The following is a 1,153,433-nucleotide window of genomic DNA, read 5'->3' as shown; positions in this document are numbered from 1 at the left end:
AAACGTCAGCAGGTTTGATTAAATAAGCGTGTATCGCGAACGATATATTGGCCCCTTGTGTTTCGTTTTATGTTATTTACGTACACACGATAAAACCAATTTTTATATTAACGAAATATTCGAATCGAATAAAATTGATATTAAAAAAATATATATATATATACATATTTGAAAAGGGATATATATATCAAATCATCTTTAACGCTCGTACTTCTGAAAATATCCTTTTCCCCAAATATCATTTTCCAGCGAAGATAAATCTTGTCCAGCTTGTCGGAAATGGATCGTTTACTCGAGTGTCCTTTCATTCCCTTGTCTCACGGTTGACGATTCCGAGAGATCGCATTCCCTTTTTTTTTCTTCTTTTTCTTCCCCCAACCCTCTTCTTCCCCAGCATCCCCAGCATCAGGAATGAAGATAGCGAGGAAAAGAATTCCTCTCTTGAAAGATACTTTCCCCTCAATGTGGATCGTTGAAACGTGGAGAGGGAGTTGTTCCCAAAGAAGAACAATTCCGAGACGATTCTAGACGATAGAGGGATCGGGTTTTCTTACGAGTGTGAGCGCCGTAAAAAAAGAGGAAAGGAGAGTTCCCGCTGCCGAAGCGAACTCTTTCAATGAGATACGTAATTTTATCGATCTTCTCGTCGTTAGTCGGTTCCCCGCAAGTAGCACGCGCCACGGAGCGCTGTGCACGATCCCGTGAGCGTTGGGATCAAATGGTAAAAAAGTACACTCGGTAAAAGGATTCCTTCTTCCGCGACAAAGAAAAGAAAAGAAAAGAAAAGAAAAAGGGAAGAAAGAGGAGGAAGTGGAGGAAGGAAGAGAAAGAAAGAAAAAGATAATTATATTGATCCGCATATTCCGACGCCGCTCTGTTCCACCGACGGATAAATCTAGCAATTTAGCCTCGCGTACGGAAGCGTATCTACAGGTGGAGGCGCCTGCGCGTCAATCCTAGTTATTCGTAGATGTCACTCACACCTGCCTGATTACGGGTATGCAACCGTCCCTAGCTGTATTCATCCCACGCGTGCTGCACTTGTAGTCAGGACGGAGGAATTTCTCTATATCAATTCATCTTGGATCGTGCCAACATTTTTTTTTTCCTTCTTTTTTTTTTATGTTTGTTTTCTCTACTACGTCTCTCTACTCTCCATCGTTTTACTCTGCCCTTCTACCGCGTTTTTTGACGCTCGTGGCCTCATTTACGCAGCACTTTTGGTTACCGCGGTTTTGCTAATAGGAGAGATTGCATTGTGAATGGAAGCTGCTGGTTATTTCCATGACGGATGTTAAATGCGAATGTCGGTATGCTGGAATATTATTAAATGCGCGATCTTCTTGGATTTTTTTTTTTTTGTAAAAATTTTCCCTATTCGGTGTTATTGTTCGATTGATGCGCGATTGAAACGTGATCACAGGATAATGTGAACGTGATAAGATTGTGTGCGTAGCAACGTGTTTAGTTAATAATAGTAGTTTCACGTGTAAAGGTAGCAGCGTACGATGCGATGCATTTGTTCCATTAGAACGACGTTAAAAGGCGGTGTTGTTGTAGGTTTCGGTTTTGATAAAAATATACGATCAGATTTACTTGGAACGAAAGTTTCAAAGTTTGCTTGAATTATGGGGCTTAAATCAATTACGTTGAAGGTGCACGGCTCGAGAACCCTCGTGCTCCGATCGCACGAAAAAGTTTTGAGGTAGGTCGAGAGTAAACATTAATCTTTTTAGGGACTGTAAATTATTTCGCTCACCCTGTGTAACTGGTTCCGTCGAGACTGCCTCGTTGTAACAATCTTCACGGTCACTTTCACAACCACCGACGACGCGACAACACTATATGCTAGCCTTTTTTAGTCCAACCAAATTTCCTTGTGCATTTTCGCATCGGTATATACAAATATTCCCGATTCACCAATCGTACGTGAAAAATTCAATATCTCTATTATATATGGTCGCGTAAAAATTCAAAATGTTGAAAATGTTGCGTGTCGATGGGAGAATTTCATGTTTTCATCCGGTTACCGGCCACCGTTCTAATCGACGAACAACGTAAATCATCGCATTGATCGATGTGCGATTAAACGGATGTGCGATCATACGAATGTATAAACAAATACACGAATGGCGCGTGTACGTATGTATGCGCGTGCATTTGTCGATCGGGGGATGTATAAGTGAAACCTACCGACCGCAGTGATGGCTTGGGGTGTACTGAACATGAGGAGAGGGTTGGAAAACGATATGAAATCTAATCTAACCTTACCTGACGGAGTGGTACTGGCGCAGCGTGCGCCCTACATTGCGCTTGCGCGGTTGAAGCTTCACTTAAACTTTTCCGGCAATTTAAGCAATTAGGAAGGAAAGCGGAAACGGGATTAACCAATGCGTTCGATTCTTATTGGATAGCCGTTACTTTTGTACGAAGTGTTCCAGCTGTTGAAAGAAATCGCACGTGCTGCACTCCTTATAGGATTTTTGTCGATGAAATTAAACGGTTTTACAATGGATTCGAATTTTTCTAGTTTTAGCGGCACACGAGATGATTGAAAATATAAATGGAAATAATAATATCCTGTTATTTCGTTCGCTTTTTTAAATTGAGAATGAAGGAGGGGGGATGTAAAGTTAGTTACAAAATTAGCATTAATTTAGCTTCAAAATGAACTGAATATCTAACTTGTATGACTAATAAAAACTTGATAATTGTGTGGAATAATTCAACTCAAGAACTTTAATTTAAAAACTGAAATAACTTATTTATACTTATTTGATATAATATTCCATTTTTATTTATGGAATATTGTATCGTTGATAATAAAATTTATTTGTTATATAATAATGAATTTTTTGAAATCGATTGACAAAGAATAAGGATTTAAAATATTAAAGAAGAAATGAAATATAATAATAAGTAAATAAATATTAATCTATGAATACTGAAATATAATCATTATATTTATTGATACATTATTATATTCATAAATCTTTTGATTGCTATTAATAATAGACAGATTTATGTACGAGTTTAATTATTCATGAATTAAAAATTACTTTACTCGTACTTTTTGTTGTAAACACAAATGAAAATAATACTAATTTGATTTTTTTATAAAAATAGATATTAAAATAATATTAATACAGTTAAATTTATTTATATATATATTATATTATATAATATTATAAATGTGTAATATAGTGTTCATGCAAAGAACACAAAATATCGTTAATTTCATCAAAGAACAATAATTGTATATTGTTTCTTATATAAATTTTAAAGAACAAGTGTAGATAAAGAAAACAAATAATGAAAGAAGGATAGAGATAACTTAAAAATTGTGCAATCAGCGCCATCTTCAGAGTGCCGCAAATGAAACACGTAGAAAGAATAAAAACACAAAATAAAAAAGGATAGAGATAGAATAAGAATTGATCGTTAACGCCATCTTTCGAGTACCAAAATCATTTCTCCAAAGATAAGGTAGAATAGAATAAGAAATAAATTTCAGCGCTATCTCCTGAGCAATTTAAAAAAATATATTTTTTTAGCATTTCAAGATGACGCTGATTCTTAATTCTTATTCTATTTTATTTAAGCTAATCATATAATGTTCCTTGAACATAAATTTTAAAGGACAAGTATAGACAAAGAAAGCAAATAGTGGAAGAAGGATAGAGATAGCTTAAAAATTGTGCAATCAGCGCCATCTTCAGAGTGCCGCAAATGAAACATGTAGAAAGAATAAAAAAACAAAATAAAAAGGACAGAGATAGAATAAGAATTGATCGTTAGTGCCATCTTTTGAGCAATTTAAAAAAATATATTTTGTTTAGCATCTCGAGATGGCGCTGATTTTTAATTTTTATTCTACTTTATCCTGTTTGAGATGTTTTAAATATTCGAAAGATGATGCTAAATTGACAATTTTTAATTCATATCTCATATTATTTACTTTTTTTCTCTATTTTAATAATCATTTTTAATAACTATTTTTTTCTATTTATATCATTTTAATAACTAATAAACAAATAAATATATTTAAAATTTATAATTTTTTATTTCAAAATCTATCTGTCATGAAATATCTTTTTGTACATAAAATTTAATATAGTTTCGAGACGAAAGAAATAAAATTTTAGTATTTTTAGTTCTAAAAATTAAGCAATTAAATCATGAAAAATATTATTATGAAAATAATTATGAAATTATATTAAAATAATTTATTGTAATATTATTTATTATTTATTATTTGAATTATTTATAATATTTTGTATTTAATTTATATATAAATATTTATTCTTATTATTTACATTTCTAAATATTCATATTAAATATACTCCAATAGATTATAATTATTTAATTTTAGATAATTAACTTGAAAGATTATTAATATTTAAAAATGTTATGTACAAAAAGATCTAATCTGAATTAATAAATAAAACATAGAAAAAAATGTTATTATTCATAATAAATATCCGCAATTACTCGAAAAAATCTATGGAATATAATTAATCATTCGTGTGGAATATTTCATTTCATGATATAATTGAATATAAATAAAAATGCATGCGACTCACCATTTGGTGTGAAAAATTTACATTTATCGTTGCTGTGGTGATCCATAAGATGCCATTTCGAGGTTAAAGAAACTGGAAAGTATAATAAAAATTAAATCATAATTTAAAATATATATAATATTATTATATAATATATATAATAATTATTTGAAAAAATTGAAATAAATAAAAATAAAAAACGTTAAATTGATAGAAAATATAAAAATAATTACCTTTTTGCGTATGAATATTTGCCTTATATTGTTGAAACACTGATTGTATAATATTTACTCGAGATAAATATTTAAAAGAAAAAATAAGATAAAATAAAAAAATATTACTCATATTCGTTTAAATTACAATCGTCAAATAAACAATGACTTTATTTTCACGTATTAAATATACTAAATGTAATTAGAGCAATTATGCTCTAAAAAATATTGAAAATACTATTACGAAATAAACACTGACTCTAGTGATTACATTGCACGTAATCATAAATATTTTCTGAAAATAAAACTGTATTATTATTAGAGAATGGGCTGGAAGAAGAAACTAAATATTATAATTTTAATATTTTCATTCTTTTTTTCTCAAGTATTTGTTTAAGAAAATACTGTTATTATCAAAATATAAAAATAATACATTATCAATTTCTTGAAAAATTATAACAAATATTCTGAATATAAAATCAAATAAAAATAACACATTGAAATGAATATATACAAAATATGTATTGAATATGTACAAAATAAAATTGATTAAAATAATCTGATAATTATTTTTTTTTTTTACATATAAATAGAAAATAAACTTATAGTAATTATTGGTTGTCTTTTGTTAAAATAAAAATATCATGTCTTAATACATTTGTATGAAAGTCTATGCATAACCTATTACACTTTCGAAGTTATTTTTATAATTAAATATTCTATTTTTATATTCTGATTAATATTCTGATCGTTTAATAAAAGAAAAAAAATTATAAAATAAAAATTAAAATCATAGAACAATATATAAAATTAAAATAATAATGTTAAAGTAAAATCAAATTTGATTTCAAATGCTTATAACTGTAACTGTCGAATACACGAGTAAAAAATGGAAGGTAAAAAAATTCAAAAGACAATTTATCTTCATATATTAATACTTGATAAATAATTAAAAATATATATAATTTAAAAAAGTATATAAATTATATAAATTAAATATTAAACAAAAGTAATAATTAAATAAATAAATTATTCTACAATATTAAATTTTATATGGTTTTATAAATACCTGTGCCGACGTAACGCGTACTCTCCGTACGATTGTTGACAACAGACTGACACCGTCCCCACTAATTCGTCGAGTTGCTGAATTTTCGCGGCTTTCTGATTGGCGCAATTTTATTCTTTCAATCACGTGAAAATTGAAGCTTAATGTAATATATTTTATTATAAATTTATATATAATATTTATTTCTATATTATAATTACTTAAATATATAATTAAATATTTTAATAATTTTATTCAAAATAAAATTAATTAAATTTGAAAAATATAAAAAAAAATTACAAAATACTTTTCTTATAAATTTTAAATTATTAAATATATAATTTTAATTTAATAACAACAAGTTTTTGCATTAAAAAATAATTATTTATTTATTATTTAACTCTTTTAAATAAGATTAAATAATAAAAAAATATCACGTTATATTAATAGTTTGAAAATAAAAATTTATTTATACGTTTATTTATATATTCGTTTAATATAATAAATATGTAATTATATTTATATTTAATTTATTTAATTTTTATATTTAATGTATGTAATTTATATATGTGTATATTATTTAATTTATTTACATATATATTACACAATATTTCATTTTAAACTCCTTTATTGTGTTTCAGTGTTTTTTTATTTAATTTTTATATCAAATAATTAATTCTTTATATTTTAATCTCTATTATATTTTTACGAATAGAGTTTCATAAATTTTTCAATATTATAAAAATCTACAATCTATTGTATAAGTATTATATAAATACTTCAATTTTCGCGCGATTTCACTAAAAAAGAACTATATGCTCCAGCCAATTAGAAACATCCTAGGTAAACTTATGGCGTCATTCTTCTATCGAAAATAATTGTTGAAGGATGTGTCAACTTCAATTGTTTGGTTTTAACTACGCAGTAAGTAATTCTATTCTCATTTTGTTATAAAGTTTATAAATTATCGTTATTTTCATTCATTAATATATTAAATATATGATAATAACAAAATTAATTAATTCTTCGAATTTTGCTTTTATCTTCGATCATTTATTTGAGGTTACCGGTAGCTTATATTACATTGTAAGTCTTTTGGTTAAAATTTGATTATTACTTTATTTTAATATAATTGTTATTTTATATATTTGTTTCTAATTTTTATATGTCCAAGTAATTGTTTGATTGTTGCGATGACTTCGAAGGAATAATGAAAGAATATATAGCTGACATACAACGATTTATAGCAGTATATCAGGTAACATTTTTCTTTTTATACACAAGAATAAAAATATATATTTTTTTAATATTTGGAATAGCTTTTATTGTTTATTTATTAATATTGAAACATACAGTAATTAATTTAATATAATCATTTTTATTTTGTCAAGTTAAATTTCAATAATAACATATTTTTTTTATTAAATGAATTTTATTTTTAAGAATAATATTTCGCATTTTGTTTGTATATATTTATATCTTTTTTATTTATATGTAAGAAAATATAAATATTTATCATAATAATTTTTTCTAAAAATTGGAAATTTCTGTATCATATTCGATATATTTCGATTTATCGAAGCATGTCGTATATCTCTTCTTTAATTTGTAATTCCATAATTCGATAATCGAATTAATACGAGATATCATTGTACTATCGATAGTTAGTAGTGCAAGACGCGTCATTTTTCGTAAATTGTGTGTAATTTATTTGTTGCGTAATATTTAAGTATTTTCACGGTTATATTTTATTGTTTGTACGATAATATTCCATCAATAATGTTGTGTTGTGTTTCTTATTATAAATAAAAGTATTTTGGTGATTAAATTATTCTTTTTTCCGTTAATTTTCTTGTTATTTAGAATTACAGGTTAAAGCTAAAGGTAACTCATATTATGATATTTTACGATAAAATTTATGTTTGATTATTGTTTTATTTCAATATAATCGATTAATTCTATTCCTTTTATACATTTATTTGAAAATTTTGATTTTTTGTATAGGTTATTAGTTAATTGCAGATATAATGGAATGATGAAAAAGTGGCAAAAATTTCAATATATATAGACGCCATGATGGCTTGGCAAAAGGTGATAAAATTTAATTTTAAATTTAAAAATTTTTTAATAATTAATTAAGAAATAAATTATATTTAATATTTTATTTTTTATTAAAGATATAATAGATAATATAATATATAATAATAAATACATAATATATAATAATAAATATATATACTAAATATATATACTAAATATATAATATTTTTTTTTTGATAGCTTCTATTCAAAGATTGAATTGAAAGATCTTTGAACTTATGAAAAATATTTATTGCCACGCGCAATGTGGTCTATAGAATCAGTGTTTGCTTTATAATAATATTTTTAATATTTTTTTAAAATATAATAATTCTTAATTAAGTGTAATTATAATAGTTTTACGTGAAATTAGAGTCAGTGTTTTTCGTTAGTTATTACTTAAACGGACGTGTTAATAGTTTATTTTTTATTTTTTTTTTTAAATATAAAAATATTCGTTTTCGGTATAAAATAGAGTCAGTGCTAATTTCAAGATGATCATCCATTATATAAAGAGGTAATTTTTTTTATATATTTTTTTATTTTCTTTATTTTATTAATTACATTACATTTAGTTATTAATCAAGAAATAGATTATTAATTATTATAATTAATCAAAAATCAATACTCAAGAAATTAAAATTTTTATTCTTCTATTAAAATAGATATAATATTTTATATTTTGTTACAGATTTCTATCAATTTTAACATCCTTTTACGATGCTTGGCTTTTTCTTTGGCTATAACAGAATCAATGATAACATTCTTCGCGTCGAATGGGTGAGTCGCATGCATTTTTATTCCTCTGGTCACTCAATCATATCGTAGGATGAAAGATCCGAATCGATACGAGTGACTGGTTGTACTACGTAGATTTTTTTCATGAGCACAATGACCGCGAATATTTATTATATTCGCGAGTAGTAACATTTCTATCTTTTGTATTTTATTTATTAGTTCAGGCTAGGTCTTCTTGTACATCGCGTTTTTGAATATTAATAATTTTTTTAATGATATAATATGAATATAATATTAATATTAATATTAATAATTAATTTGAATATTTGCAAAAATTTGCTATAATTTAACATAAATTCTAAATAAAATTAATATCTAAAATTACAAAATTTTATATACAATATATTCAATATGAATAAATTTATAAAAATTAAATATCTATATGAAAATTTGAATAAATAATAAATAATAGATACATTTTATATATAATTAAATAATGGAAACATTGTATATTCTTTGATTTTGTTCCAATTATTATAAAATGAGAATACTTACATATTATTAATCCAATTATCAAATTATCAAATTATTTTTAATTTTATTTCATGATAATATTTTAAGAATTTAGTTATTTGAATTTTAATATAATAAATATATTAAAATTTTATTTCTTTCATCTAAAAATATAATAAATTTATCATCTAAAAATATAATAAAAATATAATAAATTTTAAGTACAAGAAGACATTTCGCGACAGGCAGATCTTAATATCAAAGTAATAAGTTTTGAATATCAATTTTTTATTTTTTTAAAAATATACTTTGATAAAAAGATCGCCTGAGGTTATTTCTTTTAATATATCATTTAATATATTATTATTTTTGTCAATTATTTTTATTTATTGAATTTTATTATCAATATTCTTTTGAATAAATAAATTTCATTTTTATTATCAATATTTTTCTTTCTTTTCTATTAAAATTTCAACTTTATTAAATTTATTAATATTTGAATAATATTTATTAATTAAAATAATATTTATTAATGTTTGAAATAAAATAAATTATAGTCCGTTAAATACAAAATATACTAATATTTTTTTAGCTCAGGATTTTCAGGTTTAACCCTTTCCGTGTCTATTGCCAGGATCTTATTCACGTGCTCAGATGCTACTTGGATAGGAGAAAGGCAATAAGCACGATGAACATAATTTTTAAGTTTATAATAATTTTTCCAGCGACTGACGATGTGTTAGTGTATCGTGCACGACGTATTTTTCACATTGTGTGTGTTTGGTTAGGCTGTGGAATTGCGTCGTTAATTTATTAAAACTTGAAATACTTAAAATAATAATCTACTACATAATATTCTACTACTTATAGTTACTAATACAATTATATATTAATAATTTTATATATTATTTATATATTAATAATATTACATCTATATGTTATTAATCCTATCATCAAAATAATAATTAATAATAAGAACAAAAATATGAAGTGATAAAATATGAAACAAATATCAATCACTACATTTTACATATAGCAACTTCATTTTTTTTTAAAAATATACATATTCTTTCAAATAATAAATATTTACGATTAAGAAAAATTAATATAGATATGATTTTTTTATTATATTTTACGCAATGGTCGCTAGCCATCGTCAGTTGATTTCAGGGAAATGGTACGTAAAGTTAGAGTGTGAATGCAGTGTGCTAAGCTCGGGTGTCGGAGGCGTCCCGGGACGTTTCCCTAGTTTAGGCTTTTGCGCCCGAGTATTATGCGTGAGAATCGTAGAATGAATGTGTTGGTATGCCTGTTTTGCCATATTTTTAAATATAGGGTTAGGTAGGATAGGTAGTATACTTCTGGTATGTGTGTATTAATTATAAGTAGGTAGGGCCGGGCAGGTTGTCACAGTCTCTGATCGGGTAGGCGCGTTTTCGCGTGGCAACCTGTTTCAGGGAATAAAATTTGAAAAATCGAGGATGAAGCCGAGACGATATGGCTTGTATTTCAGTTTCTTCATCGATTTTTCGAATTTCGCGATGTGCTCGAGAATATACATAGATACGATCATTGGTTTTTTTTTTTTTTTTTTTTGTTTGCGATTAATGAATCTCGAGCCTAGATGTAAGTTTCAGCGGGTATTGCGCCCGAAGAAAGAAGAGGCTATAAGCTGAAGAGGCCCGGCAAATTGCCATAGAAGAGGGCAACTACCAATGGTTTCTCATTTTTTGAATTCTTTTCGAATTCAAAGAATGGGAAATCATTTTTGTTACTACTTTGTCATTGTGCTCATTTTAGTATGTAGTAGTCATTATTTTCTTTTTTATGATATTATATGGCCGATGCATGCCGGCCTAATTTGCATGCCATCTAGACCCAGTTATCATCCTATCCAGTGGGCATTTCGCGATTTTGTATTAGTGTTGCGAAAATTTATTTACGGGTTGATTTAGTGTTGCGAATTATAAGATATCGGATTTTTTTTATTACAATATAATTATAATTTTTTACAAATTAATATTAAAATTTACGTTATTTGTTATTAAAATCTTTAGTTTCAATTAATTGTAGCTTTTTAATGGTACAGAAATCTTTCTTTTTTTAAAGTTAATGTTGCGATTCCACCGCGATTTTTCTTATTATTTTTTCAATTAGTGTTGCGTTGAAAAATAATCGCGTTTATTTATGTAGTGTTGCGAATACTAAATGCCCAAATTCAACTTCCACTAAAATTGTGGATACTTATGTTCCTGCATCATCTGATGGACGATACAAAGGTAATTCTTTTCAACGAGATGAATATTTTATTTATAATGTTAATTAATTTACAATTGACAAAAAAAAAAAATAAAAAAATTAGAAAATTTCCAAAAACAATCAGTTATATATGCAACGTTAATAAATATTATCATTGAATTTCTTATTATTAATATTTATTATTAATATTTATAGATATTTAAATTTGAATGCATGAAGTATTATAATTAACATTATAAATGAAACACTTATCTTGTTGATTTAAAATATTTTTTATTTTATATATAAGATATATTAATTACTGTGATACAAAATAAATATTTTACGGTTCTTCAGTTATTCGATCTTATATTGCATGGAAAATATTTTCGTTTTAATGGTTTTCCGGTTATATAATTTGACTTGTTGTAGAGATTATTATAGAATTGATTCGAGAAAACATTTTTTAAATATTTTTAGATATTTGTCTAAAAATTAGATTATTATATAGAATGATTTAAATAATAAAAAATTTTTAGATATTTATCTGAAAAATGAATTTATTAGATTAATAGGATTCTAGAGGGTGTTAGAATACTGATCTTCTTTAAAGGCAATATTACAGAATTCTTATTTGCAACTGTAGGTAACTACAAATAGTAGAGCAAATCTATCGATCAAGATAGTAATTACGCGGGAAAACTTTTTTTGTTTAAATTATTTAAATTTATTTAATTTTTCTTTTATTTTTGCAATCAAGATTTTTAAAAAAAATATCTAGTATTTAAATATATGTAGTGATTCAGCGGTTTATATCGTGTATTGTGTATATGATAATTGCAAAAAAAATATTTTTTATTAATTTCTTATTTATTTTCAATCTCTTTAACAATTTAATTGAAATATACATTATATCATTTGTATCATTTTTTTTATATTATTTGCCAGATTTTCAATGATTTTTCAGTTAGATTTTTTAGGATTGTGATATATAACAAAATCATATATTTTTTTATCTTCTTTATTATCATACGCTTTCGTTGTTATAATTATGATAGAGCAAGATTACATGTACTCTACAAGTTAGTTTTGATAAGAAATAAGGACGTAAAACGCTCGCTGTCCTTCCATTTTCGTAAAAACTGGAAGACTTAGAGGTGTATCGAAAACTATCGGTTAATCGGTAATACAACGTACGAAATATACAAAGCAGGTTCCATTTATCGGTACCCACTTATCTACCGTCTTACGACTATATGTCTGACGTTTAAGGTTAATATTGTAATTCGAACTTTATACGGAGAACTCGTTTACATCGCGACTTCGTTGCAGTATGACGCCACGAGGTCGCACTGCAAGCGGTTTAAGGCGATTTAAGTACTATTAATGATTTTGGCACTTAGATTTACCATTGCGCTAATTATAAAATGGTATTTCTTATTTTCTCAATAAAGAAATGCACCTCTTTTCATTATATATATATATATACGTGTATTTGTGTGTGTATTTGTGTACGTGTGTCATTAATTTCGTAACATTGTAGTTGACTTTTTTATATTTCCGCGCCATGATCATTTCATTCGGTACAAATATTCTGCGCATGCGCAAAATTCAATTCAAACGTATATCTTCTCTCTTTTTTTTCATATAAACGACAATTTTGATTAAAATTTTTTCCAAATTATTTCACTTACTTAATTTTATCAGAGGTATATAAAAGCTATAATTTAGATATAAAATTTATACGTATACAGCGATTATCCGTGAGAATTTCATTTATAACAAATTTTACCCGTTTTAATGAGAATTCATTACAAATACGGTAATCATATTCGATTTTAATATACTTGTAATATATATTCTTGCGTTTGTGTAGTCAATAATGTTATCCTAAACTCTAAAAAAATTTGACTGCACTATATTTTTTCTCTCTACTTTGGCATATCGACCGAAACAAAATATCGCCTAACGCTTACAGGCTCTCGTTCTATATGACTATTGAACTCGAAATGAACGATTAGTGCATGTTAAATTACTGTTTCTTTTTTTTATATCTTTTATAAAGACTCGATTTCCCCTCAAGTTGTTGATTGTTATCCTAAATCGACGCTACGAAAAATTGGCAGTATTTGAAATTTCCATAAAATACTATCTCTTTTTTTTTTCTCTCTTTTTCTCTCATTCGAGTAAGGCAAAATTGTCAGGCTATCGTACGTGAAGTATTGCTTTAGCAAATCGCTTTAGCTCGGTAAAGCGATGCAAAACTGCTAACGTTACGACGCTGTGGTACCCGTTTATTGTTCATTTCGTGTATTACGTTAAATTAAAAAAAAAAAAAAAAAAAAAAAAGAAAAGAAAAAAGGAAAAAAGAAGGGAAAAGAAAAAAATAAAAACGGAGGCACGATGAAATCTGATGCACGCGATGCATTGTTCTATCTGGATCGATTAAGTGTGTGTAATGAAAAAGTAAAAGTCACGAATAATTTTATAATTTTATAAATTACACCAAATAAATCTTCCGATTTTTCTTGATATGATAACTTTTAAAATGAGAATGGCCAATGAACGAACGATGAGAGCAACGACAATGCAACGAGCATTCAGATGTCCGTAACTTAAATTATCACGCGAATAAAAGTTAACGCTCGGATATAATATATATATTTCGCCGGATTATTGAGCTGTGAGCAACTATGAATAAGCTAAGTGAATATTCTCTGTGGAATGGCTGGGATTTATTTTATACAATATTATCGAACGTTTATCCGCGTAAGCATATAGATGATATCAATGGAAGCACAATGTTCGAGAATCACCTGGATGATAATCGATGATTTAACATGAATGAATCGGATCTTATAAATTGTTCGGGTTAAAAAGATAACGTGCGATCGTGCGATACATATATATACATATATATATATGTATACTCGATGAGCATAACAAAAGTTTATTTATTATTGGTAACTGTTTACAATTCTCTCTCTCTCTATATGCTTAAGCAGTACATCCGTTCATCCGTTTGCTATTTAACATATCTATCACGACGCAAGCATACGAGATACCGACAAATTCATCGTGCTAAAGTTCAACCTTTCACTGTACGAAAAATACGCGTATGGAGAGAACCAGGCCAAGTTTTTCCCGATCAGAAAGAAACGAAGAAAATTTTAAACGAGTCCAAAGTCGGTGTGAACAGTAACGTCGCAGTTGTTCGGCTTCTCGGCAGCCGCCATGTTGACTTCGACCAACGTGTCCACGCTGTTGATGGGGCAACCTTTCAGAATCTTTTGCGCCGCCAGGCTGGTGAATTGAACCTGCATATCGCTCAAACTTGGATACGAGTACAGATCTCCCCGACTGACCGTTTTCTCCAAGTTCGGCTCCGAGCCTTGAGGCGCCCTCTGTTGCTTCGTAGCTTCGAGATTCTCTATATAGACGTTGTTGAACGATCCACCGAAACCATCGTAAGATTTCGTGGGCGAGGGTGGATTCGACGCAATGTTATTCTTCGAACCCGGACGGAGAAGGTTCCTGTAGCTTAAAGCGTCTTTCGATAACGATAGGCTCAATTTTCTCGAGTTGTTCATGGCGTCGTTCGTGTTCTTCATACCGGATTGCTCGTTGACCAGAGAATTCTTGTCTATGTTGTTGGTCGATCCGTCGATCAGGTGCGCCTGGCTGTTGTTCAGCCGATTCGTCAGTTTCAATTTGTTAGGCACTTCCTCCTCCACTTTTGGTTTGTTCTCTTTATCGGACTCGGACAACAGGAGGCTCGGTTTAGATTCTTTGGAAGCGTAAAGGGAGGAAGGCCGTTCGATCTTGCTCGACTTGTTCAACTTCTCCTCGTCGAGTTTCGATTTGAATAGCTTCTCCTCATCTATCTTGCTTTTATAGAGTTTCTCGGTGATCAGTTCGCGATCCTGTTTCTCCTTGCAGTCCATCGTCTCCTTTTCGGCCAGTTTCGTCTTCACCGTGCCGTTTTCGAACGTGATCACCGATCTCATTGGGGAGTTATTTTGTTGAACGTATATCTTTGTCCCTGGCGAGCCGGAGATGGTGGTCGTGCTTGTGGCGTTCGAGGCAAGTGTCACGCTGTTCTGAATCGAGCGATGCTGATCTTGGGATGGGCTGACCGGTGTTAGATTCGTCGATACTTGCAGAGTTATCGAATTCTGCGCTTCCTGTAGAGGGGTCAGGGATCCTTGTTGAACCATTTTCAGCGGGGAGGATTTCGCTGGTAACGTGGACGTTTTCAAAGGCGATGACGAGAGTTTCCCGCTCGAAATCGATTTTCCACTGGAGTGGGACGAGTGGCCGGACGATGTCTTTTGTAGCACCTAGAAAAATATTACGTACGTAATATCTGTTTTATCGTCTTGAGGTCATTGATGTTTCGTTTGGCACATAAAACTACAGTGTAGATAGTTTCTATTGGTAGAAAGTAGGTTCGGAGAAAATTGATTTTTGAAATAGATAAAGAGAAATAAACATTACTGTTTCTTCGAAAATGATTTAGAATTTTGCAAATAAACTTTTCTTTGAAATATGTAATTATGTAAAGAAGTAGTTTAATTTTTTACAAATTTTTTAATACGATATATATTTTTCAATTTATCAATCTCTCTAATTCTCTAATAAATTTGAACTGACTTAATATTTAAAAAAAGAATAATTTCCTTCGTATATATTTTTAGTATCGTGGCAATTTTAATTAGTAATCTTTTAATCAAATCACGAAATTACAATGGACTTATGCGTCCACTTATTTTTCTTCAGAATTCAAAGAAATACGAATATCATAAAATTAAATATAATTCTCCAATTGAAAAACACAATATTTAATTACCTTATGCTGAGGCGATCCGTTCGATTTCGTACCGCTTCCAGTGGAATCGTGGCTGGGTCGTCTAGAGTTGGATTGTCTCGTGCTGGTTCTGCCCAACGTGGCCGTTTTCGCCGGGCTCGCGTTCGTCGTTCTTACGGATCCGGAACTTCCGCCGCTTCGACTCGGCGACGAGTTGGCCGAATTTTTCCCGTTTTGCGTTTGATTGCGCGTCTGATACGGTTCTTGGTTCGTGGTCGGGGGAAGGACAGAAGCTCTGGACGTACATCTGCTCAGGCTGGAGCACTTTGATCTGGGCAGTGTCGAACACGGTGATCGATGTCGTCTGGAACTCCTTGGCGTCGAGTTCGCCAATAAACTAGAGGAATCGCCGCTTGCCTGGCGTCGATGTCGCCTGGGCAGTGTGGCGGATCGCACGGAGCTCGAATCATCCCATACTTGGAAACTGGCCTGCGATTGATCTAGACCCTCCATCATCTGAAAACGTTAGTCCGTTGTTAACCGGCCGGAGTGCGCTCTTCAGACTCGCGCAATTTAATCTTGGCTCCTGCATTCAATTTCCTACCTGCTATCCTTGGCAAAAGTCTTTGATCGAATGCAATAATATATTAAATTCGTTAAAAATGATTGTAATTTTTTCAGATAGATTGTAATGTGAATATCAAATGGAGATTCATTCTTATCGCTGATTGAGGATTGAAAAAGTATAATTTTAATTGATGCGAAATATTTATGGAATAATATTTGCAATATTTTTGGGAGGATCTTATTTGTATTTATTTATTCGCGTCACACCGATTTAAGATATCTGTATTTGCGTTATAACGTTTTACACGTCAAAAATTACTATATCAATATTTATTTCTAACGAACAAAGTTTGCATTGGGTTTTGGCCAGAAACCTTTTGATCAAAGAGGGATGCATTTCTCCTTTTTCACGAGTGAGCACTTCAAATTGAAACTCACCGAGGGGCTAGCGGCTCTCGTTTGCGTGGCTACGCTGTGCAGGTGAACGACGCGTGGATTAAACCACTCGGTAGGGGGATACTGGGCGCTGAACGTGCCCATTAACGGTGCGCCCTTTCTTCGTGTACTGCGTCGGAACAGCCTCGAGAGTAGACCTATTTTCTCTGAAAAAATCCCGGAGAAACCTTGAGAAAAGCGGAGGAAGCGATGTTGCGTTTCTTAAATGAGAGATTGAGGGGATCGAGGAAGGGCTTGCCAGCTAACAGGGTGTCTAAGAAGCTTCTGTATCTGATGGATGTTCAGCTGTGGCCGCGGATGTGGGAACTTGGGGGGATCGCAAAAACTCTCCACCCAGGATACTCGCTTCGGAAGTAGATGGAGGAGCAGCAGAAAAAGCACCATTGAGCAAAGTGATACCCGATTCAATTACTCGAATATCTTCGAAATTATCGATGAGAAACATTTTTAGACAAAAGTTGAACGATATTAAAAGTTTCGTGAAATGAAAGATAATTAAAGAGAATATTTTTATAAAAATTGTTATCGCATGAAACACAAAAGAATATATTGTCTTTCATGTTATACGAATTATACAAAATTTCAGTTAAAATATTTCCTAAATTAATAATCGTTCGATACAAATCGATTTTTGTTCGAACTTTTTACATACATTAATCCATAGTTTCAAAGATATTCAAGGATATAAGATTTGCACAACTTATTTACACAATACGAAAAATATTCCAGCGAGAAATACATTAACTATAAATTGCAATAGCAAGTGGTCCCGCGTTCTTTACACATTGCATGATATAAATACGAAGCGAAACGATTTTACGTAAAAGAGGATGGATCCACAAGTATCAGGCTCAAGTGGGGAAAGCTAACTCGTCTCCCGATTAAGCGATCATCCATCACCAAAAACAATCCCTTCCCCGGACTCGACTCACTGGTTGGGCTATGGGGCGCGCTGTCCGTGCTCGCGTACTCCGCGCTCGACGAGGTGTCGCTTCTTTCCGGCCTTCGTGGCAAAGACCGTGAACTTCCGCTTCTGTGTAAACGTCTGGCGGATCCCCACAGTCGCAGAGAATGTCGCCTCTCCAGGCGACCCGGCATCGATCGACATCTTGCGAACAGAACTTTGTCGTTGGGATTACCTGGAAATTTTCAAGCGTCTTTCAAATCCAGATCCAAGGATCGCTTACGAATCGCAGATGGAATAAGTTTTTCTTTTTCTTCTCGATGATACAATCTTTTTAACGGATAACACTCGAGGAGGAAGAAAGAAACAGAGGGAAATGAATTACGACAGGAGAACGGTATTTTAAGATGTGCAAAGAGTAGAGTAGAGGAATGTTGTTATCATGGTAAATACAGAAAAGAGAAGAATATAAGATTGGAGAGCTCCTCTATTCCCGACACGTTCGATTCGCGTGAATCGCGTATTCTCAAAAAGTGGAACACCCTCCGTCCCTGATTTTCATCGCGGTACACAGAGCCAGAGGCGGTGGCGACGACCGGCTGTAGGTTAGCAGCGTGAGAATCACTCGAGAAACAAGTCGGGGAAAAGTAGGAAGATTATATACGTGGCCCCCCACGTGATCTCGACAGCGTGTGTAACGGTAGACAATGTCGTGACCAATAGCTAATATATCGGCTGTGCTAAACGCTTTCCAGGGATCGCCGACTTGGCACTGTTCACCTCTCTGCTATGTGTACCGATGCTCGCGTGTACGTCCTCCATACACGGCCCTGATGTATGTAAGAGGAATGGAACACATGCAACATGTTCCAACGTGTTTCCGTGTCAATGCGCCAGAAAATTCCAGTTTGAGCGGGTCCAAAACTTGGCGAAACCGGGCGCAGCAACGACAAAGACTTTTCGTACCGGCGATCGCATGCAAGGATGCTCGGTGGCGATCAACGCCGCCGGTAACAATGTAACGTCGTTGCACGCAACGTTCCGGCCGTTGGACAGCGGCCATTGGAGAGAAAAGGCTGATAGGGCAGAGCAATATATGGAAACGGGTATTATCGTACAATGCTGAAATCACGTTGGCCATAACGGGCGCGTGCACGATATCGGGTAAAAGAAAAATGTTTGACTTTTCTTTGTACGAGCCTCGTGATATTGTATTTCCATTTGAATTTCTAATTTTAAAACGCGCGCGGGGATATAAATTCGCGGCCGAGACGACAACCACTCTAAATACCGAGATAAGAGTGGCGCAATTTAAATCGAATCGCGACAATTTTTCGATCCACGGATGGAATGTGCAACGGGGTCTTCCGGCGCGGGACCGCGTTGCTTCCAAGGACGACAACAACATAAACGCACGCTGGACTCGTCCATCGAGTTTAGAGAAAAAGAATCCGTGGCAGGGAACGTTCGTTCGCTCCTCCCGAACGATCCCCGAACGAACACGTGCCGAACGGGTTTGCCTGACGAGTTTCTGCCCGATTCAGCCCCTTCGTGGCGCAACTTCGTTTCCCCATCGATTTCCACTCGGAAACTTTGCTTTCATGGGATTCACGAGATTCTTTTTTAAAATTACGATAAGATATGAAATAGGGATGAATAAATTTGTGAATGAACTCGAAAATCTTTCTTAACGTCACGATGTTATATTGACGCAATGTAACTTCGATTTTAATCGATTCGAATCTTCTTTCAAATCATAATTCGTATTCCAAGGATTCGAATTTTTTTCTTTATAGCCAGATTTAATCCTTGACTTCAAATTCAGCGAGCGAATTTCGCTCTTATCTTCTTCCACCGATCGGACAAAGGAAAAGAAAAAAGGAACAAAATTTTTCGAAACTATTTCAGTCTGCTCCCCTCGAAAGAGAGGAAGCATTTCCACGTTTCTTCGCGATTTCTATCTGTTGCAAAATTTCGCCGATTAAACTTGACGATAAAATGGAGATATATCATCGTAGAGTATCGTACGAGCTCAGGGATTTCTTACCTCCGCAAATAACGTCTGCCAGATTCGTCTGCACAGCTTGATGCGTCACGTCGCCGTCCCTCAGGGTTAGCATCTCGCCGTGTACGAGCGCCATGGCCTCGTCGTTGGACATGAGCATGCTACCCTGACCTCTTGATCCGCTCACCTCTCTCGAACATCTCCTCGAGTTGCTTGTGTCGCGCCTAAGTCTCCTCGTCTCGGGCGTAACCACGAAATAACCTTGTGACGTGTGATAGATCTTTCTCTCTTGCATCAGTTTCGCGAGAGCATCGTAGACCAATTCGCGGCTAGGTCTCTGCATGGCTGGAAACGCGTTCCTCAAGGCGGATCTGAGCGTGTCCAGAGTGGCAGCTTGTCTCTGAGAAGTCAACTCCAAAATGGCCCAACAAAGAGCTTCCGGTAGCGGCGTGAATTGCCCTTGGGCCACTGGGGCAACCAGGCAGTCCTCGATATCGCCTGAAACAGGAAGGAAAATTGCAATTACACGTCCGGTCGTTGTATGGGGACAAAATGAATTATGGATAAAATGATGGATAAAATGATCGTTGAAACAAAATTTTTTTTTTAATGTTCATCGAACGTATACAAATGTTAAATACAAAAGTCTCACAGAAAAATTCCTCTAATTTTTAAATTTCTGATTTTAAAAGATTAGAAAGCAACGTGATATTATAAAAGTAGATATTAGTATTTACAATTTTTGGGATAGATTGAATTCTCAAAATTTTTTCATATCTTGAAAACAATATTCACGTGAGAATATTTTTTACAACGAAATGATTCAAAGCAAAAGTTGATTTTATCCTTCGAAGCGATATTGAAAGATATTTAAGTTATATGTAACAAGTTTTAACTTAAAAATAAAATTTCATTTGGTTTTGATGAAATAATTCGTGTCTTTACTCGAGTTCGCGTGAAAAGTGTACTTATTTTTATATTCTTGAAGTTCAACATTTGACTATTGTAGCAAAAGGGATCAAGGCTGTGATACTAATGCGAAATAACCCGGCGGATGTAAAGGTTCGTGGAAGCGGGTAGTGATAAGATCAGACGTTACGAGACATGCCTATCGGATCTTTAAAGTTCTCGCGTTCATTAAAATTCTCCGTGTATATTCGCTCGACAGAATGAAACCGTAATAGCCAAGTTGGCTGCCAGGAACTAGCGACATTCAGGTAACTGCCTTTCTAGCTTCAACCAAGACGGTTCGGGTTTCCATGCGCGTACAAACAGAGTATTTCATTAACGAACACATGTATGTAACCTTCTGGTTGTCCAACGTAATATTTAAGGCATGCTTTCGAATCGGTTGGATCGCGTTTCCTTCTACAGGAAAAAGAATATACAGGAAAATTCATTCTCCGTTATGAAACTCCGCCATCGTATTTAAATTGGTTGCATTTTTATTTATAGTCTTTGAAGGGCTGATATCTCCCCATTTGAAATTTTAAATCTTTTTCTCCATGAAAAATTTATGCAATGGATATGATCTACATATTGCGCACGGTTTGTTGTCGGTTCGTACGAGGACTTATCTCATTCTACGTTCTACTTGAAGGTATTATTACACGAAGTGGCAAAGTTTGAGAAATATTAATTTCTATAAATTTTCCTCTCGATTCCCAGGTTATTCGAATATTGAAAAAAAGAAAGGAAGGAAGAAAGGAAACACTGATTGGAAATGCACGATCCACGAGCACTTTATTTCCGATATTTCAATCTCGTTTGATCCCGCCTCCTCGATATTATCGAGGAAGCACCAACGAAATTCACTTTGCACCAGCATTATTCCGCACAATAATCCAAGATAGTTATGCGAATGAGTATTCATGGAACGGAGATTTAACGCGGCGGAACATATCGAATTTCATTTTCAACAGACAGGCGCGGGTATATTAGCGCTTGTGACAAGTAAATCGCGGTAAAATCTGCGCGTTGCGTTCGCATGCGAACGACGTGCCGGTTGTAAATCCACTTACAGAATATTCTCTCGTGAGATCTGTCGTGCATAGAATGGCGCGATGCGCGCGTAGGTATGCCTGCGTGAAAGCGGAAAATTGAAACGACTACGCGGTGCTCCTCGGATAGTTCGTAAATTGCGTATTATCGGTATCGATTCGGTCATTCGTATAGAAAATTATCGACGAACGTCGATTTATCGATGCTTATTATTAATATACGTTTATTAAATGCTTAACGAGGTAATATAATGTTTCACGATTGCGAGTTCGAGTGTATATTTCAATCTTTGACACAGGGGGAGAAAGAGAGAGAGAGAGAATAATTTTCGTGAAATTGTAGTTATAAGTAGTTGCCAATAATGCCACGGTACTTTCCCATTTGTGATAAATTTATAATATTGTTGGACAGTGTAATTTCTAAATTGATTTCTTTAAATGTGCATTCGAGGGATGGGATCAAGAGGAAAAATTAAAAGTTTTCAATTAATTGTAATTATTTGTACAGTGTGAGGAGATGATATTTATGGAGCGACAGATTGAAACACAAAACGTAGAAAAATTGGTACATAAAAGTGTCAATTGAGAATTATTTATTAAGTTACAAATAATTTAATTTTTCATCGAAGAAAGATGTAGCAAGTAATAAATTTGTTTGTAAATTTTAAATTGGTTGTTAATAAATGAACTTTAATCGACGTTTTTATGGTAATTTTGGATTTTTTAAATTTCCATCCGTAGTACTTTCTTTTATCAAGGAAATAATTTTAAAATGAAGAACTAAGAATATTTAGAATATTTAAAACAAAAGTGATCTTCCAGAATTGTTGAATCGAATACTCTACGAATCATCAAACAAGAGAGATTCAGTATTGATACGCAAAATAAACATAAAACAGAAAGTTGAAGAGTTAATTAAAATGTTGAAAATTGACCAATTAACTTCCATTTACCATACTTTACACTTTCGTCCAATCCCAGAGTTAGATACGCGTGGATCCTGTTTCGCAGTTTCAATTTTCATCAAGCGTATTGGATGCATTCTCACGTGTGCAAAAGTCAGAGAAGCCAAGACTAAAACGGTCAATTTCTAGACTAGGAGCGGAGAAAATCGGCATGCCAGAACAAATCTGCTCCGGGCTAACAATGCCTAATTAGCGTCTTAAACGTCAGTCAAGCTGCGGCGTTCCACAAACGCAATACAGAGAGAAGGTAATTAAGGCTGAATAGAAACTGAAAATTTTCGAACGGCCGTAAGGAGATTTAGAGAGGGCGATCCCGTGGCGAAATTGAAGTCTTTGTTCTTCCGGTCACGTTTTAAGGTGACTTTCCAACCCTCGAGGCCTCCCCCTCCTCCTCTACATTTTGGTCCACACCCACGAATAAGACTATGGATTATTCTAAGCTCGCGGCTCTGAAGGACTCCGAAATTCCCGTGGTATTCCCGTATGCTCGTGCCGGGAATGCTCAATGTTGTCAAGAGTAGCAATGTGTAGCAAACAGCTTGTCATCGCAAAAATTGTGACCGTGTCCTTCGTGGAATACTTTTTCTCGAGCACGTAGAGCAATTGTCACAATTAATTCTTCTCTTTTTTTTTTTTCCTCTCGTATAATATAATTTTTGAATAATTTCACGCGATTTGAATTATCGTTGGCACATTCTTAATGATGTTCTGTAATTAAAGGGGAATAGGTGAATTAATGAAGTGTGCTCTAGAAGTTGGATTCCAGCCAAATCGTTGCTTGGCTTGAAAATGCAGCTTGGCATTTGAGGATAATGAATGGATGATTAAGAAGGTCTGAATTGTAAATTGAAAAAGATATAATCTTGCAATGTTTCGAATTATATAGGTAATCGATTTGTTCATATCAGTAGGAGTTTTATCTAATTGATTAATTTTTTATTTATTATGTATCAAAAGGCATTCACGTAAGTTGTAGTAGAAAATTAGCTAAAGTTCAGATTTCTATCATGTTCGAGAAACATTTCTTTCATAAACAATCTAATATATAATCAATTATGATTGATAATATGTTGTTTAAAAATATCATAAAATTTGATATGCGAAACGACTTTTTGTTATTCGTTTGTTACTTCATTATTATATAGATTGACGGCACGTAACAGATGGCACGTAATTTTGCCTCTATGAAAATTAACTATCATATTTATACGCCGCACGTTAGATTTCGTGACACGACGATAAAATCGGCTTGAATACTTTCATTCGTTCACCCTCGCTTTGAACCACCATCGACCTTCGAAATGTATTTTAATATATTTCATCCTCATCCCTCATGCCATATGCCAATTTCGAAGGGTAGCTCGAGCTTCTATACTCGATATTGCGCTGACCCTTGACGGATATCGATCTTCCGCTTTGAGACTGAAAAATATTCGGTAAATGTTACAAGAAGTAATACGAGTATCGTTATTTAAGAATTTAATCTTTCTATATATATATGTAATTTACTTATTTTTATAAAAATATTTGTATGTCATTTTATTTATTGTGACAATTACATATTAATTATTTTGGCCCGAGTATATTATATTTTATATTATGTTTAACAGTATGAGAATAAAATGTAGAGTTTGGTAAAAAATACATGTATTATACTCGTGTTTTAAGTATAATGTTATAGCTATCGTAAGGTATACAAGATGCATTCTAATAATAAAGCTTAGAGTCTTATTGAACATTTATGATTTCAAATAAACAATATAAGATAAACGCCATTAAAGTTGGAAATTATTGAAACGTGAAATGCTATTAACATAAATATTCATTTAAGATTTTATTCTACACGTTATCTTAATACTTCCGTCTTACAATAATTATGCCATTATTTATGTATAAGAGGTATATTATTTATGTATACAGGGTGTTAATATATTTATGCCATACCTTTGAATAATCGATTCCAAAAGTTAAAACAAATTACAAACGTCGATATAATATAAAAGCCTCTAATGAGCAACATTTTTGCATATCAACTTTCGTTTTGGTTGTTTTTAGCCTGAATAATCAATCCTCCAATGCTATCCAACTAGTTATTTAATCTCGCTCGACGAACATTCGAATATCTTCGTGTACGTAAAATACACGTACTTACATACATGCATACGTATCGCGTGCTTGCAATTTTTGCAAAGATTCCATTTTTAATTTCGTTAAATGCTCGTTGCGCGTACAACAATGAATCTACCCTCTGGAACAGGTCGAGATCACGGATCACTGCCATTTCCGCGCACCGTTCGATGACGCTCTCACTGTTCTAGTCCCCTAGTTGCTTTGAAATCCTTGTTTGCGGACAGGCAGGAAGGAACAGAGCTGTAATTACGCGTTCAGCTACGCCAGAAAACGCCTACTCTCTGGTATATACCATTCTCGTTGCAAGGATTATTCTTATAAATAGGCTGAACAACCCTCGTATGTGGGAATCGCCCAGATCTCGGTGCGCTTCTTACCGCAAAGTTTTCTTTCTGTCAAAGCCTCGTGTCGAGAGTCGTCTGATTTCGTATCGTGCGATATTCAGATTTTCAATTTCAATTTCACCTGTATTGGTACTGGAGACGAGAGAAGAGACGAGCCAGCTCATCGTGAAATTATGCTGCTCTGATGGAGGGAGTGGATGTGATCGACGATGATTACGATTCTTTCGCGGCTTTCTCATGGAATATTCATCGCGCGGTTATTCGAATGGAAAAGTTGGGCACGGTCGTTACACGAGGTCCAGTTGCCCACTTCCCTGGAATTTCTCCGCGGCCCACGGAGGGAGTTGTGCGCGTAATTATGCAAGGAGGTAGCCCACCCACGCGTTCCTTTTAAGGAACGAGCCGACGACCGGAGTAGACGAGGAGTTGGGAACGGTTTACGGACAGGTGCGCGATCGAAACACGTTCTATTTTCGTCGTTCTTTGATAACGATCGCAGGTTCTCCCGTTCAGAAAGATTATTGTAGTATAAAATTCAGCCTGTCAAATGGATTTTTCAAATCTGATTTTATATACAATGTTATCGATTATATTTTGAACAAACGAAATTACTCGTATTTAATCGTAAATATTTCTGATTTCTTCCATATTTTTTGATATAATTACGGATGAAACGAAAATGTTTCAAATTGCGATTTACCCTACTTTATTTACATATAAAACAAATATATCCAATGAAACTCGTATTGGTGTATTACTTGGTTTCTATACTAACAAAAATAAAACATCCCTCAACTTTTAACTCTTTAATCAATAAGTATATACGGACTTACAGAGAAAAGATCGCAACAACGATCTCTCTCTCGCTGAAGAAAGTTATAAACCCTGTTTTAAAACGCGTTTTATCGCGAATTTATATTTTCCACTTCTTCTTCTTCTTTTTTTTCTTTCTCACTCCGAGAGAAGGAGGGGATCCCCCACGCGATCCCCGATGCTTGAAATTTATTCGCGATCGCCGGGTGTTTCGCGTGTATACAAGTGTATGGGCAGTAAATGGCCCAACTAAGACGGCATAATGCCTGCGTGGGAGAGGCCAGTTTCGATCTCGTTTACGAGAGATCTTATCCGGGCGCGCGAGCTCGGTCGGAAAAAGTGTCGGGATAATACCTGAGCGTTCGTTACACCGGTGAGCTGCCAACGCGAGGGGGATCACGAGGAAACCGAGAAACGTTCGGGTTGCACAATTTTCGTGGGGCTGCATTCGACGACGAGGGAGAGGCCAGTTGGATCGTGGAACTCGATACGTCAGTTTCTGGGGCGTGGAACATCGTGTTCCTCCGTGAGAATCTTGTCCCGGACGCGTTTTGAATGCTTTCCACTGTGTACGTAGCGCGTAATGCGGCCCTCGTGATTCTCGCCTCGAGCACTCTGGTGTTTGAGCACGGGTTAAGAAGATGGGGGGAGAAAGAGAAAGAAAAAGAGAGAAAGAGCAATTTTATAAGAACTCGAAGATGAATTTTAGCGCTGTAAATCTGGGAATTATCGTAACGAATCGAATTTCTTTGTAAGAATAATATTTAATTATGATAGAAATTTAGAAAATTTGCCTTTAAGGAGATTAAGGATCAAGGATATCCACGCGTAACCAAGAAAACTGAATGTTTCGAATTAAAAATATCTCTTCCACTTCTCACCCAAAATTCAATCACAACGAATCAAGCACATAGGAGATCACCAGATGAACGTTACGCACGTGTCATCAACGCAATTCCGATCTCTTCTTAATACGCGACAATTTAACATCGAGGGAAATCATCGATATCCAACTTTATTATAACCGGCTTGCTGAAACACAGTTTTAGTTATAACGATAAAGTCAGAAGACGATTGAAGACGGGCCTCTCTCTCCCTCCCTCTCTCTCTCTCCGCAAACACAGATGAACACCTGCCAGGGCTGGCGAGCCGCTATTATTACCAGCTTCCCTTGTACCTTTCTATCATTCCGCCGAGGCCTTTATTATAATATCCGAACTGCCCACGTAGATAGCGCATGGCAACGAGGTAAGAGGCGGACCTGTGGCGGTATTCGGCCGACACTCGCCCACGCGAATATCATCGGGGTATCGAATGGCCGGAAAGAGACGAGAGCAGCGCGAGTTGGAACGAGCGCGCGCTTCGTACCCGCGAGACACACGGCCGGATCACTTCCGGTGTACCGGGTACACGGTGCACAACACGATGCATATATCCTTATCGCCGTGATCCATCGTGTCGGTCGGCCGACCTCCGCCGCTTTATGGGTCTGCCCATGGGAAATGGCAAAGACCACTTGCAAGGAATCACCTCGTAACAAGACGACCTTTGGGTACCCGGCCTATCCTCTAACCAGCCGGCGACGCTGTTCTATGCAAATCCATGGGATTTGCTGGTCGGTCGTCTTCCTATCCTTTCTGACCTTCATCTCTCTCTGTTTTCCCTTGTTTTCTTTTTTTTTTTAATTGTCGTCATTTCAGTTGCAGAAAATATTGAAGTTGGAATTTTAAAATGAAAAGTTTCCTTTTCGCTATATAGTGTTTGGTTATAGACAGCATCGGAAGGAGAGGGTTTATCGTTTCTTTCGGAAATGAAATTTTAATCCATGCGATTCTACTATATTTTTTTCCATATATACCTCGTTCTTCGTAAAAATATTCCTTTCTTAGAATTTTTGTCAAAAATCCATTCATTCGCAATTAATTTCTTGATTAAAAATGATAATTTGGATTAAATATATTGATTTTGCTAGAAGTTCTTGGCGAGAAATTTATCGAATTATACATGCTTACGGTTGCATAGTAATAAGTTTTACTAGCAAGCTAAATAAATTATATTAGACGCGTATCTGCCGTATTCATTAAGAAAATGCTTTACCTTTCACTTCTGGCCGCGAGAAAATAATGTCTTTACGGTAATCAAACCGGGAGAATAGTTCCGTGTGTAAAGGATAATTAATATAATAACGATAAAGTTGGTCTCAGGTATCATAACGATGTCTTTGTTATCATTATTCCCAATTTAATCGTAAGAATCTGGATGATATTGAAAACCTCGGTAGCAACAGGATTTCTACCAATTTTAACGCAAAAAAAAAATATATATACATTTTAATTCCATAATTTTTGATTCGTTGCTATTTTATGAAATTTTATGAAATTATTCATTATTCTCCTAAAACGATAATAGAGCCAAAAATGGTAGAATAAAAAGTAATATCCTTCAAATGTCATGTCGTTAAAAAATAAAAATTTTCCCGAAAACGAGGGAAGAAGAGGCCGAATCTATCTTCCCGTAGAAGCGGCTACGATTCTCTCTCTCGAGAAAGGTGTGGTTGGTTGGCACCTTGATCAGATGCGGGCTAGGTCGTTGGCTCATTGCTATCGGATTTATGTATTACTGTTGGCAATCAATACACTACCGAGTTAACAGCCGGCCGTTTTGTTATCCAAGAAGCGGAATGCAAATACGTTGCGCAATGCTCAAGGCGCAAGTCAATCGTCTGTGGAAGCACGTGTTCGTCCGTGTAACGTAATAATAAGCTGTGTTGTCTGGAACAGAACGGTTGCTCTTAATCGCTTCGTATCGTTCGTATTTCTGAACCGGAAATATCAATCGTATATCGGGAATTATGCGAAGGAAGGGGCCGGTTTATCTAAGAAACGTTTATCTCGAAACGATTAATTCGAGCGAAAGTCGTAATAGGATTATCCTACGTCCCTTTAACAATGGCCGTTGGCCGACCGACTTTTCTTTCACGACTTTTCGAATTCCCGATTCGAGCCGCGTGCACAGAAGTGGCCCCGCTCAAATGGATATCGATTCGAGAACAATGGCTCGTTCACCGTTCCCGGTTTCCCAAAGATGATTGGCACTTCTCATGGTGTTGGCCATGAGTCCCTCTATCTATCTTCGTGCCCCCAGCCGCAGTGCTTGTTCGCCTTCGTTCACGGACGGGTCACGAAAGATGATATCTCGAGCGAAACATATCACGGGTACCCACGACCTTTTCAAAGAATAAAATCGCGGGTATCGAAGAGAGGCCGCGAGACAAAAAACCTGCCTGTCGTTGTAAATTTCATGCAAATCTTGGCTTTCCGTGAATTCCTCAGCTTTCACCACCGCGGCTCGGTGAGATCCCAAGAATCGCGCACAAACAGCGGGCCACAATTCGGGGATACACGCAGCTCACCCTTCAGTCTTTTATGAAATTCTATATATACCCGATATCCATTTATTATCCGTTATTTATTCAGCTCGAAGCGAAGCATACTCTTACGCGATAAATAAATAAATTATGCGAGATTGCGATCGTCTTTTTTTTACGTTATACGGATAGTCCATCGTTTTTATACGCTTCTTACTGTTACATCTCTTCAGACCTGATAAAAAACAAATTTGTATCGTATTATGCATAGCTAATCTCACAGTATTTCGTTTAAGAATATTAGAACAAAGTAATCCAGATATCGATCCTTCGTTGAAACTTTAAGGATTGAAAAAATTACTTTTATGCTAGCTCATACGTGCAAAGTTTCACGCACGGCAAAATAAAATTATATTCATTCATAATTTTAATAACACAACCGGCATAAATTCGAAATAAAATAATATTCAGACTTTTACGACTAACTGTACATGCATTCCCTAAAGGAATTATTTTCACAAAACTTTCACAAACTTGTACACATCTTATCCGTCAAACAAATCGTGTACATACGCGCCAGTGCATCGTTCCAGTGCATATCGCGATATCCCGATTATTCGAAGCGGCCCAATAATACCCGCATCACAGGGGCCCCGTCTTCGAATGTCGCGCGTGGTGATCGAACATTCGGAAGGAACTACTGACCGACATCGTCACTCACAGATGCAAACGGGTCGCTGCTGCCTCTGTAGTAGGTAGGTAACCTTTGAGTAACGACAGTCACGAGGAGTGATGGGAGTCGTGATCTTCCCGGGAGAATTCTGCGATTGGATCCGGGTCGCGACAATGCGGTTGTCGAGGACGATCCCCGGCGTTCCTAATGATCGTCGGTTAAGGCCTCCTGCGAAACTTCTCGTCTGAGAAAAGAAGCGTCTTTCTCTCTCTCGAATATCTAAACCAGAGAAATTTTATATAGAATTTTCACAGTGTCGTCTCTCTTCTTTTTTTTTTGTTCGATTGATTCGTATAGATCAATTGTACGCAAGGATTGAAAGATCTTTCGTATCGATTGGAGGAGAGTATTATCTAAGCTAGTTTTTAATCGTTCGAAGTTTTCGTGGAATCTTGGTTGATATTTTCGTAGGAGATGAGAGTTGTTAATAAATCGAAATCGACGTGTAAGGTAAAAGGTACATCGATTTTCTTTCGAGATCGTTACACAATGTGTTTAAAGTAGAAAATTTTAAGTAACGAATCATTCTAAAGAGGAAGGCAAATATACGTTATAAAAATGAGGTTTATTTGTCTTGAGTAGATTGCAGTAGGATATATTTATGCAACTAAAATTTGTTCAAATATTCTATTAATGCGCGGCTAATATATCGTATTATGTAAAATATATGTCAAGTATTTTGACCAACAATGTCTCCGAGTTTCCAATGCGAGATTGAGAAAGTATGTACAATAATCGAAAATCTGTTACCCATTTTATCGTATCCTATAACAGTATATCTTGTTCCAATCTTTCTCAATTAAATTGTATAAAATAAATGGTGAACAGATGATTCGAGCACAAGCGGTTTAATTTCCCTTGATATTTTTTGCAACTTTATATTGAATAATTTGAATATCTCGAAACGAACGCAGGCGTACCGTTCTACAAGAAGTTGAAAATATATGTACAAGGCGTTTTAGATCGTTTTAACTTTAAATTATACTATCTCCCAGCGATCTTGGATTATTTCTCACACTTTTTATGCTCTCCCGTATACAGGGTTGTGCATAGATTGCACAATTCGAACCCTGTAAAGCGAGAATGAAAATGTCGCTCAGAGATTCGATGATACTACGAGCCAGCTTTGTTTAAGATTTAACAAATTTATGTACAACTTGTTTGTTGCCATTGCACTGCCCCTACGCGTTACCAATCGCATGCACCAATGAAAACGTAACGTTCAACACGCTCGTTTTAAATAGTATGTATCGAGGTTAAGCAAATAATTTTGCAAAGTTCACAACGAATTACCTTAAAGGATAGTCTGACAGGTAAGGTGGGACTGAAATTTACTAACTCGAGTTTATCGGCAAGATTTCTTCAACAGGTTAATTTGTGATACGTTAATCGCGATAGTTTCTTCCTTTTTTTTTTATTTAATTATGCGATGGATATTTAATTTTCATTTAATCTGTTAATCGCGTACTAAATTAAGTAGTTAACTAGAAATTTTTTTAAAAAAATAAAAAAGTCAAATTCCGTATTGTTACATTTATCTTTTAATTTAAATAGAAGAACGCTCGTGATAAACGCAAATTGCAAATTGCATTTCTTTCTGTCACGCCATTTGTGAAACGCCGGTTTAGAAGAAGTTTCCTAAGATGGTAGTCAAAGGTAGTCTGAGACAGAGAATAGGACGATTTCGAATAGGACGGGTAGAGAGCAGTCGTCATTTAATTAAAACGAATCCCTCGATGTTCGGGATTTTTCGTCGACCGGAACGAGGATACGAGAGAGGCCATGAGAATCGACTGCTAGCCTGGATTCCGCCGTCTGAGGTCGCGCCGCGTGTACCGGTACCATTAACTCTTTCCGATAAGGGCGTAGCCGCCGGAATCCTATGTATATCTGATGTAGTCCGTTGCTGGAAATGGCGTCTCCTCGTTCGCCAAATACGTTTGTTACTATCGACGAGATACTACCTTCTTTGATCGTGAATATTGAGTACGTTCTTCGAGGGAGTTTAAACTGGTAGAGGAAATATTTCCAAGGGGAAACGTTAAGTTAATTGGTGAACAATTTTTTTTTGGATGGTTAATTAAGTTTTGTAATTGACAACAACAAAGTTCTAGTTCGCGAAATCGTTTCTGGTGTGATGTATATATATATTTTTTTGGTTAAATTAATTAAATTTAATTCAAATATACAGGGTGTATAATATAGTAAACGATTATTTGGTTAAATATCTCCAGTACGGTCAGTTTTATTTAGTTTTATTTATTCTGAATACACAATGATGGATGGATGGGCAAAGTGGATTCTTTCTTTTTAATATGACAATTTGTAAGTGGTTATACCATTTCATCTCTGGATAACATTTCATCGAGAGGTGTAACATTTAGCTCGTGGAAAGTTATTATTCTCGTATATTCTTTAACGAGGCTCGTAAACATGTATACTAATATCGATTTCTGATCTCGATTCGTAATAATGTTCATCAATCACTGCACAAATATTACGTCATCCAGTATTTCCAATATTACAATGATTAATAAATAATCCTTAATAATCAATGATAGTGAGTGACTAATAAATCATTCAACAGTCACGATTTATACATTAATTTAAAAGTAACATTGTTCCATGCAAATTCATCCGAGTTTGCGCAATATTGAGCAAAAATGGCGGCGTTTGAACCTTACTTATGTCCAAGAAGAAGAAAAAAATTTAACTCGCCTCTTTGCTGGCTTACAAACCGATCTACGAGGCGTTCGTTTTCGATAATGGGATAGTTTCACCCTTTCAGATAACCGCCAGATAAATTCCAATTCGAAGATTTGTATCTGGCCACGGCTGGTAACGCGGTTTTTAACGATAATTAGCGAGCTTTTTCGCCACGATGAAGCATTGGGTCACGCCGTGCCACGCCGCCATCCTCGAACAAGCCCTCCTCCATTAAGATAGTTTTATTGCTTCGCCTCCTCTATTGTTTCTTTCTAGGTAACCAGTTGTGCAATCTTGAAAGGATCGTTGCCGTTTTTAGCGCGATACAATTTAGCCGGCGTGTCAGGTTTGAGTTATTGAATTCGGAATTATCCGCCGTTTCTATTCCGCGCTATCGACCGTGCAATTATCATCGTTCTTTTTAGTTTTATAAGCAAACAGATATATGATTTATGGAGCAAGGTTGGATCAGGCTGGATGGGACGATCCATTTCCTTGTACGCGCAACAGGATGGTAGTTTCCATTCGGTGAATATTATGTGGGCAAATTGAAATTGTTATCAGAAAGAGGAAGTTTTTGTAATCTCTCGATTGCTGGACCTGTTTCAATATGTACAGCTTCTATGAGTCGTTCTAAGATGCATTAGATGACGGTGGAAAACTTAAGTTTATCTTTCGTCGCTTTTTCTAAAAGATGTTTATGAAGATAGAAGTATATTAATTTAAATTTTTTTTTCCTCCGGTTTTTAGGCCTTTAAGGGTCTAAAATTAAGAGGATAGACAAATAAATATATTTTAGATGTTAGAAATATTTACGTATATTTTATATAAGTGACGTAAAGTAATATATAAGTTCAATACGAGGAGCTTCATAAAAGAACTAGCTAAATCTGTAAAACCGATTCTCGAAATTTTTAGGTACATCTCAAATTCTTTCGATAATTTTGAAATTTAATAAAAAAAACATAAGTCAAAATTAATCATGCTTTTTCCACAAATATTTTTTATTCATTTGAACTTCTTCGTTATAATAAGTATCCTGGAACGACACTTCCATTCCATCGAGAATAACCGATTTTCACGCATCGTGGATTATTCCACGGTGAAGAAATTATTCTTTTCAAGTTATATTTTCGTAAATTACGATGGAAAGGATCAAACGCATTGCGTTATATAAAATTATAGGCCAGGCTAGGGACGTTAAACAAAGGATCGGTGTTTCCAGAGGAAATTTCTCACTTGCGAGCCTCGCGAGAAACACGTTCGCCGATAGTTGGTGAATTTATGCCCCGGTTATCGGCTTCAATGTATCAAGGATAACGCGAGAAACGACGGAATTGCGGCCGATATTAATAACAAGCTTCGTATTTCCACGTGCAAACGTGCGGTGACGATATATCTTCGGTTGATCGGTAACCTGCACTCTCAAGTGTTCGTTAGAAGGCGCCAGCACGAGTGATTCGACACGCGTTTTAATTAGAAAATCGTTTTAGCCGTTTAACGCGGCCCGTGTCGCGTGATCCCGTCGAAATTTAAAAGGTTTCTTAAAAGGTTTTCGGGAATCGAGGATTTTGCAATTGGTTTACGCAATTTTACCCGCGAGAAGAATTTTTAGCGAGCAGAAACCTTTTCTCAGACACGTTTGATGATATTTAAACGGTAATTTTAGAGCCGTGTTGCTTGCTCTTGATGAAATCAAGATACAAATCTACATTTAATTCGAGAGATACATTTTACGGGATTCGAGTATATGGAATATTTGTGAGAGTTCAGGAAAGTGTGTTAAAATTTTATTTCAATTTAATTAGTTATATATATATATAATTTTTATTTCAAATATATATAAAGAAATAATAATAAATTTCTCATACCACTTTTCTTTTTTACCAATATCTCTTACCAATATCAGTCTGTTCGAATCATCGCGACTGGAAAACGGAACAATTTTTCCCATTACACGGAATTCGATTGTTCGATAGCGGAAAGTGAAATCGACAGTTGTCAAGGCAGGTTCAAGCCTGTCCCGCGTTCATATTCTCGAGATGATCGCACGTGTCGTTATTAGAACAGAGCGTGGATGGAAAAAAAAGCCTTCCAGCGTTCAGAGGCCAGTTTTAGAAGTTAATTTCGATGGCCAGGAGAATTTTTGCCAACTTGTCAGAGATCCCGACTCGAATCGCAAATTGTTCGAATGCGAATCGATCGAATTATGGATTATTACACGTTAACAAGCAATTCCAGTGGTGGATCGGTCTCACGTAGTAAATTGGACGTTATAAAGTGGGCGCGATGATGCGCGTCATCAATCACATGGTGCGCATTTACGAGATCTGTCATGCTTTCTTGACATTAGCCTACATATGGCATTAATGAGTCTCGAGTTCGGCCGTCCGTTCGCGAGGCCAAACGTCCCCTTTTACCCAACCTTCTTGCCACGCCTCTCACCTCGATGGACAGGTAGCTAGTGCTTATGCAATCGTGTCACCTGTTGCTCACACTCCAATTTTAAATCGTCGCATTTTTATTTAGGAATGACGATAGGGCTTGCGTTTTTTTCGAAAATTTCCAAATTTTTATATACAAACCGTTGTTTCGACATGTAGAATGTATCCTCCAAACATGTTACGGTACAGAGATATGAATATTACGATTCGTACTATTTACTTTTCAGTATACTTATTCCGCACGTTGAAATTATCTTTTTTTTTTTATATACCAATGAATTCGTCCCGTTAATGAATAAATTATTCACGGTTATTTTCGGGGTTTCGTAAATTTTGCCTGAATTTTGTCATTAAGTTTCACAATGAGACATCACGTGTCATGTACGCACGTGGTATCCATGAAACATTCCGAGATTACTCACTTGTCCGCCCGACGAATCTTGTACGTGGAGAGATTTACACGCGTATTTTCTAAGAAGCATTAAATGCAAATGTTTAGTGGCCATCCTCGTGACATTTATCGTAACAATCGCCAACTCCCCCGAAATTGCAGCGTTTCTTTCTTAAAATCATCGACTCCGTGGAACGCAAAAAGAAACTCAGTTGGCTAATGTTAATTTATGGTATGGTTGTTGGACGTTCGACATTTTTACGACACGGTTACGAAAGATTTACTTTTGAATTTCTCGCGCGGGAATTTTACTTAATCCGACGGATTTGGAGGAAATTTCGCAGAGCACAACAAAATGCTTGAAAATACGCTGTTTCTTTTTCGTATCGCGATACTCTTATTCTCTTTCTCGCTCGTTCCCTTTCTCCTTCCCTTCTTCCTTCCTCTTCTTGGAAACAAGCCACTCGATTCCAAAGGACATCGCACGGGTGAAAGCAAGACATGGAAATCCACTTGGAGCTACCTTCTCTGCTCTACGAGTGCCGCCGTAGAGAATACTTGCGCGCGATCTTCAGACATTCAAGGACGCAACTATGCAAACAGGTGTTCGCCAGTGGTGTTAAGGAAAGTATAGCCGCGACCTTGCAGCGGTATCGTTCAAGTTTTTCCACGATTTCGGACGAAAGAAAGTTTCCCATTCTACGTTCTAAGTTCTATATCTAGAACTTTCGAATTTTCTCTCTTAATTTTGTATATTGTAACAACAACGAGGATATTACGACGAGGCTAGATGTCGTCTTTATTACCTCACAAAATTTCTTACGTTACACGAACGTGTGCGAAAGTGTTCGAAAGTATGAAAATTTTAATAGATGGGATTATTACTCGTTAAAACTCAAGTTTTAGAATAGAACGTAATAACTGTAAAATACAAAAGATATATCTTAAATGTATTATAAAACGTGTACTATAAAGCCACTTGGTCGAGAGTGGACATTTATCTCCTGTTAAGATATACAAATGTTGAATATTGTTTTAACTTACACGTGTCGTACTCGTCGTTCGATGTCGATGTTGAGCAATTTACAGAAATGAATGAATAACGGAATAAGAAAAAAAATTAATTCGCAATCTCGTTTGAGTTTTTTCACAAATGTTTCAATAAATGTGACCCAATAATTCGAATATTTTTCTAATATTTTCCTTGATACTTTTATTATTTCTAACGTTATTTCTGAAAATTAAGTTTAATCGATAGTCCCAATATGTAGTTTCAAATACCGTTTCTAATCTGTTCGGCACACTTCTTACATCACTCATAAGCACAGCTCGAACGGGTAAAAGTCAAAAGCAACAAGTTTTCAAACGAAATTGCGCAACCGTTTCGTGAATTTCTTCCTCTCACGTGGGTGTTATTCAGCTTGGAATTATTCGTAAGAGTGAATGGGATCTTACAGGGAAACATAGAAATATCAGAAGAAATATTGGAACAGCAATCTTAGAGAGTCTTCCTGAGAGAAAATAGAGAACGTGGAGTTAGGCGAGGAAGCGATTGTTCTCCTATTTTTAATTATCCCCCAACATCGGCCTCGTGTTACACATTACGTTATCACGCGTTAATAAGCTTTTGCGCCATGCCAAGCCGTTACTCGCACGTAATATTCACCGTGTAATTCGCAAAACCTCGATGCGTTCAGGCTGAGAACGATGAAAGCGACGTAACGCACAATGCTGAGGAGAAATTGCTAAATTTTACATATATATATATATCCGGGAGTGAAATGCAGATACTTTATCTGGAACTTTATCGTGTACAGGCGTTTAAAGTAATAAAATTCTGCGGAGACGAGGCAAGATCTGGAAGATCCACGAATGAGATTTGCCCGGTGATCTACGAGCGGGCCGCGAATCGATGCCACGGAGACGAGTCGAAGGCAATTGTGAATTCGCGATTAAATCTTCATACCCGATCGGACATTGTTCCGTGGCACGGTGACAAGAAACTCCGATGCGGATATCTTTTACTCGGAACAATGAAATACATTAGAGAAGCGGAATATTGTTTTACAAGCGCGATCGACCACCGAGATTGCCGAACTTGGCCGCAATTTTTTCCAACGAACACACGTATAATTTTCGTTCTATTATATTCACACTCGTTTCTCGAATAAGGCGGAGAGAGAAAGACAACGAGGTTCGCGAAAGAAATCTCTGTATATTGTATTTGGAAAATAGTTGTGCATGCAAAGAAAAAAAATTCTTTTTCATTTCTTCCACGTTTCTTCGAAAATGACGTGTACATCCCACATTGACAAGCTTCATTTGATTTCGCATAATGGATGGACACAGAGTTGGACTGTTGCAATAATCTTGCAACAATCGTATCGCACGTTGCATTTCAGAATTTCGTATAACAGGGCACGATGGAAAGGTTTAATCGGTTTGGATGCGCGTTCTCATCGAGAACTCTATTCCACGGTCTACCACCAGCGCAACAGTTTGATTGTTCGAGGCCGGTGAAACGAGTTCAATCGAATTTCCAGCAGAATCGCGATAGCCTATCCTATTTGTTGGATCCGTGCGTCGCAATTGGAACGACGGCAACTATAAAAGGTTTTCAAGGGGGTCGCAATTATTCCGCCCAGTCACATGAAAACGGCGTCCAATGCGAATCACGAGGATGAAAATTAAACGAGTTCCCCACGATTTTCGTGCTGGAATCACGCCAAACTGTTAGCCTACATTTGAGGGAATCTTGGACGCTGTTCGATGTAAAGTAATTCGAAAAGGAACGAACGTGTTACGTTCATTTGGGTTAAACCCATTACGAAGAAAGAAAAATTTTATAAGAAATAATTGAAGATAGATAAGTACAGATAAATTAAATATTGGAAAGATCTATCTTGCGTGTTTATTAGCATTCAATTATCCTAATGGCACTCAATTGAAACAAAATTGATCGAGCAAACTTCTGTTAGATAAACTTAGAAATGAATCTATTTATTCTACAAATTTCTCGAGAAATCAGATTGTGCCGATAGTTCAAACAATTCCAACGGTTAAAACATTTTCATATTTGTGACAATTCTCGACGTGCTCGCAATTATAGCGATTAATTGGAAATAGAATTTATGGAAATTTAGAGACTCGTCCCTCGACGATCATACGAAATCTCGGATCTAAACGGGTGTACGCGAGTAACGCCTCGAGTGGTGCAGGTCAGTATCGGCAAACGAGAAGCCAGAAGTTATACTAGCAGGCTTATGAATAACAAATATCTATTGCGGCGCAAAATCGTGCAGTCTGTGTGTGTGTGTATGTTCGAGTATCCATGGGAACTGGATCGTACGCGTCTTTCTCCTCGCATATACACCTTCTCGAACGTGAAATATGTTTCCTCGTTGGATATTTCAACGTGCTCCAACCCTTAAATATCTGTTTCAACGAAATTCCTTTCGTGGATTCGTAATTCTTTTTTCCCTTCTTTTTTCGTCCTCGATGATTAATTTTTAAAATGTGTCTTATATGTTATATTCAGAATCGTTTTTAAATAGTCGAGTTCTTTTATCTTTGCACGAGAATAAAATTTAAAATTTAAAAGAAAAATTTCTACTACATATACTGTTTCATCAGAGAAGAGAGCACGCGCCCAATTATTTCCCTGCTCGCGTGAGTTTTCACCTGATTGTTTATCGTGGAACCCTCTAACAGATTTGTAATAAATGGGCCTTTTACTTTTACCGCGTTAGACACATAAATACCAATGGAGCCGGACAGAAATCTGGGCACGTCGCCGAGGCGCGCTTAATAAGAGGAGAAGGATAAAGTCTCTCGTTTGTCTAAAGGAACATGATGCAAAGAGTGCTGGTTTATCTTATGCGAGTATAACAACGTCCGTTTACTTTCGAGACCACGTTGCCTGTTATCGTTGCATCTTAACGAGAATCGGCAATCTTCACAGAGTGTCGTACATATAGACGGCCTTGCGGACCTCGGGTTCCATCTTTATAGGGTGTCTGGGAATTTTCTACCTTCTACGAGAGAGATTGTTAAACGCAGATCTCGCGCAAAGTTCTACCTTTGTTCGTAAAATATCGATCAAAGTTAATGGAGGATGCTTCTAGATATTTTTTTTCTATCTTATTAATACACCAGCATTTACTTTTTAGAGATTATACGTGGATAATTTGTGTAAGATTAATTTCTTCAAACAAATTTTCTTCGTGTATAATTATTTTTACGTAACGAGAAAAAAAAAAAATAAAATACAAAGATCAATCTCAGCTGCTTTTAAAAGCCATTTTTTGTTCGCCATTGAAAAACATGAATATATTTTTCGTCGAGAAGTTAGATTGAAAAATAGATTCGGGAGAAAAAATGTAAACTTTCATATTTCCTTATTTTTCAAAGATTATTCAAGTAATTTTTCTTCCCAGAGAGTGAGATTCGTATGCAAACATTCGATAAATATTACGAGAGGTTTTCGAAGATATAATCGGTTGCCAGTTAGCATGAATTATAATAGAAAGCCCGGACGATGTTAGCGGGCGAACGAAACGAAACGAAACGAACCATTTCATTTTGAGTCATAAACGACACCCAGTACACCGGGCTGGCTAGCCAGCAGAATGTAAACGTTTGCGTATTTAAACGAAACACACAGCGGGATGAAAAGCGCACGGAGGGGAAGATCTATGTACCGATTCAGGTTTCCAACGGATTCGTAATTGGAGAGAGTGAAAGTGCACTTTCAAAAGGTACGACCCGATATTCATACAAATTTTCCAAAACAGTACCCTCGTTAACGGTGCTCTGATTGTCGGCAATCACGTCGTATCCGTGCACCACGTCGAACGAACAGGAACAATACGAGTTATCGTACCTGTACTCGCGAAAACCATCGCTTTCCAAGGTGATGAAGTCCAAGAACCAATTACTCGTGACGCAAGTTACGAGATCTTTTCATCGTTGAATCTTTTCGATGTTATGTATTTGATAATTTCAATTTTCTTTGATAATTCCTGTGATTCGTCTTCAACGATGATGAATTCCTAAAGTAAAGTTACAAATATAATTTTGAATTGTTGAGCGAAATGTTTCGAAATGACATAATTTGTAGATGCTTATTATCGTAATGAATAACAAATTTAATTTAATTCAATTACGATAAAAATATTCCAACCAACTTTGAAATTCTCTCGGATGATCGGTTAAGAAAAATGAGCTAAGTTTAAATACAAATGCGTTCGGATAGTCGACTGTATAAAAAGAGAAAGAAGAGGAGAAAAAAGATCGCCCTTTAGAAAAAGTGAAAACTAGATCATCACTCCGCTCTCCCCCTAATTCGTCTCGACTCTGTCTGAAATGAAGGTTCCGCGTGGTTTCTCCTCTCGATTCTTTCGGTCAGTTCCTTCTTTCTTTCTTTCTTTCTTTCTTTTTTTCATCGACAGGGAACGAGTTTTTATCGCGACACTGCACCATCATGCTTCGAGGAGCACGAAAGCTCATTCGAGCAAAGTTTCGCCAACTCGGATCACGCGATATCCCTCGATAACCATGAGTTTCCCTTTCGCAGACAGAATGCCGCGCGATCTTCCTTTTTCTTCTTTCTCTCGATCCACGGCTCCTCTTCCCCACTGTAATTTCCCCACTCGTTTTCTCCATCGAAGATTGTTGTTACCTCGGATCGGATCCTCTCCATCTTTTAGATTCTCGAGATTTTCAGAGGTGGATCATCGCCTCCTCGACGGGAAATATCGTGCGCGCACAACCTTAAATCGTTTCACCACGACCAGGTACACGCGTTGATTGCGATTTATACCGTGGCAAGGATTGTATTTCATGTCGTTTGATCGTTGAATCCGCTTGATTAGGTGTCAACTCCGCATCCTAGCTTAGCTGTATTCGGATCTAGCCTCGTGATAAAACGTGTAAACGAATGAAACGTGTATACGCGCCATCTTCTGATATATATATATATGTTTCGATGAGAAAATCTCGTTGCTGGCGAATAAATATCGTAGCTCTTCGTATAGGTTCGTTAAGGATTGTTGTTCAAGGGAAAAGAATGCAAGATTTTATTCTTTTACGGACTAAAAAATTGAAATATTTTGCGAAATATCGTTACGTTTAATTTATTTCTTGGTTACTTTTGACCAAAAATTATATAATTTTACAATCGATATTACAATTTATTTAATAGAATAAAAATTGTAATGTCCAATTTATAAATACCATTCAACTAATTCAAGGAATAAGATAACATTAACAAAAAAATTATAAATAGATTATACATATCAGAATTTAAGATCAAGATAAAATAAATATGTTAATTAGATATACATAAAATGTTACTCAAATAAATTTCCTTCGATTATATTTTCGATTCTCCAAAATTGTTCCGTGCGAGCATATTAATATCCTGTACAAATTCGCTCATGTGAGAGAATCCTTCGATACATGCATTATTTCTATCGCACGAACAAGATAAATAAAAGAGTCTACGTTCGTTCCCCATCATGCCAGTCGTCGTCCATTGCGGTGAAAGCATTACCCTTCATCGAGAATAATCAAATAAAGCTGCAGCCGCAACTGGCGTCATCATCGTAGGCAACGTGTGAAAGAGCGAACGCGTTTAGACTGAACGAGAGGGGGAGAGAAAGTCGATTTACATTTGTTATTAATCCAAATTGCGGGGTGAGACACTCGCCCTTTAATTAGATTGTGGCAATAAAACTTCACCCTTCGGTGTGAACCGTGTAACTCGACACGGTTTTGATATTCATCGCTTTTTTTTTCACGAGATGAGTCTGTGGAATATAAATCGTCGCGAGAGAATAATAAAATTTTCAACGATAAAGTATGCGTCTCTTACGTCTCGGCCACGCTTCTTGGTCGAGTTTTTCGTTTCGAACTAGCAGTTCAGTGAATTGCGCGCAGTTATATCAAGTAAATTATTCTGATAACCGTGGAAAAATAAAAGGGAATTCGTGACTTGGATATTATCGAAATAAAATTATTTGAAAAGTAATCTTTAAAATAATAATCGTCACGTTATTTTCTTCGCAATGGTTAATTTATAAACAGATTATAAATTAATTTCTTTTTTTAAATTTTTCTCAAACTCTCCGTTATTGTATCATATAATTGACAATATCTACAATTTATGAATGTATTTTCTGAAGTTTTGGTAATTTATTCTTGCCAATTCATTAAAATAACGCATGTAATCTCTCTGGCAAGTTCTTATCTTATTCCTATAATAGAAATAATAAAATATTCGTAATAATTATAATTGATTGCAAATCGTTAGTACGGTTCAAATAAAATGCAGCCAAGCCTGTTTGCAACGCTGGTTCTTGGAATCTGTTTTATTGAAAGCACGTAACGATCGTTCAATTAAACAACGTTCAATTAAACTGTTACAATTAATGTACGAGTTTTCTCACACATCGAGCCGATTAGCCGGCAAGTGTATGAGTTTTTCCACGAACACCGACACCTTGACCCAAACCCGATCAATTGCAACGATGCAAGGTATCTATTAAACGATTAGACGATGCTATAAGTCTTTGGTGGGCGTGCCCTAAGGAGATCTAGGATTAATTTATTAGCCGACGCAATTATCCGTTCCAGTCTCCCTTTACAAATCGTGCAAGCCTCATCTTGGTAAACTAGATGTTGATTTAATACTGGTTCGTTATGCCAGACGAAATGTCTTGCTACTGGTTTTTCGATAATCGTTCAATTGCGAAGTTATTAACTATTAAACTCAGGTTTTAATATTTTTATCAGTAAAGTGTGAACTGAATCGTTCATGATGAAGACAATATAATATTGCTTGCAAATTCATATTCAGGCATTGTTTTATATTTTATTATCCGTATTCACAGCCAGAATTCCATCGAGAAAATCAATCTTCATCTATCTATAGATTTTAGTTTCTAATCTTTAGTGACAAGATTGGAAAAGTTAGAATTTAAATTCTTTATAGAAAGTGAAGAAAAGGTAGTAACATTTTTATGATTATACGTAGCGCGAATGCACGAAACATTGAAGTCAGAGGGGTACACACAATGCACACGAAAAAGATAGAAATTCTACGGAAACAAAATCAGGAGACCTAGGTGTAAGACGATTGTTTCCATCCCAGTCATCAGTTCAATTGTCACTCTTAGAGGATGGTGAGAAAGCAGCTGCCACTCGACAGGAAGTTGTCACTCGAAAAGAGTGCCATGGGCCAGCCTGATGGGCCCATAAACATTTTACACCGCGGCAAATAGATAGCTACTTGTGCTCTCTCTCTCTCTTTCTCTGTTATTTTATTCGTGCAAGCCGGTGCCGGCGGAAGAGTCGAACGGAGGGGAACCTGTTTCCAATCTCTGTTTGCTCCGCAGATAGGAACGAGCCTCAAGTCTTACGGGTAAGCAACCGTTGCTCGTACTCGTAATGGCAATTTACATGAGCGTCCCACGGGGATTCGAGAGTGGCAGGACAAATAAATACGCGGCTAGAAACGATTTGATACACGCTGATCGAGAGTGATCCACGGCCTCGAGCAGGGATAAGTCGGTGCATTGTAAAACCGCGTTCATTCACGGACAGCGTTTGGCAAACGCAAGTTCGTATTTGACGTACACTCTCGTTCACAAGCATGTGGATATTCTAATTGTAATTAAGTTTTATATAAGGGAAATATATATTAATCGTTCGCTCGATATTTCGTATAACTTAATCGAAATAGTTGTTTAAGAAATTTATGAAATTTCGAGATTTAATTCTCTTTTTATTAATTAATTTGTAAAGTATTAATTATATCGAAAAGGGTTTGGATAGTATTATTTAATTATACTTATGCATTTTGTATAAAGAATAATTTGTATTCTGTCGTTCATTTTATTGAAAGGGGGATATACTTTTGGATGAGAGTGTATGGTGCGTGCAATATGCTACGGAGCATGCATCAAACATAACCGCGTTGCACGCGAGATGTTTTCGAGATGATTTATTTATTTCTTCGAGCTGGTTTCAAGATGTAATCAATTAATAGGCTTGCTAAGCTTAGCACTGGAACGCGATACACTTTCGGATCGGATCTAAATTTCGAGAACACGTTGGTTGCGTGTATGCATTACGTGTTCAACAGGTACGTTCATTGAAGAATTACGCCTTTCTTCCATCACTTTGCGCGTTCAGCGTTAAAATTGAGAATTGCTGTTACAGTTCTTAGTTAATTCTAGAAAATAATTCTTCTTATGTTTTAACTATAGTTCATCTATACTTAAATTCTGTATGGTATTTTATTTTTTATAACGACTAACAAGATGTTCATACACACTCTTCGTCGATATATATAAAATTTGGGCTAAAAATTTCTTTCTTCTTCTCTTTATCTGATTACAGCATGTTGTCCCAATTAATTAATTCGAATCGAAAACTCATGAATTATCCTTAACGAGTCCTCTTATTCGTCGAAGATATTAACTTGTCCGCATCTGGAATTCATATTGGACGATCCAGGGCCTCGAGACGGGTATCTATTGGCGTAATGCGTATTAACCGTCGTGTATGCAGACATATCGATATATATATATCTCGAGGAGGAATGCGCCAATTCTGGCGTGTGGTGAAGCGAAGCGAATCGTTTAGACGATCCTGCGAGCAATCTGCGGGATATCGTTGCGAACAACTCATAAACCACTTTCCAAGTCGTGCTCTGGCGCTCATTGTTGGGCGCGCGATAACGGAGACCTTCTTTCCAGGTGTCCAACAGGCGTCGTGTATGCTAATGCCGGCATACTGGGCAAGCTGGGATAAATTTATGGCGAATTAGAGCGTTTTCCTCGGTGGATTACGGAAGCAGGAGGGGACCGAATCGCCGGGCGTGAAAGTACAAGTGCGTCTGTCGCCGTGTTTCATTGTCGCGTGCGCGCGCATATATGCGCGGTGGATATGCGCGGTGGACACGCGCGAAACGAAAGCAGTTATGAATCGGTCATTATGCATCCGGATAAAAGTGATGATTGATCGTTCTGATATCGAGATAACAACGTTGATCGCGACTTTGCGCGGATAGAAGAATCGCAGGAGAGACCGAGCTATAAGATAATTGGTTAATTTCGATCGGTTCTCATGAATTTAGCTTCGGATATGAGTGTTATCGGGACTTTTTGTAGTTATGTGTCTCTCTGTTGAAACGGGACGATGATTTATTTAAATTACAACTTTCACGAGTCAACGATCTCGGTCATACCGTTAACTATCTTTTTTCGAGATATAATTGAATGTACGCGAGTATATAAGAAATATACACAGTTGATGTAAATAAGATAATGATTTTAAATAATGCAAAGATATAAAAATTGTTTAATTAACTTAAAACCATCGAGAAATATGCAATTAGCATATAAAATAAAACAGATATAGATCATCTGGAAGAAGATTTAAAAAAACGAAAATATTCGATTGCTTGATTTCTAACATACTCAACTGATAATTATTCCATTTACAAATATTTACATTAAAAAGAAACACTTCTGCTCCTAAATAATCATATACATATATATTTATTAGACGTTGATAATGAGAATCACATTCCCAAGAATCTTCATCGAGACATTAAAGGTTGCGTAAAGTATTACATAAAAAATGAAATCTGTACCACGCTCGATTAAATGTAGATGTTCTAATTAGCGATCGAAGTAGCTCAACGAAGTGAAACGTCCTCGTAAATCAAGTGGCAATCTTTCCACACCTTATCAATGAATAATAGTTGTTAGAGGCCGACCTTTACCAGTCCGCGTTCCTTTTAATACGTCGTTTCAAAGTCGGATTATCAGTAGGCCACCTGAACGACTCGATATATCGTACGGTAGAAAATTATGCATAGAAACGAACCGCTTGTCGCTTACGTTTATCCAATAGTGCCGGCTTAATCAATTGTCCCGGAATGCGGTGCCATTCAGTAGCCAGGCTGATTTATCGGCACTCCTTGTTACGTCCACCGTGTCGATTTCACTTAGGGGTGCGATCGTGAAAGATATAAGAAAGGGAAAAAGATGGAGGGAGGATGGAGAATAGCATTAGTTTGCACAAATGTCAATTGAAATTGAAACAAGAAAGTTATATACTATTCGAAATAATTTGTATCACTTTTGAGACTGATATTTAAAAAATAAATATAGGTAAAATGCATTTGTAAAAATAACATTTGAAATATTATATTAAATTATCAGTATTTTTAATAATATTGGTTTTAAATAATACCACGGATCCAAAAACAAATATGAAATAATATTCCAAATAATATCACTATATAAAAATCCCTAGGTTTGATCAATTTTCACAGCTAATAAACGATAAGAGGATTGAAACGGAATATGGGCTACAATTGCCTCATTCTCGTATGGCTTCGACAAAACAGGTTTGTGATCCTGGCCAAGCGATATAGGGATATTTATCGATCAGTTATTGGTACGAGTGCCTCGAAATGATCGAGCGGACAATGTTGACTCTTTTATGATTGAACGAGCTTTGCAGAGGCAACGAAACTTGTAAAGTTACTGGTCAGGAAAGAAGTTAGCCTTGCTAGGTTGATTGCATGTCTGGGTGAACGAACGGAATCGATGGGTAGCTTGGCGAGTGAATTCTTCTTGCAGAGATGCAAATTTCGCGTGAATACCAAGTACAATATATATAGCACAAAGTGCTCAATTTAACATGTGCTTGAGAAAAGATGTTGGGACGACAACAAACATATAGTTTTTTCCTCGACGAAAAAATAATTTCTATTTTGGATGGAAAATGTATTGGATACTATAATCTGTGGAAACACTGGTAAATTGTTGCCAATCTGGCAGATTATGCATTACCCAAATTTATTTCTTTATTGATTAATTATCATGATTTGTGCTCGTACTTTTACACTTACATCTTAATCAATTAAACAATATCTTAATCAAAATCTACTTGACAATTCACAATTGTAACAAAACCCCAACTTATATCAATTTTATCCAATGCTCCGCTTATCAAAAGTTGCCTATTCCCAACACACAAATTTTACAATTATTTTATTTCCCTTTGCCACCACTCGATTAAACCCGTGAATTACGACGAAGGAAAAACTGTTCTCCATTAACCTTCCCCGCATAAACAATCCGATGAATCATCCCCCCATAACGCTAAGCTCACTCGAAGAGAAAGATACCCAGCCGAGATAAATCCTGGCCAGGAGAGTAGCAACAACAAGTGTACTTATTCCTATAAAGCGCAATTTCTGTAACGAGCATGGAACCCGCTCCATTCGACATCCGCAAATTGCGGATCTCGTTTTATCGTCGCGAGAGGAGAGCAGGGAGGAGAGATGGTAGTAGCAGTAGTAGTTAGTATGCGAAGAAACGTAATGCGTGTCCTTAATGCGTGTCTTTCAGGAAGCTCTCCACGAAGTCGAGTCATCGAGCGATGGTATGCGACTACCGGCCGTTGTTTACGGATCTTGCATGACACGAAACGACGCGAAAGAAGGGAAATAGAGAGATCGGATAAACAATTATGTTGGTGGCGAAACTCAGCTTCGCGCTGGATTTGTGTGCGGAGAAATCGGGAATTTATCGGAACATTAACATAATACGCGATTCCATTTCGCGAATGCGAGCAGAGGATGGGATTATTGGGGATCTATTTGAATGAAATCCTCTTTGGCTACTCTTCGTGGAATGTGGCTGAGAGTGTTTCAATGAAAATGAAATTCTTCGTAATAATAAATGTGGATTCGTTGGATTCAAGTTTTTGAAAGGTTAGAGGAGTGTCATTTTGAAATGGATCTTAATTGTACTCTTAGATTGAAATTGGAATATCCATTTTTCGAAAAAGTTTGTGAATAAAAATTATTAGTAATTTTGTCAAAAACTGTTTTTGCATTCTTAATAATTGCGGAAACAAAAGGATCTGAAGCTAATCAATTTAATAAATAAAACTTTGTAATTTTAATTTTCTAGAGAAATAATTTGCGATTAAGATTAAGACAAAGATAATTTAGAGATTCACTTCACTCTCTCCTCGAATATATTTTCCATTAAAAAATGAATTACATAAATACATCCATTATTCTTTGATATTTTCGAGTTAGCGTGAACTTCCTCCCAAAATATCGTTCAAATACCGTTTAGTGAGTTACTGTATCTACCCTCAAGCTTGAAACCCTTTTGAATTTCTCGCATGAGCGACCAGTGCCCTCCAGATACGCGTTTGATCGTCCGAAAGATTTGCTCGATTGCGCCGTTGGCGGCCCTCCAAACGAAGAATCCTCTTAGTTTTCGAGGAAAGAATTCGGAGAAATTTAAATCGGTCTTGAGAAACGTGGACGGAATAAGGAAGCAGAGTTGATAACATAATTTTCGTAACAGCCTTCCTAAAAATAAGGGATAATCACACGATATAGGGACAATATCAAGATCCTACGCCACTGAGCGTGTATAAGCCCGTGTGCATTAGCATAAGAGCATGGTATGCTCTGGAATACTAACGCGTAGGCGTGTGTATAGATACGACAGGACGAAGTGTAAAAAATTGGCAAAAAGAGGGTGAAAAGAATGCAGGCAGAGCACGTGCTATCGTCGAGGCACGCGTATTCGCGACGGGGATATGGAATGTTGATTTTGGAGCAGCGAATAGATGCAAACGATTCAGAAGAAACGATTAGGCCAAGAGAATGATAGATGAAACAGTCCTTCCTTCGATGGAATCAAATACGATCTGTCGACGATCAAGAGATCGATATTGTTGCTTTTTTCATTGATTGATTAATGATTGTGATTTCTAAAACGAAAATAACTCGTATTCGTAACTTTCACGAATCTTTCGCAAATGTACCAGATTATCGTTGCGACGCTTAGGTGGCAGCACTGCTTTTCAATCACCGAAAGATATTCAAATAGTTGAGATAAAATATTTAAAATTTGTCCTTCTGTTGATATATCATCCCTGTTCGGCATACTTTTGGATAGATCTTCAAATTTAATCGTTGAAATGATAAAAAAATCGTCATAAAAGAATTAAAAACGAAAGAAGCTTTTATCTCGTGCAATCATTAACCATTAACCATGGATGGATAGAAATATCGGAAAGCAATTTCCTCTGTTTCGAACAGATTGTTAATATATTGTGTCGCTGTTGCAAAGGCAGGTTCATCTATCCGCTGCTCGGGTAAACTGGTATCGATAAAGCGAGAACCGTAGCCGCGTAAAGATAAGGCACGCGAGATAAAGTAACTCCGCGTAATTTAAGCACTCATGCCGCCGTTGGCACGAATCTTCTCGCAGAATAAGGCGGAGACTTCACGCTACGATTCATTTGCATTATCGTCGCAGTTTCTTTAACTAATCCGCGATAAAACCGCGTTGCTCGATGGCCCCTTTTCCATATTTACCTTTTCTGATAAATTTCTCCATTTAAAGATTCGCGAATGGAATAATTCTTTAAAGACATTGTCGATAGTTTTCGAAAATTGAAAAATTCGTATTTATGCTGCAGTGTAGAGAATCTTATTACGATATCGAATTGAGATTGTCTCTTCAATTTTATTTATATATAGATTGTTTTAGCGTCATCTTTCGAAAACTTCCATCATCCTAAAATAATTGCGATTCTTATATCGATTAAAGAATCGATCTCTTTTCGAAGGTGTTCAAATACCACTTCTAATTCTTATTAATTTTCGTTGAATGGATCAGAGTACACGTGTTTTCCTTTTTTTCAGAGAGCCAAGGGAAACCAGAATTATCCCAGAACGTATATCTCTCTTATGTCACGACCACCGAAATCGCGAGTGATAAATAAACCATAAAGCATTTCATATCAAAAACAACTTAATACAATCAAAGGATCGAAACAGCGTTCATGTTAGAACCCGCTGATATACCCGATAGATAATATTCGTCGCAGGGGCAACAACAGGCCGCCGACACACAATGTACGAATAATTTTCTAAATCCTTTGCCGAACAAAAAGAAAAAGAAAAGAAAAAGGAAAAAATTAATCGCGGGAACAAGGTATCATTAATTATATGCCCGTGTCCGAGCATGTTGGAATGCATATACATTAGCATAAGCCCGATATAGCGAGATAGCCGTGTGTAGGTGCGTACAAGCGTCTAAACTCGTATAGAAGCTGGCCTGGGGGAAAGAAAGGAAGAAAGAAGAGGGGAAAAAACCGGGGAAACGAGGAAGGCAAGGAAGGGAAAGAGGGAGGGGGAGCTGGAATAAAGGAAGAAGAAAAGCGAGAGCGTATAAGGAAAGCGGCCGCGTACCACGCGGATGATGCTCTATATAATCCAGCCGGATAAACGATGTAGAACATAGCAGGCTATCGTTGACTTTTTTCTTCTTCCCTTCCCTTCTCTTTTTCTCTTTTCTTTTTTCTTTTTCGCCGAGAAGACACCGAGCTGAACCAGCGAATCGCCGCGCGCATAGGCGTCGGCACCGTGCGCCCTGCCAGCTTGCAAAATCTCGAATCGCTGATAAAGCTCGAAGTGTCTCGGTGTTGGAGGACAGGCTTGGATTTCAATGCGGCGAAACCATACTTTCGATAATACTGTCATACACAGCCTGCGAAATCGCAGTTGGTTTTACGACCAATTTTTCGAACCCGACATTTCCATGCTAATCCTAGAGATTCTGCGAGAGTGCGCGCCAGAGTTGGGATTATATTGTTACTATTATTATTATTATCATCGATCGTAGGTGGTGCTGGGAATGTAATCGGTGGCAGCGTCGAAATCCTATCCGAGGGGGGGAATTGAACGATCCAGGTGATCTCTCGAGAAACGTTGTCGTGCTCGTGTTTTTATTAATTGCGCCGTTACGCCAATGCGCGTATTCCAACTTACACGCATTAGCATACGTTTGGTATGCGCGTAGGTGTGTATATAACAGACAGGGGAGCGCGCGAAAATGGCAACGGTGGTGGCGGTGCGGAGAGAGGGGGAGAAAAGAAGAGAAGAGAAAAAGAAGGTGGAAAAGAAGAGGAAGAAGAAGAAAAAGAAAGAAACGAATCGATATATAATATAACACGCCGGCGAAAAGGTGTTCAGCCGACGTAATACAAGTCGTCGGTATCTGCGCCCGTGCAGTTCTCCGCGTCCCTCGATTCTCTCTCCTCCTCCTCCTCCTCCTCCCCTCGCCGTGGAAACGAGTTTCCGTGCGGGGAGGTGTTTAGCGTCGACACGTGTGGAACGACGACAGGTAACAATGCTTAGGTAGCACGTGGTAGCGCCGTTCAGAGGCAAGGAACAGGGGTGGGGAGAGGGGCTCGACTCGTTTGGAAACTCGAATGAGGAAGGAGGAAGGCGAGCGAAGCGGTGGCGATAATGCCGGGAACCGGCGGTTGCGTAAAGATAAAGCCGGCGAGATACGGCGGCTGCCCTCCTCGATTTAAACGTACAGAGCGTACGAGGCAGAGCGGGAGAGCTTAACGCCACGTCCAATTTGCATTATCATCCGCCTCCCTTAACGACACGGAGAGATGTAAGCGTCTGTTGAACGGTTGCTCCTCTACGATTACAATCGACGATGCGTCGATTCCGCTTTCGTTATTCCATTATTCGAGATATATTCTCGATCGTGATTGATCGTTTCTTCAGAGAATGAGAACTTTCAGAATGGCAGGAGGTGTAAATGGGGAGGGGAGAAGAAGAGTACTTACCGAGGCAAGTTATCGCGTGATCGGCAGGTGGTCGTAGGACATTCCTAGCCCAGGCTGCCCTCAAGACCTCGAGGGCACAGGGTGGTCCACCGACCATCAGCACGCCGGGTGACACGTGGCCCTTGTACCTGAGTTGCCGGGTTGCGTCCACCAGGGCTGCGTTCCACCAGCATTTCGAGTTCGCCTCCAAGAAACTCTGAAACGATTGCGAAGTAATATTCGTAAGCCTATCGAAATACTATCCAAAATTTTCTTCTTATTTTACCTAATAAAATATTTTATGTTATATTTTAGCTTTTATTTATAATTTTAACTGTCTTCTCGCTCTAAAAATCAGACCATCTGCGCTAAGATTTCTCTTTAATTCTATTCTTGAATACCCTCTACTTCCATTCATCGCTCAGCATCCCCTTTCATTATATTTCTTCCCCGCGTAACATACGGACCACCCAAAACGGGTTTCGCAAATTGTCGTTAACATTTAAGAATACATCCTCCATTATCAAAATGACGATCGCGGAGATAGAATCTTAGGATTCGTTCTCTAAAATACGGTCGTGCGGTTAAGTGTTTATTGCCACGGAGGGAAAAGGGGAGGATCGACGTTCACCCTTCTCGAGAACTCTGAGAGCGAAACTGTGCCACCCTCGTAGTTTCCCTTCTATGTATATATATATATACGGGCGCAATGATGGGGTCGAATAGAGCAGACAATGCCCATAGACGAATGGTCCCGCAGGATTTTCATCGTCTATTGCCCTTTTCCTTCCGTCTGCTCGAATGTTGCTCTCCCTCACGACAAACCATGAAATTAGACAGAAGTGCGCGAATCGATTGCTCGATTCTCTATGATTCATTGCGGTCTTTCAATGCAGCTGCATTGCACGCTCTCCTCCCTCTTATGATGTCCATCTCGGTTCGAGATGAGAGGAGTCACGTGCGAGCGTAAATCATCCAGTATTCGGTGTTGTTACTCGAGTTTATTCATTATAGGAAGTCCATTTATGCGAATGAAATCTTGCGAATGAATAATTGGATCCGCTCAATAAGTGGAATCATGTGTTTAAGCGTTTGTTTGAAAAATTTAAAGATAATTAAAATTTAAAGATAAGAGTGTAGAAAGCGCCGTAGTTTCGTTAAGGAAATTTATAATTTAGAAAAGTGAATAAAAACAGTCTGAAAACGAATAAAGAAATTATTTGAAAATGTTTGGTAGGAAAAATAATCGAGTATCGAGTTCCGTTACATGCATAAGCTGATTGTATCAACTTACTACTTGTTCCCAACAACGTGTTTATGTAAATAGAGTTTTACTTTTTAGGTGGAAGATTCTACAATCGTAAATTAATAATCGTATCGAAATCAATGTTGTACGCATTTTTTGCTTACGTAATCATAGAAAGTTGATATTTCCTTATGCAATGTATTATATATGATGGTACGTGGTACTCGTTCGAGAATTGCTGATAGATTCCTTTTTTTTTTCTCGAGAAGAACGATTAGGATAAGAACGGAAAATGATATTTGTTTTTCTATGGTGAACACGGTTATTGCCCTTTCCATTGATCCTAGCCTCGTAGCAATAATATGTTTCTTCCAGTTATCGGCAAATTGAAACATGTTTGTCGTCGCTTATCTATTTCCTTTGCACTTTCATAAATATTAATCAAATGTACTTTTTGATTTTAATGCACTTTCACGAGTTGCAACCTTGTTTAAATTTTATTCGCGATCTGATTTAATGACAGGATTGACGTGTAATTCTGTCACGATAAAGATATAAATCTATATAGTTTCGTCGTAATTGATAAATTATAATTTATCATAAATTGGACAGTCGTAAAAGTCATCTTGTAAAGATGATTTTAATAAATCATTCGCACTATAAAAATCTTAAAATATTATAACGTGTATCTATTTTATATACTTTATAACTTTTTTTTTTTCTTTTTACATAAAGTAGATTTATAAAAGTACAAGTTCAAATCTCAAATTTCACTTGGAAATATTTCTTACAACGTAATAGATTATTAAAACTTGAATTAAAATTTTACGTTTTTTTTTTCATGCAAATTTTATTGGACCAGCAAAGAAAACAATAATCACAATAGTGAAATTATTTAAGGATTTGAGGATTTCATTTTAAGTAATATTCCTTTAACGAAATTTTCTTTTCAATTACAAAATATAATCATATAACGCAACTCGTTGACTTGCATATTTTTGCGATGTGTTGATATTGATCATTTATCGCGGCACTTGAAGCTCAGCATTTTCTTCTCTCGTTCTATAAAATCGCCTATTTTTAATTTTTAACAATATCCGGTGCCATCGATCTCACGACCACTTTAGCACGGAATACAGTCAAAACGTTTTACCCTCTCGCTTTTTTCTTCTTTTTTTTTTTTTTTTTGTCATGTCCTCGTTTTCCGTAACGCGAACTGTTACTAAAGGACCCTCGGTAGGGACCGGCTCGCTGCACCTGACAGGACATTTTTCACTTGGAGCCCCGATTGAAAGCGTTCTTCTCCCCGAAACGTCACCGAATAATCCCACCGTGTATCGACCGTAATGGCATTTGTGCTCTCGAGGCGTGACTTTTTGCTAACGACATCCAATTCGTAACTGGAAAACCGTTTCACGTTGTGTTCGAAAAATAAAAAATATCCTCCATTAAAATAACTTTTCAAGTTTGAAATTAGTAGACAAGTAGAAATAAATTTTGTATCGCAGTAAGGATAATTTTAATGTTTTAATTTAATTTTAATTTAATTTTAAACGAACATAAATCCAAACGTTATTGTAAACTATTCGTTTTCCAATTTTTAACAATTTGATCGAAAGAATTGCAGGATTAAATCGACTATGTACTATGTAGAAAAATTTAATAAAATACATTAAATTTCATATCGATTTATAAAAAAAGAAATACTTATGCGTGTTATATAGAAGTATAATTTAATTAAATTACTTCTACTTGTAAAATAAGCATCTTAAAAATTGTCTGTATATCCCCGATTCAATTTACAAAATGTCTATCTCTATTTACATGTACGTGTAGAGAGGTTTAATTAATGTGTGGCTTCCTTCGCATTTGCATTATTAAAATGGAAACCGGAATAAGTAATTTACTCGGATTGTCAAGCTCCAGAAACTTTCAGGTTGGCAAGATATCGGTGTTCATCTAAGAAACGGGAAATATTCTTTCAAGTGAGTTTCCAAGTGAGTCTACTTTCGAAGTACCTTCACAGGAAAGCAGTTATCCTTTATAACGTTTCGTAAAATATGCCCGAATTTCTCGGCTCCCTGATCGCCACGACTCGAAATTCACGGTACGATCCTCGCGTTGGGAATCGCTCAACTGTGCAGGCGAAAAACGAGACCATCGTGCCGCTACGATCCAGTACGATATAATTCGTCCGAGGCAACAACGAGGTTCCATCCGATTTCCTATCCTAGATTGAAAATTGCTCTGTGGATTCTTTTCTAACATTTAGGGATCAATTTTGTTCTTTTGTTAATTATTTTTATTTGCGGAGTTCTCACACGTACGATTCCAAGAAAAAATAATCGTCTTAATTTTTCTTTTCTATGTTGTTTGTTACGTCTGAAACATATGTATATAAATTTAGTACTTGCTCCAGGCAATTGAGAAGTATTTTATTTGCTCGAAAAATAGCAAAAATTCTATACAAAATTGTCCGTATCTGATATTCTTATAACACAAATTATTACGTTTATCAGTATTCCGAATGGAAAGGTTAAAAAACCCAGAGAAATATTAACAATTTAATCTTTGTAATCACGCTTACAGAATACGTGTAAAGATCAAAGGTAGAACATTTCATCTTTTATTAACGTATTACTTAACACCATGATTTAACGGATTTATTCGTGTCAAGGTGTTCTCGAGATACGAAGGCAGCAAGTAACGCGATTTCTCATGTGCAGTTTCGACCGGTCTCATGGGGTACCGTTTAATCTCCTCCGTTCTTTCGGCAGGTGAAACTTTTTTGATTACGTCAAAGCTTCCTTTCGTCGACAATTCTTGACTGGTGCCTCTGGGGAATACGCGTAACCAACAACACGAACCGCATCGTGTTCTCGCGGAATCCTTCCCTTCCTCGATTCTTTCCCTCGTAACGAGACCTCTTCTTACGAAGCTTCAGAAGATTGGAAGATAATTGTCTCAGACGCAATCCTCGTGATTGGAAGAAATAAAGTGTACATTTAGAATTTTTAGAATTAATCTTTTTTTAATAAAATTTTGAAATCACTTTTTGGATCATCCATCCAGAAAATTTCTAAATTCATATTTCCGTCGTTCACTTCTCCGAGAAAGAATATTATTTTATATTTCAATCGATAAATTTCGATTGAAAATCTGTATAATCTCGTTTTATATATTCATTCAGGAAAATAATCTGCGAACGATGGCGCCTGTATTTCAGTCTGGACGAGATTTAAAATTCAGAAACTCCATTTTTCTTGGTCCGTTGCGCACGAAGAAAGAAAGCGATTTCTTCGCCAAGAATATTATTTTGTTTCTTTACGTTGTATCGTGACTCGCGTCATCGCTTTCTTCGAGTGAACGCGATTAACCCCTTAACACCTCATTGTTCTTCGACTTCGTGGCAAGAAACGGACGTTTTTTCTCTCATCAGAGTCGGAAGAATTTGATTCGATTTTATTTTACAAATTTTTAATTCTTTTCTAAAAAAACTAATAGACTTTTAATGCTAATATTTATTCGATACAATTTTTTTCTTCGCTTTATTTATTACATTTTTGCCGAGACTCGCCGATTCTCACGTTTTCCAAGAGGGTAAACCACCACTGAATTCCCATCACTGTTAACAATCGGTTTTTACAGCATAATCGTGAGAGATCCTTCCGACAAATCGTTCTAAGCACGAGCTATGCGGAAAAGAATTAATTCTCAAGAGCAGGGTCCGTGTCGCATAAATTCGTCGCGATGGAAAAATGCATACGTCTGGGAATGAAGAAAACAGTCGGGGACCGTGTAAACAGTACGTAAATTCGATCATTGTTCTCGTCAAGCAGCCATTACATACGATAACACCCGGCAAAAAGGAAAAAGGAAGAAAAAGTACGAAGGAACGCAGCAACTGCGATATACGGGGTGTTCGAACGAAATAAGAAGAAAACGAGTAATGCATGGAACTGATAATAAGAGTAAGGAAATTTTCGGACAACGAAAATGCAGATTTTTTTTCTATATTTTTAAGAAAATAATATCATCATTATTTTAAACGACTTTTATTATAAGAATTAGACGTCAATCTGTTCGATGTACAAATGTACGTCTTTCGAATAATTTTCGATCTCGTCTTTTTTACTTTCCAATGTTATGTATATAGCATATTTGTGTCTTTATTTTAATTCAACCAGTAATTAAAAACATTGCTTGAATATCATTTCACAAGTTATCATTTTACAAGGGCAATTTAATTTTCCGTTAAATTAAACCTCTATTTCCCCTCTGGCTCTATTACATAATACGAGGTTCGAGCATCTTTGCATTCCAATTTGCAAGCGTGTTTGTTTTATTTTTTTTCTAGAACGATCCGTTAAATTTTTTTACCTGCCTTAGAACGTTGGAACACCGTGTATACACTTGGAAACGTACACCAAGAGTGAAAAAAAGAAGGGAGGGACGAGGGGAAGAGGTTGAGGGCTCTTGCAATGGCGTTGCTAATCGGCTCGCTGTTCCTGTTGCACGTTACGTTTATATTGCTATTTCTTCGCCGGCAATGAACTTGCGGCAATTCACTGTACAGGGTATATACGGTCGTTGGCTGCCCACTAATTATTATGCAATATGCTAGCCATGCTCTCGCGAGCATGCTTATCCTTTTAGAGGCTCGGTTACGAAAGACCGAGTATGAATTCGCGACGAGCCGAAGAAACAGACGGCCGATTATAGATTTGACAATGGCCACGTTTTCAAGTCGTTGGGAATCCTGTTTATGATCGTGCGTGTGAATGATCGTTAGCTGGATCGCCGTAACGTTTTGAATAGGGCGGATAATAGAAAATCGTGAACGGATAGATTGTACCGATATGTCCAACTACGTAACGTTGTTGTCAATTTTTTGAAAAACGTGTTACGGAGACATTTGTTTCGTTTATTCGAATTTCAATCGAGCCAACTCGGCGAAAGTGTAAATTCGTTATCTCGTAAGGAAAAAATAAAAAGAGTAAAAAATATTCTCTCTCTGAGTTAATTTACAAAAGATTTCAGATTTTAGATTTGTTTTACTCACGCACGAAACTCTAGCACTCTAAGCTTGACATAGATTGTCATCGATCAATTATCGAACGATGACAAGAGAAACTGGAATCGTGAAAATTTGATAAACTGTTGACGAAAGTTCCTTTCCTAGATCCGGAGAGCCAGTCATTTCCTTGAAATCGTTGGAAAGTCGATGGAAAATCGAGATATTTCAGCTCGCTTGGATACACTTTCAGATCTGATCAGTGTCGAATTTTAATCAATAGCCCTGCTTCCCTCCGATATCTGCGTGGGCACGCACGCGGCTCGCTAACATAAATCACGATAACATAATTTATATGCTAATACCGCGTGCAGCGCGAACGCAATGCGGATCGAGGGGGTACCTAACTGGGTGTAACTACGTATTCGACATTGGCGTCGATCTTCCACTATTATCGTGTTATCAACCAGATTCGGTTAATAAATTTACAAAATGGGAGCTTAATCCTCGTTCTGCTATCATTTTTCATCCTTCAACATTTTTATACGACGTATCTCTAAATCTAAACATTGGATTCTAACATTTTTATACGATCCAAACGTTATAAATTTAAATCGGTGAATTTATCGAGAAGGAATTTAACTTAAATGAAAAAAAATCGAAAGAAGTCATCTGCCAGAATTATCTCTAAATGTTGTATCATAAATTAAATTATTTTCTTAAATTTAAACCGATAATTTTGTTAACAAGATTTTAAAATTACATTCTATCAAAATTTTGTAATCCTTAATAAATAAAGTTTCATAATTATTCCTAAATATTCTATATATAAATAAACGTTCTTTCTTAAAATTTGAACAGTATTATTAAGAAAAATTTGATTTCAAGATTAAGCAACTTGGTGTAATCTGACGTGTTCCTTACTCATGAAAATATTTTTCAATGGAAGACGCCAATGGGATTGGCGATAATCCTGCTCGTTTATGTCAACGTAAACATGAAACTGGGGGATCAGAATTCGAGGAATGGAAAGACACGCACGTTCAGGAGAGGACAGGGATTGCTGAATTTTTATACAATTAAATTGGCAAACAAATAAAGGAAGACACTGGCTGAAAGGTGAATGGGCATCCCGCGGATAAACAAGTTCTTGCGTTGAGAGATAAAAGTCGCGTCTGCACACGGCCATATTGATTTACGACAACAGCTACGAGATAGAGACGAGAAGAAGCAAGTGAAAATTTCCTTTCGATATCGTATCTCGTGAAACATCGAATCTTCTTCTTACTTTTTACCGAAAAAAAGAAAAATTTTAACGTTTGACATAATGATAAGATAATTTTATAATCAATCATGAAAGCATCAGAAAGACCATTCCCTCGCAATTTTTACCTTCCAACCATTTGATCCCTCATCTGTTCCAAAACTTATTATAAAATTCATCTTACTCATCACCTTCGAGAATCATCACTATATCACTTTTAACGCTTCACAATTGCTCTTATACACACGCGTGCAAGTTACAGAATAGTTACGTTTCCGCAAGATCGTTCGATAGGATGATGCATTATACCGCCACGGGCAATCTTAATCATCGGGAAGACTTCACTCTACTCGTAGACTAACCTTTTTCTTAATTAATATCTTTAATCAGGATCCACTTTCCTCCTCTGTTTATCGCCGTTGCTTGCGTCGTTGTAACGGTAAGATTGGAAGTCGATGCACGTGAGACTCGTTGCACAGATACTCGATCGGAAGCCGGGATCGGCTGAACGGCATATTAAGAAGCGCGTTTGCGATCGCGCGATTTGATTAATGCTCTTGGAAAATTGTATGTTTGATGAAGAAATTTGCTGGCAATTATCCCCCTCGCTGTTTTTAATCCCGTCCCCGCTCCCCATCGCGCGTTTCATAGAGAGGGACGCGGTGTTTGGAGGGAGGGGAGGCGCGTTTGAAAGTTCTGTCTTTAAAACGGTCTCGTCTGTTTACCCGGTTTATTTCGCTTTCTTGCGGCTCGGTCTTGAAACACGGGTCTTCACGCTTCTAATCGTCGGAGGAAAAAGTTGGCGTGAAGTGAAATGCAATAAAAAGGAACGATTTTCCGGGCGATATAAAGCCTTCTCCTTCGTCATTTTTCACCGCGTTTTCGCTGATATAGAAACGTTCCGTGATTTTACGATCTTCTCGGATATAATATTCTTCCGATCCGAAGCGCGATATTTATATGTACTTGCGGTCGGGGGATCGGTTGCAACGTATATCCTCAAGAGCGTGAAATTCTAGTTAATCTTATTTCATCCGAGATCGTAAAGAATGAACGTTATATTTTCATCTTTTCCACGGTTTCAGCCAATTGTTTCAATTACTCTCGACGAATAAATGGAGAAGGATGAAAATTCAGAATTCGATCATCTTATTCTGAATAGTGGAGAACGACGGATCGTAAAAGACGAGAAAGAAAAGGAATTAAAACATCCGAAAGCTGTCGAGAATACAAAGAATAATCATATCGTCTTGCTCCAGATGTTTCGACGATCTTCCACGGAAAATGTTTGTCAATCAAACATATCCGAAGTCTGGACCTCGTTCAGATTCTAAAGAAGTGAATGTAACAAACCGGTATCCTTGGTCACATTGCGGTTATGGGCGGAGAAGGCCGGCACAAAGCACGGTGTTTTTGCAGCGCTGGCAGAAATCGCCATGCGGATGGAAAGTGTCCGCTCGATTGCTGCATCGACCATCTTCAAGGTAACGTTGGATCAACGTTATCGTAACAACGGTCATTTAACGATACATCGCAGCTCAGATCGACCAGGAAACTGAACTGCAACTCGAAAGATCCTTTCCCCCTCCTTTCCAATCGATCTAAAACGAAATTAGATCCAATAATTAGAATCTGCGTGAACGAAACAGACTGGCTGCTCCAAAGTGTCCCTTCTTATGCTCCGTGTACACGATGTTATTTATGCAAATTAAGTGGACCGCTTTACGCGGCCTCCGGAACCGAAATCCTTCATCGACGGGTGTCTGTCTCCACACTCCAGATCTACGAGGAGTGATCTTGCTGGTTGCAGCTGTGAAGCAACACGACCAGACGTAATAACGGTAATACGAAAGGAATACGTTCATTTGCATTTCTTTCGAGATCCGTTACCGGCCTTTAGGAAGTGTTATTGTGATATCTCTCGTATCCATTTACTATATAATTTCTTTTATTCTTGTTTTCGCTATTAATTAATCCAACTTGTTATCCAATGTTATATAATTAATAACACAAACGTTCCAATACTTGAAATTATCTTTTTCCCTAGTTTATATCTTCCTTATTGCTCTATTAAACGTATTATAAGGAAACTTCAAGTACACATATTATCCATCGAACAACAATTATCGCAATTGTTAAAATATACTAATATCTTCTTCGACGTGCAAACGAACGGGTCGAAATTTCCCTGCATCTTCTTCCTGCCTCTAAGGCAGCTTAGCTTGCGCAAAGCTTGGCCGAGATATATGGGGCCCATTGTATTGTTGGCGAGAGGCATTGTTGCTCAAACTGACACCACGAGAAGAGAGCGGGAGAGGGGAGAGCGCCGTATCAGCACGAGCGGATCCTAAATCGCCTTGGGCCTCCGTGGTCCACGGCCGGTAATCGAGCGTGCGCTCGGCCGAGAGGAGCGGTTCTCGCTCGAGGAGAGGACGTCCCTTATCTTTATGCATATTTCACGGCCGCTTTGCGCGAAGCGAATGCCCGCCGCGGAAACGAGGAACTCGGCCGCGGTTGTGCATTGCATCTTTACGACTCGCTTTGCGCCAAACCCTTTCCACGGAAAGCAAAACGTGCACGTGCGCGCGCGCGATCGAACGCCAGCCCGAGTCATACACGCGCTCTCGAACGGGCGATACTTGCTCTACCGGTTGCCGGGGAATACTATTTCCAGGATGGCAACTGTGCTTTGCCCTCCCGTTTCTCCAGCAAATTACAATCGTCGTTTAACTTTTTTCCACTCGAGATTACTGAAAAAGGTACTTTTGATTTAACAATTGATAATTGGAAGTATAATAGCATAATTGTGCGTAAGGATGAACCTTCTTTGACTATTTTAATTCAAAGTAGTCGCAACGCTCGTGAAAATGTTTCCACGCATGCGCGTAGTGGTGGAAGTATCGAGCTCCACCTGTCGCAACACTTCGGGGAAACCCGATCTCCTCCAACTTGATCACGATGCCGAGATACCGACTTCTCGAAACATCTGTAAATGGACCGTTAATACAATTTTCACGTGGACGGTTCGGATGGTTAGAAGCCTCTAACCATAGACGGTGCAGCAGCATATTTCGGATGCGAGGCACAACGTGGAATGTGATCTACGCGCGTCTTGCATGTATAATACGGTATGCGGTACTGTTGCGCAATGCTCGAGTGTACATACAAGTTTGTTCGTAGGTATCAAGGATGACGTGTATCGTCTATCTGTCGCGTCCGAATTTCACAGTGTTATCCTGTTCCTGGCATTAATTTTCGATCGAGCTACCGTTAACCGGATGTTACTTGAATGCATAAACAATGGAAGTTTCGATGTTGCATAAGTATACGGGTGTTTATCAGCGAGTTATGCCCACTCGATATTGTATATCCGCGTGGGATTGTCGATACAAATTTGCATAGATCGATAGGGGGTACGAGGGGCTTATCATCGGCTAACGGTTTTAGAAATTTCTTTCGTCGATACTATTAATAGTCTATAAATGTTGCGTATACAGGGATGATTATAATGTTAAGTTAAGCGTATCAAAAAATTCGTAGTGATGGAATTCAATATCGAGTCATTTAATGATAGATTTGTTCTTTATCAAAGAAATCTTCCACTTGAATTCTAACATAAATAAAATTTCTTTATTCGTAATAATGATAAGAATAGTTTAATTGAACGCGCTTATGATAACATGCACGATAACTTTTTTAACAGAAATTCACAAAATTTCTCTCGCAATACGTACTGAATTATTCATTAATCGTACTCCAAATTGGAATAGCATCGGTAGCTTTAAAATTTCTCGTCGAAACGATAAATTGTTATATTCTACTTGCGCTTTCGACCGAGAATTTATTCGAATCTTGTGAATTAAAGCGTAGAGGAAACTCATTTTTCCAACTCGAATACACTTTCTCGATCCTTCCGTCGTGATGTTTATATTAATCCGGTGGTTTTACTCCTATTTACAATCCATTTCCGGTTACGGTGGTAACCAGAGGTAACACGATTCCTCGTTGCATCCAGGGCTGAGATTGCACGTTATCGTTGTGTGTGCGTGTGTGTGTGTATGCCCGCTTCAAGATCGTGTTTCACGTTCAAGCGGAAAACGTATCGCAAATATGCGTGTTCCTGGCATAATATCCGCAATAAAACGAAGCAAGGTTTCACTCCCTTCCTTCCTTCCTTCCCCCGTGTGTAATGGAGTACGTTGTTTATGCATCCACGAGATTCAACGTGTTTATAATCAAACGGGAGAACATTGTCTCTTGAGATGTGACTCTTATCGTGGTTACGTTGTTACGACATTGTTCTTGTCGTATCAGGTATAGAATAGAATGTCTTATTTAATGTGGAAGGGAAGAGAATGGAGGACTTGGCGCAAAATAATAGAAAATAAAGAGAATAGAATATCTTTCGCGATTCTCGATAAAATGATACCAGTTCTTCTATTTTTCTTTCTAAGATCCAATCTATGTAAATTTCACATGGACACTTAAAATATATTTACATTTCGTTTCGAAATGATTTTGATTTATAATTCACCTGATGATTTTGTCAACGCGTGTTATTCGAGAAAAATCGTAATATACTTGTCATTTTTGTCACTCGATATAAGAAGATAATCGTTTAATTAAATGTCGATGCGATTTCGGGGAGGAAGATTTTTCTGTAAAGGCTTTGATAAAGTTTGCCTTGGCATCGAACGCTCCAAGGTTGGCTTGATTACGGCGACCCTCGGTAAACTCTTCACCCCTTGTGCAACCTCTGGATCACGAAACGTTCGAGAAATTGACTTTCGCTACATATTATTCACGGTGGATTGATAGAACATCTCAGTCTTTTCTTTGCGATGAAAATATTTACGATACATTAAATAGCTTTATAGAATTCGAAGTGTCCAACGTTTACAATCTCAAAATATGTTTTGTCGATATATGAAACGATGATTTCAGAGTAGCTTCAGAGAAAATATTTGTAATGCTTGTTCTTCTAGAGATGATAGACGAAAAGATAAAAGACTCGAAACAGTTTTCTTTCAGTAAGAAAAAGCATACTCTGCATATATGCACTTTTTAACTCATATTTATAATATATTTTTAAATATTTCTTGTACATCTATTTATCATGTAGGCTTTTTTACATTTTAATTATTATTTATTGTATAAATAAAATTAAATCGATCAATCATTTACTTTACAAACTTGATTTCAGAGTGCGAAGCATCCTCCTTTGTATAATGGTATTCCGCATGATTCGCAATTGTATTTTATATTTTCGTTCCTTTTTCGACGAACAGACTTTACATTTTTTCGAGAATTTCTTCTCGCTTTTTCCTATTATCGCTTTCAGTATTTTTAATTCCTCGCCGAAAAACATTAAAACATTAACATATCTCGTGATCCGTACGCAATGCACTCTTAAAATTCTTCCATATTTTCTTCAAAATGCTTGCTTCCACAAATTCATTCGTAGTACTATAGCAAAATTCGATTCGATTGTGCTTAATGCACGTTGCTTTCACTCGGCCCGGCGGGACAGGTTTAATTTCATATCCGATCATTTCACAGATTATTACTAATTACAATACCCTCCCCCCTTCTTCTTTTAAGCATTTTAAACGATTTTGATACGGGTAATGTCTTAATAATTGGGTGATCGATGAGAGGAGGGCGATCGTTCGATCGATCGGAGCCAATTACCGGTGTGTAATTGTCCCAAAGGATTCGTGGAATTAGGAGAAATTTACGAGAATATGGGATGTTTATCTAAATCCATCGACTTTGCGATAATACTCGAAAGAGATCGCGCACGACGTGGGCAGCCTGGAACACGAGATGGAATCTTTGCTGCAGCGGCAATGAACAGCAGTTGGATCGTTTTGTACATACGCCGATAATATCTCGATGGAACACTGGGTTGCGGCGAACAATAATTAACGATGGCGATAAATAAGCTGGTAAACGTATTGTGAAACGATAACGCCGACTGTAAATGTAGCAATTTCAACCGCGGCTCTAATTAGCCTGACAATTATAGTGCGTTGATCCAATTCCACCTTAAGATTATCGTTCCCTTATCGAGAGTGCTCGGCACGGTTTCACACCGTTTCTTCGACGATCAAATCGATCTAACTTGTGGCATTCAAATTATTTTTCGCTTTGCAAGTAAGTGTAAATGAGGAAAATCGAAGTATGAGAAAATTCGTTTCTTCACAATTTATACAATAGTATTTATTTTGTCATAGTTAATTTAGTTTAAATATGATATTCGTTTCAGATATACAGTTTATAGAGATTTTGGATACTTTTATATTTTTCATTCCATTAAAAAAATTCTGAAGATAGACTCTTTAAATTAATATATTTATGATATAATTTCAAATTTTGAGATTACGCATAAAATAAATAACATTTATTCTAAAATGTGTTAATAAAATTTAATTATCAATCTCTAAGTAGAATTTCTCGAATCATATCCAATTATATAGTTAATTATGAATTAACACAAAAGAAAATCTTATTCAAAAATTGTATCATCTATCTGCTTCATCGTGTATGGCAAAGATTAGATCGAGTTAAACGCGCGCTTATTCATGCGATACTTTTTTAGATTTAAGGAGAAGAAGAGGAAGCTTTCGTTGGGGTGCGATCGTGTGGCGATATGCAAAACAAGAGAAGGGTGAATGATGTTATTATCGTTTGCCCTTTGACGATCGATCCTTCCTCTTCCTCGTTGCTAAGTATGCCTCGAACATCTGCCTAACGTCAATTTATCAATTTAACAAGTTTTCTTTCATCTTGGAAGATCTTGGAGACACTTCCTCTTTGATTTCGATAACTTCTCCTCCAATCTTTTGGAAGAAAAAAGGGAACCTTTGAAAAAGTTTCCTGTTCAAGTCTTTAAGCGATCGATACCTACCCTACCGATCATTGATTCATTTCGAAAAAAAAGTTTTATTTTTTATCGCATTCTATTCTATTCATTCCTTAAACTTAAAAACTTTCACTTTCGTTTCTTGAATCGTGTAAAAAAGATTCTTATTTAGAGATTATTTTTCTTATTAAGGGATTTTTGTCCAAAGTTAAACGACATCTACACTATTCTCTGCATCGTGTAAAAGTGTTCGCAAACGTATCCACCAAAAACAGGTGTTAATAAAAGGATCCTGTTTGAAAGGAAAGGTTCGTTGCGCGAGGATCAGGTATAACAGGAAGTCAACAGCCGACAAAGATGTCATTGTCGCGCATCTCGACTATTATTCTTATTTCCAACAGCCTTTCAACTACGAGAAGCGGTCGTGGTTGACGTTTCCCTTCGAAGGGGTGCTCCACCCCCCTCATTGAAACCGAAGAGCCACTCTTCTCGTGGAAAGGCGGTCCCAATTTGATTTCCCTTTCCTGGAACCATGAGCTGAACAACCTCTGACAAGGAAAGGAATGGAGAGATTGTGATCGATAGAAACCATCTATCCCCTCGAACGGGCGTCGATTCGATGAATTGGCAATCAATCGTTTTTAGGAGAGGGAAGACGAGAGTCGAGAGAAGAAGAGTGGAGATGGTGTTGGAGTGGTTTTTGTAAACCCAAGGCTATGGAGAAAAAAGAAAAAAGGGATACGGAAAGGAAGGATTGTGACAAGACCGCTTAGAACATCCGCCACTTAACTCTTTTGCCTCGTAGTGTGGGTCCTCCACTCCTCCCTCCCTCCCTCTGTTAAAGTTGGCTCGCGAAATTGCTCGTAATTCATATTGTCTCATTCCGGCATAACGGTGCATCCAATCAACGCCAATCTTCGCTTCGGGAATGCCGAGTTGTAAAAAAAGACTGGCGACTAGTTTGGAAGAGGTACATCGTTTTATCGTACGTGCGGTCACAGTCTCGTCCAACGGAATCTTGTTCCTACGTTTTTAATAATCGACGACGAGCAAGATATCGAGAAGTCAGGTTTTAGAAAAGTTTTCAATCTATTCTTCCAATAATATTAAAAATTTATAGGGGAGATATTTAATGGAATTTTCAACCATATTGAGGCCAATAAAGATAATTGTTTTCAATTAATTTCAATATCACAATTTACTGTAACAATAATTACGAACAAGAATATACGTTATCATCAGTTATCTGTTCCTCCAGAAATTCAACTCCATACGATTATTCGTATCAAATAAAACGTATCAAATCTCCATTTAGATTGCCTTTTGTCGAAGTCAAAATACGTAACCACCTCTTCGTTTCGCGAATAAGAAAGAAGAAAATAAGAAAGAAAAATCTCCTCGACCAGGAGGCGAGGAATCATCAGCTGACGACTCACCTGAAACAAATTGTAACCTTTATCGTACATCCACATCTCGTCGGCTGGATGCTCCTTGGGACTCTCGCGTTGGCTTGCGTTGAGAACCTGCGGAGGCGGGCCCCTGGTCAGCTGGATCGCGAGGGACCTTTGCAGGAGCAACAGGCATCGGGAGGGCCCCGAGCCCCCTGGGTCCGTCCCGTCTCCCAATATCGAGGCCATTTTTCGGGGCCCGTTGCTAACGATTCCAAACAATCGGCGGCGGTGGCATCACGGGGACTGGAAAAGAGGAAAGGGAGACGCTTTAGTCCTTCCCTCCATGGGGTTTTTAATTATTTATTTATTCGAGCAAGAGTTTATTAAGATTCTTATACACGATATGTGGATGGATTTTCGTTTGGGATATCTTTTTCTTTTTTTTTTCTTTTTTGGGGTTAAAAATACGTACTTATTTCATCTTTAGTACGGTAGTATCTTTAGTTGGTTTATTATTGATACATCAATGGAATTGTATAATAAGTTGGAAAGTGTGCCATAGCAGAAGAAATGGATTTTTTAGTTGTTTGAGAAATTGTTTTCCTTCGGGTTATTCAATTTGTTATCATATACAGTTATCTTTATATATTACGATATAAAATATCCAATTATTGCGTGAAAAATTCTTTTAATATTAACAAGAAAACATAACTCCTAACACTTTTATCAGCTATATATGTATCATAATAAGTATAGATTGACGGGCCTCGTATTTAATTCTAATATATTTATGTACGTATCGTTGCTAAATTTTACGATACAATTTCAGTTTATTGATTCATAAAAATGGAATGCTTACGCGATATTGAAATTTTTTTGAAATTTTAACGACGAAAAGGCTAATTCGATAATTTTCTAAAAATAGCCACTTTTCAATTCCCCGAGTTATTTCATCCGTTCGTAATCGGAAGAAAAAAAAAAAGTTGTGGGATAAAATTAGAACGATTCGCTCTTTTGCAAATCTTACCTTCTCCAAGGTTCGATCGATCAACCTATTTTCTCGTTTTCAAACCGATCGACGGAGAGGTAGGGGAATTATACTTTGTGTACTACCTGTTTTCCCGCGATAAACTCTTATCTATACGATTACGTGGAAGAACGATAACACTCGTCGAGTTCGTGGTACCGTTATCCTCGTTTCGCGAAACTTTCGCGTAAACTCGAGTGCTGTGCATACTATCGATACGTCGAGGGGCGTTGAGGCAACACTTTAGTTATATTATTCCCGGTTCGAGGAATAACTTTACCGTTTAAACACGTATCGGCGTTCACCAATTAGCGCCTCTTGAAATCAATTAAATATCGCGAATCGATTTGTAAAATGTCTTCAGTCGATGCGTTTCGACGTATGCTTATCGTTTCCTTCAATTAGTATCACTGTAAACTCTTGAAATAACTGCGCTCGCGGTCGCCTTAGAGTATTTGCTAAAAATACGAGACACCTTTTGGATAGAATTGATTCCGAATGAAAAGAAGAATTGATGAAAAAAAAAAAAGGGATTATAATAGCGAGGATTATAAATAGCGTAATTTTCTTTTTCACTTAAAAAGAAAAAACTTCCTTCAAACATTTTTATATATATATAAAAAAGAACGTATTTTTAATCCTCTCGTAATTAGGAGATAATTTTTACAAGTCCGTCGAAACTTTAAAATTAAAATCGAAATTGTACAAAATATTTTATTTGAACGGTGAAAGGAGAAAAGTTCGTTCCTCGAACGAGATCTGAAACGAGATCCGTCAAGTGGAATGTTTGCGTTAACGGGGAAGGATGATTTGAGCGAGGCACGAAGAATAATACGAAAGGAAACGTTAATTTTCAACACGACACGTTTCGATTCACCCTTCTCGTTACTCATTTCCTGCCCTCCCATAAGGCAACGTCACGTTTCTCTTTATTGTATCAACAACTAGCACGTCGTCCGCCTAATTGATTTACGTCCTCCCTTCTGTTCTCCCTTTGGTCATCAGCCGGTGAAGGAATCCCGTCCGCAAAAATCCACGTGGCCGCTGGGACCAAGAGCGTTGTAAAGGGTGTGTATACCCTCGAAGGGTAAGCTTTCTGGAAAGAATTATGTGCGAAGGGGGCATGATTACATCGGCGCAAAGACTTTGACGCGAAACTCATTTGTCGGAAGAAATTGTTTTCTCCGTGAAAACTTTGCAAACTTTGTTGGAAAATAATTCTTTAAATTCCATTTCGTTCGAAGGGAGAGAGAAATATTTGTCTCGGTTTCTGTTGTCGTGAGAACTGTTAAAATTCAATCAGCCTAGTTGCAAATTTCCTTCTCTCGGTTTAAATTCAAATTGACAGCACCAAGCGATACCTTGATATCCTTATCTCTTTTAAAAAAGGAGATATCGAATTTCCATTATCAATAATTAACAAAAACCAGGATCTCATCTTTAAAAAGATCTCTTTAAAAAGAATTAACAAAGGTTGTTTAAAAATCTTAATTTTTACAAATTATATTTATACAAATCTTTCGCAACATGTACAATTTATTTCTTTTTTTTCTCCATAAGTATTCTCACGAGCTCATTAATCCAAGCCTATGCAGCATGATCATGATTCGGTGACACGAAACGAGGAAGAAAAATAAGTATCCAGGACAACACGTGGGGCGAGGGATGAATATTATATCGCTGTATATGCACAACGTGCCAAGGTACACTCTCTATAAAATGTCTAGATCTTTTCGGTAAAACGGGACGGCTGTAAATTTGGCACGGAAGCCCGGCAATTACGGCCGCATCGAATTGTGGGGCCCGGAAGGAATCAACGAAGTAATCTCCCGCCTTTGGCAACGCTCCAAAGCGCGCTCGATTCCAGACAATTCCTCTAATGTAGTGTTGCAGTTTGCGCCGCCCCGAAGAAATTGGACCGAGCGTGCAATTCGAATATTCCCTCTTTTTCATCGAACGGAGCCGGAGGTCACTCGGGGATTCATTGCTCCTGTAAACTTTTCGACGCTGAGAGAAGAAAATAGAAACGTTGACGATGGTCGAATACCTTTCTCACCGAGTAACCAAAGTTATCGAACTTTGTGGGTGGAGTAACTTTTTTTCGTGTAATTTTCAGAGAGCGGATTTTTATTATTTATTATTTAAGTGAAATTAAAATTTAATTTGATCGACGAGGAAGAAATAACGATTAAATATTATTTTATGTCGCTTTTCAACGTGTCAAATTATTTGGATGGATGTCAATTTTTTTCTTTTAACCAAACGTTATTATATCATTCGAGATGTAACATTACACGTAACATGTAAGATCGAAATCCTGGTATAATTTCGAAATATACCAGCCGTAAAGTTGAATTACAATTACATCAAATTTATCAAACGATAATTTTTGCGCAATTTGTTGATCAATTTTGTTGGAGTAGTTGCTCGATAAATCAAATCGGGAGAGAATTTTTTGCCACGTATATATGCCAAAAAATACAATTAATATTTAAGAAGACTAATTGCCGCGAACGATTTATGGGGAATCATAAACAGATTTATACATTTCGTTGGATATCGAAAGAAAAATTTTAAACGTGGCACAGGGAAACGCACAGACGGTGTTGTTAATGGAACAATAATGTAACTTTCTCAGCTATTCAATTAGCAGACCGTCCATCATAATTTATTATCGCGACGATCTTGAGAACAGGCGAGAACTTTTTCTCTCCCGCAATTGATCGTTAGAAATGTAGATGAATATGGTGGATAGACATGCGATCTCCACCGGCTAAAATTGTTCCGTTACGTTTTTTTTTTTCTTTTCTTTTTTCTTTTTTGCTCGATTACGATCGTTTCACCTTGTACCACTTCGCCTAGATTGGCCGAAAATCGCGAAAAATTTCAAGAAGGGGAACGAGAGAGAAAGAAAAAACTTGCTTCGATTCGTCATCGACACGCGCTTTTCTTGGCTCTCGTTCTTTTTTATGAGAATAAGGATAGAAATAAAATATATCTTCGCAACCAGACTTTGAAACGAGATACGATAAACTTTTACGAATCCACGTACGTACACCAGTTCGATGAATGAAGGCCGAGAAATGACGCGGTGGAGAGAATGAATTCGTTTCGGTGTGTGTGATTCATCGACGAATCTCAGTTCCTATCGCGAAACGAATTAACGTCTTGGCGAAAGTCAATCATTATTTTTTAAACTATTTTTTAAACTAAAAAACTACAAATTCAACTAAACGAATTAGAGAATAAACGATGAATAATATTTACCTTTTTTTAAATATAATACAGAGAAATAATACAGAGAAAAATATATATATATATATATATAAAACATATTCTGTTAGCATGCAAGAATTTAGAGTTTCTATATTAATCGCGAGATAAAGGGAAATTGAAAATTGAAGGATCAGGGAATTCCGTGGAAAGAAGGCAATGTCACTGACTTCGTTTCACCTCGTGCCAATTTAAAGAGCCGAAGACATCCGGTCTTGGCTCGCGCGGGGCAGACTTCCTGCAGTGTGAGTCATCAGCGGCGTGTCTTTGCATTGTGACGGATCTCATTAAGGCGACGTCAGTCATGTTAGCTCTCCTGTTAACCGCAGGTCCCTCCAAACTGACCAGATCCAGATCTATCGATAGATCGATTCCACGATCCTTTCTTACGTCGCACCAATTTCGTTTGTCAGCGCGCGCGTGTCGAGAGAAAGCGTCCCATTACAGATCCCATACAGATTTTATTAACTCGTCTCTGATGGATGATCCGAATAAGAGAAATAATAGAAATCATCTCTCTCTATTTTTGAATAATTCTTCCTTCTCGCGGAAACGTAATTTGAAAAAAGTTGAATATGAAAAGAAGAAGAAAAAAAAAGCGAACTTCAACAAGTTTATCGGTCGATCACCTTCCAGTTTTGGATAGAACGCCGTTTATTCGCTTTCCTCCTCACAATGAACCGATTTAAATGCATTCCTTACGTCGGTTATACGGATGCCTCGTCTTATCTTATATAAGAAAGTGATTGCTTCTTTCCAAATGGAATTTATCCGATATCTTTGATATTTTCGTCCCCTTTCTTTCCCTTCTTTCTTCTTTCCAAGAAAATAAATCAAACATATTTTCTTTGTATCCTTCTCTGCGCAATATTTTCAACACTCGAACAGATTCCACGCGGGGAAACGATGAACTAATAATTGCAATACAATTAATCGGGACGATCAAGATCTCGCGAGACTCTTTCCACTGGTTCGAATATCACTGGTGGGTGGGATTGCTTCCAGAGTTCCATGGTACGGTGAAAAAGTAGGACGCACGGTTCATCTTCCATTATCGTGTCGAGAAAGGCAACAAGGATGGATCAGATAAGCCAACTGTAATTTCTTTCTCGTTCAAAAAAAAGAAGAAAAAGAAAAAATTGAACGTGATAATTACTACTCTTTTATAATTGCCGCCCGAACATCAACGCTACGTCTCCTGCTTTTATTATTACATGCTTGTACGATCGGATATCAAGCGTGTGATCCTTTTAATTCTTGTTCAAGGTCGTGTGGAAAATATTGCATAAGTGACGTGGATTGAAAATATTTTTAAGATAAAATTGATCTTTTCTCAAAATGTGGAGAATATTTATTTTAAATGATGTATATTCCCTATTTTTGTTGTACGAATCTTTAAACAAACGGTTTGTAATATTATTGGAAGCTGTTACCAATATAATATTGAGTTAAATTTATACTATCCTTCTCGAGAAAAAACGAAAAAAGATCTCGCAGTTTTATCAATTAGTAGTAGAAGGAGTAGATTGCAGAGGATAAGTTTGCCCCTTAAAGAAAATCACTTTAACTTTCCACAGATGTTCCCGTGTACGCACGTAAAACCTGTGCACAGATCCAAAGATGAATAATAGCTGGCATCACAGCAAAGTTGAGTCGTGCTCGGCTACAATACTTTTATTTTTATTAATTCGTATTTTAATAAATACGCGGCCGTTCGCGTGCATATAAATATTTGTCAGGATTTCAGTGTCTCTCCTCCTCCTTCGTGAACGATGCCTGGCCACAAGAAAGAATATTTGCACAAGTAAGATTTTTACGACGAAATAAATCACCGACGCGCTTTCGATCCGTTGTAACATCAATTTGCCACTCTTTGTCGTTATTCATCCATCTGTTGGTGTCGAATAGACTGTATATATATATATATATACACACGTGGAAGACGCTAGAAGCGAGTCTAGAAGAGGCCTCGCATATATTTAACCGTTGCCACGGATCTTTTGATGTAGCACCGACTCCATCGTTGAATGGGCCTCGTCGAGTGTGTCTAGAAAGCACGCCGTGGACCATTCCTCCTCGTAAAACGTGTATAACGGATACCATCCAACCATCGCCCTTAATGGAACTCCAAATAAAGGCAGACGTTCCTAAAGAGAAATTAGGTAATTAAAAGCGAGTCGGATGCACCGGCGGATGCATCCAGGCTGTAATTTTACGAAGATTACCCTTTCGTTCCGTGCGGCAAAAGTGTTATGGCCGAGGCTTTGATTTAGCGGTGAACATGACAAAAAGTGAGTAGTATCAATTATCGAAAAAAAAAAAGAAAAACGAAACCGAGGAGAAGAGAATCTGCTTATTTAAATAACGAGCAACCAACACCTTTTATTTACGCGTAAACGTGGAGTAAAGGTTAATAGAACGTTCAAATCTATTCCTAAAATGAAATGTAAAACACAATCACACAAAGAAGGATCATTGTATAATCGATCTCTTTACGTGAATTTTGGATACAAGCAGATATTTAATTTCGAAATTAATTTTAACGTGAAAAATTAATCTAAGATTCCTCCTCGGATGATTCAGAGGGGATTGAACAATCGATTATTCTCAACAACGATCAACGAGATCCCATACGTGTTTCGTTTCCCCTTTCGATTATCCTCCTGTTTTATCTTCCAAGCGAACCCGGATTCCAATTCGATCCTAAGGCGAGCGAACCTTGTAATTTTCGAATTTACGATCCTCCTCGCGATGAACAATGTTTCCATCCCGAAACAACTTGCCCCTCCCCCTCCAAAAGCACGCGTATGTGCCCTCATTGATACCTGATTTTATTAAACGCAGCGCTTTCGTAAATTTATTATTGAATGGAACAAAGCGACGAAGCCGGTTTACGTTTTAACGATTCAACGTGACTTCATTGTGAACAAGAGGAAGAGCAGCAATGAAGTCGAAGATGTGCTCAAGAGGATTGTTGTTTTAAATTCGTACCCACCACGGTGTAATTATATAACGATGACCAGGGCGTGTGTGTGTATAATATATGCATACACACGAATCTCGCTCGAAGCGATCGCTCGACAAATGCTGTGGGGGGAGGAAAAAGGAGTATTTTTTCTTGCACGAGATATGTGAACCGATTTGTTCCCTTTTAAACGGAATGAATTTCTTTTCCTTCGAGTCCTGGGAAAAGATTTTAGATTAGGTGTAATGAATCTGCGAATCCAAGAACCGAAAGGAAGTCGTTGTATACCCTCTTCTGTACTGCGAGAATTATTTCGTGGAGAGAAACGCATAAGTAAACGTTGCTTCTTACTTAATTACAAGAAGTTTTAAAAAAGTTTCGAGAAAAACTGCATCGAACGAGCAATTCTTTTACATGATAAGTTGAAGAAAATATTACGATTATTAAAAATCGGATCGAAGATTCAATTATATTCGCTGAATCTCTCATCCCATTCATCGATTGGAAACTGAGTGATCGTGCTCCTCGAAAGAGGATAACGAGGATAACGCTCCCTTTCGACGAACGCGGGAAAAAGTTGTGCGCTCCTCTCCGCACGCGCTTTCTATGCGTAATAAATAATGGAGCGCGTGGTATTATTTTCTGCGGATAAGGTGGATAAGGTTATGAATACGTAGCGCCGCGAGCACCGCGTATAACTCTCGAGCGAGTGTGTACGTATCTATCCGGATGGGGGGACCACCCAGATCCGAGCGCGTTAAATCCTTGGCCGGCAGCTGCCCCATTCGTCCATTACGCTCGTACGCCATGGAGAGAAGGAGAAGAACACACGCGGCTCGACTCCGTTTCCTCCTCGGACGATCTACGGTGTGTACACCTCGATCCCCTTCGTCTTCGATTCTCGTACCATCTTCGATCCTCTCTTCCTCTCCGCTCGCTGACAACGCGACCAGGCAGGTGTACCTACCTGCTCGCCTGTTGCTGCTACGTAAGCGCAAAGGAATCTGCGACGTTGGTCGTTTTATGTTGATATTAATTATTGAATGTTCTTAAAATATATATATTTAATTGGAATTTAAAGGCAGAGTTTCAATTTTGGGTATAAATTTATTTAAGAGAGATTCAATTTTATGACGTTGATCTCGATGATTTATTTTGTTTCGAATAAATCCTTGAAATATTGTTATCGAATCGGATATCGGTATCTGGGTTCCTTCTTTTTAATATTTCCGCAGTCGTTGTATTCCGGAAACGGATATTTCGTTGGTCGATTATTATACGCTAAACTTTTTGTTGATTATTACAGACGATAGGTAGTTTTTATTGGAAATAATTTACAATTTTAATTTTTAATGAAATATAATTATGGCGGTCGTGATTTCTTCGCGATCTTCTTTTGCTTAAAATTTAAATAAATTACGACTTTCGTTTAATTTCAATTACGTTCCTTAATCATTGCAGAATCGTAGATGAATACAGGATTTAATTTTACGTAATTTATCCAATTGCAGAATTAAAATCTTTATTAAATATTTGAATGATCATTAATCAAAACATTCTTCAGGATCTTTGTATCAATCAAACTCGAGCAAATCGATGAAAGAGGGTCAAAAGGTTAAATCAAACTTCTGAACTTTAAAACTCAAAAACTCTTCGAAAGCCTTTCGATTAACCTTTTACCTCGGATTAAGTCGTTTAGAAACCCATGACAAAATTCACACTTCAATTTTCATTTTACACGGGTGAGAATTGATTCGTATCTATCCTTGGAATCCCTCTTCCTATGTTAATATCCAATTAATTTATTTATGCGTGTAAAATTCTTCGACGAAGTAATCCGCCAAGTAACTACACGTTTCGCACTCAGGTATGAAAATAATTTCGCACGTTTATCGTTTAACACGAAAAGCCGCCACGAGAGGATTACTGCTATTTATTGCACACCTTTCCTCGCGGACTAATTTGCGCTCGACGAGCGATTTCCAGGATTTCTTTCGATTAATGACGATTCACATCGATTTATTTCGATCTCGAACCAACAAATATAATTTTCCCTTGGTCGATAATTTTCCACCGTCTCCGGGGATCACTTTGAAGTTTCTCGTTTCGTTCTTAATCGCGTCCACGATCTTTCGTTATCTCGTTGAGTTTCTCCACTAGGATAGGGGATATGAAATTATCTATGTATTAAGCGTGTATACAAGATGTATACAATGTATGTTTCGTGTAAGTTTAAACGATTCGAGATAAGATAAAATGATTCGATTCAAATAATTAAGAAATTTCAACTTACTGTTACTTTTGTTTCTTTTAATAAATGGACTCACCTTATATATACATATAAGCTTCCTATATAATAAAATCATATTAATAATATACCCAAAAACCAATTATTCGAAAAACTTATCTAAATTTAAATTCATCCCCTACCTCTTCTCGTCTTTCGTAAATTAAATTTTACAAGTTTCGAGATAAAATAATCCTTTAAATACACATCTTCACGAACAACAGGATCACTATCACAGAGGTCCTTTCGGTATTTCATCGTCCTCCATAATTTCCTTAAATCGTTTCCGATCAAGAAGAAACGATCGTCCACTCGTTATAACTCTGAACTGAAATAGACCACGAGTTATAAATTACTCTTACTACATGCATTATGCATTTACTTTCATTTCATTTGTTGTTTTATTTATCCTTAACGCTTTTGCGGGCAACAGTGCCACCGGTGGTTGGTCCTCGTTAACGATACCCACGATGGGAAAGCTGGCAGCCCATTAAACACGCCAACTCGATAATTACAAAATCAAGCTACGCCCGCCACTATGAATTATCATTTAAATTGTCCTCCAATCTCCTTCGGATATTTGATTTCCGCTTTCGTAGGAGAATCGCGAGATGGAAAGAAAGATTCTGCTCTCGAACAGAAGGCCTCGAATCATTGGCAATTTGCGTGGACCCGCCAACGATTAGCGGGAATCTCTCGTTCGAAGGTGTTCGCGTTGCTCCGCTAATGGGTTAGGATAATTTCACGGATAGTATTTTTACGAGAAAATTTTAAAATGATCGATCTCTGAAAACTCCTTAGGAAATTTCTATAAACGTAATAATTTATGCTTTCGAATGCGTCGAATAATTCGATCAACTATAAAGTTCGATCCTCGTTTAAAGAGTGGCTACGTAGATTATATAATTGTTACGGGGAGGGAAAAGGGACGCGTGTTTCGCGTAATTGAATATGTGATTAAGGTATCGCTAGACTATTCCAGCTGGTTACGAAACGTTCGATATAAAGAGCTATCGACGCAAAAAAGTCGACACCAATTACCGTTTTTGCACCTTTATGCCAACTATCAACGAGCCAATGAAGATGACACGGTCAAACTTTTTTACCCCAACGATTCCGCCGATGATTTATTGCGAAACGCATTGTACATCCTTCCATTATACGATCAAATTATTTCGCAATCGCAGTCCAGTTCGTTTTCATCTGGAGAGGAGAGGAGAGGTTTTCTCCGTCCAAGGAATTTCAAGATTATTATTCGAGAAATCTGTTGGAATGCGAGGGAAAATCGGGGAGAGGAGATCCCTCGCGAAGAGATATATATCGTGGCTTTATAATTTTCATAATGACGTAAGCAACGGTAAAACGGTGGACGAGGAGGATGACGCCGATAGGAACGTTTAACCAAAGGATGTCAATTGCTGTTGGAGCCGCTAGGTGCATGGTTCACTCCGTGTATAATACAGCTCCGAGTATTATAAATTGCACCGTACGTTGCACGTTATTGAAGTAACGACGTTGTATAAGATTCGATCTTGGAATGTACATCCTGGTGTATATATCTTCTCGAATTTTCTTCGCTGAAATCGACAGTGTCGAGGAAGATTTCATCGCAGATTTGAAAACTTCTCGATCGTCTTTTTCTAGTTTGTAGTAATAACAATTTTGGATACCTGCGAAAATAATATGTTGATTATATTATTATACTCGATACGAATTCACAAACAACAGATTGTGCGTCAGATCGAATTTCAAAGTTTAAGTAAAGTAGATGTCACTTGGAGATACGGGGATTTAAATATTACCATTATTCATGAAATCGCGGACTTTCCAAATAATTTTACGTATCCTATCTCGTATCCATCGCGTGTATCTCGAAACGAATTCGGTCGTTAATGCATCGACTTATGGAACTGGGTCTCGATCAGCGATAGGCGAACGTAGCGGTACTACCGTGGCGCATTATAAATTGCCGTTAATACACGCCACTATGTTAGGCACTAATTGTCTGGCTACTACCATGAAACTACCTTTTTCCAATATTGGCACAATTTTTTTTCCCAAACACGAAACGCTGCGAATTTCTTTCTTTCTTTTTTCAAATACAATCTCGATCGAAAGGAAATCGGTTCTCGAAATTGGTAAAATTGCACAAGTTTCGCAACTCGAATGAACGAATCCTGATACGTGATATTTCCCTATTTTAAACTAATTTCCACGTTGTAAAGTATCTTATTAACGCAGAAGAAGCGATTTCTCGAAATTTAGACGAGGCGAGATCGATGGGAGGGAACGGATTAGAAAACGAAGGAATTCGCGTGTCGTTAGCGAGGTAAATGGTGCGCGAAGGAAACGCGGATTCGATTTTACATGGCCGACTCCGGGGTGGAAAATGTCATCGTGGGGATCAGGTTCTTCGAGTCGCTAACGAACGAAACGTAAATCGAGGAATATGAAGCGGTCGTGTGTGTGTGTGTGTGTGTGTATGTATAATCGGCAAAGGATGTCAACTGCAGTGGAGTGTGACTGCCGGTTGTCAGGAGAGTAACACTAGCTGGCAGGATAAATTGCATTGGACGTAACGAGTTGGACCGAGTGATCTTTGAACGATGATGATGGTGCAACGGCTTCGACAAACCAAACCGAATGTTATTAATAATTTTCAATTTCGAAAATAATTTTATTTTCGTAAAAGTATCGATTTCTGTTACGTGTATCATTATATTATATATCATCGTGATTATATGTTATTCTGTACTCAATGTTCTAATATTGCTGGACGACAAGAAAGCTTGATAAAAATTCGAAAAAAAAAGTATCAATTTACATATTTGCTGCTCCCAAAGATCAATCAACGGAATATTTAATTTATTATAATATATTCCAGTATCAGGTTATTATTCAATCCCGTTTAAAATTATTGTGCAGTCTACCAATAAATTTTTATTACGTATGTTGATAATTTTGCCATTCACTCTTAAATCATAATAAGATTTTTCAAGTCGAATTAAATTTCTCTCGCGGAACGTTCACCGAACGACAAAAGTATAGACAATATTTTTACACGCGAGAACGATTCCACTTACGTGCTCCTCGCAATTAAATCTCCATTCAAGTTGAAGATATATATATATATATATATATCATACAAACGCCAAGAGGCCGGCTCTGGCGAAATGAATTTATCAAACGGCGGCGTAAAATTATTTATCCTATCGGAGGAATCGAATAAACCAACTCTACATAAAACCAACATAACACGTTTCCACCTCGATCCAACTCTCGTAGAAATCTCGAATGACACAGACAGATTAGTCCCGGCACCCGCAGACAAATTAAGACGCGGAAGAAAGTGCATCCAACGCGAGCTCGATTGCTTCGCTCGAGTGTCTCCTCGAATGGAAATCTACGAGCTCCCTTCTCGCCTCCTTCTCGACATCGTATCATAATAATTTTCCCGTGGTAATACCTTTCCCCAACAAAAATCGAAACGAATAAATAAACCCATTAATCTAGAAATAATCGTTCGATTTAGAAAAGAAAAGAAGGAACAAAAAGAGGAGAAAAGAAGGAAAGTAAGAAATCGGAAAGAAACGATAGACGGACTTGTTGGAGGGTCGTAGTTCATTGGCGAGAAAATTTTTCGAGTCGTGAACGAGCGCGTGGCGTTATTAATCGAATGAGCAGCGATGCACGAGGATCATCACGCCGCTCGATTAATCGATCCAGGATCCCCGGGGCTAATTACAGTCGCGTGGATCATTATCGATATTCGTCATTTCGGGAGGCCGTTCGAGAGATGGAGACAGGAGTCGGCGCATTTTCACTTTCCACCGATCGAGGATAGCACGCGCCTCGTGTACACGTCCAGAAACTGACGTACGATACGTGATCGCGAGAGATCGTGGGGAGGAATGATCAATAGGTTCGATTACCATCGGCGAATTCTCGTATTCCTGGTAATTGCTTCGTGTCGTTTTCTATCTCCAGCTGTTTAAAACTCGTGTTATACATTCATCTCGAGTCTTTGAATGTAAATCAAAAACTCGAGAAATTTTATAAAACGATATAAATTCGAAAACGAACTTAAATGGATCGAGAGTAAAGTTGTGTCTAATCGATAATGTGGAACACGACTTAGCACGAATTGGATCCCACGTGTCCGCCATTATTGGCAAGGAAATGATCGACGCAGTAATTATAGGTATAAATATCCTCTATAGGGTTCTTAAAGAAATACCGAGATTGTCGTGTACATCCGTTAATCCATCGCGGTGGATAAATCGGCAATAAGACGCTGGCGCAGATGACTATCTCTCCCATTGACGTGGTTGAAAAATATGGGGGTCGGGTGTCCAGAGCCTTTCGTCTATAAATGGTTACCGCCTATGGAAAGTGCGTTGAATCGAACGCGAACAGTGCGTGGAGGCGTAAAAGAGATTGCGAGGAGAGGAATCGATGGAGGACGTCGTATCGAGATCGTCTCTCGAGTGAAATTTATGTACGTTGCAGCCTATTTTAGACATCGTTTCGCCAGGTTTCACCGATAGATCAGGGTTATAACTGTGTACAGTTCAATTTACGACTCGTGCTCGTGCACAAGTCGTGGGTCGGTATGCAAATTACTCGTCCGAGGGTAATTATTCCCTGAAAGGAGCGTGATCTCGTTGGTTCCTCTTGAAATTTGATTTCACCGCCACCTCGCGATCCATTAAGGGCTCCCATCAACGTGTACACTCCCGTCCATAAACCTCTTGTTAATCGTAAGGGAAGTAAATGAGATTTCGTGTATGAATTTTATTTTATCCATTTTTCCAGTCATCTTGTTAATATCAAATTACACTTTTCGTGTTGCCGATTATTAACATTTAAATATAAAACTTGTTGTATAAATAATTTTTCCCGATTTACTGTTTACACTATTTATTATCATATCACGCGCCATATCGATAATTAATTTCGTACGTATCAATCGTTCGCTAAAGACAAGCGCACTTACGATCCGGAGTGTACGATATCTATCTCTATCTGCATTTACCAACTCCATTTCACGAGTTTGAAACACGTACAACCTTGTTTAACCGGTAATTTCACGATCGATCGATCTTAATCCTAAAACAACCGAACTTGCCCATCGTTGTTCGTAGAACAAAGTACACACGTTTTCCATTACACATCTCCCCATACTTTATCCTCCATGTTTCACCCATCAGAGGAGTTAAAAAAACATCCCCGTAGACACTTATTATCACGAATTGTCACTTTCGAATCTGCAATCGAAATTATTCTCAATACTCGATTGTAAAAAAAAAAATCAATCTGATATTTTTTTTTTTAAATTTCGCAAGCCTAATCCTTTCCCGTTTCCTTTCCCAAACTCTTATCCATTAAAATCACCGCCGACGAAGATAATTAACCGATGGATACCCGATGCTTGAAATTAGTACCCGTAATTTACTAAATTTATCCCAGCACGGAGAAAATCGCGGCCTCGATCAATGCTTACACGCGCAACTCTATTGTTCCATGAACGCTCGTAATAATCGTCGAACGTGTAGAAAAGACGAGAAAGAGAGAGAGAGAGATGGTTTTTCCTCGTTGCTTTTCACGGAAGAAAGTGTATCCGTGGGAGGTGCCCCTTATCCTCTCCAAGAAACGAGCAACGGGGGGATCTTTGCTCGATCGGTTTAATGTAGGTGCACGTATCGAGGCGAGGGTACCAGGGCCAGATAGTAGTGGTGGTTATGCATCGACTAGACCAATTACCGTTAGTTGTTCGGCTGCCGTTGGAAAATGATTTATCGTGGATTGTCCTCTTGGATGAAATTTATAGAGCTTGTCTCTGAGAGAAAGAGAGAAAATAATCGGGACGCGTGCTCGATTCCAATCGTTATTCTAATCGGGGAGGGGGAATTGGCAGCTCGTCAACACGTGAATTATATACATTTTGGGGATCATTGTCATCTGTCTCCCCGGTTTTGGTGAAATTCGAAACGGACAATTTTCGGTGGCTTCTTCGTGACTGATCCATTATTTAATTTTCGTTCATTATTTGAAAAGGAACGAAACGTTTTGGCTTTGAAATTTGCGCAAGTTGAATTAATTTAAATTTATGGTAAATGGTTTTCAAGAATTTCGTTTAAATTTATGTATAAATTAAATCCGCTTTAGAAAATAATTTTGATGCGATCAATAGATAGATATTTTTGAAGAAAAAAATGTATATTTGGATATTTTTTCCTAAATAGGATCTTCGTTTAAAAATAAAGGAAAAAATTCTTGCTTATTTTGTAACAAGGAAGGAAAACTCGCCAAAAATTAAATTTCGATATATTCAATTTTCTGGCGATATATCCAATATTTTTTTTTTTTTACCACGAATCATTTCCACTCTCAATTATCAACGAGTCATCGAGTAACTTGTAAATTTACACGTGACAAAAGAACCTTTCAATATTCCCTGTCCCACAAATGACTCATAATTTACCGATCCAACGTAACAACATTCCCATAATAATTAGCTCGATAAACATATACAATAAACTCTGGATCGAGAGTTTTCGTTGCAGCGCAATTCTCGACCGAAGAGAATTTATCGTTTGAAAACGATACGTGTTTCGTGCCGTGGCGCAGGTGAGACGAATCGGTGCAGTTTGAAAGAGGGGAAAGGAAAAGAAAAAAAATTGCCATATGAAACCAACCGAGCACACATACTTGGGGACTCGAAGTAAATCGGAGTAATTAAATTACTAATGTACGGTCGATTGGAAAGGAAAAAGAAAGAAAAAAATAGGGAAAAAAGGAAACCGCTCGTTGAAACGGATCCATGGATGTCGAATCGCGAATTCTATTTATAATTCTTTCCATTGTTCGTTTCTTCGTTCTCTTTTTCCCCTTTTTTTTCTAAGAGATTCGTATCGTTTCTAGATGTTGCGTTCTTGATCGTGTTAACGTCGTTAGATTGTCGTTCTCGTGGCACGACGAAGGAGGAGACCTTGATAGACGCGGAACACGCGAGTTTCTCGGTTAAAATCACTCTTGCTTTTGCTTTTTTTTCTCTTCTTCTTCCTCTTCTCCTTCTTTCGGCTCGTTCTTCGCGCAGGCAAGGACAGACAAGAAGCCTTTCTCCGGCGGTTGAACCGGCCTCTTTCACCCGTTGCACAAAGGCCGATGTACAGGTCCTTGTATTATTTTTAATATTCTCGTTTTATCTCGAAATTCCTCGTTGAAAATATCGCTTCGAAATTGAAGAACCGTGTTTCTCGATCGGGAATATTGTTCATTATATCGTTCGAAGAAAAGATAAAATTTCACGATCGATTTAAAGTTTTCAACGTGTCCATTATTATCTGTCTTTTCGTTTGATGATACAAGTTAATAAGAGATTCGCAATTTTAAATAATGATTGAATTATTCCGTTTCATATATGTTTAGTCAGTTCATCTTCGTATCTCATTCGAAATTATATTTAAATCATACAGAAAAAAGAGAAATGAACGTTAATTTGTCGAAAAACATTATATGGAATTCACACAAATGACATCCATGAAATATTATAACAGCCTACAGTGTCTGCTTTCTATCTAAATACAGTGAAATCTTTTGAGAAAAGATAAGAAGATACGTTATACAATATAACAGTTTTTCTTTAAATAGATACGTAAGAGATTATAGTTTAAGGTCAACTTTAATTTTATACGGAAATGGATTATAAAGATATACATATAATAACAGTTATAACGTTTCTCAATATTAAATTTTCATCAAATTAAAACATTCCTTTTTAACGTTTAAATAACATTAAACAAAAATCCAATCGTCGAAATCAATCTGTATTTTGACAATAAGAGGAACGGAACGGTAAACTCGAAATATTTTGGAAAAACGAGGGAGGAAGTGGCGCGAACAGAGATAACCGTGAATCGACAGTAATTTTCCACTGTTGGTCGATGTGATGGATGTCCCGTATGACGAGTGTTCCAGAAAACAGTTGAACAGTTAGGAAAGAACAGAATTTTATCTGTCCAGGCTTGCAAAATGTCGAATGACAACCAGCCTACTTTATGAAACATTCCATCTACCGGCTTCCCCCCTCACCCTTTCTCCAACTTCAACACTTTTGGAACGAGGATAACGCATAATATGATAAATTGGAGTTGAAGGAATCGTTTCCTCGACTACATGATTGAGTTCGCGAGTTGGAATAACACTAGTTGGAGTCTAGAATGGAAGAGAAAGCCTTGCCAAATGTTTGCTCGGGAAGAGGATATCTTATACGAGCAAACGGAATAATATTCGAGTAAACTCGAAATATGCTTCACGCTTGTACATACACAGCTATTACAATAAGCTTAATTTTGGATATCTATAAGTATTTTAAATAACTTCCCTCATCGTTTTACGATTCTATCCTAAATTCATAATCAACGATAATAAAAATTAATGTAATTAAATTATTAATATCAATTATATTACGAATATCTATATATATTACTCATGAAAAGTGATGCGCAAGAAGAAGATGTACGTTTTAACCAATTTAACGCAAACCACAAGTTTCTGAAAGCTCGGAAAAACTTAGTCAAAGAAACGACGAGACCCCAACGGGTGTCAAAGAGGACGACGAACGAGCGAACGAAAAGCGGGCGAGGAGGAAAGCAAAATAGAATGGTTGGACTCGAGCGATTTCCCTCCTTAACGCGGCTGCTTCACGCCCGTCGAGCGCGATTAACGCCCGCCGTGTAATATTCGTCGACGAGATTTCTACTAGTTGACTCTCGTCTGACGTGCGGTTGGCCTCTCCTGTAACCTTATAGCCGTGCCAGCATCGTGTACACGCACGTGGAGAGAAGGAACCGGCGAGGAAACTGGCCGACGAGACGAAGATTAGCTTCGAGCAGGCTGTGTACATACGTATATATATATATATATATATATACAGGATCGAGAGAAAAGATCCGGTGAAAACGATTTGCAATCGTGTCTCCTTCGTTCTATCAGCAATCCTGATAGATCGTTCCTGATATATCGACGACGATCGAGAATCGAAATCGCTATTTGAAAAGTTTTAGGAATCTTGAGAATCAAGCCGACAGGATAAAGTAAATAAATGAGAAGTTTCGAAAGTTGAAGGAATAAAGTTCTGATACTTCTTCTCTTGCTCTTGTAAGAATTATTAAAACTTTCAATCCAAGTCGCGAAGGCTTTGAAAGGCTTTGAAAGGCTTTGAAAGGCTTGTGTTTGAATTGTGATTCGTATCTGTCGTGATTTCGTTCGTCTTTGACGTGTGTCAAAACGGCAATTGGTTTAAATCGTAATTTATACTCTGTGTAAATGTGTACATGATACTTTATGATAACTTTCACTGGGATGTGACTTGTTTGGACGACGATGACAGGCTTTTTCATTGAGTAATTGGGATTCCGATTTGCGTATATATCGTTTCTGCGTTATAAACGCTGGACATAGTGCTTCCTGTTAAAGGAGTGTTTGCTTGTCTTTCCCACGGCATCGAGAAGGTTGTTGGCTATTTAGGAGATACGAGAGAGCGCGAAGAGATAGTATTGAATCTTTAACGACTTCCGTTTGGACTTCAGGAACTCGAAGATCGATCCACCTTGACACGTTTGATGTGTGGGATGAGTGACGGTCGAAGCGAGGTCTCGTTGTAGATAAATGAACAAGTATTGCTTCTTTGATTTGAACGTTTTCTTCGAAGCGTTGGTGTAGAATGTTTTTCACACGGTCTCTGACTGACCTCTTGGAAAAAGACGAGATAAAATCCTTAGACAGACGTAGCTCGGATGTATTTATTTACTGTGCATAATGATATCGTTAAACGATCACCTAGGTATCCCTAGATATTTTGTCGAGTATATATAAAAACAAATTATACCTAAAAATATACTTTGTTTCTATATCCTAACTTATTAATAGATCCTCCTTTAACGTATTTCAACTAACGAATTATTAAATTAACTCGTTAAATTGCGCAAACTATCTAGATATCCCTAGATATTTCGTTAAGAACAAATTAAATATCTAAAGATCCAAGTTATCTAGGTATCCCTAGATATTTTACCAAATACATAAAAGAAACAACACACCTATATCAAATTCCCTCTTTTTTTTTCTCTTTACTATAACTTCTTCAAACTTCTTCAAACACGTATGCAACATTTCATCGAGTATTTCTCGTTAAAACTTCCCTTATCGATCGAACGAAAGTTATCAAAACTTTCTTATGCTAAAACCGCACACAACAACGTTCCCTTGTCCCCTTGTCGAACACGAATCGATTCATTGCCCGGCCTGGCCGGCTGTCAAATATTTACAAATCCGACGTATCCATTCGTTAGATCCATCCAACAGTCGGACAGCCGAGCGTATATAAACGCGGTATTATGCTGTTTCCCCTTGATCCCGTGGCGAAACGTTAGCCGGGCATCGGGGAGAAAGAGGCCGGCAGGAAAAGATCGGGGCCCTACAGGCGCGGAGGCAGAAACGGGGCAAAAAGCACCGATGATCCGATCCTTGGTCCTGAATAGGCTCGGCCATTCAATTATGTAGAGGCGCTGTTTAACGCAGCCCCCTTCAAAGAAAAGATAACGAGCTCTCTTTTCCCTTGGCTTCTCTCCTTGGCTGGTTATAGGCGCCGACTCGAGAGTGCGCCGCTTCACGGATTTTTCGCCGTGAAACGGCTTTTTGCCTGACAGCCTGCACTCTCTCTCTCTCTTTCTCTCTGTTCCTTTTTCTCTCTGTCTCTCTGCCGCGTCTCTCGCTAAGTACGTGAGTCTAAGCGGCTCGTCCCTAAGCGGGTGGAACGGCTGAATTGTCCTTTAGAGGATCGATAATCGTTTTACGCGCCAATCCTGAACAGTTTTTGCTACGTGATGCGCCCGAATCGACGATTGGGAGAGAAAGCTCGAAGCCACGGGTATCGCTTCTGGGAATTCGCTCGACTTGTATGGAATATTGCGGGGCAAATGGGCTGACTTTCGACGAATCGGACATTGATGAAATTAAATTATGGGAGAGAAAAGTTAAATTTTTAACATGTTTCTCTAAAGGGAATTTGGAAGTCTCGATTTTCTCTTCTAAATTGAAGATTTAGATATGTTGTTGTAGAAACTTCTCATCAAAATTGAAACATAAGGAAATATAATGATTGAACCAATTAGTCCTTAAAAATAGATAAAAATTAGCTAGATTGAACGATTGAGCAACATTCGTGAAGAAATATTACGAGGAAAGATATTTTTAGAATAATTATCAAAAAATAATAGTTTATGCTATATTGTGAATCGGTCGAAATATCATTTAATAGAACTTTCAGAAAGATATTGCACTGAAACCAATCGAAATGAAGAAAAAAGAATTTTACTTATTTCTTTTATACTAATATTACTTTCGATAAAATTTACAAACTTCTATCGAAACTCTCAAATCGAGAATTCGATCACCTGTTCCGTTCGATCGATTTTTTTATCCGTTTTTTCCATTTTCTTTTCTCACGGATTCTCCCCTGCCGGGCAAATCTCTTGCCGTCGCACGGAGCAAGGATAAAACGCACTAGGAAACGAGGATCGGTGTGTCTGGTCGTCCTAGAGGGTGCATTGGACGAGTGGGAGGAAGGTGGCGATGCCGAAAGAGGAAGAATTCCGGAGGAAGAATACGCGTTTGCGATTCCAACGACGGATTTCGCTCGAGGGCTCGGGTGTGGTCGATCGTTGGATAATGCGAGACGAAAGCGGAGATACGAGAGGGAAGAAGCTCGCTTCTTCTCGAGATCGATGCCCAAAGGCGAGACGAGTTCACCTTCTGTGCCCGGCCGTCGTTGCACGATCGAGCACCAAGTGGCGGATATCTCGGGTATAAATTTCTTCGAGAGGAAGAATTCCTTTCCTCTTTTTCTTTTTCTTTTCTTTTCAAGAGATTTTACTTGGTAAAATCTGATGCCAGGAATTGTTTCGTGTCGATCGACCACGGTTTCACCGAGTCTGTGTGATACTTTTCATCGGCATGGCCGAGTTCGATAGACCGCACAGCATGAAGATTCTTACCGACGATAGGAAATTATTGTCCAATTATTAGGCACTGATTAGGTTAAGTTTATATCTTGGAGATTTAATTTGAAGAAATTTTTGGATCAAATATTTTGTTAAAAGTGAGTATTGTCGTTAAGTAATTCTTTCTCCTTCTATATACTTTTTATCAAAGTATTTAACAAAAAATAATAAACAATAATTGTTTTAAAATATTTTATAAAGATATTTAAATTAGTCTTCTAATGTTGATATTTATTGATATTTTTTAATAGATATAATTGATGATTTCAATTTTGCTAAATATGATGTCAATTTAATTGCGAACGAATCTGTTTCGTCAAAATGTAGCCAAGATATTAATTTAAACATCTAATTTCAAATGATAAATTGAACAAATAAATAGAATAAATACTTTTTACACGCTTAATCTAAGATTTTCACATAACGCTAATAACTTTTATAAACGCATATATTTTTTAAGTAATTCTTATAAAAAAAAGATCATTAAACAAACAAACGTATTACCACATTCGTCATCATCACGAGAATGTCTGAAAAGTCTGACCAATATGAAGATTATGACATAACCAATTTTGCTTTCTTATCACGAATCGGAGAAACAGAAAGAGAGAGAGAGCAATTAAAAAATTCAACATAAATCCTTTTCGAACGATACCGACTCTCCCCTATCCAAAGTCTCGTTTCCACGCGAATCCTTCTATGCACGAATTCAAGTCGAGACAACGACGTAGTGGCCACGTAATAGTCCAGCTACCGTTATCCCTTTATTTCAATGCCGTGCCCCGTAACGTTCCGTTTCGTGGCTCGTAATCTTCCTACTCGGGCTCGCGTGATGGCCTGGGCCCCTCGAGAAAACCATCTTCCTCCTCGTTTCTTTCTTTCTTTCTTTTTTTTCGTTCAACTTCTCACGACTATTATCCTACTATGATCCAAACCCCGGCGGCGGTTCAATATCCACGCACGTGTATATCCACCTATCCAGATTTTCTTTCGACCGCCGATCGTCACTTCCGGGAAGAGGAGTTCCTCCTCCTCCTGCTCCTCCTCCGTGGAGGATTATCCTCCTCGAAGCGGCAAGTCGAGAGTTTCAATTTATAGTCCTCCTGTTAATCCACGATTTATCTCGGTCCATTGATACCGAGGGGAAAAGGAGATTGCGTAACTGTTGATTCGAAATTGCGTAGAAGGGATGAATTTTAATTTCTGACGAGATGTATGTGGTGGATGGAGAAGAAATGAAGAGCGAATAAAATTTTGTTTGTTTCTTTTTTTCTTCGTGAAATGAACATGGCTGGGCAATTTAATGTTCGATCACGTACGAGATTCTATGCTCGAATTTATTTAATATTTAGGAAATTATTTTATTTTAAAATTTTTAGTGATTGTAAAATATCAAGGAGTAACAATTTGAGTTTGCGTTAAATGAAATTGTTACTAATAATTTGTGAATTTTAAATTTATACAAGGAAAGAGTCGAAATATGTAGTTCACATTATTCGATATTCAACTTAGGAAATTAGATTATTCAATTATTCAAAAATCCTTAAATATTGAATAAATAAGATTTCTTTTCTTTCCCCTACTAATTAATACTTTATATAAATAAAGTAGAAATAAAATAATTCTCCTACCATGTCGCGAATCATTATGGATATTTTTCCCACGAATTTCTTCACTTTTTCTTTTACTCCATTGATACAAATCTTTCATTTCCCTTGTTAGGACAATCAAGGATCAACGGCGCAAAAACTTTCACGAATTCAATCCAACGGCTTCCTGCTTTCTCGATAACTACCCTAATCCTCGGGAAAAAGTTCGGTATTGTTCGCTCGGACGTTTAATCGTTATTTAATTAGTCATTGTTAGAGTCGATCAGATCACGTTTGTCTCAAAGTGTTCGACCCCCAACGAAGCCTTCGAATCGTTACCTGGCTTCGGATCCTGACGCCATGGATCGATCGTAAGCTGGAGGCTGGATAAACGCAATGAGTGGAACGTTCGCGTAGGACGTGCCGATCGTTCCAATACAGTGTTGCTTTCTCCGCGACGTTCTTCGTTATTAATGGGACACTTGTGTCCAAGTTTTTTTTTCTTTTCGAATCCGTCTATTTCCCTCTACGATTAAATTAACCTCTCCTTTATTATTATTTTACAAAGAATTTGAACTATTCTTTTAATTTTATAGATATTTATAGCATATTTTTTTTTAGCAGATACGGATGATGATTTCAATTTCGATTTAAATATGGTTGTCGATTTGATCGCGAATGTATGACGCTTCCTCTCTGTACGGGATAATCTGATTCGAGTATTAATATATTTTATTATCGTTGTTATTCGTAAAAAAAATTGCTGTGTTTAAATATTTTCGCCACTGTTCAACCATTAATTACACTGCAAAGAAATATATATATAAAGTGATAATTTCTCTTTTAACAGTAACCGATAAATTAATTCCAATCATCATTCAGATGGAAAGTGTTGGGTTTGTTGGAAAATTCATTGTTGCTGGGGAGAGAGAAACATTCGATGATTAGACGAGTGTATAAGAAGAGGTAAAAGCGCGTGGTGTTTCGTGATGAACATATATCGCGCGAAGTGAAAACAAGCGCGTTGGCCGTTGTCGAGTGGATCGTTCAGAGAGTCACCTCTTAGTGTCAATCACTGTTCCATTCACGGAGAAGAAGAAGCTTCCTCCAACACATTTTCACATCAGAGACGTCAACGCCACGTGTTGCAACGAGTTTAAAAGCCGTGTTACAAAGCGCAAGCGTCCGGTTAATATTTTCTATCTCGTATCTCGAAAAACTCGTTCCTTCCTTACAAGCTGATCGAAATAATCGACAAGGATCGGAGTATCGTCGAACTACCTTTTCTCCTTAATTTCAGTTCAACATGCTAAATAATAATTACATTAGGAATATTTGAAGATCCTTTGTGAGGAGATTAATTAAGGAACTTAATTAGAAAAAGAGAATGATTGCTCGCGCTTGATATATAGTCAAAGAAATCGTGATGTTATTTTAGATTTAACAAGAGAAGAAATAGATGTCGCAAAATTAATTAAAAAAAAAAAAAAGATTCGCAACAACAAGAATCTATGTCTCGCGCGGTTTGAACTGGTTTGAATCGAAGATAATTATACACCATTAAAGAAAAATTATCCAGAAAAGACCGTAACCTTTCCATTCTCTCCTACAATATGTCAAACTGTGACATTTAACTACTTCGTATAATTATTTAAACTTGGAAAAGGATTAAACGATCAATTGCCAGAAACGACCCTTTTCCATAACTTGGAATAAAAGTTTCGTGACCTGGACCATCATTCGAACCCTCCAACGGCGGCCATCGATATCCACGCTTAAATTTCTCGGACGAAATCCGGTGAAAAGCGACACGGGGGGATATTTCCTTTAACAGTCAGAAGAGCACATTGTTCGATGGTAGAGGCGCATTGTTCTCGACATTGTCGTGGCAGGTAGCTCTTGGAGGTACGGTTCGTTTCCGTGGCGAGACGTATACTTTCTATCCGTCTCGGTGGACACGCGACTGTGCAGCGTGCCACAGTGTGTCCAGCTGCCGGACGACGCGTGCCTAAATGCAGGAAGGAAAGTGCGCCGCTCGGTGCAAAAGCCGAACGCGGCTTTTCTCCTGCGGCGAGCCGTTCGATTGGAAATGCGCGTGGACGCTCGACGCCTCGTTTCTTTTTTTTTTTTTCTTTTTTCTTTCTTTCTTTTTTTTTCTTTTTCTCTTCAGACGATGCGGCGTCACGTCTCGAGAAGGGGCAACGGTAAATGTTTCTCGACGGAACGGGAAATATCATCGTGGATCCTCTTTTAAAATTTTAACTCCGAGTGATGCGAGTTGTAAAGTTGATTGGATGTAGGATGTACGGGAAAAGATATTATATTTTTAACGAGTTATTAATCAGAGATTTTGAGAAGGAGATTGCGAGAAACTTTATTTCGTAATTGCAGAATTGAAATTTTCAATTCAAACGTTAAAATTTTATTGCTAATTAATTTAAGTTGATGATTTCCAGTTGATTGATGATACGACGAAATTGTTGATGCTTGTGGATTTTTGTTCCGGTGGGAATGTTGTTTGAAGAATGTACGTGCAAGTTTGAAGAAAAAGTTAATTGATTCGTGTGAACGAGAGGCAATCGATGAATGAATTTAAACGGAAAATATGAGATTAAGAAATAATACTAATTTAGATAATAAAATGGAATTACAATTGGAAAAGCAGCGTTCGTTAAAGCGAATGGTGAAAGATGATTCAATGTAGTACGAGATATGAAATTAATGAGTTTCTGAAAGAGTGAGGTCAATCTTAATTGCTCAATCAAACAACTTTCTCATATCTCCAACAGTTTATAGAATATAACAATTTCGAAAGAAAAAGAATTACGTATCTCTCCCTATCTTAGAATAAAATAAGTAAATAAATCTATTTTAAAAAATAGATTTTTACGTTGTATCTAATATCTTTCAGCACTTAATTTTTTTCACGCGTTTATTTCTATCCTAATTTCCTCCGTTTCCTGTATTTTTATCTTCTTTTATCCATTTTATCGAATAAATAAAATGGTTGAGGTCACTAATAGCTAAGATTAGCTAAAGATTTAAAATTCGGATCGTTTTACGAGCGGGTGACCTATTCTTCCACATGTCTGACGGATTTGTCACCGGGTTTACAGCGCTTGCGGTTATGGTAGTTAGATGACGAGGCTGGTTCTCCGCTCGAGCTACTAGAGCATAACTCGAATAGGCGTGTAACGAACGGTTGTTTCGAGAACAAAAGTTCACCGTAATCGCTCCTTCATCTTATTTTTAATCTTCTCGAGATGTTGTGCGATTATCATGCGGCGTTGATTAAATCCAGCGGATGAATCGATGGAAATAAGAGCGCAAGGTCGATCAAGCTCGGATGGAAAGTCAAAGGTTGAGGATGAAAGCGAGGCGCAACCTTTGATGTCATTCCAAATTGCTCGTGGAATATTTCTTAATGAAACGTGAAATTTCATCCGTAACGGGATGATATTATTGAAAGTTCAATCAGAAACGTACACGATCGGTGTTGAACAGAAGAAGAAAAATTAATGGAATTCATTAATCATTGAATCTGCTCCTCTTCATTCAATGCAGGATTTTCAATGGGACGAACGTTAAAATATCTTGAATTTTGCTTTGTGTTTAGTATAAATATTATACTTTTATCTCTGGTTATTTTGATATTAAACATTTCAATTCTCAAATAAATTCAAATCCCATGCCAAGCCAAATAATTTTTATGTGTAAGCTGGCTTTCTTAAATCTTAAACTTTTGCCTCATTCTGGTGTTACTTATCTCGTGAACCTCGACTTCACCCTGTTTCCTTCATTCTTTATCTCTTCTCGCTTAAGAATTTAAAAACTTACGATGGCCTTTATTTTTCCAGTTATGATAATTCCACGCACCACTTTTTCACAAGTAGAATATCCAATCTCAAATTCGATCATAAATCGAGGCAACGATAATTACGATTTACACGTTTGATAATCTCATGATAAATTTCATAATTTCACAATTTTTGATATTTCGACGATATAAAATGTCTGGGAATCTGAATCCAATATCAAACGTGTCGGATTTGAAAACGGATTTCGATCGGTGTATATAAAAAGTCTTAAGTGTATAATATAAAACAGATTTTATTCTTTATTCGTTGTAATCCAATCCGAGAAGCAATTTATTTATAGCGAGGATTAATTCCCGTTTCGTCACAACGAAAAAAATATATTCAACCGTGTAAATTCTTTTCTCGCTCCCCGAGTTAAAATCCAGTTATGAAAGGTCAAATCGTTTCTTCCGCGTTACTCTTCACTTTATTACGCCGTAAATGGTCGAAGACGGAAGGACACCGTATATACGTAGATATACGTTTTAAGTCGGCCGTGTAGTGTAGCGTATCGTTCTATAATCTTCGTCTAATATTTTGCAACAGTGCAAGAAACGTGACCGTTCAGCGAGCCGCACGAGGTTTGATAAATCATCCTCAACGCAACGAATCGTAGCGCGCAACAAACCGCAAGCCTCGCGAGTTTCTGCGTATCGGTAACGAATCACCGTCGTGCGATAGAAATTCGAAGCTGAGGGAGACGCGAGCCGTTTAAAATAATTCAACGCAATTTGCGCAAATTAATATTTTTTTTATAATATAATATGAATGTGAACACAAATTTTGCCTAATTGCTATATTTTACTCTAGGATATTTTACGTATTCCTGCATTTTTGCAAAATTTGTTCGGATCGATGTAAAAAATATCGAGAACACGTTGGGAAATTTAATCAAATACATGGATGATCTCTTTTTCCCGTCTACACACGCGGAATATTTCGTACCTGTGTTGTATTATGACATTAGTATTATTATTATTATTATTACATTCGTGTAATTGTAATACATATACGCATGATACTCCTCCCATTCAAATTGACACGCTCCTTTTATGGAACGCGGTCGTTTTATGTAACCCCATGGACTCGTTACACCATGCCGCCATTTTTGGCGAGGAATTGCACAGCCGTCGTTAATTATCCTTCTTCTTCTTCTTTTTTTTTTCCTTTTCCGTCTTTTTCATTTTTTGGCACGTACACGCGAGGTGTGGCGGCGAGGCGAAACGAACGACGAGAATAAAATTGAACGGCGTTCCACTTAACGAAAACTTACGCCCCATAAAAATGAGAACCGGCTACGCGACAAATTTTCTCGGTCGATAAGGATACACCGGGCTTTTTGTGTTATAATACCTGTCGGTAACGGCGTGTAACGATCATCCGGGCGACGAAAGAATATTTTCTTTCGCGAGTTACGACCAATTCATTCCTCCGTTGCTTGAATTGTATATATAATCACGTTACGATCGTAATACCGTTTACTTTGAACCGAATTGAGGAAGCGATATTCGTAGCGAGACATTTGTATCGTGGTTGTAACACGACTCGATATTGTTAGGAGACAATAGTTCATTTGCCAAGATAAAATGTAATCTTTTTAGAACAACCTAATAATTTAACTAGGTTTTAATCCCACTCGTTTTATCGTTGCAATGCTTATTGATGCACAATTGAATTTCTTATTTATCGTGGTAGTGGCAACTTTTAAAATTTTGCTAATGATACGAATCGGTGAATTCATACGAGGCGATATTTATCGAACAACGATCCAACATTTCAACTCGTATCATTCTGATAAGTCGTTGTCTGAAAATTATGAGATTGTTCTTATTATTATAAATATCGAAGTCACAAGTACTGTATATATATCTAATTTATGTTAAACCATTATCCAAAATTACTCGTGAACAAATTAAACTTTCGAATAAAATATACGATTGAATACATCTTTCCACCTAAATCTCCGCCATCGAAATCCCCTCGTCGAACGAAAACACAAGAATAAGCCGAATTTTCGAGAACAAAACTTTCGAGGCTCGCTCTTCTATGAATTACAATCTTCGCCAATAGATGCTACATCGAGAAGATAGAAGAAAAATTAACAGCCCCAGTGAAAAATCTCCTCGAGAGCAAGCAACTCTCCAAAGTTTTACTTTCAAACGTGTTTGTTCACGCCTCGAAGAAAGAAACTCTTCAACTCGCCTCCCGCGAGAAGGATCAGCTTTGTTTGACGGGGGAAGGAAAGAGAGCCAGTTGAGAACCTTCGAGATTCAGGTTCTACCCGGTGTGCGACCCGACAGAGCGAGGAGAGTCTTGGGTGGCATGAGAGTGCGGTGGTCGCGCCCTATGCTAACCTAACCTAACACAGCCTAAGATCTCCTTGGGCTCTTCTCCTTGGCTAGATTCTCACCGCTCGAAACCGCATCGGTTGGACTTGTTTCCATAAGATCGTGGCGTACACACGGAGGACTTCGATCGAGCCGACTCACGTACACCCGTGGCTACTTGCCCGGCCTAACCTCGATTCTCACGAAGTCTCTTAGCTCTACGAGGCACGGGCAAAAAAAGTTCCTGCGATGTTTTTTTCGTTTCCTCGATATCGAAAACATTTCAACCGTTCCTTTTCTTCTTCTTTCTCCTCTTCTTCCTTTTTCTATCGATGAAAATATCATTTATGGCGTTATCGATAGGATAATTCTCGGTCATGGAATTGCTCGAATAGTTGTTACACAATACTCGGATATTCTGTTATTCCTAACTGTACAGCGACTATATTCGTGCAACGATGTAACAGCAATTTTCTCCCCGCGGCGGTGGAAATAGAATTTAATTCGAATATCGAAGTTGAACACGTTTGTGTATATAATAACTCGTGCTTCCTGTTAATTATTGAAATCGGAAATACTTAAGAAATTAGAAAACGGTGAAAGCGAGATTGATAAAATTGCCTGATGTAATATTGGCGATAAAAAAAGGGAAGAGATTCGTATGTTAAAAAACAAAAATAAGGAATCCTTAATTCTCTGAAATAAAAACCTTTTTTAACACCGATTTTTATTGTATTTGTATAATTCCAAAATATGGAATTTACGTTCAATTATTCGAGAATTTGAACGATCTTAGTAAATAATAATCAAAATTTAAAAAAGAAACAGCACGATATAATTCGAAAATATTCGAAAATTTTGTATCTCTTATATCCGTTTCGATTCAGATAAGTTAGGATAGGTTCGGTTTTGCAAGGGAGAAGATTTCCAGGTAGTGCAAGTGATTTTTCGACTTAGATTGGGCGGATTTATTTTAAGGGGCGATGGTTGGTTCCTTTGGGTCCTGAGGTGATTTGTTGCGCCCGATTCTTTCCAAAGGAGTTTCGATTTCCGGCGACCTTGGGTTTCTGGTCCCGCACCAACATGTTGTGTTTCTTTTGGGGAGTCGTTGAATAATGGTTTAGGCAGCTGGTTCCCTTTTCGTGAAGAAAGTCTCGAGATTTAAAGCAGCTTCTTGGAACATTCTCTTCCAAGAATGGAATATATTTCTCAATGGGAGGGTGTTGAACGTTTGTTTATTTATTTTTTTTTTAATTGATTCGTAGGGAAAAATTCTCGTATCCAATTTTATTCTCAAAAACTTAAAGGAACTTAAAATTTTCGTTCTCTATCAAAGATACGAAAATAAACGAACAAAAATTCTGTGTCTTCTAAAACGAAACTTAAAATGAAGGATCCAAGTTTAAAAAGAATATTCTAATCAAAATCTGATTTAGTATGTTAAATTCTTTATGTATCTTCTTTGGTTAACTATTTTCTTGGGACAAATTATATTTTCCTTAATCGCATTAGTTTAATTATAGAAGCAAAGGTCGATCACCTTGGCAATACCTTTTTCAATCGTCGAAAAACACGACTTTATTTTACTTTACCACCACGGGGAAATTGTTGTTATCCAGTGGATCGTGGCGTTCCGTGAAAAATTGATTCGTCGATTAATCGATTTTCAACGGTCTCGTTCACGGCGAGACGATGGGGCAAAGGTGATGACGCTTAGGACAATCGTGAGAGTACAATGTTTCGCGGCGGATAAGAAGCGAGAATGGTGCACAAACGGGACCTATAAATGAAACTCCAGCAAGATCTTTGATCTTGCACGATCGACCGACCTAATTAATGGTATGCGGGTCAGCCGCGGCAATAATTGAGGGAACCGGATGCGACTGAACGTCTCCATGTGTTATCATTCAAATATCTTTACGTTGCTGCTCTCTTGTTACCTCGCTCTGTGCACAAGTTAGATTCTAATTGCGCTGTTACGTACATAATGGTAATTCAGAGCCAACGCAGAGTGGGATTATCGCCAGGAGAAATCGGCGATAATTTTTCTTTGTTTCACGGTCGATCAAATTTGTAAAAGATTGGGAAGATTCTCTCGTCGAAATGAAACGGATATGTATATATATATATAAATAATAGAAATCGAAGGAAAGACGGATCACTCTTCCTATTTCTCTAATCGTTTCTGATATTATTAGTTAATTAATGTTGGCTTGTGATTCGAATTGTAATTTAAATTATTCCATTTTATCGTCGATATTTTTATTTCTCAATCAAAATTTCAATCACGACACAGCGTTATTACGATTATTCAATTACATTTCTTAACCAGTTTTCTTAATCAGCTTTCTTTGAAAATTATCATTATGTTAAAACTTGTACAAAGAAGATATACAATGTCTTTTTAACGATAAAACAATCGTCGAAACGATCATATCCTGTTGTCGAATCAATTATAAACTTAAAACTTGACGTCCAGTATTAGTATTAATTCGCCTGTAACATTTGAAACGATAATTCATATTTCCCTAACAACACACCGAAACGCTAAAAATACATTTTCCACCATTCCACTAATAATCCATTCCTGAATAATTAAAAAAGAAAAAGAAAAAGAAACAATGAAATAAACAAGAACATAGGCGAAGATGGCGTCGAATTTAAAGTGCAATTGAGATGGTGAAGATCGCGGAAAAATGGGAGAGGAAGGAGGGGGATGGTGGAGGATGATCGGGCCGATAAACTCTCGGACGGGTAACAAGTTATGAAACGTAATTTGCATGCGACCGAGATTCGCGTGTTGGACCTCGGCTGCGCGACTCGATGCGGCGAAACCAGTCCTGAACTGGATTCCATCGAATTCGGGGCCACGGTCCGGCCTCTGGGACGGATCCGCTTTCGATCATCCCCGATCATCGTCGAAATTGGCGCGTCACCTCGTTGAAAATGAGGGGGGTCGTGCTCCTGTTCCGAAACTGAATGGAATGGGAACTAACTGTTTGGAGTTGGCAAATTTTACAGAAATTGGACCCGTGCCAGTGTTTGAACGTTATAATGCGCCCGCATCGTGTCAAACACCGAGCGAGAAAAGGTTGCGAGAGACGCATTGCGGAGGAACGAATTCCCTGTTACGAAGCTCTCTTGGCGGGGAGATTCCAGGTTAATCATTTACGTCAATCAAACCAGCCATTCAGAATTTACATAACGATAGAAATTGTTATTCGTATTCGAATAATTCGTACATTCATTTTTTTGTATTATTCAATCGGAGAGAATTAAGTAATTATAATAACTAATGGTGTGTATCGTAGGAGAATGATCGAAGTCTAAATCATTGTGAAAATGATTAAGCTGTGTCATTCTTGGATTTTTCATTTTTGCTGATTATTTTAAAAACTTGAACGATCTAAATGTAATGTAACAAAATATTTTTTTCAAATTTCGTCGAGAAGTAAACGATTATTAAAATTATCCATTTATAATAATAAAATTCGATAGAATCTTTCGAAGAGAAAAATAACGAATTCTTAATTCTATTATTCTAAATATCTATTCTTTAAGTAAAGGTTAATTTCATTAATTTTACTCGAGAAAAAAAACAGAAGCACGAAGCAGAAGACGCAAACGCGTACAAGATTCCCGGAAGTTAATGATAGACTCTGGATGAGTTCTTCCGTCTGTTTCTTTCGTTATCTCCACTTCATTCCAGAAGTTGCTTGAAAATGTTTCCAAGAAGTCGCGATACTAGGATTTTAATCGTCTACTTTAACTCCTGAAGAGTCTTGGACGAGTCTTCTTGCTGTAGTTTTATCCGCTTATACCACGAAATTATCAACGTGCGATTGAAATAATCCTATAAACGTAGAACAGGTGGAGTTAATCATCTCTGTATTCCAAATTTATGATCTATATTAAATAAACTTACTGCAATAACCAATACAGCTGAAATTCGGTTTCAAAGATCAGATCAGAAACGATAAAGATCATTTTGATAATTTATTTCACTTTAGAAGTTTACTTCGAGATCTCGTTTCCAACAGCGATTGAAGTTGTAAAAGTTCTTCGTTGGCAATTATTTACAAGTTCATCTCATTTCGAGGATTGGCGAGAATCGTGATGGCACTGAACTAGGCAAAACTTGGAACAACACTTAAAATTCTAAAGCGTCGTCTTTTCCATTTCCAAGATCTCGTTTCCAAGGATTGCGACATTTAAACTAAGAGTTAATCGGAATATCAAAAGTTAGACATCCTGTTTCCATTTTCAATGCAACGACACTTGGAAATCGATACTTCAACGACGAGTTATCATCCCTCTCGCTTGCATCCGCTCGATCAAACTTAGAGAAGTTTGCAGCTCGAAATTCGATTGAGCAATAGTTGGAGAGGTCGGCTTTCGGAGATCAAGATGAAATCAACTGAACTGGTTAATGGGCACAATGGAAATCGAGGCGCACACGCACGCAGGAGGAACGACAAGAGGGAAACAAAGTGGCGCTTGTCTCTCTGCCCGTTGAAAGACCGTAATGGCCGCCTGTAACAAAGCCAGTTCTCGCAATCAAGTTTATATGGGAGTTGCGTAAAGGAGAAGGAAACGCAGGCAGATATTCAAGAGGTATATAGAGTAACGAGAGGAAAGCTGCATCAGAAGACGGAAATTCTCCGGATCGCAGGATTCTCATTGTGAAATCGCGTGTCTCTTTATATCCAGTTTTCTATTTACTTACTTTTAATTACAACGATCGATAGCTCTGTGATCTTCTCTGAAATATTTACATTTTTCTACGAATTTGTATTTAAAAATGGCTGCAAGTAATGAAACGCGTCAAGCCAGATTGTGCGAGAAAAATTATTATAAACTAAAGTAGTTCGACTGCATTGCGTTAACGTTTCCCCTGCAAAATCATAAATTTGATTTATGAAATCTTTTTTACCTTGCTTTTACACGCTAAGTAAAAACTTATTGCACGTTGTAGTTTTTGCTTGATATATTCCAAGAATTATAAAAATACACCACTCGAATATCTTTTCTTGGAAGGAAAAATTAAAACGTTGGATGTGCTACTATTATTTTCGACTGTATAAACACCGTCGATATTCCAGTTGGGGATATTCCAGTTGTTGGGAATTCGCGTTGGAGAGTTGTTATAATGAATAGTTTGCAAATTGCGAGCACGATGTTTCGTGAAATCGATGAGCAAGCGAGGAAATAATAAGGCATAACACTCGTGTATGGAGGGAACTGCTTTGTGGTATCTACGGTAAAAATCGGTAATGACTTTTTGATAGAAGCACGGTTACGTTCCCACGACAACGGCGATATAATTACTTAATTGCGCGACACCGGAGCCAGGAGGATCCAGAAAGGAAGACGAGAACGACGACGATTTCAATCTCGTACGATGATCCCGGTGTGTTGTCGATTGTTATTATCCCTTGCTCTTTTCTCCCGGGCGATAGACCCTCGTTACTTCGTCTTCTTTCGTTATCTTGTTCCTTGCTTAAGTTAGTTTTCTTAACAGACAAGATATGCAAGCAATCCATTACAACAGCAAGCTGTATATATGAATAGATCGTCGAAGAATTGTTCATATACGTTTTGAAAAATGTCGAATATTATCATATCTTTTATGAAGAACAAGAAAGGAAGAAAGAGAGAAAGGATTTCCCTCTCACATCATTCAAAACACCATCTGTCCACCAACCATGAAGCTGTGCATTGCAAGTGGCGCGAAAACGTACAGATTCGCTACAACCCCTTCACAGGAGGATACACCAAGCACCCCACAGAGAAGGACACGAGGTACGGTTAACAACGGCACGCGTGTGGCAAGGAAAAATGAGAGTTACGGCACGAATCATATGGGAACCGTGGCTGTGTCCAAAGTACGAGCCTTCGTTCCAGCCCCACGGTCTATATTTTCATTCTCCCCGCTATGAATCTCCAGGGCTTAAAGGGATCCTTTCATATTGGGACATGCTCGACCGGACACGCGGGGATTTTCTCCCTGCCATATTGCTCCTCTTTCAAACTGCACTTTTAATCGATTTGGTTATCACCTGGCTTACGACCACGCTGGACTTGAATCATTCGGTATTAACCTCTCTCCTCGATATTTATATTTTTTTGGTATTTGTAAGTTGTTACAAGTGTAAGTAATTCGTGGTTTAAGCCACTCGGAATGTTGACAATTTCGAAAGTATTTAACTTTTGGAAAACGCGATCGAGTTGATCGGTAATAATTTCGAGTGTTATAATTAATTTTATCTAATTTTATTTTATTTAACTAATCGTTTAATTATTTGATTGGTAATACATTATATATTACCGATTCAATTCATTCGATTCGTTAAGCGTGTTATATTAATTTAAAAAGCCAAATATCCATAGCAATTTGACTTTGCTATTCTGAATGAAAAAGGGAATAATATTTTTTAGATTGTTCGAAAATAACTTTCTAGACCAATTCTTCTAATTTAAAATGAATAAATAAATAGATAATCTTCAATTGTTAAAACACTCATACTCGTATGTCTCTCAGAGTTTGCTCGAGGAATGCAAACATTCGAATATACGTTTACACGTATTCCTCGGCTATGGCAGGGACGATTTCGTGTGAAAATAAACGGCGTGGCACGTTGGGAAAGTATTTCGAGGCTTTCCTCTATAAATATACACCTTGGCTACGCGTATAGCACCTTGCACTCCACGTGGTTATCTGTCCGCATCCGGAAGTCCAGGATATTAATAGAAACGCCGGCCTTGGGAGCCTTTAAACCCTCTCTGGTTCATCTTACTCATTAATTATCCCGCGCGCAATTGTTTGTAAATGTTATCGCCTCCTTTACAACTTGACGGATAACATCGACGATGTCTCTAACGAGAATTGGCATCGTTCGATGAAGATTGGATGATTTTTTAACGCGATACCGTTAATGGATAATTTATCGAAGACTTTTACGATGAACACACCGTTAATTAAATAAAGGAATTAATCCTGTACGAACAATACAAATTATCCGTACGCTATTAATATAATTATCATTTCAGAATCGTTAATCAATTCTCAATTACATATCATCATAAAATACGTATTATTTTATCTGAATTTATATTTTATCCAAAGGATTACGTCTACATAAATTCCTACACTTTCTAAGAATCCATTCAACTCCCTTAACCTACACCTTTACATATCCCAGCCAGTGTCATCTATTCCGCACTATTCTAAATAGATAAATATAAAAAACGAAAATTCTAAACAAGAAGATCCTTATTTCATCTTATTATTTCATCTTTCATCCTCAAACAATCACGGTTTACAATTACAATTGCTCGGCGAACGATCGATACCGGCTCTTATTTCATTACACATGTTACATATCCACGTAATATTCCGATATTACACGGATAAACAAGGGGTCAAATTCTAAAAACTAAGGAGGATCGTGTGGCAACACACGACGACCTCCTCTTCCGTGAAACCGCAACGCCGTCGAAACGAAGGGGGGGCCCGTTAGGATCTGGGGTCCCCGGTCAGGTGCACACACGTGCAGCGACAAGCTCGCGGAGCTTTCGCATTACCCATACGTGGCCGCTATGGGAAAATTCAGCAGGGCGGCCCAGGACCGTTAGCGGGCTTCAAGGATATCCTGTGTCGCGTGCAAACGAGCCGCGTGAATTACCTTACGTGGCAGCCTATCCCGACGCGCAGAAAGGATCGCCAAGGATTACCGGTAGTCAATGGCCGGCCATCTTTTCCTCGACCGGTTCCCAGCCATTTCCGCGCGCGGAAAAAATGGTTCGATCCTCCTCCAGATCGGATCGCCTCCGAGAAATTTCGAGAATTACGTCGAGTTATTCTTCTTTAATTCGAATTTTCTTCTATATGCTTTCAATCTCGGATTATTATTTATGCATTTACCGGTAAAAAGAGTAATTTCTTCCAAATTAAGACTTTCTTCGCGTTATAATCGTTATATATCTAACGATTCAATTAAATTCAAATTCAAATTCGCTGAAAGTGTTTTGCGTTATTATAAATGCAAAAGTAAAAAGTAAGGAAATTAAACAGGATACGTGATGTTAAGAGAGAGAAGAGGAGAGATGTTTGTGTGATCGAGAAACGAAGGACGGAACGTAAATCTTTCGTCGAGTTATTTAACACTTGAGATGAAGTTGTGAGATAGCATAATGGTAAGTTGGAATTCGAAAAAATTTTAGATATCTTTATTAAATAGGGTGTGGTGCGTCGGATAGTTCGAGTTGGGAGGAAAGGTGAACGAGGGAGAGATGTCATAATCTTCGACCTATATAAGAAACATTCAAACGATGTTTGCAAAAGATTGATACCAAAGATCGGATCAGACGTGTACGATAATATCGGTTAATATTTATAACATATCCAAGATCGATTTGTCACGGTTTCACGACGCGTCACTAATTACCAGACAATCGGTGTGACGATGACTTATTGTCGAGGAATGAGAAACACGATATACGTACATAATCGAGGACTATTTTTCATATCCTCTTCTTTTATCTCTTTCGAAAAAAAAAATAATAATCTTGAATCATCCTTGTTTCCAAAGAATCATTGAAGATCTTCCTTCGATCGAACAATTTAAAGGAGACTTATGGTATATCGACAATATCAAAAATAAAATTCAAACGTCATTTTTCCAAATTGATACGAAATAACGATAACTGAAACGAATATATGCCGGAATAGCACGGGAAAAGAGTTTCACGATGCACAAAACTCTCATACATGATTCGCATACCGTGATATCGCGAGGTCATTTTGGGCGCAAGTGACAACTTTCATCGCGGTTACCCAACTTCCGCCTCGTTGTTCCGGGCTCGTGAGCAACGCGCACGCTCGTAACAGCCGTTCCGTTCCTCGTTATTGCTAATTATTTCCCCACTTTGACACGAATCATTTTATTACACCCATTAACATCGACGTAATACCGACCCCTGTTGTACACACTCTGACCTTTGTAAAACGCACTCGTGCCATTTCTCGCCTCTCCCGGCCACGAGAGAACCGTTTAAGCGCTACAAGGATAGAAAAACTAGTTTTCGATACGCAACCGTGTCAAGTAGGAAAGCCGCAATGCGACTGGCGTGACGTCACGTTTCTGAAAAGAACGTCCTGGAAGTGTATATGTATACATAAGCTCCATCGTTGCTCCGCTTTTTATTCATGGCCTCGAGTCACGAGCTGATTAACCGATGCTTATCTAATAATGCCTCTCGGCCATCGAGTTTTCTAAAATATATACGATCCCCGCGAGGGAGAAACTTTGACTCCTCTCGAGCTCTCCTTTTACCGGAGAAATTCGCGTAATGTGTACTTTATGGATAATAACGTGGGATTAGCTTATGATGGAGCTTATGAGCGCTCTTAAATCGCGTGTATAAAAAAAAAAAATTAACATTTCGACGCTTACTCGATTGTTGTCGTCGTTGTCTTCTATCGTGAAGAAAGATAGGATAATAGGATTTTTACTTCAAGTTTTGTGAACAAAATGGTATTTCATATAATTAGGAGGAAATTAAAAATGATGATAATCTTTAACTCTCTAAACCGTTATATAAGTAAGTCGAATCACTGAGCTTAGAATTATCAATTTAAAAAAGATTCGCTGTTAAATACCCATAAATACCTATTTTAATCGAATTTTCTCCCCTCAACGTTACACCTTGGAACGATCAGTCGCCTGTCGTTTCAAATATTTAAAAAGGTGAGCGAGGGCCACCCACATTGCCATTGTATCCCTCCACCCTTATTTCCAACCCGAAGTCGTGACTTACTGACTCACTGCGGCGCTTTTACTGCGGGGGGGTTGCCGAGCGATTGTTCGCCCCCTGAAAAGGAAACGAAGGCTCGAACGACAGCTGAAAAAAAGCGGAAATCCCCCATTCAAAAGCGACCCAGTAGAATCTCGAACTCTATTTTTTTTTTCATTGTTGAAGAGAAAGCATGAAATTCGAGCGAGGCCTTCCTTCTCCCCTCGAGGAACGTGGGTGTTTACGCACGCGTATACGCGTGGAAACAAATCACTGGGCGACAAGCCGCGCGAATCGCATCCACACCTTCTTGAACGCTTTTACTTTTTACGGGGAAACCGGCTTTTCGAGCTGGAAACGGCGCGTTTAGTTAGAAATCGCGATTACACAGGAAATGGCATCGGTAAGCAAACGGAACGAAACTTTCTTTTCGAAGCGAGCGTTGATTTTTCTGCGATTATTGTGGGTGGTCGAGTCGTACAGGGTGTCAATTTATCCGCGGAGCGAAAGAAATACGAAAATAATTGAGGCTTGTTTACACGGTAAAAATGCTGCGATATCGTTGCATTAATTTGGAACGGGGAAAAATAGATAAAGATTATATATCTGTGTAAGTACTTATTACATTTTTAAATGGGGATTGAACGTGTTCGAGAGACCGAAAGAAAATTTGGTATGCACAAAAAGTTAATTATTGCTGAGTTATGAGAGGTTTAATTTTTAGAGGTTAGATCGAAGCGAGATGGATGGATAGAAGAAGATGGTTCGATTCTTTTTGCCTCTAGAATTGATCCTTCAAAGGTGCTCTTTGAATATATCGAGGAGGAATATATTATACATAATTTGGTATGCAAGAAGGAGATCAATTTCAGCGGTTGAATTCGAGCAAATTGTGCGTTCGAAGGGAAAGTCAGGGAAGGAATTTTATTATTAATTGTTTTTTTTCTCTCTTTTGCAAATGGAAATTCGTTATTAAACTCGTAAGAAATTCGAGGAAAATTTCGGAGGAGATTTACTTTTCATCTAGATTTAATTATTAATCTTGCACGGTTTCTTTCAAAGAAGCGATAGCTCATCTCTCAAATTATAACTTCCATCCAATGCACTCAAATACAAATATCCAGATAAATTATATACTAAATATTCATACACAAATAATCACATTTCAACATTCCAATTCAACCACACGTTTCAATTCATCTTCTCTCCAATATCAATCCCCTAACGAGACTAACTACACCTTCGACGAAAAGAAGAATGCGTATAAATCTCCGTCCTTTTCGTCCCTTCTTAAGAAGCTCTTCCGGAGGTAGAAAATCGCGGGTATATAAGCGTGCAGAAAAGCCACGTGGGCTCTTCATACCGCGAAGAGGTTTCTCCCGTTGGCGATCCGTTTGCGCTTGAAGCGTGACAGGAAGGCGCGCGTGCAACCGGGCTGTCGAGGGTCGCGTACCTCGACTTCCGGCGCGATGATCGCGATGAACGCGGCCGGAGATGGCTGTAAATCCCCACGAATTACGTATAAATAACCGGGGGAACGCGACAATCGAGCTCTGGCAAATTTACGGCCCCTTGGCCGCAACAGCCGAGTCGTTTTCCCCAGGTTCGATGAAAATGTGGCCGTGGAATTACCGTAAATCATCCGCTCTCCTCCTCGAATTTATAGGATGAGAGGCAGTTATTGAAAAGGCGGAAGGAAGTGAACGTGGGGATGAATCGTTGTCCAGGTAATAAGCGAGGAGATGGTATTTGAAGAGGTTGGAAATTTCATTTTTTAATCCTTTTGATGTAATCCTTGTCGTAAATATCGGTTTCGAAATTTACGAAACTCCGTCTGTCATCGGTAAATTAAGGGTTAATAATTTTACGTCGAATAGGATAAAACGTCTAATACTTCGAGATTATTTCTTTTTAAATCATCAATAACAATAAGGGAAGGCGAGACTATTATTTCATCCTCTAAAGTGTGAAATTATCGGATCGTATATTTTTTTAATCGAAAGAGGATTGGAGGAGGATTCGATCGTCCGGAAATGGTTCGCGTGGCGACTTGTTGCAGGCGACGCATAATTTACCGGTTAAGCGCGGTTCTCATAGAAAGTAAGGGAATCGAGTAGCCGATTTGCCTGCGTGTCGACGTTCTGAAAGCTTCCCGCGAACGCGTGCCACGCGATGACTTCCTTCTGCGCGGAAACGGGTTTAACGGACTCCACTGAGCAATTCGAGAATTGCCTTTCACGTGTGCCGTTTTTATATAAAAATACTTCGAAAATCGAACGATTCGTTCGTCTTTGAGGTTCGATCGAGCGAGATTTTATTAACGAATGCTTTTGAAATTGTATTTTTGGAAACATCTTGAAACAATTTGGAATAAATGGAATTGATGTAAATCATTTTTACGAAATATAATACAAGTTTTATTTTTTTGAACGATTATAACGTCACCTGTATTCTTGTTTAAATTTTTTCACACATTATTTTGCAAAAATGAAAGACAAACTATTAGAGATACTTAGGTTTTTTATTTTAATATGAAATCTAATTTGCGACGATTCGTTATGGATGAAATGGAAAACTCGATGAAAAGGTGTATTAGAAAATTAAATATAAACGAGGAGGATGTTAGAAAAAGAAGATCATTCCATAATTAATATCGTAAATCGAATTTACACGAAAACAAAGAATTCTCGCAAGAAATGTATCAAGTTTGTTAATGATAATTAATATTTTATTTCAATATTCAAAGATATGGCACTCGATATTCGAACGAATCTATAAAAAGAAATTCGATGCACATTTTACACGTTCAAAGTGCAAAACTGAACGCTTCACAGAGATAGATTATTTTACAGGCACAAGTTCACTTCGGTACTTTTTGCCAGCTTTCGACTCTTCTTGTCCAGTTTCTGTTAGCCTATAATTCCGAAACGGTCCGCTCGAGGTAATAACTTTCAATAACAGTAAAAACGGAATGCATTGGCGTCGCCTGTGTTATTGCTTCTGATTAATGGACATAGCGCGCGCCAATGATCACTTAAAGATGGCGCTTCTTTTTAAACCGACAATCTTCCTTTTAATTTTTCACAGACTAATCGAGCGTTCTTCTTAAGGTTAGACCGAAATGCGAAATTCAATCGAAAATGGAAAATGTTTGGACGTTCTTTCTCTCGAGATCGTGCATCTCGTTTCACGCACTTTCCATACACGAATACTTGTTGTAGTCACGGTTAAGAATGGAACGAACGTGTGTGATTCTTCGCAAAATGGCACGCGAGTGCATCCAACTGCACGCATGATCGATCGTAACGACGTCTCGAGAAAGTTGGCGAAATGCTGATTTACAACTTCGTTATGAGCTACTTTAGACGGTGCATTGTAGTTTTGAGTCGCCGTGCACCTGAAATTAGATGTATATCGTCAACACAGGAGTCGAAATATTGCGTAAGAATGTAGATATTGGAAGAAAAAAATTGTTTCGCGAAAAATTAATATATTTTAGATTTTGTTGACGGGAAAGATAGATTTCTAAAAAGTTTTAATTATTAAATTTAATTTTTTAAAAAAAATTGTTGAGAAACGAATCATTTTTCTTTGATCTGTTCTATATTTACTCCAAATTTTTTTCCATTTAAAATTATCATATACGTTAAAAGAGATATTGTAAATTTTTGTAAAATCAAAGTGATCATTTTTAAATAAACTTACGACGCTGTAGAAAATTTGTTGATCAAAGTCAACTTAAATATTATTGTTAGATAGCGAATGCTTGTAAATAAGATCTGTTTCCTTTAAATAACATATACCTTACTTTAATTTGTATCTTTTTGCATATCATATTTCGTATATTCAAATTTTCTATACGCATAAACATTTACTTCTTGATATTACGTATCATGAACAGCGAAAAGAAATTTTATCCTTATATTTTCCATCCTGTATCCACGCAGAGGATATCAAGGTCTTGTAACAGAAATTAAAAATGAAAAATTTTTATCGAGGAATGAAATCGAAACAAAACAAAAAAAAAAAAAGGAGATGTAAAAATATTCATCGATCCAAATCTCGCGATACTCCGTTCAACGAATCATTACTTTACGCGGGGAAATTAAAGGCTTCGTCGAAACTTCACTGCATTTCGTTCTACTTCGATTAAAAGTCGATTAAGCCATTAAATCGCGCGAAGTATACTCGGCAAGTAAGTCGAAAAGCGGCGGTGTACTTGGAAGGTAACGAGCTTCGATATTCTGGAGTACGTAAATTTTAATGAAATACGTGATCAACCTCAGTGAAACTTGAGAAATGCGCGCCAACTGATATCGGCCAGCCGCTTTTAATCGAAACTTTCAAATCCATCGAATCACGTAGCCATTTTTCGCGCGCGATTTCCATGTGCACGGGCAAACTAAATATTAGCAAAAGTGACTCGGATCCCGCAAAAATCATTCATCGCGTGAAGGTGAAGGTGCTTACGGTACCAATGAAATAAATAACGAAGTTCAATACATAGGGAATTTCGCCTCCCGATAAATCGATTATTTGCTCTTTTCTCTTTATTTTTCCACACGAAAAAAAACCAAGATATATTCGCAACGATTATTAATATCACTTTAAGAGTTTTTTCCCCTCGAATAAACATATTTGTCTATCTCTATTTTTACTGCTTCCGGTGTGTTCAAGATATAATTTAATATTTCTCTTGGGAAATTTTTTGCAAATTAAATGTTTGAAGAAACATCGAATGGGAAAAGTTTGTGAGCCTGTTAATGTACATCTTTAAAAAGGCGAAAGAATTATTGGTTTTCAGTTAAAGCGAGATTAAAAGAAATAATCTTACGAATTTAAATTCCTCTCCTTCGAGACCAATCCTTTCTTCCTTAAGGAGACAATTATTATTGCTTCGGAAACTTTCGCAGCATTTTCCTGGCCATCGTCTATGGAAACTTTTTTGGACCGTTTTCGGAACAATTGAATTTCTGGTTCGAAAACTAGCTGGTTGATATCTCGGAGATTTTGTTTTCTGAAGAGAACGAGAATGCTCCGCATCGTATAACATTTCCAAAAGTTGTTACAGGCCTGCAAACTTTTAGCAATGGGTGGGCGGAGAGACAATAACATCGCGAGATAAAACTTGGAAACTAACCCTGAGAATTTCCTTTTCTGAAGAAACTTGCGCCGTCCAATTATAAAAAAAGTTTGGAAGCGTGTAAATTTGAAGAGTTTAAAATCCTTTAAGAGACAATTTATCCTTTAAAACGAAATCGAACAATTTCCTTAAATCTTCCATATCGATAAATCCAGCAGCAAATTAACATACATCTCTTACGTACAACTATGTACAATAATCCCATTTTCTGCGACACAGCCGCGGAAAACTGTTACGAAAAAATCCCACCAATGCTATAATTTTAACAATCCACCATCATTCAAGGTGGAATCCGACAAATCCTTTCATCTCCAATCATCGAACTCTATCTAAACCCCTTATCGAATCCTCTATCAACAACTTTCACGCTACGACGTCACCTGGTGTGCACCATCGTTATCACACGCGTGTTCGTCGATCGATCCATCGAAGAGGATCGCGACAAGGTACTCTCGACTCTCAGAGAGAGAGAGAGAGAGAGAGAGAAAGAGAGAGCGAGAGAGAAGAGGGAGAGAGTTCCTCGACCCATTCTCGATCGTAACGAGGCTAATGGGAGAAGGATCGTCGGGTTTTCGAGCCGGTAATTTCTCCTACGCTCGATTCCGCGGGAAAAACAAGACCGGCTGCAGGAAGAGGAACGAAGGAACGAACGGACGGCGGCGATCCCCTGTCGGCCATCTCCCCGTGTACAGGCGACATGCATTATCCGCCAGATATGGTCAAGGCAGAACGATTTAAAGAAACGGTGGACGGAAGGCAGAAGGCCAGAAAACCTGGAAGGACTGGCTTAGTCACACTCTGTGCAGTCTGGTCTATCTCGATATCTAAAACGATTTTCTAAAACGATTGCGAGTAATTGCGACAAGTTATACAAGGCGCGTTAAAAGTTATCGCAATAGTAAATGATTATAAACGATTGGATTGATAATAATGGGTAATTTCATATCGGGCAGCGATTAATTAAAAATTCGATTCTTGAAACTGAAAATTCTTTCGAATCTTGATAGAGAAATTCAAGGTTCTTTAAGAGATTTTTATTCCAACTTTGGCCAATTTTTAAAAAGCTTTAAGAGTAAGCTTTAAGTTTTAAAATTTTCCTCGAAACGAATCCGATTCTGAAACTGAAAATTCTTTCAAGTTTTGACTTTCTCGAGATTTTTATTCCAACTTTGGCTAATTTTTAAGAAGCTTTAAGAGTAAGCTTTAAGTTTTAAAATTTTCCTCGAAACGAATCCGATTGAAACTGAAAATTCTTTCAAGTTTTGAAAGAAGGGTCGAAGGGTCTTTTCTCGAAATTTTTATTCCAACTTTGGCCAATTTTGAAAAAGAATGAAGAATAAGCGTTTCAAAAATTTCATTCATGTGCATTTCATTAAGATATCTCGAAACGAATTTTGCTTCTTTTTTGACGAAATACAACGGGAACTTGGATTGTATATTGAATATAAATACTGAATTTTCAATTTTCATGTAGTTATTCAATTTTTATTATTTCACAAACCGAAAGTACTCGTACAAAAATAAGTGGAAAACACAAAGAATTTTTGAATAAAATTATTTGAAAAGAATCGAAAATTTAATGTATTTTATTTTCATTTATAATAATTCAAACATAATAAGAATATTCAACACTGAACAAACAACAAACTGTCGAAAATCGTAATTTCACGTATATTTTCGACGAAGAATCATCCTCTTTCCTCCTGTTTCATAATTTTCGACACACCATCTAGAATTTATAACAGCAACGAGATCCAGAACTCATTCAACGATACCGGAACCAGCGCCGATCGTTAGGTTTAACGTCGTTAATAATTTCTTTATTAATCTCGACTCGTGAACGTTAATTACCTGGAAGCTCACCATGATGTCCATGATTCTTGGCACGCCCGTCGACTAACTTTTACAGATTCTATTTACCTTTTTTTCATTCGCAACGCAAAGTCGCGTCTTATTAACGATCCAACGGCCACCTATTTTTTCTCTCTCTCTCTTTCTTTTTCTATATAATTACACGCGTTAAAACAGATCGGAATATATATTGGCTCGTTAGGGAAATGGAAGCAGCCGGAATCAGTGGGTTACGCGGCTTTCTATCTGTTGAATACTTCTCGAATGATATTTAAAACACCTCTCCAACGCTTATTATAGCGGATGTAAATTTGTGATAAATTAGATGTAGACGCCACTTTCGATCGTTGATCTTGTTGTTCCTTCTCTTCTCGCAGAATTATTCGATATTCCGGAAGGGGGAGGGGGAGGAGTAATAATTTCATTGTTGTGTTCCTTTTCGTGTAATTAAACGCGATTAAAGATTAAAATTAAATCGTGGAGCGATATTCACTCGGGCTATTCAACATCCGTCGCGAGATAAGCACGTAGATAGGCGCGGAGCGGACGTGCGGATTTTTCACTCCCCGTTCCATTATTCATCTCGTTTATTGAAGCAAGAATAGATGTTTCGACGAATTGATTTTTACAAAATGATCCTTTTTCGTTGACCAGCCAACGTTCTATTCGGTTGGAGATACTTTGTCGATTATCGATGTTACGGAGAGAATAATTGACAGTCGCTTTCCGTTGGCAAATAGTGCAGTGGAATTGGAAATTACACGCGAGTAGAAACTCGCGTAGCGTGTCCCGTCAAAAAGTGAAGAAAATGCGCGATATTTAATGCGTGAGACGCCGGCTCGGGTTTGCTGCCTCCGGACTTCTACCGGAAACTGAACGAGTTTCTTGAAGGGACAAACGTTTTTTCCCTTTTTTTCTTTTCTTTCTTTGTTCTACTCTCGAGTTTGAAACGAGTTTACATAGGTGTAATTAATATTTTTCTGCGATCGGATGATTATGATATTCCAAAACGAAGAATCCGATACTTAATTATTTTCTAATAGCCCGGTAAAAGAGGCAAAAACTTGCTTTCAATTTTTTGAACGCGTACAGGATGCGTATCAAAATATGGATTAATTTTTGGAAGCATTGCAATTATTTAAAATGTTATTAATCTATCCCAATCTTCTAATCCAAACTATTACAAAAATCGAACATACTTTGTATAAAATGAAAAGATAAAGACAATATAATGAGATACGCATATGTGACATTACAATCTCAAAATCTCGATCAAAGTACTTCTTCATTTTTAAAATATAACGCAGCGTATATTGTACGATAAGCGCGGAAATTTAACAAGGAAGCTTCTTCTAAACGGCTCGTTATCGATTGGTGAAATCAAGGGGGCGAAGAATGCTCGATCGATGCTTGCTTGCCTTTAATTGGACAGCGTCGCGATGTTTCGGCACGCGGATTTTCTAAACCGATTAAGAAGTAATTGCGGCGACAGCTGCCCGGCGGCCTGGAAAACCATACCCATTCGGTATGCCTTTTTCTGCCACCTCTACCGCCGATTTATCATTAAACGCCCGTCCATCCCATCGTTGGAAACTGCGGAGAAAATAATCTAATCTTATCCCGGATAATTGAGGCGAGTTCGTCCGACGAATTATCTCCCAATTATCCCGCATTGTGGATAAAAATTGAAGGCTCCCTCTCTCGTCTGCCCTGCCAATTATTCCTCGTTTGTCTTGATTGGAACGGTTCGGATGAAAACGGGAAACCGAATGAATGGAGCGATGATACAATGCGATTTTATATTCTATATTCGTCGCGTTTGTTTCAGCAAGGTCGTAGTAGATTGATTAATAGGGGAATACGTATGCGCATGCATTACATGGTGATTAAATCGTTGTCACGATATTACGTAATGGAAGTAACGTTGTTAGGAATGTTATTATTGTCGAGGATAATAGGCAGACGATAAATTTATTTGATCTGCATATCTATGTATTTGAGAAAAATTGCTATATCTTTGAAATAAGTATTTTGAGTGTATATCATTAGGGTTATCGATAAAGTTTCAAAAAAATGTGTAGAAAGCGGTTGATAGAAGTTTAGAAAGATTTCAAGCGAAAAGAAAAATAAAAATTTTCCAATAACGAAACATCCTTGATTTCGGTCTATCTTTTAATATTCGAATATTAGATTCCATTTTCGGTGCCAAGTTAATGCCGAGTTAATGCGCCCACGCTTCTGCATTATGATCGAAACGGATAGAGGTTATCCAAGCCTCGTAATAGGAAGTAACGTTGTTGAATCCAGGTCAAACGTGGAAGCCAAGTTTTTCTTGCCAACTCGCTTTTTCCCCCCGACAGATTTATCGCGTTCCCCATTCATAGACGAGGAATATGTTGATTCGTGAAGGAAAGAAGTCGAACACGAGTGACGTCCACGAAGAGCCTTGTTAGAGTCGACATTGAACTTCCTTTCACTGTGTAATTGAATTAATCGCCGCCGATACTTCGTTGTCCCCTTCTTCTCTCTTCTCAAACTCCCTTTAAAATTCGCCTTGGGTCGTTGACTTTCTTGCTTTGGCGGGCGTTGAAGTCTCTCTTTTTATCTCCAGCGATAACCAATTTTCGTTCGATGTTTTATCGCAATTGAAAAGAGTAACGTAAAGTATCTCGATGATTTTTAATCTCGTATTATGGACGTATATAAATTTCAAATCTGAAAATAGTAAGGTTTTCTGAAGAAGAAAAAGAGATATCGACACGCAAAAATGATGAATATTCCTTTGGGCTAGAGAGGAAGAAAGTTTTACCTTAAACAATAAAAACTTCTCGTGTGAATATTTTACGAAGCAACTTTTCAGAAAGAAAAGAATCAAACTTGCGAAGTTTCATTCACTTCATTCCAACATCGACTCCTTCTCCTTCGCAATTCTCATGTTCGTTCTCGAAATCAATCGCTTTTTCCCCCCCTCGAAAAAGAAAAATTCTTTTGTTCCCTCGCTCGATTCTTCCTCAATTTTCCCTCGTTCCTCCGTTTTACCACCGGCAAAAAAAAAGGAAAACCGCACGACGATGCACAGGTTCTCGCAACGGGCAAAAGAAGTGAATCCGTTGAACGAGGAAGGCCGATGATACGAATGGAACGTTATAGTTCGCAGACAGATCTCCGCCCGTTCACGCCCGAGCTGACGCGAGTTTTTGTCGTTGTGCAGGGAGGGAGAGGAACCGGTAACCCTGGATTAACTTTCAGCCGCATGGGCAGACGCAGATGGTTGAATCGCGAGCCCTCGAGATCGAGTTGTAAACACCGCCTAAACGGCGATCAGAGGCGTAAAAGGCATAAACGGCCTGCTCTCTCGCCGTGGACCGTAATTTTCCTCCCTGGTAGAGAAACAAGTGTACGGCCGTTTGAGCGACTTTAATTTTTTTTCTTTTTTTTTTACGTCTGTTTCGTCTATTAGGTAACGACGATCATCATCGGTTTGCCGCAAGAAGAGAAGCCGCGGCTCCCTTTTGGGGCAAGGAATGGCTACCCTCTTTCGATGCAAATACGGGATGATCGCGAGGAATGGCCGTTTCGAATCGTTGGTAATTATCGTGTTGGCCGACGTGGTGGTTCTTTCTTGGAAGATTTATTGGAATATTCGTTGTTGGAGCTTGTTCTCCGAGTGACATAGAGTAGTAGTTGAGGCTATAAGAGTATATTTGTACGTATGTTGCGCGCAATTTACTTTCGATTTTGTACAAGATGAATGGACGAAGACTTGTATTCATGAAAGATGATTTCGGTGTAAGGATCTTCTGACTTTTTTCCTTTCATACTCAAGGTCGAAGATTAAAATGTTGTAAGTCCAAAGTCTGCATCTGTCTCGATCTCGGCTATTGCACGATGGACAGAAATTTTTTTTCTCGTCGTAAACAATCGTCTCGAAATCGAAAATGCCGATTTCTTCCTTTAAATTGCTATATCGTATAAACGATTGCATCCACATTTATCGTATCGAGTTTCAAGAATATCGTCATTAAACGATACAATTTTATCTTCTGTTTGAAAAACCTTTGAGAGAGATTCGTCCGCAGAATTTTAATCCTAGAGGATGCTTTCTTTTTTTTTTTTTCCGAACACGATTCGATAATAAACTTACTTCCGATGAATTCAATTAGCGTTTCACACGATACAAAGGAGAAGTAAGTAAGATATATAATTCAATAAATATCTCGGCCACGATCTCGTGCGTTCACACGTATTCATATAACACGCGACCCCGCAAATCCTTCGATCAAATCGCGAACGCATAAATCTCATTCCCCGCAAGGTTAATGTATTCTTAAAACGATATAATATTTCTGCCTTTCCTGCATGTTATAAATCGTTTTCGCTGGAGCTGCTGGACCAATTCGATTCCACCTTACTCGCGTCCGCACGTTTCGACCGTGAATGAAGCAAACGTGGACAAACGTTGCGTCACCCGCGACCTATCCACCCGAGATATCCATCATTTGCATTCCTCTTCCGCCTGTTGAGACGAATCGAGTCAGAGATGAAAATGAACCCCAAGGATTCTCCTTGATTTTTCGAAAAAGATTTTCGAATGATAGCGTAAAGAAATAAAACTTATCCTTACACGATTCAAAGGAGAGAAGTTTTCTTTAATCTTTGACTCCTATTATCAGTTTCAATTCTGGATATTATTATGATATATGATATAATAGATGTCAGTATCGTCGAATATTTTAAACAATTGAATTTTTCGATGAAAATGGTTTCTTGAAAATATTTTCGACAGTCAGAGGAGGTTCGGTTTGCTTTTGTATTCAACACGCATTGAATCGCAATAGTATCGCCGTGCGAAAGAGGATTCATTAATGAAAAGAAAATATTCGAGCGATAAATTTCTCGGTTGGAAATAGGAGAAGTGTCTCGTGTAATCTGGTATAATTGAATGAAGACGAAAAGTGGATTAGGCCACTTTCCTTCGAGAAGGGGCGCAATCAGGCTTGATTATTATGTGCGCGAACTCGAACTCAATAACGTCCCCTGTTTTCTTCCCAGCTCCTCGAACCTAGATTACGTTTAATTACTGTTATGACGCCTTGCCAACACACGGAACAATGTGGATGGATTCGAAATGGAGGATTCCACGGAATCTCTTTCACCGATGAAAGCAACTTTTTATCCCAACGGTTCAGAAATCCATCAATATGATTTATATTTATTCAAGAATATGTTAAGCAATTTAATTAAATCGATCGCTTAATTGATCTTTCAATTAAAAGTTTAATCCTTTTTCTTGTTTATAAGGAAATACCTTTCTCGTTATTTTTAGATCTCATCTGAAACTTAGAAATTAATTTATATTAATTATAAATAATTGATAAATACGTTATAAGTAAACCATTCAGAAAAATAACAAAAAATACAATAATATCGATGTAGATATGATATACAGAAAAAAAAAATATAAAAAAGAATTTAAAAATATAGGAATATAAATATATGATTTTCAAAGATTGAATTTTTGATCAGTAGCTAAATCTTTTCTATGAAAATCGTACTTTTTTTCGATTTACATTTAATGGAAATATTTGGTAGTCGAATTGTTAATATGAGTGGAATGGAAGAAGTGATCTTCGTTCCAATAATCAAGTTCCAGGATTCGCAACGATCTGCAACGATGCTTCGACTCTTTTTTTTTTAACTAATCACGTGAGGTATGTGATTTTACGTTTATACGTCGAGGAAACTTACTATTACTATTATTCGTGTAAAAAGAAGAGTCATAGACCCTTTTAAAGAAATATCGAAACGAGATATTTCGATAAGATTAATTGTGGAGGACGAGAAATGGGTAAAAATGAAATTCGTCGTTGGACGGAACGTTGAAGGTGTTGGATTTTGCCTCGAGGAAACTTTTCTACATTTGCTTCGGTGTAACGTATTTACGAAGAATTCGAGAGGAATACACCGGTTTCGAGGACGTTTATGTGGGTCACCGAGGGAATTAAGTCGAACGTGTATCACTTGTTAACGACAATGGTGTAAACTTTGTGAACGGTTGATGGGTTTCCACGTGTCTGGTCGAAAATTTTCGTGTACAATTATGATTACACGGTGCGTGAACGTTTTCTTTCAGAGTTTTCGATCCTTGAAATTTGGATTCTCATATTTCTGATCGTCCATTTTTTGATCGATCGATTGAAAATTGATATTATCGGATCGATGAATTTCAATATATTTATTAATATATTCACATTTGAAAAGCCTGGAAAATAAATAAAAGTTAAAAATAAATATATAGAATTTCAAAATTCACTTTATCACGGGAAAAATAATCATACAAGAAAACTAAAATTGTTACATACGTGCCATTTTTCGTTGGCTTCCCTCTTAAATTGCATTTTAAATTGCATTATAGATATATCTAGATTTTCTTTTACCGATCCTGTGAATAAAATCAACAAGCTTGCGAATAATTATTATGATAGAATCGAATTTTTTTTCGATATTAAATCAAACGTGTTCTCTGAAGTCAAATTAATATCACGCTGAAACTCGATTAATATCGTGTGTGCAAACATTAGATTACACGTACCGTTCTGCATGGATTTCTCTTACATGTTCGAATTATATATAATTATTCGATACGTTCGAGTAAAAATTATAAATTGCGTACAAAATGGTATACGTGTGCAAAGTTACAGCTATATTTTTGTTACACGTAAAAGATCTTCGAATCGAAATGAATCGAAATAAAATTAAAATCTCAAATAGATCACGTCCAGATATTCTTTTAATTAAAATAAAATTACAAATTTTAAAATCCATACTCCATTCCATACTCTTGTTTTTCGACTATATTTATTATCCATTTCCAAAATTTTCAATCATCGAAATTCCAAGTATTGATACAAAGCTTAAATAAATGTCACGTGGTACGATAGAAAAGTCGTCAACATCATCGTTCTCCTCAAAATAATCCTCCGAACGGCTGAAGATCTCATTACGCGTCTCATAGGTCAGCGGTTCGGTCTCGTGATTCGAGTTTGAGTGAATTGAATCGGCGCGGAACATGGATCAGCTCGATCCTGACCGTGCTACCCTACGAACGATAATGGGAAGATGAAAGATCACGCCGCCAATTTTCCCTGCTCCATAATGCACCGAAATGATTTATTATCGTCGAACCAACGACGAGCACGTTTCCGACTTTTTCCTCATCAATTTATTCGGGAATATAGAAGAGTACGGTGAAGAAATTTTCAATCTATCCAAAATCTCTTGTTGATAGCTAAAATTAAAATTTGTCGCTGGAAAATTACGGATATACGAGGAAAGGATATCGCTCGAGATATTTCAATCTGTCACAGTGATTAGTTTTACAACTTTACCCGCCTTTTGTTTCGACTTATGTACGATAAAAAAAAAAATTTACGATCTCCACTTACGTCGTTTTAAAATAAAAACGCACATCATTTCTTATTGCATTTTTAAAAGAAAAATCTATTTATTTCTAACTTTTAGTTTCGTGTAAGAAAATTATCGAGTAAATTCTACTATTCCCAGAGAAATGAAAATCCAAGAAGAACCAATGATTTACCCGTTTCAACGAATTCGATCCAATTTCGACTTAATCAACAGGGAATAGCAAAACGAGAAAATAATAATTAAAGCCTGTTTTCGCGAGAAAGAAGAAGACGATGGGTGGGACACGCATTTTAGCCCAGTTATTTGCTCAGCTGCGTCGAGCAGAGAGCACGATCGAAAAACGGCCATTCTGTTGATACTGGCTAATTTCACCATCATCCCAATTTCCAAGCGGGAGTTCGTTTCACGGTCGTGACCCACACGAGGATGGTGGCGTTCACTTTTCACGAGCCGTAGTCAACCCTCGTAGTCCCACGGTCGCCCTCTCTCTCTCTCGGAATAATCCCTCTCCGACGTGGTGTCTACGCGGTAATAGGAAGATGAAGGATCACGGTGGTAATTTGCTCAGTCAACGGCCGGCGAGATCGCGAAGATTTATCACCGGTACGTTCGATGAAGAGAAGAGAGACGATGAAGAAGAAGGAGGAGGAGGAGGAGGAGGAAGAAAAGGGAAGGAGAGAAAGAGCAAGGGTAAGGCGACAACGAGAGGAGGAGTGGAGGAAGAGGAGAGGAAAGGAAGCGAGACAAAGAGTGATAGAACTCGAAAACCAGTCTACACGCGTCGCGTCGCGACGCGCGAGATGTCTGACCGCTCTTGACCCTCGTTCCAGGGTGTTGGAATTTATCGTGTTGGAAGAACTCACCTCGCCACTGATGCTCGCCACGCTGCTGGCCCTGCCTCGATCGGGATCCAACCGATATACCTTGCGACGGAGGGGGAGAGGGGGGAGAAATATCTTCCGAAATATCCAAGAAGAAGCCGTTGGCGGCGATGGCGATTTTTTGGGATTTTGTTGCCGGCCCCTTTCTGCCTCTTTCCAAGAAGCCGAACCACGGAACACCGGAGGAACGAGTTTTCACTTTTATTATACCGTCAGTCCCGCGCGCCCCGTCTCTTTCTTTCTTGTCGTTTACACGTTATCACAGTTTCTCGGAGGAGGGATCCCCCTCGAATCACGCATCAAAGGCAGATCGGCAGAACTGGATAACAATTACGATTGGGAGAGACTGCGGAGAAACGCAGTTACAATTAATATTAAGAAACACTGTGTGGACGAAACACAAGCCGATCACCGTTCACCGTTTCGATCAGGAAGAAGAACGAGGCGCAAGGAAGAAGAATATATATATATATATATATGTATACGTATAAGCTGGAAGAAAGAGAGGGAAGTATCACGGGATCACCTCCTCCTTTATATCATTCCAAACGTGTATCCACCGAACGGATTTATCCAGAGGCACGATGTTTGTTGCGTATATACCGTGCGTTGCGGTGGTGATGGTGTCTTTTCACAGTCCTTCTCGATGAACGAAATCGGAGCCCGGAGCACGGTATTATCCATGGAGTATCGGTGTCGAGGGGGGGGTGGGGGGTGATGGGGGGATTCACGATCAGGAGCGTTGATCCGTGTGCACGACGAGCGTAGTTGTCGCGTTATACGGGACGACAGGTGCAGCGGCTGCAGCTGGCACGGTCGTCGGCTTCATACTGAAGGGGCGCCTCGACGCCGCCGGCACGCCGATGCTACGAGAAACTGGCTCTGCCACTGGCGACGGCACCGAAAACTCGGACCAAGCGCAGACTCTGCCCTCGCTCTACGCTTGCTCTCCGCCGCTGTCCTCCACCTGCCCCCCTTCCTTCCTCCTCTCCGCCAGCGTCGCGAGTGGGGAGGTCGGGGAGAGGGAAGGGGAAGCGCTCGTGCTTCTACCTTCTCCTCTTCTCCGCGTTCCATTTCCTCGCCCCTCCCCTGCCGCCATCCCCCACTCCTCGCCCGCGAACCCCCACCACGCGCCTCTGTGACCGCGCTCCCCACTCCTCTCCTCTCTTCTCTCTTCTCTTCCTCTTCTCCTCGTTTCGCTTCGTCCGCCTCGCCTCGCCTCGTCTTGCCGCGCCGCTTGATTCATTCTCCGTCGGCCGCGTCGTTCTCTCCACGGACGCGGCGGGCATCGCTGATATTCCAGCACTTCGTAGCCGGTCCTCGATGGATGCTGGGCGAGTTCCACGCGTTCCGGTAGGTCGGTGCCGGTAGGTAGAACCGGACCGGCGGCAAAAACCGATTGCGTTTCGAGATGAGGGAGAATGGAGGGGGCTGGCTCCCGCTGTTGGCAGGGGCCTACCGGCTTGGAAAAATGTTTCACGCGATGGACCCCTTCGATGGACTATCGTGGAGGTTTATTTATCTTTATTTTTTTTCGTTGGAAGAAGAGAATTTTGGGGAGAGGGGATTCGTTGGTTATCGAAGAGTTTTTGGGGTTATCGAAGATATGGTTGAGTTAGGGAAGGATTTGATCAATCGCACCGATCATTTCTTATTTCTTATCATTTCTTATAATTGGATGAATATTGGTGCTTATGAGTCGAAAGTTTTAAACGGTTGTCTGGAAATTGTGAAACTGATATATGCTTTGTGATATATGTTGAAATATTCTGTTGATGTTTTCCTTATTGTTCACATTTATTTCGATAAATTTGAATAAAATAAAATTGCCAGAAAAAGTTATTAAGAAAGAATTGAATTCAAGGAATTGAGAATCATTCGTTACCAAGCATTATCTTCGTGGAAGGAAAATAAGATGTAGGATTGAAGATAAAAGAAACATTCCGTCGAGGAATTCCTCGCATGCAATACACCAGAACATTTTATCATTGACCATTCTGGCTCGGATTAAGCTAAAACTAGACAAAGTTGTCCGTTTTAGAAAGGCTGTCGTCAACGTCTTGCGTTTCGTTCAACGCGCGATCAAGGATCACTGGTTGCATTTTTCGAGGCCTTGCTCGAGTATAAAACAAATGGAGCGGATTTATCGAGCGGAGAGGCGATATTAAGCCGCGTGGAAAGCCGGTCACCGGTTTCGTCTCCGGTTCCACGAGCATCCTTTTCGCGAACAACCTGCATCTCGAAAGTATCTTCCTATCGTTGAGATGGAAAGTGGAATGTAAAAAGTATCCACGCACTGCTGTTAGATCCGTTAAACCGACGATTCTCCTGCGTGTATGCGAGCTTTCTTTCCTCGTGTGGGTGGGATTTCCAGAGAGATCGAGGGGAGCTCGTGAAGGGGCGAAGAACCCTCGTAATAACGTTCGTCCCGATGATCGTCGTCGAATCAAAGCTGTCTCGTTCGAAATTCGTGGTGTAAGATTTTGCCTCGAAAATCTGGTCCCTCGAGATTGCTTCCTCAAGGTGTGTATATATACTGTGAAAATATAATATAATGTAATAAGAAAAGTATTCGAAGGATGAAATTGTATTTGAAAGAATGCTGGAACTTTGAGGGTGGATTTTTCACAAGCATCTCAAATATATTTTCTGTCGAAAAGGAAATTGCTTTATCTATAACTATATGCTTATTTCAAATTGTTCATCGAAAAGAAATAAATCTATCACAATGAATTTGAATAAATATTCGATAAAATTATACGATAATCTAAATCTGTCCTATAAATAAACTACCACGTAATTATTTCAAACAACATCCACATTCGAACATATACATATTACATTAATTATTTTTTCATCAAAATTTTCCTATAGTATTTTCACGAACCACTGTGTATATCTGGATTCACATCGCACGACTCTCTCTCTTTCTTTTTCTGTGAAACGTGGTCCCTCCAGTGCTACGAAAATACGGCGATTGTCGAAACAACAATCGATTTCTGCCACTCTGTAAATTCGAACTAGCGTCGCCGAACATAATATGTCACTGATAAAATACCCGAGGAACTGGAGGAACCAAGAATAACCGTTCTTCATTCAAAGCAACGAGCGTCTGATGGTATTCGAAGGGGAGAAAAAAAAGGACAAAGAGGACGAAGAGGACATGCGAAATAGTGACGAGAGTGGGTGGGGCACGTATGGGTTGGATGGAAAAAGAGGTTGAATTGGAGAAAGAAGAAAGGATATATATATATATATATATCGAGTGGAACAAAATGATCCCGTGTGTGGAACAAAATGGTCGATAGAATTTATAACTTTCGCACTCGGGTTAATACTTGGCTACCTCCTGGTCGAGGCTTATCGACCAGGTTGCACTTGTTTTGTACAGCTATCGGTGTAAAGATCGAAAATGTCGCGGCCAATTTCACGAGTCGACGAGTATTCACTGTGTATATATGTACAGGGTGTGCCAAGTTTTAATCGTCGACGCGTTCGATTCGTTCTACGGGTTTGAATAATGTATAATGTATCATAAATATAGCTTGTTTATAGCTTTTTTTTTTAAATTATTAATCGTTACGAAATATAGCGAAATAAAATAAAATAAAATAATTAGTATTTAAGGTCTCAAGTTGAAGATTATCGAGACACCGTGTGTTATAAGGAAAATTGTGAAATGTTTCCAAATGTTTTTTTTAAAGAAATTAGAAAGTTATATCATAAATAGGAAATATCAAGTAATAGACTTCCGGTTATTGCGATACAATATTTAAATTTAGCTTGTTTGTGCAAGCTATCCGATAAATTCAATATTGTTCTGATTAATTATTTTCATTATAAAACTCCATAGAATTTAATTTCATCATAAAAACAACTATGATAAAAGCTTTCTTAACAATGCTGACTTAAGAATATATTTTTTGACTCATCTATTTTTTATTACAAGTATTACTAATAAATTGACAAATTATTCTATTGTATCCATTAGATACAATACTATACCGTCGATATAAAAATCTAGATCGAGAATTACAATTTTGACAAACACTTCCATCATTGACAAACAAGATACACCCTGTGTATACAATCTAAACGCGAGTCGGCTTCGAGTTTGAACGCAAGAGGGGGCAAGAGGGGGAGGGGAGGAGGGGCAGAAACCTCCGCCTGTGCCCCGAACGACTTTCCTTCAAATCGTGGGGACATTTTACGTGGCGTCGGTTGACATTTACAGTGAAATCCCGACCGTACCCGGTCGCCTACCATTTGCCTCAATGACATCTCGGGGATCTACGGTTCTGCCGTCCCCAGAACCTGTTTTCGTGCCCGTGTTCCTGCTTTGGCCCTCTACGCGAATCCGCGAATCCAACATCGTCCACCGCCTATCCAACGCCGTCCACGTATAGGAGCTTGTTCTCCTGCCTCTCGCCTCGCGCGATTTAATCGGCCCTGTCGTGTTTTCAACGGTTACATTTCGAGGCACTTCGAAATGCCCGATAGCGGCGCACAGGACATTCTTCTGGCCGATATCTTATCGCGATAAAAGGAAGGCTTGGTTAGGTTTAGTTTTTGCAAAATTTGAAGTTTCTCCATTCTTCTGTTCTTTTTGCGGAAACGAGAGGAAAAGGGGGGATCTTTTCAACCTTGTTTCGCTTGGAACTAATCTTGAGAGATTAGTCGCAAATAAAAATATCGAAGGAATAGGAAGAAATTGTGCGAATATTTTTGTTTTAGTTTTTAATGAAATTGGATAAATAGAAATTAGGGTAAGAGTGATATAATTCGTTAATAAATAATAATTAATAATCTAAATAATCTAAAATAAATAATTAGAATAAACCTATTCGAGTAACTATTTAAATGAACTTTCTGCTACGGAATAAGGAACATTAGAAGGACAACAGCTGTTATGAAAGATGTAATCCTCATCTTATTTAGGATTTAATTAAAGATTTCTTTATACGTATAAATCAAAACCTTGGCCTCACATATGTATCCTCTTATATATTCTCACCATTTCCTTCATAAATATTCTTATTTCTTATTAATTATCAAGTAATATCCATTAATAAAAAGTAATTTTCCTCTCAAAATAAAAAAGGAAAATTAATTTTCAAACTCATTAAATGAATATAAGATTTAATTTTTGCATTCTTTCTTTTTTTTTGCTGAAAGGCAGCTCGTATTCAAAGTGCAAGTGCTTTGAAATCGCACGGTATTTTTCGCCGTTCGGTTGGTATTACTACGTGAGCGTGACTCAATGCGTTTCATTGCGCCACTAAAACAGAAGCTGCTTGCGCGCGGTGAATTTTAATTCGCCGAGATTAATATGTGAACAACTCGACTTCCTGCCCATAGATGGATCCCGGTGTGCTTTAAGCCGGAAACGATGCTGAGGATAATTGCACAGGTAAAACGAGAAGGATACAATTTCGCGATATCGCCTTCGTTTGGCTTAGCGCACGTTCATATCATTCTGTTACGTGTATTAAACGTGCTTATGGGATTAGAGACGGAGGATCGATGGTTTGATGCGACAACAGTTTTGCCAGAGATCTCTTCTTGCAGCTTTTTGAATTCGTTTAAAATTCAGCGATCGTGCCATTTTAATTTTCGTAGTAATCTTTGTCGATTGTTAATCTCTAAATTTAATCATTTAATTTAGATCGAAATTTTCTTATATTCCTTTCCGATAAAACATCTAAATTTTATAAAAAAATATCAATCAGACTAAATACCATCAATATTGTTCAATCGTAGAAAGTAAACTTACTTCATTAAAAAAGTTTCATCCTGAAAGGATCGAATTCTCGACGCTCTAACAAAGAAGTTGTCCAAAGAAATATGTTTAAATTTATCTGCAAATCATTGTTTCAATTCCTTTTGTACACGGATGGATCACGAAGAATAATAATCGAAACGTATCTCAATTATAATTTAACCCGCGTATATATCTCCTGTTCGGAGTGTTTGCACTCGGAGTTCTTCCGCGGAAGCCCTTCCATGGATTCTGTAAACACTACCGTGGAACGTCAATAAATTTTCCTTGCGATATCTGCCCACAACGGATCGTTTGTTTGCCGTTGAAAAATTTCGGGAGGCGACGTGGTGGCAGCTGAACAAACACCCGGCGGGAGGGGAGGGGGTGAGCCCTATTAATCGGCGAACCGCTTTCAAATATTTGAGGAATCTGTTGCGATACCGCCTCCTTTCGGTGAATAATACATTATCACGCGGTAATTAAACATCGTTTCGTGGAAGCCGTGTGAGAAATGGCACGGTGCGCTGCCTGCCCCACTGCTCTCTATATTAAATTCAATCGACGTGGATTTTACAATTATACTATTTTAACGCGCATTCTTGTTTTTTTTTCCTTTTATCACTAAATTCTATACTTTTTTTTAGAGAAATTTTAATATATGTACGAGAGTAGATACAGTTTTATATCGGATTTATATTCTAATTTGAGCAAAAGAAAATTTTTTTATTCATTGCTTAAATCAATAAATAAGCTTCGACATTTCATATAACTTTGTGTATATGATACGAATGATAAAATATTTACGAACGAATACCCTGACAGTCGATTTTACTTGTCCAAATTTGAAAACTTATTTTTATCTATTTTCATCAATTTTCTCTTACGTCATCTAATTAAAAGGAAATACTTTAATGCTGTTAAATTAAAAATTAGGGAAGATTTATCAATGCATAAAAATTAAACAAATACTCTTAAAATCAAAAAGATTATCTTCATCGTCATCGAGTTTGATCACAATGGTCAACTTTTGTTCGATGGTGTTTCTCGAGAATAATTCTATCTTGGTAGACTATCGTGTTCACGCAACACACGAAACTATAATAAAAAGAGAATCGAGAACACCTAGAAACCAGAGACTTTCCGTCTATCGATTTAAATTCCCGCGATCGCGATTTCACACAATTTCCCCTGTTCGCCTTACCATATTGGAACACCCGCGCTTGTTTCGTTTAATTGCAACTCTCTCGCCTCCTCTCTCGATTCTACGTCAAGCTAGAAATCACAAGGAACACATCTGGCCTGCTCTTTTTTTTGCGTCCTTGTTGATTTCACGATTGTCGCCGCGAATTCCAGACAGCCACGTGAAAACGAATCGCGTAATTTCAGTGAAATTGTCGCGTAATCCCGCGAAAAAAGAATTTAGAGAATTTCCTTCAAACATGTAGCTGTAAGAAATTTTGCTTCTGAAATACGTGCGATTGTAGAAAAATCCTATTTTTGTAATTTTTGTAAATTATTTTAATCATTGTACATTCGTGTTTATTTACAATTATTTAGTCGGACGAAAAATATGAAATTTATATGAATTAATTAAAAGATTAGATCTAATAAAATTGTAATCAGCAGGATTGCTTTCGATTAATTAATTTTGAAATGTTAATGCACTTTTCTGACTAATCTCGATACATTTCTATTTTTTATTTTTTTAACTATCCACGATTCCTGAATCATCTTGTTCCATCGTATTTCGTCCCAATCGAGAAAGATTAGAGTTAACTCCTCATTTGAATTGCCAATCTCGTGTAAATGATTTCCGCTAAGAATGTAAATCATTCCATTTCTATTTACTCACAGGCATTGAAAACAACAATCGGAGTAAAATTTACTCGATTCGATCGATCCCTCTCCCGACAGATCCCGGATTAACAAATTAATCATTTCTTATAGAAAACGATTTGCACGCGCGATAATAAATTTAATCTGTCAAACGTGTAACTTTCGAATAAAAATCTCTCGTAACACCGCGGCTAATTTCTTCTCGTCCGTTACACAACGGACAACTTTTCATAGTTTCATTAAAATTGTTTCAAGCCCACGAGTTATATACACTCCGCAGTGCATCGCGTACGCGGCCTTATTTCCTCGCGAAAATGGCCAGGCTTGTTGGATAAATTAGCATAAATGCCGGGAACGCGTAACACTGTTATGAACGCATATGCAGTGGGAAGAGAATATACATCCTGTGGTATAAAATAAAGTATTTCTTGTATCCATTTAACGTAATATACCCTCAGCTTTTCTGCAACTTGTCGTTTTCCAATTTCATTATTATTCGTGGTAATCCCGACGATCGATCTAGGAAGTTATATATCTCGATGAATCAATTTAACAGATTTAAAGGCTGTGGAAAAGTGGATAGAAATTTTACTGACAATAATCTTTTCTACAATAAATTAACAATCACGTATCTCAATATTAACATACATTTCCAAGTTATAAGTAGATTAACCAATGATTAAGCTTTTCAATTTTCAGAAAATTCAATATAGATATATTCAAGTTAGATGAAGGTAGAAATATATCGTTTTGAATGCTATTATTATTAATGTTTCTCAAACGTGTTAACGTATAGGAGAAAATATATGCTTTATTTATATACGTGATTGAAATATTAAATGAAATAATATATCCAGATACACATATACATACTTAAACTAATTACAGATATAATTCTCATTATAAAGTTTTTTATTTACGCAATTTACTTACTTATCAGCCACTAAATGAAATTATATATATATATATATACACATACACATACCGATAATCATCCCAAGATAACATCTCACGCTCTATTAGCGATCGTATCAGTGGCGATAAACGTGCTTGGATCTCATTCTTTTTATACCAAGAATTACCCTTCGATAGCGTTACTTACCAACTTGTCGAGAGCATGGTAGCAACTTCCATCGCGCTTCTCGTCTAATTATTTTAATATATTCCCGCCTAGAGCCTAGCTCTTTAATACCCCCCTCCATTTTTCCTTAAACATCCTTCTACATCCTCGCTTCTCGCCAAGTGCCAAGTGATTATTTCATTCGCGTCACTTCCAAACCATTCTCTCTTCTTATCCCCCTACGCACGATGAAATTCCCTCTTCTCCTATCGATGGATAATTTATTAAACGCGTTGCGTATTATAATAATTATGTAAATATTCCACTTAGCCTTGGAGAGGGGTTGGAACGAGGCAGCGGCAAAATAATAGCGATTTTATCTTTCATCGTATAAAGTATCTCTTTCTTAGTAATTGTAACACGAGGTCAAGGTTCGTTCTTCTTTTTTCTTTTTTAATTAAAATTATTCGGGAAACACATTCTTCTTTTATAAGATATATTCTATGTAGAACCATTTTGTCGTGTATTAGAGTCTGGTTAAACTGTTTGTAGCGTTTCGTCGATAATTAAACTAGCGTGCAGGTTGAAACACGTTGAAAATGATAATTTATTCGCTCGTCACTGAATCATTGGGACGAGCCAGTTCTCCCCCCCTCGTTCTTTTGCTGAATCGTGACATTAATCACTGGCTGCTATACTCGCTCTGCCGCTCCTCGTGTGTACGAGCATCCTTGCTCACTCTATTTCTTCATCTTCCGATTTATCAATTATTCCCCCATTTCCTCCACTTATATTCCATTTCATATTCAGTCAGCGTTGTTGCATTATAACTAGATATCAGGGACTCTAATAACAAGGTTCGAGGTTAATTGGAATGAAAAGAATATCAATTTTTAACGCATCTTAAAGAAAACTATTTTCTTTTTATAAAACGAATTTACTGAAATTTACAATTCAACAAAGACAAAATCATAGCATTCACAAATTTCAGTGCTTTCTCTTTTTAAATCCGCCATTTTCAAGAAATTGGAAATTGGTATCGATAATATAGGATCGGTTTGTACGAACCGTATCCCAAAATGGTGGTATTTCACAACGATCGCTGCAACTAATTGCCATCCATTTAAGAAAGAGGTTTTATTAACGCCTTTGGATCGAGGAGATGGCCGATAACCACGGGACACGATGATACCTTCCCATGAACGCCTGCACGATCCTGGTGAATACGTGTCACCCTTACCCGATCGGCGACGTCATTCCTCGAGAGCGTTTGCGTTCCAGTGGCATCGATGGAATCTTCAAACGCGCTCCTAATGCACGGATACGTAAAGTGGCCGGCGTTGTTACGGGGTCAAACGGGATACCGTTGCCACTGTTAACTTAATGCCTATTGCGCAAACCGCGGCGTATTTGAACTCCTCCTCCGCTTCCCTAATGGGACATTTTTCCCTCCTCATCTGGGACAAGACACTCTCATGGATCGCTTTCTATCTTGATACAACCGGCCACTTATCACTCCGCTTATGTGTACGAACGATCGCATAAAGGATATCTGTCTATTCTCTTTTACAGTGTAATATTAAAGTGCGGCTATCAAGATGGCCGTGATTTGTCGTTGAATTTTTTTCGAATGAAACAATGGATCGACCTGATTTTTTTTTTTTCAATGCTTTTAAATATACCGTGGAATGTAATAATTTTTATTGGATCTGAGTTTGATTTTATAGGGGGGGATTGGTGATGGGTTCGTCGAAGATATTAAATTTTTGACACGAAATATTATAATTGTAAGATGTGATGATTCTTGTTGCAATTGTTGAATGTTTCTAACTAATTCGGTTATGAATTTAATAGATCAACGAATTGGGATCACGAATTGAGCAGGTTTAGAGTAGAGTAGAGTTTGTTTTTATTGGATTGTGAAGTGGAGGATCGTTTTATTAGCTCAAGTGTTAGACTCGTAGCGTTTTTCTCGTAGGCTCTTCAATATCGACCGTGTATTTCCACATTTCTTTCTTTCGTGTAGAATGTTTATTAAGACCTTAATAAGCAATTTTTTGAAAGTGAAAAACACGACTGAAATTATTCTCGACCTAGTAATCCACCGAGGCAATCGTTCTAAAAGCAGCATTTTTATGAAAATGAAATAAGAGGTTAATTACACAGAAATATCAAAAAAATTTGTAAAAGAGATCCCCAACTATTATTGCTCAAAAATTAAAATCATCGTTCATGACCAATAATAATAGAAAAAGGAAAAGTCATTTTGATGAATCAAGATTTTTGTCATCCTTTCAATACAATATTTTATTACCCAAACCTTAATTAATTAATTAATCCTTCTCACGTTATTTTCAAGTCAAATATCCGCACACCTTACCATTTTAAATTAATTTTTATGCTAAGATACCCTTGTTCCTATGATCATACTTCCCTTACTTCGCTAAAAAAAAAAAATGCGTTTCAACCAGAACATTTAATTCGCCATTTTAATACAAATCGAATTAGATAAAAGAATTCCAACACGTATTCCAACTCACGCTCTCGAACTTGATGAAAACGAATTTCGAATTTCGAATCCTATTTTCCATTACGATTATCGCCACGTTCAAACGCGCATTTGTCAAACGTCGAACACGACAAGAGGCAAGCGTTAAAAGGGGGATAGGTTGGATCAATTAAGAATGAAAAGGAGCGCGGCGAAAGGCGGCTTCGCGCGGACGCGAGCGGGTTTCACAATAAACTTGTCGCGTAGTTGAGACGCGAGTTTCTGAATCGATCGGCGTCGTCGTGTCCTTACGCAATTTCCCAGGATTCGTTCGATACACGCGCACGGCGCGCGTGCGTGCATAGATCCGGACGAAGGATCGCGTTGCGATCGCGGAGTGCGTTGACTTGGCCCTCGAGCTTCCTACCTCAGTTTTTCAAACGAACGTCTTCTTTCCACTTCTTCGAATCATTCTTTGGTATTAATTTTGAGATGATGTACAATTCGATGTACTTTCTGCTCGAGAATTTTTAAGGGGGAGATTGGATAAATAAAGCAAAGAACACAAGAGAGGATTGTTGCATGGTATAGAATTCGAATCGAAAAGTGAAAAGGAGTATATAATTTCTTAATTTTTCGTGGGAAAGGAAGAGGCGAAAATAAAATAAAATTTTATTGTTTTTTTATACGTATATGATGAGTAAAATATATTTTTCATGGAATGTTGAGTGATCTAATTATTATAATTATAAAAGATAATTTACTATAAATTGTTGATTGCACAATTTGTATATATACATCGCTTAATTATAACTTATATGATATACCGACTCGTTAATTCGTATGTTAATTTCTATATTTTTTCGTAAAAATATTCATATCACGTTTAAGAAAAAAAAAATAAATTTATAATATAGCTGATTCATCGATTAGCCATTAATTATTACGCTTTGATAAAATTCACTTATTCACGTCGGATATATCACATCAAAGTGTCCGGATATTTTATGATCGCTGAATTGCAATTGCTTGCCTAACCACGATTCCAATTTTCGTGGACGAAGCGATTTTTGACATGCGGGAAGAGGTTCCGCACACGAAGATAAAGCGTGATGGATGTGCAAATGTGCATGGGTTATCGTGATAGTCTGGATATAGGCATGTGCAAGAGTGGAAGGGTTTATTAATTATACTTTCTGCTTTGCTTTTTTACGTTCGCTTCATAAAATTGTGCACGGAATATCGAATGGTAGACTGAATTCTTGATTTATCGTGTTAGTTGTGCATTCACATCGTATGCTTTTATTTATGCGGATGCTTTTCTAGTATTGTCGAGGTAAAGGACCTTTAAAGAAAGTGTCGAGTATTGCAACACAATAAGCTTAGTGGCGCCACGTGGTTTTTACGGTTTCAAGATGGAAGAAAGAATAGGAGTTTAAAGAAGATATTCATTTGATATTAATTAATAATGGTTATTCCATTAATTCGATTAATCCAATTGTTTAATTCTTTTATTACGATTCATCGAAGGGATACATCTCACGAATTTTTCGCCGCCATTATTGTATTATTATTACTCCTTGAATAAAATAATATATTAAAATTTCCATTTTGGAATAACTTTGACTGTTATAACGTGTGTTGTTTAAGGGATGAATGATCAAAATTGATAAACCTTTTAAATAATCGAACGTAAAGAAAATGTAAAGAGAAAATATCAATGAGATTAACTCTCTGAATAAATAATAAGCATAAATTTTAAGGAAATGCATATTTACCTTGTAAGCAAATACGAGCCGAACGTTAGTTTCCTCGAAAGACGTTTTAAACTCGTTCCCAACGGAACTTGAGGAACAACAAAACGTATTTGCAAGCGACCAACCCGTTCCGTTTTTTCGTAGAAACGTACACAAAGTGTGCAAATCCGTTGCAATTAGATGTTCCCTCGACGCGGTAAAATTAAAATAAGAGAAGAGAAAGGGGGGAATAAAAAGATCCGATCGCGGTGCTAAACGGTGTAATTAATTGTTCGTAATAATGACCAGTTGCACGGTGGATGCACGACCGTTAGACGCGAGATAAAGAGTATAAATCAAACGTCGCATTCCTCGTGTCGCGATTTCTCGTCCAATCTTTTTTTTACAGGGTTAGCCGTGAACCCGCGAGTGCCACGGTTGAAAGCGGACATTTACGTAATATACGCGGTATTTGGTGTAACAGTTCCACCGAATAATCGAGTAACAGTGTCGCTGTTACGTCCCAATGAAATTAATGAGTCCTTGATACGATGACGATTTCGTGGGAAGAGAATCTTGTTCGATAAGTGGGTACATGAAACGTGGAAATGTAGTGATTCTCCTTTTTGTTTTAAGAGAAATATATATATATATATTAATTTATTGAACTAATAATTTTGATGGATACGATTTTTATTAAATAGGATGGAATGAAAAAGTTAACGTTGTATGATTATTTTCTAATAATGAAAAAATTTAATTTTCCAAGACAAGAGGATAGATAGAATTTTCGATTTTTTAATAATTATTTTCGTTATATTTGTTGCGTAATAAATAAATTTTACTTATTTTTACTGCTTAATTCGTTATATAAAATACGAACTTACTCGGAGAGCAGAGAGAAACACGTCCGTTCCGCTCCGTGTCCGGAAAACGACTTCGTTTAAATCGATACATTCGATGTTATTATTTCTTGCGGCTCGGTCACATTCGCCATAACATTCCGCGCCGTGGCTGTTATCGTTCGTTTAATGTAATATAATATAAGAATATTAATAATATTGTTGATTGACGATATTGTAATATTTTTTTACAATAATTTTTTTTAAGAAAAATCTATTCCAAATAAAAATTTACAAATTTATTCGTTATTCGTTGAAAAGAAAAATTTAAAAAGATATTAAACATTTTCAACGTGTAATCGATATTCCATCCCGCTCTTTTCATCATTAAGCTAATAATTACAGCGTTGCGAATGCGCCGCTCGACTTTCTTCTCGCGAGCAAAATTATTTTGACGTACGGAGAGGCCGATATTAATTTTAAACGCGCGAATCCGCCATAAATGGACCGTCGTGATTCAGCCGGTCCGGATTCGTGGAGAACTTGACCTGCTCTTTCGTCTTTCCGTCACAACTTCTTTCATCGTGCCCGCCTCGTACTTTCTCGGCTCTGGCCCAACCGTTTTTTGCCTCCCCCCTCGAAAATTAACGAAAGCGTGGAAATTGTTACGATCGACTTAATGATCGCCTGCCACGAACTTTATTATTGTCGGTCCTCTCCGGTTGATCCGGTTGTGGAGGAACATTGAAGAAATTGTAGAAAAATTTGAGCGAATTTTATGATCCCTTAGGATAGGATGTTTTGAATAAGATATCTTTGGAGTATCATCGATTTTTCTGGAATAACAATTTGCATAAAAACTTTTGTTATATAAATAGATCAGAAGTTGGCGCATTTATGAAAGCTTGAAATGAGAAATTGGAAGAATTTTTAATTTTATTCTAGGGAATTAATTTTTCAGAATTTACGAGAGAAATTGCAGTGGAAAGAGAATTAAGAAAAGATCTCTAAACGTTTCAATTCTAATCTCTCTAATCGTGCAATTTGTAAACAAAGAGATTTCTTTTTTTCGACACAATTTAAAAGAGAAATTTCAGAAAATGGAAAACGAGAAACGATCGACCGGCGTAAACAGAGAGGTGCATCTATAAAAAGAATCGTTCCCAAAAAAGGCTGGAGACCGTTAAGGTCCGCGACCTCGGCGATGAACCTCGAATCATCAATGGATATTCGTACAGCTTTTTGCAATTTTATCGTGAGAATGCCTCAGCCTCGACTCGAATAAAAATAATTAAAACCATTGTAATTTATAAACTTGCTTTAACTGGTTAACAACTTTATCGAGATTTCCATTATTTCATTTCGTATCCATCACGCTCGAATCGATCGTCCAACGAAATCGTATTCAACACCATCTACACACCACGCGCAAAACTAAAAGGAACTCGCAATATCGTGAATTTCAATGTTGAGTCAACAGTGATGAAAAGCATGATCGTTCGATCTATTAAGCGAAAAATAGTAAAGTACGAGCTACCATAATCGCACAGTTTCCATAATTTCTTTTTTTTCGTTTTCAGGAAAGAGTGTAAGAAGAATATGGGATGCCAATTTATAGAGAAACGATTAATAAAATTTAGATAAAATGAAGATCGAAACGGTCTTTTCTGATTTTGGAATGAAATAAAAAAGTTATATTAATAGATATTTGAAATGTATTGTTAACATACTTGAAAATTGTTAATTGGATAATAAATTGAATTTGCCAAATTCGAAAGAAAAATTTGAAGGAAGAAAAGACTTGAATTTGGAATAATTATCGTGGATCCGATTGAGATTGAAATATATGCATATGATTAATAATCAATGATTACTAAAAAAGCAAAATAATTATGATCATTAAGTTTATTCGACACTCGTCATCAAAACCTGTTCATTATCGCATTTCTATATCTCTCATATTAATTAACTTGTGTTAGTTTTCTACTTACATTTATCAAATCCGTTTTAATTTATAAGGTAAAATATTCGCAAGAAGTAAGTTTCTCAAAGATAACAATATTTATGTATATTTAAAGAACGGTGTAAAATTTAAAAAAAATCTATTGTTCGTTCTCCATTATTCTATTTTTTAAACTTTTTCGAACGGAAAAAGAAAACAAATGGAATACGCCAATCTCATCTGTCGCCATTTCCTTTCCTCCCATACATGAATAAACATCTAATTAATACTTTCATCAGCTCGTTTGGAAGATGGTCGCATTCGATTTGACGATTTCCTTAAAAATCCGCCGCGATCCGTTTCGCTTAACGGGTTGAAAACAGGTTTTCATTTTTGGCTCGAATTACTATTAATGCCGATTGGCGGTCGTTATCGACAGTGGATACTGAACTGTGACGAAACTTAGGTGAAGAAAGAGAGAGAAAGAGGGAGAGAGAGAGAGAAGAAAGAAAAAGAAGAAACAGTCGCTTCGCATTCGTCCAGCTAATTGGCCGATCTCGAGCAGTAAACACATCGCAACGATATTTACGCAAACGACTCCATTCTTGGCGATCGATTATTACCAAGTTTCCCGCGTATATAAATCGCGAAACGTCGCCTTCAATTACTCTCGTCATACTTTAACGTCCTCCTAGAAAACTTTCGACTTGATTCAGTAGTGGATTCACGCGGAGAAGGTGATCGGCTTTGAACCTTGAACACGATGAATCGAAAATTAAATGCATTTATTTAATTGGAAATTCTGTGAAAAGAAATTGGGAATTGTTATAATAATTTTTGTATAACGTATATTGTGTTGAGTGATCGTGAAACTCTAATTTTTTAATTTAAAATATATATTGTAAACATTTTTATGAACACAAATAGAGTTTGAAAAGGGACTTATTTCACCCTTTAAATATAATAATAATTTTCATTTTCATTTTATCCTCGATATTCTGTGCTTTTTTTAATACAAAGCGTGTATTTTCTACTTGTATATTTTCATACATTTAAATTTTCTACAAATCTATAAACCTTCGATAATTCGTTCTTTTATTAAATTATGCGACATTTAAACAGCCGCTAAATTACTATAAATCGGAGAAAAAAAAATATATTTCTTTTTTCTGTCTGCTAAGTTTGTCTCCTTTTTTACATCTTTTATGCGTTACTATTTTCTGAATATTCTGAATTTTCTGAATATACCGATATTTCGATAGCTTTTGCCCATCAGTAAACACTACAAGATAATAATACAAATGTGTACTCAGCCTCACTTGATTTAGAAAAGACGAGACTTGCTACACAAGTTGAGCATATGGTATCCATTTTCTTTAAGTCCGCTCCAAACATAGGGATCTAAAAATTCTTAAACACCCCCGGGCCTCTGGAGCGTTAAACCCGTCACTGGCTCGATTCATATCCATGCACGTTAGCAAGAGACGTCAATTCGTTGGAAAACGAACGAATCACTCGGCACTCGAGCATCGATACCCTCTATTTCTCCTTCGATCTGGTCTCGCTATATAAACGGGAGAGAAAAACCGGTCGAAAAAGGTTCCGGTCTTAAATTATCCAGGCCTATTGCCTGGAATTTGTTAGTCCTCGTTTTTACCCATTATCCGTGCCGGTTGCACACGCACGAGCACGATCGATCCACGGCCGCACAGATAACAGAATAAATTATGTGTAGCGAGCGAGCGAGCGGAATGATTTTTCCAATCTCTCAAATACGAGACGTGTTAACGATCATTGTCGTTGGAAATATGTCGTGGTTACTCGTGCACTCGGCTCGTGTTGGAACGCCTTGGATCGGGCAACCGGGCTCGCGAAAGGAATTTTTATTTCGATCAGAATTATATCGATCTATAATTAACTTTGTTGAACGTCGGTTTCGAAAATCGCAGCAAGATCGTGCACGTGAACCAGTTTCGTCGCCAGTTTATCCGCGCTTGCGAGCAATGCGCAGAGAAATGCGCAAACAGCCATTAAAGTTAGACACGGTAAATAAAAAAAAAAATAAAAAAGAAAGAAAAAGAAAAAAAAGTGTATCGTGGACGTTCGCGGATAAATTTATATATATACGCACGAACGAGAGATACGCAAATTGTTTCGATTAATATTCCGCGTGGAAATTAAAATTTAAAAGTTTTTAACAACACGTGACGAAAGATTAATACGAGAATTTAAGGAAGTTAAAGAAATATTCTGTGTACAGTTAGGAAAAATCAAAAATGCTAAAATACTTTTCATTCCGTTGAAATTTATTTAACATTTAATTTATTTTACGTGCACGAATCATTATAAATTTTCTTAATTGAATATAATTCAACAGAATGAAAAATAATATACAGTTGTACAATTTTGCTTGATTTTTAATTCTCAAATTCTCCTAATTACATTTAATACATCAAAAAATTGAAAAGAGTTTAACAGATGATCCTCCTTTCCTCAAATTCTTCTAATCTTATACTTATCGCTTATTCGTAATAAAATTAGATACTGCGAATACTTTTTCCCGATTTTTTCGCAATAAATATTAAAAGTTATCCGTCGTCACGACAAGACAACGTTCATACGTTACGAGTCGACGACGCGTAATTATTCCAGTCACAACTATTTCTAAAACTCTACGAGAAAGAAAAAGAAAAAAAAAAGGGAGAGAAAAAAAAGAGAAAGAAAAACATTGATGTCAGCTTTTTGCGAGGAACGACACTACTACTTAAGATTCATAATCTTCGCCTTCCTTCAATGGCGCACTCGACGGCAAACAAAAGGCTGCCACGGTACAAAGAGGCGGGAAGTTAAAGAGATCCGTTCGTGCTGTCGTTGTTCTCAAAAGGGGGCAGCCAGTTTTTCTTTTTTTTTTTTTCTTTTTTTTTTTCGACCCATTCACGCGTTTTTTCATCTATCCTATTTTTACCAATGACAAAACGTCCCCGACGAGCATAATCGCTCGTTCCTTTGCATTCCGTACGAAGCGCCACGCCACTGTCGCTTTTCAACCGACCTTCGTGCCTCCTTGAGAGGCTCAACAGAGATAGGAAAGAAAGTAGGGAGAGAGGTGATCTTACGAGGCATCGTTCGCGAACAATGGAGAACAAGTGTTTTCTTCTGAATTCCACGTGTGGTTAAGTATACGCGATGCTTACATCGCGCATCGTTATCTTTCAATCCGTTCTTTGGGGTAGCGAGAAACAAAAAGAGATGTTTAATATTGTTCTGAGAATGTGAATGAATACGAGTGCGTTACGCCGAGCGAGAAATGTAATGAATAATCGAAAAGTTTAATTTGAATAGAAGTTGTAGAATATGAAAAGTATAGAATGTAATTTTATGGAATCTTTTTTGAGTTTTTAAAAATAACTTGTTGTTCCCATGAAACTTTATATTATACAGATTTTTAAAATATTTGTCTTATAAAAATATCTTTCTGAAAGCATTTTTCGTAATGCTTCTTTCCATAAGAATTCCGTAAGAAACAGTTATTCTTTTAAACGAAATATCTTTGGATAGAGTTTTTTTTAAAAACGAAAGAAACTTGGACGTGTGTTAAATATAATTCACAGGCATATTTATTACGAAGAATGTGTTGTATGAATACAATCATAAGAGGAAAAAATTATCTTTTGCTATTTAAATTAGAATCTCGGTAAAAAGAAGAAATAAAATATTGGCAAAATATTGGTCTTTTTTCTTTTAATAAGAACATTATGAATTTTTAAGTCGATAAAAATGAAATTTTATATATATTTCAATGAATTTGACCGATAGAATTATTCATTTTTCAGTAAAATTCAATTTTATAACGCGTTTATGCATTTTTTCTGTATTCAATGAAATATGTTTCTCGTGTTTTAATTTTCAGAATAAAATTATACAATTGATCAAAAACGAAAATAATTTTCAAATCTTTACGAGATGTAGAAAATTTCGTATTGCAACTAAACTGAGAATTTCGCTGTTGCCAGCATATATATATATATTTTCGCTATTGCAGACGTATCACATTACTCTTATTAATCCTTTCGCGCGAAGCATTTTATCCGCCATATTGGATTCCAACGAAACTCCACGAAGAGTATAAATCGGAGGCGAAAGGGGGATCAAAAAGTATTCTTTGAACGAAGGGAAAAATGTTTCAAGAAAAGCAATAATATACTAGGTTTGACACAAGGTTAATATTATAAGGTTAATAGCTACTTTCTCGCATTAGACCGACTGTTCCTCTGACGGAAGTCATATACTATTCTACTGGCGTTCATTTATTTCTCACGTTGCGTTAGCACGGCTTTTGAGATATTTATTAAGGGAAAAAAATGATGGGCATTCAGATCGTCTCGTTTACGCAATAAACGTTGCATAGAGATTCGAGTCGTTGGTAACGTGGCGTTAATTTTCACGTGATTTCTATAATTACTACCACGATCAGTTTTCCATTCAGTGTAATTATAAAATGTTGAATTTTCACGGAACGTAGCGTAGCTCAGACGCCATTATTTGTCACGTGATTACGGTCGTTGGACATCCTGATTCTTTACCCGAGGGGACAGGTTGAATTACGCAACAGGCTTTTCTACATAGGTGAAAAAAGACAACGGAGGTTCTCGAATTTACGGTTCTCCATAGTTTCAAACGTTGGTCGAGGTAATTAAAGTAAAACTAGCAAGAGTCCACGGTTCGAGGCTCTTGGAAAATTACGTATCGTCGAGAAATATATAATTGACTCCTACTTGGGTGGAATAGGCGTTTCAAGAATTATCATTGATTTATAATAAGCGCCACTTTATTTATTTATTTTATTTAGTAAAAAATATACGTATAATACGTGTAAGTGCGGAGAAAAATTTTATGACGAAGCTTAGGTTTAGGATTTATATAATAGCGTAGAGACAGAGTGTTGCGAGTTTCAAGAATTTAAAAATTAACGTTAATGAAAGTTTGAGTGTTCAAGATATAATTATGCAAATAGAAAATTATGTAAATAGAAAGTGAGAAAAATTGGTACTAAAGAAAAGATAATAATTTTTTTCTATTTGATATATAAATAATAGTAGAGTCGTAATTAATAGTTATAGTAAAATTGATAGTTATTAGATGTGATAATAATTTAGTTATGTTGATAGAATGTTTTTTCTGAAATTACAATAGAAATATTCGTAAATATTTAATTAATAATCGATAATTTCTAAACGATTAGTGTTTCAGATGATGTCTATCGAAATACTTATTCTATATAGAGATCAAGTTTGGCTTTCTTGTTATCGCATTTTTGACACGATTTTGACTTTTCTTTACATATGAATTGAAGAAGGTCGAAGATAGACCCGATTGAAAAGAAGAATGGAAAATGGGTTTACAATATCATACATTGTTATACATATATACTTATTCATTTAGAGACAAAATGAAGACCTACTCAAGAAAATAATGATGCACATTATACATAAACATATGGAAAATTGCTTTCTTGAAATATAGTTTATGACAGTCATGGAAAGAAATAAATAGAATAGAAAATAAATAGAAACTAAAGCCATTGAGAGAAGCTAGAATACTTAAAGCGTTTGTGCTTTTTTATTTAGTTACCACTGAAAATGAGGTGACTCTGAATGGAAGTGTGAAATACAGTCTTAGACAATATAATAGTTAGACTGCAAATATTCATAGTTTCCAGTAAATGCAATAAAGGTGTTTTATAGTATTATTAATATTTCTTTTTTAAAGAAGAAAAATTAAAAATATCTTCAAAGTATTACAAAAATTAGATTTTTTTTTTTATCTCATGCTCAAAGATTATATTCAATTTCTTTAATAATAACATTTTCCATTCAATTTTCATCATTGTATTTTTTTTCTCTCTCTACCAAAATATACGTTTACATAAATATCTACAGTTTGATAATAATATTACCTTATTCTGAAACAAGGAATAATTGTGTACATATCTATAATTGTATGTTCGCCATGAATCCTCATTATAGTCAAGCATCCTTTGAATCTAATTATACCTTACACTTAGATCATAAACACTTTAATAGTTCCCTCGATTATATTTCATCGTTATACCATGTGTTATATCATAAGAAAGCACCTACATAATATCCACTGAGGTCTCGAAGAAATGGGAAATTAAATAAATCATTATAATAATTTTATTAACATGTTTTATCATTTAATTTTCGTCTCTATGTATTTATCCGAAGAGGAGAAGGACGCAATTTCTCGTTTCCATTAAACTGTTCGAAATGAGGATTTTATTATAAGACGATCATCATGAATTGGAAATTATTTTATAGCAATTGTCTTGACTGTAGCGCAAATCGTATAACTGAAATATTCTTAACATATATTTTATCTTAACTTGAAACTAAAAGCAATTATAATTTTTACATTCATTTTTCATTATTTTATTTAACAGTTAATCACAAAATTGATCCTATAATAAACACAACCCTCGAGAAATCGATCATTTTTAAAAAAATTGGACCAAACAATTTATTATATAACAAAGATATTACTGAGATATAAATTTATACAAAAATACTTACAAATTACAACTGGACGCGAAAAAGATTCAGCAAATCTTCTTTTCATATACGTCTACAACGAATAATATTTACAAACAATACTTTTTACAGATTTACTCGATAATAATGATTAAACGAGTTGTATAAACTCATCTTCGAAACACGCATAGTCACGTTATCAGCCTCGAATAACTCGTACACTTTCTGTTGTCGAAGCGAAATTACAACCGATCGAGCAAGGCATTCTTCGCGCTCGAGTTTAAATATTTTCTCGTTTGGAAATGTGGTGGCTACGCAGATGAGTACACTCGGCCTTATTCGGCTTATTTGGCGTGGACAGACGCAGGTGTTGTGCAGGAAATCAGCGGGAAAGGGGTCGACCGGAAAGAGAAACTGTGAGCTAATCGTATCGAGAAAAAGAGGGATCCCCTCCTCCCTCGTTCGAACATTGAAACACACTGTCGGACAATCATAGGTGTTCCAACGATACTTGCTTAATGTTTACTTTAATCGCGTGTCGATAAAGGCTCTCGACAGTGGAGAGCGGTTTCGTGATATTGTGCAAATGGCCATTCCTTCAAATTATCGAGGGTTGTAATTAAGAGAAATTTTTGCATAATGAAGCAACTTTCTTGTGCACATGGACGATACGTGTCGATGAAATGTATATATATATGTGTATACACGTATTCGACAATAAGTTTTATTTCCTTTTTCGTCGTCGTACATTTGGTTTCCATTTATGGAATTTCTGATTGGTTAAAGTATTTATGCCCGCTTTATAGACTTGGATCGACTTCGTGGTTTATTTGTTACACGGCCGAGATTTTATGGTGATGGTGAGTTTTGCTTTTGTGTGGAAATAATGGAATTAATGTATCGTAAGTGGTACATGTTTAAACGTTTGTAAAAGTGATCATTTGATACTTTTGGAACAATGGACACCTGATTAGAAAGTACTCGCGTTTCCCAGAATTTCACGAGTAGATCCACTTGGTGGTATATCCTCTTGAAAACATACTTTCCACGCAAATGGAATAATCCTTCTTGAGGAACCTTGAGAAATTGAAGCGGGAAATCGTATGCTTGCTCGAGTCACAAATTATTTTAAATCCAATTTTACAGAAATTAAACGAAAATTGTACAAGATCGAGAAATTACATCCTCTGGTCGACGTAACACACTCTTAAAGACGAAAACAAACGCAAAAGTTGATATAAAAAAATATCACTTATTTATTAAGCAATAGCAATTTATGTTCGCGTTAAACGAAGCAAGGTAAAAACAGACGGCAGTTTAATGTAGTCAGAGTGGAATGGAATTATAAGTTATAATAGAATTAAAGTTAATTGTAGTTAAATACAAGTTTCCTTTGTCGCGAGTATTTTCATATTTCTCGTAGATTAAATACACAGATTACGCAATATCTAATCGATACATAATTATCATGCAGTAGAATAATAAACAATTCTGGACAAGAAAACGAACACTTTATTAAGATCGAAACATTGACATGCATAATAATAAACAAGAAACAACGAACAAATTGTTCCTTGTCACCGAGAAAACCCGTCTTTCATTATTCATACAATAACAACGATATCGTCCATCATACTCACGTATCATTCGTATAAGAATAATCTCACCGTTAAATCGTTTCACCATCCAGCCTCGGGCGATGCCTCGAGTCCTCCTTGGTGTTATAATATTATTCTAATAGGATAAAATTTTCCCCGTTCATGCAGGAAAGCTTCGACGTAAGCGGTTCCGCCACGCGTATTCCGCACGTTCATCAGCCACTTTCTAAAGTGCAATACGCGGCGATGAAGCGGCGCTAATGAAGCTATCTCCTCGAACAAGCGGTGTAAAAGTTAGTTAAACTCGCTCTTACGTGGAGCGAAGCCATGTTAATTAAGAGACGAGGTCACCTACATTGACAGTGAGACGACGCCCTCCCTTCCCCTCGTGCTTGGAGAAATGTCGGGCAGACGTTTGTGCTTTCCGCCTCCAGACCGCTGTATTCCGCTCGATGCTCTCCTCTTCTTTAGTATTTATTATATTTTCCTCAAAGAAAGGATTTTTCGTCTTCTTGTGACCGGTGTCGAGGAAATTCGTTCGAGTAAAAGTGCGCCAATGTTTTCTCCTAACGATGCGGAAACAAGGACTTTCTAATTTGAATTTCATCGGGAATTAAATAATAAATCTTCTTTCTATCCTTTTTTTTTTGAAAAATTTATTTTTACAGGGGAATTGAGATTTTAAACGAAAAAAAATAAATTTCAATAATTCCGTATATAGCAAATCGTAAATGTGAATTTTTATTGTGCGTGGATCATTTTTATGCCGATTACTTTCTTACGTTATTTACAAACAAAACAGGGAATAATAATTTTTATTAAATTCGAATTTATCGATTTATCGTTCGATATATATATAATGTAAGTTGTTAATGTAATCTCGATTTAAACTTTCGCGGTTCAACGACCAATCAATGATCGCTCAACATTCACTTCCTTCCGGAATTGACCAATCTCTCTCATTCACTCGATTGATTTCCAAGTTATTCGCGACCATATTATTTCCTCGTACGTTCTACTGTATTGTAATTTCGATGAATTTATACGACCTTGGAAGGAAGAATTTAAAAAGAATATCGTGGAGTTTGATCTAGAAAGATAAATAATCTTTAAATTTAAATTTAAATTTGTATTTTCTCATTCTATCTTACATACAATCCAATAATTGATAATTATTGTTGCGCTTCTATTGATATTTCCTTTATCCATTTTATTAGATAGATATGATATAATAGTATTTGATAATCCGTCATCGCATGTTGGGCTACCGGAATTTTTACCGTGCTTAAAAATTTCCCAGCCGAGAAAATCAATCGTAACTTCCACGTTCGTGACTTCGATCTTTGAATATCGAGAATTAAAGTTCCCGGTTATGCAACTCTATACCTGTCGGATATAAATTTATATGGAGCAGCCATTTGTTACATGTGTATTTGCTTTATTTTTTTCCTTTTTTCCTTTTCCTTTTCTATACCGTGGAACGCTCCTTTCCGCCGCAATAAATATAAATCAAACGTTCCGCGGGATTTTATAACGTATACCTCACCACGATCTCTCGATCGAAGGCTGGTTTATAATAATCGTCCAGAGAATTGCTTCATCTCCATAACTTGTATATATAAATAAATTTTTTTATTCGATATTACGGACGAAACGAGACGTTTTATTCGAGTATATTAACAAAGGTTATCTCCATATCTTTTCTCTTTCTCATCCGACATGTGAAGATTATTATTCTTAGAAAGAAATTAAATTACCATTTTAGGTAAGTAAATATTCGATAAACATTGTTTATAAATAATAAATATATACATATATTTTCAACATATAATGTATCGTGTATTCTTAAAAAATTCTCATTGTAAGTAATATATATATATATTTTCATTTCGCAATACTCAATACTTTTGTAACAAACTGTTAATTTATGTATATCTTCGTTTACAAATATATAAATGATATTATCCGATTAACCGACCGTACAAGTCGAATCAAGAGGAGAATCCACCGTTTTATTCTTCGGTGAAACTCCATATAAACAGCCATATTACCCGCTCTCAAAAATGGCGGTTACGAAAATCTTATGTTACGGCGTAAAAGTGAGAGTCCGAGAGGTGACATAATCCTGTGTTATCGTTCCGTTGTTCTGTCTTTACGAGCGTTATATTCTCGAAAAAAAAAAAAGAAAAGAAAAAAAAAATGGTAGGAGAAAAAAATATGTACAAAACGAACTCTCTCAAGATTACGTGTGTTCCCTGAGCAACGTTCGCGAGTTACGTCTTAATTACGCGCGAGAGAGTTTCGTTGTTAATCGCCGGCGGGACCAACGACAGACGAATGTGTATTTTATCGTCGGAGGTCATCGTACTCGGGCGACAGGAACCTCTTCTGGCTATCCTGCGTGACCCGAGGCTGAGTCGCCGAGTTTCCTGTCCTCCTCGTTCCTCCATTGTTGGAGGAATCGTGCGTTTCCACGTTGGACAGAAACTCGTCGTGCCACTGTTGAATATTCTCCAGAAATAAATATCGAAATAAAACTCTGCGATATGTTCCATACGATTTGTACGAATAATCTTCCTATGTTTGTCATTTAAATTATGTATGCAATAAGTTGCGCACGTAAGAAGAATATTAAGTTTTTTGTTTAAAAAGAAAAGAAAAAAAAATTAATGATCGCAACATTTAATTTGTTGACATGCATTTAATCGTGTGTTAATCAACAAACTAGATTTGCTTAGTAACTGTGTATAATGGTGATCGTGTTTCAATTAAATAATCTAAATTAAACGCAAAGAATTGAAATTTTCAATGGATAATTACAGGACTCATTTATTCCAGATATTTCCCAATAAGGAGAGTATCTAGAAAGCACGTAGAACTTTATTTCATAGCTTCAAACATATTTTGATACATATCTCGAATCGTGAAAGGATATGCATATAAATATAAAGACATTTCAATCAAGAAGAAGAGAATGAAAAATTTTCGAGAGGTTAGGAATGCTTAACCAAGAAAACACTGCAAACGCGTACCTCACGATCAACACACTTATCCAACACACTCGAAAGCGATGCTCAGAACCACGTCGAAACGCGCGCTAACGATACCGACCTATCGACAAAGGTGGAAGCCTGCGACCTTTCGTCCAGGTGACAGGTTTGGGCCGCGGGGCACGGCCCGTTTAATCGACGAGAAAATAATAAACGAGGGGAAAGTCCGGCCGAGTTTATCCTCCACCACGATTATGTGCTTACTCCCACGTTATGCAGCATCGAGGATTCGCAACGGCCGTAATTTACGGCCGTTTGACATTATCCCGTGGCCCTAGCAGGCGTGACCCGCGTGTTCACCGCACTGTCACCGTGCCAACGACGCCCGTTAGAACGGCCTAGGGTCCCTAGCCTGGCTGGGAACAACAGCGCTGGCTGGCAGACCAACTATCGAACCGAACTTGTCTGCTTTCGGTAGGAAGCGACAGAGGCGCGACCTGTGGACGAGTTTGAGTGTGGGAATGCTCGTCGCCTTTGTTTCCAGCTTGCGGCAGCGTGAGCAGCGTGCTTATGAAAGTACAGTTGGGTCTCGAGTTTCTACGATTATGTTCATTTTCGTCAGTGCAGAGTTCGTTTTGCGCAAGATATTTTGTTGTGTAGAATATTTTATTCATGGAGGGAAACAGGTGTTTTGGGAATTATTAGACGTTTGTGATTGTACGTGATTTCCAAGTGAAAAGAAATATTAATTTGTGATGATTAGTTTTTGTATCGTAAAGAACTTCTGGAATCTTATAAAAAGGAAAAAGGAATCAATGAAACTAGTCATTGTTTCGAATATAACTATACTTTGATTAAAAGTAAATAAAAATTTCATTCAACGAAATGACAAATTTCACAAATTTTAATTCATATCCCCCATTTTAATGGACGTACATCATATCTTCGATAAAGTTGAATCCAACCTGAAAGAAATTCCACGATTCGTGCAAGTATTGTATAACAACACTAAAAGTTCTACAATCTCTTTGCAATTCTCGTTTATGAATGATCCGTGGCGCACGCGACAGACTATAATTTAACTCGAGTTATTGGCTAGAGTTACGAGTCGAGGGTAAGAAACACAGTGTTTCCATCTCGATTGCCGCAAAGAAATGCCCAACTGTTGGACCCCAATTGACCGATCTACGCGAGCCAACGAGCCGTACGCTATTACTGGCCGTGCAAAAAGCGCCACCTTGCGGAACTTACAAGTCGCTTCGACACCTCGAGGAAACACGGTTGGACCAACGAAGATGTTTAATTTATTATGTTTCTTCGTCGTTGAACGATTGGCAAGAAAAAAAAAGGATGTGAGATTTTTGTAACGATTCTATCCATCTTTCTCTCCTTTTTTTTTTTCACGGATGGATTACAAGTTCCTTTCGAGTCACCCTTTTCCAGACGCGAGGTCGCCGCTTTGAAATTCCTCCCGTTTCAGCGAGCTCATTTATTTGCCAGCGGGATTCCGATTGTTATACGTGAGCCGACTGTACGCCAATCGGGACAGCATCGTTATGTATCAGTTAATCGAGATTCCTGTACACATCATAAGAACCCGAGCCGCCGTTAATTCAGATCGGTGGGGCAATAATTCTGAACGTGTTTTACCATGATTCCACTTTGAATCATGGTTCGAAGGTAATTAGGTAATTGGCTGGAGAATGAAGTTTGAAGTTTGAAGTTGGAATTGTGAGATTTGAATGGATTTGGATTTTAACCGATTTTATACGTAATTTATTTATGATGCATGCTGTATAAAATTAATACCAATATATGGATTTAAATATAATTTAGTCGTATAATTAAAAATAATTGTATGATTTTAGCAATGAAATAAGTTGTCGTTATTTATTTATTGTTCGTGTAGGAGAAATCAATAATCTACGACTTATTATTCATCAATTCGTTACTGCAAGCGAAATTTTTGAAACAAATTCAATTTGATGTCATTGCCATTCAATTAAGATAGCTGAAGTCAGCAATTCAATTCAAGTTTCATTCAGACTAAAATATGTACTCTTCCTGCATTCACTTTCATACTTTCCATCATTCGTTCAAACTAAATTTAAACAGCAATCAAGTGGATTACAATTTTTTAACAATTTAACTCATTTTGAAAATTCTACTACATATATTCTATATATATCTTTAGTTGGATTCATTATTTTTAAATTAACAAAATTATTAAACTTTGGATATTTCTACAATGTAATCCATATTTTCTCTCCAAATTATTTCTTTAAACAATTTGTTAAAAAAAAATATTGCAATAGATAAAAACAATCTCTTTATAAAATCCACAGATTACACACCGGAATTAAAAACTATTTGACAAATTAATTGGAATTATTTCAATCCAGATTAATTGATCCATATAAAAAAGAAACACATCTCTAAATTATTCCCATTCCATTCCCACATTCCAACGGAACAAGTCCCAAAAACCGAAATTCGACCGCTGAACTGCTAAACCGATTTCCATCTCCTTCCACCGCGAAACGATCCGATAAGATAAAAATCCCAAAGGAAGTCGAGCAGGCCAACAACGCACACGCTTCGATTTCGTGGCGTCCAACCAGGGATTCCAACGAAACGAGCGAGACGACGACTGCTACGACTGTTCCCTGTCCACGATTCGCAAGATTCGTCGACACAGCAACTGGAAACTGGAGATCCGGCCGCGTGGAAACGGGCCACGTATGCCATTTCGCATATCTGGACGGAGGATCTGCAGGGCCTACGATGAAGTTACACGCGCGCCGTGTGGGATGATGGCACGGGGCCCTTAAACGAGGAGGCACGTACACTTACTTGTCTCCTCGAGAGAGAAAATGTGCCAGAGCGTAATCGCGAAACGACATTAGCCGGCGTCGCATTCCACGGAGGGCGACGGGCCCAATTCTTGGTACACCGCCGCCGATACCTGAAATGCATTCCACCGAGGACGTCGGGTTCCAGCCGCGTGTACGTCACCCGGGGGGGAAAAATCACGGGAAGGGCGTGTGCCCGGGATCGAGGAACACGGCCGTGCCTGTGCTCTCTTGGCTCGGCGCGTTTTCTTATGGAAAATGATCTAGAAGGTGTGGAATTTGAGGGGAAAGTTTTGGAGAAATTGTAGAATTTAGATTCGACCAAGGATTATGTTCGTGTTTTTGATTCCTAAATATTTATTCTTGTAAATGATTACTCTTCCTAAATAGAGTTTTTGGGAAAAGATAATGCTTAGCTCGATTTTTTTTTTATGGAAAATGATCTAGAAGGTGTGGAATTTGAGGGGAAAAGTTTTGGAGAAATTGTAAAATTTAGATTGGATGAATGGAAATATTTTTAATAGAATTTTTGGGGAAAGAGGTGATTCGTAAGATTCAGAAATTTTAGTTTCACAGGTAGATATTTAAATCATTCTCGATTTTTAAATTTACTCGAGAAATATTTGTAATTCAATACCAAGATTTCTAATAATTTGACGTTTATTTTTTTTCCAAGATAAAATATCTTTGAGTTATTTTAATCCTATTGAAGATATTCAAATCAATCCACGTTAAAAAATATTCTAACAGTTTCTATAGAGAAATATTTTTTCAATATTTATTTAAGGATAATTTAGTGACTTGAAGATTTTTAAATTAAAAATGTATGAACTCATGAACTTATTTGAAAATCGAAATTGAGAATTAATCGTAAATTCAAATCTGTAACTTTAATTTAAATATTTATAGTGTATCGGTATTCAATATTCGTTATTCTTGGAATACCAACAATCTAGAGTTTCGTCGTGACAGAAATTCCTCCGATTTCCCAGAATTATTGAATCTATCTATAATAAAAATCTCGAAGCTTTTTAATCCATTTCAATTAATTTAATCAAATTAAATAACGTATACTCGACAATTTTTTAATTAATCACATTACTTTTCTCCAATTTTTCACGACTCATTATCTTTTCTCTTACGTATACGTTAAATAAAAATTACCTTTATCGAACATACTTTTCCTATTTCTACCTATTTTAAATTACTTTCTCCCATAGTTTGCTTCAATTTGACACAATTATTATTACTCCATTACACCTTTTTTTTTACACGATACATTTTACCATTCATTTTTATTATATAGCTAATTATTATCGCGTCATTTCTTTTCCATTGAAAATAAGTTTTTACGATCATCGTAAAACAGACAATTTACACACATCAGATGCGCCACACACGTGAACGAACGATTTCCCGTAGAAGGAGAGACGATCGGTTTAATTATCATTCTCGTCACGTAGCCTAGGCTGACGTAACATCTGACAATACTTTGTATTCACCGCTAATGCGATGCAAATCAAGGAATAGTCGGGTGCCGGCTATTAGAACTGGCGCGTGATCTCAACGATCGTTTGGATTTGTTGAAAAGCTTTTCTCAAGAGGAGAAGATTCTCTCTTGTTTCTCAATAATCGAACGATAAAGTGAAATGAAATTAACGAGGATAATTCTACTTTATATAATAATACGGTTAACTGAATCTACACCGGATCCATTGCCCAGAGAATAGTCGTAATTATCCGTTTATAAATTACACGAGTCGGAGGCGGTTTAGGTTGGCAGCTCGTTTAAGCAACGGGCATAAATTAAGCTTGCGACCCAAGCTCTCTATTACTTTGTGCACCTCGAGGGTACGTTTAATTCATCCTCCACGTCTACGTGTTATTTGTCTCTATAAAGAAGAAGTAGAAATAGTTTCTTTTTTTTTAATAGAAGAATAAATTTATTTTTGCAGAAAATTAAATGTATTATTCTTAGAAAGAAAAAGTTTCTTTTATATTGTGATTTTGAAGAGTAATTATTTCTATACTTTTTCCTAAGCATCAAATATATTTATTAAAATAAAATTAGAAATTAAATCAAAATGCACGACCAACTAATTACGAATATCTTCGATTCTATTCCAATTCTTGCAACATACCAAGAAAATCTACTGATCTACTATTTTATACGATCTCGAAAAATCAGAGAGAAATGGCAAAGGTCTTCTCGTTTTCTTTTCGAATTTCCTTTTCTCCTCTTCGATTCGCTTTTGTCGAAACTTTAGGCCAACAATACCGATCGTTGAACTTCGGCCTAATCGTATTTCGAACGAATCGGCAAAAAGCCAGGAGAATCGAGAGGGACTCGATTTCCGTCTCGTGATTGAAAAAGTCGGCTTAATTGTGCAAAGGTGAAAGCTAATTAGTAAAATCCAATTAGCTGCTGCATCGCTTTCGCGCGATCTTCTAAGTATGCAGCTCGATTTTGGTAGAAACCGGTGGCAATTAAGGGGACGATCCTGGTAAATATTTCGGTTCCCAGTTGGTATACATAAGAATACCATTTTTACATTTTACATGGTACGGTTATCTCTCGATTCATCAATTTTTAATGATCTCTCTGGTTATTATTTTTACTCATGATTTGAGTAATAAAGAAATTTATCGATTGGATAAAGGAATTTATTTGGCAATGAAGAGGAGGTTTAAAGTATGTGATTACTTATCGTTGCTATTTTTGGATATATATAAGGATAATGTAATAAAATAAAAATAGCGGGAAATAAAATAACGAATATATAGTCAATTAGTGAGTTACCAAAAAATGATAATTTTTTTATTAATATAAATGAAATTTTGCGAGATTTCAGGAGAGTGAAATCGATATTATTAAAGTTTCAATGATGGTGCAAGATAGAGCAAAATTTTAATTATACAAAATATTCATTTTTTAATTATAAAAAGTATATTTTTAGATTTTTCGTATTTAAAATAGTAGATTTTATATAAATTGCATTATCTTCTATAAACATATAAACTTTCATCATCATGTGAAAAATCAATATTAATTAATATTAAATGAAAATAATTAGAAACATTAGATGTTAATTTTACCAAAATCATTCGCAAATTTTTAACAATAATAGAAACAAAAATTTGAAACTGATCAATTTGATTTGGTTTAATAAACAATGCCATGTAAATTAAATTAAAAGCACTTTCTCAAAAATGTGTAATTAAATAATATCGCAAAAATCGTTTTTATCCATTAAAAGGAATATCGTAACGATTATTAAACGCGCTGAAATTAATTTTGAAATCAAATTGAATTGCGATTCCAATGTACGTGCACACAGTTTGTACCATACCTCTTCAAACTCTTCAAATCAAAGACTACCACACTTAACGACAACCTAACTACCTCTAACTCTGAAAACTCATTCATGGTAAACATTCGTTCGTTCGTACACTAATAATAATAAGAGCATACGTGCAAACAAGCGAAAATCTCGAGTGAAACGCGTTCGCGTCTCAAATTAGAGCCGCGAGCCGCTTTAATCGTCCTCGTTAACAGGAGAAGTACCATCCATTTCCGGTTTTTGCGCCCTCTAATCTCTACGATCCATCGATCGTAACCGATATTAATTAAATACGAAAAAAAGAACTATTATTCCCGATGCAACGTCGTCTGTCAACGTAACGACGACTTTTTTTACCATCCCTTTCTCTCTCTCTCTCTCTCTAGATTTTTCTTTTCAACCGATGGATCCATCTTGATGATTTTCTTGCTGCGTGACGTAACACCTTGACTTTTGTACCGCAATTGAAAAATCGTCGGTACTAAAATTATTTCTTTTCTTTCTCGTCGCTTCGGCTGTAATTTATGGACGGTGTTGCAACATACTGTACTTGAGGGGGGATCGTTTGGGAAATTGTGCGCCGTTCCTGGGATTGGTTTCGTTCTGGTTCTCTACTTTTTGCAACGAGGATTCAACGAGGCACGAGTTTACGTAAGATTATCGGCGCTCCAATTTTTGGTTAAGGATAGAGATATGTTGGGATATGAGATATATATTTTTTTTTTGTTTTTGAAACCTTTATAAACCTGTGTTTTGTTTGGGAACACAGGATAATTTGAAAAATTTCAATTTATGAAACGAGCAGAGATATGATAAATCTTAAGAAAGCACTCGAGAAAGCAAGGCAAAGCGAATACGTAACTTTTATGACAGATAAATTACAAAACTGTGTCAAAGTGTTTAATATTCGAAGTAATAAATAAAGCAATAAAATATATATTATTTTTTAACGAAACGTTTTTTTTTTAAATCATATTTGACGTTTCATTTTCACAATATCTAATATTGATACAATGGAACTGTATAAATAATAATAATACTTGAACTTAATTTTGTTTTTGAATATAATGAATAAGTAATTAAATATTTTATACCAATTTTATTTTATTTTATTTCTTATTATTATATCATCGATCAAAAATAACAATATTTAATTCGTCCATTAATATTTTAAAACTCTCATTGCAGTGAAATAACTTACCTTTGTTTGTTTTTTTCTCACTAAGCAAAAATATAATTATAAAAAAACTATTACTAAAAGGCGTTTTTAATAGTTTTGATCAAGACTTTATTAACTCTCTCGTATCTCTACCCTATTTCATATTCTTCCTCTTTCGATTGACAACTCGTGCAATTTTACGATTACTTTTTATATATAGAGACGTTGTTTCTCCTCGCAAAGAAAAGATCATCGTATCCTTTTACGTCCACTCTTATCGCACTTTCTCACCACGAGAAAAGAACCGAATATTATTGGAACGACGAAGCAAAATCGCACGACCTTCCTGCGTGCCAACCATGATTAGCTGCTCGAAAAAACTGGCGCATTAGTCTATTATCCGGCTAATTTGCCTGAACGGTGGTATTTATTGTCAGACGAGCACTTTCTCCTTCGTATCTGCGCGTGTATGCATGTTGCTTTTTGCAACGATTTCCTTGTATGCGAGCGCCACCTTGAGAAATGGAAACCGCGAAGTATAAGATGCGGAATGTTAATAATTTATCTATTCCTTTTTTTTTATGTTTTAATATCTAATATGATATTTTAACAAGTTACTACAAATAATAAATACATTTGAAAAAAAGGGAAGGATATTTCAACGTGAAGGAATATCTTGAATAATTGATAAACAAGACTTTTTCTTTAAATTCTAAAATAAATGTATGACAGAAGAGTTAAAATTGAATTTCATTTTCTTTATTTTAATTAAACGAAACAGTTTCAGAAATAATTTTACTTTAATATTTCTTTAGCGATCAAAATTGTTTCATCTTAACAATTTATAAATTTCTGAGAATATACACGATCGTTTATTCACAATTAAATCGAGATGATTTCAGATCTCTACAAATTTTATAATTAAATTTGTTTCGGAAGAGATGAATAAATTCGATCCCTCGATCCATATTTATTATCATTATTACGAGAAATAATAAATAATAAATTCATCTCGATAGAGATTAATAATTTCTTCTAAAATTTTCACGATCGAACGATTACCATTCTCCACGATATTCCATTCGAACGCATCGCGCCAACTTTCTAAAACCGATCGAACCGGTGGCATTCAATCAGTCGTCAAGAGATGACAGTTAACACTTCCTCACAATGAAACTAATTCCTCTAATAATCGAACATCCAAAGTCTCTCTCTCTCTCTGCAGAACGTGCCATTATATCCACGAGATGACTTTCCACGAGGTGACTTTCAGTTAACGTATAATCCTTGTACGAAATCAATGGCTCCCTTACGGTCAGAATAATTTTCTGAACCGAGCCAAACCTAGCAGTTTCACCGCAGTCACGAATCGTGTATCTGCTCCTTGCGCTTTTCTTAATAACTTAATGAGATCGTTCCCGAACTTTTACGTACGCAACGTTTCCTTTCACGGAATTTTAAAACAATGACTCTTCTCGTGTTAAAAAACACTTACACTTTCGATGGCGTGGGTTTTTTCGAGCGCAACTAAAAGAGCGCAACAGATTCACGTTCACTTCGAGCAGAAAGGATGCGTTCGAGGGAAGAAAGTTAACGTCAAACACGAGTTGGAACTCATCATAGTTGGATCGGAATAGAGTGAAACGTCAGCTGGAATATATCATTCGGTCGGCCGGGATACGATTAATCATCGAAACTTCAACTCGCAGTTACTTGCAAATATAATCTTATTAACCTCTTGAACCGATTCGAAGCGTTGGATTTCGCGCTTGTTCTCGAGCGTATCAATTCATCAGGAGTGTTAAAAATACCCCTCGAGAGAACGTATTTTCTTTATAATCGTATAATCCTTTTGTCAGTTGGTTACGTAATGAGCTATATATATGTATGTATATTCGTGCATCTGTAGATTATTAATATTGGTGGATGAAAGGAGAATATTTGAAAGTTGTCATTTTGGGGAGCGAAGGATCTTTCATAAGGTGTCCTTCAAAACTCTTCTCATTTTCATTGGTTATTGATTGGACGTATTTCGATTTTGTATTTATATGAAATGATCTTTAAACTATCGGAATATCGAATGTAATTGACGTGATGATATTGCAGTGTTCAAAGATCTTGTTTTAATCTGCATAAAATTCCAATTTTGTAATCAAGGATAAATGTTTTCTTCGATCACGCGATGATGATCTAATCCTATACGACATTGAAACTATTAACATTTTTATTTCTTCGTATTTTATAATTGCTCGTCAAAGTACAGTCTCTATTTATAACTTCATTTGTCGATGATACGCAATCACAATCAATCTACATTCAAATCCCGAATAGTCAACTTTGTCAAACTTAAATAAATAATATCAAACTAATATCAAACTCAATACTTCCCTATTCTACAACAATTCTACGTTTGAACCGTTGATATTTTTATCAACATTTCGTCTACAATAAATTTCCTCTTCAATATTTAACAAAATGCTGCCAGGTTTATTCAAAAAGAAAACGTACTTGATTTAAACAAATCTACATTCTACGATTGGCGACCGAGCGACATTCGGGATTCAAATTACCCGGAAATCGAAGCCAGGCCCCGTTCACGAAACTCGACCGTTCCTCATTGGAACGAAAACAAAGTCGTTCCATCGAAACGATCACGATCGTATTCCCACGCAGGCGCGATCGCGTAACGAACGAAACTCGGTTCGAACCGAGTTGCGATCGTCGCCACGATACGACAGGGCCGGTTACCTCATCGTGCAGGAAGTTCAAGGTGGAACTGGAAGTTGTCGCATTCGCTGAAGCACCGTGCGTCGTAAAAGAGACGCCCGTAAAGCGACTTTGCAACATTCGACTTTGGATCGAAATCGTTTCTGCCTTTCATCAACAAAATCCCTCTATCTTCTTTAAAAAAATTTAATTCGCTTTACGATGAATTTCTGCCACGAGGAAAATAATAACTAGGTCTAGTGATTTTATTAAACAATATAATACGTCTGTTTAATGGTTTCGAAGAGGAATCGAGCCACTCAAAGGTAACTGCGCTTGTTATTTTCTCCAAATCTCTTAAATTCTTTGATCTGGTACAGGAGAGGAGTACGTGCTGTCATATTATCATTCTTAGATTTCAAACAAATAAGGATAATGCGATATTCTCCTCCTATGAAAATTTCTTAGCCGAGCTATTTCTTTGATTTGTGCAGAGAGAAATATATATGTGACGTTATAATCCCTTTTCGTTGCCAGATTAAACGAAGGTGGAAATTCGTCGAATTGAGTCATTTTTAATGGTAGAGAATCTTGGAATCTGGGAGGCCAGTCTGAGATATTTGCGCTGCGGAGAGCGTTGCATTTCTTCGTAACGCTCGAGGAACGCCGGCCAGGTAAATGAATGGAACTCGTTCACACGGAAAGAGGAAGCGAGGTGAACGAGAGGTGGAGGGACACCAATGCCAAGGTTGTCCGTAATTACGTTCATAAAGCTGAATTCACGCGTTTTCGTTATCTGTCGTGTTATTGGATTGCATCCATTCGTTGGATGGATGAAGGGATAATTTCAATTTGGAAGACAATTTTATAGAAATATCTATTTACGCGATACAAGTATTATTATTTGAGATTATTAAGATTTGAAATATAGGAAGAAATACATCCTGTAAAAAAATATTTTTTCTGTGACTCTGAATTGTCTAAAAAAATACTATATAAAAATGTTTTTATCGTTGGATATTAAAGGAATTAAAGTCACTAGAGGGATAAAAATGGATAAAATGAATGAATAGAAATACAGAAATACACGTGAAAGTATTTAATTGTTTTATTTTTCCAAATTCCATTGGTTTAGCGAGCAATTTATCTTCGAGATAAGATCACACAGCAAAAAAAAAAAAAAAAAAGAAAAAGAAAGAAATTATCTAAGAGTTTGTTCGTTTTGAAATTCCATTTCAGTTGATTTTTCATCCGACAGAAATGCTCGTCGTGACAGAAATTAATAATCGGCGTTGTTTTTCGTACGACATCCGCGTTCCTTGCAACTTTCTATGCATGCACAGCGACACGACATTTTATCCAATTGTGAGGTGAACGGGTTAAAGTTGGAAGGCTCATCAAGGCCCGTGTCTTCGAGTTGGGGATCGCTCGACTCCTTTAATGGGACAAAGGTGATTTCTAAAACAGTCAGTAAAACCGATTCCAATTACCGTTTGATGAATGCGGGACAAGGCCGCATATATACTTTCCCAGGCCCTAAGCGCGAAATATTATTTTTATTTATTCACAAATAAGCATAAAAAGTTAGTTTTGACATATCTTTTTTTCCTTCTTTTAAAAAATGTCATAGAATTATCACGTTACCATTCAAAGAAATACATAAAAGTAAATATATTCAATTAGAAAAGGCGTATTATAATTAAGAATTATATCGTGGCAAGTTTTATTATTATTATTGTTGTTATTTTAAGAGAAATACAATTTCTACGAAATTTGGTTAAAATGTAAATGGTTAGGAAAGAGTTGAGAAGACAGCTCGCGCCTGTTCAAATACGGCCCTGGATCAAGACGTGCGTTTAGTGTCATTAACGGTTGCTTTTTCACGCTTGATCATTAGCATACAGTTGTTGCAGAGAAAGGCGATCGGCCACGGAAGAAAGACTCGATAACCGAGTTTTTTTTTTTTTTTGACTCCACTCCAGCCGTAAATCAACATTATTTTCGCAATTACACGTTGCTTGTCAAATTAATTCGTCGTCACCGCTTTCTCCACGCCGCGGCTGCACCGGAAGGGAGCTCACGTCGTAACCCGGACGACCTTGACTCGAGAGGGGGGATCGATTGAACTGTTGGATAATTGAAGCGTTCGGAGTAACAAGGTATAGTTTAACGAAAAAGTGGAATATATGCTTCAAAATGATCGCAAAATCGTAATAGTTATCCGAACAAAATATATACGATATTTTGAATCAAAAGTTATTACACCTTTGTAATAAGAAGAGAAAGAAGAAGTTGTTAGCGTGGAAAATAATATTTACGTACGAGAAAGAATTTTTAATGAAATTGAAAATTATAAATAAATATTAATATAATAAAAAAAATCTTCCAATATTTGTATTATAATTATAATTGAATCAATCTTCTGAACAATGATACACCTTATTGTCCCGATTCGATCGAAATTACCATATCAATGGCCCCCTTTTTTTAACCGTTTGACGCATCCCAGCGGACAATTAGAGTTATTAGATGGCCTTGCCTGTGGGAAATAGACGCGGCGGAAGTTTCAAACGTATTCAACGTAGCGTGATATCACCACCCTTATTATAACCTGGAGCAGCGAGGTTGCCTTATCCGGTTTATAATCTACAGGTGGTTCTTACCTTCCAACCAGGCTCACGCAACGCAGGCGGGTTGCCTAAAATTTTTTTACGCCTCCGTTCGTGTCTTCGAGTTAATTCGTCCCCAGGAAACGAACCGAGTTCCGCCCTCGTGCGCCGTGTAAAATCGTCTTCCGCCGCAGTGAAAAGAAAAAAGATTAAAAAGATCGTTCGCCGAGTTCGTTGACACCTCGATTGCCTGGATTGGGCAATCGTGACACGTTTAAACTCTAATTAAAGAATTCGAATTATCAGATTCGTAACAAACAATCCAATTATTAAACGATGCAAGTGTCTTCAAAGTTTTAATCAAATTTAAATTCAGCCTCTTTCAAATTCGCTTACCTCAATTTAAAACAAGAATTTGGCCAGCTTTCGTAGATCAAATTTTGCCCGTTTTCTATCATTCAACAATGCCAATGTGCGATGATTGCCTGATCAGGGACAGGGAGGATGGTTTTATAAGCGAGGAAGGGGGTCGTGTTGCGCATTTCGGGGAACGGGATTCTTGAAGAGCGCGGTATACACACGCGTATGTGCACGCGCTCGGTGTGAATGTTCTTATCGGGGGAAATCGTGAATGGGGGATGATGGTGAGATTGCCGCAGTCGCGCAGTGAGTGGTGCATTCTCTGGCGCGCAGATAAATCTGTTCTTTCTCAGACTGAGTCACACCGAGTTCCCCGTTTAATTCAGAATGTAAGGAGGCACCTACGAAACAATGTGGCATTCAAACTGCGTGGAGTCAGGATACGTTTAATGAAACTCTGTTTGTATACAGGATACACGCGCTGGATATATCCTGTGTATTTCTTCTACAGAACGATACAAATATATGTATCAACTAATTTTATGAAAGATCAGTGTATGCAATTAGGCAAGAACAAAAGGAAAGATCCTCGTTACCGTTCATTCTTCTCGTTTAATTCGCACGAAAGTATTGAATTTCTGATCTATATGATCTTTTTTTTTCTCCTTTTGTAACTTATATGAGACTCCATCGCTCGGTTGCAAAATTAATTGAAATTAAAATTGTTGATTATTTTTGACGAGTTAAAGATATATTTCTATTGTATTTGTTTAATTAATAATTGATTATATATCGTATAATTTACTTAATAACTTATTTATTAAATTATCTATAGTCAGAAAATTGATGAAAGAATAAATAGAAGAAAAATCTTGATAATTTATTTAAAAAAAATCCTTCCTTTTGATATCCATCGATTTCGATCTCGAACTCGATCCGTTTTTGAAGGGGCCTGTAGCCAAGACGGAACGTGCAACACGAAATTTCCACGGTGTTCCCATGTGGCGCGAAGGTTCATCGGGATGTCACATCGGGAGACGTCCAAGACCGTGAGATCTCGCGTGGCCGAAGAATGGGCCGGATTTCATCGCGAGCCAAGAACCGTGGAAACGGTTTGAAACGTCTTTTTGAGCAACGAGACGATAGAGCGCGGTGCCTTGGGGCCTTGGGGCTACAGTACTAAACGATGCACGCCCGATAAATCCCGCTAATGTCGGCGATTAATCTCGGAGGCGACCGGTTGGCCTGCCTTCCGGAATGGATACCAGTGTCACGAGAATCCATTTCTTTTTTTTTTTTTTTCCGTACATGGGCCGACTTCTCCGCTCCACTTGTGATACAATCGTCGAAATTGGTTTTCTAACGAATTTTGAATTAGGAATTACCTTGTGTTTCTCAAAATGCAGACTTATAAAAATTAGTTATTCAAGAATTTGAATCGAAACGGAGAATGTTTATTTCAAAAAGATTGCTATTTGAGTTGTAATTATTTCGAAATTAATTTCTACGAGGATTGTAAAGTTATTGGCAATTTATCTGATATCGTTATATAAAGATTTTGATTGAAACAAGCTCTTAAATTTTATTTTCGAGATCAATTGGATATTGTTCTAGTATGGAAAATTCTGTAAGAATTGTAGAGTTGTTGCAATTGTTCTGCTATTATTTGATATTGCTGGAAAAAAGGAAATTCAAATATTTGTAATTTAAGTTAAACTTCCAGATACTCCAGAATTCACAGAAACGATTTATAATAAACGAAGAATAATATTCAATAATAATCGTGCAAGAATGTTAATAAAAACTTTCCAAGGAATAATTCCGGAAGTAGGATTTAGTATCGAGAACTTTGTTACCAAGAGCTCCGTTTCCTATTCAATGAACAATGCATTCCTGTTAGACAGAGAATTCTTTCTCATCCATTATTATCGATGTCGATAAATTAATACCCGAGAATTGGTTAAAAGAGATAGATTTAATTAATAAATCGCATTCTAAAATTGAATTTTAACACAAAAAATTTGCAATCAATATGTATTTATGGGCAATATTTGAACTGATTTTGAATTGGATCACCAATCGGTTTATTCCTTAACAATTTTTAATAATTTTTCGTGCGATAGATATAAATTACAGATGATTGGCAGATTTATGTTGTTGTGGGTGTATCCACGTGGATGAAAGTATTACTTTCTCTTCCAACAATTGTCCTACAGTTCTTAGAAGTTAACCTGCAACGATTAAAAGATGGAAAAAAAAAAACAAGAGACGCACTTTTCTTATTCTTGTGATTCATTTCAATTCCACACATAAGATGAATGATATCATTTTTGTCGTGACGGAGGCACGAACATACGATTCAATAATATATGGAAATTTATATTTCCACTTTCACTTAAAATAATGGAGATAAATATTTTCAAAATATCAGAATCGATTTCAATGGAAAATATCAATCTTATTTTTACAATTTATAGTTAAAATCTTCTGGTATAATAATAAATAGATAATTAATTATATTTCTATCTCAATAATAAAAATACAACAAAAAATACAAAATTTCTCCAACAATATTTTCATTCTTCAATAATATAAAAAAGATATGAAATTGTTTTAATCTTTTTAAAGATCAAACTCTTAAATCGTATATGAGACTATTAAACTGAGTTATATTTTGTTATATTAAATGCATTGAATGAAAATTATTTATCATTTTAACGTATGTTACTTAAGTGAAATATCAATTCTAGTTAAAGCCAATTTTAATCTGTGACATAGATTGATTACACTGGGATCATTAGTCTTCATTAAATATATCATGTTCGAATGGGAATTGCCATCTATGATTAATTTTTAACAGAAAGAAGTTCATTATTAATTAATTTTGACAATCAGGTTAACTCGCTTTTTAAAATAATTTTTACCGATATAGTTGTTTTAATTTAATTTTAACAATAAAAGAAAACCAATTCCATGTCTCAAGATTAAAAAAATTTTACAATTTTAAAATTAAACGATACCTCTTCATTTTGCAATAATTTTTTACAATTATCCATCAGAATAATAACCTCTGGAATATCCTATGCGTGTTTTCATTCGTCTCATGGACAAGAGAGAAATTGCATCCCCCGTTACAATACCTTTCCACAAATTTTCACCACGCGAGAACAGAATTCATCTCGTCAGACGATTCGACATCTATTAAGCTCCCCAGCTACGTGAGAATCTTTCAACCGGTGAACGAATTACCGTGAAATTCACAGTTCCCTAAGTGCAACCAACTTATTCCGCTCTCGAGCGCGAAAGTCGTCGAATTATTAACGTCCATCTCGAATCGAATCCATTTCATCTCGAGAACATCACTTTCTAAGCTCCCCCAGCCAGCTCCTTTAAAATTCGAAAACTTGAAAACTTTGCCCTTCTTCGATTCCTCTTCCTCTTTGTTCCTCGGGCAATATTCACTGATGATGGGATCGAGAATTCGAATATACGAAAAATCCAAAAATACGAAAAACTGATTTTTATATTATTATTGGTAAATATTTAGGTTGAGATTGGTTCAATCAATTTCGAAAATTTTTCTTCTTCAAATACCTTGATGGTGTACCGAATTACTTTTTATAAGTAATAATAGAATTAGAAAAGTAATCATTTGATTAAATTCTTACAATTTTATTTTTTCTATTCATAACTGGAACTATTACTCGTTAACACAAAAAATAATATGTTATAGATAGAACACTCGTATAAAACTGTGCAGAATAATAATATGTTATGAAATATAATTTCTTATCTCTTGGTATATACAATTAGATTAATATACGAAAGTGTTACTTTCTTTTTACCGAGAAAATAATTGGAGATATCTTCTTCGATATTTTATAGATGATTCGAATTCACTAGAAAATAGTTTCTTCTTTTCGAAATGAAACTTCGACTCGATATTCGATACCTGCTTGGCCCCATCACTAATTACCACCATTGCTGTTTCTTATCGAGACGATGCGACCTTTCCAAGGCGGTGAAACCCGGCAACCGAGCTCTGAGACCCAGATAAGAGACGCGATGTAACAATTTCATGCGAAAGAGAAAAACGAAGTGGCGGTGAAAGGTCCAGCGCCGCTAATAGGAAACTCGCCACGAGCTGGAAACAGGCTAAAGTCTGATTTTCCAAAGCTTTCCTCTCCAGATCTCTGCGAGCTTCCATTGAAAATTACACCCCCTTAATGACGATTCTAATCGATGATGAATCCACGACCGGCGTTCATTAACACGGATTTTTCGGTTTTCGTCGTCGACAACTTTGGCTGCACCCGCCGTATTTACGTAATTACTTTCACTGTGCAACGTCGTTTATCTCCGCTTCTTCTAACGAATCGTGCGCACCCGCCAAGTGGCCGCCATTTTTCTTTCGTACGCGCGATGTATTATTGGATGAACCAATGTCTAATGTTTCTCGTACCAAGAAAATTGCCAATTTGAGTAGTAAGATAATATTTGCATGCTGGATGCTGGAATAAGGTATATTATTAAATGAATTTATACAGTCGCGTGATGTATTTGTACAACTGTGGAATAATCTTAAGAGAATTGATTCTGGAGGGGAAAACAAATGCAAAAGTTAGTTAGTTGAAAGATTAGTTAGTTTAAGTTAGTTTATTTATGAAGATGAAACGAGATGGAAGGAAACAGAGTGGAAAAAAGAAGAATTTAATAGTACAATAGTGAAACGTTTTATTGTAGATCTTCTAGAAATGAATATCTCTTTTACATAGAATGACACGAAGAATTAAATTACTTAAAAAAAAGATTTATTTTGCGACTTCATCTATGAAAGTAATTCGTATAATACGTGAAACACAAACTTTCATTACCATCATTTTCCCCTATCTTCACATAATAATCATTACTAAATATCCATATATTGGTCAAACCAAATATAAGATTAAAAAAAAGAATTACATTTCACGAATCATATTCGTTATAATTTCATTAATAACCAAAATGTAATTTTCCTACTTCGAAAGAAAGAGAGGAAAAAAACCAGAGGTATTAAAAAACCATTTAGTTTCGTCGAAACAATGGCTCACACGTGTCCCACGCGTGATCGACGATGGTCTCCGGTGGAGAAGAAAAATGGCCGGTGGAAGGTCAGCCGGGAACAAGAGGAAAGTATCGAGAAAGGGTATCGCGCCAATAAAGCATCGCTTAGATACGTCGCTCGTTGCCGTGTTATCGGTGTAATCGGCCGCGCCACTTTCACTAATGCACCGTTTTACAACGGACGAGTTACGCTCGGGTCGCGAGTGACCCTCCTCGTCCCTCCTCGCTTCCACGCGTTACATTGCATACGCGTTAAAATGGAAAAGATTCGAGGCAACTTTCCTAATATAAGGGTGGCCATTGTAGAAATCGCGATGCCACGCGATAAACCGTGCCGCGTTGCTCGTGTAATTTAATCGTGTCGGCTATGAATTTGAATAAATCTCGAATTTATTGTTCCCCGTGGGTTATGGATCATGCGAATTGAATGAGTCTTGAAAGTTTCCGGCTTCTGATACCCCGCGGAAGAATGGGTTTGTTTGGCGAGGTAAACGAGATCGTTAAGAATAAAACTTACGATGATGAATGGTTTCAGAAGTGTGTGTAAAAGATAAATCTGAAAGTTGTGGACGAGGTTAACTTTCGATCGAGGTGAGATTTTTTACGTATTAATGGTGTTATAATGTTAAAATTTCATATGGACACGTTGGAAATTAAAATTTGTATATATATATATACTTTTTAAAAGGAAAATAATTGTTTTATTAATTATTTTACTGTGGCGAACTTTGGGGCGACACTAGCGCCACAAGACCATTAACTACCTAGTCTAATATATTTAGATATTTCTTTTTGGTTTTCAAATATTCGATTTATTATATTTTTCTATTTTTCTAATATACAGTGTTATTTTGATATTATATTATTAGTTATAAATCAACATTCTCGAAAGTTTATTCCAATTATTCCAATTCTTAATAAGGTTCCCTTCTTATAATTCCTTTGTTTCTTTGTCTCAAAAGATCAATAGTAGCCATAATACATAAACGTAGATTGTAATCTACGTTTGTAATAGATTTCTGTATCTCCATCTGATTGTATTCTGACCGTAGCCGGAGTTCTCATCTATTGACGATGAGCAAAATTTAAAACTAGAATTAGCGGCTGTCAGTCTTCGAACACTCTTAAATTACGACGTTTATTGTTGTTAGGATAATTAATAGAATTGCCGTCCGATTTATCGTTTTCTCTACAAATTGTGCCTTTCAATTGCCACCTGTTAGAATCTTTTCAGAGATTCTTTGAACGGATGATCGTCAAAAAGCCGTGATGCAATCGAATGACTTCCAAAAGAAAAGAATCTTTTGAAACGCGATAGACAATTGTCCCAATAAAATTTGACAACTTGAAAACTTCAAGGATTATTTTCTTCCCATTTAACGTCTTTAACATCGAACAAAATTTAAATTTCAATGGTACTAACGATTCAAGATTCAATAATACTTGGCTATCATTTTTCATTCATCAGATTTGTCAAACAAATAATTACGTTACAATAATCGAGACTATATAATACAAATTTCTCGAACGTGTTTGCCACTTGGATCGTCTTCCCCATTATAGCCATCAAACGATTTAATGAGACACGGTGGAATGTTTGGAATACGTTTAACTATCAGGCGCGAAACCTGTGTGTAGACACACCTTTCAACCGGCATGCGAAACTAGTCAAGGATAACGCCTACTGTGCTAAAATTAAATACCATTGCACCTGTGTGGCGCGCTACGCGTAACATGGTTCAAATATAATTTCATCGTTGAATCACCCGTTTGGCCTTGAATTAATCGCTCATACGATCGCTCGATTAAGAACCGAATGACTTTTATTAAGGAAATTCTGTTGCCAGATTATCTTAAATCGTATGCTAAATAAGTAACAAAGTGTGAAAGATACGGTACAGCCAGCTGCAAAAATCTTTTGTACAGTTTCACGCGTACGATAATAAAGGAAAATTCAAACGAAATCTTTTCTTATTAACTATCAAATATTTTGACGTGTACTGTATCTGTATTTTCTGTGTAATTATTTTTCATTGAAATTTTGCATAAATGCGTAAACAATAATGTACAATGAAATGGAAATTCTTTTCAATAAAATTCATTATGGGACTTTAAAATTGATTAAAATATTCTCTATCATCTTGTTGTAAAAAATCATATTTAAAAAATGGAAAAATTTAAGGTCTCATTCTTTCAAAGAGATTATTCCATGAAACTCATTAAAATCGAAATATATAGATACTACTCCATTTATATTAAATTTCTTGAAATAAAAAAACCATTTATGACTAATTGCATACAATTACAAGATTTAATAATTTAATTTTCAAAAACTTCGAATTCCTCGCGAATCCAAGAATCGATGTGATTGAAATTTTGACGCATTAGTGATTTCGATAACCTTACATATATAATGGCAATTTTAAAATTTTAAAATGATCTTCGATAACCCTGAATCCACATTAAGAGTCCTGTAAATCCTTCTCGAAATTCTCGATTATTTGACAACTTTGAAAATTTCTCTGATAACCCCCGAAGATCCTGATTAAAAGGTTAAACAATTTCTTCGCCGATATGCTCCTCGATTTCGAAGTTTTATCTTTATTCACGTACGATATCTCCTCCCCCTCGAAGAACACGAGCCAAGCTTTAAAGATTAAACACGTAAAATTCGGTCGGTTTATCCACGAATTAAGTTACGTTTTAAATTTTCGAATTTTTCGATTTCCAAGGTTCGTTTCTTTATATCAGGCCGCCTACGGTGTTCCTGTTAATTCGGCGGGAGTCCAAGCTGTTTTATCGCGAGGTCGAATCGCGAAAAGCGGCTCGACAATTTTTCTTCGGTTTTTACGTCCTCCTCCGGCAGTGGAATATTTCATCCGCGCGGCAGTGTATGCAAATAAGCAAAGCGTTTGCAATTCTCTTCGTGTAATCGTTTCGTCTCGCGTCGTAATTTTTTGACACGGTTCGAGCGTCCCACTTTATTTACCATTTCGACATCATAATACGACGCATCGGCACTTTAGCCGTGAATATCGAGAAGGAGCTTGTAACTCTGTACCATGCTTGTTTTAGAACAACGTAGCCGTCCCACTTTTGGACGCGTAAATGGACACGCTGGTCTTGGAAAGTGCGTCAAATTGAATAACTGAAAAATAATTAAATGAATGGAAAAATTGAATTGAATATATGTGTGCCGGGTAATTGAAATGGAACGGTGGAATTCGTCGAGGTTTCACGTTTTGTTTGAATAGAAGGAGCGTTTTCTTTCTGAATTTTGACACGCTTGACGAGATTCAAGAGCGCGTTAAAAAATTGAAGAGGATTTCCTGTCGCGGATATATTGATTTTTGATAAGTTTTCGCAGAAAACTACAGTGTAAAAATAGTCACGAATACTGGATGACGATGTGAAAGGAAAATCCGAAATGTATATATATATTTTTATCTTTCACGTTTCTTGGAAAAATTCACGTCAACGGGAATAGGAATAAGAAATCTCTGTGATGCAAAAAGCGAGTTAAAAAAATGTCTGCAGAATCTAGAACGAATAATTTTCTGGGAGAAAGTAATTTTATTTAACAAAACAGAAAATTTAGATATCATTTCTTTTCTTAATACAGAGTATCTCGATATAATATAAAATACAATTTAATATAATTTCGATCAATTTGTAAAATTAGCACGGATATTTAATGGATATAATTACACATATTTCTTTATAAATCATAAATCTCGCGTATTTATCGATACAGAAAACAAGAACAAACGTTTGACAAAAGTTTCATAATCTTTATTTTGATATTTATTTTATACACTCGTTAAAAAATGTTACTGTATCGCTATAAATTTTCTCTCTCGCAGAATCAACATTGTTATTTCAATGAATAACGAAAATTTCACGTTCTCGGCTTGAAATTTGATACACGCAATGTTAATATGAAAAGAAAAAAGAAAAACCACCGGATTATCATTAAAAATACACGAAACGAAAGAGAGATAATACTGAGAACTGTTCCAAAAATTAATCTCCGCTCTCTTTCATTTTATCCACCGTTCGCCAGGATATCGCATAACGCCATCTTCCGGTGAATCAGGCGATGGTCCGTGCAACGCGTTAATAAATAATTTAGCGGGGAACCGTGCAATTATAAGTCACCTTTTTCCTGAAAAAGGCAACTGAAGGAGGCGAGCATCATCTGGCCAGGCAATATCGGCACCGTGTAATTACGTTCTTTTTTTTTTTTTATCCGAGAAATCCTGTGTCGAAAGACGAAGGAGGGGGACGAACCGAAACACGGGGAAATCGAGCATTCGCAACAATCTCGACTGGCTTATTGCGTAAAAGAGGACAACAGAGGAGGAGGGAGAGGGAAATCGAGAAGAGTAATAATCGTTTTAATTCGTTTTGCTTTTCCACGATGGAGCGTTCGAAGGAGTTTTCTTCTCAAGGTGTACGAAATGAGCGGGAAATTTGAACGATGCTATGATTATTCCAGGGAAACAGGTATGTTCGTTGAACTTTGAAGAAGTTGATGTGAAGCTAATATTTAATTTCATATTCGAGAGTTCGATGAAGAAATCTCTGTTTATTTAGTTTATTTAAAATTGTAGAATATGTGATTTTTATTGAGATGAAATTCAAACAAATAAATTTCATCTAATAGTTATAAATGCAGTTAGAATAAGAACTCAGCCAGAATATAATACAAGTATAATATTAGAATAATATTTGGTTAAATTTAAATACATTTCAAATAATTTTTTCAGATAAGCCAATTTACAACGGAAAATCTTGATTATCAAAATTATCACCATAGTGTATAATTATACGTATTGTTAATACATATTCTAATTAACAAATTACAGATATTTGCACAAATGCTTATACATGTTTTGTTAACAGGATAAAAAAAATCTGCAATTTACTCGACAAATACTCAATCGATTTTCCACGTTTCTTTTTTCTTTTTTTTTGAATTTTCTTCACTGTACTTGGTCCACGCACACCGTGGATGCACACCGAGAAAACGCGAGGAGAAGAGAGCGTTATGTCATCACGACGATCAAAGGAGGAAGTACGATCGGTATGCAAATATTGCGTGACGAGACGCGCCATGGTTGCGCAACGTTACTTAATGTCCTTTGATTTTATATATGGTTATCGTAACACTCGAGATCCTCGCGCCAAGATTTACAATCTGGTCCAAAGTTGGCGCGATCGAAACGTGGACATTATGGTATCCTGTGTTTATTCAGCAAGGTTCTGTTTGATTTTATCCGCACTTAAGGCTGACTTAAGTATCTTCGACATTGCACTTTTGCATGCTTGGTATTTAAATTCCCGGCTCGTGAATCGTACAGCGAGCAGCGCTCCGACTTTTCCTGAATCCGTGTAAATAATTGGATACGTAAAAGAGAAATTATTGTTAAAGATATCTCTGATATTTAAATCTACAGAAGCAACTCCAGATATTTAAATCCAGTTAATTATTATTGGTTCGATTTATTGTCATTAGCTACTCGCTTTAAAGTGACATAATAAGATGCCAATTTTTCATTGCGAAATTGCAAGACATATTTTTCTTCAGATACTTATCCCAAATTTTGTACATTATTAAATGTGAATAACTTTGAATATTTTTATTTTTTTTATTTTTCACTGATTCGTGTATATATATATATTCTTATCTTCAACTGAAGAAATATTTTATGATGCTGTAGTACTTATTTATAATTTAATTGTATATATAATTCATTTATCTCTTTGAATTGCATAAAGTTTATATAAATTGTTAATAAAGAACTACTTTTCCTTTTAGTCAATATTTAATTGATTATTCACTATTAAAGTATCGATGTCTTTATAAATCCTCGACGTAACTGATATCGTTTATCTTAATATCGCTGCTTTTATTACAAAATAAAAACTGCAAATTCTATCTTCCACAGAGAAATTATTTTTTATTTAGAAGATAGCTTCGACACGATGTCTCTCGAAACAATTTTTCTTCCAAAAAAGTAAAAAAAAAATTATTCCACGATCAAGAATTTCGCTTTTCGTTTCCCTCGTCGGTTCCATGGGAACCGGCCGGATCTCCCGTCAGATATGTAATCGAGGAGAGGTAACCAGAGGTTCTCCTTGAACTTGACTCTTCGCCATAGTCATACCCCCTCTCTCTCCCTCCTTCTGTTCCCCTTGGAACACTCGTGGCCACGATCCATTCCGTCTATGTCCACGGGTCTCGACGAGCCCCGTGTTGCAGTTAATATAAGGTCACGATCGAGAGATCGAGGTGGGCGGACGTCGCGGGAGGAAGAATCGTTGCGAAAGCAGAAGAAGAAGAAGAAAAAGAAGAAGAGGCCGCGAAGAGAGATCCTCTCTTGCAACCTCGTGCCCAGATTCTCTCCTAGATCTCTCTCTCTTTCTGTCTGTCTCTCTCTATCCGTCGGATTGCGACGTTCTTTTAATGAAACAATGCCGGCCTTTCATGCGACGACAAAGGGTACGGCGATGACACACAACGTCAGCCTCGTACGTCCTCGTGAATTGTACTCGCAGCCGGAAATGCAGCGTCTTCTTCACCCGTTGAACCCGTTGCAACCCGTAAGGGATTGCACGTTCTATTTCTGCTCCGTTTCGAGGTTGGATCAAATTGTTTTTCTATATCCTTGTTGCGGATGATGAATCTAATTGGGCGTTTCTTGCATTCGATTTGGCGAGGTTTAGATGGATTTGGGAAGTGTCCCTCTGATTAATTGAAATTGAGGATGATGATATTAGATATTTTTATTATGTGTATCGACATTGATAGGATTGTTCTGTAATTGATGGCGGATTTTTAGATAGGATTCGAAAGATTGGTATTAATTGGACATGATGAATACTGAATTTAATAATGAATTTTTATCTAATCGATTTGAGAATTGGATTAGTATTAAATTCTCCATTATATAAATTACAATTGCAATAGTTTGGTTTTAAAAATTTTTCAATAAACAATTCTTCTCGATTTTTCTCTATTCTTTATTATTATTCTAACTTTCTATTATCTTGAATCTTAATAATACATAATTGAATTATTACTTTATTCGAATATTTCAATAACGTTATCATCATCTTATTTTTCCCTTATTAAATTGTATTAAAATTACCAAAACATCGTGAATGCACAACTTGCATTACGACGAATAGAGCGAGTGTCATCTTTCGAAACGGTGGTGCGTTTAATTCGTGTTAATCGAGAGAGAATCTGAAGTAAAACTCGAATTCCTCGTCCGTCTTCCTCCTCCGCGATTTCTAGTCGCGAGGGAAAGATCAATGGTCAGGTTATAAATAAGATATTTAAATGTTAATCGGGCGGAAACGGCCGCGTTAAAGAGGCACATCCACTGGCAGGATCCACTGTGTTGAAAGCACGTTTGCGCACACAAACGCGCACGTGTAATTACACGCGTACACGCGATACCAACATATGGAGGGACAGCAATTTACCAGTATAAATTACACCTGTTGCGGTTAATTTTACCGGTTTAGACGGCTACTCGGACGTTATTTTCGCTCTGAAGGGCGACCGCAACCCGACTGCACCTTCTAATCCCGCGAAATGCCGTTTTTGCGCGTTTAACGCCAACCGGGATGGATATATTTAAGCGTAGGGAACGATCTTTAATTGAGAGATGATCTTGATCCGGATCGATCGTTTCTAGGAGGAGAATAAAGAAATGGGTAACACCAAATACCGAGATAAATGGTTTCCTATCGATAAATGGGAATAGGTTAATTAATAATTATTTTCCTGTTTCGATGTACTGTTACTTGAATTTATTGAAATTGACAATAAAACTTCAACGTAACATAAAATATAATAAACTTAAGTAATATCAATGAAATTCTGTTGATTGAATCCACTTATCTGTCTTATTAATGAGATTCTACCATATTTGGAAGGTGTTCCATATTGATAGTATATTGAGGTTATGCCATATTGCTTGAATGAGATATAATAATTTTTAGATTGGATACAATAAAAAATATAATGTATTCTTGGATAATTTATATTAGGATTCCATTTATTAGTACAAAAAGTATTAAATAGTATCAATTAAAATTTTATAAAATATAAACTTAAACATTATTATGAATTTGAAACAATTTGTTATTTATATAAGATTCGTGTAACGGAAGGAACAAATAGATTTAATCATCTAGCTTATTACATAATTAATTATTGAAAACTATTTATCGCAAATTTTAACATACCCTATTGCATTGATAATTCGATAAGTAATTTTATCATGTTTTTAAAGCAACATGATGTTCATTCAGTATCAAACTTTCATTCCCATAAATAGAATTCGACCATAATTAAGAATCCTCAAAGGAGTTCGAGTTCGTATTGATTCCATTACTTTCAAAGGCCCCCATTCCCCCTCCCCTCCCCCAAATTTGTTCCTTTCGATCAAATTATGCCGAGAGACGTGATCAACAATGAACAACGTACCAGCACAAATTTCCAAACACAGATTTCATCAATTCTGAAAGCTTCCGCAAAAGTAATTAAAGGTATAAAATGGGAGTCAAAGGGCCACTTTCGAATGCATAGTTGTATGAAAAATACGTGGGAATGGAAGCCGAGATGCGACAAAAGGCACGCGATCCCGTAACAAAGGAGGAGCCTTTGACGGTGTTGTCGGGTGAAAGTATGGTCTGTCGTGAAAATGATACGAGCCAAGACATGAAAAAAAAGAAAAAAAAAGGACGAAGATGGGACGACGGCATTAATCCTCCGCGAAAACGAAACGAGTTCTCGATGATCGAACGCGAATTTCTGCAAGTTTAAGAGTACAAATAACAAGAGATCAGGAATCTCGATGCAGGAAATTGTTTAATTGGCGGCCGTGAGAGGCGCTCTCTGCAACCTCGATTCGACGACTGGGTAATCTCCGTGAGGAGAGGGGGGGCGCGTGTTCTGCTCCTCTGGATGAAAATTATAACCGTTGACAGGATTGCTCAATTTAAATGAGACGTTTGATGAATTTGAAAGTTGATAGAAAATAAGCGGAAAATTAAGTAAATAACGTTACGCAATAGGTTATCCCGATCTGAAATTGAAACGTTGGCGGAGGCCTGTAATTATTTGGAATAATGTTCGCGTGATAATTGTTGCTGATATTTCCAACTGATTATAAATTTTACGTATCGATATAAATTAATGTTACGATTATGGTAGTATTGAAGTTTCTTAACTTTGGGTAGGTTGTGACCTATAAGGTCGTGGGTCGGTTTCCACAGGAAGGTTACCACAGCTTGTTTCTACGTGTTATTTATGTGAAAAATTTTAGAATAAAGATTTCGTCACTTATTTATTTCAATAGCTACATGGGAATAGAATAAACGAGAATGATTAATGACCTATCGTGGAGAACGTTTCATTTATTTATTACAATTAGATACATGGAAATGTGATAAATAGATGTGACTTATGACTTATTGTGATGAATATTGAGCAAATATTAAAGATTTTATTTAAAATCTATTATTAATATGACAGGAAAGATATCGGGGAAAAGCATTATTTGATTCATATATTATAATAGATAAATAATCTCTATTGAGGTTATGTTCGAGATTTCAACGATATGATTAAGATCAAGATAAATAAATTATTAAACATTCATTAGTGTTACAGGATATAGTTATATTTGCCACAATAAATTCTTAATAAATTCTTAGTAAATATGATATTTTCACCAATATTTCGTTAATATTTTCTATGTGCGATTCGAAATCCTGAAAATAAAATATTACATATGATCAAGTTTATTAAAAATATATTTTTATCAGAGAGATTACATCTTGTTCAATTATTATGAAAAGAGTGTCTTAAAATTATTCATATTCTTATGAATAAAATTATGAACCAAGAAACGATATTTGTCTCGTCATCAAATATTATATTAAATATTATAAAACTTTAATACTTATCGCTAAAAACCGTCTACCTGACATCCCACGAGAATTCCTTACTTGAAGAAGAAAAAAAAGACAAAGATAAAAAATACAGAAAGACCAGAGGCGATCCAAAATCGGAGAAGCAGCGTTGGTGTTGGCATTTCTCACGCCACGGTCCTCGATCGCAATTCAACCGGAAGATAAAGGAGAGAACAGGAGCCAGTTGAAGTCACCTTGGCGGTGCTTAGAAATCCGAGAAACAGCTTCAAGGTGAGATAACAGCACGCGTTCTCCACGCAAATCGACTGGAAAACTTTTACCTATCCACACATTTTTTTCTTTTCATATTCTTGTCAAATATATATATACAATCATAATGCATAAAATTTCCAAAAAACAAAAATCGATCCAACCATTTAAGGAAAAATGGTAATCGTACAAAATTTCAACTCGATAAATCAGAGATATAATCTATAAGGATAAAAGTAACTTTTGGACCGATTTAATACAGGTTAATCGCCTTTATCCATACTTTAAGTAAGAGTACCTGTGCCGAGTGTATCGTTTCGCGTAGTGAAACGCGTGGGCTAACACTTGTTGCATCGCAAGGTATCGGTGTAGCCAGCATCCATTGTACCCCGGGGCTACCTTCACCCATTTTAGTGCCACCTACATGATATTACGCACCGTGGCACCACGCGTTAGCGCGCCCATAAGGCTGGCGACAACGTTGAATTAAACCCGGCTCCTCCCGTGCCAACTCGCGCGATGACTCACGCTGCAGCACCCTTTTCGATTCGTTTCCCCAACCTGGCGAGGGCCATTTTTGAACATCCAGTTCGGTGAACCCGAATGTGGGCACATTCGAGATGGCCCCCATCTCGTGAACAAATCGGAGGAATTTAGGTTGCACAAAAATTTTATCTAATGTGATAAAAAATAATTCGATCATTTTCATTTGGAATAGAGAAAATAAATGAAAATTATATTCAATATACAATAAAAAAAAAATACAGCATATAAAAATTCAGATACATTCAGAAATGTGAAGACTTGTTTGTGTCGTGTGAAGTAATCACACAAATAATCCTGAACTGATATCGTTGTATATCAATTTGTGTACCAATTTGCATTTTTGGCTCTAGAATTGACAAAGCTAGAATGCATCGACATCCTGGATATTTTAAAAAATTAAAAAATTGCAAAACGTGACTAAACGAGAAGAATACGAAACGTTCAGTATGCCACACGTGTTGTACACTTTCCGGGCAAGAATATAACAACCTCCCCAATTAGTATCTCCCCCCTCCGACCTAACGCGAGCACGCGGGACATCCGTTGAAAACGGGAGCAAGAAACGGAGACGTTTCAATTATTCCCGCTCATTTTAATCTCTCTCGCCAGCCCAACCGTCAACGTCTCTTCTGGGCAACAAGCCCCGAATAGGAAGGGGCTCGTACGTGAACACGCTCGAGTAAATTGCGGAGCGTTCTCGAAGCGGATTAACGCGGAACATCGTTGTGCTGGCACACACGATTCCCTCGAAAGAGAGTTTAGGCGGCGATAAATCCACGGACGTCACGCGGCGAGCCGTGTAACGTAGGTAGTGAAATGAATTGCGGTTAACAATCACGCCATTATCTGGTAATGTCCACGCTTGTATTTATTCACCTTGTTTTCTAAGGTGGACGCGAGATAGAAGGAGTCGCCACGAGGGAGACAAAAAGAGAGAGAGAGGGAGAGACGAATAAATAAATAAAAAGAAAAAAAAAGAGCAACGATCTCGTGGGCCGGAGAGAGATAAACGGGTGGACGAAAATAGAGCCGGCGAGGGAACACCTGGATTACCATTAGCGGCGAGACGCTCTATAAATATGTTGCCACGATCCGGTACGAGAGCCGCCGTGTGGCAAGCTAATTTGTCACTTGCCGCGAAATTCCGCGGCCCCCTTTTATCGGGGCCCCTCGGTTCCCCGTGTTTTCGTGCACGGTATCGCGACGGAGAAAATAAAGAGTGTCGACCCGCCGCCAGACACCGCCGCCCATACTTTGCCAACAACTTTTGCGACCGTGTTCTGCCCCTCCCTCTCCCCTCCCAAAGGAGGGATTTTGTTTTCTGGAAAGAGTGGAGTTGCTGACAATTTTTGGCGGACAACGAAGTTTCTTGCTTGTCTTCTCGCGAGGAAATGTTCCTCAACGTTTACTCTTACGTGTATGAGCGAAATATATCGCGACTCAGTTTGTCGCTGTGCCATTTTGAATTTTTCCCCGCGTGGATTTGTGGACTCATTCGAAGTAAATGAACGGAAAAGGAGAGTATTATTTTTAAAATTGTTGATATATGTTGATATATTTCTCGATTGCAATCGTAACTGTACCGTTTGATGCTTTCTTTTAAAGCTCGTGAGAAGATTTAAGATCTAGACAGTTTTTTATACTCTTTTCTCTTGGAATTCTCGATATTTCTCAACTATCGCACCAATAAATTTGCATTTAATGTATTCTTCTTGGAGTAACAGATCATTGTATAAAATTTGGATAATATCTGCTTAAATATTTCTGGTTTAATTTCGTCGTTCAAAATTTCTTCCTTACACTTCCTGCCGGCATTTCGTTCCCTTTTTTGAAACCAACTGTCGCCAGGAAACGCCTGTTTCCATCCAGTTTCGCGCCTAAGTATTCGATTTATTACGAACGAATCGCAATTCCTAACCACCGTATACCACCGCCCACTCCGACTTTGTATCTTCGACGCAAAATCCATATATAAACCCAGGGCAAAATGCAACTTTCACTCGGTTCATACCGTTCATACCGTGGCAACATTTTGCAAAATCCTTTTGCAAACGGACCATCGATCCTCGTACGTCGAATTCCTTCGCGATTCCCCTTATCCCTTATCCCTTTCTCTCCCTCCCTCCCTCTCGAGAAAGAGAAAGAGATTCTCGGCGACCGCCTACAATCGCGAATCGAGAGGAGGCTTGCACTCGGTCAACGTGACAACGTAGAATTACTTATGTAAGCGGCGTTAAATAATAATGCGCCGCGGGTGGCGGATGAGGGCGGCGAAACCGGCGTTTCTTCTTTTCGAGGCGGTCGTCGCGACAACGAAAGGAGGCAAGGTTGCCTCTCGATAAGGATGAATCAGGGGGAGGAGGGGACGACCACGAAATATGTGTCCTGTCGCGCGTTCTCGAACGAACGAGGAAAAAATCACGCGGCACGCGGCCCGCATACCGGAGGACAACGAGTCTAGAAGGGAGGGAACTTTGGTAGTTTCGTATTAATATATTCGGCGTCTCTTCCGTTAGGAGCGTGTTTCGAGTTTAAAGTCTCTTCACTTTTTTCGAAACCTTTTATTTTGAAAGAGAGAGAGACGAGTGTTGTGTTTTTTTTTGTATTTATCGAAGTGGGGACGAAATATGAAGATTTTTAAATGTTTGTTGAAAAAAAGATTGCGCGATTTGAGCTAAGCTAACCAATCAATTGGTGTATTTTGTATCTCGATGAATGAAGATAAGATATAAGTTTGAGCAAAGCAGATTTAAATTGATCTAATAAATGAATATAGCTTCTTTTCCTATCCAATCTAATTTAACTTGATTTATTACGGAATATTTTAGAGATATATTGAATACTAAATTTTATAGACGCATAACTTTTCAATATATTTAGTATTCGTTCATTGAGTGCAATTAAAAGAGTTTAAAATGATACTTTAAAACAGAATTTTCAATTATCTAAAAGATATAATTCTGTTTGATAGTTGTTCTATCATCCATTCAGTTGAAAGACAGAGAGAAGAGGAATGCCAAAGATTATTCACTGGAAAATGTATACAGAAGCCACACCTTCGGAGAAGATATATCCCGCATTCTTGAGAATATCCTTCAACTTGAAATATATGGAAAGATTCCAACTTATTCTTGATATCGAGAAATTCTATTATTCTATCTTTTGGCTGTGATCTCATATAACACTTAAAGAAATCATCTTGAATGCATTGATTAATTTTATCAGTTGTTTCATTTGTTTTAATCACTTGAATTGGATATCATACATGAAAGTTATTTATTATAATGATATACTTTTTTATTAATAATAATTCATCTGAAATAAATATCTTTTATTATCCTTTAATTACTAATATTTTTTTTATATTTTTCTCCAATCAAAAAATATTTTACACAACGTAACTTCATCAAAAATTATTGAAAGATTAAATAATCTCTTCGTCAATTAAATTCTTAAACATTTAAATACTTTCAAAGAGAAAGTTTCGACAAAATTCATTAATTAAACAAACAACGTTATCTTATTTTTTAAATTCCCCTTTTTGTTTCGGCATGAAAATTCAATGAAAAGAAAAAAAGTCAGAACAAAATTAATTCACTTACATAATCTCTCCAACAGTTCGCATAATTAGTTTAAAAGTTCGTTGCACCAAGGGAAGCGCTTACCAACAAGTCGAGCGAATGAGAATCGGTAACTGGCGCCAAATCATGCAAAAAGTCTCGGGACAGGACGGCACAGGTTTGGTAAAGTATTTTTAAAACTTGTCTGACTACCCGGCCCATCTTGGAACGCCGATTCGGCGAACGCCTCGCTCCCTCGATTCTTCGACGAAGAAAAATCTTAACCTTGAACCTTCCTCTCCAACCGGCAATTAGTATACGATGCGAAGCAACGTTTCTATCCGTTTCGTTAATCAATTGATATAGAATATTCGATCTGTAATTGTTGATGCAACAATTTTTTTAATTTTGTTAATTAGAGAATGGAATATTTCTTCGATGAATTTAATTTTAACGAAAATTATTAACGACTCGAGAGAATCTTGATCACTTGAGCGCTTTATCTGTAGCAGTTCATTAATTGATTATTATTATTAATCTTCGAAAACATAATAAAAACGAAACATTTTATTAATGAGAATATGGCAGTATAAAAATTTCTTTTACGAGTTTCTACAAAACGGGGACGTTTAACAAAAATATTGCACGGCTGGGAACTTCTCAGAAAGTTTACCGTCTCTATTCGCGAGCACGGTTTTATCATAGGATAATTCAGCATAAGCGTGTGTGATCAGAATGAAAAAAAGAATTTATGCGAGCGATACAGTTGAAAACCTTCAACGAAATCGCCGATTTCGAGCCGGCCAAGAAAGGAACGTTATGCGTTCGGTGTCGTAAAGCGTGCTGCCTCGTAAAGAAACTTTTACGAACCGAATAAATATATGGCCGCGCACTTGCTCGCGAAGATTCGTTGCTTAACGAACGATTCTCCCTTTATCAGACTTCCTTTATGAAACTTCTTCGTAACTCAAAAGCATTGCGTAAAAAATGAAGAGAATTCATTGAGAGGGCGAGGAGCTTCGAATATTTCTCCACTTGAATTCTCGATTTTAATTCGAACATTCGAATCGATCCTTTGGAATTTGCAATTTTCTGGGGATGTTAAGTTTAAATCGATCCCTTTTTCTCGAGGGTTCGACTTGGAACTTGAAGAAAAGAACTTGTTTCAAGGGACAGTCGAATTATTCTGGTTTATACTTTATCTTCGTTGTCGAACGAAGCGTTGATCTCTTCTGTGGTGCAGCAGGAAATGATATTGATATGCAAATGAAGATCGTGAAGTACTGAATCGAGAGAAGAAATGTATAGGAGCTGTGCTCTATTGCGTAATAAAAGTGGAAATATTCGTTTTGGGAATACGAGGGATTGTAAAGGCTCGATGACGTGACAGGGACTTGAAAGTTGGAATATATCGTCGAAAAGTGTGATTTCATTTGTGCATATTGTTGAGTTATAATAAATGCTCGAGATGCATCAGTTCATTTCATTTTATATTTGTGATATTAATCTCTCAATTCTCGTGCTTTATATTAGAAATCATTGACTTGTGATTTTTTGTAATAGATCTTTCTATTCGATAACAATTTGCTATTTTTATTATTATTTCTTCATTTCAAAGTATACTTTCTTTCAAACTATTTCAAAACTTTTCATTTCAACAAGATGTATATTTAATTTATTAGCTACTTTATTCTCTTTGCTTTGAAGTACGAGATACCATGAATGCTTATTTCATAGAATCCAATAAAAATAATTGTCTGTTAGAGAAATTTTCTATGAATTTCAAATATAAAAATAATTAACAGTGACTCTTTCACAAATCTTGATCCATAAAATTAAATTAAATATTTTAATTCTTCTTTTGAAACATAAAATCATTTTTACTAATCATCTTGCTTAATACTTCAATTTACTTGGTATTTCCTCTTTATTCCATCTATTCAACGTACATATGCTTCGCTTTACTATCTCTGACATTCCTATTTTGTTTCCCTATTATTTTGAAACATCAGGCATCATCAATTCAATTCACTGTTTCGATATTTCCGTTTCCTTCTTTCTGGAATACATCGATACACACATGACACGTACATATTACTCAATATATGGATAAATGGACTCAATATAGAGAGAACTAAATAACTTGCAAGCTAAATTCACATTTGTAAAAATTATCAAATAAATTTTCCCCCAAAATAATTATTATATATCACATATAATTATATGCAAATAAAAAGTAAAAATGATTTAGCGAACAAATTTTCCCTCGAATAAAAAATAAAACCACTTTTTAATCAATAATTATAAATTAGATAATTTTACTAGAAGACTTTTACAGAAAATGGCGATTACTTACCACAGCACTAGCCGAAGCCCACGCCAGGAATCAATTTCAAGGCGTTTCCGGCTGGCTTTCGGGCGATCAGGCCCCAGATCTGTATCTATCTTACACGATATCAATGGCGATCTAGTTTGTTCGAATAGGCGTCCAAGCTGCCGCAATGCATCATTCCAGCGGGGAGGGTGGGCTTCCTCCTACGCGGAGACATCTTAGACGCAGACGTCGAGTCGTTCAACAGCCGTCGGGATCAATATGAGAAAGTTCCAGGACGTGGAAATCCTCCTCGGTTCCGCGAAACTCGACGTGCCCTTTCTATTTCCCAACCCCTCTGCCCAAGTTCCTCCTCTCTTTTTCGGTTGGGGTCGGTTCGAAAGAAACGAGGCTAAAGAGCGGGAGGAGGAATTCTAAAAAAGAAAAAAGGGACCCTCCTTGCCTCGAGACTCGATTCGAATGAGTTACGATCTTGAAAGGGAGGACACAGGTCGAAATGATAGAGGTTTAATTTAGAAGGAATTCGATTGTGTTTGACTTGATTGGAGGATGATTAGAAGGATTGGTAATTTAGGTGTTATAAGTAATAATAAATAATAATGTAAATAGTTGAATATATATACTAATTAAAAAGTTTTCGTATATTATTACTTGGAAGAAAATCTATTTAAAAATTTATGATTAATTATATATAGTGATTTTGTTCAACGGGAAATCTTTAAAATTTTACCACTTTTTCATATTTTAAATATTGCTTTGTCGAAGTTTTGATGAAGAATGAAAATCAACTTGAAATTTTTAAATTATTTTTAATACAATTATTTCCTGCAAAAAAAAGAGCCAATTATATCAAATAATCATTAGTTTAAAAGATAATCATTGTAACTTGAAGTTTATAAAATTTGTCATACGAAGGATAATTACAATATTGTATATTTTATGTTTCATAAGATAAGTTTTACAAAATTCAAGTTATTTTTTCATACATGTATCAAACAACAATCCGTATATTTATACTTCTATTTAAAAAATATACATATCCTTTAAATATCCACTTTCATTTTTCCATAAAACGATTAATTTACTTACAATAATCACGATTTAAAGATTTCCTTATACATATCTTATACCATGTGCCAAAAACATTTGTAAGAATCCACTTTTCGTTCAACGTGTTTCCGATTTTAAAAGACATCCTCGTATTTACACAATTATACGAGCAACCTTTCCTTCTCTACCTAGCCTTATTACGAGAAACTCCGCGAGATGGCAGGCGAGACGAGGAAATTAGGCTAAACCGTATATGGCTCGAAACGAGGCACACGCCACAAACGCTTTTCCTTTATCGTGCCAACCGCCTCGCGTTTCGCTATCGCCGTCATCTTCCATGTTCGCTCGGCCGTGAAATCGAGCCGACGACAACGACCGTGTACACACAACCGCGAACACGGAAGCTCATCCGTGGACGACGGGGACACTTTTCGTTCGATCGTTCGTCATTCGCCCCGATTTTTCGCAGCGCGAGAAAGCGGAGTGAAAACCACCATTTGGCCGATTCTACATTTCGTGGCGCTCGATCGCGATAGGTGCCGATATTCAGGACAAAGATAGACCCGTGTTTTGCCGCGCGTAAATTATGGACGTAATTTCGCGCGCGGAACAGGATGCGCCTCGGCCGTGGGATTCGGTGGCAGCGTCTCGATGCGGGTAGTAGCTGGTAAAGGACACGGCTTAAATCTTGCCATCCTGACGGCCGTCGTTTGCTCATTGCTTTATGGGGGAAGATAGGAATTGTTGAATTAATTTTATTCTTTCTTATCCTGCTTCTCTGATCTTTTTCTCGATGATGTATTCGGATTTGCGATTTTTCTGAGGATGTAAAAATATAGAGAGATCGAAATATAATATTGGGTGACTCTTAAAAGGATGTAATGTATCATTATAAGATTTATATTATGGTGAATGATATTATTCGTTGAACAAATTATTCTAAAAGCTCAAAGGTTTTATTTACAGAAAGGGTATTCTGATTTTTAAGATTCTGAAAAATTCATGTTTCATCAGTTCGTCCTCTATTTTGAATAATTGCTTTTCGAGTCTTTATTATCGATTATCGATAAGTTATTTCATTTTATCTCCTTTTTCCTTTTTATTTTTTATTTCGAGATCTCTTTTCGATATTTTTTAAACGAATATACGCCAATTTTTCAATTTTTCAGTTTTCCATTGTTTGATAACGAACAATCATGGAATGGAAGAGGAAATCAATTGGCAGCCGGAATATTGCCAGATTGATCGTTTCGTTGAATTAATCCTGGCGCCGAATCGGATTAAGGATAGGTGAAAATTGAAGATGCGAAGAATAAAATTTATAAAATAAAATAATAATAATAACAACAACAATAAGAATTTCCTTGTATGAAAAGAGGAAAAATCTTTCGATACAAATATCTCTTTCATCTTTGATTTCTATTCTTAAGTTTCAATTTTTCATAATAATTAGTAATAATATTTCTCTTCGTGTATCAATTTATTTTAACAAAATAAAACTGTGATATTATTGAAATCAAAAAAAGTCACTGAACTAGGTATTGGCCAATGATAGCTCGCGTGCGATAAAATCAAACGGGACGGATTCACGTCGTCAATTTGAGCGTGGAGCCTCTTTAAAGGTAAAAGTCGTGACTCGTGATCGACGAACTCGGCTGGGCAAACGATCGGTTTTAACGACTCGTCTCATCGGGAATTTTCAGCGGGGTTAATAAATGGCCTCGGGATACGTGTGGCGAGCCACGAGTGCGAACGAGCCACGATAGTTTCGTGGCTTCCGACGGGAAACGCGACGCGAATCGTCGATTGAAAATTGTGCAATTTCGATTCGTTTCGATTGGTGAATGCCCATTCGACGCTGTCGTTCTTTCGTGTTCCTTAATCTCGTCGCCATTGAAAAATAAAAGATTTCTTTTACTCGCTCTTGCGTTATTGTAATATAATTTTACTACTTTGAATATTTTTCCTATGAGCTATTGATGTAAGATATGCAGAATACGAGTATATAATTCTATACTTATCTCATTGTCAATTAAGATATTATATTTTTTTTTTTATTTTTTAAAATATGCTGCTCTAATATTTGAAGTTCAAAGTAGTTAAACTGTTATCTACGATGTGTGATAAATATAATTCTTGCGGTAAATGATTTTTTAAACAATTGCCTTTTCATAAAAAGTAACTGTCACTTTAATTGTAATTTAATCCAATTTAACAGCTTCTTATATTCTGATATCTTTATTTTTCGAGACACTGTGTAGATTAACAAATTAATATTAATAGACTTATACGAATTTTATCTAGATAATAATCCAATTTATTCATAAGATTTAATTCGATAGACATAACAGCATAAGCAAAAAAGATTGAAACTTCAGATTTAGAAAAATAAATACTTTCTATTTTATATCAACGAAATCCTTTCATAAAACATGGAAAGAAAACTGTTATTCTAGATCTAATATTCTCAAATATTGCATAACAAAAAAAAAAGTGAATGATTTCACATAATACAATTTAATTTATCTCACTGTTCCGTTTCTTGTTCAACAACGAAATCGTAACAAACCTTTATGACGTATTAACGATACGAAATTATTACCACTGATAATTCATCACTATCCCATTAACACATTCTTATCATAACAGATAATTATATCAGAGGTGGCAATAAACTATCAGATACGATAACCACCAAATAAGTTCAACTCTTAATAATTGCATACCTTTTACAACGGCCATCAATCATACCAATTACCTCGACGCGCGACCACATCTAAGAGTAACACAATTTTAAAAAACGCTAGGAGAAATCCAAACTACTACCGTTTCACAATTACTCATAGAACCGTTATTGTCCTGTAAACGGAGGGATTTAACGATATCCATTGGCGATAGATATCCGTCGAAAGAAAGAAAAACTCGCTCTCCTTGCCCCGACGTGGCCAATTACTCTAGATTCTTTACTTTCGCGAGAAGCCCCCGAGCCATGCGAAGCGCGTGCGCGTACGCAAGCGCGCGATCGTGGCATAATTTCGAATCGAGCCGGCCTGTTAACGAGGAATTCGAATTCATATCCGTGCCACCTGCGCCGATCCACGATTTTTTCTCTCTCTCATTCTCCTTCGTTCCTCAGAATGAGTTGATACCAATAAGAAAAACTGAATGGCGTGTTTTCGAAATCGCTCGTCGATTTGTGCTTAAAAATGAAATCGATAAGTTGAAAGTTTATGACGAGAATCGATCTGTGAAAGGTAATAATTGATTGTGCCGAATGTCGAGTGTGAAGAGTAATGGAACGAGAATATTAGAACGGTTGTCCTGCGTGGATTAAGTTCGGTTTTCAATGGAACAGCATCGCCTCGCATAATGGGTACAGTTGTGATAGCTGAAGGCACGTGACGATGGGATAAAAAAGAAGATTAGAGGAGACATTAGAGGAGGGTGTCGTACGTTTAATGGCGACGAATTTATTTCCCCTCGAGGGGTGGTTTTCAATCGAAATGATTAATTTCCTTGCTCAAGCCTGTTTAAACATCCCTCGATGCGCATTTAAATTCTTTGATTTGCATAAGAGAAGATGAGATTTTTCGATCTAGGGAATTTTAAAAGAGATGTGTATTGTTAATAAAAGGTGGAACGAATTATTTTAATTAATAATTAATTTTTACAACAAATATATAATTCTTCTCATAAATCTTGCTCTCTCCTTCCCTTTTTATCTTCATTAAAGATAAAATTCTCGATAAAAGTCCATCACATTTCATAGACGCTGCCAATCGATTTTCCAACATGTATACTTACGAGCAGGAAACAATAATAACTCACTCGCTCCTCGAGGCTTCAATTGCATCCTTCCGATCGGCATTACACGTTACCACGCTGTATGCAAAACGCGTCATAGATCAATCTTATATCCTATTGTCTGTTAATAAAACTATTGTCCGCTGTCAGAACTGAGTCATCGTTGACCTGGTTCACAAGAGAGCCGCGCCAAAGCAACCGGCTCGATCCCTCGAAAGACGAATTCCTCCTCCAGTTCCAGCTCGTCTCGGCCTGTTTTTCCTCGACGACATCTCGAGGAAGCTCCATCATCCCTCTTTCCACTTGTTTCTCATCCTCTTTCGCCCATCTCCTCCTCCTTCTCCTTCTCTTTCTCCTTCCTGGTCCAGGAGGCTGAAACGATTCCAACGATAGTCACGTCTAATCGCGGTTACTAGGTTCGAGTGTGCCGCAAGGTCGCTACGATCTGGCCCGATCCCACGGCCTTGAATACAAGCGGGTGCTTGTAACGAGAGTAATAAGGCACCGAAACCCGCTTCCGCAAGAGCGTGCGGAAAACGGAGGAACGGAAAAAGAACGATGGTAATTGAAATGATTATTCATGTTGATTTAGAAACGCGGTATACTACGATTACCGTGGATGCAGAATGACGTTTCTCGAACGGTTTGAGCTTCCTTGTGCGTGTATAGGGGAGATATATAGCTAGGAACAGGGAAGAAGAAATCGAGAATTCTCTTATTTTCTTATTTGGGAATTGAGATTTTGTTGGGATTAATTTATCTCGCGAGAAAGGTAACTTTGTAAATTTTAACACGCACTTTTATTACGTGTGGTCTTAGAAAATTGGAAAAAGAATGGCGAGTGATGGATGAACTTGTACAGTTAGATTATTTATATATTTTTGCGTAACAATTATCGTTGTTTCGTGTTTAGGATCGATTGTTTGAAATCGTTTAGTAATATATTGCCATTTTGTAGATATGTAAACATAATATATGATATAAATATATATATAATGAGTTAAGAATTGGCACTTGAAGTAGTATACAGGAAATCATTCACAGAATATTGTGTATGATTTCATCTGTAAGTGGATGTAAGATTTTTCGATCGATAGATTGATATTTATGTTCTCATATATCTTTATGATCTTTTATGATCAATTAAAGTGATAAAGAAATTTTTCAATATTTTTGCAATCTTTCAATTTTGCTGAGATCAAGTCAAATTTCATATAACGTGATCATTCTCGTACTTTTTCTCTAAGGATAGCTGGCAAATTTGTTGAATGAAATTGTTTCATTTTCATTTCGCCATGCAATATTTATTCGAAAGAATTTGCTACGTGTCTGTTATTACAGCAACCCTCCTGGAAAAAAGTGGTCGATTAAGTCGAGTTATTCTCCCTTGTTAAATGTACTTTACCTTTAAAATATCTACATGAAATTATTAACTGTCTTATTAATGATTGATGCACGTCCATCAATATGATTTTCCATTTGAAGGTAAATCATTAAAAGCATTACCTGTTTCTTCTGTTAAGAATCGAAAGATATTTAATTAAAATAAATTATGGCGATGGCGATTATTTTGAATATAAACTCTGAATAAAATTGACTCGGTAAAGAATTTTTGTAGAAAAGAAGATCTATATGAATTTTCGTATCGTTATCTTCTTCATCGAGCCGTGAATAGCTCGAAAGATATTTGTCTGTGCTCCCTCTGTGAGAAAGTGCCCCGAGCTTTGTGCACGTTTAAGCTGACCTACTCCCACGGTCCAGATTCCAGGTTAATATTTTGCAGCGAGATTAATAAGCGTTCGATCATATGCATACGTACAAGTGAATAATTCGACTTGTTTCCAGGAGTAATAATTATTACCTTTCGTGATGATAATAGCGATTCTGCTATTATGAAAAATATTTGAAAAAGAATAATTATTTTTAATTAAATTATTCAGGTCAGTCAAGTGTTATTAAATTTATATATGTATGAAATATGTGATACAAATATTTTTCAGAGCTTTTATTTTTCAAAAGGATACGTGTGCATCATTTTGATTGAAAAGTCATAATTGAATTTGATTAAATTTTATATATCTTTATTTAATATTGTATTGGAAACTATATTTAGTTTATATATCTCACCAATAATGATAAAAAATAATTCAATTTTAATGTATTGTGAACTTTTGTAACATGTTCTTATTACTTTTAATTATTTTATAAATTAAAAAAAAATAAAATACTTAATTTATTATGATTATTTATAATTCATTAAGTGAATTCATATACTAAACAAGAATATAAAACTATTCTTTCTTTTTAAATCATATATGTTATATATAATATAATCATATACATATCAAATAAAATAATCTTTTACAAAATTATTTTATAATACTAATTATAGTCATATCATATAACATCTATTATAGTCATATCATCGTATATATATTTTATATAAATTTTTTTTTTTTACGTCGATCTTAATACTGTATAATACGAAACAGATAGTTTTATTACCTGAAAATACCAATATTTTTTTCAACGATTTTATAATTATTCGAGAAAATATTAATTTTAAATATATATATACTTCTGAGAAACTTTGCATATTCAATTCTATTAAACCACCAGCGGTTAAACGAGGTGGAGTTAGACTTCTTCGCAATGCTAATACGTATAACGCTTGTATTTTTGGATTGATATTGTACCATGATGCTTCGTATCTGTAAGTAAGTCATTTATAGAATAAATTAAAAAATAAAACAAGAAAAATTTTTATGAATTATTTTTATACCATAAGAAGAAGAAATATCATTGTTAGAAAGGATTTCCTTTGTCAGTAAATTAAGAAAATTTAATTCTAAAATTTCTATCTTTAAATTTTATTATAATTACTTACATCGAGCAATAAATCTCATTGCACGAATCTATCACGAATTGTCCTTGAATCATCACATAGCACAAGTGCATCAATTGAACGATCAAAAAGCTGGAATATTTATAAAAATCCAAACAATAGTCCATCGTAACGACCTATAATTTCGAATAATCAAGAGTAATTTGGAATAATCATCGATCATGTTCAATCGATCATGTACGAATAAAATAAAATTCAATTAAATTTACCTTTAGTAACGTGATACTAAAACTCATGATTATCAGACCCAAAGATATAAAAAGTAAATTAACATGTGTATCCTCGATTTTCTTTAAATACCTATTTTAAATTCATAATGATCGAAGAAAATACTTTTATCTATTATTATATTAATATATATATATTAATACTTCAATTTTGGTATTTAATTCATTAATAAATATAGAATAACAATCAAAAAAATATTCGTACATTATACCAGAAAATTCTGAAAAAATTCTGATTTCATTAAAAGTTTCTACATTGAAGCAATTTTTTAAAATCATTTTCTTTGAAATCAATTCTGAATTGTTTTCAATTTTGAAAACAATTTCAATGGATATTTTTCAAAGCAGGCTGATAGAGGATTAAAAATTAAACATTTTATAATTTAAAATTTTGTTTTATGCTTTAAATAAATCCATAGTTCTGTTAAAAATAAAAAAAATTTGTAAAAAAATTGAAAAGATTAAATTCCTACTCCAAAATTCCTATTGCAAAGTACAAATATTTCTGTAACTGACTGCATGTAAAAGTAAAATAGAAATAGAAATAGAAATGGAAATAGAACCTTATAGCTCGTTCGTGTCCTTGAATAGAGGAACGTATTTTTTTACAAGTCTCTTTTATCTTTTCCTCGGAATTCTTCAAAGCGGAATCGTCGATCGCGTGTTTGAAGCGATATCTGAAGAACGTCCATTTTTCGTTGAGCGAAATTTTGAAAATTTTTGCAAGAGAAAGTGATATCAATTTATTTACCCGGCCACGGCCAATAATCCGCAAACGTGCTGCACGAATACTATGTAACAAGTGTCATAGGCGACGTACACGACGACCACCATGATTATCGAAAGGCTCATGTGCAGTTGGATGAAGTAATAATAGTCGCGGTCATCATCGATGAAATAGTAACCTGGTATGACATGTAACATAGGCGGGGACGTGTTTTGTGATTTTATCATGTACAACAAACGAGCTGTCCATGGCACTTGTAAGAATAAAAGTGAGCAACAGTACGCGTTTACTGGAAGTAAATTTTCAATATGAATGTAACAGATAATCCATCATCCCAAGGAAGCAAGAGAGAATGATTCATAAATTGAAAAAGTATTAATATTGTTTTTTAAATATACAGTTGAAGAAGAATAGGGAATGGATTGAAAGGAAAGAAGATATTGAATGAAGATAAATTGAATTGGAAATTAATTTTTTTAACTTATTTATAATTTATTCTTTTGTTGCTTTCAAAATAATTTTTTGAATATTTTAAGGAAAGAATAGAGAAAAATATATCACAATAAAATGATTCTAAAATGCTAATTGTCTGAAACTTTATTTTTTTATGTCAATATAACCAATTATATAATAAAATATTTAATATAATAAAATAAAATATTTGTATATATTTTTAAAAGACTATTTGTTGTTGAGTCGTTATGTAAATGATATTTTAAAATTCTTAAATCTTGATAAATTTTCAACGATGCATTTATGAGAATTGCAAATATATATTGTTAATTCCATTGTACACAAATTACATTGAATTATAAAATGAAATAATTGAATTAATTGTTCGTAATTTATTCTTTTCTTTCAATTCCACGAGATCATTTTCGTACCATTAGCATAAGTAAAATATGTTTCTTATATTTAATCATTTGATTAAAATTATGATAAAATTTTGGAAATATAAATCGACTCACTAAGATAGAACGTTGCAAGAAAAGATCCTCTTTGGGCATATGTTGACATAATCTCAACTTCCTCTTTCGGCCGATCCATCGTCCAATCCATGTACAAATCGTTGAACAGAGACTTGACCTATAATTTATTCAAATTTATTTTAAATTAAAAAGATAACTTTAATTGCTAAGTGTCTTCTCACCTTCGTTGCATTGAGAATGTAGTTAGCTTCTTTTAACAGCAACAGAAATATCGCAGTTGCAATACCTGATTGCTCTACTATAACATTTACAGTAGATATGTGTACAATTCTTGCTACCTAAAATCAAAATTGAATTAAATTGAAATTTTACTAAAAATTTTAAAACAGAATCATTAAGAAGACAAGAGAGATTCAAATATTTGTGATTAATGGAATATAGAATATTTTATTTAAATGGATTATAGTTTAAATAATGATTTTTATTATAAAAATTGTATAGCTTCTTTTAGCTATCAAATTACACAAATTTTTGATATACGAAAAAGTTGATAATCATTCATAGCAGAATCGAAAATATAAATTCAAATATTTCCACTTCTTTGACAAAATTAATATTAATTTTTATTCAAACAGAAGCACAATTATACGTATATCCAATTATTTTCATAATATATAATTAACCTCAACTGATTATGTATAATATTTTTAAACAAACATTACATTAAATAATAATAAATATATAAGTTATAAATAATCTTTTACACATAAAATATCAACGAACAACGGTTAATTGTCCACGTACCTGCACAACAACAGAAGGTATACTAATAACGTATATAATAATCCACGAAATGTATTTGAGATACTTATTTTGATCGGGCCAAATACCGCTCAACTTCGCGAATCTTTTCGTGATCTTTAGGAATCGCTTCTCCAACATATCCGAATCCATGATGGAATCTAGACTGAAGACAAAGACAAAGAAGCCGGTAGAAATACTCTTATTAATCGTTTCGATGATTCTATAGACCAAGGCGAAGATAAATGCACGCTTTAGCGCGCGTCAATAATTCATATCTTTGAATTGAAATGCATCTCTTTTGAAAATGCATTGTTACAATTGTTGTACGTTTCCATTTATAAAATTTAATCCCTGTAGAAGGAATATAGAAACCTCTTTTCAATTGCATTTACACGTAAATACATGTTGCGCCGATATAATAAATCGAGTAAATATAACGTTGCAAACGAAACTTGCCACTCGTGGATCGATCGAGGCGTGCAGTTTTTCAATATCGTACAGTAGAGAAATAATGCAATTCGCGTAATTACATTCCATTTAGAAATGTCATGAAGAACAAATTCTAAGAAAATATATTCATCTTTTGATATTTATTTTCTCTATATCCAATTTCTTCTCAATAATGCTACCATGTTCGCCCTCGATTAAATCTTTTTAGACTTACACTTTGGAATTACATTTAAATTGTTGTTTATTAAGTATTTTTTTTGTTTATATAAATACATTATCATGTTTGGATAGATTGTCGATATCTGTGAGATATGGAAGCTCAGATCTAATAGATTTTGCAAGAAAAATATGTAAGTATTAACTTTTTTCTTTATTTTTAATAACAGGATATGATTGGAATATAATGGCCACGAATTTGATATTTCTTAGGAGTAGAATAGTTCATTTACTGCAATAATAATTTAAAAAATTGCAGTTTTTTAAAAAGAGCAGTTCTCTTTTTGTAATTATTAATAAAGTTTTATGAAATATTGAGTACTTTCAAATATTGAGCTTCTTCCAATTTAATATTTTAATATGATATATGCATTTCTACGTAGATTGAAAAATAAACCTTGGTAATTTTTATATTGTGTGAAAAGTGAGCAATATGTGCTTCAATTAATATTTTTTTAGATTTTTATTTTGTGTCGAACTTCATATAAGTACATGAAAATACAGAATATTAATATATTTATGGTACTTTTTTATCTTGAAGTTAAAATATTGATAAAATTAATTACACACGATATATATTGATGCTTATTTATTAAACAATAATATTATAAATGATAAAAATATAGTAAATTATATATTCATTCTGAATGGGACATTAATATATTGGAAAGATATATTAAGAAAGATTGTTTTGACGTCTAGAATCAATTTCAAAGATGTTTATACATACATATTAACACCCATTGTATATAATATTCCAATCGTCATATACGTACATAATAATACATCGTTATTACGTCGTTTGCATTACTGTATAATAGGAAATAGCTGCTTTGATTATCTGAAAATGGAAATTCCATTCGTACAAATATTTTACGTCACGTTTAAATAACAAGTTTTTTATATATTACCTCTGCGAAAGATTGTAAATTCAATACGATCAGACCACCGGCTGTTAACGTGGGAAAATTTAGGCAACTTCTCAACGATAACACGTATAACGATCGAATTCTAGGTGAAAAAGTGTACCATGGAGATTCGTATCTGCAAAGGACAATTGTATTTAAAAGAAATAAGGAAGCAGCATTTCTTTTTTCCTTGTGATACAATTGTTTTAACAAAAATTAATATTTTTCGTTCACTCACATAGATTCATAAACATCTTGTAATTCATTTATCACAAATTGTCCTTGAACGGTGAGAATGAACGTGTGGAATAATTGAGCGAACAAAAATGTAGCTTGCACTAATTCTCTCGAACCATTTTTGCCATTTGCCACCTGAAAGCAATCTGTTAAAGTAATCATGCAGAATAATCGTGTTAAGGAAAAAGTTTTCTTGTACATTGAAAATTATTATACCTCTAATAACGACACGCTAATGGCCATTATCAGCAGTCCCATAGAAACGAATAAATACATATGGTAACTATTTTCGATTAGCTTCAGGTATCTATGTTAAAGGTAAATTAGTCTGTGAAAAATTTCATAACGTTATATTTTCTCTTTTCATTTTTTTATTATAAATTATCATATGTATATATATTTAACGAAGGATAAAAAGTAGATAAAGGTATTTAATAGGATTTTACAAGAAAAAAAGAAAGATCTTTCCCTGTTTCTCCAATTGAAAATAATAAAGATAGATTACGTTTGAATAATATTAAATAAACTTAATGCAGATTCAAAATTAACGTTAAAAGCGAGAGAAAAATCAAAGATATTCATAATTCCACAAACTTGTACCAACTTCAAAGCGTGTTGATGCGCCTTGATCGATTCGCATATACTCTTATACTTGATTTCCTCTAATGGCGTGGCACGATCTTCTTTCAAATTTTTGCATACATTTTTAAACCGATATCTAAATGAAAAGAAATAATAATTTTCGTAATAATGATTCGATCATTATACTTTGGGGAATTAATGAATTTTCGTACTTGGCGATTGCCAGCAAACCGCATGCATGCTGCACAGCGTACACGTAGTTCGTATCGCAGGCGCAAAATATAAAGCAAATCATGAGTAGTGTGATTATCATGTGTCCTAATAAAAGCACGTAGTACTTTTCGTCGTCCAACCAGAAATAAGCCGGGTACAAGAATATACGTTTCCGTGACACGTTTAATGGTATGATGATGTCCAGAATAGGCGGCACCATGGGCCACATAAGCATAAATGTTTCAGTAACACCAATATGCACTATAAAAGTACAATATGGTATCGATTGTAAATTTGATGAATCAGGTATACATGCTTCAGAGAATTGTATTGTATTAAATATGTTCCGTGCGAATCTTTCTCGAGAGTAGGATAAAATTTAAATTTAAAGTAGAATATCGAAAATTCACTTGAATTTCGACTATTCAAACACGAAACGAGTGTATACAAATATTTAAATCGATACATATCTGAAAATATTTATATTGTTCATATTTGAAAATTGTTAAATTCTAATTGTATTTATAAATTTGATTCTTTGATCTGAACCGATCATCTGAAAGGATTTATTTTAATTCAGATATGTCAATGTTCCATGATATACTTACGAAAATAACTTATCGTGATGAACAATCCTCTTCGTGAATATTTGTACATAATCTCGTATTCTTCTTTCGTTTTTATCGCCGCCCAATCTTCGAATATGTGATTCAATATTGTTGTCAGCTGTAATTTTTCGATAGAATTATGAATTAAAATGTTAAATCAAAATTATTAAAATATTATACAGCAATGTTAAAATATTCGTAAAACGGATTTGGAGAGTCAATTCTAGAGACCAAAAAAATTGATATATAAAAATTAAGTTAAGTTTATTTATTAAGTTAATCAAATAAACGAGATGGAAACAAAGTGTGACAGAGATAGAGCAGTCTTAATCTGATCTTAATCTATTCTATTGAAAGATCATTGTAAAAAAACTATAAAAGAATCCAGCAAGAGAGATCTAAATATCATTTACAGTGTGTTAAATAAATGTCGAAAATATCCCCTCACCTTAGTTTCATCCAAAAAGTAATTACCCATTTTTATAAATGTTCCAAACGATGCTATAGAATAAGGCAAGTTCGTTGCTGCTTTGTCCATAGTGGGATTCAATACGAGATATGCAACCTGTAATTATAAAAGGATTATTATAAATATTTTCTATATATAAATTGAGCCATTCGAATATCGTATTGATTAACTTCATTAATTAATAAGATAGACAAATGAAATAATGTTGAGTAAATGAATATTTCTTAATAATAATAAATATTTATTTTAAAATATACAATTATTTATGCCTCACTATAAATTATGAAAGCAAGATAATTATTTTTTTTTTAAATTGAATACACTAATTACAAATGGTAAAATTAAAAAATTCACAAGAAGCTAAGATGCACAATTCTTGATTGTCTTTTTGATTATTCTTCAACGCAGGATATTTTCATATATAATTATTATTAATTAAATAATAAATATAAAACTTGTATTCTTCTTTGAATGTATTTTAATTATTTTCAATGTGAAAAACTTTCAATGTCCTCTGTCATTACAGAGGTAAAATAGAATTTTAATTTTATAATAATAAAATCAAGATTGACTCGGAATCATTATCATCTATCATACCTGTGTCACGAAACCACTCATCATCACCGTGATACTTATGAATCGTTCCGCCATTTTCGACCGATAATTCTGATACGGCCATACACCGGTTATTAATCCGAATATTTTGTTGACTATCAAAAAATTTTTTTCCACTGTTCTCGCGTCCATGATCAGAACAACACAAATGCCAATTCGAAAAAAAAAAAACAATTGTTCCGTCTTCGATAATTCTTATAGCCTTCCTTCGTGTCGTGAAGTGTTTCATTGAATAATTCTTTAGAAGACGAATATAAAATTTCTACTGTCGCTTATTGTCAAGTAAAATGGATATGACAATCCTTGATTTACTTTAAATATTGAAATAGAGTATTTTACAAAATTGTATATAATGGAATTATTATAGTTTTTTTTATTATTGGCTGAATGATTCACTCCTTGGTAGGGAAAAACGGTTCACGAGTGATGTAGAAGGTTTCTCTTAAATATTAATAAAGTTAATCGTTACCTCGTTGAATGTCAATCTTAACCAATTCATATTTTCACAGGAAATTCTGAAATTGGCCACTTGAAAGTATCGTAAGAATTTCTTTCGTCATTGTGTGCTACATCTTTTATCACATTTCTTTTTTTCATTTTTACTGATTATTAGATAAGGAGTTAGTTGATCAACAATGTCATACGTTGATCGACAATAATAAAACTCACAGAAACACGACTAATCACGAATAACCAAATTGAATAATCGATATTCTCTTCATGTCCTTCTGTTACAACAGAATTTCTCGTCAGTCTGTTCTTAACGCTGTGCGGGATACTATCAAATTGATATAATGTAAAAATTTTTTAAATTATAAGGAATCGAGGTGCCAGATCTATCGAGAGATTTTTTCAACTATTAGGTAATCAAAAAAATTTTTATCAAAATATTCAAATCGTTTATATAATTTGTAAATATTGTACAAAAGAATTTTTTATCGATAACTTCTATAATTTATGATTTGCTAAGTTTTATTTATTAATAATTAATTATAATTTAAATTTCAATACGTTGAGTTTTTGTCTTTTTATTTATTATCATGAAATTATTTGAAGATTGAATTGTTTAATTTCATATACACGAATCTTTTTTATTGCTTTGATATTAATTATTTATACCTCTAAAACCTTTAAAAAAGAATATTATATATAATTTTTATCATATACAATTACAAAAAGAATTAATATTATTATTTTTAAAAACTATTTCTAAAAAATGTATTGTATATTAATATTTTTGAATTATCTATTGAATGAATTAATCTATTGAAAATATTGTGAAAATAAATTCTTTATTACGTAAATAATAATTTAAATTATATTAAAAATTATTCTACAAGAAGAATCATTAAATCATCATTCAAATAGACATAAAATTTAATATTTTACAATCAGATAGTGATAGCTCTCAAAATGATAGCTATAACTATTGTCGATATATTATCTATAAATAACTAAATACAAATAAATTGAATATATTTTTACTAGGCATAAAAAAACAGACATATATAATTTTTAATTTGTTAATTATAACTTATTATTAATCTCTCACTGATCAATAATAATAATCATAATTTTGCTATTTTTCACATAATATTTTTCACCGATAAAAACAGTATTGAAAGCAAAAAAAGAAAAGAAAACGAAAATATCACATCTTGCTGTTTAACATTTGAATATATTTTAGGCATAACAACAACAAATAATCCCATTGGGGATATGACGTAACAAATACATTGTCTTACCGATTAATTTGCACAACATTAATAAATATTAACAAATTCGAATTTTTTACTTTCTATCATTTTATTTTATCAATTTATTATGATCTAAATACAGTGTAGTATGAAAATGACGCTTTTAAGATCTGGAAAGAATTCAATCAATGTTATACTTAATCGGAAGTTGCTTTTTTTTTAAATATTTATCCAATTTTATGTAAAAAAAAATATCGGTTCACCTGTAAAAAGCTGTCCAAATTCAAAGCAACCAATCCTCCTCCTGTCAATTTTGGCGGGCTCAAACATTTTCGAAGTACCAGTATGTACAATGATTGCGTTCTCGACGAACCATTATACCAATGTGCTTCATATCTATACATAAACAGAGTGTAATGAATCGCGAAATTCTATTGCACGATAATATTTTCTTTGATTAAAAAAGTAAAAGAAAATAAAATGTTGCTTGAATTTCAATATATAATTTTATCCAAATGCAATAACGATAAATAATAATTTTCTTCATATTTGACATTTTCGATACATGTAATATCAATCTCACATTGTTTTGAAAATTTCGTCGTTGGCATTTATCAGAAATTGTCCCATGATCGTTAAAAAAAACAGATGTGTCAACTGGCCAACAGTGAATGCACAGAACGTGAAAAACCTAACATTCACTTCCATCGATGACAACTGTAATTAAATTACAACAGTACTGTACATAAAATTCGTATACATATTAATATATCCTTGGAGAATTGATTGTAGAAGCGAAAACAAGCAAAAGTTAATATAGTGTACTCCTCTCTCCCTATTTTTCATCTCGCTTCATCCAACGCGAATTTTCAATAAAACTTATAATTTAATCAATTTTGAATATCAACTTTTATATTCGTTTTAGCTTCTACAATCGATCTTTCAAAAATATTCCATCTTTATTTATATATAAAACACCATGTACATGATTCTGTATATGTATGAGTCTTAAACTTGCCTTTACGAAAGTACCGGTGAAAGCTAATACTATCATTCCTATGATAAGTAAGAAGTAATGTATGTGGCAGGCGTCTATTTTATCCACGTATCTTTGCACGTAGATCGTAATAAAAAATATGTATAAAATAGTTGGTACGTAGTTGATATTTATATTACTAACTGCAACAATACTAACTCAACGGCTGTTTTGTGGGCTTTAATGGACTGTCTGACTCTCGTGTAAGTTTCATCCGTTAACGGGTCAATATAATCTCCTCCACGAAGCTTTATGTCATCCACCGCGTGCTTGAAACGATACCTACGTTCATTTTCATTGATTACAGTCAAAATTCTCAAGTCGAAACGTAATCTTTCAGCGCGATATCTAACAAATTGTGGGATATGAGGAATATAAAGAACGGTTAACGAATACTCACCCGCTGATAGCTAACAAGGCGCATCCATGATGTACAATGTAAACCAAATACGTATCGCAGGCTACGTATACTGAAGTGAGTATTAACGCAACTGCTATCATGTGCATTAATATGGGATAATAATATTTCTCTTCGTCCACAAAATAATAAGATGGATAGATTAGTTCGCGGCCACGTGACTCGTTCAAGGGCGAGATGATGTTCAAAATAGGTGGTATACTTGGTATAAGAAGGAACATGAAGCCGCAGAAAAATATACTAACTGAACTCGAAGTGAATAAAATATAGAACGAAATGAATAAATATAAGAAAACATTGATGAGAAACGTATGAAAGAGCGAATAAATTAATATTTAATAACTTGCAAGAGAAGATGGATTGGAAAATTATTATATATTTAAAAATTATAAAAATAAAGAACACTTATTTTTTCGAATATTTTCTTCAACGCTTCAAATTATTTTTCATCAAATTTTGATATATTAAAATATTAAATTTTTTTATAATAAATTAAAAATAAAAATCTTTTATAAATTGCATATTCAATATAAGATATTATAATTTTTTAATATACATAGATAATCAGAATTAAATATATATGAAACACAATTGTGTTTCACATTTTATAGACGTTTTTTCTTAATTGGATTTTCTCACTGTTTTCTATATTCGTATTAAAAGTCGTATATGTTATTACTGAATCTTATGATATCAATTTTTACAATTTAAAAAAATTTATTTTTTCTTCATTACCTTCGTAAACAGTAGAAAGCACTCTTGCTCTTTTTAAGTAGATTTCCAAAATCTCTAACTCTTCCTTCGATCGTTTTATCAATCGATCGGATATAATTTCATTCAAAAGTTCTCTGAGCTGCGATTTTAACGACACTGATAATTATCCTAAGGATTGTAGAATAAATAAAATTGCAAATTTTCACCTTATCCTCGTTTAGGATATAATTGTACTGTTTGAATAAGAGGACGAATCCTACGTCCAGATATGGCAATTGATCTGATAAAACGTCTAAACTATAAAATTTTATTACCCGTGATATCTAATGCAAAAAAAAAATTATTATTCAATGTTAATACTGTGAAGTATCATAAATGACAATAATTTATTGTCAAAATTGTTGTCAAGAATTTTCATTTAGGAAATGACATAAATGTTTGACAAATCCTAATTTAATTTTAATAACTTTTTTAAAATTACTCATAAATGATCTAATATAAATAAATTATTAATAACAATACCTGTGCTGAAAGAGTAAGAACCACTATAACAGATGTAATGAATCTTATGCAAAACTTGATGAATCTTTGCTGATAAGGCCACACACCAACTAGCTGTCCAAAAAATTTATTGATTTTCAGATATTGATCCTCTATTATTCGCTTGTCCATGTTTAATAAACGATAATTTATCATAGAATTATCGAAAAATAATTGAATACAACTATTCCTGTTTCAATGATTTTATCTTCGGTCAATTAGGCCAGATCCATAAGTTTTCACGGCCACAAGAAAACTGTTATGGTCAAACGATCTAAATATAAACGCGCGTTTTCTATGATACAGTGACAGCATTAAATAATTCTTTTATCTTTTCAAGTAATTGATTCGCGTGATTGAGTCGCTTTTACAAAGATATATATGGACTTGATTAATTCATAACTAGAAAGGAAAATGGAAAGGTTTCCTCTGTGACAGTAATGGTTTTTTCTATCTTCTTTTTTCTTTCTTAATAAGAAAATTGAATAATTGTATATTAATATGAACAATTTAACTTGATGATTTAATTCAATGCAACAGTTCCTAACGATATAACAATTTGTACGAACTAAGTGGATGAGTGAATCTACGTGTATGAAAAATTAATGACTGATGCTACACTTTCTAATATTGGTCTCCATATTTTGTCGTAGTGAAACATTCATTTTGTGTATAGAAGAATATCTACAGAAGAATAAATTGTCGATATCTGTATAAAACATTGTGATTTTGTAAAACATAAGTTTCTTATCTAATAATAAAATCAAGATGGGATTCGAAATCATGTATTTCAGAATTTGGAATGAAAAATTTCATTGAATGTTGGATTTATGTTAATTTTTATATGTTACATATATATTAAAAACAAAATAATGGAGCCCTCTTAATATTATAATCGTAACTATAGTCGGTATATTATCTGGTGAGTAACTAAATTTAATTGAATTAAATATATTTTTTTAATTTTTATTAGATATAAGAGAAACTTCAATCTTGTTATTAATAAGAATGCATGTGTAATATAAATTTTCTATTTTTTGAGATAATGTATTACATTTAATATTCGAAAAATCTTAAAAAACTAAATGAGAGAAAAAATGATTATATAATATTATCTATATATATATATATTATCAATATCTATAAATTAAATTAAAATTGTTCATTATAAAAATTAAAAATATAATATTGTTATTCTTTTTATTACGTATTTAAAATTACAGACAGTTCCTTTATTCCAATCTATCGATCCTGCAAAAATCATAATCATAAATTTTTTAATAATTATTTATATTGCATCGAAGACAAAAAAAAGACAAAAGACTATATAACATATGAATATATTTTATGCATAAAATATAATTAGATAAATAACTAATTCTAATTGGTTCTACAACTAATATACTATTTTATATGTATAAATAGCAACAAATATCGAATCTATATAGAAATTTTTCTACTTTTTATGTTATTATTATTGTATTTATTAAGATCTAAATACAGTGTAATAAGAAAATGATGCTTTTAAAATCTGAAAAAAAAATTTAATCAATATCATTTGATCAGAAGTTAGTTTCTTTAAAATATTTATCTAATTTTATAGAAGAAAAAAAATATATAAATAACAATTTACCTGTACAAAACTATCTAAATTCAAAGTAATCAATCCTCCTCCTGTCAGTTTTGGAAAAGTCAAGCATTTTCGAAGTACCAGTACGTATAATGATTGCGTTCTCGATGAACCGTTGTACCAATGTGCTTCGTATCTGTACGTGTACAATATAGTGAATTGATTCGTGAAATTTTATTGTACAATAAGTAAAATTTATGAAAAGAATTATTTGTGTAATTATATGAAATGCAATATCAAATTAAAAATAGAATGTTTGTTAAATTTCACAATTATACACAATGTAAATTTCACTCAAATTCAATTCAAATAATAAATAATAAATAATATTTTCCTACGATATAAACATTAAATCAAATAATATCTTAAAACATTAATTTTGACATTTCAGTTTTTTATTATTATTATTATTCTTTTTTTTAACTTATTTCAAATTTCTCTCCTAACTTTGATAAATGGATACATACAATATTCTTACATTGTTCTGAAAATTTCTTCGTTAGCATTTATAAGAAATTGTCCCATAATCGTTAAGAAAAAAAGATGAGTCAGTTGAGCAACAGTGTATGCACAAAACGTGAAGAATCTAATCCCAATTTCCATGGTCGACAGCTAAATTTAGAAAATAATATCAAATGTTAAAATCAGAATAATATAAATTCATGTACAAGATATTGATATATCGTTTATTTTATCGAAGATGTAGAATTCTAAAGTGTCGAATCAATAAAAATGTTTATAATATCGGTAAATAAAAATATCGATTAGCTTATTCATTAAATTATAATTATAACAATGTATAATCTAAAAGTAAATTATTAATTTTTAAAAAAATTAAAATTGAAAATTGAAATTACAACTTAATAAACATATTCAAATCAATATATTTGTATATCAACTTTTATGTTTGTTTTAATTTCTAGAATTAATAAAAATGTTTCACGACACTTTTACATACAATACAATATACATTAATGTTCTACATACATTAGATTATATAGCAAGTGAGTTTTAACGAACGATGTATAACTTACCTTCACGAAAGTACCAGTGAAAGTTAATACTATCATTCCTATGGTAAGTAAGAAGTAATATATGTGGCAGGCGTCTATTTTATCCACGTATCTAGCATGTCGTTGTAATAAAAAGTATGTAAAAGAATTGATATGCACGACACTTACATACATATTACTAATTATATACAACAATACTAACTCAACGGCCGTTCTGTGGGCTTTTATGGAATGTCTGACTCTCGTATAAGTTTCATCCATTAGCGTGATATAATTTTCGTCGCAAATTTTTACGTCATCCACTGCATGCTTGAAATGATACCTGTTGTATTCATTGATTAAACATTAAAAATTTTCAATCAAATGTAATTTTAACATCTAAATCGTACAGAGAAATCAATGATGGAAAAGATGGTAATGAATTGAAAGACATAAAAGACAAAAAAACTGTGCATTTTTACTTAACACTCACCCACTGATAGCTAACAAGGCGCATCCATGATGCACAACTTGTACCAAATTTGTATCGCAGGCCAGATATACCGAAGAAAGTACCAATATCGCTAGTATCATATGCATTAATATGGGATAATAATATTTCTGCTCGTCTACGAAATAATAGGTTGGATAGATAAATTCACGGCTTCGTGATACGTTCAAAGGCGCGATGATGTTCAGAATAGGTGGTATAGTCGGTATGACGAGGAACATGAACGCGCAGGTATATACCATAACTAAATCCAAACAAGATTAAATGTAGAGTAAAAAAAAGAGAAAAAAAAAGATAGAGATGGAGAAATGTAGGAAACAGCGAGGGAATGAAAATATTAATAAGGGATTCTCTCATTTTCTTCTATTTTCAAAAGTATTTGTATTAAAAATCATTGTCATTGCTTGGTTTTTGTAACACGAGAAATTCTATTTTTTGTTGATCACCTTTGTAAAGAATGCACAGCGTTGTTGCTTTTCTCGAATACAATTCCAAAATCTCCAACTCCTTCTTCGATCGTTTTATCAACCGATCGGATATGATGTCATTTAGAAGTTCTCTGAGCTGCAATTTTAATAACACTGATTATTGATATTAATCACGAAGAAATAAACAAAACTGTAGATTTTTCACTTTATTTTCATTCAAAACATAGTTATATTCCTTGAATAAGCAAATAATTGCTGCGTTCAAGTATGGTATTTGATCCGAAAAAACATCGAAGTTGTAGAACATTATTACCCGTGATATCTATAATGTAAATAATTTATTACTCCATATTAATTCTTTTTCTAAAAAAAAAAATCGATGTGATGTAACGATATATATAATGATACAATCTAATATAAAACCTGCGTTGCAAGGTCAAGAAGCATTACGACGGATACAATAAATCGCATGCAAGTCTTGATAAATCTTTCTTGAAAAGGCCACACACCAACTAATTGGCCAAAAAATTTATTGATTTTCAGATATTGATTCTCTATTGTTTGCTTGTCCATCTTGTAAACAATAATAATACTTTATCACAGAAATGGTTAAAAAAAATGTTTGTACGATTCTATTCGTCTGTTTAGCCAATCTTCAGGAAACCTTTACCCATAAGTGTTCATATCCATGAAGAAACTGTCATGGTTAGATAGCATAAATGTAAACGTGCATATTTTCTACAGCAATAAATAATTTTTATATTTTCAAACAATTGATTCGCATGATTACAGTCTTCCACAAAGATATATGGATTTGATTAATTTATATGGAAAATGGAAAGATATTTTTGCAATAATACAAAAGCTTTTTCTATCCTCGTATTTCTTTCTTTTCTTAATAAAAAAGAAAATTGCAAGAGCAACTTAACACACTGTTGTAACGACATATTAACAATGTCCAAAGACGTAGCAATTTGTATCAAGTGGATGAATGGATCTATATGTAGAGAATGAAAAATTAATGATTAATGCTTCACTTTCCAGTGCCAGTCTTCGTAGTTTAGTTGTAGCGAAACATTCGGACAATTCATTGACTTATATGAAAAAATAAACTACTGATATCCATTTTGCAGTTTTATAAAATAAGAGTTTTTTATCGAACAATTAAGAAGAAATCGAGAGACATGAAAAAATATCAGTGAAATTAAAATTTAATTATTTTAGAATATGAAACAAAATATCCCATTGTTTGTTAGATCCTATATCTTGTGTGTGCTAAGTCTCTTGAAATTTGTCAAAACTAGACAATAGTGCCCTCTGATAGTGATCCTCTAATAGTTATATCTATGATCGGTACATTACCTGGTGAGTATTAAAAGCAAATCAATTAAATGTATTTTTAAATTTTTATTAATCAGACAGACATAATATGATTTTCAATTTGTTAAGTTGTAAATACAATATTCGATTCAATCTTGTTTCCTATAAAAATGTATATTTTATGTATTTAATTTACTATTTTTCATGCTACATAGCAATGTTTTACCTGTAAAATTGAATAGTAAAATGAATAGTCATCATTTAAGGAGCTAAATAATAAAAAAAAGATTATATAATATTTTTTATATTTTCTATATCAATAAATTAAATTTTAAATATATTTCCTTTTATTTTCCTTTACATGAACTAAAGATTCTTATTAATTAATAATGATTAAAAATTGAATACATAAAATTTGATTCTAGGTCTTGATAATTTTTTGAAACTTGAATAATGATATCTTGCAATATCTATTTTTCTGTTATGAGCAGAAGAAATTCAACAAACAGATATTGCATCTTTTTAGAATGAACAAGAAATCGTGAAATCTTGAAGTGAGTAACAATGATATTTCTATTATTCTATTCTTTTATGGATTATCTAAAATTACATTTATCTAAAGATTCATTTATTCATTAATCTGACGATAATACTTATAAATATGTTATTATGTATTTTCTTTTCACATATACTGAATTAGAGGAAAAAAAAGATATGACATTTATTTAATACATAAATATACTTTATGTGTAAAACAACAAATAACTAACTCTAGTTAACTTTATAATAATAATTAATATATTATTATACAAATAGCTATAAATACTAATAAGTTGCATCAACAAATTTTTTGAATTTTTTATTTTATATTTTTAATCTTCCAATTTATTAAGATCTAAATACAGTGTAATATGAAAATGATGCTTTTAGAATCTGAAAAAAATTCACTCAATGTTATTTGATCGGATATAATTTCTTTAGAATAGTTAAAAGATAAGATCTGCTCACCTGTACAAAACTGTCTAAATTCAAAGCAACAAATCCTCCTCCCGTCAATTTTGGCGGACTCAAACATTTTCGAAGTACCAATATGTATAATGATTGCATTTTCGACGAACCATTATACCAATGTGCTTCACATCTATGTACATACATACACACTCTGTGTTAAATTAAATTTTTATTATATAACATTATACTTTGATTTATAAATCATGTAATTATATCATATGAAGTACAATTCAAAATAGTGATTGAATAATAGAGAATATATAAAGTATGATGTTAAATACTCTAAAAAAGAAATAAAAAATAGAATTTTCATTAAATTTCAATAATGTAGAATATAAATACTTTATTTACATATCTATAATTTACATGCAAATGGTATTTGCCAACAATTTTAACGATAAATGAAATATCTTCAAATGACAATTAATAATTCCATTTTTTCTAATCTTTTATTTCTTTCAATTATATTATTTATTTTATTACTTTTTTTTTAATTATTTATAATTTTCCCTATTTTAATAATTAATAATAAGATAATAATCTTACATTGTTTTGAAAGTTTCTTCGTTGGCATTTATGAGAAACTGTCCCATAATCGTTAAGAAAAACAGATGAATTAATTGAGCTATAGTGTATGCACAGAACGTAAAGAATCTTATCCCCACTTCCATGGTCGACAACTAAATTTGAATGGAATAATATAAAATTATTTAATCAGAATTCGTTTGTATACAGAGTAATAATATATTCTTAAATAATTGATTCTAAAGACAAAACAAACAAAAATATCAATTGAGATTTGTTTATTAAATTATAAGATTATAAAATTTACTTTTGTATTAGAAGGAAGATAATGTTCAATATTAAGTTTTGTCGTCTAACTATATTTCTATCTAACGAATTTCTTCTAATTCAATAAAATAATAAATCTGGGTATTTTTGTATATTTTTAAACTTTTACATTCAGATCTTTAGAATCAATCCTTCATAGATATTTCATTTTTATATATACCAGAGATATTATTAATACTACTATTTTACAGAATAATAACTTGCCTTTAGGAAAGTACCGGTGAAAGCTAATACTATCATTCCTATGACAACTAAGAAGTAATGTATGTGGCAGGCATCTATTTTATCCACGTATCTAGCATAACACGTTATAATAAAAAAGTATATAAAAGAATTGACGTATATATGAGATTTACATGCAATTAATCAATTGTGTACTAACTCAACGGCCGTTTTGTGGGCTTTAATCGATTGCCGAATTTTTACATAAGTTTCATCCATTGAGGCGTCGATGTAATATCCGTCGCAAAACTTTACCTCATCAACTGCATGCTTGAAATGATACCTGCATTCATTTTCATTGATCACGATCAAAAGTTTAATACAAGTTTAATATTTAAATCTTACAGAGAAATTAATGATAGAAAAGATAATAATAAATTGGAAGACGCAAAGGATTAACAAATATATTGATTAGCTCACCCACTGATGGCTAGCAAGGCGCATCCATGATGCACAATTTGTACCAAATTTGTATCGCAGGCCAGATACACCGAAGAAAGTACCAATATCACTGCTATCATATGCGTCAATATGGGATAATAATATTTCTGCTCGTCTACGAAATAATAGGTTGGATAGATAAATTCGCGGCTTCGTGATACGTTCAAAGGCGCGATGATGTTCAGAATAGGTGGTATAGTCGGTATGACGAGGAACATGAACGCGCAGGAATATACCATAACTAAATCCAAAGAAGATTAAATGTAAAAAAAAATAAATAGAGATGGAAATGTAGATATTTGTGTTAAATATCGTCATTGCATGATATCAATTTTTGTAATATAATTCTATCTATTTATTCGTAACCTTTGTAAAGAGCGCAGAGCGCTGTTGTCCTTCTTGAATACATTTCCAAAATTTCTGACTCCTCCTTCGATCTTTCTATCAATCGGTCTGATACAATGTCGTTTAAAAGTTCTCTGAGCTGCGGTTTTAATACAGTGATAATTATCCTAAAGACTGTAGAATAAATAAGATTGTAGAGTTTCACCTTATCCTCGTTTAGAATATAGTTGTATTGCTTGAATAAAGTGACAATTCCTGCATTGATATATGGCAATTGATCCGATAGAACATCCAAACTGTAGAAAACTATTACTCGTGATATCTATAGTATAATGTAAATCGAATAAAATAATAAAATAATTTATTTGATTATTAATTCGATTATTAAAAATTGATATGATACAATGATATATAATGATATAATCTTTTACTTATAATACCTGTGTTACAAGGCTAAAAATCATTATGATAAACGTGATGAATCGTATGCAAGTTTTGAAAATTTTTTTCTGATATGGCCATACACCAACTAACTCTCCAAAAAATTTATTGATTTTCAGATGTTGATCCTCTATTGCCCGCTTGTCCATAATCATATAAACAATAATAACGACTTATCACAGGATTATTGAAAAAAAAAGAAATACAATTATTTCTGTACCGTCAACGATCCTGTTCAATTGATAGCCGATCCATCGGTTTTCATGTCTATAACAATACTGCCATAGTAAACGTGAATGTTGCTAGTAACGATAATAATAATAAATAATTCCTTTAACTTTTCGAATAATTGTTTTGCATGATTACTCGTTTTTGCAAAGATATATGGATTTGATTAATTTATATAGAAAATGGAAAGATATTTCCCTAAGAATAATAGCATTTTCTTTCTTTTCTTAATAAGAAAATTATAAGAACAACTTAGTATACAACTTGTTGTTCGACATGTTAACAGTGTCCAAAGACGTAGCAATTTGTATGAATTAAGTGGATGAGTGGATCTATATGTAGAGAATGAAAAATTAATGATTGATGCTACACCTTCCAGTGCCGGTCTTCATAGTTTAGTTGTAGCAAAACATTCGGACAATTCGAACTTATATTTATAAAGAATAAACTATTGATATCCATTTTGCAGTTTTATAAAATATGAGTTTCTTATCGAACAATTAAGAAGAAATCGAGAAACATAAGAAAATATGAAATTAGAATTTAATTATTTTAGAATATGAAACAAAATATCTCATTGATTGTAAGATATATCCTGCATCTTATGTGTGCTAAGTTTCTTAAAATTTGTCAAAACCTGATAATAGTGCCCTCTGATAGTGATTTTCTAATAGTTATACCTATGATCGGTACATTACCTGGTGAGTGATTAAAAGGCAAATCAATTAAATGTATTTTTAAATTTTTACATGACATGATTTTCAATTTGTTAAGTTATAAATACAATAAACAAAATTATAATTTTTATTTTCCTTTATAAAAAACTAAAAATTGTTATCAATTAATAATGATTGAGTACTAAAATCTGATTTTAGTTTCTGAAACTTGATTATTACATGATTATTATAACATCTTTTGTATAAGGAACAAATTCAAAAAATAAAAAAATGGCATTTATTTCCAAATGAACAAGAAATCATGAAATCATCTTGAAGTGAGTACCAATGATATTTTTTACTATACTTATCATTTACGTATATTATATTGGAAACAAAAAAAAGAAAGGAAAAAAAAAAGATATTATACTTTATGTTTAACATGAATGTACTTTATGCATGAAACAACAAATAACTAATCCTAATTAATTCTACGACTTAATTAATATGCTATTATATAAATATAAATACCGACAATTGCATGTACATCATTGAATTTTCTACTTTATATATTGTATAATTAATCTATTAATCATCAATTTATTAGGATCTAAATACAGTATAATATGAAAATGATAATTTTAAGATCTGGAAAAAATTAATGTAATTTAATCAAAAATTACAAAATATTTGTCTAATTTTATATAAAAGATATCGGCTCACCTGTACAAAACTGTCTAAATTCAAAGCAATTAAGCCTCCTCCTGTCAATGTTGGCGGACTCAAACATTTCCGAAGTACCAATACGTATAATGATTGCGTTCTTGATGAACCATTGTACCAATGTGCTTCATATCTATACACATAATATAATGAATTGAATCGTTAATTCTATTGTATGGTATATCCTTTATGACTTATGAAAATTTACATAATCTTTTGAAATATATTCAATTTAAGATAATTAAAGATTGAACAATTAGGAACATAGGAAGTTAAATATATTAAAGGAAAAGAAATAAAAATTAAAATGCTTGTTGAATTTCAATAATGCAGAATGTAAATACTTCATTTATTAAAACCAAATACAAGTAATAATTAATATTTGTCTGTGTCTTAAACATTCAATGAAATGATGCTTTCAAATGATAATTTATATATTACCACTGTACTTTTCTTTTTTTTATATAAATTTTCAATTGTATTATTCGATTCTTTCTTATTACTTCCTTTCTTTTTTAATTTATTTTAAATTTTAATAATCAATACGTATAAAAAATCTTACATTGTTTTAAAAATTTCATCGTTGGCATTTATAAGAAACTGTCCCATAATCGTTAAGAAAAGCAGATGAGTTAGTTGAGCAACAGTGTATCCGCAGAACGTGAAGAATCTAATCTCTATTTCCATGGTCGACAACTGAATTTGACAATAATACAAATATTAAATTAGAACAATGTAATTTAATAAATAATTTAGCATGAGTAATAATGTATTTTGATTCTAAAGACAAAAACAAACAAAAATATCAATTGAGATTTATATGTTAAGTTATAAGCAATTTATTTTTATGCCAAAATTGAAACAGATTGAATGAGCTTATAGCTTTCTCTTTGTTACACTCATTGTCCATCTCGCTTTATTCAACGCAAAATGTTCTCTAATTTAATAAATAAATCTCAGCCGATATTTTTGTACGTTAATTTTTGTATTTTCTCTAGAATAGACCCTCCAAAGATACTCCATTTTATATGCAGAGCATTGTGTATGCTGTGTATATGTATCTTGCAAACTAGTTTTAACGAATGGTGACTTACCTTTAGAAAAGTACCGGTGAAAGCTAATACTATCGTTCCTATGATAAGTAAGAAGTAATATATGTGGCAGGCATCGATTTTGTCCACGTATCTAGCATAACGATAAATAAATAATATATAAAAATATATAAAAAAGTTGATGTGAGTATGACATTTTACATATTATATTACTAATATTGCAATACTAACTCAACGGCTGTTTTGTGAGCTTTAATAGATTGTTTAACCTTTTTATAAGTTTCATCCATTAGGAGGTCAATATAATTTCCGTTGGAAAACTTCATGTCATCCACTGCATGCTTGAAATGATACCTATGTTCATTTTCATTAATTACAGTGAAAATTTTAGATTGGGCGTTTTATTTTAACACAATATCTAAACCCTACAGAGAAATTAGTGATAGAAAAGAAGAAAGTAAATGAATAAACGGGTTCTAAGGGATGAAAGATGTGCAGTTAAAATGTAAATTACTCACCCGCTTATTGCCAACAAGGCGCATCCATGATGTACAATTTGTACCAAATTTGTATCACAGGCTAAGTACACTGAAGACACTATCAATATTACTATTGCCATGTACGTTAATATGGGATAATAATATTTTTCCTCGTCTATGAAAAAATAGGTTGGATAGATAAATTCACGGTCTCGTGATTCGTTCAAAGGCATGATGATGTTCAAAATAGGTGGTATAGTCGGTATCATGATGAACATGATCGCGCTGGAAATTACTATAACTGATGAAAGAATGAAATGTATGATAAAAGTAAAATGATGATTGATGAGAAATGTAGGAAAAAGTGAGGAAATTGATGATACAATTGATATTAAGTAATATATCATTAATTAAGAAAGATATAATTAATTTCTTAATTTTCATCGATATTTCATTTAAAAATTTTATTTTTGCATTTCGTATTTTTTGTTTTTGTATGCACGAATATAAAATTATATTAAATGATATAATATATAATTAAAAATAATATTGTTAAAATAATAAAGAAAAAATTTTTTTACAATAAATACATCTTTTTTATAATAAACTATTAGTAAGAATAATTGTAAATATGATATATCTTTTATAATATAATATTTAATGATAAAAATGGATAACAATTATATGTATGTGGAATGGACATGAGTGTTAAAAAGTTAAATGATTAGTTTTATATATTAAAATATATAATATTTTCTCAGGATAAATATTTAGAAGAACTATTATACAATAACATTGATAAAAATTGTATAATTATTATAGTAATAACCGATTAACTGTTTTAAAAAATATATTAAACTAAAATACAGATTTCTTTTTTAAATAACTTTTCTTAAGTGATCATTATTTCCTCACGTTTCTGTACATATATATTTTTTATTTGTCACCTTCATAAAAAATGCAGAGCGTTGTTGCCCTTTTTGAATACATGTTCAAAATTTCTAACTCTTTCTTCGAGCGTACCATCAGCCGGTCAAATACGATGTCATTTAGAAGTTCTCTGAGCTGTGATTTTGATAACACTGAATTATTATAATTATTCTGAAGATCGTAAATATAAAGTAGAATTATAAATTTTTACCTTATCCTCGTTTAAAATATAATTATACTGTTTGAATAAGAGGATAAACAGAGCATTTAAGTATGGCAATTGATTCGATAAGGCATCCAATGTGCAGAACACTATTACCTGATATATCTATAATATAATCTATAATATCTATAATATTATTTATAATATTTATTATTTAATATTAACGTTTTAAAAAAATATAGATAGCAATAATTTATTGAAAAAATTTATATTGATTCATTTCTAGATCATATACTGATAATTCCATATAATAATCTTAATTTTTCTTTGAAAATAAATATAACTAGAATTTTATTTAAAAGATGAAAAAAATAGGCAAATTCTAATTTGATTTTAATTAGTTATTTTTTATACATATAATACAAAAAGAAAATCTCAAAGTTAATTATCCAATTGATCTTTAATCACCAACTATGGAGATTAAAGGCAAGTGCCTTTAATTTTATGCTTTTTTATCTGCATAATTTTATTTTTTATTAAATCATCCTATAAGTAATATCGTTTTAACTTTAATGGAATTCTAATAAAATTTCATTCATAATATTATATATAAAATAAAAAACACATAATTCTTTGAACTTGAATTAAAAGAACATAATCAATGTAGCATATTAACATTATTTTATTTATTTATTTATTTATTTATTGGATTATTATTTTTGTGACGAATAAGAATCTTATAGTAAATAATTATTTCTAAATTCTAAAACGAAATTACTTACTAGACATAGCCTAATCTAATACCTGCGTAGTAAGAGTAAGAATTATTATGGCGAATATAGTTAATCGTATGCAAAATTTGGTAAATCTTTCCTGATATGGCCATACACCAACTAGCTGTCCAAAAAATTTGTTGATTCTCAGGTATTGATCCTGTATTTCTTGCTTATCCATGATCTTGATCTAATAAATAAATAATAATAATAATACTAACTATCACAGGATAGTTGAAAAGAATGCAATTATTTTTATATAATCAATGATCTATTCGTATATTAGTCAATCCTCAGGAAACGTTTATTATTATCAGTATTCATGTCCACGAGAAACTGCCATGATCAAAATGTAAAACGTTTATGTTTTCAATACTATAACAATAGTATTAAATAATTCTTTTATCTTTTTAAATAATTGCTTTCACGTAACTGCTTGCTTTTACAAAGATATATAAATTAATTTATATGGAAAATGGAAAGGTATTTTGTCTAACAATAATAGCTTTTTCTATCTTCGTTTTTCTTTCTTAATAAGAAAATTACAGGAACAATTTAACATAATTTTATTATGATATAATAGCAATATCTAACGACGTAATAATTTGTATGAACTAAGTGGATAAATGGATCTATATGTGCTATATGAAAAATTGATGACCTATGTTACACCTTCCAATATTCTTATGGTCTTGATATGGTCTTCATATTTTTATAGTAGAAACATTCAGACAATTCATCGTTTTGTATCTATACGAACGAGTATATTGTTGTTACTCATTTTTTCACAAGATATAAGTTTTCTTATCACGTGAACACGTGAGAGAATGTGATTCGATTTCGTGACCATTCTGGCTTTTTTCTTTGCGGCTTTGTATCTTACAGTTCCTCATTTCTTTCTACTTGAAACAGGGAGACTCCGACCCTATAATTATTATCGAGGTATATATTATAATATATGCATTTTAATTTCAATGTTATAATGCTTTTATATTTCGATTTACTGCAATTAATTTGATAAAGATATCATTTTATCAATTATATTTGTGATGCATATTTAGAGAATCGATTTCAAATGAATTGATATTGATTGAAAATTCAAGTTAACAATCGATAATTTTTAAGTTTGAATTTAAGAAAAAATAAAATAGAATAATGGCTTCCATCATGCTATCGTTTCTATTTTCCTCTTGCTTTTTTTAATATGACATGAAATATTTACATAAAGATATTTATTATTAATTTATTGAAAATCTATTTGCAGATTTATTCTTGTCTCATTTTAAATTTTTAGTATTAAATTTAGTAATAATTTACAGATGTCTTTAATATTCATTGTACTTCCAGTGTAATAAATAAATTTTATTTATGGAAATATTTTAGAAATTTATTAATCTTTCAATAATTATCAATGAATTGTATCACATTATATTAGTACAATGAAAGAAAGAAATAAGCAAATAAATACAATATTTATACACATTTATACACATTTAAGTAATAAGATTATCGGGAAATAACTTAAGTGCAGTCACGTAATTAAACACAATAAAAAATTTTTGTGAACAAAAATATCGCTTGCGTAAACATATAGCGAACATTCCGCATTCGTATCGATTTATGATCGAAAAACTGTGTAATATGAGAAAGATGTTTTTAAAACCTGAAAAAATTCAATTCGTTATTATTATTCAATCGTTAATCTCTTTCTTAAAGATAAATTTCTAATATTTTGTAAAAATAAGCTAACCTTTATAAAACTGTCTAAATTCAAAGCAATCAATCCTCCTCCTGTCAGTTTCGGCGGATTCAAACATTTTCGCAATACTAATAAATATAACGATTGCGTTTTCGATGAACCATAGTACCAACGAGCATCGTATCTATTAATAATAATAATTAATTGAATCATAAATTTTTATTATACTATGATATTTTCCATTATTTCAGAATTATTAATATCGTTTTTATTTTATCAAAAATATTTAATAATATTTGATTAACAATATATTATTAACAAAATATTTAAAAAAATATGCGCAAACTTTATTTGAATATTTTGTTTGATTATGTTAAGTTATATGCAATCGATTTAAATAATTAATATATGTACATATATCATAGCCTCACATTGTTTTAAAGACTTCTTCATTTGAATCTATCAAAAATTGTCCCATGACCATTAGAAAAAGCAAGTGCGTTAGTTGAGCAATAGTGAATATACAAAAAGTGAAGAATCTACCTCCTATTTCCATCGATGTCAACTAAATTTAAAAAAGAAAGAAATTTAAAAAGTGATATAACAAAAAACAGCATAAATAAATGTATATATAAGTATAAATAAGTAATATTTTAAAAATTCTAAATTATACTTATAATTAATCATTTATAATAAATTTTTAAAACGAAATCAAATTATTATGAATATATTTTATAGTAAAAAATAAAATGAATAATTTGAAAATATTTTATATTTCATATTTTAATGCAAATGATATAGAAAATTATGAGTTTTTCAAGAAATGTAGAAGAAGAGTTTTTCAAATGTATTATTTGATTTTCTTTTTTATATATATTTCATACAAGTATATTTATAACTATATATTTTTAATTATTCAACTATTTGCCAACATTGATACTTATAGAAAAATCGATATCATTTGAGATTTCCTTTTATTTTGAATACTATATTGAATATATTAAAAATCAAAATTAATAAATTATATTATAAATTAAATTAAGAAATATATATATTAATATTTTGAGCAATATTGACTCGATCATTAAAAATAGAATGTTTCATTGAATGATAACTTGCCTTTATGAATGTTCCCGTGAATGTTATAATTATCATTCCCAAAAGGATGAAGAAATAGTGTATATGGCAAGCATCGATTTTATTCACATATCTAATATAATATATTAAATAATAAAATTATATTAAAAAAACTTATATAAAAAATAATTCAAATTATATCTATTATACATAATGATACTAACTCAACAGCCTTCTTGTGAGCATCGATGGATTGACTTACTTTTGCATAAGTTTTCTCCATTAATTTGTCACTATATTTTTCCTTACAAAGACCAACGTTATCCATGGCATGTTTAAAATGATACCTATATTTATTTTTATTAATTACATACAATTTAATTTAATATATATTTAATATTTAATATATAATATATATTTAAAGAAAAATTAGTTATTAAAAAAAATTAAAAATTTTTAATGTAGCAAATAGTACTTACCCACTGATGGTCAACAAGGCACATCCATGATGTACAATGTGAATTAAATTTATGTCACAGGCAATATACACAAAAGTGTGTCCAAGACACACTGCTAACATATGTCCTGTTATGAGATAATAATATTTCTGTTCATCCACAAAATAATAAGATGGATAGACAAGTTCTCGACTTCGTGACTCGTTTAGTGGCATGATGACATTCATTATTAGTGGTAGTATAGATGGCATGGAAAGGAACATAAATACACAAGAACATATGCTAACTAAAAATAGAAACAATAAAATATTTGAAAAAAATTAAAAATAGAAGGAATAAAAAATATATATAGTTAGAAATAAGAGTTCGAAATCTGACTTTGCATTTACGAAACTCGTATTATCTCAAAAGTTTCGAAAATTAAAGTGCTTATGTTTGTTAAAAATTAAATTATTATGAAATCGAAATCTTCATTTATTGTACCAATAATAACTATATCTTTTAGATTTAAAAAAATCAAATTCTTATATTTTTCCTTTATATAAAGATTTGTAAAATCGTATCAATTAAAATGAGTTTAAAGTCTAAAAGTTTTATATAATCAAAAAATTCTCGTAATTTCTACAATTGTTTTAGTTAGATTTCAATTCAGAATCACAAATGAAAAGTTTAAAAATAAAAAAAAAGAAACTAAAAAATGATTAAGAGATAATAAAGAGTTCAAAATTTTATAATTAAATATTTTTGATATTGTTTAATTTTATAATTTCAATCTTTACTGTTTAAAGAATTGTTTGCTTACTCTTCACCTTCGTAAAAGGAACAGAAGAACATTGCTCTCTTAAAATATATTTCGAAAATTTCTTCTTCCTCCTTTGACCGTTTCACCAATCGATCGGATATAATGTTATGTAGAAGTTCTTTGAGCTATGCTTTTAAAATTATAATTTTAATAATTATATATATAATTAGCAAAGTATTAATTTTTACTTCATAAACGAGGATTAATTTGTGTTCAAATATTTTTTAGAAATACAAAAAGTGTGTAAAGTTTTATAACTTTGCTTAAAAAACATTTAGATTTTATTAGAATGATAATAATAGTCATAAAATGTGAAAAGATAAGATTTTTTAATTTAATAGGACTAAAATTTTTTTTATGTCAGTTTAAAAATAATTTAATCGTAATATTCATAGAATTAATTGTTTTTCACCTTTTTCTCATTCAATATATAATTGTATTGCTTGAGTATAAGGGCAAATCCCAAATCAATGTACGGTATTTGATCTAATAAGACGTCGACGCTGTAAAACACTGCTACCCGTGATATCTATATTTTGATAATATTTTAACAATTATTTTAACATAATTTTTTAAAATATTTTTTTTTAATACTACTTTCAATATTACAATAAACTAATCACAATTCTTTTATTCAATATAATAATTTCACAGACATGTTATTTTGATAATAATATTACTACCTGTGCTATAAATGCAATAATCATTACGATAAGGATTGTAAAACGCATGAAAAATTTCATGAATTTTCCCTGATCAGGCCACACACCAACGAGCTGTCCGAAAAATTTGTTATCCTTGAGATATAACTCTTCGATTGCTTGTTTATCCATATTTTATCATACAATATTTTATCACAAAATCTCTTTTATCTTTTAGACTATCCTCGAGAAACGTTTCTCAAGTCTTCAAATCCACGAAGAAATTACCATAACTGGACAGTCTAAGTGGAAACGTGAATATTTTTCACTGCAATAGTGGCAGCGGTAAGTAATTCTTTTATCATTTCAACTTATCAATTTCAAATAATTGTTTTATAAGCAATGGGAGATTATTCATAGTACAAAGATATATAGGTTTGATTACTTTATATGAAAAATGAAAGCATTTTATATTGTACAAAGTAATGGCGGTGTCGACTTTTACTATTTTTTTTTCTTTTTACGAAGAAAAAAGAAATTGCAAGAATAACTGAACATGATTTAATTCTAGATATAGTAGCTATGGCTAGTGATGCGGTAATCTGTATGCACTAAGTGGATAAGTGGATCTATATGAGGGGATTGAAAAATTAATGGTGGAAAGTATTCTTTTCAATACTCGTCGCAGCATTTTATCACAGTTATAATATTCATAGCAAGAATATTGCATTATGCCAAATTGTGAGTTTTATTCTTACTGTCTGTAAGTGCATCGTTTTTACAAATAGGAAAGAATAATCTATCTTTTTTTGTATTTTGGTGTTTTTAAAGTATAAAATTTTCTTGTTAAAATATTTTCATGCATAATATTTTGAAAGAAAGAAATATAGTAAAGAATGAATGAATATTATCGAAAAAGTTTTGCTTTTTTCTATTTTAATCATTTTTTATTGATTATCAGTTGGAAATAATTTTTTATATAGATATAGAAACATAAAAATTCAGATATATATTTTGAAATAATAATGTTATTTATATACGTATAAAAGTTTTTTTATATTCATCTAAAAAAAGAACATAAATAAAGTGTAAATACATATATAGATTACCATATTGTTTATAATATATTGAAATTAATATACAGAATCACGTGCATATTGCCCTCTTCATGTGGTATCTGGTACTATATCTCTGCATTATCCTGTAAGTAATTATAAATAATTAAATATTAAATGTATCACATATTTTTCAAAGTATTTTTAATTTTTAAAAATATTAAAATGAAACGATATATTATTTTATTCATTATTTTCAACACTTATATAACTAAATATATTTTTAGAAATCTATATGTCTTACTAAAGATTTACAATTCTTCGCCATAGATGGCAGTAACTATCAGCGGTAAATTTAAAAAGAAAATCTTATATTTTTCAAATTTTTAAAAATGGTAAAAAAAAATTAAGAAAACATATATTTATATTTATTTATTTTTCTATAAATTCTAAATCAATAAATGATTAGTTATTGTTAGTGATTTACTGTGAAAATAAACTATTCTAATATGATTTCATTATTTTTATGATAATCTATGTAAACATTCTATTCAAATAAAACTTAATAAAAAATTCATGCTATGCATCATAGAATTTTTCAATCGAATAAAAAATAAAAATAGAATTGACTTAAAATAAATTTCATTTTTGTGAATATTCAATAGTTTATAAAATATTTAATATGAATTTGTGGTTTTTCTTTTTTATCGTGCGAATAATACGTACATTAAAATACATTATACTTGGCAACTGTTCTTTTGAATAATTAATAGCATTCAGACAGATTTTAATACGGTAAAATACGAGACACTCGTTTTCACGACCTAAAACGAATATCGTGTGAAATGCATTCGAGGATACTCAATTGTATTGCAGAGTTGATTAATGGCTTACCTCTGCAAAGGTGTTCAAGTTTAGTTGCATTAATCCACCGGCTGTTAACAGAGGGGGATTCAAATTTCTTCGCAGAATCAGAACGAACATTGCTTGAATTTTATATTGCATATTATACCAATATGGTTCATACCTATTACGATATTACTGTTTATATAAATTGTACAATTAACAAAATAGATCTACAAAAATAAAAAAAAAAAACGTAATTTACCCGATAATAAATATTATCAGGTAATCAAAATTTTGTGTTTATTAGATAAGAAAAATGTAAGAAATATAAAAAACAAATTTTTATTCATTAATAAAACTCTTAATATAATTTATTTATTATACTTAATAGAAAAAATTATAAATTGCATTTTGTGAAATTTATTTAATATTCTGTTTGTCTGAAATAATTATCCAGATTTAACAAATATATAATATACAGAGTATTAATATATTTATGGGAGCTTTGAAGAATCCATTATAGAAATCGAAATAAATTTTAATGTATTAATATAAAAATGCATATAAATTTTTTTATATTATATATATTTTTTTTCATCAAAAAGAATAATAGAATTTTTTTGATCACGTAAAAAAATTATTATACATAATAAAAATGATTTTGTTACATTACAGTTAATACTTACATATCCCAATAAATATTGTCATGTGAATCAATGACGAATTGGCCTTGAGCTGTGAGGAAGAAAATGTGCACCACTTGAGCAATTACGTATCCGTAATACTGATTAGTTTCCATGGACCATGTTATTGTAGCTATCTTTTTTTTTTTTTTTTAATAATATTTTTAATCAATTTTACACAACTATCAGAGATTCACCAAGAATGAAGATCGCTCACCTTCATCATCGTGATAGTAAGACACAAAATTGATGCACCCACTTGCGCGAAGATATTGATAGAGTAAAAATCCTCGATTTCGGTGAGATATCTAATTTTAAAGCTCGATTTTCATATGTCCAATAATTTAACCAAGCGCGTTAAAGTATCAACAAAGTGATATTATAATAAATAAGAAAGTTCGTGCTTCTCTGATCAATTTTCAGGTCGTAAAATTGAATTGAATTTGTTAAAATACTTAAGAAAATTATCAAAGAACAATTGTTCAAAAATTGTATTAATTATTAATTTAAATTTTCAATCAAATCACAAAGGACAAGAACAACAATGACAAAAATTCGAATATTATTATACTAACGCAAGCGCTCGTTTGTGAGTTTCAATGGCGTAGCACAATCTTCTGCATATTTTTTCATCTATTTTCGAATCTTTCTTCGACGAGTACAAATCGTTCAAACTATTTCTGAAGCGGTAACTGCAAAATTATATTTCTAAAATATTATTATTAAACAGGATATATTATTATTAAACGTCTTTGGAGAGTCAATTCTAGAGATCAAAATAAATATAGAAATTGATATACAATAATATCGATTGAGACTTATTTATTGAATTATAAGCGATTGAATTTTACATTGGACGAAGCGAGACAGAGACAGATCGCTTCGTCTCCATCACCTTTGCCTTCATTCAAAATATATTTTTATGCATTTTCTTTTTTTTTTTTTTTTTTAATAAATTATATCTTTAAAAAGGAAACAACACACATCAAGGATGAGCAAATAAGCATTATTATACTTTATTGCATGTAATATCAGAACTTACCCTGCGAGGGCTAGCAATCCGCAAGCGTGTTGCACGATGTAGACCAGTGTCGTGTCCGTTGCAATGAACACGCACATCGCCGTCAGCAACGATACGATCGAGAATATCAAAATGGGATAATAATAATCGGCCTCATTCTCGATGTAGTAATACGCTGGATACATCTGGACCCTTGGCCGTGACTCGTTCAAAGGTATGAATATATCCAATAAAATAGGCGTCAAGGGAAGGATCAAGAAGAGGATGGCGCAAAAGTACGCGTTTACTGCAATGTATCATCAATGTGTCAAGGTTTAATTATTGAGAATATATGATTATTATGCGAATTTATATTCTTTTAAACGTAATTAAAAATTTTTTTTCATGAATAACGTTTTTAAATAATATTTTCTTTTTTTTTCTTTTTAATATAATTTGGATATTGTAAGAAATGTATATATTAGATATATTTTATTCTATATATCATATTAAATGCAAAGATATATAGAGGAAGAATATTCAACGAGATAAGGAAAATAGATAGATTTTGAATGATGCAGAAATCTTCAAATTTTTAATAAATAAATTTTTTTTTGTCAAATGGCAATTGCAATAAAGGAATGATATTTCAAATATATATTTTAATAGCAATTCATTATAAACATTGTTTTGAAATGAATAGATATTTTAATTAAAATATAAAGAAATTACTTTATGTAATAGCATTTCAAATAAGTAATTTTAACTTTAATGTTATTACAGTACGAAGCCTTTATATTATATTGTATAATATAAAGAATTCAATCTATTCTCAATCAACTAAAGTAAATTGCTTGTAAAATATTAAACTAGGCTGAAATACTGTTTCTCGAGTTCAACTTTTGATTAACTAGTGTAACTAATAGAAGCAATAAAATGGTAAGTTTATGTATGTTAACATCTGTTCTATAAAAGTAAGAAAATTTTATATTTTTAATTTTATATTAAATTTTAAATTTTATATTTCAATATTAATTATAAATAAATTGCAATGGAAAGGATTAATTTGAAATAAGAGAAAATTGATTAATCGATATATTGTCATCTTACCTACGTAAATTAATATAAAGAATAAACTTTTGTCAGCATATTTTTCTAGGATCATAACCTCCTCGTGCGTTTTCTTCTTTTGCCAATCATTTAAAATACTTATGAACAATTCCTTGAACTATCCAAATACAAAGAAATGATTAAAATTTTAATCTCTATCTTTATTTGTTATTTTTCGAATTTGTAATTGTCTCACCTTTTGCTCATTAATAATAAAATTGTTGTATTTTATTATTAGGAGAGTAGCCACTATCAGAAATGGAATTTGATCCATTGCAACACGTAGACTAAAGAATAATATTATGTTGCTTCCCTACGTAATAAAATTAATTAAATGATCAAATTAAAAAATTAAAAAATTAATAAAAAAAATATTCTTTGCGTTATCTTAAACTTTCTCAAACTGTATCAAATTTGAATTGAATTAATTTCAATTCGATACGTTATCAAACTCTGTCAAACCCTATTAAACTTGGATCAAATTGAATTAATGAATGACTGGTACATTAACAGAATTGTTTTTGAAAATAATAAATAATAATATTTGAAAAATAATAATATTGTATTAACAAATTGTGTCAAACATTTTCAAACTGAATCGAATTTGAATTGATTCAATTAGATTCGATATCAGAATCAGATTCAGTATACAAACTATAACATTTTCAAAATATCAGCACATTATATCAAATTTGGATTGAATCAATTGAATTTGATGCAATACAGAATTTTCATTCCCAAAATATATTGAATTCGAATAATATATTAAACTTCGATTAAGTCAATTCGATTCAAGATATCAGAGATCTTATTTCTAAAGATGCAAAATATAATATTTATCAAATATTTTTGATAGAAAAACACAATATCCCAATAATAGACAAATTGTCAAATCATTATAATCATAATATTGGTTTTTTTCTCTTTCTTTTTTTCTTATATTTTCTTTTTATTATAATAATAAATCAAATACACCTGTGTAATATGCCCCAGGATCCCTATCAACTCTACAAAAATACGGGGAATCGTTTTGCGTTTTTGATTCGGCCACATGCCAACGATGATTGAATATATTTTATTTATTTTTAAGTATCGTTCCTCCAGTCGTTGTACATCCATGTTATCACTAGACTGTTCAACCGACAGACTGTCTATGTAGTTTTCTGGAAATCAATGACTTAATAACTCGTGTTTTAATCACAATCCATATACAGTTACGAGTTTCGTTTGAACATTAAAAATATTTAAGAATTGATAGATACGTATGCACCGTACGATGCATAAAGTGACTCAATATTTAATTTCCAATGATGTCACACGCGTGTCATTCGTCCATTAGCGTTATTATAACGTTTAACGATATGTTCTCGAACATATCATTCATATTACTTAACCAGACTCTTAAGCAATTATAGTTTTTACATTGCTATTTTTATTATCTTGGATCGCGTTGGAATTAATAATGAAATATGAAACACGACTCGTTAGTTAAAAGATATGAACGATCAAACTAAATTTTTGTGCAGTGGGTAAAGAAAGTGGATATTCGTGTAGCTAATTTTTTTTATAATAAATATATATAAAAGTGTGAAATTCAGAAATGTGTAGATATAATTTAAATATTTTTAATAAAGAGGAAAAGAAGAATGTAAAAAATGTAAAAATTTAAAAATTGAGAAATTATTCGTGCAATATTGTATCGTTCTACTGCTAAATTCTTATATTTTCTATATTATTTTATTTGTTATACATTATTAAATACATTTTTAATTCACATCTGTAAAGAATAGCGTAATTACTTCCATTTATTTGTTTGTATAAAATTAATACCAAAAAAAAAAAAAAAAGATAACGAATTTCACTTCTGTGATAATGAATTTCAATCATTAATCTTGATCACCGATTTAAAATATGTAAAAAAGAAACCTGTACACAAATTGTCTCGTTAAAAATTATATTTTGCAAAAGATTGAATTTGAAAATTCAAATCGATATTCCTTGACTATGCATATTTAATATCTCAATTTTCAGCGGATTTAAGCATTACAATTTTATTCTACATTTTTTTTTTTTTTTACATTTATTTTCACACATAGAGTAATCCCTTGCCGATTCATATTTAACACTCGAATTAGCTCGAATTTCACTTGGAAATTATTCAATTTTAATTTTTTTTTTTTTTGCTCGTATCTCAATAACAACAACAGAAACATCATATCGTATCAATAATTTAATCGTTCTAATTCACGGTAAAAAAAAAAAAGGTAAATCCCTGGCACGATCGATGCGCTCATTCGTTAAGTACTTTCTTTTTCTCGTTTCCTTTTTTTTTTCTTTTCTTTTCTTTTCTTTTAATCTAGAACGGAAAGTCCAAAGATATCGTCCGCGCATCGTACATGTACCGAAGTTACAATAGAGCGGAAGGTATGTACTAATTGGATGCAGCCTTTCAGCCGAAGCAAGCAACGGGGGTTGGTTTAGATTGGAAGAGCGGCGTGGGCTGCGGCTGGCTACGACGGATCGGGTTACACAAAGGCAGCTTTTTTAATTGGATAACGTCATATCGACGCGTTCACACGCGTATGCCAACTTTTTTTCCCATCGATTTGCTTGCTGGTCCGCCATCGGCCACTCTGGGACGGCCGTGCCCGCCGCAGAGAACGTCGAACGTCCTCCCTGTCGACGACGACGACGAGGAAAATGCCGTTGGAATGCCCGCTTCCCGTTGTTCCTCCACCGATACAGACGTGTTACGTGCGAAATTGTTGGCCGCTTTCGACACTGGAGGTGTTTCGTGGAGGAGAGATAAAAAAAAAAGGAGGGAGGGAGGGAGGGAGGAGGAGGGAGAGGTTCTTTCTTTCGTGGTACGTATTGGAACGAGATCACTGCTTATCAAACAACGCGATTGTATTTTCAATTTTTAATCTTACTAATGGGTAAAACTGTCGATAACATTTACATAGGTAATATTTACATCCTTTTCAATAGCGAGAGATAATTGTGGACGTTTGGGAGTTGGAATTATTGTTAGAGATGAGGAACGAGAATGTTGAGAAAATTTTGCAGATGGTAGATCCAGTATTTTTAATTCTTCTAATTTCAAATTAGAAGAAAAGGAAAAGGTACTGATTGATGTATTTTTGGTAAATATTTTTTCTTTTTTGATTGTAATTTGTATTTAGTTTATAAGAATAAGAATTTGATATGAGCTTGAATGATTTTTATCATAATTTTTAATAATCTATTTCCATAGCAGTTGCAGTTATTTTATTTATCATTATACTTTTATATCACTTATGTATTTCGAAGAAATTATCCTTTTTTAAACATTCCACGATTTTACATTTCAGATCTCAAATTATTCTCGATCATTATTCGCAAAATATTTCAATTATTTGAGGATGAAGTAAGATGAATAAGTAAAAGAAACACAGTCATCGTTTCTAATAGTGATCACGAGATAGGGGGGCTTTAGGTAATTTACTAATGTAGAATCATCCCTCTTTGTGCTGTTTTTCCCTCAAATTTCACCTTTTATCTCCTTTTTGGCTTCATTCTCTTTTTCTTGTATTTACGTTATGAGCATCAATTTTTTTCATCTTAACCTTTCTTTCTTCCTCCCTTCTACGACCACTCTGGCAGCACGTTATCTATCCTCTTGAAGCAAGCTATTACGCGATTGTATCTTAAATAAAATATCACGGGCATCCCATCGCCAACCACTCGAAATAATAATTGTCATCTCGATGTCAGCTTTCGCTTCTGCGATCCTTTTACCCTCGACTATGTGCCCACATCTCATTTCCTCCCTTTCTTCTGCTTTCCTTTTTGCAAACAGAGCAAACGAATTCGAAATAGGATAATCTCGATTGTGTTATTGCAATTAGTTTTTTAAAAATTGTAAAAAAGAGCATGAGGTAATTAGAAATTTTAATAAGAAATATAATAAATAAAAAGCTTTACTTTTAAAAATAATATATTAATTGTTGAAAATATTATTTCGCGATACAATGTGATTTATTTTCATTGTAGGAAATGATAAGAAACTATGATTAATCAGAGATTGATAAATTAAACTTTTTAATATATCATTGTATAAAAGTTAGAATATTAAAAACAATTAATAAATAGAAATTTAAAAAAGTAAGAAAAAATACGTAATGAAATGAAAATTTATTATCGAAAGTACATAATATTCTTTATAGAAATATAATAAATATAAAACATTTCTTCTATTTTTTCAAGAATTTATCTAGAAGAAGAAAGTAATGGTAACTAATTATTTCATTACAAATCTTAGTTAAAAAGATATCTTCAAATTATTCAAAAATATTCAGACCGTTAAAATGGCTTTTTTATGGTGGCTCTTAAAACAATATTATCCTCATTTTCAACATCAAACGACGCAGTTTAAAGAATTAATTATATCGGGTTTAATACAACGGAATAAAACGGACGACATAATAATATGAGCAATTAATACTTATCCTTTTTTTTTTCGTCAAAGTGTCCAGCCACCATTTCAATTAAATATGTGAAAATAAATTCCTTTGTGAATTTTCCTGGCCGAGGAGACTCGTTTCCTTTCTCCCTGTACTTCGATTTTTTTCCCTCTTCTCCTCCCCCGCCCTCCCCCTCTCTCTCTTTCCCGCGCACGCGACACAATATTGTACTTTTAATTATTTCGAACGCCGTGATCCTGCAAGCGTTATTAAAGCAATTGCAACAGGTATCGTCGCGCGATTCCGGAACGAACACCAGGAACGCGGCGAATATCGAGTGTAAAAGTTCCTGCAATGGGAGGATTTTCATTCGAACGCTTCCAGCGGGCGCAAGAATTAAACAAGATTTTTTCCCGTGCAACGTTTATTAAAATCCTGCCGAGCATGGAGATTCGTCCAATTGATTGTAAGAAATTTGATTCTAATATCAATATAAACTATTACATTGTTGGGAATGAAGAATTTTAAAATATTTCTCTCGTTTCAGATCGAATTAATGATTTGAAATCGAATTTAAAAATGCAATCAAGTTTCGACGTTTCGACGTTTCGTGCAGTGTAAAATGTGTCGAATTGAGGTTTGTATTCATGTTTTATATAATAATTATAATATTTTGTTAACAGTAATAATGATAATTTAGAATTTTTAAAAAATGGTGTTGAAAAAACACTCGTGGAACTGTGGAAGAGATTAGTTAGTAATCACAGATAAAACTTAATAACATAATTCAGTTAAGAATAATATAAAATAATTGATTGTTATGTTAATATCTTCGATAATATATTTTTAAGAATAAATTGCAACATAGCCAAACAATCATTTGACTTAATATCCACGATAATTCGTTTTCGAGAAAAATATCTCAGAAATTTTTACTCTGTGCGAAATCAATATACGCTAAATTTAAAAAAATTTATAAATTTAATAAACGTATCACAAGAATTCACTTATCACTTAAATAATACTCTCAAGCATCAAAATATTCTAACACTATGATGTTAGATCAGTGACGCGACACTAGCGCCACGTGACTCTTAACTACTAATACCCAATATTTTTTAATTTATCATTATTTTTTCAATTCATTACCTCTCTATTTCATTAATTCTTGAAAATTACCCTATCGTATATAACGTTAAAGTGGATTTCACGATTTAAAAGAAGGAAGAATTAAGAATCAAGGATCACAAAATTACGAGAATCCTGCTTATATTGAAAATTTTTACAAAACATTTAATTACTAAAAACCGTTAAATCCCATGTTTTTAATATCTTCACGAAACGTAATATGAAATAAATTCATCGTTAATATTACGGATTATGTCGCAAAAAGGCTGTGAAGAATCGTTTCGATCGGATGTGTCCTCTACAAGTGTGTATGCTTTCGAAGTGGGAATAATTATTGCTCCCAAGGCAACGAGTGTACGATAAAATCCTTTTCGTGGATGCTGTCTCTCTCGAACGCCCGCGTTTCGCAGTAAGAAAGAGAGCGTCGAGGAGCTTATTTACCTAACCTATACACTCCCCTCTCCCCCGTTCCCAAACACACCGGAAACAGTTGTACGTAGGTAACTACGTAGCTACGCTAATTAGAACCACTCCGGCGGAATAATTAGAAATTAGAGCGAACGGACTGCCGTGGAGAACGCCACTCGGAGACACTCTTAATATATTCCTTTTATTTTTCCACTCCCTCTCTCGTTTCACAGGATTGCACGCAACGGAAAACGATGGTCGTTTCGGACGAATAAAAAGGAGCGCACCGATTCCAAGATGTCCAAGAAGCGATCGACCGAATTGTTGTAATCTCGTTCGTTTCTCGGTTTTAATGTCGTCGTTAATTATCAACACTCCAATTAACGGATCAATTTTTGCCTCGATTTTGTTAGAATGAAGAATTCGCATGACGATTTATCTTTGCTAATATCCATGTTTCCGATGAATCGTTAATAATCGATTAATACGAGATTGAATGAAGATTTTGACGAATAATGGTTACGTAATATACAATATATGAATATAAAATACATAAAATCATGATTTTGTGTTACATAGAAATTAATTTACTATTATTTACATCTCTAAAACAGTTGATCTTTGCTGTTAATTAATTACTCCAAAGATACTCTCCAGAATATTGGAATCTATTTCAATAGTTTCAATAAATTCTCAACGCGTTATCAAAACATTATAAAAAAAGGAACACATGGAAAAACATCAAGCTTCAATTCTATCATAAAAATAATCCTATTAATCCTATTAATTCGATGGCCAGAAGTTACGATCCTATAGGGGAAAACATCAAAGAAAATATCAAACTTTAAACTTTATTACAAAAATATCAAATATCAATTAATCCTAATTCGATGGGCAGAAATTGTAATCCTACGAAGAAGAAGGAAACGCAATCAAAGGGAAAGAATAACGAGAAATAAAACAGTGAAGGAGGTAATCGCGTCTGCTAATTTCGAGAAACGAGGAAACATGGGGGAATAAAGACGGTACGGAGAGGGGGGAGAGGAGGAAAATCTCATAACATTCGTTCTTATTAAAATGCAAAGCGCGTCTGATTGCAGACGGATGCAGAATTGGCGGACGGAGGCCACTCAACCCTGTCAGTATCAGGCCGATGAGGAACCAGAAACCATCAATAACCGGCGGAACCGGTGCCCAGCTTAACTCTAACGAAGGACGATTTCTAACGATCCCCCGGCTACGTCCAACTTCTGGACGTAATTAATTCCCCGGCTAACCCGGAATGCTATAATTAATTGCCGGTGGCTGATGAGGGGTAGAAGGGTGGCTGCAACAATATGTACCCGGTTCGATTAGAAGCACGGACCTCCGTGCAGTTATGCAATTAATTAAATTCAGTTTGTTATGCGCGACCGATTGTTAATTACCGGTCGAAGTTAGAGAAACCGGTATGGCCCCGCTCGAGATTGCCTTGTATCTATGAAAGACTCCGTCGTTTCGTTGTTTTCGACGCGAAACAAACGATAATTACCCAAGTCGTCGAACTTGACAAACTTGAAATTGTTTGATTTATCATTCGTTTGAAAGAAAAGTCAAGTTTTAGATTTTCTTTCTTCTTGTTTGATTTTGAAAGTTTGATTTTTTATGAGGTTTGTAACTTTGAATGGATTTGTTTCGAACGAACAAGGTGAGTGACAAGGTTAATCGTATTAATTTCAAGGAATAATAATGATTTTTTAACGATTCGTATTTTTATTATAATTACATATAATTCGTGGAAAGATACAGATAAGTCTTGTCAGATTTGAGATGGTTAAATTCGTTTATACATAAATCTTTTGAAGAACAGATTCAGGTGGAATCGGATAATTTATAGAAGTTTAGATTATTTGGTATAATTAATTATTTATTACTTAATAAGTGGATTTTTTATAACAGATACTTGTATAAATAGATTAATATTGCATCTTTGTTGTAATAAATTCATATAATTGCACTTGCTATTAATCTAAATAATAGGAATATAATTAGAGTTCACTTGGATTTTGTTCCAACAAATGAAATTAAGTGTACTTGATTTTTGAACACCAATGATGATCAACTGCTCTATCATTCTTTTTATACCAATTTTCACATTATCCCTCATATAAAATTCTCAAAATTCAATCAACAATCCTCTAAAACTCAATATTCTTCAACTTAATATCGATTGATCATCTAGTCAGATCATTCATCGGAAAAATTCTCAAGATTAAGCTTCCAAAATTAAAACACGTCTCCAATTATTTCCAACTCATAAAATTCTCAAATTCTTCGAATCAAACAATTCCATCCATCGATTCCGAATTTCCGGATTGAAACGCGCGTGTCCATCATCATCATCGTGGAGGAAATTAAATCAAAAGAAACTTCGGCCCCCCATTCGAATTCCGATTCCCTGCGGATAGCACGGATCCAACAAGTTTTGGTCCACGTTTTCCTCCTTTGATTATATTTAGAGACATTTCGGGACGTCTGCCAAACATTCGTCGCAATTAAAGCGGTTCGGTAACGAGTTAGCGACAGTCAATTAAGAAAAATTCCTGCCCACTATTATTAGAAATCCCGCGGTCATTAAGGGGAATGAGACAAAGCGGATCCATTCTTCGAAGGGAGGGGTTGGTTGGGTGGGTGGGTGGTTGGTTGGTTGACGTTTCTAACGAGCGGAACACGGCGGTGCGTTGTCGCGCCTCTGCACTCTGTACGCGAGTGTATATAAGTGCGGTCCACGCGAGTGCACGCGAGTCTATTTATACGGCAACTTTTATTTAAAGTGGCATAAACTTATGGATATAATAGGTCCACGACTTGAGCGCAGAGGAAGGGGTGGGCATTGGAGGATATCTGGCATTTCTCTGGTCCCGAGGAGGAGAGGCATTTAACGGACGTGCACGTGTTCGACCATATTGCATTTGTGTCGTTCGATAAATAGGTGGGTAAGCAACTCCAACGGAAACCCGTGTTAATTAACGTTGAGTTTCAGGACTGATTTACGTGGCGTCTAATTAGCGGGCCTGCCGGCGACGTAGTAGGCATTTTGATTGGCCACTCCGCGAATAGAGCACGGGCCGATTGGCCTTGCTTTCCTGTTCCGACAGTATCGATTGTTTTCGTTTCTTCTCCTCTTCCCTTGCGCCTCCTCCTCCTCCTCCATCTCCTTTCCGCTTCGCTCCTTTCCAATCTCCCCCTTTCGAATCCCTCCTCCGACCCTCCTCTCCTCTCCCCCTCCTCCCCGCCGCGTGCAACCCCGACGCTTGCTCTTTTTACGATCTCTCCTCTCTCCTCTTGGAACAAAGCGCGGATAGCTGGAGCAGTTGCGCGTCCTCAAAGGGATTCCGTCGCAAGAAGAGTGTCGGCTCGAAAATAATGTATTACGGCCGTCTGCACGGCCATTAAACCATGCGCTTTTTACGCTATTATTAAAGTTTTATTTCGGCCCACCAGCTACCCCCGCGGGGCCCCGTCATTGTTTCTTCTTTTACATACTTATTCGCGTCCCCGCGTCTTGTCCACGCTATGCGGCTTGCCCGTGCACAAGTGAGTTCAGTGTGTACTCGAGATTCGATCATTGAGGATTAATTAATGCGTCTTCTTTTTTCAAATTTACAATCGTTCTTTCTTCGTTTTTTATTTTATTTCTCGTTTAGTCATTGGGAAATTTTGTATTTTATTTCGTTGAGGGTTAAAAATAATTGGATCGAGGTAAGTAGATTTGTTGTTAGTTTTGTATTATTCGGAATGATATTTCTACGTTCATTTTTTTGTAAATGTATGATATTGTTACTAAGTGATTGCAAGGAAGTTCTTTTTTTTTTTTATTATGATAATATAAGTGAGTATGCACAGCAATAATAACAAAAAATGAAACATTAAAATTTAAGATCAAATAAATCTTTTAATTAAAAAGATAAAAATATTATCGAACGAAGAAATATTCCAGGAGAATAAAATAATATATTCTAAAATAAGTTCTACAAGGATTGTAAAATTGTTATATTCGTTATAATTTTAATAAATAAAAATTTATAAAATGATCATATACTTTTTTTAATCTTTCAAAAGATATTCTTTCTTCTTCTTCTTACTTTCGTTTTCGCGAAGCGCAAGGATGGAATTCGTTTCTTCGGAGTCAATTCACAGTGGTTAAATTCAATTTACAGGCATCAATGGCTGCCAATTACCGCTGCCTACGTGTGTAATAATACGATCGAGTTGGCCTAGGCACTTATGCGCCGCGTGTATTTAAATTGTGTTATTGCCACACAATAGTTTCGTTTATCGTCCGCCCAGGAAACGATACAGCACGGTATATCGTAGTTCGAACTATGTTCAATTCCATTGTGTTTTATTAGAGACATTCCAATAAAATCCGATTACATGAAAAATTGATTGCCATGTATTCGTTTACCGATTCCACGTTTTCCGTGTATTCCGGTAGAATTTTCCAAAAAATTGAACGCCCAAAGCCATGAAAACTTGACACGAGTCCTCTATTGAAAATTGCCTCGAATTTTTAATTGTTCACGAATAATTCTTTGATAAAAAATATTGCAGTTTATGGGAACATAAAAAAGTATATCGGATTTTTAAATAAGTTGTATCGCGGTTTTTTTTTCTTATTTGATCTTTTATTTAATCAAATTATCGTTATTAAATTGCTTGGATTTAATATGCGATACAATGTATGTACATATCGTATATACATACGTAACATATTTACAAATGAAGTACAGACGAGTATGTATATATTGACATAGTGTTATAATTGTTTTTCAAAACAATTATTGTTTTTCATATTCTTTCGTAGTGCTGATTATAAAATTATCGTAAACATATACATTCGATATAAATCGTTTATCATTTTTATTCATCGATCTTGTCGCAATTCTTTCACTAATTTCTCCACGGAACTATGAAATAATTGAGAAACCTTACTCACTGATGATACCTTAGTCGATAAAATGGAAAACTGCTATTATCATAACCTTGAATCGTGTATTCCCTTAATAATCAATAATAAAAAAGAAACTCACTCGCACTCTTATCTTTTTCTTAACAAGATGAATAAGTAAATCGTTCAAGATTTGCAATAAAATCTAGAAGAACTATTTAATTCTCCTTTTTTTACAGAAATCTGCACTTTTGTAGCAAATAGTTTGTAATATCGAAGTCTACCACAGATGTCGCACCTGTCTATCGTTTCCCTCGAAATCGATCGATTCTCGATTCATTCATAAAATTATTCCTCATTAAACCATTGTTATTGACTTTCTTTGTCGTTTAATATATTTTCTAAAATGAATTATAATTGTGAAATTAAAATTGATTTTAACAAAATTACGACAAATATAAATTTGATATTTTTCATTTTCATAAAATAGAAAGCTAATATTATTCGACGAATTCGAAGAATTGACGTCGATGCCTTGTTCAGTAAAAAATGTGCGATCTTAGTATTTACATAGAGTTTCTCATTAGCGTTTGAATTGCGTAGAAAATCGATTACCTTGTTTGACAACTTGCAATTAATGAATTTAGTCAAAAGAATGACATGTATTCAATATATATAGTACGATTTGTATTATTTTTTTCTTTTTTTTTCTTTTCTCAAAATTTCTTTCTCCACATCATTGAAATTCAACCTTCAATAATTTTTCTTACCATAACATCGTTAGTTTACCGGTCCTTCATTCATTATATTCATTTGCATCTTCCAGAAAAATATGAATAAATAAATAAAATGACATGCAGATCGATAATAATAATAATAATTCACAATCATCATCATAATAATGAATTACACAATATTATAATTCTCCAAAGTTTTAAAATGAATCAAAATTATTGATCATGATTTCAAAATCCAAGATGAATATTTTATATTACCATGGAGAGTCTAAATTAAATCCATCCTTTAAAAATTTTTTACGCGTCGTGTGTCATACGATAGAAAATCTCATCGGGCATAAATTCTAACAATTTAGACGAATATTCGTGACCTTGAAACGTCCTCGCCTCTTTTTTTCTCTAAAAAAAAAAGTGAGAGAGAAATTGGCACCCCAAAATGGCAAAAAACAACTTCCAGTCAAGAAACTTTTCTCCCTCGTGTCCCCGGAAACGCGGTCAATAAGTTTACGTAGGTGGAGGCATGAAAAGTTTTCGAAAAGCTCGCTCATTAATCTCGCCGCGCTGGCTACGATATCTCGCGAGATTCAATTTCTTAAATTGGACAGTAACGTTCGCTTACCTCGAAGTCGTTCGTGCATCCTCTTTGTCTGCGTCTGTTCGCAGGATGAGAGAGACTGCCAAGGGAATAATCGTGAATATGTATTATTAGGTTGCTGCATAAGTTCCATTTGCTGACATATGTATACACGTCTACTGCAGATTCAATTTTTGAGAACAACTTATGCTTACTTTATGAAATATAGATATATATATGTTATTTGTAATTAGATTGGGAATATGAATAAAGAAATAGAAGATTATTTCATATTATTAAATGTAATTATGAATGAATATTGTATTTTGGATATTTTATATAGAGTGTCAATTATATTCATGGAACATCTATGAAAGAGTGATTTCAAAACAATGATCGACGTATAAAATTATTTATTAAATTGTTTGCAATTTGAAAGAAATAAGATTTAAAAAATTGGGATCAACTTAAATTGTTCGAACTTAAATATGCTTTTTTAAGTATATTATTCTATATAATCTTGAGTTTTCATTTGGTATCTAGAATTCATATTTTAAGGGTGTCTCACAAATATATTTATATCTTGTATATTTTTGCATATTATATTCTGTGAATTTTTAAATTTTTATTTCCTCAGGTTTTAAATTCCTCATAAATGAATAAACATATGTATTATTTATAACAGTTTTTTTATCCATATGAATTTTATATTATGTCTCTATTAAAGAGAAGAATTTATTGCATTTTTAAGATAAGAAGTTTTTTTTTATCTAAATTATTTTATAACGAAAAAGATGACAAGTTATTGATGCCAAATTCGAGCATCGAACATATAGCACCGGTGAGAAGTAACATTTTCATTTCAATTTCGAAGAGACAGGATATTATTTCAATTTATCAAGAATTGATCTTTTCGATCTGCATTCTTTGTAGACGGTATAAATCAACATTATTTGTATTAAATTTATACGAACATAAAAAAAAAAGATAATACTAAGAAAGATCAATTTATACGAATTATGTACAAAAACCGGCAAAATTTATGCAGCAACCTAATACATGGAAGAACTAGGACGGATAATGACGATTTCGTATATAAATACGTATTTCATGAATAGCACATGACAAGAAAAGCGTGTATGATTCACATGAACGAACGACGTTTCTAAAAACTTGTGATTTTTATTTAATTAATAAACGTGTCTTGTATGTGTGTATGTGTGTGTGTGTGTGTGTTTCTCCGTGTGTATTATTATTATTATTAATATTATTTTTTTTTGTATTTTACAAGAGGCCGCGAAACCATTTAGAGATATCGTCGGGTCCCGGGATAAGAAGATCGAGATAAATCAAATAACAAAATTAACTAAACGCGAGAAGATCGTGAGCTGATCCAACCGCGTGTATCGCTCAATCGAGGGCGATGTTTTGCGATCTTCCATCACCACTGGACACGAAACCAATCCTTTCCATTCTTCTCCAGTTAACTTGTCGTACGAGCAATGGAGGCCATCGTCTCGTGGTCCTTTCTGACCCAACATTTACGAATATTTCTCTTTAGCAAAGGAGAAAAATGAAAATCGAAATTACGAAAATTACGATCAACGATACGCGGATAGAATAAAAAAGTTGAAACGTCGATTCGTTTCGTTGGATCGTCGCGAATAAAATGGCCGATTTCACGGAACCCAAAAATTGTTGAAAATTGATAACGTACTATTATTAATCAACTATCTTTAAAATCGTATTCTAATACACTTTTCTCATACACAGTCTTCGAAATTTAACGTAAAAAGTTTGGGTACAATCTCGAATCGACGAGCAATAATAACTTTGATCTTACTTTCTGACGAAATCAAAAACGAAAGACGAAAAATAAATTTATTACATAACGAACTCTTTAAAACATTGATTGAGTTTCCATCAGATTTAAAAGAATTCGATCATTTCGTCTCGCAACGATCGAATACATAAGATTAACGAGAACTCAAGCTCGAGAAACCATCGAATCATCCGTAACGCGTCCAAATGATGATGGCCAATCGCTTTTCATCGTGGCCGCGATCGTCCCTTCGAAGGACGAAGGCGGTGGTTACCACCCCCTCCCCCCCTCGCATTTCGCCGCATTCTTTTTTTTTTTTTTTAATAGTAAATACATAACCATTTATATCACACAAACTTTTAACAATATACAAAATGTACCCTATGTACAAGATTAAATTACACGATCACCGTCACAGCAAACGATTCCATTCGTCCGATCAACACTCGCTTCTTTCCACTCTCGAGAGGCGAATTTTCTTCGTTTCTTCTCGATCTTCATCATGGATCGAAGGATCGGCGGGGTGGCGGCGCGTTCCAAGACGCCGCAGATCGAAGGAGAAATCGACGAGGGAAGCGGCGAGGGAAACGATCCTCTCGCCTTTTGATCCTCCACTCCTCGTCGAGCACCGTCGCAGCGATCGGGCGTCGAGAACGTCGCCGGTTCGCTTTCATCTTTTTCTCCCTTTTTTAAAATCTCTCTCTCTCTCTCTCTTTCTCTCTCTTTCACTCTCACTCTCTTTCACTCTCTCTCTCTCTCTCTCTCTCTCTTTATTTCGATTCTTTAACTCTTATCATTCTCGCCTCGAATCCTCGTAAGCACGCGGCGGCGTTTCTGAGAGACGAAAGTTTCGCTAAGAACGAGACGGGTAAACGAGTAACGATCAATTGCACGGGCACGATTGTTCGGTCGCTTTACGGGACTTGGAGCGTGGCTCTTGTCCATCCGTTTGGTTTGAGAATAAGAATCTGGAGATGAAGAAGACGTTGGAGGGAATAAGGAAAGATAGAATATCGATTTTATTTTCTCGTTAGAAAGAAAATGTGTGACGGGTTGGTGGTCAAGTTGGTTATTTTTGTCTTTTTTTTTTTTTTTTTTGATTCTGGGGAAATGAATAATTTTAAATAGACGGCGCATCATTCGTTTCGTGAAAAAAATGTTTTATGATTTATGTTTTGCGATACTGGTAAATGGTTGTTGTAATTAGATTGGACAAGAAACTATGGAACGTATTCGTTGTTAAGATAAATATGTAAATAAGGAGGTAAAACATTAGAATGTAATAATTAATCATCCAAATAAATAGATAAATAAAGATAAACAAATTTAAATGTTAATGTAAATGTTAATATTATTTACTCTAATAGCAAAATAACATTAACCGTTAACATTTATTAAAAGGAAAATGGCAAGAATTTTTACATCAACATAACAAATTGTTACAAAAAATCTGTCAATGTACGCCCATTTCGTGATATTTCTGTTTCCAATATGAATTTGATGAATATATAAATGTAACTATTCATACGGAAAATATTATACTTTATAAATAAATATTGCAAGTGAACGAACAGTGGTCAGTGGTCTATCAAATTTTGTGATGGAATTTCGAAAATAAATCTAATCAGATCGTTATCATTTAACAAATGGTCAAATTATTGACATATGCAAATGAAAGAAGAAAAAAAACAAAATAATACTAATAAACCATATAACAGTTTAAAAAAAAAATCAAATAATTTCAAACACATCACGTTAAATTGATTATTAAATTATTATATCCACCAACCCAATAAGTTCATAAACGTGAATCTCGAAGAGAAAATCGTCGATCACGAATCCTTTATCAATTCTTTTTAATTCTTTCTATTACTTGATAAACTACTTGTTTTATTAATACAATTTTCACGAATTCGTCGAAACTCGCACGATATATTATACCGTGCGAACGATTTCAATGATCGCATTTGAAAAGTTAGAATTCCTCGAGAAAATGTAGCCATAAAGCGAGCCCGATCCAACCGTATCCGCGTTGATTTACACCCAAAACATGTGTCTTTAGTTTCGCATTGAGCTTCGAACGTGGCCGAACCTGTGTCGAGTTCCGATTCTCCTCGTTCGACTTCCGCGATGCGGTGGCGCCACTTGATGGAAAAGGAAACACTTTGTACAATTTGTAAAAGGGGCATTCGACACGGAAGCCGACAACAGGCATGGCCGATAGGTAGATACATCGTAACGTGTTCACGAATATACATTTACGTAAATGTTTATTGCGGATGTCGAAACCCTGGCCACTTAGAAAAAGTATTCTTATTACACGCTCCAATCCTTTCGCTGAACGAAGCGTTCTTGGGCATCGGTGCTCGCGCTCTCGTCGCCAGACAGACAGAGTGTTTCAACCTTGTTTCGACTCTGGAGGAATTTTTTTTTTTCTCGAACATTATAGCACTCTTTATAAATCGTCGATTCTTTGGATTTTCTTTTTTTTTTTTTTTTTTGACAGTGCTCAATTTTTTACAAAATTCTCGATGACGTGAGCATCACACTCCGTGCAAATATTCTCGATGAATGGGAGAATGTATCAAAACGTAAAGATTCATTAGATATTTTTCGATAGTGTCCACTTAACTGTCGCTACGAATTCTTAGAATTGGAATTCTGGTTTTTTGAGGTATATCATATCACAAGATATGTTTGTTCCTTTCTCGAACTTCCACGAATCAATGAAACAAACGAAATTGGCAATGAAATTGTTGGATATAATTTTTGGAATACGTATTCTTTTAAATGACACACGTTTTGATTCCGATTCCGCGACAGTTAATTGGATATAATTGGATATTATTGTAAATTTTTTTATATTCACAATTATTAAATAGGAATTAGTTCGAGAAGAAAATTTTTCAAGACTTAAGTTTCTCTTGAAAGTTTTTCGCTAATAGACACGTATCGAAAGTGAAAGTTATTTCAGAACAATTACTCTTAATATTTAATTGTTTATTTACGAGAAATACTGTCACGAGAGTTTCATTCTCAAATAAATTCAGAAAGAAATCTAGAAATTTGTTCAGTATCACATATTTACTATTGAGGCTTGCAAATAATATCTCCAAATTTTCGTATGTTTATTTAAAATTCATTCTAATCAAAGATGAAAAAGATAATTGAAAGAAAAAATTATATATATGTATATATTCGAACATATTATTCATATTATTATTATTACAAAATATCCATGAACTGATAAAAATCATTGGAGCGCGATATTAAGTAAATTAAAATGTGATAATACGATAATGCGACACATTGGAGAGCCTCAATAATAACTTCATAAGCAAAAAAACGTTTATAGCGTTAATAACAAACTTGCGAAAATAAATAAAAATCCTTATTCGAGAGTTGGATAATGCTCGAGGAACAGTTTTTTATCCACCTCTGATTGCACAATCTGGATCAGGGAATTTCGCAAAGGGAGAGAACCGGTCCGACCACGAGGGACGTCAACGGTGTTGGAAAATTCGAATGATAATTTCGCTCGTTCGACGATTTCACCTCGTGATGTCGACCTTTTATTCCGGGACAGCAGAGACTCGATTAAACGATCGCGAGAACAAGGAACGCTTAATGAGTTTACAGGGAGAGGCTGTGTCTCGAGGAGGGAGGCGGGAGAGGAGGAAGGGAGGGAGGGGTTGGTTGATTTTGAAAGAAAAATAATTTTCTAAGGACCAGGAGCTGACGTTCTCAATCGACGAATTATCCGAGTCGATGGAATTTTCTTTTCTGTACACGTGATTTTAGATCTCGATTCCTGCGTCAGATCCTGGCCCTCTTTGAAAATTCTATTTAAAGGAATACGGGAAAAAAAAAAAGTAAGAACAATCTTGGGCGTTCTGTATAAAGAAGAAAATATTTTTTAAAAGTAATTATTCAGATTAATTTTGAGAGATAAAATAAAAGTAATAATTAATGGGATAAATAATCATTATAGATTATTATTAATTTTAAATCTTGAATTTTAATTAATTTTAGAAATTTTAGAATGTTGTATTAGATTTTGTATTGAATTTTACTTGAAAGAATATAAAAAAAGAGGTAAAAAGGATCGAGTGTTTGGAAACGGAACAATTATTTCTCGAGTAATTATTAAAATTTAATTCTTGAGGATAAAGTAAAATTAGTATAATGGAACCTTCATTATTCGAATATTCTAATATTCATTCTACTAACCGAATTGTATGCTATCTATATTCGCGTTTGCAAAATTTAATTTAATTTGAAATTGGACGAGTTTACACAGTGTACGATAATAATATTGAAACATAAATGTGTACTTAGTATTAACTATTGAAAGGGAAAAAATACTTGGAAAATTAGAAAATGAATAAAGTTACTATAAAATTAACAAAAGTACCTACATTATTATATTGAAAAATCCATAATCATTGATATTAAAAAAAGAAATGTAAACTTATTTGTGAAATGCACATTTCTTTGCATATTTATATTAAAAGATTTGTACAATTACAGCTAAAAAAATACGAGTTTTCTAATTTTTATAATAGATACTTTCTTTTTTATCCTGTCATCTCAATTTTGTTGTAAATAAGCGTATTGTTTTCCCCAAAATAATTCATCTAAGAAAAATCTATGTTCCATTATCCGTATATTTCTTTATTCGAAAGTTTATCTCCTTATTAATTCGAATAATGGAGGTTCTATTATAATCGATATATAAATAATCATTTTCAATTAATCTAATAACTTCTTCGTTTCGTTTATTTTAAATCTTTAAATTCCATTGTCAAATCTTGGTCTCTTCGTCAACTTAAACAAATGAAAAACAAAATAAAAAAGTAAAAATAAATAAAAATATAGAAAAAGAAAGGAAATAAAAAAAATAAAAAACTAAAGAAAAAGTCACTTAATAAAAAATAATAATAATAACAACCAAGCATTTCGACAAATTCGATCGAAACAAAAGAACTATTCCTTCCACAATTAATAAAATCTCGAAATCTCAAATATAAAACAAAAATATTAGTCAAGTATCTCGTTGTTAAAAATAAAATAAAACTAATGTTACGTAATCGAATGTTTACATAATCTTCGTAATGAAAAATTAAAAAAAAAAAAAAATAAAAATAATACGGTAAAATTTGTTTCAAAATTTCTTGTCATTAAACCGCGAAACATTTCACGCTTACAAAATCTCAACCGTACGAAACCATTACAAAGCGCCAGTGTTGAATAAACCACCGTGACGAGGGGCAGAGTGAAGAGGGAGGGCATCGAACGCAGATGCAGTCGCGTTTACCAGAGAAAAGGCGGTGAAACACGAGCGCGAAAGTGATTGCTGGTTACCTGACGTGCGATTAACAGGATTGCGGATTCGATTAAACGAACGGACGAGCATCGAAAAACATTGAACGAGACTGAAAGAAAAGCTGGCGTCTCATCGTCGTCGTCGTCGTTGTCATCGTTGTTGTTGTTGTCAGCGACGATGCACGCGGCCCAAAACGCATTCAAACACGCTTTTTTTTCAATTACCCTCGATTTTCCGTGATTGAGCAAAGATTATCGATTAGGGAAGGGAGACCAGTTGAGAAAGATGCGTACAGCGGCTCCACGCGGTGGCCGTGCGCACGATTCGAGAACACGGTTATCGATAGTCTCGATCGTTCTCGAGGGGATCGAATCGCGCGGATGCGCGCGCAGCGGCCATGGCGCGCGGCGGAACACCGAATCGAAGACGCGTTCGATCGGTCGGGGACACGTCGAAATACGAACAAGAAACGTATTTTTTTCTCTTTAACGGAGTTCTTCGGTCACAATCGGAACGAGATTCTCGTTCACCGGTATTTCCAGGCTCGGCCCTTCGTCTTCTCTTGCACAAGGTTCGCGTTGTCCACAAGGCAAGTCACAAAAGTTTCGTTCTAACCTCACGAGAGAAAACAGTTTCGCGAACCGGCTAACCGAAGAAGGAGTTCACGATTCCAATTTTTCCAGTGATGAAAGATCGTCAAGAACACTGTTTATTCTTCCACGTTGGAGATGGAACGGAAGAACGTTGGAGAAGTGAACGGCGGTGGCAACGGCGGTGGCGCCCGAGCCAGGAGAGGATTCGTTCAGCCGGGAGGAGACGGCCTCGAGGTTCAACGAGGGTTAAGGTTGTTCAGTCGCAGGTGTCCTGTGCCCACGGAGACCAGTCCTGATAGGTGGACGCCTGCAGGTGCGTTTGCTGTACCGCCAGTCCCGGATGTACGACTCCCATCTGATGATGGTGGTGATGGTGGTGGTGATGATGGTGGTACTGCTGATGACCCGGCGGAGGCGGCGAATAGGGATCCCCTCCGACGGCCACGTCCACGACGTCGACCTGAGACGGTACGACGGCGGACGTAGGCTGTGGAGAGGCTTGTACCTTCTTCGGGCGACCGACCGGGTTGCCGCCTCATTCGCGACTCCTTCGAGGCCGACCGACCTTACCTTTTCTTACCGGTGCACCTCCATTTCCGGCCGCTGCCGCGGCGGCCGCGGCCGCAACGCTCGACGATTTCACGATTTTGTGCCAATCCGTCTCGCATACCGGTGACCCCGATAGCAAGTAGTACCTGGGCGGAGAAATGGATTTTTTTTAGTTAATTTTTCTACATGTCTCGATTCTTTGTGTAAGTAATATTTTTTTTTAATACGGTGAAAGTAGAAAGTAAAATTGTGAACGTACATTTCTGTCTATAAATCATTGGTTATAATCTTAAACGTGGGGATTGATTAATTTTGTAAATTTATTAATTTTTTTTATCATATAAAATATTTATTACGACTTGTATTGCAATTCGTACTGCACGTTTAAGAATGTAATATTGCTTGTTAACATTGTAATGTTCGGGTAATTTATATACATCTTGAAATATCATAAAGTCTATTGATTTATAGATAGGATTGTACACGATCAATGGGACTATTTAATAGATTGTTAAACGATCAATAATTCGCAATTCGTCTTACGTTTCTACTCTGTACGAAGAATTGACTATATCATATACGTATAGTACGTCTATAGTTGCATCATGCCAATTGCCAACACCGATGGAAGTAGTAAAAGTAATACGGGTAATCGTTTCATACGAACAAAAATTCGAAACGAACGGCTGTAATCAAGCAGAGCACACACAGAGCATCCACGAAATCGATGCTCATAAACAAGATTGCTTCATTACCGGGCCACGATAATTGTGTCCCTCCTCCTTTATTACAAAATCCCCAGTTGCGATCCCCACCAATTAACCGACAGTCCCGTGTGACACGCCTCTTTTCCAACCCTTTAATTGCCACGTTTTCTCCTCGAGTTGTACGTATTCACCCTAAACGGAATTATTGGTAAAATTCTAATAATATCGAGTTCACGACATCTACCATTGATTCCATTTCATCCCCACATTTCCCCGGAAATCAAGATACTTTAGTGTTGTAATATAATTATGCAACTATTTCTTCAATGAAACAATGAAAAATCTCTTATTGATGCTCTACTATTTTTATCTTGATTTAATTATCAAATTAATTGGAATATAAAAGATATGAATATTTGTACAATATTGTATAAACTTTCAAATATTTTATCTATCTGTTAAAAGTTATGATAGTAAGTTGCATATTTTTGAATTTCTTAATTTACTAGTTTAACGGCGAGTTTCAAAACAAAAATGAAAAATATTCGTAAAGTTATGTTACTTTTAATCTAGAGAAAATATTTTTATAAGTTGGCCTGTTTGTTTGTGGAACATGCAAGAGACAACGAAAAGTTGTTTTTTCATTGTTATTCCGGTGAGAACGTAGTAATAACAATTGTTAGCGAGTCTATTAATCAGATCTGAATCTTACCTATCGCCGGAAACCAGTTGATTTCCGCATTTGCTACAGGTGAAGCATTTCTGATGAAATACCGATCCACCCGCCCTCATTACCAGCTCGGTGGCAGGTATCGCGTTGCCGCAACCTGCACAAGCACCACTACTTCCAAACATTCTGAAACAATAGCGAATAACGTCGATTAATTAGCCACGTTAATTACCTCTGATTAGATCAATTGAATTCTAATTTGAAACACAAAAAAATATTCGTTTTAAAGATAAGGATATGTAAAACTGATGGAAGGGATATTAATGGATATTAATTTCTGCAGTTTTTATCATTTTTTCTTTCCGTTATATATTCTCCACTTTAATTTGTTTCTTCAATCTTTCAAGAAGAATATCTCATTTACAGAAATCCTTGTTGTCCAATGTTTTTCGAAAATTTGACCTAGATATCGTTTTTATTTCTTCAGAATCGAAGAATTTATACGAAAATTTCAAAAAAGATAATAATATAAAGAGAGTAAAATTGTAGAGAGTACGTCGTAATAAACGAAGAAGAATCCAATTTTTATTTGAAGAGATGCATGTAATATTGTTCTGGAAAACGATTTTTTTTTTCCAATTTCAATTAATTCTGAATGCTTTTCTTGTGTCAATGTGCGTAATCTGTGCAGTTAACACATTTGTTACCACTAGAAAATTAATTACATGCTATCTAGTTTTGTAGATAAATTATCAATGCATTCACACATTTTCATCAATAATGATAAATAATATCTGATATCATAAAAAGTGTATGTAATAAGATAATAAATTATTAAATTCACGAAATATTAATTACAATACAAATTGCAATTTGATTGTTGTGTTCCTTGGAATCGGTTCACAGAATATTTGAGCAAATATAAATGTTAATAAATACTTTGTGGCCAACTCAATATTTAGGAAAAGAGACAGTTTATTGGAGGGATGTTAAACTACGAGGGTAAGGTTTGATCAAGAGAAGGGATTGGATAAAGCGAAAGGGGGCGCCAATAATTACGAGATTTCTCTTTGTTCGTGAAAACGAATATTTCTACGTTCATTAATATTTCATTGGGTTATACGGGTAGCTGGGTACATTAACGAGTCCAGATTTATGTCGGATACGCATTACGAATTCAATGATGTTGACTAAAAATTGATAATTCGCAAAAATATAAGTATGTATGCGGCGATCGTTCAATGTATGTCGTACGTATTATCGAAGCATTAACAAAGCGATTTTCTCTTCAGTAGCTGGTACTAATGAATCGATTTTAATGGTATTGCGATCCGGATTCGTTTACGACTTATTACAAGTCTGATAAAAATTTCATTTTATGGCTGTGAAACATTTCCTTTTGTTTCTTGTTTTTATTCAGAAATATTTTCATTGGCGAAAAATATTAACATTTGTATGATATTATCGATAAAATTTTAACGATTTATATTTACGACATATGTACATTTGCCCCGATCTGTTATTAAAATCACTTCAATACATACTTCCTTTTTATTAACAATTTTTTACGTTTATCTTACAATTTTAGTATCTTAGTTTAATGGCCACCATTTTAAGAATTTTCGTCATAAAATGTTTATTTTAATATCCTGATCTTTCTATATTCTTATTAAACATGAAAATTAAAATTTTTATTTCAAATTAAAGAGATTTATAAATTATATATATATATATATATATTATATTACGTGGAGATTAAAAATTAAATCCCGTCATTATATTTCTCCAGAACAGATTAAAGAAATATTTTTTAAAAAAAGAAAAAAGTTCTTAGAATAGAGTAATTATATTGTATAATAGTATAATAAAATAGTATAATGATATAATAAAATTTCAATAGATTAACTCTTATACTTTTGCTGTAAGAAATTCTTAAAGAATGTTATGAAATATTAATGAGAATATCTCTTAAATAATGATATGAAGGAAAAAGGCTTTTATATTATTAAATTATTACCTTATTAATAGACTTTTTTTATCAATTACCTATCCTATCTCGATTAATCTTTCTTAAAAATATAATTTTTTGAAAAACACAACTCACTTTTCTTCCGCATTCATTCGCGGACCCATCTAACGCATCATTCTTTTTTCTTTTTTTTTTCAAACCGAACACAAGAATCTCATGAATCTCGTCCCCGAACTCCGTTCGACGAGACTCGTCGCGAGGCGCGCCATTAGTCCGAATATACAAATTTATCATTGGATGGGTGGGTGTCTGCGGATGGGTATCCCCTCTGGAAAATCGTGGCGGTCTCGGATGAAGCGAGAAAGGCGACCAATTACGGCCGAGGGCTCGGAGGACGACATTCTACTCTGGGTTTGAACGCGATGCGATAGACACGAGGCGTTTCCAATTAAACCTCGCGCCGGTCTCATCGCGCAAACACTTTCTAACTAAATGAGGTTAGGCCGGCAACAGAGGGACCGTGTAGAATCCTATATTCACCACGCCACGCTTCCCTTTCTTTTCTTCCTTATTATACCCGTGGTCCCGTTGACGTTCCAGCTGCTTTAAACGACACGAAAAGATATATATATATGTATATGTATGTATATAAAGAGAGGGAGAGGGCGGATTATAATAAGGCGTCGCATGTATAATTGTCGCGGCGTCTTCGTTCGTGTGAAACCCGTTGCTCGTCACTTGTCCTCCTCCTCTTTCCTAAACGCTCGTTTCTCTAGTCACGAGGGGGAGAGAAAAGAAAAAGAAAAAGAGGAGGAGAGAATAATAGAGGGAAGAATATAGCGAGGAACTAAGAGAAGGGAAGGCGAAAAAATGTTTGCGTCGCTGGAAATTTCGCGGGCTTTCAGAGGCGGCCGCTGCCTGCCTGCAACCTTCTCCCCCTTTTGATCCCTTCAAAACAAGCACACGCCTTCTTTCAGGCTAAACGTCGTCGTTAGCCGTGCAAGCTACGCCGGCCGGCGAGTTAATAAACGTTTCTTCTCTCTCTCTGTCTCTTTATTCTTATGTGTTTCTCCATCTCTATGCATTTTCTATATGTGCACGATTAATACGCGCGCAATGTGTTAATTACATGTGTACACTCGATGACACGTGTTTTCTTTCTGCATTTGAAATTGTGAATGATCGTGTTCAGAATTTTATCATTTTGGAGTTATAAAATCACTGTTATGCAGTTGCCGTGTTAGTTACATCGGGCAGGGAGTTAATAAACATTTCTCCCTTTTAGCATATTTTGTTTATGATTAATACACACACGATGGATATACGTGCTATCTATATTTTCTTTTGTAAGTGGCTATGTAATAAGAATTTTATCATTTTGTGGTTGGTTAATTTTAATACACCTGTGTGTCATTACAGTGTCATTCGAAAAGTGTAAACGGTCGTATGTTTGGCTCATATTAAGTGGTGTAAAAATATCATGATTACTAATAATTTTTAACATATTACTCATTTACTGAAATAAGACGAATAATACAAATGTTTCTCTGATCTCCACACGATATAAGATAATATAAGATTTCCAACGGGAGAAACATTCTTAAAATATCTTATCTAAAACAATAAAGAAACTGCTTCCAAATATCCTTTTTCCATCCTCACTCCTGTGCCCTCGCGCACACTTATTACTGTCTCCCCTTAATTTCTCCATTAACAAATTACAATGGAGGAGAGCTCGAAAGGGCTCTGGGAAAGGATTAACGAAAGCGGAGACACTTGGAAATTTCATCCTTCCGACAATCATTTCATCCTATCCAACCTTGTTACGGCGGGGATACAACGTTTTCCATCGCAGGATTGGTCGAGCGTACATCGAATTCCTGCAAGATTCGTCAGTTCGAAACGGAGAAACGGGCGAAACCTTTCCCCTTCCCCGGATTCTGTTCCGCTCCTCCTCTCCCTCCTCTCGAGATACCGAATAATCGGCTTTATAAAATGTTGCCAAAGCTAAAGCTTTATAGGTTCCTATAATCTTTAAATGTGCTCGCGCCACGCCGCTTTTCCCTTATAATTTGCGACAATCGTGTACACGCACGGTGTATGTGTGTGCATCATTAAAATTCCACGCTTTATGATCATCGAGGTCCCTTCTTCTCAAGGCGCGGGTTATTAATAGTAGCGCGGGTCCCTATGGAGCAATTAAAAATAACCAATGTTGATATTTGGGTTAAGTTGCGGTTTCAAGCATCTCCAAGCACGGGGATGCATGTGGAGAAAGAGAGGTGAAAGATAAAGGAGGATGAAAAGGAAAGGAGAGGAGTGGGCGGCAAATTGAAACGAAAAACGCTCGACGCTGTCCGATCGAGCTTCCATGAAATATATCGAGGCTCGCCGGTGAATTAATGGAAATTTCCAATGCGAAAGAACGCGCGCTTAGAAAAAATATATATTCGCCGAAACCTCGATAATATATTTTCCATTGTCGACCGGTGGATGTCGTTTTTTTATTTCGACTCGGTAAAAATACGACTCACGCGAGGTGAAACCTCGGCTGTGATAAAAAAAATTCGCCGAAATTTTAAGGGAGGAACTTATTGACAATGGAAACTTCGGAAACGATATGATTGTTTCTTTTTGGATTTTCGGATGTTGTCAGTCAAGGTAGAATGATATAGGAACAATGAGTTATCTTTCATATCGATATTTCACAGAATCTAGTAATAACATACACGAATTTATTATAAGTTTTCTATTTTATGCCTGAACCATTATTCTCGTTGATTTTATTTCTCTCAATATCTAATAAATTACGCAACATCGAACTAGATAAGAAGAGAATTATCATAATGAATAATAAAAAAACCAAGCATTAAAACATCCGCTGCGTAAATTGAACGCCCACAAAGTTGGAAGATACACTAATAAATATAACGTGGCCCATCAACGTTATCGAAGATGCATTTCGAGTTTCTCGACAACTCTTTGACTTTTTCCTTCCACCCTAGCACACTCGATCTCCTTAAGTTCCTCTATCCATAGTCGCTTCAACCATAATTCAGCCATAAGATCCATTCAACCAGAGAGGCAAAGTGCGCAAAATTGCAACGGCCTAGTTGCCTCGTGTATCGAGAGGTGCATTCAGAGTTTCCGGATCAACAGAATACTTCAATATACGTGGAAGACGCGTATCACCTGACGCCCACGGAGTGATTCGCACCCTAACCTCTCCCACTTTCTCGTTTCCCTCGCGATAACCTCGAGCGAGATTAGTTAAAATGTATTCGCCACGGTCAAATTAATATCCATCCATTAGCATTACCCGCGCGGCTATCTCGGGCCAATTTCCTGGAATGTAAGCGTCAGGTGTTCGATTACGGGGTACCGACGATCTTAACATTTCAGCCTTCTTCTCTCCTTGACATTGCGGATCTTCAACCGCGACGCATCAATACACGCGGCCTTATATCTTCGTTAATGGCGGCTAATGTTTGCCGAACGTTGCCAGCCGTACACCGGTGCCTCGTAAAGTCCGCTGTTTATACCGCAATTAGCTGTGTAACGATACGTGGCCACGTCGAATCGGCCACGACACGGTGCCTTCCTCGTCGAGGATACCCCGGGAATTTCAAAGATGGAATTTCACAGGTTCGACCCTCGACGTGGGAAACGGATGGACGAATCGGTTATTTCTGATTATATTCTGGACGAATTTCTATTATTATTTGAACTTGGATAGAGATCAAGAATATGTATTTTTTTTATTAAGGATAAAAAGTAAAGGATTAATTCGTTAAGAATTATTTATGAATTAGATCGGAAATTTTATTCGTGCCTGATTATTTGGATTATTATTTTTTGACCGACTTTTGTTCTAATATAGTAATCAAATTTTTGATAGAAGTCGTACGTTGCTTTGATATATTATGATTAAATATTTTTACCTTTTTCATCGTTATTTATTGCCAGATCATAATTGGAATACAACTTCTTCTCGTTAGTGTGACGTTTAAAATATTGATAATACTGAGTCGGGGTAAAAAAGTAAAGTGAAACGGTATAATTATAAAATGAGAGTAAAAATGAGTTTAATGGAATTAAATATTCTGAAAACTGATTATCTACATCATCGAGAACTTGTAAAAAAAAAAAAAGTCTGTAACTCCATTTGCGTTCTTGTTACACGATCGCGAAATCTAAAGTCTCAGGGTATTACGCAGTGAACGAGAATAAGTATTAAAATAGATTAATTCGAAAGATTATCGAAAGAATAAATAACGACGAGCAAATAAAAACAGGAGATCAACGACAGTTTCAATTTATAATAATATATATTGCAAATATATTTCGTGCAATATTTAAATAAGTAAAGAATTTGTAAAATTGCTTCAAATTTATAATATTTGATTACGCATTCTAAAAAAAAAAAAGAAAAATACTCTACGTGAACATGAACTCCTAATTAACCGAACGAAAAATTACACAACTGACAAGAAAAATTATACGAATTTCCATTACATGAACAACCAAGTATTATACGAATCTGCTTGTCCCTTTTCACAAGTTCATTTAAACCAAATTTCATCATATCGAAGAATTGACACAAGGATTAATTACTTATTCAGAAAGGATAAAACGTTTAATCTAGTGGTAATCGTAAAAGCACTTTAATAAACCAGTGTTAAATAAATCGTTCCACACCGAAACGTTCTCATCATCGTTCACCATAAATTCTACGATTTCTTTGTAGCCTGTGTTTCCATATTCCCCCTGTAAGTGAGACAATTATATTGATCGAGCAATAAAAGCAAAGCAAAGCAAAGCTCGAAGTGTGTTTTTCTCGCGTACGAAGGACACGCTTCGCCTCGATCCATTGGATTATTTATGCCCGTGGACTATAACACACGGTGAAGTGAAAATGAGAAAGCGTGCAAGGAGAAAATGAAACAAAGTTCTTTTGCCCGTGTGCACGCGTCAGGAGTGGTTGTGCGTTTAATTGCATCGGATAGAGGCGGCGTTTTGCATACGTGATCCATTCGATGGAATCGATCGTCGGTAAAACAGGGAGAAAAAGAAAGAGAGAGAAAGAAAGGGAGAAAAGAGGGAGACGAGGCAAAAAAAGCTTGAACCAAGCAAATCTAAACTATATATACTCTTATGCTCGATTTTGTCTCGTCGTAGTTTCTCATTAATTTACCGTGATACTCGTGATATTTATAATCGTTCGTCGTTGAACCAGATATACGTCGTTAAAACGAACTTTTTCCTCTCGACCATCGATGCAAAATGCCCGTGGAACAAATTTTCTCCACGGAATGTGAAAGGCCTCCCACGTTTGTATTCAATAGTTACGTGTATACATATATATATATAGTATTATTATATACAGTAACTTAGAAAAGTATTCGAAAGAAAATTATTTTTAATTCGAAAATCTGGATTCTAACGAAAGTTTATATTTCTATGATGAATTATATATAAAAGATTTTTTTTTATACAAGTAAAATTTAACATTTTAAAATGTTAACATTTATTCATTGTCTCGTATACAATTTCAGATAATATATTTTTAGAACAAACTATGCTAAAAATTTGAATTACAACATTGCAGTATCTTATTTTTATATGAGGTCTTTCATACAATGTTATATAATCCAATAATTGTACGATTATTAATTTGTAAATCTTTCAATAATATTTTCACTAGTTAAATCTAACAATTTTATTTACTTCGAGTAAATAAAATTCGAATAGTTTCGTAAGCCACTGTACACACACACACACATACACATGCTGTAGGTTGTTGGTTCGTTCCACCTTCACACGAATACACACGAGCGAGTACAAAACGAGGAAAGGAATCGATCGAAGCAACTGAAAATTACTTTGGTCCGCTCGATTTTCGATTCATTCGGTTGAGGGATCGATATTCCATCGGTTCGTTGTTCTGGCTCGCTCTCTGCGTGCTGGTTGATTAATCAAGCACGCTAATAATTACAGCGACCTTTTGATCTGAAGGAGGAGCGTTCTTCTCGAAGAGTCGCGAATTACTTAAATGAAAGTTTGATTGGTCTTTTCTTTTCTTTTTTTTTTAATTCGATTGGAGAAAGATGAAATTTATATTGACTACGTTGAATAATTAAGTAGATTGATTCGTGTTGGCCAGACATTCGAAACTTGACCGACTTTTGATTAATTGGAAATAATTTTGAGAAATAATTTTTTCTGTATAATTTTAATCTTTAGTGCTATCACCTATTTATATTTATATAAATAATATGAAAATGAAATTTAATAAAATAGATTGCTAATGATTGTAATAATTTTAATATTAATCTTTAAAACAATATATTCATAATAGTGTGTGTGTATAGTTTATTTAATAATATTTTTATAACAAAGAATAAAAGAATGGTAAATAATAAAACCTCTCGCACAAAGAAATACAGATTTCATTTTATTTTTAGAAATCAAAAAGAATATTTAAATTTTAGAAAAGAATCCAATAGAGAAAAACTATTCCGCCAAAAAAAACGTTATCCTTTTATAATAAAACAATATTGAAATAATATTATTTAAAATAAAGTAATAAACTAAATACTACATAAATAAAAATTTTATTCCAATAATTATTCGAACAACGCCCTATTCTACTTTACACCAGCGTTATCAGTCTCATTAAAATATCTCGTAAAACTCTTTATAATAAAATTCTCATATAAACCAACTAGAAGGAGAAAAAAAACCATCCAAGAAAACCGATACTAAATAATCAACTATCTTTATCCTCGCTTTCTATTTCTCCCAAATTCAATCAAACTCAGATAACCCATTCCAGCGGAGCCAAGTTAAATCTCCAGAAAAAAAAAGAAAAAAAAGAAAAAAATGAAAGTCGATATTCCAAATAACAAAACAATTTCCCAAACGCACAACTACTTTCTACGGAAAGCGGTGTACAATCACACAGGACCATAACCTGAAGCAAATCCAAGCCTCGATTCAACCGAACGATATCGAGCCATTTTCCGTCCTCTCGTGGTACGCGGAACACGTGGCCGCCCGCTCACGGTGCTCGCGCTCGTTCGAGCGAAACGAGTCGGACACAGTTACTGCACCTGTATGCACGTGCAACTTGCATACCACGATACTTCATCGACCACTCTTATATAGGGCGCACACAAACCCGCACAACTGTACGTATTAACACACACTACAATCTCCATTATTCGAACTAAGAGGAAAACAAGATTCGTTCGGATAAGAGGACACGGATTTTTGTTAGATTGTTTTACGTTTTCAGAGAAAATATTATTAGTTATGTATCGAAAAGATTAGGAGGATATATTATATTTTTTTTTCTTTTTTAGTTGTTAAATTGGGAAAAATTTTAATGCGATTTGCATATTACAATTTCTAATTTTCTTAATTCTTGTGTCTTTTTTTTTTTTAAAGTGTCAATTATTGTGGATTTCACAACGTTATATTTTGTAGCATTCTTAATGTAGCTTTCTAATTTCTTAAGTGTTTCGTTTCGATAGTTAACATTAAGTACACGTTTGCATTTAGATGTTATTGTATATATTGCGGTAGAAACGTCAACTCGGTAAATGTATACACTTATTAATCATTGTATACACATACTAATTTGTAAAGTAAATGTACTCGTAACTAATCAAATGTAAACTTTGACTAGTAAATGCATACAGTTTCACATTTGATTTAGTACAAATATGCGCAAAATAAAACTCCATGACAACGATTGGCTATAAAAATTCATATGCTGCATATATTTTTGTTTCTCCGATTGTTACGATTGAAATACGTATAATTATAATTATTTCTTCGATATAAATTCTTCGATTTAAAAAGAAAGAAATTGTAATCTATTGTAACCAACGGATATTATTTCATTCATTGTTTATTTATTTATTTTAAATCTATAAATTGACGCTAAATAATCTGTTGTAGCATTGTCTAGTGAATGTATTTTTAGGAACAATAAATATTTTTATACTCTATTCAAGATTTTCACTAAAATCTTAAATAAATGTATATACTGATTATAAACTTTAAGATTTTACTACCATATATAGTGTATAATACTGGCAGTAATATGACATTACGAAACATTCAATTTATTTCATTTATCCCTGATTTTATCCGACTTCCAAGATCACTTTGATCAATTTTCTTTTCCAAACTCAATTTAAAAAGATAAAAAGTTCACTTTTTCAAATAATTATCATATCCACCATAAAAAGCATTTTTTCAAAAATTTATCGATGCACACTATTTCTTTCATCTTTTTCATTGCAAATTATTGCAAATAATACAATTCGAACAGAACATTGGAATCGAATTTTAGGCAATTTTGCATTCTAAATACAGCTCGATTCGCGAAATCCCTCCTTCGAAACGAGACTCTCGGGCGTTGGAGAGGGGGGGAGGGGGGTATACCTGTTGATTCTTGCGTCGAAAATTGCGGCGACGTGGAAGAATTAAAATATCGAGCGTATAACGATCCGCTATAATAGAGATGGAGAGATGATCGTGGTTGATCGACGCCGATGAAAGTTTTCACACGCGCCGCCGCTCGATTCCTATTTATGTTGCATTCGCGAGGAAGCGTCGAATTCGCCGGCCATCGTGCCACGTCGATAAAATATCGGGGAATTTTAATCGGCCAGGCTGGGTTCACCGTCGACGTTTAATCTCGTATCGGGCCGCCAGCCTGTAAACACTTTTGCTTTTCGTATATTGGATCACGTGAGCGGCGCACAATGCATCTAGACGCGGAGGTGTTCCGGCTATGGGCGTCGGGGATGATCGACGTTTGCAACCACGATCGAGAATGCAGATGTAAGTACGATGTGTATATATATCGTGGAAAGGTGTTATTTATTGTTAAGTCGTTTTAATTTTATAGATCTTGAAATAGTAGAATGAATTTTTCAAAATTATAAATTTTAATTCTTTCCTTTCTTCTTCACGAATTTATTGATATTTTTGTAAAGAATATGTAAATGAGGAGGAATTAGGATTACTTACGTTTATAAATTTAACAGAATTGTAATCGTAAAAATATTGCAGATAGAGCTATCAAAATTAAATAGTAAACAATCTGTTGAAAATTTAAATTATAGTAAATATAAATGAATCAAGTTATAGGTAACAATCAATTAAAAATTTTAATCCTGTTTTTTTTTTTTTAATAAACAGAATGTACTGAATTAATTGCGTCAAAGTTTGAGCAATATTATTTTTAATAACTTTATTAAAAATTCATTTGATCTGTAACTTAATAGAATACGTACAATAGGTACAAAAATTATTCATATTTATTGTACGCCAGAGTATTTATTATAGGATTACATTCAAATATATGAAATCGTATCGTTTAATAGTATGAAATAATATTTCATACGAATGTAAAAATTTAATACTATGAAAATCTGATAAAAAGACTCTCATTATACGTAGTCATTCAAAGCGTATATAAAGAAGAGTATCGATATATAAAAAATAAAATGATAAAGAACATAACCCAAATCATAGTAATTAGAGAAATGCATTTAATCGATTAAAATATCTTGAAACATAAAGTTATTTTATCCGTTTCAAAACTCTTCATCAATCACGTCACTAATAAGCATCCTTTCGTGAAAACGCGATTTAATTCGTGGATAATTCCCCGCTGCTGAGTCTCTTCGTGGCAAAGCGTGAAGAAGAGAAAGCTCGAAAACGTTTGATGAGGAAAACAAGTAACTAACATAGCAGCGGCAAAAACAAATATAAAAGGGGACGAGAGAGTATGAGAATCGGAAGCATAAGAGATAGAAGAAGCGAGATATCACGAGATATAGAGGAAAATTGTCTGCAATAACGATCTTCAAAACCAATACAATATCATCAACCGTTATTTTACTAATTTTTTTAATTATACAATTTTCTTGTTATATCTAAGAATATTAATAACTAATTCTTCGATTAAAATTTTATACGAAATTCGTTAGGAAAATAAAATATATCCCATTTGTTTCCATAATTAATTAATTAACAATTGATTCCCCGCCAATTATTAAATTGTATCAATGCAGCATGAATAGTGAAATGTAAATCGAACTTTTAAATCAAGGGATGAAACTTGAAAAAAAGAGAAAACGGTCAACGGTCAGCCATTTGGCTATAACTGCGGTGCACTCTGCAGGCAAGTATAGTTATTAACGTTGGATAGAAGGAGCGCGAGATAGAGAAAGAGGGGTACGTACGGTGAGGCGTAGGAGAAAATTGTCTGCAATTTCTGACAGGCTTCAAAACGTGCACACGCGCGAATATCGATGCGATATCGTTGGCCGAGGTCCGTGGAGCGCGAAAGGTTGCCACGATGGATCGGATTGGATTCGAGGTTTCTCGTTATTAATTTAATTACCGGCTGACAGTTCCATAATTAAATTGCTAATTTATCTGTCCAGGATCTGGCCGATCGCGCGCCGCCAGCCCAGTCAGCTCGATGATTGCTCGCGGAATGACGTTTCAATTCTTTCTCCAATTTTCTTCTTCCTTCCTTTTTCTTTCCCCTCTCTCTCTCTCTCTCTTTTTTCACTTTATTATTCCATGTCTCTTTCATCCTGATTTTTCTACCTCCTGGCTACAAGCCCTTGGCCGCCATTTTTTCTCGGTGAATCGTTCGAGCTTGTATTTTGCGTATTGCACACGTGTCGGATTATTCGAGAATGGAGAAATAGAGATTTTTTGTCTGGGAGTCAAGGAACCATGAGGATGATGAGGAGAAAGTACAACTTGGCTAACTTTCTTCGGTTCGATTACGATGTTTCGATGATTTATACTCGTGTTGCGCCTTGTGAACGTTCGTTTTCTAAATTGATGCGAAGCTAATGTGATTTTCTTGTACACATACTTGTGTATTTTTGTGTATGTATATTACATTATAGGAAGTCTGATAAATTATATCTTTTCTTTTTTTTTTTTTCTTTGAATCAAGAATGATTACTGTTCATCTCTTTTTATTTGTTTAAGATAAAACCTTTCGGTGCGTAATATTTATATATAGTGAACAAAGGTAGATAATATATTAATTAATCGATCTCTTCAAAATGTCAATTGAGACTTATATTTACATCTATCTAAAAAATAAAGCGAATAAATAAAACTCTTACAAATATTTTAATTTTTTTTATACAAAACGAAGGCACTTAAAAATTGAATTTAATCCATTAAATCAAAAAACGATAAATGATTTAATGGATTAAATTCAACGATTTCCTTTGACTCCGAAAGTTAATAAATTAACTTTCAAGATTTCTTGCAATTGCAAGAGAAGAAAAAAAAACGAATATTCGAAATCGAAACGATTTTCTATTCCGTACGAATAACTGTTTCAAGCTTTATCGTACTCTTATTATACGCTGGATCGCGCTTTCTTCATATTCAATTCACCGATCGGGCGAGTACAGATCGCGATCCTCGTCAAAGAGGATCCTCGATCGACGTGAAACTTATTATCGTCCATCGCGTCTTCGATTCGACAAATACTCGCGTGGCCGTTCCTCTAACGGGTTCAGCAATTTCCGGGGACCGTTATAACGCCGTAAGAATCGTCGATCGCCACGTCGAAATGCAATTAATTATATATTGAGGCGATAAACTCGGGGCGACGGAATGCGACTTAATCACCGAAAGACCTCCCAGTTTTCGAGTCTTCTTTTTCCCCTCCCCCCTCTCTCGTTTCCTTCTTTCCCCCCTGTTTTATGCTTAATGCGTCGTTAGTCGACCATAAAAATTGATAAAATGATTTCTCGTATTAACGAGTGAAAAGAAAACTACTTTTTATCGTCTCTTCTGTATGGTAAATTACAACCTTCCTTCTCTTTTATGATTAAATTAAAAAAAAGAAATATTCTTCGACAAGGTACAAACGTTTTATTTCTTATCTCTCAGGAAATTAAACTCGAAACTTCTTTGGATAAACTATTAATCTAATTTGACTTAACATTACAAGTATTTAGATATTTAACCTTTACAATAATATTATATATGCCTGTTGCTCAATGCTTTAACCCTAATTACTAAATATCCCCCCTCACGATATATACACGATTAATTAACGCCGATATCGCATTACAATATCATAACGTTCATTTGTCCGCATCCTGAAAGGATTATTATTAACTGTCCAATGATTTATGGACAACCGTATATGCATATACTCCAAGTTTTAAAGAAGCCAACGTTTTAAAGAAGGAACGTCAATCAAAATAAAGAAATATCAAATGCAAAAACACATAAATTAAGTGTATACAACCTCTCTCTTTCTCCTATCTCCCAGCAACAACAACTTTCCAACCAATAACTTCATCCGCGGCTTGGCATTCCACCCCCCTCTCTCTCCAATCACCAAAGGCGATCGCGCGCACAAAATCCAATCGGAAAAATTAAACGCCTCGAAACGGCTGTAATTCAAAAGGCCTCGCTTACGTTTCCACGCGTCTCGAAAGACGCCGCCACGTCGAGCTGAGCGGAGCTCAGTTAACGAAGACACGGAGACAGATTGATTAATGGAAAATACACGTGGGACGCGGAGGCGAAGGGAGAAATTCCAGGAGCGCGGGAGGTGGCGGGCTCAGCCATATCAAGGTTAAATACAGATTCTATACGGGCGAACCGTTTAATAATTTTAATGAGCGAAGTTCAGCGCCCGGCTTACTTAAGGAAGTAATTGGTGATTACAGCCGGCGGGCTCGATCTTTAACGAGCAATCCGCGCTATTTCTAATTAGTTGATTTCACTGATAATAATGCAAAGCGCCCACCCCCGCCTTGGAAATCGAACCAAATCGTCGCAACCATCCCCTATCCTCCCCTCGCCCGATTTCATTTCGTCCCAACTGCCCTCCCTCTCTCTCTCTCGCGTCTTAATCATTACGCGCGGTGTCAATCTTGCCATGGTTAACGAGAATTCGTGGCGGGCACGGATTGTCGCGGCCTCGCTCCGCTAATTAATAAGGCCGATTTGCGCACAATTCGCACGTTGGAGGAAAAAAGAGGTGGATGGAGGGGGGAGAGAAAGGGGAACAAATTGGGAACAGTCGGATGCTTTAAATGGTTAATAATCCGGATGACTTGGATTATCGATTTTCGCTGGATTTCGAAAGGAGGCTTTCGAGGGTTGAAAGCGTTTCGATGATGTTCGTATACGACACTCGGTATAATAGCAACGATCGTTTAATTATAGCAGAAAAAGAAGAATTCCTGTTTCGATGTTTCGGTGGAAGTTCTCCTGATTGTCGTCTCCTCTTTTTTCTTTGTAGGAATAATTTCCGCGAGAGGAATACTGGTTGTTCCCAGCACAGCGGCGGCGGGACCATCGTCCTGAAAGAGACGCACAAAGAGGCTCTCTCGGCTGGCACGGCGCCTTTTCATCTCGGCCTTTCCTTCGCTCGGCATTTGTCCGTGTCTAACGTGTTAATCACTGCCGTCTGATTAGATTATTAATTGTCCTTGTGTGGCAGATGGGGCCCCGGCATGCCCGTAATTACGGCTATTACGAATCGTACAATCGCTCCGATTTAGGGACGAGAGAGGAGAGAATGGATTACATTCCGGAAAGAGTGGATTGGTAGGCCTCTTTCACGCAACAATATCATTTGTGTGTCGATCGCAAATGTGAACAAGTTATTAGATCCATCGTTCGAATTATTCGAACGTGAGTCTTAGAATTTAATTTGGGTTCGTAAGTAAACGAAGCTTTCCTTTATATATAAGATTTTTTGTTTTTTTAGAGAACGAGGAAGACGTAAAGGGAAGAAAAATTAAAATTTAAAGCCTCCAAAGTCCTATCTGTGCCATAACGCGTCTAGTTGTATCTTTGTTATCGTATAAATGTCACGTTTTATCGTGTATAACGTTTAAAAGAGTTTTGTAATTGGTCTTTGTACGTGATATCTTTTCATCGATGTTAATTATAGAAATATACTCTGTTTTGTTTGGACAAAAGGGCTTTCAATCTGTTTACGTCGAATAAATTAAATGAAATACTTGGTATAATTAAACCTTTCACGGTTCTAGTAGAAAAAAAAAAAATAATAATTTCGGAATTATTTTCAGGATTTTTAAAAAGTCTGCGAGAGTCGTGATCCACGAGAGGATTGCTGTCTTTTCAGTTAATTAATTTTAATTTAATTAAGTAACTTTTAATTAATTACTTTTACTTATCTTCCTTTATTTAATGACTTTTAGAATTTATTGATTTTGATGTAATTACTTTGCCGCACTCTACAAGAGTTAATTTCCATAATTTCATCTTATTTGAATATTACTACATATTATCACACGTATTACTTATACTTACACTTCTTTGAATATATTACGAAAGGAGGTCGCGAGAGGTTGATCAAGATAGGTTGGATATTGGAAAATTCCAACTCGAACAAAACTTCGATTCAATGCTACTAATTTGGATAGGTGAACTTCTTAATTTTTGCAATTGTCTTAAATCGAATAATCTTAATTACTCGTGAAACAATTCGTAAAACGAAGAATATTCTCCAGGTCAATTAATTTACACACTGATTAAAGAGAAAAAAGAAAATGTATCAAATCATCATTCCAGTCTCACGTATTCTCCAAAATTAAAATCTATACGAGATATTATATCCAACTGTACGTTTCACGAATTAATCGAATGAAGACGGGAGGGAAAGCATAATAACGGGGATAGAATCTTCTAAAAAAAAAAAAAAAAGAATGCACGCGATGAACTTTGGCACAAAAGGGTGAAGGAAGACCGAGAGGAAGAGGAATAGGAAGAGGAAAGATTTTTATGCGCCCGATCACCGCGGGTCGGCTCTGTGTAATTTCTTCTACTCGTTCTAGTCGATCGACGCGAGACGGTCTGGCCTCTAATTAGTAATTAAGGAGAAATCGAAAATGGAGCGATTCGGTCAAGCGGTCGAGCATCTCCGCTCATTACGCCGCAAAGGACGCGCGCCGGATCCGCCGCCGCTGCTGGCTCGATAAGGTCGGAGCAATTAAAAGTTGCCACGTCGATTCGTTTGAGAGAACCTCGAACGCGCCGCCACGTCATGCCGATAAACAGCCACCCTTCGATTGGAATTTTCGTTATATCCGAGAACGATAAATAGCAATTGATGCTAGGGACGAAAGAGATTCGGGATGAAAATTCGAAATATCGGAAAATTTTTCTGATTGAATTAATTTTTAAGTCGTTTCGTTAACTCTTTTTCTTAATGGTATATTAGAGATTTTTTTTTATATAATATGCGATGAACGTCATATTAAAGAGCATGAAGTTTTAAGCTTTAAGGTAAAACTTGAAGGAAAATGATAGGTCGGTTAATTTGAGTATGAACCAGAACTGTGGTGCACTCTATATCGTTATAAAAAAAAATATTGTATGTTGATAAATTGTTATATTTATTTATACGAAACGAGGTATTAAAATTAGAAGTCATTATTCGATTACTCGCAATATTAGATTTTAATTTCATTTAACAGCAAACTTTTTCTTAATCTTAACAATCAATAAATTCGCCTGTAGATCGCGCCACAATCTTCAATATAATCCAAGTTTTTTAATAATTTTCTACAAAACACATGTATATATTTTAAAAGTATTCAATAAAAAGATAGACAGACTAAATGGAACTTATCTAAATAAACGGATTTATTTTATGGAAAAAAAAAAAGAAAAGGAAGAAAGAAGTAAAAGAAATAATAATAGTAAGGCACGTATTTCAGGAATTTCAGAGATTTCGTACTTGTTCCCGTTTCGTCGCTCTCAAGGGCCACGATAATGTCCATTATGTAAATAGTGTACGTAAAATATATTCCGAGTGAAAAGCCATCCACGCCGGTCTTATCCATATTGTATCCACACGTATGTTACTATTACGGGCAATTTAAGCTTCCTATTATTACCGGCACGTTCGCCGTGTAATAATATGGCATTAAATCAAATTGCACGGGACACCGGTGCGTTTCGTGCAAAAAGTCCCTTTTCTAATTGAAATTTGATTGCATCTGCCGAGAGAGAGAGAGAGAGAAAGAGAGAGAGAAAGAGAGAGAGAGGGAGGGAGAGGGAGGGAGAGGGAAGAGCTGTGAGTGGGGGAGGGGGGCGACAGTGAGTAAGGGTGGAGGTTGGTGGGTGGTGGTGATGGTGGATAGAGAGAGAGGGGCGTATTTAATTAAGTGCCTCTGCAACGGGGCACCCATCTCCGCGTGAAATTCCTCCATTGTGTTATTAAACGGCCTTACGATTAAGGAACACTTTTCCACGATTATCCTTTTGTCCTGCCCGGGCACATTTATTACTAGAGCTGAATTCAGTTAATTAACACCACGAAAATTGCGCAATCAAAGAAGCTCCAGCAATTTGTGTCTTCTTCTCCCGTAAGTCTACTTTCCAGTTTCGATGAGTCTAGCATGGTGGATTCTAGCATCGATGAGAAGAAAGAACATTAAAAAAGAAAAAAAAAATGGATGGTATACGCGAAGTGTTAATTATAAAATATTTGAAGAGTTGATTCTAAAACAAATGCAAAAGTTGGTACATAAAAACGTCGTTCGAGGCTTATTTATTCAGATATAACCAATTTGAGTTTACGTTAGATAAAATGGAGATTAGAGATGAGACTTTTCTGGCTTACTTTATGCAAACAGAAACTTTTATTTTGACTTATAAAATTAATCCTCAAAAAAATGTTTCACAAATATATCAACAATGTATAAATATACATAATTATATCTTTTAGTATCATATTCTATTTATCAATTCATATAATATCATCAAATTTTATGAAAGTTTTATATACTTTGTAAGAGAGACTATTCATCACCTTCGGAAGATTCTGAAGGCCTGAATTAGAATAAAACGATTCACCTTCGTCTTGCTTCATCTAATACAAATATTTAAATTATTTTTTTGTGTATCGGCTTTTGTTTTCGGTCTCTAAAACTTCTCGCGAATGCATTAATATTCCATACGCGTGGATTAAAAAAAAAAAAAAATACAAAGAAAGCAAAAAAAAATTTAATCAGGCGCGGCTTTCCTCCCCTCTTCCGCGAGGAGTTCACGCGAATTCGAGCGAGCGAATGAATATTTCATGTCCACCTTGACGGCGAATAAATCGTGCGGATCCAGTAAATTGAATGGCGAATTATTACATTTCATAGTCGGGGAAAATGAGTACCGCTTTCAATGATGTACCGGTAGAGGGCGCTACGTGTGTCGAAGAGGTGGCTCCACTACGAGTTAGGTTAAAGCGTAATTTCAATTATAGTTTCGGTCAGGCTCTGGTGTGTACAGACTGTTTCCACAGCGATAGGTGGAAATTTACGATGGCGGGGGATGTGATATTACACAAATGACTCGATAAATGATGTTTGATCGCGAACACAATGTGATTGAAAATAAGAGGTTGTACGCGGAAAGATGGGGAAGAGATCCGGGAGGAGAAGTTTCGCGTTATCAAATATCGATCGTTTCGGAAACATCGAGTTACACAGCTTATTACACTTTCCAAGTTGCGAAACTGTTAAGAACGAAGGTGAACGCGGAGCAGAGTTAAGTACGTTCTATAAATACACGTTCGTTCTCTATTCATCGCTCGTTGATGTATTCCATCAGGTTACGGGGCCCCCTCCCTCCCTCCCTCCTCCTGTCAATGAGAGAAAATAAAGGTTGCAATTTATAAATCGGGCCCCGACTTTCCATACGAGTAGAATACACCGCGAAGCGGTGCAATAATGAATCCATTTAGGAACAGGAACGGACACTCGATCAACGGAGATCTTATTTCACGGCTGACAAAGAAATATGGATCATTATTGCGGCCGTGCGCGCGCGTGTGTGCGTTGTTCGGGGAACGAGTTCTTGTTTTCTCTCCTCCGCAACGTATATTATATTTAACATCGACCAACGAACGATGCTCAACGAAAACGCCAACGAATTTCCACCGCCATGTTTTTCCACGTATCGCTATCGAATATTCCGCTTCGGAGCGCAAACCTGCGTGCCTTCGTCGTCAACTACGTACGGCCTATAAATCACTCGACGAAATTTCATTATCCTACGCGGAATTCGAGCGAAACAAAGAAAAGACACGGAGTGGAGGGAAGGGGGGAGGGAAGAGGAGAGGAGGGAAGGCAAGAAATATCCCGCCGCTCGAAATTTTCTTACGCTCGACGAATAATAATAATGATGATAATAATAATAATAATAATAATAATAATAATAATAATAATAATCCTTCGTAAATACATTCGCGTAAGATTTCGAGGGGAAGAATCGCTGTATTCATTAAACAGCGCGAGATGGCGGGCGTTGGAAAACGGTGGAGTTGCAGCCCGATCGTCAAAATCGAAGCACGGACCTGTGCCGCACGGCAAAGTTGAACAAGTCCGTGCAAAGGCGTGGCCAGATACCAGAAACGTTGGATTTTTAATCGCGCCAAGCGCTAACGAATCTATTTAGACGGGGGCGCCTATCCACCCCTCCCTTCGCCGCCCCGCTCGATACAGGGATCTTGGATAAACGGACAAACGAACCAAATAATTACGCTAATTAAAGCCGCCCAATTTGCGCTTTAGACAATTAAAGTGGCGAGGGTAAGGTGGTCTAACTCATTAACAGCGAGCCGGCCCCGTGTATGCACACGTGTGCACGCCGGGAATGCGTGTGTGAATGCGTTCATTTCGACTCGCGCCCGCGCGTTTCCATGTTTCCCTCTTATTCCCTCTTGTTAACGAGACACGGGGATGGGGGATGGGGAGGAGAGGGAAGGAAGGGGAGGTGGAGGAAGAGATGGAAGAGGGTGATCACCCTCGAGGAAATAGAGGGAACAGGCGGACGGAGGGAGAGATGAACACGGGATAGAACGAGAGGAGGCTAGGGACGAAAGATGGCGGTGGGGCCAAGTTGTTTCGTGCGCCGTGAAACAAGAGGATTGAACGAGAGACTAAGGCAAGGGTTGGATTGTGAGAGAGTTTGGGAAGGTTTTTCTATTTTTCTCTCCCTCTCTCTCTTTCTCTGTTTTTCTTTGTGCTTTGTGAGACAGTTGTGTACATGGTGATAATATATATATATATATATGGGTGATAATATTGAGGAAGAATTTGGAGAATTTGATTTATTGTTAGTCCAGTGTCAGAGATTAATCTTTGTGCAGGTAATCAGTTCTCTTTGATGGATTTTTATAATCTTGTAATTATGAAAAGAAATTTTTCGTGAAGAATATATAATTATAAGATTTTAAATAAGATCCTAAGATTAACTAAATCTGAAAATATATTGTGAATGGAAGATTCAATAAATTATACGATAAACAATAAAAGGTTATTAAAAAAGAAAACAGAAAGTTATATAAATCTCGATACAAAAATTGATTCGATGTATAAAATATCGACTCACAAGTATTATTAAGTCCAAAGATTATCTTACATTATACGCATTATCACGATATTATGCAAATTCATCTTAATACTTGTATCTCGTAGTAATTATAAAATTACCATCGAAATTTATGTTTAACACGTATATTTTTCTCGTTTTCAACATTTCGGTATCGAATATATATATATTTTCGAGTATATTTTGCGCGTATATGTCTTCGAAACGAAAAAAAGGAAAGCAAACTCATTAGGATGATTATTTCCAGAGAGCAGAAAGGATAATTAAGGACACGGTTCTTCGGTGTGCTCTCGATTCTCGTGTTTCAGATTGCGTATACCTCTTTCACGAGCCCCGGTGGCAGACTAAATGGGTTAATTCTCGAGATAAAATGAAGGCGATTTCGGGCGTCCGTCGAATTTCGCGTGTAACGCGATAGGGTTATATAAATTTTGATCGCGCACCAAGGGGCCCGACAGCGCAATTTAGTTAATCTGCATATAATTGCCACGATGTATAACCGCCGAAGCGGTTTTGAATATAATTAAGCTACTTGCCACTTCGATCATATCGCCTCTTCCTTATAAACGGACCCCTAACAGTGTTATACGTGGCTACACATGCGCGAAGATTAAGTAGAAACGAAGCCAACGTTATTAATGGCAACAATCTCGAGAAAGTAGCAATCGTAAACGAGCTCGAAGTCCGAGGAATCGACGAACGAAAAGAGAAGGAGCGAAAAAAAAAACCTAACGGTAATATGTTCGATCAATAATAATAATATCGAAGAAATCTCGAGAGAAAAAAGAAAAATAAAAAGAAATCTACTCCCTCTCAAATGAAAAAAAAAAAAACGCAATTCTTTTTTTTTTTTTTACCACGAATATCGCATCCTCGCGGAGAACCGTGCGCATTAATCCAATTACGGCCACGAATTTTTCGACTCCGGAATCATAATAATAAAGCAAACGTAGTGGACGGGGCCCGAGCGTATCGAATCAGCGGTAATTAAATAAAAGCTGCAGCTACGTGGAAAAAAGCGAGCGACATGGTTGTGGGCGAGGGGAGGGACGAGGAGAAAGAAGGAAACGTTGTGTATCGTACGAGGATGCAATAGTGAGGGGGTGTACGAGGGGCGCGGGATGGCGAGAGGCAATGAGGAAATTAAATACCGAGCGACTGCAATCGCGCTAATTTAACTACAGAAAATTACGCCGCCAATTCTACGAATCGCAATTCGTTCCAATACCGCTAAACAAACATTGTATAGAGCGTGTATGTATGTAAGTATATGTATATATACAGGATGTACGAAAAAAAAAAAATCATTCAAGGATTTTATATACCGTGTCGAAACGTAAGTCGAAGACTCGACTTCCTTTTTTTGAGATATAATTATTTTTTTCTTTCACGATACACCATTCGTTCTTCCTTCCATTTCCACGCGTGTTTCTTTTCACTCCTTCCTGACCTCTCTCGAAAAATTCCACCTCCCTGTCGACGTTGCACTGTCGAATCGTGCTGATTCGATTTTAAGTTACCAAGAATCGGCACGTTCTTTTGTCACTTCGAAAAATGATTTATAAACATTGTGTCGTACAAATCCTTGAATCTTCTTTTCTCTCTCTCTCTTTTTTTTTTAATACTCTAATATATTGGACAACCCTCGGTCGCGTTGCGGGTTAATTGCGCGACCGGAAGGCATCTTCGAGAGGCGCACACGGCCTCGATCCACAGCATTTTTCATTTTTCCTTCATAATAACGATTAATCGCGTCCGTTCTCTCCAGAGCTAGCCCGGTTTAATTAAAAAGCGACACGGCGTATGACGAACCAGTAGCAATCCCCCTCCACTTCGTACTTGGCTGCCGTCGTTCGTTATTCCCCTTGTTCGCCATCTCTCCCCTCCCCTACACCCCTCCAACGTTCTTCTTTTCGCGACGAAACGGCCGACTGGCAAATTAAATTGAAATTGACTAGGTCCGGTAATGAGGTGGCCCGCGGCCTCGGCCATATTGGCTAGTCCGCGTTCCAGAAAATGAGCTCCGACTTAACAACGAATTACCTTCCCTCGCCTTTCGTGTCGCCTTTCGTTTGTTCAATAATACGGAGGTAATACCGTAAATTCGTGAAATTCGGAAAATTGTGGAAGATATGTAGAGGATACGTAATATTTTTCTTTTCCCCCCTCCTTCCCTGTTTCAAAATAGCTTTGAAACGTTGCTCGTGTTTCGTGGAATACGTGCTAGTGTTCCGGAAAATTCTAGGCTAGGATGTGTATTTATTTTTGTCGATCGTTTTACGACAATTTTTTCCCACGAATTTTATTTTATTTATTTTATTTTATTTTATTTATTTTTTTGTGAGAGATTAAAATTTACGATTACGTCAGATTGTTGGGAAAAAATATAATATCTTAATTGACGGTTTATAAATAAAAAGAGACCGAATAATCCATTTTTAATTAACTGAACTATGTTCCTCGACGATTTTCCATTACACCAATTCAATGGATCCAAGTAGAAAGAAAGAATTTCTATCTCAAAATTTCTTTTCCATTTCTTACATTTCCCGATATTATAGAATAAAGTCGAAAAATAATGGAATTCAAGGATTAATTTTAACCTGTTAAACTCTCAAATTTAGTCGACAGAAAAAAAATTGCGCCTTATATATACCCAAAAGTGTACTTTATATATGTCCAAAGTTTCATAATTTTATAAATTTACGGATTGGGCAACTTTCTTTGTAAGCCCATTCCGACCCTCTCTCTATCTTATCTTCTTCTTAATTCCCCCCTTTTCGACCTCTTTCTCATCGACTGTCTCGACAATTCGGACCTAATATAGCTAATCGATACAAAAAGCCCGAATTTCCAATAACTATTTAATTCAGTCAATCAAAATTCCTATTAGCTCCCAAGCGCAATTTGGCCGGATATACCGAACATCGCGCTCATATTAGAAGTTCGCTGAGATATTGGATGGGGCTAGCGATGGCTACGAGTCGGCCACGAGATCGAATTAATTTTGAACACGATAGAAAAACGTTTCTCTCTCTTTCTCTTTCTCTCTCTCTCTCTCTCTCTCTCTCTATATATATATATATATATATATATATATATATATATATATATGTCTAAAGACAGTGCACAATCCAGCAAGCAATTATTGCTTTTCCTCGTGTGAAATTGACTTTTTTTCGAGGACGAGGAAACTGAATTGGAATCGAGGTCACACTTTATTGTTATGGAACGATGCAGTTGTTTCCTTGAAACGAGTAAATTGAATTATGCATATATCCGGAAATAGAAGTTTTTCGAAGTTTTTAAGCCACCATACACCACCGATGTCCCGGCATTTTACACTTCCATCCATCGTCCTTCTTATTTCCCGCCATTATTATTTTTTTCAATTTAAGAAACCGTGGTTTTACAACCGGCCCGTAAAATTCAACTCCGGTCGTAATATCGCTCGTAAAACAATTCAATCGCGAGCAAACAACCCCCTCCTCCCCCTTCGCTCGATTTCAAACCGGCCGCATCAATTCTGGCCGAGCTTAAGAAGTTCGATTATCGAGAAATTCTATCAATTTTTCTTGACCGGGAAATTGATAGCGGTCAAGTTTTAGATCAGATTCGAGCGTCGCTCGAGGCCATCGTCACCCGATTCTGATTGGTCTGATCTTCGACTCATTTTAATGTAATTAACGTTTTGATTGCATGCTTTGTTTCCTCGTCTAACCTTCCTCTCCGCCGTTCGTCTACTACCGCCCCTTGCCCGCCACAGTCGAGTCCACCCCCCCGGTAACAAGGGGACCGTGCAGTAGGAGGATCGATCAGTCGTGACTGCCACTCTCTGTGTGTGCCCACGTGCGTGAGCGCGCACACACGCACGCGTACCAGTGTATCGAACACAATTTCACTTTCCTATAGTTGTCACTTTGCACAGGCCCGCGCATTGTCTTTCGTTTGATCTACCTTCTGATATTTAAACAACCCTATCGAACCGGTATCGGGAGAGACCGTGTACGCAATACCGCTGTCAAGACTCTCGATCAACGTCTCAATTTCTATCGTATCCATCCTGTGTATACGTTTTATTCGATCTTGTGGCCAGCACAGCGTGTTGTGTACGCGCGTTGTTTCTTAGAAGTTGGATAGTTGTTATATTTTTCTAAATATAGCAGATCGATGCATTTATATGCCACGTTGTGTTGCGTTCATTTTAGTACAAATAACCTTTGATGTGATCGTTAAATGGACGAGTTTAAGGAAGTTTATAAATATCGTTTCTCTTGTCGGTAATAAATTCTTGCAAATCGGGGTTTCGAAAAGAACTGAATATCTAATAAAAAATTGTACAGCATCGAATTTACTTAAGAACTTAAGAAATTGAAAGTACTAATTAATATACTTTTAAACTAATTTTTCCCTTAAAATTGATCCAAATAGATTCTTTCTTTCATCGCAAGATGTTGATTTGAAAATAAACTGTCTTTCTCTTGAAATAATGCAAATAAATAATAATAATATAACGTGATATAAATAAATTATTTCTAAGATTCACATTATTTAAAGAAAAATCCCGATTTACGAAGCAAAGAAATCGATTTTCACCCGAAACTCCTTGTTACTCTAGAAATTAGATCTATCAGATTATCCATAAGATGATCACGAGAATCACATCCGTTAAAATTTCAGGGAAGCCGGGGGATAAATTGTCTTCTCTGCCCCGTGACGTTTCTCTTTTCTGAGTTTATACACCGCCCCACCCCTTTCAAACCCCATCTCCGGAATCGTAGTCGACAACAACCGAGGGATTAAGGCGGACGCCGCCGGAACGAGCGTTCTTCTGGCGGAAGGAAGCGGCTAATTTAAATAGATTAATTAAGTCGAAGCTCAAGCTCCTCTGTCCTCTTTCTCTGTCTCTCTTTCATTGCCTCGTCTTTTCACGAAGTCGAACAATTATTGCTGGTGCAGGACATCTGTCGTTTTACGATCCCGCAGGGTTCGATTATACGGGACGAAAAAGATCCGGAAGGAACAATCGTTCCGTGTTTTAATCCCTTGTTGTTCCGTTACCAACTCGTAACGAGAACCCTGTACCTTCTTCTTTTACCTTTCATCATCGTAATTGATCCCGTATACTTTTTCTTTTCATTGATGTATTTCATTGATTTATTTTTATATCCTGGATAATATTAATATAATATATTTTGTTATAACAAAATTATTTATTCAGGTGGATGTTATTTAACGTGTTTAGAGAGATTTCAACGATGTCCGGATTTATTAGAGCTGGTCGAAAAAAATTTTGTCAAATTGTAAGCTTCAAGCTCCTCTTTTAATTGGTTTCTAAAGGGTATTCTATTTTGTGTAAAAAAGTAATTCTATTTTGATCTCTGGAATCTTTTTCAAACTCGGATTATTCGATAAAATGGCACGTAAAGAAAAAAAAAAAGAGGAACGAAAGCTTTTCAATTAATAATGCTTATTTTTTTCGATTTAAGAAAAATTCTAAATTTTAAATTTGTTGAATAAAAATAAATCCATATGAGTGTAATATTTTTGTAAAGATTTCGTAAAGCGTTCCATTTTCAATAAGTTAAACTTATTTGCAATCATGGTATGATCTATGTTTTTGTATTTTACTTGGTGGTAACAAATTTACAAGTAATAGACGAACGATTATTTAACAAAGATAAATGATTACTTAAAGAGTTTTATGTGAATGCGAATTCCTTATGATATCGCGTGAGCATGGTACATTTATCACACCGTTTGCTAGAAAGTGAAAGAAACAAAAGTGAAAGAATAGCCATCGCGTAGTGCGCATGATGTGGAAAGTGTATCGTGCTACATCTAAGCTACGTTGTAACCATTAACCAGACTTGCCAGCTAAAAATCGAACACCATTATAATAATCAATCGTCGATTATACCGTTATTTATATTGAATAAAATGTAAGATTAATATACGATGAGTTTTTATATAAAAATAATTTAATCATTAACTTTCGAAATGAATGTTGCGCCAATGTAAAATTGGAATCTAAAGGATTAACCAATAATATCATTATAATTAAAGACTGTTCCACTTTCAATTAACATAAAATATCCGATAAATCTCAAGTTTTATGATTTTCTTTATATCGTTAAACTGTAAGCAAATAAACAAGACTGTTTTTCCCAAGATTCCTAAAATATTAGCTTTCTAATTTCATTTAAAAATTAAAAATTTTTCATTTTAATGTAAATATCTTTAAAAAGAAAGAGAGAGAGAGAGAATATTGAAAATATTGGCTGTTTAATTGGCCAATCTCCCATCGTTGTCCCTCGCATTGAAATTCAAACAAATTTCAATCGATATCATAATTTAAACGAATAAATTAATGCGTCCGACCGAAAAATTCTTTCAATAAAAATCTCGTTTTCTACGGCCCCGTTTTATACGATCGCGATAGAGCGTAGCAATTAAAAGCGGGGTTCATTAAACCACGGCGACCGCGTTAAAAATCGTGGCCGATAAATCCGGCTCCCAACACGTTCACAAATATTTGTAAACGAATAACGTTCCATAGTTGGCGGTGGATTTTGTCGGCCAGCGCAAACTCGTTAAATGATTCGTGAAGCTCAAGGCGGATCGTTGGCCGCAGATTAAAGTAACGAGATGCAATTAATACGTCTTGATTAATTCTCAACGAGCCACGCATTTCTCGCTCTTTCTATCTATCTACCCCTCCCCTCTATTTCCGGTGACCACTGTCCGAGATAAGATTCCAACTATAAATCGTAGTGTATGTAATAAGAAATTTTTTAGTCTCTTTTCACATCCTTCATCCTCTCGATATATATTATTGAAACTGCATGTTGAGATAATTCTCGATCAATTATTAATGGCCAGTTATAGTTGCCTTTCGGGATCAATGTTTTGAAAAACTGGATTTTCGATCCTGATGATTTAATTTGTGATGAATTGGCGAGATTCGAGGACATTTCGGCAAAAATTTTATTATTCAGCTTCTTCTAACCCTACAAAGGATTGAACTACTAGGATAATATTTTAATTGATATACGATATTTGGATAATTCAGATATGCGGTTGATGTTTTTCCACTTCCATTCCTCCAATACAGCAACAAGTAAATCCGTCTGATCAAACTGTTAATTGTTTATCCTCGATCAGAATCTTCAGGAGACAGGAAAACAAACAAATTTCCAGTTGCCAACACCTAGCCAACACGGATAACCAGATTTCCTCGTTGATTATCGTTTATCAATTCCGATCGACAAAGAAGTTGTCGAAACGAAAAAAGCGAAAGAAAAAAAATACACGACTCGAAGCCCGTAAATTCGCAGGCCACGCGCGTGTGTGTATGTGTGTGTGTGTGTACACGCGTGCTTTTTTCGAAACTTATTACAGTACCCTGTATATTTTCGACGCTTAACAGCGATAACAGATTTCTCGCGTACCGGTAGATTGAACCCTCGCAGCCGGTGGAACACGATGCACGCTATTTTTCAGCAGAAATTGAAGGCGCCGGAGCATCGGGGTCGACCCGCTCGATATTACGATGAACGCACACTTTTTCCTCCGCGTTTGCACCGCGAGTAACTCTCCCTCTCTCCCCCCACTCTCTCTCTCTCTCTCTCTCATTCCTTTTTCCCTCACCTGCTCCATCCCTCACTTTCTCTCTCGCTTCCCCCGTTTCTGTTTCTGTCTCTCGAGTCACAGTGTGCTCGAACCGCTCTTCTAGATGCGTATCAATGGGATAGGGGAAATAACCCTCGCGTCTGCAAAGGCTACCATCGATTTAATATTTCAAGATTTCGTTAATGATTGATCGTTCGAACACCGGTGAACTCTTTTCTGGGAATCGAACTTTTTGTTTGCTCTCATTCCTACGTTATCCGGGCGCATACATCTATGAATTATTAATCTGCTTCCATTTTTTTTTCCACGGCAATCCAGATTAAACTTTTTCACCACGCGGTTCGCAGAAACTTTTCGTTTCCTCGAACGCGTTTTGTATTTTTGGTTAAGCGTTTCGATGATTTTGCGATAAAATATAAATTGAGAGAGATGTTGTGGAAAGAGTTGCATCCGTGTATAAATTTGAAGCAATTTTTTTTTTAATTAGGTAAGACTAGGTAGAATTAATTGAATTAGTCTCGTGCTTATATTTGTAAATAAGAGACAAGAAAAGTTTTTATACATTACTCGTGCATTTTAGTCTTTGTTTTAGAACAAAGAGACAGAAATGAAATCTTTTTATAATGTATTAATTAATAAAATTAATTGAATTAAAGAAAGAATGTTACTGTATGTTGTAGGAAATATTCTTCATATGTGTCTTACATGTGCATTATTTTCTATTTTTATAGTTTGAGTATATACTATCATTGGTTGGTAAAAATTAATAAATTATTTGCAGATTATGATTATAAATTATTCAAGTTTAATAATACTTCAATGCCGCTTTGATACTTGACCTAATTTTTACACGTAAAAAATACTAAACGGCTCTGTAAATAACTTGAGAATTAAATTATGATTCATTTAAATCTCGATGTTTTATAACATCATCTTCTTTTATTAAATTCTCATTTAATATTCCATCGATGTAGTAGAATAGAATTAGTTTTTATTTTTCTCATTCTATTTATATCTTCAAGCCTAATTTAGTTTTTTAATTTACTTTTAAAATCTTTGTCTTATTCTAACGATATAATATACTTGAAAGATTTACAATTCATAAATAAATAATAATAATGACGAGTTTGTTAATACTATTAAATATAATTAAATTAACAATTACATGAATCTTCGTTTTATCGAATGAGAATTAAATAAAAAAAGTTCAGGAAAAAAAATATTTCGCAGGAGCAATTTTTTAGAATACCGTTTCTTCGGCCAATCAATGTTTTCTTGCAACCGTGAAAGTAGATTATACTTGCTTATCGTTCGTTTTCTTAATCATAAGTGGCACCGATTCTCTACGACCGCAAATGGGACAACGTCATTAAAAAAAAAGAACCGCATTTCACTTATCTCACCTCTCCTCCGTGTTTCGATCGATCCAGTTATTTCACAAAGTGAAACGGTTTCGGGGCAAGAAACATGCGAGCCGTCAGATATCGATCTGTTCTATTAAATGAATTCTCCCATAAATCTTCATCCCATCGCAAGCCCATCTTAAAAGCAATCGAAGAACCGTGTAGTTTTCTTAGAGATTTGATGGGATGTTGCGGGAAAGGCCAAAGGACAAAGAACTAAGAGATTGCTGTTGATAAACCCTGACAAACGTAATTTCACGGATGCTCTGATATAACGCTGCATCGTATTATGGATTCTAATCGTTGTCTAATCAATTGGGAAGCAAGGAATATTCGAATAATAAAGTAAATGATCTGTTGAAAATTCGTTAAATTATTGTATTACTACCACCCTGTTATACACTTAACAAGTGTTTCTATTAATTACAACTTTTTCTTTTATTTGGATCTGATTAATCACTATTTTTCTGATTTTTAAATTAATCCATCGTCCAATAATCGACTCATTTTATTACTTTCACGAATTAAAAACCAAGAAATAATCCCAAACGCCCTAATTTATACCAAATTAATTCCAAAACATTTCCAATCGTATCCCAACTTGGACATTAATAAAAAAAAAAATCCATAAAATATCTCAAATCTCCACCAATCCCACTTTACGCTAAAATTTCGGCTCGAAATCGAGAAACAAACGTTCATTCATTCGTTCGCCGGAGCAACCTGCGCCCCCGGCAACCCGGCTCGGTTGGTAAAGTCGTCGCGACCGAATCCCTCGGCCAATAAATTCACCGCGGTAAGAACTGAAATCCCCGGATAGCGGCGCGCGGGATTGTGCACGTGGAGAGGTGGGCAAAGAAAGATAGGTGTGGGTGGCGGCACAGGATAGGTAGATAGGTAGGTAGGTAGGTAGGTAGGTAGGTTGGTATCTATCGCGGGCAACAAAAGTTTCTAAACGGTACGGTAATAACAATAATAACTTTTGTAACTCTGCCGGCGTAACACCGGCAAGAGACGAACGAGGGGCGGGCGAACGAGAACGCGAGTACGTGCGGGAGAGCGAGTAGAGGTGCAGGGGAGGAGGGAGGGAGGGAGGGAGGCGAGGCACTCCGACGCGTAAATTGAACGTCCAACTTGTATTTATATGATAATAAGCGCGTTTAAATATACCCGGTGTACCTAAACTCGCTACTTAAATATCGAACGATTACCAGAAGACCTAGGGAGGATCTCTTTCTCTCCCTGTTTCGGTCGGTTCTATTTTATGCTCTCGGCCGGGAACGCGCAGCCTACGTGCAATAACATCAACTAGCCTCGTATTTACATATTTACAGGGACCGCGAGTTCGCGTAAGTTTCAGTTAATGCCGCCTTTATCCGGACGGAGGGAAGTATCTCTTCTTGGCTTGGATATAAGATCTGATATGTGTGCGGTGCGTGCAACGCAGGCAATTGAATTTCCGGATCTCGCCATCTTTTTGGTGTAGTTGTACTTCTATTTTGCGATAAATCTAATGAAAATAATTTTAATATGGAAATATGATGGATAGAAATAAATAAATAAATAAATAAAGTCCTATATTTTATGAAGAAACAGAAACGAAATTTTTTCTTATGTACTCTAATCAGTTGGATTAGAAAAAAGAATTTTCTTGTTTATAGGAAAAATTTGTCATTACGTAAATGGATGGAGTTGTAATTTTTATATAAAAATATTTCTAGAGCTACCAAGTTTATAGAACTATCAAAGAAGATAGTAATTAATTCTATGAATATCACCTTCTTCGCTATTATTATCAACAAAAAAATGTTATCAAAAAACATATATCACCTGTCCAATCTAACGTATACTAAATCTATGTCAAATGAAATATAATTCGATCCTTAAGAAGTTAATAAAGTCGAATATTTAGAACGATAAATTCTATACATTTTTTTTATTCCCGATGTCGTCTCGCGATCAGACACCCTTGATCGGTCATCTCTGCCCGTTTTCATCCCCCTGCTCTATAACGATTTCACAAGGAATGAGGATAGTTTGGAACTGTGATGGCTCTGCGAACCTTCGTTGGCTGTTTAACGGGGTTCTGGAGAAATTGCGATACCAGCCGGCCAGCAATCGGAGGGGCATTTTACGAGCGAACGATGCGGTTTCCGTGATTAATGATTTTCGTTGGATAGTCGAGATGGCTCGTGTAAAAAGTGTGACAGAGATCTGGCCGAATGGGTATGTTTGCTCGAACAAATTCAAACGACTTCTTCGGCTTCCAGCGAGAAAATAGCTTGGTCACGAAACATCTTTGTCTTACTTGGGATGCGACAGTTGGGATAACTGATTCATCCCCCCGCATTGGCCATTTATCGTCTGGGCCGAGTAACTGCATTACGAATGCTTGCAGCCATTGTTACAGTCGGGGATGAGGACAATTGGCAGCTTGAGACTATTAGTAATAGCTAGTATCGAATGGTTCCTCTGACAATTTGCAGCACTTTGATTAATTATTCAGTCGTATTTGTTTCTCTAAGTTAAATATACTTATTCGTTAACTTCAGCTCAATTAAAATAAAAATATATAATAGATAGGAGTACACATAATCTGTTTCTCAGTCAATGATTGATCATCTATGCAATTATAAAAATTAATAAAATTGAAATAAGATTTGTCTTCTTAAATGAAATTATAATTAAACAACACTGTCTTGTCAATTTCTTTGAAAAAAGTATGAATGAAGTATCTCTCAATGTCTCAGCACAATATGTCATTCTGTCATTGTTAACTGAAATACTTGTCTTCAGACTAGAGATCATTTTGAACAGATCAACATTGAAAAGTCGATATCTCATCGAATCGATTTCCAAGCATCCTTCCTTAAATAAAAACCTCTTTTCATCTCGAGATCCCGATTCAAATTCGCCCATTTAATCGCACGACAACATCCACGTACACCCATTTAATTCACCAATATACCGGATAACCTACTTACCCCTAACAACAAGCTCTTCAACCAAATCCATCCATCCCTGTATTTCAATCCTCCTCTCCCTCTCAGAACGCAAACAGAGCATCATATCCTCTGAAGTTCATTGATATCCAATTTTAAGGGAAACGCACTCCGTCATTCATTGGTCTCGATCTTCGAAACGGGGAGGGGAGGAGGTGTATGTGGAAAAATACGAAACGGGGCCTCCGGATGGATGGCGATAGGCGGCGTGTGGTGTTAGGAGGACCGGGGTGGTGATACAGGCGGTTGGTTATAATTTTAATGACGGCGTGTCCGCGCGCAGACTATTAAGAATACGCGTCGCTAGAAACTTTTAACGAGACGCTGCCTCCTCTCACTCTTCCTTCCCCGCTACTCCCTTCCGACCACTGTACAAAATACTCTCCCTCTTTGTCCGTGCAACGCAGAGGAGGATACGAGGAATCGTACACGCGCACACACGCGCGCGCTCACACAGTCAGAGGAGGAGGAGGAGGAGGAGGAGAAGGAGAGCGGAGAAAACGAGGAGGAAAGTAGCGAGTTCGGTGGACGGGATAGTGGGGCGGTGGTGCAGGGGATAGTGGAGGGGTGGCACGAGGTAGTAGGCGACTCGGCATTATGTATTTTATAATGATCTCACAACAAAATTGCAATTTGCAGCGGGCGATGTCGCACACCACCCCTACAGCTTCCTCCTCCCTCCTCCACCTCGTTGCACGCTCGTTTTCTCCGCTTAGTACACTTTCTTCTTCCTCTTCGCCCCGATTCACCATCCGCGTGTCCTTTCAATCTCTCTCGCTCTGATCATTTCCACCGCTCTATCTATCCGTCTCTCGCCTCTTGCTTCGTCCTCGGATCGTCCATCCCGCTCTAACCGAGTCTCACGGTCGACGCACACCTGCAAACCTTCGCTTACCTCCAATTCAAAAGAACTCCAACTCCTTTCTTCTTCTCCTCTGTCTTCGCTCCTCTCTCAACTTGCACCACAGATCGCAATCTTATTCGCTTTAATCCTTGCTCTCTTTATCTCTCTCTCTCTCCCTTTCTTCCTTTATCCTTCGTGAACTGTTTCTCTACCCCCTCCGCCTGTGCTTCGACACGATCCTCTTCTTCTTCTTGCAACTACGCGACGACGACGCGACAGCACATTCGTCTCTCTCTCTGTCTCCGTCTCTCTCTGATTTTTTCTAAATTCTTCTCGCGTTCTTCGTGCCCCTAAATCCTGTATTTCGTGTCCTCTTCTTCTGGCGCATCGTTTAACTCGGCCCTCGTGGGATAGTATCTCAGATCAACTACGTGGATTCTCGAGGTAGTGAATTAGTTAAGGGAAGTGTTATCTGCATGGGATTTTTTTTAACATAATTCGTTTGTCCCCTCGAATCGAAGTTTTATGTAATTAATGTTTAAAAAAATATCACACGTGAGCATCGTATCGAACATTGATGATTATGCGTTATCGGAGTAATTAAACTGTATTCGTTACATACTTCCTTCTTTTTTTTTTTATGTATATATTCTTTTCATAAAATTACGTAAAATTAATACAATCAAAGTTTTTCTCTTTGAATGGCGATGAACGTACACGTGTAACATCATCTCGAAGTCACGTACGCGAGGGACATCCGTTTCATCAATTGGTTAAGATTATTAATTTTCTCCCATTCAATAAAAATGATCGTGCATATTATAAGAAAAAAAAAAAAAGAAAAAACCGATTAACTACATTCACATTCCTCTCTCATTTTTATATCCCTTTCGTATCACGTGTTTAAAAATTAATCAAACGTTCCTTAATTGTTGTTTCTCAATCAAAACGTGCCCGTTCTCCTTCTTTCTCTTCGTCTTTTTAATATGCGTTTAATGCGCGTATTAATATCATCTGGAAGTCACGTCCGCGAGGGACACCCGGTATACCAGACTCACAAGGCACTTCCCATTCCCATATTGTTCGCGGTCGGAGGAGGAGGGACGGCTCGTCGCCAGGGAATGAACGGGAGGCTAAATGAAGGTTGCGAAACAAAAGTGCGTTGTCAGTACGCGTCATTACTGGAACATTTGCATGATGTTAACAGTTCTCCGCTACTAAACAGAGTTTGGCGACGTTAATTACAACCGCGCGTCGCGATTACATCGGGCTGCTTCTGATTAATAAACCGTTAATTGCATATTACACGCGCGGACTTGTCGCCTGATAATTGATTCCGCGCCGAGCAGAGGATCGATCGCGCGCGCAACCGCTTCGACCGTTTCCTTCTCGCGTACGAAAATTTCTCGCAAGGAGGGGGAGCGACCACGACTCCCCTATCGTGGATAGAGTTTCGCGTTTTCGGGAAATTACAGCGACTTTACATCCTTCCTCCTACCGGGCAGGATACTCGTCTTAAATATTGAAATTTTTAATGCACTCGCGAGGCTTAATTAAAATTTTAACGTAAACCTCCCCTCCCTCCCCACGAATTCGCGAAGGGAAACTGTGAATTTTGCAGTGAGTGAGAAATTTTCGTGAATATCGAATGAGATAAGTCGAAGAATTTTGTTGAATTTATAGTAATTTATTCGTATCTGTTATTAAAAATATATTGACTATTCATCTGGATCGTAATAGGAGCGAAATTTTATCTTCGAATCAAAGGTTTGATGACTCGTATATCTTTAATAAATAGAATTTTTTAGATCTCTTTTTCGAAAGTTACGAAAAATGTATCTGCTTACTCAGAATTAACACAGAAATGTAATTGATTACGAAAATATAGAAATAATGTTCTCAACTATGAATCGATTAGTACATGCACGATACACAAGAGATTAAAACTTAAAACCATCGTATCGATCGTACTTCCGTTTATCTACCAATCCATTTACCTACTGTCCATCCTATATCGAGGAGGATAAAAGAAAAAAAACGTGGAGTCAGCCGGTGTCGGATTTATTATCGTTAAAACTAAAAAGCGGAGCGCGAGCGTTACATATTCCAATGACATCGTCAACTCTTGCCCGAGGGCGCAGCCCATTACGATTCACAACCCTTAAGCAACGTTCTTCGAGCCTCCTTCCCCTTCTCGCCATCCAGCAACCCCCACCGGCGCCATCGTTGAAACCCCTAACCGAGATAACGACTCCGCTTTATCTCTGAGCCAGCCGCCGAGCATAATACTTACTCGACTCTCGAGTATTATATAAACGAGTGCAGAATCTATGGTTCCGGATTTGATCCGAGCTCTTCTCTTTTCGACTATTAAATCTCGTTGCGTAAATTCACGTTGCGTGTTTAACCCTTTGGTTTTTCAACCAACTCAGGAGGTATTATTCGGATTGGAATGAGATATAAAAAAAGAAAAATTAATTTTTAATAATATTTGTAATAATATCTAAGGGTACTTGTTTGATTTTATACATGCACTATCTATTGGAATTTTACGAAATTCAATAGGAGGAGTATTAAGTGTATTAATTGAAGATGAGTTGTTATCTTTTTATGATGTCAACGGTAATTAAAATCACCTGTTGGAATGTCGATCTCCTGACATCTATCGAGTTAATATAATATAAGTTATAAGATAATTGATAAGTTAGTAATCTGAAGAATTCAATTTTAAAACAAATTTGAAAGAAAAATTTTTTCTTCGTAATATTTCATGATATTTTTATTTTTATTTTATTAATATTTGTTATTCTCAGTTCTTAAATATTTTTCATAATATAGAACTTTATAATATTTTTTATACTATTTCAGGTTTATCTTTATGCATTAAATATGAAAAATAAAATCATTGCGAATCCATTCCTCCAGAAATTAAACTACATCTTGTCAAAAAAACAAATAATATTTCTCTTCAATATTTCTTTTCATCTCAAACAAGATTTCCCTTGAAACTTCTATCGAACCTGAAACCTCATCATCCTTAAAGCGAGATATAATAATCAAAAGGAATGATCATTATCCATTATTCAAATTTTGGAATTATTCGAATTATCAAACGCGTTTCTTTAATAAAATGGTGGCAAAGGAATTCGAAAACAGATTTTTTTTTTTTAAACATTATCTGCCGGACATGCTGGCATGCGTTATCTTCGCCGCATTCCCTACGCTAGTGAACACGAGACAGGGATAAAAGGAGGGTTGGAAACCAGAGGGTGGGGACCAGAGGATTGCTCGTCGAGGCCACGGTAATGAGGGAATGCGTGCCACCCTTCTGATAAGGGTGTATCTCACGGCGCCACAGTTGCAGTTGTGTTTACATCTGCGTTATGCAACTTTCGCCCAAAAGTCCCAAAAGTTCCGATTTGTTTCTGATCGATGCGTGAATTATGAATGTTTCACGAACCAATTGATTTAATAACGTATTTTAGTTCCTCGATTTTGAAATAATAGGATAATTTGATTGGATTCAATTTAATTTTCATTTTATTCCATTTATAATAGAACTTTGTTTAATTTTATTTATACGAGTTAATTCAATTGCAAAAGTGTATATGTTTTGTAAATCATCAGTAAGTGCATTTAATTTATTGGAAAATATTTATGTAAGTATGTATATAGATATGTATTCAATTCCAAAATGTAAAATAATTAAATCTGATAAAAACATCGTATTTCTATTTTTTTATGTAGTTACTCCATCATTATATAGAAGTCAGTTTGAACATATTATCCTGTTATTAAATGTTATGTAATATATTAAAAATAAACGAACTTTTCTTTACAGAAACATATAATAATTTAAAATAATGCAGAAATAGATAGATAAATAAATATAAGTTCATTAGAGTAATTATTAATCACGTGGCGCTAGTGTCGCGTCCTCACTGGTATTCAAGTTATCATGATTTCTAATAATGAAAACTTAAAAATTTTCGGTACAATGATTCGAATATTAATTGTGGATATTAACAATGATTCAATAATTGAAAATTGTTAATTAAAGATTCTTACCTACACTCAAGAATTTTAATAAATGACAGAATATTATCAGAATGCCCAATCTACTATAAATCTAATATACAATAATACCTACTATAAAATAATAATAGTATTAACCCTCAAAAAAAAATGTTCACGAAATTGAAAGAGAAATCGAAGAAATCGAAACCGTTCGTATATCACGGGATCCCTCTATTTTGATATAACAATGCGTTTATGCATATCCAAAACTACGTATTTCACGTTTTTCATCTTCCTTTGCTCGTTAGCCGGCAATAGCGATGAATTGTTGCAAATTGTAACCATTGTGTACCATAGCCGCGAACGTGGCACGGTAGCGGCAAGCGATAAAACGCTGGAAACTTTTGGAACTGGGACAAATGCGGTTTCTTGCGAAAACACTGAGATATAATGTAGCGCTATTACGCGTTGAATTACAGGCTCCAGCCCGCGGGGCTGGAAGCACGATGCCACGCCGGATAAAAACCAGTCACGCATACGTAGCGTAGAAACGTAGCCGCAGGCCTCTTATTTATCGCAATTAGTTCCGTGGTGTTTCTTAGAAATGTTGGAATCGTCGTTAGTTCGAATGCAACCCGGCTCGAGACCCCGATGATTCGTTTTCCAAAACGAACGAACGAGGGTTTATTAATGGCGCGCTTTTCAAATTTCAATTAATTCCCGCCACATTCCATCCTCTTCATCCTGCCATTCGCGAGATGTGTTAAACTGTTACGAATCACGTCGTAAGTATCTATCTTATGCATTTTCAAATCAAATTTGCATTAATAACATTACTAATCTTATTTGAAACTTGTTTATGGGAACTATTAATAATATGTAAATTTGATATGTATTTATTTGAGATTAATTGATGTAAAATCCAGATCACGATTAAGAAAATAAAAAATGATGCGCTTTTATTGAAATTATCTTGATATTTCAATAATTAATCTTGATATTTATTGCAATACAATATACTGAATTCATATTATTGCACGTAACGTAACAATCTATTCCCAATATCTAATATTAAGAAATAAAAAATAGTACACAGTCATTAAACGAAGAATAAATATTTCGTTTACATCGAATCCAAATATAAATAATAAATAGTTATTTTATTACTTTCAAATAATAATATTCGAATATTTCAATTCTCTGGTGTCTCGCTTTTTTTTCCTGTCTCAATCCATGATGAAAACGATGATGGAAGCTTCGATAAATTGACAGTGACGCAACAAAAGTACCGATCACCGGTTAATAGAATAAAATTTAACATCGTAACAATACGATACACGATTATTTCCATTTTCCTCCTGGCACGTACAGCGATCCATCTATGCGCAAGAATCTGTGTGCATAGGTGTACGTACGGGCCTTTTTCTTTCTCGTTCGAAGGGTGGAAGCAACGGAGGTACTCTAGTCTAGTCGAGAGCCCATTACATTTATTATTGCCCTCGCGTTCGTTTTTGTTTTACCCCGCGCAACGGGAGAAAAGTTCGTTAATGAATTTACTATAACTGCTTGGTTGAAGCTTTATAATTGGTATTGCCACATTCGCGTTATATAAAGTCTCCTGTAGCCCACATCGCGCCAAGACAGGTAATGGATATATAATAGACGTGTAGGTATATCGTGCAATGAATACATGCTACGCGTATGAATACAAAATAACCGTGTTTATAAATTTATAAATAGGAGTTTATTTTACGAAGCAATTTTTTTCCTTCTTGATAAAAGTGTTATTAACGTTTATCGAATGTGTTACGAATTAGTCAATGACATGGAATTACGATAAAAGAAAAATCAATTATCCCACTATTGTGGATCTTTTACAATCCTGTTGGATCGATTTTATTTATTTTGACTTGGAAAAATCAACGTGTTAACAATATTTTATATTCACGTATGACATATTCCTTTTTTAAATATAAATTAAGAACGTTGTTACTACGCTGATGTTTCGATCTTTGTAAGAATAAATTATAACAAGTGAATGGTAATAAGTTAATGTAATACAAACGATAGAAGGAAATTAGTGAACATTAATTCAATTATTGCATTCTATTTTTAACTTATATTTTTGCAACTTTATACATACACGATTTTTTTTCAATCAATTTATAACAAAATACAATAAATAACAAACTCATGACATTTATACATTCGTTAAAAAATTCTTTGACCAATTCGAACGATTCTTTTACCAAATATCACCTTTTTACCCTTCTTCCATCATCCATTTCCTTTTTCAACAAATCCTCCCATTACCCGCGCGCGTAACCCAAAAAAAAAAAGAAAAAAATTCACCTCTAAATTAACCAACCCCATGCAGATGCATTTTCGCGAGTCCACTCCGAAAGGCATTATTTATCCCTTAAACCGTAAACTCGGACGAGGCGCATCACCAATGCAAATCGCGGTGTCGCGTACGAAAGGAAAGGAGAAAAGCGTGATGAGAGCTTCGAGGCTAAAAAATGATAAAAATCAAGGGAATATATTTAACCATCGGGGCACACGCGTGGTCGAAAATCAATTCACCAGGTGACCGGCAGCCTTTGTAGTACGCAGTAACGTTCTCTGAACCGTACGTTGTGGTCCGATATCGTTCACGTCGCTTCTCTCTCTCTCTCTCTCTCTCGTTTCTTCGCCGCGAGGCAATTATCCTTAATTCGGTCCCGTGGCCCCTCTTCCACCCCATGGGTGGACCAATGCGGGTCCAACCACCCTGGTCCGCTGGTAAAAAAAAAAAGCCGCGACACAGGGCCCAGAGAGAGGGACACGAAGGAGGAGATGTCGTTCAATCTACATAATCATTAACAGAAAGGAAATTTATTTAATCCCGCGGCCGAAGGACTCGTTATTTCCCCTCCGGCTAATTTGAATACATTTGCCTCTCGCGGATGGTAAATTAGAATCCAATTTCGGTGTAATTTCGTGCTATTAAACGCGATTGGACCCCGGAGCCCCTTCTCGTCTCGTCCATATATATATATGTGTGTGTATATATATGTGTATATCCTCTCCAAGCCAAGACTTCGTGTCTTCTTCTCTTCTCGAGCTTCTTTGTCACTATTAAAACGGTATATCTTTGTCTATTCCTGTTGGTTCCTCGAATTAACGATTCAGCACGCGGACTGTCCCCCAGAACCTCTCCCTCCCTCCTCCCCGAACACGTTGGCGTCTCCCCTTCGGCGCTGTCTCGTTCCTCTATTTTCTGGCCTCGGTTTAGGGCGAGGCGTGCCTCTCGTTAGTCTTGTTTCTCTATGCTCGCATTTCCCTTTGATGTGACGATAATCGGAATTCGATACGTTTTCCTTTCTTCTTTTTTTCCTTTCTTCCTTTCGCGAGAATTTGCAAGGGATCTTTGTTTTTAATATTCGTGCTCGATCGAAAATGTTAAGTAAATGCGTTTGGAGATAAGTTGGTGAATAGTAAGCGATTTATTTAAGTTGGGAATTATTGTATTCCTTCTTGGAAAAGTGATATAGAATGTATTAAGTTTCATATTACATTTATTTATCTCAAAGGTTCGATTCCAAGATTTTGCTTATATGTTTTCAGGGAAATAAATAAATATACAGACGTATGCGTTGTAATGAAGAGCATCCGTCATAAGAAACGACAGATGTACGCTGACGATGATATACAGAAAAGAAAAAGTTGAATCTGATCCAATAATCTGAAATTAATAATCTTACTACCATATAATACTATTAAATTTTCAGGAACCATCAATAAACATTAATAGACGTTTCATGTTTATTAAACATAAATTACAATAAAATTTTAATAATTCAACCCTCATTCGTGTCCGACGATCATCAGTCTAAACGAGGCTAAACGAAACACGTACCATCGCCCAACACTGGTAGCGGCGCAATTTCTTCTTGTCACTATCATTATCAACCCGATCATCATAATCGGTCCCACCCCTTGCTACACCCCTCCCCTACGTACCTCATTAAAACTACAAGCGTATGCAACATCCAAAAAAAAAGAAAAAAGAAAAGAGAGTTAAAGAAGGCGGCTCGAGGAGGAGGACGACAAGGCTCCTCGCCGCGTAATTTCGAGCGTGCCGGCCGCTCGAAATTGCCACGGAATCGCGCAAGTGAATCGACTCAACAACTCGCTCACACACGATGGATTAACGCGGCGAGTTAACGGAGGCCCCTCGACGAGGTATTAAATAATCGTCCAATCAACGTTCGGCCAACTCCTAAAGTCTTTAGGGGGCAATCTGCATGTTAAGAGGCTGTTAATGCCTTTTCGCCTAGCTCTCCGCGCTGCCCACCAATGCCCCCCCTCACGTCGCACGGGTCCACGCCGTAGAAATGCCGCGCCGAGTGGAAACCGCCTTTTCCCTCGCTCGGCCGACACAATCTACGCGTAACCAGTCCCCTCCCGCCGTTCTCGTTTCAATATTCCCTCTGCGCTGGCCCAACTAGCCGCCCCCACCGCCCCCGCAGGTGACACACGCGCGCATGCAAGCGAGAGGGAACTGGTTCGAGGGACAATTTATGCCCGAGTCAATCAACCTGGTAAATAGTAATTAACACCTTTCGCTCTGTGGCAGTGTGAGAGAGAGTTTTCAACTGATTCGAACTGAGGATGACGGGATTTTAATTTTGTTTTTTTTCTTTCTTTCTTTCTTTTGCAATGGCGGATGCTTAGGTGGATGTGTCGTTTTGGTTTATTCGTGGAATTATTTATGGACGAAAAATGAGCGATGTTTGTGATATAGTTGTTAGTAATATGAATTAATATTAATCAACGAATCAAAGGGTTATTGATATTGATATTGAAATGACTTTTCATTTGAATTGGGAGAAAGAGAATTCTTTAAAGGAATAATATGGGATAAAAACTTTAATTGGATTCGTACGATCATTGAATTTATATATACGTGAATTTTGTTGTAACCTGATCTTTAAATAATTATTATCCAAAGTTATTAGATAATTTAACTTCTTAAGCGTAAGTTCATGTAACGGTATCGCGGAATGGAGAAATAAAATAATGGCAAACCCTGATTAAACTACATCTTTCGAAAACTAAGCAAACATCCGACGATACTTTCGAGCGATAATGTAATGGTACATTGAAAATGGATAATTTTCAATTCGTTCGTCACTCTCCTTTTGTTCATTTCTCCCTGTTTCAAAAGTGATAAAAGCGTGTTGGAATGGCGATATGATCGGTGATAAAATACTAAGTATGATGGGTAATCTGCGTGATAGGGTGATAATACGATAATTGTATCCTGGCTTGATTATACGAGGCAAGAAGGCGTGGAAAACAGGATACGAATAAGTGAGCAAAGAAGAGATAGGGATAATGGTTTGATATATCACGGTGGACGTATATCTTCTAAGTTTTAATCGACGGTTAATTATTAAAAGGTAGGAATAGCGAGTAAATAATAATAAGTACGGTGAAACAATTTGAAACGTATGGAACGATCAGTGCGGATTCTCGCGCAAATAAAAGCCCACAGAATTATGCGTGTATCGTTTAAATTCCATTCTTTCGCAACGTTCGTTCACGTTCGATTCGACGGTGCGCCGATAATTTCGCGATACACATACATATCGAAAACCGAGGGGGGAGAGAACCAATGAAACAACCGCATTGCAACCTACTAGGGATCGGCGTTCTGGAATCCGTAATATTTTATCCGCTCTCATCAACGCGAACAATCGTTTTCGAATTTGACGAGGAATTCTCGAGTGAAATGCGCGCTCTCTCTCTCTCTCTCCTCGTGCTAAAAAATTTTTCGCCATAAATGCACGGAAAAAAAAAAGAAAAAATTCCATCCCCATTTTTTTTCTCTCTTCCAGCTTTCACCGAAAAGAAAAATTCGCAGTCGAGTCGCGGTGAAGAAATTTCGGTGAAAATTACGGAAGGTAAATCTGGAGACGAGAGATCAGAGAGATTCGTCGTGGAAGAAAAGGCTTGATCCGACGGTAATCGAGGCGGTGTGTGGAAAATTTGAGGGTCCGCGGGATGAGACACTTGGCAACCACCTGTGGCGTGGTGGCGTTTCGAGAGGCGTTCGAACCTTGCGGGCTACCGACTGCCGGGGAACGCGTATTATCGAATTTCCACCGGTGGATCGAAAGTCTCGGCGTGTCAACCCTCGAGATCGTCGAACGGAAGCTGAGCGTGAAACCGTTCGGCCAACCCGTTGTCGTGCGCCCAAATAATCGCGCGAAAATTTCCCAATAACTCGATTATTTTACTCGATGCTGACGATTTTCGTGATTTCTTTTTATATTCGATACATCGTTCGAAATAATTGAAACGATGATCGATATTCTCAATCAAATAAATCAAATAAATACACGCCTATTTTTTCACAGTGTAATAGATTTGAAGTTTTATCACGTTATACATGTATCTTCTTTGCAAAAATCTATCTCTTCACAATTTTTGACGAGTTAACAATTTAATTTGTCTACGATACACGAGCGTAATTGTAATTCCAATAGTAGATATTCAAGCAAAAATGATAGAAATACGTTTAAAGTTTGGAAAATTTAAAGTTTCGCGAAGCTCATTGCTAATCTACAGTCACTGTTCAGCATCCCTATTAGCACGTACCCTGACATTCCACAGTCCGAGCGCTTATTTCGATTAAATAACTTCTACGAATTTGATTAGAGTGAAAGAGAGAAAATGAATGCAAGTACAAAAGAATCATCTCGGCTCGAACCTCGTTTCGAGATTCCATTTTTCCAAGATACAATACATTATATCACCTTTCCGTACAATTTTTCAAAAATATTTTTCTCGCGAATTGCCTAATAAATGCTAGTGAACGGATACACGTGCGTAAAATCACTCACGTGTAAGAGAGTATCATTAAAATCGTCGAAAACGCTTCGTTACAAATGGTCGAGGTATTTCTTTTTTTCCCCCATCGAACGAAATTGCACGATGGTATTCCGAATTAATGCGATAATTCCATTCGACGTTTCAAAAAAAAGCCCCCTCCCCCACCTCAGAGCGCAATTATAAATTTCATCAGGGCGAACTTTCATCTCGGACCCCACTGCACGGAAACCGCAGAAGAAGAGAGGCTCTTGCCAACGCTTGCCAACGTCCAACCCGGTAAATTTCGCAAATAAGAGGTTTTTCGGATTGCGGGCGTCGCGTTGAACAAATCGCCCAGACCAAACATAATTTATCGGAAATACTGTGTACCTAGGCGCGTCCCCCTTGTTTCCTCTCAAGTGCGCCAGAGAGGACGTACAGCCAGCACTCCTCACCCCTTTTTCTTTCTCTCACCTCGTCCCTCTGTTCGGGTTCATATAACTTCTCCTCGCTCCTTTTCTCTCTCACTTTCTCTCGCACACTGCCTCTCTCTCTCTCTCTCTCTCTCGTTTATACAGGTACACAGATGCGTTTCGTTTCATCCCTGGTAATTGCTTATTAAATTTCAGGGGGATGAGGCAACAACCCCGGAGCGCCCCGTGTCACCCTTCCCCCCTCCTTCTCCTAACACACAGCGCCATTTCTCGTGCAAAGGTGGGTGCAGGGGCCAGAAGGGAAACGACCGACAGAATTGTTTTCCCGTTACCGTGAAAATATGCCGGAGGGAGCCGGATCTTACCGCGTAATTGGATTATTAATTAGATTGTTAATGAGACAGATTTCGCGTTAAAAGGGAATTTCAGGGGAACTTTGCCGACGTACCGATCGACGTGAAATCCGGTCGCAACGAATGAAGACGTTGTTGTTCGGTTTTGGTGACGTTTCGAATGGTGAATTTGTCGGGGGCGGGGGGAAAGAAAGAGGAAGTTGATAGTTGTCGAAAAGAATAGCTTAAATGCCATTTCAATTTTTTGAAGCTTATTAGATGATGTATTTGTAGGATAATATAGAAAGTTAATTTTAACAGAAACAAGTTTAACATTTCCAAATTAAATTTTAGGTCAAGAAAAAAAAATTACTATAATAAACTTCTATATAATACTTTTTAAAAGTATATCAAAATCAATATATCCAAAAACAAAATACATTTCAAAAAAAAAATGCGTAATCCAAAAGCAAGCCTTGACGAGCGATGTCCTGAAAGAAACGTATCGGCCCAATTAGCGATGATCGGCGAAATCGATCCGCCATAGATTTCTAGCCTTCCAAAAACAGGCAATGGGTCCCGCCACTTAATGGTAATGAGTACTTCGTCCACCAAAAAAAAAAAAAGAGAGAGAGCTCTCGCCAACGCGAGACGGTGGACAGCAAAACAATTATCCGCCGCGTCCAATTACGCGCTCCTCTCATCGATACACTCGAAATGAGAGTGGCCGTGCAAGGTGGGTCCCCCTCCTCCGCTTTGAAATCGACCGGCAGAAGGGATAAAGGGGAAGTAATGCAGGAAATACAGGGGGAGGCGTGCGTACCAGGGGATCGAGCCACGTTTTCGTGTTTAATTGACCGGGCCACCCGGTGGTGTTCGCTTTCGTACCGGGATAATGATACGTGGCTTTTCCCTAGTCTTTCGATTGCAAAGTTGCTGGGTATATTAAAATGGATCGTTTAATTAAAATAGTTGAAATTTATTTTATATAGCTTTCAATGATGTATAGAGGCTGGTGATTGTATTGGGGTTGTCGGAGGAAGAAAGCGATTAAGATATTGCGTTATGGTTGGTGAATATTGGAAAATATTAGTTCAGATTTAGAGAATATACAAGTATGAAATAATTGGACAAAATTACAATTCGAACGGCCGAAGTTACTCGATAATTTTGCGATATTTAATTATGAAAAGTAGGTACAGTTTGATTAGGTTAAGTTAGGTTAGGTTAGATTATAAACGGATTTTCTTGTACTCAAATTAAAGATGAGTTAATAGTAAAATTGTTTAAAACGTTTAAAATTTAACAATTAATAAATATCTAGATAAATATAAGGATTAAATATACAATTTAAATCAATATAATCTATCAATTAATTTTAAACAAATAAGATATAAAATATTTTCTATATCCATCGTTTTACAATACGTGTTATAAGTTTATAATTGACGCAACAAAAGAATTTCTTCTTCAATTACACGATACGTTTTCCTAATTAATTTTATAAATACATAAATACATGTGCATGATGCAATATAAGAGCTTAAATAAACTTATAAAAAAGTAATTATATTCTTTATTTTCATTTAAAAATAACCTTTGTTTCTTGTATTCCCTCGGCAAAACCAGTTAATCAAGATTCCCTTTTATCCCAGTAGTAGTATCATAGTGCTAATTATACTGTATCAATACCATAAAAAAAAAAAAAGAAAGAAAAAGTTCCTTTAAGCAAAACCTGTAATTAACTACAACAAATTCGTTGTAAATAGGTTGAAATTCGACAACCAGATTCCAATGCGCCGAGATTCGTGCGCAGTAAACCGCGCCAAATTCGATTCTCCACCCCAGAAAGGGAAAACAAGGCGACATTGCGGGAGCCAATTATGCGTGTTGCTCGCCGTCCCGGTTTTAAATTGCCAACCCGCGTAAACGTTGGCAAAGACTCGTCCAGAATTCAGAGCGGCCCTTCTTTTCTTACAGATCCATCCATATTTAGAACGTAAACCCTTAACCGATTCTTCGAGGCGAAACGTTTAAAAAGTGACGATTCTTTTGCATTCCGTATGATCGTGTAATTACGAGACGCAAGAACGCGATGTCGAAAAAAAAGGGACGGGAGGTCGAAAAAATTCGAAAAGGTTACTCGTTAACGAGTGGGCAAAAGCGCGTGGAACGATTTGCCAATTAATACCGATCCCTTTTCGATCCACGAATTCGTCAATTTCTTGCATAATTCATGCGTATTTGTTTTTAATCGAGATTCCCTGACCCCGTAAGGAAGCTGGAAAACGAGTGGTGGGCCTCGAGACGATCCAGAGATTAATTAATCCTTGGACGAACTTTGATTACGATTCGACGATCGTTGGCTGGGGGGGGAGGATGCGGCGTTGGAATGCCGCGATAATTAGAATTCGACGTGAGGCAACGAATGAAATTTCGATCGTACGAAATCTTTTTCCCACTTCTCCCGATACTCGTGTTTCCCGACTGTATAGCGTGTATTTAGCGTCGGCGAGAATGAAACAAATGGAACAACTTAATTGGTAATTAGGGAAACTTTTGAAGAGAAGTAATTGATATCGACGTCGCAATTAAGCGAGAAATGCAAGTTCGTAATGTATTAATAAAGAAACAATTACGGGCTGGTAATATAGATATAAAATTAACGAGCAGGAATTAAGAACAAGGTTATACTTTGTTTTGGAATACTATTTCTTTTCTTTTTTTTTTTTTTTTTCTTCTTCAAGATCTTTTACGGTATTTTCCGATAGCATTCGAAGAATAATAAAATGAAATATTTACAAGTTATGTTAAGTAAAATAAACTTTTTAATTTAGCGTATATTTTGCATAACAACATATTTTCAGTAAATTACTTGAATATTCGAACACGTTTTAGTTACATAAAAATTCATAGCCTGGTGATTAGTTTCTTTGAATTTTTAATTAGAAAAGTTTTAGATAAATAATACAGGTTTTTACTATTAAAATTTATGCTAGAAAGTCAATCTAATATCTATAAATACTAATAGAGTAAAAGTATTTAAAATTAATCCCCGCTATAATACATCTATTCTTCGCTCGTTGTGGAAAGAGGCATTAAATTTCTTAAATAATCATCTGACAATTAAATTAATTTTCTAATCTATTCATTCGAATAAATACAAAAAAAAAAAGAAGAAGAAAAAAAAATCAAACAAATTTAACCAAGAACAAATGAATGGAAAATAGTATCTCTGGTATTTTAAATGGTCCAACCACGAATAATCTCCAAACCAAGGATGATGCCCGGCAACCTAGACGCCCTCCCACCCTCTTTCCACCACCAACCGATAGTTTGTCATTCAAGGCACGCCGCTATAATTCGATATATTAGGCACACATAAGCGACGGCTGATCGCGGTTATTAGGTTGAGTACACGGTACAACCGTCCCCGAACACCGTTCCATCGAACCCTGACCCGCTCCAGAACCCACCCTCCCTCCTCTCTCTCTCTCTCTCGTCGATCCTCCTTCTCTGCCCTATCCCTTTTCTATTCCTTCCATCGTGTTCCGCTCTTTCTCCATCCCCCTCGCTCCGCTCGAGTCCAACGTGTTCCGCACACAGTCACGCGAACTCGCGCGCTGCAACCCCCTCCCTTTCGAACCGCACCCCCGCCGCTTGTCGGAGAAATTCACATCGTGATGCTATTTGCTATGCGGCCCGTAGCCGCAAAATATGATTATTATTATAGTCGTGCTCGAATGGCGGCGCTGACAACCTCCCTCTCCCTCTCTTTCTGCTTCTAGGGAATTTTAAGGATGGGGCAAAACGAGGGAAACGTTTGGTGACTATTTGGAAATTAGGTACGGAGAAAGTATTTCGCGCGGTATTTGATAAAGAAATTTGTCTGAAAATTTTGATTTCCGGTGTTTTTGAATGAATTATTCTTAGAGTGAGATATCTACGAAGCTGGAAATAATAAGTTTCTTTTTGATATTGGTAAAAGATGAATTTTTAAGGTGACTTGGACTGATATTGTATTTTCGAGTTGTAATATTAAGTTATATTAATAAAAACATCGAATGTTTATATTTTATAATCATTGAAAATATATTTTTCCGTAAAAGTAAAGATAGATCGAATGAAAAATGTATCCTTTTCTTATTTTCGTAAAACGTTTTTAAGAGAAATCAATCGATAGCTCTTCAAGATAAAATTTATATTTAATAACTTTTTAAATTATCTGTTTAACTTTCGTATCCTTCGTTATTTTTCGTTATGATTAATAAAAAAATTCAATCCTTATGTAATATAATTATTTGAAAAAAAATATATAATTTATAGTTTGTACATCAATCATTTTCACAAATAAAACAGGATATTTCGCTATCTTGCAATATTATTATAAAACAGAATTAATCAAGTCAAGTTAAAAAAAAAAATACTTTAAAGATCATTGAAATGCTAAATATGTGTTACATATACAGTGTTACGATCTGAACGATCGCTGAACAGCTTCTTTAAGATTAAAAGAAATGTTTCGAAGATCATTAAAATGCTAAATACGTATTATGTATTCTATATTATCACCGCCATTATCTTTAAAACATTTTTTTTTTTTTAATTTCACAACGTTAATTCATTATTACTTTTTCAAAAGATCGCCAGACATTTTGTCTTTTACTTGTGAAAACGAAACACGTGTCCATTATAACTGTCGTTGCACACGAACGACAAGTGATACGATCGTAAAATTTGAACTAATAGTAGAGTACACTACCAGTTACAAGACTTTAAAAAAAAAAAAAATATCGATAAAGGGAAACAAAATATATTCCTACTTTTCGTTCGTACCTCGTATTGGGTTCTAAATTTCAATTTTTAGAAAATTCACAGGTTATTTCATCGATGGATATCAAAGTAAAAGTTTCGACGTTTAAAATATTAATAAAATATCATTTTATGTATATAAATTCTAAAGAATTTTGAAAGGAAAGATTTGTATAAAAGATTTACGACTTATCGTCTCGTTAAGTAAAAGTTTGAAAGTTTGATTTGAAAACGAGATAGAATTTTTTTTACCCTTACCATATAAATTACCGAGTTGTTACAGATGAAATGATCGAAATATAAGAAATTCAACATTCGTAGCTTCATTGGAAATAATATTAACCAAAACTCGACTGGAAGAGAAATAAAATTCGAATTATTTTATTTTTCTTATTATTAATTTTAATCGATTATTTAATAATCCTTTCGTTTATTTCTTATTTCCAATAAGAAAAGTAACATCATTCTTCAAGCTTTGAATTAAAATCTAACAAACGTATCGACACTACACTCGATCACGTATTTTTGAATAACTTCTCTATAAATTCGAAGGAATCGCGAAAGGAATCGAGATTTGTTAATTCCGGCTCAAATTGAATTAAACCTATCGTCTCGTTAACCAAGAGTTTAGCTTGGAACAGAGATAGAATTTTTTTTCCTTCCTTGCTATTCAAACGGATTCCCTTCACGACAGCTTCAAACACCGTCTACCAAAACAACGAGAAACGTCGGGACAGCGTGAACGTACCGTTTAACTCTCACGGAGAAAGTGGAAAATTCGCGGAAACGATGGATAACGACCCGTGTCGATTCATTCGGCGTAAAGAAAAATCAACATGAATTTGCACAAGGGCCCGAGGCCACGTTAACGAAACACCCGAAAAGGGTGGAAACCGATGAAAAAGGGAGGGGAGGGAAAAAAAGGAGGATAGGAGGAGGCGGGGATGAATAACGTGGCGCGGATTAAGAGCGGACGTTAATTCGAGTTTCCACCCGAATCGTCACTATTTTTACAAGCAAACGATACCAAAAGTGTCCGCAGACCCGCTCTCTCCAAGGGTAAACGGGGGTGGTTTACCTTGGACGCGGGCTTTGACGAGTCCGCGACCTGTGTGTACACTACGGCCACACGATCCTGCGGAAAGAAAAATTTCAGCGAGCTTCCTTTCGGCGAATCGTTTTAATCGAATCAAACGAGGGCCAACTCCGTTTGAAACGTTAGAAACTGAATTTCAGGAGTTGGCGACGGGACGAAATATGTCGCGGTATATCGGATTTGAATTCTTTACGAGGATTATTTGTGATAACAGAGATATTAGAGACTCTGCTTCCCTTAAAAGCTTTGTACATTTTCATTCTATCTTCAATAAAACATTACCTTCAAACGCTTACGAAATGTTTACAAATTTTTAATTCATTCTAATATCAATTATAATTACAATTCGTCGTTATATTAATATTTGAATCCTATATAAAATGAATCTTCTGTGTGGAAAGAAAGAAAAAATTCATAAGAAAGCGGGTACTTAATTAATTAAATCTCTCGAACCGGCAAAACAACGAGCTACACGATCATAAACCCACCGATTATTAAAACGTTAAATCTGTTGGCGAAATTTTACGACATTTTAATCGTGATAAATCTTGCGGTGAAACATTTTAACCGTCTGTTTAACGCCTCCGCGTTGTTTATCTTTCCTTCTTCCTTCTCTTTCTCTCCCTCTTTTCCCCCCTCTCCCTCTTTTTTTTGTCAAATTAAAGAACATCTTAAAAGAGCCCGAAGATTTATTTTCCACGTGTCGCAAAACGGTGGATAGAAACGCGACTTACTCGATCTTTAAAGAGAGAAAGAAAGAACGAGAGAGTAGGATAGATGAAAGGGAGAGAGATAGATAGAAAGAAAAAAGAAAGGAAAAAAGAAAGAAAGAAGCGCGCGACTATTGCAAAGGAGTCAGAGCTTGTCCAGAGCGAGCGTTTTGCCTCACCCCCTGCTAACCGCCCCCTCCATCGCTCCCTCCTCTTCCTTTTCCCGACTCGGGGGTTGTTACCGACCGCCACACCGCTGCGCGCCCATGAATTTTAATTCTTCCCGTCGGATCCCGGGAAAAGGAACACCGCAAATATATTTTTTTCTTTTTTTTTTCTCTTCTTCTCCTTCTTTTTTTCTTTCTTTCTTTCTTTCTTTATTTTTTCCCCCCCTCTTTGTTTCGAACTGCTCGTCGAAATAAAGAGAACGAAGGCCGACGTCGTCGAAAACGAGAGTGGTTCAACCGGTAACGTTGACGCACGTTCTCGATCGTTAGCGGCCTCTTTCCATCTCTTTCACGCATTGATCCTCGTGGCTTTGTTCTTTTTTTTTTTCCTTTTCTTTTTTTCGATTCGTCGATCGCTATCGGTGGTCTCGCGCAAAAAGGGAAATGGCGATTGCCTACGAAATTGGAAGAGCGAATTGTTATACTGTCTTGAAAATGGATTGGAAAGTTTTAAATTGGATGGATGAATTTTTCATAAGGAGATTGGAAATGCAATTAAATAGGATTTTGAGAATAATTAAAAATAATTAATCGATGTTGGTTCAAGATTGGTTGACTTTTACGATGGATTAAATCAAATCTTTCAAAAAAAAAAAAAAAAGATGTAATAAATGGGTGAAAAAGAATGTTTACGTAGAGCTATAAAGATAAACTGGTACAAGCTGAGCAAACATAAAAACGGCTATAATTCAAACACAAGGACAAAGGCATAAACTGTTTTTACTGCCATTTAATTACCAAAATAGTGGATCGTTGCGAACAATTTCCAGAGTTTAATATCGAGACATATATTTGGAACGAGGATTTATATTCTTCCATTTATACTGACTAAATTTTGGAACAAAAATAATTCCCAAATAATAAAACACTCTGTATAAATCTCATCGAATAACGTGAAATTCTAAGCTATGAATGAAACAGTTATATCTCGTTTACTTGTCTGCAATAACTCCCTTTTTATTACCTTCTAGAAAAATATAAATGAAATTAGAAGGAATAACTTTCTGAAAACATGTAGTATTTCATTCTTCATTACATTTAGTTACTTTTCGTTACTTTTTGTTAGCTAGTGACTTTAATTATTTGCAATTGAATTTATCTTATCATCCATCGATAAGAAATGTTACTTATAAATATAGATACTTCAGTTTGATCAATATTGTATTCGACAAATTGCATTTAATTCTTTATAATAATTTAATGTTACTTATTTAAGCGAAGAAGTAATAGCAAAATCTTTTTCTTCTTTTTCTTCTAACAAAATATACCACCAATAACAAAAAAATATTTTGTCAAAAACTATTCGAAAATTGAAAAAATTCCAGATCCTAACAGGAATATTCAAAACTAAAATATTTGAGATCCCAACGAAAATATTCAAATTCCAAATTCTTTTTCGGGACAATTGGACAACTGTTTTTTGAAAAAGAGAGAAAAATTTTCATTTTCGGAAACGAATATCCTAGAATTTCGAAAAAAAAAAAATAATAATCAGTGTTTAACGATCGATGTGTCCAAAGTTATTTGGGAATAATTACTTCCTTAAACGCGCGTGGCGCGTGGAAATACCATCGAAAGGAGGAATGGCGGTTTCCGGGATCGCAAGGGCGCGATGATCTCACCGCGAAGAAACCCTTCGGCGCCACGACCGTTAAAATCGCTCAACAGGACCGTTAACTTCGATTATCCCTTGCAATTAGCGAACTTCGGTTCCCCGCGAAATGGCCTCCCTCCATCTTCCTGTCAACGTTCACAATTTGTCCGCCATTAAGGGCTATCGATCGGCGTGCGCGACGCGCGATCCACGCGCGTTGATCGCGGCTAAGGGACCTCCTCTTCAAGGCCTCCATGGAAATTCCACAGTCGCCAGGTGTGCGTTCGATCCTTTTTATTTTTTTCATATCCTCCCCTCCTCCCCTCCCCACAGTTTAGAAAGTGATTGTGCGTTGTGGAAGAATCGAACAGCAATACGGCCAGCATTCTAATGATGCAATTTAAAAATCTTTGCGAGAGGAAAAAAATATGTAAAATGGAAATTCACGCACAGTGAAATTGCGGAGAATAAAATTCATCGAGAGGATCGAGTCTGATCGAAATATTCAGTTTTCCATTATGAGAGAAAAGGGAGGGGGAGGACAATTCTTAAAAGATTCGAAGGATACAAGATTAATACCAAAATGTGATATCTGGAATGATTTTTTTGAAATAAATTTAAAAAAAAATAAATAAAACAAAATTCAAACAGAAATATTCACAATGAAAGCAAATGATAAAACTCTCTCCAAGGAAAATTGTCCGAAAGATTAATTAATTGAAATCTAAATTGTGAACCTTTTCTGGAGTTATCTTTGTTAAATATATATATATATAAAAAGAATAAAACAAGATTCAACAATTACAACAGATGACTGATTTGTGTGGAATCAGATCATCTCACAAAAAAAAAACACTCATGATATGGCAAAGCAAAGGCGAGGCAAAGGGAAACATAAGGAACAAAATTCCATTGATTCCTGAATAACACCATGACCGAGGGCATGGGTGGTTCGAGCTATTTCCGATATGGAGGCGGCATCAAACGGAGCCACAAATCACTCGGGAAGCACAGATTTGTCGGGGCCACGATTTAATTTGGCCCTGGATTAAGTTGCCCCGCGGCCGACCCGCTTGTATTACGTCTCGGATTTATCGACGCTTATTTGCGGCACGCGCGCGCTTCCACTCTCTCCTTTTCCTCCCCCACCCTTCTCCCCTTACCCCTCTCTTCTCTCTTTTCACCCTTTAAGCCGACAATCTAACTGGAAATGATCTCGCTGTTCGAGAAAAGATCTTTCCTTGAGCAAACTAACGGGATGGCAAAAGACAGGATTAGGGCGCGAAATTTGAACGAGATTAAAAAACAATTTCGTTACAGGCTTGGATATCAAAGTTATCGAACAACAGAGCATGCGTTTTTATTGATGATTTCTCATTAATTTAAAATTAATATAATTTATTATAAGTATTCGCGTAAAGAAAAATTATGTGCGAACGCATATTATGAGACTCGTGGATTGCACAGCAATGGAGGATAAATCGCCTCCCAAATTAATAAAATCTTGATTTCATAAAAAAATTTATGCTACGCGTTAAAAGTTATAAATATTTTTGATTCTGTAACTTGTTATTCGGTATTTTGTAATAATACAACTGTTGCTTTTATCAAATTACTAATATTCGAAATCAAAGAATATTATCAGTTCGTAAATATTCTTACTCTGCATATTCATATTGCGATTATTTTATTTTTTATTTTATATTTTACTCATTTTACGTAATTACAAGCCATAAACAAGTTTATAATATAGATAAAACTTAATAAGATTAAGGAGAAAGGATATTGAATGTAATAAGAGTGAAAAGTTTGGAAAAAGTTCGAAAAAAATTTCACCGCGCCTCAAACATTAATAATTTCACGGAAAACTATCCTTCAAATCGATAAAATTAAACCCAAGTTTTTCTTTTTCTTCCACTGTTGAAAGATAATCGTATCAATTTCGTTTAATTTTTTTTCCATTTTTTTTTCTTTCTTTTTCATTCCATCCCACTATATATATCGCGGATGGAAGTCGTCGTTGAAATAATAACCACGAATCAAGGGATAAAAAAGGAGGAGTAAACCACGAGGCGGGTGGTGGCGGAACGGGCGAGAGAACAATCGGTTTTCCAATCGTTCAACGAGCATTCGTGTTTTCTAATATTCCTTCGCCTCGTAACAGGCTTTCGATGTGATTGCCTGTTGCCCACTCTCCCCTCCTGCGCGACGGCGAATGATGGATCGACGAAGGTTAATTAGTTACTGGGCGTTGCGCCGAACATCCGCCACAGTTTCCTGCATACGATTAATTAGATTTTCGCGATTTTCAGCCGTGATCGCGCGGAACGATCGCGCAGAGGAGACGTCCTCCGCCGCGTAATGAAGAATAATAATTCTTCCTTAAGAAAATAACCAAGCACCTAGAGAATAATTAAAAGTTGAAACAAGGGGGGAAAAAGTTTAATTCCTTCGCTTGCTTTCATTATCTCCCGGCTATCTTTTGCCAACGATTCTATTAAAAGATCCTCAACCCCTGCAAAAACCTGTACAAATAACCTATTGAAAATTTCTGCGCGACAAATTTTCAACTCTAATTCCTTTAAATGAATTCGAAAATTTCCCCCTTTTAATTCCGATGCAAAGATATAAAATGTCTAAAAAGATATAAAATCCCGATATTTCCGAATAACAGATGGATTAAAAGATAAACGATGATATTCTAGAATATATTTTATAATTAATATCGGCAATACTTTTTAATGATCAAGGTATAAAAATTTGAATCAGATTGAATAATTTTTTATTGATCTCACGTGTAATATTCCGTATAATTTTCTTCTTCCCGTGTTAAAGTAATTTTATGGAGGAACTTTGAACACATTTGGAACTGGGTTGAAGAAAATGCTAACTCGATGATATATTAAAAGCGAATTTAATTTCATTACTTTCCGTCACAAGTCTTCGAAAGTCTCTTTTATTACAAGATTTTCGAGAAAAAAAAAAGAAAGAAAGAAAGAAAGAAAAGGAAAAAATCCACGGACTTTCGATCAATTCCAAAAACTTCTCACGGTACAGGACGCGTCAAACAGCCCACGTATTACCCACAATTACCGGGCAAACGTATACGAAGACACCCGTTCCGCGTGTGTGCGCACGGCAGGCGTCCGGGCGAACCCTTCCAGCAAACCTTCCAGGTCATACGAGCCCCTGTCCAAATATCATTACTCGGCTCGATAGCGTATCAAACGCGATATTTGACTCGTTTGCCGGCCGAATATTCCCCGAACGGGTCGCCAATTGCTTTCACAGTTTGCACGAATACCGTCCAGCTCCAGGTGGAAACCGATTGACACTGGCGCCCTCTCTCTGATCGCCGCTCGATCTTTGCTGACTTTCTTTGAGCCGTGTTTGCCCACGTTTCATTCATCCTGGTACCGCTATGTTCCGGGGAACCGTTTGCACAATCCTTGCCAAATTCGTTGAACCGGTGATTCTAATTAATTTGTTATCCGGAACACCGTTTATTTTTCAACAAGAGGGCTCGTATTCCATTCCTTTCTCTCGAGTTTTCCAGACTCGTGTTCTCGAGGAGATCGATATAGATTTTTTTTTTTCTAGACGAGGTTTGTTACGATATATAAATAGGTGAATTATCAGCGGTTCAGTCTGTTTGACGTATATCTAGCCGCAGCCTAAAAGGTTCGTACTTTCATCACGGTGATACCTTGTTAAAACTTTGCCAATCAGTTTAATTAGAATTTTCTAACTGTTTGGCTGGAACTCGAGATAGCGGAGTAAGCTCTGGCAGAGTAATGAATTCGATCACTACGTGGCTATAGCCACTCAACTTGGAACTGAATTCAGGTTAGGTTCTTGGATTCGATATTTCGAATTCGATACGCTGTATTATTTTTTATTATTGTTGTTGTTGTTGTTGTTGTTCAGATTGAAACAACGATTACCAATGTTTATCCCCGTGATTCCATGTTTTCGGTATTCGGCGTATTAACCCTTTAACGCGGTGCGTATCGTTTTCCTTTCTGAAACCGGTTCTCGAAACTCACCTCTGTTATTTCGTGACTCGAGGAATATTTTGGTCGGCGTGGATATTCTTCCAAGCCACCGATGCATAAATTCGGTTTCGTCCGAGATCTCTCCCGCCGATAGTCAAACCAGCTCGCGTATCTTTCACAATGAAAAATTTAGTTTTCTTTTTTTTTATTCTGAATTTAGCATTAATCCACATACAAGTTTTCTTATGTTATCCGCAATAAAAATAATTTTTCATTTGCACGAGAGAAAGAAAAGAGAATATAAATTTTTAAACACGCAATATTTTAAAATTCTATTATTATTTGGTGATCATGGTGCAATTTATTTTTTAGAGCAAACCATAGTATAATATATCTAATTATATTTATCTAATAAATAATCCAATATGCTCTAATAGTTAATATTTTATACGTATATACTTGAGTATGCGTATTATATAATTTTAGTAGTTTTGATATATGAAAATATATATGATAGATGATAACTTGGATAAATTTGCGTAATAATTAAAACAAGTATAAATAACTCTAATAAGGTTATTTAAAAAAAAAAATAGCCTTCGAAGAAAATAATCGCAGAATAAAATTTACCTTGCATCATCTTCTATCATCATCGAGAGAATGATGAGAGCATGTCCGAGTTAATTATAGTTTATAAGTGAAACTTGTTATTTCTCGATGAGTAAAAAAAAAAAGAAAGAAAAAAAGGAAGAAAGGAACAACTTGTTTTGATAGAATTGTTCGAGAGAGTGAAGTAAAAACCTCACATGTTTATGCTTATTAAAATTATCACGACTTAGAGATTATCTTTCTCGATTATCCCCCTTTCATGTCGAACAAATACCAATCGTCGTGGACGTTCTCAGCTCGTAACAATAATTCGATATTATAGTTGGTAACGTTTAGTAATTTTCACCGTAACTGCATTGTATTTTCGCAGTACGATCCAGTACTGTCCAAACATCAAAATGCCCTCTAACTCCAATTCTGACCTGCAGAACTATCGTTCTCAACTTTGGAAAGCAATAGTAACTCGGCACAAACACTGCCAAGAGTAAACGTCTTCAATCTTCAATTATTTCTATAGATCAAAAACAGATGTATTATATTTTCTCTGTGTATACAATCTATTCAATGAGCTTCAATTTCAACTTCAATTTATTTTCATTTATTAAAAACCTTGTGGTAATTTATTATACTTGTCTCGGTTATCTTGTGCAATATATCGAGATTATTTCAATGATTTTTTAAAAACATGAGTAGCAATTAAGCTCAAACTAGGACAAAAAGACTATTTAAAAAATCATCTTTATGTAATAATCTCGTTCGATATATCTCTTCCTAATATTCACCTATATCTATTATATCTTCAACTCTAAGTTAATCTTCTTTTTAATTATACAAAATATTCAAATACATAGTTTTCCAATCCTGTGTCAAAAATTTGAATTACTTATTACTCTTCATTATTTCAAAAGATTCTGCAATCATCGCGCATCATTTCGGCCGACTTCTCGAGAATACCAGTCGGAAACTTCTCTCCTCCCTTTGAACCTTTCGGACGGTTCCGCGTTTCGCGAGTTATCCCGCGAAAAAAGAAAGAAAAGAAAAGGAAAAAGGCCCCACATTTGTCACCAGACGCGTATTAAACGAACGTTTGCGCCCGCGGTTCACGTTGACACGGTTCCTTTGAGGTTAATAATAGAGGCAACGGCCGAGCGTTCTTAATATTTCAATAATCGCTGTAACCGGCTACTCTTTATACACCCACCCGTTTCATCTTTGACGCTGTTCGACGATCATTCCGCTGAAAATCGCTTTTGCCGGTCGCTGGATCGAGATGGTGCGCGATTCTATCTCAGAATTTCGGATTCTTGGGTGGTATTATATTTGGACGGTCTAGAAAGTTTTTAGAGATGTTGGTAAAGGTTCGGCTACGAGATGGGGAGTGCAGATTGGGATTTTACTTGTTGGATCCTTGTAATCAAAGCTTGCCGGCTCACTTGTCTTCTTTATAACATACGTATGTATGGGTCCAAAGTCTTGTGACAGAAACTCGCGAATTTATAATTTTATAGCCGTTTGTAAAAATTTGAGTTTCCTTTATTGAGAAGGCAATATGTATTTTTCTCTTTTTCACGCGATAATCATGACAGTTGATGAACAATATAATACTTTAAGATTTCGATTTTCATTTCTTCCATTTTCTTCTTCGATGTTCATCGAGCAATGCTTCGTATAAAATATTTTTATTCGGAGATTTGTTTCAATATTAAACTCGATATTTAAATTTATTCGAATGAGAACGTTTCAGAAGAAGAAGGGAGATTAAAAGGAGAAGAACTTGGCTTTGGTCTTGCACCATTCGTCGATCGACAGCTGATATCCGCAGCCGAACGAAAACGCCTTCCCCGCACGATCGATACAAGCCATGTTCGGGATCGCGTGTTGACAAAACGATGCCATCGATGTTCATTAAATATTCAATAGCCAGTACTCTATGACAATTCACGCATCTGTCTTGCCCATGGAACAATGGTATCGAACGTTTCGTTATAAAGAAATTTAACCTCTTGCCATTTCTGCAGGAAAATCGTGCGCGATTAATTTGAATTAATTTTTAAGATAATTTGTTATTTTTTTTGCAATTTTTCTTTTACTAATTGTTTAGTTTATTTATTATTAATATCATTCCAATCAACTGTAATAAACGTTGATTTAATCAATATTTAATAACTTGGAAGCCTTTGGAAGTTTTTGGAATAATTTTGAATAAATTTTAAAATTTTTTGTCCGTCAAGTTTTGCAAAAAATATGATTATGATTAATTCTGCTACGTTCTATTCTTTTCTGGATCATTCTAAAAATATTAGTCGAAACTTTTGATGACAAATTATTTTCTCTTTTATTTATCTATTCCTAAACTTTTGATCTCTTAATATTAAATATTAAGTACTTTTAATATTAAAATATTTTAGCACTCATAACTTTTTATACCGCAATACGATGGAATCTTTACTTTATCAAACACTGATTAAGTTTCTTAACACTTTATATTAACAAAAGCGTATAAATTACACTCCTTAATAGCAGAATTTAAATTTTATCTTTAAAACAAGTTTAATTAACCCACCTTTCTTATAAAAATTAATCAATCTTCCCTCTTCATTCACTTTCTACAACAAATATAACACACTCATATAATTTCAAATCAAGCTCGAACAACCAGCATACCATCTCCTTTCAACGATCATCCCCTTAAAACAGTGGTGTTCGATCGGGGGAAGAAAAATTCGCGAACGAGGGGAGGGGGAGAGAAAGGAAGCAAACACAGTTTTTCGTCGCGGCGCTTTATTCGAGCGCGCACACGGGAACGACGTTAGTCCCCAGCATTGATTATTCCTCGAATCAATTCCGAGTGAGCCGTCCTGTCGCGCGGCGACGAGGAGGAGAAACGACGTCGACGACGACGACGACGACGGTGGCGGCGACGACGAGTGTGCACAGGCCGGTGCTCTTGCACGCTCGCGAAAAACCTAATCGTTAAAGTAAAGCCCACATTACGATCTCGGGGACGTTTACCCACGATCGAGCCGCGCACACACGCGCCAGGACCCTTTCGAGCCGGGTGAATAATAAATGCCGCCGCGATCCTCGTGCGGCGTATTTGTCCCGGCTTCGGTTCCTGCTCGGCCTTTCCTTTGACGTGGCCACTCGATAACGTCGATACTCATATTCCAGTATCTACGTATGCATGGCCGGTTAATCCTGGACGAAGGAAACGAAGGGAAAGCCTGCATCGATCACGTGCCATTTTTCTTTTCCTCCATTCTTTTTGGAGTTATAGCGTAATTTTGTAATATAGTCTCTTTTTTATTTTAAACAGGAACATTCCGGTACGTTCTTTCTTTTTGGAGATCGATATGATGTTTAATCTCGTGTCGAACGCATTTCCCTCGATAAAGAGAAATTAAATTAGAAATTCACTTGAACCAGATAATCGCACACGGTCGAGATCGTCGTAATTTCGATTCATCCCGAAAAAAAGGAGGGGAGAGGCATTGAAGCCGGCCTCCATTCCATCTCTTCTTTATTAAATTCGCGAACCTCGAATTGTCGCGGCACTCAACGGGCAAACCGAGGCAACGCCGGCGAGGAGAGGCAATTAGCCGCGCGACGCTCGCCTCGTTATCTTTCCTTCACTTCGCGATTTCCCCGGGATCGATCCCTCGCACGAGAGTACACGATCCACTCTCTCCCCTCCTGGCTCGTGTTTTCTGAAACGTTACCGATCGAGCACCGCGATATTCCGCCGCGAAACTGCTTATGCAATTACGGCCGAGTGCTGCGGCCACGCGTCAATTAATCCCCCGATCTAACGGTGGAACGTTTCAATTACCGTGGAGAAATATCGTCGAGGAATGAATGTAACGAAAGTATTATCTCGTGATAGATGATATATATATATAGAAGTGAAGTGATGATGATGATGATGACGATGATGATGAATAGACATGGATGCGGTTTTGAGGATGGTAGAAGAAAATCGAATTTTGATTGTACAGTGTGTTGTAGAAATGATGATTGTACATATGGAGAAATAAGTTATGGATGTGAATGTGTTTTTGAGGGTTATCGCTGTGAGATATTGAGCTAAATTAACGAAGATTCAAATTTTTAAGCTATAAAAATAAAATAACGAATAGGGAAAAGAATATCTGAATGTAGATAATATAAGAACTAAACGAAATCTAAAATTGTTATAATCAATTGTTATATATCTAATATTAAACAACGCTAATTTATTCAATATATAGGGTCAATATAGTTGTTTAGGAGAAGAGACAACTTGGTAAATTAAATACAGTTTCCTTAAATTTTTCTTCGCTTCCGCAATCGAGAACTGTTCGTTGCACAGGAGACAGCAGGGAGAGCCGATCTCGCGCGATGGCTGTGTGTCGCTTAATACGCCATCGCGGTTCGCGGTCGAAATACGGGAACACAAAGCTTAACGCCGTCAAAGGTAGGCCAATAATGCCGTGTTTGTTATCGACTATTATTAGCCAGATGTCCGGAATTTCGACTAAATTGCCGAGCAGAAATTCCTCGCCCGATCGAGTCCGCGTTTACCAGTTAATATCGAAATACGTCATTTGAAGGATAATAAAATCAACGGACGGACTTTTCGTATCGTCCCGATTATCCTTCCGTTACAGGCTGTAATCGTGATCCGTTGTTTGCGTCCCTCCGTCACCGGTTTAATTTTAATTAAATTAAAATATGTGTCGGATGAAAAATCATAAAAGATGGAGGATTCGTTAATAAAATATGGAAGACGCTCGATATACAGGATGAAAGAAGGCGAGGATTAATAATAAGATAGTGACAGATAAGAGGAAATAACGTTTCAAGTCGATTCGATCGAGCATTGACAGACAGATTTGAATCTTTTATTATTAAGCATTCTGGAGAAAAAAAGCAGTTTCGAATAGATTAGAATTTAAATGAGTTCAGAAGTGGAATTAAACACTGGTCGAATAAATTATACGCCTTATGAATACCGTAATAGAATTTCTGCATTCGTTTAAAACCAATATTTTGTCTTGAAAGTAATTCTTGGAAGATGGAAATATTGATAATAATTTTGTTACAAGAAATTATTTAATGGCTTTAATCTATCTTCGACATTACGAAATTGCTTACAATTTAATAAATAAGCTTTTTTCTTTGAGTAGCTATTTATTATAATCGATTTTCAAAGATATCCCACAAACACTTTAACATCTTATATATTAATTCGTGTATTAAAGTATTAGTTAATAGTCACGTGGCGCTAGTATCGCGATCGCCATACTATAAAGTTATTAGAACTTCTCACGATGAAGCGTAATAATGTAAAAAGTTTTTTATTTTACAATCATTTTAGTAATTCTTTGCAAGTATTTGTACATGCAATGAGCAAACAATTACATTTCACAAACGTAAAATATATTCGAACATCTAAGGGGAATCTTTTATATTGGTTCAAATTTATAACTATGTATCGAACTTGATCCCACCCATCCCAAGGTTGTGATTTTCTGAAATAAGACACGAAACGATCGAACCATTCCACCGCTAAAGTAGATCGTAAATTTACAGAACATTTACGAAGATTGTTTTACGTACGAGTTTTTTCTCCTAGCCACAGGAATATTACCGTGATTATTATGTAGGGTAATGCAGCGGCGGACCATTGACTGTCATTATTGGAATGGACGTTTACTAACGGGTGAAATATTACTTTCATTAAGGTAGTCGTCCCTGAGGATTAGCAGTCGAAAGAACGTACAATTAATTATAAGATATTGTACGGGCATCCACGAAAGGATATTTACGATCGCTTTTTGCCCCCTCTATCTCATCCTCTATTTCGAAAATTTCGTAACTGAAAATACAAATTGTGATGTACATATGTACGTCATTTGATACGTGAGATGTTGATGAGATAATCGCGAATTATTTCGAGCGAAAATAAATTACGTAGCGACATTGAGCGTCATTTCAAATGAAAAATAAATTTTCACTCGAGAGAAAAAAAAAATATTTAAATAATCTTTAATATCTTGAAACATATATTTCAGATTGAGAAATACAAAAATTAATATACTTACGTACAATTATTTCATTGCAGAGAAACATCTTTATATTTTACATTCATTTAAAAATCTAAGTGGCGAATAAAACAAGAGATATTCAACTGTATCATTCAATCCATTTTCACATTGAACACTAATATTCTTCACCTATTCGGTCAAATGTATAAAAATTCAACAACTAATCGTTATATCATCGAATACCAATTTCTCCAAAAAAAAAAATATTCCTAATCGAAAGGTGAGAAAGAAATAAGAACAAAGAACTTGGGAGAAAAAACGAAAAATTTATTCATCCTTCGACCAAATTCTTCGATTGTAAAGACGACACGTGGCGGTACACGGAGGAGGGAAGGACGAGTGGATATGTGGCAGAGAGAAATAGAGAGGAAAAGAGAGAAAGAGAGAGAGGCACGAAGGGTCGAGGAGGTGGCCCCGCAAGGGTGGGAAGGGGGAGAGGGAGGGGTCGAATATAGGTAGGTCGGAGGTGAGAAGGTGGCAGAGGTGGAGGTAGCAATTAACTTCTCCTCGCGAGATTAGAGCGAGATATTACGAGATATCGAGCGACTTAACGGCAACACGCGAGAGACTTCAAAGGCAGTAATAAACTGCCTCTAATGAACCCCTTATCGCTGCTACCACCACCACCATCCTCCACCAACTTCTTCAACGACCCACACAACCACCACTACCGTGGAAACCCCGCTAGCTCTTGCGAGCGGCGACGAACCAGGCCGCGTCTACACGATCCGCGTGCACCACCACCACCCGTGCCCGCATCGCTCTCCTCCACCTCGAAATACTCCTCTCTCTTCTTCCCGCATGCCCAGCCCGCACCCAATGCCCCCTCCTCGCGCCGCGAACACGCGACACGCCGCGTTTCTCCTCTTCTTCCTCCGCTTTTATTTTTCTTCCGTTTCCTCTTTCCCCTTTTTTTTTCTTTTCCTTCTTTCCTCGATCTTTCTTCCAACTTTCCTCCCTTCTCCCAACCCTCGCGAGCGTTGTTGTCGCGCGAGCAAAAGCGATAAGCCGCGTCATTACCGCGTCGATCGCCACTTCCGTCACGCGGAGGACGGAACTTCACCTCGCGTGCCGGCCGCCTCCGTTATTAATCGCCTCTTGCCACTCTTTGTAAATACCTCCTCCTCCTCCTCCTCGTGACACGTCTCTCTTCGGATGCTGTGATCGTTACGAACGAGACTTCTATCATCGAACTTTCAGCTCGACGTTTCTAGCGACAACGAGATCTTTCCCCCACCTCCGTGAAAAGAGTGAAGAGCCTGGATGCGCATTATATTGACCTTTAACGCGTCATTGATCGCGTGTTGACGCGGAAACGGAGAGTGCACTTCGTCTCCCCGAGTGTACTTCGATCTGGCCAACCTCGTCGCTCGTCTTTATTTTCTTTTTCTTTCTCTCCCTCTCTTTTTCCCTTTCCCACAGCCCCTCAACGAAGTGACAACTCTGTGACCGAGGAGGAGCCGCACGCCACTCGACCGCATCTACTCTTAATGGAATTACAAGCTACAAACCGGTCCCCGGGACCGCGAAAGGGTTAAGAAGCGAGGATCGGCGGCGGCGATGATGTCCTCTCCTCGGAATCGCGCACGACGACGGCAGACGGAGAGGCGCTCTCCCTGTCGCCGTGTTCCGTCAAGCCCAATCATGTTGATTCAACAAAGTACCCACCTACCCAAATTGCTGGAATTTGGTATTCGGCCAGAAAGACGGAGGCAGAAGAGGGGGAGGGAGAGAAAACGGTGAGGGGAGAGCAGTAGGGTGGGACGCAGAGGAAGAGACAGAGGGAGGGAGAAAGAATGAAGCGAGAGAGCGAGAAAAGCGGACAGACAGATCCAGAGAGAGAGAGAGAGGGAGAGGGAGAGAGAGAGAGGGAGAAGGGGTGCTCTGAAGCGGTCTGATTGCACATCTAGGCCAAACCAGCACCACGACGACGTCGCTCCAGCGGAAAGCCGAGCGATGATTGGCCGCTCTCTTCACTCCGCAACCCCTGCCCCTTCACCCTCCGTACACCTTCAATCCCTTCAGTCCTCGTCCGTGCACCCGAAACCCGATGGCGTTGGAGGCTGGGGGTGATTGGACGCATCTCGGTGATTGTGGCACCCGCCACCCTGCCACCCTCCCTCTTTCCTCCCGAAACTACCACCCACTCACCCGCCTCACCAACCTTCGTACACCCCAGTGTGTCCCGGGTCGAACCGTTCCCATACCTATATATATATATACATATATATATATATATATATATACACTCCAAACTCCCCCATTTCCCTCTCTCTCACTCACTCTCCTCCCCATACCTCCTCTCCCCCCTCGTGCACGGCTGTAAATCGAGTTTACCCTCTTGCCGTGGCTCAGCCCTTCAATCAAACTGATTGAAACATTCCTTGAATCCAAAAGAAACGAACCACTACCTCCCTTCTACCCTCGCCTATCTTTCTCTCCGTCCCTCTTTCCTTCCCCACCTATATTCCCCTCTCCCTCTGTCTGTCTCTTCTTTTCATCCTTCCACTTCCCTCTCTCTCTTTCTCTCTTTCTTCTCTGTCTCCGGATCAACCTTCTCTTTCGTCTTCACTCCACCATTCACTCTCTCGATCGCTCCCCCTCCTCTTTTATCTCGCTTCAGCTTTCCTTTCTTCCCCCTCCCCCCACCACAAGTTTCTATCCGGATGTGCAATTCGACCGTCTCTGTTCTTTCACCTCTTCCTTCTTTCTCCCTCGGTCGCACACCCTCTCGACAGCAACCCCCGTACCGCAAGCCTGATGTCGATGCTTCTGTCGCGTCACTCCGCTCCGGAGTGCTACTTCTCTCAATTCGGATAGCGGCTTGTTTTCCGATCGAAATTTCACGGGGAAATTTTCTCTGCATCTTCGGGGGTGGGGGTAGGGGTAGGGGTGGGCCCGCCCGAATTGTCGTGGCTGATTCGCGGAATGTACACACACATACAGAGACACATGGAGGATACACAAAGAGGGACACGTAGCCGTGCTCGGAGGAGTCGTTCCGTCAAAGGATTGTCTTTAACGATACTGCGCCTCCTATCGAGGTAAGCTAACGAGCAAACCGAACAGGATATTAAATTGAGGCAATCGTTGCCGGCAAATTGAACCACTTTTCCTTTACCTTACGCGGTGAAATGTGACGCCGAATTTTCTTTCGTGCATTTTAAATGTCTCTTCCTCGATTCGTAATTGGCAGACTTTGGAAATTTTTGTTTTGTTTTATATAGTTATTTAAACTTTAGCTTTCATTTTTTTGTGACGTTGAATTTCGTGTACTTTAAATGTCCCTTCTTCTTCGATCTATATAATTGGTAATTTTTTGAAAGTATTTATCGCGCCTGATAATTTCAAATGATTTTTAATAGTTTCTTATAACTGGATAAAATGTGATCTCTTTTTCGATTTATAAAAACTTCAGAAGTTTTTATTTTTTTCTTTTTGTGATTGAAATTTTTAACGTTTGTTTACAGTTGTTTCGCGTAACATGTGATAAAATCAACTCGGTTTTTTTTTATCTCTTTTGAGAGTCGACTTTCTTTTATAAATTTCCTGTGAGATCTCGTGTTTCCTATCGTACTGCCTATGTGACGAAACGATCACCAGTTGGGTTAAAGTTCTGGGTATCCTCTGCAATCTATGATAGAGTGCACCATCTTCTCCAAAATTCTCTTTGGATGCAATTTTTCCATCGCTTCAAACTTTTCTGATTCTGACTTTGATTTCCAAAGAAAGATGTTCCACGTACAACTTCGTATAACTTCTGTCCAGAGTGAAAATAAAATACATACAATCCTTTTTCGATTTCCTTTTAATTTTATCATCAAAAATACGCAAGAATATTTCCAAGAGTATACGATATATAACAGGATTGGACGATACATCGAAATAAATTCTAAATTCAAATAAAATTTTTATTTTATCCTTCATTTGCTGCTATTTATCTTTAATTAAAATATTTGAATAATAATATATTCGTAAAATGAATCAACGTTAATATTTTACCATTTTATTTAACCCGGATAGTCATTATTTTATTTCATTACTAAAAAGATAAATTTAAAAAAAGATAGATAATTTGTATCTACAATTTCTATTTTCCAAAACTCTCGTATATCTCGTATATCTCTTCACTCGAAACGAAATCTATGCTTGCTTCGTATATTATTACCATTATTTCCAAAAAATAATTTATCTCTCGAATCAAATTTTACAAATCAGACATTTTCGTCTGAAACAAATTTATTTTTTAATCTATTCCTCTCGTTTCAAACGAAAAGTGTCCGGATCCCTCTATCTAACGATCTTGCAAATGTATATGTACAGGATTTCCTTGGAAGCAAAGGAGATCAGCACGGTCGTAATTAACGGGACGTTTTTCCCCGCATTGTGATCCCAGCCGGGATCGATTTCCACGACGACAACCGACTTCCGGAAATACGAAGGAGCGCGCCACTGGACATCTAGATGGACGAATCCGTCTCCAATTCCAGCATGCGGGACGGAGACGCCTCGTAATCAAATATTGATACTACGCTAGACTAAATCGTTGGACTGTGCTAACAGATTAGGGCGTGTGTGTGCCGTTGCGGACGAGTCTGTCGCGATCGTATCGACGAGGAGGAGGAGGAAGAGGAGGGCTACCATGACCACGAATACAAATGTTCTCGAGGAATCTTATAACCGCTGCAATTCCGGAGAAAATGAAATTTTCTATCCTATCCGAGAGTACGAAGTTGGAACTCGATACGTTCCTCGTCTTTGATTGTTTACAAATTCTTAAATTCGCGTTAGAATGTTTTTTTTTTCTATCATACATTTCTATCAGAAGTATTCTTTTAAAGATTAAAAAGTTGTTACCATTATTTCGTTTAAAATTCAAATTAAAGTATCGTCTGAATCATCAATTTCTTTTTTTAAATTATGATTTCCTTAGTTTATTTATAGGGATTCGTAATCGATATATATATATATGAATTTTCTAATCTTTAAAAAGGGTGTGTACAGAGAAAAATTTCTTCGTTCAAGGAAAAGATTTTATTTTGCAAAATAAAACTTAAAAACATTTTTAATATTCCGACGATCGGTAAATTGATTATTCCACTCGAATTCATTACTTTTGCAAATCAGTCGATTTTAATACCGGTTTGCATTTATAATCCGAGGAAAAGAACAAGTGGAAATACACTACTCGTTGTGTTGCATATTTAATTGAGAGTTATAAATGATTTAATGCAAATTCTAGATACAAGTATTATGGTACCTTTTCGATGACTTCTCGATATTTTTTCCCCGTCTCTCGACGAGAGAAAAATTTCGAACGTTTCTTAAAGCCTTTCCTATCCCGAAACCAGTCCCCGTCGAAGATCGTAATAAAGGAATTAATTAAACGAAGTATAAAATTTCATAACGACCAGCCGACCCGTTTTACTTCGAACTGCCACGGGGCTGAATATTTTTCTTCATTGTCGACCGTTTAATTAATTCGTTCCATCCCCGGAACGCCGGCCAATTTCGTTTCGACTACGTGTCACTTTCTTTCATGTTTATCCAATTTATCAATTCTCGAATGATGACGAAACTTTCAATGAAAAAAAAAAAAAAGAAAAGGAAAAAAAAGAAGAGGAGAAGAAGGAAAAGAGAATAAAAATAATATTTCAACTTTCGAAATATTAATTTATACATGTTCATCCTTTTTTAATGAGAATCAACCGTAAATTCATCGAATTATATTAGGAATCGTTAACGAGAGAGAGAGAGAGAGAGAGAAGAAAGAAAGAGAAAAAAAGGAAATTTCAGTTTCTCGGTGCTGTTTCTCGTTCGAAGACCGAGATCGTATATTTCCCAGGTTTAATCAGAGATGAAAAGAAGCATCGTCTCGCGGTGAATTAACAGGTCGATGAAGAAGAAAAAATATGGACGGACACCCATTGGATTTCGTACACACCGGCTGCCCTGGCCAGATTGTGCCGATCTATTTTAAGGTGATGCCAACTAACTTCTGCGTCTGTTTCTCATTAAATTGCGCTTTGACCTCGAATCTTCTAAATTTGGAACGGTCTCCGCCGATTAACCGTTTTCAACGCGACGAGGTTTTCTTTTTTTTTTTTCTTTTCTTTTCTTAATCATTCAGGAAACGAAAATCGGATCGATCCGATGCCGCATTGACGAGGTTATTCTTTCAGATCTTTAGAAACCGTTCAACGCTCGATTGCTAAACACTGCTATCGATAAAAGTTGAGAAAGTAAACACTGTTATCGATAAAAGTTATCTTATAATTTTCAAAAAATAGAAAGTTTTCGATGGAAAGTTTCTAACGCCTTTCGATACCCCGAAAGCGGCAAAGTGTATAAAAGATTCATTAGGACAGTTTTCTTCTTTTTTTTTTTTTTCCTGAAACCTTTTTCAATTCCCTTTTGTAATATTCAAATAACTCGGGGCAACCTCCATATAGAGTAAAGAACATTAAGGAAATTAACACGGTTTTTTTCCCAGAGAAATGAGTGGCACTGTAATTATATTGTACCGTAATTACATTAAAAGAAACGAGTACTGAAAGTTATTAACTAAGAACGACAGCAGCGACCCCTTAAAAAAACACTTTACGATCCACAAGTTGGAAACTACCACTATTAGAACTTCTATATCACAAATCAAAAAAAAAAATCTTCCCACTTCATTTTCATATTATTCATTATCTCTCGTCCTTCCTTAGATTTTACAAATTCTTGTACGCGAAATAAATAAAGAGGAACGACCGTTTGCGCGATTACTTTTTTTTTCCTTTTCTTTTTCACAATAATCGAACAATTTCCAACCTTCTTCTCCTCCCCCGTATAATTGCGTAAAAATACAAATTCATATCGAGCATCGGTGGAAAATCAATGATAAAACATATCTAACGATCATGAAAGAAACTCGTGATTCCGCACGCGCGCGTTATTGCAAACAGTGTTTGAAGAGCGGGACGAAGGAAGAGGCGTATATAATCAGCGGCTAAGTGTCACCGTGAAGTGACAGCTTCCTAGATTGCAGCTATTTTGCACGAGCGGAATGTTGATTGCACGATACTTGGCGCCAACGAGTCTGCTCGGTCGGTAATCGCCGATGCGCCGGAAGTGGCGCGATTAATTCACCCGTAGCCAACCGTTTATCACCGTGAAAATGTTGCGTATCTATTATCCTTAATTTCTAGAACCCGTGCCCCGTTTATATAACCGATCGCGTAATCACGACAGTTTCTTTTTCCTTTTTTTTCCTTTTTTCCTTTTTTTCCCCCCTCATTGAACAACTTCTTCACATCTCTCCACGACTTCTTCCGACGCAGAGTCGCCAGACAAGCGTCGTTATAATAATCGAACAGGCCGATACGAGCGCGGCCACGGAATTAATCGGTCGGGCAATTGCGTGTCTGCGATTTAATGAAGCGCGGAACGCGACGTTCGTGCCGTGTAATCCTGTTTCGCGATCAATCAACGGCTGCGAGCTGGGACGTTTCAGACGAGCAATCGGGTCATCCCCCTAAGTAATGCCAGCAGTTTCGAGCAATTGATAATAGAAACGGTGAAATGTAATTTGTAGTCGAAATGTCGGATGTATAAATTGTAAGATGTGGCTCGAAAAGTTTTAAAATTCAACTCGTTTGAATCGTCGAGTCGAAGAAGAGGATATGCTTAATCCAATCTGGATAAAACAATTGGATGAAATAATTCGATTGATTGGATATAGAGATCACGAGGTATAATTGTGATCTTTTTTTTGATGGTAAATTAATAACTCGTGAATATATTTGATAACGTATTATTATATTTATGAAGAGATTATGGAAGAATATCTAATAGTAAATGTAGTAAAATGTATAGACTTACTATCTAATATTTTACACTGTTTCAGATAAACGAGGTCTATATCTAGTAGAAATGTTAGGAAATAGAACGATAAGAAGATAACGTTAGTTATTAAATATCTCATGGATCGATTGTTTGTTAATAAAATTCAGTAACAATAGTTTTAATTTTTTAAAAAAATTCATTGAAAGAATTATACTTTGAGATTTCTTCTTGTCGGTAAGTCTAATTAATCGGATTATATTTTTCATTTTCGTTTAAAAGTTTATTCGTAACAATAAGAATAGATGCGATATAAGATATTAAAGTTTTTGAATCCATAAAAATCAATAAGGAAAACGCATATTATTGGCATGAGTATTAACGCTGTGATGACCGGTGACGCGATACTAGCACCACGTAGCTATTAACTAATAGCCAATATGTTTTACTTATTTATTTATTTATGCATTTCTTCAACTACTCATTACTTGTACTTTTTTTTATTTTTCAAATACGCGAATCATTATATTTCTCCAACAAACATAACAGAAACATATTTTATTAATACTTAACGTGAAAATTATGCTTGAAACTAACCGGTTATCACAGTGTTAAAGAATTAAGCAGCCAGCGTTACAGACATTTTCTCCTCAACAATCATTAATTACAAGTTACTCATTTTATACTTTTCAATTTCCTTTTTCCATATCATTCGCGTTGAAACCACTTGAAAAATCGAATTTCCCTATCCCATCCCATAAGTTCGTTTCGCAATTTCGCAAGATATCTACGTGTCATTAGATCCATTGAATGCAAGCCCCGGCCAGTTTGAAGAGAAACATGAATGCATGAATCCTTACCTTCTGTAGTCGCTTTTGCAGAGGATCATGCCGCTCCTGGTGTAGCACGAGTGGCCGATTTCCGCCAGTGCCGCGCCACAGTACGAGCACTTGAGGCAACCGTTGTGCCAATACCGATCCATTGCGAGCAACAGCCATCTTTCTACTATTTGGCCGCCGCAACCGGCGCATTGCTGGATCCCCGTTGGTCCGCTTGGGCCTCCTTCTTGCTGCAACAGAAAAGAAACGTATTTTATATATATATAATAATTTGCAATTAAAACATTTTTAATATATTTATTATAATAGAGCCTCCATTATTCGAATGGAATGGATCCAAATATTTCGTGTATTAATTTTACTAAAATAGAAGTCATAGAATAGAATTTAATATGTATATATAGTGTAATATATTGGGAAATCGATTGGCATTGAAAAAACGAAAGAGAGATGAAAAATTGTCTCCGCGAAATTTTCTATAGAAAAAGTAAATAATGCGTCGGAGATTTCGAAATTATATTTCAACTGCTCGAATAAATAATTGGTTCATGCAATTAAGAAGGAATGAAGTTACTCGGTGACTTCAACTCTGCAGGACTCTGAAGTGCGCGAACTTCGCCAACTAACGGTGTGAAGTGGAAATTGATTTGTCCAAACAAACTGTTGAATGGTACTTTCATGGATACACATGAATTGATAGCTTTTCACTTTGTTAAACAAATGAAAAACACTCGTAATTTTCCAAACATCATTTATCTACTCGTATAAAACATGGATGAAGTGCAATTTTTTTTTTTTTAATTCTATCTCGTAAAACTTCCCATGATTGTATATGGAATGTATATATTACCAGCACACAATAGATACAAAAAAATTATTAAAATAATTGGTTATATCAAGAATATTCTTACACATTAATTACATTATAACAACACGTGATAATGTAATTATAAAAATTGAACTCTAGAAAAGATGAAATATTAATTTTTAGAAAAAAAAATTTACTATAATACAGTTACACGCATGAGAATAATATTCCACATATTTATGAGCGTAACTATACATATATATATATATAAATCACATTAGCAGATTGATCGAAAATCGCGACATTTCTTGTTTTAATCGGACTTCAACTGTTTTATCGAGTGTCCATTGCCCGATTACGCAACGAAACTGATGTCGAACGTAATAACACTTTGCAATGTGAACCTACGAACGATCAACGGTTGCTTCTATTAGCAGAAATCAGAGGGAAACGAGAGAAAGAGAGAGAGAGAGAGAGAGAGAGATACATTGCTATAATTAATACGAAATCGAAAGTCATTAACTGGCGATAAATCATCGTGGTGCGTCAAGCGGGCAATCTCGGCGAACACTTAGTCGCTCGATTATGTAAACGCCGGTAAGCGTGAATAATCGCGGCTGACGTCGCTGATTATTAAAATATACGGCCATCCGATAAACCACGGTTGGAAATTGTCGTTGCTGTAGCGAGAACTCGTCGAGGCCTACCAATACAGAGAATTTTTGATGAAGATATAGTTGTACAGTGCGTGAAAGTATCCGAATGCTTTTCATAATTTGTTATATTTCTATAAGTAATTTCGTAAGTAATTTTCTAACTATTGTAAGACACGTAAGATTGATTTTAAGCATTCCGTTAGATATTAATAATTAACGTTAAAACGACTACGGTTTTAATATAATTTTCAAGAAGTGAAGAAGTAAGGGAAATATATTTTATGGTGTTATGGTTATGAATAAGTATAATAAGTCAAATATGTAATTTAATTCAAAATAGAAATAATAAATAATTGAAACATTAAATAAATAGATTGGATATTAGCCAAGCTTAGGTACTTACAATTTAAAATTATTGGATAAATAATAAAACGTTATTAAATGAGAAAATTAATTAAAATATGCAATGTTATTAAGAGGTATTAGAGAATGTTAATATTATATAATTAAACGTTCCATTCCCGTGGATAAATTCGAAGTAAACTGTAAACTAATCCATTTCAAAATAAAATATTCATAAAATGAGGCACATCTCAGAATGCGAGTGAAAATAACATAATCAAGAGTCGCTCTGTTTCGCAAGTGAATCGAGAATTGTAGGCTATCCTCCTACAATAACCATTAACGCAAGTAATAACTCTCGAGAGCGGAAGAATTTTAATCTCGAAATAAAAAAATAACTTTTTATTCCGTATACAAAAAAATAATCTTACGCTCTCAACGTAATATCCATTAACGAATAATAATCGACGGAGACAAATCTCAAGAATTTCATTGTTAAACGTGCCTTAAACACAATTAAGAGACAACTTGTACGATTCTTTTGTTACGAGGAAAAAAAAAAAATAAATAAATAAAGACGGTCTAATTGTAAACAGTTTATTACAAGAAATTTTCCGATAACGAAGGACATTTGGACGAGGCCAATTTGTTGGAAAGTGGAGGAGAGTATGTCGTTTCAATAATTCTCGAAATTCAAGGCGTACCTTTTCTTGCAGGTCATGAATATCATTAATTTCTGTCAGGCGCATAATAAACTCTAAACGGATTCGAGGCTAAAGACCTGCCTTTTCAAGCCTTTTCTTCGATTTGCCGTAACTCGAAAATCAATACGCAGTTTAAACACATTAAGATGGCATATTTTTCTATCGATGGTAGATATAACGTCTCGCGCATCCTTCTTGGCTGTATTTAATTCAAAGAAGAGATACTATTGACATTGTTATAAATAAAAATTCTTCTGTGTAAGAAACTATTAATCTTAACGCAATTAATCTTAACGATTTCAATTACGTATAATATTTGCGCGGTGGATGCATTTTAGAGGTCAAAAGCAATGTTGGTATACAAAAGTCAAAGAGTTTATTTATTAAGCTTATTCATCAAGCAATCCTAGTTCGCATTGAACGAAGCGAGACGTACAATTGTTTATGGACTTGATAAACAAGATCAACTCTTGCGTATACTTTTCTACCCTTCGAAGGATATTCTCGAGTATCTTGTATAAATTACAAATAAATACATTAAATTTATTAGTTATTAATCGTCATGTCTCTTATTTACAATTTATCACTCGATGAATCTCAATTTTCTTATATATATATCAATCAACCCTCCAAAGGGTATCTGTACGAGTATATTAACACCCTATGTATGTGATAAAACTCGTATCCCATGCATTTGCCCGGCCAAAATGGTAAAACTTTTCAAGCCCCTCCAATCCCAGATTCCGTCACCTCTCACAACCTGTTTCGAGCAAACGAAACTATTTCTTTCGTTATTACACGCGCGTACCTCGAAAAACAGCGAGGGCAACTGGTTCCAAGGTTACTGCTTGATTTACTGGAACGATTTCTATGATAATCGGGCGGAACAAGTCGTAAGAACGAAAGGGCCGAGGCATCCTTTGATCGTGACGTCGTAAATACAAAATTGAGCCGATATCTGGAACCGTTCTCCTGACCTTCCATGAAAATTTCTTGTGAAATCCTCCTCTCGTAATTTGCGGGTTTAACCCCTTTCTCGCACGATTCGTGAATTGATCATGCAGGTATATTTAAGTATCTTTTTCACGATATGGAATATGGCCGATTCACGTATCATATTTGCATTATTCGATGCATAATTTTGTTTCTTAATTCTTATTTAACGTTCGAGATCGATGACGTAATGTTTTACAACTGCTTTTGCACTTATCGAACGTTAAAATTCGAGCAATAGTACCTTCGTTCATTTCATTCATCACATAGAACTTGCTTATACTTTCTTAGATGGTAAAAATAAATTTTACTTATTATAAATAACATTTTGCAAACATATAATAATATAATATGTAAAAATATACGCGTTTATTGCGTGTGTATAGTATAATTTAATACGTAAACACGAATATAATGTAGAATGCTAATGATATTGCTAATAAAAATGACATAAGTAAATAAAAAAAAAAAAACGACACGAGAGAACATAAGTCAGGGTCCGACTGTACTATTTGTTTTACATTTGTTTTTCGTTTCGTCAGTTCGATTCGAAGAAAGTCGGCTCGATGATGGAAGGATCAAACGCAAAAATCACAATTACAATTTTGAATTTTTCTTTCACGCGAGATTTCTATTTTTCCATACATTTTGTTACATTCTCGTCTCGAAAAATCCCGGCCGACGATTTCGCGCAATTCCATTCGACGAGAAGAGTCGTTCATCTGCGAAACGATACACCAACCACGAAGAATTGAACGAAGATAATACCATCGAAATTAAATAATCGGACGAGTATCTTATCTCTCGAACGTATACATGTATATTAGGCATAAATCGCGGCTCGAAGAAGAAAAAAAAGAAGAAAAACACCGGGACGCGTGTCGCATACGTAAATCACGCGATTCACGAATAGTCGCGTAAAAGAATGGTCAGACGCGCGTCGCATACGTGAATCGCGAATCCCACATAAAACAGGGCTTATCGTTCGCCTTTGATCTCGCGGAGAGATATCACGATGGTGTGTCCACGCGATCCTAATGAAAAGCGCGGGAGAAAGTGGAAGGAAGAGGGAGAGACGGACAGACAGACAGACAGAGAAAGAGAGAGAGTTCAAGGTGGGCCGTGCTTCCAGAGGTGCACACAGGTGAAACGAAAAAGAGCCGTGTCCTCAGAAAGCCGACGAGCTGCCGCAATTTATAAGAGGAATCAACTCGCCACCGATGAACTCGATGCCCTTGTTTCCTCGACACGAAAATCCTCCCCTTCTCCCTCTTTCTTTTCCCTCTTCCTTCCTTTCTTTCTTCCTCCCGCGATTACCATCGTCCACTCCAGTGAGTCACACGGATGGATGTCCATTCGATCGTTTCCACAATCGCGCGCGAGTTGTGTGTCTGAGCTGGGAGAATGAGTGAAAGAAGAAGAGAGAGAAAGAGAGAGAGAGAGAAAAAAATGGAAAACACAATGGCGAGGAGGAAAGGGAAGGCGGTGTGAGCAGCGTCGTTTTAAACAAACACAGGAGAAACTGTGTTTCGTTGTGCAATCGTTAACTTGTTGGAAAAATTTAATTAGTCCCCTCTCCCCCTCCCCCTCCCTCCCCCACGGTTTCCCTAATGAGAACCATCTTCGCGACACGGGAAAGAAAAAAAAACGCGGCGGTATTGTCTTCCAACGAACGAGAGAGAGAGAGAGAGAGGAAGGGAAGGAGAGGGAGAGGATAGAGGAAGGAGAGGGACAGCCGGGATGGATCGATGAATATGCATATTTAGGCGGGGGAGGGGGGGACGTGGCTAATACGAACGTTCGATACCATTAACGCGAGACTGTGATCGGAAACGGGCGAGTATCGGGATAAATCAAGGCAATCGGAACTGTCGGGAGAGTCGTCCGAGCAATTTGCCGAGGGGAGGGGAAGAGGGGGCCATCAACGGCCTCGGTGGAGAGTTTCTGACGAAATTCGGACGTCGAAATTTGTAAACTGTAACGTTAGAACGTTACAGTTAATCGAGAGATTTTCTTTTTTTTTTTTTTTTGAAATTTTGCACGTACGAATTAGAATTAAATGTCTCTGCGATGAGAAGTAATGGATTGTTACTGCGCGATACGAAATAAATGTGAAATTGATGGATTAGACAGTTGTTATTGTAAAATATTATGGAAATTAAGTGGATGGAAATTTATCGCGAACAATGTTTTTTAATTCGTATAAATGGAATACATCTAATTTTCTCAATTCGTTGACTAATTAATGAACTATTTAATTTACGTAGAGTTAAAAATGTGTATCTATATCGGGTCGCAAAAACGAAGAGATAATGAATATAAGTTGTAAGAATGTGTGCAACTGTGAAATTGAATTAAATTAACATTGAATAGTAATCGATCTTTTTGAAAAATCAATAGTATTATATTATCATATTCTTGATACAAATTATCGTTTCTTCATTCATAGGGTATATTCGTAAAAATTTTTTTAAACAATAATTGAATAATAAATCAATTCTTTGCTTATTTTGTATTGTTTTGTATATCAAAATATACGAAATATATTGCATAGCGCATTTATATGAATCGTTAAACTATTTATTCGATATCCTTGAAAACAAATTTTGACGAATCACTACAAAGTTTTGCTACATTATTAACTTTCTTACATAAGTGATCGTTGATGTAGCAAAATTTTCGAAAGAATATCTAGAACCATCCACTCAATAAGAATTTTTAAATAATTTATTTAATATTCTTAATAAAGTTTCATATATGAAAAATAATCTTCGTATAAATAAATTTCCACTCGAATCGAAAAAAGAATCATCGAACTTACAGAATCAAAACTTTTACAGAATCGGAATAAAAAGAAAAAACTTGCACATCCGGTGCACGGAAAGCGCATATAATTGCATAAAAAAGAAGGATCGTATAATTGGTACGACCAGAAAAATAATGAACATAATCTTACAATTTTATCCCCGGTGAAACATTTCATCTGGTTCATCCGCGACGCGATGGCGCTGTAGTGATGCGCGTGCACCTCCATGATATCACCGAGAACCAGAGAGCTCGAGATACAAAGTGTGCCCGAAAACAGTGTGTGGCGACCTATCTGGTCCAACCTCTCTCTCACGTATTCACACACGTTGGCCGGATACCATTCGTCCTTGATCGGCCGTGTATCACCAACAACACCTTCGAACCACCTCGCACCCACCAACCAAACAACCACTAATAAAACGTGCCCATCCACCGGATGAGAAAGAACCGAATTCGAAAAATACAACCACGATTCCCTCCACTTTTCCCCTCTAGGAATAATCTCAGTACACGTTACAAAGTTTCGTAGCCGTCGGCGAGCAACAACACGCTTCCCTCGGCCGCTTTGCACCGCGTACCATCCCGCGTGGACGATCCTCTCGAACGCACACTCCACACGATCGTGAAACCACGAGGAGGAGGGGAGGAAAAAAAACAAAAAGGCGAGCTTATACACGTGAAAGCGGCGACAACCGCCTCGCGTCTACGCGACGCAAAAAGCGGTCACGGAGTCTCACGACGCTCGCTCGCTCGCGAGTTGATACAAAAGCGGGAGGAAGAGGAGGAAGAGGCGAGAGCACGCGCCACGGCGAGAGGAAAAAGACGAACCGGTCCCGACCGAAGTCAGCAGCAAACTGACTGGTCCGTGGCTGCTTTGGGCCTCTGAATGCCTCGCGAGAGGCCCCGGGTTCAGGTACCCCGGCCAGCCGCAGCAGGAGCGGTCCTCTGGTGGGGGGAATAAAAAGGTGAGCCTAGAAAGGACCTAACTAACGTTGAAGGGGGACCGAGACCCATCCACGGCCAGGCCGGACGAAGACGGAGTTACGTTGGGTAGGGGGGGCGTGGGACAGAGAGCGAGTATTGTGGAGCGGATCACGAGGGGCGAGGAGGGGGCGGCGTTTCGAGGGAAAGGGGCAACCAGGGGGCAGCCTGGCCTCCTCGCAGTCCCCTCCGCCCCTATTCAATTATATTTCTCCGTGGTAAATGCCTATATTGTTACGTTTGTCAATGGCGAGCTAAGTGAGGGTCACGTAGACGGATAATGCCTTCTGAATTTTAGCCTGCGACCCCGCCGCGGTTCTCGTTCTCCGGCTTCTCTCCGTTCCCTGTTTAACAGAGGAGTTTCGACCGACCTCGGGGTTTACTCGGGGTCCCACCTGTTGTACGTTACGCCGATTCCGACGGGGTGAAAAGTCGTTTCGGACGTTGATCTGTTGACAAGATCGGGAAGATTGGACAGGAAGAGAGGTTGCACTGGGTGACCCGGTAATGGGAGCAGGAAGAGGGTTCAGATATATGTGTACTTGCTACCGGTGTTAAATAAATAAAAGTAGAATATGAATATATCTTCTTTTTCTATCAGTGGACTTGTACATATGCATAGTTTTCGCAAGTTCTATTCTGCAAAAAGTTTGAAAATTATAGGGTTTTTTTTTTAATATAATAGATAATGCGTATTTCATTTCATTTCAGGACTACGAGAACGATGAAAATTTTTTTTGTTTTTTTCATTCTAAATAAGGAATAATTTGAAAGTAATTTAAAAGTATAATCTAATCGTTGTCAGAATTGCTTAAGATTAAATTCTAAGTTTTTCTTCGAAGTTTTTCTTTCTTTTTTTTGATTTCTGCTTTAATTCGTTCGTAATTTTTTTAATTTGATCGAAATATAACGTGTATTATTTCTTTAAAAATTTTAATTCTAATTAATTATTTTCCAAATTTTCGTTAATACGAAAGTAAGTAGATTAATTTTTTATAGTAATACATCTTCTTATACATTATATCACTTGTAATTTCATTCATTGAGATGATAATATGATATAATACGTATTTATCATTTCAATGATTTTTAAAATATTTTTAATTTAACGCGACTTTTTTTTCTTTTTTACAAAGATTGTGAATCATCCTGTTTCACTTGACAACAAGTTGAAAACAAGTGACCACTAAAAATATCGTCATATGCGAATCATAAGTCATATGATATTTCGACTAATAATAGAAAACACTATCAGTTACACGGACCAATAAAAAAAAAATGTTGCAATTTTTTCGATAGCACAGGACAAAAAACATTTTACGAATTTTTTGTTCTTAGTAATTTAAAGTATTTTTACCGCTATCAAATATGCATGAATGTTAAATAGATTTTTTTAAAATATATTTTTTGTATAGTTTATTTTTGTATTTATTATATTGATAAACGCCATTAATTTTACTTTTCGCTTCTTATCGTTGATGCTTCATTACATTCATTTGATATTATTATACTATTTTTAAATTGAAATATATGATTAATGCGTACATACTCGATGGACTTTAATTTCTTCTTTTCCTTTTTTTCTTTTTTTTTTTCTTTTTTTGCCAAAGACAATATGCAAATTTATCTTCCAACAAGGACATGGAACGAACTTTGTTTTTCTAATCATAATTTCAAACAAGAACGATATTTCATAATAAAAGGAAAGAATTTTAACGTTTCAAAAATCTTGATAATTATTTATATATATCAATAAAATATAAATAGATTAATAAATAATGTTTTATTTATATTTTATACAATAACTTATTGATTTGTATTTTTTTGATACGAATGAAGCAATTTTCAATCTCTTATTTTTTACTTACATTTTCAATTTACTTTTATACAAAGAATCTTCCTTTCTTTTTTTTTTTTTAATTATATCGTTTGAGTTAGATTTTGAGAAAGGTTTTTAAGATTTAAAGATATATAAGGATGTCCAGATGAAATATTATAGAAAATTCTAAAGATTAACAAATAAAAAAGGTATGTAAAATGCCTGTTAAAGCTTATTTTTCAAGTAATAAGCAATTTAATTTTGCATCAGATAAAGCAAAACAAAAAGAGAATGTGAAGCTTCCACCGCCATATTCAACATACGAGGATTTCTTATTGCATTACTATATTCTTCTACGCTGTTTATACAAGATTTTATTATTCGTTGTACAATCAAGGAGGGATGATTCTTCATAAAAAAAATAAGTCGAAAATTAAATTTTCTCATGAAGTTTTGTTTTATTTTCACTTTATCTACAACAAAATTAAATTGTTTATAGAAAAACAAATAATAATCGAAAAATAAATTACAAAGAACATTATTATACTGCACCAACTTTCACTGTTTATTTTATTTTATAACAGAATCATCTCTTAAATATTTTTCTTACTTCGCATTGTAAATTCAATAATTTACAATGATATTAATTTTTAATATAACCTCTTCTTCGATCAATTCTTTCATATTTTTTGTTCACCCTTGCATATTTTTTTTTTATTAATCATACCACTCATCTTAATTACACTTAACATAAAGTAAGTGTAACTATTTTCTGATAAACAAAGGAAAATAAGCTTCTTAAAATCGATATATACATTTATGACGAATAAAGATCGATAATTGTTGAAAACATTTAATCCGGTGTAAGAAAAAAAAAAAAAATATCTACACTACATTGCGGGTAATTATGAAATCACCCTCTTTTCGATAACACGTTACGATTTCTCGAGATTGGTACGTTATGTTTTTTGGAATATTAGATAGCGAAGGAGAACGGTATTACGTAATGAACGACAGTTTGTTATTAGGCGAACAATGAGCCGGGTATGCAGTTCCAGCTGCTTCCGGTTGAAAACTTTTTCTCGTGACCATCCTCGCGCGACCAGCCAGCATAGAAAGTGCATTTTAATCGTACGAGGAGAACGTATGCGATACGAAACGAGACCAGACCGATATTCTTCTCTCTTTCTCCCTCTCCATCGGTGGAACAGGGTTGGCGGGAAACGACGACACTCGACCAGGCCTCATTAACGAGGGATTTTAATTTAATTTCATTCGTCGTTTGATTCTGTAACGGTCGCGAGAAACGAGAATAAGAGAGAAAAAGAGAAAAAGAGAAAGAGAGAGGGGAGCATCGAATGGGGAACGAGTGGGATAATAAAAAGAACAGGAAATATAATGATACGGGATTCCAACTGAAGATGAGAAATTATTAATCCACGAGGCACGATGCATATATAAGATGATACAGTTTATGATGTAATAAAATTTGGATATTTAAAATTAGCAGAGTTTCTCGAAAATTGTAGATCTTTGTAGATTGAAAATGTAAATATATTTAACTTTCACATCATAAAAAGAAAAATTTCCTCGACAATTTAAGCCCCCCTCCCCCCATCCTCTTTAATTCTACCTATATAAATACATTCTCCTACACTGTCTGTGAAGAAACGCAACATTTAAAACTTATTTTATGACAAAATGATATAAATTTTGATCTTAGTTCTTAACATTTTAAACAACTTTATAATACAGTTATAATAACTTTTGTTTAAAAACGATAAAAACGTTATTTTTATTCTTTACTCTTTTTTTTTTTTTTTTTTAGTATAAGTAAAACAAGAGACATTAAAAACTATTAAAATCTAAAAATAAAACCGAGAGAAAAACCTTGTCTCACCATATAGAACAATATATATTGAATATATAAATATTAAACTCAACAATATAAATACAACAATAAACAATATATATTAAACTCATTATCAAAGAACACCTTACCTTAAGCGTACAGTTGTTGTTATGATTAACCGGTGGATAAGCTGGATGGCTTGGTAAGTGGGGGTGAGGGTGGCCTGGGTGATGTGGATGATCGGTCATCATTCCAGCACCGCCGTGATGATGTCCATTGCTGCCCATTCCTTGGCCAGGCTGAAGGGAGCCGTAAGGGGTGGCTGAGTCGATAGCAGGACCGTGAGGAGGAGAGTGAGGGCTTGGCAGGTCCGGGGTGGTGGTGGTGCCACCACCACCGCCCCCACCGCCTCCCCCACCGGTGCTGTAGCCATGATGGGGCCCAGAATGATGAGGACTGCTGGAGAGCGAGGGATGATGCGGGTAGGCTGCGGAGTGGCCCGGGTGGTGGGGGTTCATACCAGCGGTTAGAGCGCTCGCCAGCTTGACCGATGAGAGGGTGGGCCCGACGAGCCCACCAACAGCTTCCCACGACGAAAAACAAAAGCTCGTGGCCTATCTAACTGGAAGCTTATTGGGGAGCTGCAGTGCCAGAACCGGCTCTCTTCTTCCGGTTCTCTGCTGATACCTGAAACGAGAAATAGAAAGGTATGTACAAGGGGTGGCTTTGAGGGTTGTTCGCCGGAATGTTTGGATTTATGATGTCCAATGGCCTAGTGGGCGTTGACGAAGAAGGATTATGGTTACAAGTGGAAGTTCGAGATTGGAAACGGTTATTATATTGTTAGGTAGAGAGAGAGGGAGAGAGAGAGAGAGAAAGATTGTTTAACGATATTACTACCACTGTTTTTCGAAAAGTAAGGAAATGTGCTTATTATGAAGAATATATTTTAACCTAATTTTTCTTTTCTTTAAGGAAAATTTATTTTTGACAGGATTTTAATTACATCTTTATTGTTCGTTGTTTTGGAACGAGGAAATCCAAGTTATAAATTTTGATTCAGAAAGGAATGGTACAATAATTAGATATTGTATTAAATTTCAGCAGAAAGTTAATTTTGAAATTACGTATAAAATAATCTTGGGTTTATATCTTCAACTTAATGTACATGTACATATAATTAGGTTACGTAAAGGGATTTGAACGCCATCCGCAGTACCTAAGTAATAAAAGTCTATTGCTTGTTTTCTTGACCAGCAACCACGTGTTTCTGATTGCAATCTACTTTAATTTATGACGATTTATAACATCATAAAAATACCGCTATAAAATTAAATTGGAAAATGTTATATAACAATGCAAAAATCGGCAATGCAGGAATCCTGAAAAAAAGATTCGGAATTTCGAATCATAATTCTAACGAAATTTACTTGAGCAACTCTTATCGTCCATTTACGACAGAATATTATTTCCTTAACGTTAATTTATACGCTCTACATTTTCCACAATTTGATAAAATTCAAAAATACCATTACTACAACAATGATGACGAATGTGCTAAATGTATTACGAAGATCAATCAATCTTCGTAAAAGTTACACTTAAAACTCTCGATATAATAATCCATCTAACATATACCCTTTGGTTAAATCTTAATTAATCCCAAAATCAACAGCATCGATCGACAAATTCGATCGATGCAAACTTCGAAACTTCTTTCATCATGAGTCGATTCGTGGAAAAAATCCTCTCTCCCCCTTCTCAGAGAGGAGGGGCAGGAGAAAGCACGATATTTAGGCCGCGACAGTTTCCCCCGAACTGGTCGTAAAGACGACCGCCGCATTACATCCCTCCCCCCCCTCAATGGAACTGTGCCCTGGCTGATATTAATTTCACCGGCGTGGCCGGGGTTCCGTGCAATTTTATTGGCCCTTAAGACGACGCGCAACGATTTCATAATATCCACCCACCACCCACCCTCGCGATTCCAATGAAACAGCAGTTCGTAGCGAAAACGATCCGAGAGTGAGGGGAGGGGGAGAGAAAGAGAGGGAGAGAGAGAGAGAAGGGCACCTTTTACGATAGGGCAATTCGCGAAAGAGTTCGTCCGCCGAAGGAATATTTTAAATTCAATCCGGATGCAACGATAGTAAAGCATGATGGAGTAGTGAAGGGATGGGGAAGGGATGAGGATTCGAAGGGAGGGTGATAAACGTGGTCTTGCTCGCCCTCGTTTCTTCTCGCTTGTTTCCTTTGAGATATTTTTTTTTCTTTTCTTTTCTTTCCCTTCCTCCGTCCCCCTCCATCTTTATTCTTTACAGGATCACCCCCGGGAAGAGGGGGAAGACAGAGACGTATCGAGGATTGTTGTTGTAACTAAGGGGCACGAGAATACGATTGGCGTGATAAACATTTTACGAGGATCAATGTTCGATTGGTTTATTTGTTTATCGAGTGATTATAGTCGGACGACTATACAGGCCATTTCAAAGTTTCCAGTTCTTATCGTGCAACTCGATTTCCTGAGATTACGAGTGGAAAATTATATGATTGATTGATTAGTGGTTAGGTTTCTTCTTCTTCTTTTTCCTTTTTTTTTTTTGACATTACAGTTAAAAAAATATTGTTTCCTTTCAGATGATTCTCAATTTATCTATATGGATTCTCTTATACAAAAATTAAACTATCCAACTAGGAAGATAAATATAATCTGAAACAATATTTATATTATTTCACGTGATGTTTAGACGAATCTAATCTAATCTAATTTAATTTATTAATTATTTTTTAACGGTTTACTTGATTTTATTTTTATTATGGTATTGCTTTGTTTTGTGGAATAATCCATTTGATTTTAGAAGTCAAAACAAAAATTGATATACAAAAATGTCGATTAAAAGAATATTTATCAAGATATTTATCACGATATTATATACAATTTTCCAAAGATATGATACACAAAATGTTTGTTTTCATGAGTACAAATAGAAAGGATTGAGAATCACTGTTTTAGACAACTGATTGGCGGATAGAAAACATTGAATAGGGGAACGGAGAATTTATATTTCCTCAAGAAACTAAATTTTTTTGCGGCTGATGTAGGCGTGACGACATCAAAGGTCTAATTTTCCGGCCAATAATTCGAATCGGGATCCAAGAAAAACAGAGATTCGAAGGAATTGATGGAAGATTCTCGATTTCGATCGTAGAGCTCCTCAATGGAACTACAATGGCACCGGAAACGAGGCATTCGTTGCGGTAAGAAAGAACAAAGCTCGGTCTAATTACACCCCTTCATGATCTTTTCTAACGTTCAATCACTTTTTCTCGTTCTCGATTATATCACGTGACAATATCGTTAACGTCTTCTGATTCGTCACAAGTCGATTGGTGACATATGCATTCCTCGAAAAAGCGAATTCATCATAGCAAATTTAATCAAATCTCGCATTAATGTTGAAAAGTGATAAACATCGAATGATCCATTCGTTCTTTTTTGATTCAACTTGATATTAAAATAAAATTATTAATTAAAGAAATATATTATCTTACTATGATTTAGATAACAAAATATCTTGGAAATTAAGCTTTATCGAAAAAATTATAGAATATATTTAGAGAAATATAATATTTAAAAAGATCCTACATCTTCTCTTCAGAATATATCTTTCAATAAAATTTTTAAACTCTTTGAATTAAAATAAAATATCCTGCATACTTTCGCGTGATTGAGTAATTAGCGAATTAGTTTTTATTTAAATTAAAAAAAAATAAATAAAAACAGAATCTTCAATTCTATGCATTAGAAATAATTCAAAACGAACAATTCCAAGGGAACACAATTGCGAGCTACGAGTTCGATCTTCGAAATCTCCATCGAAAAACTCATACTTTTCCGGGAATCGTTAACTCGAGAAAAACGTTGGACGAACAATGGCCGCTCGATTGGTTATCAAACAGCCTCGTTAAAGGCGGATAATCCAACGTGGCGGTGAATAGGGGTACTAATTACATTAAGAGGCGACGAGAGTCGAAGCAGCGGGTGAAGAGTGTAAAATTCTCCTCGACCTGTCGACGAAGGCAGATGAAATGCAAATCGGCCGGTGAAAATTTTCGTGAAGCGGACCGGCCGGCCTCCGGCATTAGAATTCATAAAACGAGCTGACCTGTCCCTTCGTTAAGGGCCGTGAAACCGGCGTGTGACCTGCCCGACACGCCCACCTTAATTAACAATAATCGTCCTTCCTGGTAGCTCAGCGGGTGTCGCTTCGGGACAGGATCGTCCACCTATACGAAACTTCTGTCTTTTTGTCCTGGACGAGTAACGAGTGCCTTTTCTTCTCCTCGTCGTGCCACGTCGCCCTATTTTGGTACCTGGTATTTAAGGTTATAACGGTACTCACCGTTTTCGAGATGAAACAGCGCTTGGAAGGCAAGGTAACCTCACAAATATCCAATCTATTCTTCTATATCTGTTTTTCAAACGTTGCCTTGTTTAAGGGATATCTGGTTTCGACCTGGCGCTTTGTTAATTTTAATCTTTACTAATTGGAAAGTTAAGATTAGAAACTGTGAGTGACACGAGAGACGAGTCTTGGTTGACATGCGCATGCGCAGGTAAAAGAAATGTTTCTCCATGTTAGATATACTAGTAATTTTTTTTCTGTTAAGATAAGATCAGTATCGAGTATGTTTTTCTTTCACGAAATATTGGCGAATAAATGTTTATAGGATGGATCGAATATATGAAAAATAGAAATGGTGTGTTGTGTAATAAAAATTGTGTAAAAATTTATTTATTTATGTGAAAAATCTAATCTGATCTAATCCAATCTAACTATTCTTAGATCTAGAAGAATCCATTTACTTATATAAAAACGTAATTGTTTCTTATAAGAATCTATTTATATAAAGCTTATCTAATCTGTAAATGTATATTAATGTAATTATATTGATATTGTTTCGTTAAAAAAAATGCATTTTTTTGCAAATGCAATGTACAAAAATCTGTGTAACGGGCATAATATCTAAAAATATATAAAATATTGAACATGAAATGCTCATTATAATATTTAGATCAAATCTTTATTTAGATTTTACTTCCGTAATTGTGATGATGAAAATATGAATATCCATAAACATCTGCAGTCTACAAATAGTATTCTCCACTATTAGTTCAAAATTTAACGATTTTACAGCTCGTGGTTCGTGTGCAGTGACAGGTTTAGTGCGCTTTTTCCTAACTTATCGTCATATGTGAAACAGTTATAACTGTTAGAAGAAATTTTGAGTTAAAAGAAATGAAATTGAGATAATAATATATAACAGATGTATATTTAGCATTTTAATGATTTTAATGATCTTCGAACTTTGTTTAATTTAAACGATCTTTGAACTTTCTTTAATTTTTCTTTTTTTTTTTAATATCCAATACTCAATTATTTAAAATGACCTTATCGAAGATAACCTAAAAATTTGTTATCTTCTCATTAAAAGATTTTTAAATCGTTCGCTTACTTACTTGGCATATCTGCTATTAATATATGGATATTAAAATTATAATTTTATTAAAAAATTAATAAAATCAAACAATATCAAAGATCTTTAATATACGCGTTATCTCCTAGAATAGATGACCAAAATTATTGCTACACAAACGAATCATGAACGAATATAATGGTAAAATTTGAATCAATAATAGATAATTTTTCGAATTGAACCAATAGGAAAAAAAATATTGCAGTGTTGCCAACATAACGAAACAAAAGTTATGCCACGATCGTCTTATGAAAGTCTTTACACCTCATAAAAGATAACAAGAAAATATCAGCTTATTCAACGCTTATCGTACCGAACCTCATTTCAATCTCATAAGAGACACATCGTAACGCAATACTCATCTATCAGAATAGTAATTTCATGCGCAAAGTTGCAGGGTGGTCGTGATATTTAACGCACAGCTAAAAAGAAATTATGGAAACGTGCACGTAATACTAGCGCAGAAGGTAATCGAGAAGTGATCGGTCGGATAGAACGAGGGTATAAACGCAACCACGGAGTGAAAGTTGGAAAGAATTATTATACCAATTTCTTGCGCTAATTGCAGTCTATTATGACTCTGATTACAAGTACCACAGGCGTAGTACGTCAATAAAAAGTTAGTTGAAAAACGAATTGAAATCGATTCGTATCTCGGATCCTTTTTAATATACTAGGAACCAAGGATGTAATTGCCTATTCCATTTTAAATCTAACTAATGCAATTCATTCAAAATCTCTCGAAACAACATTGCACGACGTTAAACATGTAAAATATACGTAATAGATTTATTTCATTTCAAACGAATTATTATCTAATCTTAACCTAACCTGATATATTCGAAATCTTTTGAAACAAAATGGCAAGAAATGAGGAAAATTTCATTCAATTTCTCATTGTGCATTGGCTGATTGCCAATCTATAACTAAACTTGTCTATAATTTAGTTCCTTTCTGTTAATAAAAGTTGAGAGGTTAAACAACATACGTTAAGCATATTTCATTTTAAATAAATTGCTATATATAACCTAATCTAATCTACTATTCGAAATCCAATTAAAACGATATTAGGCGCATAAAGTGTGTTACATGTATTCCATTTCAAATAAATTAGTAATAAATTAGTCTAATCTTACCTGATATTTTTCTTCTTTCGAAATCCTTTAAAGCAACATAATCGACGAACGATGTTAGACGTGTAATGAACCACTGAACAGAATTTCGTTTCTCGTTCCCTGATTCGAGCTTGCCACGGTTCGTTTCGAATTCGTTTCTCGTGAAAGTTCAGTGACGAGGTTAACCTCGACTTTGTTGCAGGCGTGTATATGGCTTAAAGAACATTTCTACAGTCCTTAATGCGATGTAATAATAACAATACTTCATTATGAATTCCATTTCAATTTCCTATCTCTATTCTCTGTTCTCATTTTATGAAAAAATCAATATCTTTAATTATTTTTCGACAACGAGAAACTTGGCTTCAATTTACCAGATTTCTAATATTTTATTCTTGAATATAAATTCTTTTAAAATCAATTTTTGAGATACTTTTGAAACGATTCATGTTAAATCGAATTCTTCTTAATAATTGAAAGAAAAATTTTAAATGAGAATTGCTTTCGAAAATTCCTACAAATGGAGACACGTTATAAATATAAAAACTTTCGAGAATGTGTTATACTTCTCCAAAAACTTTTCCAAAGTGACTATCGAGAGAATTTTCCAACTTCAAATTCATATTCCTATCCTATTTTTCACCCTGTCAGTATCAATCCTTATAAAAAAAAATCATTAAATTCAAAAGTAAGTAAAAATAAAAAGAAGAAGAAGAAGAAAAACAATAACGTTTCCCTCGAAAAATACAACGGAAGCCACCTTAAGAAGAATTCGTAGAAAAGCCACCGGTTCAAACAGAAGCCATCCCTGCCTATTATTAAAACGAATTACAAAGCAATCAGATATGAACGGATATGGGGGAGGGGAAAGGGAAGAAAGTTGGGAAGAGCGGAGAAAATCGAACGTGAACGACGACGTGGCCGAGGAATTTTCAGCGGATTTAATTATACGGACGTTTGAGGATCTCCCGGGGCCGCAATATTTATCAGTCAATGTGTACCGCGGAGGAAATTAAATTCAGAGCGAGACATCGAAGGAATCGTGCGTCCCGTCGCGCACCACCTGCCAGCTTCTCTATCTGCCCTCCTTCCCCTCCCCCTCCCCCGGCCAGGCAGTTACCTCGTTCCTCGTTTCTTCCATCCCTTCCCGCCGTTACATCCAATTAAACGTCGCGGTGTTACGCGCTAATTTCACTCTTAATTGTTAACCGTTAATTATTAATTACCGGTTCGGTTTATCGGCCCATCTAGACGACAGGTTTTCATCGCGGCCGATTGTCGACGCCTGGTTATATTGCAGGAGGAACGACCGGTGGAAATTTGAAACGGCGGGAATTGCTTGTTTGGAGTGTTGCGGATGGAGGATTGATTCACGTGGTGGATGAAAGAGATAAGATATTATTGTGCTATAACGTTTAAGAATGTATTGTAAAAAATTAATTTGACAGTATATACACGTTATTTTTATGATTCGTGGAGGAAGTAATTAACTTGCGAGCGAACCTAACCTCTTTATGTATGATTTAATTCACGTATTGTATATTGTATAGAGTATAGCGATGAAATTTTTATTATTTTATTTATACGAACGATGATGGAAAAGATATTAAGGAAATTTTTGAAATGATCTTAACGAACATGTGTAAATTTATCATTATATTTATATTATCAATGAAAAATAATTATAATTAAAATATGACGTTATGTCTCAACAATTCTCAAACTTCGGATAATTGACAATCTTGCGATTAACTCAAGCGTTATTTTACTTGTCCTATCGGGACGATCTATCGATGTATGTGCGTTTTTTTTTTAATTAAAAAACGAATAATGGAGTTTTACCGTCCATCGTATCCACCTGACTTTACACCCTTACCTATTCTCATCTCCAAAATTAAAAATATCGATGAAACGAAACTCGCCTTTCTCGTAGACTAATTAACCTTATCTAATTAACCTTATCAAGAAATTGATCAATTTTCTTACAACAACAAAATATTTTCGAAAAGACTCTCAATCGCGATCATCGTTGCGCCAGCCTTTGTTTCGTTCTCCCTTTGCGGGGGTTGAAATTGAAATGGTATTAAATACAATTAATTGAAAAAAAAAAAAAGAAGAAAGGGACAAAGAGACGATTGAGATACGCGGGCTGTTGCAATCGTTACGCAGATTGGTGCAACGTGACAGCGCTATTAATTGCGAAGAAACTCGCGACGCATACACACACGCGCACGACACGCACGCACGCACGCACGCACACACAACGCGATCGTACGTTCAATCTGTTCCAATTAGTTGCAAGGTTTGTTCATTACGTTCTACGATTATTCAGCCGGATAAAGCCGAGGCGGTGACTTACGTTCCAGTTAACGAAGGTCAATGCGGAGGCAACCGCGTTTCAAGTATTTCCGTTTAAACCGAGATGCGCGACCAATATGCGAATCGAACGCGCGAGCTTCCTGCTTACATCTCGTTACAGAATGTCGTCATTATTAACAATGCTTGATCAGCATTAGATTAGTATTGATATATTTATATAATTGTACGTATAAATTTTGATAAAAATGCATCCAATCGCATAGCACACGATATTGTATCCTCATTATTTCGATAGCAACTCGAATGTTTTGCTGATTATGTGCTATATATACATATTAATTGGCATTGATTGGCCTATATATTGCATTAGAAAGACGAATTAATAGAATTGATTTGAGAATATTCGATATTTATAAAAAAAATGGTTATTTGTGTTGTAATAATAATGAAGAAAGGAAAAGATTATTATACCAATCCGTTTATTCTCTATTTTTTCCTTTTTTTCCCTGACTGAGAGAAAGATTTTCGTTCAGATTCTACGTTTCTCCCAAATAATCAGGTACCCCTAACGCGCATTGAAATTACACCACGAGCGCCGACAGCAGGATGTTCATTTGGATTCGATGAGATCACGCTGCCTCTATACTTAAAGGCGAAATCCAAGTGCGTATTAGTCGAATTCAGGCCTCGATCGAAGCCACATCTCTAAACATTAGGGCGTACACTACGTTTCCCGCTCCTGAGAAACAGTTTCGAGCTAATTGGGGCCTTTGTTATCGTTGCCCTTCCTCCACTTCGAGGATGATGCGCGAAAACATACGATCAACGATTGCTGCATATTGATACGTCAAACTTATCGACACTTGCGTGATTGTAATCGATCCAAATTTCATGATTAAATTCCATCGAATCTCTCTTACAAATATTTCGATTCGATATTAAAAATTCTTCTCTGTAGCGATAATTGAAAATTTATGGATTCCGTGTGGCATTAATTTTTTGAGAAATATTTTCATTTCTTGATCATTTAAGAATTTTACTTTTTAATGAACGTGTTTTGTTTAAACATTAGATCCATTATTAAAATCCTGATAATCGAATAAGGATATATCTGATAAATTTTTATTATATTCAAGTAAAGGATTATATCACTAGCTATTATCTAAGTACTTTGCAATGCAAATTATGTCTGTATCTGTGTTATTTCTTTTTTTTAATTATAAATTAATACCTTGTACTCCGTTTATTTATATTACCAACACACATTGCTTGTTGAATCAAATAAATACATGAAATAAACAAGTAAACGGAGCTTCATGAGAATACAATAGGACAGAAATTATTCTTTATTGTATTTCGTATATGCTATAACAAGTGTATCTAATATTCAATTTCCACTTATCTCAAAATTTCAATGTCCACAAAACGATGTCTTTCATTACTTCAGTCAGATATTCATTCGTTACATCGTATTACAATATGGAAGACTTATACATTTCAATTCGCCCTTAAACCATTACACTTTCCCCTGTAAAACAAAAATATATCTCGAAATCCCTATGAACAACGCTCCAACTGACAAAAAGAACTGGAAAAGAATAAACTTTACTCGCAAAAGCTTAGTCCAAGTTTCGACGAATATCGCGAGAGCCACCAGCAGTTCTGTTTACCGACTCCTGACCCGAGGAGAGAGGAGGCCCTCGAAATTCGATCGGCCGCGGAAGCAGCACGACGGCCAACCGATAACAAGATGATAACGAGGGAATACACCGGTAATTACCGGAATGATAATGACGAGGAGAACGACGACAACAACGGCGACAGCGTCGACGAGGGAGAAGGTGGATGATGGTGGACCAACGCGAGGCGAACGTTTCGGACGAGTGGCGAAGGCAGAGAGAGAGAGAGAGAGAGAGCGAGGGGGCAGAGGGCCCGGAGGAGAGAGAGAGAGAGAGAGAAAGAGAGGACGATCAGCTGCGATAGGGATAATTAACGATCGCAATCGTACGAAAATGAGGACAGGGCGAGTGCGACGACGACGATAACGAGCGGTCCAGCGATCTTATTAGCGATAAGCGACGATAACGAGGACGCCTCGTTCCATACAATAACGACGCCGTTCCGATGCTTGTAGTGGACGACGAGAAAGAATCCCCGCTACTCTCGAGAAGAGAGGAGAGCGCAGGGTGGGTCGCCGGCGATCCGCGCGCCTCCACGATTATTATGCCTCCATTAGATCCCTGGAAAAATGCGAATGCCCACCCTCCCCCCAGGGGGAGGGTTTTTCCTGAACCAAGAACCGCTGAACAAAGCGTGGTAAGAAGATGTACTTGTGACAAATGAGATGGGGAAGGGGGAGGGATAAGGCTTTTAAGTAAGTTGATAGGGAGTTTGACGACGATCATAAGGGTTGAGGAGGGTGTTGAATATCTTACGAGGAGTTGAAATTTGTTAAGTTTCTTCTTTTTTAAAGAGAACGAGATTTGGAGGATGATGATTTTTTTTTTTGATGTTGGAATGCTTAAAAATATTATTAGTTTCTTTGTTAAAATTAAAATTATTCTAAAAGAAGAAGAAAAGAATTCCAAAAGTTAATTCTTCCTTAATTTATTATATATTTAAAAATATATAATTAACCAGATATATTGCTTATGCCTTGAATTTTAACATGAACATAAAAGTTTCCTGAAATCTCAAGATGTGTATCTTGCTTCCACTGTATCAGCAAGAGGAAGAAGAAAAAATAAAAATGAAGGAAAATCATTAAGAAAGAGGCAAAGAGAATAAGTGTGTTACGATCCAGGTCCCATTTCCCAGAAGGGAGGATTTAAATCAAGGTACATCGGCGCAAGAAAATTATCCGCGGGGACGACAAAGCCGTGGAATCGTAATGAAACAACAAGCGTCCACCTTGAAGTCAACGATCATTTCAAAGTTGTTGCATTCAATGCATAGCCAAGCGATCGAGGAAGCTTTCTTCCACAGTCAGGATTCCTACATAATTGCATGCCAGGAACGTGGACCCCCCTCTTTCTCTTTCTTTTTCGACATTCTCCCTTTCTTTCTCCCTCCTTTCGTTCCACGTTGTCCGCCGCACACACATACACACGCGCACACAATTGCGTCTCGAAGGTTCCTCGAAAAGGAGGCCCATAAGAGTGTACACCTTTTCATTTGACCGCTCTCATAGGAAGAAGTATACCTGTAATAGGTAGGGGACCGACTTGGCCCAAACGAACGCTGCATCTAATTACTATAATCGTCCCCCGCTAATAATTAGATTATTTTCAATGTCTTCGAGCGCTGTCCCTCGATGCTCATCATACCTGGTCCCAAGTTATCATTATATCCGTTCTTTCGACCGATTCCTCTCTCTGGCCCGGCCACGACGCCTCCTTTTGTTTGCCTCGAATTTTTCTTCGCCTCTTTCGATTCGATTTTTTGATTCTCGCGTGAGAAATTTATCGAGAGAATATAAACGCGGTTTCAATAATGGAAACGATACAGGATTCGTAAGAGATATTTAAGGATTTGATTTTTAATTTTTTCTTACAGTAAATTATATGAATAATAAATCAGTTAAGAATCAATAACAAATTGTACTCGTGATATTTTTAACTTTTTATATCAAAATGTAATAAATAATCAAAACGTTTAAAAATTTCTCTTACAACAAGATTACGGGCAAATAGTAAAAGTTGTTTAAAAAAAAGTAGCTAACCTAAAAATTTGAATTTGAGCAATTGAATTTTTTGCAGATGAAAAAATAAATCCCTGTATTAACAGTGAAGAATTACAGTAACCCAACGTGAACGTGCGCCAAGTATACCGAACCGAATATTTGGACCACCTTTCTCAAACCGCACATTCGAAAACCAAGTTCCGCAAGTTCAGCGAACAAGTTACATTGAACAATAGTTCCTGTGTCAAAGCGCGTTTCTCGGAGAAGACAAATCGCAGCGAAGATTATATTCTAAAATGGCGGGGCGCGGCGATGCCCCGTTCCACGAAAGGGCCGTGGGGGCGCTCGCGACCCGTTCGAGGAGAAACGTTTATTACAGAAAGCAAATCTTCTCGCGCGGGTGAGAACGGTCCAAGGCGAAGGCGCTATTTCCGAGATAGTAATGTTTTATTTTATTGTCGTCGGCCAGTTGCTCAGGAATGCCTCTGGACGTTGGCCCGTTGGCTTGTTGCGAAATGGGCACCAGCCTGCACCAGGAAGAACTGATTCTTTATCATCATTATGGACATTCCCCCGAACCGTTTAGCCGGGTATTTTGCTGTATACCAAATTGAACTGAAAGGAACTGTAGGGAAAGGGGTTATTGTTCTTTGAACTTAAAATATACCGATCGCGTATTACTGTTGATTGGAGTTGTTAATAACAAGGAAAAGTAAGAAAAGTATAATTTGATTCTTTTGTAATTAAAAATTAAAATTATAACTTTCAGCGCTCTTTTAATCTTTTCCCCTAAACTATAACTCCATAATATTGCAAAATTATATAAAATTATAAAGAAGATTGCTGTATGCACATTCATTTGAACCACAATTTTTAAGTCAATTTAAATTTCCTTACAAGAAAACCTTTGCGAGCAAAAATCGTACGGATATTATTTAACCCCGCTTTCTTTCTCAACTTTCAATGTCCTTTTAATCTTTTTCCCTGAACTATAACTCCATAATATTGCAAAATTAGATGAGACAATTGAAATATTTGAAACAATTGTAGAAAAGTTTCCTGCCTCAACATTGATTAGAATCACAATTTAAATTTTTAAATAAGAAAACCTTTGCGAGTACAAATCGTACGGACATGTTTAATCCGCAGAGTCATTTACATTCATGTTTCGATACCGAAAAGCATCGAGGCAAGTCGACTGGAGAAAAAAGATGATCATTCCAAAGCGATTCACCCGGTGCCCTCCCCTCCTCCCTCACAGGTGAACATATATTATCCCACGATACGGGCGTACATTGGAACACACTCAGCCCCTTAATACGTATTTAATTAAGTATGGCCAGCCGGCCGATGGGGACGACACGGGCGGGGTTTATGGTGAATATCAGTACGGGCCACCATAATTCTCGCGCCTCCGCCGGCGTCACCCTGTACACCAGCGCCACTTATGTACGCGTACCTACCGCGATGGAATTTCATCCTGTCCGTTACGACATAAATCTCTGGCGCATTAACGCCGTTCCCGGCCCACCATTCCCTCCACCCGCTCGTTGCTGGCCCCTTAATACGATCACCCGCGACCTTCGCCTTGGAGAGAAGGAGGGCCTTATCGGCAATGTCGCTCTCGCCTTTTCACCCTTTCCGTTTCAAAGATTTTTCTTGAATATTTTCGGTCCGTATTCCGAGATTTCGCATTCTGTTAACCTTTGACCAGGAAGGAAAAAGGAAGATTGGAAGAGGAATATGAAGGATAAACTTGGGGATTGGGTAACGGAGATACCGATGGTTCTTTTATTTCTATTAATTGAAAGATTTTTGGAATCTTTTTCAATAATCTTCTTCCTACCGGTTAAGATTCTTCTGAAATATTTTTAGCCGGTTATATTCGATTATATTCCGATCCTGAGGATTTTAATTTAACCCTTGATCCGGGAAATAACGAGTACACGATCATGAATCATCAGATTTGTAATCCTTGAACACTCTTATGAATTATAGGAGATGATACGAGGCCTTTCGATTATTATTTTTCGCTTTATTTCGATGATTTATTTTCCTGACAAGTAAAGTAAAAAGTAAAGTATGGAGGTGGAAGAAAATCCCTCTTTATCCTTTCATTTCTATTAAATATCAATCTAACATCAATTATATTCTGTTGCAAGTATATATAATGTTATTTCAGTTATTCCAGGGTTTTCGTTTAACCCTTGATCCGTGGAACGAGGATGGAGCAAATGACAAGATCATAAATCAGCCAGATTCGGATCCTCCGAAATGCTGCTAATGTAACAAATAACACGATGCCTCTTGGCCTTAATTGTACTTCTTCCATCTCATTTTCCGCGACTTTTATTATATTACGCGTGAAATCGGTGAAAGCAGAGTATCGGTCGCGAACGGAACGAGATTCTAGATTTTCCAATTCGTCACCATAGATCACAACCGCCTGACCATTACGCGTAAATCAACGGTAAGTGCATTCAACGTGTCCAGAATTTGCTTACGCGACGACCGAAGAAAATTGATTTTCGACGGGGGAGAAAATATGCGCCGACTCGGTGGGTGGAAGAAAAAAACAAAAGGGAAAAAAAGGAGAAGAAAGAAAGGAAGGAAGAAAGAAAGAAAAAAAAAGGAAAAAGAAAGGCAAAATGGTCGCGAATTCGCCGAAGGAAGCGTGCACGGTTAAGGATAAAGTGTAAAACTGTTATTTGCGCTTGGCACAGCTGCGAGAGAGCTCCATGCGGACCCTCGCGCACCGTATTGGACGATACAGGCTTCGACCCCTGACGGCCCCCATAAATATCCAACGGTGGCAGCTTGTTACTCCACACCATGCGAACTTCAAACCGACCACAACACTCAATATCGCTCGACTACTTAGCCGGCCATGTTCAATTGCCGAATAATTTGCGAACGAGAGAGAAAGAGATAGAGGGGAGGGAGAGAGTAAGATGATTTTCGCTCATCTTGCCACGATTTTTCGAAATTTTTCTTATCCTTTTCCCCGTTTTGGTTCCTTGGAAAATTTGAAACGTGAAGAGGAGACGAGGAGGAAATTAAATTGAAAGTAAATTGTATCTTACGAAAAAATTCACCTCTGATTTTGATAAAAGTTTGCGTGAGTATACGAAGCATTAATAGATTGGTGTAATAATTTCTTTTTTCGGACGGAAAAATTTCATTAAGAGGATAGAATTAATTCCCAAAGTTTTAGTACTTTCTTCGTGTTTTATATATAATTTCGTTTAATATTTCGTATTGATATTTATTATAGTTATTACATATTTGATGTTTAATTTACAACAGATGATTAAGATATTTAAAAATTTAAAATATTCATTTAAAAGAAAAGCAAGGAAAAATAAAATCAGTATATGTATTATATAGATCGATATTAGCGCCACTTGCCTATTAACTAGTTAGAAAATATTCATATCCTTGTTTATTTATGTATATTTATTAAATTATTCATTATTTATATTTTTTCAAATTGTTATATAAATACAATTTTCAACCTCTGATATTTTACATATTACATATTCACAACGTTTAATGTAAAATAAAAATATTGAAAATATTTCAATAGATCTGGTTCGAATAAATTATTAATTTTTACTTTGACTAAAGAAACCAATCTCTTACCAACATTTAGACCTCAAGTTCGTTTCTAAAAGTAGCTATGCATCGATTAGTCGACGACTTGCCTACAATCACGCGAAGCAAATTGCAAAGGAAACAAACACCGGTCGCAAAAAGTAAAACTTCAATTTGTAAGTTACAGGATACGCACGTAAGCACAGGTTTATAATTCATTTGAGATCATTATCCCATTACATTCTACGAATATCCGTTTATCCACTGATCTTCCTAATCACTTTAACAATATATAAAATGAAAAAATCAATACAGATTCATCCCTTGTAGTAAAGATACCTAATAAGCTTTTATCCAAAGTATCTATTTTCCCAAAGAGCAAAAAAAAAAAAAAAAACAAAAATTCAATACGTATAATTACAACTCCAATACCAAAGCTCTTGCATATTTCCAAGCTCGTTAAGAGGCTCCTTGAGAAACGATTGACTTAAAACTCTGCACCGTATCAATGCCTACGATCGGGATCGTTGCGTGCCACGCAACGAAACAAGTAGAAAGGTTCTCGTGAGCAAAGATCCTCGCGATATTTAATAAGGAAATATTTTAATCCGCAGCCAGTCCGCAGTGCGCAATGTGCCGCGAAATTAGGAGCGAGCGTCTATCGGTCAAGGTAAATGCGGCGCGCATTAGACAGGCTGCAAGTTGGCCAGGGATGAGACGAAGAGAGAGAGAGAGAGAGACGCGAGAAGGAAAGAGATAGGAGGAGGTGTAAGGGTGAAAGCGACAGAGAGGAGGACGAAATGGGAAATGGAGGGGGTAGGTAGGAGCCTAATTGGTCGAAATTAGCAAGTTTAGTCATTAGTGGAGTTTCCGGCGGTGGCGGTGGGTCCACTTGACTCCACTTCCTGGGAAAGGAAGGACGGAAGGAAGGAAGGTGTGTACAGCTACCATCGGTTACGCGGTGCCTGGATATGCTTCTGGACGTATCTACGTGTCTGTGTACGCGTTTGAATATACGTATATATATATGTGTGTATGTGTGTGTGTATACAAATGCTCGCTTTTGAACATATATACGAGTATGCGGGTATAAATGCATCCCGTAAGTAGGTATGGGTGACACCGGCCAAGTTTGCACGCGCGCCAGTCGGCGAGCAAGCGAAGCAGGCGCGAGTTGGGATACGTCACGGAGCACTTCGTGACCGCAAATAACTGTTTCCATTGGAATCCTGCGGTTTTACACCTTACCGCCGCCACGATATCAACGCCTTCACGCGTCGTATGTATTTAAACCGTATTACCACAGTTTTGAGTGGGTCACCCAGCCACTGCTTAAAAGTGAAATATTTTTTTTTTTTTTTTTTTTGAAGGAAGGAAGCGATTGAACGTGCATGTTCCGGGTCGAGGATGATTCTTCTATTCTATGTATTATTTTGGAAAAATGATAGATAGGAACGAGACAAAAAAGGGAGTAATTTGAGGGGGGATAATCAATTGAGAATGTATTTCTGCTCTTATTTGCAGGTTTGTAATACAAGAAAGGGAGGATTCATTGGATAAAATTACACGAACACAGGACACGTTGGAAGTTTGTGTCCTTTTCTTCAGTTTAGAAAAGAATGGATGAAATTTTATTTTGTTTTTTTGGATTGTTATTATTCTTCTGTTTCTAAAGCAGTGACATGTTTTATCAAATATGTTTGCAACTTACAAAAAAAGGAAAGACCAATATATATAAATAAATCAAATTAAATTGTCACAGAGTGATTTACATTAATTTTGCTTGCATAGTTTTCATTCAAATTCCAGTTAGTTTTGGATCTTGTATAATCAGAATAGGAAAATGCATTTTTCATAATATGATTTATGCAAGAATAAGAAAAATTTAGATTTATGTAAGACAGGTATTTCTAAAGCGTAGCCGTAAGACGAGTGTTTGCGACAGGGCAATTCGATAAATCTAGCGACACACGGTTAATACCCTGTATTTAGATTGTATTATCGCGGTCCAGTAAGTCAAGGATGCAAACGAACGTGTTCCCGATTCCTCGTATTTACCATGAAAACTTTTAACCAACATTTGGACCGGTGCCCACTCTGATGAGGACGTTTTACAGCCTAACTATTCGGACCCCTTCGTCCCGAATCTATCGTTCAAAAAGCTTTATATTAAATTTGATATTATGGACAAACTTTAATTTAAAAATTTAATCAGACAAAATTAATGTAATATTCATCGTGTAGACGTGAATTATATCATTTCAATAATTTAAAGAACGTTCTTTTCGTTTGTATTTTATCCAAAGATAATTAATCTCTTTTTACCAAAATATTGTATTTTACTCCTATTTAATATTTACTCAGAATAAAAATGTTAACTATTTAAAAAGCACAAAAAATTCGTTTTATTTTCTGCATTCTGTTTTTTACAGAAACTGCATTCTGTTTATTATGTAAGTTTGCCGAGGAACAAACAAGTTAATATAATGGGTATTCATTTAATTTTGCCAGCCAATTACGTGAAATGAGATTGTCACATAGATGTGAGATATGACTTCACGAAAATAATCGTATCGAATATTACACAAATTTTAAACAATATTGCATATATTTCATTCTCTCTCTCTCTCTTTCCCCCTCCCACCAACATCTCCATATTCTGCCTCATATCTCACTTCATCTAACTTCACTTCAAACTTAAATTGCTTACAACTTAACATAACTCAAGCCTAAACTTTTGTACATCCTCCCCTAAGAATCGATCCTACTAAAGGTTTGTCCCAAAAAATTATAATATCAACTCTTTACACTTTATATTTATATTTGATCCTCAACACAGATCGGAAAACCGCCCTCCACCTCTTCTTCCAGCTCGTCCGTCTGATGCCATTTTTTCCTTTTTTTCACATGTTGAAATCAGAATTCGGATCAATGCTCAATTCCCCCGTGGCCCCCCATTGTCCGCGGGAATGCACGCGCGCGCACCCCCTATATCAACAATGCACGTCCACGCGCGGAAACGGGGCATCAGCTGCCGCACGAGGGCCCTTAATTATTCTATTAAACAGGCCGCGGACTTATTGTAACGCGCGTGTTTGCGCGCGCGTGCGCGATGCAGGGAAGGGGGAGAATGGTGGGGTGTAAGTAGCAGGACTCCTCGCTGAATGGTGGCATAAATTTATTGTGTGGCCCGTGCAGGGGCCAGAGGAGAGGGAAAGCTGCTCGCCACGATTGTATCGCGGTATTGTGCGTTCGAAACGGAATGCCGGATCAATTCGTGAACGGATGCTCTTTTTTTTTCTTTCCTCCCCTCCTCCAACCCGAGCTCCACTCTCTCCTTTTACCCTGAAGGAAAGGAGGGAGGGAGGAAGGAAGGAAGGAACGTACGTGTAAGGGATGCCGATCAATTTAAACGACGACGAGCCCCGCGATTAGCCTCGTCCTATTCTGTTTACGCTCGTTTCTTTTGAGAGATGTGTGTGTTTTGGTCTAACGCGGTGATTTAGTGTGCGTATGTGTGCGTATTAGAAGGTTTGTGAAATGGTATGGAGAGTAATCCCTAACTGGGTTAAATTTAGAGATGGTTTGGGTGGTTCGTTACGGTTTTGATCGATGTAGAGTAGGGTGGAATGAGAAAATTAAAATTGTGTTTGCATTGTTTTTTGATAATATGACTTTTTATTTATTTTGAAATTTAATGTACGAATAATCGCTTGTTTTCCTTTTATTATTATTTTCTTTCCTCCAAGTATTGAGAAAGGGAACTGTGGGTCTGTTTTTAAATATATTCTTGGATTTCTTTTGGTGTTTATTTTTATATTATATTATCGTTTGTTATACTTCAAGTAATGAATTATCGATTCGAAATGAATTGAGTAAAACGATCTTTTAATTTAATGTATTCCTCGAAAATAAATAAAATGAATTAAATGTAAATTACTGAATAAAAATTTAAATGTGATTGAAAAATGGCAATTTTATTAACAAGCAAGTTTTTAGGCAAACTTTTATCGTCACAATTGGGCAAATGATAATTGGATAATTTCTGAATATCATTCCAATTTACTATTTTATTATTAACAGTGTTTTTTTTTCTTTTGCTTGGGATTGGACATGGTTAAGCAGATCGATACAGGCGGAGGCGACATTTTTGAAAACAGTTTTACGAGCGTCATAAAGCGACGTTATGCGTAATTCGAGTCGCGTCCTCAAAATTGATCCAATTGGGGTTGGCCAATTCAAACCGGTCCAATTTAGAGGGGGCTGTATCACAGATTTCTTATCGAAACCATTTTAAAACGAAATTATTGCGAATTGAACTCGAATGAATGTGGACCAGTTTATAATTTTATAAATGTATACGAACTATCCCTGTTTCGACAACAAAGAATATCACGAGAAATTAGATAAGATTTAAATTAACAAAGAATATAAATCGTTTAAATATTAGAAATTAAATTATAGGAAGAAAGAGACAGATCCATTTTTGATAACTTTTGAATCATTTCACGTAATAAAGTCTATACTTTGTAAAATACGTATATCTAAAGAAATGAAAAGCCATGAAAATATAAAAACGCAAATCTACCTTTTCTCATTTCATTTAAGAAAACATTACTATTAAATTTTATATCAATTTCATTAATACGTTATATAAAAATACATTTCTTTTCAATTGTATTTCCTCTTTCGTTACAAAATCCCCATTTAAAAAATTAAGACGAAGAAACTTACTTAACATACTTAAAAAAAAAATCTAAAAAACGTAAATAAATAAATTCCAAAAAGAAGAGAAAAAAGAAGCGTGCTTTCAGCATGCTTGGAATGTTTTACCCAGACGATTTGGCCAAAGAGCGAAGAATCATCGGTGGAAAAAATGGACCAAAGGGGGATGGTTGCGCAGGGGGTTATCAGTTTTACAGCGTTGTTTCGATCGGCGTTGCAGAAATCGGCCGTGCAATTTTCTTTCCCGCTCGAGGAATATTTGCGCGGTGAAGAGGTTTCTGAGGGGGGAAAGGGCATCCACGGCGTTCTCAGCGGCCACGTGATTGGTCGTAAACGCCAAAAATATGCGCCGATTGGCCGGTCGTCCGGCTAGTTTTATGGTAGCGCGCACCATGCCGGCCAAGTTTTATGGTTAATTTTTGCAATTTTGTAATTGCCTCGTGCCCCCGCAGGCAAACTGCAACAACGTTTACCCTCTCTCTTCTCTCTCTTCCCTTCTTTCTCCCGATATAATCCATCGCTCGTTTCCGCCTTTCTTTCTCCGACTCGTTTAGTTCCGTTTCGTTTCAACGACGATCGAGCGCATCAGGGATACTCTCCTCTTCCTTCTTCTTTTCTCACGTCTCGCACACTCATTAGCGATGGCTGTGACGCTTCTCGAACAGAGTTTAATTCTTGTGGTGGCAAAGAATTACTGAGTCGTGGATATTTGTTTTGAAATTTTTATAAATGGACAATTGTCATAGGATTAGAGAATTATCATAGATATATGTATGTATGTATTGTTTGTTTGAAAAGGATGTTTTGCAAACATATGCGTATCTCAAAAAGTAGAATTCCAATTCTAGAGGATAATTTTGTAATATTTATTGCTACATATTAGAAGGCTTTTTAGTATATCATTATACCATTGAAAGTTTTTTCTTAATTCGAAAAATTGCTCAAAATGATACGTTTAGAGATAAGCGTATCCAATTCTAGATTATTATTAATTAAACATTTTAATGCAAAATTAAAAAGAAGAGCGATTCAATTCAATAAATAATTTTACAAGATAAAAATTACGGACAATTTCTTTCTCTTTCCTGATTCAACTCATCAGATCAATTATTATACTTGCGACATGCTTAATCCCCTCACTAGCGTCCACAACGTTCATTCTTTTCCCTCTTTATCCCTCAACATCCCTTTAATAATTAATAAATCGTATACCACACGAACTGTTTCTTCCCTAACTCGACTCATCAGATCAATAATACTTGCTTAATCCCATCACTATCGTTCCTTTCAACATCAACTTTTAACCACCAATAAATATACCACACCAACCAGTTTCCCTCTCTTCCCTGACTCATCAGATCAATCACACTTGCGACATGCTTAATCCCATCACTATCGTCCAACGATATTCGTCCCTTTCCCTCCTCATTCCTCAACATCATCGTTTAACAGTTAATAAATCGTGCACCACCAACATCAACCGTTTCTTCTTTCTATTCCCTGGCTCAACTTATCAGATCAACTATTACAACGCGACGCGCTTGATCCCATCACTAGCCCCGGAACAACACTCGTTCCCTTCCCATAGAGGGATAATATCCTCGTGGAACGGGCTCGCGATAAATTATCCCGCGGCGTGTATGCGCGCGATGCACCGATCCAACTCGCATCGGCGCCGGCCGGCGAGTTAACCGTTCGGCCAAAGTAATTATAGCAAGTCAACGCGCCGCGCGGCGCAACACGTGGCCGCTGATTATCGAAATGTCGGCTTACTTGGTCCGCCGATGGAATCGCGTTTCACGCGTTGCGGTTTCCGCGTACACTGTCCCGCGCACCGCGGGGCTTCTAGATCGCGTTGGAAAGAATCGACCCGGAAAATGGCCGATTCGGGTTTCAAGCTGGGGACGAAACGGCTCGCTTTGTTCTTGGATAAATGGATTGGCGTTATGAGAATTCGGGATTACAGGGAATTATACGCGTTTGATCGCTCGTGTCGACCGGTTTCTTGTTGCTTGTGGTTTGATGGAATAATTATATTATACGTGAAGTTTTTGGATCTTTTGGAAATGTTTTTGAAGATTTTATTGCGATTAAGAGGGAAAAGATTCTTGTTTGGATCGTATTGAAAAATTGTAATACTATTTTTGACAATACTATGTTTTATTTTGTAATTTTAATTTTTTTGATCCTGCTACCTTAACGATTTAAGATAAACTTAATGTACAGTTGTTTTATTCGTTAAATATAATCTTTTTTATATTACATATTTTTTTTCATTAGAAATTTCTTTTCATATGATGCAACTGTTTCAAAGATTAAATTCTGAAATTAATTGCCTAAGGTAATACTCAATTCTTTCAAAATTTAGAACAGTATATTATACAATATAATTTTTGCAAGAATTTTTTAAGGTTATTACAGTTTTTATAATGCGGCTGATACGGAGAAAAAAATGAAATATAACGTTACGTTATATTAACTTATAAATACAAGATAATTAAATAAACCTTTTGTTGCGAACACTACATACGGAACTAAAATAAAATAATAACATTAAATTGTAATATTAAACGAATATTTCAAAAGTAATTTGATCTCTCAAGCGATTATCATTATATATACACGCATTATGGAAATTCTTATATTACGTTATTTTATTCGACATATTTTTCCAGAATAATACAATATAATAAAAAATACAAAATTAATACAATAATACGACATAAAAAAAGAAGGATTAACACAATAATAATAAAAATGACAACAACGAAAAATTCCTCCCTTCACGATAGAATCCATCTTCCATTCCATTCGAAGAGATTTGAAATGATCCAACCGTCTACAAGATCCTCCATCCTCTCAAATTAATCATCGCACACATCCCGAAAAAAATCTTGAATCACAAACCAAGGACACGGAAAGATTGAGCGCCAGTTTTCGCGATCGATCCATTCATCACCAAGTTTCGCCGTCAACTGATTAGGAACGATAAGGGTTGCCCGCTTTTTAGAAATTCCATCGTGATCCACCGGGTGTGTAGCCAATTTTGCCGGTGCGCCCGTAGTAAAGTAATGATTTCAATTTCGCGAGATCGCTGCCGCCGGTTACGAAGGGTTTCTCGCCCACGCGCCCCTCCACCTCTCTCCCCTCCCCCCCCTCTCTCTCTCGCTCCCTCCTTCCCTCTCCCCGCTCGAGGATTTGGATTAAGCGACTAAGGAAATTCAATATCAGTGGCTGAGATGGGCACATAAAATTACTGACTGCCACTTCGCCTTAATTTGCGCAGTAAAGTTTCCCCTCTCCGCGCCACCCTCCCCACTCTACACGGGGACCGGCGTGCCGCGTTCCCGTGTAAAACTAAGGGATTATGATTCGGTTATTGGCTCGGGCCGCGTTTCGCTGCGTAATTCGACGAAATTTCCAACGGCCAATCCCTCCTCGCCGATGAAATACGAGGGTCTTGTTACGTTTCCGGACGGCTCCACGCCACCACCCCGCAGTTTCCCTCTTTCTTTAGTTATATAGAGTATGGAACGCGCGAGATATTCACGGAAAACGGTGATGGATGTTCGATGTAGACGATAATTTTTAATATCATTGGCGTTTATTATTTTTGAATTAAAAAAGTGACATTAAGTGTTAAGGTAAATAAAAAATTCTTTACTTGGAAATCGAGAAAATTATCGAAGATTTGATTGGATTTGAATGTGGAAAGATTCACGAGTATCGATAAAAATAATTTTATAATTGAATAACATGTTTAATAATTCGAATACCGAGTATGAGATGATATATCACAATATAAACTTATATACATATTACGGATTTTCTTATAAGTAATCTATTTCTAATAATTTTTAATAGTAAAATTTTCTAAATCTTGGTTGATTGTCGACATGACATTTCAAAAGCAAGGAACATCTGGTGGAAGAAGAGTTTCCTTAAGAATTACCCTCCCTCTCCCCCAGTTACAGCTATTTCTCAACGACCTTGTCAATTGACGATCGTCAAACAGAGGGAAAAAATCGAAACGTGACAAAAGATGGAGAGCTGCAATAAAGTGCGTCACAGACCGGAAAGAGTGTTTCAACGTCGGTAATTTACAAACCTAATGACGGTAGCGGCCAGCGTGGACCCGGAAAATCCGTCCATAAATTCCAATTTATAACCAAACAACCCTCGAAACTGTGCACGCAAAACCGACCATGTGCAAAATCATCCAAAGACTATGCACCTCGACACTCAAGATGTTTCGAACCGCGCCTCCTCTTCCAGAAGAATCTTCTGGAGGAGTAGACGAGTAGAGAGGCAGGGGTTGCACACACCCTCGGACGTTGGCAATGCGTCACTGGTATCAGTTTATCAGATGCTGAGGATGACTGTGGCAGCTGTTACTCGGAGATATGGTAATTTTACGGAAAGAAAGTGGAACAGGGGATTGAAAACCAAAATACAATGGGGGATGGAAGAGAAGGAAGCGAGGAACCGAGAGAGAAGCCAGGCTGGGGTCTGATTGTGAAAACGAGGACGTAGTGAGGGTAAGACGAGTAATATCTGTCAAACACATATTTTTTTCAGGATTTATCACGGCTTCGTCACCAATTTTGGTTCGTAACCAATTTAATTTCTTAACCACAACCCCTGTAAGATATTCGATGGGAAATTTTGCGTTTCGGCGAATTTATTATAAACGAGAGATTTAAGCTGATTTTTCCTTCCTTCTTTTTTATTCTATTTTATTCTTCCATTATTTTTAATTTCTTTGCTACAGAAATTGAATTATAGAGAAGATAGGAATACATGGGATACTCTTTTCGTTTTTGATTTAAGATATTTTTTATGTATGAAATGTATAAGTTTTGAGAGAGATAAATTATAAAGCTTGTTTAATAAACAAGTTTTAATGCAATAATCGAATATAACGATAAAATTTATTTTATTTTATTTCACAATCACGTTATTTCGTTCTGGGCAATTACAATGGATCCATAATAAATACAGTTTTTTAAGCTTTTCGTTTTATTTCAAATTTAATCTTGCCACATGAATGAACGTTTAACACCTGTTTTATTATATTATTCATTTTACAACAAATTTTAATTGTCTCGTACTAATTTTGTTACTATATCAAAAAACGATATACACGATATTTTACGATTATTGCAATAAAATATAATCTGATCTTTTAAAAATCAAAACAATATCACCCATGTAATAATAAGTTCCATCGAAATACGTAGATATTTATATACACCAAATATTAGACCTCACATTCCTCCATCACCTTCCCTATTCTCTTATTTAAATCAAAAAACGACACGTAATACCGATCGCGCCATCGAGTCAATTACTTCCAACCCTCTTTTTTTTCTTCTTTTTCCCGCCCCCTCAAAGAACTAAGTCATCCAGATCACGTTACCCAAGTGCAATCGAGACTAACTACTACCGCACCCTCCCCCAATTATAACGACCAGCCAGCAACATCCTAATTGCATCGCATCGCGCGATGACACGCTAATTGTAAATCCCTCTAACGACGAGCTCACGTGATCACCCTTCACGTGGAAGAGAAAAAGGAATAAAGAAAAGAAAGAAAGAAAAAAAAGAAAGGAAGGAATCCGCCGAAGCTTTATTGCCGGATGACGAAGAGAACAGGATCCTTAACGTGCCTTCATCGTATTAATTTGCCCAGCGAGACGACAAAGAGCCCGAAGTCCTTAAAGAGCCGAGCGCTTCCTCCTTTCTCCACGGCCACCCCTTCTAATCAATGTTTCTCTTTTCCTGCATTCCCCGCCTTTGCATCCCTCCAGTCTCACCCTCCCCCCTCCTTTCCCTCCCTCCGTGTCGCTTAATACAATTCCACACTCCCCCTTTCCCTCTCCCCCTCTTCCTCTCTCTCTCTCTCTCTCCCTTTCCCCTCCGCCACGCATCTGCCCGTACGCGGGAATAATAAAACTCTTTTCAGCAGATGCAATCCGGCATGACGTTGCTCCTGGATCGCCTCGTGCCGGCTTACAACATTTGTCGGTTCTCAGCTTACGATTTGCGCGCGAATAAGTATGCGAGGACGTCGCGAAGCGGTGTACAGTGATCGAATTTCGGGAGAGAGAGAGAGAGAGAGAAAGAGAGAGAGAGAGCTTAATCAAAATGTTTCCTATAAACGTGTTTTGAACACGTTTATAGGAAAGGGCAAAATATGGAAATATGCGTTTTTACGAAAATTCGTGGAGAGGGATTTTCTAGGTCGTTGATTAATTCGATTCTAAAATCGAAATTGCTTCTGCGTTTTGGGGTTTTCAATTTTGTTCATTCTTGAAATTCCAAGATCGCCGAAGTTTGAAATATTCCTGGCACTGATTTGGATAAAATCCTTTGCAAATAATTTACTCGATAAAGTGTAGTAATCAAATTTAAAGCAATATGCTTATTTTAAGATATGTAATGATCATTAATGATAGCTTAAAAGAAAGTCAATTCAACGATTCAAATATACGTAATCTACTTTATATTTTCGATAAAACAAATCATTATAACTCTTATAATTAGGAATAATCATCAATAATAATCAAATGTAATTTTGATTTAAGATCTTACACAAAAAAAAAAGATTGCGTTTTGATTTCTATCGAATAAAAAATTGACATTCTCCTTTTTTCGTATTTAAATGTCACAAAGTTTTAAATTGTAAATAAAAAAAAAAAAAAAATAGAACGAAAAAAAGGGAAGTTGATGAGGAAATTGAGGGGAGGAAAGTCGAAGGAACGAGGAAGGTAACCAACCGACGTGCGTGCACACGTCGAGGGTGCAATTGAACGTCCTGCGGCGTTCGTTTACGAAACAGGAAATAATAACGCATTACCAACGACAGCTGCGATATTATCCTGAATTGAAGTGTTATTCGAGGGTCCGTGGAAAATTGGAGAGGGGGACATGGGGACGTCTTTGTGGGATGGGAAGCCCACGATGACGATCGCATCGCTCCGTTTGGATGGAAGTGGATGGAGTCAATCATGGCAATTTGTCGTCACTCGCGAGAATTTATGGCTGTGTGCAGGTTGCGAAGGAGAAGAGGTAATAGTTTTTTTTATACGTTATCCTCGTGCACAAACGCGTATGTAAATTGCTTTACTTTAAAATATCTTTTAATTATCTTAGGATAAATAAATTATTTTAGATTTATTATTAGATATAGCTACGAGGAATTGTTAGTGAATCAAACTAGGAAGATTTCGTAACTACGAATCACTCGTAATCATGAAGAGAATTAGTTAATTAAGGATAAATTCAGTGACATGGTATCAAGTGTGAAATGAAATTCGAGGGTTCCAATGAATTAGATTTGATAAGAATCTAACGATTAAAAGATTCTGCAGAAATGATTTAATTAGAAAAATCAAATTGCGAGAATAAAAGAATGAATTCGAAAAATAAAATATATAAATAAATAAAAAATCGAAAAATACTAGGTGAGATATTTAAATTATGAAAGATAATGTAACAAAGAATAAAAAAGTTCGACAATTTATTTTCTACATTATTATATTATAAAATATTCTTCTCACTGTATTTTTGTAAAAATATATTATCAATATTTTAAAAAAATTTCTTAACATCTAAGCATCTTAAATTCGTTTAAAAGAACTTTATAAATTGCTCTCCTCTCCATCAGTAATAACAAGAAAAAATACGAAAAAATATATTGATTATTCGCTTAGTTAGTAGAAAAGTTATGTCGATTTTTGATTCCAATAAAACGAACAATGCCAAAATGGGTGGCATGTCGCTGTTCATTTTACGAGGGTGATATTTTATGTTCACAAACTAGTCCAGTTTAGTGATCAATTTAGATGAAACAATTCGGCATTGTTTTCAACCAGTCAAATAAATTAGAAGCTATAAATGTAACTATTCCTATAAAAAATATTCCCTCTATTTATTTTACCAAATTTCATTGATTGATTTTTCATTGATCATTTAAAGATAAACGATGAAATTTATCTACAATAAAGAATTGCATGGACACATAATATACTACATGATATAATTTCAATATTTACAAAAATTGAATATACATTAACTATCATGCACAGTAAATTTGTTTCCAGTTATGCAACTTACATTCCTCGTTCTAATCTATTTCCCTTTCAAAAGCTTCAAACGAATCAAAATAATAAAAAAGAAAAATCCATATCTCGTTATCTTATCCTCTCTCTTTCTCTCTCTCTCTCGAAGAATAACATCTACTTTCAAGATCTCATCCAAAAATGTCTAATCACAGCTTATCGAATCATTCGTAAAACTTTTTTAGTCCTCGCTTGAAATTCATCCTCATTCCAAAAAAATAACACAGATATATATATAAAAAAAAAAGAAGAAGAGAAAAAAGGAACCAACTATAATAGGGATAGATTCGAATGATATTAAAGATATATCTCACGAACGGTATAAAGCACGGGATCTGGAAAATGGGGTACGACCTTCTACGCCGGTCCGCTTAATGGTTAATAATTATCTGCCACAGCCACGAGAGCACGTAACGATGTTTATCTTTAAACCCATTCCACTTCGAACTTCTATTACTAAATAAAAGATCCTTTCACCTCGATAACGGGGCTCTCTCGTGAGCGCGCGCACACACCCACGAGCACACCAACAACCTCGGCTTCCCTATGTGTGCCCGCCTATGAAATTATCCCGTGTGTATCCGTAAATCTCCCCCGATTCCTACGATTCTCTTCGTCGTTAATGAGTAATTAGTGCTCGAATGGCAATTAACGACGAGAGAGAGAGAGAAAGAGAGAGAGAGAGTCGAGCTGCGCAAAAGAGAGGAGGGGATTATTCGTGAAAAAGGAAACGAGAAGAAAAAAGCAAATGAGAAGAGAGAAAGGGAATGAAAAAGAGAGAGAGAAAGAGGGGGGTTCGCGAGAAGCAGCCATCGAAACGTCGAGTTCGTGATACAACCACGCTGGCGCAACGAGAGCTACGTGACCCCCCCTTGTATACCTGTTCGCCTCGTAATTAGTTGGAATCGACGAATTAAAAAAAACTAAAACAAAAAAAAACGAAATGGAAGAGAGAGAAAGAAGGAGAGAGAGGGGAAAAAGGGAAGAAAAGAGAGAAGAAGAAGAAGAAGGGAACAAGAGAGGGCCTACGTTTCCTGTTTATACGTGGAAAACTCACGGTTTGGCCAGCAACATCGGACAAAATTTTAATTAATCCGGAGAGCTTATTAGTTTGAGTGCCGACAAGAACCTGGGCTGGATCGAGTCGAGAACAATTTCCAAGTTGGGCGGGCAGGGGGATGAAAAGGGCTCCGTTTCTCCTATGGCTGGTGGTACAATCGACCGAGCAACCGGCCAACGGGGACAGGAGGAAAAGAAGTAGAAAAAAAAAAGGCTCTCGAGTTGAGAAAGCGCGTGATACGAACCAGGCACACGTGATATTCCAATGAGTCTTTCTGTTCCACTGTATTTTCTTCATTTGCCATTGGCCGAAATACACGCGTATTCTTCTTTCTCGAGTGAAGAGGATATAATAAGTAATATTGTATATTATTTTAAGAGTTAAATAACGAGGCAATTTAAACATATATCACGCATATGCGTGTTCAGATTGCGCTTCTTACAGAATTTTTGTTTAGAATGAATTAATGAATGATTAATGAAATATGGATTAAATTAAGATTCTTATTATTGTTTGGATTAACAAATATTTGAATACTTGAGATTAAGAGTAACAAATGAGAGTTTTTGATGAAGTCTCTATATTCATCACATTCTTTTTGGCAAGAAAATATTTTCGTTCACAAATCTAATATTCATTGCCAAAGTTTCTTATTGTATTTAATAAAAGTTAAATTTTTACTTAAATAAAGTATTTCATTTATCTGAATAAATGAAATTGAGACTAAAAATTGAGACTTTGGTTATTCTTTGTTTTCATTTTTTATTGAAAAAATTGAATCTATATGCATCCATTCTTCATGGCATATTCATAATGTTTGAAACTGATTGAAAAAAGAGAAATACTACGAAATTAAATACCGCATTCAATATATTATTTGGATAATTATCTTATGGTCGTTGTGTGAAAAAATAATCAAACGTATATCACATACAATCTGCTTATAGCAGATCAAAGAAACTTTCTTCTTATGTCATATCTTAGATTTAATTTTTTTAAATAAATGTTTGCATACAGCATACAGCAAGATAAACATTTCAGAATAATGATTGATTAAATGACAAACATCAAAACTGAATATCATCCTTTAATCGTTTTCTGTTTTCTTCCAGATCAAATTTTTCTCATAAAAGAGAAACATTTATATTTTTGCAAGAGATAATTTTTGCAAAAGAGAGATTTTTTTACACAAATTTTGGCAGGTTTTCAAACAACAAAATCAAAAAGCCTTGTGAAAAATTAATTTGAATATTTTTCATAATATTCAGAAAGATTATAGAAGAAAAATCAATCGATGGCTTTGGTCACTTTCCTCCATCACCATCTCCATTTTGGAGGGCCACGTGTCGGATCAAAAGGGGGGGGAGTGTATGATATTGAAGCACACGTTCGTTGTAACGCGTAAACGCTTTGTCACGCGGTTAATTATTATCGCTGGTATCCAACATATTATTATTATGCATATTACAGCAGTGTGGAAGGATAAAAGGAAATATTAATAGGGTCTACGTACTGGTAGCATTTATTGATCGACCAGCGGTATGCCCGGCCTGTCGTATGCGTTTTCCCGTGCATGGATCACTGCTATTGCTGTCTGTAACTTCGATATTAATATGCTTGGTATTATCGAGACGCCTGGCAAACCGGGATTCAATGAGTGTAATGAAGCTTTATAATTTATCGGAATTGAATAAACGACAAGCCCCTCTTGAGAATTGATACTGCTTCCCTACTTCCTTTCCGTATTATTCCACCGAAAAATGCAATATTTTACGCTCGAAACTTTGACGCTTCTGATTCAGTTAATTTTCGAGAGATTCGACACAATTTTTCCGAAATAATCGCTCTTATCGTTATATTAACACGTTGCATATTCGGAGACGTGAAAACATACTCGAATTAAATTTCCATTGCAACGATATAATTTTATGACAATACAAGTGAACAATAAGATAAACTCGTATCTACTGGTGACATCACCGGTAATATAAAGTGTTTATATTAGGTGGAAGCGAATAAAATTCATGTTCTTTTTCTTGAAATTTGAATTCGATATATTGTTAATTAAAAAGTTTGCGATGAAAGAAGGATATATATTTATTTATAATAGTGTTGAAAAAATTAAAGAAAAATTGCTTATAAAATTATTGACTAAAATTATTGATTTAATATTAAAGAACGGAATACAAATGAAAAATATATTTATTTATTATTTGATAATAATAATTATTGAGCTGATAAGTTTTTTATCTCGATTATTTGTTGTTAAATAAATAAATGATAAAACAACTTGTTAATTTAATAATTGATCGATAAGTTTTCGATCTCTTGATAAATCTTTATTTCGAAATAATTAATTTTTGTTGCCGGCAAAACGATAAAGCACACGATTGATTGATTTATTATTCCTTTAGTAATAAAAAATGCGAAAAGAATTCAAACTTATACGTATTTTTATTCCAAACTTAATCCTAATTAAATCTGTAATGAATTATCCATTTTTGAACAGCACTTATATCACATAACATAGAATTTATTTTTTAAATACAATACATGTAATAATATACAAAAAACTGTGTCAAAAATATATTTTGCTGAATTCAATTATTATTTAAGAAGAATAAATTCGTACAAATTATGCTTCATTGAATATTAAAATATTCCAAATTATTGATCTCAAGTAATCGAATCACTCTTACATCTTTCCTTAACCTTTCCCCCTCATCTCTTATTTCAATTTCTCACTTGTTAAAATTACTCGGCAAACGAAATCGAAAATAAGATCTGAACAAGAGTCTTGTCGATCAACGTGATGAGAAACATGGTGGATGGTTGAAAAAGTTCTCGAGAATCTTGAGAACGACGAAAGGCGGGAACGGCGTGGAAGGAAACCGAGCGAACGAGTCCTGGATCAGGCGATTAACGAGCGTCACATTCGTCAAACCGTGGCCAAAGCCACCGGGTGATACGTGTAACGAGCTAATTAACTTAATTTATCGCCGTTTGACGGAGATCCAATCGCAGATGCGCGGCACGTTAATTGTACGTCCATTAGCTACCGATACGATCGTATATACCATGGCCCGTACTCTCTAACGATCGCTTTACAGCTCGTTTCGCCTCTGAGATCCCTGTGCCGGGCGACTCGGCTGGAACATCGCCGCGATTTTCGATTTTTCGATCGTCCAACCTGCACGGTACACTCACGAAAATATTCGAACATATTGTCTCACAAAGAAATTCATCCATAATGACTCATAAAATCGTTCTTACACCGTGTCACGAAGAGAATTCGACATTTGCGTGCGTGTAGCGTTTATATGAATTACAAATTTTATTTGCGTAAAGTAATTTTTCTCTTTTACCGTTAAGGGAAAGTATCTCTGAGAGGATAAAGTCAATCCTCAAAGTTTTTTCAATATTTTTGTTTTGAATGTAACTTTCTTGGAAACTTTTTTTTTTAACAAGGAAATAGAGGGGAATTAAATATTTTTTTATGTAAAAAGTTTTATATATCGTATAAAATTGTTGTTTTCTTTTTTTATGAAACTTTGTCTAAGAGACTAATGTATTACATTTGAAGTAATCTTTTCTCAAAGGAATATCACTTTAAGAAGATGAAATTAACACTCGTATTCTTTGTATCCTTTTTGTTTTTTAAACATAACTTTGTAATAGAGCTAGGGATAAAGTTTTCTATCCACGTACACCAGTATAATGTCGTATTTTAAAATTGAATTAAATAATGTACTCGTTAAAAATAAAAATAAAGAAAATGTTTATTATTATTTCGTTAGAAATATTCAAGATACTTTCCCTTTGTACACTGGAAAATCTTTTTTATATCTTTTATATATGGGATGCGATACGATCTGCAGTGTGCACGACGACACGCTGAACGTTCCTCCTGCGATCGTATAAGGATGCACGTCAACAGGATGCACGAGTTCTTTTTTTTCGAGGATGTATTTTGAAGTGTTGAAACGATGAGAGATAACGGTTGGAATTCGTTTAAGTCTATTTGGAACAGGTCGTTTCCCCAGTTGATTCTATATAATTATCATGGATGAGATTCGGTATACGCGGTGTTCGATTGTAGCGTGGAAATTATACGGTATGCGAAATATAATAATAAGGAGGCAGCACGTGTCTGTAATTAAACAGGAAAGTAAACCGAGACGCGTAATTGAGAGTTACGATTCCATTGGGCCCTCTTCCGAGCTATACTTTTCATCGGCCAACAACTATCGTATACAACGTCGCTTTCAAAATGTAAAAACCGAATTTTACAAACAAGTCGTAAATTCTAACACGTTTCCGTCTGTTCCGTGGGTCAAAAAAGCCAGCCAGTCCGGATTAAAACAATAAATTGGCCGGAATAATCCAATATCCCCGTTCACACTGCCTAAAACCCATCCCATTTCCAATCCCATCGATCTAGCGGCTATAACCTAACTCCATACGATGTAATTCCCCGCCAAAGAGTCCCTCCCACCTCCTCCTCGACCGAGGCAAAGTATTCAAACGCGAGCGAGTCCCTCGATTCTTCAATGCAAAGGACCATCCACAGGTATCCAGAATACGTACACACGTATCCTCTCTTCATCCGATATCTGAACAGGGCCGCCGTGTGTCGCAAACACGTAGCTCAGTCAGACACGGGTACTTAAATTCTCCGGGAAGCAAGCAAGCAAGCAAGCAAGCAGGCGAGCGAGCGAGCGAGCGAACGAGGAAAGAGAAACGACGAAGCACGAGCGCGAGAGAGAGAGAGGGCAGAAGTGGAGTGGCGGAGTAAGAGAATAGTGGAGAAGGTGGGGAGGCGGAGGACAAGGGGTGGGTGGGTGGAAGGGACGAGGAGGAATGGTACGGAGAGACACCCGCAATTTCGTGATTGCTTTTCAGACGACACTTTGTACACCCATGGACAGCACCAACCAACTCATTACGGTAATGACACGTGTGCATCAATTCGCATTAATATTCTAATGGACGTCAGGGAGGGAGAAGAGAGAGTGGTTCGGCGCGCGAGAGAGCGGGCACAGACGTTGTGGGACGTTGTGGTGGGGGAATGTGAAAGAGGCCCGTGGTGGGGGCGAGCGGTGGGGGTAAAGGATGAGGTCGCGTGGGAGTCGGCACGGCTGGAGTGGGGATGGCCGCGGAGGGGAAGGGAAAAAGCCGTAGAAAGGAGGCAAGCGAGATGAAGGGAGACGGTACGCTATCTTGCGCATAATGCCAATTAATTAATGGATACTGTGCCCGTGCCTCGGCTCGATATTATGTAACTGGTGCCTAGGACGGCTGTTATCGATTTACGGTTTCGTTGCCGAGGTGAACGTAAGTCTGCCGACGCTGTACACGGACCTGTTAGAAGTATTATATACGACGTATCACTCCGCGTCCGGGACGTTTTACCTGGATCCTGCTGGCTTTCTTTCTTTTGAAACAGGATAATTGTTCGTGATAATTGTGATATTCGTTTAGCAAAGGGAGAATTTTAAAGATATAAATAAGAACTTGTAAATTGTTGAAATATTGGAATTTTTTTGGTATGTATATTCGATATTGGAGGAATAGAAATATATATCGTTTTTCAAAAATTTAATGTCCTTGGCATTACTTTAACGCGATAATCATTTAGACAAGAAATTATTTACTCGAACGTATCATATTAATGATATTTTCGATGTCTTTTCGACAATGAAGGTCGTATAAATATTCACATATATAGTCTATCTTAAAATTTATCATCTTGAGAATCATTAGTTTCGCGATATGTCATTTTAACGATAGGGGTGACAATTACACGCATTGAAGCGCTATTTATTTTCGAATTCTTATTATATCTCCCAATAGCATTAGGGAACAAATAGAAATATATTGGTTGGATTATTAGATTAAGCGAGTCCTCGTGAATAATATATAAGAATTAGTTGTATGATCAATTTCTATAATATTCTTGAATTTTTATTTAGAATAATTTTTATTTAGAATAAGATAAATTATGATAGATACAACGATTAATTTCAATCATTCTAAAATTGGCATCAACTGATTCTACGTTGAAGGCCAACGTACGATGGCTGAATAATGCATTATAAAAGCGTTTCATTTATACGTACACGTGCATTTATGACTAACGTGTCTGAAATACAAACAATCTAATAGAAAAGTTTAAGACTAATCATCGGTATAATACTCCATTCTTCCATCACTCGTCGAGAAAGACGTTAAATTGAAAGGTAACTGTAAACAGCACGCCACGTTCCAGCCAGCGTCGTTCAAAAGAGCGGCAGGAAACGTTTAACCGACAGATCGATAAGTCACGTAGGGGGATGTAAATAATTTAGATGATATGGCTGTGTGTAGGAAGGAGGAGAGCCCGATAAGAATGTATTCTGTTGACGAATGGAAGCCCCGACAGTTGGATGTCGTTACCAATAACGTAATTTGTGGCTGCAATGTTAACACGCGATGCAAATTGACGATATTTACGATGAAAGAAAGATACGTAAGAAAATTGACGATTAAACTTCTGTAAATTATTGAAGGAAGAAAAGTGATAATGAGCTTGGACAAGCATGACGTGATTATCATTAGAACTTATATAAAAAAACTTAATGAACTGTAAAATGACAAGTATTTATATATAAGGTATTTATTTTAATTATTTATTTATAACGTATAAGAATTATAAACAATTTGTTTCTAATTTTCATGTTATAAAAAAATATACGACCGCAATTAATAATGGAATATTTTGTAATTAATATTTGGAAAATCATTATTGTTTCATTTTTTGAACAATAATATATATTCATAAGATAGATATTAATAATTATGATGATGAAGTTATGGAGTTATGGATGGTTATGGAGGCTCGATCATATTTAAAAAATGCACTATCCTAAGTGTGAACATTTGTATTAATTCAAAGATTTCTTGGAAGAAACTTAGGATATTGAATTAAACATTTTTTTTTTTTTGGTTTTTTTTTGTCTTTAAACATGATGATTTGCGATTTCTTCACATGTTCGTATGTATAATTAAAATAAATGATATGTGATAAATAAATAAATAAATTGAAATAAATAATAATATATTGTGCCAATAGATAAAACAAATCAAGATTCTTTAATTATAATTTATTTAATCGTATTAAAACAATTTATTTTATTTTGTATTATCATTTTAGAATTATGAAAAATAATAGCAATAAATAATTTCAACGTTAGAACTGATTTTTTATTCAGACGAGATAAAATAAATTTTAACGATGCAATTACTAACGATGCAAGAATAATTATATGGTTCGAGGATTTCGCTGATCATTTTGAACGAACGATCATAAAAATGAAGGTAAATGAATAATAATTGCCATAAAAAAAAAATAATAATAAAATAAAATAAAATAATGCCCAAATGCGTAATAGAATCATTTCCTATTATGTTGGTTGGAGAAGGAATATCTGGTTTATGCGTCACTTTCTTGAAATTCATCTATCTTCGTTCTCGAAAGATTAATAGCCGCTTCATAGATTATAACCAGGTTATATTTAACAAACACAAGTACTTAGTTATTATACGTCGCTGCAATATTATCAGAAATATATGCAATATGGGAAATTCTATGTCCAGTTGGAATTATCGTTAAGATATGATTATCCGAAATTATGACAATTAGAGAACATGGATAATTACAAATTACAGCGTGATATACCGATGAAACGTAGTTAAGGGAATAATAAAGATGAAATGTTAACCCATTAGATTATACAGATCGTTTGTTCATTTCATAATTCTTTCTGAATTTATAAAATTCTTCAAATTTTCTATTATAATTTTCTAAACTAATTCTTTTTGTTCCAAGAAACGACATCAATATAATATTAAGTTTTAATTAACAAATTGTTAGTTTTTAAGCAATTAAAACAAATATTCGATTAATATAGAGAAAAATCTTCTTTGTTATTTCAATTTACAATTATTTTATTATATTTGTCATAAACTAATTATACTGCATATTGTTACAATACATATGACTTATACATCATTATAAATAAAAATTATATAAAAAAAGAGACGTAACATATTTATCAAAATTTTTCATACCATCATCTTTAGAAAATCGAGAGGCTGAAACGAATATAAATTTATTGGATAACCACTTGAAGTTTAAACGAAACGAGACAGAGGTAGAACTGTTTCACTCCCTTTCCCTCATCTAATCCTTAATTAATAACTTTATTTCAACCCCTAGCTATCTAAAGATAATCATCCTGGTGAATATCCAAACAAATATTTCCAAAACAAAATCAAATCGTTCCATTTCATAAATCCATCCATTAACCAATCGAACTGAAACTCACTCTTCAAAAAAGAAAGAAAGAAAGAAAGAAAGAAAGAAAAGAAAACGAGGAAGAAAATAAAAAAATGTACAGTCGGAGTGAATCGATTCAACTTAAGCGAACACGACCGCCCAACGTTAGTTCCAAGTGGTTCGTTCCGAGCAAAGTCAAGTGCATTCCCAAAGAATCGAAGATCCTCCTTGGCTCGGATCCGAGGCGAGCCAAGAGTGCACGAAAGGGCAAGATTAATGCGCGTTGCCGTGGCGAGGCAGTCCATCAGTCCGCTAATGCAACTCGTGGATCTCGTTCGAACGTTAACAAAGTTAACGCTCGGTGGCCCGTAGTCTCACGCAAAACGCACGTCATCGGCCGTAATGACCGATTACGCGGGACGAGTGTCATCGTCATGGCACTGCCTGCACGGCGTGACGATGGCGTTGCAACGTTACGCCTAAACCGCGGATCGTTATTGAATTATGCACGATGCCAGTAATCGAATGATCATTATTAATGGTTAACGAGCCGCGTACGAAAGGGGAGGAAAGTTTACTCTGCGTTGAAGAGAAGGAACGAATGATTTCTCTCGTTCTAATGATTTGACTGATTAGAGGTATGTACGTCGATGAAATTTTTTTCTGTTGGAATTGTATGTAACGATGATTGGATGGTATAAGTAAGAGTAAGAAAGTGGGTTTTTGAAAAATTTCTTCAATTTCTGTTCTATTTTAGGGGTGGATTGCTCGTATCTTGATTGTGCAAAATTATTTAAGTACGTAGGGAAAAGGAATTTAGTCTACCAAAAAAATATCGCATGAATTTGTCCAAATTTATACTTCTTGAGCAAAAAGTTCTGTAAATAACTTATCTTAGATTTTCACTTTCAAAAGGACTTGGTTCCTTTTTGAAACGAATATGCTTTATCGGAATTCATTGGCGACGTGTATAAAATTTATGCACATCCTTTTATAGTATTTGTAATGCGAGTTACGTTGTTGCCATTACGAAATCGATTCAGATAGGCGGAATGTTGTTAACGCGTTTTAGCTTTCAATTTTGAACGGGACATTTGGTGTCTATTGTGGAATACTCGGCGCAAGTACACAACGGGGAGAATATGAAGCCATGTTCGATCGATTCTTTCGATACTTTTATCGTCAAATTTATCAAACATATATATATATAAGAAATTTTTTTTTAAATTTCCAAATAAATATCTTCTTAAAATAACAAATGGATTGATTATTTCTCGCTTAGTGAAGATTTTTAAAAATGATATTAAATATTTTTTTTTAAAATAAATATTACATCATTCGTTACATTGCTTGGCTTACAACCTACGCAAAATAATATGTCCAGAGCAAATATCATCGAAATCGAACGAAGAGACACAGACGTTCAATGATAATGCATCGTGTTTTTTCATTCGCCTCCAAAAACGTCGCGCCATTGTCGATTCATTTTGCTTCGATGATTCTCGGTCCTTATGCAAGCCATTCACTTGATTCACGGTTGACTCATCGTTATTATAAAAAAATAAAGAAAGCGTTTCGAGCTTGAGAGCCTGGATCCTCGAGACTCAGCCACTTGACTTCGTGAGCGGTTGGAGAGAAACGGGGAGGAAAAAAAAAAAGAAAAAAAGAAAAACGAAAAATCAAATCTAGAAAATTCATATATATATATATATATATACAGTCAATTACGATCTGCATACATATGTTATTTTATGAGAAAATTTACCAATCTCGAAAAATCTTGATTTTAATGAAAATTTGTTTCGCAATAGGATAATTAAAATTCAAAATTGCAATGAAAATAAATATTAACACTTTAAAGAGTGATATTCCACCGTAAAAAGAAAGAAATTACTCCATATTTACGATTTATCCATGTATGAACCATACATACGTGACAATGACGTTTCGTATAAAACGGAATTATTGTTACTGTTATTTGTTTTGAAAATATACGAAGACTTCTGTAATTGATTGTACATATTCGAGAATTTGTATTTACAGAAATGTTAATTTTGACGTTTCACTCAATATTTCTTCTTAGTTATCTCGCGTATAAAAATTTTCTCGTTGATTTATGGGCAGAGTTAAAGTTTATTAAATCGCAAAACGTTTCTCGCAAAGTTCTAAATACCACACAACCACGGCATCATTTACACTCATCAATTACCACGGTACATTCTCCACACTTTCTCCATGCTCGACGTTTGTATTCTTCCAACAATAAACCAACCAATCTCTCACGTATTCCCTAATAACTTTCCCACAAGTCGATTGCCAATTAACCCCATCTAAAGTTCAAATCAATTCCGTTCCTAAGTCGTAAAACAAAATTTTAATTGTATAAACAACATCCAAGTCATATTTAAGGATTATTACATATGTGGCCGTAACACATCATGTATCTTACATTAGCTTTGCTAGAACAATTTTTTTTTAAAAACAATTTCTCTCAGCTTCGAACGTTTCCATATTTACAAATACTTTGTATACCAATACATTTATTATATTCGATGGTGGTCGTGCGAGTATTAAATGATTATTAAGAAAATCGTAAAACAGAGGGATTAGAAAAGAATGTGGAATGAAGAGAGGAGATGAACTCGCTTACGTAACATTTGAAATACCTGCTTGAAACGTCTGCTTGAATTTTTTTTTTTTAACTTTTAATACATCGATTCTGAACATTGCAAGTAGTAGATTTACTTAATCAAGTTACATTTATGTAACGCGTTAATAAATATTTCATTTTTTCAATTCGAGTTGGATGTACAAAAATTTTCACTTGCATCCAGTTATACATCGATCCAAATTAATCTTTAAAAATGGGATAATTTGGAGGATATACTCGAAAATTTTTAAATTTCTGAAATGAAATATATATATTACAATGTTACAATAACACAGAACAGTTTCTTGAAAAATAATCTTCAATCACATTCACTTTTTATCACAATATTAAATTATTGTATTCTCTTGATAACAGTTATACTATACGGTTAATAAGAAGGGATATTAAGGAAAAACCTAGGCCAATAATTCAACCCCCGACTTAATATTCCTTCCAATTTATCCCTCCCCAACTTAAACCAAATTACCCCTCCACACCTAAACACTTCGAAACCATAACTCCATCGGATTCCCAATTAGCTCGCACAACGTTTAAATCAATGTCTCGCTCGTCTCGACTCGAATTTCAATCGCCTGTTCAATCGCAAAGGGCCGACCCTTTACGGAAAACTCGAGCACAGGGATTTATATATACGCGTTTTTCTTTCCACGCGGGTATAACGGTCGCCGGCCTTCCCCTTTACCCCGTTAGATTTCTATCGAGGCGGTGTTCTCAGCCGATTCCTCTCTCGCGCTTAATCTCGCCGCGGGATCTCCTCCAGGAGATGTCTTAAGAGCACGGAATCAATTACCGCGACTTTCACCGCGTGGGCGCGCCGCATCTGGCGTGTCCGGCTCTCCCACGTGTGATCGTGTGCGTGGCCGTCCGTGTACGACAGTATCGATGAGGAATTAAACGATGGTGCGCCAACTCTCGACTCGAGAGTTAATGGCGAGGATTTTTTTCGAAGGAAATTCTGGCCGTATCGTCCATTCTGCCGCACGAATTTGAATGGGAGAAGTAGAATCCTTCCTTTCTTCGGAACAGCGGTTTCCTTGAGATATTCGAGTATCTGTATCGACTTGGGATGGAGTAGATATACGATAATTTTGTTTTTCAGTGAAAGTTTTTACCGAATCATATGATGTTGAGTGAAATTTATTAAGAATCTGTGGTGATTTATAATATAATTTATTGCGTCCCTCCTCTCCATATAATTGAATAAGGTTAGGGAGAGTTATATCATTGATCGTTTCGAGGAAATCTTTCGATTAAATTAAATTGAAAATTTATTATTGGATAACGAGATGAATCGGAAAAGTATTTGTTTAAAATTTCTGGGAGTCCGTCATGGATTATAGTTGAATTTTAGATATTCAATAGCGTTAAGAAGTGAAATCGTTATTTGATGTTTTCTATATATATATATATGGTTGTTCAGTTTGTTAGAACATGGTATTGTTGCACTTAAACATTTACTGAAAAGTGAAATGCTCGTGAGTTAGCTTATATACGGACTGTACAAATTGATGTTGGCAATTTGCGAATGATGATGGTATTAGGAAAAAGCTACTCGGAATTGAAGGGTTCAATTATGAAGCATAATTCTGACAATTAATAAACAAGTGGAATTTTCTCCAATTATCCTATTTGATATTGAATATCGCATTACATAGTCAATAAATATCTACTTATTCCTATTTCAAGTCTTCGAAAAGAATTTTTTCTCTTTTTATTCCGAAGAATCTTGGACAAAAATTCTGCATCGTTTATGGCATAAACTAGACATCGACGAGAAACAAACGATTTACAATAGTTTTTCGATTGTTTTTTGCATAAATATGAAGATTTTACTGAAAATTTGTTCCTTTCCTAATAAAAGATGAAATATTTCTTGTCAATAAAACACATATAAATACATGTAGTATAATTATTATTAAGAGAAACCTAATCTAATCTTTTTTTTTTCATTTTGATACATAATCAAAGATTCGAAAAATTTCTTAAAAATTAAAATAAAAATCTTATCAACCCAATAATTACTCTATCGTTATAAAATGGATTTTTCCCCTGTTGTTGTTGCAACATCCTCAATTATGATCACACAGTGACCGATGCACACAGTGTGAAATCGCTTACAAGTTAATAAAAAAAATTACATATTTACGATATCTGGCCACACACACGGCGGTCATTAATTATAAATTTGATCCGCGTGAATTGTAAATATTACACAAGAAAAATCTTTTTGTAGATATGTTGAAATTACGAAACCGGTCTTAAGTAGCTCCACGTCCAATCTCGAAAAAGCTAATTACGTATTTTAACAAACACTCTATAAGGACTCTGCTCGATTCTTCGAGCCTTCCTAAAGACAGGTAAATATTTACGAACGCAATCGGGAATATTTCATTCCCGTTTAACCAAATTAAATTTGCCCGATGTACGGCGACACGGCCCAGCTTCGACGGCACGAGGCTTCGTTTACGAGCTTCATAAAAATGTTTCACTCATCCTAGACGAAAGCACGCCTCCGACGAGATGGAATTTCACGCGCAGAGCCCTCTCGCTTCCTCCATAAAAACGTACGCGTTCGCCAAAAGCTTATTCACTTCGTCACGGGACACTTTAACGCTCGTTCTCCCCCCTTTTTTCCCATCGATATCTGCAGAGAAATGATTATTCTCCGGCAACAACTTTTTCTAATCTTTTTTCCAAGACGCAAATAAACTTGTCCAGGTTTCGATTTTCTCTTTTCCCTCGGAATTTTTATTCTTGAACTTATCCTTTACCTTTAACAATGATATGAAATATTATAAGAGTATTATGCAATTAAATTATCATTTTATCATTTCGAATTTTTAATCCGAAATTAAGGATAATTCTCTTTTTTCATTCAAACGAAGAATTTATACAGATATCCTGTCACAATCGATCTAAAATATTAATAAAAATCTGGAAAAAGATTTTTGCTTCTGTCTCATTCCATTCTGTTGCATCCTGACGTATCTTTTCCTTTTTTTAATCGCGTTTTTAACGGATAGTGCTCCATCGTCGAACAAGTTCCCTTCGTGTAGAAGCAGGCTCGTGTAACGGTAGCTAGTTATTTGTACATACACTATATATATATATAGATCCTTCCATCCTCGAAAAATACGATTTATAATCGGGCGGAATTTCATCGAGTTCCGGCGATGAAAGCTGTTATTCCCGTAGCCTGTTATAAAGGGGGGAGGGGGAGGAGAAGGGAACGTACGAGATCGTTCCCCGTTTGTCGATCCAGGAGTCGTTAAACGTATCGAAAACCGAATTTAATCTGCCGGAAAATAGACGGTGGAAATTTGTCCCGAATATCATTTGATACGTATTACGATGGTGGGAGAAGGAGGGAAGAAGAGCGGCGAACGAATGTTTGCACGAAACTATAACGCGCCCTGTCTCTATTTCTATCCAATTCGCGCGGCAGACTTTATTTTGGCCAAAGCCTCGGGATCGTTGTTTGTTGTTCGTCCCCGTGGTCTGCATCCCCGTATTTCAGCTTCGGTGCGATTCGTAAAACTCAAATATTTCTTAAATTTTTCAATATCGTGAAAAATTACGATGAGCCCGCGATTTTTTCTCGAATCGAGCCGATGATTTTTAATCCAATCCGCGTAATATATTATATTTGCCTCAGCAATATGGATATTTTTAATTCGTGAATCATCAAATTGTTTTTTTATTCGCAATTGTTTATTTTATAGGAAATTTTTAAACCTTATTCGTTCAATTATTACGAGAATAGGATTAATTGTGTTATTACATCGCAGCAGAGAATGGAAGGATTATATTCTTTCGTCTTTCAAAAATATACGTTTTTTCATAAAAAGGAAAAGGCGACTTATTATAAACAAAATACAAAAAAATATTCAGAATACAACGATGTTCGAAAAATAAAGTTCATTTCTATTTCAGCCCTTTCTTTAAATCCAATTCTTTAAAATTCAAATAGATTAAAATTTAAATTCGTGCAAGTTTGACTAAACCTTCATTAAACGATGGGAAATTAACGATGGTTAACGTTATCCTAAGCATGGGATCGAAGCACGATCAAAATTCCCCTCGATTGCAAATCGAAACTTGAACAAGATTCGTTCGAGACAATCGGACAGAGGGAAGGAAACGCAATTAATGGCCTTAAACGAACCAATTAACGCGGGATCGCGTTATCAAAGCGCCAATGTTTCACCCCTGCGAAATGGCCCGAATGGCGTATATCAAAGATTCGAATAAACCACCCATCTCTGTACAACAATAGTTGGATACACGGCAACAATAAGATTATCTTACGGAGTCGTCGGATACAGTGTGTTATCTCGGTGGAAACTGCACGGAGACACGATAAAGCTATTCCAACAGCGTACGAAATCCGCCGGTGACCGCAACAGGTTCAATGGCGCCGCGTAACTCTCTGATCCACGATTGAAATTCGCGTTAACGTCTCGATAAAATTGTCATGAAATTTTTTTTTTTTAAACGATCGAGTATCGAATGTTGGTGAGAAATCTTCGATTGAAAACTGTATGAGATTATTAGAATTATTTCATGGCGGCCATTTTGGATGCGTAAGGATGTTCGATATGTATGTAACAGAGAACGCAATAAACTTTTATCAAGTATTAATATTTGTATTTATAATTTCTAAAAAGTAAGAAGATTTATCATCTTAATAATGATACTGATTGTTGCGTATAATTGTTATATTGAAAAAGAAAATTTTATTATTACAACTTCATCACCGTGCGATGTGGATTATTATTAAAATAATATTAAGCTCGATCTATTTATTTATTTTAAGTAGACAAGAATGTTATAGCGATTCGAATAATTTAATTTTTTTTTTCTTATATTTTATTACATCATAATGATTTAATGATTTGAATTTAATAATATTTGGATCGATCAAAGCTTCCTCCCTTCCCCCTCTAATCACGTACAAATTTGAAAGGTTTTTAAGAGACGCGAAAGAGGAGGAATATAAGTGAGTACAACAATATTTGTATCTATCTACTGCGGATGTTGAAATGTTTTCCAACGAAAATATTTTTTTCCGCCCTCAAGCTTTGAAAAATTTCGCAATAACTGCCTCGTGTAACGTGGACCAGTATTCAGGCTCCCTTTACAAAGGACCAAAATCTAATTATTTCGAGCAATTCACTCGGTCCACGAAGTCGAAATCAAATCACTGGAAAACAATCGAATCACGCAAAAAAAAAAAAAAAAAGAAAAAAAAAAGTAAAAAAAGAAAAAAAAGTGCTCGAAAAAAAAATTACCCCTCCATTGTACTCGACTTTTTCCGTTCGATTCTTCGCGTACCCGGGTTATTTTACAACGGTGACCATTTTAATAGGCTTCTCTGTTTCGATCGGAAGATTACATCATGTCAACGTCGGCGAAGGTGTCCGGTAATTGACGATGCCCTGTTGATAATTCTAGCCGTTGATTGGCCACCGGCCAATCCAATATTTATAAATCTAAATGTGGATGCGCTTAAAATTCAATTTCAACGAAAGAGTCACAGGTGTACCGTCGCGCCACCTTGCCGTCTTTGTTTGGAACGATGCCGCCGTTTCCAAAAATATATCGTAATGAAATTATATTGTTTTAAGAAGAGCAAACAGCCCTTGCAACTCTCTTACGATTATTTTGTTTCAAAATGATTTTTAATATTTTTTTCGTGAAAAATTTCAATGCAAAATTGGGACGTAAAATCAAGTTGATTAACGATCAAATTAACGATTGCTTTGTAATTTTGTCGATCGATTAAAAGATATTTTAATCGCAAACGTAAGGTCAAAGGTAAGACAAAGATATTTTCGAAAAATTATTTACACACTGATTGATATGTTATGTGGAAATCTTTGGATATTTTGAAAAATAATTTGGCAATATATCCTTCGTAAAAATAAGAAAAGATATTATGGAATGAAATATCGAGTTACATAAGATCGTCCAAGATGAACGTCATAATCTTTAAATTGTAAATAAAACACAAACCATTTGAAATATTTCAATTTATTGAATTTCATAATAAATCTTATTAACGTGGATTTTATGTTAGTATAAAGAAATTTAAAATATTCCAAACAGTTTATGTTTCGTTTCAATTCAATGATATTAAGCAATTCGAATAACCGAAAAGAAAAAAAAAAAAAGAAAAAAATTTAATGAAACGAAACGATTTTCATATTTTGCGACGTAAAACTAAAAATGATAGTTAAACGTTCGATGATTACGATCGTATCCAGGTAAATTTGTTATAGAAATAACTCTCGGCAAGAAATCGATGATATAAATCAAACTGGACACTTTTGTGAAGAAATTGCACAATCTGCTTGTCGATAATCTCACGGTTTATTTACATTAGATCATCGAGTGTAACATGCGATTACAAGTTACAACATACTCCTGATTATAGATTTTAATCGATCTATGTTCCTTTCCACCATTTTTTCTTTTTTTCTTTTCTTTTTTCGATCGTTCGAACGACCGAAAATGCTGCCATCTTATCAGGACCGGTCATCATTTCGATTAATCGTGTTTCATCCCTCGTCAAATATGAATCATTGCCTCGTTGCGTAATCGTTGAAAAGGTTCTGTCGATTGCGTCAGTTCGAGTGCTCGTGCAATTAATATCGATTACATTGTTTGATTATTGCCGATCACCCATCGAACGAGTATCTCTTGAAGTCGATATTTATGAGATAACGATGATTCTTTTCATCGTTGGATTCAATAAAAAAAAAAAAAAGAGTTGTTAAATTTTTCAGGTTAATTTTTTATTAGCTCTCATAAGCCTCTTTCAGATTAAATTGCGAAACAATTAAAATTCTCAACGACATACTTCTAGAGGAAAATAAATTAGATAAAGTAGAAATAAATTTCAAATAAACTTTTCTTTGAAATAATAATTACGTAATAAAGAAATAATAATAAAAACTCGCAAATAATAATAATAAATTTTGAAATAAGTATTATAATGTGAAAAAATTCAACTTTAATTATAAGCAATTACTTTAACTACTTGTATTATTATATAATAATAATAATACAAGTCATACTATCCTACACAACATAATCACGCTAGACATTTTAGACATTAAATAAAATAATTCATAATTATTTGATATATAAAAATATATATATATATATATATATATATATCAATTTTCTACTCTTATTTCTTTTAATCTATTTCAATCATACGAGCAAATCATAAAGTCGAAAAAAGTCCATGAAGCCATCATTTAAAAAATCATAATCGAGATCGAGATCGAATCCATTATAATCTATTACACGGTATTACGGTCGAAAAACACTCGGAAACGATTAACAGCGTCCATTATCGTTCGAAAGAAGATCCATGGGGGTGTCGAGACCGATATATCAAGCGACAGAGCCACTTTGCGGGCCAGTATGCGCAGGTATTTCGGCACTTCCGACAGAGTCGTTTGTCAGCATAGAGAGAGAGACGGAGCCGGTCGATCGGAATAAGCCAATTTTCCAAGCGATTTCTTATCGACCGCGCTGATCGTATCCCATGATCCTGTCGCCACGGACAAGATACAGAATAGACCTATCATCTTATAGGATTTCGTGTTTCGAATTGCGAGAAATGCAAAGAATAGCATTGAGCGTGATTTTACAGTGATTTACAAGGAATGTTACTTAATAAATTTGGTACAGTCTTTGGAAAAGTACTGAAAAAGTAGTCTTTCTTTATTGTTTGCAATGATATATCTGGGATGATACGATAAAAATAATCTTTATAACAGTTATAGATGAAAAATATTCGAAGTAAAAAGAATATTATTTATTTATTCGTGATAAATATAAATTGGAAATTGTTTTACGAAATATTAATACATATATTTTTTTGTTTCTATCATATTCATTTTGTCACATTCTCTTCTATTCTATTTATACAGACTCATCATATTAATTTATTTCCATTATATCGATAACAATAAATATTGAGTGTTTTTGAAAAACAAACAGCACATCACAATGTTATTAATGCTTCGAAGATGGAAATCAAAATAACAGTATTAGACGAAACTACATCTTCTATAAACTAAATCTTCATGGAAGCTATAAAACTAAAAAGAATTTTTTAAGTTTTATCTTAAAAAAATATAATACGATAGAATGGTGATAAGAAAGGTGAGGTACAATCATTCAAATATCATCTAGAAATGCCGATCAATTGCCGAGTTTATACTCCTTCTGTGTCTAAATATCCAGTCTGTGCTAGCTCACGTAACATGTTGTCTAAGTGTCGAGCACGTTTTATCGATGATCGTTAAACGATCACCGGCGTGTCTCGCGCCTTCTTCCGCCTCTCGATACGGCGTTCCTCGGCCACCGTCATTTCTTGCTCCACCAGGGCTATTTCCAAGCTATTTCTGAATGAAGGTTGAACGTTTGAAACGTGTAATGTCGAACGCATTACGCAACAAGTTGCTTGTTTGCTTGTATAAATGTTTGTGAAACGGAATGATTCGGAGAAAAATGGTACTTTAGCGGGCAGTTTAAGTGCGAGTTTAAGTTTAGAATATTAAACGATGCGATTAGAAAGATTGATGTCGAACGGACGAATCTCTGATCGTCGGGAGTGTGACTAGCAGGAGTTGCACAAGTTTTTTAGTGTCCCGATAAACGTAATAAAACGAACCTTCCTAATAGGTTTACGATAACGTCGCTTGCCATAAAGTCCAGCCATCTGTTTCTTACACCATCATCATCATCATCATTATCAGCTTGGGTCCATATTGGTTAAACATTCTAACGCGTTTTCGTTCCGATTGATCCTTATGTAAATAATAATCAAAGTTTTCGATGTTATTCAATTATACATAACATAAAATAATATTAGTTTGGATTTAGAAATTTGGATTTATAACATGGAACGGTGTGTAAATATTAATGGCGATGAAATTCAAAGTTGTGTTCAAATACGCGCAGATCAATTTTGAGGCTTTTGAGGATCTTTTGAAGAGAAGATAAGAAATTTTAAAAGGTGTACGGTAAAGATATAGATATTAACATGAGCAGGATTGGTTCTGGGCCATTAATCAGCTACGTGCTATAAATCTTATTATCGGTTTAAAAATAGAAATATTATCATCAATTAGAAATACTGTTGCCAGTAATACAGATTACGAATAGATTTATAATTCAACATTTAGCCACGAAAAACTACTTATTGTGTTGATTTTCATTTCTCGTTACAAAAATAGAAAAAATTAAAAGTAAAACATGTATTCATAGATAAGTTTCAATAATGCTTAATTGCAGACTTGTCCCCATCAATTTCTTTTGAAATTCCAGAGTCAATAATATTCTCAATACTATATACTTCATATAACATACAACATATTATTCTTTAAAATACACTACTGATTATTTTAGAGATTCGTTGGTATTAGTGATACACTGATAATTAACTTATTTAAAAGACCGAATTTCAAGTTTGACGATCAAAAAGATCCTTAATCTCCCTTCATCCGGATTGAATTCCATCCCATATCTGGATATCCAAAATATCCATTTCCAAAGTTTCGACTCTCCTCACATCACGCTCAATATTTATAAAAAAAAAAAACCTCTACTCCGCTCTTTCAAGCTCCGCTCTCAAATGTAACCCGTGAATTAAAAAAAAATTAAGGATCGAACCACTTATATTTAACCACGGAACAGAATTTTTATCCAGAATTCTAAATTTCCTCGGGATGTGATTGCTGGCTCCCCAACAGATACGAGAGAGATTTAATTAAGTTTGATCGGCGTTGAAACGAAAATGGGGCGGGCGTGTTTCCGTGGCCGGGGCCCAATCTTCCCACGATTCCTATAAGAAGTTTCAATATATCGGCCGAAATGATAAGACTTTAGTGGGCCGTAAATCATCTCGTATCTAAGTGGCCAAGAGCGAGGGGGATTTCTCGAGGAGGAATGGCCGGTTGTTCCGGCTCGGTCGAGGGCATTAATGAATTTCCATAATGGCGCGATAACAGTGTACACAGTGAGCCATTAATACGCACTCGCGAGATCTTTACGGGCGTTTTACGCTTCTCGTAAAACTGGCTCGCTCGCAATTTGTCCCTCCGCCCCCTCCGCCCCCTGCCCCCCCTTGTTTTCTCCGCGAAACTAGCTACTCCGGTGAACTAGCTATTCCTTGGATGGACTCTTCGGCCATTTTCTTGTATCGATTGTGGCTGCGATCGTGGACGGATTTTTTTCTTCTTTTTTATAGGAATTCAAGCGTTCAAGAGAGTATTTATGCGAAATTTTATGCTGGAGAAATGTCGAATGAACAGAAAACAGTACTCTATTCAAGTTCCATTTCTGATTGCGTTGAATGAAAATTTCGAAACGTTTTTAACGATGAGATTGTTTGGAGGAGATTCGGAGTGTTTAATGGGATTATTCGCGTAGAATATCGATTATCCAAACAATCGGGGAACAAATTTAAATTTTTATTTAAAATTAATAGATTATTAGATTCAAAGTTGTTTTCATTCTTTTTTTATATATGTATGTAAATGTTTATCTTCTTAAAACTTTCTACTAATAAGTAGAGAATAGTTTTTAGAATTGGAGGAGGATACGTATATTTTAATGATATTTGATTTGGTTGGAAAGTTTCGTTAAAGGGATCATTAACGAAGAAAGGGACAGCTTTTGGAGAATTAAACGAATATTCTAGTGTTAATGAAACATAAATTGCATCTACTCAATTTTACTTGTAAATATTGTAAATATTCTCATTCAAAATAATTATAATAAAAAATTTAAATAATAATTGGAGAAATAACAAAATCTGCAAATCTAAAGATGCAATCTACAACAGACATATCCACTTATCAATATATATAATAATATACGTGTTAAATCATAAGGAAATGGAATGCGGCACAAAAATTCTTTTTTTCTTTAAAATTCAAACGATCATGTGCGATTAAAATTTCGTTTATATAGATAAGTTCCACTATGAAATAATGAAAAGCTAAAAAAAATATTTTAATCTATTTCAAAGATTTTCGTAATAACGGAATATTCTAACACAAAGTGTCGCAAAATATTCTTTCACGGTGAAGAAAATCACTATTCACGGATGGAAGCAGTTAAAAGCATAGAGTCCCAAGGAATCGGATTACGAGAAGGCAAGGGAGAAATGGGACTTCCACTTCGTTGCCCGTGAATAGTTCCAGAGGCAAGGGCCTTAAGGTCCTCTTCTCAGACTCGATGAAAAAACAACAAAGCGTCTGGTGCTCACAATAGTGAGCCTTAGGGCCCCGTTTCTCTATTTGCGTTTACAATAAAGGAACAGAGAGGCTATGAAACGTGCGAGGGTGACCAGAACGAACTCGACATTCCCGGATCTCGAGAAAATCTTTTATTTTTGTTATTCATAAATACATGCGTTCGATTATAAATGGATTGTATAGAAAAGAAAGATAAATTGTATTTTTTCTTAAAAGTGAAAGTAAAATTTTTTTAATCGAAATATTGTACGCATTGTATATCGTTCTTCTTTCAACAAAATCTTTAATATTTTAAATAATGCAGTTAAATCAATATTCTTGATGTCTTTTTATAATAATCAATATTTCTCATAAAAATTTTTAATATATAATTATATTATATTAATATTATGGAATTATAATTAAGTTTAAATAAAAGTTTAAAATTATAAAATATTTAATATATAATCACAATGAATCTTTAATATTTTTTCTATTGCAATATATATAGCATGAGCCTTCACTTAATAAGTATTGGCGAATAATTATGAATAAAAATAATTGAAAATCTTGCAAACAGTAGTATCACTTTTTTTTGTATCTAATTTCAAGTAAGTGTTTCAATTAATCTCCCCCAACGAATCCAACAATTTTCCAATGTAACAAACCTAGACGAATAAACCAGTTTCGGGAATGGTGTTATTGATTCAAGGACAACGACCTCCAAATCCAAAAATTCACACGATCGAACACGTTCCAACATATTTGGACAAAACCACTCACCGAGCCCAAGCATTTAGTCATCTCGTCGAAAGAGGAGGATATACACAGAGGAGGAACCTCTACAAGATTCAAGAACCTCGGCAACCCACGTTCATGCCGGCTTACGTAACCAACACGGAGCCGAGAAACTTTTTCTTTAAATCAATTTCAGCGGCAGGCTCCTCGTAAAACCCACGCGCGGCCAGGTTTCCTCTCGTCGTTCTAATTGAGACCAGCGACAGGTAACGATACGAGGAAGAAACCTGGCGAGCGAGGAATGAAGAGGTAAACGGCACGAAAATGGGCAAACAAGAAGCCATCCCCTCGTTTTCGTCCCCTCGAACCTCATTGCCGGCAATGACTAGCGGATATAACACGTTCCAGGTAGGAACGTTGTTTAGGGGAAGGATAGTCGCTGGACAAACGAGCGCAACGATACGACGTACGATCGTTATTGCGACACGGAGCACGACGATCACGGGGAACAACAGATCTTGGTGTCCACTTATGGTGGACTGCGATCAGTTAAGGACGAAAGATTGTGATATTGTTCAATGAGTTTGGATCTTTTCTTTCTTCGGCCTAAAATCGATTGGTTTCTTTAGGTTTTGAACAGGTGCTTGTTAAGTTCTTTTTGGAATACAATTTCTTTTCGTAATAGAAATAATAAACAATCTATATTTATGGTAAATCTTCTTCAAATTTGTTGATAAGCAACCGCTTTAAACGTATATAAGCAGACAAATTTTGAGAATCCATGGCCAAAAAAAAATTAAGAGCCTGATCCTTCGAATGTATTTGATATTGGAGAAAGAAATATAGATTTTTCATAAATTAAAAATTAAATAACTCGAGCATATAATGCTAAACTATACAAAAATTAAAAAAAGAATTCTACATTCATCCTAATACACCGAACGTGGATGGCACTGCTAAATAAATTTCTATATCCATTACCACCGGAGACAGAGACTGTACACACTGTTACTACCCCCGTAGTATTTCAACACAGTTTCCGACAAGAAGAGCGAAAAAGAAAAAAAAACGAAAGCCGGAAACACAGCTCATTTTTGCAAAAAGGAAGAAAGAAAAAGGGGAGACAGAATCAGTGGAATCCAACGTCGAGGGATCGTTTGCTTTCATTTAACCGCGGATTCCTATGCTTTTTTCACGGGCGGGAAAGCCAGGCGTAAATAGTCATATCTAACATTTATCAGGTGACACGCTCGTTCTGGCCTCGTCAAGATCCATTTGCGGGCACAGGGATGCACAGGAGCATTACCGTGTCGCGATGTCAAATACTAACGGCGGAGAAGCGAGTGGTGTCATTACCGGACCTCATAGCGGCGGGCCATCGCATCTCCACTACCCACCCCTCCCCTCCCCCCCTTCTCGTGGCCGTATTTCTCCGTTGCGGAACACGGAACAACACCGTTGCGTACACAAACAGGTTGATAGATCTTGATGGAGCATCAAGTCCCTCGTCCACGGCCTCTATGCTAAATACCGGGCGTCGCAATTAGACGCGCGACGTGTAATTCAATTATGGTGGAAATAAATGCTGCACAGCGTATGGTTTGAATAATGAACGCCGAGGTGTTGCATGCTCGATGACGATGGGATAGGGTTGTTCCTTCTTTCCACGATTTTCTTTTTTCTTAGGAGATTTTAGGAGAAGAGATGTATGCGATGCTTCGATCATAATGCGTTTAACAATTCTTTGGATCGTTTGGATTAGTTTTAGAAATGTGAGTTGAATTGATTTTCTTGTGTTTAGAAGATAATCGTTGGCTATGTTTGGTCATCAAGATATGATTTTTTACTTTATAACTTGATGGCTTTTTTGTTTTAAAAAAGTTATTCTTAGTTATTCTTCTGATACATAATATCGTCTTTTCTTGTTTTCCTAATTAAAAGCAACGAAACTACTCTCTAATAAACTTAACAAAGATAAATACGATGAGGATTTGAAATATTACTATACATAAAATTGTTAGTTTTACGAAATTGTTAGTTTTAAAAAATCGGTTGAAAGTTTTAGTAGAGTTTAGTATATACTATAATATCATTGTTCTTGTTTTAAAACATGGATAAACTTACCCTCGAGACCAGTCGACTCAGTACAGACGAATTCCTAGATCCCAGCCATCTAAGTCACATGCAGCAGTCGAAAAATTCGTTCGTACTTGCATATAGGGGATAAGAAAGGTAGAGTCAGGACCTAAAGAGAATAACATAATCTTTCGTGAGGGCATGTCTTGTCATAATTAATTAATTATTTCATTTCAATTATCAATTATTCTTTTCTTCAAAATTATATTTTTCTTTTTAAAAAAATCAATCAATTCGATTGAAAGACACCAATTATTTATTATTAATGAATAATAAATGTACACAACAACTTATATCTTCTCACCAAACCAAACCCTCCCTTCAAGAGACCAGCCAACCTATCGCAATCGTCGAACACTTCCGGCAAAGAAGTATTTCCCCCAACCCGCTATTAATTCTCGTTCCGCGAAAACACGGAGGTTAACATCCACGAGTCGTCGTGATTGGCGCCGGCGTAGGGTATCGCCTTAGAAACGAAGTGAAGGGGAAGGAGAGGATGACGTAGAGGAAAAAGAGAAAAAAGGCAAAAAAGAACGAAAGAAGCTTAAAAAAAAAGGAGAAGAAGGAAAAAAGAAGAAGAAGGAAACGAGAGAGCGTCTGGGAAGTAGGATGAGAAACGCGAAGAAGAAGAAGAAGAAGAAGAAGGAAGAGAAGGGTCGGTAAGGGGTAGGGGGCTAAGACGTTGTCCTGCCAACAGGTGGTAGCAACCTCACACTACCGGCTCCCGCTGCTTCAGCTCAACCCCTTTTTCACCCTCCGTGGCAGCAACCACGACGATAACCCGCGGCGACACCCGATAAAACGGGCCGTAGAGAGGGTTGGAGGTCTTCTACGATGCCGGGATAAGTGGGTCGTGGTCGGGGAACGGAAAAGAAAAACACCGGAGGGATTATCGGCCGTGGATACACCATCCTCTCCCTCCTACGCTCTCTCTCTTTCTTCCTCCAACGGCGCCCCTTTAACGAAAGAAACTTGCTCTTTGCAGGCGGCGGCAGCGCACGTGCACTTGCTACGAGACGACGCTCTGCTTACGATTCTCGGCCAGGACTCTCTTTCTCTCACTTTCTCTTTCAATCTCTATGTACATATATATATACATCTCGATTGCTCTCTCTTTCTCTCTGCTTGTTCTCTGTCTCTTTGTCGACGATACGCTTCCACGAGCGGGATGCTCGAGTGGCCTGTATTTTGCGAGCCGTGGATTTTGCGGTCTCCCGGGTAAAGGACAACCAACCCCCTCTATGTACCACTCCCCGGCTCCTTCTTGGATTGTTGGCTCACGGCGTGCTGTCACGTCGCGACGCTCGGCCAAAGGGAATTGGGAGGAGGGCTCGACGAGCTGGAAACTCGAACTCGTCTCGATTTTTATTCATTTTTTGTTTGGAGCTAATTGGCTGTATATATATCTATGTATATATTTCGACGTTGCGTTTAACGCTGTAAATTTTGATATAAATGAGCATGATGCGTAATAAGAAGGTGTAAAGTAAAGAATAAATATAAAACGATTAATTCTTAATTTCTATTTAAGTGTAAATGAGGTACAAGAAGTGAAATTGAAAATTTTAAGTCTGTTTAAATTATTTTGTTATTTTAAAATTTTCGGGATTTGATTGAACTGTATTAAATACACGCATAAGGGATTTTAGGATTTAAAAATCTAATTCCAACAAGTGATTAATTTAGAGATTGAAAATAAGGAAAGTTTCATAGAGGGAAACAATGCGAGGTAGATAAAAGTTTATGAATTCTTTTCTTTCAGGAGAGATCTCGAAGACAAGATTCGATAATTTTGTTTCTCAACGTCCGCGGTAATTTTAACGAAGACGCCATTAAGAGGGAAAGACGAGCCGATGGAAAAGATTCGGTCGTCTCAAAGGAAAATCTTAACGAGCGGGAACAATGAACCCATGTGAATTATTACTGGGCACAAAGCGGCCCGTGTTTTCACCGTTTAATAAAACGCGGAATGAATTAAGGGAACGACGATCATTCCGTCTTACCTTCCCTTCCTTTCCTTTCTCTCTTTTTCTTTTTTTTTTTTTCATAATCAACAATGTCCTTTCCTCAGAGCGAGCTCGACCAATTATTCGATAACGAGGCCATTTTAAACATCACGAATGTCCTCTATGTCTATCTCTCCGTCACTTATATATATAGATATATTTCGTTTTAGCAACAAACGTTTCGGATAGATTCAAAAGCTGGATCCCGTTTGGAGGGATCATCGAAATCCGGAAGTGTGTTTAAACTTTCGAGAGCAAAAGGGATGCCGTGGGACGTTAATCGAAATCTGATTTCACCCGATACGTCCAATCGATGTCGAACGACACGGAATTTCCGCAAGATTTGCCAATACAAATTTGTCCCTTTACTATTGACAAGAATATTGCCACAGGATCGAATATTGGTGGTAACAATACGCGTGTATGAATATTCGATGGATATTCACTGGGGTGGAATAAAATTTAGGGATGGAAATTCCTTTTTTGCTATTCGATAGTAGTGATAACAAAACTTGTCGCCCCTTATAGAAATGTTTGACAAATGCGAAACAAATTTCTTTTGAATAAATTTACTTGACAATTATTACTTTCATTTAATATTTTTTTTTTTTTTTTTGCGACGATGTTCATAAATTTGGATACAAAAATTTCAATTAGATTTGGAATAGATTAAAAATTTGTATTATAGATATTCATTTTAATACATATGAAAAGAATATATTTAAAAATATTAGTTCAAGCAAAAAGCGAGAAATTGAAACTTCAATGATTAATTTTAAAGAGATTGCTTCTTGCGAATTGAATTAAAAATAAGTTTTTATCATTAAAGAATGATCGTACAATTTTTTATTTCTTCGGTTTACATTCATCGATGTAAAATTAGAAATTAGATATTATTGGATTATAAATTTTTATAAAAGTGGCTAAATATAGAATTTTAAATAATGTATATTTTATTTTAGATATTTTATCTTTTTTTTTTCACGTATGTTTCTTATATCGTTGTATATTTAAATTTTTAATAAATATTATAAATATCCTGAATCTATATATTACATTTAATTCATCATCCGTTAAAAAGAATTGAATCAAAATCAAGTTACAATTTCTAATTTTAACTCGTTAACAATGAACAATTTAATGCCAAACAGGAAGTAGAATCTAAAATATCTTAAGTGGAACGATCTAATTCGCTTTTCGCCAATTAAATCTACGCCGAACAAACATAAATACAACGACAAGATGCAATCCTGTTTGAAAATCAGATCAGCTCGTGAATAATTTAACGCTAAACAAGAATGGAATCTAAAATATCTTAAGTGATATAATTTTTTTAATTAAATTCATAACGATCCTTGCCAATTAAATTTATGCAAAAAAAGCATAAATATCAGAGATACGATCGGATTTGAAAATCGGATCCTGAAACTCGGCTCATGAATAATTTATATCCAAACAGGAAGTAGAACTTTTAAAATATTTTAAGTGATACAATTTATCCAATTTACTTTTTTAAATTTATAACCATTCTCGTTAATTAAATTTACGAGAAAAACAAGTATAAATAAAATGGAGAAAGATACAATCGTGTTTGAAAATTGAGAAGAATTTGTGAAAGTAGAACTTAAATATCCTGAATGAAAAGTCAATCATAATGATATATTTTTCCATCCTTTCGTCCCAAAAAAGAATTCTTCTAATAATAACGTTTCAAAAGTCTTAAAAAAAGAGTCTCGTTAAACTAGATATTCAACATGAATGTGTCCGATTATAAATTCTAAAAGAATTGGCTAATGAACAATTCTAAAATATTAGCTTTCATAATGAGAAACCGGAGAGTAAAGTTAAATTAAAATTATTCTTTCATCTATATCAATATATTTTGCAGAAAGAGAGAAAAAACAATTAGAAGGAATAATATTGTAATAATAAATAAACTTTCGTACTAACTTCTGAAGTTTTATAATACGTGCTTTTCACACGGATATTTCATTATCTTAACGAGTAAAAAACATAGAGAACGAAATTTGAAAATAATCAAACAATAGTCATCTGAAACACAGTAATTTATATCATTCGTATATTGTACGAATAAAATCTTCACTTTTCACAACGTATAATACGTTCACAATATAGTAATACGTTCGTAATATCAACAAAAATAATTTATCGCTATTTATATCACGTAAAATCAAAAGATCAATGATATATGCCTGGTTCGAAACTTATATAGTTGTTCAAATGCTCACAAACCTGTCCATAAAGCCAGTTTACTATCATACACAATTTATCCAACCCTGCTCCCCTCTTAAATTCAGAATTAAATCTACGAACGAAACAAGGGCGAACAAGAGTTGGAATCAGAGTTCGAAAATCGAACAATTGAGCGAACAAAATCTGCGGAAAGGGAGAACAGGGCCACCTTTCAGATCGCAAAACTAAACAACGCGAACGATAGATTCGATTTGTTCGAGGGAACGTTTTCTATTCTACGTTCCAGCCTCCCCTCCCCCTTCCTCCTTCCCTTCCCTCTCCTCCTTCTTTTTTAAGGGGAGGAGGACAAAGGCCCGTTTGTTGGGCCCCCAGGTCTCACAAAGGGTTCCATTGCAGCCATGCGGCCGCATGAAACGAGGTCTGTAAGACCTCTTCCCACTACCACCTCCCTTTTCCACGAACGCCGAGATTCTTCTCTTGTAATAAGAATTTGCTACATTGATGCCCGGCTAAGGCGCCGAGTTATTGTGTTCTTAACATTGTTATCGCGGTGAAACCGTGAAATCGCGAGAAATTGTATCGAGCGATTTGCCCTTCACTCTTTGCGCCACTCAACTTTTATTATTTCAGCCAAAAGGATAAATTTCGTTTCGAAGGAGTGGGGGAGGGTATAAGGGGGGATAAGAGGCGCGTAATTACGAAGGAATGGATTAATTCATTCGACGAATGACGTATAGCGCGATAACGTTAATAACGGTCACTTTCACGCCCGATGTGGGTGTTTCAGATGTATTAGCGCATTAATGGATTAATGGATCCTCGAAGGATTAATTCGAAGAGGAGAAAAAACGAACGAGAGATATTCGAGGATTTCGGTTAAGGCTTATTTATTATGTTTAAGTTAAGTTATGTTGTGTTTTAAGTTAGGGTTGTATCTTGTCTCGTTTAAAGTGAGGATTGATCGATATTTTTGTATATTAACTTTCGATCAGAATTAATATTATCTGATATTATGCCTTTTTCGGTTCAGGTTTGCAAAAGAACTGGAACATATTTAAATCAGACGACGTGCAACAATTTCGAGTTATAATAACGGAAATAAATATTGAGATAACAAAAAAATCCTCGTCGAGCACCGTCGCAATTTTTACAACTTTCGATTATCATAACTTATATATATTATACATATAACAAATACATTTTCATACAACGTAACAAATTTAATTTTCATTCCTTCTTTCCAAAATGGAAAATAAAACTTTTAAATCCAATATCAATTCTCCCGTTCGTTTGTTTTAAAATCGAAATTGTTAAAAATGCAAGGATATCAAAAGATCGCGAGAGATCATTTCCTTTCCAAAAGCGGAGAATAAATGGGAAATAAAATAAGAAATAAATAAACGTGGAAGGTCTCACGAGAGGGGGAGGATCGATACGAGGAATCTCTCCCCGAGAATTCTGTTCAAGGAATTCGATGTAAAGGATAAAATTGACGGGTAAATTTCGAGTAAACAAGGATTCCCGCTTTTCTCGCAAACGCTTTACGTGCGTGGAATGACGTGTGCGCGCGCGACCGTGAGCGCCACTCGGGTCGAGTTCAAGGGTTTTGAGGTGAAAACGGGACCGTGATTCCAGGCACAAACTGGATCGACGGGTTCCTGACTTGACGAAGCCCTCGACCTGCGACCTCCGCCTCCGTGGAAGAGGTCGGGATGAAGTTGCAGGATCGTATATCGCCGGTTCACTTGCAGTACACCTCTCCTCCCCCCCCTTCCCAAACTCCTTTTTACCCGCCTCTGTTTCCCCTTTTCCCCAAGCCTCCCCCTCCTTCCTCCCTCCCCCGTATATATCGATCCTCGTGGACCACTTTATACGGAATGGCTGTGGCGATTTCGAGAATTCGTTCTTCGACTTATCCTCGAACATGGGATTCCTTACTTTCCCTCAAATATTTATCTCTCCATCGTCCTTAAATCTCTAAACCACGACTCGCAAAGGATTTTTCTTTGCCTAATTTTCTTTCTCTTCTCAAAATACCTCTAACCGATGTTCAAATAAATCTACGTGTTAAAAATGAAAGTCAAGCTTAGTCGAAAGTTAGCAAGTTAGCAAACATCGTCTCGATAGAAGTGTGAATCCATCATTGTTAATTATAAACTTAATCAAACCGTATCAAATACGATCAGATTTCCAGAGCCGGGGAATGGGTCAAAAACTGGAGTCCCAGTTTCTAGCAATTGTTGGAGATAACTTCGTAACAGTTAAGCGGATACTTTCCATGTTTTGACCTAGACAGATTCGACGGAATGAACAGCACGAAACTCCCCTCCCCCTCAAGTATGACCGAGCGAAGGCGAGTAAGTCGAGAAAGCCGCGGGGACTCGGAGCGATCCGCTTCCTCTGGGGAAGCCGCGAAACAAGAAACAAGAGAAAAGATTAAGAGAAGACGATGAAGTTCTTCCACGCTGGCCAAGGGACAAGGAGGGTAGGCAACGGCCGGGTCGATACGACCGGGAATCAATAATAAGCGAAGTTAAAAAAGACGTAAGCTTCTAAAACTCTTCCGACCTAAATGTATCTTATCGACCTTGAAAGCGAAAAAATATCTGGGAGGGGGAAGAAAAGGAAGAAGAAGAAAAAATACACGAAAGCAAGAAAATCAAAGAGGAAAGAGAAATAGAGGAAGAACTGTTTCTCCCTCTCCGCTCCAGAGGAGGCAGGAAAATTCGCAAGCTTCCCCATTTCGGGGCACGCTGACGATCCAGGAGAGTGGTTCTCCCCGCAAGAAGGACGGACAGATCCAAATTGAAATGTAATGTACACCCCTCCAGCATCCACCCTCCCCCTCACCCTTCGATCGGCCAATCCTCGTTCCTCTCTTCCTCTTTCTCTTCCCTCCAGCTCGTGCAAGCCGGCCAAAGATGCCTCGTTGTTCCAAGCGAGGGAAAGAGGCTCTCTTTCTCTCTCTCTCCCTCTCTCTCTCCCTCTCTTCGGTATAAGTGTAGGTGATTTACTGCTTCGGGCTTAATGGAAGCTGTTTACTGCTAATTAAAACGAAGCCCCGCTTTATACTGTGTGTACATATGTGTATCTATGCTCTCTATGTATGTGGGTATGTATGTGCGTGTGTATATAACTCGGAGAGCGCACCGAAAACCGATTCCACGGATTCGTGTCGCTGCCTGCTCTGGCTACCTACTTCCAGACTTCTCGTCTACGAATTGCCGGTGCTGCTGGTTGATGGTGGAGGGGTGGGATGGGGTGGGCTCTTCTCGCGATGAGTGTGCACAGGGTGAAACTGTTTGGTGGATATCGTGTACTCGCAATTGGAGTGGCTCGCTCGCGTGAACGAAGAGGGTTTCGAAGAATGTTTGGGTTATTTGCACCGATTACTGTGCTCCCCGCCTCCCTTCTTATGCGCTAACAAATCGAGGATGATGATGATGATGAATTTAACGAATAAATGGGATCAGTATCTAACGATGTAAATATTGTAATAGGTATCTTGAAAGGATGCTTGGAAATATTCCAAGCAAGTAAATTTCTCAATTATTTAATTTACGTATAATTTCGATGCTTTTAATCGAGTAATTGAGATCAATTATATGTATTCCTCGAGGAAAATCTTTTAGCAGAACATGATTTTACTTCGTGATAAGTAAACAGTCTCTTGAGATTGTTTTGAATATTTCATTCGCAAAAAAAAAAAAGAAAAATTCTAGTAAGAAAGAGAAACTAAACTCTACTATTTCCTGCCATTATAAATTTCTATTGACAAAAGGAGACAAGTTAAATTATACATCGAATAAAATAAAAAATTAAAGCGATGCACAATAAGTGATACAGCCAACTGTTATTCCCCACACGTTCGCGAAAATGGATAAAATTAATTTTCTGGCTTGCCATTACAGACATTACAGTGTACAAATGAATACTGAAATGGGTTGAATGAATGGATTCACGATCGATTACAACTTGCTCACTCATCGTTACTCGTCATTTACTAAAATACTCGTTAAATAATGCTACATTCGATTATTCAAAACAATTCAAAAGGAATACAAAAAAAAAAAAAGAATCGAGCCAATTACCATTTCCAAAGCGCCATTTCAATCGCCAGACGTACTCGCCCCCCTCCATCGTCGTCAAGTATTCCACGTATCGAGTCCACTTCCGCTACCTTTCGCGGTACAAACGTGGAAAGTGGACGGTCCCCGCGGTGAAAAGAACAATTAACCGTTCCCTCCAATTACCACAATCACCGATGTTGTTTTATTCATAAAGCTACCTCGCATAAAATCTCCCCCACCAGACTTATCCCTCTTCCCTTCTCATCCAGAAAAGGATTCCTCGGTTGAATGGTAAAACCGAGCCAGGACACCTCGAAAAAAAACGCGACTCCATCGGCGGCGTCGTATTCGTCCTCTTCGTCGAGACGTTTCGCTCGCAAGCCAGCCCGCCTCTACGTTCCACGATAATTACTATTCTTGTCGGGGCAAAGAACGGACGTTTCAAAGGCTTGACACGCGTCAATCCCTCTTCGTGCACGCGGGCGAACGGTAAACAATCGCGTTCGAGGAGCAAAGTTACTCCAATTAGCAGCGGGGGTCCCGAATAATGCAAGGCCCTCCGTATTTATAACGCGGTAATCCTCTCTCTCTCTTTTTCCCTTGCGTGGAGTTGCTCTCTAGGCGATCCAATAAGAGGCGAACCTACCCGCCGTTTCACCGGCTCCTCCCAATTAAACCGCGCCACGCTGCAATGAGCTCGCATACTGCGTGCCGATATCAATTACCGGGCCAAGTGACACGGCGTAGTCGGCGAAGGAGGACGATTAAAACGAAAGAAAATCATCAGTCGGTGGGGAGTGGGAAGGAAAAAAGAATAAGGGAAGGAAACGTCGGATAATGAGAGAGAGAGGGAGAGAGAGATGCTTGTAAGGACTTAACGAAGGGGTGTAGCGGTGTTGCGTGGCTCTCCGCTTGGAGATTTCGGAGTTCAAGGACATCTGATTGTATCGATGTAACTTGTTGGCGAATTTTTTTTTTTAGATCGAGTGGAAATAAATGGAAATTATTATATTTGTATTTGTAATTGGATATGATTAAATTGAGTTAAACGGGATTAGAGTAATGATTCTTAAAATTAATTATTGAATTTATATTTTTTGATTATGGATAATTGAAGTAGAAGCTAAAAATATATTCGTTTATTTTATAGTTTAGTTCGTAAGGGGTTAATAATTGAACTAGCGTTGTTATTATTATATTTGATCTGTATCAGGTAATAGTTTTTGATTGATATGAGATAACAAGAAGAAGAAGATAATAGAATTAACATGTGTACGTGTGTTCAAAATATAAATCTTTAAAATGTAAATCTTCTTCTAATTTTATAATTTCAAAATATTTCGTATATTACAGATATCATAGCTTACTTTGATAAATTTCCTAAGATAATGAAATTCTAATTATTTTTTGAATTAAATTAAATTTTATGGAACGCATCAGTGAACATTTTCATCGAAAATGTAGTAATAAGTCTTCAAAATTAATTCTAAGGCATCTCTATCCATCAACTTCTTCTAGGCAAGAGAGAACAAATATTCATTATCTTTCTGTTTGAACTAGCTTAAACAAAACCTACATACTTTGCACATTAAGAATTAAATATCAACAAATCAACATCATCACGAGAGAGAAAAATAGAATAGAATTTTTAAACACGATGGAAAAATATTTAAATTTCAAAATAACATAATGATAAATTTTCCATTAATCAACTTTCTCAGCCTCTCCTCGAATCTCTCCTCGAATCAAAATTATCTTCAAGAACACGAAAGAAAAAAAAAAAAAAGAAAAGGGACGGGAATCGTTCGATCGACAAAGAGCTTAATGGAAGCGTATCCATCGCGGTACGATCGGTCATTTAATTTCTTAAGTGGCAGCGGGGCAAACATTAGCCCCCTCCCCCCTGCCCCGGCTCAGAAGGCGAGGGGATACCTTATGAGGTCAATGCGAGGAAAGAAACGAAAAACCTTACAAGGTTCCAACGTTGGAACCGTGTTCAAGGTATTCCTCGAGTCGAGCACTGGAAATGGAGCTTTTATACGAAAGTACTCCATATCACTTTATTTAAGATTTACCCTCTCGCTCGCCCCTTTCAACCCCCAACAAGACTCGTCCATTTCGTTGCGACCCATCTCGCCCCTCGACGGCCCGCCTCTATCCGCCTCGTTCTGCCATTCTTAAGCTCGATCCTCGCCTGTTCGAGCGTCCTTCTGTATCGACGTCTCTCCTCTCCTCTCCTCTCCTCTCCTCTCTTCCCTCTTGTCCACAAACTTCACTCCTCCAACCACCCGCCGCCAACCTTCTCCTCTCCGCCTTTCGAAACGTCTTGTTTGTTTATTCCACTCAGCCTCCTTAACATGATCTGTCTGCTTGGCATTCCACCTTGCCTGTCCCGAGAGGAGCGTTTTGCAAATTGAAGAAACACTTCCGCCGATCGATTCGATACGCGATTCGCGATTATAATCGCGTCCAGCTGTTTCCTCGAGAACGCCTCGAGCACTCTATCCAATTGTTCTGTAAAGGAGTCAGTCGGATCTTTCAAAAGAGGTGAATTCTTTCGTAATTAGATCTCTCAGTTTTTCTTTCCTTTTTCTCCTTTTCCTTCTCAGGAATACAAAAAAGTAAACTTTAAAGCATTATCGGTATAGTAAGGAAAAATAAGTGTTGGAAGAAAAATTGAAAAAAAAAATAATAAATGCTGAAAATCGATTAGAAATGATAGCATTGATTCGTCAAAGTGCGATTCATGATTCTCAGGTTCGTTGTTCTATGGTAGATTTCATTTTGCATTAGAAAGCACGCGAGTGGCTTGTAATAGTGTTATTAGATATGTAAAGAAGTGGATATATATGTATATACATATATATGGTAAATATGAAGGAACATGCACTGTAAATATTTCATAGTGAATAGATTGATTGTGAATGATTTACGTTAATCAGGGGACTTCTTATGTGCATTAAGGGACGCGTGATTGTGATTTGTACAATTCATACAATATATTTTTAATGATGTACTAGAAATGAAAGTGTAATTTTCTTATTGATTTTTTTATTGATAAGCATGTACTAAAATAGTGAATCATTTATTAACAAACATTTAATGGTAACAAATAATTTAAGGATATCTTTAAACTTTTTATATTATAGATTCATAATAAGTGATTATTATTTTTTTTTCAAGTGCGTTATTTTTTTTTTTGGATAAATTGTTAAGAAGGAAAAAAAATATGAATCAAACTACAAAACATTTTTCGTATAAAACTTGATAAAAGTTATAATTGTAATAATTGAAAATTTAAATTTAATTTAAATGTAAATAGTGATTATTTTAAATTTTCTCCCAAATTTTGAAAAATTAATTTTTGTAAGTGTTATTTCTGTTATGCAAAGTTAAAAATATAACATTGCTAAACCGACAAGTATGCCAAACAGCAAAGTGGCAACGTCATATCTCTGTATCAGGCGTCAGTGTCCACTATTGGCCATCGTTATCCAAGCGATATGCAAAACGGGAAGAAACACGGGAAAAAGGGAATAGAAAATCTATAGATTCGTACGTACTCTACGTATTCTATAGATTCTTGCCTGGAATTTTCCTTCTCTTGTCCCGTCATCGTGCCTCTATTTATTCTCTTTCTGTCTTCCATTTGCTCATTTTTCCATTCCCCGTGTTACTCTTTTTATCTTTGCCACCTGCGGATCGATTGGAGTGTCTTTCGACAATTATTAACAATTTTCGTCGAATATTCTTTCTTTTCGCTTGGTGAAAAGAATTTTACGATTTTTGAAAAAAAAATCGCAAGAAAATTAAGTAATCGTTTACGAATATAAAATTGTAACAGAAGAAGATGATGTTTTAATTGTAAGGAGGATCAATGAGATATAAACTTAGGATATTAGTTGAAGAATTCCCAATTTTAAAAATTCATAGTCAGCTTATAATTAGAGAATCTTTCTTGTAAAATTTTGGAGTCTTATGACTTTATCGTTAAACTATGTTTTGGAACATCATTTCTTTTAAACCTCTTTTGTATTTTTTATTAATAATTAACGAACAAAGAAATATAAATAGATTAGATTAGATTCACATTAACAAAAATATGAAACAACAATTATTATACATAAAAATATTTCCATCGAATTAAAATTTGAACCATATCACACAAATTCCTTTCTATATTTCCAATATTCATTTACAATTAAACTTAATATATTATATTTGACAATTATCAATTTCAAAAAATCGAATAATTGACAGTTAAAAAAATCTAATAAAAAAAACTCCAATTACAGAGATAAAGAAAGAGGAATTTTGTACGTAATAAATAGTACAAAAAAAAAATAAATAAAATTAATACAAATTGTACAAAAATAAAGTATAAAACGACGCTCAACCAAATTTCGAATCCCAAGAAATCGGTATGTATCCGTATTTCGCCTCTCTTCTTCGCATTCACGTACCAACACGTGTGCCTCATCACGATCGTCCCCCTTCCAGGCCCGAATGGAGTCTCGACGGATACGATCGAGCCGGTGGATGCGCCTCTCGTTGCCTGTTTCTCTCCCAGGACCGAGCCGAGAGGCGTTCTCGGATCACCAGCCATGTAAACCGGTCGGTCTGGTCCACGCAGCCCCACCATAACGGCCACCTGCTCGCCTGCGAGGCCCGTAGGGCCCCCTTCAATCCGACACGAAGCCCTTCCATTAAATTTATTCGAATCTCATCGGTACTTGCCAAAAGTTGGCCCGTTACGTATTGTTAACAAAGAGTAGAATCGAGGAGACATCCACGAATCTAAAATGATTCCTTCGGTTCCAATTTTAAATTAAATTAAACCTTATTGGTTATATTTGTTTTTACTTAGAAATTTAATTAATCGAAACGATTGTCCGAGATTATTATTCTTAAGGGGAATAAACTAGAATGAAGAGCGTGTAAGACAAATAATAAATATATTATTATAGGTATTTTCATATTTTTAATAAAATAAGTTTCTATTATGGATTATGAAAACGGAGGAAGTAAGAAAAATACAATTATGTTTTAAGAAATATTGTGATTTAAAATAGTAGTTTTTGTCTTCAAAGTTTGCATCATTCGATTTTTAATATAAATAATTGTAAATAAAAATGTACGACTCCTTCGAGGATCGTAATCCAAACACTTCGTAGGGACCCATGACAACTCGTAACGAAGACTTGAGATGAATTTTCTAAATTTAGAAAATTTAAAACACGAAGATATTTCTGATCAATTTCTCCTACAACTATTCCCCGCATATTTCGCTTTTACACTCGTCTCATTCCCCACATCTTATCCACTAACAACTTTCCCAAGATCTACACACCGAGCAAACCCTCCAAATCCTCGGTCGTGTCGCGCAAATTGAAAGGAACACGATGAGGCTCGTAAAAAAAAAAAGAAAAAGAAAAAAAAAAGAAAGAAAAAGAAGCTCCCAAGTATCGAGTGACAGAGGCGTAGAATCAAAGGATCTCGTTATGCGAAGTTTAAAAATCCCAAGGATCGAAGATGATCCGAGATTGGAGAGAGGTTGTGACCGACATTCTCTCGTCGTTAACGAAAGAACGACGAGGACAAGGGAACATTGATCGTTCCATCTTTTGAGATCCGCGAGAAAAGTAACCGGTCGCACGGTTTTTTAATAGAGCGTTCCACGAGGATCGGGATTCATTAAAAGTCGGCCGCGCCATTGCGTTTCTCGAACCGCGACGCAAACAGAGGGAATCTTATTGGTATACGGCGAGGGGAGAGATCTCGTTGGGGGAGGGGAGGGGAGGAGGAGGCATCGCCCGATGAAAACTTTCCATCCCGGCCGTTGCCGCTAATTATTCTATTATTAATTGTTAATTATAATTAATTACCGGATGGCCGGGCGAATGGACTAATTGACATTGATTTATGGGTTTAATTAAAGGCGAAGACGAGCGCGGCCGCGCTCACGTTGTCTTACACGCCGAAGGAACGCTTTAACAACACCTTTTCAAGGGAATCCCGGCTTTGTGCCACGCTCTTTTACACAACCCATTCTCCGTCTCAGCCCATTCCACTAACTGGGCACCCAGGGCTCGCCCTTTAGTCGGGAACGAAAATATACCGCGGAGATATTTTTCACCCGAAATTGGAAAAGGGTTGTTGAATTTAAAATACATCCAGGTAAGTTTTAAGCCCCTTTTGGAGCGATAATTTTTAACTAGAATTTGCGAGGGTTGAGCAAAGATTTGTGTATCGAGGTATGTAAAAGATACTTGCTAAGAAGAAGAAAACTCGTTAACAAAAGAATCGGACATCGAAAGTTATTAAATACATTTTAATTGCTGGTATATTTTTCAGTTGATTGATATAAAATAAGAGAAAGAAGATGCGATTCTTTATATTTAATTTCATATATCTGACTTGCAAGAAAGTTATGCTCACCGAGTTGAATTAAACAATTTTCAAAACTAATCTAAACACAATCCAATCCACTATCGAGATTAAACGTAACATAACCTATATCACGTTCGAAATCTCCTCTTGTGACTCTTCTTCTACGATATATATTACCCAATATACCACTTTTAAGCTCAGCAAAGTACTCGAAATCGCCGATAAAAAAACCGTCTCGCAAACATGGCTCTTATTTAAATCCAAAGGATAACCAGAGTATCGAAATGAACTTCTCTCGTAGCGAAACAATTCGAGAAAAGGGGGCAGCACGATAAGCGAGCCGGATAATGAATGGGGCGCAACGAGCGGGCAAATAAAACCGGGCCGTCCGTTTTAAACGACTCGGATTGATTAAATCAATATTTTACACGCTCGTTCCCCGTCGAACTGCGAGTTCCACCACCGATCATCCCCGTTCCCCGCGGACCGCGGCCAATTTGCATATTCCCCGTGTGTAATAGATACGTTAAACAGGTTTACGTTAGCAACATTATTAGTTTATCTCGAGCGTAACCGCCTTTGGAATCAAGAAATCACTCCCAGGAGAGGCGCGAACGACATAACCTGTTCCTAGGTGGCGTTATCTTACCCATGCCGGTTCACCGTCCCGCTGTCTATGGTTTAAACACGTCGACCAATTAGAGCGCCTCGACCAATTAGGTGATTTTTTCTCTCTCTCTATCTCTCTCTTTTTGTACAGATATAATTGACACTCCACGGTCTCGGACAGTTTACGCAAAACTAGACGAGAAACGCGTGCTCGTTATAGGATTATTCCATCTGTTTCTCTATCTCGCTCTCGTACTCGTGGATACGTTTACACGTGTTCCTAGGATGGTGGAACGTTTTAAATATTTTACGTGGGCAAGTTAATTTACGTCAAGCTATCGAGAAAGAACGTGACAGTGAAGAGGTTAAAGAAGATACTTCTCTTCTCGTGCGTTTTAATGAATGGAATTGTGAATTCTGACGTAAGGTTTGATATTAAGGGGGCGAATGATTATTTAATAAGTAGTAAATCTTCGTGTTGTGGACGGGGAGATAAGGTGGATAAGATAATTTTTGAATGAGTTCAATTTTGAAAAATTTGTATAAATTTTTAATACAAAAAAATTGTATAAGAAGATATTTTAAGTAGAAGGGGAGATGATTGGTTAGATATATTTTTTTAAAAAATTATGTCTCAATGAAAAAAAAAAAACCGATCAATTTATCAGTTTTTGGAATTATTTATTAATTAGTTAGTGTTATTTATAATTTTTTTATATATACTTATTCTCTTTACAATGACTAATTAATTGTTTAAGAAAAAAATGTAGATATCGATGCGAGAAATATACATTGAAAATTAATTATTGTACGTATCTATATTCAGAAGACATGTGAACGATAATTTTTTAAATATAGCATTTCTTAATACATTGCTTCTTAACATTATTCAGTATAAATAATTGATTAATCTTTACGAATAAATACTACAAATCTATTAGTTTAAGATATATTTTAACTTGAACTTTACAAAACACAAAAGAAACACGAACAGACGACTATTTTACGACTCCTTGTTTTCCATATGATAATTTTTACCAAATTAAAATTACTATTATTACTAAACTACTATTCATACTAAACCTAAATGCACGATTCCTGTATTACAAAAAAATGATTCGTTAAAACAGAATTACATTCGTTAATAACAGAAATATAATAAAACGTTTCGTAATTCCAACAATAACGATTGCTCGATTTTATTTCCCCCTTTATTACAATTTCGAATTTTACGTGAACGATGACGAGTAGAAATAACATACAGAGAGGGAAGGGAGGGTGGGAGAAAAAAAAGAAGAGGAAACGTCAGCATAAATCAACCCTCCCCAAAACCGGTATTAAACCGCGTCATCACGAGTATGTCACTCTCTGGAAAGGGACAAAAGGGCCGTCAGCCGTGGATTTCGATCCTGGACATCGGCTAATCCGAAATTACACGTTTCACCGTGCAATGATCATAACGTTAACAAGAATAACGAACGGGCCACGGTTCCGGGCCGGTGGCGGCTCGACACCGGGCAAGATTTAGCGTCGGCTTCCTGCCAGCACGGGGCGGCTCGGCCACCCCTTCCGCGTCGCGGATCTCCAAAGTCCTCTGGGAGGACAGGTCGACATAGAGAGAGAGAGAGAGAGATGGAATATGAAAGGGGAGAAGGAGAGAGACGAGGGAGGGCGTATCTCTTCGACTCGTAAAGATAACCGCGGAATAAACCCCTTCCACATCGCTCTTTCTAAATGGGCCAGCGTCCTCGTCCGGGCGGTGAATTCATTTTGTCGCTGATTTACCGACCGTTTCCGGTGTAAACGAAATTACGAACCCGCGAGCGCGCCCCCGAGATGGAAAAAAGCGAAAGGTCCATCGAAAGTGACGTTGTTTTGGGACGTTAAAGGATTGGACGATTGGGCGTAATTGGTGGGAATGGATGGTAAGGGGTATCTTTCCTTGGAAGAATATTTCTTTAAATAAATTTTGTAATGTAAAGTAAAGTAATGTAACAAATATGAGTATGACCTAATTAAAAAGTCATCAGATGGAAAATCAGACTTTATTATATATGAATTTATTCGTGGAAAATATTTTAAGATATTTTGAGAAGTTGAATTTGTTATTGGATTTTACTGAAAGCCAAAGTAAATGTTTAATGAAAGTTGTTTGAATAATTTGAAAGTGTTACATTGATATCGTGAAGATCAAGTATTTAAGGTATTATATCTTTCTATAAATATATTCTCTTGAAGCTAGCTTCAAAATTAGTCTGTCTTTGTAACGTTACAATTTTTCAATTATACTTTATTCTCTAGAAAAATTAAGTTGAGAAAAAAGAAGAGAGGAAGGAAATATTAATTAAAATACGAAATCTGTATCGTATTTATCAGATAGAGATAATAAATTGTTACTTCAGGACTTTATTATATCATTTTTATCCTATCGCGTAATAATATTTCCCACAGATCACAATGATTTACGCAGCTTTGGATAAAAAATAAAATTTCATCCCAAAAATATAGTAATTAAATTATCACATGTTTCCTTTCTAATTTTTAAAAAATTAATTGATCATCCGGTAACTGGAAGAGAGGCACAATAACTGTGCCATTTACCCTCGCGCGTCAGTTTCCTCGGAAAGATTAATGAGCCGTGCGGGGATGGAATAACCAGGATGGATTTTATTGATAGCCATAGTTGACAGAAGGTGTGTTATATATATATTATTAAATTTAAATACATGACAAAATTTGATCAAAATTTTTTCTAACACTAAGAGAAATTCACGCTTGTTGAATCATTAATTAATAAGAAAAGAAAACCCATAAATCGCGTTATTACACAATTTTACGATACGATAAAACGAGTCTATACATCTTGTTTCCTTGTTTTTCTTTCTTTTTTCCACACAAAGAAAATTACAGGCAAAAGAGGAGAGCAAAGAAGGCACAAAGCCCCGAGCTTCTAGATCTAATATCCTAATGACTCTTACTCGGCACGGTACCGTGAATAATTGATGGCGGATTGAATTGGTTTAATCAGAGAAAATTAGACTAAACGAAACAGGGGAAATAGAAATGAACTGGTTCGTGAGTTAAACGTGGTTTTCGAAACACCGAGGCGGCGCAATCGAGTTATTGCACACTGGAGAAAATTAGCGACTCTAATTCAAACGTGGAAACAAAAGTGTGCCGGAAACGGGGCAACGCATCGCGCGCGCCCCTCCCCCTCTGCGAGATCCGATTAACCCCCGCGCTATCCTCTAAACAGGCGCAACGAAATCGAACAGACACTTGTATCGATTATCAGAATCACGGGATCATTCCTCTTACCGGCTTAACCCGTTCCGTTGCGGTCCAATTAACACCGGCCACGACTCGCTACACCCACCGCGTATCCATTAATTTCCATCGTTTCACAGACCAACCCTTTCCACTTTCTGGAAAGATGCTACCCGTTGCTTGGGACAAGTCTGGTAAGAAAAGTATTGAGAGAGTCTCGTAGGTCTGGTTCGTTGTTGCCCCCGTTGTTTCACAAAGGTGAATTCGCGAGAAAAATTAAAAGTATGAGACGCAGTATGAGAAATTTTGAGTTTATCCATTAAATCGAGAATATTATAATTTTATAATATGGAGTTTGGAATTTGTTAATTTATAGTATATATACGGTAGAAAAAGGTTGGAAAATTTCTTTAAAATAATATTGATACAATTGTTTTGGTAGAATATGTGCTAATTGGAACACCTGTTGTTATTGCTAATGTGTATATTATTATCTCACTTTTTCTTTTTCATACATAAATTGTTATATAATTCGCGTACAATTAAATGAGCGTGAAATATATTCCAAATATTATAAGAATTATAGATCCATCTGTTAAATATCTGGATAATTTTGATAAAATCATGATCAAAATGTTGATAATAGCTTTTTTATCGATTTTAATCGTTTCGAAGCACAAAAAATTGATAGAAGAGATAGAAATAAAGATAGAAAAAAAATTCGTAATATTCGTGTCCTAACACATCGGCAAATACAATATAGAAACCACATATTCTGAAACAATATGCAATATGCAACAACAAACCGTGAATTAAATTAAATTTAACGCATACGAATACTCCCAAAATAGATACGGGCAAAATTTTAACAATTTCACCGAATTTAAGAGTAAAGTAACCTCAATAAAACTTGCCAATAAAACTTTGTTATTCAAATAATTTTTCAAAATTTTAACCACTCACTTTCTCCAAAAACTCTGCCAATTACAAAACGAAAAACAAATCCACGCGTATCGAAAATTCTCGGATCAAAACGAAACAATCAACCTAACCTAACCTAACCTAATCTAACCTAACTCGATTATTTTGTCCAATTACCATTGCAAACTTCCATAAAAGAAGACCGTCTACCAAATTAATCAACGGATAAAAGCTGGCCGGGCCGCATTCGCCGGGATCGGTTAACCGTCTAATTTCGTCAAGCGATTTCAAGAGGAGGGGAGGGGAGGCGCATCGATCGCCATCCAGTATTTCCTGGCGCTGGTATTACCGGAGGCCACGCCGGTGGTCACCGAATAAACACGAGCCAGCCGGTAAATTGGCGATAATCGAAGTCTTCGTGAGCCGCATACCGCGGCACAGATATATCGGGGGGAGTTTTCCGCGCACGGCGCAACATGGTTGATGTATTAACCCACGGGTGAGGGGGCCAGTGTCGGGTTCGTTAAGACCATTAGTAGCGGAGGGACGACACACACGAGGCGCAAGAGAATCCACAAAGAGCTATGGCGGACTTCTTCCTCCGCTAATGACGATCGTATCGCCACCGTCGCGGCCGCAGGAAAACGGGGACGATTCTGCGGCCAGACACTGTGACTCGGTTAACGAATCCGTGTCCTGGCTGTTCTCAACGCGCGGGTTAACCGGTTGTCGAGCTTTTGTCCTCGGCCGAGAATGATTTCTTCTTTTTTGCTCTTCTTCTTTTTATTTTTTCCTTCGAATTAGGGTTGGGATTAAGTGTGAATCGTTTCGATGATTTAACTATTGATATTTTATGAATATATATTTTTTCAAGGAGATTGTGAAAAAATTTTACAAATGAAATTTTTCAGTTGCTTTCGTTGGAGGAGAATGATTTCTCTTTTTTTCTTTTCCTTTTTATTTTTTTCTTGGAATTAGAGTTGGGATCAAGTATACGTGAATCGTTTCGACGATCTTGTGATCTTTCTGAAGTTTTTCAATTAGTATATGAGAAATGTCAATGATCGATTGAATATTCCAATATTTATTTTTTCAAAAAGACTGCGAAAAAATTTTACAAATGAAATTTTTCGATTCACTTATTTATTTTAATTATCTCCGCGCAAGAATACGATAAATTATTTTATAACCTATCATAAATATCATATATTTATAATTGTTAATAAACATTTATGACAATAATTCGAATATAAATTTATAGAATACGCGCTATAAAAATTCGACTTTAAACGACTCAATTCTAAAATAAAAAAGGGAAAACATTTGGAAACGTTCATTGGCAAAGCCAATATACCGTCCACGAAAATATATAGCTGTATAACATGGAGGAATCGGCGATTCGAGCGCGATAAGTCGATACGTTTATCCAATTTTGAAACAAAGTCGCGGTGTGCTCTGTTCGGAGCAGAAAGGAAAATCCCTGGTCCCGGGTGGGTTAACGAATCGGCCCGGACACGGAGACAAATCCTTTAAGCGGGTTTTATCTCTCTGTTCCTACCGGCGTGGCGCGACGCCCATTCAGAGAAGGAAGAGCTTCCTCGTCTTGGAGCCTCGCCGCGGGTCGTAATGACACTTTTACACGGGGATAATGGGGCTCCGAAGGTGCGCACAATGTGGCACAAAGCGTGACTGGAGCCCTGGAGCGAGCATAAAAACACATATATGCGTGCATGCGAGAACAGGGACCTGGGTTGAAAAAGAAGAGAGAAGGAGGCGTGGAAAGAAAATAAGTGTAAGAGGTTGAGTGAATAGGAATGAGAAAGAGGAACATTTTGAAGGTGAATGGGAGGGATAGAGAAAAAGGGAGTTTCTCTCGGGTCGAAAAGAGAAAGTTCGTATAAGAATAGTGTGTACACACTGTGCTATTGCGAGCATGTAAATGTTATGTGTGTGTGTAGAAAGAGAGTTAGAGAGAGAGAGAAAGAGAGAGAGAGAAAGGACGAGCGGATAGCGAAGGTGCCGAAAAAGGAGCAACACGTTCTCGCCGAGCAAAAAAGGAACTAAACTCATTTCCGAGGCATTAACCAATTACTTTTTGCGAAAGGGTGTCGGTTACCTTCAACTTTCCCTCGATCCCTCTCCACACCCTTCCGGCTAAGGCCTTCTAAACCCTCCCTCACCCCCTGGCTCGTTATCCAACCTCCACCACCCCCTCAGAAACGCGAGGAACATATCGGCCGGCAACTTACCTTAACGAAGAAAAATCTAAACTGATGATACTGTGTCGTCCATTATTTATTAAGTAACGAGAAGATTCCTTTTTTTGTGATGGAAAAACAGATATGTGTATAAAGGACGAGGAACGATTTATCAAATCTTTTGTTGATATTCTTTTATATAGAAAAAATTTGCGAAAATTATTGAGATTTGAAGTTGGATACGTGTGAATTATTTAATATTGTGATATTATTATTGGTCAGCAAACGTAGAAAGAATTTCCAAAAAGATTGTTTTTGAGATTTCTGAGTTGTTATGTATATATAATTTTGTTAATTAAATGGTCATATTTGAGATCTACATGTAAAACTTTGAACAGTCTAAGGTTTTAAAAATCAATTTATATTTGTTAAAGCAAAATTGCAGGAAAAACGAAATGACACAACATTTATCATTGAAATCGATTCATTTATTAATTCTTTTCTTATTAAACATTTTTAAATGGATGAATACACTTTTTGAAATATTTCTACGCAATCGAATGAAATTCGTTTTTAATTAAATTTAGATTAACGAAATAGATATAATGGATTTCGGATAGATTGAATTTATTGAATAACGAAACCTACCGAAATTTTGAAATTATTTACACCCTCTTTCCATCATTTCCGATTCAAAGTTATCAAGAATCAAATCATTCGACATACATACATATATATTGCAAATTATTAAAATTATCCAATATAAATTTAATAAACAATCCATTAACAAAGAATCCCCTGATATAATCTCTCCCATAATCGTACTCGATTATCCGCTTAATTGCAAGGAACACGCACACAATACACAAGCCACGATCGCCGAGCAGCTTTGACTGACGCTATGACTAGGCGTTCCCTAATTAACAGTCAATTAGAACCCTGTTCACCGGCGGGAATTAATTTCCTACTCGAAATTCTACACGGTGATACGGTGATAATGTAATAAAGAATTCGTTTCGAAGAGAGAGAGAGGGAGAGGGAGAGAAAAAAAGACACGGGATTAATCGCCATATCCATACGACGTAAAATAATAACGGTAATGGGACGATAATAATAGCAATAACTGGGAATAATGAAGGAAACTTAAGACCGCACGATTCCGGAAGGGCAGAGGTTAGTGTACATTATCTTAGCTTAGAGAGCGGTGCTGCTCTCTCTCTCTCTCTCTGTCTCCGTCTCTCTCTTCGCCGGAGAAACCGACAATAATGAATCAATTTTGACCGACCGAGTTGCTGCATTCATGGTTAATCTCCCTGCCTTTAATTGCTGTTAGGGATGCACCGAATATTCGCCAACTATTTGGTACTCGGCATATTTGCCAAATTTACCGAATATTCCGCGTGCTCGGATTAGTTAACGCTAATCGAACTACTCGACGCGACCTCGGTTAGAAACGAATTTTTCATTGTGATTTATCGACCTTCAATTTTAAAAAAATCGAACGTTGTAATTAAAATAGATATATTTCGATTAAAATTCCCGCGAGTTGCACCGTCAAACTATCGTTCATCCATGGGATCGTAATTAAAATCAATTCTCGACAATCTACGAAAATATTTTAATAAGTGATCCCTACCGTAAATCAACTAATTCCCTGTCACTTTTAATCGATAAGATTTTTACGTGATCGTCACGTTATACAAGAATATCAAAGTAAATGTTTTTTCCTATCCAACTCGAGAAAAGAACAGGAGAAACGCGGTTATAAATAATGCAACGCGAAGAACGAATGACCTTGACCGCCGATGGCACGACTTTCGTGTATAAGACCTTGAAATAGCTATATATCATCGAATACGAAACAGAATCGAATCCACGTAACAGAAGTTTCAATTTTTACAACTAAAACCAAGAAATTGAAAACGAAATTGAAAATTATATCGAATACATATTCCGTATTTGCGCCGAAGGAAAAAAAGAAAAAAATGAAACTTCGAAATCCGCCCCCACACGAGTCCAGCCTCCTGGAAGACCCTCGAGCGGTCTCTCAACTTCTAAGATACAGCTACATCGCACAGGATACCACTATAGCGGGGTCTGCAGATATTACAAACTCTAGGGAGGGGTGGAGAGTAGGCCGGGGTGTACAGTAGGCTTTGTGCGCAGGCAACCAGCCAACGAACGGGCCAACAGAGCTTGGACCGACAGAGACGCGGAGAAGAAGAGGTAGAAAGAAGAAAGAGAGAGAGAGAGAGAGAGAAGCACTCAGGCACAGGCAAGTCCCCGATCTAATATCTCTCCGGGCCGGGATGGAGCACATATCATACTGTTAATCTGAAAACCGCGTCTATAAGAATCCACTTAATGAAATTTCCGTCGTGGCTGGTCGATCGACGAGCATCAGCAGGGGGAGGACACCCCTCGTGTGCCTACACGCCGCTGGCATTGTGGAGCAATTAATAATGTCGTCCTGGCACCCCTCGGCCCAGCCACCGCGTCATTACAGCCATGGGGAGAGTCCTACAATCGACACGAAAACCTACCATAGCCGGTTTCATCGTTGACCACCCTGATGACGATGGCCAACGATTTCCACCGATAGATCCACCGTTGTTCCTTCGACTACGTATGGATGTTTCGGGAACGAGAAAATTATTCGAATAGCAACATGAGATGTAACGAGAGATGCGGCTTTTCATTCGGCACTTTGGATATCCCATCCAACGATTTAAATAAAATTCTATGGTAATTGATTCGAATCTCGATCAATAAAGGAATTAATACGCTTGTTTGGCGGATGGTAGAAGCGTGAACAATATATCTACGTTGTTTAAGAAATTATAATGATTGTATCCATCGAATTATTATTACGATTTAGAAATCTTCGTGATAGATGCACACAATTCTAAGAACACGGATAATATTTGAAATAGTCGGAACGTAGTAATAGAAAACGAGTATAATAGTACGGTGCTCTTAGTTAACTCGATGGAGGAAAATACTTCTATAATAAGACGCATTTTTGCCTCGTTAGTAGACACGGAATCATCTCCACGGCATTTCCTGAGAACTGCCTCGGTCCAGTGATTTTCCACGTTTCATTACACGCTACATCAAGGAACAGTTAAAGAATCTCGATATTCTTTTGCTTTCGTTCAAGATTCATTGTTCCACGAATCAAAAATGTGACTAGTAATCACACTGGCATCACGTTCGAACGTCTATCGAATTTAATAATTAATCCCACGAATAACTTTTATCACTTTTAAACGATACTTTTAATCTCCGTTACCTCCAAAATGATTATTTATATACTTTCTAAGCTACGATCACGAATACAATACGCGGATGATGAAATATAACCGTACGTTTCACATGTGTCCTATATAGGCAAGTTTCGAAAACTTGCCATGCACTTTTTAATAAATAATTATTTGAAAATCTTCAAGAATAGATAGAAGCCAAACATCCACGACGTGTTCGAATACACGAGCATGTACACAGCATGGAGAACTGTAAAGCCTGGTACACTACACCACGGCATAGCAAAGCCGATGGAGCAAGTCAGGAAAGCTGGCTGGGGTGGACGGAAGGGGTGGCCAGACTGACTGCTGGCTCGAATATAGGCTGTTGTGAATATTACATTCCCCGTGTATATAGACGCAGCAGGTTCTCGGTAACGCTTCGAGGCACAGGGCCAGAGTACAATAAGACGCCTGGCGCAATTAATTTTCGGGCTTTTGCTAATTAAATTTTTCCCCGTCCCTCCATCGTCCTCGCCTTCGTGCGACCTTCTATTGTATCGCGCGAGACATCGATGCTACACTCGGCTATGGACTTCAATTTCGGGGAGGAAATATAAATTTTTTTTCCCTTTAGATTAAGGGCAAGTATAATGTAATAAGTTTTAATAACTCGTCTTAAGTTTGTCATCAAGCGAATATACACGAGAAATTTCATGGAAATTATTCCTATCTAATCTCAATTTTAATGGTAACTGTGATCATAAATTATAATCGATTTTTTTTTTATAAGATTGTAATAATTTGAAAATAAATAAAATTGAATACAAAAAGAATCGTTTTTTTCGCATAATGGATTAGAATAGATGGCCACCATTATTTGCGCTGAATAATGGATTTTATTCCTGAGCAAATGTTGAATATTTTCAGATAACGAGTACAGTAAAGTGTATAGTAAGTATAGTAAAGTAGGTTACAGAATCCTTCGCTTTGTACTGCACGGATTTTACTCTTCTGTTTTATATGAATTACAGAACTCGACACATGCTTCTTGCTTCTCCAAAATCATTAACAAAATAGTTAGCTGTTAAAAAACAGCGTTGATTATCAAAAATTAGAAATAAATATCATTTACTTCATTTCTTTTTTCCTTCTTCGAAAAGACAGAATAGAAAAACCAATATTCCATTTCAATATTAATTTTTAAATATCAAGGTCACGTTCCATTTCAAATTTTTAAATAACACTTAAAACAAATTCATTCGTCGGCCATAATTGACGTTCGTCGTACCAGTACCGAGATGGCATCATTACAAATAACGAAAAGAAAAAAAAATCGCGCAAACCAAATTAACATTACAAATTATCCAACAATCATAACTCAAACCCACTTCTTCCTCAGAAGAAGTCTAGAAAATCGTCTAATACGACACGAGCAACTATATACACGTCCACTCAACGTGTCCGCTAATTGAACGTCGACTCGAACACTATTTCTTCCGCTTAAACACATCGTCCATGTACAGAACATTCTCAAACGGTGCGATCACCACCGACTCTCTCGACAGTCCGAGGAATCGAAGAACCGGAACGAACTGATTGGATTATCTCTCTCTCTCTTTTTCCGTTTCATCGTCGTCGTATGTTTCAACGAGTGGCCGTTCGGTTAGGTTCAGGATTCATAATGGGATTCCCCGAGGATCTCTAAAATTTCTTGAAACCGTGCGCTCTGAAGCGTGGTACGGTAACGAGGGAGTTCAAGGTTAAAAGATGATGGAGACAGAGGCGAAGGAGAAGAGGAAGAGGCGCGTGAAAAGGGAAGAGGGGCCTTCGCGAGCGAATCGAATCGCGGAGAGAGAGAGAGGGGGAGGAAGGTGCCACGGTTGGATACCTGTAGATTATGATCGTAATAACGGCATTAGAATAATAAGATTTATGCGAACGGACGATACTTACAACCGTCCAATTATCATAACGCTTGGGAAGGAATTACAATGGCGATTAAAAGTTCGATGTGCGTTAACCGGTCTCGTTCTGGAATTCGAGCATCCAGGGCTCGGGATGCGAGTCTCGAAACGATCGAAGGGGGCAAAGAACAATTTTATTGCGAGAGGGGAATAAGAATTGTTTATAAAATTATTTATAAAACGTTATAAAATCATTTTCATTGGTTTATATATCTTGTTAAAGTTTTAACAAGGTATATATTACAAAGATATCTCAAAGGATTATTCGTAATAAATAAATCGTTAAATGAAAAAAAATATTAATAGCTTTGAGTTGAAATTCTTCATTTAAAATTCTAAACTTTGCATCAAAATATCAATCGTTACTTTCTGTTAAACACAATTCTTCTTGCACAAAATGTAATCCAAAATCAATATAGAATTTCTTTTTTACGCGTAATAATTAAAAGAATCTATCCTCCTTTCACTGCAACGTCCTCAATTTTTAATTACTGTTCCGTAACACATCTCGCAACGATTCATGCTCGATGAAAGAAACGTATGAAAACGTATTATTTAAAGTTTCAAGGGCACGAGGAACGCCCTCCGCGACCAAGAGCCCAAATTTAATCGAATCTGACGTAATTAAAAGCGGGGCCGCAAGAGCAAACGAGAACGAAGGAGACACTTTATATCTGCCCTCGCCCCGAAATAATTACCACAGACTCAGGTGTTCCGTTGTATCCGTGTCCACGTTACACCTGTATCCGCCGTTTCTTACCTGAGCAAATATACTCGTTCGTATCGAGGAGTACTAGCAGTAGTCGAAAGGAGAGAGAGAGAGAGAGAGAGAAAGAAAGAGAAAAAGAAAAACGAAGAAAGACGAGACGAAGAGAGAAGAAGACGAGAAAAAAGAAAAGACAGACAGAAATCGAGAATCGAAGGCAACGAGAGAAAGCCTGAACTGCGCAAGAAGAGAGAGAAAGATAGAAAAGAGAGAGAGAGAAACAAAGGCTCGGACAAAGACGGACAAACAGACAAACAGGCAGACAGAGAAGCCTAGTATACACATTTGCTTCGCGGAGGAAGCAGCAACAGAGGCAGTAAGATAATACGAAAGCTCTTAAAGGGGGTAAAAAGCGAATTGTCGTAAATCTTGACACAGGTGGGGAAGCCGCGGGTGGCGACCCAAGAGAGAGGGGTCATTTAAGCCACGGGCCCCGATTCTCCTCGGCTGTAAACGGCTGGGTCCCTTCACCTCGCCCTTCCGGACCCTTATTCGATGCCCTTCCTTCCAACTCTGTCCACCGTCCGTATATACCTCGAACTCTCGTAAAAACCTCACCTCGTCCTTCTGCTAATCGGCAACAAACACATTGTCTTTGTATCGTTGCGTGTCTGCCCTTTTCACCGAGCCCCCAGTTATCCCATCTCCACCTTCACTCTCCGCGATTTCTTGCCCACTTCTCGCATCGCTTCAACCCTCCTCCTCCTCCTCCTCCTCCCCCGTGCCCCCTTCTCGCGTATTTCGCTCGCCTTTTTCGGTAAATGAGCTAACCGACTGTTACCGTTTCGACCATTACATTCGGCTGGCTGTGTGGTATAAGATTTGATCGATCCAACGATTTTCGAGAGAACGATTTTTTGGTGCTTGATGAATTTGAGAATTTGTGGAATTAGGTCAGTGGTTATGGTTAATGGGGAGTGCGAGAACTTGAATTTGAAGTTTTCTTTGAAAATGGATAATTTTGAATCTAGAAATTCATTGGTTCAAAATATTTATGAGGTTTGATAGTGTGTTTTTAAGGTATATTTAGCTTAGATTAGATTAGATTAGATTAGATTAGATTGTCCTGCAAAGGATTGGACGAGAGGAAGAAGTTAATAGAAAAATCATTCGTTAGGTTAGATTAATTTGAATCGATTTATTCATAGATTTATAATTATTATACTTGAATGTTGAATTATCCATACACATAGAGAAAACGATTAATTTAGAAAAAAGTAATGGGAACAAATTGCTTAAATTGAAATATAAAAGAAAGATATTGATTAAAATTTATCAATGAATTATTCGCAAAAAATTGTTTCTTTAAAAAAATTTTAATTTCGCTATATATTTAATCACTTTTATATTCAATTATTTCCATTTGTTTTTAATACGATATATTGATTCTGTTATAAATATTTTATCACGAGAAGAATCGCTATTTTTTAATTACGTTTCAAAAGTTAAAATTGCGAGCCGCGGGAATCAATTTAATCGTTTATAATTAATTCTATATAAAAGTTATCGCGAATTTCATATGGAATGATCTTAATCTTCATTGACGATCGTTAATTCGAAGAGAAAAGACATGACGGGCTCCGACACGAGTTCGTTTTCAATAGCGATCGACAACATTCACCGAAACGTACTATTATTCCACGCCCGAAAACTACGGATATAATTTCGTTCCCCTACGACAATGACAACGTTTCACTGTGCAAAATATTCATATTCGGGCGCAATTAAATTGTTCGCAGGAAATTCCTGTCATAACATTTACACGGAGTTCACGCTAATTTGTTTAATTCCTTTCGAAAGTTATAAACGTACACATATATCAGCTTTTCGTGATCTCTACGTAAATATACACACTGTAAATATACACAAACAGTTTTTCTAAAACAATATGATATTCGTCGAACTTTATATGCCAAATATCAATCGAAGAACAATAATTTCAATTCTGGCATTAATTTTTATATAAAATAATTTAATATTTATCATATTAATTTCTTTGGAAAATTATATACATCTCTGATTTCAACATACAAATATATTACTTATTTGCTGGCATAAAAACTTGCAATTTTTAAATTATTAAAATAAAATTAATTGTTTTCCTTTGTATTTTTTATGACACCAATTCGAAATTTTAACACGATATATTCTTACGTTTGCAACAAAACCTATTTTTTCGATTCCTTACTTTTTCAATTCCACGCCTCAAATACTAACCTAACCTAAAGAAACTCTCCAAAACGATAATTTCAATCCCGATACTTAGAATACTTAGATACCATTCCGATATCAATTTCCACGCTTCAACAATCGACCCGTCCCATCATCCCCACTCCAACATCCTCGATCCTCACTCGCAGTTACACCACATCTCGATTTCCTCCGATCCTCCGCGCTCGTAAAACGAGCGGAACGAACGAAGACTTTCCACTCCGCTGCAGCTGGACACCGCTATCGAACCGCGTACACTATTTCTCAGATAAAGGCGTCACAAAATCAAACGTCACCGAGTCCTTCAATCCTTCCATTTACGACCTCCCTTATCGTTCTCCTCCTCCTCCTCCTCCTCCTCCTCTTCCTCATCACGCATTCTGGGTTACGTGTACTTATGCGTGCACGAAGGACACGAACACCTGGTGGATGTGCACGCGTGTGGAAGGTGTGGACGTGTGTCGACCTCTGCCGTGTGTGTATGCGTGCATACAGTGTGCATACAGGGGGCAAACGCACCGAACACACAGAAGACGGAGGACGAGGCTGGCTGCCACATGGTTTTCCACGGGACGAGGGAAGGGGAGTGGGGAAGAGAGGATGGGAGAAGGTAGGAGCCCCGGCTAATTAAAACCGCGGATGGTAATTAATTAAGCAGACGTCAGAGGAGATCTTAGGATTCTATGCGCGGCCAGGGGTTCTCAGAGTGCACGCACGTACGTCGGAGATCGAAGGATCTCTGGATAGGAAACGTAACGATAAATAAAGGGTGTTGGACAAGAATTGGAATATAAATTATTAGATACGAAGAGATTCGATATATTTTCCGTTGCTTTCTTCGATATCTTGGAAGCAACGATCGAAGCTATATTCCTTCGATGAGATCCATCAGTGATTCTCATGGCGAGATGATTTTTTTGATTTTGTTTTTTTTTTTTTCTTTTAAGAATTAAAGCGTGGCAAGGTTTTCTTTCGTTTATTTTTATAAATTCTGTGTATAATTTGAGGTAAATATAATCTTTGTTTTTCCATGGCAAATAACGTGTACTAGGTTTGGAATGGATTCGAGATAGAGAATTTTCAAGCGTTCTTAATTTGCTTATTAAAATTTAATTTGTTTATGTTGAATTCGACGAGGGATGTTAACATCTGTTAATGGCAATTATATCTATATTACAATAATGGTATAGACGCAACGAGAACGTAAAGGAAACTGTGTTTGTAATCGTGCACGTGTAATATCTTTGAATGTAAGTACATATATCTGCGTTTTATGTTCAAGAAAACAGCTAGACGGAAATTGTATTTCTGAATGTTGCTTCGCGTGGGTGATGAATATTATGAATATCAAATCAAGAAGGATGTTTACTTGCTTGTAAGCATCAATAAATTATTTTGCCGAGAGTTATTCATTACCGGGGATATTAACGATTTTTCTATTAATAATATAAAATTAGATATTATTATTACCAACATCCGTGCAATTTTCAAATTCTTTTCTACGGCCATTTAGTTTCAAAATATTATTCATTTATACCAAATACGAAAATAATAAAGAGAAGATTTACCGAGATGTCAACAAGATATCGGTAACAATTTTAATAAGTAATTAAAAGATTATGAACAAAAACTCTTCTTGATATGTAAAAAAAAAAAATAAATTTTTGTTCCAATTCTTAACTCAATTAATCGAAGAAATATGCCTAAGATAGATGCATCGAAATATCAAATATATAGTTACAGTCTTTCCCAACAACAAACAATAAAACACAACAAACAATTTATTCGTAATCATCATCTCATTGTTCAAAAGTATTTTCTATCTAGATACAAGAAACAATAGGATCCGCATTTGCACACGAAACAATTTTTCTCTCGCCTCAATTATATCGCATCAACAATCACTCTCCCGGATCCACCATTCACATCATCGGTATCGCTAAAAGATCTATCGAATCCAGTTTCTCCTCTATCACACACAAAAAAGAGCTTCCCCCTACCTGCCATCCTCACCCTTCGGTACTTCAATTCCCGTGAAATAGCTAAAATGGCCGGCGAATCCAGTGGCAATCGAAATTACAGCAATTAACGTTATTGCTTGGAGCGGCGTCGCGCGTATCCGTCTTGTTCTTCTTCGCGTTTCAATCCACTTTCTCGCTTTTCCCCGATACGGATCGAGTGGGCGTGTATATATATATACATATACGCTCGTAAGGAGGAAAAGAGTGATCGAGAGTGGTTGCGATAGCACGAATACACCTCGTCTCTGTACTCGAGGCCGATAAGAAACGAGGTTGGATTCTCTCTTTCCGATGTAAAACCCTTCGACGATTCTTAACGTGGCCAATCGAATTTCTTGTAGTATTTATAAAGGGTGGAACTTAAGAGGAAGCCACTTTGGGAATTGACTTGGGAGCGACATTGAAATAAGATCGTTTATGGATATCTTATACGGAGTTTTTAGGGGAAATAGTAATTTTTGTCTGTCCAAGTTTGGAAAAGATGTATTAAGGGGATTGAGTGGAGATATATTCCGGACTTTTTCTTTTTTTTTTATTGTTTTTCGTAAGCAATTTGTGTAAGAGTTTTATAAAGTGATTGAACAGGATAAAAGGAGGCTTAATTATGTTAATGGTTAATTGATTGATTGATATTAATACATTGATATAATTACACTTTATGATTTTTTAGAAAATTTTTACAAAAGTTTCGGCAATTTCAGAATTCTTAATATAAAAAAAAATCAAAAAATTCTTCAGAAGCCTCATCATTTTAAAATTATAAGAAGCATTATTCCATCTCTCGTGTACACCAACCGGCGGCCAGTGTAATCGTCCAGGAAAAGAGGAACGGCGGATGAAGGAAGGGTGCGAGATTCGATGGAAACGAATCGATGTAACTTAGCTAGGGATGTAAATGGAACGGAACTTCGAAAATTTCATGAGAAAAGTTCACCAGCGAATTAACTTTTCGACGTCCTTCAACTTTCGGAACAATGGCTTTAGCCTATCCAAAATGGTTCGCGAGATAATCTTCCCTGCTCGATTTTAAAACAAATAAAAGAGGAGGTCCGCGAGCGTGGAGGGTCGCAAGAGGGTGTATCGATGAACCCTCGTTGCACTCGGCGGATAATCTCTGTTCACGGTTGAAAACCAACTCTCTGTCTCTCTCTCTCTCTCTCCCAAGCAAACTTCGTATTCCCATTTCGCGCTATGATCCATCGTTAGGAGGAGAGAGGGGGAAGGCTAGATCCGGTGAATTAGCGAAATCCTCTTGGAATTGGAGTGGCGTGGAGTGTTGGCCGAGTCCCTTAGTGCTCCATTAGTATACATAATAATAAACAACAATCGCGCATAGTTACACGGGAAATTAGCGCCTCCTCTTAGCCACCTGGACGCAGCGCAACCGACTTTTCTCCGACTGACCACATTCCCGTGGGAACGTCTAAAAGCCAACACGTTCTTATTAGCTTTCTTTTGCCTCGGTTGGCTAGATGTCATTGAGAAAAGAAGCTGAAAGCTTCTTCTTTTTTCCCGTATTTTTGCTGCGGGATGATGTTGGAGAGCTTCGTTGTGCAAGGAATGGCGTGAGGATGATTTCGAGTCGGAATTATATCGTATGGAGTTTCGATTCGCTTTTTGTATCGATCGATAAAAACGTTTCGAGAAATACGGAGGATAAATTACTTTGCAATGTGAATCATAAATAATATTCAATTTTCAAAATTTCTGGCACAGGAGTTAAATTATTTAATTATCAAATCATAATTATTTAACCATTCCCTTAATAATATATTACTAGACTTGATTCAGAGATTTTTGAATTACATGGAACATTATAATTATATTATCTTTCAAGATTTTTAATTTATACATAGAATTTTCAAATTACTATATAACGTTTCTACTTTTCTACCTGATATCAGCTTATCACACACTGTATTTCCACATTAAAGCTTTCTCGCTTTATCCCAAATACACAAATTAAATCGAAATACGTTCCCGAAATTCCGTATCGAGAAAAATGACCAGACCAATTCTTAGAATCCGCCAAAGAGGATCACCGGTGTCAACGAGGGGGATTAACTTCGGCCGAGAAGTGGAGAGAAGTCGAAGGAGGGTGATCGACAATATGCGTAGCATTGTCCGGCGAGTCTAATCGAGGAGGCCACCTTTTTGGTGCAGGCCACCTGTCGCAGGGATGGCCGGTGTCGGATCACAATCCGGTCACCCTGTAGACCATGAACTCCGGTATAAAGTACGGTAACAGAACACCTAAGTAAGAGGTTCGTCGTGTTGCACATATATATATATATATATGTATATACACCGCGCTCCCTCTTTCTCTTTCTCCCTCCGTGTAGTCAAGAGGTATATTAGCGTGTGTTGTTTGTACGATGAACGTAAAGAGGAGAGAGACTCGACGTACAAGGCTTTAGGTAGTTAGACGAAGAACAAACGGATGGACGAGGGAAAAGGAAAGATATATATATATATACATACATATATACATAGAAAGGCATACGAAACAACCGAGAAAATGAATGAGAAAGAGAAAGGAGCGAGCGAAAGAAAGAGAGATGGAAAGTAGCAGGGAACGGTCGTTGAAATGGAGAGGAGAAAGGAAGAGAGTGTGGAGAGGGTGGTCGCGTGCGCGAGAGAGAGAGGAAGCGCAGGCGCACGTGAGTATGTTACAGGGATGGCCAGGGGGCAGCTAACGTTTATAATATTAACGCTAATGGACTACCTTATACCTTATATACCATACCGACCCTTCACCAGCCCTGTCCCTCTCCCTCTCTTTCTCTTTCTCTCTGTCCCCCTTCACGTCTCCAGACACCCTTCTCGCCACTCGCCAAAGTACAGGATAATATTCATGGATGTATTCGAGCTAATGCTCCAAGGCGTTCCAGAGAAAAGGGAGGAGAGAGGTGGCTCGTGTCAGATAGAGAAACAACGAGGGAAAAGGAGTTACGTTCGAACGAGTTTGAAAGTAACTCGAATATAGAATGTCGATACAAGTGTGTATATATGTATGCTTGCTTCAAATTGCCTCCTAAATCGGGACAGGTTTTCTCCGTGCTCGAAATATCCTCACCGATGTATTGTGATTATGTGTGTGTGTGTGTGTGTGTTTCAATTCGTGTATCGCAAAAAATTCTGTTCAAATTTTAATAAATATAAGGGGAATATTCGATATTTGTTAATACGCGACCCTTTATTATTGGATAAATCGATCAAAAATTATTGTATTTATGATGTGTGTTTGGTTATGGTTATATTATTACGTTGATTTAAATCGATGCATTGACTTTTCGTTTCAATTTTGCCATCAACTGCGTCCAAATACTGAATACGTATTGCTAATAGCTACTCTTTTTTGTAGGAGAAAAAGAGGCATTGGTCCACAATATTTTTTCCTTTTTGAATAAATGTCAAATCAATCGAGTAATCAATGTTGTTATATATGCGAAATGATTTTATAGATGCGTTAAATCTATTCAAAATGCATCAATTTAGAAGTTGGAGCTAGTCGAATAATATTTTATCGTTTCATCGATAGAATCTTTGAAACGATTATCTTTGAAAGGAGAAGCTGATTCACAATACGCACACTTTTCCCTATTCCATATTTAGATCTTTAATTTCATATTCTCCATGATTATCATCTAATCGGGGTTAAAAGAATACTTATTTCTTCTCAGAGGATTTACAATATTTTACAAATTTTAAATATAGCAATATCAATTTCAGATTCAACAATATATATACAATTTCTCGAGAATACCGACGCAACCACTTTTTCATCCGTCTCATTCGATCAATCATTATTATCCATCGCTGACTGGTTTGAAGAGTAGTCGAAAAAAATAATTTCCTCGTCGTGACACCTTTACACCCGCATTATCCATCCAATATTCCTCCGCACCACCCTCCCCCCCTCCTCAATTCTTTCAAAACTAATTGGAAACGACGCGACACGCGTCGCCTCGAGTCGACTCGCGCTCGAAACCATGGATCCGATAAATCTCGCGTCGCCCCTATTAACGTGGTAATTCGTAAATGGCGCGTCTGAAACGCAAGAAATAATAAAAGCGGACCCCTCTCGGGCGGCGCGCGCGCCGGATCCACTCTTCTCATCAATATACGGCAGAGTAATATTCATAATGTAATGGAGGCGGCGTAATGTAAGCTAATGCATCCTGCAATTTCTTGAAAGCATTCGAATAATTCAGCGAGGGCCGCCAGTGTATTCCTAATATACTTAAAAATTTCTGCCAAGTATCGAACGGGAATAATCGACGTTGGGACGCCTTTATGAGATTGGAAACGCGTTCGAGTAACTGTACCACCACCCTGCCTATACGTACCCACCGGGCAGACACACGGGCACCGGATATATATCTTATTTCAAAGCGAGATTTTCAATCGTCGAGGCTCGCTCTCTCTCTCTCTCTCTCTTTCTCTATCCATCTGGCTGTTACGTAACCGACTAAAGGAAACTATGCGAGCATCCCGCGCAGAGTTAACTCGGCGAAAGGGTTTAAGGTTCCCCTTGGATGGGAAAAAATTGTTCTTCCACGCTTTTTCTGCGATCGAGGAGAGAAGGTTGTTTCGAACGAAATTTAAGGGAAATTTTGGTTTCCACCGTTGTTCCTTTTATCGTTGAAGTTGAATTGAAAATGTTATTCGAGGGAGCATCGAGTTGTAATTAGTGTAAATCGGTGGAGAGAGAATTTATTGAGTGATGATATAAGATGAATATGTTTGTATTAATTGGTAGTAAATTTTAATTCTTAAGATGTTGATGTATTGTTAATCGGGAATTTGTTTAAGAGGCACAGATAATCGACATTATAATGAACGTTTTTGAATAAAGAATGAATTTACGGTATATGTAATATATATAAATAGGGTTAATGAAAAAATAATGTGAGCTTTATGAATAAATTAATTATGATACATCCAAATTTGAAATTAGTTAAACATTGTATAAATATTGCAAACTTGTTGTACAATCTATTAACAATTTTACCATTCATTATTTAACGATAAGGGCCTATCAAATTAAAATTTCTTATATTTTGATAAATTAATTTTTATAAACATTTACACTTATTCATACATACTTAAAATGGTTATAAAATATAAAAAAATATAATTATATTTATTATAACATTTACATATTTATCCGTATTTAATCAGATATATTAGGTTTTTCGAAATATTTAATAACATCTTCATTAAAATATAATATATGCAAATATATTCCTTGTATATACTCTTTTTATAATGTAAGGATCTCTTTATTTAATCATATTTTATTTAAATTTTTATAATATAAATTATTATTATCTGTGATCTTAGTATTTGTATTTCTCATTCATGCCATGAAAAATAGAGAAAAGAAGAATGAATTCACGAATCACGATCTCACTATGTTATACGAATTGATTAATAACTTAAGATCCCTCGGCAAAATAAATTAATCACTTGAAACTATTCATCTAAACCAGAAAGAAGAATCAAAAACAACGCAATCTTCCAAGCAATCCGAAATATTTCATAGAAAAGTGATAGATAAACATTGTTAGATGAAATTCTCCATAAAAAATAAGAGAGAAACGTCGTCCATTATCGATGTCCCTCGGCCTCCGACGTTTTCCAAAACGTCTCTTCTCGAGGATTCATTAAAAATAATGGATATTCATTAAAAATAATGAAACACCGAACGCGAAATACTGGCTCGATTATTTGTTCGAATCGCACTTAACGCCATTAAAAGGTTTCGTTATTTTTTTCCTCCCCTTTCTTTTTCTTTTTCTCCCCTCCTTCCTTTTTTTTTCGACAAATTCTTCGCGGATTGAACTCCAACCCCCCACCCTCCCCCCTTCCCTTGTATCCAACCCCCTGACTTAACGCGCGTGTACGCGGGCGCAGATTGAAAATTATATTTCTGTCACGGTCGGTGAGTAGCGCTAAACGAAGCAATTCATTTGCGCCCACTGTAAGTTCGATTCGTTAAATCTGTATCCGAGAGCGAAATTTCGTTTTAATTATCGAAATGAACGAACAGACGGACAGGAGGGATCCGAGGGAGCGACGGATTCGAAAGGAAAAATATCACCGTATAATTGGATCGTTAGGAACCGAATTTTCCATTTCCTCTCTCCCCCCACCCCCCTTGAAATCGAGAAATTGTGTTCTTATCCTGGAGATGTTGAAGAACAAAATTATTAGTGTGCGTTATTTGAATTCGAGGAACTTGATATTGTCTGAAATGAGTTGAAAATAGTTTAAAATATCTTTATCGACAAATAAGTATATAAGTGTTGATAAAATAAGAATAATTAAGGAGATATGTGTCTATAATTATGTTCCAATATATCAATATTGATTTTATATTATAAAATTTTTTATATATATTAAACAACTAATTTGAGATTCTTCAATTTAATTTATGATTCTACTAATTCTAGTATTAAATCGAATATCGTTTAACATTTAAGTCAGAAGAAAATATTTAGGTTATTTCTTTCAGATTCTTCAGAAAATAGAAAAACATGAATTAAAAATATTAAAAATAAACCAAACTGTAAAATTAATTAAAATTAAAATTAAAAATTGTTACTTGGGAAATAGAATTATTTTATTTTTCAATATTATTTATATTAAAATTTAAATATATTTATTTCAAGATATTTGTATAAATTGCTATTAAAATATATATTTAAAATACCATTTCAAAATAAAGTTTGCTTGCAAAATAAATTGTGACATCTACCACATTAACCACCAATCATCTCATTCTCTCCTGTACCAGATTCTCCATTGAAAGAACTGAAAGATCGAATATTATATTCAGAAAAATTGACATTTTCAAAAAATATCAATCTTCTTAAGAAAAAAAAATTTAAATATCATTCGTATAGTTCCAAACCACTAATAATCCAACATTAATGAAACAGTATTAACAGAACAGTAATATAAAAAGAAAAAAAAAATATTTATTTTTAATTATCCATTTCAAAAATCTATTTTCAATCTTGAAAAACATTTACTCGAAATTAAGATGGCACGATTCGATTCATTAAGAGGCCGCTGCCATTCAACGTGTTTCATATCAAGTACAATCTTGTCTCTCCCCGAGGATCAAGATTTTTCGATGTCGCAACTATTTATTCCATCGGTTGGATTAATTTCGTTAAGAGAAATCGTTTCCATTCCCATCCCTTGCACAACTTCTCCCCGGTCTACGGTGAATAAATTTTTCATTAGCGATTATTAAATCCGCCAAGGAATTTCATTTATCACTCATTCCTTGGTGGAACATTCAATTGGCTTAATGTCAACGAAACATATATTGAAAATACCTCGAGAAAACTATTCGACTGGCGATGTTGCATCCCCTCCCTCCTCACCCCTGTTTCGCGAATTCATTTCGCGACCGCGACACGAGACTCACTCTCTTTGACCCCGTAATGAAAATTTACGGGTACTTCAGCTATTTCCTAATTACGATCGCTTCCAATAGTTGCATATTGAATAGATTCGTCGTTATACGCCGCGTTTCAATGTTGCCAGGATTTTTTTTTTTTTCCTCCTCAACTGGACCGGTTTCTGTGCATCGTTTAATGTGCACAAGCGTTGTCCTCGTTACGCTCGTGTTAGGAATAATGCGGGATATCTACATTATAGATTTTAGAAATGGAATAATAAAAATGAAAAATTGTTTAGGAATAATTTAAAAAAAGGAAGGGAAGGATGAGAATTGTTTGTCTGAATGTTTAATAATTTCGGGTATTATTATTATTATTATTATGAATAGACAATTTTGAAAATACGGGAAAAGGGAAGATAAATAAAAATTGTTACTATTATTCACCGTTAGAAATTTTCGAAAAAGGCAAAAGGTTATAATTATCTTCTTTTCTTTAATGGAACCTATTATTGTAAATAAAAGGCAAGGAAATTGTCTTAAATGTCACTAATTTAATTTCTATAAAATATAAAGTATTTGTCTCGCTGCAAGCACATTCATTTTAATTTCACTGCAATAATTAATCTTAATGAAGTACAAATTTAAATAAAAGAAGAGATATAATTATCTTGAGTATGAAAAATGTATCGTTTGTCCGGAAGAAAGAGATATTTTTTAAGAGATCAAGGAAAATAATTTCGTTGGGTTAAATTTGAAATTAAATAATGAACAAAACAATTATATTATCATATTTCAGTTACTTTTATTTTTATACTATTTATCTTTATCTTTAGGGAAAAAATATAATTTTGAAAAATTTTACTTTGACGTAATAGAAATTACAAATTATATTAAAAATGAATTTCTTAATTAGAAAGAACTAACATAAAAGTAAGGTGTAATTTTAAATTTTATCTGAACAATCAAATAAAATTTAAACAATATAAATTACTTGCTCCTATATTAAATTATTATTAATTAAATTTATATTATAACAGTTCGAATGAAATTTTGTTCACATAAATAAAGTTCCACTCTATAAAAATTTGGAAAAATTTGAAATTTCACAATTATTGTCTTCCAAACCTTATAAAAAAGTGAAAAAAAACAAAGAATTATTAAATTACCACCATATTAGATTATTACCAATTATTGAATCTCTACGTATTTTTTTTATATTCGGATCGAACAATCAAATATTTCAAAAAAATTCAAGACAAAATCTTTCGTTTTTCTTGAGAGAAAAACAAAACATTGGGAAACTAATCATCGCACGTCCCTCTTCGTACCAAAAACTTTTTATTTCGAAATAATCTTTTCGCGTAATGAGTGAATTCGCGTAAATGCAGAGCCCAAAATGGCCGGCAATTTTAACTAAACAATTCTTAATTCTTCGAAGCATCATTCAATTTCCAATCTGAAACCTAATTTCAATATCACGAACATCGATCGATTACCCCCCTGGTAGCAGCAACGACTCCCCTGCTCCCCCTTCCCCCTCCCCCATTTCTAAAGACTTGTACACTTAACTTTTAATCACTATCATATAACTAATTAGCCCCGGTGGCCAAGGGAGGGAGGTTTTGTATATTAATTTAATTTTCAATCTCTCCTCTCTTCTCACGGGGGTAAATTCTTGGCGCAACGTTAGTTTTAATCAACCCTTCGCCCCTCGCGTCTCCTCGCCCCGAAGCGCGGAGAGGACAGAAGGAAGGGGAGGAGAGAGGGGGGTTTGGAAGGGTTATAGACACGGATGGAGGGATGCACGCGGAGGAGAAGGGGGTGGCATGGAAAGGGGTAGAAGGCAGAATGGAGTACACCTACTCAGCTAATAAAAACCGGCAATAAAAACCACCCCTTAGGACCGACGGCTCTCTCGCGCTTTTCACCCCCTTTCTCCCGCCCTCTCCTCCTCTCGCCTCCCCACCTCCACTCTTGGCCCTCATCCCCTTTCCATCCGCAGCCTCCGTAGCCCTCGCTAGTCCCTTCTCCTACCCCTCCCCTCCACAGTATCCCAGCTTCTATCTCCTTCTCCCTCTCCCTCTCCCTCTCTCTCTCGCAAGATCCTCTCTGTCCCTCGCCACAGCAGGTTTATTCACCTGGCCGGGATTAACTTTAATCAAGTATTTACATTTTAATTCGCTGCCATGTACACTCGACCGACCTACAGGTCCTTTACGATAACATCGTCGTTTAATTGCAAACTGCCACTTTCGTTACGACAAGACGTCTGTGCTCTAGCCTAGTGTCCGGTTCGAGTGAGGAGGAAGGAGGAGGAAGAGGAGGAGGGGAGAAAAGGTGGAAACGGCGTCGAGATAATAAGTCGGAGTCGGTGAAAATGCTAGGCTGAGGCAAGATGCGATCGGGGAAGGGAGGGAAAAAATTGGTTGTTGCCGAGTGTCGATCGAGAAAGTTGATGGTGGAGCGATAATTCGAAGAATCATCGTTAAAATTCTCTTCGTTAAAAGGATATTATGATTATTCGAAATATTTTGGACGTATACTGTAAGTCGAAGTTCGGTTTAAAATTTGGATTAGAATACTAAGAGAGTACTTTGAATTCAAATAGATTCGAATTTTCTTTAAAAGTTCTAAAAAAGAAATTTCAAATTTTCTAAAAGAGAATAGAGTATAGAGAATTCTGAATATATATGTTAGATATATAAATATCAATCAAATTCAAAGTTCTGATTATTAATTTACAATTTCCGACCATATTGTGGTACCATAAAATTATTAATGTAATGAAATATTGCACAACAAGCTGCACAATCTAAATTAAATAAATATTTAATTAGTCTTCCATTTACTACTCGCAATCTATTTGGATATTTTCAACAAAATGGATATTCGATATAATATTTTCATTCGAACAATACTAACTTCTTATACTTTGCTTGTCATTGACGATTTTCTTCGAATCAAGCAGATTGATACAGAAATCATATACAGAAAAAACTACACGAAGATCAACCAACGCAAGAAATTAAGACAAAAAATTCTTAATAGTATATAACAAAAAAAAAAAAATAATAACTCAATTTTATATTCCTACAAAGGCTGTATAAGGCTTTTAAACTTAAAAGACGCATACAACTTGAAATATTTCAATATATCTCAACTGAATACTAGAAAATACTAAATAGAGAACTAAATTTTAATTAAAAAGATCAGAATTACTGTGTGAAAGAATGGTCGAGCACATATCTTATACGTGAATCGCATAAGCGAATGAAAAAAAGGGATAAGAGGCTTAATCTCTGCGTTTAAGAGACAGTGGAACGAGCGTTTATCGCGTTTCTCTGTTTCTCGTTCAGCGCAGTATAATTATTTTTCTCTCTTCTTCGTTTTTTTTTTTCTTTTCATTTTCTTTTTTTCTTTTTTCGTTTCAAGCCCTACGTTTAAATGTAGCAGAGCTTTTCACATATTATCGAGTCTCGGCGATAATCGAGCCTAATCTGACGTGGCGCGAGGCTGCAGCTTATCTCGCGTGACAGCTGTTCCACGTCGCGCGATACGTTTCTAATTGGACTTAATTGGATCCTTTGTTGAATTTCATTTGACGCGAACTCGTTCCACTAAGCGGCAGATGCGCAACAAAATCGAATCGCGTCGTTGCTCGGCGAAAATTAAAAACTAGTCGCTCTAATTGCGAATACGTACTCGTTCGATGTCTTGTTTTGATCCTAATCTATGGATATATAAACTCATTAAACTCGATACCTCGATGTTATAAATTATAATTAGACTTTGATCACACTACGCATACAAATATTTTTATTGACAAATTTCATCATGTTATCTATATAATCGTACGTTTTGAGCATCGCACACTCGATTCATTATTGTTATAATCGACACGTTTAATTGATATCGTGGATCAGCATTTTTAAGATAATTTGCATTTTAAGGTAATTTGTTTCTTTTTTTTCTTTTTTTCTTGATTTTTAAAGCCACCGTGACATTTATAAACCAGTATGAGCTATATTTTGCACATACATGCATCACGTTATTTTCTTGGAATTTATTATTGCGCATTGATCTCTCTGATCTTGATATCATGGATTAGCTTTTTTAAGGAAATTCAGATTTCAATTTGTATATCTAGTTTCAATTTATTCGATCAAATTTAATACGAAAAACAAAAATAAATTCCTTTGTATAAAAATATTCGAGATAATTACATGAGGCCGTAACAATCAATTTTCTTTCTCTCCTTAAAAATTTTAACTTTCTCATTTCGTGCCATTAAAACGAAAATCTCGATATTGGTTGGATACGTATTTCCTGGTATTTTTTTTCAACAACGCTTAAACTTTCTAAATAATTGTTCACGTTTCATTATTAAGAATATATAAACCTACACTAATAATAATATTTTTTTCATATTCATTAAAAATATACATATTAATGCTCTCACGCTCGTTAAAAATATACAGTGCACACCGAATAATATTAATTTTTCACACTTTATTAAGAATGCTCAACGATAAGCGAACTACAATTTTATACAGATTCTCGAGCGCGCATAAACTAAGTTATTTTTATCCCTGTTTGCCCATCTACATTAATACAATTTCGACACGTTTACAACACGCGAAAGCTCGGAATGGCCAACTGAAAATAAACATCGAAACACAGGGACGAAGGGAAAACGAGGGATATTGGGGGACAAGAGACCTCGTTTCAGGGTGCAGCAGGTACCCGAAACTATTCACGCTTCCAAAGTATTTGGGTCGACCATTTGACAGGTTGTAGAGGCTGGTTATGGGTTTCAGGGTGGTCAAGGACCAAATTTATTATTTTACGACGCCCCCCTCCCTCCTACGCGCCCGACCACTATTTTCGCGCCTTTTTCCTCCGACCTCGGCCAACCCTCCTTGCGCGGCGCACCCCGCATTTTTACGATCTCATTCAGGTGTCAAACTTTCCAATTAACGAACACGGGTACGGGGAACAATGAGTCGGCAGATCCGAATTTTTGCACGTTCACGATCGTTCCTGCCTTGAAACGGGGCGGAAACGGATCCGAAAGTTGTTTTTTCGCGGCCCGGTTCCTGCTCTCCCGACCGTTCAACCCGTTTCCAAGTAATAAATAGACCGCGGGAAATTTATACATTTATGGAAAATTTAAATGTAAATAAATCCATAGAATGTGAATACGATATGCAAAATAGTAGAGTGTACTGTAACCAAGGAATACGTATTATTTAAAAATGGTGAAATGAATTTTTATTCTAATTTCATTTTTTGTATTTGTGTTTATAGAAATTTAAATTAGCATGGATATCCATAATCTAGATAGCAAGAGAGAAGATTTTTTTATATTCGTGTATTTTGTGGAACAATGATCGTATGCAGGTGTGATTAATTGAATTTATTATCAGTGGTGAAAATCTGGGTTATACTTAATAAATTATATTTTTTTTTCTTGGAATAAAAGACTTTTTTTGCGAAATAATTATTGACGAAAGTATCTGCTTTTATTAAACGTTTATCGACAACTACTTTAAATAAAGAGAAATTAATAGACGGAATAAAGATGCTTATTTTGATGGAAGAAAAATTTAACCATTTAATTTAGATTTTCTTATCCACTTGTTCAATAAATTTTGATTGTAATAAAATAAATGATTAATTAATTTAACTTTGACATTTTTATTCGAGATTTCTTATTATTTTTAAACTAGACTTTTAGATGGTAGAATAGATTTTTAAATCTTCATAGCTACATGTTTTTATTCTGTAAAAAAATTCTTAAGTTTATCGGGCGACTAGAAGAAAGGTTTATTGTTTCTTTAAGATATAAAAATATATAATAAAATAAAAAAATATTTATAAAATTAAATGAATCGCAGAAGCTATGCAAATATTTGTAAATGAAAATTTCTTATTCAATTTTCATTCTCGTGTAATTTCTCTTTTCAAAAAAATTATTATTTGAATTATAATTCTTGTAAAAACTTAAATAATCACGTCTAGAAAAACTAGAAATAAAGAAGAAGAATCTTTTACTTCCCGAAATAATGACTTTTATAAATTAAATACCTATAATTTTTTATTAAGCAGATTAAAAATAATTACTATATTGAATGAAAATTTATTTTCTAGATTTATTGCATCTTCTTTTTCAAAGACAATATTTTCTTGGTGATATATCATTTATGCGTGATACGTCATTTATACTAAGTCTTTTTATCGTTCTACAATTTTAAAACGTTTAAAAATATTTTAAAATATCTACTTGTCAATATTTCTAAAATTATTGCACATAAAATAACTGACACAAATATATAAAAGTATTTAGAATATAATATTTATATACATTGCCTAAATATAGCCACTGTCAAATATTATGTGCACGTTAAGCTTAAATATAAATCGAACAATGTCTCATCCATTGTTTTATTATAACAATGCAAATTGTGCATTATAACGAATTACATTTCAACATTGAATTCGATTGATTTTCAAAAATTAAGCAATATATATTTTTATTTGTAAGTACAATTTTTAAATTTCTAAACTATTCGATATTTAATTTCGTTAATAATATACGAAATATAACACGGAACGAAAGACATTTGCATATACGAATGTTTGAAAATACGATTATTCGCGTGAAAGGAACTTCGATAATAACACGTTATAATGAGAATATTTACTACGTTGTCTTGATGATGAGTCTCGGTTCAAGACATTCGAATTGCCCTAATTCCGTGTATGAAGCCCGCCGCGAAACAACGCGGCTCGAAACTGGCAAACCAAAATAACACCCAACAGCAATATTATACCTGTAGAAATATTTTATAACCGACTTGCATCCACGCCAAAGTAAATTATGTTATCGATAATATACGTCGCGATAATGGTAAGTCGTTGAAAATAGTCCGTTACTTCGACTACCTGTATTGAGTCATTCTCAAATATAGGCATTACGAAGATATCTAGAATCTACATCAATAATGATAATATTATCATGTGATTATAATTTCTATGTTTTAAAATTTTCTTAAAGTGTATAATGTTTAGAAATTATAATTTTTGCTACAAATTTAGAATAGTCATGGCCATTAAACGTTTTTATCTCTATTTATATTTAAATGTGAATTATGAAAAAAGTTTGATACCTTTTCTTTTTGATAATTTTTTTGATAATTGTGTAATGTTTGACATTTCAAAATCGTTTAACAGTCAATTTAACAGTACATGCATACATAATACGATACTTTAGTTATTTATTGAATAAATAATTTTCGGTAAAAGAATATATTCTATTTTTTTTTAACATGTTTCTTCGTTAATAATCGATAAAAAAAATTTTTTAGGATTAATCCTTCCAGAATCTTACCATTTTTATTCTTTATTTATCAATTATTAACTCTTAAAAAAATCTCAAAGCTATCAAAAAAAAATAATAAAATTTCTATGATATTTTACCTGCTTTGCGATATTTTTATAAAGAAAATAAAATTTAGATTAAAAGGGAAAGATCCATTTCAAAAGAAATTACATATTTATCATTTAATACCTAACTAAATTGTAATAATTGGACGAGAAAGAGTTCTCACTATTTATAAACTCGACATAATTACTCGACGAACGGAAAAATTAATTTTTAGCATTTCCCATCTTCGTCCTCGAAAATAATCAGTTTGCCCTACATATTCTGCGAATACATCTCGGCTCTTTGCTGTTCTCCGTGTTGAAGCGAGAATAAAAAAAGACACGCAGGAACGTGGAAAATAAACGGCGATCGCATTGACCGGCGTATCTCGATAAAGAAACGATTCTTTCTCCGACCCGCCCTTTTGCCCCCTGCTTATTTCTCCCTCTTACCTTCCCAAAGATTAATGGGGTGCCGAGTAAAAGCAATTTCGAGCGGGGACCTCGTCGTGCGAATTTCGTTCGAATCGCCTCCCCCTCCCCTCCTCCCTCCCCAAAATAGAAATCGAGCTAGAAGCGAAAAAGCATCGGCGTAAAGCGATCGAATCTGGTTCCTGCTTCGTGTGAGGCGGCGGTGGTGGAAAGGGCCGACCAGCGTCCAGCCCAGAAATCGTAAGCTCGCCACGCTCGATAAGGAGCCAATTACATTTTAGCCGATGCTATCTGTCCGCCAGGAGGCGCGATAGCGGCGGCAAACTAATTGGCCGCGCCAGAAAGGAGATACACCGGCGATAGCCGCGTGAATTACAGAAAAGAAGATAGAAAGAGAGAGAGAGAGAGAGAGAGAGAGAGAGAGAGAGAGAGAGAAGCAGCAGCAGAAGGGCGAACTTTGGGGGTTGGACACCCCTATACGCCATGGAAGGCAACGAGAGCGGGTGGAGGGCGAAGAAAGCAGCGGAATATAAGCTTCCATCCCCTTTCTCCTTCTCTTCATCCGTCCCACTCTGTCGCTCATTGTCCTATCTCCGACGCGCATATAATCGCCGCGGCGAAAGAAAGCCTCGAACGCAATTTCAAAGTTCGCAGGCTCGTTTGGCGGCCTGCCAGCGCTCACGTAACTAACTACTTGTTTTGCCAAGCGTGTGCACAACCCTCTCCCCGCGGCGGGCCGAGACCGCCACCGCCGCAACCACACACCGGCCATCGCCATCGCCGCAGCCGGCGGCTGATCCCCTCGATTTTCGAAAAAGGTTAACACCTCGGCTAGCGTGGATCACCATTCGACCACGTGGCGACGGACGCGCCTGCGTGCCCCAGCCTCGAGACCTTACACGGAAATTTCTTCTCTCAGTCTTCCCGTGCCCACCAGTTGGCACGATACCCTCGCGACCATTGGCGAAACGTTTGACACCGGTCAGCGTTAACTTTGGAATCAGGAATCGGTAACGAGACGTGTCCAAAAACAGCCGAGACCTAGGACCAAGCCCATCACCACCAGCCTCCATCTACACTTGTCGAGGAAACAGCTGATGAGTGGATAGGCGATAACAACTTTCAATGAAACACGGAGATGTGCTCCACTCCTTTATTTGCCGAATATACGACAGCTCTCGTCATCCACGGATCGAGAGATATCGAGAAATAGCGGTGTCACGATAAGGCGCGCAAGGCGTTTTAGAGGCAAGAAGCCTGGCTTACGTGAATCTTGATTGTCCGTGAAGATGAGACTCTTACCTCGATCCACGGCATGCGTAGGCTGTGTTCTTGGTCAAAGGTAATATTCCTTCGTGCCGCAAACGGTACTCGCGAACAGACAACAAACAATAACACTTTCTGCACAACGTCGTCAAGATCAAAGAGCACTTTTCGAATTTTCGTTTTTTTTTTCAACGACACGATTCTTCCTCGAAGAGAGATCACAGATGCTTGTCGCCGTTGGTTCACAAAACGAACGTTCGAAACCGCCGATTAATGCGTAGAAACTATGGGCGATGAGTGGTCCGGTGGAGTCAACGGACAGGTGTCAATGCACTGCTCCTCCCGATCCTCCTCGATATCACGATCCTTCCAACGAGGACGATCTGTCACGGCGAAAAACCTCTGTGAATGTAGAGAACACGAAACTTTCGTTCGAAAGCCCGCGTCTTCCACGCTCGACTATTGATCTTAAGCTCCGCTTCGTATCGCGAACACAGCACCTAACGACTCTCGTAACGCACCAGCCACGGTGCACCTTGACGTCTCTCCGGGTCGTAGTTCAGCCCACTCGGCCAACGGGGCGCCAAAGATCCTCCTATAAACGGACGACGATGTCTTCCTGAACATTCGAGGCGGTTGTCCTAGCATGGGTACACAGTCCTTCGGTCGCAATCTTCCGCGCTAGTCCTCCACGGCCGGAGTACAATATAAATCGGAGCACAGCGAGGTAACACGATGCAGCACGAATGGATTCGCGTTTTCGCGATGTCACGAATCTCGCGCAACTCGTCGCTCGAAACGTCGATCGTTAGATACTCCGCTGTCAAACGTAGGCCGTGGACCGGTGTGTGAGAATCGTTCGGACGCGAGAGCACACCGCGCGACGCGTAGAACACGTACAAGCCACGACACGAACCGTACGGCACGACGGCGGACGAGCGAGTGGGGCTTTGGAGCTTTCCCCCACTCCGCCACGGGCCGCGCAGTATGCCAGAGTGAGCGCGCCTCGAGCGCGAGTGGATAGGCTGCGAGGTAGGAGCGGCGGAGTGGGGGGCGGGGATGGCGGAGAGCGCCGCGGCGAGGCGGTGGAGGGAGTTCGAGCGCGGGTGGTGGGGGTAAGAGTGCGAGAAGCGCGGGAGGGATGGTGCACGATGCTCGGGGAGCGGGACGGGCGCGGTGGGGGAAGGATAGATGGACGTCAGGGGCGTGAGTGAAGGAGGGGCATCGATATCTCCCCTCTTTCGCCCTACCTCGGCGTACAGTGAGCGCAGTCCGCACTCCACGCGACTTTGCGAGTGAAACATTTCGCGGGTTTCGCGGACGCTGGGCGTGGGATGGGGTTCCGGCTGCCGGAGGGGGAACTGGAAGGGAAACGTAGTGAGGGAAGACAACAGTATTCCCGTTAATTGAACGACTCTCGTAGAGAACGAGAGGGGTGGCGGCAAGATGAGGAGGCCAGCGACGGAGGGGGAGGATTACTCGCAGTAATTACTTATTTTTATTACGCTCCGCCTCTCTGCCTTCCCCCCACCCACCCACCTTCGGTCTCCCGCTCTATCTGTGCCCGTGTTCCACGACGACGAGAGGACGATGATGACGGCGGCGAGAGGGATAGGTGGAGGAGAAGGACGATGACGATGAGGACGTGGTTCGTTTTCTGTTCAGCGTCCGTTGCTCGGTGTTATTGAGCCTACTTTTTTTTTTATTTTTCCCCATTGCAATCTGAGATAGGATTATCTCGGGTGAAGGACGTCGCTGCGAGTTGTGATTAGTTGCGAGATAACTATCTTGATTACACTTGTGCGACGTTGTAACGTGAGAGGAAGGAAAAAGAGGAGGATGTTTCGCCTCGACTCTGCCAATGGAATCATCAATGTCTTACGCGTGTCTTAAACGACAAGATAATAAGAGTAAGTTTGAGGCTATTCATATGAAGCAGGTGGATGAATTTCTCTGCCCTCTGAGGATAGAAGGAGTGATCGTTAAGAAACGTATAATGCACGATTGATCATAGTCACGTAAAAAAACAATGAAAAGCATACGGAAGTGCACCGTTTCGTTCGAGATTCGCGTCCCTGTTTCAACTATGTATTATTCCTGAAGGTCCCGGACAATGGTTGCCGCGGTAACCGTGGAAGTGAAAGAACACTTTCAGCTAATTGAACGACCACGGTCCCAGGGAATCCGGAATGGTGGCCGATTACTCCAAGTAATTACTTATTTTTATTACTTTCAGCCTCTTTGCCCCTCCCATGATTCGTGTAACGTCACTTATCGCTGGCCAACCACGAGTGTCGTTCTCCACGGACCACCATATTTCGTTGGGAATATCTTGTGATATCACAACTGCTGCTTGAAATCGCGAATTCCATAATGCATCATCTAATTAAGGTCTATGATGAAACTTGACTTTTCATTTTATCCTTCCCAGTCATGATGTAATCTTCTTCGAATCTCTCATTGAATTAAAATAAATTTTTATTACAGGCGCAAGATTTTGCTTGCCATTTCAATCTTATGTACGTCAAAAGAAATAGCAGGAATATAAGTTTCTGTTCTGAAAAATCGAATCAAAAGTTCTATTCTTCTCTTGATTTTATTGTTTCCGAAATTTTGTTACTTTGATTGTGGGTTTTATTACGCACTTTTACGGATATTTTAGTCTTTATAGAATTCTACGATGATTCAAACTGTAGCTCTTGAATAGCGTATGACTGTTCTAAATAACTTTTTATAAAGTTAAGTTTAAAAAGAAGCGAACAACTTGTATTCTCATGATCCACTATATATGTAGATTATCCAATCATTATTATATAAATCTACAATCCAAACTAAAATAATCATCTTACTATGATCAAAAATTCAGAAGTTCAATCGTCTCAATTAAACAAAAATAGAACCAAGAAAATCCATTTACACATCCGTTTCCACACAACATTCTTCCATCGATTGCGAACGCGTGTTTCGTTCAGCAAAGTCCACCATTTTCTGTCCTAATTTAATTTCTAAGCTCTTTTTCCCCACTTTCCACGTTTCACTCGAAAACAACTCGTTGATCCACTCTCTGCGTTTTCGGCGGCCGTGAATTAATCGGCTGTCGATAATTAAATAATTTGTTGTTGAAATCCAAATTCAACGCGCGCGTGTCCACGCGAAAACTGTAGGCGAGCCGCGTCCAGAATGGAAACTAGGAGGCGATTCTCTCTGTAACGACTGGAAACGGGCCGCGTGGCTAGAGCCACGTCTATTTATATTCATCCGCGAAACGGCTTAGCCTCGGTACAAGCTAAAACCCGGTGAGTACACTTGCGGAAAAACGCGAGTTACGCGCATAAATAGCGCGGCGCGTGCTCCGGAAAAATTATACGACACTTTCAAGCGCTTCCCTTAAAGCGGGATAAAATGATTACTCCCGTTTACCGGTCAGACTCTTCCACTTCCATCCCTTCGTCTTCTTCTTTTTTTTTTTTTTTTTTTTGAGGAAGCGTAGTTTGGAAGAGCATTGTTGGGAATCTGTTCTGCTTATCGCAACGATGGAGAAAAACAGTGTTTATCGAATCAACATTGACTTTTAATTTGATCGATGTTCTTTTAGAAGGGTATTTATATTTGTAAGAATGAGAATTTTATTCTTGTTGTAATTATATTATTATCGTTAAAGCACTGATTAAAATGATTAAATAAAAAGTAAAGATATATCTATTTTTATTTTGAACAAATGTTATCACTTTATGAAAGAGGAAATAATCTTGGTCTATTTGAGTCATCAGAGTATAATTGAAATTAGTTAATTCCTTGTCTTACAATTCAATCGAGAGATTGAATGGATTAAGAAATTTAATTTCATTCGAATCTTCATTTAGAAAGAATCGGAAAGATAAAAATATTCACAATTATCGCTACTTGAGAGTGTAAGAAAATTTAAATAACTTTTAAAATTAAACGACGTTTTCTAATTTTACATTGGAAACCTATGATGCCTTGTTTCTTATATGACGAGAGATTAATGTACACATCAATCATTTGTCATTGTTATATTCATCAGGATATAAGTCGAAAACAAATCAGAATATAATGTTTTAGCAATTATATCCAATTCGCAAATACAATTATCAGAATACAATATTTCAACGACGTTTTTATATATACGCAGTTTAATAAAATAAATCTTTGCTGATATTCTCGTTTCCATCTATTCGAAAGAAATAATGACTGAAAGAAATATATATACGATCAATGCAAATGTCAACGATTCTTAATTATGTCGATGAAAGGAAAAACTTTTTCGTGGCTTGCAGAAACTCATTAACTTTCTCTTTTTTAAATAACTGTATGAAATGATCTGGTATTCAAATTCAATAAAACTGAATTTCTTTCATTGCCCGAGTTTGAGACGAGCTATATTTTTCTTTCTCGACGAAATGACACGATGGACGTCGGTCATGGATAGGTTCGTCCTCGATCGCAGGCGAAAAACGATTGAACATCCAATTAAGCTCTTCGTTTGTACTTTCTCGATGGTAATCGGTTAATCGAAACTCGTGATCGGTCGGCTCGATTAATTGAAAGTCGATGGAGGGCTAATGACTTTCGTCATCGTCGTGTCATCCTCGATCGAACAGAGAGGATTGTTAAAGCCGCATCCTCATTGAAGTTAAACGAGAGGAAGAGAAACTTTCTACCATTTTTTCGAGAGAAAAAAAATTGTTTTTAAGAAATTTTTCTTGTGTTTTTTTGTCTTTGGAAATATATATATATATATTAGAGATGATTTCAAATTTTTGGATTTTTAAATTTTCGAAATTCAAATTTTGAAATACTATTTTATCAAGAATTGAAATTTTTTAAATCTCATAATCAATCAATATTAACAATATTCATTTTTATTTTTTTTACATTTTAGTTTTTTTAATAAGTGAAATTACATTAATTAAAATGAATCAACAGTCTAAATATAAATTACGTATGTTTTGAATTATTACTGAATTACAGAAATTTCAAAGTTTTCTACTTTCGAGTATCACTTCTCTAATAAATATCAAAGAAAAAGAATTAAGAAATGCATTAACACCTTGAATATTCTTTCAATGTTAAAAAAAAAACGTAATCTTAAAACCAAGGCAAAATCGAAATGTTTCTTTAATTATCTTGTTTTAACATATACAAAATAATTTTATCTTCTGATATTTGTTCGACAGTGTGTTTGGAACATGGCAGAGACGAAAAGTTTCTCGTTGTTGTTTCAGTGAAGACGCAGCTTTGGAGGAGGCAAAAGCAACGAAGAATGGAAAGCCTTACTATTTCTGTTCAACAGTGGTTCGATCCATCTCGAGCTTCGTGTTATTCCTATTTGTTCTACAGTCGGAACTCGATTTACTTCCACTTTGTATTCATTCGTAGATCTATCCACGGCCTCTTTGGTTGATTGTAGTATGTGTATCGTGGATACATCGAAGATGTGGGCAAAGTGTTCGTTTCTTTCTGCGTTCAGGTGCTAAAAGCTCGTACAAACCTTTTCTTGATTTATGTTGTTTGAAAAGCGGATAAAATTTTAAACTGTTAATTTGTGAGAGAATACTTTAGTACAGATTACATTTACAAAGGAAGAATATAAATATGTATTTATTATTCGAAGAAAATTGATGAAAAATTTTTGAAAGAATGATTCTGAAGATTGAAACAAAAAATCTATTTTTCAAGTTATGGACAATTTAATTCTTTACTTTGAATATGAAATACTTAACTTTAGATAAGTTTGTATAATTTTATCTATGTGTAAAATTAAATTGTTTATAACTTAAAAGACAAATAATTTTGCATAAACTTTTATTAAGATTATAAAAAAGTTTCTAGAGTTAACCGTTTAAATTTTTGTTCGAATATAAGCTATAATTATTTAAAAAATTCAACGCATCACGTAATGGATATAAAAATCTCTAAATATTAGTTACTAAAAACAGCAATTTCAATTAATTTCTGGATAACAAAATAATTAAAATGATTAAAATAATAGGGCGAATAAAAAAAAAGGAAGGATATTTCTATCTCAATAAAAATTAAAATTAATTGTATCGAAAACATCTGTCTTTTTTTTTTAATAATTACAGAAATAAAGAATCTAAAACCGATAATTTCAAATAATTTTAACTTGGAACTGATAAAGCGAAGCCTGAAGAATAATTATTTATAATAATTCAGAAAATATTCGTAAAATATTGATTTTTTATTTCCAGTTTTCTGTTAGAAAATATAATTCAACCATTTCCTAAAATTATTGAACGTTTTTCAATCCAATTAATATTTGTTTTAGATTGCGTTTTAGACTTATTAAATATTAAACTGTTCATATGTGTTCATAAATATGCAATGAAGGAACATTAAAATATATAATAAAAATAGATTGAAAGGAGAATAAAAAAAAAAGAAATACACAAAAAAATATAAATATAATTCAACTAACAAAGAAAAATCTAACGATAGAGAATGATTAGCAAGATAAAAAACCAAAATATTGCACTACTAGCAGTCGTCAAAAACTATCAATCTAAATAACTTTTTTCTGGAAAAAATAAAATGTATAACTCGTAACGTCAATTTTTTGTTTTTAAATTTCCAAATTCTTCTTTACGATCCTATAAATCCCATCTTTAATAATAAATGTCAAAAATAATCACCGTACCAGTTGAAAGAGAAAAGAAAAAAAGAAAAAAAACATAAAACTCCAATTTACGAAGACAAATGACATTTCACCACGATCCAAGCGCATTCAGAGATCATTCGCCAATCACGCATCATCCCTCTGATTTGCGTCCCTCCACTTTTCACGTCGCTTATTTCACACCGTGTAAACAAAGAAGAAATTGAAATTACGACGAGCGCGGGGCTGAAGGGGGCGGGGAGGGTGCAAGCGTACAAGTGTTCCGCGACTCGTTTATCCGGCTTTAATTCGTTCATTTATCCCATGATTAATTACTTCATTAATTGCGATCTACTTATTCCGGGATACGTCAGAGGCGACGGCACGCCGTCATAATGCACTTTTAATAATTAACGCGGTAAATAGCAACGCGAATGAATTATTTCGCTCGCGTTTCAAATGATTAAAACATCGGCATACCTGGTTTCGGGTCAACGACGAGCCGATCCCGCGGAACTACGCCATTTCAATTTACATACATACATATATACATCGCTCGAAATAATTAGAGGATCGGCCTGATTATACGTTTAATTGTAATTCTCGATAAGGTGATCGACCAAAGGCGACGTTGTGCTGCATGGAGATTCAACTGTTCCGATTGTCGAACGGATTGGATTCGAAGGATGAGTAAGACGAATTGTTTTATTTGGAAAGAAACTTTGATACAACGTAAGTAATTGTATCTGTCGATTCGATTATTCAATTCAATCAATATAACTAAACTAAAGATTCAGATTTATTTCAAAGAATATTTTGTGTCAATTGGAGTCTCCAATATACGATTGGTAAGATCGTTGTTGCACGCGTATCGCGTATAATTTATTTTAAAACTGGATCGAGTGGTATTAAAATAAAGAAAAATTTAAATCGTTGTAACTCCGAAGATAGTGATTCTTAATCAATGAATGAGGGATGATTAGAAGCGCTGAACCCTGTCTTTTGAAATGTTTTTCGATTCATCTCGATACGACTTCCGGTTCCCGAGATATCGTCGTGTAAAGGAAAGGGTAATTTTTAATCGTTTATTATCTTCGTCTTTGTCGCTTACTCGGATCTCTCGCTCGCACCTACGCTCATTGACTTATCCCAAACTTGAGATAAACGACAGACGCGATTGCTGGAAAAATGTAGTACGCGTTTCCAGGAAAAAATATAGGTCATTGGATCGCTGACCCATTCATAACTTCTGCACCGTATCAAAGCGCTATGGCCACTTTGAATCTTTGTGACTCGACAATCAAATGAGATGAAACAAAAAGGAAATTCAACGGTGTGATTTTCTTTATATTTTGAATTGGATGAGAAAATTTTTAATTTTGTCTCGCGTTTTTTTAAACAAGAAAAGTTTCGTTTGTGATTTCGTACGAATAGAGATATAATTTAATATATTTTACGTATGCAATATAACACGTAATTTTCTATATATTAATTGAATATTTGAACAGTTTTAATTATATAAAAATTCGTAATTTAGTTATAGGGATGAATAACATTGAAATAACTATTAATTTTATGTTAATTGAAATCTCACATTGAGCTTACATTATCTGATCAACAATCGAACACCACTTTAATTATATGAACATTCTCATAATACAATAAGCAATTGAAAATATATCGCATTAATTATTTGAATTCATTTTACGAAATCAAGAAATAATTAATTCATTAAGCAATACGTAATTATTGTATTTGTAAATATTTTTAATGTAAAATAAATATATCGTTTCAAATAATTCATATTTATTGTATAAAAAATATTTCATATAAAATTTGCATAGCATATATATATATATATAATTTGACACTATTATTATTTTTAAAAATGCTGATATAAAGAATGATCGTATGATTTCTCTCTCTAAGAATTTATTAAATCATTTATTATATTATTATATCAAAAAAAATCATTGAATTTCATGAAACTTAGGAAAAGACGAGGAATACGCGGAGCGATGCTCTTCTATTCATGTTTTCCTTATCTTCCATAAAATAAATCCAAGTTAAAATATACTTTAAACTAATAATTTTTTGATCGATTTGTATCGATTAATACATTAAAAAGATACGCGATTCCATTAAAAAAAAAAAGAAAAATTTAAATTTCAATACGCATAATATATCTATATAACGTATACATTATCTATACATCTGGTACAATAATATGTATCTTAAAAAAAGAAAAAAAACTTTCGATCCAATCATTTCAAAATGACATTTCATTTACAAATAAAAACTCTCGTTCGTCAGAAAGACGAAGAGCGAAAAATTTCATTAAAAAAAAAAAAAAATACGTTCAATATTTTTCAACCATTGTATCCGTTGCGTCGTACGATGAATCAAGAGACGTGGCCAATAAAACGAAAGGAGAACCATAGTTAGCCGAAAGCGCGAAAAATTCGAATATGTTTTACGATCATAGAGCGCGCTCTGTACAAAAGGCTGCAGCTTCCCGTATTTTCCCGCGCGTCGTCGTTCGTCGAAATTCTAATTTCGCGCGAAAGGATATTTCACGCTATCCTACCCCCTCTCCCTCCCTCCCTCCCTCTCCTCCCCGCCATTCTCTCTTTCTCTCTCTCCTTCCGCCTCTCACTCGCCCGCCAACTCGCGGCTTCGAGCTCGTTCGTCGTAGAGCCGCGCACACCATTGCGATCGGGCTCCGGCTTCATTGTTACGTTCTCCCCTGTGCACCCGTCTATTATTATTATCGTTTCTCCACGCTATCGTTTCGGGACCATAAACAAGTCGGCGTTCGTCGCACAATGCGGCGAAACAATGGCCGCGACTGATTGATCCTTAACTTTTAAAGTGACGGCCGGTGCGGCCGCGTATTGCCACAGCCGATCGCCACAGAGTGAGTATCGATGCTTGCAACTTATCCGAATGCGTTTTCAATTTGCATACCGTAGGAACACGAAGCGCGCGCCATTGTCGCGTTTCGTCCGTAGGCGCCGTGCAACGAGCGCCGTTTGTTCCCTCGACGTCTCTATTATTCGCTAGGCGCACTGTAAATCCTGGCCGTGGATAGGTTTTTCTTTTTTTTGTTTTTCTTTCTTCCTTCCTTTTTTTCTTTTCTTTTTCCTTTTTTTCCCCCCTTTCTTTTCTTCTCTTTTCTTTTCTTTTCTTTTCTTTTTTCGACGACGACGACGACGACGACGACGACGAGGACGACGATGGACGATGAACGTGTGGCGTGGAATGGAGAATTACGGGGAGATGGGAGAAGGTTGGGTCACGGTGAAGGAATTGGCCAAGTCTTGGGAAAGAGAGGAAGAGGCGTGTTCGAAGAGGTTTGTCGAAGAGGGATCTTTGGATATTTTGTAATGTGTTTCGTGACACGCGAGATCGGGAACCGATGATCGTAGATGTTGAATAATTTTAAATTTGATTGAGTATTTTTTTTTCTTTTTTTTCTTTTCTCCCCCTTTCTTTTCACGCATTCGCGTGAAAATTCTCGGAACACACTGTTGTTTGTGAAAGTTATGGAAATATTTCCGAGAAGAAATATTTAAATTTGAGGAAGGTATCTTTATCCTGAATTTTTTTATCACGTTTTGAACAATATAATAGAATATTGATGTTTGTGGAAAACTGAATTTTCTTGAAATATCTATATTTGAAAAACGTTTTTCTAAAATTTTATATTTGAATTTGATGAAGCTAAATTATATTAATGATCTTAATAGAGCATATGTATAAATCTGTGTTTAAAAAATTAATCAGAGATATGTTAAAATATTTATTCGATAGAAATAAGTGCATTCCTCTCTAAACACTAATGTTTTCCAAATCGATAGCCATGATATCAAAAATGAATTTTAACTTTCTTAAAGATCTAATAAATTTTTCTTTTATACTTTTATTCCAACTATCTCTCTTTCAAAATTCAAAAATCATTTAAAACACGTATACTAAATACATATCCAATTCAAAGTTAAAACAATACCAATAATATTAAATTCAAAACTCAGACAAGAAAGAAAAGAAACAATCTTTACTTATATAACCTACAAAAACGATTCCACTAAAATCCTTATATATACCAAAATTCCAAAACTATTTTTAAACGAGAGAACGAATCTTCTCCTAACACTGTACACCATTAAAATTCCCCGTAGACACACACGTATCTATCCAATCGGCGAGAGATAAGGCAAATATATCAGCAAACGAACAAAACAAAGGTGAGTAACTCGGTTGGCGAGCTCGGTGGTAACTCTAATTACCAGCTCTGTGTTGCCGGTTCACCAGGTTCGGGCCACCGCAATCTTGTCAAAAAAGTTTTATCTGGACTTGCATCGAGCGGCAGGAAAACAGTAAGGCCGAAGGATCCTCGGACAATAGGCGAATCCCTGGAAAGGAATCGCCTGGTGGATCTCTGAGCGGTGGTGGAGAGGGGAGGAGGAGGATGAGAAGGAAGAAGAGAGAGAGAGAAAAAAAAACAACGAGGTCGAACCGAACCACTCGCCGTGGTTTCGGATAATTGCAGTGGATAGCTCGAAAAGGTGCCGACCGGCTAAGGACAGGCACGCTTGTCAGGAGGCATTAGGATATCTATCGCAAGCCTGAACGGATATCCTGCGCGGTCGAGCATTCGTTAGGGCGACTTAGGATTGTTTCTTCGTAATCCAATAAGGATAAAATTCCCCGACCGGACTCGATTGTCCTTCCTGCGAAGTTGCACAAGTTCCGTGGAGGAATTGTGAGGTATATTATGTATTTTTGCTCGATCGAAGTTTGGATTGGCGATCGAATTGGCGATTTTCTTTTCCAGAGCGGGGAGAATATTTTCAATGCGGCGGTACTTTTGAAAGGTGGCGAGATTGAATAGATAGATAGACAGGGTGATATTTTTGCAATATATTAAAAAGTTTTTTTTTTTTTGAGTAAGAACTTTTCTCGCTTTAAATTTGTAAATTAATATTTCCTTCTTTTCGAACGAGCTAAATGTAAATTGCATATAAAAATTTTTTAGATAAAAGTATCAGAATGTTTACTATGATAAACTACTGTAATAAACTACTATTAACGATATCGATAGATCAATACAAAATATAAGTCCTGTTTTCAATGTAAATTTGATACTACCAAACGATCAAAATCAGAAAATTTTATTAAAATTCCAGATATTATTTAAATAAATAGTAACAATGTATAACGTAATCGAAGCAGTATAATAATAATAACAATAATTTTCGTTAAAATTGAACAGAAGAAGACGCTTCTTTTCTTTTGTACAACTATAACCATTTCACCGCGTGAAGATTATAGAAACAATTGTAAACATTAACGCGACGTGTACTTTTACAGTTGTTCTAAGCTGTCGAAAGCATCCTATTGCTCTCGCCTGCGTCATAGACACTGGTCGAGGATCTTTGTCCGCCCTTTCCCTTCCTCCCCCCTCAAACTTCCGAAGATCATTACAAAAGCCGCGGAGGGCAAACTCGTAAACTCGCCTCGTAAAAATCGCCAAAATACACGCACCTTACATGGTGGCACCGCGTGGGCGTGTGTCATATCCCTGCAAAATCATTGCTACTAAAAATCAGAGGTTTTCGCGGTAAATTTATTACAACGGTCGTATTGTCATTGTCGCGAGGCGCGGATCCTGGGGGTGTTAAAATATTTTTTCAAACGTTTCGAAAAAAGGAGGTTGGGTTGGTCCCCTCATCGAGAACGAGTTTCGATACGCGGAAGATCGTGTTTCTTTTCTCTCTCTCTCTCTCTCCTTCTCCCTTTTTTTCCTTATTTACATTCCGGTCGCGTCGATGAACAACCTAGCTGGAGGCTCGTAACGATCCGCTAAACTACTTTTCGCGAGAACACGTTGCTTACTTTGTTACCTTTCGTTTGGCCGTTCTACGTGGACGGAAGGTTGATCGTCGTGTGACGGGGATGTATTGTAATTTCGTAATTTCGTGGAACGGCGGTGTAGATTATGTAAATTTTAAATTTTCTTCCCGGGTTTGCGATATCTCGTGGTACGTTTCGATGTTCCTTCTTGAGAGAAGATTATTGGCAATGATCGTCAAGTTAAAACGACGAGTAATTAAGTAATTGTTGTTACATTGGGATAAACTATCTATAAGATAGATAGCACAACATATAACGTCGATCGAAGCATCTTAGTATATTTTTTAGCGAAGGGTGCAATTATTCTCTTGTTCTTGTTTTTGCAAGGCAAAAGGGTTGTAAAATTTTAACGCGATTGAAGTATGCAACGAGCAAAAAAAATGATAATTTATGAATCGTGATATTCAAGAAGAATATAAAGAGGAGTTGTAATATTTTTCCAATTACTTATTCATAGAAAATTGTATAACGAAGAATATAAGTTTATTTTAAAATTACATGAAAATATAATAAAAAAAACGGAAGTTAACTTGGGGAAAGAATATTAAAGACGATTCATCGTAGATTTATCAAATATTTTATATTAATTATTACAGATTTTCGATATTTCTTGTTAAGTATCTTATTTTATTTTGTGCTATTAAATTTTTGTGCAATCACGATAAAAGATACAAGGCCTTGTTTGTCTATTACAAAAAAAAAACATTGTAAAACATTGATACAGAGGGAACAGAGTAGACGCGATAAAATTTTTCAACGAAATTCGCGCAATTCTTTTTTTCACACGTTTTGTACCGCATGTGGTCTGGCATTATTCTGATGAAAAATCACGGTATTCTGATTTAAATATGGCTGCACTATTTTTATCGCCGCTGCTTCTTTTAATTTATCCAGCTATGCACATAATAGTGCAATATGTTTGAATTAATAGCTCGATTAACAAACATAACAAAATAGACAATTCGTCCACCAGAACGGAATCAAAATACAAAATTGCATAAACGAGTCCGGGTGAATAAATTTATGAGATGATCTAATATAGATATATATATATGTATATATAGATATATAGATATATATATATGTATATATAGATCGTAAAGTCACGAGAACGAAAAAAGATATTTTTACGTGTGATTTTGCACGAGAGTGCAAGTCGAACCTTTTTTTAGCAATATAATTATGCGTCGAAGGCAAAAATCTACGAGTGGAACAGACGATCTATCCATCTGAAAAAAATCAACCACCATAAGCTTTCTTTCATAACCGTAGAACTTGTGCATCTTCGTTTTGGTCTCCTTATTTAAAACATCAGATATATTTTGTAGGAATATAGAATTAGATTTGAGAATCTATTTTATGAAACTGTAATTTTCATTTTACTTTAAATTCTTCAACAATTCGTACAAAAAGAATTTAAAGTTTCGAAACGAAAAATCATCGACTTCCTTAATTTTGTTGAATAAACGATTCCGTAGTTGTCAAATGCTAGTACAACACTCGCCTCGATTCGAAGAAAATTGTTGATGACAAGCTTAATCGACGTTGCACGGAATTCGAAATGACGAATTTCGAAGAGTATCGTCGTAAATATTTTCGATCGCTACTCGTCATATGTTGGTCGTGAATCGTGAAAAATTTGTGAAGAAACGCCAAGAGAGTGTCGAGTCGGATTTCGCCATTTGTTTTCCTCTCTCTCTCTTTCTCTCTCCTCTCAGTTTCAAATTAGGGATGCTTTCCATTTGCCTGACGTTTGCCCCGCCCCATAGCAGCTTCTACGGTAGCTGCCTGTTCGAATTCCAAACTGACCTGTCCGCTGAAACAACCCACCGACTTGGCGTGAGGTCTTGCCGTCCGTTTTTTTTAAAAATCCTTCCACAGACCATTCGAAAGGATAACATCGCCCATTGTTTGTGCGACACTTTGATGTTTATTCGATAATTCTAAAATTGATGGGATTCCGACTCCAAGAGGAATAACAAAAGCTTCGTGTATTATTTTCTAGATATTAATGAAAAACTTTTAGCATTATACATTATCCGTAAATGTAATTAACCTTAGAAGTTCCTATATATGTGAAATATTTTATATTAAATCTTCAATTATTTCCATGAAAAGCAAACGTTGTCCTCTCCCCTTCTTTCAAATCTAAATAAACTCCATTGGAAGCAATGCCCAAAATAACAGTTATTGCCGCATCTGCACGCCAAATGTTTTTACCTGCAAATCCTTCTTTGTTTTTTCTTGTTAGAAGCAAATGAGCCGCAGTTGGCACAATCGAAATTTGGAAGGATACTAACCATAATTCCAATTCTTCGTGGAAACAATTTAGGACGACCTCTACAGCAAACATTAAAATTTAGAAGCTAAAACTTATACCCATCAGATCTCTTCAAAAAGATTATTTCTAATTACTTAAAGATGTCCAAACACCTTTAAACACCTTTACACCTATTACACCATAAAACATCTGCGCGCCAAAAGTGCGAGTCCAGGCGATCAGCCTACTTTTCTCGTATCCCTCGTTCAAACTCAAACTCAGGCTCAGGAGAGGACAAGAAAAAAAAAGGACAGAAATAACCAGGGACTACCTTGGACACGGAGGAAGGAAATGGAAACGAGAATATTGAAAAGCGGTCCTACGAACGCGATCAAGAGGGCCAATTACCCGAGAAGAGAGAGAGGAGGAGGAGAGGGGAGAGGGAAGCACGCGTACCCGAGCACGTATTTTATCTACGTGCCTTACGCGAGCACTCGAAGCGCACTCGAGTCACCGCGAGTGCTCGCATACGAAGCGGCGCATTCGAACTCTCGTCGCTAAATTTACCTGCTTACCTCGTGCGTTTTTTCCTGGAGGAGAAGTCGGATACACATAATGCTAGCTCGCCTAGCTACCTGCCTGCCTGCATGCCTGCTTGCCTACCCGCTTGCGGTATTGTACGTTGCAAGGGTGCACAGGGGTGCGTCGTCAAGAGGGGCGTAGATCGGGGTCCACCGCTTCTTTGGGAACGTTTATCCGATCAAATTTGCCGGCGCGAGTCGAAGAGGAATTTCAACCGCGTATTTTTAGAGGAGGAAAGGATCGATGGAAAGGGTTGTCGAGGGAGAAACGATTAATGCTTGCGCTTTTTGATTCGCTTCCGGTTTGAAAAGGATCGATGGAATTTGTGTTATGCGTATACATATAAATGTGCTGATGTTGCGCGTTTGTGTCTGTGTACAAGAGTGGCTTTGCTTTTTTCTTTCCGGTCGAAAATGTTGCGGTAAACTTGGGCGGTTAATGGTTTAAAAAAATGAAAAATTTGTTAATTTTAAATTATCTTGGATTTTTTTTTTAAACGGAATCGTGTGTTGCATTAGGACGAATTCAAAGATATATCGCTTTTGCAATGAACATTCCGTTTCGTAATTTTAAATGCGTTTCTGATAAGATTGGCTAAATGCAGATTGCAGGTATGATATACAAATTGTTATAACAGATTATAAATATATCCTTATAAAAAAAGAACTAAATTTATTGTTAATAAATTTAGCTTAGGTATTAGTTAATAAAAATATCACGTAATAATTCCTTTTCAAGTCTCGATATATTCTATAATGTTAAATTTCGTAAGAACAAAAACTTATTTTCCATTCGTTATATACTCCATACCAATATTCAAGATAATAATATATTCATGGAACACTTTTTCAAGTTCAATTCAATATATGAACAGTTATATATAACAGGAAAACTTGATTGCTCCTAATTCAATATATATATATATATTAATTTATTATAATATATCAACCTCTTCCCCTCTACATACATCCAAAAAACTTCTATTCCTTTCCTTGCTGCAATCACCAAAAATAAATCACGGATTGCATTTGAAACATCCGTATAGAGATACAAAATAACTCGATGGACAAAAGAAAGAAAAAAAAATCAAAGCCATCGCAAAGATAATTCCATCTTAGACATGCACTGTAAAGGACACATTAAGAAAAGGGAGGGAGGGGAAGAGAAGGAGGAGGAGGAGGTTAATTAATCGGCGGCCTTCATTCAGTCAGGATGTTTACGCGGAGGGAGAGGGGGGACATTGTGATCTCTGGATGAAAACAAAATGGGTGGAGGGCCGGTGAAAAGGATCTCGTTCGCGGACCGGTGGAGATTAAATTGGCCAATGGCGCAATCTTTTACGGTGGGCCACTGAAATCTTAATTCAAACTGGCGCGCCATTGGCGCAGGGGTGTATAGCCCTTTTGAAAAGAGGCTCGTTTTCAAGGGAACCTTACGATTGTTGTTCCTCCGTTGCACGCCCGCTTACAAACACGTTACACACACAGTTAGGTAATTATATTTACCTTCGCAGTTTTATTATTTACGGCCGGGGGCTCCCTTGTTCGTCAACCCTCTCCACCCCTAAAAACTCCTCCGATCAGCTAAGCTAAATGCGACGATTATCGCATAGGAAATATCACGTGCGAGGAAGCTCGTGGAAGCAACGATTAGAAATATTTTTTCGAAGGATAATCGATCAATAATTTGATTTATAATTTAATCAGAGAGATGAAGAAATGTTAGATATTTAATTTCGTTTCGACGAATCAATTAAAATTATTCGAAATGAAACGAGTCGAAATTATTTGAATTATTTGAATGTTTAACGTTATATCCGAATTATTATACCCCTTTAAATCGAGGGAACAAAGAAATAGGCGGGTACTTAATTTCGCTCGAAACTCTGTGAAAAAAATCTGCGAGGAATAAAATTGGTAAAAATATTTACGTGCTTTTACTTTTTTTCTAAAATTTCAGCCCGTCTCTACAATATTCTCTACTAAATTAATCCTATTTCGACATAGCAATTTTTATAGGGGATTGCTTTCTATATATCGATGCATTCTATTTAAAATTGAAATTACGTAATAACATATGATCAAAGAAATAATAGATCCTACCTACCGCCATCAGGATATTCTTACATGAATTAAAGAAAACGCTTTCACGTACCTTATATAATAATAACAACTTTCAAAATTATATAACAAATCTATATCTAATCATTTCCCCCATTTCTTGCTCAATCCACAACGAATCGATCTTCTGTTATATTCAATTTCAAAAAATAAAGAAGAAGAAAAATTAACGAACCTGAATTCAACCTCAAAATTCAAGAAAACAACAATAATTCTGATATTCACCTTCATGATTCACCCTCGATCACACGATCACTACGGGATCAGGGAAAGGAGTAAGCAACAATGGACAAAGGACCGTTGTGGGAAATGGAGCGCGGCGAGAGGAGAAGAGAGAGAGAGAGAGAATTCTCTGCGATCGTGTTCGAGGAATGCGGAAGACACAGAAGACCGAGCCGTGTGTTTTTCCAAGAGAGGTGGGGGGACGGATGAGAAATCAACAGGGCGGATTAATTCGAAAATGAACCTCGTAAAGGTTAAAGTGCTTAACGAAGTTCGGTATCAATGTAGCCCCCTCTCCCCCCTTCCTCCCCCGTTAGCTAAGTGCGCGGCTGCCACGCTGTTTTCGAGATCAAAGGGTTAATTAAACGCTTTCTTTACGGGGGCCCCCGCTGTTGCTCCCGACCTCACCTGCTAAATCTGTTTTGTGAAGTCCCAACGGCGATACTGAAGTACGCCCTTTTCCTCCTCCTTTCCTCCTCCCGCCCTCCCCTCCTCCTGGCCAGCACCCATCGCCGATAGGTCGTGCACGTGCAGGCTTTAGACTACGTTCACACGCGATAGTCTCGCCTCTAATTGGACCTTCGGTTAGGCAGGGCGTAAGTCGCTCGGAAATTGAATTTCTTCTTTTTTCCCCTTTTTCCTCCTCTTTTTCTCCCCTTTTGGGGAGGGAGGCGAGAGGGAAGGGGAAAAATTGAAATCGTTGAATAGTTATGTTTCTCGTGCAAAAAGTTTGTCGTGAGTCTTTTCTTACTTATAACGGAAATAGAGGAAGCAAAGAAAAAGAAAGAATTAATTGAATTCGTTTTCTTTTTCTTTTTCTTTTTTTTTAGCAAAGAAAGAGAAAAAAAATATTCACTTCGCGTGTTGAATAATATTTTCGAGTAAAATTTGTCGCGAACTAAATGTTTGTTGTGAAAGTTTTCGTCTATGTCCTTTATATACAAAGTCAAATAAAGAAAAAGTGAGAAGAGTCTAGGAGGAAGAAAAAATTGAATTCTTTTTTTGGAAAGTAAAAGTTCATGTTGTTAAAAGAAATAGTTATTTATATCCGTTATATATATATTATACGAGATTCGATATTAACGTTAATTCTGATATACAAAGATATTTCATTGGCTGCATATTTTTACGATTTTAACTTTTCAGAATTAGCGGCAAATTTACAGGTATCAAATCATTTTTTATCACCGCGCGCAATTGCAACGGTGGATGATCGTTTCAGAAATATCGCGTCGGATAGGAACGCGCAATCGTGTCGAAAGTTAACGGTGTAACAACAAGGCTGAAACGGCGGCTATAGAAAAGTAACGCAACGTACATGCTTCGACGTTAAAACCGCGCCACGATGATGACGATAACGATAATAAAGAGCAGTACCGGTGTAAAGCGCGAAACGAAACACTCCCGTGGAACAGTGCCGCGAGGGTGTCGCGGATGAAACGCTTGGAATAGGGGGAAAAAAAAAGAAAAAAAAGAGAGAGGTAACCACTATGTGCTTCGTGATCATTAGGTTTTATTTAGCGTAGCATTTTTCATTCGTATTAATTCGTTCTTTAGTCATCCATTAATGATAATAATTTTTCTCATCTGAAAATAAACTATGTAATTTTATTTTAGCATACGGAAGAAGGATGATAGCATATCATGGAATACTTCTGCAATTCGCACGTGGTAGTATGTATAGATATAAAAATAAACGCGTTAAGTGAAAAACTTGTGTATAATATAATATAATAAAATATATAGTTGAAAAATTGTGAAAAACAGGCGAGAAATAAATTTATATTTTTATCTTTGCTTTTTTATAATTAATTTATTTGTAATAATAACGATAATAATTAATAATCAAATGTTCATATTTATTTTATACGCGTAACTTAACAATTTTTATTTTAAATGCTGTATTTCATAGTCACGTATAACAATTTCACGTTGTTTTATTTATAAACAACCGATTTACTCTGGAATATTTATCTTTTTCTACGAAAGTAAAGCCTCGTATGCAAGCTTACCCGCATGTACGAAATTACGAAAATATCAAACTTTCTCTCTCTTCTTGTTCCCAACAATTTGTATATATTCCAGAAACGAGCGTCACAGATTAAAAACAGGTATCAGGGGGGGAAAAATCATCGAGCACCCCCTTCCAGCCCCATCTCCATCACTTTTTAAACGCGTCGAACACTCTCGCGCGCTCACCTCACGAATTACCCCAATTTCGCCACCCCTCGACGATGCGAGCCCCTTTTACGATCAAACCAACGGATAATACGCATCAGACGATGAGGTGGCGCGTATCGACAAACGCGTATAAGAGCATCGTGGCGCGAAATCGCTCTTTCTGTTGTCACCGCAAGTGCTCGATAACGGATACCGGATAATAACACGCGTAACCACCTCGCGATATCGTAATACGCGGTGTCGTGGCATTGTTTTCACCGCGTTTCACCGTGAAACCGAATTGCCAGACATTCCGGCCCTTATGTTTTCTTCCACGTTGTTTTTTTTTACGATTGCCACGAACCCGTTAACGTTAATTTCGACTTGGCTATTGCTCCGAAGAGTTTCGTCTTTGAGAGAAATTGTTTTTATTCGAATAGAGTACAACAAAGTTTCGATTATTATTAAGCAATTGATCGAAATTAAGTTTCGCTTTGAGAAATTTATTAACTTGATGGCATACTTTTGCGAGGTGAATTTTTGAAAAGTAAACTGGATCTATGGATTTTAGAAATCTTTTTCCAATATTTCCTTATATTGGAAGCGCAATCTTTTCTGTTGAACCGTGTAATTCATAATGTTTTCCAATTGTTAGTTCAAATTTTACGATCACTTGTAGTTTCTCTGTTGTTGCAAATGAAATAGGATATAACGTAACATTAAATCATCGCCTGACGAGAAGAAAAAAAAACTTCTATCACTTTAAAACGCGTCATCCTTCATTCCAGCTTAATGAAGGCATACTTGTCAAGATTAGTGGTACGGATTAAAAGGAAATGAAATCCCTTCTTCTTCGACGCTCGCCATCCACACAGATTTCCGCAGATCCTTCCTTCCTCCATTTTCCCAGGGAGATCGAGATCGAGAGCACACCTGGAGCGCAACACCGACGATGAAGAAAGCTTGTCACGGTCTTTAGGATCGTTATTCGACGTTTTCGAGGTTTTTAGCCGGAATTCATCGCGCGGTCAGGCCCTACGGCTGTCAGCGATCGTTTGCCTCAAATTGACCGCGTTCCCTTTTCAATGGCAAGAGAGGCCGATTGTCAGAGTTCACCGGACTGTGAAAGACATGGGGCGATATTCTATGGGAATTTCATTGGTCCATGCCTACCGAACGCCGCGCTCTCGTCTCTCTCGAGTAATCGAATAAATAGCACGAGCGGTCACAGGCGTAACGCTTCGTTAATCCGAAAAAAGCCCGGCCAAAGAAATCTTCTATTCCTCGAATAATGTCGATTCTTCGATCCCAATTAACTATCCGTGTATAGTGTATTTAGAATTGTAGAATTTCCGCCATATGCCTTCGAACTCGCATACATTTACGTGCCTATGTGTCCATATTTTATAATTTCGAGAAATTTCATTTCATCTTCTTGTACATACGTCACTGTATTTATCGTTATTATTAGGTTTGCCGTTTTTAACGATAGTTCTATCATTATATTAAATTATATTAAAAAGAAAATGTTTCTAAAAGTTATCAAACAATATTATAACAAATCAATGTAAAAGTTTATTAATACTACGGAACTAGAATTTATTTAACACTTGTTAAATCACCATCATATTCTATCTGATGACTGAAAAAATGTTTTCTCCCTGCGTCTCAGGTCACCATCCCTGATCCTGACCGTTCGATTATTAGAAAGCCTGGGAGTCTGGGCCAACAGAGGTCGAAGGAAGAGTCGGAAGGGGTGGAAAATCTGATGGAACGCTAGCCGTAAAACGGCGGGCCGCGGCTAGACGAATCTGCTTGTCCCTGGGACGGAAGTGATGTCGCAGGCACCGACGGAAATTCGTACTGGAAATTCCGATGGGTTCGAGAGGTCGAGGAAGGGAGAGAAGAGGGCAACAATCAGGGTAGACCCGGCATTACGCCCCATTCATCCCCTGCCGCCTCCCCTTACCACTCTCGAACCGTATTTGGCTGACAATTCTTCATTTGCGTGCAGCAAACTCTACGAGCGCGCCGCGGCATAGCGAAAGGTTTAAACGGCTCGCAAAAGCCGGCTAAATTCGACTCCAATTTGCCGGCTCATTCGTGCAACGATCGGAAACAAAATGCCTCGACCGTTCTTTTTTTACCCCCTCTTCCCCCTCCCTCTCCCCATCCTTCTTCTCTCTTTTTCACCCGCGAATACGTTCCGCTGACCGTACCCTCCCCCCCTCCCCGCTATCGTGCCCTATCGATACGCGCCTTTCCAAATCAACTCGCATTGTCTTCCACGCGAATTTTTGATGCAAACACGTACGAGCTACGTTACTGTTTTTTTTTTTTTTTTTTATATATATATATACTCCCACTCATCTTACAGCGATCCATGGTGATTGGTGGAGAGAGGAGAGGGAAGAATCAACGATGATGATATTGTTTCCTTCCTGATTAATTTTTTGTTCGGGGTTTCGAAACGTTGAAGGGAAATGGGAGATTTTATTTAATTCTTTTTGAAATTATTCGTTTCTTTGAATTTATAATTATTTACAATTATTATGCTCTCTCTCTCTCTCTCTGTTAAAAGTTATGTTTCATCAAAAGAGTTTGAAAAAGAATATTTAATAGAAATTTAAAATTGATATTAATTGATTAATTGTTTAGAAAAAGAACAAAAGTAACTTTCAGTGATGCATGTTAATATATTTTGTCTTAATGAAAAGAAGAAAAATTTTCTTAAACATTTTACACAAAAATCGTATTAAGTTGAGCATCATGAAATATTGTTTTTGAAATAAAAATATATATATATATATATAATACAATACTACCACTTCACTTTATCATTCGAAATATTTCTATTATTTTTAATACAATTATTAAAAAATATATGAGATAAATCAAATATCAAATATTTAATACAAAAAATTTAATATCAAAACGCCCTCTATATAAAATCATTCAATTTTTATCCAAAATATTTTTTTAATATTATCAAAAATAAATGAAATATTTCACGTGATAAAGTTAAGTGGACCACCCCGTATATATCCTAGACTTTCAATTCGAATAAATAAATCAATAATCAAAATTCCTTTAAAAAAAAAAAAATCCATTGATTTTATATCGCATAGCTACAATATTCGATACAAATACCCTGAAAGTATATCTGTTATTTCTGAGTCTTTACAAAATTCGTATAACCTTCGTAACTTTATTTCAAAGAAACAAAAAGTTTTTGTGTATAAAACTTCGAGTATTTTAAAATATTTCGTAAAAAAAAAAAACATAAAAACAGATAAAAACATTTCGACAAGAAAACAGAAACTTTTCACCATTTTCCCTGCTCGATTCTCCCCCAAGGTTCAAAGACATTGCTACAACAGGGTCAGGCGGGCATTTCGCCTGGCACAGTTAGGTGTACATACCGCGACGTAGCACATACGTCACATCTACGTCGGTATTGTCAGAAGCTGACTAGCCTACCATCCGGGAATACGAAATTCGCCGGTTGGTACCGTGGCGATATTCAACCGCCCACGACTTTTACTCCGCGCAATCTCTAAGGACGCGTGACAAGGTCTTCAAATATTTCCTTTTCCCCAACACCGTTTCCTCCCACTGATTCTATTCATCGAACGTCACCATTGTTTCTTAGCACTCGGCCAAACGACATTCGTCGAACGTTGTCTGCTGGTCAAATGTATTCACCCAGGTCTGCTTTCTTTCTTGTTTTGTTTTCGCGCGTCCTCTTTTTTCTTTTTTGGAGCGGGTTCTCTTTGGATTTAACGCGGAATTTTAACCAGGCAGGTGCGAAACTTCGATGTACTCTTATTTTTCTTGCTCGTTTAATTTTTTATATGAATTTATTTTCAGTGGAAGAATTTAGGATAGATGAAATTAATACGAAGCGAAAATACGTATGTTAGATATTAATATGAATTGTGAATACGACGATATTTCCACGAAATAATACATATTTATCGAAAATTTTCGATTGAATTTCGACCAATCTGATCTGATTCTGCAATTTTGATGTTAAGTAAAATTAATCCAATCGTTTTAATTCAAAGTCAATTGTGCTAATTATTAGGCTACGTATTATTAGAGTATGTAATATTATATTATTGCGAAAATTATTGAACGTTTATACGTACAAGAATCAGGAAATATATAAAATTTCTACGATAGATCATTTATTACGATAGAGTAGATTGATTATTTAATTTACTATTATAATTTGATTCAACGAATAATTTAATTCTTTGGAATTAAAATGGTATCACGATCTCATATAATGTTACAATTAATCGTACATTAACGATACGTTTCCCCACCTTTACTTTTTAATTTAATCGTCTCACGTTAAATATTATTCGTCATAAACAATAGTGCCAAATAAATAGATAAGACATTTGCATACAAGAATTTTTATTATACGAATTTATATTACTTTCGATCACTTTTATCTCTGATTTACAAATATCACTTTTAAATAAGAAAAAATTTCCACTCACCTGAATTTCACGAAATTGTTCGATCGGATCTATTTAAAAAAGATACTCGATTCGTATCATCGTTTCACTCCTGATGAGGCATCTCCTGTAACAAAAAATCAAAGATAATAGTTAACAGAGGCAAGTTTCGAAATTTTCGAGGATCGAAGAATCCACCATCCCGGAAGTTCGTTCACGTGAACTTGCTGGCAAGTTCGCCGGTTAACTCACGAAAAGTGGAACTACAGAATAACGCGCACGTAACAAGCCGCATCGCGATCGAATTTAAATTTTCCCAACTTAACGATACCGAAGCCTTTGCTCTCGGATCCTCTTAACGATATTTAAAGGAACCCTCGAAGCTGTAGATGATGTCGCGATTAATCGGTAGCTTGGAACTTTCGTTGGCTCAATTGTGTACAATTATGTAGCAAATATTATGCGAATTATAAATACACGAAAAATATACAACAAAATGAAGAAGTATTTTTGTTTTTTTAACATGAGATGATATGATGTAAATGGCTTATGTTAAATAATAATTGAGATAATATATATATAGAAGAATTATTTATTTGTTTGGATGATTACTTTTGAATTAATTATTTTTATTAAAAATACGAAATCTTGGTTTAATGTGGTTTAATACGGATGAGCGATAAATAAAAAATCAAATTTTAATAAATAAATTTTTTATTATCTATATTCGAAAAATATTGGATCGATATTGGATCGAAAGTTATACGTGTTTTTGATTGAGTAAAATAACATATTATATTTTAAATGAATGGGAATATTATATTATTTATAATACATTCATTTTACGAGAATATTATTTCACGATCATAAAACATTTTATTTACGTTTGTTCGACTTTAAAAATCAATTTGAATAGAGTAACAGTTGCAGTTATAATTTATTTCTGTTTTCAGTTATTACCTATATGAATTTGAATAAGATATAAATCCAATGAAATGTACGATATTATTAAAAATAGTTTAAAAACTACGAAATAAATCTTTATCGAGTCATAAATCATTGAAAAATGAAGAATGATAAAATTGTTGAGAAATAAACAAGATAGATTAAATAAAAATTTTACAATATTTACAAAAATTTAAACGATTTCAAAACCGAACACGTGAATATATTAAATTATTTTACTTTTGTATTAAAAAAAAATCACCATTATTTTTCCAATTCTCTATAAATCTATATTTCACTGTTGTAAATCAAATATCTGATAATTCCTTAAAAAAAAAAAAAAAAAAAAGAAAATAATCGGTATAAATACAATTATTACGGCCCAGTCACGGCAACAAGGTATTCTTAGTTTTATTGCGCTATAGTTTAAGCGGTTTCTGAGGAAAATCAAATTTAAACGTCTTCCACGCGATACAGCAAGGAGGAGATTTAAATAGCGGCGAGTTGAATAAGCACGCTCGACCCGGCACCGCTAATTAAATTCCAACGCAAGGAATTAACACGAAGAAAAAAAGAAGGATAACCTCCCTTCGTCAGCTCCCCCTTCTTCAACTTTCTCCATTATTTTTTGTCTTCGACGTTTGTTCTCGAACTTTCGCAATTTCGATCTTTCATGTGTGTACGTATGTATGTATATATATATATTATTCTTTCTCCAATATTTTATTACCCTATTATTGCATATTTTAACGTTTTATTCTATTATAATCGAGGATGGCGAATGAAATTGAAATTGCGTCAGATATACATATTTAATTTTATTTTTTAAAATGTAATCTACGTTTGAATTGTTAATTAAAAAAATCTTATCGATTTTAAAATGTTGTCATTTCCATAAAATATATTTTAACAATCGTGTGCGTTTATATTCTCAATTCAATAATAAGTATAAAGTATATAACATATTATAAAAAATATAATTATATTATAAATGAAATGAAAATTTCATGCTAATTCAACTGCTTTATTAAATAAAATAAGGTTTTCTTGATTGTAAAATATTAATTATGAAATAACTTGGAATATGTAACATTTTTTTCTGATAACAAATTATTACGAACTTTTTCCTATTTATTATCCATTTCTGGCACTATTCGTTCTATTTGTTTTAACTTCTCCTTTTATAAAATATTATTATTAGAGTAACATTTTTATTTTTCTCTTCGTATCCAACTTTACTTTATTTTCTTTAGCTAACGAAACGTTTATAATATCACATGAATTAATTTATAATTTAATTATAATACACGATTTCCATAAAAATCTTTCGAACAATTAAGTAAATATCGTATAATATCGTGTATTTAATGTAATTCAATAATTAAATGTAATTCATGCAATTACATTTATTTTATTTTTCATAAAATATTGAAAATTCGTTCTTTGTACCAGTTGTGATTCTGGAAAAACACATGGCAAATCACATCAATGTTCTGAAGAATTAAAAGTGATTACAATTTCATCCTGAAAATATCACCCTTAAAAAATCATCACTAAACGACAAATATTTAGATTCGTATCTTTTTACAGATTCCACGCATTGAAAAAAGAATACGATACAATCTTTACGTCTCTAATTACACATCGTACAAACGAATCACTATCTAATCGTGACTTACAATCAATATAACCTCCCGATGAGAATCCATCCTATAAAAATCACACACGATCGCAGCCTTAACGCAACTTTGGGATCACGCGACAAAACAGAGAGACGGATTTGGTCCAATTTTAGTTAGAGACGCAGAGAAAAGAAAAAGGGGCAAAAGGATAGACGCGAGTCTAGGGGGTGGGAGGGAGACAGAAGAGGGAGACAGACGCGGCTAGTACGTCAAATTGATCCATATTAATAAGAACGGCGGTTCGCGTTGCCGGAAATTTTTGCATAAATTTGAATCGGCCCTAGCCCGGCAAGGGTTGCGAATTTGAATAATCGAGAATAATTCCGAAGTTTTCGCGCCGTGTAAACGCCGGCCGGGCGTAATCAGCGCGGGCTTCGAAACATTTCATGATGTAACGCCTTCTCCTCTCCCCTTGGTGAGGATGTGCGGCTAATTAAGCTCTGCCTGGACCGACCATGGCCATCGGAAAAAATACACGGTTCTGGCTCTACGAATTTCCTTTTTACACCTCCACGTCCGCGTTTCTCTGCTATCCTTCGAGTTTTCTATTTTTTCTTTTTCTTTTTCTTTTTTTTTTTTTTTTTTTTGATTCCCGCGGGATTCGGTGAACGACGAGATTCGGGCGTGTTTGCGATTTTAATGAATCTTAACCACGCGATAGTCCGGGGTTTTATCTCGACGACGAGTCGAGCCGGATGAATGTATCCGGTCTGATATTTTTGTTCCACTTGCGACGTTCTTCTGTCGCGTATAATGGCCCACGGGGGCGGTTTGCCCGGTTTGCATATCGCTATATAGAGAATTCGGGCGGGTGTGTGAAAAATGGGGTGTGCTTTTGATGTTTGAAGAGAAATTATTATTGTTTAGCGAAATTGTTTTATTGTATCTCGTCATATAATAATTTGACACAGTAAGATTATCGGATATTATATGCACGCGATTTTATAAAAGTTTGGACAAAGTTTTTAAAGCACGCGTGATTGGAATTTATGTATAAAAGATGGACAATTAAATATCAAAAATAAATTCGTTAATTTGGATTTTACTTTAATAAGATAAAATATCGAAATTATTATAATAATTGATTTATATTATAATTTGTATACTTTATAGTTCAATCAAATTTGATCACAAAATGATAATCGTTTCTTTAAGTATAATATAGTACAGTTAATATATGATGAGTTGCAAAAATCCCTTTTCAGGAGAACAAGGCACAACGCACTTCAAATGCATAAATCAAATGGCACGAATCAAATTCAGCCTTTAATTTTGTATCAAAGGTAACAAAAGTAAAATTATTTAAATTTACGTGTAAATATTTATGTATATTATAACATAATAACAGCAATACTGAATTAATTCTCGCAAAATGCGACGAATACGGGTACAACAATACGAGGCACAACTTCTTGGGAGGTTACATTGTTACATCAGAGAAATAATATGCGAAACGGGGGTAGGAGGAACGGCGCTTAACAGTTTTTATCTCGGTATGCGGTAATCTGCGACCGTGGCGGCGTCGTTCCATCTCAGGCCAGATTAAAGCGAATCTTATTATATCGAATGACGAGATCACGTGATCAATCACAAAAACACACAACGGAACTGTCGTGCCTCTAATGCGAAGCGGAGGAAGACAGCGATATACCCGAAGAACGGGCCACCCGTCGTGAACGTGGAATGTGGAACTGTACCGACAGGGACGGCGATGCTCGCCTCTTCGCCCTTATCTATCGATCATCTATCTCCTCTTATTTAACCCCCTCATCCCCTTTTGCATTTTTTTTTAAATCGAAAACCTTTCCCTTTCGTGATTTCCATTTTATAATCGATGGACACCGGTTTTGACGCAGTTTTTAATATTTTTAATATTTCGTTTGCGACGCGTAAATTGATACAACGTGATATTTATTATTTCGATATTATGTATCAATACTCTAATAATTTTCCTATAGATATATTCTTCGCTAACAACACCACCTCTTCATTTAAAATATTCGAACGTCCAATCCGTCTCACACGTATCTGATCTTTCTCTCATCTATTTTTTCCCATCCCAGAATTGTCGTTGCACGTGCAATTATTCACACCCGTTTCATTCGATCAACTTTCTAATCCTCTCCTATTACAACCCTGAAACGTTGACTATTTATACGCTCGCGATCCACTTCTTCTTCCCTTCCCCCCCACCCTCCTTCCTATCCAAATGAAATTTTTCCTTTCACGAAATCCTGTTACCTCTGGGACTCCCCCAGCTTGTTCCGTGGCCCTTGGTCTCTCGTCCTGTTATGGTCTATCCCATTATAATTCCGGGCATGCACGCTCTCGTCGTCCGTACGTCCTCCAGAGAGATGGAAGAGTGTAAAACGTCGGACACCTGGGCAGAGAGTTTAGCCGGGTATTGTCAGGAGACAAATATGAGTTAATACGTCATCCAGGGACCTATTCAGGGCCCAGCGCCGACGAGAATGGTGATCACGAATTGGCTGGCGTATAAATGTGTTTTAATTGTTCCCCTCCCTCTCCCTTCCCTCTTTCTCTAAAGCTGTCCCAGGTTTCAACTTGTTCGTCCAATTCTCCCCTCCCCTTCTCTGTCTCTCTCTCTCTCTCTTTCTCTCTTCCTCTCTCTCTCCTCGTTCATCCTTTGTTCCCTTTGCTTGGACCCATTCGAGGAACGAGGAGACTAGCCGAGATGTGAAACATAATAAGAGATGGCGTTGAAGAATTTCCTATTATCTTATTGTTGCACGGACGCCCTTTTGTGCCTACAGATCCCCCCGTGAAACGGGACAGCGCGGCGCAGCGTTTCGTTGATGATGGCGTATGACTTCACTCGATTCGTGTTTTGATATAATCTTGGTTAATAGTATTTGAAATGAGAAATAATAATATTTGATGAAATGTTTGTGGTTAAATGTATAATGGTAAATTTTGATATTTTATAAATGTTTTTGATCGAATCGCGTTTAAGATAGTTTGAAATGATAATTTTCTGTGATGAATAAAATTTTTGAAACATCGATTTAAATATATATCTATTATTATTCATATTGTCGCACGGTTCTTTATATATAGATTTTGTGTAAAAATCTGAATGAACGTGTGATTTTATTCCATCGATATTTGATGCATACAATCTTGAATAGTAATATTTGAAATGAAAAATAAAAATATTTTGGTGAAATATTTTGATACTTGATACGTTTTATTAAATAATTATCTTATCTTATTCATTTATTATTGCATGATTAATTTATGTTAAGATTCTCTGTGAAATAGCATCCAGTTAATGAGACATGATTTAGATTAGTATTTGATGCATCGAATCTCAAGTAACAGTATTTAAAATGAGAAGATAAATATTTTGAAATAATAATTTGTTTCTATGCTATAAGTAAAATAGATATTGTTTAATTTTACAAATATATAAGAAATGTCTCAATTATGTATTTTTTTACTATAGATTTAAGATAATTAATTAAAATATACATTTTCTTCATTATATGCCCAATTTGAATATTGAAATATTTGAATATTATTTTGATAAAATTCTGTCCATCATACAATTGCGATTGTATCTTACAATTCGTATTTACATGTCGCAGAAAGAGCGATTTATTCATGTTAAAGGTTTATTTTTCGAATAAATATATTTTTTAAAATACTTTTTCTGTATTTATTTTCAATATTAATTATTTAATAAATATCAAAAAAATTTTTGAAATTATTTTGAACTAAGATATACTTTTATAGTGTTAAATAGATGTCCATTTTGAAAAATTTTTGAGTATATAATAAACAAATATGTAATATAGCTAAACAAACAACAAACTATTGACCAAAAAAATTTGCAAAAGAAACATAATGTTAAAGAATTGAACAAATTAGGTAATCTAGAATAAAAATTGAACAAAAATTGAGTAACTAGCACAGTAACATTTTCTACAATTAATATCAAGAGGGATAAAAATATTTTTGTATATTTGCGGTTATAATAGGAAAAAAAGGATAAAGCAAACAATCGTTCGCAATAAAAACGGTGGTGAAATTACGGTTGTATTTTTTGAACGTTGATTTTTAAAAGGTGTTATAAACACTTTTCCCAGGATGATCCGCGCGTGGAGTTCGCAATTGAAAAACTGTTAATGATACCGTGGGCAACGGCACGTGTTGCTTCAACGATAGAACGATACCACGGATGAAATTGTCCAATAAATTACTCTGAACAGTGGACCGGCCGAGTTTCAACTTCATTCGGCTGATAATAGCTCGCGCGAAAACTTGATTTTCGTAAATCAGGATAAAAATATTTGCGGCTTCGCGGTTGTCGATTTTTCACCTCAGGTGGATTCAATTTCAAATAATCCTTTGATACCATTACTCTTGTTCCAAGATATAATTGATTTGATTTCACCGATAAATTCTACTTATACAATAATGTAATAGAATATATATATATATACTTTTCTATTTATTTATTTAAAAAAAAGACCAACATGGACATTGTATTTATTATATCAGACACGTTTTATATACACATATTTTAAAATATTTTTGTCAAATTATTTAAGATATAACATGTAATTAATATCATAAAAATAATTATCTTCTACTCTGTGAGTTTAATTATATTCCAATCTAGATAAATTTTAAAAACTACCCAAAGTGCATTTTTTTATTAATTATAAAAACAAACAATCTGAAATCAATTCAATTCGATCAGTTACATTATTAATTAACCAAACTTTTGTACCACTAAACGTAGTATTATGCACACATAGGCAAACTGTGCGCTCCTAATACACGCACATAAGATACACCACGTTGTCAGTGGCGTATCTTCGCATTGACATGATGGACGGCCTGACGTGAAATTAACAATCTTATCCGGTCATTAATCCTAGCGGGCACGCATAATGCGTGGCCACGTGGCCATCCTATTAATTAAATCACCTTTATCTAACATTAATTCCAACTTCTTTTCGAACCCGTGTACCAATCTCGTTCTGCTTCGCTTGCCACGACTCGATTTCGTTCCGGTTTCAAGGTAATATCCTCCGAGTGTACAAGTGCGTATCCCCGTATATAATACACTGTACATTGTTCCCCATAAAGAGAGCATAAAAGTCGTCAATTTTTTTGACGTGGACAAATACAAATCGGGCCGTGCCCGGTTTTGATCCTTTCTGGAGGAAACGGAACCGACCGACCTACAATCCGGGTTGAATCATGTCTTGTCAAACGGTGAATTGCGGTATAATGAGATCTGCTTTGATTTATCTGCGGTGTTTAATTAATCACAGTAGTAATGGAGTAATATATCCCTGTGCGGGATATATTATAGCAATGGGAACAGGCTCGATACGTGGAATTTATAAATTATTTTGTTCACGCAAAAGAAACGTTTTATAGAGAAAATGTTACTAATAAAATGTTAAATCGATTTGTTCTGGTTTCCCATTTTAAAATATGTAGTTACATATTTTTTACGTAATTGATTGTATTTAATCGATTTATGGATATCGTTGAATTTTTACAAAAATTTTGGAAAATTAACTATATGATGGATAAATACTTCTTTTGAAGAAAGTAATTGTACTGCATCGATATGAAAAAAATTAATAATATCAAAATATGCATCCCTAAAATTGATCTTTTAAAAAACAAACTTAAAGAAATTTCAAATATTGATAAAATTAAATAGGTAATTTTGTATATGGAGCAATTTTAGAGCAATACCACTTGGAGGAATTAAAATCAAATTTAAAATACAGCTTTACTATGATACAAGATACTACAAAATTTTCAAAGTTTGCCTGTTACAAGAGATATTATTAAATTTTGAAATTATCTAAATATAAAATTTAAAATATAACTTATTATGATACAAAATTTTCTAAATTTTTCCTGTTATGAGAAATATTCTCAAAATAATTCGTTTGATTTTTATCATCAAGTTTTCCATTTTCCTCCTTTTCATTGAAACTCAAAATCTTAAGTTAGGTCTTATCATAGATATCTCGTAAATACTTTCGCGATTGTACACGATTTAAATCAAGAGACGAGACATATTCGTCTTCGATCATGACGTATAATTATCTTTTGACTAATAGGTAGTGTCAAACGCGAGAATTCCATTCGTCGCGACGCGTATATATATATATATACCTTTTCGATTCTTGTGGGATTAACAACGGGAAACGTTGAAGGGTGAAAGGACAAGAAAAAAGGAGAATCGCGATAATAACGCGGTGTAAGAGGTGGTAATGGGCAGGAAACTCGTGTCCTCGAGAAAATAATCTCGGGGAGATTAGGCGAGTCGTTTAGCGGAACAGCACGCTCCATTCAGATGCAAATGTCTGTCAACAGGTATCCGGGCTCTGTTCTCCGCTTGCGCGAGATACGCTCTTTTGAGAGAGCCCTGGGTCATCCCACTCTCTCTCTCTCTCCCTCTCTCCCTCTCCTACCTTTCTTTCTCTTCTTTCACGTGTCGGAAATTTTAAAAACGATTAACCCCTCCGCGGTCGAGAGAACGAGAGGCTTTTTACTCGGGGAGAATACTGATTCGTCAACCTGACAAACGCGACGACTCTGAAGCATCGGCTCCAAAAGGCATCGTTTAACTCGAATGCGAGGGCCGCGATGAGGGTATGACCGTTGCTTCATAGAAATTTAGGAATTATTTCCAGCCTTTTTCGTGATTTAAGTCTCCTTTTTCGCTGTATGCCATTCACTGTTCGACTATTCTTTCATCCGGTGATTCATGAATCGCGCGATTCACGCGCCGATGTGTATATATATATGTGTGTGTGTGTGTAGTCAAAGAAATCTTCGCATACTATCTTTCGTATATTATCTTAATTGATATACTTGGTATCAGTAGTGCGAAAAGTAGACTATAGCATGAATTATACATGAAATTTTCACAACAAAGGTAAACAAATTTTTCCTTCCACTGATAAATATATACAATATTATCGTATATCGAATATAATAGATAAAAATAGATTATTTTTACTTTCCATAAAATGGAATCAGGATATCTGCTGCCAATAATAAGTCAATAAGTCTGCTGCCACGAAAATGCAAAAATCAGATTGGAAAATTTACCACACCAAAAAAGGATCGAGTTGTTATTAAATGCCCCGTTTACAAACTCGACATCCTCGTATCCCTCCCGTTCACCGAACCAAAACTGATCGGCCTAAGTAAGGGCATCGAAAGGGTAGCCGATACTGTTGCCAATGAGGCAATCGGTCCCTCACTCGGTTTCCCCCGCTCCTCGTTCAAAGCTTTTTCAACGGCTCGTCGACGAGGCGCGTTTATTCACCGTGGCGTTCCGAGAAAACAGATGAAAATCTCACGCGGCGAATGCAAAGCAGTCGCGCGCCTCGTGTTGCCTCGACCCCGAAGATCGTATCGTGGCCCCTGGAAACGGGCTAAAAGGGGCGACTAATGCGCCCCTGACGACTTCTAACGAAATCTGCCGTGCGATTTAAAGCGGCCCATCGCTTCGTGAGCCGCGTACGCGAGAGGAGGAGGGAGTCATTGGAATAAGATTAACAGGAAATCGTGGTTCGCACCTGCGCGTCCACGACCTATCTCGCGCTCGTAGGCGAGCCTACAATTATACGCTTAATCTCGATTTATTGTACGCCGTAATGAGCACTGTCGGGGGCGGAACAGATCGTTTGCATGGAAATATCCCGGCCTATCTCGAGCCGGTCGAGGTTTAATAAAAAATAAGTGGGTATGAATAGGTGAAAGGAGGTGGGTGCGTGTTTTTTGTAATTTGATTTTGGATAAATTCGTCGCATGATCGGTAAGATATCGGGGAGTGCAGAAACTTCTTCTTCGTTGTTTTAGAGAAAAATTATATATCTTCAAAGTGGATATCAAAAAAGAAAAATATATGTAAATCCTTTTAAAGAGATAGTTGTATTCATTCGTTTATTCATTTTTGTGCTTTGAGTGAAATAAGAGTAATTATTATTCTTGGATACGCAATATTATTTAATTAGGGAAATAAATTTTTGACTCTTTCATCCGTGTTTATAAAGATTTTGAACGTTAGCAATCTACTTCCATTATTTTTCTATTTTCGTATAACTGTAATGCAATTCATAAAGATGAAAATAAATTTGAAAAATTGGATTATAAATCAAATTTTATTATAAATTCCAATTTCTTTAATTCTTTTTACTTGCGTAATATTTTTATAGTAAAGTTTCATCTACCAGTGAACACGTTTAAAATGTACTTTTAAATTCTTTGATTATTTTTATTACGATCATTCATTGTTCTGAAGAATTAATGGAGAAATTATAAGATCGCTGGATTAATTAATTTTTTATGATTTTTCTTTGAATTAAATAAGACTTTTTGTAATTTACAATTATCTGTTAATAGCTTTTCCATTCTATAATTACAATACATGATTTTTTTACCTTGTACTTGAATTACAGAATTTATATCATAAATTGAATAAAACATGACCGTACGAATATTTATGTGCTATTTTACACATTTACTTTTGCTGTTTTACAAATATTATTTTCATTCACATTTGCAATATCCTTCTATTTGTAATTTTTTCTTAACAAATATTATTTAATAAATGTAATTATACAATATTTTAAGTACAACAAATAATATCATTATTCTACAAATAAGAAATTTGCCATTGTTTCTTCCCAAATACGAATGAAGATAATATCAACGAATCGACAAAAGTAAACGCACAATAGCATGATTTCGTTAATGATCGCGTTTTATTAAATTTCTAAGTACAAATTAATCCAAATACAACTTATCTATAAAATATAATGGAACAATTACGACAGATATCGATAGACAATTATCAATTACAGGTGCACAACACCTTTTTGTTTAAAAAAAAGCATCACGTTATTATAAAAATACTAGCATTAATTATAAATAGACAATCCCGTTTACACGTGTGTTCGCAAGCAACGGTGCACAGTTTTTGTTTACAAAAGCCCATCGGACTCGAGTATCATAGCGGCGGATGGAGATCATCGTCCCTTGGCCTTGGCGGATCGTGGAAGCATAATTTTTGCGGTGACCTCGCTCAACGGAGAAGAGAAGAGAGGACTTCAGGTATTTACGATGGCACTCGACCGGTGACATGGGTTTCTCGGACCAATGAATTTTAATTCCTCCATCCGGGGCCGGAGGAGGAGGAGGACCCCATTCTTTGGACCCTCCCCCCTCTTATGGCAGCCCCGCTGCGACACCGCCACGATGATTTAATATTTTAAGAAAATGAGAGGTCCACCCTTAATTTAAGCTCATCGTGGACGGGGCCGTGTTCCTGGCAGCGGGAGATCCAGAATGCCATTACCCAGATATTCGATTCGACAGTTCGGGCCACGCTTCCCTGTATATCGACCACCATCCTCCTCTTCCTCTCTCCTTTTTACCCTCCTCCTTCCTATCATCGATAATCCCTGTTCACAGGGGCTCCCGATGCATCGGACACGCGATCGAAGATTCGTAGATCTCGTACGTAACGACTCCGAGGATCGACAGGCGAATTTGAAAGAATCGAACGTGGAGGGAAATGCGGGGACAGTTCTGGAAACTAGGTTTTTGGCGAGCGGATCTCCTTTGGACGAGATATAACTGAGATTCTTTATAACAAATGGATTTTATTAATCTTGAAAATAAATTGTTAGTTTTTAAATTGTGGTTTAAATTATCGATTCTTTTTATCGTCAGGATAACAGGATATTATGTATAGAATGTTAAATAATTTTTACTTATATTTTCGAATATCTAATTTAATGTGAAATATGAAAAGTTGAGTGATATAAAGATAGTTGTTCAAATTTGTAGATTGAATATTAATAAGCTGAAAGATATATTCTTATGTAATAACAAAATATAGAAGTTAATTTAAATATATATCATTTAATAGAATAATTATTATCATTCTCATTATTATTTAATGATAATATTTATATAGTTATAGAAAATTTGTTAATTAATCTTTTTATCTTTAGAAATTTTCTAAAAATGTTGCTTCATTTGTTGCCCATGTCTTATTTAAATCGCTAGACTTATATGCAAATTCAAATTATATTATTAAAAAGTCAAAAGAATCGTTACACTTTAATATTTCAATATTTCTGCTGGATATATCATCACTTCATTTTTCATATTTTTTTCAATTCCTACAATCCATAGATTATCAACAAGGGAATATCTTTTACCAACAATCCGATCGATATTTAATTTTAATGGAATAATTCTTCTCACAGGTAACACGAACGTTTTCAAAATCGATGTATCTAAAGTTTTAAATTATAACTGTACGTACCATTCTTACTCAATTTTCATCTCTGATCGTATCAAGATGATGATTTATCAACTTGTAACCGAATACATTTTATATTAAATCAAACATCGCACAGAATAAGGTAGTTCAGTTGAAAGAAATCATTCTTCGTTAATTCATAATCTCACTTCGTAAATATCATTTCATCATCTTCAACCCGATAATAATTCTCTCGAATATCGATATTCCACTTTATACAAAGATCACACAAAAATTCATTCCATCCTTCCTTCCATTTAAATCATCACCGGAAGAAAACTAAGAAAAAAAAAAAAAAAAGAGAGAGAGAAGAAAAAAAGAACACCGGAGAAACGCAAAGATACCAAAGACACGACGTGCATTCCACGCACGTGAAGGGCCCGAACACGGGCCTCAGGACTGGACTCGTCGCCGTGGAGAGGGTGGACGCAGGCGTCGGAGGAGGGGGCTGCGACAAAGGACATTCTAGGGGGCGATTCCCCCCTCCGTCCACCACGGCCGCCCCTTTTTTTTCTCCCTTTTTCTTCCTTACCTGAGAGACCGCGGGACCACAGTCGTCTCTCGGCGTTGCCGGTTCGACGACTCCAGGATCTTATGGGTTGCACCACTCTCCTCGAGGCCTCGAGGGGCCTTATCTCGGGGCCCACGCAACGGCATGTCATGCCACGCCATTTTTTTCGATCGATCGAACTTCATGGGGCCTTGCGGTAGTCCCGGTCGGTGCCATCTTTTTCACGTTCGACTCGTTACACGGTATTGTCGTCCGTGGGGGGAGGGGGAGGGAAGGGACCTTTTCTTGCATGCCATTATGCGGCTATCAATTAAAGCGGCCTGGACCGCTTATGTCCGCTTATAAGAATGTGATTTTTGAATTCCTTTCGAAAGGATTTTTATCCTTATTCGATTTCCGATTTTGATAATTTTTTTTTTTTACTAATGATAAAATTTCAAGAGCTTGGAATGAAAAATCGAACGAAATGACGATGCAATTGATGGATATTTGTTAAAGGATAACCTAGATTTTAATTTTATGTTCGAATGAATATCTGAACTTGGATCTGAATATTTTTCGTGATTACATAAATACGAATACATTTGAATGTTTTATCTGGATTCCCTTTAATCCAAAATTATTAACGTATTAATCCAATTATAACAAACGTTGTTCGCAATCACACAATTATTAATAACAGAATCACGTTGCCCCAATTTTTATCTACTAATTAAAAATTACCTTCTAAGAAAAAATCTAAGAATCAATAACATTATTAAGACAGAAATATTCAGATACCTGTCGCAAGATAATAATTCCACTTTCAACATTTCTTCCACACTTCAACTCACTCTCCCTTACACTTATCTAATTAATATCGAGGGTGTATCAATAGTAAGCATCGATATCCCTCCAGACTCACAATAGCGGCCCGAAGACAGCGATACCAGTTCCAACACACGCCCGTTCCCGAGAAGGCGCACGCCCCCCCGCTTCTCGCCGCCAGATCCACCCAATTCCTGGCCGATGTAATTGAAACGTAACCCTATTGTTAAGGCGTAATTGACTGACACCGCGCAGCCTCTCGGCTCGCCTCATCCTCGCTGACTCGATCGGATCTCGAGCCACGGGGGCAAAAACACCAATCAGCCGGCCGCGGGCAAAAAACCAGGCCGGTAAAGCGACTCTCTAGCTTTACCTTCCTCTAACCTCTCCCGCTTCTTTTCCACGATCATCGCTCGCTCCGTGGATCGGTCCCCTGGTGTTATTTCACGGACGTTTCCAGCTTCGAAGGGAGGAGGCGAGACTCGATCGAGGAGTCCTCCCGATCCTGGGCGCAAAAATCTTCGTTCCATTTCTTTTCGAACTCTCCGTGGAGTTGTACCCCTTCCCCCGGCCTCGAACACGATTTGTCAAATCGCGGGGCCGACTTAACCGTGGGATAAACCGTCGGGGAAATCGTGGTTCGTTATCGCGTGCAGTAAAGAGAGTGAGAGAGAGAGGGGGGTATATACCGTTAGAGGCAAACAGGGAGGACAGGTTTGGAAGGACAGGCGTGAAGATACACCGGCAGATATTAAGAGGCGATAAGCACTTAAAGGGGGGGAAGGGAAGGTGTCGTAAGGTTGAGCCAGAAGTTTTGGTCGCTGCGGGATCGGTGTATAGCGTGTGTAACGGCGGATGGATCGAGATCTGGTGGCAAAAAGTTAATAAAGATCTCGGCTCGGTCGGGTAAACAATTCCCCCGTGGCCATGGTGAAGTCGAGTGTGACGATGCCCGGCTAAAATTTTTGAAGACGAAGTTGCTTGAAGGTTGTTGTTTCAAAGCTCGAGTTTCTTGTGTGGGATGTGTATGTGTGTGTGTGTAATGCATTCGCGTGTAATGCACCTGTGTGTTCTTTCATTAAAAATTTCTGTAGAACGAAAGAGATAGGTAGATATTGGTGACGTTATTTACGATATTTACGACAGTTACACGAATCTAACCCGTTTTTAATATCTTTGCTCGCATTGTTTTCATTCACTCTGCAATTTTTCTGGCATCACCCTCATTCCTATGTGTACGTGTGTTATATAATTTCCCAAATTTGATCGTTCTTGTCGCCCCCTTGTTTAAAAATGTGCAATTCAATTCTCTTTTATGTTTCGTGCTATTATTAAAATTTATAAAATAATAATTAAATCGAAGAGAGAGAAAGACGTATCGATGTGATTTTAATTATAACTTGTGTGCTTTTCAGGCTTAAATCGTATTTAAATTCTTGTCTTCATTATTGTAGAAATCTTATAGATAGGGATAGATTATTTACGAAAGGGAAGTGTTTACTGGGTTTTTGACATTGTATGCATATATATATGTATCCGTTGGGGGATATACAGAGCGCAACAATCGGAAAATGTAAATTAATAATACTACAGTGTAAATAAACAAATTGAGAATGTCAATAAACAAGTTGAAAATGTGACAAACAAATCGATGATTCAAATAAATCAAAATGGATGCAAGTGTTATGGTATGGGACGTGTCAAAGAAGCGTTTTAATTTTTCAATATCGTTTTATTATTACAATTTTCGATATGGATTCGAATACCACGGCATCGAAAATATCGTCGGAAAAAGAATATCTCATTGCGGATCGAGCATTGAATTTCATCCTGAAGAGAATGGCCGCTTGATATAATACGAGTTTTGTATCTCGGCCAATCATCACTTTACGACCTCTCGTGACCTCCACTGACCTTGACTCCGGATCATTCGAGATTTTTCAATAACCATCGGCGTACAAAGGATATAATAATGTAGCATTTCGGTGAGAGAAACGATGAAGTTTGATTCAAAGAAATATTCAATAGCCGTAGAACAACATTTATTATGTAAAAATTTCTTTGCTGCTCCACCAAATTGTTTTTTTTTTATGCTCTTTTATTATTTTTCTCTCTTTTAAATTAATGATAGAAACAATCTTCTTCTTCAAATCTTAATTTTCTATATCATCATCTATAAAAGTATTTGCATGTATAAAGTATTTCTTTTTTATCAATTTTTATCAATTCTATAACTCATAATATTGTCTAGAAATCAGGAGTTTTGTTCTTCAATCATATGTAATTTTCATTTTTAAGAAACATTATATACAATACTTTAACTTTATTTACAAAATATATACACTTTATTTTATTTACATATAAAATTTCTTAGCACATTTCTTATGTCTTTGATTGATATGTAATAAAAAAAATTTGTAATCATCAACCAATGATTATACATCAGATCTCAGCTTTCTTCGAAGATTGACAAAATATGTATTTGATTATAATCAGCAAATATAATGACGTATAAAATTTTTGTAAGTATGTAAATAAGTTACCAATCACGTAAATAAAATCTATCCAAATATTTATTAATAAAGAGACATAATTAAACCTTTCTTCGAATAATTTCAACCATATCATTTTCAATGAAACTACAAATCCTAAAACTCTCACTGATCATACATTTCATTAACATACTTTAACACTTTCCTTTCAACACAAAAAAAACAGAATTCTTATTGTCTCCTAACATTTCCTTTAAAGCACAACAACAGCCATCATCAGGATCAAATCTCGTTCTCGCAATACATGAAAATTCATCGAGATTATAATAATAACACGTGTTTAAAGGACTTTGCAGGTTTCGAAGGCGCAATGGAGTGCCTCGTCCACGAGGAGAGGGGATATCCCTGGCAGGTATCTCTGGCCGACAGACGGACGACGATGGGGGTTGAGAATGGAAGCGAGAGACGATGGACCGGCCGGGCCAAGGGTAGGGGATTAATTAATAACGTTGGTAATTGGACTCCGTTCGATCTAAGATAGCTTCTATAGCCCCTTGCTAGGCTTGCATACCGCGGGGGATATGTGCTGCACGCTTGAATACACTCCTCGACACTTGGCTTCGAGCAAGCTGAAGCTTCTTAGCGCCCTCGAATGACCCGTATTTCCTGCTAACATCTGCAATTGTTTCGAACCACGAGATCTTCCGCCAATTCTTGAATCAATTGATAAATGATCGTCTGCTGACAAGAGAGAAAGATAGGTAATTCTCCGACGAGCATCTTCCGATCATCTCTCAAATCGATTTTCCTGTGTATATATTATCTTTCTGCTCAGAGTTTCGATTTCTGATCGTTTATTTTCGAGAAAAATTATTATTAATTAAATATAAAGCAACGCGCGAATCAAACGTGTTACACGGAACGTTCTAATTCTTAGCCGAGAGCCGTTCCTTCATCGATCGACAAATAGCGAATGGCGGAAAATGGAGTTTCAAGTTTTTGCCGAACTTCACCGCGAAGTCCATCAAAGCGGCGCGTTTTTACCAAGCATCGAGTTGTCCAACGCGATATATATATATATATGGTAACCTCTGGCTGAGAGAAAAAGTCGTCTTCCCTCGTATTAATATCGGCTGGCAGGATCGGTTGGCAACGATTATCGATGCCCAACGCAAGAAAATAATACCGATGACAGGTAGCATTAATAGAGTCCATATACACGGGGTCCTCCCCCCCTCGATTGCCGTCATTATCGCCGAGCCTGCTCGAGAACGAACAAGCCTCGTTCGATCTCTGTAATTTCAATCCGATCGGTTGTTCGATCGAGCACAAGAGGGAGGAAGCCTTGGGCCGTGGTCCGTGAAAATGAAGCCATTAACGGTCTAATTTTCGCTCTTTCGATCGTGGCGAGAAAAAGAGGGAAAAATCATGAGAAGAGAGAACGGGACGTGTTATCCGGCTTAATGACCTCTAATTATATTTAAACCGTGCGTAGAACCGATCAACTACGCGATCATCAAGGACGTGAAACCGATTCCTCCTCCTCCTCCTCCTTCTTCTCTTCCTCGGTCGTGCAACTCGACTCGAAGGATTCCTTTTGTGGAGAACGAGGAGAAGGAGCTAGAGTAATTAGTAGAACTATTTATTGGTTCATCATCTTTGTTAACTGTCATTGATTAACGAGTTAACGAACTCTTCTCTCCAACAAATATTACACCACTACGACACATGTATGTATTTTCTTTCATTAACTACCAGCAAAGGGAAGTTTTCTTTTTAACCATTTTTGAATAAAATAGTTGGATCCAACTGCATCCAAGCGATTTATAACATTCGTCCCTAAATTCCTGATTTTAATTTTTCATCCTTTCTTCGTTAACCGCCCTTTCCTATGTTCTTCATGGTGAAAGGAAATTCCTTTATCTAATCTACATACAAACATAAAACAAAATACAAAGAAAAAGAATTCTTCTGACCGAAGAATTTCTGACATTCGATTTCTGCTAGGTTCAAGATCTCTCCAATTTTATCTTCGTGCTTATCGTCCTTCTTTCCTCAATTTTTTCTATTTTCTCTTTTCTCGCGGTCACACGATCGCCATTAACGGGGCCGCGTGAATTTATATGGGTAGTCCTTCGCGTTTATACGAGGTAAACAGTGCGTGGACGTGATTTAATTGAAAGGCGAGGCGGCGGCTCGTCACCCGGCCACGGCGGTGCACCGGCCGCGCGCGGCCTGGGACTCGTTCTATGAGTCAGAGAGCGGGCGAGCACGGGCTTCTCTCACGAGTCGAGAAGTCCATTGACTTGCCGAGTGACGTAAGCAATTAGTGCGCTGTTTTGTTTGCGCGAGTACACACGGCTTAAAGTTGTTTGAGTTCGAGTTCGAGTGGTGCACGGTTAGGCTCAGGTGACTCGCCCCGAACTCTCTTCTTCCAACAACTTACTCCCCCACCTCGACCTCGCTCTCCCTCTCCTGCCCATACCCCCTCTCTCCCAACCGCCGCTTCTTCTTTTCCTTCCCCTTACGCCGCCGAACCGCTCAGTCTCTTTCTGCTTGTTCCTCTTCCCTTTCTTATCCACGCGCTCCTCCTTTCTCTCTCTCTCTCTTCCCCGATCAGATCCTTCTTAACCTCTCTCCGTTCCGTTCTTTCGATGTCTGTTCGCTTTTTTTTTTACCATCGCTTTGTCTCTGCCAAGCTGCTCGTTTCCTTGGACCCGCTCCCCTAAATCCGCAAGGACCACTTGTGGATGAAGGTCGTTTCGCTTCGAATATTAATCGTGCAATTACAATCGTGGATGATTATCTTATTTATATAATAAAGCGATCGAGAGAGAGAGAGAGAGAGAGAGTTATTAAATTCGAGTGGATTGTTTTTCACGTGGATGAAGAAACTTGGTGGTGTGTGGTTTAATTATGGACGATTAAGAATAGGCGTCTTTTAATGAAGAAGAAGTTGAGTTATGTTCCATGTAGATGGGGCTGCAGTCGATCAAACGCAGAACAAACGTCGAGTCTTTCGAAGAGTTAAAAATGCTTTGATTGCGAAACGTACTCTCTTGAAAATAAAAATATATTTTATATTATCTATATAACGCGATATATTCCTTGATGGTTACCCAACGATGGTCAAATGAATAATTACTTTATTGAAATAAATAAGTATGTATATTACACTGTTATCGACTTACACCATCCAACTATAAACACTTTTGAATTATTATCAATCTTAGCTTTATGTTAATTACATTTTTTTTTAATTTTATGAATTTTTATTACGATATGTAGATAATTTAAAAACATGTATTTTATTAATTTAGAGCGGATTTAATTAATTCATAAACATGGTATATAAATTTTATCTTAATTTTGATAAATGCAAAGTCATCCGATTTACTTGTTTTTCTAATTTAATTAATTTTCTTGATAATATTCCTATATAACACAATTTTCTCATAACATATCTTTTGTAGAGCATTGTAAAAATATTATCTCTGGAACTTATTTAAAAAATTTTGATGAATGCTTCAAATTAGTTAGACCAATTTTGCATTATGATTTTATAATTTAATCTTCTTTTTACTTATGTTAATTCTTTGAAAAGATTTCGATATAAATTTGTCATAAAGTTTGATTAATTGTCATAATGGAGTTCGATGTCTAAATTATGTATTATCTAATCTAAATCTTTCAACCTTCAAGAAAAGCAAATTAATCGAATAATTATTCGTATGTCTAAATAATCTTTCTTGATATCATTGAAAAATTTAAATTTAATATTGCAGAAACTTGTATACAACTCATCCTCAAAATTTTTTCCTCATTTGCTTCCTCATGCGCTCAAACTCTCATTACGAGTGTACATATCTATCTAATTTCCGTTTTATCTAATCTTCCTTGTCATTAATTCTCTCTCTTTCTCTCATGTATTATTTATACTAATGAGTTTTTCTTATACCATACATTGAGTGAACTTTGTCGGTGTCGGTAACTGGATATCTTTTTACTCAACTAGATATACTCTACAGATCAGACAGATATCTTTCCATTTAAAATAAAATCAAAATTTTCGTTCCCTTCCAACCGTACACAAATTCTCGTTCAACCTCTTATTCTATCCTCCATCGACTTATATATTGTAGAGAAAAAAAATCGTAACTCCGACACAGTCCGTCATTACGAAATTAAAAATATCAATCAAATGTAAAAAAAGAAAAAGAAAAACGCTTTAAAATTTTCCCCTACAATTTTTTTCTTTTTCCATCCAAGAGATTTACAAAGTCCAACCCATTTACCAGACTCATCCTGTATACATAGACGCAAAAGCTTAAATAAATAAATAGACGAGAGTGAAGGCTGCATAAAGCGGGTACAAAACGGCATCGAATCGATCGATGGAGCAACAAGAAGACAACGAGACAACACCCCCGTAGTTCACCGCAATAGAGACCTGTTGAGTCACGTAGCAGGACAACGCGTCAAAACGCGCTTTTCAACGTTCCTCAAACGATCATCGTTCCGCGTTATCGCCCTGCTTCCTTGTTCCCGAAAAGGGAAAGAGATAATGGAAACGGAGATAATAAAGAGAGAGAGAGAGAGAGAGAGATGTCACGAGTACAAGGGCGCGAGTTTTCACGTTTCCAAGAAGAAGTTTTTACAGTTTAAACAGGCCCTCGGCCTTAAACGGGTTGTCCCGGCTGACAACTTCCTGAGATAAGCCAAGCAGATAGAGGCGTAAGCCTCCCCCTCTCTCCACTATCATCGCTTGTTTCGTATACATTCGTTCGGCTCTCCTCACCTCATCGAGTCCACCTATCTTATCTACTTACAAACAAGAATTACGTTTGCCGCGTAATCTCCGGCTGGGCCACGATTTATTGCAAACCTCGAAGAAATCGAGGGGAGAGGGGATCGCACGCGTCACTTGAGAACGATCGCGAAAGACGGTTTCTGTTCATGCTGTTCAAATTTTTTCAAGAAAGAAACGAGCATTCAATGGGCATTGCTACATCTTTCAATATTGGTGTAATAATTCGTTTTGATTAATATAAAAATAATGTAATGAAATTCACATATATACGTGCTATAGAGTATTGATGTATTTATAGGGCATTCAAAATAAATGCTAAAAAGTTGTGATATAGAAAAATAATAATAAAAATTAAATTGATTAATAAATTGATAAATAAGCCTCGATCGAATATTTTTCGTACACCACTTAATAAACCACTTTATGCGTTTATTTATCAGCCTTTAGAATCGATCTCTCAAACCTGTCCAATATATGAACATTCTTAAACAGTTAATAATAAACGTGCTGACTGTTTGTACAAAATTCATTGATATAGCATGAAAATATTTTTTCGAGTAATTGGAAAATTAAAATTGACAGACTATTATAAAATGTTACTCAAAATGATACTCTTAACAACGTGTATTTCAATCTCGTTAATATAAGATGAAGAGGAGAAGAAGAAAGAAAAAGAGAGGGAGAGAGAAAGAGAGCTAATAGGTTGACCCACGAAAAATGGTAATTTCAAAGAGGATGATAATTTTTTAACTGGCGAGGGATGCGACCTTGAACGGTTAAGCCTTCGGCTCAGGCTTATACACGATCACGTTCTTACGCAAGAATGATTTAACCGGCCGATTTTGCCGAGTCCCCCTTTTCCCAGAATTCATTTCTTCCCCGTTGGCCGTTGATGTTTGCTGTCGCCTGTTCAGCGCCCCGTCACGCTGGATTATTTGCGGACGTAATTAACGCCGCGACAACGCTTCGAATTAGTTCCAGGTGAAATAAATTTTGTGGGAACGCGTGCTGATAATGCGGCCGGTCTGTTTGTTTAGGGTATGCGTTTTAGAGAAAGCTTGAAATTTAAAAGACTTGCAGGGATAAGGAAGGAAGATGTGTAAAGGTTTCGTGGAATTCGGTTTTATGTTCGACTACATAGACGTAGATATTTTTAAAAGGTTTTAACTAAACCTAGAACTTTTCAGTCTTGATCTTTCATGCAGAATTCTAATGGAAGTTTCTGGAACTGATACTTTTTCTTATATATATATATATACATCTCGTTTTCGGGAAAAGGATACTTTCGCGGAGAATATATTGTATTATTAGGATTAGCTATTATTTATGTAATTAAAATCTCGATATTTCGTCAATGGCTGAACAAAATGATACAAGTTAAAAATATTTTGATTTTTAAAGGAATTAAAAATATTTTGTTCAATAAGCGTGTTATAAAATTATATAATATCGTATATTAAATCTTGAAAACACGAATAATCGGTATAATATTATTAATATTTTCTCCAGATTTTTCCATCTCTGCTTTGGTCTTGATAAGCTTTTATATATTATTGCGTTTGCCTTTAGCCTCCATTATCTTATGGACATTTTTTTCATACATAGCAATGAAGACATTAGAATATAATTTTTTACCAAGAAAAAAAATAATTCAGATATACAGAATGGATTCAAGGATTCATTAGTCAATATTCTTCTCATAAACGATATCGTATTTCTCGTAAAGAAAAAATTTTTCCATTTATCATTTCGAAAAACATCGGTTAAAGTTTCAAGATTAAATTAGTTTTAAAATACACTGTTACAACTGATTGATTATTCGAATTAATTGAGAGACAAATCCTACGAGATCAATTAAAAAATGATCGTAAATGTAACAATAAACATAAACAAATAAAAAAAAATATAAGAGAAATTTATTACAAAAGATAAATTTAGTAAAAGATTTACCAATAATATAATACTATGATATAATACTATGATAACAGAGATTCATATTTACCTCGCGAATTCATCCCAACATCTTAAAACTCGCCACTTACGATCGAGAAAGAAGCATTTCTTAATTATAATCGGTAATTTACTCTTCCATTCCGGGGAAGGAATCCAACGGAACGTTAATACGACGAGAAAGAGACCGTCAAAAAGGCCGAGAGCATCCAACTTCTTTTTTCCTCCATTGCTCGCTCCACCCTTGGACCCCCGGCTGCGCGAGTTCCCCTCCTCGCTCGAGCGTCCACGAGCCATGGCAATTCCCATTCCACCTCGTTCCCTAAGGGGTTAGTTTTCACGCGGGTTAGGCGAGTAATATGAGCTGCCACTCAAGGGCCGTTCTGTATTACCGGTCGAGTAATTATGGCAAAGCCTCCGCGCACGGACGCTCCGTCGAAAACAACGAGTCGTGGCTACATCGCAAACGTTATGAGTTTAAATTGTTGCTAAAACAACCGGCCGACCGGGTTTAAAAGGGGACGAGAAGTCGTTCCTCTGTCACGGTTCGCCTGTCGACCGAGTAATTAAGGGTTTCGAACCTCGTTCCTTCACGGATGGGTATCTGAAACGTCGCCCGTTTCTAACCTCTTTCGCGATTCTACTTCTACTTGGTACTCGCTACTCCACTTCTTTTAATTTATGGGTATTTGTGCCAATATCGGTGCGAAGATTTTCGATGAATGCGTTTGAAGAAAAATAAACGTGAAACGAGGAAGAGAATCGAGGATTATTCGAGATATTGCACGGCCTGTGTAATGTCTGTGTCTGGTGAGGTTAAGTCTGGTTGGAATCTGTTTTCTGTTTGGCCTCTTAGAAGTCCTAAGGATTCTTGGAATTGACCTCGTTTAAATTCTTATAGTGTAGAGAAGAATTTGAGAACATGCTATTGAATGGATAGTTTTAGAAGAAATTGTTTTTCAAATGGCATTCGTTAGGTTTTTTCACGGTATAATGAAGAGCCTTTCGAAGACTTCTTCCTTGGTTCTTCGGACTAACTTTGCATTGTGGTTGCAAGGAGTATTTTACTCATACCTTTATTTTCCAATGAAATGTTATTTTCTCTTTTTCGCGGTATCAAATTTTTATACAGTTACACGAAAATATTATTAAATGGTATGAAATATAATTATACGTTAATTTAATTAATTATACGAATACAATGGATGGTTTATAAGTATCCAAATACTTTGATCGATCTATGTATTTGAATTTTATTAAATCGTAGAAATTAATGATAAGTCAATAATGAAGATTTATTATTTTTTCTCGAATTTGGTATTAACGTTATTAAAATTATCTGCTAATACGATTCATCAATGTATACCTATTGATTTTATATTATTGATATATTTAATGTTATATAACCAATTTTCCAAATTAATTTCATAATGTTATTTTACTATATACAAATGTGCTAATCCGGGGAATAAAATCGTTATGTATGATTTTGAAATATTACGGATTTTATATTTGTTGAAAACTACGCACGAAAACTAAATTATGTACAACTTGAATATATTAATTATACTAATCGTAATAATTTAAATTTAATCTTGTTTTTCGATGGACGACGGATGTATTCGATTTCTTATTTTCAATAAATCTATAAGTGTATCACAACTCTCTCTAACTGAAAATTCGATCATTTCATCTAATCAACAATCTCGATATACCTTATCAAAAAAATACAACATTTGTTTACAACGTTTGAACAAATATAAATAAATATTAATCCACTGCAACACTTGTCACTACTGAATATCACAATATCGATTATTCCATAGATATAATTCCATACTTCCCCGACAATAAAACTTAATCCAAAGTTTTCCACGTTTTTATCGTTTTCGAATAAATTGGAATTCTCGCATCTTGCCCGAATTCGTATAATCAAGCCCTCACCGAATCAATCATAATCTCGTCTTCCTTCCCCCTTTACTCTTCTCCCCCTCCCCCCCCCCATATTTTTCATCCGATGTCAATTTATACCCGAAAAACTAATTCAACTCTTTTCAAAGTTCGTACACACTTACCTATACATACAAAATCCATTCTCGTTACGAATTTTTCCGACCTGCTAGGAAAAAAAAAAAAAAAAAAAAGAAAAATGAAAAAAAAAATCTCGAATTCGAATTGTAATTTCCAGCATCACACATTCTAACACGTAATCCCGGTTGGAAAAGGCGGATCTCCGGGTGAAAAAAAAAAAAAAAAAAAAAAAGGAAAAAGAAAAAAAAAATTTCCGTCAGATTTTTTCCAGGGAATCGAGGGGGATCGATCCGTTAACGAGAAACGAGGATACGATACGTTCGTAAGAGCGACGGGCCACTCTGATTGGAAAATACTTCAAATATTTCGAGTATTCTTCCAGCCGGTCGATGAGAATGCGTTTGACAGCCTTAATACACTTCTGTTTAGCCGATGAGAGTGCGGCTGACAGCCTTGACTGTACTTTATTGTATCATCGGCGACAGAGGGTACGCAAAACCCGCGAGAAGTGTACAGGAGAATCTGCGTTACATAGTCGTATATATGTATACATATTGTATATACATATTCGTTCGCAATGGTTGAACTTACACCAGTGAATTTAATTTGAGATCGATCTTCTTTGTTGCGTCATTTATCCAATTAGTATTGGCCTCTTGTCGTTTCGACAATTGTTGCGATTCGAATGCAACCATTCATTCTTCGACATAAATAGATCGAAAATTTGATTATTCAATTGTTTAATTAATTTATAGACAACGAAGAAGTCGTTTTCGAGATATTGTGACAATTGATAGAATCGAAAATCGTATTTCTAGAATTTACTTTTCTTTCAATTGAATTTCAACGATTTTTTAAGATTGCTGTCTTTTCTAGGCATGTCTAATAAATAATTTATGCACGATATAGGGGATTTTATATTAATATCTAAATTATTTTTAAAACTTTTCTACTCTTCCATTATTCTATAAAGGATTCTTGTAATTCGTAATTATCAATGATTCTGTATATTTCATATACCGGCTTTTTCTATTTAAATTTGTATTCTATATTTAATTAAATATAATGGTATGAATATTTTTGTAAATTATTCTATTGTATCTATATCTTCTCCCTCCCCCTAAACTTTTAATTCCATAGCAGAATTTCAATTTAGAACGTAGAATTAATTGAACTAACCGACGAATAATTGTTATATTAATATTACCGAATAATTTAATGATTGATCACCATGGAACGGTGATTAGTGCTCGACTCGGTTTAGCGTAGCGGGGTTTAAATTTTATATCCGTGCCTTGGTATTTGTATTAATTACTGGCTATATTAGCCTAATTGGGCTTATTAGACCCAGGATACATATTTGTGCAACGCGAGATGTAAAGCCCAAAGGACTCACGGCGCATGTTTGCGCGATGAGTCTGCGATCTGGGATCTAAATTCCGAATTCACCAATTATTCCATTTATGAGAAAGCTTAGAAAATATTCGATAAAGATATATATATATATACATGTGGATATTTATTCGAGAAACTAATTTTAAATTTCTAAGATACTGTTGCGCGACTTTCTTTTCTTAATTGCGATTCAAAATTAATACATGATAAATAAAAAATCGTCATATTAAATAACAGTAATGCAAACTCTTATGATCGAATTTAAAAATTCATTTAATTAAATCTTTTTGATCCGAGTTGAGTACAAATTTCATACTCGTAATTTCATTTTTGAGAAAAATAAAAAAAGATACATGTTTTATTAAGCCAATGAACTATTCTATGTTGTATTAATAATATGTAACTCCATTAATATATAAAATATTTTCTAAAAAGCATCCCTCTCTAGAAACATGAAAACTATATGACCAATATTTCTGAATCAGATTCTTGAGTCTAACTTATCCATAATAAAAAGTTAATCCAATATAAATACATTAATTAGATCATCTTACGTTACATCTTCTTGCATATTTATTTTCAAAGTAAAATCACAATTATTATACCCAAATTTAATAAACACCAAGTGGAAAATGAAATCCGCACCTCATTCTCAAAAAGATCTCGTCCCATAATCGCCCACGATTATATCGCGTTCACTTTGCTCATTGTGCACGAGTTCTGGCCACACCGATCAGCGCCATCTCGGAAAACACTCGAGGTATCGATGCGCGAAAGTCGCGAGGCGCGACGGTTACAGCGTGGCGCGTCATTCATCGTGGCTTTTCCGGCTGTTTATCGCGATAGTCTGGCAAACGGGAAACGGCACAATGGCGGACACGATGGAACAAAGAGAGGGCCGTGCAGGTATCGCGGTATCGTCCCTCGTAACGTCGTTCGTCGTGGCGCAAGGGTGCCGTGATAAAGAGACGCCCGTGGCGGAAGCAAGAGGGCGACGCGGACAAGGGTTCGACGAGCCCGAGAGCGTCAAGTCGATAGGTCCGTGTGAAAACGAAGAGTGACGAAATGAAACGAAAAAAAAGAAAAGAAAAAGCGGAAATCGAGGAGTGGAGAGGAGCGGAGAAAGGGTTTGTATTATATATCACTGTTCTGAAAGGGAAGTTTAAAGGATTTTAAAAATGGGATGTTTTTCTTTTCTAGTTTTGATAATTATTTGATATAACATTGTATATATCATTAATATACATCTATACATTATTACAACACAACGAATTCAGGTGTACATTATTCGTAAACGTTGCAGCGATATCAACTTAACCTAACCAAAAACTTGATCTAATTCGAATCTAAACTAAATCCAAGATTTTCATGTTCTACATATTTTCTTTATTTCCAAAAAATACCGAGCATAGTCGTCTAACGATAAATTCAAATTGTATTTATAAACATTCCACGTGCAACCTAACTAACCTAAATTCTAATGTACACGTAATATTATCTTTAACAACTTCGTGGCTAACCTCTAATTAACTTGAATTTGATATTTCCACATCAATTTATTGCCAAAGATCATCATCGATACCGTATCGAGCATCACTAGCCCAAACGCTGTCCACTATCGCAACAACACGAAACGAAATCAGGCCCATTACTCGTGAAGGTTGCACGTGCAACGATATCGTGGGCCACGTCCACCGCGAGAAAACCGTAGAAAGTATACGTATAACACAATGGCTGGGTGAAAACGTCTTGGCCGTATCTGTCCGCAGTATCTTTAATCGCGCGGGGATCGATGGAAAGGGCAGCGTGGGCGATTTACAATCGGCGGCGAAACGAGATTGCCCCGGCTAAACCGAAATTTATTGGCCCCGTCGCGTTCGTTCCGTTAGTCGATTAGGCTTCGCGCGTTTGGATCGGTCGATAAATAATAATTTGCCATCGTGGCGACGCGGAATCCCGTGTTTACGAATCTCGGATACGAAATAATTCGCTCGGATTGGAAGAAACGAATTCCACGAACGTCAACTTGTTCCTTCATAAATAAGATTTTGTTGTGGAATTTTGTAAACGTTCTACAATCACAGGATAAAAAGATAGCATAGCGTATGTTTCTTTCTTTCGTTCTTTTTTTTTTTTAATTTATCTCCAATAGGATTTTTTCAAAAGTGAATGGATGAAAAGGTGAAATTTATCTCGCATTTATCACGTGTGTTGTATAAAATGTTTTCTACAATTTGTTCAGCGATGGTAGCATATCAATTACGTAGGTTTTAATGTAAAAGGAGTCGAAATTAATTTTATAATTTAATTTTAATTATAGATATAGATTTTTTTTTATTATTTTTCTCGTGTTTTATATATTTAAGAATTGTATTTAATTTAATTTTTTGTTGCAATTCATTTCTTTTTCGTTTCTAGTGTGATTCGATTTCATTATTCTGATTGACAATAAAAATTCGTGATATTTTCGAATTCCAACTTTCTCTTTTATTCATATTCTTTTACTTTCGACTTATTGATGTTTTTTTTCTTTTTTTTTTTTTGTTACAAACATAATAACAAAACGAAATCCACGATAATCGGCTCGTCCCTGCTTCGAAAGTTGCCTTTTAGTATTTGTTTCACAGCGCAATTACTCGTTATCTCGGCATTTCCAATACGAAGAAAATAACTGCCAATGAACGAGAGTGGCTCGTATCATCTTCATTATTATCTAATGTGTTCCTTCCCTTCCGACGATATTTAACGATCCCAATTTGTTCATTCATTAATCAAAAACTGGCGCAACGAGCCGAGCTTCCCTCTTTGCAAAAACACCACTTAACCCTCTAATTCCATCTTGAACTCTAACATAGCAAAAAGCATCTTTCTAAAACTTTCAACTTTCTGGTTACACTGGCTCTAAGATCAAACTGAAAGAAAAAAAAACTTGAAAAACTCTGGAACCGACGAAAAAACGAAAGGACACTTCAATACAGTTAAACTGGAGGATCTGGCAGCCCTGGGTTACATAAACACGTCTTAAACGATATATTTTTATTCGAAAATTGTAGGTATTTAAAAAAATCTGCATTAATTATAAAATTACTGAAAGTTTCTAATTTAATGTCAATACAAATAAAATGTCAGATGAGATATTAAATATTAGATTTTTTCCATAGGAAGAAAATATAGTTTTGAAGAAATTTAGCAGGATAATTTAAAACGATATTATAACGATTAATCATTTTTAATTGTATATTATAAACTAGTTATGAATATGTTATAATATGAATATGTACTTAATGTATATTTAAACATTTATGACGCTCATCTTTTAAAGTTTTGATATTTACGATTATGAATTTAAAAATTGAACGTAATTTACATTTAACAGTAGAGCCTAAGAAAATATTTTAAAATATTTTAAACTCTACGTACCAATATTCTTCCAATCCGCGATACAAAAGTTAGAAACGCGAGAACAATATCGAGACTTCAAGAATTCCGCCTCGAGGATCAACTCTCCTCCCCTATTCCAAACCTATCATGAAATTCCGTTTCGATTTTCGATCGATTGCCCCGTCACGAGATCCCCCGATACATACGCATGCATATGTATAATAACAATAACAATAACAATAACAATAACAATAACAATAACAATAATAATCATAATAACAATGGCGGCGATGCTCGCGCCGCCGCGAGAAAATAATGTGAGAACGATTTCTTCGTTGGCCGCATCATTATCTCCCTCTTCCCTCTTCGAGGCGATCGATCTGTCGAGCCGATTCCGAGCCGGACCGGACAACCCTGCAATTACTATCTATTATCTCCTGGCGTGGGTGTAGCTATAATCTCGCGATCGTGTCGAGAGCCACTCTCCTCTCCCCTCCCCCATGCTTTCGCCCGCTTTCTCTCCTCCTCCCTCTTTCTCCCTCCTTCTCCTTCTCTTGCGCTCGAAACCTCGGTTAACGGAAAGCAGAGCAAACGAACAGAGAGAGAAAGAGAGAGAAAATTGGAGGAGCAGATATCGTCGAAACCAGATGAAGAGAACGAGGAACGGTTACAATGGCGCGGTGTCGTGCGTCGACACGACGAGAGAAACCGGTCTTTTCGCCAACGTGGATGAAAATCCACGGACGACTTGGAAGGATTACTCAGTTTCTGTGATTGGAGGGGGCGCTCTGCGATGCGGAGCGGCCGGGTTGATAGTTGACCGATCGAGTCCTCCAGGTATTGGGCCAGTGGTTGATGGAACGAGCGTGTGATTGGTGATTGGTGATTTGTGGAGGCCAAGGTGGCGATGGATGTTGTTTGGTCACGCGTGCTCCTGTGTGTGTGTGTGTGTGTGTGTAGGATTTCTAACGGGGTTCGAGCGAATGTTTGACAATTGGGAAGGAACGATTTCGAAGATCTTGCAATGGTATTGAATGGTATTTTTGCGCGCGTAATAATATTTTTTGTAAATTTACGATCCATTTTAGAAAAAATGGATCTTAATTTTGAGAAGTCGAAATACACGTTGGAAAGAAATTCGAAGGAAGAATCAATGTTGGATTGAACTTTTTGCAGAGAATCTTCATGTTGGGGGATCGTATCGTTTGTTCGTGATTTCGATGGAATCTTTTTTTTTTTCAATTTTAAGCCGTGTAATTGGATGTTCAAAGTTCAAAATTTTATAATTTGGAACGATATTACGATATCCTATTAGAATAACGAAGGATTAATTTAATAATTTCGATGTCAATCTGGATCTATTCTTTGAATATTTTACGAAGACTAAAGATTGAATTGTAAATTAACTTCAATTCAAACTTAAATCAAATAAAAGATAGATACAGTAATACAACAAAATCAGTGTCATGGTTTCTGTAGATGATATTTTACACCTGTAGATTCTTCTTTAAAGATGAAATTTCTTTTGATTGCTCGTATTTAACTCGTCACAAGAATTAAAAAGAAACTATAAATATATAAACATATAAATAATATATAATGTTAAAAATAAATTTATATCTCGCGAAAGTAAACTCTAGTAATGATTACGAATTTCTTCAAAATATCTTTTCTTAAAATCGATCGAAATGTATCACACCTGCATTATATGTTATAATTAACCAAATGTTATATACACAGAGAAAGAGAGAGAGAGAAAATAAAAATAATTTCACGAAATTGCATTTGAATCTCTGTTAACGATAACATCGATAAGATTAAAGGTATTTCCACGTTAAATTAATCCCGAAAGATCGTTTGTAATTGGTCGAACGCGAAAGCATCTTCCTAAGCGGTGGAAATACAATTATCGATATTATTCATGCAATGGGGGCGCAATTAACGGCGGCAAGTGGCCGCCATTGCTAGATAGCGATAGCAAACAGATGCGTAACTGTCGAGGAGAGAGTAGTCGGCCCGTTTTCGACCTGTTATTTTGTTTCTTGAACGCTCTTGCCCCATTAGCATATGCAAATACTCGACAAAAGAGAGTCAAACTCATTTATGTATTTCGGTACAGATATTCCCTCCCTTTTTTCCCTCGTCACGATTTATTTCCACCTCGTTTTTCTTTTTTTCTTTTTTTTCTTTAGCATTAGCAAACACAATGCTCGTTGATCTATTGATCGATTTGTTTACTGTTAAATTTCGATTTTAGTAGTAATTTTAGTAATTTCTCTTTTTTAATAGTTTTAATATATTCTTAACTATCTATATAATATAAATTAAATATAATATGAATTAAAAAAAATGTTTTGAAGATTATTTTGAGATTTATTACGTAATTTCTCTTTCATGATTTCGACTTATGTTATATAAGTTTTTTTAAAAAAACAATTATCAGACTCATAAATATAATAACATATCGTTTAAAAAGAGATTTTATACAAAGTTCAAATGATTATACAAAGTTAAAAAATAAGATATTATAAAAAATTGATTTATATCTCATATACATTCACAAAAATCACCACCGATCCCATATATTCGTTTTGATTCGAATTTATAATAAATCCCGTTTTTTCCCAAACCAACATGCGAAACCACTTCCGACCACAAAAATCATTTATGCGTGAATCGCGTGCTCAACAGTTGAAGTGGCTTGTTTGATCATTTTGAAGAGGCTGGACGAAAATTTCGTCGTATCTTTTCGAAAAAGAAAAATAAATACCTGCAACGTTTCGAAAAGGATCGCACAAAAAATTAGACCAATGAAATTGAAGCAATTTCGACCCCGTTTGAAAACATCCATTCATCGTGAACGTTTTTTCTGAGTTCTTTCCTGTTTTCGTGTTCCTCCAGATTTCGTGAATCCCTTTTCAGAAATGATTCAACATTTCATACACGCAGAATTCCCACACTCGCCACCAGGCAATCGCGAGTTCCTTGTCTTCCTCCTCCTCCTCCTCCTCCTCCTCCTCTTCTTTTCCCTCGTCCCCGTCTGCTCCCCCACCTCCAGATCCATTCGTGGATCCCCCACCATCCGTCCCCCACTTTTAAAGACTCGTGCGGGGGAATGAGGGGACTCCAGATGGTCGTTTTCTATGGATTTACATTATTTACAAACTGGTTTCTCGCGATGTGAAATAAAAATCGGTGCCTCCCACCAGTGGAGCCACCTTCGGCTCGACAGAAGCGCGTCGAAAAAACCGTGGAAAGGGGGACTTCCTTTCGAAAGACGAACGACTCGCGCTCGATTGTTCGACGTATATACGCGTCACATACGTGTCCTCGTCATTCGTAAGTACGTCGATTCGACGCTTCAGGGACGGGGAGATCGAGGACTGATTCCTTTGGACCTGCACCTGATTCGAAGAATTAGCTCTCTCAAGGTAATTCGACGTATCTTCGATCCTTTTTGCCAAAATTCAATCAATGTATTAAAATAAAAAAATGCCTCTTCGAAGACATTTAAGAAAATTGAAAGAATTATATCGAACTCATTGAAAAATTGTTTCATCGAAATCGATAATTCAGCTTAAAAACTTCCTCTGTTTTGCGATATAATTGATTTTTAAAGAAAAAAATATAATTATTTCTTTTTTTTGAAATATGTGAGAAACAAGTGCCTTTTTAGCAAAAAAAAAATACATAAAAAAAAAGACACACGATCTTTCTTCCTTCTTACAACAAACTTGATTAAATTAATAAATTATTTTTAGATTATTTTATTTTTAATAATGAATCTATTATTTCATCACAAAACATTCTAAAATCAACTACCATTACTATTACTAATCAAAATCCGTTCTCTTTTACCCGAACTGATGATCGATTAAAAAACTTCAAACGAAAAAGAAATAACACCTACCTAAACGAAAGATCTCTATCCTTAGCGCGCAGTTTCATTCGTCGTGGAGTCCGGGAATCGAGGGAATAATTACGGCGGAAGTGCGCCCCACCGCACGAGTCAATTAATCCTCACCTCGAGCCAACTTCCGAATGGACAAACTACCGCCGATTTTTCGCGTTATTTATCCCGGGCGGAGGGACGACAAAACCGTGCAAATTAAGTTAGCGCTCGCTTTACACGTCGGACAGGCGCCGCGTTACAACGGCTCTTACGCCCGTCGCCCATACATTAAATGGGACCAAAAACGATTCTACTCGAAAATAACCGGTTTTATCTAGATCCTGTAATGATCGCGCCTGTGATTATCGCGCGTCCTCTTTTCCCCCTTTTCTTTTAGAAAATCTGCATCGGGATCAAGGTTGCTCGAAAGTGTATAAAAAGTGTTTGATCGTTGAATTTTAATAATTGGGAGATAATTGGAGATATATCTTTTTTTTTTTTCTTTGGAAAATCTATGCTTAGAAGCTTGTGAAAACGTGTTTGATAATAGAGAATTGATCGTACTTTAAAAAATCTAAATGAAAATTATAAAGTTTATTTAAAAGATATATTATAAATTTATCCAATTAAATATCATTTTAATTATTTTAATAAAAATAATTTTTCTCTATATAAGTAAGTTTTGTATAAATAATCTGACTTACATGTGAACAATTTTTAGATTCGAGCGATAATTATCTAATTATATTCATTCGTTTTAAGAATCTATACGAAAGAAGTAACCATTTGTTCTCAAATATAATTTAGGTTTCTATCAACCCTATAATTAATAAAGGCTCATCAATTTATTATTGTACATTTACAATCTGCAAAATTTATAATTTATAAAACTACTACAAACGTACAATATTAATACAGTAAGCATATATAAAAACATACTTCCTCTTGTATTATTCACTAACTATAATATATTCTCTCATTTTAGAAAGATGGTTCTCTTCTTTCAAAAAAATCCATACGAAAAATCATTACAATCTTCTAATATTCATTTCAATAAAAATAATTTATCTCGATGAAAACAAACGATAACAAACGACAATAATTATAATTTTAAGAAGATGACCCCTCTTCTTGGATTACGTATGCGTATAAAAATTATGATTACAAAATTGCTCATAAAAAACACAACCGCACAATAATTAAATATATTCCAAACGTTATCATATTCTCGAAACGAATTCCTCGAGATCTTCCTTGCGTACACTCGAGAAATGGGCGTCGCTCTTAATTAACGCCTCGATGCCGATTAGGCCGCTTGTAATGATCACGATACCGCTGACACCCCGTATTTCACGTTTTTAACGATCCCATAAAAACTTGCCACCCCTCCCCCCTTTTGTTCGCGTCGAGGGGTTTTCAGGAGACGCGAAAGTGAAAGAGGAAGAAAAAAGACGGAACGGTCCTTGGCCGCTAAGAGAGGAGAAAGACGGCCAATGCTCGATGATCGTATAATACGTGTCACCCAATCAACCGGTTGCCCCCGGCGTGGCGAATTAATATAATTTATGAAAATGAGCCGCGCCGTCGATAGTCAGACCCCTTGATTCTCGTTGCAACGTTCGAAAGTCACGATCTCGAGCTCTGCGTATAGGAATCCCGCGCCTAATTTCCTTCGGATCGTGCACCACGATTTTTCTCCCATCCATCCCCCATTTTTATCCTCCCTATCGAAAGTGATCGAATTAATTTAACGGCCGTGCTAATTAAGGAACGATTGTCGAACAAAAGGGGAATCGAAATTGGGGAGAGGAGAGAAGTTTATAACTCAAGTTTTAATTTAAATTTGAACGAACGTTTGAATTGTGAGGGGAATAATAAATATCGATGGAAATATTTATTTAAATTCTAAGTAGAAAATAAAAATATCTAATAATGGAAATATCTAGTAGGGAGTTTTATTTTTTTCTTTGAATGAACTTTAAGAAATTTTGCATGATATATCGTAAGTCTTAAGAAACTTTTAAATTTTTTCTGAGTAAATAAGTAGAAATTGAGACTGTTGAAAGAAATAAGTCACGAAACTGCATTATAAATATCGAGTCACAGTGCCTTTCTTTTCTTTCTTCGTATTCATTTTTGATAATCTAAATAATTAAGATTCATTTGATAATTTATTAATAATTTTCAAGCATTTCCATATTATACACATTACTAATCCACCATTTTACCTCTTGTTCATTATATTTTAATCAAAAGCAGAATATACATCAAGTTTCAATTACTATTTCGAATAATTAATGATCATATTCTTTAAAAAAACAAATCAGAATAAATTTCATTTAAACACGCAAAAGCTTTCTGTGCAAGCTTATCTCGTAAAAACGTTCGTTAAAAAAACACAAGTTATTTTACTTAAATTCATTATCGAACATCGTACCATTACACGCAGATCAAAATCTTAATGTTTCACGTTTCCATCTTGCACATTATCCACTATAACCTTCACTATAATCTGTACCATTTTAATTTAATCCTAGAAAATAATTATTCAATCTCGAACGATTATCCACCACAAATTGTTCAAAAGATTATCAACTGTTCCAATTATAAATGGTTGAAATTGATTAATTGAAATTCCATCGAAAACGCGTTATTTTTTTCGTTCTAACTGAACCCTATCGAGCGTACTCATACACCGGAACAAAGAGGACTTGTACATTCAGATTAGCAATTGTTCTCGATATCGAGGGAGACACATGCCCGCCACTTACGCGGTTCCGGTATTTAAACGCACGCTTACGTCCATTAGCCTGTTTCGCCACGGATCTCACGCGTTTCGCAATTAGCACCTGGTGTCTGGAACGAAAGGAAACATGGATGGAATCGGACACAGCCACGATTCGCGAATCTGCATTGCAGATTTCGACCACTTTCGTCTCGATCGTGCGACTCGTTTGCCGCCGTTCCCCTTTGTTTTATCCGGATCCAAGCAACGAATATGGAATTAAATTGCTATAATGGAATATTTCTTGATGGCAGTTTGTATTTAACGAACGTATTTCCTCTTTTCCTTCTTCTTCTTCTTTTTTTTTCCTTTTTTTTTTTTTTTTTAATTTAAGTGTTATTGAAATCGTTTTCAAGGAGAATGGAATTTCCAATGGTGTTTAAGTTGTATCGGTAACGCATTTTGTAGAAAATAATAATAAACTGTTGCAAATTATTCAAGCGATTCATAACGAGCCAAGCTATTTTTGTCTTATCGGTATAATTTATTGCTTTTAAAGTATCGCGAATACGAAACACGAGGTGGTCGGCTCTCGCATAAAATTTCCAGTGATTCATCGCGATTGTTGGAAAATAGGCAAAGTTTCACTTAAGTCAGTGAGATGTGGCTAATCGAAAGTAGAAGTTCGTTGAGTTTTAGTTCTAGTTTCTCGCATAAAAGAAAAGTAGTGGGTTTAATAATTGGAATAGAAGTATGTTGTACATTGTGTGCGTTGTAATTTTTTTATTTTTTTGAAACTCTTTTACGCGAATGGGATAATTTCTCTCTCATAATCTCTTCTCTTTTATAATCAATAAAATATATTTTTAATAAGGCAAGAAGGGTAAAAGAAGGCATTGCATCCTCGAAGAAAGAAAAGAAAAAATAAAAGAGAGTAATATTCTGAGTTTAAAACGCAATTATATGTGCATTCATTATTCAAAAAAGTGTTTTATGACGACTACCAGATTTGTTTAAGTTTTAAAGAAGCTTTTATTTTATTTCATTAACTCGAAATCTGTGAATGTGAATGTTGAGAATGATGTGTAGATTATACAAGAAAATTTTCAATTTATACATTTTTTTCAACGAGATTTCTTCAAGAAGCTATAAAGAATAGGATCGAGGTAAACAAAATCGGCCAACGGGAAACGAGATTGCAGGATTTTGTGCTTGAAGAGATTCATTCATGGCCGTCGTCTTGCGCGTTTCAAGGTCGAGGATAACCGCAAAGAGGAAGAGGGAAAGTTCAGGATCTCGGTGACAATAATTCACGATGATTGTATCGAACGAAACACGTAGCCGATTTGACTTGTTTTCTAGGGTACAGCGAAATAGAACAGTCTTATCTTTCGCATAAATTTCCTTTATCAACTAGGTGCTCTTCTAAGCGTTAAAACCGGAACATTCTCCCAGCATGTTAATTTATGAGAAATTACGAATATAGGTTAAAAAGGAAACGAATATCGACTCGATTTTAATTCTTGGTAATTTTGAAAGTTTCTTCTGTTCGATTATTTTAGAAAATAATCGTGAAATTTCGTTCAATAATGAACTTCGACGATGTTGTTTAATATAAAAAAAATTATAACAATATTAATTCAATTTATAACTCACTCAGTGTGATTCTTTTACTTTGAATCTGAGATATAGAAAAGAATATTTATAAATATGAGGTATTATTAAAGATAAGTTTTTCTTCTTTTCGATCTAGTGTTTCTCAATCTTCTTTTTTTATATTTCATTTAACTCTACGACATTCCCTTCAAATCTTTTTCTATCTTTGCTTAAAATGATTCAATGAAAGAAAAATATCATTTCAATTTTATATTTAATTATCTTTTTTATATACATATTTTTATACATAATATTATAATTTTATTCAGAATATATAACGACAAAGAAATCTGTATTTCTTTCTCTCTCATAAAATTGTATAATTAATAAAATAAAATAATTAAATGCACAAAAGAATATTAAAAATCGACAAGTAAAAAGTAAAAGAACGATCCTTCGGAAAACACTTTTCACGAGTCTTTTGCATTAATTGAAAAACCAATATATTTTATACTTATATTTTTTATTCACATTTATCAATCGTTTACGAATTTCTTCATATTTTTATTCATTGCATATTTCAAGTATGTTTCAGAAAAATATATATGCTACATATTATTTAATTATATATTATTATTATCATATATACATAATTAAAATCATTCCAAATGATATACATATAGATATTATGAAAATTTATATATATTATTGTGTATGTAATACATGTATATGCTAGAATAATTTAATACAAGATTAATGTAGTAATATAATATAATAATAACTGTGAAAAATCTCACTGTTTCAATGAATGAACTGTTCAAGAGAACAAGCAGCTAAAACTAGTACATAAACTATCTAATGGAATCAAAAATTTGATTCATCGCATCGATCAATTTCAATTCAAAAGGAAAACAAATGAGAGCAATGAGATATTAAAAGGAACGTTGTCGCGATGAATCCACCCGAGAGGGTTAAAAATGAAATTCGAACGACGGGTGGAAGCGTTAGAAGCAGAGGAACGGGCCATAAAACGGCATTAATTATTTCGTTCCTTCGAACAAGGGGCGGTATCCATGCGCGAAACGTGGTGTGGAGACACGGTGAATGTTCGAAATTTAATTGGCCATAAAGAAACAATCATTATGCAACTCTCGGATCTCGCTTAAGTGGCACGTTTCACGAAAGCTAGTTTCCTACTTATCGCTTAAACGAACCGTGCATCGATAACCATCGATAAATCTGAAGATGCACTTTGTGTTCTCGCAACAGCAACAACACGAGCGTTCCTATACGAAGCTATATCTATTTTATCTTCTCTTTTCTTCCCTTTCTTTTTTCTTATGTGTTTATACACACACGAATATTGGAATGTCCACGTTAGGATAAGATTTGTCGAATCGAAGTAAGACTAGTATTTGAAATGATTATTTGAATAAATATATTATTATAAGAATCTTACATCTGCTTTGATATTCCTTATATATAATTTAATTAATTAAAAAAAAGAAAAAAATAAGAATTTCAATATCTTTTGAAAATCGTAATTATAGTAATATTTTTTCAAGGCTAAAAATTATTTTCTCGTAGTTAAGAATCCTATATATAATTTTGTATTGAATAAATAAAACCATCTTATATCGAGGAAAATATGTTAATTTTAATGAATATAATTTTCACGTATAAATATACATCTAATGTAATTTCACGATACCATGAGACGTATGAGGGAAAATACGACACAAGCTCATCATTTTAAATCCATCGTCGTATCAAATTTATTTTCTAAAACATCATTGATATTCACATTCGTGAAAATTCACTTTCTAATTTAACCCATCAAATTTTCACGAGCTTCATAATAATAATTCCGCGTCAATTTTCCTACTGTATCGTAAATAATCTCGTTCCATCTTCTTCCACGCGATTTCTCTTCTCTAATTCTCGCACAGATCCAACACTTGATGAACCACATCCCTCTATACGCACGGCATATTCAAAGGAATCCCCGCGTAAACACGTTTGTCCCTCCCTGTTTCGCGACATTATTAATTGCATCATTATCCAACATCCGACCGCAACCCAAACAAATGCTAATCGACCATACGCCCCACTTCTCCCTCCTATTACGCTTTGTACAACTTCGGCCGAAGCGACGTCGTCTCCTATTACACGCACCAAGTCGATCCGTGATCCATAACACCGATATCTCTTGGTTAGAGGACGGGATAGAGGACGAGAACGAAAACACAAAAACGTGGGGGAATTAGTTTCTCGCCGGATTTGTTGCGTTTGCCACGCGGTCGATGCAACTTGTGCGTGTGTTTGTGCTTGTATGTGCTTGTTTGTGTATGTGTGTGTGTGAGGCACAAGCCGCGGCATCGAGATTTCAATAATAAATTCCCGTGCACGCGTCACGAATAAAAATCGACGCGGTCACTTTGTACAGGGCTTTTTTTCCACGCACTGATTTCGCTACTGGAAAAATGAAAGAGAGAGGGAGAGAGAGATATTTATTGGCGCTCTATGCGCCGCGAATATCCATACAGCGAAGTCGTAAAGGTGGATCTATGTTAACGATTGAAAAAGGCGAGAGTTGGAGAAGTTATCTTTATAGTTGGGCGAGGCTCGAAATGGAAAATATATGGTGGATGGTGGATGGAAGCGTTGCAAATTAAACCCTTAAATGCTTGCGCTCCCCGTGCACGAGAGTAAATATATGTCGTCGTTTAATTGTTCGCGTTGTTTTTTTGTCGTTGATCTTTATGGATTTGAAAGTTGCGATATTTTATTATTGAAATACGTAGCGTGATAGACGATGGATATATTGTGTCTATTTTTATTTGAAGTTTCAGTGAGACGATGAATTTGAAATATTAAGATTAAAATTATTAACAAGGGAAGATGATTAAGCGAAGAAGAAAAATGTAAACAAACGGAATTTATATTGCAAAAGATATTTTGTTTGTATATCTTATATAAAAGAAAATTATAGTATTCTATCTTCTATTATAAATTTAAAAAATTTTTAATACCAATTTCTTTGATTGTTTCATGATTTCGTGTGAAAAATGATTGCTAATTGCAACAGATTGATCGATTAATTTTTAAATGCTTGCAACATTAGAGATTGTCATATCCATTGGAAAAATAACTTTCAAGAATTCAAACCAAACTTTTCTATCCCCATATTAAATTTTCCAAGCGATATACATTTATAACTTCCAACAGTTATTTCTCTTTAAATTAATCGTCCATTCTTTTGGACAATTTATCTTATACGACCTTAACCACACGAACGTTATCCTTAATTCTCTTAATACATCCTTTAAATTGCATTTTTTCAACCTGGAAATCGTCGAAAAAATCTTACTTTTACGAGCGTGCCACGTATAGATAGCTTTCACCTTCGACAAATATATAGCGATACGATAGAGTTTAAGCGGGATTTACGATTAATCGAGCCGCCGATTGTAACAAAGCGCTATCAATAGGGATATTATCCTATCTCGAGGATAATTATAATCTGAATTCAACCGGCTTGAACCGGCTTTCTTCGTCCATTTTTCTTTCTTTCATTTTTTTTTTTTTTTTTTTAATCCCCAGACTATTGAGAGGTCGTAGGAAAAAAAAATTGAAACGTGACTCGGTAGCATGATAATTAACGCAACACGAAGCCTTGAATCGTCCGCTTTCGCGTATTCATCGGTCGCTTTCATTTCCATAGATACAAATAATCCATTGAAAGGTGTCTTTTTGTTTCGATTCCTCGCCGAGACCGATTCAACGGCCCGCCTTCCGCGAAGATCGCGTGGAAATCGAGCGATTCAACCTGGCAAAAGACTGTGGCGAATACTCCTCGTCCTTCTTGAATCTTTTGCTTTTCTTCGGGACAACTCTTCTCTTTTTACGAAAAAAGTTTTTTTTTTTTTTAAATTAAGGTAAATACGAAAACAAATACATCGTAGATTTTTAAAAGAGATTAATATAGTTTCTTGTTTTTAAATATTGAGTTGCCTAGAATTAATAGAGAAATATATAATATATTTACAATGGTTCAATAGTACATGATACTTTATGGAGCATAGTATATATATATTTCTCATAAGAATAATATAGTTTCTTATTTATTACATCTAATAGAGTATTTCATATTTTATTTTAGAAATTACGCTTTCTTACTCTAACGATTTTCATAAATTTTGTACAGCTTTCTCCCTCGTTTTCATTTTAAATAGATTTCTCACTTCTAATAAAAAATAATGGCCTGACCTCTTCTCTTTCTGCAATTATCTTATTTTTAAAAGACGGATCTGTTAATTAGTTAATTATGTAGGATAGATAAATTGGAAAATTTTAGAAAATCAAAGATCATTATATACAAGGGGATATCTTAAAAATAGATATTCACGAAAATAAAATTGTAACTAAAGAATTTATACCAAGTCGAATAGAAAAAAATAATTACCTATCACATAAATGCAACATATCTTAAGTTAAATGAATTCTTACTTATACTTGCAATGAAAATATACGTACAAAAAATTAATTAAATTAAAATCAAACGAATATTTAAATTATTTACACTTCACTTATATTTATTAAATCATACATGTTTAATAAAATTTGATTTTTCCATCAGGTGTATCAAACATCGTGCCTCGTTGCATTATCAAGCACTTCTGCGCGATATATAAAATGAAATCGACGTAACGACCAGTTTTTCATCCCGTAAATCGCGACACAAAGTGGTCTTCGAAACTGCGAGTCGTCTCTGCATCGCATCCCCCCCGGTTCATACATAACAGCCATTTATATTTCCGTCTTTCGTGTAAGTAGCTTTATTCGAAAAAGCACATTAGACGGCCACGTCGCGTCCTCTTTCGCCTTGGATCGGATCCAAATACGAAAATCATCTCTCCTGCTCGCGGCTTACGGCCGACCGGATATATAATGCGGTGCAGTGGAAATTTGTGACCTTGGCATTTAGCGATGTTACTCGTGGATCTATTTTATTATATTTTCCATCGATTTCTTGCGATATTCATACCCGTTCCATGGCTGTTGAGGAGATCACTTGGACTTTCTTTTTTTATTTTTTCGATGGAAAATTAATTGTTAAAAATAAGCTCATTCGCGTTTCCTTATTGGAGGATATTAATTGTTTTATATAGAATTTACCTGAAGTAATATGTGAATATATTTGAACAAATAAAAAAAGCTTTTGAATCAAATTGCAATAATTATTTTAGAATATATGCATTGTTGTATAATGGAAAACAAAAATTTTGTTTTTGATATGTTACCATTCTTAATTGAAATATTCCATCTAATGTTTTGAAATATTAGAAATAGTAAAAAAATGATACATAGATTTCTGTAAAGAAGTATTTTAATCTTAGAAAATAAATACAAATATTAGAGGCAGCATAGATGTGATGTTGATAATCTTTTATTTATTAACTTCAATATCTTAATACCGATCTTAATTTTTTAATATTATCGTATTTGTTAAGACTATAAAGTTATTATTTTTGAAAAAAACATCAAAGAATGTTATAAAATACTAATAGTTATAAATATAGTACTAAGCAATAAGGACATTGAATTTTATCGACTTGACTCATCACTCATCAAGATAAATTCTCGAACTTCTTGACGTGAATTGGATTATTATATTTTAAAAACGATGCATCGATACATTCTTAGAAAAAGGAAATTACATTAAGTAATAATTCTCGAATAGCTAAACTTTTATTGAATCAACGAAGCGAAGAATTTAAACACTTTGATCCTTATCAGCCAAACATATAATGCGGCTATAGAAAATACTTGCATATCAATTAACCATAATCAGATCGCAATATTTAACAAATATTTTCATGTGATTATAAAAATTTGATATTGTGAAAAGGAGACAAAGATGAAAAAATTTTTATCACAAGTGATCTTCTTTTCCATTTTATCACGTTGACAGTTGTATAGTTCTCAAAGCTTCAAACAAACTCCGTCAAAAGGGAGACAAAAAAAAAAAAAAGAAAGAGAAAGAACACGAAAAAGCGGAATCAAACGAAAGGGATAAAGCGAAAGACATACGGATTATAAAACGGTTGACCATACACGGTGGATACATCTCGAATCGTTGAAGGTCTCTCGAATCAGCCTAGATGGCCATGATTAATTTATATCCGGAGACGAATGTAAATTCATTATAACCATAAAGTATAGCTAATTGGAAGCGTAAATCTTAAAGGGACCTGGGGACTATCCGCAATTACGATCAAAAAAAGAGACGCGAGCCAACGTCCAACGGTGAAACTATCAAAAGGTAGTGAACGGGCGCCATTTATCCAACGAGGCCATTTACGAGGGCTTTTCGAAAAATCCGAGCCGCGACTCCCGCTGAGTCGTTGCGCCAGGCCAAACGGTTATTCCATCCGCTTAATGTTAAAGGGGGCATTAATGTATAATTTACATTCGGCCAATTAAAGGCCAATTAGATACGAAGCGTTCCGCCCGCGGATGGCGTTCGCACACATCACAAAATGGCGCGTCCTCGTCAACCGTTTACTACCCCGGCTTTGATGTTCAACCTTCCTCCGAAAAAATTATCCATCGGTCACCTTGTTGCTACGTAAATATCCCTCCTCTCTCTCCTCCCCTTTTTCCCTCTTCTTTTCCACGTTTTCAAACGCTACCAAACGCTTATCGTTGTCCAGTCGTTTTTTTGGCAACTCTCTCTATCTCTTTCTCTCTGGTATAAATTTATACTAGCAGATTTCACGGAGGAGAGAGGGAAAAGGAGAGGATCCGGTGTGTCGAGGAGGAAAGGGAGTGAATAATTAAATTATAGCGATGCCGGTATGTGGAATCGTTGTAAAACTGTGCCATGAAAAATATAACGTACGACGTGTTCGAATTGCAAATCCGCTCGAGCATCGAGACTCGCGTTATCGCGTTTTCGACCTGTAAACGTGTTTAGGGAACTGTCGCATGCGAGAAACAAGGTTATGAAACAACACGTTCCCGTGATTTATGGGGGACGAGAAGGAGGCGTAAGGGAGTGAGAGGAAAGAGTAAGAGGAAAGTTCGAAGAAACGGAGTTTTATCAGAATTTTTTAGATTACCGAGGATCACGTTCCACGTTCTAAATTGTGTATGGGAGATAATCACATAGTTGAGGAAGCGCGTTTCATTTGTACAATCGCTAGGAGGCACGATCGAGGTACCGTTCTTCTATGGAAAATCAATTTCCATAAATCGAGACGCGGCCAGGACAAGGCCAAAGGTGATTACACATGCCTCTATTGGTGAGATATGACGTCGATGTTGCAGAAATTTTGTTTTACGATCATCATTAGAAAGCTATTTGGAAATTTTTCGAGATTATTATTTCTTGATAATATAAGTTTCAATGAGACTTTTTTCCATGATTATTGAAATATATAATGTTAGTAAATTTATTATTTTCTTATTTGTTTTTATTATTGTAATGTTCATCCTTAAAATCTATTAATAACTTAGATATGAAGAATAATTGAAGAAGGGAAAAGTAAATTAATCGTAGGAGTTTAAAATTTCTTTTCGCGTAATTTATCTGTATATAATATAAACCTTTCTGATTTAGGCCTATATAATATAATTATATATATATTTAATAATTAATAATTTTACAAATTTATAATATGTATATATAAATTTTTATACTAATATATTAAACCATAAATTTAATTTCATGAATAATAAATAAATTAATTAATTTTTAATTAATATTAAATTAAATTTTACAAATTATTTTGAAATATTTAAAATAAAGCTTCTAACTTTATACCAAGATATAGATTTAAAAATCTATATTTCTATTTAAAATCCAAATAAATAAATTAATTAATTTATATAGTTATAATATTTTATAGACAATCATACAGGGAAAAAAAATAAGTTGAAAATAAATTTTTTTTTTCATTCGAAGCTTATACCATTTGTGAAATTCTGTATAATTAGAAATTTGAATTAATATATTATGCAAAAAAAAAAAAAAGGAAAAATTAATAACAAATTTCGTTAAGATGATGTACATTTATACACCTATCTTATATGAATTAAAAACTTCTTGTAACATTAAAATGTAACTTTATTATCTCTAATAATTATCTACTATCAACAGAGCCTATCTTAATATCCATAGTCCATTCATTCGGACAGGTAACTTCAGACAGGAAATGAATAGATAGAGGATCGTTTTATAAAAATACTTTATACAGATTAAAAACAACTTCCATTGAATATTCTGTGAAAAAGATGCCTGAAAACTGTCCAAATTCGCATACAGTTAGGCCTGCGACGAATCAGATCGACATTCTCATCGAGCATTTCCGATCAGGATACGGCGGATTTTAAAATTCGCGGCGACGAATCCAACGGTAAAATTAATTCGAAGCCGTGGGAATGCAAATAAGGACGCTTTATTCACGACTATTTAACCGACTAACTGTACAAATGAGAGAAACAGGTATGGAAACGCGGACAGGGCGACGAAGGGGGATGGAAAAAGCGTCCTCCAACGCCGGCTAGCCGTGGAAACCTGTCCCTAATTGATAGGAAATTCCTGCCGGATTTTTCAATCGTCCGTAACAGGTTGAAACTGGATACCTCGATTTGTAATCCCCGCGTCTCGACTCGGCCACCAATCGCCTCGAAGACGCGGATTCAATCGTGATCTTACCTTCTTACTTACTTACTTACTTACCAGTCCCCTACTGGAGAGATAAATCGTGCCACCGACGATCAACCCTGTTGCGCGTGGCATGCGAATAGCGATGAACGCGAGATGGCGTTGTCGATCGCGATCTATGACGCTCGATGGCGGAGGTTTCGCGCGTTTTTCAGGAACTCGACTCCCGAGTGGAGTACATACGAGTTTTTGCGGACGGCAGGCAGATCTATTAGAGGATGGAGCTGTTAATCATACAGGGGGGCTAGGTTCTTTTCTTTCTTATTATGAGAATTTTTTCCATGAATAATTATCGTGATTTATAGATTGTATTCGTTGGTCGTCGTTTACAATTTGTGGAAAAAATATGACATTATTCGTTAAGTTGATGTTATAAAGGGAGAAAGTAGAAAGATCGTTACAATCGTTTTGGAAGGTTTTTATGGGAAAGTATTATTCACGGAAATTTCGGAGGATGACAAATAATATCTACGTTATAAATATAAAATATTGTGCTTACGAATAATCTTATTTACGTATCAACAAGATTAGACAAGAATCAATTTCAATTAAAAAATTACTGCATAATTAAAATATTACCACACGTTCCTCTCTTTAATCCTCGGAATACAATTTCCTCGCCTAGTTATAAGATCCAGGCCGAGCAACGGCGAGCAGAAAGGAGAAGAGGAGGTATTTGTGACGAAGAGGGAGAGGCGAACCGACACACATCCAAGAATTCCTTCGATTCCTTCGACGGATAATTTTTCGCCTCGAAAGTAGGAGCAACGGTGCACGCCGCCCCGATCTTGGCAACGCACGCGGAACAGCCATAAATTTATCTCGCGTGCGCGAGAGTCCACGTGATATCGGGTTAATTCCCGTCCGGTACGACACGACACCGTGCTTACGTAGGTGCGTGTGCGCAATTAACGACAGAGAGGCGAGTATAATGAAGACCGGTCGGGTACTGTCCGGGAACAGCTGCGAACGAAGGCGAACAGTGGGTTGCCGTGTCGGACCGAGAGAGACGAGAAAGACCAGTTCATTAGCGACACTCGGTAAGGCCTGCCTTACTGGAGACATCTGTTTTATTTATTCCCTTATTTTTCACCTTCCTCGTCTCTGCTCACCTTCCTCTGTCCCCCTTTTTATAACTACGCGGCTATTGTGCGCGCCTTTTGCTCTCGCGTGTTTGAACTTGATCTGGTTAAAATTGATATAGGTGACAGCTAGGATAACGATCGACTATGTTTCACTTAATTTGTTTCCTGTTTTTATAGATATATTTTGCTCTTGTTTGAGCTTGATCGAGTTAAAATTGATATAGACGATGGAAATAGAACTATCTTGCATAATTGCCAATGTTTTTGGATAAAGGGTCTACATAAGGATCTGACATATCGAAATATTCAGGGAAAATTAATGCTTGAATCTCAAAGCATTTTAATTTAACCACTAATTCTTTTCCAAATTAAAAATCTTCTAGATTTGTGTACAATAAGTAAATTTTTTGATGAGTCGTTTCATTCATTGAAAAAAAAATTAATGAAAGTAAATTGACAATATTAAAAAATATCGTGAAAAGTATTTCGATCTCAAAATATATATGATTAAAAAATACTGCCTCTTTTATATCGGAAATATAAAATATTGTGTTTTAATACCTCAATATTAAATTCTTTCATAGCTAAACTTTCTCAAAACTTTCTGTAACACGAGATACACCGTATAATATATTTCAAATTTATCTTTATCGAACAAGAGGCAACAACCCTACCCAAACATCGGATGAAAAATCAAAGCAAATCAGGAAGAAAACAAATCGGGAAACCGAACAGCTATAGAAAGTACATATCGCGAGCATTCTCGCGAAAAACAAATTTTCCACCCGTGGATCCTTTCCCGTTGGACGGTGACCGCAAAACCGCCAATTTTCCCGATCGTAGTCCGGAGTACAGAGGGCAGGCGGTCCTGCCACGCAGGGGCCGCCGCACAGAGACGGGACGAGCGAGCGAGCACGTCGATCGGCCAGCGACAACAGGTTGAATTAATTGACAAAGATAGCATTTTCCGCGTCGACGTGGCTCTACCTAAACGCAAATATTCGATTGCGCCCCGCTGGTTCTAGGGTCAGCTACCAGAGGACAGGGAGGAGGAGCAGGAGGGTGGATGAGAACGGGCGGTAGAGAGATAGAGGCGGTAGCTAGGTGAACACGCTAGGCGGATGGTCAGGGGTGGGCCCGCGGTTCGGTTGATCGAACACATTTTAATCAATTCCATTAGTCCGGCCTGTAACCGTCCACACGGATATTTGACGGTGCTCGTGATGGTGGCCAGCTCGCCTCCGTGTGTTCGTGGCCGCGCGTGCTCCGCTTTCTCCTATACGTGCCTGTGTGTGGGATCGTGTTAGAGTGCGTGAGAGCGTGGAGGCAGGTAGAGAGACCGATAGGTACGGTCCCGGCCGGTTTACGAACGGCGAGGGCGTCGGTTCGCCAGCGACGTCATCGTTTCGGTTTACACGCGCCAATCATCGGCCGACTAATTGGTCGGTACTCCGCGACCGATTCCGCGCTCCATCGATTCCGCGTGCCCGCACCCACTGACACCGCACCCCTGCCCAAATCACGCGCCCTCTCCCTGAGAATATATCGCGATTAATCGCGTTATCGTGCCTCCCATTTCCCCCATTCTCCCCCTCCTTTTTTTCTCAGTGCCTATCTTCTTCCTTTCGAGAACAAAAGTAATTTCTATCTTTTGGATAAGTCGGTTCCTTTTTTTTTTTAACAACATATCGCGAGTATATTATCACTGCATCTTGTACATCGTGTATCTCTTCTTCTTCTTCGGATAATTGTCATTGACAATTGGAATCGAATGGTGATTTCTCGTGTAAAAGATGAAATTGAGATGAGAGGAGAATCTTCTACGAAAAATCTTGGAATTGTTGGGATTCGTATTCACAAGTTCTTGGATAATTTCTCTCTTTTTCTTCTGTCGTTTCATTTCAGCTTTCAACGATGAAGGAAGCGAACAATGAATAAATACAGGAAGAAATTCCCTTCGGTGTTTCACTGTTCGCATATTCCACGCATCATGACGTAAGGATCGAATTTACAGTGAAAACGTAGACCGTTCTCCGGAGTAGAATAAGCACAACCGCGTTACCTAATCATCGCGATCTCGGACCCGTGAATACCTTCCAAATTAGATACACGATGAAATGCACCGGCCTCGCAACCGGAGCGGCTTCATTAGACACTTGTTTGTTAAACGTAGGTAAACCGATACTATCGTTAATGAGACGATACTTGGCGATGAAAAGGTAGGGGTGGGGAGGGGAAAGGAACAAACATTTTCCCGAGGACCAAGAGTTCGAGCGGAAAGGATTGACGTGGATATTACCCTCTCTGCGTATAATAACGAATTCGAGGAAGTCTGGAATCGAATGGACCTTTTCCAAAGTTCCAAAAGATCGTAAAGGCGGGATACAAATTTATGAGAGTGAATAAAAATCAACTTTTTCCAGGATCGATTGGACAGAGCGGAGGGCAAACAAAAAAGAAGGAGGAGAGGGGGGGAGAAATAAAATTAATCCCGTTGATGGAGGATAGTTTCGAAAGTAAATGGCAACAAAGCCGATAGGACGTAAAAATTTTCATAGGGTCGATTCAAACAGGCGAACACGATCGATCTTATCGATAGAGCGATAAAAAAAAAAGAAATTGGATCTATTCAAAATTTCATTTTTCTCGTAAAAAAACGGGAGATAAATTGAACTACTAAAAAGTGTATACCTTATCGATTAGTAGCGTAATATCATTACACGAGGATACGTGGCGAGATTCGACTATATGATAGAAATATCTGATCCGTGGGGAAGAATGACGTTTTATATCTCTTCGAAATTTACGTTCAATTATTGTCGCAATAATTGGGACCAGGTGTACAAACGATACAGGCCTACAGATTTCGCTTGAGCGATCGACCTGTGGCTACAACGAATTTTGATTGACGCAAATGAATCGGTGGCGATGCAGTTTATTGTTAGATAAGGCTGCAGACCGAACTTCGTTTCGAATCAGAATTTTGTTGATATCTGAAACGAGTTTAAAAATATTTTTGAATTATCATACATTTTCGGAATTTATATTCGATGAAATAATTCCACGTATTCTTTGAACAATAAATAAGACTCTTCTTCCCCTCCTTTTTAATTTTCCACATTTTTCCCCACATTTTCAGCCACGTTTCCAAAATCGTTCGTCTTCGAAAAGAAAAAATTCGACGCGCAACGATTCGCTTTTAAATCCACTCGCGCTTTCCCCTTCATTTCGCGTTTCATTTCTGTCCAGGATCACGGCCCTTCATAATCACTTCCACATTAATTTCGGAATACGGTCAAAGTGACCGCGAGTTCGCGAGAATTCGCGATATTCGCCTTTTAATTACGCGCTCCGGTCGGCCGCACGCCATTGTGCAAAATATATATATATATATATATCTATAATATACATATATATATACAATATCATGGAGTTTCTATTTACAATTAACCGAGCAATCACGATTTATTTATCGACGAGGCAGGCGGGAACGTAGACCTCGTAAAACAGTCGGGGTTAACCTTTTAGGCTAATATGACATATAGGGATACGAACCGCACTGCTTTACCGCAACGGCGGTTCCGCATACACGCGTGTGCTTTGTGCAACATGATGGAAACTTTACGTTACACGTTCGTTACACACTATCTATTGATGGCCGGGCAAGCTAAATGAACTGACGGTTCGCCGGTGAATGTCGGCCCTTGCTTCGAACGTAATGGAGGGAATATCAGGGATTTATTCCTGTTCCCGATCTACGAAAATTTACCAACGAAAGTGAATCTCTTACAATTACTGGATGTATCGGGGATTATTTTTTTTTTTTTTTTTTGTTTCTTGAGAATGAAATCGATTTTATTCGGACGAGTGATGGGAAATATTAGTCGGTATGCAAACGATCTCTTTTTCGAGTCGATTGAATTGTAAGATCATCACGAGGAAAAGCTCGATTTTGTTCTCGAGCAATCAAAGCAATCTTGTGAATCTTTTATTAGTTATGGATTACTGGATTATTCTTTTTTTTTTAGAGGGATAATATTAATTGAAAATTCTTATTATAATATATATTATAATATATTTTAAAATTATTATAATAAAGATTTTGTTTCTTTTTAGAATATATTTTATATAATTCAAATACAATAGCTCAGCTGATTGAAAATGAAAACGAATCAATCCGTGATGTTTTACCGATTTTTTTTAACGATTTTTTATTTATATATCGTCAAAAATTTTTCGATCCTGTAATATTTGATGAAATTCTTTGAAAATTTAAATCGATATTAAATACCAAAGATTCTGTTTCTTTTTGAAATTGATTCTCATTACAATTATCTAAACGTAATAAGGTTCTTGGAAAATTTTAATCGATATTAAATACCAAAGATTATTTCTTTTTGAAAAAGATTTTAATTAGAATTATACTTAACAAGATTCTTGGGAAATTTCAATTAAAATTTTTTAATTAATTGGGAAGAAGAATTAATTCTTTCATTCAAATTCAAAGAAAATTAAAAGAGAAGAAGTATAAAGAGAATCTAATTTATTCGATAGAAAATGTACTTTTGAAATATTTGTAAAATTTATATATTAAATTTATAATAGAAAAGTTGTGTTATTTTTTGTTAGATAAGATAAAAGATTTGAAATGAATTACTATCGTATTCCAATTAAAATTTTTTTAAAATTATAACCAAGGTTAGAAACAAAATGTAAATTAAATAACTTGCAATTAGACGCAAGACAAATTTATTTTTGCGTTTGAAAAACATATTATACCAATTCAAAAAAAATTACCATACAAATCTATTTTACGAATACGTAAAATAACCAAAAATTAAAAATTTTTCAAATTAAGAAAACTACAAATTCATTTCGAATCAAATTTAGATTATAGATATATTTACCAAACAAAAATAAGTTAAAAATAAATCATTTTTTGACAAACATTATTAGATACATTAGTTTAAAATACATTCTACATTTCTACAATAATTTGAATAAGAAAAAAATTTGTATAATCGGGATTCCAGTGACAAAAAAAAATGTCAACATATTTGAGAAATAGAATGTTAATTGCCGCAATTACGGATAAATATCCGGAAAGTTGATCGAGAAAAGAACGCAGGGTGTGTTAATTCTCTGTAATACGGTTAATTAGAATTTTATTGGTAGCCGAACGGGGGAATGAAAATCCCCGACATGATTTTACAAGCGAGAAAGAAAGAGAGAAAGGGAGAGAGAAAGAGAAAGGGGAAAGAAAAAGAGAAACTCGTTCGATGGATAGTTTCACGAATGGCCGGTATTATTTGAAGTTTTACACAGAGCATCAAAAATGAGAGTGAAGTTGCGGCAGTAATAGAAGATCAGTTTTATACCGTGTATTCTGGTATTTCCATATTAAATCACGGTCGGCGGAAACGCGAATGCGGTTACAAAGCTACAAAGGTGGCTCATAAAAAAAATATATGTATATGTAAAAAATATATATATATGTGTATGTAAAAAGAGAGAGAAAGAGTGAAAAAAAAAGGAAAAAAAAGAAAAGAAATGACGATGATGGCGTGTAATTCGTGCGCGATGTTTCTGAATCGAGCAATCGTCGAATCAAAGGTTACAAAACAACCGACGAATAATCTGATTAGGCACAATAGGAGGATTTGCATACCTCGGCCTCTTTGATGCGCATGGCTGAAATATATACAGTGGAACCTCTAGTATTTGAAATAATAGGAAGATAGTTGGGTGTTTTAAAGGAATTTTTGTGGAATGTATATTTCCTCTTTTCTTGCGAATATTATATTATTCGCATTTCGAAAAGATTATGGGAATAATAACAATAATTGGGAGGAGTAATATATGGGCACTTCAAGCGAAGTGTTCTTTTAATTATTTATATTACTGGCAGATCATGAATTTTTTAATTTTGAAAATTGAATATTAATTATATTGTATTTATTTTTCAAGTCATCTTGCAATCAATATACTTTCTGTGGTATCATAAATGCTAAAAAAAGATAAATATCTTTGTCATTACTTTCATCGCAATCTTCATTGTTGCAAATTTGAATTAATTATATATATTTGAAATACTGTTGGTAAAAGAGATATCTAAAAAGTTATCAAACGTTATTTAACGAATTTGTAACATTGTAAATAGTAAAAGCGAAGCGGCTTGTTAATCAATGACATTTATGAAAACTGTAATTTTAATATCTCTGATTTAATTTTACAGAAGGACGTCAATTTTCAAAAGTTTTTCAGTCGTTGAAATTATTTAATCTATTCATTTGCATTTTAATTTTATTTGAAATTTATTTCATGCGAATTTTGCAAATATTTTGAGAATATAAAATGTGACACATGTGAGATTTGTTTATTCGAAAATTTTGAAGATGAAGGTAATTTGAAATAACGAAGATTTTAGAAATAATTCATAGAACAACTCTTAATCATGTTGTAACAATGAAGAATAAATTTTAGTATTTTTTTAATTTTGAAGATGAAGGTAATTTAAAAAGTCTAAATTAACAAATTCCTTATTTTGATTTTTACCTAAACTAATTTCTTAATATTATTTAAATATATAATAATAATTTATTAGTTTTCTTACAATTTCATATAATTTTATTTCTTTCCAATCTATGAAATAATTTTTCTCTCGTTTTAAAGATATTTCGAATATGCTAATTCTACTAAAATAATATAATTGTAAAATATCAAAATATAATAGTCAGAGTGGAACGTGTCTATGCCAGAATGCTCAGATAACAAGTCTTTAAATACTAAAGATTCCATTGTATTAATATTTCGTGATACCGCGATCATCTATATGACCAAGTTTCAAATTCTTCGTCATACTTTGGCGAAATGATGCATTATGCGACATTAAAAAGAAGGAAAAAGCACAATCGAATGAAAGAAAGATCTTTGATACGCATTATATTTTTGTCGAATATATGGTTAATTTATCGGAAATAAAACGAGATAATTCGAAAGCTCTGGAAATTTTCATGCGGATATATTTTACAAATATCAGGAAATGATACGATATTATCTGTATCTTCATGGCTAAATATTCGAATGAAAATAAATACGTGCGTGCGTCGCGTATTTTTTCCTTCTTTTTTTTTTTTTTTTTTTTTTAAAGCGAAACAAATATTTTGTTACAATTGAGGCAGTAAAAATGGGAATACGTGTTTTTAATATCCTTCGGTTAATATTTATTCAACACCTAAAATATAAAAATACACGAAGAAAAACATCGGTTTGCGCGCTAAAAGATATTAAATTCTGCTATTCCGATGATGGAACGTTTAAACATCCTCTTCTGGATCTCCTTTTAAAAAAATGAAACAAAAAAAAAAAGAAGTAAAAAAAAAAAAAGTGAGAAAAATTAAAAAGGGTCATAAAAATTATTTTTTAAATAAATTATATTGCAACATCTTCGCAAATAGAATCGTCTCTCTTTGATAGAATATCCCTCAAATTGAATCTAGGAAACTGTTAAAATGAACTTATTACGAGATAACAGTAATTTTTTAGTATTATTTTTTTTGTCTCAAGATAACAATTATTGAAATCTAATTATCGAAACTCTTATTTCACATATTTTTTTTGCGAATAGAAAAGTAGAAAGAAGTTCCAGTTAAACAAGAATACTCGTTCTGTTTCGAAAAAATTAAAGTTGTAGCAAATAAATCTTTTATATATATATATATCATATCACATTATTCTTAAAATTAAATTTCGGAATCAATTTTTTGCTTCTTTTGAAAAAAAAAGACATATTAAACTATCTGTCAAAAAATATAAATATATAAACATTAATTGTTAATAATCGAAGAGTTCTAGAGATAATTTCAAGCAAAAATTTCCTTTATTTCGAAATCTTCCATAATTTATCAATCGACTATGACTATACTCGAAACGCAACATCAGAATCAACAAGTTATGACTTAAAACTTAAAATAATTTAACGAAGAAAATTATTAAATTTCGTTCGTAAAAAAAATCAACGATTTCGATCCTCCTTCAAAACTTCAAAAATAACTCAACGATACACTGTCATTTCTTGACGACTTCCGACCCTATCCTATTCGCAACTAATCGAATCCATCACCGATCTCCGGCCAAGACACACGCAAATAATTGAAAATACGGATCGAATACACACGAGCATTGCGTAGATGTAAGAGAAGCGTACGAGTTCGCGATGCACGGGAGGCCGGCCGAGGCCTAATTTATATGTTAATTCGGCGAACAAACGATTCCCGGAATGGCTTCAGGTAACACGGGATCGGACTCGATCTCGTTCGTTCCTCGTTCGCCCTTCGTTATCGATCCCCGAACGAGAAGTTCCGCTGACTGATGAGATACACGGCGGCCGGCACATGGGAAATTCTGGTAATCCGGTGATCATTACTTGTAGGACACCACTCAGACATGCATGGAATCGACCGGCCTATGGGGTTGGTTTTAAAAATGACGGCATGACTTCGATCCTCGTAACTCTATCGATTCTCTCTTTCTCTCTCTTTCTTTTTTCGATGAGTCGAGAATCGGTTATTCGAAAAAAAAGGGAGAGAGAAAATTTCTTTCGGCTCTTCTCTCTCCCTCTTTCGTTTTTTGGTTAGTCGGTCGCTTCGGTTTTCGGCACGGAGATCGGAGGATAGAAGAGCGCGAGACGATATTTTTGATGTCGTCTCGCTCTCGCGAGTTTTGTTAACACCGTGGACAAATTTTCACGGTTGTTATTTTATAACGGGGGGGGATTTCGTTGTCGCGTTTGTCGTTCGCCCGCATCCAGCTTTCCAGTTGTGTACGTTATAGCTTTTCTACTCGGTTCTATTTTTTGGCTTTTTTTCTTTTTTGTCGAAGGGATTCTTTCTTTCTTTTTTCTTTCTTTCTCTTTTTTTTTGTTCTGTGTCGTGTTTCACAATAGGGTTAGAAAAATCTGTATACGCGGTGACGGGAAAATGGCGCTGTGAATGGATATATACGATTATGTACTCGAGGATTGTTATGTTACAAATGGTAGAAGAAAGTTACGACCCTACTAGCATTGCTTTTCTTGCGGTTTTTGATATTTATATATAACAAAGAGATTTAAATATAAATATATTAATCATACAAATAAAGAAGAAAGGCGGATAATATCTATAAAATAACCTATAAAATAATACGTTCAACAATTATACATTGGGATATATTTGTTATTGTTAAATATAAATTAAAAGATTCGGGAATTATGCGTCTTCGTATAACAGCCCTACATAATAGAGGATAATACGGCCCCTTGGGAGCCGTACAAGCCTCGCTAAACGATATTGCAAGAGCTTTGAATCAGAAATAAGTGTATGAATTTCAAATTTTTTACACGTACAATTTCTCACGGATATTATTCTATCGCTTAGATTAAAATAACGAAATAACATAGATATAGATCAAGTTTATTAATATTTTTTTTAAACGAAAATTTAATAAAATGGTTTAAATTAAATTTTAAAAAGACGAAACCGAAGAATTGCCATTCCTTTCTCCGAAGGAAACGTAAAATAAAGTATAAATCAAAATTCGTGCGCGAAAACAACAGCTCTCGGGCAAAGAAATTCCTAATTTTGCCTGTTCGCGTGGATAAGGGATGAATATATTAATGGCGGTATGCTCGATCAGAAATTGGGACAGTAAACGGTAATAACTCGGAAATTACAATGGCCGCCGAATAGGATTATAAATTTAAATCACGGATCATATAGTAATTAATTTCGAATTACGTCTGCCGTGTACGCGCACCGTAAGCCCGCCGACTAAATTAATTTGTAATTAGCAATTACGCTCCTGTTTGCCGTTAACGAACGGATTAATCATTAATTGCGCGTAATTTAACAAATAAAATCTTTCGATCAGCCGTCCCCCTTGGTCTCGTTAACCTCTATAAACGGCGGGAGAAGGGGAAAAGGAGGGAGAAGATGACCGATGCCCGTTCTTAATTCCTTGTTTAACCTCCGTGAATCAATCGAGGATCTTTGTAACAGAGAGAAAGGCGACTTTATTTTTTTTTTTTTTTACCTTGTTCGACTCGTTAACTCGTTAATTGTAATATACGTAATAAAAATACGTTGTGTAATTTTTTCTTCTTTTTGTAAATCGAATGAAGATTGAATGATGATACATTGCGGATTTTATTATTATTTTATTATTATTCCGTGTAATTTTAATGCAAAATAACATCACTTTTGGATGTCCACAGAAAATTTTCCATTTTGTCATGTTTGATTAATAAAATGACGATAAATCGATAAATTATATATTTTATTGTTCATTATTGACGCAAAATAATTATCTTTTTGACATTTTGGGGTAAATTGATTTATCGACTCAATAATTACTATTTATTATTGTTTACTGCTTAAAAATATATAAATTGGAATTGGTTGTTGGACGGTGTTGCCTGTGTATAAATTCGTTTTCGAAAAAGTGAAGTAAAAACTATAAATAATTCAAGCTATTTAATAACATTTATTTGAAGCTACAATTTATATTGATTTACACAAGAGATCAAGATATCAGAAGCTTAATACCTCTAAATGAGAATTTTTAAATAATAATTACCATTTACTTTACAGTGGAATTTTAATTAAACTAGAGACAGACAGTTCATAAATTTAGGCTAATAAAATAATCGATGTCCAAAAGAAAACAACAAAGAATTACTGCAATTAAAATTAACATGTATCAATTGTATTTAACAGCCTCAAAAAATAAGGAAAATCTAACAGAAAAAAAAATTATGGAAATAAAAGTTCAAAAGGAGTTCATAAATGAGAATCGAGAATCTCAAGTAATCCTGATAATTTTAATTCTTTTTCTATTGTAAATTATCATTAAAGGACAAAGCTTTAAACTGTTCAATTATTTCCTTTACATATCATTACATATCATTCCATCTTAAAAACGAAGACAAATCAATATTTTTCGCTCAAAAAAAAAAAATCTCTCAAATATATAATCCCAACAAACTTTACCACTTTTCACACCCTTTGGAACACATATCTATCTTCGATTAACAAATATTTTCTTCCATTGAGAAAAAGTGGAAAATTTTCCAAGAACCTTTTCTTTTAATTTAAGTAAAGTCGATGAAAATGGAACCGCCCTTCTACAATCGACCCACGTACGATCCATTCCTCATGACGGCCACTGTTTCAGAAAGGCCTATTACCGGGGTTGACACAGCCACACCATCGATCCCTGATTGGAGAACGACATTTGGCCTCAACAGTTGCTCCCGCGACACGTGACACGGAAAAGAATTATTGCCATTATTAATTTTTCTCCTTCCCGTCCGTACCGATGATCCGTCACCCCGTTACATCTCGTTACACGCGCTCCTTTCGCCCCTTCGCGTGCAGGGGGTAAGGTAATCGAGGGGGGAGGTGGGTGCGCACAGCGATAATTGCAGGATATTTAATGAATCGGAATGAAAGAAAGAATAACAACACGCGTGTGTAGTATAATAAAAATGGGGGAAGGGAGGGAGAATGGAAATTCATCCTGAATATTCACGCGAGTGGTAAAATTTAAATTGGAATAATTCTGCTAATTAAGTGGAAAAAAGTTACGGGCGAAGTGGAAAAATGGAAGGGATACGTTGCTGTTGATCGAATACGGCCATATCGGGGAATAACTTGTAAAGACGAGAGAAAGAGAGAGAGAGAGAGAGGTGAATTGAAAATTGAAAATTTCGACGCATTATTTGCTCGTTTCGTATATATATATATATGATAAATAATATAGCTAGCCACGAAGGATGTTTTTCATTGTTTTTATTTTTTCCTTTTCTCTCCGCCCACGTTTTCCCTCCTTTCTCTCTTTCTTCCTTTCTTCCTTCTTCTTTCTCTTCTTCTTTCAACTTTTTCTTTATCTCGCATTTTCGCTTATTTTCTATTCAATTTCCTCAATACAATACGAATCGCGGAATAAGGGTATTCAGTTGCGAGCAATAATGAAAATGTGTAATAATAATGATATCATAAATGTCATAAATCTGGTGCGTATAAAGTTTGATTTGTATTACGGACAGTGATATTCGATGCATTGAATTTTTCGAGATTCAATTACAATAACGAACGCCGGTTCGCACACGCGGCCGCCGCGGAAAAAGCTTGTGTAATTGGGATGATTAATTTTTAATCGATGCCACGCACGCGCGTCCGCCCATCTCATATGCCCGAGCTTGTGTGTGCGTGTGCGTGTACACGCGGCGCTCGACGCGTATTGGTCGCATTGTTTTTCCGCATCATCACAGCTACACGCTTCAATTAGCGTTGATTATTTTTCCGCGGGTCGCGACGCTTTTTATCAGTTTATTAATATTTTTTAAAGTTGTTTACAACGTACGTTTAACGATATTCCCGGCCTATGGATTTTCGATATTCGGCTAAATACGCGGAGTGATACCGGGTCCGCGCGAAATTAAAATAAATTCGTTGAAAGCGCGCTCTGTGCTCCCACACGCACCCACGGTTATTTTAAAATATTAAATTCCTCTATTCTCCGCCTCGTAAATGCATTTGCCACAGTTGACTCGCTTAATTACAATTCCGTTCGAAGCAGCAAAAAAAAAAAAAAAAAAAAAAGGAAAAAAGAGAGAAAAAAGGAAATTTTTAACGTTGAAACTTTTCGTCCGTGAAGCAATTCATCGGATTCGAGTTGCGAAAGGAGGAGGAAGATAACAAACATCGTACGTTCGATGCGCCCATTTCTAAACGGAAGCAGCACTAGGGAGGGAAGCGCTCGCTCTTTCGAGGAAAGTTGGATACGATCGTGAGACGGTCAAAACCCAAACAATCCCTCCATACGACTTACATTAACAACGAAAGATTCCATTCAAGCCTGACAAACCTTTCCTCGTCCCCTTTCTCCAAAAAAAAAAATCCCTCGTGATCGTATTCCTTTCCCGGTGATAAACTACCCCGAGGCAACCCTCCTCGCCCAAAGAAGAAGAAGAAGAAGAAGAAGAGGAAGAAGAAGAAGGAAAAGAAAAAAAAGAAGGAAAAAAAATGGGCGATCGGAGCGTAGTGGAAAAGGAGGACAAGGGGTGCCGGTTGCGCCGGTATGGTAGGTGCCGGTAGTACCGGCACCTAATCAAGCAATAACTATTTGTCAGTTCCCCGGGCAACCTAAATCCAAGCTAATTCGACATCCGTGTCGGACACAGATTCGCTATCGGGTATCTCTTTCTATCTGGACGACAGCATATTCGCATTAGCCAGCCCCGCAACCCACGCTCGATCGACTCTCTCGACCACCGTCAGCAATCTCTCTCTCCCTCTCTCCTCTCCCTATCTCCTTCCAATCCTACCCTCCTCTTGGTATCCTACCTCCTTCACTACCATCAGGACTCTCATTCACTCGGATCCTACCCCTCCCCTCGCCCACCCTCCTTCGTTCACCCACGATCTCATCCTCGCTCTCGCTCGCCCCAACCCGTTCCCCACCTGTTTCTTTCTCCCTCTATCCAACTCCCCCCCCAAGGCTCTCCTCTCCCCCTGTGTATCTCTCTACCTCCTCCACGCGTTGATCTCTCGTTCCCTGTCGACTAAGTACGCCATATACCCACGTGCATCACACCATAGGACCAGATCTCGACACGATTAGGGCGGTGCTCAATTCGACGTTTCGTCGATTCGGTTTCCCCCCTTTTCTTTCCCGATCGCCGCCTTTCGCTACGGCTACGTTTTTCATTCCCGGGGAATGGGCCACCGATCCGTGTGTGCGCGTGTGCCATCGTAAACGCGACAACCCTTTCCGTGTGAGCCAGAAACTGCCGCAACGGGAAATTTTGCCCAATGGCTTCGATTCGACCCTCCTTTTTCCTTTTTCAGCGTATTTTTTTTTTTTGTTTCCTTTTCTCGAAAAAATTAGGATCGCAATTTCCAACGTCTTTCGTGTAAAAATTTCATCCTCTTCGGGGTCCACGTATGTGGACATTTAAGTTTAAAGGTTCAGTTTAGTTTTAATAATGGGGGGTCGTTTGCCCTCGCGTTACAAAGGTAATTGTATATGATCTTTGTTAAATTTTCGAAATTAGAGAATAAGTTAAGTAAATAAAAGCGTTTCTTATATTTTTCTAAAAAAGAAAAAATATCTCTTTGTTATCGGTGAAATTAAAAATTAGAAAAGATTATTTTTCCTTTTTCTTGGATTGCATTACCAAATATTTAGAATTTTTTAAATCTGTTAAAATGTCACAATTAGCGTTATATACATTCTGATTCAATAATAAGAAATAAAGAGATAATAACGATTAATAAAATTTCAAGCCTTTAAAAGAAACATCCAATTTTTTCAATCAAAGCCTGTATCACGTACCCTCTCTCTCTTTTTAGCCTTCTAACGCGTTTAATTAATTTTATTTTGCCCCTCCCGAATCCATCTTCGCAGAATCCGAAAATGGGCCTCTCTAGTTCCGTGAAGAATGTCGATCCCAAAGCTTTGAAGTAACGTTATTATTTACGCGGAGCGTTGACGAATTTCCTTTTGGCCCGTTCACTGAAAAATCGTTGTTTGCTTTCATTAAAACGGCCCGAAAGCCGGGTAAATACATCGTCGCGAGTGCACGAAATTAGAATTTATAATTTCACCTCGCCGATCCGTATTTTCGTTTCGTTCTTCCTCCCTTTTCTATCTCGTGCCTCCTTCCTCTCTCTCTCTCTCTCTCTCTGTGTTTTATTCCGTCCCGGTTAATATAATTCGACTCCCTCCAATCAAGTTGCAACGCGACCAAGAGCGATTTGTAAACGTTGGAATTCATTTTTCCACTGTTAAAGGGACGACACTTTGTCCCGTATGGTTATTTTTGCCCTCCCCCTTCTCTCTTTTCATCCCTTTCTTTCGTTCCCTTTGTGAGGAATCTTTTTCCCCAATGAAACGGTCAACAACAAGAGGAGATGAAACGAGGAGGTGGTATCGTAAATTGCTTTGCGAAAAGCAAAGATGATTGGAATAATTTTGGAACAAACATCATCGTGATGTGAATACTCTCCTTTTTTTCGATAAATAAATGAATTTGAGCTGAGAACGATCGTCTGATGGTAAACCTTTGGTTCAGATATAACGTTCACGAGAAATAATTCTCAGAGAGTTGTTTTGTTCTTGGATTTAGGATTGAAAAGAATTTGAAAAAGTTTCCAATTATTCTTAAATGGAGAAGGAAAAAAGAGAAATTTTTTTTTAGGTTTGGAATTCAATCCAATCTATCTATACAGAGATAAAAGTAATTTCGCAGAATCACATCGTATATCGTTTTAAATATAAAAATTACACTTTCATTCTTATAATTTTTCTCTTGTATCCCAATTTTTAGGAATTATATAGAAAGAAATGTAGTATCAAAAATTAAATTTCTGTCATTAAAAAATAGAATTCTACAGTGAACATCTGAATTATTTATCTGTTCGTTTGTTTCCTGAATGAGAAGAAATAACAAATAAAATATCTCACCCTTTTGTTCCCTCGAATGAAATTCCTCCGATGGCGAAAGAGTTACACATTCCTACACTCTGTTTCGTTCTCTTATTTTTACATCGGTTATTGTAACGTTTTCGAGAATGTAATTGTAACCAGAGACGGGGAGAATTTCATTGCGGATTATAAACTTGCCATTTGGTATTCCGGCGATGCCTCGATTACGAAAGAAGAACCGCGTCCTTCTTTAAACTACAGATTGAAAAATTCAACGACGAGGATTCTATTGAAAAATACGACACGACGTTGCAACGGAAGGATGTTAATTTTACCGTGGATTATTGTATTTTCACGTTGCACGCCATTTTTACTGTCTAAAATATAAAAAAATAGTATTCAAAATGTGTTAAAAGATTTCTATTTGAAGTAAAGTTTCTGTTCATTGTAGAAGAAAGAAAAATGTTTCAAAACTATTTTTTAAGAGAAAAAGGGAAGATGCAAGAAGTTTCTCTTCTTTTTCAATGAAGAGAGCTTTGGAAATCTAATTATTTCTAATGCCACTCGAAGAAGTTCTTCTCTCCATCTTTACAAACAAATCGAAAAAAGAAGAGTGAAAGATTAAAAATATCACTTTGATCGTTATCCCTGTTGGAATGAAATTCTTTTTTAATCACTCTCTAACTTTTAACTCTTGCAACTTTCATTTCCGTTCGATAAATACCTTAACGTAACGTAATTCATTCCCACATAACTTATGACATGCTTTAAAATTATAATGCGCGCGGCGCATTCCGTGCTATCGGCCAACTGTTGAAACGACCAAAAATTCGAGGGCCCCTATAAAATCGAAATATAAATTCACTCCATCTTAAATTATTTCAAGAATACTCAAGAGGAAAACCACTTCTGTCTTTCCAAGAAAACCACTTCCAAAGGACTTAGTGGAACGAATAGCGGCGGAGGAAGAGGAATGGAGGGCGAGGGCATTAAGGGTATTATAAATATCGGCGAAGACTATCGCTCAATTAGCACCGGGTATCCAGTGGTTATCTCGAGACGCACGCGAATCACGATGGACCCCTGTTCGCGAATTAAGGATTCGTCGAATGTAACTTCCTGTACGAGACGCGTTTAATCCCCGAGTGGACCAAGTGACGTGTTTTACGAGTCGGTTGTTAACGTTTTCGGTTACAAAACCGGATCCGTGTTTGTTCCTCTGCCTACAGATTAATCGAAAATTCCCGTTTCTCGCCCGAATCCCAGCATACGTGCAGGTTTCTTCGATGCATACAGGGTGTGCTGTTATTAACGAAAACTCTTTCGATGTTAATAACCGAAATTATGTAGACATTATTGATTATTAATTTCTGCAGTAATTTTTGGGACAATAAAACTCTACTAAAATATAAATTAATGATAAATATTAGGATTTAATTAGATTTGAAAATTTCTCTCGAAGGTATTTTAATAAGGGTTGAGAAAAATGTTTCTTTTGAGATTAATATAATTTTTGTTGTATTTTAACGATTACGATGATGGGTTTTAAATTAGAAACTAAGATAATTGTTCCTTATCGGTTTTAACATTCATATCTTTACAACAATTTCTTTTTTAATTTTCTTAATTTTGTTCACAAAAAATTTTTGTTAAATTTAAATTTCATTTCGAAGACATTTCGTGAACTTTAGAGGATTAAAAAATATTTTATAAGCGGTATTAACTTATAAAATGAATGGAAAAAGTCATAAAATTAAATGGGTAATATGTGGACAAATAAAAGATAAATGAAACTCTTACATTTATTATAGTTTCATTCTATAAAACCAACAGAATTTTTGCATTCACTTAATATACAATCTCTCGTATTATAATTACATGTCATAATTACATAAAAATGCATTTTTAATAAAGTAAAATAAATAAAATATTTTATTTTTAGAGATAAATTATATAAGGTTCAGGGGAAATATTAATGAAATGTTAAGTGAAATATTAAAAATTTGCCGTCGCAAATATAAAATATTGAATATTAATACACGATGAATCTTTAATATCTTTTCAATTTTCACCGCGATAGATGCTACAGCGTAATTTGTAAATTTATTGTATTTCCAGATAGCTATATTACGTTAAATTATATTGAATTGTATACTTAAATAAATAAATAATAATAATTTTCATTATACAACTTTATATGAATGATTAAAAAGTAATAATATTAACTTTAAAAAACATTCCAATATTTACATTTTCCTTCGAAATCTACTGTTAAATTTTTAACATTAAATCCAAAGAGAAGGAGTAATAAATTCTTCAACTTCTCTCATATCATGTTGCACTTGCATAGAAAAATATATAATATAATTATACTTTAACATTTAAAATCTAATCTATAACAAAAAAGAAAAAAGTATTGCTTTTTTGCATACAAGTAACGTAACATATATATATATATATATATATTTCCTTCTCTGAAAATTTAAAAAAAAAGAAAAATTCCGAATTATATTTAGTTCCAAGCCATTCTTCCGACATGTTAATACCCGTCGTCGTGACCTAATACTAGACTGGCATATATAAACATGTCGTGCGAATTCTATCCATGCTCGGTCTGACCTTTAACGTCCGTATCTACTGAAAATTTATTTCAGAACGTGCACGGTCTCGTGCACGCCAACCTTTTCCGTTACGTCCAAATCGAGCATGCACGGTTCCACCACGAAGAAGCCATCTTACTAATAAGGAAACATCTCGTACATACACGCCCGATACATGTACAACAAAACGAAATAGCTCGAGCGTATCGCAACCGAAAGCAAAACATTTTTCTTCGATTAAAAGATGACTCGTCGCGATACTTGCCAAACGTCTCGATGTTTGTGCACCCTTTCTTCGCGAGAATAAAGCACGATGGAGAGGGATCAAGATAGATTTCCCTCCGATATCGTCCAAAATGTTCGCCCGGATAATGGGGAAGGCAAAGGGAAAAACGAGGAATAAGCGGGTGGAGGGGAGGGAGGGGTGGAGATCTTCGAGCGGAATTCAGAAGCGATATATCAAAGCTGCGGGCTGAGCCGAGTGGCTGGCCAGAGAAAGTTGCATTTATTTCGCGTGCTAGCGCGCTCATTGGTGCACAGAGATCCAGAGTGAAATGGACGTTGCAAAATGACCGTTCGGCCAGCCTAGCCGGAGCCGGGAAACTTTTGAAGAGACCGGTGGATTATCGAGATCGTTAATCATTCGAGCATGCTGTGCATACTTTTTCGACTCGGGATTTCTTCTTTGTGAACGAGACCAAGGATCGAGAAGTAGGTGGCACGCGTAAGTAAATATGAGATAAATATGAGTGTTTCCCTTTGACAATTCGAATAAGCGAGTATTGTGAATATTTCTTCTTTTATTCATTCATTGAATTAAGCTCTTGCTGTTTTTAATAAATATCGATAAAGTAAATTATCGTTACAAAATAATGTCTGCTGCTAAATTTAAGTGGTAGTATCGAATAGAATAATTTTTTGAATCTTTTATGCGATTCTACGAGAAAGAATAATTTTCTAATTATTATTATTAATTTATGCGAATTTCAGAATGGAAAAGTATATATATATATTGATCTTCTTTTAAATGACTATTAAATAAAAAAAGTGACAAAGACATTTTCTAAATCTTCTCAAGGTTGCATACATAAACTGTTCGATTTCGAAAATTAATTGCATTCAATCACTATACAGTTGTACTGTCGAGCCAGCTCGACACAAGCGTCGAATCTGAAACACTAGGAGGCCCCTTTCTAGCTAGAAAGAGATTTTAAACGTGGCCACAGAACGAGAACAGAGGAATTCGGCGAGATACACGTGTCCAGATAGGCGCCCCGTCTAAAATGAGATATATTACCAGTCCCCTAATGAACATCTTTATCGAATTAATTTATCATTCGCCTTTAATTCCTATCAGGAGGAGAGATACGGAGAGGGAAAGGAACGAGGAGTTACGTAGGACGATTGGTACTCGCGAGAGAAAGAGGAGAACTAGAAGATGGAAAGAGATCGGTGAGATCGAGCGAGTTCCGGTGTTTCGCAGCGTTTCTATTGCGAAAACCAATTAACTCTAATTATCGATATTCGGGGCATTAGCACGGCACGAGGTTGCTCGCCTCGTTCGATGGCAATTAAAACGCGATCGAACTGTCTCTGATATCGAAAAGCGAGGGAAAACAGCGAGTTGAAGCGATCTGAACACCGAATGCTGCTCACGTGGGACAAGGAGTCGAGGATCTATAATACTTCTTCGTTGATTCAATCTTAGAATATGGACATGCTTTTTTTTGAATAAGAATTCCTGCATTTGTGTATTTATATAGTGAAAACGTTCTTACTGATTTTAGCAATCTTAATACTTGCTTCCATTAGAAGATTTTTAAATTCAATTGAATCGTCATTGGTTGTTGAAGAAAATCTGAACGATGTGAAGATTATATTCATTTTATTTTATGTATGTTATCGTTTTCAAAAAACTTTTCTTAAAATTAGATTTATGATTGGTAGCGTATTGTCTCGGATATTTGATACATATTCTAGCCATGTTTACGAATTATTGACATACATATAAAATATTAAAGTTGTATCAAATGAAAATTTGACAAGTTACAATGAAAACCTAACCTAACCTATACCATTCAAAATAGGCCATAGGAATAATTGCTCGAAACATCGACGAAGCTTGACCATTTTAAAAACCATCGAAAGAAAACTTGCAAACTGACGACTCGAATAGATGAAAATCCAAAGCTGATCAAGAATCGACAAACATGGCATGGCCACGGAATGTATGCGAAACAGAGGGCAGATGTATGCACGGACGAATATAAATAGACGGCTACCTACGTAGACGTCCTCCGTGGATGTCCTGGGTGGGTTCAATTAAGCCCCCATTACACTTTTACACGGGGCCGCATTAAAGCTCGCAGCTGGTCGCGAAGTCAGATATTATTTATCGGTTGACTTACGCCGAGCTCATTTGCCCGGCAAAACGAGCAAATCGAAGCGGAAACGAGCGTGGAGCACTTACGTGGTATCCGCGGACACGATTGGCCGTTCTCGGTTAAATCTCGAAGGTGATTGGCCGTGGGCGCCGAGTTGGAAAGTTCGTCTCAACGAAACGGCCGGGGCCCACCACCGGCACGGGCACAGATGATAGAATATCTTATTAGTCGGACAATGGGCAATCAGAGACGCCATACAGCCTCTCTGTTAGCGGTCCAGTCTCTCTCTGTCCGTTCGGCCGGTGCACGTCTGTTTGTCCTGGCCACGCGGTTCGTGCCTATCCAAGGTCGCCTGGATCTCTTTCTTTCGCATTGCGCATGGATACAACAACCTCGCCTCTTCGACGCGACCTTAAGAACAATAAATATTATTGGAAGGTCGTGGTGTGGGTCGAATGGATCGATTTGGAAAAGAATGAAGCTCGAGGTGTTAATGAGGTTTGTATCCTCGATTCGTTCGGGAACGTGAGTTATCTCGAAGAGAATGTCGTATTTTGTACACAATTATTTCGATTCCATCTAAATTCGAGGGGAAAATTGAAAGTTTTTTGTTACTTTTTAGGAAATATTTCATGTAAAATTAGAAATTTCTATTTAATATTACAATGATTTATATTAATAATCTTTTGATATAATACTAAACACTCTTTTGTACTTATTTATGTTGATTCAAAATCGTCAATTTTAATCCCTTTTTTAATAATAAATATTATAAAACACATGTAACAACAAATTAATCAAAAATAGTTCCTTTTAAATCAGTAATATCATGAAACTTAACCAATTTTTACGAATTTTTAAAACTTAACCAATAAAATAATAATAAAAATATACTTTCAATTTTCTAAAAGAGATGCTTAATAGATGAACGAAAAGAAAACCATATTTCGCTCAACTAGGTCGCCAATCTTCGACTCTTATTAGATTCGAGCATCTCTTCGAACATTATTTAACAACGGATGAATGAAAGCGGCTCACAGCACATCTATAAAATATCCTTCTCTCCAAATTGAACGGAATAGACAGCTTTGAAAGTTTAAACGCATTAGACGCATTTAACCATTCTCCCTCTCCCGATGATCCACTCGCCTCGAGCGAACGAATCTTGAAATTCTCCATTCACGAGATTGTCCATTAACCTCTCGCTCGTTGATGAGATCAAGTTTCGGTTATTTCCATCTGATAAATCGTTCCGTTTCAACTGATAACGAGCTAATTTTCATCCGCCACGGGAATAACAACAACGGCATATCTGTTCGTGTATTAACGAAGGGGCGAACTTTTCGAAATCGATACCGGAAAGGGTGGCTCGATGCTGCACCCGCGTCTCGGCGTGGAAAAAAATTTCATCGAAACGGGACACACTATCGGTATAGTAAGCGTACAACCGATTGGTGTTGGGATAACAAGGCGTTGCGCGGATTTTTTCGCAGACAGCAACTGTTTGTTCGAGTTCTCCCCATTGTTCCCGGGCCCCCGAAATGGTCAGGAACGGCGCGGTTTTTTTTTAAAATTGGTTTAAAATTGAATACTTACTACGACTCGTGTCGTATGTAGTGTTGTAACGCTCATTTGCTCACTTGACAATTTCTTTTTTTTTCTTCTTCAGTTATCGACAGGGGAAACATTGTTGTTGTTTTATTAAATTTTAGAATTATCTTGTTAGAGCACTCGAAGTGAGCATTCCTTGAGCAATAATCATTTATAATTTATTGATATAAATTAGATCGTTCGTCGTGCGAAAAGATCATTTAAATATAAAAATTAAATATTTGATTTTTATATTTAAGCAAATTTTTATTCCACGTCTTCACTCACATTCATAAAATAATTTGATTTCGCACAAAAGATCAATCTTGCTCTATTAATTACTGAATAAAAACTTTCTTACAATGTATCGTTACAATGTATATCAAATTATACGAATTAAACCTAATTCGTATATTTAATCCTGAACAAGCTGTCAAATCCTAGATATCCCAACGTTTCTCCAGTATCTATATCTCCATCTTGTTCGTGGTACGTGTAAAAATAATTTCTCGCTGCGAAAATCTACTCGTCAAATAACGAAAAAAAAAAAAAAAAGAAAGAAAGAAAGAAAAAGAAAAAAAACAAGAAAAAGGGAAAAAGAAAAAAGAAGAGAGAGAAAAAAAAATAAAAACACGCGAGTGCAAGATTGGCTGCACGCGTGGACCCCGTGTTTCGAAAGCCTCGGGATGGTTTATCTAAACACGTTTCGCGTTTTACGGTCACCTCGCTGAGGACACGAATTTGTTTCCGGAAAGCGGATACGCCGAGTTATTCGATATTGTTGCGCTGCAACATTTTTGTTCGACTTGCAGAGGTTTTTGAAAATTTGGATTTTTCACACTTTCGGGTCTGCAAAATTTTCACGGTTATTTGAAAATAGTAGCCGGCGAGGGTGAAGGTTCGTTTCGAAAAATATGGCGCCGTTGAAGAGGCGAAACGGTAGAAGGGTTTTGTGGAAAATTTTTAAAATAAGAATGGAATCTTTAGCATTCGAAATGTGAGCTTCCATTCAAAAATTGCTATTTTTATTATCAAAACAATATATATATATATATATATTTTGCTATCTGTGTCCTCCATTATCAAATAAAATGAAAACTCTTATGTATATATATATATATATATTACTTTTTCCATTATTGTAATATGAAATTGTAGTACGAAATATGATAGTACTTTAGAAATTGAAATAAAAACGTAGATTGTGGGCAAGTAAGAATGGATCTTTCGGTATCTATCGTAAATTTTATTTTCTATTTTTTTCTAGATAAAAAAAATCTAGTATCCGAATAGTATTATATATATTTTCTTATTTGCATTCTCTGTTATCGAAACAAATAGAGGTATAGTAGATATCTAAATGTACAAGCATCGTGTAACTTTCTTTTCTTATTATAGTATGAAGAAATTGGATACTTTTTATCAATGATATCGAAAGAAAAGGAGAACGTATAATATAAGTGTTGAAATAGGAAGGAAGAGATAGGTGAAATAAATACAAATAAAACAAAAAAAAAAAAATAAGGTCAAGAAATAATAAAAATCTAGACTACTACTACGTAGTCGAGTAAGGAAAGATTGGAATGAGAAAATTTTTCTTCTAGAATTTAATCAGCGATGAAAAGAACTTGGATAATTGGAGAAATAAAATGGAATATTAAATTTAATAATGGGACGTGAGATCAATAAAGTAATATTATTTATATCTCACTCTCTGCACCTGTTATACGTTACTTTATTTTTGGAAACATGGAATAACAGTCGAGAAAATAGCATATTCGAAATCTCATCCGGACATTCATATCTCTCAATTAATTCAAATACTGCAATCAGATTCGACGTTATTATACAAGACGTTCTTCGTTCCTTTTTTTAAGTTTGACAAGTTTTTTCCATCCAAGTTGACCACGTCCCAAACTAAAATCCGCCCAATCTCCCCATCGTGATTCACATCCCTGGCCAGTTGCTACGCAGGAGGGGTAGATAACTCAAAATCCCAGGCAAGTGGCCAGAGAATCGTTGTCAGATAGTCCAGTTCTCGCTCGAATCTACCCGCGAATCATGATAATTGAGGTTGGGTGGGATAACCATCGAGGGTGAGCAGACTTAAGCCAGGGTAACAAAAAAAAAAAGAAAAAGAAAGAAAAGAAAAAGAGAAAGAAGAGAAGGAAGGAAGAGGAGGAGGAGGGAAGAGGAAGAGAAATGGGGACAGATCGTCTCGATTCTCGAGAAGCCAGCGAGAAATCCCCATGTTTGAGATGGTGATCGCGATAAAAAAGGAATGTTCGATTGAGAGTCGCGAAGAATTACGCGTACATATACATCTCTCTGTATATGGGGTGTAACGAAATAATACGCTGGCACAGGATGTTTCTTCTTTTCTCTCTAAATGCATGTATATTCATGAATAATTTTCTCTTTTCCATATATTATTTACGTGAACGGTCAATTTTCATTTTGCAATTTTCATACGTTTCATACACGTAATAGATGACAGATATTGACGAATCTAATAACAAAAGATGGAACGTTTCTGTCTTGTAAATGATTCTTTAATAAAATAACACTCGATTTTTAGCTAACTGTAACGAACTTGGAAAAAAGAAATCAATTAAATAATATTTTGATAGTCTATATCTTTATAAAATAAAAATTACTATATCATAACAAACTGATAACAAACTTTAGTTACATAACCCTTTTTTTTATACGAATAATAATTTAGATTCAAGCGGTACAAATAAATTTACAAATAAATTCAGTTAAATGATTCACCCAAGTTATACACCGCAACGATCCTTATCACTTTCGTTTCTCTTCTGAAAAATAAAATGACATTTCGAAATATTATCTTTAATTTCTCCGCCCATTAGGAGAAAACTACGTCTAATCAAATCGAAGATAAACTCGATCAATTCTGAGTGGTTTCTTTAAACCTCAAACGAAATTCACTCACAAGAAAATCTATCTAATTCATCCAAAAAACGCATATTACTCGTCCGTTAAAAGAAACACACATCAAATTACAATAAACTTGACCAAATCTGTCTAAATCTCCTATTATTCCTTCCAATTCTTCTCGTGAGAGAGCGTCTCTCGCGTCTTCTCGGCTCACATTATTCAATCGTACATGCTACGTTGCCTATGTACACCCAAAAAATAACGTGAAAAATGCGCGTATCCATCGGGCACAATCGTGGAGGGGGGAATAACGATAACTCGACGCGAAGAAATTCGAGATCGGGCGATTTACTCGCACGGTGAGGAATCTTCTCGAGTTCAGAGGGCAGCGCCCTTGCTGCGCGTTAACTCTCCCCCGCTGGGCGCACCGACATGCGATGCTACGGGGTTGATGAATGGATTGGCCGTCTCGCGCGGGAAGGGAAGAGAAGTTCGGAAGCGGACGAGATCTCGTTGGCCATTGGGAAATCGCGACGTGACCGATCGAGTATTAGCGGAAGACGACAAGCGGCCCGATCTCTGCACGATCGAAGATCGGATTCCTGTACGGGGATTTAAACAAATGCGCGAGAAGGGTTTACGAAGGGTTGTTTAGGGTCGAGGACGAACAAGATGGTTTCTCTTGTCTTTCTCGAGATAACATCTTTCACGATCGTGCGGAATATGTACTTTTGATAGGTTTTATATTTAAGTAGATATTTTTAGAATTAAGATTAAGTAGAATGATTATCGATATGATTATGGTGATTGATGAATTTATATTAACAGGTATATTAATAGCTAAAGTAATTTACGATTTTCCTTTCTTTTTGTGATTAAATAGGAATATATTTTGGGGTAAGTATGTATGATATTTTTAGATACGTAATCCAGAGGAAATTAGAAAAGAGATGCTAATATTAGAATAATTTTTTTTTCCAATGAATTGGGATTTTTCAAATTCTGACGTGTCTTCTGACGCACTTCTTCCACGTGTTAAAAATTTTGGAATATTCGTTAATACGCAATTTAAATATTTACTTTTAAAGTATATGCACGCGAGAGATAAAACATGCAATGATTCGTTACATTTTATTATATCGAATAAACTGTTATCTAGATATTTTTACGATATGTGAAATGTTGCCATTATTCGATTCGTCACATAATAATTAAAAATATTAAAAAAAAATAATTAATTCAATAATATTACAATAAATAAATAATCAATAAAATACAATAATATCGTGTCAATTGTTGATTTCCTGAACGATAAGATCGTCGAAACAGGAACAAGTTAATACCCTCGATCTATATATAAAAGTCTCAAAGCTTCGTTAAATATTTTCGTTGATTACGTTAGAGAAAAAAAAGAAAGAAAGAAAAAGAGAAAGAGAAATGACGAACATGACGGGACTCGTAAAAGACACCGGTATCTTCTTTCAGTGTGAAATAAAAATATCACGCTGCGAATTGGCCGGTGAACGCCGGATGATTTATTAATTCGATTAAACCCCATAAGACGCGTACCGGTGGTTTAATCTTAGTTGAGTGCGACTGGCCATTTTTATACAGTGCGTGCACTCACGCGATCCACTTTACACAGCCGATTCAACCTCGCATAAACCAACTCCGTATGACGTGCGCACCATTATCCATCTTATAATCTATGAAAACGTGAAAAATTGTTCGTTACGATCCGTTTCTATTATTACGTCGCTCTTAATTAAAATTAATCTTCTCTCTAACATTGTTTTATCTTAAATTGTATAAAGATGTTCTTTATTTTATTTTTCAAATTTTATGTGCCCCTCGGGGATCTGTAATCGGATCCAATTTATTTTTCCATGTAACAAGAATGTTTTCAAGCTCGTTTTGAAAATAAGATCCTGTGTGCGTCAAAATTTTTCAACACGCTTATAAATTATTCAGAGAAATCGATCATTGTAATAAATACACGTGAGAGATTCGAATGTACATTATTTTTAAATTTTTTGGCTCATACTATCATGAATTCCAAAGGTAAAATGAAAATATATATATACAATAAACATTGTCATTAATAATACACTAAATAAACGAAAGTGGATCAAGTATAATCTATCTACATATCGTATTACAATTACACCTGACATTTACATATTTATTTATATACAAACATAGAGTACAAATATTACATATTAAACACCACCATGTTCCATCGTCCCTAACATATATCCCATTAATTTAATATATCCCCAGTTTCATTATCATCGTCGAGAGATTGGAAGGGATTCGTGAAATTACTCGCGAATAAATTCTAACTTCATATTCGACGATATCGAAGCCGCATTTCTCGGCAATAACGATAACGACGGCCCAATTCGAGGAGAGAAAAACAAAAGAAATATCACATCGAACGTGAAATTTCCTCCGCGACTCTAATTTACCAACAGGCCGAGAGGATCCGAAAACTCGAGGGTACCAAGTTTCAGGTCCCCTCGATACCGGGGTAAATTTACGAGGCGATTAACTCGGGAACGCGTCGAGGAGGATGTGTCGAGGAGTCAACGCACGCCCACACCTACTCCCCCCTCCTCTCCTCTCTCGAGAGCTGTCCGTTTTCTCGGGGCCTTATTAAAAAGACGGGCGCGATTATCAAAGGCCGCCACGCGGGACATCGGAAACATTTTACCCGTGGAACATTACGCCCATCACCGGTTATCTGCGAAATCGGCGAAAGTACGCTAAATTACATGCCCGCCGCGCGTTTCTGCCTTTCATTTTCGCCCCTGTCAACGGCCGATCACGGCCACTGGCAGCGTACAACGCTGTATCATCGAGAGTTGAAAACGAGGCACCAGAAGATCGGGCGATTGACTTTTTTCTTTTCTTTCATTCATGTTTGCAATAACGGAAAGTATAACGTAAGTGTAACAATTGGAGGAATAAAATTGAGAGGGATAGTTTTATTTATTTGGTATTTAATGGGACGATGAGATTTATAATTTTAATTTGGAATTTATTTTAGTAGGTGGAGTAGGTGTTCAATGAAGCATGACTTTATTTTATATGTTTATTTTGTATAGAAGTAATATGTACGTTAAGTGACGTTAGTATCTAGCTTCACTATTAAAAGATACTATTTCAAATTAAATCTAATTCATGTATATGATATATTAAGTACAATGATATGCAAATACTTTTTAACTATTAATTATCATATTTATTACTTTTTCATTACAACGCTTTTAAAAAATAATTCGATTAAAAATGCACTAAACGAAAATATTCTCAGAATACGAATTTTCACAGCTATTTTTTAATTTAAATTTTGCTGATCTTCCCAAAAATCGATCTCTCCCAATCATCCCGCCCAATTTCAAAAAGATCCATCCCGTAAGAATTTACAATAACATTACATGTATATGATATATTAAGTACAATGATATGCAAATACTTTTTAACTATTAATTATCATATTTATTACTTTTTCATTACAACGCTTTTAAAAAATAATTCGATTAAAAATGCACTAAACGAAAATATTCTCAGAATACGAATTTTCACAGCTATTTTTTAATTTAAATTTTGCTGATCTTCCCAAAAATCGATCTCTCCCAATCATCCCGCCCAATTTCAAAAAGATCCATCCCGTAAGAATTTACAATAACGCATATACAACACCACATAGTTTCGCATACCGTTTATTTCAATGCATCCACAAAAAAAAAAAAGAGCGACACGCAAACCGCAAGCAGCACACAAATCAAAATTACTTCGAACTTGCACGTAGCATTATTCCAAAAAGTAAAAAAAAAGAAAAAAAAAAAAGAAATGCTCCAAAACCGCAAGAGCCGCGATTGGATTTCGAGAGAGAAACGGGTCCAAGGGACATCTTCTAACGCGGCCGTCATCGCGAGCCGCCACTTTCAGCATACCGGTCGCATAACCGCAAGATTTTCAATTTCCTCGTTATCCTTACGTGGCCTCCCCTTACGTGGCCCGCGAGCATATCGAACCATCCCCTCCCCCGTGGCCTCCCCGCCCGCTGCTGCATTCATTAACGTAACACGATTTATCAATTAGCGTAAAAGGCAGCGATAGATAGTCGTTCTGATATGTTGCCCCGTTCCAGCTACGCGCCAACCCCCTCTGCTCCTCCGCATATACACGTACACGTGCACGTACACCGGTCCTCTTTGAGCGCGCGCATTTCCACACCAACCAATCGGCTCCTGCGGTTCGCAGCACAACAGCGTGTATTCGCAAGGGGCAGCGTGTGTTTGTGGGCCGACCATACGCGCGGAAACGCAGAGGAGATGTGTGCGACACGTGCGCGAGAGAAAGTACACGGATGGATGGGTGTATTCGTGTAAGTACGAGCGTGAAGGCGCGCTCATGGGGGTGTTAATGGGATGTATTTTGACCGGGGGCAGAGGGAGAGTCTTGAAGAGATAGGGGTTGATAGCGTTTCGTTTTTTCGTTTGATTGAAGTCGATAAAAGATAGGTTGTTCGACGTGTGCGGATATTTGGAAAGAGTTAAGTATTCCGATTGTATCGACAATTTGCAAGTAATTTATACGCAATTTGATACGTTTTAACAGTATTGTTAGCTTGAAGGATGAAATAGAAAGGGATATTCTCCTTGTATATGATAAGAAATTTTTGTATATAATATAAATATTCATCGATTTTAAATTTCATATTGTTCGTAGAAAAAGCACGCGGGCTAAATTCGATTCACAACGAACGGGCCGTTTAAGATTAATCGAGAAATCGAACGATCTCCCTGATCTTCCCGGATCACGAAGGCTGATTAGAGCCGGCGAAAGAATCTTTCGAATTCGAGTGCACACGAATACATTCACCCAGGCGCGCGCGCGCGTTTTTTCCGCCTAAAAGCGGGCGAGGGTGTATCCTATGAGGGGTTGCACACGGTTTCATTAATGGAAAAGTGGCATTTCGAGGTTTAAGTGCATATTCCAGTTCCGCGCAACGGCCGTGCTCCTTTTCTCTCGGCTTGAAAACAGATCGATGTCGACCGATCGAAACTATCGTTTCGACTTGATATTTCATAATTTGAGTTGGGTTTCGTAAATAATTTTTCTTTCTTTTTTTTTTTGAAAATGTAAATGTATTGTATATTACAAGTAGCATTCGGGTGAGCTTTGAATTCGAATTTGAGTCTATTTGTTGTTCGAATTATTGTACAATTCATTTCTTTTCATCAATTTCTGTGTTAACGCACGTCGAAACTTTTATACGTTATTACATTATAGCGCTGCAAAAGTAATGAAATCTTTCGATTCTAAAACTGCATCAGGAAAATAAGATGTACAAATTTATCTGTCCAATAATAATGCTCTCCTTTTTATATAAATAAAGCAGCGATAAATCGTTTGTTAAATCGCGAGGTATCGATTACAATGATATCGATTCAGAAAAAAAAAGAATTCAATTCCATTCTCGAAACGCATCAATGCATAAAACTGGATATCCAAGATTATGCTTCATTGGACACCGTTTAATTTTGATTTACAACATTTCTCTTTAATTGTTATCGCTACGTATAAAATATAGCTTGTTTCCAATTCCAATGCGGAGCACAATTGAAACGTTCGATCCTTTAAACATTCGGGGGTAAACGAAGGGGAAAAAAAATAACAATAAAAGATAAATACTCTTTAGGTTCGTTTCAAACTTTCAGTTCGAATCAAATCAATCATCGAGCAACCAAAGTGGATGTATTAATCGACTTTAATGTATTAATCTATCTATAAAGTTTAATTAATAAAATGGTTGGACGAAGAATTTGAACCAACTATACGCATATATAAACTGCAAAGAGTGACGATTTCTATCCGTGAAAAATAGGCGTGGAGGAGGAGGGGGGAGGAATTTCATTCAATAGCGCGAAACAATGCGCGGAAATAAGTTGATTCGATTTCCTATTAACTCGTTCGGTTACATCGAACGGCCATTAATGTTGGAGCCCGCTAACCCAGTTCGGGCCCCCGTTAATGACGTTTTATTTAAACACATTGGCCCGAATGCTAAAAGGAAAACCGCATTTCGCGCTCGTAGAACAATCAATCAAAATACGGGAATCGACGGGAGAACCGACGGCAACCCCCGTTGATTGATTATTTTCTCTTTATTAACGGGCCGGAGCACGCGATTAATTGATTAATGATATGCCCGCGTAATAAGCTCACTGACAAACAAAGTAATTGATATGTAACGAACTTTAATCCGATACACGGCACCAAGTTTGTTGTACGTTTCAATCTAGTCGATTACACGTAGATTTATTCCGCCTGAAAATATAACAACTTTGATCATTTGTGATTTGAAACTGTATATATAAGTGGAGTCTTATTAATTACGAGACTCGTGTTTTCTTAAGTAAGAAATACATTTTACTTTAGTGAAAAGAAATCCCATTCCGTGAAACGATTCATTCGTATAAATTTTTCGAACAATTTTGGAACGATTTCATTCCATATTTTCGATTCAGGATCTTAAGTGTATAATATATGGACAATTTAATTATTAAGAAATAAAAGAATTTTTATTTTACTAACATATCGTTTCACAATTAATAATTTTAATACAATTTGCAGAAATTCTCTCTAACCTGGATATTAAATAATTAAATAATAGATATATCGATATATTGTATTTGGAAAATTCTCCACTAACATAAACCAATCATTTAAAATTAAAACCAAGAATCTTACCATTACGTACTTTTATCCAGTATTACAAATCTACACCCGGGAGAAAATTTCAAAATTCGCGGGGCTTTTCGATTCTCGTGGCGGCGCAAAATTGTTTGACTTCCATTTTCGGAGAGGTAACGTCTGTTAACATGGACGCGGAACGCGGGCCAAGTATTAATTTTGTTATTACTGCGGCTACGGCACACGGATGATACAATAATAACGTGCCCATTCGTGCGTTTCTCAACCGCGCCGGGGGATATTACACGGGCCCTTAAAATAACTGTAATTTCAGTCCAAACTGCGCGAGCCCCGAGCCGAGTCGTTAACGAAGAAAATTATCATACCGACAAATACCGATTATCCGACCTGCACGTTCCGCTTCTATCTTTTAAAAGGGACTAGTATCTTAAGAATTCACTGGCATGTAGATGTACATATGTAGGATACATAGGAAGAGATAGAGTTCGAACATCGTTCCTTCCAAGCATAGTGATAATACGATGGAGATGATAAATTTCGAGATGGAAAGATTATAACGATGTATAATGGTAGCCATGGTGTATGATCAATGACTCGTAACCTGCAATATGTTATGCATCTGTTTTCATAGGTTTCTTTATCTCTCAAAATTCTTCACATTTCAATAATTTTGGAAATTCTGGAATATCCAAACTCCTATTTTCGAAACAAATATATTTTTATTCCCCTAATTGGAACGAAATTTTACAAATAAGATTTTTCTTTGAAATATCAGCTACATTCGAGATACAAGAGAATAATTTTAACTTTAAAATTATTGCAATATTGAAATCGCATATTAAACTAAAAAAAAGAAAACAGTATTATACCATCAAAAATCTTTTTATACCATAAATAATGGATATAGAAGAACCTTTCAAGATGAACCTTCTCTTATTTTTATAAAACTCATTTCCACCAATGTTCTCCGATGTTTTCACAGTGGCAGAACACCTATCTATCCGTCCTCGAGCGGCGAACCTTAACGATCGCAAAAACCGAATGGAACGGTGTCCGGTCCTCGAGCGGAAAATCGTGATCGGCCGGAATTCGTAACGGAAGGGCGACGTGAGACGAGGAACAAGGACGATCGGGACAAAATCGGCGGGCGAATTAATTTCTTCTTCAATAACAGTTTCGCGCCTCGCTGCGCATCGATGCCACTTTCGTGGCCGCGATCCGTCCTACGGCCGGAAGTGGCCGCGGCGAGTCAAGGAACAGAGAGAGAGAGGAAAAATTTCGCGGGCTTCGATCAAATTGACCGCTTCGAGGGAGGGAGCAAACCATGACGCAGGTGTCACGAAGTCGATGCTTCATCGTTTATTGTCTCCGAGCCTTTAATTTCTTATTTCTTCCGTTTTAATCCGAGAAGCTCGCTTTCCTTCTCGAGATAACTTTGGACTTAAAGAAGAATATTTCGGAAGCGTGCAAAGAAATATTAGAAATTAATATTTCATCTCATTCTCATTAAGACTGAATCGCTAAAATTAAAATTAAAATACCGATTTATTGGAACTACCCTATGCACGGTTTCGATCATCCGAGAGTATTGTAATGCTTCTTTCATCGCCGATATCGATAAATTCTTAGCCCACCAACGCAAATCTCGTTCAACACAATGGGCCACAAAATGGCGCGCTCAAACGTTGGGCACAGCTGAGCGAAAAGGGTGCGCCAACATGCGAATGACAACTATATCCGCTCGGATCGGGCGCGGCGCGCGAGTGCAAAGGATATATCTGGACGTGTAATCGACAACCGATCGATGCGCTTCTTAGGCTGTTTCAATTAACCGGAATCGTGTAATCCGGCTCGCGTTCGCCGCGAGTGTACATTGAGCAGCGAGAGCGGACCCGAGTTCTACAGGAATGCGAATAGCAGGGGCGTGTCGACGATTTGCGAGAAGGATCGAGAGAGGTGGACAGAGGTGGAGAGAGAACTATGAACGAAACGAGAGAGAGGGAACGGAACGAATTATCCGAGGAAGAGGATGGAAAGAGAGAAAAAAGTGAAGGGATATAAGGGGATATAAGGTGGAAGAGAGATGGATAAATAACGGAAAAAAGAGAGAGGGATTAAAAAAGAAGTGTGATGCTCGAGATGGAAATAACGAAGGCGATGTGATCAGGAAGGAGGAAAGAGAAACGAGAGATAACGAGGACGATGTATGAGAGAGAGAAAGGTAACGTGAAAGAGAAAGAAATTGAAAAGAAAGAAGGTGGGGGCAATAAAATAAAAGATAGAGAAGATATGAGTAGAGGAGAAAGGAATTAAGAGATAAAATAAGAGATACAGAGAGGCAACAAAGAAAATATAAAAGGCCAAAAGGAAAATGGAATTACGCGAAACAGGGAATAAGATGAAGGAAGAGTGAGAAAGAGAGAGACGAATCAAGAAGGGAGAGGTAAAAGGAAGACAGGGGGAGTAGAGAGGGGAAAAAGTGCGAGCCAAGATCCTCTCTGGTTGGATCGGTACCTATAGTGGCTGGTAATGAAGGTGTTATTAAATAGATTGAGATTAATTGCGTGATTAGTGCTTTATGTGTAATTGGATAGCGAACCAAGGAGGATCGAGAGAGGCGGAATTAAATTGGCGTTCGTGTACGTGTTTATATCCTGACTCTTCTCTCTCTTTCTCTCTCTCTTTCCCGCCTCCTTGGCTCATCTTAAAGGGTCCAGGCTCGCGACTACAACCGAAGAAACGAACGAAAGAACGATGGATAATATACGTTCGATTTAATGCGAGCTCGTTGCAGTTAAACGTTACTGAAATTTTCTTCACCTTTATAATGAAATATAGATCCGTTTTATTCTTCTGTTGTTAATTACAAAGGAATCACGAGGATGAATCGAAAAGATTAAATCTCGTAATTAACCGAGTATAAATCGCAAGGGATAACTTGTAACTTGTTCGATAATGATATTACGAGTCAAATCAATTTCGAGGAATTTGTGGTAAGAAATCGCGTGCCAACAGGATGAATCGATGAAGAAATATAAGTAAAGTGTTTCAGAATCTCTATTAACAATTCGACAATGATTTTCAAAATGTGAGTTGATCGTTAAACGTTAAGATTATGAACAAAATAAAAATTCTTCGAATAACGTATACATTAGAAATGAAGAATAATAGTTTTCAAAACTGCATCATTTTGCACATGAAAGTTTGAAAAGTTCTCTAATTAAATTACCATCTATCATCAATTTATTGTAATACGGTAAGAATAATTAATTTTAAATAATGTTATTATTATTATTTCTTTTACCTTTACATATATATAAATCCAAAGTTCCATTGCCGATTGAATAATATCCCTTACGAAGACATACGAAGAGAAATAAACTGAATAAGAACGAGTATGATAATTAAGATTTCCTACGACAATTATTTATCAAATGAAAATAACGATTGTTAGAGTTAGAATAGAAAATATATGGAATAGTCAGATGATTGCCAAGTGAAAAAGATTGTGCATACGTATAATAAAGCAGAGCGAAGAACGAGCGAATCAATGTTGGAGACATTAAATAATGGATAACCTTTGGCACGGAATAATGAAGAGACGAGTGAAAAAGCGTGGATCGAGATAGAGCGAGGAGGAGGAGGAGGGGAGATGACAGGAAGAAGAAGTCGTGAAAAGGTTGAAAGATGAAGGCAGCCCACGAGGAACGGGTTAGTAGTTTATCGAATTAAGGCAATTAGCGGTACAACCATTCTGCCGGTGTGCCACTTAACCGACTATCTCCGTGGACACTCGAAAGCTTTTCGGTTTCCAGCATGCCAGATAACCCGGAATTTTAAGGCACCGTTCACACGTCCGTTTATTATGGTATCTGTCGCGTGATATCGGCCGCGTGTCGATTCGAATGCCACATGGTGGGGCAGACGAGAGAGGTAAACATTATTCCGCGCGATATACACTCACTTTATATATTTATATTATTTAAAATAATAACCAATGTTATTATTCTAGATCCTTTCTTTTTTTTTTTTTTAATTTTGATTAAATTTTACATCAAAATTCTAATCTGAACCTGCTTAAATTTTAACTCAAATCCAAATCTTAAAAGTATTTAATACGGAAAATATATAATGCTATTAATTTTATAACACGATCCAGATTTAAATTTTGCAAATACAGTATGTAGATCATTATTTTCGCTCAGATTTAGTTTTTGAAAAAATATTTTTGATACTGTCTATATATATATATATATATATAAGATTTAAAATAAGTTTAAATTAAATTGGTAGGACGAGATTATTTTAAAGATACAATAAACTTACAAATTCTTCAAAGTTCAATTTTAAAAATTGTAACAATTTCACGAATATAACGCGGGAACAAAATTGCCACGTTACAATTTATTGGGCTGTAATTCTCAAGCTTATCAAATCGAAATTCAACCTGATACCTCGTTAAGATGGAACGCATCTGAATTTCCAAGGTTGTATGCACGAACCACAATTTTCATACCTTTGATCGCGAGCATCGATAGCGGCCACAAGTATCTACCATCTGCCACAGGATTCGATTAACAATTTAACCCGTTCGAGGTGTGTAAACGACGATAAACAATTTTTCCAATTAAATCGTGGCGGCGAGGGTGCCAATTAACAAGTGGCGAAATAAGGTTGAAAGGAGAGAAGGAGAGAGCGCGGCCAGAACAGAACTAATCGCTTCGTTCCCATTCTCGCGTTAGGCAAGAGACCGGCTAATGGAGTCGAAAACAATTCGGTAAATACGAGCGGCCATTTCTTTTGGCCGAAGGGCATCAAGCTGACGTACCCCGTATTCCTCGTGTTACAAATCGTTCTACGCCCTCGTAAACAGCCTATAAAAATTTACCACGGTTATCCTGGCTCCGTTGCAAAAAAAAAAGGAAAAAAATTCTTCGCCATGATTCTTAACAACAGTCGTTGAAGAGATAAAGGATTCTGGACGCAACTTTGTTTCGCGTCGGTTACGATCACAGGAGTAACTTTTCTTTTTTCGTTTGTTTATTTATAAGTAAAATATTGGAATTATTATGTATTATGTTTTTTATATAATGCATTTCCCGAATTCGCCTAAAATTATTTTATTACAGGCGAAGAAATATTATTCGTTTTCTGAGAACAAAAATTATTGAGTGAAAATTTATAATAAATTTTTCAAATAACTCGTGATATTTGGAAAAATTCATTGATGTGTATTCAATGGGACGTGTATGAAAACTAATTTCAAAAATCCAAAACGAATACAAAAGTTGGTACGAAAAAATATCGACACCTATTTATCAAAGCATATCTAGAGCGAAATCGTTTTATCTCCACAAGTTTATTATTATATAACAATCTTGCCTCTCTTTCTATTCCACCCTTCAATTCAAATTATTCCCCCAACGAAGAATACAAAGAAAAGATATAGAAAATTCTAAAACAACTTTTCTTTTCGAAATTTTTATTCGAATCAAATAAAACAATAATCGTACATCTTTATACTTCTTCCTGTTTCACAAAAAAAAAACAATAATTATCAACAAATCGGATAGTGAAAAATCCTTCGTGCAATTTGAATAAATGGCCGCGCTCAGCAACAGAAGGGGGAGGGAAGTACAATACCTAATACCGTAGGAAGTTCGAGAGGCCGGCCCTGAGAGTTCCGCTACGGAAACTTTTCTTTCTCTTCAAATCTGGCATCGGCATCGGAATCTCGTTTTGATGGTGCACGGTTGTCCCGTGGCGGGGCTTCAAACTCGGAAACGCGGTTGCTTTTGCCGCCGCCGGGGCGGATAAAGTTACGTCTCACAAGCCAGTGAAATGCGAGTTTAAAATGTTGGCGGGGGGAGGGGGGGGGCGTGCCGGGCCCTAATACTCTGCTTGGCCGGCCAACTTTATTCGAATTTCGCGGAAAATTAAAAGAGAGTTTCCGGCGACGCGGGCTGACTGACGGCCGAAACGTGGGCGAAATGCGAAAATCGGGGAGAGCAGCGTCCTTTGTCGGTGCGAGGAGGAGGGGAGGGAAGAGGAGGGCAAAGTCTAGGACTTCCCGTTTCCGGGATTTTCGATTTTGCCCCCAACTTCCACACCGTTGTCCACGCCACGCGGTGTTTTTTAGAGATTTTAGGGACGGCGGGTGTACGAATCGTGTTTTGATTCGATAACAGGCCCCTGTTGCTTTGAAAAAGAATTGATGGGCAGGGAGACAATCGGTGGAAACAAAATGGACAATATCACGACAGGGTGAGGTGGTTCGATTTCTGGAAATCGGTGGAGCGTTGAGAGTTAGTTTAATGTAATTATAATATCTGCTATCGATTAGAGTTAGCTTCTATAAAAATGTATTGAAAATGAAAGGTAGAAAAATTGTTTGTATTTTGCGATCTCTTAAAAATCTTGTTAAAACGTTCAAAATTATTTTTCAAATTATTATCATTTTTTTTTCAATAATTCAATTAGAATTAATTTTACATTTTCATTATTAGTATAGTAAGAATTTTTGGTGTAATGATATATATATATTTTTCGTGTAATCATATAATATCGATATTAAAGTTTCGAGAGCGCGCGAAAGTTGGATTCAAGCAGGCATAGATATTAAAGACATTAATACAGATAGGGAATTACGAGTTGCGAACTCTGTACGAAAGATGCATATTATAACTCGGTTTCGAAGCATGGAGACAGAGAAAGTGCTACATTTCCCGGTGCGTGCAAAAGTGTGACCCCGCAAAGTGCTTTTCTATTTCAAATGGAAGTGCAAATTTTACTTTACGAATGGATCGAACATCCTTTCGTATGTTCCGTTCGTTCAAGATTAAGTTCTTCAAATTTCTGATATTTCTTACATTACCGTGTTAACCTAATCCCGCGTTTATCATTCGAAAAATCATTGGGAAATTTTTTTTTAAATAAATTTTAATTGCATTATTTTTAAAATTTTTGTATAAATTTTTTTTCTTCAGATAAGTTGACGTTTCGTCGATTGGATCTTTCGAATTTGTTAGATATTTTTTTTTTTTTTTTTTTTCATAAGAAAAGAGGAATAAAGAAACGGGAGGAAGATTTTTCGAAAGCTTTTTCACCTTCTCAGAATATTGAACCGTAACATTAAATTCTCTCCTCGTAACGTAGTTACATAAATGGAACAGACCGACAAATATGACGAAGTTGTTTGGCTTTTATCTCGAGCGAGCAGGTTGCTGTAAATCACACGCAAACCCCACTCGTTCATTCGTTGTTCCAAACGATCTACATATTTCTATTAATTGCTAACGCTTACGCTAATGGAATTTTCGTTTGAAATATTCTTTTCCCGACAATTTAAATTCAATTTAATATTTTAGAAGCTTTAAAAGTCTCGCTTTAAATTAGAAAAATGCCGGAGAATTTTATGCAAACAGATTGGATGTAAACAAACGAAGGTGTAATTAAACAAACCGAGAATATAAACAAGTAAACGGAAATTGCTAACAAACGAAATAAACAAAACGTAAATAAACAAACCAAAAATATAAACAAACAAATTGACAATATAAATAAACAAGCCGATAATGCATTTTCCTTTAGAATTTTATAAATTCATGGAAACAACTTTCTCCTCGAATAAAATATATTGAAAGATTTGATAATTGCCTATAATAACTTAATAACGTCTCTCAACTTTAACAAAATTGTTCCAGATTTTTTTTAAAAAACTTTTTTTCATCGTTAAATTTATTCGATTATTCTTTTTCTTTTTCTATTTATCAAATAATTATATTGAATTATCTTAGTTATTTAACAAATAATCTTCTTATTAGATTACTTAAATCGTTTAGACATCCATTACGTCATTAAGAATAACAAAATTAAATGTTTTTGAAATTTTTTAAAATCCTCCATCCCAAATAAAAATGATTATTTCCATATCATTTCTTTTATATTATAAACAACTTTTACGTTATTATATATTTATATATGTTATATATTTTATTATAACATTCTTTTTATAACTTTAATGAAAGTATTCAACTGGATTTAAATAAAATAAACATTTGTATATTGAGAGAAATAATTAGTTCCAAGATATGTGTGTTCATATCCGTGTCTTAAAAAATGCACAGATTATAATTGCGTAACTTAAAATATATTAAACACATTCATATACGTGCGTCTAGAATACAATTAAATATTTATTAAAAATTTATTTCGAGCAATTTTTTGAATATTCTTGAAAATAGTATACATTTCATTACAGAGTATATCACATTAAAATATCGGATATTTTTTATTCCCGATTCTCAATAGGGAACGAAGAAACGAAAAAACATTTTCTTTTTCGAACGTTTCGTGCGTTTTCTTGATGTTTCCTCTAAGCCTTTCATTCCATCGGTGAATTCACCGCCGGTTTAATGGAAATCGCGATTAATTATAATTTTTCGCAATGCACCGCTGTGCCGATTAATTAAAGAACGAATCCTCAGCAGGTTATCGACCGAGTCAAACAATGCGTTACCCTGCCGAGCAACGTTTTATCGCGAAGAAAACGAACCATTTTCTTGAACCTCGAAGCTTTTGGCTTCGCACAATTTAGACGAACTTGTTCTCTCTTGAAGTAAATATTAAGTATAACTGACTGTTCTACCGTTTCGCTGTAACGTAATTAAGAAATATTCCCCGTTCTCGCATACGAATGTTGCTTAAAGTAAACTCGCGGGTCTAACAAATAAGAAAAAAAGACGAGATTTTTAACAATGAAAAATGAGAAAAGATACGCATAATAAAAATTATGTAATAATTATTAGAAAGTTAAATCGTTTTTTTTTATTAACTTTAAATTTTTCTCTCTTTAAATTATTTAACTTTTACATTGACGAAGTAAAATTTGCAAAATTATTCAATTTTTAATTTTGATAATTTTTTTATAATGATACTTTAAACTTGTAATCGATAACAAATTTTTAATTTTATGCTAAATAATCTAATAATATATTTTAATAACTAGTGAAATAATCTTAATTATTATGTCACTCAGCATAGAAATAAATGAATTTTTTAAACGAAATTTGATTTATTCTTTAGAAATAATATATTACACTGGTATACAAAAATATTAAATCGGATTCACATGCAAATTTTCATCAAGAGCTTATTCAAGATCTTAGAAAGAAACGATTCAAATTAAAGGACCAATTACAAAGTAATATCTGTCGTGAGAGAAACGTCAATTACTCGAAGAAATAAATATCCTGACAATTAAGTTAATCAATATCTTTGAAATAACTCATATTTGCCTAAAAATCCCATTATTACTTCGAATATGTCATATACGAATAATTAAAATAACAAAAGTCAAGATAATCTAGTAATATTCAAATCGTATCGTCCTTCTTTCATCTCTATATTAACAACTTTTATAAAGAATATCTGCATCACAGACATAATCTTCATATAACCTTTACTCAAAAAAATAATATCAGAATATGCATCTCTCAAAATTGAAATTCCGTGTAAACATTTATCACTACGACACCAACAATAATATATAATAAAAATATATATATAATAAAAATCAAGATGATAATTTCAAATCATCCTACAAAGTATTTAAGTATTTGATCATTCAAATTTGTATCATATCTTTTTCCACTTTCGCGATATAAAATCTGCGACGATATTTCTAGGATAACAGTCGAAAAAAGGGATTGCACGTTGGAAGGTGGTTTGCAGTTGTCCTCCTCGCGAGGGTAGGAGGGCGGTCGATGTTTAATACATAGGATAGTGGCGATATTGCGACACATAGAGGCTCCCAATAGGTCCGTGTCTCGGTGACAGGGTGCGAAGTCGCAGTGGCCTCCTGGCGGGACGCGGCACTCAACCAGGGAAGTGTTGTCGGGCTTTTCAGGAGCTTTCAAGTGCTTTCGCAGTTGCCTCGAGTGCCGTAAGAGGCTTTCAGAAACGGAGGCAGAAACGGGCTTTTTAATAGGGCCGAGAAGGGGCACCTTCCTTCTCCTCCCTCTTCCCGTTTTTTCCCTCTCATTTTTTCCTTCTTCTATCTTGTCCTCCACCCTCCTCCTTGCTCCTTCGTCTCGCAACCCTCTTCTCTCTCTCTCTCTCTTTCTCTCTCTCGTGCTCGGATCCTCGAGCACGCGGCCAAACGATTTCGAGGTTATCGTTTGACGCGAAACAGAGCGTGCTCTCGAATCCCAGCGGGGTTACAGATCAATCTGGTGATAAACGTTTCAATTCCTGTTGTAATGGATCGAAATTTTGTTACAACGGTTGCGTAAGTTTCGTGAAGGAACGTGAACGAAATGTCCTATGTGTTGTTGAGATTTGTTCAAAGAGATTATTGTTAATTCAAAATTGGAAAGTGTGGTAATTAATTAATCTTCTTTCGTTTAAGTATCGTGAAATTATTCGTTGGAAGAAGAAATTTAGCGTGGATTGATCGTTGATCTTGGGGAGATTGTAAAAAATTAATTATAAATTATAATGTTATGGAGTCACGTTCGAGTTTTCTAGACCCTTATTATGACTTGCATTTATATTTTCGTTGGTAAACCTGCTGATTATCTATTTCTACTTGTTTTTTTATATTTTAGAAACATTTAAATTTAGGAAAATCAACGTATAAAACGAAAATTTTTCTACATAATTACGAATTTTATATAGGAAAAAATAGTTAGATAAGATTGCATTGTGCTTTTCAAAAAACTATATTATTTATCGTAAACATTCAAAGTTATTTTTTTTATCTACTTATTTAAATAATTAATCATCGATGTGATTTATGGTACAAACTTTTATCGACGCGTTAAATAAACGAATATCGATTTTTCCCCTATTCTTGATGAAACTGCCCAACCAATGATAAACACCGTGGATCGAAAACCTCGAACTCGACACCGAGAGGCGAGCTTACGCAGAGAAAGAAAAAAAAACCAACCCCATAACAGCGCAAAGTGCCTTGCCAGAAGTTCTTCGACAGAATAAAGAACGCTCATCCCACTCGAAGGAAAGGGGGACGAATCGTAAATCCCGGTTCATCCCATTCAAGAAACGCAATCGGACAATGGGATCGGTGATACTAATCCGGAGCGTGTTTACCAACCGTATCGGGAATCTCTTCGTTCGATTTCAAGGGAAAAGGAAGTGTGGCGTCAGAGGTGTGGCGCACTTCCGACCAAGAGGAGGAAGGGAGAGTTGAAATTAGTGAGACGATGATACTTTATCGATAAGTCTTGGCCCGACAATTCTTCTTGCAGCGTTGGAAACAATATAAGTTTTTTTACCTCGAAGCCGGGAATTTTGAGAAAATTTGATTTAGTTCGAAGAACTAAAATATATATATATTTGTTGAAAAAATTAAGCAAGCAAAATCCTTTTCGTTTTTTTTTTATGTATATTTTAATTTTCTAATGATTGTAATTAATATTAAATTGAAAAATCAAAATCAAATTTTTTTTTATGACAAAAGTTATTATTTTATTTTAGATAAAAATAAATGAAATTCTAATCGATATCGAATGTACGTATTTTTATAATATTCTATAAAAATTAGATGTTAATATTATATTGCAAAAATTTTTGAAACGCGTCCCAACATGCTATATATCCTTTATATTTTAATATTCAAATAATAATATTTAATAATTTCAAATGAGCAATTCGAAAGATGTTCCACGAATTTTAATATCTTTACACATACTGTATTTCTATTAATTCTTTATTATATCTATTATATACTTAAAAAAGGTTTATTTAAAAAATTTCATATCGATTTTGTTCGAAGAGAGGAAAAATCGAAAGGGGGCGAGCGGCAAGGAGGAGGAAAGATGGACGAAAAGGGACAGAAGGTGGTGGTAATCTGCGTGTTGAAGCGTTCTTGGCCCGAGATAACGGCGAACATACATAATGCAGTGTTTCTTCTGCGGACGACCAATCGACAATGGTCTTAAGCGAAAATGGGCCAATAGAAGCTTTTCCTCTTCGAGCCTTATTACAATACATTAGAATATCGTCTGACTTGGTGCGCGGAAACGTGGCTACGCGGTGATTTGCCTACTGGTGCTGGTGGATACTGGCCCTCGCGTGTTCCCACTTTATTCCTCCATGGTCCATCGAAATCTGTGTTCTCGAAAAACAGTCAGACGGCCGTTGAAAGTTTTCGAAGGGACTTTTCGAAGAATCGTTTATCCTTCTTATTAATTCAGAAATAATAACAATAAATACGTACTTCTTATTTAATTTTTTAGATTGGATTTTGATCGATAAAGATATTCTTTTTTTTTAATCAGTGCACTAAAAATCATGTAATTCCATTCAGAAAAACAAAAGTCATTCTAAAATCTCGGAAGTCCACGAAGAGAAGCAATTCTTGTTTAATTTCATCATAGAAGAGATAATTCCAAATAGTAATTACAATTAGTTATAATTTTGTAATAATTCTACTTAAAAGCCCAGAATATTAAAAAAAGACGATTCTCGAACTGATTTGTTTTCTAACAGATAAATAACCTATACATAAAAATTTCTGCAAACAACTTTAAACGCAAAAACACGTCAAAGTCGTTGAGAAAAAAAAACATGCAAAAAAAAAGCAACTTCATAATAAACTACCATTTCACAAAATCTTTCGCTATCTTTTTACTAATTCACAGCGAATATATAACCCATATAACCTATATAAACCGACCATCTTGTCCCGCGCATGCGTCGATCTCGTTCCAGTATAGAATCGACTGTAGAAAACATTTCGAATCGATATATAACGAACAAAAGACACGCGTCTTCATCGAAAAGAGGCAGCCGTGTGTTTCCTTAAAAACCGGCTCTCTATAAGCGCGCATCGGTGTGTTCCCAGCTAAATGAAACAATTCCTGGAATTCTTCGTGACTTCCCCTCCGCTCGGTTAATTTCTGGACACACAGAGGGGCGGGGGAGAGGGGGAGAGGGTGGCGGCCTCGCTTAATCTGGCGCAGTTTAGACAATTTAGCGCGGTTACCCGGTTAGCGTCAAACATAACCTCGCCACTTGGCCGGGTGTAAAGAATGGCGGGGTGTAATGTCGGTCCACGCACCGAGTTACCTTAGCGAAAGGGAAGCGACGAGGGAGAAAGATAGGTGCGCGTTCAACGACGAGGGAGACTGTGTGCTTACCGGTTACCGAAGCAGAAGGAAGAGCCAGAGGGGTTGGCCGGAATAACCCGGCTCTTTAATTTAAAGCTGCCGGACAGTAATTAAAATAACCACCCCACCTCTCTCGACTCGCACACACACATATATTTCCTTGAAGCGACTCGTTCAAGACGAGAGCCGCGTTTGCGGGGTGAAATAGGTCCTCGAATTGTAGGGGAATCGTTTAATATCCTTTGAAAACGAGAAATGACGAAGGATGATTTGAATGAGTTGTAGAGTGTAAATGGTTGATGTTCCTTTTAAAGGAGGTTCGATACTTGATACTTGAAAAGAAATTGGAGTATGGATTAAATTAATTAAATTGTCATATTTTTAAGATGGATCTTAAAAAGTCTTTGTTTGATCGTATGAATCATTGCAATAGTCTGTTTGAAAGAGTATAATTAATTTTTATAAGAGATTAATCAAATTAAGATTTCATTGGATTACGGTGTAAATTATAATGAAGGTATAGAAAAATATTATAGAATATTTTAGGAATAAGTAAATAAAATTACGATGTGTTTTGAAAATTTATAGTATATCTGAATACAAAAAAAGAAAAACAAATTAAGAAATGTCTTATCGTCTATTTAAATCTTTTCCTTCTTTTCTTCTATGACATTTTCTATGAACAAATATTTACCATGAAATAGCAAAATCATGATTATTTCTTATTCATCGTTAAGTATTCTTCATATTTGTAATTTGTAAAATTATTTCATTCTTCTCTTCTCATATATTTTGATTTCCAAATTATTCCTTTATTATTATTATTATTTTTTTTTTTTAGGAAAAATGAAGAATATCTGGAATATTTTTGTATCTCACAAAACTTAATAATTATCATTCCAATTCTAATTAATCGAAATCCTTTGCAATATACGCAAAGGAACGTTGAATATTTTTATCCCAAGATGTTATACGACTCAACGTCGTATAATATACATGTTACAGCCAGAAATCAGATTCATTTTTTCCTCCACTGGCAACGAAATTATTATGTTACTCAGTTTCCACTCTCCAAGCATGAAGAACGCCAGGTCCGATAATTACTCGCTTTCGAGTAATCTGTAATATACTTCCTCTAAATGATATGTATTTTCTTAATGAGCGTGTTACATTATACAGCGGCGGGTAGAAACCGAGTTAATGCAAGAGTAACGCGGCGTGGCTCAACCTCGTCAAGCGCCACGTTTCTGTTCCTTCTGGTCCTTCTGCTTGGTCGCGATCGAGGTCAGAGCACGCCGAATTCGAGAAAATTCTTAATTTCATAATTTCGTAGGTCTGTCTTAAATTCTTCTTTTTAAAATAAAAATTAAAGGGGAAGACTTGTTTCTTGGATATATTATAACGTAATGTAAGATCATCGAAATTAAGAGTAACAAATTGGTATAAAATATAAATTATTTGTTGCGTTTCGGATTTATTTTGTATTGTAATATGGTTTATAACTAATTTAAGATATTTATTATAAAATATAATATTATTCGAATGATGTTCATGTATTTAGTAATTAATTAAGGTAATTTATTTAGGAATATGTAGAACACAACATCATAATAATACATAATAATGAATCTGTTTCATTAATGAGAATTGTAATATTGCAAAATTTTCAGCTCAATCAATCTAATTTTTAAATCGTTGATATAAATTTTACTTTTCAAAGAACTCGAAAAAAATCCAAGTTCAATCATATAATCTTGATGGCTAATTGAAGTTTTTTATGAAATTATATGTCCATTTTTTTTCTTTTGATATTTTTCATTGATATTTTATATCAACAATCCAAGAATTGATTGAGAAAAGTGAAGAACAATATTATAGAGTTTCAATAGAGCCTGAATTATATTTTTATGAGATAACTAAATATTGTATCTTTGAATGTTGATATTAGATTTTAGCGTATATCAAAATATTTTAAATACAATTTTTATTCAAATTCGAAGAATATTTATGTCAGCATTTTAAAATAAATTGCACTAAAATAAATAAATAGTACAAAAGAAAAACTATCAGACAATAAAAAGTTAATGAAGTCAATACGATTATTACACACAAAAATATAATGGAAAGGTAAACCAATTTAAATTCATGAAAAAGAGCCAAGAAAATCGTTCGAACAATACTGTGCCCCATACAATAACTCTTATAAAGATTTATCATAAAATTTAAAAATATAAAAGATATATTGCAAGCTTGAAATATCCTTGAAGCAGCTCGCGTCTAATTTCAATTTAAATATGTAACGCTCAATTTCGATGATCCTACATCGTATCGTAAGATGATCAATGTGAGCGATCGAGGATCGTATAATAATAATCGATCCCGAAATTCGATTTTTTCACCGAAATTGATTACCTTACGTCACGCGTCGAATTATCCGTGAAATATTCATGGCGGCGTAACGCACAGGGCTCGTTGCATATTTTAGTAACGTGTATCGTGTTGTTGGATCGCGGCCATTGTGAATCAGCTACTTCCAAGTAGTGGCACACAGCCTTGGAATTAAATTTAGCCGGTAGGTGCACACGACGTGCATCGGCTGATGGAAAGATCAGTATCAAATTGCGGCTAATAACGGAAATAAGAATGATATTACGCGGGTTCACCGTTTACGATATCATGGGGACAGATAATCCTGGTGTAATATCGTTTAATAATTTAACTTGCACCGTAGTCATACAGAAATCCTGCGAAACTTTGGCCCACTCTCTTCACGAGATGAATCTCGAAACATCACAAAATTTGACGATTATTCTAGGATCTAGAAACAATTATCTCCAAGATTCGTCGTGGAATTTAATTTCGACCTGTTTCGACATTCAATTGTTTAATTTTGATTCGAGAATAATGTATTTGGTGTAACTTGTTCCGAATAATAAAACTGTATCACTATTAATATCGATTTTAGTTTATTGATAAATAGAAATAGCGGGGAACTTGAAAGAAGGGAAAGAGTTATTGAAATTTAACCGGTTATGGAACAAGCAAATTTCTTTTGTACGAGAATTACTTTAAATACGCTCGTTTTATTTCATTTATCATCCATTTATATCAATATCATTTGATAAATACGCATTTTAAAATATAGAAAAATATGCATTGATGATTTTATTATATTAAAACTCTGTCATTCTCTTTTCGTTTTGGCAAAGAATTTGAAGAATGAATAATACCAAGAAATATAGATATCAATATATAATATCAATATCAGTTTAATAATACAAGTAGATTCAAAGTAAATATAAAAAAAAAATTACATTAATCATCCTTCACCATTCAGAAGACAAACAAATTTTTATCTCTTCGAATTGAAATTCGCAATGACCAGATTCCCACCGATCGAAATACTTCTTACTGCTGATAATATCGATCCAATTTTTGCTTAAAGACAGATCTGGACAAGTCTATCCCGGGCGCGAATAAAATTCGCCTAAGTATCCTCGAACGAGTTGCACGTGGAGGGGAGGGGAGCACCGAAAGTGGAAAATGTGGGGCGGATATACGATGGTACACACGTTCACGTTTACAGTGCAATCGTAGCCTGGAAAGCGTCGATATAACGTGGGCACTCAGCCGGCGTGGCGTGGCGTGGCGTGGCGTGGTCTAGTCCCGATATATACCAGGTGTTACGATAAATTTAAACGATATTTTATTCAGGCGGGCCGATCGCTAGTTTTCAATTTGCCGGCTCGTATATATTTCGCGAAGGGAGGGCCGGCCCTGGAGATGCAATTTCTCGGGGTGCTGGTTTCCTTTTCGCCCGTCTGGACCCTCGACCAACCCATCCCCTCCGCCCCGCTTCCTCCTACGCGCGGCTTCCGTGGCTTGATGAAAAAATAATAATCCCGAGGGAACGGTCAGTTATGGGGAATGAAATCATCCTGGCGCCGGTCGTGGCTCCACCTATCGATAGTGCACGTACGTACTTGTCTTTGGTCGAAGAATGAATCTTCTTTCCGTATCTCTATATTGTTAGATTCGAGAGGAAGGAATAATCTTGGACAGGTGATGGATGACGATACGAGGCTGTCTTGTGATTTTTATGAAATAGCCATTGAAATATTTATAATAATATTTTCAAGAGAAAATTGAAGATAGATATATAGATCCTGTATTAGCTTAATTTGCAGGATCATTTAGATTTGGAATCTTCAAGTATGGCGCAACAGTTATTTCGAAGAATAAGAAAGAAAGAAGGTGTTTTGTAAAAAGATCCGATGATTGACCCGCTCAATAAAGAATAATTATTATCAAATTATTATCGAAATTATTCTTCAAATTAACATGGAATGTTTATATGTTTAATAAATATTGGAATTGATAAAGTCGAGAAGAATCGAAACGATCAAATAACCACTCATCGATTCCTCTTCACGGCCTCTTTCGCAGATCTGATAATTCGTGAAGTTCAAACGCGGAAGCAGTTAGGTTTGCATCCTGTTTTCGGTGTTTCGAGATACGGAAACGAGATTCAACTGGTCGAAGTTAGACAATGTTACTCCACAACTTCGGATAGGCTTCGAGTCCGCATAATTAGGATGATACATACGAATTGTCCGGGACTTTGGGCTTGAAACTGTGCTGTGAATTGAAACCTTTGGCGGTAGTTACGCTGAATTCCTTTCATTCATCGGTCGCAATTCCAAGAATCCCTGATTGTGGAACGGGCTTCTTTATTGAGTAGTCGGAATGCTAATCGACAAGTATTATATTGTCGGAGGAATTACTACTTGGAATTGATCGTTCTACGGGGAATTCGTCACTTTTTTCGATAATAATATCAGGAATAATATTTCAAAAAATTGGGTATAGAAATTATGATAGAAAATTATGAAATTCGGATTGCACGTGTTTTTTTTTTTTTTTGATAATCTATTGCAATATTAATTCTAAAGTCTTTTTCATGATTTCCAACATTAAGAAATTAATTTTTCAAGGATTAATTATTAACAATACAAATAATTATAACAAACTATCTCTTAAAACGATTTATCTTTAAACTCTCGATTGAGAAAGCAATTATTAAATTATTTATTTAATAATCATTCTCAGAAAATGTGTGATTAACGAATCTTTAAAATTTAATTAATATGTTATAACAAATAATTTCATAATTGAAATATTACTTTACGAAAATATATTAAACTATTCATATCAAAATCAAAATGATTAAATTTCAGAAAGAAATTGTATAAAACTTGTATAAAAGACAAGGAGAACAATAAAATATCTCCCCTCGTTTGTTTTTCAATAAACGTTACAATTATGAAATATTTCAATTTTATATGATATTTTCCCGACATCCTTAACGAATTACGTACAATTTCACCAACTTTTCAACTTGTGAAAATTTTCAAAAACGCCACATTTATTCCGATCCTTCTAGAAAATGTACATTCGCTAAAAAGGAGATTGAAAACTTGGGATACAATTTAACCGTTCATTAACGCTCCGATATTATTTCTCCCACGGGACACGAGACAGAAAGCCAGAGAGAGAGAGAGAGAGGATTGTTTAATCCGCGCTCACGAGCTCTCCCAGTAATAAGCGCGACTCCGGCCGCGAGTAATTTCATTATGAAGTGGCGAAGAAAGGGAAACGCCAAGTTTCTTAATATCGGCCGTCCAGGAGACGAAATTGTTCCACACACATATTTCAATGAGGCTGAAAAACTTGAATCGACCCGAACATTCATTCACAAGTTTGTTTGACTTTCCATCTTCCCTCCATTCGAGGCAGCTAGCGGGCAATCGAGGACGATGCGGAGACAAACTGCATTCAGTTTGTACAGAGTGATTCATCTTATATATTATACACCATTTGCTATCGCTATAATAGTGAAAATCTTTTCATGCTACGGTTGAACGATTCGAAGAAGATGCATATATTCCGATGTTATTGGTATTCTTGTAAGGGGATTCTTCTTAAAAGAAATGTACCTTTATCTCAAATAAAATGTTATTTCTTTAAAAAAAAAAAAGAAAATTATCATTAAATATTCGTATCACGTGAAATTAATCAAGTTTATAAGAGAACGATTATACTAACGATTTTTGGACGGAAATGAATATTAATATTTGTTTCTTTTTTTTTCTTATAATATAAAATTAATGGCTGTATTAAAAAATATACTATTCTTTTTAAGAAAAACTTTCATTATTCTTTCACTTTCAGATTAAAGAGAAATTAAATTAATCAGAATGTTCCATTCTATTTCATTACAAATAATAATAATAATAATAAATCAATATATACTAATACGTCGAATAAATTATTATAAACCGTGCATCCTGTATATACACGTGAAAAAATTAAAAAAATATCGAACACTAGTTTCCAATGATCCCGAAAAGATTTCATTGTCGTGAAATCGTTTGTTCAAATCTCTAAACGAAAAACCTATATATTTTCCCCCAGAAAAATCGCGCGCGCTGGAAAAAAATGAAGAAAAAGGAAGGGAAAAAGAGAAAACTTTCGAAGCGACCACCGTGCACGGCAGCATGCATTTTTAACCGAATCCAATTCGATATCGCTGGAAAACTGGAAGGGAACGTGTGTCGATTTCCATGAGAGGCCCCTGGAATACTACCACGAAAGGCCGGCAATTAGCGGGTGTCGATCGAAAAGGTCAGATGTACAAGCCGAGCGTCGAAGGTATTTAAACTCGCGAGTGTGTACAAATGGACGGCTTAAACGGCGTCGGATGGAAGACGGCGAACAGGTAGGTAACGAGAAAGGAGCGACGAGCCTCGGTAGATGTTTGGCTTCTACTGAAATTAAAAATATCGATTCCCATTCGCACGCCGGGCTTCATAGAAGCTCAATTCGTTTCTCTCCTGCAAGACAATACCTATTCTTCCCGCGGACAGTAAGAGGTACAAATTGCAGTTGCATCCCTCGACTCATTCTCCCCTTCCCCTCTCTTTCTCTCTCTCTCTCTCTCTCTCTCCCTCGTTGCGCAGGAATCCCAAACACAAAGGCCCTTTTTCATTTGGTTTTTCCTACCCCTTACTCGCCCAACCACTCTCCCACCACACACGTACAGGCCGCCCCTTACTCGGTGGTAGCAGGCCGATTCCACGCCGTCCCACATCATCGCACACCACGTCGCCACGCGAATCAACCATCCTCTTCCTCTTCCTCTTCCACTTTTCTTTTTTCGTTGCCCTTCTGCGCGTGTTTGTGCATGTTTGCGCGCCACCGATCATCCAGAGAGAGTGACCCGTCCAAATGTATGGAGTCGTAATGGTATATACATAATTGACTAATCCATTGGATTACTCGGGCAGAGGGGAAGGAGGGCACTTGATCTCTCTTCTGTGTGTGTGTGTGTGTGTGTGGAGGGAACAACGGGGGGCCGAACGAAAGCTTTCTCTAATCGATCGAAATAATGCCACGGCCAATCGGGACCGATTGGAGAGCAGAGACTCGCCTCCTCTGATTCGATCACGATCGAATGATGCCGCCTGGATATACTGTGGCCGCCGCTCGTTTCTCTTAATTGAATGGCCCATGCAACTCGCCAGAATTTATATACGTATTTACGCGTTCCATAGCGGATACCATCGCCTTTCTTTTACGCTTCTTGTTCTCATTATTTCTTTTTATTTTTTGATATGTACAAAGTGGTCCAAGTTTGTTGCTTGGAACGGATGTTGAATCGGTAAGTCGAATGGTTTAGATATAAGAATATAGGTTATAAAAAGGTTCTCGAGATTTATTATTATTTAATTTTAATTTTATCAATTGGAATATCCTTTTTTGTTTGTTTTTGATAATGTTATTGGATTAAAGTCAAATGATACTTTTAGAAAGAAATAACAAGCTGCAATTAGTGTATTTAAAAATATATGTTCTATTCGTAAAAAAAAAGAAGCTTGAAATCATTAAATCTTTTATCTACAACATTTTTTAATATTATCAAAGAGAAATGAGATATTCCAAATGTTAAAGTTAACTAGACCATTTTATATATACATCATTTCTGTTGTGTAATGACTTTCACCATACGTAACATTAAGAGTGGTATTAGAACTCTATTTGTGTTGTGATCAAGCAGTTCGTATGTAAATATAATCGATTAAATTCATATTTTGAATTATATAATACGTTTAATTGTATCACGTCTTTGTTTTCATTTATAGAGAAACGCGTTGCTCCACGTGAGCTAATTCGTTTAGAATTTGTGTACACTCAAAATGGCGTATAATAACTAACTTAAACTGAACTCAATTATCGGAATTCAAATAAAGAGAAATCTGGTATACACGGAAAAATGATATACATATGTAAATAATTATACTTAATAAACGCAATAATAAGAATGATATCACAAAAGCTACGATCTTCTAGCGATATAAACATAACTCTGCCACTGTGCAGAGCAATCAAAACAATTGATTTGTTTCAATAAAAATTATATTGTAGCTACGGACAAAAATATAAAACATCCCGTCATTTTTCTTTAGCTCTCCAAAGACGCGAGTCCATCTCGTTGCACGGAACCAAACACTGTACACCAAACCTGATACACGGCGTGAGAATCGATTCGAGCACGGCTTGTAAATGCATCGGTTGATTTAGGAGCGCCGCGTGTCCCTTGTTTATCGGCTACGAAACGGATGATGTAGCGTTGTTCCACAGCGAGCTGAGGTAATTCGTTTAGAATTTGTGTAAACATGTTATTCGATACCGTAAACGATACGGCCCGAAAAAAAGGGAAGAAAAGAAAAGAACGGAAAAGGAAGAGGAGGAGAAAGAGAAGAAGAGAGAGGCACGGGTTGGGAATCGATATGAAAATAAGTAACGGCGCACGAGTAAACGGTGGCAGAGAGCCGCTCGAAAAACCTATATACGACAGATTGAACAGCAAATACGCGGCTCACGGAGCACCCTTTCGGCCGTGTAACGGACAACCAAAAAATCAAAGATCGAGCATCGAGTGGCCGCCACGGCAAGCTCTCGATCCCAACGCGTTCGCCAAATATCTATCCAGCGGCCGGAGTCGATCAAACACACAAACGAGAGCGAGAGAGAGACAGAGAGAAAGAGAGAGCAGAGAAACAGTGATCAACAGAGAGAGAGAGAGAGAGAGCGTCACCTGCACGGTGGCTTCGCAATTTCGAAGGGGTTTCAACGATGCGGAGCGACTGCTGCTACCCTCTTCGACTACGAGCCTTGATTAGGCTTCCGGTTAATTAATAACCTCTCGTGCACACATAGCCCTGGCCCACGTATGAATATGCATGCGGTCTGTTGTGCGTTTCGCGGTGTTAGAGTGCCGAGTGTATTCACCGCGTGCGATGGACGAGGAGGACGGAGAAGACGCGAGGAGAAAACGAGTGAGAGAGAGAGAGAGAAGGGGGAGGATGGTGGGAAAAGGGAGGGTGTGCGGTGGGGAGGAACGAAGATGCGAGATGCGGGTGGAAGGGGTTGGGCGAAGGGAGACGACTACTGTGGTGGAGGGCTACTTATTTGCATTCGGAAAACAAAGGGTGTGGGCCGTGCTGTGTGTGCGTATATGCGTGTGTGTGTGTGTGTGTGTGTGCTTGCCCCTCATTTCGCGTAACGAAGGACGAAGGGAGGCCGATCAAAAGTCTTTTCCCGCCTTCTTCGTTGTACCGCGTTTGAATCGAGCGAGTTTATGCTCGAGATTTTAATTAGTACCGCACTCCATTCCCACGCGGGCGCATTTTAAGGGCCATACCGTTGAATTAATGCGCCTGTTTATGGTTTGTTTTACTCTTTGCGATTTTTTTCTCCTTTTTCTTTTTTTCTTTCTTTTTCTTTTTCTTGTTTTTCTTCTTTTTTTTTTTTTGAGGGCAAAAGAAGGAGGAGTGGTTTCCTTCCTTCGTTGCTTTTTTCCCGTTGCGATTCCGTTATTACTATATCGTCGTGGTAGATTTTTCACTCTTTTTAAATGTGTTGTCATTCGCGATTCGAGATGATAATTCTTGAATATCGTTTGTTTTCGGGTTTGGTAGAGTTGATTTGGTGTATTTTTGAAATAGATATGGCGGACAGTGGATATTATAAGAACATACTAAGTTTTAGAAGTGTGATAGAAGAATGCGAGTTCATCGCAAGTTTTTCCATAATATTTTTTCTTGTCTAAATGATAAATAAGAGAAAATCTATATATCTTTTTCTTTCGAGTTAAACATATTTGTCGATCATTTGATTTATATTGAAAAATTTGATATGGATATTTTTAAATTAAGCTTGTAAATTCACTTTGAATTAATAATATTTATCGATGGTCTCGTTTCTCCTCTTTGAACGAATATCAAGGATAATTAGGGCGCAAGATGTATTTCAATTTATTCAATGATCGTGTTGCATCCTCGATTCTATAATGGAATTAACAAATCCCCGCGAACTCCAATCGACCGACAGGGACTGATACCATCTGTTGTTGGCTACACCTGCGTTTTCAGTCCCTTGCACCTTATGGCGCACGAACCTCCAAGCTATGACGCATCGTTAGCTCTACCTACGCACATAGATGAAATTAATGTACATATAAAACAACCAGCTAAACCCAGATAATTAAGAACCTATTACCTCGAAAATATGAATTAAATTTCTTACACGTGAGCGCAAACCTATATTCCACGTGTAGAAACGAAAGTACAAAGTACAAAGTATAATGAGAAGATTCAGGAAAAATAGTTTTCAACGCATGAAATTATATTCTAAAATTTTATTTAAAATTTATTCTAAATTTTTCTATTTGTAACTATATGGAATGGAAAATTTTTTTTCATTTTTATTTTAATTGTAAATTAATTAGATTCAGAAAAATAAAGAATTAATAAAATTGAAAATACATAACTTTGAATAATTGATATAAAAATCTCTAAAGTTAATAGTATACTTTGAATTAAAAGATTAATTGGTAAGATTGTAATAAAATTTCTAATAAAAATTCCTAATAATGTTAAAATTAAGTGTCCAGAAATTAAATTTGCTGATAATCGAATTGATAATGTTCATGGTCGAATAATTAATCTAATTAATTCAATAATTACTATAAAATTTATTAAAAAAACTGGTGAATTTAAAGGAACTAAATGTCTAAGAAATGCAATATAATTATTATAGATTAAATAGATTAAAAATCTAAATCATAAAGTTAAAGATAAAGCTATATTTAATAATAAATGTCTTGTTAATGTAAAAATGTAAGGTATTAATCTAAAAATATTTACAATTATAATGTAAATTATTAATCTAATAAAAATAATAATAATTAGATTGATATTTTGATTTTGAAATAATTTTAAATTCATTATATATAAAATTTAAAATTTAGAATTTAGAATTTAGAATTTGATATAAATGTTACTTTTATAGTAACGATATAGAGAAAGTATTATCGAAATTGTTAAAATACACGATAATATCAAATGCTGTATTCATATAATTGACTTCTCAATATATTAAAACTTCAAACGATTATTCTTGTCATTGATAAATTTTTAGATGCAAATTTAATTATACAAATCTATTTAAGAAAAATATATTTGATCTTTACATATCCTTTATCCTATATTTATACTTAAAAAAAAAAGACTAATAATATCAGAATATATATAATCTCTTTAAAAATACTTGTATATATAATATTTTTCGTTGTGTGGATAACAGAAAATAATAACGTCAGGCTAAAAATCCTATATTTGATCAATTTGTTTTCTCCTTAAAAAAACATTCCTTAAAATATTTCGTATATAGATACATTATTTCATGTATTAAATTATATTACTTTCCTCCTTATCCTTTCTATGCAACCCCACGAAAGATTTTCTATCCCAGAAATAAATAAATAAATAACAACTGATCAACAATTCAAATTACAACAATGGTATCAATTTCACACAATTTTATCCACGTTACAAATAAAAAGAAAAAACGGAAAGAAAATCCTTCGTTCGAATGTGTAACAAAGAACATCTCCAATCCCTGTTTTACCCGGCATCATACGTTAAGAAACGGATCGAATAATACAAAAGCGGATTTCGTTATTCTTGCCATGAATAGATCATAAGAACATTATACTTCTTCTACTACCAACAATTGCACGTCGGTTCTCGTATCGTTTCCTTTGGAATCCAAAAAAAAGTCTCGCGATCGTCTCTTCCTTCTCCATCATCATTACGTCGCTTGTTTGCAACAGACTCTCTCTCTCTCTCTCTCTCTCTCTCCGCTCGAATTCGCTCGGCCCGCCCGCGAAACTCGGTCGAGCCCACCACCCTTCCCCCATTTCTCGCGTAATTTCCTCCTCGAATACAATAGCACTCGAGTCGCATTGCTCAACCTCGAATCCCCGTTCCTTGAGCACTGCAAACACCCAATCTCTTATTTAGAAATCGGATTCGCGATCGAGACGGAACGCGATCCTCCTCTCCCCACGCCTATTCTCCGAGGGGAATGCGAGGGGAAACTGAGAATCCCTGGGGATCTCGGCGTCGATGGGAGTAAGAACGATGGAAATGAATTAACTTTTTGCCAAGATGCTCGGTGATCGCTTTCGAATCGCATTCTTCGATACATTGTGACGCCGAGATCCTTTGCGATATTTATTCTATGGAGAATTAAGTATATATGGACTCCGTGGAAGGTGGATTTCATAGGCTGTTTAAACATGGCGGTGGTGATCGCGTTTTTGCAAGTGTCGATGAAGAAGTTGAAATTCTTGTTTTGTTCATTGACTCCTTTTACAATATATACAATATTTGCAATATAATTAGGAGATTGTTAAATATGTATAATGTACAACTTGTATTATTATTGTGTATATAACTTTTTTTTTTTAATATTCAATACAATAAATTGTTAAAAATTAAATTGTAAGGGAAAGAAAGTGATTGTACACATCTTTGATATAAATTTTGAAGTAAATTTAAATTTGCTCCACTTTCATACTGTATTTTGAATTATTATGTTTGTTACATGCACGTTTCTTCTTTGATATAACGTATATTTCATCATATGTATTCAAATAAAGGATTATCTTATGCAAAATTTATATAATTGTATAGCAACATTGTGTTTATCGAGATTTTATCGTCATCGTGTGTATACGTGATTTATTTATGAGAATTGAAAATGCAACACTGATTTCATTTTCATCGATACATACAAAAACATACGAAATATACAAATGTTTTTAAATAATATACGTACCGATGAATTTTTATGATTTTGGCCTTTAGATTTCATTCCATACCGTGAAATGGAATGGAACCTTGACTTCGATGGAATAGAAGAACGACAGAGAGATTGCGGGAAGGACAGGAACCGTGGCCTTCCCGCCATGGCCTTAATCGTGAACGAGTTTACTTCTTTCTTACGTCGATTCGTCATCCGACTGAATTGCGTTTATGGAATGGAATTTATGTCTTGCGACTCTTCATTTGATCTTCTGTGTCTTTCGTTTTTTTTCTTTTTTTGGTGTTATTATCGTTCGAGAGTTTATTCAAGAGAGTTATTCTTATTGACACAGCTTTTTAGTCTACACTCCCTTTTAAAAGTGTTCGAACAACAGATGTGATTTTGATTTTTACAGGGTGTTGTATTTAAGCTGATGCAAGAGCAAGAGAAATATATAATCGCAAGAAAGTGAAATTATTAAAGTATATTGAATTATTAATTCTGGTATCCTTCACAGATAATAAAGGAGAAAGATTATAGTTTCAATTATTGATATTAATACTTTTTTTTAAAAATAAATTTATGTAATTTTTAATGAATTAATCAATACAATTCATTTTTAAAAAATCAATCTTTATTTCTTACAAAGAAATATTAGTTTGGTTTATTGAAAGATTATTTGAAGATATTGTAATTTATAATTTATAAATTTATTATATGAATGACAAGATATGAACAAAGTGATACTCTGTTTATTCTTTCCTCAGATTCATTTAATATTATTTTTCTTATTAAAAATAATTATCTATTAATTATTATTGTTAACATTTTTCAATTGGTACATCAATGAAAATTTTGAATCAACATTGAATTTAACCTAACACTTACATAAGCTTCTTCAAGTGGTAAATTTATATCCTGAGCAGCTAGTACGATGCATTTTCCAAGTTTAAACTCATAAAAAAGTTACGGGAATATCCTGATGATTCATGACATCAAATAATAAAGTTCTGACAATTTTATTGTACCACTTTTTAATGTTCACACACGTGCATCGTGGAAAATTTCTTCCCTTTTAACGTGATTTATAACAATTGAATATCGGATAAAGTTTCAAAACACGATAATGTTAATTTTCAACTTTAGAAAAACAACATTTCATAGCAGCAACTTAATATCTCATAATCAAATTGCGAATTTTTATGCAAATATATATTTTTCATATTAGATATGTCTTGTATATTTTACGAAACTGACATAAGTGAATATCAAATTTCACTTGAATATTATATAAATTCTAAATAAAATTTTTGTTTACGATATAATATTAAAAACTTCTGAAAAGCTTTTGAATAATTTTTTTTAAACTAGAAGAACTAGAAGAAGCAAATAAAAAATTGTACATAATAAGTTACATATTTTCTCAATGATTTTTCTTCGGTCCAATTTTTTCAGATAAACGATTTTTCAAAAAATCATATGAAAATTTCTAATATTTATAAAGTTTATAACAATATTGTAATACAAATTATATTTATATAATTATAAATACCACATAATTTTGACATGAATCTTCAATTTCATATTAATTGAGTATTTGAACTTGATTTAGCTGCAGAAAAATCGGTAACCTATTAGTAACAATTGGTTAAGAAACGAGAGTACTTTGGAGCAAAAATTTGAATGTAATCTGAAAGTGGATTATACACATGAAGGTGTATAATTGTAGCCAGTCATACAGCTTAAGAACAGGTTCGTTAAAATACTTTCAGTATCATTGCCCCTGTTAACGAGGGAGAGCTTTTTATTCGATGCAATGATTAATTGCGCAGAAAATTACACAAGAATCAGGGTTGGAGGAAGAATAAGTGAATAAGCAACAAGAAACGTGTATGAAGAAGTCGCATAATTTAACAGCAGTTTTCCCAGACCAAAACAAGAAGATCACAGCAGATACTTGAGAGTTAAAATGTTTTTTGATGCCATAATTAAAGTTACAATATATCGTATTTTGTATTAAAACGATCTTTAGTTTGACAGAGTATGAAAAAATTTTTAATATATAAAACTCACGATAAAAGTTCTCGAAAGATCCCGATATAGCATTGCAGAGTTAATGGGAAACAAACAAAATCTAAATTATATTCTAATAAATCGATTCTCCGGATTTAGATTATTCAAACGATCAATTAATCGAACACCTTACATTTTCTATTTAAATTGCTTAACCTTCAAAATGATGAATCCCATCACTTTTCTTTTCACAATCATTAAAAACATGGAGATATTCTTCAAGTATAATTATATACGTAACAATTTATAATATCACTTTAACTATTACTTATTTTTATTGATTCTTCACTTACTATTCATCAACAGATTTCTCAATTTACTTTGAATATATTCCACATACTATTTTCCCAATAAAAAAAAAAAAACAGTTGCTCATCAAAATTATTTCCCCAATGATAAAACACGATCAAGCGGTTCGATAGTGGAGTTAAATATCGAAAGATCTAAATTTCAATTTGTCCAATTTTCTCTCTCTCTCTTTTTTTACTATTATTATTATTCACGAGGAAGCACGCTACACGCCTTCGATGAAACTCGTTCGAGGGAGCACAAAAGGGCCCGAAGCTGTTACACGTTTCGATAACCAGCGATACATTTTCAACGGAATGTTTTATCGTTCGCGTAGAAATTTACGCAGCTGGTACGCGTATTCGTCCACGCTATCGATCGCGCGCAACGCTGGAAAACGCATCTTTGAACGTATCACTTGTAGAGGGGGGAGGGGAGAGAGGAGGTGGCCGTCACGCGTTTGGATTCAGACGTTTGGAATTCCGGTTTCAACCGCGAACAACGCGGCCGCAATCCCGTGTAATTTGCGACGATTTAGAACCAGTCAAAGTAAATTAAACGTTATTAGAACAAAGCTAACGTTTCGGCCGCGTATTAACGAGGGCGCGCAATAATCGGCTGGCATACCTTCGATTTCGATTATTTGCTCATTGATTCGCTCGCCGAAGAATGCGCGCGACACGCGCCAATTCGTATAAACAGATATTTGTCGATGATGTGATGGAAAGAGAAAGAGAGAGATTATATTTTTAATATTAAATCGTCGTATGACGAATTTTTCAAAACTGTTTTGTTATGGAATAATTGTTTTCATTTTTGTGATATGAATATCTATTATAAATTTTAGGATAATCAAAACTTTCTCTAAAATTCGACTCACGAATTCGCTTAAATATATGGATCTGTCTCCGTATCAAATATCACGAAAGAATTTTCTTACTTAAATTAAGAATCATCAAAAACTATCCATTTTTATCCAATAGAATTAAAAAAAATTCGCTATAATTATGCGTTCGATCTTCCAAAATAATATGTAATTTAAATAAAGATCGTATACGACGAAATCCTTTGCACATGATCAACAATGACATCACAACATGGAAGGTCGATAAGCGAATATTCGAGGGCCGATATCGATCGACATACCCGAGCAGATTATTATGTCGGTCGGTGGTGTCTTCTGAGAAATTGATACATCGCTACGTCGAAAGTGGGCGCACAGTACACTCCGCTCACAATATGAGAGAACGGGTGTGGTGGATTTACACAACTGGATCGAGTACGGGCCGACAATCTCACGCCATTACGATCGCATAATGATCGTTATCCAATGGGGCACAAAAGGGGCAAACAGTGACTCTCATCCTTCTCAAACGATCTCCAATCACGTGTATATCGTTACATTCGAAATCGTCGATCACACTTGGCTCCCTTTGCAATTATGATCACGAGACGATAAATCCCGATTTCCTTTCGATCACCGAATCGAACGTCTTCGAGATCGTCGAACGGATAATCGGCGAGGTAAGCCGCGTGCGCTTGTAATTTATATTTAAATAAGCCACGAACGAAACCGCAAGATAAATACGAGCGATCCGTGAATCGTACGCGTGTGCGTGCGATTTTTGCGTGGTTGCGGTCGGCGAGCGGAAGATCGGTTGGTACAGGAGAATGATCGATCGATGGAGGAAGAAATCTTTTCAGCCGCGTGTATTTGCGTTACAACAAGTTTTCCTCTTTTCACGGATGAAAAAGAGAGATGTTGGATACTTCTTTTTTTTTTTCACGACGAAATATATCGCGCTATTTAAGTTCCATTATCGAGAAGATTGTTTGGGAGGTTATATATGTTAGATAGGTAATCTTTTGTAAAATCGTGGATAAATATGGCTGCAAATATTTGATTATTTAAGAAAAAAATGTGCTTATATTTTTATAATAAAGCGACAAATATTAAAATACTTTCGATTGTATCGCTATTCGAGTGATATTATTTATTTCTTCGAAAATTTCAAATAAAAGATCGAATTTGTTATTCAATTGTTATTCAAATTTCAAATTGGTAAATTGCAATATTGCAAATATTAAGAAACGTACACAAGACAGATCAACGAAGGATCCAAATTTCGATAAATTTCCCCCACTCGTTTCACGAGTATCGTATACGTAGAAGTAATATAATAATTCCATTACCGACAAACATGGAATGGCCAATATTTTACACGCGACTTTACGCTATTAAACAGCCATTAGAAGCCGCACAACACCGAATGTCCACGCGTCCATTAACGAGCGACTGATGATCGACCTGTAATCGTCCGTTTGCCGAGGCCAAGCGTGCCGCGGACAAACAGCTTTGTCCGCGTTGATAGGCGTGTAAATATTGTAATTAAAATGTTCGATAATCATTGTCATTTTTCGAGGAACCACTTCATCGAGCTCCCGTTTCGTTATGGAAACACATCGGGCGGCAAACAATGAGCGTGACGCCGCAACGCGGTTATTGTCAATTTTCCCTCGTATCGGCCCTTTATCGCACCCGTCTCCACGATAAAATCGACCCGTTAATAGATACGCATATTTCTACAAGCCGCTCAATTTAAGAACTACCCCTCGAAATTAATAAATTCGACCCCGCTCTCAACCTATCGTTCTTTCAATAACATGGACGTAATAATTTTCTATTAAAATATTCGCATTACAATTATTCGTTCAAATTTTTACAACAATCTCAGCACCAATGTCTTTCTATCAAACATTGCTTATCGAAATATCGATGTTAATTGATCATAACCATACATACACCGATATCGATAATTTCAAATCATCCACATTAAAAAACGAACAACGTTGAGATATCTAGATAGATTGAGAGAACACACATCTCGAAACGAACGAATCGTCGTAATCTCACCTTCGTCTCACCATCCCACTTCCAGTTCCAGATCCTAGCATCCCCTCTCGCCTACCCCTAATCCTTCGTATAATACCGCGGCCAATTTTATTTTGATTCTCCTTCCCTCTGCGGCGCGGAGAGGAAGAAGGGTGAAAAGGGAGGGGGAGGTTGGCCTGGCCATATAATAAAGGCAGCCTGGAAACAATATAAAACAATAAAGGGTTCTTACCATAACCGCGCTGTTCAGCCTGGCACGATATTGTATCTGGCGGGCAAGAGAGGGAGGGTGGAGGGGTATGGCAGCCACACACGCGAGCCGACGTATAGCGATAGGGGAAGGGGGCGGGAAGGGGGTGGCGGGGTCAGTTGTCTAATATATGTGATAATAACTTGGAGCCCGGAATCGAAGCTTGGCGGCCTCCTGCAAATCTCGGATCTGCATATATGGATTGTTCGACCCCTTTCTTCGTTTATCGCGATCCTCCCTCGAAGTTCCCTTGCGAAATTGTACGAATTCTTCTCTTCCCTCGCGGGAATATCGCTCGATTTTCTTAGAGGGGATAAGTGGTAAAAAAAGGTTCAGTTGTCAGAGAAAATAAAAATAATTGATTTAAATTTTTTTTTTTATAATTAGTAGATAAATTGAATAATTGCGATCTATGGAATTTGTAATTGTAATAATTTTGTTTCAAAATGTGAATAATATTTGAAGATATTATTTGTTAAAGAATAATCGTTAAGGGATTAATTAAATATAAATATGACGAATAACAATTTGTAAATAATTTATGGTATTTAATGAATACGACGAAGATTTTATATTTTGATTAATATTTCTTTTTTAATAATTTTTCCAGAAGAAAATTCAATGGGCGTAGGAAAGCAATAATAATCAAATTTTAATCAAACTATTGAAAAACTTTCTATATATCAAATGAAGCATTTATCTTATATTTGTTAAGAATATAGCTATATATAATAGCTATATAATTTCAACATTTTTTTTACCAGTGTATTTCATGAAAATTATGGAAATATTTTATAAATTAAAATAAATAATAAAATAGTAAATAGTATCTAATCAATTAAAATCAAATAGCTTTTATTATAGAATTTTACGAATGATTTCTTTTAATATTCTTATACAAATAGCATTCTTAGCTATTGTGATTACTTTGAAAGATGTCGCAAAAATTTCATGATTTTGTTCTTATCTAACTCTTTAAAACTTTTAACCTATAAAATTTTAATATCTAAAGTATCCTAGAATTCCAACATAAAATTAATATTACTGTTTCAAACAGATCAAATTTCGATCAAAATTTTATACTAAAAATAACCGAAATCTTTTCTCATAATATATTAATACAACACAAAAATTGCAATAATCATAAGCATTGCACTTATTCATATTAATAAATTTTCTTTCATATGAGCGTATTTTCAATTAAACTCCTTGATAAAAAAATGATACATATATTGAAAAATTTTGAAAAATATGACTGTCAGATTAACTTAATGCTCGTGATGTAAGATCACGAATTGTTCACCCTATACAGATTCACAATAAATGCATGGCCTACTTAGTCCACGCGTTTCCAATATTTCTGCGTCGCGAGAGCGTGGTTAAGACCGGGGCACAGGCCTCTAAACTCTCCTGATTCGTTCCTACGCAACGCCGGCTCACCTTGTACGCTTTATCGAGTTAGCGTGTCGTACAAACACAACAACGTTTCCGAATACGTTCCTGCGAGCACACGACTTCCGTGTGTATTCGTACCAAGTTCAATTTTGCGTGTCTATGTGTGGGTCAGAACCCACGAAAAGTTTCGGTCCGCGTGAGAACACGTAAGGAAAACGAGGTGGAAGGGTGTTTCGAGATTGAAATTTGAAATATGAAAATAACAGAAAACGATAAGTGTATCCTTCGCTGTGAAAATGATACGAGCGAATGAATTATGAGGATTACAGGGTTGTGATCAAGGAAATGATTATTCAAATTCTTTTGAAAAATCTTATAATTTTTTTAACGCGATTATTATTACGTTGATTCTTCCTTTTTTTTTATTAATTTTACGAAAAAATGGAATAAAAGTTTAAGGTTAATTGTAATGATGAACCAGACTGTAATGATAAAAATTTTTAAATTTTTATTATATTAGCACATTGTGTATATGTGATTAATAATAATTTTAAATTATTAATAATAATTAATAATAAAATTCGAATTTCTAAATTTAATTTCAAAAATATAATTTCAAAACTTATTGAATTCGTTTTGACGTCAATTATTTTAGAAATTTTATTCTAGAAAATATATTATTTAAAAAATTCAAAATATTTGTTGGAAATATCGATTAACTTTCCCTCAAAGTATTCCCTAAAATTAAGATTAAAAAATCAAACTATTACGATAAACACCTTACATAAATATCGTAATTGAATAAGTTTTACTTTATATAATTTTCGAATCTCTCTCAAAGACGCCTTTTGTCCCTACAAATTCGTAACAACAGTTACACACCCTTTGTTGGCCATTAAATCACCATTCACCCTCAATATTATTAACGTTAAAAGCCACAGCTCAAATCGTACGGAACAACGAAATCTGCCTTGAAACAGCTGCCGGACAGAGGCCACCACTACGATGAATTAATCCGCCAACCAAACACGCGTACCCAAAGCAAATCTCGTTTCGAAAATTCCATGGAAATATTGCATCTCCTTTCGCTCCTTGAACCTTCCGGCTCGACCAAAAAACCGAAAAACAAAACAAAAACTAATCGATTAAACCAAAAAAGAAGGGAAAGAGAAATAACCATAACCGGAAGGATTCGAAAAAAAAGAAAAAAAAAACGATACGTCACATCGGCGGCCACCAAATTCTCTTGCGAGCAAACTTCCTTTGACCCTGTAACCATGGAATTGCTCATCGAGCGTATGATCCACCCCGTGCCATTCCCCTCGAGTGCCGTCTTTCCACGTGGTTTCTGCCTTTGCTTCTTTCGGCTCGCCCTCCCCGCGCAACAGTTCCAACGCCAACCACTCCTCCCCCCTTCCCCTACTCTCCCCACATTATATTACGTTACGTCACATTATGCACCTAACCCTGCCGCTGGAACATTAAGACGATCTCTGTTATGCCGGGCTGGTTGGTTAATGTTCTGTGGCAGGATTCCAGCCGTGCTGTCTTCTCGAAACAAAGACTTTGTTTGCCGTGCGCGAGACCAAGATTGGCCCTCCCCCTCCTCCTGACATTGAGCACCCGTCTATCGGCTAGCTATTCACCCATTTGCATTCTCTCGTCCCTCCTCGTGGACGAGCCAGGAAGAGAATGTAGCCCGAAGAGGGAACGTAAACTCTACGCGAGAGCCACGAGGGTAAAGAGATTATCGTTTCAGGATTCTGGCCCCCTTCTGGCGATTTACGACGCGTCTCGGCCACGAAGAACGCTCTCTCTTTCATACGCTCTCCGCTCTCTTGGCTTTCTTTCGCCGTCTATTTTCTCTACTCGTAAGGGGTTAGTTTAGTTCAACGTTATATGGGGTTAAACGGATGGAATCGTCGGAATTGGGACGCGTGGCACACGTCAGATTCTTTACGTCAGAGCTTTGAGTTTATTTGAGATAATGTTGAGATACGTTGTGTTAATTAATCTGCGCTTTTGATAATTCTGTAAAGTATAGTATTAGTATTAAATTAATTATCAGATACACGATTGTTTTTGTTATTGATATCTTGAAAAAATTTTGAATAACGTTAACATCTAATATAATTATTGTATTAACTATTACTGATAAAGATAATAAATCAAATTTTTAAGAAAAAAGTATTAAATAATCTTATAAACAATATTAAAAATATTACCAACCAAAGAAAGTGATAAGAAAATTTAGCAGTTAATCTTTTTATTTATATGCCTTATTATTAACGATTAGTCGAGTTATAAAAGATAAGTTTAATTGTCTGTGAAACGGAATTTCTATTGTCAACATAACCATTGCAAAAGAAAGCATGGAAATTCCATTATCTACGTATGTATAGAGCGTTGAAATCATAGTAGATATTACATTAACACGTTTTCAATTTCGTGAATAGAGCAATCTGGTTCTGCGACCAAAATCTATAACCGAAATCAATAGAGTCTAATCACGACCTATAACCGGCTCTCATAGGCACGTATTCACCTCCGCCGCATATATACCTACACAACCATTTAAGTTCTCTACGTAGCGGCCAATAGCACTTTAAAGGATAATTTAACAATTTCTCCAAATGTTTTCAACCGCGAAAAATTATCGTCAAAGAATAATAAATTTCCATTCATTCCTAAACATTTATTCAGCACGCACCTACTGAACCAGCTCCGGTTACAATTTCCGTATACACAGAAAGAGGCAAGCCGAGAGAATTAGAATAACCTCGTAGATCTTTATCGAAGATCAAGGAGAGGGGAGAGACTCGAGGATTGCCGCGAATTCTCTGACAAAGGAAGGCCGAACACCGAGGAATTCAGGAAGGCGTAACGAGCGTTTTCACGCATCTCCGCGTAGAGGAGTGACCCAGCCGTTGGAATTATTAATTAAGCACACTAATTAAGCGCGTTCATCGCGCTCGCCCGGAGGGGTCAGCCCGCGCGCGCGCGCGCGAGAGAGAGAAGCAGCGAGAAAGACGGACAGAGAGAAAGAGAGAGAGAGAGAGAGAGCAAGACGACACAAGCACAACGAAGGCTAACACGCGATTACAAACGCGATCGATAATAAATTACCTTTAAGCTAGAAACGCCAGAAGAAGGAGGAGAGAACTTCTCTCTCTCTCTTTCTCTCTCTCTCCACCTTCCTACACCATCGTCCATGCTTTCATTCGGCCATTAGAAGTCGTTGTTCCCAACCGTTCATTACAGCTCCGAGCTTACCGTGTAGGTCATGCGAGAAAGCGTATCTCAACCGGGCCGAGTAATTATGCTTTCTCGATGTGGCGCGAGAAGGCTGGAAAGAGGAGGGGAGAGGAGCAGCGTAGGAGAATCGGACGTGGCCGATGAGAGGAGGAAAAGGAGGAGGAGGAAAAGAAAGAGGGGGATAGGGCCCGAATACGAATACTTAGAGTGAAAGCGGAGTAGTACGAAGCCGTGTAATAAATGCATGGGATTAACGAGGAATAAATAACGAGAGACTGTTAATAATGTCGTACCCTCTGCAAAGCACCATCTCCACCTCCCCACCAACTCCTTCTCCTTCTCCTTCCCGCTCGCTCGCACGCCCCACCACCGCCCTCCACGTCCCTCTTCACCGCCGTTCCACCTTTTGCCCCCTTCCCCACGGTACCAGCTCGTCACGCTACCAGTACGCAACTCCCTCGTTAAAAGCGACGGCCGCGACTTATGGAATCGAGGGAAGCCGCGAGCCGCTAACTTTCGAGAATCATTAAAAACGCATCTTCGACCCGCGATCGGCCGGTTAACGAGGCCGTTACGTGGGAACCTCGTGGGGCTCGATTATTTCCACCTTCGTTGTCTCTAATTTTTTTTGTTTTTTCCCTTTGTTTTCTCCTTTCTTTTTTTCTTTCTTTCTTTCTTTCTTTTTTTTTTTTTGCTTTCGTATCGTGCGTGAGTGTTTTAGGATGAGAATCCATTCGAGAGGAGACGATTTTTTTTTTTTTTTTTGCAAAATGGACGAAATATCAAGTACGCCCAATGTAAGAAAGCAGTGAGAGTTTTATTTCCAAATGGATTCGATACTCTAATTCACGAAGAAACTCGAATGGGTTCTCGGTAATGAGGATCGAAGGGGATCGTGAAAGTGGGACGGTTGATATTAGCGGGAGGGGGAAAAAAGCGTAATGGAGAAGCGTAATGAGTGGGCAGCGTGTAAGGTCACCAGAGATTGAACGTTTTCGCGGCGATCTTTTTCCTAGCGATTCAATTAATTTTTTGCGCAACCTTTTAAACGACTCCAATCGCTTTCTTATGAATGGTGCACGGTTGTGTCCGCCATCCAATGGCTGTTCCATCGTTTACCGTTCACGCATTGTAATCGATAGATCTCGGTCCTTCTGTCTTTGACGGGACGCGATTCTATTTTCCGTACGATGACTTTGTTATTAACGATTTTTCCTACGATTCTATTCGAGTAGCGCGTAATTTCTTAATTGCATTCTGACTATTAACCGACTTTCAACCGTGGTCAAATCAAAATACAGTAAATAGTCTGTCGTAATATTCTTTGTAAATTAATTCTTGCAAGAGTATTTCGATATTTATAAAAGTTTATGGATGCGTGTAATTAATTAATACTTTATTATACAGAAAAATTTTTTTTCTCGGCAAAAATTATGCTTCTTTTAGATAAAATCTCTTTTAAATAATTTTATCTAGAAATACTTTTTTACCTTTATTTTATATATTTATGTACATGTTTAAATTTCTTTTTTCTATCTCACATCATTATGAAAGAATATTTAATATAATATTTAAAAGAACAAAGGAGAGTGTTAATTTTTGTTAAAAAAAGATCCATATACATATAATTCATTATGCTCTTCAAAATAGCAAAATATATGATAACACAATTTAATTAAATTTCCGTAAGGTATACGAAGATTTTTACACGATTGATTGTAGATTAGCAGATTTCTTGAATAAAGAATTAATGTATACAACTTTAGATAAGAAATGTTAAAATATATAAAATTTACACGTTATTCTTATGTTCATCATAGTTGAATGAAATGGAAGTGCAACGTTTCACAAGCAAATACGAGATCATTAATTACTATCAACGATTCTTCTTTTTCCTTGTATATGATTATAATTATAATTAAAGTTCCATCATTTGACGACATTTCCCATTTCCCATATACGACAAATTTAATTTACAACACGGACGATTTTTTAAAAAAAAAATTATTTTACCAACCCAAAAATTTTTATCAATTGAATCGACAATACAACGAACAAATGAGTTTATCAGTCTAAATCAGTACTTCCAATTAAACCTTCGATCGAGCTTGAAACCAGAATTTCTAAAAAGAGCGATGCGTATGTGTACACGGATTCCGTTCTCGTGCAGGGAAGAGCTCCTTCCATGGTGGATTAAGCTTGGCGGGGGAGGAAAGATGGAAGAAGGTGGACGACTCGTAGCGTGGAGGAATAGCAGGGCGACTGTTGGGGAGAAAAAAGGGGGAGACGAGGCAAGGGTAAGGCACTAATGAGCAAATAAGGCGAAAAAAGGTGAAAATTCATTAGCAGTCAGCTAGCAATGGACGAAGGGGGAAGGGTTACTGGGAATCGGCGTAACTCTTTTCTCAGTAAAGGACTCGTGGCTCGACAAAGGACTCTAAAAATAAATACATAATTAAACGTCGCGATAATTAACTTCTTTATGCTGGCTGAGATCGAGGCGACGCGTTTGTACGCGTGATTCTTACGTGTGCATAGTTGTGCGTGCATATATGCGTGTATGTGTACGTGTTTTATTGGAAAGAACGATTTTTACCGGCCTGGAAGAATCAATGCGAGCTAATGGCAACGCAATAATAATCCGACGATCGTGTAACGATCTTGCTTTTAACACGATAAACGATAAATATGTAAAAATAATATTTTAATTTAGAATAACGCGGGTAATAATTCAGCGAAATTTGTCAAAGATTATAAATCGATAAAAAAAAAGATTAATGTATTAAATTCTCAAAGGAGATGCCCGACTTACTGATGAGTTGCGAGTTGATTCTGAGTTGGTTTGCATTAAATATTAAAATATGATAAGACAGTAATCTACATCAAAGATTCTCAAAGTGTCGATCGTAAGTTATTGGCGGATGAAATATTAATTTTAAACGTTAAATATGATCGGCAAAAATGATAAATCCTTCACATATATTCTTCACTTATGCATTATCGATTGATTAAATTCGATGTAAATATAAAAGTATCAAGAATATTTTTTTATCCAAATCCTTTCTCCGTTCCAGAATACGTTAGAATTAGATCACGGAAAGAAATGATCGTTTCGAAAATAGATCTAGTGGATTCTAAAAAAAGTTTGAAAAGCTTGATTGATAGAATATTCGATGGAAACAAGGAAACACAAATTTATTAAAAATATTCGTCGTGCATAATTTATCATAACTTTTCGAGTACATGAGTTACCACTTTGTCGAATAAATTTCCGAGTCTTTTTCTTATGCGCAATAATTATAAAAAGTATTTGCATTTATTTCCTTGTAAAATTTTATTATTTCATTATAAAATTAATCACTTTTATATGAAGATAACCGTTTGCGCATTTATATACGATCCTACGGTATTTGTATTGCCGTATCAAACAGATAAATGATAAGAAATGATAAGAAATTTAATATGTTTAAACCTAATTAATTAATATGTAAATATCATAACTATACGATGATGCGATATTTTTTTCTAGCCAATTATAATTACGTCTTGATCTATTATTTTATTTATAGTATTTAATAACATCTTTTTAAACATTATTATGCGATAACAATCTTCGAGAATAAAAAAAAAACATATACACTCACTATTCACGAAAACATTGAATTTTTGGCTAATGCCATCTTCGTGTACGATTATACAGTGTGATAAAACATGATAATAAGAACGCCAATTAGAATTCTAATTGGTCGTTTTGGTTCGATGAGATAAGTACCCCGATTTAACGAGGCGACTACCATCCACGGATTTCGCGCCAATTTTCCATTCGCTCCGGTTCCTTGTTTGGTTTTCCAATGTTTCTTTCGCACGTGACGAAGTTATTAAGTCCCCTTTAGCAAAATCACGGTGAAACAAAGTTAATGACGCTCGCACGGTGAGCATGTAACAAGAGTTTGCACGTTCAAGTAAGTACCAGATATATGCGCGCGCGCGTGTGTACGTTGCTCTGAGACCATGACGGATAATTACCAAGTGCTTAGGAAGCGTGTGAAAACTTAATAGCCAAAGGAAGGACTCGGGTCAACTAAATATTACGCTACAAGTACCTATGTATATTTATTTCAGATACAACTTGTGTGAAAGTTGTGTCAATACCTAAACAAGAAAAAGTTGCGAAAAAGAAACTTTTTAAACCTAAGAAAAATCTAAACTAAGTTTCGAGAATAAGAGACGTATACGAGTATTATTTACTGTTATTATTAAATGAATATTTCCTTCATTTCAATTACAATTCACTCTTTTATATAATCTTATTAATATTTTCAACGCGCAGTTCATATAATTGGTAACTCAACAACGCGATACGATCGAACTATCCTCATCCATCCTGCAGAAAAACGCTCCGTCCCATTTTCCCAAATCTCCGAATCCACGCGAGCGGAACCGCCGAAATAATCGTATTCAGAAATTTCGTTCCCTTATTAAAACGATCCCACCCCTCTCCCCGAAGAACCCGGGGTGCGTAAATCGGTGTGGAATACAATTACGCGAATGACCAGATACTCCCTCCCCCCATCCCCGTACACCGAAAAAGGGGAGTGTGTTGCAGTTTGGGGCCGAAATCCATTCGATTTGGCTGAAAGCCGGCGCTGATCGACTCGGTCGCGGATCAGCCCGAGTCCACTCTAATTTAGACATTTTCGGCCGACTCGGTATATATATTTGTTATATTTTCAGTCAGAATCATTATTACGCGACACCGCACGCGCAACGTGCACCAGAGGGGGATTACGGCTTAATCCGGTCCGCTATAAATTGGGCGGAATCGCATCCCTGTTCCGGCTTCCCCCCTCATCCTCGTTTACCTCCGCACCACAACCGACCTTTCCCTTCTTCTCTCTCCCCCTCCTCCTTCCTTCCAATCGCCCGCCAGTTTTTTCCCGCAAAAATCCCCAACTCCCTTCCGGCCGTTTTTCGAGAAAAAGGGTTGAGACGACAAAGAAACCGAGAGAGGGAGAGAGAAGGGGGAGAACCAATACCATCGAGCGGAGGGGAAAAAGAGAAGCGCGGAGGAAACACGGAGGAATCCAAGAATATCGTGTGGTCGGGCATACGAATATACGGGGGAGGAGACGAGAGAGAGAGAGAGAGTGAGTGGAATCACGGCAAAGAAATATCGTCGGTCAACGGAGAAAATCCGTATCCTGGCAGTAACGACCGGGGGATGGACGAAACCGGGGACCGAGAGAGCGGGTTGCTGGCCGGGAGTCAGAGAGAAAGAAATCGTGGGGAGGAGGGAAGGAGGAGCGAAGAGAGAGAGAGGGAGCGGAAAGGTACCCTTAGCTGGTTTCCCTCAGGAGATTTTATAATGGCGTCCAGTTATTACCGCAGGACCTCGGGCCACGAACGCGATACGATTCTCCGACAAGGGACGGAGGCCGATTTAACAAGTGGTCAAATATACGGGCGCACGAGTGGTCTGAGCATCCTGTCCAGAAAAGCGGACCGACCGAACCGGACGAAAGACCGATACAACGCCCGATAATGATAACGATGATCGCGAAATGATAAAAGGAGATCGATGGCCGCGGCCCCTTTCCGCCGCTTCGACTTCGGGGAATTATTTTTATCCTCCATCTTTTTTAACTCTTTTAAAATAATTTTGTACGGTTTCTTCGAATATGTATATACTTCTAATGAGAAAATTTTAAAGGAAAGAAAGTAAAATCTGAAGATGTACAAGATTTAGTAGAGAAGCAAACATATTTGGGTTGTTATATGAGTTTTCGTTTTTGAGATATAAATTTCGAATTATGTTTTGTATTGATTTACATTGAATTGCGTTAGACAATAGTCTTTGATCTTTTTTAACTCTTTTAAAATAATTTTGTACGGTTTCTTCGAATATGTATATACTTCTAATGAGAAAATTTTAAAGGAAAGAAAGTAAAATCTGAAGATGTACAAGATTTAGTAGAGAAGCAAACATATTTTTGTTTTTGAGATATAAATTTCGAATTTTTTTTTGTATTGATTTACATTGAATTGCGTTAGACAATAGTCTTTGATCTTTTTTACCTCTTTGACAAATAATTTTGTACGGTTTCTTCGAATATGTATATACTTCTAACGAGAAAATTTTAAAGGAAAGAAAGTAAAATCTGAAGATGTACAAGATTTAGTAGAGAAGCAAACATATTTTTGTTTTTGAGATATAAATTTCGAATTTTTTTTTGTATTGATTTACATTGAATTGCGTTAGACAATAGTCTTTGATCTTTTTTACCTCTTTGACAAATAATTTTGTACGGTTTCTTCGAATATGTATATACTTCTAACGAGAAAATTTTAAAGGAAAGAAAGTAAAATCTGAAGATGTACAAGATTTAGTAGAGAAGCAAACATATTTTTGTTTTTGAGATATAAATTTCGAATTTTTTTTTGTATTGATTTACATTGAATTGCGTTAGACAATAGTGGGAATCTTTGATCTTTTTTACCTCTTTGAAAAATAATTTTGTACGGTTTCTTCGAATGTGTATATACTTCTAATGGGAAAATTTTACGTGGTGTATTAATGGAGCGAAAGGAAGTAAAATCTGAAGATGTAGAAAGTTAAGTAGAGAAGCAAACAAACTTTGTCAATGAGATTTTTCTTGGTTGATGGATAAGAAGTAAATTTTAAAAGAATTATTTAGATTTTTTATATCCATTAAATTATAATATGAAATATAGTTCTTTATTAAATAATTATTATTAAAAGTTTAGTGGTTTAAATGTATCTGATTACTTTATATCGCTTTGTTTTCGAAACAAAGACAAGTCTTTCGACTACCTGACATTTTTTGTTAGAAACTTTCAAATATATTAACGAATTTATCGTTTCTTTTATTTGAAATATTCTGTAAACGATTTTGTATGATATACAAATAGCAGGAATATTATATTTAAATCAATAAATCATTGTGAATAGATTATGAAATTATCATTTTTGAAATTTTCTACTAGAGATAATAATAATAATTACGTTTCTAATACTGAATATTATATATTCTATAATTCTATAATTGCGAATATAAAAACAATACATCTTACTTTGATTAATAATTTAACAATTATATTTCATTTTTTCATTCAATCTGCAATCTGGATCATTTATTTCCAATCCAGACCTTTCGGTATCTTCGATTTCGAAAAAATCTGAGATACTCCAGTTATAAAAATTATTATTATTACTATTATTATTACAGAACCACTATTTACATTCTCGACTGAACTTCTATTAAATGATAATTTCGAAGTGCTCGTAAGAATTAACGGATACTTATCAATATACCATTACATCAAAGGCAAATTTTTACAAAACAAATTATTTCATTATCAAGATCTTAAAAAAAAAGAAAAAAAAAAGAACTTTATACCTCATCCTCGTTCAAACATTTCGTTTACGTGCTTGTTATTAACAACTTCGATAAATTTTAATTACAGAAGGGACGAGGAGATCGAGGAGAACGATCCGTAAGAATCGAGATCAGGTTATAAAACTGGTGAAATTAAAATGAATAAGGAGATACACGTTTTGATGCGTTCAATCGATAGGATATCGGCGCGGTGCCGTCGCAGAGGAAGGATATTAATTATGATTTAATTAGACGAGGCTGATATCGAGACCATTGAAAGGCACAGCGACTGAAAAACTCTTTATTCATAATTATACTGTTGGCAGTGTTAACGAAACAACAAACATATCGTATTACCAATTATGCTCCCGCATCGTGGCCCGGAATTTGCCGGGGGTGGAGGGACGCAGGGGGGAGGGGGAGGGGGAGGGAAAAAGAAATAAAGAAAAAAAAGGAAAACAAAAAAAAAAAAAAAGAAAAAAAAAAGAGGGAACAAGCTTTGATTTCGTTCGAACGAAACCCGACAGTTTAATTGAACGTTTCCTTCTGACGCGTTTGTAATTACGAATTTGAGTGAATTATTCCACGCCGTGAACACGCGTTTCGTTATGCTTTCTTTTTTTTTTCTTTTTTTTCTTTTTTTTTTTTCCCCTCTTTTCAACCACCCTTCCCCCCTCCCCCTTCAGTTTTTCGGTTGTGCAGCGTAATTAAAATATCAACGATACACGCGTAAACGTGGAACGTACACGTTTACGAAAATATTTCGTTAAACGTTCCTGATCTGCGTATTGCATATGCAACGGGTTACAACGTGAAATATAATTGAAAAATGTATAATAAGTGTTACGAACCGATTTGAAGCAGGTTCCTTAATCACAATCGGTGGAACAGTTTCGACGAAACTGGGGAGATTCGAGTTTCGCTTCGGTTTCGATCAGCATCCCTGAAAAAAGAAATTTTAATTTGGTAAAGGGAAAATTTTCGTATTGGTGTATAAAATTATTGGATACGAACGCGAAAGATCGGCAGAAATTTATTGTTTATAAAGACTTGAGAATCTAATAAAGAGATCTTGCAAGCGAGAGCGAAGGAAATTTAAAATTTTTATTAGTTTTTTTTATTCTGACGAAATGCATAAAGCAAACGAAAAATAATAATCATTTAAAAGCAAGCATTAGAAAAAGAAAATGATAATTTTTGTTTAACTTATTTAATATTTATTTCCTGCGTACAAAACCAAAAGTAAAAATAAACTTTAAATGAAATGTTACGTAAAAGTTAAAAATTTAATAACATTTTTTTGCATAAGCAATTTTCAAGACAATCTATTATAATGCATGATGAATATTCCCGAACATATAACTTAGAAACAAAAAGAAACCGTTTTAATCTGAAAAATTTTTTTCTGATCAGCTACGTTAATTGAGAAGCCGTGATTAGTTTCAAGTTAGTTATCAATATCCTTTTTATTTTTCTTAAACCGGTATATACACATATAAACTTTCAATCTAAGAAAAGGCAAAAATTTTGTTATATTTACGAGATAAACCTACTAAAAATGAAGCAATATAATTTCATATTTAATTCAAAAAAAATTATAAATAAACTACGAATATTTATACATTTGTGCAAAAATGTATTTGAATGTATCTACAAAACCTGTAAAATGCACATACAGAAAGACACAAAATATTCAAAATACGCCTAGTATGCATTATGATATTTGAGGAACAAAGCAAACCTCTATTTAAACTCTATTCCTTTAGAAGAGAATTCATACGTTCATAAAAATATATTTCAGTACATAGTTCTCAAAAAACTATTCTAGTTAACACGTGTTAAAAAAAAAAATCAAATTTTCATTTTCATAAAAATTCACAAACCATTAACTTATCAATTCAAAGAAAACGATAAATAGACAGCCATAAAACAAAATGCCATATTTAAAATATTCGATTGACCAATATTACTCCTAAATTAATTCGATCCAACGACGTAAACTCATAATACTCTTCATTAATAAAACATTACGTATGTACAAACATTACATGCTCCATTATGCCGTTTTCGAATGACCAGACCGCATTCCTCATATCCACAATGTAACGTAAACGACAAAAGATTGACGAATGTTCGGAATGCCTTCCGGATGGCCTGCGTGCCAAAATTCCACGAATTTCGCGGACCAATTTAGATCAGAGGGGCGCGCGTGTGCACTCCCCTTTTGCGAATCATCATACTTTTCCCTGATATACGAGATGTCAATTTAATTGCAGAAAATACTTCGGTGCGACACGCGAGCCGCCCTTCGGCCAGTTTAAATTAGAGGAGCCTCAAAGACGCGAGCGGACTCGCGGAATTCGAACAACGGGAGAACGAGTTCGTTTCTAGAGAAAGAACGCCGAGCTTCGATTACCGGTTGAACACGGACCAACTTCGACAAGGAAACTCGGCGACTTTGGCTCGAAACTTCTGAACGATTGCAGAAAAACAGAACGAAATGATGAGAATTGTTTTTTCTAATCATTTTTTTCCTTTCTTTATCGTTCGTTTCATTCACGCTCTTGTTAGTTTAATTTATTGAAGAGAAATTTTGTTAGTGATAGATGTGTTGTAATCTCCGTATCATACAATCTCTGTAAATAAAATTCTTTCTTATTTAAAGTAAGAAAAATGAAAACGAGGATGATGGAAATTTTGTTTTAATTGTTTTTCCTTGCGTTTTCTTTCCTTTTTATATTTCTAGTGGTTTTTATTTAATGGAAATTGTTTAATGTATCATAATCTCAATTAGGTATCACATTACAATTATTGTAAATAAAGTTTTTTTATCCACAAAGAACAAATAAAATAATTTATTTAGTTATTGGAATATTTATGTATATACATATAAATATATTTTAATTTAAGATTAAAAAAATAGATTTGTCCTTCTTTTGATATCATGAAAATAAATTAACAATATTTATTTAAACTGTAAAACACAAGTATTTTATATTTATATTTGAAATCATCGAAAGCGATTAATTGTATTAGTTTCAACAGTTGTTGAATTATACGACTTCGAGATATCATGAATATTTCCTTTATATTTTTATTATAAATAATTTAAATAATTCGGAAGAATTTATGGAATTTGTTTTAAAAAATTAGAATCTTTAGAATATTTTTTTCTTATTTTTGCTTATAGATGTAGCAAAAAATATTTATTATAATTGCTAGATATATAACATAATTGTTAATTATAAGATAAGTGTTTATAATAAATGTAAAAGTTTCATAGGAAATCGAGATAATTAAATGGAATCCATAAATGGCTTTCTATCAAAAGCCATTTGACATACTAAATATCGTCAATATAAACGATGAGCATAAATGTGAACATAAATTAATCAACAGGATTGGGCAGGGATCACGAATGCCTCATTTCTCGAACGATTAAGCTATTTAAACTGTTTACAAATTATTCTTCATTTCGTATATTAATATTTAGATTGGTTATTGTTGGCTATAGGAAATTTTTATTAAAAATATTTCTCTAATATATAATATTAATATAATATGTTAATATATAATGTAAAATTTAATAATCTTTATCATTATCATTTAAAATTTCAAAGAAAAATATGCATCGTTATTAAATGACGTCAATAATTACAATATAATATTAAAGCAGTTGTTGTATTTAAAAAATTCAAATATTAATTTAAAATGTTAATTACAATATAATAATTCAAATATTAATTACATTCTCACCTGTAGCTGATCAAATCTTACGAACTATTCCTTTTTAACGCTCCGAATCCATTTTGTTTAAAGTTCTATTCGAGAATAAATATACACACATACATGCACGCACGAAATATTATAATTGCGAGAAAGATTTTGAAATGAAAAAAACTTTGCTACAATCTACGTGAAATTAACGAAGATATCTCTTCTTCCTTTGACATCGCGATAGTATAAATACGAGGAAACTATTCCGGCCAAAAAATTAAACGTACAATACGATAGAACGTTTGAACGTATTCGATTTCACGAAACAATATTTGACAAATTATAACGAAAACTGAACATTTTGCAGCATACCGATTTAATATCCCATTACTTGGTCACATTTTTCACGTATATATGAACGTTTTAACACCGAGGGAAACACATTGAACGAATTATTTGCGAAATAATTCGAAATTATAACAGAACGACTTATTCCACAGATAATTATGTAGGAACTGATCGCGTGGACGGTTGACGAGTGATCGAGGCGCCGCTCTCAGTCAATAAACGGTAACTTCGATTATCGAATATCCTGCGATCCTTAGTTATCGACTCTTTCAATTACCGGAGCGTTCAGACATATGGCATATTCGTACGATTAAGAGTAACGATAATCTTAATTAAATAACGAGATAAAAATTCCTTTCCGTAATTAAATATTCTAAAATACTATTCGATTAATTTCTAGTGACGCAAACCGGTAGAAAATAAAATAATACGGCGGACCAAGGACGCGGCACGGTAATTAACATAGGAGTAAGAAAATTAAAACGGAGGGAAGCAATTAACAAAGGAACACACACGGGCGTTGTAACACCGGTTTCCGGTTGTAAAGTAAACTGGTAAACAACACCGGTTTAATTAAATGTTTCCTATAAAAACTGACTGAAAGTTTCGGAAAGTGGAAATTAACGAAGACGCCGTAAATATTTTATTTCGGGATAAAATCACCGGGAATGACGAGCTACCGAGTTTACCCGGAACAGGTTCTTCTTTTCCCTTATTCCAACCCTTCCCCCCGCCGTTTTGCGCGACGTTTCGCGAACAAGAAATCATAATTTCCATTTGTCTTCGTTTTGTAAATACTTCGGATAGCCGAAGTCCCATCAAAAGTCTCTTCAACTTCCCTAATTACGCCGCCTCGCGAGCCAAGTAAACCGAGCTACGCAAATACTTCGTTATAGCGGCGCTAAAACACGAGATTTCGACCGTTCGAGAATCGAACCTTGCGATAATATATGCGTTTCGTCTGCTCGATTACTTAATCTTCTCTGGAGGAGGGGGAAGGAAATTGAAGAGAAAAGAAAAGAATACACATGGTGGGAATAAAAAAGGAGGAACAACGCGAATGTGGGCACGCGAATAGCCGGTCGGATCGAACCGATCCTAACTTTACGCAAGTAATTGCGAGCGGTCGGCAATCGAGCTGACGTAAATTCCGCTTCAACTTTATTTACCGACGCGGCCATTTAATTAGAAAAACGGATGCCCGCCGAGAATGATCAGTCTTGCCCGGGTATTTCGCGAAATCTCCCCGGAAACCCGTGTAAACTCCACTGCCACGATAGTAAATACCAATTACCCTCATAATGCTTAAACTATTTTTATTAATATTGTTAATAATACGATGTATACGAGCAAGTGAGTTTAAATAATACGAGCATCGAGAAAGTTAATCTTAAGAATCGTATCTTGTAAACTGTAGATCGAAGTCGTGACCAAATAGTAATCAATTTGATGCCTTATTTTTAAGGTATTATTCTCTTCTCCGAGCTGTTCTCTCTTTGTCTATTCAATTCAATTTACGGGATAAGTAAACCTATTCATGCAAACATCGTATGTACAAGAAAATCGAAGACGAAATGGCAAAAAGCTGGGATATACGATGAACATGTATCATATCTTCCGATGGAATGGAACGAGATGAGCGAAAAATATTTTTTATATAAATACATGTAGATGCACTTAAACGAAGAAACTTACGTATCATCCCAACGAATTAATATAAATAATAAAGACAAGAGGATATATAAGCTTAAAGAAAATTAGGAAACTTTGGGAAGGAATACGAGTCTGCATCGATGTTAAAAATAACGGAACAAAAGGGGGGGAAAGAGAAGGGAGGCGATCAAAAAGAAAACCTTGTCCCATGCTTGGCAATTACGATGCGAGATTGTTGCGTTGCGAGAGAAAGAGCGAGAGAAGATGGGGTTGGCCGAGGGTGACCCGTTCCCTATTAGAGTGTCTCCGCAGGCGTTTAATCACCCAATTAAGAGGATTTTCACGTATGTTAATTAGTCGAAACACATGCAAAACGCGGCGCGCACACCCCCTCCCCCTTCCCCTCTTTGCTCTACACCCGCGTTTCCCTCTCGAGGATCCGGTGGTGCTTGAAGCCAGCTGGGACGAGGGCCTCGATTGCACTCGACGGCTAAAAAGAGATCAAAAGGAGGCAGCCCACGTCGCTGAAGAAATATCCACGTACACGCTTTTGCACGCTCGCGAGCTCGTCTGCGGCACAAGGACACGTGTACGGAGGGAGGGGAGGGGGGAGAGGAGGGGGCCACCTACGCGCGCGCCCGCCTCTTCCGCGTGCCTCTCGGAAGGAGGAGAGGGAAGGAGAGATCACTCCCGACTCTAGGGACCCGAGACGCGTGTTAAACCGTCCTCGTTAATCGGAACCCACTCCTCTCGCCCTGCGAGGCGGAGAAAGGAAAACGGCGCGGTTAGTGCGTCTCGCTGGGACGCACGCTCCGTCAACCCTCGCCACGTTCTCTCTCTCTTTCACGCTACTCGTCGAGTATAAGAGGTAATGAATTCGGTGGAAAGGGTGCGAGGCTTCGAGAACGATGCCTGTTTTTTCTTTTCTAAATAATACTCGGAGGAGGAGCAGGAGGAGGAGGGTCGCGATCAGAATCGTGGGGTTTAGATTTGACAGGAGGGCGAAGACGTGGTGGTCGTGATACGTGGAGACTCGTTTTATTGAAATATTTTGGTCTTGTTTTTAATTCTTATGGTTGGAAAGAGAAACGGAAATAATTGGATAATTGTAATATTTCGTATATTTTATTGAATAAAAATCAAGCAACAAGGGAGAATAAAACTTAAAATCCTTGGAAGAATACACGGACTCTGGAGGAAATTATTTCACTGTGAATAACTCGATCAAATTCCGCGACAACTCGATTCGATTAAACGAGAAACGTCTTGCTCCGACTTAATCGTGGGACAATATTTTTCATTGTTCCACGCGAGGATGGAAAAAACGAAGCGAAACACAGGTTCGACGCGTCCCCTAACGAAGGAATGATCGGAAGAAGAGACGATGGCGGGGAAGAAACGACGTCGGCTATCTATTCAATTATCACCTTGGAACAGCCGCATACGTAGGAACAGGTAATTCTATTTCACGACTTCCGCCCATTCTCGGCTTTTGAGCGACGTGTCCTGTGACGTAGGCGGATATTCTCCGTTTTACGCGAATCGCATCGAACAGGAAGCATTTCGATCGATCTCAGAAATCGAAGGAGAAAGATTTCATCCCTTTAAAGTGATCGATTAACAGATATTCGAGGCCGAAACGTAGGGTGAACGCGCGGACACATTGGAAAACGATAAATTTCGGGGATGGAGAACGATCCGAAAGCATGGAATAATTTATCGATGGAATTTTAAAAGGGTTTAGGTAAATAAAACAAATGAATCGGAATCAAACGGTTGGAAATATCTTTCGCGGCAACACTCGCTCGCCGTGAATTCGTTCCAATTCCCTCTCTCCCTCCAATTACCACTCAGGCCCCTGCCTCCGTCTCTGTCCAACGGCTCGATCCCGTTCGCGCGAATCGCACAGTTTCGAAGTAAGTCTCGAAGACAATGAAAATTTCAACGACCAATTCATTTTCTGGTAATGAGTTCTTTCGGTCGGCCTTTTAACTGTGCCAAATCACTTTGAAATCGCGTACTCGGTTAATGGGTTTCGCTCTCTCTCGCCGTATACACACCGTTTTTATTTTATTTTATTTTACTTTCCCCTCCCCCCTCGTTTTTTCCTCTTTCCCGTTCCTCCACCTCGAGCCTCTTTTCTCTTTTCGAAACATTAAACAATCACAAATTTTCCGGGTTTTCGCTTTTCAAGTGGCCGAGTAATTGGGCTTTTGTGCGTTTCTCCCGTTTCTGCTCCTTTGTACACACGTATCGAGGAGAGGTGGGAAGGGAAGGGGGGATGGAAAAAAGTCTTTGGCCGTTTTCATGAAAGATTTAAGAGAAACAGGTGGGAACACAATGGAAAGTGGCGGCGGAAGTTAATATTTGACCGTTACAGTCCGACGAAATCAACGTGATGAATGCAAACGGGATGTGGAAATTCAAGCTCGATTCTGCTTTGTTGGAAAATCTCGAAACATCGATGCTTGATTAAAATTATGCGAAATTATGAGACGCAAGTTTTTAATTTCATAAATTGATTTTCCAAGATTTTATTTTTTAATTTAATTTTTAATATTGTTAATATTTTGAGCGAGGAAAATATAATGAAATTATGGAAACTAATGATTCGTTGATTGCCAATTTTTTTTCTTTTTAATTTTGTGTAATCGTATAACCTATTTACACGATATTTCCAAATTGTCATGTCAGCAAAGCACTGAGATATAAAATATGAGCAGCTTTTTCTTAAAGTATAAATGATACGATTCTTCAACTTATCGATATAATCATTTTGAATTTTTATAAATATAAGAACGAGTATCGAGTTAATCTTACATTTAATCATTAATGATAATGTTTTGAAACTCGAATGATTTTTCGATTCTCATATATTAGCTAAATATTAACTTTAATCCCAGTTCTAATAATTTTCTCATTATCGATAACCTTTTTAGCTTTAAAATCATCAAAAAAGATTGGTCAATCACTATAAAATAATGACTCGATAGCAAGTCGACACAAGATATGCATGGCTTCCAAATGAAATTCCCGTAGATTTTAATATCGTACATATTAATATCGTAAATTGCGATTCTTTTTTGGAAATTTGTACTTTCACACAAGATCTCTCATCTTTTATTTACCGACCATAAATTACATATGTAAAAAAAATAAAAGAAAGACAAAGTTTTCAACGGAAGTTGAATTACAAAAACGAGACGATGGCAAAGATTGGCAGTGAACATCGTTGCAACCAGCGTTCCATGGAAATTATATGTACATTCTCATTATTCGAAAGAAAACACGTGGACAAGCAATAATGGCGCGCATAAAAACGATCAAGCGATAAAACAAGGGACTAGGCACGGGAACGAGACAATCGTCGGATAATTTTCCAACGGGCTAGCTACAAACAGAATAATCGATTGAAACAGCGAAAGGATCGAGACGGATTATTATCCTCGTCGGGTATTAAACGGATTGATAATGATCAGAAATAGTGCAAGCTTTAATTGGCTAATAGCGTGACGAAAAATATATTGGGGAAGTGATGTCGATTTTATAATATAAGGGCCATGGATGTGCCACACGGTAAAACAATTTTGCTATAATGCGTCCATATTTTCATGTATATGGATATTTTTAAATCATTTGAACTTTTCATAAATATTTTAAATATTTGTTGTGTAGCTATCGCTAAATATTTTCTTTCTTTTCTTTTTTTTTTTTTTTTCATATTTCACGTGAATTTACGTGAAATGTTATTAATAGATTGCACATAAATACATATTTATGTATTTATGCAAAATTTAAATGTGCAAAAATCTACAGAAATGCAGAAAATGATATGCAGAAAGCATTAAAGTATAAGTACGTATTACGAATGCACGTATTTGAAGAAGGTAAATCTCTATTTAAGCTTCAAGTTTTTAGTTTTTTTACGTTCATAAAAATTTGATCTTGTATAAATATTCGCAGTCTAATGAATAATTTTATCATTCATCCTTGGATAACGTTATTTCATAATTTGGAATGCGATCAAATTTGTTTATTGACATGCATTCGTAACGTTTATTTCAAAAATATAGAAAACGTTTTTATATCTTACGTCTGAAAAATGTATTAGAGCACAAATGATTTATTATTATAAAATAAACAGGTATAAAACAGTCATATTACATTTTAACAATTGCAAAAACGAGGAATATAAAACTTAAATTATTTCGACTTAAATTCGATATTCCTATATGCCAATAATAAATTTCAAATACTAAAGATTTCCAAGATCAGACAAGAGTACCGTCTTCGTAAAATTTATTCACCATGGAAATAATTTAAAATTATTTATCAAAAATCGACATTAATATTCCACTAATCTAACAATAATCACGATCGTATCGATTAAAATACAGAGTAGACTTGAAATCTCCTATGGCCCCGTTTGCATGAACTAACAGCAGAGTCGTAGTCGTATCCCAACTAGCAGCCAGCCGTCCGGAATTTCTGATGGTAATTCAGTCTAAATTCCGGAATCTACTCATCCATTCACCGGGAACATAATAGCGCAGATTTGCCTAATTTTCTACTTATTACTGGCTGCTTGTTACCGAATTTGTAATTCGTTGTTCGACGAAAATGAAATTAATAATCTTGCGCGCCATCCAGTGGCGCAGATGATTTGAACGATATACGAAGATACTTATATTTTGATTTCCTTCCATGGAATATTATTTTAAACAATTTGACCTATACTTTAGGATAAATTTGAACGATAGATAATTGGATGTAAGAATTATCGCGTCGATCGTTTATAAATACATCCCAATCATGCGTTAAAACGCGCAAAGTAACATGGAATAGTATCGAATGTAATAACAAGGTTATTTAAAAGAAAGTTTTGAACAACATGGTCACTCGTAAAACTTCAAAGATGTGTAAATGCAAAACGACGTTTGTGAGAATAGATTTTCTTTTCTTTGTCGAATAAATACCTTATCGATGCAATGGCGAGGGGATAAAAATCAAGGATTCGCCCGACGTTATGCAATATTTCCATCGGTTTCCAAAGGGGGTCGTGACGAGCGCGCGAGAGAAATTCGCGAGAGCCGCGTTAAGAAATAGAGAGAAACTTTCGTTCTAATTTCCCGCTGGATGTGCGCAAGGACAGTCTTTGAGGCTGGGAATGGTCGCTCGTCCCCGTATTCAAATTGTAAATTTATACTTGTAAATTTATGAGACGTTGGAAATGAACTATTGAGAGAAAGGGGGAGGGGAGAGGAGAGAGAGGAGGAGAGAGAAAGAGAGAGAGAGAGCGATAGGTATACATACGTATAACGAGTCAAGTGTAATGCACCTATAGCGTGCCTGGTTTTATTCACGAAGGAATGGAAATCCACTTGTGTCACGGGGGCTGAAGTATGGCTCCTATCTGTTTTCTATGTGTTCAACTAATGCTGTCGTAAAATATGAATAACTCGGGAAACAATACCGATAAAGGTCCGCGTATAAAGTACAATAGTGAGCGTACGTTAGTCATATAATGGAAAAGGAATGAGTAAGTAAACGTCCATAGAAAATTATATCTATATTTGTTTATCGAGATAATAAGATATTGCGCGAACTGGCACATAGAATACGAAATATGCATTTCTTCGTATTCAATAATACCACGCGAATACCTCAATTATAATAGTCTAGAAAATTGTTGTTAATTCATTGATAAATCAAACATTGATATATTTATTTTATTGCTTCGTATTATTATCGTGGATAATAATAATAATGATGATGATGATGATGAAATCTTTCAACCGTTTTTCTAAATTTTCACAGACAACAATTTCAGAAAGGTCATTTTAGGAGTATTCATAATTATTGGAATCTTTCAATTGCGTCCAGAACGGCAATGGGAAAATATTCTTTGTTTTCACGGTTATAACATCTACCATGGGCGGACCAGTGTACGTGTTCGTGCGTACGTGCACGGGGTAGATGCGCCGGGACAGATAAGGGGAGATACGGTTTGGTTTAAGGAAGCGGTTAATTACCAGAAGATAGAAGATTGCCGGTGGCACGGTCTTATGCCTCGAGTAAAACCAAAAGAACCGATCCTCCGCTGTGTCGGTCGCGGAGGATACCTTCGGGTAATAATCTTTCAGACATTTGAGCCCATTAACCGCGCGTCTATCGATCTGAGCGCTCTCGATATGGTTAAAAAGAAGAGGATGGAAAAACGGCAAACTTTCGATAGAAGTAAATTTATTTTTATAGCTGTATTTTTATAGTTGTTCCAAGTAATTTTTATCGTACGATCGATGAATATGGCTATAATTGTCAGATTCGCGTCGATATGGTTGCAAATGTTGGTTGTTTTATCAGTCGTATGGATATATTTTCGCTGAGAAATTGATATCGAGCTTATCTTTTATATTACATTATATATAGACAATATATAGAAACATTAATATAAAAATCTATTTGGATATCTATTACTACTTTTCAGAATGTTCTTAAATTTTTATTCGTTTTAGGATTTAGTTAGTGATTTGGTTTCATAGATTTCTTCTTTTTTTTTTTACTTTTTATTTATTAATGTAATTATTTTTTTCCGTTAAAAGTTAATAATTTTTCTTCAACTAATTTTTAAAGCCAAGCTACGTAATCGTTATAATTTTTTTTCAAATATTGATAGAATTTGTTTTAATTGTTGTAAATATTATCTTCTCATATTTCTTATAAAATATATGCAATTGCTTTTAATAATTAAAACATTTAGGAACATTAAAATACAATTAACTTTTATACCAATAACTGAGATTATTTTCAATAATTTTTTAACAAAATCTTTCTTTTAATTTGTGAATAAAAATCTATCTTAAATATAAAGATAGATTTATAATAAAGATATATTAGCATTTTTTTAAACGAAAAAATGTTTAAACCAAATGATTGACGATTATTTTGAGCTCGTGCCATCGTGAAATAATAAATTTTAGTAGAAAGTATGAGAAGAACACAGTTTAGTATGAATCAGTGCGTCGTATGATATGAATCATGCAATTCTACCGCAGCTATTTGAAGCTCTTCCTCTAAAAATAAGTATTATGTACTTCGTGTAACAATAAACCGAACCTATCCTCCTCCACTTTTAGCTGATAATCAAATTTCACACCCATTTATTAAAGTTGACGAGAGATTCAAGATTAAACAATTCGTGAATGATTATTTAGAAATTTAAAAATTAATATAAATTTAACAATTGGATGTAAGATACTTTTATTATTTATATTAAAAACGTGTTAATAAACATAGATTTTCATAATTATCGATAAATCTCAATTTGACAATATCGTTTAAGAATTATAAAATAAAATTGATGATTAAATTATCGACACATATATGTGTAAAGACCACATAAAAATTTTACAATATTCTTCTTATCTTTGTGTGACAAGTTTTACAAACATCAATGCTTCGTTGTCAAAAAATAACAAATTTTATCGATTGGTACATTAAAAATTACATAATTTGAATATTCTTAACAAAATGATTCATTACGTTTAGATAAAACAAACAGTCTACATAACCTTTACACTATAATCAATTGACGCAATAAATTCATAATAATTGAAAAAGTAACTTGTTAAAAAATCCCCAATAAAGTTATTTTAGATAATTATCAAAACGTTTAAACAACAATTTATTCGTTAACTATTGACCCGCTTCTCATAATTTAATATTTGCGATTATTATTTATATTATTTCGAACGAATCATGGAACTTCAACTTCATTCCTAACCTCAACTATTAAATTTTGATTTAAACGTATAAATAATCGAACGAATCGTTGGATCCATTCATCGCGCAACAATTTCGTATCAAACCAATTAAACGAAACTCACCAAATTACAGGATCGTGCGAAATAAACGAGGACACGCGTGCGTAACACGCGCACGCGCGTGCACATCGCGCGGATTAGAAGCGGAAAGTGTGAGTCGCGGGCCAGGTGCGGCGTGGCCCGACGCAATTTCTTCGAATCAAGCGAAAGCCAATTACAAGTTTAATTCGGAACTTTGCACGGGCGATAATTAGCCGGTAAATTAAATTTACTTTCGTTTCAAAACAATCGCGGAAGTTTCGCCGGGGCGTTGCGCGCCGTCGCGACGAAACGTCGCGTCGCCCGCCTCCTGGGACAATCCGGAATTGTATAAAATTAATTATGCGGAACAACGCGTAATGTCCACTCCTCGTATCGATGATCACTCGATTTCGTGCCCTTTCCTCTCCGTGGAATTCCATTTTCACTTTGAATTTTGATTTTTGTTATCGCCCATACGAATTACGTGTAAATTAATTATTATATATTTCTATTCGTGGATACGTTCTAGAGGAAGAAGATAAAAGAGACGTATACAAATATATCGGTTGAGCTTTATTTCGTCAGATAAAGCGAGATGGAAATAGAGTAAGTTTAAAAGAAGAAGCATATACTTTATATATATATATATATATATATAAGACAATTTAGATAATAATAATAATTCTAGAAAGTTACAAGAATTTTGAGACTTTTGATATCAATTTACTTTTATTTAATTAACAACTCGATCGAGTTTGCATCTAAATGTGTAATGTGTAAATTAATTATCATTATATATTTCTATTCGTGGATACGTTCTAGAGGAAGAAGATAAAAGAGACGTATACAAATATATCCGTTGAGCTTTATTTCGTCAGATAAAGCGAGATGGAAATAGAGTAAGTTTAAAAGAAGAAGCATATACTTTATATATATAAAGACAATATAAGATAATAATAATAATTGTAGAAAGTTACAAGAATTTTGAGACTTTCGATATCAATTTACTTTTATTTAATTAACAACTCGATCGAGTTTGCATCTAAATGTGTAATGTGTAAATTAATTATCATTGTATTTCTATTCGTGGATACGTTCTAGAGGAAGAAGATAAAAGAGACGTATACAAATATATCCGTTGAGCTTTATTTCGTCAGATAAAGCGAGATGGAAATAGAGTAAGTTTAAAAGAAGAAGCATATACTTTATATATATATATATAAGACAATTTAGATAATAATAATAATTCTAGAAAGTTACAAGAATTTTGAGACTTTTGATATCAATTTACTTTTATTTAATTAACAACTCGATCGAGTTTGCATCTAAATGTGTAATGTGTAAATTAATTATCATTATATATTTCTATTCGTGGATACGTTCTAGAGGAAGAAGATAAAAGAGACGTATACAAATATATCCGTTGAGCTTTATTTCGTCAGATAAAGCGAGATGGAAATAGAGTAAGTTTAAAAGAAGAAGCATATACTTTATATATATATATATATATATATATATATACTTTATATATATAAAGACAATATAAGATAATAATAATAATTGTAGAAAGTTACAAGAATTTTGAGACTTTCGATATCAATTTACTTTTATTTAATTACTCGAGTTTGCATCTAAACTGAAAACATTAGCATGATTTCATCTAATAATTTTTATTCGAAACAATTTTCAAAAAGAAAATTCAATTCCTCGAAATAATCCATGAATCCAAATCTACCACGATCGTATCGCGCAACGAACGAAACGAAATTAATTTTTCCATTGATTGGGAAAAAAGCGCGAAGAATTAACCGGGACGAATTCTATCGCCCGACTCGCGACAAACACGCGTAAATTATCCGCGAAAAATCAGGCCGCTACGAGAGCGGTTGTTCCTGCGCGGGTAATTGGCAGCGAATAGATATCCGCGGCTAGATCGATCGATCGAACGTCGCCGCGGAACGGTTCGAGAAACGAGTATACGCTTTCTTTTGCAGCGAGGCCGCGTTCCGGTTCGCAGCGGGCCGTGGAAATCGGCTGATTGAACCGGCAATAATGGATTTAGGAAACGCGGCGAGTTTGATTAATCGCGGCCGGCCTGTATCGATTAATTGTTGCCTTCGATGAGGGGCCGGGAAATCGAGCCGCTCGGCCTCGCCCATTCACGCAAAAATTTCCCGTCGAATTTATCAAAGAACAACACCTTTTCCCTTTCTTTTTTTTTTTTTTTTGTAGAATAGAATTATCGTTATCCAAGCACACAGCGACGCGGCGTGATTTCGAAAGTAGAGATTAGAAAGTGAATTTTAACCACGATAATAAATATTGTAGTTAATTTAAAGATCGTGAAGAATGAAAAATTAATTTTTATCGTGTTGTTAAGGTAATCTCGAAAGATATTAGGCGTGTCGTATATGAGATAATTGTTTTTTAAATTGAATATACAAGAATTATACACGATATATTTTCAAAATTAATAATAATAATTTTTATTCGATTAAAAAATTAAATATATATGTATATTACGGTTCAGTTTCATTAACCTGGAAAATTTTTATTTTAATCAAATTTGTACGTGAGTAGGGTTAATAAAGCAAAAGTTTTAAAAAGAAATTTTCTTTAAGAATCTTTTTCGATCGCGATAATAATAATTTTTTTTATGTTAATCAGCATCAAAAATTAATATTTCATTCTCGCTTCGCGCGTGCCACGGTCTAATGCAAATTCAAATAAGAAAAGAATGCTCTTCTAAATCGTTTCCTGACCACGACTGTGTATGGATGATGATTGTGCGTAGACGACGAACATTTTTTCGTGTAATAAAAGCCTCGATAGAAAATCTGTTTAACGAGGATATTATTTATTAACGACGGGGGGTATTCGTTCGAAAATCGCGAACTGCGCACAGTTACGACCTAATAGAACTTACGATTAAATATACAAGGGATACATTAATTCAATTGCTATCATCGAACGGAACGACTAAGCAGCTTCTGCCGATTAAACACGCGATATGTACCTTCCATTTCGAGCTACGTTCTGAATCCTTTGGTAAACATCGATATCGAATAGACAGTTCCGTTCACGGAGGACGAAAGCGTCCACTTGACGTGGACGTTTAACACTAAAAGGACGAAATTTCGCGCGAATTTCCTCGGTTTACTTGCGCGAATCGAAACCTTCATTAAGTCGGTTGCCTCGGTAATTCACGACCGAGAACGTTTTTCATTGGCCTGTTCCATTATAGCGGAATTTTGTGCAGGATTGATTTAAGAAAATTGATGTGCTCGTTTATATGCAATCAATCTTTGTATCGTTGTTATCACATGTTATTTCACAGATGGTTACATTAATATACATATATTTATCGAAATTATATTGAATTTAATTTTCAAAGAATTTCTTCTATTACGAATATTGGTTCGTTTTGAGATAAACTAAGAAGATAGTATATACAATAAAAATAAGAATTAAAATATCGAGACATTTGTACAATTACAATCAATTTGGTATCGATATTATCATTTTTTCCTTTTTATTTTATAATTAACGATAATTTCAATCGATTTGAAATGATATATAAATAAAATAAATTTAACGCCTTCTCTCTCTCTGAATTAAAGTATCGATCAAAAAGGGAGCAGCGTTCCTTATCAACAATCGCGAATAATGAAACGAAATCAAAATTGCTAATAAGCAAGACCGATAATAAAGAAGGACCATTGTAAATTGCTACCTCCTCCTTAATCCATAACCGACTCTCCTCCTCGTTACCCACCGCCCTTTTCCTCATAAAAGACCTCCAGTCAACAGCATTAATTTCAACGCGATCAAACAGAAAATCACTGCACCGGTCGTTAAAGCCGGTCTCGAGGAAAGAGAAAAAGAAGAAAGGAAAAGGAAAAGAAAAGAGAGAAACACTTTGGCGTCCCATAAAGAATTCCTTTCAAGCTGGCTTCGAGGTGAGGACGGGTTCGAGGTGAAAAGACGAATGTGGGCTATTAATGCGGCACATGATAATAATAGAAGGCCGCTTTAGCCGTGGGACATAACTTCGTGTTGCCGTATCAATTGATCAGAATGTGAAATGGAAAAGAGGGGGAAAGGGAGAGGCGGAGGAGGAGGAATAACAGGATAATGTTAAAACCGTGCTTCCCCTCCCTCCTGGCGGATGCTGCCGATTTTATTGCCGGCGATATCGGTAAGCTTCGTTTATTAATTATTGCCAACTATCTCTAATCGACGTATCGGGTTATCGGTTATCGGCGGTTACTATAAAGCAACAATTTGATAACGTTAGAACGTGTGATTCGCAAGTCAATAATTGGTCCGCGCGTGTTACACACACGGCAAGATCGCGTGTCCGCCGACTGTACATCACGCGTAATTATCCGAAAAATTACTGTTCCGGGGGACAAGCGATACGATGAATTTCGATCATTCGAGCCAAAGTACCGGATAAAGGGTTATTCTCTCCAACGTGGGGATTTCAATTTCGAAATTTTTTTTTATGAAGCTTCTCGATCGAGATCGAGAAAATTTTGAAGATTAAAATGGAGCGATAAAAATAAATTGTAGAATTGGGAAAAATTGAAACAACGAAAGCGATAAAGGTAAAAAGATGCTCGTAATTAAATCAAATACAAATAATAATAATATAATGGTAGTAAATATGAGTATATTTAGGTTTTATACTAGATTGAAATAGAAAAAAATTGTAGCTTCATTTCGTATGAATGAATACATAGCTGGGGAGATAAACGAGAGAGAAACTTAAGATTGCATTAAAATTTATTATTATTATTATTTTTTAATAAATAATATGAGTGTTATGAGTATTTTAAATATTGACCAGAAAATTCAGCAAATATTATTTCTAATAAATACTTCATTCTTTATGTATATTTGCTTAAAATGTCATTAATAAAAGCTTTTACTTGCTTTTATGCATATTGGTCTTTCTCCAATGGGTTCTCCTTGGTCCATTGTTTGTACACGGTCTATATACAATGTTTGGCGTCATCGTCCGATTGTTCACGGACAATGTATGTAGACTGTTTACAGACAATCGTTTGCCCACATTTACTAGTGTCTTTAGCCATGCTTTGAGTAAAGTTGCTATCACGGGTTTATAGAATATATTTGCCTTTCAATTTACGGGGAAAAAATTGTTGAACGATCTTCTTGGAGAATTAAAACTAGACGACATATCGTGAATACAAAAATTTTCCCAAAATGTTCAAAAGTAATTTCCGAAATTTCATTGCGAAAACTTACGTTCAAACTAAACGATATAATTTATTGGAATAATAAATAACGTTTCCCATTGGACCCTCTCGAACGGTTTAAATAAACCGAAAAAATTTGCAACTTACTCTAATGTTGTCATCCTTTTGCATCGTGAAAAATTAATTAACGTTAATTAACATTAGCCGATGAATTCTCCGGAATAATTAAAGAAAGAAAGAGGAAGATGGAAAGTTTAACGAATAAAACTACTTTCTTCCAATTTCTCCATTGGAAAGGACTCTTCGTGACCCGCGCTCTCGAATGCATCGGCGGGGAAAAGGTAGCAAAAAGTTTCGCAAAGTGACAACGACGCGTGGTATCGCGTGACCGAGGGCCCCGTTCGAAAAGAAGGGACGTGGAATTTGAATGGCGCATAAAAATGAGATGTTTAGATGAAAACAAGGAGATAAGCGCGCATGAGGGAACGGACGGCGGCCATTTAAATTGTAATTTTCAGCAGCGGGGGCTCCCTCTGCTCCGAGGGATCGCGTGTCCGTAATGTATGCGCATCTCAAGACGTGGAACGTTCCACCTTTACACGCCAGCAACACACTGCGTAACCTCGTTGCGCCGCGATCGCAAGGCCGGAAGGAAACGATGATGAAATCTACCTGGTGCCTCGCTCGATTTCGTCCTCGATCCCGTTCTAGTCCTCTTCGACAGCGGAGAAAATTGGAAGATTAGGTTGAATAAATAATATATTGCAATGTTTGGGATATTTTCATTAGGAAAATAACCGTTTTATTTAAATTGTGGGTTAATGGTAGTGGTTTACTAGCATTCTAAAATTTGGATTCGATGGATAAATTAAGTATTTGTGGTTATTAATTGAATGCGATGAGCGTTGTTCGAAATGATAATTTTTATTAACGATATGTATAAATAAGGCTTTTAATATATAAATTGTTAAGATTGGATTAACGAGTTGAAGGTAATGTAATACTACAATAATTATACATATTTTTTTAAGAATCTTCAAATAAGTTACAATTAGGATTCAAACTTTTTCAATATATTGTATTTTAATAATATTAAAAATATTTAAAGTACAATAAACTTCTATCTATATTTAATCGTCGTCACAAAAACAGATTTTTTTAATTATTATTTCTACATATTATTAACATATAACATTGATAAAATATTTCAGTTATTATTCAAACTTAAAATTCTTTGAAAAATACAAAACACTGTTTATAACTAAAATAATTATTTCTATTTATCTATTCTTTAAACTTATATTTTTAATAAGAAATTTTCAACAAATATTATTTATAATTTCGTAATATAATTTCCTAGATATTTGGTTACCTTTCGATTCTTTCGAGAATATAATTAAAAAAAAATTTCACTTTACTTTTCAAAAAATAACAAAACTGTAATACCTAAAAGAAAAAAAGAAAAAGGTCGTTTAATGGATATTTCAGTTAAAAATTTGTATCGAATAATCTAACGTATGTACGATAAAAGTATTTGAGTGTGTCGAGCGAAACTCGTGGTCAGCGAAAAAAAAAAAAAAGAAAAAACGAAAGGGAACGAGATTGATGGTTTACACGTAACACTTGATAATTTTTCCCCCTCGGAGACTACATTTTGGAATTTATCAGAATTTGATTATCGCGTTGAAAATGAACGACAAAAAAAAAAAAAGAAAAGAAAAGAAAAAAAAAGGCGAGCATTATTTATGGAGCGGGCCGATACGCCACGGAAGCGTTCTAATTAAAATCGAAATCGGCAAGTCATGCGGCTGATTAATCGTTGAGTGGCGCTCGACTATACTTGCAATCTCAGTGCAGTGAAAGAAAGAAAAAGAATTACCTTCAATTATGTCTCTGTCAGGTCTAGCACGGCTGCTTATCGCGATCGTATCGCGTACCGTTATCCGATCTTATTTCCCCTTCTTCCGATCAACTGCTTTCACCGTTTGACGTGGGAAAATGATCAATGAATAATAATTTCTGGTAAATTTCAAAAATTAAAAGGGAGGAAACGAGGAAAGGAGAAGAGAGGAAAAATGTAATATAGTAAAAAAAAGGGGGGGGGGAAACGTAAATTAATACGTGTATTAAATATCTGTGGTAATTGTAATTGTTAACAAAACTAATAATCGATTAATTACTATTTAATTTGAATATTGAGAATAGATAAAAGAAGGAAGGAAATAATAATAATAATATAAAAAAAAGAACGTATTGTTGGAACGTTATTCGTTTGTGGAAATAATGAATCTCTTTATATGATATTGTATGCGATACATCGATATTTTTTTGCGTAGATTGATCAAGGAAGTGTTTTTGATCTCGAAATATGGAAGATGAAGCGAAGTGTAAATTACGAGTCAAACACATTAAAAATATTAAATCGATATTTATTTATCGATATTTATTTGAAACTATATTTTCCACTGATTTATATTGACTTTCACAATGTATATTTAATACCAGAAACAATGAAACTTGTTCTAATCGTTCTTTTGATTGCTAAATCTTCTTTAGATTATCTTGTATAAATTATAATATATTAACTTGCATATAATTTATTAATACCAAAATTATCAAAGCAAATCAAATTGATTCCTTATGAATTTTTTTCTTTTGCAAGTAATTAAAAATACCTTGATAAAATTAACATTAAAATTAACCTTCGTAGCAATAATTTAATTCTAATCATCAATGCGTAAAATATTAAAAATTCAACAAAAATACTTTAATATTTTTATCCAAAGAACATTGTCTATTGTCAAGAAGAGGTAGCTTTTTATTCCCTTTTCAGATACAAAAGATTGCCCTTACCTGATAATGTAAAAAGTTTCTATTTATGTGGTGCAAAATCATTTGCATGTACGAGGAGCGAAGGTCTACAAAAGTCGAGGCTCCACTTTATATAAAGACTCGGCATCATCGTAAACGCGTGGATCGCAATGCGGGTGGATCGTGACAAGGTCGACCCCAGGGGCATCGTTTCATTTTAGATTATGTTTCTTTAAAAACACCGCTTTCCGTCACCGCGTTGCATCTGGCCGATTTAGCATCGTTCATTTTGCACGACAACGATCTTAACAGGATTTTCAACCACGTGCAAATGGTAAACTTTATATATCTTATCGATATTAGTATTATTGTAAAAACTAATATAAATTTCGTTTATGTGTTTTATTAATTTAGTTAGAAATAAATTAATTACATTCACATTAACATCGAGATATTGTTATTCCAAATCGAATAGTACTTTTTAATATATTTTATTCAATGTTATTATTTGAAGAGAGTTATTAGATTACGCAAATGTAAGAATGACAACAAATTTTTTCAATTTTATTATATGCAAATGGAATTTTTCTTCAAATTGCAAAGTTTAAACGTCAAAATTCAAAAATCTTAATAATTTCTACTCAAAAATCTGAGGATTCGATCAAAAAACGATTTTTCCGATCAAAATCTGCGTAAACAAAAGAACCATTCTTTTGGAAATTTCAAAAACTTATTCAAAGCATTAGAGCAAAGCATTAAGATTTAAGAAATTTCGACCACCATCTTTCAAAATCTGAGAAGAATCGTTAAACAATTTCGTACGAAGCTTATTCGATTGAAAATTCACAACAAGATCTAAAACTCGAGGATCTAAGAAGAAGCCTGACGAACAAAAAAAACTCGACCATATAAACCATATGAAAATCTGTGACCAAAAGAAAATTTCGAATCACGAATCTCATTCGGTTAAAGATCCTTCCCTCCTCAACGAAATCAATGAATTTCCGGTTAAAAACTTGGCGCTGTTCGTTCTATTAAACAAGCTCGCTACAATGAACGTGTTCGTTCGCGGAGCAACGAAAAAAAAGAGAGAGAGAAAGAGAGAAAAAGAGATAGAGACAGAGAAGAGCGAAATACAACAGATGCTTGGAAATCCTGTGAAAAGGGGCGATCTATAACGAGCGTCGGACCGTCCGGTTCCCGAAATGCAGCTACTGAATAAAATTCCAATATTTATGAGGCGGCTCATTTCATGCAAAACGCATCCCCCGGAAATTTACATTCCACTTTTTCCCGTATTTTTATAAATTACTCGATGCGTCAGAGGGGATCCCCCGTATCGCGACCGCGAGGGGGCGGCGTCGATGCTCACCGATTCGGAGATAAAAATTGAAAACATTATTTCTGTTTCGTTTATTATTTGAAATACCATCGTGCCCGCTTATTTGGAACCGGCGTTTCGCGTGCCTCGATACGTTTTCCCACGGTGCGCTTCGGTTTCGTTAAATGTTGCAATTTGCAAATGTAATCACGCGCCCCCAGGTAGAAAAATAATTTCGATCGTACTTCGACGAATATTAATATATATAAGCGCTTAATCATTTGGGTAAAGTTTCGAATTTTTTCTTTTTTTCTTTTTTTCACTTTTATAAGTTTGGTGTAAATTAATTTTGGATCAAGCGTGATGTAAGTGTAATATTGGCTGGCCAAGGCTTCCTTTTGCATAATTGAATTAATTTTAATGGGCGGAGATTTGTTTGTGCAAGTTAAAACGAAATGAAATTAAAATAAAGATCTGTTTCCACTGTTTTGAATATTGTAATGCGTATCGTTTGAATATTTTCTATCTTTTTTCTGAATTAATTTTGAATCTGGACGCGACAAATTCAAACCTTCTATCACTTAAATTTTCTATTCATTATTCGTGAAGTAACTATCCGACTATATTAAATTATACAATAAATTTCAAAAAAAAAAATTCATTTTTCTTACGAAAAATTACATCAAACACGCTTCGTAAATATATAATTTCGAACACGATCCAATCATTAATGACGATCAATCCATCTCGAAAAATTTACAACGTAGATTCAAATCAAATACATCAATATCGATGAATATTAAGAAATATATTAGTGGACGAATAATAATTTCAATTTTTATTCGATCCGTAGCGAACGAGATATGGGTATAATAAACGTATATACAGAATAATTGGCTGTAAAGTTGCACGAGACGTGGGGTGGAGAACGTCGAAGAGGGTTACGAGGATGGAGGGAGGGAGGGTCTTCTAACTTTCCCTCTCGTGGGTCACGCGTGCTGGAAATCCTGTTTTTGGCCAACGTCGTAAATTTGTCCGAATATTTTATTGTGCGACAATTTTTATGGTAATTGTCATTATAAATTTGCGAGGATTATTTATGTCGGTTGCGTACAAAAAAAGAAAAAAAAGGAAGGGGGGAGAAAAAACTATTGGAGAGGGAGCAATGGGCGAAAAGAAGATTGGAAAGAAGGGGGAAAGATTTTATCCCACGCGTCAGTCGAAAAGTTCAGAGAATCACTTGTGTAAATCAGAGCACGGATGATAGGTAGGGATTCTTTTTCTGGTCAGCCGTCGAGATTGCCCGCTGAGAAATTCATTAGGAGCCTCTGTTTAATGGCGCCATCGCGAGGAAAATTTATAAGTGTTTTGATCTTTGAGTGGACACACGCCCGAATTCGACGATCTTTTTTTCAGTTTCGGTTCGTTTTTATGACTTTGCTTTTGTGCTTGACTTATTTTTCTATAGAGATACAGTTTTGGAAATACATTCAACCTGTTGTCGAATCAACCTATTATATTGTTATTATTTTAATTTCGTGCATAATGGCGAAGAAATGTTTGATTTGGATATATCAGACGAATTTAAGTCAATTGTTTCAATATCGTGTAAAATCGAAATTTTTTCATTAGATATTAAACATAAAATACGGAAAGGATTTTTAAGATTATTTGAATCCCGTAAATTATTAACAGTTTATATTATAGATAAGTATAAATATGAACAAGTACTTCACGAAATACATAAAGATTTCGCACATTCAGTTTCAATTGTTCAAATGTGTTAATATTCAAAATAGTCAAAATTATATGGTATTATAAAAGCATTTTGAAAAAATAATAAAATAATATCCGTAACAATACATTTCACGTTCATTGAAAAGAGCATTCTCTCTAATCTTCAGTAAATTATTTCAAAAATTATAATACAAAATTATCTATTATTCGAATTAAAATAAAGAGACAAGATAAGAAAAATTTTCAGAGTTTTTTCTTAGATCAATTGCCTTAAATTATTTTTAGAAGATAATATTACTACCTATAAAAATTACTCCGAATATTCCTCCGATTACTTCTCAAATTCAATTTTAAATTAAATTTAAATTAAATCATATTTCCACCACCAATGAAGAAAAAAAAAATAGATCCAGATAACATCACAATGAACAGTTCGATTAATGGAACATCGAGATTCTAAGATACAATTAAAGATACCGCGTCAGGCCAATAATTACTCGTCTATTTTTTCGTTAATTCGTTAATTTTAATTCACGCACGAGATCGAAGAGAGCGTTTCCATCGTGGAAAAGTGAATCGCGGCACGGCAATTTAGCGGAGGGGAAGAGGGGGTGGAATTACAGCGTGCTAGATTTGTCGTTACATTATGCCGCGGGGCCAATTAATTTCTCAACCGGGCTGCCATTATACAGGCACGATCTAAGCGTCCTCGTCGCGATATATAATATGGAAGGCGCGTTAATTAAAATCCTCCGGTTCTGTGCACTCCAACTTCGGCTTATCTTATCGGGGAAAACTAACAGCGATGTCGGCCGGCCGCCGGAAGAATAGACAATATAATTATCCCGCGCCGCCCAACATTAATATCGCCTCTACGTGACGCTAATTCGTACGTGTGTACGATTCGCTCGTCCTCCGATCCTTCGTGCCCTCGTTATGATGTAGGGAATCATCGACTCGGTCCGTCTCATTAAGAAATATAATTCAAACGGTTTGAAATTATATAATAAAATAAGAAAAATACGTGTGTATTTTGTATCCGTATAAGTAATTCTTTTTTTATTCCTATATGAAGTATTCTTATCACTAATGAAATTTTTTATAATTACGTGAAATTAAATGATACATGTAAATGGCTCGAATTTGTTCTAAACTTGTGAAAATATTTCGAATGTATTAACAACGTACTAGAGTAGAAGAGTGTGTGAGTTATTATATCTATGATATTGTTTAAATTAATGTAAGATGATCGATATCTTTTTTTAATATGTATATTACATTTATGAAGTAAGTCTAAAAATTAAGTAAATATTTATTAGAATTTTTACGATTTCTTGAAAAATGCAAATATAAATTGTTAGTGGATAAAAGAAAATCAAATTTTTATACACAGAATTCTTTCATTCCATATCCTTTGAGAGTTGTTCCAAAAATTGCTGTTCCTAAAATATTCAAACGATCGAGAGAGGAAGAGAAAAAGTTGCAGCGGATGAAAAGAAAATGACAGGAGAAACAGTTTAAAGCGCATAGCTTTCTTTTAACAATGGCCAAGCACGAAAGTGAGTATACAAAACGAGTGGTGAGAAAGAGAGAAGAAGGAGATAGTTTAAATCAAGCTGGTTTCTCTGATGTGCGAAGGCAGACTAAAGAGCGTTAAGGAGGAGGATAAGGGTAGCTAAATGATCTCATTAACACATTCCTCGCCGGCCAACATCGCCATATGTCAACCAAACTCGACTTTATCCATTCGAGACGCTTCGAGCATGATGATATCGACAAGGAAATGAAGAGAAAAGTTAAGTATAAGATTTTATACGTAAAATTGAACGTATATACAACGAAAGATTATCTAAATAAGGCTGTTGTTTAAAAATTAATATGTATTTTTATTGATTTCAAATGTATATATAATTTAAATGATATAATTATTTCAATTTTGAATAATATTTTATTATATAAAAATAATTTTGGACAGAGAAATTTGAATTAAATTAAAAATAAATTAAAAAGAATTATTATTTTGTAAATATTATTAATTTCTTCGTTTCTGTTACGTGAATCATTTTGCATATTCGTTCTTTTATAATGTGAAAAATTGAATAAATTATTAAAACAGAATAAATTATTGCTGCGATTAGATATCATGATTATTATGATCGGGATATAATTACAATAATCAGAGCAGAGTAATTAGAATAACCAGAATATTAAACACTGCTAAATTTAGAATATAAATAATTGCAAATTTACAATTGTAAATTTTTAACAAACAAATTAAAAAAACATCATTATTCGCACGAGTATCGTTAACATTATAATAAAAAAAAAACAAGAATTAAAAAAGAGCACGTTCAAATCTATCGACAAATAATCACAAATAATTTTACCTCCTCTCGTTCCATTCTCGCGCATACAATAAATTCGATCGCTGTTCAAATCTCCGAAACGAAGAGGAGACAAATTCTCGTCCATCGGACAGAATGCATCAGGACACTTTTTTCTTTTTTTCTTTTTTTTTTTTTTTTTTACGGCCCATCGTGAATCAAGCATCCTCGTGCCCCGTGCCCCGTGCATTTTTCTTCTTGTACCAAATTGTAGAAGTTGTTGTTGCTCGCGAAACAATTCGGGATACGGATTCGCAGATCGACTCGAACAGCCGTATGAAACAATAGGTTTCACAGTGCCGATTTCGCGGCCTTTTTTTTTTATTTCTTTTTTTTTTTTTTGTTCCATGTTTTTTATCCGATTATATCCAGCGCACACTCGTACGTATCGTTCTTGGCTCCATAAATCTTCCGATTCGCGAACGAAACTCGCGCGGAAGAGAGTGAATATCGGCGGGGGGGGAGGGGAGGTTGACAAATGTCGCCGGTTCGAGGCCGATTCTCTAAGTCGAATCAAGACACATAGGCGCTCGTAACTTGCAATTTAGTTATCGAAACGGTTACGTAATCGTACGTCATCGGATTCCAGTAAATCTTATTTACAACGCAAGCGAGTAGTACTCGTTTCACTCGTGAACGAGGGAGAGAGGGAGGGGTGTTGTTGCGTTAGATGCGCACAAGGCCTGTTAAAAAAATAATATTTCACGTCGAAATAACTTCGGTCGAAAGCGAATTTGCCTGTAAAAAAAAAAAGAAAAAAAGAGGAAGAAAGAAAGAAAGAAAGAGGAACGCGAAAGAGACGAGGAGAGAAAGAATAGAGTAAAAGAATGATGGAGGATAGAGAGTGGAGGCTTTAAATCATGCAACTTTTATCCGAAACATTTTTTTCCATTCCACCATTGGCTCACGATCGAGTGGATGTAATACATGTGGACAGTGCGTGTAACAGGGATCGCGAATACATATCATCCCGGGTGGGTATAAATTTTAATGCATTTTGCGTGACTACGTTCTAAATGCAAGACAAACAAGATGGAAAAACTGTTGGCCTCTGTTGGCATCTGCGGCGTTGGCAAAACGGCCGCCTCGATTATCTGACGACGAGTGTTCCGCGTTGGTTTCTGACGATAAGTCGGCCAAGTCTGGTAAACTGCGACTGTGTAAAACAAAAAATAAAGACAGAGAGAGAGAGAGAGAGAGGGAACGGGGTGGAAAAAATTAATTGATGAGATATATAGAGGTTTGTCTGCGGCTTATGGAGTTAATATCTTGTGCTCGACGAGATTTATGGGCAATTTCGAGTGCGTGAAATTGAATGATAGGAGATGAGAGGAGCTTTGAAGGAAGGAGACAAATTTTTGATAATTTTTGAGTTAGAAAAAAATTTTCATTTTTCGTGCGCCTTAAAAAGATTAGAATCGAAAATTAATATTTATAGAAGAGATTTGTTATCGATATTGTTTTCTTTATTGTTTTAATATTTGTTTTTTTTATGGCGTTATGTATTATTATGATATTTTGCAATTTTACCAGTCGAGGATTTTTTAAAAAGAAGGGGACAGATGCATTTTTCACAATTTTTTTTAGTTGTCAAAAATTTTTTATAATTTTATGCAACAAGGATATAGATCATAGTTTTGTGCAATGGTTCAGAATCGAAGCTATTCTTTTTTGTATTTTTATTTTTTTTTATTTAATGAAACATCAATATTTTATTTATATATACTGCTAACGAAAAATTAACCATTTTTCGTATATTTTGGCACGAATCGAAGACAGTTCCAAATTTTGAAAAAATCGCCAAAAATTTAAATAATTAAACAATTGTAATTAAAAATTTAAATATAAACAATTATGGTTGATAATTTGACTTGATTTTTGTAGCTGTGTTTTGCACGAAAATATAAAAAAAAAAACGATTACTTTTTATTTTTATTATTGCGCAAGGAAATACATCTTTAATAAGTGTTAAGCAATAATTTTTACAAACAATTATCTTTCAATTTCTCTAAAATTATTACAAATAAATTTGCTTTTTCGCTGCAATGTTCTTTTCAATTTGAAATAATAAGAAGCGGCAACGTTGCAGGGTTACATTCAATAAATCCGTAGTTATACGGAGTTATCGTGATTAAATATTAAAAATGAATATGCATTTAGAAAAACTACAAATAGAAACGTGAAAGTTGTAAAGGACCGTCTTTATGATTGCGCGGAAGAAGAATAATTTTATTGTGAAAGTTTCCAATAAAGACGTCTCCCTATCTCGTTACAGATAACGAAGTCGTTAGCCAAGGAATTTAACAATCCAAAACTCGCAATTACAGCATGAAATTATAGAAAAACTTCCACGAAAGGGAAGTTGAACGGTAAAAGAATTTTTATGACTTTCATATCACAACTACTCGTAAATATCGATGTTGAATTTAACTTACTTCCTCGCCAATTTCGATCGTAAAGATCAAAGAGAAAAAAAGATTATACGATGTGTCACAGACTTTTCTTTTGGTAAAACTTTGCCGATATATTCTATGAATGAAAAAAAAAGGGAAAAAATGTATAAACATATACTTATTAAAAAGATAACAATTAATATTAAAGATAACAAAATTAACAATTCGTTATTTTTGTATAAATATTACTATTTACTTATTTACAAGTCCGTTGTAGATATTGAATAAGAAACCAATAATTTTGTTATAGCTATCGAACTATTAAACTATTTATGAATGTTACATGTTTACGACAATTCATGTATTATTTCATTAACAACAATTATATTATAAAATATTGAAAATACTTTTGTAAATAAATCTTAATATGACCAATACCTATAATGAAAAATTGTTCAAAATGTAATCCTTGATATATATATATTCTATTTCACAATTTCATATATATTTCTCACAGAAAACTTTATTCTACTCATATTCCACTCATTATTCCTGTTCATAGAATTGGCAGTTTCGTCGAAAAATCTTGAAATATTACGTATATAGAAAAAATGAAAGATGAAGAATAACTACGAAAGATTAAATAGTTTTGTAGATTAGAATAAGGGATGAGTTGAGTACGAATGCTACTCTTTACCGAGGAGAGAGCACCGTCGAACAAAAGAGGACTCGAAGAATTCAAATTTAACGAAGAAGAATGCATGAAGAATTCGATATTAAAGTTGGATGTACCCATGATTCCTGAGTCATGCAATCTTTTCACTACGCAACTCCTACGAAGCTTTGGAATCACGAGGGTGGGGACAGGCTGGCTGTTGAGAAAGTATCGGCGGAAGGAGGGGCGCGTGGACAATTCAGAGAAATCTTGTGGATACGATAAATCCAGGCCAGAAATGGGATCCAATATGCATGGGGCGGCGAGAAAAACGCGCCGCGAATTTCGTTCAACATCGCTTATTTTTTTTTTTTTTTCTTTTTTCTTTTTGGTTACAATGATTTAAAACGCTTACATTCGAACGAACTAATGTACATTCTGTTAGCGGAACGAATTCTTTTCACGCGATATAAATCGACGTTGTGTGATTTATTTATGTATATGTGATATTTGTACGATGGTTTTGCACGATTTATTAAAATGGTACATTTGTGTTTAACGTAACCATTCCCGTTGAAATGAAACGAAATGAAACGAAGTTTTGTTTTTGAAAAAAATGATTGAAGCAATGAATAAAACATCGTGTAAAATCAATCGTGAATTTTCTATGGGATGATGATTATCTATAAATAAACAAATCATTTTTTTTTATTATAATTTTATTAATATAATCATTGTGTGATATAATGTAGCAATATTGCAGGATAATATGCGATTATATTGTTAATAAATTATTAGAAAAAAAAAATTTATATTTCCTTAAAAGTCTATAATATTTTATTTTGTGCAATATTCTTAAAAACTTATCAATCTATTATTTTCTTAATTAAATATTTGTTAAATATCTCTTTTCCGATTATTTTCTAAGTCGTAAAAAATTGGAAAAATTTAAAGAATAAAAGTGTTTGTAATTCTATATGCACAAACAATATTTTTCTTCAAATAGAGAAAAATATATGCACCGTCTGTCATTCTACACTTTTTCTATCCCGATATAATTATTCTATTTACGTTCCTCAATAATTCTTGTTATTACCGTTTTCCATTTAACAAATTAAAATTTATATTAAGATCTCACATGAAATTACTAACTATTATATACTCGTTATTTTTATAAAATATAGCCAACGTAATATTTATTTTTATCCATATACCCAGAAATATATTTTTAACTACCTAACGATTCATAGCAATGCAATATTTTAATATACTCTTTTCTTTTCCCCTTTTAATTCTCCTTAAAAAATTATCTCATTAAAAAAAAATATCTCGCCCAATTATCTTTAGACGCAAACTCGTGTCACAGGTACATCGACGCAACAATAATAATTCGAATCCAAGAGAGAAGAATCCATACCTTTTCTAAAAATGATTCGAAACATCGGGAAAAGGAAATTGCGGTGTTTCATCGGGAGAAACGAAATCGTTCGGCAGTCTTGCACGGAAAATTGAAGTCTGTTGTCTACGTATCTTTGGGTGCGGGTCAGGTTAGGTACCTCGAGTAATTGGTCCCGTATTACATTCTTGGTGACCCCGGGAGAGTCGAGACCCGGTTCAAAGACGGAAAAGACAAGGCGTTGGCTTTGTACGCTTTTATTGCCGAAGTCGATGAGGATGTCGGTGATCTCGTTGCTTCTGAAACCAGACAGGATACAAAAAGGAAAAGTCGCTAGACATTCAACCGCAATCCTAGATCCGGACGTTGTCCAGTGAATTTTCGACTAGGGGATTCACGATCATAGTGGATTTAGTGGTAAGAGGTTAGGTTCGCATGAGTGTAAGTAATTGTCATAACAAGATACTGAAACATTATCGAGAGGAGAAATTATATTAATTCGATGTTATTTGAGAATTCTTTTTTTCTTGCTATTCACGAATTCTAAAAGTTGACAAACGGTAGAGGAAAAAATTATTCAAAATGTTAATTTCGAAATCGAAATCGATGTTCATTTTCTTATAATTAATAATCTTCTCTTTTTATCAATTGTATCTAATACTCCGATCGATTTAATTAATCGATTATACGCGAATTGAAAACAGGAATAAAATTATTCTTTACAGAAAGAAAGAGGAATTGAAATATATCCTCGATATATACGATGATGGAATCGTTCTATTTGAAATGTGAATTATCGCCGCGCTATTAATCGTCGATACGTCCCATAAATCACTGATTCCTAGACTGTTATAAAGATTGGATGGATGAAACATATTGTAGATATTCATTAATCTTTCTCTGCAATACACTTGATAATCAGACCCTCTATTCTCACGAAAGTTCACGATTTATTGATAGATATAAAAATTCTGCAACGAATAAAACAATCTACCTTTCATATTCCTCCTGCACAAATCATCCCAAACGAATTCTTAATAATATTGAAAACCATTTGACAACATTGCTTCGCGAAAATTAATAAAAAAATTACTAATCGAAAAAAAAAAGAAAATATATCCATCCATTAAACGAATACCAGCATCTGATTTTCGGGAAAATCACGCGTTGGAGACGATCTTTCCCGCGCAAACAGCAGATGGAAAACGATAGGACGGGGTTGGTTGGCGCGGGCCAAATGTGGATGAGGAAGGGATGAGGAAGGAAAAGGAGGAGAAGGGGCGGTGGCGTTGAGGTAAGACGTTTAATGAAATCAGCACGGTGTCTGTCTCCTCTCGCAGACTACTCTCCTCGTCGCTGTTTTAATTATACCCGGGCTCTCTCCGCTAGTTGCACATCTTCCCTCCGTTTCGTGCAACCCTTTTCTCCAACCATGAATCTCCAACCCCCTCCCTCGATCTCCCTCTACCTCTCTCGCCTCTTTCCTTCTCCCTCCTCCCCTTCTCTCTCACCTCTGTCTCCTTTGTTTAGTGTGGATAGAAACGGAGGAAACACACACGCACACGCGGATAATACTTCGCCGCGCACCGCGAGATCTTTAGGATGATTAGACAAAGACGTTACGAAATTAGTATCCCTGCGGAGAAAATTGTCGAAGGAAGTCGGTTGTTAGACGGCGGTTCGAGTGTAAGAGGGGCAAGGATCCCTCGACGTCGCCGTTATTAGGAAATACTCGCCGGAGACGTTTGCCAAACGCTCCCCGTTTCCGGCCCGCGTATAAACGGCCCCACTCCACCAGAGAAGGCCCGCCACCAGAATTCTCGATTAAAGCGCCGCCCCTTCTACTCCCTTTACTAGAACAGCTCGCTGTCTTTTTCTTTTTTTTTTCTTTTTTTTTATTTTCTTTATTTCGTGAGAACGAAAACAGTTATAGATTTCGAAATAATTTTTCTGTTCCGTTGTCATCGCGAATCACGCGAGATTTAACTCGAAGAACTTTGCATACGCAGTTTGGTCGTATGTTTGGATAACGTGATGTATTTTTTGGTTATATTTTATGTAGAATAATCGTAGACATTTAAATTAACGATCTTAAAGTAAAACAAACGTAAAAATTCAGTCGAGATTTGTTGCATCCTGTTCTGCAACGTTTCGTAGATAAATCTCCATGTTTCTGTATATGCAATAAATGTGAATACCTTCTTCTTTTTCTAATTTCTTCAATTTTTTCAAAAAAATTATATCGTTCGTGCGATGTCAAATCTATAATAAAATTAGGTTCACACGCGTCGAGCTGAACAACCTGTTTCGTGCTATCGACTTTATATTAACTACGAAAGTGTCGATTCCTTTTCAAGGGAATTCCTTTTCGATTCTTTTAGGGCAGAATAATATCGCGACACGATCGTGCAAGCATGAAGCACGAGTGAGGAGCGGGCGATCATCGCAGGAAGCAGCGTTGGAGCAGAAAAGTTTAAGGGTGCAGACGGTTAAAATAGGCGAATCTTCCCGTCTGGTCAGGATTTCTCAGTTTTGACACCTGTTCGATGCCACTTGATTCGATTAAAATTGAGATTGTTAGGGGTGTGTTTCCAGCAAAAGGACGAAACTCGAGATTCCGGTTGGAAACGGATCTATTTGCTCTCTTCCTATTCGGTGGAACGATCTCGTTCTGGGCAGATACTGGAGGAAAGAAATTTCAATGTTTCTTCGTGATATTAATGCCCCATTCGTTAATAAATCGTGTAACAAGTTTAATATGCCTCCTCGCCTATCTTTTTTCCCTGTTTCTTGCGTATTAAATTAATGTAAAATACCTGTTGTTCTCTTCTGATTCTTCCGTTTTTCAGTCAGCACTATCACAATAGACGAGTATTCGAAAAATATAAATAATTTGAAATTATTTTTTGAAGTCATATGATTCTTTATTAGAACAATGAAAAATTCTTTGAAGAAAATTAATTCAACAATCAATCTTGAACTTTCTATGCAAGGACAAAGAAATAAAAAAGAAAAAGAAAAGAAAACAATTCTTGTAAATTTTTCTTTCAGAGAATCTTTGATTTTGCTTCGATATTCAAGTGTATATGTAATTATATATTTAATTAAATCAAAGAAATTATCAAACGATTAATTCTGAATTCAATTTACATAAAAAATAATCTATAAACTGCAACGAGATATGAAAAGCAATAAATTTATAAAAATCCAACTGCACAAATTCTTATAATTGAGTATTTTTGAATAATCGAAAAATAATAATTCTTGGATTTAATTGTACATATTACATCTTCCTAACGGATAATCACACAATCAAAATGTAGCATAACATTCAAATAATAGAAGCTCGTCAGTTAGAATTCAAGTATTGATGAAAATTTTGTTCCAAAATAAATGGAATTAGGCTGGCCATTATGAAATTAGACGAAGATCGTTTCAAATAATGAACGATTGATCCTAAATCGTCCAAAAAAATCTTAACCCTTTTTACGAGACCACATCGCTCGTGAGATAAACTGTCCAAAAAAAAAAAAGTTTCCCTCCGTTTTCGTAAAATAAACGGTCGAAAACAACCTTTTAAGAAAAAAAGGAAGCATAGTAACAAATACTAAATAAATTAAAGAGCGATTAATCGACATGGAGGCCTAACCAAATTTCAGCGTTAATAAACCGCGGGATTCGGTTTAAACTATCCCCGGGTGTACACTAACGCGGCTACGCTTTTTACACCGTGGCTCCTCCATATTAAATTAATGTTTGAAAAGGATACGCTTTATCCTCGTTTCCCGCGTACCGTTTTCTTCAGCTCTCGAAGCCCCGAAGCGTAGAAGGAAGCATCCCACGATCGGAGGAAGAAAAGGGAGAGAGACAGAGAAATTGAGGAAAGGGAAAGAACGTAAGAGACGGGATAGAGGAAGGTGCAAAGCACATTCGAGTATCTCTCTCTCTTTCCTTCTCTTTCTCCCTCTCCCTCCTCTTGAAATAAGTCCGCACACGTACGCGAGAAACATTCAGCGTTCTGTAGCGGCGCTAGGCGGATTTAATCCTAGCAAATTAATTCCATTTTCTCGGAGCATCGCGCATTCTCTGTGTTTCGTCCTTCATCAGCTCGGCTATGCGCAGCTACCCCTTTTCCCTTCCCCCATATACTCACCCCCTAAGTCTTCGTTTCCCTTCCTTCCTTCCTTCCGCTATCTCTCTCTCGTTCAACCCTCTTCGTCATCCCCTCGTTCGCATGTTCCACTACCCTCTCGCTAGACCTCGAGTTCTCTGCCTCTGTGCCTTACCGAACCTTCTCCTTCCTTCCTTCCTTCCTTCCTTCCTTCCTTCCTTCCCTGTCCTGTGTGCCACCCTCCCCTCCAACGGATACACCTCCCCTCCTCCCCCTCGCTCCGCTCGGCGAGCACAGACCCATCCTCACCTACCACCTCAGCCGCCCTTCCACACCCTCGAAAAGCTATACTCGAGCCGGTCTACAAGGAATTGTTAATTGCTCGTGCAGCGCCAATTTGCATAAATCAATTTTAAATCAACCCTCGAGCCCGCGAAGAGTACGCCGCCTGGCGGCCCCCGGGCGAACTACAGATGTATAGCGCGATCGCTGCTTCGCGTTTCTTTTGTACGCTTTTTGTTTGTAAACGTGCGAGGTTTATTCGGTAATTGGTAGTTCGGAATGGTAGTTGATGATTCGATAGGTGGAAGGAAAAAAGAATATATATGTATAAAGGGGTGAATATTTCTCGTTCGAGGTTTTTCCTTTGAGAAAATGTTTGCGTTTGGAAATGTTGTCGAATGCATTATTGGATATGAATACATTATGATGTACGTAATTTTTTTATATTTAAATTTTAATAATTTTTTCGTAAAAAATTATATCATTCTCGTTAGAAAGAATACATTTTAATGAGTAATATCTCACTTCTGTATATGTATTCGTCAATCATTTATTTTATCAATCAGTTTGTAAAAGTTTGTAAAAGAATGTTTTTTTTCTGATTTTGAATACTGTTTTCGCAATGTAAATATTAATTATTATTTAAAGTATTCGATATAATGTTATTAAATATTATTCTACATATTTGCATATAAAATAGCAGCAAATTAGAATTTATCAACAAACGCCACTTTACAAACAATAATTTACATTATACATATCTGTCAATCGTTCGTTAAAAGCAGCAAATGTCCGCATATTTATAAACAGAAATTTAATTAATGTACTAAGTGTTAATATATTCGTAGAATTAAATTTGAAGGATCGATATTAGAATAACGAAAATAAAATTATAATATAATCGATATGCAAAAATTTATTTATTAAGTTATACATTTTACGAACCAGATTAAATAAATAAATAAATAAACTTTAATTATAATCATAATGCCCAGTTTGAATATCTTTATCTTTTTATCATATCACATATCACATGCATTCTATTTATACTCAAATTCTGTATATACAATTTACTTGTATTTAACAAAGAACCACCAAACAAGTCAATTGACTAATTCCAAATTTATTGTTTTCATGTTAAAAATAAATATATATTTTCGACAAAAATAAAATCAGTTTTTGTTCAAAAACTGTAATTACATATATCTATACATATACCTATTTGTTTTCTCGTAATACCATTTTAATACTATAATCAACATTCCATATCAACTTCTACGTCTTCTTTCGTCCTCTCGAACCAAAACTCTCAAATAACCCACGAATATATCAACACTCTGTATACCTTCTTGTGATTAACCTCCCTTAAAACGAGTTACCGAGTATTACACCGAGATTATGGTCGCGGTTATATCCCACAATGGGTGAAATAAGAGGCAACAACGGGCGAGCCTCGTTCGCACCCCTGTTGCGCCATTCCCTCGAGTGGCCAGCTACCTAAGAATCTCCCGCAAGATGCTTTCCCTTTCTTTTATTCTCCCTCCCTCTCTAAAACTCTCCCCCGCTTCAACCCTCCCCGGTTACTCGCCCCGATGGACCATGGTTCTTCCTGAATCGGCCGTTAAAAAGGAGGTTTCGAGAGAAAGGAGAGCCAATTGCACTTTTCGGCAAGATGTTTCGTATTTTCGAGGGAAATATTCTCTCTCTTTCTCTCTCTGTCTGGCTTCGAAGTGGTTAATGAATCGACGTGCATACGATACTAGGGTTTAAAGGGTTAAACGAACTCGCGCGATGCAAGGGAGTCTTCTCGGTTGAAGGGGGTTGAATCTTTCGACCGAATCCACGTTGGTTTCAGAGGGATGTACCGCGAAGTCTTTGAATAGATGGATGTTTTTCCCTGCTGCTCTTGAGAAGATTAATTCTAGGAGGTGTGGGTGCTCTCTTTCGGTACTTTAATTGGATTTAAATTTTCTTTAAATAGGATCTAAGATTCGTGCAAGATTTGCAGCGTTGGAAAATATTTGGAAAATTATCTTTCAATAGCGCGTTAATTTATTTTGTAAGCTTTTCTCGAATCTTATGTAAATCGAAACATTTGTTTGAAATTGTGTTGTTTATCTCGTGATTATTCGAAATAATTATTTTTGGCAATTTGAAATTGTATTTAAAATAATTTCATGTTCAGGGAAAAAAATATTATCTCTTTATATTGTATTATAATTGCACCTTTCGTCCGGGACAATTTTATTGATTGTTGTTAAATTTCAAATAAATAACAGAATATTTCATTATTTGAAATCTTTTATTTGTTCCAAATAATTCTGTATTGACTGTATTTTTAAATATCGAAAATAACGATTCGAAAATAAATTATTTCGAATAATTATTTCTTATTTCAATTTCAAATAAAATTTGCAGATAATAATAATAACTGCTAAATATAAAGGATATCTACAATTATTACTAATGAAGGAAAAAATTTGTTTCCAACTCTTTAATTGAATTCAACATGAAATTAAATAAAGGAAAAAATCATCAATCTCGTCCAAAACCAAATACGACTATTATAACTACCTATAACAATATATATCAACTATACATATAGCAATATAGGATCACTCTTACGAAATATACTTAATGAAAAATTAGATAAAACGAGAAATTCAAGAGAGTCATTCACAATGATATCCTGCACCATAAATAAACAATATCAAGCATTAAAGAACATTAAAGAAAGCCTAACGTCTCCTTTCGATCTAATATTTAATTCAATTTGAATAATACACAATTTTCCAAAACTTCACAAAACACCTGAGAAGCTATCCTCGTCAATTCAACGAATTCGTGACAAATTTCTATCGTTATCACACACATGCACACACATCGATTCATTCCATTCGAATTTTCATTCGAATCGAAAGAAAGAAAGAATTTGTGCCCAAGTCGAGCGGAACCGAGGCACGAGCCTCCATTTAACGAAGGATTCTTTAGGCGTGGATGGGGAACGAATCGAGCGGGAAACGATTCGACGATCGCTAATTCTCGCGGCGAGGGTTGTTGGAGTGGTTGGCGGATGATAGGGCCGAGCAGTTACCCAGTTTGAGAGTATTAATTTCCACTGGAAAGCGCGGGTTGTCGAGCAATAGGCACGTTTTTCTTTTTCCCCCTTAATTATCCCTCCTCCTTTCGAGTAAGAGTTGTCGACGCGAGATTAGAACAACGATGCAACGTGCCTCGCACGTTGTCACGATTGAAAGGGAGCAGCGATTTCGTTCCATTGTGACGTGACAGTTGAGAGATCATTGTTGGAGGAGGATCGAGGGATCAGAATAGTTTAACGTTCGTGGAAAATTGCTTAAAGTGTAAAATTTTTAAGCAATAGATATTAAATATAAAAAATCCTAATTAATCTTATAGTTCATCCATATATAATTTAATAATACACCTTATCAATAAATGTTACTTATCCACCAAATCATCCTTAATTTCTGTACTTACAATAAAATTCAAATACAATAACATAATACCGATGGTTATAATTATGGGAGAAAGCGTTATATCATGCTCAATCTATACGTATTTTTACACAAACTGTCTTTCAACAAATAATCGCAAATTTTCTCCAATCAGAAAAAGAAAAACGGTAAGCCTTAAAAAGAGAAATTCCTGCAACAAAACTCCTCTTAACAAGCAGAAACTGCATATAGAATCCACGGAACCAGAAGAAAAACTCCGCTGATCGATCACAAGGGTAAGAATCCCTCGAATTAAAAACGACAACACGAGCAAGAAAATTCCTTCGAGAGCTGAAACCTAGCACACGCTCTTCGTCTCGGTGCCGATAGCAGAGTTTTTTAATTAGGATCGACCGATCGAGGAGGTGCTCCCCGTATGCACAACCCCGTATGTACACGGCATTGAAAACGGGGGAAGAGCGGCGCCATATATCCCCGCGGGATCGATGATCCACCGCGGCGGCGGTATCGTTGGATTCGACTCGGTGCGCTCGAGGACGATACGGTTTGATTGCGCCGACAACGGCGGGGCATTAATTAGCGTGCATAATTGTTTACCGGCGCTAAACGGAGCTGGATCAATATTTAATTGAATGCCTGCTAAATGCCAGCTGCATCGCCGCGGCTCTCAAATCGAGCCGGCCTCCTCTGAATAACGGGGCGTTCAACGGGGATACAATGGAATCGGGAGGCCCGATCGGCTCGGTCCCTTGTCCTACAATCTTCCGCGTACGCGAACCGTGTTTCAAGCTTCGTTCCAGGCTTCGTTAACGAGAGCAGAGACAGATGATTTGCCTTGAGATTTTTTTTTTTTACCAATTTTTGGAATTTTCTTCTTCTTTTTTCTACCCCAAACGAGGAATCGATCGCGACGAGTGAATTCAAATTTTTGGGGGAACAGTTGAATTGTTCGAATTTTTTTTTTGATTTTGATTTTGATCGTGGAGAGGGATGTATACATGTAATAGAAATATATGTAATAGAAATATTTGAAGAGATTGACAATATCGGATAAGAGGATTGTGAATGTTCATGCGGATATAATAAGGGAAATGGAAAATAAAGGTCTGTTTAAATATCGTAATATATAGTATGGTATTTTGAATATTTTATGTCTTTTTGCATTTTGTATATTTAATTTTTTTAATACGAAAGTCTTTCAGTTTACGTGTGAAGAATTGATATCAATATAATCGTGAACAATATAATTGATCAATCAATACGTCTAAAAGATTCCTATCTATAATTATTCTTGCCATAAGACTTCTTGTAAGAATGGAAATCACAGTTAGATTTCATTGGTACTTTTAGTGAAAATAAGAAATAAGCATAGGAAGATGAATGATTATTATTTAATTTTTAATAAAAATTTACGTATAAAAAGGATAACAATTAAGTGGATTTTCAACAAAGTATAATGGTTTTGTCGCACTGTCGTGACGAGACGTACTAACAATAAGATACTATCATTTTAGTCGTTATAATTTGCGTCGTATTATATTTCCTGCTTGTGAAAAATTAATGAATACACACGAATATATGATCTACAAAATACCACAAACAATTAATAAATAATATTTCTAAGAAAGCTTGGAAAAAAAGGAATATTGTACATAAATATGATTATTATTTAGAATAAAAATAAATAATGTATTATACAAATAAATTTGATAATTGCTCAAGACTTTTGGATATGAATCACATCTAGCAAATTTAATCTTAAATTGCAACATAATTTTACCAGCATTTGAAGTTTTTATAGAAATCAGATAATATTGACAATATTCAGAATTTTCTTTTGCAATAATTTATCAGCTAATAACATTAGAAACATACATTTAACAGAATAAATAATTAAAGATCTTGTAACTTTGTAAAATTATAGACGATATATTTTTAAATATCGACACGCGTAAGAAATCATTCATTATAATAATCAGATCGATCATCATCTAAACAAACTTCCAAAAATCCAAAAAAAATCAACAAAATATACCGCAAGTGGCTAGACCCAAATAAATAACCTGAACGAAAAAACCTAACTGAATAAAGAGCATACACACAAGAGAATAACATCGAGTTTAAACGAGAAGGAAGGCGAAGCGAGAGCTCGATCACGCGACTAATGTCATTTCTAAGTACACACACATACACACACACACGCACACGCACACTGGTGTGACGCGCGTAACACACTATTTTCCATCGTGACGGGGTAGCCGCTGCACAATACCGGTGGTACCTGGCCCGCGCTTTAACTATCCCTCGATCTAAATGCACTCTAATGGACTGCATTAAACAGAGGGACGAAGGGGTGAGAGGGGGTCGAGGCGAGGGTGGCCGAGGTGGCCGCCGAGGGTGGGCCTTTGGGGCGGTTGCCGGCTGGTGAGCAGCCTGCAATGGCTGACCGACGGGCAGAAAGGCTGCACTCTCCTCTCCTCTCCTCTCCTGCGAATTTTTCGTCGAATCGAACCTCCCCAATTCGACCTTCGGATTACCCTAATCTTCCTCGAAGAAGAAGAAGAGCGAGCGGGGTGGTTGGATTTCGGGGAAAATAAAGGGATGGATCGCTGAATCGGGATGAATTCTGCCGGTTTCCACGTTTAGACAAGCTTCTTTCCCGTTTTCGTCGAGAATGTTGCCTGCGAAGTCAAAGAGTAGAAAGGGGAGTACGTTCGATGTGTGTAATTGAGGGGATAGGGCTCGTTGGGCGATGAGATGCGAAGAAATTGAGGATGATGCGATTGTTTGAATGCCTGCGTGGAGGGTTTTTAATCTGTGTTTTATCTTCGTTCGGTTGAGGGAGAAGGATAAAATTGATATTATTGGTGTTTTTCCTGGAATTCATAAGTTAATTATCATACTGGATTATTTATAATGCATTGAAAATAATGCTTGGAATTTTATTAAAATTTGAAAGAGAAGTAATTCCTTATTGATTTCAATATGCTTGAAATTGTATTGTTAATTTTTTATTCGAGCTATTCTATTTAAAAAAGGAATGTTGAAACATATTGCGAATGAAAATTATTAAATGATATTCTGGAGAAATTGGGGAACGATTCAAAATTTTCGTAGATTTTTTAACGCAAAAAATATCGAATAAATCTTTGGTAAACTGATTGTTGATGAAGGATTAACAAGAGATTATTTTCAACAACTTTTTCCTGTACGCGTAACCGGAATTGTAATAATTGTAAAATTTAAGATTTAAAATAATAAAATTATTTTGCGCGATTTTAATCGATGAATCGACTAATTAAATAAACTTTTATCTTTTAAATTTGTTTGCGTAAAAATGAAACTTAAATTATTTGGAAAAATTCTTATATATATCTGTCTTTTTTTTAATAACTTAATAGCAATCATTACATCTTTTAACTCGATCTAATAAAAATCATGTAACGTCAATCAATTCGGAATTATATACAGTTCGTTATAATAACGAAATATAATAACAAAATTATTCGAAAAAATTATATAGAAATCTAGAACGGCACAAAAATTAAATCAACTCGTTAAATGATAAAAATTCTCCGTTGTTCCGTGTAAAGCACTAATATCGGCCGATATTATGCTCGCGTGTCAAGAGACACGTTTAAACTGATCGCGATCTGGATTATCGACGGGGCGCATAATATTTACAATAATTGTAAGCGTCGCTTGCGAATCGATTCGATCGAGATGTTTCGCTCTCTAATTAAAGAAATAGAAGAGAGTCAGACTGATTGCCACGGACAATTTCGAAAATTTCTTCGATGGCGCTTGTTTTTCACTCGCGAGACCTCGATAAATTTCCTTCGAAACGAATAAAATGATGAGATGTCGATATAGTATTGTTTGAAAGAGACGGGTAAAAAGATTTCTTTTGATGATGTATGTAACTAAAAAGGTATCTCGATAAAAAATTTTTATAAAAGATATAATTTATAAGTTACAATTGATAGAAATAATTATTATTCTTAGAATATAATAAAAATCGATATTTTTTATTTATTTATGTATATATATATATATTTATATTTTTAATTTTAATTTTTACGATTATATTCGAATATTATATTCAGACGAAAATACATAATAAAAAATTCTCGTTGGTGTATTTTTTTATATTATTAAGAAAAGGATAGGATTTTATATGTCTATCTGTATAAATGTATAAATCAATTTATTTCTTTTTTTATATAAATTGTAATTAAAATTTTTTAATTAATTTTATAATGGTTTATAATAGAAGCAGTTAAAACAATGTTTATTAATATGATCAAAATAATTTCTCGACGATAGTTAATCATTTTTTTTATAACTATTTATATTTTATATTTTAATGGAATAAATTTATTATTTTTACATTTCGATTTTGATTCTATACAACTAAAATTTTCAATATACATTCTATCGTTCTATATTCTCCAATACTATTATTTTAACATAGAAGATAATACATAAATGGAAACGACTTATCGCACTGGATAACCGATCTTTAATATTTCACAAATATTCTCTCTAATCTTGATTCATCCATAAAAAAAAAAAAATATACATATTTACCTACATCTATATGTATCATATTTTCCAATTTAAAAATTCATTTACATAACATCGAAGGGAAAAAGAAAAAAGAGGTAAAGAGTAATTGCAGTTTATTTATTTTAATACTATCATAAAATGTTGGAGAACATTGAGTTAAGAAGGCTATTAAAGACCCTTTTGAAACGGGTAAGAATTTTTTTGACTGTCACGTTCCGCTATAATCAAACTGCATGCAGCCTCGTTACTAATGGATGCCGACGAGCTCGAATGCTATAAAGTCGGGCTGCGTGTCATTTATTCATACCGAGACTCCTACGTCGTGCATCGCGAATGGACATGCAAAGGGTTTTTACGTCAGAGCCCTGTGTACAGCCATGAAAATAAGTCACTTAGCAGATCGATAGCGCGAAACGTGGCATCCCAGCCACAAAGAAAACGGAAGCACTTTACCGCCGTTTTCACGAACCGGCCACCATCGATTTATTTATAGGGAATCCTAATCAATTCCGACAATTTTCTAAAATGGGTGCGTGGCCCGCCCGTGCAACGAGCTTCCTAATATATTATTTTATCGTGGATACGTATTATACGATTCTGTATATCGAAAATCGACAGAATAAACTATTTTCCCGCAATCAATGATAATCAATCACATATTTTAAAAATTAGTCTTTTTACATATATATATTCGAGCTGATCAAGCGTATTATTTAATGTTCCTTAATTAACTCTTTATTTCACTTTCACGATTAAATCCTGTGCTAATGAAGAAATATGAAATCGAACGTTCGAAAATTCCAAAATTTCCACGCGGAAAGCCCGTCTCCACCGCTGAGAAACTGAACGCGTAGTGGAGACTGCGGTCGCGTGTCGCGTTTACACCGCTAATGAACTCGACTTCGCAGACGGCCCCATTGTCTCTGGAGGCGGGCGCAGATTGCGATTTCTCCTTTTATCGCGCGGCTCGCCCGGTAATCGGATTAAAGGGGAAAGGAGATTACGGCTTTTTAAATATCCCCGGTGAAATAATAACAAGGATTAGAAATCCGACGACGCGGAATAGAGAGAGAGTGGCGCAAACGAACAATGCGATCGACGTACGATTTCGTACGATTTCCACTGTGTGGCGGGGTGTGCAGTGCGTCGGTTAAGGAAAATGAAATAAAGATATAATAGTTTTATCAAACCATTGGATCGCTATCATTTAACTCCTATGATTTTTATATGCGAGAATGAATAATTTTATATATTGTAAATTTATAGTTATAAATAACTAAATGTTATAACTAGATAACTAGATAACTAGATAGATAGATAACTAGATTAAATATAATTATAATAGGTGTATTAGAATTTAATAAGAGAACGAATACATGTTGTAGTCGATAATTTTATAAGAAATTTCTTAACGGAAACGAGTTAATTCCAATTTAAAGTTTTTCAATTTTAAGAAAGAAGGATTATGAAGGGTTATGAATATATTCTTTTAAAATCGTGATTTTTGAATCGTGGGATATTATTGGTATTGCTTATAACGATAAGTTAGATATTATCGCTCGTTTTCTACTCGTTTCTGTGCATTGTGAATCATATCAATTAATAAGGATCTGATAATTAGATCAGTTCGTCGACAACTTGGCCCGCTTTCTACGGATATACGGTATATTGGCTCGAAGAGACGGGCACCGGTTCGGGATAATCGATAATATACAATTATTATCCCAGCATGCTATAATTATATTGGACTTCGATTTAGGGAATTAACCTAATACGTATTTCAAAGAATAATAGTTTTTCATACAGTATATTTGAACAACTTAATTCAAACATTTATCCTTCCGATGAAATTTTCTCAACGTAGATAATCTTAATAGGATTTACAACGAATTTCATTTATTACGAAAATAAATTTTGTTAGTATGTAAATTTAAATGATGTAAGAGGTGAGATATCTTTTTAAACATGATCTTAATAAAACAATTGTGTAGTAAAGAAGCTGTATAAAAATAATTTTACAATATATATGTATATATCTAAATCATTTTCTTAATATATAGATTTTAATCTATCCTAAAATAATTTCTCTTCATTTTCATACTAAAATAGATTTTATTGCAATAAATTAGTATTTTTATATATTTTCTAATACATACTTTATTTTTTAAATATTAAAATTAGAAAAATCTAAATCTAACGCTTACATCTGTAACATCTTTAAACATCTGGAACAACAAGAGACATCAAAAAAAAAAAAAGAAGGAAATTTAGATAATACATTTTAAATAAGAAGAGTGGTATTACATAGAAGTCGAAGAAACGATAGGGATACAGGATTTTACGAGCGAAACGAAGAGGTGCGTGCCTCCTGTTATCTCATTGTCGACTTTTAAAACGTGTATTTCAATTAATCGAGTGACCGATAGGCTCACGACCGTTCTCGTTATCTCGATGATAGCCGGGATGTAGACCTCTCAGAGAGAAAAAAGAAAAAGGGAAGGGAGAGGGTAGGGGAAAAGGAAGAGGAGGAACGAGATGGTGGAAAAGGAAGAAAAGAACGGGACGTGGAGCACGGATGGGTATGGGTGGAAAAAGGAAAGGCAGGGAGAAAGCGGTGGAAACGGTAGAAAAGAAAACTAGCCGGTGTAAAAAAAGGAAACGAACGACGAGTCGAAACGCAACAACGCGGCAGAAGCACGAAGGGAAGCAAAGCAGGGGAAGACAATGAAACAAAACGATACGGCAGTAAAGAAGAAAAAGGGGGAAAAGGAGAGAAAGATATAAAAATTCGAGGAGAAGATGCAACAATTTCGATAATATTTGATAGTATGATAGTCTCGTAACAGTCTTGGAAATTTTTCCATTCTCGTCTTTCGTTCATAACGAACGAGTGACATTAGTATGTGGAAAATTATCGATATAAGAAATATATTGTATAAGAAAAAAAGAAGAAAAGGAAAACAATCGTCAAAGAGTTCTAGAATCTCTTCTTGATGAAGAAAGAATAGAAATATGTTTTTTTGTCTTTTCAAACGATAAAGAAATTTACAATGTGAAATATTTTGTACGAGCATTAATATGGAAAAAATTTGAGAAAGATTATAATTATAAGAAATCATCAAAGTATTGATAAATTTTAACGCAAATTTCATAACGCAAATTTTTATATATAAGATAAAATAAACCAAAGTTTAATATTCTAGATCTTTTTCTTCAAGTTTGTTCTTGATGAATGAGTTGTAGAGATGGATAACACTTTATTTTTTACTTTATCGTGAAAGCTTGCACAATATTCTTCTGAAAACTTCGAGAAGAACTGACTGTTTTGCTTTTTTTTTTTTCAATAAACTTCAAATTGAAAGAAAAATTCCACAGTTGGCTACATAATATTTATATATCAGGCTTTTTCGTAGAAACGCTTAACGAGGACACGTAATTATAGGAAGGAACCGAAATATTTCTGCTTGAATCGGTGTATACAATTCGTACAATTCCAAATCTTTCAGTCTGCCATCGATCGAGCGATATTCAGTCTTTCGACAACCATTGAGGAACCAATACGAATAATCAAAACGGTGCAAAAGCTGAAAATTGCAAAGGAAGTGCAATACTTTCTTCAATCATTTGGCAAAAAACCAAAGCAAGAAAAGAACCTTTCCGTCCAGAAGAAGAAGAGATGGCAAATAAAAACTGCGAACAGAAATAGTGAAATTGTTGAGTCGCGAGTAATGGAGTTTCACGAGTTTTCGTACGTCAGATTCGTTGAAAATGCGATGTTTTATCCAATCTTGGAAAGAGAAGAATCTACATAAGAAGAGAGAATCGAATAATCATTATTGCATGATTTGCGATGAGTATGGATCATTTGTTGATAAGAAAAATTGTCTACACAATTTTAAAAAACGATATTCCATCAGAAATATTACAATCACAAAAAAGAACAAGAAAAGTGCACGATAAAAAACCAAGAAACAGATTATTAGATATGCTTGAAGATGCCAACAAACGATAATAATGATTTGTGTTTAAAATTAAAACTTAATCAATTTATCTCCAACACATCTGCTTAACATAAAAGAAAAACACACGCACGTATACAAGCGTAGCAATCTATCATCAAGTATCAAAACAAAAGAGAAACATCGAGACAAAACACACGGATAACTTGCATGGCACCGTACCAAACCGAGATCGAAGAAAGGAAAGTAACTAAGAAGAAAGCAACTAAAAAAAAAAAAAAAAAAGAAAAAAATAAACGAGAAAGCGGGGTAGAAATCGAGCTCGAGTTTCGAAATTAGCCGTGAAAGCTACGTCCAGTCTCCTTCACCCTTAGGACACGCATTAAGCAGCTGCCAACCGCTAGACGACAGCTATGCCGTGACACATGACGCTCACGAAATGCCAGCGAACCGAGAAACGAGAGATCGACTGCTCGCGGCTAACATGGACGATTAACGATAACGCCTGCCATACCGACTGATCTCGTCGTCGTCGAGCCATCGATAACGGCGATAATTCCCTCTCGTATGTACGATTCTTGTTGTTCTTCTTAATCCGATCGAGAAAGAAATCTTTAATCTGATTTTATCATTGGTAATTATAGGAAAGATAACAAGACAATGACAAGACTCGAAGGGGCCAGGACGATTAAGGTCAAGGAAGGAAAGGGAGAAAAGGAGAGATACCGATCGGTTGTTTAATGCAATTATTGCATTAGACGGTTTAAAGGTGTGCCGAGTTTCCGCTCGAGAGCGTGATATCGAGCGTTCAGACTTGATGGGACGCTATGGATTTCGATTACGAGGGAGAATGATCATTGTCGAGCATTGTTCGAAGATAGTTCGAAGATAGATCGATCGATCGATAGGTGGAAATGTGGGGAAACAGAGAGGAAGTGAAGTTGAATTTAGGGAGAGGAATTTTGGCAAGTTTCAAGTTGACGAAATAGTGTAAGTTGTAATTAGTAATTGCGCGAGCACGTGTATATTTATATACAAGAAGATGGAATGATGCGAACAGATGAGATTTACCGTATAATTCACGATAGAATTAAAATTTTTTAAAAATCTGTTCTATTCGTATCCATAAAATCGAATAATATTGTAAAATGATATAATACGAGAATAGCCTGAAATTAATTCTTCTGGTGCAATTAATTAAATAATAATTGAAAGAAATGGAATTAAAATTTTACTAATTTGGTAATTCTGGTTTTGATAAGCAATTATATTTTAAATTTATGATATGCAGTAAATTATTTTTTCTTTATGCAAAATTTTTAAACAAAAATAAAAATAATAATCCTAATAATTCCAATTTTATAAATTCCAGGAAACAAAATTCTTAAGGATTAAGTTGGCATTAAATAATTAATGACAAAATAAAGATAAAGGGAAAAAGAAATACAGAGAATGATTTTGATTATCGATTCAATTCATCATTAACCTCTTTTAATAGAATATTCTCTGGAAATGAAACAACGAGCAAGACTTTATGAAAGCACAGTTCTACGAGGATGCAACAGGCTTTACTCGTGCACCGGCTACTAATTCCAATTTGGTCGCTTCCACTGCATTGGCGCCTCGTGTATCGCCAATGCTCAATCAAGACGCGATTCTCGATTAACCGACCGATTATCGGTTACTTAAAATTATGTAAATTGTGTATTTCGTTTGTGAATGGTGAAATCGAACGTTGAATGGCAAAATTGTTATTAGCTGACCAATTATCCGTCGAGCAACAAGAAGGTAAACGACTACGCCGATTCAACACGAGAGATCGTTTTAATGATACAATTCCAGCTTCGTGCGTGTTCCTCAAACCGATTACTGGAACTTTTGTAAAGCCGAGTAGTCAAATGTTAGACGTTAACCCAATCTATCTACTCGAACTCGAATAACTTAAATTTGAAAGTTTCAGATTAATGGAATTTCGCTTGAATTTAAACAAATTAACTAAAAATAAAATATTTATTTATTCGCCAAGAAAACTATTCTTTGATTTTCGTTCCAAATATTATTGAAAAAAAAAACCTGTTTCGAGGATCTTCCGGCAAAAACGAAAAAAATAAGTAAATAAATAAAAATCAACAGCAACTCACAAAAAACGAACGTAACGAGACACGTTTAATCACCCGGCCGATTGCCATAGAAACGTTTCAAGTAAAAAGCTCGCGTGTATGGCACTTAATGTCCGGGACAGGGACGAGTATTCGTTCGAAATTTCCACTACTCAACCCTCAATGTTACGCCGTCAGATTGAATTACAAAACTTTGTTACAAGTGACCCGATCCCGTCCCTGTTTCGACCGAAGTAAAATAACACGTGAAATCGAATAAACAACGAAGACGGGGCCAAACATCTACGCACGATAGACACTCGCGAGACACCAGATGTCGCGTTCGTCGATCGAACCTTATTTGTAAACTGGATTACCAGTTTTGTCCCAGTTTAGCGGTGCGATAAGTCCAATCGACTGCATGAAAATCTTACACCGTTTCCAATCGATTTATGCGGGAGTTTTACCCCTTTGGAAAAGTAATTTTCAACGGGGTAAGATTGAAAGTTTAGATCGATGGAATCAATGTGTGAGAAAATTGAAAAATTTGTTATATTAGAGTTTATTAGTAAATATAATTAAATATTAATTAAATAATATTTGGATTATTTTAATTACTTTAAAGTTAAATTTAGATTTAGATTTTGATAGAAAGGATTCATTTTTATCAATTATTAATATAAAATTATTAATGTATATTAGATTATATAATTATTTGTACAGAATTGTCTTTCCAAGTTTATTATTGAGTTTCGATATGCTTGTGTAATTGGTACGTGTAATGATAAAGACAATAAAATTAAATGAGATTTGTATAATATTTTATCAATTTTTATGAAAAAATATTTCGTTATAAAAGAAACGTAAAATTTAATTTAAAATTTAATTGCTTTATCGAAAGAAAATATATTTAATCTATAAAAAAAAGCCAAAATAATGAACCGAATTTTGAAAAGAATTTCGTATACTTTATGCACATATATTCATATACATATATTATATTTCATATGTGTATATAACTGTTTCTAGAATAAATCTCTCAACTTGTGATATCATATATATATTCTTTTAATATCTAATTCAAAAAATTATTATTATAATATATTATACATTATACATAATAAAGTTAATAAATTTAATTAGAATTTCTTTTTAGCATTTTAAAAATTTGTTTCATAATGTAATATTGAATTATTGAAACTATTTTTTAATGTTACATGCTATTCCATATATTTTTAATATCTTTATATGTCAAATACATATAATGCATTTTGTTTATGAGTAAGATATAAGATATAATATACACACACTAAAAAATTTAAGAATTGTTTAATCATAATATAAGATGTAAAAATATTCTATTTTTGTGGATCAATTTCGAAAATCGATTCTAAATATTGAAAACAAGATTCAATATCGATTGAAATCTCTAATCACTATCGTAAAATATTTAACTATTTTGAAACTAATTCACTTTTGAATCAATATAAGGAAACAACTTTAACAACAAATTTAACCAAAACTTTTAATGAAGTAGTTCATTTTACCTCTGAGGAGAGAAAGAGAGAGAGACAGAGAGAGGAAGACAGAGAAAAAAGATACAAAGTATGCTCCAAAATTTTCCTTACTTTGCTAATTATTTATAAGTGTATTGGGTTATGATAATTAAGTATTCTAGAAGAGAAACTTCGTAGAAAGAAAGTATTTAAAACATTTAAGCTTGAAACATTTTTAAAAATAAGATCCATCTTTTCCAGTATTATCCTATCATTTGTTTACGTTGCTAAAATTGCAAACAACTCTTCCATTTAAGTGATTTTCAATTTATAACTCTCAATAGAATTATTCCAAAAATTCTAAATATCAACGTATCCAATTTTCCATATCGATTCTTTTCAGGATCAAAAAAATTTAACAAGAATTCTTAGAAATAATTTGAGAATGACTATAGATTCTACTATAATATGTTTTTTTAATTATTTGTTTAATTTGCAAATATTTTTTTCCCCACTTATATCCTCTTTCTGGGATAAAATTATCCCAGAAAATTCAGTTACGAAAACAACGATAATTCTTTAAAACATCGATATATCCAATCTTCTATATTCAAAAAATTTTAATATCTTCAAATGGATATCAATTTTCATCAATCCATTCCTTTGGAACAGAAAAATTTTAGCAAGAATTCGTGGAAATAATTTGAGACCGAGAGAGGATTGTTCTCTCTGTAGGTAGGTGAAAATAGCTATAAAGAGAGAAAGAGAGAAAGAAGAGAGGGAGGGAGAGAAAGAGAGAGAGAGAGCACGACCAACCCCGGTAGCACTACTTAACTAGATGAATTCAATATCTCGGAATAAATACATTGATAAATCAGCCACTCTGCTAAAAGCTTACTTTACTTTGGCTAGCTGTTGCGGCCGCGCGCAAACAACGCATGCATGTGTGTATGTGTGTGTATGTACGTGTATACGTCCATTCAACGACGAAGAAGCATGTATACAGTCGCGTATGCGCGACAAAGAGCGCGAGAGGACCGACACGAGAGAAGCGTGTACGAATATGCAACGAGGGAAATGAATGGAGGAGGAATAGAGAGGAGAAGATATATGTATATACGGGGTGTTTGTGAAGTGAGTGGTTAACCCTTGAGTGCATCATGTTTTCATTTCAGATGATTAAGATGTTTATATTCTTTGGTGTGGAGGAATGAATCCATAAAATTTCATATACCATTTATAATCAATTAGAAAAATTTTCATATACTTAGGAAAAAGATCAGGAAAAAGTTATGAAAATCTATAATAATTTTATTTTGTGTGAAATTTTCCTGAACGTGTGAAGGATAATGGATTATATATATTGTTAATGATTTTTAAAAAGTGAGTTATTTGTATATATATTTAAAAGTAATATTTTTACTATTTAACATCGAAATCCTTGTATCTCTTTAAAAAATTAATTTTATTAGACATATTTGTTCAAATGAATTAAAAGATTGTTTAAAAAAATAAGAAGAGATATAAGATTTTATTTAATTAATATCTAATAAATAATATGAAATGATTAATTATATATTTAGATTATCGATAAATCATTTCATTCTCATATTCACTATTTTTTAGCAACAAATATTTTAAAATTTTATGAATCTATAACATGTAGTAGCTTGACGATTCGGCAACAAAATGAGCATGAATATCTGTTTAAAATTATAAAGTTCATGTTGTTATCATCAATTTTATCTTTAAAATATTCAAATATTCGAACTTATCTATTTTAACAAAACTTATTAGAAACTTCTCTATATAAAAGGACTAAAAAAAAGTCCTTTTAACTATTACAAAATAATCATAAGTTATAATTTAATAGTTTAATTTTTATGTTTCTAATATATAAAATACTCTCAATTAAAATTTCTAGAGTGTTAATATATTCCTTGGATACCTTTTGAGAGTTTAAAGACCAAAATAAACATAAAATATTAGTCGAAGCTTATTTATTAAATTATTAGCAAATTTAATTTGCATTAAATGAAACGAGGCAGAGAAACAAGACGATGAGACGTGAGAGTATAACAAAGATAGAGCTATCTTGTATTCATCTAACGCAAATTTGCTAAATGCTTTTATTAGTAGATCTAAATCGATATTTTTCCATATCAACTTTTGTATTTACTCTAGAATCAATTCTTCAGAGATATTTCACCACATATTAACACCTGTATTGTAATTTACACATTCATGTATATACATTGGACAAAAAGAACGAAGTCATCAACATTATAAGTTTTCGCGATAGATGGAGTTGGTGTTTCGAGGGCATGAAAACGAGAGATGGATGTATTACTTATTTCTTTTTGTCTATAAAGAATCTTGTTTATTTCCTGGCTCGAGAAAAAACTATTTGCTTTAGAGATTTTCAGCGTCCAGCAACTTCGAATCAATTACTATTTATATAATATAAAAAAGACAACTAATAAAAGAGGTAGAATAATTTTAGTGGAATATTATGTCTAACGAAAATTATAATACAGGGGACAAATAAAACTTCATTTTTGCTGTCAAACTAATAAAAAGAGAAGGATAGAAAACGAGGAATCGACTTATCCAATGAATCATTTAAAATACGCTCTACGAGACTTGCATCGAGACATAACTCGTAATGTATTTGGAATTACAATGAAATATTATACAATATGATATATATGAAAAGAAAATTGTGCCACTGTCCTCGTATAACGCGATTAAAATTTGGAAAAATAAATGTAAAAATGAAGTTTTTCTTAAGGATATAATTAAAAAAGTTACCAAATAAGACACGAAATTGGATCTATTTTTGTCTAACGAATAAATTTCATATAATATAAAAAATCTGTATTATAAAACTATCTATGTATCTATTTTTCGCGTTACAAATTAGAATCTCAGATTGATCTTATCATTAACTGTGAAACATGTCAAGTTTTATTGTATAATAAATCTGAATGAATAAAGAAGTTATTTTATAATTTGAGAATTTGAACATACTTCTAACTTTAATTGTAAGCTACCAAGTCGTCTTTTGATTAATTAGATTTACTCAAGCAAGATACATTTTATTTGATATAAGATAACAAATGAATGGATGTCTAGAAGAAGGATGAATACTAATAAAATTTATTCGAAAACATAAATACAATTCATTATTCATTGTAACAATTAAATTGTAGCAACTAGTGTAATGTGAAAAATAATTTGTAATTTGCAAAAATGATATATTATCACCAGCAGTTTTTTAATTACAATGAGCAATAAATTATTTTTATGTTTTCCATATCTAAATTTTATGAAATACAATATATATTCTTTTTGACACTTATTCAAATAATAATTTGAATTATTTACATAAATAAGTATATTATTATTTTACTTTTATTTTATAAATAATATGAAAAATTTCAAATTTAAATTCATTTAATAAAAAATAATTTAACATAAAAAATTTTAGAGAGATTATCTATCTGTTATTTTATTTAAGTGAATTAACTTTTTATTTATTCATGTAGCAAATATATATTGACAGAATAAAAAAGTATTATTTTTTAGAGAAATTATTTGAATAAATTTAAATAATAAATAATATAAAAATTATTTTATTTCTGAATCAAATAATCAAATAATCTGAAAGAATTATTTTTCCATTTAAATAAAATAATATATGATATTTTTAGTGATTTTTCAAATAATATTAATATAAATTTATTTTAATAATATTCAAATTCGATTAGAATGATTTACAACGCAACCACTGTTCAATTATAGAGGAAAATAATAACAAGCTTTAAGCGTTATTAAAATAATTGGGCGTTATTAAAAAATAATCATTAAAATAATGTATTTTACCTAGCTTTTTAACTAGATATTTCAAATAAACAAAATACTATCATAATTACTACAAAACAGTATAAAATTAATTTATTTATATATTTAAATTTCTAATAATTCTTAAGATTATAATTACTAAAATAATATTTTTCTCAAAACACATTCATATAATGTTTAAACCTAAGAAAAACACGTGATAGCAATAACAAACCTTTGAAATTCAATCGATTCTTCGATAAATGCTGCTTTTTTCCATAATTGTCCAGAGATGAAATTTCAAAGTGTTAATGTATTAAACAAAAATTTTGAAACATTCTGGCGAAAATGTCCATAATCACTCAGAGATCAGGATGTCAAGATAATTAATTAAAACGAATCGTGTTGTTTTGTGTCACTTTTTTCAAGAGGGATGATATTAAATACAGAATAAATGGCGCAATCACGTCTTTTCCTTCGGCGATAGAAGGGACGTTTCAACCTTCGTTAACCCGGATTGAAGTTAAAACTAACTTACTGGCGTGATCGAGCGGGCCGGCTATTAGCTGCGTACTGTAGCGAACAATTTATAATAAGTAGCTAACTAACTTTGACGAGTCTGTCGATTGATTACGATCGGGCTTTGTGATATAATAATTAGAAACTTCGGAAAATGTAAGCCCAGGCGAAACCGACCAGGAAAACTTCCGTTTCCATTAGCAATCTCGGTTTAAATGGAAGCTCTTGTATACATTTCGTTTTCAGAATAATAAAAAATCTATTCCAATCAAATGGTATGCTCTTATATAAATCATTAGATAATTTTGATTCACAAAATTTAACTCAGAAAGTTAAATGTATATATATATGTGTGTGTGTGTGTATGTATGTATGTATATGATTATATATATTAATATGTAATATGTATACATTTCAAAATATAAAAGTAATAAGTATAATTATTTATTGTATATTCATATACAGAGTTTTCCAATTATTTTGAAATACAAAAATATTTCTATTATTATTCAAAATATTGCTATTATTATTTGATATTTAATTTCTTAAAATATAATTAGTTTCTTAATACATTATCAAATATTTACATTATTATTACTTTTAATTAACATTTATTGTTATTTGAAAAGTTATAAGAGTTATTTCCTCCAATAACCAATTCTTTATTATATATATTTTCCCAAATACTTCAAAGTATACTGCAAACTTACTTCAAGCTCCTTTAATTGGGAGCCAAATAAAGAGCGCAATTAAAATACATTATTTACCAAATAATAAATATCATTATTTGAAATAATTATTTTTTTTCGATTTACACGATATTCCACGAATGATTATTATTATATTAAAAAACATGACTTATTTCATCCCATTTCACATAAATTGGAAATAACAAAATTAAATTGACAAGCGACTGCATTAGAAATATATAGGTTACGTTACATAAACCATTTTACCTGTCTTTACGTGAACAACAATCAATAACAAAATATCTACAATCTAAACATCTTGATGCATCAACGGCGGAATGAATCTATCGAGAAACGGCAAAGAAAAAAAAAGATCCCAGATTCCTCGAATCTTTCCTCAGAGCCGCCATAACTCGGGTAAGTGGCGAGGTTGGAGGGCGGATGGTTAAAGGCTGATTAAAGAAAAATCCGCAACTTGTTGAACGTCTTAAATATTCATCCACCGATGTAGCATCTACTTAATAACCGGTGTTGCCTCGAAGCAACCACCGAGGCCGCCTCTTTTTCTCACCCTTTTGCGCGTTTCACCTTCCCTCCCCCCTCACAGGCCACCTTCTCTGCCCGAGATCCATCGTCCCGGGTCCTGTAACGCGAGAGAGGAGCGCGACTACGGGCAAATGAAATCCGCTAAAACGTTTTCTTAGAGGTATCGCCCCGGCTAAAAGCTAAAAGCGCTTTTAAATTCCGCCAACTCTATCCCCCGCCGCCATCCCTCCACGCTTCGCGCCCGCTTCTTCCCCTTTTCTTCGGAGGAGAAGGTCCGCCTAGTTGTTGCTAGGTCATCTGTCCCGCAGACAGCAAAGACGTGGTATCGATGCCCGAAAGAATGACGGAGTGGCGGAGTTTCTCGAGTATGCTCGGCAGGATTTGGATACGTTTCGACTTAGCGCCGCTATTTTCGAGTTTGGGCGGTTGAAAACTTGGTGATCGACTTGGGCTCGATCGAGACTCTCTTCGAAAAATTGAAGAGGAGCAAGTTTTGAAGTTAGTTTAAGCTCGAAATGTAATTTTATAAGTGAATATGTTTTAAAATTCGGAATGATTAATGGTCAGTGTTGCGCGGCAAATTTGAAAATTTTCTCGATCGATTTATATGGCTGAATTTTATTTCTTTCTTTTAATAATTAATAAAAACGGAAAGAGGTTTGAAGAATATGCTTGGCATTAGATTTTGAATGGAGATCTTTGATCTCAAATGAGTCTAATTCTTTCTAATAATAAATTAATATAATAAGTCAAATATGAGCATTTTACATACCGTTGTGTGAAAAAGAATTAAATGATATCTGGTATATTTTCTTATCAATATAAATTAACAATTTAAATTGATATATTATGAATACTTAATGAGTTTGAAAAAATTTAATTTAAATCCTTATCATTGAAAATTAATAGAGCAAATAATGTATAAGTTAATAAATATTCAAAAATATTAAGAACTGGCTCCATTCGTTTTACAAAACGTGCATCAAGACGATTCGTATTTCATAAACATGACTTGATGTGTATCTTCGTTAAACAAGTGGAATCGATCATTATTAAGATAGCGAAAAAGCAACATGTTTCGGCAAAGACTTGTCCATCACTCGTCAATAACCGGAAACTTCTTCTTTGAACACTTACAAGTAATGACCAATAAATATCCATCACATATTATTACGAACCTGACACAAGTTATAATCAGCAATTTGCAACTTAATTTGCAACTTACCATATAAGTAAGATAAGGTCAACATGAGAAACCAATGGAAAGGAATAAAATCAAAATTTATTATAAAATTTAATATACAATATATGAATGAAAAATACGATATTGCAGGAGGGAAAAGATTGAAAGAGTAATAGAAATCCAAAATACGAAAGAAAAAGATCGTATAGTCCAGGAATGGAACCAGGAGTTGATGAAGTTAATGAAGAAGAGACAGGAAAAACGACCAATGAATATCCATACGTTATTATAATCTGACACGAATTGCAACTTAACTTGCAACTTTCCAGATAACTTACCAAATAAGAGAGATCGACGAGAGAAATCGCGAAATATGAAAACCAAATGAACGAGATAAAAATTTACTAAAGACATAACATGCGAGTGAAAAACGTAGAGCTGTGAAGGAGAAAGATTGAAAGGGGGGATAGAAAAAAATGAAAGAAGAAAAGGATACGACGCAAAGAATGGAGCAAAGACATTAAGAAAAGAGACAGAAAACGGCCAATAAATATTCGATATTTATTGCAACCTGACACGAATTGCAAAGAACAACTTGCAATTTAACTTGCAACTTTCCAGATAACTTACCAAATATGGCCAACAAGAGAAACTATGCAATATGGAAACCAAAAGAATAAAATCTAAATTTTATTATACACACGAGTGAAAAACACAAAAGATAGAAGGTAAAAATTAAAAGAAAAATAGAAATCCAACGGTGGGAAAAAAGGAAAAGAATATACGCTACAGGGATGAAACAGACATTTGAAAAAAGGAATAGAAAACGTCCAATAAATATTCGGCACGTATTATTATAACCTGACACGAATTGCAACGAGCAAGTTGACTTGCAACTTATATAACAAATAAAATCAACGAGAGAAACCACGAAATATGAAAACCAAATGAACCAAAATTTATTATATAATACACAAATGAAAATCACAGAGAAGGAAAAAGACTGAAAGCGGAAATATCTATTCAACGTATGAGAGATATAGTCCAGGGATAAAACAGAAACGTTAAAAAAATAGAAAATGCCCAATAAATATCCAACACGCGTTATTATAACCTGACACAAATTGCAACCTGCACAATCTACGACTCACAACTTACCAAATAAAATCAATAAGAGGAAACGCATAGGAAATATGAAAACGAAATGAGATACAAAATTTATCGTACGCGTAACGCACGTAGGAAAAGAGCAAGAAACCAAAGAAAAGATTGAAAGAGAAATAGAAATCCAACGTGTGAAAGAAAAGGAGCGATACGGTAGAGATAGAGTACATTAACGAAAAGGGACAGAAAACGAATACCGGGCGACGTGAGGCACGATAGACAGATAAAAGGACAGAGCGAGGAGCGAAGCGGGAAACGGAGGGAGAGAGACAAGGAGAGAAAGAAGTTAAGTGGGTGCACCTACGCTCGGTAAAACAGACCGGTCTCCGAATTGAAGCTGGCAGCGGTCCAGCCTAATGGAGACTCTTAGCGTAATTAAACGTAAACACATTCGAGGCGTCACGCTAATCTGAATGCTTATCAAGGTCCGCCGGTGTTGCCTCAGGGCCGTGTCTACCTGGCGTGTTCATCCTTGGGAGTAGGACAAGCGTCGAGGATGGGGTAACAGGGTACGGCCCAGGCTCCAGGCCAGGCCTAACCTTCGCATTTGCGCGAAAATGATCCTGTCTCCGCCGCTATCGCGCCCCGTTATTAAGCGAACGATGTTTCTATTATCCTTGCGGTGTATTTGCAACGACGGACAGATAACGCGCTCGTAAGAAGCTTATTTTACGGGCCGGAATTAATGGCCGGCCGAATTTTCGTCCCACCCCCGCGACGTCAAACGAACCGCGAATATTGCGGCCAGATCGATTATTATAGAACGTTTCTCCACAAATTCGAGGACGATTCGCGTCGAAGGAAGGAGGAGGCCGTCTGTTGTTATTCTCCCGTGAGATAAACCATGGTGTGGAGATCCATGAATTAAGATAAGAGGCTGAGGATATTCGTTTTTTTTAGTAGTTTGATTGTTGGGATGGTTTTTTTTTTCTTTGGAACGTGATTGTGAAAAGATCGAGGGGGAAATTTTGATCGACTAATGGAACGAGTTAAATGGGCAAGAATAGAGTGTGAAATATGATAAGGAAATACTGATTGTATATAAGTTCGTGTAATTTTGGATTTCGTGATTTATATTTTATATGTATTTAATCTATTTTATATATATTTAATTTATAAAGGTAAATTATCCGAAAAAGAAAGAAGAAATGGTTTAAAAAAGAATCGAATAATCTAGTTTAATTAATTTTTCTGTATATGGAGGCGTGCAAAGGTCATCGATGTTTCTTTTTTAGTAGATTCATGTAATTTTAATACACGATGTAATTTATTATTTTTTATAATTAGCTAATTACGTTTTTTACGTAATTTATTGTATGAAATATCTTTTCACGTATGTCTTATCTTTTACATAAAATTCATTTATAAAATATCTCTAAAACTGGTTTTTTAATATAAATAACTTAATATTTTTTCGTATGAATTATATAAATTAATCCATTAAAATTTATAATATGCAAAGAAGTATTTTTTCATTAATTTTTTTTTGTTATTTAATTAATAATTTAATTATTATATAATAAATGAAATATTAAGAAAAATATAAAAGAAAATCTTTATCGCACTTATTTAGAATATTTTGAAATGTTAATAATTATCTTTTTAAATTTTTCACAATAATTTTTCTATACAATTAAATTTTTATTTTATTATCTCTTGACTATTACTTTTTCTAACAAAAAATAAATAAATTACTGTACAGAATAATACATATTCAACAAATATTTTCCAAAAAAGAGGTTGATTCATATAGATAAATAAAGATTTAAGTTTTATCCTTTTGAGCTTTACAATTCATTACTGAAAATACATTCCATATTAGGAGGACTTTTTCATCGTTATTATTTTATCATATTTTTATATCTACATATATATTATTACATTATCTCAATATATATATTAAACAAAATAATGTATAAAAATTTTCATCGACAAATTAAAAATCTGCTAATAAAAAAATTTCTTTCTGGCAATTTAATTATTCTTCATTTTTTAATCATTTTCCTTTTTCAATTTTCGAAAACTAATTCGAAATACGGGAACCACCCTCTCTGATCATCAATTTGGCGAGGAGAAAGGTGTTCAAACGCGAATACGCATGCAGCCGCAAGCGCTAATGAAAACATCTTAACAGCCGAACGACAGCTCTTAAATCGCCGCTTCTACTCTCTAATCTCGAGGCTGCGTTAACCACTTAAACCAGCGTCGCTCCAACCGATTGACATACTCCACCTCTCTCAGCCAAGAGGAGGCATCTCCCCGGCTCGCGACAGCTTTATTCTCGAGCGGGCACGCACGATATCGATCGCTGAAAATAGAATTCGACGATTCCACGCCTCGTCCTCTCGATCTTCCCGTGACACTCTCGCACGCCGGCTTTGACCGCCGCGGAAAGGCGTAAGCAGTGTTTGCACGGGATTCTTTTCGAGTGGAATCGAAAAGGCACGAGCACTTGCAAGACTAATTTGGGTTAATGGCCGGACCGAGCGAATGGCTCTGAGAGCGTTCGCTGGATGTACAGGGTGGCCTTTTTCGGATCGATATTTTCATGTTTCACGGTCAAGAGTTATTTGTGTTGCACTGTCATAGAGAAGTGAAGAGAATATAATTTGTTTTAAGAAGGATAAAAAATAAAAAAATTTTTTTTTTTTAGGTAGAAATTAAGGAAGTGTAATTTTTTTTTAAAAATAAAACAGAATTAGAATTGATTTATAAAATAATAAATATTTCGAAGTTAAAAGATTTTTCGTTTTAATAATTTATAAATTATGCGGGAATATATAATATGTTATAAGTTTTATGAAAAATGGAAGATTACGTATCTATATATATATTTATATGTAAAGTAAAAGTATAAAAAAAAAAAAAAATAAAAAGTATGAAATATAAAATAAGAAAAAGAGGTTTTTAATTATTCTAAAAGCAAAATGCTTTATAAAATTTATAAAATGCTGTTTTTTTAAACTTGGTTCCCTCAAAAGAATTAATAAATTTTTTAACAAAAAAAATTTAAACAAGAAAATTGTTTGAACATAGATAATGCGTTTCTTTAAGAACTGTTTACACAACTTCCATGACTTACAATAATTGCATAATTGGAAGGAGATGTAGGTGTTGGGAAGTGTTCTACGTCCCTGTGAAGTATAATGAAGATTATACTGTGCTTGTACAACGGGGATGCTTTCTGGCAAGCTTCCCTTCCAGCAAATGAGTTAAATAAGCTTATACTTTATAGTGCAAATGATCTTTGTAATTTACGTGTATCGAGCCAAGAATAACGTAAAATTAACTTTTATTACAATCGATTGTCCCATCAATTCTCTCAACAATCTATTTCTTTTTATTCAATCTATTTTATTATAAAATAAATAATTTCAAATGAGCGATACATCCATTCTTTATGATAAATTCATTTTATACGAATTTTTTTATACTCACAAAATATTTTACTTTTATTTAATTTTAAAACTTAATATAAATTAGATAAACATGTAATAATGGAACATTGTGATTTATAATTGTTCGTATGAACTTAAATAATGGATAAATATAAGTATGAAAAATATTTATTAATTATGCTTTTGAAATAAATATTATAAATAAATAACAAACAATATTGATTTGTAAAATTTTTTAATTATTTATAAATTTTGATTCATTATCAAATCATTATCATTTAAAAACAAATGAATATTATTGATATTTATAATTTAAAAAAATTTAATAATAGATTGTATAATAATATTAATATATTAACAAGATTTAAATGGTTCCAAAGCTGCATTATACTAAATTAATATTTATTCTTACATTCACAAAACTAATATAACTTAACCCAATAATATAAATTTAAATGTTCATAAACGTTAATTCATATTATGCACCTATAATAATATTATTATTCATACTATTATTCATATTATACATTTCTATACATAAGTATTTGGACATTGTTAATTATAAAATATTATTTGCTAAATTCCATTACGAAAATATCTAAAATCTAATAATATTTAATAGTAATTTAATTATTTGTATCCTTTAAATAATTAATAATTTATTGACACATATTATATTATATTATGAAATCATTTATGGAAAGAAATTTCGAGAAAAACGTTAAAAATCAGAAAAACATTTTTAAATTTTTCAAATTGCGTAGAAAAATATTAACTATGAAATAAAGAAGACTATTAAAATTTTTTCTTATTACAATTTTTTACCTAATTACTAAAATTAATAATAATATATATAGAATTATATATCAATAAAAATTGAATAAACTTCGAAAACCGATCCATACCATCTGAACCAAATTGAGCCTAATATAATTATCATCGTACGATGCAAAAATCGTGCCAACTCCATTATCGGCATTACGAGGCATCACAGTGCACAGAGGATCGACAAAAGTTCCCTTCACAGTGAACAAACCCCGGTTCAACCCGGCGAAATAATAGGCAAAGTGGTCGCGGGACAAGCAATCGACTAAATAGAAGAAACGGCCTGTGTATAGCGGGGTCGAGGAGAGCTCGATTCAAAGAGAGTCGAATCCACGATGCTAATCGGGACTTCCGACTAGCTTCGATCGGCCACCGTATCGATAGAAAACAAACCCACCTCCCCTCCCGGGTTCTATAGCCCGGTCTATCCCTCTTAAGATCGAGACACGGGACCGGCTGTCCAAACAAATGAAAGCTAATGGAAGGCCTACTGTGTCCCCGAGCATGCTGTTCTTCGTCGATCGATCCATCGATCCCTTCGCGACAATACCTCCCCATCTCGTCCACCTCCTACACCATCATCCCTTTTAAACCTACTTCCGCATGCACTCTCGGAGGAACGCGTGCACTCGTAGATATATAGGTATATTTATACACGTACGTATAGATGGATACTTACCGACACTTTAATAATTGTGCGACGTAGGAGGGAAAGAAAAGAAGAAAAAAATGGAGGACGTGTTAAAAAATTACGCCTGAATGAAACGGATCATGATTATCAACAATCAATTTTTCGGAATGTGGAGAATTCATAACGTTTCTTTTCATTCTTAAAATATTGAAATAGTAAATAGTATACTTTTAATATTCTATTAATTTAATATTGTATAATTGTATATATTAATTTTTTTATTTATTGTTTTATTTATATAATTTTCATTTGCTATTTTCGAAAATAGGTAATTTAAATATTATCTTTAAAATGAGAGGGAGAAAAACTTTTAAAGAGAGAATTTGTAGGATCGTTAACATTATGACGATCACTAATGCGACACTAGCGCCATATGATTTATTAACTCGTATGCAAATATTCCGAATTATGATATTTTCCTACAAAAAACGACAGGAATATATTTTGTTAATAATTTTTAAAAGTTATGCCTGAAACTAACCAATCACCAATGTTAAAGGATTCTATTCGAATTTTTATATATTTATTCATCGAGTTTGAAGAATGTAGATATATTTCACGTGGTATTCGGATTATGTTGTTCACGAGGAAAATTTCCATGTTGTAAATCCAGCTTGTATCCCGTTGTAAATTTGCGCTATTCAAAGTAGGGAGGGTATTACTAATTTTACTATATATATATATATATATATACGCGCGTACACATTTTAAAACGAAACTTCTGAATAATATATATTTGGTTAGTGAATACGAAATATTATTTTTTGCGTTTTTTTTTCTTTCTTCCTCCTTTTTTTTCTTTTTTTTTCTTTTTTTTTTTTTATTAAGTAAAACATTAAACACAGGTAGATTCTTAATTAAATATATTTAATTAAAATAGGTATATTTAATTAAATACGAATTTCCGCGTACATTTAATTAAAATAACTCCCACGTGATTCTGTACACTGTTTTTATAATTATCTAATTTCATTATTTCAAAGTTCATATAGAATCATCGATTCTAAATATCACAATTTTCCAGAAAATTTGGAACAATTTATCCAATGTTATGATAATTAATGGACGAGGATTTTTCTCGTCCCTCCCCCTTCCCGCCCGATTAAAATGCAATCTACGAATTGCATGGCCGGATACGCAAATAATACATAGCATGACGTCTCGGTTGGGAAAGGGAAAAGAAACGAGGAGACGGGCACGACATAAACTTTTTCAAACATTCAGGGGACCTAGTTGTACAATATAAATAAGGTTTTGGACTCGCGTGAGCGCCACCACGAGTAACATTGAAGCGAGGTCCGCGTAAAGAAGTAATGAGATCATCCACTTGAGGTGAAACGCAATGTCCGGACGTCGGTTGATTTACAGGCAAAGTCGAAGGAGAGAAATTATAAGGGGGACGAATAAGGGATTGGTGTCGAACTTGATATTAATTAAAAATTAATATCGATTAAAAGAGATGGAAGAAATGTGACTCTCTTTGACCAGAAATTTTGATGTTTTTTTTTTAATAATTAATTAATTAAATTCGTGACATTCTGTTTTACTTATTGACTCCCTGTGAATAAAATTATGGCCAATAAATTGAAAAAGAGGAATATAAATTTCTCGTTTAAAGATCTTGCTTTTGAGAAAATTAAGTTTAAATATGAATAAGAGTTGGTTTCTACAATGATATTTAAGTTAATAAAGTCCGAGTCTTATAAACGAATTCTTTGAAATTTCTGAAATTAATTTACTTAAAAATTATTCTTTTCATTTTTTAAGTTTCTTTTTCGATTATTTACAATCAATTAAAAATAGATTAAAAGATTATTTCATAAAAATTCTTAAAATATTTTTTTAAATATGTTTATTATTCATTTGTAACATATTATACATATCATTTCATATGCTTATTTCGAAGTAAGAAAAAATAAATTTATAATACGTACAAGATTTAAAAAAATATCATATAATAAAGAATGAAAAAATAAAAAATTGATCGTCGAAACTCTTGCAACATCTTAAAAATTCATTTGACAATAAATTAACTTTTTCTTGTTTAATTTCTAAGATCAATTATTATTAGGAAATTATCATGCAACATTAACCTTTTTGCTTTATTCTAATGTAAATATATACAAACTTGATTAATCCTTGATTGAAGAAGAATAAAATAACCAAATAGAAGATTATAAGAAAACACTAGAAAACGCAAGAAAAAATAAGTAAAAAATGCAAATCTAAATTACTTTTCCCAAATTAAATTACTTTTCTCCTTTTTGGTTATTTAATTGTGTAGGAGAAAACAAGGACGTAAATTCCTTTTTATTGCTTACATAATACTTCTATTTTCTAATGAAAATTTTTTCATCAGATTATATATTTCATTTTCATAACATCAAATTTTTTTTACTCGCACGAATAAATATAAATATAAAGTGGTACAATGTTATTTTTGTTTTTTGTTTTTTTTTGTATATTCATTACTCGAATCATATCGTCCTCATTCTCATCAAATCATAGATGTATCGATCTCCTCGACGAAATATAAAATAATTCAAATATATCGAAAAATATCATTGTCTCAATTTTTCAAAAAACACGACGTATACCATACACACAATTAATAATGCAAAATTGAAAGAATCCTACCTATCCATATTATCCATTAACTTAACGCATTAAACTCTTCTCGTTTATTTCACTTCTTTTACGACCACTCAATTAGCAATTGCATAAAATTACCGCAACGAAGCATTCTCACAATTCTCCAACTACCACAAATCCTGCCTTTCTCGGTTTAACGACCACACGTATCGTCCAATTGATTTTGTGAATCGTTAAGATAACCAAAATTCTCGAAAACGACGGGACACCGCGTGGAAAAAAAAGAAGAAAAGGATGTAACTTGACGAAACTTAAAATCTGTAGTGTGCAGCGGCGCACACACACGCTCCACAAAGGTAATCGATAGTTATTATTTGAACAAGGCGGGCTGACAGGCGCGCTTGGAGGCAACCCTTTCCGAGGATGGGCGCATTCAATCCACGATGGCTAATGGACGCCTCTCATTATGCAGATTGGGCAGGTGAGGCTTCAAACGCTTTTAAGATCCTGATCAACTCTTCGATCTTCGCTTTCGATCTGCCAAATACGTAACGCGGTATCCGTGCTTAATTGCTCGGGGACATCGTCGAATATTTTGCCATAATTTTCTTCCCCTTTTCTTTATTCTTTGGTCACAGAAACAAACGTGGCGAGGAACAGGTGATTTCGTTCTCAGATTTCGATCGAAAAAGTTCGCGTAACGAAGTTATAAATTACAGAAGAAAGAATAATAAAGAGATAAAGATTGGGAAGATGAGCTTGTTTATCGAGGAATCATTGCATTGATTGTTTGAGAATTGTTCAAAGAGAGTTTGAGATTTTGCGCTTCTTCCATATTCCGTGTTTGTATGTGTGGGTTTTGTTTTGAAGGATTTTGATTATGATCTTTATTAAAAGGATATTAGGCAATTTCGTAATGATTTTTAAAAATAAATAATAATATCTATTATCTTTATTTTAATTAAAAAAGATATTATTTAAATGTTAATTTACGTAATTTCTATTTTTAAAAAAATTGCCGTTAAAAATAGTAATTTTATGGTTGTTAATGTTGGAATGACTAAATGATTGCAATATATTGATATTAATATCAGAATTATTTATTCTATTTTTGTTTTTTGCTGTGTATAGGATAAGTTGTAATGGAAAATAATTAATGCTAATGTTATTTTTAATTCTTCACTATAATAAATAATTTTTTGGAAACTGGACTTCCAAATTTATTCCTAAGTAAAATAAATCTAAATAATTGTTACGTTAAACTGTAATTATGTAACTAAACTAATTACTTATACAATTAAAAAAATTATTTTGGAAAATAAAATATTATTTAAAATTACTTTCTGCTAAAACTAAAGACTACAGAACTTGTTATATGAATATATATATAACTGTGCTTATTATATCAAAAATTTTTGCTTCCGCATAACCATATTACTATCATCTAGTAATTATCAATCTATTTATAACGATCCATACTGCTATTTACAGATTGAAAAATTATATAATTTTTCCTCACTTTTCATTTATTTGATATATTAATATATTCATGGATCGAAATATAAATTTGATATAAAAGTATCAATTGAGATTAATTTATTGAATTATTATATTAAGCAATTAAAAATTCCGCTTTGAGACGATAGAAATAAAATAAGATGTGGCAGAGATTTATCTATTATTTAATACAAACTTAAACTGTAATTTAATAAACTTCAATTAAAATTTTTGTTTTGGCTTTTAGAATCAATCCTTCAAAGATGTTTTATAAATTTCCATTCTGTATAATTATATGAATTCTAATTTAATCATGAAATTGTTTAATGATTTCCTATTTTATTAATTATTTATTCCTATTTTCATTAACTAAAAATAAATAAAACGTCAATTACAATTATCACTGATAGAAATTAAGTAAAAACTTTCAAAACGATCGTTTAAACATTCGTTTTCCTTTAAATAAAGTTAATAAAATGAGCCGAGCGTACAAATATAACTTAATGAAAGACATTCCAAACCGATCAGTATCCGCGCGATTAACCCGAAAAGAGAAAGTTGAAACGGTCACCGAAACAAATTCGGAAAACCAAACAGAATCAGAATAATCCTACGGGTAATCCACCATTGCGTCGCAAAACACGGAACAAATAGCGCACTCGTGCCGCAACGGGGCGAACAGAGAGAGGGAGGGAAATAATAAAGTGAAACGAATTAACCGCATAACCGAGGATCGCGGCTATATTTAGCTACGGAATCAGAAATTTAATCAACCGGCGTCACTCAAAATTACCAACGCCGTTTAATCGATTCCCCAACAATACGACGCCCTTCACTTCCTTTCATCCATTCCCGTGCCGCGCGTAAAAGAATTCGAGTCAATCGATCGATAGCATAGGGCCAATTAAAACTACATTAATTCGTTACTCGTATTTTTCCCTGGCCGGGGAACGAACGAAACAAAAAACGAGCATCGGCCGGGTCGTTTCCCCGCTGGAAATAAAGTAATAAAGCGTATAAAGTAATCGAGCGTCCGTCACAACCTAATGTCCGCCGACCTCTCGAGTTAGCCCGGTCACGCGGCGCGTATAATGGCCAAGACGTGGCCGTGATAAATTGCCATACGCGCGGCGGGGCCACGGCTTTAATGCCTGACCAACGTTCGGCAGGGCAGGCGATCGTCGCCGGGGACCGCTTTTCACCGCGTTTCAAGAATACCACGCGTCCACGCGAACGCGGATCCAGTAATGCACAGACTGATTAACGCGGGCAATGCTATTGGCAGTTCCAATAAATTATCGCCATATCGAATCGCGGGATTTTGCTCCGCGTTATTGGGCTCGGGGAGTGATTGCTTTGATCGATTCTGCGCGAAATCTATGATGACGAATGAAGAGAAAAAGGAAATTTGCGATCTTTTGTAAAATTCGTGGTGTTATAGCGGTGGTATAGCTTATCGACGGAGTTCGGCTTAGTTCGGCAAAGATCGGCTTCGCCGATGATCGTGCTCGGGTTTTTTCGACCAAGTTCGTCGAGCCATCGCTCGAGGATCGGTTCAAATTAAGTACATTAATATTTCGCATTTTTCATTTCGAAGTTTTAGAATGAAAAAGATTAGATGAACGAAAATATGTAGAAAGATAATTGTACAAAAGTTAACATTTTCTCGATTATAAGGATTGAAAAAGGAAAAAATTTGTGAATATCTTTTTTGAGATCGTTTTAATAATTGAAATAAAGGAATCAATATCGAATTATTTCGTATAGAGGTATTGCTAATAAATGTTTAACATATACACGTAAATTTGCAGGCATGGAATTTCTATGAATTCGAATTATACGCATATAAACGCAAATAATTGGAATTCTAGGAAGTTTATATTATATTTCGATTTTCAAAAGTTTTCATTGCGAGGTGGAGAAATGTAGAAAATTATAGTTATTAATTCTATAACCATTTAAAGGAAAATAATTTTTTTTTTATCACGTATCTCGTCATTAAAACTTTTTTTCCCCCAATTCACGTTATTTCCCTGTGTATCTACATTCGTCAACGTATTCTTGGTTGCGAATAATCAGAGACGAAGATAGCCGACGATCAAGCAAAGGGGAGCCGGTTATTGCTCCATTGCCGTCGTTCCAGTTATTGCCGAGTATCTGTTAGAGTTTTGCCCATATAATACGAGGCAACTAGCTGGAGTGACCGGGTGGCAAGAGGGGGAAGGTTTGGTCGGCACTCTACAAGTCGAGAGCTGCCTTTGACTGGTCGTTGTAATACAACGGCAATTAGCAGTAAACCTAGCCGTCCCAAGCCCAAGGCTTCTACCCCATGCATTTCATAGTGTTTGCGTCGCCTCGTCAACGACATATGAAGAGGTTAAGCCTTGTTTAACTCGGCAATATGCAATTAGAAATTTCTCGAGGAACGTGTGAATCATTTCAACTATGATCATTAGCTACGATAATGATACTTTTAATAAAATTATTGTTTCTTAATTATTCGCGACAATTCTTAAAATGATGGAGGAAGAAAAGAGAAATACGTGCTATACATATGATAGTCAGATCTTTAATAATGATAAAAATTTAAGATAAATGTTACGAGTATATAATAATTTTTCACTTGTTTAACTTATAAACTTATTTATACTTTGATTTGTACATTTCAATGGAGTTTAATATGATTTATTTTGTGAGTTAATTGATCGTGTAATAATCACATTTATAATGTATTACGTTTCTGATTGTGATATAAGACTTAGGAACAAACTTAAAGGAAAAAAGAAACGGTTGATCTTGAAAATATAAATCCATTGTAATTGTATAGAATTAAATATACATGAGTAATATTATAAACAAAATAAATTGTGATTACGCTTATTCGTCACATTCATTATCTCATATTAGTAAAAAATAAAAAAATTCTAACACTTGTAATATTCGTATTTATATAATTTACATAAAATTTCTTCAAATTATCCGTTTAATTCTTTTATTTCTCAAAAAGAAAATATCTCGCATTCCTATCCTCTTCTTTATTTATTTTTTTTTTTTTACACCTCTACTTACTGAAACTGTCAGAGATGTACTCGTAAATTCAAGAATCATAATACATCCTGTCGATATTATTAAAATTATTTAATATCCATAAGATCCGAAAACATCCTTTCAACGAGTGGCCGATACTGAACGATATTACAAAAATACCCGTTTCCATTCATTCTGGATTTCATAATACTTCCCATCGCTTTTATACATTTCCTCCATTATCGTCGAATTATCGTAAATACGGGGGCCCCGACTTCTTGCTCGTCGTCAATCGGGAAATGGCATTAATGAAGCGGACAATTCGATTTTTCATCTACGTTCCTCCCCCCCCTCTCCCCTCCCTCCACCACGAGGCATGAGCACGTATTCATCCCTAAGCGGGGATTTTCTCGCCAACGAAAACGTCCGCGAAAACATTATTATCATTATTAAAAAAAAAAAAAGGGGAGAGAGAGAAGAAAACGTTAAATATTGGCGCTGGAAAGTCGCGCTGATTCGCAAATCGTTACAATTTTAATTAGAAATGCATCGCGTATGAATCAATTAACGTCGTAGCAGGGGGAGGGGGAGGGAGAGGGGCCGCGTAGCAGAAGGTCGGGCGCGGCGTTTAACGAGGGGGAGGGGGGTGGGGAGGTGTGCGGCCCGATAAAAAAAAAAAAGAAAAATATATAAAAGCAAAATTCGAACTATGCAGCGCGAAACATCGCGGAAATCAAATATATTTATTACGCTGCGTTTCGCGGACGATCGCACGGAATTTTTCCCCGCGCCCTCTCCCCCTCCCTTCCGCCGTGCCCACACCCGCCCCACTATCCCCCTCCCCCTCCCCCAGCCGTCGCGTAATTACCGGATACCGAACGCTTCTCCCCCTCCCTGCCCTCTCCCCCTCCCCCCTCCGTCCCACTCCGATTAATTAAAATTCAAATTTTACTTTTACATAATTCGTAATACATTGGCAACCGGTATAGCCGTATTATTTTTACGTTATGCGGGGAAACGTTCGAGCAGCGCATTTGTTTCCCGCGCCGCTCGATACGGTCGTGTAACAGCAGATAAAAGTATGTATACCACCGTTGTTATAGATATATATTCGAGGGGAGGGGGGAGCGGGGCGACGGGGAGCGGGGAGATGGAAGGGTGCGAAATATGTGGCGAGGGAGAGGCTGGAAGGGGTACGAGAGGGGGATGATGCGGAGAGAAATATCGGTGGGTGGCTATGGTGGATTTGTTGGAAAAAAAGGGAGGGGAGGGAAGGGGAGGGGGGAATGCGGAAAAATCGAGGGGAGGAGGGAAAGGAAGAAATTGGGAGGTAATTACGCGCGGTTAAGGGTAAATTCGATCGAATCGAATGAATCAGATGTACGAGATCTGATTTTTAAATTTCTTCGAATTCGAAAACTTTGTCGAAACTTGTCGAAACCAGGATACTCAAGATACTTATTTTTTCTTTCTCTCTTTTTTTTTTTTTTTTTGTTTTTAAAGAGGGAGATTGTCTGTCTCGTCGAGAATTAAAAAATTTTAAGAAATTTTGATTCCTAGAATTCTTTAAATTCAAGATCAACTTAAATTGATTTGTTCTTTATTTGAATTTTAAAAGCTTCGAGTTAGCAAAAATAGCAAAATTTCAAGGTTCAAGAAACTTTATTGAATTTTAAGTGAAAAGAGTTTTAAATGAATCTATTTATCCGAACAAGAATTTCAAGAATTTCATATAAACGAAGTTCTATTATAATTCTAATAAAAAAAAAATAAAAAAAATGGCAAGAATTTTTAAATATATAATGAACTTATAAGCACGAATGATATCAATAAAGAGTTGGATGGGAAAAGAATGGATAAAGAAGACGAGAGGGGGAAAAATCTATCGGATTGTTCGCTAAACAGAGCGACAGGAAGCATGAATCCGTCTCTTATCGAGCGCAAGTCCGAAGCAGCACATTCGAAACTATCGCTTTAAGGCAATCGCCCACCGCGACAAGCTTTGCGCTTTTATTCGCGTAGAACAGACAGTTTTCGTTCTTGCGTGGGCCCTCTGCGAATTGGCGCCGAGTTCCCTAATCTTGTCGTAACGAATATAGCTTCGACCAAGCACGATCGATTTTATTGGGAAGAAAAGAATCAACTGAAGACTATGTGGAAGTCAAACTTTCCGGAAATTTTAATTAACCGTGTTTCCCAGCTACTTATATTTTCGATTACTTTCAATTTCTATAAATTGAATAACTTTAATAGAATTGTCGATAGATTAGTAATTAGTTTTTATGTGCAGAATATATTGATATGTTTGTAAGATGCAAAAGTATTGATTAAGGTTTATTTATATTACATATTTAATTTTTTTCGTTAGTTGAAGAGAAAGATCTAATACAATTAAATTATTTAATTTAGTAAAATAAGATTATTTAAAAATATTTCAAATTAAATATATAAATATTTTATATAAATTTATATAAAACATATCATGTGATTGTTGCAAAAATATAACTCGAAATTTACAATTCTTGAATTATTAATACAGAAAGAATCTTAATGCAGAATAAACTTCCAATTTATTACTTACTATAATAATCTTTTGCCTATAATCGTAATTTTTAAATTAACATACAATAACGAATATCTATTATAATCTTGTTTAACTTCCTCCAATTTTAAAGCAAATATAATAAACCTCTCTTTAAACTATAATTTCACAGCATTTAACTTACATTCAAACTTCAAACACAAATTCATATAATTACCATTACCATAAATTCTCATATATAGCCCATCATAAATGAAATGAGCAAAAACCCTTGGAGCGAAACATCTTCCGTTTCTTGCCGAAGATCAAGAATAAAAGTCGGTCGCGAAATAACGCCATTAGGGATATAGCGACAATATTCATTTGCAATTGGATTAATTATCGACGACATAATTAATGTAATTGCCGGGTAAATAATTCGAGACGCGGCAGCGCTATCCGGATCCAGGTTTCGCGTCACAATAAAATATGTATCCGGGTAATTACGGATTGAACTGCAGTCCGGCTCTCAACAGGGATTTCGAGAATGTCGACGACGGTGGGGGCGTGAACACCCTTCTATCGAGAATTTGTCCGACTGTTACAGCTGTCAACGGTGATCAAGCAGGGCTATTTACGAGGGGAGGGACAAAAATCTCCGAGCCAAGCTACAAACACGCCTCGTTAATAAGACTTTTCTCACATTGTTCACCTGTCAAGATCAAAAGAGGCCGGATGACACGTATACGCGGTGTTGGTGGATTGATTTAAATAAGAATCTTTTAAGATCGCATAAAGTGGCTACACATGGCTCGCGAGATATGAATTCTTCGCATTTCATTATTGGATAAAATTAAACTTGAGGAACATCGGATGGCAAGAATGGATATTATTTTTAATTAAGATATAAATAGGTGGATGAAAATTTAAATTATAATAATTAATCTTTTCGTGTGTGTGTTCTTTTTAAATATATGGATAAATTGATTGATTTACAATGAAAGTAGATAAAAATAAAAAAAGAATATAAGAATATGTAAAAAGAAATTGATCTAAGTAAGTGTCAATGTAAATTAAAATTAATGTTTCTAAAGTGACGTGGAAAAAATAATGTCTTAAGATGTCATGAACGATTATTTTAAATAAATTGTGGAAAAAGAAGTAATATTATATTGTTTCGATCAATAATTTAAATTTCTTAGATTCCTTCTTTTCCTTTGCTTAAAGAATATAGAATATGGAAAAGAATATGGAAAATTTTTATTTTTAAATTTAAAACAAATTCGAAAATATTATAAATTTTATTACATTTCACTTTTTTTTAATTATATTTATTATTAAATTTTTATATTATATATAATTTCATTTTATTTTTAGAACTTTATTAACTTTTTTATATATGCATTAATAAAACTGTAATGAATTTATTTTTTTTAAATAATAATAATTTTATCTATAAATTGAAAAAGAGAAATATAAAAGAAGAATATTTTTTATATATTCAATTTTTCTTTTTTATATACGTATCATTTACAATTCAATGTAAATAAAATACTTGATAGGCAAATATTTAAAAGTGGCAAAAAATGTGGAACGCTTCACGATTTTGCGTGTCATCCTTGCGCAGGGGCCATGCTAATCTTCTCTGTATCGTTCCAATTTTAGTATATGTACTGCCGAAGCAAGTACATCTGATGTATTTCGCTTCTTCTATATAAAGAAGTATACAGTTGAGCGACAACTAGCGAGAAACTAAATATCTTACCGGCCACCTAGCGACAATTATTGTAACTAAGAACGAAAATACATATATATAGTATATTAGAGAATTCTACGCTACATACGATATATTACAAGTAAGAATTTCTTTATATGAATTTTTTCTTGCTAATTTTATACACATATTTATAAAATATTCATTATTTTTTTTATAAATTACATTGCGTGTCCAAATATTTTTGAAAATAATTATACTTACATAGATTATTTCTAAAAACAATTTACAAATAATGCATATTCTTAAAAAAAGTTTGTTCTTCATATAAAGCTCATAAAAAATCCATCTTCTATTCTGATAATTTTAATAAGAAACGGAAAAAGAATCGTCATGTCACAGTTCGTTAAAAACACTAGACTCGAAAGTATAATGCCAAGAAAATACAGTTGCATTGTGTCATGAGTCTTCGTTGGCGGATGGAAACATTGTCCGACGCATAATTCATTGGAAATTGGCCATGACAGACGCCACCTCGGGAATGGTCTCTGGGAATTTCTTCCAGGCGATGCATCACGTGGATTCACGAAATTCGCTAGTTAAACTCGATCGTGGTGCACGAGGCGAACACGAGGACTGAGCATTTTCGTTATGTCGACTGGTATACAAATTTTATATTTATACATATAATTTCAAATATAAAATTTTGATTGTTATAAATAATAATAAGGATAATTAATCTATCGACCAATATTTTAAATATAGTATTTTATTTTAATTATAGAAATTAAACACGAATATTTGCAAAAATGTTCATTGGAGCTTAATTTTTAAATTTCACTTTATAATTTATTATTTATAAACGTTGAGATAATAATTAACATTTTTGCTATTATAAATAAAATAAAAATAGATATTTACGATTTAATTTAATATTTTAAATATAATAGAAATGATTTTAGAAATTAAAACACGAAAGTTTGTATAAATGTTTGTTGAAGTTTGTTTTTTATGTTACAAGCAATTTAATTTTGTATTAGATGAACAAGATGGAAATAGATGATTCTATTTCTATTTCACTTCACCTAGTGTAAAATTTAATTGCTTATAACTTGAGATGTAAATTTCAACCAATATTTTTGCCAACTTTCGTGTTTGTTTCAGTCTCAATTTTATCTATATATTATAGATTCATCCAAACTGTCATGCTATTTTAATCTATTATTTTGCTCTTCTTTTTATAATATATTTTATAAATAATTAAATTTTCCAAATTAATTATCAGTTTTTTTTCGTTTGTGAAAGTGAAATTAGAAAATTATGTAAATCACTTAATTGCAAATTTTATTTTCGTACCTTAGCCCTAAATAAAAATATTATACTATAATAATCATATCAACGTACGATTGACTAAAGTCGAAAAAGTAAATTAATATATAATATAAAATGACAAAAGAGACACAATCAACGTAATAAAGATTAAACGGAAGCTCGTAACATATCCCAAACATTCTACAAGTATCAAATCATCTCAGGATTAAATCGTAAAGCCGTTCAGATTTAAACTTGACGTAAAACGGACATCTTTAAGACGTCGCGTGTCGCCCAACGAAGAAAGAGAGACGAAGCGGAGGAGGAGGAGAGAAGAAGCGTAGGAAGAAAACGACGTGTCGGCGAGAAGCGGTGATCTAAATAGAAACCTCTTTAGGGGCATAACTCGGAGCACACCGTCTGTGAAAGACGCATAGCCCTCGTAGAGGGACGTCTCCTGTGTCTTCGTAACCAGGGCTGACGGATAGCGCCGGAAATAGCGGAAAGGGAGGCCAAAGAGATATCGTCCGCCTCGCGGGAGCATCGTGGACGTAAAGCATCGTCGAAGGTTAGGTGTCGAGCCGTCTGGGAATCCGAGTGTCGCCCCGATGATGCGGTTGCCGTGTCGCGTGCCGCCTAACAATCACGGCCGCGGTCTTCTTTGAACTTTTCGAGTTCGATCTCGGCCATCTGAACCACGTGAAAGTATTTGGTCACTCGTTTATCTAAGACGAGACTGATCCTGTGACTTAAAATTATGTAAATGGTTTGAAGATAGTTAAGTTTTGTAATTTGACTCTTTTAAGTTTTAAAATTATTTATTATCTAATGATAGATATGGAGAATTTTCGTCCACCGAAAGAAGAAAGTTTTAAAGTAACAGAAAATAACGCGTTGTTAAGTTAGATATTTATATCTTTAATGAAAATGAATAAAATATTATGCATTTATTTTAAAGAAAATTAAAATAGAATATTCGTTACATATATACATGAAAAATAACTAGTATGTCACGTGGTAAGTAAATAAAAAATTAATTAGAATGAAGAAATAATTTTTCCTTTGCTATTAGTATAATTACAATACCATATAATTATATATGTTTATATAACCATCTCGAACTATATACTTTAGTTTACTGAAAGAGCATTGTGAAGTATATACAAATTTTTCATTGTTATTATTGTATTACATTTTCATTAGATTAAAACATTAATCTCTAATTCGTGTCACTTTTGTTATAAATTACATAAACATAATTACATAAATTGAATTCTCAAATATTGCTCAAAAAAAATTTGAATTATTATCAAGTTTAAATACTTTGTTATACGTTTGAAAATATATTTTTTAAAATATATATTTTAAAAAACGGATTACAATTCTTATACAATATTATTATTATTACTCTCCTATTTTTATTATATAATATTATACATATTACTCTGATATATCACTTGATATATACTGATTTACATTAATTTTCATTTTTCCTTCGATTCAACAATTTTCGAATTTTCTTTAACATAACATAATATAACGTGTATATTAATTCATCGAAAAGTATTATAATTTTCCAGAGAAATTTTAACAAGAAGAAATCTTCCTCGTTGAAAAATTAATTTTAAAATATTAAAATTACGAGAAAAACCAATTGAAGTGGGTCCCGGCTTCGGCCACTTTCCCTCCACGCATAAAAGAGGGACGCCGAAAACCCATTATGCTCGGCGAAACACGTGGCACGCGCGCCGTTCTTCGCTCGTTTCTTTCCCGGAAGGCCCGGAACCTTCGCGAAATGACGCCGTTGAATTACCGGTGTGCGTAACTATTGTCGATGCACACCGAGTGTCTCCGTATCGGGCGCATCCATCTGCCGCGAAAAGGACACACATTATCCGAGTACTTGTATTCCATGCATTAGCCGTGCACAGAGTGCTAATGCAGAAATCTGGTATCGGTTAATTAATAACCGTAAAACTCAAACCCCCGGCTTGTGCACCGCGCCGCGTTATTTGATTTCCTCGAGATACGCTCTCTCTCTTTCCCACTCCCTTTTCGCTCTCCTCTTCCTCCTCCTCCTCTCCCTCCTCTTCCCTCCAGCGTTGCGGGCCTCTTTTTCTCTCTTTCTCTCCTCGCTCTCCTCCCTCCGCCCCGCTCCGCTCCCCGTAGCCAGCGTATAACCGCGCGCACAAATGGCATGAAACGCGATGCTTTAAAAACTTGCCGGAATAATAAGTTCCTTTCACGGGTTTTTTAAACCTAATACTTTTTCTCGTTAATGTAACGTTACTTACCGCGCCCTTTGTTCCCGCTTCAGCGAAACGTTTTCATGAATTATACGCGGTACCGGCCGTACCCGTCTTAATTAGCGAATTATTTAATGAAAACAGATCCGCGAGTTTTTTCTACGGACGTCAGACGAGCCTCTTCGATCGCCGTGACCCATGCTCTCCCCTCTTCCCCCTCCTCCCTCCTTCCGACCCCTCCTCTGGCTTCCTTTTCACGGATACCTAACGCGTTAATGGTTTCCTCGGGAACGTCGCGGATCGTCGGTTTGTCGTTCCTCGAGATGTCCGTACTCTTTTTCTTTTTTTTTTTCACGTGACTTTTTTTTCTTTTTTTTCTTTTTTTTTCTAACGAACGAACGAATCGATTTTCGTTGCACATTGGTCAATGGGAAATCGAAATTATTTATTACGAAAACGATTCTTTTTCAATTTCAATTGTAAAATTCAGGATTGATTTTAATTCTAATTTAAAGAGATAATGAGAGATTTGAATTTTTGAGTTTGAAAATTTTTCAAATACAAATAAAATTGAATAGTTTTAAGTTCTCGTTTTTAAGAAATTAAGAAAGAGGCATTGTATCAAGGAATCGCGAATTTCAATTTTCTTGAAAATTCATTTTTAAATGAAAATTTATTTTATTATTATTCTTTCCTTATTTTCCTTATTATTCTTATATTTAAGGATCTTTCGAACTCGATTTATTTATAAAAGAAACTTCAAATGAAGAAATTTTATTCCATATTTATTTTTTATTTATTTTTCACGTAGAATCAACTATTGTCTATCTCCCTTAATTGTATCATCAAATAGAATGCAGGAACATTATAGAATTTGTAAAGAAAAATCGAAATTTTAAAATATTTTTCTATTGTTTCAGAAAAGGAAGGAAATTGGCAAGGATTGTATAAACTCTTTAATTATTCGTGATGTCAATTGCGATGTAATAATCTGATGTCATATTGTTAAACGTGTTACGAATAATCGTGGGAATAACGTTAATGATACGATATCGATTCTCAGTTGCGTTTGATGTTGCATCAGAAATTAAACAATTAATGCTGTAACCCAACCTAATTGTAGATAATTTATGAGTTTCAATTTGATTGTATTTCGTTTTATAATTTAAAAGTGCAAACAAGATATATAATTAATAAATACGCTTATAAAAGTCGGGACGATTAACTTTGGAGACTTTCAATTTAAAGAACGGAAGTGATTGGCGAAACATTTCGTATATCTCCGGATGTTCGATCACCGCAGAATAAATTTCGTGATCTGAAACTCGGGGCCGCAAGTTATTATCAAGTTGTCCAACGTATTACGCGTAGTTTGCTATGCCGATATGCTTACTGGGATCGATATTTCTAAAGTGGGGGTGCGTGAAACTCCGATATAAGTCGTTGAGGGTTCGATGTACTCGCGAGATAAATATTCGAGTTGTAATTACAGAAAATCGAAAACTATTATTTTCCACGTCCAAATATCACAAATATCTTTTCTGTTGTTACAAATGAAGTGGAGGAAATGACAAGATTACTAATTATAAAATAAAAACGGCAAAACAATAATAAGAGCATTTTCTATTGGAAATAATTGGATTAAACGAATGCATCAAAAGATGTTTCCATCTTGATTCTTCGATTGATCACAGTTGTTTTATGCTATACATGTTAAAATAAAGATCTAATACAAATGATATGTCTATGATAAAAATATAAGATGAAAGTAACTCAAATTTCAAAATAAAATAGAAAATCACACGAGAGAAAAGATGGAACATCGGTTATATGAATTAATTGATTGACCAAAATATTTTTATAAGAAAATTTTCAGGTAAGTAGTATAATAATAAACGGTTAAGAGTTAAAAAGAATATGATATAAAATAAGTACAATTTATTTCTAGATAACTTTATTCGTTGAATACGAATCAAAAGCATTGCACAAATCACTGGAATACATTAACATTTAAATTATTCCCTACCATTAAAGTCTTCCAACTTGTTGATACATTTGCTATTTGCATTTGTTTCCCTCTTTCTATATTGATCGATTTTGAAAAATCATACTTTTACACTGAATTTATTAGACATTCTTCATTAATAACACTTTTTCTTTTTTTAATCTCAGTGCTACACGTTTCTATTATACAAAACCTAATCAATCCTCCTAATATTCCACAGAAGAAAATAGACTCCTTGTATACGCTTAAATACAACAACCTAATAAATATATACCATTCATATTTGTTCATACAGCAGGTATCCCATTAAAAAATACTCCATAATTTCCCAAAAAGGGATAAAATAATATACAAACTACCGACGAATTTAATACAACAAAAAATACACAATTCCAAATGTACAAACAATACACTAACCAGTAGCCAAATATCCAAATAACAACTCTCTTGACAAGACAGTTCACCCAAGAAAAGAATATGACGATCCAATTTATCGATCAGCATCGATTAACGTTAACAAGCGGAAAATTGGAGAAAGAAACACAGAATGCGGGTAAAGGGAATCAAGCGCGGTGTCGTGGGTGACGAAGGGGTGGCTCTCCGGGAGGCACGCCACGAGCCACGTAGGATGAGGACCACGAGGAGGAGTAGCAGGACGAGGTGGAGGAGAGCGAAACGACGAAGCGGAGGGTTGCCAAGGTGGGTGTCGAAGGGGTGATGGCGCGGGGAAGGGCGCGCGGGGGTGTGCTGCGTCGTAGTCCGCACGCACACGAGGACACGGGTGCTCGCGTGCAGCCCTCGCCTCAGGCTGCGGAGGAGCCTCGCAATTTAACCGGTTCGACATTCGCCTCGAGCTCGTAATTGGCAGGACGAATGAAAGAGCCCCGCGGACGAGGACGAGTGGTCGGGATTAACGATGGCGAATGGATCAGAAATTCTCCGCGAAAATAAAGTAGGTAGCCGGGTTGGCGGTGTGGTATATAGGTATAGAGAGTGAGTCCGGGGGTCCGTAGGTACGAGCCTTTGTTTGTCGTTCGCTCCAATTACCTCCGGCCTCTCCCGGTAGCTTCATAATTAACTCCCACTCATTTAACAAACTTTACTTTTAATGTTTTAAAAATAGTAATTAGCAGTGGCGGCAAGAGAAGAAGAAGGCGGAGGAGGAGGTGGAGGAGGAACGCAGCGGTGGCGGTGGAGCAGGGGGTGGCGGTGGAGAAGCTCGAACAGGAGGAGGAGGAGGAGGAGGAGGTGGAGATGTATGAAGAGCAGGAGGAGGAGGTGGAGGACGTGGAGGACGACGACGACGAGGAGGAGAAGGAAGGAGGGTGAGAGAGGAGAGAAGAGGGTTCGTAGAGGAGGCAGAGAAAAGGGGGGTAACGATGAAGGGATGCTGGTGGGGACGAAGGGGATGGAAGGAGAGTAGGTAGCGGCGGCGGCGGCGGTGGTGATGGTGGTGGTGGTGGTGGTGGTGGTGGTGGTAATGCTGGTGGTGGTGATGCGGGGGAGTGTAGAGGGGGTGTAATTAACTATCATGCAACCCCTTCCCAACAGCAGCAGCCGGCGTAGCAAGGAGGTAATTGGACCGGAGTCTTATACGTGTGGAGCTCCGGTGGTGGGAGGAGGGGGGAAGAGGCTGCCAGGATAAAGGGTTGCTTAAAATTGCACACAGTGCTGCATTATGGAACCTCTGACGAGCTTCCAGGGAACGACCGTACGGATGGCGGCGTGGAAATCCATTAACCTCCCCTGCTCCCACCACCCCCCCTCAACACCCCGACCACCCACGTCCCCCACCAACTCTCCAGTCGCGAATTAATTGCGATCGTCTAAGGGCGAGTCTTTGCTCGAGTCTGGCCCGAGTCTACCTGCATGGTCCAAGTCGCGATTCAATTTGAGCCGTACACGAGCGAGGACGAGCATAAACAGTGGAAAAATATAAATACCCCTCCATAAGACGAGCCAGAGACGTAGCTAAGATCGTAAATTAAATCCATCGAATGATGGGCATCCATTGATTTCTTGAAGGGGTGACGATCCACTTAGGATTGTGCATTGCGTTTCTTTTTTTTTTTTTTTTTCATTTGAATAAGTAAATACAAAGACTATGGAAGGGAGATAAAAGAAGTATTAATTACGATCGATTTGGACGAAACGAATGGTAATTGGCATATATCGTCTTTCTGGTTCTTTAGACGAGGATTATTGTTGAGATTATTAATTTATATGGATAATAGGAGAATATTGGAGAGTAAATAAGTATTGTTTTAAGGGGGATTTGGACATTTAACAGGATACGGAAATAATCGGAGAATAATTTTATCAAAGGGATTATGACATTGGCAGAAAGTTGAGGCTGTATTAATCAGAACTTAAAGCCTTGGTGGGTGTACACGCGGCGTTGTAAAGGCTTCGTTATAAGGAAGAGAAACCCCATCGGTGCTGGCAACTAATCAGCACCAAGACTGCTTCTCCGCCCTCGTAAGTGGAGTCCTATTATGAGGAATTCGTATTTGCTCTCCATCTATTCGCGTAATCGAAATACACTTATGTATTTATTATGTATTACTTATAAGAAGAATAATACGTGATAGACTTGATTTTTTTTGTTTTTTTGAACTTTCATGTATCGAACATTCTCTTTTAGCCGTCAGATGAGGTAAAAAATCAAAAATAAATACCAAATTACAAAAGAGCCAACAAATATAAGATGTTCCAACAATGAGAATATCGGTTAACTGAACATTTATAATTTGAAGCAATATTTTGCAAATATAACGAGACGATTCCTTGTAGCTTCTTTTTTTTCTTAATCATCAGCACATTAAACAATTTCAATAATTATTTTTTCTTCCATTGAACTACAGATCTTTTTAAGATTTTCATTTTTTAATAATGGATGTGGATCGTAGACAATGTTTTATCATTCATAAAATTTTATATCTATATAGATATAAAAGCATAAAGTTTTATATCTGTATCTTATGTAATTTCCTAATAAAATGAATTATATTGCGTGCAGAATATCATAGTGTAATACTGATTTATAAAATACTCAAAATATTTTTTATGTCACTTATAAAATTGAATATTTTATAAAAAAATCATTAAATTATTTGATTATTTTATATGACGTACAATTATAAAATTAAAACAATGATCTATCTTATAACAAATCAACTTATAACAAATCTTCTAACGTAGATGACAAATTTTGAAAAGGGATAATGATTGAAAAACTACAATTTTCTCAAATTTCGATCGTAAAAATGGCGAAAAGAAACTTTTATGACAAGCAAGACGATTACAATTAATTAGTGAAAAAAGAAAAAAGAAAAGTATTCATCAGGTTATTATCCCGTATTCTTTGAACCTTTCAATCAAGAACGAAGAAAGATAAAATGGTATCCAGTTTGCAAAGTTTGATCACGCGGTTCGTTTAGAATCTTCTTTGCATTCTGACAGCTGATCGAGACCGGGGTAAAAGGGAGATGAAATTCGACAAGAAGTCGAAGCCTGGTAATTCCACGAACGTGCCAAAAGCGCGGCCTCACCTCTGGCAACCGACTTGCCAGATTAAGACGCCTTGGCCACGACGCCGCGCCGGCTGAGAACCGCCGATTCGCGGGGCATAATTAACGAAATTCATTATCCCCAGCCGAAACTAATTTTGTAACGTCTCTCGTGCGCCGCGGCGGTCCCTTAATCGCGAAAAACCGTGAAATTTAATTAAATTTAGGAACGCGAAAGTGAACGAGCCAGGACGTGGGGAATAGGGAAAGAACGACGGTGGTCGATGCTAATAACGTTCTTGTCGTGCCATAAAGGTATTAAACCGCTAAAAATGACGATGTTCCAGATTATCGCGCGGAGAGGAGATCCTTTGGGGGATCGATTCTTCGCTCTTTTCACAGGCTACGACTATTTTTCCTTTCCTTTCCCCTCTTTTAACCATGAATCGACAATCGAACATCCTGAAGAAATGAAAACCTTGTTTAATTATACGTAGAAAAAGGATTCGAAGATTTCAATGATCTTGAAATTTTTTATTCTCAACTGATGCGATAGATTTCTGTTTCATAAATGAAAGCATAAATCAAAATTTTCATATCTTTTTTTTTTTTAGGTAGTGAGAAAAAATTCACTTATGGACGAAAAAATTGTCACTAATTTTATAATTCAATGTAAACAAATTAAGCAATTGCTTTCGAAATGGAGGATTTCAAGATTAATAGTGAGTATTATAAATAATTATGCAGTTTAGAAGAAAGAAGAAACTATTAATAATGATCTTCATGTATGTTACAGTCTGATCGATTTTGATTCATAAAAAACTAAGGCAAAATCTTCATCTCAGTTAATCTTTCATCGAATTAGCAATAATTGAGTTAAATTGAAATGCAATTGTTACCTATAGAATTTAAATATTACAAATTCAATATACAATTAACAAAAATGTTCAAATGTTATGACAAGAAATAATTTATCAAAAATTTAAAATAATTTACAAAATATCTATTGTAATTTGTTGAAACAATTATTGGAACAGTAATATAACGAAATCAGTAAAGTGCGCTTTTTCGAAAAAGTACCAAAACTTTATATGGAGAGATGAACGGATCGCAGATCAGCAACAATCTGATCGAATAATTAAAAGGAAAAAGGAAAACAAACTCCCCTTTCTCGGTCGATCCAACTACGTTATAAAGAGAAACACGATTAATCCTATACACCGTCACAATAAAAGTGGCAATAAAATCTCCGGGACCCGGCTGGAAGATACAACCCGTGCTGGCGGCAGCAGGGGAGAGGGGAGAGAGGAATTCAGGTTATAATACCGGACGACGAGATACGGTTCGCGATATTACAAGAAATTGGAACAGCATTACCCTCCTTCGTAAACGTAACGATATTATATCAGAATTATTGCTGCCTCGGTGCCCGCTATTGCGTTACACTCGGTATCCGTGTATTAAACCCACCGTCCCCGTGATTCCTGTTCGTTTAATTGAAGTCAATTTCTAATTAAATAATTTCATCGAAGAACGCTCTCCCGTTGAACCGGGCCAACAAGGCTTGGCGGACGGAGTGGATAGAAGCGGCGGTGGTGGGGAGGATGCGGCCAGTTGGTGGGGAGTGAACCAATTAATTTCGCCGCGTTCGCCGATAGTTCCCGCAAGGTTGCGCGATTCCACGATATCATTAACCGTTGACACTTCGTTAACGGGCGAAACCCACGATCCTATCCGACTCGATACGATCGCGCACGAACGGGAACAATCGTCGAATAACAGTCTTTCCTTCGTCCAACAGTCGTAAGATTGGAAATGAACATCGAAAGAGACAAGGTGTGCTCGGACGAGAGAATCGAAGCCTCGAAATATTTGTATCCCGAGTCTAACATTTTCTTCTCGCGAAGCATCGTTTAAGACGTTGCAATACCAACACTGCCGGTATAATGTCCCGCCGATTTTGCTCTTATTGGGATGCCATCGAGTCGTTCCACTCTCGCCCCGTCTCCTTCTATCCTCGCTACACCTCCACCTTCCCTCGTTTCCATTCCATCCACATTTTCTCCCTCTTTCTCCCGCGACATTAGTCTCTCTTCGTCTCGTTCCCTTTCCTTCGCCCTGCCACCTCGTCCTCGCCGAGTGTCCTTTTCCCTCCCGAATAATCCTCCCGTCCTTCTCCCGCACTCTCCATGATCCTTTCGACGACGACCTTTCATCCTTCTCGCGGAAGGAGACAGGCTGAGATTCACGGAGGCGTGTGTCCCCTTCTTCCCACCCTATTTCAGCCTCGGTGAAGTTTCCATGATTCTTCCTTGTTCCTTCGTGTGTGCCACCACACAATTACAGAAACGACTCTGTTAACTCTTGTGCCCTTTCGCCTCGTTCCTCCTCACGAGCAAGCATTAACCTAACGTAACCTCGGCGCCGGGATTTTCTCCTCCGGAGTATTTTCGTTCGTGATAAAATTCCTTCTCTTACCGCCCCTCCTTCCCTCGCGGCCTCGCGTATTTCTTTTAAGGTTAATTCAATTGCGCCCGTGCCGCCGAAGACCAACATCGCCTTTATCTTAACCGGTTTCGTTTCGGTTAAACAGTGATGCGGCTGTGAAACTTAACCGCTTGTTTTTTTTTTATCTTTCTCCTCTTTTTTTCATTAAACGGTTTTTTGAGGATGTATGTATTTATTTGTAAATATAATTATTTGAGGAATTATCGAAAAACTGCTTTGAACGGAGCTTTCTTTTTAAGATTCCTTTTATACAAGGTGTTTAAAAAATGTTGAAAGTTGGTAGTATCAAATGGTTATTAATTCTTTCGTCAATAAAGATTATGTGTACGAATAAGAAACAAATAAATATGAGACCGATATGATTTCTATTGTTACAATTTATTATTATTGTAATTTGTTAAGATTATTACATATTTTATTTTCGTATTTTTCAAGGATAGAGTATCAAAATCAAAATCAACTTCTAACAAAATTATTCCTCTATGAAATTGAATCGAGTAGTATTTATCTCAACGTACGATTAATTGATGTTGCATATTTTCTAACTCTTTAATAACTTTAATCGGAATCACTAACTTTCTTTTCGTCCATATTAGCATAAACGCGACGACATCTTGATAAAACTTCCTTCTCCACGCAAAAGTAAATCAATTTTACATCCGCTCTCGTTGCACGATCGTTCGAGCGGAAATTATTAATGAAGACATTTGAGGTATTCCACGCTTTCCATTCCTCTTTCTCGCTTACGTGTATACAGATGGCGCGCACCCACGCACGCGTGTGCACGCTCACAATTACGATAGAAGAGCAAGCTTCTCCTCTACACGGGGTACAGCGGAGGTCATAAGATCGGACTTCCACGAAGCCGCGTTTCCTAATTAATTAAAGTAATTAAGAGCCGGCCGAGTTATTGCTCGGACGTCCGCGCGATGCCACATCAAGCTCGCTATTATGAACCGCGTAACGAACGCGGCTGGTCCTTCTCTTATACCGGGTGTCCCTAATGTTTTCCCTAATTTAAATATAAGATCTAAATATACTCAATGATTTTTACAATTGAGTGAGAAACATGACTTGTCTCTTCTTCGTGGGAAGGTTAGGTGGTTTATCATCGGGGGAGAGAAAAGATTTAGTATTAATCGTTGCTGCCATCTCGCCTCGATGGATGGGGATCGTAAAAGGCCGATTTTCGATTGGAAACTTCGATTAGAATGAGGATGGAGTATTATAAATTTACTCGATCCATGGTGAGGGATATTTCTCGATGAGAAGTATTTTTTCTCGTATTATTTTTATCCAATGAAAGGGCACGATTATAGAGATGTTGTACTAATTGAATGAGTACGTTACTTGTGGAACACGAGAGAAAGACGAGTATTATAATTGGATGCTTTGTGCAAATTTTAATTTTCACGAATGTGAGAGAAAATGGAATTGAAATGAGAATGTGTTTCATATTTTAAATATGTTGATACATATTTTGTTCTATTGGAATACTTTACGCCTTTTTTCTTTTTTTTTTTTTTCCAAGTGTGCGTTCTGTACGTTTCAGTATATTTATATTTTTTTTTTATAAATGCGTGGATTTATATGCGGTTTAATTATAATATTATTAGAAATGGCAAATAAAATTATTTTTTAACGTGTACTTTTTATGTACATGTATGGAGAAATGTTTGTACATCTTCAAAAATAAAATTCAAAAATAAAAACAATTACGTAAAAATATTATTTGTTCAATAAAGTTACATTAAAAACAGAATTTTTATAAACGATTGGTATTGATATGAATCTTTTTTAAAGACCATTAAATTCAGATATATTACAAAGTGTAAAAAAATTCAATTACACTCAAATAAATTATCCAAATTTGAAAAATATACATTTACGATTTACCAGCCAAATAAAAATGTGCAAACTACATTTGTTCCGACTGCACGAACAGCGAACTGTTAAAATATAAAATTTTTTGTCGCTGGTTCGTCGATGACAGAAAACTTGTCAATCTATATAACTTGAATACACGTATTCTTTAATATTTTTTCAAAATAAGGGGTCCAGAAATCGCAACGGAAAAAAAAAAAAAAAAACAAAAAATATTTTCACCAACCCACGCGATATATGGGGGAAGCATAATTATTTGACAGAAACGAGGATCCGTTCAACGCAATCCGTCGACAGCACGTATACACACTACACGGATCAAAAACACGAGCATCACGATGTCCAGCGTATTTTCCTCTGGATGCGCGATCTTTAATCCCTACTCGAACAAAAACGGTCCCTGCCCCCTCGTGTTCCATCCTCGATCCCTCCCTCCCCCCCAAACCAGTAGTAGTCGTGGAAAAATATAATTTTTTTTCCCCCTCTCCCCTCCTTTTTTTCTCCCACTTCACCGCCTCTTCCACCGGTCTACTCGAATAATTCCTACGTTATTATATCCGCTTTTCGGACTCGGCTCGTCGACCAGATACAAACCGTTCCTCCTAGTCGAGTGGGTTTAACAGCTTGCGCCACTGGAAACGGGGAGCCTGTACAGATATATATATATATATATATATATATACACACATAACGTAGATAGAACGTTGTAAAGGAAAGAAGAAGTCGGGTGAACGATCCGGTATGTGTGTACGCGCGCGTGTGTGGATACGTCGAGCCGGATGCACGTTCAATATTTGAGAGGATTTAAATTCGGACGTTGGACGTCCGGACGAATTTCAGTCGGATCGTTTAAAGGCCGGGCCAGACGTCAGGCACTCGTGAATGATTAAAAAGGTAGAGAGTCCTGGAAAGAAGCGTGGCCGGCCCCCGCGTCTTGGCGAGAGAGACTTTTCCACCGGAATTGTCTCTACGTGGAAACTATATACCAAGGGGGGAAATATCGGCCGGCCGACTTTCCGTCCCGTGTTCTCGCGTATAAATAGAGAATTTTTTCTTCTTCTTCTTCTTCTTCTTTTTTTTTTTTCTCTCCCTTCGGATGAAGCCACGATACCTGGTCTCCCATGGCTTACTTTACGGCCAGAAGGGACTGTAAACTCGACGTACGAGCACCGTCGAAACGGCGACGAGAGGGAGAGAGAGAGAGAGAGAGAGAGAGTTTCGAGGAGAAGTTTCGGCTCCACGTTTTACGAAGCGGCGCGGGTCGAACCCCTTTCCGTTCTGGTGACGCGAGACTTTGAGTTTAGGGGGTGATGGATTCTAAGGTGAATATTTTATTTCTTGTTTCGATGTTTACTGGATGATTCGTCTGCGAAATTTGCGGTTCGGCGGAAACTTTGTTACGTGTTGTTGAGTTGAATTTTTACGTGATAAAATTGACGAGCGGTTAGTCGCTTGGTTTCGAATGAAAGAAATATGAGGTAAAATGGAATTTGTTCGTGTGTAATTATATACTTGTAGAATCAAGAAGAAGTAACATTTTCTTCTTCTTTTTATAAGGAAATCGAAGGAATCAAATTTGTGGATAACGAGTTTCTTTTCAATTATCGATTAGCTAAGCTTCAAATTATATAAACTGTTTCTTCAAAAGTAATATTATTATTTTCATTTCATAGGAATTGGTTTTTCAAGAATATTAAATTTGTTGCACAAGTTATAAATTTATAAATATATTTGTCAAAACAGAAATGATTATGATTTCATTTTTCTAAGATATTTTATATTTTTAATAATCAATTTTATTTTAATTCCTTTGCGAAATAGTCGAGCTAGTTTAAGTACTACGATTCAAAAAGATTGTTTTATTTTTTATGAAAAATTTCAAAAATTTATTCTATACAAATAGTAAAAAAGAATCGTAACATCAAAGAAAACTACATCAAAAGTATTTTTCAAACAATGGCCACCAAAATCATGTACGAATAATGAAAAGAAAAATTTGATAGTACATTCGTATAAAGGATATTCCAATAAAAGAAGTTCTATCGAATTGAAATTACTGCACGGAAGATGACCTCTATGAAATCCGCAAGGCTACCAAAAAAAAAAAAAATCCCAACTATATCTTCCATGTCTAGTTATTTTTTTCTTTTTCCTTTTATTTTTATATATTTCGATTGAGTTCAAAGTAATTTCAATGGTAAAATTGAAACGTAAATATCAATAGTTCGTGCTGAAAAAAAAAATCGCTTTTTTTTTTCATTCAGGGACCGGTTATCTCTTTTTTTCAGATCCTGATAGACGTCAGCGATCACTTGGAGAGACGCCTATCGCGTCGGTGTTACGATTGAAAAATAAATCCCGCAAGTCAAGTCCGGTGAAAACGTTTTGATGTTTTACAAACACCGGTATACGAGCAAGCTTTTCAATATTGTCCTTAGTCGAAAACTTGTGCAAAAAACTCAGAATCACGTTTCGGCAAAGAGAGCTGATTAAAAAGAACGCCTTTTCTCTTTCCCTCTTTCTTTCTTTCTTTTTTCTATCGATAATTACTAAGAGGAACGTTTCAATCAAATCGATATCAAAATTCGTTTGCAATGGAATCACATGGAGGTGCTTTAAATAATCGGTAACAAACTGAAAATATCCACCGACTGGAAACAGAGATAGTGATATATAGATAGATAAAGAGAAAGAAAGAGAGAGAAGGAAAGCACAAATGTAGCCGATAATCAACATATTAAACGGCACCGAAGCGTTAATTATTAATTCTAATTTTCTCTCAAATATTTAACGTACTTATAGCTCATTAACGCGCATTAAAAACATATATAAATGAGTTATATTAATGCATCGTTCGACGATGTTTGAGAACATCACTTGTACTAAAATACCGTAATTAATTTATGCACGAAGTTCGATAAATGTTTTCGCTGGGCAAACACACCACGATGAATAATAACGAAACACGGTATAGTCGGTGAAGATTTAGAGCGACATCCGAGATTTCTATCCTGTTGGTTGCTTCGTTTGGGTCTTCGATATATTAGCGAAACGATATTTAGTTCAATAACTTTTGGTATTCTCTTATTTTTAGGATGAAAAAAGTGAAAGAGTTTTTGTCTGAAAGAATTTTTATTATTCGATTTGTATATTTATATCGATTGATTGGAATAATAAAGTTAACCGCTCTGATATAAATTGTATTTTATTTTCATTGTCGAAAGATATAAGATTTTTTATACTCCTTTAACTGACATTTATTATAATCATTTATTTACAAAATGATAAATTAATTAGAAAGTATATTATATTTCATTTAGAAGTGTAATTATAAAAATTTTATAAAATGAATGGAAAAATGATTCATTAAAAAGTATGTGTAAATAATTTCTTATTAATCATTGTAATTATGATTAGATAATAATATTTATAATTATTTTTATATGAAACGTCATTTTCTCATAGAACTAATCATCAAGAAAATAAAAAACAAAAAGAAAAAAAGTAGTATCCGTAATGTAATAATTTAACAATTTAAATAACAATTTAAATAATAAATTTTTGTTTCGATAACATATATATTTAAAATTTTAGTAAATTATAATTTTTACCGAAATACCTGCATATACATGCATATCCTATTAATAATTGATAAAAAAGAATTTGCCTATTAAAAAATCTCTTTTCTCCCAAGAAGAGTTAAATTACAATTCAATTGTGATTTAGCGTCTATAAATACGATATTTGAGAATATGATTAGTATCGCTTTTTCTAGTTTCCCAATATACATGCTATGCAACACACACACACACATACAAAAAGAAAAACTAAGGATTTTCTCATCAGAAGTACATGCATATCCGCTCAAACACGGGAAACAAACGTGAAACATCGATTTTACAACTTTCATGTTACAATACGCAAGAAACGATGCGTAAAAAAAACAACAAGTGTTACAGGGGAGAAAAGGAGAACGAGTATGTGTAAGAACGAGTATGGGGCTCCAACGGTGAATGGGCAACATTATCAAGAGAGAAGAGAGCGCGAGGCGAGCAACAGTGGACCCCTTTCAGTAATTCGACTCTGTCCACAAATCGCGAAATTATGTACGCTGGAAACAATTGCCGCTTGAAAGCGAACCGATGAATATTTATAAGGGGTCTCGGAAGTCTTAGACGAAACAACAACCGTAACTCGAGAACTTGGCCAAGTAAAAAGTAGAGACCAACGAACACGCTGTTTAATGCTCTTTCCAGTCCATAGTTTAAGGAATATTCTGAACATTGACACTGTTTATGGCCAGAGAAATTCAATTGTCCACGAACTAAATAACAAAAGTAGGTACGGTTCGCATGTCCTTTGTATAAAACAATCTGATAAATATGCTATTGGTTTTCGTTTTAGATATTCTTATTCGCAAATGTAAAATATACCGATAACTAAAAAAAAAAAGAAATCTGTGTGATTTGTTAGTTACAATGAATACTCGCAAAGCTCGATAAGTATTGTATGTACGTATAAACAAAAGAAACGAAAAGAACAAATAGAAATAAAGCGTATATATACACAGTTTTGAATTATTATACAATTCATAAAAAGAATACCATTTAATAAAATTAGATACTTTTATAGAAGATACAAGAATGTTCTAAATATTTAAAAATATCTCAACGCATTAATTGAATATTTCCATTAAACATAATCCAAAATATAACGTTCTCAATTTTTAATTGTCCAAATACTGTTGACAATTAAGCAACAAAGCTTATTGGTAATTTCTTCTGAACTCTTTTACTCGTCTACATTGGAAATTCAATGGCTGTTAAACATAAACACATATAAGAATTCTTTATCCCAAAAAATAATTCAAACCCAGTCAACAATCCCTCTCCACAACAGCTCAAACTATCAACTACAATCTCTCAAAGATACCTCTCCACCATCACCTCGCTGAAAAGCCAAAGACAAACACCTACCTCCCTACCTTTCCTAAAAAAAAAAAAAAAAAACAACCCCAATCACGAGCTCAAGTTCACGCGCGAAAACACCCTCCCCCTCCCTCCCCCACCGACAACCATCACTCGAGCACAGTTACGCCACCCTCTCCACCCTCGTGTGTACACGTTCTGTTTTTTCCCCCTTTTATTTTTTCCTTTTTTTTTCTCCCTCCTCCCCCCAACCCTCGCAACGCTCCCCAACCCCCTGCTCGCGAAATCCCCGAAATCCCCGAAATCCGCAGCGGGCCGGGCAAATATAAATAACGGAATGATAATGAATCAAATCGTACGTGAAAAACCAATAAGTTATTGGCCGGGGGTGGCGCGAATGATTGGCCACGCGATACACCCTCGAACACGCGGCGCGGGTCCAAGCATTGGCCGCGTCTCTCCGTCGTTCCTCCTCTGCTAGCACGCGCGCACACACACCCTCCCCCTCTCGAGCCACCCCTTCCGACGGGTGGCGAGGAAGGGGGAAGGGTTGTCTCGATCCTCGTCTCTCGTCGCTCTTCCCTCCTTCTCTCTCTCTCTTTTTTTTCTTTCTTTCTTTCTCGTTTCGGGCCGGCAGGCGACACGAGCGCGATCGGACAACGCACACACAGTGCATATTTTTCAATTAATTTAAATTACAAAACATCGCGGTAACGGTGGCCCCCGCGACACCGTCCTCCCCCTCCCCCCTTTCCCCCGCGTACATTTCGCCGCTGCCACCCCCCCTCGACTCTCCCCCGTGGGCCAATATCCGTGCGGACGAGCATAAACGGTGGACGCGTACACGCAAGGCCCGGGTGTCACGCAGCTCGCGTAGTAGTAGTCACGTCCACCGACGTGGCCGCGTAATCATTTTTATTTTTTTTTTTCTCTGCGTGTCGCTCTTTCTTCCTTTTTTTTTTTTCGTTCTCGTTTCCCTCTCTCTCTTTTTTTGGTGTTTTGGTGTTTTTTTTTTTTTTGGTTCAACTCCCTCTTTCGCAGAGGGTTGAAAGCTCGGTGTTTTGATGAAGATTTTAGGGGGTTGCTTTTAGGAGGATCTTCTTATGATACGCTTTTTTTTTTTATTTTTGAATGTTTCGGGTAAGTTTGAGAGTATTTTTTTGATGTTGATGTGGGAATGTTTCGATGTATTAGTGGGATGATTGTGGAGAGGATAAGGTAGATACGAAAGTTGGAAATATTTAAGTTTACGATAGATGAAACGATGATAGATGATTAAAGTGTTTCGATCAATATTTTTGGTGCTTCGTTGCGTAAAGTTAATCATCCAAATGTGTCTTAATAATGTGGATAATAATTCGATAAAATTAAAATTTGTTGTATGAAAAATTGAATGGCGTGGGAAAAGAATATAATTTCGTGTTAATTTTCTTATAAAACGTAAAAAGGTTAATTTTATATGTTTAAATGAAATCCATTATTCCTTCTAAAAAATTTATTCATAGCAAAGAATGATTAATTTAAGAGATATATTTTAACTAGAATTTTATAAAACTTTCATTTGAAAGACTACGAATGCAAAACTATGAATAAAAGAATATCTTCTTCGCATATTCCTCTTCTTTCATACGCTAAATTTTACGACATTAAAATTACACTAATTTTTTTCTTTTTTGTAACTTCTATAAAGAACAACTAACTTGAATCATGTAAATTATCATTGAAAATGATAGAATTTAAAAAAAGTTCGTCTCTTAATATCTCTCGTGTAGACTCAATCTACCAAAAAATATTTTAGATCAAGTTATAAAATATCGAATACTAAAATACTTCTTAATATTGTCAATAATTTCCATTTCAATTTTTTCCAAGTAAATTTATCTAAATACCTTATCTTGTTATATTTAAATGAAAGTTGTATCATCACTTAAATATTATCATCGACTTCTAATAATAATTTATAAACTCATAATTCTATTTATATTTTCTTCCATCTCGGCAAATTTTTTATCGCGCTTCTTTTATAGGTCGATAAAACTTTGTGATAAAAATTGCCTCATAAGAATACGTGATTTCTCGTCATATTATACCGAGACTTGCACAGCGTCTCGTCCCGTAAGAAAAAGTTGCACCATTGCGCGCCAGAGAAAGAAGATACCCTTTTCTGGAACCCGAATTTACCCCACAATTTCACCATCGAAAATTTATTTCTATCCTACGAGTCGATCCTCGCCCCCTCGGGATCCACGCCGACTTCTGAGAGTCTCTTAAGTAGCTTGAAGGTGTTGAAACGTTCTTGAATAAATAGGGGTCGCCTTCGAGACCCCGCTCGAATGGCAAATCGGGGAGACCTGGCACGAAACAGGCGTGTCCACGCGATCCGACAATCGACTTATAAATCGGTCTAAACGTCTAGAAAATCCGAGAGAATTGGAGAAAAGATACTTTTCTCTTTTCTTCAATTTTCTTAAAATTCTTTTCTACTTTTCTCCCTTAGGTGTATAAAATAGTTAGACGATGATTCAAGGAAAATAATAATTGTAGGGTATTTTTTTTCAGAGATAAAATACTGGGATGTTTAAAAAATTCTCATTTTTAATCTTTATTCATGAAGTTGCTAAAAACTTTTTAAAATTTTCAATTTTCTTAGAATTTGTTTTTTTTCCCCTTAGTTGGTATAAATAGTAATGATAGTTTAGGGAAAATAATAATTAGTAGAATATTTTTTTAAAGAATAAGGTAAAATGTGTTTATTTCTTGCTAAAGTTGCAAAAACTTGTTAGACTGTTCAATTTTCTTAGAATTTTTTTTCATTTTTTGTTCTTACAATTAGTTGAGAGTGACGATATTTTTTAAAACAATATTCAAACTTTTCACTATAATTTATTCTTCGATTCTAAACAATAATTAAATAACAAATATGTCAAGAAATGATCTAGAATTATAATTATAAGTAAATTCTTACAATTATTCTTTTAATTATTCTTTTAAATTATTACTATGAGCAAAAAATTTTCTTTTTTCTTATTGAAAACTTTTTAAGTTCGAAATATATTATATTTTGAATAATATTATTATATATTGTGAATTCTATATAGATATAAGCATCTCTTTATCTTTTTTCTGAGGATTAAAAAATCACACAAAATTTGAAAATGATTAAAATTATAACAATAATGTGAGCATATATATAATATAAATATAAAAAAAAAAAAAAAAAAAAAAATACAAAAAAATTAGAATTTAGAAAATCAAAATTCAGTGTTAGATGTATCGCTATATCATCACATTATATATATATAATAATAAATGATCAATAATATATACATATTAAATATATATAATGATAATATAAATAAATATATATATAATTAATATATAATATATATTAATTATATAAAAATAATATAATATATATCCCATAAAAACTAAAAGAGATAAAAGAGGATAAAAGTAAAGAATAATAATAAATTTTTTATTATTCGATCGTCTCTCTTCCCTTGATCTGATTTTCTCTTTAATATATAAATAACATAACATAATTGAATTATTAACATAATTACAATTAACATCATTAATTAAGACAAATTAAAAAAAAAAAAAAAACAAATTCACGCAAGGATTCAATTGTGTAATTCCCGTCTCTCATTCATTCTTCTCTCGTTCCATCCTCCCCTCCATAATCTCGACTCGCATGACATGACAAATCAATCTGCTTCGAAAACGAAAAAAAATGGGAAAAAATGGGGGTGAGAAAGGGGATGATCGACGACTTTCTTTTTTTTTCGAGGAGGACGCGAGAGGAGGAAACGAGGAATAACGTCGCGGCTCGTCGTGGCCTTCGTCGTTTTATTCGCGAATCGAACTTCACTTATCTTCATGAGCTATGAAAGTGAAGTTGAACCGAACCGAGGGGTTATCTGAGGGGAGAAAAAAAAGAAAGAAAGAAAGAAAGGAAGGAAGGAAAAGAAGAAAGAAAGGAAGGAAAAAAGATCGAGATCGTCGCGATCGTACATTAGCATAGAGGAAAAACAGACTCGTAAAACAATTCGGTCGACGATCGTTTCTGTTTCCATGGAAATCGCACGTTGCACTCAATCGACACCACTCCTCTCGATGATGGCTGAACGAAAAAAAAAAAAAAAAAAAAAAAAAAAAAAAAAAAAAAGGATTTGATGAAAAACATCATTAGATGTTAGGAATTAGATTAAAAATGACGTTTAGCCAATCCAACTGCGAATTCATCACCAACGCGGGCATTAACTTGTTTATATAAAGTGTTGATATGTGTATTTGTGGGTTATTTTCGAAAGGGTTGATTTTAAGTAAAAATTGGTGTGGAAAAATCACGATTAAGGATAAATATAATAAACAAAGTGCGGATTATATATAATTATTATATTATATTATATATTATATATATTATGATATGATAAATTTATATATGTATAATAGAGATATATATATATATATACTATTAAAATATTATATCAAATTAGAATGTACATATATTTATGAGATGTCGATAATTTTAATATAAAAATTTGATTATAAAATTTGTATATTTTACATATAATATCATATAAAAATATATACTTTTTGGCTTGAAAAAAATATTCTAAACATCAAGACATTCGGTTTTAGACCTATATCGTATTTATATTTCTTTCAGTTTTCAATATTATGTTATAAAGTTTCATTTATAATATTATTAAATTTTTTTATAATAATTAATCATCATGCAAATAAAATTATTATATAACTATGTATTATTTGTATATCTTTTTTTTGTAAAATATATATTTATAATATGAAAAATATGTATTTGATATAAAACTCCACAATTTAATTTTGCATTATGAAGCGAGATAGAAATAGAGTGAAACAATGAAGATGAAATTATAATTTTGTATACCAATTTTTATATTCTTCTTTTTTTCGATATAAATAATTCTATAAATAGCACGAATACAAATAAACGATTCTCTAAAAATCACTCACGAATGTATTAACATTTTGTTCCACTTGAGGTGCAGATAAACGAGGTCGTATTATACTTTTAGTTTGATTAAATATAAAAATGGTAATTTAAAATGGAACCAAAATATAATTATATTGTATATAATCGGAGAGAATCTTGTAAAGTTAATATTGACGATTAATAAAGAGCTTAAATAAATACTTGCAAATTAATATAATAATATCGATACTTGATGTATCCCATATAAACATTAAAATATCCGAAGAACCCTTTGATATTTAGTTTTACATTGAACGATGAGTTAATTATTATTATTTATTAGATAGACGGGCATAAGAGTAATTCGTAGATATACTATATATAAAATGATACAAAATATTATACTCTATAAAGAGAATAGAAATAAATATTAATAATTATCATATATAAATTATAATTATTAATTCTTATCTAATTATTACATAGATTGATTCGAAAATATATTAAGTATAAAAAAAAGAAATCAATACAAGTGATTTGATGTCATGTTTTATTTTAAATTTTGATACATAAAAATTAAACAGAGATGAACAGTCGATAACGACAATTAATTAAATCGTGTACGAAATTTTGATCTCTAATGATAATCTTAAAATGACGATATTTTTGAATATTTTGCAATTCATGATCGTTATTAATCGATGCAATTAAAGAAAAAAATAGGCCATAATTTTTTATCAATATCTTTTTAATATTATTTTATTCATCCATAGCTTCATCAAATGAAATCTAACACCACTGAAAAAGAAAATATAATTCAATTTCATATTTTCTATTATACAAAGCTTCTTTTAATTTACTTTCCTCTAAACTTTAACGTCTGTTTCACGTTGATAATGAATCTTTCGATAAATACGTTAGCAATTATACATATCTCTTTAAGAAAAATCAAAAACTATTCTATTTCGTTCTCGAGTAATTGAGAGATCCAGTGCAGCAAAAAGTTACCAAAAATCTCAAAGAATTATTCTTCTTCTTATTGATTTCATGACCACACAGCAAATCGTTCATTTGTCAATTGAAGAAATGTCGAGGAATGATAAAAATGGGCCAAATCCGTTGATCTCGAGTTGGAGCAAAAATCGATTTATTTGGTCAAAATCTCTCGCCACCCAACGAATCAAGAATCAGAGCTGTAAGGAATATTTGGCACAGTTAGACGGTCGGCGGCGCTTGTTTTTTTACACTCGTTCGACGAGAAGGACGCCCTCCTCGTTAATAATGCATATAAATTTATATTAAGCTTTTGTCCGCCCGCCGCTCGCCCTATAACGTTGAGCTATGCTGACGCGAGCTGCTCATTTCCCTTAATTACGATATTGCTTATGTGCGGGGGCGCAAAGACAAAGAGCACTTTCAAAAATGGGATTAAAATTTAAAGTTATACCGGGCGTAATTACGCGCGAGATGAACGGGAACATTTCGGTCCGTCCGCGAAAAACACCGCCGCCTATTAATAAAGCACGATATAATATGCCGGTATTTCACGGTATTCTGTCCTCATTACCGCTATTAACCTCGGCTGGACGGAGAAGAATTCGATTCACTTCATTGGCCCGGTCAAAAATGCATATTTGAACGATCAATGGTATTTTGTTACGTGTAAATGATAAATTTGGCCGGCGATCGATAATTAGATATACAAGTATAGGACAAATCTGAATACAATGGGAGATGTATTTATTTATTTTGACAACTTTGAACTTTGAGGCTCCAAATATTAAGTGAAAGATTGTCTCGTGTTATGGCTTGTGTTATTTGGTATCAAAACAAGGGACGAAATTTGCAATTATCGTGATTTTTTTTTTATTGTTGCGTGATTGGATCGACGTAATGATCCAGTTAATGAACGATCAGTTAATTTTTCAAAAAAGAAACGTAAAATAATTAAATTATTATACTTTTGAGACGAGGTAAGTATTTATTGATTAATTTGTTTTCAAAATATTATTATATTGTTATGTTATATTAATATTTTTTTTATATTTTAACAATTTGCTAAAAAAAAAAAAATAATGGAACAACTCTTTATACATTTTAATGCAAAAAATGTTTTTATATTTTCGCCGATATCAATCATTCAATCATTTAATTTGATTTTGATACATTAATCTTTTCAGGGAAATTATAAAGCGTCAAAAGCGCCATTAAAACACAAAGCAATGATTATCAAATAAAATAAAATATTATCAACGCTTCGAATCGATTTGTTATTAAAATATTGAAGAGTCCTTCGACAGATTTCAATTTTTTTTTTTTTTAGAATAATATCAATTTAAAAGAAAAGTAAAAAAATTTAGAACGCACATTTGAAATACAAATGAAAAAGACAAGAAAACGTTGTAGAGAGCAAATTTTAAATGATATAAAAATACCTCTACTTCCCCTATTCTCTTCATAAACGCAAAGAATACACTTAAGAAACTACAATCCTCGACAAACATCGACCATGAATACCTTACCCTCCGAACAACCAACAACCGATCCACCCCCAATAGCGAATTACCAACCCAAACTCATCCTCGATCCCTCGAATCTCGAAAGAGACCCCATTCAATTCCCAAAAAATCCGCGCACGCAGCTACACGAGACAAAAAACCGAAACAAAAAAACTTCCAACCGTAACAAAATCAAGCCACACCCCCTCCTCCTCCTCCTCGCAATCCTCCTTTCGATTCCATCCTCCCCCTCTTTCTTCCCCCCTACGAATAAATTGGCGATCGACCTTTAACCCGCTGCCTTCCGATAATTTAGCCGTATCTCCTCCTGACTCGGCTACGAGGGTTGATGAGGCACAGAGAGAGAGAGAGAGAGAGAGAGAGAGAGAGAGAGAGAGAGAGAGAGGACGCACGCCACCCCCCATCGGGGGCGGAAGTCAAAAAATCGTCCCCACAAATCACCGCGCACAATGGCCCCGATTGTGTGTACCACGCTCAACCCCCTCCCCTTCTAACCCTCTAACTAACTATCCCGCCTGTAGTTCCGACAGAGGGTGGAGGCGGCGGCGGCGGCGGCGGCGGCGTCGTGAACGGGCGGAGTGGAGAAAGGGTGGCGGTGGAAGGAGAGGAAATCTATTGCCGGAAGTGAGTATATTCAGCGGCGGTCTGCGGTGCGTGTATGGAAATTCGAGACCGCCTTCCACGGAAGGGTCCTTCCCAAAAGCCAAAGGGAATCCGCACGCGACGGCAATTTGACGGGAAGGGGAGGGGTGGGTTGGAAGAAGATAAAAGAAAAAAGGAGAGGATCGGTAAAGATGTGGTACATTGCAGGATACTTCGTTTCGGAAGTTCGTGGGAGACCATGTTCTATGTTCTGGGGCGAGATTAATTCCAACTCTATAACTCAATTTCCTGTTTGGATTCGGACTCTTCGGAGTGTTCGGGAAATATTCGAAATTTTGCAGATCGACGCGAGGAATCATATTGATTATGTTGGTACGTATGTTCGTTTGTAGGAGTATAAATGCAATAACGATTGTTTCTATTCTCATGAAATTTTATAAATTTTGTATTTTCATTATACAAGAAACGATATGAAGTAAAGCGTGAAATTTTTAAAGATATCGAGCTAATATAAACAGAAAATTTAACAAAAGAATTATAAAAATTAAAATTCATGAATTAATTATTTAGTAAAATAATTCTTCGAGTGATCGAATATTAAATTTCCAGCGACGATTTCCATTTTAAAACTTCAGATCGATGGTCGATCAGGATCGAATCGAGATAAGATCTGATTACGTGGCGCAACATGGCTTCCTCGATGATGATCACGAGGAAAGCGAGTTTACCAGCCAATTCCAATCAGGAATTAAACTCAGACCTATCGAAGATCCCGAGATGGATAGCGTGTTCTCTTCTTCCTCTCTTTACATCTCTTTCCTCATCCCCTTGCAAACAGTTTGTATTGTTTTAAACTGTTCTATGCGTGTATTGTAGGAAGTGTGTACAAGGTTAAAGAGGATGAAGAGGAAGAATGGTGGAGGATGTTGTCTGATTCGTGTAATAAAATCTGTAAGATGATGAGCTTGGAGGCCGATAAATATAGTGTTGAGTTGTGACCTTTGGACGCAAAGGAGGAGGAAAGAGGGGAAAAAATCAGAAAAGGAAATGTGTGCGATGATGACGACAATGATGATGATGATGATGATGAGGAAGAATCGAATGCTAGAGTCGCGTGCAGGATGTATCTTGAGGAGTGTTTGTATGTTTACCTATCCTTTTAATGTAATGAGCAATTGCGCATAAACGCATGCTTATTAAGATATGTCTGTATGTATGTGAAGGCAGATTGCTTAGAATGTGAAGGAGAGAGAATATTCTGACGATAATATGAATGAATTTATTTGGTATGGAGGATATATTGAAAAGGATGATATAGTGAGAAGCACATATATTGGAATATTATAATGAATGGTGAAATTTTTATATGTATATTAAATATATTTTGTCTGAAATACATATAGAAATACATATTTATTTCAATCTTGGAAATATGTATTATATATTATGAATCTTCTGAAAAGATTTTATTTATTTCATGGTTAGTTTATGTATAATAGGATAATATTAACGAATATTATAACATATTACAAATTATTTCGTCATGATAATAAGAAAAAAATTCAAGCAAAAATTTATCGAATATACAATAACTGAGGATAATAAAAATTTTAAAAATAATTTTTTTTATCGATATATTGTAGAGAATATTAAAATGAATTCAAAAAAGATATTATTATATATTTTCATTAATGTAATACTAAAGTTTACACCAATGAAAGTAATATTTATTTATCAAATTCAAATTATTTATCTCTGTAATAGTTTTAAAATAAATGAATAGATAAATATTACTACTTTTATCGTTATAAATTATTGTTATGAATTTAAAATATACAGAAGAAAGAAATATACGATTCCATTTAAGTAATATTGATATCGATATGAAAATAAATTACTTTTATATTTGTTGCGAGTAAATTTTTTTTAATCTTTTTTCTTGTTAAACATTCACACATGAAAAATTGAAAATATATAAATTATCTAATCGTTATCAAATAAGAAAGATTTTTTTAAACTGATAAGGTTCTCCTAAAAATCCATCAACGTCAAGTCCATTATTATAAGATACACATGTATTTACGTATAAAATCTACGACCAATCGTGTATTTATATAATTATCCAATGTACTTATCATTATTTAAACTTTACGGCAAATTATTTTAATTATACAACACAATACCATATCATTAGTATATAATTATTATTATATACAATTATAACTGATATACTGTCATAGCGTAATACACTATTACTGTACAAATATCCGGATACTTAATAATTGATGATAGAATCATATTTTATCAAACGGAAAATTAACGTCTCTCTTTTTTTTTTCCCAGAATATATGATGTAAGAATTACATAGCCCACGTGCAAATTATATTTATGATTTATGATTTATGGAATAATTTACAACATGATTTATCTCCGCATTGCCCGTTCTCTTGAACCCAACTTTTTTACTCAATCCTCAGCCAGATTCCCCCCGATCCTTAATCATCGCCTTTCCCATCTGAAATCATGCGATCGATTCGCCACTCGAAAACGAAAACGAAACCTCGGAATCCTGGTCAGTTTAATATGCGCCTAATTAAACGTACCTCCGATAATCGACTTAATTAATCGTTGCCCGCGGTAAGCGTACTTCGAGCTCAAAGTTTCGAAAGAATCCACGGATTCCGTGGAACATAATTGAAACTCGTTCCTCAACGATGTTATTTGCACAGCTGCGTACGATTGTAAATATGAAAAAGATTCGAGTAAGTAAGAAAGATGTATAATTTTTTATTTCAGTGATTTGAAGGAGGGAGGGGAAGACAGGGAGAAGAGGGTGTCGTTTTAGATCCTTGAATATCTAAGATATTATATATTATTGTAAATCCAAATTGTAAACCGAAATTAATTTCAACATATTTAATTGTTTTTCTAAGTTTTTTATTTTATTCTTTTAATGGTTTCAAAATTTTGTTAATATAATTTTATTAATTCTATTAATTATATATTATATAAATTTCATATCGATTTTTTTATTGCAGTATTTTTTTCTTAAATATAAAAAAAATTAAATTATAAATAATTAATTAATATCTTATTTTGAAAGCATTAGCCATATTATATAATATATTATTTTCATTAAAGATATGTAAATCATATATAATGATCTTCTGATAGATTATATAATCGATCATGGAAATGTGATTATTTCAATCAGGAAATTAAAAAACTTTTTTTTAACGCACTATTATTTTTTAATAGAAAAAAAAATTAGAATTTTTCATAAAATAATACATAAAGACTTTATATTTTTATTGATTATTTATATCTATTTAATCAAATCAATATATATTATCAAACAATTCTTTTAAAAAAAAAAATCAAAAATCGTATATTTCTCGAAACAAAGTTCTAAGAAGAATGCAAATAGGATGACGAAAATGGAGGTTATTCGCAAGAGGTCAGAGGTCATTCTGCCCTCTTTCATCGGCCATCTTCGATCCTTCGTTCTCCATCCTCCGAGATCAAGTTTCTCGTTCCTCTCGGAATACTTGGCAATTACGTATCGCGATGTTAATGCAAATAATTATTCGTTGTCCCTTCGAGCGAGCTGAGATAATATCGTGATTTATAAGACCGCGTTCCAAGAGGAACGATCATGCCTCTCTCTTGCCGATTTAACTCGACTCGAAAGTCCACGCTCGAACCTTAAGACATTAATGGACGCGCGAATCCCGACACGATGACGCTCGAATTATTCTGTTATCTCATACAAATGCGCTGTAAGTGTGTTTCTAACACGGTCTCGTTGGATAAACATTGCATTGAATCAATTTATGTGTTCTTGGCCGAACATTTAATTGAAGCATCCACTCGCTTCGCTTAACATTTCAATTCGCCAATGTGGACGGAGGGAAGGGAAGGATACAGGGAGTGAAGTAATAATATACAAGGTGTCCCAGATTTTTCTGTGCAAATGGCAAGAGTGAAAGTGAAATGTCATGCAACAAAAAATGTATAAAAACACTTCATTAATTTTTGTGTTTGTAACATAATATATCTTTTTAATTCGTTTCCATTTCAGGTAATTCTTTGGTTAGTTAGAAGCAATTTTTAGTTAACGATAATGATCTTGGAAATTAATAATGGATATGAGAAATAACAGTTGACTAGTGGATTTGAAAAATCTTTTGATACAAGAAGTTTAATAAGGGATAAGTTTCGAATTGTCGAAATTTTTTGCAATTTCTATTGATCGATTACTCGAGCATGAAAAATTCCATAGATGAAAATTTGTTAAAATTTTAATTCTTTTTTTTAGAAAAAAAAAATCAGCTATTCTGGGTTTCAAGAGTTTCAAGACTATACAAAATTTGGCGAATTTAAAAATTAATTAAAAAAATTTTCAACTCTAATTGTATGAATGTAATAATAGTTGGATATAAAACTTGTTGCAAATACTGTAGATATTTATTATATTTATATCCTCACTTTAAAATGTAAAGTTCATATTTACGAATACATATCTGGAATTAATGTACAATATTAATGAATTTATTCTAGATTTAATTTCGTTGTAATTTTGTCTAACTTCTTTATATGCGATGTTGTTAATTAGATAAGTCATATACGCAAGGTAGAACGAAAATGAGTTTAACTTTGTAGTACAGTTGCCGCTGTAATGAACCAGTATATTAAAACGGTACGTATACTTTATATTAACCTCTTCCTTTACAATTTAATTGAAAGGCATCGAATCAAGAAATTTAATAGCGCTCGTGTTTGAATCAATTAAAAATATTTAATTTTCATAGAACTCGTTGGATATGTCTTCTAATTTTGCATTAAAAATTTATAAAATCGCAGATATCATTTTAAAGGAAGGAATCAACAAATAAAACAAGTTTTGCATGGACTATTAATAGATTCCAAATTTGCCAAATAAGGAAACATGATAATATAAATCTTACAAATATTGGTATCTTTTATATCTTAATTTATATATCTTTTTATATCAAATACACTTATAAAAATAAATTATTTATCTTTTGACAAGATTGAATAACGAATGGAAAATTAATTATAACTAATGAAAAATTTACAACAAATAGACTTGATCGATTTGACTTCTGGAAAAAGTGATACTTGTCTTATCTTATATTGAATTAAATTTAAGAAATAATATTATCATTGCTTTTTATATTTTTTTGTATAATTTCTTAATAAAGCGTTTAGGAACTTTGTGTTATTTTTTTAATTTTATATTAATAAAAGTTATTGACAAAATTTATAGAAGAACATCTGATAGATATACACTCTATAGATTAATACGAGTTCGTTCTATGAAACGAGCCAACCAATTGTTAATTTTGTTATCTCATCGACTTTTTAATTTACTGCGAATTTTACAAGCTGTGCCGCTAAATACTAAATCAACGATTTAAACGAAACAAAATTCTAGGAATATGAATTTATCCCTATGATTAGAAGTTAATTGGAAACGAATAGAGCCGGATCGAATTGGTATTAAAACTCATTCATTCTCCAATTATAATCATATCCCCGAAACTCGTCAAACTTTCATTTCTTCTCGCGGACCAATCAAATTAATCGAACCTCTTTAATTTCCCCTCAATTGAAAATTAATAATTAATTTTTTTTTTTGAACATTCGTCGTTACGATCATCCATCTACAATGAATATAAAAGATAGAAGCTGTAATATTTGTTTCTGTTCAATGAATTCAAATTCTCATCCAGTGAAAGAGTGAGAATTGAATTAATAAGTTTTGCTGCTTTGCGAAAGAATGTTGTAAAATATTAAACTTAGAGATAAAAATGTCAATCTCGATGATGATGAATAAAATTGGATTCGATGGCAGCATTAACGTAACTATTGGTGAAACTTATTGTAAGAAATTCTGATAGATATAGAAAGAATGAGTAAAGCTCATTTTTTGATTTTTCTTTATAAAAAAAAAATTATTAATCCTTTGATATAGAAGATCGATCTTTTTGAGATCAATTTTACAAGATCGTTCCTTTAAGAATTTAGATTTTTTATTTTGGATATGTATCTATGATTTATTCACACGTGTAAAGAATGTTATTATTTGGATTTCAAAGTAAACATCCAAAATGAACAAACTAGAATCAATCTCTAATTTCGATAATTGATTCATCTAAAACTGCTCGACAAAACCTAAACTTCGATATTAAACGAACAAATATGCAATTTCTTTTACTGCATAATTGTACTAGCAAAGAAAATGTCTTTTTCATGAAAAGATGAATTAATTTTATATCAAAATTATGAATGTCTTTGAAATCTATCAAACATCATGAAAATTACCATAAACGTGTAAATCTAAAGATTGGATTAAATTATATCAAGATTAAGATAGAAACAATTCATAATTTACATTTTGAAAATTAGAGAATTGAATTCAATCATTATAAATACCCCAACTTTCATCTTTCATCGATCTTCGTATCCTAAACGAAAAAAACCTAAATCTTCGTCTTTAGATTGAATTTTCACTCGTTTTCCACTTTGGACGAAACGCAGACGAGAATGATCTTTACATCTTGTTTGAACGCTTATTCAAAATGAAAAGTTCAAATTCGTCTCAAAAAAAAAAATCAGTTTACAATCAACATTGTAACGATTCGAACATCGATCAGCCGGATTTATCGCCGGCACACTTCGGATCGTGGAATATTAACGAATTTCACGAGGTACCGCGGCATTGGCCAGCGAAAGTAAATGCGAAATTAAGAATTCACGAGAAATCCGCCCGTGGATCGGTCGATTATGGCCGTGCAAACATTTGTACGTCTCGGTGTGAACGTACGCGGATACCAAACCGGATGTATCTGGGTTAATGTATATTGGCCCCGTGCTCGTGTGTACGCGTGCACACACGATCATGGATACAGCGTGGCGCTAGGTGCACGTGTAATCAGTGCTAATGCGTCCCTAATGGTGACTAAATACCAAATCATAGTTTGATGTGCTCCCATCAACGGTGGTCCATCAACGGAGTGTTACACCTGCAAACAAAATCAAACCCGGATCGACGCGTGCGATTGTAAAAACAGAGCGCTCCGCCTCGTTCCACCACGGATTACGGAATAAAATTTGTACACGTTGGTTGTACGCGTTATGGCGAGGGAAATTGGAAGTAGTAGTTGGAAATAAAGAAAAAAAAAAAAAGAAAAAAAAAAGAAGGAAGAAGAAATAAAAAATAACATAGGATAGGAATAAAAGTTTTATTCGTTCATTCGCTATTGAATAAGTATTTAGTATTATTTATTTGGATAAAGATTACGGAATATTTGTACATATTGGTTGTACGTTCGTAAAAAAATTATGTATGTTGGAAATAAAAGAAAAGAGTAGGAGAAAAACAGAATTGGGTAAGGAGTAGAAATAATGAATAAAGTTATATTCATGGATTTGATCAGTGTTTGGTGTATGTTAAAACGATTTCTTTTTTCTTAAATCAATATTTTTATAATTTTCTGTAATAACTAATGAAGTTATACCGATCTGTGTCTAATATAAAAGTATTTAACATATTTTCTAGAAAATATCTAAAGAGAATATATTTTCTTTTGATAAAAATGTAATATAATTCATATTATATATCATATATATATATTTATCTTATAATTTCAAACAATTCTAGCCAATCTTATACATAAAATAAAAATTCCCTTTTTAAATCAATTAGATGAATATCACTTATATGTCAATTAACTGTAATTTAACCTTTGCTACATTAACCACCTTTTACCTTATCTATCGTAAACCAAAGAACCAAGGTAAGTTGCTAATTGTAACATCAAACAGAAACGTAGGTGGTCCACGTCTATGCAAACGTTTTGAAAATTTGTTAAATACCTCGGGACTTTCTAACTGCATCCAAACAAGAGAAACTTCGGACAGGTCGAGTCGTATTTACAAATTCTTTTCAACCGAGAACTTGGAGCTCGACTTTATCGACCGGGTATTACTTTCCCGCGCGCTTAAAGAGTTTTGCTTTTAATTGAATCGCATGCGCGTGAAACGTGAAACGATTTAACCTTAAACTTAGGCTAAGCCTCAATCATTTCTTTTTATCCCTTTCCACCACCACTACCTTTGCAACCGAAAAACGGCGTCCAGGAGCTATACTATTAAACGGAAGGCCATCGGGTCGCCATCCCGTGAGACGTATCGTTCCAATACCGCGTTAACGAGTTCTAATGGGAGTTGGGAACGATAATCGTCGCCGCGGAGCGAGTCAAAGTTTTCTTTCTAATTAAGAAACAAATAACCAGAGTTCACGGTTGGCCCGCTTTCGGCCCGGCTTCGTTAATAAACGCGGCCCCGGTTATTAAACCAGAAAATTAACGTCTGCCTCGTACACGGAGAAATAGAAAGGCGGATATAGAGAGAAGGAACGACAACGAGCAAACTGAGAGAGAGAGTAGGAGGAGGAGGAGAGGGAAAGAAAGAAGGTCTCGATGCCATGGAGGAGAAAGGACGATTACGTCATCGACCGATTCGACCATTCATTAGGCGAATCGTTCTTACGAAATCGCGGAACCATGGAAATTCATTTTTTTTTCATTTAACACTATAAGATATTTATCATCCTTATGCAAGAATATATATATATATATATTATAGTGTATTTAAAATTATTATTATTGTATAATATTTAGGATCGATGATTATTTTTAGCTTTTAATAATTTAAGCAAACAAAACAGAATGAAATTTTTAAAATCAAGTCTGGGCACTTGTTTCTTGAGATGAAGTATTGAATCAGCAACAGTGAAATTTTTTTCACTGAATTAACACAGCTTGAACATAGTAAGTATGTATCCAAATACTTAGATACTTCGATCTTTACGATTCAGGACGATCGACGAGAGATAATACTTCTTTCTTCCTATTGACAATGATGGTAATGAGTTCTAAATAACACGTGTCTCTCGATAAAGTCATAAATCTGAGGGTTGATTCGATGGATTGAGAACATCCTTGTCGCGAACAATTGATATTCAGATGGGGGGATTCGATTCGAGTTGCACGGATGATTCGTCTCCGACTGGTTTTCCAATTATCACGGACGAGGATGTCATTTTGTCAACCACCGTCAAGCCGCGCCCGAATTGCCGTTGACGAATTTATTCCACCCGGCACTCATGGCCCGTGAACGCATCGATACGTCTTATAGAGGCGTTCAATCGATATGCAAGGCCGACCACGAGCTCATCCCATACGCAAATGCGTGCACCGAGTGCGGGACCTCTGCTCTTCCGACCCGGTTGCCGTCCGCCAATCCGTTATTCAATACGTTTTGCATATCTCAAATTTTGTTTCGAAACGAGTATTAACAACAGAGTGGATTGTTTGAATTCGATTCGATGTTCAAACAATTATAATAACATCGAGGAAAATTCAACTTCTAAACTCCAAAGAAAAAAAAATAAAAATCGTTTATCATAATTGTCATATCCCATATTATGAGAATGTAATGGAGGATTTTAGAGAAGTATTAAATAATTAGATTGTTTTTTTCTCAAAGAAATCGATCGAGTGATAAGTAGAATCGAATAAAGAAACTTTCAATTTGTAGGAAAATCATTAATTAATTGATATTATTAAATATTTGTATATAGTTTTGAAATAGGCATTTGAAATGTTTTATATCAACTGAATTTTGAATATTTGAAATGGATTAATCGAATTTATATTATTTGAAGTGGAAAAATGTAATTCGAAGATCGAACTGTGTATTTTGGAATGAATTGCGTTTTAATAGAAGAAAACATGAATTAATAAGTAAAATTAATAATAAAAGAATAAGGCATTTTATATTCTAATATAATATTCTTCCTTTTTCTCCTTCCGTTGTAGCGCACAAAGCAAATATGTAACGAACAATGAAAGGACAAACTGTCAAACCCTCGTTTGTCGGTTTAATTGGCCGATTGAGAACCGATCGAGCCTAATAACGCGGCATTATGAGCGTCGAATGACGAAGCGATTCGGCATAGCATTATATCACAGGCGGTTATACAGAGACCGACGATATCGGCCGAGGTGTATCTATTCGGTCGGATCGGAACTAATTCGATTTCAAAGAGATCGTCGAACCACGTGCTGCGAACCGGTCCGTCACAATGGAAAAGTGAGCGCTATGGACGACAGTAAGCGTGCCGTGTTCTAATCATTGAACCTGGTATCGATTCTTACAAATATCTAGATGAAACGGATTTTGCTCGAATAATGTTGATAAGAGATTTTTAAGATCGTTTAAGACGATCCGGAGAGGAATTTTTACCTTGAAACGACAGAGAGAAATTTAGTATTTAATAATAATTTTTTTAAGAAAAGAATGCAATAAAATTCATTAGTGAATTTTATTATAAGTAATTATTTTAAGAAAAGGAGGTTTCATCGATTTTGATAATACTTATAATATCATGTAATTAATATAAAGGATTGGTAAATATTAAACTATGAAATCACATAACTCAATTTTCAAAAATTTAAATACATAAGTTATATTATATCATCAATTAACCTTTATCAAAGCGTTTCTTTACTAATATCAAGGTACAAAAACAAATTATTTTTGTATAAAATTTCATAATTTAACATTCGAAATCTCAAACACAAATGATTTACATTATATCATTAGCGATACTCGTTGATTAATTAAAATTTTATAAAAGCATTTCTTCATCGAAAGAAAGAAAAAAAATTGTTTTCCATATAAGACTACATAACCTAACTTTTAAAAACTCAAATATAAATAAATTATCGATAATTTATAAAAATAGAAAAAATTATAATATAATTGTTAAATTAATCAAATTATAAACAAATTAAATATATCATCATTAAGCAAGTGGTCCAAATTTTACTAAAGCATTTTCTCAACCACAAAAAGGAATCTTTTTCGTGTAAAATCTTAGACGGTCGTTTACAAAATTTCGTGGGCTTAACTATCCTTGAGACGGTTCTTTCGACGGCTGCCCGATATTTAAACCAGAGTTCTCGCACAAAAGAAGACGAGTACACGTTGGGAGTCGTTTATGGTCTCGGAGTTAGGATAAGGCACGTTCTCTCTGTAATTACGTCAGATGTGATAATTATGAGGACGCAACGGGCACTTGTCATTCTGTAACGAGTTTTCTTTCATCTGCATATCCTGGTCTCGTCCTTCTTCGCCTTCCTATGTCCACGTAAGCAGTACGTTCGATGCGCGTTGCTCGTCCTTTAAATTAATATTCGTCCTCTTATTAAAACTATTCGCCAACTTTTATAAACCGCGATAAATTCGTGGCCATGGTTAATTACACTTAATTAATTTTTTCTTAAATCCAAACTCAATGAGTTAACCGTATCGTGAAAAGTACAATTTTTCATATCTTCAGTTTTTCTTTTTCTTCTATTAATATATTTTTCGATAAATCGATATGTCGTACGACATAACATAGACAATGCTTAAATTTTTTTTTATATATTATTCGATAATAATTAAAAAACAACAAATTTTAATTCATGTCATTGTTGTAGCAAACAATATTTATCGAGAAGAAAATGTTCTTGATGAAGATATATTGAATGGCTTTCGCCATATTCTCCAATTATTTAATTTAAGCATAGAATAATAAATTTTCGGAAATGAAAAGTAGAAAAATTTTCTAAAAGGAAAATCTTAAAATATTTTGCTTTTGTTATTTGAATTCTCCATTACGAATAAAACAATTACTGTTGGATTATAAATAAGATATATATCAATAATTAATTTACTCTCTTTATCTTTGCTTTTTCTTTGTATAATCGTATATATTATCATAACCAATATATTGCAATTAGCAAATATCTTTTGCTTCTTCATTCAAACTTGCACAATATGTTCTAATTTTTCGCATAAATTATAATATGTATCTTCGAATAAATTAAAAGGCATCCGATATTTAAAAAAAGAAAACTCAACAACCCCTTAATAATCTAAACGAACAAAGCGAATGCATTTATTCAGATCCACGACTTTTCACCACCTATGAAACGACAGTTTTCAACAGGGTGTAAGAATTTCCAAGCGAAACACATTGTCCCTCGACCTCGTTGAAACTGCTGCTCACGAGCGGTAGACGAATAAACCGATCGTAAACCGCACTCGATTCGAGTTAGTCGGCACATAATACCGCCACTTTCGTCCCGTATAACGGTGTATGATACTTCGGCCAAGGCCCAAACGTCGTTGGAAGATGACTGAGGAGGAGGCACGAAGCTCAAGGTAACTAAGCGGGTGGAGAGAAAAAAGGAATAAATATGTACGAGCCGACCCTTTTTACGAGAGCCGGCTACGGGTCACGTGCGTGTGTACACAAGTAAATATCCTTGCTACGCTTTGGCGATACAATGCATACCTTGTTAACGTTGGCTTGCGCAAAGTATATCGCAAGGACGCCCACGGAGGCGAGCTTCCGCGAGCCAACACCGAAACCACGAACAAGGCCAGCCAACCTGGCCCCGTCGAGACTTTAATGTCCCTATGCGCACTTTTTTATTAGCAACGCGGCGTGCTATGAATAAAACTCGGCGGAAGAGAGGGCGAACGTTGAAGAGATGACAACCGGTTGTCATCGCCCTTCTCTCGGCGAAGGGTGGCGACAAAGTAACAGAGGGGGGAGACGACACTTCAGTTATTTTCATCCCCTTTTTTGTTAGCCCTCTTCCTTTTTCTTTATTTTTTCCACTCTTTCTTTTAGTTTTGTTACTTGTTGTTTTTCTTCCTTTTCTTTTCTTTTCTTTTTTTTTTTTTTTGTTTGGTTTTACGAGAAAGTTTTCTGACAGTAATTTTTAGTTTCTAGTAACGGTGAAATATTATTATTACATTTGGAAATATATTATATAGGATCATTCGAAGTATTATGTTAGGGATAATAATCTTTTGGAAGATCAGATTATGAAGATAGATAAAAATAGTTAAGACTTATTTTTTAAGTTGTAAGCAATCATTTAATTTTAAAACGAGAGACAAAGACAAAGAGAGAACATTGTAAGAGCAGTGATGGAGATAGACTTATTCTTTGTCTTATATAAATTTCAATTGCTCATAACTTAACCAACATATTTGTATATCAACTTTTGTATTTATTTTGATTTTTAGAATCGTTATTATAAACTACTCAGAAGTTAAACTAATGAATTTTATTTTCTAAAAATTATGAATTGAAGTATAGATATTATTTGTATCTATTTTTATTTTCAAAAATTTAATGATTAAGTTTGTTAAAGTTTAGACATGAGAATGGCAAGTTATTAAAGATATAAAAAATTTGTAAATATATTTCTAAAGAAAGAATTCTACATCATGTGGTATAAATTAGGTATAAATATTCTTATCAATAATAGGATATTCTTATCAATAAGAAAGAAGTGATTTATTATAGATTTCAATTGTTTTGAATATTAAAGATGATGATCTTATCTGTTTCTTACATTTAACAGAAAAAAAAACAATAAATCAATAAATTGTGTTTCATTGTTAAGAAAACAACTTAACATTATTGATATTGAGTTAATAACAAATTAATCAATCCATAAATTTAAAAAATTTGACTCAGAATTTGAAATGCAATATTATTCTTTAGCCTCAAATGAGAAAAATGGAAAGAAATAAATCATAAAATAGTCAACTAAAGAATAATATTATTCTTTAGAAAAGAACAGAATGACATGTCATTCTTAAAGTCAGCAAAAGATTTTGAACAGGTAGAAAAATTTATTTTCTCTTTTATGACCTCTCACTCACTTTTGGATCTCTTACTTTGCAATTTCAAACAAAGAAATGGTGGAAATTTGCTTATTTTAACTCAGATTATTATTATTATTATTATTATTATTATTATTATTATAGAGATTTTTAATATTATTAATATTATTTTATAAAAATATATAGTTTTAATTATATAGCAAAAGTTTTCATACAAGAAAATCTATGCATTTTGAAAAATCTGATTTTAATGAAAATTTTTGCATAAAGCAACTTATTTTTCAAAAAAAAAATCTCGAATATGTAAAATCAGTTTTAAAATTTTTATCATTTTTTTTCATTTCGTATACAATTTCAATTATAATAGGGTAATAGAATATTAAAACTTGAATATTTTATAGTTTTATATTTTTGTCTATTTTTTACGATTAAGAAGTTTAATATTTAAAAAATGAAAATAATATTAAAGATTGGAAATAAATATTCCATCAATAAAAAAATTATTCCACATATAACTTATATACTATGATCTACATATTCATAATATTTCATAAAACAGAATTATTGAATCTGATTATACGATTTATTAGAAAATTTTTAAAATAATTTTTAACAATATATATTTTTAAAATATATTCTTTATACCTTTTTTATCTAAAATATTTTTTATTTAACATTATTGAAAATAAACAAGATATTTCAAATAATCGTTTATCCTGTGTATTTATTAGAATTTAAACAAATTTTTCATATATTTAGATACACAACACAAATTTTGCATCTAATAATTAAAGATCTAATAGATTAAAAATTTTCATAAAAATTGTCAATGTCATTATCTAAAGTATGGAAATGTTTTTACCCGGATTAGTAAAGATTCCTTAATCTTTAGGATTAAGGATTTTCTTGTGAATAGAAACTGTCCCTTGACATCATCGTCCAAAGTATTGAAAAATATTTTTACCTGGATCAGTATAAATATTCGTACAATTCTAAATTTTAGCCAGTCTTTCGGCAACCACCGATCGAGCAAAACGGAGCGAAATCTGGACTTAGTTTTAAAGTTTTTTTTTTTAAAAGAAACTGTGTAAACTGTGACTGTGCAATGTTTTCTGTAATTATGATGAAAAACCAAAACAGGAAAAAAGTGTTTTTCTCGATACAACATAAGATGATTGAAACGAATGCATCTGTGAAAATGAGCCACGAATACGGGATTTCGCAAGATATGACACATGGAGAATACGATCTTTTATCAAATTTTGGAAGTAGAGGAGAGTACATAATGCAATATAAAAGTCGTAAAGGATCTCTGAATGAGAATATGGAAAACTGTTTATATACTTGGCTTTTGCAACAACAAGCAATAGGGAATCCATTGACCAATTCATCGAAACAAGAAAAGGCGATGAAGATTTGTGGCGGATTATTGTTTGGTAGCAGAGGTTCGCTACGGATTTTTAAAAAACGCTATATGACTCAGTCTCATAGACAAAAAGCTAATGAGAACAAAGCTGCAAAAACATTTGTAAATAATTCAACGATAAACAGTAAAGTAGAAGAGGATAAAAAAGGATTTATCGGAGAGAAACAAAGAAAAACAGAAGAAGAAAATTTAGAATTTGAAAAAGAATTAAAGAAAGAACGGATGCATGAGAAAGAAATGAGATATGAAGAGATGAGATATGAAGTGGCCGAAGAGCAGTTAATTGAAAATTCAAAATTGAGTTTTGTAGAAAAGAAAAAAGGAGATTTAAATGCGCTGGAACAAATTATAAAAAAGTATGCCAATGATGATCAAACTGTAATAATAATGGGTGAAACTATAAGAAGAATTCTTGAAAATAAAATATAAATAAAGGTATTATTCTTGAAAATGAAGAAAATGAGATTTTTATTATCTTTATACCTTATTCTATTTTTATTATTTTTATAATTTTATTATATAATAAATTAGTAATACATTGATATAATTATATTATCCATCAAATTTATTGTTGTCAGATTTTTTGAAACGAATATTAAAAAAAAAAATGATCGAATTAACAGATTTAAAATATATAAAATATAAACATGTACACCTGATCTGTAATAAGCAACTGTTTTCAAACGAGTTGCTTATTTTGAAACAAAATTGTATCACGTTTATATATAAATTTGAATTACGCGTATGTACGTAATATATTAATAATTCGCTTTTTATTTGCAGAATAAATTCATTACTGAGATTTTCAACATCAAAATGGGATCGTACAATACAAAGTAAATATTTTCATTCTTCATATTACGATATACATAAATTACTTTTGCTTTTTGTACGATCAATGTTACTATTATCGCATATCTCATTAATATTAATTTATTTCGTTTGATGTTTCTTTTTTTTTTTTTTTCATCTTAATAATTCATTAATTCACAACAAAAATAAAAGAGAACTTTCTTTCTGAAGGAATGTAATTGTATATAGTGTAGTAAAATAATTTATAGTGTATATAGTGTATATAGTGTAATATATAATGATAGAAAAAGTAAGTAATATTAGTAAAGTGTAATTATGTAAATATTATGTAAATAATTTTATAAATAAATAAGAATTGTAAATTATATATGTATATATCGATAAAAAAAGTAATAATTGTAAATAAATAATTGTAAATAAATAATTGTAAATAAATAATTGTAAATAAATAATTGTAAATAAATAATTGTAAATAAATAATTGTAAATAAATAATTGTAAATAAATAATTGTAAATAAAAATATTGTTGTATTGTTGTATTGATATTTTATTTATTCTCAAAAATAATAAACAATCGTCTAATCCAAACTGATTACTTACTTATTTCAAAACTATGTATATACGTCAGAATCACTGATATTAAAATAGGAAAACATTGTATATGCTTTTATTGAACAATGTCACTGCTTATTCGACTGTAAATATTTATGACTGTTCGATTTCACCTCTCTCATTCGTTCTCAGATCTCTTATTTTCTGCAGGCAATTTGAAACAAACAAACAAGTTATCAGCTCTACTGCTAATTAGATTACTAATTATTATACGTAATATATAGATATAAATTTTTCCAATAATTAGTACACATTCTTTCGAGTTTTTTTCCCTATTATTTTAATAATTTTTTTTATTTTTTAAAAAATGAAATATATACTTCAAATGAATTCTCAATGTACAGATTTCCATGTGAATTGTAAAGATTTGAATTAGACACGAGATTTAGAAAAAAATTTAATATTTCTTAGAATTTATATCGTTTAGGAACAGTAAAGAAATATGGATGAAATTCGTCCGTTGACCAAAGATAGTTATGAAAAATTTTCTATTTAAAAATTGTTGAAAAATATTGTAATTTAAAATAAATATACAAGAATAAAGAAAAAATAATTTGCAGAATAGTTAGTCGTACAAAAAAAACAGCAATAATTTTATAATTTTTATTATCTTTATAATAACATCGTCAATTATTCTAAACAAATAATATAAACAATTAATTATTTTATCTTAATTCATTATCTAAAATTCATTCGATCAGAAAATAAATTATTAATCTAATAAATAACAGTCTAAAAAATCATTTTCACTTTTTCAATCGTATCTTTCGACAAAAGCGAAACAAAAATTATCCAATTTCAACCTTTATTTCTTCTAAAATTTCTTTTTCTCGCTCCTTTTATCTCAATTACCTTCGTCAACAATATGTTGCAAGGATTGCTAATTAAAAACGTCTAAAATATCCATCCTTTACGTGCATACATGTTCAACAAGCACAGAAAGTTATCGACTAGCAGCTTTAACAACAGAGGACTTGTCTATCCGCATTGGACGAGCAACGATCCGTTGGAGAGGAGAGAGGAGAGTTACCATCGGAATAGAATCATCGAGGAAATTTTCATGGCGTATCGTCGAACAGCTTTCAGCGACGTCCAGTGGCTTTGGAGGCTGGACAAAAAGACGCTAACTCGACAAATTACTTTCACCTCCTCGGTCCCGGGAGGCAAGATCGATGAACCAGCCCCAAGCTCGAATATTATCCAGTCATTTAGCCCTTCGTAAAGTTATCGAGGATAATATCTTCATTAAGGGCCCCGCGAAATTCCAATGAAAAACCAATCCTGCTCGACACGCGCCCGCGATTTCGGGCGCCATTTTTTTTCCAGTGCACTGGCCATGCGCCCGATTCCGCCTACGATTATTTGCAATTAAATCTTTAATACTCAATATAGTATCCTTAGCTCTCGGAATTTAATTCGAAATTGTGTAAAATTTAATAAAAACTTTGGATTTTTAAATTTAATATTTCATCTATGGTTTCTGTTAACATTAACTCTTTAGTTAAGATAGTTAAAATTAGCATTATATTTAGAATTATTTTTAATCTTAACTTTAGAACTCTGTTCTGAATTAGTTCTACATTTCGAAATTATGTTAATACAATTAATTTTAATTTAATTTTAATTTCAATTTAATTAATTAATTTAATGTTACATTGATATTCATATAAAAAATTAATTGTACATAATTTCTCTTATCTATGATTTCAAAATATATCACTGTTTCTTTTTTTCAATAAAGATTGATAATAAGATTTATATTAGGTAAATCGAATCGTAAACGTTCATTTTATTTAATTGAAATTTAGTTTACACAGGTGATTTTGATCGACTTGAGGTTAATTAATTTGCTCAATCGAAAATTGTTTAATGTAAACACGTATTAAAATAGTAAATAATTTATAGATTGATTTAATATCAATAATTTTGATTTCAATACAATGTAATGAAAAGGACTGATACGTGAGTTTCATAAAGAATTAGGATTTAGAAATTATTAAGACAGATATTTTGTACGTAAAAAAAAAAAATGATTGAAATATCGTATTTACAATAGAGAAACAATTTATTGTAATTTAAAAATACATAAAAGATTGTTCGATGATAATAATATACTTGTGTACACGTTAAAAATTTCAATTCAAAAATTGATCGAGATAATCTCACGATAGTTAAGTAAACAAAAAGAAAAACAAATAACAATCAATTATAGAAACAAAAAAAATCAATTAATAGATACACGATTCAAAACCTGGAATTTCAATTCAACTTTCGAACAAAAATCTTTCTGTTCACACACACGATCGATGTTACAATACGATACAAATATCGTATAAAAGAGGTTTTACAATCTTTCTCACATTATCCACTTTTCGCCATCCATAGGATTTTGTCGTCCTACTCGAAAACGTGGACCGATCAACAAAAAAGGCACAGTTGACAAAAGAATTAACAATAGAATAATAAATAAAACACCGATCGATCGACCGATTGACTCCTTTCTCAATCGTATCGACGAAGATTTCAACAAACAATGAGTGAAAAAAGTACTCCTATTACGCACAAATGATACAATCTTCAGAATCGAACGTTGCAACGAACCGTCCAAAGAAGGTTAAGAAGGTCCAAGCACCTATCACTGACGAAATAAATAATTTCCACGATCTCTCACCGCACTCACTCTTCTCCTCCTTTTTCGTCCAGCGCTCGTCGCACGCGCTCCTTCCTTCTCTCTTCCCAAGACGCCTCGCGCGACGTGCGTCGCAGTCCCGCACCGAGCGGTGGCAGCGGCTCGTTTACTAATTATTAATAAACTAATTGCGGCTTCCGTAGAGGCACGCCTCTCTCACGTAAATCAAGACACGCCGTGAACGACCAACACAGCCAGCTTGCGGAAGGGGGGAGGAGGAGAGATGGGTGGGAGGGGAGAGGGGTGAGTAGGGGTGAGTGTTGGGAGGAGGGGTGTCTTTAAGCTTTACTCTCGCTCACTCATTACGCGTCGCATGTGAAATATCTCTGCACGCGCGCGAAAGAGAGAGAGGGGGGGGATCGTCCCGTGTAAGAACACGTAACAACGTAATTTCAAGGATTTACAAATCCTGGATAATTTTACGAGCATCACCATCGGGCGGACGCCGGCGCGCGTGTAAATTGCGATTCGTAACGAGCCCTGTGCCGAGAAATTAATGGCTACTGGGTTGGATAACGTTACGACGAACATCCTCGATCGTTCTGATTTCTGTGGTTAAGAGAGCGTGGTGGATTTGGGATAAAAACGATGCGAATTTCAATACGTGAAAAATGTATTAAATTAAGAGGTAATGTCGGACGTGATATAAAGTGGACACAGGGATAAATTATATTTTTTGGGTGAAATGAAAGAAATCTTTCGTGCATAATGTTAATAGATGGAATTTGCCTAAAATTTGTATAGTTGAGAAAAAAATCAAAGATTTGATTTTGAATAATTTAAAAGTAAATTTAATATAAATAGTTTTTATTAAAGATTATTTCTTAACTTTTAGATAATGAAATATGTGCATACAATAACAATGAATATGATATTTGGAGCTCAAATGTACAAATGTTATTTAAAAATTGGGAAATTAATGCACATATTTTATTTCATTATATTGAAGTCAAAGTTCGATTGTTCAAAATCATTATAAAATAAATTTCAATTGGATGTATGACTGGCTATACAATTCTATATTAATTTTTGAAATATATACAAAGTATGTTAATATATTATGGGATACTTTTACTTTTAAAACGGATTCTAGAAGCCAAAATAAATTAAATATAGATTGAGACTTATTCAAGTTAAATCACAAGCGATTGATAAATAATATTTGATATTTTACCAATTTTTGTGTTAAAATTGATTTCTAACGCTCTGCACATTTATTATTTCATTTTATAATGATAGTCTAATTATTCAAGAAGAAAATATGACTCATAATAAAAAAATCACGTAGCATACTTTAGGATACTTTTGAAACCGACTGTACATAAAATTTCTTTTTCACAAAAAAAAATATGTAACATATTAAACTGACAATGAATTAAATAAAATTCTTGAAACGAGTGTAGTTAAATTAATCGAATGTCATGAAAGTAATCAGAGGACGCCTAACGCATAAACAGAATCAATTACATTAACTCGTCGTACAACAAGAGTGCAAGATAAAACAGACGTTTCCATAAATTTCTTCTATCAACACACCAACATCAGAAATAACTTTCGCCTTAATCTTGAAGAGTAATACGCAAGGTATCTCGATACCGATCAAAACAACTTCGTAACGGCTGTGTGTAGCACTGTGTAGAAGAAGAAAAAAAGAAGAAGGAAAAGAAGAAGAAGAAGAAGAAGAAGACCGTGTATACCCTATTTAAAGACGAAGCACGTAAAGCCAGTTTACAATCCAACGAGTGAAACGAACTAAAAATCTAATCAACGGAACGGAAGGTGATTACTTATTTCAAAGGCGAACAGTTTTAGCGTCATAATTTAGAAATTAAATCGAATGCGTGGAAAATCTTCTGAGATCTCCGACGTCTTAAATGTCAATGTGTTGGCTCGTTACACGCTACGTACGGTAAAGTCAATAATTTCTACAATCTTTCCCTCCGACGATAACTTACGAACATAAACGAGCGGTCATAATAAGCCACGCCAGCCAGTGATTTATTGCTCGGCCAATAGGTATTGGGTGTATATCTACCTACGTGTCTAAACGGGCGTGCAATTACAGTTATATCAGATGGAGACTGGTTTCCACTCCCTAAAACACCATCCATCTTAAAACGCGCCGTTTACTTTATTGCCTTCGTTTCTCGATATACATATCGAACACTCTCAGAAGCCGAATTGATCAACACTTTATTCTTTTTCTTTTTTTTTTATTTTTTTTGATCTATTTACGCCATTTATAGTTTTCAATTTTTCGAAAAGAAAAAAAGGAAAGATAATTATTCGAAATAAAGGATTTCTCACCGATTTGATATATATATATATATATTGTGTTATTGTGATTATTTCTTTCTTATACGTGTTTATTTTTATTCAGTTTCTCTTATCTTTCAAGATATTTTCTAGAAATTTTTATTTGAAAGTTTAAGTTACCAGTACAGTTCGTTCTGGCGTAGGCGAACGAGTAGTGGCAATTTGGATTTCCTGTAAATTATTCTAAAAAAAAAAAGAGAGAGAAAAATCAATAGGTTATAAGTTAAGTTACGGTAGATTAGATGAGATTAGATTTCGTACAGTTTACTGGATCCATCGTAACATGAATTATTTAATTAACCGAAACTTGCCAATATTTCATTCAATATTTCATTTTAGCCTATATATAATATCTATAATAATTTATATTAAGCTATATAAAGTTAAATTTATTACCATTATATAATTTATCGTGATATTAGTTTATAATTATTTTTGTTCAATTGAAAATCATATTAGCTTATTACGTAATTATTGTGTACATTTAAAAATTCCTATAATTTCATTAAATTTCATAGCTTTGACTTTAATACTTTCAACATATTTATTCGTGAACTATCGACAAGGCATCATTTGAGAAGAATATTAAATATCCACTAATATATAAACTTACAAAAGTTTGACAAAAGTTTTATGAACACCTCAAAAATTAAGATCAAGCGGAGTAATGTGGGCTCATTATACCGAATGATTACCAAAAACAAATACTAAACTTACTTTTATAATTTAATCTCTTAAATTCCCCTTGAAATAAATTTGAATTAAAAAATTTATTTGCCTTTCCCTACTTTCATTTATTATGAGCGACATAAAATACGAAACAATATTATTTATCATATACCATATAGCGAATAAATAACATTAAATATTTACTTGCTGCAATAATATTTCGAAATAAAATTAAGAAATAAAATCTGTAATAAACAGTATACATCTTTCTCCCTCACTCTGTTTCTCTTCCTTGTAATTTATGGAATTCGATCAATGTGATTTCTGAGTGGCTCTCAGTGTAATGTACACGCTATATAATTTTGAATCGATGGAAAAAAACATAACGATCGACACACGGTGCGCGGATGAAGTTCTTGGTTAAACGACAAGAGAACTTCATCCAATTTCTATGGTAATGTCTCCGGCCACGTGGGCAAACAATAACGCGTATCGCGTGTGCCCGTCGAACGCGAAAAGAAGAGAACAATCGGGGAAACGATTGGAAAAAAAAAAAAAAATCATCGCCACGTTGTTCCAGAAAGATAACGACAAAACGGTTCGTCTCGTTCCGAACGTTTGACAGGTTTCGTTTTATACGTATACAGCACGTGCGACACGGCGTCGGTGATGTAGTATCGTAGAGCGCGATATTAGATCCTATATCGGCTCTAAATATGTAACAGCGCCTGTAGGATGTAAAAAAATACGATTCTATCGAAAGAAGGATGTGAATTTTAACTCTCTCGATCCCTTTTTTTTTTAATGAATAGTAATAAATTGAAATATATATGTAATTTGTAATTTGTAATCAATGATATTGTAATGTATGTAATTATTACAAATTATAAAAAATGGAATATAAAGTATACATGAGTTACTGTCAGAGAGAGGATTAGAAATATTTATTGGGATAATATTAATTTAAAATTTCACTAATATTGTTTCAATAGATCCCACATTAATATACATGCAAATTAAATGCATTAGATTATTGAATCTGATTTATTTGAATTTAAATGCGTAATTTGAGACAATTTGAATAATGCGAATCATTTGTTTCATTTGATTCGAAATAATCTCTCGAGTGAAAGAAACGGTTATATTAAAAAATTATCTCAAATTATTTTAATTCGATATCTGAACATTTTCAAAAAAGATTGGAAAATCAAAACGATATAATCCCTAATTAATTTAACAATTTCCTTCACGACTTTTGATAAACAGAAATAATGATCAGAATTTAAAATAATTAGAATAATTCAAAAGCCGAATGATCTTTTTTAATTTTAAGGATGCAATTTCATTATGATGCAAATTTATTTTCTCATTCACAAATTTGACGCTTCGACTCAATTTCAAAAAAGTCGATGAATATATCGCTTCTTTTTTTTTTCTATTCAAATTTTATGCCATTATACCTCCTGCTTAATTAGCCAGAATTATTCCCTATTTATTTATTTAATCCATCCTTCGTACAAGAGCAACATGTATCTTCCATTCGTGACACGGATACCTCGATGAGATGGAAAGTAGGGAACAGAAAGCCGGATAATTTGCAGTTGGAAGGGTTAATCGAAATTTCTTGAATTATACCAAGCGAAAATTGGTTAGCGTAACACGCCGTATAATGAACTATTATTACTTGGTGCACGCACGACCTATACGATGAACGTGTTTTCGTCTAATTGGCGGTGGGCGGGATAATTGTCGCATGAGACGAAATTCAATATATTCGCCGTGTAACGGGTGGATCCGATCGAAGAAAGTGCGCACATTACCGGATATTTACTATCGCGTGCCGCCTTATCGCGCGATATGATCGAATTTAGTGGCCGGCTGTGTATTTATATTCATGAAGCGTTTTCGAGAACGTATTTTCGGCCGTGCAAACGACGATACCATAGTTCCTTTAAATATGGAAATGCGTCAACGCGTTAATATACGTATTTATTTTCGCAGACATACATTAAAACACTCCTTTGCACTCATAAAAGTGTAATCGTTGACACATTGTGGACTGGAGATACCGTTCTTTCCTGAATGAATATAATTTAATGTTTTAATATTTATGGGACGGTTTTGAGGAAGATTGATTATAGAGGGCAAAACGGAAAGTTGACGATGGAAAAATATGGATTTAGTGTTATTAAGTTATCAATAATTATTTAAGGATTATTTATTAACTTATAAATAATCGAAGATTGCACTAGATATTTCATGAGCATATTAATATTCTAAGACTATAAATTGTCATAAAATCTTTAAGTGTAAAACGAATTTTTAAAATTGTTTTTTTAAAATATGCCAACGTTTTAGTTCTCCATGAAAATGTTCTAAGTATTCTGATAAAATTGTATCCGTATAGAAATAATATTCTTGAATATTCAAAAACGAAATCATTATCTGAAATATTCTTCATACTCTATATCAGAAATTTCTACATTAACGTATAATTATTTTGATTGATTAATAATTATTCGAATTGTACAGATAATCACTTTACGTCAATTCAATAAAAAAAATGATTTAAAATAAAGGTGATTTCCATTTCATCTTTCCGTGAATTAGTATCCAAATTCAATCTGCATATCGTTGAAAAATTAAACAATATTGACAAAACATTTTTGATCAATAATAATTTTTTAACAAACAATATGACGACAATTAAAATTTCCCAAAGTTATTGAAACCGACTTCTTTAAGTGTGTAATATAATATTTTAATATTTTGAAAATTGAAAACGATAACAAGTAAATCGAACAGCCAATTATCGATCAATATAATATTTTCCATTACATTATCCATTTTCACACCATATACTACTTCCCTCGACCAAAAGATGCACCTTTAGAAATATCCTCACACCAGTCATTAAGCCTCACGTATCGAAAACAAGGCAACCGAAAATAGACGTAAGAAAAGAGCAAGACGCCCTCCCCTTCCCCCTCCCCTCCCCTCGATCCATGCAACGCTGCCCACGTCAGCGTAAAGCCCGAAATCGTTGGAAATTAAATTTTTCCCTGGAGGTGGCCCCGACCGCACGGGCCACAAATTCATAAGATTCAATATGCTACGCGAGCGAGCAGGTTGCCAGCAAGCAAATGGGATGGGGCTCTGACTCCGCGACGACTTTGGGCGGGGTTGGAAGCGCGGCGAGGGGGCGGTTGCAAGGGGTGGGGGCGCCGCCACAAACGGGGCACTGTTTTATAGTTTACATCGAATACGTGCCCTTCCACCGCAGGGCCTCGCGGGACTATAGCTACTTTTACACACACCCTTTCCTTCTCTCGAAGCCTCCAACCCCCCCTCCTCCCACGTCAGCCTGTCTCTGCGTCGCTGCATGTTTACCTCCGCGATATATATGAACTAATATCACGTGGCACGTGATGCCAACGCAGCGGCACTCGTGCACGCCAACCCCTCTATTGTGAATTTTTTAACGTCGAAGACGCCTCACGCGCCTAGTTGCTCCTTGATACGGTTGTATGCTTGGATACGTGCGATCGGGCGGGCGGGAGATAAATACTTGGGTCTCGAGTGAAGCGAAGGGGGATAGTTGTAGTTTCGTTCCAGAAGGAGATTTTTAATTTTAAAATTTAAAGGTGGTCAAATTAACGCAGGTTGAAGTTCGTAACGGGAGTTGGAATTTCTGGGAATAATTGTTTCAAACTGTTATACTTATTCCGAGTGAAACTGAGTTACGAAGAATTGAAATGATGTTGAAATAGTAGTTGTGGATTCGTTTGAATAATAATTAAATCGGGCGAGATAGTCGGTAATAACGGAGTTTCAGTTGATTTGATATTTTCGATTAATGCGAGAATTACGTAGAATCAATATATTTCAGAATAATAACGTAGCATCGTTTCAGAATCGCTTGTGTAATCAATGTAATCTTTCGATTCTTTATAATTACTTCGAGAAACGAAATTGATATCGCAAATCTGTGAAGAATTCAACCATTGTTAACCATTATAAAAATATAATTTCATGAATTTGCAATATTTTCTTAGGAATTGTCATAAAGAAACATTTCATATATCATACTAACAATAGATTGATTCTTTCGTAACATCGAATTATTATAAAATGAAAAAAAAAATGTAATAAATAATAATAAATAAATAAATAATAAACAAAATATAAAACTACCCTGATCCAGATCCACCGAAAGCCTCGCCCAACGAACCTAGAGCACGTAAATTCGATTATTTCCATCAGATTAGTAACTCAGATCATTTCAAATTCCACGATGTTCTAACGGTAATAGATCCCAAAGTACCCTGGGATCCATTCGTGCCTGGCCCCCTAATGCAAACAACGGGATCCCGCTGCTTCGATTCGATGATCGCGAGTGTTTCGCGAGCCTCAACACCGGGATAAAACGGCCCATCGCGTATCGCTTACAGAACGAAATAATGTAGGTGCACTTTCACAAAGTCGCGGAGGAACGACGATGAAACACGAGGTGGTACGAGGGGATGGATGGGAACGGGGGGGAGGCGAGAGGATGAGAGAAAGAGGGGTGGGCGGAAAGAAGGCGAGGGCGAGAATATTGGTTGACTTGTAATACCGAGAGTGGAGGAGAGGCAGGGACCCGACGAATATTAAATATATTATTACATTCATTCTCATTTCCCTTTTAGCCCCGGTATGCCGACGGAGCTCACCCCTTACGTAGCAACGTGTTCGAGTTCGCCGCGCGCGCGAACAAGCCAACCGCCGTTATCGCTCGTGTAATTGCGTTTGGAAAAAGATCCGTTTGAGGTCGTTGGAAAACGCGGAAAATTCGTAGATAAATTCTTGGCTTTTGTGGGGATGGGAGGATGGTTCGAAAGTTAATACGTCTCGAAGGGGAGAGAGGGAGAAGGGGGAGAGAGAGGGAGAGGGAGAGAGAGAGAGAGAGGTGGTAGATGAAGCGGGTGAATGCTTGAAATATGAATAGGTACGTCTGTTGCAGCCAAGTCGTAAAAGCAAGATTGTTGCTGGCCATATTTTAGACGTTGAATGTTCCGTTTATAGCTGTGTGCCCGTGGTGCACTTTGTTTGCCGGCGGTGTTCAAAATTTAAAACTACTTACGGTTAGTGGGGTGGTAAGAAAGAGGAAACCGTTCGAGGGATTGAAAATCACTGAAGATGGGTTAAGTTTGAAATTGGAAATTTAAGGTAAGTAAAGGGAGGGAAAAGTAATATAGGGGGGAGAGGGGGAAGGATCGTTCTTTTTTGATAAAGGTAGAAAATAATTCTTGACAATATTCGTGAGTATTATTCGGATTATTTAAATAATTTTTTCATTCAGACGATGAACCTGTCGATGCTTTTAATTATTAATTTATTTTAGTTCTGTATGTTGCGCTTGTAAGTAGAAGTTTGTATTTAATTAAATTGCACTCGTGTAACATTATATTTTATCTTTTCCATTCGAGTTGAATGTAAAAATTTCTTGCTTGCAATTTTATCTTTGTGAGATGTAAAAGTAGACACATATCGTTCCTCTCGGTGCCAGAGGCACGAATATGCAATTCAATAATTTATGAAAGTTTATATATTTCAAACGTGAAATATTATAAAATATTTATTAAGATCAGTATTTTTGAGATGTCACTGTTTATTTAAGAGTTTTATTTCGTTATAAAATATATATTTTTATTTTAAAATCAAGAATAAAAAAAAAATAAAATTTATGTCACATTCTTATTTAAAAAAAAAAAAAAAGGGTGCACATTCATGCTTTTGACATAAAGAGGATAATATGATTATACATTATTTTTTTATGAAGGTCCATATACCGTGATTCAAGTTATATAATATATAATTTACTTTTTCTCGCAGAAATGCAGTATCTTCATTATCTGAATTAATATAAGAATTTTCCAATAATGAAACCCAGATTTTTCTTAAATGGATAATTATTCTATATTTTATAAGTAAAGTAATATGGATCTTTATAACTGTATCTTAATTTTTAATTCCAGATTTTTCCAATATTATGTTCTTTTGACAATTCTGTTGTAGTCATTCTCACCATTTAGTAATTTCTCAAGTATTTTCTCAATATTTAACTTTTCAATGTTATCGTTGTTATTGAATTCTAATGTATTAACAAAGGATTTATTAATACATTATTATTCATCTGTTTTCTTTACGTTTTGAAATAAACGTGAAATGTTTGCGGCAAGAAACATCGTAAAACGTGTACTATAAACGTGTCCAATGTCAATTAAATTCTATTTCCATTGTCTGCAGCGATAAAAAAATAATAAAACGTTCAGAATATTTACATATTAGATTACTCAAGTGATAGAAATTTTACTATATTTTAATTTTCATTACATTAATCTTTCAGAGACATCTCAATTCTCAACATTTTGATATTTTTCTTAACTTATTTTTCTCATCTTTAATTCCAGAAATACCTCTCTGAAGAATTAACCATAATTCTTATCATAATTTTCCTTTCAATATACTACGTCATAAACAAAACGCTTCCATCTTCTCTTATCAATTTTATTCAGTAATTAAAAAAAAAAAAGAAAGGAAAAAATGAAGAATTAACTATAAGATTTTTGCTAAGATAACGAATGAAAGGCACGATAAGCCATTAAAACGGCCATTAGCTCTATCACTTCAGAACAGGGAAGATCGAAATGCAGCGGAAACGACAGCGGCAAGAGAGGTATGACGCGTTCGAGTGGGGCGTGTGTATTCGGCGCAAACACATAATCGAGGGTATTAAACGTAATTAACTACCCCTTTAAGCATGCGGCGGAGATACACGGGCGAAGAGGGTCCATCGATATATCGATCGATCGCAGAGCGCGAGTACGTAGACGGGCAAATGTGTATCGAGGCCCTTTCCATTAACGTGCCACCACCACGGTATCGTCCCTCTTTTACCTTTACCCATCGCTGTACCCTTTGTTTTCCCTCATGGGAAATACATCCTCTCCTTTCTAATTGTTTTGCCTCTTCCTATCGATCTAGCCCCCATAGAGGCGAAGGTTACTCACCGATCTTTGACGAGGCTCTCGTAACGCTTCCACTCCAACTGAAACGAAACAATGGATGGTTTAGAAACGTCTGTTCGAGGAATTACCGATCCCCGAATTATCAGGATCAGTTTTGCTAATTGCATTTCTCGATGTGTCTGTAGAATTATTCGAGTTGCGGAGGGAAAAATTTGTTCATTTTTATCGACAGATGGTAACGTGATAACGTAATTTTTTAACGAAGTTTTGAAATACGACGATCACGCTTAATGCGAGAAAAAATTCAACGAGATATGAAATTATTCCTCTTATGCGAAATTTTAAATTGAATTTATAGAAAATTTTATGCTCTTTGAGATATAGATTACGAACTATTTTCTTTCACAATTTAATAATATTACATTCAATAAAATGTAAATTGTAAAATTACTATTAGTATTAAATAATTTGTAAAATTTTATTAATAATATTAGCTCAATTATAATATAAGAGGATTCTAACAACAATTAAATTTGAAATATAATCATGATTCAGACAATATTTTATATAATAATAAGAAATTAGATATACGTGTGCTTAATGTGAAATAATAATAAAACCAGATATTCAATATTCTTCCAATATTCACTGTCTAGTTAATCACTTAGAACTTTTATTTTAGCTTTAACTCTTTCCACGTTATTTCAATATTTTCCTCATATGTATATCGCAGAAACAGCAGAAAAATTCATCGTTATTGTAATTCGAATTCCACGATATTTGCATGTGAATTCTCGAATGAAACCTCTTTCGAAATTAAAATGAAGTGTTGAAACTCATTCCACCACGCGAAATCCAACACTTAACTATTTAAAATTCTTCTCAGTGGCTACGAGCAATCGAAAGGTGGCCCGTATGAAAGGTGTGAATCACAGAAATTACAGAGGGCAAGCATCATTTGCATGCGCAAATATGGCCACAAGTGTCTTCCGTATCACGACACTCTCGACTGGTACTGAACCATCGTGCATTTCAGAAGCACGCAATCGAAGCGACGCGAGGTATCGAGGCACCTTGTTTACGGGCAAGCAATCAGCTTAAGAGGAAAGCGTGCTCGAATGAGGAACCGATGTCTGAACAAATGTCAGTCGACTAAGATCTAGGAATGGCGAACAATTGGTTAATGCTCTTTACCCTTTGTTCGAAACGTGTTCTATCTTTCCATACGATCTATTTTCACGATTTCTCTCGATTCCTTGTGAATCCAATTGAAAGTCGAATAAATTAAATTATCCGTGTGAATGAAGCCAGGAACAACGTGTTGTTTGTTACGATGCAACAACAAAGTAACGTAATATAAAATTTGTAATTTTCGAGTTATTGATACGGGAAAGAAAAAATTTTGTCACTTGTACTTTTTATTAATAGAACTTTATAAAAGTGCTTTTATATTGTGTATTTTTAATTTGATATTTTAAAATGAAATTTTTATGCAGTTTTATTATATCTTAGAATATTTACAGTCGTTTCCTTAAAGTCGTAATTTTTGAGTTATGCCATTGTTGCAATATATGAGCAATATGTATGCTCAATATATATGTTCATAAGTATATGAATACTGTCACTCTTAATGAATGATTGACGTAAAGTCGTTTCCTCAAAGTCATAATTTTTGAGTTATTTCATTGTTGCAATATTCTCATCCATAAGTATTATATGCTAAATTTGCTAAATTCTAATAATATTTGATACTATTAAATTGAATAATACATTTATTTAAATTCTTCGTTCGAATAATTTTTTAACTTAAATTAAAGATTAAACCGACAAACTATCATTACTTAATAAAAGGCATTGTAATCTTAATAATGTATTCAAATTATATATAAATCATTGTACCTATATATGTCATGTATCTCATATATCTCATAGGTATAGAAAATGTTACTACTTTCATGAGACACCTCTTAAAAATCAATTCTGAAAACCAATATAAATACAAAAGTTGAAATAATGTCAATCGAGACTTATTTATTTATTTATCAAGCAAGTGGGACAAAGATAAAACTATCTCTTTCTATTTTTCCCTTTTTACAACATAAACTTAAATAATAATATAATAAAACGTCAACTAATATTTTTATATATCAAGAATCAATCCTCTTGTAAATATGCTCATTGATATGTGAAAATTGATATGTGAAAATACCATTGATCACACATATAACATCAATTTTTTAAAATAAATCTATCAATGTCTAACTCTAAAAGTCTTACGTATGAGCAGAAATGCACATATTTTTCGTCGCCACATTAGATTAAAGGAAAAAACTTTCTTGAGTCTTAACTTGTTGCTTATATGATACTTGTTGCTTACTTGATTTAATCCATCATTAGAAAAGGGTTACATTACCATTTTAACTTCGTAGAAAAGGCCGCATCGGGAAAAGCTATGATCACCATGGCCAAGACAAGTAATAGTCGTTACTGGTTATTTAAGAGACGCGGAAAGAGGACAAAGCTATCACGTGTCAGTTATTCGTCGGTATTGCAGGAGGAACGATGCGTAAATTTGAACTGCGCATCGTCCAGCAGAAATTGTATACACGGAAAATTGACTAGCAGTATCGAGATTGTTCGACACTCTTAATAAAGTACCGCGGTGCAAATCAGTCAGTTGACCGACGGAGGAAATTTCGCTTATTATCGACGATGTCGTAAAACCACTATTCACGAACGCGTATGATGCACTTCGACTATATCCTGGAAGTAATTTTTCCAGCTCATAATTGAACATCGTGTACAATCTGGAGAATCGAATATTTTCATTTATTCGTAGGAAATCTCGTGGCTAATTGACACATCCGTGAAACGTGAAATTGCCAATCAATAACTAGCTTTCCTTTTTCTTTGCATTATATGGTGAAAGATTGTCAATAGAATTTAAGATCGTTTCTATTTGGAGAATTTCATTAATTTACCACACTGGGATCTATTAATCTTAGTTAGTATTATTTAAGCTGTGCAAATTATTAGTAAATTTCATGCGCTTGGAAATAATTATGATTGTGATAAATTAACGTTAGCAATAAGTTTGTATTCACGTGATAAATTGTAAAAACATTCGAACGAACTCAAGTGAAAAATTTGACATTTCTTGATAATTAGCGATTAAATGAACGCTATAAAAGTATACGAATTAAATTAATAGTTATATTTTTTTATATGTAGATATTTTATATATAAATATAGAATTTTAATATTTATTATTTAATTGCATTATAAGTACTTTCTTTTTTTGCAAATGTCTTTGCATATTGTTGATCAAATTTTCAATAATTCCAAACTTTTAAAATTTAATTTAATTGGTGTAATGATCATTTTATCACGTACATGGATTCCATCTTATTAAAAATATATTTAATTACACTATTAATAATAATAATAATAATAATAATAATAATAATAATAAAAGAAAAAATCCTTTTTCTAGTAACGAAAAATAAACAAAAACGGTAATTCTTTTATAAAAAAAAATCAAGATCCATTTCACCAAAAATAAATGTATTTATTATCTAATTATTTAATAACGTAAAAATACTAGATTGTATATAAGTAATATTAAATAATTAGACAAAGATTTACTTACTTAAGAAATATATTTCTACAAACTGTTATACTTCGCTTTTATTAACTCGAATTCGACAATAGACCTCAACTCAGACCGATTCAGAGAAGGTGGAAAGCCGATTGGAATTCATAGGGTATCGCGCGAACTTTCGAATTTCCCCTGCAATTTCCCTTGCACGACTAGGAGTGAGAGGCGCGCATAACGGAAGTGCGGGACACGACGCGACGGAAATCGCGATGAAAATTGGTTGAACGTTGCCCTGATCGACTGGTGATCGTTGCGTTCAGCCCTGAAAAATTTTAGTGGGATATGGACGACTCGTTGAGCTCGTGAACAAAAACTTGCATGATAAACGATCTCTTGACAGACAGAGATCACTTTAGATCCTTATTGCTCTGTACATTTAAAGTTCTATGTCCAATGTGATTGGAGAGCAAGATTTTATTCTTTCTATGTAAATCCAGTATTTAATTTATCTGAATAATTATTTGGATAATGTGTTCGTAAAAATACAAGTTTATTTTTCATTTTTACTTTTTTAAAATAAAATTTTTCTTTGTATCTGTAATATCTATATTGTCCTTTATATTGTTTTGATGCAAAGCAATCTTTTTTTAATATCATTTTTTCCAAATAAATAATAACCATGAGAAAGTTCGTTTCATATAAAATTATATAAGACAAATAATAAATAAATGTATATAATGAAATGTTACTATACGTAACATTTTACAAATATAAATTTGTTTCAGCTATATATATTGTATTTTTATAGAGTATAATCCAAGAATATAGAATATAGAGAATTTTTTCATTTCAATCTTTTCATTAAAATTTTTCTATCTTTGTTATTTTATCCCGGATAAATTATTAATCATCAATTGTATAATTTTTCATCGATAAAAATTTAATAATTTTATTATACTATTTCATATAATAATAATATTATATTATATTATTTCTTTCTTAATATTTCTAAAACGAAAATTTTGTTAAAAAATAAAATTAATCGTCCAATAACCGAAAGAGACACAAAATTATTACGTCACGAATAATTTTACTCCTTTCATTTAAAATATCCAAACGATTAAATCAACGGAAAAAAAAAATGTCGATACAATGTAACAAATGTAACAAAAAAATCTATTTCATTACTCGACGTGGACAAACGAGGAAGAAAAAAAAAAAAATAGATAAATCCCGGCTTTCTACACGTTGAAAATCACGGATACGTGAAAAACAGTAGATCACGCGTTAAAACGTCAACGAGGGATGACTGGTAATACGGTGTAATGTGCGCAAATACAATTATTCCTTCTATCCGTTGCGGAAATATTATGTTTAAATATATTACAATGTATCGTGACGCGGCAGTCACGATCCGTTCCGCTTTGTTGACTTCCCGCGCGCAGTATAAATCAGCCTTCATCCGACGTTTCACGATCGAGCGATCCTGCCCTTTCCTCTGTCCTGGCATGCGCTTTTTCTGAGGGTGTACTCGTAAAAAAAAAAAAAAGAAATATATACATGTGTGTGTGTACATATAGACACGTATTATGTACACGTGCGTATAATAAAACAGAGGAAAAAGGAATATCTTACGCGCGTCATTGTTACGATGCGAGCTCTGGACACGCCGAAAACGTATTTCATCCACGTTTTATAAAACGTAATTCCGAATGTATCGAGCGATAGACAGGGGATGGACTTTGGAGCGGTGAGTATCGGGAAAATATGTGTCACGACTTCTGACAGTTTACATATACCTTTTTGGCCAATAGAGGAGAATTCGTTCGAATTATCATGTTTGAATTTGAACTGAATATTTCTTTTTTTATTACGCCTTCGTTTCGAAGAGTAAACGTATGGATTTCCTCATTCGTTTGAATTAATGCTCGATGTCTTTGATACTTATAGGATTAATATAGGAGGACATGTGATGAATTAATTTTTTTTAAGGGTTATTGAGCTTTTTTTAATTATTTTAATTTAATTTTGATATTATTAGATGTTATGTTTTTACGCGTATCTGTCATGTTATTCAATTATAATGAATTTAAGAAGCTGTCATAAGATTCGTAAATAGAAATTTTCTTTCAAAATTATTATACAGCGATTTCAAAAAGTATTTGAAATACACTATTGAATTTATTACAGTATTTACGTAGTAATTAATTTTATAGTATACAACTATATAATAAAATAATGTAATTCATTGAAATATCAAAGAAAAAGTTTTCTCAAAATTAATTATAAAATCGATATTTGTAGCACTTTTCTTCGTTCAACAGAATAAGAATAATTGTCTCAATAAATAAAAATTTACATTCTATTCATTCATCTTTCTTTCATCCCCCCTCCAAAAAAATCCAATAAATACAATATAAAATGAAACTGAAAAATCATAAGATTCTTTTCACGAATCCAGATTAAACGAAAAATCAAGATTTAAATTTCTTACCTGACGACCTCACCTTACGACCGATCATACTCTTTGAACAGAGAGAGAAAGAGAGAGAGAAAGAGAGAGAGAGAGAGTAGAGAAAGAAAACACGGAAAGAGGGAAGAAAATTGAAACGCTCGTTCGGTCGTTATTCACCTTCGTTCTCCTTCCCTCCGATCTCCCCTGTCCTAACCTCAAAAAACGAGAAGAGGTTGAATCGAGAGAGGTTGGCCGAGAAAGGAGCGGGGGAAAAAAGGCCTTCTACTCCTGGTTCTAAACGGAACCCGGATACCGGTGTATCTTTCAATGATTTCGCTTCGCTTTTCGATTGGCACGGAGAGCGGCGCGGTTGATTTCGCGCCGGCGGATATCCCGGTGAAATCCGATAAACCGCAAAAGGCTATTTGTTAGAATGAAAAAATCACTTCCTCGTGCCCGGCCGCTGATAAACCCCGACGGATCGTATCACAACCCGCGATACGTCAAAACAGAAATGGCGTGAATTCAATATCCCGATTTCGAACTCCGCCGACATATGCGCCCGACCGCCCCTCGCCCCCCTGCCCACCGCCCATCGCCACAAAGACACCGTTTCTCCCTTCGTTCCGCGCACATCTCGTTTTCCCATTGTCTCGCTCCGCCTCGCGTGTACACGCATCTTTCGTTCTGGCTCCACCGGTATTGTAGAGCATCGCGTGCTCGCTCGATGCGACTCTTTGATACGATACCAAAATCGTTTAAACTTTTGATGAACAGGTGAGATTGGATTTAAAGGTATACGGGGCGATACGGGGGGAGCAGGAAAACGTTGGTATCGAGGGTGTATATAAGCGAATTGTGGATGTATGTCGAAAAATATTGTTTGTAAGACGAGGATGGAATAATAATATTAGACGCGTAACGATATTCGCGGCACTCGACAAACTTGATAACTTAATATAAACTTCGTTTCGAATTTGAATATTTTTGGATTTCGTATTTGGATTTTGAAGTGTCCGTCGTTATTTGACATCTAATGGTATCTAATGAATTGTGAATACAATTGTATTGAAATGGTTGAATACATGCTGCGAAAGCAAATAGAAAATTTTTTTCTCGTGAAATTTATTCTTCGCCATTATCTGATTAATTCAGACTTTGAAAAGAATTCGAGAGTGGTTTGAATGTATGAAAAGCAATAAGATATATTTTTTAAAGTACATATATAAATATAGGGAGGGAAAACGAAGAATTAATTTCTAATAAATCAACGTTATAAATAGCAAAAAAATGTTTAAAGTATATTACAAAGAAATAAAAAATTTGTATTTGGATTTATAAATCGAATTATAAATTATAAATCGTGAATAAGCGACTGTGATGTTCAACTCTATTTATTGTTTTAATAAAGTATCGTTATTCTATTTTTGTAAGGAAATATATTAAGATACTATCGTTTTGATCATTATTATTTATACGATTTTATTAATTATATTTTTTAAATAAAATATTAATAAGCATATAAGAATATATAACATTAAATAATATCTAAGTACTAAATACAATGATATGCAAATACTTTTCGTAACCATGTATAATAAATCGAATTACAAACATTCTTCGTCCAACAATTACATCCAAAATTGGTTTATTCCAATTCCCCTTTGACCTTTTCCACTTTCCATGTATGTATATTACCAAAGAAGGATGAAAAGGTTCGAATCGATGAATGAAATATTTAAGCATCCCCCGAGGAAACGATTGGAAACGGAGAAATTTCTCTGCTCGATCGACGATTAGAATATCTCCCCTATAAACCAAATCGTTTATACATGAAATTTAATGGAACCTTTTTTCTTTCTACTACTCTTTCCTTTCTTCTTTTTTTCTTTTTTATCATCGATCCAAGGACAATCGAATCGAGTTCTTCCTTCGGTCAAACATCGAAATGTGGGACACCGGCCTATATCGGGATCGGCATCGATGGCCACGAAAGATCCACTATATCTGGCAAAGGATGGAACGAGAAGGGACGAGGATTGATAATAGGGCGAGACAAGTCGGGCTGCACTCCTGACAGACTGACAAGCTGACAGGGTCAAAAGTCGTGAGATTAATCGCTCGAAACGGTGAATACAAATCAGCCATCGAATACGCATCGCTACAACGGAGACGGGACGATGAGTTTGTCACTCTCTCCTCGCTCTTTCGCGTTTGTCGATCAACGGTGTGTGTATGTGCTTTGATTGACGTATTTCGTTTAACTTTTTTTTTTTGGAAAGAGAAGAGTAAATTCGAACTTATTATGTATATTCTATTCGATTTTGGTTAACAATTTAATCAATAATGATGATTATGATGGAAAAGAAGGTTAGTCAATGGATGAGTTGTTATAAATGGTGCTATAAATCTAATATCTAAGTGAGTAAACTAGGTCATAGAATTTGTATTCTGAATGTTAATGAAATAATAATAATAAAAAATTTTTGGAGAGTTTTATTTCAATGAAATCTTGTTTAATAATTATTATTAAGGGTAGAAATCAAATTATTGATTTCGAAATTTTTGAATCTTATTATCAAGATCATAATTTTTATTTACATCTAAAGGTTGTAGTAATTGTGAAAATTATTGTAGATGTTAATAGAAGCTTTATTAAGTTATAATCAATTTAAAGCCACGTTAAATAAAGCAAAATGAAGACAGAGTAAGATAGTTCTATCTTTGTCGTATGATCGTCTCGCTCTGTTTTACTTTTCAATTGATAATAATTTAATAAACAACGATATTTTTATATATCAATTTTCCTATTTACTTTAGCCTTTAAAATCAATTGTGCAAACTGTGTCTCACGAATACATTAATACGTATAAATAACCATTTGGCCCTAGAAATATATAAAAAAATATTTTCCATATTAAAAATATCATAGTTTTAAAATTTGGAATAGATTTTTAAATAGATTTACATTAAAATTGATTTAGATTTAGAAGTTTAGATTCTATTTAGATTAAGTTTGAAATAGATATATTTAATTTAGATTTTGATTAGATTATTAATTAAATAAATTTGGACTTAATTTGAATTTATTTGATCTCGAATTAAAATTTAACTAAAGTTAAACATGATCATAATGTTGATTTGCCTATCTTCAGTGTAAAAATTTCAAACTATTCAGATTTATTATCAGTTACTAGCCACGTTCAAATCTTATTTCCAATTTCCATCTTCATATAATTATTAATTTCATTGTACTTTTTTTTTACAGATTAAAATACATTTTTATTTTATCCTACAATTTTTTCATAATTTAAAACATAGAAATCCAGACTATATAACCATTGTAAATAGATCTTTATAAAAATAGTACGCAGGATGAAAAATATCTCGAAAACTATGAACAATGATTCATAGAACAAAGAATTCTTTAGAATCTCGAACCAAAACGAATAATATATGGCTGTTCTAAATACGTAATCAAATATAAGAAAATCAAAAAAAAAAAAAAAACATTAGATCCATGTTCACACAAACAACCCATAAACAAACATCTCGTAGACACTGGTTCTTAAGTGGATTGGCATTATGCGAGCTTCTAGTTACCCTCCCGCCGCCATATCACGTAAAACGGCCGCGTAAGCGTATTGTGCATCGAACGATTCATATCGAGTCGGTAGTCGCAGTTTTACCGGCGAGACGCCAAGCGGCCAGTATAATTGGGCCATTGTTGGCTGGCAGGTGGTAACTAGCGGGCTCTGTGTTCGTACCAAGCATGACAAGAGTGAGATCGATCCAAGATTAGAGCGGTGCGACCGTATAGTATACGGCCAGGGGCTTTCTTCATAGCGGCAAGATTTATAAGCGGCAAGTGTCTCGCGTCAATTGGTGCGCGCGCGCGCGACTAACTCGGCCGATAATAGTGCCGGAACAATGAGAAAGATCGTTGGTGGATCTGAGAATCTAATAAGCCGGAGAATCCACACCGCGACGACGTTGTTGATTTATGCGATTTGCCGCGACTTGATCGCACGTGGGATCTGAACCAACATGGCGCACCACATGTGTATAGGTTAACGAACGAGACGAAGATTTTCTCAATTTTGTGCAATCTAATTTTGTAGATTGAGAATTTTGACGATTTGAAATTACGAAAATTTGAAATTTCGTAGGTTTCTTCATTTATAACTTTGATTTCTATAAGCTTGTGTGCAAGCTAGAGGATATATTAACTTATTTTTTATTAATAATATAATATTGAATTTTTTTAAGTAAAAAAGAAAAAATAAAGAGTTATATATTAATTGAACAATTTGAGGTTCGTCCATTTTAGCAATCAAAACTTATTTAATATAAATGTGGTTTTAACGAACAATATTGTACCTAAGTAATATGTGTTAATAATTTATAGGTAATTTATAGGTAATTTGTAGATAAATAATTTATAGGGTTGGATTAATATTGGTATCTTCCATTATAAGTATACTTTTATGATTTTCAGATTACATTTTAAAGGTTTGGAATATAAAGAATAAAAAAGTTACGTGATTTTACTTAAAACAACAAATATGAAATTTTTATCTTGAAATTTTAATATATATTAGAAAAAATAATTAAATATTATATTAAATTCACTTATATAAATATATAAATAATAATAAAATATAGTTAATATGTATAATTAAAATATTTTCTTTCTGTCATAGAAACATCAAATATGGCAATAATTATTATAAAAGTTTACACATACTTGAACTGAACGCGTCTATTTTATAATTCTTATGAAAAATATTGATACATGGAGAATGATGTGGATTAGGCTGTTTATTAACAAACAGCAGTAAATTTGACCAATCTGACAAGCGGTATACTAATAGTTGAGAAAACATTTGGATTATTGATGCCTTCTCATTTGAACGATCATTTAACTGATTCATAAATAGTCCACATAATCTGGTTCACGCCATTAGATTGATTAACAGATTAAACTCGTTAAACATTTAATCTTTTATCTAATTAGTTATACGACTGATTAACTATCAGTCCGTACAGCTGAAATGAAATGTATATTTGCCCTGATCTATCTATTCAACTATTGCATCAACTATCACCTCTATGTATAGATACAAGATATTTCACAAAATGTCAATTCTGTAAAGGCTAGAATGTATAAATTATAACGTTTAATTCCTAAATTATTACTCTTATTATTAATTATTATTATATTATTATTAGAAAAATATCGAAATTTTTATATATTTTTAATATTCTAATATGTTTAATATTTTTCTATTTTATAATTATTATTATAATTATAAAATATGTATATACTATATTATAATTTTTCTATATAATATTCTATAGAATATTATAATTTTTAAAAAATTTTTTATATTCTTAGATTGTTTTAAAAATTCTTTTTCTTATTTTTTAAATAGTTTTGATAATTAATGATTTGAGAAATGCGTAGTCTGGTTTACCTTTCATTAATTAACCTTTTTTTACTAACTGTACTGAAGAAGCAAATATTAATTTCCTGAAGCAAAATATTATTATAAGAATACAAATTAATTATGTTCTTTCCATTAAATTCTAATATAAGAATTATTTAATTATAAAAAATATTTATTATAATTATTATATTCACATATTCACATATCATTATTATATTATATATAATTATAATATTCACAGCAAAAATAAGATCAACATATTGGCTGATGATAATTTTATTAATTTTTGGCAATAATTATAATTTTGTTTTTCTTTAGCTTTAGAAGAATAGATTCCTTTGCAAAATTTAAATATCAAGTAATAATATTAGAAAAATAACAAGTTATTATAGATATAAATAAATTATGAATAAAATAATTTGATAAGTATAATGTTAATCTAATATACTATATATTTTTCTTCATGAAAATAATTTCATAAAATATTCCATGATATAATTGAAATATTCTCACAATTTCATCTTTCTGTTTATTTAAAGATTATTTCGTTAAAAGAATTGATATGTATTATTATATACACATATATTTTATATATCGAAATTATTCGAACTGATATCGAAATTTTAAATATTTAATGAATATATAGAAATTAAGGAAAAGGAAAAAGAATTGAACGTCTAAGATTACATACATTATATTTACTAATATCAAATGCAAGGAAAATTAAAATAATAACAGACATGAATTATAAATTTGTCAATATCAATTTTTTTATAAAATTTGAAATGACCGAATTTTATAATTATATCATAAAAAAATTATAAAAATTATTAAAAAAGACTTCCAGGAATCGTATAGTTCTGAGTATCCTCGTATTCCAGAGGAATTGCTTCTTCATCATTGCAGTTAACTTTTTCAGGAATCGAGAGACTCACAATACGAGTCATTGATACGAAAACAAGAGAATCTCTGCTGAATAATGCTCGCATCTAAAAACTTCGATAAAATCATGGAAACCCGATTGTGAAAGCGTCAAAGAAATGATTTATAATTCTTCCTTCGACAACCAAAGAATCATACATACTCGCGATATAACTCGATTCTTTCTCATTAAAAATCAATCTTGCTTAAGAAACAAGCCATCACCGATTTTCACCGTGAAAAAAGAATTACATCCAACGAAATCATAAAAGAAACATTTCTTCCCCAGGAATCTTAATTTCCAATTTCACTTCAATCTTTCAATCTACGATACATTCTTCCTTTTCTTTCTTTCTTTTTCTTTTTTTTTTTTACATTAAAAAAACGATATTCATCCTAGTTAAAGATTGTAATCATTACGCGACACTTTCCATAATTATGTTCGTGATGATTACTCGTACATGCACATCCAATTCGCGTAGCGCGTTAAATAACCGGCGCGCACCTTCCTTCGCCGTACCTCCCCCGTACCCAGTTTCCAGTCGCTTTTCCCCTTAATTAAAAATCATGAATTAATCAGATCGTTAGTAATCAGGCGCTCGTCTTCTCGCGTGGACGTTCCTCCGTCTCTAAATCTCGCTCTCGTCTCGCCTCAAATAGACGTCGCAGTGCTTTTACGGTCCCTTTAGCCTTCCAACCCCATCGCCGCGGTGCGTTCGTTAAGGGCGGATTCATCCCCCAAATTAAATCAATTACCATACTAAGGCGGATTTTCGGAAAGCTCGCTCCCTGGCTTCCACCCCTCCCGGTACCAAGCTTTCATTTTAACGCTCGCCTTTCGACGAGCTTGTCTCATACACCTCCCACGTTGCGCGCCACCTACCCCTTCCCACCCCCTTGTACCTCAAAAATAAACTTCGACCCGTGACGCGATAATGGAGAGAATGCTTTGCTTTAAGAGTGGAAAGGGTAGGGGATCGATTTAGAAAGGAGATATATCGAGGTTTAGATTTTTATATTTGTTTTTGGTTTCTTTTTTTCTTTCTTTCCTTCTTTCTTTCTTCATAAAGTGAATTTTAGGAGGAATAACATTTTTAATTCGTTTGATATTCGTTTGATATGTGTTTATATTGTACATAGACGCTTCAGAGAGGTGGGTAATTAAGCTTTGGTGCAGTTTAACTTTCTCTAAAAATAAAAAGAGATCATGATATGATATAAATACTTTTTCATTGATAAATGGGATTAAATTTATGATGCAGAATTTTGCAAACGAGAAATAGTAAATATTATTTTCATTCACGAGTATTTATCAAATTATTTTATTCCTTAGATTTTAATTTTTAGACATACAATTGTCTCCCAAATTATAAGTTTAAGATTTTAGAGTAAAGAACAAAAAATTTATTAGTTTGATAAGATAAATTTTACAAAACTCAAATTAAAATATCTTTTAAATAAATAATAGATTAATATTTCAATTTTTATTATTTTGTTTCAAACTATTTCTGTGTGAAATATTATTTGAAAATATTATTTTATTTAATCTACTATTTTATTTTATTAAATCTCGAGCAAATAAGTCTTTACTGTTTATATTCGATTATAAAAATAGAAAATGATGAAATTCAGTTATTTGTAAAAAAAATTGTATACACAAATAGTTATACAAATATACAATAAAATCTGTTTATTCAAAATTCCATTATTTTCACCTACATCGCGTTTCATTTTAATAAATTCCAATTATTTTTTACTTTTCAATCAATTACTATATACAATTTTAAAAAATATTTTGAAATATATTATTTCAAAAACCAAAATCTTATCGCTAAACTGCAAGATATTTATGCAAAATAAAATTTTCACAGATAATAAAGAAAGAAAATTCAAATAAAATTGTCTTACTCTTCAAATATAACGTGCATTATTTAAATTTTTAGAAATACATAACACATTTCTCTATATCGGATCCGTTCCCAAAATTTCAAACACCTGAAGATAACCAAGACGTCCCGGAAGAAGACATTTGATAGATCTTGCGGCAAACAGGATGGGGAGGGAGAGGGCGCCAGTCGCAGCAAACGGTAGGAAGAAGAGGACCATGAAAGTTGGTTGGAGGCAGTAAAATCCACAAATCACCGAATAAACCAGAACAATGACGTAGCTCGGGCACGGTGATCCTAGAAAGGGGTGGAACGGGGGGGTTGCGGAGTACAGAGGATGGCGTGGATGGGGTTGGATGGAGAGACGACTGGTTACCAGGAACGTGTAGAGCGGGAGGGCCGTTGAGGACCACTATACAACGAAACGCGTACCCGGCTGACGATAAATTTGTCCACGGAGTCAATAACAGAGGCTGTTTCTGTGATTTAATGATATCTGCCTCCGCGTCCACCGTTCATAGTCGCCGACTGTTTGCCTGTTTTCACTTTTCAGTTGAAAAGGCGACCAGCGCATCGAACTTCTACTACACTCTTTTCTTCTTTTCTTTTCTTTTTTAAGGGGTTGTAAGGGAGGATTTCGTGGTCGGGCGATTTAATTAACGCGATTCTTGGATGATTTGAATTTTCTTTTCCCTTTTCTTTTCTTCGATAAGTTAATGGCAATACATTTATCGTGTGTAAAATTTCAATTCATTTGGATTTAATCAAAATTTAATCATTCGACTCATCACTTGGCCAATTGGCTTCGTATAGGAATTTAGATAATAAAGATTCAAAATTCAATATGAACGTTTTTAATCTAGAAAATCATTTAAATATCTTTTTTAATAAAGATATTTTTTTAAGAAATATTTTTTCTTTTTTTATCAAAAATTCGATTTACAGGAAAAAGCAAAATTATTGCATCTGCGAAAAATAATTTTACAAAACCAATAAAAAATATTAAAAAAGGAAAAAAAATATTGATGAAAAGAAAATTTAATTAGTTTCTATTGTTATTGAGATATTAAATGTAATTAAAATATATTCTCCAATATAATACAATATATAAAGTTTAATGGAATTTATTAATAATTTTACGATTTTTTTTAAAGAACTTTTATAATTAATCTTTTATATTTATTTATAATAATCTATACATTTATAATCAAACGTATTATCTATAATTTCTCATATCAACAAATTTCATTTCGTAAAAGAATCAAAAACTTACATTTTAATCCATAAATAAATCAATAATATTTGCATTAATAAATAACTTGGAATTTACTTCTATATTAACCTCATCATTCAAAGGCTTTTATCATTCTTCCCATTGTGGCAAACACACTTCATAAAGAGTCTTCGAAAGATCAAATGAAAAATAAGTTTAACACAATGAGCAAAAAAACCATTAAAAACCAAAGGCAGTCAATAATTTTTATATCCACAATACTCATCCAGGTACTCGTACTCTAATTATCATATATTCGAAATTATTAAACGGCATTTTAATCGTGAGAAAAGAAAAGAAAAAAAAGAAAAATAAGACCGATCGTTGTACGACTTTTATCGCGACTTTTGATCATACCCGTTTGGTTTGCAATCGCGTAAAGCTCGAGTATGCGCGCATTGTTCGCGATCACTCGACTTAATTAACCACCTGGCTGCGCCCTGCTGGAACGAGTTAAATATCACCGCATTTTTCGAATTTTGCCTCATTATTTATTTTCATAAAGGGGGAGTTGGAGGGGGGAGGAGTAGGAGGGGGGTGAGAGGAGGACTGCCGCGAAGCGAGCCAACGATACCGATATTTTATTTCGTTACATATTATTCGATGCCGGGTACGGTAATTTAATCAGCCGCACAAAAGTTTAATAAACGAACCCATGGGCTGCGCCCTTTGAATTCCATTTAAGCCCCGTCCAACTTAAATCAATTCGTATCCGATAAAGGGGTTTTTGTTGTCGGAGCCGATTCGACTGTGTGGTGGGGGGTAAGAATCGGCCGAAATGAAAATGTTTGAAACGATCGTAAATGCGCCACGCGCACGGTCGGTCATCTCGCTCGTGTGCATATTGTTCCCTGATTTTATTTTTTCTTTTTATTTTTCGACCGGTGAATTTCAAAGCTGCCGCGGTAATTAAAATGATATTTAATTAAAAAGCAATGCTTAAAAATACATACGCGCGATTTTGATATCTCGCGTCCGGCCGGCTATAATAAACTCGTTATTTTCCGTTACAGCCGCTGTACAAAACCCGCCCATCCCAGCATGCACTCCCCCCCACTCCCCACCCTAGAACGTTCAACTGAAACGCCGGAGAATTAACACCGTTGGTCGTGGTAGCGCGTAAGTCGACCAGTTTTTTCGAGAAAAACTATTTACAATTAGTGTAATCACTTGGTACGTGCATGTACCTTGAAAAGGTATTTAGTTGAAAATCGTTACTAAAAGCTTTTGCAACTGGATACAAGCATTCGTTGCGTATCCCTGAGTGATCTATAATAATAATATATTCGTTATATTATATATAAATATATAATATAAACTATTAATATATTTGCTAGAATCTTTTAATCTATTGTAGATGAGTGTTTGAATAAATTTGGTTAGGTTTGTGCATCGATTTTAAGTGTTTAAATGAAATTTGATATAATTTAGGATAGTTTTAGGTTAGATTTCTGTTCTTTTTATATTTGAAAGTTAAATTAGATTTTCATTAGATATGTTATTTCTTGCTTTGTAGTAATTCATTTTAAATTGATTTGTTCTTATAATTAATTTGAAATCAATATTAGATTGCTTAACTTTGCTTAAATTTCAATTTATTTTTATATAAAATACAAATAAATCCAAATCTACTTAATTATTAATTTAATTCAAACACATCAGAAATCTTAGTAAAGAATTAATGTATTTGTGGGACACCTTTGAGTTTTGAAGAAGCCAAATAAACATAAATATTAACATTCAAAAATGTGGAATAATACTTATTTATTAAGTTATAAACAATTTAAATTTGAATTAAATGAAACGATATAGAGATACAGTAAAACAATAAGAAATTCAATAAGAAATATAAAAGTTTTAATTTTTATCAGCCAAAACTACTATATAGCTATATACTTGAACGCTGATTAACCTCCGTCTAAAATTTGTATACGTATGGATATATCTTAAATTGCACTTTGCAAAAAACTGATTAATAAAAAATTATCAAAATTTGAATTTTTATCAGTCAAAGCCACTATGCAACTCTTCGAATACTGTATACTCCACCACGAATCTAGGTCATCTCTGTAATGTATAAAAACTCGTATAAAAACGTATCTTACATCACGAAATATCCTGCAGGTACAAAGAAGCAAAGGGCAAACGAACGAAATACAATAGTAAAACCCAGCTCGTTCCTCTCTCCCACTCGTCTCCTTCGACACCCAGTTTCCTCTTCGTCCAACTCTCGTCTGAAACGATTAGGATCATCCGGGAAGACGATCACGACGGTTTCGTGTGGACTTACCAGTACAGGGCGACGTGAAAGTTCATTAGAGGCAGCCCTGATGGACACGTGCATTAATCAAGATTTTAATTACCACCGCGTGTAACTGCGCGCCCGGCTAAAAACTAAACATACCTCGAACCACCCCCTCCCCCGCCCCTGTGTGCTACCTACACTCTAACTCCTGCTTATAACGGAGCTAGAGCTAGAGCCAGCTCTAATTAGAGCTCTTCTCGAGGCTCGAAGATTAAAAGCCAGGCCTAAGTGCCGGCACGATGCGCGAGCTCCCTCCCTCTCTTCCTCCCTCCACCACGTTTTTCCCTCTCTCGCTTCTACAAACGTCGCGTTCTTTACTTCTCGTTCTTCCACTTCTCCCTTTTCATTCATTCTCTCTCTCTCTCTCTCTTTCCTTCTTTTTTTATATTACGTCGATCTTCTTCCAACTATCTTCCTCTCATTGTCTTTCGTGTTCCTACCCCTTACGTGTTTCTCCGTCTGTTTTCCACTACTTTCTTTTTTTTCTTCTCTATCTCTCTCTCTTTCTCTCTTTCTCTCTCTTCGGCTGTGTTTCGTTTCGTTTAATAGCGATCGGCCATTCGCGAAATGCGCGAAGCGGACTCTCATGGGTAAAAGGGTAAAAAGAAAGGAAAGAGGAGAAAAAGAGAGAAAGGAAGGTTGAACGAGATGGCTTGATAATTGAGCGTTCGTCTCATCGATGAGAGCGTTGTCTTTCCGTCGTAGACTGTACCCTCATCATTGTAATGTTCACAGAATTTTCGATTTTGTGGCTGTCACCAGTGGCTCCGCAGACGGAATTTATTTTAATTAAAAGGGGAGACTTACAATTTCATGCTTGAGATTCTCGTTTTCTTCGTAAATGACTAGTAGGTGTATGTTGAGCTTTTCTTTTGAAAGAAATGAATGAGATTGAGATTGGAAGGGATCAAAATGGTAAATAGATGACATATATTAAATGAGATATTGTAATTATTGGATTGGTCACTAAATTTCCTTGCTTTTGACAAGAAATAATATAGTATCAATAAATATTTAACAATAAATTTTTTCTTTTCTTCTTGAAATGATATTCTAATTTACAATTTGAAAAAAAAATTAATTTCTTTTTTTTCTATTTCTTTAAAGTATATTTATGTATAGCAAAAAATTCTTTAGTGATATACTTTTTAAAATACAAAAATAACTAAATAAAGTTAAAAAGTATAAAGAGAAATTTATTAATAATCATCTTATTAATATGAAATATTATTCTAATTGATGATAGATTTAAAATATAAATCCTTCGAATAAATAATTTTTCGTATAATCGATAAATGAAATTTATCAATATATTATAAAATGATTAAAAATTTAGCAATTTTCAAATACGAATATTTATTACGTAAAATATATCTAGTAAAAAAAATTATCTTACATTAATCATTGTTAAATATGCTAGTTTAAATATTTATCTCACTATGCGTTTGTATATCAATCATAATTAACCTTCTAATTATTTTGTATTCAAATAATCGACTATCCATCGAATTCCATTAATCTTTTTTACTATTTTTGACTTCACATGCAATCTGCACAGCAATGTGAAAAACGATTATTATTCCGATCAATTCGAAAGAACACCCAGGCAATGTGAAAAAGTTCTCGTTCTAAACGCAAGTGTACTTCATCCTTATTTTTAAAAGAAAAGAAAAAAAATTTATTGTCGATGGCATCGAAAAGCAAAAATTTAACAGGGAGGAGAATCGTTTGGACGATGGACGGATAAATTTTTGTAAAATCACGCTCAAATGAAAATAAAGGAGAGCGAATGCCCTCAAAGAGCATGCGGGCCTTTCGCAGACGTTCGAATCTCGTTTGACTTTCACTCGAAGAGACGCTAAAAGGTTCCATGGTGTATCAAGGAGATTTTGCTTTTAGCACATTCACGATAAAACGCGTCTCACAGCTGTGACTCCCGTTTTCTCCGACAGTCAACGGTAATGTCGATCGACGTCCATCGGTGAAGCTGCGTTTACGTTGGGCAATTTTTGGCCGAACAATTGATGAGCCTTATATATAACGATTTATTAATTAGAAAGATTACGTGGAAAGATTTTGAAGATTTTATCGTAAGTAATCTCATAATTAATGAATTAAATGTGATCAAAATCTATTTTTATATATTTTAAAATTCTACTCTAAAATAATTAGTAAATGGATTGACAAATGTAAACATGTTATGTTTATATTGATTTAAATATTGTTTTGATAAATATTACTTTAGAATCTTTTTGTAATTTACATTTGTAAAGATTATGATAAACATGTTAAATAAATGTGGAAATTATATTTTATATGTTTTGTTACAATTACAATTAGATAAAAATTTGCTTTAAAAATTCATTTTTGAAATTTTAGTCTCATCTATTATATTTTATCTGAATAATTGAAGATACATTAAATAACATTATGTTTACTAATATATTTAATGTCACACAAGGTATTAATCACTACAATTTTTTTGATCTATTAACAAATAATGATGATGGATTTCTTTGGCTTTCAAAATTATTATTTTATTTAAGGACAATAGATTTTTCGGATTTCAAAAATATGAGGGAAAAAAACCTTATCGACAAATCTTCGAAAATAACATTATGAAGGAGATTTTCGTTCATCCAACTTGCAAACAAAATTTTTTAAAAAAATAAAATACATACATACTCTTGTATTCTTTGTATAAAAACATTTTATAAACACGATATTAAAAACTAATAAAAATCGTTTTATCAAAAATAAATCAACTAATACTTCTCAAACAGACGAGATATTACAGACATTTATCCTGTATCTTCTTAAGTAATAACAATACTCGACAAAAAGAACTCGGTCAATTCAAGCGAAGCAAGACAACCGACAAGTTTTTCAACAAACCAGTTTGTTGATTGCATTAAAATACGCCGAGTTGGAAATTTAGTTAATTCCACAGAATGGTTCGTGGAAGTGACGTAGAACGATTGTTTGGCGCTGCATAACAACGCCAGGAGCACGGTTCACTCGTGGAAACGATACGAAAGTGAAAATCTGCTCTCGTAGAATATTGCTTTTTGTTATTTTTTTTTTTAAAAATCCTCTCGTAAGTGAAATACAACAAGTATTGTCGACCGATGGATTTCACGATAGGATGCCGAATAAATATTTGCAAAAAGATACCATTTCTTGTGCTCGTAATTCGTGTAATTTTTCAATATATCAAGATCATCATATCGGATAACATTGTGAAGATTTTATACTTAATAATCGTTGTTTATTAAAATTACTATTACTATTAACAATATATATATATTATATTGTTATATATACTATATGTTAACAAAAATTTAATTTAAATTGCTTATTACAGTTTAGATAGGTTAGGTTATTGTCGTTATTTATTAGAAAGTTTATTTATAACCTAATATAACTTAAATACAGTATAAAGTCAGGAATTAAATAAGTTTTTGTTTGGCATTAATTAATTTATATTAATTCTAAGTTTAATTTTATCAAATCAAAATTAAATAAAAACTCATTTGACTGTTAATCAATGTTTAATGGATTTGGACTACTTTTTTAAATTCTCATTTATCATAAAATATGTGTATATATATATCTTGTTTATATTAATAAATAACAAAACAAAAATAAAAATGAATAAAAATATATGATAATATTTGTTACAAAAATATCAATTTAACTGGCAATTCTTATGTTTTGTCAAGTAATTGTATTAACAGTTGTATAATTGTATTAATTCATTTAAACTAATCTTTTTAATTAAGATTAATTAGACACACACGAAGATCAAATATACAAATGAAATTCAATAACTTCAAATAAATTTTCATTTCTTTATTATAATATAATTACTTATCTTTTCATTGTTTCATCATTGTATCACATTTGACACATATTAAATTATGAAAAATGAGGAACGAAGGAAGATTAACCTGCTCGCCTTAAGGCGGTCGACCATCAATTGTCTGTAGCAATAAACCTGATTGAAATTAATTCAATTTAACTTCTTCCTTCAAAGGAAACGTTGTTGCTAATATCTTTTTAAACCCTCGAGCGCCAAACATATATAAAAACAAAAAAAAAAATCATCAAAATGAGAAAGTGGCAACTTTTTGTAAATAACAGGATCCCGTTCGACCCCTCGATGCCGCCAAGTTCGCGATAATTTAATTCACGAAGGTTTGGAAAAGCAATTAATGAACATGAAGTAATTACGGTCGCGCGCGTTTTAATCTTTCCGTCTTCCCGTTTCGGTAACGGCTTTCTATAATTCAGACATATCTCATTAAAAGTTATTCGCGTTCCGCGCGGCCAAAATAAACGTCAACAAGCAACTTCCTGGCTCTAATTACCGCGCGATTCAAGTGATTTTCCCTGTACGTTTGTTTTAATATCAAAGCGTCACGGTTCGCCGGGATAATCGGCCTGCTTTCTTCCTGTCCTCGGCCGCCATTCCGCGAAAACGAGGGAGAAAAGTGACAGAAACTGGGTACTTGGATGATGTCGAGGCCTATTGTTGCAATTTTCGGAACGAAATTTTCTGGAATCGTTGAGAATTCGAATCATCGATCGGAAGTTTCGGCTGTTCAACTGATTTGGGATTGATGGAACGTTAGATTTTTGTAGTAATTTTCACTAGATTTTAGAATTATTAAAATTTTTTATTAAGATTAATCTTTTTTAGTTCTTTGACTTATTTATTTTGTCGACATTATGTTATTAAGATTGTTACATAGAGTGTATCATTTATATTTAATCTGAATTTTTCAAGTATTTCTAATGATGTGTTTCTTGGTTCAATACATGTTTGCATAGATATTGAAATTATTTTTCAGAAGATGTGATTATAGTTTGAAAATAGATTGTGATAATTTATGTACTTTTAAAAAAATAAATCAATTAATTATTAAATATATGTGTCAAATCAATATAAAAAGATCTTTTCAAAACAAAAGAATATCTCTTTAAGTTTGAGAAATGAGAAACGGATAAGAATTAAAAAAAATCTAACGAAAAATTATGCTTAAAAATGTTCGCAAGGATATACATATTTATACACTGCAATCGAGGCAACGATTCTTATAATTTTCCACGATACTTTTTCTCAGATGAAATCTGAAATTTCACCGTTCAATTTATGGACTAATTCCTTTCTTTCATTGTGTACCATCAAGTGATTAATTTGTTGTACAAATATTTTTCTAATAAGAAGAAAAAGAGAAAACAAATGAAAGAAAAAAAATGAAAAAAATAAAAATTTAATATATCATCGCACCATAAGAACATTCATTCTTTAAAACGATACATGTATCTATAACTTGCCAAACATTTGATCAATTTGAACAAAAATGATTTAATAATTAAAGCAAATGCAATTTTTTAAAATTTATTATTTGTTTACCTATTTTAATTATAATATCGAAATACAAAATTAAATAAATATATGTAAATTATTTAACATTAATTAAAAAAACGATAACGAATTAAAAATTATGGTATTCATTGTATCTTAATCCAAATGAAAAATTGAACGAATTGGACAGAAAAATATGAAAAGTGTGCAAATAAAAAAAGCAATTATGGAAACAATTAAAAAAAAGTTGGAAAACAATTAATGCAGAAATATTCGAAAAAAAAAATTATTTGACAGGATATCGCGATTAGAATGAATAAAATTCACATGTGGCGAATTATATCGATGAAAAAAATATATATATATATATAAAATATTTAGTTAATATATTTCTGACATGCAATTTGATTTATATATACGTTATAAACAATTGACACACGTTATTTTTACAATTCTTTCGTAATAAAAAAATCGTCCTCGTCCAAATTTTAACAAGTGATTTTTCGGCCAGAGCGTATATATATACACACACGCGCACATAAATATATGTATTATATATATATATTGGCGAAATAGCTGCGAAACAACTTTATGTAAATTCCTCGTAAACAATCCCGGCGAGTTAAACCGCGGCCACGAAATTAAAGGTTCGCCGGGGCTTTTTAATTTTCAAATGGCTAGCTTAGATAGAATGCAAATATGACAGCTGAACATAAAGTTTAATTACGTGCTAGTGATAAAGCCGGGAGGGGAGGAAGGCGGAGGGGGGAGGGAGGCCGGGCAGGGAAGCGACGCAATTAAAAAATATTAAACCGGGCCATCCCTCTCCCATATAGCCGTCTATCTCCGGGGTTTATTCTATGGGCTTTTTTGAGTGGAAAATAATCGTTAAAATGGCTTTTGCCAACTAACTCGCGAGCAAATATCGCGAGTATGCGAGAGAGGGAACACAGATTAATTATCCGATTCATTGCGTTCAACGTGGCCTGGCTGTTTGTAACACTCGAGATCGATCTCTGATTGTGTCCTCCGTGCCACGTGTTAAAAATGGATGCGAAAGGGGAGAGAGGAAGAAAAGGAGCGTCGGCATATGTTTGAAAGAAAGGAAAATTCGCAGTGATTCGATTAAACGATCGAAAGTATTGAAGCCAATAATAATAATAATAATAGTAAGAAATTAAGAAATGATGAAAATAACGAAATTAATAATAAGTATCTTTTTAGGATATTCTAAAGATTAAAATGAATAACAAACAAAAATAGTTAATTTCATTAAACGAGTGCAAAACGGGAATAGAGTGAGATCTTTCTCGCTTTCGATTAATAAATTGTTTTTAACTCGATTATTTTACCAAGCGAAAAACGAATATATTAACATGTGTCAATTAATTCTAGGGTACTGGAACTACAGGAAACTACAAATTTTACATTTTTCCAAAACTTCAGCAACATGGTCTACAAGTGAAAATAAACGCAGTATATATAATGTTATACGTAATACTGAAATTTATCTATCAAATATTTAATAAAGCATAAATATTTGTTTTTCGATATAAAAATTTTAAACAACGGCATATAAAGTGGAAATAAAATAATAATAATCTTTCTAACTTTTCTACACCTTAATATCAAACTTGCTGCACACGAGGTTACATTTAATATCTGTTTACAACTTAGTGCAACAAAGCTTTTATGAACAAACTTTGTACATTCTTTTCATATTTGTGCCTCTCATATTATAGATTATCTCTTGCAATTTTGTTTCGAAAAAAATTCGAAATCCTCTCCTATTCCCAATAAATATTCAAAATCAATTGTCACAATAGAAAATCATACTTTCTTCCTTCCTTCCTTCTTTTTTTTTTTTTTAATTATACACAGATACGGTTTAAGATTGAAAAAATACTGTGTAATAGGTGCGGTAACCTGGCGCAAAAAATATTGCAAGCGGGATCAATGACAAGCGCGGCAACGATCGATTTATTTCGGGGCCGACCGCTGTCACAATCCTCAATTAGTTCTACAAATGTTTTCTCGTTAACCTTCCGCGTGGTATCGCGCTATTGAAATACGACATATCAATGCGTTCGGGCTAAAAGCCTGCCGATATATCACCACTCGATAATCTTTCACTGACAAATTACGCTTAATGGCATGAAACATTACACGCGCCGGTTAGTTTATCATGGCTGCCGTTCATGAATTCGCGTCCATTTTTCACGCGAGTTTGAAGCGCGATTAGAATACAAAGAAGGATCATCGGTATAATATCCTTTGCGTTCTCTCATAGACAATTGTTATTAATGTTCTATTCGACGTTCGATTTAGATTGTGATATATGGTACGCGGTAAAAAAATTTTGATTATCTAGGATAAATGGTTATCCGGTTATTGCGATTATGTTTAATCAATGGACGATCGATGAATATTTGAAAAATTCAAATAGGAGAATGTGAAGTAAATTGCAAACTTTTTTATATCAAAATTAATCCTTGTCAACTTCTGTGTTCTAGAAAAGAAGAGAGATATTTAAAAAATTTTTCTTCGGTAAGATTAAATTTTAATTATAAATAAATGCTATTGTCTTTATTGCAGCAGAATTAATTAATTAAATCGAATGAAATAAGAATTGATTTTGTTACGAATGTTTCATTTATCTACTATGTTTATAAAAAAGGAATATAAATTATTGCAATAATCTCTTTTCAAAATATGAAATTTTTTATAGTAAATATATTTTTTGCACCTTCCCTGGACAACTGGGTCTTTTATTATTTTTTTTCTTTTTTTACTAATTCTGCTTTCTCAAAAATTGTTTAAGATAATTATTCAGACATTGTTAAACAATCATTCATTCGAAAATTTTAAAGATTCATTAGAAAAAAAAGAAGGGAATTTAGAAATAAAATTTCACTACAGAGATAAATGATCCAGATCTTTCATGAAGGAATAAAATTCCAGAATCCAGAGGAGAAGAGAAGCTTATAAGCCGTGTAATTAGAAACGAAGCATTTTCAGCATTAGCATATCGGCAACGGTTGTTAGAAAACGCAACGGTATCGGAAGATCAGATATCAGATCGTCAGTTGAGAAAGCTAATCGATGCTAATAGATCCAGCAGCAGTCACGAAATCATAGCGCTTGGCCTTTTGCTCCAAATCTCTTCACTTGATCTATAGCGTATCTAAAATTTAAACGGTTCCACGAAATGTAAAATTTCCCATGCTTGTGTTAATCTCTATAGATTATGCGTTAATTTTATTCTGGCTTTAATTTTTTTTCCCCTTCTCACCGAATCAAAAGCTTGATCCGAAAAGGATTGATTAATTTAAAAGTATTTTAATATTCAGATCGGTCGAAACAATGAGATTTTAGATTTTTTTTAACATTGATCCATTTATAAAAATATTTTCAATTGATATCGGATACGATGTCAAAACTTTGAGCTTTGACTTATTTTAGAATGACTCTGAGGAATGTTACTTTTAAATTTTGAATATTTTATGATTCTGAACATTTTAGAAGAATGACAATATTTTATGATCCGATATACCAATGGACTGCAAAGGAACGTGTGTGTTGTTTTTTTCATAAATGTTTCATCTCAGAAAATATAAATTATTACAAGGATCGATTTATTCCTTCTTTAATAAAATATTTGTTTTACTGGAAAAACGATATTTCTATAAATATCTTAAATATAACTTGAAATTGTTAGAAATGTTTTAATACATTATCATAAAAGAACAATAAATCAAAATTTCATTTCCAATATTAACAAATTAATTATTTTCCATTTCGAAAAGTCCATTTCGATAGGAGAATAAAAATACGAGCGATATCATACGTTGCAATTTTATTTTACTAATTGGCGTTATTATTTCATTATTTCATTTTACTACCTGATATTATTACGAAGATTTAAAGCTCAATATCAATCTTTACAACCTTTATCATCGAACTGTGTCACGAATCACGTTGCAGAAAAGGTAACACGAATGCTCGTAAGTGCAGGATGATCTCATAAAACGGTGTGTATAGGCGGGCCAATCTCGTTGGTCGATTAAAAACAACGCCAAGTGTCGTCCATGCGACCGATAAATAACCAGTCGTCATTAGTGGAACCTTTCGATATATCGAATGAAAAAGAATGGCCGCTCTTAATCGCTCTTCCAATCGGTTAATGCACCGCTCGTAGTGGCGCGCGTGGTAAACTAAATAAATGGTTCTCGTTGCCTCTCTTTCTCGCTCCTCCGCGCTTCCTACTTTTTCCATTTCGTTCTTTCGAAAGGCACCGTGATTCGAATCGATCCAAATAAAATTACGCTTTTGCCGCGTCTAAACGATCGTTCGTAATTTGAATAATAATCGTTTTGTTTATAACACCTTGATGAAACAATAGAAAAATTTAAACACAAATTCGATATGAAGTTATAAATACAGCCAGTGATAAAAGTCTTAACTTAAATGTATGAAAGTTTATACGAGTGTTTAAAATATTACACTGATATATTTGATATTATCATTTTAATTCACATTACTATTGCTAGTAACAATAAATAGTAAAATAGTAAAAAAAGTAAAATAGTTCTAATCTCTCCATTAATTTGTAGATAGATTCGAAAAGAGACGTAAAATGTCAAAAATTTATTCATCCAATTAAATTATGAGAAAAATTATAAGAAAAATATTTCATAAAGAGAGTATAATAATAATCTCACAATCCTCATATATACAAATATATATATATACACAATCTATATACTGTCATAGACAGTATCTACTATCTTCTGTTATTTCCAAAAAGGGATGAACACTTTTGCGACTGATTGTACGCTGAAAGTAAAGAAAAATTCGTATACACGCGAGCGTGATCATGTTTCCCGGGCTTTTTCTTTTTCCCCTTGAAAAGTCTAACTTGCACACATCGCCCGACTCGTCCCTCCCCGTGGATTTATCTGATTCAATCTATATGCAAATCAATTATAATGGTAAATTAACGGCTGACCTAGGCGGTTAGGTAGATATATCTCGGCCGACGATTATCTTGCCAGCATGTTCGTTGCTAGTTCCGCAATTATGACCCAGTCGTTGTAATGACTGTTTAGTCACCGCTAGCTCCGCGAGGCAATTTAATTATCATCGAGCCGTGAGATCAGTGGTCCCTGGCTTGGCGTGTATCGCCGTGGCTGGTTCCTCGACCGGCCCCAACACCGGGAAAACCGATCGGTACGTGCACGAAGAAATTATGTTGTTGCGGCTCGAACAAACGGAACGTAGGTATAATTCACCTTTATTACCTCGATCAACTAACGTGGTACTCATCGCGGGTATTTACGTTCGTAAGGTTATTCAATTGCGTTTCGAATGAAACGACGAACCTGGAATTTATAATATCGATGATTTTATGGCATTTTGTTGGAGATGAAATGACAGATTTTACAATAAAAATCACCTCAAAATTTAGTATTTTAATTAAGCAATAATTGGAAGATTGAGAATCTATCAATTGTGGTGTAATTCTAATTACTAATATATTAAATTGAATGGACGTATGATGTAATTTCTCCTTATTTTATGTTACCCGATATATGTTATTATATCGACAAGATATAATTTAAAGTTGACACTAAATTGGAGGATGTAAAAACGTATAAAAAAAAGAAAACCTGTTTTTTTCTTTTAAATACCAATTCTCCAATATAAATTCCTCAAAGTAGTTGAAATTAATGGTAATAAAATATTAAAAATTTTCACATTAATGGACCTTACAAATAAATTCTCCATGTTAATTAAATTCTAATCTATCTTTCCTCTTGTTAATGATTTCAATGTTTCGACAGTGTATTTCAGTTTATTCGATACGCATACCAATCTATTGATTAATCCTGTTGAAAATCAAATTTTTTCAGGGAATAATTCTTTTTTATTAATTACTTCTCGCGTTTTTTTTTTCTTTTTAAATTCGAGATGACTCGATTTATCGAGAAGAGTTACTTTCCCTTGAAATATTTCTTTTGATCCTTTTTCTGCCAAAGATGATATTCGATACCAGGACGCTGTCATAAACGAGATCATTTTTACCTAAATCGTTCTTCCAAATCGTATTTCACTTATATTTTAACTTCTCTTTCTCCACGATTTATTTGACCCAACGAATTAGATTTAAAATTATCTCTCGAAATCTATCTGTCGAAATATCGAACGAAGATTCGTTTACAGGAAATAGCGATAACAAACGAATCGAAGAAAAGGGAAATGATGGTAAGAGTGGCTACCGTGAAAAGAAAAATGGCGTACATGAACGCGATTCTATAACCACCACCTTTAGGCGTATCTTGGACGGGTAACAGCGAGTACAACACCAAGTCCATTCAATCTAATACTTCTACGGGAGAAGGAGGGTGGAGGGTCAGAAGGAGGAAGGAGGGGAGGGGGGCTAGCAACAACCATTTGAACTCACACAGCCAAAGGGGTCGACACGAACGTGGTTAGGGGCAGTTTAATATCGGATAATTGAATCCGAACCTCCCACCCCCTGGCCACACGATCTCTGGCTCGCTCCTCGCCACGAAGAAACGAGACGGAGACGAACAGAAAGGCAAAGAGAGAGAGAGAGAGAGAGAGAGAGAGAGAGAGAGAGAGAGAAGATAGACTGGAGAAAGAATGGTAGACTAGAAAGCGAAGATAAAGAACGAGTCAAATAAAAAGAGGGAGGGATGGCTGATAGAAATAGAAACTTGTAGGTACAGAGAAGATGAGGAGGGGAAGGAGAGAAATCGAATTGTAGTAGGGGAGATAAAAGTGAGAAAGAGAGGAAGATAACTGTGACGAAGAATAGAGTAGAGTAGGGAATGTGGGCAGAGTCGGTTACATTACCTCTTATTGCGACATCCTCGAACAAATAAGGGAAACATGGAAAAGTTAAAGATGATGAAAGGATATACTAATTTGAAACGAGATTTGATCCAGGAGATTGAATGTAAAGAGATGAGCGATCAAGATGAATATATTTATATAAGGGATTATATAAATAAATAAGTCAAAGATTAATAAAAGATTCATTTCATAAGAATCGAATATTGTTAAATGATAATTCATTCTGATGTTTGCAAGTTTTTTAATTTTATAATAGTGTTTGTCAATTTTAAATATAAGTAATTGATGCTAGAATGAAATTGAGTATTTAATTTATGTCTTTGAATTTAAAAAAAAAAATTTATATTTCTAGAATATTAATTTAAAAGTCACTTAAGTAATTTCTTAAATGTTTTTATTTTATTTTACTTGAATAACTAAAACGAATTTTAGTTTGTTTTTATTTCTAATATTTGAACAATTTTTTCTTAGATTTATTCATCCAATCTGTAACTAATTAACATACAAACATATAAACAGATGCAAGTTTCAATGCAAATTTTTTTTAATAAAATTTTTCATGATATATTCATATATACTGTAAATATTATTAGCTAAAATTAATATATACTTATTTATTTATGGAAATCTTATTTAATAAAACGGGTATTGTACATTGAATCATATTAGATATTCCATATAATATTCTCTGTAGCATCTAGAGTATAATATTTAGATAACATTGTATTTGAAAACTGAGCGTAGTAATTAATACGCGATAATAATTTTCCAGCTCACATTAACGCATCTTTTAATTAGATATTTAGAATTTCTTAAACATTTTATACAAAAATAAAATTTATACTCTTAAACCTCTTTCACACTTGCACAATTGATACCAATCATAAACACAAACAGGACACATTCTACATTCGATTACGATTACAAATACTATTTGCCTAATCATATCTATAAAAAAAAAAAAAAATAACTCCTTATTCGAAGTTATTCCTCATTCGAAGAGAATGCTTAATCTCAGTCAGGCTAGAAAACGATCCACCATATTCCAAACGTCAAGTAAATCCAAACGAACTTCATCTTCATACGATCGTAGAAAAAGAAGAAGCGGATAAGCTTTCCACGCTAGGCGATCCTATTCGAGCCAATAAGAGTAAATTAAAGCCGTGGGGGTGTGGGGGAGCCACCGGTGCGGGTGCTAACAATTCGAACTGTCGAGCGCCGCTCTAAATGGCCCTCCCCCTCCCTCCCCCCTCCCCCCGAAACCGATATACGTTCCTTCCCACCGTATCTATCCCTCTCCCTTCCGCCAAACCGAGTCCAAGCCAGAGTTTTTCTCTTTCGCCTTTCGCGCGATATAAGTCCAGGAAACTCGTCCAGGCTCCCCTCTACTCTCCCCTCCCACTCCTGCCACGGATCTCTATACACACATAGTTAAAATAGTAGCGGTCCGTGGAATGCGGGACCGCGCACAATTTATTTGGCCAACGTAAATTTTCTGCCGACGAATCCCCCTGGGAAGTTATTTAATTTCGGCCCGATTCTCAGATCTGGAGAGAGAGAGAGAAAGAGAGAGAGAAAGAGAGAGAGAGAAAGTCCAGCCCGGCCCGCCAACTACTAACGGCTCAGACTTTTTTCGCTTTCTACCTGGGCCACCACCGCTTCTGGAAATTTATGTCACCGGACGGTGTACCGTTCGGGAATTGTACGGATCGTGCGCGAATCGCGCCGGGTATATTCTTTTAGCTCGTTTGCTCGTGTACACACGGTCTGATCTCTGAGCGGATTTTCGGCTAGTCGCTCGCATAATTGAAGCATCGTGGTTTAGGTTAAATTTTTTAAGGAGATTATTAATTGTATATAATGTTTTTTTTTCTTTTAAGGAGAAGATGAATGGTTTATTATAGTCAAAAAACAAATTAATCGTTTGTTTAAATTTAACCTAACGGAGAAATAATAGTTCTCTGAAAAACGAAGAGCGATAAATTTTTATTGTACCTTTCATAATATTGGATCATTCCACAAGTAATATTTTAAAAGCCCAATTTTTGTTTAAGAAAAGAATAACATTTGCGTTTAGTTTCAACCAATGATACTTATAATACATTTCTAGAAAAAATCAGTTTTCTTCTTGCTTTAATATTAATTACTAGTTTTCATTTTTAAAGACTTTTTTCTATTGTTGCTTGTTTGTTGTGCGTAATCAGATATTGTAAGGGAAAAGAATTTTTTTACAGCTTATAATAGTTAAAAATCGTGTAATTCAATGAAATAAGTAATTCCTTTCTGTAATTATAAAATAATATTAGAGGAAACTCGAATAAAATCGCACAATTCATAATTATTTCCACAATTAATTCAGGAAATTTCATCCCCCTCTTATCAATTGTTTCCCGCCAAATTGAAGCATTCGCGAAATTCACGATAATCCGTTACAAAATTACAAGATTATCAAATTCATCTTATTTTCAATTTTAATAAGTATCTTAACAATCAAGATGTCACGTATATTCATTCAAGAATATATCTCTCTATACATTACGTCACCCCATAACGATTCATAAACGAGATACACTCGTTCGTACATCCAATAAATCGATCGTATACGATTATGTACACGGTATATTCGTGAATCGAATAAAAGTGAAAAAAAAAAAAATGGTCCCGTAAAGGAGGCTCGTTGAAATCGTTGAAAATTCACAATGACTGATATACCAAACATTGTGTACAATGACAGCGAGCAGCGAGATACGCAGGCGAAAAAGAAAAAAAAAAAAAAAATCCAACCCGCGACCGGGATTTCGTTTAATTAATTTTTTAATTACAAACTCATCGAGATGAATCGGCGGGCATGGACCATCGACGGTGCGACGACGACGACTCGGATCGACCAATCCGGAATTTTTGATGTGATTGATGGGCGGCGAGGAGAGCCGCAAGGACGATATATATGATCATGATTATTATTAATTTTACAGGTATTATTGGTTATCGTTTATATTTATTCAGTAGTACCGGCCCACCCTGCCTATCTATCCCCCTCCTCCCTCCCCTCCCTCCCTCTCACCCTTCCATATTTGCCTCCACGCCGCAGGACAGAGGCGAGCGCGTATAGGTCGGGCCGATACCAGAGAGAGAGAAAGATAGATAGAGAAAGAGGAGAGAGAGAGAGAGACGGGTATATTTACAAGCTCACAAAGCAACGATACGCGATATTAAAATGTCGGGGGAAGGGGGGGGGGGGTAGATTAAAAGTAGAGGCTGCGTGGAATCAGCTAATAAAAAATTATTTCGACTGGTGCAATCGTCGCGACCGACACGCGATTAAACGTCGCGATAACTTTCGATGATCGTTCGATGAAGGGTGAAGGAGGAGCGATCTCGATATTTATATTAATCGTAGGAATTAAGAAGAGTCTATTAAAAGTCGTGGTACGACTTGCTCGACGGGAAATGGATAAGTTGAATGATGAATTTTTATTCGCATCCCGAAATGATAGCAGGAAAGTGATAGCAGATTCCGTGATGTATTGATTTGAAATTAGAGCAGAATCTCCGTCATCTACTCTATCCTAATATTCAAACGTTCTGTTAACCGAACATTCTATTATCCGAATTGTACACTATTTACAGTTCGCAACAATGTAAACAAGTGTCTTTCCTTACCGCAACAGGGGAAATTGAGTTTAATTTGAAATTGACAATGGACACATTCGCACAGTGTATGCAATAATCGAACGTAAACGTGTGTATTTAGTGTTAATTATTGAAAAATATATGTGCGTGTGAGAGATTACAAAATTTCAGAAAATTAGGAAAACCATCGATACAATATAATATAACATTGGAAAATTTACAATTATTGGCATTAAAAGGCAGAAATATGAAATTGAAAATTTCTTATATGATTTTGTAAAATGTTGTAACGAGCGTATTATTTTTCTTAAAATATAGAATAATTCATTTAAAAAAAAAAATCTGTGTTCCGTTATTCGAAAATTTTTCTTTATAAAAAGATTTATAAAATACACGTGACAAATAAATATAAAATATTCAAATTATAATACGCGTTATATCCATTTTTTAAAATTGTATTTATAAAAATTTAATTTTACATATAGCATTTTGACTCGATGTTCGAGGGATTATCAGTATACATTTTATATAATTTCGAACGTTCGATTGTACTTCATTTTTGTCATCGATAAGTTAAAAATGGAATAACTTTAAAGCGATATATTACGATAAAAAAAAAAAGTACTATCCTACGATGATAAATTAAATTTGGTTTTACAAGAGAATAGTATTATATGATCCAGTTGACAAAAATATTGGAAAAAAACTCTCGAACAAAATAATAGTACGTCATACCCGCTTTGAAGTTATTCATTTTTTTTGATATATATGAATAAAGGCTCGTTAAAAGATATTTTTTTCTATTATTCGTTGAACCATAATACACATTTTGACTTTATTAGAATAAATGACTTTATCGAATAACTTAAAGATGATAAAAGAAAAAAAAAATCTTATGATAATAAATCAAGTTTGATTTTGCAGGAGAAGAATAATATTATGTTTGATTGATCAAAATATCGAAGAAAATTTACTTTCTCTCGAATATTTTTATAATTGCAAAAAAAAAATCGATATTTTTTATCTTCTCAATCTGATGTGATAGGCAATTTTTATAGCTGGATTCAGAACACGAAAATACGAAAAATAAATTTTTCCATTCTCAAATAATAAAATCTTGATCTGTTTTTCCATATCTGTGCTATTTATTTTGTTCCATTCATCTTTCACATAAACGTGAAATTTATAAAAAAAAATATTAACTACGATGAATTTTCTTCTATATTATTAAGGAAATGATATTTCATACGAATATATATATATACACATAAAATTGATTTCAAAAAATATAAGCAAAAACCATAAGGATATTGTATCATGTATCAAAGATATTTTTCGAAAGTATAGATGGAATCGTTCGAAAACAAAATTAACAAAATAAAAAAGATATAAGAGGAAGAAACAAGTATAAGAATTTGAATAGAAAAAGATCGAGGTATGATCGATGGAGATCGAAAATCGAAGGGGGCGCGAGGGTTATCTTTCCCCCTCGCCACAGTGAAGGTTACGAAAAAGGCGTGAAGAAAGAAATGAAAGGTCTGCGAGGAGGAAAGCTCTCTTTTATTAAACGAAAAATTGGATCGCGCTTGTCGGAATGCAATATTTCGACGGATTCATTTGGTGGAAACATTTCTTCCCTGGGAAAAAATTCAATCAAATCCAGAAGGTGAGGAAGGAAGGTGAGGAGGGAAGGTGACGAAGAGAATGAAAGAGAGAGAAAAGGAAAGAGGACGAAGCTAGAGAAACAGAGAGAGGGGACGAAAACACGCGGAAACACTGGTAGCCAAGCAGAGGAGAGGAGGGGAAGAGGTGAGAAGACGTACGAAAATCTCGAAAAAGTCGAAAAAATTGCATAGGAGTGGCGAAATATTTATAAGCTATCGAGCGATATTTATTTCATTGGCGGCGGTCGATCCTTTCAACGTGACCGTTACAAAATTCAATCTCATTGATCGATCGCCACGCTCGTTTATAACTTCGTCAAAATTGCATCGTTAGCTGTGAGGTATCGATCAACGGCCTGGCTCATTATATGTAGCACCGGCTACACATTGCAAATGATACTTTCTTCGAAAGCAGACAGATTGCGCGCAAAATTCCAGGACGGACCGGCCGTTAATATTCCTACCAGACGATGCACGTTATTCTCATTACCTCATTAACACACGCCGACCGTAGCTCCATCTCGTTACGAGGGAGATCGCGCATCCCTCTTTCCTTTTTTCGCTCACGCGCCTCGTACACACGCCACCTTTCTTACGTGTACAAAGTGTTTCGAGATAACAGGTCGGCTCGAGGAGGATGTAATAAAGAGTGATGAAAGAAACACTTTACGTCTAATGAACGTATGCATTTTGGTTTAATCGTTGGCGAGAAGGGTTTAAAAATGGAGAATTTATGCACTCGAGGAATATGTCATGTGATGAATATTTTTATGGGATTTTTATAAAGTAAAAAAACTCATATTATTTAATACGAATAATACGAATAATATATTTCAATAGTTTGTTATATTTACTATTTAATGAATATTTAATAAATATTCAAAATTTGTAATGATTTATGATTATTAATTAATTTTCTATATTCATGAAAAAAACATTAATCAAAATAGAAAAATCTTTATCGGATTTATCAAATATTATAAATAATTTAATAAATTACTAATTACTACTATTTCTAATTACCTAGTTTAAGTTTTTTATAAACTTAAGATATAGAAAGATATAGAAACTTAATAATTTGAACTTTTATAACTTATACTACAATACTTATACTACAAATGAAATTTCTTTTCGTTTTTTTACTTTATATTTTATTTAATTAATCATTGTTTCTTTTAGCATTTCATAATTTAATTAGCAAATTCTATTGCGATATAATTAAAGATAATATTTATAGAATTTTTGTAACAGTGTATAATAAACACATTTAAATTAACTTTTGTTAATTTTATCGAAGAAAAAATTTTAAATACTTCTCTTCTAAAAATTCGATGAAAATTTGTTTTGATACAAACTTTTCAATTCAATTATTTTAATTACAATAATTAAAATTAAACCAATATAAAATAAAATGATAATATTTCATTTATCTCTTTCTATTATTTCGTAATTAAGTGATATTAACTTAATTAAGTGATATTTCTGAAACTTCTTCTATGTAAATACCATAAGAGGTTCCACGATGAACGCTAGCTTCACCGAGCAAAAATAAAACGTCCCCAGCTGGAGGACACGTTGTTTTAATTTTTCCAGCTCGAATTTCCGGACATCTAAATAGCGTTGAAGAGAAATTCCTTCGAGGAAACAGAGATTCCACATCCGTCCACACCGTGAATTTTCACTTTGGCTCGAAAACGAGCCGCCATGACGGTGATTTACTTAATGAGCGCAGTGACATGCCAACGAGGAGAAAAAGAAAAACGATAGCCGTTCAGCAGAGCGCGATAGAGATGGTTAGAGGCAAGGCATGCATTGTCTTCGAGAGGACCGGAGAGAAAGTGTGTCGAAAAACAATGGTGTGTTCAACCCCTATCCGTGTCCCCGTCCTTCTTTCATCCTTTCATCCTTTTCTTCCTGTATCACCGAGATCTCGTCCGCGCCTTGAGGTCTTGATGAAAACGTGACCCAGTATGATTCTCCATGCAGCTACCTGTCGTACCGACCGTGCTTCTCATCCTTGAAAGATACTCTCAGGGAATCCCCCGCCGTTGTTTCGTGAACGGAGGAACTTCTCTCTTTTTTTCTTTCTTTTTACCATTTCATTTATCCGTTAAAGTCAATACGTTTTGAAGAAGAATCAAGATAAAGAGTCGCTTCGTTCGTTTTATATAAATCTTGTTGGAAAGATATTTGGAGGATTGGATATTTTCTTTTTGGAAGGAAGATTTTTATGAATGATGATATTCTTGAATTTTCCGAGATGATTAGATAGTAGAATGTAAGTCACGAAGAATTTGAAGATGATTATGACAATATATACTATTAGTATATATCATGATATTAAATTGCACCGATATCACGATAATTATGCTTGTAAACATTTCCAATTCGTGATCATATTCAACAATGCTCATCATGGATTTATATTATCCTAAGATACTTTTAGAATTTAGGGATCTATTGATAATACCAGATATCAAAAATTTTCAGATTCTTGTATAGCTTTGACTTTCGAGTAAAAAATAACAGTACATTAACAGTGATAGATAAAGTTAAAAAGTTAAAGTTTAAACACGGAATTCAACGATCCATCTGCTTATACTTTATCGCAAATAAAACATTGAAAAAAAAAAGATTTCATTTTCAGGGTTATCGATATAATAATATTCAAATCGTTATTACGACATTATATAATTATGAATCATTGCAAAAAATCTTATCAACCCAGAAATGCAACATTACGAGGAAAATCCTAAATCTAACAACCAACTTGTGTTAGTTTTATCGAGAAATGGCTATCTTGCTTGCTTATCAATAGTTGTATCAGAGACCATTACGTCGCAATGCGACACAATCTACAAGCGTGCACAAGGCGAGGCAACAAAATTAATATTTTGCGTGACCGTTCGATCGCACCCCGTTCAAGAAGCGAAAGCTGCTTAAGGAGCCACTTCGTTGCGACCAGTTGAAGGCGAAGTTGTCGCTGGTACCGAGCAGCACCGATCAATTTATTCCTTAATTTACATTTCTTTAGAAATCTTTTTGCCCTTGTCCCTCTCCTCGTACCCCAAAGTTATTTACGACATGTCGTGATAGCATGGCCGCTACCCCGGCCAGGATTAATGTCGCGACCTTAATTCATTGCCGAAGCCACCTCGACCTCTCTTGGCCCACCATCACTTCGTTTTCGTGCTGTCCCGAGCGATAATGAGTTCCTTAACGAAATTTTAACTGCAAAGAGGATCGACGCCATTTGTTAAACGTTGATCATCTCGAAAATATTTTCGAATGCTGTTCCTTTTTTTAAAATACGATTTCCTAAAATTCTCTTCTTAATTCTCGTAATTTAACTTTTACGACAGTGGAAATTTGGTTATTAAATTCGATAGAGAGATAACATATATAAATTTGGATAAGGGAATTTTTAAATAGTAGAAGATTAATAGAGATTTTGGAGGAAAATTGGAATCTTGCAAAGTTGTATGGTTATAAAAATTAAGAATATTTTTTAATATACCAAGGAAATGCGCATATAATTTTCAATTTCTGTATTTTAACATCACCGATTCTGAATTTTCTAATATTACATACATAATAAATATAATGTTATATTTTACCAATTTTGTAACACTTCTGATAAACCATTTTTTGAATAAAAATCACTTCGAAAAATAACCAAATGCAATCGTTTATTACATAAAAGAAAAACTTCTTTATTTTTTTATAGAAAAAATAAATTTATATTTAATCCAAGATAAACTCTGCTTCCTTTCTAAAAGTTTCCCTTCCTAAAAAAAAAAAATACCGTCAAAAATAAAAAGGAATCGGTCTGAGCAGAAAAAGAGCATTAATTACAAGGATTAAACAAGAGAAATGACCTTCGTGTCATATTCATTCGGAAACAGGCTCGAAACAAGGGGTTGGGATGGCGAGAGGAGTCGACTCGCACATGGCATCGGTCTCGGCCGTTCGAACCGGTTCGAGAGTGTCTTTCCAAGGGTTGTAGAACATTCCCACTAAAATATAAAGTGGCTTTCGGGGTGGCATAGCAATGGGGTGCCTATCGCATGCATTCACCCAGGGACGCAAACGTGGGGGTGCTATTGATCGACTGGAGAGCCAGTCAACCCTCTCGGCCCTACACGAGCACGTAAACCTCGCATGTAAAATCATGCATGTACACGCACCTGCACAACCGAGCATCTGTGCCTGTAGGTCGTGCAAACGGACGCGAAAGGTGGAAGGTTTAATGTCTAACTTTCGACTTTTCCTACAGCTGGTGGGTGCCTTCCCGCGCCAACGCTTCGATACACGAAAGACAGGAAGAAGGGATTTTCGCGATGATTAGGTGAAAGCGAAGTTTGATGATGTCGGTTGACGAGGACGGGTGAAAGTCTGTGGAAATTTTATTTGATTTAATTGTTAATATGGTTATTATTATTTCTATTAATTTGTATTTTACAAATTTTTACCCACGATATAATTTAAAATGCATTTAGGATTTACGAGGACAGTATGATGTTATAATGGTATAAGATAATATTTGGTAAATTTTAGAAATCAATAAAGTTAATGTAATATTATTCTCTTGATTAATCTGAAGATCAATTTTGTGCAAATTTTTCTTTTAAATATATAATGTTAGAAAATTTAGATCTCGATAATAATTTACAATATTTTATTCATTAAGTATAAACATTTGTAAGGTATCGAATTACATGTCTCTATGTATTTATTTTTACATTTTACAAAAATGAAATTATAACACCTAATCTAAAATGAAACATTTACGTAAATGCAACGTAATTAAATTTCTTTTTATAGTACAAAGTACAAAATTATTAGATCAAGTTACTAATCATGAATATGAAGCAAGTATTCCAGAAATTACGTAAATGGTCTATCTCATGGTTCACCCAATATTTCATTAAATATTAAATCTCTTTCTCTCTCTCCCTCTCTCTCTTTTTCTTTCTCTCTTCAGCAGACCAAACATTCAATGGGTCAAACATCGATCCGCTTACGCAACACGTTCAAACTTCATCCCCAAACAAGATCTCCTCCACTCCTCCAACCAAAACTCTACATTCCAATAAATCCAACAAAACTGTTTTTCCTTTATCACAATTTGATCCCCAATTTTTTTCATGGAGTTATCTATTAGAGGAGAGACTTGTCTATATATATGTATAGGTTAGTAATATGTTGGTATTGTTTATGATAGATTGATTAAAATATAGGAAACTTTTATTGCAGTTATTTATTTCTAATTTCACGATTGCACGTTTGTTGAAAAGTTATTAAAGATAATTGAAGAATTGGCTATGTAAAAGAAAGAGAAAGCATTGAATCAAAGGATCGTACAATGAATTCTTCTCAAAATCGATTTATATCATTTTCGAATTTCGCGATTATATTTCCTCTTTCTTGAAGAAACTTAAACAAACATCGTTACGTCTCAACATCTCAAAATTATCAAGAGATTATTCTAACGTACTTCTGAAATCTCTCGTTGTCGAATGTTCATGATAAACGCTAAAAGCCAATCTTACGCACAGAAGGATTGATCATGGAGCATCTTGTTTTAAATTGGAACATCTTTTCCTCCTCCTATTCGACTCACCAATCTCTTCAAGTCTTTGTTTCCTCATCCCTTGCTAGATATCCTCTATGTAACTCGTCTCGTTTATACAAAAATGCAAAAAAAAAACCGAAAAACTTTTTTATATTATATTAAAAATGAAGAATTGGCCCTATCAACTCGATTCCCTCTTGTAAGACACCGTTGGACAAGTTCGGTTGAAAGGTCGAGGAACGAACGGTGCCGGGACGGCGAAAGGCGCTGGTGGCGAAGGAGGAGAGGGGAAGGGGAGGAGGGGGTAATGAAATTGCACTCATCGTGTGAAATTTAATATTAATCCCGGATATAATATGAGCGGACGCAGCGGTGCTCAAGCGTCGCGGAAACAAGCGTCGCTTTCGCAAAGCTCCCAAAGGATCGACGCGAGCAACATCGACGTGACACGCTCGCTGTGTTGCCTCCACGTTGGCCCTCTGTCAATCTGTAAAGCGATTATCGCGTCATTTTATCTCGCGATTACCTTCCCCGCAATTTGTCCACTCTCCCCCATTCCGTAACGTCCCGTGATAATCTGCAATGGGACGTCGATTTTTCTTACGAATCGCGCGAGATCTGTGTTGCGATGCTACTTACCTGCGCAGGTGTGCAGATATACCTGGCGAGATTCGTAATTGGATCGGATAAGATCGCACGAGACAAAAAAAAAAAGAAAAAATGAGACAGCTATCTAACGGTTACATCCAATGATAAACGTACGAGTATATTTTGTGTCTCTTCGATTCTTTTCGTGCCTGGAAATGTATTGTATTTTTTTAATCCTTTTTTTGGTAGATATTGGGATATGTTTTGAAGTTGAGAAAGGTAAAGGGACTTTTATCAGGGAGAAATTATCAGAATTTTTTCTGGGATCATATATCGAAAATTAGAAGAGCCTAGAGTTTTTCTTTTATTTATTATATTGTATATTATATTATGATATTACATTAGGAGATTTGATTAAATTTATCTCGAAAGGTTTCAGAGTGAATGTTGATTGTTCAATCTTTTTTTTTTTTTTGAAATCATTTTTCCAATTATAATTAAATCTGTCAAATCTTATTATTTTATTAAAAATTAGAGATCAATTTGCATTCAAATTTTTAAATTGCAAAATTCTAACCCAACTTTTGATCAAGCTCGTGAATTGTTGGAAACATTTTAATAATTTCAAACTTTTGGTTATATTTTTTATCTACCTTTCCACTTATTTTCTCCATTCTTTTTTTTTTTTAAATTATTTTTAACATCTCTTAGAATGAATTAGAATTATTCAATCACTTAGAAGAATATGCATTTGTTGGACTGCTTCTCCAATTTCGGCCAAGAAAGTAGTTGTTTAAATAAAAACTTATTTACTTTCACTCTAAGAATAACTTACTCAAAAAATTTAATAAGAGAAAGAAAAAGGTTTAAAAATTTTTTCAATTTGTTCAATTTCACGGGTCACTTAAGAGGTTAACAAATTTTCGATATGAAGGGTGAGATATTCGGTTGGGCACCACAACCACTCGCTCGAATGACGAGCGTCCGTTAAAATATTAATACTCGACTTTTAATGAGAATTGCTCATCTTCTCTCTTATGGAGCTCTCTGACCCTTCGCAGCTTTTATCCCTCTTCCTCGCTTGTCACGATCCAATAAATGCCGCGTAATGAATCTTCATTCGCGGATCACCTCGTTCCTTCTCCTTCTCGTGTCACACGATTTGGACGGCGCGTTCCAAAAATCAAATTTTCTCGTCCCGACCGCATTCGATTAAATTCTTAAACGGGCTTGGACAATATCTCTTCCCTGTACACTTCGAATCGATTCTTAAAAGGGAGTCACGGGAGACTGATAACCCATTGAACCCTGCTTTACGAGTTTACGGCTCATAAAATCGATCGAGTATGAGTATATCCTCGTATTAGATCGGTGTTGGTATTATTCTTGGCAGATGGGTGCAGGAGAAGGGTGCGAATTTTCTGTTTTTCCCAATGAAAACAATGGTTCCGATGAAAATCATTTTTTTTTTCAATTTCGGATATTGTTATGGATCGGTGAAATATTTTTTTATAGTGAAATTGAATTTTGAAGTATTAAGTTATTATTATTTTTAACGCACAATTTATTTTTCTTAAACAAGTTTTTAATCTCTAATGCTAGTTTATACGATTTCTATTTCCAAAGATTTGATTATTTATAAAATTTTGTAATGTGCAATTTAAAATAATTCGTTGATTTCATTAGATCGATACGAAAGATGTGATTTATTAATATTAATTATTTGCTTCTTTTAATATTGTTTGTCTACAAAATTATATATACTCTTACTTAAAAACTTTTTTTATAGTTTTAGTGTTTCAATCAATTATTTACCAAAATTATACGTTATATATTTAATTTTTTACTGTAAATTGCAGCCAACGATGATCTTTGATTTTAATAGTTTCTAATAATAATAAAAAGTATAATAAATTCCTTGCAATTAAAAATTAGACATTATGAATACTAACTGCTATATCTCAGTGATTTTAAAATATAAACTTCTATAAGTTTTGCGTATTAAATTGCATATTTCATCTTATTATAAAATAATTTATTTTTTTAAATTGATTCAACAAAAAACGAATATTTAATGCTAGAACATACACATCAATTTTTTTTCTAATTAATAATTATAAATTGTCATTCTAATTAATTCCTGACTCGTCCCAAATGACCTTTAAATTAGAACACAACTATTCACTGCTCTCTGATCTAATATACCGCTAATAAAACATCTTACCCATACATTTACCTAATCGAACAAGCCTTGTCAACATAATCCAATCTAGGTAGAGTACAAAGGCTTCAATCAACGTTCGCCATACAAAGTAATTATTATAGCTTCACCCAAAAGTTTCATTTTTCTATTAATCAGAGTTCTTATATATATATATATAGATTTTACAACTTCTTCAAAATAATGAATAAAATTATCTGGAATGGAGAAATAAAATCATGAATAGAAAATTTGATATATTATATATACGAAATGTCTTAGTTTCAAAGTTCTATCTTTATCCAAGTTCCGCTATTCTATCTATTCAAAATGCTTTTAATTTATTTGTAAAATAATCTAGTTAACTTTCTAATGCGCTAAAAAATCAATATTTTATGAGAAAACATTAAATCATTTAATTATTTTTCACAATTTTGAAACATTATTCTATAATCTAACAAATTTCTAATTGATTAACTTGTTAAATTATGTAAAGATTCTTTTTGAAAATATTTAACGTTCCTAATATTATTGAAAAACAAACAAGATTTACTTTTTTAAGTTTCACATTTTGATCATCAAATTTATTTTTGTTAACATCAACTATTTTAAAACTGTACTTATTATATTGAAAAAAGATAAACTGTCAAACTATTGAATATGAGGATAATAAAGGCCGACAAAAATAACAAGAAAGAAAAAATTATTAATTAAAGCGTTGAAGATGTATACAAAGTTACTTTTTCTTATATTGAAACATTAAACTGCTCGAATATTACATTTAATAATTTAATTTTAAAGTTATTGATTACACATTGAAAATAAAAATATTCAGTATCAATAATGCTTTCCCAAATTACAATTTCTTTCCTCGCGAGGAGGAGCTTCAAACTCAAAAAAAAACTTTCAAATCGTACAATTTTTGAGTTCCTTTAAAATCCCTAAAAGGACGTTCATTCCAACAATACATTTCCGAGCCACAATTTCCTTCCTCGATCCGAGCATACGCAATCGTATTTTCACGAGACAAGCTTAAAAATGTTCAAATCGTTTAATTTTAAAGTCAATTCCAACAAGGAATTGCGAAAGCGAAAATAAAGGAAAGACCATTCAATAACAATAAATATCGCGCTACAATCTTTTCCCTCGCTTCGACGCACGATCACCTTCCGCACGGCGAATCAAGGACCTCGATTCATCCTCGTATTCACGCTCTCTCCTCATTCATCGCCCTCGTCCCCCGCCCGTTCAAGGACTGTCGCCCGACTATGCTCACCGGTACACACGCTCCCTCTCTCTCTCTCTCTCCCTCTTCTCTTCCTCTCTCTTTCTCGCCGTTTCCCTCGTTCGATGCGCACGGCGACCGAGGCCGTGCTCTCTAGCTTAGTCCTGTGCCACCTCCTGTCCCAACCTGCCAGCCTAATCGCGACAGGACGTTTTCGCGCCTTCTGCGCCCACCGGTGGCGCCGATACGCCCCCACCACCGTGTCCTTCCACCTAGAGTTCCGGTCACCGCGAGTCCTCCAAGGATTCGCCATCGACCACTGTTCCCATTCGTATCGCTCGCGCTCATTCCGCTTCTCGTGCATCCACGGGACGAAAGAGTGGGGGAGGACGACGAGAGGCGAGCGGAACCTTTGATGTCACTCGATGCCCTTTTCAATTGGTTGTACGGACGAGCGCGGTATTTGAAATGAGCGAACTCTCCACTCGAGTTTAATCTTTTCAGTGATTTCAGTTTGTGCTTTTCTCGTTTAGGATTTTTTAGGCAAAGAGGTAGGAACATGATGGTGCACACGATGACAGAGAAGCGAATATTATGGTTACTTCTAACGTGATGTAATTGTAGATTTTTGAACGATGTATCATCGAGTACATTGTGTAAATAAAATACGAAGATATTCGTAAAGATAAATATTCTCTAAAAGAGTTTAGTTTAAATTGAGAGTTTAGTTTAGCGCATCGAATATGCGATTTGAATTTTTGTATTTCCATTTCAAAGAAAAATAGGAAAAAATAGATCTGATAAGTAGATATGATATATATTTGTTTTGATATATAAATGGAGAGGAAAGGATTGATGAGCAAATCTAACTTCTAATTTAGTTCATACTTATAAATACCTATTATTAAATCTTAGGTATTATTTTACGTTGAGATCGCTAACAAATAAAAACTACGTAAATAATTTATTAAAACATAGATTATAAAGGATTCATAATTTATTATTAACAAAACAAAAAATTCATATATTTTTCTACCAAACATCATTTCCAACGATACAATTACAAACTAATTAACCGAATAAAATCTGAATAACATCGTAAAATATTAACAAAATCGTAAACCCTGTCTGTTCTAACGCTGCACGCGATAACTTCAAATCCATTATTATCCCTGTTCAATAAAATCTCTTCAATAAAACATAAACTTAATCTCAAGCCACCAAAATCCAATATACGAAATAATTATTCCTCCAAGCAATATTACCATCCTACCCTCATCCTTCCTCTTATCCCCCTATACCAGAAACAGTTACGTCGCGGTAGCTTTTCGGACAAGCCTTCTTAAGGGACTATCAGGCCATAATGCGTTAGATTAATTAACGTAATCGTAATGAGACGATCTCATCTCGACGCACAATGTAGGCTACCCGATATCGCAAGTGTCTTGATGTCCCCCTGCGTGCACACAGAATCCTCCTACTACCTGTAATACGTGCACGCGCCGCGAGCGCACACATATCCCCACACACGTACACATACACAGGCACAAGGCGGCCGTGTATTACTGACAAGATAGGTCGAACAATGGCTTCCATTACGGCTAGAGACTGGCTGAGTTAATGGGCAAATTGTCTGCTAAGTCATTTAAAGGGCTAAACCTGGGTACGCGCAGGCCTCGCTCTAGTCTCTCTTCACGCGGTTTGCTGACAATCGATGCAATTAGATCGATGGTGCACCGCCAAAGGCCCGATAAGCTCGCGAAATTTTCGGCCAGAACATGCAGAAAGTTCGATTTAATCGCTCGACCATCTTCTCTCAATGCGAGAACGATTGGCGGCAATGGTGGACAACCGGTGATCCGATCGTCTCGGATCGAGTAAATTTGAGAAAAGTTTTGAAGTTTGAAGCTTGGTATTGGACAATCGAAAAGTTGAGCGGGGGATAATTGATTCATCGATATCGATGGTGTTAATTGTTAACTCTATAATTATACGAAAAATAATCGAAGTAATTTAATTAATATATGAGTCACTATGAGGAAAGTAATTAATTTTGGTTAACTTTCTAGAAATCGAATAATTAATATCGATAAAGTTGATATTAGAAGTTGTTTGGAAAATGTAGATAGGAGGAACATAGATATTCTTTTTAATATTTATCAATGTATAAACGTAATATAATATAAGTCTTAATTTGAAATAAATAATAAAATTAATTTAATCAATATAATTTTAATATTTGAATATTATGAAAGAAAATTTGTCGATCGAAATCATACGTTTATGCTAATGTCACATGTTTTCCACGACTGCGATTATGAATTAATTTAGAGTTTTTTTTTTTAAATAAATGTTATAATTTGTCAGTGAATGAAAAACTGCGCACAGTGAAATTTTTTTATACGAATTCCATTTTTATGAACAAAATTTTAGATGTTCGAATAAATTTTAGCTACGAATTTTTCTATTTTATTCCTGTTATCGTTTCATTATTTATACGAACGTCTTTATAATACATTTGAATATCTTTGACACATTTAGATATTAAGATTGCGTTCAAATTTACATTATCATGCATTTTAATGTCACATAAACATGAGTTTCTATAAATTAACTGGACAATTCGATTACGAACGTGCTTGTCCTACAAATTACAAATGAAAAAAAACTTCTATTCATTAATTTTGATTACGATAAGAAAAATTCTAAATACCACAATAGATAATATCATGAAAAAAATATCGATCTTCAAAGAATTGGCAGCAATACGCAAATAACAGAGGAAATAACGCGAAAACTCTTTCAATAACCTGATGCAACAAATAAAGACCTATCCTACCCTCGGCAAAGCAAGTTCAAGGACCATCGACAGCGGGGCGCAAACACAGGAGGGTAGCGGCAGGGGGTGGAAATGCGGCAAGGCAACAATATGCTACAAGTTCGTTGATCGTAACAAGGGTACTCACTCTGGCTGGCAGGACGTTTTCCTAGCAGCACCAGTTCCGAGTGATCCTCTCCGCTTATCTCCGCTTCGCGTGTTCCGCTTCCTTCGCGGCCGGTTACAGGATGCACCCACTGATCGATCGCGACACGACCACGTGGCGATCACGAGCGAGCCACCCAATGGAGAGCCAGGCGGCAGAAAAGGAGAGCGTAAACAGAAAACGACCGCACACCAGTGCCCTCTATGCACCTTTGATCGCGATTAAAAAAAGATTTTCCAGTCTATTCCAAAAAATTTATTCCAAACCCTCTGTTCAATATTCTCGATCAACTGCATGTATTAATAACATTGTTCGTTAATATCGATATATAATATTCAACAAGTAAATTTTCAAGACGTGTCAAGAATCAATCGCAAGCCTTGTCAATTATTTGGTTAAATATACGCGGAAACGGATACAACGAACACGTGACACCGCGACGCTCGCTCGCGGTTGACTGAAACGACAGGGGTAGAAACACCGAGAGCGTGCGCTCCCGCGTCCTCCAGGGACCGAATGATTCGGGCCGCGAACGTGTCCGAATGAAATTCTCGGAGGCTCGTTCTGCGAGATGAATTCTGTTCACGAAAAGTATATGCGGATATAGATTTTTCTATCAGATGGAAATATCTGACGAGATTTCAATATGAGAATGGAGATACGTGTGTATCGCTTGCGCAGCGAAGGAGAAATCGAGTCGATGCTCGCCTGCTAGCTGGCGGGCTTTTTTTCGAAAGCCGAAAGAGACGGGACAACCGCACGGTCTGAACGCCGTGGAGCGACTGCGAGCCACCGCGTAAGGAAGCCTCGGTGCCATCTAGCGGAACCCGCCTGTAAACACGACCCTTCTACCCGTACATGGAGGGGACAACGGTAGAGGGGAAGACGATCCATTTCTACGTTTCTCTCTCTCCTACTGGTTGCTCTCTGTCTTTCCTTCGCTCTTTATGCGTGTTCTATGCTACTTCGGGGGATATTTCTGCTATTGTATTCCCTAAATGCTACCGGTGAAACTTTTATGCGATTTCAGACAATGAGAAACAGATCGGAGATTGGAGCCACGGAGTCTGACGTCTCACGGCCATTGTGGGCCAACTTTCTTGTCGCGGATCGGACATCGATCGCTAATTGAGGAAAGATCGGAAATGTGTTAAGGGAAAGAGAGTGTGTTATGTGGTAAATGTAAGAATGTGGTGCAAGAACAATTAGAACTATTCTACTTTCTTAAAAATCGTTCTATTGTAACATTTTCTTTGTAATAAAATTTCTCAACGAATAATTATTATCTATTATTCGAGTTTTTTCCTTTCAAAAAAAAATTTTGTTTTTATAATTCTTCGTCCTATTTTCTTTATACTATACTTTCTTAATAAATTATTTCTCGTTTCATGAAACTTAACAATATATTTCTTTCTAAAATATCATTCTACATTTTATCTTCTTCGCAACGAAATTTTTCAATAAATAATTCTAGTGGAATATTTTATCTAACATTTTTTCATTTTGCAAAATATTTTCAATATTTCGAAATTCTATATTTTTTATTTTTTAAATAAAATTGGAAAACTCGTACATATTTTATAAATATCTAAAAAGAATTCAATTTAGTTATTATAACAAGATGGATATAAAAAAATTTCGTTTATTGAACGTTTCGAAACAGTAGACAGAATGTTTTTTAGATATTAGGTTTTGAAAACAGAATTTAATTACTCTAAAAGAATAATAATTATTAATAATTTTTAATAATTCACATTAAGATACAAAGAAAATAAAATTTCATACTCTGAATAGAAAATTTTAATCGAAAGAAAGGCAGAATTATCTCTCGATATTTGAATATTCAAAAAGATGAAATCATGAAAATTTTAATTCAGAATCTAAGGAGACGAGAATTATCTCTTTATTTAAACATTTTAAAAGAATAAAACCATGAAAATTTAACAAAAAAGGCAAAATTATCTTTTGGTATTTAAATATCTCTAAAGATTAACAGGAGATTAACAATAAGAATTCTTAGATTCTAAAAAAATTAATAATCTGAAAAGAATCGAATTATTTTTTAACATTTATTCTAAAAGAAGAAAATTATGAAAATTTCAACAATCCATAATCAAAGAAGAACGAAATTACCTTCTAATATCTATTATTATATATTCTAAAAGCATCAAATCGACATCCGTAATCTAAGAAAGAAAATTACTTTTCTGTTCCTCTTTTAGATTCCAAAATATTCCAAAGAATGGAATCGTAAAAATTTCAATAACCCACAATCCAAAGAAATCTTCCGACATTCATATTTATGCTTCAAAAATATGAAATCATGAAAATTTCCACGATCCACAATCTAAAAAAATTACCTTCTAATACCTAAAAATCTTAGAAAAAGAACAAAATCATAAAAATTCCAACGAAATGCACAGTCTGGATCAACGTTAAGTCGCCTAAAACGGTCGAAGTAGATTCATCCAGCGCGGTCCAGACAGCACTGTCGGCCGAAACCTCGTGGTCCCTCGTCTCTGGGTTCCGTGCCCCACCAACGCGAATGCGGAAAGCGTCCGCGGAAGCGCGGAAAAGCCGCAAGTGCGGGAGGCGGGGCGTGCGGCGCAAGCGCAGGTGCAAACCACACCTCCGCAAGCTCGGGGAGGGAGGAGCGAGACGCAAGAAAATCCGGAGAGTGGCTCGTGATTGGACGAACTCTGCTCACCTGCTTGGTACCGGTGCTCCGACCGTTCTTCACCCCGTTCCCCTGATCCATGCCCCTTCCCTCCACCAGAGAGACCTCTTTTCTCACCCCCCGTGGCGAGAACGAAATCTATTAATACACCTGCATGATGTTGGCAATCACCTTGCACCTCCACTGCCGATGCTGATCTTCGGCCGCGCATTCTGGTTTCTGGACCGATAAGGCGCGACGATCATTCTCGTCGTCGATTCGACAATTCGTTGCAAGTGGAGATAGGCAAAATTTTAACGGTTCGTGTTAAGAATAATATTCGATAATTTATTGTTCGAAACATGGAGTAACCGCAGTTCATTCTAGAAATGAATAGCCGAGGTTATAGCCGAAGAGATTAATGAAAGCTATAAATGTTCGAGTATTTGTTCGTTTTTTAAATAAACTTATTTGAAAATCTTAATTGATTAGTTTTTTATAACTCTGATTATAACTATGATAAGTTAAAGTTAGGCGTTTGATAATGAATTGAGAAGAGTAATTCGTTCGATTATTTGTTAATAATTGAAATTGGAAATATTTTAATAATTTATGGAAGACTATAAAAGAAATTTGAATTCGTTGTTTAATTTACTGAAAATTTTTTGAAATCTTTTTGGGATTTAGAAATTTGTATATATTGATTATCTAGATTGATGATGAATTTGCTAGAATAATTAATTGAATGATTTGTGAGAATTCTTGAAGAATAAATTTGATTTATTCTTTCGCATGTAAAAAATTTTTGAATTTTAATTATTAATAATATTATTTTAAACAATTTTCTCTCATATGTAAGAATAATCAAATTTTAGTTTTTGACTTATACTCAATTTATATTAGATTTTAGTTCGTTTTAGAAAACATTTAAAATTCATAAATATTTATAATATTTGTATTATTACATCAAAATGTACCAATTAATATACAATTATCAATCTTCGATAAATTGTTCTTTACATTTACTCGTGTATGCATTTCAAATGTTAGATTAGATAAATGTATAGCGTCTGACGCTTATAGGAAGTTTCTACTTAAGAAGAACTCTCGTAGGCGGCCGCATATTTATCTAGCTCAAATAACGAATTATTGAAAGATAATTTACAACGTGCTGTTTTTCAAGTTATTAGTACAAGTTGAACTAGGCAAAAATATGGCCGTTGAGAGATTATTGCCTATGCCAAGTAGAATATAACGAGTAACAAAAATATTACTTAAACAGTATAATAAGAAGTAATTCATCATATAAAATGAATATAAAATGAATTGCGATTTATTGAAATAGATTGCATTTATAGTGAAAAAATTGTTATATAATATTTTATTGGATGCTTTTACATACAAAATAACAAATAACGTTAATTAATTAAAATATAATTATAATATATACTTTTTAATTGATAAATTTTTTCGTATAATATCGTTTCAATAATAATAAATAATAAATTATAAAAATAAAAATACCTTTAAGTATAATTTATTCAAAAATTACGAAATTAAAAAATAATTTGAAAACTAAAATTAATCGCCATATATAAAATCTCAACGTAAAATTTTCAATTTGAAATCAATGAGGAGATTATCCATCCATTGATTGAGATTTCTTTTTAGAAACTTTTTCTCTAAATGATTTATTAGAAACAATTTCTCACACGTTGCGAAAATATTTTAATAAAATCAAGTATATGTAGCGAAGGATTCTCACGGGGAAGGCCATAAATCTAATTAAACGTTGATTAATGATTTTCATCAATAGAAGCGGTAGGACGAGCCGGTTAATAACTCAGGTCACTTTTTCCGAGAGATTCGATGATGGCCCGTTGGAAGTAGGATGTCCATGTATGAAAGTTGGCAGCAGGAGGAATTAATTACCCAGGAAGCCAGACGGGGCACTTTGATGTCCGACTGGCTTCCGGCGAGCCACGTAAGGGCCAAGGTAATCGACTTTGCTCGTTTGAGCACAAGTCGTAGCTAACCACCTACGGCACTGGATAACCTATGTGACAGACGGCCGGCTGCTTCAAAAGCGCATGCAACATCGAATAACGTTGCTATTAACTACCCTCTTGTCGCTTACCTGACTTCAGGAAATTATAAAGATCAACCTCGCGGCAAAGTGTAAAACGCTTACCAAAATACTATCGTGCCGTACCTCGCGATTCGAATTATCGTATAACCATTTGCTCGTATTATAAGGCAAAGGTTAATGTGATATGTACATCATCATGTTTCTAACATGGCTATATTCGTAATATTCGAGCGAAATAAGCATTTATTTAAAATTTATTATCATTATTGAATTAGTATATTATGAAAATTGCTATACATTATTTTGTTTAATGCATATGTCAGTGATAGAATGTAATGAGAATACAAGATTAATGTAATAATATGAATTAGAATAAAAGTGGGAACTTGGTATGATAATGTTGGAGAATAATAATGATATAACAATAGAGACGAAAAATGGATCTTCAACGATGAATTATAACACTCGACGGATTAAAAAAATGTACTTATTTCTATGTATTTATAATGTTATTTTTTTAAATATAATAAGTAAAAAAGTTTTTAAATATTTATAGAAACAATAAATAATAAAAACAAGTGAAAAAGAAGATTTTATATTGTAAATGACTTATATATAATATAATATTTTTGGTAGATATATTAAATATATTTTTTTAATGTCCCAATTTTTTAAATCTCAACTATTAATATACAAATATATAAATGTTAGTAATTCTAATTTATTTTCCTATTGTTGCGTTCGATTGACAATTATTATATTTTATACTGATTTATATAAAATTAATTAATTTATTAAACAACACAATGTTCTTGAGAGGAGCAAAGAGAAACACGAGTCCGTTAAATCGATATTTGGGATAAAAAAGTTATCATTTGCTGTCCAAATTTTACCTATCACCACTCATAATATTATACATATCTCGATAATAATAATCTCGTTAATATTCTTATAATATTACGTTTGTTTTATTTTTGCAAATTTTTAAATTTTTAATAACGTTATACAAATTTTATAAATTTTATTATATTTTCTAATATTTTGATACTTATGAACGAGTGTGTACTTCCCATACGTATATTTCTTTTTCATCAATTTTTTTAAAATATAAACTCACATAAATCTAAATAAAAGATATTATAATTTATATAAATCTAAATAAAGAGTACTATTAATTATGCGAGTAAAGCGCAATAATTAATGCAGCAAGCCCGTATGACATAAAGTAATTCCACGATTTCGTTTTGCAGAAAATTCTTCAAAAAAATGTGAAAGCCTGTATATCACGGGGAAAGCGCGAAAGAACGGGAAAAAATACAGTAATATATTAACTAAAAGAATGAATTTACAACGTTGGTAGGCAGTGCCGAACAATAACCCCTCTCCCCCCCTCCCATGAACCTGAAAAAGAGCAAAGGTTAGGCCACCGCTGCACTTTGGGCATAAATAATTTAAAACGTCAGAATATCACGTTCGCCTCGCTTCCTCCATCCCTCTTATCTTATAATACGAGAACATGTTTCAAAAAAAAAAAAAAAAAAGAAATGTCGCCCACCTTAAATTAAAATCTATTATGATTCTATTATGATTCTGTGTTTTTATCAAACGAAGAAAGAATTTAAATTAATTCATAAATTAATTCATATGAAAATTTATTTATATTTTATGATATTCAAAATATCGAATTTTATTAGTTGTGCATCAAATTCTTGAAAAACGTGACTTGCCAAATATTTCAAAAGAATACGAATATGATCAAATATATTCAGCTATATCGATATCATAATATTGTAAGATTGATTAATCTTGATTATTCTAAAGTAAAATTCAATTAATGCAAAGATAATACAATATTATTTATTTTACATGAAAATACAATTATATTTAGAAAGATGTGCAATGATTTTAACTTTTGTAATGAAATATCTACATCTGCGTTTAATAGAATATAAAATTATAATAGTTTAATAAATGTACCACGGAGAAGAAAATTTTTCTATTATTTGAGAAATTGTACTTTTCTGTAACATAAATAATATACATAAATAAAAACAATAAGAATATATACAATACCTTTAATCATTAATAATCATCCTCAATAAAAATCAAATACCATTAATTTATATGTATTACACGAATCTAATAAATTATAACATTTACTAATCTTGTATCAACAATACAATATATTCATATTAATAACATATTTCATTAGAAACAGTTAACAAAATTTTTATCCATAAAATTTCAGTGTAAATTTATTAAAAGTACATCGCGTGCAAGATATAAATACACGTAATCTAAGTTAAAAGATATTATTCCAAAGGAATCGATATAAAAATAATTTCCATGAAAACTAATACACGAACCATTTCTAGCCAAGTTCTTTTATTCCCCACAAGATATATCGTGTAATAAAAAAATAATCCAAAATTCCTTCGAAAATTTACATGATTCGCCACGTGCAAGCGGCACAAAAGGCCGAAGCCGCACTCGAAAACTCTCTCTCTTCCTCTCTTCCCCCGAAACCAGAAAGAGAGAGAGAGAGAGAAATCCAGGCCATGACGGGATCGGCTCGCGGGACAAAGTTAAGTCGGCGAGGCGCTAAGGGAAAGAACAATGGCTTATATAATGAGGCCGAGTGGCGTGGCGCAAAATAACACGTGGAAAACTCTCCGCCGGAAATCCGGCTTTTCCTCCGGGGACGAAATAATTACCCCGTGCAAATATTCGTAGGCACTCTCTCGCGCCCTATCCGCTCTTCAGCCGAACCCCCTCCACGCAGCTAACCCCTCCACACTATCCCCCTTCACGGAAGGTTTGGTCAAGATTTACATAAGAATAACCTGAAACAACAATCCCTCGAACAATTACCTCCGTATTTAGCCGGCCATCGCCCCTCTTTCCAGATTTGCGACCGTATTATTGTAATAAGCCGGGCCGCTCCTACAATGATATCCGTTCCTGCCCGCCCTATAGAAGGAATAATATTATTTCTTTTATCCTTGAATCGCTCACACGATTCGTATTTTCTTCCCTGGCTGGTCACCAAGATCTCACCGTTCGCGATTTAATTAATACGGCTATTGTTTTATAGAGAATTCATTGTCGTCGTTCTAGTTCATTCGCTTGTTTCGAACTCTTTGGTATCTTGTATATGATAATCTTGGAATTGATTTTCAGAGATTTTCTTTTGGATACAATTGGAATTAATAAATGAGTCGATAAATTTTTTTATATAATTGTAGAGGATTGTGTTGAGAATGTCGATAAAAATAGTGTAATGGTAACTGGTATATGAGGATATGATTAATAGATTTGAATCTTCTATGAAATTTGAAGTTTAGATTTTGTTTAGAGGAGATGGTTTCTATCGTAATGTTATTAGTTTCGTCTGATCTGACTGGAAGAATCTACTGTATGCGTATTTTGTTGAAATTGTATCATCCTACTGAATATTCTACTTACTATTTTTAATTATTAACCAATATCCTAATTTAATATATTTATTTATAATATGTTCGTATTAATAATTATTTATAATTCTGTGATTACATTTCTGTTCTTCGTACTTTCCCTTCCTTTAAATTGCATCTAATATATTCAAACAACTTATCAACCAAATAATTCAAAATAACACAAAATCGTAACATAATTTTCTATTTACACCTAACTAAAACTCCCGTTCTCCGATATTTTTATATCTCTCTTTATTCTTCCTTTCGTCGTACTTTTACTTATATAACAAAAAAAAAATATACCAAAAAGAAATCAGTATTCGAGGTACCAGAAAAGTCGAGAAAAAGTCGGAGAATATCCGAGATATCCGAGTTGTCGTAACACGCTGAAGACTAAATCGAACTAGATAGATCGGTCCAGATCTATTCGGTCAGCTTTCATCCCCTGATGCGATCCGATAGAGGTAGGATAGAGAGAAAGATAGAGGAACGGATAGAGCAAGAGAGACGAAGTCAAAGAGCGATTTCGAAGGGGGACGGTTTGTAAGATCGAGTCGAGCCATCCCACAGACACGAGAGAACGATATCGATTCTCCCGAAGCGAACAACCTGAACGAGGCCTCTACGAGCACGCTCGATTTACGAGCGATTCGACGATAACGAGGAGACGAATGGAGAAGACAACGAGATAAGATGAGATGCATGGAGAGCCGTCCTCTCCTATCCGTAGAGACTTCGTTAACGAGATTACTACAAGCCCGGCGGGGGTTTACGAGGGCTCGCCGTTTTGTAAAACTCCAACACCTGTGGTACATCGATCGCGATTCTGATTTCTGATTTTTCGAACGATTATGATGCGTCACGGAGGATTGAATGTTTTGACACAATTTTAAAATTGAAATAATAGTAAGTTTTATACGTGTGTATGTTAAATATATAGATAATGGATATATAATAATAAAGTTGACATTATTTAGATGTAAAAATTGGATAGAAATGTCTATTATGTGTGTTAAATTAGAAAGAGAACGAGACAATTATTTTTTAACGTAAATCTTTGTTTTATCGACAATTTTAGTTTGCATAATTATGTGTGTGTTTATATGATAAAAAAATGAAATCCATTAAACATGAATTCGTTACATTTCATTTTGTTGTGTATAAAAAATGTTGTAAAAATATATAGAATGCACGATTTTGCATGATATGCATAAAAACAGGACGTGTACATTTGTTTCAATATTCACAATCCAATAATGTAATTCGATCCTTAAACTGACGTTTCATAAATCACACGAAAATATAAATTAAATTAGATATTATCTCTGGAAAGTACACTTTCTTCACTTTCTGTTGTGAAGAACAATGAAAGAGAATAGGGAAGAATAAAAAGTATCCATTTTCGAATTACGTAAAAGATTCTCGAATATCAACATTTCTTCAAAATTTCTTCAATATCGAACGTATCGAAGATTCATTACACGATCGATTAAATATTCCCATTTAATCAGAAACGCATCCTTACATCGAAAGCGCGCCATTGTCCGTAATTTTTCCCGCGCCACTAGCCTACTTGCGGTGGGGTAAGTGGCTGATAGTTTCGCGAAACAAAACGAATAAAGGGGCGCCTCTTCCGCCTTCCGTCGTCCGTATCCACGCGGTTTTCAGGCTTATGAATTGCAAGGGACAAAATGTTCATCCGGTGTACGATCATCGGCCGGAAGTGAAACACCGGCAACTCGGAAGCGGTTGAATGACGCAGAATAAAGTCGAGTTCGAAAAGAACCACCCCATTCTCCCCTCGTCTCTGCTTTTTTTTTCTTTTTTTTTTTTTTCCACTTTGAGCGATATAGAACGAGGTCGATAAAAAAAGCTGTAGGAAAATACAAGTTCTCGAGCCTCCTTCTCTTTCTCTCTTCTCTCGTTTCCTCTTCTCTCTCGTTTTGTTTTCCTCGTCCAAAGACGCGAATTACCACGGATTTCGCTGAACGACCGTTTTCAGCCCAGCTTTTTTCTTTTTTCTTTTTTTTTCTCTCTCTCTTTTCTTTCCTTTTACTATAACAGCGGTTAATTTTCTAAACGAGGGTACTTTCGGAAATATAATTTGCTTATTGTTTGTCCGTTCGCGATTCAATTGCCGTCGAACAATCGTGCGGTTGCAATTAGAAGCGGGATCAACGCAGGGAGGACTCGGCCGAGGATTCTATTGAAAGAATTGGCAAGAAGTGGTATTATTTGTAAAAGTGGGTTTTTTTTTAACATTCGAAATCTGAGATGAATCTTTCGTATTTTTACCTCCAAGCTTTCTTATTATTCTTATTATTTTTGAATGAATAATTGTAATTGGTTTGGAAGAAATGTATATTTTGTCTTTCGTATAATTATAAACTTTTAAAAATTAATTTCATTAATTTTGTAACGATTCCTTTTTAATTGTAGAAATAGGAATATTCATTATAACGAAATATATTTTTCTTTAAATCAGAAAATTCTTTTTAATTTGAATAGTGGACCATCCATTATCCAAATATATTGCTTATACTTTGATATACTTTGATATTATTGTTTATGTTTTTTTCAATAATTTTTCAACGAATTAAAATAGATTTACATTTGATTTTAAAATTACTTAGCCATCTGATATCTAGTTTGATATCTAATATAAGTTCGAAACAAATACAAAAATATCGGTTGAAATTTATTCATCAGATGAAAAAAAAGAAACAAAATGATTTCGTTATTTCTTCAATTACTTGTCATTATTAAATAAATAATCGAATTTTTATATATCTTTTATCGTGTTGTTTTGACTTTTAGAATCGATCCTCTGAAATTATCCAATTTTGATAATTCCACAACAATTAAAATATTTTTATTTTCGGAAAAACCTGTTCGAAATTAATAATCTCAGGAATTTTATTTTTGAACGTACGTTCATCCAAAAACTAGAATTCCAACTTTACAAATTTCTACATATATTCCGCGATTATGATATGTAAATTAACTGTAACACGTGCGAATGAAACAAAAACTAGATATTCCAATTGCAGAAATTTCGCGGCAATTAAGCAGAAAGTGCGACAATCAAACTGTCTAATATCCCTTTATTATTAGAAACTCTATTAAATTTTAGACAGACGAGAAAATCACGTAGCCACGTGGAACACGCGCTTGATATTTTAGCAAGATTTCATCCCATTGGGACCCCGTACTTCATGCGAAAGATCTTACCGCGAGCCGAGTTCCGGCTTCGTGCGATCTTCTTTGCCTTCCGGTACGGGCTGCGTGTTAGTCTTAGTTATACGCGAGACGAGCAAGGACGTAACCATGCTTTTCCAATCACTGTGGAATCATCTTGCGTATGATATTTAATTCAAATGATCCATCATACTCTTCCTTTAATACTCGTTTATTATTAGCTCGATTGAGAAGCTTGCAAATTCGTTTGTGGCAATTTTAGGGAAATTAATTATAGGAAATTTATTATTTGTAACTGTTAAGATAAATCTTTGCTTCGAATCTTTCAAATTCGAAGTCAAAAATTAATTTTTTTGTTAGCAAGAAACAATAAAATATCTATAAATCATTCGTTTTCTATTGGTAAATACACAATGTAAAATTTCTTTTTAAATAATTGTATTACATATAATTCAAAATCCGTTAAAACCTTTCTTTTTCTATTACAAAATTCTCAATTGATTGAATATCAATGAAAGGAACGTGAACTGCATTTCATAAAGTTCACAAATTTTATACATTTCCCTGTAAGATTTTATAAAATCTCCTCCCTTTTCCATTTACTCTTTATTTACACATAAAATATATACAAATCATATAAATCGAACCTAAAAACTCCCAAAATTTTATCTAAAGTCGCTTAATCACGCTTAATAAACAGCAACAACAGAATCATGAAACGAAATTTAATTGCACTAACCACGATAGGATAGGCAATATCCCTCCGACGCGAAAAGGAGAAGCGGAATCGACGAGAACGGCGAGAAGAACAACGACAACAACGATTCGACGGTGCCTTCCTCCTAAAAAAAAAAAAAAAAGAAAAGAAAAAAAAAGGAGGAAAGAAAGAAACCAAAAAACGAAAGAGAGAAACAAAGGAAGGAAGAAGGAAGGAGGAAACACGAGGAACGAGCGAGCGAAAAAAGGACAGACAGATGTACGGAACGTGTGCATAAGCGAGAGAGGCAGGGAGATAAAATCGTGAAGCGAGGAAGCCGTAGCCGAGCGCGAATTTAACAATAAACCTCTGCTGATAAGAGAGAAAGAGAAAGATAGATAGAGAGAGGAAAAAAGAGCCGGAGGCGAGTTTTCACATTTAATTCGCGCTCGTCGGAGTGAAGAGGGGGCGGAGGCCGGCTCAGGGATTAACGTCGCGAAATATCACGAAAATATGTAAATATATCGAGAGACAGGCAGCTAGGGTTGAAGTGGGACGAACTTTCGAGAGGGATTTGAAGGGTGGATAGAGGAGGATGGAAGGAGGACACAGAGGAGGAGGAGGAACGTTAACGGGGAGAAGGAGGCCCATTGAAAGATTAAAAAACTCGCTCGCGTGCTCCATGTCGAATCTATACCCCGTGGATTCTTGCTTTCCCCGCGCTCTAGCGAGCGTACAAGTGCGTCCCGTAAGCGGGACGATCCCGTGACAGTGGGGGAAGAGGAGGATGGAATACATAAATAAAAAAAAGAGAGAAGAAAGAGAAAAGAACAAGAACAAGAAAGAGAAAGGCTCGAAGATAAAGAATCGAAGGGGAAGAGTATTTAACTACGAAAATGTTCCAAGCTCCAACGAAAGCTACGTCCTTTCTGATCTCCACCAGTGGGAGGGGAGGAGCAGGTATAACGATGAAAGTATGGAGGAGATACACACAGGTGGATGTGGCCCGCTATTACGAGCAAAAAGCAAACACCCGGGGTCGACTGGAACGTTCTACTTCATTTTCATGAAGCCAAGCTATCCGAGCTTGCCACCACGCCAGCCAACTGCGGCAGACGTAAAACAGATCTCGGAAAATCTACCCTATTGTTCCGCCTTCAGCGGAAAGGAGGGACTATCGGCTTACCTCTTATTCGGAACTCTCGTTGGCTGGCTGCTCGTTGCTGGTCGGTTTTGCAGCATCGCGAAACGCTTTTTTCTTTTCTTTTTTTTTTATTCCGCCGATTTCCGCGGCTATCCCGGATAAATGGCGTGGAGGGAGGGACGGGTTGGGAGGGGAAGTCGGCCGGTTGCTCCTTAATGCTCTATTCGAACCGGGGGCCCCGGCTTCCTCGAGCATTCTCACCTGTAAATTAGCAAAAATCAAGAGGGAACTGTTAACGCGGATGCCAGGGATTTCCGCTGGTGGTGGAAATTCCTATTCAACCCGAAGCCTTTCTAAAGAAGCCTTCCCGATAAATGTTCTCGCGTGCAACGTATTTTGTTCAACGAGCGTTTTTTTTATACACGCCTCGACGGTGTAACGGATTCGTGGAAACGATCCATTATGCGAAATTAAACGAGGAGGAAGAGAATATTTTAATTATTTCGGGGATGGTGTGGGCATCTAATACGTCTTCTTTCTTTAAAATTTTTCATATTCTTCTTCGTATTAAATGATGATGATTATAGTTAATGATTAATATTCATCGACACTGATGAAATTTGATTTTAAGATGTACGGTTTTTTTAAATATGAATTTCTTTTTTAATTTTTTAATCTGTTTTTTTTTTGTATTTTGATGTGACATACGAATTATTCTATTCTTATTATTATTTTTTAATAATATCGCGCTTTATTATTATTGATTAAAATGTTAATATTAAAATAGATATAATATTTTGTAATATTATGATTATTTTCTATACCATATCTTAAAATATATTGTTGAACAAGTAATAATTAATGAACTCTTAAATATGATAATCTGAAACATTAAACTTGGAATATCCATAAATTTTTGCTAAGTTTCAACTTTATTTTGTTTCAATTTTCATTAATTTTACAGAAAATTCATTTAATTCAAAAATTGCGATAAAAATTTGTTTGTAAAGCGTAATAGGGAGCATTATTTTCCTTTATTTTTGTTTGTTAAATTTATAAAATTTTGGAATGAATGAAATCAACCTTCAATATATTATTTTGAATCCAATTTTAATAGAATTTTTTTCACAACAAAATAATAAAACACATTTTTGAGCATTTTATATTATAAAATTTTTTCTTTCTCTCCCTTTTAAGAGTTATTTTAAAAAAAAATGAAAAAAAACATTTCTTCTTAAAGCAATATTTTAATTAAAAATATATGTGTATATATCAGAAAATTTCATTAAAAATAAAAAATAAAAAGTAAGCAAATATAAAGACTTTTACGAACCGTTTTTGCATGTACAAAATACGAAATATACGAGAACCATTATTTCTAAAATAAATAATCGATAACACTGAAAAATATTCGATTTGCAACTCGTAGAAAAATGATTTGCGAAGGATATCCAGGAAGCGCGAGCGTTGTGAATCCGAAAAAGGATAGGAGGAAAAAGGCAGAGAACCGTGTAAAATTGTTAGACAACTCGATCAATAATATCAGAGAGATCGTTCGTTAGTCTCTCAGTTAGCGTCGCCTCTCGAATCGCGAGTAATCAAAGGCTGCACAAACGTGATTGAAATATAATGCTGGTCGAGTTTGTTCGTATCATTCACCCTTGGGCGGTGATCGGCTGTCAAAGTGAAGCCCCGCGGCACTTTCACGATGTTCCGGTTAATTCTTTACCCTATCCATACGTTTCGTCTACCATCTACCGGTTGAAATACTGCCCTACAAAATGCCTCCGTATTACCTTGTACGCGAGTCCACAAAGATCACCAAAGTTTGAACTAAATGGAATTGAATTTTCTTTTTGTCTTTTCTTTTTTCCTTTTTCTTTCCTTCTTTCTTTTTTTTTTTTTTTTTTTTTTTGATAATTGGATTAATCGGAGATACGCTTGGTATATTAAATCTTTGCTTTTGATGGAAGAATTTCTCCATTTTATTTTACTTCCTGAAACTTTTTATGGGATTATTAACAATATTCATGTTGCTGCGCGTGCAATCTATATAGTTAAAAAAATTAGAGGCACTCACAATTTTCGATATTTTTATAATAAAATTTGAAATTCAAATATATATATCTTGTTATCTTTTTTATTACATTTATTAATTCTTCTAATATGAATCCAATTGAAAATGGATATTAAAAGTTTATTTAAAATATCAATATAGTATTCTGATTCGAAAAAAATATTAATCAACATTTTTATCCTGCCCAATGTCTCTCTATAATTTACGACACAAAGAATAGTATAAAAAAATTTGAAAATTGACGTAAAATAAATTGAAAAAAGGATCTTTTCGATTAACCAAATAAAAACTGAAAACAATTCTAATCTCCCCAAAAACTTTCCTTACATTAATTAAAAGTATCAAATCGCCCCTTAGAGAAGAAACAAAAAAAAAAAAAAAAGAAAAAATACTGTCCAAGCCACCAACTCTTCGAAATCCCAAATAATGTGACTGAAGGATAAAAAGACTTCGAGCGTAGCCAGAAACGGAGGAGATTATCTTTCTTATCCCACGGTGGCGTAGGTGTAAGCAGTTAATCGAGCCGTTTTATACGACAATCGAAAGTGTCCCATCCGAGGGGGTCGGCTTCCTCTTTACCACGATAATATCTCGGCCTACCGCACTCAAGAGGATCTAATACGCGGACGTACCCCTTCTAATCTGATCGACCAGGAACGAACGGTTCGCGGTTATTACGCGCGACAACATCGATAGAAGCCGACCCGGCAGCAGGTAACGCTTGATACGTACACAAACTAGCATTACAGCCGAGCCACGAATGATAGTTGGAGAGATCGAGATCGCCCCCCGAGGGCGGATTCCTTCTCTTCTTCGTACCGCGCGCACCCTCTTCTCGTTGTCAGCCCAATTTCTCATCCACGAACGTCTCACAATTACGCGCACGGTGACGGTTGGTATTGTGCGCAGAATTTGTGTTATGGATTTTATTTCGATTACAATTTCATGTTTCACGATGATGATAATAATAGGTGATCAATTTTTATCATTTTATTTATTAATTTAAGAAAGGAATTTAAAAAGGATTATGCTCTTGTGGATTATAACGTTATAGAATTGAAAATAATAATTTCTTTTTAAAAGTTTAATATAATTTCGGGAACAATTGCAGGATTTTTTTGTAAACTTTGTCAAGAAAGTTAAGAAACATTCGATAAATGGAGCTTTAGTAATAAATAATTTTTACTTTCTATTTAAAAATATATATTACGTTCGTGAAACTTTTGTTTAGATTACTTTATTTTCTGTAAACGAATAATATATGATGCGCAATATTTGAGATACATTAAGAAAGAAATAAATATAAAAAACATAATAGCTTCAATCAACAAATATTTATTAATATCTATGTATTATATTAGGCAAAGGAAAATTAATGTATAAAATATCCAAAATTTGTTTAAAGGTAATAAATTCGAAAGATTAAGAAATTCAATAAATTATCTGTGAAAAGGCAAAGATAAGAGGATCAAGAAACGTTTAATAATAAGTTTCATTTAAACGTTACAAAATACTATTTACCATTTTAATTGTAATAATTATTAAAATACAACTTACGATAATAATATAATAGACAGTTAAACATGGCAATATTTTCAATCTGACGAAAACAAAAGTCACATCCTCCTTTCCCTTACAACATTCCTAATTAACGAAATTCCAAGTTACCCCGTTTATCGCCGTTGCGTTCCTCCACATTGGTTATCTCCATCGTCTGCCAACAGCAACAATGTCCGCGACTCAAGAATGCAATCACACGATTCGCAAAATCGCGGGTACTAAGCGAGCAACACGGCATCCACGATGTCGGATTAGACGACTAGTACTACTACCGGCCACTAGAGGCGCTCGAGAAACCTTCGAAATATTGCTGGAACCACCGATGATTATCACCGGCCATTAAGCTAACGAAGCGGATCCTTAAAGGGAATATAATTCAACCGCTTGTACGAGTTGCGTGCGGTTCAAGCGTGTACACGTCAGATCGTGCTTTGAAAACGGAAGGCAGTCGTGTCGTAGGTCTTCCGGTCAGTGTATGGGCCGGTATGCGCAACGAGGGCATAAACCGAGACAATAGCCGCCTTAGGGCATCCGAGATGACCGCCATTAGTAGGAGCGCGTCTCTACCTCGTCCGTGAACGACGAACACCCGCTACGAAATTTCACGCGAGATGCGCGAACAGGCGCCGTTTTAAAACCCGCCGTCCTTCCGTGATATGTTTATTATCGAATGAATCACGAACTCACGAGACTCGTTTGGAAAGTAAACCGGTTAACTAGAAGTAGAAAGGCAAATAATGGGAGAAGGAAGTTTTTACACATAATTTAAAGCATCATGATGGATTTCATACCTCTTTGTTCTACGAAGAAAATTAACCTATCGGTTCAGAATTTTTTAAGATAATTTACGAGAAATTTGATTGTAAGAAATGTTATTTTTCTATTGACTATGTATACACGAAATAACAAAATGGGATAAAAAATCAATTCAGATTTAGATTGTGAAATAATTAATTTAATAATAATAGAATGAAGAAATTAAAATGGAATGATTATTAAAAAATGATGAAAAATACTTACATGAAATTAATTTTTGAAATAACGTAAAAACTCCGAAATTGCATTTTTTTTAAATTCTTAATTCCTAACATAACATTGTGATATTATTTTCCTAATTCTACCTTATATTAAATTGAAATTAATTGAAATAAGAAATCTCCTTTTATTCTTATCATCGAATATAATACAATATAATTATATTTTAACATAAAACTCATTCTTCCAATTATTCTTCAAACACTTTTAATCTTTATTAACAGATAATAATAAACTTTGAGTTATTCATACCCTTCTCCCTTACTTAATTATCGCAACAAATGAACGTTATCGAATCAGATTACAATTACTCATTAATTCTCTTCTCGAAAAAAAACAACTAATCATATACCCACAATTACGTAGCACAAGATACAACCACGTAACCTCAAATTCGCCAACTATCGGCGGAAGCATCGAACCGGAGGACACGGCGATTTCCGCCCCCAACTTTGCACAACTAACAAACCCCGCCGCATTATTCTCGATAATCGTTCGAATCGCGACGTTTAGAATCTCGTTCGATTTCCGAGGCGCGAACGATAAAGGGAGGAGTTTCGAAGCAAAGCCGGAGGGCGAGGGAGGTTTCCGCGCAATATATATATGTGCACTACACGAAAGAAAGAAAAAAGAAGAAGAGGAGGAGGAGGAGGAGAAGGGAATAAGGGCCTAGGAGGGACTACAAAGGTGGAAAGGGGAGGGGGGTGTGTCGTGGCCTCCACGAGTGAGTAATAAGCACCTGCCCGACTTGGAAGCAGAGACTTGATTCATTTCGCGGTAAGTACAGAGCGCGGCGAACAACGACGACTGCCTTCGGCAAGAGTTCGACTTCTTTCGCAGAGGAGTACCCGTGTCTCGTTCTCGTTCACGTTTTCTCCGCTCTTTTTCTTCGAATCTTCGAGAAGCTGGGGAGGGGGGAGGGGGGAGGAGAGGCAGTGAATACGCACCGAGTGTTTTACCGTCTCGGATGCTCCGGGGCTAAATCCTTGGGAAGGTTTCGGCCGTGCAAATCTTTAGATTTTATATATATAGAGGGGTAAATTTCAACAGGATAATTTTGGAAATGACGTAACTTTTAATATATAGAAATATCTGTTGGAGATTGGGATCGTTGCCAGAGTTTGCATCGTGTGTGAAATTTATTTATATCATTCATTATTATTTTGATTGGATATAACGGAATGAATTTCTTGCAATTTTGTGTATTGTGAAATGTAAAATGTTTTCTTTTTTTTTTTTTGTATAATCGATTTAATAAATGGAAAACTGCTTTATGGTTCTTGGAATAAAAACTGTAAAAGGAAAAAGATATTATATATTATTACTTTTGTTTAAATTAAATTGTTTTCTCTACTAATCTATATTTGAATTGAATTTTTCTAAATATAATTCCAAGAAAAATATTATAATTTCTATTACATTGAGCATTCAAGTTATAGGAAAAAAATCTTTATATTTATTCCATTAATTGTAGACATAATTCAATTTTTAAAAAAATAATCCATTTCTTCTAAAAAATTTAGAATTCATATAAATTGGAAAATTATTTTATTCTTCAGAATTATATTACAATAATAATAAAGAAACATGTGACTTTGTAATCAAACACTCGTCACATAATAATGAGAACGATATTTAAATAAAAGAACAAATAAAAAGAATTAAACTCAATTCCGTTAAAAAATAAAATACCTAATTTCAATCAATTTCTAAGAAAATCAATTTGCAAAAAGATTCGTGCGACATATTTCTTATCCAATAAAATGAATTATTAACATTATTATGTAAAAAATATCAATAATACCAATATTCATGAATCATCAAAATAAGTAAAAGATAAAATAACAAATAACCACATTCAAGAAACGCGAAATTAATTCTCTAAACTCAAATCTTAATTAATCATAATCCCAGAGAATTTTGACAACGTGGAATTAGTCTCTAATCAATCAAAGATTCAATGTATAACATAATTTCCATTTCCTCCATTTAATCCCGTTTCATCACGATTTATTATTTAAGACCGAGCAAAATCTCCCGTTTTCCGCGAACCATTCATCCGTATAATATTTCATTAAACCCGACTTTGGACCTTTAACCGTTCCCATTGATGGATAGCCAGGAGCAACAGACACGAATTATTAGAATTTAATCTACCTCTCTCTCGAAACCTCAGAATCGAGCTAAGTGGAGGTAAATTGACGCGAGTATGCCGCGGTTGTACGTGATCCTGGAACTGTCGCGGATTACCAGTCACGTACAGCTATTTTGATGTTCCTGACGCGTTCCAACGTTTTCAAGAGAGAAAAACCGTGGATGGGAACGAAGAAGGGGGATGAAGGTAACGCGATTATATACACCCTGAGGAGGGAAGGAAAGGGAGAATTTGAGGAGAGGGTGGGAAAAGATGGTGGGAAACTCGTACGTGTGGGGAGGGCAGTAGACGGGCGCAAAGTGGTCGAAAACAAGGTTATCATTTTCTTCTCTGGAAGGAAGAGCCATCAGCTGGACGAGGACCAGGGGGATAGGTTGCTTTAGACACTCGGAAAGTTGACGGGAGAAACGTTTGACGGACGAATATCTAAAGTTTTGACGGGGGATGTCGGAGCCCGATGCTCATGAATTACGAATGAATTTCCACCCACTCTGTTGCCGCTCGTCTCGTCTCGTGTTACACGGCTGGTAGGTGTGAGCGACAGAGAGAAAGAGAGAGGTAGAGAGAGAGGGCGTCTTTTTTTCTGCCACCCTGTTTACTCTCCTTCGAGAAAGCGAGCGAGCGCGAACTCCGACTATCGAGAAAAGTTATTTGCTCTGTCCATATGAGGCGCGAAGCTGAAATGAAACTGCGCCAAGGGCCGCCATCATAAACAAGTCACGACGTCTGGACAAACGTTTCTACGACGTCAATCGAAACGGGAATTGATAAATGATTCAGGGGCGAGGAGAATGGTGCTCGATGGAAGTTATTTGAATCTGTTTAGGTGGTTTCTTGGTTATCCAGGAATTCGAGAAACAGGTGAATTTTATTCTGGTTATATAATATTAATATCAATGAATGAATTACTATTATAAAATATAAAAATGTATAAAATAATCTTATTTAAATCTTTGTTCGAAATTCTTATTGAAAACATAAACTTCAATTTAGCTAGAATTTAATAGATATCTCATATTTCAGTATTCGTATTCTCTCTTCATTTCGTAAAGCATAAAATTTAAAAAAAAATATTATGATTTTAAAATCTCTTTATTATGCATAATCGCATGGTTCGAAGAGAAAGTTTTTTTTTAAATTTTCTATAAAATAAAAAACTTCTCTTCCTATATACCTTATACCTTACACTCACCAACCTAACGCTAACGCTACGTAAGTAACCGTTACATCCCAGATATTACGAAAATAAGAAAGGAAGAATTGTCGAGATACGTTCGACGATACGAAGGAGGGAACGTTATGGGATGATAACGACTGGTGAAGCCGGGCCCGAAACGGTTCCGCGTGCACTTCACCTCTCCGTTTATCCACGGGATGGAAGTCGGCGGAGGAACGCTCCAGCCGTCTCGATCGTTCCGAGAATCGTGAAATATTCGTTCGGAAGATTTCGGCCGGAAACGCGGCTAAACCCGCGTAGAAATTACGTTATTCCGCGGTGGCCGTTTCAGAGGAACGACGGCTTAGGGGACGATCGTGAATTTTTTGAAAATATGCCAACAATAAAGTTTTTCCCCGGGATACAAGGGAGGGGAGGGAAATTCGCGTTTTCCGCGGATATCCGCACTTTGGCCCACCTTTGCACAGGTTTGAACACGGTGGAGAAAAAAAAAGGACGGACGATAAGAAGGCTTCTTACGGTTGGATTGTCGCGCCGTGCTTTAAAATTCCGCGAAATCGAATGAAGGGGGGGAGAGGAAGGGAAGAATAGGAATTTCGGTAGACGTCGTATTTTTGGTAAAGCAAAAATGTGCGGGGATATATGGGGATCGTATCGTAAAATAGAAGTGAGAGAAGGGAGGGGGAGAAAAAAGAGTGGATTGCCAGTGTTGGGGTAATCCCGTGGATGAAATTTAGTTGCATCTGATGGGGGCTGTGTAAAAATTTTTGGAATGGAATTAATATTCATTCGTGACTGCTATTCGGATCACGATGATTTTCAGATATCGGAATAATTGTTGAATATCTTAAAATTTTTTGGTTTCTTTTTTTCTTTTATATAGTTTGAAAGTAATAACAACGATTTCTTTAATTCTTTCGATTTAATTACAAATTCATACATATCATACGGTTAATAATATCTATTTCTAAAAGGAAAATAGAAAACTTTTTCCTGTTCATAGATTTTTCTTCCCATCGTGAGATATCTGAAAATCGTGACAAGTATTACAATGAAATTATTTTGTTTCCAAAGAAGAAAAAAAGAAGTAGTTTTCGAAACTCGTTACGTTTCGAATTATAATAAGGAAATAAAATGGCTGATACTAACACGAAACATTTAGAATAAAGAAAAGAAACTCGTACTCTAGATTGCGCTAAAATATATCCTAATTTGATATCTCCTTTAAAAAATTACACAACAATGCACAACATCGATACAATTCAATCCAATCCTCCCTATCAACATCTCGAAATACTTAACCTCCAATATAACACATCCCTCTAATATAACCTCCCCTGTTACCAACACCAATCGATCGATCTCCTCAAATCGGAAGACTTTCGAGGCGAAACGAAACGAGGCTGCCCATCCATCCACTTCCTCCTGTCCCGCGAAACGATTAATAAACGATTATTACATCGGTACAACTCCCGCGGCTGCAGGAGTTGATCCCTGGCGCGTACCACGGGAGGAGAAACGACGAGATAAAAAATCGTTTACGTGCCACCCCGTGATGACCCAACACCTCCCCTCCCCACTGTACATATATATATATATACAGTACCCATAGCCATATCCCGTTGTTGCAGCCTCGTTCCGCCTCGTATCAAAAGTGGCAGGACACGGGAGAGCACGAAACGTCGTTCATGCGACGGATAAAACAAGTGTCAGCGCCGAAACCCGCGAGTGGGTGGATTATCTCCCATAAAAATCCCAGAGCTTGGATACCGTGGGGAGGGGGGGTGACATGGACGGCGGCGGCGGATGGAGAGGCGGGCGCGTGTGAGCGTGTATGGGGGGAGGGGAATTACGCCGGAAACGACGGAAAATATAAACCAGGTGAATTTCACAGGGGATGTAGCCGGTTTTCGTGTGTGGAGAGAGTACAAATATGGGGAGAGTGCCTCCTCTTCTCGTGCCTATCGTCCTCGTATCGCTTCCAACCGAGAGTTAAATGTTCCATACCGCGGCGAATATTTCGGTGGCGCCCCTCGGACGGAGGCATAAACTTGCGATTAGGCGGGAACAGGCGGTTAAAAAGCGGATGAGGCGATGTTATTCTTGAGTTGTTTTTCGTACTTCTTCTATCTTTCTATCCTTACGGGTTAACCTGTTGGGGGAGTTTGGGGAATGGAGCGAAGGGGGAATTTCTTCGAAGGGGGATGATCGAAGCGTGAAAGTGAGGAGATGAGAAAGGTTTATTGTGGGTATGATAATAGGAAGTTTTTGTGTGAAGTAATTGTTATTTTTCATATTAATTATTGCTTTTTTTAAATAAATATCAAAATATGTTTATAAGAAGACTTGATCCAAATATTTAAAAAATAAATGTAAATATATATCTAAATGTATTGGGTAAACTATTAACAAATTATTGCTTGTTTGTTAACTTATCCTACTGGATACAGAAATTTAGAATTGGTAATTTTCAAAATTATTATTAATTCAAAATTATCTTGGTTCGTTCATAATATTTAAAAACTTATCATATGATCCATAAATCAAGAAAAATAGAAAATCAATATCTAATTCTATTTTATCTCTATGTGAAATTACAAAAGTCCGTGTATTATCTTAAAACAAAATTCTGAAAATCTTAATTGGAAGTTTGTATATATAAGACAATAATTTTTCTTTTAAACCTTTTTAAAATTAATTCTTAAATCATTTTTTCATTTCTTAAACAAATATTCTCCTGAAAATATTTTCCACAATATTAAAATTTATATAATTAAAGATTAAAGATTAAAGATTAAATTAAAAAACAGAAATTTTAAGAATTTCATCCCTTCAAAGAGGCATTCCATTAATAAAAAAAATTACTCCATTTTTTTATCTTCAAAAAAATTCCATACAAAATTATTTTTGTTCTTGATAACTCATTTCCAACCAAGATTTTTATAATTGATTATAAATTATTATCGTAAAATAACTCGTCACTCAAAAACAAGCTCATATCAATCATACGTTTACACGAACATTTTTCTTTACATTGGTATACAAAAACCATCCCTGTTGAACACCCTCCATACCAGAAAACACTCTGATCACCGCATAATTATTATCCATAAAAGCATTATCGTCGGATTACATCGTCGAATGGTAAATTCGGTTAAATCCTCGCGTCCCGATTCGTTAAATCGAACATAGAGAAACGAGCCAACGAACGAGGTTATAATTAAAAGACTTAACTTGTGACTTCGCGATAGACACGAATCAGCTATAAATTTGTGTAATCGAAGGACAAAAGAAAAAAAAAGAGGAGGAAAGAAAAAACCAAAAAAAAAAAAAAAAAAGGCCGAACGAACCACGCGCGCCTGTGTAAAACGAAACGGCCATCGAACAAAAGCGACCATCGAGCCCCGCCCTCGACTCAATGAGAATCGAGAGGCGATTTTGGCCTCTCTCTGAACAGTCAGGAAGGCAGTGCAAACACGAAAGAAGGGCGAGAGGTCGAACAGTGGGAAGAGATTTATGCAGACTTTCTATACGATTGTCACACCGGTACCGATCCTCTTCCCTCTCCTCCCCTCCCCCCTCCCGCTCTCAGTGAATTAAACATTCCATCGGGGCTGGTGCACCCGGCAGACAGTGGTGATATTTTTGAAATTCGACAGTCCGCCTCAAATATTTGACTGTGTACCTTCCATTGCCAAGATTCCTGTTGACACGGGCGCACGGCCGATTCGCGGTATCAGTTTTGTCTTTCGTCAAAATTATTCACGAGGCCCTCCTTCCATTCCGTTACGACGAGGAATCGATTGTATCGATTTTCACCCTCCCCCCTTTCTCCCCTCGGCCGTTTTTCGAAAAAACGAATCCGTCCATTGTACTTGACGTTCTGGTAAATCTGATCTGAGATGACGTAAACGAACTGCCATCTTGCGGCGGTGCCTCGGAAGAATTTTCGTTTTCGTCGATTGGACGGTGTTACAAATTTTTCGAAATGAGTTTTTTTTTTTGTACAGAAATAAGGATATGATTTAAATATAATATAATTCGTAGAATGGTGGAAATGGAAGATTCTTTGGTTAAATATCAAGGATTAAAAGGTGAGAAACTGAATGAGAAATAGTTGTTTAATATTTTCCCTTATGAAGAAAATTATTTTTATACTTTTACCGTGAATTTGAATGAAATGTACACTCTTTTTCTAGATTCGTTCAATTATTTATGGAATATTATGTATCGATAAGATGATCGATATATTATTTTTAACTACTTAGTACAACTAAACCACGAATGGGTGCTTTTTTAGAGTGTCTTTTTTGATTCGTAAATCAAAGAAAATGATGTTGTTACTATTGGCTGATTTTAATCCGAAAATATTTAGAAATCAAAATTTTATGTCCTGGCAAAACATTTGTTTTGCACAGAAAGAATAAGTATTCGAATTTAAAAATTTTCAGAAATTAAAATTTAATAGAGCTTCGTTTCTCGACAAAATATTTATTTAAAAAAGGACGAATAAAGGTATTGTAAGTATCGAAAATATCGAGTTTCCGCTAAAAATTAAATTTTATCTAAAGAATTCTTTAAGATATACGAATTATTCATTCGAACAAATACCAATAGTTTTCATCAATTATCAACCGATTATTGGACGGTTTACATAATGTATGTTATACGATGATGCGTGAAGGCCCGATATTAATAGCAGAACGGCTCGTTTAAATGATTTCGTCGAAATGTACAAATGGATGCCTGTCCATTCTGCATGTCCAACTTGAATAGACTATATATAGGGTGTGAAGAAAATAGAATATTTTAATATTTTAATATTTTATTATTTCTAAATATAAAAAAGTATATAAACATAGAGCCGAAAATTTTTCCTTTCCAAAGTATACAGATTCTGATTAAAAAACTAGGATTATTGGCAATTTTCAATGTTTTTCACGTTTTTATTAAAATTTAAAGTTCAGAACGAAATTTATTTATAAATTTTATGAATATTATATACATATATACATGTATCATCTAATTTAAAAAAAAATCTCTAGATATTTGGCGAAATTATTCAAAAATAAAGAATAAAACAATGCATATGGAATATACCAATATGCCAAAAAGCATATATAAAAATAATAAATAATAATAATTATCAAATACCACTTCATCCACTAAATTTTATTTAAAAATACAAAAATACTGTAAATATTTCTCTTTCGTCAAAAACAAATAACAATTAAACCGATAAGCAATGATGCTTTCATAATAAATCAATATCTATTTAAATATTTCACAGTGAAATCAATACTTGTTATCTGTATAATTTAAATTCTAATTCAGATATTCACTTTCAAGTAAAACACTTATTCAAGTAAGTTTTAAACATTTCTACGAAACTCCATCATCCAACACATACACACAACTACGTCTTGAAAGGAAAGAATCCTCTTATAACATTTTTCCATCATTACATCCTACCAACAGCACCAAAGTTTCGTCATCTATTCGCTTCACACCCTATATTCACTAGTAGAAAGATACACGCGCACACATCGATATCTGTATAAATATATATATACACATATATATATAAATATAGGCGAGAGATGTATAGATATGAGGCAGGCTGTGCGAGGGTAGCCTAGCGAAGAGCCGATCGAGCAGGAGATTCAAAGAGGGTGGGGGAGGGAGGATCGCAGCGTGGGGAATTGATTTTAGCACGGGGCTTTGTGAAATGAAACCTGGCCGAGCCATCCCCATTAACAACGATAAAAATAATCCAATCCGACGTTTGTTTGATCTATCAGCGCCTATATTTCGCGGCCGTCTCTATACGGCTGATTACGATCCTCTCTGACTTCGCCAGAGCTTTCACCAGGATTCTCTAATTGATTTCTAGCGATTGCCATTTCGCCGTGAAAATCTTCACGCTCGAGACATCTCGTCGTTCGAATGTCATTTGAATTTATTAGCACGAATTGGGAAGCGGATGATCGTTAAAAATGTATATGATCGGGTTTTGAATTAAATCTGATCCGTTGCTCCGCCTCTGTTTCGATGTTCTTGCATCGGTTGTTAATTTTTACGATCCAATTTTTCTTCGGTGATAGTATTCACGTATTTCATCATTTGCGAAGTTTTGTTGGGAACTTTAGGCATTTTATTTTCGTAGTATAGAATTTTTATATTATTAAGTGATGTGAAATTTGATATATATCAACGATGTGGCAATTAATTAATATATGTAAATGGTGGGAATAAATTTTTAGATTTTTGTTGTGAAAAGTATTCACAAGAGAAATTGTATTTAAAAGATAGAAAAAAAATGTTAAAACTTTGAGAGTGGATTTCATCCCTTTGTCGAAAAAAAATCGTTCCATAATCCATTACACTGCCGCGTATATTATATTCGAATATTTTCGCGAATTACTATGTATAATTTATTTAAAATAGAATGCCGACTAATTATTGTTTTGTATAAATAATATTCGAAATTCATTAATATCTTCATTAAATATTTTTTCATGCATCGTTATTAAATATTTTGCTTCGATAATATTTAATATTTAACAAAATTAAATAAAACTCAATAAAATTTATCTTAGTATCTTATTATTGTATCGTTTCCTTGTAACCAAGAAATTTTTTTAATAATAATTTCTATAAATATTCATATTTCTCGTTCCGAATCTACTTAATTGCTTGAGCAAAATTTCTTTCAAATATTTATTTCATTTTCTCTCAAACAAACAAAAAATTCTATTATAGAAAATAATCATAAAAAAAGAATAATTATCCATCTATAAATCCTAAATTTCACGTTTTCAAATTAACACAAATAATGTCACAATAATTTAAATATGCCCGTACATCATTCAAATATTATTATCCATGAAACTTCTTCCATTCACCCCGAGTACAACGAGAGTTCACGAAAATATTTTAAACCATCGTGCCATCGAACCACGTGAATGTAACCTGGTCACGATACCTCGACGGAAGGAAAGAGTTAAGCAGTGATAAAACAGCGGGCAAAGACAGAAGGAAGAGGGGGAGGCAGCATTTCTCGAGAAACGAGAGTTGGAGCTGGTAATTATCGTGATTACACAATTATTATAATTGACCGGCCTCTTAATTTACGTATATGCTAATATTATAGGCGTGCGGCCATGGGACCACCCACAACGTTCACGGATGAATTATTAATTAGAACTATATGCCCGGCTCCGCGCGCCGATTATTTATTAAAACTAAGCCCGTGCACCGACTAAATACGCGGCTGGCTCGTTGAAAGGCGGTAATTGTTTGCTGAAGACAGAGAGAGAGAAAAAGAGAGAGAGAGAGGCCATGGAGCAAAAGTTGCACGTAGATTCATCGTAAATTCCATTTAAAGCTCCTTAATCGCTCTATCCGACGAGTGTGCAGTTTACGATTCTCGATCGCTTTTATCGCGCATCCGCCGATTCCCTCCCCACGTGGGAACGAAGCGAAAGCTTTCATCGGATAATCAGACACAGTTTTTACAGCGCAATAATTCAAAATACGCTGGAACCTGACGTTAAAAATCGATGATCGGATAGATATTTTCTAAATCGTCAAGTTTCGTGCGAGGTATAAAATTGGGACTAAACCCTCGGTTGGGAAGATGGCACGCGTTTTGTTGGGGGGTAAGTTGTTACGATAAATCTCTGCGAATTTTAAATTATAACAATATATCGATTTAAATACGTGCAATGTGTTTTGGAAAAATTTCTTCGTCAGAAAAAAATTCATTTTCTTACTTTCAATCTCTGAATATAATCACAAATAATGCGTTGCGAAGTGTTTTGGTTGTAAATAGAAGTATTGATTCGTTTCTTTTTCTTTTTTTTTAATTGTATAATCGAGCTACTATTTTCGTTAGTCACCTTTAAATTATTATATGAATGGATTATAAATGGAAAATTGATTCTGGAATCAAAAAACAAAGAAGAAAAATATCGGTTCAAACTTATTCGTTATGTTATAAGCAATTGAAATTTGTATTAAATAAAATAGGAAAAAATAAAATAATTCTGTTCTTTCCCCTTATCTTCGATAAAAATTTACTTTAAAATACTTTGAAATTATATCTTGGATGAAAGAAACTGGATATAATTAATTTTAATTCAGAATTTAAATAATAACACTTTTGAAATGAATATTAAATTGATGTAACATTAGAATCTAAAAAATTAATGTTATATAATTTCTTTATAGAATTTTTGTAAACACATTTTATTGATACTTTTACTATAGTATTTTATTATAACGTTATAGAATTTTACTTTTTAATATATTTTTAATATTTTTTTATTTCATTTTAAATATATTTTTATTATATTAAAATACTCGTTAAAATTAGCAATAGAAATATATAATTTTATTTATTTAATACATATGGCTTCTTGCACAATAAACGATAAATAATGGTAAAATTTAACGTTATAAAAATATTCAGATACAAGTCAGTTTCAGTTTACTCGTTGCAATAAAACATCGTATTTAATTGATTCTATCGTTCGTGTACAGTGTTTATATATATATATATAAAATTTATGTAAATTGTTCACTGAATTTTTACGATATTAATATTTTATCATTATTTAATTCCTTTTTTTATTCTGAAAAAAATTATAGATACATGAAATAAATAAAATTTATTTTTATTAACGAGTGTTTTAATATATTAAAAATCAATTTAATAACAAACTATTACAATAAAATACAATGATAATAAATATTAACAAATATGTAAAATTAATATCGCTATCAATGCAATTTTACTGATTATAATTTAGATCATCGAGGTTTATTTTATATTTTATTTTCGTATTCCATAAATCCCTTTCGAAAAATACATGAATAATTAATAAATACCGAACACATACAATTTAATATAAGAATATTAAAAGTTTTATAACAATCCAAATATTAAAATTAAAAATAATTCAAAAACTAAATCCAAATATTATTTACATGCAAAGGAAAGATTATTAAATTAAAAATGATACTCTTTATAACATATTTCAAAATTATAAAAAATCGTACATCGATAAATTCAGTTCCAAAAATTTCTATATTTTCTACTTCGATAAACAATGGATAAAATAAAATAGCATTATACGAAAAAATAGTTAAAACAATAAATTTTTTTTTATTTAAAATTTGAATCTAGTCATAGAAATTGTCATCGTATCTCTTTCTTCTTTTTACCTAGATATATTTTATTTTTAACCTTTTTAATGACGATAAGATTGATAATCCGTTTTTTTTTTAAATAAAGTAGCTTAGTAAAATGAAAATGTACTTACTTTTTTTGATTCAAGACAAAATAATTCCCCATAAACTTTTATTCGTAATCCTATATTACCCCTCACAAATTTTCTAATAAAATAATTAACTTTACGTGATATGAATTTAATTACATTACACAATCCAGAGAAACAAAACTAAAAACCATTGTACAAGCTATCACTTTGATCACAATACTTAGCTTATTTCTTCCCTCGTCAAATAGAGATAAGGAATAAAAAAAAAATTACGAAGAAGAGGAGAAACCGTCACGTATGGTAAATCAACTCCGTTATTCGAAGAACGAAGAAGTACGAAGGGGAAATATTCCGGATAATCGCAGCGAAAGTAACGCGTAAACACGGTAAATACTATGACCGTCGGCGAGGATTGTACGGCGAGGCGCGGTACCGCAGTCACGTGGTCTTAGTTTCGTGAATAATGGCCCAATTAGGAAATAATAATACGTCTCTTCCCTGTGCCACGACTCCGAGTTAGAGTTGCAAGTCTCGAGTGGTGTGCGGCCTCTCATTATGATGCCTCACAAAGGAGCCTTGGAAACGTAGAAAGAGCGAGGGTTCACGAACGAGGAGGGGTGAAGAGGTGGCTACGCTCGCCGACCAAGAATAATTAGCAATTCTTAATTACCAGTCAATTACAATCCTGCGGGCCCGCCAAGGGCTTTGAAAGCAAACGTTCGCGTACTTGCTCTAATCATGCTGTTTTTGCGAATTAAATAATTGACGGTTAAACGATTTGAAATAAGAGTATTTTATTTTGGGGGTGAAACAATAGCTGAGGAGGATTTTTTAGGATAAAAGCGAGTCGATATATTTATAAAAAATGAGGGAACGAATAGTATATATGTATGGTGGATGTAAAATTTGTTATTAACGAATTTCTCGTAGCCTAATTAATTAATTACGGAAGTTGAAGGAATCTAATTTGTCTCGATAAAAGCATTATAGTAAACTAATATCGCTTTCGCAGTAATCTACATTCTAATTGATCCTAAAGCGGTAATTCGAGTCAAGATGGATGGAAACTGTAGATATATGCTTACACAGATATTTATATGGGAGAAATAAAGCTTAAAATTAATTAATTAATAAAAATGACTTCATAAATAATTTTGCATATAATTATAAACAAAATATATGGTTGTACGTATAAAAGTATGTATAATTTTTTCACGTAGATGATTTGTATGCAAATTGATATGAATCTAATATAAAAAAATGCCGATGATGTTGGTAATAAAAACAATGCAAGTAGAGAGTAAATCGAGTAAGACATTTGTACATCGATCGAGATCCAGATTATCATGCGAATTATTAATCGTTCATAAATTTTATATTAATTCCATATTAACTGATATACGTAATATCCAACTTAATTTAAGCTTGCAAAAAATATTCGACAAAAAATTTCAGTTATTAACATCGGCTGATAAAAAATAATAACAATAAAACTTTCGAGGGAAATAAGGAAAGATAAAACGATCAGAAGCGGGGGAGGGGAATAGGAAGCGAGCGCGTAGCGAGAAGTTGAAAAAAGATAGAATATCCAAGAAGAAGACGAAAAACCAGGGAGTTAGAAAGGGAAAGAGAATAACGAGAGAAATTTCGAAACGCGACGTTCGAAGACTCGGTCGTAGAAACGAACGAACGAACGAACGAACGAGCGAGCTATTCGTTCCATGGAAACCTAATTTGAGCGTGCGCCTTCCCTCTGCATGCAGGCACGTACCTACACCTCTATACATCTGGATACCCTCCGTCATTGCCGCAGCCTTAATTAAACGGCGTTCCACGGATAATTAGCAATGAGTTTCGCTACTTTTGCCGCGTGCGGCCCCGAGATCCACTTCATAGACAATCGGGGTCGTGAGAACACCGAGGCAGTCATTCAAATACGAACGCTCGCGCTTATGACTCGAGCCGCTAATTATATTTGCAATTAACCCCGGAGCGTGCGCCTTGGTGGGAGAGAGAGGAGGAGATGGGCGAGCGGCGGGGATAGACGAGGAGGGAGAGATCTCGCGCGCGGCAGACGGAGAGACCGGCAGTCGGTAAGGAAGAGAAACAGAGAGAAAGAAAGAAAGAGAGAGAGAGAGTCGATTCACCCTCCCAGTTTAATGTCTCGCGCACGAATTCCAGTTTACGATTGCAAATGAGAGCCGACCCCCATTGTGTCTCGAATTAAGCAAGTATGGCGGGAAAGTAAGTAAGTAATTAGTCCCCCCAAGCGTGCGTGCGTTTATGTACGCACGTCTCGGAGTTAATTAGCCAGATTGTATTCCAGGGCACAGCTTTATGAATTACGATTGAATTATAGGCATTGATTGCGAATACTTGCCGCTGTAATAGCAGCTATGCACTACGTACTAGACTCCCCTTTAAACAGCCTTCTGTTTCTTTCTGTTTATTGTTAATATTTAACATGATTCGTGATCACTTTCAAATGAAACCAGAGGGGGGAAAATAAAAATCCTCGAATAAGATATATTTGTCCTAATAATAATAATAATAATACTATTAATTCGATGATTTATATGCAAATACTTGTACGTAACTATAACGATTCGCCTCTTTAACGATTTATTTTATTATTTATGTATAAATAGTAATAATAAGTACTAATTTATGTATGTAAAATACAAGTGAGATGACGTATCCTACGTTATTTTAATTTAAACGATCATACGAGGTTCCATAGAGATTGACAAAGGAAATTATTATGTTTAAGATACTTTGTACAAACAGGACGCCGTAAGAGTAGAGACAAATATTGGTAATAATGTTGAGTATGTTTAACTTATACTTCCTACCCCTAGATAAACACACAGCCCTCACGAACCAGAGATTGGGACGTTCAATCAATGCGTTAAGGCATGAACTGCCAATATAATGCGAGGTCACAATAAGCCACTGGTAGGATCTATAAGTTTCTATAGACTGCTATAAATATCATAATACTATGACGACATTCGATTCGTTATTATCCACGGATGTAATGTTGAAGATGAAATTACAGACTGCCAAATTGGAGTCAAAATGGAGATTTAAACTTTTGCGTCTATTATGTTCCAAACGAGCAACGTTGAAAAAGTAATATTTATGTTGTTGGAACTTAGCCAGAATCTTGAAAAGAATTTTAAGATTAATTGGCTATGGTTTAACTAAGGATAATAAACTTTCTGTCCGCCATGTATCATGAAGAATTGTAAAGTAGGCTATAATTGAATTTTTCTTCCATCGCGAATCAGTTTCAAAAGTATTTATATACCATATAATCATACAAATTCAAGTAATAAATTGTATTATCAAAATAATTTTGTTTTGTATAAAACATATATAATTATAGCAATTTTTTTATCAATATATCATTTCGACAAAATATTCAAATTTTATTTTTCTAAAAAATATTTCCAATTCTACATAAATTTGAGAATTGATTTCACATATTCAAAAAAATCAAAGTACATAAATTTTCTTGCAAAATATCATATGAATATTTTTGTGATCGATTGTATATTCTTCACATCGTATATATATAACTACCTTAGCACAAAGTAAGAGAAAGACTGTGAAATTAACTTACAAACTCTACATAAAGTTCCACGTAAAGTATAAAATTCAGTGTGTCGAGAAGATTAAATTAGAAAAAGTAAAAGTAAAAACTTATGCAGCAGCCGATTCATCATGCCGGATCCGATCCATGACCGGGCCAAGGTCACCGCTATGAGGTCAATTGGCGGTACATGTTTCGCAGCAGAGTTCTAGCAGCATGTTCAAGAGATCCACACTTCTCGGTATTGGTCAGTCATCGTTACTCTCAAAAGGACCCATACAGGAATCGACCATTAGGTCTTTTAACCTGCGCCCGGCAAACATTGACAGAACGTAACCGTCTACGTGGTATACTCGGTGTCGCCATTAGCATCTATCCAAGAGAGGATGTATTTATCCGAGAAAATGGACGCCCAACTTTCAGATTGCGTTGCAGATCAAAGGTCTCGGCTTCCATCACCTCACCCCAACGCAACATAGTCTCTCTCTCGCTGCGCTCTCGCTGCACTCTAAGTAAGTATAATATTGATTGTAAGAAAATATTTTAATTATCCCCCTCCTCCTCCGTACTTTGGAGGATTTGAAAGTAATCGAGGGATTATGAAGCGCCCGTGGCGTTAGTGAGATATTACAAATCGTTGATATGTAAAGAATAATATAAGATCCCTTTGATGCGCCATTAATGAAAGCTTGGAACGAGAGAGGGATTACTATTTGATTCCCGATAACTCCAAACTACGTTGCGCACTGGGAATACGTAATTTAAGGGAGGGAAAAAAGGAGGAGGTGGACGATCGATTAACTTTTCCTCCATGCATAAATAGTGGGGTAAAAACCGGTATTGAATAGAAGGTTTTTCTCGATGAAAGTTTGAGAAACGTGTTAATTCGTAGAAAAACGCGTGATCTCCACGTGTGAATGTACATGTGTAGATTTTTATCTGAAAGTATACGGATATTTCTTTTTTTTTTTTTTTAACGAAAGATGGATGTAGAAATTATTAAATTATTATAAAGTGACATTTGTTGGTAAATTTTACATATTGTAGATACATATTGTAGATATTGTTTAATAATATCAAATTGAATGATTTAATCATTCGAGTTTATTAAATGATTAGAGAAATTTTAAAATTATTTTTTAAAATTATTTGTGAAATTTTTGAAATGATATACATGAAGTTCCATCAAAAATAAATTAATTGTATTTTCAATTAAATGATTTATTCGTTGCTATATAATTATTTGTTATTATTATTTTATTTTAATGAAAATAATTAGTTTTTTTAATATACAATATCAAATGTTATTACTGTTTTTTTATTAACGTTATTGATTATTATCTATATTTATTCTTCATTACTAATTTTGAATGTTATTTTGAGAAATAAATTTTATTTTCTCAAATAACAAATTTTCCAATTTATTATTCCTTCAAATATTGAAACTGTGCTTCAAATATCTTCTCAAATATATCGATTGAATAAAGAATACAATATCAATTGAAATACATTTACTTATTAAATAATTAGCATTAATTATTTTTAGATTATTTTTTAAATAAATTTTGTTTAGATCTGATCTACATATGCTTCATCGTGAAATCGCTTAAATAGACAAAATCAAAAAAATATTTATGGAAATTTTATGGATAAATTGCTAATTTTAAGCACAAGCTTATTAACAATTAATATAAGCTATTAATGTTAATATCGTAATCATAAACTTCTAAGTATTTGTATAATATCTTTTCTATAATGATTAAATTTAAAGAAAATAGAAATATTTATAGTTTATTATGTTATTTTAGATTAAATAATTTTTTTTTAAATATTTAAATTACCAATTATTACAATATATTTCTTTTGTAACTTGATATATGATGTATTCAACAATATTTTTCAATAAAATTACTTGATGTTAATATATCGATATTATATTGCAATTATAATATTCATTTATCCATATTTTGAAAAGTATTTGATTCACGATGACTCACAATGACTCAGTGTATAAATATTCTCTTACAACACAGTTCTAAAAACACGGTTTTCGTGTTTTATAAGACAAATTGTACAAAAATTGCGACAGTTCCATAACACGATATCCTTATCAATTTATTTCCATATAACATGACTTAATGAACTTGAACAATCGTTATTACATATAATTGCCTCCATCAAATTATTTTCCTTGACAATTCGACAACGCATTTGTATCAATAGAACTCCATTTATATTTAATCCAACATCAAACGATTATAATCCAATAAATTCATATAATAAGTATTCACTATTACTTTTCAAACGAATGAATTCAGTTTTTCGAATTGTGTAGTGCATTAACCTATTCTATTACGTGTTCATTTTCATTCATTGACAGACGTTCACACAATTGGAGTGACAGTTAGTTCCGATAAAAATTGGAATACTTCGAGTATTGACGAAACTTTCGTTTCGATAAACGTTCTAGTACATAATAATTGCACTTCTACCTTCTACGTTCGTTATTTTCCATTCAAAAAATATCATGCCTATCGTTCTTATGCGCCTAAGAGTCCTAGAAATTTCTCTCAAAACTCTGTTCTCATACGAGACGAATCAGCCGAGTTATAAAAGATTAATAATAAATTTCATAAAATTGAATGAAATTAATACTTTCATGATACTCTTTCCAGAAAGCTGTTACAATTAAGGAGATATCCACATACGAATGTAAGCACCTACGTCTGACCTCATCGCAGGCGTTCAACCATCGTGAAAAATGAACAAAGGTGGGCAAATGCTGGCCTGACTAATGTGTCTACCTTCACCTTTCGCTCTTCCCTCCCTTCTTCCTCTTCTTTTTTCTCTCGCGTACGCGTATATATACGCAAATACGCGGCAACGGCCCATATATCTCTCTCTCTCTCTCCTTCGATCCTCGTCGATTTCCTCCGTTTCATTCCCCTCCATTCCTCTCCAGTATCCGTCTGTCTCCCCTCTGGCAACCCCTCGCGCGCGGCAGCCCTCTTCATTTCTCCGGCTCGACCACTTAGAGGCACTTAACCTGTTTGCTGAAAATATTAAGCGCCGACAAATATCGTAAAATAGAACAAATTCGTGTCGAGTGCTTTCGCGTGTGACTGGCTGGCGCGAGTCTCTTTGTGGGAAGAGATTTTTTTTTTTTTTTTAAGCGGCACGCCCGTGCACCTTCCGCCCTTTTAAACTTTCGACCTAACCCGTCACGACACGATTATACGAGGAGAGACGCCTGTATCTGGTGTATGATATACACATATTAAACTAAGGTTAAAGGGAACACGGGGAATTAATTTAAGAGAGATGAGGCAGTTTGGAAAAAAAAGGAAGAAAATGAATAAATAAATAAATTTCGCTCGAGTGGCGTCGCCCTGGTCTTTCGGAGGTCGAACGTGAAACGATGCAATTTTTATAATGAAATTTGCCAAGTTCGAGTGGCCAAGGCTTCTCTCTTATTATCTCTGTTTATTGTGTGTATGATAAACAGGCCTGGTGTGGACCAGCGATCGCGTCTCGATGCGAAATATCTCTGGTATAAAATATAATTTCGAATAAAAGTCGATGGAGGATGTAACGTTTCGTGGGGAGGGGAGAATCGTATAATTTATTATGTATTTTAAAAAGGGATATCTCGTTTTTTGTACAACTCGTATTGTACAACACATGAAAGCTAATAATCGTAATTCAATATAAAATGATCTGGAATAATTTTAGTATTATTAAAATTAAAATGACGAAAAGAAAAATAATTACAAAATTTCATCGATTTTATTACGTTTGTTGAAAAAATTGAAAATGTACGATTATTTGCTCTTTTGGATTTGGATTGTTTAAAATATAGTTTCGAATAAAATTAATTTTTTGACTCGCGTAAAGATTTGAGGATATTTTCAAACGTATTTTTTAATCCCTATCTACACCGAATTCAAAATTATTTCTACATATTTTTATACGACAAAGAACGTTATTTATTAAAAACACAAATTACGATATCGCAAAATATTTCAAAATTTTATATGAGATCAATGAAAATAATATTTTTATTTCAAAAAATTCTCAAATATTACTATAAATGTTCGCTAAAAAAATTTGTAAGTAAAAAGAATTTTTATTTCGCTTCGCGAATCAGTTCGAGATTTAACACAAATTTTGATCACGGTAATTTTAAATAAAGTATCGCGCGCGAGAAATTGCAAAATTCCATTCCGCGCAACAGCTATGACGATGCCGTGACAACAATAAGGGTAAGTAAGCCGCTTATCCTGCTATTGACATATGATATTCCCCCAAGAACATAGAGCTACATCCATTTGCGGTGGGATCCGGGCTGAATTCGGTGTATGCACCGTATCTTCCATAGTGTGTGTGCGCGCGTGTGTATACATATATACGCAAAACGTATTCATAGTCTCTTCCCTCGTATAGATAACGCGAGCAACAAGACCCGCTAGAGCAAACGTATTTTTATTATTCAAAAGCAAACAAAACTAAAGAGAGGAAAGAAGAAGAGAAAAAAAGACGAATAGATTCGCGGGAAGACACTTTGCTTATTAGAAAGAGTTGAGAAAAGTGTAATGACAATATTTTTTTTTTTTAATAAATACATGGATTAATTGTGTTTAACAACAGTTGTTTAAGAATGTTATGAAATTATCAATGAATTTACTTGAACTTTGTAGATAATGTATTCCTACGAGTGAATTATTGTTTGTATTGTTATTTATTTAAAATTATTCGAATAATTAAATTACTCGAATTTTATAAATTTAATTCGTTAAGAAATTCATTCATTCGTAAACTTCTTTATATTTTTTATCTTTGTGCAAGCGTATTCTTGAAAAAAAATTATTAGCGTAATAACCTATTGCTGTTATCGAGTATTATCTTCATATATTATTATTATCCATATATATTATTTTTACTTCCATTCATTTCAGTTAATGACAAATATAAATAGATTCTCAAACGGTTGATTCGTTTGTTAACTTTTATCAGTAAGTACACAACATGTATTTGAAAAGTAATGAGATCGTAAAATTATAAATTATTTCCTTTTTATGAAACATATACATCATTTCCTTTGAAATGGTTTTTTTTAGTTTCCAATTCTGATAAATATTCTAATGAAACTATTTTCAGTCGATTAGTTACAATTTTTCAATTGTCATTTGACAAAATAACAAATAACATCTTGAGATAACTTTCAATTTTTGAAGGAGAAAAATATCATACATAAACATTTAAATAGAGAAATTATGGAAACTGCGAAACAAAAGGATTTTAAACTAAAAAATTTAATTGTGAAATTCGTATAATGCTATTATTATTATAAAAAAGCATTACCAAATCATCAGTTTGTGTTATTTCAATTAAATAAGTAGAATAGAAATATACATTTTAAACAATAAAATGACATTTGTATCGTATTATATTGAAAATTAAGATCATCTCATTTTAAACACGTATTCTTATATAACAATTACATAATAAAATAGCATCAAAGTATAATTTAAAAATAAATATCACTTTTTTATTAATTTATTAATTAATTTACATCATATGTATAATATACATATAGTACAATATCTAATAAAGAAATGTAATATAACGACATAAGAAGATCAACAAAATTAGCAAGAAATATTAATTTATATTAGTAATAATTTACAGTGGAAGGTCATCAAAAGTAACAAATCTATATATTTATGTGCACACCTAAATACTCTTTTAAATTTTAAATATTTTGTATCCCTATTATTTTCCTCCTCCTGTTAATTTTTCATCGACTAATTTTCCCTTTTCTTCCTTATCACCCTGATGAATTTACGATCGAAATAAACAAGAAATACAGCACCCTCGCATTACATAACCCCCCACTGGTGTCGAGAACACTTTTAAATTTGCTTGATCGCGATCAAGACTGTGATTTAAACGAGCTTACCGTTATTTCTGAGAGAAATATGATAAAAATTATCATTACTTGTATAAAGAGAGTGATTAAGAAGTAATAAAATTCTTTGAAAGAAAAGACAAAAAAGTTTGCTGTATAATAAAATAAAAATTTGACATTTATTGAAAGAAATTTTAAAAATTTTAGAAATTTATTTTTTCTCTTGATATTATTCATGATCTTAATCAATAATATGTTGAATATGTTTCTTTTTGTTCAAAAATAAAAAATGATTAATCGAATAAATATGAAGATGAATTATATTTTAATATTCCAATATGATAATTTTGAATATATGGATAAAAATTATATAGATTATACGAAAAATTATACAAATAAATATTTGAAAATGAAATTTTTTAATATTGCTCTGGATATATTTTTTAAATAAATATCATATTGAAAATATTCAATTTTTGATGTTTAATATTAACTTTAATTTTTACTATTCGATAACTTTATTATTGGACAGTTATTCTCAAACATCTTACAGTCACTCGTAAGGAATATACTTTAAAAAAAAGATAAATCTTGAAAGTTTTAAGTTTTGAAGAATAATTCAGAAAAATTGTTGATAATATAGTAATTATAATTTAAATAATGGTTAAAATTATTTTTTTACTCAACAATTTTTACTTAACATTGTTAACATATTATTATTTTTTGCTTAACATTTATAACTCTTATCAGTTCTAATATTTCACATATGATTCACATGACATTGAATCTTCCAGTTTAATTTTTTCTTATTAATTTTTTAATGAATAATTCCTTTCTTTAGAAGAACGTTCTAAAATATTAATAACTGTTGATGCAGTTCCTGTTATTGAACAATTTTTTTTTTTAGAAAAAACAGAAGGATTGGCAAGATGGCAATAAATAAGCTATTAAAAATGAAATGAATTATTCAACCAGCGAGAAATTTGTATTAAATGCAAAATTAAGTTGTTTATAATTTAATAAATAAGTTTCAATTTTCTCTGTCTAGCTTTTCTATTTATATTTTAGTATAATTCTTTGAATTGTTGCTTAAACTTTTTATCAAAATTCCACCTAAAAATTTTATTTTTTTTTTATAATCGTATTAATTGCATAAAAAGTTGCATAAAAAGAAAAAATCAACGAGATATATAGACACAACATATAATACAAACTAATAAACAAAAATGGGATACAAAAGAAAACTCAAATCAAGAAAACTATTAAAGTGGAAAATTCGAATTATTCCTTAAATTTTTTTATCTAGATTCCTCTAAATAACTATTTCTCTCTCATAACAAAGCACAGTCTGTGAAAATTTGTGAAAAATAGGATATGCAAAAGTCAAAGTGCAAGAAAATTACCAATAAATTGTTATCTTAATCTTTAATTGTTGCTCGAGCTCTTTACCCACGTTCCAGCGTTCATCATTCAGCAATAGCAATCGGCAACCACTATTTCTCCCCCGTAACGAAGCCCAACTTAAAAAAGATGGCACAAAAACAGAAAGATCGCGCGAGATGCAAAATTACAGAACTTCGCACACTTGATAAACGCGCGTGTTGCAGGGTGGTGATCGGCCGAAAACGGCAAGAGAAGACGCACAGCTCGTGCGATATTTCCCTGTGGGAATCGACAGGTGTCCCTTGGTGGGATGGGGCGGGGTGGGTGTGAGCCACCCTCCCCCGATAAGTACTGCTTACCGTGGAATTATGTCTGTCACGTCTGTCCGTTTGCCCGATTCATTTCACATCGTCCGTCCTCGTTCACCTTCCGTCCCTCTTTCAATTGAAGTTGGCTTACGGCAACCGAGCGTGTCAAAACGCAAATGCTCCTTCAATGCGTCGTCCTTCGTTGGTCTGCACCTTTCGATCCGAGGAGGATCGCTCGCAAGGAGGAACGTTCCGGATCGATCCTTCCGCGGAGTGGCGCGGCCGTGGAGGAAACGTGTTTTCAATGGGGGATCGAAAGGGAGAAATAGAGTTACACCGGGAAATCTTTTCATTGGCGAGGCGAGGTAATAGGCTGTCGTTTGTCGAACGAACACGGATCGGATGCGCCGGCGGCCCTTTGAGAATTCGATACCACGACGCGGCGACAACTTAAGTAGCGGGCCTCCTCCTCCTCCTCCTTCTTCCCCGTTTCAGATGGTTTTTCATTTTTCGTCGAATCGTTGCGTGAATACGTTTAAGCTTCTTTTGAAATTTTTCAAATGAATTGGAGGGGGAGGAGGGGGAAGGGAGATGGAAATTCAAATTTCCTCGCGAGGAAATTTAGTTAATTTAGGAAATGTTGATTTTAATGAAAGTATAGGAGGGAAAGAGATAGTGGGCATGTATATTTATCGATGGAGGATCTCTTTGAATTTGAATCTCTCTGAATTTTTTTCTCGTGGAAAGGTGATAGAGTAGATTAAATTCTGAATATTTTGTAACTTTGCTCTCGCGCGTTATTACAGACTTATTGAAAAATGGAAGGAAGGACTTAAGGAAAAATGAAGTATCGATTACACATTTTTCTTTTTAAATGTATATTAATATTCTACTGGAAAGAAATTATTTTATAACATATTACACGTATTTTTAATTAAACTTTGTGAGTTGTGTTAAAATATAATAGGTTTTGCATATATAAAATAATTTATTTCTATCAAAATAACATTTTTTAAAAGAGAAAAACATTTCTTATGAGAGAAATATATTCTATATATTCTTATTTCTATCATTTTAATGAAACAATTTCATGTACATATGTATATACAGTTCAAAATTAATATAAAACAGAAAAAAGGAACAATCGCTATAACTATATCAGGGCTTCTCCATTAAGATAATCAAAAAAGGATATTTCAAATTAATTAACATTTTTTTTTCTTTGTTCTTAAATATCAGAAAGAAAATGAATTAAAAAATTACATTCATTATCTTAAAAATAATTTATGCAAAAAGACTCATTTTAAGAGAAAGATTTAATAAAAGACAATACAAGCTTATTTTTATACAACATTGTTATATGATACTAAAAATCAAAATATCCGGTGACTTTTAAGTAAATAAAAAGAACAATTACAAAAACCAAAAAAGTTATTACATACGATGAACACGCATCATCATTCATCATAATAAAAAATTATATATCATTCTTATCAATCCCATTAAATGCGTCAAAAACATCAGAGAGAAAAAGACAGAGAGAGAGAGAGAGAGAGCAATTGGCCTAAAAACGCCTTGCAATTCGCACCAATCATATTTCCCCCACCAAAAAAAAAAAAATGAAAAAAGAAAAAAAGAAAAAATCCGCCACGGTCGGTTGCTCCCTATAAATTATTAAAATTCGCATTTCACCAACGTTTCTAATCGATTTAAATGGTCCGCCGCACCGCGACGATCCACGGTTTCGATCACGCCTCGCGATACCGATTACAGAGGCGGGCATAATAAAATAAAATGTCCTTCTCTCTCTCTCTCTCTCTCTCTCTCCCTTCCCCTCCTCCCGTGCAAAATATGGCGGAACGCGTGTGCAGCCGCGCGTTAGGAAAAACGATTTCGAAAACGGTGGCGAAACCGCGAGAATACACGCGCGCGAATCGATCGTCTTCCTTCCGGGCGGAGCGCGAACGATCGGTACGGCAGCGAGACAAACACGCGAGGGGAGGGGATGGTTCGCGCGACCTTTGCGCGCGGCCGGTAAAATCGGTGCGCGCACCAGCGCCCGGCATATTTCCTGATTTCCAGTTCATTTGCCGTCACAAAGCGCGAATGCCGGCCGCCGTGGCGGACAATGGGAAACGCGGAACGATCGCGAGATGCAAGCGTTGCCGATCGTTATCGACCCTGTACCCTGCTGCCCAAGTGACACGGGCGGCGGAGCACGGTTTTTATCGAATTTTAAGCATCCATGAAATACCCGCCGATTAAAAACGGAAGAATAGTGGCATCTTTGGTCGAAAGTGGACAAAAGAGAGAAATAATAATTTCACGTCTTCTATATTTTATGATGTTTGATGGAGACGAAATAAAATGTAAATTGAATGGAATTGAGAATGTCTTGTCTTGAAAAAAGAATAGTAATTTTATTTTGAGTAACTATAAATATATATATATATATGTAACTATTATATCGTTTCGTTGAAAGAAAATTGTTGAAAAGGAAACACTGATTAAGTAAAAATTAAATATATTGAATTAATGGAAAAAATATATCGATATTCTACATCAAAAAATAACGTTGTTTTATAATATAATCGTAATGCACAAAATAATGATGGAAATGGATCTATATAATTCCTAATTTTTTATTTGATTTTCTAGGTATAAAAGAAAGGATACAGAACTCAACAAATGAGAATCAATTTCTTATTGAGAGATCTTTGATTACTTTATGTATAGAATATCATAATAATTTCTTCGATAAAATTAATCCTATAGTCTTGGATTTCCTTCGAACTATCTAAACCAAATTGTCAATATCCAAAAATAAAATGGCATATTTGGCTGTTCATTTCTAGAATAAAAATTTTTATACTAAATTTGTCACATATTTTTCGCTTTGAAGTGAATTCTTAATTATCCAGTCTTAATACAATATTATTATATGTTAATCACATCACATCAATTCAGTAAAAATTATTGCGGTATTTATACTATAATAAAATTGAATATTCTAATATAAACACATTACAAATTACGATATCATTCAAACAATCCTTTTGCACCGTATATTTCCATCACTATTTCTGCACAAAAAATACACACGACACGAAATAATAAAGTTACACGACTTTCCCGAGTAAAAAAGAACATTTTCAAACATTGGACGCTCTCGGAGTAGTTGCTGTTTCGATTGCAACGAATGCAAGAGTCCAACGATCCGGATTAAAAGTAGCGAACCGTCTATTCTCATTTTCGACGGCGGGTGGTGATCGCGTAACGATCACAACGTGCGTAGACGAATCGTAGAAAAATCAAGGAGCAGGAGGGAGGGGGAGGGAGAAATGGCGGTTGGGTACGGTATTAATTTTCACGGTTACGGGATTAAGCCACGACTTAATAACAATATCGTTCGAAAACGAAGCCATCTCTGTAACAGAGTTCCATCGAACTGGATAGGAGCATGCACGGAGAGCGAGGTTATTCATTTTTATGAAGGCCGACCCGGCGAAAAATTTCGCAATATCGGCGGCGTGCCGGGTTACATGGTGGAATGGAACAATAAACAAGTCGATATTACCGATCATTATTGTTTAGCCGAAATCAAACAGAGCGGACAACGCCGATTTATTTCTCCCCGTCCCTCCGCTCCCTCTTTTTTCGCCCGCGGAGGGCGGAAATCAACGCGACGCGATCAAAGGCCCTGTCCAGTTCTTCGTGTACACACCAATAATTGAAAAACTGATCACCGAAAGGCAAAATCTCATGCGTGAAATTCTTTGTGCGAGTCTGATGTTTTGCTGTTTTGTTTTTTTGTTTTTCTCCTCTCTTTCTCCTCGTTTTTCGGTTTTCTCCCGCCCCCCCTCCCTTTTTATTTTTTATTTATTTATTTATTTTTATTTTATTTATTTATTTTTTTTTTTTTGCGCATCATAGGAAAACTTCAAGCTATTCGAGAGATTTGAACGAAACAAAAAAAAAAAAAAAAGAAAAATAAAGCGCGGCCGCGCGATACGCGATGTTTTTAAAATGGATTGCCTTTAATCTTCGCGTTCAAACTGAAATATTTGGTTGGACCGATAATAGAGTTTTACCTGTCAATTCATTAAGCGAAGCCGTTCCATTTCGAAAATTGTAGACAGTATAAGGGAGCCGATTGAAGTCTGTATCGCGTTACCAGTGAGAACGTTTATTCGATGACCAACAACTGTAATTTCATTCGAAACCGACGACACTACTTTTTTTCCTTTTTTTTCTTTTTTTTTTTTTTTTCCTCATCCGCTGGTCTGTCGTTTCGATGGGTTTTCCTCGTTCCCTCTCTGTCCATGATCAAGGATCTGACGCACGAAGGAATTGAGCTAAACGATCATTCTATTGCGCTATTAAAAAATAATTCTATAATCTATGTAAAATCATTCGAATCGAGTATAATGATTTTTAAAAATAAAATATTCCATGGACGTTTAATTTCGTTAAATAAGGATGCATCAATTGGATACCAAGATCGTGCGATTTAATTGGATTGTGATATTTTTGGAAAAGAAGGCCAAAGCTATGGTATTTCGTAACAAATAAAGTTGATAATTATATTAAAGTTGACGTTACATCGAAACAATGGTACTTCAAATAATTATAAAAACATAATCAAGCAAGTTTGAATTGAATGATATTAAGTTCCATGATAAATATCATAAAATCGTCTTTATATAAAATAAATAAACTTGGAATATTTTAAACATGTTTTATTTCAATTTAAAGATATAGCAAAGAATAATATTGCATTCGATCATTAATTTCATAAAATGGACAAAACTTAAGAAATTTCAATTTAAAAAAATAAAACTCGACAATTTGGATGACTCTTTACACATGCATATATGTGATCAAACAGTAAATATGTGATCAAGTAAGAATAATTCTACGTATAAAAATAAACTTAAGCGACGTTAAGTACTTCGAATAACACGATTATTCAACGAAAATTTCATTCTAAAAAAGGATCATAAATAAGTTGTTAGTTTTTTTCTCCTCGAATCTCTACGATACTCTCATAATTTGAATAATTGACATTAGCCGGCCCCGGGCGTTAATGAAATATCCAAATGTCTTTTCCAGTGGCCTTTCAGTCAATCACCGCGTCTACCGATTCTATTTCGTTAATTAAATCCGTATTTGGACTCATTTTTATACGATCGTTCGAACGTCAGACGTTATAAATCACTAGCCAAATTCTCTTCCAAAATTAGTTCACCATTCAAAGATTTATCTATTATTTCAATTTCAATTCGATACGATTTTGTATTCTGTAATGTTATTATATCTATTAGAAGATAATTTGCACTCAAATATCTTTTATATATTTCTGTGATAAAATTCAAATATTTAGTGCAAATTATTTTGAAAATCTTCATCCATATTTGGCTTAGAACAATGGTTACTTTTCATAGGAAATTTTATCTTATAAAAATTTGCGAGAAAAAACCTTTTTTCGATAAAAATATGATTCTATACATATTAAAATATAGTATTTGAATATTGCATTACAGAGAAATTTATTTAATTCAAGAATCATAATTTTAAAGCAATTTTATGTACAATGTAATAGATTTTGGCATCGTTACATTTCTTTTTATTTTTTTAATTATAACTTTATCACAGAGCAAAATTTATCATTTAAAAAATATTTTTAATTTTTAATTTTATCACTCTATTATAAAAAAAAATTGTCATTAAAAATTTAAATTATTCAAAGCATGAAAAATGTTGAAACTTTGAAAGTTGATTTTATTCCTTCAAAGAACAAAATTTCCTGAGAAAAAATTTACTTTTATATATAATGCTCGATATAAACACATAAACTCTCGCTAAAATAAGATAATATTAGATAATGCTCCAATAATTTAATTCAATACAATCGACTTTTAATTATCAGCGCTTTGAATATTGATTTCAAATACATTTTCCATCGAAGAAAACGGAAGAAATCAAGATTTTTACGTTTCTACGTTTCTCTATAATACACAAGATAACATTCGAATACATTCAGAGATACGACATCAAACATCGGCTCGCCATATTTAATCAAATATTATACCGATTTTAATTAAAATCGAATGATCTATCCCGACAATAGACGTTAACGTAAGACAATGAATCGGCATCCAATAAAACCGAACAATCTCGTTTAAATGCAAATATCGGAGGGGGTGGCGATCGAGTGGGGTGGGGCGGGTGCAAAATAGGAGGCGTGTAAATCGGCAACATAACCCCTGGAAAAGTTCGACGACAGTTTCCTGATGACTGTATCCGTCGTCGTACCCGATCCATTAGTGTAATTGCAATTTATTTAGTAATTACTTTAATTAGTGAGCACCGAACCGTGCTCGCTCGCTCGAGAAGAGGTTCTCGCGGCAGTTCCAACCAGAGGTGAGGTGGGGAGGGAGGAGGAAGGCGTGTGGAACACGAAGAAACGGGGGGGGGAGGGACTAACGGAATTAATTAATGAATTAGCCTTAAGGGATAAGGCGTAAAAACAAGTGGAAATCGGGTTGGAAGCGGGGTGGAACGAGCGCCCGATTAAAGTAAGTGGTCTAAGAAATGTAAGTAAGCGAGTAACTAACTAAGTGACGACTAAACTGCGCGGGCCGAAAAGAGGGGGATCGGCAGAGGACGAGGATTGACGGCGGCCAAATCCCTTCTTTATCTTATCCTTGCTTTGCTTCGCTACTGTAACTCGGCCGGCTCGATGAAAATCGGAGGGATAGACGATGATGACCCAGTTATTTCCTAATTTTTTCTCTTTCAAAAGATTAAACAGGAATTCGTATTACAGTTATTTATTTATAAATTATGTATTAAATGATTGATAGGGGATAAATTTTATTTATAGAACGTAATCTAATTCGTCGGTGTTTATCTATTTTCACGAGGAGAATTTAAGAATTGAATTGCTACATTTGCGAGAAAATTAAGATTTTATTTTTCTATATGCATTGTTGGAATTTATTATTAAAAGTTCGTAAAATTTCTGGTGAAATGGAATAAAAGTTTTTGTCGGAATTTATTTTAAATATTTTGTGAATTTGTTTTTTGAAATTATTCTAATCTCTGTCGTTTCATTTGACATTTAAATATTTATTATTTCGAGAAAGCGAAAGCGTTTTCACGCGAAATGAAAATTTTTCCGAAAATTTCTCTACATACAATTTTTATTCCCCAAAATCACTTTTCTCTCAATGTATACAATTTTTCGAAATAAAATTTGCGTTTTTTATATATATATATATATATATATATACAAAGAATTTTATTATCATTGGATAAATAAATCAAATATTATATTATTTCTCAAATAATACGATAGAATTTATACATGCTTTTTGAATAATTATTTATCTCAAATAAAAGGTGCCAAAACCTTTCATTTCATTTTCTTTCAACGTAAAAACAATTAATAATCATCAACCCTTCGTACCCATCTCACAAAAACAGAAATTGAAAAAAATAAAAAAAAAAAAAAGAAAGGAAAAGAACACCTTCAAACTATTCAAAAACTTTCAAGCCGTCGTTTAAATGTTCGTTAAATGGCCGTTTATCCTAGCCCCTGCCATTTTCCCTGTAATCCTTTAATTTCCTCTTTCTCTTCCGAGATAAATTTCCCGGTAACCGACGAGCCAGTAAATTCGAAGAAATTAACGGCAAGAGTAACAAGCTCGAGGAGAGAAATAACTTGAGAGTTTAATCTACAAAAACTGGAAGACTCACGTTGATACAATTATCCCTTAGTTAGGCGACATACGCCAATCCCCTCTTTTCGAGTTATTAAACGGGTGTACAGAGGGGTGAATTGGAGGCAGGGTCGGTCAGCAGCGACGTTTCCACGTTTCCAACGGGAAGGGAAGAGGATCCCCATAAAAGTTTCACATCTCTCAATTTTCGAAAGATTCCCTCAACTTCGGTCATTCCCGATTCGACCCCTGTTCAATCCCTCCCCCTCGAAGCGTCGTACGCGTTTAATCGGCAAAGGGAGATCGATTTCGACGGAATAAAGCAAAAAAAAAATAGGATGGTAGAGAGAGTCCATGGATGTTCATGGATTCGGCAGCAATGGAACAATTTCGAAAGTGAATCGAAAGCTAATTTCGCGGAAAATCAGGTCACCCGATCCCTCTTCCTAGATGGATGGGGGAATACTCGCCATGTACTCGCCGTTTCGGATAAATCAATCGTATTAACCCAGAACGAAACGCTGAAGAAGGGTAAACGAACCGAATGATGTAACGCTTGTCAAAGTCCATCCATTCCACTTTTGCAATTAACAAGTCTCGACAAACAGCGGAAATGAGAGAGATAAATTATCGCGTAGCGTCGTTAAAATTTCGTTCGTATCGTTCTTTTTTTGGATAAGTCTTTTTAGATATTTTCTCATGTTAAAATATTTTTTTATTTGTGGGAATGATTAATTAGCTACTTCGAATTCAAGAAATTTTGTGTTCTATGAATCTTGAAATTTTTTGCCATTTCTTTGCGATTTTCGAAATTCTCGATAAATAGATAAATAAGATTTGAGATTTATTTTTATTATAATTTCGTTGATCTATTGAAATAATTTATATCTTTTTTAATAGATCTTATAAATTTATTATTATTTTATCATTGTTAATGCTGTTATTGAATTATTATGAATTCTGAATTCGAAGAATTTCAAAAATCAAAATTTATTGAGATTTTAATTCTTGAAAAAAATCTCTAGAGAAAATAATCATTTCAAGTATAAAAATCAAGTTTTCATTTTTATTTTAATTTTTTACTTTCTATATCTTATCTATTATTATCCATTAATAAAAGGAAAAGAAACAAAATTATCCTGAGTTTCTAGAATTCTAGAATTCAATTTTCTTTTGATCTCTTATTAAAATACTGCTTGAATGCTATATTTATTTAAAAAAGAAAAAGAAAAAACATTATTCTTAATTTTTAAAAATTTCAAATTTTAAAACCTGATAAAATTTTCGAATTTCCCAAATACAAAAATCAACTCGACCAAATTTTCCATCTCTATTTCACTCTTCTATTCTCCAATCTCAAAACGATTTTATTCCACTATCTACTATTTACGTTTATTTAAAAAGATAAGAAAATTATCACCCAATTTTCGAAATTTCTAGTATCAAGACTTCGCAAAATTTTTCAAATTCGAATTTCCCGCGTTCCATCCCTATCTTAATCTCTCTTAAACCTCTATCTCCCATCAAAATTTATTATTTATCGTATACCGTGTCATTTTCAAGAAATGTGGTCGCGCAGCAGGGCCCAAACCCATCCCGAGGAACGAATTGTCGCCGATTCCGATTCCTCGTCGCGCACAGATTTCGAGGGAAATCGAACTAGCGGCGGTTCGAAATTTAGCCCCGGCTTTTTTTCACGAAAAAGAGGGAGGGGGACCGGTGCAACGCGTTTTTCCTCCCCCTACCCCCGAAAAACAAGAAACGCGGCGGACAAATTTTCGCCGTCACACCGACGCCGCTTGTACCATCGTGTATTGCATTAGTACGGAGGCATGTTATCATACCTGGGTGATTTTTCTCCATTAGCGGTGTTGTTCCCTCCCGCGAGCTCGCGAGTAACACGGCTGCGGTGCTGATTTGTAGCCGGGATGGAAAAAAAGAGAGAGAGAGAGGGAGGGAGAGAGAGAGGGAGTCCTTATTTCATATCGCGCAGCTTCGAAACTGGCCGCATTAACTGGTCGCCAGCCCACGTGAAATACGTTTCAATAGGAGCGTGTCGAAAATGGAAAGTTTCGAACACGCTCGTACGTAACTCGATGGTTTTCCATCGTGTGTCATTTCGACTACTTATCCGTGTTTCGGTCCGCCGTCAGAATGTCACAGCTTGTCCGAAGTGTAAAAATTTGGACAACGAACGGAAATGATTCATCACGGACGAAGCGATAATGCATTCTACGATATTTTTTCACGGAATCTGATGCGATTTATCAAAATTTTATATACGTAAGTGGGTAGTTTCGATGAGGTATCTCGCTCTCTCGTTTTTCGATGTTTGTAATCGAGTGTCGTTTTTAACGATGATATTTCCCATTACGACAGTTTTCTCCCGGAATATTTAATAAAAATCGCATTAACGAAGATTGTTACGAAAGCAATACGAGATCCATAGAGTGGATGATTTTGCATTTATGAGATTTTTCGTAGCATTGGATAAAGAGTAACATCCATCGAAGGTTAATAATATAAAATGATTGTTTGAGAAGAAAGTGTGAAATAAAATTTTTTCCGAGGCTTCGTTTTCGAGAAAATCAAATTTGACAACTTTAATTAGCTAATTTTCGATTAAATTAAGGAAATTTTATTGTTTAAATCTTTGTTCTTCAGATTGAACATATACAATTAAAAATTGTGTAATATAAATTAATTAATATAAAATTTGGAAATTAATTTTTAAACGAAATAAAACTAATTAATTTAATTTAATATTCAATCAGGAATTAACCAATAATCGAAAAATTTTTAAAACGAAGCATTCAACGAAAAAATTTTTTTATTCTATTATATTTTTATCTTTTTAAAAGAAATAATCTCCTGCCTGTTTCTAATATAACTTTCTATCGCATCCTGTACAAAGAAAGATTAACTTTACGACTTTGTAACATTTTTTCATATTCATATACATGTGTGTACAAACATATGTATACATATTTTTATATTCATTAATTAGTTATAATTATTTATAGAGTTAAGAAGAAACTTAATAAAATAATATCTTGTATAAATAAATTATTTTGCAAAAAATATACGACTGGTGAATTTAATTTAAATTAATAAATTTACAGCGATTCATCTACATTGGACGAAGAATATTAACCAGTTATTAAGTGATAAAATAATTATTTTCTAATTTCTTATATGTAAAGTATATATAAATATCTCTTCTTATAAAAAATATTAAACAATATATCAAACACGTGTTTCAAATTGTAACGATCTTTTAATTAATAAAATTATATTACATATTGAAAGTGACCTTATTCCAATTCGAGTATCATCATAATACACATTACTTTCATTATTGTTATCATCATTCTTATGTAATTTTTAAAGATGTACATCGATTCACGAATTTTCATACATCGAGTGTTCATAATCAATAAAAAATAAATCTCCAATATAATTTTTTTCTTCTAAACACCTGGAACCATAAATAACAAACAATCCTTAATCCAGCTTTAACTTAATTCTAGCAACAAGTCTCTACTGTCGAAAATACAACAATTTCCATTACAAATAAAAATCTTCTCATTCACAATTACAGTTTTAAATACATTTAATAACATTAAATTCGTCACAACAGTCGTACGAAAAGAGCAAAACTTGCTCACCTTTTTTGAAAATACCGGAGCGAAGCATCTCTCCCCGTCACATCCCCTTCCTCGCAGACTCCACGCGTGGAGGACGCGTGGTCGAATATCGGCGTGGAAAAATCGGGAAATCGCGATCCCGGGGCGCGTTAATTAAAAGCATAGAATAAGGGACAATTTTAGAGAGTCACCCGTGGAGGAGAGTCAGGTTAGCCCAAGTACGTTCGCAAATTAACATAAACTTCCATGCAGCCAGCTCCGTCAAATTGTACCATTTAATTAAGGTCCCGGATACACATAAATTTTATTCCCGGCCCAAGGCTCACCCGCGCAAAAACGAAGCACGAAAGTGTAGTTAATTAATTATTCCCTTATTACGAGAGGACATACACACGCTCGCAAGAAGGGAGGGGGTGCAGGGAGGATGACTAGGTTGGTCACGGTGGGGAGGGGTGGAGTCGTAAGGGGTCGAAGGGTCTCTCTGGAAAAGTAGAGAGGAGGCTAGAAAGGAAACTATATATATATATAAATATATAGTATATGTATATATATATGTTGGAAGCTGTGTGTATGTGCGTGGGTGGGTCGTCTCGTTTCTGACTACCTGGCGAAAATTTCGCTAAAGTGCTGCTCATGTGGAAATGACATAATTCGCGTGCGGCAAGGGCAATTGGCAGTAATTAAAGCGGGGAGGGGGCGCAGAGGCGGGCCGGTGCAGAGGGCATGAATGAAATTAAGGCGGGTAGCGAAGATGGCCGGCCGTTTACACGGGTCCACGTCTCTGGTCGACTCTCTGTGCCGCGACAATAAAACGAATTTGCATACGGGACAACTCGTCCCCGGACGGATGTCCCGTCTCCCTCCCTCTCTCCCTCTGTCTCCCTCTCTCTCTGTCGGCGAGGAATTTTCCACGGATAGATGGCGGACCGGTCGAAATCATCGGTGGAAAACGGTTGGAAAGAAAATTGTCGGTTAAAACGGATCGCTCTATCCTCTCTTCCTCCCTTTCGAGTATGAACGGTGTGTAAGTGTGTATAAGGGTGATTCGTGTGCGCGATTAATTTTACAGAGAAAATTCTGGGACGGGTTTGTAAAATAATAAAGGTGACGTTGAAGTAGAACCGATTAAATAGGATTCCCCGTTGCGGACCGTCTGTTATACGGCACGGACAGCGGGAAATTAACTTTTTGTCCTTTTTCTGCGTGCCTCGTCCAGGATGGACGCGTCGATTTTCGAGTTCCGCTCGCCTCGATAAATCGGCCTCGTGTTCGTTGCAATCTATCAGTGGGATGTCTGGTACAAATTCAGTATTTAAGAACGTTAAGTATAGTTATAGTTTGCGGAAAGAGACGGATTCTATGGATGAGATGAATTATTTTAAATAAATTTTGAAATGTCTTTGTGCAATTATTAATTTATATTGATTTTTTGTTGTTGTAAATAATAGTTGATTTTATATCGTATTTTTCTGCACGGCATGTCAATTTAAAACTTTCCAAATTATTAGGAGATGATTTTTACAAGGATTGAAGAATTTTTTTAATTATTGATAAGAATCTATTGGAATGTACATTGGAATCCAAATGTTTGGAAACAGTAAGGAAAAAGTTAAATATAAAAGTTATAACTTGTATTATTATGAGTAAGCTTATCGAATATAGAATGAGAAGTTTTTTTAATAATGCAATGATTTAAAATGTTGTTCTATTTTTAATTACAGAATTTAAAAGAATAAAAAACAAATTGAAATTTTAGTTAGTTTTCTTCGAATGATATCGCTACGAAAAATTACATACACAAGAAAATTCACCAATCATGAAATTTGTATAGCGAAATAGATTATACAATGCATATATAAAGCAATTTATTTTTCGAAAAGTCTCTTCGAATGTTTGAAGTCAACTCTTGTTTATACAATTTGGAAACATATCTGAAAATATTTTTTGCGGGATAATAAAACACTAAAATCTAAACATTTTATATTTTCAAATTCTCCTCTATCCCGTACGAAATTATATCTAAAAAAAAAAAAAAAAAACGAAAAAAAATAAAGCGAAAATAAAAGTGATATTCCACTAATAAAAATATTATTCCACGACTCATTACTCGATCTACATACTACACAATATTTCGTAGCAAAGGCAAAATTAATTTTAATAACACAATTTATTAATTAAATTTGCTCAAGCAGTGTATGAATACTTCTGTGCAAACCATTATGCAACCACAATATATATCCACAAATTTTAATTAAAATTAGAATTTTTTATTTACGAAAAAACTTTCGCCCCCTCCTCCGCTAATAATCAAACAGAATGATATCGTACTTCGAACAAAAGTGATCCCCCGTCAAGAGAAGGAGGAACTTTCATCAAATTAAAACTTATTTTCCATTCGGTCGTCGAAAATCGAATTCAATCCCGATGATATACACTTGCAAGTGTTCGCCCGACGGTCGTTACCCTCTCCTTCGGCCGGGAATCGGGCAATTAAAAGTTAGGAAAATCCGGCGTTAATTAACCGGTCGTGGGAGGCCTAATCACCGGCCATAATGAGGTAAGAGGCGGCGCAGGGAATCTCTGGCCGGCGGTGAATCGAGCACACAATGCGAAAACAGGGCCGGTGATGTAACGCAGGTCAGGAGTGCATCGGTGTTTGATTGAGACGTCGCTCAAACGTGTATGTTGACTGATAGCTCCATTAACACGCTGACTCGCTATATATCTGTGTTTGCCAGCGAGCCTAGGAATCTGCAAGTCTAACTTCTCTCTCTCTCTCTGAATCTTCTTCTAGTTACCACTCGTTTACACGCTCCAAACATCAGGCGAGAGTTGCTTATACGCAATTATAATTGGTGAGATAGAAAAATTGAAATTGTAATAAATTGGCGGATAAATATATATATATGTGTGTGTGTGTGTGTGTATTTTTGTAAGAGAATATTGAGAGTGTTGGTAATATATTCATGGGACAGCTTTGGATGTTGTTGAAGAGAAAAATAAATGTTGGTATGCAAGAATGTCGGCTTGAGGCTTTATTTGGTTTATTAAGTTAATAAGCAATTTGAGTTCGCGTTGGATAAAGAAAGATAAGAGAATAGAGGAATACAGTTCTCGTTCTTTCTTTTCTGTCCAATGAAAATTTAAAATTGCTTGCATTAATTTAATAAGTAAATTAACATTTTTGTATATCTTTGTTTATTTTGATCTCTGAAGAGATCCTGAAAAAATATTTCATGGATACGTATCAACTGTTTCTGTATAATACAGACTGGAAATAATTTCCAAACACTTTATTCGTGATTAACAAAAATCATTTAACCTAATCTAACTTAATCGATCCTCCAAAAATATACGAATATTTTGTGAGTATAATGCAGATGAAATTGACTTATTCCAAATCACTTCCAAATTTTATTTTGTGATTGCAAAATTTAATACTAGGTTAAAAGTTAATTAACACCTGCGAGTTTAATATTTTTATATTTTTTTAAAAATATTTTTTTTTCTTTCCACAAAGAGAGAATACAGAGAATATTCATGCAAATTCATATATTCTCTAATAAACAGAACGAATAAACACTTTTCTACATCGATCTCTCTCTCAAAAATATCCCACAAATGCATCGACATCCTACATTTATCGCATTGCGGAATTGACAGCGAAAGCCGAATTTCTTTTTGGGAAAAAAATTCTCCTAATTTAAAAAATTCCCAATATTTGTTTCATCACTCCTATCCAAATGCAATTACACGATCAATTTTCACAAACGAATTTTATCGACTTAAATAATTTCGGCGATTCCAATAAATTTCGTACGAGGGGTGTAAGGAATAACCGGAATAACCGCGGTAGAATTAATACGTGTCGTTGAATAGATAATGAAGGCCGAAAAGCTGGTAAACGGAGTGAAAAAACAGGTGAGTTGAAAATTCGTAGAAGCGAGCAGACTGCGATCAAAACATTTATGCTACACGTTGCGTGCGTTGTACGGTGGTGGAGGGGTGGGAAAAGTTTCCATTGAACGCGATGAAAACTTTTAATTTGCGCGGTTATAAGCATCTGATATCAACGCTATGGAGAAGAAAGAAAGGGCAGAAAGAAAAAAAAGAAAAAAGGAGATAACCCGTGGGGCAGGCAACAACCCGTGTGTTTGGCAGTTTTAAACGAGCAGCTGCACGGTTCTGATGCGAACGATAGAGAAAGTCGATGCATTCTTAACGAAGTTAGTCCGGCGTATATGCGTTCTAATGCGATACGGCCGACGAATTAATTTGCAGGATTCGTTCGTGTGTATCCCGTATCTTAACGATCGACACTGATAGAAAAACCGATTCCGCGTATCGAAGTTGATGGAAAAAACGTACGAGCGTGAAATAAATTCTACGTAGATCTTCCTTTTTTTTTTTCTTTTTTTTTTGCGAATTAAATTCAAAGATCGAACGCAACCCTTTGTGAATTCCTGAATTCGTTGCACGAATCCTTTCGAAGATATTTTTATTTCTAATGATAAATTTTTTAAACATTGATTGAAAAATTGTATGATAGAGTAGATATTTAACAAAAGTATTACAGAATTTTTTCAAATTATTTTGAGAGCTTTTTTTTGCGAATTAAGTTCAAAGATCGAACGAGTAAAGATTAAATCCTTTGTGAATTCTTGAATTTGCATGGATATTTCTTCGAAGATATTTTTATTTCTAATAAATTTTTTAAACATTGATTGAAAAATTGTATGATAGACATTTAACAAAAGTATTACAGAATTTTTTCAAATTATTTTGAGAGCTTTTTTTTGCGAATTAAGTTCAAAGATCGAACAAATAAAGATTAAATCCTTTGTGAATTCTTGAATTTGCATGGATATTTCTTCGAAGATATTTTTATTTCTAATAAATTTTTTAAACATTGATTGAACAATTGTATGATAGACATTTAACAAAAGTATTCCAGAATTTTTTCAAATTATTTTGAGAGCTTTTTTTTGCGAATTAAGTTCAAAGATCGAACGAGTAAAGATTAAACCCTTTGTGAATTCTTGAATTTGCATGGATATTTCTTCAAAAATATTTTTATTTCTAAATTTTTTAAACATTGATTGAACAATTGTATGATAGAGTAGACATTTAACAAAAGTATGTTTTTAAGAGGTTAGAATAATAAAAAGAAATAATGGTAAACGATTCAGATTGTCTATGGAAAATGAATTTGTCCATAGAGATTGAATATGAAAAATCAAAAACTTCTAATGGTGGATTAATTTTTTACAAAAAACAAATTGTAAACAAAATTGAAAATGATTGTGCTAATGGCAATATTCATAATAAGCATGCAAATGAAAAAATAATTAAAAATCTGAAAATATCTTTTTCTTATCTTTCAAGTTTTTTGAAGAAAATGCGATCATATGCTATTATAGGAAATATCTACGTTTATTTCACCAGCATTGAACGTGTTAAAAATTCATTCAATCGATGAAAATCATGGATTTAATTCTAACGTCGCTAATAAAATTTTCTACATTATTTATTTTCTCATTTCTTCGATAATTTTGTTTAGTAAAATAGCAAATACGATAACACAAATATATCACATTATCCAATTAATTTTCTAATAAAAGTTTGAAATATAAATCGATAAGAAATAATACAAAAACGAAAATTCGAATTTCGAAGAAATTTTAAATTTAAAAAAGATAAGACAAAGATAACAAATTATTAATTTTATTATCTAAGTATTTGACACCTGGATATTAATGTAAGACTTAATCGAAAGATATTCCATCGGTGGAACGTGATGATGATGATGATGATAACAATGCTTGGCGCGAGCATATTTTACGTTGAAAATTCTTGGATAGAAACGATAACAGTATAATTCATTTATCATTCCCGTAATTGCATATAACCGAAACTTTCGTACAAGCAAACAAAGACTCGGATAATAAATTTCACTTTCACGATTGAAAACACGGATATTAATAACTTAGTTTCGGAAATTAAACATTTGTTTCATTTCGTACCGTATTTCGATCGTGCTCGTACAAGTGCGTTTTATACTACCCTGAAACGAGCAAGAGACGGGATGGGACGGTACAATTTTCGCGATATCTTTTAACCTCTTGCTCGCACACTTTACGACCTTTCCATTATTCACCCCTCGGCAGCCAAGTTATGCTGTTTTCAAACATTCAGCCGAACGTCCACTGAAATGTTGGTCGCGCCTCTTCTCGCGCTCGTAACGTTAAAAATGTGGGGGGGAAGGAGAGGAGGAAGAAACGAGAGAGAAATAAAAAATAAGTAATGCCACGAGACAGTTGCACGAAGTGGAGGAACGTGTAGTACGTGTGAAGATCGTACGTCTAAGGATATATCTACTTGTCGTGCATTCTCCCGTATCACCGTTGCGTGTTAATGGGAACAAACGTTATTACATCGTTGCATATCGAAATATTATACGGGATGCATGCGACGGTAGCGTGCAATTTATCGTGCAACAAATGGATATCCGGCTTAAGATCTGTCGAGTGATTTTCCGTTGTCGTGCGATTATATATACACCTGTCTTCGTTGTTTTCGGTTGGAAAAATAAGGAAAGACGTATACTCGATATTATATCGTTTGTCTGCGCTCAACGATTAGCGTGGCTGATGAATTAAAAATCAGAAACCGAAATATAATACAATACGGTAGATATATTTTGAGTATACGATTATAAATGAACAATGATTCTTACAAATAACAATTAATTTTAAAATCTTTATACGAATATATATATCACATTATCCCTTTATATACATTATCCTTTTATCCAAACATTTTATATTCACTTAATTACTAAATACCTTATTAATCATTCTCGTCACGAATCCGATACGATTCTTCCAGATTCTTCCCCAGATAAATCCTCTCACTCATACCACGTCGCATTACAATAACGAAACTAAGGAAAGGGGAAAAACCGGATAAAGACGAATTCGATTCGAGCGAAAAAAAAAAAGGAAAAAAAAGAAGTAGGCGGCAAAGTAGCGGAAAAAGCGGTGAAAACAGGCCGCGCATCGATCGGTTCAATTAAATTATTCGCGCCCACCCCGTGTTACCTCTCTCGCCTCCACCCTCCCCACGACCCTACCACCCTACCACCCTCCCCGGTCGGGGTAACAAACCGAGGCAATTAACAATCAATCACAGGTGTCTCTCGCGTCATTGAAATGACGTCAAACATTGTATTTGTGTAATTGTCCATTTATTCCAGTCTCTCGGCTGTCACCTGACAAATTGCGAACCCTCTCCCCCTCCCCAACCCCTCGGCAGCGAACTCGCTCCTCCACACACGGGCAGACGACACGATCGACGCGCGCGCGGGCGGAGGCGGGAGAGGGTGGAGGGGGTGGTGGTGGATGGCGGAATCGAACACGACGGTGGCCACGATGCCGGCCTCCGCGTATTTTCCTGTCAATCGCGAACGAATCGTCGCCGGTTATATTAATTAGCGGCGGCCCTCCGGGAATCGTTATCCACCGGATAATTGCGATTGTCGGCTGGAATCGACGTAACGGATCCGCACGATCTGCAGACCTGAGAACAGGCCCTCGTCGTCGAACGGTGTGTGCCTCGATTTGCGCGGAGGGAAGGAAGGAAGGATGGTTGAAACGAATTGTTTGCGAGGGAGGAGGGGGGAGGAGCTTTTTGTAATTTTTGTTAACACCGGTGGTAAGGAAGGGGGGAATTTGTAAATTGGACGAGTTGTTTGTAATTTTACAGATCGGAGGAGTTTTTATCGTTGAGCGTGTATGATTGGATTTGTTACTGTAGATTATATATTTATGAATTATCTGTGAATTGAATATGGATGATGTGATGTTTGGGTAAATTGGAAAAAAAATTTTCAATGTGTACTATGTGTACTGGATAAAAGTTTTATTAAGAAAATTGTTTATATAACACGTATTTCATCTTTTTGAATTTGATATATAAATTTTTATCAATTTAAAAAATATTTCTAACCTAAAATTTATTAAATATCCTTCAGATTTACTTATTTACTTACTCAGGAACATATAAGAAATTGATACATGACAAACAGTGTAATGTGTAATAAATAGTAATGTGATGATTACTAACTAACGTTGTAAAAACAAATATATTGAGCATAAAAGAAAAGTTACAATACACGAACAAAGTAAGTGATTGCATAAAATCTTATGACGCAGCTATTAAATACGAGTTATAGCTACATAGAAAAACTATTCGAGAGTACTTTTAACGATGATGAAATTCAGATCATGAAAGAACACCAAGATGGATCGATATATATATCGATAAAAGAGTGATAAAGATAAGTCGGAATGACAAAGATAAGAAATACACTGGGCAAAGCAGATTCTCGTATTGAAAATTTATATCAGACAATCAAAGATAGATAAGACTAATTAAAAAATGACGTGACGTGATGTTTCATTAGTCCATATCACGAATATAGACCATCTTAATAGGAAATATATATATATATAAATCTTTCGAAATTATTTTATAATAAATTACATCGATTAAAATTTATTAAAATTTTAATATCAATTTATAATCAATTAAAATTAACACATTGGATACGGGTCACGAGATATCTCGTTTTAATTCGAGAAAAAAGCAATAATAGCAAAAAGGCGAGAAGAAATTCCCGACAAAAAAAATGTAAAGTCTGTTCGTCGAATGGAAAAAGAAGCGAAAGCAGATATAATTGCAAATTATATACCATTGCACAAAGAAGAACAATATATTAATATATTATATAAGTTTGTAAGATAAATAATAATTAATCGATTTAATTTTATTTATATAATAAGTAATAGTTAAAATGTAAGAAAAGCCTACATAATAAATAGATGCATAAGAAGTATATAATAATATTTAAGAATACTTTATAAATCTGAATTAAAAAGTGCACATATGCATATACTTTTTTGTAGAGCGCTCAAAAATGGGCTAACTTGCGTTGAAGAGCTCTCAGAAGATCTGTAATGTATTAATAATTCAAGTAATTTCCAGTTACTAGAATACAATCTTTAGATTTAATTTTTTAAGAAAAGTTTTAATCTCAAACGATCCATTTCTCTGAAAATTATCCTCCAATTATCTATCGTCGAAACGAAGCTCGGTTAACTCCTCCAAATAGAATGTTTTAAAAATCTGGTTCGTCGAATGGTTCCATCCTGTACTTTCACGACGGTACAAAGCGCGCATCACTTACGCTACACCGGAATTTACTTTACGATCGGTATTAACATAAATTACCAAATGCCCCGCCACAATTTACAGTCCAATAATTATCCATTTTCTGTTTGCATTGTTCTCCGCGGAGGCAACCGACAATTTAAGGAAATTTCCATAATAAGCTACGGTTAAGAGTAGTATTACTCGAGACATAAATCCCTGAGCGGCCCTCTTCCCCCATCTTCGTCCTGTTACATCGATTCCACTAACGCTACTCTCTCTCTCTCTCTCTCTCTCTTTCTTCCTCCATTAAACACTCGACACGAGTTCAACCCACGTATAGATATAAACGATAAGGTGCGCTTTTTATTTCCATACAATTACATCGATGATATTACACCGCGTGTCGGTTCCACGCGGTGCGTTCTTACGTTCGGCCAGTTTCTTACAGCCTTAGGCGAATTTGAATTTATTCCACCCCTTGATCTCCCTCCCCACCACCTCCTCCATCGTACAGATTTATCGCGTTACATCGAGCCGTGATGTACGTTTTACTTGTATAATATGATTACATGATTTTTGCTGTATGTTAGGATAGGTCGATCATTCTTGGTAAAAGATTTTAGGAAAAAAAGAAAATTCATTAATGGATGAAATTCGTTAAAAGTAATTGTAGTTCTTCTGAGACGTGAAATGCATATGGTCGACGTGGAAATATCAGATAGGAAATGTTTCTTCATATTTATATCGTTTCAATTTAACATTCTCTATCTGCATTTTATACATGAAATAGTATAGCATTTTTTAATCAATTTTGTATTATATTTAGCCTAAAATACTTTGCCAAGACTAATATAAGAGTGCATAAAAAATTATGTGATTAAATTATAGTTAAAATACATGATAATATATTATATATTATATATTGTAAGGATATTTGTGTATTGTGTAATATTTAAAAATTAATATTGAAAAGTGAAAGTGTAGTTTGAACGTTTAAAACATGATTTTGTAAACATGATTTTGATAGAGTAAAAATTAATATTAAAAAAAGAAGGGGATAAATTTCCTGTTTAACCTAACCAATTAATAATAATTTTACGATTAATGTATTTGTTATTAGATAACAATATCCTCATATATAACAAAATGATTTTCGAAGTGATAGATGGAGGTCGATTAAATTTTATTTAATTAATTATTAATTAATTCCATGTTCGAAACATATATAAATTTATAGATAGTTTAATTAAAATATATATATTTGTAAAAATTCTTAAAAACATTCTATTTATCACCTTCTTTACAAATATGAATTGTAAAAGTGTTTTATATTATAATGGATCAAGTGGATCAGAAATATCGATGAAAATCCGTAAAACAAAATCAAATGATTTTTTGGTCGATCCATATTGGATTCGATATTTTATTTAAACGATATTTTCCACTGCGAAATAAATAATTTTTTTCAAGTTAAATAACTGGTAAATAATAATTTGAAATTTAGTTACGTGACAAGGAGAAGGAACAGGCAAGCCTAGTACGAATTCATGGGTAGTTCTTATCTCGCATCTTTTAAAGGGGAGCTCGGATGTACGAACGATCCGAGAAAGATACACATCTCAAGATGTCCTCTGTCATCGATCGCGTTAAAACGTTTGCGTTAATACATTATGGAAACAAAAGTTGGCCCACTTGAAGGGTGGAAAAGTTAGAAAAGTCTGGACGAACGAGTGACGGGACTCCCTTACATCCATTTGCGGCGACAGAGAATCCGATGCAAAAGTTGCCGAGTTGTTCCTCACGGAGTGAATTTCGTTTCATCAGGCAATCTACCTACGCGAGGCGAGGAAAACTTACTTTTCGACGTGGAGTATTAGTCCTGATTTTAATCTACCCATCTTTGATATATCAGAAAATATTAGAAAATAGAGATGAGCGATCTGCTGATAAATTGATTTGTGATTATTTATAAGTGACGTGACATACTTCACTTAAATATCAATTGTTCGAACAAAGAAATATGATTACATTATAGGATATTTATGTATTTATATAAAATTTGAATGTATAAAAATTCGTAAAAGACACGAAGTCTCTATCTCTTTAGTCATGTTTCAGGAAAAATTTGATTTTGCATAGAAATTCGCAGTTTAATGATTACTAATTAAGAAAATCGTACAAGTTGAAAATATATATCATACATAAATCATGAAACGTATTAACGTAGTTTAATGAAGAAATTAATTATTATAATTACGATGATATAATCCGTTAAAATTAAAAATTTTTATTTTTTTGTATAATGCATCTGCACTTTTGTTCTCGATAGTTATAAATATTATAAATATTATAAGACACGTATTATAAGTAAAATTATTATATATTCTAATAATACGTTATATTAAACAAAAATCAATTAAGCATGGAATATATTAAAAAAATTAAAACTTGTATGTTAGAATGTATTTATACGTAAAATCAATATTTATAAATAATTCATTCGATAATTGATATTGAAATTCTTCATGAAACCTTCTAAATATGACTTGTTCTATGTGTTATGTGAGAAAATAGAATAAACGACTTATCTGTGAATTGTCAACTTATAACGAAAGTATATACTGATAAAAATAGAAGATAAAGAAGAATCTTTCGTTTTAAGAAAAATTTAAAAGTTTATTTCTATTTCATTTAATCACAATTCGCAATTTATTTAAAAAATTTATCAACCAAATTTTAAATATCCCATATGAAGTAAATTAAAGAATCGGATAAAAACTTATTGGAAGAAAAAAAAAAAGAAATTGGCACTTAAAATGAATTAAATTACGAATTAGAATTTATCAGCCTTCCTTCTAATGTTTATTAAATTCCTTCAAGAATCCGAAGAATCCTTTCATTAATCGTTCAAATGGAAGCGTCCCATCGCCATAAGCAGAGAACGTCCCAAGCACCGTCCACCTTTTCTTCCTCCTTTTCTTCGTCACATTTCTTTTCCTTTTTAACGTTTAAATGAGCTGTTCCCGCCAGAGACCGCGACACTCCGTGGATGTTAAACTCAAGCTTTAGACATGCAAATCAGGACCGAGAGAGAGGCATATATAACTAACCCGTTCCCCCTATCCTCTTCATCCCTCCTTCTCAGTCGGGTAAAGAGTGTCTTCGCGACGTATTTATAACCCCTTCCTTCCTTCCTTCCTTCCTTCGAGCTACGCTCCTCGCCGCGTCCTGATGAATGCCCACCTTCGCTTTAAGTTTATTAAACTAACTTGCTAAAATTATGAATAATTCCGCGCCATTGTACCATTCCGCGACTATATATACCCCCTCCTCCCATTCCGGCTTCGCGATAAGTCCCAGCAACCCGGGCTGGCGTACATATCTCGTATACCGTCTTCCAAGAAGCGATAGTGTCGTTGAAAGTATCGGGGAAACGAAGATGTCATCCGGCGAGGATTCCAAGTTTCGTTACAGCGGGTACATTTAATATTTGGGTGGTGAAATAATTTGTGACGCGCGCGGATTAATATTCGAAGATTTGTATTGGATGCTCGATGATGAAATTGCGTTCGCAGGAAATAGGAGAATCTTATTCTGTTTTTAATCTTTCTGCGATATCATCGCGTGTGATATTTTTCAATTGGATTAGAAGAAGAATTTCAATTTATTAAGGAAAAAGTTAGAGACTTTTAAGTATTTTTCTGGGGAAAAATGAAAATTGCCTTCACATCAATTTTTTCAATTGTTAGTTGTTAATTTGTTGTCGAGATTTCACTTTTTTTTTCTTAATATTAATCAATTGATCAATATCGTCGAAAGTACTGAAACTTTGATCGAATGTAATATAAAATTTATCAAAACTCTTGTAATTTTTGAAACTGTTGTGATATTAAATAAAAAATAATTTACTTTTTTTTAATACCATAAGATAGAAAAGAGAAAATAATATCTAGATTATTATTTGACAAAAGTATCAGTAAAAAATATTTGTAAATTCACAAAAAATAAATATTATTTTTTTTAAATAATGTTCTGTCTAATATTTTGTACACTTCTGAATAACTAATTATATATATATTGAAATTATTGAATTATTTTTATTCTCTATATTTATATTCTTAAAAATTATCGTATTATATGAAATTGTCTTATACAAAAAATATTATTAAAAACAAAAAATAATAATAGAGTTTAGTAAAAAACTAATAAAATTATTTATATATATTCAAATATTTATTAAAAGTAACATTAATTGTTTCTTAATCATATAAATCTTTTATGTAATATATATTATTAATAAATTATATAATCGAATATATTATATTCGTAATATATAAATTGCACATAAAAATTCTAATCATTGCGTCTGAAACATTTTACCGAGATTAAAAAATCTGCCCTGAAAACGCGAACTCGAGCAACGAAGGAAGTATAATGAAACAATTTAAATAATCATGGGAAAAGAAAAAACATTAAATCGATTATTCGAGGAAATGTCGGATCGGTCCCCAGACGATCTTAAAAAGGATAAAAAACAGACGAATTCTTTCGTACAAGATTAATCCTATCGGTTTCACGTGAAACGTTTGTACATATATTTCCCTATGGCCAGCCTGCACGACCATCATCGATTATTCACCGATGTTGGAACGATTTATAATAGAGGGCACGGTCAGAAACCGTGAAGGACGAAGCCAGTAAAAGAAGATGGCACGTAACGACCATGTAAGGATGATCTTTTGTTGCCATTCGAATGACCAGCGCCGTTTGAATAACAGGCAATCGTAATAGATTCATGGCAGTAGAAACGGACTTCATGAATCAGCCATAAGGAGGCCGATGTAGAAGTTCGATCTCTTGGATGGCAATAAGCTCTTTTCTGAATTAATGGCCTCCGAAATTCATGGTTGATTTATTCGCGACAATATGTGGTTCCGATTTCGTGTATTTCTAGAAAGAAATTCCGCTTTAAAATGTTACTAATGTTATTTAAATAATCCTTTTATAACGATCGTATATTGTATTATAAGAAAGTTACGTTGTAATGGGCTTATGGAAATATTTGAACATTTGTCCATTTTTCAATGAAATTTTAACGAACAATTTTTCGTCGTTAATGAAACTCTATGAGTATGTATACTCTATTATAACTTGTATTGTAGTTGAAGTAATTTTTTTTTATCGAATTTTCACTTTGAAAGTGAAATCAATGCTCGAAGTTTCAATGCTTTTCTCGTTTTTTAAATATAATTCTATGGCGCGAAATAGGGCAAAATTTAAAAATTATAAAATACTCGAAATATCGATCTTATTAATATCTAATTAAGAGAAAATATATTGAAGATCTTTTATCGATAAACTTTCATTGCCAAAAATTTTCAAAGATAAATTTTAGATAGATAAGAAAATTGGATAAATTTTCTTGTAAGATTATTCAAATTAATTTATTAAATATGAATATTTTATAATTATATATTCCAAGTTTTATTTAATTATCACTATATTATATTTAAACAAACATTCTCTACTAATAAATATTTTATATAATTTATTTTATTATATACTTAAATTTTTCTTTTTCTAAATTACAATATTAACAAAAATAATTTAACTTCCAAAGAATAATAAAATTTCTATATTTGCAGCTCGATGCAAAAAATATTAATATCGGTATTTAAAATTAAAATATACTTAAAGATACATTAAAAAAATTCAAATAATTTCTGTTGTTTCAAATTTCCTTTCTGAAAGAGAGAATTAAACTACGAAAAGAGAGAATTAAAGAGAGAATACAACTGTTTACAAACTCAATTTGCAACCCGAATTTAACTTGGAAAAATACGACATTGACACTTCTCGCTATCAAGGATATAATAATAACGTCTTCCTGAATGCTATTTATTAAACTTTATACGGTATATCAAAAGTACAGCGGCATTGTTGGAAAACATAATCAAGAATTTGGAGCTTGTTGCTCGCGCGTATTTAACTGCGCAAACTGGTTTGTACGGATTAGGCCGAGCATGTAGAACCGTCTAAATACGCCGTGTTGCCCGTGCGTACTGAACTGCACAAACTGGTTTGTACAGGCTGCCTCTGCTGTAGCCTTAACTCTGAAAACCAGTTTACGCGGTTATTCCACGAGGAATAATTGAGCGTGTAGGCCTCGGTTTATACCAAATGAGATAAGGAAATAAATTAGAAAACGGAATGTTCCGGTCCATTCCGTTTATGGAATCTTTTCCTTTTCCACGATTAACACGAGTCACGATGATTTCTCTTCTCGGTGTTACGCAAGTATTAAGGATACCGGAAATCTACTAAACTTTTTGACACTATAATTCCTTTCTTCTTTTACGATAGTCATCCATTTTTTTTTTTAATTTATCGGTTTTGAATTATATGTAAAAAATAATGGATTTCTTTCCAATTCTTCTAATATATTTATAATACACCTGATCAAAATTGACTCGAACAGTCGTTGCTTTATTCATCGGTTGTTCGAAGAAATAGTGAGATTATTGTTCAATTCGTTAAAACGTCTCTTGATGTCAGTTTCAAAGTCAGTTTCTGTTCATTTTATTTCTATATGTTTTCCAATGTGTTCCAAAAATTGGAAAATTTTCAACTGAAATTTTGAAGAAAAGATCAAATAAATCTAAGAAATAAAGATAACGTAAGGCAGAATTTTTCTTGCTTTCACATTATCGTTATTTGCAATATTCGACGTTATTTATAATACCAATATAACATCACATTCAACGCTAACTTTTAAGATCATTAATGTCATTATTAATAATGTTGTTAGTCGATAAAAAAATTGCAATTAACTAATCACGAAGGTCCCAAATTCTATATAACAATATACTTTATTTTTACAAATTTTACAAATAATCTCACACACGTATGTAATCGCACATATATTGTATCATTATTCCAGCAGATCGGTTCATCTCGAGCTATTTGAAGATCGGCGCGGGTAAACGGCTATCATAGCCGAACCGATGTTATTTCACGGGTAAGCAAACACAGTATTTTACGCGCGTCTTACGCACAACTCGATACAAAGCCGAAGCCTTAATCCGGTCGGATCTAAATCCTCGTGCGACACCTAGGCTAGGGAACGATGTAAATTTTGGAATGGAACGGTTTGCACTCTGGAGGACGACGACGACAGAGAGAAGATATCCCAAATACCTGGAGGAAATCTGCGAAGCCCATGACATACCATCGTGTTTGTCTTGCGTTTTAGGTGACTCGATTCCTCTGCTTACGTTTCCACCAGGTCGGGACCCCACGGCTTACGGATTTGATTTCGCGCATAAATATTAATGCAGCCTGATCACCCTGGCTCCTGCGCGCCGGAAGTGCCAATGGACGCTGCGGCGGCGGAGTCGATGAATTTAGAAGAATTCGATCAAATCATTTTGAAAACCGAGGATTATTTCAAAAGTTCTTTATTCGGTTCTAATAATCGTGAAATTTGAAATTCTTTGGAGATATTCGGTTCTATTCTACAATCGCCTTTTTTGAGAAATTTGATTAATAATATTGGAAGATAAAATACGTGATTGGTGGTTTACGATTTGTTAAATTTTTCGTTGATTTTTTAAATATCTTTGCGCAAAATTTATCGATTGATAGTATAGGAAAATCAACAAATTATAAGTGAATTAAATTGTAGACTATTCTTTCAAAATTTTATAATTTTACGATATTGATGCACGTAAAATTTGTCTTTTTCTTTTTAATCATTATCTTAAATAAAAATTAATTTTATATAGAAACTATAATATAAATAAATGACGTGTAAACTGTTAAAAAGTAAATAAAAAATTCTAATAAAATATTCAGGTGACATATAAAAAAAATTGGTTATTTGAATTAAAAGCCATATTTTCTAAATAAATCAAAATTATTTAAAAAAAAATAATGGAAGTTTAAAGAAAATAAAATTTTAATATCCATTTTTAAGCACTTAAAATCTAATACTAAAAATATACTTATCTATTACAAATTCATATTATAGAAAATAATTCGTTTCGATTAATTCTAATCGATTATGAAAATAAAACAAAGAATATAAACATAGCTGTTTAAACCTTGGATAGTACACCGAGCCTAAAATGACTCGTGCAGACAACTAACTGAATCTGAAGGCATTGTTGACGAAGGGGAAAGAACAGCTGAACTCGACATAATCGTTTTTAACTATAGTGAACACGGTTCTGACAAGCGTGGGTGAAAAGAAAGTAATAGATTTAATTATATATAATTAATATATAAATCACATGAATCTAAAAAAGATTGATTCTTATCCATATTCTCTTTCAATTTTATACATTTTTATTCATTGAATATGAATATTAAAATTCAATATTTTTTTCTATTTGTATTGCTATGCTAGTATAATAATATGGCAAAAATAAAATATATATTTATAGAAATATTTTAATAATTCTTCATCATATATCACAATCATGTATTCTATTACCTATCTCTATTATAAAAGAAGATATCAAATTCTGGTAGAAATTATATTTTAAGATTTTAAATAAAAATTCTATCCTTCTTTCTTATACTTAATAGGAAACTATATTTAATATTTTTGGAATTATACATTGTACTTATAGCATACATATTGATGGATCAATTCTAAAGATCAAAACGAATATATATGTTAAAGGTTATTGTCAAGTTATAAACAATTGAAATGTACACTACAGTACAGTATCATAAAATTTCTTATCTTGTTAAATAGAGTAAGTATCGTAAGAAAAAAAAAATCAATTAGTTGACTGAGAAAACTGGTTATCTACTCAACTAAACCACGAGTTGGTTAATTAATTGGTGCTCCATGCATGTTGTCGCATTTCTTTTAATTAATTTATCCTCTCGATCATCTAATGATCTGTTCGTTATTTTATTTTAACAAATATAAATTTTCCATGCATCTTCCCTTCTCATCACAAAGAAAAACAACAAAACTCTTTTAACAATAACAATACTTTCAAAGCAATCAAGTTGAAATAAAAAAATATTATCGGTGCTTCGAATTTTTTTCGTTGAAAGATTTTAATATTGTTCCCTTTCTTTTTTTTTTATTTAGAATAATTTTAATTTAAAGAAAAAACGATAGAGATTATAAATGCATAACGATAAAGATTAAAAGAATCTCACAATCTCGTTTATAGACCGAGAAATATAAATTCGTTAGGTTTAAATAAACAAGTTAGCGGCACAAAGCCGGTCACACAGGAGACGAGCGTCTAGACGAACGACGTTGAAATGGAGCAGGTCGATAACGCGATGCAGCACCTCGAGCCGTGACGTGGCTACGACATCGGGATTGTGATTAGGGGCTGGTCGGCAAACAATGCCTAATTACATAATTATTGTGCCGCGGGCCCGTAATTAAGACACATTACTCCTCCCGGCTGGTAATTCATTACGCTTAATGTCTTCCCTGCCTCCACCGTTTCATCGCGGATGACAGTCGCGACGGTTCCGCTAAATACCGTTACCGTGAAATATTACCGACCACGACCAAGACCACGACCACCACCACCACGACCATCAGCATCACGTCGGCGGAGTCTCATTGCTTTCTAACAAAGCGGACCCTAACTAGACGCTCGTGCACAAGGATGCCGTTTGATCCTTGGAACGATGTATCACCCTCGTTTTATCGGCCACCACGTGGATAATTGTGCTACCAATCGATACCGATTGTTTCGTTAGTGGGGATAAGTGTGAAGCTGTTGTTGCTGCTGCTTCGATTAGGGATGAAAAGAGCAAATGGATGGGAATGAAAAGAAAAAAATGTACTTCTTTTTTCTTTCTTTGTAAGATTGTGATGTTTTAATCGTCGAATAGCGTTGAAAATGTTATAAAAGAGATTGTTCTTGAGTTTATAGTAATTGTGATATTTTGTTTATCTCGAATAATGTTAAGCTTTCGTTTCGAATGTTTAATATGAAAATTACATTGATTTTGTGGGGAAAATGTAGCATGAAAGATTGAAAGATCTTTTCTAAAGATCTTTTCTATTAATATTAAATATTAATTTAGATTGATTATTCTCTGAATGTTTTAAAATTCATTGAATTTAATGTTGCTCCTAGGATTTTTTAAAATTTTCCTTTATTTTGTATATAAATACAAAATTGATTTTGTTACAAAATTTTGCAGCAATTTTATTTCTAACCAAGCCAATTATATTTAATTTAATTTTTTTTGTAAATTCTCTTTTAAAAATCATACTAAAAGTGTAACATGCAATTTAAAAATTAATCTTCAATATCTTTAATATGTAATTTTTTCGATAATATTATTTTCTTACATATATTCTTTCTTGTATTCAATTTAGCAATAGTTTTTACCAATTAATGTAAATTATTATTATTATTATTATTATCTTAAATTTTCTCGAAACGAGATTAATTTGTAATCCTGATTTGATTAAATTGTAATTTTCCCACATAATTTTTTTTTACCACTTATTATAACTCCTGTTATAAAATATATTTGATTTATTTTTATACAAACTATTATTTCCGAAATTATTGAAAATATTATAATTTTTATAATATATTAATAAATTTTTTTTATTATTTTCTTATTATTTGTTTATTATTTAAAGAGGTTTCAATGCCAATGTTTTAAACGAAACTATATATTCGTTATTGCCAATTTATTATGCTTTTCAAGATAAATACAACGATGCGTGTATATTATTTTTTATCAATAATATATCGACTATTTTTATAAATATTGATACAAGCTTCAACTTCGGTAAAGTTCTTCTTTAAAATCCGCAAAAAAGTAAACAATCGAATACCGAAGTTGACGCTTGCTACCAATATTTATAAAAATATTCGATACATTATTGATCAAAAATAATCGTCGAATTCCTCTTCAAAAAGCGTAACAAAACTGGCAATATTAAAAAACACGTAGTTCCATTTAAAAAAAAAACTTACATTGGCATTCAAGCCTCTTCAAACATCAACATAGAAAAAAAAAATCAAAATATCATGTTAAGTTTCCCGCATGAAGTCAAACAACTTCCATATGAAACATTTTTTTCGCATTTTCAAATAATTCAGAAAATAATATAGCATATACGAACAAACCCAACATCCTATACATTTTTATTCCTATTATTCGAAATAAATTTAACAAAAAAATTCCTCTCCCCGAATTCCATGCTCCAACTTTCAATTCCACGCGCAAATTTCAAATCTCCATTTGCGAATATTCCCTCGCGTCTCTAAGCTAAATGTGCCATTTGTGCAAAAAAAAAAAAAAAATTCTTGAAAAATAGCATGCAAGACAGCAAACAAACAAGCGAGCCAATGATCAATCGCAAAAAAAATTCATAAATTGCAATATCTTGGAGATCGTTTATTTGAGATCGTGGGAGGAGAGGAAAAGATGAACGAAACGTAATGTTTCTCGTTGACAAGCGGCGACACGCGAAACACACAGGGCAATCCACGTTTCAGCGAAAAATATTCACTCGTCATTATGTCCGACACGAAGCCACGGAGTCCCGATGGGCCTTCATTGAAACTCGTGACGAGATTGGCGGATGCTCGATAGAAAGCGTAATCTCGATATGACGGAAATCTCTGCACCCTCGAATCCCGTAGGACTCGCGACTGGTTAAAAAATTACCGTGAAATCATCTGGCCGCGCCTTTTCGCACTGACTGTCTTTTGTTAGCTTCTCTCTTTGCCAACGTGTTTGTTGCGACACGCACTTAAGTAATTATGATATTATTGTGATTAATTGCCCTGGCTAAGGTACATCTTACCGATCGACGAGGCGCTTGCTTAGGGATTACGTGCAATGAAAATGTGAAAGTTGGAAGAGAATACGTGTAGGATATAATAACATTGCAATTACGAAGTCGTGTTGAAATACGTGCATCAATAGTGAGATACGATTCAATGAGGAAGAAATGAAGTGGGTTTTTGAAGAAGGATTATTTTATCGTGTCTATGAATTAATAAATATTGCTGATTAATCATGTTTGAATTTTTGATATATTTTTGATATGTATAAAGGAAGAAATAAGAGTTTAGAAAAAAAAAGTCTGTAAATAGGATATTTTTATCAATTATTGTATTTTTAGATTATTTTTTCGTATGATAAATGTAATACATACTACAAAAAAATTTGAAATAATCAATTTTTAAAATAAAGTTTAATTCTAATTATTCTAATTATTATTCTAATTAAAAGTGTAAAATATTTACTCTTAATTTCAATATTTCTTTATGATTCTATATGATTTAATTTGATTTGTTTGTAAATTTTGTTGGAAAATTTAAGAAATAAAATATATTTGCTTTCTATTAAATAAAAAACGGTAAAATGTCGATTATTTGGGAAAGATATATAGATTTAGATAAACAGCAAGAACAAATTCATGAATTATGAAATATTATTTCTTTTACGAAAAAATAATTAAAAATTAAACAATTTTCAAATATAAATATTTATTATAAAAGAAATGTATTATAAAAAAATAATCGTTTTTAGATATTATCTCAGAACATATTTCCCATAATGTAAACATTTTTAGATATGCTATTTTAAATTTATTATCAGTCATTAGATAATCAAAATTCAGATAATCGATGTTTTACTATAATGCGAATAATATAATACATTTATTTTTTTCAACAATTTAGTAATTAAAGCAGTCTACTAATTAAATTTTATATTTACTTTTATTATTGTGTCGCATAGTAAATGAAAAAAATTTTTACGATATACTCAATTATATGTATATTTTGCAAAAAATAACTAACTTTATTTTATAAAAAAACAAACAATATATGGAATACAATAATTTAAAGCATAGTATTTGGCTAATAAAATTCATAAATTTTCATTATTTATTTTCTTTATTATTTAAAGTTATTTTAAAATTTCGCTTAATTTTTATCAATAAAATAAAATATTAAATTATATTTTGAATACAATGAAAAGTAGAAACGAAGTAACGATAAAAACTTTAATATTAAGGATAAAAAAAAACTTCAATAAGTTAAGAGGCATTGTAATCGGTACAAATATCATAATTTGATCATAATTTAAAAGAAATGAATTAAAAAAGTAATCGATAAAATAATCAATTTATCAATTGTCTTGAAAATGAAAACTCTATATTTAATACAGTTTCGAAGTCTTTCCTTTTCGCTTGTCACATAAAGTCAAAATGCATCGATATAACGCGTTCGTTTGATCGATCTAGCGTAAATTAAATATCAGCAAAACATACGTTTTCAATCGTATAACCGTTCTAATTACCTCTGTGGTTGTTTACAATGGACGTTTCAAATCAAAATCATATATAAATTAACCCTGAAATTGGCAATATATATGACTAATAAAAACGATCGTTTACAAGGTGGAAATGTCAAATCTGTCGCTAGGACGAATTAATGTTTAACCGATAAATAAACGTTAATAGCTTCATGTTTTAAAAAAGTAAAAAAAAAAAAAATGCACCGAATAGAAAAAATGGAACAATTGTAGAATCGATGATTATCTGCTTTTTCAATTACACGATTGCACACTTTTTCGAAATGATCTGTTTTTACATGATTATATATGTTTTGTACCAGTGCAGAGAATATTATCTAATTTATTTTTTTGATTGATGTTACATTTAAAATAATACCATTTAAATTTAGTCTATTATTTGAATAAAGCGCCCTCTATGTAATTTCCCATATATATAATATATCTATATATAAACGCACATATGTATATGCATTTTTATTCTGATAAAGAATTACATATAGCAAAATTAATTTATGATTTATATACGTATTTATCAAAAAGATTCAATTTGTTTATTAATATCTATTAATCAATGCGTTTAAATATAATTATATGTTTTATTTCATACAAAGATGGAAGATTATAATATTATTACTTACCTAAATTACAGAATCCTTCGTCATTAAATTTGCCAATGCAAACTTTTGTTTCTGCATTCATATTCTACATCTTTCACTTCACTTACACTCTTACACTCGTACACTTTAACACGTTTTCATTGATTTGATTAAAAGAATTACACTAAAACTATAACGAGAAACAAAATAATTCGCATGATACGAATAAATGCATTTACTTACACTTAGCGCCTATTTTAGTTGCGCAGTTATCCTTTGCGCTATGACGTCACGGCATGAAATGAATAGAAGTCTAGATGTCGTTAACTTGCTATTCATGGTTAGCAGATAACTTCACGTTGTTAATGATTAATGGATAATTTCACGTATGTTATTGGAAATCATTCATTTCATCATTATTGGATGTTAATGTTCGATTAGCATCAGTCATCGTTAACTAACTTGAAGAGGATATATAGGTAATATAGGTATACTATACATATACATATATATTATACATATATATTAATATAAAATATGTATACAATTGTGTTAAAACTTATTAAAAGATCACATCAAAAATGGAACAATTGAATGTGGAAAAAATTTCGAACGTTATTTGATCACTCGAAACAAATTAAGCGCAACGGCTGTTATAAATTTCATCTTGACGAACGATAAAATCGCCGCTACAACCGCACTCGATTTGATTGGATTTTTTCCTACCCCTATTAATAATAGTCACGTTCAACACTGTTCACGTTACGTGTTGAAAAATATTAAATTGAGCATCCAGACCTTTTAAAATTCATACGTATTCTATGCGGTAAAGTATGTGTATACGTTTTTGCTCTATTTAAAGTCGTAAATAAATATTTCTTTCACATATTTTTTTGCAAAGAAACAAGAAAAACTGGAACTGTAAATGAAATTTAATAAAAGAATTATCACGAATAATTGTGAAAAACAACTCAAAATAATTTCTTTAAAATATTGAAACAAAGGTATTTAGTTGATTCATTTGACACGCTATTGAAAAAGTAGCAAGCGCATTGACGATTGTTAATAGGCTCTCCCGACAATACCGATTCTTTTTAATTTCGATAAAACGGTAGATAAATACAACTCGTTCGCTGAATCGTTCAATTTAATTAAAAGCCTTTTCGTGTGTGCAATTTTCTTCAATTAGCGAAACGGCTCCCTTTAAACACGCTCCTTTCACGAGTGTATCACTCTATCTTCGTTACAATTTATCGAACGTTCTACTGGTAATTATGCGCCTTTATGACTTGCTCGCCCGGCTAATACGTCACGTTTGCGCGCGAAATTTTTATTCTAACGATCTCGTGTATCGTGTACAACATTTCGGAACACGAACTCGCCACAATCCATGACGGCACTACTCGATCTACATTAATTGGCGTCATTATTGCTCTGCCCATTTTTTGGGATAAACCGATTTCCCGTTTCTCGTTCCGCATTAAACTGTGCATGCTTGTTTTGTACTTTTTATGTCTCGAGTGGTTTTCCTTAAACCTTGTTTTTTCAGCATTAAAAATATCCTCTATCAAAAACGTGAAAATTTAAATCCAATACAAAATAATAATATAAAATAATAATAATAATAATTCAATTTAACTGTTCATTCTTTTTTTCTTTAACGATTTGATTGTTGATGATATCTTTTTTTTTCTTCTTCCTTTCTTTTAAATTGAATTTATTATGTTCTCTCATTTAAAAAAATATATTTTTTCTTTTCTAAAATATGATTTTTAGTGTAAATTAACACGTTGCAAAAAATTCTAGTGAATAAATACAAGAATACCTAATTCCATGGGTTAACATTGGAAGCCTGAGCTTTCTGGAGATTTTCCGTATCCAAATACAACGATGACGATGCGACAACATACTCTGAGAGTTCGGAGGTCTATTTACACGAGTTCGCAAATATAGCCATAGGTATCGAAGCCAACCGAAGCGAAGAATTGATAAATTAGTTATTCCCTCAGTCTGCTGCTGTTCCTCCAGGTACGTTTGATTTGAGGTTTCGAATAATCATACCTATTTATATTGAAAATCTCTGGAGAAATTCTCAACATTCACTTATCTAATACATATACATGTCTGAAATATATTAATATTATATTCATAAAAATGTTTTTTAATTACATCATTTTTCCTCTTTCTTAAATTAAAAAGTAATTAAAGATTTTTAATATTTAATTAAAAAAAATATTAAAATAAAATATTGAATAAAGTATATTTTTCTACAAATCTGAACAATTTAATGAGATAAATATGTACAATTTAATATACTTCAAAAATTGAGGATTTCAAAAGTAATCTTTGTAAATTTTCATTTAATGAGATTAAATTTTCTTCAACGAAATTACAGGATTATTACAGGAATATTATAAGTAGTATCTGTAATTTTATCGAAAAAAAGTCTCATCAAGTTGTAGTGAATCATATGATTAAAACTGTCGCTTTTGTCATGAATTCTTTAATCGTGAGTGGAAAATATTTTTCTATCAATTTGAGCAATTTAATACTCATAAAAAATTGCATAAAGAATATTTTTTTATGAAAAACTTGATAAATATATGTATATTCTGTATTGTTAAATATGTATAATTTAATACATGTCAAATATTGGAAATTATACGAGATTATAAATTATTTGGGAAAGCTTTAATAGAAGGCGTAGCTGGCCCGTTTATCATCGGATAACAGTTCCGGAGTACATCCTTTGAATGTAACTCTACCCTTGGGTAAACAAGACTAAGGGTTATGACCATTCTCGTTTGTCTTTGCATTCGGAGAATCTTCGCGCGAAATCCCTAGCCAGGACCCAATTAACTGTCTAAGAATTCGATTCTATCCCATGGTAATTCTAAGATAGTACGACTCTAACGACAGATTAGGAAAGACAATATTTGCTGTGATGCTTCTGCGCCTAATCGCGTATTGCCTAGCAGATGTGCTTCACTTAATATCCGCTCACTATTTGTCTTTCCTTCCAATAGAAGCTCGAGACTTGAATAAACATAATAATTTAAAGATTATCAAAAATTTTTGATACATAAATATGAAATTTTTCTCTTTCTTGTGATAAATATGATTCAAATATTAAAGCTATCTTCTTTTTATAAATTCTTTTCATATATTCTAAATTATAAAAAAAAAAAGTAGTTACTAAGAACAAATAAATTTATTGTAATTATTATAATTTTTTGTACTATCTGATATCAATTATTTAATTATAAAATCACATAAAATTACATTTCGAATGTATCTTGTAATTTCTAAATTTTATATCTTCTAATAGTAATGATTTTTTAATGATTTTAATGATTTCACATTTATAGGTACCTGCTGTTTCTCTATATCGAATATTGCAAGACATACAATTATTATTCGGAATTAATTACTCTTCACATCAAACGAAAATAATAAGTTAGTAAGATAAAATATATAACAAAAAATATATAAAAATTGGAACTGTCTTCTTATTGCTGCAAATTCTTCACTGGCTATATTTTTTGCAGAAAGTCACGTCCAAAATGGAGACAACTCAACTAAATTGCAACGTGTCTAAGGATCCTCCGTGTTCGACCACAGAGACCCGTATCCGCATCTGCGACGGTTTGAATTGAAGATTTTTGCGGACGGTAACTCGTTGGCTCACGCGCTAACGTATTTGCAAGATCCGCTGTGCTGATGGACATATAATGCGACGTGTGATTGTAGGCCCGCCAATCGCGGCCGATTGTGCCTCTGAAGGCCCGCTAACTATCTCAAACTAGCCCCATTCAAACCGCCACGACCTCTCTCTATCCATCTCTATCTACCAACTCGGCCTCTGTATCTCGCTCGTTTCAACCCTTATTCACCACCACCTCCCGGTGCCCGTGCGTCTCGTTCATCCCCGACTTCGCGTCTTCGTTGCTCCCGATTCGTGTCTCGTTTGCACTCACTTCACATTCCGATTTTCCCTCCTCTTCTGTGAAAACTCCGTCCTCGTTCGAATTCGATGTATTTCTTGCCGCACGTTTCTTCTGCACGGCGCACATCCTTTTCTAATTTTCGACTGGCTCTTTCACCGCACACGTAATCTTCTATTTTATTCGCTATACCCTTCCTAATGCGATAGCTCGGTCCATACAAATACAGCCACAGCTTCACCTGTTTCCTATCTCGCCTCACGAATCGAATGTTTTACCTCTCATTTAAAATTCTTTATCTCGCTCCCTCCATTCAACTCTCGCGGTAGAGACATTTCGTTTTTTCGGGGTTTTTCACGATTCTTTCCGCTCTATTATTTAATCCTAATGTATCTATTTTCTTTTCATAATATTTAATCATGTATCTTATTTAATTCGGTTTTCTTAATAAGTAATGTTCAAAAATCTAATTTGAATAAAAAAATAATGATATTTACGTTTAATCCCTATTTATATTCAAATAGATTTTTAATTTTTTTTTTTCGAAGTATATTTTATCAGCAAAAATCCCGTAAATGTTAATTGTGTAATTTCATTTTAAACTTTTTTAAAAGTTTTCTAAAGAAAGAAATGAGTTGTTAATATTGAGTTGAAAGAATGTATATATTTTTTAAAATTATTTATCAAAATTGCTTATATTAAAATTTCTTTAATTTTTTGTAAGTAAAATTAGACTTTTAAAGTGACATTATCTTAATATTAACATAAACTTCTCGTCTCTAGTCGTTTTTTTTTTAAAAAACATCTCTAACTTGTATCATACTTCATCGTTATCACCTCTCTCATTCGTTTGATTTTCACGATTATACCGATACCGCTTCGTTTCTCTCTCTGCCATCCCCATTCTCTCTATCCTTTCACCACTACCGATCATCTTTCCTTTTCCAACGCCTCTTATCTTTATTGTCGATCTCCGTTCAACCTGTTTCACTCGTCGACACAATCACGTGTTACATAGGTACGTACGTTCTACTAGGCTATTCGTCCCGATTCGAATTCTCGACCCTACATAACCATGGCACGTTCTACGTGGGAATTTCAAATCTATCAGCAACCCAGACGAATGCAAATCGCGCATGAAGCGCGCTTAATAAAGCCCGCACGCGGCCCGCAACTCGCAATTTTCTTTTCGACGCTACGTGTCGCGCGCGCTCCTCTTAATGAAACCTTCGCATGCACTGTGCGAGATTCACAGCTACGTTTCCATTCAACACGCATCTCCACTTCGATGCTATTAGAAAAAGAATACATTCAGGATCGTTAAGATTCGACAGAAAGAATTAGGCGATTTTATATTATCCTGTTGGAAAAGAATTGAATTTGTAGAAAGAAAATGACAAAATCCATTTGTAACAATTTTAAAGAGAGTAAAAAAAATTGCTTACAGAATTATTGCTTTAAGAAAAACATTGATTGAAAAAAATATTATATTTTTATACAATAATTAATCAGTTAATTATTTTTCCAATCTTCACTTTAATTTTTGAATTAAAATTTTCCAAATTTGGTTTTGATTTGTATGAAAATATTAAAAAATGGTAACTTTTTTAACAATAAAAATATAATCTATTGATTTAATGCTGAATATTATTAATCAAAAATATAATTTTAGATGCAAGAGAAGGGCATATTCGAATTTACATTTTTATTGTATAATATAAAGTATAATCTAAAATCTATAATAAATCGTTTATTTTTTATCGACATTTATATTTAGCATCACATGATGAAAAATTTTTTAAGTATATTTTTAATTGTATTATTTAATTATATATTATTGTCGATCTTGTCGATCTTTAATAATTTAGCTATCTTTTCTATCTAATCAGGCTATCTTTTATTCTGAAAAAAAAAATATGAAAATAGAAAATAGAAAATAGAAATAAAAATAGAAAAATCTAACAATTTACGAAAATTATAATGCAATAAAAATATTATACAAATTTAAACTAAAAAAATTAGAAGAGATTTCAATTTCCGATCACAAATAAAAAATTATACTTTCAATTTCTCATTCATTGTTTTTAATAATTTATAGAATAATGAATAGAATAATTTCGTTTTATTACATCAAATATTCTCACTAAAAATGTATATCGATAAACTTCTTTTTCCAATGAATCAGTTACGAATCATTTCATCCAAATAAATCTCTTGAAAATGTCAAAAAAAATAGCGACATGTGTGAATCTCGATGATCAGTATCAAATTGAACAGGATAATGCTTTTTGACCAGGCATATTTTGATCAGGCGAAAATTGAATTTGAAGGAAACACAGTCAAGAGATAAGCGCGGAGAAGCGTAGCAGCTATTTGCGTGGCCTTAATAAGGACGTTTGATGGCGTTGGCTTTCCCTTAACAAGCCGGCTAATATCCTGGGGCCTTGGCTCCCCTTGGTCTGTCTTCTCTGTCCCTATCTCTATTCCTTCTTCTCGCTTCCTCTATCGACTTCGCTAACCTACCGCACCGTCGGGAATCACTAAAGCTTGAAAACCGAACAAACTCAGTTAGAGAACTCGGTGTGAGGAGCAACTGGACCTAGCGGCAAAACCGAGCCTTCTCCGCATCTGCGATTCTCTTACGCAGCTTGCCATGTTTATAGACTGATTTTATTCAGTCTTGGATGGTCGTTTAATAGTTCTAATTAGTAATTAAAAAGATTATATTAAAAACATCTTTATCAAATCTTTTTCATTTTCTTTTAGGAAAATAGAGACACATTTTAAAATTTTTAATTTTTTCCTTCTATAAATTTAAATTTTCTTTAATAAAATATTTGTATACAATAATATAAAAATGCTGTAAATATTATTTATAATTATGATCCAAAAGTACTTTATTCAATCTTCATTCAATCAAAAAGTTGTTATGAATCTTATCATTAAAAATTATTTTTATTATATTTTTTATATATTTGATTTTTTTTATAATAACATTCTATTAAATGTTTTCAAGTGAATAATTTTAATGAAAAAATAAAAAATCTTTTCACATAAAATCTCTGTAATGATAAAAAATTTGATAGTAATATAGAATACACAGTTAAAATATAATATAAAAATTTATTTTATGTATATTTTTTTAAAAATATATATAAAATAATTCATACGTATTTCTAGTAATTGCATATTAATATATGTACACATATATAACAATAAACTTCGCTTTACTTGAATCAGCAGACAATTGAAGAGACTAAAAGAAGTTATCTATAATATTTTAAATTTAAGTACTAGAAGATGATCAAAGAAGAAGTAAAATTTCACAAATATTCGAAAATTTTACTTTCAATATAAAATTTGAACTATTCAAAACGGCATTTGCAGAGACATAACAGAACTTTAATTTCACTCTTTGCAAATTATAAATAAATCATAAAAATTTGCATTATATTATAACGCTATTAGGAAAGTGTTGATTTCTCTATAACAGAAAAGAAAAACTTATTAATTCAAAAAAATATTTTTAATATTTTTAGTAGATAATTAATTACCCTTTTCTTTTTCAAATCATATAATAAAAGACTTGCTGTCGTTGCCAATTCATTATTTCTGCCAGTATTTTCGGCATTAATAACATATTCATTTTTTGGTTTCGGAAGCCATCTAAAACATACGATATTTTGAAATAGATTGTATATAGTTAAATAGTTAAATATTGAGTAAAGATTATGTCATTTTCAACTTACGAATGAATTATTGGTGAAAGCAATTTTTTATCGATAGAAGAAACATCCGTAGGACCAGTCCACCAACTAATGAAATTACCTACGATGATGACAATTAATGTGCCTAAGCCAGTGAACCAGTGATATGACAATCGATAAAGAGGAAATACATCATCTTCACTGAAAAAAAGACATTTTTATTTAGTGCTTGTTTGAAACAAAGCAACAAACAAACCAATTTATCTCTGGTTAAAGCTTTCAACAATGATAATTATTTAGAATTTAAAGATTCAATAATTATAATCAAGATTAAGATTATCTTACTTTGGACGATCAAATTGCTTCAAGAAACTTTCAGAAATATTGCCTTGGCAATGAGAAAAAACCACTGAAAGTTTCTTAGGAACCAAAAGACCAGCACCGATGGACCAATTTGCACCTAAACTCGCCCAGCCGGCGATTACGAATCCTACGATAGCACCCATGAATGCACCCTAGTCGACAGAAAAAAATGATTAAAATTTTTATAATTATTTATTGAAATATTATAAGAAAATATTATAAAATTACGAAAGCGTGTAAAAAAAATACATAAGAAAAAATAATATTCCATAAATAATTTACCTTAGAATTTACCCATGGAAAGAACATACCTAATGTAAACACTCCAAAAGAAGTGCCTGCAGCTATTGCTGCTAAACTTCCAGTTATCTGAAATTATATTTAAATAATATAAAAATAAAATTTTACCGAGAAATTCTTAGTTTATAAAAATATTAATTGAAAAGATACTTACAACTAAAACACCTCCTAATTTTTCTACTAAAAATAACAATCCTATAGCTATACAACCAAGCAAAACAACCAAACATTTTACAAAAATAAAGGAGCATCGGTCGCTTGGTTTCATACCGAAGCATCCTTTTACGAAGTCTTCTAAAACAACCACTGACGTCGAATTAAAACCTACAGAAAGAGTACTGGAGCAAAGTGAAGCACGATTTAATAAAAAATTATAATTATATTATAAAAAATTAAAATAAATTTATAACATTTACCTGAGAGCTGCTCCGAAAATTGCAGCAATAAAAAGACCTGGCACTCCATGTAAATGTTTTGCAATTTCCATTACGTAAGCGGGCAATAATTGGTCATCGGCAGTAATCAGACCGGAAGCTCTAGGATCGCATTTAGGTGGAGACCACCAGGCTACAAGAACCAGGCCACACCAACAGCATAATGATATGAACAACATAATACTGATTGTAAATATCGCTAATGATCTAAAATAAAATATAAAATAATATGCAGAATCATTACAAATATAACTATCGTTATAATATTATTATAAATATAACTTTCTCTATATCAAAAATTAATTGTATACTCACTTACAGTTTGGACGTTTTCAAATCTTTCAATGATCTGTATCGTTGAACCATAGTTTGATTCACGGATATATAAGCGGTACTATAGAGCCATGAACCAATTAACACGGTCCATACTGTATGTCTTGTATAAGGAGATGGATCAAAACTAAAGAAAAAAAAGAGGAAATTAAAATAATCGACTCACAAACTTATCCCATTTTCTAAATACACGTATAAAATTAAATACTTCTTACTTCAAAAATTCAATTCTATTAGCATCCAAAGATCTCTTCCATATCTCAGCAGCGCCAATTTGATAAGTACCCAATATACTAACAGTGAGAACACCAGCGACCATGATTCCAACCTGAAGCGCGTCTGTCCAAACTACCGCTTTGATACCACCCTAGTAATCACATTCTCCAATTAAACCCACCTTTCATCTACATAACCATCATGATAGCCACGAACAATCGCGACTAATTATCCTTTCATCGAATTCCGTCTATTATTACATTTAAAACAACGAAAAAATAACAGTATACAGTATATTGTCCGCAATTGAAGAAAGAAAAAGAAATGAGCATAAGTTACCGATACTCGATAAACGCAGACTCAAACCACTTGTTTAGTTCGAAAACAAAGACTCTAAAAATCGAGATGGAGATAGCGACCAACGAAATTTAAATGGCCTCTTTTACTCATTATACAAAGTTTCTCTATAACAAGGGCCATCAAAACATGGAGGAAGAATTATCGAACGAGCGACTGGCAAAAAAGTTTCGTTATACGCGATCGTTAAGCGAAGGACAAGCTTGCAGACGGGGCAAAAGCGGTAATAAACAATTTTCCAAAGAGTCACTGGGCCGCGATAAATTTTCATTAATTCGCGGGCCACAACAAATTGCTTGAATAATTACAAGCGCGCGCGAGCATGCGATTAATCACTTCGGCGTTGGCTTTGTGATCTGCTAGCACGGGGAACGAGCACTCGACGTGCTCCGCGCCATTGTTTCCGTCGGGCCATTGTCGAGCTTTCAGTTTCCGTCCATAAACATTTCCAGTAGCCGGGTCCGCGTGAGAGATTCTTCGCGGCATTGTCCACCGAAAATTGTTTCCTACCAGCTACCGGCGCCCTCCCGTCCGAGGAACTCCAGTTATCCCCAAGAGAATTCGCTGAACCGGCGTCCTTGGAAAATTAGCTCGCATATATACCTAGAGACTTCGAATTCTGCCTCTACGGTTGTTTTACGCGCATCTCGTCACTGTACGCGATACATCTTGTTAACATCTCGCGAGATGAATCCGCCTCGTCACGATCGTTTAACGCGATCACGTTGTCCTAATAAAATCCATCCAAGGATCTCAGACTGATATTGACGGATCGTTATTGCCATCTTGGATTCAAATAAGATGAATTCAAAATAATAGATTCAAGGTGATTTCTTGATACGATTTATATTGTCGAACGTAATATAATATATATAGTAATTCACGAAATTGGTCGTTGTAAAAAATTTTCGAAAAAAAAAATAATTTTAATTTTAATGAATTTAATATATTTGCAAGAGAGCGTAATGAATTGTATGTAAAGTATTTTTATGAAATCAATCAAAGTTTCCGCGTGTTCATTCATTTTCAAGTTTCTAATATAATTTTGCTTAGGAATTTTTATTATTGTAGAATATTAGATAGAATATTAAAATTTAAGTAATTTTTAATATGAAAAATTTTATTCTATTTCGTACAATTAAAATTACATTTGAAAACTGAATAAAGTGAAATTCTAAATAATAATGAATTCCTTTAAAAGAAAAAAAAATAAAGAATTGAGTTTTTATTTTCTCAAAGATATTTTTCATAAACAAAAAAAATATTTTTTATAAAATAAAATCATTGTACACATATATAAACTTTCATTAAAATCAGAATTATCGAATTAAAAAAACATAATACATAATAATAATATATCATTCATTTCATGAATATTTATATATATGATGTATTTTGATGAAAATTTTTAAACGTTAAGAATAAAAAGATGCTTTAGAATTTAGAATCTAAGATTATGTCAAGTTTATTTAAAAGTCGTTCAGCCTAAGATATTATTTTTAGCTTAAAATTTCAAAGTTGCATGACAATCATTTTTATTTTTACAAGTAGTTTATATTTTCAATATATACATATATATGTATATTTATATGTATATATTTCAAAATGTATAAATGTGAATATTTAATTTTTTTCCAAAAATTATAGACAAAAAGCATTTATAAAATTTCACGAAATTTCATGAAACTATTATTAAAAAAAGAGAAAGATAGTCAGAAAAATATTCACAGAGAAGTTGTAAATGTATAACTTTTTATAGCTCGTAGAATTTATGTGTCTTTGTCTGCCAGAATATTTTTTAACTTTAAATACGTGATCTTCCAGAATTTTTGTACAAAAAAATATACATTCTACGCGTTCAATTTATACGAATCCCAAAGATACGAATCCCAGAGATATGTATAAAATAAAATTTATTAAAAATATTTTATAAGAATACAATATAATATAAGAATATTGTTTTCTTTTTTAAATCAAGACAAATAAAAATCATAGTTTCGATATAAAATTATTTAAAACGAAAATCTTATCTAAAAAGCAATTGCGTGAAGAATCATTTCGTTTTATAATACGATCGAGATAACGAAGATATCGAGATAAATTTTCAAAGCATGAACTTACCAAAACAGTGTAGAACATGCATATGAGACATACAATGATCCCGATCAAATGTACATCGATACCGCTCACTGTAATTAATCAGGAAGATTTTAGTAGTATTCGGTTAATATTCTATTATAAATAATATCGGCACATAATACCTTGATTTAGCGCTAATGCTGGAACGTAGACCACGATCGATTGGTAAAGGACCTAAAATTGGTTTATTACGATATTATTAATGCAACATCGCTATCGACCATTGGCCATTCTCAAAGAGAAGCAAATTAAAGTTTCGTGTTTCCGCAATGTAATATGACGTAATTTTGTTGCAAATCAAAATTTCCATCAAATTGAAGTCAATGGTAAAGTAGTTATTTTTTCCAAATTTTCTTCTCGTAATTTGAAATTTTTAATTTTTTTAATCTAAAATTTCATCGACACTGCCTTACAGCATAGATATATGCACTTACCACGTCAATTATAAAGATCAACGATATAAGAATCCTTACGCCGCGATTGAATCTTATTTCCAAGTACTGCAAAAAAAAAGAAACAATGAAAATAGAAATTACACGTATTTATTGTTTTCGATATAAATATACCTCATAAACGGAATTTAATCCCAATGCAACGAAAACTGGGGCGTAAATAAGGGCCACGACGAGACCGGAAAAAAGTATGGAAATAATGGTGATCCAATATTGAGTTCCAAAATTATATATCTCCGCGGGTGTTCCAAGAATCGTCACACCAGATATGAAACTAAAAAGAAAAAATTCTCATCTTTCAAGTGCACATCTCTTATAGTATTTTACATTTTATTTCATAGAGCAAACATCAATGATACTTGTGATGGCTTAATATACTGGCAATTAGATTCGAAGGATGGAATACCTGGCAACGAGAGAAGCGGAGACGGGTAAAAGGGTCATGCTCTTTCCTCCTAAGAGATAATCTTCCGTGCTCGACTTCTGTGCTCCCTTGTAATGCCATAATCCTGCGGCAGCAGATACGGCGAGCATCAACGCGAACACCAGCCAATCTGCCCAATGAAAGTATCCTCTTTCCTCTGTTTCCAGCATTCTGGCTCTGGGAAACTGGAGCCAAGCGAAAACTTGATTTATAAAGCTAGATTTGCTTAATAACGCCGATAATAGGCGTAATGAAAGTCAAATAACACGTACGAAAACTTAATGCCTCTTGGAATGATATGAATAATGGATTTTTGAAGATTTATTTTTTTGCCGTCGCTACGCGAAATGTAATAACAATAAACATTAAGCATGCATTAATAAATAAATCTACTATAAAACTTTTGTAAAGATTTGGAAAAAATATTAAACGAAGATTATTGTCTTTTTTTTATCGGACTTTAGATATGAAAAAAGTTAAATACAAACAAATTAAAAAATAAAACTGCTATTTTAGAATAAGTTTGAATGTAGTTTATGATTAGTTCGCTATATATTTTTGTAAAGTTGGCATTAAGTAAATTACAAATAAATGTATTATGCTAATGATCTTTATAGCTAAAACATGTATAGTGTTAATGGAATGTAAGATATATACAGTAGTTCGTTAGTTCATGATGTATTTATGGAATTCTTGTCTTAATGCACACATCTATCGTACATGTATGTTCCTAATTGGTAATTGACACGTGACCTTAATGCGACTTGCAGCTGTTAGTGTTTCAATGGAGCTTGTTAACTCGTTAAGTTCCATCCAGACTGAGAGACAATTGTTTGCAGACATATATCCGTAAACAATCCGTGTACATTGTCCGTGGATAAGGAAAGACAAAATATAAATTCATGCGCATATTTTGTCTTTTATTGGAATGAAAAAGAAGAGAGGATATCTGCAGCAAATAATGAAGAAACGTGCATTAAATAAATATTTTAAACGCTAGATATATATCTTAGCGTTTTAGCATTGATATATAAGAACAAGAATTTCTGCACAAAAATTAATATCTTTTCTTTTTATTTTTCAACTTTTTGTAATATTTGTAATCTCGAAATCATTTTTAGACATCCTCATAAAATTTCTAAATTCAGAGCTTCTATCTATATTTAATTCTCTAAAAAAATTTTCTAAATAAATTTTTATTAATATCTACTACTCGATAATCGTTTAATAGTTTTTCTTTTTTCTTCTAAATTAAAAAAACAAATATATTCCACAAACCATGTGACAACAATCTTACAAACACATAATTAAGATATTGTTAAACGTAAATACACAATATTGTAAATACATTACATACTTTTTATTTGAGAACATCAGAAATTGTAGACTATTTATAGAGATATCCTTCAATCTATATAAGATTGGAATCACACGAATGATTTAAAATGTTAAAATATATATCAACTCAAGAAATAGATTTAGGTCAATAGCTCATGCAATAAAATGATAGTGTTTCAACTTTATTTGAGGTTTCAACCTACTGACTTAAATCTACCGCTTAAATTGATATTTGCATCATAATATGTTTTATCTGTAAATTATTTAATGTATAATATAATATCACTAACATCGATCATTTCTATGAATATTGCTGTTATTCTGTCCATTTTTTTTATAAAACTGAATAAAATCAATAATTTCGTAATGATCTTGATGATCTTCATGATCTTGACCTTATGTTTGATATATGATATCGAAATAAACTATTCGCATTTCAATTTTTTTATTCGATGAATAAATAAATAAAAATTAATGTATAAATATAAATATATGTCAATGTATTTATGTATATTTGTATTGAAAAATTTTTATTCATCTATTCATTTTATTTATTTATTTTTTTCGAAAATCAAAATGCAAAAAAATTTCCATAATAATCGTATTAATAAATTTTTTATTTAATAAAAACTATTATATAATTATATTTATTAAAAAAAGTTTTTAATTATCATTAAGTTGTATAATAAATTCGTTCATTGATTAAAGAGATTTTGTTTTCTGTTTAATGAGATTATAAAGGAATGCTTTGTTATTTCTATTATTTTCCTTAATTAACTACTATAGATAATAAAAAATATCGTGTTTAACTGAATTAAAAGCATTACTCACATTTAGAAAAAGGAACTCTTTTTCATTATGGCAATGCACAATTGCATTATATATGTAATAACAATATTTAAATTTAAAAATTATTACAGTTTGAAATTTTATTCTAGCCGTTATATCTACTAAACTTTGCTCTAAGTGATTTTTATTTGTTTCATACATTGCGAAATTTTATCAATAAAGATTAAGAATACCAATAAAATAAACATATCTGAAATATAAAGTTTTTAATATAAAAAGTTTATAATAAAAAAATATTTAATTTAATCAAAATATCATAGAAAAATCATGACATGAACAAATCAAAAACAAAATTATATATATAATTAATTAAATAAGTTTTGAATTATCAGTATTTATTATAATATATATTTCTTACAAAAAAATGCAATCGGATTTATCAATCTAATTTAATGATATTAGATATTTAAATTTAGCGCCATTTGCATTAGTATCATTCGTTCTATTATAGATGTCAGAAGCATACAGAAATCAATTTTGTTTCATGATAGTGTCTTACATTACAGGATATGAATAGACATGGATTAAAAGACTTTTGTAGAATAAAGTGAAACGTAGAACTTAATGAAAAATCATTTCAAAAATGTGAAAAATAATCATATATATAGAAATTCATGTGAATACAATACATTAATATCGTAAGTTTTTATTTCCTTTTTTGAAAACGGAAATCTATTTGCTTCTTAATCTTTTTCTATCATTCGCGATCATGTAAAATTTTGCATATTGAAAAAAATTCTTATATGTCATGCATTTAAAATTTACAATAAAATTTTTTTAATTTCTAATAAAAATTTGTGTTAGTGACTAAAATATTTAATATCATGCTACATACATATGATTTCTTAATAAGTATATATATATATACATATATAATAACGTTCGATAATTGTCTTCTATTAGATCTTATACATGCAATATACACGTAATATAAATATATATACATGCAATAGAATTAAATATTGTTACCGACTGAAAATAATCAGCAAACGATGTAGTAGAAATCGATTATAGATAAGTATTTACTATCTACTCAATTTTATAAATAGTTTTCCTTATATTTAGTAACTCACTCGTATTCATATATATTATTTAAATTTTTATCTTCTACATACAATAATGAAAATATTATGACACAATTTATTTATATTTAATATTAATTATATTTCAATTTAATCGATAATCGGTAAAAAATATAAAAAATAATGAATAATTTCCTTTAAATATTAAATTCCGACTAGTAATTTTCTTTTTTCACGTTCTGATTTTTTTTATTTCTTATTCAAGTAATACTTTCCAAGAATTTACTTCTACAAAGCAAGTTTTATTTAGAAAGTAATTGATTTCATTTTTCTTGTTTCTGTCCTCATTTTATAGAATATGCACAAAATAATATTTAACTTGCAACTTTGTAACCATACAAGCATTAAATTTTTTATGAAAATAGATATTAAAATGAATCAGTAAATATAATTTAATATAAAAAATTTTAAATAAGCATAAACCAGTAATTTATATATACATACATAATATAAATAATTTTAAATAAATCTTATAAACAATTTTAATTATATAATATAGAAAATATTCATACAAAATAATTAATATAGAATTATTTATTTCTTTCATGAATATTTTAAATTAATATTTAAATGACTACATAATAATTTAATGAAAATAAAAAAAATAATTGAATTGTTCAATATTACTTCTATATACTGATTCACATACCAAAATAAAATTTCAAAGCTATCGATCAAACAATCAAACGCAAAGAATGACGCAGGACATCAAGCACAACCGCGAAAATCACAATGAAAAAGTGCGGTTACGTGACTCGAAATATTCATAAACATATTCTCGTTAACAGATATAATGCAAAAGATTTACACAATTTAAATATTAAAAAAAAAAAAAAACACATAGCAAAATAACACGGTCAATAAATATAGTGAAACAAAAGATATAGCGTAACGATCAACCATGTTCCGTGATCAACAGTCAACTGTCGTAAAGTTCGATATTCGATGTGCAACAACTGGTTTCTTCGATCGAAATCTAAAATTCATTCAACTTTTTATTTTAGCATAATAAATAATTTAAATCACAAATTTGATTCTTTTATCGATTGTTTAATATTAAATTAAATTAATTATGTGATATTAAATTATAAAGAGCTTAGACAGGGAAAAAAGATCAAGAAAATAAAATTGTAAATGCTGTCAAAGACAATATTGTGAAATGTTAATATATTACTATTGAGTCAAAATCATTATATAAATATTCTTCGTGTATATAATTTCAACATTAATCAAACAATATAAGGTAAATGTACAATTTGTTAAGTTACTTATATAATTTCAAATCAAATAAAATTTGACGATTAGTTCTATATAATTAATCCTAACCACGTACTGATAATTAATCCCTATTAAATGTATATATATCTTTTTAAATTACTTGTATTCTATTGCTCATTTTTCATTTGCTACATGGATTATATATTTTTATATATTATATATCGTGATATGAATATATAAGATATAAAAACTTCAACTAAAATAATTTGAGGAAATTAAAATTAAAAAAAAAAACAATTAGTGTTTACAAGTAACAAAGTATTTTCATATCATATATCATAATCATTATAAATAATTACAAAGGTAATAATATATAATCAGCTTTTATTTAGGATTTTCAATCTAAAAATATGACGCTGTAAAAATTTGCATCATAATACAGCAAATACAATACCATTTAATTTTGAATAATTTTTTTAACATAAGACTTATTCTTTTATATTAATTGTAAAAATGGCAATATTGAAGAAAGTATATGCATTCATTGATCACATCTAATAGTTCTGTGTGCACGCATTATTTGTTAACCAAACAGAAACACAAATATTTTTAATAAACAAAGTCATATATTTCTAACCACTTATATTGTTTATACTGTTAAAAATAGGATGGAAATAAAATTGGAATGTTGTAATTAAAATTATCTACTTTACATTAGTTCATTTAAATTTGATTCCAATATATATGAAAATAATATACTAAATAAAAAATATAAACTCAAAAATTTAAGTATAATTTAAGTTACATTTACTATTTGAATTAGTTTAAATATTTATATATTATATGCATATTTTATGTTAATGATAAGAATTATTAAAAAAAAAACATGTTAATTATACAAAATATAAAAATTATAACTTAATAATTTCTATTAAAATAATTATTAGTATAATAAACAATTATAATCTATATGTGAGATTTTACCATAAATTTCAAACATCTACTAATAATTTTCTTTTTATCTATATATACAGGATATTAATATATTCATATGAAACTTTTTAAGAATAGATTCTAGAATCTAAAATAAAAAAAAATTGATATATAAAAATATTGATTGAGATTTATTTATTAAATTATAAGCAATAACAGTTTAATGAAACGAATTCTATTTTCATCACGCTTTATTTAATTTTAATTGCTTATAACTTAATAAATAAAATCGATATTTTTATATATTAACTTTTCTTTTGTTTTGCTAGAATCGAATCTTCAACGGTAATTCATTAATATATTAACATCTTATATAATATTAAAAGTCAGTTTTTTTATATGTTTTAATACAATAGAGAAGTTTGTTTTATAAATTCTCATAAATTAGATTCTCAAGGTACACTTATTGTTTCAAACATGGTATATATAATAATGATGATATTATGCATTATTTACTTATCATTTGTACACACTCACATTGCATGCTTTTTTTACTATTTCATTTTTTATGGTAATACTTACACTCATTAAAACATACATACCACATACTCTTATACATATGTGTGTATTTATATATATATAATATATATCTCAATTTTTTTTAATTTTCTTATTTCACAAAGAGTTATCATTAAATTTGTCAATGAGCAACAAAGATTTCATTAATATAAAATCATCAACAATATGAATTTTTAATAATGACTTCTCAATTATATATTGGTCAGTCTTTTAAAAATATTATATTCCATATAGGAATCGTAATATAATTCATAAATATAATAATAAACAAAGATAATTTATTCTTTGTGAAATAAGAAAACAAATTTGCATATTTAATTTTTCGCACTTTTCGAGTTAAAAGTGGAATATAGAAATTGTGTACTAATCACAGTTTTTGATGTCTCCCTTCTCCAAAAAGCCATAAGCAGATTCTATCAACTATATATGCAAGAATAAAGTCTGCTATTAATACTTGAATTAAAAGACTGCGGAACTACAAATATAAAATATAAATTAGTATTAGTATTTAAGATAATGATATAAATATGAACTCTAACTAAAAACTAAACTAAATTTTCTTTATATTCACTTACATCGCTTGGAAAATCTACAATTTCAAATTGTGTTGCTAATTCAGGTAAAAATCCACATGTCAATCCCAATATAACGGCAGCATTGCCTATAAGACTATATAATAAAAATTTATTCTGTAATAAACTTTCCATATATGGGTGACCCTGATAATAAAATTATTAAATTAAAATGAAATAAAGTCATAAAAAATTGTAAATGATATTTCACTTAGCATAATACTTTACCCGATAATTAATTGCAAAAGTAGAAATTTGAATTGTCATTGCAATAATATAAACTGTACTGTTTAATAAATTTGGTTCAAATGGTTCGTCTTCATCATTAAAATTTGTATTCAAGGCCATACTTTCATTATATGGATTATTTGGAGCTAATATAGCTGCTAATTTATCACTCCTTGTTAAATAAAAAAAAATATATTTATAATATAATATTATTAATTCTTTAGATAATTAATATATATTTAAATAATTTTTAAATATTTTTATATTTTTTATTATTTTACTTACTTTGGAGATAATAAAGTAGCTTCTTTAACTAAATATACAAGAGAAAAAAAATGTACAGCAAATTGAAGAAGTACAGTAGCAATCGTATATAAATTAAAAATATTTGGAAGAGGTCTTTGTTTAGACAATGTTTTTAATGGTTTTGATCTTGATATGAATAAGAAACAAGTGGCTAGTAAAATACCCTGTAATGTAGCTTGTGCATCACTAAATTTTATTCCATCTAAATAAAGGACAGATTGGCTATATGCAAGTCCTAATGCGTTAAGTGCTAAAATTTTGAACATCTGCAAGGTGGTAACTAAAGTGCATCGTCCTTGCTTAATAACATGGCATACTATAATGAAACAAATATTAATATAATATTAATTTATATTGATGCTGTTATTAGAGTATTGTATACAATAAGACTTACTACATTGAATCGACGACATTTTGCTAGTGAAAGGTGCAGCAATTGATGCATCTCCTAATTTAACTATAACAGATTGCTCTTCAAGTTCTTTCAATATCTTTTGTATTCTTGCTCTAGTATTAGCAGAAACTCTTGGATTATTTCTTGGCCCATTTGTTATTGTTGAATTTGAAATGTTATGTTCATTTTTTATATTATCTTGCTTTTCAGCAGATACTTTTTCTGGTAAACTTGATAAAATTGCAACACCTAAATAAAATAAGTTAATAATATAATTTTATATTATAATATATATAATATATATATATATATATATTTAATACATTTATATACTAACCCACTTGAGCATGTTTTAAAGCACCAACATCATTAGTACCATCTCCACACATTAAAGTTGTGTATCCTAAATTTTGCAATGAAACTATTATAAATTCTTTCTGTTTTGGTTCACATCTTGCAAAAATTACAATATGTGGTAATAATTTACGAAGTAATTCTCTTTCATTATCTTTTAAATATGTTAAACCCTAAAAATGATATATTAAAAAGTATACATATTGATATATATTTAAAATATTTTTTTTATACAACTTACTTCTCCTGTTACACAAAGTGCATATTCTCGCCATATTTCATTATTCCGAGAAACATTTTTTATTTCCAAAGGTAAATTTATTTTTCTATCCACACTTTCCCATATCCATTCTCCATTATTTGAAGTCAATATAAGCGTAATTGATTTTTTTGTAAAATGTAATTCACGACTGACATGACATGCTGTTAAAGGATTATCACCAGTAATCATAACAACCTATAAAAATAACAACTCGTAACAACACTATAAAAAAATTTAAATATACATTTAAGTTTATATATATATATATATAATTTACCGAATGTGAAGCATTCACGATCTCTTTAATAACAGCTTTAGAATCAGGTTTAAGCGGACAACTTATGATTACAAATCCAGCAAAAATGAGATTTTTTTCTAATTCTTCTCGTGTAAGTTCTCTTAAATCTTGCGAAGATAAAGGACCAGGAAGTTTTCGATATCCTAAAGCTAAAACTCTTGCTCCACGACGTGAAAGCGATAAATATGTTGAATCATAATTATCTGGTATAGATGATAACTGAAAAAAAAAATAAATAAATAAAATATTTAAAATATATGACAATAAAATAAACAACTTATTATTTTACAGACCATATTCTTAATAATTTCAGGAGCACCTTTCACAGTAGTCATGTAATTGATTTCTGAAGATCCAGGTGTTGTATATCCAGCTACAACTGACATACGTTTTAATGCGGAAGAAAAGTGATGTCTTTGTACGATTTTTAAGACAGGTGATTGTCCTTTTCTAGGTATCATAGAATCAGCTAAAATAAATTAAAATTGTTAGAATTTTGTCAAAAAAATTTTATATAATATAATAAAATAAAATAATATAATAAAATACTTTTTGTAAGATTCCATTTAATAGCTTTTAATGTAGCTTTTTCAAGAGGATCTCCAACAATTCCATCATCTAATTGTACAAGAGAATGGCATGTTGCAAGAACTTGAATACTTTCTATAGGCGCATCAGAAAGTTGCATAACATCTGGTTTTCCTCTAAAATAATAAATGATTTTTTAATATAAATTCTTATATTAAATCAAATTTAAAAGTTATTTGATTATTCTTACTCAATCCCCGCTATACCTTCGACGACCAAATTATCGCTAGTTAAAGTACCAGTTTTATCAAAACAACATATTTCAATTTTTCCAGCAAATGGAATTCTGAAAGGTTCAGTGCAAAATACACCTATACAATAAAATTATTTATTATAATTTTTTTTAAAAATATATATATCTAAATATTATTTCTATATATGTTTTAAATACCTAATTTTGATAAGGCCAATAATGAAGTATTAACAGCTAATGATAATTCAATAGGCAATTCTGGAGGTACAACTGATGTTAGAATAAGAGTACATTCCAAGAACAATTTATATCTATTTCTAGTAGGATCTTCACTTCCTGTGTATTAATGAATTATTAATAATTTGAAGATATTTTTGGACATTCACTTAGATTAATATATGTTTTATTTATTTAGATATTACATACCTTTAATCCACACATATGATGCTGCAGCAATTGCAAAAATTAGCAAGAATAAAATAAAACCAAATGTTTCCAAGTTATTAGCAGTAACACGTTTAACTCCAAATAATATTGTTCTCAAAAGTTTTCCCTGTGATGTTGAAAATCCAGTACGTAAAACATAGGCTACACAGCCATTATCAGTAGCTGAAAGTTTCCACATAAAAAATATATAACATGTATTGTATGAAATTATTATATTTAAATTATATTTATATTTAAAGTAAAAAATACCTTTAAGACCAGATACACTTTTACTTGGTGGAGTATGTTGTACAACTTTTGTACCTCCAAAAAGTACATGAAGTTTATCATCACCTTCTATATCCAACTGTCTATTTCCATCAATTTCTTCTATGGGTTCCTTCATTTGAGGAACCGATTCACCTATCAATAATGATAAAATTAATAAATTAATCATTAATAATAAAATTAATAATCATCAGTAATCAAAACATATAAAAAATCAAAATTAAATTACAAATTAATATTCTATCTAATTCATAATTAATTCACCTGTTAGCATACTCTCATCAACAATACAAGGTCCTCTTAAAAGTAACATATCACATGGCACTAAATTATCATTTTGAGATCGTGTAATAGACACAATATCACCAGGAATTAACTGATCAGTAAACATGGAATGCCATCGTCTATTCCTATAAACCTTTAAAAATGATATTATATGATAAAAATGATATTATTATATATATTTTATATAATATGCATTTATTTGGACAATATTCATTAATACCATCATTGTATATGGTTTATTTCCCATTTTTCTAATTTCAGCCATGTTTCGAAGTTGCTGTTGCACAAGTGTACATTCAAACATAATGAGCATAACTAATGTAAATATACTATAATACCAATATTTATCAAAACACCATAATGCTACGCAAAATAGTTGAAAAACAAAAAATGGTGCAATTGCTCTTTCTTTGAATAGTTCTCTAAATTCTGGTACAACCATATCTAACCTATATGAAAATAATAAAAAATAAAAGAATTGAATTATATAATTTTTAATAATTTAAAGAAATATACTTACTTATTTTTCCCATATTTTTCTTCTGCTGCTGCAATATCTTTTTCATCTAAATATCCTTTCCATTCGCAATAATGCTTAACAGAGTGATTAATTGGAAATTGAAGGCCTTGAAAAGTTTTTTTATCCGAGTTCCAGTAATATTTGGTCTTTTGAAATATAAACCATGGTTCTTGTTGTTCAGAATGATGTAGTTTGACAAGTTCTGAACTTCCATTATTAGGAGTAGGAACTACTTTTGCAATTTTCGCGTTATATGGATTTTTTTCCTAAAATAATTTATATTTTTATAATTTAAAATTTCCCGTCAAGCAACCATGTGACTTATCGGAAAGAAGGCCGGTTCGAATGGCTGCCACGTTAACGAAACATATTGAACAATACACGTGCGAATTATTAAATTAATATATTTTCTTATGATAAACAATTGTCAACTCACCGAGCTACAATTAAAAAAAGTGTGTATATGCACCGACCACTGGCAACACAAACATATGAAAATTTGTAATACGCCGATAGCTGCAATGCCCACTAAACCCGCATCATAATATTCATCAATTCCGTAGACAAAAATCCAACTATAAATCCACACAGTGTGTAATATCACAGAGGGCAGAACATATCCCGTGAATAATAATTTCCGAGGATTATGCAGAGTGACAGTTTGTACGAGTTCATCTACCCGCGATGAAGCAGTAGTCGCCATGGCTATGATCACGCTATGCCGTAACAGGAGCGTATAGTTTTTAGTATTCAGAGATTTGGGTTCTTCTCATGAAATTTAACGACACAACAAACTCACGTAGCAAAACATATACATAACAATTAATTCTTTTGAAAAGTGTTCGAAATATGTTTAATTCTTTCGCATCTTCCTTCAGTATTTTATATATATACTAATTTACGTTAACAAGACAAAAATGAAATTTATCCAGATTACTTGTCTGGCATCTTGTGGCCATATTTAGAACTATTTTTGATAAGATTAATTTTTTTAATTATGCATTTAGTTATTACTGATTTATATTAATCTTGTCAAAATTTATTATTTTTTATTCAAATTTAATATTCACTATGCTTAACATTTATAAATTTATATTGTAATTCTGAATTTTCAAATATGTAAATATGTAAATATAAGTAACAGATTTGATTAAATTTTTTATTATTCTTAAACAATTAAGCAATTAGAATTCTAGTGAAAAATATTTTTCATGAATATGTAAATAAACTTATAAAAATGTTATCAATTAACATTAAATTCTCAATTATATACACAGATGGAGCTGTTAGATATTTTGCATAGGTGCGCATGACTTTAAAAAAATTGTTTTCAATATTCAAAATATAAAAGTCATATTGTTATAATATAACAATTATATTATTGTTTATTAAAAAAATTATTAGAAAACATTCATATTTATTCAAAGATAATATAAATCAAACACTATAATCAAATATAACATAAAAGAGATTAATATTGTCATCAAATAAATATTTTCTTATGTTTTTTTTTAAATAATTGATTTCTGCTTTTGTTTAATTATTTTTCATATTTATATATAAAAAAAAAATGTTTCCTATTCAAAACTGTTCTTAGCTTCATTAATAAAAAGAGATTGAATCAATTCTAACCGATAATAAAGAAATAAAAGCAAAACCTTTAACTATCTAGTCGACCTTCTTTACGCAATTTCATTGATCCCGTTCTAGCGACACGATCTTTGTCAACGTGTAAGGTCGAATGGTGCGCGATACGGAACACGGGCACTAGTGAAAGTATATACCTGTGCACCCCACTTCATCACTCGGTCGGAACTCGTGCATGCGTGCAAGAGGAAGGGGTACGGATGCGAGTATTGGTATCGGTACGCCGAGTTACCCACGTTGCTAGGTAAGATTGCCGCGTTTAAAATCGTACAGGACAAACCCCGACGGAATCTGGACTTAACGCCACGGAATACATATATACGGTGTCAGTGGCGGTGACTAAGATATCGACGGTCATACTCGTTCTCTATAGTCCGAGTATACCGTCACATAGTGGTGCTTGTAATTAATCTTTCAAGTGTGAATTAGACTATAATTATTGCATCCGTGTATCGTATTTAGTCGAAATATTATTTAATATAAATTAAATTAAAAATCTTTATATGCACAACAAAAAGTTTCATTCGTTTCAATCACTGATTTTATTGATTCCTGTTTATGTATAATTAATTATCCCGTAATTCACTCGTGTAATCCATTTTTAAGAAAAATTGTTGCTTTTTTTTCGACAAATTATTTCGCAGCAAAACTTATCTTTTTCGCGGTCGACAATATCTGTCAACGGTCGCGCCACACATGACTCAATGATTACACATCAACATTTCCACAATCCATCTAGCTTGTAAAGCGCATCCGCGGATACATCGACACGTGCTTCACTATAATCATTTATCGTGTTACGGTAACCTAGTTCCGTGAGAGAATAATTATGTGAATTGATTTTTTTGAAAGATACCAACCCTCGCGAAAGATATCGCGGTGTGGTTAAAATTAGTTACAAAGAATAGTGATATAATTTTTGACTTGGTGAAGTGTTTTCAAACTGAATTATGGTGATCCGAATTTGGTATTTTATCATCTCGAAAATGAAATTATTTTTGGCCGTAATAATGATTGTAAGTAAAAATTAGTAAGTAAAAATTAAAGTAATAATTTTATTATTAAAAAAGTTAAAAAAGTTGAATATATTTTTGTCTTATATTGAGTATATTTTATCTTAATAGTAAATCTCGTAAGAATAGACAAATTGTCAATTGTTTCATTTTTGATGCATAAATGTGTACATGTATATGTATATATATTTCAAGATCGAGACGAAATTTCGACTGAACGCAGTTTAGATTCGACGTGGTTAGAATCGATAAAGATAACAAGTATATAACTTTCTAGTTTGCCGATGAATGAAACTATTCCGAAATCAAAGATTGCCTTAATCCTTGTTCTATTGTTGTAGCATGAAATTACAATGAGCAATATAATTGTAAATAAAAATTTACATTGAAATATTTATAAATATATAATAAATTTATATCATATTAAGATGTAAGTATTAATATTTGTTATTGTTATATTTATATACGTAATGTTTAATAATTTAAATGTCAAAAAATGCCAAATATATATTACAAATATAAAAATTTGTAAAAAATATAATTCATTTGAATAAACATTATAATGGAATAAGATGTAGATAGGGGCAAAATTTTTTATGATTTCAAATAAAAATTAATATAATATTTAAGCTATTAAAATTTTTAATATTAAATTATTTAAAAATTGCTTGATTTTATAAATTTTTTTCCAATAATTTTTTGTTCAGAAATTAATTTGATAGAAACTATATTTTACATATTAAATCTAAAAGGTTAGAAACAATTAATTTTTTATTATTGGAAAATAATCATATAATTTTGATTTTTTTCACTCCATTCTATTAAACATGCATTCTACGGTAACACATATGGCTACTGTTAGGCTACTATTACTGCTATGTTAGGCACAGCAAAGAATAATCTGTAGAACGAATAGTTCCTTGTATCGTGAAAGCTGTAAGTGAAATGTAATGCTCTGTTCTGGCGTATTGTAATATCTGGCGTAAGACTCTCTATTCAATCTTTTGTAAGATTGCGACAATCTCGTACTTTTCGTAATACCGGATGTATATATCAGTGAAAATAAAACAGAAGATTTTGTATATATGAGTGAATGATCGTAAAACTGATAATTCAGTTTAGTTAAAATCAAATGGATCACTTTTAGTCATGAATTTATATTTACTATGTTTTCTTATAATACAATTCCAGTATTAGACATTTTTTTTAATTTAATTTAATAAATTATGAGTCCATCATTTTCATGATTCGTTTAATCTTTTTTCATTTTAAATTTTTTTAAAAATTAAAAATTATTATAAATATTATTTTTTTTATTAAATATTTATAATTCTATCGTTTTATTTTCGAAAAAATAAGTTAATTCACAATATTTAAAGTTTTAGAGTAGTTTTTGTATATCGACAAAAAACTGATATTGATTGTCATAAGTTAATTGAAAATGGCATAAGAAAATTCTTAAAATGGTATTGCACTAGCATATTACATCATATTCAAATATCGCTTCATAGATTAGAATAGATAATATAAGCATTGAAGTTTCAGCTCGAAAGTAGACCAGTGAAAAAATTTATGAATAGTATATTTATCTTTCGATGTAAACATTTAAATTTGTACAATACAATTAGAAACGCAAATGAGATAGATCATTAATATCGGTTATTTTTAATAAAAGTAGAAGAATGTAAAATTAACATTCCATATATGTATAATGCCGCGAGCTAATGGAACCATTTCAGAGAAGCATGATTCACTGGGATTCCGCAATAACCAAGCAGAAGATTTCTCCTAATAATCTTTATAGAAATTTTATACAAATGACTGAGTTACGTTAATCTCGATTTTATTAAGCTAATATAAATATATGAAATAGAAAATATTAAAAATATTTTAAGTAACTATTATATCCAGGAATTTTATTTGTTGTATATATGATATATTTACATTTTTCAATTTTTGTTAATTCATTAATTATCTAGATCAAATAATTATATAATTTTATCTGTTCTATTCATTTTTATGATAAACGAAAAATTTCCAAAAATTTAGAAATAAGGACTTTAAAGTAAAAATATTGAAAATCATATATTAAATTTATTTATTACAATCAGAAATTATTTAATAATAAAAAAAAATATTAAGAATTTAAAAGCTAATCAATATAAGTCTTTAAACACGACTTAAAAGTTTGTTTATTATTTATATTTTTAATTGACAAATAAATTACTACTTATTTTATTGTTTTATCAATTAAAAATTTAAACAATAAGAAGATTTTATATAAATTATTTTTGAAAAATATGATTTACAAGATATGATTATTCTTAAAATTCTTCATATGTACTGAAACAATAAGGCAAAATCTTAGATAAATATAAGTCAAATTTAAATTTTTGCTTCATCAAAATTAACCATCTTTATTTTTAATTATTTCTAAATAAATTTTAAGTTAACCATCTCTATTTTTAATTATTTCTAAATAAATTTTGAGTATTTTATCTATTAATTTTTCTTTACTTAAAGTAGTTGCAATATCAATAATTTTTTGCACAATCAATTGTTTTCAAACTTTTGAACGATATATTTGAATGAAAGTATTTTAATTCGAATTAAATTAATTTCGTAGATCAAATAATTGAAAAATCAATATTCATTTATTGCTTATACATTTGGTAACCAAAAAAACTAAACGTTTCGTGCATTTGTTATATGTATTTCATTGTTTTAATTGCGCATTTTCAATTTGATTACAGGCATCCTTAGTGAACGCTTACGATGTGCCTTGCCCCAAGTACGGATGTCCAGGACGACCACGTTACGAGCCTTTTGTACCTGCACCTCCAGGGCATACTCCAAATTGCGCAAAACCGGGACAAACGTTTTGTGAAAGTCTCGATCATTATCCCCGGTAAGAAGATGATTTAATAAAAAAAAAAAAAAAAAAAGAAAGCTTACAGATCGTAAAATACGAGTTCGTTGCTTAGAGAAACAAATATTAATTTATATTTTTCGATTGATATTGAATAATGCACATCGAATATATTAATTTTATTATTATTGTTAATTCCTTCAGCATTACATCATCATTAAAAGTGGATTACACAATGATGAGAATTTTTCGTTATTATTATTATATTTAATTATTATTATTATTATTATTATTATTATTAACTTTTTATCTTTATATTTATATTATAATTTCGTATTCTTCATATATTGTATTATTTTAAAACAAGTGAATAAATATGTAGAATAAATTTTTTTCATTTAGAAATTAGTTTTCAAAAAAATTAAATTTGAAAATTTGATTATACGATTTCTGGATTATATAATATTCAATCTCGATTTTCTCAGAAATATGGATTTAATTTAATTTATATAATTTAATTTTATATTTTTTGGTTTATTTTTACATACAGTAATTATTTATCAATTTATTTATATCCATTGGGATAAATTTTAAAATTATTCAATTTCATTTGTATTTAAAAAAATTTTCAAATTTAATTTACTCGAAAATGAAACTTCAAATCAAAAAAATTTTATTCTATTTTTTCACGTAAAATTATTGTCCATCGTAGTTTTTATATATTTTTATTCTATATCACTATAATATGTCATTATAATTGTACACATTGTTATTTTATTATAACATGATTATATTTTAACTGCAACAACATTGTCATAATATTGAAGAATCATAACTTGAGAGAAAACAAGTTTAAATATTTCCAATCCTTATAAGAATAAGAATATTACATTAAAATTTCAAATTGAAAGATCAATATTTGTTTGAAAAATCACTTATAAAATTTTATCAGCAAAAAGTAAAAGAAGAAAAATATTATTCTTACATTAACTATTTATAAATTGCAATTCTTGAGTTATATCATTATTGCAACAAATAAATGATATGTACATGGCACAACTGTTTAAGGGGTTAAAAGATTTAAAATAAATTTCAAAAATAATAAACATTCATTTGCTGGATTTTATTATGTTTTAAAATTGAGAAATCTTAGTATTTTCATTTGAAAAGACATCTTTCGCCATCAATTTCTCGAAGAATTTTTTTAAAACCAAGCTATAGATAAGATTAAAAGAAGTAGAGATATTAAAATTTCTTTAGTTACTGAAGTTTATGTTTCCTCTTAACCTACTTCCAGATAATGTTTCTTTCATTTTTTAAGAAATGCATTGAAAAAAAGTGATAGTAATGACATAACAAACGTCGGATGAGTTTTTGTGAAAAAATGTTGTCATTGTAATATGCAACATTTAAATACTCGTGAGATACTGCATAGTAAATCTATGATGTCAGCCCTATTATCGCATTTGCATGATAATGATGCCTCTTGACAGCTTTGTGAATACGAGTATTATCATTTCAAAGAACTTACTTAGTCTTTTGTTTACTATGAAATAATAGGAAGAATTGGATCATCCATTGCGAGATCATCCACACGAGACTTATTAAAAATCTTCTCCAAGATTCTTTATTTTTTTATTTTTAGATCGCGTAACTGCTCACTTTTAAAGAATAATATACTTATACTTATAATTCGCTTCACATTTGATCTGTCTAATCTAATTTAACCTAACTTAATTTAACTCTTCAAATATAAAAAGACGTTTCATGTTGGTTTATTGCGTAGAATTGGAGAAAAGAATTTCACCAATAAATTGAACTGTTTCCTTGAATTTCCAAAAGTTTCGTGTATGTGGAATTTACAAAAATATGGTTCACCATCTTGTTATTAATATTCTTGGCGTCGCAGCCGTTACTATTCCCGCATGCGAATCAGCTGATCGTGCATGGCGAGACAAATTTCAGGAAGGGAAAGTTCCGGGATAGTGAACTTGCTTAAAATCCAACATATCCTGGAGATTTTTATATTCTTGCGTCATTCACTTTTTATTCTGATCGTTTGATACCAAAAATTTTTTTGATAGTGGAAACACAGTGAAGAAGTAATTGGTGAATAATAATTGGTGGAATAGAAAAATTTTAATAGATGTTCAAAGGAGTAATTCTTGTCTAATTAATGTATATATTTTATAATTTGTTAAGATATATTTTATTTTTTTGTTGATTATTTTAATTCAAATGCCACAGAAACATTTTGTTTTATTTTTTTAAACATGAAACAAATACGTAAAGATTTAAGGAAAAAATTAAAATATTCGAATTATGCTTTACGTTTTATCGAAGTATTTGAGTAAAAAAAATTTAACAAATTAAAATTTGATATACAAAGATTTTGTACATAATATTTTTCCAATTATGTATAAAAAAAAAGAAAATATAATTATATAAATATAATTAATATTTTAAAGGAAAAAAATTCTATTCTAAGCATCATATTTTCGCATATTTTTAAAGATAAAATAAAAAAAATAAGCATCGAATAACTGATTATTAGTAGATTATTACACATAATTATTTTAAATTATAGAAGCAATTTCATATAAAAACTTCACAACAGAAGTAAACTATAATTGATAAAATCGGATTATTTTGAATTTTAGTTATAAAGATAAAATAAACTAAATATTATTATAAATTCGAGTTAAAATGAAAGCGTATATTTTGACTTAAAGAAATTTTTGTTTTTTGAAATGGAAAAAATAACAAAATTTTAATAGAGTAGTTAAAATATGTATATATTTAATGATTTTTGCATATATCTTTATCTTTGAATTATTATTTTATTATATTTTACATTTTTGTTATCTAATCTAATATGATCCATATGTCAATATTACTGAATAATGTAAGATTTGATATATATTTTTTGTAATTATCATAATTAATATTTAAATACTACTAAAAATAATGATATGCAAATATTTTCTATAGTCACTATATGTATTTACACTTTTATCAATACTTTGTTAGATACTTAATATTTATATCCAGGAATTGAATAAATGAATACTCTAATTATAATAAAATATTAATATTAATCTATCATTTGAATTTTAAAAAAATATTTTTAATAATCTTAAATTTTAATATTTTTAATTTTCATTGATTAAACAATAATAATAATTCGCATTATTAATAAAAAAACATTATTGAAAAATTTTCTGATTAATTCATATATTATTAAATAAATATATAAATATTACAAAGTAAAAATTCTTTATTTAAAAATCTTTATTTTATTTTCTTATTTAAAAAAAAAAATATATATATATTTTTATATTTATAGTTTACTTTTTAATTTTACAATTACGTGAAAATGAATTATTAAATATTATTAAAAAATATCGCATACAATATATTTGAGCTAAAATAATTAATATTCAATTGCTATAATAAATATACAATATCGTCGAATATAATATAATACTCTTAATATAATACTCTATAGTTAGAGATTTTCAAATTATAGAAATTTTACTGGATATTCAATTAAATAATTAAATAAAAATTAAATTAATATCTAATATCTAATAACAAAAGGCATCGTATATTATTTATTTATTTTTTATTATATTACATATATATTTTTGCAATAATTTTTTATTTGCGTTGAAGTCAGATCGATTTGAAAGCGACAAACGATTACGTAAAAACGGACGTCATACCGATACGTTTTATTTCTTGATCAGCGTAGCGTGACCATGGCCTTGACGCGGTCATATCTTGTTAGATAATTATCGGGACCGTTACAGATCGAGGTTCATACTCGAAACAATTCCAAGTTACACCTGAGATGCATCTTCAGATTTAAACAGATTTATCGCCACATGTTTCTGATTAGCGTCATGGATTTCTGTGCAGTACCGGATACCATTTCTGTTACGATATCTCTTCACTTCCGTGCTCTTATCTTGCAAATTCTCATAAATTAATTTATTGTATAATAAGAATCGCGATAAATATACAAGGTGTTCACGCTATTCGTTTCCCAGTGTTTTTCTCAGAATTAAGTAGATTTTAAGAAAAAATGAATTAAGCAAAAATCATTTCGAATCTTTTTCATTGATAATAAATTTCTAATAATAAATAAAATTCTAAGAATTTTTAATATTTTGTGAATTTTTGAAAGCCTCGATGATTGATTTCAATCTATCAAAGATATATTCCAACAACTTTTGTAAAGTTAACATGACGAATTAAAAAAAATTTTGTTTCGCAAATTTTTTTAAAAAACTTAATACGTTGCCTTAACAGATAATAATTGCTCATTAACAGAACTCATTAATAGATTATCCTTTTTACCTATTAAATTTTATTATATATAATAGATTATTGAATTTTTCTCTTCAGTTCAAATCATCATAAAACTTAATGATTTATTATCAATTTAAAACAATTATGGAATTTTCATTTCACAATCAGTTTTGTAAATTTAAAATTAAAATAAAAATTTGTTCTAGTCATTGTGCATAAAAAGCAATTTTTTTGCCTTTTGTAATCTCTTCTAAAATATATTAAGAGAATGTTAGAAACTAAATTGCGTATCTGTATAAAACGAAGAATTAGATATTTGATAATTACAGTAAGAATATTAAGACTCACTATGAAAATGAAATTCATAATTTTCATTATGAAATGAAGAAAGTTTGAAAGAGTAATAGACTTGTAACTTGGTTATGTTAAATGTAAATTATTTACAGTTGCATTGATAAGTGTTAACCAACTTGAACAGGTATTTGTCACGATATGAAAGGAATCTTCAATGCTTCCAACGTGTTCGAGCAAACATGTAAAATTGTGTATTTAACCAAATGGATACTTTGTCATCACTTTCTATTGAAACTACATTAAGCAATTTACAAGTTTTCTATAAAAATTCTATAATTGTCAAATTAGAAAGTTCCGTGTTTCTCAAATGGCTTCTTTTCATATTTTACGAAGATTAAAAACAGTATTCGAAGTAACTTTTCAATAGACTTTATTTTTAACCGTGAGATTATTTTCATGAAAAAAGTTCTCGCATGATAAGTTTCGATGAGAATTTCAGTATGAATGCTTATAAAAATAAAAAAAAAATTTGTTAATTATAAAATATTTTTAATAAATTATTAAGTATTTTTTTCATTAATAAATATTTAAAAAACTATCATTAAATATTAAATATAATGTTGAATTTATATAGTATATAATATAGTAATAGTATTAAATAATATTCTTTATTCTATATAAGCATATTAATAATATGATATTATACTATTAAATAAAAGTAATATTAATTTGATTATTGTATTTTTTTATTTCACAATCTTTTCTAGTGAAATAATTTCCATAAAACTTTTATATGCAAATTCTAAAATATTTGTTTCATAAAAATATATTTTTTAATATATTCGCATATTTATATACTTTGAAATATAACTATATAATATAACTATGAATTATATATTTAATTATATTGTATAACTTTATTTTTAATTGCTTTAAAATATTTATCATTTATATGTGAATATATGTAATAAACTCGTACGAGTATTGGTCATTACTAAATACAAAACAAATAGGTTAGAAAATTCTTAATAAGGTGTATCTCCATGAAAATTTTATAAATATATTCTTAAACGAAGTATAAGTTTAAGTTTGAATAGAAATGGAACTTGTTTAAAAACAAAAAAAAACTTTATTTTGATTTTTGTTTTAAAAGTTCGTCATCTCGATATCATAATAACAAATAGAATTTTCTGGAATCATTTTATTATTATTTTTGATTGAAATTATAACATCGTTTGATGAGAATAATATTTCTTATAAATCTAGATACGTCAAGACTTTGCGAATTTGTATTTACGTGGAAAATTTAAGGCAACGATTGTGAGTGTTGATAGTTCTTGACGTCTAACTAGTGTAATTGTGTACAGACATGTAGTAATATACTATGCATAACAGGAAACGTTAATATGTGGCATTGTTCGCTATTTCCCGCCAATTCAGATCCCGCCAATCAAGTTCCTATCAAGTTCATTTTCTTTATCGTTAAATCTTCATTTAGTAATTTTATTTATCTTATCTTTAAAATGTTAAAAAAAAAATATTGAAAGAAAAAAGTAAAAATACAAATAAAAAAATATTAATCTTAGAATTTGGATTCTGGAGAATCGATTCTAAAAGTAATCCTAATTTAATTGTACAATGTTTTGATCACTATTTTTTATACATTTCTATCGAATGAAATGAATTAAACTTTTATTATCACTGGCAATTATTAAGATTTCATAATATACATTCGAATTTTCGTAACTCAATATTTCTGTAAAATTTTATTTATTTTTTTTATTGCATGTCAAAAATCTCTATTAATCGAAATATAAATATATATCTTACGTTATTTTTACTTCTATAATTTGAATTAAAAATAACTCAATACATTAATTTAATACAATATTGAGTCTGTAAGTAAAATTAAAATAATATACGATATAAAGTGTTTACAATTATATCCTTTGACTTAATTATATATTTCAACTAATAATCGACCATTTGATATATCTGTCTCATTTATATTTTTAAATTATATTCAAAATCTTTTTAAACTTTCAGATATTAAATGTTCGAAACTTATGAATTTCCCTTTTTTTTGAGCCCTTAAGAAGATAATAAAATTCGAGAATAAAATTTGTGAATCCCAAAAGTATTTTTCACAATTAACACATCTTCAAGAATAACTTTCACTCTCAACACAGTCCTCGATGACAAAAAATAACTTTCGAGAACGATTCATTTAGATATATTTAACACCCTTACAATTGGAAAAATATTAATATATTCTGATACAAAATTTCTATACATTCAATTTTCATTTATTAAACATTTTTTACTCGAAAACTTTAATAAAACAAAACTTACATATCCCAATTTTATCTTTTTTCCTTTAACTTTTTGTAATCAATATTACATTCTAATATAATTTTCATATAGATTTTAATTTTATAATGTAGTTTAGTACAATTTTTTTCAATTCTTTTACTGAGACAAAGAATGTTATCAAAAATGATATTATTAATCCCATTTCAACAATTAAATATTATAATTTTTAATTAATTTATTATATTCTGTGTCATTCTGTTCTGTTTCATTAACATCATATTTATTGCCAAATAAAGAATCCATCTCGAAAGGATCATCGAGATTTGATTGCTATAAAAAATATTAAAAAAAACAGAATCTTTCACGATTTTTTCCCTCGACAAACGCAACTGGACGAAGACAAATGGACGACAAGGGAAAAGTTCGAAAATTTGCCGGTCGAGCGCAACGAGTGGGATCAAGATCATGAGTTAAAATGTCGTCTCGGGATTCGAGGTCAATCCCTGTCTCTCTACTTCCGTTGTCCATTGACGAATCACATCAGTTCGAAAGTTGGTCGTGCCCGTATAGCACCGTATAGGCCGCTCGCTGATCGAGATGCAGCCCGCGAGAAAACAACTTTTAGGCGTGGACCATGAATTAAACATCGGGACATATCTTCTAGCCGGCGTCTTTCACCGGTGGAGAAAGTTCTCAAGATACGATGGTTCTTTGGCCACGCGCGAAATTCGCGCACGTGTTTATTCTTTGCGTGGGATTTGTGGGTCGCCGGAAGATCTATTCGTCTCTGTCTCATTATTTCCTTTATGACAATTGATAATTATTCATATATAGTATAGTGAATATCTTTATTTCTTTATTTCGATTTTGCTTTATCCGTTTGTTTGCTTCGTGACGATTGGTAATTATTTAGGCGCATAGTTGATACCTTTCTGCTTTTGTTTCCAACAGTCGAGGATTTTTAAATTTGACGATAAAAAATAGCTTTACTTTGATAAAAAATATTTACACGTGTTTTATTTTCATAGTCGTATGAAAATATTGTTTAAATATGCTTATAATTAATTAATATTTAAATGTTATAGAAATAAATTAGAGTATATATGTTGTAGTTTTTTAACATTGTATATGTACATATATTCATTTTAGTTGATAAATCATTTAATAATATCTTCTGTGATGCGAACGTATTAACATTGTAATTATAATGTGATATGTTAATCTTCAGCAATATAGGAAAATATTATGTATCAATAATTTCAATATAAATCTTTAAACATCAAGAAATAATAATAATAATAATGCATAACGAAAAATATAAATAAAACAATTCGGATATTGTTATATCAAAATACGATTATATATTAAAATAATAGATTTCATTATACAATTTTATTCTACCGTTATTAAATTTTAAAAAGTTAATTTCAAGAAAAATATAATTTATCATAATGTTATGAATATTTTCTTTTTTATCAAATTTATCATTTTATAAGATTGTACTATATATGTTAGATTATAATTATAAAAGAAATAATTATAAAGAAGATACAAATGAGTAGTCAGAAGTTCATTGCGATATTGAAAGAATAAATTCGCGAAGCTTATGATAAATTTCATATGATGTTCATATATATATATACAAATATACATGTATATTTATGTATATTTATGTATATTTCTATATTGTTCCATATTATAAATACATAAATATTATATCTACAGTTCTTTGAAGGTTTAAAAAATTAATGTATTTAATTTTTTTTTTCTAAAGTTTTTCTCTAAAAATCAAAAATTAAAATATTTTGCCTTTTTTAAAATTCAAGTTATCGTATAACACACATGTAAAATATACTAGAATGTAATTATCTAACGTTTCACTTCTGTAAAATCGTTTTGAAAACGGTTATGAAGTATAGAAGAAACTTCTACCAGGTCATGGAACCTGGTTTCCACGAACTCATGAATAATACATACAATAGATAAGCAATTTTGTATTCATCTTTGAAATGATTCCATTAAAGTTAGGTCAAGAAAACATGTATTGGTACTCAACTTTTCATTGTGGCCAATATCAATGTTTATTTGTATTGATCGTTCATCGATCAAAGATCATTTCAAAAATATAATTGAAAAATTATATATACATATATATTGACCTATTTTTCTTTCTTTTATCATTATATATTAACTTTAGTTTTTCTTTCTTTTCTCTGTTGCAGACAGTTAATTAAATTTCTTGTAGACAAATGTAGTTTTGACTTCAGCTCTGTATTGCGAGACGAGTCCAGAGAGAATTTCAATGTTCACAGGTACGTTATTTTTATTTATGATTTGGAAATATATTTCTGTTTTGTAATATAGAAAACATTATTATAGAAGTATTTCATAGAATTAAAAAATTATTTATACAAGTATGTCATAAACTAATGAATTTTTTTCATATTATATTTATAAATGTTTTATATTTATTATAATTTTTGTAACATATTTTATTTATTTTATAAAAATTTCACAAGGTCCAATATCTTATACTTATAAATTTTTTAATTTTTATAACTTATAAAAATGTATATAAAGTTATAAAGTTATAAAAAAAATTATAAAAGAAGAAAATTAAATTCTATTACTTTGGACCAATTATACACAAGATGTTCGAGATGAAATAAGTAGAGAATTTTTCTTGCTTAAAAATGATAATATCATGGATTGCAAAACTAGAAGTCGTATAATTATGAAAGTTACTTGTTATAAATGTACTAATGTACATCTCTATAAAATTGAATATTTGTGTGATAATTTTATTTTTGGTTGATTTCTATATTGATTTTTGTATGTTGATGAAAATTTGAAAATCATTTTTTGATCCGATATATCTCAAATAAGACAAATAATTAAAAGATAATTTTAAGAGTGAAACGAAAATTTGTATATACAAATCCGTGAAAATTTATTAATTTCAATAAAGAAATACAAAGCATATAATTTTCCAAATGAAGATGATCATAAAATGGAATGATTCTATATTTACTATATTCTATTTTCCAAAATTTTCTTTTTTCGTTTAAACATTCTCCATATCACAAGATTTTTTGAAAATATCTCAGAAATGACAAAGATAACATTATCTTTATTATAGTTTGTCTTAAATTCCATCACATTCCATCTTAAATTTTTTCTTTTCATTTGAAAAGACCCTATAATTCCTATAACCTATAACCTCTAAAATTTTATGAAAATTCTGTCAAAATGGATCAACGATCGTAGACTATCTCTATCTCTTTTCAAAATCGTTCTTGGATGATATAAATAAAATGACTTTATGTCTATCACATTCCATCTTAAATTTTCCATCTAAAATTTTTTCTTTTCATTTGAACACCCTATATACATATATAAAATTTCACGAAAATATCTCATTCATAAAATGAATCAAGGACGGATTACTTCTTTTCAAGGTCGTTTCCGGCGGGCTATGATTATCCAGCGCACGGGGATGGTCAGTTCCACTCTGCATTACCGTTTCTACCGCCATCTCAATATCCCGGTCAAGAAACTACGCTTCTTTATGGAACTCCGTTGAACGACACTCATGGGTAATTTCGATGCTAATTTCGCGTTAATTAAATGAAATTTAATTATCCGTTTTTACGAAGAGTAATCCGTATTCCTCTTTATTGTAGCTACAAATACACCACACCGGCTCAAGGGAATCCGTTTCTCAACAACGAGTCTTTCAAGTATCATTCAGAAGGACAAAGAGTTACGACGGATCATCCCTTCTATACTCAATCTCAACCTTTGAACGCCTTTGGACAGGCGCAAGCATGGTGGACGAACAGGTGATTATTGTGATAATAAGTTGCTGGTGTTGGTTGGGAAAGATTTAAAATAATATTACACGTAATTCTAAAAATTGAAATGTTTTTATAAGAAAATATTATTTGAAAATACCATTTCGTTTTAATACTTAAATCATGAGTTTTGTTTAATGATATTTAACAAATATCATTGAAAATGGAAGATAAATTTCAATACAAAATATAATAGAATATAATAGAATATAATATAATAATAGATAAATTTCAATACAAGAATCGTGTATGTATAGTTTTTAATATTTATGTATGTCTTATTATAGTATAATAGTATTATAGCATAATAGTATCATATATTATATCAAATTCAGAAAATGTTTGAAAATTTGAAATATATTATTTGAAAATATTTATTAAATATTTATATTATTATTTGAATTTTCTTGTATTTATTAATAAAATACTTATATCAAAATAGTAGTTGTATAAGATAATATATATTTAAAAAACTATTTCTTTATTTAAATACTATTTTAAAAAAAAAGTTTAGTTGCAAAATATCACTTGAAGAAATATGTAATTCCTGAAAATGATTTTCATTTTTGAGAATAATAGCTCTAGGTTCAAATTTTATCTTACAAAATTTATTTTTTTAAAAAACAAAATTGTTATAATGTTATTAAAATTATAAAAGATAAAAATCAACAAATAGATATTCTAAATGAGTAACAATTACGCGAAATCGATCTATAAAAATTCCTAAGGTAGAAAAAAAATGATGTATATTTACATAAAAATGATTATTGATTTAATCATCATAAATTTAATTATGCTTTAAAATTAACAATTTGTAACAAGAATCATAAATTTCAAATTTAAAATTTTTTTGATTTTATTTTGATGTGCATATTTTTTACTTATTTTAATGTTATTTTCTGTCTTTTATAATTTTATGATATTATTCTCTAAATTGTTTCTTTTGGAAATGCCGAAAAAAATCAAATTAATTTTTAATTTGAATCTAATCTAAATACAATTCTTTTTTTTTTATATAAATTATTTTGTTATAATTATTTCAAATTTAATATAATATAAACCTAATTCAAATCTATAATTCTATTTTATTATTAAATCTATTTTAAATCTATTTAAAATCTAATTCAAATTTATTTTAAATTTTAAATATATCAAAAATATTCTATATGTTTTTATTATTTTTATATTATGTCAAAAATTAAAGTTAAATAACAGTTATATTATAAAAAAAATTAATGAATGACTTATTTTAGAAGTATAAAAATCAATAAAATAACTCCTATTCTAAATATATAATTAAAAAATTTTTTTATACAATTTTAATGAAGTTTCGAAATTATTTTTTAAAATTGTATCAATTTTTTATCAATATTTTTATTAGTTTTAATCACGAATGAGAAATATAATATATTTCTTATCCTTTTTATATTTCTTTATCCTTCAGGTATGTGCGAAACAGTAAACTCGCACCTCGTTCACTATATGAAAATCCTTTATTGAAATACAGCAAATTGAGTAAGAGGCGTAGAAAAAGACAATCTGATCCTGATGCGATCTCACTTTGTCCAACTGAGACACAATATATCACACCGAGAGCAGCTTTGAATAATCAAGGAAACTGGATGTATGTAGTAAATCTTGAAGATATGAATCAGAAATATTCACAGGTAGTAAGGAGTGAAAAATGCACGTAAGTCCTTATATTTAATTTTTTTGATATATTAATATAATAATATAATATAATAAAATTTGAATTTTAATTATACAATTTTTTAAAATATTGAACTTGAATTTGAAAATGAAATTTGAAAAAAAAAATTGAAATAGATATATTTTGAAAAAATAATTTGATTATTTTATCATTATAAGGTACCATTATTACAGAATATAGTATTTATCATTCAATGTATTTTTTTTATTTTATTTTTTGTTCATTTTAATGTCATTTTCAACATTACCGATGCAACGTTACAGAATAAATTGTAGGTAATGTAGGTTCTTTTCCAATAAAGTATCAATTGCTAATTAAATTTTTTGTTTTTTATTTATTAAAATTAATTTCGATTTACATTAAGTTTATAAATACATTTGTTCTAATTTATTAATCCTATTTACTTCATACCCAAATAGTAAATCAACATTGGATTATATTCAACATTCATAAATTGTAATGTCATGAAGTTAAAATGATTTTTAAAATGACTTTAGATTTTATTTGATAAATACTATCGATAAAAAAATAGATAAAAAATTATTCATCTCTAAGATAAATTTTAATTTTTTATTAAAATTTTAAGATATTTTAAATTTTATTTTATTTTTTCTTAGAATGGATGTCTGCAATGGTATTTGTTCTGTTCCTACGGGATACACCAGCAGATGTCAGCAGCAGTATGTTCAAAAGCGATTAGTAGCGTTACAAGGAAACGGAAACCAGTTGTATACGGACATATTCTGGTTCCCTCATGGTTGTTCATGTGAAATTATTGCAAATTACTGAAAAATGGACTAACTGAATCTTGAAATCGAAAAAAATTTAAAACAATTGCATTTTCATATGAAAATGTAATATTACAAAATCTTCGAGATGAAGAAATTATCTCCTTAATTTGAGCTTTCAAAGCGGAGAATCGCCATGTAGTTAATTGATGAAGTGAAGGATGAGACCCGAAATATATGAATTTCGATGTCCTACATGAATAAACAACTGAATATATTAATTAAGAAGAAAATGTCAATTTATATAAAAAAAAAGAACTTAAAATATTAATTAATTTTATACTCTTTTTCTATTTTTATTTTTTAAATTTTATCTTTATTATTTAATAGCACTAAAATAATTCAAACATTTATAAATTCATAACTTTAGTGAGACACTTCGTACAAGTTTTTCTATAGTTGGTAATGTAGATAAACATATATAAATTAATCGATTACAATTTCGCAATTACAATTTCCATAAAAATAAATTTCAATATTATTTAAATATGTAAAAATCATGGGAAAATAAAAACATATTTTCACAACTATTATCATAAGAAATAGTATTTTCTTTGATCAAAAGATGTCGTTATTTATTCCGAAATTTAAATCCTTATAAAATCTTGTTCGAATTGAATCGAATATTAATAATAATAATATTATATACACTTCATGCTTCCTAAAATCACACGCTTGTTGTAATTCTTGCATCTCTTCATAACGGTATCGATCTCGATAATAATTATCAATTATTCACCCCGTATCTCGCGAAAAATGAAAAGAGACTAATTTGTCAGTTCACCGACCATCGATCGACGTTTGAAACGAACTCACGAAAACTCACGAATCGCATGAAATACCCGTAAATATTCGCCATTAGACAATCGATAAAACAATAATATTTTTATCTATCATCATTTAAACATTCATTTCCATGAACAGAATTATTCTCGTCTCGACATTTCAGATAAATTTCCGAAGCGAAAACCGAGCCAAATTTCCAATTTACGCGCGATAGACGTTGTTGAATATCGCGTGGAAAGCAATTCATGGCCGATCGTAACTGTTTATCAAGGACAGAGAGGGTGATATAGGTTAAGCCGCGTAGATCGTTGCGAAACGCGGATGCGACCTCGCAACCATGAAAATAAAAGTATCTCGACTCGCGTCGACCGTGATAAAAAGGACTAAAAAGAGGAAGACAAGAGGGCGGTGTCGGGGGTGGAACCGATGGAGGAGGGACGAAGGGATGGGGAAATAACTGCCAGGAGGTCAGACACGCGCAGGATGCGCGGAATTTTCTCGCTGCGAGGCCACGCACACCCTTCCTTTTACGCGGCTTTTTTTACGATCGTTCGACTTTTCAACCCTCCGCTATGCCACGTTTCCGCTCCGTTCGATTCCCATTGTACGATCGAACGAATTCTGGAAAATTTCTTTTACTTAGAATAGAGAAGCGACGAATTTTGTTTACTGAAAAAGGGAATGGAAAATGGAAGCGGATATTTTAAACGTTTGGAAAATTACGACGAGTTTCGTTTTGTGAAAAAAAAAATCGAGAACGAAAAGTTTTGATGAATAATAATGGAATCAAGTTAAATATATTTATAAAATCAAATTCATATACAAGATTTATTTTATAAGAATCGAATATTATTGATAATATATATGCATTAATATTGCCACTTTTAAAAATCTTAATAAGTATTTCAATATTATAATGAATCTCTTATATAATTTATTTCGTTGAATGTTGGGGGAAATCATTTAATACCAATCAAAACTAATTTTCATTTCTTAGATGTTAGATATTAACATTTTTTTAAAAATATAACATAATACGTTATAAAGAAAAATGATAATATGAGATAGTTGATCAGAATAGGACAACTCCTACAATAAATTTTGAAAAATTAATGTACAAATATTTCTTATTAATTTTTATTTTAATTTTTATTAAGAATAATATTTGTTGTTTACGATATAATTTCATTAAAAACACTGATGTTTCTAAAATTGTATAAGATACATATAATTATTTATTAATCTACAATTAGATCATACGTGAGAATTGCAATAAGTATTTTCAAAAATAATTGAGAAAATTAATTTTAAACGATGATCTTAAGAAAGAGCTTACTCAATTATTTTTGAATCCGATTCTATTTAAAAATATCATTTTTTTTTTTTTATTTATAAAAAATTCGAATTTTGTCTATCAATGTTCAAATTTGCTCGCGATATGTTTAGTTCCATCACTACTAACTAAGAATTCTAAAGGTTAATGAATTGTAATAATAGTATGGGGCCGTGAGATATTTACTAAATGAAGACTGATAAGTTCGCAGGATAGAGAAAATTATATTGAATTAAAATGAATTAATACACGCGATCGAAATATTATCAAGGGCAACAGAAGGCTCGCATTTCCGGCGCCTGTCCGGTCTATCAGATCACAATAGCGATTATCGAAGATTCAAGGAATCATGGCGTACTCCTTCTGATCGGTATTAGGAAATACTTCGAGTCATTCTAATGCGAAATGAAAAAATTCCTTCATTCAATGTGTGCAGAAAAATCTTATATTTGCTGCCTAAATAATGAAATAAAATTTTTCAAACCTTAAAAATTATAATACTATATTATTGCAACATTCATGTCAAAATATTCGGATCATTCAGAATCTTAAAATATATTAAGTCTTCCTGTTTTTTTTTTTTTTAGTAGAGTAATCGAAATGTATTTTTCTAAAACCTATCACTTTATTTTATAAGAATAATCGAAGAATAGATTTTACTCACACGTTTCAACGATATTTTATCATTTATAAAATTTTACACACCTTATACATGCCACTATAAGAAATTATTTTAAAACTTTCGCTCGAATTTTATAAAACTTCCAATCAATCACTTTTACGTATAATTATAAAGAAATAATTTTTCATTTAACGTGCAGTTAACGTGCCATTCGAAACCTAGAAGAAAATTAAACATCCCGATACGAATCCTCGAATGAAGAGGAAAACCTGCTCGTGCAAATAACAAAAAGAACCTTCTCAGGAGGAGATATTCGAGATCCATTTTGTCGTTCAAATAAATTTCCCAATTATATATATTTCCTGCGCTTAAAGATTAATCCGTATCTTCCGACCGATTATAAAGCTTGTGTATCCTGTAAAGCGGTGCTAGGGCCTAGACTACGCCCCATGCACGGCCGCGTATTCTTCTGCGAGAATCTCGGCTTCCGGCTGGTCGTGAAGGCAGCAGGAAAAATTGAAAGCTTCTCCCTTTCCTCCTCCACCCCCTCCAGTGCCAGTGTCCTCGGGGTGCGGCGGGTGCGTACGCGTACACGCATATACGACCGCGTAAGTGCGTGCTATAGATTTCGTTCCACTCTCTCTCTGCGAAACGGTGTACTTGTGCGTGCCGCTCCTGTGTGCCGTATTCACTCTCTCGAGGCTTGTGCAACCTCCCTTCCGCCCCTCGGCCACCCTCGCCGACCAACCTGTGCACCGGAGAAAGAGAGAGAGAGAGAGGAGAGAAAAAAAGGGGTGAATTTCTAGGCACGTAAGCGCTCGTGCAACGCACCTAACATCGACTATCTGCGTGCACTTGTGCTCTACGCGCTTCCCACCCTCGTTGGCTGCGACTAGCGATGGCCTCAAGACGCTTTGGTTTCCCTCGCGATGTACCAACGCGAGTCAACAACTCGAGACTAACTGATCGATTGTGATTTTTTTTTTTTTTCATATGCAGCATTTTCTATTTTCCTGAATAATTTCTTTTTTTTTTAAGAGTGAGACTCGGGTTCTCCCAGGGTTTGAGCGCAAGGATTAAATATATAGATAGAAATTAGATGGAAACTAGATGGAATGGATTTTGTGCGATGTTATTTATATGGATTATAAGTATAAGTTGTTTTAGAATTAATATGACGTTATTATTCCAAAGTAATTTTTATTGCAGCTGTGTCTTGTACTCTGTAGAGGTTATAACGGATACAATCATGATTTGCGAGTTATATTCAATTTCTTTGGATATTTGTGATTCTTGAAAAGGGTTAAGAAACAAATCGAATTTCAGTGTCAATATAATGATTTGTCATGTGCTTTTTAAACGGATAACGTATTTTGTACAAATAAGTACAGGAAGTACTAAGTATATTGAAATATTGTAATCATTGAATATGAACCAAGTTTTAAATATCAAACTAAATTAGAATCTGCAAAATTTTTAATTCTTCAAATTATACGTAATATTTTTATTCATCAATTATGTATATATACAATAATGATAAAATAAATAATGAATGAAGAATATGTGTATTATTAATAATTATACTTATAATAATAAAAGGTGTGATTAAATATCTGTGATGGATGAAATTTAACACTTATTATAATAAGGATTAGCCACTGTATTATAAAATTAATATCCATTATGAAAAGTGACAAAGATATAAGGTATAGGAATAATAAAGATAGCTAATATAATCCATATGGCCATTTTTAATATAATCACATGAAAAGTTCTAAAATATATCACTTTTTTATTGAATTAGTACTTGAAAATATTGAAGACATATCTATTGAAATTGCAGCTATATCTAATTAACAAAAAAAATAAATTTTAATAAATTTAATAAATTTTTTATGTAAATACAAGAATTTATTAGATCATTTATTAAATAATTTTGCATTACATTCAGAAATGGTAAAACTAAAAATATATCAAACATTTTTTTAAATTTAAATAACATTTTCCTTCTCTCAGCATACCACAATCTGTCCACATTATTTCGATATGACATTTGCTACAAAGGAGTACGAAATAAAAATAAATAAAATTTAAAATTAAATCATTCCTACGTTTTTATACCGAAAATAAACTTTTTAAACACAATCTCTGAAAAATATTAATACAACAATAATATATAATAATAAAAATGATCATACCAACTCACTCAATATACATACACATTCTATCCGTATAAATTAATGCAAATTAAATTTTAATTTTTAATTCCGAATAACTCTCCTATCGTACGATTTCAACTTCAACCACCATACACCATTACCTACCTTATCCACCTCTTCAACGCTTTACATCGAAAGCGATCAAAATCGCTTATCGAAACTACCTGTAGATCCAAAAAAAAAAAAAAAAAAAGAAAAAGAAGAAGAAAAGAAAGAAGTAAAACCGGAAAAAAAAAAAAGAAATAACGAGCACGTCAGCTTGCACCATCGTCGCCGAGGCAGCCACATCCCCCGTCCACCCCGCTGCTCGCTGTAATCCAGGAGCGTGTAAAGAGAGGGGTACACGCATACGAGGTGGATGGCAACGCGGGCTACTTGAAGGGTTTCCATTTATATGCGCGCACGCACCCCGCGTGGAAGGGCGCGCGCACGCAGCCCCCGAAGGGCGAGCGAAACGGCCGACCAGCGACGGAGCAGGACAAACCGTGGGGGAGGGGGAGAAGGAGGGGAGGGGGGAGTTGAAGTCGCCTCCCGGAGGAGAGTATATATTACATCCATCCCCTCTCTCGCTCTCGCTCTCGTTCTCTCTCCTCGTCCTACACCCTTCACGCTGGTAATAGGCCAACCGTGTATCAACACACGCAATTATCCTGCGCGAGTTTCCTTTCGAGTACCGAAGAACGATGAATTTTCTACTAGTTTTGGGAAATTAATTTTTGGGAAAGTGACTGGTAATTTTTCTTGGAAATAAATATAGGAAATGGTTGATCGACCAGGGATATGTAGGGCGATTTTTTGTTTGTGAAAAGGGATAATTTAGTTTAGGTTTTTGGATAGTTTTCTTTGGAAATTCTAATTAACTTTGAGGATAGAACAATGAAAATGGGATTCGTGTGTAGAAAAAGAATCTAATTTTAAGTATTTTATTTCCTGGAAAGGGATCTGAGAGATTCGAGGCTCTTCTTGGTTTTCAGTGGTATAATTGTATTTTATTAAAATTTTGGACGATAATTCAAATGGGACGCGAGAAAAATAAGTTTTTATTCTTCAACTTGTTGCGTAATATTTTTTTCGAATTTTAGTTAAATTATAGATACATATCGTCAACAAACTTTCTTCTGGATGGAAAATTTATAAACAATTAGAAAACACGATTACGTTTGATAATATCGTGTTAATTTAAATAACGTTCTTTCTTAATTTTGTTAATTAAAATTTTTATTACAAACAAACATTGTGTGTTCTTTAAATTTTCTCTAGGTTTGCTATAATTTTTTTCTTAGCTGAAGAAAGGAAAAAATATTTCGAATCGTAGATTATAGAATTATAGACACAATTTTATTAAACGTTTCTTGTAAATGCAAATTCATAGGATAATGGAATTAATTGAAAAATACGATGCGTATGTTAATTTTAATGTATTTTCTTAATTTTCTTACTTATAATAAAACATTTTTTTTTAATTAAACATTTATTTTAAACGCTGTGAATTTTTATTAAACTTGTGGAATTAATTTCGTAACTTTTTTTGATTGAGAATGGGTGAAAATATTTTAGATGATTTGTTTTTCTTATTAAGGAAAAATAATGTATTAGAATTTAATTTTTTCCGTTTTTATTCTCAAAAAAGAAAAGAAAAAATATATTTTTCCTTCTCGTTTCTTCTTTTCGTGAAATTAATACGCAATTTGATTTATAAATATTATGAAAAATAATGTGTGTGTATTTTTTTTTACAGAAATAGAATTTTAAGAATTTTTCGAGAAAATTAAATTTGTAAAATAGGTTGTTACATTTTGGAGAGAGGAGTATGTAATGGGAGGGTGAAAGGTGAGAAATAGAGTTGGACACCTGTTTCGATGGTCCTTTTTAGGGTTGTGATCGGAGGGTAGCTTTAAGTTCTTTGAGGGTCATTCGTGTAGGGGTTTTGAGTTTCTGTTTATTTACATTTATCGAAGAAAGAAAGAAGATTAGTCGGTCTTCATAAAAGTTTTACGTAATCAAATTGTATTTTTAAAATTTAAAAAAAAAACATATCTTTTAAAATTTAATTTTTTCCGTTTTTATTTCTCCAAAAAGAAAAGAAAAAATTCTGAATATTTTTTTCGCTCTCGTTTCTTTTTTTCGTGAAATTAATACAATTTGATTTATTCATCTTAATTTCACTTAAGTGAAAGTTTCTACTTTATCGTGCGCGAAGAATTATAAAATTTTAATTTTTCTTCATTTCTTTTTCATTAATCCTCAAGTATTCTGTTCCATTTCTTTTTTTTCTTCGTTGCCACACAATCAGAAAAAACAACTGAGTTAGAAATCTCGCGGCCCAGCTCGATTTTTATCCTTCCTCTTTTCCGTCGCAACACGCTCTGGAAATTCCTTCTTTTTCTCTTTTTTAGCGTTTTTTATCGACTTTTATCGATAGAATTTTTAAAAAGATAGGAAAAATTGAGGAGAAGAAAAATAAACATGTATGTCTTCAATCGTAGGATATCTTTAAAAAGTCTATTATTCTAGAGATCAAATCAAATATAAAATTGGTATGAAAAAAATATCAGTTGAAACTTATTTATTAAGTTATAAGGAATTTAAGTTCGTCTTAAATAACGAGAAAACGAGACGATAAAACAGAGTGCAAAAATAGACCACGTTTTTCTTTTAGTTTCGCTTCATCTAATTCAAAATTGTTTATAATTTAATAAATAAACCTTAATCAATATTTTCTATATGTTAATTTTTGTATATTTTAGTTTCTTAGAAAGGCTTCCCACGAATATATTTGTTTGAAGACTACAAATTTAAATAAGTTATTTTTTAATTTTTATAGGAGAGTAGCTTTAAAGTTAGGCTATCAAACATTATTTTGAAACTTGTTAAGTTTTCCATCTTTTTAACTTTAGTATATTAAAACACTTTCTTTTAAATATTAAATGAATAAAGAAAAACAGGAAAACATTAAAAATTGATTCATCAAATTTTTGTCTGTATTTTTCATATTTTAAATAATATGTAAAAATTTCAAAAGATAATATAAGTAATCTGCAATAGCACATTATTTTTTTATAAAATTGTTTTTTAAGATTAATGTATCTTTCGCATAAAATATTCAATTGGTTTTAAATCTAGGATATATACTTAAACATTAAGAAGGAAATTGTACAAATCTTATAATTATTTCGCAAACAGAAATGAATATTGAGATAATCGAAAGAGTTGAATTGAATGATTAACACATTTTCACATATTTTCAACAATTTTATAAGCATATTAATTTACTCGTAATCATATTTTCCAAAATGATTATTCTCCAATCAATCATATATTCCAAGATCAAACTATCACTTTCCAATCTGTAATCTCAAAATTTTGCAAAAATTACATGCTTTCCCTAAATCAAAGAATGTCCAAAATCCAAATCCATTTTTAAGAAACTTTCACAAAATCAAACTCCTCCCCCTGTTATTACTATTACTATTATTATTATTATTAAATCAATCAAATACATAACATCTCCATCCAATCTCAATAATCTCCCCACAATCCATATTTTCCATAACCTTTATAAAACTTCGTTACACCCCAAATTGTCTTATTTATCTTAGATCAAAAGAAAAAATAAATGAAGCAAAGTAAAACCGAACGTTTAACGCGTCGCTTTTTAAACTTCATCTCGTTCGACACGACGAGATCGCCCCTCGCCCGATGCTTGGTTTTCTTTTTTTTTTTTTTCTTTTTTTTTTCGCTCGCTCTTATCACCTTATCCCCGTTGATCGGCCGGAGCGGAACGCAGCGGACGGCCCCCGGTCCAGCGACGTCGAGCGCCGGGATAAAGTCACGAGCAGTAATTATGAACGATAGCTGGGGAGAGAGAGGATATAATTGTGATTGATGGAGAGACGAGGGGGGAGGGGCAGGGTGGGGCGAAGGGGGTGACTTCCTTTTAATCTCGAACCACTAACCCTTTCGTTCGCTCGCCCATTCCCGCTTCTGCCGGCGCGTCGACGCGCGGCCTTTATTACCTTCAACCGGATTTTTCCGGAAACGGAATTCGTAGACCCCCCTCTTCTCCCCCCTCCCCTCTCCCCTCTTCCCAGAAAACGAAACGAGGATCGATACCGATCGATCCCGATCTCGATCTCGATTTTCGAGAGAAAATCGTTGTTCCTCGAACAGTGAACGGTTTTATGGTAGAGTAGATAATTTTGTTTCATCCTTTTATACATATATATAAATAACACGCGTTAAATCGAAGGGAAAATTTCGTTCGTGCGAGGCTTGCAGTAGAATTATGTCGTTTTTTCTTTTTTTTTTTTTTTGTTTTTTAAGTAAAATGAAAATTTCATCAAGAAAGAGTTCGATATTATTTAAGGAAGATGTATCGTTCGAAATTTTGTATTGTAAGTTATGAAAGTATCGTTTAAATAATTAAGATTCGTTAGGTTAAAAGTGAATATACGTGTTGTTTTTATAGTAGAATTAATTGGAGGAAAAATAATAATTCTAATTTCGGGTAATAAAAAGGTAATTGGTTAAAAAGAATCAAGTTTTGTAAATATCTACGCCAAAAAAAAAAATAATAAGTAAAAATTAAATAATTTTCAAATGTAGATATTTATTAAGTAAAAACAATATAACTTAAGTAAGAAAAATACATTATAAAAAATGAATTAATCATTTTTAAATAACAGAGTACACTTCCCAGGATATAAATATTTTCACATATGTTTATACAGTTTTTATTTTTATAAATTAAAATTTGTTTAAATAAGGTGAACTTTCAAATTATTTCTGAATAATTTTACATAGTATAGTTCATGAAAATTGACGAGATTTTTTAAACTTTTGATTGACATTTATAAAAGTTGCGAGGATAAGGCGACAATGAATAAGATGTGATAAAATATAAAATGGAAAACAATAGTTAAGAATAGTTCAGAATAGTGATATTAAACATAATTTATATTTGCATTTCTAGGAACGAAAATGCGAATGCGTAGGAATTATGTGATCATCTCGATTCTTGATACTCGTAAGTACTTGAGTCACCAATGAAACGACGGAAGTATTTAAATTACATTTTACTGCGATTGAAGGGTTTATGATAAAAATAACTTTATCATAATTCCAATCCAGTCACAATGACCTCGACAAATTCATAAATTGATTAAATATAATTTTTATGTGATAGAATTATGTATTGCGATAACACTGATACATAGAGTTCAGATAATAGTTTAGAATCAAATTTAATTAACGAACATTTTTCTTACAAAAAATTTAAATTCATGGAAGAAATAAATTTTAGAATATTTTTGGAGAAAGCAAATTAAAGAATTCTGTTTTACACGGTCATCGATTACTTTTTAATAATTTTTTAATGTTCATATATTGTATTAATTGTTTATGCATTTGTTAGAAATTTTTATAATTCCATTATTTCATCGTAACAATAATCTTCTTTTTTATCCTTTTTATATCGTATTATATCGTGACATGTATATTTAATAAAATAAACACGAATTTTTGTAATGCATATATGTACATGTCATTGCTGCATTTCTGTATCGTAATTTTAATCATACAGGTACGACATAAAGAATTAAATATACAAAAATTTGCAAGATATATAAAATATCCAAAATAAAATATTCGACATTACCATATTTAAATTAAATTATATAAATTTGAATTTTGAATGAAAATACAAATTTGCATAAAAATTGTACTATAAATGAATTTTTTATCGTTACCTTTATTATATAAATTATATAATTCATACAATTCCTAAAAAAAGATAATAATAAATCAAACATTCTTTAATTTTGTCGTACGAAAATACAAATTTACCTATTAAGATTACAGAATAAACAGATAAACAAAATAACAAAATATGCTGGAAAAAGAAACAGAGATGATAAAAGATTCATCGAGGCACACTGACCAACGTGTCCACATTCAGATTTCACAAGTGGTGGTAAAATTTCATCGTTTCACGTGGACGGGCTCGGTCACAGGGTTTCGGCGGAGTTTCGTTAATATTTAATTTGACCCACTTCCGCTTGCCTGACACCAGTGCACAATGTCCTAAGCGCGTGGTCAGATAGGTCAAGTTTACGAGATACCCCAATTCTCCATAAACCCTTTCCGCTTAGCCGAAACATCCCGCGGTCTTGTGTTTTGCTTTAGGTAGGGTCCTCTCGTTCCTCGCCTCTGTTCTCCCTCCGACGCAAACCCTTCCGTTGCATGCCATTTCGACCTCACCCCGTGAACGCCGTCTCCATTTCGTCGGGTATCGTGGCCACCCTTTGCCTTTTCTATCGATATAATCCTTCCCGTTTGGGAAGAAGGAATTTTCTTTCTTTCGGCAGAATGGTCGTTTAATTACCGTGCATCTTCGTTAATCTCAATTAACGAGTCAATGAATTTTTCCTTGTCGTCGCGTCGTATAAAATGTTTAGAGCGAAAGAGAGGGGGGATTTCTTATTAATAAGAAATATTAATAGAGAATGCAATTTTCATCGTCTCTTGTTAGAAGAGAAAAATGAGAATGAGAAAGTATTATATCATGGGTTGATTGGATTTCGTTCTGGAAATAAGAAAGGTAGAGTAATGATATAATCAGATGCATTCATTGATTTGCATTTGTATATATAAATTATTCAAAATGACCTCTTCTTATCTCTGCACACACAAATAAGTATGCTTTATCAAATATTAGTAAAATCGTTGTGTTAATGTTAATATGTTAGTTTTCTGTTTAATATTTATCAATTGTTTATATGTATTATATTTTCAAACTAAATTTTGTAATTTTCAATAATCGATATAAAACAGTATAAAAAAATTTCAAGTAATTAAAAATTAAGAAATTTGAACATATCTGATTTCTTGTAGCTGCATTATTTTTTTTTTTTATCTCGAGAATAAAGATGAATCGATCTGAAACACTGTATTTTGTATCTTCCTATTACTACAAACAATTTATGCTTCATCTTATTTAATTAAAATATCATGTCTATCTATATGTCTATCTGTTCAATTGTTTTTCGAATTCAATCTGTTTAATCTTAATTCCTTAAGAATTTTTAATATTTTTAAGAAAAATATTGTTCTTCTGAAAATTTCTAGAAATGGAATATAAACAGTAAGAAAAGATTATTTTAACAGTAAAACAAGTGAGTTATAATGTATATTTAAAACATTAATATAATGGACTGTAGGAGTGTAGGAATATATAGAAAGTCTTAAAATAACTATAAATAAAAAGATTAAATAAATAACCTCTAAGAAATTTTATGTGAAAAATGTAAACGGTATGAAGGTAAACAACTTTAAAAAAACTTGTAGTTTTTATTTTTATTCTATCTATTTATCCGAATTAAGACAAAATCGAACAAAAGAGAAATTTAAGTAGTAATAATATAAATTCAGTGTAATTTTTAAAAAAGACAACTTCTAAAATTATATCAAAGTACTAATAAAGAAAAATATTTGACACGTAGATAAATGCTAAATATAACGATACACAATCACAATTTAATTACATGTATGTTCTTTTTTTTTTTTTACATAATCATAATTAACATGATAAATGGATTTATAGTTCGAAAATTCATTTTTCTGAAATCATTATTTTTTTTCTTGGAATTTATTATTAGCATCTATACGAATGATTTAAATTATATTTTATTATTTATTTATTAAGTAAATTTCAGGTGTGTCTTGTATTACCTATTCTTTTTCATTTTCTGTCATCAAAAACTTCCTATTGTAGGGAAGACAAAAGAAATCCATTAAACAAAAAAACATTAACGAACAATATCCATTGCTATAAAAGATATCATATCTATAATCTTCATTTTAATTAAGTTTTAATCATTATTAAAAATCTCATTATGTATGCATCAAAAATTTAACTATCTTGTATTTCCATCTCATCTCATATTCCTATCTTCTTCTCTACAAATGACACTAATTAAAATGATATAAGTGATATAATGATACAAGTAACAAGTAATATAATACGTTCCATTATTCAAGCCCTACTAATCTTCCTAAGAAATTATAAATTATCAATATAAAATAATAATGCATCAAAACTATTTATAACTTTCCTATTCTTAACAATTTTCTTGTTTTCCACAACCGGCAAAATACCAAGCAATCTCGAGAATTAAAATTGAAAAACATCAAAAGATTAAAATATTAAATTAAATAATAAAATTGCTTAAATAAAAAGAAAAAAAATAAATACTATTTCCGCATCTTCTATAGAAATTATTCTCTCCAATTTCAATTTAAATCATTAACATCTTCCCATCTCCATTTTTAACACAAACGTAAAAAAACAATCTATTCTATTCCATCTCGAAAATAGAAAAAAAAAAAAGAAAACGTTAATCCAAACTCACCCGTTTCTGTCAAGATCTGGTAATTCTGATAACAGTGTTAATAAAGCAACGCACAATGTCAACAATCTCTCTTTCTCTTTCTCTCTCTCTGTCCACGAAGGAAAAGATAAAAAGAAGAAGAAAAAAAAAATTCGCGCATCTCAATCGAAGTATCCAGCACCCGGAAGCTGAGCATGCTATCCCCCCATGCTTTATCTCCCTTTCTCTCTCGCTTCTCCTCCTCCTCCTCCTCCTCCTCTCCGGTTTTTTCCTCGACCGCGTGGAGGTGTGTACGCTCGCCAATATATATAGAGTACGTACACAAGTGCCACGTGCTCGTTGCCGCTCCAAGTTTGCGGGACATCGATCGTTGCCTCGGCCCGGCTCGGCTCAACACGCGGTTCTATGCGACTTTCCTCGTGGCCCGTAGGATACTCTCCGGTGTGTGCGTGCGCTTGCGCCCCGTGTGCCACGCACGTGCACACACCTACGCGCGTACCTACGGCATCGTGGCGCGTGGTTGTGTGCGCGCGAGGCGTCGTTGTTGCCCGTTTCACGCGTACGGGAAAAGGGTAGATTTCTTTTTTCTTTCTTTCTTTCTTTCTTCCTCTCTTTTTTCTCTCTTTTTTATATAGAACGCCAGAGGTATATGTCAAGGCAGGATCCAGACCTAGATTCTTGATTCTTCGAATTTGCAAGTAAATGTAGGCTTTTATTATATTTTAGATCGAATCGTGCGATACTCGCAGTTCTGATTTCCATATGGAGTAAAAATTGCAGGTTAAAGCGGATCGTAAGGCTGTTTCTTCTTTTTTTTTTTTTTTTTTTTTTGTTTAAGTTTGATCATATTACGAATTCCGTTGTATACGTCGGGGAACGAGATTTTATTACCTGAATATTTTAATGTAATAACATGATAAAAAATTAGAAATGTGATGGTATTCCAATATATACGAGTGAAGAATTAATTTATTACGTTGTTATAAAATTGTTTTCAAATTTAGAAATGTTTCGTGAAATTCTTTGAACGAAGATAGTGGAATAAGATTCATATTGTACAAACAATGTAATCGTATAAATTTATGCACACATTCATAAGTAAGTAAGAATTTTATTATATTTTAAATAGTGATTCATGGAAACATTTTTTATGCTTCTTAGATAGTTTTGAATCGAATATTCTGAAAAATTAGTAGATAAATTTTATGAATTATTACTCCGTGTATATTTTTTTTATAAGTACATGCATTTTATTATTTGCAAAGAAGTTTCAGAGTAATCCATTCAGAATTTTTAAAACGCTTTAAAAAGTGCTTTTTATCATAGAATTGTTAATTTTCATTCCATTTATTTATTTATTCTCGAAAAAAAAAATCATTGAAACGATATTTTTTCTTCTTAATCTTACAAAAATTTTAAAACACTGAAATCATATCGATGCCTCGAGCAATGAACTTTTATAATTTAAATCTAAATAGCAGATCTCAAATTCTTGGAAATTCAAGAACCAAAACAAGTATATTCATCAAGATACTCGTTTTTTCTCATGCATTTCTATTTCCTAAAAAAAAACACGCCTTTAACCCTAAGTCGAATAATAAAATAATTTGCGAGGAAATATTTAAATATTTGGTATAATCATAATTTATAATCATAATTTTTTAAAAGTAATCCTATTTTATATAACATGAATATAAATAATTTGAATAAATAATAAATAATAAATATAAATTCAATAATATATCATTAACTATCTTAATGTATTTTAATATATTTTTAATAATTAGAAAAACAAAGAACGTAAATCTGGTTTCAAATAAATTATTAATTTTTATCTGCATAAAAAATATAAGAACGTTTATATTTCGGGTAAATAAAACGTATAATCATAATTCTATATTTCATAAAAAATTTCTAGATATGATACAGTAATTAGTTAAATTAAAAATAAACATTTTTTATTTAGATATTTGCTATTTGTATATCGATATAAATATAACTGTCTCGATTTAATCAACATATAAATTGAATATTTACATTGTGATATCTGACTATATGACAAACGCCACTACATTCTGTTTTACTGGGAATTTCAACTTTACTCCATGAATTGCTAAAACATCTTCTATCATTGTCAGCAATATTCTTCGACACATTTAGTCGATTGTCTCTTCAGAGTCCCCTATTGGACAGTTGTATCGATAAATGAACTTTATTATGGTATAAATTAATCTAAAAAAAAAAAAAAAATAAAAAATAACATTAATAAATATGAAATGTTATTACAAGTATTATCGTAATATCGTTTACACAGTTAAAAATACCACAATTTACACAAATATTAATTCCGTCAATATTTTTTCCTCCTTATTTTCACAGCCAACGGATGAAGATCCTACTTAACGTGCGAAACGCAAAAGAAAATTAAAAACTTAATTCACCAATCTAAAAAAATAACATCTCGAATTAAAGAATTAAAAAACAAGTATCAAACCAATCCCGAATAATCCCAAATAAAATTTTCCACAACGAAAAAAAAAAAAAGAAACATCTGTCTCTTTTCCGCCGAAATACCAATTTCAAATCGAATAACAAACGATCAACAAAGGATCGATCCACCGTCCAAAAAAATATCCCTCCATCTCCTCCGGTGTACACACTTCCTGCATATTCCCATATTTCCATAGAAGAAAAAAAAGAGAGAGAGAAAAAACAAATCATTCGATTCGCGAAACGCACCTCGCAGCTTCCGCCGCCTCGTAGAGCGGCTCGAGTGCGTTTCTAAAAACCTCAACCTGGATCCTTGCGCGCGCGCGCGCGCATACACACACGCGGCACAGCGGTTCGTGCCCCTCGCTCGCCGCCCGCTTACGTGGCGCGCGCGCGCGCGCACACACGCAGGCACGCACCCCTGACGGTGGTGGAGCGCGAGCGCGAGCGCACGGGGTACAGCGGGGCTACGCGGCACGCACTTACGCACGATCGAGGCGGATCGTTCGTTCGCTGTGCGTGGCGCGCACCGTTACCATGACGACCGGTGCCAGTGCCACGCATTGATCGCAGACTCCCGCTCGACGGTGCGTCGAATCGAGTGCGTAGAGACGAACCTCCTGACGGAGAAGAAGGGACGTAGGTAGGAGAGCGCGCGCGCGCGCCCGCACGCACCAAAGAGGTACGCGCTCGGGGATGATGTATGTACGGCAAAGACTCGCCTAGCTGGTTGGCAAACCGACTTTTGCCTTTCCTTTTACGTTCAATTTTTTACGAGGGAATGGGAAAATTAGAAAAAACGGGTAACGGGTATAGTTAATAAAAGTATGCGAGAGTATATTGGAAAGGTTGAATGATATAAATACATACAGGAGGAGAAAATCTAATATTTAATAGGAGTTAATGGCGTGTATGATGTAGAGTAAAGAAAAAAGTGGAGAATAAAAAGAGCGTATATGAAAGTATTCGAAAGTTTATAGAAATGATAAATACGACTGTAAGATGCAGTAGATTAGGAAAGTATGCGGAAAATTTTGGAGTTGGATAAAGGTATAGTATGTGCAATAATAAAAGAAAATAATAATAATAATGATAAATAAAGAATAGAAACAGTAACGTATGTTGTGCGTTAATGTATATTCGAAAACTTGCTAGAGAAATGTTGAATATGTAGGTATTTATAAACTCAAATTTCGAAGGTAATTGTATGTAAATGTATTGTATATGTATTGTATGTAAATATGTTTATGTTTATATTGGAATATATATTTGATTATATATATCGTGCAATTTTTTTTCGTTAGAAAATTTTTTTGAAACGATGAAATGTAATCTATAAATTTTCAACATTCTTTTGTATATATTGAATTCCCAGTTTTGCCTGAGAATAATTTTATAAAGAAATAACAGAGAGCATTAAAATTTTAGCTATTTAAAATTTTACTTTAAAATCTCAGACGTATTTACTTCTCTTCATTTTATCTTTTTATAACGAAGAAAAAATTTATATATAGAATGTCTCGCGATAATTATAATAATACTTTGAAAAATGTTATTATTAATTAATTTCGTGCATATATGTAGAATTTTCATTAATATATGTATTAATTATATTTTCTTTATTATTTTGAATACTTGTTATTAAAAAAAATTTGAACCATCGTGTATGCATACAATTTATCGAAGAAAATTTTCCTATGTTAATGTTTATGAGATACTATAACTTATTAATATATAACATCCATTTATTAAAATTTTCTTTTATATGTAATTCTTTACTTAATATTTAATAAAATATGTTATTGAATTTAATAATCGAAAGAATGCACATATAAAAGAAAACAAAAAACAAAATTAAAAACAAAATTACACATTAAATATAATTCGATTATAATTTTCATAGGTTTTAAATAATTACTTAATGTTATTTTATAAAATATTATTTGATTCTTCAAATAGTGACGTATTTTAGCAGTTCGTACTGTTTGGAGTTTTGGGGACTCTGTAAGGTTTCCTGGAGTTTGTATCCAGAGATTTTCGTGGAAGTTGTACGATTTCTGTTACGTTTATTGACACTTTTTTAATTACGCAGTATTTAATTACAAAGTATTTTTAACAAGAAAATTTTTATGCCATCGTAATTTTCCAATAAAGTTTAAATTTCTGCTTAAAATTTTACTTCATTTGAGCTCAAAACGATTCTGAAACTGAAAATTGATTGACTCTTTATGAAAAAATAATTAATTCTATTATTCGTTTTTCAGAAATATAAAGATTCCACTGTAGAAAATCTACATTTATATCCATTCCCAACATTACATTTTTACCACTGTACACTTCTATCTTCACAAATTTACCTTAATATCTTGAAAAATAATTTACCATGCAACTCGAGCACAATTTTAATTCTCTCTTAACTAACTCTCTTACTTCCAAATAATCAAAAGACAAACTTCAAAAGTTCGAGCATTCAACCCTCCCCCCTTTTCTGTACTCTAAAATTTTTAACCCAAAACCATCGAATGGATCATCATCAAATTTATACACCCTACCTATCAAATCCCTCCCTCCCTCCCTCCCGTCAATCCACACCGTGCGCATCCGCAATTAACCGCGATTATCGCCTGACTGGATACACAGCCCGAGGAAACAGCATTGCAAACCGATATCCAAATGTTCTTCTCCCCGGCCAATAATTCACCAGCCGCGACTTCCTCGCATCTGCGCTCTCTATCTCTATCGAGAAACGAGAGACACTGGCTCCTCGTGATCGAAACGATCCAATGGCCGCAGATGTCACGAAGAAATAGGAAAATACTGTGCGTGTTTTCGAGCCCACGTAACGGGACGAGAAGGGATAAGGAAAAGGAGAGGTTGGAAAGAATGAAAGGAAGGAAGGAAGGAAAGTCGATGATCCCTTAGGAGCCGGGGATTATCTCGTCGTTGCCGGTCAGTTTTTGCAGGGGACGGGCGCGTGCCTCCGTTTGCGTCGTGGAGGGGAGGGGGTTTGAGCGGGAAAAACGAAACGGCAGAGGAGGAGGAGAGATTTGGAACAGCTGTTGACACACTGGGAACCCTGAAAAAATCATCGACCTATGCCTTCCAACCGGCTAATTTTAGGGGATACCTGCCCCATACGTGGCAACCGTGTGTGAAATGTGGGCAAAACTGTGATTGACGAACCGTTCTTGCTGTTGTTCCAAGGAGAGACAATCGTGATCCAAATTGGCCCCGATTATTTACGCGTTTACTCGGAATTGTTATCGCGTGAATACCAGGTATATTAAAATTTATGACGTCGGTGTTTATTTGGTCCGGATTTTACCGGGAAAAGGGTTCGTTTCTCTTCCCGTTTCCTTGGGTATAGGCATGTCAATCACGAAGAAATTTTGGTTATAAATTTTTTTTCATCTTTATATACAACTTGGATATTTTGTTATATATAAAATTTTGTTCTCTTTCGGATCATTACAAAATTATATTTATAAAAATGAAAATATATCGAAACTAAAGATCCATCATTTTTCTTTAATCTTTTCTGATATCTTGTTAATAAAAAAATTTTTATATATAGCCCATTATATTTTGTATAAAGAAAAACTTATTATTAGTATTTGATAATTCAATTTGTTAGATTTTCAGCTAAAATTTATGTGACTATACATATCTATACAAAATATTTTCTTCTTAATATATGAAATTTATTTATCTGCAAATAAAACGAAATAATAGTATAAATACGATAAAACAAATTAACGAAGTTTAGTTATTTGAGAATGGAAAAATTTTTTACATATCTTCATATGTTAAATCTAATTATAAAAATTCCCTTTAGCTTTTCATTTTCAAAAATATTTACAAAAATACTTCGAAGAAAGTAATTTTTTTGTCCACTGCATTACTATCCTTACAAAATTTTCATTTATATTAATTTATATTAAATGTAAAGGCAGGCAATAACTTAAAAATGAAATAAATAATTCTTCAATCCAATATATTATTACATCATAGTTAAAAAGATATTATAATAGAAGAAAATAAAAATTGTAGACAAAAATTTCAACTATACTGTACACTCGATCTTTTTCTACATTTATCGAGAAATGTTATTAAGAAATATTTTACACGCTTGCATATAAAAATATACTTGCTCAAGATCAAATAGGTTACACGATAAGGTGATAAAAGAAGGTGTGGAAGATGTGCATCAATCGAAGCTGGAACAATGCACAGAAGTTGTAGCTCGCGACCGGACGGGGTGCATGTGCCCCGTGGGCCACGGGCATGGCAGATGTTCACGTTGAACGATGAGCCGGCCTAAGTATGAGAAAATATTGATCCTGATACTAACGGACCGGTGGCATTAATTGTAACCTGAAATGCGGCGATTCGATGAATTCTTTATGGATCCCGAACGTACAAAAGCGGCGTGATTCGTGAGAAAAGGAAAAGAAGTTTGGGAAATAAGCTGCGGAATATTTCAGCTTGTTTGATATTGAAAAGATTTATAGTGGACCAAAATTCGTTGTACGAGAGAATTAGAAGAAATAATAAAATTGTTCGAAGTTTCGAGAGAGAACAAGTTTGAAAATTAAATCAACGATTAAATAAATTAAAAAAAGAAAAGTCAATACTGCAAATTGTATGCCCGATCAATATGTTGCATTTTTGATTACCAAATCGTATAAATTATGTGTTCGATAATAAATAACACGTATTTTTATTCACAGTGTATACGACATTATTCGACGTATTACGACTGGAAAAAATAAATCGAAAAGAAAAAGTAATTTTTAATATTGAATTGTCAGATTTAAAAATTATTCCTTGATTTTTTTTTATTAAATCAAGTATTTGTTTCGAAAATAACGGAATAAAGAATTAAAAGCAAATTGGCTCTCGAAAAATCAAAAGCATTACACATCGATTTGATTAAAAAACACAATTCAGTATGCAGCATTTGCGATTGGAAATTTCTATATCAAACATACGTGCAAAAATCAACGTATTATTCTTATTTATGAAATTATTTTACGCATGATACGAAAATAAAAGGGTCACATTATCATACAAATTATCGTTCCATTTTTACTTATTTCTTCATCAAAGAAAAAACAAAAATAAGAGCAACACGCTTATTCGAATGAAAGCCCTGGACACGTTGGGAAGAAATTAAAAACTTCGTAATTTTTGCACGGGGGAGGAGGGTGCCCTATGCTAATTTCACGGGGAAATTCATTAATTAGAATATTCACTCGGCCGATCTTCCATCGCCCCCGACCGAAGCCGCAACTTAATCGAGCGTGCACAATAGCAACATTCTTCGTTAATCCGTCGGAACGACATCGAGTGGAGGCACCTTGCGCCAAGGGGTGAAGAAAGAGGGTGTCGTGACCGGTGAAAAGTCAGTGAATTCGTCCACGAATGTGCCCCCGATGCGAGGGTGCCAGGGGTTGGTGCTTAGGTGTACGAGACAGGGTTCCGTCGGGATAGCTAGCGCGTGCCCTCTTCACTGAAGTAGCCTGCCACTGAATTGGCCGCCATGCCACGGTGCCCTATCGGAAAGGGGTTAAATGCTCTTTTCTTCCAGCAGCGAGCCGTTGACCACCCCTTTGCGGTGGAAAATCAAGCGAGGGTTAGGTGAAAACGAGCGCGATGGACTCGCCACCTCGCGGTTATCTTGTCGCCCGATTGTTACGCTAGCCTTCCATTCCAGCTTCAGTTCCACTCGATCGTTGATGAATTTATTTCTCGAAGATTTATCGAAGACTTGAATAAACTTTATTCTCCGGTGGAAAGAAAATTTAAATTTGAAATTGTATATTGTATATTTATAGTACGAGATTAGATAGGTAAGATATTTAACGAATTAGAAGTAAGTAGTGGTAATAGTTACTAGAGTGGAAAAGTATTAATATTGGAAAATTCAGAATTATTTTTATAAAAAAAAAAAAAACAGAAGAAAAAAGTTATTTATATATTAAAAATATTTAATGCTATTATTTAATTGATATTTATAATTGCAAAAAATATATCAACAAAATATTCGTTGTTTAAAATATATTTATTTAAACGTTTACTTCCATTGCTTTTTATAATGAAAAAACTTTAATCTCGGATCGCTGATAATGCCAATTTCTTAAAATAAAATTTCCTTCCTTATTATCGTATCAATTGAATTATTCTTTAAATTTTTCTTTGACAACACGTTCAAACAACACGATTATCAGACTCACCCAGTTAAAATCGAACAATTGCCAGGATGCCTTCCTTCGCAAAAATTTAATAGACCTGTGATTGCACAAACGGAATGCGAATCGAAAAGGAGCTCGATGCCGGTTCACACGGGTGTTGTTCCATAGACGACGGTGCGCGCGAGATACAGAAACGTTAAGTTTTCACTTTATCCCCGGTTCATCGAGGCTTTTCCCAAAAAGCGTCGTGGTCCAGGTGAACATCCCCGATGCGATGAAGACCGGGCAAGCCGAATAGGGGGAGCGGTGGGGGAAGCGATTTTTCATGTCTCGATGCCACGGAACACCGACAATAGACGCGTGTCACAATCTTGTGCAGCTGCTTTTGCCACTGTATTCGTCCCATGTGCACATGGTACACGGGGCCACGACCGCGCTTTGCAACATCGAAGCGAGCAGCAGCCTCGACTGCAGCAAATTAAAAACCGACGAGATTGTCCCGATTTTCACAGGGGGGCCTGGAAACCCCGTGCAAAGGCCCCGCAGGATTTTCCATGAAATCGGACGGGAAATTTCCTCGCGGGAAGGTGAATAAAATAATACTATTTTGTAAGAGAGTTAACGGAAAAGTTTTTGATTTTTTGATTAAAAATCTAGGAAGGAGATTAAATCTTAGAATCGTTAAAATTTTCTGGATTTATTTTGAATATGAAAGTATTTTACAACGGAGCGAATATTAAAATGTGAATTTAAAATGTGTTATTTTATAAAGAAACGTAATCCAAAGATTTTAATGAAGGTTTGTAACGAGATAAGCATTTTTATTTTGAATATTTCAATTCCACGTTTTATTAGAATATATTTTTTACTGTGAAGAAGCGATAAAACTTGAACATTTTGTGATCAGACAAAAATATTTATATATTAAATACAAAGAAATTCGTTTTAACTAAACTTTGGATGTATATAGACTGTAATTTCTATTTTTTTCTATTTTTTGTAATAACACTTTTATAACAAAGCACTGAATATTTTTTAAGAGAAACATCGAAACCATAAGAATTAATTAAACTCTTTCAAATACAACTTGTTATGCATATCCATATAAACAAAATTTCATTAAGAGCAAGAATTCATTAATGCGAAAGATACGCACGAAAATTTTTGTCTCCTTATACGATGAAATTGATATGAATGCTCGAAGGATAAGGTAATTCAAGAAAAGAAACCAAATACAGCGACGCACTGGTTATTGTGCTGCTTTCCAACTTATTAAATGATACTCGATCTTAATGAAGTTTGCGATGAGCTCAGCAGCTGCTACTTCACGGCCGTTCGGATCGATATTGGAAAGAATCCAGGGGACAGATAAGATCAGTCTGTAGGATTTTACCGTACACCGAATAATCGAGCTAAATGTCAGGTAGACGAGCGCGTTTTCGAAATCGATTCGATTCATCGCTCGTCTCTTCTCTCTCTCTAAGCTTCTCGTTCGCCTCTCTAAATCTCGCGACAAAATCGACGAAGACAAATATTTAAATACCCTTTCACGTTTACTTCATCTTTTCGCAATGAAACGCAACGGAGGAGAGGCGCGAGTGGGGAGTGCGGAACACGTTACGTATCCCTGCTCGAGCCTCGAAAAACAAAGAATCCGCAAGCCCGATTATCAGCTTGTCCCGAGCGAGAGAAACGTTTACCCACAGTGTTTTCCCTTGGAAAGTGGCATTTAAAGGAAAGAAAAAAGCGTCCCTTTGAAGGAGAGCTTCGTAAACCTCCGTTTCTCTCTCTCTCGAAAGGAAAGGCTTTCGAGACGAGTCGCGTTTATCGTGCGAGTTAAAACTTCTCGTTCCCCCTTCTTACTTCTCCTCGCATCCGTTGGGCGACGATTGAGAGCCACTGATCAGGCGTAACGCATACAATGCCTCGTATGGACCAGTGTAGGTATAGTTCCCACCTACCTGGTCTCGATAAACTGATTTATTTCGGCATCATTGTATCGGGCCGAAGTCGCATCTGTTCCAGTGAATTTCGTAGCTCGGCGGAGATCCATGATTCCCGGTGGCCAATACCTTCCGCGCGCTTCTGATGAAATATACACCGTCGGTTACGACCTTCCCTCTCCTCCTCCCCGCTCTTATTTCATCTTTTTGTCTTTTCGGCCTCTTTTATACGTCATATCGAAGGCCACGTCGATTCAGAATCCTTTTTTTTTTTGGTGTAGTAACATAACTCACGACACGAACATCGTGTGTCCTTTCTTCTTCTTTTTCTAACGGTATAACTCGTGGCAAAATTTAGAGATATGTTCTAATTGACGAATTTGTTTAGAAAAATTTGTTAAATAGAAATAAGAAATTGAATGGTGAATACAAATATAGGTGATAGGAATTTAAAATGTTTTGAATTGTATTTTGAATCTATGATTACGATTCGCATTTACAATTCGATTGAATCAATTCGAAGTAATTCGAATAGTTTTGAAATTTTTACTTTAGAAGTATTGCATTTCTCGTGGAATAGAAATCGAATTGAGTATATTGAATAGACATGCATACAATTGTGTCAATTTGTATTATCGATCTCATTCTATCACGTATGTATAGAAATATTATTTCAAAATTCTCAAAGATTTTCTTGCGAAATTCTATCAATTTTCTGTAGAAAAAATTATATTCCAAGTGATTCGAATTATATTTCTCCTTATCCCAATAGAATATTCATTTCGTTATTTTCTGTCAAATTTGTTGCAAACAAAACTTGTAGAATTTTCTTTGAAACAATTAGCTTAAAAGAGGATATTTCAAAACCAATTGAACGATATAGATACGTGAAAGAAAAGGCTAAATCTGAATGTCTCTTGTGCACGTTTCCTTTCGTGGGCGCCACGATATTGATGTTACCATTCACTCTCTTCCTGAGAAACGAGAGGGAAGGATGCATCTCCTGTCATCCCGTACAAGCCATCGCGTTGTTGTCGACCCTTTCGAGAAGAATACGCATTAATTTATATCTGCATACGTCGAGCATTATTATGTTAATCGTGAAGCAAGGTGCCGGCATCATTCGTTTTGAACAGACGTTCTGCTTTAGATCTTGGTGTACCTGAAGTGTTCTCGATATAAATACGTTCGCATGGGAAAATCGTCGCAAACAATCTTCCACACTGATAATATTATTTATTGTTATAAACGGTTTCTTTCGATTTTAATTCTTTTTTTCTTTCTCGCACAATTGACGAGATTCGACTGTTTCGAATTTCGATAGTTCCAATGGTTATTTCCATCTCTGAAAGAGATCGAGTCAGAGGTAATTTAGTTTCAATTTGTCACAATTACTGTCACTCCACGAAATGAGAGAAGAAAAATAGAAAATCATCGAGGGAAAAATATATATCGTGGAAGGATTTGTATTCTATTAATGATCGTTCATAAATGCTTGCTCGAAAATGGTTCGAGCAATTTCTTCGGTTTCAGATTGACAATATCTATCAGGAAATTCAATCGCAGCGACCCCATCGACAGAATTTGTATATCGGAAAAAAACAACCTCAGGCGTAATGTAGACCCTTTTCCGGTACAGTGTGCTCGTTCAAACGCAGTATAAATAGAATTTTCATGGAAGTATGACAAAGTAAAGTAAAACGTGAAATGCTCGATTGATCTCTCAATTTTTTTTTTTTTATTATTTTTTTTCATTGAAAGTTCAATAACATTGTAATCTCGATAAACAATAAGCCAAACGAGTCCGTTCTCGAAATTATTTTTCAGGATTTTTCGTAAAAAAAAAAAATCGCGTTCAACCGGCACGATCTACTCGTTCGAATCAAACACATTTTTCTCAGTTTACTGCGGTTAAAAATCACTGAATGTACCCGCACCCATCACGAGTCACCGAGGTATTTGTTAAAAAAAAAAAAAAAAAAAAAAGTCAGCCCGTATCCGAGACACGCACAGCTAACGTTACCAACACCTTGGATCTAACTAAACATCTAACTGCTTGCCAGCGGACAACGGAAACACTAATAAATCATCGAATCCAAAAATTCTTCGAAAAGCGAAAAAAATAAAACGAAAAACTTCGAATTTGCGAAATTCTCTGTCCTACATTACGTGAAATTAATTTTGAATTTGACTTTGATTGTCTCATTCAACGTAAATCCAATCGAAAATTCTTGGAAAAGTCGAGAAGGCGAAGAAGGTAAAAAGCTTCAAATTTGTTAATCATTTTCTTTTCGAAATAACAACGAAATCGACACACTTCTCTGTGGAATTAGTCTTCAATTTGCGAGACTACCGACTTTCTTTTCCGGGACTCGTAAAAAAAGCTCGTAAAACGTGGCCTCGCTATCCCGGAACTCGCACAGACCAATCCCAGCGGTGGGATACGACGTTCTTCCACCGTTTCCCCCCTCGTAGTCGCTAACGATTTATTTCGACGAGCCTCTCGGATTCGATATCAACGACTTCTCGGCCTTATGGACCGAGCTACAACCCTTCTCCTCCGGGGTTCGATCCTTCCTTGTCCCACACGGGCCGAGAACCACGAAGATAAAGGAGGTGTCGCGCGTACGACACGCGTACAAACGCCCCGTGTCCTCTTCGCCCGCTTTGTGGCTGGGCGTTCGTTCCGAAATTTGGGTTACCGAACCCCGATTAACCCTTCGCGCGACCGCTGTCAGTGTGACCTGCACGACCATGAGGCGAACGTTGGTGTGGTCCTGAAGGAGTTAATATTGTTTGAATAAACCCGAGAATGAAGATGTATTTGGTAATAATGATTGAAAAAAATGATCATTTATAATTGAAAAAAATTATATTTAGAAAAGATAGGATATTTATGATCTTTAAAATTTTGTAAAGATTTTTTGATAAAATAAATAGAAAATTGTATTTACTTAAACTTGGATTCCTAAACTATGGTAAATCGAACGATCTTATAGATATAAAAGAACGATTGAATGTAAAAATAGATTGTATTATCTTTGGAAAAATATTTTGTCAAAAGGGAATAATTTTTGTAGTGTATTCTAGCTAGTGGGAGAAAATCGTTACTTAATTCGTAAGCAATCCAAGGAGTTTGCGAAGAATATAACTAGAAGAGCGCGAGCAAAAAGAAGAGGAAGCAGAAGAAGGCGAAAGCTTGGCTTTCGGTCGAAGCAGGTTCGCAGCATCCCCTTGTTGCTTAGGCATCGCACGAGGGGTTGCAGCCCGGTTTATTGCGCTTGCGTGTGCTTCTATCTCCCCGCCCCGCCCGCCGATCATCCCCCACTCCAGGAACGCATCGAAATCTTTCGTACTTCGTCTTGTACTCGGTCAACTAACTCATTCGCATCTCTCTCTCATACGCTCTCTTTTTCTTTCTCCGTTACCGTCTCGTTTTGCTTTTTCTCGCGTACACACCAATAGGAGAGAATAAGAGAGGGAGAGTAAGAGACGTGCACGAACGTACGCTCGAGTTCCCCTTTCCCTTTTCCCTTTCCCTTTCCCTTTCCACCGATGGTCCTGGGTATATCCTGGGTTCCCGCCATGACGAACGGGATGACACCCGAGAATTGCCGAACAAGCCCGAATCACGACCGACGGCCGAAACGCGGGCAGCTGCGACTCTGCACGGACAAAGACCGCGCGGCGAGCACACTCACCACGGGACAGTCCGCCGAACCAAAGGTATATAGTGTTTTGATGCGTTGTCTACGAGAAACCAGGCGATGTTTTATCTCGTAAATATGTGTTGCGTGCTTCTCGGTATTATTCGGCCAAGATACACGGTGTGCGCACGTAGAATGAAGCTTCGAACTTGTACGAATGAGGGAGCGCGAGAGGAAACGAAAGAAAGCATAAGTGAGTGAGCGAGTGAGCTAATAGAAAGATAGAAAGAGAGAGTGAGAAAGGGAGGAATGATGTGCGTGCGTGCTTGTGTGTGCGTTCGCGAGCGTGCGTGAGTTAGAGCAGGAATATTAAAAGACGACGCTGCCTGTAGGTGATTTCTCGATCGATGTGCGACGATTCGTGTGATTGGTGAATAGGAATGAAAAAGAACGGTGTTGCCGTTTATAATCTATCGAAGGGACACGTATTTTGAACGGCATTCGTAAAAACACGTGCATGTCTTACTCGTGGTTCGTCGTTTCGATCGTCTAGTGTGTTATTGATAAAAAGGAACAACAAGGTGATCGAAGAGTATATGTATACGTACGGTGATACGAAACGGAGAAACAGTGGAGTAAAAGAGCGAAAGCTCGTGGTGAAAACAAATCGAAAAGACAGGATACGAACACGACTAGCAAGAAGAACAAACACGGTAAAAACAGTGTCAAACGGTTCCCGCGACCAAAGTTCCTTCGCTTCGTCGTGTCGATATTATCGGTGATCGTGGATGAACGTTCGTTTTTAGCGTCCCCGAGGTCGACGTAACGGCGACCGATCGAAGAAAAATTTGGAATGTAACGCCGGCAAGACAGAACGGCAACGGTAGTGGCAGTAGTGGATCCGCGGCTACGACAACGGCAACGACGGCGACAGGGCGACCGGACGGGTGGAGTGTGCAGCAAGAGGGAGAGAGCACGGAGGATCACTCTCGCTTTCGTTCGGCTCTCCCTCTCTATCCTTTCTTCTCTCCTCTGTCCCTCTCTCCCTCCCTCTCTTTCTGCTTCTCTCCTTTCTCCCTTGCTCGCGTGGCGGCTGCTGCTGCTACTCGTCGACTAGTAGGAGAACGGAGAGAGAGAGAGAATACAAGAAAGAGAGCGAGAGAGCGCCGGAGGAAGAGAAGCGTCGCGCGGAAGACAGAGCTAGACGTGTGCTGGCCGAAAGACAAAGAGAGAAACAGCTCGTCCAACCGAAGAAACCGAAGAGAAGGAGAAGGAGAAGGGTAAGTATGTACGCGAGCTAAGCTAACGTTTCTGTGGATCTATCGATGCGCCCGGTACGAATTCGTTGCGATAGGAACGATGCATTCTAATCGCTTATATTGTATGTATATTATTGCATCATGTTTTTTAGTCATTATCAGAAGTATTATTGTTGACACTGATTATGAAAGTATTCTGATTGAATACACACTCGTGATGACATTCGAAGACATTTGTAAACGATATATGTACATCAACGAAAGCGAAACTTGATGTAAATCTCTTTTCTTGTGAATGACCATGCGGAAGTTTGCACCCGCGACACGTTTCCGTCGTTCTGGCCTTTTTGCTATGTTCGCTGATCATCACCGCCATCACCATTGGCACCACCTCTACCACAATCTCACCACCACCACGATCACCATTACCACCGTCACCACCACCACCATCGCCACCACCACCTCTACCTCTACCACCATCACCATCAGCACCACCACCACCACCACCACCGTCGCAACCGCCACCACCACCAGCAGCACCACTACCACCGCTGCCACCACTACCATTGCCGTCAACGCCTCCTGCTAGCCGGCGGCGATGCACGGTAGTGTCCTCGAGCACGGCGTGCACGCATCGTGCTGCGAATGTTTCATGAGTCTCGCGCGGTGCGTCAGGCAAAAACACGTTGTGTCGTCGTGAGACGGGTGACGGGCCAAAGTGCATCCCTTCGAGATTCCCGGTGTTTTCGAGGCTCGGCTCCGACGGTTCGTTGATGCCACGCGTAGTGTATGGGAAACAGGTTCTTAAACATTCATTCTCTTCTATATAAATCCGCGTGCACTACGACCTATACTGTACATGTAGATGTAAAGAAAGAAAGAGTGAGAGAGAGAGATCCTTTTTATTTTGTTTTTGCCTCGATTGCGCGCGAACCTAACCTAACCTGGCTGGGAACAAACGTCGCTTTGGTAAACAGCATTATCGACTACGTACAGAGTGCTGTTCATCGATGGTTTAGAATTTGGTGTTGCCTGTGTGGTGGATAAAACGGGGGAAAATGAAACAGAAATAACCGATTTTCTAAAGTTTGAATCTTGGAATTCTCGCTCGCGTGTTTCTTGTATACATAGTGTTTTCATATATCGTGTATGCAACGTGTGTTTCAAGATTTCGCGTGGTGTTCGTCTATATAATAAACCGCATGGAGCGGAATCATATGATTCATCGAAATTTCTATCGTTTCCTTGTATGTAAAATTTTCATCGACAACGGTCATTTTCGAGCTCCAACAATGGCATCGGAAGTGGAATATTGTGTGGCAACAGTTTGAGTACACTACAAGGATCAAACACGAACAATTTAATCCTGATGTATAGACGTGTATATCGTGTAGAGAAAAATACAGCCCGGTAATAACGTGCAATTTGTAGTTTATACGATAATAATCGAGACGTACACGCGATCGACTTTGGGATTGTTAAGTGTCGCCTTAACGATCATATTGTATCAATTCTTATATTGCAAAAAGATCGATTTTCATCGAATGATTTTTTATTTTCACATTATTTCAATTCATTGAAATCACTACGATTCCACGGTATTCATTTTTTCGTCGATACGTTGATTCAAAAAAAAAAAAAATCGGTTGAAATCAAAAATTAACGATGCGTTTCTAACGACAGGAATGCAAAGTAGCCCGGAGGAGAACCTCTCTGTTTCGCCGTCGCGAATACGATCAATTCCCCTTTCTCTCTCGCTTTATTCCTGTCTCTTTCCTTTTTTCCTCCGGTTCCCTTTCCTGTGGGTGTTCCTTCTTTTTTGTGTCGGCGAGCCGCGCGGTACGGCCGCGGAGAGAGGCGTGGGGGTGGTGGCGGCGGCGACGGTGGTGAAGATGGTGGGGGAGGGGGCGAATTTCGGCCTACTCGCTTCACGGAACGGCGGAACGGATCGGAACGGACAAGGAACCAACGTCGTGGACCGCGAGAACAACGGGCGCCAAGAGATTTACGGGCACGCACAGTATCCCTTTTACCCGTTCCATGGATTTGTTTCTTTTTTATCCTTTTTTCTCTATCTTTTTCTTTTCTTCTTTCCCAACGATTTTTCTCTTGCTTTGGCCTTCTTTCAATCCATAACTGTCGGAACGGTGCGTTTAATTTCTTGCCGTTACTACTCGAAAGAATTGCGAATAAAATTGGCGAATAATTTGTGTTGAAGTCAAAAATGCAAAGTCGAATATATACGTATGCTAGATAAAGCTACAAAACGTTAGTCGATTTCACAGATAGAATGTTCGAGAACTGATTCGTTGTTTTGCTTCTGTATACGAAATAGGGAATATTTTTATCGAATATTTTTCTTGTACGATGATAAATGTACTATTAGTCTTTCCGATATTGGAATCTATTGGTATATCTATTAAATTTGAACAATCCGTTAAAAAAGGAAAGAATTCTGTTTTATCATTATTTTTAAAAACATTGAAATTTCAATCATTTTTCATTGTATTATATCATTGAAACATCATTCATTTAAAAGGGAAAAAATGTATTTTTTCTTTATCGTTCGAACATTCTGATTCAATAATTCCTAATACATTATTAATACATGAATGTTTCAAATCTTTAGAAGTTAAATAAATAACTAATATTATTTTTTATATATATTATAAGTTACGACTATTAACATTAAGAGTAGATAAAAAATTGTTTCAACAACGTCACTACAGTCTTTATGAAACTAATACGAAAGAAAGACATGTATATGTGCAATTTATCGGCTGATTCAGTAATATTCACTCAGGGCTATATGTAATGTAAATTGTTTGATGATTTGTAGTAGCGCCTAAATTCAAACCATTTTGCAATGACTTTTCGAGATAATAAACCGACCTTTCGTTGTGCATCATGGTTCGCGTGTCAAGACAGTTACGCGTAGTACGCGTAAAATTTTCATGTTATCGCGTGTTTTCAACCCATTCGTAACCGTCTTGAACACGGTAACCGTTCTTCTTCAGTAACAATATGTTCCATGATCTAACAAAAAAAAAAAAACGAAAGTAAACCAAGGGAAGGGGCGAAGCAGTTGTATAGAATATCGAACGACACCGATAAAGAAACGAAATATACATGGTGCTTATGCCGTATTGGCGAACATGGGGCGCACACCTGTCCAACGTAGAAACAGGTATCGATGGCGAAACGTTGTTTTCGAAGGATCCACATTCGCCGATCGGCCTAGAACGAAGTGTACATGGTACAATTTCTTCTTTCATTTTTCTTCCTTTCGTAATGCGCCCTTTTTCGAAGTCCGCTCTTTGCGTGGGCTGTCGGACGTCGTTGCGCGCATTAATCCGTGGTTTAGCGAACCAATTTAAATATCAGCGGCGCGCTCGACGCAATTTTATATCATTTCCGATATCATGTGCTTGTGTGGGTGGGTTTAACAGTGTGCCCGCCCCCCTTATCCCCACCAATTCTCCTCCACCTAGACGAACCGTTACGCACCTCTTTGCACAAGAATGCCATCGTTGCCGTTTTTCGATATACATGTACACATTATCTTCGACATACTCACCATCAACTATTGCCCATTATTCTTGTTCTTTCCTATTTTGTCCTCATTCTTACCTTTTCATCTCGTGTACATGTTCGACCGGTGTACCGCATGTTACGTCGTCACGACGTACGGTTGCGGTACATATCGTGAAAGTGCACCGGCGCATGCGCACACCCGCGCTCTTACTCGCGCACGTGCGTGCGTGTGCATATGTGTTGTGCACTCGTGGCCTACGTGGACGGTATAACACCAGCTGTGGTCCGTTTTACGATGCCCGAATAACGTACGTATGTGAATACACGCGTAAGCGCCCGCGCGCGCAGAGCCGCGCGCACTCGCGCGAATCAGTGCGCACTCGAGCGCGTTTGTCCGCCGTCGAACACCGTACACAGTGCCGTAAAAGCGTTGTTTGACCGTCCCTGCGTCTCGTCCGAACGATTTCGACGCCGGTACATACCAGCAACAAGTGACCCGCTTGTTTTTGGCGTCGACCTCCACGTTAATTCATCCGTATTTTCATTTTATTTTTCTTCTTGATTTTTTCTTCCCAAATATATATTCGCGACGAAGAAAGTTAAGCTTAAAAAATTTAGAGAATTGAAAAATGGAAGTATTGAAGATAAACGATCGAGAGGAGAAAGATTGAATTGTTTCCTTTTCACGGTTTTAAGGTAGAAAGTTTTCATTATTGGCAAATCGATAATTGCGAATGCACTCGCATTCGAAGAGAGGTTATCAATGGCGTAGTATGCGAGGCCGTAGCTTTCAGCGGATGAATAAGTTATATATTCCCGACGATGCTAGTAATCGGTCGCTACAAAAACAGTATTGTTATGACTCGAGTAAGTGGATGACGTCAGTTATCACGGCCTCTTTCTTCGCTATTTATTGCTGCTTAATGCGGGAGTAAATACCCGTTTTATGATGCCTGAAGCTATAGTTTTCCTTTCGATGTTCTTCGGTCAATTTTCTTCCTAGCATGTATGAGACTGTCTTTTGCTTTAGTGAAAATAATGCATCAAAATGCTGCTAACCTAGTTACATATAATATTTTCATACCTAACATTCATGGGGTCAAGTTCACTACAGTCATGTTGCCAATATTTCTTATCCTTCCGATCCATATAAACTTTCAAGTGCGAATTTTACCGGTATCTAATATAAATTTAATGCTTTATATCGATTTTCCATTCTCTAGTTAAATCAAGTTATAAATCTTTTTTAAATTGTGTTTAAATCTGGTAATAATCGTTATTTTGTTAATTTAATCGATTACTCGTTTTTGATTCTCCACTCTTGTCGTTTTTCATTTATTATGTGATTTCATTTATTATTAATTTATCATATTCATATGATACTTCACCAACAATTTGTTATTCCATTAAATTTTAAATTCTCACGCTCATCAACTTTTTCAAATTTTGCATTCAGGTATCGTCAATTATTATATTATTAACAACCTAAATTCACGTTCTATTTCAACTCGAAACAAAACAGATTTAGAATTTGAAGAATATCTGAGTGATATACTATGAAATAAATATGAGATTAATTTTTAAAGTTATAAATAATTTTTCTCTTCCATTAATTTGGAATTCGCAATAATAATCCTCCAATACGATCTCTTTCCCTTTTCCCTGAATATTCACTCCCACTTCGCGGGGCACCACTTTGGCTGGCCACGCCGCTGGTGGACGAGCGCGTGCATTCGTGAGCGCATGTGTACGGATCCAGGGGCGTGCGCGTGTGCGTGGGACCTTGAATCAAGCAGCCTTTGTCGCGAGAGTCGAGCGGGCGCGGGTGCGCGCGCTCGCCACCACGAGGTCGGCGAAAGTGTACCCGGAGCTTTTTTGCTCGGGGCCGCCGCGAGAGAGGAGAGCTCGTTTCTTTTTTGTTTTTCTCTTCTTTTTTCTTCTACTTCGCCTTTCCTTTTTTCGGCCTCAGCGGGGACGGGGGTGCACGCGCTCGCTGGGCCGCGCGCGCACACCGCCATTTTTGCTCCTCGTCCCCGTAATGCCGGAATTAGCGCGCGACGCACGCCGAGTCTCGCGAAAAACCGTGCTTATCGCCGTGGATTTATGCCTGCGGAAACGAAGATAAGGGGAACCGGGTCCGAATAATAATTATAACCCCCCTCCTGCTGTGACTCGCGCCGATTTCCCACCGGTTTACCTACTGGTCCTGCTTCCTGCTCTTCGGCGATTGGGGTAGATTGCGTTCTTCTTGTTTTAATGAATTTCTTGTATCATTCATGGTTGTAATATCTTTCTTGTTTTTTTTTTTTGTTTGATAGGATTAAATTTTATGTCGAGATGAATTAGAAATATTATAAATTTCGATAAATTGTGGAATTTCGATTTCTTTATAGTGTGTTTCAAATGTTCTCGTTTTTCAATGGAATAGAAATTGATTTTATTTATTTGTATCTTTGAGAATATTCTTTCGTTATATATTGTAAACTTGGAGTTGATTTTTAATGGAGCAAAAATTGATTTTATTTATATATAAATCTCTGATTATATATTTATATTTAAAATATTATAGAATACTTGAATATATGGAAAAATAATTTTGATTTTCAATGAAATAAAAGTCAATTTTATTTATTTATTTATTTAAATTATATTCTTCTGTATAATTATTATATTTAAGAATATAATATAATTTGATATTAGATACACGAGACATGAGAGACTAAAAGTTCATAAAATTGTGAATAAAGTTTTCATATTAAGTCAAATAACTATAATACAATATGAATACAAATATTATCATAAAATATTGCACGTAATGATTCGTAGAGAAATGTTAATTTATTTCTATGCGATATTTATTTTTAGTACGTTAATTTACATATATAATCGATGTCTTGATTTTCAAAATGCATATTACAATACTTAGTACATAATTCTTTATGCGATACAAAATACAATTACTGATACATTTGAAATTGATATTAAGAAATTAAGTTATAATATTACATTAATATTGATTGTTCGAAGTATCTTAATCATCGAGAAAGTGTTACAAATGTTACAACGAATACTACACCGTTTGACACGCGATATCTGAGTTACGCAACTTGATGTAACTTTTGGAACATGGAACATCTTCGTGAGCGATAAGATATACGATCCACTTAAATATTTTCATCAATATATACATTATATACATGCTTATCTTCATTTCTTTTTTCGATTGCATCTTTTGAATCTTCAGAACAAAGTTATTACACGCATAATAATATATTTTATCTAGATTATTAGATTGTTATATTGTTGCAAATGAAACAATCGAATTATTAATAAAATTTTATTAAAAATAATATTAATTCAAGAGGTTCAATACATCTTGAGCATCGAAAATGTCATAATTAAAAGTTAATTTAGTTGATTATTATTGATAATTTATATTTATATATTTATAAAAAAGTATTCAAATTTAATATTAAAATAATAATTCATTTTAACGTAATTTGTATTGTTGTAATAAAATAATTAATAAAATATTATTTAAATTATAGTAGTTTTAAGCTTTAAATCTTTATATTTAAAAAATTTATTTAAATATTGAATTCTTTTTGTAAATCCAATCATTTCATATGCAACAAACTAATATTTAAAAGAGAAAAGATTAATTTAAAAGTCAATTTACATCAAATAGAAGAAAAATTGAAACAATTTCATACATAATAAAGACAGAAACGGATGCATCATTAAACAATAAAAAGTGATGGACGAAAATAGATTCTTGCTTTCTGAGACACATACTGCTTTTGTAATTTATATATTTTCAATTATAAAATATGAATATGCTGTAGATTGAGCTAACTCGAAATAACTCTAATTCTATAATTTCATTATATTCTATATTTCATTATTTCAAACTGCATGCAATCATTTCATAAAATTTTCTTAAACCAATTTTTATCCATCGTACATAAGATATATTCACTGTTATGAGAGAAAGAGAGATTAGATTTGCAGTGATATTGAACAAAATTAATATCGCAGATTATTTAGACTAACATGTACGCAATAATTCAACCGATAATTTCGTCCCCCTATTATAAATTTAGAAAAATATCTGTTTCAAAATTGTTCAACAATTTCCATTCCACGAATCCATTTCTCAGATTTCAAATTAATCTGTTCCAATAGCAATTTGCTCTTGCGCATTCCATATACCACGGCTCACCACGGATGGTTTTTCTCGGAGCAATGGCGTATCAGAAGGAAGGAGCTAAAGGCTGGGACGAATCGACGATTCCATGCGTGCCGCGTGGCCGCGTGCAAAATCGTCGAGGCGAAATTCGCCAGCGTCACGATAACGCGGCGCGACGCCGTGGCCGAGTGAAACAAAGGAGTTCGAGCCAGCCGTAACTGCTCGATACGGGCGCACGATAATAACGAAACGAGACGCGCAGAATTCCGCGGCGTCGTTTCTCGTTGGAAAAAAAGGAACGCGCGACGAGATATACACACGAACGTGTCGCCGGCAATTATCCTCGATGCATCGTAGCCAAGATCGAAAGATTTTTGCGAGTAAAATATGGAGTGCCGTATAATTGATGGTGGAATCGGGTAGAAGGTGATTCTGCGTGTAAAAAGAGAGAATTTTTCGTTCGTTTTCGGAGTTTGAAAATTTTATGATCGGATACGAATGAATAATAGAAAGTTATTCTGTAAGTTATTCTGTGTTTCTTTGAGAACATATTCACAAGGATCGACGAATTTTTCTATTTTCTTGAAAATTAATTTTTAAATGGAAAAGATTTATTCTACATTTTTTTGTTTACGTGTAAAATCATTTTTTCTTGTATCACCAGTTATGTGATGTTCTGTATATATACGTGGAGTAATTTATGTCTTTTGAAAATTTGGGTGGGTATAGTAAACGAGCTTATATCGTTGGTCAAAAGTATTCGAATTTTAATATTTATTTCTCACAAATTTTAGTTTAGAAATTACGTATAAAAGTATCTATAATGACTTTATTCTATTATACACAATGAAATTAATTTGGAAAATGCATCTTGTTGTGTTTTTTTATTTGATAAAATTCAGATATCTTTAATACTTTAAATCAGTCAAATTCAAATAATTATTATCAATAATAGGTTGAAGTAAGGTATAAGATATTTATAAAGAATATGGAATGTAAGATATATATGGAATTTCATTGTATTTCTATTATAGGATGCATAAAAAGTTGTACGAAAATCCCTGCGAATATTATCATAATCTCATTTAACAATTGCCTTCTTACATTCAAGTCCTCAATTTCTCGAATTTAATAATTTCAATTTCATCATTACGATTCACAATATCGTCCAAATTATACAATTGTAAAATTTATATTTGCTATGTTTCCTTTACAGATATTTACCATCGATAATTGTTACCTTCCACGTTTAAATTCCTCAAATTGCAATCTCCCAAATTTAATAATCTCAGTTTTTGTCGCCACCATCTACCACGTATATCACGCATGCGCGCGGCTGAGAATATTCCTCGTGCACAAAGGCCCCGGCTTTATCCCGAACAGCGGCGCAGGTTTCGTTAGCTGGGTTTTTTCGATGGCGCGCACTCGTCGCCGTCTAATATTAATTCCAAGCGCGCGGAATCTCCGATCTCTCTTTCTGTTGGCCAGCTGGTCCGCGTTGCGCTTCTGGGAAGCCGTGCTCCTGCGTGCCGACGACGGGAAATATCGTTCGGTGTCGCTACTCTCGCTAGCGCGAGCAGCGCGCGCGCTATTGAATTTTTCTGCGCGTAACTCACGCACACGAAGCAACCCCCGGCGCACGGTCGATTCGACGAGAGTGCAACAACGCGACCAGGCGCCAGTTGTCCCCTCTTCCTGCTTCTTTTCACGGCCGCGACGCGGCTTTTCGAAATTTTGTCCCGTGCCGTCGTCGTTCCGCTTCCCGCTGTGTATGTAGGCAACGTCGCTGAGCATTTCTCGATCCGTGTTTTCGCCTTTCATATTTTCTTCGGTGCAAGTAGTTTTATCAGGGAGCTTTTTAAACTTGGATAACTAGTGTAATGATTTCTTTCAATATTGTTGAATATTCTGATTTCTTTTGTTCTGTTACTAGTAAGTAAGACTTTGAGTCAAGATTGCCAGAATTTAAAAAGATTGTTCTTTGTTTCTTCCGTAATAGGAAATTTTAAATTGAACTCGCTCTAATTTAGTGATGAATAATAGTTTAGAATATTTGTAGATATTTGACCATATGTTATGTTTTGATGATATATCAAAAAAAAGTAATCGCTCATTTGTTCCCTTAAATGTTCGTTTTAAAAATAGAAATCCATTACTTTTTATGCTTATTAAAAACATTATTGTGATTGTGTTGTTATATTTGCTTGTCAAAAACTTGTTGTTAATTAAAACTATTTTATTCGCATTTCAAGTTGCATAACTTCATAACTTATATTCCTCAAATTTATATTATACGAATTTTTCATTTAATTTTAATTTAAAAAACAAAAAAGTAAAAGATTCACAAACATTCTTAAAGATTACAATACTTTCTTAATCAAACCTTTACATTTTTTTTATTTAAAACTTTCTAGACCAAAAAACGAAAATCTTAAACTCCTGTATCGCAATTTAATGTATTTTATATACCCCAAATTTGCCTGTTACGCCATAAATTCCAACTATCTCGAACTCGAACTCGCCTCTCTTTCCAAACACGCGCGTACACATATCGATACATACTTCCCGAGAGGAAATCGAAATCCATCCACGAGATAGGTTTAATCTATACCTATCCGTGGCCAAAGGAGTCGGAGAGACGATAAAACATCTTGAAGAAGCGGAAAAGTTTCGCGTCAAGCCGGACGCCGATACGAGACGGATCGATTTTCGAGCGGCTGCAGCAATTTATATTCGAGAGGGTCAAAACGTATAGCCGTGTTTCTTTCCAACTTTTTCCTCCTCTCTCGAAACGATGTTTCTCCGCGTGGAACGTGGAGATTCGCGGTCGTCAACGCTGCGAGTTCCGCAACCTTTAAAGACTAAAGTTCGCGGTATTCAGTCTAGACTAGATTTATGGATAGCCACGAAAGTTCAATCGTCTGTGTGCTGATCTTATGCGCAGATGTGTTTCGACATCGAGCAGAAGTCTTGTCACTTCGACTTCTAACTAAACGTGGAAAATGAACCTCTTTGGTATTTACTTTGTCGTTCTTATTGATACGGACCCATACGCAGTTCACACTTCCTTGTGATATGATTTCGAGAGATATAAATGTATAGATATGCCAGAGTAGTATATATATTGTGATGTTCTGCATTTCATTTTGATGATATCGAATTTTTATAGCGCTATTATGAAATATATTATTAAATGAAAATGTAATATTCTTTTTTGTAGTTACCGTATGTGCATTATTTTTATTAGATATTTGAGAATTATCTTTCTCGTTTGAAAATCATTTACAATAGTTCAAGAATCTTTTTACTTAAAGTTAAATTTTCAATTGTTCAGTTAATTAAGCAACTACTTCAGTAATTTAATAGTGGCTTGTTTGATTTATTCATTGAATGTTTAAATAATAAAGATATCTTGAATTATGCAATTATGCAAGTTCAAAGAATGTGACTTATACTGATTGGCTTTTAAATTCTCTATTTATGAATATGTATACTCTGTACAGTTGAGTTCTTTAAATATCTTTATTATTTCAAATAATGGATGAAAATATTATTTAGAAAAGTTATAGAATTTAAAAAAATTACTTGTAATAAAAATAAGTGGTAATTCCATGGTTGCTTTAAAAATATGATAGATTTAATATTTAATGTCGGTTAAATTTTTCCTATTATTGTTTTTGCTTTGTTAAGTATTGTCATAATAGAAAAAAATTTATTTGCAATTTTCTAACAATAATCGTTTATACATTAAATCTACATATTGTCTATTTAATTTTTCACTATAAACTATAACCTATAGTTATTGTGTTTTAATTTCGTTTTAAAAAAATCCTTATAATAAATTATTTGTCGTTAAATCATTTAGATTAGTTATAATGTTACTTATAGGATAATCTAAAATCTAAATATCTAGATATAGATTTCAAAATAATAGAATAGACTTAAGCTTAAAAATAATCTTCAATATATATTTTTAAAATAAAATAGAACTAAAATACAATTCATACAAAATATTTTCGTTTAATAATTCTCATTACAAGATTTCTAAACATTTCTGGGTAAGGTGAAGGTAGACGTGTTAATAGATGACACCCAGTGGATCGAGCTTTCATGGCTCTCGAGAAGAATTCCTGGCAACGGCCTGTTCGTTCAAATGTCGTTATTTCTGATGCACAGCGGCTCGTTCAGGGAAATTCGTGGAACTGTTCGATTCTTCGTTAATTCGACCCAACTGGTCGAATTTGTCTTTGTCCCTCGTCACGTGTTGACGTAGCAAGCCGCACGGTATGCATAGAATGTTAGTGTATCTCGAATTCTAGTGTACCCTAAAATTTTTTTAGTTTCGACGAGTATTTGTATATACGGCTATGATTCTTCAAAATTTTCAAGATATTCTGTATGTTGGTTTAGGAAAATTCTATGGACAAATTTTTTTACGGAGAAATTGGAAAAATAAAAATATTATTATATACGTATTGTTTCTAAAAAAAATTTTAAAAATTCTCTAATTCTTAAATTGTAAATTTGGAACTCAAATTAATAATATATATATATATGTTTAATTTAGTTGGATTCGAGAATTTTTAATTTTAATCTAGATAATGTCTGGAATGAAATTTCATTAGAGTCGTATGATTTTTATTTTTACTAATAACGAAATTACATAACGAGATTTCAATAAGTATTTTAGAATTTTTCATATGTTTTGAGATCATGGAACAGTAAAAAAAAAAATCGTCAAGCTCAAGTTTCCCACGACAGGTGCGAAAAATATGCTACCATAAGTGAAAGGATACCCAAGTATCGATATAAGGGTTAACAAAATGGTAATGCTCATACCTTTTATCCCTTTAAATTTAAAACCAGAAAAAACTACTGTTCTACTTGGACCAATCTCTCGATCAGAGAGAGAGAGAAAAAAAAACTTCTTTCTCGCCAAAAAATTAATCTCAAATTAATTAATATATTCGTTCCAGAAAGGAGCGAAATAAAACTTCCTTTCCATCGAATATTCTCGATCGGTTCCGATTCGAATAAATTAATCCTTATTAATTCATTTAAAATTCCCGGGCGAAAGAATCATTGGCGCGCAAGTTGGAAGGTAGCGTGACATCGCGGTTTAATTCGCGGCAAACGAAAGTGCGAGTCGAACGACAGTGCAAGTTTCCAACGATAGCGAAAGCTCCGTCGGCCACAGCTGTAAAGCTATTAGAGAGAGTTTTGCGCGGAGCGAGGCGGTGGAGAGTGCGGTGGAAAACGTAGCCGTGAGATAGCGACATAGCTATCGCTCTCTCTATGTACCGGCCATTATGTGTATCCACCAGCCGTGCAAAAGCTGGTGTGCGCGCGAACGCCACGCGCGCACACGTGCACACACGGAGGATAGACGCGTATGCTCATCGCGTGGACGTGTAGCGTACTATGTGCACCGTGGACAGAAGGAGAGGGAGAAAGAGAGCGTTGACGGGAGAGAGAGGGGGTTAAGCGACGGTCGATATCTCACAGAGGACCAACATCGCATCGGTTTTCGACGATGGCTTGGAACCTCTTGCGAGCATCTCGCTTCGCTGCATTTAAAGGGAATTCTTTATTTAACGCGCTTGTATGGATAATTGAATTATTGGATCGAATTAAATTACTGTTTCTCTATGAAATGGAGGAGAGAGGGGGTAACAAAGAAAGAATTGAGAATTGAAAGGTTCTGTTATATCTATTTACGTGTAATTGTAAATTGTCAAATGTTAATGAATATTAGCGGCAAATTGGGATAAGTTGCGTTTAGAATTGATAATTATGTGTATAATAATCATAGTAATTATAATAAAATTGAATAAATTAGGCAGATACATTTGAATATTAGTATCATTATTTCATGCTTCAAGGAATTAGATATTACGTTAAATTATAAAATCGAATTTTATTTCGAGTTTACCTATTCACAAAATTTTCTTCCAACTCTACGTGCATTTCATTTGTAACTTAACCACGTGCAATTACGATTATAGCACTGCACGAGCGTTGTATATTTAATATCTCTAGCATTTTCTAGATAAACAATTTTGAAGATAATTTCCACTATAAGATCCACTTCCAGAAGCCATTAGCTCTCGCGTGATCTTCGCTCAATCCGCAGCGATACATTGCGTTATCCGCGAGAAACAAAGAATGGCAGAACGCGAAAAGTTCATAGCCATCGTCAGTCGGTCTAAGCAACTCTGAATGAACCGTCCGGGGACTAGGGCACAACATTCGCGGGTATCAAAGCGAGCGAGTAGGTGTGCAGACACGCCGAACGTAATAGTAACCTTGGCTTAGCGATGGTCACGTTATAGTAACGTCTATGACACGTTCCCACGTAGTCGCGTGTCACGTTCTCGCTTACGATCGCCTCACGTGACCACGGAGAAAGGGGAGGGCTCAATGAGCCTCGTCATCGGGGCTTTTTTATCTCGAAACGCTCAGTTTTTTCCTAAGTGGCTCCGCCACTGTGTTTTCATCATGATTTCGACGATCTATGAATTCTTCTTTTTTCTGTTTCTTCTTTATCGTTTCCTGTTCCCTCGTGGCCGAAAATAATCGTAATATAAATTTTTGTAATCTCAATAACATTGCGTAACGCGTTTGTATATTTCGTCGTGAAAAATCTTTGTAAATATCGAGATGTAAATATAATTTTGTATAACCATTTGTATCTATATATTATTACGTATTTGAAATTGCGTTATCTTTTTCTAATTTGGAAACGTTTACGTTTATTTTAATGTTAAATTAACGCATAACTGAAACAATAAAATTACTGATTATATATCGATAAGACAAATGTCAATTCGAAAACGGAATAATAATATTGCATAATTGTAATAGCTTGTGTATAATCTTAATGGATATCTTGTTAAAAAATACACGAAAACAAAACTTTCGAGAGTCTCAAATGTATTTACGATATGTGAATTTTTATTTCTTTGAAGAAATTCTTTACAGAATTTTTCTTGGAAAAATTACGATGTCTCGCTTCCGTTTTCTTCACATCGAAGAATTTTTCGATCGAAGATATCGAGGAAATCTTCAGTTGATTCAAAGATTTCTAACTCTTCTCTCAAGATTCAAGCTGCTGAAATATCTTATATTTTTCGAAGTGTTTAATTATTCGCAGAAAAATTCTTTTACTTCCTCTTTTTTCATTCACATCGTGAAAAATTATAAGCGTTGTTATTACGAAATATTAAAATGAACGGCAAATGTGATAGGCGTGTGTGCGAATTTTATGTATGGGATATATAAATTAAGATCGGTAATTTTAATTACGCGGCTGAGAAATAATTAAGAAATAATTGTTATATTGCATCTTTATGTTTCAGATCGTACAAATCAACCGCCTTCTAACAAGCCACATTAACCTCAAGTGATTTCTATTTTCTTACGAAGCGCGAAAGAAGTAATTAGTGTGTTTATATCGATGTAAAACAAAGAGAGAGAGAGAGAGAGAGAGAAAGAGAGAGAGAAAGAAAGAAAGAAAGAAAGAAAGAGAGAGAAAGAGAGAGAGAGAGAGAGAAAAGCGAGAAAAAAAAGAAAAATTATTTCAAGAGCTTAAGTTCAGAGAAAAACAAAACATTAAGAGCTATAGTATCTAATTAGTGTACAAAGTATATCTGAAACGAAATAAAGAAAAAAAAAAAATTAAAAAAGTCCGCCAGTGCCAAATCGAAAGACATAGGGAAAGAGAGAAAAATAGGAAAAGAGGGTACAGAGTGAACAGAGAGAAAAATTTAACACGATTGTTGTACATTTAAGGGCAGGTAAAAAAAAAAAAAAAAAAAAAAGGGGCGAGAAAAAAAGAAGAAAGAAGAAGTTAAAAACCGTAAACCAAAGAATCTACCATTTTTTTTTTTCTACTAATCACTCAGCTAACGATATTACTCACTAACCAGCTAAACGAGCGGCGATCTCTTCTTCGCGAGCAGGTTTAATTAGGAAAAATACAAAAGAAAAAAAAAACCAGAACACAAAAGCATAAGAAGTAAATAATAAAAGGAAAAAAAAAATAAAATAAAATAAAAAATAAAAAAATAAAAAAAAATAAACAAACAATAAAAACACGAAAAAAAAAAACAAATCGACAAAATTTTCTAAGCTTACAATAAGAAGTTTATTACGTGATAAACAAAAAAACTAAAAAAGGGGGGAAAAAGGAGTCGACGTTCTTTTTTTGATTTTAAAAAAAGAGAGGGAAAAAAATAGAAGGAGCAAAAGAGGGAAAAAGAAGGAGAGAAGAAAAAAAACGCACTTGTGAGAGAGCGCGTATGAGTATCTAATTAAGGAAAGAAGAGAGGAGTCCCATCCAAAGCGAAAGACAGACGGAGAGAACGCAGGCCGCCCTATATATCCGGAAAAGGGGACTCGCATATAATTACTCCCAGAGAAACCGATCTACTTCAGTTCGTAGCCTAAACCTGTTGAGTACAAACGACAGAAATAGAGTTATAGAGAGAGGTAGAGAGAGCGAGAGAGAGAGAGAAAGAGAGAGAGAGAAAGGAAGAGCGAGCGTAAGAGAGCGAGAGAACGAGAGAGAAAGTGAGAAATAACGACGAGAGCGAGCGCGAGCGAGCAAAATAAAAGAAGAAGAGCTCTAAAAACAAGAGGCGAGAAGAAGAAGAAGAAGAAGAAGAAGAAGAAGAAAAAGAAATTCAGGAAAAAGCGAGTATACACATTGATATACACACAGACACGCAAAGGCGATATACACAAATAGCACACGTATACACGAAGATACCACGAAATATCGTATATAACTGGAGATATCAGCGAGGCACACGCACTAGGAAAGGAAAGATCGCGAGGAGGAAGAGAAAATTCGGCCCCCCCAGATGTCACGCGCGAGAATAAGCGAGGCCGGTACACGGTCGGAGAGCGCCGCGCGCAGCCAATAATCCCGATAACGAGCGTCGAGTCACGATCTGTGAAAATACCAGGAGCCGCGAAAGATCCGGCCGAGGATCGGAAGAGAAGAAGGAAAAGGAAGAAGAAAAGAAATTGGAAGATCTCGCGCGTGACCGGATCGTCCTCGTCGTCGTTCGCAACGTTCCTCGTCCTCCCTGCCGCCCCCTCCCCCTTTATCCCGACCGACAAGCCGACACCCGACAGAAGCGGAATAATAACGCGGCCTCCTGCCCGCCAGGGGGTTCACGTGGTCGAGATGACGTGGCGGGGAAGATGAGCGCCGAGGTAACGAAGGAGGTGGTCGCCACCGAGAGGGTAACGGGAAGCCCTCCGGCGGCGGTCGCGACCTCGCCGAGCTCGGTCGGTCCGGGTGACCCGGCGCGTCACCTGCCGCCGTTCAGCAGCTTCGCCGGGGACAACGCGATGGACAGCTCGACAACACTGACTACCCTTCACTCGCAGGACGTTGGGCTCGGGCTCACGTCCTCGTGGGACTACTACGAGGGACTGACGGGCCGGTTGATCGATTCACGGGGGGAGGTGGTGCTCGCGAGCCAGTACAGGCCGTGGGAGTCGAAGAACGCGGTCGGGGGCGGCGGCGGCCCCGCGGCCGCGCCGGCCGAGGGCCTGCCCAGCTTCGCGAGCCAGTTCACGGCGCCTAGCGAGGCAGAGCCCCAATTGACCGCGCTCACGCCGTTGTCGCCAGCCTCGATATCGCACTCTCCACCTGTCACGTCGGCGGTCGGGCTGCCCAGCTTCCACACGCTCGGCACGCCGCTGCCCGCGCCCCATCCTCACAGGGGCAGCGTCGGCTACCCGTTGGTCCCTGCGCCCGTCCAGGCCAGGGAGGTGCCCGCCCTTCAGCAGCAACTGCTCGACGAGAGGCATATCCAGTTGCTCGGCTCGAGCCCGGTCCAGGCTTTCCCGCCCCCGCCGCCCGGCCATCCCCATCACACCGTGCTGACCGTGGTGAAGCCCGAGTACCCCCAGCTGCATCACGCCAACTTCCAGAACCCGATGTCCACGGTGCTCGACTCGTCGCCGACGTCCAGGCCGGTCGGGATCGACGGGAGGAAGAAGGAGCGGAGAAAAATAAGGGCGGGCTCGATGGAGTCCGAGGACAGCGCCGGGGCCGGCAACGTGGAGAGTTCCGGCCAGGTAGCCGCGGTCTCGTCCACCGCGAACAGGGGGCCCCATCACCTGGGCGGAGGAATGGCCGACGCTGACGGGGACGGCGGGCTGAGCGACAAGCCGGCCAAGAAGAAGCGCAAGAGGTGCGGCGAGTGCATCGGGTGCCAGCGCAAGGACAACTGCGGGGACTGCGCCCCCTGCCGGAACGACAAGAGCCATCAGATCTGCAAGATGAGGCGGTGCGAGAAGCTCACCGAGAAGAAGGTAAGTGGCGTGTGTATCCTCATTTCTGTCTCTCCGATTTCGACAATATCCAGCTCCTTTCTTTCGAGAAACCTTCTCGTCCAACGCGCGAAACAAGTGTATGGAAAATGGAGTCAGATGGGAATTGAATCGTATAATTTTTTAACCAACCATTTCTCTTTCTTTTTTACTTGCTTACTTAGAAAATTTTCTTTGAAAGAATTTATACATTTACAAGCTTCTCGAATAACGATGAAACAGGAAGCTTCAAAAATCATCGAACCGAATCTTTAGTCCAAAAATTCCTCCAATGCGACCTTCTATCGCGTCGTAGTAAAAGAAGGAAAAAAAGAAAAAAATTAAAATGACGCTCTTCTCAAAAAGAAAAGAAAAAAAAATTAAATCTCGAAAAGTTGGAAACCACGTTCCATCTCGATTCACTTTCGCTGGAAGAGGAATCCTGTTGCGCCACACAGGTTCGCGTAACTGGAGCAATTCCGCTCGTTCTCGCGGATCGAAGGGGTGGAACGGGTCGAAAACGGGCGCGAAAATGAAGGTTGGCTGGCACGCGACACCGCGCGCGGGGGCGAGGGGCGGTGGTGTTGTCGGCCGCCGCGTTTCCGCTCGAAATTCGTGAAAATCCAGGTGCACGCGGCCCGCTGGGGGGAAAAGGGGTGGCGCGCGGGATGCCAGCCAGGGTATAGGATAAACACCAGCCGCGCCAGCCGCGTTATAGAACCGTCGTCGCGTATATATATAGATAGAGAGCTGAACTTGGCCCCGATTGCCTGAATGTGGCGAGAATCCCAGAGGGAAATACAGAAATACAGATAACCGAGGTGGTTTATTATTGTAGCGACATTGAATAGGGGGTTGGTAGGTTGACTGGCTCGTCGGCTGGTTGCCTTGCTGTTTGGCTGCTCGATCGCTTTTCGTAGCGAAGGATTTGAGCCGTGTTCAAATAGATAATTTTCCAATAAATTTCTTCTCGGTATTTTTAATACAATTTTATTCGCTTCTTCTTTTATATATTTCTCGATGTCGGGGGGATTTTTTGAAAATAATTTTGTGCGTTCGAAAAATAATTCCGTCCAAGATAATCTTTTGGCTTTTTGTATTTGTTGCTTGAGTCAGATGGCTTGAGTAATCGAAATGTAATCTTTGTTTTAACAAAGCAAAGATTAATTAATTTAGATTTTTAAAGCAGAGTGTATAAAGGTTAGATTATTTTTTTTTTCTCGTTCTTTTTCTTTCTTCTCTTTTCGAAATAATGCAAATGATTTACTTCCTTTTATTTATCGGAGGCATTGCGAGCTGGGGTTATCGTTAATTATGCATTTGCGTGTGTGATATATATATATATGGTCCGCTTATTTGCGATAGTGAAAAGTTATATGGAAATTGTTGGAAGAAAGGCTGTGACATTTTTTCCTTTTTCGAATAAAATAAACTCGTATGTATCATTGACGTTGATATAACAGGGAATTACGTGCCATTCTAACAGCGCCGATTTACCAATAACTTGTCGCGAGTATCCCCCACCCCGCGCATTATATTAAATGTATTATTCCTCGACTACTGATCCTGAATAGTAAAATTGCATTCCTCGTCATAATAAGATGGTTTAAATTATTTGCAATTGCAATTCAGTCATCGTAATAAACAATTATTCAATTTTCTCAAACTTCTTCGACTTCTTTTTCGTACATGAATTTCCAATTTCGAACTCCAACCATTTAAGCAATAATAACTTTCGATCGTTTTAACTTTTAAAATCATTTGATAAAATTCACGCTGATCCCACGAACTTTATCAAAATTATTAAAAAAAAAAAAAATAAAATAAATCCTCTCGATCGTTTCACTTTCGATCGATCGATGTCCTCGAATCTTATCAAAATCTCATTAAAAATGTAAAAGAAGAATGATGATAACAATAACAACAATAACAACAACAAATCATCTTTCAATCATCTTGTTTTGACGCAATTAAGCCATCGAAAGCGAGTACGCGAGCCGCGTGGTAGACACGAAGAGCTCGTTTCGAAAACTCGAATGCACGGGGGTCATTGTACCCGACGCGAGTCAATTTAATGGCAAAGTCGCGGGCAAGAGCGTGTGCAGAGCGGTGTGCAACAAACAGCCGCGCGGCGTCGCCGTCTCGTAAGCAGCTCCGCTTATCGTAGGGCAAGTTCAAGGCTCGTCGCGGGTCATAATAATCGTGTATCGAACTCCGCTTCGTTCAAGAAACAAACGTGTTGTTTGCTGCCGATACGGCCTAACACTTCTCTCGTTCTCCCCCTCCCCCTCCCCCTCCCCGTCCCCCCGTCGCGATAAACGCACATGCCTAACAATTAAAACGAATCGATTCGTTCCCCCCTCCTCCTCCACATACCGAACGCTTACTATTTCAATCGGGAGAAAATCGAGAAGTTTCGGTGTTTCTAATTTTTCTGATTTTTCAATTTTTCTTCCTCTTCGTTCCGCGCGGGAGGAAGGAATCTATCTGCGAAGGAAGAGAAGTGTCCTTCTCGTTCTTACTGTTTTTTTACGAGAGATTGAAAAGACGAAATTTAGAAAAAAAGGAAATAAGAAATAATGGTGGAATTTTACTTCGATTTTTAAAAAAAAGGAGAACGTTCGTTTCTTCTTCTTCTTTTTTTTTTTTTTTTTTTGTTCTGGAACGGGGAAGAATAGAATTTGCTTTGAATCCTGTCAACAAGATCCTCGATTGTAAATCCATAATATGATAGGGAATTGAACGGTTGATATTGATAACAGAACCGTGGGACGCGTTTATCCGCCACAAATCTCCAAAGACTTGTAGGCGTGAAACGTGAGATATTAGCACTTACCAATCGTTTAGCTACGTCTATCATTTTTCATTGTGTTGTATTTATAGTATCATAAATAACACTTCATTCTCACGTTTACATTTAACCAATTTTGCTCAATGATCATATTGTCCATCGAACACGAAATCTTTTATTTTCATTAATCTTATGATACAATGAATTTTCTCTAAGAACTCTGAGAAACTATATACATAGAAACATTTTTTTTATTTTTCCAGCAAAAAGTGAAAATAAGAAAGAAATTATATAGGAATGTTTATTTGTAAACATTTTTTCAAATCGAGGGAATATTATTAAATGCAATTTGATCACGTTAATTCAATTGTTTTTATCTCATTCATAATTATCGTTTGAAATTTTTATTTCGAAATAGAATTTTTATGCTCTCTGACGATAAGATAAAACGGAACAGAAGCAATCGAATTTCGTATATTGAATTTTTCCCGAAAAAAAAAGTGTCAGAAACATCGTATTTCGTCACGTAATTCGTCAAGAAAGCTGAAGAAAAAGATACGATAAGATATTATTTCAACAAAGAGTTCTTTAAATTGACGAAAAGTTGATTTATATGCGCAACAATTATTTCTCCTAAACTTATTTGGAAATGGAAAACGATTTTACAAATTGGAGAAGATTTTCACGAGTCCGTCGACTCGCCGCGGCTTCTTGTCTTTATCGTGCCACTTTCCGAGAGCTGACCTTAAGTGAGTCACTGACAGCTATTATCGTGACTTTCACGGACAGCCATGCGTAGGCAGAGCGCATCTCGTGATGAGCCGCGATTAAACGAGAAAATTGTTGTTCCGCTCCGTTGATAGCCTGTCGAGTGCAAATAATATGCGATTCTCGATGTCGATCGCTCGACACACCGTATTCGATCACCCTGGTGCGATCCTCGCCACCGATATTGCCCGACTCCTCTGCATTTTATGACTTACTGGAACGGAGACGTCCAACTCTGAACGTTTCATAATCGCCATACTAGCAAGTGGAATATCTCACAGAGGGAAATTGGAGAAATTTAGAAATTATTTGTTTGCTTCTTTTTATATAGGTCTATATATCTTTAAATTATTTTCTTGTTCGTGCGTTAGAATTTTTTACTATTTTTTATTCGTAAATAATTGTATACAAACAGAGGAAACGAGGAAAGTTGCGCGAAATTTTAAGAATTATTCTTTTTTTTTTCTTTACGCGAATAATGCAGATAATTATAATGCAAAATATATTTTGATGTTTTCGTTGTTTTACCAAGAATAAGAGATAAAAATATTATTATTACGTGCAACAAATTTTTTACTTTGAACGATCCAAAGAAATGTAAAAGAAAAAAAAAATTTTTTTTTATTATCGAATTTGTCGTAAATCGCTGTGTAACGCATTATCGTATTTGTCATAAGTCGTAAATGTGTGTGGAATGGAAAATTTTATTGTTTGTTTAAACATATATTATCGGTTGGATCGCCTCTATTAATGACATCACCAAATCGATGTCATTTCGATGACTAAAAGCTATAAAGATTCATACAATCGATTTTTTCAAAATTCATCATCACGAAAATGACTGGTTTCGCTGTCCATATACGTGTTTTTCATATAATGGAAAATTTTATTATTCCTTTAAACACACATATTGTGATCGTTTCCATTAATGATATCATCAGATCGATGCCACTTTGATTCTAACAGTAATATTTCACTAATAAATTTTTAATTTCCAAAAACTTGAATTTTACAAACGACCAGAGTCGTTAAAAAAAAGAATTGCAAATATTGGAAGATAACATCTTCGGAAATACCACGGATTTTCAATCGAGAAACAAGTAGACGTTGTGCAATTTTAAATAATTTTAATTCTTCTTAACCTTTCCAATCTCTCTTTATTATTCTTCATTCTCCGCTGATTTCCACTCACACCAAGCTTTAAACGAGCACACACCCCTCTTGTTTATCAATTAAATCAGAATTAAAACAGCAAGATTAACGCTCGATATTTCAATAATTTCAATAATTTTTTTTAAACTTACGTTTCACACTCGAAACTCAAACATCTTCGACTTTTACTACGATACGAGGAAACGTGTCTCCATTTTTACACGACCTCCATGCTCAGGCACCGTCGACACCGAGTCGAGTCGTGAGCGGGCCGATGCGCGACAAAGGTAGATGCATAAAGAGGAGGGAAAAAGAGAAGAAGAGAAAGGAAAAAAAATAAAAGAAAACAAGAGGAACGCGAAGAGTGGCTCGGATGATAGATGGGCACGAGTCGAAGTACACCCCGACCGGTGTACAAGCTCGCCGTCACAACAACCCACACCCTCGCGGATCTTAACACCCTCTTTATCCCGAGGGAAGGCTCACCCCCTGTGTCTTTCCGCTCGCGGAACAGGGGGGAGGCAGGCCACCCTCGAGTTCATCGTACACCTGGCTGATGTCGAGAGGCCATCCACGATGCCCCAATTTTTATCGTCTTTCTCGCTGTTTTGACCCGTTTCCTCCCCCGGTCGAGGGTTAAACGATTTTAACCACCCTCTCTCTTCCCTTTTCTTTCTTCAGTTTTATTTCAAATTCTCTCCCCTCCCCCCTGTTTTTTCTCTGGAAAAACACGCGTTCGGTGGGACGAGAGGAGAGTCGGAGATGCGAAATTGTGATTGTGTCCGCTCAACCCTTGAAAACGTTCGCCACTTGCCAAGTTTCGCCGCAATTCGATCGATACGCATATCGTTCCCCGAAGAAGAAGAAGAGGTATATCTTCGGTTAATTGGCTGCATTGTCACCTTTTTATGCCAAGGTTGAGAGGGGATCGTCGCTTGTCGGGGCAAGTGTTGTTGTATTAATCGAAATAACGCCCCCTTGGCAATATTAATTTTCACGATACAATTTTTCTCTGTTTAAACTCTCCGTTTACATTTTGACAATGCGTTCAAATTATTTAAAGTTTATGTTGATATTGGCAATTCGATCTTTTTAGAAACGAAGGAATATCTTTTTTCTGAGCACATGTTTTGTGCGCTTACAGGTAATAGTCGAATTCTTTCGTTTTGCAATATCCATTCGAATATCTTTATAATCGATATACGTGAGATTTGGCGAAGAACTTTGTTTTTTGATATACAAATACTACTGTTTAATCGATTATTTGTTCAAAAATCTCTTATCATCGAATCTGTTCATTCTACCTTATTTAAAATATTTCTCAATATTTTTCTGATAGAAAAACATATAAACATAGAATGGTGCTAATTTTAAGTATCGTCAATAATTATTCTTGAAACTGAAATTTCAGTTTTTGAGAGTTTAAAATTCAATACTTTACAGAGATATAACAAAATTTTATACTTTTTCGATGACGTCCATTTTCTTACACGCGCTTATGAAATATAAGATACGCGTGATAAAACGAAGAATAATTTTTAGAAATTGAATTCTCAAATATCTGAGATATTTCTGTGACAATTAATTACTATTATAATTAGAGCCTTTTCGATAATCGAAAATAAATATCGACCGATCATGCGCCGATATAAAGAAAATACAATGAAAGCGTGGAAAAAAACAAGCTATTATATCGATAATTGATAATTCATTTTCAACCGGATGACGAAAACCGGATAGCGAGTACCGAAGAATGTGAAAGGGCTGTTATGCAAACATCCCACTTAAAAGACTGAAGATGACCTTTGTATCTCGATAAAAAAAAAAAGTAACAAAAAAATTAATTACACCGCATTGTACATCGCCTTTCCTCCGCTTACTATCGCAACTTATTCATATCCACCATTAATCATCCTTATTTCTATTGTTACTTCTATCATAACTGTTCATCTTCACCTATCCCAATTCTTCCATGATCGTTCTAATTCGTGCCACAATTCTTCGTTTTCGCTTCTAATCTATTCCTACGAAAGTTATACTACAGTAATTTCCATCCATAATTACTTATTTATTCGCTATTCAAATTCGATTACCCGTTCATCTCCAACAATATTCGATTCGCGACAATAATTCACTTTCTCGATGATCGTAAAAACGGATTATTCTAACATTTCCATCGCGTTCGTGTCGGGGAAGAAGAAGAGCGCGTTATTACCGCCGCTACGATGACCTAACGCGATGGAAAGCAAGATGGTGCATGGGAGGTGTATGACCAAAACAAGTGTCAACGCCCACGCGACCGCTTACGCGGTGTTACGTAGCGTTACGTCGACGCTACTCGCACGTGTCGCATCGGGAGCCGCCAGAGGGCAGCGATCTTCTCTCGGCGGAGATCGGAGTGAGCGCGCGGCCGCGTTTCGCGCTCGTGTTTTCGCGCGATTGATCGAGCCTTGGGGCCAAGGGCACGGGTGAAAAACTCTCCCCTACGTGACCTACGCGAACAGGCGGGATTTGGAAATCGTGGGACAGCATGGGCGGAGCGCGGCAACGGGTGGGGACCTCCATCCTCGAGACAGCGTCGCTTTCGTGCGTTTGTAAATTCAGTCCGGGAGAAACAAGCGTGACGACATTTATGCGCTGAACAAAATCTTTTTTTTCATTATTGTCTAAAAGTTGATCGTATAAATAATAATGGGTGTATAGATATGATCGAAATTTTATTATTCTTGTAAAGATTTTTTAATGAAAATTTATTATAAAAAAAATATCACATAGCTTTTTCAATTATTCCAATGACTCTTATATTTATTTATTCGAAAAGTGTATTCGTATTGACATTATGAAAGAGTCTTAACGTCGTAAATAAAAATATTCGCGATTTCAATTTTCTTCAAAAGGATCATTCACCCTTCGAATATCGATCGAACGAAACCACCACGTACACGTAGTCGTCGTCCATCCATTTTCCCCCTCCTCGAAAATCCATTCCACGTTTTCACTTTCCAAGGACGTGGAAAAGTGAATGAATCGTCTCTCGGTTGTGACGGCGGAGTTGATTGGCCTGGTGCACGATAACCCTGAGGCAATTGCGGCCGGTTATCGCTGCCCGGTTATCGGCTCGCCTCGCGCGAATCGTCGGATCCGACTTCGTCGTCGTCGTCGTCCAGTAACCGAACACTCGGCGGGCGTCGGCCGGATCCTCTTTCTCTCCTTTTTCGCTACCGTTGACGGGCTTCTCGCCCGTTTCGATTTATCGAGAAACCGGAACCGAAAAGCCCGCCCAATGCCGATTACTACTCCGTTCGAAACGAAGGGAGAATCGCCCCCCTCGACGACGAGAAAAGTAATTTCTCTCGTTTAAAATTGTTTTCTTTTTGGAATTTTTCTGTCATTTGTTCAAACTGTAATCGTTCGAAGTTTGGTTATTTGAGTATGGGAAATATGTTTAATTCGAATGGATTTATGCTTCAATTAAAATGATATTTAAATAACGTTGTGCAGTAGTGGGAGATATTTGTTTTAAATGAGATATTAGAAGATTTAAATAAAAAAAGGAAAGGAAAGAAAAGCTTATGGGATAGTTTTTGTGTTAGTTTAGCTGTGACTTAAATATTCCTCGTATGCTTATCGAAAAGTAAGTAAGGTTATGTTAGCTTCTCACAAAAGATATAGTAATTGATGAACAGAAAACGTTGAAATAATTAATTGGTATATATATATATTGCTTTCGAAATTAAGGAAATAAGTATTTTAAGCTTTCAATTGGAACGGATAATAAAATAATAATCGAAACAAATTCGAATTCTAATTTGTGAATTTAAAACGGTGGACAAACTCTTAAATAACAAAGTAAAAAAGAAACCGGCGTTTCCTTGCTTATTTTTCATCCGATTCAACAGTCTACTAGATATATCACGTTAGGACCGAACGATCCCGCAAATTGGGGTGACGAGATGAAAAGTCGATTTCGGAGGAAGGGAGAGGCAGAGAAAAAGAGAGAGAGAGAGAGAGAGAGAGAGAAATTCAATTCCACGCGTAGCAAATGAAGCGGACGATTAAAGCGCGTTTTCGATTCGGCACTTTCGCGTTTTCGCCGGTTTTTTTCGGCAGAAGGGAGGGGTCGAGGTGCGCCCGCGCGCCTATTTCGTCGTAATAATGGATATTGAGAGTCTGCCGGGGCACAAGGGATCGATCGAGCCGCGGAAGTCGAAAAATTCGTCCCACTTCCTGACCACCTTCTCACCGAAACTCCTCTCGCAACCCTCCCTGCCCGGATTCGTCCTCCACTTTTCCCCCTTGTTTCCTTCTTATAAATTCTTTTTAACCGTCGCTCGATCTTACTTCTCTCGTCAATTTTCTATTTTTATTTCGATTAGGTTCTTTTCCATTTATATTTAATCGTTGTATATTTTTATCGTGTAATGTACCTTGTTGTATTGGAGTCGAAATATGAAATACCAAGGTTAAATTAGATTAGGAGGTCTTTGAATGTATCTTTATATTTCGATTTCTTTTTTCTCAGAGCAAAAAATTTTGGATCAAAAATCGTCCCGTTTCGAATAAAACCTGATTTCAAACTTCCTTACAATTCATTACTTACGAAATACCATATTCAATATCTATTTTCAAAGAAGAAAAAAAAGGAATCGTTTCGTTCCAATTCAATAAATGGATATAAAGCGTTCTCTTACAAATTTTGTTTACTACTAATTGTTAACATTTTACAATTGTAATATGTAATTCATCTATGGAGACATGGAATATCGGATTAATTACCGAAAATGTTAACATGTTCTTTAAAAGAATCAAAGGATTTCAAAAAGGATTTTAATTCATATAATCAGAGCTTAGAACAACGTACATTCTGCAATGCGTTACGAAGCGTCATTAAAAAGAAACAATAATTATTACTTGAAAGAATGTTAAATGAGAAACAATATAAATCAGTACGCTTAATCATCATATAAAGAAAGGGGATGAATGCAGAGGGATAATAATTTAGACATCACGAAATTCCAATGAGATAAATATATTCCCCTTTCCGCGAAAATAAGAGGTCGATTGATCGTCGCCCGTGGCAATTAACATTCGGATGAATTAACGCCGCTCTCTCTTTCCCTCCTTCGCCCTCCTCCTCCCCTCTTTCGCGAAAACGGCGAAAATTCGATTTTCCTCGGGAGAAGACGCGCGAAGACGATCGACGCCCCAGCCACCTTTGCACGGCCTTCGTCAGCCGAGTGTGAAATCCAGTTTTCGTGGTCGTTAGCCAAGCTTCGACGATCCGAATTTCCCAAGATTGATTCGCGTGATGTCGCCGTCTACGACCTCGTTGCGTTGTCGCGGTCTCTTGCCAGAGGTCTCTTCGTTTGGGCAAGAAGTAATTAGAAATAAAGGAATAATTATCGTAAAGAATAAATAGTTCGAACAATCGATCGTGTGCCTTATAAATTAATTAAATTTGTGAACGTACCAGGGATATTTAAAAATGTTCGCATTTATAGGAATGTCAAATAATAGAAATTCCTTACTATTTCCACATCCTATTTTCATTAGAATTTCGAACTGTTCAAATCACGTTAATAACGTAAATTCATAAAATATCCAGAAAAGAAATAGAATATTCATCCCCATTTATTTGCTCCAATTATTTGTTTCAATGATTTCATCCTCGAGGATCCGATATATACGTGGAAAAGCTTTAAAATGTCACTTACCAGTTGGCCCAAAGACGATCTTCCCTTCTTCTCTGCCCGCCATCTGTCAGCCGCCGTTTCTATTTGCTTGAACTGGCCAACGCCAATCAAGATCGAAATCCTTGCTCTCGTTCGGACAAACCGGTAAGTTTAATTTCGGTTAATCCTGAAACGCGCGCGCGTGCAATACAAGCGTGCACACGCAGGCCGAGTGTGTACATAGAACAGGAAGAAGGAGAGTATCGATCGAGCGAGCAAGCAAGCGAGCGACGACTCTGTTTTTCGATTCGTCGAACCAAGCCTGAATCCTGGGGCCGCGTGTGCGAGGAAACGAATTCGACGTGGCGACGTGCACGGCCACGTTTCTCGCATTGCCTCCCGAGCATCTGTCGCTTTAAGTACATCTGCTCGCATTTAAACGGCCCGTTTCCCGATAATCTTTATGCAAAGAGGATCGCGGTTAAGGAACCGATTTCCAGCTCGATTTTGTGCGTCGCTCATTGTCGATTTCGAACGAGAGTTGGAGACTCTGTTAGAGACAGATCATTTCTGGGGATATGTTCTTGAATTTTTCGTTTTGAACTTCAGTAGTGATAACAGTATATTTGACAAATTGAATGATTCTGGGATTGGAATGTATTTTAATTTCCAGAAACACGACGAATGTATACTTGTAAAATGTAAAATTTGGCAATTGTTGGAGAGGATCGTGATTTTAATAGAAATAGGAAATTTTTAAGCAAAGGATTTATAGGAAATTTGGAATTTTTGATAATATCTTGGTTACTGATACTGATATATTAATTATATTTTCATTAAAAATATAAAGATGTTTTTAATGAAAAGAGAATAATCTTCTTGTTTAATGATATAAAATTAAAATATTACAATGTGCAAGAATTGTTTTATTAAAAGTCAACTCTATATTAACAAATATTTTTTGATATTTTTGAGAGCAAACGAAAAACGAGTAAAATAATTTCACCGAGCTATAACCGTCTAGCATAAAAAGTCGACGTTCCTGGTAATTTATCGTTCAACTCGTCTGTGTTGCTCGAATAAATCTCAATTATCATTATTCAGTAGCATATCTCGTTCTTCTCGGCTTTCTTCTTGGAACGGATCATAATTACCGCTGTCAATAACCATATTTGTCTTCTCCTTTGGATAACAAGTTATACAATGAAGTATGTTAAAAACGAAACTTCGAAGACGATTATAGTACATATCTTCTTCGATTCTTATTCTCCAAAAGAGAAAAGATGAAACGAAAATTTCTCTTCTCATTTAAAAATATACCTCTGTCCAAAATTTTTTTGGTGGTTGACAATGATGAATTTGAAACAATTATTGTTAAAAAAGAAATCAATTTCCAAGATAATATAAAAGTACTAATAAAATGTATGATGTATTAAATATATATTTGCAACGTACTCATAACTTAATATTTTTTTTGTATTTATTAAAATTTATGAAAGTCCAAATTGGGTTATTAGTAATAATTATTAAATGTCTAGCAATAATTATAAATATATCTTGCTTTTAATTTGTACGTTCAAAGTATATGAAAATAAATAAATAAATAGAAATAAAATTTAAGAATCAAGGATAGTATTAGAATCTTTATTTTTTTCATAATATTTATATACTTATCGTTTATACACATTTTACAACAAAATATTTTAGTATTTTATTTTTCCAAAATAATTTTCATTTAAAGAATCGATTTTTCTGTAAAATAAAATCGTATCTAATTATTCCAAATACCTGACAATTACAAAAAAAAATAAATCACGATCATTTTGTAACTAACTGAATTTTCTACCGAGATACTCAACAACAAAACATATCCAATTATCGGAAATATGATATAGCTCAAATTTCTTAAATATTACAATTAAAAAAAAAAAATTAATTGCAAATAACGAAACGAATTCTTAAGACTCGAATAAACTTGGACATCTTTTCATTTTTTCAAACGATAAAAACGATCGATTGAGAACCTCTGGGTCCAGCAGCCAACACAATAAGTTCCCTCGTAATGCTATTCAAGAATCCAATTTTAAAGGACGCAGTCATTGCGCGGCGTGTGCGCGCGCGTGCGCTCGCACGCTCGAAACGAATCGAATTCGCGTCGCTTTTCCCCCCGAAAACTTGCTTCCAAGTCGACAACGGAAACGGGCTGGCCACGACTGGTTCGCGAATCGATAGAACGTGGCCGAAAAACGGGCAAAATACGCTCGTACAACGCTCCTCTTCCCCCTTTACGCACCGGATGTTCTCAACGTGGCTTGTTGTTCCTCACGTCATCGCGCCATCTTGCAGTAGCAGGTTCATGTCACCCACTAGATGTCACGTGGACGAGTGTACACGCGTTTCCAGCGAATTGTCGCGAATCAACACCTATGGGAACGAGCGGAAACGATAGCCGGCGAAACGAGCCGATCGATCGTCGGGGCTTCGAACAAGGGGGCTACGTGTCGATTTTCAACGAGGATTGGAAAGGGTTTGGATGGTCGATAGGTGACCGAACAGGTCAGGGTTAGTTCGTTTACTCTTTTTTTAGGGGTTTTTAACCCCCTTTCCCTCCGATCCTCTGCGTTTTTCTCCGCTTTTCCTCCCTGTTTCGAGCGAAATCGTATCGTGCAACGTGAGAGTAACAACGAAACAACTTTGTTTGAAATATCGATATTTTATTTCTTAATTTGAAGTTGGTTTTGGACGATAAGCTTTACCGAGATTCGAATTGATAGAAAATAATGGTTTCACACGTGTCCTTCGCGTGTTCATTCATGAAGAAAAAAATTAATAATGTACAATTTTTCGATAAACAATTTATTTTAACTTATTTGAACTCGTGTTACGATATTATATATTTGTATTTTCCTAGCGAAACTGCAAGAGTATAATTTACGATATACAATTTCGAATTAATTTACGAACGAACTATTTTTAATATCTCTTAACTTACGAGAGGATAACTTTGATTTCCACTTTCGTTTTCCAACAAACATTTTCCTTTTATATAACTACGTATTTACGTAACGTTCTTTTTTTACTTTCATTGGAAACGTACAATACGAAAGAGAATAGTACATCTTTCATAATTTAATCCGTAATCCATATTTTTGATCACTGTGTGTCGTTCAGACTTCCATTTAAACTACCACCACAGCAGTGAACTTATACGATACAATAATCAGATCGCGAAAGGAAATCGTATTCAATCCGATAAAAAATTCACCCCTCGGGAGGAACCCCACCCACCCAACCATCCAAAAATGCGAACGAACGAAATGCAGCCAACTTCTCTTCGAAAGCGAAGCGAACAATAAACGAGGCAAAAATAAAACGTCGCCTAGTGAAATTCCAACGTCGAAACGAGATGCTTGGAAACGGGCGGAATTTACAGTTTTGCGCGTATTCGTTCTCCCTACGCCACGGAAAGAACACTGTGACTCCGTTCAGGCGAGATAGAGAGAGAAAGAGAGAGAAAGAGAAAGAGAGAGAGAGCGAGCGAGTCGAGCAGCCGCGAAGAAAGAGAGAACGAAACGCGCAGCGAGACAGAGAAAGAGAGAGAGAGAGAACAGAGAAAAAGAGGACCTTGAATCTACGCAGTCCTGCTAGCGGCAGGAACGTTTCTCGAGTCGATATATCGATCCCCGCCCCCACTCGCTGCTTCCTGCCACGGGAACAGGACTCGCTCTCTCCCCCCCATCCTCTCTCTCTTTCTCTCTCCCTCTCTCTTCCTCGTCTCGTTCTCCTTCTCCCTCTCCCGCAGGATGAGTCACAGCCTCCCCGTAACACACCGATTCTATACGAGAACGCGCGCATACACGCACGCACGTACGCACGATCGCGCGTATACGCAAGCGAGAGAGAAGAAGAGAGAACACGCTCGCTCTCTCTCTTACCTCGTCTTTCTCTTCTCCTCGCCTCCTTCTCCCCTTTCCTACTTCACCCCCTAACCCTGCTCTTTCTCTCCTCCATGCTCCACTGCACTCTTTCTTTCGTTAAAAACTTCACTTCTCTCTCTCTCTCTCTCTATCTACGTTTCTCATTCACTTAGTACTCGCTCTGTTGCCGCGTACACGCGGAAAATCGTGGACGGGTTCGATCGACCCGTGAACTTGGGCCTCGAAGTTGCGGACGGAAGTCGAAGAACCGCGCGAGCCGCGTGACACCTTGCTTCGCCTCCTGTTTCCGGCGTCGACGCGCCGCTTTCCGCGCTCGTTCCGCTCTGCCCGTGTTCCCATTCCTCTCGGCCCTCCCCCACCCCTCCACGCCTCACTTTCACCGTTTCCCTTTTGTTTCCCCGCTCGATTTCGCCCGCTACACTTATTGGAAAAGCTTCGGGCGGCGAAATCCGCGATGGAGTCCTTCCATTTGTTCTTCAAATATGTTAATAATTACGATTGATTAATTGTTGAAAATTCCAGTATTTTGCGTGTTCATCGTCGACAGGTTTTTGGAAATATTAATAATAAAAATAGTAATTACTCCCTTTAGTTGGTGTGAAAAATTTTGTTCCGATTTTTTTCGATTAATTTGAAATGTGTACGTTTCTTCTCAACATTTTTTTTTTATTTTCAGTTAAAACAATGAAATAATGCAATTTCTACAAATACGATTATTTATCGAAATTGAACGATAGTTTTATTTTAATTTTAATAAAATGTGCTTTAGCTTTAAAAATTTTTTGATGTTTTAGATAAATAAAAAATTTTAATTAAAAATAATAAACATTTTGCGAGAAAATAGATAATAGACTATTTTTATTAAAAAAAAGAAATGAGCGAATTTTTAAAAATTTTCCTTAAAAAGAAGCAACAAACGAGAGAATCCTGCACAATGATCGAAACATCTTGCTCTAATCGTGCTCGAGGAATTTTATCAAAACTCGATCGTCCATTGAGTTTCCAAAATTCCGGAAGTGGAATTCCGTGTTCATTACGCAGGCTCGTGCACGAATTCACGTGCTCGCGATCAATCTTCGGATTCCGTGGATGCTTTCGACCCCATCTCGCGATGCTTTTGCGTTGGCAATTTCGCTTCGATTCGTGCATATAATTCGAATAAACGGTAGCCTATGAAAGAATTCCATACGAAGAGAGGAACGAGAGATTTTCGTGGCGTGGTGTGTCGTGGTCATGGATTCGTTGTTCGAGGATCGAATGAAAGGCGAGGGGAGGGGGGAGGGTGTGTGGGGTGTTCGAAGTCGAGAACCTTGTCGCGAACAGAGCACGCCAGCGACACATGTGCACGTGCAACCGTTCACGTGCACTTAATGAGAAGGTAGGGCACCCCAATGCGCAATTACAGTTGAAAAATGCAAAATACTTTGCCCGTGTTGACCGTCCTGTTACCCTGCAACGATCGGTTGATGGATTCAAGGGCTGATCGGAGACGACGAGAGGCTTCTGCTTCGTTTTCCAAGCTGTTGACAGGTAGATATCGAGCCTCGTTACAGCCTTTCCATCTTTTTATCGTCTTTGTTTTTGCCTCTGGATTTATGGGTTGGAAGGTCTGTAAAAAGACCTTTCATCCTCGTTGGTTGACTCTATTTTTTTTATCTATCTGTGGTGATTTTTTTTTACTGGCCCATTTTATCTACGACACTTATCAGATTTTTCTTTTCTTTTCTTTTCTTTTTTCTTTTTTTTTTTTTTTGTATAATATCTTGAGCTTTCAATATTCTGAAAACTTTGTGTTTTCAGTAATGTCTTAGAAATTTGAATTTCCAGAAGTAGGAAGTAAAATCTTTGAAATCTTTATGGAGATTTTGTCTTATAGAAGCATTGCATAGGATAATATCTTTTTCAATTAAAAGAACTCAAAGATTGGTAAATTTCATTTCTCGTTTTCGAATATTTAAGACAATTTTCGAAGAAAAGTTACTTAAGTATGTTACTACATGTAATTATATCAAAGAACGGTGAAGAAATCGATGCAGAATATTTTTTTACGTGTATTATATCACATAATAACAACAAACATATTTATCGTGCTTCTCGATATCCACAATCAGCATTCATAACATATATCAAAAAATCAATGCTCTTCTAAGAAAATTGATACTCGTAATCCAAAAGAGGGAATAAAATTAATTCAGATTTTTCAAAAGAGAAGAAGAAATTATCCGTGTAATAAAAACTAAATAGAAACGTGTCCAAAAATAGACCAATCTTCCTTCTCTCGCTTCCTCTACCATCTCTTCGTACATTGCACGTATATACAATACGCTCGATCGTAATCAACCAACGACAACGATTCAAAATGTTGAAATCTCGCTGGTGGCCCGACGAAACTGGGGCCGACGATTTACCCGTGGATTACGAGCATCGCGCGTACGAAGCCCCGTGAAGGATATAATCCGGCTAGATTCGCCATATCGATTTTGAGCGGTGCAAGCCTCTAATGCGTCAGGCACGCGTCTCTCTCTCCTTCCAGCCTGGCTTTCAGCGTGCGTGCACGCACACCGTGGACGTGCGCGCGTATTTCAAACGCCGCTCGTGACTCATGCGTCGCTGCCGCGCGTGTGTGTGCGTGCGTGTAGGGTTGGAGCGAGGCGCGCCACGGTTTTGCGCGTGTGTATCGCGCGTACGAATCGTGCGACCTTGCGCACGCATTATATGCGTGCTTACACGCTCCCACGGTGGCTAGGCTCCGCCGCGACGACGCGTATTCCGCACAACTTTTTCGACGTGCTCGTTTCGATCGTGATCAAGCCTAGGTTGCTTTTCACTCGAAACTTTCCAGCGGTGAAGAACCTTTTCGATTTCTTCCAGATTTGCCATTCTTTCTTTTTTCAATTTTATTATTGGAACATAACGCGTGAATATTTTAATTGCGATAATTCTTTCTTGGTTTTGTACATGTATGTTATGTAAAGTTGTTTACAGTGTAAATTTAAGAATGTTTGTGTGAAATTGTTCTCTTTGGTCTACTTCAAATTTAATCCAAATTATTTTACACTTGTTGAAAACAAAAATTGTATGTATCAACGCGTATTAATTTATAAGATAAATAAATGAAAATTTTTGCGTCGCCCCAATTTATAATTTTTGAAATTTTGAAATTTTTAAATTGAATATGGAATTTTTTATTTTTTCTCTCTCTCTCTCTTAAAACATTGCAGCTTAGAACGCTTCCAGAGATAAATGAAGCAAATCAAACTCGAATCGAGTAAAGACGCAAGATAGAATCTCTCGGTTTCCCAATTGAAAACAGATCTGGTTGGTACTTACTTACATCAGTTTCCAGAATCGTTTCTGGGAACAGTAGGTGCGAATGTTCTAGCGAACGACTTCAAAGCAGCACCATAACGCACGTAATATTACCATGTAAAATTACTCCTTTGAAATATGTTCGGTTCCATCAACTCAACTTTCAAATGGAATTCACGCTATCCATTGTAAATTTAAATTGCATCCACTCTTTTCGCTTTTTTAATTAACACCAAAGTGCTTTTAATGAGAACCGTATTAGCTCGAAAAGTGAAAGACTTTGTGAGAATGGTTTACTCCTTTCCTGATTTTATACCGACCGTAAATGGAACAGTTTATACCGGGTGTAATCCGGGTGGAACAGGAACAGATAGGCGATAAACCGTGCGATCTTGTAAGATGTCTATCAAAAACGTAACGAAGGGAAAATGAAATGTGTTCTCTATCCAACGAATGAATAGATAAACTGGCCAGACAATCTGATACGTTTCCACTAAATTTTCCATATATTTTTCTCTCCCTCTTTCTTTCCTTTTCGTTATTTAAAGGACAGTAGCCAATTTATTCCATATATTCTGGTTTTCCAGATGGTGGAATTAAACGCTCCACATTAAAATGTATCGTTCCCTTTATGCCAGGGGCACGAATGTGTAAATTCTTTGTTTGAGTAAGGATATAGAATGAACGTTGTTGTTTTTTTCTTTTTTATATATACTTAATTTCACTTTATAATGATAAAGCAATATTTTATAACGAAGCTTACTTTGAAGTAAATATTAGTTTTTCAAAAAATGTTCGATGTGATATATGTGATAATGATCATATATTTTCTTATATTTTACATTTTTTGCATTTAAAGCGTAAATTGCTTAAATTATGGACGTTACACGTGGTACGAAGGAGTAGTAGTGGTTTAAATCTGAATATAGCAATTAAATTATTTATATATTGCTTTCAATAAATTTAATAACGCTTTCAATAGTCACCAATTGGCTCATCCTATAATTACGATTTATATGATGGATGATCAAACTTATTACGAAGTCTTCGAAATTATCTCTTGCATATTATTATTCATATTCGTACGAGTTAAATATAAAATATAAATATAAGAATGTACTTTACATTTTTATATCGAGTACTGTAATCAAGCCTGTTGAATTAAAATTTAATATTCGGTGTTACTAGAACTATTATCTTACATCTATTCAATTCTTTCTAAGAGTTTTAAATACTTTAATATAGGGAAAAAGGAGAATAGGGAAGAATTATAATTATAAATTCAGAAAGAAATGTAAATTAAAGGAAGGAACGAATAATTATCTCTAATATAATATAAAAATAATTGTCTTCCAAAAGTAAATTCAAAAATCACGATTCACGATTCACTTTCTTCTGGAATTTTCTCTCAAAATAATTCTACAAATACACGAAAGATTAGAAAAAGATTTTTAACGAAAAATAATCTTCAATACAATTTTTAGAAATTTCACGATTCTTTCCTCTAGAATTTTATTTCAAAATAATTCCACAATTCTACCAATTCAAGAAACACGAGTTAAGATTCTTAATGAAAAATTGTCTTCTGTATCTAACCGCGATATCGATATTTCAATTCGAAGAAGATAATTTTTCATTCTTTTCTTCAATGTGAAAAATCCTTTTCCAATTCTCCTTCGCGATTCTTCCTTCCCTTACTCCGGTTCGCCAACCGTCTAACAGTATTTGTTGTTCCTCGAAATTTCGCCGGCGACGCGCGCGCCGCGTGTCTAATTTCGCGTTTGCATTCACCTTTTCGCTCGGTTTTGCGTTTGCGTCGAAGATACTACATCCGGCAGCCAGTCGGATCGATACAAGCGTGCGAGAAAGAGAAAGGGGCCGAGAGAGAAGGAGGATAGACGAGGAGAGGCACCGTGTCCTCTCTCTTTCTCCGTTTCGCACTCTCCAGGCCGTGGCACCGACCCTGAAGCCAAGGCAAGACCTTGAGTTCGCGCGTCAATCCCGTGAAAGGGAAACTCAAGACACCCCGTCCGATGAAATTCCTCGCGAATTCTCTCGATAAAAAAAAAAAAGAAAAAACGACGACCCTTCGTACCCGACAAAACGAACGTAACGCTTTTTGTTCGATTTTTCTGCTAATAGGGGGATGATTTGTCGGGTGTGGAGATAAATTCGGCTTCTTTTTTTTTTTTTTTTTTTAAGGAATACATTTATTTGAAAAGAAAGGATTAAATTTTGAGCTAATTCCTCTTCACACGATTTCGTTCAGATGAAAATGAAATATTTTAATAGAGAAAAGATTTTAATTTATAGAGGAATAACGATTACTTCGTGTATTTGAATTTGGTGTATTTTTAAAGTACAATGATTATTTATTTGAAGAAAAATATTTTCTTTTTAAAATTAAGTTCTTTCAGATATTCTTTTTTCACAAAAATTTCAGATTCTCTGGTAGAAAAAAGATTATTATTTTAATTTACGTTGAATGATTTTTTTCGATATTTGAAAATGATTCAAATTGAAATAATTCGAACATATTGAGATAAAATTCGATTAAAGGAATTATAGTCTGCATGCGGGAAGATTTCTTGCTCCATAGAACAAATGATATTTTTTTCATGCTTGAAAAGGATTTTATCATAAATCTTCGGGTGAAATATTGCATATTATACTGAAAAAATTTCTTGACTGTAATATAAAAATTAATACTTAATCTATAAAAAAAGTGCGTGATATAATTGAATTTAAGAATTTATTATTATGCTTTACACAGTTCATATTTTCCAGAAACTTTATTGATTGCTTATAATTTTCCATATGACATAAATACTCAAATACTAATCCCCTCTTTGAAGAATCGTAACACATTTTCCATTTTTATTAAAAAACTAAGTATCATTTCCACCTTGTTGCAAAGGTGATGAAAACTTTTGAAACTAATACATAGAAATGAATTACCACGTTATACGAATAACCTATAAAAATAAATTTAAAGAAAGATAGAAAGAATTCGAAAATTGAATTTCCTTAATTCTCCCCCCAAAAAAGATCTTCCCAAATTCAGAAACACAATCAATCTTCCACGCGCCGTCCCCGATCAGCCCAATCGGAGAATCGCCGCTTGAGGAAGCGACGACTTTACCCCCGCTCCACCCCTTGGAAATAAAAAATAAAAAAATAAAAAAAAGGAGAAAAGCCCGGTCTCGAGGCCCGATGTCCCGTCGGTCAACGTAATTGATGCGGTGATCCGCAAACCTTAACCCGAACCTTGGCCTCGAGAGGCGGGCGGAGTTCAGAGTTCCGTTCAACGTCGAAAGGGCGCGCTTATTACTTTTTTCGGCCCGCGCGTCGCTCGTCGCACGAACTGCACGTGCTGGCCTCTGTCGTTTCCTATGTCGCCTCTCCACGTTTACGCTGACGCGCGTCAGCCGTTCGCCCACTTTTCGATCCTTTTTCTTCCTTTTTCTTTCTTTTCCTTTTTTTCGCCCGTGGATGCGCCACGCTACCGGGGCCCCGGTTCTACGCACGCTGGATGGAGCAGGTAAAAAGGCCCTTACAGCTGTCTCACAGCTGCCGCCTCTGTCCTACATACATACGTGATGAACCGCTCTCCTCCGTGCACGTACACGTTTCACCCGTGCGAGTGTGCGCTGTGCGCGCGCGTGGATATCGGACACGGATTGAAAGAATGGTAGAATATGTACATATATATATAGGGTGTACGAAATTCGAATTGGTAGAATCGAAGGAGAGGTCGATTCTACTTTAGACGTAACGAGAATATTCGGATAAATGGAATAATATTTCCTCAACTTTCCAGACTTTACTTTTAACGCTACACGGATTACAGTTTTATCGATGTACGACAATTGTGGAGAAAGATCTATTACTCTTTTCCTCGTAGAATCGTCAATCTTCTCGTTTAATTTCGGCGCACCGAATGTACGCATCCTCCGCCGTTTCGGTGCACGTGCGGCGTACAATGCGTGACGAACGGGGCAGAGGATCGATCACAGGGCATAACGGAATTAGCGGCGCATCATTTCATCCCTTTTCTACGATTCTGCGCCCCCTTCTCCCCGGCTGCGCGCACGCTGAGAATCTCGTTACGACAGGCCCCGTGCCGATCGACTACTCGGCTTGATTCGTTCGCTGCTGGCTCGCTCAGGACGCGGAGAGGAACGCGCACGCATAAATATTCGATTGTCCGTTCGAAACGGGGCTGGAACTGGTTTCTGTCCCAGCCGAGACCGCGCGCAGATTCGATGCTAGTTGAAAGGAGGGGGGGAGGGAGAGGAGATTTCGTTTTTCGAAAATTTGGGAATTTCTTGGGAGAGAATTATTGGGACTATTTTAATGTAAATATAATCATATATAAGTTAATATGAAATAAATAAATTTGTACGAAATATTGTAAATGTTATTGTAATTTAAGATGGGATCGATCCAAGGAATAAATTCTTAGGAAATTTCATCTCGAAAATGCTACACAATCGTAACTTGTGAATTTTTTCTGATAAAATTGAACTGCTATTAAAATGTTAATAAACGAGTTTTTCTTGTGGTTTTTGCATATAAAATATGCAATATACGTTACAAATTTCCCCTATACATATTAATAAACCAGAACAATTGTTACAAAACTCGTTCTTCGTTCAACTTTTATTATCAATTCAATCCTCCAATATCTATCCCCCTTTTAATAGATAACAAAATATTTCCAACGAATTGTAAACCTTTATACCCGAAACAAAATATAAAAACGAACCAATCGACAATTTCGAAGGATGATTCAAGATCGACAACAAACGCAAAGTAGTGCTCCAAAGACGATTTTAAAAAGTCGACCACTCGACGAGACAGTCCTCCGTCGTGGCCAAGAGGATCCTTTCCCCGGGGCAGCTGGCTCCCCTTTGTGACGGGGAAAGGAGCATTAGGCGAGGCGGTCGCGAGAAGGAGAGGAAAAGTCGAAAGGAGCAGGGCGAACAATGGCGTAAGACCGAGCGAGACAACCGCACGGGAATTATGTCGACAATGCTGCTGATTGTCGGTTCATTATGACGTCATAAAAGCGAATCTAGCTGGTACAGTGTGTACCTAGCGCCGACGATGAAGGATAATCGGCGTAGAGGCGTGCTTGGCCGACCTGCTTGGTTCAGACCAAGTTCATCCTCGAATCGCGAAAATACGAATCTGAAAATCCTCCTTTCCTTGTACGAACGCATCATGGAGAATATGGAGAAATACATGTGTGAAGTATATCTTACTTTTTCTTGGGAAATTAAAAGTAGATTAATTCTACAAGCGTTACGATTTATCATTGTTGTTATATTCTTATATTATCGTATTAACTTTTCATTTCTCTTAATTGAAGACATAAATTATCTATTAAATAAAATAATCTGTATGAAGTTTCATAATGTGTAATTAATACACCAACACTGATCATAACGAATTAGTACATGACACAACCGTTCAGAGGGGTTAACCGAGATAATTTGTGTTTTTTACTTTACGTTATGTGGATTTAAACAAGTATAAATGCAATTGTTCGTCAGAGAAATGTTTATTATATTCTTCAGATATTAATAAAACTATTTAACAGTGTAATTAATAATAATGAAATTAAAAAATATACAATTGTACAATATTTATAAGAAAAAGTTCAAATGACTCACCTGGATTAAATAATTTGGGTAAACATCCCTGGCCAAAAGAACAAATTTTCACAATTCTTCCTCGACGAGGTGTTTTCATAACTCACCTTCGAAACGAAATATTTACTCTCCTCGAACCCTAAAAAATCTTTTAAAATCTCGCATCATTACCCGCCAATGCGACGAAACAACGAGGCAACGCCTCTTCGAGCAAACTAATAATTAATTTCCACGTTCACCGGCCAAGCAGAAACTCAGCCGCAAGCTCGCACACTTACGTGTGATTTATTTGCGCCATGGGACACCATGGCACCGAGCACCGGCTGACGCATTCGACTCGAAATTGCTCGCGCGAAAATGGAAGGGCTTTCGAAACGACTCTCTTAATTGACCCAATTGAACCACCGACTCTATGATTAGAGGCATCGTGGCCTGCAAGCGATCCTATTGTTTTTCGATACGAATAATTGCCGAATTCCATTCTGGATTTATCCCACCTGTCTTATGATTTTTATTAATTCATTTTCGAAGAAAGGAAAATTTGAAGAAAAGTTCTCATATTGTTTATTACAAATGATAATTTAATAATTTATTTCTTTAAGATCCTCCAAAGGGTTCCTCGAGTATACGCAAAAAGAACAATTTTCTTCTTACCACTTTCTAGACGATGAAGTTTTCAAATTATTGAGCGATGCATTCTTACGTCGAACATTTGACACGTGATTTTCGTGATTTATGCATTATTGCAGCAAACGCTGCGATAAATCTTACACGAGTTTATCAAAACCAATAACACTTTTGTTTTATGTCAGACTTTGAGTATATGAAGCAATCGATTAAATATATAAAGCAATTTTTTATTGGGGATAATATAACCCCAAAAGAACGAAATAAACTTAAAATTTCATTAAATAATTACTACAACCTCTTAAACAAACTTTAATTCCATTAAAGCAAACACAAATGTTTCAGAACTAATCGTTGCAATCGAGAAAAACGCTATATTACGATCCCCTGTCATTTTCCATTTTCCTAGATTCTTCCTGATTTATGCCTCCAATAAACGAGGCAATGTTTCACGCGTAGACACGATTGAACCGCGATATTTTCGTTCGATTGTGCATTCCGCGTCAATTCGGCCACGTTCACATAAAATTCCATCTATACAATAGCGAATTTATTGCATTGTATCTCCCTATTAGTCACAGCCTCCCAAGCGATACGAGGCTACAGTGTTGGAGGTTATATGTGAGTTCATCGGTTGGGGTCACCGGTGACTCAGACACCGGGAAAATCGTTAAGCGACATGTGTTTACAGAAAAATCGTTGAGACTTATTTATACAGGAATGACGATTCCATCGCGCTTCTATAATTGCTCATCGTTGCAACATCGAGTGCTGATAAAGTTTTCTTCCAAGTTTCTTCTCAAGGTGTAAAAAAACCATGGACTCGCCATAAATTTTCTTTTATATTTTATATTAGAATACTTGAAGAAAATATGAATTTTTATTTTAGAGACAAGATGCTGGTAATATTGTTCAGCCAATCAACTTGAGAGAATACAAATATGGAGTAATGTAAAGCTACAACTATTATTCTTGTGAAAAAATAATAATAAATATCTATAAACTTTCACGATCTAATTTTGAATCGCAAGATAAATCTGACGTTATTTAAAACTGATCCAATTATCAAAAATGTATTATTTCTCTCAAATTGACAAATATTCGGTAATTACCAAGTACCAATCGAACGCACTCGAGCATTTTAAGATCCGTCCACGTAATAATCTCGTCCATCAAATTACCCCATATCCCTAACATTCGACCCGAGTCTATCAATCTGACGGTTGAATCTGACAGTGAAATCCCAGCCCTGAAATCCAGCGACCCAATTCGATCCCCAAAATGGCGAGCGACGAAATGGCGAATTTTAATTTCGCCACGATTCGTAATTCCAATTACGAACGGTCGTTAATTTCATCCCGAAGGAAAATCGGGTCAGAAACTGCGTGCTCCCTCTCCCTCCCTCCCTTCTTCGTGTTATGCCGCCGTGCTTGATTCCCCCTTCGCGGCCTAATCGATCGTGCCCTGCCGTTCCCTTGATTTATGTTGCACGCTAATTACGCTCATTTACATGAGGATAGATCAAGCTCGCTCCAATTAGATCCGCCGCGGCGATTGACACGCGCCTGCCCTCCGATCGGCCGTGATAATCCGCGGGATCGTGATCTCCTGTGCCGTTGTTGCGTCGTTGCTGTCCCGCGTCGCGATTCGAATGCCGTTCTAAACGTTCTTGGGTGGAAATTTATGTGGAAGTTTGTAACAAAAGGGAAGGCAAAGGGGAAGGAAAGAAAAATGAAAATTATTATTGTTTTTGTTTTTCGTTTCGATCGGGTTAATTAGATTGGAGAAATGGAACAGTTGGTCGGGCGTGTTTTATTTTCTGAGAGGTAAGGATATATATATATATGTATGTATAATAAGAATAGAGAGAATTTAATCATTTTAACGAAGTAGTTAAAAAATTCTTAGATTTTTATAAGCTGATAATAAGCAGTGATTCGAGTAGATTGGATTAAACGAAATTTCAAACAATATTTTTACGATTTCTTTCCATTAATTCTGGTAATTTATTGGTAGTTACAAAGAGATTTCAATTGATGTTATTCCATAATGTTCTATTCACACGTGAGGTTTCGTTTAACCGCGTTAAAATTTTATTGAGTAAGAAATTAATTTTAACTAATTTAAATTAATACGTTGAAATGTTTTTATATAGGAATTTTTTTCTTATTTAAAAAAAATTCAATAACATATATAAACGATGTTTATACGTGTTTTTTTTTTTTTTTTATTATTCAATTTTTGTTAATGAATATATTTTCGTCCTCGATTAATTTTCGCGCGCAGTTATCCACAAACACGCATCAATTGTCTTGTTGGAAATACAGATTATTAACGTTTCAAAAATATAAATTTCCTGCCAATATGGACTCGTTATTAAAACGTTATTAATTCCAAATTATAACTCTGAAGCGTAAACATTTTCCCACTTATTATATGCTCTCTGAACGAGCATGAAACGCGCTTTTTTTACACAAAAATTAACGATATTTCTTTGGAATATCTTCATAATTTTTCAAAAAAAAGAAAAAATACACGAAAAGATTCCACTTCTCCATTCCACTCTAAACAAACCTCCGAATTCAACGTTCTAATTATTAAAGATATATTGATCGTTCCTTGCCGATTTCGCAAGAAAAATGTTCGATCCGGATCATCCGATCAATGTCCACCAGTTTCCAAGAGAAAAAATAATAACAACAACAACAACTCGGCCCTAATCTCACCCCTCGTGAACAGGGTTGATCGATACCGCGCAACCGGGTTTCATTAAACCGGCTTGCAATTCGATTTCGCGGTAAACATTAATCACCAGCTCTGAGGTGGAAAGAAGTTCAGCAAACAGCATCGCAGCATCGGGACGGGAGTCAGAGGGAGAGAGTGGGATCGCGGCCGATCGATCCTCGGCCGAAAGAGGAGCGAGAGTGTTCTTTCGTCGGCCGATCCAGGCCTAGAAACTAGATCCTCGCAGCTGTCGCGTCGAAACCGGAAGCTCGGTCGGCCATCAGTGTTTGTACAGTTACCATGGCTACCATGGGAGACGCTTTTCTCAGAGGATGCACGGAGGGCGAGGAGGGGAGGTTGGATGTTGAAGTGTAGTAAGTTCGTCGTCCCCGCCACGGGGGTTTTTCCCGCGCCTAATGCGTCGCATTGTGGAGAATTCTCCCGGTTTTAGATTTCTGGAATTTATCGGCCTCCGTCTCTCTCTCGACCTTTACCTTCGATCGCCTTCGATCGACGCCGCTGCTAATGTCCGAGATTGGCCTTGGACGGGGAGAACGATTCGATTTTGAATACGATACACTCTAATTGTATTTAATATAAATATTTGGGAGGGGATGAGACGGTACTTTTAAGTGGTGTGTGTGTGAGGAAGTTTATGATACGGAAAATGATATTTTAGAATCTATTTTTAGAAATTTGGAGTACTATCCGAGTGTTGATGTAATTCTGATTTTGTGTCCCCGGAAAGAATTTTTAATAAAATATTTTTAATAACAGAAGATTGATTCAATTCGAGCATTATGAATGAACAATTGTAAGCATATGTTTAATTTAAAATTTGTCGCATTCAATTCTACTTCTTTAACATTAAAATACGTATTTGTGAGGTTCGATATCGGAAAATGTAGAACGAATCATGGATGTCACAGTTTCGTAATAGAAGTAAAAAATATTTGAATACGAACGGGACAGAATCTTTTATATAACTATTTTCAGAAATAATAATAAAAAAAAAAGATATTTTCAAATAATGGTTGAAAATTACTGGAATTTTTTAAACTTTACGAGCACTTTACGAGAAATCCTTTATTCCTTTGAAATAAATTTTCTCGACTCTTTTACAATTAATTCTTAAACAGAAATTAGTGGAAAAATTAACTTTTTTATTATCGGAATTGAATGAAATTTACCTCCGCGACTTTTATAATTCTGATCTGTCTGATCTGTCTGAAATGATCATCAAATTCTTCTCAACTATCGGAAAAAGGATCATTATTGCTGTAATATTCGATTTTTAACGTAATGAATCTCTCTTTTTTCTTTTTTATTAGATTTGATCCTCATTTATGCGATGCCTCGTTACAAACGTTTCGACAGACGTCTGCTGGCGCGTGGACAAGAATTATGGAGAATAATAAATTCCACGATATAAGCCCCGGGTTCGGGATTTTCGAGGGGTCCAGAAAGGGAGATCGAGCTTATTAAAATATTTAGACCCAGTTTGGGAGGGGGGAAGGAGGGAGTGTGCTTGGTATCTTCGCAACTATCTATCGGGTTCCCAATGTAGTTTCAGATCTATGGAGAATGGTAAATTCCACGGGAGAGATTGTTCGAGAAGGGGTTCGTTGAAATATTCAGACATCGTTTCTCCAAGTTTAGGGTGCAAAGTATATCCGGGAACTGTATATATTCGAAACTATCCCAAGTTATACCGTGAACAGGTTGTTAAATCGGCAAAGAAACGAACGAATTAGAGCACTTTCTCGTCGTTACGATCGCTGTTACGAATCGCGTGTACTCGAGGGAGATACGTGGAAAATTTTACGAGTGGCAATCCACTCTTCGCGACCTGCTCTATGCACGTTCTGCGAACGAGCTGACTGTATTATTTATTTATTAGAATTCTTGGTTTTTATAATGGTTAAGGTCGTTGTGATTTCAAAAATCGTTTAAGAAATTGGAGATTAAATATGTTAAATAATGTTTGTCCGTTTCGCAACATTCAAGATTGAATGCAATTTGAATCTTATCGATTGTTTTATTAATAAAAAAGAAAATTGTGTATTATAATAAACTATTTTATATCGGTATCTTATATCGATTGTTTTATTATTATAAAAAGTAAATTGTGCATTATAATGAATTATGCTACGTCGAATTGAAACTGATTTTCTTGCAGTTTTAAATTTAACATTAATATTTCTGTTAATAATTTAATATGTTATTGTTTAAAATTTTGCAAGCAATATCAAAAGTTACATTATAATATTAGATAATGGGATAGATAAATATATCTGAAATACCACGATAATTTTTTCATTATAATATAATTTCAAACTACCGATTTAATTTTCGAAAAAATAACATTATTTCGTTAAAGAAAAGAAGTTTTCTTTTACTATTATATTTTCAATCTCTATTCAAATTTATTCCTTTCAATTAAACGAGCGCTTCTAAACCGACTCACTCTTCTCCTCTCCCCCATCATTGATATCTTTTTATTCTCAAACAAATTCTCTTTAAAATCTACCACTAATTCTTCAATCCTTATTCTCAAATTTCTGCCCGACTCGTAAATCCTTCTCCTCGAATTGATATAATCGTCGTTTGAAATTCTCGGGCAAAATGATTACAAAGCAAATTAAACTCATAATTCGAAAGGAAAAAGGAAAATGTTTAAGAAACAGGGGAGGGGGTTGCGCCATCAAACGCTCTATCCATCCGTCCGCCATCTTTCTTAGAAATGACTGGCACATCTGGCCCCAGGCCTCCCTCGTTAATCCCGCGCTAGTCCTCGATGATTTATCAGCGATCGCCGCCGATAAATTAATTCGCGCCGATCCCAGATCGTGCGTCGAAATCGATTCGTCCACCATCTTCACGGCGATACGTAATAATAATCGGTAACGATTCGGCGGGTTGGTCGGCCGACAACTGTTCTTCACGGGGACAGATGTTCCTCCGCCAGGAGGAGGCTGTGCACGCGAGTGCAGTCACTGCTCCTGGAACGAGTAGCACGTGTGGAGGAAATCCATTTCCTTTTACGGTGGAAAAACGGCGCGGGAGGAGCGGTGGAGGGAAGCGCAGATGCGGCCGGATGTTTATTTCGATCGTCAGAATTCCTGGACGCGGCCGAAAGTAAACCGTTCCGCGGAGCTCGTTCTAATTTCAAAGTCGCGGGACTTTAGGGGATGTATCGGTGCTTTCTTTCGTGTTGTTTCGATCTTTATTTATTTTCAGTTCTCAGTAACGTGATTTTCGAATCGATCCTCGATCAAGTTGAGATAGGGATATTCCTGTGTCTTGCTGTTTTGTAAAAAAAGTATGCGAAAGAGAGGAGAGAATTTGAGCAGGATGCGAATATATTAATTATGTTAATTTAGGAGAAAATTAACTTTTGGAGAATAAATATTTCTGTTTAAACTGGGAAAGTGGAAAAATAAAAATTCGTAATTATATAGGATAAAAGTTTCAGCGAGTATTCATCTCATTTTACAAGTGTTATAAAATGGAAATTGTGATAATTGAAATATTACCGTTTCGTTTAAAAATTTTAATCGTATCGTTAAATTCTTGCTAATTGAATTTCTTTAAATGCATTCTAATCATCTAATAATATTGTCATATTCTTTCGCCAAAGAAATATCGTGAACTTCGTTTATATTCCATTACGACAAGATGAAGAAAATAAAAATCACTTTGACCCACATCATATCACTTATATGACAAAAATCTATCGCATAATCATTCGAGGGGTTTAAAATTTCAATTATAAAAAGCTTAAAAACGTTTATTATAATGTTTATTACTATACAGTCAATAATTAAAATCTTTATTTTCACAAAAAGACATAAAAATCTTCCAAGCATTTAAAAGCCTTTCTGTGTAACGTATTTTAAAAACAAATCGATTTAATGCCTATTCTCGAAACCGTCCGAAGAAATGACAGAATTTCTACGACTGAACGGGACTGACAGAGGAAAGTCGAGTACGAGCGAAGTAATCAGGGAAAGAAAATAAATAATCCGAATCGGTATAGAACGGCGGTGCGTTCAATTTAGCACGGGTGTCAGAAGCGAGCGATCCTCTCCCAATGCAACAGAGCAGCTGTCTACAATTATTATATATTTCTGACCTGACTATCTCTCTCTCTCTTTCTCCCTTATTCTCTCGTTAGCTTCTCCCTCCATGTCGCAGATTACTCGAGATACCTGGCCTTTTGTTATTCCCGCGCGACCATTTTGGCCCAGAATCGATGACGCGCATCGTATTCTTCCTCTTTGTCATGTTAAATGGATTAGACGCATCCTACTGTTACCTTATTGTCCTTTTTGTCTCTTTGTCCGTTGCCGAATTATCAACGATACCCATTCTTACGCATACTCTTTATGAATGTGGTTCGTATTGCATAATTTTTGGGTTCGAAAAGAAAGAGATCGAAATCGAATCGAAGAAATTAAGGTTAGTCGAATCCATTGAAATCGTGTCCAAATCGTGGTACGATTACGTTTAAATTTTTAAAAAATTTATTCTAAAATACTCGAACGTTCTCGAAACATTCCACCCTTTGTAACTTTCAATCTCTTCAAGAATCAAAAATCAAGATTATCGTTTATCCGCGAACGACTGAGATTTTCCAGCGTGAATGTTTTTTTCCCATCTGCGTCGCGCGAAAAAAAAACTGTAAGAGATAAAGGCAGAAGAAAGGGAAAAGGCAGGAGAGAAGGATAGAGAGAGAGAGAGAGAGAGAGAGAGAGAGAGAGAGAGAGAGAGAAGAAAAAAAGGATGAAGCGTTTCGGTGGCTGAAGCGTGTAGACCGTTACGGGCTCGGGCATCGCAGACAATGCCGGATATTTTTATAGCGATTCGCGACGGCAGATACATCAACACGACCGGTTTTCCACTCCGCGTTTGAACATCTGCCGCCTCAGTACACTCGCGCGCGTGCGCGGCTGTGTACTCGCTACGCATGCGCGAGTGCACGACTGCGTGCTTGAATGCATGCAACGCGCATGTCTGTCCTCGTGTGCAAGCGTACACGCCGTCGCACGAAATCGGAGAAAAGCTATTGAAGCATTGTTGCGGAAAGAAACATAAATGTCAAAAAGTGAATTTTTTCAAAAGAAAGAAAGACTAAGAAACGTAGAACCATTTGATTTATTTTTAGTTAAACACGTGGCTTATATGCAAGAATTTATTGATTTTTATGTTAATTCAATAATTAATTATGAGAAAAATAAATAGAATCCGTATAGGAATATATGCTTGTACATATGCTATTTATTACGCGTATAATCATTTTCAAGTTTGCAAACAGTACTTGAATGTCACGATCCTGTTTATTTTTTAGAGATTGTATCGAAAATATGTTTGATAAATAAATTTTATTTTTATTTTAAAAGTGTAATATATTTTACGAGAACATTATATTTCTTTTATAGTATCACAGTTTATTATAATAATATATAATTGTAATACGATAATACATAGAAACGTAATAGAAATGTAACATAATATTTTATTATCATCGTAATTATATAAGAAACAAAATTTCACTTAAATTACATATTTTTCATTGATAAATAAAAAATAAAATCTTTTAATTTTATATGATATTTTTTACAAGAAGGGTCTCAATATATTAATCCGGAAATGACTTGCTTAGATGGTGGTTCATTTTTCTAAGAATAAGGGTAACCTTTTTGTCACCTTTACGTATTACCTGAAAGAATAAAGTGTATCTATATATAGTTTAACACTAAAATTATCGACTTTTAATGCGATATGATAAAAATAAATAAATAGCATCTAAATATTAACATTATAAAACAAAATAAATAATTTCCGAAACTATCTCCATCTCTTCGATAATTATAAAATAAAAAATGCAAAATCGGTCGATTTCGATATGTTTGACACGTTTCGGTGTTAAAACAAGGATTATGGAGTCACGGTCAGGGACATTTCACAGCGAATTATTCAGTATCAGCGTGTCGTTTTCGCGACAGACGCGAACGCGCGCGGTTCGGCTCGTACGAGGCTGAAACGAAACAGCCAATCAATCAATTCTCTGCCGGTACAATTCACCCAATGAGATCTGAGTGAATTGCATTAACCTACAGACATACATTACGCGCGTCTGTGCGCCCGAAGGATTGACGATCATGACGATTATGATGATGATGACGCCGTAACGTTGGCCAACCGCAGGTTCCACTGTCTCACGTTCATTTTTGCACTTTTCATATTATATTATTCGCCGTCTATTTATAATATTTTTCACGATTCGATAAATTCCTTCTTATGCTCAGTTTCCATGTCGTTTACATCTTTTACGTTGCTTTGCTTTATAAGAAAAGATAGAGAGGAATTTTAAAAATTCGATTTGGACGAAATTTTTTTTAAGGCTAATATGATTCTTTCGTTTTGTACAATTCCTTCTTATGAAATAAAATTTAATAAAGGATTTTTTTTTAAATTTTCTTCTTGATTCGATTTTTCTAATAATAACTGATACAATATTCTTAATTGACCCGTGCGAAAGGATGGCGAGAGCGAGTAGTTCTCGAAGGAAATTTAAAAATTCGATTTGATCGAAATTTTCTCTTGCATCTGAGGAAAGGATATTTACGTTATCATCGTTGAACGCGATCCTTTCTTGAATTCAAGCGGCACGGCTCTCGCGTTAGAGTTTTCCTGCGTTAACAGGGTGCAACGATTATAATTTTAAATAGCTCCCTTGGTTCGGTCCGCGCGATTTACCGCTTCGAAGCGTTAAAATGTGACTCACGAGATCTCGGAACTGATGAATTCAATGCACAATTAAAGGCTCGATGCGGAGGGGAACGTTAAGTGTCTAATAACTATATACTCAAATGTTTTATTCATTACGCTTATCTTTCTCGCTCGGATCTTCTCCTCTCTCGTTCGTTACCTTTTTTCAAACAAGAAAATTAGAAGATGATAAGTTAGAAAAAAGAAGAAGAAGAAGAAGAAAAGACTTCTCATCGATAAGTTGAGAAGTATACTTCAAAACAAATATAATATTGCGAGATATTGTCTAAAATATTTCCAAATGGATGTTGTAAAATCAATTCGAGGAATGACGAACGGACGGAGCGTGTTCGTTAAAATGATGGACTCTTAGAAAATTGCCGGCACTTCCGTCTCCACGACGAATTACCCAATGACGAATCACGTCGGGCATCGCGACGATCGAAGAACACACGGTGCATTATGCACAGGCACGTACTTATGTCATGTGCATACGGTCGCATACGATCCGTGGATCACGTGGATCTCGGGTTCCCGTAGGAAGACTTAGTCGAAATGGGTATTCCGTTCCAGCAAACCGCCCTCCGCCCGCCCCAACCGAGCCCAAATGGAACAAAACAGAAACAAAGTGGAACAAAATTTCCTTTCGTCTCTCCTCCTTTTGCCTCGATATTTATTTTTTCTGATTACGCAAGCTTCGGTTCGTCTCGCGGTTGGTTTTTACATTTGTTAAAATTTACTCGACGAAACTTACGTAATCGAGTTACGAACTTTTTGAAGAAAGAATAGGGAAGAGTTTGGGATTGCGGTGATGGATCGTTCGTTTTTTTTTTTATTATTTAAATGTTTACGTGATATATCTTGAATTCGAATTAACAGATTTCTTGCTTATATTAAATATGAAAATAAAAAAAACATTTGTATTTTTATCGAAAAAGGATATATTTTTAGTTTTTTATTCAACTTTTAGTTAGGACAATTATCAAATACAATGACTGTAATAATTCAATTTTTTAACGAGAGTAAAAAAATAATTATAATACGTGGAATGAACAAAATGATCCAACTCTCTTCAAATTGCGAATTTTTGATATTTTTAAATATTTCTAAAATACGTATTCCCCCCTCCTCCCAGATATTTGATCATTTACCACAGGACACGATGTTTTTTAACGTCGATTCTTTATCGAGATTTTCTCAGCTTTGCCCAACGATAAAAGGAAAAGAAAGCGACGGATGGCTTATCTCTTATGCATAAATTTATCTGGCCGCAACTCGTGGCTATTCGTCCCGCGTCATAGACGATTTCTCAACAGATAGAGACACGGCGAGTTCTCGTGCCAGGTAAGAAGATCGTATATAAATATTTGCCGCGATAATGCGCTTTGAAATTTCGATGTGGGGTGCAGTGAAAATATCGGGATGAGATTAGAACACGGCGAAAGTGATTTTCTAGCTCCTCGCCAAACCACTCGAGACCAATATTTTGATGGGATCGATAGGGAACGAATTTGAAAATATTGCGTGAAAGTTTTAATTCTTCATACTTTATAGAGAAAAGTGTACAGAAAAAATTGTTAATTTTAATAATATAATGTTTCTTTCTTAATTATAATTATAATTTTTCATTGGAAAAGATTTTTTGATTTATTTTTTATTAAAAAGCTTATGGATATTGATGGAATAGTATAAATATTCTTTAAGAGAGAAATAAACTTTGGCTATTTGATTATAATAAAATGGTTTATTAAAAATGAATTTTTCTTCTATTTACAAATGTTCTCTTATTATTTGCCATTATTTGTAATTTAAAATTAATGGAAACGTATTCAGATAGTATCAAAATATTTCAATTTTTAAAATACACAGTAATTTGAATAAAAAGAAAAAATAAAAATACTAACATTTTTTTAAACATTTTGAAAAATAATTCAATAACCATATAAATCGTTACTTCTAATCTATTTTTATAAATTAAAAGTGAAAATAGAATAAATATTTAAAAATCAAGTTAAAATGAACGTACAAATTCCACTTGATAAATATTGCAATATCTATTTAATAAAAGAAAAATCTATATAAGAAGAGAGATTCAATTTTGCTTATGATTTTCTGTATACATATACATTCTATATACATCAATTATTTATTTTATAATATTACATAATAATCAAACATATCAATCAATCGATCTTACACTCATAACAAAATTACTTAAACGCGAAAGATCACTTGAAAAATGATTATTCTCGATAAATAGCGAATGTGTAAATTTTTGAGTGAAATTTAAATATTGGCGCAAATTTTGGATGAGATCGGTCGAAGAGCGATGATCGATATTTCGCCTTCAGGCGTCCCATTGTTCGACGGATTTAATTAAAATCGTCAGGATTCCCGCGAACGATGCGCCGCCTCAAGAATTTCTTCATAACCCCATGCAAATGTCGCCGTGCAATGGATTCCAAACGGTGGCTGTTGCGTGTAATTGGGCCCTGTCTCGTGGTCGATTCGTCTCGCGCGTCGATCGTTTGTACAACGAATACTTTCTCACAGCACGAGGGTTCGCCATCACGCCTTTCCTTCCGAAACGTTTGCGACATATAAAGGAGATGAAGGTTGGAATTTTTATGCTCGAGGACCGAAGATCAATTTCTAATGCTGTTAGAAATATTTTTGATTGTCCCTGATAATTATTTTTCTTACTTTTATTATTCTTCATTTCTCGGAAAAATTTCATGGTTTCATTTTTCCCATTAGTCGAGGATATTTAATGGCTAAGATGACATCTATATCGATTAATTAGGTATTAGCATTTTCACGTGTCGTTAATTTATTTAATAGAATATTTAGAAAAATTCGATAATGTAGAAATATATTATATTCCATTATATAATAAAATATTCCAAGTTATTTTTAATATCTAATCCAAAGAATCGATTTTTGAAAGGTCTAATTATTTAAAATTGTAAAAAATTATCTATAATATTATACAATTGTGATTATTAATTTTCTAATACTACTTTTAATATTTGAAACTAAAAGGAATATTTAACGAAGAAAAATATACGGAATCAAGTTTAAGTAATATCTTTGTACTAGTACATAACAAAATACGAAAAATATTCTATGCATTAAAAGGAATGTAGCAGGAACATGTCTCCTTTTCTGAAAAACAGTCGTATTTTAAGTTCAAATTTCTTCACTGTTTGTATTTAGATAACTTAGTTAGTGGGTCAGTAGATAAAAGATATGTCCACCATTTTCCCGAGTTTCCAGTTTTGAGCATAAGCCCATTCAAATTCCTTATATTAATCTTAGATTAAATAACACGTACTATAAGAAAGCTGGAAGAAAATTTTATGTTTTAATATTTTTTTTTCTTTATCGAGTATAAAAATAATTATAATAAAAAGTATGTAATGCACAGATGTCGAATTTCAATGTAAATTTCTTCTTGTAAATACTTGTTGGTCGCCATAGTTATATATATCCAAATAATAAAAATAATTTTAATAATAAATTATTACAACACTTTTCTCTTTGAAATTATTGTTAAAAGTGTACAATTTGATGAAATTAATCTTCGATGTTCTCTGATTATGTATATTTAAAAAGATTGAGTTTACATCATTTCGATTTTTATTATATTCTTTGAAACCATTTTTCTCGAGATTTCTCTTCGAGCTTGAGAATGACTTCAACATGTTCTTGTACATCTCGGAACGAGCTTAATATTTTCTTTTCCACTTGAAAGCATCTTCACTATTTTCCTTCGTACTCGAGAACACTACGTGAGAATCACTATTTTCTTTCCTACTTAAAGACAGCATTATTATACCCACTTCCGTTTCGCTGCAACTTCATTACTTTATAACAAACATTCGATACTTTTTACAAGAAGAAGATTATTCTATCAAAATAAATAGTTCCACTTGTGGAAATCCATTAAAATAAAATCTTGATTCACAAAGAAATTATGTATCGATTAAAAAATAAATAAATAAATAAAAAAACATTTTAAAAAATTTAGAAGATTCCTAAATTACTTTCCGAATATTAAATATTTGCTAAATTAAACGTGACAAATTTATAAAAGGAATTCTAAATGCATAATAAAATCAAATATCATAAAATTTAAAAATAAACTAACAAATCTTATTTCCTTATTCCATCATAGATACGATGTATATTCCTAATTATTTAATTCCTTTCCCAAAAGAAAAGAAACACAGCCTGAAACTTGAAAATTTTGTAAATCAACCCGTAAATCAATACGTAATACTCAACGAAACTCCGTACCGTTTCAAAACTCGTTCATGGATTATGCGGTTCTCGATCAAAACTTTACACAACGCTTGCACACGTTTTATTTCGATGCTCGTTAAACGTTACACGCGCGCGTTGTGTGCGACATGTGCTCGACTGTTCGATCAGATACACATGCGCAAGCGCGCCAGCACAGAAGCGCGGCCGGTATGCCGCGCTATAAAATTGCGTTTCGAGGCCGGTAATTACTTTGTCAGTGAAATTTATCTGCCTTCCCGCCGATGATCTTGCCCTTACCTTCCTGGTGACGCGAAATTACACTCTCGCGCTCATTAATACATTAATTACCACTTTATACATTCTGCGTGTATTAACGTATTAATTAACGTAATTATACCGCTCGCCCTTCTATATCCACATCTATAATCCATGACGTATGGCCGTGGCGAGGCGAAAGCTTACAAAATCCGATATAATTAGAGATCGGGATCCAATCTATGTAATACTTGTCGTTTAAGGCGAATAATTATGCTCGTTGCTGGAAGATGTCGTTGCGCGTATGCCGTTTTGTGGACGATTGAGGAACGTTAAGAAAGAAATGAAATTTATCTATTTCGCGATTTTCCCATTTGTGTATTTCGTAGATCTTCGTATATTGGATACTCTTAACGATGATGAAAATAGGTAGTATGATTTAGTTTTCGCACGGTAAAATATAAATTGGCGAGTATATCGTGTTGTGCATAGTAATGTGGATATTACATTGCGCGTAAACGGTTGAAAAGTGGTTAGAAAATGCGTAATAAAATATATTTAACGAAGATGTCGTAGATAGTGTAGCGTGGTAAACGATTGAAGTGCATTATGAAATGATTGAAATTTCCTTTTTATATAATAAAATACAGTCACCTTTTAACGAAGATATCACGTATAATGTAGCATTTTAAACGATTGAAGATCATTAGAAAATAATTGAAATTTCCTTTTTATGTGGTAAAGTATATTATTATCTCTGACCACTTTGTCATCATTTTATGATATGTCCATAAGATATGTCTATTCGACTTTTCTCGAATGGGAAGCCGAGCTATCTATCCTTTATTATTTAAAAATAATAACCCCTCGTTTTCAAATAAACACAAATCGCAAGAAACTAGTTATATGTAACATTTACATATATTCAAAATAATCTTACCATTTTTTGATAAATAAATTAATCAACGTGCCTAACTAACTCGTGAAAATTCTTATTAATATGTAATTAAAAAAAAATTTCTCGAATCATTCTAATCTCATTTTAAAAATATTCAACTCGATATCCTCCGATAAATAGTACCAGAGGATGTAAATATATGATATAAAATTAATGTAAACGACCGAGCAATTCGATTTAACGTTATCAAAGTGCACGAGGCGCATCGTGTGATATTTACAACGACCACCCAACCCGAAACTGTAATCTTCGAAGTAAATTTCGAAAAGGAGAACAAATGCAAAAAGAAATAAAAAAGAAAAAAAGTAAACCGATCGCGCGGGGATAAAGGATATAAGAGAGAGGAATTGGGTCAGGTTTTAAAACCAGCAGCCGCCTCTCAAGGAGCGGTTTATTTCCGGGGCGTGCTCGGTCGTGCAAAACGAGGCTACGAACTGTGCAGGTGAATCCTTATCATCGGCCGTGCTGGCCGATAAATTAAAGGATGGAAACTCGGTTTCACGAGTTTTGACGCCACGAGCAACGATCGCTCTAGCGCAGGTAGCAAAACCAGATTCTCTCGTCGAGGAGCAGGAAGTATGGGTCTCCCCCTCCCTTATTGAGGATCAAAGGCGGCGGCAGCTACCATCCACGTTCAGATAAGAAAGCGACGACACGCTCGTATATCGCTCCCTCGAGGAGGGTGTGATTCGTTTTGTGAATATCGAGAGAGACGAAGTTGTACCGATCCCCTTGTCATTTCGTCATTTTTCCTTCTTCTTTCCAGGTTAACATCTATTGAACGAATGGGATGGAATTTTATTCGATTTCGATCGTGTTTTCTCTTATTCATTTCAAGTTTCTAAACTGTAGAAATATAATCGGTTGGATAAACGATTTTTTGAACATTCAGAAAAAAATGAGATGAAAATATTTGGGAAATCGGATTTTGAGGGGAATTTTGATGTAAATTGGCGAACGAAATTGAACATTTTTTTACTTGACGTATTTTATTTCATTTCGTTTGCTCGAATCGAATTCAATAAGAAGTCGATACAGCGTTCGAGTCGAGTTATTATTAAAATGGATTGTTAAAAACATAAATAAATATATTTACGATAACTCAATCATCTTGGATTTCTTGTAATAGATATCTTATGTCAATGAACTTTGAAAAAGTGGTAAGATACCGAATGAAGAAACTCATTATGCTGTTAAATACTATCTCTAAGGCTTTCGAGACTTTCAAGTATTATAAAACGATCAAAACTTTTAAGATCTTTTTTTAAATTGTTCAAAAGTGTTTGCAACTTGTACACCCAATTTCCAAGCAATTCGTTATTAAAATTCCATTATTAACATCTCAAACTTGGAAAGAAATTTATTCGTGATATCGATATTATCGTAATCAAATTTTATCGTCAATTTTTATTATAAATAATAACTTTATCCCATGATAAAATCTATGATATTATAAACGTATTTTCGTGAATGCACAAGAGTGCACAAACAAAGAAATAAGCATTCTAGAAAGAATTCGATATAAATGAATTTGATCGAACCGTCAAATATCAAGGATAACGCACTTTCTCCCAAACCTTGCGACACATTTCTCAACAGAGAATCCATCCATCCTCGAGCAGAATCCACCTTCTCGCAACTTCTTCAAATTGAACAATCGAACAACGCATTTCTCCGCTTTTATTTCGGCCATCGTTGATCGGACACAATGGGGCCGGGCGCGGATCACGCGCAAATCATAGGTCACTTTTATGAATCTATAACACGGAGAACGGAAGTGTGACAGCGTCGACGACATTCCAACATCTCTCTCTTCCTCTCTTATTTTCTAACAATCACTCGTTTTCTCTCTTCCACTCGCCGGCAATTCATCTGGTCAACACCATACCTCTCTCTCTCTCTCTTTCTCGCTCCTCACTCTCTCTATTTTTCGCTCGACGCTATCAAACGACGTCAAACGCGGATGAGGCTAACGTGGAGAAAGAGAGAAAGAGAGGACGTGAGGCTTGTGTGTAACGTAACGATATAAATTGATTAGGTTGGTGGAGCGAGGATGGCCGGTAGTTTGGTCGGAGCCAGCTCGGCTGCGATCGTGGATAGAAAAATCCTGGGAACGAGACCCTCGCCAACAACGGGCCCGAGAGCGAGCCAATGAAAATAAAAAGGATGTCAGATTGCCGCGGCGTCGGAAGTTACGGATTAAGTTAGGAAGTAGACAGTTAATGTCGCCACAGAGCGAGATGGACGAATGGGCGGAGAGGAGAAGAATGGAGAGAGTGAGAGCGAGAGAGAGAGAGAGAGAGACATCGTTGGATCATTGAGCGTGTGTGTTGGACACATGATTCGCGCGCGTGTGTGTGCGCGCGCGCGCGTTCGTATGTTCGTTCATTGGTTCGATTGCTTGCAACGTCGTTGAAAAATTGTGCTACGCTTCGCTCTCGCGGTCGAGCGACCGATTTTTATTGCGGGGAACGAGTGTTCTCGAGATTTTCTGTCTTTTCGAACCTTTTTTTCAGAGGAACGGTTCGATGGAAGCGGTTGGAAAAGTGAGAATTCTTGAAAGAGAATTGAACAGTTTCGTTTGGTTTGGGTTTTGATGAGGAAACGATCGAATCTTTGGGATGAGAAACGAGTACTCTTTTGAGATTTTGAGAAGTTTTTTAGAGGAATGCTCGATGGAACGGTTTGGAAAAGTGAGAATTGAACAATTTCATTTGGTTTGGGTTTTGATGAGGAAATTTTTGGGATGAGAAACGAGTATTCTTTTTAGATTTTAAGAACTTTTTTAAAGAAATGTTTGAAACGGTTTGAAAAAATGAGAATTCTTGAAAGAGAATTGAACAATTTCATTTAGTTTTGATAAGGAAACGATCGAATTTTTGAGATGAGAAACGAGTATTCTTTTGAGATTTTAAAAACTTTTTTAGAGGAATGTTTAATGGAACCGTTTGGAAAAGTGAGAATTCTTGAAAGAGAATTGAACAATTTCATTTGAATTTTGATGAGAAAACGATCGAATCTTTGAGATGAGAAACGAGTATTCTTTTGAGATTTTGAGAACATTTTTAGAGGAATGCTTGATGGAACGTTTGGAAAAGTGAGAATTGAACAATTTCATTTGATTTGAGTTTTGATGAGAAAACGATCGAATTTTTGGGATGAGAATATTCTTGACATTTTGGAACTTTTTTAGAGGAATGTTTGATGGTACGGTTTGGAAAAGTAAGAATTCTTGAAAGAAAATTGAACAGTTTCTTTTAGTTTGAGGAAACGATCGAATTTTTAGGATGAGAAACGAGTATTTTCGAAATTTTGGGATTTTTTTGGAACTTTTTTTGGTTTGATGGAACAGTTTTTAGAATTGAGAATTCTTTCTTAGAATTCTAGAAAAATTGCTTGAATTTTGTATATGAATTTCGCAAGGAAAAATGGATATTCGATTCTTATTCTTCAGGATTTTTAAATTTTTAATGGAATAGATCCGAAAGTCAAGAATTCTTTCTTAAAATCGTTCAAAATTACGTTTAATTTGATCGATTTTTGGAACGAGAAACGAATAGAATTCCATAGAAAAATGTTTAGCTCGATTTCAATAACTGATAATTAACCAATTTTTACAACGAAAAATATTTTAATACTTCAAAAATTCGATTCTTCTGATCAATTTCTAACTATAACAAAACAAATCCTTTGATGAGAATGAATCTAATTTCTCCCGAAGAATATTATAACATCTTCGAAAATGGTTACACTCGCAAACGAGATTATCGTCTACGCATTTAGTCACGAAAATTCATCGAAACAGATGACGGATATCGAAATATCGACACGTCCATCTCGAATGTCACACTCGACTTGAATAGTCGGCGTCACCGGACAATGGCCGTGTATTGACCTCTGGAGGGTGGGTGAGATGGCGATATTACGTCTGAGAGATGGAACCTTGACCCTAGAGCGAAGGCTGTTTGGGTGTATCGGCATTGGACACTTCCGCGTTCCATTTCCTCCTGCTGTTTATCCTGATTAAAACTCATTAACAATCCGTTATCGTGCAAACAGATCTTCAACAAAATCTGTTCTTTCAAAATAAATTCTTTCTTTTCCAATCCCTTTAGTAAATCCCTTTAAATTTTTTTATTTTTATCATTATATTGCATTATTTATTATTTATTACTTTATTGTATTTCTTTATCATTTTATATTAGTTTAAAATTATTGTGGTGAATATTGATTGATATATTTATTATATGTCATACGCCTTTGGTTACGAGATTAAATTGAATTGCGAATAATTTTATGCGGTTTAAATATATCAATTAATATGTAGAAGTGTATACAATATTATTCATATTACTATTTTTATTGTACACTTTTTATTACTACTACATATTACTATTTTATTACATTTAATTATAATTTTCATTTTAATGTATCATAATAATTTTTTTTAATGTCCTCTGGAAATTTATTTCAAGAAAAATTAAAAGTTGAAAGAAAAAATGCGTTTTACATCCTAATATACGTGTAACAGTTGAAATACATTTGTATTTAAATTTGCAACGGAGTGAAATTAACATTCTTCGCTTTTAAATATTCTTGACGCTTTTATAAATCCATGGCATTGTTTTCATTCATTTATTATTATTGTTATTGTTGTTGTTGTTGTTGTTGTTATTATTATTATTATTATTAAGCTGAAATTCATATAATAATTAATATGAAAATATCAGAAAATCATACGAAATGTCGTAAATTATGATTCATACATACGATACAAAGGTAATTGCAAATAAAATTGACGATAAAAAAAAATAAAATAGAAAATAATAATTAAAGTAACATGTTTATTCTTCTCGCTCAAATAAAATATTCAAAACATATTGTATATAATGTGCTGTCGTATCTCTCCATCTTATTTCACTAACTGCTAACTACTAACTAATTACTAACGCAAATTCAAATTGGTTATAATTATATAATAAATAACTGGCATTTTTGTATCAACTTTTATCTATATACGCACACATCATAACGTTTAACTTATGCATCATATAACGTTTAACGAATTACAACTCTGATCTCTGAGCCCCCAATAGAATAAATTCAACAAAAATTAATCAATAAGAAAAAGAAACTTGAAAATTGGTCAACAACGAATATTCATAAACTTCTTAATACATAATTTCTTCTCGACAATTCTCGAAATAACGTCGATAATGAGAGACGACGAAGGAGAAAGTCTTATAAAGTTAGACATCCGTGGTTCCGTTGACTCGAATTTCGTGGTTCCATGCTTTTTTTTTCTTCTTTCTTTCCTTTTTTCTTTTTTTTGTCACCGGTACCGCTACTCTGACCTGAGATAGAACTGATTTATGGCGGCCTACAGGGATCCTTTCCAACGACGTCCAACGCATTCTGATGGCCGATCATTGTTCCCCTAAAACAATGTCATACCGATGGCAAACGTTAAAAGGCACGAAAGGCTACTTGCTGAAGAAGCCAAGACTCAATCCTCTTGATTAGAACGGTTTTTTTTTTGCTACATTGCCGATGAATGGCGATTGTTGCGTACGGTTTTCATTGTTAAGTGGCCACGATCGTTCGAAGACTTCTGTTCTACGAATTGATTTGTTTGTCGCTCGTTTCTCTGCATTCCGTTTTAATGAAACGATTGTTCTGTTTCCCTCTCTTTCCTTTCTCTTCTCACTTTTTTTCTCGATTGACGAATAACATAAAAATGTTGCTCGTGGATCGTTTTTCATCTTGAAACAATATCGTTCTCAATTATATAGGGATGGTAAAAATTTTGAACGCACATATATAATTGCAATTCTTTTATTTTATTAATTTCTTTAGATCGTTCGTTACATCTTTTTGAAATATCCTTTATCATTCTAATGTATCGAAAGGTTATTTACGAAAAATTGTAGGATTTAAGAATTACACAGGAAATATAGTTTTACTAGAGAAATAATAAGTAACATTTCAATCCATCGAATCGTATCCGTATAAAAAGCAATTCTATATATTTTTTTTCAATATTCTACATTTTCGTGTTAGTTTGCGACTTCAAAATCACCGCAGCGTTAAAAAATCCGCTCGTCCAGGAAAGGCAACTGACCCGTCCTCCACGTTTCTCGCCTCGCGTGGAACCCGCAGATTTGGCTGTACCTTCGGCGAAAAGGAGAGCGAGGGTGACGGAAATGGGGAAAGGAAAAAAAGGGGAGGATGGGGCACGGCGAGAAAAGGGGCGGGAGAACGGAACCGTGATAAAGTGGAGCCCTCGATTGTGGAAAGGCCCTCTCGCCGAATGGAGGCAAGGGTGGTGTTACGATTGTTGGCAGGGTCGGGGACACGACTGTCTGCGTCAGAGAAATCCATCCTATTTCCGATATCAGGGTCATAAGACCAAAGCAAATCGACCGTCCACGGCTCCCTTTAAAGATATTTCGTCCGAGGGAATTCTTTTCGAACGGACAGCTCATAGAGTTTCCCTCGCGTTCTTCTCTTGTGATCGATGCGATTTTCAAGAATATAGCAGTAACAGGTTAATTGTTCGAATTTTTATTATTTTTATTAAAGGCAGGAATTGATATATGTAAAAATGTTGGTTCATTATAGTTGAGGAATTTCAGTTTGATGAAATTAACGAATATATATTATATTGTATTTATTTATGCACGATATGCAAAGTATGTGCATCAATTTTTTGGACAAATTCGCTAAATTCGTTAGGTTCGCAAGGCGTTCGATTATCCGAATGTAAGAAGTTGTAAGAAGACTTCGTTTGGCTAAGTAAATACGCACAAGTTTGAAACAAAAGAAGCACTTACCTATACTTTAAACACTTTGAAATAACCACCAAATAAATAATGAATTAAAGAAATGTATCAAATTCAGAAGAAAAATAAACCTAAAAATCGCGAAATCCAAGCTGGTCAACGTTCGACGATCCACGTTGTTTCGCCCCAAAGCCGGGTATCGTTCGCAAGCAACGCGATCCAACGAGAGCCAAGAGGGTCAGAAGCGAAAGGGATAGGCCCCCGAATCGAGAAGGGACGGTAACTGACCTAGGTAAAACTGGCTGGCAAAACACCGATGTTAAGCAGGATGCAACGAGGGCGTCGTCCTCGATACCACCCTTCTCCCTGTATCATCCCTCCCTTTGGTATTAAGATATCAAATGAAACCAAACCCTCCCTTCCTCCTCCTCTTCTCTTCTTCTTAGTCTCCAGATGTCATGCGGCACGAGCCAAGAGAGAGGGCAAGAGGAGAGAAATAGACAGAGAGAGGAGTCACCGCTACCCTTTTCTTCCGCCTGTAATGTATCAGGCTTGCCCTCGCACAGCCCTTCGACTGAGAAACTCGGGACACGCTCTTCTCTCGGGGGTGGGTTCGTTTCGGGATCATGAATGAAATCCCTCCTGGTGGAGGGTCGGCTCTGGGGTGGCTGACCCTCCGCACCCTCCGCAACCCCCCGCCATTTTCCCTGGCCCAGAGGAGTGTGGAAACACGAAACAATAACACAGCAGTCACGTGGGTTGTCCACGTGCCCTCCGTGGACACGGAGGTCGCGAGGAGTGGCCTCGATCGAGGAAACGTTTTTTTTCTTGCTGCTGTGGCGCGCGTTTGATACGGGGTTCCCATGGGGGCGGCGGGGAGGGTGATCGGAAAGGTGGTGAGGCGTTGATTGGAGGGTGATTGGAGGGAGGGATCGTTAAGGTTAACGAGGTGTTGGGGCGCGGTGTTCAATCTTTCTTTTAACAGTTTACCGCGTTTCAGGATGGCGGGTGTGTGAAAACTGAGTGCGTGCATGCGTGTGTGTGTGTGTGTGTGGTAGGCTAATTCTGGAAAAGGTGAACTACTTTTTTTTTAAGATTATGGTAATGATTAAATAAATTGTAACAATTTTTTTAGACTTGATTGTTTATATATATACGCTCATATGCGTGTTGTATGCCGTATTACATGAAATTTTAATATATCTGATGATTAATTTATAGGTCCTTGTATGAAATGTCGAGAGATTTAAATTTTAATAGTTTATTGCTAGGTAATATTTAAAATGTTTTTAACTCAATGTGTAATTTAAATAATAACTTAAAATAATATAATATTGGCAATTAATAATTGATACATGATCGATTTTAATTACGACGAGATATCACGATTATTTCTAACGGTGTTTTAAATTATTTCGTATCGTAATAATTGGATTATTATTTGTTTGTTGCTAATTTGGGATTTATCGAGGAGATAAAATTTTTTTTCCAAAGTTTGGATGATCGACACATTGGGACGATCGGATGTTTTTCATGATGAAAGATGGAAACGAGGGGGATGAAGGCGGCGAGTAGTTCGAAGTTGAGGCAATAATAGATTAGGTGAAGGTTGTTGCAAAGTTTAAAATTAGATGAATGAAATATATCGATCGGCAGGATTACGTAAATTTCTAATGAGAACGCCTTGATTACGTAAAATTCTGATGAAAAGAAAGATGTTGGGGTAAGCATGGGGTATTTCGTAATAAACACCTATTTATCGTAAATAAATAACCCTTTGGAGCTGCTCCCGTTTTTTTGTTGTTGCATGTTGACCCACGTAATCGTGTTGAGCGTTTCAAAGCAAAACTTTCATATATTCTCGTCGAGGTAAATTCGTAATCATACACAATTAAACACAAAGGGAATTCTGTCGTGTATAAATGACATAAACGTATGATGTCGGTGATAACAAATATCCTTCCTCCAATTTGATATTTCTTCTTAAAATCCAAACGAATAAATTATACTTAACACTTATTATTATATAAGTCATTTTTGGATTTCTCGTGAAAACGAGAATATTATGGCTCTTCGAAACGAAAATTGCGGAAAATAATCTTTTCGAAACGATATCCATTTATATGTAACTGTAATTTTATTTACAAACGAAATATTTAATCCAAATTTATTTATATAATTTTTATCGTATGATATGTGTGTTGCATCGTATTGTTAAAAATTTTATAAAGAATTTTGATTTTTAAAATATCAGAAAATGAGTTTTGAAACTCATATTTTTCACTTATTTTTCGCTCGCATCAGAAAATTTCAGAAACGTTTATTCTCAAATAACAATGAATTTTATAACTCTTTATATAATATTATTTCCTAATAAAGAATAACAAATTTTCCTTCTGCAAATTAAATTACTTACATTTATTATTAACAATACCTAATACAAATATATTTCTTGCAATTAATTAATAAATGAAGCATTTATTGCTAAATATCTTTGTTATAAATAAGGATACTTAATAATTTATCATATCAGAGACTCAAATAAATAAATAAATTTCCATCATTTCCACATATTACGTGTAATAACCATACGAATGAAAAACAAACTCTTCTAATTCTCAAGAAACTCAATTATCTTCTTCTTCTTCTTCTTCTTCTTATACCGGCAACATTCCGATCATTTCGAATAAAGAAATTATACAGTCGGTCCGTGCGTGGCTAGGTATAATACGCGGTACAGAAAAACACGTATTAAATATTCCCCTGCTGTTTCAAAAGCACGTTATATCCATCAGTTACACCTGCTTGCGGCGTCGCGCGTTGCTTCCGTCGTTTCCACGGGATCCGACATCGTGAAAATGGCGCACACGTTGCTCGAAACGAAGCCAATACAAGGATCATTTTTTAATCGTCTATTTTCGGAAAACTGGAAGAATATAGGGATCGAGTGAGAAAGTTGTCTCGATATATTATTAGATTGATTGCAGACTAAATTATCGATAGATGTAAGAATTTTTATCGTTCATAGTTGTATTAAAAGTGAAATTGAAAAGCAAGATAATTAATTGTTAACAATTAATCAGTTGTTATCGATAATTTCTTCTTATTTTTTGGAATTATATTTATTAATCGTAATTTTTTTAATGGGAAGTTGTTTCTGATTGTTTGATGAAATCTTTTCAAATGTTCTATTAATGTTATTAGTATTAGTGTATTATTTATCAAGAATTTTTTATATGTTGAACTTTAAATCTTTCCTTTAATTCTTATATTAAAATATAAAAAAAACAATCGAATTTATGATATTGAAGTGTAGTTTATAACATAATACACAATTTATTTTTTTAATAAAACAATTGATAATAAAATAACGTTTAAGTTGTATTCAATTAACTTCGAGTTTTAAATGGAAGAAAATTAATTATATATGATCATTATTGTAGAGTGCAAAATCAAATTTGTATTTGTTTAAAAATAAATGATGCTCAAATTTTCCACGATGCATAATAAATATTCGCAATTTAATCATCGTAATCGAAACGATGGAAGAGTTCTTACAAGATTGGCCATCGATGCAAAGTGAAATTCGGTGTTTGGGAAATGGAAATTGTCAGCTGGGGTGATAATAGAATTGGGGCAATGATTTATCTTAATTTTTTTTAATAATATAAAAAGTTATATGATGAGGAAAAAATACAAACAGAAAGAATTAATTGATAATAAATAAAAGATTGTACGAGTCAGCATATTAAAAAATTAACAGCAATAATAATTTGTACAGGTTGATTATCCGAAATATCGCTTATTTTTATTGATATTAAAAATTTTTCAAATAAAAATTAAATGGTTTCGAAGTGTACATATTCTATAAGTATCAATCATTTTAAATGGAATCGCATAATTTAATTAACGTAGAAATCGATGTATCTCGTTATTTTTTTTCGAGAAAGCAGCATTAAGTTATATCGGAAAATCATTAATTTAAGAGATATTTCAACTTAAATTTCGTAAAACTTGACACGGAAAAAAATATTTCTTAAACTAATAATTTTCGATATAATTAACATATATTTATGTATATTTTATAAGAAATAACATGCTTTGTATCTAATTAGTATGAAAAATTATATAATCCATTTACATACGATAAATCGAAAGAATTCAATTTTTGCCTAAAATAATTTTTGATATCATTAAGGACATCTTATATACAAGCAAAGTCAATCATTTATTTACTTCTTTTATCCAAATTTATCAAAGTTAAATAATCATAATTATCGATCACGGTATAAAATGACTGAAATTACACATCCATCAAATGATGGCAATTTTCTCGTCCACTTTTGTTAATCACATTTCTATGAGATTTTACCAACCGGTTCGGTTTTCTCAGGAGTTACCCTACAATAGGCAGTTATCTGGGCCGCTTGTTTTCCCATGAACAAGGTTGGAAGGTCGAGGAGGGCTTGTTACATATCCGACCGCTTATTAATCCATTCTGTAAACAGAGTCAGAGTCTTTTCAACTCGGCTCCCCTATACTCTGTGTATTTCGCTGAATTCACGCTGGCGAATGGTAGAAATCGCAGATTGTATCCGATAAACCGTGTCTGCGATCGATGGGACTCGGTCGATAAGAAAGTTATGCGAGCGACCCGGTCGATCATGTAGAAAAAAGATTCTCCACGATGTACAAATTCTTCCCTTTCCCCTCTCACTTTTTCTTCTCTTGTAACGAGAGTTTCATTTCGAGAAAAAAGGTTTCAACGTTGGATTTAGTTGTAGTAGTTGTCCGCTGTTTGCGTGGCCAGAAAATTGGAAACGGAAATTATTTCGGATGCAAAAGGATGAATGAGAAATGAAACATTAAGAGAATTGATTTTGATGGGTTTCAGAAATTTGTTTAGAGGTAGTTGCATTTTATGACACGTTATTACGTTTGAACAGAGAACGTGGATTGTAAGTAGATTGCTGCTGAATCGGTTCTCATGAATTGTTTACGATTCGCGACTCCCTAGTTTATTGGATTCTTGCAAACTTGTAATCATTCTCTGTTAAATATATCCAAAAATGATATGTTTGATATGAAAGGGTTCGGTTGAAATGATTATAGTCCAAGGGAAATTGAGATCGTAAACGTGACATGTTTCTAATAAATGGAAAATAATTCTTTATTTTTTTGCAAAAAAACGATAATTTATTCTGATATAATAAAACGTATTTATATTGATTATTAAAATATTAAAAACTAATTGTAACTTTTGAAATGTATAATATTTACTATTTAAAATTCGAATATTGATTAAAAAAGTGATCGGGATCGACTATTTTTTAAAAGCCGAGTAATTTGACGAATACAAGGTTGATATTCAATCTTTTTACACTTCTTATGAAGGTTTATAGATTTAAACTAATATCTAATTCCAACAAACAAGAATCATTCATTACACGTAATTATATTATACTATATGTATGAACAAAACATGGTGTGATCAGTCCATTAAATTTTCTATTTTATGAATAACTATAATATACACGAATTATCAGCTCATATGTACTATAAACTATATATAGATAAACATTATTAATATTCAATTCTCCATTTTTACGAACGATTTTCCAAAAATGCCAAAATACACCTTTATTTCCTAACTTTCGTTGACAATTCGAATTTTTAATAACCGCGTACAACGAATCATATATAATTTTCATATTACATCACATTCGTATAATTTGCCATACTAAATTAACTTAAGTCAGTGCGCGTTAACGATACAAAGAACAAAAAAAAGAAAAAAAAAATTACTCCATCCACCATTTTACTCCGATACTCTGCGCGTAAAAAGGGAAAGATAAATATTTGTTAGAAAAATAGTGTGTATTGTATATCTTGCGTGTCTCGAGAGCATAGCCGCAATTTCAGGCTCTTAGTGCGTGAATCGCCGGTTCGTGTACGGGGCACCCTAGTACACGGTGTCACGGGGTTGTATGGAAAGGCAGCTGCAACCCGGCCAAGCGAGACGGACCTAAGGTCGTCGTGTACTCGGAAACGTTGTAAAAATAATTATTAAAGCCGTTACCGTTGACGTGCCGCGCGTCCATACGATTCGCGTATGCATCGTGGAAAACGAACCGCGAAATCTCAACGATGGATAACTCTTTCGATGGATTTTTTTTTTTTCGAATTATCCCTCGAACATCGTTATTCGTGAAATTGTACATCGTCTCCGGAAAAATTTGCGGAATTTCAAACAAGCGTTTATGGTCTTTATCGATCGATTCAAGTTTTGCTTATTTGTTTATTTATTTATTTATTTATTTATTCGGTATTGAATATATGCGCATATAGATGCTGGGATATAGGAAGGAAGTGGATGAATTAAGGTATGAGAGATTTCGATAAATATACGAAAATATTCGATAGAAATGTTGAACTTTTTTTTGTAAAGGAGAAATAAGAATTGTTACGTTGTTAAGAATTGTCGCTAGATGGCTAGAGTAAGTATCGTTTTCTCGCTATCGAAAGTTGAACGGTTCACTTTATATACAATAAATTTGACGTCTTATATTTAATTAGAAAATATCGTTTAAAGGGATAAAATAAATGAATATGTAAATTTTTAACTTTTCGAAGCATGATTTAATTACATTACTTTTTAGATTATTTATATTCTAAAACTTACAGTAAATAATTAAGTAGAAAATCATTGATGATATTAAAAGAAACAATTTTTTGTTCTTTTAAAAAGATGCTTAAACAGTGATTAAATTTTATCATGATAACAATTATCTATTAAAAATAGTTAAGAGCGGATATATGCTATCAAGATAGTTGATAGCATCATTATTATAAATTATAAACTATATACGAGTGTATACGTAATATTTCTTTTAGAAAATATATTTTAAATAATTCATTTATCCTTATATTTCTTATATAAATGTATGTAAATTTACACACAATTGGAGCGCAATTTCATATGCAAATGCGTCCTTTCAAATCAAATTGTATAAAAAAAATTATAACAAGTTACGTGTAATTTTCAACTGCGATAAGAATGTAAAATAAATGCTCTCAAATTATAGTTCGCCTCTGATAATTCGATAAAAAGAAAAAAAAAATTTTTCGTAACGTTCTCTAATTCTCTTCTCCTCTAACGACTTTGATCGTTCTATTTACTGTAATTCAAAACGTTAAAAATAAATTCAGAAATACATAACCGGTAATCAAAAAAAAAAAATATATATATATCATTATTATTATTACACCAAACTTCCATAATAAACGTTTCGACAAAGTATTCGTCCCGGCCACTACTCTAGCCTCCTTAGATATTGCTCGAGCCAATTTATAATCCCTAGTGTCATTAAGGTTCGTGACTTTCTCAACTCGAAAGTCGATATAATCGAATTAGGTGAAGGGCAGATTGAAATTTTACGACGCGGTTATATATCGTTATGAGAAGAACGTTGGCCGCCGAATTGCAACAACGGCTTTACGATGCAGCTGTGTTGCACGACGTCGAATTGATCGCACACCGACTCCAACTGCTGCTTTGCGACGCATTTACGACGCGTTCACACGGACTGGATCCAACAAACACACCGTGGCTGCAATTGGCGTGCCACGATATAGTTGCAGCCACTCGTTAAAGCGGGTCGAACGCGTTCTACAACCGCGACGCTTATTTTTCGAGTTTGCATTTTTGCAACTTATCGAATCCATCGTATTCACGCAACCTCAAGGATATTGCGTACTTAAATGTGTTATATCATTTATCTTGCGACAATCGAAATTGCATATGCCAATATTTCGACGCGTTGAAAATGCAGGAGGAAAAAATGTACAAAGGTGCTGCATTTGCAATAGCAAAAGTTTGTGAAGTTTTTTTTTTTATTTTTTTTCAATAAGGAAAAAGTTATAACTTGATGTCTGATAATTGTTTTTAGATTAAGATTAAGATTGATTATCATTACGTATGGATTATTAGGGAAATGATTTGAGAAAAATGAGTAATTTGTATGTAAAATTATGTATAATAATTTTGAAAATTTTAAGAGTGAAATAACGAATAAATATTGAGGTTAAGTAATAATATTTCGTTTTTTATTTAGAATATTATTCCGTTCTTATTTATAAATTTTGAAGATTAAAATATAATTATCATAAATAACACTTTGTGTATATCTCAATTCATGGAAACGCGAACAAATTTATTATAGTAGCGTTTATCAGTACTTTTGAATCGGTGGAAATGTAAATTTTTAAATATCTTTTAATATATCTCGATATAATAAAAAAATTGATTTTTAATATCAGCAGTTTTCAATCTTTTCACGAATTACATATCGCCAATACTAAAATTAACTAAAATTTAAAATTCCAATACCAATGATACCAACAAAGATATCACGTGGAAATTTCCTTTGCTATTTTAAGATAAAAATATAAAAAAAGAATTAAAATAATATTTTCAATGATTTACAATATTTTATTTATCGTTAGATTATGGTTATTCATAATTTTCATTCATAATATTTTTTGAATGACAAAATTTTATTTGATACACAAATTATTCCATCCAGCTGCCATTTTATACTAATAATACGTCCATTTAATGAAATTGTATAATAACACGTATAATTTCTTCATTTCATTTTAGATAATAAAATAATTTTATAAAAATGATATTATAATTTCAATCAAAGTTTAATTCCTTTGCATCGAAAGTAAAAATCATTTTTACACAATTACTCTTCGTATCCCTACCTATTTTCTTGAAACAAAGGCCTACGATACCTTTTATTCCCAATATATTAAACCACTCGCAAAAAGGAGTTGTATTCTCGAATGTACCGAATCGAGAAAAAGAATTTCAATCACGATTTATCGGAATGGAGGAAAAAATCTTACCTCATCGACGTTTAATTTCCTTACACGATCGTTTACGTCGGAACGCGTGCAGTTCTTAATTCGCTCGCAACAGCGCACGCACGTTGCGCCCTCGAAAGTCATCGATTTCGGCCGGCGACGCGGAAATAATTCGAGATTATTATTATTTCTTTGCTCAATCAATGTTTCGGCTCGACCGGTTTAATTCTCCCTGCGGGAAACTGGATTTCTCGTGGCCCTCTCGGATTATTACCATTCTGCATCCTCTTTCGCGAAAGCGAATCCCATCATCTATGTCTCCGTCTCTGGCTTATCGAATCTTGGGTGCGTTGTTATGAAAATCAATCATATTTATTATATGATATTATTGTATAAATTATTCGTATAAAAATATTATCATTAAACGAATCATTTATTCCTTTCCAAATAGGAAGAATTTTTATGAATAATGATTTTTCCGTTCATCGATCGTATATGAAGAGCATCGGATATCGTTTCATTCCTTGAACAAAGATCGAATAGAACTAGAAAGAAGTTCCTTTTTTCTTCTTCTTCTTCTTTGTCTCGATATTCAATTAAATAACAATTCCATAGCAACTGATCGCGTGTTCGCCTACATCGCCGCGTTTCTGCGTATTTCGTATTTACCACGATCAATATTTCGTCTTTGTTGCGGGCGACGCAGATTCAAATCCGCTCTATGCGTCATTCCCCGGAAAAATTATACGGCACGCGATTTGACGTGTAACATTAACAGCAAAAAAGAGAGAGAGAAAAGAAGAAGAATAAAAATAAGTAAACGAAAACGAATTTTTTGTTTTTTTCTCGCGAAAACGTTCCTCGAGAAAACGCTACGAGCGAAAATGAAAGAGAAAGGGAGCGCGATGCGCGAAGAGAAGGAGAGAGAGAGAGAGGGACAGAGTTGAGGCGGTTGCAAGTGGAGAGTTGCACATGGTACGCTCGATAACCTGTCCTTCGGACGTACCTACCATTTTTAACCGTCGCACTTCTAATGGGTGCAACGGCTCTTTCGAACGGCGCGCCGACCATCTGTCGCCCGCTGGATACGCTTTGACGAAATTAAAGTCAGCTGACCGAGAAAGCGGACGGACGTTTTTAACTATCGCGGGAATTTCGACAGCCTTTCCTCCCGTACCGTTCTTTCCTATTTGTTTCGTCAATTTTTAATAAACGCTTGATCTTGATCTGACAATGAATTTGAAGATGATTAAAATTTTGAGAGAGAAAATTTAGCAGATTTTGATGTAATAATAAGATATTAAGATATTGTATCAAATGTTTACGTATATATGAATATAGAATTATTAACGAATATTTCATTGATAAATTGTATTAAATTTGACGTATTTATTAATATCTCAAGCTTTATTTCAACTTTTTTGTGATACTATTTATTATTTCCATTCAATTTATAAAAGTTTGGTTTTAAATCTTATTTATTTATTTACGTATTATTCATCTACTTACTTTAATCAATCATTACTACATTAAAAATCATTCTCGAATTAACAAATCATCACATTATTATCATCGTTTCTCTGGAACTCGAATTTTAATAAATATCAATTCCATTTGTCTGTGTAAACGATTCAAAATAATTGTCAATCGCGACGAGGTTGAGGCGGGAAGAAAGAAAGATTCTCGGGCGAATTTCAGTGGATCGCGCGCATCCTCACTGCCATTGAAACCGACGTTTTGGGGAACGCGTCGCGACGCATTCAACATTTTTATCGCGAACACCCTCGACTGTGCGCGACACTTTCAGAGAATCGGGCGAATGCGCGAACGCGAGCCGAGGAGAGGAGAGAATGAAAAGAGCAGACAAAGGGACGCGCGGGTGGGATCTCGATGTCGAATTCTTTCATTAGCCGAAGGAGGACCAGTCACGGAAATCCGGGATTCCTCGCCCGTTCTGCATCCTTTTCTACAGTTATTTTTATTCCCGTAACTTTGACGTTTCCCTTCTTTATTTATTTGCACCGTTTGTAGCTTACATCTTCGAGAGTTTTAAACCGTTTTAAAGCAAAGTTGAAATTTTAACTTAATTATATCTCTATTTGTAAACATTTTTCCCCGTTTCGTTTCTAATTTTTGAATTTATTTTCATAGTATTTTTTAATGTTTTTCTTATTAGTGGAAATATTTTTCCATTCAATTTCTTTTTTTTTGTGTGTGTGTGAATTTCAAAAAGCAAGAAATTAGACTTTGAACGTGTTCTACACACTTATAAGATTATGCTTTATCAAAAACCTTTTATCTTTTGGATAAAATAGGAAGAAATACAGTATTTTTTAATTTTTTTCTTATTAGTGGAAATATTTTTTCATATAATCAATTTTTTTTTGTGAATTTCAAAAAGCAAGAAATTAGACTTTGAACATGTTCTATACACTTATAAGATTATGCTTTATCAAAAAGCTTTTGGATAAAATAGAAAGGAATATAGTATTTATAAATATTTTCCTTGTTTCTAATTTTTGAATTTATGGAAATATTTTTCCATTCAATTTCTTTTTTTTTTGTGTGTGAATTTTAAAAAGAAGAGAAAGAAATTAGAACTTGAACGTGTTCTATATACTAAAGATTATGCTTTATCAAAAAGTTTTTATCTTTTGGATAAAATAGGAATACAGTATTTTTTAATTTTTTTCTTATTATAGTGGAAATATTTTTCCATTCAATTTCTTTTTTTTTTTTGTGTGTGTGAATTTCAAAAAGTAAGAAATTAGAACTTGAACGTGTTCTATATACTTATAAAATTATGCTTTATCAAAAAGTTTTTACCTTTTGGGTAAAATAGGAAGAAATACAGTATTTTTTAATTTTTTTCTTATTAGTGGAAATATTTTTCCATTCAATTTCTTTTTTTTTTTGTGTGTGAATTTTAAAAAGAAGAGAAAGAAATTAGAACTTAAACGTGTTCTATATACTTAAGATTATGCTTTATCAAAAAGTTTTTACCTTTTGGAAAAAATAGGAAGGAATATAGTATTTTTTAATTTTTTTCTTATTATAGTGGAAATATTTTTCCATTCAATTTCTTTTTTTTTTGTGTGTGTGAATTTCAAAAAGTAAGAAATTAGACTTTGAACGTGTTCTATACACTTATAAAATTATGCTTTATCAAAAAGCTTTTATCTTTTGGATAAAATAGGAAGAAATATAGTATTTGTAAATATTTTCCTTGTTTCTAATTTTTGAATTTATTTTCATAGTATTTTTTAATGTTTTTCTTATTAGTGGAAATATTTTTCCATTCAATTTCTTTTTTTTTTTGTGTGTGAATTTCAGAAAGAAGAGAAAGAAATTAGAACTTGAACGTGTTCTATATACTTAAGATTATGCTTTATCAAAAAGTTTTTACCTTTTGATTGGATAAAATAGAAAGGAATACAATATTTTTTAATTTTTTTCTTATTAGTGGAAATATTTTTTCATATAATCAATTTTTTTTTGTGAATTTCAAAAAGCAAGAAATTAGACTTTGAATGTGTTTTATATACTTATAAGATTTGCTTTTACTCTTTGGATAAAGTTGAAGTACATCACGAAAAACTTGATTTTATTTACTGGATTAAAACAAGAATAAAATCATCAATTTCCAAGTTAACTTTTTCTCGACAATCTAAGCACAGACACATACACTTTTCGCTTAATGGAAAGTAAAATTATCTTATTATTGAAATTTTGAAATTTTATTTACCGAGTGTCTCCAAAACTTTTCATCTAAAAAATCAATTATCTTCGACTCACAACTGTTTCAACTTCAATCATATGTAAAAAATATAAAAGCCAGAGATACATCGATTAGATCAAGACACAATAATCCTCACAAATATTCTATTTATTTTTTCAAATCTCACCCTTCAGCACCCTTCTCTTTCGTATCTTTTCTACTTTTTTTCTAAGACTCGATTGAATCTCGAAAAAAGCGTACAATTAAGAGAAAGTAAAGTATATCAAAATAAGCGATTATATTAGATGGTGAATCGTTTTCGTGAGGCGGGAAAAATCAAAATTTACCATTTCCTCGCGTTTACTGTCAACAGAAGCAGATGTTCCAACACTAATCATCTCATCTGAACAGGGCCATGTTTGGTTATAATACCATCTTCCTGGGCAAATGTTCGGTGTCGGTGGGACTTTTAGACAAATAAAAGGGCCGGCTGCCATCGTGCTGTTTCCTTTCCTTCGTTGTTTGAAAACTGAAAAGTATATATTCATTTTTCTGCGTTGCGAGGCGAGCTTTCTACTTAAAACAGTCGGGGAACAACCCTTGAGAATTGCTTCGAAGGATCTTGGTGCTGGAGTGCTAAACTATTTTTAAAGTATTCGTGGATATATTTATATGCATGTAAATTCCTTGATAACAATTAGTTCATTTTTTCTTATTAGTATATTCAATATTGTGTATTGGATCGTTGAAAATATTTTTCTCGTTATTTGCATAGATTTGTTGGAATCAATACGAATTGGGCTGAGATTATTTCGTTAATTATGAATTAAGTTTTTGTTTGAGAAATGACACGGTTAATAGATCGAAAGATTTTTGAAAAATAGTTGAGTAGAATTAATTCATTTTTCCTTGTTAATATATTAGATATTATTGTATATTATTGGATTCTTCAAAAATTTGTCTCATTATTTGCAAATATCGAGAAATATACAATTCCTCTAATTTCCCAAGAATATGTGTTAAATATTCTAAATTCTTTTATCATTAATTAATAATATTCGAAAATTAAGTCAATTATATTGTATAATCATATAAGCATATCAAATAGAATAATCTGAGATGAATCTGAAAATAATAAAATCGATTTTGAATGATATTAAAAGTCGTATTTGCGTATTTTGCAAATAAACCAAATTTATTTTGGAGAAAGACCAAGATTATAAATATCGTTAATAAATATGATTTATCTCGATCAATATTGAAAAAATGAAAAGATTTTACATGAGATCAAAAATCAAAAAGAACTTTTGCAACGAGCCAGTATTTAAAGAATTTTGCTCCAATTATCGTACAGAAAGATTGAAGAAAACCGACTCTTATCTCGTCGTAACTCATCGCGAAAAGAAGAAATATCAGTTTAAATCATCCATCATCAACGTTCGAAGATTCGTGTTTCTTATCGTGCATCGTGCATCTGTTGAGAAATAAGGAAACGTATTTACGAAATATTTTAATTAGCTTATCCTCGAATCGATGACAGCTGTCTTCGGAACGCGTGCTTCTAATTACCGATCTAAATACCAGATGACCGTCAACAGCCCTTCTTACCTCATCGATACTTTCCAATTTAATCAAAAATTCCAATTTCCATGTTTTTTTTTTATTTTTTATTTTAACGAATTAAAGAAAAAATCAATAAAAATTGAAATATTTTTTGCGATATCACAAATTAGAAAATTAATATCGAGAGCGAATAATCTTCATCAATTTTCTCAGAAGATTTATAAATATATATCTAATTTTTGAATCGATGAATTGAAATTTTCTTTAACAAAATATTCATTATACAAAGGCTGTAAATATTACCTGATTATATATTGGACTGTTTATATATTTATATAAAATTTATGTACAAAAATCTACGAAATACGCATGATACGCTGAAAATATTCAAGACAACTACGCATTATAATATTTAAAGAATAAGATAAATTTCTTTGATGTTTATATTAAATTTCTATTATATCATTATTTATGTTTCGTGTAAATTTTTTTTCTTGCACAAATATCTGTAATTTATTAATTAAATCTCAAATAAAATGGAGTTGGATGTTATAATTGAAATTGGACAAATTCTTTGACTATGAGAACATCAGAATTTTTGAAAGCATTTTCGAAAGAAATTTCTTAGCTGCAAAAGATGACGAAAATTATTTTATTAAAATTACAAGTTATTGCTAATATTACGGTACGTTGCCTAACGCATTCATCTCGTAAATAATCGTCTAATAAGCTAATTATAACGCTGTCAAACACGTGCTTTCTCGTGCATCCATCCAGTTTAACTTCCAAGGAAAGCATCGAACCGAACTCGAAACGTGGGATCTTGAGGGATATCTTCGATAAATATCGGTTGATAAAGTCGCTTGCTCTTCGTAATATTCGATTCTGTTAAGGAAAAAGGTTTTTAAGGCAAAAGGTAGAACCTTTTTTCTTAAGGCTCGTTAAATTGATGTCAAATGTTATCGCAGAAAGGAAATATTACAAGATATCGAAACGAGAAATCAACTTATAAATTTATTTATAAATATACGTTACAATGATCAAAATTATATTACAAATGAAGATCATAGGAAAACTTGATGAGTCAATTTTTTTAAGACATTTATATAATTTCCTTGTCTTTGAAATTAAAATTAAAATTCATAAGATCTTTTGTACTAATTTTTTTTTTATTTACACAGAATAAAATTTGTTAAATTTCTTACGTGAAAACGAAATAAACAGATAATAGATAATAAATTTGCATGAATAAATAAATAATTTTTTTATCCACGCGTGAAAGTTTCATAAATGATTTTATTACAAATATTCCAATAGTTGAAAAAGAATAGAAGTCGAATACGTCAAAGTTAAAAACATAAACAGCTTAACAAGTTTTCGAGATATGACCATTTTAATTATAGATATACAAAGAAAAAGTTGATAATTTTAATTTTAAAACTGTCTCCTGTAAAAATTTCTTGCCAACAGTTTTATACATAATTCTATCATATCTTAATTACATTATAAAAAAATACAAATTAAAAATATAAGATATTCTTCTATTAATATGAAATTAAATACCGCACAAACCTGTGTTATACCTTCCAGTATGAATGCCAATCCTTAATTTTTGATTTCTTTGATCGATAAATATTATTCATAAGAGATTTGGATTGAGATTTATTTATTAATCATTCAATTTTACAATTTAAGTTTGTAAATATTTTTTTAAACGAAGCAAAGTTAAAAAAGACCCGCTTTAAAAGAGTAATAATTATAAAGAAATAATTACTTTTCAAATTACTTTATTTTTAAATTGTTTAAGAGAACGTGGAATGAGTTTATATTTTAAAATGACGTATTTAGAAAATGGAACAGTGTCTAAATACGACTTATCTATTTATTTATTTTATAATTTATCAAACAATCGAAAAATCGTTTAATTTTTAATTGCTTCATGCACGATTCTTGATTACCATAACAAATAATATCATCAATCTCAAAAATCCTTAAAAGTCGAGTGAAGTTGAACTAGATTTCTAGCCACTCGCTTGGACCTAAGAGAGGTGAAAAAAAAAAAAAAAAAAAAAAAATCCACGAGGAAATCGTCCACCTTGAAATCGTTCAAAACAAGAGCGTGCACGCATAAAATCCGTCGTATCACGCCGCGAGGGAGGGCTGGAATGGAAGTAGCGGATGGACACAAAGAGAGAATGAATTTCTTTGCTTGGACGATTAATTACGCCCTCATTCCCGCCCCAACTGCGGCCTCTCTTGACGATGCATCATCGATATTGACATTTGCCTTGCTTCCCTTGCTCCTTCCACTTCCCCTCCACCCACCTTCCTCTTCCCCTCCCCGTCACCCACCGCCTCGCGATCGTATCCGCCCGCGAACGACCAAGGAACGTCCCGTACACGCGTGCACGGGCAGAGAGATTCTCAATCGTGTGCGTGCACGCACCTCCTCCTCCTTCCCCTTCTCCATCACAATATATACACGTATATACATATATATATGGTTGTCCCTCCTAGCTAGTTGTTCTCCTGTTTACCGAGAAACCGCGAGATATTTACGCGAGAGAGATTGTGTGGCGAGGTGAGACGGGGTTGGTGGAGAAAAAGCGGAGAAAGAGGAAAAACGGGCGGCGAGCGAAGAAAGCGACGAATCGAAGGGTGGTGGTCGAGAGAAGGCGGAGAGAGGAGAAGAGAGAGGGTGGAGAGGGAAAGGGGAGGGAGAGAGAGAGAGAGAGAAGGAAGCAGGGGATGAAAAGTAGCAGATGCGTGGTGGAGGAAGGAAGGAAGGAAGGAAGGAAAGAAGGAAGGAAGGAAGGAAGAGAAAGCGAGAGAGAGGAGAGGTATGTGAAACAGGGTGGTGAAAAGTGGTTAGACGTAATGTGGAGGAAGAGAGGAGGAGAAGGAGAAAGGGAGAGATATGGAATTAAGGGAACACACCCCTGTCTTTCGAGCGTACGCTCATCGAATGCACCGACAACCACCGCTTTTCCTCGTTCGCTCACCAAGACGGTTCTGTCATGCGAGGCAGCCAGGTAGGTTGGTAGGTAAGCTAGGTAGGTTGGTGGGAATGCGCGTACAAGGGAATTAGACCATAATCGTCGACGCGTGTGCCGCGCGAAGGGGACGTTTTCCGCCTGCCTTGGACCTCGATGTTCACTCGCGCGGCGGGGATCCGCTCGCTTCTCCGAGTGTGCACCTTACGACCACATCTCTCTCTCTCTCTTACACGCGCGCACGCACTCCTCTTCTCTTTTTCTCTCGCTCCAGACCCCGCTTACCACGGCTTCTCGGCTCCTCTCTTCCTTCTTTTATTCCCTCGTGAATGCCCCGTTCGTGAACCGTCCGCGAGTAGGTTTCAGGAAGATTCCAATCGCGAACCGATTGGGCTCGTTGGATTGTATTTGATTGGAGTTTGATTGACAAGCTGATGATCTTACTCCGTTCTTCTGGTTTTTTAGTTCTTATTCCTTCTTTTTTCGAATCGTAATTTAATAACATAAAATGAGATTTGGAAATATTTGATGCATATGTAAATTTATATCACGCAATATATATTGATTTTATGTATGAATTATATGATATATGTATGTGTATGAATAAGACTGTTATGTTTTATATAAAATTCTTATCAAGAATCACACTTGTTAAACAGTTGAAGTGACTTTTTGGTCCTTTAAAAGTTATATCATTGATCCGTTTTATATGATTTACTTTCATTTGAATATTTGAACGTAAGCAACGTAATTTAACGCATATTTAAAATTATATAATTAATTTAAATTATTTTTGATCTCATTGATTATCATCGTCGTAAAGCTTGTTTCCAAAATGAATTCAAAATTCTTCCCGCGATATGTCTAAGAAAAACACCATTAAATCTACTGCAAGCGCCATCTATGAATGTGCTCGGAAAGTAGTAATTCTTGGTTCTGAATGGTAACACAGATTTCTGCACTGAACAACTGTCGACAAGAATCGATTACTCTATTTTACTTAAAAATTCGAAAAAATCCATTTTTTCTCTTCTTTTTTACATTATCGTACAAAACTTTTTTCATATTTTATTCTCTCCCAATCGAATATTAACAACAAGTACTTCAAACAACGATTCACGATAATATTTTACCGATCGTGTAATGCTATCCGTTTTTCCTCAAACCGGAAACTAAAATTCCCAAGTCGCATCCATACCTTCCGAGGCCCGATACCTACCATTCCCTTATTTGTTTCCTAATCCTCCGTAAGAAAGAAAAGAGGCAATCCATCTTCCCCACCTATTAACTTTCGCGATATATAATAAAATCGCGAACAAAAACGAAAACAAACAAACGCGAAAGGTCAAAAAGCAAGAGATAAGAGCGCAAGAAAGAAAGTGATCGGACAATAACCGATAAGAATATTAATGGAAAAGTGTTACGAAACGATCGAAGTCGAGGATAAAAACGGCGAAAACAAGGAAAAATGACTGGAGGGAAAAGGGAGAAAGAATAAAACAGGAGGAAAAATGAAAAATGAGATATCACCCTCGGTTAAACGAGAACGAATTTTCACCATGGGTCGCGGGCCAATCTCTCGTTTCCAATTATCCCCGGTCATGTCTCGTTAATTCTCTTCGAACCGATCGAGCGTCTATCGGGCCCGCGGGCGGCAATCTCCAACCATCTTTCGCCCCGGAATAATCTAAAACGTTTTGTCGTCGGGAATCTAATCTAATACCGCTGGCCCTGGAAGGTTATACTTTTATTGGCGCGTCTATTGGGCTTAACGAGGTCAATTGAGGTGATACGGTTGCCTTGATTTTACGATAGTACATCGTCGGAACGATAACGATCCGAAAGCAACCGGGGACCGCGATCTCGCGGTTTCAAATCACTACGAAATCGATCGTGTTCGTGATCGCGATTGATCGCGCGCGGCAACGATCTGTACATACGATATATAACGATATATAGTGGCTTGCACTAACGAAAGTTTCGGTCGTGTTTCAGCATCTGTACCATCTGCAAACGGGCGAGGGTGCGTTCAGAGAAAGGGGGAGAGGTCGAGGCAAAGGTGCAACCAGGGTGAGTGTAATTTTTAATCGTTTTTTATTTATATTTTTATATATATTTTTATATATATTTTTTATTTATATTTTTTATTTAGTTATAATAAAATCTTCGTATATATTTTTGTTAATTTAAAATATTCTTAAATATGGTCATGAAATTATGGAAAGTAATTATAAATTCATATCGTATTCCTTATTCCAGAAAGAGATATGAATGTGCAAATTTTTTCTTTGAATAAAGATATATGATATTTCTAATTTTATTAAAATAATAAAATTTACATTTTACAAATCTTGTTTTATAATTTGTTATATTTCACGTTTAATTATTAAATTTTTATTTGTTGTTGAATTGTTGTGTTAGAAAAGGATATATTACATTATGTTAATGATATAGTCTCAATAAGCTCATATAAATTTTTAGGATATATCTATTCTTGGAACTTATATAAAATGATATATTCATTATTAAAAAATTATTAAATAAAAAATACTATATATGTATATCTTTTATTATGAAAATTGTGAAGATATTGCCTTTGACGTTTTTTAAAGTAAACACATTTTTTCCTGATTTTTTAAATTGATTTATATTGATCTTTCAAATTATTTAAAATTAAATTTCAATGATTGTATCTTCACCAAATTCAATATCAAAGTTTTAATTTACTAAATGGAACAAAACTATCATGAATATTACTTCAAGTAAAAGAAGTCGAAGTTCGTGAAGAACTGAATCTCCTTGACCGAATTTTGAAATTCAAATAAAAGGAAGGCACAACTTTTATCATCGTATTAATCTCTTTCGACGAGGACGTCTGTAAAAAGTTTCGACTTTTAAACTATCTGTCAAAAAAATAATAATATAATATTCTTTCCAAATATATTTCAAATCCAATTTATTAATTGCTTTCTTCAAAGTATATATAATTTAAAAAAGAAAATCCTCAAAGAATAATACAATATTTAATAAAATATTGAAATAATTCTCTATTTAATTATTATTTCCTTATTTATAAAAAAACTAAGAATCTTCTAACTAAATGAGCAAATATATTTTTCACACTTTCCTAAATGAATCTAAATCATTTATATCCACAGTTATATTAAAAATTTAAAAAAATTCTGAAATATTTATTAATTTTCACTTCAATGTACAATCATTAAATCAAGCGTTTAAAAAATTTCTTCGAAGGAATTCAAGAATAAAATTTTTACTCCGAACATAAATAACTCAAAGTGAATAAAAATAATAAACTTTCGATATTGCATTCGTAAAAAAAAAAAATAAATAAATAAAACAGAATTTATTTAATGAGATTTCGTAACGTAAAATATCTTTTAATTTCAAACTTCATTCTGTTCTTACGTTCGATAAATCGTGAAAATTGAAATCTGTGAAATTCGTGAATTCGAGCGAACAATCGTGCTCCGCCTACCTTTTATTACGTTCTTGGAAAGACCAAGACTCTCTTGCGGTTTCGACTATTCGATATTTTATTTCAATTCATTCGTGTTCAATAATACATCTTTCTTAATTTATTTTTATTAAATTACAGTCAGTCGTTATTCTACGTTACAAAAATTGTATCATTTTATCATTATTATTTTCTTTATTTTTAATTTCAAAAAATTACTTAAAACATAATGAATCGTAACTATATATATATATTTTAGCGGAATATCATTTTGAATCTCACAAGGAGATGAAATCAACGCTTAAAATTTATTCTTTCAAATATAACTTTGTACGAGACAAAGCAAAATATTAAATCATGAAAGATTTATTTTTTTTTACTGTTCTATCTGTTGTGAAAAATATTCCCAGATGAAATTTTTTTCTTCCAAAATTTAAGAAATATAAAAATTTTTGATCAATTTCACACCCTTGCAGAAAATTTTCGTCGATAAAAATTTCAATCGGAAATCAGAATTTTTTTGTGATATAAAATACGAATAATTTTGTGACTGACTGTATATATTGTCATGCCATGAAAGAGTACATTTAAATATTGATATTAACACTAAAAAAGAAATATTGAAAGGAACGGAATATAATAAAGTTTAATTTGAGTTAAAGTAAGATCGTAAAAATGTAAAACGATCAAGAAATGAACGTTGGCGCGCAAAATACCGGAGAACGGTCGAAAATAAGACGATAAAACGCGACACGAGCCGCGCAAATGGATGGTTTATTCTTTTCCGCGGCTCGTAATTCGTCTTACTTTCTTTCTCGAGCGAGATTTCAAAGGGAGAAGTTGTGTGATATGCATTTCGAGCACGATGTCGCGTATTTACGCCACGTTCACCGTGCAACTCGTTTCCGGTACCAACGTCGATTCCTCCTTTTTCTCTTTTTCATACTTTTTCTCATTTTCATTTCTTTGATCTTTTTTCTTTTCTCCCTTTTTCATTTCACTTTTTCTTACTTTATTTATTTATTTATTTTTTTACTTCGATGTTTTCCTCCTTCCTTTCTTCCTTTCTCCCTTTATTTTCCCTTCTCTTATTTCACTGCTTTGATATTTTCTTTATTTCTTTTCGAAAAGAAACTCTTCGTTTTCTCTTTCTTTTTTACTTCTCTTTTGTTATTTCGGTACTTTTCTCTTTTTCCTTCTTTCTCTTTTTTATTTCTTTCGACGTTTCTTCTCGACAAGGGCACTCCTCTTTTTCGAGGGCACTCGGTTTACCACTTATCCGTCACGTTTCTAATTCCAGAAACGTGGTAACGCACGAGTAAACGGCCCACCGTTTCCCGCCACTTGAAAAATCATGCTCGCCTTTGAAAAATGAGATAGATCTCTTGAGATGAATCGCTGGTCAAATCTTATCTCTCGATTGAATAGCTGGTTTGTACAGGGCGATTTGTTCAAATCGAATATCTTGGAAAGCGATATCGGCGATATTGAAAAATCGTTTCGAACAAAAAGTTAAATGATTTTTAGAGATTGATATAAAATTTAAGGAGAAAATTGTTTCTACTCGAACACGTAAGAGAAAGTGTTCCAAGATCAATTTGTTTCTCTTCTTCTACGGAATCTAATAAAATATATTTTCAAATTGATTCGAATTGACTCAACTCGTCACGCTTTTTACCATCATCAATAACATTATTAGACACAGTTTTCTAGACAAAACTGTAATCCGATTAATGACAAAAATAAGGTTAAACGTTAATTAATCGTGTTTACTTAACGATTAAATAATCATCGATTAACGAGCAAAAAACATAATCAAAAATCGTGATTAATTCAATAATCATATAGAGATAATTGCGCTTTTTATCATGATCCAATCAATAATTCATCACTCGTCCGATATAACGATATTATCAACGATAAATATTTCTCGAGGTCAATTTTAAAATTCAAATTGTCCACTTTTTCCCTTCTCCAATATCAAATCTTTATCAAATCTCTATCAAACGTCTAAAAATCTAATCGATTAACTTATTCAGAAAAAATAAATATAAGAGATGCGATCAAGGGAAAAGATAAATGATGCAAAATACAATCTGTGTCACGTTTTTTTTATCTGTTTATTTCTCGAATCGAAAAGAACAGTGAAACGGAAAAATCACGGTGGAACGAGACACGAGAAAAACATTGTACGGGCGAACCGAGCGTTGACTCGATGTTTGTTTTACAGTTGCGTGAACAGCGGCGTTTTTTCTTTAAACAAAACCGCGGTGGTCGCGCGAACTTGGCTAATAGAAGGAAATTTGATTGTCTTGGACGAGAGCTCGTACGAATATTTCCACTTTCCTCCTGAATCGGAAAATAAACAGTGGTTTTCACTGGAAGAAGATAATTTCGCGAATAAATCGCAAAGATATTATATTCATCGTTATATCGCAAATCAGAAATCAAATTGTGCATTTTTTATTTTAAACATCTTATTAGAAAATTGTATCTTTTATCATTTTTCTTGTTACAAGTATATATAAAATTATCGATCTTTTTTAAATATACTTTAATATTTAAATATCTCGAAAATTATATTTCGAGAAAAATGAAATAAAATTTAATTAATGTTGTAAGCGACCCAATAAATAAAAAACAAAACTGTAAATTTAACATTTTCTTTGACAATCTGTTTTCGAGATATCTCAATGCAGTTTTTTAAATAAACATTCTATGTATTATATATTTATATTACTTTAAATAATAATAATAGAAAAAAATAGTAATAGCTTCTTACAATTTTTCATAAAAAAACTTGTTCACATAATGAAAAGTTTTCTAGATTTATGTCAATTGTATGCTAAAAATTCCATCGAAATAAATTGACAGAGACATAAGCAATATTCATATAGAAACACATAAATATCCATAAACTAAAAAATAACCGAATTTCTATTGCTTTCTATTACCAGAAGTTTATACATTTATATTTTAATTCAAAATAATATCCAGTATCTATATTATCCACTGTTGCAAATGTCCTCCCAGTTTACAATAAAATACAAATACTTAAACGCCCGGAAAAATTTAATCTCCTCCATTTATCTCCTCGAAACGTTCGTTGTTGAAGCAAGAATCGCATTTCGAATAAATATCTTGACGATTACGGGAGCAGGCTCGAAGGAGTTCGAGAACTGACATTAAGCAACGTGCTATGCTAGTACGGTATTGATCGACGAGGGGCGCGCGTGTGCGCCGCACACCGCCATGTTTGAAATGTCCAACCTGTGCGAGTGTAATCTTGTCTTCGTTGCATTTCGTCGTAGTAGAAAAAAAAAAAAAAAAGAAACAAAACCAGGGGCCAGACGCATCTTTGCAACTCTTCTGCCGTTGTTTTCCTGTCGATTTATTTCGTGATTTATTCTGAACCGATACAAATTGCGCCCCATCCTCGAAACTTCGCGCCTTCTGCGTACGAACTTCAAGCGGACGCGCCATCCATTTTTCAACGCCTACTTCCGGTGAACTTCGATCGCGAAATCTTTTACAAATTTTGAATCTTTGATTATAATTAAAAGAATTGTTACACGAATTGATTCATTTTTTTTTCTTTATTTGGTTTTATCAAAATTGAATCGTATGTATCAAAATGAAATTTTCTAACAATATTTTAGAATAATTTAAAGTATTTATATTTACAGAATTATAGCGTGGGTGATAAATCTTGACTTATTTATTTGTAGCGATTGTAAATGTTTTACAAAGTATTCCGAAAATGTAGGAACGTAATTTGATTGGAGATTCCTGGGATAATTTCATATTTTCCCTTTGCAAAAATTTTCGTTTTATTAATGAGTTATTAATAATTGTATAAATGATTTTAAGGAGATTATATTTTGATCTTAATGTTAATTTCATTTATGAATATTAGCACAAAATCATTATTTCATGATTTTATATATTTTATATATTTGTTAAAATAAATATTTTTGAATATAAATAAAACTTTTAAAGAAATGTTAAATTATATCGATTGGTACAGAAAATATTTAACTAAAAAATTATTTAACTGTATGTGAAACGTTTAATAATATAATGAATAATAGTAAATGATGTAAATCAAAATATAGTATCAAATAAACTTAGTTATAATTTTTTTACTGTAGATATAGATGAATAAGATTATATGAAATCTAACTATCAAAACGAAATCTTAACGATATTTCAATATGATATTTGCATTTGAAACGGTCATAGAATTATAATAATATCATTGTGGAAAATTATATGCTAATCCTTTCACTATAATACCGAGGAAGTAATAAAATAGCATAACAAATTTCACTCGAAGAACTATTACTACATGGCAAGAAATGCTTGCTAGAATGTTAAGAAAGAGCGGAAGCTTTGGTGTGAAAAATGTGTGGAAAAGTTAGAAACAATAAGAAAGAATACACACACAAATGCTTACAATATTACACAGCAAACCAGATAAAAATTGTGACAAAGCTGATGTAGAAAAGATCTGATGAAAAAGTTGAAGCAATTTGAATTGCAGAACAGAAGTGTTGGTAAAATTTTTCTTAAAGATATTTTTATTCTGAAACATTCATTTGGATCAATAAATATTTGTAAATATTGATAAAATGAAACTATTGCGAAAATGAAAAACTAAACTCATGAAAAAAGAAGATTATTTAATACATTCCAATAATAAATATTTCATATTTAAAAAAGATATTTTAAATAATTTATTTTGTTTAAATATGACTCAATTTAAATGAATATTTATATTCTTTTTAATTCTAACAATCCAAGTTCTATCTACTATAGATTCAAATCATTTTATAATAAATTGAATAATAATAATAATAGCTGGATATCGATATATATATATATTTTTTATTATTATTATTTTTTTTTTCATATTTACAATCTGTCAAAAAATACTAAACAATAAGCACTAAACAATAATTAACTTTTATTTAGTTTATACTATTTTATATTATAATAATTTAAATTATTCCAAGATCTATCAAATAGTTTCTTTTGAAAATTGATTCATATAGAATTAAATCGTTTGGATTAACATCGATATGAATATATATATATATATTTGTAAAAAAGAAATTATTTTTATACAATTTTAAAAAATCGATAGAGAAAGATTAAACGTAATCGAGAATATTTTTCGAGACGAAAAAAAAAAAAAAGTACACACTCTATAACGTTCATAAATATTTGATTACGTGATAAAAATCAGATCTAAAATTCCAAGAATCCCTATAAAATTGAATTCTCTAAAAATTCCTACAGTAGAATAATTATCAATTTATATTAATAGATACGCGTAGAAATACATTTTACATACGATTTCGAACGGTTTATTATTATTAAATATTACGATATCTCTATTTTTCTCTCCAATTTATTTATCCCATACGATAAAATATACTATTTCGATCGTTCCCATTAATTCCACGGAGTTAAACGGAGTGAATTACAATTTACTTACAGAAATTCCAACCGCTTCTGCGATTCGGTATTTCTGCAATAAAACGATATTGATAGAACTGATTCCGCGAAACTAGTTTACTACCGACATTTTCGATATCTCATACATGACCTCGATGAACGTTCCGCAAATGCTGTTTCATACCGTTTTATGAGTCATTAAAAGTACCCTCCGATAAGATCTCTACGTATCGAGCCCCCCTCTCCTCCCCCTCCCTCTCCCACCTCTCCCCCCACCTCCTGCTTTAGTTTCCACGGATCTTTGCTCGCCGTGATAACGGAATTCTCGTTCGAACCTTCTCCTTATTGATCAAACGCAAAACCATGGCCGTATAATTCAGTAACAACGTGGGACCAAGTCAAGTTTGATCGCTTTCTCTCAAAGTTTACTACGTTATCACCGATAATATACAACAAATTTAATTTTCCAACATTCTTTCAACGTTAACAATTTTAATTCAAATATACATATATACGTAGATATATTTTGTTTCAAACAATTTTTAATATTAACTCGCTTCGATATCGAACTTCTATACCGATATATATGTATATATGCGTGAATTAAATTATTATCAGAGTATTTTATTTTGGATATTACGAATTGCACCGTTGGCCAAAGTTTAATGGCAATTTTTACAATACAATAGATCGTTTTGTAACTATTTACTGTTTTTTTTTTCGAACAGAATAGAGATTATTTAAATATTTTTGGATTGAAAAAATGAAAAAATAGTCGTTTGATATTTTAAGGATGAATGTTAGAAAATATTTTTTTTTAATAGAAATCGAATAAAATTTTCAATTATTTGTAATTTATTTAAAATTTTTTAACATCATTTGTATCAAGCCCACATCGAAATTTTATACATTATTTAAATTAAATTATAAGTTTATTATTTCCAAAGTTTAATAATAATTTTTCTTAACAGATTTTAATTTGTATAAAAGAAAAATGCTTTACGTATTTTTGAATTGAGAAAATGTAAAAAAATAAAATATCATTTTTTATTATCGAGTAAAACAGTTAAATATATTCAATTAATTACGAAATAAGTATAATTTTCTATTGTTGTACATATTATATTGTGTTCCAAGAAAACAGTTATAAATTAAGAGTACTGTAACACTGAAACTTTTATCCTATACACAATGTCGCATAAACAGAAAACTTTTGTTTTCTCGGAAATAGAAAAAAGTTCCATTTGAAGAAGAATACTTATTCCGCTTTAGAGAAGTTAAAGTTATGGTAAATAGGTTTCCCGTTATGAGTTACATATGTAGATTTGAAGTTGAACCTGTTTCTTGGATCCACTGATAAATTGTATCTCTATAGAAATATATTACTTCTACAATTCTAAACAGAGTTTATATATAATTAATATCCTTTTTTTCTTTCTTCTTCTTATTGTAAATACGATAAATTCTGTAAAAAAGGATACAATAATATTTCTCATCGAATCAAAATTCTAAAGGAAACATATGAAAATTACAAAATTTAAACAAGATAAATTAAATTTATAGTATGCATAATATTTGTATGTTCTTATAATTTTTATTTGATGTTAAATTTATTGTCTAAAAAATCATTATATTTGATAGCAATATATTTATTTGTGCTATAATGCATGCTTGCTAATTTATATAAATATAAATCATGATAAACAAGATTTTAAAACGATTTAATTTGTTATAAAATGTAAAAGTTACAAATTTTTTTATTCATCTATATTTTCGACTCCTCAAGTGCTAAGTAATAACTTGAACTTATTGTTTTTTTAATTTTAAAATCCATTTTTAATTTCCCGCCTATATATCTTGAAACAGATGGCGCTTGCATAGCTCATTATTCAAATCAGTAATAATTATTTATAACGAACAATTTGTGATGAATTTGAGTGAAACAATGAATGCTGTTTATTTCGAAAAGGATGAATAAACGTAGCAATCATGGATGATTTGATTGGACAAAAATTGTGTGAAAATTCGTCGCTTGATACTTTTATAATTATCCGGACTTGCATCGCAAAAATAAAAATAACAACGAATTGAAAAACAGCATTATTGGATGGTTTATATTAACTGGGAACAAAATTTTTTAAAATAGAACAAAAAAAGCAAAATGAAAAATGTTTTTCAAATCAATGGCAACTACGTAAAAAAAATAATAAATAAATATAATTTTTATGTGTAATAAAGTTTTTTCATACCGTTCGGTTTTTTTATTTTAAAAAATAATTCTCGCGTATTTTAAAATATCTATTAAAAAAATGTATCGTTGCTTGCATCGATATACAGGCACAACTTAAAAAAATTTTAAATTTGCTTTTATTTAATATAAAATTTATATTATTCTAGTTTTATATAAATTTACCACAATAATTAATAAAACTTGTATTTAGTATTTTCAAATTATAATGTACATATTAAAAAAGCTCTCTTTTAAAATTTACACGAGTTATGCTACCATCAATGTCAAATTATCTAGCAATATAATTCTTTTTAAAACTTTTATTAATCGAATGCAAAACATTCACAACAAAGTTTTAAACATTAACGCGCAAAGATAACTTGAAACAAAAAAAAAAAAAAAAGGAAACAGTTTAAAAGTGTTTAAAAGTTCAAATAACTTTCATTTACAAAGTTTACAGTTTCATCCGATCCCTATTCTCGAGAACCGCTCCTTCTCAATTTCCCATTACCTAAATTGCCACGATAATAAACGTGGAACAAATCATTCGAACGCGATAATCGGCTGCAAACTCTCTAAGTAGTATCCATTTTCAACCGTGACGGATAACCATGTAATTTAACATATGGCCGTCCATCTAACGACCATGCAAACACACGAGAAGCCTTACGTTGCACTTTACTTTACTCGTTCCCTCCCCTTTCAAATCGAACATCCCAATTTGCCGTCCAACAAAATCGCATTTGCCGTGCAACGGAATCGCCTGTACACGCTCGCAGGAATAATTGATAAGCCTCCTGTGTATAAAGTTGTCTCTGCACGACGTGAAGGGAACCGTGGAGACACGAATGGCCGCGTTTTCCTATTGGAACCGTGGCACGAGTGTATATAGCGCCACGGCTGATTTATATCGCGCCACGTTCGACGAGCTTTTGATATCTTTGTGGCGGCGCTACTGGTATCGATCGAATGGAGCTGTGCACACGTGTACCGGCACCTGTGCCGACGCAAACGTCTTCGTGACGGAACGCAATTCCGCTTTTTCGCTGTTTCAATTTATAGTTGTCGCCCTCGATCGATGGCCGCCGCTCGAAACCGGCGCCACCGCTCGTCTGTCAACTTTTGATCGTTTCGAATTTTCTTCTCGCACGCTGTGTTCACAGTTAGTTTCGTTCACATTGAAAATCAGGTACATAGGCAGCTTGAATTTTGTACAATTGGGGAGGGATCTAGCGCAAGAGGAAGCTATCGCAATTATAGCGTTGAAGAAATTTTATTATATGTTCAATGGAAAGTAATGTTTTAATAAAAATCGATTAATAATCACCTCGTGAAATTTCGAAGATTTATATACATCTGATTTTTTTGTACAAATTTTAAACGTGTAATTTATGAATCATTATCAAGGTTTATAAATCTTCTTAAAAATAGTAAAAGTTAATTTGCATTTCATAAATATCAGATAGTTTCATAAATATCATAAAATTATCTTTTTGAATAGTATATGATAAAATATCTTCTCAAATATGTAAAATGTATAAAGAGACAAACAAAAATGGAATGACGATTACGAGTTAAGATTGCAATTTTTTAATGTAAACTTATTGATATGAAAAATATTTCTATTTTTTATTTTATTCTCTATTACATTATAAAAATTTTCTTGATTTATTTAACTTTAATGATTCTATATATTCCAAATATTATTATAGGATAAATGAATATATTGGAAGATATAAATTTGTATAGTTTTAAATAAATAAAATATTATTGTGTTTTAATGATATAATTATTATCATTTTATTTTTACTATATAATATTTATATAATAATTTGAATCAAATGTTTAAGTTCTTTTAGTTATAATTTCATCTTTTGTTAAATGTAAAAAGTATATATGTATCCTATTTTATTAAATTTTTCTGCTATACAATATGAATTTTGTATAATTTTTTAAATCAAAATGTGTTGACTATTATTTTACATAATTAACTTCAACTCTCTATTAACTTTTAAAAATTGAATCAGACGAAAAGGATTAGTTTGTCCACTATTTCTGAATTAGAAACATCATAGGAACTGATATGGTGATATAGCAAATAATAATAAAAACTGTTGAAATGAAAATGAATATGAGATGGATATGAGAAAGATCATAACAAAAAAGATAGATGATGGAATAATGTGTTGCGATTTTGAGCTATGGTTGCATAAAAATTGTATAAAATGCGAATTGTTGAACCAGAAATTATACGGTGAAAAGTATTATTACAACAAATTATAAAATTACATTTTTGTTTTTATATTATAATCCATTTATCTCATGATTCAATTAATCCAGATTATAAATATAAATTTTTATCGTATCAAACACTAGTAGCAATAATAAGTTCACTTAATAAAATCTACATTTTATAAAAAAAAAATATCTATATTTTCTTCATTAACTGACTGACAGAATTCAATCTTAATTTTCAATCCAAACAATGGATTATTTTTACGTGCATAAAATCATTCTATTCGATAACAAAAATTAAAAAATTATAAACGAACAAAAATTCAATCAAATTAACTCGAAAATTAAATAGCGAGGAAAGATGATCCAATTCGATTTTCTATCTATATCGAGTTCCAGTCGCGCCATGCATTCCACTAATTTCCAAACGATTTAATCCAAAATCAATGGTTAATTCGCAATCCACGGATTTCAGCCTACAAGTAGGAGGATCGAACCACGGGTATCCTAGGTGAAATAATTAGCGGTCTTCCTCCACCCCTTCGCGGTCCCTTTCCTCTTTTCTCTCTTTAGGCCCTTAACCTGCACACCACCTTCCACCTCCTTTACCCTCTTCCTGCCCCTGCTCCCCCCTCCTACCTCTCCTTTCGTCGACGTTGACTAAATTGCATTAGGTCGACGAAATGGAGGGGTGGTGGTGCGGGCTGGAGGAGTGCGTTGTTGGCAGCACTGGCGGCGGTGGCAGAGGTGTCGGTGCACGCCATCTTGAATTCGCGAACAATGTGTCGGCTCCAAAGGTTCCAACCGGCAGAAAACGAAGACGAACCTGCCTGCGAATATCGATCGGCCGCGGCATGAATAAAATGCTAATTCCTCTCCCTCTCTCCCCCCTCTCTCTTTCTCTCTCTTCTCCTTCGTTCACCTCGTTCGAGATCATTTCTTTATTTTCTGTACGATCTTTCGCTCGTTTCTTTTGTCCTCAGTAGCTTCGTAGCGTGTTTATTAAATTGATTTGGAAGTGGCTAACGCGGAATTGAATAAAAATTTGACGAATTCGAATTTGGAAGATTTATGCGTTGATTGGATTGTTGTTGCATTTATTGAAGATAATATTATCGAGTTTTTGATTTAAGGAATTTGATGTATCTTGTGTATGGAGAAGTAAGATTATTGGGATTAATATATTTATTGATCGATATGAATAGATGTAATTGGCTTGTTTTCAATATTCATATTCGTTAATTTAAATTTTTCACGCGAGTGGTGAATTTTTTATTTTCGAAAGTTCTATTAATGTTATTTGTAATTTTTATATGTATATTATATTGAATTTTAAATTTGCATAAGAAATACATTTAAATTCAATATTGTAAATGATAGATAATTTATTATAATGTATAATTTATTGCATTATTCATGTTGTATTGGACTAAATTTAAGCTTTAAATTATCGTGCAAAAAATTATTTAAAAATACATTTTGAATATTATTAGATGATAAATTGATTTTATATATAGATATTTGTAAAATCAATTATTTTATATATAATTTATTATTTATTATTTTCTTTTTCGTGGTTGTTTTTTTTTTGTCTTATTTCTGTTCTATATTTACTTTTCTTTACTTTTCTAATTAATCATTCATGAATGAAAATTCAATAAAAATTCAAAAGTAAAAAAGGTTAAACTTGATCAACGTACAAAGACATCAAATTTGTATATAATAGATTATAGATGTTTTGTAAAATCTTTTTTTTTTTTTTTTCTTTGCAAAATCTCTTTGAATGCATGAAATCAAATCAAATTTTTATCATTTCTCTCTTTTTTTGAATACAATTTCGTTTGAGGATATTTTTTACAACAGAATAATAAAGCATTAAAACTTGAATATTTTATATTTTAAAATTTTATTTTATCTCGCATTATTAAAAATTCGATTTGAAAAATCGAAGAGGATATAAAAATTTTAAGAATTGACCTTTCAAAATGATATTCTGCTAAATAAAAATTTCATTAAAATTTTTTTTGCTTTTGATAGAACTGCTTGTTAATAACATTCACAGATATATAAAGATTTTTTAATATATAATTAATGATTATATATTTCCATTGAAATTTTCGAAAAAAATTAATTCTAAAGCTTAAAGAATCATTGATAGATAGATCGTTGCCACATTTCCTGTCACGTTGTTGGCGTATATAAACACAAATAGAAATCGAAGCGATTCACTGAAGACCTTCAAAAAGCAGTGAAACTCAAGAGGGTGGAACATTCGCGAAGCCAACAATTTTTTCTTTGACGATCGATCGAAAATGCTGTTTACAAACAATGAGAATATATTGAAATCCGTTTGCATTCGATTTAATTTATGTTTTTATGATTATCATTAGGCTGGCCAATTATAAAAAATTATAATTCACGAATTACATATAAGTATTTAAGTATGATTCTTCTAAATTATTATCAAGATTCATATTTATATATTAATACATTTTTAGAATACCTTTTGTAGGTTCAATTCTAGAGGCCAAAACAAACGCAAAAGTTGATATACGAAAATAATAACTGACTTGAAACTTATTTATTAAATTATGAACAATTTAAATTTAAATGAAGATGGAAATATAATAAAACATAATGAAGATAGAATTAATTTATAATTTAACAAATAAAGCTCAATCCATATTTTTATACTTGTTTTAGCTTCTGGAATCGATTCTCTGAATATATCTCACAAATGTATTAACGATATATAAATATAATACGTCTTTCATTATTATAATTTCTTTTTATAAAATATCGATTCAAAGATATGAATAAACGAAGAATCGTATGCTTTTTATATAACATAAAAATATTTATTTACAATAAATCTAATTTTCTGAAAACGATCTACAATGCTATCTCTATTTCTGATGACCAATATATGGCTTTTAACATGATAAAGATTGACTATGTGTAAGAGCAATATTGCAAATACAAAAGTGCAATACGTAATTATTCCAATTTCGATTGATTAATCGGAGAATTAAAATTATTATATATGACGTTTCTGAAAGAAATCGAATGGGTGATTAAGATGGAGGAATTAATAATTGAATTGAAAGGAAGGGAGGGGGGGAGAAAAGCAGGTATTTCTGAGGGATTGATGAATAGAAACGAACCAGTTGGCAGCATGCCTGCCACGAACTGGATCATTAGTGCGAGTTTGAAGAATAGTACGGAACGAAATCGGTGATTCGGTGCATAAGTAGGCTTGATGAGAGAATTTTGCAATCGTTCCATATACATATAGAGGTCAAAAGATTTGTAGGTTTCGGTAGCGGATCTTATCGGAATGACTTTTAACATTTCAGCCATTTGCTCCAAACATGATATAATTATTTGTATCGTTATAAGATCGCGAAAAAATTAAGCAAAAACAAATATTTTTTTTACACGAGATGAGAAAAATACTTGTAAATACTTGCATATTTATTTAAGATTCTTGGGTCCATAATTTTTTAATTTTGTAAAGCAAATTGTATAATTAAAATTATATTTATTAAACATTTTCTCATGGTGAATATAAAGTGATAAGGATAATATTAAGAAGTTTAATATTAAATTTAATATTAAATTAAATTAACTGGTAAAATAAAATCTTTTTTTCTGATTTTCATACTTCGCATTTTCGTGATTTCAATATTTCTTTATTTTAAAATATTTAATCCATACCTAATCGTACAATTAGCATTAAAACATTACAATTTTGAAAATAATTGAAAATAAAAGTGGATCATATAAAAAATGGAATAAATTTGACGATGAAACTAGAATATACGAATATATTCTGTAACAAATAATTATTGAAAAACGTTATAATATGGAAAATAATAATCATCAAATGATAAAGAAATTTTTTGAATTGAGTTACGAAAATAAATACACAGATTTCCATTAACTGAGAAAGTTCAACTTATATCATCGCATCAGAATCAGAATATTATTCATACAATGTCACAACGATATAATTAATTTTTCGTTTTCGTCGTACAAATTTCACAATCGGTTCACGATCGCTTAAACGATTCCAGTCCAAAAATAAATTATATATTTTAACGTTTTAATAATCGGGCACCGTATTTTCAACGTATTTACTTTACCTCATCAAACGGCGCAAAGGAATAGAATTTCCGAAACGAAATAATATTACAGAAGCTTGGGTTTACATAAACGTTTAGATAATCAAGCCTGTGTACTTTCCATTAGACACTCTACATTATCCAAAACGCGAGGTTATTATTTACGGGGATTTTTTCCTGGCGAGAAGGGCCATTAAGTATTGCATGGGCCGCGTAATGGAACCCGCGTAACGAACAACTCTCTTGCCTATAATTTTCGTGATTAGGATAATTAAGTTCTGTGCAGCGCGAAATAATCGAGTCAAAATGAACGGTGACATTATTTATGGGATGTCCGTGCGAACTTTCTGCCTTCCTTCGAATTTCCATGCCAGACGTTTCCTCCCCCTTTCTTTCACCATCCAGTTCCATCGCGATCGTGATTCTTCTCGAACATCCTACGATTAACGAGATTTTAATTGTCATTCGACGAGCTCGTGTCTTCGATTCTTATCGAATATTTTTCTTTGGGGTTAAGTTGGTAAGAGAAGATTTTTACCTTTTTGTGAAATTTTTAAGTAAATTTTAGTTTCTTTTTATCTTCTGTCGGTAATCAATTATATATATATATAATAAGAAAAAGTGATATAATCTTGAAAATAAATTTTGTAAACTTTTTAGACATAGTATTAGTTTTAAATGATATGAAAAATTTATATTATCAGAAATATGAATCAAAAGTAATTCAGTTTAATTGGAGGATTAATATCTCTAAAATTAATTTTAAAGTTTAATTCTAATAAATGACACGTTCTTTAAACTTTGTATTTTGTATTTAAAAAAAAAAAAGATCTTGAATTTTAACGGAATAGTAAGATGATAAAAAATCCAGATTGCTAATATATTAATAATTTCAATTTTTTAGCACTTATTATGTAATAATTATAAATATATCAAAAGCTCATACTTATTATTTAACTTTTTAATTATATCTTAAGCATATCTATTATTATTAATCAATCGTAAAACATAGAACAATTAATTGGAATACGATTTCCGTTCTGGATTTTGAGTTTTTTTTTTTCTCCTTGTGTCTTATCTAGACTCATGGATAAGATAATAGAGTCCTCATATTTTCCAATGAACGTGTTCGAGATAATGACTGTCATTATTCATACGTTGAAAAATTCCTTATGTTTAACAAAAATCAACTCAAACAATATGGGCCATAAAAAAATGAATAAATAAGCGTTAAGTTATTCTTAATATTCTTTTTTATTATTTACATATGTACTGTTTTAATGGTCATAATTTTGAAAGTTCAAAATTTGGTTTGTTTTTCATCGATATTAAGACACTCGATTTTCTTCTTTTGATTATTCTACACTCTAATAAATTGAAAAATTTATATTAACTTTCGTACAATTGTATATCAAATCAAATAAACAAATAATCAATTCTTTAAGCGATATTAGTTATCTTAAAAAGTTTTTTATTTAAAAAAGTCAAAGTCATTTTGGAAAAGTAGAAAAAGTTCCAAAGAGATGCAACTTTAATACTTTAATACATTATCATCCATCTATATATATAAAGTTATCTAATAAAATTTTATGAATAAAAATATCCTTAAAATATTTTTCAATTACCATCCCGGAAAAATATTATCGAATATTAAAATATTAAAAACGTGAAAATTCTTTATAAAAATACAGAAGAACAATCTAATCTAATCATTTGAACCATTATCTTATCCAAAAGGTGACTCAGGTGACCTTGACACCTCCAAGTCACCTCCACTCGAGTCAAAGTTCCACTGACAACAAGATGCGCCCTCGGAGACGAATTAATCTGAAACTGTGGCGGAGGTGAATTTAATAGTATACGTCTATAACGAATCTCGTTCATTACATGAGTTTCTCGAACGTTCCACCTGGAGAATATTCCGTGACGACGATGATTGATGCGACGTTACTATTCCTCTCTCTCTTTCTCTCTCTCTCTCTCTCTCTCTCTCTCTCTCTCTCTCTCTCTCTCTCAGTTATCACCGGTTAAAACCGTCCACCAACGCCACGAATAAATATTTACCGCGCGATAAAACCTGGAAATGCCACGTTGTATTTAAATTATTACATAAATCTCGTTTGTCTCCATGGGACAGGTAACTTTTCTGGAAAAAAAAGGGAAAAAAAAGAAAGAAAGAAAGAAGGAAAGAAAGAAAGAAAGAAAATACCATCGGCCAAGTGGTATCATCGTTTTACGGGCCATTCGTCACACTTTTTATTCCCTTTTATGGATACAGATGGAACATCTGAAACGGTTATTTCATCGTGTAACTGCGATCTTTCTTACAACACTGAATTATTTCTCTTCGATGTGAACCTTGGAATATCCAACGATGGCTTTCTCTTCATAAATTATTCTTCGGTATGAACATTGAATTGCTTCTCTTCAATGTTGAATGAACGGAATCCAATGATGGCTTTCTCTTCGTAAATCATTCCTCGGTATGAAAGATACGTTTTATCTCGTTGCAACGTTTTCACGAATTGAACAAAATATTATAAGATCTTTGAATAATGGGGATTATACAAGTACTCTCATATGAGAAAATATGAAAATCGTAATAACGTAAATCACGGTGGAATAATTTTGAGAAATTTTGTATTTACAAATTATGGTAATTGTTTTGAAAAAAGAATAGGTTTCTTCGTATATCTTTATATTTTCTAGTTTTACTTTTATTGGATTGGCTTTAATCACTGAACATTATAATTTATGTCAGTTAAATAATATGAAATTATAATTTTTCCATTTTCTATTGAACTCATTATCATATTCAATTCTCCATATAAATTCATGCATTTTGAAAAATCTGATTTTAATGAAAATTTTATTATATCTATAAAATATAATGATTTGTAATATATAAAACTATTATAAAACTATTTTTTCGATGAAAAATCTTTTCGAATGTATGAAATCAAAATTTTTATCGCGTTTTGTATAGAATCGATATCATTGAAAATATTTTTTTATTTTTTAAAGAATAACGAAATTACACGAATATTTTATAAAATTAAAAATTAAAAATTTTGCTTTATCTCTTATCATTATAAAGTTACGTTTAAGAAGATGGAAATATATTGGAAGGGTTTAATTTAAAGATTAATTTTGAAATTCCAATAATAAAAAAAGTCTATTTATTTTATACACATACGATAACTAATCTATAACTGATATATAAACTTTCTCCTTGATAAAATTCGAAATTGCTTCGATATCTATAAATATAATGAAATATACACGCATTCATGCATATACACGCATAAAATTTTTCATTATTTTATCATTTATGATTGGTTTTTCTTTATTATTATTTTTTATTTATTTCATATTTACATAAATATTCAATGATTACAAAAAATATTTATTAATATCCGCTGCATACTTATTTTCTACTATAAGATTTTATCGTATTTTATTAATTTCATTTGCATGATATGAAATTTTCATACTCGCGTGAAAAAATGATTAAATGATATGAAATATGATATACTTGTATACTTAAATAAAATGATATGCAAATACTTTTTGTAGCCACTGTAGATTATATTTTTTTTATTCTTTACTTCTCGTTTTCTTAATTTAATTTTAATTTTCTATTTAATTTATAGAACTTATTCTAGAAATATATATGTATACAATATATGTACAAAATATCAAATAGTATTTATATTATAATAACTGCTTATTTAATTCTGGTTTAACTAGTCTTCATCAATGTTCTTGTTCAGTTAATAACAGATCATAATCTTTCTATAGTCGTTATTATTTCTTTATACCTACATATTGATAATATTATATCATTTTATATGTAAATAAGACATTATATGTAATTTATTTGTAAATTTAAAATTCAACCATTCGTTTATCCGGCCAATCCAGTCTTGTCAGGAGCAGGTTAAAGAATTTACTACATATACACAGTAATATAATGACTCTTGAAAGTGTTTAAACATTCATAATAAATAAAATGGTTAACAATAAAAATATGTATATTAAATTTGAGTTCTAAGAATACTATTGTAATTATAAAACATAAGTATCGACATTATATATTAGAATATATTTTTAAAAATATTTTTAAGATAAAAGAAAATTACTGAAAAAAACAATTTAAAATGAATGAAATAGGTTTTTAAAATATTTTTTCCACTTTTTACATACAATTTCGAAAAAAACTTCAAATATATAATATTTAATTTAATGCATCTCTATTATTTTCTTATAAAAAATATTGTTAGCCAAAATTTATATAAATAAATCGTCGAAACTTTAATTTATTTCGATATATTTTCCACAAAAAAAAAATGCTTCATTATAACTCATTACTCTTTACATACTTTTGTTAAAATCAGGATTTTCAAAATTAGCTGAATTTCCCTTTAAGAAAACATTTGAATATTTTTCATAAGTTACTACGTATAAAATAGAATTTACAAACAGAATATTATACAATTAAAAATTTTGAGGGTAAAATATTCCGTTTAACGTCCCTAACTCTCTTTAATAGCCATCCATCTAATATTTTTCATCAATAACCGCGTATACCCTCGAAAATATCCCTCGAAAATTTAATCGAAGAAAGAAAGCAAAATGATCGCGCAACAAGGAAAAAAGAATAAAGAAATAAAAAAGCAAGGCCACAAAATAGAGCGAAAATTAGCCACTCGTTATAAATCAATCTATACAAACAAACCATCTCGACGAAAAAAAAACCACGAGAAGAATATCTTCTAACGATATCGAAAGAGTAATTGAATGTTCGTCCCAGAAGAGGTTGGTAATTAACGCTCAATCTTCTCGGGGCTGTCCGTCGAATCGTTACTCGTAATCGCGAGCGATTAATCGATCGCTCGAGGCCCACGCGACTCCGCCGCAAGAGTTAAACGAAAAGTCGATCGCCGCTCGTAAATGCCCCTCGATCAAGTCTCTCCTGCAAACAATCTCAAAGGATATATCGTTTTCGTTACTCGACACGTGGAACGTGGAGGAACGCACGTGTAACCGCGGATAACCGGTCGTGATTTCGAATTACACGTTTGCGATGAATCACGGTAACCATAATATGGACGTTCCACTTTAGTTGAATCGCTGACACGGAAGAGGAAATGGTTGCACCTGCATGTGTACGTAAGCCCTCGTTTTGGGAGAATTACACGGGTAAATCACGTGAAGAGAGCGAATATGGTGGGATAATTTAAGATAAATTTAAGTGATAATATTTATTATTTGGTAAATAATGTATTTCGATTGAGGTTATGTTCTTACTTTATGATCGATTAAAGGAATTTTTTAAGTGAGGCAAGAATATTTGGGAAAATAATAAATTAAAGAATCGATTGTTCGAGGAAATTATTTTTTAATGAAAAAAATACTCGTCTCTAAAATAACTCTCGGAATATTTATTGAACAATAAATGTAGATGATTGTAGTAAAGATGTAGTATTAATCATAGGCAATAATAATATAAGTATAAACATTTTACGATGTGTATTAAGAAACTAGTTATTTTCATCAAAATAATAAATAATACTTATTTCGTAAAATGTTAAATAAATCACTTAAATAAAAATATATTTATTTATTTTTCGTACGATATACTTCGTAAAATATTTCTTAAATAATTTTAATGAATAGTTTTAAAATAATGTTATTTGAAAAAAGTTTTAAAAAGATTTAATTTAAAATAATATTTCAAAAAATAATTATATATTTCAATTGTGATAAAATGTATTTTTTAATCGATTTTGTTTCTTATATTCAGAATAAATATTAAACTATAAGTAATTATATTAGTAATAATTTATAACAATAATAATTGTAGCAAATACTTAATAATATAATAATATTTGTAACAAACTAAATATAATGTAAACATTAAACTTTATATATTAAAAAATTAACTACATTTATTAAAATCAAATAATAAATTTAATAAATAGCTATAGCAAATAATAATTATTTGTTATTACAATAATGAATAAATTGCGTATATATTAATTTATGTGAAATACTTCATGAAATATTTGTATTAATTCAAAAATAAATTATGTTTCAAATATCTTTCAAATAATTTTAAAATAATGTAATTTAAAAACTCAAAAGATTTAGATAAGGAAAAGATTTTGAAAATCGTATTTTCACGATTTTTGTACTTTAAATTGGAATGTTGGAGATAAAAGGAACGAAGGTAGGAGAAATACATAAAAGGATTAAATTATGATAAAGTTGCTAAGATAAAAGGTAAGAAGTAAGTTGCTAAGATCGTAGATGATATGGAATATATGTATTAAAATGATAGTCATGCTATAGATATAGAATTGCAATGTTAATTTGATCTTCCCAAATCATCTTTGCAGACGATTGTAACAATAGAAATCGAAGATAGCGGTTAAATTTTATTTTGGGATAATGTTGCACGTGACTTACACTTGTAGAAGATAAGTTAAAAATAAAAGAGCCGTTCCTGGTGGCCCTATTTTAGTGACTTTCAGTCTGCTCGAATCAAGATCTTGTTGTTATTAAGCATTTTTTTCAATAAAATGAAAAACTCTAAAAAAAGAAATGATCTAAATAAAATTTTTAATTTTAAAAATTTTAATAAAAAGAATCTATATAAGAATCTATATAAGAAAATTTCTTACAAAAAATATCAATCTTAGATATTATTTTCTCTATTTATCTCGTTAAAAAAAAATAAAATATTAAAATTTTTCTCTTTTGTAATTTTTTCCAATATAATTATACTATATTTTTTTAAAATTATGATTATGAAAGAAAATTCCAAATTTTGTTTGTTCAATATTATTTTCATCATCGTTTTTTCCTTCAATTTAATTATTTAGATTTAATTATCCTTGAATTAATTCCTTGATCTGAATAAAAATGACAAATCTGACGTGTCATAGTAATTTAAATTCAAGGCATTCACAATAATGAATTGCACTTGTCATAAATAAAGACAGAAATAATGGAAATTCGACGATATTATTCGTACTGGCATGCGAGAAAAAAAGAAATTAAATCATATTTACTCATATGAAAAATGATTAATTAATCATTACATTAAATTCTCTCAAAGCTCTTAAGCAAATAACAACTTTGCATTTCAGTTCAAGACAAGATAACGTTTAGAATTGTATTTCAAAATATTTCTTTGAACAATCATTGAACAATTTCCAACATTCCAAATCTTTTTTAAACGTTTCCAAACAATATCACTAAGTTATCTAACAAACATTTCTAAATAACATCGAACAAGCCTATAACATTAAAATAATCATTGAATTTCCAAACCTCTCTTAAAAACATTTCTAAACAATATTTAAAAATATTTGAAACATGATTGTAATCGCGGCTCGAATCTTCCAAGGCACTGATTCATACTTCTGACCTCATAGCTCAACCGTTTATTTCACGTTTCATACCGCTGATGTAACCAAGGAACATTACCAGGATCCGTCATCAGAACAGATATTATCGCAATAACTCGTAATAAAATTAATCGCTTCTCTCATCTCTAATAAAACCGGATAACAATTTTGGGCCACCCTTCGCGCAATAATACGACAATCTTGCCGAATGTTCTCCATTGGCAGCAACCCAAGTGCAACAAGCAGCATCCGTCCTCGAATGTACAATCAAAAAAACGCCACTATTTTCGCTTCATCCCCTCGTCCACAACCCCGTTATCGCTGTTGCTTCATACGCTTCCCTCTGTATCACGGTCATGCTCCACATGCTGCACGAGAACCGTGTTAACCGTGTTCATATGTTGAATCATATGTAGACAGCTTATTTGACAACGGTAATTAAACACGAACGGAAGTTGTAAAAATTTTATCGAACGAATAAAGATATATTCTTTCCAAAGTTTTAGCTTATAGAAATTATAATTTGACCATGATGTAATATTCTAGTGAGATAGAGAGGAAACAAATGGATAAGGAATTTTTAACATATGTATTCAAGTGATGAGACTTTGTTGATTGGTTTTGTGAAAAATAAGATTGAGGATCTTGGAACGAGAAGAGGAGCGTATATGTTTCTGATTATTTTTGAATTATTACGTGTAATGTATGTAAAAAAATATTCTGCATCATTTCGATGCAGGTTTTTTACTTATCTTTCGGATGAAAGATAAGTAAAATTTATCGCAGATTGAATCTGTCATCGTTACTGTTTTATATAATATGAATAATGTTTTTTTCTTTTTTTTTACGTATTTCAATTTTTTTTCATTTTTAGTGAATAAAACAACAATAAATCAATAAATTATGTGTTTTATTGTTTATTGTTAATGAAATAACAATTTTTTTGAATTTTGCCTCATAATTTAAAACAAAGATTTATCGAGTCAATAATTATTATTTGATATATTTTTTATTAATACTTTCGTTTAACATTAACTTTTTTAAAATTAAAAAATATAAATTCCAGTGATTCCAATATATTCAGTTTTTAAATCATTTAAATTAGTGTAAATCAGTTAAATTAAAATAAGTGGATAAATTTTATAAAAAATATTATCTACTAACAAGTATTTTTTCTATATGTATTAAAAATTTTATTATTTATTCTGATGAAATGATACTTAAAATTCGAATAAATTTGATAAACCCCGATTTTTTAAAAACGATTTTTTATTTTTAGTTATGAATTTGTTTTAAGAGCATAGAAAATATTTCACTTGTGCCTTGTTTAAATCTATAATATAACCACTTGAGAATACAGATTATTCTATATTACCTATAACTGTTGCAACTGCTTAACCCACATTGATTTCTAAGCTGCGATAAAAGTAGAATGCTTTGTAAACATGGAATACCGGTACTTGTGTAATAAATTTATCATAAATGGTGATGTGCGAACTATTTGAAATTGTTTATCTTAACGGGGTCAAAAACTAAATAAAATTATTTATCAATAATTTAACATTATATTTCTCAAATTAAATTTACCATATAATTAAACTATACTTTTGTTGAATAACATACTAATTTAAAATTTTTTTATCTAAACTTATATTATATTTCACGTTAAATTTTCATCGCAATATATATCGATCAACATGACATTGTGACAAATCACAAAAAAATTATTACAATTAAACTTTCACATTATTTACGATATACGATATTTTTATTCCACTTCAATTTTTCTCGAAAACCGATCGTTACACGAAAAGAAAAAAATAAAAGATCTTAAGAATCCTGTCGAGTGCCTTATTTTTCTCTTGGCACGAGACTCGTTAACCAAGGATACGGGCAGTGAAGGAGGGTGATTCTCAAGGACTAAACCGCGATTATCTCGAGTGGCAGAAGCGATTTGGCAAACGCGGAAGCACGGAACCGCAGAAGGGGGACGGCTTCCTTGAAAGGAGAGCAGCGTGGACAGGGTAGCTTCCGGAGAGGTCAGAAGGGCGTTATTCAACAGCGGCAACGCGACCAGCAACAAGTTGCAGCGACGGTTAATAAACGAACTATCCACCCACCGTTTTAGATATACCATGTCTAACATGAGTTACACTTTCAAACCTGTAATTTCTCTAGTTCCTTGTTTCTATCTCATTGTTATTTTTAACTTGTTAACCTTGTTAACCTGTTAGAGTGTATCGTGTAAATCGGAAAACAAGTGATTTCACGTGAAAAAATAATTAATGATGTGACATTATTTTGTTCAAGGCACGTCTTTTACTTCATTTATCATATAAATAAAATAAAATTAGTAAAAATAAAAAGTTTGATGTTAAATAAGTAATATTAACTCTATACAGAATAGTTTCTGAATTAAGTAGATGATACTGCTTAGAATAAAAGAAATTAAGAAAGAAATTGGAGGTTTTGTCTTTGATAAAAATATATCAAATTTATCAAATATATATAAATTTGACTAATTACAGGGTAGATATGATCAATAGAGGAGTTATCAAATTGTAACATGTTAATTAGCGAACACATGCATAGTCAACGATTAATCAGATACGTGTTACAATCCAAACAGATAACAATTAATCAAATACATATTCGATAAATTTTCGAATTCAATTTCCTGAGAAATAAAACCTTGAACGAAAAATTTTTATTTCGCTTATTTAAAAAACATATAAAATATCACACAGAACAATTATTTATTAACTTAATAAAGAATGATAAATAATGAAATAATAAACAAGTCAAAACAACATTTTGCAAATTTCGATTTTTGCTTTTTTTTGCGTACCGTGTATCGACGAGTTATCTGAATTCTTTCTTTCTCGTTTTGTGAAAATGGGCGAGAAAACGTGGTTGAAGGGATCAATAGAGCGTCAGGAAATCGCAACGTGAATCGATGAAGCATAAAAGGGGAACGAAGGAAAGTTATATACACAGTTAATTGAGTGTTATGGCACACGATCGCTGATGCAAGCGAGTCGCCTTGACGAGCTGGAACAATTAAAATATCGATGTCGTGAAAGGGAGAGGTCTCTTGCCCCAATCGTTTTTTATTTGCTCGCGAAGCGGCCAATGGCCGCGTCGATAGGTTAACTGTGATCCAATTTTATTTATTTATTTTTTTTTGAAATACGAATAGTAATTAACATATTTATTATAATATTTGAAATATTATTTGATTTTTGATCAAAAGTTTACAAATCTTCTTTCAATTTTATGGGCGAAAATATTTACGAAATTTTTCGATATATTCTCTGTACGATAATTAGTGATGATGCAATTGAACAGGAAATGATTTTAAAACGCGTAAAAATTAAGACGAGAAAGAGTAAAATTCGTTTTGGGAAAATTGAATTTCAATGTTACGTATCAAATTAATCAAAGAGAAATTTCCAATTGAATACAAATAATTCCTTTGTAGAAGATTATTCTACTTGCAAAAAGTAAAAAGTATATAATTAAATTTTTTTTTTGTTTAAATTCTTATTTTTAAGAAAAAATTAAACAAGTTAGATTAAGTTTGATAAATCTTTAAAATGGAAAAATGATATTTTAAAAAAAAATTTTATTTATTTCGCGTTAATCTCTTTATAAATAATTCACTCCAATAATAAATTGATCAAATTTATTCGAAAAAAAATTCAAACAAAAATTTGTTATCTTTCCTTACATTTTTACATTGATATTTATATCAAAAATCAAAAATCTTCTGTGTGCATTAATCACTAATCACTTTTGTATTTACTAGAGATTTTAATATTGAAAGATAATATAAAATAATAGAACGGAAAGAATTAGAATCCAAAGTGGTGACTTTTGAAGATTGCTATGGCGACCTGCTGGTGGTCGTCGTGATGGCGATGACGACGATGCTAATGACAAAGACGGAGAAAGATTGTAACAGGACAGGGAGGAGAAAGAATTTCGAACGCATTATACCACTTAGTGATGACTATATAGGTGAGGGAATGAGCAATATCACGGATTCAAAAGGCTTGCATGATTCTAGTAGAGATATTTATCGAAAGAAATTAAAAATGATAAGCAGAGATGAAAGAATAGCGATAGATTTGTAGTGGAATTAATTTTATTGATAGACAAAATGTTTATTTTTATATATATTAAAAAAAAATAGAAATCAAATAAATTAACAAAGAATAAAGAATATATAAAAATACAAAAGTTATTGAACGAAAAGCACATGATAGAAATTATGTAAAATATTAAAAATGTGAAAGAGAAATGCGGAATTAATTAAATGAATTTTACTCATATATGAAAAATATTAAAAAAAATATAAGCAAGAGCTAGTATACATTAAATGATTATTCATTTCCTCGTGAATACATTCATATTTAGATTAATAAGTGGTGTACCAAGTAGGGATATAGTTAAGTAATAGTGTAGTACTTAAGTTCTATTTATGATGTAATCTTCTAAGGTACTCAGTCGTCACATAAATTGTGATGAATGCACGCTCATATAATAATCATTATTGATTAATTCTCCTAATATTTGCTGACTTAAAAGTATAATTTTTTTTAAATTTCCATTTGTTCTTTGCAATATTTTCTCTATTGATCGTTTATCTTAGATAGAAAAAAATAGATTTAGTACTTTAATGAAAAAAACTAAAAATTTCTCGCAGAAATATATATCGATACGTACACAGTTTGCAAGAATATCGTTTCCATCGCTGGAGTTCTCTCAATGTTGGAGTACGATTGGTGGGATTCCGTATGGGAACCCAGCAGGGGGAGCGAAGCAGCAAGAAGGGGGAAACGAGAAAAGTGGGAGGAAGGGAGAGAGAAGTACAGAAACGCGTAGGAGACTCTCTCAGCCTTTCAGAGGGAAAAGGAGGATATGAAACGAAGATAAAACGAAACAAAACGAAGGAAAACAGCGATGACCAGAAGGGGGCAGAAATGGAAATAGGAAGAGAAAGAGAAGGAAGAGATCGGGAAAGAAAACCAGAGGGAATGAATCAGAAAAAAGGACGGAGATAGAAGTTGAACAGTGAACAAGAAATAAAGGGAGAGAGGAGACAAAGAGGGAGCGAGAGAGGAATAAATGGTGAGGGAAGCGCGAAAGCGGAGCGACACGGAAAGGCACGAACGGTTCCGAGCGACGTGTGACGAGTTGCAGCTCAGAGGCGCGCACTTGACGCGCTGTTGGCCTGACTTTGAACGACAGTACAAGCCAATGAACCTAACCAAATCGACTTCTTTGGCCCATTTGTTTAACTTTCACAAAAAGATATTACAAACGAGAATAACATTGAATATGGAAGAAATGAAAAAAGATAAATAAGAAGATAAACAAAAATTCCAAAATAGAAACGATCGACGACACTTTTTTCTTCTATCTCTTCTAAATCAAAAAAAAGTGGAAGAAAGAATATCGCGAAAAAACACGACACTTTAAAATCAATTCAGAAAAAAGTTTCTGAATGAGATAGAATCGGGACCCGCCTTTTAAAACTTCACGAAGATCAGCTCTTGTCATCGCGACGCTCTTTCCTTCCGTCCTTCCTCCTCGTGGTTCCGGGGTGTGGCGTGTGCAAACGGTCCGCGCATCACGCTCATGATAACTGCCCCCAACGTTGTACGCGCTTTTAATAGCCCACGACAGGCTGTTACCAGTGTTATGACACCGCGGGACCAGTGTCGAGTTCACGTAGCCAGTGTCGCTGGCCGCCGGAATTCGTGATAGCGCGTCCACGATAAGAGGGACAGGGATAACCTCTCGCGTTAAACAAAGAGGGGAAGGGAGAAAGAGAATGCTCTGAAAAGGAGAAGGAAAGCGATACGAGAACGAGAAAAGGATAGACCGACAAGGGGAAGGGGGGAGGAAGGAGGGGGGAGGGAGAGTATACTACTTTATATGTATAAATGTCTACACACAGACTGCGCATACACGTTCAAAGCACACAGAGCAGTGCACTGACGCTGAAGGGGGTAGAGTGGGAGGGTGGTGGCGGAGGAGGCGGGGGAGAAGAAGCTAGAGAACGGCGGGAAGAGGAGGGGAGGGCAGTAAAGGGGGGGAGGAGCGCGAGTGAGAAGGAGCGAGGGACAGCAGGGAGGGAGAATAGGCGAGGAGGGCTGCAGAGGGCGGAGAAGCGTCCCACGGGAGTTTTTCGGCGGATCGCTGCGCGTCTAGTGTGATCTCTCGCGAGTAGTGGACTCGATCGATCTTATTGACGGTAGCGAGCAAGCGGAGCGGAGCAGTCAGTGCACGGTGAGAGCTCCGTTCGGAAGATCGCACACGAGGCTCTCTCTCTCTCTCTCTTTCTCTCTCCTTCTTTTTCTCCCTTCCCTTTTATCGCTCTGTCTTTCTCTCTCTGTCTATCGGTTCCCAGTGTGTCGTGCATGTTCCTCGGTGTGTTCACGGTTGTTTCACGAGCGAGAAGCATTCGCCGGGAAGCCGAGCCGCGCGATTACACGCGATAAGTACGCCTCCGCTGAAGTTTCGCGCAGTGATTCCTCGAGATTGAAATTCCTGTAACAATATCGCGTGTTTTAACAGAAAACAATTTTTTTAGTGATTCAGTGTCTGTCTCTCTGTGTGCCTCTCTCTGTGCGTGACAAAAAGTTGTGGCAGCAACGTGAGAGTTCGACGAAGAAAATCCTATTGGGATAATATAAAGGAGAACGCGATACGATCGCTGCGTGATCCACAACAAGACGCAGAGTGAGTTTCCCGCTCTTTATCAACCGAACCGTATGTCGATTCAATTGTCGATTACCGCGAAACGAGCTCTCGCGAACCGGTATATACTCCCGTACATGTACAATATAACAACGTGTATCGTTTCAATTGAAGTCCTTGGATCCTCAAGGCAACTCTTAGAGAGATGGCAGACGCGCGATAAACCTTTACGGAGGCATACATAGCGCATGTAGATGATTTTTCTTAATCGTACGAATTTATTTTAATTTTATCGCGATCGACCGAAAAGAAAACTAATTCCCTTTACTTTTCGATTCAATCTCCTCTACCTACCAGTACGTAGAGGTGGAAACCTCATTCGCGCGCTTTTATCCAATACAAATATCAAACGCTTGGAAAGTAGAACATTAGAAATACCGTGACTTTTTTTGCGTCTTACTTATTCTCTTACGATTTCAAACCGACGATTAAATTAATCTTAAATCTTACGTCTCGTTTCGTTTACATCGTACGCGATTTAAACGAGTTTTCAATCTCGAACGACCTTCGAGTTTAATCATCTCTCTTACTAAGATGCGTAACAAATAACGAACCTAAACGATCCATCAGCGCACGAATCGTTCCGTTGGTCCATGAAACGCGACAGTCAGTTCGTGCATACCGAGACAACAAGAAATTATATAAGCAAGAAATTTTTGGCGTCCGCGCGTTCGCTCCTTTTTTTCTCCCTCCAAGGACCAACGCGAAGCGCGAAAAGGCGAGTCCACACGAAGCACGCGTGTGTTACGCAATTTGTTCGTCTATCATGCGCTAGTGGAATTCAGGTCAGGCGTCGTGTGTCCTATTCGCTAGCTAGTCGTCGAAACATCGCTAGTTCGAGGCATCGATTCTTCCTTCGTGACTACGGGACGATCACGAAGGAGCCGATGGAAAAAGGGCAACGAGATTAGAAATGAATCCTGTTAGCTGGAAAACGAATTACGACGGTAATGCTCGTAAACAACGATCATAGATCCTTATCTCGCAATACAAGGATTATTTATGCACCGCATATATAAATTCAAGACAGCGTAACGGAAGAATAGATACGATCTCTCTCTCTCTTTCTCTCTCTCTTCTTCCCCCTCTATCCCAGTTTTCCCCACACGGGGAATTGTCTTAGATAGTGGAAACACGTGTGATTGGTTGCGAAAAAGCGCGGGAATCGATTAATTATAATTAACTTTTGTAAGCAATCTTATATAACCAAATTTATTTTTTAATTAACGAAATTAAATTGAAACAAGTTTTTTTTATTTGGTAAAAAAATTATTAAAAATACCAGGTTCCATGGTTTAAAATAATTTTAAATTTTAAACCAAATCTGTCAAGACTCAAAAAGTATGGATAAATGGTTTCAAAGTAAAATCATTATAAAGGATTATATTCATTAAATAGTATCTTTAACAAACTGCAAAAAAGAAGTACACCAACTCCAATCTAGCTCCAATTGAAAACGTCTCACTAGATTATTCCGTTACATCTTATCCTGAATTTCACGCGAGTTTAGCGATTTAGTCATCGATTCATTCGGTTCGGGTGGAAGGCGAGGAGAGTGGAACGACCGTGGTCGAAAGCGGTCATTGGCCACGCAGGTTTCGCCACGTGGGTTGACAGATTTTCATTCAGCCTCCTCTTTTCTAGAAATAACCGGTTCGAATGAATGGAGCCGTGCATTCCACGGCCGAATCGTGAACCGTGGTCGACTTTTGAGCGGGACACGAAGGCACAGGAAGAAGGCTCCTCCTTCGATCACCTCCTTCGTTTATCGACCACGTGGCGCGCGAGTTAATCACAGTCGAGACGAGACGACTTTCTTCCTTCTTCGAGACAATTCGCTTTGTCGAGAGATTTTTAGAGATTCGAGGGACGAGTCGAGGAACGTTCAACGATCGACAAAAGACGCGGGAAACGCGACGTGTATCTGTGAATGGGAGTGAGTTATCAGGCTGTCAGAATGATTGATGATAAGAACTTATTACGAGCATTTATCGCGATCCTGATAAGGGGATAGAAACGAGCGTAACTCGTTTAGATCTCGCCTGAGGCAACCCCTTCGGTATTCCTTGTTCGCGATTTCGATTAACTTCTACGCGAAGTCGCGTGTAAACGTGTCGATGCGTTCAGGGATTGATGTTATGTCGATTTGTTAGGTAGATTTTTTTTTCTCGCGGAAGATAATGAGAAATGAGTGGATTGTACGGTGATTAACTGATTTATTATCAGTTGGAAAAATTTTATAGTTTTATTCATATTTTTTTATTATGAAATTGATCTTATCTTATTTTGATTTTTCCACGATTCGAGACTGTTGTGAATATATCGAAAAAAATCCAATGTGCGAAAATATTATTGATTTTAAACATCGTTGGATTAGGTTACATGAAATTAGGTTAAGCTTGGACTCGCCTGAGGATTGATTTATTGTTATTGCAAGCACGCGTTGGATGCTTGTAGGCCTAAATCAACATTTGATAATGTTTAATCTACATTTGTGTTAGATTTCAAGTTTTTATTTTATTCCATTTAATGAAAATATCATATCATTTTTCTTAGCTTCTTAATTTTGTTTTAATATTCTTAAAAAAAAAAGTAAAACTTAAAAATGATTCTCTCAAAATTAGAAAAAATAAGTAAACTAAATTTATTCAAATCAGTAATTCTACAAAAATAATTTTAAAAAACATTTTCTTCCCCTTTTACGAACGAGTACTTTGTCGATTTTCATTCTCACTTTCATAAGAAGTTTAAGAATATATTCTACAAGCAAGACAAAATTATATATTAACAGAAACCGGACATTATTATCATTCTCCTTAACTTAATTTTATTAATTTTATTTCGTTCTCAAACGATTAAATCTCCAAGAGTTTGAATTCAAATTAATCCGTGAATCCATTCGCTCAAGGCTTCAACTCTTATCTCGTTCCTTTCCTTCTCACAATAACGAGCAATATATCACTTCATTAAACGTAATGAAAAAAAAAAAATCTCCTCTTAACCAGAAACCCTCTTTAAAAAGGGAATAGAAAAATGTAATCGAGCAGAGCGTGGCCAATCGTAGGTAGGATTTACCTGTACCGATAAACGGCCACGTGTTCCAGCACATGATGGTTGGAAATGCAGCTTCCATGGGTTCGAAGGTGGCTTCTATGAGTAGTGCAGCCCAGGTGGCCTTTACCACTGGGCCCATCCTCGAAGAGGCCAAAGCAACCACAACCAAGATCGAGCTTCGTCCGCTTCGTCTAATCTATGATTGACGTTTAAATAGACTCATCATCATCAACATCATCATCTCTCCGCGAGAAGAACCATCGTTTCTCAAAAAAAAAATTTTCCTTTCCTTTCTTCTTCCCTTTCTCTCTCTCTCTCGTCCAACATTTTTTCCGTTTCTTCGGAAGAATTCGAGTCTATTCAAGTCGTAAACGAAGGAAAAAAAAGAGGAGACCGAAACGCTGTTGTTGCGCTCTTCTCTGCGTGTGCGCCTGCGCGCCTAAACGTCTAAACTTCCGGCGGGATCGGATAATAAATGGGGCGGGTGGAGTGTAATGATACAAAGCCACGATGTACCTCGTATACAAGTTGGCACGTAAATACAATCCCATCCATACGATTCGAGAGGAATTACAAGTGGAAAAGATCGAGAAACGTAGGCCTGATTTCAGGATGAACGTGAGAAACGATTCTTATCCTTTTTAGGTCTTATCCTTTTAATAGTCGTTGTCCTTTGATCGGATTTACGAATATAATTATTAAAAAAATTAATTTTCTTCCGCTCCGTTCCGAGTTTAATTAGACTTTAATCCTTGCAAATGTAAATAGGATACAATAATGTATTCCGAATACAAAATGAGGAGCTCGGTGGGAAAATGAAAACGTTTTTTTGAAAAATGCAGGGAAAAGGAAACGAGGAATTAACGGAAAGTAATAAAAAAAAAAAAAAAAAATATGCATAGTAAAAGAGATTGATTTACGTTAGAATGTTTAAATTAGGATGAATTTCCGCCATGATAAATTTTCGTTTGAATAAATAAATGTATTTGTGATACTGAAAATTTTAATGCGAGATGATTTGAAAATCGCAATTATGTTTACGTTACGTTTCTATTTTTACCAAGAGTTACAATAATTAATTATTACAATAATTAATTATTCAAAAATGTAAATTTTGAAAAAAATCTTCTCTAAAATTTATATTGAAATAGTGATATATTGAGAACGATGATCTCCAATGCAACGTTTTTTCGAAAAAATCAACTGTGAAATTTTAAGGGTACTTGAATATCGATCATCTGGATTATCTCTTGATTACGTATCTACTTGAAATGAAACAGAGAATTTATAGTTTAATCAAATAGACATTAATTCAGCCATAATTTATAAATCGAAGTAGAATAATTAAGAAGGAAAGAAATATATTCAAACAAATTTTTCCTTCTTTTTATACGTATTTTAATCGATTCTCTTGAAAATAAAGTCTTGAAAAATTGTTACTCTATCATTTTTTATTTTATTTCTATTATGAGGAATTATCCTTCGGCTTTTATTTTCATTAGATACATTCTCGTGTATATTCTTCAATCTGATAAATGATACTTTATATCATTTAAGAAATTGCTTGATGGATAGTTATATTAATTGAAAATATAAATGACATGACATTGATATTAACATATAATTAGAACATTAGCAAAGAATGAAATACAAATCATTTTATTACTTCTTTTTCGATAAAAATATCGGAAAACAAAGCAAACGAAAAAAATAAATAATAATGATCGATTCATTACGAACAATTCATTGGACAATTATCGAACAATAAATTCATAAATACAACCAGAGAAGTCAGATAAAAACGTTAGATGAATCGAAGTAGAATGTTCAAGTTTCGTTTTTTTTTTTAAGTCACGGTTGAACGCTGCACAAAGATTTTATCTGAGATCTAATATCACGATTTAGCTTTTGCTCGTTGAAATATGGTAATTAGCAACAGAGGAACGAAGTAAATGTTTTATGAATAGATACTACATATAAACTATTACTTCAATGTTTTCTGTATTTTTTTTTTTTTTTTTCGATAATTAAAATTCTGCATTTATAAGAAACGTAAAAGTGAGAAAAGATACGTATTATGAAATATTTAACGAATGAAATAAATCTTTATGCAAATTTTCCTTTTTTTTTTTTTTTTGAGTTAATATATATGTAAATATAGATAAATTTGCATAAATATTTATTTACATCCTTCAGACGTAATGCACATTGACAAGATTTGAATTTAACACAGTTTACAAATTAATAATTTAATAAGAAACGATACACAAAATCAGCATTCGTTTAAAATACAATTTATTACAAATTCTGTTCATATTTTGGATATTATACGATCGAATATTTTTGTTAACACATGAATATGAATATAACTCAAAATGCCAAATCTGAAGCATTTTATTTTATAGATTTTGACCAGTGTCCGATATTTTGATACTTTTTTTTCTATCTCTTTTTTTTCAAATTAATTTCACTTTCAATCTTTCGTACATTTTTCTCGAATCGTCAATATCGCAGAGAAACGAAACCACTCACTTAAATACAAAATACGTATCTCTTATACGAATGGAAGAGCCGAATCGGCGCGTTAAATTTTAATATCTCGGCAGCTCGAGATCCCAATTAATCACACCGCTATCGCAACACACTCGGCATAACACATCCTCAAAAATAGCGCAAGTGATAATTTTTTAAAAGAAAGAAAGGGAGAGAAAAAAAGAAGAAGGAGAAGAAGAAGAAAAAAGCGGACGCTCGGGGAATAACTGGTCATGATAAAAACATGAGTATTAAAATTCCGATGAATGGCGACAGAGTGAAACGATCAAAAAAAAAAAAAAAAAAAGGAAGAAAGAAAAACGAGAAAAATGGCGCGAAGCCCGCGCGATCCACGAAATTCATGGACGCTTGGATCATTGAATCTCCACCTCTCCCCTTAATGAATTTCCGCGCTCAGTTTCAGTCGTTAAGGCCAGGATGCGCTTTTACTTATGCCCGTCATTAAAAAGCCGCGGTACGTGGCGCAGATAAAGGGAGAATCCGTCGTTCGCCTTTTTTCCCTCCCTCTCCTCCTCTCTCTCTCTCTCTCTCCTTTCTTCTTTTTTATCCTTTTTTTTCCCTCCTTTTTTTATTACCGGCTGCGGCCTGTTCCGTGGCTCAGGGCAGATTTATTTCCGACGAGATAGTCGGAAAAATGAGCTCGCGAACAGAGAGATGCAAATGCGCTTCTGGTACCGCATCGCCGTTAGAAAAATGAACCCTGGTCGGGGCTCTTTTCCCCGGGAAGAGGACTCGAACCGACTCTTTGAAGTGGCTCGCCAATCTCCCTTTTCCTCGTTCGATCAACGCCGATCGGAGAATCGTCAATCGAGTGTATGGGGTGTCGAGCGAAAAAAAAGAAAAGAAAAGAAAAGAAAAGAAAGGATAGAGGGGATTGGTCAATTTTTCAGTTTTTCGACTCTTCTTTTTTTTTAATAAATTAAAAATAGGAGATTGTACGTTGTAAAAAGATATGTAGTAAGATATTTGATGTATAAGTGATTAAAAAATGATTTGATGTAATAACAATTGAAGCATTTTAACATGTTTTTCTAATGTTCTTTTATTAGCCAGGCTCTGCGGTCGGTGATTGATAAGTAGGAAGTTAAAAAGATATTATTAGTAACTTAATCTTAGTGGTAATAAGGTAATAGAATATCATGAAAGTTGCGTTGTTATTAAAATATTAATTATCTTCTGTATCTTTTATATATTTTAATAATAAATTTAAGATTTTTTTCTTTTTAGATTAATTAACATACATGAATTATACGATATAATTATATAATTATAAATTTCAACGAAACTTAAAAATTATTTTCTTCATAATGAAATGAGAATTTAAATCCTCGTAGAAAATAAAAAAAACTTTAGAGATTATGAAACAACGAAAGATTCAGACTATAGAAAATCATTTAAAAACTTGTAACTCAATTAACTCCGAACGCTCGTTTTGACTTTAATGTTCCCCAAGTAATTTTAAATAATTTATAGTATATAAAAGAAATATTATTCCAATAAATAATCTAATAAAAAAACTTTAAAATCAGTTTAAAAATTTATACTATTATACAGTGTGAACACAAAATCTTCTTAAAAAAAAAAAGGAAGAAAATTTACTTATAGTAAATTTTTTAAACGCTAATAATTATTCAACAATCTGTAATTACAATGTCAGAAACAAACAAATAGCATAATAGAAGTCAGTTTCTACTGTGATGTGATATACACGCAATATCGTTAAAAATTAGTCAATCTATTTATATAAATCCAATCAGTCTTCCTTATTCGATAATGTGGATTTTTAATACAATTCTGAGTGGATTTTTAATATAATCTGAGAATCAAATATTTCCTTATGATATATAAGTATGTAAGAAATATGTAAGATGTATACAAAGATGTAAGAAAAATATACAGAAATATAATATAAGGAAAAGAAGAATGTATTAGATATTAATAATTAGTAGTAATCAGTAACAATAATTATTGGAGGCGTGGAATTTTTTTGTTATTCTCATTTTCATTATTGTATCTCAAAATTGTTGCAAATATAAAAATTGTATAATATTTTTTTTTTTAATAATCAGCAGTCTAAAAATTTTTGATGTATTTCATTCAATGAATGTGGATTATTAATATAAAGAATGTAATATAAAAAATTAATAATAGATTTTAAGTTATTATATACGGTAATATCAAAGCTCGGTTACAATTTCATCTTTTAATGCCGTTAGCTGATATTTCATTTATCGTTAAAAATTATTTTATATGACAAAAAATTCAATATCACGTTATCGATGCATATTTAATTGCGATTTTTCTTTTGTATTTCGTACTTTTATTGAAATTTCACAATAAATATTTTGTTCATTATTTTCTTCAATAATGAAATTCGGTCCAGATCTCGATTAATGATATATTCTATTTCCCCGAACTTTTTAAAAATACCAAAAAATTCACATAAAATTCATTTTTATTCATTGGAATAATTACATTGAATTGTAGAAATTCGAAAATATAAATTGCTGTATCTAGCTCTCAATTATTAATTCAAGGTTGCAAAAATATGGTTTGATCTGGTCTATAATTAGCATTGATTATATAGTCCATCGCAAAAGTATTCGTATCCTACATTACATTCATCTATGTTTTGATTTTATTGAATGTTCGTATCCATGTAGAGCATAAAAAAGTTACAAATAAAAATTTCTTTCATATATTTATACGAGGAGATGTAATCAACGTTCTAACTTCTTTCAGTTTTATCACGGTTTATCGTGAAAAATATATCCAGATGAGATTACATCAAAAATTGAAAAAATTTCTGATCGATTAGTTTTCGATTGATTCCTCTTTGCCTCGAAGGGATTTCCTGTCAACAAAAAAAAAAGTTTCGATAAACTTCAGTAAAATTGGAATTTTCGGATAAGATGAATTTCTCTGTAACGTGAAATACTAAATTGAAATATTATTGTCATCATATAACGATAAGAGAATTTACTGAATTTACTAATTATATAATCGTACGTATATTCACAATATCTGCAATAAAATTTGCAATATATCCATGCATGTGTCTTTAAATATTTAAATATAATGCAAAATATATGTATATATTCGCTGTGCGAAAAATGCAAAATAGAAAATCACGCATCAACTTGTTTCTGTCTCATTCCAGTTACTTTATTTCCATCATAATAACACGAATTTGCATAAACACGCGTGGATCTAACTATTCTACTATCCGAAAAATTACAAATTGTTACAAATTGTTGCAAATTGTAATGTATGATGATACGATCATGATGTATGATGATAGAATAGCAGAATTCACGATATCGAGACACGCATATTGTGAAATTACATATATCCTTTTGTCCAATTCGCGATACGCAATTTTCATATAGAATTATCGATCACGAAGAGAACGTTCCGACTCAAATGCGAGTAATCAATGAGGTGGTTCTCCATTCTGTTTCAACTAGATTTATATTACGTAATATTCAGATGGTGCAACTCCAATCAAGAAATCAAGATATAAACTTCATTAATAATAATTTCTAAATGATAGATTATTCGAATATCGATATATAAAATATTATTATAGAAGTTATTATAGATTTATTCGTATGTAATAAAATAAAAGCGCGTTAAAAGAAAATGTAGAAAAATTAGAAATTCAAAATCGGCAAAGAGAAGAAAATCGAGATATAAACTTCATTAACAATAATTTCTAAATGATAGATTATTCGAATATCGATATATAAAATATTATTATAGAAGCTATTATAGATTTATTCGTATATAATAAAATAAAAGCGCGTTAAAAAGAATGCAGAAAAATTAGAAATTCAAAATTGATGACAAAGAGAAAACTTTGCATAAGTTTAATACGAAAATTAGAATTGCTAAATTGAAAAAAAAATTGTATTCTTAAATTTGCATTAAATGATAGTTACACTTGTAAACTCGAGTCCGAGTTCACAAAGATCACAAAAATGATGCCTCCTCTGAATATCGTTATATCCAACAAATATTATTCTTTATAATACCATAAACGTGGCAACATTTAAATTTAGAATGTAATTCAATATTGTTACGATAAATATTTGATATGCGATCGAAACATTTATAAAGTTCAATGAAGAATAATACAATTGATTGAAATTGATTCAGGCTATCCTTAAAAATGATGAATTTGAGAGAAAAAGTTGATTTATCGATCGTCATAAATGTTTCGGATGAAATACTTTGCAAAGAAGAAAAAGAAGAGAAAAAATATCGCTTGTTTCTTGGATCAAGAAATCTCATATCGTGATTACTTACATAACTTCCTTTATTCGATCATCATTCGTATTGTTTCAACGTTACTTGCCATTTTTTCTTTTATTCGAAAATTGGCATAAAGAGCGAAGCATTATCACTTGATTATCCAATGATCGATATATTTAATCTTTAAACTGTATCTAAAAATTAATTCAATCAATTCAATAATAAGCACATATTCTTTCACATGATATACAAATTCATCATCCCAATTAAACCGAAATGAATCTCCGTTCTAAATAATAATTTCTCTTTTCTTCTCAAAAAGACGGAAGAAATTAGGTTCCAGCACGGCAAACCACGTTCGAATCGAAGCAACGATACGTTTTCTCGCCTTCCCCTTTCAAACGCGGCAGATATCACAATTAGAAACTTTTAATTGGGCCGAGAATTTACGGGATAGTCGCACCGTGTTACACAGCGACGCTCTCCTCCCGACGACGAATTGGCGAGCTCGCGATCAAAACAAATTTACACGCTGAAACGTATACCCTTGTGTCCCCCCTTGTTTTTAACGACCCGCTCAATGACACACGGTAACGTTCACGGACGTGAAACAATAAAATCGTGATGGAGGGATTCGCGCGGCGAGCGTTTACGAGCGTGGCTATGGCCGACGTCGTTAGCGGCATCGCGAAACTCATCCTCCGACGGCGCGATCGATGAGCGCTTCGAAGCGATCGCGAGTCCTCTAGAGAAGCTTTCACGGACACGGCCGCGCTCGTGTGGCATCGTAAAATACGACGCCGTGGCCCCGAGCCCGTGCCCATTGTGTCCGTTCGTTTTTCCTTTTATGTCGTGGTCGCGAATTGTAAATACCGGCCAGCCGAGGGACCACGGCTTCGGATCGTTCGATAAAAGTTCGAGTCGAAATTTCTTTCTTGTTTCGATTCTTTCGACAAGAAGAAGTCTATGTTATTATTATTGACAGGTTTTTGCGATATACGTGACGTTATCGAGGATCGTTCACGAACGAAAGGAGAGTTGAGAAATACGTTATCTAGGAGTAAATTATTGGAGGTAATTTATCGGAGAGTTATATATTGTAATTTATTTCTCTGTTCGCGTTACACGATATTTATCGTTGAGATAAAGATCATTTTGTTTCTTGGAAATAAAATTTATATAATTTTAAAAATTATTGCAATTTTTTTTTATCTTTTCCCATACAACGAATACATTTCCCTCTTTCCGTTGAATTTAATATTTTCTCCTTTGTGTCGGTGTCCTATACGCCTTTTACTGTACATCGTGCCGTTTACGTTCGTGGCAAATGTTTTCCCTTCTGAATATATATTTTTATACGTTTCTGCGAACGCATTTTCCGAATTTCGAGGAATAATAATCTTTTTAAAAACGATATAATCAATTGAAATGTTTTCTTGCGAATATTAATATTATACGCATCGATTAATTGATATTCATTAATTCGTATTCATAAATCATCACCATGGTTATAATTTTAATCATTTCAATTGGAACGGAGTAAAAATATAAATATATATATACAATCGAGACGCGACCAATTTTTAATCACGAATTAAGTAATAAATATTCGCAAAATTTCTATATTTATACATTCGAAAAAGTTAGAAAAGTTATATTAAGATCGATCCAATGACAGGGATAAAAATATGAGACGTAAGCGGATTAAGCGCGTGGCGAGACATTTCAAAGAGAATAAAGCGAGAAGGAAAAAGAAGAAGAAGTGCATAAGTACATGTCTTTCCTTCGCGAAATCATTCGAGAATAATTAGGCGTTCGGCCTCGAGTCGAATCGTTACGTGACTCATTCTCAATGCGAATTAACGAGCGCTATATGGTCGAGAATGAGGGCACTTGGTATTGTTTCTGGGAGAAGTGGAGATATAAATGATTCAAAGTAATGAAACTTGCTTTGAGATTAAGACTTTGTCAAGTACCGAACGTGGTGTCGTTAAAAAATGATAAACATTTACAAAAAAGTATCACCCTCCGATTTTTTAATACATATCGTTGAATAAGATCATTACATTGAATAGCGTTGTCAAGATTTTTACTTGTTTATTAAGAATGATGATGCCGCAATATAATATATTTGGTATTTGTTTTGTATATATATATATATATGTGTGTGTGTAAAATCATTGTAAAAATATATTCTTCTATTATAACTTTGATTATAAATTATTATTGATTATTTTGGCTGGATGTGCAACATATCAAATACTGCACTCTACACACTGTTTGCTTGTCACAGAGTAACCTTATTTCTAAGAAAAATTATTTCAAGAAAAATATTTATTGCATGATACAACAATAGAAGCAAATCTAAAATTACTTTCAGTCATGGATTTAGTTTAAAAAAAAATTAAATATAATTAGTTGTTTTTCAATAGCCCGAAACAATAACGTATAATTTTTATCTAAGAAAAAACGAAATTGTTTCTTCAATTCTATTTACAAAATCTTTTTAGAAAAATAACATCAAATCGAAGTTGAAAAGTAATTTTCGAAATTAAAAAAATCGAAATAAATAATTAAAATTTATTTACAAAATTGATTATTGTCTTCAATTCGACGTAATCGATGGACAATTTTAATTTTTTATGAACGTATCTAGAGAAATGGAACTTAAATGACAATCTGTCTTTATCCTATAAATATCATAATATCTATTTTACTTTGCATATTTTATTTTAGATTATTATTCCGTTACGTTACTTATTTCGAATATGTCTTTAATACATAAATATCCGCAGACTGATAGTCGATTAAGACACAATAATCGATAAAAAAAGACATGCTGCACTTCTAAAATATCAATCATATTAAAATATTACCAAAAATCGATCGATATCTACAAACGAATCTAATAATCGATACAATAATCGATACAAATAACGTAATATTTCCAAAATATCAATTCTATTGAACACAGAATAATTAGTCAGAGTGTCACAACACATTAGATCTCCAAATATTATTAAAATATTTAACATAATTCAACATCGAACTCGACAGGATTTTAAAACCAAAGCTAACAGCGACGCACGGATTAAAAGCAGCTACGGTTGCGCGGTTCAAAGCGCGCCAAACGGCTGTAAAGTGGCAGTGTAACGCGATGCAGCTTCGTTTCCTTTCGGTATCACTTTTCGAACAGGCATCGGCCTGTTCATCGATAAATTTCGACTTTTCTCGTTATTCTCGTTCGAGAGGAATAGTGGCTCCTCACTTAACGATAAATCTCGATTTATGAAACCTCGAGGGGGGGTAACTTTGAGGGAGGGCGTTGCAAGACCTCGGCCAACGCGAGGTTTTTTTTTTTTCCACCTCCATGGGAAAAATTCTTTCCGTCCATTTCTTTAAACATCGAGTGTCTTCCGCGGGGACGAGCATGAAATTCAATAGAGGAGAGAAGTTGGATGCTCGAGAAGTTTATTGAAGGGGAGAGGAATTCTTCGAACGATTGAAAAATATATTTTGCGGTTGATTTCTTTTCGCTGAAGAATTTATCTCTGTATTGGATTTATATGAAATCAAATTGTCGGTCATCTAATAATCGAAAGGAAAATTTAATCTCTGCAGTGGCAAGAGTAAATAGGTAATTAAAAAGTGCAAGCTCATCTATAATGATGGTTGGGAAGGAGTTATTAAAACTTGGAAAAATTGGTATCTTGCTTTTTGTATATTTATCTTTATTTTTATCTGAAATTACTGCAGATACCCTCAATCATAATTAACATTTTAATCAGCATTTTTGTTATTCGTATCATTTAATCCTCTGCGAATTGAAGTTACAATTAAATAAAATTGAATTAAGTTTAATTAAGTAATAGTATACGTACAATGTATATTTTTCTGAGTCTTTAATTTGTAATTTCGTTACGTAGAAGATATTCTTAACCTACGAAGAATCAAAGTGAATATTTCAAAGAGTTAAGCTTTCTGTATTATATTTTTTGTTATTTAATTTCGCGTAGTTTCTAAAAATATGTATTCACTCACAACTATCACAATGGAAAATAGAGTAGTAAGTAATAAAATATAAATAATGAATCATATAGATAAAATAAAAATAAAGAAAAATGTATATGTTATATAATAATAATTAATGATGATATTGTGTTGACTTGTCTTTTTTTTTTTCTTTTTATAATTAATCATGTTTTAAAAACAGTGAACGAGATAAATATTGACATGTTGACTCCTTCGATAAGAAGTTAGTCAACATTAAAATTAATTTCGATTGGAAATGCAGAGTCTTGCGATCGGACTATATCTGAATCACACTATGACTAAAAGATTAAAGGTCATTAACTCTCTTGCGTAAAATATATATATATATATAAATAAATGAATTTAAAAAAGTGTTCGACTCGAAGAGTAACAGTTAGAATTTTTTAAAACGATGCAATCGTTACTTTTTCGATCAATTCTCGAAATCTATATTCGAATAAAGAACTAAAGAATTATGAGAATATATCGCGTGTGTTAATTGCAAATTTCTAGCAGTTATGAAGAAAAAAAAAGAATAGTGAGAATAGATCTTTGAATTTCTAGTTTCGATCAGATTATTAACATAATTAAAAAAAAAGAAAAAAACTATATTTAAAATGACCGGCCTTGAATTTAAAAAAAGATTTAATCACGACAAGTTTTGCGTGATTTTTATGTGATACCATTTCAGCAAATGAAATGGATAATATCAAGTTGAACGATTAATTTAAATGATATATTTATAATATATAACGTAATAAAATTCATATAGAATAAAAATTTGCATAGAAATTTGCATGTTCATCGACATTAATTTAAGAGCTTCTTATCTCTTTTATTTTAAAAACTTTTTACCAGCTAAAGTCAATTGCTATCATTTGATTTTTAAACTGTTTGATATCTTTTTCTCTCATTCTTCTCTCATTTTCTCTCAACTTTATTATCATTGATCAGTGAAAAAATTCTTTGAATATGAGTTAATTCTGGGATATTTAAAAAAAAAAGCCTATTTTATTTGAACTTTGGCACATTTTTTGTGTTTCTTAAATCATTGAAAACATTGTTCCAACCTTTTTCAATTATCAATAATACACAAATACACAAAGTGTTTTTTTAACTGAAAGGCTACTTATGCAAAAACATTTATTTAAATATCATGTTTTTTAAATATCATGGAACATAAGTTTTTTTGTGTTTTTTCAAGTTTTTTCAAGATTCGTCAATACTTTTCTTTATCAAAATCTTTCTTTTTTCTTATCCTATTCTAAAAAATACATTTTAATATCCTCGAAAAATGTTAATTAACGAAAAATGTTTGGATAAAATTATAAAATAACATCAAGATAACACAATGCCACGTACATCGGCAGCAATTTTCCGACACATATCGATCACAAACAATGTTGCGATTGCTTTTACTTCTATAACTGTACATTGCATTAATAAAATATAGCCAAGAAATAGTAGGTCAATACGATAGCCGTGAGAATGCAATAAAAATTAATTCCAAAGCAGAAGTAACTGTACATACATCGCTTATTAATACGTTATATTAAAGAAATAGTAGGTCAGCCTATAGAGAGAGTGTAGAGAGAATTGATTTCCAAAAGAAAAGGAAACAGAAGAAAGAAATATACAGAACAGGGTTTATCATCTCGTTTCTTTCCTCCCCCAAGAGAAAACAGAAATCGAAATCTTCATCGGCGCGGTGAAAATTGTAACGGTATGCGAATGTATCATCATCGTTGTAATTGTCGCTCGTTCTCCTGCAAGTCACGTTTCCGGCGAAGCGACACGGCGATACACTCGAACGACGATTCCACGACGGAAGTAGCGTCGTTCTCGTGGCACGTGTCCTCCCATCCTCTCTCCCTCTCGCATAGGAGAGGAGAGATGCCGCATGATCCACGCAGTGCGTGACAAGATGCTCGCCGTGCGAAGCGAACGAACGCGCTTCTCTAGCGCGCTCAGCGTGGGCCCAAGACCTTGTCTATTTATAAAGTGTACCGCGTACTTGCATGCGCGCACGTGGCCGCGTGTAATGTACCGCGATTCCAGCCATGTCGGCCGTGTAGGCAGCGGTGGAAAACCGAAGCCCAGCCATCGATAGGCGGCTAGTAATTTCAAACCATCCTGCAAGGCTAACGTTCCGACGCGGAGCGGATTTAATCAGATGGATGAGTGGCGTTAGCCCATATTCGCTGCAATAGATGCAATCAGATTGGATCGCGTACGAAGAGTTAATCGCTTTGCTTATTTACTCTCTCGTGCGTGGGAAAAAAGAATATATATATAAATTTTGTGTAGATACTTCGATTTCTTCTTTTTTTTAATCCTCTCCAGGGATATTGATATATTTCCATACGTTGGTTTTTTTTTCTAAGTTGAAAATTCTTGTAGAATCTATCGAGGATCTTTTAACAATAAAAGTAAATAAAAGATAAATATTTTGTTTTATTAGACGGATCACTGCAATGTCTTGTTATGGTAAGTGTCGTTGAAACGGAGTTAAGTGAAAAATTACTGGCGTTCCAGATTTTCGAGCAATTTGATATGGTAATTATATAAAGAATGTTTGCAAAATGGTGGAATTCGGTTTAATTGAAAAAGAAAGTGTAATAGATGTGCTTTAATTACAATTTGTACGTGTGTGTGTATGTGTTTATGAGCAGTGATTAATTTATTTTGTATTAATTTTAAAGAGTAATAGAAAGTAAATTTTAATAATCTAATTATTAAGAAATTGTTAGTGAATTTTCAAATTTTCTCAAGAAAGGAAATCTTATGTGAAAAATATTTTTTAGAAATTATCTTTATTTCAATGATTTGATGAAGAATAATCTTTAAAATAAAGTGAAATATATTGAAAAGGATAAGATTATGTAATAACTTTCAAGCTTTCAAATGTAACAAAGAAAGACAATATAAATAAATAAACGGATTAGAGTGAGTTAGAGTAAATTTTTTGACGATTATTTATTTGCATTTCAGCCTTTAGTAGTGTCTATCATTTATCATGGATTTGAATAGAACTTTTTTTTTTTTTTTTTTAGGTATTTTATTGTGACATATCAACAGCGAGAAAAATAATTTTAAACGGTAGCTTCCAATAGACTTTTGAAAAAATAAAAAAATTTATCATATATAAATTTTAACAAAATTTTCTCTAACCACTTTTTCGTTAAAAAATTAAAAATATTTATATAAAGATAAAAAAAAATTAATGACCAATTTGATTAAAAGGATGTAAACAAAATTTAATTTGAATTTAAATATAATTTATTCAATATCGATCATTTTTTCTCAAATAAAGCTAAAAACATTCCTCAGATATTATGTAAATCCAAACTTAATCCAAATAATACTAAAAATACTTTTTTTATTATTATTATTATTATTATTATTATTATATCTCTGAAAATGAAAAGCTACATAATAAATTCAAAATCATAAAAATCAATAATGTAATTCGTTTCTTTTCTTACTGTTGTTGTTTTCTTCCATTAAATTCACAATTTGTACAAATGCACAAATATATCGCAAGTATATTTTACCATTTCTAAATAATTATTCCAATTTTTCCAAAGAAAAAGCTTGCTAAAGGAAGCAACGAACATAATAAACACCTCCTCTTTCTAATATCCCCCTTAAGAAGAAATCGATTTACTTCGAAACACGCTCCTCGAAGAGTCAGAAGAGATTCTTCTCACGAGACAATCCCCATAGGCCGGCGAATTATTTCTTTTTACAAGATCGTCAGGTTGACGAGCAAGACGACGGTCAAGATTATAAAGAGCTGCTTGTTTATTCGCTGTGGCCGCAGGTTGCCGCAACAGCGGCTCGGCCAACCCCGTCATAAATGTAAATTGAATTCCGTCGCATAAATTTCCTGCGCGCGGCGTATCCAATAAATTCACCGGCCGATACAATCAGTAATATTCTGTACCATCGTCGATCGGATTACGAAACTCTTCCCGTGTTCAACTTTTCGATTCTTCATGTTTCTTGGATGGAATGGAGGGGGAGGAGAATTATCCTCTTTTTGGTTGTTGTTGGTGAAGATAACGGAGCAGGAGGAAATTGTGTACGAGTTGTTAATTAATCAAGTTCAAGTTGTTCGTTCGTGTTTACGTAATTGAAGTGTTAATTAATAGAATTATCCTTTATTTGATCGTCGTTGAAATTATGAATGAACAGTAGGAGTTTATTAAATTGTTAATAATGAAGAGCAAGTTATTTTGTGTTGTTCGGATGATCGGTTCGCGTATTGATGACACTCTTGTAAATAGACCTTGAAACTGTTAGTTTGGCTTCAGTTAGTTGCCGTGAAATCAATTGATTGATCGTTCAGGGTTATTTATGTACGCGCGATCTTCTGGTCTTTACTAGTTTTGCTATGCATGTTTGCGTGTATCTGTAATCGATAATGTAAATATAAATCTTACTTTACTATTATTGTAAAGTTAATATTGCCGGGTGTTTATATAATCGTGAGATAGAGTTGTCTCGATTCTCGAACGTCGTCACGCTTCATTTATTAACGTAATAAATTGCATTGGTTAAGTTTGATAAATCTTTTTTTACGTTAATTTTTCTTTTTCACTTTTCTTTTTTTGGATTATAAAATCGAAGACGCTTCGTAATATGATATAAAATTAATAATAATTTTATTATTATAAATGTAATATACGCGAAATTTGAAATTTAATTTTATCATTAATCATTTTAATTCTGATTTTAATATTTGTCAGCCTATTTGCTGGAATGTGAAAATGTATTATTACAACTTTAAATTTTAATTCTGTTCAATATATGTAATAAAATATGCAATGCAATGTACGAATGCAAAATACAAACTGATAACCGATTTTTGAACAGTTATTTTGCAAAATTATCTAAAGGAAGCAAGATTCAAATTTTTATCATCTAAAGATACATGGAGACACATGTAAAATAAAAATACACAATTATAAAACAAAAATAGCAAATTAAATCAGCATTATCAAAGCATCATCAATAAATTCCATCAAATCTAATCGTTACTTCATCGATGAGTTTTACCTCCATCCATGTTAAAACGTTTAAATGTACGTGTACGAGGGATATTTAATTTTTATAAATTTTATAGCAAATAAAAATACATAATTACAAGATTGCTAAAATTACATTTCCATTATCAAACATTTTTCTGACAGAAGATTAATATTCCTTTCAACTTTTACGAATTCCGAAATAATATTCAATAGAAATTATACGATTAATTAAAAAAAATTACTTAAAGTAGCAAGATAAATTTCTATCATCGAAAGACCGCAAACATCCCACGTACGTTTAATATCACCATTATTCATCGATAAGCTCCATCCATCCATATACCTTGGAACACCTACAAGAAATTCCTTCCAACTTTTATAAATTCCAATTTAATATTCGATGGAAACGCACGATTAATTATAAGAAATTAGTGTAAAGATAAATTTCTATCGTCGAAAGAGGATATCCCATGTACTTCGATGCACTCCCTCCATTATTCCGCATTCATTGAACACCTATAAGAAATTCCTTTCAACTTTTATACATTCCATAATAATATTCGAATATAGAAATACACGATCAATCACAAAATTACTCGAAGAAAGTAACAAGATCAAATTTCCATTATCGAAAGAACGATTCGATCGATAATCGCGTCTCTCGAAGAATAATATTCCTTTCAACTGTTATTTTTAAATCCCACGATATTCAATAGTAGCACAGCAATTAATTACAAAAATTAGAAAATGATTAAATTTCGAAAAAGTGCAAACGTTCCTTTAAAAATCATCGCGATTCCATCAATGAAGGCTCCATTTAACTGTTATTTTTAAATCGTTGACGAAAATTGCTTAGAACAAAGCAATGAATACTTACGAAGAATAATATTTCTTTCAATTGTTATTTTTAAATTCACGATTAACAAAAATTGCTTAGAAAAGTAACGAGATGAAATTTCGAAAAGATAGAAACTTTCTTTAAAATTAACGCGATTCCATCGATGAAAGCTACATTTAAACGTTATTTTTAAATTCTTTAATTAACAAAAATTGAAGACTTAGAAAACGAGATGAAATTTCGAAAAGGTGCAAACTATTCCTTTAAAATCAACGCAATTTCATCGATGAAATATTCTTCATCTTGAAGAATATTTCAACTATTATTTTTAAATACTACAATTAAAAATTGCTTAGAAAAGCAACGAGATGAAATTTTTAAAAAGTGCAAACATTCCTTTAAAATTAACGCGATTCCATCGATGAAAGCTACATTTAACTGTTATTTTTAAATTCTTTAATTAACAAAAATTGCTTAGAAAACGAGATGAAATTTCTAAAAGGTGCAAACATTCCTTTAAAATCAACGCAATTTCATCGATGAAATATTCTTCATCTTGAAGAATATTTCAACTATTATTTTTAAATACTACAATTAAAAATTGCTTAGAAAAGTAACGAGATGAAATTTCGAAAAGATAGAAACTTTCTTTAAAATTAACGCGATTCCATCGATGAAAGCTACATTTAAACGTTATTTTTAAATTCTTTAATTAACAAAAATTGCTTAGAAAACGAGATGAAATTTCTAAAAGGTGCAAACATTCCTTTAAAATTGACGCAATTTCATCGATGAAATATTCTTCATCTTGAAGAATATTTCAACTATTATTTTTAAATACTACAATTAAAAATTGCTTAGAAAAGCAACGAGATGAAATTTCTAAAAGGTGCAAACATTCCTTTAAAATTGACGCGATTCCATCGATGAAAGCTACATTTAACTGTATTTTTAAATTCTTTAATTAACAAAAATTGCTTAGAAAACGAGATGAAATTTCTAAAAGGTGCAAACATTCCTTTAAAATTAACGCGATTCCATCGATGAAATCTCCATTCAACTGTTATTTTTAAATCGTACAATCGTACAAAAACGAACGAGATAAAATTTCGAAAAAATTAAATACTACAATTAACAAAAATTGCTTAGAAAAGCAACGAGATGAAATTTTGAAAAGAAACTTTCTTTAAAAATCATCACAATTCCATCGATGAAGCTCCATTCAACTTATTATTTTTGAATCGTACAATTAACAAAAACTGCTTAGAAAACGAGATGAAATTTCGAAAAGGTGCAAACTATTCCCTTAAAATCAACGCTCTCCATCGATGAAGGCTCCAACCATCCGCGTCCTTAGAACGTTTACGAGGGATGGTGATAGCTCGAGGGACGTCGTAATAATTGATCAAGTTTGCATCGCGAAGAAGGGGGTTGGTGGGGGCGACCGGGGTGGCCGGTTATAGCTGTCGGGCAACGGCGCTTGTTGAACTATGGAAACCGTTTCAGCCGGCTCGGCCTACTTAGGCCACCTTGATATTTTTAGCATTAGGGTCACACCGGCGTACGCTCGGCCACCGTACCTACCACCATCCTGCCTGCCTTCCTTCCTTCCTCCACGTTTCAAAAGCGGTGCCTGTTTATCGTGATGTGCGGTGCGACGCGTCGCTCGTGCGTGGGTGATCCAACGTGGGGCAGAGGTGCACAGGCAAGAGAGAAAAACACGCTTTGACGAGAGGAGCGAGCAAGGGACGGTGTCGTTCAACTCGACTATTCGAGGATGAAAGTTATTGGATAATTGGGCATGAGACGCCATTCCGCGTTTCTGTCGCGTCGATCTTGCCCTCTCTTTTTCGCGATTTTTTTTATTTTCTTTTTTTGGCGAGGGGGCAGGAGCAGGGTTCTTCAGGCTCAATACTTGGCGATGAAGATTATTAGCGCCGCCTCGTGGTTGAATATGACGTAACGCACAGTGCACGCTAAATCGTGCTTTGGAATGTACAATGGTGTTCGTGGAATGTTCTTGGTTTAGTAACGATCGTATTTCTTTTATTTTATTGTTTGGCTGACTAATTAGGAAGAATGGTAATTCTTACGGAAAGCCGGTTTACGTCGTTTTCGAGCCGAGTTGTGATTCATAGCTTTCACTTTGTGTATATTTCATTATACGCGTGTAGGAGAATTCTGTATGCAAAAAGAACGGAATTGAAGAGGAGGAAGAGTGTTTTTTCTTTTTTGTTTAAGGCTAAGGTTTTTGGTGTAAATTAGTTTGCAAACACATTTTCAAGTGGAAGTGGGCAATCGGTCAATTAATTATCGGTTAAGGAGGTTATTTCACGTGTGAAAATGAACGAGAAATGAATGTTGAAAATTTTCCTCCTCTACTTTTCATATTTTATTTTACGTGCTTGCAGAACAATATATTGTAATTCCCTCGTATCCATTTGTTCAAACAATTGGCACAAATTTTCAAATACATTTAAATTTTATTCTTTTCTTTCAATTTACTTTTACACAGAATTTTAGAGTCATTTTCTATCCAATTGTATCACCAATTCAAATGGCAATTCTGTATGTCTTACTCGATTTTAATTTCAATCTCAGCGTTGTTATTCAAAAAATATTTCAGGTGAAAGTCGAATGGTATCGAAGAAAGTATTATACATTATGGTGTTATTTTTTCGTAAGTGGATATAAAGTGAAAATCATTTTTTCAATCATCCTCCTTATAAAAAAATTATTCCATAAAATTCTATAAAAATTTATCGTTTCCTCGTACGATTTATAAATTTTACAATATTCAAATCGAAATATACTTCTGCCATTATTAATAGAGATTATCGAATGTTTAAAAATGTGTAATTTAAAAAAAAAGAGAGAAATAAAATTGTACTCTCCAAAAAAAAAAAAATCAACATTGAACGTCTCCTCCATAAGAGAAAACGATTTCTAGACAAATTCTTTTCTTCTCTCAAAGAACCATATCTCTCTCTCTCTCTCACGTCGACCGAGGATCATCTCTTTTTTTCCTTCGCATTTCAGAGTTATCGAAAGATCGCCCGACAAGTAAGTACGCCGGATAGCGCGCCAGCAGGCTTAGGCAGTCCACAGACGGGAATAGGCGGGCTCCAACAGCATCAGCAACAACCGCAACAGCAATCGCAACAAACGCTTCATCAGCCGGATCCCATGCAGCAATCCAAGGACAATCTGAATCCGGCGGCGAACCAGCAAACCGGGGCACTTAGGAACGGAAATCCTCCGCCTCCTGTCGTTTCTATAGTGAGTACAGTACCGAACTTCCTCCTTACGACGTTTACGACATTCCCCCGACAATGATGTCTCTTTCGTATCCCGCGCGTCGAACGCGCGTTCCTCGAATCTTTCCACCGTATTTATGACGTGGTATTATCGCGTTAAAATGTAAACTTTACGGCGGAGAAACTTATTTGTGGAAAAGAACATAAAACTCGGAGAAGGAGGAGAGGGGAAAAAAAAAAAAAAAAGGAAAAGAAAAGGGGAAGAAAAAAAGTACGGTGTTTTTCGTGAATAAATCATGATGGTACAAGTGATGAAACAAGTTGTGCATGAGCAAACGGTGGAAAGAAATGTTAATTTAACCGTACGTGAGGTATTTACGCGTTGGCACGGAGGTCATCGATAACCGGTCATGCCGGAATTAATTAAAAGTATTGAAATTAAATTGCAGTGACTCGTGAATGATTATATTCGTTAGAATTTTTTTTTAATCCTTTTGATATTATGCAACGAGTATAAAATATACTCGATATATATTACGATATATTTTATTATTATTATTATTTTTTTTTTTTTAATGATTTACAATGGGGGAAATAAAAGTATAGAAGTATACTTCATATATTCTTCTGAGTAAATTTAGTAAAACATGGAATTTTGTCCGTAATTTTTTTAGACTTAAAAATATAATTTTGAGGTCTAAAGTTTAAAAGTATATAAAAAATTTATTATGTAAATGTAGTAAAAATAAAAATAAAAAGATGTTTTTTACTACATTTTGCAATGTAAAAATATAATCATAATGACGCTTTATTTTATCATGTAACGTGATCGTATTATATTTAACGTTTTAAACTTTAGATTTTAAAAAATGTATATATTCACGAAAATTTCAAAGATTCACAAAGAAATTGATATCCATATACTCAAAATATTAAAATTCTACTTTGCACAAAATTACTCTCGTGAACGATCACGAAATAATCGTGAGAAATGGAAAAAATGTTCTCTTCGATTTGATGATTCAAAAACATTACAAGACGCTTTAATAAATCTTCCAAATCTTATCGAAACGATTAAAAGAGATTTCCAGTTCGCGTGTTGGAGAGTCGATTTGAAATGGAGTCGAAAATCCTCCGATGAGATTACAGCCGTCTTGCTCCCCGAGGACGGCATCCCCTTCCCACTTAGCCACTCCTCTCTCGTAATCTGGCACAGTGTATCGCGCATGTAACGCGTAGCACACTTGAGGGAATAAACAGTTCCCTATCGGTGTGCGGCTCCTTGGAGTATTTCGTGTATGCCAATGCTAAACGGAGGCCAAGGACCTTGACCTAGACCATCGCGGTTCACATTACTTCCATTTGTCTTCGCCCTCCAAGGGAACATGCTTGTTTACTATCCCGGTTTTCGTGTGAAAAATTTGTGGGACGAATTATATATATATATATATATTTTTCAAACAAAACTTTAAAACTTTAATCTTTTATCCAATTTTTTGCAATACGATAATAATTTGTTAAAGAAAAAAATTTATTGAAAAAGTAAAGATTTTTTAATATTTTTCTTTTCAAGAAAAAAAAGATTTAATTCGCCATCATCAATTATATATTATCATAACCGATAATTATTATAAATGAGAATTATACGATAGGAAAGGATAGGAATCCTTTTTTTTTACTTCATCATTCCGAAAGAAGAAGGAACCTGGAATTCCATTCCGACTCATTAGAACTTGAAAAATTCTTACCTGATTAAAAAGAAACTTGCACCGGTATAAACCAGTCCCTCGACGAGCTTCCTCGACAAGCGTCATCCCGGACTGTCGCTTTCAACGAGGCCGAGGAGAGGAAGAGGAAAGCCGAGCAAAGGAGTAGGTTGAAACGTTGCGAGGAATGCGGTTCGCCGCGCTCGTTTCGAGCTCTCGTGCATCCTCTCTTCAGATCCTCTTTTGCCCGGCCCGAGAGGTTACTGGGCAAACCAGTCTGCTCGATCGCGCACCCAACTCTCTCTCTCTCGCACACACACACACTCTTTCCGTTTCGTGCGACACGTGCAAACACGTGTGAGGATAATCCGTGTGTGCGAAACGTACGCGTGTCCAATCCGCGGCCTCCTCGTTGCCTCGTGACGATGTTGCAGCTCATCCACGACTCGTCCGGTTATCGGCTACCGTCCAAGGCCGACACGTTCAACCCTGAATTCAATCTTCTCTCTCTCTATTTCTCTCTATCTCCCTCTCAAATGCGTTCCACGTACGCGAAAATTTACCGCTCCATTACTGTCCACGATCGTGAAAGATGTTGTTGAAAATGGGCGTTCACCTAGTGGATGTTTCTTCAATGTACAACATGTTTGGGGAGGGTGGGTGGTTTAGCCGGCTTGCGAATTTATAAGATCGCGGTAACTTAGAGATTTTTGCTGGTTTCAAGTTTTTGATATAAGCTTCTTTATATAAGGAAGCGTTATAAAGGGTTTAAATTCACAGATGGTTCTCTTAGATTTCTCTTAGAATCTTTTTCGTTATGAGAATCTTCGTTACAGGGTTGTTAAGAGATTGAAAAGATTCTTAAAAATCCGCGATAAATCTCATCTTATTTCTACTCATATTCAAAAGCATCTGTGCAAAAAAGAATCTTGAAGTTTCTCTCTTCGTTTCTACGCGCGTGTATATAATAGAACAGGCTTTAGGTTTTATTCCAAATTTTCTAAAATGAAAAGGAAAAGATAAATTTTATCTTTCTCCTTAACAAAATAAATTTCTCTCTTAATACGCTCTCTTTTTCCACCTTCATACGTCTCCTCCTTCTCGAGTATTCTCGAGGAATCCTCTAAAAAAATCTTTCAAATTTCTCCACTCGCGTTTCTCGAACAAATCCGGGGAAAAAGCTGGAGAAACAGCGCAGGAGAAATCGTAGAAGGTATCGGCACGTTTGCACCCTGGGACGCATCGATGCTGTGCCTTGTTCCTCTCCGTCCGTCATTCTCCGCCTCCGCCACCTCTTGCTCCTCTCTTGATACTGCTCGCTTTTCCTTCCCCTCCCTCCCTTCCTGCTTTCTCTCCGGGACGGAGGTTTCCTCCTCCTCCTCCTTCTCTCTCTCCCTCTTCATCGCCCCCCTCCCCTCTCTCTCTCTCTTTCCATCCGTGTCTCTGTCTCCCTTCGTGAACTGTCTCTCTCGGTAGGTCGGTGGTTCCTGTTCCTGCGGGTATTGATTCGCGTTGGCGGGCGGTCACCGCCCCCATAGTCGCTGTCTGCCGGTAGTCTACCCTTGCCCCGACGTTATGCTGTTATTTCGGCGGCCGATCTCCTCGCAGCCCTTGTCACGAGGGAAAAAACCGCGAAAACGCGACGCCCAGCCACCGCTCGCCCCGGATCGACACGTAACCTCGGTAAGAGCCACCGCTCTTCTCGTTTCGCGTCTCATCCACCTCTTTCGCCCTGTTTTTCTAATACAACCGGGCGCGTGTATCGTAACGCCCGATACCTGCCCACTTTGAACCACTTTGCCATTTCCAGTTTTTCTTTTCCGTTGTCTGTCCAAGTTTTTTCTTCTTGTTTGACGATGCTTTTTTCTTCCTCTCTTCCCTTTCTTTCCTTTTTTTTTGTTTCGTTAGGAGGAGAAATTATTGATGGAAGATTGAAAATTGAGAATTGGAGAGTGCGTATTGTATAAAATACGAAGTAAAAATTAAGTAAAAGAATTGTTTTATCTATAAATTAAAATTGTGATTGTAAGACTTTTAATAATTTAAAATTTTCATTGGGAATCATTTTTTAATGCATTTTTCATGCGTGTTTAAATTTTGTATCCAATTTATTGCATCAATTTTTTAGTAACAGGCGAAAATTGATATTCTTTATTGAAATATTAATGGAATATTTCTTATTGATTGCAATATTACAACCGTATTCAATCGTGCTTTTCGATTACGAATTTTAATCAATGAAATATTTAAAAATGTTAAATAACTATTGCGTTCAAAAGATTCAAATTAAGGATTTAAAAAAAGCATTTAGTTTAATATAGAGAATATTCATGTAACGATTTTGAAATACCAAGTAAAACATACTTATTTTGTTCGTTATTTATGTTTATTGCATATTTAAGATATGGATGTAATTTTAATTTTGCATCCATATCTAAAATTTGCAATAATTGCTGTAATATATTTTACAGTGTTATTTTAATTTCTTGTTACTTCTACCTCCAATTTTTTTATTAATATCGATAATATTTTAAATAATATTTGGAATGAAAGATATAAATGCATTTATGAAATTTCAAAAGCCTTGTTTCTAATAATTAGATAATAACAACAAAAATATTTTTAAAGAAAATATTTTAAAAAATTCTGTTTAAAAAGTTTTACGATATAGCACAAAATAGAATAATAATTTGTTGATTGGGTTAGAAAAATGTATAATATTATTTGTTTTTCTTATCCTTGTTTTTCTGCAAGGAAAATCATATATTGTTAATGTAAAATCATTTCTTACAATTTTTATAATACCTGTTTCTTATTTTTTTTTTTATCTATTGAATGATTGAATTAACTAGATTTCCAATGCGATAATTAATTTTTATATCGATACTTTAAACAATATCGAAAATTTAACATAAATTCCATTAATAATCCCATTATAATCACCCATTATTATTTGTCAAAATTTACTGATTCACTGATTTCCATTCCAAGATCAAAATTTTAGAAAAAAAAAAATTTCGAACATTGATATATCCCCGCCCTTATAATCCCCTCTTTATTCCATCAGTTCAGCCATCTCGACAACAATCTCACGCCGCAACAGCGCCCAACAGCGTTCGTCTCAGAAATGCCGAAATCGAAATAGTTGCGGTGAACGCAGCACGTCCCCCAAAGATGGCGGTCACAACAAAGCGAACGGTGACGAGCGCAGAACGCAGAACGGCCCGAGTTATAAAGGCTCTTGCGTTCACGCGGAACACGTGTTTCGTGCCGCGTAATAAACGATGGTCCGCGGCGTTAATCGCGCGTTTCCACCCGCGCGTTAAACGGGGCTATCCGAACGCGTAAACGCGGTCAACCCTGCGATACGGTAATTGGCAATATCGTCGCCGATAAAGGAATCAACGTTACAGCCGGCCGCACGGCCGGCGCACAATTATGCAGTAAACCGAAACCGCGAAACGCGGCACGCTCGTTGCACGAATTGCGTCCGACCGCGAGGCACGTGCGGTTTTCGCTGTGTCGCGTGCATCGACCTGCACGGGGAATCTCTGAATCCCTCCGTTTCCGCCGTTTTCTCGTCCACCGACGGGAAAGGTTTCGACGCAACAGTGGCTCCTCTAGTAGCACAGTAGTGGTTCTTAATTCGTGTGAGAGAGATTCGTATGAGGTTGTTGTTATGTGGGGGAGATGGAGAGAGCGATTGAGGTATTCGTTTATTATGATAAATCTGTTCTCTCTTGAAGGAATTTGAAGGCTGGTGAGCAATGTTTTAATTTATCTTCGTGATGATTATATTGTAGGTAAATATTTATTGAAGGGTAATTAGTAGGTGGAAAATTATTCTAAAGTAGGAATATGTATGTATGTATGTATGTATGTATATATAGAATGTTTATATGTTTAGATTCGTGGACACGTTTGGAGAGTGAGATTCTAAAGATCAAAACGAGTAGAAAAGTTGTTACTTGAAGCTTATTTATTTAAGTTAAAAGATATTTAAATTCGTATTATTAAGTGGGAACAGAAGTAAGGACAGTTTCGTCGTCGTAACAAAGACAGAGCGAAAATATTCTTTATTTCCGTCTCATTTCGTCGTCTAAATTGCTTATAATTTAAAAAATAAGTTTTAAAGGATCTTTTAATAAAAAAAATGATAAAGAATTTTAAATATTATAATATAGTATTAATAATTTTGAATATTATTTCTTCATTTATTGCCATTAAGTTAAATTTTAAAACAAAAGATTAATATATCAAAATAATATAATATAATAATAATATAGTAATTTAAAAAAAAATTGGATTATTGTTATGGGATTAGTAATAATATTAAATTTACGGATATTAAAGAATTTGAGTTTAATTTTTAAACTTTGTGACAATAAATTTAAAGAAGATGAAGAAAAGATTAAAAATTTTTTCGTCATAATACTTACATATGCATAAAATATTTCTCGAATAAGCCAAAGTTAAGTTAGGTATTCTTTACTGATTTTTACGTCTCATTGAAGATATTTTTCTATTAAAATTATTCCCAGTTATAAATAAGTTAAGTTTATGTTTATAATAAAAAGAATTTGTAATGTATAAATTTCTTAAATTATTTTGTTAATTGTACATTTTATCAAAAGTATGATATTTTATATGATTTTTTTCCTCATTTCAGCCCACACATGGCAATTTATGACGTTCCGAGTTTTATAGTAAATGGCAACCTTGGTCATAATTCTTAAGCGATAATAAGGATAAAATAAAAAGGAAAAAACAAAATTAAATGATTTCGAGTGATTCGTTATATGGTCAATGTGTTTAATCCAGAAATGAAAGCATTTCGAAAATTATAAAATCATTTTTGCTTTCTTGAATACATAAAGATTGAACTATATTTTTACATTAATACTTGTTTTGATAAAAATTAATTGATTAGTTTAAAAAATATTTTATTTTTAAATTTTTATGTAAAAAACAAGATAATGGATGAAATATCAGTTTCTGATAAATTTAAATGATATTTATTCAGTTAGTTATTTTTATAAACAATAATGTGCTTTAATTGATATATAAAAACAAGTATATAAAATTTATAAAATCATTTTCAAGCACATGCACCATATGATATAAATATTATATTTATCATTTAATATATTTTGCCCCATAAAATTTTATTCTATCTTATTATCGTTTTAAAATTACAACTAAGCTAACTTGCGTGAAATTAAATCTGTTATTACATAGAAATAATGGAATGTGAATTTCAGAAATGTGAGGTTCTGAGAAATAATAGAATCATTGATTTTTTATAAGGTATTAATCCTTTGCACTCAACATTGACATCAAGATTGAATATTATAAAATTTATTTTTTCTAGAAAACGTTGAAATAATGAAAAAAAAAACTTCTTTTTTGAAATTTGAAAAAAATTTATTGTAAATGTCTACGTCTATTATTAAAAAAATATGCAATACGAAAATAATCGACAAGATTATAGCGTATGAAACTTCACTAATAATTGTTGAATAGAACAATTTTCGCGTTTACAGTAAAAAAATTTTACTTAATATCGTTAATCAAACTTAATCTGACAGTGTAAGACTCCATTTCGAATTATATTCGTGTTTTAAATTCAACAATAAGAGGGAATATAGAACAACAAATCTGGAGGAACAAAGAAAACGGACAAATTATTTTTATTTGTGATAAAAAAAAAACCCAAGAGAATTGATGGTTTCGCTCAAAAGAATTATTTTAAAAAACACTATTTCATAAAACACGCTATAAAAAGTAAATAAACTATTAAAATCTTATTTTTCTTACGCATATTAAACACGTATTCAGCCTTTAATTATAATTTATTCTACCGGGCAAAACAACAAAACGTTAAAATGTTCTTTTCAAGCACAAAGAATTAATCCTGTTACATCCTTCAAGCCTTCCTTGACTCCAACCATCCTCTTTTATTATTGTAAATACATAAATACGATATAAATACGAAAGAATCATCGCGGATACGTGTATTTAATTTCCTGCCTCATTGTCAGTTTTATGTCGCGAGGACATTTAAAATCTTTTAAAACCTAAAAAAAAAAAAAAAAAAAAAAAGAAAGAAAAAAAAGAAACAAATCAAAGATATCAGAAAAATTCAAGAGCCATCACAAAGAAGATTAATAAGAATCGTACAGTACGAATAAATTCCTTTAATGAAAACAAAGTAAAAATTATTATAATATACATAAATATAAAATCCAGTTCATATCAAGCAAAGGAAAATCGTCACGAATTCCTCATCGACACATATCCGTCTCAGCCACTCTCCCCTCACTCCTCCCACACAACGGCGTGGTCCATCCACGAAAGAAGAAGAAGCAAGTATGAATTCCCCCTCCTGGAGGAAAAAGCACGAGAGGTGTAAGCCCGCGGCTTTGTTCCACAATTTTTTCTCGTTTTCCTTTTACTCTCTCTCTCTCTCTTTCTATGTCTATCTCTCTCTCTCTCTCTTTCCACGGGGATCGCTCGAGGCGCATTGTTTTCGCCGAAAGCGAGCCAGTCGTGAATAAAACCGTCGACCAAGATGCAGATAGCGCGAAATACCCGTTTCTGTCGCGGTCCCCTGTCCCCCTGTTCACCGATTCTTTTCTCGATTTAAGCGAGCGAGTATAAATTCCCGTGTGGTCCCGTGTTTCTTTCTCAAAGCAAGGGAGAGGGTGGGAAGAAGACGAAAATTTCGTCGAGAAGCTAATCGGCGAAGCGTCGAAAAATTTTATGGGTGCCGATACGGGCATCTGTCGACCAGAGTGTCTATCCCTCTCGAGAGAGGAACGTTTTAACGAGCGAGCGTGTATAAATCGTTCGTCGAGAGAGGCGGAGATACGGAATGTTTGAAAAGGAATCGACCAACTGATAGTTTCACTGATGTCTCTCGGTTCGATTGGAGCGCGTTCCACCTGAAAGTGGAAACTGAAATATTTTCGAAAGAGTTGATTGCATAGTAAGATCGTGGCTTTTGATTCGCCGCTCCTCGTCGCGTTGTTTCGTTTCATTTTCTCGTTTATAAATGACTACGTTTAATAAATCATAGCTTTGTCGTTAGAAATGTATAAGGTGTATATGATCGAAGTAAATATAAAAATTGTTATAAAAAAGTTTCGATTAAGGCTTTATTAAGTTATAATTGAAGTTTTAGATTGTAAGTTAATAATTGGATAAGTCTCAATTATCACGAATATGTTAACATTTTGTATATTAAATTATTATTTTTTATCATTGTGCGTATGTATAACATACATGATTACAGAAATCTTACTGTCAAAAAAGATTAGACAAATTGTCTAAATTGCGTTAAGAGAGAGATATAATTTATTCTTTTAAATGGAATATATTTTTTTAGATACATCAATCGATTCATTTATTTTCTGTAAAAAAAGTGTTAACACTGAGAAATATTTATATCGAGAACTGCTTTAAAAGATATTTTAACTTGAATCATTTTAAAACTTATTGTACGAAAAATAAGAAACACGTGAAGCGATACTCGTCTATTCGTATATTCCTTATTTTAAAATTAAAATATCTTTCAAATTAAATGAATAATTTAAACACGATATAATAATTTAAAACTTTTTTATAGAAAATAATAAATTGCATTGATTGCAATTGATGCATAAAAAAATGTGATTCCATATTGGAAACAAATTAATAAATGTAATTATTTAATTATTTAATTAACTTTTATATATTTTCTTTCACGTGTATTATATCTTAAAAAATGACTTATAATAACGACTTTTTTCCGTATTAACTAACGTAAATTTCGAAACAATAATACGCTAGATATAATGAAAATACATAAAATAAGAAATACAACTATATAAATACTTCGTAAAAGTATCCTCGAGTCCATTTAAAAATATCGATAGAAGAGAAATAGACACTGATATAAAATTAGAAGAAAATTGCTAAACTAAGAAATGAATAGGATCTGTCTAATAGTTATACCCTTTTCCATCCATGGTGGTCTCGTAAAAGAAACGCGGCTTAATTATATCTCCTTTCAAATATTTTAATCGCGCGTCGACGCGTTCTGGCAAGAACATTTTAAGAATTTAAAAAAGAAACTTAAGAAATTTCAACAAAGAATAAATCGTAAATTGTGATTATCGCATAATCATTACGAATTGCAATGTATCGGCATTCCAATCGCAAATTCAATAGCTTTCGAACAAATGACGGAATGGTTTGGAAGGAACGACGATTCATAAAAATTTATCTCACCCCTTTCTCTTACCGCATGTCTCCGTCGGAAAAACGATGGACGTATCGCAGACACGCTCTCCCGTAATCGTGGCCCGACATATAAATAGCGCGATAAAAGCTGTTTTACTGCGCGAACGATTCCGTTTTTATCGGTTTTCACGGCGTGTGCCGCTCGCGATCGGCGGCCGCCAGGCGAACGATGGGGAAAAAAAGGGAAAACAAGGAGGATAAAAGAGAGGAAACGAAAAAAAGAGACTGCGCTGTGTAGACAGAGATAGATAGAAAAGAAAAGAAAAGGAACCGTTTCGCGCCACTATTTACCGTGTCGCTAAAGAAAAAGGACGAGGGTGTTAGTGTCTTGAGAGTCGGTTGCAAATAATGTCTCTGTAGTTACTTTAATACGTCTATATTTCATCGTTAAAGCGTGATGCGCGAGCAGGTTGTTGTTCGAAGTACGAAATAAGAAGAAAGAAGTTAAACAAGCGCCGAAGAAAATAATGAGATTAGTAAGAATACGTGCATTGCTCTAATAAGTTAAAATATATTATCTAGTATTCGTTTCGTTTCTTTCGAATAAAGTGATTAATTCTTACGTAATATATAATACATAGCTTTATTTTTTTTTAATAAATCACAATACTTGTGATTGGAATTGAACGATTCATTTCGTACAAATAGATTTTCACTCGATTTGATCAAATTGTGAAATTTTTGTGAATGCTCTTGTTGGATTATGAGCGATATTGACCAATATCTAACTTGATCTAATCGTAATTTGATCACTAATAAGAATCAAGTATTACAATACGACGTATCTCTATCTTATTTTGATTTTCTTTTAGTATTATTATCAAAGAATACATATTCTAATTTAATTTTGTTAAATTTATTTTTTGAAGAATGAATATTAGCAAAGATCAATTTCGTTTTTTTTTTAATAGAATTGTATATTTTTTAATTGATATAACTTCTCATTAAAAATTCTTGACTTATTTCTTCATTTCTGGAAATTATTAGTTTAGCAAATATTTCAATTTGAATTTTGTAAAATTTATTGAAAGAGAAGCACGAACAGGAGAATATTATAAAATTCATATCGAATTAATTAAGCAAATAATGCATTAAAAAATACATAATTCAAACAAAACAAAGTTTTTGCGATGTCGACCGACTAATAATATAGAAAAAAAAAATCAAGATGTCAAAAGAACACCTTCTAAGTAATAAAGAGAGCAACAGATATTCGATTAAATTATCGCTTTTAGAAGAGAGAATTGAAAAAGAAAGAAAGAAAAGAAATTGAAGAAAGAGATTGGAAAAAGGACATTCGCGTTCACAAATGAATTTTCATCGCGATAATCCGCGCGTGCACGCATCGAAACGCTTAATGAAATAAGCGTATCGATGCGGGACTGATTGCTGTGGCTAATTCGTCGATAAATTTGCAGCCCCTCTTGTTTGAGTCGAACGTTGAGGGGGAGTCGGTGGGGGATGGGGCGTGAGGTCGGGGGCGGAAAGAGAACCACGGTGGGGTGGATCAGAGGAAAACGGTTGGACAGAGAACGGCGAAATTAATTTCTGGCTCGATTTTCAAAGCGGTTTAAATTCTCTCCGGCCACCACCGCGCGTTTCGACCGCCCTGCTACGCGTAATCGAATATCGGTCGATCCTCTCCCCCCTCGCTTTCGTCCGTGAGTGAACAGGTGTGTACACGAGGTAATTGCTCGTTGCGTGTGATAGGCATGAGCCTGCTACCTGGGGGAGGGGAAGATGAAGAATTTGTTTTTTTTTTTTTCTAAAGCCATTCCGTCCACAAGATGGATGGGGCGAGTCAAGTAGATATACGTAAGATGGAAGCGTTCAATTGAAACTCTTTGGATCGATCTTTCAAATTTAGAGGAATGGAAATTGTGAAATTTTGTTCCAGATATTTCGTGATCGTTCATTGTAAGGAAAAATAATGAATTTTTGAAAGACGAATCACGAGAAAATTTGATCGATCAATAATTTTATGTGCGAAAGTAAATAAAAAAGCGGAAATAAAACCTGAACGAAAAATGTTACTTGATAATCTTTGAATAACTTTGTGCCAAATAATTCACTTGTATCCAATTACATGAAATTAATCAAATTCTCTCAAATAATTAACAAGTAATATCGATTTTTTCGAAATCGGAAAAATTCTGATGTTGTTTTTTCTTACTTTTACCTCCTGTTTGATTATACCGCCACTTACCAGATACCCCGTGTATACTATAATCTACATTCTGAAAGATTGAAAGGTCTCGTTTTGTTGATTCGTGAAGTGGTTAGTAGCCGGAGCAGTAGAGGAGGATGCGTGTAAAACACGATCCTCGAGGCTCTGACGTGAATAAAGGAGGCGTTGTTGCTGGTCGCGCGCGCGCGCCTCTCTAAAGTGGAAGCTATAATGGGGGTTTAAATTATGTGGTGTCTTAGAGGTGCGCCGAACGAGCTTGTTGTACACGTGTCGTATTGTTGAAGTGAACAGCTTTATCGCTTCGAGGACAACCGCCTCTTACGCCGAGATTGCATCAAGCTTTAGCGAATCTTCTTTTTTTTCAAATTTAACTACAAACGGTATAACAAGATAATAAATGTGGAATTTCGTTCATTTTTAAAGCACTCTCGGAATGAAATAAAATTTAAAAAAAAGAAAAAGAAGAAGAATAAATCAATCTAGAGAAATTAAAATTTCCAGATACTTTTATAATTACTATTTTAAAATTAGACGCAACGATATTACAATACTCGATTAACTACATATATATATATATATACAAAATCGAAAATAAAATAAACGCGAATTCTTTCCTAAGAATCGACTCAACTATTATGCTCCATCTCCCATTCTCTACCCTCTACCTCCACCAGGGAGTGAAACACCTCCTCCATCGCGCGAGAAGAGTTCCGTGAATCATCCGAGAGAAGTCGAGAAACCAGTCACCGGCCACGATGTGGAAAGGCGAAGGAGGAGAGGGGGAGGGGGGGAGAAGAAAAAAGAAAGGAAGAAAGGAGAGCCGGAACGTAAGAGGTTGAGGTCAATGAACAGCTCTCGCTGGCCAAGTTCCTTTGCCGGGTGTTGAGGAGAGGGTAGAGAGGGAGGGGCAGGTTGGAGGGAGGGACGGACAAAGGGGGAAGGGGAGCGTGGCTCCTGAGGGTTATGTTTGGGTGCTGTCGCGGCACATCCCGTTTTATCACGCCTCGGGTTTACGTTGCCCTAGGTCACGATGTCAAGAGAACGGAAGGATTTTCCCCCTGAGAGCTCGGGCTCCGTGCCTCGGTCGAGAGAGACTCGTGCTGAGAGCATTAGAGGAGGAGGAGGAGGAGGAGGGTCGAGGGGGAGGGAGGGAGGAGAGAGACGGGGATAGGACGGGCGAGAGTGGTAGAAGAGGAAAGGAGGAAAACACGAAGGAGAAGCCGGGGTGGGCGGCTCTGAGGGATCGCTGACTCCGTTGGCGAGACGCCCGGCTCCTCGATGCTATCAACCTCGACCACAAACACCGATTCACGGCCACTTTGGGGGTTCCCCGGAGTTTCTCGGCCCGCCAACACCTTTCACGCTCTCCTGGACCACTCCGCGCGACCCACTTTTTCGAGCAAAGAGCATAGGGATTCCCAAGACAAGTGGATTTGCGATAATTCCCCGCGCTTTGATGTTTCGCTCTTACGATTACGTCTCTGTCTTCTTTTTTTCGTAGCGCGTTCGTACGTTTTCCAACGCGTGTGTTCGAATGAGATAACAGGGGGGGAATTTAAAGGACGATCGTGGCGGTTAATAAATGAAACGAGGATAAAAATTGATAAAAATTGGTTGGGAAAAATGTTGTATTAAAGATATATCTCTATTTTTGAACAGGTATATCTATATTTTTCGGGTTATAAATTTTATCTTACGTGGAGCAAGATAGAACGTGATAAAGATTTATTTCGATCGTTTTATTATACATTTATTTTATATATCAAGATGATAAAGTTACATATTTAAAAGATAATTGTTACAAAAAAAGTTACAAGCTATTTTAAGTTTATATAGGAATATAAGAATTAAGCAAAAAATGCAATGTTGTTATCTTCTTATGTTCGATTCAAATAATATCTTACAATTTTTGTATCTTTTCGCGTAAAGGGCAAAATTAAAATATTCAATTGAAATATAAAATTTTTGCAAATTACAATGATTAAAAATTAAATAAAATTTATATTTCCTTTGGTAATACTGAATTTAAAACGATTAGCATCTCTTATTTAATTAAAAAATATACTTAAAATATAAAAAAAAAATAAAATAAAAAATCTTAAAATTTTTGATACACAATTTAATTATCTACAATTTTTTGAAAATAGAATAAGTAATCGAGAAAACATTTTTTTTAAGAAATTAAAAATTATTGTATTAGTTAATGTTTAATTATTTTAATATTAGTTTTTTTATATTTTCAAAAAATATATTTTATTATCATTTTCTTTAACGATATTGAATAATAAAAATTTCCTTAATGTAAAATACGAATGAAACGAGACGAAATAAGAACGTCGAGGTATCTTATTTTACCGCTATCTAATTTTATCTAACCCAAAATAAATTTTAAAATCTTTTTAACTATATCTCTGTATATCAACTTTTGTTTTAATTTCTAAAAATCATCTCTCACACTTTCTATATTCTATTTTCTCGCAATCTCTCTGTACTCAAAATTGTATTAAAAATTGAAAAACTAAATTTATATAGATGTTATCTTTTCAAGATTATTCCCTTTTTTTATATAACCAAAAAAAAATATTGCGATTAATATATGAATCACTCTGATAAAAATGTACTTAACAGATTGATCGTTCGTTCCCAAATTGTCAAAATACCTTTTTTTTAGGATTCATTTTTCTAGGGACCAATCATCTGGTTCGATTTAATTTCAGTGTCAAGAAAAGCTCGATTCCATAGTCGAATATCCCGAGGATATTTCACTTCCTTGGTTACCGACAATAGGATTATCGTCGTAACTCAGTTAATTGAACTGTGCCGCTTAACAAGGGTAATAACCCGCAAAACGATTCGTAACGGGCGTGCAGTGGCGGATAAACATGAAATGCACACGAGGCGACACCGTGGCACGCGATGCCATTTTTATTTCAATCGTTCAACTGACTGGAACAAATTCTCTTAACGTGAATATTTCCAACAGTTTAACGCGCGATAAAAATATTTCTTGAACCATATTCACGCGTACGGGATATTAATACGGGATGAGTCTCTAAATTATTATCGTTTTATGAAAGAGAAAAGCATGAAAAATATCCATGTTTTCCCTGTTTCTTTTTTCTTTTTTTTTTTTTTATATATATAATAAGTTTTACGGAATTCAAGTTAAACAACTTACATTTTTTGCTATAATAATATTAGTTTGTTATAAAGAATAGTAATTCATTAATTTGTTAAAAAATAGATGATTCAATTTAAAAAACAAATTTGATTTTTAAATATCCATTTGCAAAAAAAATATTATATTCGTTTCTACACTATAAATTTTTTTCATAATTTGTATGAATCATTTGAGTCCTCACATTACGAAAGTCTGTATACTCGTGAAACATTTTTGGAGAATCAATTTTAGAATTAATTTTAAAAGTTATGATATATAAAAATATCGATTGATATTTATTAAGCAACTTAATTTTGATCCATAGCAAAACGAATATAAAAATTTTCATTTTAAAAATTAATGATAATTTCGAAAGTACGATACATTTATATACATATACATAAAAAAAGAAATATTAATTTTTAATAATTTAATTTTTAATAAAAAACAGATTATCTTAAAGTATGAAAGTGTATATAAAATATCGTTCATTCCATCAACTAATCATTTCTAACGATATCAATGAAAATCTTTTACTTTTAACTAAATATTTAAATATTTACTATATTTAATATTTAATTTTATTAATATTTAAATTTTAATTAATATTTAACTATATTTAACTTTTTAATATTTATTTCAATTTCAATTTTTAAATAGCCTAAGAGAAAACAAATCACAAGAGATAAAATCGAACTCGGATATGCAAGTCAACACGGATTGAGATCGAATGATGGCGTAATCTTCAAAACCGAACAAAAAACTAAATGATATTCCGTGTACTTTCTCGTCCTAAAAAATTTTTTTTTAAAAAAAAAACTCTTACACCGTGTATTTTTGATTAATCCTCGCATATACGTATTGTACATACATATGCTAATTAAAGCCTTAAATTTCTTCGCCCAATACGTTTGCACGTACACGTTACATTTGTTAACAATTTCATCTTCCTTTCCACGAACCTAAACCCACGCTTCAAATCCCATACGAAATACCTTGGAACAGCCTTTACACACCAGTCAAGAACAGAAAAGAGAAATTCTCCAGCTGTGCGAATGGTCACGTTGAATATTTCATTTGCACGGTGATAACCGGCCGGGCAACGTTGAACAAGGGAACCGAATAGAAACGAGGAAGGGAAAAAGAAAAAGAAAAAGGAAAGGAAAGGGAGAAAGAGAGAGAGAGAGAGAGAGAGAAAGAGAGAAATGAAAACAAAAATAAAAAAAAAAGAAAGAAAAGAAGAGTAAAAGAACCTCGGTCGGTAAGAAATTCCCGAACTCCGCGAGGAGACATCTTTTATTTAAACGAGCGTGTTCTGCGAGCGCGCTGCACGGCTCTTTGCAAAATCGATCGGCGGGAAACGAGAGGGAGAAAGTGAAATAGAATGACAAAGCTCGTCGGTGGTGTACGGACGAGTAAGCTGATCGTTCGTTTGCCTTCGTTTTGTACGAAGTTTTATAGTCCGGTTGCGAGTTTGCCAGTTCTTTTCTCTCCTCCTTTTTAGTACCTTCTCTGTCTTTTTTCCACAATCTATTTGCGCCGATGCTCCTCTCTCGTTCAATCGGCATTCTCTCTTTTCCTCCTCGAGTTCCTCGTTCCCTTCCAATCAACTTTTCCCGTCCTCGTCCATCTATTTCTTCGCTTCGAGAGACCATCTCGCTTGCGAACCGCACACACGATCGCTAAATCTCTCTTTCTCTCTCTCTCTCTCTCTCTCTCTCTCTCTCTCTCTCTGTGCCTCTCTCTCTGGGTAAAAGGCTGTAGCGATGGCCGCAACACGGAACTCGAGCAAGATTAAAGGCTGAGCAAATTTTAAATCAAAAACTTGAAACTCGGGAGGTATTTGAGTAACTTCGATATCGGGAAACAACTCTTGAGGATTCAGCTCTTGAGATGGATCGAGATAATAGAGATTTCGTTAGGAGTTCAATTTCTGACAATGATTGATACGGAATGATTCATCCAAATCGATATAATCTCGAATATCATTTATCGATTAAAAAATGTTTCAGACAAAAGTTAGCGCGATAACTTGTGTGATGTAAGCTCTTTTTTAATTGGACATGTGAAAAACATGTGAAGGTCATATTCGTTTTCTTAGAACTATTATACATATTTTAATAGTCGATGCAATTTATTCTCTGTGTAAAAGAATTTAATGATATTTTTATTATATAATAAGTTTTGTATGAAATTCAAATTGAAATATTTTCCAAATGAACTTATGAAAAACTTACAATATATTATATTGTATTCTCTTTCGATACGTCGTTCAACATTTTTTAATATCGCCAATATCCTTCCACATTTGAATATTATTCGATTTAAACGGATTATGTAAGATACACTTATACTGGAAATTGCAACATCGGTTAAAAAAAATTAAGATAAACGTGTTTCGCTGAAAGCTTCTCAAAGCCATTGCTGGCTGGACACGAACGAAAATAAACGAAAGTACTTACATCGTGCAGGTATAGTTGCTCGTATATATGTACGCGTTTCCATTGTACTCTCTCACAAATCTTCCACCACGAAATGCCCGTATGCACACGGAGGAGGAAGAAGACCGTCCACGATCGTTTATCATAGCCATAGAAAGCATCGCATTTTCTCGATCCGGTTCAACAATCGACGAATTCCCCACGAAATTCCCCGCGTTCCACGAGGTTTGATTTCGTTGATCTCCCCGTAGCGCATCCAACGGACACGCGGAAACACGTCGAAACGGAAAGGGGTTGGAGTCGAGTCACGCGACTAGATGGCTCTCTTTGTTCGCGAGATTGATAGCTTTACGAGCAGCGGGAGGTCGAGAGAAGCGACTTTTGACCATGAGACCGCGCGAAGGCATGCAGGAAATAATGGTAGACCGCGATGGTGGCCGCGGACCACGCGAACAACCACCTCACAACGGATGATTAATGGCTTTATTATCGCTTTGCCTCGAGATCTTTATTTAATTGGGTCGTGGAACGTGTACAAATTGCATTTACTTTCGTGATGAGCGTTGAATACTTCATCAGAATCGTGTGTATCTCTAGTGATAGTTGCTTGTTGAGAAATAGTTGAGAATCACTGCGTTGCGAATAGTTAAGGAACCATCGCTGGATGAATGGTTATTCTTCCACTATGTGGCCAACAGTGACTATCAACTCTCCTCTGACTTTTGTAATTCTTTTTAACTTATAATAAATCTTCTATTTTTCTCTTTTTTTTTTTTGTTATTTTATCGAAAATGTCGAATTATCGATTTATTATACATATATGTATACAGAAGTAAAAAATTACAATTATATTTCTGAAAAAATCAATGTATTAAATTTGTAAGAATATTTTTAATAGATAATTGCAAATAAAAAAAATTTGAAATCAATCAATTCGGCTAGCAATTTCGTAGTTTTATGATATTAAGTAATATTAAATAAAAAAAATTATTCTTTTTATTTTTATATTCTATCTATTTAATGCTATAATTGATTCCAACAATATGTATATAAGGAATTTTTATAACAATCACCGTTAGAAATATTCAGGATTTTTAAATATTTTCTAGAAGATACAGTTATTATTATAAATGCAAATTTTTATCTTTTTCTGCATAAATACGTGTATATATAAATGATCAAAAGACATAATTTATTCATTTCTTTTTACGCCTTTTAAATCAAACTCTATAAAAAAAAAAAGTATAAATCATAATAACGTCCTAGAAGAATGAATCACGAGCCAAAATTTAATCCTTGTCAATATTATTATAAATGTAAAAATAATATTAAAAAATATTGCAAAATAATTCCAAATAGCGTATACGTCTCAAATTTTTATTCGATATCCTATAAGTGTATATTTTCTTTCCAGAAAATTTATAAAATATAAAATACGTGAGATATTAAAAATGTATGTGAAGAGGCCGGTTCAGGGTGAAACTAAAGTTACGTTTCGTGTTGTTACAGTCACCCGGAGTGATGCCATTCTACGGTGATTCTGGCGCCGGCTTCCGACCAGCAGCTGGCTTTGGGAATACTGTTTGGCACCAGGGAGTTGCTCCCGTGGGGGCAGTTGCGGTTGAAACGTCAGCAGCTCCATGGCCACCTCAGCAGTTCATTCAACAAATTCCGGCTCCGAATCAGCTCGAAGAGCTGAGGTATCATACCCAATATTCCGCCGCCGCACCGTACCATCCACAACCAGGTAATTGAAGAACGATTGGATTTCGACAAATTCACGAATCTCCTCGCTCGATATTCGACGATTTCTTCCAATCGTTCTTTCACTCTCGCGTATTTCGTTAAAAACGAGGAAGATATATATTTATTCGACTAACTGTCAACCTATTTTTTTTAATATATCGATCGATAGGTTATTTATATTTCGCGATTATTATAAAATATATACGTCATAGGATGTAAAATATTCCCTATTCTCGATGCTAATTTTAAAATTTCAAAGAAAGATGCGTCGGTGAAAATAATATCTGTCGCGTGTGTGTGAAAAAAAAAAGAAAGAAAAAGAAAAAAAACCGACGATTCAGAATTTCTCGCGAAAATGAAGCGATCGTGGAATGCGAGGTGCGCAACCACCCTTTGTCCCGCGGATTAACCATCCATTTCTGCGGAATCAGCACGCAAATTTTCTGATTACAGTCGCATATCAACAACAGACTTTCATTACTACGGATCAATCGGCATTTCAACGTGCCGGGGCGACGGGACAATACACAATCACGGGGCAACCCTCGCCCTTACCACCAGTCGCCCCGCAAACCGTACCATCGACAACTCAGAGGCCACTAAACGGTCAATTCATGGATCCTGCTGCTACTGCAACCCAATCAGTTGGTTATGAAAGGCAGGATTACGTCAATGGTTACCAACAACAGGTACAATTCGAAATGAATCGCTTTTAATTAAAAGTGTTTTCGTTCGCCTACCTTCCCTCATACGACCGACGGTATATTGAATTTCAGATAATACCAAAAGTCAAGGAAGATAGAAAAATATATATCCATTCGTAATGATCATCTATCTATGCGGTTAACATAATATATTATATCTTGAATAAATGAAATATTGCGTTGATTATGTATCTTCATTAAATTACTTTTGTAGGATCACTCTTTACAATAAATTTCTTTTTATAAAGAAAGCGTTATTTTTTATAAAGTAGCGTTTAGATATAAGATAATTTTCTTGAAAAAAATATTTGTGTATATTAAAATAAATGAGTGAAAATATATGTCGGTAAACGAGAAAGAATATCGAACTACAAAATAATTATTTATGATTGAATGATAACATTATATATAGCTATATATACCTATAAATTTTTAACACACGTATCAAAAAAACATAAGAAATATTTGAATGAAATACATTAAATAAATAGTAGATTGATTTATTTCTATGATTTAACAAAGTTTAAAATATTCCAGTAATCAATAGTAATTTACATCTTCCACGATTTTTAAGTTATAGATGGAATGATGCGTTTTTCCAGGACGTGACGATGGCACCGCCGCCTTCAACCACTCCCACGAGTCGTAGCAGTTCCGTACACATGGACAACCAGCAACAGCAGCAGGCCTCCCAGCAACCACAGTCGCAACCGCAACAACCGCCGACAGATACACAGGTGAAGGGATTCGCGACGATCACGGCCAGTAACGTGTCGGGAAACGAGATGCCTGGGTATCCACTTCAACCGGGCCCACAGAGTTTACACAACTCTAACGGATATCCAGGCTACGTGGAAATGGGTCAGCAACAAGTACAGAACCAGTGGCAGCCGCAGCAAGTGGCCCAGCAACAACATCAGCAACAGCACTTGCAACGGCAGCATTCGGTACCTGACGGCCAACGCCACTTATGGTCCGACACCAGTACCGGTACGAAGATGAACAACAATATGAGCTGGTCGGATGGAACGTTGCAACAGCAGCAACAGCATCAGCAACAACAGAAGCCCCCTTCGCAGCAGCAGCAGCAACAACAACCGAGTATGCAGGCTAACAGCATGAAGGGGCAAGAGTCACAGCAAGGTATGCAGATGCAGGGACAGCAGGAGCTACCTCGGCCAGCCAGTCATATGAGCTGGGAAAATGGTAGCGTGAAAGAAACCCCGCATACTCCACAATCGTGGACAGACAATACGGACAATAGTCAGCAGCAACAAACTCAGGGAAATTGGTCGCGACAGAGTCCAAAGCTGAGGGACGCGCAGAATCCAAGATTGACACCATCTAGTCAACAACAACAGCACCAGCACCAAGGCTGGCTACAGCATTCGCCCAAGTTGTCGGACCATCAGCAGAATCCGTCTCACCAGAACGCCCGGATGACGCCCTCCGGTCAACACAATTGGCAGCAAAGCAGCCCAGAGATGCAGCAAAACTCGAGCCAACAGAATCCAAGGCTGACACCATCTGGCCAGCAAATGTCGCAGCCCGGAGCGCAGTCCCAACAGCAGCAACAGCAACAGCAACAGCAGCAACAACAACAATGGTCGCAACAGACGAAGCTCGAGAAGAATCCCAGACTTACTCCGTCTAATCAGATGTCCTGGCCAGATACGCCAACTAGTCAACCGAATTGGTCCCCGAATAGTATAAAGAGCGATAGTAGTCAGCAACCCCAACAACAATGGCCAGATTCACAGCCTAGTCCGAGGAGAACGCCTGGCCATCAACCGGGCTCGTGGCAACCTCAACCACCGACGCAAGAGAGCAAAATGGAAAATCAGATATCCTGGTCGCCGAATTCGGTGATCGAGAATCAACCTACTTGGGGCCAACAAACCACGAAACAGGATATGCAGAACTCCGGAGAAAGAGTGCTTTGGCAGCAACAAACGACGGATACCGGGAAACCGAACGGATTCTCGGATAATCAAGATGCTCAGGAGAGTAACGTATTTGCTCAATCGAATCGCGTGAATTTGAATAGCCGACTGAAATCCATGATCCTGAACAAGCAACAACAACAACAACAGCAACAGCAACAGCAACAGCTGCAGCATCAGCATCAACAGCTTCAACAACAGCAGCAATCGCAACAGCAGTCTCAACATCAAATAGGCCATCAAGAACAACAGCAACATCACGGTATGCATCATCAAATGCAGTCTCAGCACGTGAATAGCAATAGTGGGTCCAACGGCGAGTATCACACGGAAGATCGGATACGAGACACGCATGATAGTACAGACAAATTGCAAGAGAAACAGACGGACCAGTATTTGAATCAGTCGAACATGATCTCAATGGCGCAATCCAACGAATCTCTGACCGGTAATTTTTTATTGCATAGCCACCACCCTCGGGTCGATAGTTTGCCCGACGGTGGTGGCTTATGGGAATGGTCAGGGGGAGGTAACAACGCGTTGAGCAACGGTACCGTGTTACCGGACAACGGGATGACGGTTATAGAAAGTTTTATGAAATTTGGTTCAGAAGAAAAAACCGTGCTGGAGAAACACGAGCAGCAGCAGCATCAACAGCAGCAGCAGCAACAACAGCAGCAACAACAACAACAACAACAACAACAATCATCACTCTATCATCAACAATCGCAACAGGAACACGAGCATCGACAGTTATGGAAGGAAGAAAATAAGAGCCACGACAATCAGTGCACCGATGATAAATCATTTCAGAGAAGATTATGCATAGATCAGCAGATTCACGAAAGAACGTTCGAACCGTGTAGCAACAGCACGAACAGTGAGAAGAACGAGACGAAGAACGATGTTACTTTTCCAGAAACGCCTCGAGTCACATTGATGAACGAGAACGATACCATTAATTATCCAGAAAGTAGCGAAAAAGTAGCGTCTACCGAGCTGGAGAACAATACCAATTGCGACTCCTCTCAGAGTATTAAGCAAGAGAACGTCGGGGAGTACGGGTGCTCCAGTTCTGACTGCGTCCCGTCCTCAACAGCGACGTCGAGGAACGATGATTGCACTTCGAAGGCGATCAAGAGCGAGCCGGATCAAAAATCGCAGGAAGGCAATAATTATAAGTTTCGAGGGGATGGCGGGCCCGCCAAAGTGTCGCCGGGTGTTGGTTCATGGTGTTGTCGAAGAGGCGGTACCGAACAACCGACCCCCGAACACTTGCGAGAGGGTTGTTGCCAAGGCTTGCAAACAAGGGATGAGATATTGGCCGACGCGGCAGACAAGTCCGACGTAAAGAACGAAGGTCCACAGAGCCCGCGTAACGGTGGTGCTCCATCGACAACAAAATTGCAAGATCATTTGGAGAAACTGAAGAACAATGTGAGGAGCGAAGTGCCGGACTGCAACTGCTTCCCAGCCGACAAATGTGAGTTGCTATTGTGTATTCAGCACGACACTAACATCGAGAGAACACACTAACCACGATTGTCACGGGTTCACACGAAAAGTAAAGAATAATTCTCTTAAAGAAAAATAAATTATACTACTACTACTATTACTACTACTACTACTACTACTACTATTACTACTACTATTACTACTACTACTACTATTACTACTACTACTACTACTACTACTACCACTACTACTAATATTATCGGCCAACAAAAATACACCAAGCCTTGATTCAGTGACCCAAAGAAGAATGCACGTACCTAACTTACCCCCCTTTCCCAGGGGGCATACCTACTACATACGTGGCATAAATGTTTCCGCTTCTGTTGCTTCCTTTCCGTTGAAACGTCCAGTTTCGTAAGTAAAATGAGGTTCAACCACAAGGTCCGCCAGAGCCCGGTTCGTACTACACTCATCTCGGGGCGGCTGCAAGCCTGCCTGATCTACGGAACGATCTTGAAAGAAGAACCGGCCTTAAGGGAAACGCCATTAGATTCGAAAAGGTCATCTACACCGGAAAGGAGGGCAAAACTACTCAGGGATGTCCGATGGCTAAGTGGGTAAGCATGTTACAATGTATCTTTAGTGATTCAAAAAAATATTCGAATATTTTTTTATCTTTTGATTGAAAATGTTGATGAACAATTTCACAGTGATTGCACAGAGTACAATGAATTACATGAAGCAATTTCTTTCTTACCGAGATGTTATTTTAAGGAGATGAAATTAGGAAGAGTTTCAATGAATTTTTCGTTTCTTTAAATATAACTTTCTAATGGTGTCGAGTAGATTTTAAAAATTTTAAATTAAAAAGTGAATTTAATTCTCTATCAAGCTATAAAGAAAGATGAAAGGAAAAATATTAATAACAAATTTTCAATAAAATCAGATTATATTCGAATATTTTCATGAATCATTTGTATATATCCTTCTTATTCTTATTATTCTTTTCTTAGATTAAAATCAAAGCGAATCATCATATGTACATATATATTTTTTTTTTTAAATTCTATTTTATCCAAACGTTGCAGTCGATCGCTTTGAATCGTCCGTTAAGATATCTCTGTACTGCTTTGGTGATGGGATTGTAATATCAGTGATTCGCTAGATACTTCGACGATCTGGTCTGGAAGAGAAGATCCTGACCATAGTGAAACACCGGCAAGGACACAAGTGTCCAACAGCCTGGATCGTCGTGGCCATGGTCGCCTGGGAAGGTGTGCCCACGCACGAGGCCGATCGGATATATTCCTTATTGAGTCACAAGCTGAATCGATTCGGTCTTCCCACGACCAGACGATGTGGAACGAATGAACCGAGAACCTGCGCTTGCCAGGGTCTCGATCCCGAAACTTGCGGTGCAAGCTTTTCCTTTGGATGTTCCTGGTCTATGTATTATAATGGTTGCAAATACGCCAGAAGCAAAACCGTCCGAAAATTTCGATTGTCAGTAAGATCAGAGGTGAGATAATTTTCGTTTAATTAATTTTATTTTGTATTATTTTGTTATTTTTCTTATTTCATCCCATATTTATTTTCTATCAGTTAATCTTAAAGATTAAATTCTTCTTTTTTCCTCTTCTAGGAGCAAGAAGTAGAAGAAAGAATGCACGTCCTAGCAACACTTTTATCACCCTTGTACCTCAGCCTTGCACCAGAAGCGTTCAACAATCAAACACAATTCGAGCGGGAAGCGAGCGAATGTCGTTTAGGATTTAAGCCCGGCCGACCATTTTCCGGTGTTACAGCGTGTATAGATTTTTGTGCGCATTCTCATCGCGATCTTCACAACATGAACAACGGATGCACCGTGGTAAGTTATAAAATCTTGATTGTTACTTTCAATTAATAATATAAACAGATAAAGATAAAGAGATAAGACAGATAAAGAGATAAAGTACTATCTCTATGTGTCTCATAGGTAGTTACCATGACAAAACATCGAACCTTGTCGAAACCTGAAGACGAACAATTACACGTACTTCCTCTTTATATCATGGATACTACGGATGAGTATGGGTCAAAGGAGGGACAGGATGAGAAGGTTCGCGCCGGAGCTGTAGAAGTTTTGACAAAGTAAAAGATTTGCTTTTTTTATTCGTAATAGTTCCACTTTATGAGCAGCAATAATATATATACGTTTCACAGATATCCCTGCGAAGTGAGAGTTCGATCGGTTCCACTGCAACCCTGTCGAAGGCACGGTAAGAAAAGAAAGGAAGACGAACCGGACACTATTAGCAGCAAGAAGGACAGTTCCAAAAATGCTAATGAAAAGATAACAGAGTCAGGACGTCAAATACCAGGACACCAAGAGTTAATCAGACCGCAAATGAGGGACACGCAACTATCCTTGGAAATGGCGTCCATGTTTGAAGGAATGGACGCCCAATTACAAAGCTCCCAAGTGTCCTCTACCGTTTTAGATAGCCCAGTGTCCATGTATCCTCAAGGATGGGGTTACCAGAACGAACAGCAATGGAGTAGAAACGGTTGGCTCGATCAGCGAAAAAATAATTGGTTGAATCCGTGGAGAGAGTATTCGTTTGGTGGTCTCGACAGAGATGCAAAAGTTGATCCAGATAGCACGAGCTTGGACGACATCAGACCTAGAAGCACCGTTTCTCAAGATGAGCATCGACCAGGATCGCGAAATTTACCCAATTCCACAATGGACTCGCCAAGAAATTATTACTCACACTCGCCAAGAACTCATCCAATTTCACCAAGGAGCACTCATACGGCAACACCAGGAGATATCGGTTACTCGATGTCTCCTAGAGGATGTCCACCTACGCTTCAGGATCAGAAAAACGCCTCGCCAAGAAGTTCTGTGTATTCAGACACAGGTTATAGTCATCCACTTCCCACTTCCAGAAGTTATCCGAACATGTACGACACCAGACAGAGTAGCGCATCTCCAAAAACAAACTGTATAAATTTTCCAGCTCATTTGGACCAAAGGAGTGCACTCAATCGAACGAATCATCATCAATTGCACAATATAAATAATATACGAAACGTTGGAGGGAGCTGCGAACAATCGAAATTACCATACTCCAAACCTGCACAGGATTCTAGTCAACAAAAGTACTCCACTACACAGAACTACTTAGAGGTTCAAAAATCACAAATCGAGCAACCGTTTATGAACAGAATACAAGGCCACTATCATCCCTCTCACCATGTACAATCGAGTAGAAATCTTCCGTATCAGGGGCCTCACGAGACAAATATGGACATGTTTTCCGGCTTATCGGTCTCCTCTTGTATGAGCAATACTAGTCATAAGGAATTCGGTACGACGAATTCGGACTTATTACTACACACCTCGTCTCATCTTTCTTCAAGCAATCCACCAAACGGTACTCAAAATTTAGGCTCCATAGATCAAAGAAAATATCGTATGTATAAGAGTCACGAACAAAAGACACCAGGGATAAATCAGATGTCACCAGCACCTTCCGATCAAGTTGGTGGTTGGAACATGCTTGGTTCCTGGTATCCCGACCAAAACAAACCTTACGATCAACAACAAGTCTACAACGATCAAATCAATTCCGAAAGGAATCACCAACAATCCATAGATCATCAAAAAACATTCAATTGGAACGACAGAGTACCACATCCGGACCAATCGAAGCCACCTTGTTGGGAAACACCCTCTGATCCCTCTCCATTTAGAGTGCCAAAGGGTAGGCCACCATCAAGGACAGCTGCAGGCCAGAATCCAAACACGGACAGTACATATCAAAATTCTTCCAATAGAACGTTTCTCAAGCCTCAGGAGCCGATACGAAACGGTATCTACGCGGACAGTCCGAGCAACAATACAATACAAAATAACGGAACGATGCATCAGAATAACCAGATACGAAGATCAGAGTGGACGGAGGACAAGACAAGAGAGAATTTCCACGATCCTAGGCAGAACATGACGAATCCAAACTCGAATTGCTTCCCATGGGCAGAGGAGATGAAGCAGGTTCAAGACTTCCACGGAATGCCAGGCTTGGGACATCCTCACGCTTCCTTTCCCCAATATGGACTATATCCAACGTATCCCGTCTTCGACAAACCTTATTCCAATTCTTGGGAGGGCTATAATTACCATCAACCTTATCCCCATCCCCAAACATCAGAATATCCACCTCAATTGTATCAACAGCCAAAGAGAGAAGCCTGCTTCCCTTCGCCCCAATATCCCTATCAAGGGGTGCCTCCGTATCAAAGTCTGAATCCTGGCTGGGCAAGGTGGGACACTCCTCGATGGGATATTTACGGACCACCATCTTATTTCCCGGTGTTACCAGAACCTCCGCCAAAGGCGGAACCGCTCGGAGAAGTGGCCGATTATTCCGACAACGAAGAGTGCTTCAAGGATTCGCAGATGGGTGGAGTTGCCATCGCGTTGAGCCATGGTAGCGTGTTGTTCGAGTGCGCGAAACACGAAATGCACGCCACCACAGCTCTCAAAAAGCCTAATCGTCTCAATCCGACCAGAATCAGTCTGGTCTTCTATCAACATCGTAATCTGAACCGGGCGAGGCACGGTTGGGACGAATGGGAAGAGAAAATGCGACTCCGCAAGTTGGGCGTTACGACCACCAATACCACTACCACCACGAATTCATCGACTAATTCGCAACCACTGTCCACCCCATCGACTCCAACCAGTCCAGCAAGCGCGACGATCAGCGAGAAATCCACTCCGCTCCCGTACATACCTAGCGTTCCTAGCTCTCAATTCATGATGAGATCGCCCACTTACACGACAATGACTTGGACCACTCTCTTTCCCATGCATCCGTGCATGATAACTGGCCCATATCAAGAGGGAGGTGCCATTGGATGAGTGATCGTCAACAGGTGCGGTTCCAGCCATCGATGACCAAGAACCGTGCCAAGTATCGATCGAGCAATCTCGTCGGGCTGATCGAGTGAAACAATGGGATTCAGATGGCGCGCGCATCGCTTAGCCTAGCGGCACCGTTTGCGTGACGTGTCGTGCAACGTCAACGTGAAGAAGCTGAATCGAATCACGGGAACAAGGAAAACATACAAGCAACAGGTAGTTAACATTTCATAAAGGGATCAAATAAGGAAAATGACAAACCGTTATTACGAGGAAATTTCTATCGTAATTATTATATCGTCATTGTCCTAAATGTGTTATACTTGTTACTGAAAAAAAAAAAAAAACAAGAAGAAAAAGAAAACAACACGTTTGCACTGCCATTTTTCTATTTCACGTTTTTTCGGAGAATATAATAAACGTAATAAACGGGAGGGAAGGGGCAAGGAGGAGCAAGAGAAAGGATAACATAATAAACGATGAAGAGTTCGCAACACAGACGTTTCATCACAGGATTCAATTCTAATCGGGGCTTCCCTTTTTATATCGATCTTTTACGCGAATCACGATAGAACGTTGTGAGCGAACGTAAAAAGAGCATAAGATCGGCAGATATGGCGCTGTATAGTATCCGACACACTGTTCAAAGTTAAAGATGAAAAAAAGAATTACGAGACGCGACTAATCGAAAGAGACGTGTCATGCGCTTAGAGAAACACTGATCGCAATCGAGGCTGATTTTCATGGTAATTGGATTAAGAATACAGCACACGTAAAACCGATAGCGATCGATCATATTCGTTTGATAGCCGAGAAAAAATAAACTTTGATACGTTATACGATTTAGGATGGAATGAATGGAGAGTAAAAGTATGAAAAAAAAAGACAAAAGGAGAAAAAACGATATAAACAAATAATGAAAGATTAAGAAAGAATGAAATGAAACGTATCCAATTGTACATTTTTTTTTTTTAACTATCTCGTAATTATTTAGTAGACAATTGTAATCATATTTAACTAGTCCATACCTAGGCATGATAAATGATTTTTTTTAACACATGGCATATGCAAAATGGCAAACATGTATGGTAACAATACATGCGTGCCTATTACGATCCTTTTCTTTTTTTTATACAAAACTAGATCACTTTCGCATCGAAGAATCGATCTATCGTTTATTTTTCTGCACGTTCTCCTTTTGTACCACACGTACCCCGTTGTTGTTGTTGTTGTTGTATCATCATCGTCATATATATATATATATATATATATATATGATATATATATATATATACACACACACACATGCTCATACTGGACACATACATCACGCTGGAACAAAATCGATTAATCGGCGCCATCGTAAGATTTTATTCAATCTATCCAACCTATCCAAAACATCGAACGATGATATAGATATACATATAGTTTCAAATCGATCCTTTGTAAAATCATCTGCACAATATCATGCTCCAAATGGGAAAGTGGAGCTCGCACTTAGACATTACACATATACACCAGTATAATAACATATACAGACATGAAAAATGATCTCAAGTTTTTAAGCTAATTAATTAAACGGTAAATATCAATGTTTAATCCTTTTCTTTTATCTGCTCTCTCTCTCTCTCTCTCTCTCTCTCTCTCTCTCTCTCTCTCTCTCTCTCTTGCTCTTATTTTTTTCCTTTTTCTCTCTTAATAAACACACTATTATCTATAATTTTTTTTCGTTCTCTTCGCCTATCTGTACATTGTGCTTGTTAATCATCGTATTTATTTCGTAATTCACTTGCACGTGCTTGCATCCATAGCTTTATCCTTTAATCGTATCACCACGTTAAAAAGATTCGAGTAACAACGATCCAACGGAGAGGCACATACACACACAGACACGCACACACACACATACACACACATACACACATACACATACGATATGGATTGCTATATAATATTATTTAATATCAATTCTCGGATCGGTATCAGTACAAACATACACAAATATATACATCGTATACATGAGAGCTCGTGAAATAATTTTTTTAATTAGAATATCGAACTATCAACGGGAAGGAAACGCGTCAATCGTCGTGGTGCCGTCTTCTTCGGTTAGCTACGTTCTTCCAACTGTTTCTCTTTTTTTTATTATTATTATTATTATTATTATTATTATTATTAATATTCATTTTTCTAAGGCCTTTAGAGTCTATGATCGCGATTTTCAATCCATCATCAATCCATCATTTTGGATCCCAAGGATCCTAATATACGAGCCTCTCGGGGGATGATCTTCTCGGGCGAGAAAAAGACACGCTCACAGAGATTCAAAAAGTTTCGCGGTAGTTCGCAATAGTTCGATAAGGTTCGATATTGTAATAAGTGCCAGTGTTCGAGGGCGAGTCAGAGAGCCAAAAAAAGGAAAAGATAAAAAAGATAAGAGGAAAAAAGAAAAAAAAAGTAATCCGTTAATTACACATGTCGTGCGAATTAATCCTACTTTCTTCACACACAGATACATATATAACTACCTCGAAACGTTAATCGCCACTTCCCACTATTTTTCTTTCCAACCGTGTTGTTTTTATCTCTTTTATCGACCGTTCATAGTTGAATCGATAAATTGACACGAAAATCGGAGATAGAGTCATAGAGTCGGGTTAATGGACTAGGGGAAAGAAGGAGGCAGAGGTGTAAAAAAGAAAGAGTCTTTCTAATATTGAAAGAATTAAAAGAAACAGCGAAGTCAAGTGGGATTATTATTTTAATCTGATGATAAGAATGACGATGATCATGATCACGTATTAATTCGTTTAATTGGTTCACGAATAAACGGTTCCTTGCTTTTCGAAGTTTCGATGCACGAACATACTAGCCAGGGAGAAAAGAAGCACCGGAGAGACCGGAGGCACGGTCCTCGCGATTCATGTGTACGCGTTGAAATTTAAGAATCGAAAAGTGGATCAAGGAAGGGGAGGAAATCGTGGTTGTTCGAGGTCGATGGATCGTAACGATAATCGACAGAGAGGTGATTACTATAGAAAGAGGTAGAAGGGAGGTAAAAAGACGCGTCCAACCCTCACCCATCGGAGTATTATAAGAATCATTAATATATTATCATTCATTATTATCATAATGTAGTAGTAATAATAATTATTAGCGGCAAACAGTAATAATTAGTAATATAATCTAATTTAATCGATTATTTATTAATTAAGTTTTAACAAAACGCGTTGTTCTATTGTATTTTTATTATCGTATCTTTTTTTAGCTCTTCTATCTTCTTTTTTCTTTTGTCACTTATCCTTCATTCGTTTTTCTTTTCTTTTTCTTTTTTTTTTTTTATATATATATATATATATAATTTTTCTTTCGTGACACCGAACGATCGAATTAGTGTCGAGGATGTGCATCAACTCTTTTCTTTCTTCGCTATATATTTTTATATCTTTCGTTTTAAATTTCTTTTCTTCGTTTGTATTCTCTCTATTCTTTTTTTTAGAAAGAAAAAGATTGTTCAACACGAGCAGAAACAGCGTCATCGATGATGAGCTTGCATGTCTTTTAAACGCTAGTCGTCCTTTATATATTTTCTTCTTTTCTTAATGGATTCATTTTTCACACTTTATGTTCTGATATCATCCTCTGTTTCACCGATGTATGACGAACTTTATTACGCTAAAAGTATAATCGTTCCTCCGTTTTTACGCACGACTCCGGAGTTTTACAAAGCAAAGTATAAATTTTAAAGCAAAAATATCAAATAGAAAAATTAATGTTCAATCGTCAGAGACTATTTTTCGATTAGGTTCCCCAAGATTGAGAGTCGATCTCAACCAGTCAATTAAACATTTTACGAAGGAAAATAGTAAGATACACAAAAGTTCTCGCTGAAATTGCAAAAACATGTTTCTATTTTTTTAAACATTTTAAAAGATCATTCTATATATATATATAAAAAGAAATAAGATTTTTCGTCATCTATTTCTTTCTTGCGAGCAAACGTTTCGATCGCAACACTCTTCTTGTTTCTTGCGAACGATTTACCAACGATACATGTGAATTATCTTCAACGATAATTTCTTATTTTTCTTCATCTGCGTCGTTTGTCGTTGAAAATTGTTCACGTTCAATTTCGTTGTGGAAATGGTTCTTCAATGCTTTCGAACGCTCATACGACGATTAGAGTTTGATTAATTATGTATGTTTGAAAAAATATATATATATATATATTAAAAATTATATAAAAAATATAAAAATACAATAAAATCGGAAGTAATGCGAGAGAAAATGAATAATGAAATTGTGAATGTAATTGAACAAAGAAAAATCGTTTAATGAAATTAATCGAGATTAAGATTTTTTAAGATTTATTCTTTCGATTGTAATCTACCGATTTTATATAGATCTCTTATAGACAATTATTCGTATATTATTGTAAACGAATGAATTATAGATATTTTAAATTAGATGAATTTTAAACATCTAATAATTAAGGATGATAATGAAACCAGTGACTATATAATGATTTATATTATATTTAATTTTTATTATTAATTTTATTATTATATTGTAACGAAAAAATAATTTTTCTTTCGTTTGTAAATATCGGGAGCGATCGTTAGCCGGGGAAGAACCATCGTTCATAGCGCGCCTGTTCCTTTCACATTTGCACACGTTTCTTTCCTCGATCGCGATCCATGGATTCACTTAGGACGCACGAGGCGCACAGGCAAGATTTTTCTCTCGTCGACTTCCGAATGATGCTCAGTTGCGTGCGTGAATAGGATACAAAGAATGTTTAGAAAATAAAAAGGCAAGAAAATTGAAAAGATAAAAAAAAAAGGACAGATTTCGTCGCAGGATTTTTTTTTTTTTTTCTTTTGAAGAGAAAACTGTTATTAAAGTAAAAATCATACTGTAATGACGAACTGTAATTGCAATCGATGAAATGAGATGGAAGTGGAAAAAGAAAATGAACTGGTTATTGTTGCTGTTCTTTTGTGTATAAGATGCGAGAAGGAAATTGTATCGTCACGATGCCAAAATAGTATTAATGCGGTAATAATTAAGGCGTAACAGAGAAAGAATCATTAATGTATTCAATGATTGTCATGTTGCAGCGAGAACGGAATAAAAATGAACGTGACGCACGCGAACGAGTTTATTGCCAATTTTTTTACTTTTCTTCTTTCGGAAGGAGAAGAGATTAAAAGGGAAAATGGAGTTTAGCGTCGATCACGTGGCATTCAATTCGATTACGTGGTGTACGAACGAGACGGAATGAGAGAAAAAAAAAAGAAAAAGAAAGAAAGAGGTTGAAAACTGTATTTTTTCTTCCAATACCAAAAAGATGCCATTTTGTTTTGTACGAAAAAATCTATAAAAAAATTTACAAAAAAAAAAAAAGAGGAAGCGGAGAAAATATGATGAGAGTGTGTAGAGATTAAATATAAGAGGGGATGGGGGGAGTTGAAGCTAAACGAAGGAGAACAAATTTTTTAAATAGTTTATAGCAAGCGTAACATAATAGATGTAATAATAAATGCAAAACAAATTACAAAGAAGCAAACAGATAAATATTAATTGCAACAAATATACTTGATGTATATCTGTCTTGTGAGATGAATAATAATAATAATAATAATAATAATAATAATAATAATAATAATAATAATAATAATAATAATAATAATAATAATAATAATAATAATAATAATAATAATAATAATAATAATAAAACAAAAATGAATAAAAATCTAATAAAACCACATGTCCGCCTTATGAAGCCAGAATACAATAGGTAATTGATTGATAAGAATTGATAAAATAAAATAAAAAAATAAAATGAATTAAAGTAATGATTAATTAAACGATAAATAATACTTTGTAATGCGCAGTTAGACAGAGAATGAAAGGAAGGCGAATGAAAGAAAAAAAATAAATAAAATGATAGAATGTAATGAGCATATTATACTTAAAGTGCGAAAATCGTGAGATATCCATTGCGTATTTATATTTATCTTATATATATACATGTATAAACAAATGTACATGAGTTCTTGCGTACAGATTATTTAACATTATTAAAAAAAAAAGAGATAAATAAAATCGAAAGAACTCAATCGAAAAGCGAAAATAATAAAAAAAAATCATCGCTCACAATTTTTGCACTTTAATATCAAAAGGATATCCTCTGGGTCCCCCGAAATAGGGCATAGCGCTACGTATACACCCGTTATATATGTGTATATATATTTTTGGATAATGAACCCAGAAAAAAAAAAAGAAAAAGAATTTTAAATCGAAATTCGGGCCTCGACACAGATCAGAAGATTATCTCAATGGATCTTTTCTCAAAACAATAATAGTTAATCAATAAATAAAAGAACTCAAACGAACAAAAAATTATAATTAAAAAAATTATAGCAAAAATACAGTAAAAAAAATAAAAATTAATTTTTTTTTCTTATTGTTTCATCTAAAATCGAGTTGAACTTTATATACGATCGCTTATATCTAACGATTTATGATAAGAAATATTATCTCTCTTTCTCTCTTTCTTATATTATAATCTTAATTATAATTAAAATGTTTCGAAAGCTCATAAAATAGAAAAAAATCAATTATTGCAAAAGGACAAAACAAAAAATGAAAATACAGGAAGAGAAGACGAGAGAGGCTCGAAATGATCCATTGAGAGAACATGCGTCGATACCGAAAAAATGTATTTATGAATATTTATTTATGCGAGATTAAATGAAATAAAAAAAAAAAAAAGAAAATGATGAATGATGAAGAAAAAAATATATTGACGATTTAATAAAAATAGATGATCATAAGTTTAAGATGTAAGTTTTATAATGAATATATATATATATAAATATATATATATATATATATATTTGCTCTTGTAAAGCGTTTTACTGCCTTTCGCCAATTTTAATCGCGCCAAAAAAGCCGAACGAGCGAAAGGAATAGCGAAGCAATGATGAATAAAATGGAAAAAAATTTCATTCGCGATTTCAAAACTTATGTTAAAAAAAAAAAAAGAGTAATAAAATCAATTAATAGCGAGCGAATAAAATGTGAAACGTGAAAATTCGCAAAAAAAAATTAATTAACTTCGAAGAGTGATCTTCGTTTTATGTCATATATGTACGTATTGTGAACGATGATGTAACTTATTATTACTATTATTATTAATATTATTATTATTATTATATTATATTATATTATTTTTATTGTTCTTTTTTTTACTCCATGTTTTTTAGTTCTCGTTATTACGTTTAAAGGCGACAAAAAAAGAGAAGTGTGACAAATGATAAAATGCCAAGCATCGATCGGTGTGAATTTCGATTTCGAATAATCGACTGAAATGCGGAAACGATGAAATCAACGTGGATTAATTAAGAAATAAAATAAAAAGAAGAAACGAAAACGCGGGTGTGCTTTTGAGCGATGAGAAACCATGTACACATATACACAACACGCACACTTACAAATAAGAAAAAAAATACATAAAACACACAAATACATACAAGTACACACGTACAAACACGTACACATACCGTATGCTTAGAGTTTAGTAGCGATTTATAAACAATAAGTGATAGAGTAATTTAAATTGATCATTGCTATCGATGACTATTATCGACATAAGAGTACATTTAGACGAAGAATATGTTATTAAATAAGATGTAATTGTCCTTTGTGAATATACATAAGAGAGAAATGAGAAATACAAGAAACTTTTATGATAAAAGAAGACTTGATCATTTTTCGTATCCGTGTACCAATCGTAAGCAAATAAAATGAAATGCAATGAAAAAAAATTATTTTAATGTTTTTCATGCGTAAATGAATTAAAAATATGTACGTATATTTTTGAACAATTCTATTGATCATTCGTGTATATGTGATATAAAAATATTAAGGATATTTTCTGTATTACATATACGTGTCAATATAGTTTTTTTTATATATGTTTATTAATCATTGAATGAAATTAATGAAAAATATAATTTCAAATAACATATAATGATAGTTACTTCGATCAAGATTAAATTATAATTAATAAAATATTAATTATATTCATGAAACTTTTGATAGGTATTTTTTTTAATATGTTCATTTAATTGATTGAGATAAATATAATCAACTTGCTTCGATATATTCACGGATTTCAAATAATTGCATTCATTTATATATAACACGTCATTTTCATACAATCATTTCTCTTATTTATTATAATAAAATTGCTTTTTATATAATAAAGAATATGTATAAAAGTTGAAAACATTCGCAACATTCGATAAACTAGAGCATTAATCATGCATATCATGATTCAATAAAAATGTTACATAATTAATGAGTATTGAATAACTTGTATTCACAAAATAATCCTTCAAAAATGTTTTAATTTTTCCTTCTAAAATCGTATATATTACGTATAATGTATAATAAAACAATTCTGATTGATTCCAATTAAATTTTAAAGCTCTAAGTTTTAAGATTTTCATTTACCATATTTAAGAAAACATTCCATTTTTTTTTAAGAACTAAAAACAAAACTGATTTTTTATTATTTTGCTTGATATTGCTAAACGATGAATTCAATGAATCATTCCAATTATGAATCATTATTAATTTACTGATATATTCAATAATTAAAATTTATATAATTTTTTATATATTGATAATATTAAATATTTATGATTATTAAATAATATCGACTTTAATTAAAATTATAATTTATTTCTGCTTACATTTACATTTACATTTAAACACGCGTGCGTAACAAAATAATTCATAATCATTATATTGAAATTATAGGGTGTTAATATACTATTCATTAAATAGAATTTTAGAAGATCGATTAAGAAATAAACTTAGATATATAAAAATATCGGTTAAGCCTTTTTTTATTAAATAATACGCAATTTAAGTTTATTAAATTCGATATAGAGAAGCAAAAACAGAGTGAAAGGAGATAATATAACTAACAGAGATAAAATTATTTTATTCTATCTCTGTTTCATTTCGTAACACAAACTTAAATTATTTTGTAACTTCATTAATGGCATTAGTCGATATTTTTGTATATACATATATTAACTTTTATATTTGTTTTTACTTTTAAAATCGATCCTCGAAAAGTGTTTCACAAATATGTTAACACCTCATATATGTATATATATAAATAAAATTGATAAATATTTTAACTTACAGACTTTGCTAATCAATAATTTTTATTAAATTTACGCTATGTAAAAGTGCTAAATATTCAGAAATATATATATATATATATATATACAGAAAATTATATATCAAACTTAGCATGAAAAATTATATTATAATTTAATTACATATTTTAATAAAATATGTAATAATGATATTCACATTTTCAATTTTATTGAACATATATATATATTGCCACAATATTAATTTTTTACTATTTGAATATCAATATTATAAAATCTATTATGTTTATATTATAATAAACTTCCGTTATTGATAATCGTCAAAAATATAATAAACATTATATGAAATTGATTTAATTAGTTTTATTGTATAATTATAATAAAATTTGTTATATTGATAATATTCGTAGTTTTCTTTACTATTTTTAATAAGATTAATTAATATGTAAAATTATATAAATAAAGAAGTAATGTTCATTATACATAAAAATATTGTTCCTGAAAAAATTCTACTTATTCGTTTCTTTCAGTTAATAATAAATTTGATTCTGAACTTTGAGAATATGTAATATTTGAGCTTTTCATTTTGGTTTTTAATCCTAAAATAATATGTCTAATTCCGGGTATCCATGTATTACATAGATTAGCATGATACATCATTAATGCAATATGTATTTCATCAGCTTTTTCAATATTCCCTTCTCGTAAAGCTGAAAATATTTTTTTATTATTTTTCTATTTTCAAATATAATTATAATATTATATTATAATATTAGTAATAATACTTAATAATTTATTTTACTAACCTGTAGATAAATCTAAAATATTCTTATATATCACATTGTTTAGTTTATCTTCAAGCCATGCAGTTTTTAATATATCTAATTTTTTCTTTACTTCTTCAGCACTATTTTTTTCAGATATATGTTCATTAATTACAGCTTCTAAATTTATCAAGACATTATTTAATGTCTCCTCTTTGTTAATATTTATTTCATTCATTCCTTTCAAATTACTTTTATTTGAAGGACATAATAATGGAGGATGTGATGCTGTTGTTAAATTAATTGCAGATTGTATTGGTGGAGGCATATTTAATGGTTTGTTTAAAGAAGATTCTTTATCTTTAGTTTGTATAGATGTCATAGGAAATGCTACTCTTTTATTTAACATTCGTTTAGTAGGAGTTATAGAACTTTGTGCCATAGAATATGCCCATTTCGGAGGATCATTCCATCCAGGATCATGACCAGGTAATAAAACTTTTTGTAAAGAAAGATTTTGATCTACAAAATAAAATTATGTAAGAACATTGAAATATTTTATATTAATATAATATAAATTTATTTTTTCATAACATATGTTATCAGATTGATAATATAAATGCAAAAAATATAATATAAAAAATTTATAATAGAAAATTATATAAATATATTATTAACTATATTAGTAAATTATATAAATATATTATACTAAAATAAATTACTTGTCATTTCTTCACTCATTTCTGATTTTTTCAAATTTAAATTAAATGAATTAGCAAAAATAAATAAATAATAAAAAATTTCTTTAAAATTAGTGTTAATATTGGATTTGACATTTATAACCGTATTTACTTATAGAATACAATCAAACATATTAACATATGTTTATAATCACAATATTCCTATTATCATAACATATTTCAAGATCAACAACTTCGATCATATAAATTACTAGGAAATAATATTTTATTACTAGCAAATAAATATTAAGTTAGATATATAATACTGATATAATATATTGTTTTTTTTATATATTGAATTGACAAAACTTTATTTTATAAAATTAGAAATTATTAACTTCTTTTTATGCTTTCTAATAATTTTTGACAAGTAGAATTCAAAAATATTAATTTTAAGTTCACTGGTTCAAAAGTGATTTCATATGTAAAATTAGTGTTTTTTAAGTTTTAAGTTTTTATTCAGTTACTAGAATGCCATATTGGTTTATATCCACAGTTTGTTCAATAAGAAGTCATTATCTATATATAAGTGACAACGATTGAGGTTCATCTTCAAAATATCTGATAAAAGTAACTTATTTGACTTATAAAAACAATTTCATTCAAATAGCAACAAGATTGAAAATAGATCCTTTTCCCGGTTTAAAAATAATTATAAATTTAATAAATTATTTTTTTTTCAATATTAAATTGATTCGAACAAAAAATTATTGTAATTATATCATATATATTTGTAATAGAATTTGATTATATATATAACCATATGTAGCAATATAACTACGCTCATTGGATGAATTGTAGATAAAAATTAATTATTATATACAAATAATCTGTCAAATATTAAATATAATAAATAGTTTTTGAAGTGGATTTTAAATACAATATTTTTGAATTTTATTTATTAAAAACTATTAAAAGATCTAAAAAAATAAACCTCAAAATAAAATTTAATCATTTTGATAATTTTTATATAAACTAAAATTCAATGATTCAAAAGTTATTTACATAAAGTTTGAGATTTATATAGGAATATTTATAAGTTATATAACGCCATATTAGATTTTCATTCTATCTGTTTGAAAGATGGAAATATCATCAAATTCAAGTTATCTTTTATTTAAAGAATTTTATATACAATTATTATATCATTATTTGTTATTTAAAGTATATTATCATAAATATATTATAATATCCTATTTTTTGCATCTAATCATTAAATTTTGAATTAAATTTAAATTAGAATTTAATTCTCTTTTTTTCTTTCTCTTTTTACAATTATGTTACTATGATTCAATTAAAAATAATTAAATAATATGATTTGAATTCTTTAAAATCAATCAAAAATCGATTTAATTCTAGCGTTTATTGGTATTTTCATTATTTAATTGGATAAATATTTAGCGGTTACTCTTATGTAATTAAAATCTCTAGAAATATGAAAATTCATACACAAATAATATTAATTTTGAACCATTAAATTTCAATAATTAAAACCATTCAGATTTTGAACATAAAATTTATAAAACTATATAATAAAGATTTAATAAATTTAGTGCTTCAATCGAAAACTAGTTTTCCATATATTAATTTATATTAATATAAATTTATATTATATATATATTATATATTAATTTATATTATATTATTAATTATAGAATTAGTCATTCTTATATTTATAAATATTATAAGAACAGACAAATTCCTTTTGAATTAAAAATTTATAAATTTATAAATCATTTTTACGAAAATAAGAAATCAATATAACAAAATACAATATATTACTTACATATTTTTAGAAATATTCTTCATGTTTGTCAACAGAAATTTACCAATTTACTATCTTTTTCATTTTTTTTTTCTTAGATATATTATATATCTATATATTATATATCTATATAATTTTTGTAAAAATCAATTTTAAAAATAATTACAATTTTTCAACTTTAGAAATATTTTGTGTTTTTATTATTCAGTTACTCTTGATATGAAATTATTTTGTGAATTATCTTTCAAATGTGTTTAATATAATGATTAAACAAAAATTTTTTAAATATCGAAAACTTTTCACTGATATTTTTCAATTTATTTCAAAAACTGAAAATAATAAAAAAATATCTAACCACACTATATAACAATATAATAAATTATACATTATATATATATAAACTTTTATAACAAACTTTTCTAGTAAAGAAAGAATCAAGAAAAATTATATAATCATTTTTATTTTTAATATAAAATGAAATAGTATGGCAAAACGTATAATAATAGTAGTAGTACTCGATGACGTGATTGTTTTACTATGATTCGATAATTCATATGATAACCAAGGCGATCATTATCATAAAACATTACTACATATTGTATATGATAAATAATCATTGAGTATTATTATAAATAAATAATTTTTCTTTAGACATCTATGTATTATTCTATTTATTATTCTATCTAAACTAAAATAAATTATAAGAAAATAATTAAATTGAATATTATTAACATTTCAAAAATTTAATTTTTTCGAAATTATAACTTACAATAACAACAAAATATACATCATATAATTAATACATATAATTAATATTGTTTAAAATTAATAAAACAAGAAATTATAAAATAAAGTAAAATATGTATTTTAAACTTATAATAATAATTAAATTGCATTTCATAAAAATAATTATATAAAATGAAAACCATGTCATGATTTTATCTTTACTTCAAGACAATTAATCATATCTAAAATTATATCACATCTAAATATTACATAATAATAAAATTAATTTAGATTAATAATATAATTAATATTATTAGTATTAATTAGTATTAATTAATAATATATATATTAATTCATCAAGTCAAAACGTATAAACCATTCAGTTATATCATGAAATAAAATATAGAAGCGTCATAATATAATTAATTTCATTAAAATATACTATTAAAATATAATGATATTAAAATAATTATAATAAAATATAATTATGTAGAATAGTATATATAGTATATATAGTATGTATAATTATGTAAGTAATTAAATAAATCAAATATATATTAATTGTACTATATATTTTTACAATTTATATAATTTGTAGGTTGTATTTGTAATAAAAAAGATAACATATAAAAGATAAATATTTATAAGCAATTATATGTATACTTGTATACGTCACAAATTGTATGTCACAAATCGCATGTAAAGTTTCTAATTAATTATTCAATATTAACTAACATGCAAGTAAAATTTAATGCATGAAATAATAATAATGAAATATAACATAATATGAAATTCCATTTAAATTTAGTCATAATTATTATCGTGGAAACACATAGTCATGAAATTATTTCATCCTTCCAATATTTACGAAGAATCTTGGTTATTACTGAGTTTAATAAAACTTTTAGGTAAAATATTAAATAAATAATAAAAATTATGATATAATAACGTAGTAAATATAAGTATAGAATAATAAAAATTTATATTTTTTATTATTATTATTATAATTATATTATAATATCCGATTTTAAATCTTTTTCTTTTTACAGGTTTATATCCTATAAAATTTTCCAAAACTTCATGTACAAATTACATTTATATATTCATATTAATAGTATCCTATGCGAGTCTTCGTCTTTATTTACAATTTTATTATATGGTTGATATAATGCAAAAACTTTTTCTTATAAATAATACGTTTATACTTAGAAAATTTCGATTTGTCCTAAACTTATTTTTATTTTCTTTGATAATAATTTCAAGTATGCGTCAGAGTTTAAAAATAAAAAGAGCATTCGAATATATAAATAGCATTGATAAAAACTTAAAATTCTTAAATATAGAGATTGATCATACATTATGTATGAAAAATGATATTGTTAGAATTATTAGTGTGATATTTATAGTAATAACATGTAATTTACTGGATTATTATGGATTATTAGACAACAATGCAAATTTTTTATATGTCTTAATGTGGATATTTGATCGAATACCCGATTTTGTTAATGTTATTATAATATGTAGTTTTTCCATTTTTATGAATAAAATCAAAATTAGATTTATACAGATAAATACAATGCTAAATATTATTACAAAAGGAAAAACTTTCATTTCCATCTCCAAGACATCTAATATAAATAATAGTATGTTTTTAAATCTTAATAAATCTAAGTTTTTAATAAATCTTTATAAATAATTTTATCTTGAGACAAATTGTTTATATTAATATTTAGCTTCTAGATACAACTTATTAAAATATATACAATTCGAATTATGCAGAACGATATCACTTTTAAATGAATCATATAACTTTAGATTTAATGTTTTATCAATAATATATATTGCATATATTTGTTTAGATATGTGTATTATATATATACATATTAATGATCGACTTTATACGGTTGATGTAATACTTAGTTTTGTATGGAGTATCATTAATTTAATTAAGGTTATTTACTTAATATATTCATATCACAATTTAACTCTAAAGGTAATTTAAAAATATTATTTGTGTATATATTTATTGCATGTGTATTTATTTGTATATATATTTATATAAATATTTATTATATATTTTAATATTGCAGTATAGTTATGCAGAATCAAATAAGGATATTCCTTGAATTTACTTATCAAATATTCGAACTTATCATTTTATTTATAAGTGTAGTGATCTTGTAATTTTTTTAAATATTGTGCTTATATAAATACCAACTGATCAGCAATAAAATTACAAAAAATAATATTTTATGTAAAATAAATGTAAATAATTTATTAATTATTGATTATTTACATTTTGTTCTCTTTTACTAATTTTATTACAATAATAAAATTATATGCTAAAATAAAATAGATTTATATTTCTACTTAAATTTACCTTTTACAATGCTCTAATTTTTTATTATGACGTGTCTCGTCAGCGTGCATTAAGCGCATGCGCAATGCCACCTTACGTGGCATCGGCAGCAGTCACTATTGCAGCGAAATACATTTTCTTCATTTAGTGTAAACATTTGTGGAAATATTAACTTTTGTTATGGTTCAAATGCGTTTAATGACACAACGTAAGTAGTTTAAATTTCATAAGCATTTTGCAAATTACTCATCGAATACCTCGTTTAGAAGTATTACTGTGTGCAAAATGGCTTATTTTATTTTACTATTCTAAATTAATATTTATCAGTAATTTATTATATAAAACAAAAATTTTTAAGTAATTAAAGCATAAAATTCACGTAAAATTAAGGATTAATATTGTGTATAATAATCATATCCTTAATATGTATAGGTTATCTTACGTCTGTCAATATGTAGCATATTTTGAACTTCTATTTCTAATTTACATAAATTTATAATTACACTATCGAATATATGATTTATATTTGTGCGCAACTTCAGTTTATGGATTAAAATTATGTTTCTCAATAAATATACTTGTTATTTTTAATAAATATAATTTGTGGGTGTTTTTTTTAATGAAATTAAAAAATTTAATATTAGAATTATTTAATTTAGTTTTAAAACTATATATTTTTATTGAAAACATAAATATAAATTTATTTTGTATACAATTATTTATGAAAATTTAATTTAATTAAAATTATATAAAAAAAAATTAAAATAATGTATTGTTTTTTTTAGGATAAAAATGAATCCACAATATATACAGCAACAGTCACAACAGCAACAACAATCACAACAACAACAACAACAACAACCTAGTTATTTTCCTGTTCCACCAACTTCATCTCCTTATGGAGAAGTAAATTCTAATATTCCACCAAATTTATTAAAAGGGCCTCCAATAAATTCTCAAGTATATACTTCTCAAAAATCAATGCAAGGATCTCCCCTTTCTAATTTACATCAGTCTCAAACACCATATTATATGAACAATATACAAACACAAGGTAATATGATTTACTTTTACTCTTGTTTTAAATAATATTCTCATATTTATAATAATATATTTTTTCTTTAGGAAATACTCAATTTGAATTATCTGCAAATAATCCACATATAATGCCACCTACAACAAGTCAAAATAATATAATTAATCAAATGTCAAATATATCTTTGGGGGATCAACAAAGACCACCATCAGTGGTAATTGTGTATATTTATATATATTACATATATATATTTATAATATATAGTTATAAATTACTTGATACATTAATTCACATTATATATTATAGCAAAATTTTCCACCACCACCTCTAACTGGAAAAAGCAGTCCTACAATATCTACACCTTCAAATGTAAATGGCTTTAATAATGCATTAGAAACATTATCAGGAAGTGGTAAGAATAAAAAAACTTAATTAAAACTATAATGTCAATTAATTGATTAGTTCTTGATTTTAATAAGCATGAAATATGTTGTTTTGATTTCTTATTTCTTATATATATATAATTAATTTTAATTTTAAATTTATTTACAAAAATTTTTGTACTATTTATATATAAATGCATAAAGATAGTATTATAAATAATATATATAATGAGTGAATAAAAATCAAAAAATTATTTATTTAAAAAATCAGATTTTTTTACAATTTTTTCATGATACATATACATAAATATATATATATATATATATATATAAAGGATCTTACTAAATATTACCATCTTGAATTATATCATTATTATTCACAAGAAATGTTTTGATGGAAAAAATATTAAATGATTTCAAAAAATATATTATGTTATTATTTTTATGTTATTAATTTTTTTGAAGATGTATTAAGGATATATCAATTTTCATTTTTTTAATCAAAACTATTTTTTTTTATATATCAATCAATGCAGTTTTTAATTCTATAAAAAAGTATTAATTCATATATAAAAGATTAGTTTAGAAGATATTTTGATATATGTTAAAAAAATGATTTTTATATTACTGCAAAAATATGATCTACAGTGTTATGAAATATAAATATTCAAAAAGTTCAATATTATTATTTTGATACAAATATTTAACTGACTTAATTTGATGAATAATTGTAAAAATAAAATGCATCACATGTGAAATGATTGTATATGGAAAAATTTTCTAATAGAAATCATCCATATTGTTGAATTTTAATGTTTTTAAATTTTCATTTCAGTTTGAGGAATTATGAAAAATCTCTCCGATATTAGATAGTGACAAACAATCCAAATGAAATTGCAGTTTTAGCTATAGTTATATTAAGTACATCTTTGAATTATAGTAAAATTGAAAGACAATCTGGACATTATACAAATATTTTATAAACATAAATTTCATATATATTACTTTTCTAAAGTTCAAAAACTAATAATAATTTTTATTGTGTAAAATTTTCTTAATAAACTTTCTCTGAAGATATTGATTTTTTAAAAAATGATCACAGATGAGATTACATTTACAAAGAATGGAAAGTTTTCTTAACAATATTTATATTAAAATTATATTAAAAATTATATTAAAATCTCATAATAATCATTTTTCGACATTATAGAAAATTAAAAATTGCATCGATTGGTGCATAAAAAAATATAAAGATTTATTTAAAAAATAAAAATTGATCTTTATATATGTTCTTAATATATGTAATAAAAACATCCTATAAAAAATTAATAAGTCGGTATATACCTCTTGAAGTTATTTAATAACATCAAAACATTTTTTGCTATAAATAATAATAATTTAACATAATTCAAGATAGTTCAAGATATTTAATATTTAATAAAAAATATATATACAATATATATACAATTATAAAAATTGGTAAATACTAATATTCCTATTATTATAACTTTCAATTTCATATATATTTCATATAACAATCAATTTCGATCACTCAAAAATTTTTTTATATTTTATTTTCACATTTTGATATGAAGATTGCATATTGTCACATACATTGTCATGAAAATAAGCAGAATTTAATATATAGTAAAAAAAAATTATGAATAACCGAACATTGATTATATATAAATGAAAAAAAAAATTGTTTAAAATGAAATTTTTATAAATTTTTTAAAATTATTAAAATTGGTAAAATAAAGGCTAATGAATTTACTGTTAATAATAATCAATAAGATCAATAAGATTAATAATCAATAAGAAATTAAATTTATTTTATTTTAATAGGTTCAACAGGACAAACTGATCCTGGTGGAAAATCTGGACCACCTATTTCTGGGACAAATGTGCAAGAGCAGAAGACAACTTTAAAAACTTCTACACCACAGCTTACTGGTCTTCCATTTTCAGGACATTCTACAGGAACTACTTCTGGCAATTATTATCCTGGACAAACTTTACCAACTGAACAAGTGTTCAATGCAGGAATGCCTTCAAATCAACATCAATCTGCTCAATTGAATGTTACTGACACATCTGAACAATCAAATTTTCCTAGGCCATCAATAGGACAAAGATCTAAAATTGCATTATTACAAGGACAACAAAATGTATCTTCTACTTCATCTTTACCTGGACAAAATTTTTCTAATCCAATAATATCGGGACAACCAAATTTATCAGGGCCTCCATTATCAAATCAACAAACGCATAAAGATATGCTTATGCAAGGAGCACATGGGCAAAATTTAATTGGACCATCACTATCAAAACAGAATTTGTCAAATCCACTATTACAAACTCAACAAAATTTATCTGGACCTTCACTTTCTACACCATCATTACCAGGACAGCATTATTCTTCATTACAAGGACATCAAAAGCCTGGTCATTCTTTTCCAGAATCGCAAAATATGCCTATCTCTAATTTATCTGGTCCTCCATTAACAAATCAACAAAATATACATCCATCCTCAATGTCTGGTCAACAAAATGTTGCTCAATCTTCATTAATGAATCAACAAGGATTTAGACCACCAATGTTAGGACCACAAAATTTATCTGGTTCACAAATGCCTCCATTACCTGGTCAAACAGCAGGACAAATGATAAATTCTGGTGCAACTTTATCACAATCTGGTCAAAGATCATATACATCTGGACCACCAATACAAGGACAACATATAGGAAATCCTGCAGGAATTAGTCGTAGTCCAACTAGTGCAATGCCAAACTATCAACATACAGGATATCAAGGCTATAATAATGTATATTTGAAAAATAACATAATTATAAAATTTATTATAATCAATCATATTACAAATATTTTTTTTTTACTTCATACAGGATATATATAATGCTCAAAGAAGTTCATATCAAGGTGGTACACCAAGTGTAACAGGTAGATATCAATCAGGCATGCAACCACAACAAACTAGACGTTTAGATCCTGAACAAATGCCAAGTCCAGTAAGAAATTAATTCAAAATTACAATTTGTTACAATTTGATTTGGTTCTTTAGATTAATTTTAAATATATTTTCAAAGATTCAAGTAATTCAAGATGATCAACGCGCAAGAGGTGGTGTATTTGTAACTAATCAAAAGGGTTTGGTTCCACCATTAGTAACCACCAAATTTGTAACGCAGGATCAAGGAAATGCATCTCCTAGATATATTAGATCTACTATGTATACTGTTCCTACCACGACAGATATTATAAAACAAGTACATTGAATCTGTACATCAAATTATTTAGTTTAATTTTGTATATTCTTTAAAATAATTTGTATTTTTAGACGAATGTTCCATTTGGTCTAATAATAAGTCCAATGGCTCGTATAGTAGAAGAAGAATATGAACCACCTATTGTAGATATGGGTGAAATTGGTCCAGTGCGTTGTGTACGATGTAAAGCATACATGAGTCCATTTATGCAATTTATTGATGCAGGCAGAAGATTTCAATGCATGTTTTGTAAAGCAACAACCGAGGGTACGAAATTATTTTCTTAAGCTTTTTTGTTTTGTACAATTATTATTTTTTGTTTTTAATGTAGTTCCAGCAGAATATTTTCAACATTTGGATCATACTGGTCAACGTATGGATCGTTATGAAAGACCAGAATTAATGTTAGGAACATATGAATATATTGCTACTAAGGATTATTGCAGAGTAAGATAAAAAAAATTTTTAAAGTATTTAATTTTAATGGTATTTATTTTGAAAATATTTATTTTAGAATAATACTTTTCCAAAACCACCAGCTATTGTGTTCGTGATTGATGTATCATATAACACAGTTAAATCTGGTTTAGTTAATTTACTTTGTATGCAAATGAAGTCAATTTTGCGACATTTACCTATTGATGCTGGTCAATCAAAAACAAATATGAAAGTAGGATTTATAACATATAATAATACAGTGCACTTTTACAATATTAATTCTTGTCTCGCTCAACCGCAAATGATGGTTGTGGGAGATGTACAAGATGTTTTTATGCCACTTCTTGATGGATTTTTATGCGATGTTGAAGAAAGTGAATCTGTTATCGACAGTTTAATGACACAAATACCAGCAATGTTTGCAAATACACGTGAAACAGAAACAATCCTTGCACCAGCCATACAGGCTGGATTAGAAGCATTAAAGGTATTTTTTAAAATAAATAACATAATTTTATAATAATAAATATTATAATAAATAATATAAAATAAAATCTTAATATATGGATTAATTAATTATTACTTATCTTAATATATAGACTATTAATTTTAATCGAATAATTAAGGCTTCAGATTGTGCTGGGAAATTAATGGTTTTCCATTCTTCTTTACCTATTGCTGATGCACCTGGTAAACTAAAAAATCGTGATGATCGGAAAATTCTTGGTACAGAAAAAGAAAAAACCGTATTAGGTAAGTTTTTTATTTTTAAATTAATAGATATTTTCTAAATAATAATAATAATAAATATTTTCAAATATTTTTAAGTTAATCTATTTTTTCAGCTCCACAAAATAACATTTATAACAATCTAGGTCAGGAATGTGTGGGCATGGGATGTTCCGTAGATTTGTTTGTTTTCAATAATTCATATGTAGATGTTGCGACAATAGGACAAATAGCTAGGTTGACTGGTGGAGAAGTTTATAAATATACTTACTTTCAGGTAATAAAGATAAAATTAATTATTATTATAATGTAAATAAAATATATACATATATCATATTAGAATTTTTTTAATTCTTTAGGCTGATATAGACGGTGATCGTTTAATTTCGGATGTTATTAATAACATTAGTAGACCAATTGCATTTGATGCCATTATGCGCGTACGTACATCTACTGGTGTTCGGGCAACTGATTTTTTTGGTCACTTCTTTATGTCAAACACTACAGATATGGAATTGGCTAGTATAGATTGTAATAAGGTAAAATTTTATTTATATTATATAATTATTGTAATATAATTATATTATATATAAAAAAAAATAATTTGATTTTTTTATTTTATCATATTAAAGATATAATAAAAATTAATTTAATATTTTAGGCCATTGCTATCGAAGTAAAGCATGACGATAAATTAACAGATGATGAAGGTGTATATATTCAAGCAGCTTTATTGTACACTTCATGCAGTGGAATTAGAAGATTGCGTATTATTAATCTTAGTTTAAAAACATCATCTCAAATGGCAGAATTATACCGTGCATGTGATTTAGACGCAATCATAAATTACTTCTCGAAACAAAGTAGAATAATTATTAATAATTCTTATTTATTTCATTAAAAATTTATTTCATCAAATATTATTCAATTAAAATTTTTTTAGGTGTTTTTAAATTAATTGAATCAACTCCAAAAACTGTAAAAGATAATTTAATTGCAAGATGTGCAAATATATTAGCTGCATATCGAAAGCATTGTGCTTCACCATCTAATGCTGGCCAATTAATATTACCAGAATGTATGAAATTGCTTCCACTTTACATTAATTCATTATTAAAAAGTGATGCATTATCTGGAGGTACATAATTTTATTTTTAATTATTTTTTAATTTTTTATTCGATGCGGTCAACACTATAAATTCAATTTTTCAGGTGCTGATATGTCTATTGATGATAGATCTTTTGTTATGCAAGCAGTTGCAACTATGCCAATTTCTATATCAGTTGTGTATATTTATCCGAGATTACTTCCTTTACATGATGTTGATTTACAAGATACAGAATTGCCACAAATGTTACGTTGTTCTATTGATAAATTCACTGATGATGGCGCGTACTTACTTGGTATAATATTATTTCTTATTCCATTGAAAAAATTTTTCAGTTTTAAATCATATTCATATTTGTTTTATATTTTTTATTTTAGAAAATAGTATCCATATGTTTTTATGGTTAGGCCTGGCACTTTCTCCACAATGGGTACAAGCAGTATTTGGTGTTCCATCAGTAGTTCAAATTGATACAGACTGTACTGCACTGCCAGTATTAGATACTCCACTAAATAAACGAATTTCTGATATCATTAATCGCGTACGTATGGAAAGGCATCGTTGTATGAGGGTAAGTAAATTAAAAAAATATGAAATGCATTAAAAATTTCATGAAACTTATATTTTATTACATCTTCCAGTTAACTATAGTAAGACAACGTGAAAAATTAGAAATTGTATTACGTCATTTCTTGATTGAAGATAGAGAAAACGATGGAAGTCCAAGTTATGTTGATTTCCTTTGCCATATGCACAAAGAAATAAGAACACTCCTTAGCCAATAAAATGAATCTTACAGCAATCAGTTACCTTATGTTGTAATCCTAGCTTGCTACATGTTTGTGACTGTTGTCATGTTATGTCCAAAATCAGTTAGATTATTAAAATGAAATTCACTTAAAGCTCAATGAGAATCATAGATTATGTGTACATTCATATGACTATGAAAAAAAATATGAAACAAAAATAACATATATTTATAACATGGTACCTATAAAAAGATAAACTTTATGAAATAACTAATCATTCCGCGAGAAAGAATGGTACATGTAACAGGAAACATCAGGATGCACTCATACAGTGATTTATACATTGTAAACGTAAACTTGTATTATTACATTTTATTTTAACTAGCTCATTAATGTTATTATGTTAAATTAAATAATAAAAATGTATTAAATCATTATAAATTTATATATTAAAACAATATCTTGTATTAATTGAATAATACCATAATGAAAGCTATTTATAAGTTAATATTATTTTAGTATATATTATATTTTATAATCTCAAAATTGTTTTATATTTTAGAATATGTGAAATGGTTATATAATATTTTTTATTATATTTTGATTTTTACTTTTAAACATATTATGAGTTGAATGATAAATAAATTTCACATTATCAATGCATTTAATTTCATTATTTAATCGTTTAAATAAATTTATTATTCAAATATTTATAAAAAAAATATAGAACTTTAAAAAGAAAATTTTTTTCATTACTTCATACATATAATCTTACATTCAAATCATTGGTGAAAATAAATTAATAACATTTCTTAGATTTTTATTTTAGTATAAATTTTAATTTAATCATTATATAGGCTTATGATAAATATGTTTATGATATATATAGATATATTTTAAATAGAAATGAATTATTATATATTAAATTATAATATTATAATGAAATATTATAATAAATATATATATAGAAATATTTGTAATAATATTATATATATAAATAATATAAAATATAAATTTGTTTTATAATTACATTTAATTGATTGATTTTTTTTTCACATATAACATAATTATTTAGTAAAATTTAAAGACAAAACTTAATTTAATAATAATAATATATTACATAGTTTTTTCATTAAAATATTATAAATTAACAATATTATAAGTTATAAATTAACAAGAAAAATTATAAAATTTTTACATAAAAATGATATATACATACATTTACATAGATAAATACGTTATTATAAAATATTAATATATATTACATATTTTTTAAATACTTATAATAATTATATTTTTAATTTTTTTTAATGTAATTTTAATGTTTGTAATTGTCTTCAAAAGTCGTTTCTTAGCAACATTTTTTTATGAAATTACGAAAGTGTTTAACCTCACTTATTTAATGTTATTCTTTATATACTTTTATTTAGCTTATTAAAAATTGTAATTTTATTTAAAAATGTTTTATTTATGTTGTTTTTATTAAATAAAAAAATATTTAATATTTCAAATGTGAATATCAATTTTAAATCTTTAATATTATTTTGAATATTTATTATAATTATATAATATATATATGTAAATATTAAAAAGATTATATATATTTAATTTTTTTCTAAAAAGATATTAATTATAATCTATTGATACATTCACAGCAATAATAAAATATAAATTCATTTACTTACATATTTGCAAAAGCAATGTTGCCAAGTTGAATACTATGGCTTATATCTATCTACAGTAAACTATGTTGTGTGCAGAATAATGTATCATATTATTCGCAAATGACAATTTGACGGTGTGCATGTGACGTCGATACTTTTTACTGTATCGTACAATGTATATCTAACGATTTTACTGTAAAAAAAAAAAGAAATGGATAAAATACATTTCTCAATGATAAAAGTATGTTATAATATACATGTACGTAATTTAAAATATAAATAACTTCGAAAGATATCAAAGTAAATATGTGAAATGTGATTATAACTAGCCTTCTGTTAACTATTTTTTACTTTCATTTATTCATTATTTAATGTCTTATCAAAAAAGTATTTAAAGTGTTAAATTTTTTATTTATATAACAATATATAACAATATACTGTATATTAAAACGATTTATATTAAAAGTAATAAATTTCATATTAAATATTTGTATAAATTAAGTTACAAAATATATATGAAATATATATAATAATAGATAAATTATCTATTATATATATTTTAAAATGTTTAAAAAAAAAATTTTAAAATAACTGTTTAAAATATATAACTTTAATAAACTTTTTTTATTCCAGTCAAAATGTCAGAGTTAATGGATAATTCTTCAGAAAAGATTGATGTTATTCTTCCTAAGCAAAGCTTGCTATACCAGGAAGAAAATTTGGATTATATTCTTTGTAAACCTAAATTAATTCCATTAAAATCAGTTACATTAGAAAAATTAGAAAAAATGCAAAAAGATGCTGAATTAAAAATTCAAGAACTAATAGAATATAATAATGCAAATGAAAATGAATAAGTTTTAAAAACTGAAAAATAAATATAATTTCAGTTATGATAAAATAAGATTAAAAATCAAAATGGTTCTTGGAATATTCTTGACAGAAATTGTGCTAGCATTTTGTCTTGCTGCCACTTTATTATATAAATATGGAAATATTTTTCGACATCATATTATTGTTACAATCTCTGTACTCATAGCATGGTACTTTTCATTGTTAATAATATTTATCTTACCTTTAGATGTTTCATCTGTAAGTAGATATTTATTAATTTCAATAATATCAAAATAATATACACATTGTTAATTCAAATTAATTAATTCAAAGTTCATATTATTTTTATACAGACTGTTTTCAGACAATGTGTTGAACAAAATATTCATAATAGCACAAAATTAATGTCTGATGGTACAACAGCAATTCCATTTCATACTTGTAAAGAACCTTGGCCTAATGTACCAGAACATATATTTCCAAATTTATGGAGAATTGTATATTGGACTTCACAATGTTTAACATGGTTGATATTGCCTCTCATGCAGTCTTACATAAAAGCAGGAGATTTCACTGTTCAAGGAAAATTAAAATCTGCTTTGATAGATAATGCTATATATTATGGAAGTTATTTGTTTATATGTGGTGTCCTTTTAATATATATAGCATTAAAGCCTGGTTTTGATCTTGATGGGTAACTATAATATATTTAGAATATATAATATTAATATAATATATTAGTATAATATATTTAGAAAAATAAATATTAGATTATATTTTCATATATATATGATGTGTATATGTTTATTTTAGTCAAAAATTAAAAGCTATAGCATCATCTGCATCAAATACATGGGGTTTATTTTTATTGGTATTACTTCTTGGATATGCACTTGTGGAAGTTCCTCGTGGATTATGGAATGCTAGCAAACCTGGATATACTTTAAATTATAGCTACTTTAAAGTTGCTAAATTAAGTTTGGATAAATGTGAAGCGGAAGAAACAGTAGATGATATACTTGAGGTAGTTTAAATTTAATTAATTTTATTTAATTAATATTTGATTTTTATAATTATTTTGTTTATTTTATTTTTTAGTCTTTACAAGCAGCATCAGTTTCTATTGGACCAGGACATCCTTTTCATTGTAATTTAGAAACAATTTTTCAAAAAATTCCAGCAGAATTAAAAGATAGAATGAATAGAAGACAATTACCAGATGATACACCAACAGATACACCATCAGAAAAAGCTTTAATTCGTCTACATAGACAAGTTCGTTTTTTATTAAATATATTATACATATATATTAGATATATAAATATATATATACATAATAAATAATTTATTTCTTTCTTTTAGACTATAAAAGCATTGCAAACTTTACAACGTATAGAAACTCAATGGGGAATTTTGGTTGATAAAATAATTGATTTAGAAGATATAGCAAGAAATCAACTAAATGATGATAGAAGATTTAAACCAACTTTTCCTACACATCGTTCATTTCCATTTTGTATTATTTATAATCCAATTATTGGTAAGATATAATTATAATTATAATTATTAAAATATAATATTAATTATTATAAAATATATCATTCATTATTATTTATAAATATTTATAATTTTTTATAAATATTTTAAAATTTTTAGAATGGTATTGGAAATGTATCATAAAGAGTTATGTACAAAAAATTGTAGCTATTTGTACTGGATGTCTTTCTATTGCTGTAGTATGGTCAGAAGTAACATTTTTCAATAAATCTCCAGTATTATCACTGTTTGCCCAATTTTTGAATCTAGCTAAAGAAAATTACGATTACTTTACGATTGAGGTAAAAATATATACATGAATTTGATATTATTAAACAAAATTATATTTAAAAATTAAAAATTAATATAAAATTAAATATACTTTCTTTAGGTATTATCAATGCTGATAATTGCTTACCTTTGTTACTGTGCTTATTCAACCGTTTTGAAAATTCGTGTATTAAATTTATATTATTTGGCCCCTCATCATCAAACAAATGAATATAGTTTAATATTTAGTGGCATGATGTTGTGTCGTCTTACACCCCCTATGTGTTTGAATTTTTTGGGTCTTATACATATGGATTCGCATATTATTAAAACTCACATTTTGGAAACTCATTACACTCAGGTAAATGACAAATAATTATTAAATTTTTGTAATAAGTTTAAATTATTTTATAATACATTTATTTAGGTAATGGGACATATGGATGTTATTTCTATTATATCTGATGGATTTAATGTATATTTTCCAATGGCTATTTTAGCATTTTGCTTAGCAACATATTTTAGTCTAGGAAGTAGATTGCTTTCTATGTTAGGTTTCCAACAATTTCTTGATGATGATGAATTTACAACAGATCTTGTTGAAGAAGGTCAAGAATTAATAAAACGAGGTAAAACTTTTTATTTTATATTATTATTATTATTATTTTATTTTATTTTAATATTTTAATACAATCAAATATTATTTAATTCATATATAATATTTCAAATTATTTTATTTATTTTATTACATATATACATTTACATATTTATTACATTTATATATATATTATATTTTTAGAAAGACGCAAACGACAAAGAGCGGAAGATTTAATGTGTAGAAGACGCGAATTTCAAGAACGATTTAGCGGTGCTGCCAATTCATCTCGCTACAGAACCTCAAGACAAAGTACTGATACAGGTATTTATATATTATTTGTTTAAAAAGGAAATATATGAAATATTTATAGCTGCTATATATATAATATATAAAATGATTAATAATTGATAATATAACTGAAAAGAAAATCTATATCAAAAAAATAAGTAGAAAATAGAAAATAAAATTTTTTCTGAAGCTTTGTTTTCAAGAAAATTAATTTTAATTATTCGCCAAATATACATGCGCTTAATTTAATTTAATGTATTTCACTGTAATTTATTCTTTCAATTCAGATTTGCTTTTTGATATTTGTTATTTGATGTTTATTGTATTGTAAATATTTTTTAATTATTCTATTGTTTTAATTGATCATAAAATTGATTCTTTCTTTTAATTGATCAAATTTATAATTTTTTCAGAATAAACAATTGATTTAATATAATTCCTTTGAAACTTAATACTAGATTGGATAGTAAAATTTGGCTACTGTATTCTGTTTTACAGCACTTGATTTTTATTTATGGAATCACATCAAAAGAGTTCGGAAAAAATTTCAAATTTCAACTAATTAAAAAAAAGAATCAATTTCTCATTTAATTAAAACAACAAAATAATTAAAAAAATGTTTATGTATATTCTTGATCAATAATTATCATAAGAAAATTATGAGATCAAGATACAATGAAGTGCATGTGTTTTTAGTAATAATATGTAAAGTCAATTTTTTTTTAGAACAAATCTTCATATAAAAAAATTTTATTTTATATTTTTAACTTATTTTTTTATATAGAATCACCCTAATTGTATTTCCAATTATACTATCAGTTATTATTTTGTATACTATAAAAGTTTTAAAAAAAGTTTATTTAATTAAATTATAGTTCGTCCTTTAAAACGAGATGAATCAGTAGAATCTGCTAGAGCTGGATTATTACATGATTTTGATCCTACGGAATATTATATTGGCATGGCATCTGGAGTTGATAGTTATGGTGCAAATAATAGTTATGATAGAGGTTACCAAGCTGATGATTTTTACGAAGAACATACTGATACAGCAAGAGCATTTATTGCAAATACTAATTGTGTAGCTCCACAGAGAGGATTATTCGATGATATTTAAGTATGTAGAACTTAATACATAATATTTAAGTTTTGCTCAGTAATAAATTAGAGAACAGCTACATTTATATTAAAAAATACTCTAATTCTATACTCTTGATATATAATAAAACTTTATATGTATTAAATTTGAAATTGTGAATATAATTAAGTTCAACTTTTAATAAGTAACAATCATATAAAATTATATTACAAACAATAGTATAGTTAAAGCATGAACATAATAACATAGTTGAAAATTTGTTTTTCGTATTTTTATTACTTGCTAAATATCAAATGTATATATTAATCTTTCTTAAATTTTAATTTACTTTATCTAAATTTACATGATTGATAAACACTATTACAATTAATGCAATATTAATAAAATATTATAAATAGTGTTCCATTAATCTAATGTTGAATTTCATAAAGCATTTGATATATTTTTAACAATACTATAAGTAGCATATTTAAATAACCATAAAATGATGTAAAAGATAAAAATAATATACTTAGATTTCAAGAAACAAATAAAGTATAAACAAATAAGCAAATTTTTATCACTTCTTATTATTATAGTAATATGATTTTTATAGAGATATTATAATTTTTAAATTTGATAATATGATTTAAATTTAATATATTTATTATTCAAAATAAATTAATTAAAAAAGATCATATAAATATTCCTTTAGATTTTAATGACACAAAAAATATAATATAATTTAACTAATTTTGATAAATCTTTTTTGTATCATTTTTTTTTTTTTCATTTTATTTTATAGTGAATGAAAATATATTTAAAATATATATAAAAAAGTCAGAAATCTAAAAAATGAAATTGAATCCATAGTCTGAATATATTAATTCAATAATTTAGAAATTTTTTTAAAGAAATTTACTAATATTGATCTATCATTTCAAAAAATATAAATATATAATTTATGTTTATGCTATTATTTTATCTGTAATAATTAATAGAATATTACAATTCATGAATAAACATCAGAAAGTTTAGTGTTATCGTTGACATTACTTAGAACATTTTTAATTTTATATATATATATAATTTTATATATATATATTTAATTTTATATATATATATATATTCATGAATGAACATCAGAAAATTTAGTGTTATCATTGACATTATTTAGAACATTTTTAGTTTTATATTATATAGTTTTATATGTATAGTTAGTTCAAGTATCATATTAATATTTTTTTATAATTTCATTTTACTTTAATTGCATTTTTTATATTCAAAATCATCTGCAAATTATAATCAGATTTAAATACAATCTTTTATATAAAATAAACTAAAAAAAAAATATAGGCTTTTTTTAAAAAATATCAATAATTTTGAAAAAATTTAAATAAAATAATAATACAAAAAAATTTTCTTTCATGGTATTTATTTTTAAAGTCATTTAAATTGTCATAAAAAATTTTTTGCTTCATTAAAAATAAAGGAATAAAAAAATATTTAAGTAGTCTTTATTAATTGAAACATTCTATATTTTTTATAATTTCTGTTTATAAGTATATGCACAATAAAAAAATATACATATTTAAAATATAATAAAATCAAAATATAATAGAGAAATGATTTTAAATATTCATATTTGTTCTATACATGTATGAATAATTCACTACTTTAAGATTAAATAATTATATTACTACATAATTTATTATATTTAAAAAATATAAATTTTATTTATAAATTTTATTTAAATATAAAAATATATTTTATTTATAAATTTATAATATTATATAAGTATATATAATATAAGTATAACATTTGTGAGCAAAATTATATTTTACAATTTTATTTATATTGCATAATAAAAATTCTTTTAAGAAATTTTAATAAAATTTTGAGAAATATCACATATAACACATAATTTAATTTACATAATAAAATTCTGCTAAAATTTGATTTAATTCTTATGGATTTAATTTATGTCATTCTATTGTATAAAATGATATATACTAGATTATTGTATTTATCTTGATAAATACTATTATTTATATTATAAATAAAAAATATTGAATTTTATTTAAAAAAATTAACTTGACTTTAATTTTTCCTGTATCCATAAAAATTATTTTTTCAACTTTTATAAAAATATTTTTTTGATTATTTTGATTAATTTTTTTTATTAATCTCTTGGAAGATATTCTACTATTATTTTCTTTAAATGGATCATATAAATTTCTATATATTTTTAATTATTACAGATTGAAATTAAATTTTAATTATTTTTGTAAATGATTAAATTTGTAAATAAAAAACTATTTTTTCAAATTAATTTAATATAATTTATTTATCATTCTAAATATATATATTGTATATTAAATATTATATTGTAATTTATAATATAATTTTATTTCTATATAATGCATAAAATATAGGAAAAAAATAACACTTTATATTATGCAAAATGATATATATATATATCAATTTTATTGCAAATATTTCATACAGATGTGAAAATTGTTAAAAATGTTATATATCTAAAATATACGTGCAATAAGTACCTGCTAATAAATATGTAATATAATAATCAGAAATAACAAATTTGAATAATCTTATTTAAGTGCTTACTCCTATACATTTTCTTAAAATTTTTAAGGACATACATAGATATATTTTTCAAAATTGAAAATTTTTTCTTATATTAAATATTTTTTTATATTTCATTATAGTTATGGTTTCAATAAAATTGCACATATATAATTTCTTAAAACAACGTAAATCTTATGTAATGTAAACATCAATAAATTTTTAATAATAATAATATGTCTCAATAACTTATTAGAACAATTATGATAGATATAATAATAATTTACGAAAATAATGATTACATTGTATTAAATTTATAATATAGAAATACTATGTATGCGGAAAATATATAAATAAAATATTATGTAAGATTGATACAAACTTAATAAAAAACTTTACACTTCAAAAAATTGAATTAATATTTAAATTCTTTCATAAAAATTCGCAAGTTTTTTAAATAAATAAAATTAAGTTTAAAATATATTTTCTGTATAAAAAATGAAAGAATAAATTTAATATAATTCTTATTTTTATAATTTTAATTAATATAAATGAATATTTAATTGAACTTGATAGTTATCATGTGAAATAAAAATATTTTTCACATATTTCATTATGTAAAATAAACTATATAAAAAGTGATTGTTGCTAAAATAAAAAAAGAAAGAGTATAGGCAATTATTATTTTTACTATTTTTACGTGCTCTGATTGTGAAATACGGTTTTTTCCGTGCCTATACCTAGAATTTCCTAATTCTGGCATTAATAATAGAGGTTCTAATAGTAATAAACTGGATCTATTTGCGCGATAATCGATTACATCATCTTGTTTGAGATTATGTAATCGTAAAATATCATTACGGTAATTCATCCAGTTTTGCAAATCAGTATCGTATCCAACATGTTTTATAGAGCTTAAAATATTATTATGATTCATATGAAACACTTTAGGTATAATACCATTATTTGATATTCTCGTATAAAAATTACTTGCGCAACGATGATATAACTCTGTATTTACTACTCCTCTGGTATTATTATTTATAATAAAAATATTTGGTTTTAATGTTGTTTTCAAATCAAATACATCTCGTGATGGGCCGTAAAAATAAAATATACCAGAGGCATTAGTTTTTAAATAATTATAAACTAATAAACAATCTTGAATATCATCATATTGCAAAAATAATGTATTGTCGTATTTATTATCTTCTGAAGAATATCTGAAATATAAAGTTTCATTCTGTTGACGCAAATATACTTCTTTTGCATATAATGGTTTTTTTGCATATATCAAACGATCAGAATATACTGGACTGCCTTGTAAATTGGCACATTGTTTACAAATTTTATATCGAGGGAGAAAAAGTGTATTTATTAATGTTTTTGCTGTCGTAGGACTATATTTTTCGTAATAACTTATAATATCACATTCAAGAGCATTAACTTCTTCATAAACGTGATCTATTTTTGATGAGTATTTTGTCATTGCATTACTGTCCCCTGTATTTGGTGTCATTAATATTGTACAAGTATGATCATTTATATTATCTTTAAGTTTGGTTAAAGATTTACTTTCATATTTTAAAGGTTCATTTCCATATATGAATTGTTCTGACTTATGATATTTATTTTCTGTTATCATTGACTCGGTAGTATTTGATGTACTTTCAATTATTTCTAAATTGTTAATAACAGTAGGTGATATATAATCATGTTTGACATCTATTTGATTTTCGTTTTCTTTAAGTCCTTGAATTAAAAAAACATCATCACTTGTAGGTGTCATATCAGCCTTTATAAATTTGCACGGTGGCATGTTAGTTTTATCTACGTGCGAAATATCAAATGCGTGTGTTTCCGTGCTCGGTGTTTCTATAGCTGTGTTAAATATATGCCATTTGTTATCGTGACATTTGTTTCTAATACTACGTTCTTTTTCTAATCGTAAATGTTCTAAGTGTAATTGGCGGTGGTGAACACACGCAAAATTATATCAATTCGTTTTTTCATTCTCCTCAGAACGCAATTCCCGTTTGATTTTATGTAAATCATAAAGAACCTAAAAATATAGTATAATATCAATTATTAATAGAATTATATAATAAAATATATTTTACCATATGTTATCAGCATATATACAAACTTCTAGGATAGAAGCAGCGCTCCAAGCTTGCGATCTACAACTATCTTTGCAATATTCCCCATCTTTGTTAGTAAGTTCTGGAAGACCTCTCCAATGATTTGTAGATGCTTCTATAAAATGTCGAGAAATAATAGTTTCAGTTGATTCAATTGTACGGCATAATTCTTCTTTTCCACCAATTAATGGAGCAAAATACAATCGAGCTCGAAGAAAATAACCCATAGGCCAAATCCATTCCTAATAAATGAAATTATATTATTTTTATTTTAGAATTTTTTATATTAATATTATTAGAAAGCACATACGGGTCCTTGATGATAATTCCAACCATGAGCTAATTTAGTATCTCCACTATCATTAGAATTATCATAATATCCATTGTATGCCCAATCTGCAGGATCTAATGTTTTCATTCCAAGTGGTCCTAATAAAATTTCTTCTACTTTTTTTAATGCTGTCCATGCATGTTCTGGATTAAATAACTCTGGAGCCTTTCAAAATAATATAATATAATTATAATTATTATATAATTATTATATAATATAATTATAATTATTTATAATTAATTATAAATAAATATATATACGTATATACTTATATACATATATAAATATATAATATATAAAAAATTATATATATATGATTTAAAAATATTAATTAATATAAAAATTAAATACTTACAACAACCATTGCAACTGGAAAATTAGGCCGTAATTGATAATCAGCCCATGCTTGTGTTGCTCCATGACTATCTTTAAAAATTCCACGCCGATGAATAAGTTCTAAATTTAATTCTCCTTCTCTTGCTATTTCATTAATATAAAAATATTTTTCAAAATTTAATGAGATTTTATCTGCCCATTGTTTATAACTCCATGTTACAACAGAACCTACAATAAACATTAAATGTACTTAAAAAAAAAATGAAAATAAAATGAATAAATATAAAAAAATTTATTTCTTACCATCACGATTTTTTCTTTGCACACTACCATAAGGAAAAAGATTTTGTTTATATAATTCAGCTAAAAAACTAAGAATACTTTTACTGAGACCCACTATTTCTACAGCTGAACCATCCCTTGGAGTAGCTGGTTTTCCTTTGTTACCAGCTTTTTCAGAAGATCCCATTTTATCCATCCACGTACCACAATTTGCATCATTTCCACCAAATATAAATCCTGTTTCTGGATGTACTCCAATTTGATTATTAAAACCACGATCTGTCATATGTTCATCAATCTGTTTTCCAGCATTTCTTTCTCTAAAACAAAGTCCTTGAAAATGTACTAAAAGAGCTTCTTGAATAACATCATGTAATGATTGATCCTGAAAATTTATTGTGATAAATTTATAATAAATAATATTAATATACATAATTTATTTATAATGAATATTTTGTACATACTACTTGTCCCGCAGGTAATGGAGGAGAATCATCAGTTGGAAACAGTCTTGAAACTTTATCTGTTAAAATTTTTAAACCATTTGGTACTTCTTGTATATAACATTGAATTGTATACAACCACCACCATAAAGCATCTCGACAGTTATATCTAAAAAAAAAAGATAAAATTATTTGAAAAATGCAATAATAATTATGAATTAAAATATATAAAAATCTATTCTTCACCTAGCATTCTTTCCTTTATCAAGTAAATTTGGTATAAGACCATGTCGCAAAGTTCCAGCATAACCAAGAATAATAAATCGTGCTTCTGTATGTCTGCCAGTTAATATTAATAGTCCTCTTAAAGCAATAAATGTATCTCTTCCCCAATTTCTCATATATCCTGTTGTGAAATGCGGTAAACCAGCAGATAATGTCATACATATTTGTTCACTTTCGTCATTATATTGTTTAATCTTTGGTTTAGGAGAATCTATATTTGGTGACAAATCTGGTAATGGAGCTGATTTTATTACTCCTCCCATTTGTATTGAAACCAAAGATAAGATCTTGACAAAAGTAGAACCATCTTTCACAAAGCTAATAATTATAAATAAATTAGTTCATTTATATTTAATAATGAATAATAATTATAAATGAATAAAACATATAAAAAATAAATAAATATTTAATATAAAGTACCTTGACATTAGATTATAACATTGTTCGAGAAGTATCATATAAACGTTTACAACTATAACATCAAAATAACTAGGAACTAAATAACGAGGTATTAATTTAAATGGTTCAGTAGCTTCTTCAAGCCATTCTCCAAGTGCTTTTGTTCCATCATCTTCTTTTAACCGTTGCCAAGTATAATCTATATATTTATATAAAATTATATTTTATTAATCATATGTTATTTGAAAATAAAATGGAATGATTTTAATATTTCTTTTACCACTTACCTATTAACCAATTACCTTGTCTGAGATTAATACACATTGGATGACCTAAATCATTATTAGGACGAATATCCGCTAATAAAGAAATAATACCTAGAAAAATATATATATACATATATATATATATATACATACATACATACATATATATATATATATATAATTTATATTATTAATTTACCTTGCAATCCTGCATAAACAAGTGGTCCATAACCTGGAATATTATATACATCAAATCTGTTTGAAGTTTCATCGCGTTCTTCCTGATCACATCGATATAAAGCTTTATTTAAATCTATCAAATCCATACGTGAAGCAATAACGCGTATGTCTGAACTTTTTTGTGATGTGATTATTGAAATAGTATTATGAAGTTTTGCAAGAGCTGGTTTTATGTTAGCATGAAGAGATACACTAAAATATATTAATATCCATATATGAAATATAAAATTTAGGAATAAATATTATAAAAATATAATATAATAATATATATATAATATAATAATAAATTATATAATATAATTATAAAAAAAAATTTATAATCAAATATTACCGAATAGCAATAACAGAACCTGGTTGAAAATTTACAAAATTAAGTTGAGTTATTTTAGGATCACCAGAATCAACTTTTTCTAAAATTTCTGAATCACAAATTTGTATATGTTCTTTAAGATTTACAATATATTCTGAGAGACCATTTATATAACTTTCATCTCGTACATATTTTTCAGAATAATGGAAAGGTGAGATATCATTTCTAAAATATAAATATTTCTATAAAATATAAATATGTAAAAATAAATGTATAAATAATATTACTGATTTAATTTCTTACTTTGCTTCTATATGACATAAGGATGCTTCCAAAATAATTTCTTCCATTACACCTTCCACTCGTAATGGTTTCACATGTCTTCTCAAATCATTAGCATTAGGATCAGGATGTTTAAATGCAGTAAAAGCAATTAAAATTACACTATCATGAGTTGTTGGAGAGTGTCTTGTTACAGCTACTATGTCATTATCCATTTGATCAACAAATACCTGTCAATTTAATAATTAAAAATATTAAACTAATAGTTTTTATATACATTATGAATTATAATAATATACTTGAGAAAATTTCTGCTGTCCAAGAATATAATGCAAATCATTTAATGCTTTCTTTGCAGCAATTATTCCAGTTTTAAAACCTACAAATTTGATACCATCTATCAAACATTCATCATCTGTCCAAAATGAATATTGTCTTGTTTCATCTACAACATGTATCTGTAAAAATTAATAAAAAATTAATAAATTAATAAATAAAAATTAATAAGTATTTCCTTTTAATATTATTAATAATTTTCTTTATATTATTATAATTTTATAAAATAAATAATTACTTTTTAATAAAATTTAAATAAAATAATTAGTAATTATATAAAATTATTATTTTATATAAAATTATAAAAATAACTAATATCATATAATCATATAAAATTATATTACATATAAAATTAAATTACATGATGAGGAACTAATTCATCATATCCACGATTACTACCACTAGCACATGCTGCCATTGATACAAGAGCAGCACTTGGAAGTAAATCGAACACACTACGTTTTTCCACAGTGCTAGGATTATCATGAGTTAAATCTAAAAAAAGGGCATGTGCTATGCTTGGTACTAAAGGTCGTTTACGTGATTGCAAAAATGCACCGACTGGTTCACCTCCATATCGATATACTAATCGACCTTCTTCGTGGCTATCCCATGCAGACATAGCTTCTATTTTAAAAAGAAATAATATTTAATAATATTTTTTATTTTAATAATAATTATATTATATATTAATATTTTACAATTAATTATATATTAATGATATATTTTATAATTTAAAATAAATATATATATTGAATTAAAGAAATAATAACAAAACGATTAACAAATTCAACAAATAATTATAATTTTATAACTTAAAATAAAAATATATATACCTCGGATTAAAGAAGTGATACCAAGACGATTAACAAATATATTGTCTTTTTGATCTGAATTTGTAAATAATTCTGCAACAACATATAAATCTGGACGGATACGACGAGCAACATCAAGCATATACTGTACATTAAATATTCAAAATTCAAAATTTATTAATAAAAACATAAATTTATATAGCATTTTAAAAAATTAAATATACCTCTGCAACTGGAATAGGAGTTGAATGACAATTGTCTAATCGAATACCATCAAAAATTTTAGCTGTTTGTTCAACATATGTACTAATATGCTGCCATAGAAAAGGACAATCTTCCGGTTTATCTCCATATCTATAAAAAATTCAATATATTAATGAATTAAATTATTTTATAATTTCTTACTAATATTCCAAAAACAATTGCAGTACCTCAATTTTACACTATCACCCCAAGCAATAAGTTCTCTTCTTATATAAACATTAGAATCAGAATCTGCAAAATTTTTTAAAGGATCACCATTCATTACCCATCCATTATGAGCCATAAGATAACATCCTGCATCTGAGTACATTGTTGCTTCTCTTTCAGTTAATGTTTTAGGTGCTCCATAATCAGTAAAATATCTGAAAATTATATTCATGTTCATAATCATAGTATAATAATACATTTTCTAATTTAATTTATATAAAAATAATAATAAAATAACAAATGTTTATATACTATATAGTTATAGATATAATAATATACCTAGGAACTAGTGGATTTCTTTCACTTATTTCTTTAAGTTTAGGTCCATCAACTTGTACTCTAAAATATCTTATACCAGCAATTGTATTTTCAACTGCAGCATTTAAATGATTTTGTATTTCATTAATAATTATATTATTAAGTTCCTGCAATTTTTTTCTTAAATCTTCAGCACAACGTTTCAAACGAGTCTCTTCATCAAAACAATCAGTTCTAAAAAACATAAAAAAGAAGATTAAATAAATCAAAATTTTATAAAATTAATACTTTTTTTAAAATATTAATTATTAACCTATATATGTTATATTTTTGTAAAGCAAGTTGCATATTTATAGTTGCTTTTAATCTGCGAAATTTTGAATCTTGTATTATTTTAATATCTTCTGATGTTTCTGATTCAATGATGTCTTCAGGCATTTGATTTCGTGCTAAATTCAAAAACTCAGCAATAGTTTCATTAATATCTATTATATATAATTCATGTATTTTTATAAGCGGCAAAAAATATGTGTGAAGTGCATGACGAATTGACTGGAAATGACAAGAATTAATATGCATATATAATGCATCATAATTATTATTAAATATTAATTTTAATTTATTTATCTTACATTTAAATGTTCTTCAGTTTCAACTACCAAAGGAATACCTTTAAATTCCCATTCTCCAGCAGCCACTTGCACTGTTAATTCAAATAATGCAGCATCCAAAATATATGCAGGACGTAAATGAGGACTATTCAAACAATTATATGTACATTCTGGATGAGATACCAAAAAAGGGCTTTCGTTTGCTGTATGATTCAAAACAATATCACAAATGCTTAACATCTAAAATACATAATATTTACAAAAAAATTTACAAAAATATTTATAAACAAATTATAAAATATATAAAATTATATATTTACATTCCATTCATTGCGCATTTTATTAATTAGTTTTTCAATATCATCATATGTAATTGATTTATTATCATCATTAAAAGAAGGATTTAATTTTAATTGATCACTAAGACTATAAGAAGATTTAGAATATCCCAATTCCTAAAATATAAATTATAAATAAAATACTATATATTTTAAAATATATTCTTAAAATATATTAAAATATTTTAAAATATATTCTTAAAATATATTTTTAAAATATAAATTGAATGTAATAATTAAAAATATTATTTAATAAATCAAATATACCTGAATTGGTGTAAAATGAATCATGTTATATCCAGAATTTTTAGCAACTAGTAATTTGTCTTCCCAGGTAGAAAATGATCCTAAACATTTTGCAAGAACAGTTTGACATTGAATACAATCTAATGGTAAATCATTTCCATGTTTCCCTATTTTAAGTTCTGGATCTACAAGGAGATATCCAGAAGCAATAGGCTTCATATCTTCAGAACTAAGAATTTAATATTAATTTAAGATTGTGAACACATGAAATTTTTTTATATTTAATACTTACTTAGGATCTATAAGATAATAATGAAATGAACCAGCTAGAGATAAACATATATTAGCTGTTTCATTAATCCATTCTAAGAGATAATATGTACGTCTTTCAAATTTTTTATTTTCTCCTAATGGATAATTTATAAAAAGATCAACAGTTCTCCCAAGAAGAGAAGCGCCTAAACGAAATTCTACTCTCCATCCTGTTAAAAATCATTTTAATTCTTAAAAAATTATTTAAATTTACTTTTATCAATATTGTAAATAATATAAAATTTACATACCTTTCTTTAATCTATATAATATACCATCAAGATGTTCTCCATTATTTAGAGTTAAGACTCTTATTTGTTCAAATTCGTAACTATCAGTTGATGACATGTGTTCTGACATATTTTTAACCACTGCCTAAAAAACACAAACACTTATTTTTTTAAACAATATTACTAAATCTTCAAAATTATTTTTTTCAATTGTTTTCAATGTTTACAATTGCTACTTCTAATTAATAATTAATTTATATAATTATAATTATACTTTTTTTAATTATAAACACTTTTGATTTTAAATTAAAAAATTAAATAAGATACATATATAGATATAAAAATAATTATTCAATAAAAATATATAATAGATTCAATAATAAATTAATGAAAAATTTACAAATTATATATCTATAATATCTTTTAGAATAAAAATCTTTTCTCAAGATAGTAGTACTTACACATCAAATATGGTAAATGGATAAACACTTAGCTCACGAGTCCCTTAATATAAGTTATCAGCACAAAGCAGTTAGCAAGCGTGCAAAAAGCATAATATTATATTACAAAGTTATGCTGTATGAACATGCATAAAGCCTAGAGATATTTTCATTCTATATGCTTAGATTACCTCTTTGTAACAATATAAATATAGAGTAGACTTCATACTACATAACATCAATTATATTATGTATATATTTATACTATTTTTTTATCTATCTACTACTACTATTATAAATTTTTATAAATTTAATAGAAGTGTTATTGTTTCCAATAGTTCAGTATTATTTTAATATTGAAATATTAGCTTGAATATAATCATTTGATATGTAATAAAATACCTCCTTTGATTAGAATGTATAGTTATATTATAACTGTTTATATAGTTATATTATCTAAATGTTATATAAAGACATTAAAATGATATATTATTAACTCTAATTACATTTATTAATAATATAATAATATAAATACAAAAGGTTATGAAGATACATTATCATCATTACATCTAAACTTACATAATAATAAAGGCACTTTAAATAATGACATTTGTAAAGGCATTGGAAAATAGTCCTAAGTTTCCTTATCAATCTCCTTGTTGCATCAGAAAAGAAATAGCTTATTGTAAGTATGGAACCCATTCTCAAAATAAATCATATAGCTGAAATTATTATTAAAGGCAATGATTTTTTCAATTAGTACTATGTTATTATAGCTATATATTGCTTTTACTTAAGCAAATACTACTTTATGTTGTATTACCTACAAATAAATAAGGAAAAGATTAAATACAAAAAAATATTATTAATTATTTTTAATATAATCAATTTTTTAAGAAGAAACAAGAATAATATAATCTTATTATCATGTTTATTGTTTTATATATTATATTAAAATAAGATAAAATAAATTAAAAAAAACTTAAAAAATTATTTTATTTTTTATATTACATCATATATTATATCATATAATGTATTTTTGAATTAATTTGATTAAATAAAATAATTTTTTAATATATATAAAATTTTACTTATATATATATGTATATAAATATTATAATAATAACATCTAAATGATTAAAAAATAAAGTATCTTACATGTAAAGTAATATTTTAAAATAATATTTAAAAGTATTTATTATTATTATTGCTTACATTTTTTAAAAATATTAAACAATATTTTTATAAAAAAGATATAAAGTTATCAAAGTTACAATAGATATAATAATATAAAAATAATATAGCTTTTATACAAAATTATAAAAATTATATACAAATACACAATTACAAATAACTATTAAAATTTAAATGTTATATTTATATATAAATATAGTATATAACGGGTTAATAAAGACAAATAAAATCACAATTAATATTTTACTTCATATAATTAGAACATGCAGTATAAAAATTTATAACATTTTAAAAAACATTATTACTTTTTTTGAAAATACTATTTTTTTCAATTTTCATACCTGACTACTCTGCAAACGCGTATTTTTCAAGACTAAAATATATATTAAATTCTTATTCAAAAACAATGAAATAATATGTAATAAATTAATAAAATATAAAACAAATTACAATGTATTTCTTAATAAAAATAATTTAATGCAATTCACTATATAATATATTAATAAAACTTAAGAATATCTTTTGTTTAAATATGACCTCTATTTTACAAAGACAAACTTTGAAGGTCGTAAAAACAAGAGTATGATTCAAGTCAAAGCGACAAAATCAAACGACAGGTTGTAGAAATTCAAACATGTTGATTGGATAATCATCTATAACTTCTTATTGAAAAGTTAATTTATAATTTTATTATATCTGTATTTGCCTATATAATTATATATATATATACATATATATTTGGTATATAATAAAACTTTATTTATATAATTAACTTTATATGTAATTAAATTCTTAGGCTAATATTTATACAGTTACATATTATTGTAATCGCTACATGAAAATTTGCTAATGAAAAATGACGACAACAAACTATTCTATATATTTTATATGTATATATATAATATATATTTCTAACAATCTTGCATTTACTTACAAGATTATTTTCCCGCGCAAAAATGACCAATGGATCGAAAACAAAGAATATTTTGATTTTTTAAATCTTTATGATATTCTTGATTGAAGTCATTTTCAAAAAATTTGCAACCTAAAAATATTAAACAATCGATATCAACAATAATATTTTTATGATTTTTATTAAAAAATTAATTATATTAATACAATATTACATATATATATTAAATATTATATATATATCGATTAGTTTGAAATATTAATATTTTTGAATATTTTTTTATATATTTTTATATATTTTTCTCTATATAAATTCTAGAATGTTATTTATTATTTATTATTTATTTATTTATCATTATTTCTATTATTTCTAGCTTTCTAATAAAAATAAAAAATCAAATTAAATGAATTAAGTGTAAATAGTCAAGCATAATCATAATAATAAACAATAAATTTTTTATAATCAAATTAAATTGAATTTTGGATATATATTTAGATATATTTTATATATTAATATGTTTTAAATATTAATAAGTTTTAATCATAAATTTCATTTTAAAACACTTTTGTATTCTTTGGACAATATAATTTAAAAAAAATAATTAAATTTCTGAATGTAATATTTTTCATGTAATAAAATTAATGTTATAATAAATATTTATATATTTATATATATTTTTATATATTATATATTATATATATTTTTATATATCATTATTTATCTGATGAAAAATATATTATCACATATATGTCATATCATAAATATATTATCATGTGCATGAACAAATTTGCAAATCACTATCGATACTGTCTTCTAACATTTTATTGTTTTACAATCATATTTAAATTAGATTGAAATCTTTTAATTTAAGTCAAATTTTAATTCATCTTATGATAACTTAACACATGATTTAATTTGAATTGAGTTTAAATAATAATTTAAATTCTTTATCTAAAAGATGATTTAGGATGTCTCTTATTATTTCTTTTTATCGGATTAGATAAAAATCAAACACGATTTCATAGCTTGAAAAAATCTTTATAAAATGAAAAATTTTAATGTAATATAAATTAAATTTAAATGTAAATAATTTGTAAATAAAAATTTTAAATTTTGATAATTAAGATTGTTGTTTTTACGATTTTGTATGTTAAAATCCATAAAAACATTTTAAAAAATTAAAAATTTTACTTCAAACTAAGCTAAGTCAAGCAATTAATATGCAATAAAATAGTTTTAATTTTTTAGATTATATCTTAGGAAAACTGCGTTAGAATTGTGAATTTGACTTTACATTTCTTATATTTCGATTATGTGATTTTGTTTACATCCGAATTCAATATTCGACTATAAATAATATATAATTATATAGTTTTAGGTTTATGTAAATAATTGTGTGTACACGTGTTGGAGCCAATTTAAATAATAAAGTTTGAGTAAAGTTAATTTAATATAATATATATTTTTTTACAATTTTAAACAAATTTTTGACATGAAATAATTATTAAAATTAATTATAAGTTTTGATATAAACTCTATTTTTTTCTTTTTTATAGGTTATATTGTTATATCTTAGAAGATATAACAAATCTTATAAGAAATCTTAATCTAATCTATATCAAATTTTTAATTTTGTTCCGCTAATTAATTTATTTTTTAATTTAATTTATTAATTACACGTATTATTAATTAATTATTATAAATTTTAAAATTTTGTTTAAAATTGCAAAAATAATTTATCATTAATAAAAATAAATTAAAAATCATTTGTTAATTTCTTAATTTTTATATTTTTTTTATATTTTTCATTTTTAGAAATTTACAAAATGACAACACGAAAATTAAAAATTAACAGCGAATCAAAATTACAAAAAAATAAAAGAGAAAATAATGATGATAATATAAATAGTAATATAAAAAAGATTAAAAGTAATGAACTTAAAATTAAAAAAACAGAAGAAAAATACAAAAAAACTTTGACAAAAAATGACAAAGAAAACCACAATAGAAATATAAATGATAAGTTTGAAATAATAAAAAACTCTATAGAAAAACCTAATTGGATGGAATTTAAGAAACAAAAAAAAGAACTTAAAGAAAAATATAAAGCAAAACGTTTTAATGATATTTATAATATAACAATTACAGCAAAGCAATTTAGTGAAAAGTTTCGTAGATCTGATTGTTCAAAATTAGAACGTAAAAAGCTAATCTTAAAAACACATAATATGTTAAAAAATAATTATAATAGAATAATACTTACACATGATATGTCTCGAATTATTCAATGGATACTTAAATATTGTGATGGAAAAATTCGACAAGCTATTTTTCAAGAATTAAAACCATCAATTTTGTCTATGATTAAATCAAAATATGCAAAAAACTGTATTAAAATAATGTTAAAACATGGATCTCAGCAGATTAGACATGAAATTATTTCTGTTTTTTATGGTAATGTAATAAGATTTATGTGTCATTCTGTATCTTCATCATTATTAGAAGTTATTTATTCAACATGGGCAACGGAAATAGAAAAAATATATTTTAAACAGGAATTTTATGGTGATATGTATAAACAAGCTAAAGATAAAAAAATTAAAACATTATCTGATACATATAAAATTGCAGAAGATATGAAAACAGCAACATTATCTGCAGTAAAAGGAAATTTAATGAAAATATTAAATAAGAAAATTTTAAATTCTACTTTATTGCATTGTGTTCTTTTAGAATTCTTAAATGATTGTCCCATTGAAGATAGAACAGAAATAATTACTATGTTAAAAAATTCAATAGTTGAATTGTCTCAAACAAAATTTGGTTCAAAAGTTGCTGCAATGTGTATATGGCATGGTACAAACAAAGATAGAAAAATTATTATGAAAGCTTTAAAAGGGAATATAAAAACTATTTCGATGTCTGAACATGGATATTTAATACTATTAGCATTATTTGATTCAGTAGATGATACTGTTTTAATCAAGAAAATTATATTCTCAGAAATACAAAATGATTTAATAGATATAGCATTAAATGATTACGGAAAGCATGTAATTTTGTATTTAATAGCTAGAAGAAATTCCCATTATTTTGCTCCCAGTATAGTAAAATATTTGGAGCAAGGAGATAATAATGCAATAAGTAAAAAACCAGCTAATATAAGAGAAAAAGAACTTTTATATTCAATTTCTGATTTACTTCTAGAATCTGTAACCACAAATACCTCAATTTGGATATCTAATAGTTCTATTGCAATGGTAACATTAGCAATATTGAAAATAGGTATTGGAGAAAAATTAAAAAGAGCCTTTGAAGCTATTGCTATATTTATTTCAGACTCAAAATCAAAAATCAAAGAAGGAGATGAAGAATATAAACCAATTGAACATGCAGGTTTACATATGATGTTAAAAAAACTTATACAAAATGATAAAGAATTACAAAAAAAAACTGAATGTACATTTGGAGAAATATTAATTAATTATTTAAAAACAAATATTGTAGAAAAATGGATAGAATGCAATAGGGGATGTTTTTTATTAATATTATTACTAGAAAATGAAACAATGTCTGTTGGAAATGTTATACTTTCTAAATTAAAACCAATGATAAATATTTTAAAATCAAAACAAAATCCAGGTGCTAAAATTTTATTAGAAAAATTAAAATAAATTAAAATGTTAAATAGAAATTATAAGGATTTTTTTTGTTATATTATTTTATTATTTATATATGTAACATATATAGTGAAAGAAAAAAATATTCATATACCTTTAAAACGAAATGACTTTTTTAAAATTGGAGTAAATAACTTGAATTTTTTTAAATATTCGAATAATTTATTTATATAATATGTAAAAAAAATATTGATATTTTTTTAAAAATTGATATTGATTTTGAAGAAAAAAAAATCATGATTTTTATTTGATTCTATAATAAAAATTTAAAAAATGTTTTTTGTAAATGTAAGAAATTAGATTAAATTTAAGAATTCATTTATCAATTATATTCACAAAGTTTTACCAAAATCGAAAACGATAAAAAATGTTGAAATTTAAAATTTTTATATTTTTCGATCTATATTTTAATTTCGATGAAATCTTGTATATGATTTTTAACAAAAGATATGTTTTAAAATTTCATTACATTTATATTACATTACTCAGATAAAAAAATTGAAAATTATGATTTTTATTTTTTTCTTCAAAATTCTAACCAATAATAATTAAAAAAATTCAAATCATTTATTCTAATTTTAAAAAAAATTATTCCATTTTAAAGAATATATGAATACTTTTTTCTCTCATTATATTTTATTTATAATACAAATACGTACAATTTATTCATTTAAATTTTTTGCATTTTTCATCTTTTAAATTTATTAACATCCATAAATAATTATATAAAAATGATATAAAATATGATAAATCATGTAAAATATGATAATAACATGTAATGTATATATTATTATTATTATTATTATTATTATATATTATTATATATATTCAAAATAATTTTATTATACTTACCTATTTTTATGAAAGCATACAAATACATGTTTGAAATGTAAATTTATTAATTTAGAAAATTTAAAATAAAATTAATGTAATATTTAGAAAGTGTTAAATTATTCTAGCATTATAAGATTAAAATATTTATAAATTTATATAAATTTCTGTTTTTATATGTAAAATTAAAAATTAAGAAATATTGATTAAATGATATATTACTATAAAATTGTTTTAGCTACATTTATATAATAAAGTATTATTAAAGAAATATGTATTAGCAGATATTATATATTTTAATTATTATTTTAAAATGATTGAACACAAAGTTACTAATTTAGTCATAACATTAATTAGGAAATATTAACATTTATTATCTTCATATCTTAAGCATTTCTTTGATATCAATAATTCTGGTTCGAATTTCTGGTTCATTATCCTTTGTTAATTCCGGTAAAGTTTCTTGTATTATTAAAATCATTTTATCAAATTTTTCATTATTTTTAGTATAACGTAATTTTCTGCCAAGAGATAAAGCTATATTTAAAGCTTCTTTTCTTATTCTGGTATATGAAATACCTATAAGGAATATAGAAAAAATTCATTAATTTTACAATTTTATAAAATATATACTTTTAATTATATTTAAATATACAATATGCTTACCCATACTATATTTTAATATTTTATTAAATATATCACAAATTAAATCCAGCATTGTTTTGTCTTCAACTGACAAATCCGAAATATTTATTTTTAATAAGGCAAGTTTATCCACAAATAAATTAAGTGATGATAGCATTGATATTTGTATAGTTGTGGATTGAATAGGAAGCATCTTATCATAATGAGTTATAAATTCTACGCAATATTTGTCTAACAAGAGATTAAATAATAAAAATAAATAAATTTGATTTTTTGATTTTTTTTTTGATTTGATAAATAAATTTGATATTTAATAATTTTTAATTATTTAATAATTGTATCAATAATTTACCTTGAGTTTCTTTATATAGTGGCCAAGCTTTTCCAAGTATTTCATAAACAGTTTCATATAATTTTATAACATCATTTCTTTTTATTTTCTCCTCAGAAACTAAAGATTCATCTGCATCTTTTCTTGCCAGCTAGATTATATAATATTCATATACCAAAATGTATGATTTATCATTTTATTTTTATTATTAGTACATACCATTGTCCAAATTTCTTGAACGATTTCATATACTTCTTTAAATTTATCAATATTTAATTCGTGTAAAATCGTACCAAATGCATATAAAGCGTGTCGACGATATTCTAAAGCCTCTTTTTTACTTTCCCTATATAATATTTGTACTATATTCATAGACATTTCAGAATTTTCTTTAAGAGCCATTCTATAATTATAATATTAATTTTTAAAAGTAAATAGTAATGTTTTTAAAAAATATGTATAAAATTTATATATTTATATTATTTTTTATTAATTATATTTTTATATTATATATTTTTACATACTTGCTATTACATGTTAATGTAGCAAGAGCATTTAATAATCGATCTTTTCCATCCCAAGTTCTACCACGTAAACCATCCATTAATACCTTTAATAAAATATCTCTTATAGTTGCATCAATATTGCTACCTAATTTTTCTGCTAATGTATGAATCGCATTAGCCGCTTGAGCTTTCGTATTCCACGATGATGATTCTAATGATGTGCGTAAAATATTTGTTATTGATTCTATATTTTGTCTAATTCCAGTTTCTGTTCCTGGAGTTATTTCATTCCATAATTCGGTCCATAAATCGATTACATTTTCATTTTCTATGAAAATAGTTTAGATGAATATTATATTTACAAATTTAACTTCAAAATACCAACCTTGTGCTTTTTGTTCATGCATTGCAAAAAAAGTAAGAGGTATAACAATATTCGAAAAATTTCTTAATATTTCCTGATTATAATTATTTATAGCTTGTAATGTTTGACCAATTGCTAATTTAGTTGAATCATCTGAAATTAAGAATCAAATAAAATTTTATTCTTTTTTTTTTTTTTTATAAATAGTTATAAATACAATCTTTAAAAAAAATTATTATGTGCACCTCGTTCCATGTACCATGTATTAAGCATTTTAAATAATTTTTCAAGACTTGATTCTTTTGCTGATCCCACTATATGTCCAATAGCAATTGCGTTATTTTTCCTAACGACAGAATTACGATCCAATAATCCATTCATTAACACGTTTAAAAGTTTACCTACATAGATATTAAATTATAATAATTTGTAGAAATATTTTTTTAAGATAAATATAATGTTAATATTTTTTACTAACCACTATAAGGTTGTAATTCTTGTTTAAAATGAGTACTTAAAAGAATAATAAAGTGCAAACATGTAATTTTTGTTCCAAAACCAATGCTAGATTTTATCAATTCTATTATCTTTGGCATTAATTCTTTTAAAATATCTGCATCAATATACTGAATGCACTACATTAAAGGGAAATATAATAATTAATAAAATTCTTTTTTAAAGTTATTTGTCTATTTATATTAAATAACTCACTTTTGTCATTGTTTCAGTAGCATAATGTTCTTTAGCAGCGCTAGCTCTAATGTTATCAATAGCATCTCGCGCCTCTGACATTGTTCCACATACATTACTCAAATATGATAAATTCGGATTTTCTGATTCACCAATTGTACTTAAAAGAGCAGGAATTAATATAACTAAAGATGGTTTAAGCAAAACACCTGCTCTCGAAACTAATTGAGATATAGTTTGTAAAGATACTATTCTTACGCTGCTCACAACATTAACAACTCCAATATCTAATAATACAGGTAAAATTGCTTGTAGAACTTCTTCTCCCTCTTTGCCATAAGAAGAATCACAGTATCGAACGCAAACCTATATTTCATTGAAAAATATAATTATTACAATTTATAAATATTTTCAATATAAAACTTACTTTACTTAATGCTTTAGTTGTATTTGTGGCTGCTAATCTAGTGCCTTCGTGAATATCATCCATTACTCGAAACAATATCTTTAATAATTCTGGAGCACATTTCGCCAAATTTAAACGAACATTTACTCTTAATAAATCTGCAAGTGCATTGCAACAACTGATTCGCACTCGCCATTCATAATTTGTTAAATTATCAGTTATATCATTCAAAATTTCTTTATGATATTGTTCAATCTATTAAAATATGAAATATAATTTTAAAGAAAAAATCAAAAATGTATTTTAATTTACATATTACTTACAGCTTTACTTGTTGATGGAACAATTGCTCGCCAAATACTAGACATACTGTGCTGAATCTTGGGAGTGGGATCGAATTGATATCTGTATAAACGTGGAATTATGTTGGGTAAATATTTATTTAATTCTTCATTTGCTATTTCAGCAATTGCTGCAAATCCAAATGCAGCACCTTTTTTAGATGTCCATACTGCATTATGATTTGCTAAGTGCATGAAATAATATACCAAATCGGGTTTTTGTAACTCTGTAGCTAAAGAACAAATTTCTCTATATGTAGATAAATTACCACTGTAAATAAAATATTATATTATTTATAAAATTAATATTGTAAAATTGTAAATACATAATAATATCTAAATTTTTAATTATCAGTTTACCTTGTTGGAGATTTTCCTAATTGACCTTCTTCAAATAATTTTGTATCAAGAGTAACTTGTTGTACAGTTTTACGTCCCTGTGTAAATTGATCTAATATATTAGAAACAAAAAATTCCTTTTGTTCTTTATTACTATTAATATGTATCAAACTAAGACCTTTTGCTGCCATATCTTGTACTATATCTATAATAATATATTTTTTTAATAAAAATCTAAATTTTTTTTATAAATAGCAAATATATATAACTTACCACTATCATCTGAAAGAAAATCCATAAATGCATAATGTAATGACGAAAATTTTTCTTTAATACACTCTCTTTGGATATTATATTTCAGAAGTGCTAATAACCACACACAGACGGCCTTATAAAAAATATTTGTAATAAAAAAATGAAATAATTATAATTTTAGAGAACTGTATTTTTATTATAAATACCTGTCTCAAATTAGGATGTGGATCTTTATATATATGAAGTAATTCATCTAATGTATGTATTAATAACTCAGTACTAGTATCGCTGTAAGGTACTGTATGTTCACTTGGTAATATCGTCCAAGCATCTCGTTTTTCTGGAGAAGCTTCAGCTTGAACACAACAAACCAATGTCTCTCCCATAATCAAATGGATTTCAATATCTTTTGTCTAACAGATAAAAACAAACATAAAATATTTCTAAAATTTTTAATTATAATTATTACATATTTACCTCTTTGACAGTTGTAATTATTTTATTTACTATATATGATGTATGAGGAAAATTTTCCCCTACACATAAATAACCTAATGAAAGTGCAGCCTTCTCTTTAATCTAGAAATAATTAAATTAGTTTTATTTTATAAATTCAATAAATCAATTAATTATAAAAATATGTATATCTAATAACCTTAGTGTTTAATTTTACATTATTTAATACTGAAAATAATATTTCAACAATTTCTTTTTTATTTGGTTCTTCTTTGCCCTCATTGGATAATGGTAATTCACATGTTTTACCCAAAATACCAATACTTTGAATTGCAGCATCCAATAACAAAATTGTATTATTATGAAGAAAATTGCCTATAATAATATTTTTAAAAAAATTAGAAAATGGATTTAATATTAATTTATTACATCTAAATATATACATACATATCATTCTTACGACATTAATATAGAGATCCCAATTAAAACAATCATTATTTATGTTACTTCGTTTAAAAACTAATCTTCTTTCCATCATATATGTTAAAGTTAATAATGAACCATGTTGAGCTTCTAAATTATTTTTATCTATGATACCCATAATCTCAGAAATTTGAGCTTCAAACTCATTATTGGAAAGCTGAGCAGTTATTAAACCATAAATTTTAGCAGCCAATTGTCTTATATCTGGTTTAGTAGATATAAGTAAAGTACGAAGCCATGATAGATTATTTTCATAAATTCTTGTTATAAACTGTGGGATAGAACCAATCATTTCCAATAAAGCTTGCAATGAAGTTTGATCTGCATTACATAATTATAATTTATTATAATTCTTAATTTATTGTTCATGTTTATCAAAAATATTGCATGCAGTTTTACCTGCAGAAGCATGACTAAAAATTAAAATTATATCAAGATAATGATGTAATATTTCTATTTTGTCTTCATACAGATTTTTTAAATAACGTGTAATTAGTGGTGTACTTTCACAAGGATGTTGTAATAATTCATTATATTTAGTAACATGGGCATTTCTTGCTAAACAAATTCGGAGATAAGTAATTATCTGTAAGAAAAAAGTTATTTAAATAAATTATTAAAAATTTATATAATTTCTATGTATAATTAAATTGATTACCTCTGTAAATACAGTGATATTATAAGGAAGTATTTTATTTTCTATATTCATTTTTTCATTACCAATTGACATTCTTGCTTGCATTTTTGAATAAATATAAGTAACAAGTTTCTTAAAATCTGGTAATGAAATATGGTTACAATTTTGTTTATCACATTCATTTTTATGCATAGTACCATATAAAACTTTCATAGCTTCTGTTCTTATTTCATGTTTATCATCTCCAGATGCTAATAATAAAAGATAACGAGAAGGTACATCATCAGAGGGAAATACAGTAGCTGCATAATGCATAGCTACAAATCTGTTTTCAAAAAATATTATTAATTTAAACAATATTTTTTTTAAATATATAAATATATAAATAAATAAAAAAATATATAAATAATTAAACATTATAATATATAAATAATTAAATATTATAAACATATTATAAATTATAAATTATATATCATGTATATAATTTATTTATTAATATATACTAATATATATACTAATATATACATGCCTAACATTAGATTCCGATGATTCAATATAAGTAGATAATAATCCATTCATGAGAGATATGTTGGCTTCATCATCTTTATTAAGAATAAATGCAGATGTTATTGAAATTAATGTATCTCTTACTGTTCTTCGTAAATCTCCTTCCGTCTTAAAATTAAATTAAAAAAAAATATAAATATTTTAGTAATACATTTTAGTAAACATGTATATAAATTTATTATTTTTTTTTCTATTATTAATTTTACATACCGATACAAGTGTATCAAATAAATGACATAATAAATTTGAGTTTTTATCTATCACTGATGGAATTCTTTGTCCTAATTGTCCAATAACAGTATATGCCATCATTTTATGAATATCTTCACCTTCAAAAATTAATTTTATCATGCCATTTAAAATAATTCCTGCTATGCGAGATAATGGTGCAAGGCTACATCTTAAAATATTAAAAAATATCAATATATATGTATCAATGATTACTTAAAATTCAAATTCATTAATAATTTATAATATATCATACTTACTGTTGCACAATATTCAATGTAAATTGCAATGCCATTGATTTTAACTTTGCATTTGTAGTCTTTCCATCTCCTTCTTGTAAAGAATGAAAAACTACCTATAAATTAATTACAATTAACAAACAATTAATATAAACTATAAGATAATGAAATATACCTGAATACATGGTGGAATAATAAAACCAGCTTTAGTAACGCGGCAAAGATAATGCAATAATTTTAAACGAATTCGTATGCCTGCAGGTAATCGTTTCATTTCTGGCTTAATTTCCTTCTGAATACCCAAAGTATCAGTACCCAAGAATAATGAATATAATGGTGCTGCTAATTGCATTGAAGACCAATCTAATGTGCTAGATTCATAAAACACAATTTTATATTCTAATAAAATATTAATAAAAATTAAAAAAAAATTCTTTAAACATACTTAACAATTTTTTTCAATTCTAAATCAGCTAGATTAGCAACACTGAATCTGGTATCTGCAGCTGCTACTATCAAATGTATAAGAATATCTGAATCAGGAAAAAAACCTCCAGCTAGAAATTTTACAATTCCTAATTTTGTTTGTTCAAGTTGTTCTGCTGTTGGTGGATTTTCACCAATGACTCGTTTAAATGCATATTCACTCAATCCTGGTGGTACACGAAAACATGACCAATCAATAGCTTGATCTGATTGTTGATTTTGCATTTGTCCTACAGATCTAGAATAATTTTGTATAACAAATTATTATAAATAATTCTTAAAAAATTTTCTTATAATATTGAAATATTAAAATATAAATGCAATAATATGTAAATACAATAATTTTACCCATAAGGTAATAATAAAACATCAAGCATAAAATTGAGTAATTGTTTTGAGACATAAGGTTTGTCATGTAGACCAAGAAAAAATGCTCGTTTGTCTGAATCCACAGGAATATTAACATGACCCAATGCAGGCATAATTATGAATAATAAACTGAAATATTTTATATATTTATTTAGATTTATATTTTATTAATTTACATTATAAAAAATACTTACCTATCTTGATGAGATAATGGTTTTCCTTCAATAGCATTTAATATACTTGGAATTAATTCTGCTTGTTTTTGCATTTCCATTCTAGGATATCCTAATTTTATATATATAATTGTAAAATTCTGTGAAAAAAAAATTCTTGATCTATCAAAAATATTTTAAATTATTTTTTTAAATTAATTATTACATACAATTACAAATGAGCTGGCAGCTGGATCTTGATATTGTAATAAAAGTGTTTCAACTGGCAATTGTACTTGAGGTCTACTTTTTATTCTTTTATTTATATGAATTAATAGTTCCATTACTTTCTTTCTAACACCTTCTTGTGCACTAGAAAGCTTTAATAAAACTGGAGGCAAAAATTTGCAAACTGATGCTTGCAATTGTTCATCAGTATCTGCAGATCCCAAACGGAAAAATACTCGCTCGAGCAAAACTTTTATGAAACAATAAATTATATATATAATAATTAATTCATATGTTATACATTATATTTTATTATATAAATAAATTAAATATATAAATATATAAATATATAAATAATAAATAAATTATTATTATATAATAAATATATCATTATATATATAATAAATAATTTAAATAAATAATTATATTAACTTTTATAATATTAATAATCATTCTATTAATAATCTTCAATAATAATATTATCAATAATAATAATCAATAATTAATAGTCAATAACAATCATTTACTATATATTTAAAAAATTATATTAATTTAATAATAGTATTCTTAAAATAAATTTAAAAAATACTATTAATGAATATATTTTATAAATTTAATAATAAAATCATAAAAAACAAGATACAATATTTTAAATTTTAAAATAATATAAAAGATATGTTATACACTATACTATTATAATATATGATAAGAGGAAAATAATTATGAGTTACTTAATAAAATTTATTTATTTAATAAATGCAAACATACAAATAAAATAAAATAAAAATATACAGAGAAATAAATAAAGATTTTCTTTTAATATAAATTTAGATAAAAATTATAAAAACAAAAAAAATGATATAAATGAAGTTGTTTTTTACAAAACAGCATGATAATTGACTTTTTTTTTAAAACTTAAACAATAGCTTTAGAATATTATTATGTTAAAAATGATATTTTTATAACATAAGAAATGATATAATCAATAGTATAATTGATGTCATTATCAAAATAAATTGCTTTTATACAAACCAAATTGATATTTTTTTCGAAATCACTTACTAAGCTCATCCGTAGGGGCTGCCATCTTGGATTAATGAGCGAAAGAGAAAGCGAATGACAGTTAGTCTATGACAAGACAATATTAAAGACAAGGTACAAAATGGATTTATCACTGACATTTAATTTTTATATTTAATCATAAATAAAATACAGAATAGATTTAATATCTTATAGAATTTTATGTTATATATTTTGTAATACCGATCGATTAAAATATTGAAAATTTTGTTAATATAAAAGCTATAGATATATCTATCTAAGTATCTATATATAACTTTTTCTTGTATCTAAAGTAAACTGTAAACTTATATTATATATTATATATATAATAATATATTATATTATATTATACTACAATCTATTATATTATAATATACTAAATAAATATATAATATATAATATAGACATATATACGAGTTTCTATTATGATCCTAATTATATACGATAATTTTCTAATAAAGTTACATTAGAAATAATAGAAAACAAATTAACTTTAAGTTAGAGAAATATAGAATAGAAAATTATGACATGATGATGCAATGAGTCATCACTATATCATGACATTCGTGATTTCATACAAATATTTTGACATTTTGCAACAAAAATGTCAAATTAATGAAATCGAAGAAAAATCAAAATGATCAAAATAACTTTTATTTATTTTTTAAATATTTCATTATCATATATACATATATGTGTGTGTATATCTAATAAATTAAAATGTTTATAATAAGTAATAGTAATTCATAATAAAATCGAAAACTTATCAAAATTGTATATATTTATAAAAGATAAACTAAAAAAGATTTATAATATATATAAATACATACATAAATATATATTTATAATAAATATAAAATCAAATATCTATACATAAATAAATATAAATACACATATACACATTTATAAGAACTATAATATACTTACAATGATAAGCAAATTTAAAATACAATAAAATTTTAATTTATTTATTTCATATTTGTATAAAAATATCAATCAATTAATTGAAAAAGCATTTATTTGTCAACTTTATTTTTCAATATGTTTAGATATTCTTTATTGGAGAGATATTCTTATCAATATGGAAATATTCTTTATAAAGCATTTTTCAATATATTATTTTTACAAAATTTAGAATTAAATTAAATATTGAATTAAATTTTAATTTTTTATTTAAAATTGTCATTGTTTGCAATACAATATTATTTTTTAATATTGATGTTTTTAATTATTTTTCATGAATTTTGTTTTAGAATATCTTTAATATATTGATTAATTATATCATTAATTCAATAATAGATTTATATTATATAATGTAATGAAAATTACAATATGAATAAACTATTTGTTATTTAAAGTTTGATATAACTTTAAATGATTTAAGTTTTAATATAAAAAAAACAAATTAATTTTTCTTGTACAACATCAAAAATATTCATTTAATGAAAAACAATTAATTATATATATTTTTTAGCATCATATATGATAAAATTACCTCTTTCTATTATTAAATATATATAACTTAAATTTTATGCCAAAAAAAATAAATAATCTTTAATTTCTTATTGATTTTTTGAAATTATGTATGTTTCTTTTTCTTTTTATTAATTAGAAATTTATTTTATTTAATATTATTCAAACTGATTATTTAATAATTCTCTTCGAAATTTCTTTTCCTTGTAATTGTTTCTTTTAGTACTTTTAATACCAACCTTTGATATAACTGATATATTTATAAAGTATATACTTTACCAATTTTCTTTGTTCTGATTAGAAATATTACTATAATATACTCAATATTTCTTGTATTATTATTTAAGTAACATCAAATTTTTTTCAAGTTATCACAAAATAATATTAAAATATTTTTTTTAGAATTTATGGTAATTTTTCATAAAAAAATGCTATGATATTGTCTTATATATAGAATTAATTTCTCGAACATTTCTCAGATCATTAAAATCAGTAATACTTTTTAATAAAGTTTATTGAATCTAAAAATATTAATTTAATATAAAATTAATTTTACGAAAGAAATTTGTATTAATCAAAATAATAATAATAATAACATAGTTTGATGGTTCTTGAAAAGATAGAATATTATATAAAACATTATATTTTTTATGTTTTATGTATAATGTATATGTTATGTATAATACATAAAATAAATAATATTAATATTATAATATTACATTAATAAATTTCTTATATTAATATTTGTATTTTTCTGATATTTCTGTTTAGCTCATTATTTTATATTATCATTTTACTCATTGTTATTTTTATCAGATAAAATGTCAGGTCTGCTGGAATAGATTTTTTTTTAAATAATTAAAATTAAATAAATACAATATTTCATTTAAAATATGTTATACTATGCAATTTTAATTTTTCTTAAAATTTAATTTTATTTTTTAATTTTTCTTTCTTTAATACATATTGTAGTATTTGTTTCTAATTTCAATTTATTTTTATCTTCAACTTTTATTTAATTAATAATTGAATAAAATCTTTCTATATTTGAATTTAAATGACATTAAACATTAAATATAAGTTTAATATTTTATTAATATTTTTAAATATTTCTTGCATATTTTTTGCTTATTTCATATAAAAATTCACATATTCATTCAAAATTTGTCGCGGGTATTATTTTTTTCTTTATAATGAAAAAATAAAATACCATTTAATAAATTCGTCTTGTTAAATTTTAATTTGAATTTATCTTTAATATTTTATTGATTCTTTTTTTATTAAACATAATTTCTTATGTTTATCATTGGAATTTAAAAATTCTTTATTAAATAGAATTTTTTTTATAATATTTTGAATAATTGGTAAAATTATTTAATATTATTAACAATTAATTTTATTAATGAAACATTAAATTATTATTTCATTATGAAATTTCGTTGATCAATTTGTCGCTTAATTTTTTTCTCATCGATCTTAATATTTAATTATATAAAAAATATAACTATAGATCGCTCTTAATTTTTATTTATTTCTATTTTCTTTTTTACATAATTTATGATCTTTTCAATTAGAATTTAATATTTATGAATTGATATTTATTTTCATTAATTTTTATTTTTATTACAAATTGAATATTTGTTGATAATTTTTCTTATAGGAGTAAATTGGCTTTATTTTTTTCATATTTATTTTTATTCAAAATAAATTAAATATCTATTGCGAATTTTTTTTTATGAAGAAAACATTATAAAATTTAAATTATTAAAAAAGAAATAATCGATCTCATAAACTAAAATTATAATAAAAAAACATATATATATAAATGAAGATAAATATAAAGAAAAAGTTTTCAATACATTTACAATTATTTGTACTTTATAACAATTATTATTGTTATACATTATATGTATATTATATGTATGTAGCATATATTATTATAAAAACACATTTATGAACAAAATTCACCGATTATGTGTAAAAAAAAAATTGTTCAAAATGAAGCCTTTTATAACATATTTTAAATTCATCCCTGATTATAGAAACTTGAAACTTAACAATATTATAAATGATCACAAATTGCTAATGTTTATTGTATTATTATACATACATACATATCATACATAGAAATAAAGATTATATAATAATATATATAATAATTATATTTTATTATATAATAATTTTAATATTAATAATAATATTATAATTTTAATAATAATATTATATAATAATAAACTATTCCATCCTTCTTATTCCCCCTAATTAGAAATAATGCATTCCTTTGTATTATCATCTTTTGATATTAATATTTCGCATTCCTCTTTTATTTCTGCTTGCTATAACTTTTTATAATCTTCATAAAATTGAAAAAAATATACTTATGGTATTGTAATTTTAAAATTACAAAAAATGCTACTGCAAAGATAGTTATGTTTTTATAGGCAGAATTTTTTAAAATAATTTTAAAAAATTGTTTTCTTTTAATATTTTTTGAATTAAATAATATAATAAAATATTACATAAGAATCGATATGAAAAAATCTAAAACTGAAAAAATTATTATTGGATTGGAAAATAAAAGACTTTATTCTATAGAAATATATAATATATATTTTGTATAATTGGGATAACTGCTTCATAGATCAAGAAGCCTTAGTTTTTTTTCTCAAATAATCGGAATCCACTGTATTTTTCTATATGACTGTATACTCATAATCCTAAATTTCTATTGCATAACAAACAAGTATAAAATCTAATATTTTTCAATCAGTGAAATTAAAAAAGAATAATTAAAATGATAATCATTATCGGCATTATGATAACTGATTTATGATGGTTGGAGAAAAAATGCTATTGTGAAGATAGTTATGTTTTTATAGGCAGAATTTTACCAAAAATTTTATTAGTATCTCACAAATTAATAAAAATTAGAAATTAAAATTTTAGATTTATTCACATATTTTTGCCTTCCTCTAAATATTCAAAAATTTTATAACATTATTTTATAACATTTTATTTTATTTCTGATAACAAATTGTAAATTAACATTTCTTAACTTTTATTTCAAAAAATGCTGTTAAAATAAAATTTATTGATGTTTGCAATAAAATTTTTAGATATTAATATTTTATTAATATCTATAAAGTAACAATTGTACCATATTACTTCCATCCCAATTATGATATATGTAAATAATTTCTATTATTATTTATTATTCAAGATTAAAATCTTGTTTTCTACAACATATTCAAAAATCATCAAAATCGAAGAGAAAGTTTTTTCTAAATAATTGTTAAAATAACAATTTGATTTTTTAATAATATAACTTCAAATATATATATTAACTATAATAAAATAGAAAAATAAAATGTAAATGTAGAATTCTAATTATTATATTTTTTTTTTGTTTTTTAAATGCAAATCTCAATACGCGCTATCATGATTTCTCTCTGCTTTATTGAATTTACATTTAACTTAAATTATTTATAACTTAATAAATAAAAAATTTCTATATATATATATCAACTTTATTTTGTTGGCTTCAAATTGATCATTCAATGATGTCTAAATATATACAAGCTATTAATATATTCATGAAATATCTTCGAAGAATCAAATAGAGTCAAAATAAACACAAAAATTGATATACAATAATATCGGTTAAGACTTATTCATTAAATTAAAAACAATTGAAGATAAAAGTAAAGAATAGAGTATGATACATAACAGAATATTTGCACCGAAAAACCGAACAAAACTATTAAAAAATTCGTTTAATTTTTAAATTTTATTTTCTATTTTTAAAATTTATTTAAAATTGATAAATGAAATATCAAAGATTGAATTTTCAATTCTTTAATTAACTTTATCTAGATATTCAAAAAATAAAATTCATTTCAAATTAAAGTATAAGAAATTATGCTATTTGTCAAATGTTGTGGAGATCGAACAATAAAATAAACATTTTCGTAATAATTTTTATAATTTATAACTGTATAATGTTTACATCTGTGATTGAAAAAAAATAATTTTTTAAAATAAACTTTCATTTTTCAATTAAATTTTAGCGAAAAAAAATATTGAAAATATTTTATATATAATATGAATATATAATAAAAAATATTTATATGTAAATATGTATATATTATATACATATAATAGAAACGAAGAAAACCATATACATATAGATATAATACTTATCTAATTCTAATTATAATAAAATTAATAAAATATTAAACATTTAATTTCTTCAAAAACCAACCGATGCAATGCAATTTACAATAGAATACAAAACAATTCATAGGTAGATTAATTATATTTACAATATTAATTAATTTTCATTAGAAAATATAAAATAATTCATGAAATTATTTCTAGTATATTAATTTATTATACAATTTATTATACAATTTATTAATTTATTATACAATTTAATTTATACATTAATTTATACATTAAATATAAATTAAATTATTAAAAATGTAAAAACTATTAAAATAAAATAAAAAAAATATAATATATAAACCTAATTTAAACAATTTTTTAAGAGTTTCTTACCTATCTTATAAGTAAATGCAAAATGTAATTTTCAAATATATTTCTATTTAAATTAGCTATAAAATTTAAAAACTATAAAAATTCAAAATTTTTATTGCATTATAAATTTTATCAAATGTAATGATACTAAACAAAATCGGAACTCATCTAGAAGTATAATAAAATATATAATGAAAAAAATGAATTATAGATTATTTTCAAATATTAATAATATAACATTAATAATAATATGTATTAATATTAATTTTAATATTAATTATATATTAATAAAATATTAATTATATTAATTAATTATATATTAATAATTATTATAATATTAATAATATAATATACTACTTTTGAAAAGTAATCATAATATAAGAATTTATATAATTTTCTTAAAATATTTAAAAATCGAATTTTTATAAAGTAATTAAGAAAAAAATAAATATCATAAAATCTCTTATTATCTATTAATCTATTATTATCTTGAAAACCAAGATTAAATGATAATATGCAAAGAAAAAAGTTCTTTAAAATCTTCTAACATATTCAAAAATCAAAATCAATGAAGATCCTCTATTTCGAATAATTATCCTTTTTTTATTTATATTTTTATATTTCATTTTATATTACATAAATAAATTATTTAAATATTAAATCAATCTGGTGGTTAAATTTTCTTCTATGCAAATAATTTTTTATTATACGATTTTAATGAATTTAATGAATCCAAAGCGATCGAGTTTAATTTTTACAAAAAACAACGAAAAATGATATAATCAAATAATTTAATTATTGAATTCTTAATAAACACAATAATAAATCTTTATTCATGATTATATATGTATCAGTTTTACTACAACTTAGCAACTAACAATTGTATGTATATATAATGAGTAAATTTGTCAAAAATCTACTTCTTTATGGATATATTTGAACAAGTCTTTTTCAAAATTTCTTTTATGATTTATATACATATATATAATAAGAAAATTAATTTGGATCATTCAATAAATTCGATTTTTCAATAATTATTTTATATTTTATTTTTGATTATCCATAAATCATTCGAATGTTTAAGCTGGTCATGAATAGATACTAAATATGATAATATTTGTTCATTCTTTATACCATGTTTATACAAAAAGTTGAGAAGTGATGATCGCATATTTTACGAATGTAGATATATGTGTAGACAGAATTCAATATAGTTCCAAAAGTTTTTTGCGAAATTTGAAAATTAATTTGAAAATTAAAATCAATCTTTATTATTTTTAAAATGCATAAAGGAAAAACTTGTTTAAAATAACAATCTTTACAATATATTTTAAATTTATTAAAATAAAGAGGAAGTTAATTAGTAGATTCAGGCCTAATTGCTTATATCTTTAATACAAATAATTAAAATATTCAAATTAAAATAAAAATAAATAAATAAATTTTTATTTTTTTTAAATTATTATTATTTGTTATTAAACATTAAATTTTTTTTAAAATCTAATAATTTATGAATATTTAATCTGTAATCTGATGAAAACAAATTAACTTATTACTTCATTTATAAATATCTTTAAATATAATTAATTATTTAATGATTATATTCATTATTATTATGTTACATATCTTTAAGACATATATTTATATTGACAATACAAAATCTATGGGACTAAAATTAATTCATTTATATTTCTATGATAAAAAGAGTTTCTTATTTAAAAATGATTTCATTAACAAGTTGAAAACCATATTTATAAAATTTAAAACTTCAATTAATAATTTTAATATCAAATTTTTTAAAATACAATTTTATTCTAAAAGAAGCTTTGTATTACTTCCATTAATGTCCTTATTAATACCATGACGCACAGCAAATTCATGTTTTACACTTGCGAAAAGAATATCTGTTACTAAAAAAATTTGTGCTATAGCAAATGCTAATGTAACTCCAAAGTAAAAGTTTGCATTAGCTGATCTGGAATAAATCCATTGATACCAAACAGTAGGTGCAAAAATTGTACAAAATAGCATAAAACAACCTACAATAAATCCTTGTTGTGTATCTGTAAAAAAAAATCATTTTTACAAATATTGTAATATTTTATATTTAAATAAGAAATATACTTACATTGAAATAAATGTTTCCAAAGTGGTAAAAGTGACATATAAAATCCAACATCTCCTATACAAGGGTATGATTTAAATATAGCAATAACTGCTAAATAAGAAAATGCTAGTAACATTGGATCATGTCGTAACCTCAATGCTAATGGTACTATATATAGTAAACTAACATTTATTTGAAAAGAAGCAATAAAAAGCCATCTAAAGTGCTCAAATACTTCTGTAAAAAAGTACCAATACAGTCCAATATTTGGACGTAAATCAGGAACTGTTAAAATAAAGCCAAATGTATTCCAAATAAATGACCAATTTCCCATGATATAATAGGAAATATAAAATAGACCAATTAATATGCTTATAAATACTATAATAAAATTAAGAATATTTCTTTTTTGTTTTATACTATCAGAACGAGCAATATAAATAATTGCTGGTACTATGAGTGAAATAGGATAAAATCCTTGTAATGTTAATAAAGAAATTGATAAACAAGTCCAAAATATAGAAGATTTTATCATTGAAATTAATGCTACGGAATATAATAAATTTGTAAATACTGTTGTTGTATGCCCTACACAATTAAGTATTATGTATGGATTAAATAAATATCCTGCTGAGACATACATTATTGAAGTATATATTATTGAAGCATTATTATGGCTTTCTATCTTTTCATTACATAATTTTTCTTTTTCCTTTTTTTTAAAAACCTAGAATTAAAATATAATTCCAATAAAATAAAAATCATATTTTAAATATTTGATAATATTGAAATTTAACTAACCAATTCAGTCGCATATTGTTTTGCTGTAAGTCCAAGAAATAATGCTGTTAATAAATCAGTGAACACAAATAAACAAAATAATATTGACTGTGGTAAATGTTGTTGTATGAAATTAAAAACATATAATCCAATAGGTGTTTCATGAAATAAATCTCCTGTATAAGGATCAATGCCAAAGTTATATAAATAGACTCCTTCAGTTACTAAAAATTAATTAAAAAAATAATAATAATTGTTATCATAAATATACATATATAATATAATATGAATATACACACATATATATATAAATAATGTTTATAATTTGTAATAAAAATAATAAACACAATAAAAATTCTTTTAATCTTAATATTAAATATATTTGACATTTATTCTAACCTCTCTTCCAAGAATTCAATGCAGTAGAAACTTCCACACGATCACTAATGATTTTTTGATATTCAGAATTCATTAATAAAAATCTAATAGTACCGGCTAATATAAAATTTGATAACCATTGTATCTTCATTTTGTATTATATTTTAACTTATAAATCATTTACGTATGATATAACCGGTATTTAAAAGATAGACTACATATGTATTTGAATTAGTTTTTAAATTACTGTTTAATATAACTTATAAATATTTTATTAATATTTTTTCTTTTTGCTATAAGATTTCTTTTATTGTTATATATTAAATATTACATAAAATTAAATTGATTACAATGAAATCATAATATATGAGCGGATTTTTTTTGTTTAATGAATTCTTTTTTTTAACATAATTCAATGAGTGATGAAATAGCTATCAATATAATATTTATTTATATTATTATATAAAAAATTTCGAATACGAAATAAGTAAAAATTTTAAAATATGATTCTAGAAATTAAAACAAACGCAGACATAAATTTTTGATATGCAATATCCAAAAATATATCCAATGAAATTTATTTTTCAAGTTATAAACAATTTATTTTTGCATTAGATAAAACAATCAATCACGATTTGAGACATGATTTCTTTATTTTTATATATTTCATCTAATATTAAAATTAAATTCTTTATGTTTAAAAAAATTGATGATTTTATATATAGATCCATATATTTGTTTTAATTTTTAGATCGGGTCTTAAATTTTCTATCTACTTCGTACAAATATATTATATAAAAAATATATATACTAAAAACATATATACAAAATGAAATTTTTCTTATTCACATTTGAAATATTTAAATATACATAAAATAAATTTAAAAAAATAATTAAATAAATTTTTATTTAATATGTTAATAATATGTAAATAATATTGTAATAATATTAAGTAATAAAATATATTAAATATAAAAATAAATAACAAAAGATAAATAAATAAAAATTAAATAAATTGAAAATATAAAAAAAAGTAATTTGTATTAAAAAATTAAATACATAACAAAAATTAAATAGTATATTAATATACTAAAAACTTTTATTTCTTTAATAAAAAATTTATGTTTATCTTCTTTACTTATTTCTACTTAAAAAATTATAGGTAATCTAAATAATTAAATTATATATTAAAAATTTACAAATATTTTATTTATTTTTTTTTAATAATTTATAATTCTTTTAAGTTATATGAAAATAGATTTATATTTCATTTGAACATTTAAATATTAAATTATATTTTTTACATAATAAAATATAATAAAAAATGTGGAACGCTTCACGATTTTGCGTGTCATCCTTGCGCAGGGGCCATGCTAATCTTCTCTGTATCGTTCCAATTTTAGTATATGTACTGCCGAAGCAAGTACAATCTTAAATTTTTTATTTCTCCTATATAAAGGAATTAATAAATTTTTGACCACTAGTGAGAAAGGAATTCTTAATCTAGCCATCTAGTGGCGTATTAATGTATTATAATTTGAAGCTATTGTAAAAAAAAATAATGGTATTTATCATTAAATTTCTTTTGAAAAAATTTCAAATTGAATATTTCAATTTTGCCTTTTCTGTTAGAAAATAATACTATAAAAAATAAGATATAATTTGTTTAAATTGAGTATAATCTAATAACATTATATTTTTTGGTTATTTTTTATACAATATAAAAATAATAAATATAATTATAACATTTTATTCTTATCGTAAATAAAATTCGTAATATAAATTATGATTTGTAAGTATAAAATGAAAAATAAATTTTAATCACATTTACTTTTTAGCGGTTAACAGGATGGAGATATGCAGCATTTGTAGGTACATTTGTAGGAACTATAGGAATATTTTGTTATTTTACAATGATAAGTCCTATGATTAATCCAGAGCCATATAGTATGTATATGATGTTTTACTTATTAATTATAAAAATATATTTTTATTTTTTATATGTAAAATAAAAATTTCAGAAAGAATTCGAGAACAAGTGGCACAATCCCATAGTAAAACTTACAAAAATAGCAAAGAAATATAAATAAGAATATGTATATTTGCAAAACTACAATTTTTATTAAGAAAAAACAAGTTAAAGATATAAAATTAATTTTTATTATGTATTGAACATATGTTACTAAAATGTTGATGTATATAAAATAGACTGAAGAACATTCAGTATGTTATATTGAGAAATCAATAAATGTAGTGACTTGTACTCTTCTTATAATTATTTTCCTAATTATACTGTACAGATATTGCTGCAAGAAGTTTCTTATTTAAAATGACTGGAAACTTTCCTACAGATATTCTAAAACATGTTCTAAATATAATATACAATTCATATTAAAAGTCATCATGATCACAAACATCTAGGAAGACATCAAATGCTTCACGGTTACAATTTCCATCGGCAGTAAAAACATATTTGTGAAATGTTCCATCCATACAAATTGCTACAAAAGAATAAATAAAATAAAAAATTAGAATTAAATACATTATAAATAATTTTAATATAATAATATATATATTTTTTTATACCTATGACAGAACTTCTTGTTCCAAATGCACATACGCAAGCACATTCTGGTGGTACTGTGAATGTAGCCAATGCCCATTGACTTTCGACATAATTTCCCAAAAACCCCATTTTTGAAAAACTATGAATAAATCAATCATTAATTTTAATCATTAGAATTTATAAAAATTTGTACTATATTTACATACGTCGATCTGCGATTTAATTGTGTGTCTTTTAATGCAAATATGTGTACTGTTCCTTTATCACTAGAAGCACATAAGAATTCCGAATCTCTACTAAATGTAATGCTGAAATATTATAATTTAAAATTATAATTCAAAACAGTAAAAATAAAAATAAAATATTTTTATATAAAATTCATTTGTTTATAATATTATATATTATATTATATGTTATAAATTTACTTATAATATTTATTTATATTATTTATGTTTATTAAATATTATTTAAGTAATATTATAATTTAAATAAAATTATTTATATTACGTTTTTTTATTAAATATATATATATAATATATGATAATATTTAATTTATAATATTGTATATAATATATATATATATATATATATATATAATAATATTTACCAATAAAGTGTTGCAGGATCAGCACCTCTTCTCAATTCCACTAACAAGTGTCTACGTATACTGTCCCATACTCTAACTAATGTACCTTGAGTAGAAGCAGTTGCTATCATTGTTCCACTATTATTAACTGCAAGACAAGCTAATGCACCCTAATAACATATAATAATATATAATAATATATAAAAAAAAATGTTTATATATAGAAAGAAATACTAAATAAAATCATAGTAATCCATTATTTAGTTATTTAATTATTTAAGTTTTTATGTAAACTTTATAAAAATTATCATTATTTAAATTTTTATTTATCTTGTATAACATATTTTATAAAACATACTTGATGTGCTGCAAGAGTTGCAGGAGCACTAGAACTTCCTGCTTCTGTAGCACCAAGATCAATTAATTGTACACTACCCTGTTTATGGCCAGGGAAAGCAAGAAGTTGTTTTTGTGCAGTAGCTAATGTAGCAACTTCAATTAATCCCATTGGATTATCTCTGGTTTCTAAAGTCAATAATCTTCGTGTAGGCATAGGAAATGAGAAAACATGTATTTCTCGTTGAAGTGCTACTATCATTCTGTTTTGTAAAATTATTCTTATATAAATGAAATATTTATGACTATTATATTAACTAAAATAGAAATTGATATCATTAATGAACTTACTTGTCTCTACGTAATCGTATAGCTTTAATAGGACTGGTAAATGTAACTTCCATTATAAATTTTTTAGATAAATCATCATAAATAAGTACTGTATTTTCTGCAAACTTTGGTCTTGTACCACCACCTACTATTGCAATGATGTTTGTTCTCCAAAGCATTTCTGCAATAGCTATACTTCCCATTATATCATTTTCCAAATGAGCTTTTTCCACTAATGGTTCTACATTATATACTCTAAGACCAGATTCCATACAACATGTGAAACATCCTAAAAGAATATAAATTAAAAAATCATTATCAAATAATAAAAATAATTTAAGAAATAATAATAATAAGAAATTATTATTAAAACTACTGTTATTTAAAATTTTAATAATCAAACTAAAAGTCAATAATTAAATATTAATACATAATAATAAATAATGTATAATGTAAATAATAATATAACTATTAATATAAATAATATAATAAAATAGATTTTTATTTCATATTATTTTATTTTTGATATATATATTTCTGATATAAAAATAAAAATATTTTTAATTTTCAAATTTTTAATTTTCAAACGAAAAAATATTAAATTTTATTAAGCAATTTATTTTAATTAAAAATAAATTTATTTTAATTGTTAAAGATTTCAGAAATTAACATTAAGAATAATAATTACCTTGATCTTGATTAAATCGTAAACTAAGAATACTTTTTTCGCCAGCCATTTGATGTTACATTAAATTAAACAAATAAGTAATCCTTTCGATATATAAATTTTTTTTTTAATGATGAATTTTATGTTTTTGTTTACATTTTTCTTTCACAATCAGCTGTGACACAATGTTTGGTACAATATTTATCATTCAGATATATATATATATATATATATACATACATAGAAATTATTAGGTTGATTTCCACTTTTCAAATGAATTAAATTTATCTATGAATAATACAAACGAGTATCTATATGTTGTATATAAATAATAAAAAATACAATGATTTCTATTATTTTCTTATTTAATGAATAAAAAGATACAAAATATAATATTTAAATAAATTTGATAAAATACTTTATATTCTAGTGATTGTTACATAGATATTCGCCAGTAAATTGCTATGACCTATAGGATATCATATCTTTAATCTGTATTCAATAGTAAACGATATAAATAAATGATATAAAATAATTATTGAAATAATTGTTGAAACAATCAATAATAAAACTGAACTTTAGAAAAAAAATGAATTATTAAATTAAAAGAAGCATTTTTAACCTTGTTATAATTAAAAGTTATATTGATGAAATTAGAAGTATAATGATGAAAATATATTGTTCAAAACTATAATCTGACTAATATTGCTTTATTATTTTGCTCATCATTATTTGATTTATGATGTGATCTTTTTGACTAATATTTATTTGTAAATAATTAATTCATATTCCTTTTAAATTTTCTTTTTATCTCTGTACAAATATATATATTACGATTTATTATATTTGTAATATTTGTTTTCGTATCATATTTTTTGTTATATTGAAATTCACTTATTTTCATAATTTCATAATTCCATTTTTATAAGAATATAATACATAAAATAAACATAAAGTTTCTAGCTATATTTTATATTTTGTATCAAATTTTTATGGAATAATTATAATCATTTTTATACATATTATTTTAATATCTATATATTTGAAACAAATTATTATATTTTATTATATACATATATATATATAGTTATTATAATTTATTATGATTTTTATGTATGACATTATTATTTTAAATTTAGATATGATATATAAAAATATATGAATCAAATTGAAGCAAAAATAACAAAGAAAATGTAATATTATTTGTAAGAAAATAAAGTAATTCAAAATGTTGGATACTTCATTAGAGATATATTACAAGTAGCTATGTGAAACAAATGAAATTACATATTTGTTTGTGAATGATTTTTAGTAAAATTATATATTAATAATAATAAGTTATTTAATAAATACAAACATGTATAAAGAATTGCCCAAAAATAATGCATTAAGTACAATCTATTATATTCAAAATATATCTTGCTGAATTAAAAAATTTAACAGTTACTTTAAATTTTTATCCATCATAATTTTTATTTATTCATAATAAATAAAATAATAAATAAAATTCATAATAAATAATTAAAGATAGAATTTATAATATTCTATTTAATTTCTCCAAATTCTCATCTTTCTAATTTTATATATAACATATTATTTACCAAGATTATTTTATTTTATATTTAATAATGTAAATAATTGTAAATAAATCATTTTTTTTCTGAAATTATAATTTCCAACATTTCTGAATATTTAAAATTATAAGAATAAAGTAAAAATTAATTTTTTTTATAAAATATAAATAAATTTTATTTACATATACAATATAATACAAAAAAAAATGTGACAATTATATAAAATGTTGCATATAATTATTTTTCTACATTTTTTTTGTGTTTTGAACCATAATTTAATGACATCAAATACTAGAATTGACAATAAAAAATATTAAAAAAAATTTTTTTTTCAAAAAAACCAAGATCATATAACATAAATAGGACCATGGTTTTTTTTATGAAATTATAAGCAGTTATTATCAAATATATCAAGTAATATATATCAAATATATATAGTATATACAAAAATATATATTTATTATTATATATATAAATATATATATTGAATATATGTTTAAATATTGATTTTTTGTTTAGAATGCCATTTAATTCAAGTAAACTAAAAACATAGTCTAAAAATATTACAATTATAATTTATAACAATTAAACTATAATTATTATAATAAATATTTTAATCTTATAATAAGTTCTTTAAAATATTTTGTTTTTTATATTATTAAATTTATTTAATAAATATTAATACACGATTTTCAAAAAAGATTAAAATAAATATTTTTTTATGATTTTCTGAATAGTTACTTATTTATTTAAAAAACTATTAGAATAGAAAAATTTTTGCGAATATTTATTTATTTAAAAAATTACAAGAATATGATGTCCAAAAAATAATTTTAATAATATTCTATTTAATAATCAATTTTTACTATCATAAATTTGTAAAATATTGCTGTAAATTTTATTTCTTCAACAATATGGGTTATGTAATAAAAATCATTATGCAAATTCGTTCTGAATTGTTTAATTAAATTGTTTTCCGAATATAAATATATATATATATATTGTTTAATTTGACTTTTATAAATTTTAATAAATTTTGATTTTATGGCGTGGTTATTATTCATAAACAGAAGATGCTAAAATCAATATCAATTATTTTATTATTATTTTATTATTTATATTATTTATATTATTATTTTTATTGATATTTAATAATAATATCAGTCAAGCGATAGTCATTTGACAGAATGTAATCGTATTCAAATTTGTTTACAAGTTCTTTTAATTAAATAAATTATAAATATATAAAATCATTAGAATTATAATAATATATAAAATTAATTATAAAATATCACAATTTCGCATAAATTTTGATCCCAAGGATTTCTAATATCAAAATTGTATAATTTTTATCATTTATTAAATGATATTAATATTAAATCGTTTATTAAAAGATGTAAAAATATATTATAATATCAGTTCGTTTTAATTTAGTTTTAATTTAATAATAAGGATTTCTATTACATATAACGATTCTATAATAAGTAATAGAATGACAATACGATACATTATTCCAAAGGAAAGTTCATCATAAGATATTATTTCTCAAAGTCGATAATATTTAAAAATCTAAAAATCCATTGAAATTATTCTGATGGATCACTTTTTCTTTTCTCAATTTTTCAAAAAATTTCAAATTATGCAAGATATTTTATATCTTTTCATATATTTTTATGTTTCATACTTAACATTATTTACAATTATATCAATTTCAATTATAATTAATTAATAATACAATTAAATCTTATTATGTAATATTAATCGGTTGTCTATAGAATCCGACATATATATTATATTTTGAATAGAAGTAGTCAAGAGGAAAAATCTGTTAGAAAAAGTTAATGGAGAAAGTAATACGATTGCTGTCATCTATTCGACTGCTTATAATATTATTATAAATATAAATAAATATTATAAATTCATTCTTACTTATGATTCATTTTTATATTCTCTCTCTTCAATGATTTTTTGGCAATTTTATTTTCATTTTGAAAAATTTAAATTTCATAAATAATAACTCAAATAAAATAAATATTTAATCTTTTTATATATAATTTAATTATAAGTATAATTTTCAAATTATTATTTTTTAAAAAATATAAGTATTTAAGTATTTAAGTAATAAGTATATTTAAGTAATAAGTATATTTTATTATAGATACACTAAAATAAATATGTTTATTTTCTCTTTTAATAATTATTATTTTAAAGTTTTTTTAGAATATATTATTATAATATTATAAATTCATTAATAACGAATGTTTTATACGAAGATTAAAATTTTGATAACATAGATTTGATAAAATAGATATATTATTAATACAACTTTAGCCATTAAAATTATTGATTTAAAGGAGAAAATAGTAATATATTTATTAATATTTAAATCAGCATTACATTTCATTTCTTTGATTATCGCTAAAGAATCAATATTTAAAGTTTTGATGAGGTTTATGTTTTATTATATTTATGTTTAAATTTTACAATTTTATTTAAAAATAACGCATAAAATTAGACTGATTTTTTCTTAAATTTTTAAAATTTTATTTATTAAATTATTATTTAAATTATTACTATTAAATTATTATTTATCAACAATTAAGTATTAATTTCAATTAAAAAAATTTTTTTAAAATAACAATATATTTGTTTTTGTATTTTGAATATTTTTTTCTTCTTTAAAGAAATTGAATATATTACTGATTTGAAAAAGCATTATTGCTTGTGATTAATTTGTTATTTTCTACAAAGTATTCAGAGTTTCTTTCTCGAAGAGAAAAGATAAAAACCGAAGGACACATAATGACAAATCATAAAGAAAATAATTAAACAATAATGTTAAAAAAAATTTTTAAAAACAATGACATATTATTTCATCTTATTAAAATGAAAAAAAAATAAATTCAATATAATGAATAGTTTTCGAGTTAAAAATTTATAAAAATCGCAAAATTTAAAAACCTATAATTTTTAAATAAATATAAAACTAACAAAATGATGATTTAAAGTTCTCTAATTTAACATGAATTACATTATATTTTAAATTATACGAAATTTAAGATATCAAAAAATTATCGATTTAATGTGGAATAATCCTTACATATATTTTATATGATTTGATAAAATATATATGTGTTAATAAAATATTTAAAAAAAATAAACAAAAATTATTTTATCATAATAAACATTACATGTATTTGAGTTCATATAGGTTTTCTTTTTTTTAATTTTATTTCTTCATATTATATTTTTAAAACATCAAAATATTTATACGAAATTACAAAAAATTATTACATTGATGGACAATATTCTCGTATATTTATCATACATATATATATATTTATATAATAGTAATTCTCAATTAATTTTTCTATTATTTTTAATTAAAATATAGTATCAAATTCTATAAGTCGCTTGACAATCCGATCTTAAATAACGTATCGTAAAAACTTTCTTTTAAAAAAATGACATTACATTACTTCTATTTCCATTCTCTCTCTAATATCATCAACGTCATCTGCAATTACAAATAATATTCCTTTTATAAAATTATTTGTCTACAATCTATAATATGAATAAGCTACGGTTATTAGATAAAATTTTTAATACATGACATCACATTTTCATTTGTAGTAAGGGAAAAAATTAATAAAAAAGAGATTAACATGACGCATTGCTACATATACCACTCATTAAGGTATGTTTTCATGTGGCAATAAATGTCAAAATTTTCATTGTTATGACATTGTATAATATATAATAATAAATTCAATGCTATTATAATATAATAACGACAAAAATTATAATATTTAATATCGTAATTATAAAAATCATAATTTAGTATCGAATGAAAATGTATACGGAAATGTATTTTGGTAGGCGCTATAGCAATCATGTAATGTTACTCTTCTCTACTTTAAAAGTTAGCTTAATCATTAGTATTATCAAATAAAAATGTCATATCATGTACCTAAAATAGAATCTCATCTGATAATCAGAATGAATTTATTTTTTATACTAATTCTTTTGTCAACTTTTTCAAAACAACAATTTTAATACTGAAATTGCTCTAGATGAATTTTAAATATATATTTATATTTAATAAAATTCTTATATACCTTTGCATTTTGAAATTGTATTTTATATCAAACTTAATTAATTTTAATAATAATATATAATAATGATAATTTATAATTAATAATAACAATAAACAGATAGTATGTCTATTATAAATATCAATTTAATATCAATTTTTATTTAAATATATCAAAATCATATTTAAATTTTTTTTTCTAAAATATTTATTAATATATAGAGTTAAGTTAAAAAATATTTCTAAGGTTCAAAAGATTAAGAAAATGTAATAAGAAATAAGTAAATTTAAAAAAAGTAAATTTAATAAAAATAAAAATTTTAGAATTTTTTTTAAGAAAGAATAGAAAGCATTTCAAATTGAAATCATTTGTATAGAAATTAATTATTAAATGTTATTTGTAAAAAAAAAATAATTATTAAATGATATTCATTTTATTGATTTTTATGATTTTATTATATTTCATAAAATTTAATATTTTAATTCTGGCAATCAAGAAAAATAAAAATATAGAGTCATATTTTAAATTAGATAATTAAAAAGATTAAATATTATTAATAGATAATTATATTAATTTTAAATTATTTTCTTTTTCTTTTTTTCTTATGAAAACTTTGAAAGTTTAATTTATATTTGACATGATAATTATATATGAAATGCATAATATATAATTATTATATTTGTTTAGAAATGAACTGAATTTATTTAGAAACTTATCTCTATAAAAAACAAAAAAATGTTTTTTTCAATTTTAATATGTTGTCATAATTTATAATAAAATAAATTTATTTCATATTAATGACATATTTTTCAAATATTTTTATAACAATTTTTATAACATTGAATATAATTTTTAGCAAAATTTATTATATATTACATATTTTATAATAATTATTTATTAAAAAATTTTTTTTTATTTCTGTATTTGTATGTAATATATATTCATACAACAACATATTTATTATTTTATTAATTACTGTAATTCTATGTATATTGTATATATATTTTATCATGATGATTATAGAATCTATAAATTAATGTTTTTTAAAATTATTTCAAAAACAATATATGTAAATATATCATTAATAATATTTTAATGAGAAATTATATAAAATATATGAAAAATATAGAATATATAGAATATTTTAATATTCTCTATTAATTAATAAAATAAAAATTATTTTGATTATAATATATTCAATATAATATACTCAATAATATCAATATATAAATCAATAATTTTGCATATATTGTTGAAATAATTTATTTTATGGATTTACAATTTATTATATACATATTTCTAAATATATTTACTATATACATATTGTTAAATAGTTTT

At 33.5% G+C, this 1,153,433-nt stretch overlaps 25 protein-coding genes, 9 long non-coding RNA genes and 3 other non-coding genes across 68 annotated transcripts in view; 15 read left to right on the top strand and 22 right to left on the bottom strand.

The window, feature by feature from the left end:
• LOC107995521 (follistatin-related protein 5) overlaps positions 1–5,894 on the bottom strand; it is a 60,021-nt gene extending 54,127 nt beyond the window's left edge. For 2 of the 5 annotated variants that reach the window (XM_062083172.1, XM_062083173.1), the window contains exons 1-3: positions 5,844–5,894; positions 4,796–5,069; positions 4,584–4,655 (exon numbers count right to left, since the gene is read on the bottom strand). In XM_062083172.1, the coding sequence (XP_061939156.1) occupies positions 4,584–4,586 (3 nt within the window). In that variant the 5' untranslated portion in view covers positions 4,587–4,655; positions 4,796–5,069; positions 5,844–5,894. Of the gene's footprint in view, positions 1–1,759; positions 2,234–4,583; positions 4,656–4,795; positions 5,071–5,843 lie in introns of those variants that run through there. The other 3 variants (XM_062083171.1, XM_017053091.3, XM_017053092.3) reach the window with 3 other exon arrangements.
• Positions 5,895–12,395: 6,501 nt separating this feature from the next.
• Positions 12,396–123,893, bottom strand: LOC107995539 (storkhead-box protein 2). 3 transcript variants are annotated; one of them, XM_062083167.1, is made up of 8 exons: positions 122,950–123,893; positions 68,528–68,785; positions 52,724–52,919; positions 20,172–20,627; positions 18,153–18,359; positions 17,203–17,387; positions 16,240–16,713; positions 12,396–15,730 (listed from the first exon to the last, which is right to left on the bottom strand). In XM_062083167.1, exons 2-8 carry the CDS (start codon positions 68,726–68,728, stop codon positions 14,561–14,563), a joined length of 2,889 nt encoding a protein of 962 aa, XP_061939151.1. In that variant the 5' UTR covers positions 68,729–68,785; positions 122,950–123,893; the 3' UTR covers positions 12,396–14,560. The 3 variants fall into 3 exon arrangements, with proteins under 3 accessions (XP_061939151.1, XP_061939152.1, XP_061939153.1); XM_062083168.1 differs by having other exon boundaries at positions 17,203–17,366; XM_062083169.1 differs by lacking the exon at positions 68,528–68,785.
• A 67,897-nt stretch (positions 123,894–191,790) lies between these two features.
• LOC133667106 (odorant receptor 33b-like) lies at positions 191,791–192,600 on the bottom strand. The gene is made up of 4 exons (XM_062083420.1): positions 192,511–192,600; positions 192,284–192,417; positions 191,975–192,107; positions 191,791–191,901 (listed from the first exon to the last, which is right to left on the bottom strand). Exons 1-4 carry the CDS (start codon positions 192,535–192,537, stop codon positions 191,854–191,856), a joined length of 342 nt encoding a protein of 113 aa, XP_061939404.1. The 5' UTR covers positions 192,538–192,600; the 3' UTR covers positions 191,791–191,853.
• Positions 192,601–192,957: 357 nt separating this feature from the next.
• On the bottom strand, positions 192,958–204,064 carry LOC107995548 (uncharacterized). The gene is made up of 18 exons (XM_062082747.1): positions 203,674–204,064; positions 203,358–203,474; positions 203,173–203,290; positions 202,420–202,681; positions 202,179–202,301; positions 202,002–202,092; positions 201,567–201,700; positions 201,247–201,379; positions 198,651–198,767; positions 198,203–198,320; positions 197,594–197,855; positions 197,016–197,106; positions 196,801–196,934; positions 194,989–195,208; positions 194,406–194,522; positions 194,224–194,341; positions 193,280–193,544; positions 192,958–193,205 (listed from the first exon to the last, which is right to left on the bottom strand). Exons 1-18 carry the CDS (start codon positions 203,845–203,847, stop codon positions 192,998–193,000), a joined length of 2,802 nt encoding a protein of 933 aa, XP_061938731.1. The 5' UTR covers positions 203,848–204,064; the 3' UTR covers positions 192,958–192,997.
• LOC107995484 (odorant receptor 22a-like) lies at positions 196,290–197,201 on the bottom strand. Its single transcript, XM_017053033.3, has 4 exons — positions 197,016–197,201; positions 196,801–196,934; positions 196,566–196,698; positions 196,290–196,495 (listed from the first exon to the last, which is right to left on the bottom strand). Exons 1-4 carry the CDS (start codon positions 197,073–197,075, stop codon positions 196,448–196,450), a joined length of 375 nt encoding a protein of 124 aa, XP_016908522.3. The 5' UTR covers positions 197,076–197,201; the 3' UTR covers positions 196,290–196,447.
• Positions 204,065–205,086: 1,022 nt separating the features above from the next.
• On the bottom strand, positions 205,087–208,590 carry LOC107995551 (uncharacterized). Of its 2 annotated transcripts, none has more exons than XM_017053143.2 (9): positions 207,676–208,590; positions 207,458–207,574; positions 207,271–207,388; positions 206,807–207,068; positions 206,537–206,656; positions 206,356–206,446; positions 205,800–205,933; positions 205,325–205,457; positions 205,087–205,222 (listed from the first exon to the last, which is right to left on the bottom strand). In XM_017053143.2, the coding sequence occupies exons 1-9, from the start codon at positions 207,823–207,825 to the stop codon at positions 205,178–205,180; spliced, it is 1,170 nt and encodes a 389-aa protein (XP_016908632.2). In that variant the 5' UTR covers positions 207,826–208,590; the 3' UTR covers positions 205,087–205,177. The 2 variants fall into 2 exon arrangements, with proteins under 2 accessions (XP_016908632.2, XP_016908635.2); XM_017053146.2 differs by having other exon boundaries at positions 206,807–206,942.
• Positions 208,591–209,291: 701 nt separating this feature from the next.
• Positions 209,292–217,228, bottom strand: LOC107995547 (uncharacterized). The gene is made up of 18 exons (XM_062082746.1): positions 216,920–217,228; positions 216,164–216,280; positions 215,970–216,087; positions 215,062–215,323; positions 214,775–214,897; positions 214,586–214,676; positions 214,054–214,187; positions 213,492–213,624; positions 212,105–212,186; positions 211,884–212,056; positions 211,649–211,765; positions 211,465–211,582; positions 211,078–211,339; positions 210,818–210,940; positions 210,640–210,730; positions 210,130–210,263; positions 209,581–209,734; positions 209,292–209,505 (listed from the first exon to the last, which is right to left on the bottom strand). Exons 1-18 carry the CDS (start codon positions 217,067–217,069, stop codon positions 209,461–209,463), a joined length of 2,427 nt encoding a protein of 808 aa, XP_061938730.1. The 5' UTR covers positions 217,070–217,228; the 3' UTR covers positions 209,292–209,460.
• Positions 217,229–218,271: 1,043 nt separating this feature from the next.
• Positions 218,272–221,778, bottom strand: LOC107995549 (uncharacterized). The gene is made up of 9 exons (XM_017053138.2): positions 221,608–221,778; positions 221,337–221,453; positions 220,932–221,049; positions 220,144–220,408; positions 219,889–220,011; positions 219,707–219,797; positions 219,019–219,152; positions 218,639–218,771; positions 218,272–218,551 (listed from the first exon to the last, which is right to left on the bottom strand). Exons 1-9 carry the CDS (start codon positions 221,755–221,757, stop codon positions 218,507–218,509), a joined length of 1,176 nt encoding a protein of 391 aa, XP_016908627.2. The 5' UTR covers positions 221,758–221,778; the 3' UTR covers positions 218,272–218,506.
• A 665-nt stretch (positions 221,779–222,443) lies between these two features.
• LOC107995552 (odorant receptor 22c-like) lies at positions 222,444–228,070 on the bottom strand. The gene is made up of 10 exons (XM_017053148.3): positions 227,235–228,070; positions 226,456–226,572; positions 226,260–226,377; positions 225,192–225,456; positions 224,725–224,841; positions 224,367–224,457; positions 224,153–224,286; positions 223,515–223,647; positions 223,347–223,444; positions 222,444–222,766 (listed from the first exon to the last, which is right to left on the bottom strand). Exons 1-9 carry the CDS (start codon positions 227,376–227,378, stop codon positions 223,397–223,399), a joined length of 1,167 nt encoding a protein of 388 aa, XP_016908637.2. The 5' UTR covers positions 227,379–228,070; the 3' UTR covers positions 222,444–222,766; positions 223,347–223,396.
• An 825-nt stretch (positions 228,071–228,895) lies between these two features.
• LOC107995507 (uncharacterized) lies at positions 228,896–234,326 on the top strand. Of its 2 annotated transcripts, XR_001765568.3 has the most exons (5): positions 228,896–229,381; positions 229,610–229,734; positions 230,989–231,167; positions 231,249–231,338; positions 233,338–234,326. It is a non-coding gene; the product is annotated as an uncharacterized LOC107995507 (long non-coding RNA). The 2 variants fall into 2 exon arrangements; XR_003697098.2 differs by lacking the exon at positions 233,338–234,326 and having other exon boundaries at positions 231,249–231,980.
• Positions 234,327–239,640: 5,314 nt separating this feature from the next.
• Positions 239,641–840,833, bottom strand: LOC107995538 (LIM/homeobox protein Lhx9). Of its 6 annotated transcripts, none has more exons than XM_028665570.2 (9): positions 840,596–840,833; positions 716,368–716,405; positions 585,699–585,790; positions 460,950–461,034; positions 388,105–388,225; positions 332,987–333,524; positions 321,896–322,104; positions 248,188–248,331; positions 239,641–246,914 (listed from the first exon to the last, which is right to left on the bottom strand). In XM_028665570.2, the coding sequence occupies exons 6-9, from the start codon at positions 333,353–333,355 to the stop codon at positions 246,755–246,757; spliced, it is 882 nt and encodes a 293-aa protein (XP_028521371.1). In that variant the 5' UTR covers positions 333,356–333,524; positions 388,105–388,225; positions 460,950–461,034; positions 585,699–585,790; positions 716,368–716,405; positions 840,596–840,833; the 3' UTR covers positions 239,641–246,754. The 6 variants fall into 6 exon arrangements, with proteins under 6 accessions (XP_028521371.1, XP_061939401.1, XP_016908606.1 ...); XM_062083417.1 differs by lacking the exon at positions 840,596–840,833 and adding an exon at positions 764,315–765,049; XM_017053117.3 differs by lacking the exons at positions 716,368–716,405; positions 840,596–840,833 and adding an exon at positions 588,604–589,066.
• LOC133667109 (uncharacterized) lies at positions 349,718–351,484 on the top strand. Its single transcript, XR_009832267.1, has 2 exons — positions 349,718–350,364; positions 350,456–351,484. It is a non-coding gene; the product is annotated as an uncharacterized LOC133667109 (long non-coding RNA).
• LOC108001582 (uncharacterized) lies at positions 498,265–500,919 on the top strand. The gene is made up of 2 exons (XR_001766741.3): positions 498,265–499,396; positions 500,289–500,919. It is a non-coding gene; the product is annotated as an uncharacterized LOC108001582 (long non-coding RNA).
• Positions 574,978–575,633, bottom strand: LOC133667052 (uncharacterized; the record flags this gene model as incomplete). The annotated part of the gene is given in 3 exon segments (XM_062082745.1): positions 574,978–575,197; positions 575,199–575,332; positions 575,430–575,633. Coding segments are annotated over 3 exon segments (486 nt in total), but the record flags the coding sequence as incomplete, so codon positions are not given.
• LOC114577230 (U6 spliceosomal RNA) lies at positions 660,401–660,507 on the bottom strand. The gene has a single exon (XR_003697106.1). It is a non-coding gene; the product is annotated as a U6 spliceosomal RNA (small nuclear RNA).
• Positions 690,659–691,542, top strand: LOC133667044 (uncharacterized). Its single transcript, XR_009832147.1, has 2 exons — positions 690,659–691,017; positions 691,087–691,542. It is a non-coding gene; the product is annotated as an uncharacterized LOC133667044 (long non-coding RNA).
• LOC107995504 (uncharacterized) lies at positions 701,816–702,651 on the top strand. The gene has a single exon (XM_017053059.3). The coding sequence runs from the start codon at positions 701,896–701,898 to the stop codon at positions 702,643–702,645; it is 750 nt and encodes a 249-aa protein (XP_016908548.2). The 5' UTR covers positions 701,816–701,895; the 3' UTR covers positions 702,646–702,651.
• Positions 840,834–840,948: 115 nt separating the features above from the next.
• Positions 840,949–847,506, top strand: LOC107995505 (uncharacterized). The gene is made up of 4 exons (XR_001765567.3): positions 840,949–841,032; positions 842,360–842,581; positions 843,922–844,009; positions 844,102–847,506. It is a non-coding gene; the product is annotated as an uncharacterized LOC107995505 (long non-coding RNA).
• Positions 847,507–847,600: 94 nt separating this feature from the next.
• LOC107995530 (sodium-coupled monocarboxylate transporter 1) lies at positions 847,601–857,623 on the bottom strand. Of its 3 annotated transcripts, XM_062083413.1 has the most exons (16): positions 857,141–857,623; positions 855,392–855,599; positions 853,205–853,407; positions 852,913–853,072; positions 852,781–852,846; positions 852,469–852,520; positions 852,329–852,396; positions 849,850–850,001; positions 849,621–849,761; positions 849,284–849,508; positions 849,022–849,205; positions 848,850–848,936; positions 848,550–848,719; positions 848,247–848,405; positions 848,052–848,163; positions 847,601–847,981 (listed from the first exon to the last, which is right to left on the bottom strand). In XM_062083413.1, exons 2-16 carry the CDS (start codon positions 855,548–855,550, stop codon positions 847,946–847,948), a joined length of 1,974 nt encoding a protein of 657 aa, XP_061939397.1. In that variant the 5' UTR covers positions 855,551–855,599; positions 857,141–857,623; the 3' UTR covers positions 847,601–847,945. The 3 variants fall into 3 exon arrangements, with proteins under 3 accessions (XP_061939397.1, XP_061939399.1, XP_061939398.1); XM_062083415.1 differs by lacking the exons at positions 855,392–855,599; positions 857,141–857,623 and adding an exon at positions 853,976–854,109 and having other exon boundaries at positions 847,601–848,163; XM_062083414.1 differs by lacking the exons at positions 855,392–855,599; positions 857,141–857,623 and adding an exon at positions 853,943–854,078 and having other exon boundaries at positions 847,601–848,163.
• On the top strand, positions 850,519–853,408 carry LOC133667107 (uncharacterized). The gene is made up of 2 exons (XR_009832265.1): positions 850,519–851,033; positions 853,140–853,408. It is a non-coding gene; the product is annotated as an uncharacterized LOC133667107 (long non-coding RNA).
• Positions 855,881–862,398, top strand: LOC107995532 (uncharacterized). Of its 3 annotated transcripts, XR_009832264.1 has the most exons (3): positions 855,890–856,047; positions 861,650–861,841; positions 861,949–862,398. It is a non-coding gene; the product is annotated as an uncharacterized LOC107995532 (long non-coding RNA). The 3 variants fall into 3 exon arrangements; XR_009832262.1 differs by lacking the exon at positions 861,650–861,841 and having other exon boundaries at positions 855,881–856,047; XR_009832263.1 differs by having other exon boundaries at positions 855,881–856,047; positions 861,650–862,398.
• LOC107995529 (endoplasmic reticulum transmembrane helix translocase) lies at positions 858,077–864,638 on the bottom strand. The gene is made up of 18 exons (XM_017053103.2): positions 864,372–864,638; positions 863,936–864,201; positions 863,636–863,864; positions 863,395–863,548; positions 863,113–863,265; positions 862,843–863,025; positions 862,615–862,752; positions 862,414–862,534; positions 862,185–862,339; positions 861,929–862,104; positions 861,615–861,854; positions 861,317–861,532; positions 861,059–861,248; positions 860,722–860,970; positions 860,307–860,643; positions 860,022–860,193; positions 859,797–859,940; positions 858,077–859,696 (listed from the first exon to the last, which is right to left on the bottom strand). Exons 1-18 carry the CDS (start codon positions 864,636–864,638, stop codon positions 859,589–859,591), a joined length of 3,498 nt encoding a protein of 1,165 aa, XP_016908592.2. The 3' UTR covers positions 858,077–859,588.
• A 354-nt stretch (positions 864,639–864,992) lies between these two features.
• On the top strand, positions 864,993–883,281 carry LOC107995531 (protein spaetzle 5-like). The gene is made up of 7 exons (XM_028665600.2): positions 864,993–866,598; positions 869,349–869,503; positions 878,608–878,697; positions 879,844–879,981; positions 880,069–880,227; positions 881,684–881,929; positions 882,568–883,281. Exons 1-7 carry the CDS (start codon positions 866,533–866,535, stop codon positions 882,737–882,739), a joined length of 1,026 nt encoding a protein of 341 aa, XP_028521401.1. The 5' UTR covers positions 864,993–866,532; the 3' UTR covers positions 882,740–883,281.
• Positions 883,282–910,069: 26,788 nt separating this feature from the next.
• On the top strand, positions 910,070–1,082,867 carry LOC107995534 (methylcytosine dioxygenase TET). Of its 7 annotated transcripts, XM_062083408.1 has the most exons (14): positions 910,384–910,438; positions 910,752–911,072; positions 911,166–911,639; positions 926,700–929,673; positions 994,484–994,558; positions 1,046,999–1,047,238; positions 1,066,504–1,066,741; positions 1,067,194–1,067,429; positions 1,068,047–1,070,870; positions 1,071,284–1,071,459; positions 1,072,008–1,072,361; positions 1,072,485–1,072,712; positions 1,072,821–1,072,975; positions 1,073,048–1,082,867. In XM_062083408.1, the coding sequence occupies exons 4-14, from the start codon at positions 928,552–928,554 to the stop codon at positions 1,075,752–1,075,754; spliced, it is 8,355 nt and encodes a 2,784-aa protein (XP_061939392.1). In that variant the 5' UTR covers positions 910,384–910,438; positions 910,752–911,072; positions 911,166–911,639; positions 926,700–928,551; the 3' UTR covers positions 1,075,755–1,082,867. The 7 variants fall into 7 exon arrangements, with proteins under 7 accessions (XP_061939394.1, XP_061939392.1, XP_061939393.1 ...); XM_062083409.1 differs by lacking the exon at positions 910,752–911,072 and having other exon boundaries at positions 910,392–910,438; XM_062083406.1 differs by having other exon boundaries at positions 910,392–910,491; positions 910,752–911,639.
• On the bottom strand, positions 1,032,240–1,034,836 carry LOC133667105 (uncharacterized). The gene is made up of 2 exons (XR_009832261.1): positions 1,034,111–1,034,836; positions 1,032,240–1,032,656 (listed from the first exon to the last, which is right to left on the bottom strand). It is a non-coding gene; the product is annotated as an uncharacterized LOC133667105 (long non-coding RNA).
• A 1,620-nt stretch (positions 1,082,868–1,084,487) lies between the features above and the next one.
• LOC107995546 (steroid receptor RNA activator 1) lies at positions 1,084,488–1,086,647 on the bottom strand. The gene is made up of 3 exons (XM_017053129.3): positions 1,086,441–1,086,647; positions 1,085,761–1,086,240; positions 1,084,488–1,085,664 (listed from the first exon to the last, which is right to left on the bottom strand). Exons 1-3 carry the CDS (start codon positions 1,086,457–1,086,459, stop codon positions 1,085,468–1,085,470), a joined length of 696 nt encoding a protein of 231 aa, XP_016908618.1. The 5' UTR covers positions 1,086,460–1,086,647; the 3' UTR covers positions 1,084,488–1,085,467.
• A 2,868-nt stretch (positions 1,086,648–1,089,515) lies between these two features.
• Positions 1,089,516–1,091,520, top strand: LOC133667104 (uncharacterized). The gene is made up of 4 exons (XM_062083405.1): positions 1,089,516–1,089,857; positions 1,089,999–1,090,595; positions 1,090,686–1,090,945; positions 1,091,043–1,091,520. The coding sequence occupies exons 1-4, from the start codon at positions 1,089,788–1,089,790 to the stop codon at positions 1,091,076–1,091,078; spliced, it is 963 nt and encodes a 320-aa protein (XP_061939389.1). The 5' UTR covers positions 1,089,516–1,089,787; the 3' UTR covers positions 1,091,079–1,091,520.
• Positions 1,091,371–1,099,498, top strand: LOC107995537 (protein transport protein Sec24C). Its single transcript, XM_017053115.3, has 18 exons — positions 1,091,371–1,091,519; positions 1,092,097–1,092,365; positions 1,092,437–1,092,561; positions 1,092,654–1,092,759; positions 1,094,576–1,095,555; positions 1,095,635–1,095,757; positions 1,095,836–1,096,015; positions 1,096,087–1,096,282; positions 1,096,347–1,096,462; positions 1,096,530–1,096,940; positions 1,097,080–1,097,206; positions 1,097,299–1,097,459; positions 1,097,542–1,097,721; positions 1,097,844–1,098,045; positions 1,098,126–1,098,320; positions 1,098,395–1,098,586; positions 1,098,669–1,098,862; positions 1,098,933–1,099,498. The coding sequence occupies exons 2-18, from the start codon at positions 1,092,104–1,092,106 to the stop codon at positions 1,099,074–1,099,076; spliced, it is 3,894 nt and encodes a 1,297-aa protein (XP_016908604.2). The 5' UTR covers positions 1,091,371–1,091,519; positions 1,092,097–1,092,103; the 3' UTR covers positions 1,099,077–1,099,498.
• A 1,288-nt stretch (positions 1,099,499–1,100,786) lies between these two features.
• On the top strand, positions 1,100,787–1,105,874 carry LOC107995543 (LMBR1 domain-containing protein 2 homolog). 3 transcript variants are annotated; one of them, XM_062083402.1, is made up of 11 exons: positions 1,100,787–1,100,945; positions 1,101,338–1,101,796; positions 1,101,892–1,102,232; positions 1,102,352–1,102,562; positions 1,102,637–1,102,813; positions 1,102,901–1,103,078; positions 1,103,195–1,103,376; positions 1,103,466–1,103,705; positions 1,103,772–1,103,973; positions 1,104,144–1,104,263; positions 1,105,106–1,105,874. In XM_062083402.1, exons 2-11 carry the CDS (start codon positions 1,101,623–1,101,625, stop codon positions 1,105,345–1,105,347), a joined length of 2,067 nt encoding a protein of 688 aa, XP_061939386.1. In that variant the 5' UTR covers positions 1,100,787–1,100,945; positions 1,101,338–1,101,622; the 3' UTR covers positions 1,105,348–1,105,874. The 3 variants fall into 3 exon arrangements, with proteins under 3 accessions (XP_061939386.1, XP_016908615.1, XP_061939387.1); XM_017053126.2 differs by having other exon boundaries at positions 1,100,795–1,100,963; XM_062083403.1 differs by having other exon boundaries at positions 1,100,799–1,101,004.
• Positions 1,105,875–1,107,757: 1,883 nt separating this feature from the next.
• LOC107995527 (glycogen debranching enzyme) lies at positions 1,107,758–1,119,041 on the bottom strand. 2 transcript variants are annotated; one of them, XM_017053098.3, is made up of 26 exons: positions 1,118,802–1,119,041; positions 1,117,846–1,117,988; positions 1,116,848–1,116,971; positions 1,116,577–1,116,766; positions 1,116,306–1,116,513; positions 1,116,021–1,116,155; positions 1,115,722–1,115,940; positions 1,115,403–1,115,641; positions 1,115,111–1,115,323; positions 1,114,792–1,114,986; positions 1,114,585–1,114,714; positions 1,114,382–1,114,505; positions 1,113,907–1,114,172; positions 1,113,509–1,113,667; positions 1,113,231–1,113,439; positions 1,112,949–1,113,152; positions 1,112,577–1,112,809; positions 1,112,399–1,112,488; positions 1,112,133–1,112,310; positions 1,111,674–1,112,030; positions 1,111,449–1,111,596; positions 1,111,006–1,111,369; positions 1,110,722–1,110,930; positions 1,110,346–1,110,531; positions 1,110,041–1,110,277; positions 1,107,758–1,109,956 (listed from the first exon to the last, which is right to left on the bottom strand). In XM_017053098.3, the coding sequence occupies exons 2-26, from the start codon at positions 1,117,966–1,117,968 to the stop codon at positions 1,109,891–1,109,893; spliced, it is 4,806 nt and encodes a 1,601-aa protein (XP_016908587.2). In that variant the 5' UTR covers positions 1,117,969–1,117,988; positions 1,118,802–1,119,041; the 3' UTR covers positions 1,107,758–1,109,890. The 2 variants fall into 2 exon arrangements, with proteins under 2 accessions (XP_016908587.2, XP_061939385.1); XM_062083401.1 differs by lacking the exons at positions 1,116,848–1,116,971; positions 1,117,846–1,117,988; positions 1,118,802–1,119,041 and having other exon boundaries at positions 1,116,306–1,116,469; positions 1,116,577–1,116,718.
• Positions 1,117,811–1,123,995, top strand: LOC107995528 (protein penguin). Of its 3 annotated transcripts, XM_028665611.2 has the most exons (3): positions 1,120,377–1,120,809; positions 1,121,189–1,122,633; positions 1,122,713–1,122,803. In XM_028665611.2, exons 2-3 carry the CDS (start codon positions 1,121,200–1,121,202, stop codon positions 1,122,779–1,122,781), a joined length of 1,503 nt encoding a protein of 500 aa, XP_028521412.1. In that variant the 5' UTR covers positions 1,120,377–1,120,809; positions 1,121,189–1,121,199; the 3' UTR covers positions 1,122,782–1,122,803. The 3 variants fall into 3 exon arrangements, with proteins under 3 accessions (XP_016908591.2, XP_028521412.1, XP_028521411.2); XM_017053102.3 differs by lacking the exon at positions 1,120,377–1,120,809 and adding an exon at positions 1,117,811–1,117,951 and having other exon boundaries at positions 1,121,189–1,123,995; XM_028665610.2 differs by having other exon boundaries at positions 1,121,189–1,123,995.
• Positions 1,123,996–1,124,084: 89 nt separating this feature from the next.
• Positions 1,124,085–1,132,828, bottom strand: LOC107995525 (proteasome adapter and scaffold protein ECM29). The gene is made up of 28 exons (XM_017053096.3): positions 1,132,669–1,132,828; positions 1,131,609–1,131,856; positions 1,131,421–1,131,539; positions 1,131,206–1,131,355; positions 1,130,817–1,131,095; positions 1,130,547–1,130,742; positions 1,130,393–1,130,487; positions 1,130,115–1,130,304; positions 1,129,867–1,130,012; positions 1,129,359–1,129,662; positions 1,129,100–1,129,286; positions 1,128,665–1,129,021; positions 1,128,417–1,128,592; positions 1,128,239–1,128,340; positions 1,127,968–1,128,174; positions 1,127,780–1,127,894; positions 1,127,528–1,127,711; positions 1,127,150–1,127,438; positions 1,126,848–1,127,081; positions 1,126,442–1,126,786; positions 1,126,209–1,126,365; positions 1,125,976–1,126,131; positions 1,125,752–1,125,883; positions 1,125,385–1,125,694; positions 1,125,080–1,125,263; positions 1,124,882–1,125,011; positions 1,124,551–1,124,760; positions 1,124,085–1,124,463 (listed from the first exon to the last, which is right to left on the bottom strand). Exons 1-28 carry the CDS (start codon positions 1,132,691–1,132,693, stop codon positions 1,124,264–1,124,266), a joined length of 5,427 nt encoding a protein of 1,808 aa, XP_016908585.1. The 5' UTR covers positions 1,132,694–1,132,828; the 3' UTR covers positions 1,124,085–1,124,263.
• A 7,444-nt stretch (positions 1,132,829–1,140,272) lies between these two features.
• Positions 1,140,273–1,142,814, bottom strand: LOC107995496 (phosphatidylinositol glycan anchor biosynthesis class U protein). The gene is made up of 4 exons (XM_017053046.2): positions 1,141,964–1,142,814; positions 1,141,586–1,141,788; positions 1,140,806–1,141,511; positions 1,140,273–1,140,740 (listed from the first exon to the last, which is right to left on the bottom strand). Exons 1-4 carry the CDS (start codon positions 1,142,091–1,142,093, stop codon positions 1,140,487–1,140,489), a joined length of 1,293 nt encoding a protein of 430 aa, XP_016908535.1. The 5' UTR covers positions 1,142,094–1,142,814; the 3' UTR covers positions 1,140,273–1,140,486.
• Positions 1,142,815–1,143,262: 448 nt separating this feature from the next.
• LOC114577229 (U6 spliceosomal RNA) lies at positions 1,143,263–1,143,369 on the bottom strand. The gene has a single exon (XR_003697105.1). It is a non-coding gene; the product is annotated as a U6 spliceosomal RNA (small nuclear RNA).
• Positions 1,143,370–1,143,512: 143 nt separating this feature from the next.
• On the top strand, positions 1,143,513–1,143,889 carry LOC107995491 (uncharacterized). Its single transcript, XR_009832260.1, has 2 exons — positions 1,143,513–1,143,702; positions 1,143,781–1,143,889. It is a non-coding gene; the product is annotated as an uncharacterized LOC107995491 (transcript).
• A 152-nt stretch (positions 1,143,890–1,144,041) lies between these two features.
• LOC107995492 (WD repeat domain phosphoinositide-interacting protein 4-like) lies at positions 1,144,042–1,146,664 on the bottom strand. 4 transcript variants are annotated; one of them, XM_062083397.1, is made up of 7 exons: positions 1,146,449–1,146,664; positions 1,145,782–1,146,049; positions 1,145,453–1,145,693; positions 1,145,116–1,145,264; positions 1,144,715–1,144,816; positions 1,144,529–1,144,647; positions 1,144,042–1,144,443 (listed from the first exon to the last, which is right to left on the bottom strand). In XM_062083397.1, the coding sequence occupies exons 1-7, from the start codon at positions 1,146,495–1,146,497 to the stop codon at positions 1,144,334–1,144,336; spliced, it is 1,038 nt and encodes a 345-aa protein (XP_061939381.1). In that variant the 5' UTR covers positions 1,146,498–1,146,664; the 3' UTR covers positions 1,144,042–1,144,333. The 4 variants fall into 4 exon arrangements, with proteins under 4 accessions (XP_061939381.1, XP_061939380.1, XP_061939382.1 ...); XM_062083396.1 differs by having other exon boundaries at positions 1,145,453–1,145,711; positions 1,146,449–1,146,648; XM_062083398.1 differs by lacking the exon at positions 1,144,715–1,144,816 and having other exon boundaries at positions 1,145,453–1,145,711; positions 1,146,449–1,146,650.
• A 4,533-nt stretch (positions 1,146,665–1,151,197) lies between these two features.
• LOC133667103 (uncharacterized) lies at positions 1,151,198–1,151,956 on the bottom strand. Its single transcript, XR_009832259.1, has 2 exons — positions 1,151,611–1,151,956; positions 1,151,198–1,151,518 (listed from the first exon to the last, which is right to left on the bottom strand). It is a non-coding gene; the product is annotated as an uncharacterized LOC133667103 (long non-coding RNA).
• Positions 1,151,957–1,153,433: the final 1,477 nt, after the last annotated feature.

The sequence above is a fragment of the Apis cerana genome, linkage group LG12, assembly GCF_029169275.1.
Source record: "Apis cerana isolate GH-2021 linkage group LG12, AcerK_1.0, whole genome shotgun sequence".
In the NCBI taxonomy this organism is placed as follows: domain Eukaryota; kingdom Metazoa; phylum Arthropoda; class Insecta; order Hymenoptera; family Apidae; genus Apis; species Apis cerana.
The sequence above is the reverse complement of the archived record's forward strand: the minus strand, read 5'-3'. Positions and strand labels throughout refer to the sequence as shown.

Coding starts and splice junctions, on each gene's coding strand:
- LOC107995527 (XM_017053098.3), bottom strand. CDS start 1,117,968: ATGGGTTCCATACTTACAATAAGCTATTTCTTTTCTGATGCAACAAGG. Junction 1,111,370..1,111,448: donor CATTACCTGCGGGACAAGTA/GTATGTACAAAA, acceptor ATAAATTTTCAG/GATCAATCATTACATGATGT. Junction 1,110,532..1,110,721: donor TTCCAGTTGCAATGGTTGTT/GTAAGTATTTAA, acceptor TTATTTTGAAAG/GCTCCAGAGTTATTTAATCC.
- LOC107995484 (XM_017053033.3), bottom strand. CDS start 197,075: ATGTATTTATTCGTTTCTATGGGACTGCTGATAATGGCCATTAGCGTG. Junction 196,935..197,015: donor TTAGCGTGTCGTTATTAGAG/GTATAATAATTT, acceptor GATTGCTTTCAG/GTGGCAAATGGCAAAAATGG. Junction 196,496..196,565: donor ATTTACAATCTTTCGCAGAG/GTAATATATAAA, acceptor TTCCATTTTCAG/ATAATCAAAGCAGCTATTTC.
- LOC107995537 (XM_017053115.3), top strand. CDS start 1,092,104: ATGAATCCACAATATATACAGCAACAGTCACAACAGCAACAACAATCA. Junction 1,096,941..1,097,079: donor CTGGATTAGAAGCATTAAAG/GTATTTTTTAAA, acceptor CGAATAATTAAG/GCTTCAGATTGTGCTGGGAA. Junction 1,097,207..1,097,298: donor AAAAGAAAAAACCGTATTAG/GTAAGTTTTTTA, acceptor CTATTTTTTCAG/CTCCACAAAATAACATTTAT.
- LOC107995525 (XM_017053096.3), bottom strand. CDS start 1,132,693: ATGGCAGCCCCTACGGATGAGCTTA. Junction 1,130,013..1,130,114: donor TATTTGATACACTTGTATCG/GTATGTAAAATT, acceptor TTTAATTTTAAG/ACGGAAGGAGATTTACGAAG. Junction 1,126,787..1,126,847: donor CAACTAAAGCATTAAGTAAA/GTAAGTTTTATA, acceptor AATGAAATATAG/GTTTGCGTTCGATACTGTGA.
- LOC107995534 (XM_062083410.1), top strand. CDS start 928,552: ATGAGCGCCGAGGTAACGAAGGAGGTGGTCGCCACCGAGAGGGTAACG. Junction 929,674..994,483: donor AGAAGCTCACCGAGAAGAAG/GTAAGTGGCGTG, acceptor GTCGTGTTTCAG/CATCTGTACCATCTGCAAAC. Junction 1,072,362..1,072,484: donor GATTGTCAGTAAGATCAGAG/GTGAGATAATTT, acceptor TTCCTCTTCTAG/GAGCAAGAAGTAGAAGAAAG.
- LOC107995549 (XM_017053138.2), bottom strand. CDS start 221,757: ATGGATAAACAAGCAATCGAAGAGTTATATCTCAAGGATAACAAATTT. Junction 219,153..219,706: donor TCACGGGAACATTCATAAAG/GCAAGTTATCAT, acceptor TTTTAAATTTAG/TTGACATCGATGGAAATAGG. Junction 218,772..219,018: donor GAAGAAGTCTTTAAAACAAT/GTGAGGCTATGA, acceptor TATTATTAATAG/ATACGATGCTCGTTGGTACT.
- LOC107995530 (XM_062083413.1), bottom strand. CDS start 855,550: ATGTATGAAACAAATAAAAATCACTTAGAGCAAAGTTTAGTAGATATA. Junction 852,521..852,780: donor TGATCTTTATAATTGACGTG/GTAAGTGCATAT, acceptor AACCAATTTTAG/GTCCTTTACCAATCGATCGT. Junction 848,720..848,849: donor TTCCATGGGTAAATTCTAAG/GTAAATTATTTA, acceptor TCTGTCGACTAG/GGTGCATTCATGGGTGCTAT.
- LOC133667104 (XM_062083405.1), top strand. CDS start 1,089,788: ATGAAATTATTTCATCCTTCCAATATTTACGAAGAATCTTGGTTATTA. Junction 1,089,858..1,089,998: donor GAGTTTAATAAAACTTTTAG/GTAAAATATTAA, acceptor TTCTTTTTACAG/GTTTATATCCTATAAAATTT. Junction 1,090,946..1,091,042: donor ATCACAATTTAACTCTAAAG/GTAATTTAAAAA, acceptor TTAATATTGCAG/TATAGTTATGCAGAATCAAA.
- LOC133667106 (XM_062083420.1), bottom strand. CDS start 192,537: ATGAGTTTTAGTATCACGTTACTAAAG. Junction 192,418..192,510: donor TTAGTATCACGTTACTAAAG/GTAAATTTAATT, acceptor TCGAAATTATAG/GTCGTTACGATGGACTATTG. Junction 191,902..191,974: donor ATATGCAAAGTTTCTCAGAA/GTATATATATAT, acceptor TGGTATTTTCAG/GTAATAAAACTATCTGTTTC.
- LOC107995546 (XM_017053129.3), bottom strand. Junction 1,085,665..1,085,760: donor TATTTTAGATTTATCTACAG/GTTAGTAAAATA, acceptor AAATATTTTCAG/CTTTACGAGAAGGGAATATT.
- LOC107995529 (XM_017053103.2), bottom strand. CDS start 864,638: ATGGCGACTACTGCTTCATCGCGGGTAGATGAACTCGTACAAACTGTC. Junction 863,865..863,935: donor GAAAAATATGGGAAAAATAA/GTAAGTATATTT, acceptor ATTTTCATATAG/GTTAGATATGGTTGTACCAG. Junction 861,855..861,928: donor CTGAAATTATTAAGAATATG/GTCTGTAAAATA, acceptor TTTTTTTTTCAG/TTATCATCTATACCAGATAA.
- LOC107995492 (XM_062083396.1), bottom strand. CDS start 1,146,497: ATGGCTGGCGAAAAAAGTATTCTTAGTTTACGATTTAATCAAGATCAA. Junction 1,145,712..1,145,781: donor ATACGATTACGTAGAGACAA/GTAAGTTCATTA, acceptor CATTTATATAAG/AATAATTTTACAAAACAGAA. Junction 1,144,444..1,144,528: donor AACAAGAAGTTCTGTCATAG/GTATAAAAAAAT, acceptor ATTCTTTTGTAG/CAATTTGTATGGATGGAACA.
- LOC107995547 (XM_062082746.1), bottom strand. CDS start 217,069: ATGGATAAGCAAGAAATACAGGATCAATACCTGAGAATCAACAAATTT. Junction 211,340..211,464: donor GCTCTGCGCTCTTTACAAAG/GTTACGAATAAA, acceptor CTTTGGATTTAG/TTATGGTATATTCCTGCGCG. Junction 209,506..209,580: donor ATTTAGACAGTTTTGTACAG/GTGAGCAGATCT, acceptor AATTTTTTTCAG/ATTCTAAAAGCATCATTTTC.
- LOC107995552 (XM_017053148.3), bottom strand. CDS start 227,378: ATGGATGTACAACGACTGGAGGAACGATACTTAAAAATAAATAAAATA. Junction 226,378..226,455: donor TTATTATTAATGAGCAAAAG/GTGAGACAATTA, acceptor GTATTTGGATAG/TTCAAGGAATTGTTCATAAG. Junction 223,648..224,152: donor GACAATATTTATTGGGATAT/GTAAGTATTAAC, acceptor ATATCGTAATAG/GTATGAACCATATTGGTATA.
- LOC107995539 (XM_062083167.1), bottom strand. CDS start 68,728: ATGGCCTCGATATTGGGAGACGGGACGGACCCAGGGGGCTCGGGGCCC. Junction 52,920..68,527: donor AAGGTTACAATTTGTTTCAG/GTGAGTCGTCAG, acceptor CAATCGTTTCAG/AGTTTCTTGGAGGCGAACTC. Junction 16,714..17,202: donor CGAGAGCCGCTAGCCCCTCG/GTGAGTTTCAAT, acceptor TAACGTTTTCAG/ATGATGGAGGGTCTAGATCA.
- LOC107995543 (XM_062083402.1), top strand. CDS start 1,101,623: ATGGTTCTTGGAATATTCTTGACAGAAATTGTGCTAGCATTTTGTCTT. Junction 1,102,233..1,102,351: donor CCTGGTTTTGATCTTGATGG/GTAACTATAATA, acceptor TGTTTATTTTAG/TCAAAAATTAAAAGCTATAG. Junction 1,103,974..1,104,143: donor TCAAGAATTAATAAAACGAG/GTAAAACTTTTT, acceptor TTATATTTTTAG/AAAGACGCAAACGACAAAGA.
- LOC107995496 (XM_017053046.2), bottom strand. CDS start 1,142,093: ATGAAGATACAATGGTTATCAAATTTTATATTAGCCGGTACTATTAGA. Junction 1,141,512..1,141,585: donor AACAATATGCGACTGAATTG/GTTAGTTAAATT, acceptor TTTTAATTCTAG/GTTTTTAAAAAAAAGGAAAA. Junction 1,140,741..1,140,805: donor TTGGAAACATTTATTTCAAT/GTAAGTATATTT, acceptor TTTTTTTTACAG/ATACACAACAAGGATTTATT.
- LOC107995538 (XM_028665570.2), bottom strand. CDS start 333,355: ATGAACCCCCACCACCCGGGCCACTCCGCAGCCTACCCGCATCATCCC. Junction 322,105..332,986: donor ACAACAACTGTACGCTTAAG/GTAAGGTGTTCT, acceptor TTTCTGTTGCAG/CAAGAAGGAGGCCCAAGCGG. Junction 246,915..248,187: donor CAACTGGTTTCCGGCGATAG/GTAAGATTCAGA, acceptor TTCTCCGCCCAG/GTACTACTTGCTATCGGGGT.
- LOC107995504 (XM_017053059.3), top strand. CDS start 701,896: ATGTTTTCTGTAATTATGATGAAAAACCAAAACAGGAAAAAAGTGTTT.
- LOC107995531 (XM_028665600.2), top strand. CDS start 866,533: ATGGTGATCCGAATTTGGTATTTTATCATCTCGAAAATGAAATTATTT. Junction 869,504..878,607: donor AGTCTCGATCATTATCCCCG/GTAAGAAGATGA, acceptor TCTCTGTTGCAG/ACAGTTAATTAAATTTCTTG. Junction 880,228..881,683: donor CAAGCATGGTGGACGAACAG/GTGATTATTGTG, acceptor TTTATCCTTCAG/GTATGTGCGAAACAGTAAAC.
- LOC107995528 (XM_017053102.3), top strand. CDS start 1,121,200: ATGACAACACGAAAATTAAAAATTAACAGCGAATCAAAATTACAAAAA.
- LOC107995551 (XM_017053143.2), bottom strand. CDS start 207,825: ATGGACAAGCAAACAATAGAGAATCAATATCTGAAAATCAATAAATTT. Junction 206,447..206,536: donor GCCCACAGAACGGCCGTTGA/GTTAGTATTGTT, acceptor ACGACATGCTAG/ATACGTGGATAAAATAGACG. Junction 205,934..206,355: donor TCACTGGTACTTTCGTGAAG/GTAAGTTATACA, acceptor TTCTAAATTTAG/CTGTCGACCATGGAAATTGG.
- LOC107995548 (XM_062082747.1), bottom strand. CDS start 203,847: ATGATAAATTATCGTTTATTAAACATGGACAAGCGAATAATAGAGGAT. Junction 196,935..197,015: donor TTAGCGTGTCGTTATTAGAG/GTATAATAATTT, acceptor GATTGCTTTCAG/GTGGCAAATGGCAAAAATGG. Junction 194,342..194,405: donor ACATTCTCAATGCAACGAAG/GTGAGAAGACAC, acceptor AATAAATTATAG/GTCAAGTCTCTGTTCAACGA.